At 36.4% G+C, this 1,030,965-nt stretch overlaps 2 protein-coding genes, 2 long non-coding RNA genes and 2 other non-coding genes across 7 annotated transcripts; 3 read left to right on the top strand and 3 right to left on the bottom strand.

The window, feature by feature from the left end:
• Positions 1-77,034: 77,034 nt before the first annotated feature.
• On the bottom strand, positions 77,035-936,810 carry Immp2l (inner mitochondrial membrane peptidase subunit 2). Of its 2 annotated transcripts, none has more exons than XM_048339779.1 (7): positions 936,769-936,810; positions 936,157-936,229; positions 898,534-898,670; positions 875,716-875,819; positions 356,356-356,421; positions 279,899-280,001; positions 77,035-77,299 (listed from the first exon to the last, which is right to left on the bottom strand). In XM_048339779.1, the coding sequence occupies exons 3-7, from the start codon at positions 898,666-898,668 to the stop codon at positions 77,180-77,182; spliced, it is 528 nt and encodes a 175-aa protein (XP_048195736.1). In that variant the 5' UTR covers positions 898,669-898,670; positions 936,157-936,229; positions 936,769-936,810; the 3' UTR covers positions 77,035-77,179. The 2 variants fall into 2 exon arrangements, with proteins under 2 accessions (XP_048195736.1, XP_048195737.1); XM_048339780.1 differs by lacking the exon at positions 936,769-936,810 and adding an exon at positions 936,738-936,756.
• LOC125347379 lies at positions 441,210-441,317 on the top strand. Its single transcript, XR_007210167.1, has one exon. It is a non-coding gene; the product is annotated as a U6 spliceosomal RNA (small nuclear RNA).
• Lrrn3 (leucine rich repeat neuronal 3) lies at positions 496,095-528,716 on the top strand. Its single transcript, XM_048339778.1, has 2 exons — positions 496,095-496,846; positions 525,767-528,716. Exon 2 carries the CDS (start codon positions 526,119-526,121, stop codon positions 528,243-528,245), a length of 2,127 nt encoding a protein of 708 aa, XP_048195735.1. The 5' UTR covers positions 496,095-496,846; positions 525,767-526,118; the 3' UTR covers positions 528,246-528,716.
• LOC125346872 lies at positions 734,018-759,089 on the bottom strand. The gene is made up of 4 exons (XR_007210054.1): positions 758,266-759,089; positions 750,917-750,921; positions 734,101-734,110; positions 734,018-734,028 (listed from the first exon to the last, which is right to left on the bottom strand). It is a non-coding gene; the product is annotated as an uncharacterized LOC125346872 (long non-coding RNA).
• LOC125346873 lies at positions 787,391-788,257 on the top strand. The gene is made up of 2 exons (XR_007210055.1): positions 787,391-787,540; positions 787,991-788,257. It is a non-coding gene; the product is annotated as an uncharacterized LOC125346873 (long non-coding RNA).
• A 72,863-nt stretch (positions 936,811-1,009,673) lies between the features above and the next one.
• Positions 1,009,674-1,009,780, bottom strand: LOC125347511. Its single transcript, XR_007210261.1, has one exon. It is a non-coding gene; the product is annotated as a U6 spliceosomal RNA (small nuclear RNA).
• Between the last annotated feature and the right edge of the window lie 21,185 nt (positions 1,009,781-1,030,965).

The raw sequence follows: 1,030,965 nt of genomic DNA, 5'->3' as shown, positions 1-1,030,965 counted from the left end.
TAGATATGAGGCCTTTGTCCATTGTATGGCAGGTAAAGATCTTCTCCCAATCTGTGGGCTTTCTGTTTATCTTGCAAGCTATTTCATTTGCCCTGCGGAAGCTCTGCAGTTTGATGCAGTCCCATTTGTCCAACCTTTCATTGATTTGTTGCATTTCTGGGCCTTTATTAAGGAAGTTTCACCCTGTGCCGAGGAGCCCAGGTGTGTCTCTTATTCCTTTTTGTAGTGTTTTCAGGATATCTGATTTTATTTTGAGATCTTGAAGAGCCAGAGTGAAGGACCAGAGTAACTCCATATTGTACTAAGACCCCATTCTGTACCTGACTGACCTTACTGTAAGCCCTAAAGACCATAAAACTCCCTGGGACAGAGAGTTCTCAGAAAAAACATAAACGCACATAAGAATTACCCGCAGAGAAGAAAAACAGGTTTTGGAGTTACTCCAGAACTCCCCCACCCAGGTGTGGTTTCCAGTATCTAATTAAAACCCTGCAGCTGTGCACGTATCCCCCTTGCTACACCCCTATGGCTTAACCAATCAATTTTAAATGTGTTGGTCCCTTGATCTGACCAATGACACTTTCCAGATTCCTTCCTGCCACCAAATGCGCCAAACATGCTTTAGAATTATTTTATAATTTTCCCGCGGTGTGTGTTGATTTGTTAAAAGATGCTATGATGTATCCTAAGTCCCTGCCTTCCCCAAAGAATGTATAAAACAGTTGGAAGCCCTAGGCTCAGGGCCTCTTAGCGTCACCAGCGTGCTGAGTGCGGGGAGGACTGAGGTAGCTCGAAATAAACACCCTTTTTGCTTCTTGCATTGGTCTTGGTCTTTGGAGGTCTTTCGGGGGATCTGAACTCGAGCATTTCAGTCTTTGATCCAATTGGAATTGATTTTGGTGCAGGGTGATATGTAAGGATCTAGTTTTAATTTGTTGCAGGTGTTGAACCAGTTTTGCCAGCAGTATTTGTTGAAGAGGCTATCTTTCTTCCATCCTATTTTTTTAGCTCCTTTATGAAACATTACGTAGCTGTAGGTCTGTGGGTTCATTTCTGGGGCTTCAGTTCTGTCCCACTGGTCCTCAGGCCTGTTCTTTTGCCAATACCAAGCTGCTTTTATTACTATAGCTTTGTAATACAGCTTGAAATTTGGTATTGTAATTCCTCCAGCACTGTTCTTTCTACTTAGGATTGTTTTTGCTATTCAGGGTCTTTTATTGTTCCATATGAATTTCTAGATTGCTTCCTCTATTTCATTAAAAAAAATGGTGCTAGGATGTTAATGGATATTGTGTTGAATTTGTAGATAGCCTTTGGCAATATTGCCATTTTGACAATGTTAATAATCCTCCCAATCCAGGAGCATGGGAAGTTTTTCCGTTTCCTTAGTTCTGCCTTAATTTCCTTTTTGCGGTTTTTAAAGTTCTCATCATAGATCTTTGTCACTTCTTTGGTTAAGGTTATTCCTAGGTATTTTATGCTTTTTGAAGCTATTGCAAAAAGGAGTTGCTTTCCTGATTTAGGCCTCAGTCTTTGGGTCATTGGCATATAGAAAGGCCGTTGATTTTTGAGGGTTTATTTTATATCCTGCTACTTTGCCAAAGTTTTGGATTAGCTCATGTAACTTGGGAGTAGAGTCTACAGGGTTCTTTAGATACAAGATCATGTCATCTGCAAAGAGAGAGCATTTAACTTCATCTTTTTCTATTTGGATCCCGTTTATATCTTCCTCTTTCCTTATTGCGCTGGCTAGGAATTGTAGTACTGTGTTGAAGAGGAGAGGAAAGAGTGAACAACCTTGTCTTGCTTCTGATTTTAGAGGAAATAGCTTTAACTTTTTCCCATTAATAGTAATGTTCACTGTGGGTTTGTCTTACACAGCCTTAATATATTCAAGCATGTTCCCTGGAATCCTAGTTTCTCCAAAGCTTTTATTATATATGGGTACTGGATTTTTTTTCAAATGCTTTTTCCACTCTAGCAAAATAATCATGTGATTCTTGACCTTGTTCTGGTTGATGTTGTCCATTACATTGATTGACTTGCATATGTTGAATCAGCTCTGCATACCAGGAATTAATCTGGTTTGGTCATGGTGTATTACTTTTTTGATGACCTGTTGAAGTCGATTGGCCAGAATTTTGTTGAGAATTTTTGCATTGATGTTCATCAGGGAAGTTGGTCTATAGTTCTCTGCCCTTGATGAGTCCCTGCCTGGTTTTGGGATAAAGATTATACTTGCATCATAGAATGTGTTTGGTAGCAAACTTTCACTTTCAATTTCATTGAATTGTTTGAAAAATATTGGTGTGAGTTCTGTTGTAGAATTCTGCTTTGAATCCATCTGGAGCTGGGCTTTTCTTGGATGGGAGATCACTTATTGCCATTTCTATTTCAATGCTGGATATGGGTTTGTTTAGAAGGTTTAAATCTTCATCGTTAAGTTTGGGAATATCAATTTTTGCTAGGAATTCGTCCATTTCTTTCAGGTTCTCAAATTTGCTGGTGTAAAGGTTTGCAAAATATTCCCTTATTGTGTTCTGAATCTTGGTTGTTTCTGTGGTGATGTTACCTGTTTTATCTCTGACATTGTTTATTTGGCTATGCTGTCTTTGTTTTTTGGTCAGATCTGCTAGAGGTCTGTCTATCTTGTTAATTTTTTGCAGAGAACCAACTCTTAGTTTTGTTGATTCTTTCTATTTTTTTTTCATTCTTAGTTGTTTAATTCTGATTTAATTTTAATTATTTGCTTCCGTCTATTGGCTTGGCGTGTGGCTTGTTGTTCTCTTTCAAAGAGCTTAAGGTGCTTCCTCAAGTTGTTGAATTGAGGTTTCTCTAGTTTGTTGATGTAGGCACTCAGAGATATGAATCTTCCTCTGAGTACTGCCTTTTCTATGTCCCAAAGAGCTGGTACTTTGTGTGCATATCTTGGTTTAATTCCAGAAACATTTGAATTTCTGTTCTAATTTCTTCAATGACCCACTGGTCATTCCACAATGTGTTGTTTATTCTCCATGAATTGTAGGATTTTCTGTGGTGGCTGTTTGAGATGAGCTCTAATTTTATTCCATTGTGGTCTGAGAGAATGCAGGGAATGATTTCAATACTTCTGAATTTGTACAGATTTGCTCTGTGACCTAAGATGTGATCTATTTTGGAGAATGTTCCATGTGATGCTGAAAACAATGTATATTCTGGTGTTGCTGGATGGAATATTCTGTCGATGTCGGTTTAAGTCTAGTTGGTCTATGCAGTTGTTTAGTTCTGCAGTTTCTTTGTTCAGTTTTTGGTGTGTTGATCTGTCCAGAGGTGATAGTAGAGTTTTAAAGTCTCCAACTATCAATGTGTTTGGATCTATGAGTGTTTTTAGTCAGTAGTGTTTGTTTCATGAAGTTGGGTGCTCCTGTATTTGGGGTGTAGCTATTTAGAATGGACATATCCTCCTGTAGGAGAGATCCCTTTATTAGTATGTAGTAACCTTCTTTGTCTCTTCTTACCATTTTTAATTTGAAGTCAATTTTATCTGATACTAGTATTGAAACTCCAGCCTGCTTATGGGGGCCGTTCATTTACCTTTCTATATGTGGAAGCTCTATTAATTTATGGGTGAATTCTTGGCTCACCTCCTCATGCTCTAAAATACTTGTCTGAAGTGATTCAAACTTTTCATTTAACATTTTTTATCAGCAGAGTTTGTAGAATATTTTGAGGGCTCTTCTACGTCTTTTATTGACCACTCTGTTTCCTGCTTATTTTGAGTGGGAGATGAGATTCTCTGGCTTACTATCTTTCTTGTGCTTCTCCTGCCCATTTGGATTGGAAATGCCAGTCTACAAGCACCTGTGAGCACCATTTAAGACCCAAAGCAGACCTTACCAAGCCTCATTGTATAAATTTTAGAGGTTCACAATCATATACAGATACCTTCCCTCTCTTTTTTGTATATAAAAATGGATTTGGTGTCCCCACAGAATACAATTTTAATATAACAACCAACCCCGAGCCCTGTATTCATTAGCTACTTATTTACCGTTATAACCATATGAGCAAATTTTTTCTTACATTTAATTCTTTTTGGACTGGTGGGATTTCTCTATGACTCACTTGGATTGAGCAAGGATACCCCCTATCTAGTCTGCCAATAACCAGGGGTCAATGGGTCTGGAGGTTCTAGAAGTAAATTTAGGAGGGTAAGTTAGGAGTACTGAAGAGAATGGAGTAAAATGAATGGGGGATGATGATATTGGTTTAGTTTCAGTGAAGTAGAAAGATGGAAAAGAGTAGAATCAGAAGGAAGAGCAAGATTAAAATGACATACAATGGAGAGTCAACAGAAAAGAGCAAAGGTATTAGTCAAAGGAAAGTAATTTTAAAGAAAAAATGTGAAAAGAGATACAAAGAAATAATACAGAAAAGCAAACAGAAAACAACACAGAAAGATAAAACATAAAAAAGTAACAAAAATTAATAAGAAACAACAACAACAGACAAACGTAGGAAGTGAAAGGGAATTTGGGTGGGCTCTTTCCAGCCTCTGGTTTCCTTGAAATGGTCTACAGTCTGCTTTCCTGCTGCTTGGCTGTTTTGATTTGCTTTCAGCTTGCAGGGGGTGAATCTGCTCTGACTCTCCTCCCCTATTAGTTAAATCCTGTCCTCTGTGGTTCGCACAGCTTGCAGATAGGAGTTGGGTGCCTTCTGCAGTTAGGGGATGCTGAACAATCTCAGCAACCATGGTTTCTCAGGTCTGCTGTGGGGCCACTGCCTTTAAAGCCTGCCTCTGACTATGCTGAGGAATCAGTTGGGCAGGGTGCCTCTGGCTTGGTTTTCCTGGCTGAAAGCTGCTTGCCCCAGGGAAGTCCCTTCCACCTGGGTAGGGAGACCTTCTCCTGGGCAGAGCAGGCTGTGTGATTCTCCTCAGTTTGCTGGGTACGAGTTAGGCACCCTCTGTAATGGGGTTGTTTATCCATCTCAGGAACCGTTGCCACTCCCGGCTGTTTGTTCCATGCCACCAGCTGCTCGCCACTGCTTTCCTTTGATTGTAGAAATTTGGGCTGCTGGAGAGTCAACAGCCACAGCATCAGCAGGGAAGGGTGGGGCAGGGTGGGATGGGACACCTCTGGCTGAGTTTACCTGAGGCTGTGAGCTATAGCACCGGGGGAAAGATCCTCCCACCTGGGCAGGGGTTGTTCTCCTGGGCAGAGCTGGCTTTCACTGTTCAGTTGCTCTTGCCCTTTTCAAAGATGGCCCCTTTGTCCTTGCTTTCCCCTGGCCCAATTTAGTTCCAGTCTGCTCTGACCAGGTCTATGACAGAGTGAAAGACGGTGCTTTGCTCTGGCGGTGGGGGAAGGGCTACCTTCCAGAAGATGCTCTGTGGGCATGAGTGAGAATGTCTTTCATGGGTTCTCACACTTTCTCTGCGGTTTAGGTCTGTCCGTGCTCAGCCTGCAATCCACGTGTGTCTGCCGCGGTCTGGAGGATTTCTCCCTGGTCGCCGCTGTGTACTTTAGGTGCGCGAAGTGTGGGGTGCTGTGCTGGCTCCAGCACTGGTGTGGCGGCAGGACGCGGCCCGGAGCTCAAATCTGTGTTTCAGGCCAGCAAAGTCCAATTTTCCTTTCTGGCCAGAATCCCTGTACTGTTATAACTTACTTTGGCTGTCTTTCTAGGAGTGAAAGTTTCTCTGGAGTGGTAAGCTAGGATGTCGGAAGGAGCTTAACTAGGGATCTGCTGCTCCTCCCCTGTTTTCCGTGGGTCTTCTCTTACTGCTCATTTTTTTTTTTTTTTGGCCAGTCCTGGGGCTTGGACTCAGGGCCTGAGCACTGTCCCTAGCTTCCTTTTGCTCAAGGCTAGCACCCTGCCACTTGAGCCACAGCGCCACTTCTGGCCGTTTTCTGTATATGTGGTGCTGGGGAGTCGAACCCAGGGCCTCATGTATACAAGGCAAGCTCTCTTGCCACTAGGCCATATCCCCAGCCCCTTACTGCTCATTTTTGAGAATGAAATGAAATTATGTAGACAATGGCTCTGACCAAGTGCCAGGCATATAGCAACAGTGTTGGTATGTCTTTCCTTTTCCTCAATGGGCTGTTTGTGTATTCTCCACAAGCTTACAATGTGGCTAATTAGAATTACAATGATGGCAATGGTTCTCTAATTACTGGGAGAACCTTGACTACTCTCTCTTCAAGGAGGATAAAAAAAAAAACAAGTCTTAGTAGATTTATAAAAATACTCCATCTAGGGTTGGGGATATGGCCTAGTGGCAAGAGAGCGTGCCTCGTATACATGAGGCCCTGGGTTCGATTCCCCAGCACCACATATACAGAAAACGGCCAGAAGTGGCGCTGTGGCTCAAGTGGCAGAGTGCTAGCCTTGAGCAAAAAGAAGCCAGGGACAGTGCTCAGGCCCTGAGTCCAAGGCCCAGGACTGGCCAAAAAAAAAAAAAAAATACTCCATCTACTATTATAAGTCATGCTGGCACCTCATTAATGGTAATTACTTTTTCATCCTGCTGCAAATAAATTTAGAAATCAAGGTTACACATGCAAAAAAAAAAATCCTTAGGTGCATGTAAGAATTGTACATCCTCTAATTCCAAATGCAGTCTTTTTTATTTTAAGCATGATAGCCATTACTTGCCCATCCTCTGCAACTGAATATACAAAATATATGGAAAAATCGAGTTTCCAAACCTCATCAAAAATCTTGAATAAATCTGAAATCTCACTGTAATCAACACGTTTCCTCCTTTTCCCCAGAAGTCCTGTTATGGGCATTATTACTCAGGAGCTAGGTTGACTTCTTTCAGTTCCTGTGATGGGTATTCCTTCAATCTGGGGTGCTTACATCAATGCATGCTAAAATCGCCCTGAAGTGAGCAGCAGGAGGAAAGGGGGAAAACGGAAGCCCCAAACCTCATCAGTGAGCTAATCAATATGTAAATATTGAGAATGGAAAGACTCAGATACTGAAAAAATACATTCATATCTTAACTAAGGGCTCAAATGGCTTTAAAATGGTCCACATTGTCATCTTCTGAATGGAATTTACAGGTCAAACACTAGCTGAGCCACCCAACATCCCCAGTGACTAAGCTGGAATTAGTGACCATCTCTTTTTCAGGGCATTGTTTTCCCCCTACATGACATGATAGCTCATCCAGAAGTAGGAAATAATCTTATTACTGGTAAGAGGTCTCTTTTTACTTAGTTTTAATATAACAAACTGGGTGCTGGTAGCTCATGCCTATAATCCTAGCTATTCAGGAAGGTGAAATCTGAGGATAATGGTACAAAATCAGTTTAGGCAGGAAAGTCTGTGAGATGCTGAATGAGATTCTTCTGTTTTGGTCAGTCAATGGGCTTGAACTCAGGGCCTGGGTGCTGTCTCTATGCTCTTCAGTTCAAGTCTAGTGCTCTACCACTTGAGCCACAATACCACTTCCATTTATGTGGTGGTTAATTAGAGATAAGAGTCTCATAGACTTTCCTGCCCCACTGGCATGGAACCACAGTCCTCACATCTCAGCCTCCTGAGTAGCTAGAGTCACAGGTGTGAGCCACTGGCACGTAGTCTTATCATTTTTGGTCTTAACAACCAAAAAAAGCCAGAATTAGAGATGTGGCTTAAGTGGTAGAATGCTAGCCTTGAGCACAAAGCTCAAGACCATGCCCAGATCCTAAGTTCAAGCCCCAGGGTTGGAGATATATATTTCGTGAAACTTACATCATAGGCAATACACATCAGGCCGTCGGCTACTCTTCCCTTTTATGTCAATGGCATTTGTGTTAGAAAAAGAAGCCTCCAATTTGATATTGGTTTGGGCCTTGAAGTAGCTCCCTGTGCAATTTGTGTGTACCGCACAGGGCTAGGTAGAGAAAACTTCCATGGTTGGCCAAAACAAACCTTAACTGTTTGCCTGTGAACAATTGTATTCACTTTCCCTTCTGAGAGAGATACAATTAAGCAAAAGTATCTACATTCAGAGTTCCAATTATTTGTTTCTCATTGTCAGCTTAGGTACCTGCTTCTCTCTCTTTCTGGGTATGTGTAGGCCATGGGTGTAGGGAAATTACAAATAAACAAAACTTAAAAGAAAAATGTTAGCTGTAGGCAGATGACATCGTTTAGCAAGAAAGAAAATCAAACAAACAAGAAAAACCAAGAGTCATGCCTGAGGTAGCTGCACTCCAGACTTCAATTCAATTCACTTTCTAGCAACACAATTGGGAATGATGTATGCAGATCAAAACAGAAGCCTCACTGGGTTCCCAGATGGAGAATGATTGGCTCTGATGGCTGCTGCAGCCAACATGGCTCACTACAACATGGAGAAGGCTAGAAGATGAAATGGCAGATGAAGGAGGATTCTATGAGCTGGGGTCTCAAATGATGGCCCATCTTAGTGTGAAAATGCAAATGGAATCCAACTCTCCACAGCCAGACATGGGCATCTGCAGTCTCCGAACACTGAGAAATAGGCTTCTTAATAAAAATCTAAAAATCTGTCCACCAAGAGTGGAGATTCATAGATTAGAAAAACAAACCAAACACTCTACTGACGAGAACAGATATACAAAGTGGAATTTTACATAAAAATGGATGTGTATGAAAAGTGTCTCCATACAGTTTCTATCATTCACATGTTCTTATTTGGTTATCATTTATCATCCACTGCTTATACCTTTGGAAATCTTGCTATGGCCCAGTTCTGGACCACCTGCTTGGTTTGCACCTTGAAATTCCTTCTCCATAGCAAGCCTTTGTAGAAACAATTGTTGTTTTCACCATTTCTCAGATGGAAACAGAAAGCCCCAGTGAAGCACAGTGAAGCCTTTCCTATGCAACCACTTTTTCCTTGCCAGTCCTGCAGCTTGAACTCAGGGCCTGGGCCCTGTTCCTGAGCCTCTCTGTGCTCAAGGCAAGCAATCTACCACTTGAGCCTCAGCACCAGTTCTGGCTTTCTCTGAGTAGTTTATTGGAGATAAGAGTTTCATGGACTTTCTTTCCTGTGCTGGCTTCAAACCATGATACTCAGATCTCAGCCTCGAGTAGCTAGGATTACAGGTATGAGCAAACAGCACCCAACACTAGGTAAACATTTTTAAAGAGAAAAGAATATAATTCCAGAAGAAAACATTTGATCTCTATTTTGTATGTGACATATATGTATATATATGTATCTATGTATATATGTATACATATACATACATATATATAAATCAGAGGTTAGCAAACAAAAAAAGATCTTTGGTAGGGTGGATTTAAATATTTTCATCCAAACATTACTCGCTGTTATCAGTTTTCTTACCTGTGAAAGAAACAAAATTCTGTTTTGTTTTATTCCTAATGCTTTAAAAGAAACCAAAATATCACTAGCACCAATAACAATGCTAAAGTTAACCTACATTGCTCATCTGCTAAGATCTCACCTGAGCTTGAGAAAGATTCAGAAAAATCAAAATTCTCTTCTATAACATTCATGCCAGCTGCCATATTAGGATCATCTCTGAAAGCCTCTGGAAAATAAAAAATCTGTGCTCCTCCCTCAGGTACTATTTGCAGGAGTCACTCATTTATTGATTCCTGATGTTGCTGGTTTTAGCAAGATAAGACTCCTAATCCATCTACTGAATGTTACTCTGCCAGAGATGAAATAGCTTTAATGCCAACAAAGATTACTGTGATGTTAGACTGGTGAAGATTGTGTTGGAATTACAGCAGCCCCAGGAATACTTGCCATCCTCGTGTTAATGCCATATTGAAACCAAACATTGACTCAGAAGCCTGGAAGTAGAGCAATCATGTTTGTGCACTTAACTCTAGCAAAAGGCTCTAGCACTCATGATTAACTACAGTGACCTATTTTTAACTAGACTGTCCCTCACATAAGTATTTAGTTGTTCCTAAAGCATTATCACTTTTGAAATGCATTATCAGCTTTAAAAAAGAATAGCTTTTCAGTGTAAGAAGTACTATAGCAAATATATAAATCAATGTAAGAAGCATGTTGTACAGGAAAACACCATAATGTGTGTGTATGTGTGTGTGTGTGTATGTGTGTGTGTATAGATAGAGATAGATAGACTCAATATAGATACCTTAGAATTCAGGTATAGCATATGTCTATATTCATAGCTATCTGCCTATTTATCTACATTTTTATAAATAGATACATGACAGTGATATGCATAAATTCCTATTTGTAAAGTTGTTTATATAAGGATTTTGTGGGAAATTTTTGTACATATGTCTAAACCAGAACACAAATCCTACTTGTTTCTCACTCATTCAATGTCACATGTAGACTCTGACATCTGAGAGCTGAAGTGGAACCTATACTCTACATTGTGTCAGAAGAAAACGGAAAACCATCTGCTCACAGCTCTTATTGCTGCTACTGATAATTAAGAGAACATCATTTTTTTTTCTTACAAAGCCAGTGACAACACTAGAAATAGATTTCCCCCCCAGTATACAATGCCAGGGGGGAAAGCATGACTATTTCAGATAACCCAGGACAGAAGAAGATGCTCCCTTCAGAGATCTCTCAAGAACTAATCATGCAGACCATACAAGGTGAGTGTGGCCTCATATAGAATGACTGAAGTCAGAGAATATAGACTGTAACTTACCTACTGCAGGGAAATGCATGATGTGACCTGTGTCATATGGAGTTCCTTCTGTCCTCTTTGCTACTTCCTTTAAACTACCCTCTTGGGTCTCATTAAAGCAATATTCTGTCAAAAATAATTTATGCAGTATACAAAGGTAAATAAGACACTCATTACTACGAAAAGAGGTTCACATTATGCCTGTCCTCTGTAGATAAAATAGATCCACAGCCAAGTTGACTCCTTAAAAAGGAAACATGAAATCTGTGGTAGTTTCCCTGAGGGGAGGAATGCAATCTGTGTGACAGAGCAGGAAGATCTTCTTGGGAACATACTAGAAGGTGGTGAGATACAGTGGAAGGCACACATTAGAATCCACGAGTGATGCCTAAATATTACCGCAGGAAGAGAAAGGGGCACACAAGGGACCCAAGGATGGCACACAAAAATGTGCACAGAGGGCCGGACATAAAGGAGGTGGGAGAGACTGCTACACGTGAATTTTAAAGAACACAAACAAGGGGCTGGGAATATGGCCTAGTGGCAAGGGTGCTTGCCTTGTATACATGAAGCCCTGGGTGCAAATCCTCAGCATCACATATATACAAAAAGGCCAGAAGTGGTGCTGTGGTTTAAGTGATAGACTGCTAGCCTTGAGCAAAAAGAAGCCAGGTACAGTGCTCAGGCCCTGAGTCCAAGCCCCAGGACGGGCAAGAAAAAAAAAAAGAGTCCAAGCCCCGGGACTGGCAAAAAAAAAACCCCAAAAAACAAAAACACACACACACACACACACACACACACACACACACACACAGAGACAATAACTTAGTAGGTGAAAAGTCAGTTAAAAGTCAGCAGTAAACCATCCCTGAGTCAAAGCAATGACTTGAAGCACTGAAAATGAGACAGCATTTCCTGGAAAACTCTTCTTTTGAAGCAGCCTGGCCAGGGTCTACAGTATTCCTTGATCTTAGTATTGAAAACGTCTTCATTTTTCTCAGATGCAAATTACAGCTAAACTGGTAAGATATGAAGGAAATTGCAAGCTTAAGCCAGAGGTCTCTGAATCTTCCTAGTTTTCTTTTGCTTTTTTACTGTTTTTTGGCATATATATTAATTATGATATATAATTAAATCTTAATTTGAAAATGCTAAAAAATAGTGAGGGGTTACAGTTACATAAGTCAGGCAAGAATACATTTCCTTTTGTACATGGTCATCCCTTCTCTCAGTCTACCCTGGTTTTTCCCTCCCACCCATCCCCCAAGTTGTATAGTTCATTTTCAACAAAGTATCCAGTGAGTACCATTGCTGTATTTGTTCACCCTTTATCCCTCCATTTCTGTGCCTCCCTTTATACTCCCAAAGATACAGGCAAACAAACAAGATTAACAGAAGAAAGAAAGCAAAAACAGAGAGAAAAAAAAACCACCAACCTCTTGTTTCCATTTTCCTCGAGTTTGTTTCCATAAATCTTATTCCATAAATGTATGATCAGAAGCACATAGGCATTGTGCATTTCTGTTCCTCTCTTAAGAGGTCTTACTGTGTGTGAATGCCTTGAGACCTGTATAATTTATTATGATCCAGTGTGTTTTAAATCTAGCTCCCTCATATGAGAGAAAGCATGCAGCATTTGTCTCTCTCAGCTTAGTTTACCTCACTTAACATTATTTGTTCTACATCCATCCATTTCTTTACATATGACATAATATTAATCTGTCTAATGGCTATGTAAAATTCCATTGTGTATAGGTGCCACATTTTTTTGGATCCACTCATGTTTTGTAAGGTATCTGGGCTGCTTCCACAATGAGACTATTGTGACTAGTGCAGCAATTAAAATGGATTAGCAGTGTCTTTATGGTATCCTGGCTTGTGATATTCTGGATAGATGCTCAGCCCTGGTATGACTAGGACATAGGGAAGATATGTTGTTTTTTGAGGAACCTCCAGACTGCTGTCCAAAATGGTTATGTTAGTTTACATTCCCACCAACAATAAAATAGAGTTCCTTTTCCTCCACATCCCTGCTAATATTTGTTGTTTGAATTCACAAGGTTGGCCCATCTAACTGGCCTTAGATGGAATAGGCCAGGGATTATAAGCATTTTCTTATGTGATTATTTGCCATCTTACCTCTTCTGAGAAGTCTCTCCTTAGCTCCTTTGCCCACTTAGTGATTGGTTTATGAACTTTGGGAGGGATTAGTTTTTTTTAGCTCCATGTATAATTTGGATATTAGGCCTTTGTCTAATATATTTCTGGTGAAGATATTCTCTCAGTCTGTTGGCTCTCTTTCTAGTTTAGTAACAATGTCCTTTGCTGTGCAGAAACTTTTTATAGTTTCCTTTGACTATTCAAGGTCTTTCATTGTTCCATATGAAACTTTGGGTTTTCTTCTCTATCTCAGTAAAGAACTTCATTACAATGTTGATGGGGATCACAATGAAATTTGCAGATCATCTTTTTTCAGTATTACCATTTTTACAATATTAATTTAATCTATCCATGTACATGAAAGGTCTTTTTATTTCCTGATGTCATCTTTGATTTCTTTCCTCAAATTTTTATAGTTTTTATTATAAAGATCTTTGGTTCTTTGGTTAGGTTTATTCCTAGATAGTTTATTTTTTGAGGCCATCGAAAATGTAGTTGTTTTCCTTATTTCCCTCTCTGATGTGTGGTGTTGGTAGGCAGAAAGGCTACTGGCTTTTGTGGGTTAATTTTAATTTAATATCATCTTTAAATAGTGATAGTTTGAATTCTTCTTGCCCTATGTGAATCCCTTCTGTATCTTTTTTTTTTTTTGCTTTATTGCTCTAGCTAGTAGACCCAGAACTGTAATGAGGAGTAGAGAGAGTGGACATCCTTGCCTTATTCATGATGTTACAGAAAATGTTTTTAATATTTAATACTTTTCAAATACGATTTTGGCCAGGGGCAAGTAGCTAATACCTATAATCCTAGCTACTCAGGAGGTTAAGATCTGAGGATTGTCGTTCAAAGCCAGCTTAAGGAAGAAAATCATGAGACTGTTTTCTCAAATTAACCACCAAAAAGCTGGAAGTGAAGCTGTAACTCAAGTAATAGAGCACAGGCCCTACGACCTACTTCTAGCCCTAGGACTAGCACACACACAAAAGATTTTTAGGAATAAAGCATAAAAATAAACAGATTTGCTCTTTATTGGTTTAAGGAATTATATTTCACCACCTTCTGCATGAGATTCATTAAAATAGTTACATGCTTTCATGGAAACTTTAAGCTTGTCAAGTCAATTTGTACAGAAGAGATGAAATATACTGATTTGGGGTTAGAAGAATACAGCTCTGAAAGAGTCAGAGAAGCCTTAGTCTAAGTCTCAACAACGTTACTTGCTCATTTCTATCTAAAAATAATAACTTTACTACATCTTCTTTGAGTCTTGGGCAATGAGTTGTAAACCAAGAACAATAAATATCTTCATAGGAGCATCTGAGGAATGCATGGAGTTGTTGCTAAGTGTGCCCCAACACCTAAACGATTGCATACATGTATGGGAAATACTTTCTGAGAAGCAATTCCTGGAGAAAACTATTTTCCACAGGTCTAGTGCATTTTTACCTGTCTTCCTTACACATTCTCTAACCATGATTCTGTTGTGGACCATAGTGCGAGAATATTTTTATGGTGAATAGAAATGGTATTGTCCTACAAGGCAGACAGCAAGGATACTTAACAGGTGCAGTGTCCTTAAGAGAATGTCTCCCTCTGGGACTAAGTGTCAGCAGATTTGCTGAAACAAACTGTGAGCATTTCTGGAAGTACTGTATTTCTGTGGGGTCTATCATATATCTTTTTTCACTTCAGTTCAGGATTCCTATTTGCCACACAATCTATTGAGTGCACAAGTATCACCAGGTCATGGCTGAATGATCCTGTGGGAATTAGGTCTCCGAAAGTATCAAAAGAAAATGATGCTCTTCTGGCTATTGCAGAGGTTAGGGGGCAGTAACTACATTGCAACTTTCCCTTGTGCTACTTGAAATCACTTGGAAGCTAAATACAAAATCAAAATTTCAATTTAAAAATATAAGATGACATCAGACTGGTAGTGTTTTCAGTATCTTTATTCATGGGTAATCTGGCATTCATTAAATTATCATAATCAAATTCTATCATTCATTCCTCCTGCACAATAGTGTATAAATTGCACTAATATTAAAAATAAATCTAACTTACTGGTTTTACAATATTCTTACTCAACTCCTGACACTCACCCCTGCTTATTGCCTTTGTACACCTAACACAGAAACTTGCATGTGCATTACAAGTGTGCAGCAAGCACTGTGTGAACTGAACACTGCTCTGGAAAAGAAGAAACACAAAACTGTGATTTTTAAAATACTTGTTAAACAAGTCTAGGAAATCAGAACCTGAAAGGCAGTATGAAAAATGAGTCAAATAATTCCAAGCTCTGTGCAACATTTAAAAATCATAAGTGTAGCATTCACAATGCTAAATTAATTTATTCAACCAACATTTTATTAATGGACCGTTAGTGCTTTTAAACAACCTTGCATTAATCACTTTCTAAACTAGTTCCTGTGAAGACAAACATTATTGTTTCATTTCAATTGGTGCTTTGTTTAGATAGCAATTATTTAGGTTTTCATTTGGCTCAATTCTTGATAGATTGTGATGAATCAAAAAAAGAACATTATGCTAATTTTCTCATTACAGAAGAAATAATGAAGAGTCAACACATAGAAAAATAGTCAGAAGGTGACAACCAAATAAATAAGGTAGTGCATGCAAACCTATTGGTATGTGGTAGGAACTCACTAATACTTTCTTTTGCCAAAAAAGTTAATTTCAAAACTGTACTTTCACTGTCAGTTCTAGCATATGTTGAAAAACAATACATATTTAAAAATTAAATACTCAAAAAGTTTCTATTACCCTACCAAATATTTTAAGTAGGATATACTTAGTAGTTAAAGGTTCATGATGGAGATTTAATTAATTAAAATACTGAAATTTTTGGGGGTATTGATAACTGTGTTCTCTCTTCTCATAAAATTAAGTATGTGCCTCATAAAATTAAGTATGTGTCCCATAAAATACGAATAAATTCAAGTATAGCTTAATCCAAGCTGTATAATTTGGGGTGATGAAGAGAAGAACATCATTCTCAGATGATGATTTGATATGACAAATTGAAAATGCTGGCTTCCTATCCCTTCCTGGGACCTGCACTAAGTTGGGTTCCTTTGTACAATAAAGTACAAATTTCATTTCTACCAAAACTGGTGTAAAGCCCACCAAATCTCATTAAGCATATGACTATTTCCAGTCTTGCTCTGTTATTAAGTCTGATTTTAAGTAATGCTACATACATAATGCAAAGTTCACTTGCTTTTAATTGCTCCTACCTGTAAAAAGAGAAAGAAATTCTATTTTTCTGCATAAGCATCAAAAAACCCTTCAGCTATAAAAATGAAAGGTAAATGCATGCCCAGTCCCTTAGTACTCCTTAATTGCTTTTCTATAATGAGCTGCAAAATATAATTGCTCTCCTGACACTGACTTGCATTGCAATTGATATATTGATAAGTCAGACACAGAGTTGGTGTCACCTCTGTCATCAAAAAATCCAAAAGGCAAATGAGAGGAAGTATACCTCTATTTCTTTTTAGTTTGAAGGGGTTTCTTCATTTCAAAAGAATAAAATCATAATCATAAGTTATTAAATCATCCAACACCTTCCCTTTCCCCCTCGTTTCTTCAGGAAATATGCCTTCTATGTGGCCAGACATAGGAAAGTCCTTCCAATCTCATACATCCTATTGTGCCCTATAGTCCTGTCTCCTTCTCTTCTACATACATTTAGTCCCATCCATTCTTCTTCTCTATACCTTCAAACCTTCCACTCTAGCATTGTGCCCTTACCCTAAAAGCAAGTCATCAAAAATGCCTCCACATATGCTTATTTTTCGCATCAAGGTAAAATCTTACACAAACCATAACACCTCACCCATTGAAAGTCCAGATTCCATAAACTACAAATAATACTTCTGCTTCTTCTACTTTATCTTGGTCTCAAATTCATAGCAATTGTTTTTTTTTTTAGCCTAGATACTGACATTTCCTGGAAATGGTTTTCTCTATTTTTTTTCCAAAGTTTTATTATCAAACTGATGTACAGAGAGGTTACAGTTTCATACATTAGGCATTGGATACATTTCTTGTACTGTTTGTTACCTTGTCCCTCATACCCCCCTCCCTCCTCCCACTTTCCCTTTCCTCCCCCCTGAGGTGTTCAGTTCACTTACACCAAACAGTTTTGCAAGTATTGCTTTTGTAGTTGTTTGTCTTTTTTTACCCTGTGTCTCTCAATTTTGGTATTCCCTTTCAATTTCCTACTTCTAATACCACTATACACGGTTTCCAATATACTCAGATAAGATTACAGAAATAGTGTAGGTACAACCACAAGAAGGTGATACAAGAACATCATCAATAATAGAAGCTACAGATACAGATGGTATGTTGAAAGTAATTACAACTTGGTTTTTTCTATCAAACTCAATGCTCAATAGTCTATTTTTAATCCACAAACTTAAACAGATTTTGTTAAAGAATTTTATCATATTCATTTTCTTTCTCCTAAAAAAATTTCCCAACTTACCTTTTATCTTTCTTGTTATCTTCTAACTTGTTTTTCTGAATTTCAGTCCTCATGGTTTAAATGTTCCCATTTCTCCAGAAGACATTCTTCACCCAATTCTTGCCATACAATTTTTTCATCATAGTTGTTTATGTTACCACCCATAATTTCATCCTCTCTTCTGATTCAAGATTTTACCATTTGCTCAAATCATATACATCTGAATTCTGAGTGTCCCTTTTGGCTTCTCCACTGCTAACAATCTCTTATCTTGAATACAACACAAAATGTGCTGTCCTTGAAGTCAGGGATACCTGGATCTGAATTCTAGTCCACCTGTCAAGGAGTTTAGAATCACATGTCTGTGTTTGGAGGGATCAAGTATGCATGCAATTACAATTTATGCTAATATATGGATACTTATAAAATGAACAGGAAGTCCAAGAAAATTTCTCGTAAGTCTGGCTGAGAAGAAAAATGTCAAAGCAATTTTACTATGAGAAGGTAGAGTTTGGGTTGAAATATAGACTTCTAAAGAATTAGACAACTGGAGGGAAGAATGAGAATGTTGAGAGCAAAGCAGGGCTGACTCCAGGATGCCAAAATGAAGGAGGAAGAACCCAAATGCATTGGCAGAGAATATAAAGGAAAGAGCCAAGCTATGCCAAGGACTGGTGATATTACTGTGGTTCAAAGAGCAATGACTAAAGATTTCTGAGCAGGAGTCCAATTTGTGTGCCCAAAATATCCTCAAGGGAGCACATGGTTTGAACTGGAAGGAATAAAGACAGAGCAGAGAATTTACTCAGGAGGCTGAACTTCATCTGTCCATAATATTGGTTATTTAATAATCTTTATAGAATAGGAATGAGAAACTGGAGGTATGAATGGGATCTTACTGGCCATGATTCTATTAAATATAGAAATTCTTGGGACTTAAGTGCTTGGAATAAAAGCATTTTATATTTCTGTCATGTTACTGCTTAGAAGAAAGCTGCAGAAATAAAATATACTCAGGAGTAAGAAAGAAAAAATAAAATCATTGGGAGGAAAAAGTGAACAAAAATTATATTGGACATACATGGGCTAAAAAAATAAGGAAAAAAGATAAAATGAAGGAAAATGTATGGGTATTCTTTATAAATGGCTGAAAAAAATGACACCACTCCCTCAATTTTTCGGAAAACATTACAGTCTCAATACCACTCATGAGTTCAGTTTAGTGGTCCTCATGGGCCTATGTTTTACTGACTCTGAGACTATAAATATATTTTCATTGTACATGATCAGACAATAAATGCAAAGGCCTGGCAATGATAATGATTTATCCCTGGAGTTAGTTGTGGGTTCTTTGATCATGACACAATTCTTTATTTAACTGTCTCAGTTAAAGGTTTTTACAGAAAAATGGCCATTGTGGAAGCATTTTTTTCCTACTTACTAAAAATATATGCAAATTATTACTGAGAGAAGAGCCTTTATAGGAAAAGCAAAAGTAAGCTCCATGTGAAGTATTCATGTGTTAGACTTACCACACATAGCATGCATTCTTTATTCCACTACTTTAACCTTGACACCAGCAGACTTAATATATTCAGCTTTTGTTTTCAATTACCTATTATGTCCTGCAATGGGCTTATTGTACACACTGTGAAAACTATTGTGATATCTCCGAGACATAAGACAATTTTCTTCTCACCAGGATATTTTGAACAAATTACTCCCAGTTTTAACATGAATAAACCTGTGAATCCTCAGATATAAAGTAGTGAAGTTCAGTTATGACTTCCATTACAATTATCCTATCGTGTCAATAGAGTGAGATAAAATTCTGGCTTTGTATGGTTTTACTTTCTTTGCTTTCCTCTCATTGGCCCAAAGCCAAGGGAGCACTTTGAAGTGTAATTATTTTGTAGGATACTTAAAATAGTCCTACCATTTGAAAAGATATGTGATAGTATCCCATCTTTGTTAGAGTTACAAAGCTTTGCCTCAGCTTGCAATAATTAAAGGCTGTTACACTTAAGAATTTTATGATTAGCCCTGGTATGGCTCATTGGGCTTAACTTTTTGAAATTTTGTACTAAGTCCAAGATTAAAATGTTTCTTAGTCATAGAGTGCATTTCAAAGATTACTTTGGAAAAATTTCAGAGTTGTATTGCTTGTTGTTCCCAACCTTGAGAACAAGTTCACACCCTTTCATGGCAAGGTTAGTAGAGAAGCTAGTGGTTCAATCTCTGGAGGAGCGCTCAGTAGCTTCTCACTTTTCCTGTTGTCACGCAACCACTGGTAGGTGTTCCCAGGAAAGGAACATCTTTATAAACTAGTTTGAGCTTGAGCTCAACTGCTAAGTACAGTGGCCATATACCCAAGGAATGTCTATACTAAAAGACTAGTTCTGGAAAACTTGGCTTCTAGAAGTCTGCCAATGAAATACAGGTTTAAAAAAAAACTATTACTCTGACTTTAAGATAAAGATGAAATCATGCTCAGGATGCTTTATTTTTATTTCCAGTGTGTTTATCAGCATAGTGGCTATATCCCATGAAATACCATATAAATTGCGCCAAGAATACAAGAGACAGGAAGTGGAGCTGTGGCTCAAGTAGTAGAGTGCTAGGCTTGAGCAAAAAAGCAGCTTAGGGACAGCACCCAGGCCCAGAGTTCAAGCCCCAGGACTGGCAAAAACAATTTAAAAATAAAAAAATAATGCAAGAGATAAAGATAAAAAACTAAAATGTTATTGAAATGGCAATAACAAAGCATATTAAGGCCCAGTGGCTCATGGTTGTAATCCTAGCTACTTAGTGGACCGAGAACCAAAGGACCAAGTTTCATGGCCAGCCCAGGCAGAAAAATCCACAAGACTCCATTTCCAAGATAACCAACAAAAAGCCAGACTAGAGGGATACCTCAAGGGGTATAACACTAAACCAGCAAACGGCCCAGCAAGCACAAGACCCTGAGTTTAGAGTTTAGATCCCAGAACTTGGAAATAAATAAAACATATCAGAAAAAAAAGTTGCACTTCTTTCCCAAACACATAAAGACAGAAGCACTTCTCCAAATAGACTATATGAATTTTCAGGTTCCCTAGGATACAACAAGCATACAATGGAAATCTGAACTAAAGCCTGAATGACTTTCTGTAGTTAACTCTGAGCAGAGTTAGAACAGAACTTACTACGTGAGTCTTCTAAAACACCCTGTGTCTATTAGAACAGAAACTTAGAATTATGTATTGCCTTAGGCTCATAGTATTATCTTTGTCAAGGAAAATTGCCTAACACCCTTAGTATAAAAGTTTCTGAAAAATGGAGTATTTCAGCAGTCTAAAAGATCTATTTTGCAGGGCTGGGTATATGGCCTACTGGCAAGAGTGCTTGCCTCATATACATGAAGCCCTGGGTTCGATTTCCCAGCACCACATATACAGAAAAGGGCCAGGAGTGGAGCTGTAGCTCAAGTGGCAGAGTGCTAGTCTTGAGCAAAAAGAAGCCAGGAACAGTGCCCAGGCCCTGAGTCCAAGGCCCACAACTGGCCAAAAACTAAAAACAAACAAAAAAAAAAGATCTATTTTGCAAAGTTCTTACATATGTAAGTTACAGAAGGTAAAATATGAAAGAAAGAAGAAAATGTTGTTAATATTAGGAACTAAAAATTAAGTACAATTATGTATAGATAGATACACATAAAGAATTATCATCAGGTCTTATAAATAGCTATATATACAAGGACTTTTTCAGCACAATGCTAAAGGAAAAATTAGTTTTAGGCTTGATGTCTGAATTTAGAGAAATTTAGTTACCTATGTCACAGAACTAAAAAAAAATAAATGAAAAGTACATTTAAATTAACAGTCAAAGGTAATCAAATTCAAGGAAAAGTTATGACTCATCTATTAGAATAAATGTGACTATAGTATTAGAATCATATAATAGTTCTGATATGGACTCATAACTGATTGTCTGATGTCCAATATTAGCAGTGGGATTAATTTTCAGGTTATTTCTATTAATTGGGGGCATTTAAAAATATACCCCCAATGGCACAATGACTTTGCAAGGTACATAGTGAACCATAGCAGGACACCTTCACTGCCCATACTGTCTTGTCAACTGGCCTGCAGGTGGGCTGGCTGATGAATGGCTGGCAGAAACATGTTTTTTCCTACCTGGCTCTGTCTTGAGGGAGGGTGATGGACCTCCAGGAGCATTTGCATTAGTTACATAGCTTCTTCCTCCCCCCATGTTTTACTACAGGACCCCAATTAAACTGCTAAAATTGGTGGGCTCTGCCCATCACTTCCTTCCTCTCTTTCTCTCTCCTTTTTGACTAGTGATAAAGACTTTCTGTCCTTGCCTCATATTTTCAATTTGTCTGAACAGTTTGTCTAATATTTACATAAAAATTCTCTTCATTAAATATCCTCTGTTTGAGATAACACAACTACTTCCTGTCTTCCAGATCATCCCATCTCACACGCACAGTTGTGTTTTCCTTCTTGGTGTGTGCTCCCAGGAGGCAGAGAAAGGTCACAATGTCCTTCATCTGCCATTCTTCACTGTAGTCTTTGTATACTATGTGCTTTATATTTCTAAAATTCTACAATCGATATATTCTTTATAATTTTTTATGGTTCCCTATTGCCCTGTCATTTAAATGTTTGCCTTTTTAACCTGATTTATAATTAAAATTAGTAACAAAATTACTTCATTAAAGAAGAAAACAGAAGTATAAATTAATCATGACTTTAGGATAAGGAAACTAAATGTGTTATACCAGAAAGTAGGTTGGGAAGGAGACTGATAGATACAGAATTTGGCTTCCTGTGATTTGGTAATTGGGAAATGGAAGACATAAAGTAAATAGGTCACAATCACAAGGCCAGCAAAATGTTGTTGGCATTTCTGTCTCATATAAATTGCTCACCCTATTAGTAATAAGGGGAAATCAAGCGAACAAGATTTATAATTTTATGTAAAAAACAAGTTCAAAAGTTGTTTAAAAATTGCAGTTCATCAAGGTGAGCAAATTTTCTATTATTCAAATAATTTTTCATAATTATTTGTTGTCTCCATGATTCTAATAAATGTAAACAAGAAAGAGTTGACTTTGTATACAGAAGTTTTCTAATGTAATTAAGAATATATTATTTAAACCTCATATAATCAGCAGATGAAACTAATTGGTATCACTGGATGAAAATGGTGAAAAGCCAAGCACTGGTGACTTATTTGTGTGATGCCAGATACTGAGGTGGCTGAGATCCAGAGGATAATAGTTCAAACCAGAACAGGAAGTAGTCTCCAGTTAACTAGTAAAAATGATCACCAGCCATGAGCAAAAAAAAACCCCAAAAAACACTCCAAGTCTTGTGTTTATGTTCCAATACTAGATTGAAAAAACGAACAAATGAAAGAGAGAGAGGAAAGAAGGAAGGAAGGAGGGATGGAGGAAGAGAGGAAGGGAAAGGAAAGAAGAGAAAAGAACAAAAGAAAAGAAATGGTGCTGTCTACCTATGACTGACTTCAATGACCTTCTTATTTCTTCACTGAAGTGGCCAAAGAATGTTTTTCAAGAGAAATCACCATCTTCCCATCAAACTAACAAATACAAAAGGTCAGAATCTCCAACCTCTTGCAGCCAAGAACAAGTAATTGATCAATCAAGTATCCAAAATTCCATTCTACAGTGAAGAGCCCAGCGATTTTGTCAGGTAGAATTCATAAATTTTCTGTTAGCTCTATGGAAAATGTTTTACTTTTTCTTTAGTAAATATTCTCTTGAGAAAGCAAGTTCTTTACTGAAATTCTACAAAGAATAGGAAAAATGCTTCCAAACAACCACAAGTTTTCTAAAAAAAAGGTATATGCTATATAAAGTGTTTAAAATGAATTGGGATTTTTTAAAAATAGGGTACTACAAAACCAATTGTGTTGGGTCCACTTTGGGATTTTAAAAAGCAAACAAAGTATAACAAGATTTTTAAAGATGACAATACTCAATTAATGGGTATGTAGAGAATGAGAATACCCAGAGTTAATGGGTATTTGAGAAACACAAACAACCAGCAGGCATGAAATCAATTGGCATTCATCAATGAATATCGAAAGTCGAATATATGTAGGCACCTTTTGATTAAACAAGACCAGTTCTAGGAATTTGTTCTGGGAAAATACAGGAATGAAATGTTCTACAAAGATGTTCATCATAGCATTGGTTCTAAGACTAAAAAAAAAAACGCAAGACAGAAATGGTCTGAAAGCTACTAAAATATCATATACTCCCACTATAGAACATGATGCATATTTTAAGATTATATAGAATGTTTTACTCATATTGAAAGAAGTTCTTACTATATTACATAAAGATACTGTTGCTAATGTCAATGTCAAATGACAAATGTCAATGACAAATTGATAGATATTTAAGTATATTTTTTCCTAAAAGTCTAAGTTATAATAAAGGGCCTATATAAAGGAATGAATCCACAAAGACAGCAAGAAGAGGAAAAATGAATAACCACATTCTTGACACTGGAAAGCACATGAAATGGTTATCATAGGACTGTAAAGTCCAAGAAAACTAAGCCCTAAGTGTGGATTTCATTTCCAGTCAAACTTCATTATATATGTACATATGTACTACAGTATCTTATTAAGCAATAAAAATGAATGGACTGTGATATCTCCAACTGCATAGATAAATGGCCAAATGATTATACCAAGTAAAGAAAACTGACCCAAGAAAGTTACATGCCACTAACTCCATGTTTATGTGATATTTTTGAAATGACAAATACTTAGAAATGGAGAATATAAAAAAATGTATATGTAAAGGTTAAAAAAAAAAAAAGAAATGGAGAATATATTAGTGGTTTCCAGGGATTAGAGACAAGAATTGAGACAAATTTCTAGGGGTGGAAGGAAGTAGGGATGGCTATAAAAAGTGTTACCTGGTCATAATATTAGGAATACTAAATTGGTATAACTAAATTTGAAAATAATCATATTGAAAGATGGAGAGATAGAAAATGATTCTATCTGGGTAGGTGATGGGGAAAATGATGGAAGGGTGACACTCATGAAGATGCTTTGTGTTCATAAATTGGCATGTTGAATTAAAACTCATGAGTGTGTGTGTAAGTGTTTCTATTTGGCAAGGATTAAGATACAGTAAAACAGAGCTAAACCCTCAGGTATGGTGTGGTTGAGAAAGGATGTCTATAATACTTGCCATGATTTTCAGTAAATGTTAGGTAAGCTTCTAATATGTCAGGGAACATATTCAGCCCTGGTGACATCAAAATAAATCAGCTTTGGTCTCTGACCATAGGGACGTGTAACTACTTCCAAAATAAAGAAGAATATGAAGAATATTTAGGTGCTTTTAATAAAAGTTTGAATCAACCCTTGGCCATGACTACAAAAGTTTCTTTGCCTGAAGAAGAGCAGCTACAACTGCTTCAAGAGATAAAGGCAAGGATAGATCCAGGTAATTGATAACTGTGCTTCTTTGATATTTTTATAGACTTCACAATGTGAAGGTGTATCACTTCAGGCCTGATACATTTCCGGTGTTAAAAAATAACGTATTTCTTTGAGACAGAGAAACCACTGTCTCATAAACCACCGAAAGCACATTACTTCTTGTTCACTGTGAAAGCATTTAGTTTCCCTGATTGTACAGATTACTCTGAAATGAGCCATTCCTCAACTTCAAATAAGAAATGACAAATGACCATTAACCAGGGACTCTGCCAATGGCTCCCTTTCAAATCAGAAGCTGATGTATGACTAATCTGAGTCTCCTTATCATATTAATGATTGTCGCATTACCGATGATATAATTAACATTGTGATGCTAATTATAATTAACAACATATATCATTAGATTTTTTAAAATCTTATTCTTCTCTAGATTCATTTCCTTTTCGTCTCTTAAACTTCAAGTCAACTCCTCATGAATCAAATACTGCCTCACTGTCATATCAGGAAATTTTACTTAAACAGAAAATTATATTAATTGCATTGGATCAGATCAGACATCCATTTTTCCATTAATATATTCTCATTTGACTTTTCTGACAGTGATGGTCTCAATGAATCCTTTCCATACATAATAATAGGCCTTCTTCAGTGGAGGTCAGAATGTCTCTGGAATCTGTCTGACTGACAGATGAAACTTTGGCATGTGCTTAAAAGGAAATCGACACTTTAATTAGCACATTTACTCATGAGTGCCTTGGACACTGCGCCCCAAACTTAATGACCTTAATAGATGTTGACAAGAGATTCCTGAGTTTTTGACTAAAGATATTCTGTGAGCCATTGCACTTCCTCTTTGAGATGGGGAAATAATTTAAAAGCTTTACACCTTTCAACCCAGCAGTCTTAAATTATAGAGTTTAAGCTTTCATTTCCTTTTTAAGCTTTCATTTTCTGCACCAGACTCAAAAGCTGTTCAGTCATTAAGCTGTATCCAAGGCAGGTTAGTGGAGAAAGGATAGTTTGGAGTTCCTGTTTATTTGTTTGTTTTGTTAGAGATGGTGCTAGGACCAGTAGAAACTCAGCTGCAAAAAAAGCAGAGAAAAAAGTAGATAATATATTCCTCATACCATATAAAAACTAACTCACAAATAGACCACAGGCCAAAATATAGTACATTAAACTATGAATTTCCATGAGAAAGTATATTGATACTTTGGGCAAAGTTTTCTTACACATCATATGAAAACTTTATGCATAAAGAAAGAAATTGGTAAATTGGACTTAACATTAAACTTCTTTTAATGTTAATGTTTTGAAAATTATTGTTATGAAAATAGAAGTGTTAACCATAGACCAGATTAAATCTTTCCAAAACATTTCTTCAAAAGCTTTGTATAAAAATATGCCAAATATTCTTTCAATTCAATAATAACATGATTAAATCCCATAATTTAAATAAGGTTACATCATTTCAAAAGCTATTTCAGCAAATAATTTAATATCTATGGATGGCAAAAAAAAGAACACAAGAAAAGATATTCAACATCAACAGTAATTTAGGAAATATAAATGAGAATCAGAATCAAATATAATTCTGCTTGGATTAAATGGCTAAAATTAAAAGGATTGAGTAAGAAATTTTTATAAAAATGTGGAATACTTAATGATTGCATACACTACCAGTGTCGATATACAATGATCTAAACACTTTAGATGATAGTTGGACTGTTATTTAAAAATAAAACATGTATTTGTTCCCATGTAGTCTTGTAAAAAATATTCATAGACTGATTTGTAATGCTCAAAACAGTAGAAACAAGTGTCCATTAACAAGTGACTACATTTAAAAAATACTCCTATGTTCAGAAAATAGAATAGAACTCAGCATTTAAGAGATGATCTTATAAATTATTGACAAATAGTTTGTCACTACAATGTGGACAGATCTCAAAATAACTGTATTGAGTGAATGATGAAAATGAAATGAATATACTCTGTGATTTGGTTTATATGAAATTCTGGAAAACTAATACATAGTGACAGAAAGCATATCAGCAGCTGCCTGGGTTGGATATCAGGGCTGGGGAAGGAAATGTTTTATTAGTATACACATTCTTTGAAAGAAATCAACTTTATTTAACCTTTGCTAATTGTACCACTGAGAGTGAATACTTGACCTCTCTGAAATGGCATTAGCCATAGTGCCCAATGCAATGTCAAAGTTACTGTAAGTCTGCTGTGAAATTATTTTTACATGTTTTGAAAGTTGTAGAGAGTGTTTTTGTTGGCATTACTATTATATCTATTTCAAAAGCTCTGGATGATCAATTTACAGATTAATGATTTGTAGTGGGAAAGAAGCATGCAGGAAAATGTGGCAGATTTGCAAAACAAAGAAAGAAATTTGTTGTCCTCAATTTCTGAATACAGCCATGGCCACAGCCACCTCTGACTCATTTCAATGACTTTCTCTCTGCAATCACTCACATGAATCTTGGGAACCTTAGGTCATTCAGATTCAAATCTATTCAGAACTGTCTCTTACCTTCTCCAAAATCAGAACCTATCTCAAGACAATAGTAAACTCTCTCAGGAGATTCACTGTTAATGGGTTCCTCTGGTTGCTGATTCCTGACAGGTGGAAGTAACATTTTTGTTTATAAAAACCACTGCAGTATGCCATGAGTTTGGCAGGACTTTCTTATGGAAGAATTGATGGTCAATAAAGAGACTATATTGATGATCATAAAGCCTTCAAATTCACTTGGCTTTATACTTCCTCCTTGCTCTGTAACTCTACCAGTTTCCCAAACATGGTAGGCAGAACAACTCAGATCTTCCCTAAGGAATCTTGAGCCTTATGTCCAGACTACTCAGTTTATTGCTGGGGAATTTCTCATTATACACATTCTATATATAAATTATTAAGATAATATTACTTTTAGATTCCAGTTATCAATGCATGATCTGAAGGCAATTCAGTTAGATTCACGACAAGCCATCAGCCAAAAAGAAACATGTGAAGTTCTTTGCCCTACTACCTAGCAAATACAGACCATTTCCTTTATTTCTCTAGGTACATTTCCCCCTTCCTCCACTTCCCTGTTCACATTATTTTTCTCATTTTCTCAGAAAATGATTAACTGTGACTAGTCTGGTCTCAGTAAAAGAAAGTGAAGAATTTCCTAAGACATAACAGACCTAATTTATACATTTAAAGGAAAGTTATGTAGAACTGACTGCACAGTGTTTGCTACTTTCAGGGTAAGGTGTCATTCTTTCATGGGATTCAAGCACATGAGTTCCTATCCTTATATATATCATGCCTATGATCCTAGCTATTTAGGAAGCTGAAATCTGAGGATCATGATTCAAAGCCACCCTGGGCAGAAAAGTCCATAAGACTCTTAACTCCAATTAACTACCAAAAAAGATGAAAATGGAACTGTAGCTCAAGTGGTAGAATGCTAGCCTGAAGCAAAAAAGTTTAGAGACAATGCTCAGGCCATGAGTTCAAGCCCCAGGACCAGCACAAAAAGAAATCTGAAACATTAATTCATAAAGCCTTGTGTAGACAAATCTACTCAGTATTTATATCAATATGTCATCAGGGGTTGGGAATGTTTCCCATGAGAAACACATTTAAATTATCCAAACATGACAAATGATTTAGAAACAAACAAAACTCTAAACCAAAGGTCATATTTTTACTTAGGTGCTAGCAGCTAGAGAAAGATAGGTTGAATTCAATTTGTATTTATTAAGAGATAAGCTGGGTACTGGTGGCTCATGTCTGTGATCCTAGCTACTTGGGAGGCTGAGATCTGAAGATCACGGTTCGAAGCCAGCCCAAGCAGGGAAGTCCCCACGAGACTCTTATCTCCAACTAACCACTCAAGAATCAGAAGTGTCACTGTTTCTCAAGTGGTAGAGCAATAGCCTTGAGCACAAAGAGGCTCAGAGACAGAATGCAGGTCCTGAGTTCACCCCACAACTGAAGAGAGAGAAAGGGGGCGGGGAAGGGAGGGAGGGAGAGAGGGAGAGAGAGATGTGATTTCATACTTAAATAAGACTCTAAAGTTTCAGAGCTGAAATTAATCATGATCTATAGTCTGTAGTCCAGCATATATAGCAGGTTTGTTCTCCTGTTGTTATTTTAAATAACATTTGCTATTTCTCAGTATGAATTAGCTTTACGGAAATTTTACAATCTCTATTTTCCAAGTAAAGAAGCAGAGATTTCACAGTGGCAGAATGAGGTCACAAAGGCACAGTGAGATCCAACTCAACACTACACTGCAGACCACCACTTTCAAATCCTGAAGTCATTTGTTCCTTTGCATTTTTACAAATCTCTCTCCCAGTTCTAACTACATAAATTCCACACATTTCCTCATATATAAATTAAACATCCAAAGTTTGAGTTTAAACTTGTATGATAAGCATACCCATGAAAAACCAGTGGTACCTATGTCTATAATCAACTCTGTTCTCTGTTCCCAAACCAGTCAGCCCTCACTAACCAGAGAGGGGTTGTACTCTTTATCAGTTATCCTATCACTAAGTAGAAATTGGTCTTTTGGCTGGTTACCTTCCTGAATCATTAGCCATTGCTTTAAGGGACAGCCTATGTCACTTTATGTGCAGTACCACCTGTAATTCATCCCTTTCCAGCACTGATTTACCTAGAAGGAGCACAGCATCATTCATACTTTGTTGTCATCTGACTTCCAGGTTGAGTAAAACATCTGGTGAGTGCCTGTAGAGTGAAAACAAAGAACATGTTCTTTCCCTGTTTGGGGGAAGATGCAGCTCCATCTCATCTGTAGTAGCATGGAAAGGTGGCTTCTTCCTTCCTAAATGTCTCAGTACCTTTCTTACAGCCCTCATCATGGCTGCCTACCGGTCATTTGCCCATTCACATTTCCTTTACAATCTGTCTAATGCAGCTTCAAAATGTGAACATACCTTCATATGTCTCGCCACTCAGCTTTTTCCTACAGGCTCTGTTCTATCTTTTTGTTTCTATTGCACAAGGATGTTCCATTAAAGGTGCCCATTTATAGATAAAATGTACCTTGATCAGAGTTAGCACTTCCAGTATGCGCTCTCCTCTCCCTGCGCAAACCAATCTCATTGAGTTTTTTGTTACATTTTCATGTACATACATAGGTTATTATGACTACATCCTCCCTCTGACTCCATCTCTCTCCTGCTACTATCCAAATCTCAATAAACTTCCTAGTGTTTCAACTTCCTAATGTAGGGTTGGTTAAGCATGCTTTAATCAGGTTGCTTTTGTGTATATATGTGTGTGTGTGCACAAACATGCATGCGTGAGCACACATGTGCATACACACTCACACATATATACATATATAATCTTGTATGAGTTAAAACTTACGTTTATATTTAGATCTAACATTTACATATGAAAGAAAACATATGACCCTTGCCTTTTGAGCCTAGACTACTTTGCTTAGTATTTTCCAAGTCTTACAAATGGCTTAATGCCATCCTTCATTATGACTGAATAATACTTTAATATATGTATATATCTCCATAAATATACACACATATGTGTATAAACACATATACATATATACACATATATGTGTACATATACACATTTATGTATGTCTATGTGTATATATATGTGTGTGTATGTATATACACAGACAGATAGAAATCTCAATCTATAATTGGTTGTAGGGTATGTGGGCTGTTTCTATAGCTTGGCTATTGTGAATAATGCTGCAATGTACATACCAGTGTGAATGCCTTTATTATATCCTGATTTACATTCCTTCAGATACATGTACTCATTGATGGCATTAGATCACAGGGTAGTTCTGTCTTTGCTATCCATAGTGGTTTTTACTAATTTTCATTCCCAATAGTGTATTAGTGCTTTATTTTCCTGCATCCTCACTAGCATTTATTGTTGTTTGTATTGTTTGTGTTCCATCTCACCCCAGGCAATTTTGTGAAAGTTTTTAAAATCATCTATGTCTGGGATCCTAGAGCTTCTGGCTTAATAGATCTGGAAGAAAGCACAAGCACTAGTTTATTTGAGTTTCTGGTGGTGGGTGGTACATGTCTTGAAATTATGACACTTCAGGTAATTCAGATGTTCAGCAACAAGAAGGCTTCTGCTGAAGGACAAGGAACCATTCTTTATATTCACAGCTGGAGGAAAATCTCTCCTGCTTGGAAACTTCCTCACATTTTATTTTCCTTACTGACTTTGTTCCCTTTATGTGTGCCTGGCTCAACAACTCACCTACCCCTCTAGAGACAAGTTCTGTGCCACATTACCTACCATAGGGTCCAGCAAAGCACAGGTAACAATAATCAGTTCATAAAAACCTATGTACAAAGACAGTGATATATTTGGAATAAAGTCATTCCTATAAATATGTCCTTATACTAAGCAATAGTTTCATGACACTGTTAGAGCTTACAGCCACTGTACCACCACCTCTGAGACCTCACTCAAGAAGGATAATTAAGGGATGAGGGCCTTGTTACAATCTGTACAAATTAAGAATCACTAAACAGTTGCCATATTTTACACAATCTGCAGGTCCAATAAGAACCAATGTGTGCCTATAAAAACCAATTCCCATCATTACATATGTATCAGTTTAGATTTTTTGAACACAAAATAATAAACTTTACTTAACATTATACTCAAAAACATTTTTGCGAGGGAGTGGGCTAGCTTTCTGATGAGATAAGCAAATTAACAATTGAAAGGGATTATTTGGATGCATACTTTTCAGGGTTCCAGCCCATGGTCCATTGTCCAGTGCATTTGGTATTGAGGAGAGTGGTGCATGATGGAGCAAAGCTCCTTGAATTGTGGCTGGGAAGGAGGGATGGAGAAAAAAGGAAGAGAATATGACCATGAATCATAGTCCCCTTCAAGGTCACAGTCTCAGTGATGTAAACCTCCCACTACTTCCCACCTCTCAAACATTCCATCATCTCCCAAGAGTGCCAAGCTGGGCCTGAACCTTTAACACATGGCCTTTGGGAAGCATTCCAGATCCAAACTCCAGCAGGGAAAGATGATCATTGCTGCAGTTACAAATGAGGAAATTGAAGAGATAAGAAATTTCCCACAAATTTGCACACCTGGTAATTAGTTGCACCATGATTCAAACCCAACTGTGTGTAGAGCCTACCATCCAAATCAGAGCACTTGGTGAACATTCAGGATTCATGGGAAATGCCAGTTCTTGTCAGAAAACAGGAACATTTTTGCCCAAAATGATCTAATATGATAAACCAAATTTACTTCCTTAAGTAAAGACTTGATAGTCAATATTTTCTTTTGCTATTTCTTTTTTAAACTACACCTTCACTATCTCTATGTAATTGTATAGAAAAGTTCCCATTCACCAAATCAGTTTAGAAGTACAATGATGTCACCTTTTTCATCATTCTCCCCTCAGATTTTAGTTCATAGGATATACATTAAATATATAATAATCTTTGAAGTTGGGGAAAAACCCTCTAGAATCCAGGCTTCACAACTAAATTTCTTCCATTTCCCTGAATGAAATTGTGGCAGGGCAAAATTGAGTCTGTTGGAATGGCTGAAGGATGGGAGCTTCAAGCATCTTTTATTAAAAGATAATATCAGAAAAGAGCCATCACTCTTAATAACAGCAAATCTATTTGGTATTAATTTGCACCTGTAAAATTTCTAAAGATTGCAAACTAAAGAAAGCTTACTGAACTTTCATTTAATATCTATTTCACATAAAAATAACTTAGAGTCAGTTGGTAACTATATACCACTGAAGAACAAAAATCTTCTTTTACATAAAAACCTTGTTATATGAGATTCATGAACTCCATTTTCTTTGGTAACCGGCAGTATATTTAGATAATTGATATTGTGCGCTGCTCTTGGGTTCCCACTGACTGTCAATTAAGTTTGTTCTTAATGTTGCTGCATGGAAATGGCTACAAGCAAAGACAGATGACACTGCTGCTTTGGGGTGATAGAATTTAAAAAACATCATGACAAATGTTTCTACCACTCACAGCAGAATATTCAGATGTAAATTCCACTTTACATCAATGGTCCAATATTTATTTTTGACAACCCCGATGGATTACTTACTCAGGAGATCCTTCTCAGAGATTAGGCTTAATAAAATGCTAATTTTTGCATTAAAATACAATTAGGTGTGGCAGTGGTTATTTGATTACTTCCTTGTCATCTCTTAGAAAGTTTGAACTTTTTATGGTTTTGTTTTTGTTGTTCCCTATGAAAGAAACTTATTCTGAAAAACATCAACAGCAATAGAAAGAGATATATTATGTCCATTTGGATGTAAGGATACCTGGAGGAACCTATCCTATATTAATTTTTGAGTTGTTGCTTTATTAATGGGACATATCAGTCACTGCCAAGAAAAACAACTGAGGTGTATTGTGGGAACTGTATTGGTTTGTGTAGCCAATCCACAATCTACTGAAAGAAAGTACAGGAGTAGTCCTTGTGGCAGAAACAGAGAACTCAAGGCCTAGATGTTCTATCTTTTGTATCTTAGCATCCCTTCCCACATATCATATCATCTTCTTCATAAGGCAAGTGACAGTTTGAGGTTTATCAGCATTTATGCCCTTAGAGCCTATAAGTAGAGGAAAATATGGAATCTCTTTGTGTATATTTAATTAGAATATTCTTTGCATAGGAATCAGATTGCCCAACTTGGGCAGGCCATTTCTTCCTTCGATCAGTCACATGAGCAAGGGTTGAATAATTACAATAGACATTCCATTGCCAACTCAGTGTGAACTATAACATCTAGTGGATTTATTTCTGTTGTCAGAGAGGGAGAATTCTACACAGGTAAAACTGAGATATATTCCATATAGAAAAAATAATAGGGTAATGTTAAAAAAAAGCAGCTGCCATATTTTCGCTCATAATCATGAGCAATCATTAATCAGATTTTGGTGTTTAGTTACCATATTGAGTGAGGTTCAGTGACCAAAAAGCTAATCTTTCTCTAGCTAAAATGAGAGCTTTTCTTTTAAAAGCTAAAAATAATGCAGAACTGATCTTCAATGTTGTCTTTCAAACATAGTATGTATTTGAGATATCTATTGGCCTGCTTCTGGGTTATTTGCTAACCAACAGGGGAAAATTAGAATTTCAACTTTGTAATGGTTACTTTTCCATCCATGGGGTGCCACATTAAAATTTTAAGGATATTCTCTGTACAGATTCCAGCCAGGTTGCATGTTTTAAACTACTGCTTGGGTGAGTATGCTTGTTTGGGATAATTATGCTGGTTTCTCTATTTATTTATGAAGTGTCACATTAAAGTTTAAAGCCAAATTTATCATTGAGTGTAGAGATCTTATGCATAGCAAACAACAATTGCCTCTTCAGTCTAGTTGTTGAGTGTCAAATTCAGCTTTCAAAAACCAAGTGCTTAGTACTTAAAGTGAAAGTTAACCAAAATAAAATACCATAGAGATTGAAACGAATAAAACACACTGTGGCTAAGAGTCACTTGAGGACTGAAATTTCATTTAATAGCTAACATAGAAGAACTGTATAGTTATTTATGATAAACATGAGTTTAGTCTACTTTTACTACAGTTTTCTATTCTAGCATTTCTAATGCTGGTTTTTCTAATATGACCTTCTAGGTGGCTGGATTCTGCAATTCTTGAATCCACTGACATCAGTTTATGACATTATGAGAAAATGAAAAGGAAAAACAAAAGCAGTGCGAAAACTGAGATCCTTAAGATGCCTAAATATTCCATTTCATGCTTCACTAAATACACCAAATCACCTGTTTTACTTGTTCAAAACATGTAATATATGCATAGTTCAGCTTGGTTTATTAGAAAAAACAAGCTGGAAAGAAAGAGAAGGTATTTGTAATAGGTGGGGCACCAGGAAAGGAAATGAAAGTAAATGAGGCCTGATATGCCTTCTAACCTCGAGGGCTGCTCTAGAATTAGAGGCATTTGTGCAGGCTCAGTATGCAAAACAACACAAAATACTCAAATTTGGCCCAGAAATGTGATATGTAGGGGAATGTTTGAACTTAGTATCTGCCTTCTGCCTTCTATATATCAGACTCATGTATTCAGCTTCTTGCTTCTTTCAACAGCTATATCTGAATACACACAAGGTGCCTGGAGAAAACTATACATGATGCTGAGGCTCCCAAGCAGGAGCCATGTAGATAAATCAAAGAGTCACATCAAAAGAAGACAAAAATACAGCAAAATAAATGAGATACTGAAAGAGCATCAAGTAAAAACATCTAGAGCAGAAATGCTACGCACTTTGGGGAAAAACTTCCTGCAGGACGTGACTTAAGATGAAGCCAAATGATGGAGATGGATTTCCCAAGGGGAAAATGTTCTCGGCTTTGAAGGGCCTCACCAAAATTAACGCTGACATTTAATTCCCAGTGGATTATGATGCGAAAGCAGGTGGACCAGGTAGGAACTTTGAGGAGGTAATTATTGTGGAGGGCTCTGCTATGGATTCATGGACAACAGGTCAGAGCCCCTCCAGAATGGCTCTGTTATGAAATTCTTTCTGTTTCCGGAATTCACCCTTCTCTCCAAATGATAACCAGTGCTGCGCCTGGGCCCTGCATAAACACTATTAGCAAGAAGGCTCTTACATGTTACGGTCTCTCAGCTTTCTACCTCCCAGCCTACAAGCCAGGAGTTTAATAAGCCTTTCTTGTTTATAAATTCCCCAATCTGCGATACTCAATCAACAGTAAATGTGCTGGGACATATGGACATAAGTTGTGCAGTCTTAGACTTTTCCTCCTGGAAAGCTACATTTAGTTCACCACTTTTCACTTACACCATGTCCTCCTTGTTTCAAAACCTTCTTTCTCCTTGCTAAGATGACAAAAGTGACTCTAATCTGTTTTTACTTCAGTTCAGCACCTCCTGACTACCTTGATAGGTTTTTACACAAATCTGATCAAGATTCTCCTGATTACAATTCTTCTTTGCAGTGTTCAACATCCTTGTAGCATACACATCTCCATGGCGATCTTGGTTATTCTCCTGAAATATGTTTATTCTCAGGCAACATACCAGTTTCCTGAAAACTCTATGGTTTTTCATCATATTGTTCTATTAGAAAGTCCTGCCTGCCCAAGCCCTGCTACCTACATATACCCACACCCTCCCTTGGTTGACTCTTTGAGCTGCTTTTTTTTTTTTTTTTTTTTTTTGGCCAGTCCTGGGCCTTGGACTCAGGGCCTGAGCACTGTCCCTGGCTTCTTCCCGCTCAAGGCTAGCACTCTGCCACTTGAGCCACAGCGCCGCTTCTGGCCGTTTTTTTCTGTATATGTGGTGCTGGGGAATCGAACCTAGGGCCTCGTGTATCCGAGGCAGGCACTCTTGCCACTAGGCTATATCCCCAGCCCCATTTTGAGCTGCTTTTTAAGTAGTTATTCAGAGGTTTCTATAAATGCAGATCCTTCTGTAAGCAGAGGCTACTCCTTTCCTTCACTTAACTGTGGTTTTGATCAAAGTGCTATAAGAAAAATAACATGGGAAGCATAAATGCAAATCACACACATTGTTGAACATTTTTAGTAATGTTTTAGTAATCTGGCTAAAAGAAGGCTAGGCAGGGAGACTTAAGCTAAACTTCAGTTATGCAAACTAGACCAAAACATTGTCATAAATAATAGAGGCTCTCTGTCAGTGATTTTCAAAAGCTCAGGTATTGGTTCTATAGCAAGAAGGAAAATAACCAGCTGTGGCCTCTCTCCTCTCTGACCTGCCTTAAGACAAGAGACAAGATTGACTCAACTAAGGGAGCAGGTAAGTCATCAATGACATGAGCAAAAACATATAATAGACTAGAGAGGCTTTGGGTTCATACTAAGAGTATACATACAAGGCCAATCTCTCTCTCACTCTGTTTCTCTATCTCCCTTTCATTCTTCATTTACCTCTTCTTTGTTGTTTTCCATTTTTCTGATATTCAAGAGAAAAATGAAAATATTGCCACAAGATTTTATACACATATATATGTCCTAGAACATAGAAGCTTAACCAGATCATATCCTATCCAACCAGCTAATTTACATCAAAAGCAAAAGGATGTTATAATTGAGATACTTGCATCTTGAGCTACTATTTTTTTCATAGAACTGGGGTTTGAACTTGGCACCTTCTAGGCAAGTAGGTACTCTGATACTTGAGCTATTCTCCCAGTAGCATCTAGAGCAACTTTCTAAATGCTTAATTAGTTTGGTCAAATAGGTGTCATATAGTTAGACAAAACAGGACTTGGTTTGGGAAAATCTATGTATGAATCAAACTTGAAGAAAATAATAAAATACAAGCAACCTCATTTAAAAGACCAAAAAGTTGACCTGCTATTTTAAAACATGGTTTTCTTCTACAAAAAAATTAATTTACAGAATATACTATGCAATAAACATCATAGTGAATATAATGAATCAACAGTGTCAGTGCTGGATTAACTATCAAGGTTATAGCAGGTATTATGATTAAAGTCACTGTCATAATGAAGTTCAGAGGTCAAAGAAGCTGAAAGTGTTGGATCATTTGATTTTTAAATATAAACAATGAATTATTTGAAATGATGACAATCTCATTTCTATCCAGTACCTTCACATCATAGCTTGCTAGATCATAATTTAAGCAGCATTCTCCTGACTGTACATAATAATTTGCTTACCTCTTTTATGTGCCTAATTTTTCATTACTCTGCCAGTCTCACTTTTTAAATTTAATATGTAATTTCAAAGCAGAAAATCAGTTCTAGTTTCTATATTAATTATGGGAATTATCCAATTTCTTTTTAGGCATTGACAAGGCCTGCAGTATAGGAAACCTTTGGAGGAGCCCCCATCAACTCTGATTGTAATGAAAGGCTGTGGTTTCCCCAGGTAGCTAATTAGTGTTATTCATATAACCACCTTTAGTCCATGAATCTAAAGGAGAAAAGAAGTATGGTTGAACCCAGGCAAGAGCAGAATGATAGCTTCCTGTAAATACATTATTTTCTGGGCTCTCTTAATGGAATTTTAGATGAAGTGTTAGAAACATATTCCTCTGAAAGTTTATTTCTTCCATCCTGTGAAAAAAATGTTTTGAATCTAAACTCTGACATGAACTAAATTGGCTAGATTGGATTCCATTCTTATTTGTCAGTTTTCATTCTCATTTTTTAGGAATAACATCACTAAATAAAACTAATATATATAGCCTAACAACAAAAAGAAATTTCTAGGGTATTTAGCAATGTGTTCAGCATCCTTTATGAATTACCCAATATGGAATATTACTTATTTTCTTCCCCCTCGTGCCCCTGTACAACTAGCATCCATTTATCCTTCAATATATTTCAATATATATATTCAATATCTTTCAATATATACTATTAATAGGTATTTGTTCATACACATACACATATGTGCATACTGATACATATGCAGTGTAATGGATGATAAAATTCAACTGTGGAAAATATATGCCTTTGGAAATGAGTGTGAATGCAAGAGACTCAACTGCTTAGTGATTGTTTTGCCAGTATCATCACCAATATGCCAATGCTTTCCATGAAGAGAAACTTAGAAATCAATACTTGCAACCAACATTTCCTCCAAGGAGCTTGAAAATAGCTAAGAATTATTTTTGAAGAACACAAGGAAAGCTTGAAATATAATCTGACTCAGCCTTCTTGAATCATCCTTAACCTCTCCAGATAAGAAGTTCTTTGATAGAAATTTTGGCAAAAAAAAATAGGACATAGTCTCTATTAGCAATTTATTCTTATTTGTAATGGTACAAATACTCAAGAAAATTTTCTAGTCCTACAGACATTAAGATAAAATGAGGTTCCACTCAGGACCCAAGTGTAGAATGTAAACCTATCATTTCCTGCACAATAGCCAGATTGCAAAACAACACTGAAATTGAGCCTTGCTCTCTCATCAGCATCCAGAATGATAACAGATACTTTGTTGGCTAATGAATATTTCCTTACAACTAGTAAATGTACCTTTTTTCATTTTAAGAGGGAGAAGGACATTGATGCTAGAAGCATTACTAAGCATTACCATGCCGCTTAACTGTCAAACAATTGGCATTGTATTTTTCTTCCCAACTCGTGGGCTTTTCTTGAAGTAGGAGCCTCTACAGTTGTGTTTCTCTTCATGTAGACATTTGAGAATGAGCAAGGAGGCAGTAATCTCCTTTTCCTATTTTTCCTGCCTTGCCTTTCATGGGGTAGCAGCTGAAAAAAACATAGAATAGAAGCGCATAGAATATTTGTTAGGCCAGCAAACCTGCATTACATCTAATTATATTCTTCATGGTCTAAAGAGTGTGTCTATACTTTTCTAAAGGCAAGAGAAGCCAAGCAGCTTTTCAAAACTTCTAACCCTTAATTTCTGGCAGTCTTGCTATTACCAATATATGACAGCTGTGATCATCACCACTTCTCTGTGAAACTTTCAGATGCTTGTGGAAGAGCTTGCCTCCCTTCCACTTGCTCCTTTATTCTGAACAATGCTGAAATGTACATCAAGTTTATACTGGACCATTGGTTTCCTGGATAACCACAAGGATGGCACAAAACTTTTACTGTGTCTTTTATTACCAAAAGATGGAGGCTTAAGTTGTGCAGGCTGGTCCCTAGGCCTAGAAGATGTATGCTCGTAGCATCTTTAGTTCTTCTAGTCCTTTCACCAATGGCTAGGCTGGACACGGTTAAATGCCACATCTCTAACCAATGAATCATAGGGGATATATTTTCTGTGAGGATCCTAGGATAAGGTTTTACCCAAGGTTTAATGCAAAAGAGGAAGAGTATTAATATATCTTCCCTTCTACCTCTTAGTACCATTATAGACTGATCTCATTTCAAAAGGCCCTATGCCACATGTCAAATGCCACTGGTCACAGAGGATTAAAATGCAAAGAAAAAGCCCTTTGCAACATTGCATTCCTGACTAGATGGTCCCTGAAATACCTCCAGATTTCTTACATTAGATAATAAACTGCTGGTTATTTAAAACACTTTCAGTCAGATTTTTTCCATAGCTTGCAGCCTAAAGCTCCCTAATTTATGAAAAAAGCTCTCACTTTCTAAAAAGATAAATTAAATTCAAAATAAACAGAAGGAGTGTTGTGGCTTTCCCTTCAGCAGGTGACTTAAAGGGCACTTCTGGAGCACCTGCAGTGCTGCAGATTTCCAGCCCCTGTCTCACTTTCCATCAATACATTGCTGTCCATTGTCTCATCGTCCATGGTCACATGAGCCCCCTGAGATGGGTTATGTAGCACACAAAGAAACGGGGTGGCAAGACATTGGGTAACTTGTTCAAAACTTCCAGCAAAGGATCTGAAAATTCATGGCTGCCAGACTCTGAGCGTGATTCCTCATATACTATTTTCCTTCCCAAATTAATTTTTTTCTGGCCAGGTGCTTGTAGTTTAACCCTGTAATACTAGCTACTCAGGAGGCTGAGGTCTCAGGATATACATTTGAAGCCAGTCTGGCCAGATAAATCCAAACATACTCTTATCTCCAATTAACCAGCAAAAAGCCAGAAGTAGTGGTATGGCTCAAATGATAGAACACTAACATTAATTGGAGATGATAAGCAAGAGCAGAAAGACCTGAGACCACACCCCAGTACTCACACAAAAACATTTTCTTGATGGACATGAGGATATGAAGGCAAATTTGTTTTTCAGAAGCCAAAAAGACATTTCAGTAAAGACTAGATATGTGTTCACTATAGGAGGGTCATGCATTGGAATGCAACCATTCTCTGCTAACAGCTCCTATTCCACCATTAATCTCTAGAAATCTTCAGTAAAAGCAGGAGTGCTTTGGATAAATTAGCCCTATAACTAACATTCTACTTGTGTGTCAACAGGCTGCCTGAAAATCAGAAACACATTCTTTCTACAATGCTAGATCTTCATGGTCTGCGGCTTCCTATATAAGCTAAAGTAACCATTGTAAAAACCCCAGGTCCCACACCACAAGCCAGACCATACATTTCTGAAAACAGTTTCTTAACTCCCAATGGGCACAGGATATCTGTCAGGGTGTTTAAGAAGCAAGCAAACCAACCAATCGACAAAATGTATCTAAACCTCACAAAGCAAGACTATGTTTCTTAGAACTAGAAAGATAAAACACAAATGAAAGGCAACTTTTGAGATCTATCACAATGGTCTGACAAGGTTTGAATGATAACAAGAATTGAAATATCTCTCAGTCATATCTGCTAACTGGAGTTGGGAATCTCAAATGATACATACTAAAGTCCTTCTCTAAGGATAATGGGATAATATTTAAATCTTTAAATCTCTTGCAAATAAGTATAAGAACAGATAGCATCAGAGAAGATGCTAAATTTTAGTCATTTATCAACTGTAAATGAATATAATACAGAATATATGTTTCTATCTCCAGTATGTATTCTTAGAAATCATTCCTGTTAGCTCCTGAACAGAAGGGCTTCTGAAATCTTGATGAATGTATTTCTTATAGAATCTTTTATTGTAATCTCACAACAGTTCTATAAGGTAGTGTTTACTGATCTTCATCAAATTGATAAAGAACTTAAGCTGAAGGCAAGTCTTATAACTTTCCTATTCTAGGGGCTAAGTAGTTTTATTTTCTGAAAATTGAAACATCAAAAACTGAAAATTGACAATATGATGATATTTGCAGGAAGAGCCTTCAAGAAGTAAGTAGGTTTAGATATGAAGTCACAGAGGTAGGGCTCCCATGATGGCATTAGTGCCCTATAAGAGAAAGACAGAAAGCATCCAGTAAAAGGGACAACTGTCTACAAGCCAGGAAACAGGCCCTCATGAGAACCTACCTTGGCCAGTAACATCATCTCACACTTGGCAACATCTGGAAGTGTCTGTTGTTTAAGTCAACCAGTCTATGTTATTTTACTATAAAAAGCTGAACTAGGATATTAATGTCACAGAAACTTACCAGGCAGTCAGGCTCCTTGGCATTAACGAAACCATAGTCATTCAAAAGCACCACAGAGCTCTGTTCCATAGAGAGTATTTTGTAATCATAATATGCTAAGCAATGTCATCTGAAGGCCATTCGGCTACTTTGAGATATCTTTACGAGCTAGAAGGAAAACTTTTTGTGCTGGTCCTGGGGCTTAAACTTAGGGCCTGGACACTCTTCCTTTAGTTCTTTTTTCTCAAGGCTGACACTCACCACTTGAACAACAGCTCCACTTAAAAGGAAAACTTTTTAAAGAGCTGGAAATAATGCTGTTGATAGAGACTTAGTTGATCAAATGAACTTAACCCAAGTTTCTGATCAGTTTATCCTTGTAAATTTGCTTTTTTTCCTTTTTGGCATAGTGGGGGTTGAAGTCAAGGGGTTGAAGTCTCCTGCTTCCAAGACAGTCACTCTATCAGTTGTGCTACACTTGTAGACATTTTTGCTTCAGTTATTTTTCAGTTAGGGTCTCATGCTTTTTTGCTTGAGCCAGCATATACTGTGATTCTCCTACCTCAACCTCCTCATGAGCTCGAATTACAAGTATAACCACTATGCCCAGCTTGTCTGCTGAGATAATGTCTTCTTAATTTTTTGCCCAGTCATGCCTTGAACCACAATTCTCCAATTTCTGATTCTTTGATAGCTGAGATTAAAGACACAGACAGCTGTGCTATACCTGGCCCTATTTTCTTCATTTAAAAAATTATAACTATTAACACCAATTATACCCCCTCCCACACACATGCTTTGATCGAATCCATCATCCTGACTGTCCTATTTACTAAGCTGCAAGGAATTTGAAAGTATGATGCAATAATATAGTAACATGCACCATTTAGTCAATATTTAGTGGCTGCCAAATGCTTTTATAGTTACATGAAGAGTGTTATTCTCACAAGAAGCGGGTTATTATTTTAAGTAACAACTAAATGATTAACTGTATGTTCATATTTGATAGATGAAGAAACTAGCAGACATGGAGAGCTGGGGAGGGGCAGGGTTGGGGAAGTAGGAACACCAGTGGGTTTAGACCCTTCCCTTCCCTCTGACCTCATTCATAGCTGCCTCTCCAGCTTGAAATCCATGCCTGACAACGATTATTAATAGTCAACTATTACCTCATTAAGTCTGTACTTAATTTCCCTTGTTATTAGATGAGGCCAAAGACAGACACACCAACCTGTTATGCAGTAAGATAAAAACAAAAAGTACCCAGGAAACAGAACAGAAACAGTCATTCAGGAGGAGAGAAAGAAACAGATGGATGAGTGAATCCCACAGACAGCAAGGTTTGTTGGCCATTAATACCAGAAAAAAATATGTTTGGGTATTATTTCCCTTAAGACTGATCTACAAATATAACCACTGGCACTTTGTTATATTTCTGTCAGAATTTATTTGTGTAAAACTCTGAAAATGCATGTTCTCAAACCCTTCAAAGATGAAATAGACAAATGTAGTCAAACATCCTTCCAGCCTTCACTGGCTGCTGGATGCAGAGCTGGGTGCTTATCTGGGCTCCGGAGGGCTCCAGAGCTGCAGGCTGCAACATGGCTGGTCCTGTGGGAATCCAGCACCTTCCCTCTCTCCCCACCAACCAAGGGACTTTTTGGAGGACTGCCCCAGGGAAGCTTCTCTGTGTGGACCTGGGCTGGCAGCTTTGTGTCACAGCAATTTGTATTTCTGTCCTTCACCCAGAAAGTGGCCTGATCTGCCGTTCAGAAATCCACACTTATTTGTTTGTAGAGGAAGTGGAGCAACCTGGAAAAGGGAGAATGGGAGGTGCAAGAGTGAGAGAAGGTCTAGGATGGTGGATGGTAGGACAGGAGCAGGGAAGGTCAAGGGTGAAAGGTTAGAGGGAGCACATGATATTTAAAGTGAAGCCAGAGACCTTCCTTTATGGCAATATACTAAACATAGATGTTAAAAATGGCATGTCAGGAATGTGTGCCAATCGAAGCTCACATGAAAATTGTCATCACCTTTTAAAAAAAGACAATAGATTTTATTTTAAAGAAGAATATTTTAGACCAGTGTAAGGAAAATTTTCAAACAAACATGTTCCCATCTGAAAATTAATGGATTGTCTATATGGCAGTATAGTCTCTGTAACTTGAAGCATTTAAACAAATCTTAGGCAACTGCTTCATAGGAAAGGAATACTGAAAATGTTCTATAGATCAAGGTCTCATTTTGCCTCCCTCAACTCTGAAATCCTCTAAGACAAGAGATATTAAGTTGAAAAACACTGAAAATTTTATGTTCAATAACATTAAGAAATTAATGTTGTTAAGGTTAAAATTTGTAAAACTCAAGAACATAAAGACCCTCCAATACACACAAAACAAGCAAACATATCTTTAATTTTTGCAAAACTTAAATAGAAAACGGTGGCCTTAACATAAAATTTTCAGACTACCTTTGACTCTGGGTTTTCCCTATTATTCATTAACAAAGAAATCCTTGCAATCTATCTTTACTATAGAAAAGCATTGCATTCTGAGAAGTATTTCTTTTACCCCCACTTGTAGTCTCTTTTACCTCCAAGGGGTCAATAGAAACTGAAGTTATTAACTCCATCTCCCAAGTCCAATTCTGATGTAGGGCCACTAAATAACTTGGGTACTTCAAATAACATGCTCTTGTTACTTTATTTAGCACCACTGTTCTGGCAGGAAATGACTTGTCAAATCCCTGAACACAGGTTTGCACCAGTGGATCATAGCAGGCTGTAGAATGCTTGTAGATGGCACCATGAGTCCTTTTTGGAGAGTCCTTGACTTTTGATCCTCTCACCACACAAGGCAGTGATTCCTGGGTGCAAGTTTCTCTCTCTCCACCTGCTTCTTCTCTTTGAAAACCACCATACCAAATCTGACTCCTGTTTGACCACAGGTTCATTTCCACTTTCCTCATCTGAATCTCAATTCCCACTTTTTCTAATTGTCTTCCTTGGTGAACAATCAGTATTTCCTTATTATCTGAATCAAATTCTCACATTTTTAAACAGGTATAGGAAAGTGGATTTGACTATGCAAGAATTTTGCTTTGGGGAAATTCATGATCAGAAAAAATTCACGTTTATACTTTCCCAAAGGGGTATACTTCAATTATGTTTGGGCTTTCTTTTTGCTGTGTGGTAGTAAAGACTAAGAAAAAGAGTCTGTACATGTTGAGAACAGACATAATTATTTTCCAATATTTTTGACTCACAATTAGTGGGCCAAGTGCACATCTAAGAGAAACAAGACAGCTTCAGCCGATTAAAGATAGAACAGAGTAAAGGAGCATGACCCATATCTTCGCCCAGCCATAGTGATATGAAAAGATAAAAAACGGTTACTAGCTGTCACTAGTAATTCCCATAGGCAAGCTCTCAAAGTGATGGCTCATTGGCTGATTTGTCATCCTAAGGGAATTTCAATACATCATTCAGGGGTGTTTTTTTGTTTTGTTTACTTTTCTGGATTTAAATGACTTTAGATAGAGCATGCCCCATTACTGAGTTCAAATGTCAAAGGTTCTGGCTTTCTCTTAGGATGGAGGACAGAAGCTGTAATTGATTTGATGCTCTACTTTCTCCAGGCTTCTTCTTATGTGAATCAATTCCCAGATCCATACTCTGCATGTGGTGACAACTCACAAATTCCTGTCCAAGGCTCTGCTGGAGTGATCTCAAATTTTCTTTCCACCTGCTGTCCCAGAGTCCAGCCTCCTAGGACTCCTGCCAAAGGAGTAGATAAAATGATGGAAACCTTGATCTCCCTTCACAATGAGTGATCTTCAGCCATTCTTCTCTCTTCTAGATTTCCTTTTCTATCTTGCCTTGAGTGCAGCCTTGTCTGAGCTCCATGAGTACACAAAAGCCTGCAATATGCTCATCATCTCTGAATCTACACCCAAATTAGCAGCATTAGCTAAGACCTACTCACAGGACTGCATTTCCCTACCTCTAAATGGCAATGCCTTTGCCAAGTATTTAGAACTTGGTGTTCCACAAGTCAACTCAGACAAGTAGAAAATTGACATGGGTGGAAGGCTGATAGATAATATTTCCTGTTCAGTAGAGTAGGTATGATACCAGTGCTACCATGAAATAAATCTACTGTATTCATACCAAACTGGGAGAAAATGGTCTCTAAAGCAACCCAGGGCATGTTTTGCCCCCATACATGTTCAAATCAGGAGAACTTAGTTCACTGATCAAACAACAAGCATCTTGGTTTTCAAGATACTCTTGGATTTCAGAACTGTGAGGACATCATTGAGGACCTGAACCACAAAGAGCGGAACAGGAAGAAAGGCAGGGGAAGAGTCTCATAAAACAGAGGTAGAGAATGGAACAAGCAGAAGCTAAACTAGCTAAGGGAAGTATTGAAGGAAGACTAACAGCAGGCCAGCATGCTAGTGAAGAAGAGAACAGTCATGGGGTCACCATGTCACACATGCTAGGAGCATGAATGAAGACAATGGGAACTCCAGAAGGACACAGGTACAGAAGGCTGCCCTTAAGGCCAGCACAGGTCCTAAACTGCTGGAAAAAAAATTGGTAAAAGCAAAAACTTGATAATAGCCATTCGAACTGTGGTGAAGTGGAATCCCAATGTTTTTTGTTGGTTTTTGTCAGTCATGGGTTTTTAATTTGGGGCCTGGGTCCTGTCCCTGAGCTCTTAAGCTCAAAGCTAGCACTCTACCACTTGAGCAACAGTGCCATTTCAAGTTTTCTAGTGGTTAATGGAGATAGGAGTCTCTCAGACTTTTCCTGCTAGGGGGTGAGGGTGGGGCTTTCAACCTAGATCCTCAGATCTCCACTTCCTAAGTATGTAGGATTACAGGTGTGAGACACCAGTGCCCAACTCTCAATGCTTTTATTGCATTTTTTCCCCCTATGGCCAGAGATGTTAAACATTTCTTTGTGTCTATTGGCCATTCTTTTTTTTTTTCAAATTTTTATTATCAAACTGATGTACAGAGAGTTTACAGTTTCATACGTTAGGCATTGGATACATTTCTTGTACTGTTTGTTACCTTGTCCCTCATACCCTCCTCCCTCCTTCCCCTTTCCCTTTCCCCCCATGAGGTGATCAGTTCACTTACACCAAACAGTTTTGCAAGTATTGCTTTTGTAGTTGTTTGTCTTTTTTTTACCCTGTGTCTCTCAATTTTGGTATTCCCTTAGAAGGCTATTTTTGAGTTTTTAGCTCGCTTATTAATGGGGTGGTAGTTTCTTCAGGGATTTGTTTTTGGAAGGTTTAATTTTTTGAGCTCTAAGTATATTTTAGATTTGAGACCCTTGTCTAATGTAAAGATCTCCAAGTCTGAGGGCTTTCTATTTATTCTACTAGTTCTGCCCTTTGCCATGCAGAAACTCTGCAGTTTAATGCAATCTCATTTATCCAGCCGTTCTTTGATTTGTTGTGTGTCTAGATCTTTACTTTAACAGATGCAGGCTGGGATGTAATCAAGAGGGAATGCTACTACATTGTTGGTGAGAATGTAAACTTCTTCAGTCCCTTTGGAAAGCAGTATGGAGGTTCCTCAAAAGACTAAATATACAACTCCCCTATGACTAGTAATCCCTTTCCTGAGCATTTATCCAAATGACCACTAACAGGCCACACTAAAGCTACCAGCACAACCATGTTCATTGTAGCTTTATTTAGTTAAGGTATGGAATCAACCCAGATGCCTCTCAGTAGATGAATGGATCGAGAAAATGTGGTATATATAATGGATCGAGAAAATGTGATACACACACACACGTGGAATTCTATGCTTCCATCAGAAAGATGCCCATTCATAAGGAAATGGAAAATCTTAATGGAAAATATTAATATTAAACAAAGTGAGCCAGAACAAATGAAACATATGCTGCATGGTTTCCATCATTTGTAATAAGTATAATATGTCTAGGATATTCTTAGCAGATGATCATAATGGCTTAATAACTATATGCATATGACTATATAAGATAAGGCTTATCAAAATGAACTCCAAGAAATTGAAACAAGAGTTTGTTAGTGTACTGTTTGTAGTTATTTTTTTTCTTTATCACACCCCCTCCACACACCTTGGTTTATTCCCTGATTATATTTTTTGATTTCTGTACCATTGTATTGTTTGTAAGTTTATCTGATGTGGGGAAGGGAAGGGGAATTACAAAAAGGGTAGAACAAAGGACAAGCAACTGTAAAGAATAAACAGTGATTCTCACTGGATATTATGTTGGAAATGAACTTTACAACTTAGGAGGGAGGGGAGTCAAGGGAGAAGTGAGTGAAAATAAAGGAAGGAGTAACATTGTTCAAAAAGAGATGTACTCATTACCTTACTTATGTAACTGTAACCCTTCTGACATCACATTTATGATACTTTTTAAAAAAATAGGAGGAAACTTAAGCCCTATGCCAAAAGCAGGTATCAGAAGGTAAGCAAAAGCTGGCTGAGGAACTTTTCTACCAACTCAACAACCAGGAATAAGGTGAGGGATATATTTTTTTTAATTTTTTTTTCTTTATTAGCAAAGCGAAGTACAGAGGGGTTACAGTTTCATATGTAAGGTAGTGTGTACATTTCTTATCCAACTTGCTACCTCCTTCCTCATTTCCCCCCTCCTTTCTCCCCCCCCCCATGAGTTGGACAGTTGTTTACACCAAATAGTTTTGTAAATATTGCTTTTGGAATGGTTCATCATTTTATATTTTTAACAGTTTACATACAACAATAATTTATTCTGAAATGTTCACTTAGTTTTTGTTGAGACACAATCCATGTCTTGTTAATGAAAGAGCAGCCACCTCGCCTCAGATACCAGAATATATGACAGTTACAGCATAGCAAAAATCCTACCTACTTTCAGATAAAATCTAGTTTATGTATGGTTCATCATTTTATCCTTTGTCTCTCAATTTTGCTATTCCCTTTCCCTTCCCTAGTTCTAATACATGTATATACAGTATCCAGGGTACTAAGATCAGGTACAGTGATAGCAGCGGTAAAACCACAGAAAGGGAATACAAGAGAAAGAAAAAGAAAAAAATGGGTACTGTTTCACATAATATAATTATAAAATAATTATAACAATGATATAGCACTTGTTTCCATAATGTGGAATTCATTTAACTTAACATCATCATATGTGTTCATAAGGGCATAGACATTAGGCTACTGTGATCTTCTACTATGACTAACTTAAACTTGTACTAATTATTGCCTATGAGGGAAACCATAGTGTCCATGTTTCTTTGGGTCTGGCTCACTTCATTTAGTATAATTTTTTCCAAGTAGGAGGAATAATTTTAGAACTACAAACTCGGTGATAGAATAGAGTTCAGTTTCAATACTTGAACTGTTAATTTAGAATTATTTATAGGCTAGAAAATGGCATCTTTATCAGTAAGAAGTGTTTATCTTATGATTGGGTTCTTTTTATTAATTTTATCCTTGAGATATTCTGGGTCAAGCACGGAATTCTTTTTTTCCTGAATAATTATTTATTTATTGTCAAAGTGATGTACAGAGGGGTTACAGTTTCATACATAAGGCAGTGGGTACATTTCTTCTACAATTTGTTACTTCCTCCCTCATCCCCACCTTCTCCTTTCCCTCTCCCCCCATGAATTGTTCAGTTGGTTTACACCAAATGGTTTTATAAGCCTTGCTGTTGGAGTTGTTTGTCTTTTTATCCTTTGTCTCTTGATTTTGATATGCCCTTTCCCTTATCTAGTTCTAATGCCAGTATATACAATATCCAGGGTGCTCACATGAGATACAATGATAGTGCAGGCACAAACAAGGGAAGGGGATACAAGAGGATCATCAACAAAAAATAGCTATGGTTTCACATGGCATGTTGAAAATAATTACAACAGTGATTATAACATGTGTTTCCATAACATGGAGTTCATTTCACTTAGCATCATCTTATGCATTCATAAGGGCATAGCTATTGGGCTCTTGTGATCCTCTGCTGTGTGTAGCCTAAACCTGTGCTAATTATTCCCTATGAGGAAGACCATATAGTCCATGCTTCTTTGGGTCTTGCTCACTTCACTTAGTATAATTTCCTCCAAGTCCTTCCATTTCCTTATGAATGTGGCAGTGTCATTCTTTATGATAAAGACACAAAATTCCATTGTGTATATGTACATTTTCCTGATCCACTCATGTACTAAGGGGCATCTGGGTAGCTTCCATATTTTAGCAATGACAAATTGTGCTGCAATGAACACTGTTGTGCTGGTGGCTTTAGTGTGTTCTTGTTTGTAATCTTTTGGGTAGATGCCAAAGATTGGGGCTGCTATGTCATAGGGGAGCTCTATGAGGAATCTCCATACCACTTTCCAGAGTGGCTAAACCAGTTTACATTCCCACCAACAATGTAGTAGGGCTCCTTTTGGCCACATCCCCTCCACCATTTGTTATTGTTAGTTTTCCTGATAATGGACATTCTTACTGAGGTAATATGGCGTCTCAATGTAGTTTTGATTTGCATTTCTTTTATGGCCAGTGAGGTAGAGCACTTCTTTATGTATCTCTTGGCCATTCTCATTTCTTCTTCAGAGAAGACTCCTTTTAGGTATTTAGCCCGCTTGTTTAGGGGGTTGTTGGTTCTTTGAGGATTAGTTTTGGAGGAATTTAATTTTTTTAGTTCTGCATATATTTTAGATATGAGGCCTTTGCCAAACACAAAATTCTTATTACCTCACAGTACGTAGGAAGTGTAATAGCCTCTCTTTGCCCTCATTCCTACCCCTGGAGCCATGCATTGATTGAGGTTAATTGTCATAGGACTCCCAGCAGTAAGGAATAAGTGACTTTTCTCTGCTCATAAAGGGAAGGAGTTCCAATGAAGCAAATGCTTTTTACAAGGCCACCAAGAAGCTCAGGGAAGTTTTATTTCCAGACATTTATTCACATGCTTTTAATGAGCATTCAAGGAAAATTATAGATGGCATTAATGCAGAGGTGGATGCATTTTATTGTACGTACTATCCTAATTAATCCTGTAGTAAGATGAGTTGGGCAAATATTTTCCCTCCTATATAACAGGTATTCCCAAGAATGTTAGGGAAATGATGTGATATCCCTGAGGCTTCCTTGAAAACTTATAGGAGAGTGTACTGGCAATGATTTTATACTGCATTTCTTTAAGAAACTATAAATACTTTGATAAAGTGGCTTAGTGGTATCCATAATCTGATTCAACAAGTTAAGCTACCTTAATTGCATTGCATTGGTTATAAGAGTAAATCACAAGGGACCTGAGTATGGTTAATACAAATATAAAGTAAGAAAATGAGGTTTTCCCATTAAGATCAATTTCAACATTACACCTAATACAGAGTTTCCTTGATTTTAGTAATTAGACTGGAGGAAAATATACAACTTTAAGATCATTTAGTTAAAGAAGTAACAGAAGACAGAAAAAAATGTACTTATAAATTAATATTCCTACTAATTAGTATATACTTATACATACTGGAATATTTAAGTAAGATTAATAAAAATGTGAAAAGTGCTAATTACTTGGCTATTACATTGTTTTATATATTGCCTGTGGTTTCTGGCAAAAGTTTAGCACTATATACAAAGACATTTTCAGTATTCATTTTATGTTAATATTATTTAAAAATAAAATCGTCAGTGGATTAGGAAACAACTGTTTGGTACAGAATACAAGTTATAATGAAGGATTTTTGAAACAGATGAATGGATTGATGCTGGTTGACTGTTTCTCCTTTGCTTTCAAGCCTTTGCCAGGCTGCAGGAGTCTAAGGAGCCACAGTGGATTGACAGTCCAGAGAGTTCTGGCTTGCTCTGTTTCAGCTGTGCTTTTCTAACGCTAAATTCTATCACATGCCTTTGGCTAGCAGAATAGAAGTTTTCCTAAAGGAAATTTAGAAATAAACCCACCTTATTAATTTTTGTTACCCCAAATGCTATGCAGTATGGATTATGAATAAGTATTTGCTTAATGACCTTTAAAGGACAGGAAGGAAAGAAGGAAGGAAGGAGGGAGGGAGGGACTGAGGGAGGAAGGGAGGGAGGGAAGGAGGGAGGGAGGAAGGAAAAGCACAGAGGGAATGGAGAAAGGAAAAAGAAGGGAAGGAAGGAGGGAGGGATATTGTGCAATGAGGAGGCTATGGGAATATAGGAGATTTAATGTTGCTTTAAAGTCTTAAACAATTATTATCTTTAGCTGTATGTGCAAAGGGTCTCATCATGTCAGTTTGTGAGCACAATTCATCTTTTGATCTCTCATTGTAAGGTCTATTTAAATCAATTGGCCTACCATCCGTTTTTATAAATAAAGTTTTGTTAGACTGTAACCACATCTATCCATTCATATACTGTCCCTATCCACTTTCCTATTTCAACCCATATTGTGACAGCTGTATAGCTGCAGTAGAGATTATGTGTTTACCGAACTTGCTTTTTCCCCCCTTTATTGTCAAAGTGAATTACAGAGGGGTTACAGTTTCCTATGTAAGGCAATGAGTACACTTCTTGTTCAACTTGTTACTTCCTCCCTTGTTCCCCCCATCCCTTCTCCCTTTTTCCCTCTCCCCCATGAGTTGTAGAGTTGGTTTACACCAAATGGTTTTGTAAGTATTCTTTTTGGAATCATTTGTATTCTTATCCTTTGTTGCTCGATTCATCAGCACAATTTGTCATTGCTAAAATATGAAACCAACCCAGATGCCCCTCAGTAGATGAGTGGATTAGGAAAACGTGGTACATATACACAATGGAATTCTATGTTTCTACCAGAAAGAATGACATTTCCCTATTCATAAGGAAATGGAAGGACTTGCAAAAAAATTATACTAAGTGAAGTGATCCAGATCCAAAGAAACAAGGACTCTATGCTTTCCCTCATAGGGAGTAATTAGTACATATTTAGGCTAGTCATAGTAGAAGATCACAATAGCCCAATGTCTGTGCCCTTATGAACACATAAGATGATGCTTAGTGAAATGAACTCCACGTTATGGAAACAAGTATTATATCATTGTTGTAATTATTTTCAACATGTCATGTGAAACCATACCCCTTTTTTTTCTCTTGCATTCTCTTCCTGTGGTTTCAACCCCACTATCACTGTATCTGATCTTAGTACCCTGGATACTGTATATACATGTATTAGAACTATCGGAGGGAAAGGGAATACCAAACGTGCTTTTATAACACCAATCTTCTGTCTTCAAATTAGTGGTGAAGCTTTCTATTATTATAAATTATACAGTAAACCTATCCTTCAGGACAGATATGAGCTATGTGAAATATTTAGATAAGAAGTTGGCAAAAAAAAGTTGTAGAGGGTCAGATAATAAAAATATTTAAGTTCTTAAAAGATATCTCAGACCATTGAAGTTATTACTGACACAATAACCCAGCTTTTGGTAATTCTGAAAATATTGGCATTTTTAAAAAGAGCTAGCCAAGATGTGCACTACATAGCAGTAATGTCTTAACCATCACTTTCAAAACAATTAATGTTGACCAGAACACTTTCTTCTGAAAAGTTCATGTGATTGTACATCTGGTTTATTCTGATTAGTTGTAATTTCCAGCAATATTCTCAGCATAATTACTAAGAGTGCCTCTTATGATCAAATTGTCCTGATTTAGACCATCTAAGATAGTATCATACTTTACTATTTGATACTAGAGTTACTGTGTTTGCTCTTGTCAAGTCAAACTTTTTATTTTTGTCTCCTTTGCATTTTTCTTTCTGTACCTCAGGGTATTTATCCGTTTGTTTGGTTGCTATTTTAAATCACCGCTTTGGTTTTATATCCCAGAGCATCGTTGGCTAAAGAACCATAGCTTTTGACACAGGTTATTTCACAAAGATCTATATATCTGAATGTTCCCTTTGTACAACTCTCTCTGAAAAAGAGAAAAATGGAATTTTCCTGAATATACTGTTTGACTACCAGGCTCAAATATTTCTTCTTCAGTTTTCTGTAAGAACACTGACCTCTATGGCATCAAAACCATTTAACTTCTCTTGTGGCTGTGTCTAAGAAATCATCTCAAAGTATTCATTGAAACCATGTCTGAGAATCATTTAAGATTCTCAAAATGTCTCCTCTGCAAATGGAAGCTTGAGTCTGAGAAGGATAATCCATTTGTGGTACATTGTCTTTGCTATCTCCTGATGAGAAAGCAGATGAAACCAATAAGCAGGTGTGCTAGTCTTCTCTGTGTAAACTATTTAAAAAGGCAATTGATAGCTATAGATATAGAGTGTAACCCAAAGGCAATTTCACAACATATAGCCTGGCAGATTCTCTGTCTGAACTATTTTAAGCATTCAAGTGGCCAGGGAAACTTCTCTTTGCTCCTAGAAAATATTTCAATGCCTTCAGTGTAAATCTGTGCTGTGTAGTACAAGAAACACAAGTGACTACTTAAATTTTAGTAAATTTTAAATTTTTTGGAAAATTAAACATCTAGTTCTTAAGTTCCACCAGCCACAAGTTAAATACTGAATGGCCTTGTATGGTTCAATGACTACAGTGCTAGACAGTTCTACTACTAAACAATTTCCATTATTGCAGAATGGTCCATGGGTTGGCTATGGAGATAGAGAGAAAAGATGAGTAGGAATATTCAGTCAGTAGGTGAATGCATCATTTTCTTCTAATTAGCAAATGGCATGCTGTGAATCATTATGCGCATACTATTATCAAGTTGTTGATGTGTTTGGAGTCAATTTACTTACTAAGCAACTATTAGATGGTAGGCTATAGGCTAAGTGATCAACAGATGAAGGGAAGAAAACTGTAGAGTTCAATGACATGTAAATTCTCTGGGAGAGATAGATTTGTACTTCTGTAATCCCAGTACTAAAAAGATAGAAGTATTGTGAGTCCAAGGGCATCTTGGCTTATATAAAGGAAACCTTTCTAAAATAATAATGAGTATTTATTATATAATATAATTGTACTGATTATTATATTTTATTATTATTGTTATTATATATCATTATAATACTTGGGAAAGTGAACCTTAGGCTGCTGGGAGATATCACAAAACAACAAAATGGTCATTTATATTTTCACAACAAGCCTACAATCGAGATGGAGCAATTTTTCTCACTTATATGGGATTTAGTCAGTGTCAGGTAATGGTTGCAACAGGACTAGAGCAAGACTTTGGCTTTGGTTATACATTGATACCATATGCAAGATTTAGACAGTGAATTAGGGACAGAACTGTAAGGAGTAATAGGGGAAAAATACCCATGAGCTCAAGAGAATACTTTTCTATTAAAGAAAGTTCTAATAAGGATACGATACAAGATTTTACGATTTTTTTTGGTTCTGAAATTTCCACAATTTCTAGATGTTTAAGGACAAAATATCATTTTCCGAAGTGTTTCTGCTTATCCTCTAGATAATGCAACTAAAAAAAAACGAAGCACATTTAATGGGGTAGTGCTGTGGATGTTCCAAAAGGAGAAATTGAAGGGCTGACAGTGTGCTCTTTTTAGAGCTCATCTACAGAAGGGATGTATTTAGAGGCTTCATCACTTGGAGACTGCCGTGCTCAGCATATGGCTGCAGCGCCCTTCTAATCATAAAGGGCATCACTATGTACATTTTCATAAGGCTCTTGATGGTGCTGCCTTTTTACAGACTCCACTTAAGGTGATAGAGAATATAGGAAGAAAACAGGACTTTGTAAATGCATATTTGCAGTACCATAATTTCTTTTGAAGGGTATTAGGCTATTTCTGTCTGAAAGGTTAAAGTAATTTTAAAACGTAAATGTTTGAGTGTCAAGTAAAGAAGCAGAATAAAAGTTCATTATCCAAATATCTAGCAATGTACCGCAACCCCAAAATGACTTTCTTCCCCATAAAAGATTCCTCAGTTGGCTTTCTGGTGAGTGCTCTAGCAATAGCTCTGTACTTCTGGTTTATAGCTTCAGGGTGCTTTATTCTTTTTCCTCTTTAGGCTGAGATATTTCCACCCTCGGGTATAAAGCAGAAAACATTGGCCTTGGAGTTAATGTCACAGAGAGACCATAGATCTCTACAAAGAGGAGAACAAGCGAACCAGAATCTTGGTCAGTAGAAGAGAAGAAGATAATTAATATGCACTAGTGGAAGTGCCAGCTCCATTTGGGGTGGGAACAATGAACCCTCTACCATTCATAATTGTGTTCTCTTGCTTCCTGTCCCTTCAATCATGGAGTTACTCTCTCTGGATTCAAATGAAAAAACAGAAATAGGACTGACCATATTGGCTAATCATGTAGCATCTAATTTAAGGATATGATGTTTTCCAGGGACTTTAAAAAGTTAGTAATATGGTCAAGAACAAATATGTTTGGTTTGAATGAAGATGTGAGTGGCTGGCAAACAAACTGGATCTAATGGGCCATTTGCTGAAGACAGGCTTGGATGATCAGGCATCACCAGGGCAGGGCACTGGGAAGAGAAAGGTGGACAAAAAGAAACTTGATCAGACAATTATATTAATCAGATATATACAATAGGGGCTCCTGTTAAGCTGATTTAGCATATTCTTGCCAAAACTAGATTATACAAAAAAAAGTAAACGGAAGGGCCAAAAAAGTTCAGGAGCCCAAATTTTGATAAAACCAAAATCTTTGTCAGTTACAAGCCAGTGAGGGAAAAGTGTTTTGAACTCTGAAACTGATCATGAAAGTCCTCGGTCTTCTTTGTTCATAGAAGCTAGTATGCTGTATGGAGTCCAAACAGAGACTACAAGGAGAAGTAAATGGCAATCAACATACAGAAAAAATTCTACTCACTCCCCAGCTATTTCAGCCCCTGCTCTAGCTGTCATCCATTGGCAACCTTCCCCAAATCACTACTCCATAGAAGCTATGAAGATAATAAACTGATCTCACAGTTTTAGCTACTGTGTTTGGGATACGCATGGCACAGTACTATATGCCTGAAAAAGCAGGATGAAGAGAAATACTGAGGTACAGGGTTAACCTTGAAAAGTAGAAGGCTATGCTGGCAGGAAATTAATATCTATAAAGCTGAGAAGAGCGACTATGTTTCATGGATGATTAAAGAAGAGCTTAATGGAAAAAAATAAGGATCTTGAGCTTTGGGAAAGGGTTGCACCCTGGTTCCCACCCCCAAATCAACCTAACTCCTACACCTAACCCCAAAGATAAAGGAAGAGTCAGAGGTACTGTAGAAAAATCTTATCAAGGAAAATCCTGGTTTTCATGTAGGTACGGAGGCAGAATTAAAAAAAAAGTTTTACCTTGAGAAGGATTTTGGGAGGAGACAAAACAAACAGGGAGGGAAAATACCAGGGATGAATTCCAGGGAAACGAATAGGAAGAGTAAGTCCTGGCAACACAGACACCAACTTCTAACCCTCGAGAAGCAGTGAACAGGAAGATGATATGAAGAAATTGCTGGGGCTCAATTATAAGGACTTAGGTGGGCAGATTATAAATGACCCCGAGGGCTACAATGTACTTGTTCTTAAAGTACACAGCACTAGTTCCACCCATGAAACACATAGACAAGAATTGATTGGCCATGACCTGAGCTTAGCAGATAAGAAACCTTAGGCCAAATTTATAGACCAATTTAAAGAGCTTAATTAGGTGCTATGACGGTTTGAATTGTGACCCCTGCCCCAAATTAATATATTAAAATTTTAACTCCTAGTTTCTCAGAGTGAGATTATATTTGGACATTAGTTCTCTATGTATGTATGTATGTATGTATATATCATAAGATGGGGTCCTAATGATCGGCTCTGATTCAATAGAAATAGTATTGTGACCACAGAAGGATGCAAGATGCTAGCCAGGTGTGAGCTAAGGAGAAGGGTTTCAGGGGACAGCAAAGCTGCTGACATCTTGAAGGGGAATTCCAGATCCCCGAACTGTGAGATCAGCTTTTCTCTTGTCCAAGTCACCTAGTGAATTATATTTTGTAATGGCAGCCCTACCAAACTAATACATGTGCTATCTTTCTGGGGTATTTTTTGACATTCATTAGTCTGGCATTTCCAAGTAGTCTATAAACTCCTTAGGGATAGAATACACAATTCCCAACACTTTATAGCTTCTATTAAATGAAAAATTCATCATGCTTCCTGAATACATTCTGGCAAGGTGATAGAAAGCAAAAACAAGATATTAAACAAATAGTGACATAAAAAAGAGATCATTTTGGCAAACCCTTAAGCAGGCCAGGAGGCTATACTAATGGTTGGAAGTCCACTGGGAGGCAACACAATTTGAAGCCACTTATTCCAGATGAGATTGACAGAGGACTGAAGATGAAGCACAACAGCCCTTGAGGAGTTCCAATCATATACATACATGGAAATATATGGAGGGAAATATATATACATATATATATATATTCAAAGTGATGTACAGGGGGTTACAGTTTCATACATAAGGCAGTGAGTACATTTCTTATCAAACTTGTTACTTCCTCCCTAGTTTTTCTCCCACCTTCCCTCTTCCCCCAGTCCCCCACCCCCCAGATTATGCAGTTGGTTTACAGCATATTGTCTTTAAAGTATTGCTGTTACATTGGTTCACTGTTCACCCATTGTCTCTCCATTTTGATGTTCCCTTTCCCTTCCCTAGTTCCAATAAATGAACTGAAGCCTGTGCTATTTGAAGAAGCTGACTTGAAGAAATACTTATAAAGTTACAAATAAAGTATGTGAGTGCTTATTTTAAATGTAAAAAAATAAAGTCACACACACAAAAAAGACAAAGCCAGATGTTGGTAGCTCATGCTTATAATCCCAACTACTCAGGAGGCTGAGATCTGAGAACTGTGGTTTAAAGGCAGCTTGCACAGGAAAATCTTTGAGACTCTTATTTCCAGTTAACCACCAAAGCTGTAAGTGGAACTGTGGCTCAAGGGGTAGAGCACTGCCTTAAGCACAAAAACACAATGTCAAGGTCCTGAGTCAAGCCCCAGGATTGGCAAAACAACAACAAAATATAATAAAGCATTATAAATATTGACAAATACCACAAGTACCATTTATCGAGGGTGGGTGAAAAGTTAATGGTTTTCACATGTCTGGTGATATAAAATATTTTTCACACGCCAATTTGTGGAGCCACATTCTCAACCTTGTTTGTTCTCCATTACCCACATATTCTATACTATATGGCATGTATGACAGCTCTCACTTCTAATAATGCCAGGGGGTATCATGTGTAAGAGAAGTTCTGTAACTGTTTCCACACCAAGATGATGAACAATAATGCAATTACATGCTGTATCTAAACAGAAAGCAACGGTAACTGTATCTCTTACCAAATGCTTATATTTTCAGCTCCAGCCAGCACAAGTGGCCATGTGACAGAGAAGCCACACAAGCAGGAAAAACAGTGGTCCATGGTGGTTAACATTAATATGCAAAATCCATTATTAGAGTCTTGGAAGTGGCTCAGACTAACCAGGGGTCCTAAATGATCACACTGTATATTAGCTCCATGACAAATCTACCTCAGTGCCAGGAAAAAAGGAACAGCTAATGCGAGTAAATATTGTGAAGTAAAAATAGCAATACTTGGAGTAAGGTTTAGATATTTAAACCTCTAGACGACAATAAACACTGGAGAATGGCCCATGTGTTTTCTTTTTAGGGATGTGTTAGAAATAGGTCCAGATAGAAGAAACAGAAAAATAGGTTGTAGGTATTCTTTCAGTTCAAGAGATGTGTTAAAGCAGTCACGAACTTGGTCTCTTTTTGGGGGTTCTAAAGTTCACTTGTGTATGTGTCTATTTTTAATCAATTCATGGTGTAAAATGAAGGTAGAAGCAGCAGCCATTACATCAACATTTTATCTTGAAGGAGGAAACATGCTCCCTAGAATCTACTTTTTTGAAGTCACATATTCACTCCTACCTGCCTGTCATAGGTCAGCACCCAGCCCTAAACGTGGATAACACCACATTAAAAAGGACACTAGGAAGTGTACAAACATATTTTAAAAGCTTTATTAAGTAAAAAATAACAGAGATTGGGAAATTAGGTACCTCTGCCCCAATAAATCATTCATAAATTATGCCTGAGGATGGAGGTGGCTCTGGGATCCATTTATAATAAACTGGAGTGATGAAAATACACAGTAGTGGGCTGGGGATATAGCCTAGTGGCAAGAGTGCCTGCCTCGGATACACGAGGCCCTAGGTTCGATTCCCCAGCACCACATATACAGAAAACGGCCAGAAGCTGCGCTGTGGCTCAAGTGGCAGAGTGCTAGCCTTGAGCGGGAAGAAGCCAGGGACAGTGCTCAGGCCCTGAGTCCAAGGCCCAGGACTGGCCAAAAAAAAAAAAAAAAAAGAAAAGAAAATACACAGTAGCAACCAGGCACTAATGGCTTACATCAGTAATCTTAGCTACTCAGGAGGCTGAGATCTGAAGATTGTCATTGAAAGCTAGCCTGGGCAGGAAAGTCCATGAGAGTTATCTTCAATTAAACACACACACACACACACACACACACACACAAAAAACTCTTGCTGGAGCTATGGCTCAAATGGTAGAACACCAGAGAACAGGTCAGATTAACATGAAACACATATATTAGCATCTTCTCTCTATAGCTATGATGAATATTGCAGAACTCTTTAGTTCCAGGGCCAGATCAGCTCACTAGCTGCTTAAAAAGGGCACAAAGGCAAATTCTCTAGAAGGCCATCATCCAACCTGAAAAGTGCCTGGGGCAAGCAAAAAGGCAGAAGAAAGTTTAATTCACTCTACCTGACTGTATGAACTGGGGCACTGATCTTTTTCTGCTTTTGCCATTCCCTGTCCCAGGCCTTCATACCCACATCAGAGTCTGATCAACCAACTCTCTGGCCTTCTAACAGCACTACTGGCTTTCCAGGGGCTTCAGCTTGCAGGTGGAAGATCTTTGTGTAATAATTGAATAAATGATGTCAGCAAAATAACCTACATCTCTGTGTGTGCGCACACACATACCTGTATCTAACATTCGATTAATTCTGTATCGCTGGAAAACCTGTCCTGTCTGGTACTTATCTTTGCAAGTAAGAAGTTACCAACTGCTTTCCTAACTCATCTCAGCCTCTTGATTCCAATTCCCCCTTTTGACCTGACACATTCTATTTTCCTCTGAGTAACTAGATCAAAATCTAAACCTCTCCAAGCTTTCAAGGCATTATGCCATTACACCTGTGCCTCTTTTTCACTCATCTCATCACACACCCCCACCCTCCCGTACACCTTGCTCAGCACTGGTCACGATGACCTTGCTGCTTATTGAACATGCCACATTCCTTTTATCTGAGCCATCACAATTGTTCATCCCTCATCCTGAAGTGCTTTCTCCTTTTGTCTTCCTTATTAAGGCTCAAATCTTTAGAGACACCTTCTTCTTCTTTTACTTTCCCCTCAAAACATTGAGCACCAGGTTTTAGTTGTTCTTTCTTTTGCAATACACCATGGGCTGCAGGATGGAAGAGACATGTTCTGCATGGTAGCTGGATCACAAACCAATACCATACGCAGCCCATGATAAACACGCACCAAATCTTTGTGCCATAAAAGAATAAGGTGAATAATTGTCACAGGATTTATTTTCTCTATTTTATTCTCTTTGAGTTTAACATTCTGTTTTCTATCTTTCCTTATAAAATGACAATGGAGAACAGCAAGCTTCAGGAGAGCATCCATCCAGGGGAGGGAAGATATGGTAGCTCTGTCATTAGACTCTTTAATTCAGGTTGGTGATGTGCACTCTAGTTGGCCTTCTAAGGCTAAACCTAAGTAGAAATAGATTGAAGGGAAATATTTATAGGGTAAGAGGAAAGATTATTTGTGCATAATGATCTGTTTGAAGATTGACGTTAGCCTCTCTTTAATTGAGAGGTTTAGTTACTGTCTCTGCTTCTCCTGAAAAGGCAAAGGCAGTATTTGAGAGGCTTAACTTTTTCATTTTTCCAGGGCACCTTTATGAGGCAGGCATTAAGGAATGAGAGTCACCTATTCAATTGATATCAGAACACAATGGCACAATTCCCTGCAGATAGGGGTTCTGGATCCCCAGATTATGAAGATTTCTGGTTATCTTTTCCATTTGCCCTCAGACTATCAAGGATAAGGAAATCTCATTATCTTCTGAAGCAGTGCCTTGTCTTTACACAGATCCAGAGCCCTTAAAGTGCTGCCTATTCCTGATTTATTCTCCAGGAGCATTTTTATTTTTAGCCTTGCTTCTTGCAACTAAAAAGTTGAGTTCTTTCCCCCAAGGAAATGTACCAGCCGTTTTCCTGGGAATGAAACTTAGAAACATTTGTCCTGAGTGATATATCTCCTGCTTGGGGTTTGCACATAGATTCTGCTGGACATTTCCAGGGCACTGTTTGACATTCAGAGGTAACATGTAAAATGGAGACTATGGTACCTCTGTCATACATTAAAGTGATGTGAGCAATGCTTGAACTAAGAGACACAAGGCTTTTGATTTCTCCCACAGCAAGAAATTATATCTTGTACCATGTGCTCTGTAATTACAAATCTTTGTGTGGGCATTGGTGCCATGTGCATCACACACCGTGGTGGCATAGTTTCAAGGCTGTAGAGTCACATTCTGTACATGAAATCATTTATAATCTCCATTGCTATTGCAGCTCTGTCTGTCACACATTTCTCTGCATGTGTATAAGTATAATGAACTTGAAAGTTGCTAAGTGTTTTCTTTAGAGTGCAAATTAGTATTAGTGTATTTGAAATATGTCCCACGAGCTATAAAACACTCTCACTACATACTTCAGGATAGGAAAAGGCTAAGAAAGTATAAAGAACACTAACCAAACATTTTCACTGATCTCTTATCACAGCAGAAAAATCTAGTTAAAGCTGAAAAGACAAATGAATATTTTTTTACACTTATGTACTAGGATAGTTACTTTTTGTAGTATGAAGAATTTGATGAAGTAACAGGGCATAGATCTTTTTATTTGTTTAGTCCTACTTTCCCACATTACAAGTTGCAAAAGGATTTCTTTTATTCATCTTTATTTTTTACTCTTTCCTGAAACCTTTATAAATATGTAAATTACTAAAGATAGCATATTCAGTATTTAAGAGAATAGGCTCTCAAAGGTTGAGGCTATTTTTTCTAGGCTAAAATATTGGTTGTATTCCTTCTTGGCTGTGTACTCTTCAAAGACACAACTTTTTTGTATCTTGCTATTATTGCCTGGATAATGAGGAACAATGACAAAAAAAATCCCTCATTGAGTTGTTGGTATTAACTAATTAACATAAGCATCCAAAGTATTGTCATTGTTTGATATTAGCCATTATTTCTATTATTACCATTTCACAACTCTGATAATCTTAGATAAGTACTATAATTTCCCCAGGTTTACTCTTCTAGCAGGTGATTAAATTGGGTTTGAATCAAGGTATCTCTGAATACAGAAGTCAAGGTCTTAGATTGGTGAAAAAGGAGGAGTGGAAGAATAGCTCACTCATACAGGATGACTGAACAGATCATCTGTAGCTCACTATTTTATGTAAAAGGAGATATATTGATGGTATATTAAAATAGGATAGAATTTTTGGCATCCTAATATAAACCAAGTATAATGGGGCCAGAAATTGAATAGTTGTTCACTAAATTTCTTCTTCATCCTAAGCACACAGCCTGGCTACATTTGCCATCCTTTTTACTCTTAGGTGTGCCACATAACTGAGTTCTAGTCAATGCAATAAGGGCCATCAATCTTCTGGAACTGCTAGTCTACCTGGATGAGCAGTATTGGGGAGTTTGTGCTAGACAGTGTTACTTCATTGGTATAATTATTCAGCACTAGCCTCTTTGGCTGCATAGTGCTGTTAAAAAATGTCTTGGAAGCATGAGATGTGATTGTGTCAGCTTTCCTCTGTGGTCAATACTAAATAATACAATTCCTCAGGAGCTTAGATGGAATACATATTTCACTTTGGCTATCCTATAGTTCATATATACCTTAAATGTATGTCAGAGAAGATTTTTTTTGTCAGTTGTAGAACTTGAACTCACGGCCTGGTTGTACTATCCCTGAGCCTCTTTGTGCTCAAGGCTAGTGACTTACCACTTGAGTCACAGTACCATTTCCAGTTTTTGAGTGGTTAATTGGAAATAAGAGTCTCACAGGGACTTTTCTGCCTGAACTGGCTTTAAGCCAGAATTCTCAGATCTCAGCTTCCTGAGTAGCAAGGACTGCAGACATGAGTCACTGGAACCCAGCCATATGTCTTAGAATATTTTTTAAAGTCACATAATTGATCATGAGCTTTCATTCATTTCAGTATATGCTTCAAACTCAAAATCAGTGCACTAGTCCGAAGTGATTTATTTGGCCCATTCACTGTCTAATTTAATTGATGGAGTGGCTGGGTTGCTGTTCAATGTTCTGCACACTACCACTCTCTGCTGTCACTCCCTACTCCTCCACATGCCGTGTATTTACCTATGCATTTGGGTTTGTATCTGGAGATTGGCCTTAAAATCAGTGGTTTTGTGCTCAGTCGTCAGCTCTATCTCTTTCCTAGTTTTGTGATTATAGACAAGTTCCTTCAATTCCTGCATTTTTCATCTACAAAATAGTTTACAAAGTCTTCTTTCACAGATGTTATGGGATTCATTCATAGAAGTTATGTGGACAAAAATGAGAGAACATTTTATAGAACCTTAGGTAGCACAATTATCACTGAAGCAATATAGACTATTATGATATCTTCTATGTGAAATATTGGAAGAAAACTAGTGTTTTTCTAGTTTTTCCTTCAACAATGTAAATTTTCCCATCTCTTTCAGTTTTTCTTTTACTGAAGTTATTTTGTAAGCCCTACCATCAGGATAAATGTGTGAAAAGGCTGAGGGGAGACCGGCAGAAAACATTATGCTTCAGAAAACGTGCTCCGTCTGGAAAAAGGGCTGCCAGTAATCAGCTGATTGCTAGCAGGTGGCATTTCTCAGTTGGCCTTATCGTCTAGCTTTTCAAATAAACGATGCAGTTGAAATTTATTTTTAAAATCTCCAAATTTTTAAATATGGACAATAAATTCATTTTACTGGCCAGGAAGATTCTAATTTACTAAACCTGGATATATTTTTGAGCCTACGTGGAGAAATTAATGAAAACAGGTCATCTAGGTGTTTTTTTTAAAGTAGGTTATCAAAACTAGGAACATCATAAGATTTTGGAAAATACATTTTAGTAATCAAAATGGGGAAATGGGGGGGGAAGCCTGCACTTGACTGACATGAGTTTTCTGAAATGTATCAAAACATGAAAGTATGTATTATTCACATTAATTACAGAACAATTGCCTTACTTACTGAAAGAAATCACAGAAACAAATAGTTTGCGATCACAGGATTTTATTGAGGACAAAAGTTTCAGCATAGAAACCACAGAAAGATGCTCATTGAAAAGTGCCTGGTGATCTCAGGCTCCATCATCTCCCAGCCATGGGTCACTGGAGACCACCATCTGCTTGAGACATATGCAGACATGCTGTACCAGGACGCTTGAAATTTGTTCGTGGGATCTCTTACAGTGAGCTTGTCAGAGAAGCCACATTACAACTCCATGACCACCTTTAACTTATCAAAACATCCCAATGCCACAAAAGCTAGGTTCATGTTACCTGACTGCTCAAAACACAGTGAAGGATATTATAGATTAATGGATAAAAAGTATTATCTATCTGAAATGAAAATCAATAGCTTGGGCTAATGGGGATTTCCCATAAGGAGACATATATTCAATCTAGCTGAAATTAACACATGCTATTCACCCACATTGCAATGTCAACTTCCCTTAAATTATCTAAGAAAGAACAGCCATCTTTTTTATTGGATGTTTTTCTTGACAAAGAAGATTGCCTCCATTATAACTGACAGACTCATGGTTCTCCTAAGCTTGACTAAACACTAGAATTCTTCTTGGTTATGAAGGGAGAAAACTGACTTCCCTTTCTTTTAGAGCATTTACTGTAAAATACTTGAAAAGATCAGTTCTTTCTCTGCCCCTTTGAGCTGAAAATCTTTTCTCAGCCTCTTGTTAGGTTTACAACAAAGGAATGTCTTTTTTGAGGACCAAGGAAATATCACTTAGAAATAGTATTGTCTGAAAAGGTAACCTCCAGTCTCTGTGACAAGGTAAAAGGCTAGCTTCGGAAGGTATCAGATAACGAACTCAAAGGCCTTGATGAATATATCCTCCAAACTAAAGTCCTTCAGGATTTTTCTATTCCATTGTCTCAATACTAAAAACCTCTTCCACCTTTTATTTTTAGCAGAGTTGAATTCCATCTATATCCCTTGTTGCAGTAATCTTCACTAATATTAAAAACAGCATTGAATGAAGTAATTTTCATCTGATTAATTCCATCTGGTACAATTTTGTCTCTTTCAGGCATGACAATTTACCCACAAACACAAGAACTTAAGTGTTTGATTTGTAAAATTAAGTTTTGAAAACTACAATGAAACATTTTTTCTATATTCTATGATTCAAGAAAATGATTGATTCTTGATAGCAGCCTATTTTTCTATGTATCTTGATTCAGACACAATCTTTAAAATAAACGAAAAACATTTTTAATAATAGCTCTTCTGATACAAAGTAGCTGATATCAGCAAAATTAATTTGCTCTTAAGTTCATTTAGTTTCAGCCAAGTATGATTGAGACTATCCTGTTGGTAGAGGGTCTTGTTTTCTTATTTCATACTGTTTCTTTGCAGTGTAGTATTTGTGAAGTGATGTTGAGTTGATTATAATATGAATGATACAATTTCTGTAAAACAGCTTGGTAGAATGTAAAAATTTTAAATGCTATTATCTGTAATGTTTTTCCATATAAATGCTATTGCCAAAAATCAGAATCACTTAGGAGTCTCCAGATTAAAGGATATCCTTCTTTTCAAATCACTAGGGTTTGGTTAACAGATTAAAATATTATTTTAATTAATTTTTACTGATTTATTTCTTGTCAGAGTGCTGTACAGAGGAGTTACAGTTTCATATGTAAGGCAGTGAGTACATTCCTTATCCAACTTGTTATCTCCTCCCTCATTTTTCTCCCACCTTCCCCCTTCTCCAATTCCTTCCCTCCTCCCCATGAGTTGTACAGTTGGTTTACAGCATATAGTTTTGTAAGTATTGCTGTTGCATTGGTTCATCTTTTATCCTTTGTCTCTCCATTTTGATTATCCCCTTCCCTTCCTTAGTTCCAATAATTTTTTTATTGTAAAGATGATGATGTAAAGAAGGGTTACCATCACATAAGTCAGGTACTGAGTACAAGTCTTTTTGAAGTGTCACCTCTTCCCTCATTTTCTCCCAGTTTTTCCTTCCCAACACCCCTCACTCCAACTTGTATCATTAATTTTCAACGTAGCATCTAGTGATTATCATTGTTGAATTAGTTTATCCTTTGTCCAACTATTTTTGATTCCCCTTCCCCTCCCCAAATCAGATGAACTTACATACAAGACAAAAAGTACAGAAATTTTAAAAATGCTATTCTTAAGTGGCATCTTGGTAATGTATATAGGAAAGTGATTATGTTAACTCATGTCACTGACTATGCTATAGCAGTTAAATGGAAACACATCAATGTCAAGGTGCTAAATATATTGAGCATAATATTTTCTTCATTGAATTCTAAAACATACTTAAATTGAGCTTCTTTTGGTCACACATGGGGCTTGAACTCATGGTCTGGATACTATCTCTGAGCTTTGTCACTCACAGCTAGTACTCTACCACTTTGAGCCACAGCTCCACGTTCTGGTTTTTCTGGTGGTTAATTGGAGATAAGTTCAGGCTGACTTTGAACCATTATCTTCAGATCTCAGTCTCCTGAGTAGCTAGGACTACAAGTATGAGCCAATAGTGCCTGGCTGAATTGACTTTTATAAATAAGTATGTAACCATTTATACTCTGGAAATTTCCCAAAAGTTTCCTATTACTAAATTTCATTAAATATAGGTAAAAATGGCTTGTACAGGTATGTGCATGATGTTCAGTCATAGATGTAAGATAATTTTTCTGGATAATTGGCACATGTAACTTAAGAAAACATTTATCCAACAATAGTCTAGAAAATTTTATAAATTATTAAGTTCCAAGTATAAAATTTTGTTGGTAATGCATCTTTTTATGATCTAAGAGTGGTTTCCTCATTTTCATATATTTACAGATGAAAAATATTTGACAGAATGAGATAACTTTTACAATCAATTCTATTTCTAGTTTTAGTTGCCATCCATGTAAGGATTAAGAAAGTTTTACATAGAAAAAGTATACAAGATTGGAAATTTTTTAACAGGGAGGTGTTCATTTGTTTTGAACATCCATGTTATGAGGAAAATATGAAATTGTGACCTATCATTATATTCAATTGACAACTCAATTAGGTCCTTCTTCAATTTTGTTGAAATCAAAGAAGTAGAAATGCCTAGACTTGCAAAAAAGATTGAAACCTAATTATTGGAGTCCTTCACTTTGTCAATACATAACAATTACCATTAAAGATATACCTGGCTTAGTATGGGACTATCAGGTTGGGGTTTAATAAAGCATTGTTTTTCATCTCTAAGAGAGAAAAAGACAAGCAGATGGATTTGGGGATATTATAGATGGAAAATGACTCCCCTAAAAGTACATATGTCCCTTGCTTCCTGAAATTCCAGTCTTCATTTATACCCAGGGTAATGGGAATCCATTACTACGAATGAGGACAGCAGCTCCTACAAAGCCTTGGGGATAGAGCGCCTTGCTCCTGCCTCAAGCATCTCTCCAGTCAAACCCAGTTGATGAAAAATCCAGGATTACCTATACTTTTGGAAAATGACTCCTAGGAGACTGTGACAGGAATTCAAGTGGGAACAGCAACTCAAAATAAAGAAAAGACAATGAGCTTTTAGAACTTATCTTTCAGAGCTCATCTTGGTCCAAACACTTCGTAGTTATTTCACTCTGGGCAAACTATTTAACTTCTCAGAACTTTGGCTTTGTCAACCATCCAATAGAGATGGCAGTTTGTAGTTACAATAAGAATTGTTGGAAAAATTAAATGATTCATGCAAAGCATGCCATAGATATGGTTGTCATGCTCATCACTGTTGTTTTTAGCAGTTGCCAATTCAGAGCAGCAACTCTTAGGAAGAACAAGCAGCTACTATGGGACCCATTCTCTTCATTTGGGCTTCAGTAGAGAGATAATTGTGGGGGCAAGTCAGATGTGGTCAAGTATAAGAGAATTTCATAGAAAGACAAGACTTCTGTATATAATTCAATATTTATCTTTCAAGGAGAAAATCTGAATGAGAAATTAAAATTTAGGATTAAAAAGTATAAGCTATTTAAATGAACTTATTCATTAGACATATGTCAGACCACCATATAATTCAGAGATTTGATCTCATTTAGAAGATATAATGACCTTACATTAAAAATCATATGAAAATGAAATTCAATAAAAATTGAAGTATACTTATATCTACCTAACTTAGTGACAAAATTAGGCTTAGCTATAAAGTTCTCCAAATTTGATTTAAAGTGTAGGCGGCTGCAGAGAAAAATGGAGGAGTTATAAAATACTTCCTGATGTTGGGAAGAGGGAGTCACTTAAATTTAGAGACTAAATGAGAGCTAAGGGAAATTCATTCTTTAATCACACCCTCATCAAAAGTATGTTAATCAAATGATCATAGTACATGAAAAGTTAGATCTTTAAATGCAAAAATATAGAATTAACACATAAACCACAATAACAATTTGTGTGAAGATGATATGCACTAGTGATCAAACAATAGCTGTGAAGAACTCTTTGAAGAGAGAAGTAAAATCCATCTGTCATTTGTTTTATTTATTATTAATCAAAAGACATTAAATCATCAGATGATAATACCAAGTAATCCCCTAAAATGTACATTGCAATTAGATTAGAAATGTTTAACTGTCATTCAAGTTGAGACTCTACAGGCAGATTTTTCCAGAGAAAACACAGCATAACATGCTGTGATGGCATTGCAACATGCCCACGAGACAAGGTCTCCTTGGTTTAAACTTAAGATTTAAAACTCTCTGCATCATCTGTTTTCCAAGTTGGTGATGAGCATATGAAGACAAGTGAGCAAACATCACTTATCAGCTTAAGTCTAACTACTCTTAAATGTAAAATAAATATATTCTCTTGTGATATAACCAGAGTAAGGTTACATGCCTTATTAGTTCTTACCTCTGATGTTTATGTTATTTTTGCAATATACTTTGAAGGAAGACTTCATTTATCAAGCAGGAGCCTATAGTCATTTCCTAAGAAAAAATTCTCTAAATTTTATGAGAGAAGGGTTCTGTTAAAAAACAAAACCCTATCCCCATTTGATTTATGTGCAATGGTATTCTCCGAAACACAAAGACCACACACAACGATATATTATCTTACACTATAATGCACATGTTAGAATACGCTTTGATACAAACTTTATAACAAGTACTTTATTGCCTCTAAATTTTTTATAAAGTCTTATGCCTTCTTTAGGTTGCAACCTATAGAAATTTGTTACAGTGAAAAAAGACTGTCAGTTGGCATGAAGCCTACTTAATCTAGTGAGAATGGAGCTGATAACCTAGTATTAATGAAAAGAAATAGAATCTGACTAGGCAAATAGCAGTGAGGAATGAAAGAGAGTGGAAAAGGCAAGATGAGGAACATACAATGGTTCATTGTGTAATACAAACAGTAAGAGAAAGAGCTCATCCCTAAAAGTTCTTGTAAATTTATATGCATTGAGAGAATCCTCAAGTTGTAAAATCTTTTGGGATGGTGGTAGAGTGAGATCCAGAAATTCTACCAAACTACTGTTACAGTCAGTATTATTTTTCTAAGAACCAAGATTCCAGAATGCATTCTCATCCTATTAATAGATTTCCTGTGTTTTTTTCTAATTATTCTAGATTTATCCATGTAATTTGAAAGATATTTGATGTTCAACTTACACAGCTTAGTTTTTCTCATTTTAAAATGATACATTAATTCTTATTTAAGAATATATGAATGATTATTTTAATACTTGTAGTTTCCTTACTGTTTTCATAAGAAGAAAGGTAGAAAGACCAGAAAACTATGTGCTTTATGTGGATATAATTAAATACTCGAGACTGAATAATATGCATGTTTGCTATATGATTTTCTTACTGCATTATAACACAGCAGAGAACATACCATTATGATGCAGTGCAGACATAATAGAGAGAGCTCACTTTATGCTCATTTTTATAGAACAAAGGCAATCCTACAGTAACCCTTCAGGCTCACTAATCAATCTATTAATCTGTGGATATATTTATCAAATCCTAATGCTTGACCTCTAATTACTACTAGCACATGAACTTGAGAGTTAAATTTCCAGCAAGAATTTGGGTTCTTCTTTTCCACATGGTCCATAACCCTCTTTTTAATTGTGATATATTATTTATTACATGTGAAGTCAATAGATGGAAAAGGATAATGAATTTTTGTTGTAGTATTTTCAGAAAAATAGATGGAACTGGAAATGTTATGTTAAGCAAAATAAGCAGACTCAGGAAGACAGATATAGTATGTTTCCTCTCCTATGCATAATATAGCCCTTAAATGTGTGTGTGTGTGTGTGTGTGTGTGTGTGTGTTGTGTGACATGAATGCATAGGGGATTGTTTGGAGGCAACCAACCAGACATCAGAGGAGAAAAGAGGGTGATGAGAAGGAGGTTAATATAATCAAAGTATATTTTATATGTATATGAGAATATCACAATGAAAATAATTTGTAAGCCTCAACAGCTATGTGCATACAGTCACATAAAAAGACATTTATTAAAACAAACTCCAAGAATTGGAGACAAGAGGGTTTTTGTTCCTTTGTTGATGTTGTTGTTTCCTGTAACTTTTATCTTGTTTTTAAGTTTATCTGTTTGGGGAAGGAGCACAGAAATGGAGAAATAAAGGGTGAATAAATATAGCAGTGATACTAGACACTATGTTGAAAATGAACTACACAATTTGGCAGTTGGAGAGGGGGACAAGAGGGAAACATTGGGAGAATGTGAGGAAAGAGGTGACACTGTTCGAAAAGAAATATATTCATTGCCTGATTTGTGTAATTGTAACCCTTCTGGACACCACCTTTACAGTAACAATAGAAATGGAAAAGTATCAAAATTCACAGATGATTGTATCTGATTCTGTATCAGTAATTCATCCATTCCTCCTTTTTTATAAGATAAATTTTATTGACAAGGTGATGTGCAGAGGGGTACAGTTACATAATAAGATAGTGAGTACATTTCTTGTCATATTGGTTTCACTCTTCCTCATTTTTATTTCCCTTCCCTAGTTCAGGTAAGCATATATACAATATCCAGTGTACCAAAATCATATACAGTAACCATGTGGGGGACACAAAAGGAAATTCACCTAGAACATTAAACGTAATGACAACAATAGAATCCTCCTGTGTCTTTCTCTTTGAGTTCTTTTTGTTATTCCTCCTTGCTATTAAAAAAGAGCTAATGTATTGGGATAAAGATTATAAAAAGTGAAGACAATCCCAAAGAAAATACTCCATTTTCTTAATTCTGTCTCTCACTTTGATCATGAATTGTAGTAACAAGGTATTGTGGTAAAGAATAGTGTGTGTGGGAAGAATGGCATATGTGATTTACTGTTATTATTATTATGCTATTATAGCACACTATTTTAATATAAATAATAATTATTACTACATAAATTAATACGCACTAATGATAAGATTTAAAAATAAGAGATCTCTGATCTAAGATCTCTAAGGTGTTGACATATCATGCAAATGCCACTGTCCACATTAAAATGATACACTTCAGTATGAGACTTCTAACTTATACTCTATTAACAGTGGTCTATTGTCATCCAAACAGCAAGACAGAGACAACAGCAAAGTCCAGTGATGTAAAGATAATGAGAGGAAATGGAAAATTTTATGTAAGGTCTATTTTTAAAAGTCGTGTTATAAGTGCTTGAAAGAAATTATTTCTGTAAATTAAAATTACTACATGAAAAATAAGAGAAGTTAAGAAAGCAAATAGTCTATCCTTGGTAAGATCCTAAAATTCATGTCAGAAATAGTAAGATGCACATTCATGTTACAGACAGACTAAGTTAGTTCAAGAAAAATTTAGAAAACAGGTAGAGAATTTGTGTAATAAATTAAATAAAACAAAGTAAAATATTTCAAAGATCAAGAATGTGGAATAACAAGATTCAATAACAGAAGATCCAACAATAAAAGAATAGTTAGAAAGTTTTATAAAGTGAGTAGAAGAAAAGTGCAATATTAGGAAGAGGGGCAGTGAAGATGAGAGTATGTCATATGGCAGCACAACTCTGGACAACACAAATTACACACACTTTACAGGCTGGGTGGCACAGAATAGACAAAGGATGTAAGATCATGGCAGTGAGCATGCTTCTAAAGAAATGAAGCAGTGAGGAGGAAAAGAAATAAAGAGTACTGCCGATGGTAAGAGAGACCTAAATGATCTCAAGAACGGAATCAGGGTTCATGTATATGGAGGTTAGGAGAAAATGCAGGGGTTTTGTTTTGTTTTGTTTTCAGCAGTACTGAAGAATTAATGCAGTCTTGTACTTGCTATGCAAATATTCTACCACTTAAGTCACACCCCTGGAGTATGTTTATACTATGTATTAATATGACTAGAGATGAAACTTTTGAAAGATTTAGATTTCAGATGATAGGAGATTATGTAATAGAAACTTTAGGAACTAAACAGTGAGATATAATTCATGATATTGAAGAATTTTACAAGTTCTATTTTCAAAGGCCAGTCTCCCCTCTCCTTGCCAAAAAATATGCCAGTGAAGTTTTATAATCACAGTAAAAGTCAAATTTTTTTCTTTGAATTTTTTTTTCTGACCATACCAATTTAGAAGCTATAGATGCAAGATAGAAGTGAACAAGCATGGTGGCTCATGCTTGTAGTCTCAGGCAGTGATAAGAAAGGACTGATTAGAATACATCCCAGGTAAAAAAAAGTTCAGAAGACCTCATCTCAAACAGTATAGCGAGGGTGGTAGTGTATATCACAGAAGCATTGACAGGATCATTGCAGTCCATGCCTGCCCAAACAAAACTGCAAAACCTGCTGGGTGCCATTGGCTCACACCTGTAATCCTAGCTACAGAGGAAGGTGAGATCTGAGGATCACAGTTTGAAGACAGACCAGGCAGGAAATTTTGTGAGACTGTAATTGCCAATTAGCCACCCCAAAGCCAAGGTGGGGCTGTGAATCAAGTGGTATAATGCAAGCCTTGAGCAAAAGAGCTCAGGCCAAGTACCTAGGCCCTAAGTTCAAACCTCAGGACTGGTGGATATGCACACCGAGAGCGAGAGTGAGAGAGCAAGAGAGAGAGAGAGAGAGAGAGAGAGAGAGAGAGAGAGAGAGAGAGAGCCAAAGACAGAAAGACAGAGCATGTAAAAGCCTATTTGAAAAATAACTATAGCAAAAATAATGAAAGCAAAAAAATACAGCATAGTTCAAATAACTGGCTTAGCAAGCCATTCAGGCTCCACTACCATACATGAATTGTTCTCTCATATTCAACACATGTTTTACAGAATATTTGGTGAAATTCTTTGTCACTTGTCTTTGCAAAAGGAGCAAAAAGCCCTGCAGATGTAAATCATCCTAGGGAACCACAATTGTATGTCCTGCAAATTAAATGTGTGAAACAAAATCTACCCATATCCCTCAATATAGTTAAGAGGCAGTAATATGGGAAGCAATTTAAGTGATTGCAATAATTTTGTATGGATTAAGTTTATAATGTGCAGAAGGATAACTATGCAGCGTAGAAGGCTCAGCACACATTACCTCTCCTATGCAGATTTCCCAATACAGAACCACATTCTCAGTCCTTTCTTCCCCATAGTACCTATCCTAGGCTCCACACATACTGTCAAATTGTATGGTACCCATTTGCTTATTATTTCCTTCCCCTTCTACCAGTAGACCATGGTTCTCCAATCCTTCCTTGTTTTATTCATCTGAACTTTCCATCCTTAACATGGTATCTAAGACTCATATATGGACAGGAGAGAATTCTACTGTCGATTTTGTGCATTCGCATAAACACGTGGAGCAAGGTAACCCTGCCTTAGATGGAAACTAGCTTGCAGTTTAGCAGAGAGACAATATACACTGGAATCCTCACTGTCCAGCATGGTTGATACAGTTATGACTGTGTAAAACAGAGGCTGCATAATTAACTGCCTTAAGTTGCATTTCCAAGGAAGTAACTGAAGTCCTTCAGGAAGTATTAGCTGCTAACTCTGCTGTTGAAGTGCTAGATGGCTAAAGAATACAAAATTGAATAGGAAGAACATTTACCTTCTCTCTAAAGATTTACAATGGTGAATTAACAGTCTGATTGAGAAGGAAACAGGTGGTTGATAAAGGTAATGACGCTGGTAGCCAGTTTACTAAACTAGTGAAATATTGAATTCTAATGCTAAACAGCAGCTGCCTCAGGCTGCCCTCCCTTTGGTCCTTATATTACCCTCTCTCAGTACTGCCCAAGCCCCTCGTTCAACATCCTCAGATTTCCCATGTGATAGACAGTGAAGGGCCAATAAGCATAGGCACTGCGTGTCTCTCACATAGTCTCATATGTAAGAAAAGTCTCCAAATTGTAAATAGCCATACTTGGCAAACTGCATGAAAGCTGAGAGCATGCAATACAAGCTGCGGAAGAGAGGACATGAAACTGAAAATTTAAGAAAGGAAATGAAGACCCACTAAAAGATTTTAAATAGATCTTCATTGAACAATAATAATTCAGCTGGCTTCCCGTGGCTCTAGCCTATAATCCTAATTACTCGTAAGTCTGAGATGTGAGGATTGAGATTCAAATCCAGCCCAGTAGGAAAGTCCACTGGACTCTTATCTCCAATTAATATTCAAAAAGCCAGAAATGGAACTGTGGCTCAAGAAGTAGAGTGCTAGTTGAGGGAGAAAAAAAAAGTAAAAACCACTTTCAGGCACTGAATTCAAGCTCCAGGACCGGCAGAATTTAAAAAAAGAAAAAATCTGACCAACTTTAGTGCGTAAGCGCTCACTGATATTGGTTAAATGAGCTATCCTGATTAGTAGAAATGTATACCTTCACTATGCATATATATATACCTATGTATATATATGCATACATACATACATATTCTATTCCTGCCTATAAATGCACATTTATGAGATGGCTAGTCATTGTATGGATCTTGTCTGCTGATGAAACAAAAGAATCAGAAACCAGATGAGCAGAGATAATTGATCCAGTGGCTCAAATTTTCATCAGCACAAAACTCTAACCAATGAAAGGAGGAAAGAAAAAAGGCTTTATAAATACGATTGACTTGTATACAGGTAATTTGCCTTCTTGTTTGTACAAATTACAGAATCTATTATGCTATTACATTCCCTTTTACAACTGATGCTTTGTTTCAGTTTTACAGGCATGGGCAGGGAGAAATCATTTTGGGGAAAATCAAAGTCACTTGATCTGAAATGATTTTTTTTCCTCTCTTTACTTAGAATTTTTCAGCAGTTACTGAACACTGGAAAAAATGGGTTCATTCATTGTTGTAAACAGGCATGATCTCTCAGAAGTTTAAGATTAAAAAGGGCCAATTTAAAAAGTCTGATTGTATGAAAGCATTAATGGGATTGATTCTTCATTACTGTAGTCCTTTACTTATATAAAGGAGAATGTTTCCACTAATTGGTACCTGTGTACATAATAATATGACATCCAAAACAAGACCTGAACAAATCAGTATTTCACCATCACAGTTGACATTTTTTCCTAACTGGCAGCCCCTGCTCTATCGATCATGTCAGTTACAATATAATTACTATCATTATTATCTATAATATGGTTGTGTATGTGTGTCTTCTATCTAAGCAGCAAATGAGAAATCACTTTCATTGAATAATCATGTTCAAAATCAGCAGTAAGCATCAAAATGAAAATCTAGGCAACAGGCTATGTACAGCAAAGAATCTCAAGTTGACCCCACACTCCCTATGACATAGAAGTATTCTATTTTTATATTCCCAGGGGTTTTGGGCAGATTTGGCAATAAATAGAATACTAAAATACACAGAACCATGGGTCACTTAATTCTGTTTAATAATGAAAACCTTCTTTAAGAATACAGACCACTTGCGTGTGATGCCAAGGTTTCTTGCACAGTGATACATACACCTGTAACCACCCTTCAGCACAGGCACTCAGGTAGCAATGAGTGGTCATTATTCTTCACTCTGAACCACAGGGGAGCGCTCTGGAGGAAGAACAGATTCCAGTTTCTGCCAGCGCTCCGGTGGCCACAGGATATGTGTAGCAAGGGCATGTAGAAGTCCCAGAGAAACCTGAATCCGTGGGAGACACAATGAAAACATGAAAGAAATCAGGACTGGAAGCAAGCAGATACCATGAAAATCATATTTCCCATTCCATATAGAAACAAAAAGAAAACTACTGATGTTGGCTAAAAATATGAAATATTTACATGATATTTATTTCAGGGATTTCACATACATAAACTCCTTCAGAAAACTTGAGTCCACTTTGGTTGAGATTTGTCAAAAGTCACCTGGCTGCAAGGTGCTACAGTCTGATTTTCAGTACTGAGCAGTCCACAAGCTTGCCCTCTGTCTTCAATCATCTGGTGTATAGACCCAGGAAGCAGAAATCTAGCTAAAGACTAGAAATTTCCCACTGAGATCCTGTATCACAGATAATTTCTTTTGTGAAGAGAATGAAAAAAAAACAACAACCATAAAGACCTGAAAATACATGCTTTGCAAAAGATATTGCCCTACTTACTGTATGATTGTGAGTGGCCATTTCCATCAGGAATGACGTGGCCCTAGTACTACAGAGACACATGGAGATCCAGGGGCAAGTCAAACAAGGTGGGATGGGAAGCAAAGGGAAAGTACTAGGACCTAACAAAGGGTCCATCGAGAATAAGCCGAGATCTGTCAAGAGAGGAGGAAAAAAACAAACCCAAAAATAAACTCTTCCTAATGACTGAGTAAAATTCTATTGTATTATATACAGTATATTGTCTGTTTCCGTTTATCATGTACAATGATCCCATAGTTTGGCTATTGTGTTCAGTGCTGCAAGAAACATAGATATAGTAAGTTTTGATTCATTTTGTATATACCCAGAAGAGGTAAGGCTGGACCCTATGAAGTTTCCGGTGGTCTACTGCTGGTAGTGTGAGTCAATTGGTAGAGTGCTTTCCTGGCAGGGGCAAGGCCTTGGGTTCAAATCCCAGTATGGCTAAAAAAAAATACTAGAAACAAATTTTAAAAAGTGTAGTAGGAGGCAGAATGCCTCCTCCCAAACATGTCCATATCCTAATTTCAAGAATTGTGAATATGTTATACCACAGAACAAAGGGGAATTAAGATCGCTAATCAGTTGACCTCTGGAAAACATGCAATCCCATCTGCCATATTTCATCACAAGGATCCTTAAATGTGAAATAAAATAGGTAGAATATGTTCTGACTTCTTAAGGAGCCATGCCAACCATGTTAATTGCCAGGAAATGTTCCCTGGAGTGAATGATCTGTCATAACACACTTCAGTTTTTATTTAGTTTTGTTCATGTCTGAGCTAGAGAACAGCTGGTCTCCATTTCCTCCACCATATCCTTTTTTAGATTTTTTGATAGCTGCTACTCACTTTCACTGAAAACCTTAGCTGCTTTTCCAAGTTGTTTTAACTTTTGATCACAAGAGAGATTTGCCAAATCTTTTAACTTAACGGAACTCTTGTCAATATGCTTGCTTGCTTTGTTTGGAGCTTGGTTTGAACATAGAAATTTCAATGCTGCTTTATTATGTTTCTTTGCATACAAATATCTACCAAAAGTATTACCCATTACTACTCACATTTCCTGAAACATTTAGTCTTAACAATTATGAATAATAATACTAAAGATGGATAATAACAATATTGCTTAAAATCATGGTAGGATAATGTAAAATTTAGGATTAAAATATTTCTATATATACAAATGTATAATGTATTAACATATATACACATATAAATTTATTGACACATAAACATAAATATCTGTAATGAACAATATTAACATAATAATTTTATTTTTAATTTTTATTATCTTTAAGTAGTTCTACAAAGGAGTTGCAAAGCAGTTTATGAATACAATACATCTTGATCAATATCACCCCGTTTGAACATTCTTACCTATCTTTCACCTACTCACTCCTTCCCTCACTCTTCTTAATTTTGTAGAATACACATTGTATTCTTGATTGCATTCTCCCCCTCTTCTCCTCTTCATTGTCTACCCTTTTCCCCTATATCCCACCTATTTCAAATACCTTCTTTCTGGTGTTTTATTTTGCTGAACTTTGATTTTGCTCTACTAAGGAATAGCACTATTTGAGATCTCCCTTCAAGCTACCATATTTCAGTTAATATACTTAATACATATCATCCAATGTATTTACTTATAAGTTTACAACCTAAATCTAGTTTCCACATATAAGGGAAAACAATCATCATTTATCCCTCTGGGCTTGACTTACTTTGTTTAACATAGTATCATTCAGGTCTTTTAATTTCCTTACAAATGGTCCAATATCATCCTTTCTAATGGATGAGTGAAATTCCATTTTGTATATACCACATTTTTCCATTGGTGGGGGGTATCTGGAATGATTCTATACCTTGGCTATGGTGAAAAGTACTATAATAAACATGGTTGTGTTGGTGGCTTTACTGCATCCTGGTTCGTAAACTTTTGGATAAATGTATAGCAATGGAATTGCTGGATCATAGGATAGTTCTATATTTTTAAGGACCCTTTACACTGCTTTCCAGAGTGGTTAAACAAGTATAGATTCCCATCAATCGTGGATTAGGATTTCCTTTTGGTTATATCCTCACCAACATCTATTTTTATTGTTTTCTTGATAATGGCCATTCTAACTGGGTTGAGGTAGAATCTCAGTGTTGTTTTGATTTGCACTTCCTTTGTGGCCAGAGATGTTGAGAATTTCTTCATGTGTCTATTGGTCATTTTTACTTCTTCTGAGAAGTCTCTCTTTAACTCATTAGCCCATTCATTAATTGTGTTACTGGGCTTTTTTGAGGGTTGAATTTACAAAGGATACAAACCTGTTCTAATAAGCTTAATAATTTTTTCAGTTGGGATTTTGATGTCTCCCCCAAAACTCATGCATTAAAGGGTTCTTCCTCAACCTGGGATATTTGAGTATTGGGACCATAGGCATCTTTTTCTTTCACATCCCAGCTATAGAAGAACAATTTTGCCATAAACTACCGCCATGTCTGCCACACAATAGGCTGAAAAGCAGCAGGAGACACTGAAAGCTCCAAAACTGAGAACTAGCCTTAACTTCTCTTCACAAACTGAGTTTTTGAGTATTTTTTACAGTAATATAAGTCTGACTAATTTTTCAACCAGCCTAACAAGAGTATTGGGACTTAATTCTTCCTTTCCCTGATTAAGTGGTATCCTGTGTGTAACTGTGTCTCCTTCAATGGATTCACAAAAATTTTCAAATATAAGGTATATGCTTTGTGTGTGTGCACACGCATGTGTTTGTGTATGTATGTGTGTGCACACTTGTGTGCTTGAACTCCAGGCCTGATTAGTCTCTGAGCTTTTTTGCTCAAAGCTAGTGCTCTGCCACTTGAGCCCAACTCCATGTCTGGCTTTTGGCGGTTAATTGGAGATAAGAGTCTCACAGACTTTTGTGCCTGGGCTGACTTTAAACAACAAAACTCAGATCTGACTCCTGAGTAGCTAGAATTACAGGTGGCAGCCACCAACGACCAAGTTATATGCTTAAACAGTGAATTTTAATGAGCCATTTTAAGCTTTTAGTAGATCATTACATTTTCAGTATGTACTGAATAAGAAAGCAGGGCCAGCCACAGTATTAATAAGACTCATACCATAATTCTGTTGTTCCTAGGGATCTCTGAACACACAGACCAGGGAATCAGTGATCCAGAATAGTCACCAGATTGTGTTGACTATGTACACTGTAAAAAATTTCACCCTATTATTTACATAATTTAAAATCACAGAAGAAATTATCCACAGAATTTAATACTAGCAAGTGAATATCCTTATTTTCTAAATAGAAATTCTTTTTTTTTTTGCTTCTGGTATCTGATATATCAGTGTTCATATTATCTAAATGTTCATGCTCCCTACTTTAGTGATCACTGGTTTATGAAACACCAAAAGTACTGGCTAGAAAATGGTCAGTGCTATCATTCAACCAGCTTGTTTTGTCTACAAAATGCCAAGGTATCACAAGGACTAAATTTACACTGAATTGCTTGTCTTTGATTGAATTGGCTGTACAAGGATGTTATTTTGGCATCAGGCTGACATAGCCACCACCAGACCAGCATTTCTTTTGGATGCCAGGGGTACAGGTGTGTGTGGTTATGGTTTTCTCCATTCCTCTTCACAAGCCTACAGTCCTCAGAACATGAATCTACATCTTGACATCAGGATACCTTCTGGTGAGGGGAGGGCCAGCCAAGGACAAGTTAGGGCAAGCAAAGGCAAAAGCCACAGTAGAATAAAGGAAACAATATAAAGAAAGAAGGAAACTGTCAGGGTCTCCAAAGACCTTTTCCAGAAGATAAACCAGAAGATGAACTAGAGTATAAAGAGCATCAACATAAGACACAAAAAATTACTGGACTTGTAAGTTCATCTGATAAAATATTTTCTACACAGGAAAAAGCAAACATTTTGTTTATTCTATTAGCAAATAGAATTCCTTCTTTGATGAATCTATATAGTATCTAAGAGGAGGGAGAAAATTCCAAATATATAAATCAGTAGTCAAATTATATTTATTCTATAATATTGAATTACCTGCAATTACATCTAAAGTTAAATCACACTTGAAAATATTCAAACTTTAAAGGATACTTTTACAATAGGTACCCATCTCCGGTGGATTAAATAAATGTCCATTTCCCAATCTAACATCCAAAATCCTTCACAGGTACACCCTTCCAAACATCTCAATCACTATTACACCCAATCTAGGAGAAACATCCATAATTCTTTAAAAAAGAATATTAGTTGATATGAGGCCTTCTGAAATCACTAATGGTATGCCATGATGGATTGACAGCTAATAGCCTCTCCCAAGGAAGTGGGATAAAACCTGGAAAGAACTTTGATAAGATACAATATAAAATGTAAAAGTAACACATATATTTTAAAGCTTATTTTTGCTGCAAAAGTGTTCATTTTAATGTGTCATAAAAGCAAAGAAAATTGGTTTGAGTTCCTCTGGTGGCAATCTTTTATCTACAAGGCAAATAAGCAATAAGAGGGAGGAAAGCAGCTTATCATAAATGATAGGCAGTCTCCTGGGGGTGAGTGGCTGGTCACCACTCTGGATACCTGAAATCTTTCCATACTAAATTTGCTCGCAGTATTTAGAAAAAGAACACTTCCTAAAGCTGCATGATCAATGTACTCCATTGCTTTCTGGGTTGTAGTACCACAAGGGGATGTTGTCCTTGTAACCACCGCTGAGACCAGACTGGTAGTAGTACAGAGAGAATAAGGTCACTACAAAGAAACCCGGGACCACCTCCATGTGCAGGGCGGCAGCCTGGTGGTGGCAATGCAGCTGCTTTCCTCCTCAGTATCTCTGATCATCATTTCAAATCAATAGCAATACTTAAAGGTATGATCTTCTTTAAAAAAATGAAAAAGACTAATCGAGAAAAGAAAAATAAATCATTTAATGATTAGCATAAAAATAAGCTTTCTTGTAAATACTGGCAAAAGCAGATGTATAGTTTCAGTAAATCAAACAAAATTAGGAATAACAGCAGGCAAAAAATAAGCATATATAAAAAATGGGCAATTGCACTGACAAAAAATATTATCAAAAACATCTTTTGCAAGAAGACAGAGAAATACTTTATTTTCAAGCATGAATTAACCTATCAAGATTTGCAATTTTTATCAGTGCATTCTGGTTATAGCACACAAGGTTTTTAAAGAAAACAGTAGGTTAAGACTAATTCAAAGACAAATGGATAGGAACAAAACATCTTATATGTAGATGAGTGAAGTGAATTGTACAGAAGGCAAACAAGGAAAGAAAAAGTATTTAACAAAAACAACAACAGAATTAAACATAGATGAGTAGGTAGACAGTTGTATAACAATGGAGGTAAGAAGAGAGGCTCTGGAAAAATAGAGAACAGGAGTTAGAACAGGGAAAGGAGCAACAGGTAAAGAAATGTGTAGAAAATGGGTGGCACAATATAGAAGCGTCTTTCTGGAGAAGACATGATGCTTCATGGTCCTCCTGAAGGATTCTGGCAGCCATGGAAGTTATATGAACAGCTTTCCGCAGAGGAAAATTCAATATTGGCCTCCCCCTCCTCCTCCATGAACTTCTAAGCATTAAGTACATCTAGGAATATGTCTCTCATGTGACAACAATTACCTCCCAAGGTTTTATAACAGGTCTATAGTACCTTACTGGCAATTTCAAAATCCAAACCACTAAACAACAACAACAAAAATTTAACCCTCTGCTAGAAAAACCCAACTTCAACTGTTATGAAACAGTGGCTTTTATTTATCCCAACTAGTATGACCAATTTCAAAGTTGAGTTGATGTTAGGTTGAGGCAATAATATATGTTGCCATTGAAAAGTAGGGCCATATGTTTTACAAAAGATTCAAAATGAGACTCTCTTTCAAAGGCACATTCTAGGACAAGTGCTTTCCTTCATTACCAACCATTTTAACTTTAATCATTTCAAAGCAATTTTCCTGTTCAAGATAGCTTTAATCAGAATGCTTTTCAGGTCACTTCATGGCCTCTTCATGATGATTCTCTCTAGATAACTACAGAATCATGCATAATCATTCTACCACTCCCCCCCCCACCACTACCACCAAGATACCTTCTGCAAGTAGTTAGTTCAACATTTTATGCAAAAAAAATAATAAATACAAAAGAGGCCTCTAGGGGTATCTTCAGCTAATTTTCATGAATTAATTTCCCAGGATTAATGTTTATGCACCAGCCTTTTTACCACATAATCAAATCAGTGGAGTTGAAGTGGTCTAACTCCTTATCTTGCAGCTTGATTAAGCAGGTGATGAAATACTTGAATATGATTTGGATAGTTAGCACCTCACAGCATTCACAATAATCACTGGTGGAGGGATAACTTAGCCAATGTTCCATTGTTTATTTGTGTTCCCTCTAGTAGCTGATGTCCCACATGCCATTTTTATGTAGGAAATAAAACTTCATATAAACACATAGGAGAGAGATATAAAATACTTTATTGCTGTTGACATTGTCTTAAACCATATTTAGTCCATTGGGCAAGCAGCCACTGAGAGGAACCCAACTGTCATTGGTAAAAACAACTTGGGTGACAACATATCTGAAGTTCACCAGCAGCCCTGCTGCTATGGTGGGTGCAGCCATTCTCCCACCCCTCCCCCAGGTCACCCCTGTTCATCTAGCTTCTACCTAACCACCATAATTCACTTCCTTTCCTTCTTTTAGCCCTCCTTTCATAATGAAAGTGAGGAAGCTTACAAACTAAATAACCAGAAACAAGAGAAGATAAATAAAAGTGACAACTACAAAGCCCAAGACAGTTTCTGTGAATAGCACCATATCTAATACTTAGCTTAGAGCCAAGTGGAGAGAAAAACATGCTAACTTACACAGTTCTGTGAGCAGGAAATGTCCCTCTTTTTAAAAGGGAAGCTAACATTTTCTCTGATTAAATTTTCCTGCAAGATATTTCTGACAAAAGGTCTAGCATAGGATACTCTATCGATCACAACAGACAATATCCACATTCACAGTAGGTTTCCCCTCTAAAGGCAGAAAGAGAGATTGGGTTGTGGACAGTTTGATGAATATTATTCTGCAAGAGATTAAGTTGATATAGTCTTACATATAATTTCCTAGAGATCTAATTTAGTCTGATAATAATAAATTAAATTACCTGGATGCTTAGGTACAAAGGATGCTCTTTAATTTGTTGTTTCTAAATATTTCTGTCCTGATACATGATGTTTAAAGTTATGACTAGAGATAATTCTCCATCTCAAACTATTGCTGCCCATCTGTAAGTATGTTTGTTTATAGCCATAGTAATCCACTCCACTCTGGAAAGGTAACTTCAGAGGTCAGTGCTAAGCCTACCAAATTCCAGAGAATTTTGTTAGTGCACAAAATATAAAGTAAATTAAAAGGTAAATGAAAGAATTGTTTAAACTTCAGAAACACTTTTTTTCTGAAAGAAACAAGTCTATATGGTGAGGCAGGAGACTCTTGATTAAGATCATGACAGGTACAGGTGTGGTACATATAATACCACCGCTTAATGATGAGCATATGTCTGAACAAGGCTGTATGAGTCAATGCCTTCCTCCACTGCCTGCTCTCCACATTATATGGCCAACTGGCTCATTTTTTGCCACTAAGAAGCTTTGGAAATTTGGGTCCATCCAGTTGATACATCTAGAACTATGCATGTGGAGAAAGTGATGCAATGGCAGATTTAGAGAGATGCAGTGCACCACGACTTACTGGGAATGACACCAAGTTCTATCCTGATCACAATCCTCCTTTGGAATGCTATAGAAATGTCTTGTGATGCTGTCAAACTCCTGAGCCTGGTTTTCATTCCATCCATTCTGCAAGCTATCTAGTATTCTTCCTTTTCTGCTTCATAGAAAGGAATTTTTTTTAGAAGAATAACAATGGGTTTATGTTGTTTTCAACTGAAACACTTGATTGGCTCACTGCTGCTACTGTGAAAATACTAGGGAATTAATAAGAATTCTCTTACTAATGTCTCTACAGATATTATAAATTAGATTTTATTCCCATTCCACAGGTGAGAAACTAGCCTCGGAATTGTTGCTCAGGGGGACCCAGGTAGTTAGAATTGGGATTCAAATCTGAGTATTGACTCTTAGTTCAAAGCCTTGTGTAGTGTACTTGTCAGTGGAATGAGATATAGAGCTGTGGAAATTGGGATGTTTGGCAGGGCCCTACATCAATGCTTTCCAAGCTTGCTTTTACTCTAGGGAATGGTGAGGTCTTTCATTTTCCATAGAAAAAGCAAACATTGCACATTAAGGTTTGTCCACAGCCATGCCATTCTGCTTGGGAACAGTTGCTGATATGTGGCAGTAAAACATGTTACAAGCCACTGGGCTGTAAGGAACCTTGGCTGGCAGTGACAAGCAGGCTGGTACTTATTATGGCAGTGTGGCTGTAACAGTGTGCTGTTGGGAACAGCTTCGCCTTTAAGAGGGCACAACTAGCTTTAGCCCATCCCCTCTCCTTCCTCCTTTAACTGGAAGAGAAGCCCCCGCCCCTGGGGACAAGCACATGTCTAATGGCTGGGACCCAGTCCTTGGGGGCTGTCGTCTCCGCCCATTGAGGGACAGTCCTTGTGGCCAACCAGTGACCCCTCTCCTGTGCCCGCCTTTGGGGGTATAAATTATTGACTCCTCCTTTGAATAAACCAGAACGCCCCTGAGGCTTCTCCAGGGACCCACACATCCGTGTCTTCCTTGGCAGGTTTGGGGCACCCTGCGACCACGCGCTAACCGAGGCTACCTGTGGCCATCGCTCCCACCTGAGAGCAATAAAGGACCACACAGAAAGGGGTGGACAAGCCCAGGACTCACAAGCAGAGGGGAAGTAGAGCAAGCCCGTCACTGTGCATAAAAGACTCTGGGAGGGCTGGGGATATGGCCTAGTGGCAAGAGTGACTGCCTCATATACATGAGGCCCTGGGTTCGATTCCCCAGCACCACATATACAGAAAATGGGCAGAAGTGGTGCTGTGGGTCAAGTGGCAGAGTGCTAGCCTTGAGCAAAAAAGAAGCCGGGGACAGTGCTCAGGCCCTGAGTCCAAGCCCCAGGACTGGCCAAAAAAAAAAAAAAAAAAAAAGACTCTGGGAAGTGAAGAAAGGTAGTAAAGTCAAAAGTACATTTGTTTTATTCAACAAAAGAGATGTGCAAAGGCCTCCCATGCACAAAACACAGGACACGGTGTTTGAAATCCAACAAGCTATATGACACACAGGCTCTGGTTGAAGGAGTTTCTGGCTCAGAGGTAAAAGTCAGTTGTCAGACTTTTGATCTGAAAAATGTGTTTGGCAGAAGTGGAAAGGTGGAGGCCACAGGAAATGAGAGTAATCCAGTGAGTAGCCCAAGCCATAGAGGAATTAAGAAGAGAGATAGAGGTTCTAAATGAATTGGAGAAGCCCCAGTCTATGGAGAGGAAAACATAGGCAAGAGAATATCGGGAAGTTTATCACAAGGGTGTTGCCAAAAGATTTGAGAGTGCACAGGAGAAGAGGAAAGCAAGGATACTTTATAGATGTAATCCAGGTGATATAAAATAGCCTTTATAGATGGCTACCATAGGGCTCTTTACTTAGTTCTCATTTTGTATCCTCCTGGAAAATGTCTATCTTGTATATACTTCTGTGCATTCACCCACACTGCTTTCTGCTTCCTGGAAGGCTTTCTTTTGTACTTTCATGATTACTCCGCTTTATCCTTCCTACATGCCCCTACTTGCTAAAAGGCTTCCATTGCCTCTTGCCTATTTCAAGAGCTGGCACACTTATAACTAATAATAATAATTGGTGGTCTATTTAGCTCTTTTCCTCTTATTAAGTATGAGTTTCCTGAAGTAGGCACTGTCTCATATTTCAAATATATGGCACAAAAGCAGAGAGGAGCTCAAATGTTTGTCAATCAATGCAGATTAGCATTGTCCTTAACAATGAAGGGATCACATTACAGGGAGCAAGGTTGTATTATTCACTGTAAGATTCCTTTCCAAGTTATAGGAAAACATTATGCAAGTGAAACATTATGCAGAGTGTGAAGCTATTTTTTTCAGACTGAGGAGTTGCCCGTTTGTAGCCACGGACATGCTGCACCTAGGGAAGGGAAGAAAGTAAGGGTGCTAAAGACATACATGAGGAAATAGCAGCTCCAAGGTAAAGGCACAAATTACTTTCATGAATAGTAACACATCCACCCCAGCTCAGAACCCAGAAGCTCTTGCTCAGTTTGAAAAATGGTAGGTATTGACTGAAAGCACAAGGGAGAACAGCCTCAAAGAAGCAGGAGGAAGCACCCTAAATCACCCCCAAAGCTACAGCTAGCCGTTCTTTTGGCTGAGCCTAGAGAGCATTCAAGAACCTCAAACAAAACCTCTTAAACTTATTTAAACTGTATTTGTATAGTTATACACCTAGAGATTTGTGTAAAAAAAAAAACCAACAACAGCAGAGTAATTAAAATATTTCATCCAATGGAAATGCTTTTTTCTTTCAGATAAAAGAATACTTCCTAAAGGCTGAAGTATTTTTTAAAGGTTTTACTTGAATTTTAAATGCATTTCACAATTTCTTAGCATCACTATGGAAAGAAGGAATTTTTTTGTGTGAAATAAACATGTTACCAATACAACTGAGTGAAAGTTTTGAAGAACAACTACAAATATTTTATATAGTATGGCCTATATCATACCCATTTTCTTTCAGGTCAACTACTAATGAATTAAAGCAAAATAAAGGTACTATACACAATTTAATTTATTGCTATTTTTTAAATTTGTTATTCTTATTATAAAGGTGATATACTGAGGGCCAGTTGCATAAGTCAGGTAATGAGTACATTTCTTTTTAGACAATGTCACCCCTTCCCTAGCTCTCTCCCAGATTTTCCATTCCATCCACACTCAAATTGTAGAGTTCATTTTCAACACAGAGTCTATTGAATACCTCTGATGCATATGTTTATTCTATGCCCTTTCATTTCTGTTTCCCCTTCCTCCTCCTAAACACAGATGAACAGACAAGGCAAAAAAAGAAAACAAAAACAAAGGAAAACCTCTTACTTCCACGTACTGTAGTTCACTTCAATAACCATTATTTTATATGGCCAGGGGCACATAGGCATTGAGTCTTTGTGTTCCTGCCTAAGAGTATCCTCCTTGGGTCTCTTTGTGTGTGAATGTCTAGTGTATCATATTCTGGTATATTTTAGATCTAGCTTCTGCTTATGAGAAAAACTTGCACTGTTTGTGTCTCTAAGTTTGGCTTACCTCACTTAACATGATTAATATTAGATCTATCCATTTTCCTGCAAATGACATAAAATTTTTCTTTCTAATGGCTGCATAAAATTTCATTTTATATAAGTGCCACATTTTTGACCCTATTGTAGGCCATCTGGCCTATTTTTATAACTTGGCTATTGTAAATAGCACAACAATGAACATGGATGGGCAAGTGTCTTTACAGTTCGTCATATTCTGGGTAGATGACCAAGAGTGATATGGCTGGGTCATAGGGACGATCTATGTTTAGTGTTTTGAGGAACCAAGTTGCCTTGTTGACAAGTCATCATGTTTGTAAAGCCAATGATATTGTGATCATGTTAAAGGCATATTGGTCCAATACCCATCTCGATATGGAATATATATATGTATATATATATACATATACACATGTATATGTATATATATACATATATATACATCACTGTTGTGTTAAGTAGATTAAGTTAATGTAGTCATTTCAGCTTTGTATGCTTTTCTTGCTTCTGTGATTTTTGTTTGCTTTTAAATCTTGTGTTCTCCAAAAGTAGTAGTTATCTGGTTTTTGTACCTTGATTGCAAAAATAATCTATTCAGGGTAATTTAACATTTAATCAATAAATATGCCAGCACCAAGTCAGGAGCTGGGATGCTCTGTATCAGATGGCTTAAATATTGAAAAATTTAAAGGTAAATAGCATTTAGTTTTCTGGTTCTGAATTTGTGTTTATTGTCTGAAAGTAAATAATAACTTTAAAATTTGAAATTTATAAAGTGATGAGTGAAAAATAAAACAATATCAGTAATATAAATATTTGTAAGACTACTATGAACCAGAAATTCTTCTTGCCTAATTATGGAATCTATGTAGAGAAATTTCTCTGAAAAATGTTGAATAATTTTAAATTATATCTCTTTACATTTGTCATATATATATATATGTCAGAAAAGGTTTGACATTTTAATGCCTAAGGAATGGACAGTAGCTAAATAGACTAGGATAACAGAGACCAATTAAATTTTCAGAGAAAAGTTATAAATTATACATAAATATGACTTTATTCCACCAACACAATTTGGGGCTACTACTGACTGAAACAATTCTGTTGCATGATAAATTTAGGTTGATCCTGATAGTACAAAAGGCTGAAGCTGACTAGTACAAACTTGATGTTTTATATGCCTACAGATAATGTTAATTCGTCAGGGCTTCTCTCTGAAGAATTAGGAGTACTTAGACCTTCAATCTCATGGCTGGTAGAAAAACTCACTGACCCTGGAAGGAAGTGTGGAGTTATGAGTGGTTCACCATATCTGCTAACTCCTCCTGTCATCATTCATGTTCTGTGCCATACTCTTTGTGTTAAGAAATGTGTGTGGAATTGTTTCTCTACTGAAGGAGACTGGAATAAGGAACTCACAGAAGACTAGGAGAACTGTCTCTCAATGAAGTGTTTTTGTGATGACTTCTGAGCATATTTAGCCCATTGGTATACAAAATTACAATTCTAAAGAGTTATTTGTTTTATAATTATCTTTAGTTGTACAAAGGAGTTGCCATTTAACAAAGCAGTTATGAATATAATATATCTTGATCAATGTCACACCTTTCAATGGTCTCACACACTCCTCCCCTGGCTCTTAATTCCATCACTATTCTAAATTTTGTAGGATATAGATTGGATTCTGAACTGCATTCTTTCTCTCTTCTCCCTTTCATTTGTTCATTCCTTTCCCCTTGACCCTTTCTTTTCATGGATGTATTTTTTTTTCCACTTACTAGTCCTGTTTTCTTAAACCCCAAAAGACAACTGCTTTGTTGTATAGAAGAAGCTGTTAAACTGGGGCTGGAGGTGTGTCTCCAACCAGCCTAATGAATTCATCAAAGACTGAACCTCCTATCTAAGCAAGCAAGTATTGCTGATATAGCATCAACAGCACAGCTACTGTGCTCCTGACAGACAGGGTAAGGGAAGAGTGTGATAATAATAGATCTCCATGTATAGAGGACTCAAATTTGGCACTTAGAAAATCAAATCAAACAAATTGGATCTAGACTGTGAAAATTCACATCAGTATCATTCTTAGATCTTTATCCTCATATCCTTTTATTTTTTGGTGCCGGTACTAAGACTTGCATTTAGAGCCTAGATATTGTCTCTTAGCTTTTTCACTCATTACTGGTGCTCTCCAACATAAACCCCAACTCCATTTCCAGCCTTTAGATGGTTAACTTGGGTTAGGGGTCTCACAGATTTTTCTGCTTGGACTGGCTTCAAACTGCAATGCCCAGATCTTAGCCTCCTGAGTAGTTACGATTCTAGACCCGAGCTACTAGCACCGAGTTTGATATCTTTACTCCTTTTGTCTTTTCACATTGGAAATTATATCACCAGCTCTGCAAGGCTGCCACAAGAATGTGATGATGCGGTTTACAAATCTGAAAAGCACAGTGCCCTAGGACACACTATGAGTTAGCCCCTTGGGAAGTGAGGTCCGATAAAGCCTTGGGGTACTATACAATAGTAACAACAAAGATAATAAGGCATTGAAGAAAGGCTGAATTATATAATACTCACTGTTCATTGTTAATGAGACTGAATTAGGATTTTCACCATTGAGAACATTGTATTTGATAATAATGCAATACTGGGTTATAAAATGTATAAAAATAATTGCAAAATAATACACTCCCAATATTGGCCTTCTTAGAAAATCTAGCTACAGTAGCAGTAATCCATGATTGCTGGTATGATTTATTTGTTGATCTGGAGCTAAGCTTTAAAGGAGCTTTTCTATGTTGTGAGATGAGCTTAATTAAAAATGCCTCTAGTAAAGACATTTGCAGTAATGAACTAAAGAAGAATGGAGGAACCCATTGTTGCTTTACATTGCACATATGACAGTCTAGAAAGAAATGGCTTTCAGTTAAATAAGCAATATTTTCTTGATTGTTTTTTCTCCCAGCCCTCTACTACCCGCTAAAAGGTCCATTGGATAAATGAATTTTCCTAGCAAAAGAACACTACTTTGTCACTGGTGCCAGTTTCTGGCCATTTGCTCATTCCGTAGTCCCTGCTACAATTATATCCTTGATAAGGGGCAACATTTCTACTAGCTGTCTTCAATCTCCACCTTCCTCTGCAACATTCTACCTTGCTGATCGCTTCCCGACAGTCTTCTCTGTGACTCATATTCCCAGCACTCTAGCACACTCTAAAGTTTTGATTATTTATCACAGTTTTCCTGAATGTAGCTATTTCCTAAGGTCCTGGTTTCTCTACTTTCCTGCTCTTTTTTTACGCTTTCCCTTGCTGAACTCATCCACTGGCAGATACTCAACTGCTACCCTGTTACTGGTAACCTCAACTCCTCATTTTTTCTCCATGACCTCCAGACCTTATTCTCAGTGGCCATCAGGGTGTTCCATTTTCATCAGATGCCCCAAGTTCATCATATAACCATGATGCATGTAAAACAGCAGCTCAAAATTTTCAATTCTCTTGCATGAGTTTCGTATCCTGGCTCATTGTTCCAAAACATCAACTTTAATTGTAACCCTAGAGTCATAATTAGACTTGTTCTCACCACCCTTCTACCTAGATAGTAGCTTCCTCTTGGTTTGAAATCTTCAGCTCGTTTCCATTGTCACAAGCCTTCATCAAGGGAAAAGCTCTCCTTTCCTATACCCTGAATGAATACAGGAACCTCTATACTGAATTCTTTAGTTCTAATTTTGTTTTGTTCCAACTGCTGTGTATCCTGGTACCAGGACAATTTTCTAAAGCTTCAATCTGGACATTCTCATAAATAATGGCTTTAACACTTCTTCACTTTCTATGAATATGTGACATACAATGTATTCCATTCACGAGCTATCACAACATTAAGCTCATCTATTGACCCTTTCGTCCTTCTCTCACTATTCCTCTACAATGTACCCTACCCAGGCTTCACACACATTCTCCAGATGACTTCAATGCCCACAAAAGCTCCATAACTCCAGCCTTAAATGACAACAACACTAAAATGGCCAAAATTATTACTTGCTAATCTGTCTTCATAGTTTTATTCCTGCTAATCTTTTAATTATTCATGGCTATCTCCATACCCTCATTCTACCAATTCCACAACAGGCAACAATATATTTTCCAAAATATGTCATTTTCCAAAATTAATGATTGTATTTCATCTTCAATTCTATGTCTCTCTTATTGCCTTAGGTATAGCTTTGTAGATGTCCTACATCCCTTACAGCTTTTTCTTTATAGGGTGTATCTATATGGTACATACCTTCTTTTATTGCTTTAATCACTATAAATGCACTTTTTGTACCTTGCTCCCTATTTCTCCTCCCCGTGTGTGTGTATGTGTGTGTGTGTGTGTGCACGCGCACATGCACATGTGGTACTAGGGTTTAAATTTAGGTCTGTATGCTTTCTGCTTTCTAGGTAGGCACTCTACCACTTGAGCAATACCTCTAGACCTTGTACTCCATTCTTATACCTCAAGTTTGGCATATTACTGATCATTTGTGTGTGTGTGTGTGTGTGTTTGTGTGTGTGTGTGTGTGTGTGAGAGAGAGAGAGAGAGAGAGAGGAAGATAGTGAATTCTTGGGGGAAGGGCACAAACAGGGTTTGGGCACTGTCCCAGAGAATATTTTGCTCAAGGCTAGTGCTCTACCACTTGAGCCACAGCATCCTTCTCTTTACCTACATACCTATCTACATATCCATCTTGCTGTCTATCTGTCTGGTGTTTAATTGGAGATAGGAATCTCGAAGACTTTTAACTACAATCCTCAGATCTCAGCTTCCTTAGTAGCTATAGGAAGATTACAGGCATAAGCCACCAGGGCCCAGCTCTGATACTCTTGTAGACGTTTTCAACATGGGGCTTATAGTTTTTTTATTTTAAATGAATCTTTGGAAAACTGTTTTAAACTATTCATGGGCAAAGAGAGTTGTAAACATATTTTCACATAGTAGATATGTGTTTTACCCAGGTACGTGAGTTATTCCTCTAAAGTAAACTAACCAGTTTGTACTTTAACTTCTCAGGTTAGAATTTGATGTACCATACATGTACAACTATATCACTATTTACCATCTTTTTTAATTGTATGCTTTTAAAAAATTATTATTGTTATTCAAGGTCCTGCAACAGAACAAGACAGGTAGAGGTTATTAAGTCATTTTCTTGTGTTGTGGATAAATCTTCCAATTAAGCCTCTCACTGAGGGATCATGTCTTTCCTTGGCCAGGCAAGGTTTCTTTCCCAGATGCCACACACTCTTCCTACCCCCCAGCTAACACAATGCTCCAGCTCTGGCCCAACAGTCTAGAGACCTGTATCTAGCCTAATCATCTTTCAAACGTGACAACTTCATATTTTGAGGTTTATTTCTTAGCATTTCTTCATTTTCTTTTCTTTTTTGTATAATGCTGGGTATAGTTTTGTCATATATGTATGTGTATATATATATATACGTATATACATATGTACATATATACATGAATATATACATATATGTATATACATGTATATATATGAGATACATATATACAGAGGGAGAGAGAGATATGACCTTTCTATTTCTTGCTTCTTCAGAGTTTTTCTCTTTTTTTGCTTTCATACACATTGTGCTTTCTCAGCTCACCTTTGTATTTTATTCAGTATTTTTGCTTTCAGAAGGAAGAAAATTCACATTAGTTCATTCTGCCATATGGATGAAACAACTGCAGTCTTTAAAGTTATTTCACTGTGCGTACAATTATTTTTATTAAAAATCCCCTCAGTTATTAAAGATAACTGAAGTAATAAAATGCAGTGTCTTAGTTTCATCTGTGTGGATTATTAAATAAAACAATTACATTTGATTTTAGGAACTAATATGTATTTGTTATTAAGAAAACTCTCAAAAGAAAAGAAAGTAACTCTCAAATCTTTCTGATTGTTTAAGATTTATTTGTTTTTTGGTGTGCTTGAAGTATAAAAAGCTCTTTTTAAGAAGAAATACAATGTAGAGAAGTTTGACCTAGTGTGAAAGCAGCTAGAATTAGGAAACGAACATATTGCTTTTTCTCATGAAAGGCAGGTGATTTTAGCAGATGTGGTAAATGCCAGTATGTCTGCTGAGTATAAGAACATTAGTGATGACTTTATTAGCTGGTAATAATCAGCAGTTTAGCAGTGGGGTGCAGAGGAACCAGCACAGTTACTGTTTAATCTGAATAATGCTCAGAGTTGTATTTTTCAAAATTCAATCCAGGACATCTGCACCATCTCCCAGGATATTTGTTTGAATCTCTGTCTTAATCTCTACTGGTGATGCTTCTCAACATTTAAGATGAAAGGTGTAAAAGCAACCATTTTTATGAGAAAATACAAGTCACATAAAATAGAACTTCAATTCTATTTGCGACAAAGAAGAATGAAAACCAAAATCATCTCATAGGATTGTAAGGTATGTACTGAATTGTCTACTTCTAAGGAATAGCACGGGTTTTGTGTGCTGAAATGCAAAGTGAACTCCCAGCTATAAAAATACAAAGCATAGGAAACTTACATTAATCCCACCTACACTAGTCTGAGATTCCAAACCTTCAACAAGGACTATTTCATTAACCTCCTAATATTGTTTTCAACTATTACCTTCAGTACCTCTCTCTATGATCTCCACATTTAAAATAGCCCCATCTGATGAAGAATTTTGACATTGATCAAGATACATTGTACCCATAAACTGACATGTTGAATTGGAACCTCTCTGCACAGCTTCTTAGATAATAAAAACAAAAAACAAAAATAAATAGCCCCATTCTCTCAGTGACTCTTTTTAACTAATTCTTTCTACCAACTAATCTAGAGCTGGTATATTACACAGTTCATATAGTTCTGCTTCAATGCTTTAGACCAAAGTATTTCAGAATTTGCAACATTTGCATATACAAAATGAGATAACTAAGGGAAGGCACCCAAGTCTGAACACATATTCATTTATGTTTTCTATGTACCTTTTACACATAGCATGAAGATTATTTTATATAATACTTCTTAATACATTTTTGCATGAGAAATAGGTTTTGTGGTGTGACATTTTCTACTTAAGGTATCATGTTAGAGCTCAAAGTTTTGAATTTTGAAGCATTTCAGGTTTCAGAGTTGGGATGCTCAATGCATATAGACTTAATTCATTTGTTATCTGTCTCCTCACTAGGTTGTAAAGCTATGAGAGGAAGGACTTGGCTTTGATAACTGCAATATTCAAAGTGCTTACATGACTGCTTAGTACATGGAAGGGCTCAAAAAATCTAGTGAAGCAATGAGTAAAAGTGCATCAGGAAGCCTCTTTTCCTTCTAGCTTGTTACAGGATATGAATTCCTAGTCCTAGTGAGAAAATTTTGGGGTGAGGGAGCATATGGACAGACCAGAAAAAAAGATTTCATAGGGGTTAAGAACAAACCAAACCAGGTTCATGGATTTGATGTAAAAAAGCAACTTTATAGCAAATGGAAAAAATAAGAACTCTTGCACCAAAAGCAGCTTTTTATAACAGAAGATCAAGTCAGTCTTTCTGGAGCAGGAAGTATGCCAGTTAGACCACAGAAAGGCCTGAAAGTGGAAGGTCATGGGGTGGTGATGACACTCCCATTCTGATGTGATGCATCCTACTATAAAGTGCCCCATATTCAGGAGGTAGACACTGTTACTTATGATGACTGACCTTGCAGATGACCTTAATAGGTACATCCTTAATAGGTACATCCATCCAGAATTGAAGGCAGAATGGTTTGTTTTCCATGGACTTCAGGGAGAGAGAGATGAGGAGTATTTGTTTACCAGGCATGGTACCTCCTTTCAGCGGGGAAATTACAGTAAGTTTTAGGAAGTAAACACAGATGGTGGTTTCCCAGTACTGTGAATGTATCAAATGGCCAAGAATGATTAACCTTAATGTTTTGTTACTTGAATTCCACCTCAATAGTGAAAAGAGTCCCAGAGCCTAAGAAGTAATTTCTTAAGAATTTTTTCTTAATTAAGATAAAAAGGAAAAGAGGGCAGGAGGAAGAGGAATTAGCAGGCATGACATTTCTGTCATGGATATATGTACAGGAGTAGAAAAGGCATGCCAAAGCATACTATAGAGCACGTTGCAAAGAAAACAGTGAAAAGAGATAAAGCCTTAATGAATTGTGAAAAGAAGACAAAGACAAACGAACCAGATGGACCATTAAGAATGATAGTTTCCGGGCTGGGGATATAGCCTAGTGGCAAGAGTGCCTGCCTCATATACACGAGGCCCTAGGTTCGATTCCCCAGCACCACATATACAGAAAACGGCCAGAAGTGGCGCTGTGGCTCAAGTGGCAGAGTGCTAGCCTTGAGCGGTAAGAAGCCAGGGACAGTGCTCAGGCCCTGAGTCCAAGGCCCAGGACTGGCCAAAAAAAAAAAAAAAAAAAAAAAAAAAGAATGATAGTTTCCAATTAAATGATAAACCTAACGATTAAAAAAAATGAATGAAGTGTTTCATAGATGAGATACCGTATGGGAACTGCAATGGTTAATAAGGTGACGTCTTCATCTTCAAAAACTCATAGTCTATATAGCTATGACTCTCTGAAGAAGCTCTTGTGCAACGATAGAGGACATGTAAATATCAGGCTTATTGAGAGAGGAAAATCTACTCTTCAAAAGTGGGAAAAGAAAAAGCATCATAAACATGTGTACACTTCTTAATAAATGGACAAGAATGGAGGTGGAGAAAAAAGAGGGAAAGGCTTAAGGTGCAGGTCTTGTCATAAGCAGTAAGGGGCTTACAGAATACAATGAAAGCTGGCCAGGAGATCTGTGTACTGACTAGTGTCTGAATGCCAGGCTAGTGTCTGGGATTCATCCATTATCTAAAGGAGCATCATGGAGGTTTCTAACTAGTGAGGAACATGAGCTTTGTCACAGGAAAATCAACCTGCCAGGTAGGTGTAAGATTTATTACAAGGCAAAATAACTATAGGCAAGGAGAGCAGTTAGAAGTCGATTTAACAGTCCAGGCAAGGGAGAATAGGAATTGAGGTAATGGCTGTGGCCTTAAGGAAAACCAACAGTTAGAACAGATTCTAAGGAAGCTAATCAGTAGAAGACAAAGAAAGTCCTCCAAAATTATGAAGTGGGGAAATTGGAATGATATGTCATTGGCTCAAAGGCACAGTAACTCAGTAAGAATGGACATGAGTTCCATTTTCCATGGGTTATGTTTGAAATACTCCAGGAATATACAGGTGGTGATGTCCAATAGACAGCAAGAAAGCCTGAGAGAGATTAGAAGTCTAGCAGACATCCATAAAAGTGGAGGAGTTAAAATTCGATTGAAGTTTGTTATGCAGATGGTTTGCAAACACTTAGGGAAATGAAAAGAAATCAACCAGAAGCAAGCAGGAATTTGCTGCCAACTAGCTGTGCCAAATTAACCTCAACTCCTTTGTGAGGAGGTACGCAGACTATAAATCAAAGAGGTGTTTTAGACACAGTGTATCTTGATTTCTGCTAACCATTTGATGCTATTTCCCCGATATCTTTGTCACTAAAATGGAAACAGGTTGGATACAAAAATAAATAATAGAGTGATTCATTGTTCATCAAGTAAGCAGAGCTGAAGCACATTAAATAAATATTAACTTCATCCTAACATGCTCACATCCTAACAAGAATGGCTGTCCTATTTATTCATCTCACTCAGTGGTTGAAAAGAACTTCCCATAGAATCACTCAAAAATTTTGCTCTATGTTGTTATGCTATGATCTGGAATTTTTAATAAAATTAAGCATAGAAAAAATTCTTAAAGTATCTCAAAAGAGCCAGAGTTAATCCCAAATATTCTTTTGAAGAGTATCATTAAAAATGGCAGGTGATCTGTGGATAATATAATTGTGTGTGAGTTCCTATGTAACCATTTTGGAGTTTAAAATCTTTTATTACATGTATACCATGGTTAACTGAACACCACAATATACATTAATCTTTGTCAGATACATTATAATAAATGGCTTCTCAGTATTTTAAAGCACCAGAAATTTCCATTTGAAGACTTTCTTATTACCAGGGTGTGGGGGTTAAATACAAAGAAAAATTGAGACTCAGTTTGTGTACCAACTCTCTACCATGGTCATAGATGCAACCTATATTTATAAAATACAACTAGCTAGGTACCCATGGCTCACTCCTATAATCCTAGCTACTCAGGAGGCTGAGACTCTTTATCTCCAATAAACTACTCAGAAAAAACTGGACATGGTACTGTGGCTCAAATGGTAGAGTGCTAGCATTAAGCACAAAGAGACTCAGGGAGAGTATCCAGGCTCTGAATTCATGCTCCAGGTCCAGCAAAAATAAATAATAAAATACACCAAAAGTTTTAGAAAACAGACTTACCAAAGTTAATTCATTTCCTCTAGTGAGAAACCGAACCACGACCTAATAGAGTAGTCATTATCCATGTATTAATGATATCTCAATATAAAACAATTTAGTATTATCTCTGAGTAATACATGAGTCTCATTATTTTGTTGTAACTCAACATTTACAATCTAGAGTTTTGAAAGGACTAAGAGTGGAAGGATGGATGAGTGATTTAAAAAAAATATTTCCTTAGTTTATATACAACTACAAGATCAGAGTTTGTAGTAGCAGAGATTCTTTCTTTCTTTTTTCTTATTAAGACAACCCTGTTGTTGTTTTTTCCCTAGTGGCAATGTACCAGTAAAAATTACATCATAGTCTCTCTCGTTACCAGAGATTGTTAAGGATTTAAAAATAAGAATTAATGCTTCTTTGGGAACTCTTGCATTCCCCCTTCACTCTTTCCAGGACTCAGAAGGGACAGCTGGACCTTAAAAGCCATATAAACTACCATAAAAATCCAGGGTTCTTTTGTAAGACCAAAAGTTATGCTTTAAGGAGGATGGGCTAGATGACCTGAGAAGCTGCAGACCTACTCAGAGCAGAAGAAAGCCTAATGGACTTCCTTCATAGAATTAAATCTATCTATAACAGAACTATACCTCCTATCCCATATTCCCTTCTAGTATTATCTTTCTAGTACATCATTTAATCCATAAGATGCTCCATTATTCAGAGTTCTAATGCTTACAGTTCTTCAAGTTTTCACAAATATCATGGCAGGGGAAGATACCAGCACATGCCTGGATGGTCTATGGTCTTATGTCCATCTGATATATTTTAAGAATTACTTTTAAAATCTTTTATAAAATAAATGCTAATGACATAGTAATTGTTTTTTACAGATGTACAATAAAGAGTGAGATGCTTTGACAGCTGTCAGCAATGTGTCAAATGACAAAGAAAGGTGATTTACAAGTCTTTATTGTTAAGTAGGGGTTATTTGGTCTGATATCAAGCTACTAAAAAATGCATCCAATTTGAAGTTAAAGTTTATCCCATGCAAAACCATTTCTACCTAACCACAGCTTTCCCAAACTCCCATCATTTGTGTTCAGAGAAGATCCCCATTTCAGAAACTATTCTGCTCTACAATGTGTGCCAATGTCAACTAATGTTGAAGTCCATCTTTCCCAATATTTCAGTTAGTGGAACAAAAATATTGTCACATATTAAAATATTCTTGTTATATTTGGAATGATTGTTGGGCTCATTCCCTGTGGTAGGAGAAATTCTGAGAAGACCCCATGATCTCCACCCATGAAGGACAATTTCCCTTTCTCTGAGTATAGGTAGTACTTGTAACTTGCCTCCAACAAGAGTTGAAAATGGTGATAGAAGAGTAGTTCCATGATTCTAGATTGTTAAGTTACATCAGAATGCCTTGACAGAGTGGGAAGTGAGGAATACTACCATTGACCCTGAAGAGGAAAAGCGCCACTTTTGTAAACTCCAGGAAGAACCACTTAGTAAAAACATCTGGGACCTGTATTCTGTTAGTTTGTAGTCTGTCCCATTGGCCTAGATTTCTGTGTTGTTGTTGTTGTTTTTTTCATTTTGTACTGTTTTAAGCACTATAGCTTTGTATCACATTTTGAAGTCAAGTAGTATGATGTCTCCAACTTTAACCTTGCTTTGGCTATTAAGCAATAGTTATGTGCAGCTGGTCATATAAAATAATTGTTATTGGAATTAACTCCAGGAAGTGGAAACAAGAGGGTTTTTTTGCTGTTGTTTTTATTTATCTGTCTTTAGGAGGATAAGGAGGACACAGAAATGGTAGGGCTAAGGGGGAAAAATGCAGCAGTGATACTCAGTATATACTATGTTGAAAATGAACCATACAACTTGTGGGTGGGAATAAGAGAAGGGGTGATATTGTTAAAAAAAAAAAAAGTACTTTCTATAATGGACTTATATAAGTGTAACCCCTCTGTATAATACCTTTACAATAACAACAAAAATGCATTAAAAAAAGATTGGGTTGTAATTCTATACAAATTCCTGGATTGTTTGTCCTAATTTTGTGAGGAATAAGACTAGAATTTGATGAGGACTGCATTGAAGATTTAGGTACCATTAACATGTTAACCTTACTAAACAAATGTTTACTACAGGTTTTTACATTCCTTTGTACATAACATAACTTTATTTACTTTTCACTTCCTAATTTGTATTCCCTTCAGTTGTTTGCATGTTGTACTGTACTATGTAGGACATCCAGTAAAACACTGAATGAAAACAATGAGTTCAGATAGCCTTCATACATTTGCTACCTCCTGAAGAAAGCATTATGATGGCTTATAATTATGAAATATTTTCTGATTTATGAGAGCACTGTGATTAAATACAATGTTTCTGTGGGGTTTGGATTATTTTTTATTAAAATGATGAAGTTCCCTTACATTCTTACTTTTCTCAGGACATTTTCTTCAGAATTTTTTTGAGTTTTTAAGCTCTTTTTATTTATTAAAATTCTATTTTTTTCCTTTATTAGTTGTACAAAAGGGTTAAAATTCAAAGTACCAGTTTTTGAGTACAATGCATCTTGTACCTCAGAATTTTTATTGCAAATTGATATTGATAAATGATATTTTCTCATTGTCAGTTGAAACAGTCATAGAAATCAGCTCTTTCATTATGTTAATATGATCATTTGTATTGACTGTTGAAAGTTAAATACCCTTTCCTGGGTTAATCACTACATGAGAATGATATATGGATACTATATCTTATATGTATTTATACATATATATAGTAGATCTATTAATATTTTGATAAGAATTTTGTGTCTGTGTTCACTAGATGGTGGTTCATGCCTGTAATCCTAGCTACTCAGAAGGCTGAGATCTGAGGATGGCAGTTCGAAGCCAGCCCAGACAGAAAGGGCTATGAGACTCTTATTTTCAATTAATTCCAGAAAAAGTGGGAAGTGGTGATGTGAATCAAGTGGTAGAGCACTAGCCTTAAGCAAAAGAGCTCAGGGAAAGTACCCAGACTCTGAGTTCAAGCCCTAGGACTGGCAAAAAAAAAAAAAAAATTAGAAGTATTTCACAATTTCTGCTTCAGTTTCATACATATACACCTCTACAGATAATTCCTTTTACTCAGGAGTCTCAAACCCTCATTGAAGTTCATTCATATTTAAAGCTATATCAATAAACAAAGTCAGGTGCCTTGTATAAATAATGCTACAAAAGGTAATCAGAGTAAAGAAATTCAAACTACTATTAGAAATAGAATACTATGTTCAGAAAATAAAACAGACATCTTCAAACAGGTCTTTTTATGATCAACAATTTTGTTTACATAATGGCTAGGCTTCAAAATAAAATCTGGAATGTGTTCAAAATCTCATTGAATTATAATTACATAGAGAAAGAGAATTTTCCAATCACTCCAAAGAGGAGGATAGGAGAATTTTTAAGGCTTTTAAGAGTTATCACCTAAGTTTCTAATATGCTCAGTATATTTAATAATTTCTAAAGAAAATTGTTAATGTAACTATATTTGTTAAATTTGTGTAGTGGAGAAAAGCACCAATTTAATGTGTTAATAACAATCTTCAAATTGCGGAAGAAAAATCAAGCTTGTTACTTCAGGTTGTATAATTTCCCCTAGGAATATCACTCCTTCCAAACATTTCCAAATTTTTCATATAATTTTATCACACCTATTCATCATTGCAACTCTCTAATGTAATGTGCAACTGTAAATGATTCTCAGTAATATTTATAGTTCTCTCATCTTAATTTCAAGAGACTCTTTCCTAGCCATTTTGATATGTTATGAATTCAGCATCTGGGAAAAGCAGTACTGCAGCTGGGCCATTTCCAACTGCCCCTGCTGGAGTAGGGTGATGACATAGAATAGTAGATTGCACAAAATGCTGTTCATTGGACTTTTAACTTTGAACCTGTTTGTTAATATACTGTTTTCTAAATGTCAGTTCTATTCACTTGATTTCCTGTTACTTGGTTTTGGCTAGATTAAGAAGAAATTGCCTTTAAAATAAATAATTTATTTATTGTCAAAGTAATGTCCAGAGGGCTTGCAGTCTCATTGGTAAGGTAGTGAGTACATTTCTTATCCAACTTGTTACTTCCTCCCTCACTCTTCTCCCACCTTCCCCCTCCCCAATTCCCACCTTGAGAGAGTCATACATTTGGTTTATTTACAATGTATTGTCTTGTAAATATTGCTGTTGCATTGGTTTGCCTTTTACTCTTTGTTTCTCCATTTTCTTTTTATGGAATGATAAAGCAGCCAAAGTTTTAATAAAGTGAAACAGAGATATTTCTGAAGGAGTCTTCTGAGTTAATTTTTGTGTTGGGAAAGTTTTGTGCATGAGGTAACCTGCAGCGGTTCAGGAGCAACCAGAGCAGGACTTGAAAGCTTCCCCAAAGCCACAGACAGGCTCAGGATGGACAGTTCACTGTTGTGAGGGTCTTAGTTACAAATTATGGCTGAATAAAAGCTAAGTAAGAAATGATATTAATCCAGCAAGTGTTCATAGGAAGTCTGTACTGCTCTTCATCAACAGGCTCACAGGGAATCTGGGAATGATGAATTCATAACTATTGGCTAACAAGACAATTTAAAGTGATCTGTAGAAGTATTACCAAAGATAATCAAGGATTGTCTTTTTTAAAAAAACTGCAATGCCTCAGCAAATAGTTGCTCTGGTTAGAAGAAAAAGACTGATAAATAGTTTCTAGTTAGATGTTTCAGATGCACAAAACCTCAACATGACACATTTCAGTTATTGAAAACTCACTCCCCAGAACTTTATGTAATAGGAAAACCATATCTTCTTGTTGTGACCTGATTTGTCCAAGACTTAAGAGATAATTACTCAGTTAATTAATATTTCCAATCTGATAAAAAAGCGTCTAACTGTTCCAAAATGATCAGAAACAAATACAAAGGACTAGAAATGCTCCAAATGTTTCATGTATATGCTTCATTTCCATATTTGAGCAGTCATTTCTAGTACCAATGTTTCTGTTATGAAAGAAGAGAGTATTTGAAAGTCATAAGAACATGAGGAATACAATGACTGAATCTAAGAGACAACTTTGTGATAAAAGGGCTGTGGAACGTTGTTCTACTTGGAACCATTGAAGCAGACTGCATTGAAACAGTTAATATATATATACAATTCAGAGGATAAAGTACATATAACTCTCAAAGCACTTCACATAGCTTGTCATTGTACATACCATAATGTCTATCACACTACCTGGAACATAGTAGGAAAATATTCATTTTAAAAAGTGAATAAATCAAGACAATGATATTATGAAAACCACATATACAAAGGGTTTCAAGAGGAGGAAGTCATTAATAGTGGAATAAAGATCTAACTGTTGGACTTGACAATTATAGTTATTAAATATCTTATCAAGAATAGCTTTTGTCTAATTTTGGTGGAAGTATCCAGATTAGAATGCACTGAAGAAAAAAATGGGTAGTGAAGCAGTAGAGATACTGAAAATTAATTTCTCATTCATACAAATGTCAGAGAAAAATGGGAGTTATTCAGAAACAAAACCAGAGGAGGAAAATTACTCAAAACATACTTGTAGAGGTTCCCGAGGAAGACGGCGGAGGAGAAGCAGAGCCCTAGGGGAGCTCCCTCCGATATCATATTTTTCTCACCCCATAGAAACTTTTACTCCTAGAAAGACAGCCAAAGTAAGTTCTAACAGTACAGGGATTCTGACCAGGAAGGAAAAATCGACTTTGCTGGTCTGAAAACACAGATTTGAGCTCCGGGCGGCGTCCCGCCACGCTAGTGCAGGCACCAGCACAGCGCCCGGCATAGCAACCCACACTCCGCGCAGCTACAGCGAGAAATACTCCAGACGGCGGCTGAGCACGGACGACCTGACATCGCAGAGACAGCGTGAGTACCCCACAAAAGATATTCTCACTCGTGCCCACAGAACAGCTTCTGGAAGGCATCCCTGTCCCCACTGCCAGAGCAAAGCTCCATCTTTGCCACTGGCATAGGGTCAGACCAGATTGGAACTGAAGCCAGCCTGGGGAAAGCGAGGTCAAAAAAGACATCTTTGGGGGCTGGGGATATAGCCTAGTGGCAAGAGTGCCTGCCTCGGATACATGAGGCCCTAGGTTCGATTCCCCAGCACCACATATACAGAAAACGGCCAGAAGCGGCGCTGTGGCAAGTGGCAGAGTGCTAGCCTTGAGCGGGAAGAAGCCAGGGACAGTGCTCAGGCCCTGAGTCCAAGGCCCAGGACTGGCCAAAAAAAAAAAAAAAGCCATCTTTGAAAAGGGCAGGAGGGGCGGAATCAGTGAGAACCAGCTCCGCCCAGAAGAACGCCCCCTGACCTGGCGGGAGGCGAGTCCTGGTCCTCGGCTTAGCCAGAGGTGCCCCACCCTGCCCGCCAGAATTTCTAAATTTAAAGCAAAAGCTGCGAGCAGCTACCAGGGGCACGGAAACACCAGAGGGAGGAACAAACATTTCCTGGGACAGCTAAACGGGCCCCTCACAGAGGAAGCTAATTCCCAGCCCAAAGCAGAGCTGCATTCCATACCCACCTATGCCAAGGAGGCCGCCTCCCTCAGGCAAGCAAAACAGGCCAGAGGCGCCCCGCCCTGCTGAGTTCACAGCCTAGTCAAGTCCAGGCATCAAAGGCAGCGGCCACACAGCAGACAGAGGAGCCACAGTTCCTGAGACTGCTCACGTCCCCATCTACAGAGGACGCCCAAGGCCTGCCTGCAAGCTGTGCGAACCTCAGAGACCCACGATTGCACCAACAGGGGAGAAGGGTCAGAACAGATCTACCCTTGCCAACTGAAATCAAGTCAAACCAGCCAATCAGGAAAATAGACTGCAGACCATTGCAGGGAAACCAGAGACTGGGGAGAAACCACCCAAACAAGGAGAACTCCTTTTTTTTTTTTTTCTTTTTCTTTTCAAACATTTATTTTAACTTTCTTTTTAATTTTTTCACATCTGAAACATCATTGGTTGTTCTTTTTGTTTGTTTGTTTTTTATTTGTTTGTTTGTTTTCCATTTTTACCGGTTTGTTTTATCAAGTTTTTTTTGTGTTTGTTTATTTGTTTGGGTTGTTCCTTTTCTGTTATTTTGCTTTTTATTTACTTTTTCTTCTTTTTTAAATAATTTTTCTCTGTTTTGTGTATCTGTTTTCCAGTATTTTTACTTTATTTCTCTCGTTGCATTCTCTTCCTTTAAAAATTACTTTCCTATGAATAACACCTCCACTCTTTTCTGCTAACTCTCCAGTGTCTGTCATTTTAACCTTGTTCTTTCTACTGATTCTACTCTTCTCCACATTTCCACGTCACTGAAACTAAACCAAAATCACCACCACCCCCCCCCCCCAATACATTTTACTCTATTCTCTTTACTACCTCCAACTTACCCTCCTGACTTACTGCCTGGACCTCCAGGTTCCATTGACCCCTGGTTATTGGATAGAGGGTATCCCAGCTTAATACGAGTGAATCAAAGGGGTTCATAGAGAAAGCCAGTCCTAAAAGAACTTAATATAAAAACAAGAATTGCATATAGGGTTGTAACAGTAAATAAGTAACTACTGATTACAGGGCCCAGGATCGGTTGTTATATTGAAATTGTATTCTTTAGGAACACCAAATCTAACTTTATAGACAGGTGTACAAGTTATCTGTATATAATTGTGAAATTGTAAGATTTACACAACAGTGTGTGGTAAGGGCTGTTTTGGGTCTTAATCGGTGCTCACAGGTGCTGGTAGACAGGCATTCCCAATTCAAATGGGCAGAAGAAACACAAGAAAGATGGCAAACAATGAAGTCTTATCCCCCACTCAAAACAAGCAGGAAGCAGAGCAGTCAATCAAAAACATAGAAGAAAACCCCCAAAATGCTCTACAAAGTCTACTGATAAACATGATAAATGAAAAGTTTGAATCTCTTCAGTCAATTATGTTAGAGCGTGAGGAGGGAAAGCAAAAATTAATGGAGAATTTCATGGCATCCACAAATAGAAACATAAATGAGCTTCAAGAGTCAAATGAAAAGATAGCTACCCAGCTTAAAGATTTGAGAGACAACACACAAAACCAAAGTAATGAAGTAAATGAAGTAAAGAAGTCCATACAGGACCTAAGAAATGACATGGAAATCATCAGGAAAGACCAGTCAGAAGGAAAAGAGATTCGAAATCAAGTAGCTAGCATACAGTCCCGACTAACTGAAGCAGAGGATCAAATCTCAGGAGCTGAAGATTCCTTAGATTCTATGGAGAAAGATCAAAAATCAATACAAATCCAGTCCAATCAACAAAACAGATCGCTACAGGAGAGTCAAGACAGGATCAGGAAGCCCAATGTAAGGATAATAGGTATTGAGGAAAACTTGGAGAAAGAGGTTAATGGGATAGGCAACCTATTTAACAGAATATTAGCTGAGAACTTCCCAAACATCCAGAAGGAAAGGCCTATACAGATACAAGAAGCATTTAGAACCCCAAATCGACCAGATCAGAATAGGACATCCCACCGACACATTGTGATCAAAACAGCTTCAGCAGAGTGCAAGGAAAAAATACTCAAAGCTGTTAGGGCAAAGAAAACAATCACATATAAAGGAAAAGCAATCAGAATTACCCCAGACTTCTCAGCAGAGACCATGAAAGCAAGGAGAGCCTGGAATGAAGTATACCAAACTCTAAATAAAAATAACTACCAACCAAGAATTCTGTACCCAGCCAAACTCTCCTTCATAGCCGAAGGTCAAATAAAAGTCTTCCACAATAAGGAAAAACCGAAACAATATATCTCCACCAAACCAGCCTTACACAAAATCCTTAAAGAAGTACTATACAAGGAAAATAATCAAGATCCCAATACAGACAGAGAAATGAATCCTAAATAGTAAACATCAAATGAAGAAATGGGAAGACAAAGCTTTAAACAAGATAGTGATAATGAAAGGAACAAACGATCATCTCTCAATCCTAACTCTCAACATTAATGGAATTAATTCTCCAATCAAACGACATAGGCTCATAAGTTGGATCAAAAATCAAGATCCATCTTTCTGCTGCCTCCAAGAGACACATCTATCCAGCAAAAGTAACATTTTCTAAAAGTGAAAGGCTGGAAACAAATCTATCAAGCAAATGGCCCCCATAAGCAGTCTGGAGTTGCAATCCTAGTATCAGACAAAATTGACTTCAAATTAAAAAAGGTAAGAAGAGACAAAGAAGGTTACTACATACTAGTAAAAGGATCTCTCCAACAGGAAGAAATAACCATCCTAAATATCTACACACCAAATGCAGGAGCACCCAACTTCATCAAACAAATACTACTGGCTCTAAAAACATTCATAGACCCAAACATATTGATAGTTGGGGACTTTAACACTCCACTATCACCTCTGGACAGATCAACACGCCAAAAACTGAACAAAGAAACCACAGAACTAAACAATTGCATAGACCAACTAGACTTAATCGACATCTACAGAATATTCCACCCAGCAAGGACATAATACACATTCTTTTCGGCAGCACATGGAACATTCTCCAAAATAGATCACATCTTAGGGCACAAAGAAAATCTGTACAAATTCAGAAGTATCAAAACCATTCCCTGCATTCTCTCAGACCACCATGGAATAAAATTAGAGCTCAACTCAATCAGCCACCACAGAAAATCCCACAATTCACGGAGACTAAAGAACACACTGCTGAACCATCAGTGGGTCATTGAAGAAATTAAAACGGAAATTCAAATGTTTATGGACTTCAACCAAGTTGAGGACACAACAAAGGCAGTACTCAGAGGAAAATTTATATCTCTGAGTACATACATCAACAAACTGGAGAAACAGCAACTCAGTAATTTAAGGAAGCACCTTAATTTTCTGGAGAGAGAACAGCAAGCCAAACCACAAGTCAGTAGATGGAGGCAAATAATTAAAATCAATTCAGAATTAAATCAATTAGAGACAAAAAAAAAAAATCGAAAGAATCAACAAAACAAAGAGTTGGTTCTTTGAAAAAATCAACAAGATAGACAGACCCCTGGCAATCCTGACCAAAAAACGAAGGCAGCACACTCAAATAAACAAGATAAGAGATGAAACAGGTAACATCACCACAGAAATAACCGAAATTCAGAAAATAATAAGGGACTATTTTGCAAACCTTTATGCCAACAAATTCGAGAACTTGGAAGAAATGGATGATTTCCTAGAAAAAATTGATACCCCCAAACTCAACCATGAAGATTTAAACCCTCTAAACAGACCCATATCCAGTATTGAAATAGAAACGGCAATAAATGATCTCCCATCCAAGAAAAGCCCAGGTCCAGACGGATTCACTGCAGAATTCTACAAGGCCTTCAAAACAGAACTCACTCCAATATTTCTCAAACTCTTCAATGAAATTGAAAGAGAACGTTCACTACCAGACTCATTTTATGAAGCCAGTATAACCCTCATCCCAAAACCAGGCAGACTCATCACGGAAAGAGGAGTACAAACCAATCTTCCTGATGAACATAGATGCAAAAATTCTCAACAAAATTCTGGCCAATCAACTTCAACAGGTCATCAAAAAAATCATACACCACGATCAAACTGGATTTATCCCAGGGATGCAAAGTTGGTTTAATATACGCAAGTCAATTAATATAATCTACCACATCAACCGGAGCAAGGTAAAGAACCACATGGTTTTATCTCTGGATGTGGAAAAAGCGTTCGATCAAATCCAGCACCCATTCCATTTATGCTAAAAGCCCTGGAAAAACTGAGATTCCAGGGAACATTCCTGAATATAATCAAGGCAGTTTATGACAAACCAACAGCAAGCATAACTCTAAATTGTGAAAAACTAAAGCCATTCCCTTTAAAATCAGGAACAAGGCAGGGATGTCCACTCTCTCCCCTGCTCTTCAACATAGTACTAGAATTTCTAGCCAGAGCAATTAGGCAAGAAGAAAATATAAAGGGGATCCAAATAGGAAAAGATGAAGTTAAACTCTCTCTCTTCGCAGATGACATGATCCTATACCTAAAGAATCCCATAGACTCTACCCCCAAGCTACTAGAGCTGATCCAAAACTTTGGCAAAGTTGCAGGATATAAAATAAACCTTCAAAAATCAATGGCCTTTCTCTATGCTAACAACCCGAAGACCGAGGCTGAAATCAGGAAAGCAACTCCTTTTGCAATAGCCCCCAAAACATAAAATACCTAGGAATAACCTTAACCAAAGAAGTGAAAGACCTCTTTGATGAGAACTTTAAAAGCTTGAAAAATGAAATTAAGTCAGAACTAAGAAAATGGAAAAACCTCCCATGCTCCTGGATTGGGAGGATTAATATAATCAAAATGGCAATATTGCCAAAGGCTATCTACAAATTCAATGCAATACCCATTAATATCCCAACACCATTCTTTAATGAAATACAGGAAGCAATCCAGAAATTCATATGGAACAATAAAAGACCTAGAATAGCAAAAACACTCCTAAGCAGAAAGAACAGTGCTGGAGGAATTACAATACCCAACTTCAAGCTGTATTATAAAGCTATAGTAATAAAAACAGCTTGGTATTGGCACCGGAACAGGCCTGAAGACCAATGGAACAGAATTGAAGACCCAGAATTGAACCCACAGAACTACGCCTACTTAATCTTTGATAAAGAAGCTAAAACAATAGTATGGAAGAAAGATAGCCTCTTTAACAAGTGGTGCTGGCAAAACTGGCTCAACACATGCAACAAACTAAAACTAGATCCTTATATATCACCCTGCACCAAAATCAATTCCAAATTGATTAAAGACCTTGAAATCAAAACAGACACCCAGAAAACACTAAAGGAAGGAGTAGGAGAAACACTTGGGCTCCTTGGCGTAGGACGGAACTTCCTTAACGAAGACCCAGAAAGGCTACAAATTAAAGAAAGGTTGGACAAATGGGACTGCATCAAACTGCAGAGCTTCTGCACGGCAAAGGACATAGCTCGCAAGATAAACAGAAAGCCCACAGACTGGGAGAAGATCTTTACCAGACATTCAACAGACAAAGGCCTCATCTCTAAAATATATGCAGAACGAAAAAAATTACCTTCTTCCAAAACAAAAACGCAAAGAACCAATAGCCCCCTCATCAAGTGGGCTAAAGACTTACAAAGAGACTTCTCTGATGAGGAAATGAGAATGGCCAAGAGACATATGAAAAAATGCTCTACATCACTGGCCATACAGGAAATGTAAATCAAAACAACATTGAGATTCCATCTCACCCCAGCAAGAATGTCATATATCAAGAAAACTAATAATAACAATTGTTGGAGGGCATGTGGCCAAAAGGGAACCCTACTTCATTGTTGGTGGGAATGTAAACTGGTTCAGCCACTCTGGCAAGCAGTATGGAGATTTCTCAGAAGGCTAAATATAGAACTCCCCTATGACCCAGCAGCCCCACTTTTGGGTATCTATCCAAAAGACCACAAACAAAATCACAGTAATGCCACCAGCACAATAATGTTCATCGCAGCACAATTTGTCATAGCGAGAATCTGGAACCAACCCAGATGCCCCTCAGTAGACGAATGGATCAGGAAAATGTGGTACATATACACAATGGAATTTTATGCCTCTATCAGAAAGAATGACATTGTTCCACTTGTAAGGAAATGGAAGGACTTGGAAAAAGTTATACTAAGTGAAGTGAGCCAGACCCAAAGAAACATGGACTCTATGGTCTCCCTTATTGGGAATAATTAGTACAGGTCTAGGCAAGTCATAGCAGAGCATCACAAGGCCCAACAGCTATACCCTTATGAACACATAAGATGATGCTAAGTGAAATGAACTCCATGTTATGGAAACAATTGTTATATCACAGTTGTAACTACTTTCAACATCCTATGTGTATCTGTAGCTTCTATTATTGATGATGTTCTTGTATCACATTCCTGTGGTTGTACCTACACTAGCTCTGTAATCTTATCTGAGTATATTGGAAACCGTGTTTACTGGTATTGGAAGTAGGAAATTCAAAGGGAATACCAAATTTGAGAGACACAGGGTAAAAAAAGAGAAACAACTACAAAAGCAATACTTGCAAAACTGTTTGGTGTAAGTGAACTGAACACCTCTGGGGGGGGGGGAGGAACGGAAAGGGGGGGAGAGAGGGGGAGTACGAGGGACAAGGTAACAAACAGTACAAGAAATGTATCCAGTGCCTAACGTATGAAACTGTAACCTCTCTGTACATCAGTTTGATAAAAATTTGAAAAACAAAAACAAAAACAAAACATACTTGTAAGTTATACGAAATGTAGGAAGACTCATGCGTTGGGATAGAAGCTAAAGGGAAGAAGAAATTAGGGGGCAGGGTGGAGGGAAAGATCAAACTGACAAACTTTAGGCCCCAAGGCAAAAAGGAGATAAATTCTAAGATAGAGATTGAGGAGTCAATCTAAGCCCAAAGAAATGACATTTCTCTCTACAAAGTAATTAAGTAATTAAGTGTGAACAGTGAAGCTAATATACATGCATTACACATATACATATCAAGGGTTGATGTCGAAATAGGAAGTTTGAGGCCATTTTGATTCAAATTTCTTAGTGTTGTAGCAATGAAGGCATCCTTTTAGAAGTGTTAAAGGTGATGTATGAATTCTGAAGAGAGTGGTATAGAGCTGGGGAAATTTGAGGCCCTAGATCAGTGAGTTTAAGGGGATCTATGGAAAGGACTGCTGCTATACAGCTGAAGAGGAGGTGAGAACTTTTAGATGGCTACAACAGTCTGCTGGACAGTCGTGTTTTCTCCCATGGCCTACAGTGATCTGAGTATAAATCAAGTGTAAATGGCAGGTTTAGCCCAAGATGAGAACTTGTCCAATAAGTGTGGTAGAATAGGCAGGCACTATGTTGTTGAGAGTGCTGGAATCCACACACTTGAAAGCTAAATTGTTGAAGAGAAGGGAACCACGGTTTAAGTGTAAAAGCATATGAGAGCCAGGTGGTAGTGGTTCTTACCTGTAATCCTAACTAGTCAAGAGGCTGAGATGTGAGGATTACATTTCAAAGCCAGCCTAGGCAGGAAAGTTCATGAGATTCTTAATTGGCCAAGAACTAGCCTTGAGCAAAAGCAACTCAGAGACAATGCCCAGACACTGAGCTCAAGCCTCAGAACAGGCACAGGCACAGGCATAGATACAGGCACGTGCACACACAAGCACGCAAACACACGCATGCATGTGTGCATGCACGCACACACACAGAGGTTTATGTGACTGAGGTGCTGCAGAGTACAGAGGGCAAAGATTAATCAGAACTAAAAGAAAGTTGTAGCCTCAAGAGTGAAGGATCATGGCCCTGTATCAGGAAGTTATAATTGACCACATGTGTTTCCACACTAGGATGGGAAGCTCAGCTGCAAACATTGGATCATCTCGGGTACTTAACTGAAGTAGCCATAAGTAGCCACAGCTAGAGAACAGATGTGAGACACTACTCCTAGGTAAGTCACTATTCATGGTAAAAGTGCTACTATTAGTCTGGCACGTTTTAATAAACCAATGAGGCCTCCCGAAGCTTCAGGTGACTAGATCAAGGTACTGCTGCTCCAGTGATGTATGCCATGTTCTAGGCATACCTGTAACCCATTCCAACCTGTCCCTGCTTGTATCCCAGAACACAGTGACTTAGGAAAACTCTGCCTTAGGAAACACTGAAGGGTAAAGACTAAATGGGGTGATGAATGACTAGCTCAGAAAGTTAAGGTGAGAGATTTGAAACAAGATAGTAGGATCTGAATCCACATAAACTCTAAACTACAGATGGGAGAAAAGAGAGAGGATAGGGATAAATAAAATAAAATATAAAGGATAGGATAAATAATAAATAGGATAGACTTGTTACTAACTGGCCTTACATGCTACTACTTGACACAGGTGGGCACTGTCCTATGTGCCTCATGATACAGATAGGGGTCAACAAAGAACCAAACAGGGTTCTGGTGTGGCACAGTGGTAGAGTCCTTGCCTAGCATGCATGAAGCCCTGGGCTCAATTCCTCAATACCACATCCACATAAAAAGCTGGAAGTGGTGCTGCTACTCAAGTGTTAGAGTACTAGCCTTGAGCCAAAGCTAAAGGACAGTGCCCAGGCCCTGAGTCCAAGCCCCAGGATTGGCAAACAAAGCAAAACAAAACAAAAAAAACAGAAAGGTAAAATTTAGAGTCCATAATTTTAGTTATAAGAATTCCAAGGTGACTAGAAGGCTTCCTGGTACTAATTTTAATTGCTCATGTTTAATTGCGTCAACAAAGTATTAATATATCTGATTGGGAATGTTTAAAAAACATTCATTTAAAAATGTGTAAAAGTTTTACAAATGAAGTAATTGTGCTCTGAAAAGAAAACCTAATCCACAATTAAAGTACAAAACTTTACCTTCTATCATATATACTAATGTTTTCCTTTGTGGCAATTGCACAGACTAAATGAAAGTTCTCTTCAGACTGAGATGTTTAGAAAGTAATATTTATGTGCTTCAAGAGATATAACATGCTTTCTCCTGCTTCAACAGTTTTGAAGGAAGGGACAGAGAGGCAGAATGCCACTTGCATTGTCAAATGACCTTGGGCTATGATCTTCCTAGAAAACAAATAGCTCTAAGAAGCTGCTGCCCATTCTGGCCATATCACAATAATAAGAATCCATCACATACACTATCCTATGACTCTGAATTACAGCACTCTCTGATGCGGCTGCACTGTAAATCACCACCAAGTATTTATGGCATTTCTTTGCTTCTTGCCAAAATATCAAGTAAATCAAATGGAGATGAAATATTTTGGTTTAAGCCAATCCAATATGTTCTTCCTCCTGTCAGCTGTAAAACTCAAGTTATTTTACATCTCAGTGTTTGAAGTCTAAAAATCACAATTTTGGATGACCTGATGCACTACAAGTAAAATTCTGAAAATTTCATGATGGCTGGGAAATTAGTTAAGCAGGGATGTGAGCACATTAGTGTTGCTAGGTGAAACTCACAGGTGAATCATATAAGGAACCATTATCTACAAAGCCAAAAGCAAGAGAGCATGATCAGTGAAACTGTAGAGATCCTCAAACTGAAATTAAGAATGATGGAACAGAAAGACATTCTCTTTTATTTTAGGAAGTCAGCTAAAGGATAAAGAATAGAGGCCTTGCTTGGGCCTGGAAATTATTCCAACAAAACATTTATTTATATATTTTTTTATTATCAAACTGAATTACAGAGAGGTTACAGTTTCATATGTTAGGCATTGGATACATTTCTTGTACTGTTTGTTACCTCCTCCCTCCCTCATTCCCCCCTCCCCCTTTCCCTCCCCCCACCCCATGAGTTGTTCAGTTCATTTACACCAAACAGTTTTGCAAGTATTGCTTTTGTAGTTGCTTGTCTTTTTTTACCCTGTGTCTCTCCATTTTGGTATTCGCTTCCAATTTCCTAGTTCTAATACCAGTATACCCGGTTTCCAATATATTCAGATAAGATACAGAGAAAGTGTAGGTACAACCACAGGAAGGTGATACAAGAAGATCATCAATATTAGAGGCTGCAGTTACATATGGCACGTTGAAAGTAGTTACAACTGTGATATAACAATTGTTTCCATAACATGGAGTTCATTTCACTTAGCATCATCTTATGTGTTCATAAGGGTATAGCTATTGGGCTCCTGTGATCCTCTGCTGTGACTTGCCTCAACCTGTGCTAATTATTCCCTATAAGGGAGACCATAGAGTCCATGTTTCTTTGGTCTGGCTCACTTCACTTAGTATAACTTTCTCCAAGACCTTCCATTTCCTTACAAACCAACAAAACATTTATATAGAAAGCAACTGCTCTTCTTCAAGGCCGTTGGAACAATTAGTAAAAGGAATAAAAGAAGACTAAGGGGATGAAGTAAAACAAGACTACATACAATAACGGAATAGCTCACCATCACAGGGAATATTGTCATGTCCATTTGAAGTTCACAGGTAAAAATGGCTACTTCAGTCCTACTATATTAAAATACTTCAGTGAACCCATATGATGTTTTATGGGCATACAAAGAAACAATTTAAAATTTGGGAATTATGATGCAATCTAGCTTCTGCTGTATTATTAATCCAGAGGAAGTTGATACAAGTGTGGCCCTTCTGCTCCTATATTAGCTGCATTGTGTTCATAGGCTAAACCCTCAGAAACTCAATATCTATATTTTCTAAAGGTGTAAGTGCATTTCATGGTGGTTGGTGCTTTGCCATCAAATTGGCCAAGAGATACTTTGTTTCTTGGCAGTTTGCTTTTCAAGAATAGATGGAATTTTAAAGTAAATATTCATTCATATTTTCCATTGCAACAGAGAACATATTTTCCTTTCAACTCTGGAGTGATAGCATCTATAATACCAGTGCATCTGGTTGGGAGGGTTTAGCTTTCTCTCTTTCAACTCCTCTCCATCCTTACTCTGGCCATCACCAAAGTTTAGACACAGAATATAATAACATTGCTTGCTATGCTAAAGCCGCTTTAGTGTTGTTGTTTTTGTTTTTTTTTTCCTGTTTTTTCTTTTTTCTTTGCCAGTCCTGGGCCATGAACTTAGGGCTTGAGCACTGTCCCTGGCTTCTTTTTGCTCAAAGCTACCACTCTGCCACTTGAACCACAGAGCCACTTCTGGCCATTTTCTATATATGTGGTGCTGAGGAATCAAATCCAGGGCTTCATGTATAGGAGGTGAGCACTCTTGCCACTAGGCCATATTCCCAGCCCCCTAAAGCCACTTTAGGAAACTTTCTCTTGCTTTCTCTCCAAGTAAGTTAGCATCCTTTATCATTTTGGTATCTAGTACTATCAGTAAGGGTTGGCTCAGTGTAGTAATAAAGGTATGGACTTGTGTATACAGACATAGACCAATAACAGACAAGGTGAAGGGTCAGGTGTCATATATTTCTATGTGCATGACATTGGGAAACTTTTAACCTAAGACTCAGCTTGTTTTTGAGTTTTTACAAGGACTGAAAAAGCAATGTAACATAAAGTGCCTAGGTAGTATTTGGGAGGTAAATATGCCATTAAAGCTATCCATTTAAAATATTACACGTAATATTATTACTACTCCTTGTTGCATTTTTCTCTTGAAAATAGTTTATCCAATGAAAAAATCCTAAACTAGTAACCATAGAAAGTTATATTATAATAAATGAAGATATCTTATACCACTTTCCCTGTTAATGAGAAAACTTGACAAGTATTATGTATTCTATTACTAACTTTGAGGATGTCATTTGAAGAATCAAAGGACACTAAGTTATACTTTTTTGAGAGGTGGTAATTATCAGGAAATGAAATTTTAACACATAGAATGTGACTCGATTATTTAGAGAGCATTTCAATCTTTTATATCGTCTGAGAATTATCAGTATAACCATCAATTTTCATTTTACTAGCAAGGAATGGAAGTCCATGCTGTTAAAGAATTCTGGATAACAATTTAATTCTGCAAGTATTGATTGAAGTGTGGCCATGTGGAAAGGCTTTGAGCTTATTGGTGAGGATTGTATGTAAGGGCAAAGGATAAAGATAAGGCAAGCAAGTATTTCAAATGCCTTACCATACAACGAGAGAGAGAGAGAGAGAGAGAGAGAGAGAGAGAGAGAGAATTGTTATAACAATTAAAATGCAGTAATAAAGGTGAAAATCAAGGGTTGAGGGCACAGCTAAGTGAAGGATTTGATTTATTGTTTACAAGGCATTCACCTATTTATTTATTTATTATCTTTAAGTAGTTGTACAAAGGAGTTGCCACTCAATAACACAGTTTATGAATACAATGAATCTGGATCAGTGACATCCCTTTCAATGTTCCCACCCATCCTTCCCTACCAACCCTTCCTCACTTTTCTTAATTTTGTAGGCTATACACTGAATTCCTGAGGGCATCTTCCAACAATTTTCTTCATTGACAAGATAGAGATTTAGTACCTGAAACGAGAATTTATGAGCTAGTACTAAAAAATAAATAGGATGTCAACAAGTCTAAACTAGGACAGGATGTGGCAGTATAAAATATTTTATAATATTTAAAATGCAAGGAAAATAGTGAAAGAAAATATTAACATTCAGGAAAAAATTGGAAACAAGGAAGGGGTTTGAGGAATGGGGAGATAACAAGAATAACATCAGAAGCAACAGCAGGAATGACTTTAGGATTAGCAGAATTAGGTAGCTGCTAACACTTATGTAGGGCATACTTAGTGCCAGGCACTCACTCTATGCTTCATGTAGACTACTTACTTAATTTTATAAAAAGTTATTCTTTAGGATATGGGCCATCTCTGTCTATAAAATTGAGAGTGCATTATCATATGAGTATATGATCATATAAGACAAGGATAAGCAAACTCTATTGTTGATGTTATATTTAAAGTCCTAGGTGAATTTCCTTTGGCATATGCCACGTGGCTACTGTATATGTTTTTGGTACACTGTGTATTGATGTCTACCTGATCTAGGGAAGGGAAAGAAAACAGAGTGTAAGATATCACAGGAAATGTACACACTGTCCTATTATGTAACTGTACCCCCTTTGCACAACAACTTGTCAAAAAAAATTTAATTAATAAATAAATTTTTAAAAAAGAAGAAAGACAATTTAAGGCATGGTAAATGAAAATTTAAAAAAAAATTGAGAGTGCAGAGGCATTGAGAAGATCTCACATTAGCAAGTCAGTGCCATAATTAGGATTTCAAAAATCTGACTCCAGTTTACATGACTACTTTCTCATTTATATGAAAAATTAAAAAGTCATATAAACTGTATCTTCTCTACATACATAGTCTGATACTTCTTACAATCAGTTCCTTCTTTTGAGGGCAAGTGCATTATAATCAACATGAAAATATATTCCAGTTTTTGTTCCTACGATACATGTCACTGTTTAAAAGCCATATTTAAAACATAACTTGTATCCTTATTCTGATGAGAAATTTCAAGCTTTTCTTCTAGGCCCTTCTTGCCATGACTAAGAAATAGATCACGAATCAGCTGTTTTTCATATATTTACTCACTGGGATAGTTTGAAGCAGTTGACAGTAGGAGCTTGGAGAAAGAATGGAGAACAGTGCTTGTAAATCTTCTGATCTGTAGTCAGATGTGTTATCCATTGAGCCACTGGCCCGCACCCTTAACAAAGACCCAGAAATGCTACAAATCAAGGAAAGGATGGACAAATGGGACTGCATCAAACAGCAGAGCTTTTGCAGGGCAAAGGACATAGCTCGCAAGATAAACAAAAAGCCCACACATTGGGAAAAGATCTTTACTGGCCATACAATGGACAAAGGCCTCATATCTAAAATATATGCAGAACTAAAAAAATTACATCCTCCAAAACAAAATTGCAAAAACCAACAGCCCCCTCAAAAAGTGGGCTAAAGACTTAAAAAGAGACTTCTCTGATGAGGAAATGAGAATGGCCAAGAGACCTAAGAAAAAGTGCTCTACATCACTGGCCATAAAAGAAATGCAAATCAAAAGAACACTGAGATTCCACCTCACCTCAGTAAGAATGTCCTTTATCAAGAAAACTAACAATAATAAATGTTGGAGGGGATGTGGGAACCCTACTTCATTGTTGGTGGGAATGTAAACTGGTTCAGCCACTCTGGAAAGCGGTATGGAGATTCCTCAGAAGGCTAAACATAGAGCTCCCCTATGACCCAGTAGCCCTACTTTTGGGCATCTACCCAAAAGACCACAAACAAGAACATACTAAATAATATGTAATAATAATAGTAATATAATAATAATAATAATAATAATAATAATAATAATAGCTAGGCCCTTATGAGTGCATAAGATGCATAAGATGATGCTAAGTGAAATGAACTCCATGTTATGGAAATGAGTGTTATATCATTGTTGTAATTACTTTCAACATGCCATGTGAAACCATAGCTGCTTTTGTTGATGACCCTCTTGTATCCCCTTCCTGTGGTTGTACCCACACTATCACTGTATCTCATTTGAGTACACTGGATACTGTATATACTGGTATTAGAACTAGGGAAGGGAAAGGGAATATCAAAATTGAGAGACAAAGGATAAAAAGACAAATGACTCCAAAATCAATACTTGCAAAACCATTTGGTGTAAGCCAACTGAACAACAACTCTTGGGGGGAGAGGGAAAGAAGGAAGAGGGAGGGGGAATGAGGGAGGAGGTACCAAACAGTACAACAAATATACCCAAGGCCTAACATATGAAACTGTAACCTCTCTGTACATCACTTTGACAATAAATAAGAAAAAAAAAATCAAGTCCAATAAAGGATGGAGCAAACAAAAACAACAAAAAAGAGTGTATGTGAAAACCAGGTTTAGTTTCTGCATCCAGAAACTCTTCATTATACAGTCATGATATTCAAAGTATATATGTGAAAAGAGAACCATAGAACTTGAGTGTATGGGTGGGATTGAGAAAGATGGGGGGCAAATGATAGAAGGGATGACATCGATCAAAACACATTGAAGTTATAAATTAATTTGTTAGATTGAAACCCCTTTGTAGAACTAAATTTTTGAGTTTAAAAATGAAAAAAAAAAAGAGAAGCGCTTTATCTTCCACTGTTGTGCTACTTAGATCACAGGAACTAGCAGTTGATTCATCTTGAAGAGGAAAAAAATAACATGAGCTGGCTAACAGGCAATCATGCTACATTTGTCAAAGCTCTCTTCAACTGACTTCCCTAACCACCAAGTCTTCCTTAATAGGAAGATGTCCTTAGATCTAGGACACCACAGAGTAATTTCTACAGTAAAAACATACCAACTACAAGTTCAAATATAAGTGATACGGAATGAAAAGGCCAGTATGTTCTAGTCTGGAACTATGGCCACTGAACCATGGAGAGAGATGCCAAATTGTGTTATGATTGGGATTTTGAGGTGTTCTCCCTCAGGGACAAAAACCCCACATGTGTGTCAACATTCTACCCCAAGCAGTAAAGACAGATACAAGTCACTGTCACATTGGCTAATGGAATAAACTACCACCTGTCTGATGGCAAAATCTGACTCAAGCCTTAGTCCTATAGTTAGAATTCAGCTATCCCAAGGCAATATTGCCCACAAGCAGACTTACATCCACATGAATGTGAATGTTTAGTTTTTGTTCTTTGAGATCAATGCAATATTCACTGACCGAAGGAAATGAACACTAGCTTGTAATGACTGATTCTATACAATTGATATATTTTTATCCTTATTATAAATCCACACTGATAAGCAATTGTTGTGGTTCTAAAAATTGATTGATGGAAGAAAAGACAGTCCCTATGTTTGGAGATATGTATAATTAAAATGCTTTTTGTATAAACAAACAAGAATGTACATGGTTTTTGGAGGTATTTACTGGAGTCTTCACTTTATATCCTCTTGTTATGGAGATGAATGAAGTAGAAAACTGTGTTAATTACATAGATATGCCATGTAGCTCTTAGCTCAAATGATTTCTGCACTTAAGTATGGACATTTCTGGAATAAGATACAAGGCATTTACAAGAAAAGACTGAAGGAGCACTAGAAAATTCTTAATAGGAAAGGCTTATAAAGTGTGTGTATATATGTGATATATATGATGTATGACATAATTTATATCTATATAAATTACAAAGTCACTAATGCTTATGCTAAAAGTTTGATATCTTATTTTGACTACTATCATTTTGAATTGTTTTCTGTTCCTAGTCAATTCTTATCAACAACCTCTCAAAATGTTGTAGAACACTTATAAGATTAAAATGAAGTTCTGCCTGCATGTCAGAATCTTATTGCATATTTTAAGCATGAATAATATTCTAAGATTTATGCATAAATACAAAATAGATTTCACATGATCATCACTTACTTGGTTTGCTATATAGCTTAGTATGGCTTTCTACCTGAAATAAGATTCTGTCATGAGTTCAGAAGAACTATCAGCTAGATTCTCCCTACAAAAACTCCCTAAAACTACACTTAGTTACAAAAACAAATAGCACAACCAAATGCATTAACTTAGAAAATGGATTTCCCAAATGACATATATGGAAAACACTATTATCAAGAAATTTCCCGGATACTCACAAGACACTATGTTGGAAATAAACTTTAAAACTTGGGAGGGGGAGGTATTTTGGTGGAGGGAGGAAAAGTAGGAGAAAACAAGGGAAGGGGTAACAATGTTTGACAAGAAATGTACTCGTTACCTTACTTATGTAACTGTAACCCCTCTATACATCACCTTTACAATAAAAAGAAATTTCCCAGGATGAAACTCAGCAACATTGTAGAACCAGCATGTTAGTTTGCTGAAGGGTAGGAACCTGACAGCACATATGTTATGACTTTCTTTAGAATACACTGTAGATTTGCAGAGGAATGTTTGACATGGGCTCTTCCAGATTGCTAAGGATGAGATGAAATTTCTCAGCCTTTTCTTGTGTAAGGCTGTGAGATACTTTCTTATATTGTAGTTTTATTAGCATCACTGAGTTTTACAGGGATTCATTTATACATGTCTGCATATGCATAGAATTTATCCTGTTCAGACTCAATCCCCATCAGTCTTCAACTCAAACCAATCCAACAAGGTCAACTGTTCATTTTTACACAGTTCAGTAGAGTACCTTGAGCAGATTCACTCTCTTTCACCTTTTCTGATTCCCCTCTCCCCCCTACTAGTACCCACATTGCACACACAACACATCATTTTAATACTCAATTTTGCTAAAGTACTTCTTAATTGTTCATAGGGTTTTCATGGTATTTCACACATGCATATCTTGTACCTTAATCAGATTCACCCCCTTGCTTACTCTCACTTCCCCCAGCCCCTATTTTGCAACAGCTTTTGGTCAGTTTCATTATGACCTGCTCAGGAATATAGTAGTTCAAAAACTGGATTCTGAAAGACAAAAGAAATTCAATCCAATAATTATCATTATTGTTTTCTAAATGCATTTAATGGTGCTTCATGAATTGTTTTATAAAATGTTTTAATAAATGTTTCTTAGCCCTCAAGATTTTTCACTGACTACTGAAGTGTACAAGGACTAAACAAATTTTCTGTCCATTAGTAATAACCTACCTCTTCATATTCACCCCCAAATCATTATCATTTTAAGGGTATTATTCATCTGTAAGTGGATTATTAAGAACTGACTGTGAGATGTGAAAACCTGCATGACCTTGACTAAAATAAAAGCATTTCCAAGTAAAATTCATTTAACTACACTATTATACTGGATGACAGGGCTGAGACTAAGGGAGTATGAGAATAGTAAAGCTCCAAGTCTCTTGGGGCAGACAGATAAAATGAGGCAGAAAGTGTCTAAACAACACATTTGTTATAACTAGTCATGGTGTTTTCAAAGTGCTTGTGCCAGAGTTCAACTTATCACAGAGATATTTTAGATACTAATCAGACTTTCCCATCCTGATTTTACACAAGCAATGGAAATGACATCATTCAAATCCTAAAGAAAATCTTGTTCTACATGTTTTGATTCAAGTGATTAGCATTTAGGAAAAATTTGGCTTTTGTTATTAGTTGTATGAAGTAGAATGTTTTCTTGGTCTCACACCATTGCAAGTATAAATGGAATACTATCATAATTACTTAAAAATACCTTATGCCACCTCTCCGTACATCACTTTGACAATAAATAAGAAAAAAAAAACTTACCCCAATTCCCATAGTATTTACTTTCTAAATCCAAAATTTTAAACTGTACTCTCAATTTATAATATTATTTAATACTGTGGATTTACTTTTAATTTAGATGGCAACTTAGGTTTCACCATTCAACAAAACTTAAAAAGTAAGTAAACTAATATCTGTTGAACATGTCTATTATGTTTAAGCACTGTGCTTAGCAAGAAATAGAATAACTTTAAAATAATTGATAGATACACTAACCATGTGACAGGCATGGTACCTAGAGTATTTATTTGCTCTTTAGGTCATGCATTAGAAGCTGTTTTTATTTCTATGAGGATGATCCCAAAGGATTCATTAGAAGACAATAGTTAAATTGAACCTTAAAGAACAAATAATAGTAGCAGTAATAATAATAAGTACCAGGTCCTGATCTAAGAAACTAATATCCACCAAGTCTTTTAACTCTTACAATTCTGTGAGGCAAGTTCTATCTACTACTCCCAATCTAAGATCAAGAAACTAAGTCTACAAAGATGAAATAATATGTCCAGGGTCACACAAATAAATTATGGCACAATGGTTTTGATCAGATGATCCAGCTTCAGCCACTGTGCTGATAGTCAGGACATCAAAATCGCTAAAGAGGAGTTTTAGCAAGCCAACCCAAGTAAAAGAAGCAATAATAGGAGTCATTGCATGAAAAATTGAACTTTCTTCCATCATTGAGCTCCTTGAGCATATCCCTCACTATTTGGGTAGAGGTGTCTTTCATATGCCTCCACTTCATCTTGTCCAGATAGGAAGGAAAAGGAGCAAAGTGGATAAGGAAAAGAGCGTATACAAGCGTGAAAATTCATTTTATCTAGAAGTAATTATATGCATGTGTGTGAATATACATATATATGAGTATTAAAATGGAAGTTTAGTCTGAAACATCAAAACAATAATTAACACATTCCAAAGGAGGTGTTAGACCATATGTTGAAGTCCCATAGGCAGATTCTGAGAGCCATTAAGCAATTCTGAAATGACACACCCACATCACAAAGATGCTTGTCTTCACTTTGGTTTTGGGGAAACAGAATTCAATAAGAACTTCCAGAAACATTACTATGTGTCCCCTACAGTTTGATATGCATGTGGTCTAACACATGCCTAAGAATCCTAAAGGCCAAGTAAGTGGTTCGCACCACTTAGGGTACAGGGAAAGCAAGATTTCTGAGTTAGAAACCATTCAATTCCCAGAGTATATGCAAGTTCCTAAGGAACCACTCTGCTAGAATATGGAGGTTTCTATGTAAGACAGAAACAGAAATACTAATGTTGCATACCTCACAGTGTTGCTGGGAAAATTAAATGAAACCGTCAGTAAAAGCATTTAGTGAAATATTGTGCCTATACATGATACTTGTCATGCTGTGATGATGGTCAGTTCTGTTAATATTTAGAAGTTCTTTTTAACCTAGCTGAGCTTCAGAAACAACTACTGTAAGAACCTCACCATTATGTCTTACCTAATCATCTTTGACTTATTTCTAAACCAATAAACCTAAATATTGCCACTGAGATATACCTCCTATCAAATTGAAATTAAGTTCAGCCTCAAAAAATAAGGATGAGAAAGAATGACATGAGTGGTGACATTTATCAAGATGTATTATACTCATAAACCAATGCATTAAAGTAAAATTCCTTTGTAAGACTACTTAAAGATAATTTTAATAAGGAAACACAAACAAATAACAATAGAAAACAACCAAAACCATTCTTTATTTTTGAGTGCCCATAGTCCTACAATTTTACTATGTATTCTGACCATATTGTCTTGTTTATTTCTCCCTCAGTGATGTAGCTGTAGTGTCGTGCTCATCTCACTGTTAATAAATTAAGACTTAGAAAATTTAAGGCTCTTGGCCATGGCAAAACAAGTTCTGTGCTGTAGAACCAGAATAAACAGTTGTTATAACACTTTTGCCATCTTATGATAACAACAATTATTGTTCATTTTGGGGTCAAATATTTAATATCCTACATGTCACAGAGACAACAGTAACCTGAATTAAAGCAATGTATTTTTGATGGTGAAGCAATCATCCCTTAGTCATAGGTGGCTTAGAAATATATTGAACCTCATGAGGTAAAATCAAACAGACTGACACTTAATTTCAAGTGAAAAATCTTCATGTTAGAGCACATTCAAAGCCAACTAGTAATTAAACACATATTGTAGCTGCTGGGTTCACTGGTTAATGGGTGTGAATTGAAAGAGGAAGCAATTAAAAAAATTTAAAGTACAATATTCAGTCACATGAACTCTACTGACAATTATTTTTCCCTTCATGTCTTCATTTAACTTTACACTTACCCTTAAGCTCTTGATATCTAAGATGAAAATTTGTTGTCAGACTTAAAAGAAATCACATATACACACAAAAATTATATTTTATCTATAAAAGGCAGCATAAAATGTTTGCACTTATGTGGATTTTAATAGGCCTACTATATTTTAATGGTCAAAATATTAATGTACCAAAATCTGAATAGTTAGCTGTCCTTTACCAATTGAGGGTGCACAGGAATTGTTAAATCATCAGAGATTCTCAGGGTTCTTTATTGACAGCAGGAACATATGAGCCATCCCAAGATGAAGTGAACAGAAGCCTCACATGTTTGTCCCTGCAATCATGAACTCTTCCAGAAGCCTCAGTAGTGAGGAGACAAGAGTTGCAAACATAAACTTCACAGTGGGTCTCCAATCTGGAAATTAAATCCATGTCACTGTTTTTGTAGGTTTTTTTTTACTAAACATACTTGTATAACCATGAGGGATGGCATTAAAAGTGATATCTTATAATAATTAGGGGAAGAGTTGACATGTTAAAACTTTAGAATGTTTAGGAAACTGTGAAGTTTATTTTCCCCATTAACTTCAGAATAAAGAGACAAAATGCTACAGCTGGCATATGAACATCTTATGCTCACATTTATGTATATATGTATGTGTATACAGAGCTATATTTATATGCATGTGTATGTGTATTCTTGGGTATATATACACGTATGAATATTCATAATTACATACACAAGAATATTTCATACTCATCATTCCATAGTTATTGATCAGTTAACAGATGTTCTGTCCTGAGGTTACTTTGTAAAGTTTTCAGACTTCACAGTTGAAGTAGTGGCATGACATTTGCTAGGAACTGGGAAATATCGAAGACCACAGGTGTATAGAAGAGATGAATCGGTGCATAGTTATGACAAAACTGAAATGGAGATGAGGATGCACCCTATGGGGATGATATGTATGATGGTGACATAGAAGGGGGGAGAGTATGTAAAACTTATCATCTAGGGCACAGGGGGAATAGGGAGGGACTGCAGAGGTCACCAGGGACAGTTGAGCAAAGCTCTTTAGAATCATAACTCATCAAGTAACAACACCAAATGAAAAGATTTCCCTGTAGATCAAATATACTCATTTCTTTCTATCAATTATTATTAATAGCTAGCTGCTTTTGAAGAAGCCTCAAAATTTAATCAAAAAAATAAAGGAAGAGAGCAAGACCTTACAAGACATTTGAAGTCTTGTAAGTACAAAATGAGGGGATCTTTGGATCTCTTTGCCTCTCCTCATTCTTAACAAGGTGCATTATGACTGGAATATGGCCTTGAAATTGCTTCCTCTGAAAAATAATGGATCCAGATAGGAAGACTTTTCCTTTGTCAAACATTTCACTTAACTGATAAGAGATTTCCTATGTTGTATTGAAGCTAGTAGATACTCTTTGGATTCCAGATCTACAGACACCTGGAATCAACTGTTAATTGAAAGTATAAAGGCTCAAGTATAGCAAATGGACATCCTTTGCTATGATATCATAGTTGTGGTTAGTTTGGGCTGTAAAAAATAGAGATCATTAACACAATGTGGTATAAACAAGATATAAATCAAAGTTCTACATTTCAGGACTAGGAGGGAATCTGTGCAGGATCTTAAGGAACTAGCCTCCTTCTATTTAAGTTCTCTAGAACTTTCTATTTCCAAGGTGGTTGCTTAAATGCCAGGCATCACATCCAGATTACATAGAGTATGATGGAAGAAGAAGTAAACAAAGGACACTGTTCTTTTCAAAGGAAACTCTGGGAAGTAGTATGTGGTCCTGCCTAAATGTTATTTGCCCAAATTTACTGGCAAGGCTCTCCCTAAATGAAGAGAGCCAAGAGAAATAATATTTAAGTTTATCTGAGCAAGTGATCAGGGCTAAAAATATGCATTACTTTTTTTCTAAAATATAAAGACAAAATAAAAAGTTGCAGTACAAGTCAGTTCTCAGTCTGCTCTGTGCATGCTCTCCTATAAACAACAAAGCGTGAGCATGTGATATAGGTTAAATGTCCGTGTATCTCCCAAACACAGATTGAAATGATATCTCCACTGCAAGAGTTTTAGAGGTACGGCCTCCCTGTGATGAGGTTATGTGGGCTCCACCTTCTTGAATGGGTCAGTGCACTAATTAAGGGATTGAAGGAGCCTATTTGGTCATGCTTTCCACCTTCAGTTCTGTCTCCACATGGAGAATTATTCTAAAGAAATGCACTTATTATATCTTTGAAAAATTATATATGTAAGGCTACTTTGGGTAAATAGACATGTTCTCCCAAGTTCTGAGAAAGGGCATTTTGAGAGACATTCAGACAGTCAATTAGACTTCATGTGACAGGAAATATCTAAATTATTACTTAGTTATTATTTACATGAAACTAATAATGAATGTTTAGATAAAGCATTTGAACTTGAATATGGAGAATTCATATATATCGGTTAGAACTTTTAGAATATTACACAGATTAATCAAAATAAAGTATGGAATTTATTTAAAATGTTATCTAAACAACTGCCATTATGTGAAAGTTCAGAGTACAGCAAATATTTTGTAAATAATATTCACTACCCAAGAAGTCATGATTTTACTTAGACAAGCTGCCCAGACTGAAATCCACAAATATAAATATGTCACTAAAATAAAAACTTTGCTATAGATAAACACATAATCCTCATAGTATTTAAGTTTCCAAGTGCAGATACAGTCTGAAATGATATCGCCAAAAATCTTTGTGGTCTAAAGGATTTAAGAAAAAATATCTACAAAGAGTGTGCACAGTTATAGTTTCTCCTCACTGATGTGGACCTTTCAGAAGCACATCAATCCATGCAGTACATAAGAACCAACTGTAAAAGATTTTTTGTCAATACAAAGCAAGGTCACTGCATTACAGGGAGACCTGGCACTCTGTTTATTTCACTTCCATAAAGGGATTGTTCAAGGGCAAATTCTAAAAGAATGATTCTGAGTGATTCTGAGAATCATTGAAACCCTTGGGAAAAGAAACAGACAACTAGAAAAATTCCAAATAGCTAAGCGGATATTCTTGAGCTACATTGTAAAAAGAAACAAAGAATCTGGTTTTAAAACTTGTCTTTACTTCTTGTTAGATGTCTGCAACTAAATGTGCTTACTCTTTCTTTCAAAACAAAAGAAAGAAATATAAAACACAGAAAATAATAAATTCTGATCATTATGGTGATTCTCTGGAAAACTCAAGATGACAAATCAGTAAGGCTTGACAAAACTTGAATCTGATTTAACCAGGTGCCTGCCCTATGTGGGGCCACAACAGTTTGTTAGAGCAGTAGCTCTTAACTCTGTTTTGTCAGTAGCTCTGTTTTGTTTGTGCCAGTACTTTGTGCTTGAACCCAGGACCCTGAGCACTGTCTCTTAGAATTTTCTGCTCAAGGCTAATGCTCTACAATTTGAACTATAGCTCAGTTTCTACCTTTTTGTTGGTTAATTGGAGATAAAGAATATCACAAGTTCCAACTGAACTCCTCAAAACTCAGCCTTTTGAATCCTTAGGACTATAGGATTGAGCAACAGGGATCTGGCCTGTTAATGCTTTTTAAATACTGTGTTTAATAATGGAGAACAAGATCAAAACTATGGAGAGAAAAAATGAACCTTTTGCTTGGGACATCAACCTGAAAGGAACACAAATAATTTTTTAAGCCCTCAGGAATCAAGATAAATGATACATAAGGCATGGTGAAAAAAATATAAAGACATGTCAGAAAGCACATGGAAAATAAGCTTGTCTTACCAAAATGAACTCTGGTACTTATCTCTAGTACTTGGTGAAATGAACTCCAAATGATAGAAGTAAGAGGTTTATTTTTATTATTATTATTATTATTATTATTATCATGTTTGTAGTTAATTTTTTCTTTTCTTCTCTTTTTTCCTTTGGTTGATTCCCTTCTATCTTTGTTTTTTATTTCTGTACCCTTTGTCTTGTATATAAGTCTATCTGTTTTGGGGAGGGAAAGGGGAAGCATAGACCCTGTGGGACAAAGGATGAACCAATGCAGCAGTGAAACCCACTACACACTATGTTGGAAATGAACTAGACAACTTGGAGGGAGAGAATTCAGGAGGATTAAAAACTGGGAGAATGAGGGAGGGGGTGACATTGTTCCAAAGGAAATGTACTCATTACCTGAATCCTATATCTGTTACCCCACTGTACAGCACAGTTACAATAATTAAAAAAATAAATCCAAATAATAGCATGCAAAAAAAAATTCCACAAAAGTCCAAATCAAATCAGACAAAAGAAACAAGCAGGTAGGCAGGGAAAATGAAGGAACACTCTCATATAGCAAAGTTAGTAGTTCCCAGGACATTGCACTGTCACCAGCAGTGTGCTAGATATAAGTCATTTGTGTCTTCTGAATAGTCATACTATTTATAGCATGGGATTATAAATTCCCGTAATCCTATTTAAGAGAACTATGACTAGTACTCAGGCCCAAATACCTTTATAAACTAGCATATTATTAGCCCTGGTTTTGTGACACTCATTTATTTCCAAAGCCTTAATAAATCTTTGCAAGATCCCCCAAAAGAGAAAGGGTATTTATCTAGAAATATGGAGGTTGATTTTTTTTTTTTTTGCCAGCCCTGGGGCTTGAACTCAGGGCCTGAGCACTGTCCCTGGCTTCTTTTTGCTCAAGGCTAGCACTCTACCACTTGAGTAACAGCTCCACTTCTGCCTTTTTCTGTTTATGTGGTGCTGAGGAATCAAACCCAGGGCTTCATGCATGCTAGGCAAGCGCACTATCACTAAGCCACATTCCCAGCCCAGTTGAATTTTTTAAGTGTGGGAAATTTGAAGTTGTTAAGAGATCAAGGGAGTGATATAATCACAATGTGGAAATCTCCCAAGAAAAGTTTTGTAAATAAAGATTTGCTCCAGATGATTAAACAAAAGTCCTCAGGAATCAATATAAACAATAATTGTAACAAATATGTTCTAAATAAAAATTTCTGAAAATAATCCATGATGGATAAAATATAAGCGGTGTCAGAAAGCATGTGACAAATAAGCTTGGCTCAGGTGGAAATGATTTTTTAAAAATCATGTTAAAATATTTTAGCATAAACAGGAGTTAAACCGTTTATTAAATTGTCTTATTTTTTTTTTAATACTTCAGACAATCATGAGGAAACACCATCCAGAATGTTTCTAGTCTTATCCCTCAGGAAGAGACTAAAGGGAAAGCACGTATAAGCCACTGTCATCTTTAGAAGAAAACCATTATGGAAACAACACACTGGTGATTACAAGGCAAATCTCATTATATATGATGGATGGTTAGAACAGGAAAGTATTTAAAAAGAGAAAATATCATTATGCTATTCCTTTAGAAACATATTTAGTCTTTGGCTAATCTCCTGTTTTTCGTTGTCTAGACATTTCAACTTATTTCCTCAAGATTTTTACCAATAATCTTTTAGAAGGCAACATTCAAGCAACGCTTAAGAGGCCTTGAGGAAATAAGATGAACCATTCACGAGAAACAAAAGTGAAATCACTGAAGATAAAAGAATAGTGCTGATAACCAACCATTGCTCCAGGAAATTTTCTTTGGAACACTGAAACAAGATTTAACTATAACATAATAAATTGTAATAAGGTAAAGAGGGTAGTTGCCTTCTAGCTGTTCTACAGAAATTAATACATAGGAAACTGATAGTTAATAAAATAAAAACTGGTTTGTCTTAAACTGAGGCAATTTTGTTTTCATTTCTTTATTGTCAAAGTGATGTACACAGGGGTTACAGTTTCATACATAAGGCAGTAAGTACATTTCTTATCCAAGGCAGTATTTTATGAATAAAATAGTTACTTCCAAGTTCATAGGTATTCTAAAGTCATAGATAGTGCTTTAAGACTAATAAACTAATATTACACTTGTGAATTAATCTTATGGATTATGGTTTCAGATTATTTTTCCTGAGTGGTTGGTTCTATTCCACTACAGATCCTCATATTAAACATTCTTTAAGATGGGGATATATGCAGTGTAACTATGAAATTATTGATCCTGAAGTTCTACATTATATTTTCTAAATCTCTATCTCTATGGAACTGGCCAGAAGTGGAACTTTACAGAACTCCCAATAATAATAATACATCCACACTTGCTACAATGTGAAAATTTGTAATTTAGGCTATACAACTTTAAAATACTAGAAACAGCTTGTGAGAGGAATTTTGAGGTTTGGCACCAGAGAAAAATATCTGGCTACAAAACATTTTATAAGATATATGATTTTTGTTGCTTTGATCTCAGTCTACTTATATACCTACCTGATGAAAATGACAATAACTACTTAGGGTGCACAACTTGCCATTAGTGGAGGAAAATTGTGTGTGTGTGTGTGTGTGTGTGTGTGTGTGTGTGTGTGTGTGAATGCTTTTACTGCCTTGCTCTAACTACTATAGTGGGTTCTCTCTCTCTCTCTTTCTCTATTTTGTGCAGGTACTGGGGCTTTAACTCAAGATCTTGTCCTAGGTGCTGTCCCTTAGCATTTTAACTCAACATTGATGTTCTACCTCTTGAAATATATGACCACTTCTGACTTTTTGATGGTTAATTTGTGTCTCACATTTGTCTACCTTGGCTGGCTTTGAAATACAGTCCTCAGACAAGATGATGTTAAGCAAAATGAACTTTAAGATATGGAAACAAGTTGTTTTTCATTATTGTTGTTATTTTTAATGTGCTATGTAAAATTATTTGTTTTTCCTTGTGCTTTTTCTTCCCTATGGTTTGGCCCCTGTTGTCACTGTATTCGATTTTGGTATCCTTGGTATTGCATATATGTTTATTTGAATTAGGGAAGGGGGAACATGAAAATGGTGAGACAAAGGACAAAAAGTGAACCAATGCAACAGCAATACTTACAAGACAATATGTTGTAAAGTAACTGTACAACTTGGGGGGGAGGGGAAGATGGGGAAAAAATGAGGGAGGAGGTAACAAGTTTGACAAGAAATGTACTCACTACCTTATATATGTCATTGTAACCCCTCTCTCTGTACATAACCTTGACACTAAAATTAAATTAAAAAAATAAATGCAACTGAAAAAATTATAGTCCTCAGATCTCAGATTCCTAAGTAATTAGGATTATAGATGTGAACCACCAGCTCCTGGCTGGTTTTATTTTTTTTTCCTCTTTTCATGTGTCAGTGTCTAGGTAATAACTCTGTGATTACTAAGCTTGGTCTTTGTACACATTTAAATATCTAAGGACTTCATTCTTATATTTTAAAGATGTGGTTTCAGCACCAAGTTACTAGGATGCTCAGAACATTCAAGTCTAGTATCCCAGGCCCACTAGTTTCTCTGCCCTCTGCTATCACCATGGTAGCATGGTGATTCTGTCATCTTGCCAATACCCCTAAACATTTTCTTCACTGTTTTAGCCAAGTAAGCTACCTCCAGCCAATCAAGTAAGAAATCTCCACACTGTGAAAGGATGTGGACAAGAGAAAAGAGTTTGAAGAAAGAGGCCAAGGATATATTTCCATCCATTAGGGGGAAATAGAAGACAATCCAGAGTCAAGTCAGCGATCATATATCATTAAATATTAGAAGTGGAAATTATGTGAAGGAACAAATAAATGAAGTTATTAATTTTATCAATGAGGAGGAAAATGCTGAGAGAGGTTAAATAAATTTCTAGATTCTTTAAGAGAAAACATCTCGGGGTTACAACAGTAATACCTTTTCTTTAAAAAGAAAATTTCTGGCCTCTATTACCTTTCTCTAACCTACAGTATAATATATGAGATGTTTCCTCCATAGCAGACATATTCTTCGGTAAATTCTGATATCCAGTCTTGAATCCCCCCTCCCACACACATACACTGAAGGTGGGGAGGTGGTGTGAAAGAAAAGACAGATGATATTGCCTCACTACAGATTTTTCACTCAACAACAATGCTTTTGAACTCTCTACCTCAGTATAGCTAGCACAGATCCAATTAATTTTCAAACTACCTTTTCAAATAGAATCCTACTCAAATAGATCTTAGATATCAGAAACAGGAATAGAATGAGGCACAAATGACCCATGAAGGTCACTAGTACACCACTAGTTTGCATTGCTACTTCATAACCAAGAAACTAAGATCCTGCAAAGAGGCACACAACTCCTGACACTTAACTCTTATGGTAAAATCCCACAGTGTTTATTGGACACATACATAAAATAGCCCATGTTTCAGTGAAATAGTAGAATCTAAGGGATTAGAAGCACCTTCATTTTCTAACATTGACACACAAGAATGATAAACTAATTGATTAGTCATAGTTCTTAAAGGACATTTGTGCTGGCAGATACCAAAGGCATGTGACAGCACATCATTTGTGAATATTTTCAAAGGAAAATGACCAAAAGGATAGGAGCTTTCACTTGAGTGTGTGTGTGTGTGTGTGTGTGTGTGTGTGTGTGTGTGTGTGTGTGTGGTGCATGCACATGCACATGTCTAGTGGAAGAGGAAGATGGAATAAGAGAATATATATGACAGGGAACACTGTGTCAAAATATCACTACAATTCTCTGATTGTTTAGGAGATCTTGGGTTACTTTTCAATGTTTACAGAAGGACAAGCAGCAACCCAGCTATCATTATCTTCCATCACAAGGCTTAGAGAATGTCATCCAAACTTCCTCACAAATGAGTTGAGTTTCTTTTATAAAATTTGGTACAATAATGAAGCCGTGGTTACATTTATTTCACCATCTGAAAAGTTATTTCAATTTTCCTTTTTCCAATATTCTTTTCAAGCTTATCTATTATGATTAATTAATGTACCACTTTTTGAAGGCTGTCCTTAAAAGTGGAATTAAACCAGAAAAAATTCAATATTCAAATCATAGTGCCAGAGGAGGGAAAGCTAATGTAATGGTTGCTAGTGATTTATTTCTGTATTTGCTGCATAAATACTAATATTCCAATTCACTAGTTAATGAAACCAGTGAATATTGTTGCTAGCACCCTATCTCAGAGATAAGTGGAGATAGCTAGATGGTCATTGTTCATAAAGTCCAGGTTGAATACATTATTGATGTGCTGTATAGTTTTTCTACCTATGTGTTACGCTTTTTGTACAAATCTGTCAGCTTTACTCAGCAACTTTCTCTACCAAAAGGCACAGCCATTCTGGATAAAATGTCAGTGTTCTCTTTTCCTCTTCCTTCTTTTCTATAGATACAGAAATAGTTTGTAGAAAGTAGAAAGTTATTTTTGAGTCTAGTAATTGTAACTTTCAGTTTGAATTTGAGAAATTTCAAGATAGATTTAAGTGAACACATCTGCTTACTGCTTACTATAAAGCTAATTTTAATCCAGCTCATAAAAACATAAGAAACAAAAGGCAATGTTCATGGTATTACAGCATATTTGCAAGAGGCCCCTTTTAAGTAACTGGAAGACTTAGGCTCTCTTTACTGTTCAATCACCCATGGAACTGTTTATGGCCTTATGTTTTCCTCCAACAAGGACATTATCTGTAAATGTGCCCCTGAGAAACCAGGGCACATGGCATGTGACAGTACATTCTACTTTTTCAAATAATATTGCCAAGTTGTGATCTGATCTTCCATCTCTCATAAGTAAAATGAATTATTTAATATGGGCAGATACAAGTTGGCAATTAATACATAAATAATACCTGTAACAAAATCTATGTGCCTAAAATGTTAACTTTTAATTACAAATGGTTGACCCTAAACTTAGTCTCTACAATTGGAATTTTTAAAGTAATGCCATGGTGTTTGTAAATGTGCTTAAGTATTATTTGTGCATATTCATTTAGAAAGATACAGCTATCTTTCTGAAGTTTTCCAAGTAAGTATACATTGAAAACAACCTTTTTATAATAATTGTCATTCCTGTTGCTTGAAGTTGGCCTGAACACTGTCTGGTGAGGTTAGCACTCTACAACTTGAGCCATAGCTCCATTTTCAGCTTTTTGTGGTTAATTGGAGATGAACTTTGCCATGAATTTTCCTGCTGAGGTTAGCTTCATACCACTGTAATCTTCCGATCTCAGTCTCCTGAGTTGCTGGGATTACAGGTGTGAGCCACTAACACCCAAAAACAACTGACTTTTTAATCTTAAAAGTAACTTTTTCACAATTATTAGGAAAATAATTAGTTATTTCATCTATTTATTTTTAATAAATTAATACCTATGTTTAGTATTTTATAGACAAAAACATAAAGTTTTATAGATTGAGTTATTATTTGAAAGAAATGTTTAATCCTAAATACTTATTTAAAATCTTAATCATGAAAGTTTAGATGTGTGGTTTAGTATTATACACAGACATTTATACTGGCTGATCTGTATTAATCTAAACGTAAAATTTGTGTATCAATTTTTTCTTTCTTTTCTTTGCCAATTCTGTGGTTTGAAATCGGGGCCTGGGTGCTGACCCTGAGCCTCTTTGTGTTCAAGGCTAGTGCTGTACCACTTGAGTCACAGCACTACTTCTGACAATAATCTACTTTTGAGTAATTTATTGGAGATAAGAGTCTCATGTACTTTTCCTGCCAGGGCTGGCTTTGAATTATGATATCTAGATCTCAGCACCCGAGTAGCTAAAATTACAGGCATGAGCCACAAGTACCAGTCTGTTCATCAATATTTACCAAGTACCTATTATGTTTTGGGTGCTGCAGTAGGCATAAGGATGCAAAGACATAAAGAAGTCTTCTCCAAAGAAGCTTAGAATCCAGAGGTGGGAAAGATATCTACATATAGCTTTGCAATGTCCCATAAAGGCTAGCATGATGCTGCTCTGGGTATAAAGATAACAGATGAATGAAAATGAGTGTAAAAGAAGAAACCAAAGTTTGCTGGGTTGCTAAGTCTCAGGAAAACATTCCCTCCAAGAAACAACATTAAGTTTAAGCATGGAAAGGTAAAAGGTCATTAAAAAATGTTGAGAAAGCAAGTATCTTGATATTTCTGAAACATAAATTGAGATGATCTAGGAGGAGGTACCACTTCAGAGGATTTTACACAACATATCAAAGTAGTCACATTTTATGCTATTGGAGCAGAGGTGCCAGCGAACAAACTTTACACAAGAGACATGTAAAAGATATGCATGCATAAAGACCACTCTTGCTGCATAGAGGATGACAGATTTCCTCAGCATTTAGGCCAAAAGGTCAGTTAGGGGACCACTGTCAACATCTAGACTAGAAACAATGGGCACATGAATTTGCACAATAAATGTGGACATAAGAGGGATGATACAAGTATAGAAAATATTTACAAGGTAAAATAACAGATAATGAATGAGGAAGACAAGCCAGCAGTGACTCTCATGTACTAGTCACAGGGGACAAAGACGTCCCCAGAAGCAAAGCTGGAACATCATGCTGGTGGCTTGAGTAGGAGAAGGGAGAGTGAGTAACATCTACTTTAAGTAAGCTCTAGGTGTTTTGTGAAAAATGCAAATGATGACCCAATGATACTTTTGATGGACAATATATAATGTATATGTAGGTGGATATGTGCTATATGTTATATATAATATATGTGATTGTATATGTTATGTGTAATATATGATATATCTGTTATATATATATTATATACATCTGTTATGTATGTCTGTATACACATTTAGAAATACATATACATACATACATCTGTAGAGAGAGAGAGAAGATGAGCATTCAACTCTAGGAAAGACTGATTCTGGGTTGGGTAGACTATAAAGAACATTAACTAAATTCCTATCCCTATGAAACTATAAAATTATATTCACATTCACATTTCTAGTCTACATGCAAACTGAATTTAAATTAAAGATTTTGTTTTGATTACTGCCTTTTATAGAGGAAATTGTTAAGACAGATGTTAAATTCTGAGAGTTTTTAAAATTATCCTTTCTAATAATGGGACATAACTGAATTGTACCTGGCTTTTAAGCTAATAAGGAGAAGGGTCAAAAATATGGAAAGGGAATCAGGCTAACTCAATAAAGGACTGATTGTTTCCTGCATCCATCTTCATCCTTTTTGTAAGAGAATAATTTATGTACTTACTTGTATATATTTACAAGTATTTATTGTGTTTGCTATGTGTAAAGAAAGATTGAGGCATTATATACACTGTGTGATAGAAGATACTAAAATCTTTGCCCTAGAGAGCTTAAGCTTGAATGGGACACTGAGATAATAGAAAACTTAAATAATTTGTTAATTAGAGAGATAGGTACAATGGATGAAAATACAATAGGAACAAGGCATAGGGCATCTGTTGTCAAAGGCAAAGTATGATTCGTTAGAGGATGGTTTCAATAAGCCAGGAACAAAATGATGGGTGGCTTGGACAGGCTGGTCACAATGAACTTGATGAGACAAGGCCAGCATTCATTGTGATGATACACACAAAACAAATGGTTGGTTGATTTCATGTGGGGTGGGATGTAAAGATAGTCTGAGGAACATTCTCTGACATGAGGACCTGCAAGTATGGTGTTTCCTTAGACTAAAAGTAGGGGAAGATGTGGTGTGAAAGGATGAGACTGGGCAGGTTCAGATAGAAGGGATGGTGCAGGTCATAAGCTCAGTTTCAGGCACTGTAAGATTTAAATTTTGATTTAATTAATTAAGTAAGAGATAGGAAGGAACTAAAAGAAAATGTTGCCCTGGGAAAAGAAAATATCTCACTGAAGAAAGAAGAAAGGATACACTGTGTTGGTGTAGCTGAAAGTCAAATAGGAGTTGAATAAAGAACAGAGCAGTGAAGTTAACCACTTGACTGTGAACTTGACAAGAACAGGTTCTGGGGTGAGGGGGTGAAAACCGACTGAAGTGCATTTGAGAAAATACAAAAAGAAAAAAAATAGGCAGTGAATACAGACAATTTTTGAAGGAGTTTGGTGTTGAAGAGAAATAAAAAATTGTTAGAAGTAGAAGCAGAATAGAGTGCTTTATTTTCTTTTTGAAGATGGTAGAATTTTAAAAACCCACTATTTTAGTATGCTGCTAGGATATATACACAGAAAAATACTAATGATACAGGAAATAAAGTTAAAAATTGCCAAAGTCATGTACAGTACCAGTAAGGGCAATGAGATGAGCTCTGGTAAGTAAGTGGAATGTCAGCTTTAACTATGAGCAAGGGAGTTTTCCAGGCATAGCTATTTAGTAAATAATAATCAATCACTATTGACTTCCAGTCTCTCTAGAATAAAGCCTCTTAATACTCTGTGAACAGTTAGGGCATTAGTATCTAATCGAGATCTTAAAGTTCAAATCACTATTTTGTCACTGATGAGCTACAAAACCCCAGACAAAACATTGGACTTTCCTTTGGCTTAGTTTGTCTGTGATTATGAAATTCAATATTCACTAGTCATTACAGTACTTGGAGAAATTAGTGAGCTACACAAGCAATCCTTCCCAGACACCAAATCTAGTTGATGCTAGCTTCTGCAGAATTTCACAGAGAGAGAAATAAATAAGTAAAAGATGCTTGTACACACAAATGTGTGCCTCGCAATAGTCATGTAATCTCCTCACAGTCCTATTATTCCAACTTTGCAGATCATAGATTTCCTCCAAATGAAAGACCTTTAGTCTCTATGACTCAAATACTCTCTACAAATTAAGTGTCTGAGAAGATTTATCTTTTATATAAACAGCACACATTTAGTATTCAAGTGTCCATGAGCATCCTGAATATGAAGCTCAGCTGCAGTCATTATCCTTAGAGATAAAGCTGAAAGGTCACTGTCACTGGCAGGCATCCTGGGTTCTCCTGAAGATATCTTCCCCTTGTCCCTACTTTACTCTATGCATGCCTGTGCACAGACACAATGCGGTCGCTTTCTGATTATCTGTTTACATTTCTGTCTCTCAGGTATGGTGAGCACCTTATCTTATCATCTCTGAGTCTTCAGTGACAAGTACAGAGAAGATAGGGGATAAACAGTTGCTGAGTTTAACTATAATTCTGAATAGAAGCTGATCCAATAAAATGATATGACACACAAGTAAAGAAATGGAGCAAATGGCCACTAAGATAGGTTTGTATTAGTTTTCATGAGAAAGGTAGGCTCATGTTTTATATAATTACCTTTTCTGACTACTTTATTAAAAAAAAAAAAAAAAAAAACCTCTAGTTTTCAAGGATTGTTTTGGGAAAAAGAGTCAAGAACAACTTTCCTAATGAGATTTCAATATAAAAGCCAGAATGTCAGGCCGTTCTTCCTCTCTCAGATACAAGTATGTTATACATACTTAGGGGTTTACTTTAAGAAAGTTCACAACTGTTCTGGTCTACCTTTTAAGTTCCAGGGTAATCTTAGTAACAAATGAACTATGGAAGTCATTGCTTTAATATTCTCAAATAAGAAAGGATATAAATAAATTGGGTTTACATGAACAAATTTTCAGGATTCAATTTCATGGCATAGGTAAAGTTTCTTATTCCTATCAGATCCATTCTTTTCTCAACTCAGTTACTCCTTTTTCCCCTGCTGTGAAGCCTCTGTCTTTGAATTCTCTGTTAAGCTTTTTAATAGACAATCTGCTTCAGCACTTTCTGAGAAAAAGGGAAAAAAACTCTTCTTTTCCCTTCACAATGGCAGTTAAGCCTTCTACTAACTATGAAATCAAGTGGAGACATCTGTGCTTTGTCATCGAAAAGAAAACAGTTTTATGTTCCTAATTATTATCTCCTTATCGGCCTTGGGTAGAGAATTCTCCTGCCTTTGTATCACCTAGGGAATTCAGGCTTCATTCCCCAACAGGCCTAAGACAGAAGCCTTCTCTTTCTATTAGTATTTATCTGCATTTGCCTCAGATAAATTGTTTACATCCAATGTTAGACCACTCTTCAAATTAAGTTTAAAATGAATTTTTTAAAATTATCTGTATTTCATTTGTCTTCAGGAAACCATAATAATTCAGCAAATAGATGAAAATTGTTCAGAGGGAGGAAAAGCTTTGGAGTCCATTATTGTGTAATTAAATACACTAAAGATCAGAAAAGCAATATCCATCCCAACCACAGAGAAGATGGAGGTTATCTTCTCTTACTCTCTAGTTTCATCTTAAAATAGAGTTTTGTTGTCCCAAGATCCCAGAAAGTCAACTATTGGGAAGAAATCAAGAACGTAGAAATCATTAGCCAATCAGGGAGAAAAGAAAGTACTGCTTTTGTTTCTCTTTACACTATCCACAGATTTGCTTCTTTTCTTTTAGTCTTTGCCTTATTTTTATTCCTCAGCATTTTTTTTTAATTTCGGGTAATACCTGGGAATTCTCAGAAGAGGGATAACTACAGTAACAGCCATGACTAAATATCTATTTCTTAAAAGTCTAGAACACCGGATATGTTAACAAGGACAGACTTCTCCTGGGGAGCATATAAACAAACCCCAGTGGAAATTCAGGTCAACAAACTACAGGCACCAGACTACAATCAAACAAGATTTAAAGGTTACATAAGCAGTGTCACTGGGGTAGAGGAAAATGAGAAGTAAATATCACAACTATGTCAAGGAAAAGGTGAGTTAAGAAAATTTTGCTGCTAATACAGTCAAGGAATTGCTGGTGAGGGCGAAGGATTCCATCATTGAACCTAGTTCTTTCAATGAACAGGTGAGATTTATTAAGCTATTTCAGTTTTCAGCAAAACAAATGTTGACCTTTTAGTGGTGACAAGTGTTTCTAATTTTCTTGAATTCCAGTAAGGCATTCAAGTAGATTTTGTCAGTGGACCATAAGGAAATGCTCAACTAAAGAAAGAATGTACTGCTGAAATGATGAAGTCTCAAGAAAGAGACAAAAATACAAGCAAACAATAAAGAAATACAAAGGAAGAAAGAAAGGGAAAGAAAAGAGAAGAATAGCCCTTTTCTACCTCACATCAAGCCCTGTTGATAACAGAATGAAGCTTTTAAATGATTAACAATGTCATTGCAGTGGCAAGAGAATCTTGACTCTTCATCTAGATTGCAATATTCAGTACTAGAGTAGAATTAGATTCATCTCCATTTAGGCTGATTGTAAGAAAAAAACAAAAAAACAAGAACAATATACCAGAAAACTCTAACATATTATAGAGAAAGAATACATAATGCCATAAAATTAAAGTAGATGATGCATCAATTAAGTATCTGGTAGGAGATTTAAAATTGTTACATTCACACCTATCAGTTGCCTGTTATAGGCTGGGAACTTACTATGTGCAAATGGCTAAGCTAATTTACATACACTGTCTAATTTAATCCTTACAGCTATCTTATGAGGTAAATATGATTATGAATCCAATTTCACAGATGAGAAACCTGAGGCATAAAGACCTTAAACAAACACTCTGCTGTTAATTGGAAGCCAGAGTTCTTAACCTCTGTGCCATATTGACTTCAAGTCACAACTTGTTCAGTTCTCTAACTTCTGACCTCTAGTGTCATCATAATTGTGAGGTCAGGAGAATATACCTCCAATGTTCTGTTTGTGCCAAAGATAAATACTGTTAATACCTGCCTGTCTGATATTGGGTTTGAGCCTCAGAATCTGGGCCATTCCTATCTAGACTGGGGACTGGTGAACAGAGAACACTTCAAATTCTTTAAAAGTCATGGTCTTTTACTTTCCAAAGAATCATTCTCCCCCTCCCCTTCTCTCTCTTTCTCTCTCTCTCTCTCTCTCTCTCTCTCTCTCTCTCTCTCTCTCTCTCTCTCTCTTTTCGTGTGTGTGTGTGTGTGTGTGTGTGTATCTTTTTGGAGTTTTTAATCCACAGTAGATATTTTTGGTAAACATACCACTTTTGAGCTACAAAGAGCTTGAAAATGTACAAACTGCTTAAGCAGTATGGGTGGAAACATCTACATTTCCAAAAGTGAGCCCACAAAAGCTACAAATCTGACCACTCAATCCAGGTTGTACAGCAAGGTTGAAGGCTTTGTGGTGGGATGTCATCCGCTGCACATTGTCTCACTTTATGTATAATGCAGACGTTCATTCAAAGAGCTTATCACATTTTCACAAGGTTAACTCCCCTCCAGACCTGATGTGGTGCTAGTGTTACCTTCATTGTCCAAGTTTCCTGTGCTTGAAAATCCTGTATTTATCCTTCATTCTTAACCGTTGTTCTTCACTTGCCCCTCCCACTCCCCAAACACAGCAAGGCTTATTATTTTCCCGTTAAATAGCTTTGTCTGAGAGGATGCAGGTCAGAGGCAGGCTAGTAGGAATGGACTCATGAAGTCTTCTGCAGGTCTCTAAGGAAATCTTATCTGCTGAATTGAGTTAATGTCCACTTGTGTTTTGGATATATGCCCAGAAGCTAGTGGACAGCATCGTCTTTTATATGCAATACAATTCCCAAAAGCAGAAAGCAAACAATAAAAGAAAATGCTTGGAGAGCCTGGGTAACCATAACAATGCATTGTACTCAACCTTGTATTTCATCTTGAAAAAACATTTTTCTCATTTCTATGATTAATCAAGAAGTTTTAAATTTAATTTTAACCATTCTCTTTTCCTGTAACACTGTATGTAATGAAACCATCCTTTGAGCCAGGGAATAGCTCCATGGTAACAGATTCTGAAACATCAGCACAGGATGGAGCTTTCAGTGTGTGATCGCAGCTCAGAAGAGGAGGAGGAAAAATGAAGAAGCCCACATTGGGTTTCTTTCCTTTCTTGGGTTAACATCCTGAACATAAGAAATCAGCAATCTCGTGAAGTTATTAAAGGCTAGGGAAGGAAAACTGAATCAAGTGATAGAACAAGCTGCACATGTTAAGTTACTCATGGAACTTCAATGTTTGAAATAATAATGTTTGAGTAGTACCTAAAGAGATGAAAAAATGCATTTCCTACTTGATAAAGTAGAAAAGCACTCCATGCCCTGATGTCACACTTTACAGCTTCTAGTGAGACAGATCTGTTCACATATTCCACATTCAGAGTGTGAGAAAAGCTCTGTGAGATAAGCACAGTGTTGGGGCCTAGATTAATATTGTTTGAAGATCAATCTTGGAGAAAAATGCTTTCTTTGTGGAATAAATTAAATGTTCCCATGTCGAACAATAGGCTATACCAAAAGCTCAATGCCAAAGTTTCATCTGAATACTACCAACTGGAATAAGATTTCATGTCTACTTTTCCAGTTATCATTTATGTAACCCCGACAAGCCTCTAGTCTTCATAAAACCTTTACAATTTACCTGTCAAATGCAAGCAAACTGCATGAACTAGGAATAACTGGGCTTAAAACAAGTAGAAGTGCATTAGCAAAGCACGTGGTTTTTGTGTGTGTATATGTGGGGTTTTTTGGGGGTTTTTTTGTTTTTTTTTGCCAGTCCTGGGGCTTGGACTCAGGGCCTGAGCACTGTCTCTGGCTTCTTTTTGCTCAAGGCTAACACTCTACCACTTGAGCCACAGTGCCACTTCTGGTTTTGTTCTGTTTATGTGGTGCTGAGGAATCGAACTCAGGGCTTCATGCATGCAAGGTAAGCACTCTACCACTAAGCTATATTCCCAGCCCTAGTGAAGCACTTTTTAAAGGGCCAGTTTAAACTCTCAGCATTGTTGCAGGACAAAGCTCCTGCTCAAAAAAACCCACAAAACTTGGGGAATGTTCCGCATTTCAAGTTTAGATTGTCTTTAGGTATTTGGGTGCTTCTAAACGGCTTAAGGGTGTTTAATACCATTTGTTCTTCCCATCTTGTTTGCACTATTAATTTGGCTAATGGGTTAGTAATCTTCTCTTTATAGATAGCAGGAATGTAAACTTCAGCCTAGCACTTTTCTAAATTATTACATTCTCTAAACAAATGGGGTGCAGATTAATGAGGTTTTACTCAAAGCATTGGATTCACAGGAGCCTTAAATGAACTGATGCATCTTTGTTCCATTTAATGAAAATAACAGACAAGAAATGTAAATCTGACTTGATCACAGGGCAATAGAACTAGAAAGCTACCTGCCAACATTGAAATCACCTTCAAAGTTCATCTTCTGGCAAGAGAGGGCTCTGACCATCCATTGCCAATGACAACTATCACCTGAAGAATAAAAGTTTACGGAAGAATAAAAAGTTCCTAAAAATGTTGTAAAACTAGAAAGAGGAAGCACAGTAAACTGATCTTTGTATGATGTGGGTCTCAAAAAATGACATCACAAACATAACTTATACGCCCTTCTAAATTTCATTATTTCCCACAACATCACATATAAAAACCATACTGCACATTAACCATAAGGTTAAAATAGTTCTCAGTTTCAGGTTTTAAAAAAATCATTAAATCAGGCTGGGAATATGACCTAGTGGCAAGAGTGCTTGCCTCCTACACATGAAGCTCTCCATTCGATTCCCCAGCACCACATATATGGAAAATGGCCAGAAGGGGCGCTGTGGCTCAGGTGGCAGAGTGCTAGCCTTCAGTAGGAAGAAGCCAGGGATGGTGCTCAGGCCCTGAGTCCAAGGCCCAGGACTGGCCAAAAAAAAAAAAAAAAAAAATCATTAAATCAAAACAGGATAATAGAACATTTCCCCGGCCAACGACTCCTGTTCGTATTATAACACCAAAAATAATGTAAAGAAATAAAACAATATAGATACATCTCATATGTTCTTCAACATCACCATATCATGCATGGTTAATCTTTTAAAATTAGTCTTTGTATTGAAAATTTTCTATATAAGGTACCATTAATTTCATTTCAATAAAGCTTGTATTTTAAAAAATGTGAACCTGCCAAAGAAACATCTATTTGGAAATGAATGCTCATAAAGTAGGCCTTACTTACAACAGTAATAAGTTCAAATGCAAGAGAAATGAGTATGTCAATGAAAAGAGCTATGACCTCAGAAAAAGAACAAATATCTACCTTCATTTCTGTAATACTAAATTAATTCGGGAAGAAAATGTTAGCATGGGAATGTAACATCATTACTTGGGAAAGCACTATTAATAAATCTATCAAGCTCAAAACAAACAGTACTCTCTACTTTCACTTCTAATATTCTAGCCAACTGCAATGTTATTAAAAATGATAAGAACTACTATATGTTTTGATGGTTTCTTCTACTGTTCCAGATCACAAAGAGGAACAGTTCCTAAACACAGCACTCTTCAAATAGCAATCTTGAACTCAAACTGAAAACCACAATTTTTTTTATGTGTAAAGTGAAATGATGCTACTGAACCAGACTCTCTACTGGTATATTCTTCCTCACAAGTCTGGAAAGATAGCTTCCATCTTAGATACACTGCAAAATCAAGGCATGAATATTTTTAATTGGATTTATTAACTGTACAAAAATCACATTACATTATGACACTCCCAGAAAGTACTTTGATAGTATCTATCCTATTACTCACACTTTTAGCACTGTCTTCTATCCTGTTAGTCCATTTCTGGTACCCTTCTAGTTATTATTATTTTAGAAATTATATATGAGAGAAAATATTATTTGTCTTTGAGACTGGCTTCTTTCACATAACATGATGCTCTCCAGTTCGATATATTTTCATGTAAATGACATGATTTCATTTTTCTTATTAGATGAGTAATACTCAATTGTGTACATAGTCCATACTTTCTCTATCCATTCAAACATCTAGGCTAGGCTGATTCCATGACTTGGCTAATGTGAATGGTAGTAGGATAAATATGGCTATGCTGCTAGAGTCTGTACAAGAGACAGTCTATTTTGCATATTTGAAGCATGTAAGCACTGTGTATAAGCAGGTAGAAAAAAGTATTGTTTCCTTACATAAAATATAGAAGTTTCTAATCACAACCTTGATTATAGGAAATTAAAACCTTGTAGAGAAAAATTAGAGACAGAGTTACACAACTTATTGGTGAGCTGAAGCAGTTATGTGCTCAGTACAACCCTTAAAATGATATCAGGAGTAAAGGAAGCACCATGATCTGGAGAAAATAGTCAATATTTTTACATGAGTCTTTCTTTGATTTGCCATTACCACAATTACTGTGTATTAGGCAATACTCAGGGCCTCATGCTTGTGAAGCAGGGACTCTACCACTTAAGTTATGTTTCTACCCTTGTTAGCTTGACTTTTTTTTTGGTGTCTTTTTTTTTTTTAGGTAAAGTCAAATGTTTTTCACCTAGAGCTAGCGAAGACTTCAGTCCTTTTACCCAGGGAGGCCTCTCCTGTAATTGAAACTACAGCCACACACAACTTACTGGTTGAGGTGGAGCTCTTATTATTATTATTATTATTATTAGCCTAGGATTGCCTTGAACTGTAATTTCCCCCATATTTGTCTTTGCAATAGCTGGGATTTCAGGTATGAGTCACCATGCCCAGCTTTACCAGGATTTAAAAATTTGTAGTTGCTAGTGTTCCAGTTGAAAAATGTTTTATATGAGTCGTCTATCATAAACTTGTATTTTCCCCATAACTCTGCACTTTTAGTGTATGGTTTTGCAGGTTTGGGGTGTCTACAGGAATACATATCATGTTATAACAAAACTCTACATCACATGGCTATAATATATATGTCATAATTTTTGGTTCTAATGATTTTATTCAACAGAATTTGTTGTGACTATTATTAAGTTATCTACAAATAGATAAATCACATTTTTCCAGAAAGCCTAGAGAAATCATTTAAATACCTTAATTGATTAAATATAATCTAAATATAGGTTATGCGAAATTATTTCCTGGGTCTTAATACATTTGTATTTAACTCTAATCCTGAAGGACTTTTAATTCATCAGAAACTAGTGAAACACCACAAAAGCAGGTACTGGAAATAGGTAGGGTGGAAGGGGTAGGAATAGGTCAGGGGAGAAGGGATAGACAACAAGGAGAAGAAGGGGAGAATGTCAGCAAGCATTCAATGTATATTCTTCAAAATTAAGGAGAATGAAGGAAAGGGTGGGGAAGGGATGGGTGAGAATGTTGAAAGGGAATGACAGTGATCAAGATGCACTGTATTGATAAACTCCTTCGTACAACTAAAGATAATAAAAAAAATAGCAAAATAAATGAAATGACCTAGAAAACATTGTTTATCATTTCTTAAGAATAGGAGATTTTGGGGCTGGGGATATAGCCTAGTGGCAAGAGTGCCTGCCTCGGATACACGAGGCCCTAAGTTCGATTCCCCAGCACCACATATACAGAAAACGGCCAGAAGCGGCGCTGTGGCTCAAGTGGCAGAGTGCTAGCCTTGAGCAGGAAGAAGCCAGGGACAGTGCTCAGGCCCTGAGTCCAAGGCCCAGGACTGGCCAAAAAAAAAAAAAAAAGAATAGGAGATTTTGGGGCTGGGAATGTGGCTTAGTGGTAGAGTGCTTGCCTAGCATGCATGAAGCCCTGGATTCGATACCTCAGTACTACATATACAGAAAAAGCCAGAAGTGGTACTGTGGCTCAAGAGGTAGAGTGCTAGCCTTGAACAAAAATAAGCCATGGACAGTGCTCAGACCCTGAGCTCAAGCCCCAGGACTGGCCGTGAAAAAAAAAAAAAAAATAGGAAATTTTTATGGTGGAAATAAAGAGCAAGAAAAAGAATCATAATAATAATTCATCATTTTTAACCCTACTCAAGGTATGTTTTCTCAATAAAAATGGAGAAAATGCATTTGTCTTTTTATTTTTCTAAAGAACATGCATGCTTAGTATTTTTCTTTCTAGTATCTCTATTAGACAGAATCATAACTGATTGGTGAGTTTGAAGAATTCAGAAATTTCAGAGGGTACAATGGCTGTTTGGTTTCCTATGGCTTTTGATAAAATTTCTGGCATTTTTTTTTAAAACTGGGCCATACCATCTTGTCTGTGTGACAGGTGAAAAATAATATCCTGCTACTTTGAAATGACTTCATTAATGGTTACCTGGAAGATAGAAGAATAACTAAATGCTACCAGCACTTCTGAGCTCCTTTCTCTAATACATATTTTGTAAGACTACAAAACTGGCCCTTCAGTTTGGCCAGATGATATGTTTATCCTATTAATTGTGATATTGCTACTTATGAGCAAAACAGACTTGTTTAAATATAATCTTACTTCTCACACAGCTACTTTGTGCTTTAATATAAGCAGGAAGAACAAGAAAGAGATTTCACAAGAGAGAAATTTTGCCAAACCTAAATTTTTTAAGCCTTCTAATTTACTTTCTAGATGAGTTTAAACTGGTTCAATTTGTAAAAGCTGATGATGAGTTTGTCAACATCAGGATTTGAGTGTTAAATCTCTGGTGGACTCATTGTCTCCCCATCTACCCATGCTCAGCTCACCCATTTGGACAAGGTCTTTTATCATCCCTTTGCTGAAGATTTGCAAATCCAAACTCTCTTCACACCTCTTCACTCAGTTATGCAGGAAAAATACCTAGTTATTACCTGAATTCATTCTCCATTGATTAATCATCTAATTAATCATCTGGTGCAATGTGCTATGTGTCTATCTAAAGCTATTTCCAATGCTATTCCCCTGGTTCCAGTCAGCATTTGGGTTGGGAGTAGGACTGGCACAACTTCAATTACCTCCTCATTGGTCTTTTAGCTTCCAGTAAGCTATATGCCAGAATGGCTTTTGTACAACACAGAATCCTGATAACAACCCTGCTCTGCATAAAATGTACTGATTTCTGCAACATAAAGCCCCTATGGAACATTGCAGACATTTTCTACAAAATTAGTGTCTGTTTATTCTATCAGTGCTTGAAGATAATTTTTATTAACTATTATGTGCCATCCACTGTACCAATGCTAAGATTGTGACACTAAACCAGTGTGCAGATTTGCTGCCCACAAAGACATAAGTGTTAGTGAAGGAAGGAAAACAATAAACAGATGAACATGTATTTAACCTACATTAGACATTTCTCAAAAGAAGACAAATAAGTGGCCAGCAGTTATATAAAACAAAAAGAAATGTTCACTGTCATTAATCATCAGAGAAGTACAAATCAGAACTACAATGAGGTATCTCCTCATTACAAGGAAAATGGCTACTATCAAAAAGACAACAGATATCAAGTGCTCTGGGTAGTATGCAAATCCCACCCTGTCAGTAGGAATGGAAATTAATATATACATAGGAAATCAGTATGGTGAAAAATTAGGACGACTCCATCTTGAAACTGCAACCATCTTGTTGTTTGTGTTAAGCTAAGAATAGCCCAGCACATACATAAAACCCAGGAAATAGCTTGTTTATGGTGAAACTAGCCAGAAATTGTACATATTCCAGTAATGAAGTTGTTTGTGCGGATGTTTGTGCAGAAACCAACCGGCCATAAAGCCCATTTCCCAGATGGCCAAACCGGTTTGGGAACGTTCCGGTTACTTGACTGCTCTGGAATGACCTCTGACCAATTTTAGAGAACCCCTAGCCCCGAGCCAGATTTGTCCTCGTACCCGAACCCTGCTTGCACTTCTGTCCTCGTACCCCAACCCTGATTGCACTTGTGGTTTTTTGTAACTTTGTGGTTTTTTCCTTTAAATACCCATGTAAAACTCTGCTCGTGGCCTTCCTCCTAACCTCTGCTGTGTCGGAGTGTAGGACAAGGTCCGGGCTACAGCTCGCCTGAATAAAGCCTTGCTTTTGCATTTCGGAATGTCTGGCTCTCGGTGGTCTTCTTGGTGGTCTTCTTGGACTTGGGCACATCAATGGGAGTGTCTCAAAAGATTAAAAATAGATCTACTGTATGACTAACAATCCCATTACATCTTTTCTTTTGGCTATAGCCAGAAGAAAAGAAATAAGTGCATTACAGAGACATCTTCACACACATGCTCATTGTAGCACTATCCAAAAAACCAAGAAATAGAAATAAACTGTCCATCATCAACTAATGAGTAGATGGTGAAACTGTGGTACCTATATACAGTACTAGTTAGCCATTTAAATCCTGTCATTTGTAATAACATGGATAGAGCTAGACAGAGATCACTTTGTGAAGTGAAACAGGCCAGACAAGTACCGTATGGTTGATGTCATATGTGTAGATTCTAAGAAAGCTGAGCAGAAAAGGGTTGTTACCGGAGGCAGGTAGAGGATGGGAAGAAACATTGATGTTGATCAGTGGTTAGGTTAGTTACATCTCAACAGTAGTTCTGGTGTGGTTTCACAGTAGGGTGACTATCAGTACCGATAGCATACTTAAGTATTAAAAGAGTAAGTGAATGTTTTCATCATAAAAATATTTGAGGAATTAAATGCTTAACTTGATTTAAACATTGCATAATGCATAAATGTTTACATGTATAAACACATTGTTTGGTACCTAAAATGGTACCTAATTTTTATGTTTCTAAGTACTGGTTCATAGTAAATTAAAATTATAAAGGGAAAAAAAAGAGAAAGGAATTTTAGGACAGATAGGTGCCCTGAATGAATAGGTAAGGCAGTGTCACACAGAGTGACCTGGCTTGCTGCTTTAATTAGAGTGTGGCTGGGATGGACCAGAGGTAGGCATGGCCTCAGAGTGGCGCCATGAATAACAAGCAGAAACACCAGGAAACAGGAGGAAGACTGAATTTAAAGATTCACAGGCTGCAAGAAGCTTGCTGTGTTCAAGTGACAGGAAAAAAGAAAAATTAAAAACAGAAACAAAAGAAAGGTGGAAGCAAAGGCTCAGAGGTCAGAGTGGAGAGAGTCAGGGTGAGAGGCCCTGGGATTTCCTAGCTGCTGGCCAACTCAATTCTAGTCTGCTTTACAATAGGAATCCCCTGGAGGGATGGAAGTAGCCAGACAGAATTTAATTTGCATATGAAACAGGTCCCTAAATTTCCCTCACTTCTGCTCTTCTGGCTACACATGCTTTAACCCTCTAAAACCACTTTCTTCCCACTTCCTGCCTGGTTCCTAGACCCTCAGTTCCTTTGGCCAGGCCTATCACCATCAACACCTCCAGTTTTCCTTCCCTTCACACCAATTTCAGCCAAAACCCAAATTGCCTCACTGATTCCTACTTAACACTGGTACATGGCCTGGATGCCAAAGGGGGGATTTTTTTCTGAAGGAGTTTTTCTAAGCACTAGTAGCCAGTGTGTACTCACAATGTAGATGTGGCTGTATGGAAACAAGCACAGAGGTATGTGTGTATTTTAAAGTTTCAAAGAATATAAACATACTATGATGCCTAAGTTCCTTGATAGCAGTCTCATAAGCCCCTTCCCCTCCCCACCCAATCCTCTGGTCTAATCTTTTGAATGCACTTTCATTTGGCTACTTTTTAAAATTATTTCCTTGCTGTTGGGGGCTCTTTTATTATGTTCTTTTCCGGCCTAGCCCAGTGTCTGCATCTTACATTCCAGGTCCACCCTCCTCAGCTGAGGAGCTTCCACAGTTACCTCAGTGCTAATGGGGATTCATTCAGCCGGTAGAAGACAAATGACTTCTAGAATAGAACACTCAGTGGCTTCTTCCCACCCTCCTAGTGCGCATAATAATAATAATTCATCATTCTGGAGTTGATTGTTCAATTGATCCATTACCTGGGTCTCCGCCCTACATTCACTTACTGTTTGTTTCCTAGCTGTAGTGTTTTAGCATTTCTGGTAGACAATACATAGAGGTGAAGAGAGGAAGTGCAATGCAGACTAATCAGTTCTGATCATTTTGAGCAGCTCTCAGGAAAAAAAAAAGATTCAATGGAAGGCATGGTTGAAACTGCTGGCTCAATTGAGATTTATAAACTCTTCATGCATGTCATTTATTCATATTCTCTCTAGTCAAAATTTAACTTATATTAATTGGGGAAAAATTAGCAGAAGTGGGGGACTTCTTAGTGATAAGTGAAAAGAAGAGAGCTAAATGTAAGACGCACTGCAATACTGTACAGCCAGTGAAGGAATGGAGTCTTACCTGAATTCGAAGCAGTTTCTACTGACTGCCTCCTGATGGGAAAACAGGACAAAGTATGGGACAAAGAAATATCTATCTGACTGGTTATTTAGCATTTGTAGACTCAAAACCTAACAGGCTGATCGCTTGCTCTGCTCCATTTTGCAATGGTCTTCTTTGTTCAAGTAGACAAAACCCTCCAGATTTCTTAGTCCCTGAATATTCACTCAAACAAGTTATACACACACACACACACACACACACGCTTCTTCAAGACACACAGTCAGTGATTTCCTCATCCCAGTGGGACCTAAACAGTTGACTTTTTTTTTTAACGAAATTTGCAAGATAAACTTAATGGTGCTGTAAGATCTTTAGACACTTAAGTAAAGCAATAGCTACCTATTTTCTGTGAAGAGCTCAAGGGTGGAGATTCCCACCCTTAATTCCCCCATAGTCAATGTGAAGCCATCTGCGCTTTTGCAGGGTCAGTTCTGCATAGGCTCAAGCCTTTGTGTTCAGTGTGCCTCTCAATAAAAGGCATTCATTAGGAAATGTACAAACATTTCTGTGAATATATTAAAAGGTTTAAATGCAATTAGCCTTTGTTTATAATTAGAACATATCAGTGAAAATGTATTTTTATTTCATGGGCTTCTCAGAATACATTAACATTAACAATGAAGTACTTTCTGTCTCTCATTTAAACTTCCTCACAGAAGTTATAATCTTTACATTTCATGCAGTCTTGTCTCTGTCCAAATCCTTTGGCTGTGTTTTGTGGAATCGATGTTTCTAGTTACTTTTGCATATGTAGTATGGCCAATGTTCCCTTAGAGAGAATCTTCATCACAGAAAGATATGTGTGTGTGTGTGTGTGTGTGTGTGTGTGTGTGTGTGTGTGTGTAACTGAGTCATAAAGGTATAAGAATAAAGAAAGAGCAGAAAAAGACTTTAATAGACCAGATCAACTTTAAGGGAAAATTGAAGAGGGATGCCATAGTGACCTGAGGAGAGTCAGGCGACATAAGTCATGGCATGCTGGGGGCAAGGGTGGAAGGACTTAAGTAGGGTCCTGGGTGAAGGTGGCTGGAGGTTATAAAAAGCTTTGGGATAGGCTTTGCAAGTTTGTGGTCTTGGCCTGAATTTACACAGCCCTGGTGGTTCAGGGAAACTCTTGTGCAAACCCACTGAGCAGGTCCTGTTTCAGCCAGGTGTAGTATGCTTCAAGGAATTCAGGCTCCTGTTTTCTGCAAGGGAGAGTGGTGGGATGAGAGAGAGTAGACCTTCACATTTTTGGGATTGTAGATTACCATCATACATATTATATACATATTATACATATATACATACATACATACATGCATGCATACATACATACATACATACATACATACATACATATTCTTTTTTTATCGATTGTGGGGCTTGAACTCAAGACCTAGGTGCTGTCCCTGAGCTCTTATGCTCAGAACTAGTGCTCTACCACTTTGAGCCACAGCTCTACTTCCAGTTTTAGAGTGGTTAATGGGAGGTGAGAATCCATGGGACTTTACTGTCTGGGCTAGCTTAGAACCCTGATCCTCAAATCTCAGCCTGCTGGGTAGCCAGGATTATAGGAGTGAGCTACTGGAGCCTGGCATATATATATTCTTTCTGTGTACATATAATATTAGGGATACGCAGACCAAAGAAATTGTCCCAGGTGAAAGGGTCTTTCTAAAGGTACATATAGTATTCTTGGAACAACTGACCCTCTGAAAGATATTCTAAGAAAACTTTCAGTCTGTGTACTGCAGCTGCCACTTGATGGCCAACAAACAAACAAAATTCCCCATGTGATTACCATGGCTTCTGTGAGGCTGGTTTTTCCCTGATGGGACTTAGCAGGCATGCTTCATGGGCTTGTGTTTGGTCACCAGGTCCTCAAGAATTTACCTAGAGGGCTGGGGATATAGCCTAGTGGCAAGAGTGCCTGCCTCGGATACACGAGGCCCTAGGTTTGATTCCCCAGCACCACATATACAGAAAACGGCCAGAAGTGGCGCTGTGGCTCAAGTGGCAGAGTGCTAGCCTTGAGCGGTAAGAAGCCAGGGACAGTGCTCAGGCCCTGAGTCCAAGCCCCAGGACTGGCCAAAAAAAAAAAAAAAAAGAATTTACCTAGAGGAGACTGGAAAGCTACAGGGAAGAGAGGCAGAAAACAGACTACAAGAAAAAAATTAATCTCTGAATTAATGGTAAACAATGAGGTCTTCTCCAAAAAAGTGCCTCTGTGTGTGTGTGTGTGTGTGTGTGTGTGTGTGTGTGTCAGAATTCTTGAAAGTTGAGGGTGAGACTATGTCCTAAGAGCCACAGTGGAGCTTTCAGCTTGGATGAGACTCTTACCCCAGAGCACCAGGCTGTGTTTATGGTACTAGTAAGGAGAGAGAGGGAGTAGCCCCCAGCCAGGTTGCCAGAGGGGGATCCTTCCCACCAATCAGACCACACATTTGAGAAGGCAAACACAAGCAGAAGGTGGGGCTGCTGCATAAACAGGAAGGCCTAGGAAAGAGTGAGGTAGTACAACAGGGTAGAGATCAGGGATCACTACCCTGCTGGACCATCTATCTTTGCCACTTATAGCTGTGCTGCCTAAATTAGCTGAGTTGCAGTTTTCTCATCTAAAAACAATTTTCTCATCTAAAAACAAGGATAAAAGAAATATTTACCACCTTGGCAATGTCATGTAGTTTAAATGCATCCTAACTTCTAATCATGCCTGATACATATTTCATAAACATGAAGGAAGAGTCAGTGGAAAGGACTTATTAAAAATAAAAACACAAAACCCAACATGTAAGATGTAGGACTTAAAAATCCAAAATCTGGGATTTAAAACTGTGTTGGACTTGCCCTGTGTGAGAAGTCATAGTAGTCATATACTTTTAGCAACTAGAGGTCTCTTCGGGTTCTAATTTTTAAACACACAGGGAAGTTTGCCAGTGTATTTTACCCTCCCAACCTTTCTGTTGCCCTATGAGGGGGAGCCACAGAGGTTCTGGATCTTTGGAGCTAAAGGAGATGGAAGACATCCTTACAAAACTCAGCTGTCCTGCCTTGAGACCTGGGTGTCTCCCTAAACTGAGATTGGTGACCCCCCCCCCCCCAAGCTGCAGGAGTTTGGGCACTGTCTGTATGGTAGGAAGCCCCATATCTGTGGGTCATGCTCCAACACAAAGCTTTCAGCCTTCTCTTCAAGGTTCTGCTCTGGGATCTTCTAGGAAGATAGCTTTTAACACAATAATGTCTGAGGGCAACCTCAAAGGCAATGACTTTACAGTGTAACTAAGAGCTGCTCCAAGAACTACATTAAGTTGTCCAGGCACCCTGCCTCACTACAGGGTCATTCCTTTAGTGGCCATGGTCTATTTTGGTAACAGCGCCTTCCATGAATATGCTGGGAGGGAGTGGGAAAAATTCTCTCTTGAAAAGAATGATGCTGGGTGGGTAATGCAACCTATGCTTGTAGTCCTAGCCACTCAGAAGGCAGAGGTAGGGAAGATCATGAGAATTTAAAAATTAGTGAGATTAAATTTAAAAATTAAAAATTAGTGAGATCCCAGTCTCAACAATGATGGAACATTGGGGTATAGTGGTATACCCCTGTAAACATAGCTATTCAGGGAAGCCTCAGTAGGAGGATGAGGTCTAGGCAGGCCTAGAGGCTGAGATGAGAATGGGGACACAAGATTGCTTCTCAAAAATAAATAAAGCAAAAAGGACTAGAATTTTGGCTCCAATGATAAAGCAACTACCTAAAAAGAATGAAGTCCTGAGTTAAACTCGCACAGTAAAATAACTGTATACATACATACATACATGAATGCATACATACATACATATATACATACATACCTATATGCATACAACACATGTAAAAGAGAAAGGGACACTGCTATTGCTATACTAATGTCTGGTAGGACCACTGGGGTGAGAGGAATTCTTTTCAGCATTCTTGACTTTGGACAAGGCTTACCAATGGTAATTTCTCTTCAATAGGTAGGGCCTTCTGGCATCAACATGTCGGCTGGAGTCACCTGTGAGCATCTTAACTCCCTGATGAGCACTGAAGAGGAAGATTCAGACTCAGCCTGCTCCTGTTACTGACAAAGGCCTCAGGCACTGCATCTAAGGCCCTGCTGCAGTTCCTGTACTCAGAAACAGGCAGAGAACACCCCTGTCTCAACTGGAAAGGTGCAGAGCCAGTATATATGTTTCTTTTTCCTTTGTCTTTTCACATGTGAGCACCCTTGCAATAATGACAGTCAGAATTTCTGAAAGCTATTCCAATGTACTTCTAAACATTGGCCGCATATAGATACGCAGTTACATGTTCCCAAGGCCTGTACACTGGTCATCTTACAGCAAGGTTTCAGAAGCGATTCTCAGGCAGGAGTTTAGCCAATGAACACTAGAGAACCAAGGATTTTGAACTGTATAAACAAATGAAATGCTGAACCTTTCGATGTTTCAAGGTTTCTATACTGACAAAGTGTTCACAATTTGCCTAGGGAAATAATCTTAAATGATTATAAAAAAAAAAGTACTAAATCTACTTCCTAATTGGCTGTGACGAAGCCACAGGGATTCAGGTATTTCAGGAAATATACTTTACACAGTGGTGTCTATCTAGAATATCCCCCCGCAAATCAAATATCAGGCACAGAAACAGATTAAATTGGATTTCTGGCCAAATGCTGTCTTTCAATGTACAGTTATAAGAAGAATTTTCTTTTTGGGGGGTGGAGGAATGGGTGGAGGAACACTGGGTTTTATTTCCCTGAAAAGATTCAGGGTCCAGACTTGTACAAATCCTGAAAAGGAAGTACAAATTTTATTTAAAATATTAAAACATATCAAAAATAACATAGAAATCCATTCTTGAATTGTATGTTTTTTACATGGTATTTCCCAAAGAACACTAAACAAACAAAAAAAACAAAATTCCAAACAAATCAAAGCAGTCTGCTAACATCATCATATCTATTCAGAAACAGGTGGACAACATGGTCCTTCTGGACAAGACCTAGGAGAGAAAGGAGGGGCAGACTGAGACCATTTACTTCACTATATGAAAGATTGATCAGTCAAGTGCCCATGAGAAATGTATCGGTAATTAAAAAAAAAATGTTTCAGCATTGCTGTCCTCTGTGTGTTTGAGTGTGCCAGTAGTGGGGCTTGAACTCAGGGCCCTTTGCTCTTGACATAGCTGTTACTTTATCACTTCAGCCACAGATCCACTTCTGGCTTTTTGTTGGTTAATTGGAGATAAGGGTCTCATGGACATTCCTGCCCAGGCTGGCTTCAAGCAACAATCCTCACAATCCTGAGTAGTAGGATTATAAGCGTGAGCCACTATCATCTGGTGACACTACTCTGCTTTGGCTAGAATTACAAATCATAACACAGAGAAACTCCCAAATGCATACAAGTAGCCATATAAATGAAGGCAATAATGGACATAGCCTTATTTCATTTCTATGTGTTTAGAAGTTAAATGACTTCCTATTTGTCTCTGATAACTGCTGCTGTTTAGGGTTCTTTGTGTCTGATGCCACTTTACGAGGGAGTGCAGGCTGAAAACTTCTATATGTCTGACATAAAAATATTATATGGTATTCTGCAGTCTCACCAACTCAAAAACCAACTAGTTTACATGGTAATGGGAAAACACTGTATATAGGAACCAGTGATAAAGACTCAGCTCCCCCAAACAGCTTGACCTCTACTTTTGGCAGGCAAGAAGCTGTAAACATTTTTCTCATCAGCCAGGATGAAAAGGGCAAAATCAGTGTGAAAACATAGCACTGAGTGACCATCCAAACTGCTTTCTTAGGCTCCAAAGCACAAGTCTCTAACATCATAATATTTAATTACCTGGCTATTTTACTTTATCTAGATGGAGATAAACCAAAGCCTTTTACTGAATCATCAAGTCATTTCAGCCTCTTTTAAGGTGTTCATAAATTGAACTGAAATGTACTATCCACACATACACAACTTTAGATTCAAGAATGAATACCTGTAAACCTAGCTACTCAAGAAGTTGAGATCAGCGATCACAGTTGAAAGCCAGCCAATTTATGGTAGTATGTGAGATGCTTATTTCCAATTAATCACCAAAAGGCTGAAAACGGAATTGCAGCATGGTTCAAGAGTCAGAACACTAGCCTTGAGGCAAAAAAAGGACAGTGCCCAGGCCCTGAGTTCAATCCATCAAATAATAATAATTTAAAAATAATAATAGTAATATAAAATCTAAGTGTGAAAAGCACCATGAAAAACTGGGAAAGAGTGAGGGGAGGAGTAACATTGTCTAAAAAGAAATGTACTCATTACCCAACTTATGTAACTGTAACTCCTGTATGTATCATCTTTGTAATAACAACAAAAATAAGAATTTAAAAAGAAACTATTGAGAAACTACTGAGCAATGATAAATACAGAGTAGAATACCCTGCAACTAGCAGAAATGACAACTTCCAAGATTATTTACTGATGGCGGAAGATGTTCATAGCATGTGAAATGGAAGAGGCAAATGTTATGCTTTAATTTTGAAATAAATATGCATGTATATAGAAAACATGAGTAGGAAGCACAGATCTCAAGCATTAACCATTACTGGTAGTGAGATCATGCATACTTTAAAAAATATAGTTTGGTATTTCAAAAATTTTCTTAAAATGAGGGTGGTCCACCTGCCAGCCAGTACTAGTTGAAGGAGAAGAGAGTTTGGATCTAACACTAGCTTCCATTTGTAACGTAATATGAATCGTTTGAAAAGGTAGGTAGAGTTCATCACTGAAGATACTGTCACCTGCAATAAAAATATTCTGTTAAAATTCCAGTAAAAACCCAGTAGCAAATGGCAACCTCTTTAGATGCAAACAGATAGAAAAATCAGTGTGAGGAAAGGCCAGGCCATTTCATTCCAGAACTACATGATATAAAAATATATGTTGGGCTGGGGATATGGCCTAGTGGCAAGAGTGCCTGCCTCATATACATGAGGCCCTGGGTTCGATTCCCCAGAACCACATACACAGAAAATGGCCAGAAGTGGCGCTGTGGCTCAAGTGGCAGAGTGCTGGCCTTGAGCAAAAAGAAGCCAGGGACAGTGCTCAGGCCCAGAGTCCAAGCCCCAGGACTGGCCAAAAAAAAAAAAAATATATATATATACATATATATATGTATATATATATATGTATATATATATACATATATATGTTGACTATTTCTGAAATCTAAACACTCACTTCTTTTTCTTTAGTACAAGGTCATTCTTAGAGGAATCCTTTAAATAAAATATTTTGTTAAAGATTTATTCTTTGTTAATCAAAATCTCTGAAGAACAAAACTATGCTTTGTTTCCCTTCTTTTACTTGGAAAAGAAAGTATTAGGGACAGAGTAAGAGCAATATAGCTGACAGCTCTCAGTTATCCCTTAAAAGAAAAAAATGATACAAAAACTTCTCTTGACCAGAAAAAAAGCTATTTGTCCTTGGTGGTATATCATGCCCAAACAGAACACATAAACAAAACACATAAACAAAAAATAACAACAAAAATACCCATAAAAATCACTTTTTGAGTACAAAATTCAAATACAATTAAACATTATTTTCTGGTCATAGTTTACATAAAATATTACACAATGAACAATCTTTGTGTGGGTTATCTTTAATCCAGTGTGTGTATTTGTGTGTGTGCATACTACAGTCATCAATATTCCATACTTCAGTATCAAAGATTAGAATCAAGTTTCCATATTCCAGAGATTCTTAGTCTATCACATGGCAAAGGATAGATGGGGTGTGTGTGGTGGTGGGAAGGGAGCTATTTGATTTTCTATTGTCTTTATATTTTAGTTTAGATCAAGGATCCTGTTAACTGCAACTCTGTAACTTTAACAGGTGGTGCTTGTTAAAATTGGCAACAAAGGAATTTGAGCTTTTGCCATGTTGAATTCAGGATTGCAAAGGATAAACAGTGAGGTTTCAGCACCACTGGCCATTACTGTGACTTCCTCAGCTCCAGTCCCAGGGCCTGTCCTGGGGGTCAGTACTGGGGCTTTTCTAGGTGGGACCCTGCATTCCTTTCACCTGTTGCTGCAGCCTATCTAGCAGGTGAACCTGACAATCCCTTCATCTAGCCACGTTTGGGAAATACAGGCAATACCTAAACAAATATATAAAGACAATTCTTTTGAGCTATGACAGTCGCACATGCCATTTGTTCTGCTAGAGAAAAAATTAGGTTGGCAGCTGTTTTAATATGCAAGATGCAGTTATTTGGGACAATCTGGGAGCAATCAACCTGCCACATGCATTTCCCGCATTATGTTCCTTCCTACAATCTACCTTTCAATTTGCTACTCTGATAAGATCGCAAAAATGGAAGAGCTTCTTAGGCCCATTAACTTAATATAAAACACTACACCAAAAGTGATATTAAAGAATACTGCCGAGAAAGCTTCATAACTAGAGAATGGACACTGCTTCTAGAATAAGATAACTTGTCCTACATAAGCATTATTCTATAAATATGTTTGGCAGCAGGGTCATTTTGGAGGTGTTTCTTTTTCTGCAATATATGTTATTTTGAGGATCTGTTATACTAGTGGGCTGCAGGTCCACTATATTAAAACATACACATTAGTCATAAGTTTTGATGTACAAGTGAAAATGATCTAAATAACTGTCAAAAAGATAAGGTTTGATATATATGTAGGTTTTTTTTAAAAAACTAGTAAATTGTTTTAATTTTAAGATGTCAAACAGGACTGACTTGTTTTCCATATATTGTTTTGCTAAAGAATGGAACCTAACATTTGCTTTCTGATGAACAACTATGAATCCCTTTTTGCAGAAACACCCACACTCAAAACTTCTTGGCAGTTTTTAAGGCATATTGGGTTAGGAAGAAATGAGAATATGTCAATTTCATAAAATGAACATCTGGCTTCTAGAGCCACCAAAGGAAGGTCCAATGTAGGAAGTAGAAAATATTTTTCATGTTAAAATTTTTCAGTGGAGAAACCCAATAGTCTATAAGCCATACAATACTAAACAAAAAATAGTGTTTAAGTCTGGTGGATGTTTCATTGTATATGAGTAAATATAAATTAAAAAAAAAAACATGCTTTAAATAAAATGAAACACACCAAAAAATTAAAACACTATCTTAAAAAAAATCTGTTTCATATCTAGATCACATATGTAAATGAAGACAACCTCTTATAAGATGCATATTCATTATCTTTAACATCTGGTTTAAGTTAGTAAATGATTTGATTCTTATGGCTTTAGCATTGCTACTAAAACTTGAACTCACCTTCTCTTTCAATGGAAAAATATACAACAGTGCCAATAAAAAGCATTTTTTTTCCTTCCACACATCAGAAAGTTCTAGGACAGTGATGATCAAATTTTCATGTAGAGAGTAATTACTACCAGAAAAGAACCTTAAACTAGTGTTGGTGGTTCACATGTATAATACTGGCACTTGGGAGGCAGAGGCAGTTGAGTCACAATTTCTAAGCCAACCCCAGCTACACAATGAGAACTTGCCTTAAAAAAAAAAAATTAAAAAAAAGAAGAAGAAAAAATGCTATTGAAAGGTCTCATGTAGGACCAAAGAAATTATATTCATCAGTAGGCCTAGTGAAGGATAGAAATATAGGTCCCTGAAAGCCATCATCTGAAAAATACCAACCAAAGAATCTGGTTTATCATCATTCAAAAGAATCAACTATAAAAAAGTGGATGTTTATCAAAATGGAGAGACAAAGGGTAAAAGGTGAGCCAATGCAACAGCAGTACTTAGAAGACAATATGCTATAAACCAAGTGTACAACTGGGGGGGGCAGGACGGAGATGTGGGAAGATGGGAGAAAAATGAGGGAGGAGGTAACAAGTTAGATAAGAAATGTACTCACTACCTTACATATGAAACTGTAACCCCTCTATACATCACTTTGACAATAAATTAATTAATTAACTTTTATAAAGTGGATGTTTAAGAACTGGCTCTGGGCACGGTAGGATGAGGTTGACTTATAATACCTGCCTATTTCTCTGTTGTAAACTCTTTGACAATAGCCAATTTGTAAAGATGGCTCCATCTTCACTAAGATCTCCCCGCCCCTGAGCTTTAGAGATGAGGGCCCTGGCCTGTCCAAGGAAGGTTCCCTTCCCTGTGATAAGATTGTGTAAACTGCTTGACCACCTGAGTTATGGAAGGTTCAAGGTTAAACCTGTGCCCTCCCATCAAGGAGCAGACTTAGCTCCGATCCCATGAGTAGGCGTATCCACCTGCATCATGTGGGGACCCGCCAAATTCCTATGCCAATTCTAACTAGAATGATAGGTTGGTTCAAACAGATACTATGTAGCCGGCTGTAACTCCATTGGCCACCTGTGTGTGACCTGACATGCTCTGTAAGTGTTGTAACTTCATTGGCCACTCACGTGTGGCAGGCTTGACCATGTGGTATTGGCCTATATATCCCAGGCCTGAGAGTGCAGTTCGCACACTTGGTTCCAGCCCCAGGTCTGGGCTGTGTCCCTTGCAGGTCAGTTCACTTTTTAAATTCCCAATAATCCATCTTTTTTTTTTTTTTAATCTTTTTGCTTGAGACTGTCTCTGAGTGGTGGACTCTTGGATGGATGGTGAATCCTCTCCCTCGAACCCCATAACAAATCTAACATGCTACTTTCTACATACTGCAAGTGTAAATTCTGCACATTTTGATATTTTAATAATTTTTAAAGTGGGTAAAATGAATTTACTTTTCTCTTAACTATGTAAAACACATGCTTTAATTTGTGGCAAAATACCTATTGAATCGGCTACCATTTCTTGGTTGTCAGCAACACCAAATATCTACCTAATATTGATCTAATATATTATTTATAAGATGAGTATTTTGTATTTAATTCCAATAAAACTATGCTATGCAGAATACATTTCTAAAATGGACTAAAATATTCATTTCTCTACATTCAAATCTAATTTAGCCAAGATACAAATGGAACTTATCTGACAACATGTTATGAATTGTCAAAAAATCTTCATCCAAAATAAAACAGATTCATATAAAATATTAACAATAGCCTGTGCCTGAAATAAAATTTTTAAAAGATAATTATAAGAGAAGTCAGCCTACCTAATTATACCTATTTAAATAACAAAAAGTACATATAAAGTTTCATTATAATTATGTACTTAAGCTGCTATGCTATATAGTCCTTAAACTTCTTTGAAAAATTAATAGGCAATAGAAATCAAATTCTCTTTTGTAATAAAGGAAGATGATAACGTTATTCAATTAAAGTTTCCCTTTGAAGATGGAGTAGAAGATTAGCTTGTTATCCTAATTTCTTTCTAGCCCAGCTGTGAGTCTAATCTGAATTGTGAGACTGAAGATTACTTTAGCCACCAGCTGACTCAGCCCCATGAGCAAGAGGAATGAGGTATTCCAGTCCAGAGAAAGAGCAGGCTCATTGCAGACTTGCTTTAACAGGAATCCTTGGTCATCCTCAGCTTTTAAATCTAGAAATGCCCAAAAGTATTTACAGACATTCATGTCACTTACAGTTTTTGACTGTATATTTTAAATGTTTTGGTAGACAGAGTACAATGCAATCTTCAGGAAGATTGTCAAATGGAGACAATACATGCAATTATTTTAAGTTGGAATTAATAATAGGGGGAAAATAAATAGAGCAAGAGACTAACTGCTATGTAGTTAGTAATAGCTGTAAGAAGCCTGACCTTAACAAATCAATTTGATGTCTCCTTTTCTGACAATGTGGTGTTTACATAAATGTGACAACAAGCTGTATTGGTGGAGGGCAGGGAGAAGATGGCGAGGCAACTACATGAACATATTAGTCCTTTAAAAAACTTGTGGAAGTACTTCTGAATGATATATAAAGTCATTTGCCATAGTATTCCCTTTGGGGCACTCTTATTTACAAATTTTGAGTATCAAAGTTTATATATCTGTGTGTAGACACATGTACAAAAGTTTAGGCTATTATTTTCTAGGCATACTGCTAGATAATTCTTTGTAAATTGTCTTAGAAGATCAAATGTTTCAGAAATTCTTTGCTTAGTGTTCATTTACATCTTCAGCTATAGACATAATTATTGCTTGTCTTGAATGGAGAAAGTAGATAGGTAGTATTCTATGAAGGAGTTACTCCACTGAAATAACAAAAAGTGAAAAGGACAAGGTTTACTAGAAAGATAAGATACTGGAAATAAAGCTATGGAAAGGACCCGGATTGTGAAGCCACAAAAGATAATTAAATAAATAAATTTCAGTGTGTAGGCTGAGGTAATGGAGAAGAAATAAACAAGGGATAATTGACTTTTTTTTTCTGAAAGGATATGGGCCGGAGATAAGAGTCATTGAGTACAGTGAAATTGGAGCAGGACCATTGAATCTGGGAAGTGTATATGGTGACAAGATACCTTCAGCTCTATTTTTGGTCTCATTGGTTGAAATTCAGCTATCAGGAAATATAGAGAATGGGAAAACCATACTATACTTACAAGCTAGGTTTTGTGATTTTGGAAACATATACCCTACTTCTAGAGACTAAAGCCAGTAATGGTAACACCTCGGTTAAATTTTATAATGGGTTTATCAAATAGATAGCATTATCCTCAATTATTATGAGAAAACAGAGGTCAGCAAAAAAAAATTCTTGTCTGAAATCATAGGACAGGTTCTTAAATCTCAATTTAAGCATTTTTTTCTTTCTCGCTCAATCAGCTATTCTATTACAATATGACTAGATCATGACAGCAAATTGCCCTGAATGGTTACATACTGAAATGTTTAACTGTAAAAAAAAACTGAAAAAACTGCATGAGTAAGAAAAACAGAACAAATATGAAAAGAAACTCTACTACACTGCACTCTGACTCAGTGAAACATGTGACATTAGGCTTTTCACAAGATTTATTACATTCGGAATATTATGAAAAGCCAAGATCAGAGATAGATGCTAGCTCAAGTTGCATAGACCAGTGAAAAAGAAGATGAATGCATAGAAGTTTAGGAAAAGGCAAAAATATGAGTTACCATGGAAAGCTACCTCTTCAATGGGAGTCAATCAGTGTACAACTGTGGTAGTTTCCTGTAGTGAGAAGGAATGACAGCTGAGTAACTGAGCACATGCACATTTAACTTTCCTAAAGCTTTACTTTCTATGTAGAAAGAGATGTTGGACTATCATATTGCTAATTTCATTAGAACTAAGTAAACAAAACAACTCATCTGCAGGTCTTTTATCTATCTATCTATCTATCTATCTATCTATCTATCTATCTATCTATCTATCTATCTATCTACCTTTGATGTTGCTTCTAGGGATTGAACTCAGGACCCCAGGCTCTCACTCAGCTTCCTTGCTTATGCCTGGTATTATGAACCATTTGTGCCTGCCTTATTCTGTAAGTCTTTTCTGGCATGAATAAGTCTCTTCTTCAGAAGGACTTCAGTAAGTCATAGACCTAACCATGAAAGAATTTCTTTCCAGTTTGCCTTTGTCTTGAATTACAACAAGAGTAGAACAAATACTATTTCTTCTTGGTGGTATGATTCCTATCTCTTTTAGAGGTACAATGAGTCCTATTCTTGATAGCAAAACCTATAATCTCTTCAGCAATGGGAAAAAATCTTACTTTTCCTTTCTATGTTGAGTACAAACTCACAACATTCATTTTTTTGTGTGTGTCCCATCTTTTAAAAATTATGTAATTCTTGCATTCTCTTGAACTGTCCTTCATCACACTGAATACATGAACCTGCTTCACCATACTAATCTCACATTTAGTCTATAATTGAGATGTTTCATCTTCAAAATATATGTTCATTCCATCTCCATCTACCATAACAATATCATTTCTGCATTGAGCCTCAAACCAAGGTACTTAACGATCTGCCAACATGTAAATCCATTTTTTTTTTTGCCTCTAATCTGTTTTCTGTGCTTTTACCAGAGTGATCTGAAAATGTAAATCTGACCACACCTTATCTCTGAATAAAATTCTTTAAAACTTTATCATTGTCCTGGGAAAAAAGAAAATCCCTTCCTAAATCTCCCAAACCACACAACAGTTCTCCTAATAGCTGTACACTGAAACCATTTGGAAAGTTCAAAATCGTGCTGCCTGGGTCCTACATATAGAGAGACTGATACAACTGGATATAATTCGGGGAGGAGCTCATTAGCCAGAATTTTTTTTGGCCAGTACTGGGCCTTGAACTCAGGGCCTGAGCACTGTCCCTGGCTTCCTTTTTGCTCAAGGCTAGCACTCTGCCACTTGAGCCACAGCGCCACCTCTGGCCATTTTCTATATATGTGGTGCTGGGGAATCGAACCCAGGGCTTCATGTATACAAAGCAAACACTCTTGCCACTAGGCCATATTCCCAGCCCATCAGCCAGATATTTAAAAGCTCAGTTTAGAGCTCCCCTCTGTCTACTCTACTGAAAACCAGTACAGTAGAACTGTGTTGTTCAATATGGTAGTTGCTCACTACAGAACTTAACATGGATATAACGTTAAAAATAAAAGTTAATTTAAATCAATTTTAAATCAAAATAAAATTAAATCAAATTTAATCAAATCCTTATTAAATCAAGTTATTATGTTAATCTATTTCATGCTATTATAACAGAATGCTACAAAGGAGGTAATTCATAATGAACAGAAAATAATTTTTCCTGATTCTAGAGGCTGGAAAGATTACAACCATAGTGCCAACATATAGCAAGGGACTTGTGTGATATCCAGGGTAAAAGGGCAAATAGAGGGAGAAAGAAAAGGGGTCAATTTCATTCTTTTACAAGGAATCCATTCTCATAATTAATCTACTCTCACAATAATGACAACCCATTCATGAAGACAGAGCCCTCCTGCTGTAGTCAATGCTATTCCACTCACTTTGTTAATTCCTTCTGTCCTTCCTTCTTTGTGCCAAATGACAAGGAATCTTAATTGTGGAAGGATTTGACTTTCTGGGAACAGAGGTTAGTGGGATTGATGGCACTGTTTGCAAATGAATATCACACTAATGGAAGATTGCCTTGCTCAACTGTATTTCTGGGTGAACTGGTAAAAGGAAAGCTCAATGATGCTACTTTTATGGGTTTATCTGTGAACCCAATTAAGGGTGGCTTTTCTAGTAGATGTAGAATGTGGTCATGCTTTAGCTGCTTGCATCCAAGTTTCACTTGCAGGTGGGCTGCCTACCACATCTTGGATTTTAGCTTGGATATATATAGAGAGAGAGATAGATGCCATCACAGGGTTCAACTACAAGGGTGATGGTCCGACTATATACTAACAAAGATTTTCATCTCTATCTTTGCATTAGCTACATAGGCACCTTGTTTGGTCTTCTCTTCTAATGGTTTTGGATTAGATATTAAGTTTGCAACACAGGATATGGGGATATACAATTCAACTGTATCAGTCACAATACCTTTAAAGTAAGATGCATCAAATATTTGTAAAGTATTTTTTAAAACATATTAAAATGATCTTTAATTAATAAGATAATTTGTCATTAAATTTGTCATTTTGGAGAAAACAATTCAATTTGGTGTTAAAATTACAGCAAGTAGTAGTAGAAATCATGGTATGTACTCAAACCTGGCATCATTTTAAAAAATAGATTTGTGTTGTTAAAAACTTAAAAAATGAGGATGGTCTAGCCAGAAAAATCCTGAAACAAAGATTAACATCTTTTCAAAAAGGAATTGCATGAACATAATCTTTTTAACATTGTTTTGAAGTTATTATTTTAAAGTGCTATACTTTATTATCTTTAGTTGTACAAAGAAGTTTCAGTTCAATATTTGAAATGATATACTTCATTATTAAATAGTACTAATTTCTTTTATTGTTGGCTTAGCACCAATATGACTGGATTTGGGAAATGGTTTAGTGAATCTAAAATCCAATGTGTTCACCCTCGTTGGTAATAAGATGTGTGTGGGGTGTAGAGAGGAAAACGATATTATACTAAGAGCTAGAGAACAGGTGGAGCACCTCACTCAGGTACATCTTGCCACACATCCTGCTTCACTATTATCCTAGAGTAACAGCTCACCATGGCTACTTCTCAGGACAGTGGTCAATAAGCCTCCAGTAGGGATTTTCCCAACCCTAAAGGTTATCCAGAGGCTTCATCTATATCTCATTACATCAGTGGATTTAGTCACAACCACCCTTTGATTTGCCATCTTGGCTCTGAGGATAACTTATTAGAGAGACCCTCTGGTACTTCCAAATGCCTTCCCATTTCTCATAAATCAGAAATGGTTAGCATAATTATTAAACCCTATCACAATACAAATGTCAAAAACCTGGCAATTTTGGATCCTCAAAAGCATGGTTAGAATGAATGCCTGAATGCCTATCTAAAGGAGATGTTGTCATTTTTGCACTTGCCTTTGCTTCAAATGCTACCCTAAGGGTCTTCTGTATGTCTGCTCCTGAATTCATCCTTGGGTGTGATCAACAACCAGTGACTATAGTAGTCTCAAGGGGTGTTTTGGTATTTGGCTAATGCCATCAATTTGGAGAGTGAAAATGGCCCCAATGTATATTTTATATATAGTTTATCATTTTAGCATTAGCCTAATAGTCAGACAATAAATGTCTTTTGTAAGGTCAGAGAGTTAGGGAATGGTAACACAAAGATAAAAGTTTTCCCATTTTCTTTTACAGTAATCTTATATACCTTGTACTACCAATGATATACTGATTATCATAAAACATGATAAAACATATAGGCTTTGTTTTATTTATTATAAAGATGTTTTATATGCTCAATGACCTAATGTATTTATTGTAGTAAAAATAAATAGTGGGATACCGCAAATAAAATTTATGAGATACATTTCCTATTCAACATAATTTGTAATTGTACATTAATATTTAATCTTCTCACTCCCTTTTTTTCTATTTGAATCTGGTTTCAAAAAGACCTCAGCTTCCTTGAAAGAGAAATCTATGTAAAAGGAATGCTATGGTTTCGATACAGCTTGCATGTCTCCTAAGGTTTCACGAGTTAAAAGTTAATCCCAATTGTGAATTAATAAGAGAATGGAAACTTAATCAGACTATAGTGTTGAAGGAATAACCTTTGGAAGGCAAAGTGGATTGCATTGGGAGAGGGACTCTTGATTGAATAATACTGGTGGTTTTATAAGAAGAAGTAGAGAGACTAAAATAGATATATAAATTTTTGCTCCATGTCTCTTACCATGTGATGCCTTCTGCCACTCTGAATCTCTAACAACAGCAGACCATCAACCCGAGGTAGCCCCTTGACCTCTACAACTGTAAGCCACATTTTTCTCATAAATTCAGTTATTACCATCAAACAATAAGCTAATAATATAATTGTTTCCACATTTTTACAAGCCAGTCGAAACTTTGAAATTATAACAGATACATCGGCAGTCCTTTGATAATGAAAATAACGAATTCAGAAAAAGAACATCAATGTAGTTTATTTTTCTGTATGTCAGGTTTAAACCTTTTTTTTTGTTTGCCAGTCCTGGGTCTTGAACTCAGGGCCTGAGCACTGTCCCTGGCTTCCTTTTGCTCAAGGCTAGCACTCTGCCACTTGAGCCACAGTGCCACTTCTGGCCATTTTCTATATATGTGGTGCTGGGGATTCGAACCCAGGGCTTCATGTATATGAGGCAAGCACTCTTGCCACTAGGCCATATTCCCAGCCCAGGTTTAAACCTTTTTAACCAACAAAGGTTCTCAAATTTCTGAAATATTACATGAAGCAGTTACATAAAAGGAAAAGTAATTTCGGTATCACATTCTCAGAATTATTTTTCTAATAAACTGTATAAAATATAATACATAATTGCTTGAAACTAAAAATATATCTTCCTATAGAAAATATCAGATGGATTTTTCAGTTGGTCTTTGACATTTAAAGACATTTAAATGCTAGCAAAATATTATAATTTGCAGGAGTATTAAGCCTCTGAAAACACATGAGAGTTCAAATAGGATCTGTTCTATCTTTTCACAGTGTATGAATGCTAAAAATAGTGTGAGCTTAAGCTCAGCCATGATTTTGTGAAATTGCTATCACTTGAAAATGGAAGGAATACAACAGACTGTTTGGAGGAGGAGTTGCTGGAGATGTTGCATTGGCATTCACATACCAGCCCTCTAGAGTGTTATTCCAAAGGCCTTTTAGAGGGGGTAACTAAACACAACACTAAAAGTAGTCTAAATATATACCTCATTGTACTTGTGTTACCATATGCAAATAAAAATAAAGTTACCAGAAATTGGTGAACAATTAATGAGATTCATTGCAGGGATATTTCATCACTGAATGCTGTTTTCCTGCCAACTGAGACATGATGCATTTAATTCTAAATGACACCACCTGCTCCCACCTCTAAGTGAAATGAAAAAGCTGCCAAAGGGCATGTTGGGAATTAACTTGCACGCTTCCTTTTAATCAGGCATTTCTCTATAACCCTGAAAACTGAAAACATAACATAATGAAAAATAACACAGTTTTCTAAGTCAATAGTTGAATTTTGAGTACTCGTCAAATAAAAGAAATTTAAGTGATACAACAAGATAGTCCACACAATAGTATTCTTTTCTTGTTGTAAAATTACTCTTTTACTCTGAAGCTGAGAAACAGAAATAAAAAGGGGTAATGAAAGACACTTTTATCTGACATGACAAATCAATAAGAAGTAGAAAGTGGAATGAATGTTTTCATTTGCCATAGTTACCATGATAATGATACTGTGAATCTAGAGAACATATTTCATTTGAGGATTGAACAGAGTTTCCCAGTTCTTAATTTGCCATGTTTCAACATACCCTCAAATGAAGTGTAAACATAACATGCATATTTTCTAAGCTGGTAAAATGAATTAGTATATGGATAGATACTTTATTAAGAACTTTATAGCACTTTTCTTGTAACCACTATTTAACATAAACAAGGGAAGGCGGGGGAGGATATATGCATTTGATTTACATGTATTTCTTATCTTTGGAATCAGTCAAAGGAAGATCAATTTCAGAAGTAGTCAACTAGACAGGGGTGAACTCAGTACCAGGTAGACTAAAATCTTCCAAATACTTTTCAACTAAGTCCTCTTCCAATCTCCAGAATTCTCCCAATGGTGTCCTATCTTAAATGTGATGTCAAAATTGAATTTGAAATACTTGTATAATTTTGAAGTCTGCTGTGTTAGCTTTCCTGAGCTGTGATAAAATAGCTGAGATAAATATCTTGAATGAAGGAAACATTTACTCAACTCACACTTTCAGAGGATTCAGTCCATGGTTGCCTAACCCTGTATGTTACTTTAAGTCGTGGCAAGGGAGCAGATCATAGTAGAGAGTACATGGTGCAGCAAAGATGTGCATAGGGTATCCAGAAACCAAAAGACACAGGAAGGTCAGGATTTCACTAGTACCTTAAAGGAAACAGCCCCAATCACCTAATTTTCTTCCACGTATCCCAAGAGTAACACAGGCTGGCAATGAAGCCTTTAACATGTGGTCTTCGGGGAACATTTATGATTCAAATCATAACAGGTGGTAGCTAAAAAGTTCTTAGAATAAATGTGCATTCTCTTGTTTATTGAGTATTCATTCACTCATTCATTCACTGAGATCATTTTTCTAAGTACCCCATATGAACATGTCAAATTTCAGTTGTGAGACTTAACAGGTCAAATAAATAATATATCCTGATGGTGTGATAGAAAACAAACGTTGTTGTAGTGGCAGAAAGAATAATGAAACAGAATCAGGGAACAGTACAGATACTTTTCCTTAAGTCGTCAGAAAAGGCTTCTCCAAGCAGGGGACATTCATCACAAATCTGGATGAGGTAAGAAAGAGAACCAGCCAAATATTTTTATCCTATTTCCTTACTCAACAACTTTCCTCCTGCCCACAACTCCTGTCTATTACTACTAATCCCAGTTTCTAGTTCTTGCCCCCACCAATATTCAAGCATGCTTTCAAATCTTTCGGCCTAAAGAAAAGTAAAGGGAAACTTTCCTTTAGCTTTATATCTTCTAAACTCATCTCATTAATCTATTTCCTTTCACTGTCAAACACTTAAACATAAATGTCCACACTGAAAGTCTTCTATTCTTCCACTTGTTCTTGAACCCACACCTTGAGCTCCCAGCCACCTGAGGAAGTATCTCACCAGGATTGTGCACCCTTGCCTATTTTACCTCACTCCACCTCATCAAGGACTATGCATTTAAACTGACATATTCCAAGTATAATTGCTGCATAGAGCTCTCTCCAAATTCATGTGTAGCCACAAACCTCAATCTCTACTCCATTGGTTGTATAACAGATACCACAAATAAAACCACCTCCAAAATCCAATTTCTAATTTTGCATTCCTACACACAGCTGCTTCTCCTTCAGCCTTCCCCAGTATGGCATCTTGTATATTCCAAAGAGGGAGGCCACAGTATTTCCCATTTTACGCATTTTTTGCCAGTGGAACCTTGACATGTTTTTCAAGTGCTTAAGTATGTTTCCTCTCTCTGGAATCTCTGTGGATTTTGATGACTAAGTCCATAGTCACTTTCAGCGGAGTATGATGAAGGATCTGTATTGTTCAATAGAGTATGATACAAATGTGGTTACATGCTGTCAAAGATTTTCATAGAAAAACATTTCCACATGGCTCCCCTGAATCTAGCTGCTATACTCTGTAGAATTCCAAATTGGCCACCACTGAAAAAAAGCTATGCATGACCTCCAGCTGAAAAGCCAGCTAGAATCCTAACCCAAAGCTAGCATCAACTACTGGTATACAGACACTTCTCCATGATACTAGGCTCCTATCATAGAGTAAACTTTAAGTGTTGCATCTTCCCAAACAAGGGTTTGGATGTTGCACAAGAGAGACAGATTGCCCCTGCCTGTGTCCTGGTTGAAATTCTAACCCACAAAATCTGTGAGTAAAATAATATATATGTTTTACACCACTAAGTTAACTATAGTTATAATAAGGGGTATAATAATGGGTGCATAGTGGCTGAGGATGATATTGGTGCCATCATCAACTTTTCCATTTTTCTCATACTTATTAATCCATCAACAAGCCCTGTGACGTCCAGTCTTCCTCACATCATCATATCTTTTATCTGGACCCCAAAAGTTGCCTCCTTACTTTCATTCGTGCTTCTTTCTTCCCTCTGCACAGCCTATTCCAACACGAGAAGAAGAGTGCTTCTGTAAAATTGTTAAGTCAGAACGTGTTATCTCAGCACTAAACCCTTCAGTGGCTTTCTTTGTGATATAGCTTAATAGCTAAAATCCTTAGTGTTGTACTATATCCCTCATAATCTAAGCTTCAACCAAACCTGCCACCTTCCCTGCTTTATTTGTTGCATTGTAGGTACACTGGCCTCTTCGTTTTTCCTTAAAAATACTTGGCACAGACCCGCTACAAAGTGTTGTGCTTGCTGACAGTCACTTTGTCAGTTCTTTGCTGTGTAGTTTCCATAAAGTAGAAAACTTACTACTGTCTATTCTTGTCCAGATTTTCATCACCTGAATTATTTTACATTTGTTGACTTCCTTGTCTCCCTCTTATACAATGAATGCTTCCTGAGAAGAGAAAGTCTGTGTTGTTGAAAGTTCAAGTCCCTAGTGTACAATGGAGAGCTCAGTAAACAGTTGTTAAAGACTACTCCAAGGAGAGGGAAGAGCAAGTTCAAAAGGCCCTGAAATAGGAATTAATCTGACAATTTTGAGAAGCCCTGTGGCCAGGACAGAATGAGAATGGGGACTGTGCATGAGACAGGGTCACAGAGGCAGGCAAAGTTTAGGGCATGTCGGTCCTCATAGGCTGACAAAGATGGATGGGAAGAAATTGAAGGACAGTGATGTGAACTGAGTGACATTTTAAAAAGATCATTCTGGTTGCTTTGTGGAAAACACCCTGAATGGAGAGCAAGAGAGGAAGAAGAGTTACAGGGAACAACCTGCGGGCATTTTCAGTAATTCAGACAAGCAAGAGACATAAACAGCTTAAACTGTGAGTATGATGACTGAGGTGATCAGTTACAAGATGGATTCTTTGAAAGAACAATTGAACAAACTTGGTAATTCAGGTATAAGATAATGATAGCAATCTAGAAAGCCTTTTAATGTTTGACCTTAGCAAATGGTTAAACAGGGGTACATTTTCTTGCTGCAATTATCTGAGCAGTTACTTTACTTTGAACAAAGGTTCTATTTTCATTTCTAAATTCAGAGTTAACAAGCATGTACCATTTGACCCAAAGCAATGTTCAACTGCATTGTGGTTTAGTTGAATTGAAGTTCTAAACAACAGTGAATAAATCTGTTGGTTCTAGGGTACCTAAGCACTGGTCACAGCACCTAAACAAGAATAAAAATATAGAAAGAAATCAATGTAATATACATGTAGCCAACCTTGAGAAGCATTTCTAATGTCTGCATACCTAGGTGGCCTACCTGCTTACCTTGAAGGCTTACAGACTTGGTATTTGGCACGAGAGCCATTGAAAGCATTCTGCAGACACAGACTTCTGCTCCAGAGGGTGCAGGCCCTTAGAACCATTACAAATACCAAGAGGGGGGAAAATCACAATAAAAATCCATTAGAAAGGCCATACATGATGACTCATGTAAAGAACGTAGCACTTCCATGCCTTTCTCCAAACTTGAACATAACAGAAAACAAATTTCTGAGACAGCTGCTGACCTGGATCAAAAAGGAATGCAAAATAGTGAACCGTCATAAATACAACTCTGTAGGGAGCTGCCATTAAAATGGTGCTCATGGGCTTGGTGCTACCCAAGCAGAAAAAGCAAGATCACCAGTACATGTCTTCCTTTTCATAAGCTAGTAACTTTTTAAAAACATATCTGCCATTCAGTTACCTCACAATGTTTTGCTAATGATTTTTCCTCTCACTCTCTCAGTGGGAAAAATGAAAACTATTCCTATATTATCATTAATATAATTATCTGACATACCTACATTATTATCATATCAACCCTCTGGACTTTGTCCTACCTATCTATTTTGGAGGCCTTTGGGGCTAATAAATAAAATTCTATTCCTCCTGAAATTGGAAAGCTACAGAGATTTATATAAACAGAAGACCAAAATGTTTCAGTCTGATCAAGGAGTGAGGCTTAGGAGTATGACCACTGTGAGCACCTCAATAATTTCCAGTAGCCCTGCATTGGATAGTGTCCAGCCACTGTCTCAGAAGATAACTTGGCTTGAAAGCTCACTGAGTAGAGAAACAGCAAATGTGTCTTGCAGACATGAGCCAGAAGGAGGATCTGGGCACAATCATTTCTTTCTCCAAACACAACTGTCAGAATGTCACTCTTCCTTGTGCTGTAAGGAACAAATGATGATGATGAGGTGGGGAGAAGCAGATGTCATCCTCACATGCTTTCCCTTCCTGAGGAGTGGAGTAGAAAACACCTCCCCCTGTAAAAACACGAGTTAGGAATAAATGCTCTGCTGTTTTGCCCTCTGAAGTTAGACACTGTATTTCAGCTCTAAACTTAGAACTGCATTTCTACCAACTCTCTGTGTATACATACTTCCATTTTTAAAATTATTTCTCATATACACTAATGAGAGAGCTGTGACTATTAGACATGTAGGGAGTCAGTTTTAAAACCTCATCCTTCCAATTCTAGCTTGTGGAATTTAGCAAATAGTCTAACTTCTCTCAGAATGTAATTTTTTTGTACCTGAAAGAGGATTATCCCCATTTCCTAGAGGTTTCTTAGAATCACTTGGAATACAGATGCTGAATTCATCTATTTCTTCCCTTCCCTAAGTCTAATTTTGGGGATTCAAATTTTAATAAATAAAGTTCTAACGTGTTATTCCAGTCCCTACCACTTGATCTTTTGATTGTCATTGAGAAGAAACCTACTACTTATAGTCTTTTTTGAAAACTTATAATCTTTTCCTAAGGATTTTATTTTGAAATAACTGTATATTCATTCTAAAATTGAGAAATTTCATATATTTCCATTTTTTGCATGTACATAACCTGTCTAACTATCAACATCCCACAATGAAATGACAAGTTTATTATAATTCTTAAACTTTGAGATATCAAAATGTCCAGAAGGCCAAAGTTTAATTACATTATGGATCATTCTTGGTGTGGTACAGTATAAGGATTTTGCCAATGATATTATATCACACCATCACCACTATGGTATCATAAAGAATACTTTTGTTGCCTTAAAAATTCTTTGTGCACCCCAATTCTTCCCTCATTTTTACTTAATTCTTGGAAGCCATACAAAGAATGATTATTCAGCCTGAAGAAAGAATGTCTTGCCACTTGCAATTACACAGATAAATCTGTAGGAAGGACATTATCCACATGAATGAAGCCAGGTAAAAGAGGAAAACTATGACATGTTCCAACAATTATGGCAGTTACTAGGAGTGGGCAGGGAAGTAAGATTTAGAAATGTTGTGTCAAAAAACACCAAGTTGCAGTTATGCAGAGTGAATATATCCAGAGATTCAATGTACAGCATGAAGACTATAATTAAGAGCACAGAATGATATACTGGGAATTTGATAGAAGCGTACTTTAGAGGCGCTCTCATTATATACCAAAAGTGGTAACTATGTTAGGAGATGGATATATTAATTACTATAATCAATTACTAGTATCCATTTCAGTATGGATGTACATATCAAACCATTACAGCATATACATTTAAAATAATAATAATTTTATTTTGTGAAAAATGAAGATACCCAAATAGAAAATAAACATAAGAAAAGATGGGTAACATGGTATGTCATCAAAGATTTACAAAGTGAAACACCTATGAGTTATTAGTACACTTTTATGACAATGGCAAAAATCCCCAAATATCAAGAGCTCCAACTGCTGGCAAGGATGTGGAATGATGCAGTCTTTATTCATTGCTGGTAGGAAGTGAAATGGTAATGCCATTTTGGGAGACAGTTTGGTGGTGTCTTGCAAAGCTACATCTACTCTGGCTATATTATCTGGCAATTGCTCTCCTTAGTAAGTGAGTTGAGAATTAACATACACCCAAGACTTGTACAGGAGTATTTATAGCAGCTTTAGTCATAATTGACCAAACATGAAAGCAATGAGGATGTCCTTCAGGAAGCAAAGCAGATTAAGAAAGTATAGTACTGCTAAACAATGGAATATCAGCAGTGAAAAGAAATTCTCAAGCTATGTAGATTCCCCAAACAGAAGAACCTTAAGTGTATATCACTAAATGAGAGATGCCAATCTGAAAGGCTATATGCAAAATTATTCTAACTAGAGACTCTTCTGGTAGAGAAATATATGCATGCTTAGAGACCATTCTGGAAAGGTTAAAATTGATGAAAATTACACACACACACACATACACACACAAACACACACATACTTTTACTGCTGATGAACTTTTAAAATATGTATGTCTTCACACAGTTTAAATTCATTCATCAAACATTCCTATTCATAAGTTAATACAATTAGAGTATTTAGCATTAAAGAAAATAAAATGCTACCACAAAACAAATACCCCCCAGGACTCCCTTACAGTGCACAGTTACTTTGGAAGAAAGTCACTTTCAGGTTTATTCAATAGAACATGTAAAATAGGTAACATCTTGATCATGGGATGAGGTAACCCTATACAGCCATACATATGAAGAATTCAAATAAAGAATTCATTATAGTTCCAACCCCAGTATTCACACAAGCAGATACACAGAAACCAAGCCAAAGAAAAATCAAGTGACTTGGACGTATAGTGACTTGTAGGACCTGATCCAGTCTTCAGGCTGCTGGCTCAGAATTCTGTCATCTGGTTTAGACACATGGAAAGAAACAGATGGGGAGATGCAGTGGGGACACAGGGACAATTGGAGCAATTTAAGACAACAGGTGCTTTCTAAACAGAGATAATAAGAAGAGGGATGGATGCAGAAAGTGACTAGAACACTCCAAAGACAAATGCTGCCAACGTTGTGATGGGCTTCAAATAAAATTTGCCTTATGATTACGGTTGTGTTCCTAAGTTTGCTATTTGCACTTCAGCTGGGCTGCTTCTCCTCCCCCATCCAGAAGCTAACTTGCTGAGCTCCCATGGCTGTTGACTCAGCATTTGCCACATGTTTAAATTCTCCTACTTAGCAATGATTACAAGTCCTAAAGCAAGCATGCCATTTTTAAAACTCAGAATCCTCTCATGCTTTAAATATGAGATATTGCGCAAGTGGGCCAAAAACAGGCAAGGGACTTTCTTTCCTCTATCAGTACTGATGAACATTGTCATAAAATGCAAATGATTTTCTCTCAAGGGCAAGATGGTGTGTTGACAGTGCTTTTCAATTAAAAGCCCTGACAACCAAATCAAGCTCAGGCACCACAGCCATACAGGAATATCTGCTGAACTCAAAATATGGAGACCCCTGAAATCTGTATGATGGTGAGAGTATGGTACTGGATAGGAGGTCATGTGAGGACTCAAGTCCAGAGTTGGCTTTTTAATTCCAGAGTTGGTTGTCCTGTGTATTGAATAGATGAATCAAGGTTTTGCTTATAATTTGGAAATTTAATAGAAATCATCCAAAAATTGAGAAATAGTTATTAAATCCTAAATGTTGGGATAAGAAGGGTTTTACCCTCAAGGAGAGTACACCACAGCAGTGATCAGCCTCAGAGAAAGACAGAGGTGGTGGCCCCTGCATACTCCTGCACGCCACAAAGCAGAGACGGAAAGCAATGCATTGGAGGCAGACGTGGAAATAGAACTCACATCCTGACTCCTCTTACCACCTACTTCTCTTCACTTTGCAAAACGTTTACATCTTGATGCCTTTTAGAAGAAGGTTTTCTAGCCAAAAATTTTGAACTGAATATCATTGGAGTGCATTCTCATACTAGAGAGCCTGAAATGATTTCAATTTCCTTCAAATACTAAAAATACATATTAGATGATATCATAGATTATATTAATGAGGAAGAGGAAATAATATGATAGCTAACAACCAACTACAGACTCTGCATACCAAAGGGAATCCTGGTGTGACATCCCATAGCTTCCATATCTTCAAAAAGAAGGCTTACAAGATAACAAGCAAAAAGTCAAGCATCCTTTTTTCAACATGTGGTTAATTAGACCAAATCTATAGATGCTACCAGAAAAATCACATTACAGCCTATACCAGTATAGGCAGATGCTTTAGCACATATCAATAAATCTCTTACTGCTTATTGAGGGCTCAGCAAGTAATGAGTTAATTCATACTAAGCCTCAGGTTTGCAAAGGGAAAATTAAAGGGCAACAAAAAAATGAATCTAAACTTCCTGTTTCTGAAAGGAGTTCATACCTGTTTCATTTTCCTCTCTTCCTCTGAGTAAACAAGTCCTGTGTAATTACTAAAATGTAGGGATCTTGAGAGATTTGCTTCTCAATTTAAAAGGCAAAGAGCAAGGTTATCTGTCATGATCCTTTATACAGAGAAGAACAGTTCTGTCTTTGCTTCCATCTCAGGACATATGGAAAAATTGCCATGTAATAAATAATTCACTCTCTTATTATTACTTTAACAAACAAACAAACAAAAATATCTGAGCACAAACCCTGAATAAACTCACACATTAGCTTGAAAGAGAAACAACATTGCTTTCAAGAAACTTCCTTTGTACAATGATAAAACATTAATGAAAAAAGTTTTAATTTCTAGGGTGAATTAAAGCATGCCTCTACTGTCAACGTCCTTTTTCCTTCCTGTAATGAACCAATTCAGACAGATAAAATTCATCTTCTTTTGAAATGTTCAAGCAAATGGAGCCTGAAAAATAATTAAGTAAGAGAAGAGGCAATCAGTTTGACAACACGTTTCTTGCCCCAGCAAGCTCATGCTCTTGTGAACACACTAAGCATTCGTCTGTCTGCTATTCACTATACCCACATTACCCACTGGGACCTGGCTATTTGGATGGTATTTATCAGTTCCCTACTAGGAGGAAAACACTGTTAGACACTATGGGGAAGTTAAGGAGTTGGAACATAATCTTTGACCTCATAAAAGTTGAAATCTACCAATGGAAGAACAACCCCAAAATGATTAGCAGTCATGACAATAGAAAATAAGTGTCGTGTCAAAACAAAGCAGGGCCAAATTGTTTCTAAATCAATTGTTTCTAAATGAATGCCCGAATTTGCCTGTGAAAAATGAAGCTGTGAGGATGGACTTAAAGAATAACCATCATACTTGAGAATGACAGAAAAGTAAATCAGGACAATAGTTATTAAAATAAAAGAGTAGTGATGGATAAGAAAACATATGTGCTGGACAGTTAAAGTCATAAGAGCCTTTAAGAAGTAGTAGTTTATGCTGGCCTTTTATTCACTAAAATATGAAATAATGTCAACCTTGTGACTGTAACCAAGAAAAGAGTCTGAGGATGTTGAAGTCAGTTCTTAAAAGGAGGTTCATTCTGTTGCTCAAACCAAGTGGAAGTAAATTTCAAAGTCAATACAGCAAAGACTATGAATAACTAGTATTTCTTTCTGAAACTGAAGTAAGGACATTTGAAGACTAACTTATTGGGCTTAGTATAGAACCATTTTAGATTGCAGCTATTTAAGAGATGAAATTAGCTTCTATTTTTATATCACTGGACTTATTTTAGGATGAGTGTCATAGGAAGTATAAGTATTCACCTCTTTTGCCCTACATGCATAATTACCCAAATACTTTAGTAAAGGAAAACACAGGGAGTTGAATTTAGTCAGGGAAGTGAGTTTATAATTTGTGGGAGAAAAGATCAGAGAAGGCAATTCACCATTTATGTTTTACCACCAGTCACTTTATTTCTATAAACTAAAAGCAGAGAATGTTCAGCAATAGCATCTTTAGGCAGTGAGAACATTGTAGGTCAAAGAGGCAAACGATTAGTTGTGGCAATTAGATGATTTGCTCTGAATTGCTAATTCCACTCACTGAAGTTTTGCTTCAGTTCACCCAAGTCTCTAACATACCCAGTGATGAAGGCCAGTCCAACACTACTGCAAATCACCTTGTAACAATGAGAATGATTATGAAATACATTTTCACAAATGTTCTCTGAATTTTAACATATTTTGACCTTAAATAAGGGTTTGCTGAAATATTAAAAACTTGTTTAAAGTATTTATCAATCTTTCCTTCATTATTTCAAAATCATATTTAAGCACCACTCCCAATAGAGGACATGGATTGCTTCTCATATCATGTTCATTTTTTTTGTCATTTAAATATTCCTTGTGTAATGTAGCTACACATTCCACAAAGCATCTAATTGAGAAGATGGTCAGAAAATGGGCAGAAATACCAAGCAGAAAGTGTGAGGATGTAAATAAAACTGGAATATCAGATGCAGTTTGTGAATGAATGCACCATTATGCACAGCATATAAGCAAGCTTCCTTCCCTCCCACAGCTGAGGAACATGTCCATCTGATCTAATGATGTGTGTCTTCAAGCCTATTTATAGAGTTTTCCATGGATACAAGAAAATTTTGAAGGTTCATGATGAGAGATGAGACCAAAATCAGAAAAATACGCAGTTACATAAGAAGCAATAAAAAGATCGAACTAAAATAAATGTATAAAGCGTCTTTTACATATGATTATTTGCCAATTCTTTGAGAAGTCATAAAAAGAACCACAATTTCTTCTGAGTAAGTTTATATGCTGAATGAAAATATATACATTTAGAGAGACAAGCCATTTTTTTCTCATAAATTTTCCCAAAGATGGCTTTCCAAAAATCATGTTTGGTTTTTTTTCAGACTCTTCTTTTTTAATTGTTTTTCTTATTTATTGTCAAAGTGATATACAGAGAGGTATCATGTTTTGTTTTGTTTTTTAAAAAAACATTTTAACATTTTTGTCCATTTTAGCAAAGGACATTTGGACATTTTCTTGGGAACAATAACTAGTTAGCTCTATTAGACTCCACCTTTGTTATTCTGTAGATGGACAGGCATGGATATAGAATATGTAGACATCATTTGTTTTCATGGTACAGCTGTTTTTAAGGCAAATAGCCATTATATAAGATGAAGACATGGCTTCCAAGATGAGCTTGTTCTGTCCCACACATCAACTTTGTAAATGAGATCAGTGGTCATAATGGGTACTGTTCTCAGGAATGCAGATCAAGCATTAAAGCACAAAACCTAATCGATTTAAAGAAACCATTGCCCATGGCTTACAGTCTGTGTTTAGCAGATTCTTTTTGACATAGAGATGGAAATATATTATGATCTGTGATTGCTTTTAGCTCATGACTGCTCTATGTAGGTAAAAATGTCCTAGCTTTCCACCAGCTTTCTAGGTCTAGCTAGAAAATCAAACTACTCATGTTTTCTGACACATGGTCTGCACACGCTGTTTGCTATTTACTTAGCTGCTGTATTTGCCCCCATAGACCACGTTGCTGATGAATCTAATATTTTGCTCAAATTGAGCCTTGCCACAGACTACTTGCCTGAACTTTATTTGAATTGCCCAGATTAGAAATGAATGTATGCTCTGTAGACCTGTCTAAAAATTGGATTTTCTAAATATGTGCTTGACTTCTTTTTTTGAGGGTGGTATGGGGATGTGTCACATCTGTGACCAATTAGAACAGATACATAAAAAGGAGAGCAAAAGGTTTATATCGTTTGTCTTTGTTTCTCTTAATTGAAAATGCTTTCTCTGATTCTTGGGGCAGGGCATGTGTGTAGGTGGGGGGAGAATTGGGTGGATGATGAGATACATAAATGCATACTATCACTAAAAACAATGTGAACCTTGTTACCTATGTGAAAACAGTGAGCTCAAACACCAGTGGAAGTACAAGAGAGATGGTTTATGTTCTGGCTCTGAGATTCTTTTCTGCGTTATTCTGAATGACTCCCTTGAGACTTAAATATACTGTAATGTTTCAGTGTGTTCAATATAGGTATTATTTTTCATTCATTTAAATTATGCAAATATCTGCAGATTAATGGTATAAAATATAGTGAAATAGAATAAGAACTAGGGAAAGAAGACATGGTATAGATCCAAGATAGCATTAAACTATTACTTGAGGGAATTTATGCAAAGTTTCAGAAGTATACCCTGTCTTATTCCCTATGATTATATAACCCTTTTCATTCTAAGTTAAGCATGAAAAGTTTTTAATAATCCTTAAAAGAAATCCTAAGAAATGGCTAGCCTTAAAAAATGTATCCAATTAAAGGGAAACTGCACACTAAAATAGCAATTAAGATAATGAAATATTTCTGGGCTCAGATCTATGACTGCCAAATTCTATGACTCCCTGATATAGAAACAGGATCCTATTCAAATACTTTCTTTTTTTATTTTAGCCCTCACTGAAATCTTCTGGCATATCTGGAAAATGCTGATAGGAAAGACAAGAAAAATCTTAATTATTGTAGAAACTATAAAAGCTTTGGGAGAAAAATTAATATTTCCTTTGAATGAATTGTTCCAGGATCAGACTAGCTCTTTGCATCACTCCTTGGTCACTGTTTCAGGAAGCTTGTTCTGGGCTGTTCAGTTTTAAATCTTGATGGTAGGTAGCTTACATATGCTTATCTTCCACATTCCCTGTTAATGTTCCCTGGGGCTTCCATTTTCTGGGAAGCTCTATTCTTTTAGCTAGCTCTTCAAGTCTTTATGGAATCCTTCTCATTTTAAAGCCAATACAGTTAGCTCCATTTTGTCAAATGGAGGTTTCTCGTTCTTATTTTTAGCCCAGGAAGATATTTCTCGGTTTGGCATGGAAAAGTCAATTTGACAATGTGTCTGAATATTCTAATATATATTATTTTTTTTAAATCATGTTTGTCTTATCCATCTCAGACTTGAACAAAACTACACTAAAAACATGAGACAATGCTACATTACTTCTTAAAAATTTCCTTTTTTTTTTTTTTTTTTTGCCAGTCCTGGGCCTTGGACTCAGGGCCTATGCACTATCCTTGGCTTCTTTTTGCTCAAGGCTAGCACTCTGCCACTTGAGCCACAGCGCCCCTTCTGGCCGTTTTCTATATATGTGGTGCTGGGGAATTGAACCCAGGGCTTCATGTATACAAGGCAAGCACTCTTGCCACTAGGCCATATCCCCAGCCCAAAGGATGCTGAGTTTTTTTTTTGTTTTTTTTTTTTTTTTTTTACCAGTCCTGGGCTTGGACTCAGGGCCTGAGCACTGTCCCTGGCTTCTTTTTGCTCAAGGCTAGCACTCTGCCCCTTGAGCCACAGCGCCCCTTCTGGCCGTTTTCTATATAAGTGGTGCTGGGGAATCGAACCCAGGGCTTCACGTATATGAGGCAAGCACTCTTGCCACTAGGCCATATTCCCAGCCCAAAAATTTCCCTTGTTAAGCAGCACTTTACTCCTAGTCACTTCAGAAACAAAGTCTGAATAAGTATTTGATAATTGTTTAGGCTCACATGGAAACAATCAGTATTTTCCAAATAAGAATTCTAAGAAATCCTTTAAATATATGTATATGTATGTGTATGTATGTGTGTATATACACATACATATAACACACAGATATATTTGAACAAAGAATTAGAACACTTGTAGAAATCTTTAAGTATATCCTTTTATTATTAGCTAATTAATATTACATTTAAGGAATCATTCTGCCTTCGAAACAGTAGATTTTCAAATCTGTATATAGTTTCTTGTCATCCTCACAAACCCATCGCCCTCCCCATCCCCACAGCTAAACCAGTGGCTCACTGTGGACTTTCCCTGAAACCCATCTAAGTCAGAAGAGATCAGTGTAACTTCTGCCCTAGTTGATGACAGGCATGACTTAATATCTGTGTGAGCTACAAAGGGCCTGAAGGTTTTGGCTTAAGAAAAAGTTAAAAGTGAGTTTGCAGAATGATTTTTCAAAGTTTTACATTAAAAATTCTTGCCACAATAAAGACAGAGGAATGTAAAATAATGAAGTTACACTTTTAGTTACATTCCATTACATGTTCCCCATACAATCTGATATATATGTATGTATAAAGACTAAACCTATTTCAAGACATGGTACGGACAATAAAGTACACTTTAAATACATGATGTTGAAAAAGTTGAGAGAGAGGGACTCATATGAGTCCAGGTAGGAATTCCTCCCCTAGTAATGAGGCTGGATATAGCTGGTTATATAAACCAGAGCATCTACCATGGGCTAATGAGCTGAGTACATCTGCTATCACACAACCTTTTTAATCTTTAGCCTGTAATTAAAATAGAGGAGTGAATTAAAGTTTCTTTTAGGTAGCCCTTTTTGAATGAACACAATCAATCACTAAAAGGCTAATTGTATCTTCTGAGCTATGAATTGACTTAGCTCCAGGAGTACTGCACAGAACATATGGTGCAAGACCCAAGCAACTGTCCAGGCTGTGCAGAGGGGGCATTTGGCTCTTTTTTGAAAAGAAGAACCAAAGGTAATCCCTTTGCAGCTGCAGTGCAGATGGTTTCCTTTGCACCAATTCACTGAATACTAAACAGAAACTGGAAAAAGTTTGAAAACATGATAAACAAACAGCTGAGCGTGAGCTTAAATGTTCTCTGCATCTATCAGAAAGAAGTGCTCAAAATCTCTGGATGTTTACCAGAAAGTGGAAAGGAAACACAGAGACATGAAAACTGAATGAAATGACTTCGGAAATTATACCTAAATCTGGTTCTCTGTGTGTATGTACATTTTTTTTCAAAGCAACAATATAATTAAATCTCTTGGAAACTTCAATTACGGTATCATGATTTATATTCCTCCTAGACTTCATCCAAACTTCAAGTTTCTCTGAAAATATGCTGAGATGGGTAGAGCTAAAAAGCACCTTCCTCCAAAGGAGTTACTTGAAAATCACTGTTAACCTTCAATGCTTCCTGCTTCATGTAGCAACTTAACACACTGTAATCCTTTCCAAATAAAAATGCACAGTAAAGCACAATTACCATTTCAACTTCTTATCATTTATTCTTCTCCTGGTGGAGAAAAAATATAAGCCTGGTTGGCAAGCAGAGCAAGAACAAAGTTATGTCAACATATATGACCTGTTAGTAACCAGCAGGTAGTAATAACATATTCAGTTAATTGAAGACTAAGGTATTAATTTAAAATAGAAACCTGTTTTCATGAAGCTGTACTCATACTCTTCTTGACAATGGGTTATAGCAATAACAAACAAGTGCCTGTTGTGATGATAAGCACACATTCAGACACAATATTTTAAATGCAACTAGAAAATACTGTAATGTATTGATTGGGGATACAATTACAAATAAGATTATGGCTGTACTTACGGATTTTTTTTTCTGAATTATTTTTGGTCATATGTAATTCTCAGTTTTCTTAATTACTGTTAACAATGATAAGTTATTTAAAAGACTAAGTTATATACTTTATTAACAACAAATAGATACAACTAAGAGGGTGATTACTTTATGTGAAATGAATCACAACTTAGGTGAACATAGCAATTTCTTGAACTACTATATTTCTTTAGATGGATGACTATGGGCTTCTGGGGTTGTACAGTTTGTAGGTTTGAAGAACAAAAGATTGCTGACAATCAAATAGTGAATCAAAGAATCTAAATGGGGGAATGTGTTCCTTTTCCCACTGTTCTTTGATTCCCACATTCTGCATTTCTATAAGCTTCTCAAACATCTTAGATAATAATAGTATATTTGATTTATTGGAAAAAAAAGACACATCAATAATGACAGATGGCTCACACCAATGCCAGCTCTAAGAGCTGGTCACCATTGTGATGCAGAATCTTTTCCCCAAATGCCTGACATCTGGAGCACCTGGCTGCTCAAGGGATGGATGGTGGCTCAAGTGACTGACACATCCCCAAGTTCCAGTTTCTGTTGAAAGCAGACCTCCACATCGTTGCCATTTTTTCATTTGTTTCATAAGTAGTTACAGTTGGCTAAAAAAATCAATTAAATTATTTGTCCTTTGTTGACTTGATATTTATTTTCTGGAGAAAAAGAAATCTAGCAATGTTCTCTGTTTTTACAATACTACAAAATACTTTAATTTTCTCAAACAATCAAAATGCACCATAAGGTTTAATAAACAAAAAACAAATCACTTTGCCAATTCTACAGTGACCTTAACAACCAATAAAATGATTACAGAAAATCCTAAAAGCTAAATCTGTAAGGTCTTAATGCCAAGCATTCATCTGGTGAGGATACTATATGGATAAATAAATACATGGGGTGACAATCTGTATAAATACTTACTCATCCAAGCATCAGCACAGGTGAAGAAGGAATGTACAAACATTTCTTCCTCTTATTTATTTCTAGCCTCATAATTTTTTAGCACGTTACCTCAATTTTCAGCAATTATTTAAATGGAAAATCTGGATTTGTTTTATTTAGTATCTAAGCCTCATTATGTGCCACATTTTCAATGACCAAAGTAGTTCACAACTTGTAAACAAATGAAAACCTAGAATACTATTAAGAGATTCACCTGTCATATATAGTATCCTACACAATACCACATCCAGTTGGAGTTTGGGTAGAGTTGACTCCACCCCTGGCCTTAGAGTGGGCTTACATAATGAAAACATTCTAGCACTCAAGTTATAGGGATTAGCTCAGGAATAAGCATCTGACTTAAGTTATGCAATAATATTCATTTTGAGCTTTGCTTCTACTTCTGCCTTCTATTGCCATTCTCCAAAGATAATTGACAATCTTTTTTGTTTACTTATTCAGATTTATTATACACATTTTGAACAACCTCAGTCAAAAACTAATAAATTGCTATAAAACCAAAAGAAATTTCAAATGGAAACAGGAGTTATTTTCCCCTTAATTGCTGCTTTTGTTTGCTTTTCCTTCTGTCTTTATCTGTCTGGGATGGAAAGGAGGGAACACAGAAGTGGTGGGACAAAAAGGGTGGGCAAATGCAGCAATGCTACCCACTAGAAACGGTATGAACATGAATTATACAAGTTGTGGGTGAGGGTGGAAAGGAAAAACTGGGAGAGAAAGGAAGAAGGTGTGGCAGTGTTCTCAAAGAAATGAATTCTTCACCTTTACTTTTGTAACTCTAACTCTTCGATAGATCACCTTTATAATAACAATAAAAATGTATTAAAAAAGAAGAGAAAAAGGATCAAGACCAAAAATTTCACAAACACTCATTATGTAATTGTTGATGGTATGAAGCTCTTATTATAATAAGTTGTGTCTAAATTGTTGTGTAATCTGCTGAGTGTTTTTGGCTTTAATTTTGTTAAAATATATTTCTCCAAAAGCAATGATTGCCCCTGCTCCCCCACCCCAAGGTATAGTTGGTATTTAAGGTATTTAAGGGATTAAGGGAAATGTTTCATATTATTGAAAGCAGCATGTGTTTAGTGGGCTTTAAAAAGCATTATAGAAAAAATGGATAAACCAGCTACAGCATTCAAGACCAAACATGGAATAACATATCATTTTTATAAGCATTATGAATATGTAGCTTAATCCCTGCATTTTCCAGATATGGATATGTACCAAATAAGTAAAATTTCCAACTTTTTCTTACTGTTGGTCTACTTCGCGCCACATATTTATGGATATCAAGGGTCTATTGTATATACTTTCATACCTCCTTCTCAGTCATGTATATTTCTTGACAAAATAAATGTATACACACAAGCACACACATACACATATACTGGCATACAATATATTAATCCATAAAAATTTCTAAACAGAGTGGTAAACTTTGTGAAATTCATTTACTTTCATCACCCACTTTCTTCCATTCCTTTTCAAAGCAACACATCTACCTTAATTTCCCAATAACTGCAGAATATTCTCTCCTATACAAAAAAAATGTATAGGCTAAGGAATAGGACATTGTCTATACTACACTTTAGCAGGAGATAAACACTGTGTAAAAGCCATAGCCTCATTTCTGAATCAACTTCTGTACCTGTGTTGTGTACTCAGGAATGCCATAAGAGGGAGAAGGAGCACATCAGACAGGGAAGAACACTGCAGTGAGGAAACTAGACATGAGAATAATAGAGAAATATAACACAACTCAGAAAAAAGAAACTTTGCAATAAGAACTAAGTTCTACCACAATCTTCTAAGATCTCAAATCAGAATGCTTTCTTTCTTTAGTTTGAAAATAAAGTCATCTAAATCACAGGGAAGAAAAACACAATGAAAAAACCACTTGTTTCCCTATCTTGGGGTTCCTTTCCCTTACCATCATCTTATATGATCATATGTACATAATCACTTAGCCCCTGTTGTAACTGTATTTGATTTTGGTACCCTAGGTATTGTATATACGTTTATCTGAATTCAGGAAGGGAAGGGGAAAATCAAAATGGTGAGACAAAGGATAAATGGTGAACCGATTCAACAGTGATACAAGAAAAAAAATGTTGTAAACTAACTGTACAAGTGGGGAGGGGGGATTTGGGAGGTGGGAAGGTGGGAGAAAAATGGAGGATGTAACAAGTTTGACAAGAAATCTACTCATTGCCTTATGTATGTAACTCTAAGCTCTCTGTACGTCACCTTGACAATAAAAAGACAAACCAATGCACAATACTTACAAAACTATACAGTGTAAACCAGCTGTAAAACTCATGAGGGGAGAGAGAAATGGGGTAGGGGGAGGCAGGGGGAAATGAGGGAGGAGGTAATAAATTGGATAAGAAATGTAATCACTGCCTTACGTATGATACTGTAACCCCTCTCTACTTTACTTTGACAATAAAGAAAAAAAAGAAAAAAGAAAGAAAGCAAAGAAAGTCGTTTGTCCATTCAAGTAAAATTAGGCTACAGCTAGTTCTGGAAATGAGTCACAAATCCAGAGGCAGATTTGAAATCTGGGATTGAGGTCTTGATTGACTTGCAAGAGATCTGTATTGGAGTGAATGAGGATGAATGAAAGGTGCATTCAAAGAAATCTCAGTATGTGAAGGTGACTTCTAGCAACCACTACTGGTTGTGGGTTCATTTGTAAAATATGTATGTGACCTGCCCTTATCAAAGTAAAAAACTTAATTGATTTACTTAATTGTTTGGTACACATAGAGCTTCTATATACTAAGTATAGCATCTAACATGTATAAAAGTATCAACTCCTTGGGTAAGAAAAGATGCATACTCTATATTACAAATGAATCTCAATCTCTCACATGTATATGATATATCATATATAATCGATTATATTTACTATAGAATATATACTATTATATGCATATTATATAATAGACATTATAGATGTTATATATTCTGAAATATATAATGTATTATATAATATTGTCTATATAACAAAATATACAAATCTTTATATTATCATTTATACTTTATATATAATATGTAATAATTATGTTATATATTTTGTAATATATAGTCACAGAATAATTATTGTAATTATTGTATCCTTCATTGTACCCTCTTCATACCTATTCAAATTTTAATTAACTATTTGAATATTTGCATAAAGTTTTGTTTACTAGATTTTAAATTTCTTAGGGACAGGGACCATGTCCTCTTTATTCTGTAGTGTTGTTATGCATTGTGTCTGGCCTAGCACATAGATTTTGTTGCAAGTGACTATGAGCAGTTTTAGCTGACAGAAAGAGGAAAGAGGCAGGGAAATGGGGAGCAAATGAAGGAAGTTTAGAAGAGAATATACATCGAAGAAGAAACTCTTTTAAAAATAGTTTACATTACCCTACAGCATTATTGCATAAAATTATCCCACTTTTGCAAACTTGCTAAGAATAAGGCATGGTCTAAAAGTAATGAGATAATAATGTCTTCATTTTGGTTCCCCTCTTTATATGAAATTCTCTGTATAGATTGTTTCCTTATACATTTCTCTTTTCTTAAAGAAGAAAGGAAAGTTAAGTAAGTTTCAATTCTATTTTACCAATATGTATATATACAGATATGTGTGTACATATACATAAATAAATATGTACACATACACACATGTATGTGCATATAAACACATGTGTGTATATATATATATTCACATAATTACCATTTTCTAGTGGTACTGCACTTCTTTTCTGCCAGCTGGTTTGTTTAATAGGTAACCCTAGAAGACCATAAGCAGCTAGCCACTGAATGATAACTATGAGAAATCACTGTACAGGAAGGTGATTTTCCCTGTTGTAGCACCATCTTGTTTTCAACCTTGAGTGCTTTACAAAAAAAAAAAAAGATGCTATGAAATCAAAGGATACTGAGTACAAATACAAGAAAAGTTTTTCTAAACAATCTTTTTTTATTTAATAATTAGTACCTGGTTTAAAATTTGTATTTTAAAATGCCTCAGTGAATTCACTGGAGCCAAAAACTGCAGGCAAATTATATATATATATATATAATATATATATAATTATAATATATAATGTATAATTATATGTAATATATTATATATAATATATTACATATATAATTATATATATTATAGGATCTATCCATCAGAAAAGCATTAAAAATGTTGGGACATTATTCTAGGGCTATACTGAATGCAAAAATCCAGGGCTGGGGATATGGCCTAGTGGCAAGAGTGCCTGCCTCATATACATGAGGCCCTGGGTTCGATTCCCCAGCACCACATATACAGAAAATGACCAGAAGGGGCGCTGTGGCTCAAGTGGCAGAGTGCCAGCCTTGAGCAAGAAGCCAGGGACAGTGCTCAGGCCCTGAGTCCATTCCCCAGGACTGGCAAAAAAAAAAAAAAAAAAAAAAAAAAAAAAATCCATAGTTTTCTGTAGATTTTAGATTATTCAAAACATCCAGTGAAAACTCTTTAGCCAAAGTGGAAAAACCAGATTATCTGAAAGATGCATTATAGTAGTTAATTGCAGATAAGATGCAAGAAGCTAAATGTTTTAATTCTTTATAGAAAGAGTATATATATTGGTATGTACTTCAGCATTTCTTCATTTCTTTTATATCTTGCTATAAGAAAATTTAATATTTTTAGAGGTCTCTATGTATGAATCTGTATCACCACTCCAATGCACACCACCTAATTTCTAAAGTACATCTTTGTTTGAGGTCGAAATATATATATATAAAACACTTTTAAATTAGACCATCAAGGAAAGAAAATTTACTATGATGTTTCCTCAGATAAAATATACTCATCTAAACGGATTTTCTGGACAGATACCATATTTTCTATGCTTTTGAGTATAAATTCACTAATGATTTTAATCTCCAATGAAATAAATATTACTTTTTATCTCCAATGAAATAAATATTACTTTTTATTTCATTGGCAGGACTGAATTCTGCTTATAAAACTAAACAGAAAACTGAAACATTTCAATTTTATCTTATTTCTTTTCCAGGAATAGGTCTAAGTAAGTCACCAAGCAATAATCAAAATTCTATTCCCCTCTTTCCTGGGAAAATATCCAAATTTCATAGATGTGGTATGTGATTTTTAAAATATATTGTTGCTATTTTTTTATTAAAATCACTAGTAATGGCACACTTAAATTTTATATTTTTATTCATATTAGATATTTTGGCATCTACATATATTATAACCACACAATAACTGAATAGCAGTTACTCTATAAATTTAAAATATATATGACTACCAGTTAAGCCACTGCTCATGGCTGTAATTTGAGACTGTGATCAGAGGATTGAGGTTCAAAGCCAGCCTAGGGAGAAAAGTTTGGGGAGCTCCATTACCAATATAACTAGCATTGACATTTCCTTCAGTGGAAAAAGCCAAGGGAAAGCACAAGTCTCTTAGCTCAAACTTCAATGCCAATAGAGTGCACATGCACACACACATAGCCAGGGCTGAAGTCAGTCCTGGCTCACATGCCAGAGCAACCATCCGGTGAGAAAGGAAGCTTCAAATGTACCGTAAGGCCTTGAGTTCAAACCTCAATACCCCTCCTCCCAAATGAATATAACTTTGAGGAAATGTCCTTATTTGCACGATTTGTATAACATAAATAATATACTAAATACTATAAGTATAGCTACTAATAATTAAAATAGATATCCCAAAAATGTATTACTAAACTATTTGGTTTAAATATGTGTTAGCTGTTAGATATATGATGTATATTTACTAGGACAGTCTGATCTTTCTTCACAAAAATAAATTGTCAATTATAGAGTTATATACTTAAAATTTAACTTCATGAAAATCATTTCTAATTAATGCTCAAAAATAGAACTTAACCTTAACCAAGATGGCAAGCAGAAGACTGAAATACTAGTCCTCAGTAGGCTAAGGCAGGCAGATCAAAAGTTTGAGTCTTGGGGCTGGAAATATGGCCTAGTGGTAAAGTGCTCACCTCCTATACATGAATCCCTGGGTTCGATTCCTCAGCACCACATATATAGAAAAAAAAGGAAGTGGAGCTGTGCCTTAAGAGGTAGAGTACTAGCCTTGAGCAAAAAGAAGCCAGGGACAGTGCTCAGGCCCTGAGTCCATGCCGCAGGACTGGCAACAAAAACAAAACAAATAAAACAAAAGTTTGAGTCTATCTTAGGCAACAAAAAAGACACTTTCTCACAAACCTCATTATGAACTGAAAGTATAAAATAAAGAGTCCATTGCAGACATAGCATTTTACTTCTCAAAAGATATTTGTTATGACATTTAATCTATATCCTTCCCAAAATGAGAGCCACGATGGTTACCATAACAAAACAACTCTGTGAGAATAACAAATTTAATTACACCAGAACATTAATTGTTCAACATGTAATTATGAGTCCCTGAAATAGTGCTATAAGACTATGATATAGTCCATCAATATGGAATGGAAAAAATAAACAAAGAGTTCTTGAAAGAACTGAGATTTAGGTGGGATCTTGCTGGAAATTACAGTACAGATTAGTGCAAAGGAAGAGAAGTTGATCAAACAAGAGGTATTAGCAAAAGAAGGCTGAGATGGGTTGAGAAAGGCTTAAGCCAAAATGATTAACCTATCCTGTTAACATAATCCTGTGTGCATGTATTTGACAGATATGCAATAATTCTGATACTGAAACTGTTGAGGAACACTCAGGATGTCTTGAAAAAATGAGATAGAGAGAGAAAAGTAACCCAATAAATGTATTTTTGCAGTTTGTTTTTTCACCCGTGACTCACTATTATCACAAACTAACCAAAAAATGGACGACAGCAAGTACACATACATAAAAATACTTTTAGTGAGCTAGGCCATAATAATTTTACTAAACAAGATGCCTCACTGTAGAAAATTCTGTAAGTTTAGAAGTACAAAACGGTAAAAATGAATACCAATTGGAACAAAAAAATATGGTGAAATTCCTAAGTAATCACTACAAACTGTATATAATTAGTGAAATATTAATTTGCATGATGTGCTTAAATTAAGATAGTGTATTATGTGTTACACAAGCTGAATCCACTCTTCTGTATCATCACTTAATGAAATATTAACCGATTTTCAGTTTTTTAAATTTAATTTACCATCTATCTTGTTTTTAGGATCTGACAATTCTGTAGTTGTTTATTTCTAACAATATTCTCAAACGTTTTTGGTTATTATTGGCAGATGATAAAAGTCTCTGCTCATTTTTATCACCTCAACCTAACTCTACAGTAGCCTACACAAATCCAATAAGAATACAAATCCACTTATCTTCGGGGCACAATACAAAATTTACTATTTATTCAAGTCTTTGATTAACAGTATCTATATTTATGAAATGCCCTGGGTTTTTCAGGTGAAAATATTTCATATCAAACTCAAGTATTATTAAATATTCTGTGATGTTATCACAGTGTTTTGTATGAATATGTGCTAACGCTCAATAACTTTAGCCTGAGGTCTAATATTCACTACAAACTTAGAAAATAAGAAAATCTCTTCTTAGGGTATGAATTTACTTTACCTAATCAACCAAAAAATAGATATAAATTTGAATGTATATCTAAGGAATGTCTTATAGAATGTTGGTGTTTTGTTTCTCATTGAAGATTGAACATTCTGTAAAATACAAATGTATAACTATTAAATAGTATATATTTCATTATTTAATATATTAACTATTAGCTATTATCTGAACATACCTGCAATTTATGTTAATATGGAATATCTATGTGTCTTTATATATATGCATATATATACTCATAATACTTTATGCTATAGTTGAACTGGTATGAATATCTATAAATAGGAGCTCTAATCATGTCATTAATAAAGAAGAATATTTGTGGTTTTCTTGTCTGTAAGGTACACTAATTATCAACTAAAATTCTATTTTACTTAAGTTAGTTATAAAGGGACAGCTCCTTTTTTTATCCACTAAAGAGCAGCAGAAAGTCCAGCCAGCTAAGATGAGTTTGGGGCCCAGTGTTGTCTTTTACTAGCTCTCTATCCTTGAACATTATTTTTATTTGTAGGTTTTCTGATTTTTTTTTTTTTTTTTTTTTTTTTTTTTTTTTTTTTGCCAATCCTGGGCCTTGGACTCAGGGCCTGAGCACTGTCCCTGGCTTCTTTTTGCTCAAGGCTAACACTCTGCCACTTGAGCTAAAGCGCCACTTCTGGCCATTTTCTATATATGTGGTGCTGGGGAATCAAACCCAGGGCTTCATGTATACGAGGCAAGCACTCTTGCCACTAGGCCATATTCCCAGCCCTGATTTTTTTTATCTCATCTAAAAACCAGTAAGATTATATCTAACATTCCTCCTACACTAAGATCCTGCTGTTTGATGATAAAATATGATTATGATACTGCTACTGCTTCTGATGATAACAGCAACAACATCAAGTAACAGCCTGGAACCTTAATTATGCACCAGCCACTAAACTATTTGCTTTAATACATTAATTCATTTCATTTTCACAACAACTTATGAGGTAGGCACTCTCTTTTCATTTTATAGCAAAGGTTAAATAACTTATCCAAAGTCAAAGAGATAGTAAGTGGCTAATATTTTGATCTGTGCAGTTACTCAGAGCCCATATTCCAAACCATTAGGCTGTATTAGAGTAAGTGATGGTTCAGAACTCTCTACAAACTGTAACAGAGTCCTTGCCAATCAGGTTGCTAACAGTTCCATGTTTTCTGATATCAATCAAATTGACATCTTTATTTCTTAAATTTGTAATTCTTTGCTTACACATGCAATATGTTAAAAGAAGGGATTCACAGACATCAAAACATATGACCCTGAAAACAACTCTTTGAAGAATGATTGGGATGGTTTTACTTGCATTTCATTTATGAGAAAATTTAGAGCTAAGGCCCAGACATGTATGACACTTCATATTACAAAGGTAAACTGCATTAAGTGCCTTCTGGAACAATGTATAGTAAATGTCACAAGTAACAAATTCAAATGAACACACCAAAAACTGAAATGTGGGATTCTTTTGACCTCTCCTCTTATCTGAATGTTTATCATTTTAAGTCTTTTCTCAGATATAGGTCTCTTCTTTGTTTAAGGTCCCAACAGGTGAGCTTTTACATATGCAAATGAAATTTATAATTGTCATTATCATTTAAATGGTTTTACTCTTAAATTCCATTTTCTGATTGATTATAACAATAATCACTTATTTGAAAGAGAAACCTGAAGTCTCCCTCAGTTACATACCCTTTAAAGTATACCACAGATCTACTTCTGATCATTCTAAAACTTATATAAAATTCTTCAGTCCTTTGAAGAACATCAAAAGACCCCTGTGATTGATGACCATTAAGTGTTCATCTTCACTTCAACTCTTTTTGTTTGTTTGCTTGCTTGTTTAGATTTTTAAACTGGAGGCTACTACCTTACCAAACTACTCACTTCCTCAGAGTTTAGCCTTAGTTCCTCCTATGCTTTTGTATGTGACAATTCCTCTTTGCTATGAATACTTTCTTATCTTTAACACTGTTAAGTATTTTTTGACAGTCCTCACTCTCATATTAATTTTAATTTCTTACTTGTATATTTCACTGTTATAGTTAAAGGAAATAGTTATCTTTCATTTCACAACAGATATGTTGTATACATAAACTGCTTTGTTAAAAGGCAAAAAAAAAGTCAATAGATATCCTGAAAATTAAGAAAAGTGAGGGAAGAGGTAGATTGGGAGGGATGGGTGAGAAGGTTGAAATGAGTAACACTGACCAAGAAACACTGTATTCATAAACTGGTTTGTTGAATGATAGCTTTTATACAGCTACTTAAAGATGATAAAAAAATTACTTGTTTTCTGTAATCCTTAAAACAATCCATACAACAAAAATATTATTCCTATTTTCAGATGAAGTCCTTGAAATTTAGGAAAGTTAGAGGCTACCTAATTTAAGAGAGGAAACCCATGTTTAAAAATCTTTGGTTTTTGGGCTGGGAATGTGGCTTAGTGGTACAGTCCTTGCCTAGCATGCACGAAGCCCTGAATTAGATTCTTCAGTAACACATAAGAAAAGGCCAGAAGTGGCACTGTGGCTCAAGTGGTAGAGGGTTAGCCTTGAGTAAAAGAAACTCAGGGACAGTGCCCAGGCCCTGAGTCCAAGCCAGACCTTAGAACCTAGCACAGGTTTTGTACAGTGTAGATCTTCAAATGCTTGCACAGTAGGTGAATTAGCTCATGTGCTGCTTTGTTTGTTTCACTAAATAAAATTTTATTTTATTAACTACCATTCAAATAGAAATGTCAGTTTTATGAGAGAAGAAGATATGAATGATGTTTATAAGATTTTAATGTAATGTTTATTGGAAGTTTTTTGTTTTACTACTCATTAATAAAAAAACAAAGAGTAATACTGATATGAATTATCTCATAACATTTTTCAAATTGAATTAGGTTTTTTTCTTGCAATAAGATGACTGGGATAAATTGTTAATTTGTCTTCTTCTAAAAAGGACCATCTTTTTTTTATACAATAACCTAGCCCTATTTTATAAAATGTATTTTTATATATTCCTGACATGAGTTTGTGTATGCTTATATATTACACTTCTTTTTTGTTGTTATTTGTCCTGGGGCTTGAACTCGGGGCCTGAGCACTCTCCCTGAGCTTCTTTTGCCCAGGTCTAGCACTCTACCACTTGAGCCACAGTGCCCTTTCCAACTTTTTCTGTTTATGTGGTACTGAGGAATCGAACGCAGGGCTTCATGCATGCTAGGCAAGCACTCTACCACTGAGCCACATTCCTAGCCCACAACTGCACTTCTTGACTTCTCACTATGTAGTATTGGTAAGTCAATAGTTTTAAAGAATTAAAATGTTGACTTTTTAAGTGAAGAGTATTTTATTACTTATAACATAAATGCAGTAAGTTTATCCTAAGAATAGGAGGAGTATTCTCCTAACTCACTTCTGGCTTATTAAACTCACATTTATGAAAGAAATATGCTAAATACTTATCACCTAATTTAAAAAAAAACCACATAATGCCTCTCACCATAGTATACTATAAAAGTAATTAAATATGTGTCTATTGGTATCAGTAGTCCCTCTATATTTTGAGAAAATAGAAGACTGGAGGGGAAACTAGATGCTATGTAAACCCTGGTATAAAAGATACTCTGAAGATTTTGAAGTTTCTCAGAGACAATATTTCTTGATAAACAACTAGAATTTCCAAATAAAAAACACCAAAGAAAGCAACTTTTATTTTTTTCTGACAAACTTTATATTCTCACAGTTTTCTACTTTTGGTAAATCTTTTACGTGTCTGCCTGGAGAGAAGATAGAAAAAAATATGTTTGTTGTTACAATATCATTTTGCTTTAACTGTATGAAGAAATTTGACCTCACAGAACAGATATGTACTTGGATAAAAGAAGTGTATTTTAATGGCCTCATAACTGCAAATGTTCTCTAAAAGCACACCAAAATCTACCAATAGTCATTTCTTTTAAAAGTACTTATAAGTTGAGCTCAAGGGCTCAGTTTCGCCGAACCGCACGACTGCCCACCTTTGCAACTTAGCTGTGGTTCGCGAGGATCTGAGTGAAGAATCAGCTCTGTAAACTTTCATTCATCGGGAAGGTGGGCATGGACATCACCCAGGCCTTCCAGGAGGGACTGAGGTGTCGTATTTGCATGAATACCCTCATTGACCCGGTCAACATAGTCTATGGACACACTTTCTGTCTACCATGTCTTTGCCTGGCCTGGGAAAAAGCCTACATTCCTGCCAGGTGCCTGGTCTGCAGGGCTCCATCCAAGCGGACGAACCTCAAAACCAACCTCAAGGTGAAGCAACTGGTGTCCATTGCTAGAAAAGCCCGGCTCCAGCAGTTCCTGAGCTCTGAGGAACACAGGTGTGAGACACAACAGGAGCCGAAGCAGATGTTCTGTGAGGTGGAAACCAATTTGCTGTGTAAGCTCTGCTCTGGGTCTCCTGAGCACCAGGCTCATCAACACAGTCCCACTGAAGAGGCTGCTGAGGCCCACCGGAAGATGATTTGAAAACAAATGACATCTTTATGGCACAAGTTTAAAGAAAACCTGAGAAACATACGTCAAGTGTCTGTTAAAGTCGGTCAGTGGATTCGTTTTATGGATACCTACATGAGGCTCATCAACAATATTTGTGAGATGCTGCTTCCAGAATGGGAGAGGGGAAGAGAATATCTGAGATACTTATAAGTGAAAAAAAATTGACTTTAATGAAACTTAAAACAAGAGTAACACAAATGTGTAGAAAGAAGACACATTTCAAGAGAATGTATCAGGAGCTGATGAAAACATACCAAAATCCAGATGTGAAACTCCTCACGGAATGGAAATACACGCGAACTAGGTACGCCTTTTCATTGTGCCTTATGCCCCAGCCTATGAATCCAAAGCTCAGAGTTGTTCACATCCCTGCCCTGAGAGATGAACTCGACCATTACAGAGTGGAGATTTCCTTCAGTCAGGAGACACAGAATCCTGGTATGATGCTATTTGATGATGTGATAACATTGACATTTTTTAATTCTGATAGATCCAACTGCTCCACCGCATGGGGCGTCCAGGCGTTTAGCTTTGGGAAATATTATTGGGAGCTGAGTGTGGATAACTCTAAGGACTGGGCAGTAGGCGTCTGCAGGAATTCTAGGCTACGTAAGGACCCCATTATAATTGAATCTGCAGATGTATCCCTCCTTTTATGTGTGAAGGGGAACCAGGATGCCCATCTGTTTACCACCTCCCCACTTTTGCCTCAGTTTATAGAGAGGCCTGTGGGCAGGGTTGGTGTGTTTCTCGACTTTGAAGATGGAAGTTCAAGTTTTGTGAATGTTGCTAAGGGCTCCTTTATCTGGAAGCCCCCCGCACCCTCCAGTTTTCTGTCTGCCCATTTTGTTCTACTGGTCCTATAGCATGATTCATTAGTTAAGGACTTGTCTAAGCCCTTCTCTGGAGCACATCACTAATACTGGACTTTTTTTTCTGGCTTTCTTTGTGCTTTAATGTATAGTGTGTTGTTTTTTTCAATATGAATGCCAAATAAATAGAAAAAATTAAATTAAAAAAAGTACTTATAATATGATAGAAAACTTTAATAAGCACAACATATTACATCATTACAATCTTTAAATCTTCAGTTGCAACCATAGCTAAAGTACACTCAAATGAGTTTTACTTGTGATTGATTTATAATATTGGCCATTGGTAAAATATCAGTTACTAGGTTACACAGATTGACCAAAGGTGTTATTTCATTATGTAATGTTTTAAAATCAAACTTATACCATAAGTCTCTACATAATACATCTTTTAAATACTAAGAAGCTTTTAAGCAGGCAATGGAGGACATATCACTTCCAAAATTTCAGAATTTTCTAGCTTAATTCTCCCACTAAACATTATTAGTTATTCCCATGGTTTTTCATTCGTATCTGATAAAATATATGGCCAACAGTCAAAATCTAAATAACTATAGTTTGTCTGGCAAACATTATTTCCAAACATATTTCATGAAAAATGTACTAGAAAGTTCCTCTGCCAATAGATTTGTATATATTTCTCATTAAATTGCACAAAACATTAAAAGGACTTTGTACTCAAGGGTGGAGATTTAATAAAATTAGTAATTTTACTTCTTTACCAAGAACATTCTTGAATAGAACAGGTGTGCCCTTTTCTTTATACCAGAGTATTGAATTCATAAATACAGTACACCTAGTTCAGCTTTGTGTCACTGTTTCAATGTTCTAAGATATCAATAGTCTGTTATAATGTCAATGCCATATTAACCCAACAAATAATATCAATATTGCTATGATAGTTTTTACCCAACAAACCTGTTGGAAGTGTTTTAGGCACACCAGATTTACAGATCACATGTAGAAAATGGATGCCTATCAGCTCCCATTCCAAGCTATAGAAAATGAGATTCAGAAATTAAGTAACCTACCTGAAAGCAGTTATTAAACAGATCTGGAAAAACACAGATCCAGGCAAACTAATCCTAAATTTTTGTTATTAATGAAAAAAATACAAATAACAACAACAACAAAAAAGAAAAACCCACATGGGCATTGCTTAGAAGACCTCTCTCTATCGGTTGCCCATACTGTCACAAATTTCTTCTTAATGAGATTTCACAATGGTCCTTGCTTTGCCCTCTGGATTTATAATATACATTCATTCATCAAGCATTTATATTATTTCCATTATATGCCAGGGACTGAGCCTCCCAATGGGCACCAAGATGAATAAAGCGTTGTCCTTACGTTCAAGGATTTCACAATTGACTGGGGAGACAAATGTGTAAGCTATTACATTAATGCCATGTGATAAATGCTATAATAGTATGATGTACAAAGTCTTTCAGAAGCACAGAAAAGAGTGTGATTAATTGTGTCCAAAGAAGGGAGGAGCAGGAACCAGGGGTTTAATAGCAAAAAGTACATTTTAGTTGCACTTGAAAGACAAATACGTCTAATTTTGTTACTCATAACATAGTCTTCCACATACTGAAAGAGAACTAAACTGCATGTATTTCTAATACTTTGAATTAATAGCCCTAAATGCCCCTTCAAATATATGATAAAGATGAATATAGGAAACAAATCTCACATTATAGAAAATACCTTTTTAAACTATGTATTGATTTGATTCTCTAATTATATATGCACATTTGTTAAAATCAAATCACAATATTGAGAAAGTAGAACAACTTTGCCTAATATCTAAACTGCCTATTTTAAATCGCAACTAAAAACAAATGTGCAAACAAGGCTGTACACAAAATGTCCCATCCACATTTTTCAGTCTTCTATCCTCTAAGGCAGAGGTCAGCAAATTTTTTTTCCAGGAAGGACCAGATAGTAAATATTTTAGGCCTTTGGGCCAGATGGTCTCTGACAACTATTCACCTTTACCATATACAATATGTAAATGAATGGGTATTTTTCTAAAAAAGGAAAAACTTTATTTATACAATCAGGGTGTGGGCCAGATAAGACTCACAGGCCATAGTTTACTGTCTTCTCTTCTAACCATCTTTATTCTTGCTGTGTCCTCCATCCTTTGCATAGTAGAAAGAGTACTAGGGTCTACAATCAGCACAATTGGCTTTTAGTTCTCCCCTTGCTAATGGTCATCTGGGGGCCATTGGGCAAATGGCCTTACCACCATTAGCACTTCTTTTCTGTGTCAAATCAAAGACTTTTAGATTATATGATCAATAATGGATCTTCCTAAATCTAAGAATTAAAACCTTTCCTGCCAAAGTAGTTGCTTTCTTTTAGTCAATCTAGTGAGAATTGCTTTTCTGACAAGCTCCTGCTTTGGCAGGTGTTTGGCCCCAGTTGATTGTATTTTAGTTATATACTGTTCCTGTTACATTCTAACTGAGACATCTGGTTACATATTTATTGAATTCTAGTTACATTGTGTTCCAGTTACATTTTATTTAAGCTACAACTTGTTATAAACGGTTTGACCTTTTTCAAGCTAGCCAATCACACAAGATTGTGAATCTAATTTCTGACCAATCAGAATGAAGAGCGTTTCAATGTGGGGGATAAGACTTGATGAGACTTCCTGCCCAGATGTACTTGTATGCTTGGTTTCTTTTCAGTAGCATATCCTTCTACTGAAGCAAACTTTGCCTTTTCAAGTTGATGACCTTATTCCTATGCAGCACCTCCAAACATCCCAAGACATTTCTAACACACTAAATTCCAAAGAATCCTTGTAAAAGTAAGTCTCTGATAAGCTTAATTCATTCCACTGTGAAATTAACTGTGAGAGGCAGGCAACAGAATGACTATGACTATAGGTGACACTATAAGAAATTCATCTCAGATGAAGATGAGGCAGGCCTGGTCCAATTTTAGAGGTCATGACACAAGATAAATTTCAATTCTGAATTTAACAGTAACAAGACTGCCCAAAAGAAAACTATGGAAACCTAAAAATTAGGAAGATTTTAACAAATAAAACTGATTGGGAACAACTGAGAAAAAAATGAAAAGTTAAACTTAGTTTAAAAAAATGTACTTTATAAGTGCTAGGAACCAAACGAAAATTAGAAGCTAAATAAAATATCCTAGGCATAAATGTTATATCCATATCCTGGGCTCAGTGTTTTCAGAATCTTCATGGTATTTTGACTCTGCAAAGTTATTACTAATAACAATGTCAGAAGCAATGTCAGTATAATTACCTTCTGTTTGTATAGCTATTTTGAGTTTATATCTGTTACTATAGCATTGCTCAAGCTTCCTGACATTATGAGACTGATAGAAATGAATAGATTTTAGAGTAAGTAATATAAAATTGGTAAGGGATAAAGCTAAGGTCCTAAATCAGCCTAAAAATTATAGACTACACAGACACCACACTGTCACTCTTTGGTAACTCAGAACGATTATTCTGCAATGGGATGAATTAAGAAAATTAGTGTAGGCTGGATGCCAGTGATTGTAGCCTATAATTCTAGCTACTCAGGGGACTGAAATCTGAGGATCATGGTTCAAAACCAGCGTAGACAGGAAAGTCTGAGAGTCTTACCTTCAATTAACCACAAAACAAGCCAGAAGTGAAGCTATGTCTAGCCTTGTTGGTAGTGTACTAGCCACAAGAAAAAAAGCAAAGAATGGTGCCTACGTCCTGAGTTCAAGTCCCAGGACTGGTACAAAAACAAACAAACATAAGAATATTAGTAGAAAGAGAGCTGCTTTGTAATACTTTTTTCAGAATGTAGGATCAGCCACTTTGACCATATAATCTTAAAGTCCTAGACTGGACAGAAGAAAAAAAAATTCTAGAACTTTAAGGTCATTGTTTAATACCTTCAAGCTGCTTATTAGCAAGGATATAACTAAAACCCAGGTGTGCTGATTCTAGATCAAGTGCTCTTTCCACAGTGTACTGAAGGGTTTAGAGGAAAAAGAAGTAAGATGGGTAGGACATCATCTCCTTTATAATTCTAGAATGCAGGAGGGGTAGAGGGAGTGGGATGTAACAGCTTCAAATCACTTTAAATTTGGAAGCAGTTGCTTAGCATTTTTCTTTAGCTCTTAGTGCTCAATTTACCCAGTTTTTCTAAGTGCTTCAACCAAATGTAAATGCCTTATGAATATATTGCATTGAATGTCCAGAGGGTGGGAATGTTCTATAATAAAACAACCCAAACTAGGAACATTTCTAAAACCAAAAGATATTCCTTTCAATGTGATTAATCTCCTATAAACATGTTATTTAAAAAAAAACCTGAAAACAAAACAAAAGAAGAAAAGTCCCAAGCATTTGTGAATAATTCAAGTTACTAAATGGCACACATACGGAACAGATTAATATTAATATCATACTCTTATCCAGAAATGACTTTGAACATAATAAATTTAGTTTAGAACTGAAATCCTCAAGATTCTTTTTTTGTAATTTAGTATGCATAATTAACTTCATCTTTGAAGGCTCCTGAAGGTTGTAGAGGGCAGAAGAAATGCATTTTTATTAAAATAACTCAATCTGTAGACCTCCACCATTTCCTACACAGAGTGCTATAAAGAGATTTGGAGAAGAAGCAATATTGAAATTAGATTATCCAATGAGAAAGTGTATTAGAGATGGGGAAATTTCCTTTCAATAGCTGTTTTTCTGGCACTGAGGTTAGGGAACAGGATTGGGATAAGTCACAGATGTTTTGAAACTTTCCTCACCCTCCAAATTCTCATGGATTAAACCACATTATCACTAACACTGCAGATTACTTTGAATGGTGGAGACAGGCTTCAGTGTGCTTGGAAAAGAGTAAGGTACACTTTTCTCTTGTGTGGAGAAGCTGAGGTCACTTACTGGCTGCCGGTATGTGCATTATTAGCCTTTTGCCTTTTTGGTAACCAGAGGAGAGTGCTGAACTTTCCCTTTTTTAAAATTTATTTTCAAACTGATGTACAGAGAGGTTACAGTTTCATATGTTAGGCATTGGATACATTTCTTGTACTGTTTGTTACCTCCTCCCTCATTCCCCTTCCCCTTCCCCCCATGAGTTGTTCAGTTCATTTACACCAAAAAGTTTTGCAAGTATTGCTTTTGTAGTCGTTTGTCTTTATTGTCTTTTTTTACTTTGTGTCTCTCGATTTTGGTATTCCCTTTCAGTTTCCTAGTTCTAATACCAGTATACACAGTTTCCAATGTACTCAGATAAGATACAGAGATAGTGCAGGTACACCACAGGATGGGGATACAAGATCATCAATAATAGAAGCTACAGTTACACATAGCATGTTGAAAGTAGTTACAACAGTGGCATAACAATCGTTTCCATAACATGGAGTTCATTTCACTTTGAACTTTCCTTTAGACTATTGCTAAGCTCAGCTTTCTCATAGGCTATGACTGGGAGAGGAGGCATTCAATGGCAGTTGGGCTAGTTTCATATTCAGTTTGAAAGGTAAAAGCGACCTGGAATCTTAATCCTATATTTTCCTAAAAGTACAATAAGCATTGTTTATAAACATATGTATATAGACAACACATCCAATAGTATACATTTTATATTTTTTAAAGGCCATTTATTTTTTTAAAGCCATTGAAGTACATTGCTATGAGATTTAAGACCACAACAGATGTAGGAAGCCAGCAAGGGAGGTGACAGTGCTCTTAAGATGAAGACTAATTCATTCCTACTGTTTGTCAGGCACTGGTCTCTTATTTCCTTCACTCTCTCCCTATATCCATCTGCATGTACCAATTTTCTATTGCTGTCATCACAAATCACCACAAACTTAAATCAAATTAGGTTGACCTCAAGCTTAAAACAATATGGGTCTATTATCTCCACCATTCTGCAGGTCAGAAGTCAGTACTGGTAGCTTTCGGTTTCTCAAGGCTAAAATTTGTATTTCTCACTGAGATAAGAGAATTATTTTTCAGGTTGTTAGCCAAATTAAGTTTCATGTATTTGTAGAATCAAAGTCTTCTTTCCTTGCTGCTTTGGACCAAGAGTTACTCTCAGCTTCTTGAGGTACACATCTTCTTTAGCTCCTGACCTTCTTCTGTCCTTGGGTCAAGAATTTTTGTTAGACCAAGATATTCTTTACTTGATGCTTATTTTTATTTCCTATTTTTTTTTGTGTGTGTGTGTGTGTGTGTGTGTGTGTGTGTGTGTGTGTGTCAGACATGTGGCTTGAACTTGGGCATGGGTGCCTGAGCTTATATGCTCAAAGCTAGTGCTCTACCACTTGAGCCACAGCTCTACTTCTGCTTTTTGGTAATTCATTGGAGTAAGAGTCCACAGACTTTCCTGCCCAGTCTGGCTTTGAAACATAATCAGCCTCTGGAGTTGCTGGGCTTAAAGGCATGAACTTATTTTTATACTTGCTACTATAATCTTGTATGATTTTATCAAGGTTTTTGTTTTTGTTTTATTTCTTTGGTACCAGTACTGGGTGGGGATTGAACTCAAGGTCTGAACACTGTCACTTAGCTTTTTTACTTAAGGCTCATGCTCTACCCCTTCAGCTACACCTTCATTGCCAGCTTTTTGCTGGATAATTAGAGATAAGAATCTCATGGATTTTTTTTCCTGCCAAGGCTGGCTTTGAACCATGATCCTCAGTTCTCAGTCTCCTGAGAAGCCAGGATTACCGGTAGGAGCCACTGATGCTCAGCTTTATTCAAGTATTTTTAAAGTGTCATAATAATCATTTTTATAAGTTTTCATTTCTCTCATTTCAAATCTCCACCTCTTTTAGCCATATCTTTATAACACTTTCTCTCTAAAAGAGATCAAATGATAATGATGGATCCAAAAGAAGAATTGGGTTTCTTGTCCCATTCTAGAATCAGCTGATTATTGACCTTAATTTTTTCTGTAGAGTCTTCTCACTAGTACCTAGACAAATGTTTGACTGAATAACTTGAAGATAGGAGTCTGCATAAGGCAAACACCTTTTATATTCCTCCTACCATTCTGTACTAAATATCTAGGTCTCTCAAAATATTCATTTCTCATAAGCATCAAAATATCTTGCATATCCAGCTCAAGGCTGGTAAATAAGATCTTGGACATAAAATGAAAAACCAGATGAAAACTTATCAAAGAGGACCCTTAGGAGATGTTGCAAATATTTGAACAAAACCACAAAATATTTGCAAAAGCATGCAAAATAAGCATTCAAAGAATAGAAGCATTCAAGAAGCATTCAAGAATAGAAGAATGTGATAGTCTGGCGTTTCACTGGAGAGAAAGAGCCTGCAGAAAGATTATTTGTTCTCTAGACATTTGGGGTCACTGATTTATTTAGAGGTGCCCAGGTGTTACTTCTTGCTTGGTGAAGTTTAAAGTGCTCATGCTTTGAACGAACAGTGCTCTGAGACTTGTTAAAGGCCAAGGTGAAAGTCCCTAATTGAATCTAAAGATCCCAGCTGGCTTTTGAGAAACTGACTTCTAAACTGATTTGACTTCAAAATCACTCTGTCACTCTGATTTTAGCCAGTGTTTGCACTGGACTTTCTTTATACTGGCATATTCATGGATTCTTCTAAACAACATCTGAGCAAAGGAAGTCATGCTAGAGTTCAAAAATTCCCAGTGGGTGACACACTCCTTCTCTAGTCAGTAGTCAGAGCCTCCTCTCTTCAGCTGACAGGCTGGCCTCTCCCAAATGTTCACAGTCTCAAAGAGACCTGCAGATGGCATGCTTTGTAGCATTTCTGTAGCTTAAATCATCTAGTGGATGCTGGAGGATGGGAATCTTCAGAAAGCAAATGCCTTCCATGTTTCTCTTACGTATAACAGATTCTTCGTCTCTCAGACACAGTTCCGTATAAACCTTAAGATATCTTGCATATCTAGCTATTACAGACATTGTGAAATCTGTCCTGAGCTTTGCCTTTTCTTTCTACCTACCCATCATGAATATTATGTCACGTGGACAACCAATCAACCCTGGATAGGAATAGCAATACTTGATACTGGTAATGGTGACAAGTTTGTTTTTATCTCAAGCATCACTAGGAAATTTATTCTTCATAGAAATGATAAAGGCCAAAATTACAACAGAGTATGAAAGTTTAGGGGGAAAAATCCCATTTTCTCTAACATATTCAAATGATAAAATTATATATGACATAGACAAAGATGTAGTGATGACTTTTCTGCTGGTCTCTCAGAACTGACTTTAGGTAGCCAGGCCTATACAGGTGGTTGATAATGCCCTGCTCTTGCTGACATATCCTACCACATTGACAAGATGTGATCAATACACCTCGAAGGGCACTGCTGTTTGTTTAATACAAAGACCAGTTTGCACTGCAACTAGCAAACATGGGAGATACTCCAGAATAAGGATGCTCTTTCAAAAGCTCTTGTCAATACCCTGAAATTTTCTTGTATCCTGCTACCTGGAGACAGTTGTAGGCCATTTGAGGGGCCTACAGTATCAGTGGTAGATTTGTTCAAGGACCCCCATCAAATGACAAAGCTATCGGATGCTCAGATCCCTTATATGAAATGGCACACTATTTGCAAATAATCTATGCATATTTTTCTGTATATTCTAGATGGATTTCTTATAAGATCTAGTACAGTGAAAATGCTATATAAAAAGGTTTTTATAACATATTGTTTAGGGAATAGTGATAAAAAGTTTTCATATACTTAATGCATACATAAAATTTTCTCTAAATTTTCAAGATACAGGTGAGTAAATCTGAAGACAGACAACTAGCAGAGACAGAGGAATGCTTTCCTTTCGACTGAGGTAATAATATTAATCCTTTAGTTTTTTTTAACAAGTTTAATGGTCAAATCTACGCTAGATTTAAATAAAAATCACTTATACTCCAAAATTATATTTTATGTTATAGAAGTCCTAAGATGTAGACACTGTGATAAACTTCTCCTGATTTCAATTTTTGCTGTTCTTATCCCAATCCTTTAGGTTCACTTAGCCAGTCAAATTTTCTGCTTCAATTTAACTTTAGATTTAACTCCTCTGATGAGACAAATACAAGCTGTATTATCCCTTCATTCACATTTGGCCACTTTGCTCATTTACTTGTAAGCATAACCCAGGGTATGTTGAGAGCCTATGAAATGATATGAGAGGTAAACATGAGGAGCAGATAAACTAAATCATTCTCTATTTTCTTATTGTTGTTTTGGTTGTCAGTAAACTTCATACTTTTTTAGTAGCCATCTACATTATAATTTCTTTTGAAGTTGCTTTAACTTTTTTATCCTTGAACTGTTTGTTTAAAGGTTATTCAGTATTATGTTTCAGTTTTGTATTATAATGTTTTAAAACTTCCTCAGAATGTAAGCAGCATCAGTTCACTTTCAGAGAAAGAAAGGGAATGAGGGGTGGGAAAGCATACAGTAAAGAGGCTTTTTATCAATTTTGTTCTTAATAATTTTTAGCCAAATGTATAAATAAGTGCTGTTCTTATGGGGGAAAACTTTCTCAAATATAAAATAACAAAATTTACTCAAATATAAATTTCTTCTTTATACAAAACAAATTTTAAAAGCATATTTTCAGTGGAGACTTCATGGAAATATATCACATATAGTGAACACTAGAGCATTCTCAATTCAGTAAAGCATCTTTTCATTCTATCTTAACACAGGACTATATTACAAAAGAGACAATCCCTACTCATAGATCTGGCCATATCTGCCACCTTAAACAACTGGATCTTAAGACTAAGTTCACATTAAGAGCCTAATAGCTATGCCCCTATGAACGATTAGGTGATGCTAAGTGAAATGAACTTCATGTTATTGAAATGACTGTTATATCACTGTTGTAACCACTTTCAACATGCCATGTGAAACCATAGCTTCTATTGTTGATGATCTTCTTGTACCCCCTTCCTGTGGTTGTACCCACACTATCACTGTATCTCATTTAAGTACACTGGATACTGTATATACTGGTATTAGAACTAGGGAAGTAAAAGGGAATATCAAAATCGAGAGACAAAGGATAAAAAGACAAATGACTCCAAAAGCAATACTTGCAAAACTATTTGGTGTAAACCAACTGAACAACTCATGGGGGGAGAGGGGAAAGGGGAGGGGAGGGGGGAATGAGGGAGGAGGAAACAAACAGTACAAGAAATGTACCCAAGGCCTAACATATGAAACTGTAACCTCTCTGTACATCACTTTGACAATAAATAAGAAAAAAAAGACTATGTGCTCATTAGCTCAATCAGTCTCGAAGAAGTTCCTGTTATGTCTACAACAGTTGAACTTCAGAGAGACAGGAATCAGAAGAGGAGAAAATTGCTGAAAAAAAGAAAGGTTAGTTTTCCTTCCTTCCAACTATGTCACCATCATCCCATCTTGGAGGAAAGCAGTTTGTGAGTTTTGAGTTTTATAGTTTACTATTTAATGTGGAATCAAAACTTAACTTGAGTTCAAGTCAAAATGAAGAAAATTATAGCATGTGACAACAGAGTATGAAAGCAAACTGAGATTTGCCCTCTCTTACTGTCAGAAATTGTGGGGACTAAGATCCTTTTTAAAGATAGCTTTACAACTGCCCATCATTATACACCCTGACTTTTATGAAACAATGTCTTGGGAATTAAGTAGAACCTGGTTCTAATGACATTGGTAGTACATGCGAGAAGATCACCTGCTTGACATGTAACCAGTTGCCCTCTGAAGAATGGATTATAGGTGAGCACAGAGCCATTAGCAAGAGTAGGGGCAAGCTTTTCAAATTTATTTTCAAGATGCACTGAACTCACAATTTGACATGTTGAATTGCGATGTTTTGTACAATTACTTAAAGATATATCAAATTATATATATACCTATGTTTCATATAATATACATATAATATGCATTATAGATAGATAGACGGATAGATAGATAGATAGATAGATAGATAGATAGATAGATAGATAGATATTTCCCAACCCTAAACACCTCTAGCAGGAGTATATAACACAATACTTCCAATGCTCAGAACTGGTAGAGCTTTGTTTTACCAAACAACTACCACAGAACAAAGCAAAGAGCCTCAATATGCTGAAAAAAACTCAAAATAACTTGAGCGCACAAACTCATTTTAGGGAAACAATGAATGTGTTTGGCTAGAGGGTGATAATACTCTCTACCTGTATCCTAAATCATAAAGTTGTTTATTACTAAAATCAAAGGTCTGATCTACCAACCTGCCATGGGGTATGCCAGAACTTTTTTTATGGACTCTGACATATTTCTCCTCAAGTTTCTCAGATTATGATGATAAAGTATCTGACTCATGAGTGTGCTGTCTGCAAACATCTTGAGAATCACAGATTTCGGACAAGCATAAACCAGAGAAACAGCCATGGATATCAAATCAAAGCAAGGAAAACTATATCTTTTGGGGTGGATTATTTCTACATATTGAAATAATTTGTCCTTATTTTTTGAAGATAGTATTTTTATGCTTAATGTCTGGCTTTTCTTAAATCTTTTCTCTTCATTTATGAATTCTTGAGTTCAAATGAGATCTATTATTTTTGCACATATAACACTATATTAAGTAAATGTTAAATAATAGAAGAGTAGAAATCATCTAATAATCCAGTCTAATATTGTCAATGTTTTCTCCTGTTCTTTCACTTAAAAAAAAATCTTTCTCCACATGCATCTTACTGGAGGGAGTTTCCCTCTGCCCTGGTGGGTCATTGACTTTGCAGAGCATGGCATATGCTGCAATGAACATTGTAATTACAGTTGGACCTGGGGAGACACCCAATTGTTTGCTCTCATTTGTAGCTGGGAGCACCTACAAATGACATACATTAATGAATAACACATCCTGTTGTGAGTTAATAGGATAACAAATCTTGGTCAGTACTGCAGCAATTGTAGGGGGAGTAGAGTTCTTTGTAAATATAAGACCTAGTGAGATGGTATTTCTGTAAAAGCAGTTTAGAAATGATAAGGTTGAGGTAATATCAATCCCTATATTCTTGTTCTGTCAACCAACTCAATTCACACAATCTAGCTTCTTGTTTGCCACAACTTCTGAAGTAAAATCTGAATTTACAACTATTATAATTTGGGGAAAGAGGGCACTGTTATAGACATGCATGATGAATTATTGAAGAATTCACTTAAAATCTTGAGCAGCCCTAGGCTTTCTGTTTATTGCCCTTGTACTTTAGGTGTCATACGTGGTCCAAAGAAACATGAAGCATTAACAAAACTATATTATGTTTTCCTGTTAGTGAAAAAGTAGGAGAGATTGATAAGCATTAGTAAGGATCCCAAAGATACATGAGACCTCAGTTGCTTTGTGTGGCTATGCCAATTAGATCATCTTTCTGAAAAGAAATAGAGCAACATCTCTTTCAATTTAAAGGTGAAGATACCCTTTAAATCAGCAAACTCAGACTGTGATTTTTCATACAAATTTTAAACAGCACATGAAAGGATATAGATAAAACATGTATATTGGAGGATTACTAGTAGTAGCTTCAAATGGAAAATAGCCAGGATAACCATTAATAGAGACATGATTAAATAAGATTTATTCATATTATAAAATAATAGTATTCAAAAAAATGAATTGGAGTGAGATGCAAATGGCTTACAACTATAATCTTAACTACTCAGTAGTCTGAGATCTGAGGTCCAAAGCCAGTCTGGGCAGGAAAGTCTCTGAGACACTTTTTTCTTCAATTAACCACCAAAAAGGAAATAAAGCTATGGTTCTAGTGGCCTTGAACACAAAAATCTCAGGGACAGTGCCCAGGTCCTGAGTTCAAGCCCCAGGGCTGGCATTAAAAAAAAAAAAGATTCCATCAGTGTTGACATCATGGGAATATGGAAGATACATTGTATTAAAAAGAAGCAAGCTACAAAATATGTGTATATTACCACAGTAGCTTAGAAGGGAGGAAAAGTATGGAGGAGAGAGAAAAAAGAAGAGAGGGCTGAAGGGAAGCACGAGAGGAAGGGGATAGGAAGGAAATAAAGAAGGAAGGGGGAAAGGGAGAGAAGAAATAGGGAGGGAGGCAGAGAGGGAGAAGAAGAGGAAGGAAGAGCAGAAAATAAAAAAGAGAACAAGGAAAGGAAAGGCAGATGTAGAGAAAGAGAAGGGAAGGTATAAAAATCTATATAGATACACATATGGGTTCTTCTATATGTTCTTTTTAAACCTATATATTTGATGATATGCTACAGGTGATAACATGAGATTGGAGGAAGAAAGGTGAAGTTCTAATTTTTGCTTTCCTGAGCTTTTCAGCATTTAATATTGAGAGAACCAATGAATTATGGACCACTTTTGCTTAAAAACAGTAAGCTTGTGTGAAGAATACAGGTTGGTGTAGGCCATGGGGCCTCCAAGTACTTGAGAAGGACCTAATTTTACTTCCAAAAGACAAGGAGGTATAAATGTAGAACTTATGCTCAGGTGTGTTACCAGATGAAGGTAGAAATGGAGATTAAGAGGTACTATTCTTCCTTGAAGGAACACAGTATAGTTTGAATAGCAAGATGCCCGGAAGGCCCGAAAATGGATTCAGCAATTCCCCCCTTAAAAAATAGAAAATTATAGGTTATGTGTGACTTAACATACCATACTTAACATACCATATAAGAAACATACTTGTTATGGGCGTAGACAAAAGACAACCACATTTTTTATGCCTAATGAATGGAATAAAAAAATGTTTCTTCTAGGAAATACATTGGCTGATGATATATATTTAATATCAGTAGAAAGGTCAAAATGTTTATTAGGGCAGTCTTTATCTTCTTAAATAGTAAAGTTCCATTAGATTTATCTGAGTCTTTGCTTATATATTGTACATTTATTGCAAATCAGAATTAAGAAAATATACTAAATTGAAATATTTAAATATCTTTTTAAATCATGGCTTTATTTTTCTTCTAACATTTAAGCTGGATATTGTCTGCTTCCATACATTCCTTTCTCCCCTGGCACTGTCTTGTCTCTACCTGTCTCCATCATTCTCTGTGCTCCTGGAAGAACCTTCATTGGAATATATTGATGGCTAAATAAGTCTCTGCCTTTTGTTTGGGTTTAGTCAACAAGGGTGAATTGCAAGCAATGAAAGATCATCCAAGAATGAGGCTCGCTTACTGCTGGGGCTGCATTTTGGTAGTACCTGAGCTCCTCTATGGGTGACAGACTTGCTTGCAGCTAGTTCTCTTCTACATCAACAGCTTCACTTAAAGTTCTCTTATGGGTCTGATCATCTCTCCCTCTCTAACTCCTCAGACCTCCTACCGAAGATTGCTTTGCCATTTTTTCCTTTATTAACTTCAAGTAGTTATACAAAGGATTTGCCATTTAACAAAGCAGTTAGTGGATACAATGCATCTTGATCAATGTCACCTCTTTCAACATTTCTCTGCATCCTTCCCTTAAACACCTCTTCACTCACTCTTCTTAATTTTTGTAGGATCTATACTGACTTCTTGGCTCTATTTCCCCCTCTTCTTCTTGCGTTTGTCTTCTTCTTTCCTCTTGGCTTCACTCCTTTCAAGTACCTGATTCCTGGTGCTTATTTTGTTGAACTTTGCTTTTTCTTGTCTAAGGACTTATACTATTTGATTTCTCCCTGAATCTACTATATTTCAGTTAATACATTCATAAAAATATATACATTTGCATACCACCCAACATATTTACTTATAAATTTGTATGATAAATCTAGCAGCTGTGCTTTACCGTTTTATTCTCCCTTAATTTTGACTATACTTTGAAAATTGTCCTTGTATTAAGCTCTCTACAATGCCATCAATCGAGTGTGTCATCCATTTCCCTCTGGAATCCTGGCCTATATATTTACTTGCAGAGAATCTATTAAGGGCTCTATAACACACAAAAACAATTTAGAAATTGATTGAGAACTGAAACACAGTCTTATACTAGAGACAAGTGGCTTATCTGATATCATTGCTTAATTAATGTCTGTTTAGACTTAACTGAAAAAGTGACAGCATTATAACATGGAGTAGGAGGAAGAAATCAAAGGTAAAATAATTCTATAATATGATTGGCTTCCTATATGCTGGCTTGAAATTATTTGTATATGACTGTATTCAGAAACATTTGCATAGGATTTAAAGATACTTACTTTACTATATATAATTTATACAATACAGCATATGAAAGGGTAAAGATTATGTAGCAATGTATGTATTAATTTCACACACATGCTAATTCTATAAAAATTGTAATACATTTTGTTTTGAATTTTATTTTAAATATACAAACATATGCTAAATTTTCTTTTATAGAATATTTAAAACTAATATTGACTTAATCATAACAAACCATTTATTGGGCTTGGTTGAAAAGACTGTATTTGAAGTAAAGCAGATGCTATATAGGCTGAGGGTGTCAGTGTTAAGAGTATCACTGGTGGCTCACACCTGAAATCCTAGATACCCAGGAGGCTGAGATCCAAGGATCATGGCTAAAAGCCAGCCCAGGCAGGGAAGTCTATCAGACTCTTATCTCCAATTAACTACCAGAAAGCCAGAAGTGAAGCTGTAGCTCAAAGTGGTAGAGTGCTACCCTTGAGCACAGAAAGGCCTCAGAGACAGTGCCCAGGCCCTGAGTTCAAGCCCCATGATTGAAAAAAATAGTATGCATCTGGGTTTGCATCCCCAGCATACAAAAGGACACCACTTAATGGTGTATATTATATTGCAATGTCCATTTAATAAACTGGAAAACATAGTACTTTCACATGACAATGGACAACTCATTTTTATAATGGGATAGCCACACATGAAAATTAGTGATGGGTTATAAAGTAGGATAGGGTCTCTGTGGATATTTTTTAGATATCTAGTATGGCTAATCTGTAATCACTGAGTTTCAGTAGAGTTTAACAGATATTCCCACATGACTATATCCATGCTTGCTCTATAGTGTCCTACCTGCCTTCTTTTATCAAAACAGAGATAGCATTCACAATGCATTTTAAATCAATTTTACATGACTTTAAAAGATAAATTATGGAATTAACAAATATTTAAATACAGTTGCTTGAAGTCTTCATATCTTAAAATTTAAAACAAGTTGTCTGAGAGCTGGGCTTGGAAAAGAGGAAATGCCTAAACATTTGCCAAAGTAACTGCCAAGTTCAATTCATATAACATCTACTTGTCTAAGAACAGATATACGATTTAAAATTTTGCCTCTATTTCCATGGCATGCATTTCAAAAGGTACAAATGTAAATATGTGTAAATATGTCGCAGTTAAAATGAATACCATGTCATAGCAATAAATCTCAAATTCATAAAGTCCACTCAAAGCACTGCACTGTTCAGTCTCTAGTGATGCATTAGAATTGCAGACATACATTAAAGCACTTAGCATGAAAATTGTCCACTGTAAAATGGGGGGAGAAACACATTAAATATTCTTATCAATCTCAAGTCCAAAAAAATTACAATTTAGAACATATGCCCAATTAGTTATGCAAAATGGGCTCAATAGTTCCTCCAATAATTTTCCAACTATTTGGGGACTTTTTCCTCTCTACTTTCAAATCTGCTGAACAGGAGAACAGAAAGAAAATATTTCAATAATTTATTTCTGTTTGTTTGGCTAGAATAGCAAATCATGAAACACTCACTGAACATAATTAGCTCCTCAGCAGTACAATTTCAAATCTCTTGGATGCAGGGTTTGCTGACCAGATGGTGCGTTGCAATATAATGCCATGGAAATGGAAGCTTGAGTTCAGGTCCACAGGCCACAGGACAACAGAGGCAGATTGCACTGGAAGTCATACACTCAACTCAGAAGGTCTGGGGCTGGCAAGGGCTACTGTACTCTGTGCCAAAGGGCAAATCAAATGCCAACCTCCTCAAGCCTCAGGCACTACCTTAGAATGCTGTTGTAGTTTTGTACCTTTTGAGAAGGTTTGAGAAGGCCAGGGAGAAGTGACTAATATATAAGGCTACATCAGCTAGAAAAAGAAAAATTAGTCTGTTTCCAAAATATCTGTAACCTGTTCTGTCAGCATTTGCAAAAGGAGAGGTATGTATATACCTTAAGTTGTCTTGTATACAAAGAGATTTTTTGTGTGTGTGCCAGTCCAGGGCCTTGAACTCAGGGCATGAAGCACTGTCCCTGGCTTCTTTTTGCTCAAGGCTAGCACCCTGCCACTTGAGCCACAGCGTCACTTCTGGCCATTTTCTACATATGTGGTGGTGAGGAATCGAACCCAGGGCTTCATGTGTAGAAGGCAAGCACTCTTGCCACTAGGCCATATTCCCAGCCCTCTATGAAGAGATTTTCTAAGAATTTTTTTTCTTTCTAAGAAATCTTATTGCTCTTAAGCAATGAAACTGATTGGTTAGCATTCTGCCTCATGACTATGTCGAACTAAGCTTAATGGGAGAGAAGCTTAATTGTAAAAAGGCAATGGAAGAAATTCATTAGAGAAAGTCTTGAACCCTGAAAAGTATGAGCAAAGCCAGCTACTCAAATGGAAATTGAGCAGCTTAAGATATTTTAATTTGATTTTAAACCAGAACTTAAATTAGCTATACCAAATCAGACTTTTTAAAAATCTGAGAAAAATACATTGTTATTGGATTTCTCAAGAGACTCTGTATAGCTTTGTGCTGGTCACTCTAAATTCAGCCTCTGTAAAGACTAACAACAAAAAGACAAAAGAGATGTTGCTATGAACTTTTAATACAGTGTTGTTATTTGCAGCCCAGTAAGCATTTTAGAGCATATTTAAACAACTGCCCCACTGCTAACAATCTTAAAGGAATGAAAAAAAAAGTTTACTTTCAATTCTGGTGGAAAGAAAAAAAATATTTTGCACTTGACAGTCTGAAATCTATGTGAAACTCTCATTATTCCAGGTGATGAAGCTAAGTTTATGGAGGAAACCAGTCAATCAATTGACAGATTCCTAAATTTACTACACAACAGCAGGGGTATCAGAGTTAAGAATAAGGTGAGAGGAGGGGAAGGGCAAACTATCTATAATATGTATAATCCTAAAGCGTGCCACTTTTTTTGGCCAGATATGTTTTGGGAATCCACAAAAATATGTGTTTTGACAAAAGATATAAAGTCCTTGATCTCATGGAAATTAAAGCCTAGAGAACAGGATGGACAAGAATAAACAAATCTACATCTAAATTACACACTGTAATTATAGGAAAAGAAAAAGTACAAAAAGAGAACTCAACAATCCAATAGGTTTTATGAGGGAAGAAACCGTGGGAAGGGCAACCAAATCTCTCTCAGACTGGCTGAAGAGCAAATGGTGAAACTCTCTTACAACTATCGTCCCTTTAAATATTTGGCATAAAAACTAAAGTCAGGTGGAACAGATGGAAATGAGGTGAGATTGAGGAGGGGTGTTAGAGCAATCTTATTTTGAATAGAGGCTTTCAAGTTTTCAACAGCATCTGTTCCTGCTATAGACATCCACACCAGGTACCATCTTGGTCTCAGACTCTCTTTCAAACTACAGGGTGTGTTTCTTCAGGGTGAAGGCAGGGGAAATGATTCCCTGGTGTTGACAGTGAGGACAGTTCTAAACTATAGCTGTCAGGGGGAAAGATGGTTTCAGTTTTAGTCATTTTCCATCAGTAAAAAGTACAATAAAAAGTAGAAAGCCACCAGTGTGAGATGATGGAAGGGCAATGTGATTTGGGAAAGGGCCTTACTGAGGAAGTGATATCTAAGCTGAGACCTGAAACTGGAAGAATGCTTAGCCAACCAGTGCCAAAAGAAGAATAGCCCAGACTGAGAAAGCCACACAAGATTTTGCAGTGGAAACAGGAAGAATGCCAAAGTTGATAAGGCCATGGGATAGCAAGAAAGGTGAGGAGAGATGTCTACATTAATAGGGTGGGGCTCGTACATGCAGACCAGTAGGCTGGATAAAACAGAATCCAAGTATATTGGGAGGCTTTGGAATGGATTATGTAGAAAAGTGAGAAGACTTGGATTTGCATTTTAAACAATCACTCTCATCACTGACCTAACAACATTGTGAACAAGAACTTTCCAGATTCCCAGTGCATGCTGGTTACTGTATTTACTTAGTACTCATTGGGAAACATTTTTCAACATCCATTGTTTGCAGGGCTCCACTGAGCAGAAGAGAAATGGAAAGATCAATAAGGCATAGGGTTTGCTTTCAAGAAATGAAATACATTATTAAATAAATATGATTTATTAGATGTAAGTGTTTATTTATAGGTATGTACAAAATGCTGAAGGAGACCAGGGGAAAATTCACCAAAGAGATAAATATTTAATTCAGTTGTTAAGAACATAAGTGATAATATTCCAGGCAGCAGAAATTACAGAAAGCAGTCCAAAAACAGTAGGCAATGGAAGTGAGAAGAAAAAAGAAAAGGATGAGAAAGCTAAGTTTGTGACAAATGGATGAGCTTTACTTTGTATGCTATGGTATTTCAACTTTGTTAGAAGGCCACTCAACAGAGAGATAAGCCAATGAGGATATTGTATTTTAGAAAGTAATTCTTCATGGCATTGAATTAGGTAAGATACTTTGGCAGCAGTCCAAAGGAGACAATGTAAAGGCAGAACACAAGGGAATGTGTGGAGTTATAAAAAAAAAATGGTCAAAATTGCTCTCCCAGTTCTCTCACATCTCCATCTTTGCTTCTCTCACAACCATGTATGACAAGAAAGTTTACAGGAAGATCATGGCATTCCAATAAAACACCAAAACTGCAAAACAGTCCCTGAATCCTGGCTAAAATGAGAAATAGAATAGAGCCCCAGAAAACAAGGCCCCAAGGGCCCAAGGTACAATTTCTTTCTTTTTTTTTCTATTTTTTAATGTTACCCAGGAAATTAGTTGTCTCATCACCTGGGAGGGATCTGAAAGGAGCAAGTACTGTAATTTTAGGCTTTCAACCTGAGAACCCTAGAGCTGCATGTGAGTTGGTTCCAGCCCGATCTGCTCAACCTCTCACTTTCTCTCTCCTCTGTTTACCTTCTTGTCTTCTATTGCTTATCTTCATATAAGCTTTCCTCAGCAGCTAGCACAGTACATAGCAAGCTGTGTACACTAAATACATATTAATATGCATTTGGGAAACCACCATTGTCCTGGGTAAGCTCTTGAATAATTACTACAACCAGGTGAATTGTCATCACAGTTTAACCTGTAAGCAATCTAGAAGTGATGCTAAATACCCAGACATATACATGTATATCCATGTGCATATGTTCACATTTGTGTATATTTCACTCTAATAATTTAAGAAAACTGGGAAGCTGAACAGCAAATAGACTTGGCCTAAGTAATGTGAGTAGTTAGTTCTAGAAGCACCAGGCATCTAAGGTCAAGGACAGAACCCTTACTTTGCTTCATAGCTTCTCTGAATTCTGATTTTTCTGACTCAGCATTGAATACTTCTTTCTGTGCCTGGGAAATATTTCTTTTTTTTTCTGTTTTTACTTGAAAATAAATAAGCACATAAGCATGTATGATCTATTAGCTCTTATTTGAATCCTTTCGATCAGAATTACCATTTCTATTACTGGCTTAGTGCCCTCATTACTCTTAGATAATCTAATCATACAATTAATATCATTCACCAGTCCTGCTGGTTTTTGACATTTATTTCTTCCTGTACCACTATCATTGGGAAAGAAAGCATCAAGCTATTCTCTAGACCCAGAGTTTATTTGGTATTTACTATCTTCTTTATTCAGCCCTTCATCCACACCACAGTACAAAAACTTTTATGTCACAACCTCAAGTACTGAAGTGTTCTACTTTTTTACAACATAGACATAAAAGATATCATGTGTCACGGATACTCAAGAAATATTTGTTGATTTATACTGATTTTAAATAGCAAAGTAAATATATTCAAATAAAATATATGAATAAAATTTAGGAAATCAGACTATCATTTATTGAAAAGATTTTTGAATACCTTTAAAATGCATGCAGTTGACAGAGGAAATGGTAATGTTGCCTACTTATATTTTTGTAATTTTACTATAATTTATTTAAAGTATATTTATTTTAGGTTAACTATAGTACATGTAATACATGCTTTGTTTATTTGAAAAAGCTTCAATGAATACAGACAGCATATAAAGAGAAGTCAAATGTTTCTTTCTAGCTAATCATGGATTATAAGTTGTTCTGAAAATTCAACAAATCCCAATCAAAAACACAGCATGCATGGCATTTTGGGGCTATTGACAAAATGATTCTAAAGTTTAAAGAGGCAAAAGAACTAGAATAATGAGATGATGTTGAAGAAGGAAGGCAGAGAGCTGACCTCACCTGGCTTTAAGACTTCCTATATAGCTACATTAATCAAGACAGTGTGATATTGGCAAAAGAATAGGCAAGTGAATCAATAGGACAGAACACAAAGACCATAAATAGGCTCACATATATTGTCAATTGATTTTGACAAAGAAGTAAAAAAAATTCAATGGTAAAAGAATTTTTTTTCAAAATATGACATTGGAACGATTATGCATCCACTTGTAAAAACTCTAGACACACCCTAAACTTTTCTCAAAAATTTAACTCAAAATGGATGAAAGACCTAAATGTAAAACACACAAAAAAATGTAAACTCGGAAGACAATCTAAGAGAATTTTCCAGTGACCTTGAGAATGATGAGTTGTAGACACAGCATTAAATGCAAATCAATAAAAGAAATAATTGATAAGCTGGACTCCATTAAAGTTGAAGACTTCTGCTAAAGATAATGTTAAAACAACAAAAATGCAAGTCACAGACTAGGATATTTGTAAAAAAACAACAACAAACAAACACAACGGATAAAAGACAAATACTCGAAATATGGGAAGAACTATTGTAACTCAACATTAAGAAAATAAGCCACCTTATTAAAAATAAAATAGACAAAAAAGAAAACTAAAGAGAAACCTCATCAAAGAATAAATACAGATGACAAGCAGTGTAGGAATGATTTTCAAAATCTTATATAATTAGTGAATGACAATAACAATTATAAAACATACATACCAGGTAGGCTAAAACCCACAACACTGACAACATCAAATACTACAAGGATATGGAATAACAAAAAGTCACAGTCACTACTAGCGGGAAAACAAAACTTTTAAAAGCCATTTTAAAAGATAGTGGGCAGTTTCTTACAAAGCTAAAAGTACTTTTACTACATTGTTTAGAAGTTATAATTTTTGGTATTTCTATATAAATTAGAGATGTATTTCCATATAAAAATCTGCTTATAGATTCTATGTTCATAAACCGCCAACATTTGGGAGCAGCCATGATATCCTTCTGCACATGAATGGGCAAACTGTGCCATATCCAGACAATTGAGTATGATTCATCACGCAAAAGAAATGAGCTATAGAGCCATGAAAATATCTGTGGGGAAGTGAAATTCATATTACTAAGTAAAGCCAATCTAAAAAGGATGTAAATTTTGAACTTTCTAGCATTCTGGAAGGAAATCTATTGAGTCAAGTTAAAAGTATAAGAGGTTAGGAGAGAGAGAAGGGAAGGAAACACAGCAAAGCACAAGTGAGTTTTAATTTATTGAACAATTCCATATGATAATACAATGGGAAACACACCCATATTTTTTCACATACACAGAATGCATAGCACCAGGCATAAATTTTAATATACACTATAGGCTTTGGGTAATGATCTTTAAGGTAAGCTCATTGCCTGTTCCATTCTGGTACAAGATGTGAATAGTGGAGGAAGTTCTATGTGTTTGAGGACAATAGGTAAGAAAGAAACTATTCTTTCTTCTTAATTTTTCTGTGAACCTAAAACTGCTTTACAATAGTTTTTATTTCTTTAAAATATCTCTAAGGTCATGTCTCTGGTTTCTTATTGAAGTATAACTTACTAACAATGAAAAGAAAGTACAAATTAAACAATTAAAATTTGAGGTTATATATATATATAATTAAAAATCAAACTATAAAGGCAGGTGTAGTTATTCATGCATATGATCTCAGAACTATGTGACAGAAGACATGAATTCAAGGCCAGCCTGGGCTTTATAGCAAGATAGGTTCTTTCTCTGTCTCTGTCTCTGTCTTTCTCTGTCTCTCTGTCTCTCTGTCTCTGTCTCTCTCTTTCTCTCTCTCGCTCTCTCACACTCACACACATTAAAAATGTGTAGGAAAAAATGTGTAGGAAAAATAATTGCTCCCAGTACCACTTGTGATCTGTTAATGTTCTTTTTATACAAACTAATTTGTACAAACAAGTACCAATTAAAAAGACTAAGTTACTGAAATAAAAAATTTATAAATGAAACAAATCACTTAATGAGCATATAAGAACATGTTCTAATGTTCTTGTAATAAAACCAGAATGGAAATAAAATAGTGATGTTATATGTAATTAATAAAAATTAAAACGAGTGACAGAATTGAGGGCTGGTGAGTGAAAGTGATATTGATGCTCCACAGTGCTACTGGAATTCTGAAGCAGTAAATATTTATGGGAAAGTTTAACAATATGGTTAGATTCATGATGAGCCTGAAAAGTTGTATAGGCACTAATGCTATGCCTACAGATCTTCTTTGCAGGAGTTATTAGAAATGTAGAAAGAATTCATTTATTAAATGTCTCACAATAACATTTATACATCTAAAATACAACTTATTCTACACAGGCAGAAAACAATTTGGAAATTAAATTTTATGTTTCTAATCATCTTAGAAATGTCCCATCAAGGGGTGGGAGATTTACATCAGTGGATGAGCACTTGCCTGGCTCTCCCCATAAAAAAGGAAAGAATAAAAGTCTAACAAGGGGCTGAAGAGGGAGGACAGCAGTACAGAAGCTACCAAGCAAGTGAGAAGACTCAAGTTCAAACCCAAGTTCTGCACCATGTCCCATTCTGGAAAAAATGTTTACTTTTGGAGAAAAACTGAATATATGAAGAAAATGAATATCAGGAATAATGATATTTAAAGATGATATAATTAGCCACCAAGAAATATAAAGGGAATTGGCAGGAAAATGACAAGAACCAGATAGTATAATGTTTAATCAGAAATAAATTCAGAACAAAAGATGTCTGTCAGCTGTAACAAATTGGAAAAAGAAATAAAACATAAGATTTTATGCTCAAAAGTCATACAGTATAAAACAGAAACTTGATGTATATGCCATTTGACAAAAAGATGACAATAAAAATTAATGAAAAAGAAAAATGACAATGGAAAATTAACTTTCCAAACTTATGGAAACACCCCCTATTTACAATCTATACAATATGTTAAAGCAGCAGTATTTTTTTTTAAAGAGAGAAATCAGTTCCTAATAGAAAGACTGAAAAAGACATGAAAAACAATTTACCAAAAGAAAAATAATAATGATATAATAATCATTTATAAGAAAAATAAAATCATTAAAAATAAAAGTAATAGAACCTGGTTTATGCCTTTGAATTGGAAGCAATTGAGACATTGACAAACTCTTGGGTATGATGTTAAGTCTGTTTCCTGATCACTTGGTACAGTATAAATGTGAATGTTTTAAGGGAGATAATTAAGAATATTTGCTAGTAGATAACAAAATTTAGAACCTGTATCTTCAAAGATCTTGAGATTCAACTCTATAACTTCTTTTAAGTCTACAATGTGGCAAGTACACAAAGATTTATGTAGTTCATCTTTAGAGCAAAATTCATGATGATGGAAAAAAGGATACATCTGAAGTCAGTCAATTCATATTTACAGTGTCTACCAGACAAGTGGCCCTATCCAAGAAGATACAAGATATATGGAGGAATTAATGCCCCATGAACAAACAAACTAACCAATGGGAGACAGGAGTCAGTAGATAAATTATTCTCCCTTCCTGCCTTGTCCTAAGACAATGTTTACATCCCCATTAAGAATATGATTCTGAAACACTGAGCCACCAATCATGTTTAACACTGAGCACTTATCACCTTTAAATCATCCTGATTTTGGCCTTCCTGCCATCCTTGCCTCACTTCCCTTTTCATTCACATTTACTCTCCTAGATTAACCCACATAGTTATAACATAGAACCCCTAGCCTTTGACATTTTTATCTAAGGAAATCCAGACTGAAAGAAAAGAGGAAATGGTAAATTTCTATCAAGAAGAATTTAAATTAGGTAGGGAAAAAGTTGTAATAGGTTCAATTATATTGATGCATTTGGCAGATTAAAGTTTTATACAATGGTGCAGCATTATTTCTGATCTCTCTGTCTCTGTCTGTCTGTCTGTCTGTCTGTCTGTCTGTCTCTCTCTCTCTCTCTCATCTTACCACTCCTCTATTAAGGCTTGGAGCCTGCTTAGTCTGTCCTTGAAACTGGGAAAGCCTTTGTGAATGATTGATCTATGGACTACATTAAGACTGTCACAATGTGACTGCTGAGGCTATGATATAAAAGGTGATAACACAACTTCTACAAGGACATTTCTCTGAAGTCATTTGCCTTTTGAATACAGCCAATATTTTGTAAGAAAACTATTATCTCAGAAATTGATAGGGAATCTGAGATTTTTAGATAGACACTGGATGGATAGACAGATAAGCAGGGGGCAGGGGCCTGTGTGTACACACACACACACACACACACACACACACACACACACACATCTATATAGTAGATCATGGCCTGGGGTCAGAAATAAAGATAGTCTATAACAGCCAAAGCAACATCTTGTATTGTTTCTCCAAGTTCCAGTGCCTGTAAGGAAACCTGCTGATGGCCAAATGTGTCTACACAAGAAGTGGTGTATGTTATAGGAGGGAAAACTCTGATGTTATATGAGACTGCTGGCAATGTGTCAATCATCCTCATAGGAGAGGCAGAAACATTATCTTCATTTAGAAAAATAAGCAAATCTCCTGATGAGGAGAGAGAGAGAGGGAGGAAGAGAGAGAGAGAGAGAGAGAGAGAGAGAGAGAGAGAGAGAGAGAGTACTATCTTTACTACTCTGGATTCTGTCTAGTCCTGGAATGTCTCCTTATCAAGAACACGTCTTTTTTTTTTTTTTTTTTTTTTTTTTTGCCAGTCCTGGGCCTTGGACGCAGGGCCTGAGCACTGTCCCTGGTTTCTTTTTGCTCAAGGCTAGCACTCTGCCACTTGAGCCACAATGCCACTTCTGGCCATTTTCTGTATATGTAGTGCTGGGGAATCAAACCCAGGGTCTCATGTATACGAGGCAAGCACTCTTGCCACTAGGCCATATCCCCAGCCCCCCAAAACACTCTTAAACAGCTACAAATCCCTTTGTTCAGAGAATCTGGAGCATGGAGAAACATGAAATATACATGGAGAAATTATCCTCCCACAGGAACCTCAGCTACATAGCCCAAGTGATGACAGTCCAATTGACAGGCCAAGATAAGGTCTAAGCCAACAGCCAGCATCTCTCATCAGATCACAAATGAACAAATCTGCATGGTTCTGTAATATGGAAGTCAGATCTGGCCAGCGCCATCATTGGCTGTTGGGGGGCATCAGATTGACTACATCTCAGATTAAAGAGGATGGAAGCTGACTCCATCTCCACTATCTCCCCTGCCCCTGAGCTTCAGAGTTGAGGGCCCTGCCTCATCTGCTCAGAATCCTGGGAAGATTCCCCCTTGCTGTAAACAATATAATAACCCCACCCCCAACCCACACCCCCCCACTACCCCACCCCCCACTGTTGGGGATTATTATGGCCTGGGAAAGGCTGCCCTTCCACCAGCCTTGGGACAATAGAAGTCCCTCCCACCTTCTGGCCTCCACCCCTTGGGAGGTGAGCACGTGCGTGCCACCATGATGGGGTTGTCCCGCCCACAAAGGGAAGTTTCGTGATGTCACTTGATGGACATGCTCCCTAGCCTATGACTGGCCCTTTGGCCAGCCCCCTTTCTTTCCCGCCATTACTTCTATATAAGTGCCCTTCCATATTAAAGTCTTTGAGACGCTTCCCACCACCGCAGCGTGTCCCTGATGCCTTCCTTTTCGCCTCCGCCCTTGGTAACATGTGGGGGGACTGGGGGGAGGGGAAGCATCAGCAACCCTTCCTCAACTTAGCACAGGTCCATGTGAGCACGCCTTTGGCCTTCCGCTGGCGGAGGGCCAGGCTGAGTGCTCTTTCATAGAGTTTGTGGTTACCATTCTCCCCGTGGGGGGAGAAAGGGATCGTCCAGATCCCACACCCCACCCCTACGGAATCCAAGAGCCAATTCTAACTATAGTGATAGGTTGTTTCAAGCAAATACTATGTAATAGATCATAACTCCATTGGCCACCTGCGTGTGACTTGGCATGCTCTATATGTGTTGTAACCTCATTGGCCACCTGAGTGTGGCAGGCTTGACCATGTGGTATTTCTAGCATCTTGTCTTGATGGCTGTGTCTAGATTCCTACAGGAAGGGAAGTCTCATCCCCAGGTAATGAGTGTTCCTGAATCCCAAGAGACAGGAGTGGGCACATGGCCTATAGGTTACTGAAACTCAGTCAAGTGCTGGGGACTGGGAGTTTCCTGTGACCCAGCCCCCTGACAACCCTATTTAGGGACAGTCCAGTTCAGGCACCATTACGCCATGCCACATATTCATGTCTGGTATCTCTCATCCCCATGGTGTCCCAAGTCAGCTCTCCATTGGAGCTGAATTGGTTTGTTGATACTTAGAAATCTTCCAGAAGTAAGTCTCTGTGTCACTGTTCTGTTATGTATTATATGTTTTTCTGAAACCTGGGACTTGTCCATCTAGAATATGTTTTTCTGAAACCTGGAACCAGTCAATCTGGAACTTCCCCAATATATCCATCTTTGTACTTGAGACTGTCTCTGAGTGGTGGACCCTTGGAGGGAGCCCTCTCTCGAACCCCATTACAGTTCCAGCCCCAGATTCCTAGCCCTTCCAAAAGATGCCAAAAGTAGAACAGAGACAGTCTGTCCCTAGTGAGCCCTGCCCAAGATTGAAGAAGCTGTTGTTGTAAACAAGTACATTTTAGGAGGTTTGTTATGCAGAAATAGATTACTACAACAACTTTGGGAATGTTTCCATGATAAATTATATAAACAGAGACTGAAATGTATAATTTGATTCCATTTGGAGATATATGAATCTACAAAGAGAAAGAATACAAAGATACATAAATATAGAAAAAATTATAATATACCAAAAGGTTTGTTCTTGTGGGACTGGAACTTTTATGGTATATTTATGTATATTAGTTGATAGGAAGGTATCAATTTTTGTCAGGAATAAAAGTATGTCTGCCATAAAACTATTGTTTGTACTCCTTAGTCTCTAGACCATGTGTTATTGGTTTTACTTTGTAGTTGTTGTCCGACCAAGTTTTAGTGAGTAGCCATTGGGGACATATATAGTGATATAGCAGACAGCTTCCTTTCCCAGGTGCTCCAGGCCTTACATATTGGATACAAGCCTCTCTCCCACCTTCTCAAGCTCACTGGGTGGTCTCCAACCGGCTGCATTCCCCACACATCAAGTCCCAGGACATAACCAAGGGAAGACTAGCAGATAGAGTTCACTCACATGCTTCCATGTAAGTGGCTGAAATACCTTCTAACCGTGGCAGATACCTTTTCAGGATGGATTGAGGCCTATCCCACAACATTAGAGACTGCTAAAGCTGTTGCCTCTATCCTAATAAAAGAAATTATTCCAAGGTTTGGCCCACCCACGTCACTTCAGTCTAACAATGGACCTTCCTTCACCTCCAAAGTGACCCAACAGGTGGCAGCCTCTTTAAATAGCCAGTGGAATCTTCAGATTCCTCATAGTCCTCAGTCTTCTAGAAAGGTTGAAAGAACAAATGCACTCATTAAAACACAACTTTCTAAACATTCTTTGGAGCTCGAGCAATCCTGGCCAGAACTGTTACCTCTGGTGTTCACCCTTAATTCCATCTGGTTTACAACCTAAGTGGACAGGCCCTCACCAGATTCTGCGGACCACCCCCACCGCAATCAAGCTCAAGGGACAGTCAGAGTGGATTCATCTGTCAAGAATAAAAAGGGCTCCTGTTTCCTGCCCTTCTATCGCAATATTGACTTCGAGATGCACCTGCTCCCCCCTTGAGCCTACCAAGTCTTGAATACCTGAAGACCCAACCCCGGCTTCAGGAGACCTCTTGAATACTTCATCTAAAAACCTACTGTAAGGTTTGCTGGAAAGGAAACCTACCACACGGTTCAAGCAGAGAAGAGTTTATTGGGAAAGCAAACTGTCAGCCCACACAAGATGGAGGCATGGGGAGACAGAGGGGAAGGAAGAAAGGAAAAAGAGAGAAAAGAGAGCGGAAACTCGTGTTGCACTGGGTTATATAGAAAAAGATGGGAGGTATGGCCAGGTGAATTGGATGTGACCTCAGAGAAGGGGGAGGTAACTGCCTCCAGGTGTGCCAGTTACCTAGGTAACTTAGGTACTGGGCACAGACTTAAACAGGTGGGGGGCATCTGCATGGAGCCCTCCTGGGGATGGACCTTACACCTACCACCAAGGGACAACTGCTGTTTGCCTTCTCCAGGAGGGCCACATCTCTGCCTTTTACCCCTAATGTTGACACTCCTTGCCAGGGAGAGTCAGAGCTCTTTTTCATAATTATTAAAAGGCTAGAATGTAAGTTCTACCCCTGGCAGGGCTCCATGCCAATGCCCCTGCCTGTTTAAATCTCTAGTTATTTAAGTAACTGGCACACCTGAAGGCAGTTACCTTCCATCTTCTCTGAGGTCACACCCTAATCCACCTGGATACACCTCCCACCCCTGCCTTAGCTAAGGCATCCCTGGGGAGTGGCTCTCTAGCCTCCCACACATGACTTGAATTTAGCTGCAGGCCAGCAGTTCAGATGAATAAAGTTCTCTCTTCTGCTGAATACCATGTGGAGTTCTCCATCATCAGTTGTCTCTCTTACAGACATATGTAGTGATGAGAAGTAATTTGAATAACCCCAGGAATGCATTCAGACAACAGAAGCTAGTTTCCTTTAAAATAAAAATGTCAGCCAGGTGTTGGTGGTTCAAGCCTGTAGTATTAGCTACATAGTGGACTGAGATCTGAGGATCTCATTTTAAAGCTAGTCTAGACAGAAAAGCTCCTGCTCACTACCAAAAATCCAAACGTGGACCAGTGGCTCAAGTGATAGAACACTGTTCCTGAGCAACAAAGCTTAGGGACAGTGACCAGGCCCTGAGTTCAAGCCCCATGATCTGTATACATGTCAGCTACATTGTTTTGTTTTGTTTTGTTTTTGTGGTTTTTTGTTTGTTTGTTTTTTGCTACTCCTGAGGCTTGAATTCAGGGCCTGGGCACTGTTCTTAAGCCTCCTTTTGCTCAAGGCTAGTGCTCTAACATTTGAGCTACTTCCAGCTTTAAAAAAATTTTTTTATTGTCAAGGTGATATATAGAAGGGTTACAGTTATATACATAAGGAATTGAGCACATTTCTTGTCTAATTTGTTACCTCCTGTCTTATTTTTCTCCCACCTTTCCTCCTCTAGAAATCCTCTCTCTCCCTGTGGGTAAATTTAGTGAACAGTGCCACAGACTTTTCTGCCTGGGCTGGCGTCAAACCACAATCCTCATATGTCAGCCTCCATTTCTTTAGTCTTGGTTACCATGTAAGATGACAGATTGATCTGATGACTATTAGAAAAGAAAGCCCATGCATGCTGATACATAATGCCTGTTCTATTATTATTGGAAATGATATTGAATATTTTCCTATTTTGTTCTCTAAAAGTGGTAGGTAAAATAGATTTAAGATAATTCTAAAATTGCATAGCTTTAAATTATACTTATTAAAGATAGAATGGTAGACACAAAATTTTACCCAACTTTCTTCATGAAATCAAATAATTAAAACAGTCAACAGTGAAAATTTATGTAGGTTACTTTACAAACCTGTAGTTCACTGGACTATCTATTCCTATATATCTATTTGTCTATCTAACTGTCTATCTCTCAAAAACTATAAAGCATCTACATGAAATGAAAACAACAAAATCTATGGAGCAAGCACATTACAAATTTTTATATTAAAAAAAGTGTTTATTCATTTAAAAGTGTGAGTTAATCTTAAACCAAAAATCAGAGCAAAGGAGAATATTTCTTATAATCATCAGGTTCTTATCTTAGATATTCATACACTTTTTAAATTCTGCAACATTGAGCATTGAACCTGAGGCTCTTTCTAGGCAATCATTCTACCACAAAGCCTTACACTAACTCCATATATATTTTAAATAACGGAATTCAAAGATAAAATAACTCCCCCCATTTTTCAACTTAGCATGCTTATGTTTTCCTTTTTTTAAAAAAAAGTTAACTTATACATCAGTGAGCAAGTAAAATCAGTGAGCAGAGTTATTTATGTGTCTAACTTTAGAAATATATTCGATAAAAATATAAAATACATTTGGGCATGTCCATTATGCTTTACTGAATCCTTCTAGAAAGAATCACATTGAACAGTACCAGTGAACAGATGCTTTCAGTAATGTTAGAAAATACACCAGAAAAAGCAATGTAGTCTTTTTTATTATTAATATAAAATACTGGTCTTGTAAAGTGCTCTCAGGGGGCTGGGAATATAGCCTAGTGGCAAGAGTGCGCCTTGTATACATGAAGCCCTGGGTTCAATTCCTCAGCATCACATATATAGAAAAGGCCAGAGGTGGCGCTGTGGCTCAAGTGGTAGAATGCTAGCCTTGAGCATTAAGAAGCCAGAGACAGTGCCCAGGCCCCTGAGTTCAAGGCCCAGGACTGGCCAAAAAAAGAAAAAAAAAAAAAAAACACCTTAAAGTGCTCTCAGTTAAGGTTCATTCTGTCAGTGTAATACAAATGTGCTTTCTGCTCCTTCATCTTAATAATATGTAGATCAAAACATACACTTAAAGCATTATGGAATACTTCATATTACTGGACTCAAATCCCATGAAAGTAGCTAATCAGCCAAATGAAATAATATTAAAAATAATTGAAGCGGAGCATGCTAAGATTTTAAGCTTAATAATATTTAAAAATACATCTTTATATCTCACTGCTATATTCCAAAAACAAATGCAAACAAAAACAGTCAAAGAAGTCTCTAATTATAGAGTCATGTGACTTGCATAACACTATCTTGAAATCAAATGTCTTGTTTGGATTTCTAGTTGAGCTTTTGTTTATATGTCTTGGTCATATATTGGACTGTAAGGATCATACATATAGCTACATATATACAGCTTTTTGGTTCTAGTGCCTACACCTTGTCTAATACAGAGCAAATAGAAAATAAATATTTTCTCTTGAATAGAGAAGGAGATGAGGTTTCTAGAACTGCACTTCTAAAAATCAAACCTTATCAATTCCCCATAGTCATGGTCACAATGACATTCATGAAGAGATAATTATAATAATGCACATTAATAAAGGCCAGTTCCATCACAACTTGAGAAAGTAAAACAGGTTTGGTTGGGATGGGGGGGCAGATCAAGGGGAAACAAATAGATAAATGGAGAGGAAGGTTAGGCAAATATGATCATAATATTCTGTGTACATAAAAGAACCAGGTGACGAGTAGATTTGTGTGACTGGGAGACATGGGAGAGACATAATGAAAAGAGTGACAGTGATCTAAGATGTATACTCATAAGATGACAAGTTGAACTGCAATCCCTTTGTGCAACTACTGAAATATAATAAATTAAAAATAAATAAAAATGTACCAAAGTAGAAACAGTGAAAACTACTCATTTTTAATAGAGACACTAAAAAGTTAACAGACTTGGTACAGAGTAAACAAAACTTAGAAAGTTGTTCTGTCCAATGATTGCTAAAGTTTTTGTCCCCAAAAGTATGTATGTTCCAAATGAAAAGGAAGAAAGAAAGAAGAAAGAAAGAAAGAAAGAAAGAAAGAAAGAAAGAAAGAAAGAAAGAAAGAAAGAAAGAAAGAAAGAAAGAAAGAAAGAAAGAAAGGTGAATCAAGACACATAACCCAAGTCCTGCATGTTGGACTCTTCTATCCTCTCTGTTGGAGATTTTAGGGTACTAAACACTAGATTTAAGATACTGGAGGTCAAAGTCTGTAGGTAATATTGAAGTATGGAGTAATGGAATGATTAATAAACACTACTGATATGGGTATTCTCATTTCCTTCTACTACTACTAATTGCTTGAACCTGGAGAAGTGAGCTTCCTTTTCTGAGCTTCATTTCATGAAGCATGACATGCAGGATGAATTAGACCACCTTCTGATTTTTTTCTTTTTCAGTGCTAGGAACCAGAAACATACCTAACTATGGAAGGGAGAAAACTTTTCATGATCCTTACAGAGGGTGTTTTATATCACCTAGTGATTTGTCAGTTTATTCAATGTGAATGACACATTTCCCAGTCCAAATTTGTCCCTCCTCTTTCTCTCAAAACTCTGCCAACATTCATCTTCTCCAGGATTCCTTGCTAAACGCATCTCACCTTTATTTGATCACTATAATTAGGCCCACAATGCTTCAATTAGATGTCATTCCTTCAGTAAAATTTAGACATGTACTTGTCAGGCTCTATCTTAATTTGTATGTAGGCATTTATGTGGGTAATCTTTTTAGGAATTATACTTAATATAGGAATATTATTCAGTCCATTCAGTGCTCATAAAATAGTGTGATTGAATCAATAACAGAAAAATTATGTTTATGCTAAAATGTGAAATAAGACCTTAAAAACATGGAGAGACTCGGTTGACTTTGCCCACATACTGTGTTTTTTATCCATTCTAGCAATCCCTCCAAAAAGCTACCAATTTATAGAACTTAAAATAAGAAAACAAAAATGTGAGAAGTATATCTACCACATAACACACTCATCATCACAAGATTGTGGGGAAAGGGTATTAGAGGACGTAGCCTATTCTACTTAAGGCAGAGTTCTTTATGTGTCTGACTGAAAAAAAAATTGTCCTCAGCATCAAGGCATATGCACATTTGAAAGGCTGTAAGCAAGGTAGCTAAAGGCAGAACAACACCATTATCAAGATAAGGAGAGATAATCTGGTCTGCCAACCAATTACACCTTCTAGAATTAAAGGCAGGAAGAAAGCAGCTATCCATGAGCCTGGTGAAATATAAAGAAAATGACATTTTTTGACACAAATTCCGGAAAAGAAATAACAAGTTATTTTCTTACAAATGATCAAAATGATATAAGTGTCTTGAGACACTAGTAAGAACTGACATGTCAAATCAATCTACCACTTTAGAGAAATTGACTTAGAGAAGGAAGAATATCAACTTTTTCTTTCTGTTACCAAAGCTACAAGTTGTGTTAAATGAATGCTTAGATCAAGATATGCTTTGGAAAGTTACCAATTAACCAAGAGAGGCAGGGATCAGTGGCCTCATTTAATAAGAAATAAAAATTGAGCATGTTAGGGCTCCCAAATGCTGATGAAATGTTTCATGTTCATTAGTCAGGAGTGGTCTGAAGAGACAAAGAGTCCTGGGATAGATACTGAGTTGTTTGCAAGAATGACTCACCATTAACCTTGGTGAAACAAAACTGTGGTTCCTGCCAGACCATCCATGACATTCATCTGATCGATATTAAATAGCACCGAGTAACAGGTCAATGTGTTCAATTGCTGGGGAACATCGAGCAGTTCACTTATACTGGCAGACATCTGGAGACCTGCACAAGGCCATCATTAAGGTTTTCTGGAGAGCTTTTATTATGTTACAGAGAGCACTTCCTTCAAAGATTTCAAACTCAAAATGATCTAAGACTTGTTCTAACTTGATGCTGGAATTCGTCAGTGACCTAAATAATGGACTAAACTCAAAACTCCTTGTAAAATAATCTCTTGACTTTGACCAAAAGAAACCCATGGAAGCTTTTCATCCAGCCTAGGATATTGGCAACTGGCTCTACAATTTTCAGAACAAAATAAAAATGCTACCATTGAATGATTCCTTCTAGTTTCTGCACCTAGTCACCACAACATAATATCTGATTTATAGTCTAGTTGGTATCAAAAGTTTAACTACCATAACAGAAATCTGAAAGACAGCTCAAGAAAGGGGTTTTCAAATGCTACTTAACTTAGAGCACATTTGAATTATATGAAATACCAGTTAAACTGATCCCAGAATCCCATATCAAAATACCTAACAACTTTTTTGTGTGTGGATGCCAGTCCTGCGGCTAGAACTCAGGCCTGTATACTGATACTGAGCTTTTTGCTCAAGGCTAGCACTCTACCACTTGAGCTACAGATACAATTCCAGCTTTTTTGGTGTACAATTTGGGATAAGAGTCTCATAAACTTTCTTGTTCTGGCTGGTTTTGAACCTCAATCCTCAGATCTGAGTATAGTGGGTAGCTAGGATTACAAACATGAACCATCCATGCATTGCAATAAATGGTATTTTCAACAAGGAATAAATTTGATTTTTATGAGCATTCAGATTGAAAACTCTCAGACTAAGGAATTTTAAATCCATTCATGCCAAGAATTCTTAAGAACATTAATATGAAGAAGGTATGAATCAATGTGCAGGAATGCATGAATCTAACATATGACCATGTACTTTTGCCTTTATTATTCATCAGTAATCAGCTTCAGGTTGAAAAGATTAAGCTGGACATCAAGGGTGAGGACAGTCAAAATAAAGAAAGCAATTGCTCGGTGCCATTATGTTCCATTTTGTGAAAGGTACCAAGTAAACACATCAGATTGGGAAAAAAGAGGAACAAACAAGTGAATTAAACCATCTGAATTTAACTGCAGATGTTACATTTATCCTCACTTTAAAATATTTTAGTTATATGTATTTGCTAGAACTAAAGTAACAAAGTTTCAAAGAAAATATCACCTCTCATCAAGAGGCATTTGTGGGCATAGAATATTATGTTTGGTTAAAAAAAAGTAATAATAGATGCCAAGTTAAAGATAATCGATTGAATGTTGACAGATGTACACTAAGAGTTTTTCTTAATGTACCTTTGAGAAGCTGCAGGAAAATTGTCTTATTCTTTAAAAGTATGACTGTCAATACTGTACAGTTAGTACAATAAGGGTATTATGAGAGGCTTGACTTTGAGAATCAAGAAAATAGATTAGTTCTAGTATTCTTTTCTATTTAGTTAGAGGGAAATAAATTTATCCCTCATTGATGTTATAACCACACTGACAGTTCACTAATATAGAGATTAAATTTATAGCAGCTCTTGTTATATGTCATCAACAACTTCAAAATCATAATTTATTTCCTTCAAAACATGGTTTTCAAGTGAATTCATACACCTCCTTTCTGTTTCTCAAATCCATTTTGGATAAAATGAAGCCCAAAGCTAAAAAAAAGGGGGGGGGGAGGGAAAGAAGGGAAAGGAGGAGGGAGGGAGGGAGGGAGGGAGGGAGAGGAACTTAAAAATCTAAAATAGTATAACTGTTTCTTTTTTCATTAAGATGCGAGAAATGCTTTAATTTTGAAACTATACAAATAGAAGTATCAGGTAATATTAATGGGTAAAAGTATATGTAATAAATATTCAACTATTCAAAAATACTAATTATCACTCTTTTTGGATTACAAAATGTATGCAAATTATTTAGGGAGATATGTATATCTCAAAGAAGAGGATGGAATAAATGACTATCATCAGTAGTTGTTTTAGACTGTGCCATCAGTGTTGAATATATTGTGAGTGAGAAGGGATCAAAGAACAAAGTGAAAGCAAATGACTTGAAATTGCATTTGCTAATTTAATTTCCATCAGTAAATTCTTTTAGTTGCATGAGTTAAAAATAGTTTAAAATATCAGGAATTTAAAAAAATTTTTATGTTATTGTATTGTAAGGGTGATGTCATAGTGGTTACAGCTACATAAGTAAGGTAATGAGTACATTTCTTATTTTTTAATTTTTATTGTCAAACTGATGAACAGAGAGGTTAGGCATTGGATACATTTATTGTACTGTTTGTTACCTCCTCCCTCATTCCTCCCCCTCCCCTTTTCCCTTTCCCCCCATGAGTTGTTCAGTTGATTTACACTAAACAGTTTTGCAAGCATTGCTTTTGTAGCTGTTTGTCATTTTATCCTGTGTCTCTCAATTTTGGTATTCCCTTTCAGTTTCCTAGTTCTAATACCAGTATACACAGTTTCCAATGTACTCAGATAAGATACAGAGATAGTGCAGGTACAACCACAGGAAGGGGATACAAGAGACTCATCAATAATAGAAGGTACGGTTTCACATCGCATGTTGAAAGTAATTACAACAGTGATATAACAGTCGTTTCCATAACATGAAGTTCATTTCATTTAGCATCATCTTATGTGTTCATAGGGTATAGCTATTGGGCTCTTGTGATCCTCTGCTGTGACTAGCCTAAACCTGTGCTAATTATTCCCTATGAGGGAGACCATAGAGTCCATGTTTCTTTGGGTCTGGCTCACTTCACTTAGTATAATTTTTTTGAGTACATATCTTGTCAAACATGTTATCCCCTTTCCTGTTTTCTCCTTCTTTCCCTCCCTCACCTTCTCATCCAAATTGTGAAGTTTATTTCCAACATAGTGTCTTGTAAGTATTGCGGTTACACTGGTTTGCCCTTTGTCCTTTGGCAAAACTTTGGACAGGTATGCACATTCATTTGGCTGTGACCTTCAACTCTTCTGATAGAAATTAGATTCTTAAATTCATACTTTAGTGGTATTGAGGTGAGGCCTTTGGGAGGTATTTAGTATTAAATGAAGCTATGAGGGTGGGGTCCCCCATGACAACTTTTGTGGCTTTCTAAATAGAGGAAGTGATACTCATGCTTGTATTAATTTTCTATCTTATTACCAGATGGCCTTCACCAGGGTTTGCTGCAGCTAAAGGGCTTTCACCAGAAACTTCTGATATCCTAGACTTCAGAGCCATGAACTAAATAAATCTCTATTCTTTATGAATTGCATGTCTTTTATTATAGCAACCCCCCAAAAAAACCTCTACAATAGTGCCTTTCTCTGCCCCTTTATTTTCATTTTCATTATTCACCAAAGTCTTTAATCAACCAATGTACAGAAAAAATAAAATATGCATTTCTCACTTAATTCTAAGAAACTGTCATTTGTAAACTTATTTCTACTTTTAAAATATCTTGATAAATCAGATAATTTCTTAATATGCTTACCAAATATAATGAATAAAGTAGTATAATATGAACTATACAATTTAATATCAAAATGTCTATAGTAGATGCAGAAGATACAGAAATACATTAATTTTAATTAACACTATTTTAATAAATATAATCTATGTTTAAATGACTATATGATTTATTTCTAAAAATATATTTTAGCTGACAAGTATATCAATTTGTATATTACACATTTTTGTATTACTGGTATAGCATGCATTTTTTTGTTCTTGTTTGTGGTATTATGGTTTAAACTCAGAGCCTTGTGCTTGTTCTACAGACTACTCTACCACCAAGCCATATCGCCAACCCTATTTTTGTATTGGTTATTTATTTATTTTTTTTGGCCAGTCCTGGGCCTTGGACTCTGGGCCTGAGCACTGTCCCTGGCTTCTTCCCGCTCAAGGCTAGCACTCTGCCACTTGAGCCACAGCGCCGCTTCTGGCCGTTTTCTGTATATGTGGTGCTGGGGAATTGAACCTAGGGCCTCGTGTATCTGAGGCAGGCACGCTTGCCAATAGGCTATATCCCCAGCCCTGTATTGGTTATTTTTGAGATAGCATACTGCTTCCTGCCCAGATGGGTGACTAAAATGCAATCTGCCTATTTTATTCCCATTGTAGCTAAGATGACAGTCATACACTACCAAGACCAAGTATTGGCTGAAAAGGTGTCCCACATCCATGCCTGGGTTGGACTCAAACTGAGATTCTCCTGATCTCAGCCATCCAAATAGCCAGGATTGCAGCTGTGAGCCACTAGCACCTGCAGAATATGTCTTAAACTGTGTGCAAGGTATGTAAACAATATAAATCACACACACACACACACACACTTATACCCCTTTTCCACTAAAATTAGAAATATCTGTAGAAATATTTTTGAAGGGGAAATTCAATAAAAAATAAATACTTTACTTTGGGGTTCTCAAAAATGACCTTCCCTGTTACTCAAAAGCCTGTAAAAAATACCCACTGTTTTCTGGAAACAGTAATTTATTTTAGATTAATAGTCTTTTTCAGCAAAGTGTAACAATTTGGTTTCTTAAATGTATCTAGTCACAGTGCAAAATAATGGCCGACACCCACTTTTTGTCACAAGAATGTGTCAATCCTGCACATGTTCTAGCTAAATAGTGCATAGTTGTTCTGCATCCCCGTTCTCTTGTGTTAAGCAAGAACATGGAACAACATTGGAAAAACAGGGGTCAGGAAGAAATCCTGGATTTGATCTGGTGTGTTAGGGACTCTACAGAGTAAGAACACTGTGTTTGTGCCTTTCTTTCAAATGGACAGTACAAATTCAATTGAGTTGTGTTTTCATCTTATCTGTTATTTCTGTCATCTTCCCTACATTCTTCTTCACAATTAGACAGGAAGCTCCTCGAAGGTCGGCATAGTTCTCAATACTCAATATGTCATTGCTGACCCAACTAAAGTCACTAAAATATTACTCCTAGACTTCTGGTTTACAAGATCAAATGATTTTAACAACCTAAAGGAGTTAGAGAGAAAAATTGGCTATTCACTGCATAGAAATATATTATTTTCTCAAATTGAAATTTTCTACAATGTAGACTTTTTGTATGGGGAAAAATAACATTTATCTGGTGGATTTGCAGCATCTACTCTTTCTTTACCTGTGGAAAATCATTTTAAAACATAGGATCACATTATATTCCCTTAAACATTTGTTCAGGTCCTCTTTGTATGAGTTCTCTTGGCATGACATAATTTTAGTTCACAGCATTTATCACAGCTGCAGTTCATCTATTGCTGGATTATTTGATGAACATCTCTTACCCTCATATGACAGTAAACTCCCTGAAACCAGCAATCACTTCTGTCTTGCCACCTCTTAACTCAGCAGTTAACTAACATCACACACACACTCACACACCCCCCAAAAAAATTCAATGAAACTTTTCCCCAAATCAAACCAGGCTAATGGTATGTATGTATGTATGTATGTATGTACGTATGTATGTATGTGTGTGTATATATATATATATATATATCCAGTCAATATTTCACATACATTTTCAACAGAATGTATACAGAGACTCACTGGTTGATTATTGAAATAATTCTTGATACAGGATAATGGTAATTACCTGTTCTTTCATTTCCTTATTATATATTCTATCTAATAAGCAGTAGTACTTCCTCCAGTGATTTTAAACTATTAACTACTTCCAAAACATCATTTTTTTCCTTAGCAAATACATATGAAAAGTTAGTGTGTAGAAATTGTGGGTACATCTATCACCACTTGAAAAGGAAAACAATGAATTAATGGAATCCATTTTGTATTGTATTTTTGAAAGACCTGGTAACATGACCTGTAGTTTAAGTTGAGATTATTTCTTGAATGCTAGCTTGAGGAGTTTGGCCACAGCCCTTCAATGTCCCGAAGACAAAGTGGAATAGTGAGGGCTGGACAAAATTCTGGTTGGGCAGAGTCTTATGTCATAAAGGAATATTTATTGGTTTTATTGGTTAATATTGATAGACATAAGCCGTGACAGAAATTGTTTTTTTTGGCTCATTATCTGACATTTTCCTCATTAAAAAATCTAGAAGCAAGTTTTTCTAATTTAAAATGACAGCAAGTGGAGTGCAATGATTCATGACTATAATTTCAGCTACTTGGAAGGTAGAAATCAGAATGATTTTGATTTGAGGCCAGCCAGCTGGAACAAAATATTTGTGAGAACCCCTCTCATCCAAACTGGGCATAATGGCACATGCATGTCATACCAGCTACAAGGGAAATGTAAAGAGAAAGATCGTAGTCCAGGCTAGTCTGGGCATAAACTGTTCCTAAAATAGCTGAAGCAAAAAGAGCTAGTATTAGGTCTCAAGTGGTAGAGTACCTACCTAGAAAGCATGAGGCTCTGATTTTAACACTAAGTATGAGAGAGAGAGAGGAGAGAAGGTAGAGAGTAAGAGAGGGAGAGGGGAGAGAGAGAGAGAATTAAATAGGTAGGTGAAAAAGAAAAACAAAAAATAAAGGTAGTAGCTAACAGGAAAGAGATGCTTCAGGGATCCATACTTTAGAGTAGAAAAGACTTGAATTTGAATCATAGAGATGAATGCTAGTAATATCTTTGGACAGCCTCTCAGAAATTTAGGTTCTTTTTTTTTAATATTCAAACACAAATAATAGTAATGATTTGACATAAGGATGTTTGTTTTGACATGGTATAACAGCATTATTCAGTGGATGTATAGAATAAATACTCAATAAATCATTGATACTCTGTGACTACTGAATAAATTACAGTCCTTAATAGATGAGAAATAGGAAGCTGTAGGCTCTGGCATAATGCCCAATCACAGTATACACAGAAGCTTTTACTAGTTTATGTCAAAGTAAGTAACTTCTCTCCCACCACTAACCAATCTTCTCAGCAGGAATGTATTATCTGGTTCTGGACCACCTTTCAAAGACATTCATACACTGAGCAGTTTGGAAAATAAAGACAACATTCTCTGAAGCAAAGCGTTTTTCCTGCAGCTTTTAAAGATGGAATTGTATCTCTTATAAACACAAGCTGCCATTACTACCCCTTTAATAAAAAATCCAGGTTCCAAAAGTTTAAGGTTCCCCTTCTATGGTAAAAACCCAATGTGTGTGTGTGTGTGTGTGTGTGTGTGTGTGTGTGTGTGTGTGTGTGTGTGTGTGTGTGTTGAATTCCCATTGTTCCATGGACACTGGTGCTCAGGGAAACAGGACATATTTCTATACTGTGCCTACCAATACTAATATGAATCGTGACCTGTCCTCTTTCTTTGGAGTTGAATCCTCTGATAGTGTCTTTGTTTCAGTGACAAGCTTTCTTATTACCTGGCAAGTACAGTAAAATAGAGTCCTTCACCATTCTTGACAGTAATGCATTTCTTAGGGTGGCTCACCCTACATGTGGCTCACTTTCCATGTTGGTTGTATGAGATTCATCTGTTCTCGTGGCACAGGGAAAAGAGCAGTAGAAAAGTCACCCAGCACATGGCATACATAACTTTCCCTTACATCTCACTGGCCAAGCTACATCACACTGAGAAGCCTGAAACAAATGCATGGGGATGTACATTCTCTCTCAGGGAGTGAAATGTGATCATCCTAAAGGGACAAGGGAAGGGACACATAACCCACTTAGAAGAGGAATGAATATATAAGAATATATTCAAATAAACACAGTACATACTTAGCACATGATGGTTTTAAGACTAGCTTTGGTAAGGCTTGACAATGTAACTAGTAATATTAAAATCAATTAATTAGAATAAAACACTTAAAAGACCCTGTCTATGTTTCAAAATGATTTTCATTTGTTAGTGTTTCACTTGTGCTATAATAAAATATACTAAATTTCAATGATATTTTTTAATTTCACAGAAATGGAGTCAATAAGATGATTCCTAAATTGGAATAAACATTGCAGAGTTGTTATACATGCATTTAAATATGGACAGGGAATACAAACGAGAAAGCTATACTAATAAATGTTATTACACTATTAACAGAGTAAGTCTATACCTAAGTTCCTAGACTACTTTTTCATTGTTATCATAAAGGTGATATACAGAGGGGTTACAGTTACATAAGTCAGTTAATGAGTACTGATGTCACCCATTCCCTCGCTTTCTCCCAGTTCTTCCCTCCCATCCCCACATACAAATTTTATAGTTCATTTCAATATAGTGTCTAATGAGTCCCACTACTGCATTTGTTCACCCTTTCCATCCATTTCTATGCCCCACTTACCTTCCCAAAGACAGATACATAAGCAAACAAGACAGAGAAAAGAAAACAACCACAAAGCAAAAGCCTCTTGTTTCCATTTCCTGAAGTTCATTTTGATAAATATATGCATTGTGCCTTTGTGATGTACGCTATGTGTGGTGTCACTTTTTTTTTTTTTTTTTTTTTTGGCCAGTCCTGGGGCTTGGACTCAGGGCCTGAGCACTGGCTTCTTTTTGCTCAAGGCTAGCACTCTGCCACTTGAGCCACAGCGCCACTTCTGGCCGTTTTCTGTATATGTGGTGCTGGGGAATTGAACCCAGGGCCTCATGTTTGGAGGCAAGCACTCTTGCCACTAGGCCATATCCCCAGGCCTGGTGTCACTTTTCTACTGCTCTTTTCCCTGTGCCATGAGAAGAGATGACTCTCAATAGGGGTTGAGGTTTTATAACTTGGATCCCTGAAAGGAGAAAAAGTGTAGCGCTAATCTATGCGTACCCACATAGAAAGTGAGCAACATGTGAGAGTATTCTCCTTTGGCCTAGAATTCTTTTTAAAAAGGTAAGTAGCATCTCTCATATTTCTTTATGATTTTTTCTATTATTTTTATCAAATTGATCACCAAACATAAGGTGCATAAATGGTTATGTATGACTTTGCTTTTGCATTGTTGAGGGCATAGCCATCCTTTGTGATCTTCTCATCAAATCATCTCTTCATGAAATAAACATGTTTTATTTGATGCTAATGAGCCCATTAAAATTGGCCATGTATTCTTTAAGCTTTATTTCAAATCAGAAATGATAATTTTGAGTTTCTAAGAACTATGGCAAATGACTCCATTCAATAAGTCTGTTTCTCCTGTATTTTCTCCAATGTGACATAAGCTGTGAGCTGTTGACCATATCCATCCTTACAAAGTGCCTATGTGTTGCTAAAAGGCAATTTATCCAAAGATTTATGGATTATGCTATTTATCTAATCTTATTTAGGATATTCACCCACTTTTAACTTAAATGCTCTACTTCTCAAATTTGAAAGTTACACATTTTAAAATGAATATATTTATATTACTTATTTAATATTATGTAATTAATTAATAAATAAAGCTGCGGGTCACCAGTCTGAAATCCTACCTATTCAGAAGGCTGATTGCTGAGGAGAGCAGTTTGAAGCTTGCCAGGGCAGAAAAGTCCCTGTGAGACTCTGATCTCCAATAAACTACTCAAAAACCAGAAGTGGTGCTGTGACTCCAGTAGTAGAATGCTAGCCTTGAGCACATAAAGGCTCTGGGACAGCACCCAGGCCCAGAGTTAAAGCCACACGACCCACAAAAAAAGGAAAGAAAGAAAAGACAGAAAGAAAGAAAAAGGGAGAGAGAGAGAGAGAGAGGGAAGGAGGGAGGGAGAACAAGAGGAAAAGGAAAGAAAGAGAGAAAGAAAGCTATTTGTAAATACTAGAATATTAAATATGCTTAATGATCAACTTAAATATTAAGTATGCTTAATGGTCATTTGTATTTTTACTTCACTAAATATTAATGGGACAAAATACTAAAATTGAATCTCTTAAAATACACATAAGGAAAACTTTTCTGACACTTTTTGGAAAGAAAGCTAAATATTCTCCCCATTCTTCATTCTACATATTGCTTGTGCTTTCACAAGCTGTGTGCTTCATTCTTATCCACTAACCTTAGTCAACATAAACTCTGAATCCTATTTCTTCATTTGTTTGGTGTTCTAGCTTTGCCTGATATTTTTTTACCTTACAAATGCTATTTTCTTGAACTTTCAACTGGAGGAATGTTAGTAACAGATGGTGTAGCTTCTTGAGATACAAAATGAGACTTTGCATATCAATGCAAATCTGACAAGTGACTTAATCACAAAAGAAGCTTGTCTTTGATGAAAAAAAAAAAAAAAACAATCAGGCAGCACTGATGAACCTACAGGAAAAAGTCATCTTCCACATAGACTTTATTTTTCATTAATTAGTCAGGTATAAGGCAATTTTCCATTTAAATAGCTAATGCAATTTTAGCTTTCTTTTAAATGAGGAAATAAAGTTAAAATCTTGCAGATATTCTCCAAATGAATTTCTTTCCTTCAAGGAGAGCAGAGACATCAGTGTGTGTAAGTTTGTGGTGAAATGGATATAAGACAGAATTTACTCAAAAATTATCTAGATATGGCAGAGTGCATCCAAGCAGTGGGAAGGCCAAAAGGATGAGACTACAAAGAAAATAAAAGTATTTCAGTAATAACAGTAAGTTTTCTCTAAAAAAAAGATTTCTATGGCTCCTAGTGTGTATTTTAAGGAAATAATTGATGTGATTTTAAAGTTGTCTTTATCAACAGCAAAGCCTAATCACAAATATTTGCCTTTAAGCATCTGTTTAAGTTCAAATTTTAGAATCTCTGCTATTATTATGCTAGGAGACAGTTCTCATTGGAGGAAAGAGAAGATGAAAAACAAACATTAATTTTGGCAAGAAGTCAGAATGACAGGAAGGTAAATAAATGGTTATAGGAACAAAGTAAGACTACTGTAACACTTGGGTTACTAATTAAGGGAGATGGAAGCAAAATTTAAAATAGCACAAAGAGAGTGTAGTTTAAGAGAACTCAAATTTGAAGGCAAGAGCAGGGAGAAAGAAAATCTGTGTACCTTAGAGATCAGGAGGAAAAGGATCTATCTTCACTTGAAACATTCTAGATATTTATTTAGTGCCATTTGAATTCTCTGGTTCTCTTCCTTCTAACTCCCTGCATTCTTTTCCATCAGGGTATGAACCTCCACTCTGGAAAGCCTCCTTAATTCACTCTCTCATTCCTTAGAGTCTTAGCCCTTTTACTTCAATTAGAAACTTACTGATTAAAAAAAAACCTATTCCATCTTGAGAAAATAGTGAGGTTCACTGTATTATTCTCTTAAGAATATTTACATTTCAACAAGGGTTTCCAAATAACACAATGGTTTAGACACATAGGGATACATCCACCAGCCATGGCAATATTTCACAAAACGTTCAAAAAAAAAAAAAGAAGGAAAAAAACAATAAAAGAACCTCAAACTATAATTACCAATTTCAAACACAGTGGCAGATTTTCATATTCAATATGTAATTATACTTGTGTGTATACTTATGACTACAAGAAATTTTACTGTATAAGATCTCTTTCTTCATACCATCTGTACCCACTAATCTACTGATATGACAGCTACTGTGGTAGGAATCTTCTGAAACTGTTCTACAGTTTGTAAGGTGCCCCTCCCCCACACATGTGAACTTCTTAAAGGCTACCTCAGATTGGCAGTATTAGGAGGTCATGGGACATTTAAGAGGAAATGCTTCATGTGAGGTCCTTATGTCAGTGTGGGTGTGGTTTGATGTGCCATACACTCCCACAATGATGCGGTACCTTTGCTGAGTTCCAAAGCAATGGGGCTACTAATCATAGACCGGAACTATGAGCCAAAATAACCAAAATAACCCTTCTCCCTTTATAAGTCAGTTGCCTTACGAATTTATCATAATGATGGAAAGGTGACCAATGTTAACTTACACACACACACACACACACACACACACACACACACACAGTATTCCCTGAGTACACTTAAACAGCAGAGATTTATGTTTTCATAGTTCTGTCTACTGAAGTCCAGAGTGCCAGCATGATTGCTTATGGTGAGGGCTCTCTTCTAGCTTGAAGACAGCTATTTACTCATGCCCTCATGTGGAAATGAGAGCTCTAATGTCCTTCCTTCCCAGCAACCTAATTTTCAAATATCAGCACTTCGAGAAGTAAAGCTGCAACTGCAGAGGGCACAGCACTGCCCATAACAGTGAGCAATTGCTATGTCATTATTTAAAATTTTTCCACAATAAACTGTTTGAGCAAAATATTTCAAAAGTTAAAAAAAATGTTTCAGCATTGAAATATCTTTATGCAGGTAAGAAATCATGTAATGATTACCTAAAACATTTCTCATCCATTTTTTTTCTAATACTATGTTTACACACACTTGCCCTTTAAGAATCTCTTTTTTCCCCAGCTCTATATTCACTTTGGATCCAATTGAATGGCCTTGCCATTAAGTCACAAGTGTATAGGAAACCACCAATCCAACCCCTAGCCCCGGGATGTTGGGTGAAAATTCTCTATTGCAGTAGATGGGTCTCAAGCTCTTACATTTCAAAAATAAGCAGGATTACCCTCAAGTGCCATCCGCTGAAGCTGGTGGGTTTCTGAATGCCTGAGCTCATAATCCTCACATGGCTGTTTCTGCTGCTGACATTTCAGGGCCTCTCCTATGCCCTGCGCAGGCACTGGCACTATCGCCCAGGGGCTCCCCATGGGTCTTTTGGGCTCCAGATGAAAATAATCAACATATGAAGCAGTAAAACCCAGTGATAAACTAAAGGCAGCATGACCTTCAAAGAGACATAAACTGAAACTTCTAAAAGTTTCTAACTGTCCTTGTTTTTACTTTGAATATGAAGGTCTTGTGAAATTAAAAAAAAAAGTGTGACCAACCTTAAAATTCAGTGCTACATTCAGAGACAAACATGAGGTACTGAATGAACAAGATTAAATAAAGAGGAGAAAAAAAGAACACCTGGTTTGTGTTATTATGGCTAACAATATCCTCATTTTTCTTATTCCCTCAGGCAATTTTTCTGCTTGAAACAAGAGAAGTATGCAGTTTATAAGTTCAGTAATTACAGCACTAGTTGTTATGTTGGATTACGGTAAGGAAATCTATAAGCCAGTTTAGCAACTAGAATAAAATCAATCATCACAGTATAACAATAGCACCATAGGCTGCTCAGTTAATCATGACCTCCCCAACTTCAGACAAGAGGCTGAGTATAATATGTTGCTGTTCTAGTCTAATCTAGATCCTCCTTACATCTTTGTTCTAGTCTAACCTAGATCTTCCTTATACAGAGCCCTGGGCTAGGCAAAGGGAGAGCCACAAAGATAGTTTCCATCTTCAGGAAAATCTCTCACAGAGAAAACAGGAATTGGCATCAGGCAGACATTCATCTGTTTACATGAGCAGTGAGCCAGCCACTATCATTAAATGAATAATTGTAATGTACAAAACACTCTACTACACATTGCGTTTGGCACTTATTACACTTAGACTTTTTCTTGAATCAACTAGCCTGTCTCCATTATTCTTTCTGCAATCTAATCAATTTCTTGTTCTGGAAAAGAACCAAGTTTTAACAGCTCCTAGTTTGAATAGAAAGACAAACCTCTGAAAAAGAATAGAATTTCTGGAATTAAAAAAGAACAAAAAATCTTCTCAATATTCTCATGGAAAAGCAAACTCTAGGGTTTTCAAAAGAAATAATATTCTCTCTAGGGCATATTGTTGTTTTTCTTTTATGATGGTAGCCGGTTTTACAACATAGTTTGTTCAGTTTTACTTGGTCATATGTGAACATACACTGTTAAAAAGGACCAGTGGTAGAATTTATGCTCCTAGCTTTCAGGAAAATCATGTGAGTATAAACAATTTTATGTGGGATTATTAAACTTTTTAAATAAGAGGAATCATATACTTCATATAATCTTTGCTATCTTCTATTCAATTTCATAATCAAAAATCTGACTTTATAAATTCAGGTCATTAGTAATAATCTGAAATAATTCTCTTAAACTGAACAAAAAATAAAAGCAGGAAGTTCATAAGAATAATTACGAAATTCATAAAAATGAGAATGTTCAATCTTTTTTTTTTTTTTTGGCCAGTCCTGGGGCTTGGACTCAGGGCCTGAGTGCTGTCCCTGGCTTCTTTTTGCTCAAGGCTAGCACTCTGCCACTTGAGCCACAGCGCCCCTTCTGGCCATTTTCTGTATATGTGGTGCTGGGGAATCGAACCCAGGGCCTCATGTATATGAGGCAGGCACTCTTGCCACTAGGCCATACCCCCAGCCCGAGAATGTTCAATCTTTAGGATGAAATGTCCTTGGAGTTCTAGCCACTAGACACACGTACACATACACATACATAAACATGCCAGTCACAGCATTACTATACACTATTTAAGTGGTATATGAGGACAAATACGACAAGGGACACTTGTAAGCCTTTCCTTCTCAAGCCATGACCTAATATTACATTAGAAATGTATTATTTTTATTTGGGGAAAATTCTGAAGTACAGCTTCCCTAACCCCATAGAAGTTCTAAATCAGACTGTCATGAAGCTGGGAAATCTTTTAACAAGCATTCTGTGGCACAGTAAAGTTTGAAAAATACTGCTATAACATTTTAGTCATGGATAACAAGGATTCTGTTTGGAGAGCCACAGAATGGGATATGTAGTTTTGGTTCCCTCCTTCTTTCTGTATACTAGGATTTTCTCCTCTCATGTCAGTATTTTATTTCTGACTTATGTGGGGCTATGGCTTCTTTCTGTCCAGTGGCTATCTTGATAGCTCCAATATCTTACAGTCATACTATTAGCCATTTATAGGTAAGATGTATTTATTTCCTAAGAAATTATTCTCTAAGAATCTCTACCATTTCCATTTATTTCTATTCTATTCTTCTAGGACTAGCTTGACTACTCCAAATCACTGGGCTCCATCCAAAACTACCTTCCCTTGCTCTTGGCAAATCACTCTTTTTCCCCTCACAGATAGCCTTCTTGCACACATTCTACTGAATTCTTATTTCTAAACCAAGAGGGAGTACTAACGTAGAACATGCCCATTTGTAGAACAACAATTTACTTATCCGTACAATAAGAATCTATTAGGTGTCAATTATGAGAACAGACCTTGCTCTAGAGCTGTAAGCCAAAGGAAATGATCTCTGATCTCACTAAGATTAATTTCTTTAAGAGGAGATAAAAAAGGAAAACTAAGAAAGAAAATTTTAAAATGAATTAAGATAGCAATAACATATATGACAAACATAAAATCACATGGATAGTGATGGCTAAAGCACACATGCCTGTATGTATGTGTGTAAGGGAAAAAAAATACTTACAAAAAGAAGTAGAGAAAACACAAGCCAGTAATACAGACACCTGAAGGACAACTGAAGGAAGAGGACATAGATAAAGGAAAGAACTTTGACCTTTTTATGCAACTGAAAGATGACCAGGGAGGTGCAAGCATAGAGTGGAGAAAGGGTTTCCGCATTGAGAGGTCTCTCAAGGTCAAGGGAATCATAAAAATCAACATTTTAGGGCTGGGGATATAGCCTAGTGGCAAGAGTGCCTGCCTCGGATACACGAGGCCCTAGGTTGGATTCCCCAGCACCACATATACAGAAAATGGCCAGATGCGGCGCTGTGGCTCAAGTGGCAGAGTGCTAGCCTTGAGCGGGAAGAAGCCAGGGACAGTGCTCAGGCCCTGAGTCCAAGGCCCAGGACTGGCCAAAAAAAAAAAAAAAATCGACATTTTAAACTGTAAGAGTGACATGAAGCCACTGGAATATTTCCTGCAGGAAAGAAGATACTCAGAGGTACAGTAAGATGACCCAGGCTGCCACTGAAATCCTGACATCTACTAGATGAAGAGTGAAAGCGTGCAGGCTACTTAGGCAACTATTGTGGCAAATTGGTACAAGGCTGCAATGAATATGGGAGATAGCTCTAGAAAGGAAAAGCAGAAGAGTCTGAAGTGGTACAGCCTTGATAGTTAGTTGACCTTGGAAGTAAGAAGAAGTGAGACACCAGAACACCTCTTAAAATCTAGATGTTTATATAACTCAGTGGATAGTAGTGCCATCTATTGAAATGGAAAAATCTGAGGAAAGACCGGGTAAGGAAGAAGAGGAAGCATTTTTACTTTAGGCCCATTAAGTTTGAGAAGCGTATTAACTATCTACATATAAGCTTTGAAGATGGAATATAAATCTGAACAACAATGCATAAACATAGCACTTAAGGACATGCAGGTAATTTTCTTAGAGAGACCTTTATATATAGACAAATGTCCAGAAAGAGCTTAATGTTATGCCAAAACTAAGCATTCCAGTGGATAATGATGAAAATGTAAAAATCAAAAAAAAGAAATACCAGAGGAAAAAACATTGGTTATATGAGCTATAGAAAGCTAAGAAACCTAATGAAATAGAGGAAGCAATCCAGAAATTTATATGGAACAATAAAAGACCAAGAATAGCAAAAACAACCTCAGCAGAAAGAACAGTGCTGGGGGAATTACAATACCCAACTTCAAGCTGTATTATAAAGCTATAGTAATAAAAACAGCTTGGTATTGACACAGGAAAAGGCCTGAAGACCAATGGAACAGAATTGAAAACCCAGAAATGAACCCACAGAATTACGCCTACTTAATCTTTGATAAAGGAGGTAAAACAATAGTTTGGAAGAAAGACAGCCTCTTTAACAAATGGTGCTGGCAAAACTGGTTCAACACATGCAACAAACTAAAACTAGATCCTTATATATCACCCTGCACCAAAATCAATTCCAAATGGATCAAAGACCTCAAAATTAAAACAGATACCCTGAAAATACTAAAGGAAGAAGTAGGAGAAACACTTGGGCTCCTTTGCGCAGGATGGAACTTCCTTAACAAAGACCCAGAAAGGCTACAAATCAAAGAAAAGTTGGACAAATGGGACTGCATCAAACTGCAGAGCTTCTGCACGGCAAAGGACATAGCTCACAAGATAAAAAGAAAGCCCACAGATTGGGAGAAGATCTTTACCGGCCATTCAATGGACAAAGGCCTCATATCTAAAATACATGCAGAACTAAAAAAATTACCTTCCTCCAAGACAAAACCGCAAAGAACCAATAGCCCCCTCATCAAGTGGGCTAAAGACTTTAAAAGAGACTTCTCTGATGAGGAAATGAGAATGGCCAAGAGACATATGAAAAAGTGCTCTACATCACTGGCCATAAAAGAAATGCAAATCTAAACAACATTGAGATTCCATCTCATCGCAGTAAGAATATCCTATATCAACAAAACTAACAATGACAAATGTTGGAGGGGATGTGGCCAAAAGGGAACCCTACTTCATTGTTGGTGGGAATGTAAACTGGTTCAGCCACTCTGGAAATTGGTATGGAGATTCCTCAGAAGGCTAAGCATAGAACTCCCCTATGACCTAGCAGCCCCACTTTTGGGCATCTACCCAAAAGACCACAAACACGAACACACTAAAGCCACCAGTACAACAATGTTCACTGCAGCACAATTTGTCATAGCTAGAATTTGGAACCAATCCAGATGCCCCTCAGAAGGCGAATGGGTCAGGAAAATGTGGTACATACACACAATCAAATTTTATGCCTCTATCAGAAAGAATGACATGCCCCATTCATAAGGAAATGGAAGGACTTGGAAAAAATTATACTAAGTGAAGTGAGCCAGACCCAAAGAAACATGGACTCTATGGTCTCCCTTATATGGAATAATTAGCACAGGTTTAGGCTAGTCACAGCAGAGGATCACAAGAACCCAATAGCTATACCCTTATGAACACATAAGATGATGCTAAGTGAAATGAACTCCATGTTATGGAAACGACTGTTATATCACAATTGTAACTACTTTCAACATGCCATGTGTAACTGTAGCTTCTATTATTGATGATCCTCTTGTATCTCCTTCCTGCGGTCATACCTTCAGTATCTTTGTATCTTATTTGAGTACATTGGATACTGTGTATACTGGTATTAGAACTAGGAAAGTGAAAGGGAGTACCAAAATCGAGAGACACAGGGTAAAAAAGACAAACGATTACAAAAGCAATATTTGCAAAACTGTTTAGTGTAAATCTACTGAACAACTCATGGGGGGAAAGGGAAAAGGGGAAGGGGGGGGGTATGAGGGAGGAGGTAACAAACAGTACAAGAAATGTATCCAATGCCTAAAGTATGAAACTGTAACCGCTCTGTATATCAGTTTGACAATAAAAAAAAAAAAAGAAAGCTAAGCAGCCAGGTATAACTGTGTATACCTGTAGTCCCAGCACTTGGAAGGCTGTCAGGAGGGTTACAAGTTTTAGCAGACTGGGCTACACAGCAAGAAAACTGTCTTAGAAAGAAAACAAAGAGAAAGGAAGAGGGAGACAGACAGACAGAGACCGAGACACTCAAAGAGACAGAGAGAGAAGAAAATTATTTAAATGTTTTAAAGAGGAAGTGGTGAAGCATGCTCACACTGCTATGCTGGAAGGAAGATTAAGGTCAGTATTAGGAAGTGATCACTGTTTTAGGTAACATGAACATAACCTGGGCAAACCCTGAATCAAATGTATGAGTAATGACTTCTGAGAAAGCTGAAAAGGAAAAAGAAAATCTTACTGAAGCTTCAAAACTTTCTAGTTGTTCCTCTAAGGGAAACCAAAGTGACAGATGCTGAGTACTGGGGGCAGAGTTCAAATGGTAGAGAGCCTTTGTAACAGGTAGAAAGCTCTGATGTCTCTTTGCTATAACATCAGAAAGAGGGGGAAGGGAGAAAGATATAACAAGTATTACATATAGTATAACTTGTTACTTATAGAAAATATTATCGGATATGTATATTCACTTAATTTAAACATATATCTTGGAATTTATTTGCATATGATAGACATTTCCTTTCTCCTGATTTAAGAGACACCAATGAATTTTTGTAAGGACTTACACTTAATTATTCAACAAAAAAAAGCTACATCAAGCCTGCAAGTACACTGCTCACTGCTTCTAGATGCTTCTCCCGGAAGAACTTCTCAGTTCCTCTCTCTCATAGCAAAACTGCCAAAACTGGATGATTAATACCAATCTCCCATTTGCTAAACAGTGCAAATCACCCTTTGTCATTTAAATTGCATTGAATTTGAATTTGCATAGGTTGCAAGTAGGGAACAGAATCTTGAAGCCACACTTAGTCTTAAAACAGAATACATTAATCTTTTCTGGCACTGCTCCTCCCATGAAACCACAGAACTCAATGCTATTCTTTAGGTGAGTCACGCTGTAAAATTTCCAGTTGACTTATCCACAGAGAAATGGCACCACATGAAACAGTGCCCACGTAAATGCTGGAGAGAAAGGAGCCATCATGTTTTCAACATTGTATTTGGCTTTAACTTCAGATATATTATACCAACACCAGAGCTAACTTCCAGAGCAGAGGAAGCTCTTTCACACTCAATAAATTTTTTTTCCTTTTGACAGTGATAGGAATGCTCTTTATAGGAAAAGAAAATACTGTTTTTTTCAGTATTATTTTATTGTGTTATGTTATACAGATGGACATTTTACTGTTACATTTCTACACAATTACAATCAATATGGTGACTACAAAGTTTCTTACTTGTCCACAAATTAAAGTCCAACACACTGAGGTCTTAGTTTATTCCTGGAAATTACACCACTATACGTCTCAGAGTGTTTTACTTGTTTCTGTTACTCCATTTAGACTTTTTACCTTTTATTATATTGTAATGTTCTGTATCCTTTTCTTTGCCGAAAACCCTTGGAATAGCTGCAAACAAACATCAGGAAAGATAATTTCCATGGAATTGCCACACTTTTTATGTTGCTCTGTTTTTGGTCACAATTGGTCACGAGAAAGATTCTAGTTCACATTATGACAACTATGGTATCCTACACTTTGACAAGCATTATTTGTTCCAGAAGGGGCAAATGACTGAAAACTGGGCCATTCACAGTTCATGCTCAGTCAGAGATGGCTACACTAGTCACAGTTAATTGCTCCAGGACTGCTACCTGACTTAATCTGAGTAGCTGGATTGGTTAGATCATTCCTTACTGAGATATGCAACTCTGGGAAATTTTCCATGCCTATTGCTATGGGATTGGACTTTCCCACAACTTTCTGAAGGTCCTGGGATAGAAGAGCCAGAAATCTGGTGAGAATGAGAATGGGTGTCATTCTTTTAGCTGTCATCATTCAAATCACCCTCAAGGCCATACTTAGAGGAACTACCACAACAAAAATATTTCTTTGTTAGCTGATTTTCATGATTACTTTTTTAAAATTTTTTGGTATGGAACCTAGTGTTAGCTAAGCAGTTGCTGTACTTCTTAACTCACAGTCCTAGTTCTTTTTGTTTTGTCTTTTAGATAATGTCCTAGATGCTAATTTTGCCCAAGGTTGACCTCAAACCAAGATGCCCTAGTCTTCACCTTCTGACTAGCTGGTACTACAGAAGTGTCTGCCACCATACTAGGTTTTACTACTTCTTAATTTTTAATTTACAAGCTTAAAGAAAGTAACATTTGTAAGAGATGATATTCATCTCTCTGTCTCTGTCTCTCTGTGTGCATTTGGGGGATGTATTTTTCTGTGAAATATTATTATATGTTTTCCCTTTGGGGAGAAGATGAAGAAACATTTTGAGAGCCAGAGAGATTTTCTCTCCTAAGAAGGAACTGATATTGTGGGGGCTGGGGACACAGTGTGTATGTAATTTAACAATGCAGTAATTTGTCTCTGTTCCTTTTGTATGCCACTAAGTGCAAAATCATACAGGGTATATATATGGAATCTATAAAACATATTGCACATCTATAAATAATTCTCTGCATGGTTTGTGATGCTTTTAATTGGCTTATTTAAAAATATATTTTATTGTTATTATAGAGGTTATATACAGAGGGGTTACAGTTACATAAGTCAGGTAAAGAGTACATTTCTCTTTGAACTATGTCACCCTTTACTTCATCCTCTCTCAGGTTTTTCCTCCTGTCCTAACTCTCAAGATACATAGTTAAGGGTCTGGGAATAGGGCCTAGTGGTAAAATGCTCGTCTCGTATACATGAAGCCCTGAGTTCGATTCCTCAGCATCACATATATAGAAAAAGCCAGAAGTGGTGCTATGGCTCAAGGGGCAGACTGCTAGCCTTCAGCAAAAAGAAGCCAGGGACAGTGCTCAGGTGCTGAGTTCAAGCCCCAGGACTGGCTAAAAACCAAAACCAAACAACAACAAAAAATTAAATAGTTAATTTCCCACATAATGCCCAGTGAGTACCACTGTTGTATTTGTTCACTTCTTTGTCCCACCTTTTCTGTGCACCTCTTACATTCCTAAAGACAAATAAACTAACAAGACAAAAGGAAAAGACAAGAAAAACAGCCACAATAATTAAAAAGATCTCGTTTCCTTTTCCTGGACTCTTTTATATGATCCTATACACATAACTATTGTGATTTGCTCCTATGAATATCTTCCTTTTGTTTCACTATGTGAATGTTTAGAGACCTGTATAATTTATCATGCCCCAGTGGTTTTTTTTCTTTTAATCATCCAGTGCATTTACTCATAGATTTTAGGCACATTCTAGTTACCACAAATAAGGGAAATCATGCAAGCTATGTTTCTTTGGATCTGACTTACTTCACTTAATATAATTGTTTTCCCAATTCTTCCCATTCCCTTATAAGTGGTATAAGACTAGAGCTAACAAAAAATCATATTTAAGCAGATACACTAATTAAAAAAGCATCATGGTAACTGTTCCCAGGATCTTTGGAGCCTTTCAGGAATTAAAACAGAGAACATAGAAAATAAATACAAAGGGTACAGTCAGCCTGAATTGCAAAAGTGATGATATATCAGTTTAGGGTAATGTTCTCATAAACAGGTACATCTCATTGAAAGCCTTTTATGAAGGAGCATCTTATTCAAAGTCTCATATATAATCAAATGCTAAATTTATTTCATGAAACAAAAAAGGAAGATATTGTAGGTAATAAACTTCTAAAGAAGGAAGAAGAACAATATAGTTAGGAGTAATAATGGGAGGGAAACATATAATAAAATTCACATTAATATAATGTTATACAAAATACATAAAGGCTGCAGGAAGGCTTTCCTACAATCATATAATAGCTAAAATACTAGTATTTTTTCATCTAAAGAAAGCGATATTTCTGCTAAAGCAAAATTGAAATATAGGTAATCAAAACATAGATAAGTATTATATGACTATAATAAAATTAAATCAGAATTTACTCTTGAAAACTTAAAGTTCTTTATAAAGCATACTTTTGTGACTCAACAGTATGTTATTTAAAAGTTTAGAAAACAAGAACAATGCTCATCTCAGCAAAGAGAGGCTGTTTAAGTGTCATGGGCAGTGGTGCCTGACCTCTCCCTTACCTTGGCCATTTTATACTATTAGTTTTCACTCAGAGCTGAGGAATGAATCAAATCTAGGATCATCAGCACAGTGGAACCATGCCTTTAGTTTTTAAAGAATTCATCCATTTAGTGGTGTTACCATTCTCCATTCAGAATATGAATGTTCTTTGGTTGAAAAAATTTTTTTAACCTGTATCTTGTTCTTAATGTCAGAGGAAGAATACAACAAAGTTTGTTTCAAAAGTCTCTGGACCAAATACTTTAAGAAAATGATCATAATTTCTCCTTGACTAGTATATTTTTAATTCTGTGATGGCCAATAGAAATGACAGAACTTGTAATTCTGATAGTTTGTTTTTTTTTTTTTAGAGAAACTTCATTTACAGGAACAACCTAAATAAGAGGGATGTTTCATCTGTCCTTCACTTCCTGACAAACACTATAGGGAGAGCTTACAGCCTCAGGAAGGAATAGGCAGTTCTCACAAAGAGGGAGACTTAAGTGGCCCTGAGAATTGTTTGGTCAAAGGTCTTCATTTTCTTTTTCTTTCTTTCTTTTTTTTTTTTTTTTTTTTGCCAGTCCTGGGCCTTAGACTCAGGGCCTGAGCACTGTCCCTGGCTTCTTTTTGCTCAAGGCTAGCACTCTGCCACTTGAGCCACAGCGCCACTTCTGGCCGTTTTCTGTATATGTGGTGCTGGGGAATCGAACCCAGGGCCTCATGTATACGAGGCAAGCTCTCTTGCCACTAGGCCATATCCCCAGCCCCAAAGGTCTTCATTTTCAAATAAAATTACCAGAGTTCTAAGTAAAACATCAGCCTGATATAATTATTAGCCTAAAGTAGGTTCTAGTTAGTAAATGCTATTCTTAGGAAAATAAGATCTGATTATCAAAAACTAAATCTATTACACTATTATATGATGAAGCCATGTAAGTTTCCCCTTTTTTCCACTGATCACATTATAACTTCAGTCTACAGCTATAAATATACTTATTTTATTATACAAATTGTACCTAAAATGGAAATTAATTAGCACAGGTTAAAATTAGTATGAACATCTGTGCCATTTCCTCTGCATTTAGTTATGAAATATATGTGAGCATCTTATATAATTCAAAGAATAACAGAAAAGAAGTTTAAGAAATATGCTATTGTATTGGTTTGCTTAATGATTACTTACTTTTACATTATATATTTTTTCTGCTTGCAACACTCTATATTCTTGAAATCATCTATATCCTGTGAAATTTGTGACTTTAGAAAAAGAGCAGAGAGGGCCGGGAAAATGGGTGGGTCATCATCCTTTGACATGGATGTGTCACATATGATCAAACTCGGATGGAATAATACCTGTGTCTAAGTTTAATGAGTCAAGAAGGTACTCAGTCATCTCTCTCACCATCCATGAAGCAAATCTTATCATTCTAAGGCAGCACAGTTCTCTTCAGGCAGCCAAGGACAGCTGCTCAAATGTCTCCTCAAGTGCCCTGAAAACTAAAGAACCTTGGAGATATTGTTTAGGCACTTGGTCTCTCACATAAAAATTATAATAAAGACACAATGATGCCTGCCTCTCATGCTTAATTTTAAGGCTTGACCTATTGGAAGTGAACTTGAAGGAAGCTGAGAAATTTGGCTGGTGTATTTCTCTGATGGATGTGGTAAGCCATTTCCTGGTAGCAGAATCTAACACATATGCAATCAATTTTTGATTCCTAAGGACCCTCTCATCAATACACTGCTTCATGTTTTTATGACAGCCACCTTAGTGTAGTGCCTAATCATCTCCCACTTGAGTCAAGACTATCATCAAGTAATTGCATTCCCTACCTATAGCCTACTTCACATCTAATCTTTCATTCATAATTTTTTCCAAATCAGTCTTGCTAAGATGCCACTTGTAACTTATTACTCTTCTGTTCAAAAATGCAAATGGTTTTTCAGGGCCTTTTAGATGATGTTCAAATTTCTGACCCTCACATTCAAAGTTAAACATAATCAGTCCTTAACCAATCTTTCTAACTTTTTTTGGTTGCTATTAACAAGATCAAAGATAGATAATCCTTTTCTAAAAGATGGGTATTAAATATTTTAGGATTTGAGGGCTATGAGTCTTGGCTGACAGTATTTAACCCTTTTAATAGGACAGAGATATAATCACTACAAAAAGCAGTGTGACTTTACCTTAGATTTAATTAATTAAATCAGCTAATTAATTTTTGGAAGGGCACATGTGCTAAGTCTGGCCCAATAGCCACAGAGATGGTTAATACCCTTTGTGATTTGCCCCTAGACAAATTTTCTGGATTTGTCCATTTGGTTTTGCACCTCTGTATCTCCTTTCATTTCTTCTCCCTGTGTTATCTTCAGCCTGCATACTTATTGGAAAATGAGCACATCCTGACCTACTCTAACAAGGAGTACCTCTGAATGAGTTAGGTACCTTTCCCATCATTTTTGCTATAATTATAGAGTGATGTGGTGTGTGTTTAGAGAAGTCTGTGAGCCTTACTGAGGTAGCTGTGGGAGGTAACGCATCCTGCATCCCTGAAGTCTAGCACTGGGAACATTGCTTAACAGTTGTTTCGTGACAGTTAAGCCCTAGTTTGTGAGGCAAATTGAAAGTATTTTCATGTCCTTCTGAGTTGAGATTAATTCCTTTGGGCCACTCTATCTTTAGTTTTGATTAAGTAGTATTTCTTTTTGATACCCACATTTCTGAGGAACCTACATGACACCGATTTTCCAAAAGTTAAATTTAAGAAAGAACCTGGGTCCCTGTGACACTAAATATCTGACTTTCAATACTAGCTATATGGGACATCATAGTCTTGGTTTCACATGAAGTATTTACTCCTAACAGACACAAACAAGGACCCAGACAGTGCCATTTCCATAATTCTTACATTCTAAACAAAAGGTAATTGTTTATATTACCAGGAAAGTGTGCTGCTGGATGAATACAAGGAGAATTTCAGCTCCAGAGAAGAGGTAAACAGAAGAATCAAATGAAGTAACCTTGATGAGCTTGTTTTCTTTCTTACTTTCTTTCTTTTTTTTGAATCAATGAAATGGATATTTTTTTTTCAGGCAGGAGAGAAAAGTTTATTACTGAATTGCTGGCCTGTGGCCAAGGTGATGCATGATGGGAGAAAAGGGCTGGGTATTTCATATACTGAAAGTAAGCAAAATATATTTAACAGCCTACTTAATTAAACTTTCATTATTTCACTGCCATATTTTTATGAATAATTATTCATTATCAAAATGATGTACAGAGGGATTACAGTTTCATATGTAAGGCAGTGGCTATATTTCTTGTTTAACTTGTTACCTCTTCCCTCATTTCCCCCCAACCTCCTCTCCCTCTCTCCCCACCATGAATTGTTCAGTTAGTTTATATCAAAGGGTTTTGCAAGTATTGCTTTTGGAGTCGTTTGTCTTTTTATCCTTTCTCGATTTTGATATTCCCTTTCCCTCCCCTAGTTCTAATACAAGTATATACAGTATCCAGGGTATTCAGATGAGATACAGTGATAGCACAGGTACAACCACAGGAAGGGGATACAAGAGGAACAACAACAAAAAAAGCTACGGCTTCACATGACATGTTGAAAATAATTACATCAATGATATAACACTAATTTCTATAACAGTGAGTTCATTTCACTTAGAATCATGTTATGTGCTCATAAGGGCATAGCTTTTGGGCTCTTGTGATCTTCTGCTACGACTAGCCTAAATCTGTACTAATTATTCCCTATGAGGGAAACCATAGAGTCCATGTTTCTTCGGGTCTGGCTCACTTCACTTAGTATAACTTTTTGCAAGTCTTTCCATTTCCTTTTGAATGGGGCCATGTCATTGTTTCTGATAGAGGCATAAAATTGCATTGTGTATATGTACCACATTTTCCTGATCTACATTTCCCTCATCTACTGAGGGGCATCTGGGTTGGTTCTATATTTTAGCAATGACAAATTGTGCTACGATGAACATTGTTGTGCTGGTGGCTTTACTGTGTTTTTGCTTTGACAAGCCTTCTTATCAGCATGAAGATAATAGATTCCTATATATCACATCATTATTTGCCAGAGCAGCTGAGTGCTCCTTCTCAACTTGGTTTAACATCTTTGAAATTTCTGATGCATGAAATACTCAAGAGAAAAAATAGAATAGACAACATAGATGTCCATATCACAAAAGGGAACTTTGCATTGTTAGGCAATCCATATCACTCTTACATTTGTGTGGAAATAGGTCAGGCTTAAACACATACTGAGAGTGACAACTGACTATTAAACGTGACTTGGAGATTGAACTCTTAACCAGTGAAAACATTCACTTTCAAAAAGTTTTAATAAGATTTAGTTCTTTATATGCAAAATTGATCTAAGTATTTTTGATAATTTTTGCTAATATTATCTTTTTCCATTTTGCCTTTTGATTTGATTTTCTTGCCTTTTAATTTTAAAAAGACACAGTACACAAAGAGTCCTGTTTTAGTCTGGCATGTTGGCTCACACCTATAATCCCAGCTACTTGGGAGATTGAAAACAGAAAGATAATGATTTGTAGTCAGCCCAGGGAAAACACTAAAAAAACTATCATCTCCACTAATAACTGTGTGCAGTAGTGCATGCCTATTATCCCAGTTGTGAGGGAATCAAAAATAGGATTGTAGTCCAAACTTCCCTGGTGGAAAAGTGAGACACAATCCCTCTCAAATAATTACTTGATAGTATTTTACATTTACTTCTTACTTGCATATTTAGATGAACACAAATTGAAGTTATTTATACTACAGATACTATTAGAAATTATTTTAATCTTTTACATCTCTACTATCAATAACTCCTGGAGGTATATTTACCAAGAAAAGGGACACATTTCATTTAACTGTATTCTAATTTGATATACAGCTACACTTATACATATGGGATATGAACTTCTAAGCTTTAAGACCCACAAGAAATATATATATATATTTTTTTTAAAGGCCTGACATTTTTTGGAATGTGAAGTCCTTGATGACAACTTTTAAATATTCCACTCTACTAGTATGAAGCTACAAACAGCATAAGTTTTAGTGTATGAACATATGCATAATTACTGTTTCTGCTTAAATGTATATATTGATATATTTTTGCTTCTATATTTCTCATTCTAATCACACTGAATCTCATGCTTTTCAGAATCAGTCATTATCCTGAATTTTTATTGCTATTTTAAGTTGCAAATATGCTTCCTATTTGTTAATGATAGCTACACACGCTAGATCATATATAATAGCAAGTTTAGTAATAATTTTGTGTAACTGTAAGAAATAATTATTTTTGTATGTGTGCCAGTTCTGTGCCTTGAACTCAGGGCTGGGAACTGTCCTCAAGCTTTCTTGCTCAAGCTTAGTATTCTATCATGTGAGATACTGCTCCACTCCTGCTTATTTGTTGTTGTTTGTTTGTTTTGGTGCTTAATAGAAAATAAGTGTCACTCCTGCTCTAGCTGTCTTTGAACTGCAGATCTAAACCTCCTAAATAGCATATTCCTTTGGTCATATGAATGAAAAGAAATCATCTAGAATATTCCTTCCTCTGCATCTTTTATTTCTTTTCCCTTTCATAACCAGCACTGGCAAATGATTGTTAGCATAAAGGTTGAACAGAAGAACCGGAGAGGACTTTCTTGTCTTGCTTTGATTTAAAAGAGAAAGCTTCCAGTAATTTTTCATTAAATACAGAGATGATATAGGTTGATGATGTCTTAAGAAAGAGATCTTTCATAACAATCTTTAGTGGGAGGCGAGTAATTTAGAACTGGATCATACATTTTGTAGGAATCGCTTCTATTTGCTGTAAAAACCAGGGGCCCGGAATGCCCCAAATATAATGCTTCATATTACTCTGACCCTGGACATTTTAATAATATAAGAAACAAACTACATTTTTTATTTGCTCCATTCATCTAGTTGACAAATTTTAATATACCACAAATTCCCAGGGTCTTACTAACAATGTCTAAAAGTATGGCTACTATGCCTACATTATAGGCTCCTACATTATGTAAGCCTACATTATACAGAAGACTATCTCCCAATCACTTACTATCAAATTGACCTTACATTTCTCTTGCTAATCATTTTAATACATCTGACCAATACAATTACGACATAGTATACAGCCTTTTAAAAGATTATCCAGGAAGCTTTGGAAAACTGAAACTTTCTAAAGAAAGCTATCACCCAGAATCTCAATTGAAAGATAATTGTTTATATGTTTTGCTCTTCATAAAGACATGTACGAACTTTGGTGATTATGTAACTAGCAAACTGTTTATCACAAAATATCTTATAAGTAGATTTTTTTTTTTAGTACTAGAGTTTGAATTCAGGGCCTCCCACTTGCCATGATACTTCTCGAGGCATAACTCAAGCTCTGGGCTTTAGTTAATTTTCAAATAGGACTTCCCATTTTTGCTTTATGCTAGCCTCAACTTATGATCCTCCTTTCTCTGGCTGCTAAGTAATGTATATAGCCATTTAGTTAAAGCAATTCAATTTCAAATCTGAGTTACAGTATATTCAACAGCAAATTCTTCTTTTAGGAGTCACTTACGTTTTCTATGTAGATCTAGCTATGTAGATAGGAATTCATAGTAAAATATAAGGGATGAAATCCACTTTGGAAAAATTTTCAAAAGCTTATAAAAATTGAAAAATTAATAACTGCATATATATTTCACTAAATTTTGACTTCGGCCCACTGTCAGTAAATATACATTTCTAATAAAGTGAACATACTTAACCCTATAACTAAATGGCCCAAAGGAACAGTATCTGCCACAACAATGAAGTCTAATGACAATCCTGCTGACATGCTCTGCTCTGGAAATGAAATCATGTGGAAAATTATTTGTACACTAGCAGAATTAAACAAAGGATGAAATTTAATTTGGTAGACATGGGAGCTTAGACTGTTCCTGTTCTTGGGGAGATTGGCATTTATTTTACTACTCTGCTTTTCTGATGTCTTTTTTTTTTATTCTGCATTTTGAATGCATTAATTATACAGCCATAAGAAAAATCCAACCAACAACAATGGTGATCCTGAAGATCTCTTTTCCTTTTTGCTACAGGAATTCTTAGTTTTGAACACCACTCCTAACAACAGGCTCTGTTCTCAGATTTAGCAGTCTCTGGTTATTCACCTATTTTAAGTACAATGACATCTTTTTTAGTTGGCTTTAACTTTTTCATGTGATGCATTTTTGTCTACACTAATCCAGTGAATATTATATGTAATAAACCTGTGGCTTTACCTGCTTTCAGCACTGTTAGAGGGAAAAACAAATGAAGGAAAACAGGAAGGTAAGGCTTTATGTCTGCAAAACCCATAAGACTGTTATCATTTTATGACTCCTATAAAATGGAGATTATTTTAATTCCTAACAAAATTTTTTACTGAACAAGCATGCACTACAAAACAATAAAATATAGCCAATTAAAGTCTAAGCAACAGTTTTTAAAGAACATGTGAGTAAAACACTTTATTTGGAGCCTACCAATACAGTCTAATGACCATTTTTATTTGGAAGTGACTGATTTTAAATAAATGGCAGAGTACAAGAAAAAATGTTACACTTTAACAATAAATAAAATAAAATGTCGATTCATTCTCTGAAGTGCACTATATTATTTGGGATTGCATACGCTGAGTATTTTCAATTCATTCCAAAGCTACTAGTGACTTCAGGCATAAACCATTTCATTCACAAAACATACAGAATATAGAGTGTTTAATGTAATGCAAGATTTAACAAATAGTTATAAAAGGTGAACCAGTGCAACAGCGATACACAGACAGTAATTTGTAAACTAACTGCACAACTGAGGAGGGGGGACTGAGGAGGAGGAAAGGTGGCAGAAAAATGAGGTAACAAGTTTGACAAGAAATGTACTCACTACCATATGTATGTCACTCTAACCCCTCTGTGCATCACCTCGACAATAAAATTTTTAAAAAACAAATAGCTATCAATGATTTTTTTAAAAAATATTCTTCCAATTTCCCTTAGATGCTTTCATAGTTTTTCTCGTGGATTTTAGGACACAAACACACTACTTCTGCAGAGTAAATAGAGTAACTACATGTGTCCTCTACTTTCCTGAAGAGCCCATTTATAGTATACATCACTCTGTTGTGACCATTTGGTGGCACCTTTCCTTAAAGGTAGGATATGCCTCAGTCATTTTCTACTCCTTAACCTCCTATCTACTCCTGTTTGATATCAGGATTCTAGTCATGCTTGGCAAAGGATTGGAAGACTCACAGGCTCAACACACTCATTATCCATAACTTCTGAACATGTTTAACATTTCCCAAAACTCAGTCCCAAAATCTTTTGGTGATATTAATAAGATCAAAACATCCCTACATTTCATTCTTCCTGCGGTTCAAAAAATCTTGGTATTGTATTTTCTTCTTTTGTAACCAAAAATGAAAGAAATATGTAGAGAAAATTTCAAACAAGTATAACTAGATACTGAACTTACAATGTGCATTTCTTGCACATTGTTTGGTCTAGCATCTTTTCCCCAATACAATTCTAGTTACTTCTGACCATCCACTTGTGAGAATCCACAAGTGAAAATCAAGACACACACATAGAAAGTGCTCAAAAATGTGTCAATAAAGCATAAATGACTGTCTATATGAAATGTTTACTTTCCCACTCTTTTCTTTTTTTTTTTTTTTCGTGTGCCAATCCTGGTCCTTGAACTCAGGGCCTGGGAGCTATCCCCGAGCTTTTGTGTTCAACACTAGCACTCTACCACTTGAGCAACAGGTCTACTTCTGGCTTTTTGATACTTAATTGGAAATAAGAGTCTCATGGACTTTCCTTCCTTAGGATTCCTTCAAACTGTAATCCTCAGATCTGAGCTTCCTGAGTAGCTAGGATTCTAGGCATAAGCCTCTGTTGCCCAGTTTTCCACTAGTTTTTAGAAAACTTAGAAAGTGATGGAGACTTGGGAAGACGGCGGAGGAGCCCTAGCTGAGCTTCCTCCATTATCGCAGTTTTCCCATCCCAGAGAAACTTTTACTACTAGAAAGACAGCCCAAGTAAGTTATATCAGTATAGGGATTCTGGCCAGGAAGGAAAAATCGACTTTGCTGGCCGGAAAACACAGATTTGAGTTCCGGGCGGTGACCTGCCACCATGCCAATGCCGGCGCCAGCACAGCGCCCCGCACTCTGTGCACCTAAACCACACCAGCGGCTACCAGGGAGAAATCCTCCAGACGGCAGTAGACACATGTGGATCGCAGGCTGAGCACGGACGGAAGAAAATCGCAGAGAAAGCGTGAGTACCCCAGGAAAGACATTCTCACTCGTGCCCACAGAGCAGCTTCAGGGAGGTAGACCTTCCCCCACTGCCAGAGCAAAGTGCCATCTTTGACACTGGCATTGGGTCAGACCAGACTGAAACTAAAGCCCACCTGGGGAATGTGAGGACAAAGTGGCCATCTTTGAAAAGGTCAAGAGCAACTGAATAGTGAGAGTCGCCCTGGAGGGAGGCTTGTTCTGGGCTGCGGCTCACACACTCAGGTGAACTCAGCCAGAGGTGTCAGCCCTTCCCGCTGGAATTTCTAAATTAAAACCAAAAGCGGCGAGCAGCTACTGGCGGCACAGAGCAACCAGATGGGAGAACAAAGAGGAAGCCCAATTCCCAGCCCGAAACAGAGCTGAATTCCATAGCCAGCTTGGCCCAGGAGGCCGCCCCACCCAGGAGGGAGGAACCTCCCCCAGGCAAGTGTCTCTCAGCCAGGTAAACAACACCAGAGGTGCCCCGCCCTGCTGAGTCCACACACTATTCAAAGCCAGGCATTAAAGACAGCTGCCCCACAGCAGATGGAAGGAGCCACGGTTCCCAAGTCTGCTCACATGCCCCATCTACCGTGGATGGACGCCCAAGGCCTACCTGCTAGCTGTGTGAACCACAGAGCCTCAGGATTTTACTAACAGGGGAGGAGGGTCAGAACAGATCCACCCCATGCAAACTGAAAGCAAGTCAAACAAGCCAAGCAGCAAAATAGACTGCAGACCATGGCAAGGAAACCAGAGACTGGAGAAAGACCAGCCATACAAGGAAGACTCCATTTGTTTTTTTCAAAACATTTTTTAAGCTTTTTTTTTTCATTTCTGAAACTTCATTGGTTTTTTGGTTCTCCATCTATACCTTTTTGTTTTATCAAGTTTTTTTTTTTTGGTTACTCATTTTACTGTTTTTCTTTCTTGTTTTAAAAGATAACTTTTCTCTGTTTTGTGAATTTGTCTTCCAGTATTTTTTTCTTTATTTCTCTCTTCACATTCTTTTTCTTTAAAAATTTACTTTCCTATAAATAACACCTCTACTCTTTTCTGCTAACACTCCATTGACTGTCATTTTAACCTTGTTCTTTCTACTGATTCTACACTTTTCCAAATTTCCATGTCACTGAAACTAAACCAAATCATCACCCCTCCCCATACACTTTACTCTATTCTCTTTACTATCACTAACTTACCCGCCTGACTTACTTCCAGGACCTCAAGATTCCATTGACCACTGGTTATTGGATAGAGGGTATCTCTCCTCAAACGGAGTAAATCAAAGGGGTTCAAAGACAAAGCCATACAGTCCAAAAAGAACTTAATATAAGAACAAAAATTGCTCATAAGGGTGTAAGAGTAAATAAGTAACTACTGAAGACAGGGCTCAGGAGTGGTTGTTATATCAAAATTGTATTCTTTAGGAACACCAAAGCTAACAATATATAGGTATACAAGGTATCTGTATATAATTGTGAACTTCTAAGATTTCCACAACAGTGCTTGGTAAGGTCTGCTTTGGGTCTTAAACAGTGCTCACAAGTGCTTGTAGATTGGCATTCCCAATCCAAATGGGCAGAAGAAACACAAGAAAGATGGCAAAATATGAAGGCTCATCTCCCACTCAAAACAAGTAGGAAGCAGAGCAGTCAATCAAAGACATAGAAGAGAACCCTCAAAATGCTCTACACAGCCTACTGATAAGAATGTTAAATGAAAAGTTTGAATTCTTCAGTCAACTATTCTAGAGCGTGAGGAGGAAAAGCAAAAATTAATGTAGAATTTCATGGCCTCCACAAATAGAAAGATAATTGAACTTCATGAGTCAAATGAAAAGATAGTTACCCAGCTAAAAGATTTGAGAGACAGCACTCAAAACCAAGTAAATGAAGTAAAGAAGTCCATGAAGTAAAGAAATCCATGCAGGACCTAATAGATAAGTACAGCAAGGACATGGAGATCATCAGGACAGTCCAGTCAGAAGGAAAAGAGATTTGAAATCAAGTAGATAGCCTACAGTCCCGATTAACTGAAGCAGAGGATCGAATCTCAGGAGCTGAAGTTTCCCTAGAATTTATGGAGAAAGATCAAAAAGCAATACAAAACCAATCCAGTCAACAAAACAGATCGCTCCAGGATTTTCAAGATACAATCAGGAAGCACAATTTAAGGATAATAGGCATTGAGGAAAACCTGGAGAAGGAAGTTAATGAAATAGGCAACTTATTTAACAGAATATTAGCCGAGAACTTCCCAAATATCCAGAAATATAGGCCTATACAGATGCAAGAAGCATTTAGAACCCCAAACTGACCAGACCAGAATAGGACATCCCACTGACACATTGTGATCAAAACAGGATCAGTAAAGTCCAAGGAAAGAATCCTTAAAGGTGTTAGGAAGAAGAAAACAATCACATATAAAGGAAAAGCAATCAGAATTAGCCCAGACTTATCAGCAGAGACCATGAAAGCAAGGAGAGCCTGAAATGAGGTATACCAAACTCTAAAAAAAATAACTACCAAACAAGAATACTGTACCCAGCTAAACTCTCATTCATAGCCAAAGGTCAAATAAAAGTCTTCCACAGTAAGGAAAAACTGAAACAATTATCTCTACCAAGCCAACATTACAGAAAATCCTTAAAGATACAGGGAAAATAATCAAGATCCCAATGCAGAGAGAGAAATGAACTCTAAATAGTAAACCAGAATATCAGATCAACAAATGGGAAGACACAGCCTTTAACAAGGTGGGGATAATGAAAGGAACAAATGAACAGCTCTCAATCCTAACTCTCAACATTAATGGACTTAATTCGCCAATCAAACGACAGAGGCTCATAAGTTGGATCAAAAATCAAGATCCATCTTTTTGCTGCCTCCAAGAGACTCATCTGTCCAGCAAAAGTAAACATATTCTAAAAGTGAAAGGCTGGAATCAAATCTATCAAGCAAATGGCCCCCATAAGCAGCCCGGAGTTGCAATCCTAGTATCAGAAAAATCGACTTCAAATTAAAAAAGGTAAGAAGAGACAAAGAAGGTTATTACATGCTAGTAAAGGGATCTCTCCTACAGGAAGATATAACCATCCTAAATATCTACACACCAAATACAGGAGCTCCCACCTTAATCAAACAAACACTACTGTCTCTAAAAACACTCATAGACCCAAACACATTGATAGTTGGGGACTTTAACACTCCACTATCACCTCTGGACAGATCAACATGCCAAAAACTGAACAAAGAAACCACAGAACTAAATAACTGCATAGACCAACTAGACTTAACCGACATCTACAGAATATTCCACCCTGCAACAACAGAATACACGTTCTTCTCCCCAGCACATGGATCATTCTCCAAAATAGATCACATCTTAGGGCAGAAAGAAAATCTGTACAAATTCAGAAGTATCAAAACCATTCCCTGGCATTCTCTCAGACCACAATGGAATAAAATTAGAGCTGACTCAAACTGCCACCACAGAAAATCCTACAATTCATGGAGACTAAACAACACACTGCTGAACCATAAGTGGGTCATTGAAGAAATTAAAACAGAAATTCAAATGTTTATGGAATTCAACCAAGATGAGTACACAAAGTACCAGCTCCCTTGGGACACAGCAAAGGCAGTACTCAGAGGAAAATTTATATCTCTGAGTGCATACACCAACAAACTGGAGAAACAGCAACTCAACAACTTAAGGAAGCACCTCAATCTCCTCGAAAGGGAACAACAAACCAAATACCAAGTCAACAGACAGAAGCAAATAATTAAAATCAAATCAGAATTAAATGAATTAGCGACAAAAAAAACAAAACCATCAAAAGAATCAACAAAACAAAAAGATGGTACTTTGAAAAAAAATCAACAAGATAGACAGATCCCTAGCAAACCTGACCAAAAAACGAAGGCAGCACACACCAAGATCAGAGATGACACAGGTAACATCACCACAGAAACAACCAAAATTCAAAACACAATAAGGGACTATTTTGCAAACCTTTATGCCAACAAATTCGAGAACTTGGGAGAAATCGATGATTTCCTAGAAAAAATTCATATCCCCAAACTCAACCATGAAGATTTAAACCTTCTAAATAGACCAATATCCAGCACTGAAATAGAAACAGCAGTAAGTGATCTCCCAACCAAGAAAAGCCCAGGGCGAGATGAATTCACAGCAGAATTCTACAAGGCTTTCAAAACAGAACTCACACCAATATTTCCCAAACTCTTCAATGAAATTGAAAGAGAAAGTTCACTATCAGACACTTTCTATGAAGCCAGTATAACCCTCATCCCAAAACCAGGCAGGGACTCATTACGGAAAGAGGACTATAGACGGATTTCCCTGATGAACATAGACGTAAAAATTCTCAACAAAATTCTGGCCAATCGCCTTCGACAGGTTATCAAAAAAATCATACACAACGATCAAACTTGATTCATGCCAGGGATGCAAAGTTGGTTCAACATATACAAGTCAATTCATATAATCCACCACATCAACAGGAGCAAGGTAAAGAACCACATGGTTATATCACTTGATGCAGAAAAAGCGTTTGACAAAATCCAGCACCCATTTATGCTAAAAGCCCTGGAAAAACTGGGAATCCAGGGAACATTCCTGAATATAATCAAGGCAGTTTATGACAAACCAACCGCAAGCATAACTCTAAATGGTGAAAAACTAAAGCCATTCCCTTTAAAATCAGGAACAAGACGGGGATGTCCCCCCTCTCCCCTGCTCTTCAACATAGTACTAGAATTTCTAGCCAGAGCAATTAGGCAAGAAGAAAATATAAAGGGGATCTAAATAGGAAAAGATGAAGTTAGACTTTCTCTCTTTGCAGATGACATGATCCTATACCTAAAGAACCCCATAGACTCTACCCCCAAGCTACTAGAGCTGATCCAAAACTTTGGAAAAGTTGCAGGATATAAAATAAACCCTCAAAAAACAACGGCCTTTCTCTATTCTAACGACCCGAAGACAGAGGCTGAAATCAGGAAAGTAAATCCTTTTGCAATAGCCTCAAAAAACATAAAATACCTAGGAATAACCTTAACCAAAGAAGTGAAAGACCTCTATGATCAGAACTTTAGAAACATGAAAAATAAAATTAAGGCAGAACTAAGGAAATGGAAAAAGGTTCCCTGAATTGGTAGGATTAATATAATCAAAATGGCAATAATGCCAAAGGCTATCTACAAATTCAATGCAATACCTATTAATATCCCAACACCATTTTTTAATGAAATAGAGAAAGCAATCCAGAAATTCATATGGAACAATAATAGGCCCATAATAGCAAAAACAATCCTAAGCAGAAAGAACAGTGCTGGAGGAATTACAATACCCAACTTCAAGCTGTATTATAAAGCTATAGTAATAAAAACAGCTTGGTATTGACACAGGAAAAGGCCTGAAGACCAATGGAACAGAATTGAAAACCCAGAAATGAACCCACAGAATTACGCCTACTTAATCTTTGATAAAGGAGGTAAAACAATAGTTTGGAAGAAAGACAGCCTCTTTAACAAATGGTGCTGGCAAAACTGGTTCAACACATGCAACAAACTAAAACTAGATCCTTATATATCACCCTGCACCAAAATCAATTCCAAATGGATCAAAGACCTCAAAATTAAAACAGATACCCTGAAAATACTAAAGGAAGAAGTAGGAGAAACACTTGGGCTCCTTTGCGCAGGATGGAACTTCCTTAACAAAGACCCAGAAAGGCTACAAATCAAAGAAAAGTTGGACAAATGGGACTGCATCAAACTGCAGAGCTTCTGCACGGCAAAGGACATAGCTCACAAGATAAAAAGAAAGCCCACAGATTGGGAGAAGATCTTTACCGGCCATTCAATGGACAAAGGCCTCATATCTAAAATACATGCAGAACTAAAAAAATTACTTTCCTCCAAAACAAAACTGCATAGAACCAATAGTCCCCTCATCAAGTGGGCTAAACACTTAAAAAGAGACTTCTCTGATGAGGAAATGAGAATGGCCAAGAGATCTAAGAAAAAGTGCTCTACATCACTGGCCATAAAAGAAATGCAAATCTAAACAACATTGAGATTCCCTCTCACCCCAGTAAGAATATCCTATATCAAGAAAACTAACAATGACAAATGTTGGAGGGGATGTGGCCAAAAGGGAACCCTACTTCATTGTTGGTGGGAATGTAAACTGGTTCAGCCACTCTGGCAATTGGTATGGAGATTCCTCAGAAGGCTAAGCATAGAACTCCCCTATGACCCGGTAACCCCAATTTTGGGTATCTATCCAAAAGACCACAAACAAAATCACACTAAAGCCACCAGCACAACAATGTTCATTGCAGCACAATTTGTCATAGCTAGAATCTGGAGCCAACCCAGATGCCCCTTAGTAGATGAGTGGATCACGAAAATGTGGTACATATGTACAATGGAATTTTATGCCTCTATCAGAAAGAATGGCATTTCCCCATTTGTAAGGAAATGGAAAGACATGCAAAAAGTTATACTAAGTGAAGTGAGCCAGACCCAAAGAAACATGGACTCTGTGGTCTCCCTTATATGGAATAATTAGCACAGGATTAGGCAAGTCACAGCAGAGGAACACAAGGGCCCAATAGCTATACCCTTTTGAACACAAAAGATGATGCTAAGTGAAATGAACTCCATGTTATGGAAATGACTGTTATATCACAGTTGTAACTACTTTCAATGTGCCATGTGTAACTGTAGCTTCTATTATTGATGATCCTCTTGTATCCCCTTCCTGCAGTCGTACCTTCACTATCTCTGTATCTTATCTGAGTACATTGGATACTGTGTATACTGGTATTAGAACTAGGAAAGTGAAAGGGAATACCAAAATCGAGAAACACAGGGTAAAAAAAAAAAAAGACAAACAACTACAAAAGCAATACTTGCAAAACTGTTTGGTGTAAATGAACTGAACAACTCATGGTGGGGGTGGGAAGGGAAAGGGGGCAGGGAGAGGGGGAATGAGGGATGAGGTAAGAAACAATACAAGAAATGTATCCAATGCCTAATGTATAAAACTGTAACCTCCCTGTAATTCAGTTTGATAAAAAATACAATAAAAAAAAAGAGCAGGATATGATCGTGCCATTTGATGTAATCACTCATTAAAGTGGAACATTTGAATCTTTAAAATATGTGCACTGGGGGAAAGGCAGATGAAATCCATTTCTGTTCTACTGTTTAAGGAATGGGCTACTACTCTGTGAGAGCAAAACCAGAAACATCTTTGGGCAATGCTAAGACTAGGAGGAAATTAATGACTAAAGTAGAAATCTGAAATTTGTAATACACAGTCAATTTCTCTGCACACGTATATATTGAATCTTAATAAATCATTTGGCTTTATCAAAAAAAAAAGAAAAGTTAAAAAGTGAATTCTTGAATATACAAAGGAATTCCATGAAATTTTAATCCTCATTTCTCTATACCTTTTAATTTTAATACTATCAGATCATTTCACTTGTAAATAGTATTTCTAATTCTGTTATAGCTAATAACATCTTCAATTATACTTATATTGTCCAAAAATGTTCTAGGAGGGTAATGTTTTATTTAATTAATTAACCTCAGAATAAGTATTTAGATTAGCTCATTTCCAAATGACATGTAACTGAAAGAAATTGATATTTAGTATAACTTATGGTTTCCTTTCTCACGTAGACAGTATGTCAAGATAATTTCTGTACTCAAATTGTTCAGTTCTGCTTCATGGTTCCTGCACACAAATTGTTCACAAGGTGACACCATGATCACAAACCTGAAAGTCAAAATGCATTTATACATCCTGGAGAGGTTCTCTTTGCTGTGAAATGTTCAAACCAAGAGTTTTTCTTCTAATGTCCTTTGATGAATATAATTAAAAAAAACATCAATGTAGTAAAAACATATTACTTATTTCAAACGTTAAGTACATTATTACATTTTTATTTCTTTTTCAATGCTAGAATGTATTTCTTTATGACAAATCACTACACAGCACAAATAGAAAACATCTTAGTAGCCTGTGACTATCATTAAAATGATAGAAAACTTCCAAGATAGAAAATATGCAAGCTAAATGAGGCCATGAAAAGAGACATATTTGGGCTTTTACCTGAAGTTACATAACTACATATGAAAACACTTCAAATACAAATACTGAAGTAAATACTCATAATAGAGAGAAGCAGGAAATTCTACATGCATTTTTAATTGATAGAAGAGCCTAGTAATCTGAAGTAGTTAAAATTACTACTTGAAAATTCAGAGCTATGACAGCAAGTATACAAGATAAATATAAAATTTTACTTTTCATGTGCTCTCATTATTAGGAAGCAGACCATCATCAGTATCTATAAGGTTTATTTTCAGGTGCTGGTAACAAAATACAACATGACTGTTCTAGAAGATGCATTAATGTACTCTACACACAGCAGGAAAAGAGGGAGATATACTAATTTCTTTCACAGAGCAAAAGAATTTCTAAGAGTTCTATAACCATGATGATTTACTTTTCTGTTCTATTTATTGTCTATGATTGTAGGCAGTAATTTTTTTCCATGATGTCATCCTCAACATGTGAGAAGTATGAGTGTGGACAAAAGCAAATGATTAAATAAAATAAAACTTTTTTTAAAGCAAATGACTGTAGGAAATAATAAAATACAATAATAAAAATGAGACATTCATTTCCTTATCAAATTAGAGTTAATTTCTACTTGAGTATGGAAAATTTCTGCTCTGTGATGATTGCCTGTAGGTAGCAAGTTAAAATAAACTGGGTAGATTCTAGATAAAATGTAATTACTATTAAAAGAGTTACAACATGTTAATGTTAGTTAGATATACATCTGAAGTTATGTGGGAGAGAAATGAAGATTGAAAATTTCAGTTTCTACAGACAACCAGATAGGTTGTTAGTGACAAGGAAAAGAACATTACCTTTTTCCTAAGAGATATAACCAAGAATTATCTAGAAAGCCTGAATACCATTAATCTATACATAGTCTGTAAATATGCTCAAACTTTCTGAGTATTCTTGTAGAAATATGATTTTCAATTTTAGGTTTATTGAAAAACCAAGGTTTTATGATTTAGAATTCGAAAAACATTAAAAACCATTAACGAATTATTTAGATAAACATTGATTATTGGAAAATGCAAGAAATGCAGGAAATCTCAGTAATGATTATAGGAATTTTGTTAAAAATTGTTTTCTCCTCTACCTTCTAAAAACTGAGTTTTGCTCATTATAATGGAATTGCAATAGAAAATATAAAACTACAATATAAATATATACATGCATATGTATGTCTCCATGAAATAAAGATACATTTGTAAAAATAGCAAAAATGGTTTCATTCTTGAAAAGGTAATTCACCTAATGATGGTAAAACAAAACAGTACTTGTTTACAGAGTGAAAATCAGTAGCTCAGTCCAATTCTTGAATCAAAAACCAGCATGCATAAATATTTTTCTATCTGTTATAAAAGGAGAAAAACACTATACTTCAAAGTAGTTTGTGCTTCTGTATTAAATCACTGATTTCAATTATAATTAAGAAGTAGATTTCATTTAAAAACAAGATTTAAAACAAATGACATTAAGCGCTATTATATTCATAATTCAATGTTTCAAAGTTATTAAGTGCATAGCAGAACAGGGCACCATGTTGGAGATAGCTAATAACTAAATACCCTGAAAGTTGTTTACAACAAAGACAACCCAGTGAAAATGATACTAATATGGAACAGTACCATATCACCTTTAATTTAATAGTAAAACAATGAAAACCAATATCAAACTGTGGGGCTTTTTTATTAGTAGCCATTTACCACACACCCAACAACCAATAACAAAATAGCACTTTTTAATGCACATCATTTAAAAGTCATTATTCTAACAACTAAAAATCCAACTGAATTAACATTCTAATGTGGCTTTGCCCAACAATATGATCCAATAATACCCAGAATGTTTCGGATGGAAGATAAACAGAACTGTGCGGAGGTAATTTATTTTCATTGTCATGATAACAGACCTTTCTACTAGTAGTACCCAAAACATTTCCAGCATGTCTGCCAACTGTCTTATATTAGTACAACTTACAGTTAAGATTACACGATGTTTTTGTATAATTATTATTCAAAGACAAAGGCTCAAGGGGGCTTTTAATAAGAAATTATCAGTATAACTATAACAAGTAGTAACAGTCTCCTAAAGCTTTCTCTCACTTATTAGTACACTTAATCCAACCCCTGCTCTATTATTGTACTTTTAGCCAGAGTAGAGTCAAAATGGCAGGTACTTACATGACAATTAATTGGCATCTCATAATATGTAAAGCAGATTATTTTTAGACTACTAGCATTCACGTTTAGACAAAACTAGGGGGATAAACTGTTTTCAAATATCACTTTCATTATATATTTTATGCAATAAAAAACTATGTCAGCAATCTTGCTATTTATAAAATGCCAACAATGTATTCCTTTAGAATGTGGTAAAAAAAAAAAAAAAGCACATTGACTGGAGGATTATTTTAACCTAAAGGCACTTCTGAAAGACAGGAGATGCAAGGAGGGCACGATCACCTCCCCTTTTTGTTCCAACATATAGGCAACAGTGCTCTTACACCACAGTTACACCCCTAATAGAAGAGAAGGAAAATTTTTGATGGAGTCACTACTGAGAGAATGCAGTAGAAAGAGACCTGAGCTAGATAGGTCTTCTCTTCTTGCAGCCTCTTCTAACAATTTGGTTACTTTTCCACACAACTTGCCTTTGTTTAACTTAATTGTCTTCTGATGATCTTCATTTCTTTATGAGGATTCTTGTGTCACATAAAGCTTGTATTCACTGTTCCTGTTTTTTTTTTTTTTCCTGCCTATCTGTCTCATTGTTGATCTAGTTTTCTGGCTAATCTGGGACCCAATGAGGGAAGACATTTCTACCCAATACTGACCAATAGGATTTCTATCACTATTCAAATTTTAAACAATTTAGAAAAAAAATTAGAAAATTATTTGTATGTCTTTAACTGAAAACAGCTACCAATATTTCTGTGGGACAAAGGTATTCTAACTAGACCCTGCCAAACAGTTAAGAGCATGCTTCAGTCCTTTGAAGTGTTTAAGGTTTTTATTTTCCCATATAAACAAACACACATATACCTCAGTAGTTTCAAAAACCTATGATATTTCCACGAACATTTCAAAACATATACTGCTATACTATAAAACCTCTGATCCATCTTGGTTAAATTACCCAAGCAACCCTTCTGATTTACTCTTGGTGCCATCTTTGAAATCCATTTATATCAGCAAGAAGACATAAGATGACTTACCGGCCCAAAAGAATTACTGTCAAAACTGTGTCCATGATGATCACCTTCAACCCAAATGTGACCACGAGGGACTTTGACATACCGGTTTTTGTGTCCTATGGTTCTGGAAATAAACAGAATAACCACTGAGATAAGAGCAGAAAGGAAACTTCTAATAGCTCAGTAGACAAACTCAGAGCAGAAATGTTAGAAAAATACAAGAGATAGATTTACCTTGAAGCCACTCCATACCTCCCTTTTAAAGTAAAATGTAGTTAGGTCCACAGTTTCTCTTTCCTTTCATATGTCCATAAGTTGAAATTCTATGCTTAAACAAAAAGCACTAGCACCAAATAGAATGTTTTGCTACTTCACTTAATACACCAGATCTAAATACAGATTTAGAAAATTTTAGCTGCCTCAAGAAAAAAATAGTTGCATTTTCCCAAGATTTATGAACTTTTAAAAAATATTTATTCATTTTAGGTGGCAGTACTTGTGTGTTGACATCAAGGCTTCATACTTGCTAAGCAGGCATTCTATTGCTGAGCCACACACCTCCAGCTCTTTTTGGCACTAGTTATTTCTAGGTTATTAACCCAGGAGTGCATTTATACCATGATTTTCCTGTTTTACACTTCCCACTGTCGATGAGATGACAAGTATATGCTATTAGGCCCAGCTTCTTCTTTTAAGATGGAGTCTTTTGAACCTCGCTGTGCAGGCAAGTCTGGAAATATGATCCTCCTGCTATCAGCTCCCCATGTAGCTGAGTCATTGGAGCTACCACACCCAACTCTAACATTTGCTCTTTATGTTATTACTCAGCTTTTCCAGTTAATCTGTAGATAACTAATGATTTCATCTTTTTAGAAAATTAAACTTCTAAAATCAATGGCTCTCTTTTTATAACCTCTTTAAGAATTTAAATTTTACTATTTTTATGAAAGAACATAATATGGATGTTCTCTTGTTAAATATAAGCTACCAGTATCAGTTCCACTTTGATTTTTAAATGAGAAATATTTTAAAACTCTTAAAGATTAAAAACCAACAAAAGATGATACTCATTTATAGAATTCCTACATTCTTAATACTGGCAAGGAAAGGGATATGACTTTTTTCAAACAGTGTCAATGGCAATCTAAGAGGATACAATCTTTGTGTATGTATTTCCATCTGGGGTCAACTTTGCTGAAGTTTTAAGAGACACACACGTATGTCCCTTAGATTTATTTACTTGTAGAAACCCATTGCTTGAAAATAATCAAAAATTAGAAGCAATGTTTATTATTAGTGATATTCAACTCAGTTTTTTTATGGCCTCCTCTTTGAAAAATCAATTTCTCTAGATATTTAATAACAAAGAATTGGTTTCTATTATAGTACAACCAATGAAATATGAATAAAATGCTATCTCAATCCTACAATCAATTTTGGGGGGTGGGGGGGGAGTTTCAACTGCTTTTCCTCTTCTCTTTTGTTTCCTAAAACACATGGGAAATATCCAGCATAAAGAAACTTCAAAATAAATGTTATCTGAATGGATGGGTGAATGAATGGATAGGTGGATGAACACATGGATGGGAGAAAGGATATAGCCCTCAAGGCTATGGATTCAGAATCTGAAGTTGGCACTCTGTTCTTGATATGGAATCCCTAGGGGAACATTTTTGTTCTGTACTAGTTATATATGTTCAGAATAATACATTAAAAAAGGAAAACTAAGGCTGGGAATATGGTCTAGTGGTAAAGTGCTCGCCTCATATACATGAAGCCCTGGGTTCGATTCCTCAGCACCACATATATAGAAAAAGCCGAAGTGGTGCTGTGGCTCAAGTGTCAGAGTGCTGGCCTTGAGCAAATAAAAAAGCAGCCAGGGACAGTGCTCAGGCCATGAGTTCAAGTCCCAGGACTAGCAAAAAAAAAAAAAAAGGAAAACAACACATAAAGTGATACTACAGAAAGTTAAACCATTCATTTTCTAGGATGGTTTTTAATTTTCAAGATAATTTCAGTGTTGAACTGCTTTGCTTTAGATCAGTAAGTCACTCATGCAAGGAAGCAATGTGTGGCCATTAGAACCCCACAGTAAGTTAATGACTGCTGTTTATTTTTAATTACTACTGGGAAGAAGGATTTCAGAGCTTTTTAGAGAGAAGCAAAAACAAGATGAACACATCCAGCCATCATATACTTTGCAATATAAGTGTTCTTCAATTAAAATCATCCAATTAGTCCTTGACAACAGTACTGCCTTTATCATGAAGATTGCTGCTAGGAACTAATATCTTTCATCAAGTGCTAATAATAAGACTACTTTCCTAATTGTTGGGAAAGCATATTCTTCTAATAACTCCAAACATTTGCTCACCTTATTAAACCAAGTATTTTTAATATATACTTAGAAAGTATTTCCCTATTTTGTTTCTTCAAGTAACTGCTTAAGAATCATGGGGACAGGAACTGACGGCTCATGCCTATAATCCTAGCTACTAAGGAGGTTGAGATCTGAGGATGATGGTTCAGAGCCAGCCTTGGCAGGAAAGTCTGTGAGACTCTTATTTCCAATTAACTACCAGAAAACCAGAAGTGGCACTGTGGCTCAAAGTGGTAGAGCACTAGCCTTGAGCTGAAAAGCTCAGGGACAACATCCAGGCCCAGAGGTCAAGCCCTATGACCAACAAAAAAAAAAAAAAAAGAGAGAGAGAGAGAGAGAGAGAATATCATGGGTATGCATGTGTAGGAATAACATAGTGTGCATAGACTACAGCCCTGTTTCAGGTTTCAGACATTCATTGTGAGTCCTGGAACATATTCCTCATACATCAGTGGGGACTGTGGTGTCTGTGGGTGTGTGTACACACACATGTAGTCACACTGTTTGGGATTATCTCATGATACCAGAGAGATATAGGGATCTCTGAGCGGAGCCACATTCTAACAGTTGTCAGCATGTACAGCACTGGTCAGCTGGGTGTCAGGAAACCAGGTCTCTTGTTTCTAGAACTTTTCAACTTAATTTAATAAGAATTCCTTACTGTTAAGAAAGTTGCTCTCCAAGAACTCAGATCTAATGACAACCTCAAATGCTTGGTAATTACTACCTTGAGACTACAAGGAGAAAGGATTCTGAAGTCTTAGTGAAACTTAGTACATCTTCTGAGACTTAGTGAGAACTACTGGTTGATGGTTCATGTCTCTCTCATGCTCAGCAATGGGGAGTGACAGTGTCCTGTAGTAAATGGAACAATAATGACAATGTACATACCACAATAGTAACTATAAAAAACTTGCCTGGTTATTGAGAATATAAAAAAAATCATAAAGATAAATTTGTGAATTGAATCAATAAATTCCTGATTTTGAGAAACAAAAGAAATAAGTAGGTAATCCAACAATAAAGGGGAGGTTTAAAGCCAAACATACTCTTCTAGGAACTAGTAAACAGTTTGAGCTTGCTTTCAAGGAATCAAGATACTTGTGATAGAAAACAAATAAACTACCAAAGTGCCTATGGCAGTTGTACATTTTCGAGCATTGACCATCTCACTTAGAAATCTTAAGTACACCCTTTATCTAGCAATCTTAAGTACACCTATTACTTTCTTTATTGTACCTACTAACACTTGCTAAACATTTATAGGTTTATGAGTTTGCTATCTGCCTCTCCCAGAATGTAACCAGTAGAACTGTGCCTTTCTTACTCATAAAAATATCCCAGTAGCCTAGAAGATTATATCGTACAAGGTGATGAAGAAATGTTAAATGAATGACAAATAACTGGAGTGAAAAATACTGCCAAAACAGCAGAAAAATATAGTGCAGAGCCCACGGGTTGTAGAAACAGACAAAACCCGTCTCTATCTTGATTCTATTATGCAAAAGAAATCTTGAAAATGTTCATGGGCCAGTGTGGTGGCACATGTCTATAACTGTAGCTAGATAGGAGGTAGAAAACAAGAGAGCATCCTAGTCAACCCAAGAAAAGTAAGTGGGATCTCATCTAAAAAAACAATGGAAAAGCAAAAGGACTGGGAAGTGTGGTTCAAATGATAGAATGACCCTGAGTTCAATTCCCAATACTGCAGTCTTTTAAATGGGATTGATATTAATATTTTCAACCTTATGTAATTTTAAACATCTCCATTTATAAGACTTGGCAAATAAGTGTAGTTAACTCAGAGTTATTCAATGGATAAATACAGCATTCAATGAACATTTGATAAATGTATTTATAGTTGAGACTGTGTTAAGTAACAGCTGAATATAGTTCTGATGCATAGTCAGAAGACAGTGAGAGATAGTTATTATTGCCATTGTCTTTGTTGGTCTATTATTTTCTTTCATTTTATAATTCAGAATGTGTTCAGGCTTCCCTATCTATTAGCATCAGTCTCTTCAAATTACCTGAACTATGCTTCAATAATTTCCTTTCCTCACAGTTGTGCTCTGACTGTAGACTATTTTTAATACTACAATGAATCTTTTTCTTTTATTCTTATTACTTTCTGGGACACTAGTATGTGAAAACACAATATATCTATTTGTGAATATGAAAATATGTAAAGGGTAGTACGTGAAAGTTCAATATTTATTTGTGATCTCATCTGTATCTCTCATCCATATCTGAGTAACTCACAGTAATTTACTCAAATACTAGGCAGATTTTAAAGAACTTTCTGAGCTATAGAGCTATGGTAAATTCATGTCATATACATAGTATATATTCTGTCTCTCAGATTTCAATCTAAATTTTGAAAGAGTAGGCCATAGTAGCTTTCAAATATGATGTGAATATATTAGGCTAGTCCTTTTTGAGATTGCAAAAGAAATATAATTCTCCTAATAGAATTTCTCTAGAGAAGGAATTTTAAATAGCTTTGCATTCCTGAATTCACATAAAAGAAAGACAAAATAATCCTTTAGGTGATTTAAGTTAAGTAAGGTGTCATCCCACAAGATTGTAGGTATCTATAGCCTGCAAATAATTTTGGTTTTGACAGTCAAAAATGAATTCTATATGGTATTCTAACTACCTGTCAGAGAGAGAGAGAGAGAGAGAGAGAGAGAGAGAGAGAGAGACAGCTTTACAAAGACAAGTTACCTAGGTCTTACAAAGGGAATAAAGAACTATTGCCTCTAATTTGATTTGACCTTGAAAACAATGTTTAAGTCTCTGAATCTTTTAAGCGGCATCAGTGGACTACAAAAATTCTCTTCATATATTTCTTAGTGCAAGAAGACAACATCTTATTAAAATGCATTTCCCAAATGCACATGTGCACACATACCATGTACAATTAAAATAGATAATTTGTATTAATCATTTATGATTGTATATTTGGCGGGGGAAGAGAAGTTCTGCGGCTTGAACTCAGTGCCTGGGTTCCCTCCTAGAGCTTTTGTAATTCTTGCTCAAGGCAACTGGTCTACCATTTGAGCCATAGCCCCACTTCTAACTTTCTCATGGCTTCAAACCACAATCTTCATCTCTCCCAGCTATGGCATGAGCCACAAATACACAGTTTGACTAGAGATATTCTTATTTCCAGCCATTCTATTGATTTACTCACTGTTAAGATGACTGGGTACACTGAGGTTGACTCTTTGCTGTATCCTAAACCCTGGGTTAAGGCCCTTAAAGTGACCAGGAAATACAAATAAGGACCCAGCAACATTACAAGTTGGAACAAAGGTCTTACCATTATTGATAAGTAGAATCAGTTGGGAGGGGCATTCTATTATCAGAAATGAAAATGGGGAAAAAAAAATCTAGGGTTGGTCTCTGAAAGAGAAAAAAAAAAAATTTCCCTGAGAATCTGTCTTCTGCTCTCAAGTGGGTTTGTGGCTCAATTTCACCCTACAGATATGGTCTGGGAAGTTTAAGAGTTAACTTTAATGGATCCTGCATACCTAGGTCCTAAAACTGAGTTTTAGGATTTTCTATAAATAAATTCCAGCCATTGGGAACTCAGAATCCCAAAAAAAATATGAAATAAGGAAATAAGCTGCCATTAATAAATCAAGGCAGAAAACTAACAATAGAATTAGATACTCCCAATAATTCCAAAGGCTAAATTTATCAAATACAGTATATAGTCTATGTATATTACATAAATCAGAAACAGATTTAAAACATAAGGAACAATGTTGTATTTTGAAAAGACAGACATTTTTAAAAGAACCAAGCAGAACATCTGAAAATTTAAAAATATGTAACTAAGTATGTTAAAAAAAAACAGATTGGTATTTTTAAAGTACTGACAGAAAATGTATATTTAAATTTTTCTTAGAATTCAGCACACAAAACAGTAATGAAAAATGTGAGAGCTATGCCTCAGTGCATGATAAAGTATACTAGCAGATACTCAAAGCTCTAGAGGAAGACAATAAAAAGAATCTAGGGTGGAGAATTTTCCAAACTGATTGGGGAATCAAAGTAAAAAACGAGGTAAGTAGAAAATTTTTAACTTTTGTAGGTCATGAAATGATACCACACTAAAGACTGACTCTATTGGAAGGAGTCCCAACCTAAAAAGGTCCCAGGGTGTGACAGGAGCCTAGAATACAATAACAAATTAGAAGCAGAGTTCAGTCGTTGGAGTGTAGTTTACATGAAATACAACTCAATGGCTTACAGTATGCAATTCAACACATTAAAAAAATCCATAAGTCATATAACTACTGTACAGATCACCATGTAAAATACTCAGGTTACCCCAAAGTTGTCTTTTTCCTAACCCTTCCCCTCTCCCCACCCAATCCATAGCTCTTAAACTCAGGGCTGTCAGGCTTTCTATAGTATGTTTTCACCTTTTCTAGAATCTCACCTAAATGAAATGATTCCATGTGCATTCTTTCACTTCTAGCTTCTTTAATTTAGCTTAGTTCTTTTGAGATAGAGCATGTTATTGTTATATTAGTAGTCTGTTGGTCTTTCTTACCAAGATACTGTTACATTGAGTGAGCACAATTTATTAATCAATAGTTTATGAACTCTTGGAGTGTTTCCAGTTTTTGCCTATTATCTCAAAGCATCTATGAGAAGGTAAATATTTGTATGGATACATGTTTGCATTTCTCTTGAGTGAAATAAGCTGCAAGTTAAATGGTTGGGTCATATGGTGCTAGGGTTTGAATGCCAATCACCAGAAAAACTCATGTTGAATTTTAATAGCTATGGTTAACAGCAATAAGAGACAAGAACTTTAAGAAATAATTAGACCATGAGGGCCTCACATTCATGAGTGGATAAATGGAGAGGGTCTCCTACTCCATTCCCTTATTCTGATCCTCCTTGTCTCTGTTTCCTCTCATTTCTCCTCCTTCTCTCCCTTCTGACCCCCATTTTTTTTCTGTCTCTTTCTTCCTCATCTTCTCTTTTTAATTCCATAATATGATGTCTTCTGCCAAGTTATGATGCAGTAAAATGCCCCTGTCGGAGCCCAGCACCTTAACCTTGGATGTCCCAGCTTCCAAAACTATGAGACATAAATTTTGTTCATTATAAATTATCCAGTCTGTGTTATTCCACTGTAGTAGCCCAAAGTGTAATAAAACAGAGTGGATAGTTCAACTATTAAACTGTCACCCAAAGCACTATTACTAGTAACAGATAAGATTTCTAATTGTTTCAGGTCTCATCAACCATTGATATAACATCACTTTCAAATTTTAGTACATTTACAGAAGATTTAATCTGCATGTCTTAATAACTATCTATCTTTCAAATGTATATTTTCTTTAAAGAAATTATTCAAATTTCAATTATAAAATAAATGATTTATCTTTTTAGAGGTCAGAATTCTTTATACAATCTTTTATTATATGTCTTGAAAAATATTTTCTAATTTACATTGGTTTTCATTTCCATAACAATGTTTGTACAGAGAACACATTTTAAATGATAAGTGAACTTTTATTATAAATAATTTTAATCACAATCCACTTTCTTGGGAACATGTTTCATCTTTGCTTAATCCCAAGTCATAATGATTTCCCCTTTGTTTTTTCTTCTACTTTTATGGGTTTCTTTTGAAATTATATTCATCTGGTATGAGGTATGGATCAAGGTACTTTTGCATATGGATATCTAATGTTTTCAACACTAGTTTTGGAAAAGATTATTCTGTTTTCTTTGCATTACCTTGGCATCTTTGTCAAAGATTAATTTATCACATATGGATGAATCTATTTCTGGAGTCTTTATGCTCTTCCATGGATATTCATGCCAAAATCACAATGTCATGATTACTTTGACTAAATCAGGTAGAATGCGTCCATTCTGCTTCTTCCCAAATACTTTGGCTATTTTAGATAATTCCCATTTCTTAATAAATTTTAGAGTCACCTTTTCATTCTTATATAGATCATAAGTAGATATCCTAGCCTTTTAATGTTAAGAACAGAGCATTCTTTTTTTTTCTTTTAGCCACTAAGTATAATGTCAATGGTATGTTTTCCATAAATGATCTTCAGAATGACAAATTGCTCTATCTGTAATTTTGCTGTGTGTTTTCATTATGAGTAGGTGCTAAGATAATTACATGATTGTTCTTTTTAAACTTGTTAATTTGGTGAACACAATGACTTATTCTTAAATATTCAAATGAGTCACACTGATAGGAAATATCCAGAATCCTGATCTTTTCTACCTCCCAACTACTTAGGATTGCAGACTGAGCCACTGTACTTTGCAAGGCAGTACTTTTCTTAAAATTTCAATGAACTCTATCTCCTTCTTCCTCTAGTACCTAGCTCCACAAAGACTGTTTAGCCTCTAAGACTTTAATCTGTCTTTTCAATGCTGAGACATGCTAGGCTATTTGGAAGTCTAGAACAAAAAGCTACCTTTATGGGGCTGGGGATATAGCCTAGTGGCAAGAGTGCCTGCCTCGGATACACGAGGCCCTAGGTTCAATTCTCCAGCACCACATATACAGAAAATGGACAGAAGCGGCGCTGTGGCTCAAGTGGCAGAGTGCTAGCCTTGAGCAGGAAGAAGCCAGGGACAGTACTCAGGCCCTGAGTCCAAGGCCCAGGACTGGCAAAAAAAAAAAAAAAAAAAGCTACCTTTATGGATAAAGTTGGAGGCAATCATCAAGCTTCCTACGTTTGTCTCCATTCTCTTATGTATTACAGTCCTGAATTACCTGCTGCCCTATGCTTGAAAATATTATGACTTTTCAGTTGCTAATTGCAGACAGACAATCTCGGCATTATTTTGTTTCATGAGTAGGAGCATATATATGTGTATATATATTTGTATGTATTTGCTGGTTTCTGTACATGCTACTTATGAGAGAATGATATAAAGGAACAGGACACAGATGATGAAGATAAAGGAAAAGGTAGAGGAAGAGGAGGGAAAGAAGGTGGAGAAAGCAGAAGCAGCAAGGAAAATAGTGGCTATATTAATAAAATGAGGATGAAAATCAAGTCTATAAGATAAAGCTGGGATTCAATTGGACCTGATAAAAGATCATTTGTGCTTATTTTTCTCTTACAGAAGAATTTAAAGCCAAAACTCATCAATGACTGGAGTTAAATTTTGTTTCTTAAAGTTCATGGTCAGAGGATTCTACTAACTCCTAGGAGTCCTTTCAGCTAACAACATGAGAAGCCCTCTGGTTATTCATTCTGGGTTCTGAGCCTACAGTGGACAAATGCTTACTTTGTAATCAAATGTTGCAGTGTTGAGACTCTACTCCAACACTTGCATCATCTGTTGATTTCAAAATGAAGCTTATATAATTAATATGAAGTACAAAAGCAAAAGAATGATCATGTTTCTAGGACACCTGTAGCTAAGTAAAAGTGATTACTTTTCGTGAGATCATTGACAGAAAGACCGTAGAAATGACTCAGTAACTCCTCTTTGCAGAGATAATGAAACAGAGGTCAAAAGCATCTAAATGATGTCATCTAACTAGTTAGTGGTGGGGCAAAGACTACAGGAAGCAACTCTATTATTTCCTTCCCATTGCACCATGGATCATTGCTACTTGAGATTCCAAACAAGAGGTCTTAACATCTCCTCACTAGGAAAAATGAAAATGCTATTTTCTAAATGGACTCCAGACTGTTGCGAGGTGATCAGAGCAAATCTATTTAGTACTTTTAAATTAAAAGACAGGTTTATACATATTCATAATGAACTTGCAGAATGAATTTTACAAGTTTAATACGTATACTCAGTACGGGTAATTGTTTTTGAGATGAATATTTCTTATAATTTTTTGTAAATGTGGATTATTGGAGCACAAATTTATACAAACCTTTCCCTCTATAAAAAATTCATTTGAAAACATCTGTAGCTGTCCACAATTTATCAATGCTATTGTTATGGAGAATTTGAGAAACATCAGTATTTACTAAGTATCAGAGTCTACACATGCTCACTCAGCACATAAATCCAGTGTAATCTCTACAGAGTCTGTGCTGATGGACAGAGCAAGGGCTGTGTGCTTCATACAGTTCATCTTGCAGATTATACTTGGAATATAAGAATAAGAGTCTTGAGTATAACTTTGAGAATAAGGATTCTATATTTTACTTGTCAGTACACATTAAAATTTATGGAATGATTACTAGGTGAAATTATATAAATGCCACAGCTGAAGGTACGAGGGACTAAAGCTTAGTCCTTGCGACCAAATCAAAACATAACCAGTAAAGGTGGACAATGAAATATAAAATCCTATTATGAATATTTGAATCAACTTATGATTATCTGATTAAAAATACCAATAGACTAAGAATCCAAACCTTACATATTTACAGGAAAATATTCTCTTCAGGTCACTATTTCCATTGGTAAGAACATCACATTAAGAAAATTAAATATATTTAGATATCAATTCTAAAGATATTATTGTTGATTCTTTCTTAAAGATTCTATATGAAATTGCAATATAAGGCTAATTTTATCTCACCTAAATCTCAATGCATCACATTTTAAAATAGGTAAAATGATATACTATATCATAATTAGGCACTAAATAAACTGAGTAAGCATAGAAACAATAACCCTACATATTGACTTGCCTATATTTAAAATTAGTTTTTGCTAAAATGATTGGCAGGATGAAATGTGAAGGGTGTAAGTATCAAGACTGGTTTACCGAGTGCAATGGTAGATATTACTAAGGATAGAAACAGTGACTCTTTTATTCCATGCATGACTTCCTAGCAAACCAATCTAAATAAAACAGTAAAGTTGTAATGCATCGCTTTATTTTTCAAAAAAAATCAATACTTATTATAAATAGTGTTGTTGCACTTGTTTACAATGTCCTCTCTAGACACAATTTCCTAGGTGTCTACATCATTTATCATTTAGTTTGTTGATTTCCCCCCCCCCCCCCCGCCACACACACACACTTATCTATACAAAGACGAAGAGCACTGAAATGTACTTTTTGTTGTGAGGTCCAAAACTATTTAAGTATTTGGGAAGCCATGAACAATCTTCCATCTTTTGCTTTAATATTTTTGTTGTTGTTGTTGTTGTTGTTGTTTTGCCAGTCCTGGGGCTTGGACTCAGGGCCTGAGCACTGTCCCTGGCTTTTTGCTCAAGGCTAGCACTCTGCCACTTGAGCCACAGCGCCACTTCTGGACATTTTCTATATATGTGGTACTGGGGAATTGAACCCAGGGCTTCATGTATCAGAGGCAAGCACTCTTGACACTAGGCCATACTCCCAGCCCTGCTTTAATATGTTTTAAACCTCCATTTTTTTTCTTTTATTATCTGCAAGTAGTTGTCGGGAAAAGATTCAATTCAACATGTCAGTTCATGAGTGCAATGCACCTTGATCAATGTCATCCCTTTCATTGTTCTCTATCTCTCCCAACCCCACCCAAGTTACCCAGATTCGTCTTCACATATGTACACTGACTATTAGGACATCATTCACCCACTCTTTATTCTTTCCACTCATCTGCTCCTTTTTTGGATCTCATCCACTTCTGATAAAACATGTTTCATCTTTCTGATATTCATTTTGTTAAACTATAAGTTAGTTGCTCAAAGGAGACAAATTTTTAATATTAAATGGAATGTAAACTACTTTATTTCCTACAAACAAATTTATTGAGCTTGTGATTTAATTAGTAGTAAAGTAAAAGAATGAAGGCCTCAGAGCTAAGTGCTCACTAAATCAATAATGCTTATTTTAAAGTATTCTTTTTATAAATCTGAGTAATAGTTTAACTTTTAAGCAGGACAAAAATGTAGTAAAGGGAAATTAATGTGCACTTCCAACTTAGACTTAGACTGCACTCCAGTTCTGCTACTTCCAAGGTCTGTGAGCTGGGACTTAGTACCTCAGGCTTCTTCCTTATAAAGCAGAAAAACACAATATTTGCTTCACAGAGATGGTAAAATATAATAAAATAATACACATATATGAGATAAGTCTATTGGTATGGCATACTAATTAAGACAGAAAAATTATTTCATAAGTCACATTAATTTCACAAATATCTATTATGTATCAAGAATTGTTAGGTATTTTAAGTAAGAAACAGATCTTTTTCTTGCAAGAAATATAGTTTTAAAAGATTGTTTTAAACAGAAAAATTTAACTCAAATTGGTAATAGTACATTAGGATGCAGATGGGGAAATGGAAAAATAGGAACAGATATCTTATTAGACTTGCAGAGATAGTTTTAAAGAAAAGGTGATTCATTAGATACATTACACTCATATTTCTGAAAATACCAATATTCAAGGTATTATGGAATGGAATAAGTTATCAGCATTCTGGCTCAAGTGGCAGATTGTCTACCTGGCAAGCTCAAGAGGAGGCTTGAGTTCAAATCCCAGTAGTGACAAAAAATAATGCAAGAAAAATATATACAGTTTTGTAATTAACCTTGAAAACCATTATATTAAATAATAAGTCTGGAAAAAACATGCGCAATCTAGGACGAAAGAAAGGCTATATAAGCAAGAATAAAAATAAGGAAATACCTATTTGAAATTAGAACGTACCATAACTAAGGCTATAAGACAATAGATAATGAGGAGTACACATATAGCATTTAAATAGACAATAGATACAGTATATGAAGAATTTTCCCAATCTCACTCCAAACAAAGACAAACCATGTAGTAGACAATGGGTAACAGCTCTGAATGGGTAAGTCACAGGTGAGGTATGTAAAATACTAGTTCTCCGGTAATAGGAATCAGAGTAAATACTTTATAACCAGCAGCTGGAACCTATTACCGACATGGGCTTGGAGAAAAGTGTACTATCTCACAGTGCTGATGAGTATATTATGAAGGATAACAATCTTTTTGGAAAGCGATATGGTAGGGTCTATAAAAATTTAAAAAGTCATTTGCCTTATGATCTAGCAATTCCACTCCTGATATAGAGTGCCATAAAAGTAACAATATAAGGACACAAGTACAACATGAGTGGCTTTTGTGAACAATAGTTATAATGTCAAGAAACCTGAATTCAAAGATAATGCTTAAATCAGAGGAGGACTAGGGATGTAGCCCAGAGGTGGAGACCTTGACTAGCATGTGCAAACTTGTTGGTTCAATCCCAGAACCACTCACAAACACACACACACAAGGGCTGGGAATATAGCTTAGCGATAGAGTGCTTGCCTTGCATGCATGAAGCCCTGGGTTCTATTCCTCAACACCACATAAACAGAAAAGGCCAGAAGGAGAGCTGTGGCTCAAGTGGTAGTGCGCTGGCCTTGAGCAAAAAGGAAGCCAGAGCCAGTGCTCAGGCCCTGAGTCCAAGCCCCAGGACTGGCAAAACAAACAAACAAAACAAACCACACACAAAAAAGCAGAGGGAATGGTTTAATAAGTAATGGTATGTCTATGCCATGGAATGCTATGCACTCCATAAAAAATTAGTGTTCAATGTACTTGAGAAACAGTTCAATGGTATTGTTAAAGGGAAATAGCACAGAAGAATGTTATGTTTCTACTTTCTGGAAGTAAAGAGCAAGGACAAAAAGCCATTAGAATGCAAATAATGGTACAGGAAACAATATAGTAGCATAATGAAAACTATACTGGGGATACATAAAAGGTTATACACATGAGAAAAGTGGTTGAGCTCATGCAAGGATAAAAGAAAAAAGGAAGAAGTAAAAAAAGGAGGAAAAAAATCAACATTCTTAATAAAACAGTGTATTACCATAATTATACCTCCACCTCAATTACAGGTGAATTAATGTAAAAGCAGAACTAACCAACAATAGACTTAAAGTACCCATATACATTGACATATATGTATTAATGTATGTATGCAAATATAGTTGATATGTAGATAGATAGCGTTAGATAAAAATAAAAGCAGGTTTAAAGACTAATCAAGCATGAGTGGCTATGCCTGTAATTTTAGCTATGCAGGAAGCTAAGATCGGGGGGATTGCAAGTGTGAGGACAGCCACACAGAAAAGTTACCTAGACCCCGTCTATAAAATAACCAGCAGAAAGCAGGGCTAGTGGCATGGTTCAGTGGCAAAATATCAGCCTCGTGTTAGCTGCAGGAGAACCTGATCTCAAACCTCAGTGAAAAAATAAAATAAAGAAGAGCGAGGGCTGGGGATATGGCCTAGTGGCAAGAGTGCTTGCCTCATTACATGAAGCCCTGGGTTCAATTCCCCAGCACCGCACATATACAGAAAACGGCCAGAAGTGGCGCTGTGGCTCAAGTGGCAGAGTGCTAGCCTTGAGCAAAAAGAAGCCATGGACAGTGCTCAGGCCCTGAGTCCAAGGCCCAGGACTGGCAAAAAAATAAAAAAATAAAAAGGAGCAAAAGGAGAAAGAAGAAGCAGAAGGAGGAGAAAGAATGAAAATGAAGAGGGAAAATGAGGAGAAAGAGGAAGAGGAGAAGAAAAGAAGGAAGCAGTATAATTAGTATTTTTCCATGTATTAGTGGCTTATGCCTGTAATTCTAGCTATTGGGGAGGCTTAAAATGGAAGGCTCATGGTTCAAAGTCAGCTCAAGCAGGAAAGTTCATAAGATTCCTTTTTCAATACATAACTGGATACAGTGGCATACCTATCTTCTAAAAGTACATAGGACTGCATTCATTCACTTTTTTCTCTATTTGTCTGCCACTTCCTCCCCTTGACTTCAAACCCCACCCCCAACAACACATATCATTATGTTTAGTGTACATGTGTGAAAATGGAACAAGGTAAACTGAGGAGATAGGTGGAGTGTTAGAGAGATGGGGGAGAATGATGAAAGAAAGGGGTGACAGTGATCAAGATGCAAGATGAATTGTACTCATGAGCTTGTCAGGTTGACATGAAACCCCTTTGTACTACTTTGATAAGAATAATGGTAATAAAACAACACAAGATGCTGAGATACTGATTTCAATTCTTGTAGGATAAATATCCAGAAGTGAGATTCTCTGTTTCTAATTATATTTTAGGAACTGCCATAATTTTTTCCATTGCAGTCATACCAATTTGCATTTGTATCAACAGTATCCAAGGATTTCAATATGTCTATAGCCATCAGGGTATTTCCCTGATGGTGAGTGATGTTGAGCAATTTTCATGTGCTTGTCTTCCTTGGAGAAATGTCTATTCAAGTCACCAGCTAATTTTTTAATTGCTACTAGTTTTGTGTTGTGTTATTTTTCTTATATTTTTGTTTGTGTTTTACTCTAGCGCTCCATTATTTTCTTGTGTATTTTAGAGATTAACTCCTTCTACTTGGTTTGAATACAGGCCAGAATTATGTTTACAAGCATTTCCTCTCATTCCAAAGATTGCCTTTTTTTCTTTAAGCAATGTTACTTCTCTTGATGCATAGAAACTTTAATCTGCTATAGGTCCAATTGTTTATTTTATTGCTTTTTTTATTTTAAAAGTATATCTATACCAACAAGACTAATGTCATAAAATGTTTCCTTCTGTTTTCTTCTAGGAGCTTTAGGGTTTTGGAAGGGGAGGAGTCTTACCATTAAGTCTTTAATCTATGCTTAATTAATTGTTCTCATATGGAAGATTGTCCTCATATGGTCGGGAGGTGAGCTAAGAGTTCAGATTCATCCTTTCAAATATGAATGTTCAATCTTACTACCACTGTTGAAAACACTAATCTTTTATCATTTGCATATATTTTTGGCATCTTTTCAAAGATCACTTAATGAATGCATTTTTTTACAGGATTTCTGTTCCAAACAGTTTTACCTCTATATATCTGTGTTTATATTGGTACATACTATTTCGACTTCTGTAATTGGGTTCTTATTGATATCTAATTACATTCAACTTGTCCCATTGAGTTAGGACCTTGCTATAAAAGGGCAGTCAAGGAACCAAAGCCTCTAAGTAAGCTCTAGCCTATAAGTAAAATTCTAACTGTAAAGATTCTGCTTAGGCTACACAGCTCATTGTCAGTGAGGGGAGAATAAGAAAGGCCCGTGTTGACACCTAATCAACATAATCTCCATAACTTCTGATTGGATATCTAGCTAATTCTAACAAAAGCAATCTTGCTTCACCCTTATCAAAAGCATCCCACTTATATAATAAATGCTTATAATTATACTCTCTTCATGATTACAAAATACTGCTTTGATTAGATGAAACAAGCTTACCATGGAAACCTCTGCATCTACCTAAGTCCTCCTTTGCCACATACTGACTTTCTCAGATAGGTGTTCACATTTAGGAACAAGACCAACCATTGTACATCAAGTAGCAAAGGACTTTTCATCCATAAATGACCAGCCTTTGCACAGTACAAAAAGAGATAACAGGTTCTGGGACCTGATCACTTCCAAATTTAAATTTTGAATGATTTTCCCTGTTGTAGGAGGTCTAATCTCCTGACCACACTATTAACATTGACCTTTATGTCATTGGCCTGTGATTGCCCTAGAGAGTTCTTAGATAAAATAGCCAGAAAAGTTTAATTTGTTATCATCCCTAAAGTTAGATGTGTTTAAACTATATTATTATTTCTCTATGAGGAGAAAAAGAGAAAAAAAAAGGATAAATACATTCATTCTTATTACCCTGGTTTTAAATTACAATATTTGATAGGTACTAGTTTCTAGTAGATATGTGGGGAAATCTAGCCAATATTCTCATGTTTAGAAAATATGGTAGACCAATTGATCCCTAAAACTAAAGCAATAGACAGTTAGATAGGAAAGAAGGCTAGGGAAAGATATTTCAAAGTAGAAGAAAACAACATTCAAAGACTCATGAAGCACATTACGGATGGGTATTAGGAAAACACTTTATTCTATGGTTTGGCTGGAGAATAGGAGTGGTGGTAATTTTAGTACTATAGTTCAAAAAGACTAGAAGCCCTCTCATTCAATATATTGTATATTGTTAATTGTCATGTTTTTAAGTTTGCAAAGACACATAATTTCATTAAAAAACAAACATTCATTCCTGAATTATAATACTCTATTATAAAACATATAAGGCATAATTGTATTATAAAACATATTTACATATATAGGCATATAATCATGATTTACTAATCTTCTAAGGTATAAAATTACACTGAAGTCAGGAGGAGTCTTTAAATACATTTAAAGGTATTTGTCAAAAAAATCTGAGTATAGACAGAATCCTTTTATGTTTGTTGTATTTTTATAAGATTTTCCACACACTTTCACAGCTGTCTTACCATCAGTGACAAACACTGAGGAAAAGAAAACCTATTTATGTTAGTCTTTCAAAGTATTTCATTCAATTTTTAATTATACTTCAAGGCTTATATAAATGAAGTAAACTAAATGGTACAATATAGGTAGAGCCAGCACCACATGTCTGAAAATAATCACAACTGGTAATCATGTGTGATATTTTTTGGAAGCAGATATATTAGCGAGTAGAAAGCAAAGTACATCATGATGCAAGGAAGTGACCTAGCAGCTATGAGAATTCTACGCAATGAGCATCAGACAAGTGTTTTACAGAGGGAATAGACAGCACGAATTAGATCAAGGTTGTCAAGAATCCAATTAAGACAGCATTTGTCTAGTTCAATGAGGCAGGAAAAAATGAAAGATAGGCTTGCTGAAAACTGAGATTGCAGAGGAAAGCAGAATGGGTATGGTGACCCAAGCTCTACAGTAAGAGAACTTAATGGAAAGTGTGTTAGAGGAAGGCTTCCCAATATGGAGGCAGGACTGACACTACCTGGATTTGTATGTCAACTCTACTTCTCAGTCCAGTGACTTTGGAAGGTCAAGTCACTTACCACCGCTTAGCACTAATACAGGTAAACTATTCTGAAATGCACTTGGCATATTGTAAAAGAATTTACACTATTGTGTTGTTATCAGCACTATGAAGGCTTTTTAGGAGTGCTCAGATTTACATTTCAGATCTCTATGCCAATGGTGAGAGGCAGGCTGGAGGCCTAGCCCAGAAATAGGAAATGCCCTGGATGTTACTGGTGCTCAAGTAGGAAATTTTCACATAAGTAGAAGTTAAGCTTTCTCATGTGGCTGCTTAGCTGGATCTGGCTCATGAGAAGAGGGAGCAGTTGAGAACAAAGGCACCAAACATTATATCACTTGGCTGATGAGTAAATTCAGGAGAGTAGTAAGAAAGTCAAAGTAGATATTTCTAAGAAATTCCAAAAATAGCTATAAAAAGAGGAAAGAAAGGCCTATCTTAACAGTGTACAGTATCTGTATCCAGCAATCTCAACTGACCCTCTTTCTAATTAAGACATCAAACTCCTTTCTTTTCAAATTTTTTTTTTATAGTTCAGTATCACTAAGCCATATAAGTGTTCTTTGAAGATACAGGCATGAGAAGACTTAGGTATGAGTCTTGAAAATTTCTTCCTTTTAATATGAACTTCCCTGGTAACTGCTTTAGTGCTCACTCTGCTGAACAAACTCTGCACAACAAAATCAAATAGTAAAATCATGATGCCCCATCTACTAAAATATGAAAGGCTATGAATCTTTTCCAGCTTTCTGTGTATAATACTGGCTAGAAGTGGGTATATATTGATACTAAAAATATAATTAAGGTTTTCAAAAATGACAAAGGAGACAAAGTTATCATACTCAAAAAGGCCGGTCACATTTCCTATTTTATTAAAGGCAAAGATTAGTGTTTTATTAAACAGATAAGTGTTTATTCTATTCGACATTCACATAAATGTTTCATATACATTTAATTACTTTTACATCCTAGAGGTTTTTAAAAAACAGAGATGTTGATGATACAGAATAAAGCTGTACCTCAGAATAATAATTGATCTTACAAGTAAATTCAAGTTCCCCATTCATTGAAGTGAGTAAACATTTACTGAAATCTTTATAATTAGCCAGCACTTAGTTGTTACAAGTGAGCAAAAAGAGAGTCTAGCCTCTTAAGGAACTTCCAGTTTAGGAGGAAGATGAATGCCAACCAAAAATTAATGTTAAAAAATCTAATGTTATGGCTATGCTAAGGATGATGAAAGAAAGTTGAGCAGATCCAAATAGTTCTCAATAGGGGAATGTGATCTGTGTGAGAGTGGCCAAAACTACACAAAGAGGGAAAGTAAAATTTGAGGCAGATTGAGAGCCTGCACATAAATCCTGTGTCCTGAGGAAACCTAGGGCATTTAAAAACCTAAAAGGAAGACAGGGAAACAGAAAAACCAACTTTCATGAAATAAAGAGTGCACAGACCAAACTGTATTGCACTTTGCTGGAAGATCTCATGGTCTGAATCTCACAATTTGTTTATTTGGCAAGTGGTATCTTAATCAGTACAAACAGTTTAGGTGGAATCATTGTTTATTCATTCACAAAAGACATGAATTTGTTTTACATGGAAGTTCTGTTATTGATAGGCTTGAAAGGACCCCTGTAAATGGTATAGTAAAGGATTGTGGTAGGTTAAAACAAAGCTACATTTCTGCTACCAAAAGCACTTGAGGAAACACCAAATGCACTGGAAGGCAGAGAACAGATGAATCAAATTACTCTATCTCTGTTGCCCAGAAAACACAGGACTAAGCCAAGTTTTCAAGAAAGAAATATTCATTTCTGGAGGGTTTTGTTCTTTTTGTGATTCTCTCCCCAACCCTTCTTTCAAATGCTATTCCTTGACTGGGCATCAGTGGCACACAGCTGTAATTCCAGGTACTCAGGAGGCTGAGATCTGAGGTTTGGGGTTTGAACCAGCCCAGGCAAGAAAGTCCCTGAGGCTCTTATTTTCAATTAACAATGAAGAGGCAGAAGTACAACTATGGCTCAAATACTAGCCTTGAGCACAAAAGCTGAGGAAAAGTGCCCAGGCTGAGTTCAGGCCCCAAGACCTGGGGGTGGGTGGGGAGGCAAATTATCTGGGCCTAACAGGAGCTGATCCTTTCCTCCAGGTCTTCCTGAGTGCTCTCTAGTGTTCTCTATCCTGGAATGGTCTTTCCCCTTCTCTACCCTCTGTACCTGTAGACACACATGGCTGATGAAAATCTACCATTTCTACTACTCAGTAATGTTTACCTGTGCTCTCTAAGGAGAACAAAAGAAAGATTCTTATTCAGAAAGATCAAGTGAGAGACGAGGAAAAGTAATGGAAGAAGAGAAAGTAGGACAGGAAAAAGAAAGAGAAGACATATAGATATACACACAAGCATACATTCAGAGAGGGGGAGATAGAGAGGGAGAGACAAAGAGACAGAAAGAGATAGAGAGAGACAGACACACACACACAGAGAGAGAGAGAGAGCATTAAAATAATGGGAGTGGCAAGGATGGAGAATGGACATACCAGCAGATACCTGCATGGGCTAAGGCTGACTAAAGAAGATATTAAGTAACAAAAACAGTTAAGTTTTAGACTTCAAGAGGATAACTAGAAAGAAAACTTAAAAGTAGCATGCATGTAATAGTATTCATAGCGAGAGCAGTCGATCAAGGAAAACCTAAACAGCAAGCTCTGAAATGGCCTGAAACAGTAGAGTGAAGAATTTAATTTTTAAATTCCTGAAATTGAGGTCCACTGGCAATCTGCATACAACAAAGTAGCTAGAAGAGGGATATTTTTAATAAAATTACGAGTGTCTCTGGTAGTATTCATTCATTTGACAAATATTTATTCAATTCCTACAATGCCTTTAAAGTATATTTTAAGTGCCAGGATTATATAGACAATAATCTAGTAAGGGAAATATTCCATAGCATATGTGTTAAATTTTGATATAGTATGACAAGGACATGGAAAGGAAGGGGGAAATCAGAGTGACACTGAATTTTTATCATAGATTATCACTGAGTTGAAAGAGGAGCATCAACACTGATGGACGTTTGATGTCTGCAAGATGAGATGGCTGGTGGCATGTATAAAATTGGGTCATGCTTGAGAGAAAGGTGACTGTTCTCTACAAAATGTTGAGGATAAAGTCCTAAGTGACTTCCTCAAGTAGAAAAAAACCATTGACAGTCAGAGGTCCTAGGTAGAGCTTTTTACCTATTCTTTTTGGTTGACATAGTGCTAACTGTGAACCCCTAGTAAGTAGTTGGGTCACACGATGTTATGCCTACAGATTAGGAATAGTATTTTGACTTTGGTTATGTCAATTTTCTTTTTTTTTCCCTTTCTTTATTGTCAAAGTGATGTTCAGAGGGGTTATAGTTTCATATGTAAGGCGGTGCATACATTACTTACCCTTTTAAAAAGGTTATGTCAATTTTCTATCTATGTGTTCATGTTAAAGAACTTTAACAGAGTATGCCTTCTGCAAAGATTGCAAGATGCATGAAACAAAAGGTTTTTAGGAGAGAACCATCTTAGTTTACTATAAAATGTTTTTTAATTATGTGTTTATGGAAACATTCATATACATGTATGTTTCTGTACATATATGTGTATATAAATATGAAAATGCATATACATACCTATAGATACACATTCCTTAAATAGCCTTGAAAAAGGAATTAGTTCAACCAAGAACTGCATGCTTTCTTAAAGCCATATGCCTAAGCTATCTCTCAGGGTAGAGTTTAAAATGTAGAGCAGTGATTAAAATGTATAAATTCAAATTTGGCTCTAAAAGTAGAATTTAAAAGTACATTAAAAATGTAAATCAAGAGGCACTAATTTATGAATGTATGTTAAAATTATCTTGCCTTGTAAGGGCTTTTAGGCACTAATCAAACTTTATTTTGGCAATCAGACACTAATTTCAATTACAGGAAAATGATTTTATCTTCATGGACATGAAAACAGAGCAAAAATGAATAAATGATGCTCTTGGATGAGGGGGAGCAGAAGAAGATCCTGTGGTTTTTATACCTCCAAACTCCAAACATCTCACCCTTCCCCTGGCTAAAGAAATGACTACCCAGAGAATCAATGTGGAAACAATAAACTGATTATTACTTAGACCCAATTCATGGACAAATATGTAATTGAGTGGAGAGTGCAAACCATTTCTAAGAGGGAAGCAAAAAAGAAAAAAAAATCAGGAGTTGCTGGTAAGAGAAGAGAGATCAACTGTGCATGAGTACAAAGTGCCAGAACAAAGAACTTCAATGAAAGGCCATTGTGATCAATGAGAGCACCATGTCTTGCCCAGTCAACACAGATTCTAATATTTTGTACACCCTCGGTGAGCTGGAGAGATTGGGAGAAAGCAGCTACTTCTCGGAGATTTCCCGTGCCAAATCCTTATGGGCAGGGGGACTCTGGTACAAGGAGACACCCATTGTTGGGGGTGGAGTGGGATTGGGTCCTCAGAATTGGCTGGCCTTCACAGTTGGAGGGCATGTTTGTGTTTTGTTTTTTTTTTTACAGGTACGCAAATCATCAAGAAAAGTTACAGGGGCTGGGAATATGGCCTAGTGGCAAGAGCACTTGACTCATATACGGGAAGCTCTGGTTTCGATTCCCCAGCACCACATATATAGAAAACGGCCAGTGGTGGCGCTGTGGCTCAAGTGGCAGAGTGCTAGCCTTGAGCAAAAAGAAGCCAGGGACAGTGCTCAGGCCCTGAGTCCAAGCCCCAGGACTGGCAAAAAAAAAAAAAAGAAAGAAAGAAAAGTTACAGAACATTAAAGTTCCAAACAGCCTTTTTAGTCTGATTTGTTTGGACATTAGAGAGCAAGATCGGCAGTCCCCAGGATAAACTGCAAAAAATAACTCTAGAGAGAGGAGTGGTCTTTTCTCCAAAGGAAGGAAGAAATACTATTTTTGTATTGTTTCTTTTTCTTTGAATAGCCCTTATCTAGGTGGACAATATTAAATAATCCTGAGAAAGTGACTGCTGTTGGAGACTGAATCCTTTGGGAGCCTGATAACAAAGAACAATCATGGTTCATGGAATCTTGGGACACCGGGTCACAGAATATAGGTGTGAGACAGACACAAGTGGTGCTAGAGGAAAGGGAGAGTTCGATAGGGCCACACTTGAAAGCTTAAGCTGTGGAGAGCTGTGCTAGAAGCTTAGACACTGGAAGCAGCAAGACAGAACACCAGCAAAGGAAGGGGTCACAAGTTTGACAAGAAATGTACTCGCTACCTTATGTATGTAACTGTAACCCCTCTGTACATCACTTTAACAATAAAATTAGATAAAAACAACAACAGCACCACCAGCAAGGGCAGCCTTAGTGCCTGTAGCCCAGGTGCTTGCGTCTGGAAAGCCAATAGTTAGGACAACTGGTAGCAGCTCAATGGCAGCTTACATGGCAGCAGCAGCTGGGGAGAAGCATGAAAGTGGTTTGGAATTCCCTGTGTGAACAGAGAGTAGAGGCTGTGCATAGCAGCTGCCTATGTCCCTCATGAAGGTGAGTGGTTATAGCTCAAAACTGCCAGAAGTGTGTCACTGCAGCTGTTAAAAACTGGTGGAGGCACAAAACAGTGGCACCATTAGAGGCAGCCCAGGCAGTGAAGCCTTCGGTGCTGCACTTGTTAGAGGCATGTCCTCCCTTACCAGGTCTGGATTTGATTGTCTGAAGCTAGGCAGTAACAAAGCTTTGAGTCTGAGGCATGCTAAGGATAAAGGATCAATACCCAGACTACATGAAGAGCTGAAAATATAAACAACAAAATAATAATCCAGTTCATAATAGGGGCAAATTAATTGAGCAAAGAGTTCTCAAGAAGGACAAATGCCTAATAGATGCATGAAAAAGAATGTTCAACATCCTTAGCCATCAGGAAATGCAAATCAAAACTACACTAAGATTCCATATCACGCCAGTCAGAATGGCAAAAGTCAAGAAAACCAAACAAATGCAGACAAGAATAGGACAAAAGTGACCCTTAGATACAGTGGGTCCAATCACTATACAAATGAATATGGAATTGAAGTAGATTTACTTTATGACCCTACCATATTACTCTTGGGGATATACCCAAAGGAATTTAAATCAATATGTAAGAGTGATTGCTGAACACCTGTGTTCACTACAGTTCTGTTTACCATAGTCAATTCCATGCTGATCATGGACTAGTATTACTCAGCTACACAGAAGTGAAAATTATGCCATTTTCAGCAAAGGGGATAGACCTAGAGGTCATCAGAGTGAGTTAAATAAGACAATCTCAAAACACTAATTATCACATGGTTTTTCTCATTTGCAGAACCTATACCTAAATTATATATATATATACATATATATATATAAATGTATACCTAATATATGGAAAGAGAACATGAATGTTTGGGACAATGAAGGGAAGAGGGAGAGAGAAAGAGAATGATGGAAAAAAAATCACATTAACAACTGGAAAGGGTATGGGAAAAAGAAATCATCATATATTGTCTATTGGAGTAGTAAACTAGGCCAGGTACTATGTAATACAACATAGAGGTACTCAATGAAATAAAAATAGAACTCCTTGCTATACAACACTTGAGTTTCTACATGAAGGAATTAAAGTTAGCTTACAATAGAGGTAAGTGACACCTGTGTTTATTATTGCCCCAATCCTAATAGCCAAGTTATTGAATCAGTGTAGGTGTATTATCACCAGTTTAATGTAATATTATATATGCGTACATATAATATTCAGTTTTATTCAGCCGTAAATAAAAATTCAATTATATGTTTTCCTAGAAAATGGATGAAACTGGAAATCATCATATTGAGTCAAATAAACCAGACTCAGAAACATAAAATACCATGGTTCTCTCACATATAGAATCTTTATTTCTAATGGGCATAAGAATTGAATGGAGACAATTTTGTGGTAAATGGAGACCAATGAGAGGTGAAGAGGTACAAGGATAGTGGTATGATCAAAGTATAAGACGTATGTATATATGTGTAAATATCATGATAAAACCCATTGTTTTATACAATTAATATATGCCCATGTTTAAAGAGTGCATCAGAATTTGAACAAATATAGTGAATCACATGCATACTTACAAATAATAAAGCTGGCTGAAAGGTTGGATGGTGAGTTACAAAATAAAAACAGTCGGAGAGGTAGTATCAAATGAATGCCATTGAACAATATTACAAACGTTTTTTAACTTCTCCAACATGAGAGCAATATCCTGTTCCTGCACCTGGCAACAGGAACACAATGTTTTCTCTAGCTTTGTCCATATTTACCAGGAAGGAAAGAGACAACTACTATTATAGCTATCAATCCTATCTAGCCCTTTAATTTCTATTCAAGGCTTCCTGGAAAATTCATGTACTTACTTTACACATTTGATAGGATAGCAAACATATATGAAAATACTTTACTCTGTGGAAATCAATTAAATATCTTACAACATTTCTCCTCTTGGAAGATGGAAGGAACTTCTGAGAAGACAGCTTTCTAAAGTACATACGATTATAAAAATAGTGGTCAGGCAGCCACATTCCAAGGTCATCAATCTAACTGTCACTGACATAGTCCTTCTTAGGATACAGTAGAAAAAGAGCAGACCAAAGACCAAACCTCCCAAGGTTACTGTCAATTAAGGTGTGAATAATTTATCATTCTCTTAATCCTTTTTCAAAAGGTAGTTTGGCTATTCTTATCAGAATCATGGCTTAGCAGATTTAGGATTATATTCAGCATAAATGCTTGCAAAACTACCTGAAAACGGCTACTATAGGATTATTTGTGTCCATAAAAATTATAAAGAATGTCAGAGTTCAATGATAAACAAATGGCTTTAAAATTATGATACATTCAAATTGTGAAATTCTAGACAGAGTTCACAAATAATGAGTTACGTGTGTGAGGATATAATATTCATAATAAATCTCAGAATGGAAATAAGTTAAAGAAAATCTAAGCTCAAAAGCATACAAATATGGATATGTTTTATGCACATTACAATTTCCAGAGAACTTATAGAAGAAAAAATTCAAACACATTTAAATGCTAAAAGGGTTTGCTTCATGGTAATAAGATAATAGGAAAATCATAAGAAGAGGAACTCCTACCATTGTATAATTCAGTGTTTAAGATTTATGATGTCTATACAAAAAGAAAAGATGCAAATCTGATAAATGGCAGTGGCAGTGGTTGCAGCAAGTGAATGTTGTCTACTTCCATCCTTAAATTAGGTAGCAACCTTTCTTACTATCCAGGGACTTATTTGTGGATTGAAGTTAAATCTCCTAAGCCACATTACAAAAACTTGTTATTTTGCCTCTGTTGAGTGATCTAGAACTCATGGTAGTATTCAGAAAGACGGAGTAGAGACACATGTAGGAGAGGGAAAGAATGGCAAGATGATCTTACTAGTATAACAAGTTGAAGAAGAATCAAGATACCTGAGGATAGTAAGCTTGGCAGTTATAGTTTTTCATTTTCTGTCGTCAACAAAAATTTGAGTTCTGATTTAGGATTTCTAAAATATGTATAGTTTTCTTCACAATAAGAAAGGAAGTGAAGAGCAGAGATCTACCTTCTGTCCAGGAAGATATTAGTGGATTAATAATCACTAGGTCATGACCTAACAGGTAAAATGTTATTCACATCTTACCATTCATTTTACTGAGATCTGATGAGCAAAAAATTATTTGATTTCACTTACACATACATTCGAAGGAAGCACACCTCATAGTAGTAGTAGTAAGTATAAAGCCAGGATTGCCAGGGCTGAATGCTAAGAGAGTTGGGAAGGGGATACTTAAAGGAAACAAACTTTCCAACATATGATTAGTAATTTCCGGGAAATCTATTTCATAGCATGGTAATAACATTAAATTAGTTACTTCAGGTGTAGAGCATATATGTTGTACAATTCATGAGGCTCTTGATTCCATGATTCCATCCCCGTTTCTCCCCAAATTGAAATACCAGATTTTAAGTGCCATCACCACTACCACTTGCAAACATAATAAGTGAGCAGTGATGGATATGTTAAATTAGTTGATTGGAGTAATTAGTGTACAAGGTACACATGTATTAAATCTTTGTGCTGTACATTTTGGATATATACAATTTTTCAGTTAAGTATTTCTAAACAAACAATGAAGTGAAATATATACTATTTAAAAAAGAACAAGAAGGAGGAAAGCATATTTCTGAATAGGATTTAGGAAATATTTAAGGATGAGAGTTAAATAATACACCACAGACTATGTTATTTATGAAAATCATGCCACCTCCTAAAACAGCCTATTAAATAGTCTAAGGAGTGAAATAAAAAGGACAAGTGAAACATTTCTTAGCAGATATGGGGCTAATTGTTTAATATAGAAAATAATTCTGCAAGCTTTTATTTAAAAGGTAACATAAAAACTCGACTCTGGACTCTGTTTCCTTGTTGTGTATGTCCACTTCTAGGTGACACATCTAGTAATGTCCAGCTGATGAGGCTAATCAATGAAAATAAAAAGGAAGAATTAAAGACATTACATTTGTTTTGTGATTTATACGCAAATTACAGGACACCCTGTTGATACTAACAGATGAACTATGCCTTTGGCAACATACAGTATCTCTGTCTAATTGCTTGTAATGCATTTAAGCATTTTCTCTCTTGGAAATGGTGATTCTTTGAAGCAGAATCATGTGGCTTTCAAAGAAAAAAATTAACATTTTCTCTGCTTTTCCTGTTCCAAAGGATACATAGAAAAATGCATCTGGCACCTCTATATCTTCCAACTCTTTTGTGCTGTGACAGAATGGATAAGTCATTCTACTATTACATAAAGGAAGTGGAACATCACAGGGAATGGAAATTCACAAGAGAGCAAAAGCAAGTCAGCGAAGATGTGGCAAGAAAGCCAAGTTTCTGTTATGAAATGAATTAAGCCCATTAATATATTCTTTTATGTTTTAAATATCTGATCCTATTTCCTTTTTGCCTCCTTATACAAGATACATATAGAATTACACAGTGGCAAGAAAGCAAAATAAATATAGGAACAAAATAATGCATGCTTTCTTTGCTTATGGCAGTTTTACTATTATCAATTCAATCATTTCATAGTTTACTACTTTTACTGTGTAAAATTTACAGAAAATAAACTGCCAATGAGCCTATTATAATTTGAACATTATAACTGATAATACACTAATGACTGTCAAAAATACACTTCTGTAAATAGACCAGTCATCATGTAAATCACAAATGGCATTTGTAGTATATTGAATATTGGGCCACTCTCAGTTGTCTTATTATAAACTCCAGAACTGGCAAATCTGATATTGTTCAAGAAAAAGATTAGTTATAGAGATAGCTAAACTAACAATCTCAAAATAAGTTCATGCTGGATTATGTGGGTGTACTGAAAATCTACCATCTATCAAAGTGAGGAGACATGCATGGGAGAGAGCAGGAAGAGAAGAGGGCTAGGTAAAGGAGCAGGTAGAGAGGGAGTGATATAACCCCAAGTTCAGGAATACTAAAAGCCACAGAAGCTTTAAGAATCCAGGAAGAAAATGCCTGAAAAGGAAGTAGAGTCCTTTCAACACCTTGTTCTCAGGCTTCTGGACTAAAGAACTATGATGGAATACATTTCTGCTCTTAGGAAACAAACACTGCAGATTTCTCTTTATGTCCTCCCATTAATTCAAAGATTATAATAAATAATCAGAATAACTGTACTCACTGGGCACTCTGTGCATGTCAGAGAGAGTGATAATTTCTCCTTACTATTTTCTCCTTATTTAATCTGCCCAACAACCCCATGAAGATCATATTGCTAACTCATACTAAGGATAAAAAACAACAACTTAGAATTAGGGATCAAACCCCATTCAATCTGCTTCCAGTCCAAGACCTTCCATTAAAATTACTAGGGATGAATGAAGACTATTGGTTATGTAAGTTCTGCTTCGCTTGCGTGTACCCTGTTTCTGAAAAGAAGATGAATGATATGAAGACTTCAGACACATAGGAAGATATCACCTACTCTACAAAGTTCTTCAAGGTTTTAAAATCATGCTTACTTCTTATCTATTCAAAAATAAATTAGAAAAGCAAAGCATCAGTTGCCGGAATGAAGGATTTTTTTTTTGTTCGGGTTTTTTTTTTTTATGAGTTCAATTCATCTTTTTTTTTCGTCATTTTTTTCTTTATTGTCAAAGTGAAGTACAGAGGGTTTACAGAATGAGGAATGAGGTAACAAGTTGAATAAGAAATGTACTCACTGCCTTACATATGAAACGGAGTGAAGTTTTAAAAATACCCAAATGGCTAATAAGAAAATAACAAGAATACTCTAAAATTATGGCAAAGTAGTTTTAAGAATATAAATAAAACAATATCAGGTTTAGAAAATATGTTAAGAAATTATTAGATGATTAATGAAGGCCAAGAGTGGACAAAGGCAGCTAAGTTTCCAGTATTCAGCAGTAAATCTTTTCTTCAGCTATTTCTCTGATTTCCTTTTCATTGCAGTTATTCAAAGTATGGTAATGCAGCCATTGGCAGTAGAAACAGTAGATGTCTCAAAACACAGATTGTGAAAATATTACTAAAGGAGTTGTAGATTCTTATTCTACTATTCTGCTGATGTTATTTAAGAAAATTAAAGTAATGAGGGACAAGGTAACAAACAGTACAAGAAATGTATCCAATACCTAACGTATGAAACTGTAACCTCTCTGTACATCAGTTTGATAATAAAAACTTGAAAAAAAAAGAAAATTAATTTTCTCTTCTTGTTGATTTTTCACTTAATAAGTAAAAGAGGAAAGTATGTAGGACCTCTGATAAGTAATCCAGAACCTAAAAAACCAAAATTTTAGAGCCTTTCACCATAATCTTTTTAAATTCTATGAGCTACAAAGTGATCCTTGTTGTTATACTACACTTCCATAAGTCACTCCTCTTTTCACCAAAAATATGCTCCTTAATAATTTTCAAAGAATGAGAAAATACTTTTAAATCAAAACAGTGATTTGTAATTTAAATCAACAGTTTTTATTATCAATTAACATTTTATCCAATGTTTATAACTACTCAAGATGCCAATAGAAGTTCAGTTCAGCATTCCCAGAGACATGTACAAACCCCAAAAGATAATTGTATAGATTAGAGTGAACACCAATAAAATATAGGTCAAGCTCAATAACCTTCAAACAGCAGCCACAGTGCATACTAAAGGCACCAAGCATGAACAAGATGTTCTGCTGAAGCCAAAACCAATTCAGGGCCTTCTGAGGATGAAACATTTCCATATGCTGACATTGGCATGACTTTCCTTTTTGGTGATAGTTACTTCTACACATATTTTTTATTGTATTACTTTCAACAGTGTTTAAAATGACAAAAGGATTGCTGGTGATTAATTTTTATTAACTTGTCTTATTATGACTTACTTAAATGAACCAAAAGAGACAAAAACTGATTAGGAGAGAAAATTGTGGTTGGTAAAGATACCTCTAAGTCCACCTTTCAAATAACCAAAATGTCTATATTAGGAATCTAACAGTGGAATCAAGAACTGCATTGGCCCTACATTATACAAGTCCTTTCTTATAGAGACTTCATTTGTCTGCAACATCATACTTAATTCAAGGAAGCAGTGAGGATGTGATTTGTTAAAGATGTCAGAGGCTTCAGGGAGTATTTCTCTAGTAGCTTATTCCTTACTTGCGTCCTGGAGAGAGGGAGAAAAAAATCTCTGAAGAGGGTTTACAATATGCACAATATTTTTCTCCAATCCAAGTTGGTAATTCATTGAAAAATAACTAAGAGTCCCTGCCTGGTTTTGGGATGAGGGTTATACTGGCTTCATAGAATGAGTCTGGAAGTGAACGTTCTCTTTCAATTTCATTGAAGAAATTTTGATGGTTTTTTTCGTCTCTAATTGATTTAATTCTGATTTGATTTTAATTATTTGCTTCCGTCTATTGATTTGGGGTTTGGCTTGTTGTTCTCTCTCAAGGAAATTAAGGTGCTTCCTTAAATTATTGAGTTGCTGTTTCTCCAGTTTGTTGATGTATGCACTCAGAGATATAAATTTTCCTCTGAGTACTGCCTTTGCTGTGTCCCAAAGGAGCTGGTACTTTGTGCCCTCAACTTGGTTGAAGTCCATAAACATTTGAATTTCCATTTTAATTTCTTCAATGACCCTCTGATGGTTCAGCAGTGTGTTGTTTAGTCTCCATGAATGGTAGCAATTTCTGTGGTGGCTGTTTGAGTTCAGCTCTAATTTTATTCCATTGTGGTCTGAGAGAATGCAGGGAATGGTTTTGATACTTCTGAATTTGTACAGATTTTCTTTGTACCCTAAGATGTGATCTATTTTGGAGAATGTTCCATGTGCTGCCGAAAAGAATGTGTATTCTGTCCTTGCTGGGTGGAATATTCTGTAGATGTCGATTAAGTCTAGTTGGTCTATGCAATTGTTTAGTTCTGTGGTTTCTTTGTTCAGTTTTTGGCGTGTTGATGTGTCCAGAGGTGATAGTGGAGCTTGCAAGATAAACAGAAAGATCTTTTCCGGCCATTCAACGTACAAAGGACTCATATCTAAAATATATGCAGAACTAAAAAAATTACCTTCCCCCAAAACAAAACCACAAAGAACTAATAGCCCGCTCATCAAGTGGGCTAAAGACTTACAAAGAGACTTTTCTGATGAGGAAATGAGAATGGCCAAGAGACATATGAAAAAGTGCTCTACATCACTGGCCATAAAAGAAATGCAAATCAAAACAACATTGAGATTCCATCTCACCCCAGTAAGAATGTCATATATCAAGAAAACTAATAATAACAGTTGTTGGAGGGGATGTGGCCAAAAGGGAACCCTACTTCATTGTTGGTGGGAATGTAAACTGGTTCAGCCACTCTGGCAAGCAGTATGGAGATTCCTCAGAAGGCTAAATGTAGAACTCCCCTATGACCCAGCAACCCCACTTTTGGGTATCTATCGAAAAAACCACAAACAAAATCACAGTAAAGCCACCAGCACAACAATGTTCATTGCAGTGCAATTTGTCATAGCGAGAATCTGGAACCAACCCAGATGCCCCTCCATAGATGAATGGATCAGGAAAATGTGGTACATATACACAATAGAATTTTATGCCTCTAACAGAAAGAATGACATTGCCCCATTTTTAAGGAAATGGAAGGACTTGGAAAAAAATATACTAAGTGAAGTGAGCCAGACCCAAAGAAACATGGACTCTATGGTCTCCCTTATTAGGAATAATTAGCACAGGTTTAGGCAAGTCACAGCAGAGGATCACAAGAGCCCAGTAGCTATACCCTTATGATCACATAAGATGATGCTAAGTGAAATGAACTCCATTTTATGGAAATGAATGTTATATCACAGTTGTAACTACTTTCAACATCCCATGTGTATCTGTAGCTTCTACTATTGATGATGTTCTTGTATCACCTTCTTGTGATTGTATCTACACTATCTCTGTAATCTCATCTGAGTATATTGGAAACCGTGTATACTGGTATTAGAACTAGGAAATTGAAAGGGAATACCAAAATTGAGAGACAAAGGGTAAAAAAAGAGAAACAACAACAAAAGCAATACTTGCAAAACTGTTTGGTGTAAGTGAACTGAACACCTCAGGGGGGGAAAGGGTAAGGGGGAGGGCGGAGGGGGTATGAGGGACAAGGTAACAAACAGTACAAGAAATGTATCCAATGCCTAACGTATGAAACTGTAACCTCTCTGTACATCAGTTTGATAATAAAACTTTAAAAAAATAACTAAGAGTACTTTTTCTGAGCTAAAGTATTAGAGAAGATAGGAAAAAGAACAAGTTTTTGTCCTAAGAGAATATAGATCTTAGTTAAGAACCGAGTGAGATGTGCTTAGTTCTGTGATGGGAGACAGCAAAGCTTCCAGTACTCAGAAGGACAGGGTCTTTTAAAAGAAACACTGAAAAGTTACTTGGATTTTTTTTTTTTTAGTATTCTTTAATATTCTCTGTAATATTGAGATTATTATGAGAGTCACGCAAATCAAAAACTTCTAGTGCTAGTAGTTAAATCTTATTGGCTCCTGTAATTTAAATAATGTTTTTACATTTACTATGTTTTCCAAAGCCTCATTATACTTGTAGGATTTTCTAATTATTATTGTAGGGTACGAGCACTAATTTTCATAGTTCTTCTGTCAGTAACTGCTATGAATATCTTTAAACAAACTATTCTGATATTAATTTTAGACTTACAGAGAACATTAGATTTCACATATACCTTTCACTCACAACCTTCTCTAATACCTAAGATCACCCTAGCACACTTGCCAACACAATTGAATTAACACAATTGATTATAGGTTATGTGCAATTTTTAACAGTTTTCCCTACAATGATCTTTGTTTTCCTTTGGAAATCACGAAGAATGGTTACATTTATGTAAATCAGGTAATGAGTGCATTTCTTTTTGAAAAGTGGCACCCTTCCCCTCACTTTCTCCCAGATTTCCTCTCCTATTCTCCCCCCCCCCACCACCAAGGAATCGACCCACATGACCCTCAGTGAACAAATGGATCAAGAAAATGTGGTATATATGCACAACAAAATTGTACTCATCCATTAGAAAGAATGACATTGTACCATTCCTAAGGAAATAGAAAGAGTTGGGAAAAAATTACATTAAACAATATAAGCCAGAATTAAAGAAAGATATGCTGCATGGTTTTCCTCATTTGCTGTAACAAGAATGTGCCTATAAATCTCCAGGTATACACACTGGATGATGAAAGACCAAAAACAACTTACACTTGGACATGATACAGCACTCTAGACATTTACACAATGAGACCAAAGGAGGATATTCTTAGAAGAGGATCACAAAGCCTCAATAGCTATGTGCAGATGGTCATATAAAATGATATTTCTTGAAATTAACTCCAAGAACTAAAAACAAGAGACTGTTTTTTTCTTTTGTTACCATTTTTTTTCCGTGCCTTGTGTTTTTTGTAAGTTTATCTGTCTAGGGAAGAGTCAAGGGGGAGAGCGGAAATCGCCAGATAAAGAGTGAACACATGCAGCAATGATACTCACAGGACACAACATCGAAAATTAACATTCTTCTTCTTTCCTTTTTCTCTTTCCTTTTTCCCTTCACTTTTTTTGTGGTATAGGTCCTGGGGATTGAACTCAGGGCCAGGTACTGTCTTGGAGCTCTTTTGCTCAAGGATAGCACTCTACTACTTGAGCCACAACTCCACATCTGGCTTTTTCATAGTTAATTCAATAAGATTCTCATAGACTTCCCTGCCTAGGCTGACTTTGAAACAGAGTCTTCAGATCTCAGCCACTTAAATAGCTACGATCATAGGTATGAGCCACTGGAATACAACATTACCATGACCATTCCTTTTCAGTGAAATAAGTATACACTTTCAGTCTGTTAGTGTTGTCCACCAATCCAATACATCATAGTTTCTAAATACTATGAAAATAATGATCTACTTTGCTTTGAAAAGTAATAAAATTAGAAATAATTGCTACCTATTTAGGTGGCTGTTGGACTCCTAGTGTTTGAGAAAGAATTCATGTAATAATCTTTGTGAACTCTATAGAAGTGTGCAAACATAATATGAATGAATGCAATTCTACTAGTTTGAATTGTCCTCAGGTCATTGTATACAAAAACAATTTATTGCTCAAAATGTGTTTAGTAAGGATCTCAGTAGTAACAATAAATTAACAAATATTTAGTTACACCTTGTGTTTTCATACAAGATACAAAGATCAACAATTAATTTAGATTTTGCTATGTAGAAAGGATTTTTGAGCCCTTTATATCTACTTGAAATAACTACTGCCCCAAGAACAGAGTTTAAAAATTAACTTATTCAAAATCTAAGATAAATATTTAAAGCTTTAAACTATTATTTTACTTCATTTATCTAATATCATCACTCTGTTTTGACAAATGCAGGATGTAGAAGTGTGAAAAATTCTTCCAAAATCCATTGTAAGAATATGAGGCTGCCCAGTCACTTCTGATGTCTAGCAAGAGTAAACTGTCTGGCTTCATAATAAATTCTATATAATTGGAGTAGTTGTTTATAAGTGTTTCACAATTTCAATTTCTTCCAGTGAAGAAACATCTGGAGCAGTTGCTATGATATTCCTACCCATTTCTAGGACCATAAGAAGACAATTAATCATGAATATCCTAACTGTGACTACCACTTTTCAATTTGTTTTGACTATTATAAAATAATAGCATGCTATTGCTTAGTCATAAATAAAGTTTTAGTAATAAATAATGAATGCCAAGTGTTATTGGCTCCTGCCTCTAAACAATCCTTGTTACTCAGGAGGCTGAGATTGGAGGACCCAGGTCTGAAGCCAGCATGGACAGAAAAATCTTCAAGCATCTTAGCCCCAGTTAATTAGCAGCAACAAGCTAGAAGTGGGAAGTGTCATGCAAGTGGCAGGAAGTACACAGTGATTAAAAAAGCCATGTGTAGAGTTCAAGCCCAATGCACGAAAAAAAAAATTCAAAAATATTATTAATTTTATTTTCAAAACTAAGTAATTCTTGTACTAGTACTTTCATTGCTTGACCATAATGATAGGAAAACGATAATTGTTAAAAAGTAATGTTTGATCCTGGAGATGGTGGCTCACACCTGTAATCCTGGCTACTCAGGAGGCTGAGATAGGAAGGTTCAAAGCCAGACCTGACAGGAAAGTCCACGAGACTTTCATCTCCAAAAAAACTACTCAAAAAGGCCCAAAGTAGCACTGTGGCTCAAAAGTTAATTTTTTAGCCTTGAGCCAAAGAATCTCAGGGACAGCACTCAGGCCCTAGGTTCAAGTCTAAGGACAGGTGTTCACATACCCACTCACAAGTGCATAAACACACACACAGAGCATAATTTAGAGAATTAAAATAATAAGCATTTAAAAAGGGTCACTTACTCAACATATTACCTTTCTATGCAAAGACAAAATATATATGCACTTGATATCATTAAAGTGATGAAAATGAAAGATCAGAAAAAGTGAACTTTTATGAAGTATAATAGAAAGTAAACTATTAATAAAATAAAACTTAAGTTTTTGAACATAGTGGATTTGATCTGAAAGGAGTCTTTATTATACACACACTTAGAGAGACAGATAGATGGACAGACAGATATACATATATTTTTAGAAGTATTTTATCTTTTTCATTATTAGGGCCACAAAAATAATTGACTAAGCCTACTATGTTTAAATACTATTTTACAGTTGTCATTGTTAGTTTTCTTGATATAGGACATTCTTACTGGAGTGAGATGGAATCTCATATTTTAGATATGAGGCCTTTGTCCATTGCATGGCCAGTAAAGATCTTCTCCCAATCTGTAGCTCTGTAGTTTGATGTAGTCCATTTGTCCAACCTTTCTTTGATTTGTAGCCTTTCTGGGTCTTTGTTAAGGAAGTTCTGTCCTGTGCCAAGGAGCCCAAGTGTTTCTCCTACTCCTTCCTTTAGTGTTTTCAGTGTGTCTGTTTTGATTTCGAGGTCTTTGATCCATTTGGAATTGATTTTGGTGCAGGGTGATATATAAGGATATAGTTTTAGTTTGTTGCATGTGTTGAACCAGTTTTGCCAGCACCATTGTTGGAGGGGATGTGGCCAAAAGGGAACCCTACTTCATTGTTAGTGGGAATGTAAACTGGTTCAGCCACTCTGGCAAGTGATATGGAGATTCCTTAGAAGGCTAAACATGGAGCACCCCTATGGCCCAGCAGCCCCACTTTCGGTATCTATCCAAAAGACCACAAACAAAATCACACTAAAGTCACCAGCACAACAATGTTCACTGCAGCACAATTTGTCATAGCTAAAATCTGGAACCAACCCAGATGCCCCTCAGTAGATGAGTGGATCAGGAAAATGTGGTACATATACACAATGGAATTTTATGCCTCTATCAGAAAAAAATGACATTGCCCCATTTGTAAGGAAATGGAAGGACTTGGAAAAAGTTATACTAAGTGAAGTGAGCCAGACCCAAAGAAACATGGACTATATGGTCTCCCTTATAGGGAATAATTAGTACAGGTTTAGGCAAGTCACAGCAGAGATCACAGGAACCCAATAGCTATACCCTTATGAACACATAAGATATGCTAAGTGGAATGAACTCCATGTTATGGAAACAATTGTTATATCACAGTTGTAACTACTTTCAACGTGCCATATGTAACTGTAGCCTCTATTATTGATGATATTCCTGTATCATCTTCCTGTGGTTGTACCTACACTATCTCTGTATCTTATCTGAGTATATTGGAAACCGTGTATACTGGTATTAGAACTAGGAAATTGGAAGGGAATACCAAAATCGAGAGACACAGGGTAAAAAAAGACAAACAACTACAAAAGCAATACTTACAAACTGTTTGGTGAAAATGAACTGAACAACTGAACAACTCATGGGGGGGGAGAAGGGAAAGGGGGAGGGGGAAGTGGGGAATGAGGGACGAGGTAACAAACAGTACAAGAAATGTATTCAATGCCTAATGTATGAAACTGTAACTTCTATGTAATTCAGTTTGATAATAAAAAAGTATATATATAAATACTATTTACAGAAAGTATGGTCTTTCAAATATATTTTGCACATAAATATTTTGGTCACAGTCATAATTGGTTACTAATTGAAATACATTCATTGTTAATTTGCCTAAATTGTGACCCAAAGATGTGATATATCAAATCAGAACATTGCTTCCTATCACCATGGTTATCTTTAATTTTTTTTATTTTGTTATCTTTATGTAGTTGTACAAAGGAGTTGCCACTCAACAAAGTAGTTTGGGAATGCATTGCATCTTGATCTGTGTCACCCCTTTCAACATTTTCACCCATTCCCTCACAAGTCATCCTTTCCTTCACTTTTCTTAATTTTTTAGGATATACATTGAATTCATGACACCATTCTCCCCCCTGCTTCTTATTTTTTTACTTATCTCCCCTTATTTAAGCCTACATTGAAACTAATTTCTCAAAACATTAAAGAACATACAGTGTGGACACATGAAGAACCATTCAACATCTATGGCCATAAAAGAAATGCAAATCAAAACAACACTGAGATTCCCCCTCATCCCAGTTAGAATGGCCACTTTCAAAAAGTGCTAACAATAACAAAGGATAATGGGGATGTAGTCAAAAGGGAACTCTTCTGCACTGTTGGTGGGTATGTAAACTTGTTCAACTACTCTCAAAGAAGTATGGAACTCAAAAAACTAAACATAGAGCTTCCCTATGACCTAGCAATTCCACTCCTGGGCATTTATCCATTAGACCAAAAAGAAGGCCATGCTAAAGCTACCATGGTAACCATGTTCATTGCAGTAATGTTTTTTTTCCATAACCAAGATATGGAATCAACTCAGATGCCCCTCAATGCATGAATGAATCTAGAAAATATGGTATATATACACAATGGAATTGTATTCATCCATAAAAAAGAATGATGTACCATTTGTAAGGAAATAGAAAGATTTGGAAAAATCTATATTAAGTGAAATAAGTCATACCGAAAGAAACAGTTTGCATAGTTTCCATAATTTGTTGTAACTACAATGTGCCGATAAATCTACAATTAAATACACTGGATGATAAAAGAAAATAAATCCACTGGGACATGATTAATTATACAGGTGCCTCGACATTCACACAGTGAGACCAAAGGGGTATATTCATAGGGTTGAATTACAAAGGTACAATGGCTATGTGCCTCTGATCACATAAAATAGAATTTATCAAAATCAACAACAGGAAATGCCAACAAGGGTTTTTTTTTCCTTTGCTGACATTATAGTTTTCTTTTCCTTTGGTCTTATTTGTTCGTTTATCTGTCTTTAGCAAAGTTAATGGAGGGTACAAAAATGGAGGGACAAAAGGTGAATAAATGCAGCAGTGATACTCACTAGGCTCTATGTTGAAAATCAACTATATAACTTGTGGGTGGGGATGGGACAGAAAAACTGGGAGAGAGTGATGGAAAGAGTGAAATTGTTCAAAAAGAAATGTACTCACTATCTGACTTATATAACTGTAAGTCTTCTGTATATCACTTTTACAATAAGGAAAGGTGTAAACGAAGAAAAACAAAGGTGTAAGATATCACAAGCAATGTACTCACTGCCCAATTATGTAACTGTACTCCTTTTGCACAACACCTTGTCAACAAAATTTAATTAATAAAAAAATAAAAATAACAATGAAAAAATTAAAAAAAAAAGAAAAAGAAAGGGCAGCAGGTAACAATCACACTCTCTTAGGAACAGCCCTCTTATCTCTGCAGGAGGAGCTAAAGGTTTCTCTCCCCTCCCCCTCCTTCTGGCTGGATTGTAAAGTGATGTTCAGTATCCCTGTCACAAGGTGGTGAGTTTAGCAGATGAAGTAAAATGTGTGACAGAGGAAAAATTCTTCTAGTTCCTGGGGTGTAGATCATCATCTCAAACCTTCTCTCCCTACTTCATGATTTCACAGTCATCACCACTTTGTCTGAATAGTCAGCCTGTAGCAGCAGGAAGCCAGGTTTTTGCCATTGAATATAGACAGCATTGCTTCTGTCTTCCCTGATGTTCCTTCAATTCTCTTTTAAAGCAAAGTTTAGAAAATATTTCTGGTTAAATTGTATTTCCAGAGATAGATAAAAGTTTGTGGTTAGATATAGGTTTTATTTCTTTTTTTTTCTCAGAAGATCTCTGTTTTGCCCCCCCCCCAAAAAAAAATCTTAGAGATGGCATGCAGGGGTCCCATCCTCTGGCATGTCTTGGGGTCTCTTGGTGGCAGGTACCAGATTTGTCTGACACTTTTGTTACTATCGGGAACTGGTTAGGCTTGTTTTACCTTAAAAATTGGATATCACAATAACATAAATAAAACATAGATAATAATGTTTTTACTGGGGAATAAGATTTTCACATTAGAGGAAACTATGTAGATAATGGTTGGACATTTTAATTTTTATCACTTTTTTAATGATAATTATTACTTCAAAGTAGAATTGGCACATAGAGAACTGATTAAACAATGTGGAAAAATGTTCTTGTTTATCCTCCACTGCCACGGTCATACATATAATTCAAGAAGAGCTTAAGGATGGTTTCTGCAACAGAAAGATAACAATGAAAGCTACAGAATGCTTTTAACTACATCTATCCATTTGTGGCTATAGATAATAAGAAAGAGGAGAGAGATAGCCGTGTGCATGAGAAAGGTGGTATTTTCAAACTTGTAGTCCTAGAATGGAAAAACAAATCAGGACACAAAATACAAGGAATAAAAGATTATTAGAAACACATTAGTGATAAAGAAGATGAGCAAAGGCAGATCAGCTCTATTGTCTATAGTGAGCCTACGGGAATTTCTCAATGGTAGATGTAGTTGCTAACATTTGTAAAGCTTTGTGCTGGATTCTTGCCATTGAAATAAATGAACAAACAAGTATTTACTATATAGAGATATGTAAAGATGTAAACCTGTTTGCTTTATTTTTATTACATTGAGTGACTGAGTGAAAGGAAAGTAAACAATCACATATATTTTAGATATTTGTTCTAGCAAGCAAACTCTAATATTAAGGGCATGGTTGTCCTTAATATTATGGTTCAAAATCCTAAGCATGAAGAGGATAAGAGGAGCTATGTTTTCAAATAAGGGGCTAGGAATATTGCTTAATGATACAGCACATGTTCTTATGTACCAAGCCCTTGCTTAAGCTCTAGCAACACCATTTTCCCCCAAAAGAGAAAGGAAGAAAAAAAGCTCCTTCAAATGTCCCCTTTCTAAAGAACACTCACATCATTGCTATGCCATACACTTTTAGGTACATGCTGTGTTCAATTTTCATGTGTTCTTCTGAAACTAGGTCTGTTGCAAAAAGATGTATTTGATGGGTATTCAGAAGATCCTTGCAAGCTCCTGTTTAATTAGGTAGGGAGAGGGAAAAAGTCCCACGATACTTAAATAAAAGATCATTAAAAAGCTAGTGAACTTGGCTTTCTATTAAGTATGCCATGTAATTATCTTTTATTCATTCATTTCACAGTCTGCATCCTATATTACTTAATTACAAAGAGAAGAGTAGATTGCTCCTGTGTACACAAATTGCTAAATGTATGTGACTGAATGGCCCTTTTCTCAAGCCAGAAAGAAAACAAAAATATTATTGAAGACAATTCTAAAAGGTGAAATAACCAACAAAGTATATACTGCCCTCTTAGTAAAATATGACTTAAGAACAGATGGCATAAAAACTAATTTAGATAATTTCACCCTGGGTCTTACTCATTTTATTTATACTCTACATCTTTAAAAAAATCTATCACATCAGAATTAAATATTGGCAACACTATTAAAGATAAAAAGTCAATTGCTACACCTGTTTTATATGCAAAGATAAGAGCCAAAGGCACACAAATGTGCATTTTCTGAGACTATTACAATGGAAACAACATTTTTAGGGGTGGTGTGGGGGACTGTCCTGTGGCTTAAATTCGGGGCCTGAGCACTGTCTCTGAGCTGTATTGCTCAAAGATAGCACTCTACCACTTGAGCCACAGCACCCCTTTTGGCTTTTTGGTATTCTATTGGTGATAAACATACTTTCCCGTGGGAGCTGGTTTCAAAACATGATTCTCAGATCTCAGGCTCCTGAGTAGCTAGAATTACATGTGTGAGAATCCAATGTGGGGAGAAAAAAATCATTTTAAGTTGTTTTCATTTTCCTTTTATTAAAAGAAGGTCTCTACACACTGCCCTATTATGTAACTGTATCCCTTTTGCACTAAAAGAAAAAAAAAAGGTCTGTGTCAGTTTATGTCTGGAAGTGGTAACTTCATGGAGAAGAGCATAATTTACTTATTTCAAAAAGCAATAAAAACCAAAGTAGTTTTAAAAAAAAAACCCAGACCTTCTCTTAGCTGGTCTCTAATTATTGTTTAAGGTTCTTATTAACAATTATAATATCTCTAATCTCTCTCTGATTCCTAAGTATTTGATTTTTTTTCTCATACAATTCAATAGTCATAGAGAATAAGCTGAGGAAACAAATAATCCATTAACTTTTCAATAGCCTTTTGAGTTTTCCTGAAATTTTCTTGAGTTTTTGGGATCAGCTCTTCACTATCAAATAAATTTATGTTTTTGCTTTAGGATCCTTTGGTACTACCACGTAGAAATATTTTAGTAAATATCTCTCTGAATTTTATTATTGCATTGTTTTGTACAGATATTGGTGAGGCCATCACCGTTTACATCACACCCAGTGTCTTTTTATGAGACCCATGAAACAAAAATATTTACTCGTTATCCCCACCAAAAGCTGCTCAAGAGGAATTGTAAATCTCCTAAGTGACTGTGGCAGCTTTAAAACATGTCTGACATGTCTTCAATGTCATTCCTTCCTCTTGAATCTGGCCCTACTTTAGTGACTCAGTTCTAGTGAACAGGAAGCAAGAGATGAATGATACTGAATGACTTCGGAGGCTAGGACATAAAAATAACAAATTTCTACACACTTCTGCCAGTGGATTTCCCTCTCCTGTTTCTTTCCTCCTTCCTCCTCTCCATTTGCTCTCCCACTCCATACTGTGCCTCAGGGACACTGAATGAATGCATATAAGATATTCAGATGCTTCAGCCATAAAGTCGTAGGAAGAAATGCCCTGGGAGGACTGATTTGTAACTGTTCTGTGATACATGTAATAATGAGCACCCAGGTATATCCATGTCTTTTTTGTTGTTGATTTGTTGAGTTTTGTTTCTGGGGTGCTGGAGATTGAATCTGGGCTTTTCACATTCTAAGCAGTTCTCCCACTGAGCTATACTGAGCCCTGTTTATGGTCTTGATACCAACAGTAAGTGAACTCATTAGGTTACATAGCAGAATTAAGTTTGCAAACTAGCTGACCTCAAGCAAAGGGAAGGGTGTCATCTGGTTGGACCCAGTATAGTTAAAATGTCCTTAAAAGGGGAAGAGTAAAGCAGAGGATTTGGATAGAGATATGCCTAGAATGGCCATAGTGATGTAATATCACTGGTTTTGAACATGGAAGAAAAAAAGACCAAGAGTCAAAGAAAGTGGGTAGTTCATAAGCCACTGGAAAAGGTTTTCTGGGGGAAAAATACAGCTCTAGTAGCACTTTGATTTTAGCTTAATAAAATCCATAGGTCAGGGCTGGGGATATAGCCTAGTGGCAAGAGTGCCTGCCTCGGATACACGAGGCCCTAGGTTCGATTCCCCAGCACCACATATACAGAAAACGGCCAGAAGCTGCGCTGTGGCTCAAGTGGCAGAGTGCTAGCTTTGAGCGGGAAGAAGCCAGGGACAGTGCTCAGGCCCTGAGTCCAAGGCCCAGGACTGGCCAAAAAAAAAAAAAAAAATCCATAGGTCAGACTTAGGACATATAGAACAGTCAGATCGTAAATTTGTGTTTTTTGTTTAATTCACTCAATTTATAATAATCTGTTACTAGTTTAATAGAAAATGGAAGTTTGGGGTGTTTTCTTATATATTGTCCTATATTTGGAATGGTGACCTTTCCTAATTTTCAATTCGGTCCTATAAAAAGCTCACATTAAATCAATGGCTAGTCTTTTACCTTCTCTAGGATCTTTTCACCACCCTACTTGTCCCACATTTTTATATGTATCCTCTTATGTTTGTTTGAAAATACTACCCTAAATACTTTTCAAACAGGCCAGAAATACATGAGATTAACTAAGGTAATATATAACTATAGTCTGTACAGTGATCTTTCTGTCAATGAGGGAACACAGACATGATGGTATATGTAATATAAGCTAGGTAAGACGTAGCTTACTATACCATTTACGTTTATCTAAGTATACTGTTTATACAAAGTAGAAAAACGTACATTTTGTTGTTTACACAATGACAAAAATAATCTAATTATACCCTTCTCTGAATGTAAACTTGTCATTGAGCAATGCACAAATAGACAAGTAATGACTTGCTAAAAGTAATGAAGTAGCATGTATGAAGCCTGTCTCACTTTAAAAAATATCTAATGCAGAGCTATAACTTCAGAAAATACCAACTAGAAAGAGCCAAATTTAATATTTTTTGAAAAGGAAGCGAGGGCTTGACCTTTCTCTTCTCAGACTATGTATAAAATATAGAAACTTTTAATCCAAACACATAATATGTACATGTGTGTACTTATATGTGTTTATACATATACATACACAGAATTTCATATTAGGTCTGGTTAAGGAAGAGAATACAGAAGAAGAGATAAAAAGAGGTATTGACAGAAAAAGACACAAAGGAAAGAGTTTTTGTTTTGTTTTTGTTTGTTTGGAGAATGGTAGACCCTCACAGAGACACACAGGAGACAGAAAATGAAACAAATTCAAAAAGAGCACACCCAAAAACAGGCACACTCAAGAGTTCACAATAAGGCATCCTCGTGGCTTATCTAACATTCCCTACATGGACCTGTTTGTGATAAGTTTACTAAGAATTTTTCATGCAACTTTGCCTTTCAACATTCTAAACATTCTAAATATTCTAGATATTGTCCCCTGGTAATTGCTCTTAAGCTTGTTGAATTCTGCCTTCCTTAGATGTCAGCTTCAGAAATCAAGTCCCCTGAATTCAGTACAGCTTCTCAGGTTCCTGAGCCAGAGCCAGCACTGGAAAGGTACAGCAGAGGTGACTGGTGCCCAGAAGGCACCTTGTCACATAAGAGGACTCTTCTGAGCTTACCTGCCCCTTCTAATACCACTTTGTTGCACTCATCTCTGTGTACACCACACCTTTGCAGCCATATTTCTGCCTCAGTTTCCTTATTGAGCCCCATAAAAGTCACCAGACTCTTCCAGGGTGTCTGTACCACCTGCTCAGCGTGTATATCTGCCTCCCCTATGTACCTAGCTACTGGCTAGGAATCTGCTCTAAAATCTCCTTATAAAGCAAATTCATGATATGCAGTGATTTTGACATTGAAATCTGTTGCTTATCACCACTTGGCCATAACTTTCTGCTTATTTCAGTATTCTAACCTGTACTTTTGGATGTGCTAAGGCAATCGTTAGCCCAATTCTATCTCTATCATTTGATTGAAAAATCAAATGTTCAGAGTCTCTTGATTTAGCACAGCTATTTATCTATGTAGGAGAAAATACAAAATCCTAGAAAAATTTTAAGTCCCCTATTTTATCCTTAAGTATCTACAATGGTTTGTATCTGATGCACATGGGATTTAATGGATATTGGGAGCTATTCTCACCATCATAATCAATAAAATGTGGAAACCTGGTAAGTAGTAGATTAACACTATGATATTTTTCTATATTTGTGACTATAAAGGCCACTATGATCTTGAGGATCAACAGGAATTCATTTTCCTTGGGATATGTCTTCCTATGCTCACATAAATGTTGCATATAAATTTCATTTTATATCAGTAGAGTGCCTCACAGTTTATAAAGCACTTGTGTATTAACCGTATAGGATATAGTCTCTTCATTCTCAGGCTTTTTCTGTACAAGTGCAGAGGATTATTTGCAGATAATGTGCTTCACTGAGTTTGCACTGAATTGCTCACTCAATGGCTGTAAATCAAGTCTGACTTTTTGAACCTAACTTTACATAATTCGACAAGCTACTCAATATCTTCTGCCTAAGCAAGCTCAAGACTCACAAGAACTTGCAGAGCTAAATAACTACCCATGAATGTCTGAAAATAATGAAAAACCCAAAAAGGTTTCACATTAACAAGTCAAAAATGAGTCATTACTGACTGATTCTTTCCTGATTAAGAAGTGACAAAGAAAATGCCATTTACAAAGACAAATGTTATAAAATGATTGAACTGTGAATTTCTTCTAGTTCTTAATAATAAGAAAATGACCACAAAAGGAGGTAGTAGATGGGAAAAATAACAGTTATTAAAAACTATTCTGTCAAGAGGCAAATTCATCAGTATAGTATTTGGTAGAGTTAGTCTTTGTTCAGAAATAATCAGCTCTGCAATTAATGAATATACTGCTGCTAATCATTCCACTCCATAGAAGGCTGTGGAGTGTAAATCAGAAAAACCAATAGTTGTAAGGTGTATGAACTTAGTATAATAATGAAAGTTCACCACTGTACTAACATTTTACTTCCTTTTAATCTGTGGCAAAATTATTTGGAAAGGTGGTGACTAGATTTACCAATTACATGTGTTTATTTTCTTCTGCTTCTATCTTATTGTAGCAAGATCATCTATCTTCCTCTGTTGTATGGTTTGTGGGAACAGTAAACTTTGTAGGCATCTTTTTTAACCAATTTCAGCTATTCTGAGGAGCAAGCAGTCCGTACTGAAAACTCATTGTTTATGTCATTTGTGCCAGCAATAAAAATGAAGGAAGAAGATAAAGGGAGATAAAATACTCAGTTCCAGTGAGTGTCAATTTATTCATGTATTTGTCACAATAGTCAGACAGGAAAGTTACTGTATTAGTCCCATTTTATTGAGGAAGACAGTGAGACATGAAATAGTTAAGAACTTAGCCAGGATTATAGGAAATGTCATAGCAAATGGTTATTGCATGATGTTAAACTCAAAGTGCTGAACCACATTCATAGGTTTTCAACACTAGTGACTTTTTTTTTTCAAATTTTTATTATCAAACTGATGTACAGAGAGGTTACAGTTTCATATGTTAGGCATTGGAAACATTTCTTGTACTGTTTGTTACCTTGTCCCTCATGCCCCCCTCCCTCCCCAACACTAGTGACTTTTGAAGTCATAAGGTAAAATTAAAATTATCATCACTTCATTAAAACCATACTGAATGATTATCATGCTGCGTGATAAACATGCAGTGATTAGATGTGTGGCTTCTACAAGGTTTAATTATTGAAGATTATTATTTAACTTATACCATATGAAGGTGTTGTATACACTTCAAATATACTTTAACTTCATGCAGACTCACTTTGATGTTTATACAAATGCTTAGTCTTTAGTGCCCTGTATGATGCTATTCACATTCCCATAAAAATGCAAAATGTTTGAAACATGTATAAATTGTGTTATCATTAAAAACTTTTAGTATTTTCAAAGACCTTTCACATATACTGAGTGTACAGTGAAATTATTTTTCTAGGGGATGTTATAATGGTTGAAGTCAAGGAATGAGGTGGGAGATGAAAGGTGGTGTCTACATTTATGGAACGCACAGACAGGAACAGGGGTAAATAATGCCCAGCAGGAACAAGAGGACAGACCTGGGCTGGAAAAGCAGAGTAGATTAGATCTGCATTTCATTCTGCAGAGTATGTTTTCTTGCGGACAAAAGAGAGCATAAGAGATGTCTCTGGCCTGTAACATAAGGTGCTTATGGAAACAGGGATGTCTCTAATGCCTGAGAAGGGAAGAAATGCCATGAGTATCCCTTTTAAAAGTTACATATTCCTATTTCCATTTGACTTGTGATCTCTTTGACACTGTCTTTACGGCCTCGATATTCATTTGAACAAATTTTGACTTGTCCTTCAATATATACCTGCATTCAATCAACTCAGGTTTCTTTCTATACTAACTCCCTATCACCTCTTATCTGGATGATTATATCTCTGATTCCCTTCTATTCCTGTCCCTTCCCATTATGACCTGATACCTACCATCCTCAAAGATCATTTCAATCAGATGACATTAATCTGAATCATGTCTCTTGCTTGCTACAGACCCTCTACTGGATTCCCATTTTACTTTAAAAAAATCTAACCTCTACTTTTCCCCCTAGGCTTTACTTCATCTGACTCTATATCTTTCTCTGGCCTCATCTCCCCCTACCCTGCACTTCATATTGTATCAGGATTCTGCTTTCCCTTTCTCACATATGCAACATTATTTTGGCACTTTAAGTCCTGTTGTCCCCTCTCATTGGCCTACATCTTTGCAGGATGATTGCATTTTGTGAAAATATTTAGGCTGCCTTTCTTGACCACTTAAACCTTCATACACTCCTTCCTCTTCCACTGAAGTTAATTATCTTATTTTTTTTCATAGGACTTACCATTAGCATTTATTTACTTGTGGGTGGTCTGTACGCACCATTTCTGGCTCCATTTCCTTATGCGATAGTCATAAATAGGCTCAGGAGAGAAGGGACTCATTGCCTAGAGCAACTTTAGTTACAAGGAAGGACTGAATAACTATTTCTGGAATTAATAAATAAATCACTGGAAAACTCCTTTGTGCTTAAGCACCTTCTGGAATCATTGCTTAGGAATTTTATTTCTGAGTGTATTGAATATAGTTTTTATCTTCTCATGTGGTATTTGGGAATGTATTTTATATTCATGCCTTAGCAGAAAAGGCACAACTTGCCACCTACATTTTGCCTGTACACAAAGTTTTTATTCTATGGTTCTCCTTCTGGGACTCTAACCTCATAATGCTCATATAAAGTTGAAAAAGATAATTGAAAGAGTAATATAACAGGATTCTGTTATATTTCTGGAGACTGCATAGTTTTCTAACATGATATATTACTATACACACCCTCAGTAATAAGGCAAACTTGCAAAAATGTTATTTCAGAATATTACATCAGAGAAGAGCACTAAGTCTCTTCAGTTTTGCCACCAGGTTTTTAAGATTGCTGCTACAGTGCTTACTCGAAACATAATCACAAATAAGAAGCATGTAGAAATGACAGCTCTATTAACTTTATGGTGTACAGTTAAGGTACACTTGAAATCACTGTTCCCTCATTTCCATAACATGTTACAGAGATAGATCTAGAGAAAGGGCTTAGTGGACTAAGAGCTGTTAATGAACATGAACATGTTCAGCTGCCTTTAAATCGGAAATGGTAATCAGGCTTTGATTAAACTTAAGAGTTCAAGAAGACTTATACCAGACAGAATGGAGATTAATAATCTAGAAGTGCCACAGGCAGATTACTCTAGAAAGGAGTAAGACTGTGGAATTTGTCTTTTCATAATTTATATCTCCTTTATACAAATACTCTCTGCTCTTGAATTATTCCTCTCTCTCATCTTAGGCATTTTTACCTGAACACAATGGGCCCATAATAAAGAACTGGTTAAATTTCACCCTTTTATGAATTAGAACTGAGAAATAAATACATGTGCTTTAATCACAGGACTCCAAGAATTTTTTAAAATTTACCATCACCACCATTTTTGATGCTAAAATTCCATATTATTAATTCAGGAGATATTTTCAGTCCTCCCTCAAATGCTATTCTAGGGATAAGGCTTATGGGTCCCAGATTTTTAGCCTTGCCCTGATCCAAGAGGCTAATTTTTAATTAGAATAGGGTGCAGATTTTCCTTCTTCAGATTTATTTTCCTAATAGGAAACAAGGAAAGCAGAAAAAAAATTGTAAATGGCATAGGGTATGACCTAGGTACCCATAAATTTCTTTCTGAGGATGAAATGTGGCACTGTATAGAGAGTGGAATAAGCCACTGGGTTCACACACTTCCATGCTGTGCCATTTAGGGTTGAAGGGACTGACAGACTAGGGGGCTTCAATTAAAATAGCTCATGGTGTTAAAGGCAGATTCCAAACACTATAAACTCTCTGTTGAAAAAAATTCACTTATTTTAATGCAGATGTTGCACAATTGTTTGTAGTTGCCATTTGAGGTTACAAGATGGCAATATTATGTGATTTGACTTCATACAACCAGTGGTAAGAAGTGGGGATGGGGAGTAGTTGCCAAATCACTTTGCTCTGCAAGCCAGTTCAGCTAGGCGCACCACTAAGTTCTCATTCGTGTAAGTATGAACATTTAAGTCAGATCATGTTAATCAGATTATGTCTCCACTTTGCTGCAGACTCTCTATTGATTTCTCAGCAGAACAGACTTTACAACCTCAAGTATGTTGGCCTCTGTTGAATCTGTCTTTGATTAACCTTGACTCTGTTGCAAGTGTTCCAACAAGGATGGCCATAAACTTACTAGTTTCTACAAAAAAAAAAATCAAGTCAACACATACAAACACTTATGGGAACATTTTCGAGTGAAATGGATATTTACAAGTGAAAGGCATATGGCTTCTGTGATCTCAGTGGCTCTCTTTATCCCATTGGCCCCCTGACCATTTTCTTCTCCCACTGTTGCCATTCATACCCTCTTGACCAGGCCTCACAGTCTCCTTCCTTTTACCATGCCTATCATTTCAGTTCTTCCAGGCTTTTGAGTTACCAGCTTTCATTCTATCATCAACCAAGTACATTAAAAAACAAACAAACATTAAACAGAATCTACCATCCTTGCCAAACAGTCCAAATTATTGGCATATGATCCAGGCACTAATCTATGGTCAGAATGTTGCTACATACGAGTAGTGGAAGAAGTATCAAAATGAGGACCCCCAAATGCCTCTTTTTTTTCAATTTTTTTTTCTTCTTTATTGTCAAAGTGAAGGACAGAGGGGTTAGTTTCATATGTAAGGCAGTGAGTACATTTCTTATCCAACTTGTTACCTCCTCCCTCATTTTTCTCTGCCTCTTGACTGAAGCATTCAGTTTAGTTAGGGAAGCAGGCAATTCAAAATAAAAGCAATACAGTTAAAGGAGAAATAAAATGACAAGAGCTGAGGAGAGGGATGAGTGTGATGTGACTATTCACAGCCAGACTAGACAGGAAACACTTCTTTACTGAAAATATGCTTCAAATAAACACCCTTCTCTAAGTGAAACAACTCAAATCCAAACTAATTTGTCTATGTGTGGCAATTACAGCTCGCAGATTTGAATCGAGTAAGCATTGATGGGATTTTTGATTAAAAATAAAATTGATTTCTTTTTAATGGTTACCTAAAAAGAAGAATATCTTTAAAATATAATATGCAGGTATTACCAGAAGATGAGTTTGAAGAAAGTGAGACTGAGATACAGATCTGAATATCAGATCATTTTATATGCTAATCACTTTTCTTGAATCTATTAGGAAGTCTCAATGTTCCACAAGTTTAAACTTCCAGTAGCACAGATTCTGCAACTAACGCAGAGACTTCCAGACTACTTCACTCAGACATGAGTAAAAATCGAAGTTCACACTGTTAAATGTAGACAAAAATAATGAGGGTGCTCAACTCTGGCTCCTAGAGATGGAAGAAAGCTTGAGCAGTGTTTGCAATCAAGGTTACAAATAACAATCACCTGAAGAATTCTTAAGGGTGACAAGCATCCTCCATCCAGTTTCGGATTTATTGCTCAGGGTTGGACATGCCATTTTAAAGGTGTACCAAACAAGTTTCTGAATGACAATAGACTATGGATCTCTATTCCTAGCTGTTTCAAATTTAGTTGATCCAAGAATTTCTGGATTAAAAAGTTTAAAAGGTGATCCAAGACATGTCAGCTGGTACCCAAATCATAAAGCATAAGAAGTAATGTCACTGTAACTGATTTTGGTACCCTTGGTATTGTATATAGGTTTATCAGAATTAGGGCAGGGAAGGGGAACATCAAAATGGAAAGACAAAGGATAAAAGACGAACTAATGAAGCAGCAATGCTTATAAAACCAACTGTACAACTCATGGTGGGGGAGGGCAACAGGAAGGGGTGAAGGTGGGAGAAAAATAAGGGAGGAGGTAACAAGTTGGATAAGAAATGTACTCAATGCCTTACATGAAACTGTATGAAACTGTAACCCCTCTGTACATCACCTTGACAATAAATAATTTTTAAAAAAATAAAAAAGGTAATAAGCATTTCTTTTCATACTGTGGCAAAAAAGAACAACCACCTGTCCCACTGTGCCTGGAACATCACAATTTTCTGAGCTGCCTAGAAAATGTGTTAACATGCTGATACAGTAAATCAAGCGCATACTTGAACCTCAACTCTGGGAAGGTAACCAAATGTCTTCTACTCTGTCCACATGTGAGGGGAAATTACAAACACATCTTCCCCAGCAAAAATGCCCCTGAACAGTAGTCATCTAAGTGGGCACTAGAGTACTTCCCAGTGGCTAAGTTTAAATAAAATGTAGGCATCTCCCCACACTGACATCAACAATAGAGGGATCTTTCACTTAATATAATATGTTCTCTGCTCACCCCACTTGTACTTGGAATCTTTAAAAATCAAACTTGTAGACATGAGGCATAGAATGGTGGTTACCATAGGAGGTGACTGATGAAGAGACACTAGCCAGTAAGTATAAAGCTATAGCTGAATGGGAGGAATTAGCTCCCCAGTTCTGTTGCACAAAAAATGGCTCTAGTTAATAATAATGAATTTCAAATTTCAGAATAGCTGGACAGATTTTGAATGCTCTAATGACCACAAAAAAAGATACTTGAGATGGTTAATTTGTTTATTTCACCATGTGTATGGGAATTAAAATGTCATTTTGTAGTCCTAAAATTTATACAATTATTTGTCAATTAAAAATAAAATTAAGTTGGGTGTTGGTGGCTTGGGTCTGTAATTCCAGCTACTCAGTAGCCTGAGATATGAAGACAACAGCTTGAAGCCAGCCCAGGCCAAGAAAATCTGTTACACTTGTATCACCAACTAATCTCCAAAAGGCCAGAGTGAAGCTGTGACTCAAATTGTAGTGCTAGCCTTGAGTGAAAAAGCTCAGGGACAGTACCCAATTCCTGAGTTTAAGCCCCACATTCAATATCAAAAAAATAACAAAACAAAACAAATTACACACACACAGAAACAATAACAACAAAAACCAAAAAAGCACTACCGTTGGCCCAGTCCCCTCTAGAAGAGAGATCTGATTTCAGAAACACTGCTGTAAACTAAGTACATTAGAAGGTAAAATAACATAAATATTTATACAATGATACAAAAAAGAACTAAAATCTCAAGTATACGTATCTGGTAGCTATTCATTAGCAACAATAAAATAGAATTTCAGGAATAAGATGATGCTTGAAGATTTAATTTTATCATACAGGTAGGTATACCTAATAGAATGAAAACGATAACTACACCAAAGTCTAAGACCTATCACCTGATCAAATTAAGAGTCAATGGAGCTGAGTTTTAGTTCTTTAGCTAGTTACATAAATCAGAGAAAGAAATGTGATCTTTCTCAGGTATCACCTAAATGTTACAAGAGTGAACTGAGTCCACTGGGCAAATGTGTGCAACTCTTTTAATTTATTTTATTTTTGCCAGTCCTGGGGCTTCAATTCAGGGCCTGGTCTCTGTCTCTGAACTTCTTTTGCTCTAGGCTAGCACTCTACCACTTGAGTCACAGCACAACTTCTGTCTATTTCTGTTTATGTGGTACTGACGAATCAAACTCAGGCAAGCACTATACTGCTAGGTCACCTTCCCAGCCCCACTCTTATTTTCATTTCTTTTATTATCTTTGAGTATTTGTACAAAGGGGCTTTATTCAACATGTCAATTTATCAGTACAACAAATATCATTCTTTTAGTAACTGAGTTATTAAAAACAACAAAGTCTAATCCAGAGAACTCTGATAATCAGAGAATATCTTGGGGGTCATGAGAAAAAAAAATTCCAAGATTACATCTTGGATTCTCTATTCCTTGAGAAAAGAATGAGGAGAGCTTAGAATATCTTTATAACTTCTATGCTTTTAAGTGGTATTTTAATCATTACCACATCACATGCTGACAGAATGCTCTAAGAAGGATGCCAAGCCTGATAAAATACATAAGGGATGAACCATCACTACTGATGTTCATCCAGAACGACAGAGGAAATGGGTACTGTGGAGAGTAATGTTCAGCATAATCATTGATGATGCTGTCTTTAAAATGGAAATAAGAACCTAGAGTAACAGCACCTTTTAGGTTGAATGCATCCAAAGTGTGGGTTGTTCGTCAATCATCTCCAGAATAAGTAAAACATTTTACTTTATCCAGAAATCTACTGGGAGAAACATCTCATTTTCAGAGATATTCTGTTGATGACAGTATTATGGCTACACACTATATCAATTGAAGCACCTTGCCACAAAATAGATGTTGCTCAGCATAATTTGTTTCTAAATCATCATTTATTTGCAGCTATTGTGACTGGAAAAAGTGCTGATGATCTTAAATATGTTCTTATTCTTTGGTGGTCTCCTGAATGAATACTGCCTGTGATCCTTTTGCAAAGCACACACTAAAAAGGGAACTTTCCAGGTGTGATTAAGTCATGGTTGGAAATTCTTGAAATTACATTAATGTATTTAAGCACTGTCAATGCCTACTTAATGCTTCATAATTTCTCTTGAGGGAAATAAAGGAGGGCATTCATTGTTGAAAGAGAGACAAAGGGTTTAAAATTGTGAGTAATTTAAATAAGTCACAATTTGGTTTTATTTACTGCATTCATTCCCAGCAGGCTTAATTTAAACACCTTTATGCTTCTCAAGTTTTTCCTCTGTGCCTTTCATATTGAGAAGGTGAAATCAAATGCTTAGAAATGCTCCTTTGGAATCCAGGCAGACTACAACACAAAGGAAAATCATGAACCCAATTCAATATGTGAATGTATCTACAAGTTTTTCTTTTAGGTTCTGACAGTGTTGCAACAAATTGTAAGTCATTGTTTTTTTAAAATGTTTTATGGGAGACTATGTGCACACTGTTGAGACCAATTTTTGTTAAAATAACATAGCTATCATTCAGTCAATTAAAAACCATAACTTGGAATTAAAAAGACATAAAGAGGAGCTGGGGATATGGCCTAGTGGCAAGAGTGCTTGCCTCGTATACATGAGACCCTAGGTTCAATTCCCCAGCACCACATATACAGGAAATGGCCAGTAGTGGCATTGTGGCTCAAGTGGCAGGGTGCTAGCCTTGAGCAAAAAGAAGCCAGGGACAGTGCTCAGGCCCTGAGTCCAAGCCCCAGGACTGGCAAAAAAAAAAGACATAGAGAATGAAAATGTACCACAAATGAATGTTAAATCAGTTTAATAGCCTTTATTTGGTGACTAGTACTTTTAGTAAGTATATATTTTCACAAGAAAACTTAGCTGGTTGCTCTCAGTTACTTTAGTGATTTACCTAACAAAGTGTACTTTGAATGTATAACATCCCTATGTTAATCAATGAAATACATTTCATTCACGAGTTAAGTTTCTTGCCATAAATATTAACATAATATCAGAAAACTTTATTAGTTTCCAATGAACTAGAAATCCTTAACAACCAAATGCTAAACTTAAATTGTAGAATAACTCATTAGAAAATACAGAATAGCACTGTGGAAATTTATGAAACTGTAACCCCTCTGTACATCAATTTGAAAATAAGATAAAAATAAAAGATTTATTTATCAAAAGAAATTTACAGCAAATATAGTGGAAATGTTTTAGAAGTTATTATGAAGCTTCTATGCTTGGCATAATTAGCTTTCTTTTTTGTTTACAAAGCATATCTGTCTGGGTTTTATGAACTTGGTTTCTAGTCCCCTTCCCAACAAACCTGTTTAATGGAAATTTAACAGCTATGTATTCTTTTAAAAACAGGAGAATGGGGTAGGGAATATGGCCTAATGGCAAGAGTCCTTGCCTCGTATATGTGATATACTGGGTTTGATCCCTCAGCAACACATATATAGAAAAAGCCAGAAGAAGCGCTGTGGGTCAAGTGGTAGAGTACTAGCTTTGAGCAGAAAGAAGCTGGGGACAGTGCTTAGGCCCTGAGTCCAAGTCCCAGGACTGGCAAAATAACAAAAAAAAAAAAAAAAAAAAAAAGAAAAGAAAAATAAAAAAAAACAGGAGAATGATATACTCCATTGAGATACTTAAACTCTTTTTAAGATATGATCCTTCTGAATATATATTTAAAGGGCAATGAACAAGGAATAATATTCCAATAGAAAAACACAGAGTTTAGAGTAAAAGTGCCATGTACTCAGTAAATGGACAATTTCCTGATTTCCAAGCTAGGAAGAAATTCAAGAACCTTATGAGGCATGAGAAGATAGTTGTTCTTCAAAAGCAAATGAAAAAAGGAAATACCAAAATCGAGAGACAAAGAACAAAAAGACAAACCGTTCAAAAAGCAACACTTAGAAACCATTTGGTGTAAACCAACTGCACAAGTCTGGGGGGAGAGGGGAAGGAGGCATGGGGAAAGGGGTAGCTGAGGGAGGAGGTAACAAGTAGAACAAGAAATTACTCACTGCCTTTCCTATGAATCTGTAACCCCTCTGTATCACACTTTGACAATAAAGAAAAGAAAATGAATTAAAAAAGAGAAAACAAAATAGACAAAAGGCTACAAAATTCAGTAGTTTTTGTATGACTTTTGGATAATGGTAAGCAAACACATCTGACACCCAAGGAGTATAACAAATATGCCAGTTATTTTGATCAGTGTCTTGTAAAACCAATGTTAATACATTATCATAACGTGCAAATGTTTATCTACTAAGTAAGGACAAAAATGCCACAAGTTTTTTGAAATGATGAAAAAAATTAAAGGTAAGCTAAACTAATGGCTCACTACTATAATCCTACCTATTCCGGAGGCTGAGATTTGAGAATCATGGTTCAAAGCCAGTCCAGCAGAGAAATCCAAGAGACATATCTCCAGCAAATGACTGGAAGTCCAAGTGTGACTCAGGTGGTACAGCACCAAACTTGAGCAGAAAAAGACAAGCAATTGCACAAAGACCTGAACGCGTGTGGACGCAACATGTGTACATGCACACACATACACAATCAAAAGGTAGATGGGTGTGTTTATTTTTAAGATTAAAATAATGTTACAAAAACAATGTATACGGTTTCATACTGTCTCAATTCTAGCTTTCTTTCCTCCAAGTGCTCGCTCCAGAATAGCAACCTTATCACTGGGCAGGGAGACAGCACATATATTTCGGACCCTTCCAATAAGTGACATAAACTTTGCTTCTTGTACTCTGCACTTTTGTAGTACACACTTCTGTGTGTATGCACATTGATGGAAAAGCAAGGGCAATGCCTTGCCAAGAGAACAGTAGAAAAATTTGGTACAGTATGGCTTTGTTTTTGGTATTAAGTTTCCAATCTCATCAGAGGGTTGTATGTGTCCATCTTATTGATATCAGGCTTAGCTATGGGAGTTGCTCCGGCTAAATAACATGTAAACCAAGTGTTAAGAACCATCTCCTAGTTTCACCATGTTTTTACTCCTTCTCCCCTGAGATGATTAAGCCTTGTCAGCTTAAACCTCAGAGGGAAGAAGAAATGGAGCAAAGCTTCCTGCCACCCCTGGTGAGCCTATAATGGAATGGGAAACAAGACTCCATTAAATATAAACTGAGATTCTGCAGTGGTTTGTTGTCACAGAGTAAGTTCTCCTAAACTGCCTGACACAGGGCCCATTTAAGCCTTTTCAATAATAAACAAGCATATCCTCATCCCCTTTGCCATGCAGGGACAATCCCTGCAGCGTTTGTGCTGCTGAAGACAGATGGCTGAGATTCCTCTTCTGTACCACTTGCTTTCCTTAACCTTCGGCAACATGAAAAACTAATGTTCAGCAAATTAGAGAGTTTACATTTTTAAAGATAAGGAGCTAGGATTGATACTAATTGGACTAAGTTGAAATATTTCCAAACTAAACAGAATCATTTCAAAGAGTGATATTCAGGATTAAAGTTTTATAAATATTGCACAGAGCTTTCTGCAGCCATTAAATTTGACAAATACACTAGATTTCTCAGTGTGCTAGGTTTCTTCAGGCAGGATTGTGCTAGATGCTGGTCTCCCAAAAATGAGTTGCTGCCTGGACATCAGGGATCTCATAGGCAGCAGGAAGGATGTACAAATGTCTCTGAGACAGCTAGATTCATTTTCATATCTTCTAGACCAGTAATAAACTAAACAAACAGTGCATTTCTGTAACAGCAAGCATGCAGAATCCTTTTACATGGACAGGGAAAGGAGAAGAATCTGCTATACACAGGATAAAATGTGAGCATATGTACAGAAGTGGGAAAGCACATTTTAATCTTGAACAATATAGCTCTAGCACACCATGAGCAAGGGCGTGTATACATATAAAAGTGAATGTATATGTAGAGAAGATGAACGAATTGCTTACTGTAACTGCTAAATGTTCTCTTAGGGTAAGGAAAGTGTACATAAGAACATAAAGAACTGAGTCCTAATTGTGAAAGGTTTTAAAAAGCAATGCCTGAACTCAATTATTTCCTTCCCAGATATGTATACATATTGTATATATATTTTTCCTCGTGCATGTACATACACCTACAAATATATCATACATATGAATATATATACTATAGGTATGTGCAAAGTTATGTGTTTATTTCTGCATAAGAGAAGAAAGAGGTGGGGAAAAGGAAAAGGAGAAAGAGAGAGAGTAGGTATTGTCTTGTAAAGGGAAAAATTACTCATTCATTGGTATCTACGCAGTAGCATAGACTGCAAAAAATATGGGAGTAAAGTGCTAAAAAAATGACTGGAGAGCAAGAAATGGTGAGTATTGGACACATTATATTAACTAATTCAAGAAATAATTTACTCAGATACAAGATGTGTATGATTATGTGTATACAAATCTATCTATCTATACTCATGTTTAGTGCTTATTTACTTACTGGAAGTACTGGAGTTTAAACTCAGGGCCTTGAGCTTACAACGTATGCACTATCACCTAACTCACTTCTAGCATGCTTTTCCTTGAATATTTCTCATGTAAGATCTCCATGGTCAAGATAAGACTTGGCCAAGATCTTCTCACGTATGTCTCCCTTGGGATTACAAGTGAACCACCACATCCAGTTTATTGAGATAGGATTTTTATCAATCCCGGTATATAGCTATGATCTTCCAAATCTCCACCTGGGAATACAGGTGTGAGTAACTGTGCTTGGTTTGATATTTTCATTGTTACAGAACATTGTGGTTTATGAATACAGCATAATGTCCTTGCTATATTGGTATACATTTAGAAAGCATTTACAGTTTTTTGCTATTATAAACCATGGTGTAATTAACTCCCTTAGACATGTCTCTCTGCACTTTGATGCAAATGTATCTACCAGATACATTTCTAGAAATGGAACTGTTAAATAGGAATTAGCCAGATGAAACCTAAACAAAAATAAATGAAAGCAGTGGCACTTGAGAAGTACAGCTGCCAAGACACTGCAAACCCACTGGAATGGCTACAATGTAGTTAGGAGAATAAGAGTGGGGAGAAACTCAAAGGCCATGTTATGAGGGGAAGTATTTGCCATGCTTCACAATATAAGAGGTGGGGTGAGATTTACATTTCTAAAATGATTGTTTTTGAGTAAATATGAATGATGCCTATGCAAAGGTAGGGAAGGAAAATCAGATAAGATGCTGATCCAGTGAGGCAATAATGAAGAGCTAGCTCATCATCTGGGTGACCAGAGAGGTATTCCCCGGGTCTCCCTCTTGCCCCACTTTCTCCTTTGAGAGACTTGCTCTCTACAGCCAGTCTCTATCATATCTCCTGGTAGAGCCACCCACCCAGGGCACTGCCCACTACTCCACCCTAGAATGAAGCAGCACTCATCCTAGCACCTGGTAGTGCAAAAAGCTTTGTGTGCTGGCTGCTTCCATTTTTTCTTCCGAAATATCAGACACCTTTCACGCTGATATTTTGGAAAACCTTTTGTCCAGAAGTCCACAAACACTGTAAGCAGAACCGAGGTCCCAGAGAGGATAGAGACTACAAGGAAAATGGGAGGGAGCTCCTAGAAGTGTGACTGGGCTGGAAATGGTGGTGTAGGTCTGACACTCACATCAAATGACCCAAAGGAGAAGAAGAGATGCCACTGCTATATTTTTCCAACAGATATTCCAGCCCAAACCATAGCACTGGATACTTAAGTCAACAGAGAGGACACAGAGCAATATGTAAGCTAAAATGTCTCAGTCTGTCTTACGTGAAGGTACTATCATCTGATGCTAACTAGGTCAAAGCTAAAGAGGCTGAGTCAGTCAGTGCCTATTGAGACAGTTAATTGGTATGAGACCACAACAGGTTCCCAAACTTACTGTGCCTAGAAACCTGGAGAGTTTGTGACAAAATAAAATAGACCCCTGGGATGCCTTCCCAGAGTGTCTGACTCAGTGGGTAAGGAGAAAGAATCAGAGATTTAAAATTCTAACAAGTACTCAGGTGATGCCAATTCTTAAGCCTAGAGATGACACTGAAAAAGACCCGGTGGCTAGGTTGCTTATGTGATGTATAGACACACATGCTCTTTTATGATAAGGTATTTCTACATTTTTGTAACTTTAAAATATTGAGAAAAACATGTTATAATCAACATGCTATAATTTATAATCCTCTATTTCTATATGTTTAAAAGCCACAATAGATTAGAAATAATAAATTAAGAATTACAAAAGCGATAAATGAGAATATAAAAGTTATAGCAAATATTTTAACTTCTGAAGTCTTCATGGATCTGAAGGTACCAAAAGTGAGATTAAATGACTTTGGTTTTTGTTTTGAAACACCCACTTCCATTAATAATCAATCTCCTTAATGAAAACAAAAAGGCAAATCACTGGCAATACATTTGATCTAAATATAACAAAGATTTAATATATTAAGCCTGACATAATATTAAATACTGTTGTTTTATTAAATAATTACTTATTTATTGTCAAAGTGATGTACAGAGGGATTACAGTTTCATACACAAGAATACTGTTCTTTTGAATAGGTCATTCCTGAATACAGTTCTCAGAAAAGGAAAGAAAAGGTTAAAAAAAAAAACATAGTAAAAATTCATTCTTACTGTTAGAAATGTCTCAGGATCTTGGAGTGTCATGTAGGAATAAGGAGAGAAACTTGAGAGGAACTCAGCAAAACAGTTTTCTTATTTAGAAAGGCAATCTACTTCTTTTAAAATTTAATTTTATTGTCAAGGTGATGTACAACGGGGTTACAGTTACACATGTAAGGTAGTGAGTACATTTCTTGTTAAACTTGTTACCTCCTCCTTCATTTTTCTCCCACTTTAGTCCCCCCACAACTTGTACAGTTCATTTCCAGCATATTGTCTTACGAATTTCACTACTGCATTGACTAGAAGCCAAGTAAGAAAAGGCACAGAGTGGGCAGGCCACCCAAGTTTTATCCTTAAGGCAGTACTGCAATCTATTCTAGTTGGTCAGAAGTTAGTTCCACAATCTTGCACAATTGGACACTTTGAAAGGGATTAAAATTTACCTAAGAATTCAACCAAAATCAAGACACCTGGCCAAACTGTCAGAAAAAAAACAATTCTTACCCAAGTTTCCCTCCACCACCTGAGTTATGAGTCTAGAACCTACAGAAACAATTCTTACAAAATATGTGCCTTAATTAAAATAGCTTTCTTGTAAGATGACACCCTCTTTTAAAATGTCAAGCAGACACGTTGACAGAGAAGATTTTGTTACATTACTAGCCAATTAAAACAAGATTTTTTTAACCTTAGCAACAATTATAATGATTTTAATACTCATAACTGACTCAACACACAGTAAAGCTTTCATATATTTCATTGTTATACCTTCTTTGATTTCCTTATACTTCATTTCAAAGAATGTTGCAAGGTTTTAATAAAAGAAGTATTCTATGTTTTTTTAAAATCATGTATACTAGAGCTCAGGAACATAAAGTTAGGAGTCATTCCACTTTCCACCTGGCAGTAAGCATTCTCTTGATTTTAATGATAGTTGTATTAGATTTAGAATTCAGGCTTTATTTACATAATCCTCCAAAGACAGCTGCAGAAATACATTAAAGGTCACCTTACTTTCTCATACTTATACCAAATTCTAATCTTTTCATTTGCTTCCTCTTCTATTATTACATTCCTTGCTTTAGTAAAGCTTAGTGCTTATTATACTTTCATCTCAAGTAGGAAAGTTTTCAGTTTTGGCTTCCCATCCTAATAAGTCCATTCTAGTATGAATTACTTGCTCCTCTTCATGTTATAGTAAAAGATTAAATAGTCATTTACTTTTTGATTTATGTAAAATTGAAACCCAGACTCTGGAAATGGTCTTTGGAAGTTATCAATACACCTAGAAGTAAAGAAGTATGGGCAGCATTCATCATTGCCTGCTCTAGGCCATGTATTAAAACCAGCTTTCTCATAATGAAAGGGGGGTAGAATTTATTTATGTAATAAACATAGCAGAAATATCTTCTTGGTGCCCAGGTGTTAAGTTGCAAAGCTCAAAGTTAATGACTTGCTACTTACCATACCTCAAGTACAGAAGTCTCATCACACAATCTACTTTTCTGATAGAAAATATCAACAACTGTTACTTTCCTAATACTTCAGAAAAACAAATCACTTTAACTCAAATTCTCATTATTCAGAATGATCAATTTCAAAATCTTATTAGATCTATCAATAAAAATCATTTACATTCTCCTATAGTATCACTTTGCAGAAGAAAACTAGAGAGATGATCTTTTTAATGAATAATTTTAATGATGTCAACAGACATACAAGAGAGCAAACAGAGACTTTAGTTTCAAAAACTAACATTTAGAATATTGAATTCTAATGACTAAGACACTGTTATATAGGTAGGTATCCTTCATAATGACATAAATATTGTTTGAATATTTTTAACAATGCATGAGTTGGGGGAACTAAATAAACTAAAACAAAACACAAGGAGCAAACAATCAAACCATCTTGTTATTACCTCTTTCTTTTTACTACCCATGATTTGGTTTAGCATAAGCAGATTGTGAATATATATATGTGTGTATGTATATATATGTATATATATGTATATATATATACATACACACATATGTATACCTATATTTAATACTGGATTTAGAAAAGCAGCAACAAACAGGAGTTTTTTTCCCATTTCTTTCTTGTTAAAGTGATGTACAGCGAGGTTACAGTTTTATAAGTAAGGCAGTGAGTACATTTCTTATCCAACTTGTTAACACCTCCCTCATTTCCCTCCCTCCCCATTTCCCTCCTCCCATGAGTAGGGCAGTTGGTTTACATCATATAGTTTTGTAAGTATTCCTATTGCATTTGGTTTTTCTTTTTATCCTTTGTCTCTCACTTTTGGTATTCCCTTCCCTAGTTCCAATACATGTATGTACAATATCCAGGGCACTAAAATCAGTTACAGTGATATCAGGGGTAAAATCAGGGAAAGAAAGACAAAAGAAAAAGGGCATAATTTCACATGGTATGTTGAAAATAACAACAACAATGATAAACCACTTGTTTCCATAACTTGGAATTCATTTTTCTTAGCATCATGTTATGTGTTCATATGGATATAGCTATTGAACTACTTTAATCTTCTGCTAGGACTCTCCTAGATTGTGTACTAATTATTCCCAGTGAGGGAAGCCATACAGTCCATGTTTCTTTGGGTCTGGCTCACTTCACTTACTATGATTTTTTCTAAGTCCTTCCATTTCCTTACTAATGGGGCAGTATCATTCTTTCTGACAGAGGCATAGAATTCCATTGTGTATATGTACCACATTTTCCTGATCCATTCATCTACTGAGGGGCATCTGGTTTGGTTCCGTATTTTAGCTATGACAAATTGTGCTGTGATGAGCATAGTTGTACTGGTGGCTTTGGTGTTGTCTTGCTTGTAATCCTTTGTGTAGATGCTCAAAAGTGGGGCTGCTGGGTCATAGGGAAGCTATATGTAAGCCACACCAAAGGAATTACTCAACCTATTTATCCCAAACAGTTGTCTAAGGGGTAAAGATTGCTAGGTGGCAAAGTCCATCTTTTCTCTCTGTTCAGAAAGTCTGTAGACAGAACCATTGTTTGGGTCTTTAACTCTCATTTTCTGCATGGGGAGCAGGAATGGTTTCTCTCTCTTCTCCATTTCTCCCTACTTTATCCTATTATACTAAAACAAATCCTTGCTAAAATTTTCACCTGTGAGCCTTCCTTTCCATGAGACATGCTGAGATGCCTTTCATCAGTGGGTTTCAAAGACCTGTACTTTTGTGTGGGAACTGGGAAGCTGAGGAAACCTCCTCACCCCTTATCCATCCTAAGGTGATGCCATGGGTTTTAGGCTATTCCTTTTTCCCTCGATTTAAACTACTGGCCCAAATTAGAAATGTCTTATATTTCATACTGATGAGCAAATTAAAAACAAAGAAATGTAAATAATGACCAGTAAACTACAGCCTATGAACTAAATCTGGCCTAACACCTGTTTTTCTAAATAAAGTTCCATTTGAAATTCATTTCATAGTCTTTCAGGCTGTAATATCAGAGTTCAGCAGATTTTTCAGATAAAATGGTCCATAAAGCTGAAGCTATTGCTATCTGGTGTTTTATAGGAAAAAGTATGCTGATCTCTGCTACAGGGACAAAAAGGAAGAGTAAGTGAAAATTCCTAATAATAGGATACTATGACCTTAAAGGAAACAGAAAGAAAGGAAGAAAGAAGGAAGGAAGGAAGGAAGGAAGGAAGGAAGGAAGGAAGGAAGGAAGGAAGGAAGGAAGGAAGGAAAGAAAGAAAGAAAGAAAGAGAAAGAAAGAAAGAAAAGAGAAACAAACCAACAAACCAACCAACCAAACAAACAAACAAAAACTCAGATCACCTGTCAGGCAACTTGTTCCTGCTCTGTCCCAAACAGGCCACAATGTGACCTGGGACTGCTTTCACTATGTGTTTGTTACCCTGTGTCCTAAGTCTCCCTATTTAACCCCAGAGCCAATGTCCATACCTGAGACGATGGCTAATGATGTAATGAAGTGGTGTCTTCCCAAGTTGCCAGGGAATAAATCCCCTTTTTCTGTTTTCACCATGTCTCTTTATTTGCCATTTAGAGGATAGCAGCCAGACCTAACATGGGACTTCTGGAGTTTGGGCTGAAGTATTAAATCCAGTTTTATAATCTATTTTGAGTTGATCTGAATGAGTGATACTGACAGGTAACAGCTAGTCAGTACGAATGGGGAAATACAAAAGGGACCTAAAATGAAGGATGAAATCACTTTGTCTTTAAGACAAAATATTGCAATTAAGACTTCCCAACTGGCAGGTGAACTCAGCCCTGCGGACTGACCTAGGGGTAAGAATTTCTCACAGGCACTCTCAATAAATACTCAAAATCCAAAGGCTAATGCTGGTGTTATTTGTAACAGTTCTTAAACTATTCTTGCTGTCATGAATTAACAGAAAGCAGGGGGAAATTACCTTACATGCATCTGTACTTCCATTTGTGTTTGTCATTGTTCTAAGCCATCTATCTGTAGTAACTTAGCAATCACCCTTGGTTTTAGGAAAACAGGACTAATCCATAACATACTCATGACAAAGGACCAAAACTACCCCTAAAGAACAGCAGAGCCATGGAGACAGCTCATCCCCAAATGAGGATAATTGCCAGAGCAAGAGAAATCATCTCATAGGAACCAGATTGCTTGACTCAGTGATGAGGCTTATAATAACTTCATAACCCAGGAGAACCAACACTGATATAAGGACCAGCCAAGCCATACTTGTAACTAGGACTCCGAAGGCAGGCATACTGTGTCTTCTTTCTCTATTGTTCCTCTACCTAAACTTGATGTTCATGTCTATAGCCTGAAGACAGCTAAAGATAAACTGAAGTGGCATCTTCCTGTGGCATGCCTATGCCACAGAATCACTTTGTCTGTCATATTTCTCACCTAATCAACTTTCCTGTCAATTTTATTGCCTTTGGGATTTAATCTAAAAATTTCCCATGCCAGACAGGGGTTCAAGGTTGATTAGGTGGGCTGTCCAATGTGAGGTAAACATCTAATTTCAGTTTTCTGCATGTAAATATTCCATTTTCTCAACTTTAATTCACTGGTGAGATTGTCTCTTCTCCTTTAATTTTTCCTAGCACTCTAATTAAAGAACAGTCAACTGGGTTGGATATAGCAGCTAACAGCTATAATCCTAGCTACTTGAGAGATGAGGATTAGAGGATCATGGTTCAAAGCCAGAGAAACTGTTAATAAGATATTACTTCAAATAATGAACTAGATATGGTAGTGGATGCCTGTCATCCAGCTACAGAGGAAGCAAAAATAAAAACGGATCCAAACCAACTCAGACAAAAATGCAAGACCTTATCCCAAAACAACTTAAGTAAAAACTACATGGTTGAACTAGCTGTGTACTTGCCTTGCTAGCATGAGGCCCTGAGTCCAAACCCTACAATAACACCACAACCACTGAGAAAATATAGATGAGTCAACTGCAAACATTAATCTATTCTATTCTGTTCCATTGTCATTATACCTGTCCTATGTTAGTACCACATTGCTTTAATTACTGTAGATTATAGAAATTTGAAATCAGGACATATGATGGCTATTCAAAGCACATTGTTGGTAGAATTGCAAAATGGTACAGCTGCTATAAGAACAGTATGGGATAATTAAAAACAGAATAAAATAAGCACAGTAATCCCTCTATTTATTAGAAATGTGTTCCAATACCCCTCAGAGATGTGCAAAACCAAAAAGAGCATAAAACACTATTATTACCATTATTTCCTATACATGCACACTTATGTTAAAGATTATAACTTTGTCATAGTTAGCCATTAACAATACTAATAAAACACAACAATTATAATGTTCTACAATAAAAGCTATGTTCATGTTTACTCTCTCAAAAAAAATTGTATGTTCTTGTTTTCCCAAATGAAAGGCCTGTTATGGTTTCTTTTTGACCTATGGGAATGGCTAGCATCATTTCCTCTGTACCTTGGGACCATTTTTAATTAAAACGAAGGTGACCTGAATACAATTATTCCAAGATTGAGAGAGTTGATCTGATCATCAACATGGCTACTAAAGGACAAGCTATGGGCAGTGTTCATATGTGGATATGCTGACAAATGGATGACTTATGTCCCAGGCAGGAAAGAGAAGGGCATCACAAGACTGCATCACAATGTTTAGCAATGCAAACTTTAAACTTGTTCACTTCCAGACTTTCTTATATAATATTTTCACATGCCAGTTGACCACATGAAACTACAGAAAGCAAAACCACATATGACAAGGACTACCATTCCCCATGGTTGAGCAAAAAGACTTTGAATATTTATCCAAAAGAATCAAAATCACAACCTCAGAGCAATTAACCTTCTTATGTTGACTGCAATTATTTTCACAATAGCCAAAATGTGATGTCAACCTAAATATCCATCAACAGATGAACACATAAAGAAAATGTGAGGAGTGTATCTACTGGGAGATTATTCAGAATTATAAAGGAGACTCCTGTCATATTCAACAGCATGGAGAGACCTTGAGGATATTGTGCCAATGAAATTAAACTAGTCATAGAAGAGGAACATTGCATGAATCTACTTATAACACATACCTAAAACAGCCAAACTCAGAGCAGCAGAGAGATATGGTAGTTACCAAGAACTGGTGCTGAGAAAGAAATTAAGAGCTTCTAATTAATGAGTATAAAACAACAGGTATGAAAGGTGAATAATTTGTAGAGACTGACCACATATGATAGTCCAAAAATACTATGTAGCATATTTAGAAACCTGTTAAGGGGGAAGGTCTCATACAAAGTAGCCTCGGCATGACAAAGTTTTATATATAATTTTTAAAAATTATTTTTGTCACTTTGATCTTTAAGATTCATAATATATGGAACTATATGTTAACATAGCAGCACTATCAAATTATTAAACAATGATAAGACAATATTGGATCATTTAAAATAGGAAAGGAATCCTACTAGGCTCTGAGGATGCAAAATTAAAAAAAACTAATTAATAATAAAAACAAAACATTATTCTGTGTTTAAAGTTAACAAGGTATTTATACATTTTTGAAAAATCTTATTTGGTCTTCAATATTACTCTCAAAATAAAGAGATAAAAATAAATCACAGCAAGGCACTGTTGGCTCACACCTGTAATCCTAGCTACTCAGGAGGCTGAATTCTAAGGATTGCCACTTGAAGCCAACCCAGGAAGGAAAGTCTATGAGATTCTTACCTTGACTAACCAACAAAGCCACAAGCAGATCTGTGGCTCAAGTGGTAGAGCTCTAGCCTTGAGCAAAAAAGGGTCAGGAATGATATCTAGGCCCCGAGTTGAAGTTCCAGCACCAGCACAAAAGAAAATATTTTTACAACAAGTAAAAGAAAAAAATCAGCCTAGAACTGGTGCCTCATACCTGTAATCCAGATACTCAGGAGGCTGAGCTCTGAGGATCATGGTTCAAAGCCAGCCTGGGCAGAAAAAAGCCTGTGAGATTCTTATCTCAAATTAACCATTCAAATGCCAGAAGTGGTGCTGTGGCTCAAAGTGGATTAGTGCTAAGGTTGAGCAAAAGAGCTCAGGGACAGTGCCCAGGCACTGAGTTCAAACCCCACTACTGACAAAAAATACATAAAAGAAAAAGAGAAAAAGAAAAAAAATCAAACTCATGTAAGCCAAAACCTGCATGGAGCAGAGCTGAAAGTAAACGTCTAGTCATTTCACTCGTTTATATTACTTTGCTGCCTTTCATCTCTTTAGACATCTAAAAAATTTTATAACAAAAAACAATAGAAAATACCATAATTAATTAGATTGACATCTTGACTATATTTTTTCCCTGTGTTAAATTCCTCCTTCAAACAGTTAAAAAGCAAGAGTGATCAATGTTGAATTTAAACAAGGTTAACTGGAATTGCACAAAACTACCAGTGCTATCTGTGCCTTAATTATTAAAAATGATTCAGTTTGAAATATTCTTTTGAAGCTTTGTTTTAAGAAAGGTACTTAAAAAAATCTTTTGAGCTTCCTACTATGAGAATTACACTTCTATATCTGTAATTGAAACAGCAGTAACTAAGGCTCATGGACTTATGTACTAATGAGCCTAGGTCATGCCATGTGCTTTCTGCTGGGACACACTGGACAGCAAAGCAGCCTTTCACATCTGATAGCCTCCCTGGAGAAGGGACAAAGCTCATGGCAGGACTGAGAAGTCAAACCTGAAAACTAGCTAAGAGAAGAGAAAGGAGCGCAGTGAAAGGTATCAAGAGTCAGAAACAGAGAGAAGAGATGAGAATAATGATGGAGAAAAAACATGTCACCTCAGGTGTCTGGCTATAGAGACTGGGATCTAGAGAGGGTACAAGGCTTCTCTTGTTCCCTTTTAAACATGGTGAAATTAACGTGATGAATATTTCATGTGAATGTATTATTTAATGTTCAGTTCTCTTTGCTTTAATTTTTCTACATTATTTATTTTTATGAATGTTGTTCCTAGGACTATTACTGAAGTTCACAAATAATTCTAGAATTTGTTGTTTTCCAAAGCCTACCTCCTGTGTGTGTGTGTGTGTGTGTGTGTGTGTAGGTGTGTATGTGTAGTATTTATAGTATATATAGTATATTTATAGTATATATAGTTTACATATTATTATATATTAACTATATTAGTATACATTACTATATATCATATATAGTCATATATTCATATATTAAGTACAATTTTTGTATACTAATATACACATAATGAATTTCTTTAAGTTATACCTAAGGTATATTTTGGGATTACTCAAATTACTATAGAATGAATACTTTCTAATTCTTTCAATGTATTGCTATCAAAGATTTAGAAGGATACACACCAGACATATGCCTGGCGATGTGATTAGGGATAAAAAAAAAAAGAGATGGAACATATCTTCTATGTTCTAGACTTCTTTTTTCACTTTTCCTTGTTAAACATCCATTATTTTTGCAATAAAGAAGGGGGATGAGATCTTTCCTCGTCTCGGGTCTCCACTGAAATAGCCCCAGCAACCCATGCTCAGCGGATGCTCCTCTTCCAAGCTCCTGGGAGCCTTAGCACATATCTGAGATAGCAATTATCTTGCTAACACTCTAGCTCTTTGTTTTTGCTTTTGTGGTCTTCTCGTGGAACTAGAAATTTCCTATAGTTCAGGATGATACATGGCCTTTAATATTTATGACCCTCGAATGCAGCACAACAGTCTCAATAACAAATAAGTCACCACTACTACCACAACCATCAGATATTCATTAAAGAAAAACTATGTTCTAGCCCTGTGCTAATTGGATTATAATCATTATTTCATAGAAGTTGCAAGGAAACATGATGGAGTAGACACTAGTACATTATCTATGTGACACATGAGGAAAATCAGGTTTATAGACTTCAGCAACTTGGAAAGATGAACCAGTACATGGCAAAGTTGGGATGTGAACCAGGGCAGCGCCACTCCAGTCTGCCCCTATGGCCTCCATAGCAGTCTGAATAAATAAATGCATGACTGGCAAAAAGGAATAAGAATGAAGGGTTGTAATATCTAGAGAACTCTGTTCAAGAGATATTTGGAGTACAGGTGAAAGTGAAAGCATGTAGGTTACATGAAAGCATGACAGGTCACAAACAGTGCTACAGTGAAAGATGGGATCATTCAACGCTGATGTTCAGGGATGCCACACAGTTCTAGAGCAAAAGGCTCATATTATGTTTGCTATAGTGCTTTCACAAACATCCCTCTGTTGCTAATTGATTGCCTAATTGGAAATAGCCATCTGTACAATTAGAGAATCGACATTTATTGCATTCATTAATCTGTAGGTAAAATCAAGATCAACAGTTATACATGTAAACTTACTGCTAATTTTTGTGATGACTAGAAAGAATTGTCAGTTGCTCAACTGCCCAGTTTTTAATCAGTCTTCCCAGTTTTATTCAATGACAAAGCAATACCAAGGTAAATAATCACCTACAATTATATCAAATGAAGAAATATTTCCATTATGGCAAAGATAGTTGGACAATTAAAATTTCTGTAGTAAGGAAGAATTATAATTATTTAGCAAGAAGAATGTAGGAATCTCCAGACTATATTAAAATTTTCTAATAGTGACATACGAAAAAATGAGTGTGCTTATTTACTGGGAACTAAACCTTGGACAGATCCTGAGACACTTAATTCAGTGCTCAAACTCTTATATATTTAAAATTAAAAGCATTGCCGATCTTAAATATTAAACAAGGATGTACATGGCTTTTTGACTAGGTAATAATGTCTTGTTCATAATAAGCCATGCTACAGGGATTTAAAATTTTCTGACAAATTACTAACAACTGGGAACTGTTGGATAAATATTTGTGTTCAGAAAGAACTACTGATCCTGCTCCCATTTCAGAATTAACAAAATAAAACGATTAGATTTTATTTTCCAAAATACTTTTCTCACCAATATTTAGAAGGATATAAGTTTTGTCTTATATAGTCTTCTTTTCAATAAAGAATCATTTTTAATTCCTACTCTGCCAAAACTATCATAAATCAATGACTGATCTTTAAAGAGGGCCATATAGACACAGAAGATTTCTGTTGTTTAGGACTACTGCACTTACCATTAAAGAAGAAGTAATTATACAAGCTTCATTTGTAGTTTTACTAGAAAAAAACTTCAATTTACTTCTGTTTATCTTCTCATGTAGCTTAATCACTTTCTGGAACATAGTATGATTCAACTATCTGTGATAGGCTAACATTGATTTCTGCGTCTTCAATAGACCATTTAAAATCAGCAGCTTTATAATGTTTAATTTTTAGAGATTCAATAGATTTTATTCTGCTAACATATGGGAGTTACAATATAGTCCTTTAACTTGAGGAAGAATTTTCATTTAAAGTATTTTTCTGGGAGAGAAGTCTCAAGATTCTCTACCCTAAATTATTCTGCAATGTCAATACATGAGTTATAGAAAGTCTTGCACCTGTCTAGCTGGAAATGACTGTGCTGGAAATGACATATTTCTCAGCAATGCCACTGAACCTCCCCTGCCCTGATCCAGAAGTTGTTCTGCTTCCTGAGAGTACATTTTGGAATTCAATTGAACAAGGAAGGCCTTGAGTATCACAAACTCAAATTAAGTGAATTTTGAAGTAGATATATTTCACTGGTGGGACCACCATTTTTTGCAGTTTGTCTTGGCAGTTCCAATTTGTGTTGATTATTTCAATGTAATAATTAACATGATCTCTTATTCTCCAAAGTGTCCTAGTTAAGTGATAAATTATATAGGAAACTATAAAGACTTTGTTTACTTGCTTCATTGAAATTGGTAACCACACACAGCCCCAGATTTCGAAAATCTTAACAGTGTACTTTTAGCAAGTAAGAATAAAAGAAATACTGAACTGCATTTCGGACCAGCAGAAATACAAGGTTCCTGACAACTAAGGCTGATGGTTTAGATATCTCCCTTGTGGTTGACTCACATTGTGATGCTTGAACTTTCTTTTGTGTGTTTTCTAAAACAGTGCTTCTGTGTGAGTCATAAACTAATAACAGAAAGCAAATCACTATGAAAGAGGTTTTTGTGGGGCTAATGAGTGTTTCTAAATATTCCTTTCATTAGCTTTTTACTGTTAGTGTTATAGCATAGGCATTTGGGTCAATATTATGAAAAAGACTCATTCTTAGCTAAGTGATTTAGAGATTTCATTTCTAATTAGAATGTAAGCTCCAGGAAGGTGGAATCTGTTTCTTGTTAACTTATTTATGTCTCTCCATTATCTGGACCAATGTCCTTTAAATGAATGTCTGTAAGATCTATCATCAGTTCACCAATAAATGTATATAACTTAATCTCTAAAAGCAATAAAATTTGTACTGAAATTTGAACCTAAAGTTTCCCCATTGCACATGATCTTTATATCAATTTCCTCTGAAAAAGACATTGCAAATAGTGTTGATGTGGCTAAATGAAAAAAAGGCTTCCTGGGAGGGAAATCTGGTAGCAAAAAATTAGGACGTAAAATAGTATACAACAGTATACTTTTACCAGAGCGTTCCAAATTTAGCTATTTAGTTTACAGAATAATACAACATCTGGGTGCAAGGTTGTTCTTTATTGCATTTGAATTCAATATCCTATGTTACATCTATAATTAAAAACAATAAACACTGAAAAAGTTTATCATCCTTAGAGATTATTGCCAAAGCAACTAGTAAGGATAAGAGATTACAGTTTTATTAAACTGAGGTTTCAGAAGGAAAGGTTGAGCAAAGTGACTGTTAATTGAAATGCCCAGTTCTGGGATGTCTCACAGTACCAGTCATGTGTATACTGTGTAACCTTACATCAGGTACCTTTAAACTACCAGGAGTGTCATGTGACTTGTGTGGCTAGCTACAGGTGACTGCACAGGAGGAGGACAGTGCCCCAAAAGGCAGTTGATACATTAGTTGACCAATGGTCCAACTACTGTTGGCCAATAGTCCATCTTGGTAATTTAAATTATGTAATTTAAACTTGAAATACTGTTCATTCCAGAAGCCATAGCTCACCTGGTAATTCCAGTTAGTACGAAGGTAGGGATTGGGACAACTAGGATTCAAGGTGGGCCACAGAGGGAAAGAGGGTGTAAATTATTTCATTCCTAATTCTGCTTCCCTCCATCCCTCATTCTGCACTATTAACAGTACTTCTGGGTTTTGTTTTACTGTATAAACTCAAAGTACACATACAGCAGCAGCATAAACTTTTTCTCACAGGGATCTACTGAAGAACTTCTTGTGCAGAGCTTTTCGTGCCTGATTATGATTTGCAATCTAATATTGTTGACTGTTCAACTAGGGACTGTTCAGCTAGTAATTCAAAGCCGTGTTCTCTTTGGATTGTAATTGAATCTACTGACATCCCTAATTCTGCTAGAATACTTTACACAGACAAATTTTTTGCTTGCTTTGTTGAATATTTTCTTTTCTTTAATTGCTTTCTTGACATGTAACTCACGTAAAACAATTTATCCAGTTTATCCACTTAAATGTACAGTGTTTTTGGTATATTCAGTTTTGCAACTATCACTACAATCTAATTTTAGATTTGTTTTTTGCTGGTCATAGGGCTTGACCTCTGAGCCTGGGTGCTTCCTGAGCTTCTTTTCCTCAAGGCTAGTATACTATCTCTTGAGCCATAGCACCACATCCAGCTTTTTCTGAGTATTTATTGGAGATAAGAGTATCATGGTCATTCCTGCCTCGGCTGGCTTCAAACCTAGATCCTCAGATCTCAGCCTCTTGAGTAGCTAGAGTTACAGACTTGAGGCACTACAGCCTGGATTAATTTTAAGACTTTTATATCCCTGGAAAAGAAATAATCAAGCTATTAAACAGTACCAAAAAAGAAACTGTATTCTCCCATTTGTCATTTTCAGTACATCTGAGAAACACTAGTTTATTTCTGTTTCTATAAATTTTCCTATTCTGGTCCTTCATATAAACTGAATCACACGATATGTATTCTTTTATGATTGGCTTCTTTCACTTAACATAATGTTTTCAAGGGTGGTTGACTCATTAGCTAATGGAATCTGTATCATAGCCACACACTGTTTTCCAAATGCTAAATGTGTATTTGGGTAGTTTTAAATGGAGGGCCAACGGTTTTCTGAGTTCTCCACTCTTCTTACTTTGCTACAGAAATCAATAAACCAGGGGGTGTCTTTAAAAAAAAAGGAATAGAAAAGGTATTTCCATAGGATAGGAAATTAATTCCTTTAGATGAATATATTTATTCCCGACTAATGTCACAATTTTACACAAATGATTCTCCACTAAAGGAATCATAGCAAATGCCCTCATATATCTCAAAATATAAGCAACCATATACAATTGGGAAATAATTTGAAAATATACTACCAAAGAAGATAAACAGGAATATTTTTAAAAGCACATGGAACTATTCGCAATATCATTGTTTCAGAAAAGGCAAATAAATATCACAATAGGATTATATTTCACCTTCACTAGGATTATGATACTTAAAAATATTCACAATATCTTGAATTACAAATTAATGTATTGCAAATGATGTTAAATACTTGGAATACATGTACATTGGTGACAGAATATGAAGTAATAGACAATTTGAGTATATCTTAAAAAAGAGAGTATAGGAATGAGAAAATTTCAGTTACATTATATGCAATGTAATATAATTGAAAATAACATATTATGTATTATACTATATATAAATATACAGATACATGAATATAGTATAGTGAAACCCACCAAATATTGTTTTGGAAGGCATAAGGGAAGGACAAAGGAAATACAATGGAGTAAACTTGTTCAAAGTTCACATCTATAGCATTATAACAATGAAAGCCACTTATTATATTAATGAATGCTAAGATAATTCATTTAGCAAGTAAAACATAACACCCTAGCAGCTTTACGCATATATGCAATAGAATTGAGCATATATTTCTACCATTTTATTTTCTGTATTTGCTTCTAAATTAGTGAAAGTTTTTTTTCTTTTTCTCTTTCATTTCTTTCTTCCACTCTTTTTTCTTTCTTTCTTTGCTTTTTTCCTTTCGTGTGTGTGTGTGTGTGTGTGTGTGTGTGTGTGTGTGTCTGTCTGTATGTCTGTCTGTCTGTCTGTCTGTGTCTGTGTGTGTATGCCAGTCCTAGGGCTTGAATTCAGGATCTGAGTGCTGTCCCTGAGCTGATATTCAAAGTCTCAAGAACTTTCCTGCTGGAACTATCCTTTTCTCAGAACTCAGCCTCTTGAGTAGTAACATGACAGGTATGAGCTACCACTGATGCTCAGCTCTTGAATGTTTCTAAAATGAACTTTGATATCATAAATTTAGTCCTGCCAATGTTAGTATGTGAAAAGCAGTGATTTAACTATTTAAGTGGCCAGAGTGTATGTGCTTAATGTTAGTTTAGTTAGTACTCTTTCTTATACTTTACAGTTTATGAATAAGTTTATAAGTATTACAATTTGTAAGTAAGTTTATGTTTTCCTTACCTCTTGAAATGGCTAAGAATGCTCACTAAAACTGAACCTAATTATATAGAATGTGACTGAAGCTTTGGCCCTCCTTCATTGGAGATGTATTTCCCAAATAGCTCAATTAAAAACTAAGTTTAGGGCTGGGGATATAGCCTAGTGGCAAGAGTGCCTGCCTCGGATACACGAGGCCCTAGGTTCGATTCCCCAGCACCACATATACAGAAAACGGCCAGAAGCGGCGCTGTGGCTCAAGTGGCAGAGTGCTAGCCTTGAGCGGGAAGAAGCCAGGGACAGTTCTCAGGCCCTGAGTCCAAGGCCCAGGACTGGCCAAAAAAAAAAAAAAAGACATAGAGAATGAAAATGTAGACAGTTTAGATGCTTACCTTATAATATCTCCTTCAAGAGCAATCACTCTCTTAATGATTTTCTGTTCTGGGTTTTTAGGAGACCTAGAATGAAAATGTAACATTATGAGATCATATATGTCCTTGTTGTTTTAAGAAAACAAACAAACAAAAAAAAGAAATGCTATAGCAAGGTAGATTATATTAAAGTCATTACCGAATTCTCTACACTTACAACATGAACTCAATCCTATTTAGGTCCCAAGTGACATTAAGTATCTATGAAGATAATTCTCTTTTGAAATCAATACAGGAAAAGAACCTTTACTAAAACTTAACCACAACAAAACTTATAGAGGCACAAATACATTTATTATCAAGAGATGTGTATTGTTACATTATTGTGGCTTGTAAGGATAAACATTTATTGGAAAGAGGATTCATATGTGAATGAGGGAGGAGGTAACAAACAGTACAAAAATGTACCCAAAGCCTAATGTATGAAACTGTAACCTCTCTGTACATCACTTTGACAATAAATAAGAAAAAAAAGACTTAAAAAAAGAGAATAGACTTTTAAGAAATGACATTCTTAAGTTTATGTCACTTTAAATTAACAGAAAGGTTTGATTTTAAATCACACAGGAAACAGAGCATTACTGACAGTTCAAATAATTCAAAAGGCTTGATATATAGTTTTTAAAAGTTCATTTATTTTAATCCACTTGATAATAAATTTTTACTAGAAGAAATACTATCTACTCTAAGCCTGTGTGATTATAGCCCACATTGAAATAGGATTGATCTGCGAGGTCAGCGGAGTATGGGAAAGTGATGGTATTTCTCATTTGAGATGAGGCTGTTAAACAGATTTTTAACCCACTTTGGGCTCTTCCTCTCTCTATCTTCAATATCTCATCCCTATACCTTCCTTCCTCTTTTCCCTCAAGTCCATCTGCTGGATGATTCACTCTGTCCTGAGTATCTCTGTGGAAGAAATGCCCAAAATGAAGAAATGGGGTCATGCCAGTAGTCGCAGCCTCAGTGAATGAAGTTCACAGATTGTAGGCCTGGTCAACAGTCCCACAGCAACCTTATGACAGAGCTTGAACTGTAACGCCCAACAGAAGCTGCTTCCTCAGCAAATGTGTGAGATCAAAGCTCATTGAAAGCTGCTAGGAAATGAGATACTTTGTTATGTACCAATGTATAACTATCTTAATATTGCCAATTTGCTGCCAATCACATTTTAAATCTTTTTCCTTAACAAACTCCACATAGCAAAAAACAGCTCATGTATCAATCATAAAAAATGGTAATTTAATATGTACTTGAAAATCAGGAATAGGCAAAAAATATTTTAGATTTATTACATTTTAGGTTGTACTGCTTTTCTTAAAGAATATCAATGCACAAAAATGGAAAATATTAAAAATTTCCTATATCAAGGAAAATAAATAGTTTCAATAAGATTTATGTGCTACAATATATCTTTATGTTCTACAATATTATCGTTATAGTATACAGTCGCATCTACTTGTGACAATAAATTTCAAAGTCTTTCCATAAGCTTGTTTCTTGATATTCTTTACCTTAAAGGGAATTTGATCAGAGTTTTGAATGTTCTCTCCTCGTCATTGAATTGAGTAAACATTTTATTTCAACAATTCTAATACCATTAACTATAACTCAAGTGAGAGGCCTGGTCACATTAATGCCATTTAGGTCTTGCATGCAGGAAAATGTATAGACCATTTAGAAAATGCTTCCCCATCTGTATATAAATAATAGCAGTGCATAAAACAAATATTCAGACTCAGTAGTCACCAAAGAGTTGCAAATTTAAACAGTAGGATATTCAAACACTCCAACTATAGTGACAAATATGTGTTAACACTAATAAAAATAGAACATTATCAAGAGTTTAGGAATATGGGTATCTATATATAAACAGTGTAGTTATGTAAATGCCTTTCTGTAATGTTGTCTTCATTTTTTATTCTTATTAATGTATCAATTTAAAACTCTTAGGAATTTATCTTAGTGAGGAAACTATGAAAGTATGCAAAATTTTAGAATATGTAATGATACAGGAATATCAACAGAAATTATGGATTAAAAGTCAGAAAATATTTCTACTGTAACTTCTCATCTTTAATTACAGAAAGAAAAATGTGCATTCATCTTTACTGGAATGATGAAGAATCTAAAACAGACGGTAAAGATTATCTGTATCTTAAAGGCTTTTATGCTGTTTAGAGGGGGTAATTATGATCATTAGCACATGACAACTGTGTGTGTTATATGACATTACCTAAGAAGGAATGCTCCACAACAGGAATAAGAGTTGAGCTAATTACATTTCCTACCTAAACTTGAGGTAGAATTTACACTAATCATATACTACAAAAAGCAATCCTATTTGTGGTAAAAGTTTGCCAACAGTCTTGATGCCTTTTAGATGCCAGAGGAGTACCTTATTTTTGAATAATTTGTACTTTAAGATCATGAGGCAAAACAAAATAAATAAAGTAAGCTATCTATATAATTAGTCATATGAATTACTACTCAAACATATCTATAAATTTATATATATTTAATATTTATTTATATATATATATATATTGAATGGCCTTTTGTTCACAGACATCCCTTTGTCTACTACCTTTGATCTTGCTCATTCTTCACAACCTAAGTTGACTGGGGGATATCTGCGATGGATGGGGTCTCCTATACTGCCAATGCACCCCTTTGCAGTGAGATGCAGCCAGTGTCACTGTTATCTCTGCTGACTGTAAGCAAGTTAACCACAATTCTAGTTCTCACTTTCCAAGACAGAAGAACTGATCCTAGTTCCTAAAAGAGAAGCCAGCCATTCAAAATCCAGATATAGGAATGGTTTGTCTGCATATTTTTAAACATAAATCATAAGCTGGCCACACAAAGGCAAGTTTTCACACATGAAAGAATCCAATTTCTTATTTTTCTTGGATAAGACAACCCAGGACCCACAATCTTGCATGAAGAAATCCATTGGATCTAAGGAGTAGATATTAAGGATTTATAAACAAGTGCTTCCTGAGGTTAACTGAGTTTGTGGATTTCAATAAATTGGCAAGAGTTGGTTTTTTTTCTACCAATGGTGCCATATGAGCAGTATGTATAAACACTGAAAGGAATTCAGGAACATAGTAGATACCCAGTAAATCTTAGTCATTGCTTTCTATGATAAAGTCACAAATTAGATAAATTCACTGTATTCCAGATCATTGTGACAGTCCTCTTTCCTCTAGACTTGTGCAGGTTAGATGTTTGAGCCTCTGAAAAAAGGATTTTCACATTGTATACATAAATGAACTTGTTAAAATGGAACCCTCTTACACAATTAATTGATGCCAATAAAAAAGGTATGTCAGATTGTGTCGTATTGAAGGGCAAAGTGAAATATTTCAGAAGCTAATATTCAAAAGGGTTAGTGAAGCTTTATTACATAATTAAAGAAACATGAAACTAAAGCAATAGTATTCATATTGAAAAGCCACCATTTGGTTTGCAATTATAAGGGTACCATCTGTAAATGCAAGATAAAAATGATTAATTTTCAGTGTTGGATTCAGTTTTATTACTTCACAATCAGTAGTGTGAACTTTGTTCACGTATTTCTAATTTTTTAATGATCCATTTTTATAATTTACACAGTAGTGTTAATTTGTACTATCGAAACTTTTTACATAGGACAGTATTTCAGCTATGTCCTTGCTAACTTCTCTCTATATGTAAGTCCTTTTAACATAAACAAAAGACATTTTTGCTCTTATTTAAGGTGTACATTATGAAAACATGATAGTTGTATACCCAGTTTCTAATAAGCACTTTTCCATGATAGCTAAAGAAAAATGCTCCAAACAAGAGTCTTGGTGTTAACAAAGTGAATTTCAGATACAGCAGCAAGAATCCAGGCTAATGTTAGAAATTTTTCTTCTAGAATATATTTTTCCACAGTAATTACTTTCAACATGCCATGTGAAACAGTAGCTTCTATTGTTGATGATCCTCTTGTATCCCCTTCCTGTGGTTGTACCCGCACTATCACTGTATCTTATCTGAGTACATTGGAAACTGTATATACTGGTATTAGAACTAGGGAAGTGAAATGGAATATCAAAATCGAGAGACAAACGATAAAAAGACAAACAATTACAAAAGCAATACTTGCAAAACTGTTTGGTGTAAACCAACTGAACAACTCATGGCGGAGCAGAGGGAAAGGGGGAGGGAGAGAGGGGTAAGGAGGGAAGAGGTAACAAACAGTAGAAGAAATGTACCCAAACTTGGAAAAATTATACTAAGTAAAGTGAGACAGACCCAAGGTCTGCCTCATAGGCAATAATTAGCACAGGGTTAGGCTAGTCACAGCAGAAGATCACAAGAGCCTAATAGCTATGCCCCTATGAATGCATAAGATAATGCTAAGTGAAATGAACTCCATGTTATGGAAACAAGTGATATATCACTGTTGTAATTACTTTCAACATACCATGTAAAACCATAGCTTCTATTGTTGATGATTCTCTTGTATCCCCTTCCTGTGGTTGTCCCTGTGCTATTAGTGTATCTCATCTGAGGACCCTGGATACTGTATATACTGGTATTAGAATTAGGAAAGTGAAAGGGAATACCAAAATCGAGAGATACAGGATAAAAAGACAAACAACTACAAAAGTAATGCTTGGGCTGGGAATATGGCCTAGTGGCAAGAGTGCTTGCCTCGTATACATGAGGCCCAGGGTTCGATTCCTCAGCACCACATATACAGAAAATGGCCAGAAGGGGCGCTGTGGCCAAGTGGCAGAGTGCTAGCCTTGAGCAAAAAAGAAGCCAGGGACAGTGCTCAGGCCCTGAGTTCACGGCCTTGGACTGGCCAAAAAAAAAAAAAAAGTAATGCTTGCAAAACTGTTTGGTGTAAATGAACTGAACAACTCATGGAGGGAGAGGGAAAGGGGAGGGGAAATGGGGGAGGAGGTAACAAACCGTACAAGAAATGTATCCAACGCCTAACATATGAAACTGTAACCTCTCTATAGATCACTTTGACAACAAATAAGAAAAAATAATATATTTTCCCAGAAGAGTAAGGGGAAGTTTTGCAAAAAGCACCTCAGATGGTGACATAAAGTTATTGTGTGTTTAGAAAACTTAAATGAAGAGCAGAATTTCAAGCATTGGGGTATATTCAGCTCATTTTGTGGGTACAGATGAGGAGGGAAGGGCTGGTTCGTCTCTTTGGGCTATATTCTCAAGTATGTCCTATCTGAATCAGGATACTGAGCAGTAACAATATTCGTACAACTGACTAGAGACTCCTGTCAAGTGATTTAAGAATGTGGTAATAGGAACTCTGTGATCAATTCATCTTCACAATTCCTACTCAGGTAAGTATATTCGGATAGTATTGATGAAATAACAAAAGTAATCAACTTTTAAAGAACAAAAATGTGGTTTATAAAGTTTTTTAAAATTTTTTTTTGCCAGTTCTGGGGCTTTTGGACTCAGGGCCTGAACACTGTCCCTGGCTTCTTTTTGGTCAAAGTTAGCACTCTGCCACTTGAGCCACAGCGCCACTTCTGGCCATTTTCTGTATATGTGGTGCTGGGGAATTGAACCCAGGGCTTCACGTATGGGAGGCAAGCATTCTTGCCACTAGGCCACATCTCCAGCCCAATGAAATATATTTTTCTACTTTTATTATGATTAGGAGTTTAATAAGCAAATAGTGACAACTGGTCTTATTAATAAGTCAGCCTTGATTATGTAAAAATCAGTTAAATGTATATTCTGACTCTAACTTCTGTAATTAAAAATGGCTGCAATAATTGGTGATCAAATTTTCAATTCTAAAAAAAAAATTTGTACTTAACTAAGAAAAGTATAAGAAATTTAGTGTGATAATTTCACTTCCACTAATATTAATTCAAGCATTTCAAACAAGGAACTTTGAAATCTTTAGGTATTAAATAGAATTCTACATCATTATATATGGTAGGTTCTTTGTAAATGAATAAATATGTACACAGATAATGAGCGGACTTAATACATCAACTTAAACTGACTCTTAAATTGCATATGTTTATTGTGGATCAAAACAAAAAGATCTTGCTTGCAATGGAAAAACTTAAATACAACAGTGTTGCAAAATAAAGATATATTTTTGCATATCTTATTGCTATGACCTGAGAATATGAACCCATTCTATTTTCTTTTTCCATTACACATATCTATGGATTAACACGCTCACTAGAGACTTTGGTGACATACATTATTAATGTCTCAGCTGTGCTACTGGACTCAAGGTTTCCCAGCAAAATGAAGTGAGGCAAATATATGGAGAGAGGTAAGACAGCACTGGTAGGATCCGGACTTCTCTAAATGCCCCCTCCCTTGGAGAAAGCGCGTAGTGTAGATCTTAGAACACTTAGGAGAACAATAAGTAGAATATGAGGTATCTTGAACTCATTTTTGTTCTAACCTTGTTGAACTTATTAATTTTTAAAATATAGCACTATTGTTTTGCAGAAGAGTTCTCAGGCCTGAAAAACTACACACAATTTTCTCCCTTGAAAATGTCATCTTACATGTTCTCAATAGCAAATTGTAGAACATAAGCAAATGTCTTCATGAGGTTTCGGGATTTTACAAAAATAAATTAGAACTAGTCACTCCTGAAAACAGAATTATCATTCGCTTGCTTAGCCTGACAGCCACCTATACAGCTCTAGTTACCAAGTTATCTGAAACTTTTTCTGTGTATTTTATTTACTGTTACGACAATAACTGTTAACTATGATTATATAATGAAAACGAAAGCAAGATAATACAAAGCATCATCTTTGTAAAAGGGAATACGTTGAAATGACAAAAATTTAGGTGAGAAATTAAAAAAGATCTATGAGATGAATTTAAGGGGGAATGGAGATAACTAAGGTGGAATTATTTCTGAGAACAAACAGAAGCTGTCTTATCAGCTTATTAGGCAGCTACAGAGGCACAGAACAGTGATGAGAGAAACATAGACAGGTGAGTTTGAAAAGTGTGGTACCTGTGGATTCAGCAAAGAAAGAACAACCCCCCTGTCCCCCTCCCCCTCCCCCCCCCCACCTCACGCTTCACTTGAAGGCAGATGACCCTGGAAGTTGATACTGTCAGGTTCTAGTCATTTATCAAAGTGTCAGAATTAGAAAAGGTTTATTCATGGTGCTGTCCTTGACAGTCCTATGATGATCTTTCCCCTTGTCAGCTTACTTTAGCAAAGGTAATTTTTTTCCCCCTGTAGGGAGGATGCCAATGGGAGCTTGAACTCTCACTAGCTTTTTCTGCTCGCAGTTGGTGCTCTACCACTTGAGCCACACTTCTAGTTCAGTTTTTATGGTGGTTATAACTAGAGAAAGAATCTCATGGACTTTGCTGTCCCTGCTGACTTTGAACCACAATCCTGAGATCCAAAGAACACTGGTATATTCTTAGTAAGAAAACGAGGAGCACGAAACATCCCACATTCTAGAAAGTGGAATGTTAGTTTCAAGAGGTTGTCAGGGAGAGGCAGAAATGGAAAGCTGTTGGTCTAAGAATGCCAAGTTTCAATAAGAAAGTTGTTTGGAAATCTCCTGTATAGCATGGTTTGTATAGTACAAATAATGTACTGAATACTTTGAAATTGCAATGAGAGTAGGTCATAAAAGCTTTAATGACAAAAATTAGATAGGTGCTGTTCATTACCTTAATTGAATCATTTTAGCATCTTCATGTATACTAAATTATTATATTGTACCCTAGAAGTATAGTTAAATTTTGTCAATTATGTATTAATATAGCTAGAAAAATATTCCCATTTGTCAGTTTTCTAGCTATAGAATGCCAAATAAATCCTTTTTCAAAAATCGCAGTCATACCTCAGCCTGTGAAGCAGCCTTCACATGGCTAGCTTCTTTCCATTTTTATTTGCTGTAAACAGTGTGTGTCCAAGCATATCTTTTAAAACGTTATTTTTCATTACATAGTTGTACAAATGAATTTCAATTCCAGAAGTCAGGTTATGATTACAATACATCTTGACCAGTGTCACCACTTCCATCCCTCTCCTTCATCTTCTCCCATCCATCCCTACCCACAAGTTATGTATGTAGTTTCTTTTTTACATAATGTACATCAAACATAATGACTGTATTTGTTCACCCTCTTTCCTCCACTAGTATGTCTTCCCTCTCTTTTTCTTCTCCCTTTCCAGGAACATCACTGTAAAATAAAAGTATTAAATATATTCAGGCAGCAATTTGTCAGATTTATTCCTTTCACTCATTCTTTAAAATACACAAACTATGTCTACTTCTTTTTTCTTTTTCTTCTTTATCAGTCCTGGGGCTTGGACTTAGAGCCTGAGCACTGTCCCTGGCTCCTTTTTGCTCAAGGCTAACACTCTACCTCTTGAGCCACAGTGTCCCTTCTGGCTTTTTTTTTTTTTAATGTGGTGCTGAGGAATCATACCCAGGGCTTCATGCATGCTAGGCAAGCACACTACTGGTATGCCTATTCCCAGCCCCTTCTTCATTTTTTAAATCCATACAAATTTATTACAGATTACTAGGTATCTGCTTAAAAAGAAGACAGAATGGTGCCCATAGGAAGCTACTGTGACCCTAGGCTGAAAGATGTTGTAATGTGAAAGGGCTCACCTGTGTTTCCTAAGCATCACTCTTCTTTTATTCTGTGCAAACACATAGAGTATAATATCTATAGCTGTCATGTTACATGCTTCACAATGCATTCATTTTACAGTGTCTGATATCACCAGAAGCTCAAATGTGGTCAAAGGTTTCCCTCCAAACCAAAAGAAAAGTAGATGACTAAATGAATATGGAAGCTTGGTTTCCTCACGGTTCCCACAGCGAAGCTTAATGAATTCCTTCTAGACACAGGAGTAATAACAAGAACCATTGTAATCCTCAAGTACCCCTCCCACAGAATAAACCTAGGCCAAGTAGAAATAAGTGCAATTGTTTCCAAGCAAATTTACAAGCCTGTGAGTTCAATGTAAAAGGAAGCATTGATTTAAATAAAAGCAGATTCTCATAAGCATATTCTCACCACCCACAATTCTTCATCAGTGTGGTTTGTGGTTGAAATATAAGAATTTCATGTTGTTTTAGCATGGACTCTTTGCCAAAAGACATGAGCACAAACGTCACCGTTAGGAACTATCTTACCTAGTATGATGTATATATGCAAAGGTCTATTCTACAGTTCAGTTGTTATAGGCAAGGACACAATGCTATGGATTGGCCATATGGATAGATGTTTTTGACTTATACAACATGATTAAATTCCATTTGAAACTTTTAAATAACCCTATTTGAAAGAGCTTTAATAAAACCAAGTAAATACTTCCTGCAAAAAATCCTCTGCTTCCACTTCACTTTAAAATACAGAGCCCAAAGCGTTACTGATGAATCCTGCATCTCTCTCACCCTTTATCAGCTCTTTCTCCATGCTGCCATCTGGTTTTGCTTTTCTTCCAGCACAATACCCATCCCTCCAGGCTGTTCCCTGGCACCAAGATTCCTCCCTTCCATTCTGTACAGCACAACCCAAGAAATGTTCCAGGTCTCTTTCAATTCTTCCCGAAGATTTCCTTCAGCTCCACCCACCCTGTATATTTCAGACCCCTATACTTCTCAGCTATTGATAGTCAAGTAGGTATATGGAAGTCTGTTGTTGGCTCTCTGTTTTAAATAGAATTGTTTTCTATGATGTTCTGTGTCAGACATAAGAGGAGATTTTTTTCTGAACATACTGCCTTTTTTCATGGACTTCTTTTTAAGTATTTCTATTATCTTTAAGTAGTTGTACAAAGGAGTTTCCATCCAACAATTGTCACATTTCTATAAGTCTTTATAGTTTTATGTTTAAAAGAGTCAAAAACAATATTAAGAGGATTCCTCTGATGAACTGTGGCTAATTCAAATGTTTCTGTAACATAGTATTTTTTCACTAACTTTTAATACATAGAAGTCCATCTATTTGTAATTATAGTGATCTAATCATAGCCAAGATCCTACTGTAGAATTATTAGTTACAGGTTTTAAGCAAATACAGAGTATGATTTTAAGAAAGTCAAAGAAAGGCAATTCAAAATAAGGTAAGTGACCATATTTTAATATTTTATAGTATCTTTCAAATTATGGCACTACTCTTCTAAGTTAAAAATCTCATTTTAATCAGTTCCTAATGTCTAACCTAATCACTTTCAAGTCAAAGACTCAGCTGTTTAGAATGCAGACTGCATCATTTGCTGTGGCTATGTGTACTTGACCTCCTGCCTGTTAACAAAGAGACCCAATTAATTATTTGCTGTTTGGAGTGGCCATTTCGTTTCACCTCCACCTTACTTTAAATGTTCAAAGGCTCAATTGCTTAATCACCTTAACCTTAGCTTTGGAAAAATGCATCATGAATTTCTTAACTATCAACTAATAAACTATCTTGATCCAGAAAGTTAATTTTCAGGACAATAGCTCCTGTATGTCTTATGCTAGAGTCAGCCAAAGTAACATATTGATCTAGTATCTCATCAACTTCCAAGACATTCTCTTTGTTTTGAATAGTGGCTTCAGTTTAAAGTGATTCTCTTGATCTGGGACAGGAGACATGTCAGCATTTCAGTGGGTTGTATTGTCCCAGTCATGATGAAACACTGGTTGCGTCAGAAATCTTACCATATATTAAAATGGGATACTTATGTTTTGTGTGCACATTGATGAGATGTCAATGAATAGTGTATCAATTCTTCCACAAACTTCCAGTTTTTACTATATACTTTCAGTCATATTAAGCTCAAGAGTACAAGTTCATGTTTCAACCTAAAAACAACAAAATTAAGCAAGAAAATAGCTTTGACATAGAGATGAAGATGGATTGTTACAATATATAGTGCAACAGAACTGATCACTGACCATCTACATGTAGAAAAATAAGCATAAAACCAAATAATAGCATGGAATCTATTAAGAATCACCCATCTCTTGAATTTCTTAGACCTGATACTTTCACTTTTGGAAAGTGTTCCCATTTGTTGCATATTGGTTTCTCTGCACAGTCACTATTCCCGTCCCTGCAAGTAAACCATAAAATGACATGAAGAACACTCTCATTCCAAGTAACCCTGTCAGCTACTTGCACTTAAAAAAATCAACAAGTAGTAAGTAGTTGGTAAGGACGATTAAATCATAACATATATACTAAGATAGTGCCACTAGGTATGCCGTATATGTGAAGTCATAAATCATTTGCCATTTTTAATCTAGATTATTTCATTTAGCATATCCTCCAGTCACATTCATGCTGTAGCAGGTATCAAAATTTTGTTCCACAGTGGCAATTTAATGACCAATACTAGTCACTGTGATGAATGTACAAATTGAGTTATTAAAACTGAATAACAATACCTTCAAATATTTCTCATGATATTGTAAAAATATGGCAACTGAAACTTTGAAAAACAATTGTAATTTCTCCACTCTAATACTTCTCAAGAGAATTTATACTGTCATTAAAATAAATGAACTGGAGCTCGGAATATGGCCTACTGGTAAAGTGCTCATCTCGTATATATGAAGCCCTGGGTTCAATTCCTCAGCACCACATATATAGAGAAAACCGGAAGTGGTGGTGTGGTTCAAGTGGCAGAGTGCTAGCCTTGAGCAAAAAGAAGCCAGGGACAGTGCTCAGGCCCTGAGTTCAAGCCCCAGGACTGGCAAAAAAAAAAAAAAAAACACCAAACAAAATAAATGAACTTATCATCTACACACACACACACACACACACACACACACACACAGACACACACACACACACACACACACAATGAAATTGAGCCTATGGCTCCTTGCATATTGAATGTGGCTGTAATTGAAACAGAAAAGTCAGCAGAATCTGGGTAGCTCATGCATCTATTCCTGGCTATTCAGAATGCAGAGATCTGAATTATCTTAGTTCATGGCCAGCTCAAGTGGAAAAGTTCACTAGACTCCAGCTCCAAAAGAGTCAGGAAAAATCAGGGCTAGCAGCATGGCTCAAGTGATAGATTGTTTTCCAAGAAAGCAAAAGAATGTATATAAATCCTAGCTGAGCACAGAGGCTCATGCCTACAACCCTAGTTACTTGGAAAACTGACATTGAGATGATTGTAATAATAAATCACCCTGAATGAAAACTGGTTACCCTAGCCCAAACAATAAGAAGCTGGAAAAGATGACATGCACCGGTCACCCCAGCTATACAGGGACCATAGATAGAAGGATTGCTATATAGGTTGGCAAAATCAAGACTCTATTTGAAAAATGAAGAGTGCAAAAATGGCTATGCATTGCTCAAGTGGTGGAGCATCTGGCAAGCACAAAGCCCTTAATTCAAAGCCCTCAGTACTAAAGCACAAAAGCCCTAGGCAAATTGGAAAATAAGAGATTATATATTTAATTTCAACCTAAAATCAGGTGCGGATATAGAATAAAGAATAGCATAATAACAATTCAAGGAAGATCAAACTCATGTTGAGAGATTTATTTTAGACTATAAAATGTCACTCATAAGTCCAGTGACTGTGGTTCTAAAATCCTAGCTACTCAGGAGCCTGAGATCTGAGAATTTCCATTAGAAGCTAGCCCTAGCAATAAAGTCCATGAGACTCTTGTCTCCAATTAAACATAAAAAAGCTAGAAATGGAGCTGTGGCTCAAATGACAGAGCATGAGCCTTAAGCACAAAAGCTCAGAAAAAGTGCATAGGCCCTGGGTTGAAGCCCTAGGACAAGTACACACACACACACACACACACACACACACACACACACACACACGGATGCATGCAGGCACATGGTAATCATAAGGCAAAATTGATAGAGAAACCATGATATACAAGAAATGTTCTAGAATATATTTCTCTTAGACACTGATTTATTCAACAAATGTTTGTTAATGACAACCGTGTGCCAGGTATTCTGTGTGCCATTAGTTTACAAAAGAGACTTTATTATAACCCATAAAAAACATATCATTTTTAGTGTTCAGGACCAAAAGTTAGGCATATCTCTTCCTTGCCATTTACTTGTCTTTTTCACGAGTAAAAATAGATGATGACATTTAGTACTGCTGACCTCAAATGTCACAAGAGCTACAAAACATTAGCTACTGCGCATGTGCTTTGCATAGAATGTACCTCAGAATTATAATGGAGCGTCCTGCGGGTCCAATTCCTACATTAAGTAAGGAAAGAAGCCATAATCTCCCAAACTATGACCAAAAAATAACTTCTCTATACAAAGATTACTACATAATATCTGTGAAGTCCTTGTTACAATCAATTAAATCCAGACTTCCACCCCTTAGCTAGCTCAACTCTACTTATAAATAAGTGCCAGGTGTTTGGTTAGTAGTAGGTCTGTCTGCTGTCTATGTGTCATTCTTTCTATCATTTCCTGCCCCTCTTTCTTTCTACTCCTCTCCCCTTTCTCTTTCTTTTTTCAACCTTCTTTCCTTTGTCCTTGGAAGCTTCTTTATAATATCTTATTATAATAATTAAATATGGTACAGTCTAATAAGTCATTTTTAAGCCCAGCAACTGATTGATTTTTTTCATTAGTTGATGAACTGAAAAATTTGTTGTTAAATGTATTGCTATGGGCAATTTAATTGCTCCAATGAAATGTAAAACTTCAATCAACCAATTTTGTGTGGAAAAGAAAGAAAATTTAATTGTTTCAATCTGTCATATATTTTAATTAATTGTTCTTCAATCTAAAACTAGTTGACAAAATTAAAATGATGTCATTTTATTTAAAATGTTCAGGAATAGAACAAAAGACTTACAGGTCCACTCCCAAAATCAAGCACAGTTGATTAAGTTCAAGGCCTAGGAGCTATTCAAGACAAGCTACTTAAAGGCTAACAAATAATAGCCATTAGTGCGCTTGTTAGGCTCCTGCATATAGTTTACTGATTTTTTTTAAGTAGTAAACTGTGTCTTTGTTAGTGTAGTTTTACATTTTCTTTCTGGGTACTTAAAAATGCTTGGACTTATTTTATTTTATTTTATTTTTGAAGTTCTGGGGATAGAACCTAAGACCTTGTACATTCTACTCAAGTGCTCCAGACCATTATTATGGTCATATTGAAACAATCTTACTTAAAGAAGAAACTCACAGGCATATAACTGTTTTCCAAATAGCACAAATCAGAGCATTAGAACTCAGATTAGCACTAGAGTATGTATTAATGAGAACAATACATAACCATTTCTCATTGAGGCCCTTGCTATTGTAATGCGGTTTCACTTTTAAAAAATCAATAGAAAGAAATATATCAGTAACACCAGACAGAAATTGATGGTGATACAGAGAATTATTTTTCTTCATTATAAAAGGCTATGTACATACAATAAATTTTGATATGTGAGATACATGTCAAAAATATGAATTCCTTAAAGTTACAAATAATATTTTAAATATAACTATTATATATTTTAAATACATCCTATTTTCCTCCAAGAAAAAAATAGTTTAATTCCAATTTGGATACATTAATAATTGTTGGTTCAGTTAAACTTTCTGACTCTTTAATCTCTAAAATACTTTGATAATACATTTTAAGGAATACAAGGAGACTACAAAGTCCTGTTTTGTAAGAAAGGAAAACATAATTTTATTTTAAATGCATTTAAAATGCATTTTGTTTTAAAATCTGTGATTTAAAGCTAATTAGAAACATGTAAATACTGCTTTAAGTGACAGTTATTACTGTAAATTTATACTTGTGAATGGAAAGGTATATAGAGTTGATTAAGAAAATTTGAAGTTAATTACTAACATTTTAAAAATTAGTCAACTAATTATTACGTTGGAGATAATCAAACTATTACTAACAGTTGGCCAAACTAACTTATAAGTCCCAGGTTTTGTGAGCACCATACAATTTATAGGAGAATTTCCCTAAATATAAGCACTGTATTGGCCAAATGAATTGTCTCAAAAATCTATATAATACAGAGAAAATATTCAGTGTGATCTTGCTCTGACTATAAATTGACCCAAAACCTATCATTGTTTTTTCTTTATTCCCTTGCCCCCAAATCATCCATGATCCCATTATAGAAAAATAACTGGTGATATGTTATTGTTTTGCCTCCTCTCTTTCTGACACTACATACTCTTTTGTAAACCAATGGTAAGCTGATATTTGATCATCTGACTGTTAAAATAATTGTCTCTCATGACAAGTTTTTCCTATTCTTAACTGTCAACAGAATGAGAACTTTCAAAGAAGACAAAGAAAATACAAGTGGAAGACATGATTATCTAGTGAACTCTATCAATACTGAATAGCAGTGAGAGAGTAACCCAAATTAGAACTTTAGAGAATTGACTTATTGGGTTGGCAACAGGAACACTGTTAAAATTGTGTGGGTAATTAACAACTCTTGCCTACAGTTAAGTCTATATTTGGCAAATCAAACCAATTGGTCATGCTTCTTACAGCATTTAGAACCTTTTAAATTTTTCCAGTAAGAATGAATTTTCAAATAAACAAATATAACTAACTCCTAGGGCATTACAAAATGCTTAAAATATAATTTAAGAGTTCAGTGATCATCTAATGATTTAAAGAAAAACATTGGTATTTTTTAATAAAAGACTGAAGTGATAACAAAAAAAATCTGAGAGTTGGAGAAATGTCTTTCTAATTTTTTTTCTGTTTATGTTTATTTATTCTTTTATTTTATATTTGTATGGACTCATGGAAATTTGTATATAACTGTGAGTTATCACCTAATATGACTTTAGCATATTTTTCTTATTTATTGTCAAAGTTTCATACGTAGGCCTTGGGTACATTTCTTGTACTGTTTGTTACCTCCTCTAAAATTTTTTTGAAAGTCAATAAGTACATTAGAAAACTGAATCAATATCATTTCTAGAACTGCTTTTCAGTCCACTTACGTAGAAGTCATTGGCTCTTTTGTAATGGGAATTGAACTTCTTTTCCTGAATTTGGTCATTTGTCACTTCTGTCTTCTTTAGTTTTCCTCCACAGAGACAGGCCATTATAAAAGCAACATTGCTAGATTCTCAATTTTAAGAGTCAAGATCACTATATTCAATATCTAAACTAATGAATATCTTCTCTTAACCTTTGCTTCTCATTTCTTAAAAAAAAAGGAATAGGGATTTCAATATAAGGAGATTGATTACATGAAGGACACCCAAGGTGAAACATGTATTTTCATAAGATCCTTTTAGATTTTTAATAAGATTGCAGGGAGGATGCTTATATATTAACTATGAAAATTTATTACTACTGGCATCTAATTTCAGATTCTATTAGAAAACCTGCATGCTTTTCCTTGTGTAATTCTCACATTTTCAGAAATAATAAAGATATGTTTGAGCTACTATCGTCCAAAGGCTAGACACTGCTGAGACATTTTGAGTAGAAGGCATAAAACTAAATCAGTCCATGTATCTGGGGACATATGGTCATGAGAAAACCACTAGTTCAGAACTCCCATCCAAAGCAACATTAGGACTTCAGCTAAATCCCTAGTTACTCAAACTCAAATAGTTTGAGACTTTTCCAAATGCTTATATGAAGGGGGAAACGTACATAAAACACCCTATTTGTACCTTTGTTGGGCTCAGTAGAAAATTCTGAGACTACATAGGCATGAAAACTGAGCCACTCTGTCCCCTGGAGGTGGTCCTATTCGATTAAAAAAACAATGAAGCAAATTGATCAGAATCTTGACAGCGCTAACACAACATTAGGTCTATGAACTACCTAAAAAGGTTCTCCTGGGACCGTGTACAACCACATTTTGTGAGAACTGTCTTTCTCTCTTTTCAAATGTTTATACATTACATTCAAACACTTTCATTATGGATTATCTAACTTGTGATGGTTGAGAATACCTTCAGTTATAAAAAAAAATCAAGCCACGTATGATTTTTTTTATAACTGAAGGTATTCTCAACCATCAAAAGTTAAATAATCCATTGGAAAGTATATCAAGTGGATAAAAGCATCTTTCAGAATTTTTATAGTGAAGTCATATGTAGAAATAACTGGTACTTTGAAAATGTCCTTAAGTCATATAATTTTCTTCATTTAATTGCAAAAATTACACACAAAAACACCATTAACTGTCATTAAATATCCCTTAACACACTCCCAGCACTCAATTTGGGACATATTTTAGAAATCATTCTTTTTTTTTTTTTCTCAAATTTTTATTATCAAACTGACGTACAGAGAGAGGTTACAGTATCATACGTTGGGCATTGGATACATTTCTTGTACTGTTTGTTGCCTTGTCCCTTATGCCCCCTCCCTCCCCAGAAATCATTCTTAATCTTATTAAACATCATAGGTATGTATATTTTAGTCTACTTACAGTCATGTAATTATCAATAATCCTTCAAATAAAAACATCTGGTAAATTACATGAAGGTACTTTTATTAAAGAAATGCAAATGAATTTGTCAGTTTTGCCATAAACTTAAAGCTATTTATAGTTACTATATGTGAAACAAATTTAAAATATCTAAGTAAAATGTCTGAGAAGTAAAATGTGTAAATCGTTTGACCCCAGACTTCAACTAACTGTCCCATGTACAGTGGCACAATGAAATCTAATATTTGAGGAAACAGAAATCAGTCATAGTAGATATCAAGGTTAATTTTAAATATTCACTTCTAGAAAAAACTTAGGATTACTATACTAGAAAAATTTATTACTATTTCAATATAGTGCTTCAGGTGTCATCAACAGAGGACTGCAGAAGCTTTGTGCTTATAAGTTGCTGGAATTGGGAGAAAAATTGGGACATTTGATCTATAGAACTTTGGAGACATTTTCAGTATTCCATTCTCAAGAGGCACTTATCAGTTGTTGTTGTTTTTTTCAAATGCCATGATTTGTGAAAACTTATGGTGAGTTTAGCACATATTCGCACAGACATATTATAAAGTCCCTGAATTACCAAAAACCTTTGATATGTCAAATAGGACAGGTTGTGGAAAAACAATCTGTTCCAGGCTTCCTGGGTCACTAGCAAACCCTGCTTTTGAAACCGTCAAGGCCTATTCCCAAGTGTGAAGCCTGTCCTGGCTAATAGGATTTTCAAAGATAAATGAGAAACAACCTAATATGGCAGAGAGAACACTAACTTAAAGTAGGTAAACTCCGTTTTGATTTCAGGCTAAATCTCATGGACACCTTGGGCCTCAGCTGGCTTATTTGTAAGATGCTATCCTCAATATCCTTGCAACACTATGAAAGTATTACCAGGGTGAGTTGGTATACAGCTTCATGGTTGGTCAAAAAAATTAAAACAGTAATATTCACCTCACAAAAATATCCTAATGCTTGTCATGATACTACATTTTCTTTTAAAGAGTTGCTTAGATAACCTGTTTTCCTAAGGGAGTAAAGTGCTCTATAAAGTTATGATTAGTATTGCCTGGTAACTCGCTGCAATATTAAGAAACCTGAACTCAAATGATCATAGCAGAGTTAAATCTAACTATACACTATACACATTAATCTGTATGTTTTAACTAGTCACAAAACTAATGAGTAGGAAAGATAAAACTCAATATATCAGGAAAGCTACTTTTCTATTACTTTATCCTTTTTATATTTATCTATATTATATAGGCAGGCAATATGTTAAAAGTCAGTAAAAAGACAAGTCGAATGATATACCTAATGGAATTAAATATCTGTACTATTTATAAAGATGTCAAGGAAAGAAATAATAGTTGAATCCTCACAAAAACAAGTGCTCTTGTTATTTTTAAACGCTTGACAGAGGCAACGATAATCAGAGTTGACAGGTATTCACAATGTGCTGTATTCCACTCAGCAAACCTGTTTTTGAAAACACAATGACAACTCTATTTGAACCAGAACCACTAGTTCTTCAGAAGTGCATGCAATATTTAAAACAGTGCTTTGCATTTGCTTTTCTCAATCAATTACTTAAGTTTACTCTGACTCTAACTCTAGTGGTAGAGCTGAAGACACGGGTTCTATGGGTAACGAAACTTTGGTAACCCTCGGCCACAAAGGGAGATGGGTTTATTAACTGCAAGCCTTTCTTATGACAATATGAACTGTATATTTCTATCAGATATTCAGTCTTTAGGAGTAGAACCTGGTTATTGCCTAAACCTTATATCTAATAGCTGGTATGGGCAGAATTATGATTTACTAGAGAAGCATGACATTCATTTAAATGCATGAAAAATTAAAGATATTTCTTTCAGACAACACCCTAAACCTTCCCCAGTATTCTGCTAACATGAAAGTACTTGAGAAAAATATCCCATCATCAATATTTTAGCAGGTGGCATCTAGATCAGTTCATCAGAGAATGTCAAAGGTGTGGAGGGAGGGGGGATGATTAGGAGAAAGGACAAGAGAGACATAAGAAGTATGGAAATTTAAGTATGGACAACAAAGTAGACTCAGATTCACTGTATTTAAAGGGTTAAGAAGCAATATTTAGAGCTGTTTGATTTAGCAAAAGCAAACTGCTCCAAGTAAGCCAAAACTGTAACAGTTAGAATACCAGTTCAAGTTGCATGAGTTTGGCAGGAACCAGTGGGGTGTGCAGCCTAACTATTAGGGAGGTCAAGACTGCTCCTTCCACCATCAACAGAGATCCCACCTCTTTCTCAGTCAGTAAGAAATGAACAGAGAATAGAGGGGTCAGCTGGGGAGGCATTTTGATATAGGTATGTAATTGAACCACATTACTTCTATTCACATTTTACTGATGACAATATGATCATTTGGTAACAAAATGCAAAGTAGCCTGAAATGTGGTCCCATATGAACTGGATAGAGAAAATCAATGCCATTTGGGCCATCAGACACCTCTGTTGGTGCATCAGCAATTATTGTCGATCCAGAATATGTTCAGTTAAAAAAAAAACTATATTGTTTTCTGGATTAAAAAAAAAAACCCGTAATGAGAACCACAGAAGAGCAAGAACCAAACCATCATTTAAATATCAATTTTCAAGTGAACATATAAAACCACATAGCCTCCTGAATAAGGAATTTTAGTACTATATGATATATTATTTAATAATACATAAGTACTATGACATTATTTTAACACTTTGTACCTATTAATAAATACATAATTTCTTCCCATAATTTTAAGTAATGTTTTAAGTAATTCTCTTTCTGAACTTTTTAAAAATTTTATTGTATTGGTTTTAGGGCTTCAATTTAGGGCCTTGGTACTGTCCCTGAGCTTTTGTGGGCATGTATATTGTGCTACTTGGGACCATAGCTCTACTTACAGGTTTTTGGTAGTTAATTAGAGATAAGAATTTCATAGACTTTTCCTGCCTTGGCTGGCTTCAAACCACAAATCTCAGATCACAGCCACTTGAGTAACTAGAATTGCAAAGATGAGCCACTAACATCAGGCTCTTTCTGAACTTCTTTAAGAATGTGATAAATGCATAGCTACTGCCTTAAAAATAATAAAAGCCAAAATTTCAAATTTAATTTATTCATATGTGTAACTGACAAACCTAAATAGAACACATTATATTCAAGATCACAGAAGAACTGATTTTTGTTTGGGGTTTTTCTTTTTTTTTGGTAATAATTACTTATTTATTGTCAAAGTGATGCACAGAGAGGTTATAGTTTCATACATTATGCCATGGGTACATTTCTTGTACTATTTGTTACCTCCTCCCTCATTCTCCCATCCCCCCCTCTCTTCCCCTCTCCCCCCATGATTTGTTCAGTTGGTTTGCACCAAATGGTTTTGCAAGTATTGCTTTTGGAGTCATTTGTCTTTTTATCCTTTGTCTCTCAAATTTGATATTCCCTTTCACCTCCCTAGTTCTAATACCAGTATATACAGTATCCAGGGTACTCAGATGAGATACACTAATAGCACAGGGACAACCACAGGAAGGGGATACAAGAGGATCATCAACAAAAGAAGCTATGGTTTCACATGGCATGGTGAAAGTAATTACAACAGTGATATAACACTCGTTTCCATAACATGGGGTTCATTTCACTTAGCATCATCTGATGCCCTCATAAAGGCATAGCTTTTGGGCTCTTGTGATCCTCTGCTGTGACTTGCCTAAATCTGTGCTAACTATTCCCTATGAGGGAAACCATCGAGTCCACGTTTCTACGGGTCTGGCTCACTTCACTTATTATAATTTTTTCCAAGTTCTCCCATTTCCTCATCATAGAGCATTAAATTCCATGGTGTATATGTACCACATTTTCCTGATCCATTCGTCTACTGAGGGGCATCTGGGTTGGTTCCATATTTTAGCTATGACAAATTGTGCTGAGATAAACATTGTTGTGCTGGTGGCTTTAGTGTGTTCTTGTTTGTGGTCTTTTGGGTAGATGCCCAAAAGTGGGGCTGCTGGGTCATAGGGGAGCTCTATGTTTAGCCTTCTGAGGAATTTCCATACCTCTTTCCAGAGTGGCTGAACCAGTTTACATTCCCACCAACAATGCAGTAGGATTCCCTTTTGGCCATATTTGTTAGTTTTCTTAATAATGGACATTATGGGGTTAAGTGGAATCTCAATGTTGTTTTGATTTGTATTCCTTTTATGGCCAGTGATGTAGAGCACTTTTTCATATGTCTCATGGCCATTCTCATTTCCTCATCAGAGAAGGCTCTTTTTAAGTCTTTAGCCCACCTGTTTGAGGGGGGCTGTTCGTTCTTTGAGGTTTTGTTTTGGAGGAATTTAATTTTTTTAGTTCTGTATATATTTTAGTTATGAGCCCTTTGTTCATTGTATTGTAGGTAAAGATCTTTTCCCATTCTATGGGGTTTTTTTCTTTCTTTCCTTTTCCTTTTTTTTTTTGGTGCCTGTCTTGGGGCTTGAACTAAAGAACTGGGCACTAGCCCTGAGCATTTTTGCTTAAGGCTAGCATTCTACCACTTAAGCCATAGGTCCACTTCTGGCTTCTTGGTGATTAACTGGAGATAAGAGTCCTGCCGACTTTTAACATTTTCAGAAGCCCTGGCTTCTAACCAAGATCCTCAATTCTCAGCCTCCTGGGTAGCCATTAGCACACAGCAATCTATTTTCTACCTACATTTATTACTCCTGGTGAACTCAGCACTATTCCTCTAAATATTTACTCTTAGTTATCTTAGTTCTAGCCTAACTAGGTGATAAGAATCTAGACGACAGACCTCCTGTCACACTCCTTCATGAACAGCTTGAAATAGGATACAGACATAGAATGGGATCAGACTAATGAATCCAAATTTTTCCTTTCACTTCTCAAATCCAAATTTTTATGGCCTTGTAGGTGGGATTATTGACTAGACATTTTAACCAACCCCAGAATGCCAGAGTTCATCTACTCTAAGATATCTTACCTCAGGATTGGCTTTTAAAAAAGTCTGAGATATCATTTGTTCCTTAGAAACCTTTGTTGGTTTTTTGCTCTATAGAAAGTTGTGAGTTATACAGAAAAGTAACCTATGGGGGCTGGGAATATGGCCTAGTGGTAAAGTGCTCACCTTGTATACATGAAACTCTGGGTTCGATATCGAACCACATATGCAGAAAAAGCCGGAAGTGGTGCTGTGGCTCAAGTGGTAGAGTGCTAGCCTTGAACAAAAAGAAGCCAGGTACAGGACTTAGGACCTGAGTTCAAGCCCCAGGACTGGCCAAAAACAAACAAACAAACAAAAAACCCAAAAAACAAAACCCACAACAACCAGAAAAGTAACCTATAGACCTGATCTTAATCTCCTGGATATCTATCTATGTATCTATCTGTCTGTCTATCTATCATCTACCTATATATCTATATATCATTCATACATACATACATATGCACATGTATACTAAAATACTGCTGAACAAGAATGGACTCGTGGCCCCTTTCAGTAATGCCACACATTAATGCTTTCTTTGTCTTTCATCTTCCTAAGAAAGAAAATTTCTAACATTCATGCAATAAGATGAAAATGTGTGTTTCATAATTAAAAGTAAATTTCATGAGTTACACTGGATTAGTACAAATCCTGTGAGCTGTTTACATAGAACTGGTTTTTCAAACCACATCATTTAGGATGATCAATACAAAGTCTACAGAAGATTAATAAGTGATAATGCTCTGTACATATAAGAAAATGTTAAGGCCTTGTCAAAGGCTCTCGGGTGGAGGAAGGTCCAGGCCACTTGCACTTTCTGAGCTTCCAAGCATATTCAAAACTGTAAAAGGCCAAAACATAACTAGATATAGGATGGCTGGTTTTAAATATCTATATTGAACAAATTAACATGTTCAACATTTTTTTAAAGCTACCCAATTTAATTGTGAGATTCACAAAGCAATTAGAATTCAATGTGATAATGAATATTTCACAGTTCATTAAAAAGAAGTGGTATGGTTCAGAAACATGGGCAAAGCTTACAGTATTTTTAAAAATTATCTTTAAGTAGTTGTACAAAGGAGTTGTCATTAATAAAGCAGTTTATGAATACAATGCTTCTTAATCAATGCTACCCCCCCTTTGAACATTTTCCCCTCATCTCTTTCAACCCTATCTCTTCCCTCAATTTTCTTTTGAAAGAGTGTCTTAATTTATGACTGCATTCTTCAAACCTACCTCTCTTCATTTGTCTGCCTCCTCCTACTGATTCTACACCCCCTTTCAAGTATATGTTTCCTATTGCTTAGAAAGACTAATGAGTTCTCCCTTAAATCTACCATACTTAAGTTAGTATATTTATGTACACTTGGATATCACTCCAAAGTATTTACATATATATCTCAAGCTCCACATATAAGAAAAAAATTCATCCTTTGTCTCTTTGGGACTCACTTACTTCAGTTAACATGATTGTTTTCCAGGTCCTACAATTTCTTTAAAACTATCAGTATTATTCTTTCTATTGCATGAATAAAATTCCATTATGTGTATATACCACACATTTTCTTGACTCATTAATCCACTGACGGGCATCTTGGCTGATTCCATCCCTTGGCCATGGTGAAGAATGGACACAGTTGTGCAACTGGCCTTAGTACATTCTTGTTAATGACCATCTGTTGTCACTCTCGTCATTCCCAAATATGTAGTCACATGAAATATTTTGGGGGCAACAATGGAGGGAGGGGGCTTTGTTGTTGTTTTTTAATTTCATGTATCTTTGTTGATGATAACATAAAACACCTTCACTTTAGGTTTTTCCTGAGTGAGCAGCTTGGGTCTATAGGGCCATGCTGGAACTCCCTGTGAAGTTATATGGCCTCTTCCCCAGACCTAGGCCACCTAACTAAACCTGTTTTGAGACTCTATTGATGGCATGAAATGCATGGCTTTCACAGAACCAGCACCAACACAATGACCTTCTAGAATCTGTGAGTAGAAAATCCTTGGAAACACCTTTTCTGACTAAAGTACTTTCCTCAATAACCCACATTCTCCACTATTACTCTCAGATTTAGCTTCTGCACCTGATCCAGCAATGTGACTGCACATTTAGACCATGCTTCCCTTTTTCCAATTACCAAGGTGGCTCTTGCCTTGAAAATCCTCCCCAGGTCTGCTACACAAACACCATCAATTAACCTAGCCTTTCCTTCACATTTTCTCCATTATGAAACTACTCCTATTCCTGACTTTTAATTTGTTCTTTTTTTCTTTTTGTTTAGGTTATATTTTATTAGCATATACCATAGTAAAAGGTGTTTCATTGTAATAATTCCATATATGCCTACATTGTATTTGGAGCAAGTCTACCTCTTCTATTATCTTGCCTTGCCCATTCCCAATATCTATGTCCTTTTTTGCTTTTTTCATTATGCTTATTATAAATAGTCTATGAATACAATATAGTGTATATAGCATATGTATGATATATATAATATATTTCAGTGCTCTTCATCTCCTAATAGTTTCTCCTTTGTTTTTATTTTGACTTGGTTGTATTTTATACAACCAATGTAATCATCACAATAATAATCTATACTAGAATTACATGTGCCTTTCTTTTATTTCAATAAGAGATTGTACATTCCTTGAGGGTTAGAAATACTCTGAATTTTCTTTAATATTTGCTATACTCCCTAGCATATTTTACAAAGTGAACATTTGATATTCTTAGTTAGAATATATAATAGCCATAAAATTTTGGTAACATGTTTATGGAACTAAATATAAATACTTCCTGTGCTTTTAGTAATTTTAATATTCAACTGTGCATTTAGAACCTGACTTACTGAGTAACATGCACAATAATTAGACTTGCTTCTGCTAGTGATTTCAAGCATAGTAGGCATAAATTAGGTAATTTATAAATATCAAACCAAAAAAGTACAATGATAATGCATCAATAATGATAACAGCCTTCAAAATTACGAAAAATTGTATTCAAAATCTAGTTTTCTTTTCTGAATAGAATCTAATCCATATTTGAAATTCAAATAAAGATGTATTAACTTAAAAAATTTAACTGAGTTCCTAAATGTAAGAGCTTTACAATATACAACAGATTCATTAGGAAGCTTAATCAGATCACTCAAGCATTTGTTCATATAGAAAGTTCATCCAAATGTATCAAACTCTCCACCAATATCAATATCACTATAATTAAGAATATATTCATGAATAATGCTATAATTAAAGCTTATTCAAATTGCTGACTTCTTGGCAGATAAATTCATGTTGTCCTTTTAGGTCAGTTGTACTCAGTCCCTTAGAGCTAAAATAAATTGGCTAAATTTTAACTGCAAGTCATTTGTGGGTAGAAAAAGATAATTTTACTAAGAAATACATAATATAAAATAATAACCTACTTATGCCTTCTGAGTTCTCAATCTGGTTATAAAAACAAAAGTATGTATTCGGTCAAAAATCACAAAGATATTAATGAAAGTAATTTTAAAAAAGAATTAGTAAAAAAATAGTAATTATAGTATCATATCACAAAGCTTAAAGAAAAGAGGCCAGGGACTTTGCCTTTCAGCCTTTCAACTTCTTGCAGCTCCTTACAACTTGCAATAATACACAGGCATATGCCCTCTTAATGACTAACGTGAAAAGAAAAGGAAACATCATCTTAGCACCCTGCATCTCTTTGCTTTCTGCCACCCACTCAGCACATTAGTTAACTGTGCAATTATGGCTCATAAGTCTGTCACTCTACTAAAACTGTTCTCTTAGAAGTTACCATGATCTCCTAATGAACAAATTAATTGGAATTAGTTCCTTGCTCTTGTTTTCTCTGGAAAGTATACACTGGTGGCTGTGTCTCTCCTCTCTCACCCATCTATAGTTTAGATGTATGGATGGGAGAATAATTATTTTCTTATGTTTTAATATCTTTGCTATTCTTATTTCTGCTAAAGTACCCAGTACAACACACTAATAAACTAAATTTTATTATTGCCAATGAGGATTCATCCTTTTCCTTTCTTTTCTGGATTGCTTTTCTACCTCTTCTTACTATATCTCAATACACCTTCCTTATACTTAACTCTTTCTCTCTGAGACTTGATATTCTTGTAGTTTTAAGTAATGGAACTATAAAAAGGGCACCAAGATTATTTAAAATTATCTTTCCATTAAAGTTCTAAAGTTCTCCTTACTCCCCATACACCAATCTGACTTCTTTGTGAAGAAACACGGACGACCTTCTGGATGTTGCATTGATATCTTCTACTTGCGTAGTCAGAACCAAATGTCACTTTTCTCATACTGTCATAAATGCCAAAGAAACAAGACCAATCACACTATAAAACCAGCCCTCCTTGACTTCCCTATTTCTCATAATGGACATCTTCCTCTAGAGAAATGTATTTCACATTTCAAGATCAGTTTGACTACTTTAGTCCCTCTATACCATGTGTTGGCAGCTACCCTCTCCAGTGTCCCTCATGCCTGCCTCATCCTTGTACTTATTATCCATAATCCATGCCAGCTTGCATTAGCTCTTATATGCATATAAAAGAAAATTATCTCTACATGTTCCTGCTCATTCTTCCCATAATGCTAGCAAGTTACTATTCCATGGAATAACTCTAATTATATACACATTCCTTAACAATTCACCATTTACCCTCCAGCATGTCACTTTCTTATAAAGGAATCATATACCTGTTTTCTATTGACCAAGTACTGGTGATCTTAGCTCTACCCAAAATCAATTTCTTATGTTCTCTCTTCATTTTCTCTAAGTCTTGGGAATTCAATTTACTCTTCACTGTTTTCTTGGGGTTCTTTTCTCCCCTTCATGCCAAGATACAAAGTGAAATGGGTTGTCCCCAAGAGTAGAACCATATACTTCCATTTTAATAATAGAACAAAGAATTAGCACTCAGCTAAAGACTATCCTTTATAGCCTTCCTTACTTCTTGATAAGTGTGACTATATGACTATATTTTGGCAAGTGGGATAACCACATGTACTGCTTCTATACCAAGCATTAAAAAAAATAGAAGACACCCTTCCTTCTTTCCTGCTTTTCATCTTTGTTGCAGATGTCAGAACACACACACCCTCACCTCCAGGGCTGAGAACTTTCCAGCTCCTGATTCACTTCTTGAAACAGAGCCAAACTCTCCCACACTGGCCTTCCTCCCATTTATAATTTGGATGTTTGTGTGTGTGTGAGAACAATCAATTTATTCTAGGCTTATATCTGTTATTTTTATTTCTGTTAAAGTATCCAATACAAGCTTACTAATAAATAGACACATTCTCTCCAGTACCTCTCATACTTGTCAAAGGATAACACATGTGGCCCACAGGATTTTGTATGGCAAGAAGGAATTCATCAGGGCACTCTTGAGCTTCTAATGCCAGGAGAAAGGTTTAATTGGTATTACACAGAAAGAGACATGGTAGCAAGAAATAGAGGAACATATTTTCAATTTGGGCCCTAATAAGAAAATAAGTCTTCCCAGAATAAAAGCCTATAGCTACTGAACATTCAAGGCAAATAGAAAACGAGAAAGCTGTAGCAATTACACCATTTCTATTAGAGAAGAGAAGGCATTTTGAAGAATACAATAGACAGAAGTAAAACTAACAGGTCAGCATTTGCTCATACAAAGACAAGAACAAAGATAAAAAGGACCAGAAAAAGAAGCTACAATCCCAATGCAGGGAGTAAGAAAGCCTGGGGGTTGGTTGAGGATCAGAAATAGAATTAAAACAACATGTGAAGAAAACGTAGAACAGATGATGAAAAGTAAGATAATTTCTGTAGTAAAGAAAAATTTAGAGATAATTTCTGAACCCTAATGAAGCACTTTTATAATTAGTTACTGGTAATATCTGGCCTTATGTTGGAGTAGTTACAAAAAAAAAATTCCAGATAATAATCAGCAAAGGCCATAGACATGATTAGGGAACAATAAAATTATTTTGCTTCTTTTTTGATTTACAAAAGTATATTAGGACTGGGAATGTGGCTTTGTGGTAGAGTACTTGCCTAGCATGGGTTCCATTACTCAGTACCACATAAAAAGAGAAAGTCAGAAGCGGCGCTATGGCTTAAGTGGTAAAGTGATAGCTTTGAGCAAAAGGAAGCTCAGGGACAGTGCCCAGGCCCTGAGCTCAAGTGCCAGGACTGGCCAAGAGAAAAGAAGAGTATATTATTTTTTCTGAGTTTGGTTTAAGGACAAGGAACTTCCAAAATCTATGAAAAGTATCCCACATATTTCTACAAAAATGTTATACGTCAGATATTTCCGGCTTAAATGTTTAATGATTATGTGTTTCCCAGATCTGGAAGGAACCTGTATATGCAAACAGCATCTAAAATAACCATGAACCCTATTGGGGATCCTACAAAGAAAGAAAGCCAAATTAAGCCATGTTGTGACTCTCTCTGAGTTTCTGTTGTTGTTCTTGTTGTTGTTGTTTTAAGTAGGTAGATCAATTTATTAGTTTTTGGATATTTCACATGTATAATTATAGAAGAGTTATCTTTATTTTACCAAATAAATCACTAGCTGGTGTGTGTGTGTGTGTGTGTGTGTGTGTGTGTGTGTGTGTGTATAGGTAGATGTTTCCTAAAATTTCCTAAAATTCTATGAGATAGGTCATTTTCAACAAGTTCTTTTGTGGCATTCATAAAATCCAGGTGTAACACACATTTATCCCGATGTAATATACATAGGATGCCTTAGAGAATAGTGGGAAAATGTCTAAAATTTAATGTCAGACAAGCAGGATTAAGTCGCCGACTTACCATTGTAATAGGTATAATTAATGATTCACATTCATTTTTTGGAAATAATAGAGAGATCCTGTAGATACTTCGTTCAGGTTCATCCAATGTAAACTATAGTAAACAATCACAACCAGAAATACCAGGATAATAAGTAACCTACTTCAGATCTTGCCAAGTTTATATGTGCTTATTTGTGTATCACTATACATATGAATTTCTACAAAGTTTAAACACATATGTAAAGTCATGTGATTACCAATATACAGAATCACAATGGACCCTGCTGATTTTACCTTCTTCCCTTTTCATCGCAGCTGTCAAAATGAGAAACCACTAATCCTCTAACTCTACAATTTGTCATTTCAAGATGTTAAGTGGGGTCATATAGAATTTACATTTTTTTGAAAACTTTTTACTCAGTATAATGCCTATGAGATTCATCCAACTAGGTTGCATATATCAATAATTTATTCTTTCTTCTTGCTAAGTAGAATACAATATAAGCAAACAAGTTTGTTGAGTAGTTTGCCTTTCGAGGAGATTTGAATACTTTCCAGTTTGTGTCTACCATGAGTAAAGGAGCTACGAACATTCATGTGAATGCAAACATTAATTTTCCTGCCTAAGTTACAATTGTTGTGCCCTATTTCAGTTGTAAGTTTAGAGTTATACCATATTATTTTCCAGAGCATTTGGCCATTCACATTCCTACAACATTGCCTCAATGATTCACTCTCTAAATCTTCGTCAGCACTTGCTACCGTCACTATTACTTTTTTAAAACAATTTTACCCTTATATAGTGATATGTCATTATGGTTTTGATTTCCATTTCCTACCCACTAATCATGTCAAGGTGAAGGTTTTCCACTACTTTTATTTTCATTTTTAATATTCTATATTTTTCTTAGATTCCTAGATTATGTATAATTCGTATCTATCTCTTAAAGTTTTCTCTATGAACAATAAAAAGGTATTATTGGAAATAGTACTTCTTGTAAGTAATAGTAATTGCATAGTAGCTTTTTAGCTGGGCTCAGCTTTCTTCTTTGCTAATTTTATCTTTACTTTCAAGTTCTTAGGTTGACTCAGAAGATTGGCAATCACTGGTAGCCTATTCACAGTTACACAGGTTGTTGATAAGTGTTTTCTAACAGTTGGGTAAGAAGGAGTGAGTCCTCAGCTAGTCTTTCCCTGGAGTCACATATTTGTGAAGGGTAAGGCAGTAGGGAAGAGAGAAGAATAAGTATAAAACTTGCCAATTCACAGGTTATAAAAACAAGGTTACAGCACCGTGTGGCGCAGTCCAAGCAACTCTCTCAACTGGCAGAATAAGGAACTTTGTGTCATTTATTGTGAAACATCAATACATCCACTAGAGATGTGAGCTTTTCCTTGCTGATCTGTTCAACTTTTACACAGAGGAGCCATGTGTTTTGTGTTTTGTTTAGTTTAGTTTGCCAGGCACCTAACAGATAACGGTCTGGAAACAGAAATTGGGGGCAGGGATGGAGTTATGCTCTGTCAACCTTCTTTATAGGTGTACTTCTAGCCTAAATACTTATGGACTTGACTAGAAGCCCTGAATTTCTTTCCTCTGTTACCTGTTTACTGCTTCTAAAATATCTCACATGCGGTGGAAGGCAAACACATCTACCTAGTCTCGAACCATAGTTCTGAATAAATCTTTTATATTTACACTCAATTTAACATTGTTTTCCCATTACAAATTGTACAACATTTCAAGAGATAATTAGAGGATGGTGTGATGTAATAGAAGTGATCATTATACAATAATAGATTTGGAAAAGTAGGGCTTCATTGTGGAATAGCTTTTGTTATATGCCATTTATAATTGATTTCATTATGGATATTAAAAGACTGAAAATAAAGAAATTCTTACCAATATTTTGACACCTAAGTATTTATTTTGTCCATGTCTCAAGAAGACAATAAAAAAATTGGCCAGGCCAAAGTTAGTGGCCACATCATTGAACCAGAACAGAACACCTAAGAACACTTACAGACTTTGTAGGGGGGTGGGGGGTAATTGATGGGCCAGCTCATCTTGATGTCACCAGTTGGTGATAATACATAGAAATAGCATTGCCAGTAGAATGAAGTGGGAACTTCTGAACCTGGAATCACATTGTAAGGACTCTACTGTCACAGAAAATTTTTAAAGGATTTTCTTTTTTTCCAAACAATTGCCAAAACAGTCTGCTCTTATTATATAAAATATTGCTTCTATAAAACAAAATAATGCAATGCTTAACTATTTCAAACATCTTTTTTTTTTCTTTTTGCCAGTCCTGTGCCTTGAACTCAGGGCCTAAACACTGTCCCTGGCTTTGTTTTTGCTCAAGCTTAGCACTCTGCCTCTTGATCCACAGCACCACTTCTAGCCATTTTTTATATATGTGGTGCTGAGGAATCGAACCCAGGGCCTCATGTATACGAGGCAAGCACTCTTGCCACTAGACCATATTCCCAGCCCCTCAAACATCTTTTTTAAGCCAATCATTGATGACAGTGCTGGTGTAAATAAAATCTATAAAAGTAAAACTCCTACTGATATTTTTCATATCATGTATGATAACATTTAATCATGTTTGAAAGTATGATAAAACATAAAATTATTAAACAAGTGAAGTAAGTCCTTAACTAATACTTTGACATATTAGTTTTAGATATATTAAAGAAAACTTGAGAGGGTAAATTAAAATAATCATTTTTATCAAAAGATACCTGATTTCCTTTTAAGGATTTAAAAACAATGAAATTTGGAAGGTAGTTAATTATAACTTACATAAGTTTATGAGTTTATTAGATCCTTGTAAGTAATAATCAGTCAAAATCTTTCACTGCTAAGACCTGATAGCATCCTCAAAACTAGTCATTAGAAAAAACAGACCATCTATTTCAATGTAAATGATCCGAAGTAAACAATTAGAGATAAGAACTCCCTTTAGTTAAGTAGCTAAAGGTTACAAAATTGGTCACTCTAAATTTCTTCTCCATGCAAAGACTATCTAGACACTATGGATAAGTATTACAAGAGAACTAAGCAAACTAAAATTGAACTTCTATGTCTACTGGTCCATAAAACATCAACAATATTCTAGTAACTATACATTTTCTCTGTCTTGTAACAGTAACTGGACTTCAGGGCACTGCACCCATGAAATCCCAGATTCTCAGGAGGTAAGATATAGGAGGATGTGGATCAAAGTCAGATAGGACAAAATTTTGCACGGCCATATCCCCAAAAGAAGCAGGATATGGTGGTGCATTTCTATAATCCAAGGTTCTTGAGGCAGAGATAGGAGGATCACCAACCAAGGCCTAACAAGGCAAAATAGAGCCATCATGATGAGAAAAAGAAAGCAAATAAAGCAATAAGACTGGGGTCATGGTTCATGTGTTAGAACACCTGCTTGGCAAGAGAAATGCTTTGAATAGTCCTCAATATCAAAATGATTAAGTTAAAATAAATTTTAATCATTTACAATTAAAAATGGAATAAAATTCACTGCTCAGGTGAAAGTATATTCATGTCTCTGGTTACCTGTTGGCTGCTATAGTGTTCAAAGCATTATAGAAGTTTGCAGGTAACCCGACTCTGGAAACTATCCTGGTGAACAGTCTTAAATGTTTTGATCTACTGAAGGAAAGACTACTTTGAAAACATGACACTTTATACCATGTTTTTTTAAGCAGGCTCCAAAAGTCTAGTGAGGATGTGTGAGTATGAAGTAGACAAAATATGTTGAGAGACATGGACAAAACCATTTCTCAGGTGGTACCTCCTAGGACCATGGTAATGATGTCATGCAAACAGTACCTCCCTACATGTTTCTTTCTAAGAATCCATCCCATTTTCTCTTGGCAACACAGACATTACTGGTGGAAACTTCAAATACAAATATCCTTTAGAATTTACCCATTTGCATACCATTTTTGTTACGAATGCCACGTCTCTTACTTTGTGTAGTTAATTGTAGAAAAACTACAAAAATGGCTTGCTTTGATTTACATAATCATCCACTCATATAAACAAAATTTCATGAAAATAACTCTATAAGATAAAGCTAGGGGTTACACAAAAATCTTTTGATATTGGAAATTATATTGGTATAGGAAACTAAAGACTTTTTGCTATTAATGTTAGTTAGTTTGCTATTAATGTTAGTATTCTTAACCAGGAGTAGTGGCTTGCACATATCATCCCAGTGACATAGGAGACTGACAATGAGAGAATTGAAGCTCCATGCCAGCCTAGACCAAAAGAAAAAAATTACAATAACTCATCTCAACCAATGATGGCATCCTGGATACAGCCAGAAATATAAATAGGATCACAGTCCATGCCAGCCTGAACAAAAAAGCAAAACATTTTCTCAAAAATAGCCAAAGGAAATAGGGCTAGGAATGTAGCTCAAGCAATAGAGTAGCTTCGTAAAAAGCACAGGACCTGAGTTCAAATCCAACTTAACCACAAAAGTTAGTGTTTCTAATTTTATATCCTCAGATACATTAAAGTCTAATATATACTACATTTGATTAAAAATAAGAAATATTTGGAGGATTTAAATGCATTCATGTCAAACTCAGTGTGATTTCTATATTTTGAATAAAGTATTTAATTTGCATATTAGCTTTCTGATAAATTTATAAAGGAAAAAAATGAACACATGTTCAAGATCCCAAATTCTCACATTGAAAAAATGGGAAACAAAAGGAATGTATTAGTCCAACACACACTGCCCACTGTGAGTGTGGAGTGTGGAGGTAGTCTGCCTAGGAAGGAATGCCTGGCCTTTATCATGTGACCTTAGTGAGCTTGCAGAATTTACCTAGCCTTTAATAAAAGAAGAAATAACATCCCAGCATCATAGGTTTGCCAAGAGAATTACTTAATTTCTATAAAGCACATAGGCCAGTGCCTACCATTGGGTAAAGACTTCTTTAAGGTTAATAAGCAATTATTGTAATTCCAAGTTTCAACTCCCACCTCCTTGCAAAAGGGATATTTTAAGTCATTTTGAAATATTTATCATTATCCCAAGAATAAAAACAGTACGATGGCCCATGAAATCTGAACCAACCTCAGTAAAATACAGTGTCTCTGATCAATCCCCTTTCAATAAAAACAAAGTAGTGTAGGTTTGGAATAAAATATGCATTTCTAGTTGAGTATTGGGCATGGCTGTTCTTCCCTGTAGGCTGTCAGAATGGTTTGTTTCTTTAGCTTCCAGAAATAAAAGCATTCATAAAACACCTAGGCATTCTAGAACACACACAAAAAAGTGTATTTTGCAAATTCCAGGAAGATGTGCAAAACAAAACAAAATTATTCTCACTTACCACATCAAAGGCATTAAATAAGGGAGGCTACAATCTAATTCAAACTGTCCCAAGTTGCAATAAGATCTGATTAATGGTATAGTTACGAAGTCATGAACAACATGGGAATCCACTGCAAGGGCAGTTACTTTTTCATCAAGCATGTTTGTCTATATGAATTTAATAATCCAGTGTCACACCTTGTGTGCCTCCATTCCTATTTGTATGGCCATAACTTCAGTGTTTCACTCTGCTGCTTTCCAAGTTGTTTCCCCACAGAAAGACTATCTGCTACACATTCAGAATTGTTGCATCATTATACTGTCTTTTCTATGGGCTAAAAAATAAGAAAACAAGTATTTCTCACTACAAATAATACCTCTCCTCCTGTTTCATAAATTAATAAGATGGTTGTTTTGACCTATATGTAAAGGTTGGTTCTTTCGTTGTTTTGTTTTTACTTGGCAGTCCTGGGGCTTGGACTCAGGGCCTGAGCATTGTCCCAGGCTTCTTTTTGCTCAAGGCTAGCATCTACCACTTGAGCCACAGCACCATTTCTGTCTTTTTCTATATATGTGGTGCAAGCACTCTACCACTGTGCCATATTACCAGCCCTCATATGTAAAGTTAAAGACAAAATCACACAGAGAACAAACATACTTACCGTGAAACAATAACTATTTGGGGAAATTATTTAAATCCAGGAGATACATCAACAGTCTATGTACCAACCCACACAGCTTCTGCTGATCATGTGCAATCAGTATCTTGAATTCACAGCTGCCTTGATTAAGCAGGTAATTGGTCTACAGGGTTCATTACTTACCAATGTCTCTGTAAAGGGAGTTTCAATTGAAAATGACCAGATTAGTTCATGTTCTGGGGAAGTCTAGTATTATGTAATTAAACAATTACTAATGGACTTAGTTTCCTTTGTTTTGATTTAATTTTGAAGACAGCCACTCAAAAGAGGGTCAAGATTGCAAGTGTGATTTCTGAAAAGGATATTTCCATTCTAAAAGTGTGTCTAAATGCAGAAACCTGCCCTCCACAATGGATGACACTTTCGAGCTTCAAAATGTATTGAAATAGTGGCTTTAACTCTGGCGAATAAAGCAATATGGAGTAATTCCTAGAAACTAATTACAGTAAGATCTCTTTGTCCCTTTCTCTCCCTCTCCCTCCTTCTTCTTCTTCTCCCTCTTTCTCACATCCCTCCTTTCCCTCCCATTCCCTCCTTCCCCTCCTCTCTTCTTCTCCCTGCCTTTCTCTCAGACCTGTTGGGGTCAAGACTAACAGACAAAAACTCCTCCCACTGCTGACTTCTAAGGAGCTCATCTAAGTAGGAGCTTGGAATCATCCTCACATCTGACAGCCAATTACCTCATATGTAGTTTAAGAAAGACTCAATTGTTACTGCCATCTTACAAATATATATTAGTAATAACATACAGATATGATCTTGAATGCCAAAACCATCTAAAAGGTAATGGCTGATCGATTTGACAGATTGTGATGACAACTCTTAACTTGGTGTGCAAAAATCATACAAGGACTGACATGCACTGATAAGGAGAGGAAAAATGGTGAGATTTTTTTTTTATCACAGCATCTGGACTCTATATTTTATATAGTCTTGGGTTTCTTTCATGAACTTGCAAGCTTTTAACACTAAAGATGGTTTTCTTTTGTTAAAAACAACTAGCTTAATTATCTGAGGCAAAGACACATTTTACCACAGTGGGTTTTTTGCTTAATATTCATTCATTCAAAAGATATTTATTAAGCACGCATTTTTTGACAGACACTGTGGAGTAGGGCATATTTTTCTCCTTTCATTTTTTGTTGGAAGAGTAATAATTTTCTTCAGCATTGCATATCTCCAAATGCTTGCTGTCATCAAGTGACTCACCAGCCACTTCAAGATTCCCTTCCATCATTTGCTTTATCAACTTCTCTTCTGCTGGGTCATTCCAAATAGCAGAAAAATATAGTCTCTGTCACATCTCTACCATGGCTTTTACTCTATACTTCCCTTTTTCTTGTTTGTTTGTTTTTTCATTGAATCTACTCTACTTGGCTTTTGTCCCTACCATTCTATCAAAACAGCTCTCGATAAAGTCAACATCCTTTGACATAGCTGAACTCTCTCTCCTTAAAACATGTGTGTCATTGGGTTTCTACAATGGGATATGTGGATTCTCCTTTTGTCTCACAGATGTGACTTGCTCAGTTTCTACTGCTGATATTTCCTCTTGTCCCCAACTTATTATCATAATTCTGCAGAACTTAGATCTCAAACTGACTCCCTGATCTCATCCATTATTATATGTTTAGTTGCACTGGCAGATGTACTTGTAAACATATACGCATGGAAATATACAAGAGCACACATGTATAGATGGATGTGTGTATGTATATACCCATTTATTCTGAACTTTCTAAGTATCAAATTCATGTATCCAACTGAGTACTTTCTGTATCCACTCAGATGTGTCATATACAAATGAAACTCTATATTTGCCAAGCAACAGATTTGATTCTCTACTGTCTTTCCTGATTCTCAGTTTTCTCAATTTTCCTAATCACAGGTCATATCTATTCTCCTCGGCAAAAACATTAGAAAAATATTGACCTCTCATTATCTCTCATTCACACAGGATTTTTTGGGAAAATCTTCTTAGCCCTCTCTTAAAAATATATGCAGAGTTCAACTACTTCTCATTGCTTTCTCTAGTATTGGGCTAAGTTACAATCACATGTCTTTTGAACCACTGCGACATCCTTAAAGTCTTTTCTCCTACATCATCTTTGGCCCTTCTCTCCTCTTCTCAGCATGAGACCAGGGCAAGATTTACCATGGTAGATTCATATCATGTTTCGCATCTACCCTAATTTTCCTATAAATCCCTGCAAAATAAGACTTTCTTAGTACCTCTAAGGTCATTATCTCTATATCTTCTCATGAATTCTATTGTTTATACACTGACTGATTGCTATTCAATGAGCATATGAAGAATACTACTGTCTCAGGGACTTCAAGGTCTCTTCAAGAACACTGTTCTTTCAGATATTTGTGAAGCTACTTCCTTCATTTCCATCACTTTTTATCCCTCCTAAACCTTGTATTTCTCCATGACACTTAAATATACATGGCCTCTATTTCTCTCTCTCTTTCTCTCTCTCATAAACACACACACACACATATACACATACACACACAGAGTGTTGCTGTCATTTAATTTCTGATTCTTACCTACCACATAAAACAATGTGGTATTCATTTACAAAGTCCAAGAAGATATGTGACATACATAACCAGAACTCAAAACCATTTGTTGTGTGTTGAAGAAAGGAAGTAATTCTTTGAGGTCTGGCAAAGTTACAACGGAAAGATACAATACTGGCCAGTTGTGAGTCATAAAGGATGAGTTCAAGGTTTCCAGATATTGAATAGGATAGTTTAGGTAAAAGCTGGAATATGTACTGATCTTCTGTCAGTTTTGGTCACCTCAGTAGCCAGTAATTCATGAAGCCACACCTAACACAATCTGACACCAGTTGCTCTAATATCCAAATTTCTTTGGTATGCATAATCCATGATATATACTGTAGCATTTGCTTCATTATCATTTCACAATTTTCTAATTGTGTTCTTTTAAATAATTGATAGACATTTATATACTATTTATCTACTATTTTGTATTTGCTATACCAACCTTCCTATACACATTCTTTTTAAAAACAATTTTAAAACTTGTTATCTGCCCTTCTAGGTCTGTTCTAGGTAAAGATTTTCACACAAGTAATTTCACTATGTCAAACTATCTCTTTAGGCAAAATAGGTGCCCTTACTTGGTTAAGAGCTACAATTGCAATAATTTAATTAGCAAGTAAAGCATTAGTAATTCAAATTAATAGTAGATTTAATGCAGCACATACATGCTTATGTTATATACATACACATATATATCTTAGCCTATTTTTAGTTTTAGATTGATCTTAATAATTTTCCTGATTGTAAATTACAAATGCAGAAATTATATGTTGTTCAATTTGCCTAAAACAGTGCTCACATGTCTTAGACACTTGAATGTCATAAACCTTGGAATAAAGCACAGGTACATTATAGCACCCTAAAGCATGTGGTGTGGTATGGTGTGTGTGTGTGTGTGTGTGTGTGTGTGTGTGTGTGTGTGTGTGTGTGGTCATGGGGGTATTAGACTATGACCACAGGACCTCAGCTCATCTATTTCACACAAGGTTGATGTTCTACTATGTGAGAAATGCTTTCAATTACAACTTCTTGTTCATTAATGAGAAGTAAGAATCTTACAGATTTGTTGGCCCAAGTTGATTGCAAATCTTGATTTTTCAGATCTCAGCCTCCTATGTAGTTAGGATTACAGGTGTAAGCCACTGGCACCTGGATCCTAAAGAACCCTGACATACTGAAACCATAATGCCATATGTGGCTTTAACTATATAACTTTTATTTTTTGTCTCCAAATGAATAAAAAGTGAAAGTTGATTATTGGCAACACTATTAGCAGAGTCCAAAGCTCCTCATCCCTTCCCCAAGCCTTCCCCACACATTCTCCCACTCTAGAACACAGATTTAAAGTGCAGGGAAAATCTTATATATAAGCTAAAAAACAAATGTTGTGGTTTTAAGAGAACTTCAAAAGCATGAAAGGTGGAGGCAACAAAGGCTCTGAACCTTATTTGTGTTGTGAAACACTGCTTCAAGGCAATGTTTTTAATTTTAAATGTATGACTTCATTTACTGAGGAAATTAAGAAATGAGCACTCCGTGTCAGGATCTCTCCACTAAAACAACCTAGCCATAGGCTGATTTACAATTGAATCCTAATTGACTAGTTATGGTTTTAACTATATCAGCATATCTGCAGGTTCCATAGATAAGCATTCTAAGCATTTCTTATAGATTTTAAAGGCAATGTAAAGAGTAAAAAGAGTGTACAGCAGGTAAGATTCTGTTGATTATGTGGCTATTACTCTGTCCTTTTCTTAAGGTATATTTAGTTTCTGGCATGTATTTTCAAAACTGGCTTTATAAAGTATAAATGTTCACTAACAACTAAGACAAGGTTTTGGATATGACAGGCTTCAGTAATGTAACTGAAATTTCAATTTAATAACCATATGGTACTATATATGAATATCATGCTTAATCATTTTAATGAGTTCCTCTATTCACATAATAGTATATTTACTTAGATGGCTTCAAAGTGGGTAGAAATGAACAAAGAACAAATTTCACAGGTAAAAAGGGGCAAAAATTGGTACCTCATATTAAAAATTGAGATTTTTATATTTTGATCCATTTGCATGCTTATCTCAAAGGATTCTTACTACAGTATTTAAAAAAAATTAGAGCTGGAAAAGAGAATACAGCTCCAGGTCAGGCAACTATTTTTTTTTTAATAGAAGGAATAGATTTATGAATCTTGGGTGGATTTCTGAAGGTCCTAGAACCAACGGGGTCTTCAACTTGGGTACAATGAAGAAATTAGATAATTGAAGCTCCTCTTAATGAAACACGTGAGATTAGTGAACATAAAAGAAAGAGAGTTGCAAGTGTACGCTATAGTTTGTTCAGAGAAAGGAGGTCAGGACCTGTTGGGCTCTGGCTATACCTTTAAGGGGCGGTCCTGAGAGGCTGCCCCCTCTCCCGCCATGGGGCTGCGTGGCTGTTATCCACTCCTACCTTTTTCCCGGGTCCAGAACCGGAAAGGCAGCCCAAACCAGCCCCGCCTCCTGTCTGGAGCACATGGATATCATAAAGATGCGGAGCAGAGCCCAAGGGGGCGGTCCTGTGGTCTGTGATCTCCGCCTCTGGGGGAAGTTGCGTGACATCGCTGTGATGGACAGCCCAGATCTGCCTATCACGAGTGACTCCAGATCCCTCCCCTTCCTGCTGCCATTACTGCCATATAAATCCCTCCCCTGAGTAAACCGGTGGAAATACAAAAAGTCTTCCCCGAGAAAGCCTGCTTGTCCTGCATCCTCATTCTTAGCCTGTGAGGGGAGAAGGAACATCTCACAGCCACACACACCCAAGGCTTGCACGTAGCCCTCACTTCAGCTTTGCCGCCTGCAGGACAGGCGGCTTACACTCGAGGGTGAAAGGGGACTACACAGGAGGTAATAAGGCAACAAGGTAATAAGGTAACAAGAACCCATGATTAAAAACAGAATTTTCAAATGAAGATAAGTATGAAATACTCCTGGAAGTTGATTGTTTAATGAAGCCAGGAGAACTATCAAAATTAATATCCAGACCCAGGCCTTGCAAGGACCCCAGCACAAATCAGGTGTCCTATCACAGTGGAAGACAGAAGTGTGCCAGAGATAAGCAGATGTGAGGGAGAGCAAGAAAGAGTTATAGAAAAGAGTGGCACTGGTGAGCAAGTAGAGATATGTGTCAGTGATTACTGAAAGAAAAGTATCCACCAAAAGGTATCTTCAAAGACATGGTTCTGTTGATAATGTTAAGAGAAAATAGTGCAATGGCTTAATTCTGCAGAGTTACTGAGACTTCATTTCAAATGGGTTTACATTTGCTGAAAGCAGTATTCATTAGTACTTGATTCAGTAGCACTTCTAACTGTTGGCCAGACTCTACCTAGAAATACTGTTCTTGCCCTTTTCAAAATCATGTGCACCCAATATGGTTAAGTATCTGTGATTTCATGAAAAAATAAAATACACATAAAAATGCATATTTGAGGGATATTTTCCTTTAGGGAGGCAGTACATACAAAAAACAGTTTGCAGAAGAAGTCCCTTACTATGTCATCTCTCTAAAATGAAGCCTTGGGGAATGGAGCAATCCTGGAGAACCTGTGGGACACAAAAGCTTTCTTTTGCGAATCAGGATCATGATGTGAATATTTGCAACTTTGCTAGGTAAGGGAAGATCTGACAACTGATAGAATGTCAAGGGATCATTTTCTCCATAATGAATGAATTAGTAGGTAAACAAATAACAAAGTTACTGAATTCAATTGTGTGTGTGTGTGTGTGTGTGTGTGTGTGTGTGTGTGTGTGTGTGTGTTTCCAGTCCTAGGGCTTGGACTCATGGCCTAAGCACTGTCCTTGGCTTCTTTTTGCTCAAGGCTAGCACTCTACCACTTGAGCTAAGTGCCACTTCTGGCCTTTTCTGTTTATGTGGTGCTGAGGAATTGAACCCAGGAATTCATGTATGCTAGGCAAGCATTTTACCACTAGGCCACATTACCAGTACCATTTGTGTGGTTTTAATAGGTAATGAGTTGATTCTACTTGAGAAGAAAGTGTGCTTAGAGTGAGGAATTGCTATGTCTGTGGTATCAGCATTAGTTCAGAAATCTCAGGACCTTTCACTTCATGAAATGCTGTATTTCCCTCTGGGCCTTCACAATGGGGAAGCCTAGGACTTGAGCCCACTTTTCCAGAGACATTTCTAATTGTATGTTGGGAAGCAACAGTCTTGTACTCCTGTTTTCATTGAGCAATACAGGTATTTACAGAGATGAAGCAGAAAAAAAGGCAGAGGGAGAAAGAATTCTATTAGATAAAGCTGAAAGGTAATATACATCAAAAAGGAAATTTCTATTGCTACTTCAGTTGAAATGTAATTGTAATGGGGACCCTCCAAGGGAGGGGACCACAATGTAATGGGGTCCGAGGGTGGAGGGATCCCTCATCCGTCCAAGAGTCCACCACTCAGAAACAGTCTCAAGTAAAAAGATGGATTTATTGGGGAAGTAAAAAGTATACTGGCTGGCCACGGTCACAGCCCAGACTAGGGAGCTGGAACCACAACCGTAAAAAGTAGGCTGGCCAGCCAGGGCCACAGAACAGACTCTGGAGCCTGGGCCATGCTCAGGGTTGGGTTATAAAGGCAAACACCACATGGTCAAGACTGCCACAGGCAGGTGGCCAATGAGGTTACAACACTTACAGAGCACACGTAGGTAGCAAATGGAGTTACAGTCTGTCTCATGTTTGAACCAACCTATCATTTTAGTTAGGGTTGGCACACAGATGTGGCAGGGCTCACATGATGCAGGCAGATACGCCAACTCAGGGGAGGGCACAGGTTTAACCTTGAGCATTCTACTACTCAGGTGGTCAAGCAGTTTACACAATCTTATCACAGTAAAGGTGAACTCTCCTGGATAGGGCAGGGGAGATCTTAGTGAAGATGGAGTTGAGAGTAAACAAAGCAATTGTTTCCATTATGATTTTGAATGTATATTATATCCTTTCTTTAAGAAACTTCAGCACCTCACATGCTGTGGCATTACCTTTCAAAACACCTCACTACATTAGAGATAGTGTTTCATAATAATGTTGTTAATAAAAAGAAAATATAAATTTCAAGTAGGCCATTAAATAAAAATGTATCTATTTCCTCTACTTTCATATTTGTTTTTAGTTTACAGCGAAGACCTTAAGTTTTAGAAGGCAAGGAAATATAGACTTTGAGACAACATTTGTCTATATTACATATGTGGTTTGTCCTCTAGAGCTTTTGGTAAAGTTAAGGTGGCTACAGAGATTATCTGGTCTAATGCCTTAAGCTTACTGATTAATGTGTAAAGAACTACCTTTTATATTGTACAGAGAGTACTGGGAGACTGATTCACTGAATTCCTTTCTTCAGAACTTGCTCAAGCTTCCTTGAGAGATGAAAATAGTGAAGTTACTGTAAAAATCTTTCAGTTAGGAAGAGGAAGAAGAAAAGGATTCCATATAGCTTTTATGCAGTGAAGCTCTCATTCATTCAGTGAACTTTCACCACATACCTAAAGTATCACACATCAGGTGTGGTATCAGGGCCTCATTAGTGAACTATACAACCATTATGCCTGACCTTTAGACCTTCACAATCTACTGAGGGAAGCAGATAAGTAGAGAGGTGATTAGAAGACCCCAAGGCTAGACCTACAAGGGGTACCAGAGGGGCAGATAAAGTTGTTGTGAAAACATGTGCCTGAAATAGCCATGTGAGCCAGGCAGGATAAGATGTTCAGTGTTAGTCCAAAGAGGAATAGAAAATCCTGTAAGGGGTATGTAAAACAAGAGTACGTCATATTTCAGAAATCTGAATTTTTAGATGGAAGTGAGTCAAGGAAGATGGATCAATGAAAAGGCTATGGCAACATGACGCTCAGCAGGATGTCCACACAGGAAATTAGCAGCAAGGGAAAGGGAACCAGATTTAAGTTTTGAGTGTAAAACTAAGAATTCAGTGATTGGAAGGGAAGACTGAGATATATGGAGACTGGGTGAGGCTAGTGAATAAACAGGAAAAGGAACAGAGGGGGAGAATCACAGAGGCTGATGGCTCAAGAGGAATATATGCATGTACATCATTCCAAACTGACTCAACTACACAGAAACTCGCAGACATACTCACAGGGAGAACACCAACCTGCAGTGTTGTGAAGCCCTGCAATTTAACATCATTATAAAGTGAAATCTTAACTGGATCTTTTATTCAAGTTTAGCTTTTCTGTGGTATGTCTCAATGGATTAAGCATAAACTACTTAAATTCTTTACTTTTTTATAAACATAAATGTAAGTCACTTTCTTGTATAGCATGTGTCCTATCAAGAAAATGCACCAAAAGACGAACATGTAAAAAGTTTTGTCAAGTCAAGGAGGTCTGTGACTTAGAACTAAGTTAGGAAAACTGCACATATTTCTAGTTTCCCTTGAGCCATGTATTTATAAAAAAAATGTCATTACTTAGCTGGCAATTACCACTCAGAACAGTAGGCAGACTCATAATCAGACATAAGGACAGATTCTGTGTTAACTGCAAATACAAATGACTGTTGGATTGTTTGAATTATTAAACTTTGACTTTATAATCAAAAGTCAACTATGTGTGCATTTTTGTACCAAGTTTTTAGAATGATGTGTCTAATATAGTAACAAAAACAAAACAAGGTAAAAATAACAAATAAGACTATCAAAATTAATTTTTTTTCTCACTCAAATATATAATGAAGATAATGAAAGGCACCCTATTGGAATAAAATGTATCTGTAAATCATATATCTGGAAAGGTAATTACATACAAAATTCTTTTAAAAAATAAAAGCTTCTACAACACAGAATTTTTTTTAATCAACGACTAGATTTAAAGGATACAAAAAGGACTCGAATGGGCATTTGTCCAGAATTATACAAATAGGCAACAATTGTGTAAAAAGATATTCAACACCACAATACATCAGAGGAAGGCAGGTCAAAACCACAGTGAAATACCACCCAGAACTACTCAAGAGAATGGCTATTAAAATATATTTTATCTGGGGGGAGGGAAAGAGGGGGAGGGAGGGGGGCATGAGGGACAAGGCAACAAACAGTACAAGAAATGTATCCAATGCCCAACGTATGATACTGTAACCTCTCTGTACGTCAGTTTGATAATAAAAATTTGAGAAAAAAATATATATATATTTTATCTATTTAAATATGTGTGTGTGTGTGTGTGTGTGTGTATGTGTGTGTCTATGTCTGTTGAAAGGACAGAGAAATTAAAACTCTGGTGGGTCTATAAGCAGAATAGTCACTTTGGAAAGCAATGTGAGAAGTTCTTCAATAATTAAAGATACAACTATCAAATGGTCCAGCAGTCATAACTCTGGGTAAAATTTTCAGAAGTCATGGTCAGAAGCATGGCTCAAAAGTGGAGCATAACAAAAGTGAGGCCCTAGAGTTCAAATCCAAGGGGGACCAAAAACAAGAACAAACAAATTCTCAGAGATCTATTTATTCCTATTGTTCACAGCGGCAGTATTCATAATAGTTACAAGTTGGGAGCAATTCAAATACACATCATCACTAGATGAATAAATGAATGTACATCTAGTATAATATGATTCGGCCTTTAAAAGAAGGTTTATCTTAGGATGGTAGGGGTGTTTCAGCAGTAGTGCACCAGCTAGCTGAAGACCCTGAGTTCAAACCCCAGTACTATGCATACACAGAAAATGAGGTATACCTTATCACACTCTAAACATAAATGGACTCTGAAGGGATTAGGCTAAGAGAAATAAATCACAGAAAGACACTCTATGGTCCATTTATATGAGACATCTAAAGCAATGAAAATTATACATACAAAAAATAAATGATGGTTACCAGAAACTAGAAAGAGCTGTTATTAATGGATATGGACTTTTAATTTGCAAAATGAAAAAGTTTTCACTATGCTATCAATATACATAAAACTACTGAAAACTACACTTACACTGATTATGAAAGTAAATTTTATGTTATGTGCTTTTCTTACAGTGTATGAAGATATTTATATGCAATTCCATAATAGACAAACCACAGAAAGAGATAGTAGATTAGTTGTCTAGGGTGGGAGACATTGGAGGTAAATAGGGAGTTATTGCTAATTGGTACAGGGTTTCTTTTGTGGGGTAAAATTGTTGCAGAATTAAATTCTGTTATGGATTAAATAATTCTGTGAGCCTATTAAGAGCCCCTGAATTATACAGTATTTTTGTTTTGTTTTGTTTTGTTTTTTGCCAGTCCTGGGGCTTAAACTCAGGGCCAAAGTCCTGTCCCTGGCTTCCTTTTGCTCAAGGCTAGCACTCCATCAACTTGAGCCACAGCGCTACTTCTGTCTTTTCCTATATATGTGGTACTGAGGAATCAAACCCAGGGCTTCATGTATATGAGGCAAGCAATTTATCACTAGGCCATATTCCCAGCCCAATATTTTTAAAGAGGCTTTGGATGTCTAGTTATTGGCATTACATATGACCTTTTACGTAGCTTCTCTCACAAAAATTCGAAAGCAATTTCAAATCATTCATCATATTCTCCAAATACTAGGAAACATTATTAGTAGTTCCTAAAAATCTCATAATAATTATTTTCTTTAAGGCACTGCATTCAACTCCCTAGGAATCCAAAGGCAACAAATGCTGTATTAATAATGTTATGCAAAGAACAATGGCATAATGCCAGAGAATTTCAAGGATAAAAATATGAAATTCCCTAGCCTGTGATTTAGTGTGCATTGCAAAAGCAGCTATATGGATCAGTCAGCTTGAATAAGATGTTTTGACATCTTATCTCAACATCTAAAATTAAAACTACATCTCCAAAGTGCACTCCAAGCCTTGTATTTCATGTAGGCTAAACTCAGATAAGTTAGCATGAGGAGATTAGCTACAAGAATACTTAATTAACAGTTGCGTTCTTTCCTCCACAAACTTTAAAAACAACTGCAACAATTTGTATATATTTTGCAATCCTATAGCTGGCTTTTTTGTTTGTTTGTTTGTTAGGGTTTTTGTGTGTGTGTGTGTGTGCTGGTCCTGGGGCTGGAACACTATCTTTGAGCTTTTATGCCCAAGGCTGGCTCTCTACCACTTAAGCCACAGCTGTACTTTCAGCTTTTTTTTGTTGTTGTTGTTGTTGTTGTTTTGCCAGTCCTGGGGCTTGAACTCAGGGCTTGAGCACTGTCCCTGGCTTCATTTTGCTCAAGGCTAGCACTCTACCACTTGAGCCACAGTACCACTCCGGCTTTTTCTGTTTATATGGTGCTGATGAATCAAACCCAGAGCTTCATACATGGTAGGCAAGAACTCTACCACTAGGCCACATTCCCTCCACTTTCAACTTTTCTGATAGTTAATTAGAGGTAAGAGTCCCATGGAGTTTGATTTTCCTGCCCAGTCTAGCTTTGAAGCATGATCCACACATCTCAGCCTCCTCAGTAGCTAGGGTTACAGACATGAATCACGAATACAGTGCTAACTAATTTTAAAAATAGAATTTTTGTTTGTTTTGTTTCTTAATATTCAGTCCTGTAAAATAAACCACTTCAGGATCAGCAATTAGGAAACAGGACACTTAAATATTCTAGTCCTGGTCAGGGAAGTTGCTTTACATTCTCTTCATCTTATTTCCCTTTTTCACTGGGCACTCAGTTTTCTTCCCATTTGTCCTTATCTTGGATACACCATCTTCTTCTAGTCATAAGGGACAGAGGGAAGTTTCTCTAGTTTTGATTCTTTATGCTGTGGTCAGCAGCATTCTCTGTCTTTGGATATCAGGTCCTGCTCAACACCCCCCCCCTCCCAAGCCTCCTTTGGCCAGAGCTCAGGCAGCTTTCCACAAGCCCACTGGAAGGCAGGCAGACATATGGGGACCTACCAGAGAACAGCACCTACGGAAACAACACCAGAAAAAACAAAAAACAAAAAAACACCCATTGAGCAGAAAGAAAGGCTTTTCTCCTCACACAAAGATATCATTTGGAATTATACAATGGCTTGTTTTTCCAAAGCAAGGAAACTTCTTCACAATACCTTTTGAAAAAACAAACATGTTATTCATCTTGAAAAATGAAAACAACAGGTATCTTTGGTCCATTTAGACTCTAAGATGGAATATCAATCACAGCTATTCTTTAACTATCTTTGTTTGCTTCTAAGGAGAATCATTATTCCACTATTATTTGAAATCAGATTATTTCTCAGAAGTAGGGAAAAAAATCTAATAATTTCTTTTGAGTACATTATCTTAAAAGGTAGTAAGACAATTTTCAGTGCTGCTGAGCCCCCCTGGGTCTTCATTAAACTCATCAAGGAGCATGGTGTGACCCAGTATTAATGGAACACAGTGTGAGTGGCTCTGTGAAGCAAGTGTTGATACTGATTGCAAATTGTGCAAGATGATGCATACAGGAATCCTGGGATTTTTGCACTGAAGTAGCATGAAGTGGTTTATAAACTGTATAGCCCTGAAACACAGGACAGGTTATAAAGGAAAAAATCATTTTCTCTTGTTTTGCTATGAATTTAATGCTGAGATGTAACCAGTCAAGACTAATAAAGAACTCTAGTAAGAATAACCACTTAACTGCTTTGTATATGTTCCAATAAGGACTTCCTGTAAACAGGTGTTTCTCCACTTACTATGCAGCTGTGTCACAGTAAAGAAATACTATAAAATAATATCATAAGTCAAAAATGCACTTAATCTACCTAGCCAACCTACTAACATAGTTTGGTAAAACAATTCAGTGTTCAATATTGCTTGTAGCTGGCTGGGTGCTATGGCTTACAGCTGCTATCTGGCTTCATGAGAGTATAGTGTGCATTGCTAGTCAGAGAAATAAAATGAAAGATCAAAATCTAAAGCACAATTTCCACTGAATAGGAATTACTTTTGTGCTATCATGAGGTTGAGAAATTTGAAGTTGAGTATGTTGGTGACATTCTCAGAATATCTATTTTTTCTCAGTCAATAAAAGTATTTTCTGAAGGGGGGAGGTTGAATTTTTTGGATTTTGTTTGTTTGCCTTTTTTTTGTTTTTGTACTAGTCTTTGGGCCTGAACTCAGGGACTAGATGCTGTCGCTGAGCGTTTTTGCTCAAGGGTAGTGCTGTACACTTGAGCCACAGCTCCACTTCCAGCTTTTTGTAGTTAATTGGAGATAAGGAATCATTTTAAAGAAAACAATCATACCTAGGTCCTAGTGTAATTTATTTTAAGTCATATGAACATTCAAATACAGTACATAAATTTATGTCCCAATCAGTTATACTTCCTTTCTGAAATGATTTTAGCTTCACATTAGAAATTGGTCATTGCTGTATAGGGAACCCAGAATGAGGTAGATTGGAGACCTGCTATTTCACACATGACCCTTAGAAAAACAACATCACCATGACCTATAAGCTTGATAGAAAGTGGTGGAATAAAAATCGACACATCAAGGTTCCCAGATTGGGTATGTACAGTTTGAGAAGTGATGATTGTGATGTTGATGGTTTGAAGACTTTACAATATTCAAGTCAAAATACTGGGAGAGCACAGAACAAGAATGAGAAAAGATAGAACAAGGGATATAAAATCAAGAAATGACTTTGTTTTCCCTTGAGAATTTTATTGACTAGTGAAGGGGGAAAAGACCTAGTTAGATGAAACTAAGGCAGACAGAATAAAACAAAAATGAATTAAGTTAAAATAAAAATAGAATGCTTTTCTATGAAAAGGCATTATTCAATTTTAATGGCTAAATATTAGTATTATAAATTTAGGGCAAATTAGAAAATTTATATTGGTCAAGGACTAAATTTTGTTTTACAAATTATGTTGATGCTGAATAAGCATGGAAAGTCAAATTACATTTCAGGAAATAAAAGAGTCTCTGCTGACTTGGAACTGTGATGCTAAGATCTCAACCTTCTGAGTAGGTAGGATTACAAGAGTGAGCTACTGGCTCCAAGAAATAGTTTTTCTTATAGCTAAAATAATAATGTGGCTTTGCTGATTTTGTTTTTTTATGTGTGTACATATGCACAAATATACACATACATCCATATATTATGTTTAAGTAATTGTACAAAGGGGTTTCAATTCGACATGTCAGTTTAAGAGTACAATGCATCTTGGTCAATGTCACCTTTTCCATCATTCTCCCTAATCCCACCCATCCCTCAAATTACCCAGCTCCATTTTTACAAATTTGTTTTTGGGTTTTTGCATAACTACAAATATGCTTATATTTGTAGACAGGCATTCTACTACTTAGCCATGTGTCCAGCCTTGTATCTCTGTTTTCAAAGCATCATTAAACAATTTATTTCACAAGGAAACCAACTTTTTCAATACTATATCTCCAACAATGATAAAATTTTACTTTACTTTTAATTTAAATTAGCAGGGTTAATTAGGTCAAACTATGAACTGAGTTAGTGAACATGTTTACACTAGGTAGGTAGAATCAAGAGCTAATGCACAGAATTTACAGCTAGGACTAGCATTCTATGTCTGGATGCTCTGAAGAGAATCCTGTTCCTTGAAAGCTGGGATTACTGCCTTTCCATTCTGAGTACCTAGTGTAATCACTCAATAGATGTCTTGAGTGAAGACTGAAAGTAAATAAATCAACACTACTTGAAGGTTGTGTCTGGTGTCACAGAGAAGAAAGAACACGGAAGAGGGAGGAAAATGGGAGAAATGTTGGCAGCCCATTCTTCAGTGTCTGCTGCTGGCCCTCCTTAGTTTGCAAAACTCCAAGGCCCTGGATCTGCATCCCTGCTGTGCTATCACTGAGTTCAGGCTATAGTAGGGCAAGGGGCAGGGAGAGCAAAGAGGGAAGTAAGAAATCAGAGAGGGCTCCCCAGCAGGGAGGTTGCAGCTGTGGGTCACACCCCTATTCCCAGCAGCACTGGTTGGAGTGAGGTACCCACGAAGAGGATGGAGGGGGAGGCAGGCAGCCAGGGTGTCTCCACCTACTTTTCAAAGACCCAAGAAGTCAAACTGAAAGAAAAAAGGATTTAGCCTCTTCTTACACAGGGTCTTCTCTCTTCCTTTGAACATGACTTTAAAAAAGAAAAGGCAAGGTTGAAAGGGAACACAAAGGAAAGTCAGAAGCATGCCTGGAGAGTTAAAACACATTGGGAGAGCTCCTGTGAATCTGCAGTCAGTATATTTTGGAAGGGACCTACTCCGAGGGGTTTCTGGAGCTGGGTTTGCTAGTACTGCTAACTATCCCAGAACCCTTGAAAGAACAGAGATAGGGAGAAAGGAGGAAGATCCTGCTGCTGGCTGCATTCTAGATTCACACTCTCCCTTCCTTTCTAGGATGTTGCCAAATATCTCAATGTCATCCTCTACATATTGCCTTCTCTGGAAAATCCTTCCTGACCTCTAATAGCTCTGAGAGGTCACTGGAGCAGACCACTCCCTTACTCAATGGACACTGTCGCCACGTGCCAGGGATGAACAGCACAAACACACATCCACACATTACAGGTGTTTACATAATACTAGTATATCATATCGTACAATATGCTGTGTATCAAACTGTTACACAATGTGTTCCATATTTTATCAGTCTCTTATTTAGATTATAAATGAGTAATAAGCAGATATCATATTGCTGATGTCTTTGAATTCCCACTTTGCTTGCTAAAGAAAGCACTTTAAACAGAGCAGAGCAGGCAGTGTTTAAACATATACACATGTGTTTTCACACAGCTTTACACACATACATGGCTGCCCCCACACACACACATGACTTTACACACAACTTCAATGTAAACTTTTAAAATCAACAGGAAATATATATTTCCAGATAGCACTGAGATATGAACGTTCAGAGAAAAGAAATCAACTTTGTATTTGGTATAAAATCTCACATTTCGGGCTGGATATGGCCCAGTGGTAGAGTGCTTGCCTTTTCTACATGAAACCCTGGGTTCGATTCCTCAGCACCACATACACAGAAAAAGCCAGAAGTGGCGCTGTGGCTCAAGGGGTAGAGTGCTAGCCTTGCAAAAGGAAGCCAGGGACAGTGTTCAGGCCCTGAGTCCAAGCCTCAGAACTGGCAAAAAAAAAAAAAAAAAGAATGTCATGATCCAGGGACAGTGGCTCATGCTTATAATCTTAGCTACTCAGGAGGTGGAGACCTAGAGGATTATAGTTTAAGTTCACAAGGCCTTGTCTCAACCAATAAAAGCTGAGTGTGCTGACAAAGCCTGACATCCCAGCTACATGGGAAATATAACTAACTGGAAGGATCATAGTCCAGAGGAGCCTTGGGGCATAAACATGGGATCCTATTCAGAAAATAAAAGTAAAAAGAGCTGAAAGCACAGATCAAGGAATATGACACTTGTCAAACAAACAGAAGGTTCAAGTATATACCACCGAATCCCTACTCCTCAAAGTAATATTGAGATATTGCTAACATTTCTTCTCATTGTGAAAAGTATAAGACAACTTGAAGTGACTATAGATGAAGTAACTCCTCATTTGACTTTAATTTTCCAAATAGTCAAGTGCAAATGTAGAAATTACTTGTAATTTGCGAATCAGTTAGCAGTTGCCACATGACTCAGAAAGATAATGCTCAGTATAGATAGCAGCCTGGTTATATACCATTATTTAAATCAGGAAACAACAACAAAAATACATTAAATTATATATTAGCAATTTCCTCAGGGGAGATGAAATAATTTCCATGCTTTAATCCACTTTCCTTCCTTCTCTTTTCCTTCTTTTCATTTCCTTTCTTATTTAGCACGTATTTATTTTTTATAAGCCTCCGAAAATTCCATCTGATAGCAGCCATGGTATGAATAATAAATGCTCTTCATAATTTGATTTTCCTTACTTACCCTAATCGATAACATTTCTTAAATAGAATGATTTGTGATGAACATTATTCTCTTCTCCTTCCAAGTGCACTAAACCTGTCCTAGTTCTGCCAACTCATGCCAGTCTGAAAGAGGAGCCATTTTCTAAAACTCTTATTTCCCCACCTAAGTGGAGGTGAGTTATGACCTTAGCTATAAACATTCCTAAAAAAAACTATAAAGAGAAAAAGGAGGGAGAATGTAGTCAAAATTTCAATGTAAGGCTTGAAAAATTAACTAAAGTAAGGGAAGGGTGGGAGTGGGAGGGATGGGTGAAAATGCTGAAAGGGGTAACATTGATCAAGAGGCATTATAGTCATAACATGCTTTGTTGAATGGTAACTCCTTTGTACAACTATTTAAAGATAATACAAATATTTTCAAAAAGACTGTGATAATATGGGTAGAGATTAGTTGGACATAAGAGAAATAAATTATAACTTACTATCAGTCTAAGGAAGGAAGGAAGGAAGGAAGGAAGGAAGGAAGGAAGGAAGGAAGGAAGGAAGGAAGGAAGGAAGGAAGGAAAAAGGAAATAAAGGTGAGGGAGGGGGGAAGGAAGAAAGGAAAAAAGGAAGGAAGGAAGAAGAGAAACAAAGAAACAGACAAAGAATGAAACAAAGAAAAGCATAAAAACATGTAAGCAAGCCGAACTCAAGCTAAAAGCTTGATTTATGATGTCATGTTTTTACAAAGGACTCAATGTCAAGTCAGACAGTACAATACAAATGTTACCTTCATCATGGGAATGAGAAAAAGAAGGTGATTTCTGGAAGTATTGGAAGGGACCAAGACTTTACTCTTGCTCAGACTTTCTGTACTGAATAGCGAGTACTATTGTGGCACCAGGTAATGCCCCTTGTGAGTGTTAGAGTTTAAGAAAAAATGAGAAAGACTGGCTTTCTCTCACTAGGGTAGTTCTCCTCAAGGATAATATATATCCTCTAGTTCCAAGATTAAAAACAGTAGCACAAAGGTCACCACTTCATGCCATAATGTCCAATTACTGTGTCACCTCATCTGCTGATTTTGCTTCCCAACTCTCCACATAACAGACATGTGATAGCCTTTAAAGAAACATCCTAGAACTCTGATCAGAAATAAATTTCATTCATTTTTAATGCTGACCTTTCTTTCTTTTTATTAATGGGAAAGTGTGGCAAAATTGAATGAGGAAGACAGCAAATAACAAAGCCAACACAACTCATTTTTCAGCCATGAACCAGGAACAATATAAAATCACCCATGCAGCTCTCTACCAACTGCTCATGCCCTCAGTAGAAGACAGTCATGCATAATGTAGCAGTGAGTGTTGACAGGGTGACATGGTGGCAGAAGTTGGGGAGAATCTGCTGCTGTGGACATGAGGAGGTGAGGTGTGAAGCAGAGCCTGAGGAGATTTCACTCTTCTCTTAACTATGTCTTGAAATCAAGTTGAGTTTTTGCTTCATATCTGTAACAATGAAAAGGCTTGCTAAAAGTAGGCTTGTGATTTCTCACATGTTCAAATTAAACACACACCCAAAGTGACATGATTCTCTTAAGTTTGATTAAGTAGGTACTTCAATATTCAAGTGCTCACAGTCTTGGTAAACATATCGAAACATTATTTAACCTATCACAGAATACCAAGCCACTTTCTGAAATAAATATAAATTGATAAATGCATTAAAATGATGATTTTTTTAAAGCCAATGGATGTTGGGGTTGAGATGGTCAATATTTGAGCTTTAATGAGCTAATATTACCCTTGGGATAGCACATTTCTATGGCCCTAGATTCCATGAGTATGTTGAGATTTCCAAAGGTGAAAGATAATTTAAGAGATGGGTAAATAGATCAGAATATTATCCAACTGTAGTTTCATGATGCAAATTAGAAAAAGTGTAATCCAAAAATGATTTGTAGATAATCACTTACAAAATGAATAGATACAAAGTACTTGATATATGATTTATCATTAAACTATGCTAATAATTTATTATCTGCAGGAAACAGAAAATGCAAGTTATACCAAAAACAAGTAAAATTCTGGGTCAATAGTTGAGCAAGTTATCAAATGTCCTTATAAGAAATGCATTATTAAGCTATAATTGATATATAGCAAACAAAATAAACTTTAAGCATATGACAGGATACATTCTGATATATGTATACACTTGAGAAACTATCATAAACAATAAAGATCACACAAATGTTTCCATCATTCACCAAATGTTCCTTGGAATCTACCAATTATCCCTCCTCTTTCATATCTCATCCCCTTCTAGTCCCTCATTAGTATATATTAGTTTGAATGTGCTAAAATTTTATTAAATAGGATTATATTTTGTAGATGATTAGAAGTTTCCAAAAAAATAAGTTTATATCCAAATTCCTAGAACCTGGGAATATTGCCTTTTGTAGAGAAAGGATGTTTTCAGATAAAGGATGTTGAGATGAGATTATGTTGGTTTATCTGAATATGCTCTAAATCCAGCAAGATACATGGCACAACTTGATGGGCATGATGGATAACATCTGTAATTCCATATACTCAGAAGGCAACGATTAGGATGATCACATGTCAAGGCCAGCTCAGATAACAGGTTAGTGCCAATCCACTTCCACAGTAAAGCTGGCTACTGTGGCACACAACAGTCATCTCAGGTATGCAAGTAGTTTAAGCAGGACTGTAGTCCAGACCAACCTGGGTAACAGTGTGAAACCTTACTTGATAAACAGCAATAGTTTAAAGGTCTGGGAGTGTGACTCAAATGTGATGCCTGGAGATCAGCAGAGAGAGAGAGAAATAAGAATGAGAAAGAAGAAAGTGTGTGTGTGTGTGTGTGTGTGTGTGTGTGTGTATGAGAGAGAGGAAGGGAGAGAGAGAGAGAGAGAGGCTGGGAGGGGAGGGAGGGAGAGGGAGGGAAGGAGAGAGAGAGAGAGAGTGAGTGACAGAGTGAGAGAGCAAGGGAGAGAGAGAGAGAGAGAGAGAGAGAGAGAGAGAGAGAAGTATTATGTCACCAGCCAAGTAATACCAACAGTCACCAGATGTTGGCTAAAGAAAAGAACTACTTTGTGGGGAAAGCTCCAGGGGAGAGCGGCTAGCGGTGTGGAGCCACATATGCCCTGAATCCTGCTGTAAACAGCAAAGTCACTACATGCTCTTGGGCAAACCCAATGGGTATTGAGGTATGAGTTAGCTCCCGCCCCAGGCCTGCACCTCCTGGAAAGTCCCTTTTCAAAAGAGTCCCTAAGTACAGGTGTCTGTTATCCACTGGCTGTTGATTACATCATATACTGGGTGATTTGCCTACATAGATTTTGAAACTGCGCAGTAAACTAGATCTGGACCTCGAGTCTGATCTCAGGAGTCTGTATTGCCCGGGCCCCCTCATTTCCTGACTGTTGCTGTGTACTCCCCAAGCTGCTGGCCGGCAGCGACTGAAGCAACTGCAGCACTGCTGCACCAATATCTCAATGTGGAACTTGAAGTTTCAGAATTGCGCAAGGATGAAAAGCTGATATTTGGAGGCACAAGTTTGTGGTGATTTGTTATGGCAATAATAGAAAACTAATACACAATGACTTCTTTTCTTACTTTTTTTTTTTTTTTTTTTTGCCAATCCTGGAGAGTGGACTCTGGGCCTGAGCACTGTCCCTGGCTTCTTTTTGCTCAAGGCTAGCATAGCATTCTACCACTTGAGCCACAGGGCCACTTCTGGCCTTTTCTATATATGTGGTGCTAAGGAATCATCGAACCCAGGGTCTCATGTATATGAGAGGAGCACTTTACCACTAGGCCATATTCCCAGCCCCCTTTTCTTACATTTTTAACTCCATATAATTATTTTCAGATCTTTCTTCATTGAGTCACATATCAATAATTCATTCTATTTTTACTGCTGAATAGCATTTCTTTATATGAATATATGAGACTGTTCATATATATATGAACATATAGAGAGAATATATATACATATATATCATTTTCTATATAGAGGGAGAATATATATATACACCTATATATGAGGCTCTTTATCACTTCATCTGTTGGTGAACATTTGAGTTGTTTCTAATTTGGAATGATTACAAGTCAGAATGCAATGAATGAACACTGGTGGACATATTTTGTTGGACACAGGTTTTCATTTCTCTTTTATGAATACCCACTGGTGGAATGGCTGATCATATAGTTACTATAAATGTCCCTTTCTAAAATATTGACAAACTATGCTGTTCAGAGTTTTATTAGCTTATAAGAAAAAGGAGATTTCATAGTTATATATCTACACTCCACACTATATCCCAATCATTCTCATCCTCTATAATAATTCTTCCCTCCCCCACCACAAATCCTGAAAAAGTTTCATTTCACTTGTTCCCATGAACTTATACTACATTTTTACCTTGTTGTAGAATGGGTACTTTTGCTTTACTGAGGAAAATACATGCCATTTATTTTCTTATGAAAACTTGATTCTTCCTGATTTTGCTTTTAATATTTCTAAAAATTGAACTATAACAATGCTCAAAAACCTGAGTGAATTGTTTCCATTCATAAGAAAGATGGCTCTGAATCTTGAATATCTTATGAATTTTTCTACGACGCTGGCTGATAGTAACCACCACTATTCCCAATTTTTACAGCTCTTTCCAACAATTCTTCCCTCTCACCTTGAACAGTTTCCTTGACTGCCTCAGCCAATAAGTACATAGCTGAGTACTTAAGGGAGCTCATCCACTTTCTGGCAGCATCCTTCTCTCTCCTACATTATCCTAGGAGCCCCAAATGACTTGGTCTTCTCAGGTTCACAACCCCACCAACTGGACCTATTTAGCCCTCTTGAGATCTGCTTCTTGTTTTCAAATACTTTTTTTTTTTTTTTTTGGCCAGTCCTGGGCCTTGGACTCAGGGCCTGAGCACTGTCCCTGGCTTCTTCCCGCTCAAGGCTAGCACTCTGCCACTTGAGCCACAGCGCCCCTTCTGGCCGTTTTCTGTATATGTGGTGCTGGGGAATCGAACCTAGGGCCTCGTGTATCCGAGGCAGGCACTCTTGCCACTAGGCTATATCCCCAGCCCTCAAATACTTTTTAGCTCCTTCTTTTTCCCATTTCCATTTTCCCATCCTTCCCAACCATACATTTCACTGTGAACTGCACTTTTTGACTGTTGGACAAAGCACTTCAGAACTTTAGACACATCAATAGCCAGAAACTCCAATACCTACAGATACCAAACTGCTGTAAATAAGTGGGTTGCCTCATAACAGGTCTTCTATATGGGATCATTTTCTATAAGATGTTGACACTAGCAATGTTACCTGTTGTAAATATTAATGTTTACTTTGGTTAACCCCACTGTTTTATGCAGATATTATTTATTTTTTAACCAATAAGAATAACCAGGATAAAGCTAACTCTACATAGAATTATCTAGGAAATTCCCATTATATCTTCCTGTATTTGGTATCAGAAAGACTAAGAATATAAACAAAAATGTACAGCAGCAAACTGAGTAAAGACAAGACATTTTACTCATAGGATAACCAATCTTACTTTTAAAGGTAAGACTCTTACAATAACGGGGGAAGGGAAGTGGGGGGAGGGAACGGGGGTAAATAAATCTATATAAATAAACATAAATGTACTCATTACCTTACTTATATAATTGTAACTTCTCCAACACATTCATCACCTTTACAATAAATATTTTTTAAAATCAAGGTAAAACTTTTTTAACTTATAATATAACAGTAATAATTTGAATAAATCTATCAGTTTTCTCTACCCCATGGAAAGGTAGACATAATGACCAATTGGAGGGTGGGGTGCCCATAAGCACACAGAAAACCACAACAAGATGACACTATCTGCCAGTGTGGTAGTCAGGCAAGCAATACAAATACAAATTTAAGTCATATATCTAACTCAGTTATCTAGGTTATTAATGTATTGCATTGTACTGCAGATCCTAACAGTATGAAGATTACCTCTAAATTTTTCATTTGAGTACCAGAAACATTTTTATCAACATCAGGTTGTATGTAGGTGGTTAACTCATAAACACTTAGACTAAGAGCCATGAAGTCCCTGAAAGCAGCTAAAAATTTCACCACAGTTTTCATTTAACTGCACTCTGGCTTGTAGCTAGACATCCTCTCCAAAGAAAATCAGAGTATCCTGCTATCCCTTATGCCACAGTACTCAGCCCAGTGCTTAAGTCTAGTTGAACATAAAGTTTACCAAAAGAATGGATAAGAAAATGAATACACAACTGAACTCATTGGGGAAGAGGGAGTGGGGAAGCGGGGGAAGTGAGAGAGGAGGTAACAAATTGTATAAGAAATGTACCTACTTCCTTATGTATGAAACTGTAACCCCTCTATACACCACTTGGACAATAAATAAGTAATTATTTAAAAAAAAAAGAAAAGAAAATGAATGCACAAATGGATGGGTAGACAACTACATGTAGTGTTTTAAAATTCACATTTAACAAATTCAAGATTAAATCCTTTTTTCACACTGTTTGCTTCAGAATGGAATTTGTGGTTGACATGCCTTTTTTTTTTTGGCCAGTCCTGGGCCGTCAACTCAGGGCTTGAGCACTGTCCCTGGCTTCTTTTTTGCTCAAGGCTAGCACTCTGCCACTTGAGCCACAGCGCCACTTCTGGCCATTTTCTGTATATGTGGTGCTGAGGAATCGAACCCAGGGCCTCATGTATACGAGGCAAGCACTCTTGCCACTAGGCCATATTCCCAGCCCCTTGACATGCCTTTTTTAAAAATTACTTAAACATTTTTTAAAACATTCCATATTTGGGCTGGGAATATGGCCTAGTGGCAAGAGTGCTTGCCTCCTACACATGAAGCTCTCGGTTCTATTCCCAAGCACCACATATATGGAAAACGGCCAGAAGGGGTGCTATGGCTCAGGTGGCAGAGTGCTAGCCTTGAGCGGGAAGAAGCCAGGGATGGTGCTCAGGCCCTGAGTCCAAGGCCCAGGATTGGCAAAAAAAAAAAAAAAAAAAAAAAAAAAATTCCATAATTGACAATAGACATACAACCAATTCTCTAGGCATTTAACACTGTTGAATGTTCTTGTCTCCCTGATGGGGCTTTCTACTAATATCTTCAAAAAAAATTCACAAAAGTCAGGAAAAGTAATAAGATTATTAATAAGAAAACTTATTTTTGTACCATTGTTACTATAGTCTCAAGTAGCACAAATTGAAATTCATAGACAGAACCATTGTAGAATTTTATTTCACTCTACTACCTGATACAAATAATTTAAGTTCCTATTCTAAGTAATTAGAAGTTAATGGACTTTTTTTTTTTTCCCCTTTCTGGCTCTCTACAAAACTTGGCAGTTCTGGCTACAATGGTGTATCATGGAAAATTTTACCATTTAGTTTTTCACATGACGTTTCCCTTTTCTTTCCCTTTATAACAAAGGAAAGTCATCTTGACATAGGATCAAAGTGTTTGCCCTCAAATGCCTTTATGAATGTATCACAGGAATGTTCAACTTAGATTAGATTACTGGCTGCTAGCAGGCTCTCCTTGTGCCAATTACTGAAGACTTTCATTTACATATAAATAGCTCAGAAATTCCAGCACAAATGTACTTGAAAACACTGAATCAAGTTGTTCAGAAAAACATGGATTAGGTGCATTTCAATTTAATTTAAAGGTGTTTACAACAAGCATGTATTCAAGTAAACAAAAGAAATGGAATCAATTTTTATTATACAAAGCAACATCATTTTAAATTATTGCAATTATCCCTTCAAGTGCTTTTAAAACCTTTGAAGTTTCGTTTAGCGTGCTTTTAGTATTTTGCTGAATAGAAAAGAGCATAGGAAGTTTTTGTATAGATTTGTGGTGTGATATTAGGATATATGCTTTATTTCCTTTTAGGTTTTTATCTCTGTATATCAGAGATGTCTCGAGCTACCTAGGGTCTTTTAAAAATATAAATAAAACAAAGTCTACTTTTCTAACCTAACTTGATTTTATCTTTCTGGATAATCTGATTTAGCTTTTCTGTCTTCATTGTGTTTTCTCTTACAAATATATATATATTTAGTGAGCATAAACTTCATAGCAGTCTCTGTCCACTAACTCATTACAGATTAACTACTTGTTCTATTGTTTTATGGTCCTTTGAAGTCATTTCAACTTGTACTATGGTTTCACAACTGGATTTCATGGATGGTGTGAAAAAGGAATCTATGGTGGGAACCAAACCACAGGGTGAATAACTAGTAAGTTCTGCTTTGTTGAATTCACTTGGTATTCTAGTATAATAGATGCACAGAAAAAATTCATTTCTCTGACCTCTAATCCATTGAAATGATATTGGTGACATTTTACAGTTTAACAGTGCAATAAAAATCATTGGTTCTTTATCAATATCTGAAAATAGTTCACTGAAGATAAAGAAGGATAAACTAAAAATATAGATCACCATGGGAGGGTAGAGGAAGAAAAGAGGGAGAGAAGGAGAAATGGAGGAAGCAAGAGCAGGAGGGAGGGAGAAAGGGAAAGATTTTCTGTGAATCAAACTGGTGATGTATAATTGGCTAGTGGTGCATAATGGGAAGCGCTTGTCCTGGGGGATTCTGATCAATGCCCAAAGTAGAAGGACTGGTGCTCTCTAGACACTGCTGGAGGACATGCAGAACTGACTATTATGTGGAGTTTCATCTTCAATTGACAAACCTAGACATTATTGATTATCTGCCATGTGTAGGGAAATCTAATACCATTTCTCTACGTGGTATGTATTGTTCAGACACAATCCCTGATGTACCGAAAGGAAGGAGAAATAATTCATAACCCATATTTCATGCAGCAGAATTTTGTCCGAATAGGAAGTAATTTTAACTCACAGATCAAAGCAGGATTATTATATTTAAGAAAAGAAACTTGATAACTTAAAAATCACACTAAGGAAAAATAATCTCTCTCTCTCTCTCTCTCTCATTCGCTTATTGAGCAGGAAGTTTCCCACTAGAGCTATGTCTCTAGCACTGAGAAATAATTTCTCAAAAATTAAAAGCAAAAGCAAAATAAAACATATTTAGTAATGAGGGAATACATGGAGGGAAAAAAAAGATGTGCCTTTTAGAGGATAATTTTCTTAAAGTTCATGAATTGAAGGTTCAGAGGCTTACATTTTTTAAGCTCAAAAAACAACTGGCTGACAAAAAATTATTAAAAATAATAATATATTTTTATTTTGGAGATGGGGCTGGATATTAAACCTAGGACCTCAAAAGCACTCTACCACTTAAGTGACACTGCCTAGCCCATTTATTTTTATTCTTTGTTTTTCTGAGATAATGTCTCCTTCACTTAGCATAATTTGTCTTCAAACTTGTGATAGTTCTGCCTCCTCCAGATAGGTGAAATTATTGGTATGCACCATGACACTTGGCTAGCGCAATGATTTGTTGTAGAATTTGCTTTTTCTTTCTTTTGTCAGGCATCCAAACAACTAATTTTATTACTGTTTTCAAATAACTCACAAATTCAGCAATGACATTTAGAGGTTTATTCTTAGCCAACGCTTGGTAAAAGTTCACCTGCTTTGTCAAAGGTAGTAGCTGTAGGATTGGTACTTTCGATTTTTTTTTTTTTTGAGGAAAACATAGCTTTAAATTTAATTTTACTGTCAAGGTAATGTACAGAGAAGTTACAGTTGCATAGCATAAATAAGATAGTGAATACATTTCTTGTCAAGCTTGATACCTTCTCCTTCATTTTTCTCTTAATTTCCCACCTCTCCATCCCTCCCATGTGTTGTACAGTTAATTTCCAACATATTGTCTTGTATTGCTGTTGCATTGGTTCACAATTTGTCCTCTGTCTCACCATTTTGTTGTTCCCCTTCCCTTCCCTAATTCAGATAAAGTACATACAATACCCAGGGTACCAAATCAAATACAGTGACAACAAGGGATAAACCATAGGGAAGAAAAAGTCAAGAAAAATGAAATATTTTTACCAGATGAAGTGCACATACCTACAGTGAATTTAGGCTCAACAGTTAACATATGGAAGTACCTAATGTGTGCTCTAGTCCCTTGTCCTCTACATTTTCTTCCTTTTACACACACACACACACACACACACACACACACACATTCTACAAGTAGATTCTTGCTATCAGTAGAGGGAAAGATCTGTATTTTCCATGACAGCTGAATATACTTAAAAATCATTTTTCTAATCAAAGATAATGGGAAAAGTCTATGATGAAATTTTCATGCAGTGAAAAAAACCATGCTATTTATTTGTAATGAAGATGGTACAATTGTCTATGAAACCACTCATTAAATAGATCAGCCAGAGCAAGGTCCCTGGGGAGGGGCTGAAAGAGCTGTGTTGTACTTCAGTATGGGCCTCATTATCTGAAAAGCTGGTTCCCTAATAGTTATTAGACACTGCCAACTTACTAAGCCTTTATTTAGTATTCCATGATTTCTGTTGCACTTTTTCTTCTCTTAATATCACAATATGTTGCTAAGGAAAAGGCTATGTATTAAAAAAGAATAAGTGACATACATATGCAATCTAAAACAATTGAGTTTGGAGCAGGAAAAGAAATTATGAGTAGGACTGTGAAAACAGTGTTGCAACATTTTCTTCAAATGTCACAGGAATCTGAAAATCCTTCTAAAGAAAATCTAAAATATACCTAATGGATTAAGATTTGCGGTACATCAATTAAAATCATATACTCCTCCCACAAAATAGCTACTAGCCTCTAAAAATGTTTAAAAGATACTTGTAAAACCATTGAGGCTCAATTATTTTAAAGGATCCAATGATAACTCTTCTAAATAATGAACAACTATCATGACAAAATAGCCATGCATTATATAAGTTGTCAACAGCTTAAAATTCATAGACCCTGGTCCAGTTTCCATAGCCCAGTGGTGTAAGAGCAGTAAAACACAGACTTCAACAGCTTCTGAGGGATACAGTTCAACGAAGGTCAAGTAGACAATCATAGCAGGAGATGATGTGCTTTCAGCTCTTTGCTTGTTGAGAGCCAAAAGAGATGAGAGCAGGCAATATCTTCACACTTTTCAAAGTGTTCTTATGAACAGTTGAGTCCTCTAGGGAGGTATTGTCTCCATTTTAGATATGAAAAAATCATTGAAATATAAGGAGATCCAGTGACATATTTGGATCAAACTAATAGTAAACAGGTGAAGGGATGCAGCTACCTTTCTCTCAATGACATACAGGTCATAGGAACCAAGGACTTAGCTGAAGCTACCTGGACTTAGCAGAGGACCAAATAGCCAAATTTAGCCTATCACTTCCTAGTCCATTAAGAACAGTCAAATAACTTTGTGACAACTTTTTTTTTTACCAAGCATCTTTATGTACAATTTTAGTTGGTTATATTTAGAACATAAGCATTTTAGGTATTTCAATTTATTTCTCATCACTTTTTTTCTACACTAGCTAAACTGTAGCTACTTCAATCTAGAAACACATTTATGAAAGTAATAAAGGTAAGAACCTGATATTCCTGATCTTAAAAAAAATCATTGCTAGTCAAAGAGAAGAGCTTCAAAAACTGTTGACAGCCTAATAGTTTTTGGCAGGATTCCAGATAATGTTTCACAGGCATTATAAGGAATAGCAACATTTACTCTAATGAGACACACAGAAGACAGTCACAGAACTGCAGAGCCTAGTCTGCCAGTGTTCTCTAAAGTTCCCAAATCCTTCCCCAAAGCTGTACTCTAGAAATCTGGATCCAGCTCCAGGTAGGATTTGACTTCAAAATTATATTAAGCAAAGTAAGTCAGACCCAAGGACACATATGCTACATGGTTTCCATCATTTGTGGTAACTAGAGTGTGCCTATAAATCTACAAGTAAACACACTGGATGGTAAAAGAAAAAAGAAAAAAACACTGGGACATGATAAATTATACAGGTTTGTAGACATTCACACAGTGAGAACAAAGGAAAATATTTATAGGAGTGGATCACAAAACCTTAATAGCTATTTACATATGGTCATATAAAAATAACATTTTTCAAAATGAATTCCAAGAAACGGAAACAGGCAATTTTTTGTTGTAGTTGCTGTTTTTGTTGTCTTTTCCTTTCATCTTGTTTGTTAGCTTATTTGTGTTTGGGAGGGTAAAATGAGGGGTCATAGAAAAAGTGAGGCAAAGGGGTGAATACATACAGGAGTGATACCAGACACTTTGTAGAAAATGAACTATACAACTAGTGGGTGGGGACAGGAGGGAAAAACTGGGAGACAAGGGTAAGAGATGACATGGTTCAAAAAGAAATGTACTCATTATGTAATTCTAACCCCTCTATACATCACCTCTATAATAACAATAAAATACCTTTTTTTTAAGCCAAAGGGCAATGAGAAGTAGCTGCAGAGTCCAGGACTGAACCTTTTGCATCTATTTATTGACAGGAAACTAGATCAAGGAGATATTATTTTTTGCAGAGCACTTTCTCCGGTCTTTAATAAAATGTTCTTATAAAGGTGATATTCATCATACTAAGTGAAGTGAGCCAGACACAAAGAAACATGGACTCTATGGTTTCCCTCCTAATTAGTACATATCTAGGATAGTCGCAGCAGATCACACTAGCTCAATAGCTATGCCCATATGAACACATAAAATGATGCTAAGCGAAATGAACCTCAAGTTATGGAAACAAGTGGTATATCATTGTTGTAGTTATTTACAGCATGCCATGTAGAACCGTACCCTTTTGTTTTCTCATATTCCCTTCCCATGGTTTTACCCCTGATATCACTGTAACTGATTTTAGTACCCTGGATATTGTATATATGTATATTGCAACTAGGGAAGGGAAAGGGAATCCCAAAATCAAGAGACAAAGGATAAAAAGACAAACCAATGCAACAGCAATACTTACAAAACCATATGGTATAAACCAACAGTACAACTCATGGATGGGGGAGAAGGAAATGGAGAGGGGGAGGTGGGGGAAAATGAGGGAGGAGGTAACAAGTTGAATAAGAAATGTACTCACTGCCTTACATATGAACCTGTAACCCCTTTGTATTTCACTCTGACAATAAAAAAGAAAAAAAAGTGATAATCAGAGGGGTTACAATTACATACGTCAGTTAATCAGAACATTTCTTTTTGTACAATTTTTCCCTCCTATTCCCATCCATATGTTGCATAGTTCATTTTCAATGTAGAGTCTTGTGAGTACCACTGTTGCATTAGTTCACCCTGTGCACCACCATTTCTTTTTTTAAATTTAACTTTATTGTCCAGGTGATGTACAGAGGGGTTACACTTACATCTGTAAGGTAATGAGTACATTTCTCATCAAACATTGTTACCCCCTCCCTCATTTTTCTTCCACTTGCCCCCATCCTGCCCCCAAATTGTAAAGTTCATTTCCAACATATTGTCTTGTGAGTATTGCTATTGCACTGGTATGCTCTTTGTCCATTGTTTCACCAGTTTATTGTTCCCCTCCCCTTCCATAATTCAGATAAATGTATATACAAGACACAGGGTACCAAAATCAAATAGAGTGAAAACAGGAGATAAAACAAAGTTGAAAAAAAGAAAGAAAAAAAGAAATGACTTCACACAGTACATTGAAAACAACAAAGAAAAACCTCTTATTTCTTGGAGATCATTTCACTTAGCATCATGTTTCTGTGCTCCTCTTTACCCTTACCAATAAACTAAATCAAGGCTGGCATTATACTACTTGAAAACAGCTTTACTTCTGTCCTTTCTTTTCTTTCTTTTTTTCTTTCTTTCTTTCCTTCTTTTTTTGTAGTTAATTGGAGATAAGAGTCTCAAAAGTTTACTGCTGAACTTGCTTCAAAGGCAATCCTCAGATCTCAGCTTCCTGAGTAGCAAGGATTGTGAGTATGAGCCACAAACATCCAGTGGGAGTTACCTTTAAAATATTAATCTTTTTCTATACTCTCCCATCATATAAAAGGATGAAAAAATGGGAAAATCTACAAAGTATGCTACAGTAAAGTTTTTTCTTTCATTATGCAAATTACACAATTTTCCTATTTTCCCATTTAATGTGAAAACAAATGATCATATAATGAATGTCAGCACATAATATATAATTGGTTTCATTATGAAAAAATTAACTCTATTTCTTTTCTTTATATAGGATTTGTATAGTAAAAACATTTCTCTGAGGAAGTTAGAGTGTGGCAATTCTGACTCTGATCAAATATTTTCCTAAAGAAATCTCACAGAGTATCTATTGTGAGGACTCCAGCCTAGGCTACTTCAAAGTGGGGCTTGCTTTTGATATTATCAAGTATAAGTAGTTGATAAAAATGTATTGCTTTACATTAGTAAAAACTGATTAACTGCTTAGTTGTATTTGCTATACTATCAAGCAAAAAGGCATTCAGCAAAAAGAATAAATCAAAGCAAAAGAATATGCAATATTTATTTGTTCATATGCATAACCTGCCAGAAGGCTTAGCAAAGTTTTTCATAAGTAACATTTCCTTTGAAACACACTATATATAAAAGGCAAGTAAAATTTATGATCCCCAAAATTTATTTATAAATTGGATATTGAGCAAGACCTAAGGTAAAATGTTGAACAATAGTTTCAAGGAAGTAGAAGAGATAGCTGTTAAGGAGAAGAAGGTGGCCATCCTTGTTTTTCTTTTAATCTGAAATGAGAAGCATTCCATTGTTTGTCACTATGCTAGCCACAGAATATTTTAGAAATTCCTTTGATTAGACTACAAATTTTCTCTATGGTTTGCTGATAATTTTCATCATGAATAGGTGTTGCAGTTTGTTAAATGTTTTGTCCATACCTACTGAGATGGTTATATGTGTCATCTTTTTTAGGTGGTTAATTTGGTTGACTATGTTCATTGCTTAACCTATAAGCCAACCTTGCAGTCCAGGGTAAAATGCTAATCAGTCATGGTATAATCATTTCCTATTTGTTAATGGACTTGATTTGTTGAGTGACTAAGGAATGTTACACCTATACTTATGACAGATCTTAAATTTCTGTTGTTGTAACTTATGTTTTATCTCCAAACCTATACGATAAGAAATGTTCTAAAAAGTCACTGAGAAGGAAGGAGAAGTAACAACAGATGAAAATTTATATCAATATAAAATAGCAAAATTTTCCAGAAACCAAAATCTTCTCAGAAATTAAAAAGTATTTACATTTATGCAGATGTAAAAGAGATATAGACTTGTGAAACCTTTATGAAAATCAAAGTTGATTAATTTTACTATCTGACTTAAAGTTTTCCTGCAAAACTATTTTAAAAGGGAAGGTAACATTGTTAGTGGGAGTGTAAACTTGTTCAATCACTCTGGAAAGCGATATGGATGTTCCTCAGAAGGCTAAACCTAAAGATCCCCTATGCCCCAGAAGCCCCACTTTTTTACATCTACCCAAAAGATTACAAGCAAGGAGGCCACACTAAAGCCAGGAGCACAACTATGTTCATCGCAGTATAACTTGTCATTGCTAAAATATGGAACCAACCCAAATGTCCCTCAGTAGATGAGTGGATCAAGAAAATGTGATATACATACACAATGGAATTCTATACCTCTATCAGAAAAAAATGACACTACCTCATTCATAGGGAAATGGAAGGACTTGGAAAAAATCATACTAAGTGAAGTGAGGCAGACCCAAAGAAACATGGACTCTATGATTTCCCACACAGGGAATAATTAATTATAGGATAGTCCTAGCAGAAGTTCACATTAGCTCAATAGTATGTATGAACACATTAAGATGATGCTAAGCAAAATCAACTCCAAGTTATGGAAACAAGTGGTATATCATTGTTGTAGTTATTTTCAACATGCCATGTAAAATTGTATCTTTTTTTTCTTGTTTCCTAGTATTCTCTTCCTGTGGTTTTACCCCTAATATCACTGTATCTGATTTTAGTACCCTGGATAATGTATATACGTGTATTGGATGTAGGGCAGGGAAAGAGAATAGCAAAATTGAGAGACAAATGATAAAAAGACAAACCAATGCAACAGCAATACCTAAAAAATCATATGGTGTAAACCAACTGTACAACTCATGGGGGGTGAGAAAAATGGGGAGGAGGAATGCGGGGGAAAATTGAGGGAGAAGGTAAACAAGTTGGATAAGATATGTATTCACTGCCTTACATATGAAACTGTAACATCTTTGTACTTCACTTTGACAATAAAGAAAAAAAGGGAAGATAGTAGGAGCATAAAAATAAACATAAAGATTAATGAAATATAATGGAATATATAAATAGATATAATAGTGTTATGGTAATTAACAAGAAAATTATCAAGAAAGAAATAATTTCAGCAAACAAAATTAGAAAAAAATATGTACATGTGGAAAAACATGACACGTTCTAGACTATGAAAATTAACTCCATATGGACCATGGACTTAAGTATAAGCCTTGCAATAATAAAACTTCTAGGAGAAATTGTAAGAGAAACTCTTTTTCATCTATTGTGAAAAAACAGTTCTTCCATTTATAAACACTCTATGTGGTGGACCATAGTTCTACATTCCCCAATAAAAATTTAGCTGCTTAAACAGTTTTGGCAATGGGGCAAATTGCCTAGAAAGACTTTTTTGTTTGTTTTTACTATCAATTTCCCACACTACAGTCAACACTAGGCATTCATTTTCATTGTTGTTCACCTGGTAGCTAAAAGTGTTTTGCATTTTTCTGAAAGCTGGGGAGGTTGATTCTCTTCAAATCTTATTGTGCATGTATGGTTTTCTAATTTCACATGGTGTCATCTGTTCCCTTATTCTTAGGACATAAAAAGTATAATCCGTAAAGAAACAATGCATTGTGCTTAAAAGAAAATCACAATAGCTCAAAAGGTATGTACATATGAACATATAAGATGATGGTAAGTGAAATGAACTGAAGTTATGGAAATAAGTGGTTTATCATTGCTGTTATGTTCAATGTACTATGTGAAATTATGCCATTTTCTTTGTTTCTTCTTCCCCATGGTTTTACCCCCGATGTCACTGTTACTGATTTTGGTACCCTGGGTATCGTATATACATTTATCACAAGTAGGAAATGGAAGGGAAATATCAAAATGGAGAGACAAAGGGTAAAAGGCAAACCAATGCAACAGCAAAACTTACAAAACTATATGCTGTAACCCAACTGTACAACTAGGGGGATGGAAGGGAATTGGGGAGGGGAAAAGGTGGGAGAAAAATGAGGGAGGAGGTAACAAGTTTGATAAGAAATGTACTCATTACCTTACAATGAAACTATAACCCCATGTTGACAATAATATCAAAAATGTGATGTAAATTAACTACAAGACACATATCTGATAAAGATTTGTTTCTAGAAAGAGAAGGAAATCCTACAACCCGAAACAGGTAAAACTTTTTCTTTTTGGCCAGTCCTAGGCCGTGAACTCAGGGCCTGAGCACTGTCCCTAGCTTTTTTTTTGCTCAAGGCTAGCACTCTGCCACTTGAGCCACAGCGCCACTTCTGGCCATTTTCTGTCTATGTGGTGCTGAGGAATCGAACCCAGGGCCTCATGAATACGAGGCAAGCACTCTTGCCTCTAGGCCACATTCCCAGCCCAAGGTAAAACTTTTTTAAAATGAGCAAATGATTCGAATTGATCTTTCAACTAAGAATCTCTATGTATAATAAGCACACTTGCCAATTGGCCAATACAAGGTGATTCACATTAAGATGTCACCACACACATCTATAAAGAATAAAAATTGCAAAGATTAATCAATGCTAACCAAATGTTGGAAAGTATGAAGAGGAAGTTGAATTCGTATGCACTGCTGGTAGGAAAGTACACAGCTACTTAGCACACTTTGCAATTTCTTTTAACTTCAAGCAAGAAACAGTAGTTGTGTCCCTAGATATTTACCCATGAAAAGTATAATTGTATGCTAATATTCACAGCAGTATTATTATAATAGCTCCTCACTAAAATAACCCAAATGTCTATCAATAGGCTAAAGCATAAATAACTTACGTTATATCCTTTTAATAGAATAATATCCCTAAAACAAATAAAGGTAGATCAATTTCAAAAGGCATTATTTAAAGTAATTTGCATGTCATTGTAAAACAGGACAGACAGGCAGTATGATGAAAGAAGTGAAGGCTACATAGAAACTCTCTGGGTGTTGGGAATTCACGCTGCCCTTCCCCCAGCCCTGGGGCAGTGTGGGAGGGAGCCCCTCCCACCTTCCAGCCTCAACCAGAAGAGAAGCAAGCGGTCCCCACCTCTCGGCTCTACCAAGTGTATAATGGCAGAGGCCTGGCCCTTGGGGGATTGTGATCTCTGCCCACAGAGGAAGTTTCATGAGATCACCTGATGGGCAGCCCAGCTCAGCCAATCAGCTAGTCACCCCAAGGCCTTCTCCTTCCCGCCTTCATCACCGTAATAAATTCTTCTGCCCTCCTTCTGGACAGGTGAGACTCATGGACCATCGAATCGTCTCCCCGATGCCTCTCTCCGCCGCTGTTCCTGACACGTGAGGGGACCGGGGAGGGGGGTTTTGGCAACCTTCTCCTCAGCTCAGCACAGTCCATAAGAACACGCTTTGTTCCTTCCACATGCGAGAGGGATAAAACCGAGTGTTCTTTCATAGTTTGGGATTTAGGCATCCCCCTGGGAGATAGGGGGAAGGGTGTCGCGAGCTCCCAACATTTGGGTAAATGAAAAGCTTTTAATCTTAATTTTGCTACAATTATTAAACTGTACATTTCAAGTGAAAGAAATTTGATGTAAGTAAATTACTTCTACAATGATAACAGAAACCAAAGTTACAAAAGTGACAAGAGGTGAATGTTCAATTCAGCAATCGTGTTAGTTTTTGTTTGGCACAAAGTGGAATATGGGGTTTGAGGTTGAAAGGCATATTTGGGCATGACTTGCTCTGCAAAGAATTTGTAGTATAATTAAGAACATAAATATGGGTATAACCAAATATGATATAACTGATATGTGTAATAATAGAGGCATACATAAAATTAGTCACCAAGAGAAGTGATTGATTCTACAAGACTCAGAGACATGGCCCTTAAGAGGTTATTAGGATTCCAGTAGGAATGTACTTAATATGTTCTCTAGATAGCAATAAAGTGTGTTTCATTAACTAAAGCTAATATAAAATTTAATTCATGGACCTAAATTAAGTTTTCACTGATTATTCTGTAACAAAAAATATGAAGGAAAGAAAGTAAAGAACAAAGAAAAGGAAGGGAGGGAGGGAAGGAGGGAGGGAGGGAGGGAGGGAGGGAGGGAGGGAGGGAAAGAATATTATACAAAATTCTGTTTAGCAGAATAGCAATATTCAGGATTTGAGTTTGTGCCATAAGAACTTTTTTTTGTTTTATGCTACATAAATTTAGCACAGCAGTTAGAATAAACTTAAGCTAAATTATGCTATATTTCCATTACCTTAGCTGTAAAAATTTACATTTGAGTTGCTAAAATCATTTAATTAACATATATTCAATGTACAATGTAAATAACCTAAGATAATAATCGTGTAATGACTATAGTCCAGACACAAGCTCCAGTACCTAAAAGTACCTAATACTTAGAAACAGAGTAAATACTAAATGAAAACAAGGTTGATAAATTGATACCTGAAGTTTACCCGTCTACACAGAAGAAAAACCACATTTACAGAAACAATACATCATTGAAGATCCAGAAGAGTTACAGGCTTTTTAAACCATTTATTAGTCAAATCAATAGTGGGATGTTAGAAGAAATAAAACAACATAAAGGAATCCAATACTTCTTTGAGAGAGAATCAAATAAAGTCCTACCCCAAAAGGCATCAACTTCTCCAAGCTTACAGAAGTAGATAGGTTTGTTTATTTATTTTAGTTTTTACATTTTTTGTTGTTTTTTAAACTACTATTACCACTTCATATCTTCTGCAACTAATAATGGTAGGTGCCTAAAATGTAACACCAAAGACAATAGCATTAGTTAGACCTATTCGTATCTTGCTGCATAATCTGGTAAATCAAAAAATTTTCTAAAGAAAATATGAAACAGTATTTAACACACAAATCTAAATTTAAAAATAAGGACAGTAGCCTTCTGTATATCACCTATGCAATAAAAACTAAAAAAAAAAAAAATAAGGACAGCATGTCCTTAGCTGTTAGTCATTAGCTATAGATGCCTTCCCAATCGAGATTGCTTGGTCAGAATGAGGTCTTGAACTAGCAACAAGATAAACCCATGAAGCATGATTGCTTCTACATATACTGCCAACTACAAGTGAAAGGGATCAAGCATACAGGTTTTCAAGCTGCCCCACTTCCTGTCTCTCTCTCTCTTCCTCTCTCTCTCTTTCTCTGCCTCTCTCTCTATATATCAGTATATATATCAGCATACAATATATATGTATATCTATACATACGTATGTATATGTATATCTATACATACGTATGTATATCTATACATATATATATATGTCTATCAATGCTCTCAATAATGCCAGAGAAGCCCTGTGCTGGTGGCTCATGCCTGTAATTACTAGCTTCTCAGGATGCCGAGATGTGACATTGAAGTTATCTCAGGCAGAAAAGTCTGAGAGACTCTTAAATCCAATTGATCACCAAAAAAGACAGAAGTGGAGCAGTGGCTTCAGTGTTAGAGTGCTAGCTTTTAGCAAAATTGCTAAAGGACAGTGCCCAGGACCTGAGTTCAAGCCCTAGGTAAAAACAACAAAAAAAGAAAAAAGAAGAAACAAAACAAAACAGTCCCCTCCTCCAATAAAACAAAGTAAAAATACCAGAGAATTATACATAAGTTACAGTGCAACACATTTTTAATTAATTAATTTTATGTATTTATTGTAAAGGTGATAGGCAGGTGATTACAGTTACAAAAGTAAAAAGTACATTTTATTTTGACCACTGTTACCTCTTTCCCTCATTTTCACCCCTTTCCCTTCCCAATTTTCCTCCCCTCAAGTTGTAAATTTCATTTCCAACATAGTGTCTAGTGAGTATCATTGTTGCATTAGTTGATCCTTTGTCCGGCTGCTTCTGTGATTCCCTTTCCTTTCCCAGGGTCAGATAAACTTACATACAGCACAAAGGGTACAGAAAATTAAAACAAAAAATAGAAGTAACTGCAAATAGAACATAAGAACATCTTGTTTCCAATGCTTTGAGTTTATTTTTATATGCTTCACAAGTGAAGAAATGCTGCAATTCATCATATCTGATGAAAAGTAATTAACAGGTCTAACTACCTACCTACATTCTCATTGGAGAACCTCTCTCAATTACCTCCAAACATCATCACAGAAACTGTCCCTTAAATGAAATCACCTGATGTGGACAGCGTCCGTCAGTCCATCAAGTTATTTCCCCAGCCTCAATTTTCTCATAGATAAAATGAGAATAAACTCTACTTACTTTATAAGATTTATCTGAGGGTTAGAGAGCTAATATATATAAAACACTAAATAGAGCTTGGCACATAAGATATTCTATAACTTTTATTCAATAGTATCACCATTTTTGTTATTACTCCTATGTTTCCCTCTTTGTTGGCAATCTAATTTTGAAAAGTATCAAGTTTTAGAACTAGAAAAGCTTAGAACTGATGTAAGTAACCTAAATATATAGATCTAGTTCACTGTTGTTTTTAATGCTATTTCCTTTGTCAGGTAGCCATAACTGGTCCACTTAGTGACCATGAGAAAAGCTGTTAATTAAATTCTTCCAGAACTGCTTTACTTATGAGACTGTACTTGAGACAACTAAGATCTCTTTAAGTTCTGATATGTGGATCCATTACATCTGTTAGTATTATTAAATGCATTTATATTACATTACCAACATGGTTTTTGACACATTATTTTGACCTTAAACTTGACTGTTGGTTCTTGGATCAGTTAGTAGATAGGATCCATTAAAACAGGATCTTTATTCTTCTTTTCCTTTCACTAAATAACACTTGGGTCATTCACAAATGAAATGATTGGCCAAATATGAAAATGAACAATGAAAGAAAAGTAGAAAATTAATAAGAGCATTACAGTTTAAAAAACAATGTAGAATTTTACTCATGTTATACAACTCTCTTTAAAATATTTGATGAAAAAGCTGTTCAGTTCTACCATATATACTTATTTTTAAAAAGCTCTTTGTAAAAAACAAACAAAATAAACTTCAGGTTCTATAGTGTTGGATGAGGAAGAGCTGTCACCATTTTTCTAATGAACTCATTAGGATTATATATTTAACCATAATATCATAAACAATCACCATGTGGGAGTTTTGCAATGAAAACTAGATGTTATTCATTGATGTTTTCAAGTGATATGTTTTACAACAGAGTAAGAGGACACACAAATGAAATGGCAAGAACTAACATAAGAAGCAGTCAGAATGGCTGAGTACTTTGCTTGCTTTGATCTAAAAACACTTGAATAGGATCATTCAGAACAAAAATAAAATTTTTACAAGGAGGACTTTAATTGATATTGTGTCATCACTACACTGTGTTGATTTTCATCAAGCTATTAGAGGATTCAATATACTTACATGGCTAAGATACCCTTACCATACACAGTATGGAACACTAATATTAAGATTTATATTCAAATTTGCAGAGGTCTAAAGGTGTTCAAGGCACCTATAAACAGAATCTCTTCATAGGGTACAGCTTTCCAGAAAATCTGGAATGTAACCAGTAAGACACAAAGCCAGAGGAGAAACAGGGAAAGTAAGCACAGGACAAGAGAATCACAAGATGATTGAGGCTGAAAGAAGTCATTAATTTCAAAAGAGTGCCCTGGATAGTTTTTAAGCCCACTTTGGAGTCATTAGAAGGATAACACTTTCTATTTCAGGTAGAGTAATATCAAAACTGAGGCAGCTTTGTAGTAAATGAGTCTTAAAACAAATTTTGTAAACAGAGGTCATGTTAATTTTAGGATCTTTTATTACCTAGCAATGTAACTGAAATGTGAAATAAAGATTTACAATACAAATCAAATCAGTTGTCTTCTCTTCAAAGCCGGTAGTTATTATTCAAATATTTACTCTGGGTTCTCTCATTAATTGAGGTTTGTATAATAAAATCTTGGCCTTTATATCAAATTGAATGCAAACTTGACTAAAACAATTTAAGGAAATTATGTAAAATTTTAAATTACCCAATGAAGGGGCTAATGAAGAACAAAAAGCTAATCAGATACAGAAAATACAGAAAATGAGACACAGGTGTGGTTTAAAATACACTGAATCTTATTGAGAAGTAAAACAGTTATAAAGATATGTTATAATGTGCCAACTTACATTGGACTACAAAATTTATCCATTGTAGATAAAGTACCTCCCACAGGTCTATATGAAATCATAATACTGGAAAAATATTGAACACTTTAGTTATCAAATATTGCAATATGGGATTTTAGTTTAAAGATACAGTATTTTCTCATCATCAACGGTGGTATGGCCATGTATGTTAAATAGAAAGCAAAGATTGTGTCTACTTAAGAGTACTTTCAGACCATAAGAGGCAAAGAGACAGAGTGCACAACAATTATTATTTTTATATAATTTAAATGTAGTTAAAATTCCCAGGAGGCAAAGTGGAATGATAAGCAGCAATAAACAGAAAGTTAGAAGGCCAACAGAAAAAAGGGTTAAAACACAGCATAGCTTGGTTTCATTGATTTCATCCTACTCCCATCACTAAGAGGCAATGCAAGGGACAGAAGTGGAAAGGCAGTGAAAAGCATCCTCTTTCTCAAACTGTTAAAGCCATCTGCTGGTTCAAGGTGAACAGGGTAAGCTCGAAGAATCTAACCTAGGTAGCCACCTTATTGAATCAATCATGATACCAAATGACATGTTCTGGGCATTCATAGTGACCAAGACACCAGCTTCTAACAAAAAGATAAAGAAGACCTGAGTCAAATGAGCAGTGAGCATATATGTGTATGTATACATGTATGTGTGTATAATATGTATGCATATATAACTATATATAATGAGCATTGAATATATTATATATTACCTATAATAAGAGCACTGAACATATTGTAATACTTCATATTATATATATACATATATAATATTAAAAGAGTATATTGGTTCATGTGTTGAATATCCTATGGAGAATGGCACTGCACTCAATACCTCTCCAAATCAGCTTTTCATTTCACATGAGTGGAATGGTTAGACATCAATGGGACTCATCTTGATCAAGAATGCCATTAATACACAACATCTGAAATCTGGGGACAGGACACCGGGAAGCTTCTCAAACCACAGGGAATAGTAAGATGAAAAATTGGGACTAATTACTGTTGCTCACTAAGCAATGTTAAGGTTTATAATCTGGACCTAATATCAATGAAGTAATAAAAATACAATTCTAAGATATAGAATTTGGGGAGGTTGTTTTGTTTTATTCTTCAGAGTCAAAATACTTAGGGAACAAGTGTGATCTGTTTTACTCTGGTAACCATACACACACAGAACTGAATGCTTTGCATCAGTAGCACGGAGACAGTCTCCGTCTCCTAGCTCTCATCATCATCAGTTTCAATATGAGGTCACTACATCTGTTCCAGGCACTAAGCCAGAACCTGTACTTCATTTGAATTTTGGAAAATAAATTTTTTATTTTGAAAACAGTTTCAAATTTGAGACTCATTCAAATAACAACTAGAGTGAAAAATTATAGTGGAATATGCCACTTAGGAAGTCCTCAAGATTTTCAAAACAAATAGTATGTTTTAAATAAGAATAAAATATATTTCTCTAAACATTACATAAACAAACCTAGTAACCCTTACAAGTCAATATTACACTGTGAGACATTAAGGTAGGCATGTTAAGTACTATGCTTGATAATGTTCATTAGTAGTATCACAGAAACAAAAAATGTTGCTAGTCTAATTCAAAGAAGTTCACATTAAATCCACCACACTGCATCCCACACTGACTATAAAATAAAATATTAACATGACAATGAAAAATCAACAAAACTATCAATTTTCTGCATTAATCAAAAGTTCAAAACATATGGATTTATGCAGTAGTTATATGATCATCCTTCTTCCATTAATCACAACTTTTACCTATGGAATATTATTTGATCTTTCTATGTATGGTGTTGACTACCACTGCATTGCATGAAAATAGTTATATCCATGCATGAGAAATTAAGCGAAATTTTCCAAAATTACTCATTTGTGAAGGGTTAATATCTCAGTTAAATAACTAAATTCATTTAATAGTTATGGAAGTTACCAAAAACACAAAAATCTCAAAAGCAGAAATGTTAGAGTATATAGAAAGCTTCCAAAAGTTAACTCACATAATTTGAGATTTTATTCGCAAACCTCCAGTTTAGGAGATCATCTCCTCTGAGTTTAATAAGATGTATCAAATCAAATAATTATAGCAATCAGTGTTCAACCAAATTTATCTATCACTTGATTATATTTCTTGAAATACTTTTTATCTATAGCCTACTCTATATTTATGGGATCTCTAGCTGTACTTTTTACAGTTTTCTCTTCAAGATTAATGTAAGAGGTAAGTACTTCATGATAATAGAGCATTGTGTGATATATCAAGTTTCAATAATATCAGAATATGACACAAAGTAATATCGATGCTATTACTTGGCTCAAATCCTGCATGGAAGGAAAATACTCAAATCATGCATTTCAAATGCATTAAATTAAAAACATACAAAGTCATCTTAGGAGTCTAGCTGTTCCGAATTGCGATTCACAGCCAGTATTTTGGTCTGATAAATCTTCCAAAAGATAATCCTGCTTAAGGATTAGTGGCTAATTCTTTGGGCATTGTACCACCTCAAGAAAGTTAAATTATTGTTTTCCTGGGGCTCATACATTTCTGATATTCATTTACTGAAAAAAAATCTAAGTGCCTTGTAAGGTAAAATACACTAAACTAAATTTAGCTGACTTGTAGACAAAAGTAAAAGCATATAAGTTTGTTTCACAAAACAAGTAAAAAGTATGTGTAAATAAAAAGTGTAAGCATGTACTTCTTTAAAGTACATGCAAGCATATATTTCCTTAAAATGTGTCTTTGTTGGAACTCATTCCATTGTGTAATAAAAACATTTAAAGTAGAAAAAGTTAGCAATGGTTTCTTAACTACTAGGTAGAACGGCTTTCGCTCATTGGCATTTGTGTAGCATTTGCAATTATAAGAATGTGCTAAATTGCACATGGCAAAGTAAAATTCTTCAAAGTCTATCTACCCTTGGTTTCCAAAATCCCCATTCTCCTCCATCTCTTCACTGTCAGTCCACATTTCTGGTTGTGCTTTTCTCAAGTGTTACTAGATCCAAGCATCCTATCCTGGAGAATCTATTTTCCTCATTTTATTTGTACCTCCTACTCAAGGTTAAAACTATTATCTACACAGATCAATTCTCATCTCTGAACAGCACAGGTCTTTGACTTTTTGACTTGAATATCCTATGAGTTAGAGATGTTAGGTGTGTGGAATGCAGTATTCTCAAGAGAACTCTAGAGTTGCTAGCTTTAAGAGCTGAGATTTGAGCTGAATTTGAGTTCAAAGTCTACCATGCCTGTTTCCTTGTTTATAAAATATAAGTTAAATAAGGATATATATTATGAGGTTGCTACAGGTGAGATGAACTTAGATTGGGGCCTAACATGCATCTGCTAAAGAAAGAATCTGTTAATTAAAATATGTAATGCTATAATTTTATGACAGCAATATTATGAGCCCATAATATCCCTTATGAACTGGTGGTATTGCTCAATGGTCGAGCACATACATAGCATATGTGAAGCCCTGGATTCAGTCCCTAGCAATAACAAAATAAAAAATATCCCATGTAATCATATGTGAGCGTATATGAGAAGCCGTATGTACTGATTCTTTTTAAGTGCCATTATAATACCATTTAACAATGTCTCCTATAAAGGTTAACCTATTGTTTATGTCTAAGCTTGAGGCAGTTAGAGAAAGAATAAAGATTAAATACAGTACAAATCTAGATACTAGTAAGAGTCTCAGAACGTCTAGTTGAATAAGAAATAGGAACTGGGGTAGAATAGGGCAACAAAGCTTGAAGTATAGGCTGTTCAAGATCTTAAAGATAACAAATGATCTTTAAAAAAGTTCACAATACGTCCTGCTATTACAGATAGCTAACATCAAAATTAGGATATCAGAATTTCAGACAAGCTTAAAAACGTCAAACTTTCTCTTTACCCTCTAATAAATCTAGGAAAATATTTGTCTTACCATTTGGAAGTCCAAGCTGTAAAAAATAATAAATAGAAAAATGTCTATATGATTTGAAATGACAGGGATCATATCTTGATCGTTGTAAGCCAATAGCTAGCAGAGAATCTGCCTTATAAGTGAATTTTAATAACTATTTCCTAAATGAAAGGATCAATGTCAAAATTGAATGGAACAAAGTCAAATCCTTATTTTCAATTGCTTATTCTGTCAACTCTACTTTCTTCAGAAACAATCATACAGTCCTTTATATCTGAGTTCCATATCCATGGAGTCAATCAATCATGGATGAAAACCATTTTAAAGCACATGTAATGAGCATGTATACGTATTTTTTTCTGGTCACAGTTTCCTACACAAAAAATTGTCACAATTATTTGTATACTGATTATGGTTTAATGGTATTAAAAGTAATATTGAGACAATTTAAAGTATAAAGGAGAATGTATGTAGGTGATATTTGGATACTACACAATTTTATATACAGAATTTGAACAGCCACCATATTTTTATATTCATAACAGACCATAGAATCAATCCCCCATGGATGCTGAGGGTGCCTGAACAACACTCCCACCCAACCCATACATATCCATGTAATACCCACCAACAGCTACTTTCTTGACCTGTAGTAAGGGCCAAGGGCAATGCATTATAATTTCATTTCATTTTCAAAAAGTAAAAACACAATAAAGCAAATACATAAGAACCTTTATTAAATATCTCTTTTGAATTTAAAATATTCTGCAATTTAATTTTTAAAATCTGGCAAGAAAAATAAAAACAAAAAGGCATTACCATACCGGAGTAATGAAGTGCTCTAATTAACTCAAGTAAGAAGCGTAGGATTTCACGGATTTTAATGTCCTACCCCTTACTACCCTTCTCCCAGCATTACCATCTTAACAGTTTATTTATATAGTGCCAGAAATTGCCTGAAGGAAAATATATAAACATTAAATGAGATGCAAATTTGACATCTGCCAGTTCTATCTCACAGAATTTTATCTTCTCCATCTTGGCTGAATTTGAGATTTTTTTCTTCAGGTATGAATTCATTCTTTACTAAATACTAAATACATTTTTTAAATAAAAGAATAAACAAAGCAGTAAAAAAGTTGCATTTCAATATTGGAAAATGCCAGTATTGTGTGTAACCCTCAATGTAAATGGTTTTTAAGTCTAAAAACAGAAATAATTACATCTGTGGCCTTCTTCATGCCACCTGCTCAGAGGGGTAATGAATATGTCTTAGTGATTATATACCAAGCAAGAAAGTACCATAAGACAATGCTCCTAATTACTAAATGAGACAAAAAATTAGAAAAGAATATTAAATAGAAGTCATCACTTGACCTTTAAATGTAAGAGAATGACTAACAATTTTGTCAGATCCTTTTGTCAGATCCTTGAAACGAATTTTAAGAGGTATGGAAGAAAGTTCATAATCTAAGAGGTATTAAGTAACGAATTTTTTTTAAAAAAACAATGAGTCATTCACTAAGTTCATTCTTGTCATCTTGGTATCAAGCAAAAGATATTAAGAAACTGCATATTCAAGACCATTTCAGTAGAGTGAACTTATTTTTCCCTAGATGATTAGCAATCTATTTGTAAGTTTTCTTTCATCATTATGAAAAGAAACATTGCAATTTCATTTTCATACAGCACTGAATCCAGAAAATTAAGCCAACACTACCTTTGGTCAGTAGGGATTTATACTCTAATAATGTACACATGATGTAATTTTGGATAATATATCTAAAAACTATAATCAACAAATATCAATCTATTTATTTATGTCTTATTTCTGAACTATTCAAAGTCAGTTGGTGCGTGACATGGATTCAGACATGGATTCAGTTACTTATATAATGCCTTAATTTAGGAAAGTAGTACAAAGTAATTTAAAAGTGAGAGACAAGATAGAGCAAATGTAAAGATAGGAAGTGATGAAGAGATAGTAGAATAATGTAAAATTTTCTGTCAATGAAGCTACTGGTAATTGCTAAAAACAACCAAAAAAAAGCTCATGGGCTGGGGATATGGCCTAGTGGCAAGAGTGCTTGCCTTGTATACATGAGGCCCTGGGTTCAATTCCCCAGCACCACATATACAGAAAACGGCCAGAAGTGGCGCTGTGGCTCAAGTGGCAGAGTGCTAGCTTGAGCAAAAAGAAGCCAGGGACAGTGTTCAGGCCCTGAGTCCAAGCCCCAGGACTGGCCAAAAAAAAAAAAAAGCTCATAAATTTTATTCTCCATTTTCAGATACTAATATCACAATGTCCATTAAGAAAAACAATATTTCCTTCTAATATCTTTCTTATGACCTTTCTGATTTGGATTTTGACTATCTCTCTGTACTCTTCACCTAGGATCATTAAAAGAAGCAGAGAACAGAAGTGTTAGTGCCAGAATGATACCAAGAAAGAAAGACCATTTCTGGCTTTGAGGTAGAGGAAAGCCATGAATCAAGGATTCAGGTAGATCCTAGATGCTAGATAAGGCAAAGAAATTAATTATATCCTAGAGCTTGCAGAGGAAAGCAGGCCTTGATATTCTGAGTATAGCCCAGGGAAAAACTCTGTAGGTTTGTGATCTAAGAATTGTAAGAAAATATTTATTTATTTATTTATTTTATTTATTTATTTATTTATTTATTTGCCAGTCCTGGGGCTTGGACTCAGGGCCTGAGCACTGTCCCTGGCTTCTTTTTGCTCAAGGCTAGCACTCTGCCACTTGAGCCACAGCGCCACTTCTGGCCATTTTCTATATATGTGGTACTGGGGAATCGAACCCAGGGCCTCATGTATATTAGGCAGGCACTCTTGCCACTAGGCCATATCCCCAGCCCCTATTTATTGTTTTAAGCCACTAAGTTTATGGTAACTTGTTACCATAGCAATGAGAAACAGAGCCCAATTGGTGGGACTGGAGTGGGGGATCTGCTACACAAGATAGGAGTACAAAATGAAACAACAAAACATGCTAAAAAAAAGAATAATGATAATAGAAAGGTCAATACAATAAAAATAAAAAGAAGTATTCACTAGAGAATGAAACAAAATATTTAATATAAAGTGATTTGAAAATAAAGTTAGTCTAAAAATTCAACAAGATATTTTTTCTTTTTTCTTGTTTGTTCATTTATCTATGTTTCAGAGAATAAGGGAGGCACAGAAATAGAGGGGCAAATGGCAAACTAATGTAGGAATGGAACTCACTAGACACTGTGGAAAACAAAGAATAGAGCTAGGGAACAACTAGAGAAAAACTAGAACAGAGCAAGGGAAGGGGTGACATGGACCAAAATCAAATGTACTCTTTACCTGACTTATGTAACTGTAACTCCTCTGTACATGACCTTTGTAATATCAATAAAAAATTGAAAATAAATTAGCAAGGTGAAATAAGTACATAAAATAATGCATTAAATTAAGCAGAGATTTAAGAATACCACATATTGGGCTGGAAGTATGGCCTAGTGGCAAGAGTGCTTGCCTCCTACACATGAAGCTCTCGGTTCAATTCCCCAGCACCACATATATGGAAAACGGCCAGAGGGGGTGCTGTGGCTCAAGTGGCAGAGTGCTAGCTTTGAGCAAGAAGAGGCCAGGGACAGTGCTTAGGCCTTGAGTCCAAGGCCCAGGACTGGCCAAAAAAAAAAAAAAAAAAGAATACCACATATGGATTTAAAAAGAACCAACTAGAAGTATGGAAATTTTTATTGAAATTAAAATCTAATATATTAAATAACTTTTTGAGTTAAAACTTATCATAACAGAAGAGAGAATGGTTGATTTTCAAATAGCATTAAGGATATGTCCTTAATATCAGAATTTGTCTGTGATGGTTCATTTAAGTATCAATTGAACTGGTCTAAGGGATGCCCAGCCAGCAGGTGAAGCTTTGCTTTTGGGTGTCCCTGGGGACTTTGAGGGGGGGATGGTGCATTGGCATGTGAGTTGGTGGACTGTGTCAGAATGATCCTCACTCAAAGGGGACAGAAACCATCCAGATGGCTGGGGGCCAAAACAAAATAAACAGGCAATAAAAATGAGACATTCTTTCTCTCTTCCAGAGTAGCATAAACTGCTCCTCTCTCTTGAATACTTCAATCTCCAATTCTTGGGCTATGAGATTCTGGGAATCACAACCAGCAGGCTTCTGAGGTTCCCAGGCTTTTGGTTTCAGATTGGGTATTATATCATCAGTAATTTCAGATTTGGACTGAGTCCCATTACTAGCATTCTCAGATACTCAATTTACAGATGGCCTGAGCATCCACACATCACAAAAGTTAGTTTCCATATCCTCTCTCATGCATCTATAGCTATGCCTATAATGTGGTTTTGTCTCTGTGGAGAACCCTAAATGATATGGAATCTCACAAAGAAAATTTTTTAAGAAGCAGTTGAAGAAGGTGAAGGAGACATTGAGAAACTTAAATATGTATCCAATAGTAGATACATACCAAATTACCAGAAGTGAAGAAAGACATGTGGGAAAGTATAATTGAGAGTCAAATATAGGAGAAGATTGAAGTACATCATGGTAAAGAAAACACATAATTGAAAACATAAAAAAGTCATCTACAAAGGGAGACAATTAATCTGGCAATGTATTTCTCAATGGATTATGGAAGTATATAATTAAACGTTTTCTTCAAAATGTGAAGCACATAGAATTTTATAGAAGTTAAAAGTCAAAAGTGGTGCTCGCTTTGGCGAGCACATGTACTAAAATTCGAATGATACAGAGAAGATTAGCTTGGCCCCTACACAAGGATGACACTCAAATTCGTGAAGTGTTCCATATTTTTATCAAACTTCAGAGCTTCTGTACGAAAAGGACATAGCTTGTAAAATAAATAGAAAGCCCAGAGATTAGGAAAAGATCTTCACCAGCCATACAACATACAAAGACCTCATATCTAAAAATATATGTAGAACTCAAACAATTAAATTCCCCCAAAACAAATCCTCAAAGAACCAACAGCCCTCTCAACAAAGGGCCAAAGACCTAAAAAGAGACTTATCTAAAGAGGAAATGAGAATGGACAAGAGACACATGAAGAAGTGCTCAACATCACTGGCCATAAAAGAAATGCAAATCAAAACAACATTGAGATTCCACCTCATCCCAGTAAGAATATCCATTATCAAGAAAACTAATAATAACAGATGCTGGAGGGGATGTGGCCAAAAGGGAACTGTGGTGGGAGTGTAAACTTGTTCAACCATTCTGGAAAGCAGTTTGAGGTTTCACCAGAAAGATAAACATAGAGCTTCCCTATGGCCCAGTAGCCCCACTGTGGGGGAACTACCCAAAAGATTACAACCAAGACCACACCAAAGCTACCAGAACAATTATGTTCATTGCAGCACAATTTGTCATTGCTAAAATATGGAACAAACCCAAATGCCCCTTAGTAGATGAGTGGATCACTATGTGGTACAATATGTGGTACATATTCACAATGGAATTCTATGCCTCTATCAGAAAGAATGATATTGTAAGGGAATGGAAGGACTTGGAAAAAAATCATGCTAAGTGAAGTGAAGGCGCAAAGAAACATAGACTCTATGTTTTCCCTCATAAGGAATATTTAGTACATGTCTAGGATAATCCTAGCAGAAGATCACAATATTTATATACATATGAACACATAAGATGTTGCTAAGCAAAATGAACTCCAAGTTATGGACACAAGTGGTTTATCATTGTTGTTATTTTCAATGTACCATGTGAAATTATGCCTTTTTCTTTCATCTTTCTTCCCCATGGTTTTACCCCTGGTGTCACTGTAACTGATTTTGGTACCCTGGATATTGTATATAGGTGTATTGGAACTAGAAAGGGAAAGGGAATATCAAAATGGAGAGAAAAAGGATAAAATACAAATGAAGGCAGCAGCAATACTTACAAAACTATATGCTGTAAACCAACTGTACAACTCATGGGGGAAGGAGGGTTATGGGGATGGGAGAAGGTGGGGGGAAAATGAGGAAGGAGGTAACAAATTGGATAACATATGTACATACTGCCCTACATTTGAAACTGTAACCCCTGTGTACATCACTTTGACAATAAATAAATAATTTTTTAAAGTCAAAAGTGAACTAAATAGAAGATAAATATAATTCAGTCAGATTCACTGTAAAACAACTACATTTAATCTTCAGGGCCACTTATTTGCATAGATTCATATAATACTAGGAATTCATGAAGGCTATATTGCACCAGAGGGGAGAGCACACCTGTGAGACATTTCTAGTACATTGCCTAAACAGACATAGAATAAAGAAACAGAAATATTCAAGGCTTCAATAATTATTGTATTGCTTCTCCCTATTCTAGAAAAACATACACCTTTATACCATTTCATTCTCTGGAGGAATGTATTAGATGTAGCAACTGTAACTTGTTTGTGTTTTCACTTCAGCCAAAAGTTAAGTGAAACTAGAAAAGGATTTGGGATAAGTATAATACTAAATGCAGAAGTAGTAAAATATTTTGAAAAACTTACCTGATTATACAATGAAAGTAAGTAGATTTTTGTATGAAAAATGTCTTAATCCTAGCTGATACTAGCATAGATCATTGAGGTATATGAAGGACAAAGGAGGTAGTGAAAGTGATAAACCACTGGCCTGAAAAGCCTTGGTTAATAATTTCTATAGCAAATGGTCTGAGTATAAACTGTGCTCCAATGCGCTTGCCTACAATCCTAGACTACTCAGGAGCATAAGATCTGAGAATCACCGTTTGAAGCCAGCCTGGGTAGAAAAATGTGTAAGACTCTTTTCTCTAACCAGCAAAGGCTAGAAGAGAAGGTATAGCTGAAGCAGTGAGGACCAGCCACAAGCTAAAAAAAAAAAAAGGCTGAGCCAGAGCTAGAAGCCCTTACAAACCCCAGTACCAGAAACAGCAAAACAACAACGAAAGTCTGACACAGTTTAGATTGGATAGCTAGAAAATGGAACTTTTTATAATCTAGAAGTAATGAAGCTCTGTTTCCTTTACAAATGAGATTCTCGATACCAGGCTCACAGAGGATTGACCACAGGCAGCTAAGCAGCAGAGTTCACCATCCACTACCAGGAGAGGTTGTAAATTTCTTCACAGAGCAAAACACATGTCCCCTTGGTACCTCTTCTGCCAAAGATGGTAACAGTTGAATAGTATGGTAGTGCATCACCAGAACCTCCTCAGAGGATGGACTGGAATACACAAAAATATATAAAAGAGATGTTCACAGAACAAGTCATATGGTAGCAAAAATTTTAAAGTCTTTGTCATTGAATGGAAAAGACAATGGACTATAAAGAAGGAAAGTTAGATTTCCCACCCCAACATTCTTTAATATATGCTACAATATTTGTGTGTTTGGCTATCTTATTGAGTCAATGAAATGACTGTAAAACATGTGAAATGGAAGTCATAAACCGAAGTGAGCCTGACTCTTCAGAAAAGAAACTGTGTATGAACCAACATATTAACATCCAATAATATGCTACCAGTGTTGAGATTCTATGTTAAGATTCTCAGTGCATTGTTGAAGAGTTTAGGCAAGAGAAAGGATACAAGAGAGTTATATAGTGCATTGATGAAGACAAGAAAGAAACCCACAGAATCCAATTTCAAGAGAGGAACAGCAAGAGAACAAGTGTTCACAGATACTTTGAACCACCCAATCGCATTTATCATAATAAATTGGTATAGTTAGTCAGTTGCTTGAGGCCAGAAATTATGACTTATGCATAAATTGCATTCCCAAAATACACCACAATGTAGGGTAGATAGAAATTTACAATGACACATATTAGCAATACATTTCTTGGACATTTCTTGCAGCTCTCTAAGAGACTACAATATTCAGGCTAGTTTTGGAAGCACTTCTCTAATTCTACTGAAACTTTCTAGTCATCTCATTGCTGAATCTCTCTTCAGGATAGCAAAGCAGAGTAATTGCTGACAACACTATATCTATTTATAGATGATTCCTGAACTAATCCCAGGGAGAATCTAACCTCTCTAATGTATGTAGCCACAAGTCAGTGGCATTTCAAAAAGTGACACATAAAGTCTAGTAAGAGAGACTGACAGTGAATACAAAGTTTTTGTCAAATGAATTTACAGGGAAATACCCACTCTCATTTTCTAGGGTTTATATTGAAATACAATGATTTACCATACTCTTTGTAATCAAGCCAATGTTTAGTTACAATGCTGAGCAAATTGAGTAAAAAAAAATCCATTTAGAAACTATTTAATAAAATAAGTGACCAATTTTACCCAAAGCCTCCATTGTTAAGAACAATACAAATGTGAGCTTTTCTGCTACAGTGGCTGACATCTTGGCTGCAAAGTAGCATCATTGAATAATGGTGCCTGAGACCCCTCACAAAGATATCCAATTAGACTGACATAAAATTGGATTTAAACACAGGATTATTTGGGTTTTAAAAAGTTCCCCACTTTATTTTAGTGTACTAATTTTTCAAAACTGTTTATACACTGAAATTATCTTTGGGATCCTTTTAGAAATCCTAAACCCAAGCTTCATATCCAGTCAAATCTCTTGCTCCAGGAGCACAGCCCAGGCATTTCTTAAAGCTCCATGAGGGATTCCAAGAGAGGATTGTGGTCAAAGGTATGAGTCTCATGCTTTCCCTCAGCCAAATGTCTGAAAGATTATTTGAAGAGTGTGTGTTGGGGGGTGGGGGGTGGGAGATATAAAGAGGATAATTTGGAGAGGAAACTCCATTCACAAATTTGAAATTTATTTTATTCTATGAGTGCTATTGAAATAAGATGGTTGTTCTCCAACAGCTTCCTTTCAAGGAATGAAGTACATAACAGGCATTCAATTAATACTTGTTGAATAATGCTTAGACTACTCCTCTACAAAACTCTCACAAACTCCTTTTAACTCTACAGAAACTAATACTCCTAAGAAGAAAGAATCTTACCACCAAATTCCCTACATGTCAAGCCATAACTCAAACTCTTCTGAAACTTTCGGGAAACAGTGTTAACTTTGAGAAGCTCAGTTCTCAAAGGTAAAATTTGGATAATAAGCCTCCTTGAGTGGTTATAAAAACTGAGGCAAGTGAGTGTGAAGTATCTGACTGATATTCAAAAGAACAGTGTGTGTCAGCTCACTCTCTCCACCCTCTTTGTATTGATATGTTCTTTAGGCAACTAATGTTATGTCGTCTTCTCTCACGTGCAAACCTTTTTCCTGCTTTTCCTGGCAGACTGTCAATCTTTTTAAAAGCAATCTTAACAGATATGTGAATTATCTACTATGTGTAGATCCACTCTATATTTTAGTAGCTTACATCTCAGTTTTATGGTGACTCAGTACTGGATTTAATTGCTAACTGCTGGAGCCAACCTAGAAAATAAATTCCTTTAGGTTGTGCTCCATTGTGTGCCTAATACATATGGTATCTTTTCAAAAGTATTTTTACATTCCAAAACATATCTGTGGTGCCCAAAGAATAAGTGTAAAATAAATCATAATAAGGCCAGTTGAAAAGCACCAGACACACTCCCAGGTTTGTTGTTGTTTATTTGGTTTTTGTCACTAGGCTCTCGGCTGAAAAACATGAGAAAGCTTATTACAGGGAAGAAATTAACAAATGAGTAAGTGACTTAAGAATTACTGGGAAGCCTATAACCTTATGAACACATAAGATGATGCTAAGTGAAATGAACTCCATGTTATGGAAATGATTGTTATATCACAGTTGTAACTACTTTCAACGTCCCATGTGTATCTGTAGCTTCTATTATTGATGATGTTCTTGTATCACCTTCTTGTGGTTGTACCTACACTATCTCTGTAATCTTATCTGAGTATATTGGAAACCGTGTATACTGGTATTAGAAATAGGAAATTGAAAGGGAATACCAAAATTGAGAGACACAGGGTAAAAAAAGAAAAACAACTACAAAAGCAATTTGTGCAAAACTGTTGGGTGTAAGTGAACGGAACACCTCATGGGGGGAAAGGGAAAGGGGGAGGAGGGAAGGGGGATATGAAGGATGAGGTAACAAACAGTACAAGTAATGTATCCGATGCCTAACGTATGAAACTGTAAGCTCTCTGTACATCAGTTTGATAATAAAAATTTGAAAAAAAAAGAATTACTGGGAAGCAAGAGTAAAAGGAACATTGAACATCCTCTAAATGGAGGTTATGGCAGATATATATATATATATATTTTTAATTTTGAAGTAATTTTCTGCATCTCCACTCGAGGCTAATATGCTATGACTTAGCTCAATATTGTTAACATTTTGCTAAAATTATGCTTTGTTTTCCTCTTATGTAAAAAAGTTGTTTTGTTTTTGAAGTGGCTGAATGTTATCCCTGGAGAGCCTGGGAAAGTCTCCAGGGAACAGAGTAAAAGCATCTAGTGAATAGAACACCGGACAAAGAAAGCTGAGTTGCCTGGTCTTGCTTCTGAGCTTTCTGAAGAGCCACATCCATCTTTATTATCATTAGACATTCCTAAAGTGTTTGGGAGCCCTTTGATAAGATATTCTTTATAAATAAGACTGCTTATATTGGTAGGAAAATCCTTAGAGGCTGAATATACCAAAAGCTTTCATCCTTGAAATTCTCCTGGGGGAAATATTTGAGAAATGTCTACCTTTTGAGACAGAAGTTGGCTAAAACAAGTGTAGTAGATTCACTCCAGTTGTAGCAGAAGCACTGTAAAACACTTCAGAGTATTTACATATTGACATGCATATTTGGAACCTCTTAGGTTCTACCCCTTTAAGAAGAGCCATGACTTATTGTACCATAAATGGCTAGTTTTTTTGAAAAACAAATAAACCTATTGGTATCGTTGGCAATATCGATAGCCTGCAAAGAGATGGCCTCATGTGGCTTTCCCTTCTGAAAACGTACTTCTCCACTCGAGGGCCTAAATTAATAAGCAGCTTCTAGGTCTGGACATTTACCAGTTCTTTCTGCACCTGCCAGGCATTTGCTTTCTCAGAACTACCCCAGTTCAGCACCATAAGATTATCTTGATCCATTAGAGGACAAGTAAGAAAATGAAGCCAAACAGAACTCCAAAAAACACACCATGGGCCAGAAATTCTATTCATTACCAAATGTGACAAATAGCCCTTTACATAAATAAGTGTATTTCAATTGAGTCAATTCCACAAGAGAAAACTATAGTCCACGAGAGAACTATATCAGATGACAGAAGAATGAAATGCTTAATTGCAAAACAAATTAATGATTCTGTATTTTAATGCAAATTGCTCAAGGCCTTTATGTTAAGTAGGTAGGGTAATCCAGAAAAACCAATTCATTTTTGCAGAAAAATTAGATTTATATGAATCATTACTAAGAGAAAAATCAAGGAAGTGGTAATTTGCAATAAAATGGGGAAAAATGGGTCAGTAGGGAAAGCAGTAAATCAGTACATAGAAATCTGTAAAACAACCGTCTTCTTGCAAAAGCATATTTTAGACTATTTAAAATAATTCTATTTGATATATTTGATATATTTTAATATGTATGAATTTAAAAAATTTATCTATACATCAAAAACTCCCATGCTTTAGAAGCAGGTTTTTGAATCATTCCGTTGTTTGACTTTTTGAATGTCCTTTTCTCCTTTTCAGCTATTTTTTAACCATGATAAGAGCGTCTCATCTTGACAACATTTAAAAATACTTCATTTCAAAGCAACTATCAAAGGGACATCCACTGGCACATATGCTTGGCATCAGATCACACCAAATGGCCCAATTAAACCACTTACACTCTTTGCAAGATACAATTTAAATGTACCCAAGAAATGTCAACTGCTTTTTTTTTTTTTCATGAAAAATTATCTTCACCAGTGAGAACCGCCTTGGGAACTGAGCTCATAAGTCCCTGCAGAAACCCATCAGGTGCCTGCCATTTGTTTTAGGCATATACCAGGATGATAGTTACCTGTGAAGAGGAGGAGCTCAGCCATGTGCATGCAAGCAAGCGCCTTTTCCCTGGAGATGGTGAAGGTAGAGGACAACAGGACTGCCAGCACCTTTACCCACTGAACACTGGATTCCCCACACCCTGCTCTAAAATGAACCTCCAAAGGTCTTCCTCCATCTTTTGTGAGAAGTGTTCTCAATGTGACACATTTGAAAAACAAGAGAGTAAAGCATACAATGATTAGAAAATCCACAGGCCTCAGCTATCACTTCTCCACTAGAAAACCAAACCAAAACTAAAACACAATCATAGGAAACAAAAAGTTGAGCTATGTCAAAAATAACAAAGGAGGCACACTGACCCTTTTTCAAGACATGAACTCAACTTGGAACTTCAAACTCCTCTCAAACTGGGCTTCCCTACCATGGGCAAGAAGCCTACACTTTGGAAAAGTTGGAGCTCTCAGGCTGTGGTCAGGGTATTTCCTCTCTGGGAAGCTGTTTCTGTTGCTAAAATTCCTGTCAGGGATGCCCTCCTTCATTGTTCACTGATCCATAATACCTTTCTGATTGATGTGTGTGTGTAAGTGTGTGTGTGTGTGTGTGTGCACGTGTGCCATGCACACATGCCAATGCTGGGGTTGAACTCAGGGTCTGGGTGCTGCACCTTAGCTTTTCTGCTCACTCTACCACCTGAGCTCTACTTCCAGCTTTGCTGGTTAATCGGAGAAAGGACGCTCATGCACTTTGCTGTCACAGCTGGGTTTTAACTGAGATCCTCAGATCTCAGCCAACTTAGGTGCTGGGCTTGGCTGCTGGTTTTGATGAGTGCCTGCTTTGGGAAACTACTCTCCTTCCTTCTTAGACTGGTCCCTTGGACCACAGTTCTTTGTCATTTCATGTGAGCATAATTACTGCTCATGGTTAGGAATGTACAAAATGCCTAACTAAATACAGTTCTTTAGGATTCAAAACACAGGGGAAAGCATAATGAGGGAAATGAAAGAAGGGAGAAGAATGACTTGTAATCCTACAAACATCAGCCTAGCTAGTAGATATACATATACATGAGCTCATCTTCCTATAATTGTGGAATATAATAGGGTAAATTTTACTGGCTATTACTCACTAAAACCAAAACGACATTTTTTTCTGTATACCTGGCAATATTGTACTTAGGCTAGTGCTTCTAAACCTGGCACATCTAATAAAGCTAATGGCATTTAATTATTGCAAGTACTTTATATAAGAAATATTTTATCAAAGGTTAATTTTGTATTTAAAGATGCATTTCAGAGTTAGCTGTAATACATCTCTGAGTTATACTCATGTCTGTTTAGTGTGGTATAGCATCTTATAGACTTCATAGAATTAATGAAAATCTACTAAAAGATTACCAAATAACACTAATGTAGGCTTTATCACCTAGTACATATTCAATTATGTAAAACACCACACTAGTAGCATTCTATCAGCCACATAAAGCTGGACAATGGCATTGCTAACTTTGCTCAATGATATCCTTTTCCTGTTTATGAGGTCTGCAATCAAGATGAAGTCTGAGACATAAAAGCCAAGGAAAAGGAAATCTTGATGGTAACACACTATATTTACTAAGAAAGATATTCATAACGTCAAGTCCCTCTAAAGGTACTCAAATATCAGCATCAGCATCCCCAACAGCTATATATTTCAGATATTTTATTTTATTTTTATCTTTATTGCAATGGTGAACAGGGGAGTTACCGTTACATAAGTAATGTAACACGTACACTTGTTTTTAAACTCTGTTACCCCATTCCTCATTTTAAATGTTTGAGGTGAAGTCCTTTCAAAATAAGACCAGAACTGAAAATCTACTTACCAAGTTTACAATATTAAGCTCGATTTCACTTTAAGATTTAATTACCTTGAAGTCTTTCATTTTTCCTTTCAAAGATAAATTCCTAAAATTTAAGTAGCAGTCTTTTAAAAATTTTTTTTGAGTTCATGAAGGTCACAGCACTTTGGCTTTCAGTGATGACTAATTTTCAAATGCTCTCTCATGAATCACACTCCCCCTTCTGTGCACTTTCCAGCCCTGCTTCATAAATGTGATCCGTTGGCAGGGATGGTGCTTTCACCCTACTGCAGGCTGCAGCCTTCCCTGACCTACACACAGACATCCGCCGCTCCCCTTCCTGCACAGCACCGGATGCTTTACATGCTTTAGGCTCATCTTTTTCAGAGAACAGAAAATGATACTTAAGTGACTTGAAAAATAATAGCCTTTGCATTATAATTCTCATTCTTTAGAGGCTAACACCAAAACAAATCTGTTTTGCTAGTTTCACAGAACAGAAATATAAGAATTATTGGAGTAATACAAGACATTGCTGTTATCTCTTGGTAAGCCACCGTGCACACTTCTTTTAAAGAAGGTTTGACAATATATACCATTCATGGGAAGCTGCAAACCTATTAATTAACTGGAACTGAATAAGTGATAACCCTGGTTAAAAAACAACTATTTGTGAAATAATATCCACCAGTGGTATTAAAGTGAATTAATGAATCTTTTATGATCACAGATATTAGGATGATTGTAAGTCAAAATTCTAACTAGAAGCTCTTTTGGTGTTTTCAAGCTTGATAAAACACTATGTTTAGCGACAGAAAGAAAAGTAATCAATTGCTATGAAAACCTCCTTAATTAAAAATGTGCACATAAAATATTCTTATCCATGAGGAATTTCTTTGATTGCACATGTATACATATATCTGTACTATATATATGTTGTGTGTACATATATAGTGGATATTCATATATATATGTACAGATACATATACAGCACATATATGTGTGTGTTGTGTATATTTAATTTTGTTCTACCAGCTCTTCAGCAGAGCTTTGCCCATTGTAATATAAAAGTCCAAGGTAATTTACATTTCTATTTCTGCAAAAGGCAGAGTTTGATCAAAGTAAAAAAATTATAATGCTTTCAATTTCCATAAACACATGAATTTATCTTTTTTCTTCCTTTCATGAATCCAAATTAATGTAGATGCAGGCACCCTAAAGAGAAAGCAAAGACATTTTTTTCCTGGCTCAGCCTGTCATCCTAAAGACAACCTTATTATTATGAGTTCAAATGAAAGACAATTATTACAGCCACGCATAGTGGCATGGGTCTGTAATTCCAGCAAGCAGCAGGCTGAGGCAGAAGGAATTTGTGTTAAGGCCAGCCTGAACTAGATCAACAGTTCTAGAACAGCATGGACCACACAGCAAAACCCTCTTTCAAAAACTGAAACAAGGGGCTGGGGATATGGCCTAGTGGCAAGAGCGCTTGCCTCGTATACTTGAAGCCCTGGGTTCGATTCCTCAGCACCACATATACAGAAAATGGCCAGAAGTGGCACTGTGACTCAAGTGGCAGAGTGCTAGCCTTGAGCAAAAAGAAGCCAGGGACAGTGCTCAGGCCCTGAGTTCAAGGCCCAGGACTGGCAAAAAAAAAAAAATCCTAATTTGGGCTGGGGATATAGCCTAGTGGCAAGAGTGCCTGCCTCGGATACACGAGGCCCTAGGTTCGATTCCCCAGCACCACATATACAGAAAACGGCCAGAAGCCGCGCTGTGGCTCAAGTGGCAGAGTGCTAGCCTTGAGCGGGAAGAAGCCAGGGACAGTGCTCAGGCCCTGAGTCCAAGGCCCAGGACTGGCCAAAAAAAAAAAAAAAACTGAAACAAAATAAAATATGCAACAATTATATTAATGCCACTATAAAATTATAATGTGTGCTTCTTATTTATTCCTGAAAAATCCTGGCTAATTTATCTGAAATAATTCACACTTGAAAGAATAAATAATTCTCATGAAAAAGAAGTATAAACAAAAACAAGACATTATCTGCTTGACTAGCATATAGGAGGCTCTGGGTTTAATCTCCCACATTGGAGGAAAACATCTTAACCTTAAAAACTTAACTGAGGGCTGGGAATATGGCCTAGTGGCAAGAGTGCTTGCCTCATATACAGGAAGCCCTGGGTTCGATTCCTAAGCACCACATATATAGAAAATGGCCAGAAGTGGCGCTGTGACTCAAGTGGTAGAGTGCTAGCCTTGAGCAAAAAGAAGCCAGGGACAGTGCTCAAGCCCTGAGTTCAAGCCCAGGACTGGCAAAAAAAAAAAAAAAACTTAACTGAAAGAAATAAATTTATTTAAAAAATTATTATATTGTTTACTTTGAGACTTCATCGTTTTTTCATCGTTATGCCCCTTTCTCACTTTACCAGTAATAACTAAATAGGCAGTATGATAAGGGCCATATAACAAAGGTCTATAAACTAAACTAAAGTGCAAATGTGAAGTATGTAACGTGTGTGTGTGTGTGTGTGTGTGCACGTGCATACACACCAGGTCCAGCGCTTAATTTCAGGGCCTTGTACTCTCAGCTATTTCACTCACGAATGATGCTCTATCGCTTGATGGTTAATTGGAGATGGAGTCTCTTAGACTGTGTGCTCCAGCTGATTTGGAACCATGATCCTCCACATAGTCTCCTGAGTATCTACAAGTACAGGCATGAGCAACTGGCACCTGACTGGTGCCAGTGAACTTATTTTTCGACTTATGTGAACTTATTTTTTATATATTGGATAATGAAAACTTAATTTCTTCCCTGTTATTCTAGGGAACATTAGGTGTTTTCCTTTTTTAGCCCATGATACTCATCTATAGTACCCAGCAGTTATTCACTAAAACATCTCATAATTACAGATTTATCTCCTCAGCTAGACTAAATACTTCATGAGGGGAAGAGTTATCTCATCACTTCTTTTTTTCCACATCTAAAATAGACTCAGCGTCCACGGGGTTGATATTATACCCCTATTGACATATGTATTTGTCATTCACATATCCTGCTGACCAAGCAGGACAGGCATTGAGCTAAGGTTCGGAATTTTAATAGGAAGCCACAAAGCAAATTCTCTTCATGTGTAAAGTCAAGAATTCCTGCTATTTCATGTTGATGATTTCAAGAGCCTAAAACGTATGGCACTCTCTTGCCAAAAGAAGGTAGGGTCCTTTTACTCAAGACATGTGTGGGTATACATGTATCTTTACAACATATGGCCATAAATTTAAGATTAAATACCTAATTGTGAGGAAAAAACAACACTGTTCTTGCCAGAATCTAAGTCCTGTGAAAGTAGCCAATGCTGTCTCATTAGTTAGTAAGCTAATGGAAATGTTGCCAGCACTTCTTTTCAGTGTCTAGAAAAGAGTCTGCAAAGTGCCAAGTCTTCACTGATTTATTTTTGTAAACAGTGGTATAATAAACCCAAGGAAGCCAAAAAAGCAAATTTGAAAAAAATAAATATTCATTTTCTACCAAGATGGATGTGACCTTTTTACCCAAGCCTATTACTGACAATTCAGAAAGACTACGTGAACTAGTCATTCATTTATCTTAACTACATTTGCAGAGATGGCCACAATTCAAGTTTTAAAATGCCCTCAATTTTCCATTCCTGTGGCTTTTATACAAGGAATCACATTATTTTACCCATGTACCTTATTATTTTCTGACCTTTCAAGAAAACCTGATAATATAAATCTACAAACGAAATAATACTCAAGAATTCTATTTTTTTTTCTTCAGCATGCCTGCACATAACCATCAGCTTTAAATTCACTGTACTGTACTATGGAACTCAGAAATGGACATGTTTCAAGAGTCTGGTTTGTAGTCCTGGCTCCAGCATTTACTGATTGTAAGAGTTCAGGAAAGTTATCCCAGGTTCCTAAGCCTTAGTATTAAATCTATGAGATAAGGATGAGTTAGCACACATCTCAATATTTTCTTCATACAATTACATTAATTTATTTATGTAAATAAAGTGTTTGAGGCAACTAAGACCCAAGAGAAGTCAATAATAATTCACCATTATTATGCAATAATAGGATGTTTATAATAAAATGTTCCTGGAGAAAATGGAGTTTAGACATACATTCATAGTTTGCTTTCTATCCCAATTTTGATTCAAATAATATTAAAATGTTAGGTATTTCACTTAAACTTACTCTCACAATCTATAAGAAACCAATGGCTCACACCTATAATCCTAGCTTCTAGGGAGGCTGAGACCTGAGGACTGTGGTTCTTAGCCAGCCTGGGCAGAAAACCCCATGAGAATCTTATCTCCAATAAACTACTCAGAAAAAGGTGGAAGTAGTGCTGTAGCTCAAGTGGTAGGGCACTAAATTTGAGCACAAAGAGGGTCAGGGACAGTGCCCAGGCTCTGAATTCAAGCCTCAGGACTGACGCAGGAGGGAGGAGGGAGGAGGGAGGAGAGAGGAGGGAGGAGGGAGGAGGAGGAGTAGGAGGAAGAGGAGGAGGAGGAGAAGGAGGAGGAGGAGGAGGAGGAGGAGGAGGAGGAGGAGGAGGAGACCAATCAGTGAAGGTGAATAAATTTTAGGCAAAACAGCTCAGCACTTATATAATCTTTTATCCATAACAAAAAAAATTAGACTTGGAACAAAAATGGGGCTTGCTTTTATATTCTGTCTAGAATCTTAAAATGCACATGTCTGAGTTTGGCTCTGGCATCTCCTACATAGGCGAGGAGTTCCATGCAGGAGATAGCATATCCATTGACTTCCAAAAGCAAGATTTCACTGATAAACATGGCAGATATTCTGAACTAAATAAGATTTATCAACTACAAAGAAATAGGTGATCCCATTAGAGCACCATGACTAATCAGACTGACCAATGAAACCTTCTCTGCTACTGGAAAGCTGGTCAATAAAGCAGGAAATGCCAGGTGACAGAACCACAGAGTGACTGGCAGATTCTGGACTTGGTTATCCAAGCAAAGTGGATATTGGGTTTGGATAGTTTACAGGAAGCTCAGCTAGAATGGTCTGTAAGATGTGAAAATGATGAAAGTGTATGGAGAATCTGGTTCAGAGACTTGTAGGAGCTGGTCTGCGTGGAATGTACAGAGTAAGTGAGCGTGGTCACGATCCCCTCCTCCCTCTCCCTCACATTTTTCACCCATTATCTCCATTTAAGCCTACCTCTAAATAGACTGTACTTCTGCAGTCAATTCACCATCTGCCAGGGAATGCCTCCTCAATGGTCCAGGTCCCTACTCTTGTAGACCGCTATAACAGATTACTGTGGTGTTTCTGTGTCCACTGTAGTCTCTTCCTGTCCAGTTTCCAAAATACATAGAATCTAAGTAGTACTACCTAAGTACAACCTAAGAAGTACTTATAAATATAAATTGAATGATTTATTGATATGAAGCCCTTTTGATGCTGTGATGTCTCCTTTAAAATTTAGTTTCTTCTTCACTGCCACTCATTCACAGTGCTCTAACTACATGAATATTCTTTGACTTAGTCTTCCCACCAAGCTGTCTCCTGATTCAGGAAATAGTATTCCTTCTTTATGGAATGCTCTCCTACTGCCACTAACTCATTGTTGAGCTGGCTCCTTTCCAAATTTAGTATCTTGGCTTTAAAGTTAACTCCTTCCACATTCAAGAAGGTCCTCCTGCCATTCTCTAAATCAACACTCTTCCTTTTCCCTGAAGCATTATCTATAGTTGAGAACTATCCTGCTTTGTGTTTACACACGTGTATGTGCAGGCTGGCTCTGCTTCTTGTTGGGTCCATACTAGGCTGCATGCTCTATAAGGAAAGAAACCATATCTACCCGGGACTAAATTCAACATTCAGTACTTCATAAGCAAACAAATTAATGAACAAATGAGGGCTTCAAGTTGAAAATTTAGCTATAAAAATAAAGAAGATATAGGCAAGAAATGAAGTATTTGAAATAAAAGATAGGGATCAAAGATGCTGTGTGGGAACATGACATATGTAGCTAGGGCTCCTGTTTCACACTGGATTTCTTTTCATTGTTGAATTCATTCTTAAAAACAGTGGACCTATGTCCCTCTCCTCCATTCTTTTCTACAGTGTATTAAAGGATGTAATCTTGTTGCCAATGAGGACTGTCTCTTGCCTGTGGCTTCTGGGAGATTATATCTGGGTCCTAGAAGCTTAGCAGGGCCTCTAATTGCCTAAGGGCGACAGGTCTAACACTAAGATTTTTCTGCTTGCTACTCTAAAAAACCAACAATGTGTCTTAGGATTGGGTATGGTGTCACTACCACATCAACCTACAAATAGTGATTATGGAAATTTGGGGTGGTTTTGGGAACCTCTACCCAAAAGCAATTGGTATGAGTAGTAGAGAAAATTTTGGAGGCAGCATCCTCTTTGTCCTTGGCATAAAACCTCATTTTCACTATGATCTCAGACATGGAAACATAACCTATATGAATTACATAAGTAACCAACATTCAGCTTAAGGTAGAGGGTAGACAATGTGAAGCGCAGATAAAGCCCAGGGAGGAAAGAGAATGAAGCATTTGTTCATATGGATCTCTTCCAGTAGGATTGTTTCAGACTGGCTGTATTCTTCTGACAGAAGGTCACTGTTCTTCCCCTTCTCCGTCTGGGTAATTACATTCATAATTAGATTAGTCTGTTCATAAATAAATCCTTTTCGATTTCTCTTAGTTTAAAGTGGACCATTTTTCTTTCTGTTGCAAGCTTCCCTGGTATAGGACAGCACTATTTCATGAGAAAATCAAGGCTTATTAACAAAGAGAAAGTAATGTGTTTAATACTACATAGTAAATGTAAAAGTGAGGTTTGAACTTAGTTCCCCAAATAGCAGAACATACGTTTTCTAGTGCATAGGCAGAAATATTGTTGATAAAAGACTTAAAGGAAAGGAGAATGATGGAAGGAATGACTCTGATCAAGATGCATCATTAGAAACAGAACCAAATTTGACTTGGGTGAATGATGCTAGCTAAAATACCCGCATTTCCCACATTTTCTTGTGAAAAGAAACTTCCGAGGCCCACCTTTGGACTTCTCTTTGTGTTAGACAAGACCTCTTTTTGTGAAACTCTGTTATTTTGAGTTTTTACCAATTTATGTGACCAGCTCTGACCCTACTCAATGCAGAGGTAATAAGACTGAAAACACCACACCTCAGGATATTTACAGAATTTCATCCATAAAGATGAACATAAATAAGCATAAACAGCACAGTGAACAACCAATTGGGTAGACCATGCCTATACATAACTCATGTTCTAATTAAAATAGAAATGTTCAAATACAATAGAAATGCTGAAATTCATTTTAATTCCATATTCTGCTGAAGAATATGTATTTTCTACTGAATTATGTGAAAGAAAATATGCTATTTATAAAAAGTAATATGATTCTGATTCTTAAGTATAAGCTTTGTGTTAATCTGATGCAAAATAAATTATTATTCAAAGAAAAAAGAAGCATTATACACATAAATGGAGGTGGTAAACTGAAATCTCACAGTACAACCATTTGAAGATGACTCTTAAAAATTTGCAATAAGTGTTAAAGAAAGAAAAGCAACAGGAATAGGCAAAGAATGGGAAATCACATGGTTACAGCCTCTAATAGATAAGAAAAGCTAAGCAAGAAATTGGGGAATATGATCAAGAGCAGTGGAAAACATATAAAAACCTTCAAAGAAGTCAACACTCGGTAATCCTGGAATTAAATTAATGTATCACCTGGATATTTCAAGTGTGAATTATTAAGTATATAAGAAAACAATAAATACAAATTATGCAAATATTATGCATTCTAAATTCATTTAACAATGAGGAAAATGTATATGTGTATCAGCAAATGCATATATCCTCAACTACATCTACATACACAATCATATACAGAGAGACCACAGACAACAGAGAATAAAAGAAGGAACGTAGGGCTGGGGATATGGCCTAGTGGCAAGAGTGCTTGCCTCGCATACATGAGGCCCTGGGTTCGATTCCCCAGCACCACATATACAGAAAACGGCCAGAAGCGGCGCTGTGGCTCAAGTGGCAGAGTGCTAGCCTTGAGCAAGAAGAAGCCAGGGACAGTGCTCAGGCCCTGAGTCCAAGCCCCAGGACTGGCCAAAAAAAAAAAAAAAAAAAAAGAAGGAATGTATGTGAGAAGACAGATGGCTAAATTTATTTCTTGTATCATAAATAATTTTGCAAAATATATTTGTGACTGATGGGCAACATTTTTCATTGTGGAAAGGGAACATTTCACAATAAACTTTGGCAGGGAAAAATGTGTTCTGCATGAAATAATTTTCTCACATTTCCAAGATGATATAAATTAATATGCAAAGTACCAAGAAAAAGTGATTGATTTTCATATTTCATGAAATCAATATGCAGCTTAAATTTGTCATATTTATGCATATTTTGCAAAACAACACTGATTCCAGTTTGTGAGAGTAAAATAACAAAATGCCCAAGGTGTGGGTTTTAAAATTTGGCAAAGATTCTTCAATCGAGCACAAATGTTTTTGAGGAAAAACATCAACTAATAAATTACAATCATTCCAGCTTACATTTTAAAAACTAATAGTTTATATAGAGCAAATACAAGTTTTAAAAGATTCTGTCTATTCTCAAATGTTCTAGAACAAACCACAAGGTCATTTTAATTTTAGAAAAGACATCACAGAACTTTAAGTCAAGCCGTTTGGTTGTTTTGTTCCTTGAATGCATGGGATAAACAGAGAAAGAGGCCAGTTACATTTTTGCTAGTGACTGAAAGATTACTTCCCTTATGCCTTTTTCTTTTGTCTTTCTTCCCCATGATTATACCCCTGATATAACTGTAAGGGATTTCAGTACCCTGGGTATTGTATATATGTGTATTGAAACTAGGGACAGGAAGGGGAATATCAAAATGAGAAAAATGATATCAAAATGAGAATATGGGAATATTAAAATGAGAGAAAAAGGATAAAAGAAAAACCAATGCAACAGCAATACTTACAAAACTATATGCTGTAAACCAACTGGACAACTCATGGGGGAGAGGGAAATGGGGAGGGGGAAAGGCAGTGGAAAAATGAGGGAGGAAGTAACAAGTTGGATAAGAAATGTACATATTGCCTTATGTACAAAACTGTAACCCCTCTGTACATCACCTTGATAATAAAGAAATAAATAAATTTTTAAAAAAGAATATTTCCTTGAGAGAGTTGCTTTTGTATTCAGGATTCAGTCCAGTACTCAGCCATAAGAAATAGATGGGTTCTTTGGCAAAAGTAGATTAGATGCAATCCACAGGCAAGATACTTTCTTCGTCAATAATACTTTTTGCAAATGAGTTCAACTTTTTTTTCCTTTAATGTTCTCATGTATAAATTAAGATCACTAGAGTAGATCTGGTTAAGTTGACAGATTCTTCTTCTATCAACAGTTGTTACTGCTGATGTCTGCTGGGCATGTATGAGGATGGTCTGTGTCCATGGGAAGAAACACTTGCCTCACTTAGCAATGTCTGCTATAGAAATGCTGCTGCTTACATGATAAACCTGTGCCAGATTTCTCTTTAAACTTAAACATTTGGTAAAACTGGGAACAATAATCAGCTAAGCTATAACAATACACCATAAAGAGAAATGATCTGAATTTTGCATGCATAAAATTTAAAAGTTATAACAGAATAAAGTAGTGTTTCAGAGAAACTACAATAATTCTAGGTATGAAATACTTTAAAATGTATCCTGTTGTTATTTATTTAGAGATTAATGATTACGGTAAAAACGTATGATTCTATTAACCATTTTTGTTATGCTTAAGTAGTTGTACAAAGAGATTTTGTAAATACAATGAATTTTGATCAACGTCATCTCTTTCATAATTTTTCCCAACCTCACCCTCAAGTGGGCAAATGTATCCATAATAGATGTATATTTGTGAAAATGGAATTATGAGTCAATGTTATGTCGAATTTGAATGCCCCCCCTACACACTCAATCATTAATATATAGAAAGCTAAGATTTCCTAGAACACTCTTATCACATTCCTCATCTAATCACCATTTTTGCCCCAGATATGGAATGAGTCTCCTGCTTGAAGAGTATGGTAAGGCAAAAAGACATCTGTTCATATTGCAAATAATTCATTCCCAGGTTCACCTTAGCTTTTTCCAGAATATGCTATTGAACTAGAGACAGGACTTGTTTCATTAAAAACATCTCCTATAATATGTCATGAAAAGGTAACAGTTGAGATTCTGGGAAGACGGCGGAGGAGCAGCAGAGCCCTAGCTGAGCTCACTCCAACATCGCAATTTTCCCATCCCAAAGAAAAATTTACCCCTAGAAAGATAGCAAAAGTAAGTTAAAACAGTACAGGGATTCTGGCCAGGAAGAAAAAATTGACTTTGCTGGTCTGAAAACACAGATTTGAGCTCCGGGCGGTGTCCCACCACCACGCCAGTGCCAGCGCCGGCACAGCGCCCCATACTCCCTGCAGCTAAAGCATGCAATGGAGACCAGGGAGAAATCCTCTAGACAGTGGCATTCAGACAGATCACAGGCTGAGCACAGATGGGCTGAAATCACAGAGAATGCGTGAGTACCCCCACGAAAGTCACTCTCACTCGCGCCCACAGAGCAGCTCCTTCCCCCACCACCAGAGCAAAGTGCCATCTTTGACACTGGCATAGGGTCAGACCAGACTGGAGCTAAAGCCTGCCTGGGGAAAGCGAGGACAAAGTGGCCATCTTTGAGAAGGGCAAGAGGGAACAACCAGTGAAAGCCAGCTCCACCAAGGAGTATGACCCCTGCCCAGGCGGGGTGGGGTGGGGTGGGGGGGGCTTATCCTGGGCCTCGGCTCAGCTAGAGGTGGCCTGCCTGGACCGCCGGAATTCCTCAATTAAAAGCAAAAGCGGCAAGCAGCTACCATACCGGCAGCACAGAACAGCCACACGGGAGAACAAACAGTTCCAGAGACAGAGAACGGTTCTGTTTAGAAGCCCAATTCCCAGCCCAAAATGGAGCTGAATTCCATACCGTACTCTACCCAGGAGGCCGCTCTGCCCAGGAGGGAGGAACGTCCCCCAGGCGAGCAACTCTCAGCTGGGTAAACCAGACCAGAGGTGCCCCATCCTGCTGAGTCCACAGGCTATTCAAAGCCAGGCATTAAAGGCAACGGCCCTACAGCAGATGGGTGGACCCACGGTTCTCAAGACTGTTCACGTCCCCATCTACAGAGGACACCCAAGTCTTACCTGCAAGCTGTGTGAACCACAGAGCCCCAAGATTTCACTGACAGGGGAAGAGGGTCAGAGCAGATCCAGCGCCTGCGAACTGAAAGCAAGTAAAACCAGCCAAGTGGCAGAATAGACTGCAGACCATTGCAAGGAAACCAGAGACTGTAGAAAGCCCACCCAAACAAGGAAGACTCCTTATTATTTTTTTTATTTTTTCTCAAACTTTTTTAACCTTTCCTTTTTTTTAATATATATTTCCATTTCTGAAACGTAATTGGTTTGTTTTTGTTTTCCATTTTTACCTGATGGTTCTATCGAGTTCTTTTTTGTTTGTTTTTTTTTTCCTGATTTTTTTCTTTGTTCCTTTTTATTTTTTTAAAATAATTTTTCTCTATTATGTGCATCTGTCTTCCAGTATTTTTTCTTTATTTTTCTCTTTGCATTCTCTTTCTTTAAAAATTACTTTACTATGAATAATACCTCCACTCTTCACTGCTAACTCTCCATTGTCTATCATTTTAACCTTGTTCTTTCTACTCATTCTACTCTCCTCCACATTTCCACGTCACTGAAACTAAGCCAAAATCATCACCCCCCACCATAAATTTTACTCTAGTATCTTTACTACCTCAAACTTACCCTCCTGACTTACTTCTAGGACCTCCAGATTCCATTGGCTCCTGGTTACTGGATAGAGGGTATCCCTGCTTATTCCGAGTGAATCAAAGGGGTTCATAGGGAAAGCCAGTCCAAAAAGAACTTAATATAAGAACAAGAATTGCTCATAGGGGTGTAACAGTAAATAAGTAACAGTAAATAAGTAAACAGTAAATACAGTAAATAAGTAAATAAGTAAATAAGTAAAAACAGTAAATAAGTAAATAAGTAAGTTATCCATATATAATTGTGAACTTCTAAGATTTACACAACAGTGCTTGGTAAGGTCTGCTTTGGGGCTTAAATGGTGCTCACAGGTGCTTGTAGATTAGCATTCCCAATCCAAATGGGCAGAAGAAACACAAGAAGGATGGCAAACAATGGAGTATTATCTCCCACTCAAAACAAGCAGGAAGCAGAGCAGTCAATCAAAGACATAGAAGAGAACCCTCAAAATGTTCTACAAAGTTTACTGATAAACATGATAAATGAAAAGTTGGAATCTCTTCAGTCAATTATTCTAGAGCGTGTGGAGGCAAAGCGAAAATTAATGGAGAATCTCATGGCCTCCACAAATAGAAAGATATGAGCTCCAAGAGTCAAATGAAAAGATAACTACCAAGCTAAAAGATTTGAGAGACAGCACCCAAAACCAAATTAATGAAGTTAATGAAGTAAAGAAGTCCAGCAGGACCTAAGAGATAATTATATCAAGGACATGGAAAACATCAGGAAAGACCAGTCTGAAGGAAAAGAGATTCGAAATCAAGTAGCTAGCCTACAGTCCCGACTAACTGAAGCAGAGGATCGAATCTCAGGAGCAGAAGATTCTCTAGAATCTATGGAGAAAGATCAAAAAGCAATACAAAACCAATCCAATCAACAAAAGAGATCACTCCAGGAGATTCAAGATACAATCAGAAAGCCCAATTTAAAGATAATAGGTGTTGAGGAAAACTTGGAGAAGCAAGTTAATGGAATAGGCAACCTATTTAACAGAATATTAGCCGAGAACTTCCCAAATATCCAGAAAGATAGGCCTATACAGATACAAGAAGCATTTAGAACCCCAAACAGACCAGACCAGAATAGGACATCCCACTGACACATTGTGATCAAAACAGGATAAATAGAGTCCAAGAAAAGAATCCTTAAAGCTATTAGGGAGAAGAAAACAATGACATATAAAGGAAAAGCAATCAGAATTACGCCAGACTTCTCAGCAGAAACCATGAAAGCAAGGAGAGCCTGGAATGAGGTATGCCAAACCCTAAATAAAAATAACTACCAACCAAGAATACTGTACCCAGCTAAACTCTCATTCTGAGCCAAAGGTCAAATAAAAGTCTTCCACAGTAAGGAAAAACTGAAACAATATATCTCCACCAAACCAGCTTTACAAAAAAATCCTCAAAGATGTACTATACAGGGAAAATAATCAAGATCCCAATGCAGAGAGAAAAATGAACCCTAAATAGTAAACCAGAATAACAGATCAACAAATGGGAAGTCTCAGCCTTTAACAAGATAGGGATAATGAAAGGAACAAATGATCAGCTCTCAATCCTAACTCTCAACATTAATGGACTTAATTCGCCAATCAAATGACATAGGCTCATAAGTTGGATCAAAAATCAAGATCCATCTTTCTGCTGCCTCGAAGAGACTCATCAGTCCAGCAAAAGTAAACATCTTCTAAAAGTGAAAGGCTGGAACCAAATCTATCAAGCAAATGGCCCCCATAAGCAGGCCGGAGTTGCAATCCTAGTATCAGACAAAATTGACTTCAAATTAAAAAAGGTAAGAAGAGACAAAGAAGGTTATTACATGCTAGTAAAGGGATCTCTCCTACAGGAAGATATAACCATCCTAAATATCTACACACCAAATACAGGAGCTCCCAACTTAATCAAACACTACTGACTCTAAAAACACTCATAGACCCAAACACATTGATAGTTGAGGACTTTAACACTCCACTATCACCTCTGGATAGATCAACACGCCAAAAACTGAACAAAGAAACCACAGAACTAAACAATTGCATAGACCAACTAGAATTAATTGACTTCTACAGAATATTCCACCCTGCAACAACAGAACACACATTCTTCCCAGCGGCACATGGAACATTCTCCAAAATAGATCACATCTTTGGTCACAAAGAAAGTCTGTACAAATTCAGAAGTATCAAAACCATTCCCTGCATTCTCTCAGACCACAATGGAATAAAATTAGAGCTCAACTGAAACAGCCACCACAGAAAATCCTACAGTTCATGGAGACTAAAGAACACACTGCTGAACCATCAGCAGTTGGTCATTGAAGAAATTAAAAGAGAAATTCAAATTTTTATGAAATTCAACCAAGATGATGACACAAAGTACCATCTCCTTTGGGACACAGCAAAGGCAGTACTCAGAGGAAAATGTATATCTCTGAATGCATACACCAACAAACTGGAGAAACAGCAACTCAATCATTTAAGGAAGCACCTTAATTTACTTGAAAGAGAACAACAAGCCAAACCCCAAGACAATAGATGGAAGCAAATAATTAAAATCAAATCAGAATTAAATCAATTAGAGACGAAAAAAACCATCGAAAGAATCAACAAAACAAAGAGTTGGCTCTTGGAAAAAATCAACAAGATAGACAGACCCCTAGCAAACCTGACCAAAAAACGAAGGCAGCACACTCAATTAAACAAGATAAGAGATGAATCAGGTAACATCACCACAGAAACAACCAAAATTCATACCATAATAAGGGACTATTTTGCAAACCTTTATGCCAACAAATTCAAGAACTTGGAAGAAATGGATGATTTTCTAGAAAATCTCATATCCACAAACTCAACCATGAAGATTTAAACCTTCTAAACAGACCCATATCCAGTATTGAAATAGAAATGGCAATAAGTGATCTCCCATCCAAGAAAAGCCCAGGTCCAGACGGATTCACAGCAGATTCTACAAGGCCTTCAAAACAGAACTTACACCAATATTTCTTTTAACTCTTCAATGAAATTGAAAGAGAACGTTCACTACCAGACACTTTCTATGAAGCCAGTATAACCCTCATCTCAAAACCAGGCAGGGACTCATCATGGAAAGAGGACTATAGACCGATTTCCCTGATGAACATAGACTCAAAAATTCTCAACAAAATTCTGGCCAATAGACTTCAACAGGTCATCAAAAAAATCATACACAATGATCAAACTGGATTCATCCCAGGGATGCAAAGTTGGTTTAATATATGCAAGTCAATTAATGCAATTCACCATATCAACAGGAGCAAGGTAAAGAACCACATGGTTATATCACTCGATGTGGAGAAAGCGTTTGTTAAAATCCAGCACCCATTTATGCTAAAAGCCCCGGAAAAATTGGGATTCCAGGGATCATTCCTGAATATAATCAAGGCAGTTTTTTTTTTTTTTTTTTTTTTTTTTTTTTTTTTGCCAGTCCTGGGGCTTGGACTCAGGGCCTGAGCACTGTCCCTGGCTTCTTCTTGCTCAAGGCTAGCACTCTGCCACTTGAGCCACAGCGCCCCTTCTGGCCGTTTTTCTGTATATGTGGTGCTGGGGAATCGAACCTAGGGCCTCGTGTATCCGAGGCAGGCACTCTTGCCACTAGGCTATATCCCCAGCCCTCAAGGCAGTTTTTGACAAACCAACAGCAAGCATAACTCTAAATGGTGAAAATCTAAAGCCATTCCCTTTAAAATCAGGAACAAGACAGGGATGTCCACTCTCTCCCTTTCTCTTCAATATAGTACTAGAATTCCTAGCCAGAGCAATTAGGCAAGAAGAAAATATAAAGGGGATCCAAATAGGAAAAGATGAAGTTAAACTTTCTCTCTTCACAGATGATGATCCTATACCTAAAGAACCCCATAGACTCTACCCCCAAGCTACTAGAGCTGATCCAAAACTTTGGCAAAGTTGCAGGATATAAAATAAACCCACAAAACTCAACAGCCTTTCTCTATGCTAATGAACCAAAGACCAAGGCTGAAATCAGGAAAGCAACTCCTTTTTCCAATAGCCTCAAAAAACATAAAGTACCTAGGAATAACCTTAACCAAAGAAGTGAAAGACCTCTATGATGAGAACTTTAAAAACATGAAAAATGAAATTAAGGCAGAACTAAGGAAATGGAAAAACCTCCCATGCTCCTGGACTGGGAGAATTAATATAATCAAAATGGCAATATTGCCAAAGTCTATCTACAAATTCAATGCAATACCCATTAATATCCCAACACCATTTTTTAATGAAATAGAGGAAGCAATCCAGAAATTCATATGGAACAATAAAAGACCTAGAATAGCAAAAACAATCCTAAGCAGAAAGAAAGGTGCTGCAGTAATTACAATAGCCAACTTCAAGCTGTATTATAAAGCTATAGTAATAAAAAACAGCTTGGTATTGGCACCGGAACAGGCCTGAAGACCAATGGAACAGAATTGAAGACCCAGAAATGAACCCACAGAACTACGCCCACTTAATCTTTGATAAAGGATCCAAAACAATAGTCTGGAAGAAAGATAGCCTCTTTAACAAATGGTACTGGCAAAGCTGTTTCAACACATGCAACAAACTAAAACTAAATCCTTGTATATCACCCTGCACCAAAATCAATTCCAAATGGATCAAAGACCTAGAAATCAAAATAGACACCATGTAAACACTAATCGAAGGAGTAGGAGAAACACTTGCGCTCCTTGGCACAGGACGGAACTTTCTTAACAAAGACCCAGAAAAGCTACAAATGAAAGAAAGGTTAGACAAATGGGACTGCATCAAACTGCAGAGCGTCTGCAGGGCAAAGGATATAGCTCTCAAGATAAACAGAAAGACCACAGACTGGGAGAAGATCTTTACTGGCCATTCAATGGACCAAAGGCCTCATATCTAAAATATATGCAGAACTAAAAAAATTACCTTCCTCCAAAACAAAACCGCAAAAAACCAATAGCCCCTTAATCAAGTGGGCTAGAGACTTAAAAAGACACTTCTCTGGGGCTGGGGATATAGCCTAGTGGCAAGAGTGCCTGCCTCGGATACACGAGGCCCTAGGTTCGATTCCCCAGCACCACATATACAGAAAAACGGCCAGAAGCGGCGCTGTGGCTCAAGTGGCAGAGTGCTAGCCTTGAGCAGGAAGAAGCCAGGGACAGTGCTCAGGCCCTGAGTCCAAGGCCCAGGACTGGCCAAAAAAAAAAAAAAAAAAAGACACTTCTCTGGTGAGCAAATGAGAATGGCCCAGAGACATATGAAAAAGTGCTCTACATCACTGGCCATAAAAGAAATGCAAATCAAAACAACATTGAGATTCCATCTCCCCCCAGTAAGAATGTCCTATATCAAGAAAACTAACAATAACAACTGTTGGAGGTGATGTGGCCAAAAGGGAGCTACTTCATTGCTGGTGGGAATATAAACTGATTCAGCCACTCTGGCAAGTGGTATGGAGATTCCTCAGAAGGCTAAACATAGATCTCCCCTATGACCCAGCAGCCCCACTTTTGGGTATCTATCCAAAAGACCACAAACAAAATCACACTAAAGCCACCAGCACAACAATGTTCATCGCAACACAATTTGTCATAGCTTGAATTTGGAACCAACCCAGATGCCCCTTAGTAGATGAGTGGATCAGGAAAATGTGGTACATATACACAATGGAATTTTATGCCTGTATCAGAAAAAATGACATTGCCCCATTGTAAGGAAATGGAAGGACTTGGAAAATGTTATACTAAGTGAAGTGAGCCAGGCCCAAAGAAACATGGACTCTATGGTCTCCCTTATAGGGAATAATTAGAACAGGTTTAGGCAAGTCACAGCAGAGGATCACAGGAGCCCAATAGCTATACCCTTATGAACACATAAGATAATGCTAAGTGAAATGAACTCCATGTTTTGGAAATGATTATTATATCACAGTTGTAACTACTTTCAACGTGCCATATGTAACTGTAGCCTCTATTATTGAAGATCTTCTTGTATCAGCTTCCTGTGGTTGTACCTACACTTTCTCTGAATCTTCTCTGAATATATTGGATACCGCGTATACTGGTATTAGAACTAGGAAATTGGAAGTGAATACCAAAATGAAGAGACTCAGGGTAAAAAAAAGACAAACAACTACAAAAGCAATACTTGCAAAACTGTTTGGTGTAAATGAACTGAACAACTCATGGTGGGGGGAAGGGAAAGGGAGAGGGGGAGGGGGAGGGGGCAACGAAGGACAATGTAACAAACAGTACAAGAAATGTATCCAATGCCTAATGTATGAAACTGTAACCTCTCTGTAATTCATTTTGATAATATATATATAAATAAATAAAAAGAAAAAAAAAGAAAAGGTAACAGTTTAGATTTAGGGGTGGCCTACTCCACCCTCCTTCAAGACAGTCCATACATAACACAAAAGAGGAGATAAATATGATTCAGAATTCATGACATACATTTATAAGTTGAAAGGAAAACAACTTTGAGCTAAAGTAATTCACATTTTTGTCAGGAATGGAGGTATGTATGTAAAATGGTAGTGAGAAAAACACCTATCAATGTGTAAAGTTCAAAAGTATTTTGGATAATGAAAGAAAGCTACAAACTCAATTGAAAAAAATATTGAACACCACAATATTGTTAGAGAGTTGTAGGCTCTATCTCAAAAGAAAACATTGTCTCTGAAAGTGTCATTAAAGCAATGTGCTGCAAAGCACTCCTAAATTTATAGTATAGCTACATGACTGAAAATTTGTGACAAATGGTGAACAGTGTTCAGTTGATGAGTAATAGCACCTACAGGAGAAATCATATATAGACAGTGGCTAGGAAAACATTTACTTGCTGTTGTTAAAGAAGGTATTATCTGCTTACAACTAATGACTAGACATTTTGATTAAGAAAATAAGAGGGTTTAAAAAATATTGCAAAGGTAATGAACAGAGGGTTTACAGTTACATAAGTAAGGTAATGAGTGCATTTCTTTTTAAACATTGTTACCCTTCCCTCATTTTTCTCCTGCTTAACATCCCCACTCCCCATCTTATGTTGTAAAGTTCATTTCCAAGACAGTGTCTAGTGAGTATCACTGTTGCATTAGTTCATTCTTTGTCCTGCTGTTTCTGTGATTCCTTTTAATTAAAAAGAAATCTTCTAGGATAAATTGGTTTTGCAAAGATGATTTCACAATGTTTGCCAATGTAAGCTTTTCAGAGAAGTCCTGAGTTTGAAATGCTTTTCCTTAGTGAATTTTGATTGCTGAAATCCTAGGAAACCCCAAAATGTTTTACTATACTACGATAGCCTTGTTGAAGGTGGTATGGATCCTAAGACTAACATATATTTTAGTTGAATCATAGATATGTAAATTACAACAAATCTACATTTCTTTATGACATAAGCAGATAACTTCAAATTTCAAATATGTAATTTTAAAAGACTTCTTACTTGAATATTTTGACACGATTGCTACATCAAATGTTTTGCTTAAATTTTAGATCAGAAGATAATATCATGACTTTACTTATGTGTTCCATATAGCTAATATGTACAACGTATAAAGACATTTTACAATTCAATGACAAAGCAGCAACTTGCCTTTAAAAATGGACAAAGGATTTGAATGAATATTCCCCTGCCAAAAAAAATATATATATATATGTAAATGCTTAAGTATGGGAAAAGATTATCCACAGTATTAGTCATAGAGAAATACAAATCAAATGATGTGATGCCAATTCGTACCCAGGAAAATTGTGAGGATCAAACAAAACAATGGAAACTACAAAGTGTTGGTGAGGATGTATATAAATATAATCCTTGAATATAACTGGTCTGCAAACTGGTTTAGCCACTTTGAAAAGCAATTCAGTGATTCCTCATGTTAAACATAGAACTACCATCTGCTTTGATTTGAATCTAAAATGGTGCCACAACCGTTCATGCGTTAAAGGCTTAGCTACCAGATGATGGAACTTTCTGGTCATGATGGCAGCATGTGGGCTGCACAGTCATTGACAGAAGGGACAATTGGATGACATTATTGGAAGGGCAGTGAAGACATAGGAGGTGATACCTAGTTGAAAGAGGAATGTCGCTGGGAGTATGTCTTTGAAGGACATATCTTGTACCCTGCTCCTCTGGGTCCATACCTCCTCCCCCTCCTCCCCTCACTTACCCTCTCCCCTTCTCCTCCTTCCCTCCCCCATCTTCTTCTCCCCCTTGCCCTCTTCCTCCTCCTCCTCCTTCTTTTCTGGCTTGTCCTAGGGCTTGAACTCAGGGCCTGGGCGCTGCCCCTGAGCCTCTTTTTTGCTCAAGGCTAGTGCTCTACCACTTGAGCCACTTCCTGCTATTTTATTGGAGATAAGGATCTCACAGGCTTTCCTTCCTGGGCAGTCTTCAAACCCCGATTCTCAAATCTCATCCTCCTGAGTACAATTATAAGTATGAGCCACCAAGGCCCTGCTTCGTCCCATATCTAGTATCCCACTTTTCTCTTGGTCTCTTGCTCTTCCTGGGTTTTCATTAGGTCAGCAGCTGTTTTCTGACAAGGCATTCCACAGCCCAGATATACCAGGCCAAGCCATCCATGGACTGAAGCTTCTCTGAGACCAGGAGCCAAAATAAACCCTTCCTTTGGAACTTAATTTTCCACAGCCATTTGTTACAGTGATGAAAAACTGAGTAAACATTGCCTCACCAGTCATTCCATTCCTGGGCACATATCCTCTAAAATTGAAAATGGGTATTTAAACAAATATATGTACAATAATGCTCACAGTAGCACTATCCACAAAAGCCAAAATGGAAGGAATCACAAATACCTGACGATGGATCAAATGTAGTATATACATATTTTTCAGCCTCTAAAGGAGTGAAATATCAATTCCTGTTACAATTCCACATGAATGTAGATGAGCCTAGAAAACATTAGAAAGAACTTGAGCACAAAAGGATACTTATAGTATGATGCCATTTATATGAAATTTCCAGGATAAATTCATAAAGAGTGGTGATTGCCAGGAGCTTGAAAGAAGGGTGAATGGAGAACAACTGCTTAATGAGCACAGGATTTTCTTTGGTGTTGTAAAAATATTTTAAAACATATATGATTCATGGTTGCCCAAAGCTATAAAAGTATTAAATGCTACTGAATTTGTAGGTGATACATTTTAAATGGTTAATTTTTATCTCATGAGATTTTTGTCTCAGTGTTGTTTTTTAAATTTTAACAGACTTCCTATGATTGTTGTGGATGATAACTATCCATAATAAAAATGATGGGGCTGAGAAAAATGTGTGAAAGAGAATGTTAAAGGGAAATATTGACCACTAGCCAAATCTAGCCAATTTAAGAGATACAGTAATTAGTTATGTCAGGAGCTTTTACTTGTTGTGAGGAAAAAGAATCCAGTAGCCCTTACTGGTATAAACTAAAAGACAGACAAACAAGGAACAGAAAGCTATTCCTTATAGGAGAATGTGAAAATAAAAACAAAAGTAAAGGAGTTAGATTTGTAACACCATAAAAATGGTAATGCAGGCAAGAATCCTAAAGGGATGCTAAAATTATTAATAGAAGTTGATTAGTAATTGAACATATGAAATTACAGAGGCCAAACCTAGCATACACTATATTTGCCTAAGGAGTAATGATATCTTCAAAATGACAATCTTACTGTTCCTGATATACTTACATTGCATTTCTTTCAAAATGCATAACCCCTGTCTAGTTATGAGAAAACCCATTCAACAGAAATAATATTCATAGAAAACCAAAACTAAGGGACATTGCACAAGATTCATAAAATGTCATTGCCGTGGGAAAAAAAATAGAAAAATTGAAATAATTTCACATAGTATGTTGAAAATATTAACCTAAATGATAAACCACTTGCTTCCATATTTTGGAGGTCATTTCTCTTAGCATCATCTTATGCGATGATATATCCCTAGCACTGAGCTACTGTGATCATCTGCTAGGACTATCCTAGACACATACTACTAACAAGGGAGACCATAGAGTTTATGTTTCTTTGGGTCTGGCTCACTTCACTTAGTGTGCTTTTTTTTCTAAGTCTTTCCATTTTCTTGAGAATGGGGTGATGTCATTCTTTCTCATAGACTTACAGAATGCAATTCCCTATGACTTAGCCCCTGTTGCCACTGTATTTTATTCTGGTCCCCTGGGTATTTTATATATGTCTGTCTGAATTAGGGAAGGGGACATTAAAACAGTGAGACAAAGGATAAAAGGCAAACCAAGGCAACAGCAATACTTACAAGACAATATGTTGAAAACTAACTGTACAAATGGGGAGAGGGAATTGGGAAGGAGGGAGGTGGGAGAAAATAAGGGAGGGGGCATCAAGTTGGACAAGAAATGTAGTCACTATCTAATGTATGTAACTATAACCCCTCTGTACTTCACCTAGACAACAACTTTTTTTAAAAAAAGAAAAAAAGTTGAAGACTTGGATAAAAAGAGTTTACAGAGATACAACAACCAAATGCATGGCCTGATTCTATATTGCATTTTTAGCACACACAAAAAAAATGTCTACAAGGAACATTCCTGAAATAGATTGATAGAAACTGAATATGGAATACCTTTGATACTAGCATTGTAGAGATGTTGAAAAAAATCTTAATTTGACAATTATAGCACAAGAACATAAGAGAACTTAGAGAAAGGATGAAAGAGAGAAGAAGTAACATGACTTGGGTCATAGCTTGTAAGTAGTTGGGCTGGGGAAAACTAGTCATATTTGGGAACCAAATACCTGTCCTTTAGAGCTGCATTCTCTGAGCTGGGAGTTCTCTGGGAATAACTGAAACCAAAGATAATGATTAAATATCAATCCTAGTAATCTTAATAAACTGGGGCTTTCTTCATCATGGTTGAGTGGCAAAAAAAATAAGGTAAAATAAGAGAACTTAGGATTTGAGGCTAAAGGGTCATCTAGTATCTACATTTCTCATCAGCAATAATGGCTATAATTAAAATTATTTAAACAAGCATATGTGTGTATAAGTATATGAAAATATGTCAAAATGTCAATTTGTAAGAGTACTGAACTTGACAATTTTTATGTCAATTGCTAAGAGTACTAAACTTGGGAATTCTTGGTGCTCTTTTCACAACTTTTTTACACCTTTCAATTTTTTCCTAAGTTGAGAGCTAACTTTAAAAAATTGTATCTTTATGGTCAGTATTTTTTCCATTCAAGTCTATATTCTAATTCACACCTGAGAATGTGCTTTTAGCCATGGCTATTTCCTCATAGAAACAAAGGCAACCAAAAGGAGAAATGTCATTTGCTTATTAAATGCATTTCATTGTCAATGCAAAAATTTTCTCTGTGGCATGATTTTTGGTGTTAGTTTGTATGGACTTTAAGGAGTCTCACTGTGAGGGATTCCACCACTTTTCTTAAGAAAAGAAAACATTTGACATTTGCTGAAATAAGGTCATCTTTAAATGTTTCCTTAGTTGCATTGCTAATTATGTGATAACTGGGGAAGGTATTACTTATTTCTAATGGTCTCTACACCAACTTTCCTTAGTAACTAAACTTCAGCTTCTGTGTAAAGAAACCTGAGAAATTGCATATTTGGGATAAATTTTCATATATAAGTATTATGTCATGTAATTACAAGCCAGTTCTCTGCTCTCAATCAAACTTTGATATCCAACTATTCAGAGAGAAATTACTTTTGGGCAGAAAATTCTTTTTGGACTGTTTAGCCAGTAGTCTTGATTGTTGTTGAACTATATACTTGAAAACATCACAGCTGGAATGGACATTCCAAGCCAACAAGATGAAATTTTCCTGTTTAATAATAATAATTTTTGTGTTTTTTTTTTAAAAAAAGGGACCAGAGAGGAAATGACCTACTCAAACTAATACATGAAGTAAGGGTCAAAAAATAGAATAAATACCTTTACAGTATTCTTGGCCTCTAAACTGTTTACCTACCTCATCAGACCTTTCAGATTCTTTTAGGTATCTCTCTAAAGACTTGAGAGAATTTATAAAATATTAATTTGGTTTTTATAAACACTATACCTACAATAAACTTCCAAAGCAAGATTTATTTCTAGTAATGCCAACAAAGTTCTATTTCTTCATATCCAGAGCAAAACCTGATTAAATCTTAGGCACATGTAGAAAAGACAGGCATGTGAGGCATAACTTTAGTTCTCTCATTTTTGGACATACTTTTGCTTAAGTGCTTGTTTTCATGCCAAGTATCCAAAAATCTCTGAACAATATTTAGATCTCTTTGGAAAAGACAAGTTGGCTTACAGATTTCCTCTGTACAGATACTGCTGGGAATCAATATTCTAATGTTCATGCTAATGGGTCTTGATTGCAAAAGAAGAAGGCAAGAGATTCTTAACTTTTCTTACAATGTTTTTCACTTTCAGAATCATTTGAATTACTTGTGTTTGGGCTTTTTCTTTCTTTCACATTTGGTTCTTGCAAAGATTGGAATCACATATCAGATTGTAGCAACAGGGAGATTTGCAGTATTTTTGGCTATGATCAAAAAATGCTGAAAATCTTCAAAGAACACCTATTTGTACTGAATCTAAGAATAAAGAAAACTGGGGCAATTCAGTTACATGGAAGTGACTGATAAGAGACATTTAATAGACTGGCAAAGATTAATAGAGTGGATTGAAGAGCTCACAAATCAAGGACACCGAGACAAGGGCTACAAGGCAATGAGTGCAAGATATTTCATCTTATAGAAGCAGAAAACATTTGGCAGTTATGTTTTAAAATATCTTGCTTTCTGACTCTTAAAATTTTTATTTACAAATATCATAAAACTAAATTAGTAGTTGCCAAATCTGATAGTCAATATTCTGTTCTCATAATAATCAAAATTGTAGGGTTATAAAATATATTACTCACTTCTTTCTTCTGAAAGACATTTCTTCCCTGAGCTTAAAAAAAATATTGTCAAGGTGATGTACAGAGGGGTTACAGTTACATATGTAAGGTAATGAGTACATTCCTTGTCAAACTTGTTACCTCCTCCCTCATTTTTCTCCCACCTTCCTTCCTTCCCAACTCCCCGCCCAATAGAGTTGTACAGTTGGTTTACAACACAGTGTCTTGTAAGTATTGCTGTCACATAACACTAAGAACTTGCACCCTTACTCTTTGTGGTTGCTCCTTCTCGCTCTCCTACCTTAGCTTTTCTACTTCTGTTTCATGTGAGAAGGTGCCTTAGGTTGGAGCCTTAGACTTTATTATCTCTCTTTCTTTCCCCTGCTTATCTAGAGACATGGGAGTGATTTTTAGACCACCCATGATTAGAGCTGTAAGCTTTGATCTTTACTGTGAGCTCCATGCTTACATAAGCAAATGGGATGTGTCCACAACTTGGCTGAAATATACCTACTGTTTAACTTGCTAGTTGGGAATACCTGAAAACAACTTTGCTTTACTTTCTTTTTTTTTCCTTATTTATTGTCAAAGTGATGTACAGAGAGGTTACAGTTTCATACGTTAGGCATTGGATACATTTCTTGTACTCTTTGTTACCTCCTCCTTCATTCCCCCCTCCCCCCTCCCCCTTTATCTCTCCCCCAATTTAATTGTTTCCAGAAAAACCTTCTTCCTGGTAGCCATCAGACAATCAAGTAAACCAAATATCCTAATTCGAATGTGGTCCAGTGTGATAATTTGAAATCATGCAGGTAATATTTAATTCTTCTTTTAGGAGAGGAAAAGACTGGTTCTCCAAATATCCCTTTCATGGCATTGAGGAGGAGAATCACTGGTTTCCTGATGATTTTATGCATGCACTCTCTTCTTTGCTATTTACAGTACTGTCTATGGGCTAATGACACCATCTCCTGAGATACCATTAGATATACAGGCTAACCACAAGGTTTTATGGACCCCAAATCTGAATTTTAACAAGATCCTTAGGTGAGTGACACAAGCCTGAGAAGCACTGGGCCATTGAAATCATTGAGAACACCCAGGTACAGCTTGCTGTACAGACATAGCTATAATCTATATGCCTGGTGCCATTCTGTAAAATTTTGGTTGGTTGGTTGATTGCTTGAATTGGGCATTTTTAAACTTCTTTAGCTTTTCCAGTCTTGATAAATAGTAGAATCAAGTTTCACTACTTGTAGTAACTTCTTTATGACTGATTTGATTGGAGCTTAGAAACCAGCCCAGCCCTTCTACTGACAGAGTCTTTGCCCAAGCTTCTGTGGCTCAGGAAAGCTAACTCTTTGGCAATACTTTTGCTGGTTTTGTGGTATGGTCAAATTGCTATTTGCACATTGTAAAATGATGAAGGAGCAAAGAAGTAACATTTTACTATGAACAAAGACAATGATATCGTTTACTTAATGCATCTACCGTCTCCAAATGAATGCCAAAGGGGTACTTTGGAATATCATTAATCACCTTGTTTTCAGTCTTTTTCTCTCTTTCTCACTCTCTCAAAGAAAAGGCCTTTCCTTTCATTCTACTTATATCAAATTTTCTTCTTACTGTTTCCAGCTATGCTTTAATGGCTGCTCAGGTCCCTCTCAAACTAGAGAATATTGTATGAGCAGAGTCACTTTGGCCTAGATGGAATCATGAAAATCTTATCTCAATACAAAACCCTAGCTAACTGGATTTGATCCAGAAATTCACACCATGGGGTCTTTGTGCTAGTTCTTTCTTTTGCTTGTTGAATTATAATTACATTCCTGAAAAATAGCTGAATAATCTATTGACTACTTCTTGTAATTCCTTTTATAGTGAATGTTGATGTCCCTTCAGAGAAATGAATGCCTAGAACTGATGAGGGTAAATATTTTTAGTTCTTGGATATGTTTGATGCAGGTGAGCAAAGGTTGGAGCATTTGAAGCATTGTTTCACCTCTCAGAAGTACACATCTCACAAAAGAGCATCACCATATATCGAGGTAGCTAGATCAGGTAGGCAGCACCATTGTCCATTACAATGTAGCATTCATGCATATCATGTTTTTCTATAACCATTACAATATCTTAGCAGTCATTTTAGGTCAGTTTTAAATGTCTTTGGAACCCTAGCATTTCTCACCATATCTAAAGCTACTATGGAAGTCCAATCATAGCACGTGCTTTTTTTCCCACTAACTCCTACCCACCTCCAACCAATTCTGTATATAGCATCCCAGTGATCTTTCAAACAGTGAACTAAAAATGATACATGTCATTACATTTGCACCCGATTTTTAAAAATCTACAGACTATAATTTACAATTGTGATTAAAATCTAGTCCTTTTATGGTTTTTTGGGACCATAGGAGGTTTCATTCTGGTCATAATTCAGACCTCATCTATGAACACTTCCTGCTTGTTCACAATTTTTATGCACTCTAGCCTTTTCCCTAACAACCAACCAGTCTCCTTTTAGCCTCATGATTTTTGTATGCATTGTTACTCTGCCTAAAACCCTTGGCCTGATGAACTCCTTTGAACATTTATGTCGAAGGTCAAACTTTGCTTTTCAAGGATTAATTTTTTAATATTGGATCATTAATCATTTCCTTCCATAACTAACTATACTATGACATTGTTTTTATGTTTAAAACAATACATAAAAATGTCTGAACCATATATTGGCCAGTTAATAATTGCCTATTTATCACATACCACCTATATCTCCCCAACAAATAAAATTTCAGAAATCAGTGAGATCTCCATAAACTGTATATTCACAGGACCTAGAAAAGCACTAGGAAAAGTGTTCAGATGCATTTGTTACATGTATGCATGAATGAGTGAGCAAATGAGTGTTGGCAAGAACATGGTAGGAGAACCCCAATGCTACGTGAACTTGGTGTGAATTTTCAAGACTGTAATCTGTAGTTTTTAGAATTTTAAAATGTCCAGATCACTTAGTGTAGAAAATAATGAAGAGCAGCCTTAATATGATATTTATCATAGCATTATTTGGTATTTATTAGTATAGACTATTTTTTAAAATTAGGAAAACACATGTCTAGTCTAATGCTTAGAGAACAGATCATCTGCAATAACCATAAATATCACTAATACAGTACTAATAAATGAATTAAATGATAATATTTTATGATATAATGTTTAAAATACATAATAATTTATCTTGATAAGAACAAAAGAATTACCAAAATATAATGCAATTAAAATCCATGTCAAATTTCTTTGGGTGAGTAAATACTGTTTTCCATGATTCTTTATCTTCTCTGAGTCTAACATTCAATTAAGCCTGCCTAAAGAACTTTCTAAATGCTAAGTGTCTCCTATATTTTCTTCTATTCAACAATTCATTTCAATATTACCACAAAAATGTGTCAATACTGACACATGATGAGGTCTAAATGATGATTAAAAATCTCAAGCATTGTCTTGGGTGCTGGGATATGAAGATGTAAATATTCTGTAACAAATGCATATTCATTGTGAAAACAGAAACTTCATAAAGCAGTCTCAATGTTAGAAGAATTTTCTTATCAGCAACCATGACATCTAAACCACTAAACATATACTCAAAGTAAATAAATACTCTGTATGCACATTAGACCAGAAACAGTTGGTAGCTTTGAGCTGTTCATTTCAAAATGAGTGGAAACTTCATAATCAGAACTTGTAAGAATATTATTGGTAAGGTAATTACTTGTGTGTGTTAGCATAAATAAAATTTCTTTTGTTCATGGTTTGAAATCCAGAGGCTTTTAGTGATGTTAGGTGGGTCTCTATTAAATGCTAGAAAAGGGTTGTATCTTTTCTCAATTCTACTGGATTTTGTACTTTCAAAACTGGGTCAGGGAGAAAATCTGATATGTATTTCAAATATAGGTTTGAGAGGATTAATGGACAAAAGAAATGTTAAATAAGAATAACAAAGTTGCTGAGTTTTCATGTTTATGAATTTTATTCTATTAATTTGTTTTTTGTGCCAGTCCTAGGGCTTGTACTCTGGGCCAATATGCTACCTCTGATATTTTTTGCTCAAGGCTAGTGCTCTACAACTTCAGCCACAGCTCCACTTTTAGCTTGCTGGTGGTAAATTGGAGGTATGAATCTCAAGGACTTTTCCTACACAGTCTGGCTTCAAATTGCAATCTTCATATCTCAGCCTCCTAAGTGACTAGGATTACAACTGTGAATGGCTGGTGCTTGGCTATTCTACTGATCCTTAAGAATCTCTGAAGAACAAACAGACAGGATGGGGTGGGAGGAGGGAAGGTGGAAAAAGATGAGGAAGAAGGTAACAAGTTTGACAAGAAATGTACTTACTACCTTTTGTAACTGTAACCCCACTGTACATAACCTTGACAATAAAATTAAATTTTAAAAAGTATCTCTGTAGGAAATTTTGCTTGCTATTAATATTTGTTTCTAGGTTGAAACACTTTAATACCATTTTTGCAATCCCAGTGTCACCACGATAGCTTTGAGTAACTTCTAGACATACAGACTTTCCACAGTGCCATGCTAAAAAATTCTGGGCTATACATCTTCAAGGTCTCTTTCAATTATGGACAGTTTCAGCAAATGAAACTCTTCAGAGCAAAATACCAAGTCATAGGTAAATATTAATTGGTGTCTATATTTTGGATTAAAGGATGAAGTAGTTCAAAATTTGAAATAATAATACTCTCCTTCTCAGGCTCTCTAGTAAATGAATGGCAGCTCCTGACTGGATATAACCATAGCACTTTAAACAGCTTAAAAAGAAAACACACACCAATTGACCAATTAAAAAAAAGGAGACACAGATGATAAACTGATAAAGTCCAAGTCCCCTAAATCTCAATTTCCAGGTCAAGGAATAAAGACAGACGCATGATTTGTTGGTACCACTGTGCTTTTTTCTGCTCTGGGTTGGTAGGAGCTGGAGACAGGATAGGAACCTCTTGGACACAGTGTTTTCTCACTTGAATCTGAATTGGATGTTCATTAACAAAACACCCAGCACCAAATTTGCAATCGTCATTCTGTATTTAATGGGGACAATTTGGAGGCTGCAAACTCAAGTCTGACTCTGAGCATGTGTTTGTTTATTGGCACTGAGATAGCACTACACCATTTAGTTATAAAGACAGCAGAGAAAATCTAGATTAATATGGGAATCCATATTTTGTATTTACTGCACACTTTTCCTAACTAGAGTAGGAATCAGGAACAGGTCAGAAGAACATCTGCTTTGCTAACTTTGATTGCGTGGGCAGGCAAAGAAATTTGCTTTTATAACACTGAAGTAACTTGGAATACGGCAAAAATAAATGCACCTTCTGTCTCATGGAATGTCATTACAGTACAACACTTTGTGAATGCTTGGTGGCATTTTCAAGCATTTCTACTTCCCCTCATTTCGATCTCAGCTCCATAATGTAATTCTCATGCTTTGAGCACTAGACTTCAAATGAGACATCTATTCAGAGCATGTTCAGACAAAACGAGTGGTTTCCTTAGTAATGGGAACTATGTGAAAGCCTTCAGCCTAGCCCTCCAGCCAGCGAGGCTTCTCCCTGCGCTTGAGTTTCATATGTAGGCTCTCAGTGAGTGGCCTATACACAGTTGGAGAAACCCCTCAACATCTTAGCTGGCCAGAGCATTGACTATTCATTGCATTTCTAATAAAATGCACAATTTATAAAAGGTTGATGATGTAAGAAGTACATTTAGCAAAGAAAGCAGATTTGCTCAGTTTCTGCCTCAGGTCCAAGGAAGGAAAGAAAGTAAAGCAATTTTAAAGAGATATGTGTTGGCATTTTGTCTGACTATATTCTAAACATGTTTTCTACCTTAAAAAGTTAAGGCTGCCCTTTTGTTTTTCTGCTTATGCTTAAAAACCACTTCTTTCTTGGTTTTCTTGTTTCCTACATAACAGTCATCAAGAGAGCATTGAAATTCTATACTATAGACAGGATACAAGATTTGTGTTTCCATAGTTTTAAATATAATGAAAGATAAAATAGTGAGGTAGTTTTATGAACACCAGTGATAAAGCTTTTTGAATAAGGATCAATTAATCCATTTGCTTAGTTAGAACAAAGCAAGGTTTGGGGGGGGGTGGAGAGTTGATTTTTAATGGGGTATTATTGTCTTTTCTTAAACAATGACTCTCAATGATAGTCAAATATAGGCAACTATCTTGAGATTTTAAAAAACGATGTGAAAAAATAGTTTTAAAATTATACAATTCAATATAATGCTTGCTGACTGTGGTGTGTCACACCTATAATCCTAGTTACTCAGAAATCAGAAATTGGGAGAGTTGCTGTTCAGAAGTTAGACCAGGCAAAAATCCCCAATAAGCCATTACAATCAATTTAAATATATATATTTATTTATTTAATTCATATATATACATATATATTTATTTAATTCATATATATACATATATATGTATATATATATGAAAGGAAACAATTGTTGCATCATGGCACACACTGTCATCCCAGCATGAAGGTTAAACAGGAGGATTATGCTCCAGGTCTGCCCAGGCATAAATGTGAGACTCCATTAAAAAATAACGAAGGAAAAAGGACTGGAGGTGTGGCTCATATGAAAGAGTGCCCACTTAACAAGTGCAAAACCCTGAGTTCCAACCTCAGTACTGTCTCCCCAAAAGTAAATAAAAAATAATGCTTGCTTTTTGAGATAATAGTTTCTAGATATCTTCATAACATACCAATTATTCAATTAGGAAAATATGAATATAAACAAATACTTTGGATCTGGAAAAGCAGGGTATAGCCAAATTAAATAACTATTTTACCATAAACCTGCTGTATTATCCTGATTCCAAATAAGCAAGCATAGCACGCAGAAGTTGTGTTACAGAATATGCAAGGAGAGAAGAATAAGGACTTCGAGTGACACTTGGAAAGAGGAAATACAGTTCCAAGACTGTTTGACTTGTACAGCAGGCCCTATGTTAATTAACTTCACTTGACTATTCTATGGGAGCATTGTAGGAATTAAGCTGAATATATGCAGTGTTTACCAAACATCAGACACTGGTTGCCTATCAACAAATACTAGTTATTATTATTTTAGATTTTTTTTATTATTTTGGCATACACAGTTTTCATATTTACATTCCAATATTTATTTAAATTATGACCTATTCCATTATGTTTTACAGATAGCTCAAGGAAAATCATTTGTATTTCCCTAACCAACAGAAATAACAAGTAAAGCAAAAAAGAAGAAAATAACTAAATATGCTACCAGAGAATATGCATCCCTATCCTTATTAATTAACAGCTTTTTCCTTTTTTTCTTCATAAATTGCAATGGATGTCTTCTCAGCTCTCTATGCAATCAAGAAAAGATATCTCTGATCCAGTTGGCTACGGATTGTAGCTAATTATCTCAAATAAGTATCAAAGCCTAACCTTGCTCTCATTTATGCTAATCTGCATGTCACAATTAAGGACTTAAAGATTTAATGATGCTATGCTTAAATGCACTGCAACACTACTTTATTCTCCATCAAATCTCTACTTAAAATACATTCATCCATTTATTCAATAAGATATTCAGATCAACTATTCTGTTATGGCCATAGAAGGCAAAGCACGGGACTCAGTCTCTAATGTTATTTCCCCAAAGAAAAAATAAATAAATAACTGCATCCAAGATTGAGTCAACAATTGGAAAGAGTCTTGTCCCAGTCAGAGGTGTGCCTGAGTGTGAGTTGGAGGAGGTGAATTAGGGAGAATGTGACTGGAAGCTGGGAAGTCAAGAGCAATTGTGACAATTACGGTAGGAGATGATGGAGGTCTACCAGATGAAGAACATGAGTCAAGAAAATCTGGAAGTAAAATTAGCAAGATTCACTAACTGAATAAACACAAGAGTGTGAGACAGAAGGAGCATCAGCTATGCTGGATATCTCTAGGTAACTAGGTGATAGTATTAAAATAGGAAAAGAAAAGAAAGGAAGAAAAGCTAGTTTAAAGGGCTTAGAAAGATTTGGAGTCGTAGAGCACAAGGTGCCTAGAGGCCAGGCAAGAAGAGCTGTTTTTAAGAGAGGTAAGGGAAGAATTATATTTGCAGGAAAAATGATGTAGGTATGAAAATTAGAACAATCAGAGAAAATATTTTAAAATTATTCATCTGACAAAGGAATAACATTCAGAGCATTTAAAGAACTAAAACTATCAGTGAAGTGGGGATATCTCACTCCTATAATTCTAGCTAAGGAGGTTGCATCGTGAGGATTAAGGTTTGTAGCAAGCATTGGCAGACAAATACAAGAGACTTTTGTCTCTAATTAACCCGCGAAAAGCCAGAAATGGAGGTATTGCTCAAGTAATAGAGTGATAGCCCCAAACAAAGAAACTGAGAAACTCTATGAGACTGGCATCCCCTATTAAACACCACAAAACCTTAAGTGGAATAGTGTTTTAACTGGTAGAATGCCAGACAGAGCCCAGGCCCTGAGTTCAAGTCACCATACTGGTACACACACACACACACACACACACACACACACTCACACACCAGAAAGAGAAAAACATAAAGCCACCAGACAGGCACTGATGGCTCACGCCTGTAATCCTAGCTACTCAGGAGGCTGAAATCTGAGGATCATAGTTCAGAAGTAGCACAGGCAGGAAAACCTGTGAGGAAAATCTTATCTCCAATTAACTACCAGAAAACCTGAAGTGGTGCTGTAGCTCAAAGAGGTCAAACACTAGCCTTGAGCAGAAGAGCTCAGGGACAGAGCCCAGGCACTGAGTTCAATCCCAGTGACCCTATGACTGACCAAAAAAAAAAAAAACCCCAGAAAAAAAACACCTCCAAAAGTAAACACCAAATGAACACATAATCCAAACTACCAATTAAATTGAATAGCCAATATATACATTCAATATCTTCAAGCCATGAAAGAAATGTAAATCAAAGCTACACTAAGATTCTATCTCATCCCCAGTCAGAATGGCAATCACAAGGAAACAAACACAGCCAGGAAGGAAATAGGGCTTGGGGAATGGGACCCTTCTGTACCATTGGTAAAGATGTATATTATTCCAGCTAATATTGAAATCAGTACGAAGATTCCTTAAAAAACTAAAAATAGAACTACTCTATGTTCCTGGTAGAGCACTCCTGGGTATATCCCCCTAACGAACTGAAGTCAGCTTACACTAGAGATACCTGACTACTATGTTTGTTGCTTTACCATTCTCACGAATCAGGTTAGGTACACATCATGGATGAATGGATAAAGAAAATGTAGTACATATCCACAATGAAGTTTTATTCAACAACAAACAAGAATGAAGTTATGTTTTACAGTAAAACTGATAAAACTGGAACTCTCATGTTAAGTGAAATAATCCATTTCCACAAAGAAAAGTATCATTTTTTTTTCAAATGTGGAATCTTGGGGGAAATTGGGACATGAAAAAAAAATATAGGGGAAACAATTAGATATCAGAAAATACAAATGGGTTTAGGAGAGATAAAAGAATCATTGAAGGGAATGAATATGGTCAAAATATATGAAATGCATTTTATGGAAATGTCACTATGATCCCTCTTCCTTTCTGTAATTTATATATGCTAATTAAAATTTTCAAAAGGAATATAAATGCAAGAGATCATAGTATCTAAGAGAGCATATTAAAAATAGCAAGCAAAAGAATAATCTAGAACTAATACCTGAAAGGCATTGGAGCCCATGGTAATAGCACATAGCATGTGTGGGCAAATAGGAGAATGACTACACAACTTTGGTAAGCAAGAACCAAATTGGGATGTGTTGAGGAGATTCCCAACGCAGAACCAAGGTAGCAAGTATTGATTTATGATTTCGATAAAATAATTTAAGCTGTGCCAGTGGCTTTTGCCTGAAATCCTGTCTACTCAGGAGGCTAAGATCTGAAGACCAGAATTTGAAAACAGATGGGCAAGAAAGTCCGACATACTCAAATTAGTTGCAAAAAAGTCAGAAGTGGAGCTGTGCCTAAAGTGATAGGGTGCTAGCCTTGAGCACACAAGCTCAAGGACAGTGACCAAGCACTGAGTTCAAGCCCCAGGACTGGCACACCACAAAAATAATCATTTAAATTGAGTGCTGGTGGCTCATGCCCATAATCCTTGCTACTCAGCTAGCTGAGACCTGAGAAGTGAGATTCAAAACTATCTCAGGAAAAATGTTCCCAGGGACTCTATTGCAAATTAGGCAGCCAAAACTCTGCAAAGGCATAGCACAAGTGTAGAGTACCAGCAATGAGCAAAGGAAAAAAGGAACTTAAGTACGTACAAAGATTGCATGGCTTCCCTTATTTGTGGTAGCTAGAATTGCCCTATAAATCTAGGATTAAACACATTGGGTGGTATTCAAGTAGTTACAAATGAATTAAATAAAGTATAGTAGACTCTAGGGAAAGCTCAAGTAATATAATTTTTTTAGAAAAACCAGGTCAAAGCCCCAAAAATCAGCACCAGAAAATGAGTACATGCAAGGGATAGGGTGGGGCCAACAGGACAGGAGTACACAAATGAAGGGGGGAGGTGAGGTCAAGAATTCATTTATATACCACAAAATTAAGAAAAAGGGAAGGGCTAGGTTAAAGGGGGTTAGAGTGTTGAAGGGGGTGACACTGATTAAGATGCATTGTATTCCTAAACAGCTTTATTAAGTGGAGCCTCTTTTGTACAACTACTTAAAGATAAAAAAATTTTTGAAAAGTAAAACCCAGATTCTGAAACAAATGTATCTACAATTGCCCTGACCCACCTCCAAAAAGTAAGTAGAAAGTAATGGTATGTTTTTGGTAAATGTTGACAAACTCTTTTGAAGAAATATCTTAGGAGAATAGAGATAGAAAAAAGAATAACATTAAGGATTTAAAACAGTATTGTTATCATTTTAGTAGGAGTAAAATTTAGCAAGTGTGGGGTTTGTGGAACTGTATGAACTGCAGGAAAGAGCTCGGATAAGATTAGTGGGAACAAATTCCTGAGCATACAAAAACAGATTGGTGGATGTGACAGAAGAAAGAGAAGAATAGAAGAATATACAGATGGGCAATGAAAACAGACTCATTTTATAAGACTACAAATGAGTGAATAATGAGTTTTCATGAAGGTAAGATAACAGGGAAACAAATTGTGAAATGAAAAAAGAGTTCATATCTACAAGCCTAAATCCAATAAAGCTTAAATCAATAAAAATTTCCTTAAAATATTCTAAGTGATGACTGAAACAAAAGATGATGGAATGAATACAGTCATAATACTCAATGTATATATATGAGGACTGAACTAAGAAACTAGAGAAGATTGGTAGGGGTGGGATTAGATGAGGGCTGGGGAGGGGAAAAGAGAATGGAAGAGGTGACTAAGATGCATTTTGTACATAAATTGAGAAAGAAAACTAAAACACCTTTATATAAGTGTAAACAAAACAAAAAGAGAATACTGGGCAACTATTGGTAATCAGTGGCTGCCTCAGGCCTATAATCTTAACTACTCAGGAAGATGAGATCTCTGGACCACAGTTTGAAGCCAGACTGGGCAGCCAAATCATGAGACTCCCTCTTCAAAGTTACCACCAACATTTCTGGACTAGAGGCTTGGCTCAAGTGGATGAGTTGGCTATGAGCCGAAAAGCTAAGCAAGAGCTCCAGGCATTAGTAGAGGCAAACAGACACACAATAGCAGATATATCAGGAACAGAGTTCTAAATTAGCCAAAGGTATGATGGTCAAGGCAGAATCAAGCTCAAGACTTCTGAAGTAGAAGAATTCAATTACGAAGATGACCAATAGGATGTCCCTGGGAATAGACTCTTAGGTGAAAGAGGAAGTTAGTTTACACAAAAGGAGATATAGTAATGGGTAGCTAGTCTTAAGAGTTTGAAATCTCTCAATATTTTAGCCATAGTTTAGATAAAAATATACTGTTCAAGAGACATCATGTCTTGAATCTAGCAAGAGGTAAGTATATAGTAGCAAGTGGGGAGAATAAAAATTTATGTGTGCCATTGGAAAAGTAAAATAATTAATGGATTGTAATTGGTACTGGCAAGCCAGAGGAAATGCAAGAACATAATGCACATGTGCATGAGCATACATACAACTCACTCAGCCCTATGAAGAGAGACTGAGTGGCCACAGGAAGAATGACTGACAAAAACTCTCAAGTCCTGAAAGAAAACTAGATTTCAGTTAAGGAAGGAAATGCAAGGATGTATTTGGGAAAGGGTTAAAAAGATAGCATATCTGCTTACAAATGCATGAAAGGAAATGTGAAAAGTACTGGTGGGATTCCCATAGTTGTAGTAGAATACCATAGGCTTGTAAAATGGAGGCAAAGATTATATATATTTTTGTTATTCAACTCAGTGTAATTTTTATGTGTTCTTTTTTTCTTTATTGGCAAAGTGAAGTACAGAGGGGTTAGTTACAGTTTCATATGTAAGGAAGTGAGTACATTTCTTATCCAACTTCTTAGCTCCTTCCTCATTTTTCCCTCTGCCTCTGCCTTCCCCCCTTTCCCTGTCCCCCCCCATGAGTTGTAGATTATAATTTATAGCTATACAATTTCCCATGGTGTCAATGTAAGTAGAAGATAAAATACTCTCACCTATTCAGCCCGCCTTACTAGTTGTAATGAATGGATTCCTTGCTTGCTTCCTTTCTTTCTCCCTCTTTCTCTCTCTCCCTCCCTCCCTCCATCCCACCCTTCCTTCCTTCCTGTCTTTCATTTTTATTATTTCATCATTATCAATTTATTGTTGTTGTTGCTTTTATTATTATTCTGGCTTAGTGCTAGGACTTAATGGACTAACGTTTTAAATAATATTTTTATTATCTACCAGAAGTTGTACAAAGGAGTTACCATTCATTAACACAGTTTATAAATATAATGCATGTTGATCAATGTCACCCCATTAATCATTCTCTCCATCCCAACCCTGCTCTTTCCCTAAATTTTCTTAATTTTTTTTAGAACATGAGTTGAATTTTATGGCTGTATTCTCCTTCCTTTCTTCATTTGTCTACACTTCCCTTTGATCCTACACCTCTTTTTGAGTATTGGTTTCCTACTATTTATTCTGTTGAACTGTAAGTTGGCCTTTCAAAGGAATTACACTATTTGAGTTCTCCCCCAAATCTACCATGTTTCAGTTAACACATTGTTGTATGCTTGGAAACCACCCTAGAGTGCTAAAAAGGAAATCTAGTCCACTGTTGGTGAAAATGTAAACATGTTCAACTACTCTGGAAAGTGGTATGGAGGTTCCTCAGAAAACCAAACATAGAACGATGCAATGATCCAGCAATTCCACTCTGGGGCATTTATCCAAAAGATTACAGTAAAGCACAGTCATGTTCACTAAAGCACTATTTACAATAGCAAGGTATGGACTGACCTAGATGCCCCTCAGTGGACAAATGGATCAAGAAAATGTGGGATATATACAGAATAGAACTGTGCTCATCTAATAGAAAATGATATTGCATCACCTGCCAAAAAAAGAAAAAAGGGAAGGAAGGAAGGACCTGAAAAAAATCATGTCAATTGACACAAGTTAGGCCCAGAGAAACAGAAGATGCATGCTTTCATATACAAAAACTAAAATTCATTTGTAAATGAATAAGTAAATGATATTCATTATTGAAACACCTTGACAACACCAAAAGGAAAAAAAAAAAACTATATGAATGATTCGTAAAACATTAAGCAAAGAATTGTAGCTCTGGGCTTCCTATACTGTCCATCAATAAAGAAAGAGAATCGGATGAGAATGATAACAATCACCTTTGTTCTCCCATCTAGTAGAAGTCAAGTAAAGATGACATAAAATATTCATGAAATTCAAATGATCCTTTAACCTCTAAAAGGTTCAATACAACCTGATGGCTAAGTATTTTCCTAAGAAAAAAGTTTTCTTTCTCTCTCAAAATCACTGGTTTTGTCTCTTACTAATAATTTTCATTTACCAACATCTATAAAAGAACACATATCAAAGCAAAAAACACCAACAAATCTTGGAAAAGAATATTAAACCACAAGAAAAGGGTTCACATAGACCCTCTGGGTTCTTAATTTTTTCCCAAGAATTAATATGAACTCACATGCCACATTGGTTCTTGGAATTTACTTTTGCTGAGAAGTTACAATGAATCTTAGTAGTTACTTGAATTCAACTGCATTCAGTAAGTAATAATGAAAGAAGAGGAAAAAGATGAAATCATCAGCAAAGAACACAGGCAGATCAAGAGATGCATCCAATTCTCCCATAATAGAGAGCTCTGAAATGAATAACCTCACATTCAACTCAAGTCACTGATCTGACAAAATCCATCCTGTTGGAGGGACTCACATGATTTACACATTTTTTGTGTGTCAGTCGGGTTTGAACTTAGGACTTGAGCACTGCCCCTAGATTCCTTTTGCTCAAGGCTACCACTCTAACACTTGAACCACAGCATTACTTCCGGCTTTTTCTGTTTATGTGGTGCTGAGGAATCACACTCAGGGCTTCATGAATGCTAGGCAAGCACTCTACTGCTCAACCACATTCCCAGCCCAATTTACACGTTCTTTTAAGTAAATGATATTAGAATAAATAAACATACAAAATGTATAATCCTGTACTCACTCAATAACCTTTTAATATAGAAAGTGTACTGTTGAAAATACAAGCACAGTAGGACATAGTTTGGGCTCTCAATTCACTTATATAACTTGAAATACACTCTGCTCTCAATTTGCTTACTATCTAACTTGAAATACACGATGATGCAAGATAAACACTATAATGAAAAGTAAATTAAATGTGCAACAAAATGAAAAAATACTCAGTTGGGGAGCGTCTTAATGGATATGATTTTTTTCACAGATTTGTAGTTGTAGTATGCTCACAGAAGACATAAACACGTATGTATGAAATGCAAGCTGAGTAGAGGAAATGAGGAACTGGGATTCATTGTGGGAGTGATGTACCGGGAGTGAGGAGGAAGCGACTGCGATGAGTAGGGCATCTCATAGTGCCATCCGGGAGATGAGAGGCAACCTTAACACCACACCAGTGTTTGTTTGTTTACAGAATATACCCATAAGCAGCTATGTGACTTTTTAGCACACTTAGCCAAATTTTCAGCTTTCTGATCTGCTAATAAGGATATTTCCCTCAGCGAAAGGGAGAACTGAATGGCAGAATTCATGAAAAATTCGAACACACTACTTTGTACAAAATGAGTACTCAAAACATTGCCCATGATTGTCAATTTTGTTGTTATTTCTATTTTAATCATTAAGTGTGTACATAACTTAATTCTATTAAGACTATGTCTTGCCCAAGCAAGACATCTCTAATTACAAAACTTAAAGGTTACTATGGAAGAATTCATACATTATTTAAAAATAGTAGCTACTTCTGATTACTAAACCAATATGCAATGACTTTAAAATGTTTGAGAAGCTAAAAGAAAAAGAAAAAACTTAGCTCACTACTGTCATAGTTAGAGTTTAACATTTATTTACAGAGTAAAACTTACAAATTACATGCCAGTCGGTCTTGTTATTTATCTGTCTACCTACTGTCTGTCCCTTTAGTTTTCTCTTTTAAGACACAGTGTCTAACAGTACTGCCCAGAAAAGCCTAAACTACTAGACTCGATGACCTTCTTACCTCAGCATCCCAAAAGCTACAACTACAAGTATATGACACTGTGCATAGCTACTTGCAATATGTTAAAAATTTATGTATTTTTACCAATCTAGATGATACCACACACATAGAAAATAACACATATTCTGTCTTGCCTATCAGGGTGATCTTAACAGTATCTCTTTTGTTGTTGTTTCCAAATGTAGTTAGAAAAATAGTCTTCTAAAGGAAAACAACTAAGACAGGCTCAGAGATAAGACAAGATGATAAACTATTGGTACTTAAGAGATAAAGGACAGGAATCTCAGAGACAGAGAAAGGAAGATCCATCCCCCAGGATTCTAACATCTTATTTTTGGTTGCAATTTTTCTTTAATGGTGAAATTACTTCGTTTTCAAATGAAATATTTTCCTTCATTAAAAGAATAGCCCCCATAGGTTTTGTTTTGTTTTTTGGTGTTTTTTGTTTTTTTTTTTTCTTTTGGCCTGTCCCAAGGCTTCGACTCAGGGCCTGAGCACTGTCCCTGGCCTCATTGCTCAAGGCTATCACTCTTCCACTTGAGCCACAGCACCACTTCCAGCTTTCTTTTTTTCTTGTTTATGTGGTGCTAAGGAATGGAACCCAGGGCTTCATGCATGCTAGGCAAGCACTCTACCATTAAGCCACATTCCCAGCTCCCACCCCCCCATGGTTGTTGTTTTTTGTTGTTGTTGTTTTTTAAGACTTTATATATTTCCTCCAATTCTCCTTACAAAATCTCCATTGGAAATGAAAATGAGAACTGTGATATGATTTGATCTGTTTCAATATTCTGACAACCAACTTCTTTTTTTTTTTTTTTTACATCAAGCCAAGTTTCTAACCTAATTGAGGGCTAATCTGTTACTACAATTGGACTATAAAAGACAATGCCACTGAAGACTTTCCTAGCACATTGTCAGCCCCTCATGATCAGTGTTCCATTCATAGACATAGCATTCTGAGCCTATCAACTCATGTTTCTCACCAGGCACTACATTTCTTCTAAGTTCTATTCTTCAATTCGTGACAGCAATAAAAATTCTGTCATCAACACTGAACAACCATAACTATATAAAAGCATCCACTGTCTAGCATATAAAATTCATTCTTTTAAAAAAATTGTATTTTATTTTTAGCATCCCTGGTTGCTGACTACATTGAATTGGTTGGCACAGCTATCAATCAAGCATTCATTTATTTTACAAATGAATATTGAGTGCCTTGTGCAATGGAAAAATCCTTGGTTCTGTAAGCAGAAGTGAGTTCAAATTTTAGCTCCATTATTTCATAGATTTGGGAAAGTAGTCAAATAAACTAACTTTTTCAAGAAAGGTTTTTACATTGTCTAATGGAGATGAAATATATAAACATGTTCATCATTAGTAAAGATGTTTTGGAGATTAAATAACTTTCACCACAAACTGACAGATGTTAGTGTTCAATAAATGCTTTCTCTGTGTTTATTCATTTTAGTGGTTAATAGCATAATAAGAAATATACTCCTTCTGGGAGAATTTTACAAGCTAAAAGGGGAAAGAGGTAATATTTTAGAGATAATTCTAAGACCAGAAAAGTGACCATCAGAATGGGGGGAGGGGAGAAACACAGTATAACTATGACTCTAGAGAAGATAACTGTAGTTGAACTAGAACACCTTATTTAAGAACATGTAACATAGCTGGGTGTAGTGACACACACCTGTAATACTATCTACTGAGAAGGCTAAAACCAGAAGCGTTCAAAGTGAACCCAGGAAGGAGAGTCCATAAGACTCCATCAACAGTTAAGCATGGTCCAAGTGGTAATGGTAGAGTGCCTCCTGTGAGCAAGAAGGCCAAGCAAGAACACAATGCCCTCAGTTCAATCCTTGATGCTAACATGTGCACATGTGCGTGCGTGCACAGACATGTACACAAAGATAAAAACCATATGAGTCAAGAACAGTTGACAAACATACACACAAAGAATAAAAATATATGAGTCAAAGACTGTTGGCTCACAGACACACAAACACATACATACATGCACATGACAAAAAGGACATTGCATGGGCTGGGGGTATGGCCTAGTGGCAAGAGTGCCTGCCTCATATACATGAGGCCCTGGGTTCGATTCCCCAGCACCACATATACAGAAAATGGCCAGAAGGGGCGCTGTGGCTCAAGTGGCAGAGTGCTAGCCTTGAGCAAAAAGAAGCCAGGGACAGCACTCAGGCCCTGAGTCCAAGCCCCAGGACTGGCCAAAAAAAGGACATTGCAAAGGGGAAGCTGGAAAAAAATGATAGTGGCAGTAGAGAAGAATTAAGAGGAAGAGCAGTCAATTCTGATGACAGTGAAAATATTGCCAAACAAATGGTATTGAATAATAAGTCAGTCTTCCTGCATTTTATGTATTTTCTACACTCTTATATAGTAATCACTTTAATCCTCATTAATAGTCCTATGAGGAAAATGATATGCCAAGATGAGACTTAAGCTAAGACCCACAGACAATACTTTGATAATACTTAACATACTGCTCAGGTTCACAGAGCTAGAAAGTGGCATGTTAAGGATTCCTTCATTCAGTCAATCAGTCCCCAAGACCTTCAATCTACCCATTGCCTATACTACTTCTCTAACAAAAGCACTCAGTAAATAAAGCCCATGAGGAAAGCCATAAGTCAATCACTTCAATGAAATCAGTTTATCGCTGTATTCTCTCACTTTTGATATGAGAAAGAGAACACTTCCAATATAATTTAAAGGTTCATCATTCACATATGTTTTATTTTTTTATTTTACATTTATTTTTATTTATTTATTTTTTCAAATTTTTATTATCAAACTGATGTACAGAAAGGTTACAGTTTCATACATTAGGCACTGGATACATTTCTTGTACAGTTTCACATATGTTTTAAATAATTCAATATATGTTCACTAGTTTTAAAATCATTTCAATACTTGTTCATTAAGAGTAAACACTCATTTGCAAATGCCACATTCACTTGCAATATTACTTAATATGCACACCTGTGAAATACAGCAGATTTGCAATATGTACTTTCTTATAGTTTTAGCAGACTCTAAATAAAGAAATGAGAAAATAAAGTAAAACCAGAAGAAAGGAAAGGAGGCATGATGAAAAATAGAGGAAAGAAAACAGAAGAAGTAAAATACAGGGCTGGAAATATGGCCTGGTGGCAAGAGTGCTTGCCTCCTACACATGAAGCCCTGGGCTCGATTCTTCATAGAAAATGGCCAGAAGTGGCGCTGTGGCTCAAGTGGCAGAGTGGTAGCCTTGAGCAAAAAGAAGCCAGGGACAGTGCTCAGGCCCTGAGTCCAAGGCCCAGGACTGGCAAAAAAAAAAAAAAAAAAAAAAAAAAAAAAAAAAGAAGTAAATACCTATCTGTCAACTATTCCCTAGATTATAGGATGACATGATGGAGAAATATTGAAAAGCCTGAGGGTTGTGTGCTTGGTGTCTTGTTACAGCGGTGTATAACACTTACACAAGTATTATACAAGTGTTAAACATAGTCTCTTGACCTTCTACAACATTATGGTTCTAAGATTCCTGGTTCTTACTTGGTTTGGTATTTCATCGTAGAGGTGATTATAGATCACTATAGATGTTATACACAAACAAAACTTTCACATCTCTTGGTAAAGCCTTCCATATTTCTAATGGATGATCAACTTCCCTGATAAGGGAGAGCACTCAAAAAAGATACTAATTCCACTAAAAGCATTCTGTAGCAGTTTGAAAACTGCCAAAGAAACAAATCCTCATTCTTTTCATTAAATGTCACCTATTGTCCTCTCCCACACTGAAACCTCGTTGTAATGCTCTATGATATTGTATTTATAAAAGTGTGACAACAAGGCATGGTAGTTCACATATATAATCTGAGCTACTTGGGAGGTAGACACAAGACAATCAAGTCTATGGACAGCTTAGATAAAGTTAACAAGAACCTGTCTTTATTTAAAATATTTAAATGAATTTTTAACATTAAAAAACATAAGTGAAACTTATCTGTAACTCCAGAGCTAAGCAGACTGAGGCAGGGAGATAGAAAGTTTGAGGTCCATCTAAGCTATATACTAAAGCCCACCTAAACAAATACACATGAACTAATAAAACATTTGGTAGCTTTTTTTACTGAGAACTACAAAGAAAACAATTGATAAAAATACTTACAGAAAATAATGATGGTTAGAACAAAGGTAGTGTTTTTAAATTTCTTAACTACCGTGATTATAATTAAACTACTGGTGTATGTTATTTCAAGAAATACCTTAAAAACTATTCGATAATGAAGTTTTTTATTTCATTTTAACAAATGTCATTTCTTTTTACTCCACTAGAGGGTAGTCTTTCAAAACTAGGGCTGGGTTCACATATCTAGCCTGGTTTTGACCTCAATAAATTAAACTTCATATTCCATTCGTCTCAACAGCATTTCTCTAGTATGTTAATGAAGTTGTAAAATATGCATTTTAAAACTACTTTCATCTTTTCATAAATGTTCTTTGAGCTATACACACAACTATATTATTTCTGCGTTTTCCAGTTTTTGGTAAATACGCCTCGAGAGTTTCCTGTTTAAAAATACATTCAGAGTCAATAGGCCTAAGATTAAGGCAAAATAATTTCTTAAGAATGTAATAGTATTGTAGTAGAAATATTCGCAAAGTAAATCATACAGGCTGAAAACCACACGCACATACACATACACATGGCCACACACACACACACAGACAACACTAAATATATTCATTAATATGTGGCTGTAATATTTATTGTATCACATAGGAGAAGTGAGTCAATATAATTGACAATACATATTTTTTAAAATTACTGTAATTACTTTACAAAGCAAATATGTGCCTTATTAAAATCTGATCTGCCCAGATAAGAAGTTTCATTGCTTTAGAGAGAGAGAGAGAGAGAGAGAGAGAGAGAGAGAGAGAGAGAGAGAGAGAGAGAGAGAGAGAGGGAGAGAGGCAAAGAGAAAAGAGCATTGTTGGACAGAAATTCTCCTGTGGTAAATGAAGTAGGAACTTCGGAGAATGCCACATAAAACAGTTTGGGGCTTGCTCTGCTCATATCACACAGCCACTGCTGAACTTCACAGAGTGGGAGTCTGAGGCATAAGTCTCTACCAGGTGTTTTTTAAGATTTGGAAAATCCTATTAATAGTATAGTCTGCCTATTTTCAGAGCAAAAAATAATAATAATAAAGTAAAATAGTTTCTCTCAATGACCGATATCCCTCAAATGGGAAAACTTGTCAACAATTTCCAACATTCCCTTGAAGGAAATAAAAGAAAGAAAGAGAAAGAAACAAAACGATTCCTAGGAAAATCTGCGAGCTTGTTTCATTTATTTGTACCCTGAACAGCAGTGTCATAGAACTGACAGGTTGCTTCAGCCAACCAGACTGGAGCAGCTGCGTGTGCTACATCTTGGCAGTCGGAAGCGATTGGCTCCTCTCTGGGGAGTGGAGGGTGTTCAGTTATTAATGACCGCTGAGCAGGCAGCACCATGTCAGTGTGACAACTGATCTGGTGAACGATGCACCACTAACCACCATGGAAACAAGGAGAAAGAAAGCCAGCTCGGACTACCTCTCTTCACTGGATTGAGAGTCTCAGCCTGCCGACCGAGAGAGTTCTGGGGGAAAGAAGGCACCCTGCTGCAGCCTCCTGCTTCCTGAATGGTTTAGAATCCACACATCAGGCAATGTGCATGTGTACACATCTCCAGTACATATTTGTGTATACTTTATTACACACACGCACACACACACGTACCGACTTACTTCCAGGCAAGGAGACAGCCATGTGATTATCTCAGCCGGAGGGACTGAGGAATTCAGCACGCAGGGACCTCGGAGGTAGTCCAGCACTGAAACTGCTTTTGCAAGGTAAGTTTAAACCTACATATCTATTTAAGAGCACTCTTCTTGCTTGCTTTATGTGTGCTCGTGTGTTTTATGCTTAATTTCTCCTTGGATGTTTTCTCCTTGTCTGAATTCTAAGAGCATTTTTCTTTACATTTTACTTAAGAGGAGAATTTCACATGCAACACCCGCCACCCTCCCCCCTCCTCCCCAGCCGCCCCAGGCTCTATGTGTGCCTAGCTGTGTTTGTGGAATTCTCCAACATGCTTTTTACTAGCTTGAATGCCAATCAGAGGATGTGAGTGGGAGAGAAAAAAAGCAGTGCTGGGGTGGGGTGGGGGGAAGAGGAGGGAGAGAAGGGAAGGGGTCAATGGGGAAGAAGAGGGAAGGGAAGGGAAAAACAAATGAGGGAGAGACAGAAGGAGAGGAGATCAGCCCAGGAAGAAGAGAGAACTGGAAGGAGGGGGGGGGGGGCTGGGAGAAAGAGGGTGAGTTCCCTTTTTCTTCACATGATTTGTAATGAAAAGCAGATCACATATCTTTCTGTATTTTGAAACGATTCTGCCTAATGGGGCATTTTTGTTCCTTTTCACCCCATGGACCGAGATTACCACAAATGCTGTTGTCTGTCAAGGACGAAAACCACTAACCAGAGTAGGAGAATGAGAATATCACAAACAGTTATTGAATTTCTGCCAGGCTACATCTTACTGATTGGGGTAAATGACTTCCCTTTAATAACATCCCCTCACCCGCTGATCCAAAGGGACAGAACAAATGTCTGATTGCAAATGCAGCTGGAACTGCCACACACTAGGTAAAAGGATCCCAGGAAACCGAAGAGTTCCCATCTTCTTTGGTAATTAACAGGATCGCAGCAGGACACCTTTAAAGTACATTTCCTATTTAAGAAGAGTGTTTGTTCAAACCCTCTGCAATATTCCCTTTGCTGTTACTGAGCTGGATGGCTTAATTCGTGTCTTAATTTATTCATTTTTAACAATATGTCCTTGTTTCTGTGCCTCTAATTTTAGTGAAAGCACACTATGATTTTGAGTAGAATCTTCCTGATTCTACTCAGGAGGAAGGGGACAGTGTGAAAAAGGGAAAAGAGACTTAAAGATTCAGAATATCTACCAAGAAAATAGTGTATCCTGATACTATAAAATAATTACTCATTCTATATTTCTCTTCTCTTGCTCAGAAGCAATGCCTTTGAGAGTAAATGCCTTTGAGAGTAATGCCTGTGCTCAGTAAACTCTATGAGCAGCCACGGAGTGATGATTCATGGAACAGAATGTGGGCTAATTTTCACTTCCACTCTTGTAAAAGGAAGCCAGCCACTTCCAATATGCTTTCAAAGAGCCAAGAGCAATTGAGGATGTCCTCAGAAACATTCAGTACCCCCATTAATGGGTCCTGCATAGGTATTAAAACAAACTCAGAATTTACATTTCCTCTGCTGTAGCACTCTCCTCCTTTCCTTCAGTTCATCTAACCAGTTAATGGACTCTGCTGTTTTTCAAACTGTGGGGTTTTTTTTTTTTTTGTCTCAAAACTGTGATTTCAGAATTATTCTTAGTTTCCTGGTTTATAACATACGACAAAACCACAAGACAGTAACTAGCCACTTAGATGCTGCCACTTTCCCATAAATATGTTGGGGGAAAATGAGTCCATTTACAATATGTAACGAAAGAAGTCAATTAATTCCAGCGACCTTTGTAAATGATGACAATAAAGTAGCTCTGACAATCTGCCAGTGGCTTCGATTTTTCCCTCTGGGAAATGAGCAAGTTTAAGAAGAGGGTTCCTTTTCAGAGTAAAAAATGAAAGGTGCTTCAGCATTAGTTTGCAATATTGGCAGCCCTGCTCGCTCTCTCTCAAACACCACATGCAATCCATAGCAAAAACAAAACGCTTTATTACTAAGAAGAAAAGGTATTTTATTTGCTTTTCTGCTATTCATTAGAAGTGCTGCTTGTGAAATTGATTGGATCTGTTATTTTAAGGTAGCTCCTAAGTTTCTAACCAAGAGGAAAAGCTTGAAGTAGATATTCAACCTCCCCATTTCAAACTACTATATGATGTAACATTGCAGTATTGATTTCTGTTTTTCCTAGACCTTTTCCAGGAAAACTTTTCATACCAAACTCATATATTCTCAAAGCTTACCTAGTGTATATTAAAACTGCAATCAATGACAGGAAAGAAAAATGATTCACTCCTAAACCTTAGTAAAGCTTGACTACCTATGTATTTTGTGGCTATCTGAAGTCAGCAATGTATTCACAGTGAGCCTGAGATAGTGTCACTCCAAGCGCCCAGGGTTGCCACTTAGCATGTGCCAGTGAGTTTGGTGATGTGACGGCCCATGCCAGATGATGCACATATGGGCACGTCTGGAAGATTTAGCCAACACAGTCTCCCCAAGACATGTAACAATGCTGAAATATTAGCTTTCTGGTGGGACAAGCTTCAAAGGACCATCTTTTCTGGGTGTTGCTCATCACAGGCAACATGATGAATTTGAATGCTGGGGAGTAGGTGGGATTTTTCCCTGGTGGTGGTAGTTATTGCTGCTGTTAGTGGTTTAATAAGTAGTATTACCTGCTTTCTAGGGCAGCCATTTAGAGACTTGTGAGAAAGGTGATCAACTTCAGATTCACTAGCTAGAGCTCACTGTTTCTTTGTTCTTTTTTCATATCTCCTGCTTTGGCCACAGGAAGGATTTTAGGTTACACTTTTACCTAACTACTATAATATGATTCTTTGCTGAGGAAAAATTCCTGTGCAATATAACATTATGGTATTTTTCTGAAAAGTAATTCAGTTCACCAGAAGGGTTTATAATATAAGGGTTTATTTTTTTCCAAATTACATTAAGTTAAATATTATCATTGGAGTTTGTGGACCTGAAGATTTTCTATAAATGTGATGACTGAGCCTGAAGGAAATGATTAAATGGATGATAACAAAACACTAAAAAAATGAGTCTCCACTTTTAGACTCAGTCAGGATGATCTGCTCCAGAATAATTTAAAAGTATGTGGTTCCAGCTAATCTGGAGACACACATCTGTAGTCCACTGATATATTGCATGTATTCCTGATTTTGAGTGTGTAGCTACTTAAAAATTGTTCTGATATACTGAACTAAAGACATCAGGTAGACCTCAGACAATACACTAATACTGCCAAAATAATGCTCTTATATTGGCTTATGCCAAACTACTTAGGACAGCTTTCCTGTGTAACAATTGAACATAGGGTCTTCCCAATGCTCAAAGAACTAATCTTTGCCTCCTGTGGGTGATGTCTAGAAAGTCATCAGGAGAACATAATGGCAATTATTCTTTTAGTTGCAATGTGAAAGGAAATCATATTACAATGTAAAGAAAGTAGGTGGTGCCAGAGGATGGGGAAAAAGTAACAGGGAGAACTCAAACTGTTTTCTTTAACATGATGAGCAGACCGGAAGATCTCAGAAGATGGTACTTAGAGATCAATAAACACAACATTAGGAAAGAAGACATAATGCTCACTTCAAATTTTTATGAAGTCTAACACCTACCAGGTCACTTACTATATTTGCATGATGCAAATTTGTGCATATTTATTTGCTATCATGTATATTTCATTTTTAAGTCATAATAAAGGGCTACTTTTTAAGAACACCATTATTAAAAGGAATATTTCCCAGTTTGGGCAGAGGGCAATGAGAAAGAGAAAAATATTTTCATATAATAATATTTTTAATTGAAGGTGACCTTTAGCAGTCTAATGGGATCATTTGAAAAGTAAAGAAACAAGGACCTGTTATAATGCAATGTTAAAATGTTATAATGAAATACAATCTACATTATATTTTATGTTGCATGGCTATTTATTGGAGGGACCTAGGATGGAATCCCTAATAGTACTCACTCCACCAATCTATTAAAGTCTGCTTCCTCTGTCTCCCAAAAATAATGTTTAAAATAAAGACTCAGAAATATGTGCCAAAATTTCAAAGAACTGTTTATCTAGAAAAGCAAGTACTCTAAAAGCAAAAGCTAGCATTCAATCATAGATACAGCAATGATTTGTTAAGTATATAACACAACTATTTGAAACCCTTAATTCATCTTCTGATGATTCTGGGTTGAGTCATAAAAGTTAGAGATTTGCTTGGTTTTAAAAACATCTTAGTAAGACTACTGCTACCCTGTACCAACACAGATCCATCTATTGATTGCCTACTCTAAGTTGTACATTTTTCTAAGAATTCTAAAGACATGTCTCTCTCATATCTTTTTAAAATTCAATTTCACTATAAATACTTTACGGCACTTAACATGTGCCCTCTGTATACATATGTCCATCCTCAGGACCCATGCTTTGCTGGTGAAAGAAATCTATACTCAGGATAGCAATCCCTCCCTTCACCACCCCTCCCCCACATTAGATTTTCATTGCCAGAGTTAGAGTACAAGCCTTTGCAAGTAATGACATCTCATCAGTTTCACATCCCATTTTCAAAAAAAAATGGCAAATGTCTGTCTTAAATATGTTTTCCAATTTTGAAAATTTAACATAATAGTAATCAATGGACCCCCATATTTTTAGAAAATAAAGAAGGATACAAAATAAATTAAACAGTAATTGCATGTATGTTGACACCCTGTTTATAGAGCACTTTTGCAACATCATTCACACCTCTCTACAATCTGGAGGGATAAGATAGTATGGTGATGGCCATACTTCCTTTTAAGATGGGAGAATGAGGCACTGTGAGGTTAGAGGCTTTGTTAATCTGTGGAAGGGCCAGAGAATAATGACAGCAGAGAGTGGGTGATGGCATGGGTACAACTCTTGTCTCATCCTTCAGAGTCCTTAATAATATCCACTTCCCTTCTTCCTGAACGTCCTCTCTAAACATTACCCTTCCCAGTCCTATCTTTCTTGCACCAGACAATTGTATCTGGTTAGGTTTTTGCAAACAGAAATCTTCATTTTAAAAAATAATCAACATCAATTCTGAGAGAAAAAGTATTGTATGATGCTCTACCTACTCTTCCATATATTTGTTTGACAGCATTACCACTCTGATAAATAGATAACTGGCAAAGGTTTCAAATATTGAATATATAGAATATAACAGGATGAATAAAATCCTTGTAGATTTTCCAGGTTGGCGAACATTATACATAAAGTCTATTTATTTAGACCCCTGAAGTCACTATTTATCTAGACCACCCATGGGTAAAGTACCAACATAAAAGCAATTTCTTTGGCATTTCCATTCTGATTAGTTTGCCTTGGGGGGAAAATTACACACTTAGCCATTCAAAACTACTAGTGAATTTGTAAGTTAATAAAGCCAAAAGGCCAGTTATTCACATTATTCTAAGAGCTTTTTCTAGGGGAAATTTTGGCTTTTAAAACCGATAGAGTCTTTGAGATAAATGAAAATCGCTAAAAGCCATGTTTTAACGTTTGTTCTTTCAATCTTTACTTGAAAGTGAAGCATTCCACAGATAAGCAGCAACTCTACTTGGGGAAGAAGTTGAGCCATCATGAATGTTTTCATTCTCTATGGAAAAGGCCCACTGAATCAATCAAAAGCTTTATATAAATGGGCAATATTTTCTTTTTTCAGAGATGAAATGCTTAGGATCTAAGTTCCTAGAGAACTAAACAAAGCAGGAACCAGGGGCAATGTTCTCCTTCATGTATGTTCTTCTACATGAATGGTCTTGCACTAAGCAAAAGCCTTCAGAAAACTCATGCTCAACACTTATGAATGGCATGAATAATATTGGACACTTTGGTGACAGAAGTATTTACAGTGTCTCATTTTCCCTGTGGTTGAAAAGACTGATTTAAACTTATATTTTCTAAATTTAAAAATTAAATGAGTAAAGAAATAAAACCTAACACTTAACTAGATTAATTCATTAAAATGGCATTTACTCTATCATATAGTCTCTTAAGGCCAGAAAGTTAAGACATTTAAATCACATTGTCAACTAATTTGCAGTTTACCTTGTTTAGAAACAAACTTAAAACTCAAAAAGGAAGTTAAAAAGAAACATACATTTCCAGAAATACAAATCCTAATGGACTTTATGCCCTTAGAATAACTTCCTTGTTACTTATTTATAAACCTAGGAAACCTTAATTTTATGATTGTTTGTTAGCAGTAACCGGTTATGGGCACAGTACGTAATTCCTTTTTACCAAAACTCAAGCCATTCAGAAACACCCCATACCAAATGTGTTCTACGAAGAGTATGTAATATCTGAAGAACACAAAATGACCCTTACTGAAATTTTCATAGTTGTAGATAATAATTTCAGTATACATCTATAATGGTTATATTCTGATTTCTACAAAAGTCAAGGAGATAATCATCATACACTGGAAATGCCTACAGTACTGAGAACAAAAAATATAGAGAGAAAAATCGGGGGAGAAAAAAAGGTTCCAGACCCTAGTGCTACATTGCTGAAGAGAAAAGGCTACAGGATGGAAACAGAGGCAAAATAATGTGACCACATTATGTGGAGGGGAAATTTAAGCACATGGAAACAGAGCTTCTAAAAGCTCTGTTCACAGCTATTTTTGTATGGAAAATACATGGAATGTCATTATGAGCTTAGACTTTATTCATCCAACAAGTCAATTTATTGTGTCAACAGCTGAATTGATTCACTTACCAAACACATACTTATATTTGTTCCTCTTAGTATAATTTATTAGACCCACATTTTTCTTAACAAATACTCTAGCTGCTCAGAGTGTCACAAAGTGATGGTCAGCTAACTCTTTAAAAATTAATGAGTCATTTGCCAAACTACCATTTCATTAATAAATTACTTTATTTTTAAGGAGCAAGCAAATTCTATGTACATATCAAAGTCTCACAGTATACACTGTACCATAATATGCTGCTCTGGAACAAAATGGTCAAGAAAATCAAGAATTAAAATAAACATTATGACATACATGAATATAAGTAGAAAACTGATACATTCATAATAACATAATCATTTACTGACTTGGGAAATGACAATATTCCACTATTCATTTATTACATATGCCTCTTCTATGAAACTTTGCCAAACACTAAACAGGCATGTTATCACTTAATATTCATACTACATGAATTAAATAAACTTTTGACCTCATTTTACAATATAAACCAACATCACAAATCAGGAAAATACACTTTAAAACACAAACCTCTATATCCAAGGCAACATTGCCTCCTATCGGTTCTCCTAAATTACCTAGTATACATTGCCTTCCCACAGGCAGATTCTGGCTCAAAATACTACTCCACTTATCATTTACTTGTTTCTAGTTAAGTATCATATACATTAGATTAACTGAAATGATTTTTTTCTAGCTCATTTTAGAGAATGTGCCACTTTCTTCCTTTTATTTATTCCTTCACACTTTTCAAGTAGAATTCAACATGCTCTGTCACCTGCTGTCATCCAGCACAATGCTGGCACAAAGGAAAACTGCAAAGCCTAGCTCATAGGCCACACCTCTCCTTCCAGATATCCAATCTCAACATGTGGATTCTTTTTACCCTCCTATACACTCTCTTTTAAACAAAGGTAGTAAAGAAAGTTAGAATGTTCTTTCGCTGCTAAATAGGATTATCAACTTTCAGTGAAATTCATCAATCCTTCTAAGTATTAATAAGCTTCTAATATTCACAGTTAATTGATAAAAGCTCTAATTCACTTCTCAAATGAATGTCCTGAGATAAACCTAAAACGTCAGCAGAAGTATGTATAGGAGCTGTTTGTTAAACTTCACTATTTCTGACTCAGTGACCTCTGCAAAGGCTCTTCAGGGGATTCCTGCAACTTGGTTATCCTATGTGGAAATGGCTGCATGAGAAATTAAGGCTCAAAAATGACTGACTTCTCCAATAATTAACATTATGCTTATTGAATTAGTCTGCATATCAAAATGAACATTTATTTAAAACCATAAACAATTAGCTAAAAAAGATATTCAATTTTGAGGTAAGAAAAAATTAAAAGTTTCTGTGTAGTATGAATAACCTAATACAAAACATGTAAGAATAAAAGTATATAATTTTAAATTTACAACTTAAAAATGTTAAGCTTCCCACTCTCCTACCACTTCTTCTACTTACTTAAGACAATAAGGAGAAAAAAAGGACAAAGAGGAAGAAGAGGGCGATGTTGGCCAGTATTTACTGAACACACAAGACATCCCGGCCCTAGTTAGCTATGTGTACACCCTATTTCAATTGATTTCACAGATCCATGAGCAAACAGATTCAGAATGGGAAAACACTTTTCTAAATCCATGCCCTGTCAGGGTCTTGATATACACCATGAAATGTTTTACTACAAAACAAATCCTATTAAAAACCAATCAAACCTTCTATCTCTCATATTCTATATTTCTTAGAATAAGCTTAATGTTTCACCTTTGGAAAAATTTTGATACTTTATGCAGAAACATCCCACAACAGACTTTCTATAGGCTCAAGTTCCTCAGCAAAGACTAAGACATATACGTAATAATTAATCAAAATTTAGTTTGACCACATGGTACAACCTGAATAGCATAATCGTGTTTCATGAATAACCAGAAGTCACTATAATTCAACAAATTTAAAATGAAAGGATTACTTGCAGATTTTCTACTTAAACATTTTTCATTAATCTGGATAATTTCAGAAATGTAATATGTATTAGAAATGATCCTGGTTGAATTCCAGATGAACTTGGAATATCAAAGACCTTTATCAAATATTAAGGAATAGAAATCACATATAAATTATGAAATGATAAGGAATCATTTATCAATTATAAGTGTTAATCTCACTTATTCATTTAAACACTCCATTCCTGGTCATTTAATCAATGACATGGATGCCTCCATTGCATATTGATAAGGTATGATGTCGACATAACATGAGGAATATACCAAATATCTATATCTATGATGATCTACATCAAATTTATTTAACAAAAAAACTCAGGAACTCTGAGATGTTTAAAAATCTTTTTTTTTGTACCAAACTTCAAAATTATTAAAGGGATAAAAATTCAAGCCCTCTGACTTTGTCCATTATCTGTTCTTTTTATTTTAAGTTAAGTAAATATTTTTAATTGTAAACATTAACTGTTTGAATTTACAGAATACATATACAATAAGTACATCAGGTTGTATTTCACTTAAGAGTGAGAAGAGGCTATGGCAAATGAACTTGATTTAAGGGATATCATTGAGACATTCATGTGGATAACCTTCATTACTATGTAATAATAATATAAAACTATGATAAACAGAGGCCCTGTCTCTACTCTCTCCAATCTAAAAAGATTCCCCATCCATTTTTTGGCTCTCAGTATCGATAGATTATGTATCCTTAGGAGGAACATATTTCTGAAATTGAAAAATCTTTTTCATCTGTATGTTCATGCTCCTATTTTCATATAGGCTGTGCAACATTCCATCTGAAATGCAAATGACAGTTACCCAGAAAGTGCCCCAAACATACTTAAGGGGTAAATTTAACACTTCCTTTTGATTTGTTTGCAAATGACACTGAATAATATAAGGATTCAGATTGGTATAACCATATATAAACTAGGAGAGATTTTCAGATATTAAATCATTTGCTTAAAGTGACCCTATTTGTTAAAGACATGAATGTAATACAAAACTAGGTGAATCAATCCTTTCCTGTTAGCTATTTCACACAGCAAGGATTGTGCCCATGAAGTTACTATGCAGATAGGGGGCTTCATATCTGTAATTCCAGCTACTTGGAAGACAAAGATAGGAATATTTTAAATCAAGGCAAGCCTAGGCAAAAATGTTAGCAAGGCCATACTACAAAGAACAAGTCAGATGTCATGGTATATGCCTGTATCCCAGCTACACAGCCAGCTGGAATAGGCGGATTGTGGTCCAAGGCCAACAAAGCATGAGACCTTATCTGAACAATAAACTAAAGCCAAATGCGTTGGAGTGTGGCTCAAGTAGCAGGAGCACTTGCCTGCCATATGAGTAACGGAGTCCAAATCTAGTACTGCCAGTAAAAAACGGATTTCACGATATGCTCAAATCAAGTCATTCTCACTCTAAGGACCATGATCACCAGAAGTTGCTTATTCTGTCCTATAGACAAAATCAGCAGCACCTTCTGAAGAGCACGGATATTTGCCTACTCGCAGCTGCTGGAGTCTGGCATTAGCCCAAATTCCCTGTCACAGAGTCACTTTTCAAGATGCTCTTGTGATTGGCATTTCATTGACAGTAACATGCTGCTGCTCAGCATTAAGCATGTTAATTATGTGAGTCTGGGGTTTTGAATTTGTGACCTAATGTGATTTGAGCTGATGATTTGATGTTGATGGTGTTGTTTTAAAAGGGACAAACCAAACAGAAGGAAAGTGAATAAGAATGAGAAATGACACCCTACCACAGAAATAGCTAGCTACGATACTGATTGCTTTAAAAAAGCCTAGAACTGCCAGGCTTCAGTGGTTCATACCTGTAATCCTAGCTACTCAGGTGGCTGAGATCTGAGGATCACAGTTCAAAGCCAGCTCAGGCTAAAAGTTTGTGAAACTTTTATGCCCAATTAATCATAGAAAAAGCCAGAAGTGGAGCTCTGACTCAAGAAGTGGTAGAGTGATAACCTTAAGAAAGAAAATTTTTTTTAAAAAAGCCCAGAAACAGTGCCGAGACCCAGAATTCAAACCCCAAAACACACACACACACACACACACACACACACGCGCGTGCGCGCGCGCGCGTGCGCGCGCCTAGCACACCCTCCAGTCTATACTTTTTTCTTTCCTTGTCTGGTAGCTTAGAAATTGTACTTTTATTCTAAATTTAAAAGGCTCAGACAGGGCTGGGAATATGGCCTAGCAGCAAGAGAGCTTGCCTCGTATACATGAAGCCCTGGGTTCGATTCCCCAGCACCACATATATAGAAAACGGCCAGAAGTGGCGCTGCGGCTCAAGTGGCCTTGAGCAAAGAAGCCAGGGCCCAGGACTGGCAAAAAAAAAAACAAAACAAAAAAATAAACAGGACTGGCAAAATAAATAAATAAATAAATAAATAAATAAATAAATAAATAAATAAATAATCCTTAAAAAATAAAAAATAAAAAAATTTAAATAAAAAGCTCAGACACTGCTTGTCCTGATTCCTCCTCACTAGGGACATAAAAATCTTTATAACCCATGCAAAATGGTGACAATCTTTGCAATTATAAATATCATTGTTCCTTTTGTTATAGTTGTTGTTTATGTGGTACTAAGGAATCGAACCCAGGGCCTCACGCATACTAGGCAAGCATTCTACTGCTAAGCCACATTCCCAGCCCTCATTGTACCTTTTTAACTTTTATTGAAGCCATGTTTAAAGTTTCCTTCCAAAAGAATGCATAACTTGAAACAAATGAACACCCAGAGGCTTGAGTTGCTAAACTTCTTTTAATTACTGACCATAACATGATCTTCTTTCAGACCACAGAAATATCCTCTTATGATAGTGACTTCTCAGAGATGGGGTCCATCTCCCTCTCCCTTGTCCTCTCAATATTTTTTATGCATACAAACAAGTGATGTTTAAATTAATTTTTACAATCTCCTATAAGACTGTCCCCCTCAAAATGCAATCATATCTCAAGAAATGACAGTTTTCCTATTCCATCATCTCAAACACTCCTGATAACATTTTTTTTGTGAATATATAGTAAACAATTGCACTTCTAGATCTCCATTCCAATGCATGTACACATTACATATCCATATGAACACAAGCAGATTGTTTTAACATCTCCCACTTTCTAGAACTTTTGACTTAGCTGGCTTGAGTATACATCCAAGCCATACTTAGTTGCACCTGGCTTTCAATGCTTTCCTCCCCACCCGTTTGCAAGTTCTTGGGATCAAACTCATATCTGTGAATGCTGGGCCAGGTGTTCTACCACTCATGGACACAGGGCCCTGCTACAAATATGAGGTTGGCATTCAACTCACTACCCTCCTGCTTCCACTTTGGGGTTATAGGCAAGACACCACAGTCTGCTCTGCCAAGATTGTTTTTGTCTCTGTGATGACTGTAACTGAGACTTCAAATATTGTAGAAGATTTAAAGAATTGTTTACACAGACATAACCAAGAAAAAATGTCTAGTAAGCAAGTATACTTTTACAACCTTTCATGAAAATTACATGCAGCTGCCATTCAAGTAGCTCTAATGGGCTCTATCAGTTCTGTGCCTGCATGTCCACTTCTAAACTAAAATGACAACAGATCCCAGTGAGCCATCAGCATAATTAGTCTTATTAAGTTCATAGTAATGAATATTTAGAAATTGCTTTCTGTTTCAGAGTTTTTGTAGTAAGAACCTTTATTGCATTATTTGATTTAACTTGTTCAATCAACTATGCCATCCTCCTCACTTTTGGGTAGATAAGGCAACAGTGGCAGGGCTATAGCAGAGTTATTACATGTGTAATCCCTGAATCATGATAGATGACTTCTAGTTATACCATTTTCTCCAAAGAGCAAAAAACCAATGTGAAATTTTACATTTGCTATTTAAGAAATCTAAGACAAATAAAACTCAAAGCAAGAACATTAGAGAGTGACAGTCATTAATGTATGTTTCAGGGAAAAGCCACATTCATCTTCCCAGAAAACCATTCCTCACATCTCTGGGTTTGGACCTACATTTGCACAATCTTTTGGAAAGCCAACTTAGCTTTGTTGAAAGGCCTAGTGTTGAAAGTTAACTTCCATCCTTCATTCATGTAAGCATCTACCTCTCACATCTTAGGCCAGTTTTACAGAGTTGGAAATGAGGAAGTTCCATGTAGAGAAGAGACAGAAGCCACGCCATTTCCTTTCTCCCCATTCCTCTGTATCGTATCTTTCAATTGAGATAGTTCTGGAATCTGCCACTCAAGTGTTATTTTACAGAGCACCCATTTCCTCTTTGGTCCACTTTTGCTTTATCAAATTCCATCTTTTGTTTCAAAATGTTCTTACATTTGTTGCACATGCTCTAGGCTTTTGTATTTCTGTCCAGTAACAACATATGCTTCCATGTGCATTAATCTTTCAAAAGAATGGGGGGATATTATGAGTAATACTAATGCTAGCCATTGTGTTGTGTGCATTGCTACATACTAGAAAACTCATCATATTGATTAGATGGTCTTCTTATCTAATTAGATAGTCTCATTTCCATTTCTGGCCTTTAGAAGGTAAATGTTAAGGAACGATTTTTAAATGTAAGTAAAGACAAGTTGTTGATAGAGATGGGAAATGTGGGAGACTTGTCAATAAAGTGTATGTTGTACTTTGAAAAAAATTAAAATATGTGTAGAAAAGTCCAGGCTCCTTTTCTATTGGAAGTGGAGATAAAATCTATTTAAATTGGAGGGTTATTTTTTTCTACCACATTATGGCAGAAAGAAAAAAATAAGGCAGAAAATAAGGGTTTCATATAAAGAAGAGAGGATAAATAATGAAATGAAGGAAAGAGGAATTATGGACATATAGCTAACAAATGAGCCAAGCCCAATTTGTAGTCCCAGTTGCTAGAATGCAGAGAGCAGAGGCAGGACTGTGGACATGGAGAAGCTCTTACTCAAGAGTTAATTCTGTTTCCACAGCAAAGATCTCATTGAGGCCAAAATACAGTCTTATCTCAGTAGATTGCAAGTAAAATAAAAACAAAGCCTTTCACATGCCCTGAAATTTTAACTGATTTTTTCTCTAAGAAGCAAACTAAGGAATGATTATGTATCTATGTGCTGAAACATCACAAAACATATCAAATAATCTTCATTTTGCAACAACAACCTTTTATGAATCTGGCATCTAGTTACTGCAGTTAACATCAAGCAAAATACAGAAACTCAGAAATTGTACAGCCAAAGAATGAAATACGCATTCATGACAGCATGTTGAAAGAAGCAGACGAGAATAAAGCATATAAATTGACCAAATGAGATTGCATATGTTACCATTGTCCATGGGAACACAAATTCATAGAATGACAATTTAAATTTGGTTTACTTCCTTATTCTGTAAATCATAGGAAGGAATTGCTGATGGAACTTCCATGTGTTTGTTATTTAGCTAACTGGGGGCAGGAGAACCCTTAGGGTACCTTTGTAGACACAAATCCAGAATTTCTGCTGTACCTCATACCCTAAAAAACAAGGTCAATTTTCTGAGGCTTTAAAAACAGGTTTGTTTTCTGTCCTGTGTGTGTGTGTGTGTGTGTGTGTGTGTGTGTGTGTGTGTGTGACGAGTTTATCCAAAAAGGAAAATGAAAAATAAAGCAATAAATATGGGTTGCCTGGCTCACATGAATGTGGGCCATTGTCTTTTACAGCATACTCACTTTTTACTATCAATACCTTTTTTAGTTATTTTAATTCCACTGATATGTGTATCAAATCTATGCATGATATTCGTAGCAATTGTGTATAGCTCAATTCTAAATGCACTAGCAAAGACAAGCTTATTTTTCTAGACCAGAAACAAGAACAAGAGACTGTTGATATTTCTTAATCTATATGTTATAAGATATAGCATGATTTATTCACAAGAATGCTACCCAGGATCTTAGAACACATTACACAACCATTGGTGCACATTGGAACCAGCAAACTAACACCTCCAAGCTACATAAAATAGCAAAGATACTTATCCTAAACTTACTTATCTCTCAATCAGATTCTGAAGAAACAAGGGTGCAAAGTATCTAGAACATTCCAGGCTTTTGGTATTGTTCTCCTTTTTTTGCTTTATTAATTTTTGTTTGTTTTGAGACAAGGTTTTCTGTACCCCAGGATGGCCTTGAATTTGCTATCATCCAATCACAGCCTATTGAATGCTGAGGTTACAAGGTTCCTGCTACCATAGGCAGCCCTGTCCTAATTCTATGGCAAGATTGACAACTTTTTTAAAAAAAATTCACTAAAACCTGTAGGCCAATTTAAAAAGTCCCTTCTTTTGGAGGCAGCTCACTGATTTTGAGAAAGCTCTGTCAGAAACATTGTCAGTTCACATAAAAACAAACAACCAAACAAACAGAAAGGCAAATGCCTTTCTCTCCTTCACCAGCAATGCCATATAGAAATTTCTCAGGAAACCTTCACTACTCTAGACTTGAGGGGAGAGCTCACTATTTCCAAGCAGAGTCACTCTACAAATATAAGTGAAACACATCTCGTAAAAGATACTAGGACTTGCAACATAAATAACCCAGTAAAATGAGTGAATATACTATATAGCCAGTAATCAGACAAAAACAATACTTACAGATCTTGGTGGAAAAAATACCTGACGGTATATTGTATTACTATTGTCTATACCCTTTAATCATACCAAAGAAATAGAAGTAATTTTTTTCTGCTTTTCCTTGAGTTAAAATAGAGAATGATCAATTTAAAAGTAATTGGAGAAATTGGTGTTTTGTTCAGAAGAGCAAAGTAAACATTCACTCAACAGCACTACCTAGAATCATTTGCTTAATAGCATTTCTAATATGTTATGCCATTTATCCAATCCACTTTTTTCGACATTAAAATGCACAAACAATTACACTGGCTGTAAATCCTAGGAAACAATCACTGTTTCTATTAAATCAGAGAAGAGACAGTTAAGCTGCAGTGTGATTTCCAGATGCTCATGAATAGACAATACTTAGAACTGCTCACTACAATTGGAAGAAAAGGTGGGCAGAAATTACCTTCCTTCCTCTTTCCTTACACCTCTTCTTTTTTTCTTCTTTCTTCCTTTCTTTTAAGACAGAATTTGGAGGAAAGTTTTTATGTAAGGTCTAATAAATTATGCAAGCACATAAAACTATCATATGTTACAATACCAGGCCTATAACAGGTGGAAACTATCTTTCAATATTTTCTTCTTAATAGTTTACATTCAATTGATCAGTCACAGAAGAATATGAGCAGTTTCATCCTTCTAGTTCCTTTTATCTCTCAAAAAAATAAAATAAAACCCTGTGGGTAATTCTTTGTATATTGACATTAAAGCCATTTGTGTTCATTAAAAACTCAAAATAAAGCATGTTCAAGAAAAGGTGACTGAATATAAAGCAATGAATAAAAAGATTCTGTGCATGTATAACAAGCATTTTGTACTTTACTGTCTGAATGGAATTTTTAAATCTACATGCTTTAATTGGGGCACCACTGCAGTAATAAGCTCAAATATGAGATTCAATAAATGTGTTTCATGCTCTGATTAAATGTCAAGGCCACAGATTTGTTATTTCAGATCTAGTGAGCAATAATTTTGTTGGATAATAATAAACTCCCAAAGATTTATTTGCAACACTAAACTGTCCATTTCAAACTCTGATTCACATGATAACAATTTTAATTCCATTGATAATATTACAGAGTCCAGCATACAAAGCTCAAATATTTAAGTAAACATACTCATATTTCTTGTATGGCACATGGCCTCTGATTGTTCTGCTGAATCTTAGGATAAAAAATATTTACCTTATCTTGACTCATAGTAAGATATGAGTCAATTTTTTCTTTAATGAATTATGTGTAAATTTCAATATGTAAGTGTTCTCTGCCCTGAAGTTCACTGCCTTCCTAAGCATCAATATCCTGTATAGACTCTACTCCAAAGCAAGCTTCATAAGGAGTGGATATCAGTCACAGACTGTTGATGTAATGATTTCTTTCCATTTGATCACATCACTAACTGGCAACCAGCAAGGTTTGGCTGCTAGCCACACCAAACTAGTTTTTTAGAAGCCTTTTCTCTATATGTATACTCAATTATTGACATGCTTATCAGTAATCCTTTTGTTGTTTTGCAGCACTTTCTATTGTTCTTAAAAGTTTTCTGCCATTCTAAGCTATTATGAACATATTTTGATCCAATTTACATTATTTTCTATGTTCTCTATGTAGAAATGTCACAAACTTTCCAAAATTATCTGCAGACCTCACATCTTCCCCACTCTATGACTACAGCTACAATTTAAAAATCAATTAAAAAACATAGCTCAAGAGAAAAGGTGAATAAATAAAGGATATTCTCTACTTTGGTTCCTTTTCAACATAGTATTCAGGATAACAAGAAAGGTAGAGATTGAATTGGAAGTAATTTTAGGATTTTTTTTTCAATAATCTGAATGTAATTATATGTTTTTAAACATGCTAGAATGTTAAGTATGTTTTGTTCTATTTCTTTAGTCTCCTAAAATTAAAAATAAAGAACACTTTACAAATTTATGCTTGTTTGCCAAGCTTAAACCATCTCTTGGTAACCCATTCTTTGAACTGTAGGAGTAAAATCAGCAAGTCATTAAAAAAATATACTACACAGCTAACTTTGTAAAAAGAATTCACACTGACAATATAGGGATTTACAGTTAAAAGAAACTAATAGTAATTTGGTAGATATTTTGGGTTCAATGCCAAGCACTTTTCTAGCTTAGTAGGCATTAGATATACAGAAAATAACAACCATCTACTTTTATAAAGTTACTCATCCAATGGATATGAGAGGAGCAGGTATTTAACAAAAAGGAAATCAACTATTTCCTAAGTCTTGAATTCTATAGAAGGGAAACAATGTATGGAGGGTCTTGAGGGTATTTTCAGTACAGGCATTCATAAATAAGATATTATTGATTAGAAGAATTAAAACCTAAATTAAAATCCCAACATCTATATATTAATTCTAATACAAATTTAACATGTTCATTGCTGTGTAACAAGTCATTAACTTTTCTTGCATGCATTTTAAAAGGTATTATTTAATGTCATTTTGCAAAGAAGAAAACAACATTGTATATATACTTAAGAATTGTATATGCCTGTAAAATACTTTCATAGGTTACCATGAAAATATTTTAGTATCAACTGAAACATCCAATTGTTCATCCCAGTTGTTTAATAACAAGTAAGGAGGTCAAACAAGTACAAATGCTTCTGTAACACAAAGCTTTATGTGCCATGGGCTAAAAGGAAGCTAGCTGGTTATGAGCTCAGGATCTGAAATAAAGCTCAGGAGCTGTCACTTTCCAGCCTTTTTAACTTTGAGCAACTCACTAAATCTCTTTGAGCTTCCTTATTGACTATAAAGTGTGCATCACTGCACATGCTGGCAGAATTATATTGGGAAACAAGATCATACATGAAAAGTGAAGTCGATTTTTGTGATGTAGCACACTATTATGACTACCACAGTTGATTTTGTCACTTGTTTGCTGTTATTAATGGAAATGACAAGGCTTTAAAGAATCTTAAGCATGCTTTGATTAAGGAAGATGGGGGCTAACAGGAGCAGGGCAGATGTTGGGTGAATACAGTTGTAATATGCAGTGTACAGATGTGAAACTGGAAGGATCTTGAGATTGGTGGGATAGGGAGAAGTGGAGGCAGAGAAGAGTGACGGCAGAGGTGACTTTAATTAAGATACATTGTGGGCATGAATAGACATGTTGAATTGAAATATCTTAGTATAGCAATATAAACTAATTTTAGAATAATTAGGCTCAGATTTATAGTAAAATACGCAAGAGTAAGTTAAGCATCAATGATCCTATATGTCTTTGGATATTTGAATTGTCTGTATTATAAAGTAATTCTTTTTCTATGTTTCTCAATAAAATGTGTAGAAATTATTAATTGAAAGGACCCTAGTAAGTGGCATTGGGTCTCAAAATAAAAAAGCACTATCCTTGAGCAGAAGAGCTCAGGAGAGCACCCAGGCCTTGAGTTCAAGCCCAATGACCACCACTAACAACAACAAAGTAACCTTAAAAGAAGAATTCTCAGCTCTATACATTTTCACTATACTGTCAGACTTTAATTATGCTTCTCATATACTTAGGGAAACTCTTATTTGCTGAAAAAATACTATGTCTCCCAATAAAAATTAAACATAATGTATAGTCATCAAGATGATACCTTACTAATCCAACAATCATGAATTCTAATAAACAGAAATGAGGACAAAAGTTTTATTCCATTTTCAGTCTGGAGTTTGACTGTCCAGTGGTTTAATCTATACTTTAGTAAATAGCTATTTTGAGTAAATCTATGAAAGAAATATAAACACATGAATATAAAATACAACTTTTAAGCTAAAATTTTGCCATAATATGAAATTAATGCTGAATATTCTTGTGACAGATATTAATGGCAAAGAAAATAACTTCACAAAATAATTGTGCTGGGACACATTAGGAAAGTAAAGTAATACTAATGCCCCCCCAAAATTTGAAAGTATTCCAGACATTGAATCATATAACATGAATGGAAATGTTCTTCTCATAACTCAAATACAATAAACATGGTTCCTCTTTCCTATAAAAATATACTAAATTCTATTATCTTGAGTCACTATTGCACAGTATAGCACTGTTTGCTTTTCTTAGCCTAAACTAGTCATCTGATGCATGATTCCAAATTATCTTTGGAATTTTCAAAGTAACTTTTCTATACAGGTGTCACCTATTTTTTTCATCTAAACAAAATATAAGATGAACATGAGGCTTTTAAGTCAAATGGCTGAAAATGTATAACCTTGTTTTGAAAAAAAGCTTTTTCTCTATTAATTTAGAACTCACTTCCTGTGATTGGCCCAGAAAAGTTCAAAATTGAAAAAATGTTTATGGAGCATATTTCTGTGCTTCTCATGAGAGCTCTATGAAAGAAATAATATTAGCAAGGACTTGCGTGTTGCCCATGAACCTATAACTAAAATTTGATAGGTATCACAAATTGTACTGCTTTCCATTTCAAAGAGATGGCCATTCATCTTTTTATCTCCTTTCCCTCTAAATTTTAGCTTTTTCTATTGACACTTTCAATTTAACATATACTTCCTTTTTGGTAGTATGTTTGTGGTCATCGTACTTCCAAATATTCATAATTCATCTGTGTTCTATCCCTTGAATGGAATAATAATCAAATATTAGAAAATTATCAAAATAGAACTTGCAATTTTTATCTCATTTTGAGCAGGCATAATGTGCCTCAAAAATGTCCCCTTGTATCAGTAATAATTGAAAATTAATTTAACTGACTTTCACAAGGCAGTCTACATAAGGCATTCCCACCAAATTTATCTCAACTTAATTATGGCTGTTGTTAGGTCCTTATAAGATTAAATAATTGGCAGGAAGGAAAAAAAGTTTTAATTTGCCTATAGTGCCTTTAATTTTTACATGTGAAATAAATAACAAATTTTGACCTAGTAGGCACTACAAATTCTGTCTCTTCCTTAAGATACCTTTGCAGGACAGAACATTGGTAGTAGACCTGCTTAGCAGACATGAGGCCCTGAGTCTGATTTCCAGCACAAGAAAGGGGAAAAAAGGAAAGACAAAGAGGAAAAGAAAGAAAGAGGGAGAGAGGAAGAGAGGAAGAGAGGGAAGAAGAGAGAGGGGGAAGGGAAAAAGAAAGGTTAGTAAAGAGGAAAGGAAGGAAGGACAGGAGGGAGGGCGGGAGGTAGGGAGGGAGGGAGGGAGGGAGGGAGGAAGAAAAAAAGGGAGGGAGGGAAAATGAAGGAAGGAACGAAGGAAGGAAGGAGAGGAAATTTCCCCAAAAATGCCACTAAGTGATTTAACCTTAATTGTTTGTCAACAAAAGTTTAGAGAAAATGCCCACCACCTCTGCAGTAATGAATTTCTACTCAATGCAAGGTGCACAACATGCATATTTTCCTGAAAACTGCCTGCATGTACTGCTTATAAGATTATATTTGAAACTTGTTTGAAGCTTTCAATGGAGGTTTTGCTGTTCTATTTTAAAATATTTTCTTATATTCCCTGAACACAAATACAGCAATGCTGTTTTAAGCAGATTGCGAGAATGTAGGGAGAAAACCACAGAACAGAGGGAAATCTGGCACGGTTTTGAAACAAAAATAGACACACAATTCCATGCTCATTGTACAGAACTAATAAATGCAGACCACATCAGCTTGAGCCACTCCTTTAGGCAAGGTAATGGAAAACAATCTTTCATCACTGAATGCATGGCAATCAGGGACAGACCCAAAGCCCATATGAACATGTGGGGCTAGAATTCATTTACTATAGTTTACCACAGGAGTTCATTTTATTTCACTTTCTTCTACAGCATGTTTCATTTTCCCAATTTTGGTGAAAACAGTGATATTTTGTTCTTAAATAGTAAAGGCAACCAATATTTTATTATATGCTGAACAAAAATGCAACTACCCAGATGCCATTCATTTATGGTGAGACCCTGTTTTAAAAAAACAAAAGCTCCTTACTGAAACACAATTTTGAGATGGCTGTAATAGCATTGCAACTATAATATACTTTCTTCTCCATCTTTACTTTATCACTTTGATTCTTGTCTAGATGCTTCCTTGCTTTCTTTAAAATGAATGATTTCCATTGTATAAAACTCGGTTAAATCAAAAAGTGCAAATGTGAGGAAAACTTTCTCCATGTCACCTTTTTATGGTGCATCAAACTAGTACAAAAGACTAGTATAATAATCAAGACAGAACAAACTGTGTGTGTGTGTGTGTGTGTGTGTGTGTGTGTGTGTGTGTGTGTGCCTATTTTGTCCCGTAAACATAAGATCCTAGGGAAAGCAGTACTTACAAAATCAGAAAACATAAGACAATCTAGCAGTGCCTATCTTTAGACTAACTCAAACTGGAATCACTCTTTGTTTCCTTTGAAAAAAATTACACTAGGAAAAGGTCTAGTGATCTTCTTCAGGTAACTCACAGGATAAGAGACATCAAAGGCAGTATGCTTGGCTATCTTCCAGTGGAGAAGAAAATGAAATTGCTAGGATTGTCTAGATAATTAGCTCAAATGCTTTCATCTGAAATGCAGTTTAATTGAAAGTAGGTCTATGTGAGACATGAATTTCCAAATCAACATACTGCAAGGCAGGGTTTGAGCTTTTCTACTGTCATCTAGTCAGGGGAATATGCCAGAAAAATCACCTAACTAGAACTTCCTTTGAGATAAAGTGATGGCCATCTTTACAAATTACAGTACTTGTTCCTCAAAAAACCTGGAATGGAATAGTAAGAATGAGGCTTTGGAGACAAAATATGACAAGGAAATAAAGGAAAACATTAATTGGTTAGGCTTTTAACTCACGTATAGGATTAAAATATAAATTGATACCTAACCAAATGTGCCAAACAAAACAGCTGTTGACAAAAATAAAACTGGAAAATACAGAAAAATTTAGTGTACAAATTTCATTACTCACATCCAGAATTTCCTAAACATTGCTAAAGTATTTCAGCATACACAAGCACACTTATATATACACACACATTTTGCTACTTCTTTACCAATATTGATAAATTCTGCTGGGCATGCAGTAAAAAAAAAACAAACGGGATTTTCATGAATTTGTACAGGTCCTAGAAATACTTTTAATATACTTGCATCTAATTCTAGTGGAATTTGCATTCTTTCTATACATGTTTACAAACATGTAAAACATTAGAATAAATATGATGACTAAGAATATTGTACAATCTGTATAAGTCCCATTAGTGTTTATAACATATATTATTTATGCAAAAAGGAATATTGAAATGATTTTTAGAGTATTATAGGTTATTGCAAAAATTATGTAATTATAGAGCTTGAAGGCAACTTTCAAAAAAATCACTAAATGTCACACTGTCTCCTAATTCTTGAACTTGCATTCTTTGTAAAATTCTGTGGCTAAAGTGTTGAAAATTTAACCCCCCTGTAGATTTAGATTTACAACCTGAAGCAAGTTTTCTATCATTGTGTTTTCTATTGTAGAAAATATGATTGTTATGCTTCAAACTAAGATGAGTCAGTGCTATGGGTAACATATAAATGAGTAGTTTCCCCCAGAGAGGGCTATGCTTGGGAAAATACAAATGCTGAAAAAACAAGGGAATAATAAAAGAGAAGTTATAAAAGGGAATGCAGGCAACCAAATACCACTGGCCCTAAAAACATTAAACAAAATTCTTTTATACCATAGAGTAAATTGGAGTATTCTAATACATGCGGTGGTGCTCACAAAAGAAATATTGCATGCATAAAGATACAAATATGGCTTAGAAATACCATTTGTTTTGCTAATGATACACAAAAATCAACTTACATATGATGCTATTAATGAAGTGCTCTGCTGAGCAAATACTGTAATTAAAAAATATATAAATCAGGAATTTTTCATAATGAGAAATGATAGCAAGCTGAAAATTGATCAGTATACAGAAATCATTACACCAACACAAAAGCCTCCCTGAACATAATTTTATTCCTATTTTCTAATAAGCAAACTTCATTATAATCACAAGTCTGTAATATGGCTTTGGACTTCATAGAGCATTAAAAATCAGTTTGGCAATAATGGTGAAAATTCAGTTTAATCCTACATTTTGTGGGAAGCTAAAATATGAGAGCAAAATTATTTATCCAAACCATACAGCCAAACTAGATCTGGAAAACATGTTTTCTGATTATTGTCCTCTTTCTACAATGCTCAACTGTCTAATAAATTTCAACAGGTATAAAACTCCATTATCAAAGAAGAAATATAACAACAATAAAACAAAGGCAGTGAACCTGTGCAGTTGGAAGAAATGTCTTTCTGAAATTACAATAAAATGAATAATACTATTTTAACAATCATTTGGGGATGAATAGAACTCAGTCATTAAGCATAGCTTTGAAGGCAAAATGAAGGGATTTGAATCCATGTCTGTATTTATATCAAAACACTTAATCCCGGCAATTTAATCTTAAGTGGCTAGTTTACCTTAATTTTATGACTAATTATTTCATTTACTATTGTGTAGACATAAACATAAATGGGAATAATTGCAGGAATCAATTTGGGATGACAGTAGAAAACAAAGTTAAAAAAAAACCTTTAAAGTCCCCCTATGGTGCTGAGAATAAGGCCTAGTGGCAAGAGTGCTTGTATCCTATACATTAAACCCTGGGTTCGATTCCTCAGCACCACATATATAGAAAATGGCCAGAAGTGGCGCTGTGGCTCAAGTGACAGAGTGCTCCTTGAACAGAAAGAAGCCAGGGACAATGCTCAGGCCCGGAGTTCAAGCCCCAGGACTGGCAAAAAATAAAATAAAATAAAATAAAATGAAAATCCCCTTATGTCTAAATTCACAGATCCCAATTTGTCAGAATGCCAGAGTATTGAATGTGAAATTATGATCAACTAAACAATACAGAGGTTAAACTCAGAAAGTTTACACACAGCAAATTGTTAGGACACAGTTAAAATTTTTCATATTCTCAACATTGCACATTATGTAACTTTAAAATGTGAAAGAACCTTAAAAGAACTGTCACACAGTTACTTTTAATAATAATTTGAAACAGGAGAAAAAATGTGTTCTAAACCCAATCACAACCACACAGTAAATCCTGTCTAGATGACCTTACCCAATGCAAATTGTTTCTATCAACTTTTTACTAGCAAGCTAATATTTTAAGTTGATATTCATTAAACCACTCTAATATAAAATTCTTGAAAGTTGACCTATACATTCAAATAGTTAGATTGAAGAAACTCGAAAAAATATTTTCAGGGGGAGTAGTTTTTTTGGTTGTTGTTTTTGTTTTGTTTGTTTTTGTTTTCAGGATGAGCAGAATAAATAACAGCATCTGTTGGACACAGAACTTTCAGTTCAAAATAAAAAAGATTGACGCTTACAACATGGGAATATAAAATTAGATAATTGGAGAATCGATTTTAAATTCTCTATGCAAAGGAATTTAGAAATTTGCTATAGATTAAAGAGAAACTGGATTTTGAGGTAGCTATGGCAACCTCTATCTCCATTTTTTAAGTTGCATCAAATATCAAAATGTTTCTCTTCCTCAAAGTACAGCCTCTATAATCCATGTAATGAGGTAGAAGGAAGGAATAATATTTTGTTTTTAAGGTTTTAGTATTGTAAAAATTCTTCTGAAAGAAGATTTGAAATCTTTTTATCCACTTGTCTCCTCCCCATAATCCACTTGGTTTTTCTTTTCCTTTCTTACTTACTTTTTTTTTTTTTTTTTAAAAAAAGACCATAGAACATCTGGCTTACTCTTTTGGGCTGACAGCACTTGGCATTCCCTCTTTTGTAGCCCCACAGACCACTGTAAGCACCTTTATTGTAAATCAAATCTATTCATTCTCTTTCACTATTCCCTCCTTCAAGAACCGAGAACTTGCTGAGCAGATATTTCATCTTATTTATGGATGACATTCCAATGGCTAAGAATGTCTGCCCCAAAGTAGGTATTCAATCAATATTTCATATAAACGATGAAAAAAGATAAAGAAGCTAAAGTACAAAAAAAAATCTTTACTAAAGAAAAAGGAGCTTTCCTCCATTTAAGGCTCCATATATAATTATGTCTAGAGACAATTTGTATTTTTGGATTCTCAAACCTAAAAATTACTCTAGAAGGAAATTTCAAGTTATGATGGGTGTTCACAGATATTAAAAATATAAAATATGAGAATTCTTAAAATGGCTTTCTTTGGAAATACTAAATTAGGAAACTTCATGCTGTCAGTGTCCCATATAAAATGTTTAAGGCTCCTTGCCTTTCCTAAGGCAAAAGCTACATGGGGAAGCAGATAAAGTATGCTATGAGAAAATTTTAGAAATCACAAAAGGACATATGTGTTTTGCGCTACCCTATCTATCTATATAGCTATCTTCTATCTGTCTGTCTGTCTATCTTTGTGTCATATGGCTTAAACTCAGAACCTGGGCAATGTCACTAAGCATTCTTGCTGAAGGCTAATGCTTTACCCCCTGAGCTCAACTTCTGGTTTTTTGGTGGTTAATTGGAGATAGAGAGTCTCACTGGCTTACCTGCCTGGGCTGACTTTGAATTGCAATAATCAAATCTCAGCCTCTAGTGTAGCTGGAATTACAGAAGTGATTCACCTGATCTTGTCTTGCATTGTAAATTAAAAAAAGAAAGCTCTCAACCAATCCACATTTTTTTGTTTACTGGCAATGTAAAATCTATTGGTTAAAGAATTTTGATTTTTCAAATTTTAAAATACTATAAAATGAAAAGATTGGAAATAAAAGCACATTCATTAACACAGTATCCACTAAACAAATATATACTGAAACACTGGATTGAATAAATAAAAGGAAGAATAGAGAACAACCTCTAATAAAAGACTGACTTTGAACTTGATTAAATTTGTCACTTGAACCATTTAAAGGCATTTTTATAATAGTGCTCGCCTGGTATACATGATGCCCTGGGTTTGATTCCTTAGTACCACATACATAGAAAAGGCCAGAAGTGGCTCTGTGACTCAAGTGGCAGAGTGCTAAGCCTTGAGCAAAAAGAAGCCAGGGACAGTGCTCAGGCCCTGAGTTCAAGCCCTGGGACTGGCAAAAAACAAAACGAAACAATAACACAATTTATTGCAAAATAGATTTTCATTCCCTATGACACTTCCATAACATTGTCTTCTGAATTTTACTCAGTTACAACTTATTTTGCTTTAAAATATCAGATTCTGTTATTAAAATTAACAGAACACACACACACACAAAAAGACTGACCTAAGGTTGTTTTATGTGGAAGACCGCAAGGTAACCATAGTGCTAGTTAATGCTAGGTCTATAAGTTGGTTGTTAGTGTTTAATTAACAGCATGATTACGTGGCTGCTCACACTCGATAAAAGTGAATAACTTAATAAAAATCCACCTACACTTAGTAATGATGACTTGAGTATGGCTGAATTACTATATTTTAGGAGAAAACAACAAAATATTTCTCCTACACTATGCTTTTTGTTTTTTCACTAGTTGATTCACAATTACTTTAATATCTGATTCCTATACTAGGGTCCTCACCACATCCCTAACGCAACATTCCAAAATACCTTGAAACTGATGTTGACATATTGATTTTACTTCCAAGTATGATTTCTCTATTCTTATTTTTGAAGAAAACCACCCTGATAATTGATGGAGCATGGGAAACTATGCAAACACATCAATAATGATCCGATTCAAGGTTTTCTGAGCTAAAAAATACTTCAAAGGGTTATATTTTTTTTTTATTCAATGTGTTTAAAAACAACAAGTGGCAGAAAAGAAGATGGCCAGGAAAGTGAGAAAGGTCAGAAAATATGAATTCTGAAAAAGCAAAAATGGGATTAAGATAGTCAAATTACTTTAATAACAGTATGTTATTTTTCATTTTTATTTGGATGTATATTAACAGAAAAACAACAAAGAATGAAAAGCTTTGTTTTGAAATCTATACCACTTTTATAATTGTTAACTAGCCCAAATTACCAAGGAGTTAACAGCAAAAATGTATTTTCTTAGTGCTAAAGTAAAACATTGACTTTTGAAATTAGCTATATTTTAAAACTGGTGCATATAAAGTGAGTCACTTTCTGTCACTTTGCAGGACAACTGAGACATTTCTACTTTTTATCCAACAGAAAATATGGGAAAAGTCTGTAAAAATCTGTTTTTCTTTACCCTTTACTGTGTTGTTTCTTGCCGGAAGCTTAAAATATCTTAAACCATTGTAATTGCATATTTCATATTCAAGTTAAGTTATTCAAAGATACCTTTGTGAGTTATCAATTAATAAGCTTTTTAAAATTACTGTAGAGTACTAGCTTGTTATGAATCAAACAATTAAACATATTAATATAATGAAAAGAACAAGAATAATAATATTAATTCAAAGTTATTTAGTAGTTACCTAAACTTCCTGATTTAGTTTTGTATAAAATCATATTTCTGAAATTTAAGAGTAAGAGACAAATTAGCTGTGACTTTAAACTCTAAATGATTTATAATTTTGAGAAACATGACATTTTTACTTAAAGAAATATGACAGTCTCTACATAAAGACCATAAGTTCAAATCTGTCACTGACACATTCAACCTATATTGCCTTCAATCACCCGTACCATTATGAATGTCAATATTGGGCCTGGGTTTAAATAAAAAAGGCCCAGCATTCACAGACTGTTGTTAGACCACGCATACCAGACTTTGCTCGAAGGTAGCAAGGCCTACAATGAAGAGTTCAGCTATACCCTGCTCTTTTGCGTAGTCGAAGGGGAGTTCAACTGGTTGGAAAATCTGCCTAAGAGAAGTTCAGCATTTTAAAGCATAGCATGTACCCAAACTGCAATTTGGTTTTATAATCACTTGTATTTTCAGTGAAACATTGGTATCCATTATAAAGAATTAATATCTTCCTAGATCTTTGAATAGCCCATTAGTTATTCAAATAGCCCATTTTACTTATGTAATGTAGTTTTTTAATTGTTATTGAATAATTCACAATGATTAAATAAAACAGTCTAACATTAATCTGAACTTCAGTTAAAGATAAAATACAGGTATATCTATACTAAGTTAGATTTAACACTTCCTTAATACTGTAAAGATTCAAGTCACATTATTCAAGAAAGACTATGCAAAGGAGAATAAATAAAAATGGAAAATCAGCTAAATACCACTCACTACTTCTAGTCCATTTAACAGCCATGGTATACCCTTTCCCACTGTTATCTGCTATGGGACAGAGGGGTCATAGTCTCACTCATTTGATTGAAACAGTACTTTTTATGTATAGTCTTTGTACTCTGCCTAAGTGTGTATGTGGGGGGATGGTAAAATCTACAATCTCTATGAACCATTTTCTTTTTTCCTCTCTATAAGAGTTAGAAAGAACAAATTATGTAAGATAACTTAAAGTACATAAAAGATTTAAAATAATTCTGTAAGTATATTTGTTACATTTAATGAAACCTCAGACTCTAATTTTTTATATATGAAGAAGTCATCATTAGGAAATGTCATTTTCCTTTCTACTAATTATTTTTCTCTTTTATTGCATATAGCATTATGCTGCTATTCCCCCAAGAACTGAACCAACATGGAATTTGAATGGTATACTCCTAAATAAATGAATTACTCAATATCCTATGACCATCTATACACATTCCATCCTCAAACAATACATCAGTGTTCTATCATTAAGGAGATAACAACCTTCTTTTCTCCACTATGCATGACTCTTCTCAGCAATGCAGTTGTGGCACACCTACTTATTTCCATGAAGCAAGTCTCTGCAGTTCAATGGCATTCATCATTTGACAAGTATTTTCTTTATCAAGGAGTACCTACCGAACTTACTGGAAGCAACTGTGAAATCATCTTGGTCCCATTACATTTCTGAGGAAGAAAGCTAAGATGAAGGACATGCCACTCCGAATTCATGTGCTGCTTGGCCTAGCTATCACGACCCTGGTACAAGCTGTAGATAAAAAAGTGGACTGCCCACAATTATGTACATGTGAAGTCAGGCCTTGGTTTACCCCCAGATCTGTTTACATGGAAGCATCTACAGTGGACTGTAATGATATAGGTCTCTTAAATTTCCCTGCTAGATTGCCTGCTGATACACAGGTTCTGCTCCTACAGACGAACAATATTGCAAAGATTGAGTATTCCATAGAATTTCCAGTTAATCTTACTGGCCTGGATTTATCTCAAAACAATTTATCTTCAGTCACCAACATTAATGTAAAAAAGATGTCTCAGCTTCTTTCTGTGTACCTAGAGGAAAACAAACTTACTGAGCTGCCTGAAAAATGTCTAGCTGGACTGAGTAACTTACAAGAACTCTATATTAATCACAACTTGCTTTCTACGATTTCACCTGGAGCTTTTATTGGCCTACATAATCTTCTTCGACTTCATCTCAATTCAAATAGACTGCAGATGATCAACAGTAAGTGGTTTGATGCTCTTCCGAATCTAGAGATTTTGATGATTGGGGAAAATCCAATCATCAGAATCAAAGACATGAACTTTAAGCCTCTTATCAATCTTCGCAGCCTGGTTGTAGCTGGTGTAAACCTCACAGAAATACCTGATAATGCCTTGGTTGGACTTGAAAACTTGGAAAGCATCTCATTTTATGACAACAGGCTTATTAGAGTGCCCCATGTTGCTCTTCAAAAAGTGGTAAACCTCAAATTTTTGGATCTAAATAAAAATCCAATTCACAGAATACGAAGGGGTGATTTTAGCAACATGCTTCACTTAAAAGAATTGGGGATAAATAATATGCCCGAGTTGATATCCATCGACAGTCTTGCTGTGGATAACTTGCCTGATTTAAGAAAAATAGAAGCTACAAATAACCCTAGATTGTCTTATATTCACCCAAATGCGTTTTTCAGACTCCCCAAGCTAGAATCACTCATGCTGAACAGCAATGCCCTCAGTGCCCTGTATCATGGTACTATCGAGTCTCTGCCAAATCTCAAGGAAATTAGCATACATAGCAATCCCATCAGGTGTGACTGTGTCATCCGCTGGATTAATATGAACAAAACCAACATTCGGTTTATGGAGCCAGACTCGCTGTTCTGCGTGGACCCACCTGAATTCCAAGGCCAGAATGTTCGGCAAGTGCACTTCAGAGACATGATGGAAATTTGCCTCCCTCTTATAGCTCCTGAGAGCTTTCCTTCTAACTTGGATGTAGAAGTTGATGGCTACATCTCCCTCCACTGTAGAGCCACTGCAGAGCCACAGCCTGAAATCTACTGGATAACACCTTCCGGTCAAAAACTCTTGCCCAATACTCTGACAGAGAGGTTCTATGTTCATTCAGAAGGCACTCTGGATATAAGTGGCATCACTCCAAAAGAAGGGGGATTATATACTTGCATAGCAACCAATCTAGTTGGTGCTGACTTAAAATCTATTATGATCAAAGTGGATGGTTCTTTTCCCCAGGAGAGCAATGGATCTTTAAATATTAAAATAAGAGATATTCAGGCCAATTCAGTTCTAGTGTCTTGGAAAACAAGCTCTAAAATTCTCAAATCCAGTGTCACATGGACAGCCTTTATCAAGACGGAAGATTCTCGTGCTGCCCTAAGTGCTCGAATACCCTCTGATGTCAAAGTATATAATCTATCTCATCTGAACCCAGCTACTGAGTATAAAATTTGTATTGATGTTCCCACCGTCTATCAGAAAAATAGAAGACAATGTGTAAACGTTACCACAAAAGGCCTGGACCCTGATGGAAAAGTGTATGAAAAGAGGATTACCACTACACTTATGGCCTGCCTTGGAGGACTTCTAGGGATTATTGGTGTGATGTGTCTTTTCAGCTGCTTCTGTCAAGAAATGAACTGTGAAGGTGAACATATCTACGTAAAGAATTACTTGCACAAACCAACCCTTGGGTTCACTGAGCTTTATCCTCCTCTGATAAACCTCTGGGAAGCAGGCAAAGAGAAAAGTACATCTTTGGAAGTGAAAGCAACTGCCATAGGTGTGCCAACAAATATGTCCTAAAAACAACCAACTAAACCTACTTCAAAGAAAAACTCAAGACTGCAGCTGTGATTTAAAAGATAATAGGCAGAGAAATATTAATTTCTAGACCAGGTGGTTAAATTTCACCAGTGCTGCTCTGGCCAATGGAAATATGTACAAGTTCAGCAATTTAATTAACTGGCTTCGAAGGGTACTATGGCAACCAAATGAAATAATTCCATTTTCTAGGACTTTCATGTAACTTTTATGTCTGGACTCCAGTTAAAGTGAACAAAAACATTTCTGTATTTTTTTTAAGTATATAAAGGTAGTTGAACTGAGCAATACCTCTCCTGTGTTGTATTACACACATTAGCCACGAGTTTTTGCAGTGACCAGATAAACTTGAATTGACACGTGGTGTAATAAAAAGGACAAATTCTGTAGAGTAGACACAGTGAGTATGTGGACCTTTTTTATAAGGAAAAATACATTTTGGATTAAAATCAATTGCTTTTGTCTTGTTTTGTTTCTAAATAAAAAATAATTTCTGGGAAATACCATCTGATCATATATCATTTAAATGTACTTTTCTATAGAGAAAGTGGGAATTCTAAAATTAAGAAATGTCTTGGGGGTTTTGTTACTACAATTGTGTGATACATAAAAATCAATTTTAAAAAACATTTTATCAGCATTAAAAAGGAGTAACTGTATGATATTTAACACTTTAATTATCAACTGAATCAAATCTCCAAGGAAATTACATATTCACTTAAAGAGCTAAGTGAAAATTATATATTCACTTAAAGATTTTTTAACAAGCAGAATTTGAGGTGGATTTAGTTATTAGGGTCAAATAATGTAAATCCAATACTTGGGGAAATGAAGCTCTTATTTTAATAATTAATATTAGCTCAGCTTTGGGATGCTTGCTTTGCAGAAACTAGTGCCAGATTTCAGTAGAGCTCATTATCTAAATGCAGTTTTCAATTTTTTCTGTGATTTTAAACACAGTGAATTTTACTCAAATAGCAAGCAAATAACAATAATTTTCTAACAAGGATGTCCTCTTTCAAACCTTCAATTTAAAATTTCACTATGAATTATGAGACTAATAGTAAATGCTTATCAGGTTCAATTTTATAAAATATGAAATGCTACAATTTATTTTAATATATAAAACTAATAAAAATAGTGAAGATTGAGCATCTATTAAATATTTCCTTTTCTGTTTTCGGTGTTTTTGAGGTTTTTGACTTGTTTATGATTTGTTTAGTTTTGTCTTAAAAATAAAGATCTTTGCATATTATGGATATTATCCTAGTTATACATCGTGAAAATACAGCATTTTCTCTGTAGAATGAATTTTTCATGAATAGCATTATTGCTACATCAAAATCTTTAATTTTATTAAAACTCAAATTTATATTGAAATTTATAAAATATGAAATTTATTTAAGAAACTTACATTGAAAGAATTCTACTGTATTTTATTCTAAAAATCATATGATTCATAAAGTTTAAGATTTTAACTAAAAAATCTTTTAAGAGGACAGTTTAAAAACAAACTAGTAAATTTCATTGATAAATTTAGGGTGAAACACAAAAGAAGGTCCAGTCCTCTAAGCCTATAGTTGAGGTGCCTAAACACCACTTTTTAAAATAGTGCAAATTGGGGCTGGGAATGTGGCTTATTGGTCGAGTGCTTACTTAGCATGCACGAAGCCCTTGGTTGATTCCTCAACACCACATAAACAAAGAGCCGGAAGTGGCACTGTGGCTCAAGAGGTAAAGTGATAGCCTGGAGCAAAAAGAAGCCAGGGGCAGTGCTCATGCTCTGAGTCCAAGCCCCAGGACTAGCTAAATTAATTAATTAATTAATTAACTAACGAATTAATTAATTAACTAGTGCAAATCATTAAGTTAAAGTCCAGAGAATAACTATTTCTATTTAAATCTCTGTAGGATTTAAAATGGAAGAATTTCACTGTGAAAAAACTGAACAAATATCATTGAGGGTTTCAGCTAAACTTTTTTTTTTTTTTTTTCTGCCAGTCCTGGGCCTTGGACTCAGGACCTGAGCACTGTCCCTGGCTTCCTTTTTTGCTCAAGGCTAGCACTCTGCCACTTGAGCCGCAGCGCCATTTCTGGCCATTTTATGTATATGTGCTGGGGAATTGAACCCAGGGCTTCATGTATACGAGGCAAGCACTCTTGCCACTAGGCCATATCCCCAGCTCAGCTAAACTTTTTTTTTTTAACAAACCCCCACAGTCTTGCAAAATTAAATGTATTTTTGTACAAAGAAAATGTCTTGAAATATCAGATACTATCTAAAATAATAAGCCATACTTTTTAAAGGCAAATTGCTTATCTGTACAAAACTACATGGCTTCTTCATTAACTGGTGTTGTGCAGGTTCATTGTCAATGGTTAACCTGCCTTACAGTTGCTCTATAGCACCAACATGTCACTGTCCTATAAACATTTTCAACTCTGTAGTCACATCAATATATTTTTTAATGCTAGACATTTTTTTGTGATAGCACTGAGAGTTTGCAATTAATTTCTAGCTGTTTTTGACAATGTGGAAGGTAACTGCTATGAACTCTTTTTAAAAAAAGACAGACGTTGTTAATTTCAACACAACAAAAACATAAAACTCACTAATTTAATGTGTTTCCCAAACAGAAATTTTACAACCTGATGAATCACTATCACACAGAGGCTGACATTAGAATTTATCAGCAAGACACACTCATACATCACAAGAAGTTTCAGCACCGTGGACAGAGCTTAGTGGAGCCTAGCTATTTGTCAAAAATATAGGAGCTGAAATACAACTTATTAGGATGCAGGTATTGTGTGGGTCAGCAAGAACTTGAACAAGTATCTTGCATTCTTCTCCTAAAGTTATCTGCATGAAGAACTACCACATTCACGTAGTAGAGCTTACAATACATTTCGAGAGCTCAATATTTATTTTGAAAACTGTTATGAAATAGGCCTTCAAATAATCATCTGCTAGAGAACATTAAAATGAAGTGTTTGTTGCAGATAGATAAACACAGATGATCAAAGCAAATCATGGTCCTATTTGCTTAAATTTTAATCTAAAATGCCAATAAGAGAAAAAATAAAAGAATGGTATTTTCAACTCGTTATGTTATCTTCTCAATCTGACATAAAATTAAATACTAGTCGAAGTGGATGATTTTGCTTTAGTTTGCCTTTCATTAGTGTGTCACAATTCTGCCTAATCCTCCTAATTCCATCTCCTGTAGTTGAAAGTAATGGTATATTCCACCAGTTCAAGTTTGCTTGGAGCATAGGATCTTAAGTTTTTACCTGCACTAGCTTCCAATTATAATCTTTCCAACTCTTCCTCCTGAGTTACTTGAATTACAGGCATGTGCTAACACTCCGTGTACCATGTTATTATTATAGAGTACTATCTAAGTTCCCAAAGGTCCAAGTGGAAATGTGAAACATTAAACACTACAATATTTTTTCTTTCACTGTAATTCTACAACAATACTTCTATAATGTATGTTCAAAGTAATGAATTATTAATTAGATCATTTTGGAGGAAAACTACAATGGAAAGATATGCCAATATATAGAATCAAAGGCTAATATCAGTAGCATGAAGTTTGGAAAAGACAAAGAAATTAACCCTAGTGTCCATAGACTATTTTCTGCTCTTAGGTGCTCACTCAAAAAATGAAGATGTTTTGTAAGAACAAACATGGTCTACCTTTATTTTATTCTTATCGTGCAAGGGAAAACTTAAAATGTTTTATACAAGAGTTAATGGCAAAATCAGACTTCATGGCAAAAACAATAAATCATATATCAAAATATTGATAAAAGTTACTTAAAGACAATTTTAAAACATAGTTAGATGATTCCCCTTTTTGTAAAATACATAAACATTTTCTCAATGATAGATTATCTTTCTGAACTTCTCATTTTCTTAGGTGACAAGTATTCTTTAAGGGAATAAAACAGTTATCAATGTTTTCTATGCCTTGAACGAATAACAAGATTGTTTCCCAAATTTGACCTAACAATTTCATTAATGAAGTAGGCAGAAAAGCTAAAATATTAAATCTTAAGAACTCATTATTCTCAATTTAGGATCTCTGTTGTGATATACAATAGAATTCCTTTTTATTCCTCCAGATCAGAGATCAGGCTGAAACGTGCACACACACACACACACACACACACACACACACACACACACACACTTCACAGGGCTCTTAGTGGAATGGCCCAGCCTAACAAAGCATAGCAAAAAGAATTGTGTTGATCTCAGTAAAGCCTTTTTTGAAGAATCAACGATAGTAATATTTAGAGACTACACAGTAATATACATGTTTATATTTATCTTTTCTAACTCTAATATATCTTCAAAAATAATAGCTTTATGCAACCACTGTAAGGAAAATTAGACTGTTCATTAAAACGTATGGCATACTGTCCAAGGTTATTGATTCAAAATCCAATTGTGATACCCATTTATAATGTTTACCAACCTCTGGAGCAAATAATGGAGTAAGCTTAGCTCATAAATTGGCTTTCCTAATCCTTACATTGAGGGAATCTGAGTGTAATAAAATAACCTCCCTGTTATCTATGCTACCAGACTCAAGGCTGGTAAAGACAGAAATAATTCTTAAACTATCAAAAGTTCCATTATTAAAGCAATATAGCCAAGCACACCAAATAGTTCTTCAAACAGCACTATATAAAATTGAAATTCATTATCAAGACTGGGATTAAGGTCAGACCTCTGGTAAACATCTCTTTAATAATAGTTACAGAGAAGAGTCACCTATTCAATAAAAAAAATAGCCTTTCTCCAAAATAATTTAAAGGATTCTAGCCTTCCAATTCCCATTTTCTGCTCAAGTCGATAAACTAACATTTCATATATACCTTTTGATAGTAAATCACTGGAGATTTTCAACACTTTCACTTATAAAGTTTATAATTTATATAGTCATATTATACGATAAATATTGAATGTGAAAAATATTCTCTCTAACCAAAAAACATGGGTACAGGGAAAGATATAAAAGTAGGAATAAAATATTTATTTCTAATAATAACATTTAATCCACATAACTGAATAGAGATTAAGTAATTACTTAAAAAAAAACAGGACTATATTAAAAACAGTAGGTAGAATTTATCTCACACAACAAGAGTGGGTGCATGTTTGTAATCCCAGCAATCACAGAAAATGTAAGAGAAAAGTAGTCATTGTCTAGCCATAGGCAAAAGGAAGATGCCACGTGAGAAATAAAAAAAGCAAAAGAGGGCTTGGAGAGTGGCTCAAAGTGGTAGAAGGCTCCCTTATAAGGAGAAGGCCCTGGCTTCAAATGCCAATACGAGGAAAACAAGCAAATAAACTACACACACACACACACACACACACACACACACACACACACGTAGGGATAAGATGGAGAAAATAAGGCTGCTTTTCACCCTCTGCTTCTGCCTCACCCCTTCTTGTAAGTATTGGCACTGCTGGCATCAGGAAGGCAGTAAACAGAATGATACCAACTTACAGGAATCACTGAACTCTGGTAAGAGTTTGGTTTTCTGGTTGATTTATACTCCATTGCATACCTTGGATTTTCTTTCTTTTTTTTTTTTTTTTTTTTTGCCAGTCCTGGGCCTTGGATTCAGAGCCTGAGCACTGTCCCTGGCTTCTTTTTGCTCAAGCCTAGCACTCTGCTACTTGAGCCACAGTGCCACTTCTGGCTATTTCTATATTTGTGGTGCTAGGGAATCGAACCCAGGGCTTCATGTATACAAGGCAAGCACTCTTGCCACTCTGCCATATTCCCAGCCCCCTGGATTTTCAAATATTATTTATAAATTTCATATTGTAGTTCCAGAAAACAAAACAATTTAATAAATTTAGATATCATGGATTGTGCATTAATTGATAGTGATTAATCAAGTAGCAAAAATTTAAATAAAAACTTGACACCATCAAGCTTACACATGTGTTTAATGCCTTGCAGATGTCAAATTAAGAAGCTGCTCATTTACACTTTGTAGAAGAAACAAGGGATGCTTAAAAAAAATCTTTCAAGAACATCTATGATATCAAATTGGCACATAAAAATAATTCAGTATAAATAGTTTCACAGTATTCAACAAGTACCCCTTTTCCTTGCAAAATATTTGAAAGTTCCTATATTGGGCAATTCTTTCATTGCAAATGATGAACTCACATCCAGATTTTTGGTTTGTTTTGGTTTTTGCCTGTTCTGGGGCTTGACCTCAAGGCCTGTACACTGTCCCTGGCTTCTATTTGCTCAAGGCTAGCACTCTACCACTTGAGCCACAGTGCCACTTCCGACTTTTTTCTATATATGTGGTGCTGAGGAATCAAACCCCATTGCTTCATGTATACGAGGCGAGCACTTTACCACTAGGCCATATTCCCAGCCTACATCTTGATTTTTGTGAATCATTTGCATGGTAGACTCAATTCCAAGGGCTAGATGTGTAGAATAATGACAAAATTTTGAGGCAGGAAAACAAAAAGCATTCAATTTTATTTTCTATTTATTAGCTTAGAAAGGAACAGCTATGTGTTAAACATATTATTAGCCACTAGAAATTTTGACAATGGTAAATAAATTCTCTGATATCACAAAACTTAGAGTAAAAAGGTACTTACAAATGAAATCTGGCAATTTCAACAGTTTCAACAAACAAAACAATGGGAAGCATAAAGATAGATTATATGTTTTTGATGGGTACAGAGAACTTCAAAGGAAACAAAAAGACTACAATAAGCTTCACAACAATCTCTCAATTAGAGAACAGAGAAACTATGGGAGTCGATTAAAAATGGCCTATAGATGGCTATTGGACAAAGAATATTGCCACATCAGAGTGAGGAAATGGGAGAGAGGAGAAAAGAGAAGGATTTTTCCAGAGTAGGAAAATTCAGGAGATGGGGGAAAGTTAAAAATTAATTTGGCAAAACAAACAGTAGAAAACATGATCCCAGAGAGAAACTATGATGCCACACTTCAAACATCAGTACTAATTTATAAGAATACAGAGATTATTTCCCATATTTCAGTCTTCTCTCATTGTATAGTCTAGCCCCAATCTCCCATCCAATGTTCCTTCCTCCACAACTAGGAATACAAGAACAAGTGGGAAATTAAACAGAAGTAGCCATAAGCATACTACATACTCAGACATCTTAGGCTCTTCCTCCGACATATGAACATATACTCTCAAGATCCTCACAAGCTTGTACTCAGAGATCTACACCCTTCATCTTCAGGGTGAGTATATATTGCAGCATTTGTAAGATATCCTGATGTCAAGTATTTTTTTAAATACATGTCCTGCATGAAATTATTGGAGGGTTAAAATATCACTCCAATGTCCTCCTGCCTCCTAAAGGGCAAATCAATAGGACATTCCAGATGTTCTATGTTGTTTTATACATTGCAAAAAATTAAAATGTGGTAAATGTCTTTGGTTAAGTTTTTGACTATCTAAGATTAACCTAGTTATATTTACACTGCCAACTGCCTTTCTCAGAAATTCCCCAAATATGGTACATCAAATTTAATAAGAATATAAGTATAAAAATAGATCCAGAAAAACCAGAAAAGAGTACAGTTTTTCATTTCTGTGAACTATATTTTGTATTATACAAGACTACCTGGATTCATGCATATCACATTCTTCAGATATAAGAAAGTGCCTTATATTTTTCAGATATTAAAAAAAGTCTTCTATAATGTATCCATTTGGGATCTTGAACTCAAAATAACATAAAATAGAAAAAAGTACGTATAGAAGTACTGTCTCATACAAGTTGATGTCTATACAGTATTTTCCATAGAAAATGCTCTCCATTGGTCCCCTCCTCCCACTGGTGGGTAATAAATTCCTATCATTGATTCTCTTTGTGTATACTAACTGTACCAAGAAATTTCACCATGGTATTTGATACGCGAATATATTATACTTTGGTCAGATTAACACCTGTATTAATTCTGTATTGTTTTCTCTACAACCACTACTCCTCTATTATTCATCAAGTTTTGGTGAATTATGCCATCTTCATAGATAGGCAAAAGCCATTCCAATATTATTTGCTCTTAAAACATTTTCAGTACTGATGTCTGATTATACAGTTATCCTGATGCCAGCCCCCTAATTAAGTGGAAAGTACTCCAATTTAGCAGAGAATATATACCTGTTTTATTTCACTATGGTATGAATAATAGAAACGTACTAGATAGCCTTTTAGACAAAATATTTATTAAGTGAATGTAACAAAAATATGGTTGTTTTTGTATATTTGGTTGATTGGTTAGATTGTTTGGTTTGGTGCCAGTACTGGTGTTTCAAATGAGGGTCTTTCAGTATCTCTCATATTTCTTGCTCATAGCTGGTGCTCTACTACTTGGAGCCACATCTCCAGTTTGATTTTTTTGATGGCTAATTAGAAAGAAGAGTATCTTGTATTTCTTTCTGCCTGGGCTGGCTTCATATTGGGATCTTCAGATCTCACATCTTGAGTCACTAAGATTACAGGCTTGAGCCACTGGCACCCAATTAGAGAGATTTTTACTTTGTAAGAGGAAATCTTTGCACTACTCAGACTGTTTCTCAGTGTGAAGATATTCTCTTGTTGGTTTTTGATATTATCTGTTCCTCCTTCCTCATCTAGATTTCAGAAAAACTGTGTAACTCCAACTTGATTTATATGATCCATGGGAAATGAAAAGTTTTATTCAATTATCATTGGACAAAATTACAAGACCATGTAATCCTTTTATGGTTCAAAGTGAAGACAAACTTCTTCAAAAGCTCTCCTTGAGGCTGGGAATACGGCCTAGGGGCAAGAGTGCTTCTCTTGTATACATGAAGCTGGGCTCGATTCCTCAGCACCACATATATAGAAAAGGCCAGAAGAGGCGCTGTGGTTCAAGTGACAGAGTGCTAGCCTGGAGCAAAAAGAAGCCAGGGACAGTGCTCAAGGCTCTGAGTCCAAGCACCCTGACTGGGGGTGGGAGAGTGGGGGGGAAAGGTCTCCTTGACTGAAATACCAAGATTACTAACATAATGTCACATTTAAAATTCATATATATATATATTAAAATAGAGTATAATTTTATATTAATGTATTGTAATATATGCTATTAAAAAGGAAAACATATGAGTACTACACAAGGTCAAATAAAAGAAGAGAGCCTCACATTATCCCTGATTCAAATATACACTTTTATAAAATCTGCTATTCTGGCTACTATTTAAAACAAAACAAAAGAACCTACATGCTGCTAAAGGTATAGACAAGGTAAAAAATCCTTATATATTGGTGAGCAGATATATTAATGCACGCACTATGGAAAATAATATGGAATTACCAAAAAGTATTAAAATTCCATACCTACAGCTTACATAGCCATTCTATAGAATCAGCCTTGATTCTACTTGTCAGAGTAGAAAAATATGGTTAATATGCAGGATGTAAATTTTTTTCAGCCCTAAGAAAGAATAAACTTTGTCACTAGAGGAAAAATGATTAATTGGAAAAAAATAAGTTAATTGTGTTTAGTGAAATAAGCTAGATGAAAAACAAGTATCACATATTTTTATCATATGTGAAATATAGTTTATGCAAGGTGACTTGAAAATATAGGGATTACCAACTAGGAAAGTGTAAGAAGATAAGAGGGAGAGGGGGGTAATAGAAGGCAGTTGAAAACTGGACATTAAGGTGAATATGACATATGCATGTACAGAAAGATCAGTGAAATTCATTAATAGGAATAATTAACATAAATTATGATTTTGCAAAAGCCATTCATTCTTTCTCTGACAAATCTTATAATACTGTCTCTGTCTCTACTATTTTCAAGAAAGTTGCCCAAATTTCACAAGTGACATCAAAAACCTTCAATGTCCATTTTCCTATCCAGCCTGCAAATCGCCCAGTGATGTGCATGGCTGATGTCACTCTCCTCCATTCAGTTAGTACTATGGATTTCAGAGTAACTTTGTGTGTGTGTGTGTATGCCAGTCGTGGGACATTAACCCAGGGCCTGGGTTGCCCTTGAGTTTGATTTTGTTTTTGCTTATGGATTTACCATTTGGGCCACATGGGGATTCACTTCTAGCTTTCTTTGTTTCATTTCTTTATTGTCAAAGTGATGCACAGAGGGATTACAATTTCATAAATAAGGCAGTATGTACATTCCTTAGCCAACTCTTTACCTCCTCTCTCATTTTTGATGACTATCATGGTAAGAGTCTCAGAGACTTTCTTGCCTCAGCTGGATTTGAACTGCGATCTTCATATCTCAACCTCTTAGTAGCAAGGATTATAGGTATGAGCCCCCCAGCACCCAACAGTCTTCCATTTTTGCAAGACTAGATAAATATCTTATTCTGAGATATCATTTCTCTCTAATCCTCATCATTCTATTTGGGGAGGCAGAAAAGAATAAACTTAACCTATATCCAAAGGATAATCCAGCAAGTTGCTGATTATACCAGCCTGTCCCCAAATTTTCTTTTCTTCTTTGAACTGAAGAAACTCTTGTTCTTAAAACAATCCATATAACCTTTCTTTGGCATGATCCAAGAAATTAAAGTCTGTTTTCAAACATAGTGCCAGAAAGTGAATGCAATTCAGCCGATGTACTCATCTCTAGTCTTTCTATTTGGTTGGTGAGTAGTAGTAAACACATTCCTCAAAAATTTTAAATGGTATCACAGACAACTCTAAACACACAGAGGTAATTTACTTGACCTCACATGATGTGATCAACAATATAAACACTATTATCACCACAGACACTTAGTAAGTGCTAAGCATTAGTATATGTCCGCCTTTAAAAAAAAAAGTCATTTAGGCTGTATAAGAAGGATTCTACCAATAACCATATTTTATATTAGAAATGAGAAAAATTAGGTTAAGGGAGTTTAGGTAACACACTGGAACTCAAACAACAAAAATGGAACTGAGGTTTATGTGTATATTTGGAAAAGATGAGGGAGAATTATGGAAAGAGTGACATTGATCAAGATGCATTGTATTATAAACTGACTTATTGTATTTCAAATCTTTGTACAACTGCTGAAAGATAACAAAATATATTTTAAAAAAGAACACACAAGCAACAGGGCCAGTACTGAGATAAGTTTGATCTCCATGTAGAAGGAAATTGATAAGTTGTTATCTTTACAACATCTACTGCAAACTTAGAAACTTAATGTGTATTGATATCTCTTAGACAACTGGAAGGCAGAAAGATAGAAGGGAAGGATAAATAAATAAGTACAATCAGTTATTTCATTGTGTGTGTGTGTGTGTGTGTGTGTGTGTGTGCATGTGGGGTACTGGAACCCAACTAGTACATACTAGATAAGCACTCCACCCCTCAACAATTATTCTAATAAGAGAATATACAATCTCAGCCAGAAATTACATTTCATTGATTGCATACTTTCTAAAGTGAAGCATGACACAAACTAAGAACTGAAAAGAGTAAGAGTATAATTCCATCTTGTCACTGCTACCCATGGTCATTAGAAAAGCCAATAAAGTTTAATGCTTTCACCAACAACCAGAAAAACAACTCCAAGCATTAGAAAGGAAAATTAGTGAAAGGTATTTGTTCCCAATGAACATTGATCCTAATTGTTTTATTATTTAACTATTAAAAACAGTCAAACACCATCAAGACTTAGTATACTGAGGACACTATATGTTAGAAAATTAAAACTTAAATTTGTTTCACACTTGATTGGTTAACATTTTAAAGTCTCCCTTCATACAAAAATAAATATAACCCTTAGCAAACTATTCACAAGTTTCAACAAAATGAAGATTTTATTCTTACTTTGTATATCCTACTCTTACATTTACTTTATTTTTCATGTTGGCATTGTGACACAATAATTTATTTCATTAACCATTCAGGATACTAGACCAACTAGTAGAAAACAGTATCTACTGATTAAAAAAAAATAATCAGAACCAGTCAAGAAACAAGTGTGAAATTGCTTTTTAGCCCATCTTTTTCATAGTAACTCAAAGTTTAATATTGTTTCTGTTAACTCTGGAACAAAAAAGGGAAGCTAGTTAGCAGGAAGGAAAAGACAGTTTAATTGAAGGGGTAGAGGAAGATGAGCTTGTTACACACAAACAGACTGAGGCTTAGAAAAGTTGGACAACTTGCCTGCAAAGAAGTTGTGCTGAATCTACAGCCATACCACCCTGAACGCGCCTGATCTCGTCTGATCTCAGAAGCTAAGCAGGGTTGGGCCTGGTTAGTACTTGGATGGGAGAAGTTGTGCTGGAATTAAAACTCTTCTGAATGATTCCAACATGAACAATCTGGAACAAGTTAGAAATGGCCTACAGGAATCTTATTAATATGTATAAAAACCCGTTTATCTAAAATGCAATAGCAGAAAAGTATAAAAATATAGGCAAACATCTTTGACTCATTAAATGTAAATATTTGCTTTTACACTGCTTAAGAATCTCTAAGCAAAGTACCTCCATTGGTAGATTCTGTAGCTTTCATCTGGTAATGTGTTCTTGTGTTTCATTTATGAAAAGAAGTGATAATATTGCTCCTTCACAGAGATTGTCCTAAGACTGAGTGATGCCTGAAATAGCTGAGACAGTAGCAAATCTACATATAGGGGCCTATTTTTTTCTACACAGGCACATGTATGGTAGGGTTAATTTTCTAAGTCAGGTAAAGTAATTTATATACAATAACAATTAATAATAATAACAATATATTTTAATGTGAATTCTATTAATGTAGATTCACATATATGTCCTCAAAATGTTGTCCCATTTTCCCTTTAGGGTGATGAAACATGATACAGTATCTATGTGATGAGAGGAAATGATGAATGATACAACCTTTGAAACTTACTATTACCCTGTTTTATAATGATTACTTGAACAAGAGCACTACAGGGGTAGAACAGTCAATAGTGGGAGACTAGTGTGTGTGTGTATATATATATATATATATATATCCATATATATTGTATCCATATATACATACGTATACATATAATATATACATATATATGTATATGTATATGTATATATATGTATATATATAATATATATGTATACGTATGTATATATGGATACACTAGACAAAGGGAAGATTCATATCCTTCACTGAATGGAGCCAAAGTGATAAATTTAAAATAATTGGCAAGTTCTAACTTATCTGAATGACTTATAAAAAGATTCAAATAAGGAAATTTTATTTTATTTACTTATTTCACCAGTCCTAGGGCTTGAACTCAGAGCCTGAGCACTGTCCCTGGCTTCTTTTTGCTCAAGGCTAGCACTCTACCACTTGAGCTACAGCGCCACTTCTGGCTTTTTCTATATATGTGGTGCTGAGGAATCGAACCCAGAGCTTCATGTATAGGTGAGCACTTTACCACTAGGCCATATTCCCAGGCCCTCAAATAAGGAATTTTTAATCAGCTGGGCACCAAAGGCTCACATCTGTCATCCTAGCTACTCAGGAGGCTGGCATTTGAAGATCACAGTTGGAAGACAGCCCAGGCAGGAAAGTCCATGAGACATTTATCTCCAATTAGTCACAGGAAAAGCCGGAAGTGGCTCTGGGCTCAAGTGGTAGGGTGCTAGTCTATCTGAGCAAAAAGGAGCTCAGGGACTACACCTAAGCCCAGAGTTTGAGCACCAGGACCGTAAAAAAAAAATAATTTTAATCAGTATTTATTTACTTTCCAGTGATTCATTTCACTAATTATGGCAAAATAAATCAATAAATAAAGATGGTTGGCTAGATTCACAATTTCCTGTCACAAAATAAAACTTATACAAAACACTGGCATATTGCATCTTATCCTTAGATCATTTTCTTTCACACAGATCACATTGCTCAAAGATGAGGTAAATGTAATCAAGCTTGATAAGCTAAGAAGCTGAGCAAATGATAGGAAAAAATAATTTGATTTGAGGAGTAGAGATATTAAATTACCACCTCAATGCTCTGAATGATAAAAAGCATATAGTCAAAAGCAGTTGTTTCTTAAAACCATGAGTATTTTAAGAGCTTTATATAAAAGGCAAAAGAGCAGTGTTGGATTTTTGTGAAAATTTAATATCAATGAGTTAAGGAATTATACTTTTAAACAAGTGTTGCCTAACTCAGTTAGAATACAGATGAATTTACTATTCCTTTATATTAACCTCCTGTAAAATCCAAAAGTGTATTCCATTGATTCCTTTCAATGTATTTAGACAATGTGGATAATGTCGTATGGCCTAGAGAAATCTTGATGCTTTTGTTCTACTGGAAGAAACAAGATCCCCTTTAGCTAAAGGGTTTCTTCTGCTTTTGTCTGTTCAGCACTAGCATAAGTAGGGTGACAGTCTCATAAAGAAAATAACCAAAAGCACTCACTTCTCCCAGCCACTTGGCAGGCCTCCAGCACTGACATTCTGTGCCCTACATTAACTCCTGGGGCCACAGTATCAAAGTGAGGAAGGAACAGTGTGCCTTTCTGTTTAGCTGTGTTAGTTTTTTTTTTGTTTTTTTTTTACTACATGGCCAGTATAATTCATTGTGTCTTAAGTCATTTTAAATTTTAATAACCATCCATCAAAAAATAGTACCAGTTGTTCTAAGTTAGATTTAACTTACCAATAAATTCTTGCTAAATGACTCATAATACATCAAAAATTTTCCTATAAGAAAAGTAAAAGTTCAGCTGGAAAGATTAAAGATAAGATTCTATAAATGTACATGACTGTTTTTATTTTAATCATAATGATCATATTTGGTTCTCATGAATCTAATGGTATAGTTAGTCATTTTGCCAGTAAAGAGGAAGAATTTCAATTACTTGGTCACTTACCTGAAATAGTATGATATTTGTATACCTACAACAAATACAATTTATTTTTAAAGCTTTTAAGGCCAAAGAGAATTGTCTATATATTCTAGGAAGAAAAATAACAAAAAAAATAAGATGCATCTAATTACCACAAGCACAGCAACCAAAGTTGTTTCAGTTGACATGACTTTTTTGTGTTTTTGTGTCACTGTTGTTTTTTTTGCCAATCCTGGGGTTTGAACTCAGTGCCTGAGCACTGTCCCTGGCTTCTTTTTGTTCAAGGCTAGCACTCTACTACTTGAGCCATAGCCCCACTTCTGGCTTTTTCTGTTTATGTGGTAGTGAGGAATCAAACCCAGGTCTCCATGCATGCAAGCACTCTACCACTAAGCCATATCCCCAGCCCTTGACATGACTTTTTAAATCTCTGTTGGTCTATAAATTTACATTTCTGCTTGGGGAGGGCATTAGTGGCTCCCGCCTGTAATCCTAGCTACTCAGGAGGCTGAGACCTAAGGGTCATGATTTGAACCCAGCCTGGGTGGCAAAATCCATGAGACTCTTATCTCCAATTCAGCTTCAACAAAAGCTGGAAGTAGAGCTGCGGTTCAAGTGGTAGAATATCAGCCCTGATCAAACAAGTTCAGGGGCAGCACCCAGGACTGAGTTCACAATCCATGAAAGACAGAAGAAAAGAAAGGGGTGGTTGGCTAGGGTACAATAAATGAACAAACGAATATGATGTCTATTTGATAGGCTAGTATTTTCATAAGTAGAAGTGATAAGCCAGGTTCTTTTTAACTGTCCTATTTATATTTTAAAATGAAGGAAAAATTGGGGCAGAATTAATAGAAGATCTCAATTGAGATGCACATTAATAGTCATAGAGATCTCAATGGCAATATTACCCAGAAACAAAAATACTAAATAATTCTACATACAGTTAATAAAATACAACCATGGCTGGAATCTACTATGTTGATAGTTCTTTGTTCAATATTTATTTACTAAGAAACAAAAATGTTGAAAGTTCTGGGAGATGCCAAGGTGGATCAAATAACGTAAAGATTTATTAATGGAGATACAAGCCAGATGCCCATGGCTCATGCTTATAATCTTAGCTGCTGAGGAGGTTGAGATTGGAGGATTGAAGTTTGAAGCCAGCCCAAGCAGGAAAGGCTGTGAGACGATTACCTCCAATAAACTACTCAGAAAAAGCAAAAAGTGGTGCTATAGCTAAAGTAGAGAGTGGTAGCCTTGAACTCACAGACAGCATCCAGGCCCTGAGTTCAATGGCACACACAAAAAAGAATGCTACAATTAAGTACCTTCCATATATATTGGGGAAAATTCTAGGTAGTTGTAATTAGTAATATGTAAGTTATTCATCTTTTCCAGCAATAACTTTTTGTAACAGAAAACATGTATAATTGTGTCTTTTGTTGGCACTGTGGCAAAGTTAGTTATGATTTAAGGAGCAACGAATTGGCTAATCAGAAATGTTTTGTAGCTATATACTCAAGATATATGAAAAGTCATATACCTAAGTAACTAAATCCTAGAGAGTTTCTGCTTATATACTCAATTTCCAAGGCCCGGATATCTAAATGAAATTCAAAGTGGTACTTGTGTATCTTTCCGTACACTATATTTCACTGAACATTATATTTGCTGGTGCACAAACAATAAAATTTGGAATGCAAATTATGAAAAAACTAAGAAATATAACTGGGAAGAATTGAATAAATTTCCGAGGCCAACCCATTTTGACCAGATGGCTTTTTACAATTTTGGAAATATCTTAACTCATAAATGTCACAGGGTGTGAGAAGTGAAACATCACCATCTGCCCCAACTAAAGGAACTATTGCTCTCCATTTCTGCTAATGGTAATTCCATACTGTTCTTCAAGTTATTAAGGCTGTTTGGTCAATTGAGAAGAAAAATTGTTTATTTTTTCCTTTCAAAGAGCCATTCTGAAGCCACTGGGGTAAATGACTGAGAGACAAAGTAAAGTAAAATTTTATACTTCAGATAGAGATGCAAGAAATACTCTTATTACCTATTTCCCTTGTGATATAAGAAAAATATAAGTCACGGTACAGAGCTAGAGTAATAAAATGGCATAAGAATCAGATTTGCATAAGTTTTATGTTTGAAAATGACATGGCTAGTTGGTAGAAGAATCAGGATTGTAACTCAGATCTGCTAAGTATAAAGGTCTATAGCATATGCATTAGCATACAGTCTACTCTGGCATGGCTGGGAATGGAGAAAAACAGAAGAGTGGCAAGAAGTAACAACAACAATTACAACAAAACACCAACTATTTTTCTGATGTTGCCACCATATTCCATTCCTGACTTACTAATAACTACTTTTAAAGTTTAGGTATACATAATCTGCTCAGGTAAATTTTATAAAGAATGCTAATTTACTCCACTTATGCCTGTCCATGTTTTCCTTTCCTATCTTTCTGCAAAATAACATTTTATCATATTTACATTGAAATCAACACTCATAGTATATTGTTATGAGTTATGAGAGCTGAGTTATATAGTATGCCATAATCCTTATTCATTTTTGTACAATTTCCTGTTCCCTACAGATTAACAGTTTCCTCTCTTCCTTTTTTCCCATTTGCTTCCTATTCAGAGTGCTTATAATTCATTTCAAAGCTCTCTAAAGAACTGTAAGTCTAAAAATGTCTCTAGTCTATTATAGTATTCTTACCTTTGTATCATTGTTATACATCTATAAAGTTTTTTAAGAGGCTGATTGAGTTTAGTGATATTTTTAAGTTAAGAAATAAGTGCATACATTCAAATGACTATATTGAACCAGGAGCTATAGTGTCCTTTTTAATACATGTGTGCAATATTGAAATATAACAGATATTAACAAATATCATGAGACACAGAGTTTCATCACACTGATTAGATACGGGAGAATATATCAGGAACAGTTGAACTTTGATCATCTAGAAAAGTAATAGATGAAAAAAAGATAATTTCATCTTTGGCTTTCATGTGAAGTATGTGGATTTAGTTCAATATGAATTTCTCTTGTCAGCTCCAAACTTTGCAATAAAGTTATTCAAATGTTAACACCCATTTGGGTCACCTAAGGAGCTTGTTAAACTGGAGGTTGTAATTAATTCTTCATTTTAACAAGGACCTAAGTAACAACCAGTGACTTAGGGTCTACAAATACAGTTTTAGTAGCAAGGCTTTAAACTACATCACTTACACTTGTAAGAAGTATGGAAATTAGTGATCTATTCAAGCATGGACTAAACTTACCATTTATATTAAGCTTCATAATTCCTGCTTTGAAACACAAATTACTTATCAAAGAAAGTAAAATAGCACCTATATAGACAAGAGGTACTTCCAGTCAATCACAACTGAACTCACACTAGACCAATCTATTTTTAGCAAAGCAGCTGTCAACAATAAGGTCACAAAGAATGGGAGCAAGTGACTTCTGTCAGTCATGCTAACTAGCCAGGAGCTAAGATGTGGCGAACAAGGACTTGATTTTACCTTGGGAAGAAAATCCATGAAAGACTCCATCTCCAACATAGCCAGCAAAAATCAGAGCTGAAGGTGTGGTTCAAGTGGTAGGTCACCAATACCAGCTCAGAAAAAAAGCTGACAATGCATGGCTCTGAGGTCAAGCCACAGTATGCACACAAAAAAATGATACATCTGTAAATATAGTTTTATGGCAAAAATATACAGCAAGTCACGCAAGAGAGAGGTGCATAGTATAAGATTTGGGAGACTCTCAAAAATAGGACATCCAAAACTTCTCTTCATAAATCCAGTTCTCTCCATAGTACATACACATGTGCCCTGCCAGCAAATTCTACTGACCTTCAGTATTCATGATTTTCAATGGCTAGGGATTTGGTCATACACTTGAACTCAGTCCTCAAAAGTCAGGAGGTTGGACTCAAATATCACTTGCTTTCAACCTCAAGCATTGTAAGCACACGATTGGTCTTCCACATCACTATCCCTCAGTCCAGGCCATTAGGGGGCCACCACTAGTCTTCTGATCAGCATACTCTCAGGGGTGAACCCTAAAGCTCACTAAAAAAGACAGGATTATTCCTGTCTGAAAATTGGGATAAACAACATCCTTTATTATACAATAGTTACTATATACTCAGTGAAGTTTCTAGTTTGTCTTATACCCTTTTTTTTTTCCAGTGCTAGTGTTTGAACTCAGGGCCTGAGCACTGTCCCTGGTTTCTTTTTGCTCAAGGCTAGCACTCTGCCACCTGAGCCACAGCACCTGTTCTGGCCTTTTCTATATATGTGGTGCTGAGGAATCGAACCCAGGGCTTCATATATGAGAGGAAAGTGCTCTTGCCACTAGGCCATATTCCCAGCCCCTTATACCTTCTTAAGATTTTCTCTTAGGAATAAATTAAGATGGAAACTGATGTCACCAAACACAAGGAAAAAGAAAAAAACACAAACTCAAATCTGTGTTTCTTATCTTTCTGGGGCTTAGTTTTCTCTATATTAGTAAGAGAGTTGGCTGGATGATCTCCCAATTGATTCTAATAATTATATTATTAATTCTAATTATATAATTATGAGCTTGTAAATTTTACTTTCCTCTTTTGCCCAACCTTGAAGTAAATGTGTCAGTTGCTAAAGTGATGACTATATTATTGTAAAATTATCAAATAACGGCTATAATAAACCTGCTATATACTATAGCCATACAAGAATCCAATAGTCATTTCAACTGATTATTTGTTCAAATAATGACAATATCATCAGCTATTTCGGCAGTGTATATTTTGTTGGAATTTTCCCCTCAATTCTTTTCATTAATGTTAAACAATAGTAACTGAACTAGTAAATAATTATATAAGCTTTGGAATATATTTATTAGTTTCCTCCAGGACTTGAATATAAATTTGGAGTTAAATCCAAATTCCACATCAGCCTGCATCCAAGAAAAACTAGACAATATAAAAAATATTTATCCACCATAAATTAAAAAGAACATAAATGAAGACAGAGCCTCTAAACTTAATTGTCAGTTATCCTTCATCTGGATTTCTTACTCTAGCTCTAATTGTTATTTGAACACCAAATAGCTTAGTTAAAATTAGAAACTCATAAGTGAGAAGCATAGAAAACTTGCCTGCATAATTTCCATAAATGGAATCAATTTGTACATGTATTGAAAAAAATTAGAAAAAGTTCAACATGCAGGTTCATTTTGATATTTTTCTTTCCTGAACAGATCAATACAATTAACATCTATTGTGAATTACAAGGACTCAGTTAAAAATAATTCACATTAAACAGAGGTTCTCAACATCATTAAGAGAGACTGAGAAACTGGGCCAGTGTGCACAAGAGCACAAATCATAGAGGTCATGTGTGTTAATGAGAAAAAGAGCATTTATTAGCTTGCAATTTAAAATGTAAAGTCATTTTCTCTCCATGGTTTAAAATGGAACAATACTTTATACCTGAGGACAGGAGAAGGCGGTGCCCTCAATTAGATGAACCACTCTCCTGGCCCCAAAACTTTTATTGTTGCCACTGAAATTCATCATTTTGATATTGTTCTGATGTTTTATGTTGCTATGGACAGAAGTTTCTGAATAGAACTCATTCTGTACTATTGCCTGCAATGGTCAGTCAGTACTTCCTTTTTAAAGATATATATATATATATATACACATATATATACATGTACATATACATGCATACATGTAAAATAATATGTAACTTATATCATTTAATTCATATATATATCATATGTTAATAAAATGCATATGAACTACATATATATCTACACACACACACACACACACACACACACACACACACACACACACACAGAGTAGCCCAAAAGGAATGTTACTCAACATTATTTTTTTGGAGGGAGTGTCAATCAAAATGTTATATTTATATATTTATTTTGAAATTTTTAAAAAGGATTGTAAATATAAGAAAGGAAATCAGCACGTCATTAAACTTAAGGTTTTATTGTACATTTAAGAAGGAAACAAAAACATGAATGACTAAAAGAAGTGGAAGCTTATATAATTATAATAACTACATATAGGCTTTCTGTTACATGTTTGCCAAATCCTTCATCATCCCTTCCACCCACAACCAGATAAATAAGTGAATTCTCATGATATGGCACCACGCAATACCTACTCTTGGTGCAAAAATCACAGGAATAAATCCATGACAGGACGAAGTATCTGTCATGAGATGGGGTTCTCTATTAAAGGCCAAAAACTGTTGGGTCTTTTATTTTGAGAAAACGGCAATGATCTAGACAATACACATTTTAATTAAATTATTTATTGTCAAAGTGATATACACAGGGGTTACAGTTTCATACGTGTTACCTCCTCCCTCATTTTTCTCCTACCCTCTTTCCTCCCCAGCTCTCTTTCTCCTTGAGTTGTACAGTTGGTTTACAGCATATTATCTTCTAAGTATTGCTGTTGCATTGGCTCATCTTTTATCCTTTGTATCTCCATTTTGATGCTCCCCTTCCCTTCTCTAGTTCCAATAAATGTATATACAATAGCCAGGGTACCAAAATCAGTTACAGAATACACACTTTTTAAAAGGCCTGCATGACTTGTCTCACACCTGTGATCCCAGTTACTCCAGGGGCAGAGATCAGGAAGATTTGCTATCCAGTTAAACAACAAGACACTAATGGAAATAAAAAGATTAAAAGACTAAAGGGTTGAAGTTTGATTTATGTGATAAAGTATTTTTAGAGCATCCATGAATTCCTGAGTTCAAAGTCTAGCACCAAAAGAGAAAGAGGAAGACAGAAAAAAGGAGGTAGAGGGGGAAATTGTGCAAAGACTAATATTTTAACAAAATTATTGGTTATTTACTTCCAAATATACTCTAACACTGATTTAAAAATATAAGTATTCTTTTTTTCTTTTGTTTTCTTTACTTCTTTCTTCCTTTCTCTGTTTTTTGTGTGCCAGCCCTGGGACTTGAACTCAGGGCCTGGGCATTGAGCTTTTTTGATCAAGGCTAGGACTCTACTCCTTGAGCCACATTTCCATTTCTTGCTTTTTGGTCAGTAACTGAAGGTAAGAGTCTTAAGGATTTTCTTTCCTGTGCTGGCTTCTAACCCTGATCCTCAGATCTCAGCCTGTTGATCCTCAGATTCCCACCTCATGAGTAGCTAGGAGTAGGTACTCAAAACAACTGTGGTACAATCCATTCCAAGAAAATTCATTTTCATTTGAAAGTATAAAAAATGGTAATGTTTTGGTGCCCTGGGATATTACATGAGATATTACATATTTGAAGCTACCTATATGCATAAACTGTGATGTATTCAAAACTCTAAAACTCTAAAAGATTTAGTTGTTGCTGTTGTTGTGCATTGTTTTATACTCGTTTTGAGAAACTATAAAGAATGATTTTTCCAATTTCAGTGTCACCTTCCAAATGACAAGATTTGTTAACTGGGTTAATGAAAATTTCATATCATCAGATGATTTTTACGTATAAAGTAAACTCACCATATCACAGAATCTGGTACATTTATGAGAGAAATTCAGAGGCAAAGCCAGGAGCACAAATAATACTTTGTGCCTCCTTATTATTTCACTGTGCAGACAAAATGTACCAGAGTCTACCAGAATAACTACTTGTTCGTTTTTTTCCTACAATACTTCTAAAGAATACATGATGCATTTCCAGCTAGCCGGTATCTATTTAGTGCCTATTTGCCAGGTACAACAGTAAGTTCTGGGGGTACAGCAATAAGTAAGCCTGATCACAATTTTTTCTCTTATAGAACTTAGAGTCAGAAATCCATGTCCATTATATTGGAAGAGTTTAAGGAAAATGCATCTCTCACACAGAGAGGCTGATCCTATTGTGAATTAGCAGAGTAGCCCAAATACTACTGTCCACCCCAGCAACTCAAGGAACCATCTTTGCTCTGCTTGTACATAATTACCTTTCCCTCTCTATCCAAATTACTTACTGCTGCTTATTTGAAGGTTCTGAAGTAAAACCTATTAAACCATGAACAGAAGTTCTGAGGAATTGGCCATATAAAGAAACAGAAGAGGGGGCTGGGAATATGGCCTAGTGACAAAGTGCTCCTCTCGTATACATGAAGCCCTGGGTTCGATTCCTCAGCACCACATATATAGAAAAAGCCGGAAGTGGCGCTGTGGCTCAAGTGACAGAGTGCTAGCCTTGAACAAAAAGAAGCCAGGGACAGTGCTCAGGCCCTGAGTTCAAGCCCAGTACTGGCAAAACAAAAACAAAACAAAGAAACAGAAGACAAGAAAGAAACATGAGTTACTTTCAAAGATTCCTCTTGAAGAGGCAAATTAGGCCTCCTGAGCATTAATCATAGCATATTTCTTGATTATATGCTAACACCATGAAACCATGTTGAGACAAACACCCTATGTAGTTACAGTCTTGCAAAGGAGACAGACATTACCCAATGGATCACTAAATATATAGACATAAACTGTAGTAAATACAGGTAAACTGTAAATCCTGTTTCAGAGGGACATAATATGAACTGTGGGTTCAGTGAGGATTCCCCATAAGAAAGCAATGCATAACTTGAGATACTAAAACTGAGGAGGGAAGATATTGTTAAGTGAAGAGAAGGAATAACCTTAAGGGCAGAAATTTGTGTAGCATGTGTAAAGAGTTTGCAAAAAGCAAAAAAGACTCAAAGAAAGACTGCAGACAAAGGGAACTGAGAAAATGCCTAGAAATAGAGCTAATAACAGATAATCAGGCAAGTACCCCAAGTAATAAGGCTGAAAGGCTAATTTACAAATTTGGTTCTTCATCAAGGGATGAATGATTTCCCAGCATATACACATCATTTGTCTAAAGGGAATATGTCTTAATAGTTGATACAAAAAAATGAGAAATTAAAGGACATAAATGGAAAGGAAACTTGCTTTGCAGTATAGCCTGATGGGTCTTTTGAAGTGCACATTTATTATCTATGTAGGAGAAAATAATATTATAATGTTTATATCACTGGCTCTGTTAGAAGCATCGATTGGCAGGGACTGGGTGCTAAGAGGCCAGGGAGAAAGTCACTATAGTAACATGGATATATACAGGTAGCAGTGAGACAGTAAGAAGTGCAGAATAATGACCATTTTTATCAATAAAATTAAGTTTGCTCTACATATCACATAATAGAAACAAAATGTGTCAAAGGGAAATGTGTCACACACAAATGAATGGGTCAAAACTCTGAATACATAGTTATATGATTCACTATGAAGAAATATTAATACAAGAATAAAATGGGTAAAATCAGCTTTTCACAGGCTTGTCTTGGTTGACTTTAATGCATCTAAAAGGAGATGTGCAGTGTACAAGTTGGGACCTCAAAGCTGAGATCTGGAATAATGACATACCATTGAGAGAAGGTAGCATGAGAATATAACTAAGCCATAAATTAGATCAACTAGAGTATTTTTACCACAATTTGTTTTAATATATTTGTCAAGCTAAAAACATTGATTTCTTCTATCAATGAACCAAATTTCAATAATATACATTGAACTTGGCAAATTTCCATCAAAAGTAAATTGATGAACCAAGTTCAGTGGTTCACACTTGTAATCCAATCTTACCAACTTGGGAGGCACATCTCAAGAGTATCAGGGTTCAAGGCTTGCACAGGCAAAACAAACAAACAACAACAACAAAAAAGAAACACACCTCAACCAAAGCTGTGTGTGGTAGTTCCAACTTATCATTCCAGCTAGACAGGAAGCATAATCAGAAGGATGCATGGTTGACAGGCCAGCCTGGGCATAAATTCTGGCTCTACCTTCAAAGTAAAGAAGGCCTGGGTGTGGGGCTCCTGTGGAAAAGCACAAGCTGAGAGCATCTGAGCCCTTTAGTTCAAACTTCAATTTAAAAAATGTAAAAAGATGAAAGTTATTTTCAATGTACTATGTGAAATTATTTCTTTTTTCTTTGGTTTATCTTCCCTATGGCTTACCCACTATTGTCACTGTATTGGATTCTGGTACCCAGAGAATTTTATGTATGTCTTTCTGAATTAGGGAAGGGAAGGGGAACATTAAAATGGTGAGACAAAGAGTAAAAGGCAAACCAATGCAACAATGCTACTTACAAGACAATATGTATTACATCAACTGTACAACTCGGGGTGAGGGAGTTGGGGAGAGGACAAGGTAGGAGAAAAATAAGGGAGAGGATAACATGTTTGATAAGAAATGTACTCACTACCTAACATATGTAACTGTAACTTCTCTGTAATTCACCTTGAAAATTTTTTAGAAAAGATGAAAACACATGGCAAGCTCACTTCTTGAATAACACAAAATGGCACACAATTTAGTTAAAAATTTTTGGATGGCAGAATCTAATTATAAACAAGTCACAGATGGAAAATACTCATAGAAGTTAACAATAAAGGAGGTTCCCAGAATGGATGTATGAGTCAGTTGGACGATCAAAACCAGTGATTGCCAACTAAGATGCTACAGGGATAGTTTGCCCTGTAGATGAGTCATTAGATAAACACTTCACTCCCTCTCAGAACCAACTGAGCATCAGTGTGAGTGCTGAGTCTGGTAATCAAAACCACTTAAGCAATATTAGAGGGATTTTTAGTCTCATGAACCACTTCCTATTAAGGAGCATAATTCTAGGAAGCAAAATCTGAAGAACACGGAGAAACAATGTGTAAAACAGGGATAATAATTTAATATTAAAGAAAAAGATTAGTCCAAATGATGTCCTGAGATGGGATATTAAGGCAAATGCTAGAGTGCATTCTATAAACATGAACATTGAAGCCAACTCTAAGCAGCAATTTAAAAGACTTGGGAGAGATTAAAAGAATGCAGAGGGAAAAAAAAGCCCCACAATTTTTCTAAGAAACAAAACCCCTTGAAAATAGAAAATAAAGAAAAAGAAACTGTGAAGAGATATGTAGTGTAGAATACCTAAACAAGTAAAATTACTAAAGTATCTCTCAGGTGACTAAAAGTCTTAAATACAATTTCATAATTCAAAATGGGTGGATAGGTGCGGTTCTTGTTTTGTAATATATTTGTATGAGAACTAGAAGAAGGAAGAGCTTTATAGGGAAGAATTTTCTGAATAAAAAGACAAGAAGTTCTGAAACATGTAATGCCAATTATAAATTCTGAAAGTATGCCAAACAAACAAACAAAAAACACTTCATAGTAGGTGAAGTATTCTGAAGTTAGGCTAAATGGTGAACACAAATCCACACAAACAGAAAGTAAAAGTACATTAAGGGCCTGCTAGGGCCAGAAATGAGGAAAAAATGAGGAATGACTGTTAAACAATATGGGATTTCTTTGGGGGTAGTGATTAAAAAGCATTATTCAATTCTGTATAATTAATGCCTCCACAAATCTATAAAAATGCTAAAATCCATCAAATTATATATTTAACAGTTTGATGTTGTGTTAAAAATGCTTCAGCAAATGATAATTTCCACCTGAGGCACAAAGACTATTTAAAGAAGATATATTAACTTTAAATATTTCCCATAATTTCAGTGTTTTCAGCTTCTTTTTTTGAGGTCATTTCACAAATCTACTTTCTCTGTCTTCACTAATTCTAGAAATTACTTCTGAGATTTTATGTAATGTGGTATTCATTGTAAGATGTTCATAGAACTTTAGTGTCAAGGGCTGGGGATATGGCCTAGTGACAGAGTGCTTGCCTCGTATACATTAGGCCCTGGGTTCAATTCCCCAGCACCACATATACAGAAAAAGGCCAGAACTGGAACTGTGGCTCAAGTGGCAGAGTGCTAGCCCTGAGTAAAAAGAAGCCAGGGACAGTGCTCAGGCCCTGAGTTCAAGCCCAGGACTGGCAAAAAAAAAACAAAAAAAGAACTTTAGTGTCAAATTAATATACTTATTTAGCACATAGGTGTTCTTAAGACCTTCATAAATAACACTTCCCTGATTTACCAAAGCCATTCTATGAGACTTATTATCACTAACACCAAAAGAAAATCAAGAGATAACATAACTAGATCAAAGCTCCTCATAGGCTAAGTATTGAAGCTAAACTTGGAATGTAGACATGCCAGCTCCATAGCCTATACTACTAATCATGTCATGTGTAATTACTGCAGTGAAATGACAACTAGTTGTGTTAAAGACATCATAAATATATACAACAGAAAGGATGAGAAAGAAAACAACCAAAAATAATCACCTAACATTTTTATAAATAAACTCTTTCAGCCTCAAATATAATTCTCAGCTACAACTCTTGCTGGAATTTAGCTTAGATAAAAAAGATACATTCTGAAATGCTGCTAAGTGATTCAAAGAAAGGCTGTAGTAATGAAAATAACTGGTCAAAGGCACATGAAAAAAATTACAAGTATCAGGACTGAGTTGTAATTATGTGTTAGAGTGCTTTCCTTCCAAGGAAATCCATCATTGAAGAAATAGAAAAAGAATATATATGTAATTTTTAAATAATTACTATAACAATATAGAAAAAATGAGAAATGTGAAGTCAATATTTAAATTTTTTACAATCATCATTAAAAACACAAGGGTAATCTATGTTCAAGATAACTTTTCTTGAACTGTAATTCATTTTTGGTGGGAATCTACATTAGTGCAACAACTATGGAAGTCACTATGAGGGCTTTAAAAATCTGAAACTAAAACCAGCCTATAATCCACCAGTACACCCTTGGGAAATTTACCCTAAGGATTCCAAGACAAAGTAAAAACAAAACATCTGCACATCTATGTTCATTGTAGTACTGTTCACAATAACCAAATTATGAAAGCAGACCAGATGACCTAAATATGAAAAATGGAACAAGGAAATTATATCTATACATATCTATACAAATATATATATACATATACACATACATATATGCATATATATGTGTGTATATGTAGCTATGTATATATATATAATTCATCCATCAGAACTAATAAAACTATGCCATTTATGGGCAAATAGACGGATCTGGAAAAAATCAGACTGAGTGAAGTAAGTTAGGCTTAGATAGACCAAGGGGATATATTTTCTGTCATGTGGAAGTTAGATCTAAAATACAAACACATGAAGACAAATGAAGTTATGCATTTCTGACTAACATACAGTGTATGCATGTGGTTTCCCATTGTATAAGTCCATTTAAACAACTGACAGACAGTTCAGAAAAAGAAATGCCAGGAAGCTGAAAGGGGTGGGAGAAGGAAGGTGAAGGGAAGCAGCAAGTAAATGGAGAGGAATAGCAGGTGAATACATTCATACTATTCAATGTAATTCATGAAAATGAAACTAGCAAACTGTAGAAAATGGTTGAATATGGAATAGCTAGGGAAAGTGACACATGAGTGACACTGAAGGATGTATTATATGCAAACATAAATGGGCATGTTCCATTGAATCTTGTCTCTACAACTATTATAATAACAACAATTATAACCTCCTTTTTTAGAACACATGGAACATAAAATGGTCAATTTTCTACTAAGAGTGCCCTATTCTCTTATACTATGAATAATATATAGCAATTCACCAACAAATTTGTATTATGTCAGAAAATAAAATATTAGTAGAATTTCAGCTTCCTCTTCTAGTTTTACTTTATTTTCAATTGTACTTTTTTTCATTTATTTTTGTCATACCTACTCTTTTTTTTTTTTTTTTTTTGGCCAGTCCTGGGGCTTGGACTCAAGGCCTGAGCACTGTCCCTGGCTTCTTCTTGCTCAAGGCTAGTACTCTGCCACTTGAGCCACAGCGTCACTTCTGGCCATTTTCTGTATATGTGGTGCTGGGGAATCGAACCTAGGGCCTCATGTATACGAGGCAAGCACTCTAGCCACTAGGCCATATCCCCAGCCCCGATACCTACTCTTAATATATGGTAACTTAGAATCCCATTCATGACATAAAGCCAAACAGAATACAATGATCTCTGCAGAATCAATGATTGCAATTTGATATAGGTGTTGATAAAACCCACAAAACATACAATGCTATGAATTTTCAATTAATTTCTTATCATATATTCAGTCATTTTTCTTATTTTCCCAGCCTTTTCCAGGACAAATGGTATACTCTTATCCCATGGTACTCAAGGGGGGCCTTGTTCTGCCCACCTGACAAGGTTTCATTTCTACCACAAGTAAATAAACTTGCTGGCATTAAAGTGTATGTTTCCTGTTATCATCTTTGAGATCATGTAGCAAACCAGTCATCTTGACAGTCAAAACTTGGAACAAATCTCCAAATGAGTCCTTGGGACCGAGTTTGACAGACTTGGATTTAATTTACTTAGACACTGAGCTGGCTTCACATTTTAAATAGGAAACAAAGCCAAATAAGGAGAGGCAAGGTTTGAACATTTCCTGTGCTTTTTGTTTTGCTATCAAGCCCTCAAAATGGTTAAACTACTTTGTATTCTTAAAGTAAAAACAATACCTATGTGTCTATAGACATACATATGTATCGTGTATGACAGAAAACAACCTAATTACTATTCTCTTTTCATAGAAATAATCTACTAATCTCTCTGGAGCTTGTTTTTCCCTTTGGACTCCTAGCAGATTACTTCAGGTTACCTGCTCTTCTGCATGCCGTGCACTTGACCAACTGTGCCATTTCATTAGCCACAGTCCATCCCTGATGCGTGGAGAGATTATAAGCATGGATAGCTTTTACTCCTTAGGAAAAGCTGTTTCCCATCAGAGCACTTCTCTGTCTGCTTATGTTAGGGTCATGATGTTTAGAGGAAATTGTACCAGGGATTCTTGAGCAAGCTGGCCAGTGTAGATCTTGTATAACAGAAAACTATTACAAGCAGTTGAAAATAGGGCTTGAATTTTATTGATCTGTAAAATGTCTATGGCCACTGACAAATAGCTGAACATGCAGAAGTTTCCATCAACATATGGTGGAGTTAACTAGCCATTTAGAGCAAAAAAGGTCTCAGTTCCACTGATACCCACTTAGGACAATCTAGTTCTTTTAAAAAAAAAAACTGTAGACCTTTATAACATGTCTAGGAAGATCTCACAACCAGGGCATGTAGAGTATGATGAAACAGGATTTGATCAGCAAAATCAAACATGCAGGAAACAAACCATGTGCAGGTTAACAAGCCTGATTTTTGTCTTTTCTTTTTTTTTTTTTTTTTTTTTTTTTTTGGTACTAGGGATTGGACCCAAGACATTGTACTTGCTAGGCAAGTGCTTTGCCACTAAGCTACATCCCAGCCACGCCTGATTTTTATTGAATAAATTGTATGGAGAAAAAGAGAGAAAAGGAAAGACTGAAACAGTAGCCCATGGATTTTAATATAATTGATAGACCTTGTTGGGGATCTTATTTGCCCAAATGAGCTTTGAAAGCTAAACAAAAAATTTATATGGCAATCATGAAAATAAATATTTTGTACTAAAATTTTATTATGAAAGCTTTCTATGTAATTATGGTATGGTGATTACATTTTAGGCACTTTATATTTTGTAGATATTTATGGAAATACTTACAAATAAAATATTAACATATCTGGGAATTGCTTTAAACTAATCTTAGAAGGAAGGAAGTAGGTGACTTTCTTGAAGCTGAGAAATGCATGTCATACTGTACCACAGTCTCTACTCATTGTCAGGAAAATGAAGGAGAACGGAAAAGGAATAGACCAGAGTCAATCTTCAACAGGAGAGAATTGTTTATTGAGGAATAGGAGGGGCACAGACCTTCCCGCAGGTTCGGCAGTTGTGCCGGGGGTGAACATGGGCTCTGAGCAAGGAGGCAGAGATTAATGAAAGTACTAGTAGGTCTAGGAAGTTGGTGGCTTTTCCGTGGGCCAACAATGGATGGTTTACAGCTGAGCTTGAATTGCCATGCCTGCATATCAAAACAAGTTCACATATACCTGAGATTTTGCCTGGTGTCTGTATGCACCTGGAGCAATAGGGTTGGGGTCAATCCTTCATATTCCATCTTTGGATACATAGAAAAATGGGCCTTAAGGTAGAGGTTACATCCTTCATTCATCATGCCAAGTGGCAGTGGCCCACGCCTATAATCCCATCTACTCAGGAGGCTGAGATCTGAGGACTGTGGCTAAAAGCCAGCACAGGTAAGAGAGTACGTGGGACTCTTACCTCCTATTAACTATCAGAAAACTGGAAGTGGCACTGTAGCTGAAGAGCTCAGGGACAGCACCCAGGCCCAGAGTTCAAGTCCCACAACTGATAAAAAAAGACAAAGGAAAAAAAAAAAGAAACAAACAAACAAAAAAACACATAGTCTCTCCCCATCGATGAATGTTTAAGGTTAATATGTGATAATAGTGGTTACTTATTATGATATCCCTCCCTTATCTATGAAAAATACATTTCAAAATCACTAAGACATCCTTCAAGCCACAAATAGCATATTATTTTTTCCTACACATGCACAGATGCCTATGACAAAATTGAAGTTATAAATTAGGCACCACAAGAAATCAACAATAGTAACTAATAAAAGAAGAGAATAATTATAACTATGCACTGTAATAAACTTGTCAGCCTCTCTTGTTGTGCATTGGATCCATTATTAATAATAAAAAAGGTACTTAGAGCACAAACACTGAAATACAATCACTGAGAAAATGACTGACCAGTGGGTGGGTAGCATATATAATATGGATATTCTGGACAAAGCAAAGCCATACCATCCAGGAGGGTGGAGTGGGATAGAGTAATATTTCATCATACTACTAAAAACACCATTCAGATTAAAAGTTTGTTTTTTTTTTTTGCCAGTCCTGGGGCTTGGACTCAGGGCCTGAGCACTGTCCCTGGCTTCTTTTTGCTCAAGGCTAGCACTCTGCCACTTGAGCCACAGCGCCACTTCTGGCCATTTTCTGTATATGTGGTGCTGGGGAATCGAACCCAGGACCTCATGTATATGAGGCAGGCACTCTTGCCACTAGGCCATATCCCCAGCCCCAGATTAAAAGTTTTAAATTATGATTTCTAGAATCTTCCAGTTAATGTCTTTAGAATATGCATAACCAAATCTGCAGAAATATATTTAACAAATAAATATTAAAATGTTAGAAATCTGTAAGATTGTCTCTCTTTGAATTGCTAATGTGACCACTTCATTGCCCTTATACCACTTTACCCTTTATGTACTTTTCCTACATTCCACATTAGCTCAGCAGACATATACTGTTCATTCTTCCCACTATATCCTGCATACATCTCTATTGTTGTACACATTACATTTTAATATTGTTTCTTCCTCTGCAAAATCTTCAGTAGCAAATATTTTGAGAAAATAAATCTTAATTTACTTTGCCACCACAATACAAAAAATAATAGCTACATAGATTCAAAATTATCCTTTGTCACCATCCCTAATAAATGAGATTAATAAGTGAAACTGCTTCAACTCAATCTGCAAAACTCTCTCAAAGCACAGCATATGCCAGCAGGATATTCTGCTTACTCTACCCACAAATGAGCTTTCCCTTATTACATACAAAGCAATCATTATCTCCAAGGTTGTACTACAGAACTCACTCATCTATCCCTCCTTTACTTTCCTCTAATCCAATTGTCTCAATCTCTCTTAAATTATTATTCACCTCTCCTACATGTCAAGTTATTGGGCTAAGAACCAATTTGTTTTCTTTTGGGTAAATAGAATAATGAAAAAAATATTATGGCTGACTGGCTGGCTAGCTGACTAGATTTCTAGGTGGAGGTCAAGCTCTAAAGTTATAGGTTTTTGGTTTTTTCCTCACTTAAATACAAATGAGAAACCATGCATGCTTTACAATAAAATTTGTAAATACTTTTAGGTATGCTATTATAACATAAGTGGAAGAGACGGAAGTATGATATCTTTAAAAGATCACTTTATATGTTTGACAGCACTACCTTATGGAATACATGCAGACTACTAGTTACTAAATTTGTAAAAGAGCGCTCATTAAAGCAACATATAAGTCATCATGCCTTGGAAACTTTAAAGCAGATCAATTCACAGAAATTCAAACTTCTTTGCCATTAAAGTGACAATCCAAGGTAGTAAGTCCACTAAAAAAGGATATTTTGTTTTACAGATCATGACATACATAGTGTAACAATAACCCCTGTTCCACCATATTCAATTAGTGCAATGCTATCGTGTGATTTAAAACACATTCAATAATCTAACTTTCTGATGAGTAATCATAACTTTGTAACCTTTGAACTGCTAAAGCCACTTTGCTTTTCACTGTATTAATAAACTATGCCTAGCCATCAAAGCTAAAGATGGCAATCACCCAGCTTATGAACAAACCAAGACTTCACTCATCACCGTTTGCCACATCAGGTTGCTTCTTTTTGCTTAAGCCCTCCATAGACAATACAGTAAGGGCATTTAAGCTGCAAATGAAAAATGTTTACTTTTTAACAAGTCTATATCAAGTATAGAAAAAAGTATACTCAGTTTTTAATAAGAACTATTTATTTTCTTTATGGTCTGTGCACAAAAAGGTCACAAATCCCCAAAAGTTATCAAGTCTGGGACACTATGAAATCTATTTTTCACTGAATGATTTTTCATATCCATTCAGCATGAATGATCGCCTTATTAAGTACCAAAGACTCTTCTCCCTAACTGAATATCCCATTGTATCAGATCTGGTTAGATGAAGCAGAAACAAATTCATATTTCCTAATACTTATTCAAACGCTCTGGACTAGAAACTGCCTTGCAGATAGTCTCTACATTTCATCAAATTATTTTCCCAGTCAGGTTCATACTAACAAGACTCTCATGTATCAGTGCTTTTTCTTTTCTATGAAAAAGAAAAGAATCCCCACTAATTTTACAGTACAATGATTCATTCATTACTTAATCTTGTTTCCTAGTCTATAAAATTAAAGATGCATATGCCCAGTTGTATCACACCATTATATTCAATTGTTGGCTAAAAATGTTTTAAACGAAATCAAATCTACTTTAAAATACCCTTAATGGATACTTTTTAAATCTTAATTTGTAGAAAATATTTTCAGATTTATCTTGTGCTTAACTGACTGGCAGCTCACTTTCTAGATTTTTCAAGTTTGGCTTAAAGACATAAATAATGGATAATGGTAGGCGTGTACTGACATTATTACATACTATGTATATATTTTAAAGGATTATTCACTATACTACACTGCACACACACTTACCCTATGATAAAATAGAACAGTAAGAAAATGTCACTCACAGTGTTTTGTCTACTAGAAAACAAAGGAGCAAAGAAACAGCTATTCTGGAGGAACAGGATTCAGATCTGGTCTGGGTAGACATTTCCCTTCTGTGAAGTTCTGCAACTTGAGCTACAGAAATTGGGATCCTCTGTTTTTATAATCCACCATTTATAATTAGCCTTAGAAACACATAATCATTTCATTTCAAAACCTACACTCTATATATGATTCAAACAATTTCCTCTATTCTATAGAAGTTGAAAAAATATGATACTCTGTGGTTTAGCTATAATTAATATTTGGAAAATAAATATCTATACTCACAATTTAGTTTTCGGGGGGGGGATTTTTTTTTTTTTTTGGTGTTAAAAAGAAAGTATGGCCTAAGGAGCTACCCTTTCTCTTGTATGTGAGTTCATATGACTTGGGGAGGGGAAAAGAATGACAGAAAGGGTGGGACAACGGATGAACCAATTCAACAGTGATACACACTAGACACAATGTTGGAAATGAACTCTACAACTTGGGGGGAAAGAAGGGTGGGAGAGGAAAACTCGGAGAAAATGAGAGAGGGGATAACACTTCTCAAAAAGAAATGTACTCATTATCTTACTTATGCAACTGAAAACCATGTGTTCATAAAAAATAAAATAAAATAAAAAGTATGGCCAATGAGCTCTACTTTACTTCAGACAGCGGAAGAAAAAATAAATAGTTCCAAAAGAGACATGAATGTGTTTTATGAAAAAGAGGAAGAGATTTATAATCCAAGAGCCTAAAATTTAAGGAAATAGGAATTTTGCTTTCATCCTTTCACTGAGGAATGAGGTCAGTGTGTTGTTTAGTGATTAACATTAAAATGAACCACACTAAGCACTTAGGTTTTTGGAATAGTATTTATATTGATTTTTAAATTTTTCTTTATTTAAACCTTATTGCAAAGGTGTTGTACAGCGGAGTTACAGTTACATAAAATAAAAACATTAAATATCTAAATCAATAATTATATAAAATGTACTACAATTTAGAAAATAAATCACCTGTTGGACAATATATGTGTAGGAGGCTGGAAAGAGAGAGCAACAAATGAGGCTAATCTCAATAAAATACAATATACACACAAGTGAATTACTATGATGAAACCCCTTGTTATAATTAAAAACAAATGACTGATGTATAATTGAAACATAAATAAGAAGAAAATAAAACAGTATTTTTTGGGGGGAGTCTCTACCAACAAGGGGGAAGGGAAACAATGGAGAGAGTAAATATGGCCAAATATGAAAAAATAACAATAAAACCTGCTGAAATTATTTTAATAAACAGGGAGAAAAAAGAAAGAAGTGAGCTTGATGAAGACACATTGTCTGTCTGTATGTAAATGACACCAAAACACCCTTGAGTAATCAATATATGCAAATAAAAATAACCTTAAAAATATCAATCATACCAGATGCTGGTGGCTCACACTTATAATCTTCCTAGCCACTAAGGAGGCTGACATCTGAGGATCGCAGTTCAAAACCAGCACAGGCAGGGAAGTATACGAGACTCCAATTAATTTAATTAATCTCCAATTGAAAACACCAAAAAAACTTGAAGTGGAGCTGTTGCCAAGTGGTAGAGCATTTGCTTTGAGTACAAAAGCTCAGGGACAGCACCCTGGCCCTGGGTTGAAGCCCCACTCCAAAAAAAATAAAAATAAAAAAATCAATCACTATATTTTTGGAAATTATGTTTTGCCACTAAAATAAGTTAATGTGATCATTCTTATATGGTTATATTTGTATAGACCTCTTGTTATCTGCATAAAAGCAACTTCTACAAGTTGAACTTCCTTTCCAGGTATATTACTAAAACAGTTGCTAGAAAAATGGCACCTAGTTATTCTTCTCAGCTGGAAGACAGTCATGTTAAAAAGAGGAGTATACTTGAAATCAATATTATGATTTTAAATTCAGAAGACAGACATGCTATCAGATATATCCATGTTTAGGATAGTCTAATAACAAGAATGTTTTTTGCCTTGAAAGGATCTGGTGTCAAGGATTCTAAATGAAACAAAATATTAGGATTTGTGCTATAGTAATTAATCTCTACAACGATACAAATGTAAAAAGAGTCATATGAAATAACAGAGCACATTATTTCCTCTTTTCACGTATCACTAAGTAGAACTCATATGGAAAGAATTTAATCTTCTTTCCTAATCCTTCCTAACCTTTATCCAAAACTTTCCTGTGGTATTCTTGAATATGGCCATGGTTTTGAACTTTAAAAATAATTGATAAAAACTTTATAACCTCTAGTCCTAGAAATGATTATTATTGGACAGAATACTCCCTTCCATAAATGTGCTTATCTGCCCTCAATAGCTGTGGTTTTAGAATGTTGTGTTCCTAACAATTAATTAAATGCACCATGTCACTGAATCCTGCTCAGTGTATCTAAAATTTTTTTAGAACTATCCCTGAGGAAAAATGGGCTTAAATTATTTCACAACAAAAACCTAAAGCACCTGTTAATAAAACTAAGTTTTCTTGCATTGTGTATAGGTTTCCCATAGTGGAAAAAGCAAAAGGGAAAAAATTGCACTCTGACAGACTGATACCTTTCCATTTTAAAGCATGGTTATATTATAAAATTGTAGTATCTAACAAAATAAAAGCATAATTAAGTAATGACATCCACTTTGTGATACAATTTTTAGTTATACAGCCACATTAATTTATTCTGCTATATCAGAGCAAAAGCAACGTATGTTTAGCCTCATGATGACATCAGTGAAGGCCATTACTATCAGAATTCTATGACAAAAGTTTTATTAAAAGTTTCTCACCTGTGAGTGTTCTCAAATTAATATTCTGTATATAAAATGATTTTTGTTACACTTTTTACCACTGAAGAAGCAAAAACATATAAACAATATTGCTGCATTTCTGTATATCAAAGAAAATTGACTCCAGAATTTCTAACGCATCAAGTATGATAGATAGATGTTAAATAGATACACGAAAACTTCTAAGTAATGTTGCATATAAAATAAACACAAGGGCTGGGGATATAGCCTAGTGGCAAGAGTGCCTGCCTTGGATACACGAGGCCCTAGGTTCGATTCCCCAGCACCACATATACAGAAAATGGCCAGAAGCGGCGCTGTGGCTCAAGTGGCAGAGTGCTAGCCTTGAGCGGGAAGAAGCCAGGGACAGTGCTCAGGCCCTGAGTCCAAGGCCCAGGACTGGCCAAAAAAAAAATAAAAATAAACACAAAACCCATTGTCAATAAACAATCATAAAGGTGATTTTTCAAATGTGTAATGCAATCCATTATGACATTTGCAACTCAACACTGTTCCATACAAGTAGTAGTAGCAATGAAGCTTGGAGATAATTATGTGCTTTTACAATAGCTAAGAGTAATTTTAGAATGAAAAACTATTATGAAATGCAAATTTAATTTCCATCCAAAATGCTAGCTTTCAAATCACACAGATTTCTAGTAATTTTAGGACAGTGCCATATTCACAGATGCTATACAATTTTTATGATAATATTTCTAAACGGTGATAAGTTATGCTATGTAAACAGTTGCTCAAAGACCTGTAAATATATATTCTGTTGAATGCAATGTACATCACTGGGAGGGTTATTTATTCGAATTTTCCTGAATTATCAAACTGAAGAGCAAAAAACATTAATTCAATATGCTCTCTTCTATACAATAAATTCTAGCCTCTATTTCAAACTGTTCAGTCTGAGTAGCACAAAATCTATCCACATTATAGATCCATCAAAATTATCTTTTCCTTCTTTCCTTCTTTCCTTCTTTCCTTTCTTCCTTCCTTCCTTCCTTCTTTCCTTCCTTCCTTCCTTCCTTCCTTCCTTCCTTCCTTCCTTCCTGTCTTAATTCCTTCTTTCCTTTATTTTCTATTTATTTATTTATTTATGTATGTATGTATGTATGTATGTATGTATTTATTTATTTATTGGTGTGTGTATGGTTGGTGGGTCAAAAAGCTTGAACACAGGACCTCAGTTTTTTCCCTGAGCTTTTGTGCTCAAAGTAAGACTAGCACTCTACCACCTGAACCACAGCTCTACTTTGGCTTTTTTAGTGCATAACTGAAGATAAGACTCACATGGGTTTTCCTGACGGGGCTGGCTTTGAACTGTGATCCTCACATCTCAGCCTGCTGAGTAGCTAGGATTACAGGCTTGAACATAGGTGCTCAGCATAAGTTCTCTATACAAAGTGGTAGAGAAAAAATACATTATTTTGAATAGACAAAATAACTATGTTTATATCTTCATAACAATTAAACGTTAGGGGCTGGGAGTATGGCCTAGTGGCAAGAGTGCTTGCCTCCTATACATGAGGCCCTGGGTTCGATTCCTCAGCACCACATATACAGAAAATGGCCAGAAGTGGCGCTGTGGCTCAAGTGGCAGAGTGCTAGCCTTGAGCAAAAAAGAAGCCAGGGACAGTGCTCAGGCCCTGAGTTCACGGCCTAGGACTGGCCAAAAAAACAAAACAAACAAACAATTAAACGTTAAACCAGAACTATCCAATAAAAATAAAATGTATGTCTCATATGTATTTTCAAATTTTCTAAAACCCTCATTAAAAGGTTAAAAAGGCTATAATTTGGATAGTGTATTCATTTGAATAGATATACACTAAATATTTTCATGTCATCACTATAAAATTCCTGGTAAGGTGTTTTACATTTTCATTAAAAAATTCTTCAAGTATAGTATATATTTCACACTTAGAGCTCAGTTCAATGGAGGCTAGCCTTTCCCAAGCATTTCATAGAAAACAACAGTGCACAGTGAGCTTGAACGACTGGTTCTTCACTTACTAGGAGATATGACTTCCAATGTTCCCTATTTGTATAGTTCTAATTACGGTTAAAACTAATCAATTATATCATGTGAAATTCTTTCTCACCTCAATATGTGACCAAAACAAATCAGTGTCAAATGTCTTCAAACAAATACAATAGGAGAGGCAAATGTTTGAAACAATGTCATTATTATATTATAAAATTGAAAGTTTATATAAATTATAGTTAAAACATTTAATATAATCACTGTTATATAGGACAAATAAATGCAGTTGACCAATCTTTGAGCAGTCTTATTCTGCACTTTACCTGTATTATTCCTGTGTAATTTCCACATTGCACAATTTCTAAGATATTTGTGCTGATTCTCAGATTTGAATCATTTGAATCATATCTGCTTTAGGGCTGATATGGTGAATAATTCATTTTGCTTCTAAGTGAGGAAACTAATAAAATCTATGACCCAACTGGCTTTTTGCTCACTGTCATATATATCTTAAGCATGTTCTATGTAGTTCAAAACTTAATGCTTTATTAAGATGGAATAAATGCTATGAATTCAATAGCTAAGAATACTACTAATGAAGTTAGAAAATAAAGTATAAACAAAGACAGTTGAAGGAAACTAATAAAGTTAAAAAAATTAGAGCAACAGTAAAGTTAGATTAAACAAAGAATCACAATGCTCAAAGTTAATTTCTTGAGAAAAGTAATGATTCTGACAAAGTTCTGGTGAGAAGAAATAATAACCGGAGCAAAAAGAGTCCCTCAAAAATGTAAGAAGAGATACAATGGAACTAGAAAACATTGGATTATATGAGTAACTTTACACTAACAAATAAAAGTTTATGAACTAGAAATGCATTTATAAATAATGTGACACAAAATATTCAAATATAAATAAATAAATAACATTTTAAAGGCATTCTAGCTTAAAATCTTCCCATGGGAAACCTTTAAACAAAAAAGTATGTTTCAAACTACCTGTCAATGTCCCAAACCAAACCAAACCACTGTTTTACCCTAATTATACATAGCCAAATTAAATCCCTTTCTCCACCCATACAAGTACAAACCATGCACTGTGGATACAATTTGGAGGGTGAATATGACATCAAAATTAAAGTTAATATCCTTTTCCTTCATCACTAGCAATAGGAGATTCAGTTTAGCTGCATTCCTTAGCAACCTAGGAATGTAATTATTTCTCTCCTTATTAATTCAGAAACTCAATATTAACTTAAAGAAATTTCTTTCTGTCTTTTTTACACTATATAGAAATTGCCAGAATCACTATTTTTGCACTTCAGGGCCATTATTAAGTAAAATAAGGATTACTTGGAGAGGAACACCTGGTACCACAATTGTTGATCAGATAGCCAAGATGTGAACGATAAACACACAGTGGACAGTAGAGACATGACATACATATGGATGACACAAATTCCGGACAGAATAGAGTGAGTATTCAAGATTCATTATGTTACTCAAAACGGTATAATAATTTTAACTGAGGAATTGTGTCTTTCTGAATATTTTTCAGAACACAGTTAACTGTGAGTAAATGAATCCCCCAAAAGTGAAGCTGCTTAGAGGAGACTACTGCATATTCAAATTTCATGAATACTTCAAAACCTATTGCTGAGAACCCAAAGATCTGAGTAAAAAGAGTAGGATGAAGTCAAGAATCCATTGTCCATCCAATGAAATGAAAAAGAGTGAGAGAAGGGGTGGGGTGGGGAGAGCTTTTTGACAATGTTGGAAAGAGTGGCATTGATCAAGATTAATAAACTGCTTCGTTAAATGGAAGCTCTTTTGTACAACTACTTAAAGGAAATAATTTTTTAAAAGACAGGGAATGGCATAAACATTATCAAATATCAATTTGTTTGAAATAGAAGGAGGCTTTAGGACATTAATTATCTATAAGAATTTTCTTTTTATTCTAACGAGCAAACTGTCTACCCTCTTCTAATAGCAAAGAAGAATTTATTTTAGCTGGAAATGTTTTTATTTATAGGGCAAATTGACCAAACAGAATGTTTCTAGCTCAAGTAAAGGATTCAGGCTTTAGGTTTGTTGTTTAGATACTGCTTGTATAAAAATGTGAAGCTGAATAGCCATAATATATGAGAATATTGTACATTATTGGGTTTAACAACTAATACAAAACAAGAGTTCAAAGTATGGTCTAGTGCTACAATTTCTACCAAAATGTGTACACATTGAGACTTAAATAAAATATCACTATATCTTCTAATAGTCTAAGGCCAAATCTCTGTCCTCCATATAAACCCCCAACACACACACACACACACACACACACACACACACACACACACGCACGCACACACACACACACACACTGCTAACAAGTACTTGCCTGAAATAACGCAATGGTACAAGGAGAATTTACTACTTGGAATCCAGAACCTATGCTAGGAAGAGGGAGGCTTTAAATCTTAGAGTGGTTACTTTAGAAAGCTTGTCTTTATGAATCTTTCCTCTGCCCTTTGCAATGTAACCCTACCATCCTCAAACTGCTTGATCAGACTGTCTTTATGAAATGCAGGATCAAAAATAACAACAAACAACAAGCCAACCTTCAGTGTCACTTCCAGTCCCTGTGAGAAGACAAGGGCCTAACTTCTAGTAATCTCTTACTCTAACACCACTGCTTCCTGTAAGGAAGTTAGGAGAGGCTTGTTTCTCTTACTGATAAGTGCCAACCAAAAGCCTCAATGATCTTAATCATGAGAACCTCATTGGCAACCCTCAGTCTGCTCACCACACCTCAGCCTCTAAAATGTCTCCATTCATGTGTTTGAGTGAAGTAGAGGTTAACTCATTCTGGACCTACTTCCCTACCACAATCGTTCAGTACTAAATAAAATCTCTCCTCAGAGTGTTAGCTAGTCTCTAGCTTTGATTAAGGTTGACTCTAGAAAAAGCTGGTTAACTTTGAATATTCTAACATTTAGTCCCAATCCAGTCATCTCTATAAATGGTCTGTATGGAATGGAGTCTGTGGGAAATTTAGCTTCTGGACTTCTTTGAGCTCTTGGTGGAGGTAGGAAATGAGAACCCTTAGCATGTTCAAGGTCTCACCAAAGGAAAAATATATGAGAAAATTTCGTCTATAATCCAATAATCTGAGAGTCTGATTATAAATGTTTTTTATCTTAAAGGAGACAACTTGTCATACCTTAGGAGAGACTATTGTAGGGTGGCCTTGAACAACTGGAACGATGGAAAGATTAGCACAGATGGTAAAGACCAGAGGCCAGGGCTCTCCCAATCAGAAGGGAACTAGGATACAAAATCTAAGATCTGGCACAGCTACAAGAATACAGTACTCTGTGGTGAGTAGAAAGACAACATTTAGAGAATTTAAATCAGAGACATTTCCTGGTGTCAGGTATTAGTTTAAAGGAAATAAAAGAAGGGAACGAGAGCAAAAGGAAGGTAACTTCAAACACAGTAACTGGGAGTGACAGAGCTCCAAGAAATCCAAAGGTAATAGAAAATGGTCCAGAAAGACAGGAAAGCATGACGGGGAGGGGCTTGTCACTCAGAGCAAGGGCCTCATTCATAAGACATGGTTCCAGGAAGTATTGAGTAACTAGGAAATTCACCATGGACTTTGAGATGGACAAGAAAGTAACACAACAGTATGAGGAGCAGGGAACTGGCCAGTGGAAACTGATGGATGTTATTGTTAGTTGGATATGAAAGGCAAAGCAAGGAGTTAATTTAAGAGTGGAGTGGAAGTTCACAAACATAGGATCTGTTTGGTCTTAAAGTCAACACAAAAAGCTTGGAAATGTTTCTAAGAATAAAATTTAAAAACAAAACCTGTTCAAAATGTTTTAAGAAGGGAGAGGGAAATGAGCAAGAGAAGGGGGAGAAGGGTTGAGTTTGAACAGGGGACATTGAATGCATTGTATGGATATGTCACAGCCATTCCCTCTTGTATAACTAATAAAATGTTCATGTAAATCTTTTGGAAAAAGAGATTGGAAGAATCATACCTTTTTGTACATTTCATTTTTTTACTATTTTAATTGTGGTAAAATACACATCTGTAATACTTATCCTTTACCATAACTAAATTATTTAAGTGTTCACACTTAGTTTCAAGAATATTCATGTTCTTAAGCAATCAGTGACCACCATCCATTTCCAGAACCACTTCATATTAAGAAACCGAATATTTACCCTTTAATCAATAACTCCATTTCCACATTCTCCCATATCCCCTGACAAACACCATTCTACTTTCTGTGTCTTTGATTTTGACTCCAGATAGCTCATACAAGCGGAATTGTAACTGTATGAGGTTTTGAGATTGACTCTTTTGGTTTATAGAATGAGGTCCCCAAGGCTCATATATATTGTAGCCAATGTCTGAATCTCATTCTTCTGTAAAGATAGGAGTAATATTCCATTGTATTCATGTACCACATTCATCTTTCAATGGATAGTTGCGAAACTTCTACAGCTCAGCTATCAATAATATCAGTATGAATGTGGTTGCACAATTATCTGTTCAGAACTTGTTTTAAAATCCTTTGAAGAGTAAAATTGCTGCATCATATGATCACTGTTGTTTTAATTTTTGAGAAAAATGCTATTTTCCATAGTTGTTTTTACCATTTAACAGGTCTAAGTTATTTTATTAATATTTTTCAATAATTTTTAGTTATTGGTTTAAAATTTGTTTTTTTCTTCTATGATTTTATTGTCTTAACTATTATAAAGGAGAATTGCTAAAATGATCATAAACATGAAGATCTTTTGACTGAATGTGGAGGTCATATTTTTTCCTGGTATATTCTGTAAAAATCTTTTCAGAACTAAATCAGACCTGCCATTCTCATCCTGAGAAGTCTCTTTAATTTATCAGAAGAAACCTGACAGCATCCTGAAGTCAAATTGCAGCTCTACTTCCTACTATCTGAAAAAAAGTTGTTAGGATTGTGGTAAATTCTCAACAAATATAGGCTGTCATCATTTTACAAAGCTACTGCTTCCAGCCAATCAGCAGAGATAAAAAGTACAATTTTCTCTCCTTAGATAATAATATATTCATCTCCAAAGACAACGAAAACTCAGCTATGACTGTGATATTAATTTCTAAGAATATTCAGTCTCTTGGTTATAATTTCAAATGACAAGGAAAAACAATTAGATTTTTTATTATCTCACTTAAACCCCATGAGTAAGGTTAATAACAATGGAGAATTATCACCACTTTTTTTAGATTAAGTAAATAAGGTTTACATAGTGTCCTAGCCCATTTTCTTCTATTATACATACACCACAGAATAGATGAATTATAACCAAGATAAATTTACTTGGCTCACATTTCTGGAGTCTTAAGAATTCAGGTTTTCTTGCTGTAGACATGTTAAATTTATCTACTGTTTACATCTAGAATTTCAACTACTCTTGACTCACATCTGATTATCACCATTCTCTTTAGAATTCCCTTACTAGTTGGTCAAAATCAACTTATAATTCAAATCAACTTAAATAGGTTATTGTCACTTACACTTAGTGTATGGAGGCACACATTTCCCAAAGACTATCTTCGCCAGAATGGGTACAAAGGAGAATCATGTCTTAGTCTTACACTCTTATTAGAGAGTAAGGTTCATCAGTACCCGGGGACCCAGGGAACAATGGCCTATGTGTTCTGGATTACCCCATTCAGAATCTAAGTTGAAAAAAAATTACTCAGATGGGCACTAATAGCTCTAGTCTGTAAACACAGATGTTCACCAGGATGAGAAATAGATGATTATGTTTCAAAGCCAGCACACGTAGAAAAATCCAAGACATCCCATCAAACACTTTGTGAGAAAATTATGCTGCTTGTTAGAATTCTGTTGACATCCAAAAATTTGCCTCTGAGGTATAGGGTATGTGCAATAAAAATTCTGTCATAAAAATAGAAAAGTGCTTTTCTTCTGCCACCCTACCTCTGCTTATTTAAAAAAAAAGAATTTGCACATCGGTGCAAACTAACCCAGGTGTTACTTTGTGGTTAAGGTTGTCTTAACACTGAGAAGAAAAAATATACCTTTCTGCTTACTCCATTTAACAAGTAACATTTTTGCATAAGAATAATTAAAGTATATGTAAAGAACTTGGGGTGGATTTACTCCTTTGGTAAAGTTCATAACTTAATTTGGGACATGTTTTCAGTAAAAATAAAAGACTTGATTTTGCATATTACAATTTTTAAGTGTACATTTACCAAAAATTTGAAAAAATGATTTGCAAAAATGATCTAATTATCTGTGATTGGTTTTTACTTGTGCAATTTAAGTTCTTTTTGAAACACTGGAATCTGTGCTTTTATTTCAGAATTCTAAACTCATTTAGCTAGAAAACCAAATTCTCTGTGGTCCCATTACGTATGTTGCTAAGCAAACCACCTAGCAGCATCTATAAACAGGAGATTTGGAAATGAGCCAGTCTTACAAGGTACAAGGAGGTCAGTGCATTTTAAACCAGCACATCATTAAGGAAGAAAGTTGTTTTGCTGCTGTACCAGTTCACACTGTAGGGGGATGAAGAAGGCAAATACACACATCTATTGATCTATGCCAAATTTATATTACATGTTTACTCCTGCTTTAGAAACATCATTACTATACCAGGTCTTCCTTCACTGGAGTAACAGATCTAAAGATGATCTTAAAGACCTACTCAGTACCTTCTATGCAAGGTTGCAAACTATATTTTGGCCTTTTCCTGCATTCTTTCTATGGGAAAACTTTTGATATGCTTGAATCATCTAGTCTCTGTTTTTTTTAAATAGGTACTAGATTATCAGATATAAAAAAATAAAGCTATATTGATTTATTAGGGCTAATGTAAAAATCTGGAACAAACCGGGGTCTTAAATGTTTGATCACAGTCTGGCATCTAGAAATCTGAAATTACTCTGGATTGTATGGGAGAATCAATACATGTTCCTCTTCCTCTGTGGTTTGTAGGTAATGGCAGCGTTAGGTCAATTGGCATCTTTACAGAGAACACAATTCAACACTTTGATAATTCATTAAGAATTATACAGTGGCATGCTGATATTTCCATCAGTGATAGTAACTTTAATTTCTTGTTGTCTTGTTTGTTGTGTGTGGTCATTTTGTTACTTTAATCTTCTCTTTCAGACTTTAAAAGTATCAGAGTGAATTCACATTAATTCATAAAAGAGATATACACTGATTTTTGAAAATGATTTATAATAACATGTACTTACTGTTGGTTAAATAGACTTAAGTGCTATTTTGGCACATATTATCGATTAGTATTTGGGGGAAAAAAGCAACCTGAAGTATTTTTTTCTCAAAAAAGTAATGAGATTTCTTTGTGGGTTTGTAGTAGGTTCTCCCTCTCAGGAGCCTCAATAACTAAGCTAAGAAGTCAATGCAAATGTCATGCCAAGTAATTTGGAAGTACAGCAAACAGAAGGACTGGCAAGGAGATAAAGGCCAATTTAAGAGCAGATTTCTGCTTCTTCAGTTGTTCCCGGTGATTATGGAAGGCAGAAAAGTCCAGAGCAACTGGCAGAAACACAGAATCAAGAAAATGGCAAAGTTTTAAAGAAGCCGTAGAAGGCGAGTTTACTCTTAATGATGGAAAGCCTGAGGTGATCATTTTTGAAAAAAACAGAACACGGGGTACGTAGACTCAAAGAGGTACAGAGTGTGATCAAATAGATAAGATAGCTCTAGAAAAGGCAATCTACAAACTTACATGCCCACTATCATATCTGAATAACAAGGTCTGAGGTTTCCTGCCTTTTTTTTAACTTCCTGGTTTCCTGTACATGGAAATCTTAAAAAGGAATTATGAGATTGAGATATATGATTGTTTTATGCATGGACACATAATTTCATCTTAGAATTGAATTATACTACATACTTCTGACTAATCAGAAAATAAAAGTTCTGGTGATGTTTAATTGTCTTTAATTGACTCATGTCGACTTTGAGGAATCAAAATTAAAAATCCTAAGCATTTACTAAGTATAAAGCAATGAATCCAACTACCTTTATTTCACTAGAACTTTTATACCATTTTCCTAAAAGGAACAGTAGGTATAAAAGACACACATGCATAAAAAGATAGCTTGCATTCAGATACACAGACACAGACACACAGACACACACACAGACACACACACACACACACACACATTTGCCATCCATTCATATTTAAAATTATATGAATTAAACTGTCCCATGTGGCTATCCCAATATTATACTAGGCTGGAATCACTAAGGTAGCATAAAACCAATGTTTTGAATCACTGGTCTTAAGGGAAATAATACTTGATCCTCCTTGTTTGGTAAATATCACAACCATTTAAATGTTTGCCTGTGCAGCCCAGAGAGACAGATAGAACCATTAAGGGACAACCTGTAAAACTTAAATCATTTAAAGCTTTCTTGATTCTACTCCCTAGATTCAAGCTTTATCTGTCTTAAAAAGAAACATGGTCAATCAAATATTTATGAAAAATATATTACATAAAATTGTGTATTCAAGGACTATAGACACAATGCTCAAAGCAAAAGAATCTGGAGGGGAGAAAAATAAGCCTGAAATCCTGAAGGAAATGGAGCAACATTCTAATCCGATTGGACATTCTTATAGTTTGGGAGTGGAATATCCAGATCCATGCCTCCTAGCTAATGAGGCTATTAGGAGATGGAACATTCAGAGGTGGGAACTAGGAGGAGGAAGTAGGTCACTGCTGGTGTGACTTTGGAGTATCTATGGGACTCTAACTCCTCTCTTTGCTTCTCTTCCAGTTTGCCTTTGTGATTCTTGTTCCCATGAGGTTGTAAGCAACCACAAACTCTGGAACAATAGCTCTAGCTGACCGAATTGTTCAGAGTTCACTTTTCACATGTTTTGTCATGGTGCGGGAAAGCTTTTAACATAAATATTAAAAAGAAAAATTAGAAATATAAGGACAAGACATGGTTATGGATGAAAAAAGGAACAAAAGAATTGCTGCCTAGAAAAAAGACGATGAGGGGCCTGGGAATATGGCCTAGTGGCTAGAATGCTGGCCCTGGGTTTGATTTCCCAGTACCACATATACTGAAAACAGACAGAAGTGGTGCTGTGGCTCAAGTGGCAGAGTGCTAGCCTTGTGCATAAAGAAGCCAGGGACAGTGCTCAGGCCCTGAGTCCAAGGCCCAGGACTGGAAAAAAAAAAAAGAAAAAAGATGATGAAATATTAGATTCAATAGAAAGTGGGTCACAGGCATTTGATAATTTCTTCTTTGGTTTAACAATAAATAATATTAACCTCAGTCAAAAATTAATATATACTCAGAAGAATGTCCTCAATACTATGAACATATATATATATTATTGAGGCTATATTCTCAAGATAAATCATATAGGTCATTTAATAAATTGCAAATGATCTGAAATATAAGGGACTTTCATATTAAAAATATACATTATGGTCCTATTTCCTAAGCAAACTGAACTTCAAGATCAGAAAAGAAATGCAGTGGCTATATTTTATATGATAAAAAATAAACCTTGACAGTAAAAATTAAATAAAAAAGAAATATAGTACATATATTTAATAGTAGTTAAGATATTGAATTAATTCAATATTTGGTTCAATATTTAACTTATTTACACTTTGGAACACTGGAATGCAATTTCTCATCTGTTGAGATTTCCTCAATGCAGAACTGCATATGTCAGATTATAAGAACAATTTATTAAAGGTATGTGACACTAAATTAATTAAAACCAACCTGAAATTGACACATTTCAGCGAATATGCAGTAAAAAAGTTTTTGAAAAGCTTTATACAGTTGATCAAAGCAGCAATGGAAGTATTAATTTCTATACAGCAAAGAGGGAAACGTAACCTGCTCAGGCACTGTTATCATACCAATGAGCTACATATGAAGTCCAGAAGAACTACCACAAAGAATAACTGAGAGTTTGGGTCATAAACACACCAAAAGATTCTAATCTTCTCAAAAGAGGACTTTCTCTCAAAGCATTTACATCACTACTGTCATAGTGCTACTTTCAAAGTGCTACTGTCATAAACAGATTTTTAGTAAATTTAATTTTCATCTCATGGTTTAATTTAAGTAGATGATGGTTCTAAAAACTTGGCCTCCAGGTAAAATGCAAGCTAATTTGGCAGATGTTGTCAAATTAATATTTATCAAGTGATTTTTGAAATATACTTTTAAGACAGCTATACTACATGAATAAATCTTAGGTATTAACAACACTCACTGTTGCAAAAGAGAAAAACAAAGATTCAATATCTAATTGAAAAGCACTATGGTTACATCACGTTTAAGAAGGCTCACTTTATTTTTACTTTGTTATATTTAATCATGCAATATTTTCTAAAACTAAGAAATTCTATAGATTATAAAATGTAATTGAAGCTAATCCTCCTTTTATATTACTGATTCAGTCTTATACATACCAACTATGCTTTAAAGTGCTATCATACATTTATATTTACTAATCTCTGTTATAAGCCCCATATTCCATATTCTTAATAGTGCCTAGAATCTAAGTCAATGAACAATTTAGCCAATTTTTTTTCACACTTCAAGCTATTTTTATAGTACCAAGATTGATATACAATAATCCATATACAATAATACAATATCCATATACAATGATCCAACCTGAATCCACATTTATTTTATTATAAAATTAAATGTAAACTGGAAAACTGCAAAACATGTGATTACTCCCCTCTCTTAGATGATTAAACATATTGACTGCAGACAGTCAGAAGTATTAAGTGATATGTCCTCTTATATAATCTTCCAGAGAGGGCATTATATTTTTACAGGAAAAGTACCATTTAATCAATAATTGAAAGATTTAGCATAATAGTTAAAAATTTGAAATCTTTAGGGTTTAAATTATGGTTGTGCTATGTACTATCAAAGTGATAAATTATATAACTTGCCCTAGTTTTATTCTGATCTATAAAATAATAGGAAACATACCAGAAGATTATCATGAGATTAAATGAACTAACATATGTAAAATGCAAAGGACATGTCTGCCATGCAACTATTAACATACTTGCTAATGATCTTCTACAACAGGTATGCTATCAGTGGCATACTGACATGGCTATTTTTAACAATTTCCACAGAAGGGCATGAATAATCTCCCACAACCACTTATGGAAGACTACATATGGATTTTTTTCATTTGCAAAATGAATAGGAGACTTAATTAAGGAAGACCATTTATGGATTGCACAAACCCATGAGGGAGAACAATGTTGTCACTATAGGACTAAAATTGAAGCAATCTAAATTGCTGAATTAATTGCCCACTCATGGCCTCTCAAACTCATTCTGTTACAGACTTTGGGTGAGCTACTTGGTAAACTTTACAACTCTATGAAGACCGTATCTGCACAGCAAAAATTGAACATTGTTGGGGTCCATCTTTCTCGCTTTGATGGAAGGGGCTTGATGCACCTCCCCCAGCTGGGGAATGCGGCCCTTCCACCCTCTCTACATTGGAATCCGGAGAAACCGGTTGGGCAAATAGACCCCCGACTTAGCTGGCAGCCAGCCCGGCGCCTACCAGCCCCGCCCTGGTTCGGCGCGCTCAGAGTGAAGGCAGCCCCTTGGGAGTCACGTGACAGCTCATGGCCTATCGGAATCCTGGCCAACCCCCTTCCTTCGGAATCATCTCCCCTTGACCTTCCCTCAATAAAGTTAGTTCGCTCTCAGAAGCCTACTCCGTGGTCTATGTACGCTAGCTCCCAGGGAAGGATAGCGGCCACATTACCACGTAGGTCGCGCGCACGCCAGGCGGGAGTGACCCATACGTCCCACCCTAACATACCTGCAGGCCGAGGGTTAGGGGAGAGGACGATACGGAGGGTAATAAGAGAGAAAGAAATAAGCATCCGAGCCGGGTCAGAGAAAGAACCCCAACAGAACATTAGAGAGAGTGTGTACTGGTTTGGGGACATGTGCTTCTGTCCTTTTTTTCATGTGTGGTAAACAGTGAATTACAATTGGTATATTAACCCTGAGAGGGCATTACTGAATGAGTTCTTGAGGACAGAGAGTCTTAATCGCTAGTGAAAAGATAGAATCTGCCTGAACTGTAATTCAACTCATAAGAGAAAATAAAATGATTTGAATCTTACTCAGTTATGTGAAATAGATAGAAAGTGTAGATAAAACATAAGAGAGCATGTAAAACTCTTACAACATTTAAGAGAATCACAGCAGTAACCAATTATTTACTGGTTATTATTTTGTAATCCTCTTGTGTAAGGAAGGAAATCTAAAACTTCAAAGTAAAAATTAATAAAATACCTTCCTCATAGTGAGGATAATTAAATCTTATATATTATTTTGAAATTTGCTTAAAATTGACTGTAAATACTAGCATTCTCCTAGACTTGAGTCTCCATGGACACACAATTTTATAGGATAGCATCCTTCAGTTTTCACTACCTGCTAGTATTATAAAGAAAAATTACACACAAATAGATAAGAAGATCAAAAAATAAAACTTTACTACTTGGCTTCAATTTAATTAGAATGATTCTATAATCAACAGTATAATGGTTATAACTGTAGACAGATAATATTTTACAACTGAACTAAAATTTTTAGTCAGTTCGCACCATAAATCTCATTGCATGCGTAAAACGGAGACAAGCAAGGCAGGTATTACAAATCAGAAAATGGAGGCAAACAGAGGTTTAATGACTTCCTACAGCTGGCAAGTGGCAAAACTTGGAAGTCTCCTGACTTCTAATTTGATGCATATTACCATGAATACACATAGGCATATGTACATGTCTAGTGTTTAGAACCAAAAATATATGTCTTCATTGTGTATCTTATTTTTGCAACCAGAACTCACCCAAATCCAAAAATGAGTTCCTGAATTTTAAAGCTCAGAGTATTTACAGGAAATATATAACCTAAATCTTTGGCCCTTGTTTGCTGATTTTTTAATTTTATGATTGCATTCTCTCTGCTTCAAAAAATTCTATTACTGCATGAAAAACTATTAACCAGCCTTCTATTGACTTTAGTAAAACAATTATTGAAAAAAGAACATCACCCATAAAACATGTGCATAGAAACAAATATAATCTCTTCTTGGCACAGAGGCACAAACTCAAATTGCAGTGAGAATCTGAAAGGTATTTTGAAATCAATATTTGTGCAGTAAATGATCACAGAGAAATATGAAAGACAGGGGCGGTATGCATACATAAAGCTGAACATCAAAACAGTCCCTTAAAGTGAGCTGGAAAAACCTCACATATTAAAGATAAGTCAGTCCCATGCTAGAATATGAGATACACATTGAACAATTAGTGATTTATTTGGGCTGTATAGTATCTTTGCATTTTATCAGAGTAAATACAGAATCCAGGTGCCAATAGCTCCTGCCTGTCATACTAACTCCTAATTAACTGTTCAAGGCAGTTCAAGGTCAACCCAAACATAATCATGAGACCCTATATCAATCAATAGCGATATGAGGTTGAGATCAGGATTGAAGTTTAAGGCCAGTCTGGGCATAAAATTGTGACCTTACCACACTCAATATCTAGACAAGGTGACATACTCATATGCCATCCTATCAAGGAGAGAAGTGTAACTAGAACACCAAGATCCAGGCCAACCTGGCTTACAAGAGGAATGTTATTTAGAAACTAACAAAGGCAATATGGTCTAGGGACATAGTTCATACAGTGCCTACCTACCAAATACATGACTATAAATTCAGTGTCTAGTGAGAAGAACAGAATGAAGGAAAGAGAAAGGGAAGAGAAAGAGAAGGAGAAAGGAAGGAAGGAACAATATGAGGGAGAGAATATTTTTAAAATATCAGAAAATATGTGAAAGATCAGAGGAAAGGACTCACTTCATTTCAAAAATCTTCATAATATTATGCATCCCAGCTATGTAGAAGCAACTATGCAGAAAGATGCACTGTATACCCTTGTTACAATCTTGCTCCAATTTCTAATTCATTAGTCAGGGAAAAGACATTGCCTACACCCTGCTTTTTACCATATCCCTATGTACCTATCTATCTTCTTCCTAACAACAATATTGCCTCACTCTGAGAGATAGAACAGCTCAGGAAAGAGCAATATTTCAATTCAGTAAGAATTGAGTATTGTTTGACTTCTAGAACAAAAACTGAAACCACCATCATATTTAGAAGACCAATCACTTGACTTTAATAAGGCATAGAAATAAGCAGATTTCCTAATTGAGAATTTGGGGAAAAAAATTAAATCCAACTTTCAGTGAGATGAAATAGAGTAAACAGCACTCAGTCCTAATGAGAAAGATCCTACCTGCAATCAAGGTAAGGCCTAAAGGTGTGTTTTTTTTTTTTCCTGTTTTCACTTCTTTAATCTCTAAAATGCAAACCAAACTCTAATCAAATATCATTGTATAGGAGGAAAGATGGTGCCGCCACAGTAGGGAGGCACCCCAACTCGCTCAACTGAATAGTGAGCTGGGAACTCAAGCACCCAACACCCCATCAAGAACCCAGCAAACCCAGGAGCCAGAAGCAACAGAGAAACACAGGAAATGAAAAAGAACAAAAAAAGAAGAGCCTATAACCTGCACGGAGCCAGAAAATCTACGGGGTAACCCCCCCACACACCCGCCGACCCTGGCCTGAACAGTGGCAGGCTAGGAAAGGGGACCAGCACCAACAAACCGACTGCCGAAAAGTCACGCCAGGAGCACGGAGTCCGAAAAGCAAGAGCTCCACAGACCCCAGACGGAGTGCAGAGCACCAAGACAGACAGCAGCAGAGAAAGACTGGAGGTGCAGGGACCAAATGGCTGGGATCAGACATAACCAGCAAGGGAACTCGAGGTGGAGACAGGGAGAGCCAGAGCCTCCACCACCAAACGACCAATTGTTACACCCCAGCAACACAGCCCCAAAAAATCGACAGCAGCGCAGGATGCACACTGAGTTCCCCATTACCCCCCCAAACAAGAGACCAGCTCTAGCAGAGACCCAAACCCTACAAAGAAGCTAGAGCTCCCTCCCTCCTCCTCCCTACCCCAAGGGAATAAAGCAGCTCCATAGCTGGCGGCACTAAGACCTCTGGGAGGACCTGGAAACTAACAGAGGCGGAGCAGCGCCAAGGCATCCCCCCCAATGCCCCAGCAGAGCCGCCTGAACATGGCCGCACCACCTCCGCCCCCTCCCCAGCAGGGGCCCGGGGACTGGTAGGCTTTGGAAGCCCCAGGCTCACTGGTGAGCAACACCAGCACAGCAGGGTTGCCTGGGCCCAAACACACGCCCCCCCCCTCACAGCGGAGGCACAGAGAGTCTGTGGGCACCAACCTGCACCCGGACACTTGATCCTGCAGGGGACCATGCATACCGTCCCCCCACAACAAATTCGCAAGAGGACACAAGCACCCTCCAACAACTTGGGCAACTCATCCCTGAAGGAAGCACTAGAGTGCACGTGCACATGCCCCCTGGAGGGCCAGAGTGGGCCAGTGTGCTAGCCCTCCAGCAGGAGTACCTCTTGCCCAAACCCCTGCGGGAGCGCACAAGTGGACACAAATGAGGGTGACCACCTCAGCAACAATCGAGAAGGTCACGCTCACCCATTGGGCAGTAAGGTTCAACAGCCAAACTCAAACCCAGAGCCAGGACACAAACAAGTCTCCCACTGACAGACCAGCAGGAACCAGCACAAAGCCAAACCAGGGAAGCCACCCAGATATCTCCAGATGTGCAAACCACAAAGACATATAACAAATTTCATCAAAAGGCCAGCCAACTCACCAGCTCCAAAAAGCAGCACTACTAAAGAAGAGATGGAGAATAAAAAAACAACTGAGGCTATGTTAGCAGAAATTATGGAAAGCCTCAGAAACAAAATCAGAAAACAATTCCAGGAGTTTAGAGTGGAAGTCTCGAAGGACATCCAGGAAGCCAAGAAAGAAATGGAAGCAAAAATGGATACAGTGGAAACCTCCGTTAAAGAAGACCATAACATCCTGAGAAGTGAAATGCATGAAAAAATAGATTTAAAATACAACTCTTTAAAGGAAGAAATTTCCACGATCAGAGCTGATCTGGCAACCATAAATAGCTCTGACATCCATAAACTCTGCACTTGAATCCACAGCACAAAGAATTGACCATATGGAAGCCAGAATCTCTCTCAGACGATGATGCAGCCGATAAGAACCAGAAAATTACCACACTCCAAGAAATGGTAAAGCTCCAGGGAAGACTAATCCAGGAGCTAGTGGACAAAGACAAGACATATAATCTGCGCATAATTGGAATAGAAGAAGGAGCCGAATACCAGAGCAGAGGGCTTCAACGTATTTTCAATAAAGTAATTGCAGAAAATTTCCCCAATCTACAAGGGACCCCATCCAGGTAACCAAAGCCTATAGGACACCTGGCAGACCAGATCCTAGAAAAGCCACACCAAGGCACATAATATTCAAGACTTCAGATCTCAAGAATAAAGAGAAAATTCTGAATGCAGCCAAAGCGAAGAAAGAAATTTTCTACAATGGGAAGAGGATCTGAATAACAGCAGACCTCTCCACACAAACCTACCAAGTGCGAAGTGAGTGGAAGAACACCATCCAAGTTCTACAGGCCAACAATATGCAACCTAAGATTAAATATCCAGCGAAACTGGAGTTCACATTCGAATGAAAAAGCAGATCTTTCCATAGCAAAGAGGATCTAAAGGAGTATGTGAATAAAAAACCAGCCCTACAGTGAATACTAAGAGGGGAATCCCACCCAACAGAAATCGTATAGGACACACAGACAGAAACAGAAAGAAACTACAATAGCCAGAGCCCAACAGAAAGAGCAGCTCACTGAAGACAAGGAAAAAAAAAAAGGAGGAAAAAACAGCCCAACAAGAAAATGGAAGGAGAAAAAAACACTCTTATCCTTGATCTCTTTGGTATAAACTCTCCGATAAAGAGGAGCAGACTGGCAGAATGGATCCGCAAACAAAGAGTTGGCATCTGTTATCTACAAGAGACCCACCTTACAGCAAGGGACAAAAACAGGCTCCAAATGAAAGGATGGAGGCAAGATCTTCCAAGCAAATGCACCTACTAAAATGGCAGGAGTAGCCATCCTGATCTCAGACAAGCTGGACTTTTCATTAAAATCAACTCAAAAAGACAAAGAAGGACACTACATATACAAGGAAAAAATCCAGAATCAAGACATCACGGTGATAAATGTATACTCACCGAACAAAAGAGGCCCTACATATGTCAAGCAAATTCTCACAGAATTACAGAACAAGATAGATGCAAACACAATCATAGTGGGAGACTTTCAAACCCCACTCTCTCCAAGAGACAGATCCAACACCCAGAGGATAAGCAAGGGAGCTGAGGACCTAAGTAACACCATATCCCAAATGGATCTGACAGATCTATACAGAATCTTCCACCCTACAGAGACCCAATACACCTTCTTCTCAGCAGCCCATGGATCATACTCCAAAAGAGACTATGTCATAGCCCACACAAAGAACTTCAGCAAATACAAAAGTATTGACATCATCCCATGTAAGAAATCTGATCGCAGTAGATTAAAGGTAACCCTCAATAACAACGGTTACCACAGAGGCTATATACATTCTTGGAGGCCAAACCCCACACTGTTATCCAACACTTGGGCCATAGACCAAATTAAAGATGAAATCAACGAATTCATAAGCCACAATGACCATGAAAATACATCACAAAGAAACTTACGGGACTCAGCTAAGGCAGTACTGAGGGGCAAGATCATTGTCCTCAGCACTCACATTAAAAGAATGGAAGCAGAGCAGGTGAATAACCTCACGATGAAACTAAAACAACTGGAGAAACAAGAAATGACCGAATCTAAAATGACTAGGAGGAGATCACAAAGATTAAAGAAGAGATAAATCTGATTGAAAATAGAAAGACCATTCAACAAATAAATAAGAATAAAAGCTGGTTCTTTGAGAAAATAAATAAAATTGACAGACCCCTCACAAGACTTACAAAAAAAAGAAGAGAAGAGATTCATATACGTAAAATCAGGGACTCCACCAGAAAAATTACAACAAGTACACACGATATTCAAACAATCATAAGGAGCTATTTCCAGAACCTTTACTCAGTAAAAAGCAATAATTTTATAGAAATGGATCAATTCTTAGAGAAGTATAAACTGCCCAAACTGAACCAAGAAGAAATAAATCAACTAAATAAACCAATAACTTACAGTGAGATACAGGAGGTAATCAAGAACCTCCCAACAAAGAAAAGCCCAGGCCCAGATGGATTCACCAACGAATTCTACAAAACCTTTAGTGAGGAGCTAATACCAATGCTCCTCAAACTCTTCCGCGAACTAGAAACAGAGGGAGAAATGCCAAACTCATTCTATGAAGCTAATATCACACTCATTCTCAAACCAGGCAAAGACCCAACAAAAAAAGAGAACTACAGACCAATATCACTAATGAACACAGACGCAAAGCTCCTCATTAAATATTCACTAACAGGATCCAGAAACTGATCAAGAAAATTATACATCATGACCAAGTAGGCTTCATCCCACAGTCACAAGGATGGTTCAACATCTGTAAATCAATCAACGTATTTCACCACATAAACAGAACTAAAATCAAGAATCACATTGTTATCTTAGTTGATGCCCAAAAAGCCTTTGACAAAATACAACATCCATACTTATTAAAAGCTTTGGAGAGAACAGGAATAGATGGAACATTCCTCAAAACAATAAAAGCCATATACAACCGACCAACTGCTAACAGCATATTAAATGGAGAGAAACTTAAATCATTCCCCCTAAACTCAGGAACAAGACAAGGATGTCCACTCTCCCCAATTCTTTTCAACATAGTGCTGGAATCCCTAGCCATAGCAATAGCAATAGGCAAGAGGAGTACATCAAAGGGAACCACATCGGCAAGGAAGAAATCAAGTGATCCCTATTCGCAGACGACATGATCTTATATCTGAAGGACCCAAAAAACTCAGTCCCCAAACTCCTACACCTAATAAACCATTTTGGCAAAGTAGCAGGATACAAAATCAATCCACAAAAGTCAGCAGCTTTTCTGTACACCAGCAATATACAAACAGAAAAGGAAATTATGGAAACAATTCCAGTTACAGTAGCCAAAAAAAGAATAAAGTACCTAGGGATCAACCTAATCAAGGACGTGACGGACCTATTTAATGAAAACTACAAAAATCTAATAAGGGAAATCAAAGAAGACACAAGGAGATGGAAAGACCTCCCATGCTTATGGGTAGGCAGAATCAATATAGTGAAAATGGCCATATTGCCCAAATTGTTATACAAATTCAATGCAATCCCTATCAAAATCCCAGTCACATTATTCACTGAAATAGAGAAAACAATCCATAAATTCATATGCAACAGCAAAAGACCTAGATTAGCCAAATCAATTCTAGGCAAAAAAAGCAGTGCAGGAGGTATCACAATACCAGACTCCAAGCTCTACTGTAGGGCCATCATAACAAAAACAGCCTGGTATTCGTATAAAAATAGATCGGAAGACCAACGGATTAGACTTGAAGATCCAGAAATAAAACCACACTCTTACAGTCAGCTGATATTTGACAAAGGAGCTAAAGGCATACAATAGAATAAACATAGCCTCTTCAACTACTGGTGCTGGGAGAACTGGGCAGCCATATGCAGAAAACTCAAAGTAGACCCAAGCCTATCACCATGCACCAAGATCAACTCAAAATGGATCAAGGACATCAATATCAGACCTGAATCCTTGAAACTACTGAAGGACAGAGTAGGAAAGACGCTAGAACTTATAGGCACAGGAAGGAACTTCCTGAATATAGTCCCAGGGGCACAACAAATAGGGGAGAGACTCGACAAATGGGACTACCACAAATTAAAAAGTTTCTGCACAGCTAAGGACCTAGCCACCAAAATAGAAAGACAGCCAACCATATAGGAAAGGATCTTTACCAGCACAGCAACAAAGGCCTAATATCTGTCATCTACAGAGAACTCAAAAAACTAAGCCCCTCCAAGCCCAGTAAACCAATTAGGAAATGGGAAAAGGAGCTCAAGAGAGACTCCACAAGAGAAGAGATAAAAATGGCAAAGAAACATATGAGGAAATGTTCAACATCCCTAGTAGTAAAGGAAATGCAAATAAAAATAGCCCTGAGATACCACCTCACTCCAGTTAGAATGGCCTATACTCTGAACTCAGACAACAACAAATGCTGGAGGGGGTGCAAGGAAAGAGGAACCCTTCTCCATTGTTGGTGGGAGTGCAAATTAGTACAACCACTTTGGAGAACAGTATGGAGGTTTCTCAAAAAGCTCAATATAGACCTACCCTATGACCCAGCCATACCACTCCTAGGCATCTATCCTGAACAGCAGGTCCCAAGATATCAAAAAGACATTTGCACTTCCATGTTTATCACTGCACAATTCACAATAGCCAAAATATGGAATCAGTCCAGAAGCCCCTCCACAGATGAATGGATCCAAAAAATATGGTACCTATACACAAAGGAATACAACATAGTGATTAGGAATGGTGAAATATTGTTATTCTCAGGGAAATGGTCAGAACTTGAACAAATAATATTGAGCGAGACAAGCCTAGAACACAGAAAACGAAGGGGCATGATCTCCCTGATATATGACTGTTAAGATGGGGTGACAGAGAGACAGTAGAGACCAGGTCTGTGAAACCAAAAACTGCTTGTCAAATGGTATTTCCCACAGGATTGGGTCAGCAACCCAACATTATGTAACTAAAACCAAACAACTACTCAACAAATAAAGGTCAAAAATTGACCTCTCAGTGGAATACAATAGCTCAAAATCTATGTATATCTATGTATGTTCCTATAAGACTACTGTTGACATATTATGTCTATTGTCGACATTACATTTAAAGCCCTAGGCGACTTTTCTTTGGTGTATGCCACGTGGCTACTGTATATGTTCTTGGTACATTGTGTATTGTATATATGTCTACCTGACCTAGGGAAGGGAAAGAAAAACAGGGTGTAAGGTATCACAAGAAATGTACACACTGCCCTACTATGTAATGTATCCTTTTTGCACAACACCTTGTCAAAAAATTTTTGTTTAATTAATAAATAAATTATGAAAAAAATCATTGTATATACATGAGTATTGACATTATAAAAGGTAAGTTCTTCATTTCCAGCCATCACATGAAGGTTGAGCTGTGCCTTTTTGGTGAGTTTAACACCTATTCCAAACACTGGTAGAATCTACATCACCAATCTAATTTCCTAAAGCAAAATGTGAGTCAGTGTTCCTGGGGAAAAAAGACAGTCTCTTCCTGGACCCTAATCTAACCTTGTATAAGAAGATGAAAAAATCTAACACCTGAAATGTTGAAGATATTAAGTAAAACACATGGGAAACACTGAAGATATAGGGATAGGCAGCAACTTTCTGAATAGGACACCAAGTTTTAGGAAATATGAAAAGAACTGACAAATATTATTGCATCAAATTAAAAGTTTCTGCCCATCAAAGGGCATAATTACCAGAAAAAAAGATACAGCCCATTGGGACTCTTTACCAGCTGTATCAGACAAAGGATATAAAATATATAAAGATCTCATGTGATATAACTATAACCCTTGTGTGCATCACCTTCACAATAAAATAAAATTTTTAAAACTCTCAAAAAATTAAATAGGAGAATAATCCAACTTATGAATGTATAAGCAAATTGAGCAGACAGCTTTAAAATGAGGTAAAAATGGAAAAATAAATACATGAAAGAAAATGTTCTACATCCAGAGGCATGAAGGAAGTACAAATAAAATGACACTGAGCTTCGATATACTAAGAGTTACAGTAAGCAAGAGAGGATAAATAAGCTGGAAGAGGATTTTTTTTTTTTTTTTTGGCCAGTCCTGGGCCTTGGACTGTGGGCCTGAGCACCGTCCCTGGTTTCTTTTTGCTCAAGGCTAGCACTCTGCCACTGAGCCACAGAGCTACTTCTGGCCATTTTCTGTATATGTGGTGCTGGGGAATCAAACCCAGTGCTTCATGTATATGAGGCAAGCACTCTTGCCACTAGGCCATATTCCCAGCCCTGGGAGAGGAACTTTTATATACTAATAGTAGAATACAAACTTGTGTAACCAATATGAATTAGCAGTATGAAGGTCAACCCAAAAATAAAAAGTAGGTCAGGCAAATGGTTTATGCTTATAATCATAACTACTCAGGAGGCAGGAAGCAGGAGGCTCATAATTGAAGGTCAACTGGGCAAAAAACATTTGCTGCTAATCAAAGCTGGGCATGATGGAAAGGCACCTGTCTTCCCAGCTATAAGGGAAGTATAGCAAGGAGGATCATTGTTTAGGCTTGCACCAGGCATGAATACTAGAACTCATTTTAAAAGTAACTAAAGTACAAAAAGGGCCAAGATTTGTAGCTCCAGTGGTAAAATGGCTGCTTAGAAAACCTAAGGCTACAATGACACCTTTACTTTAGTCCATAAAATAATTAAAACCACATTACAATAATGGCCTTTAGAGATGACCTGTATGTTTAACTTACCTAGATAAACATTTACTTTAAAATATTTCTTCAATGTTCAGTATATGTGAAATTTCTTTTTTTCACATGTACATCAAATACTGGGTTGAAATGGCCTGCAAATACTTGTACTGGAAGAGTAAGAAGTTAAACCTTAGATTATACATTTTCTGAGTCCATCTTCCTCAGTTTTAATTTCTTTTCCTGTAAAACTGGGGTCCTGCAATCAAATATGGTAAGAAAGCACTTAATGCAATATTGTTTAATGTTAATTCCTATTTGCAATACTTTTTCCAACCTGTTAGGAACATCTACATACTGTTAGACACCAGCAAACATCTTTCCTATGAATCACAGAAACAAAGAATAAAATTGTGCTGAAAGGCATATACTTTCTAATTACTCTCATCTCAATTGTGCACACATATTGACACAGACTGTTTAAAATCTTGGCTGCATATATTTGTTTCATCTTATAAATTAGGAAAGATTTTTATCTTACATTAGAATAGGTTCCTATACTGTTTCTAGGATATAAAAAGATTATTCTAGAAAACAAACCCAGCATTTTAAAATAACATATAATGGTGCTTAGTTGATGCTATTAGTAAAAAGGAGGAAAAGAGGTAATTTTTATAGCACTATACCATTATTTCTATTTTATAATACTTTCATATCATTATTACTATATTACATTCCCTGTTATCATGATATGTAGACCTACTTAAACAAAGCTAGGAGTATACATTTCCTTTTTTGCTACCAGGAGACAATTTTCAAATATACTTAAAGCTCTCATGATAAGATTTCTTAACATCACTGTGCCTCAAAGGGACAAATGACTCATGTTTTCTCTCATACATGGAAGTTATATCTTAAATATCAATATATAGAAAAACACATACAGGGACATACACATATATACATTATCAAACTGACTTAAGTATGATATATACACAGATGGATTTCCAGGGTTATCTCTTTAAACAATAAGCAGTTTAACAAAATGAATACCAGGAAACATGTTCTGTCTAAGATGGGTTGGGGTTTGTGGAAAGAGGGTAAAACAAATGGAGAGAGAAATGGAGGATGGATACAGTCGTAAAATTCAATGTACATTTGTGAAAATAGAAACAATTCTATTTTCTGTTATTCTAATAGTTCTATTTTTTATAATTCTGTTTTTAAAAATAGAGCTAACAATTCTATTTTCACATATGAGGAGAAGAGTAGGGTCAGGAAAGGAGAAGGAAAGAATGGAAGGGGTGACATTAATGAAGATGTATTATATACATGAATTGACAGGTTGACTTGTACAACTATTTAAAGATAATTTTACAATTTTTTAAGAGATCACTGGGCCTAATTTCCTACTTGATTTTAGAGTTTAGAGTAATACAATGTAATTCAGTTTTCTTTTTCTTTTTGAAGTTAGAAAGGGTACTTCTCTTTAAAACCTGCTTGAGATAAGTAGCTCTAAACTTGCATTTGATTTTTCACTATTTCCATATTATTATTTATGTTTGTCTCATACAATGCAAATACAGTGAATAGGGGTCTTTTCTGCATTGTTTCTCATTATAAACCCAAAACTCTAAAAAATGTCTGGCAAATCATACCTGCTCAATAAACAGATTCATTAAATTATTGTCTTATATTTAAGGATATTAAAATGTTGAAGCAGGGAGTAGTTTTGAAAAGAGATAATGTATTTTTATCTACATTATGGAAAGGTAGTCATTTGGAAAAGTAAAAATATTGCTATCACCTGGCTTAATGTCAGCGCTGTGGCTCCACCTAACAGCTATAGCTAGAAGCACTGCACTGAGTCCAAAGTTAGATGATCAACATGAATCATAATGGAAGGCTCTGTTGCCCTAAAACTCACAACACTGAACTTCCCAATTCTGTAAGAGGACTGAGATAAATGCAAAGTTTTTATATAAGCCTAAACAAATGATCAACATTATTGAATCTGCCTGTATGCCACCAACAGTAATAAGAACTTCCTATAACTCTTTTCAGTAGCATGATAAATGCTAACCAAAAACTCAACTATTTTAAGGGCTTATTATCAATGCTTCCACATTTTTGATTACCTCCTATAGCTAAAACCAATAGCTACAAATTTTGTAGCTAACTAATCTGTCACTTCAGATTTGCTCAAACCTTGCTTTACGTTTAGAAAAGTATTGTTTTTTACTTCTAGTAAGCATTTCATTACAGCCATTTCTTACTTCAATAAGAACAAATAGGCATAAAAATAAGTGTATAAGAAAGAAATTTAAAAACTCTCCTATGGGGGCTGGGGATATGGCCTAGTGGCAAGAGAGCTTGCCTTGTATACATGAGGGCCTGGGTTCGATTCCCCAGCACCACATATACAGAAAACGGCCAGAAGTGGCGCTGTGGCTCAAGTGGCAGAGTGCTAGCCTTGAGCAAAAGGAAGCCAGGGACAGTGCTCAGGCCCAGGACTGGCCAAAAAAAGAAACAAACTCTCCTATGTCAGGAAAAGGAATTAACATATAAAATAAAGTATCTTATTTTCTTCCTATCCCCACCATCAGTACAGTCAGTTTTGTTTGCCATCACTTACATTTTCAAGACCAAATAGCTAAGTGTGGTTACTGGAATTCTGAAATAGAACTCTCATCTACCAGGCCAATAGCAATAATAAAATGAGAGCTATTGTTTGCTTTCTAATTTCTGTCATTATCAGGTATTTATCAGTTTTGTTTTAGTGCTCTTGATTGAACCTAACAGAATTGGACTCAATATCAGAAGAAATTGTTTTCAGAAAATCCCGGACTGTTTCTAAACCCAGTTCCCTCCAACAAAGCTGATACTTTCCATTCAAGGAAGCCCTATGCTCTTCTGAAAGCAGTACGTTTGTAGCCAAGGTAAACAGGTGAGTTTATTACATATCTGAGAAGGAAAAGAACTAAATTTTTAAAGAACTAGAAACTACAACACGATGGAGAACTTAGAAAATAGAACACAAACTACCCTCAATGGAAGAGTGCGAATTAAGAAAATAAAATCAATCATGTTCCTCAGAGAAAATATCTCTAGGGTAGAAGGTTAGAGGTAAGAAACATGTGTAACATAGGGCAGTCAAGATATTAAGAATGGATTTAATTGCAAACACGAAGTAAAAGAAATTTATTCTAGATATATAGCTAAAGAATTTAGGAGTAGACCATGCAAAAGAAAATGATAACTGTGAGTAGTTTGTAAATTTATTCTTAATCTTTTTTAAATGGAAATTCGGGAGTTAACAACTCACAAATCAAATAAACTTTCATTTGTACCATGGCTTGAATGGTTAATCTTACATAGATTGGCTACATGCACTCAAATTGCTATCTTGCTATATTGTATAAATTTTTATGCTGATATTTTTATGAAATATTTAAAGTATCACTTACAAAATGCTTAAGGCATATAATATATCTATAAATGTAACTTAAATGTTTATTTTTTTAATGCATTGGAACCAAAAAATAAAGAAAGCAATTATGTTCTGCTTAACCCCATGCTGTATGAAGACAAAAGAGATGATATTTCAAATAAGTAATAATGCATAAACACTGAGTTTGAAATATATGCACAAATTATACCAATAAAACATCTCTGTTCTGGAAGGGAAGGAAAGCATTTATGATGTATGCTAATGTAAGCTTTTATAAGAGATATTAGTCATATATTCAAATTCAGTTCTGATTACAAAACAAAAATATGCTGGAAATTCCATAAAGATCAAACTAATTAAGACACTTAATTGCCTCTGACTAATTATGGAAATTGGCAAGCTAAGCAAGGAAACAGGCTTTTGAAAAGGAGTTTATATTTTAGGCAGTAGCTTCCTCAGCTTCATTTTACTGGAAGTCACTTGTATCACTTCAGATCTGATATTGCAAGCTTTGTCCACAGAGAGTTATAAAGAGAAACCACTGCATATGCATTCAGAGCTTAACTGGGACAAGGAGAAGATATACTCTCATACTTACAGCCAGAAGTTGGCTTGGCACTTTCCTAGACAGCAATGCTGTACATTGTTTCTCATTAGCATAGCTTCTCTCCTAAGATTTTTTTTTTGTTGTTGTTAAAAGAGCAATCATTTCCACAAGTTTTATTTCTTGCTCCTCCTAGCCCTTTGACTGCAATGGACAAAATGCTTCATTCAAAAATTACAAATTTCAGGGCTGGGAATGTGGCTTAGCAGTAGAGTGCTTGCCTACCATGCATGAAGCCCTGGGTTCTATTCCTCAGCACCACATAATGAGAAAAATCCAGGAGTGGCACTGTGGCTCAAGAGGTAGAGTGCTAGCCTTGAGCAAAAAGAAGCCAGGGACAGTGCTCAGGCCCTGAGTCTCAAGCCCCAGGACTGGCAAAAAAAAAAAAAAAAAAGAAGAAGAAGAAAGAAAGAAAGAAAGAAAGAAAGAAAAGAAATTACAAATCTCTGTGAAATATTTGCCAAAAAACAAGACAAAATTTCAAATATAAGGAAAAGAGCAGAGACCCTGGAATTCAACTGATAATAAACCCATTTTTGTCAATACGATTATGATAATGGGATGTCACATAATTTCTATATCATTCTCTGGATTTATAAAAGGTATAGTATGTTAGGAATTAATGAGAAATAGGGAAGAAGTAGAGAACAAGACTCAATAAGTAAATGATATACTCATCTTTTATCATCTTTATCTAAATGAATGTCAGTTTTCAGATACTAATATTTATGATAAATACATTATACACAATAAAATATATACAATATTGCAAAGTACATATATATTGATAATATGAAGCCAATCACATTAGTAAAAATATTAAAGTTTTCTATATTTCATTAAGGAAGGATCCAATCTAGTTGCTCTCTCAATCAATGAGAAGAACAACACTTGCATCTTCTTTCTTAAGAGCTCATGGTCTCACTACTGCTATAGAGAATATTAGTAACACTTGCAGCAAGAATTACCACAAAGACAATTCTTCTCAGACAGCCTTAAATTTGGCAGCAAAACAAACAAAGAAAAAAAACCATAGAAAGAAAGGTTATTGTACTAAGTGTAGAACTACAAATATAGCCTGTTTTTTTTTATCTTTCCTCCAGCAGACCCCACACACATTTTAAAGTCTATGCAGCCATTCAAAACTACCAATGTATACATTAGAGGTGTGTGTATTTGTGGGCATGGAGTGGTAGGAGGGCGTGTGTGTGTGTGTGTGTGTGTGTGTGTGTAAGCACACTAGTAATATATATACTGAATCCAGGAAGAGTCCATTCATGTAAAAAATCCCACTATATTCCTATCTCCCTCTTCACTCTGTTACCCACAATAATATTTGTTTGTAAAAGTCAATGAATATTTTCCTCTGTGAATTATTTTTTTAATTAATTTATTTATTTTCAAAGTAATATACAGCAAGGTTACAATTTCATACATAAGGCAGTGAGTACATTTCAGTGAATATTTTTAAAAAATAATTCAATAAAGACACAGCAAACAGAAATGTCCTTTGAGTAAGTGTATATTAAAGCAGGAAGTATTTTTAAAGATGGTTACAGTTTCACTTTGTTTTTTGAAGTAGCTTTATTGCTGAATGCCACCACTGAGTGGAAATATTCCAAAAGATTCATATCACTCCCACTAGAAAGAGAAGCTTCAATAAATCTCAAAAGCAATGGCGGTGGTCCAGTCCCTGTGCCATATGGCATTCCACCTGGCCCAAGAAGTATTGTTAGAGTCCTTTAAAGCACCAAATAAGAATACCAAGATATAAACGCTCAAGCATGCTTTGCAGTTTGGGTTTCTGAGTTATGTGTGACAACTGCAAAAACTCCCCATGCTGTGCGCGTTAATGAGACCCTCTGTGGGCACCTTAATACCTAAAGGCAATCACCCATACCTCACTATGTTCATGTGTTTATGGCATTTACCAACTGGAGATGAACTACACCAGGAGAAACAAATCTGGATGTGAGGAGGCATAAGGACTGACAATCTAACACAATAGCCAAATTTAAAAATGCGTAGGTTCTGTGCATTTGACCACCAAGAATTTAGTTCTAAAAGAGTTAAGAATTAAGCACACACAAAATTAATCAATATATGTAACCAAACAGTAATTATCAAAACTGAAAGTCACTTTAAGTATATTCTCATAGATTAGAACAATAACAGATTTACTTTAACACAATAAAAAGAACAGAAAAGAGATTTGAGCAAAATGTTTGTCAAATCCTTTCACACTTCTAGCCAATACTTTTGTTCATTCTGACATGAGAAGTACGAACAGGAATGAGAGATCAGCTAACTCAGCTTTGTCATGCAGAAAAATACATTTGATCTAAATTTGATGACATAGTTACCAACTGATATCACATTTGTTTTCATACCATACGCCATTATTTATTTTCTATATACTTTGAAATTATTTTTTTCAATTTCAACGTTACTTTGACATTATGCTTGATTTAAAATTAAATATTTTGCTAAATATATGGGATACAACTAGCTTTCTTTTTAATCTTACATATTTTGGGTACATTTAAGTTTTTATTCCGAAAATAGGTCTACAGGTTCCAGCAGATTCCCATCAAGAAAATTCAAGATTCAAAGAAAGGATGCAACCATGTTCTTTAAAGAAAATGCCACTCACCCATGATATCCATGTGAACATCTCTACACTGAATTTCTGAACTAGCTTTCGCTTTGAGATTTCTAGCTTTCTTTCTCATTTCATAATGAAAACAAAAGGAACACTGACAACAGAGGATACTGAATAAAAAGACAACAGAGAGGGCTGGGAAAGTGGCTTACCCATAGAGTGCTTGCCTAGCATGCCTGAAACCCTGGGTTAGATTCCTCAGCATCAGGTAAACAGGAAAGGCTGGAAGTGGTGCTGTGATTCAAGAAGTAGATTGCTAGCCTTGAGCAAAAAGAAGCCAGAGACAGTGCTCAGGCCCTGGGGTCCCAAGCCCCAGGACTGGCAAAAAAAAAAAAAAAGATAACAGATTCCCCAAAATATTTAAGCTCAGATGAAAAAAAAAAAGAAAAAAGAAAAAGAAAAAAGAAGAGAAAATCTGATGTCAGCAGTTGGGTCTTTCCTGGCATACTATGCAAAAAAACTTTCCCAGAGAGGTGATCAGGAAAAAAAAAAAAAAAGTCATTCATATCTGTGGTGAACAAGATGAAGAAAAGCATAGACCTTAGCAAACTTTCTCCCTGACACTGAATTTGCCCTAGTTTCCATCAGAAGAGGGCAGGTCATCTGCCCTTTCATGGAGCTCACAGAGTCTTCCTCATTTCAAGAGTGCCCAGCTTTAGCTCAGTGTTATAGTACCAGAGTACCAATTACGCTTAGTACGTGAGAAGCGTAGGGTGCATGAGGCAGTACCCCAAACACTAGCTGAAGGGGCTGCTGAAGGCTTATCACTGACACACTGGCTCTGTGGGTATACTTATCTATCCTATTTGGGTATGTGTGTGTGGGTACTGAGGGAGAGGCTCTGAGTGCACAATCACTCAGCTTTCCTTTTCTCATGGCTGGTAATCTATCACTTGAGCCATGCCTCAACTTCCCTCCTTTTGCTGGTTAATTAGAGATAAGAGTCTTATCTCCTATCTTCCAGGCTGGCTCCCAATCAGGATCCTCAGATCTCAGCTTCCTGAATAGCTAAGTGAGCAACACTGCCTACCCTCCCCACCCCACCCATCCCTGCCCGAATGTTAATAACAAGTAGGACAGTAGTTTCCACAAATGCTCTTGAACCTGGCGAACAGGAATGCAGGCAGGGATAGACCCATGGCCACACCCCCTCGTGTGTATGTGTGTGTGTGTGTGTGTGTGTGTGTGTGCACGCGCACGCATGCACATGCATCTTATGTCTCTGTACTATCTTACTACTACTGTAAGAATTCTGATCACCCTGGATAGGCATGGATGGGAGGAGGAGAATCCAGGTATTAGAATTGTAGGCCTGTCCTGTTAATTGTGCTCTTAGGCATGTGTGAACCTCAGTATCCTCATTTGTAAGATGGGACAATAATACCTACCTGAGGACTGAATGTAATAAGAAATGTCAAAAGAAAAGAATGGAGGGAGGGAGGAAGGGAGGGAGGGAGGGAGGGAGGGAGGGAGGGAGGAAGGGAGGGACATAGACAAAGAGAGAAAGAGAAGAAGGGAGGGAAGGGGAGGGGAGGGGAGGGGAGGGGAGGGGAGGGGAGGGGAGGGGAGGAGAGGGGAGGGGAGGGGAGGGGAGGGGAGGGGAGGGGAGGGGAGGGGAGGGGAGGGGAGGGAAGGGGAGGGAAGGGGAGGGAAGGGAAGGGAAGGGAAGGGAAGGGAAGGGAAGGGAAGGGAAGGGAAGGGGGAAGGGAAGGGAAGGGAAGGGAAGGGAAGGGAAGGTCCCACCTAACAGATGGTCATGCTGGTGCACCTGTTCCAGGCACATGACTAGTACAAACTTATTCCTCTTCTCTGCTCAATATACATCTGTCATTCATTGCTCTCGATTGTTCGAAGCATGTATGTCCATACCTCAACTTTTATCAGGACTTTTATCATGCAGGGTGATGAGGAAATCAATTTCAACACAAAACCTAGGTACAATTTACTGTCTAATTCTTTTTTTTTTTTTTTTTTTTTTTGCCAGTCCTGGGCATTAGACTTAGGGCCTGAGCACTGTCCCTGGCTTCTTTTTGCTCAAGGCTAGCACTCTGCCACTTGAGTCACAGCGCCACTTCTGGCCATTTTCTGTATATGTGGTGCTAGGGAATCGAACCCAGGGCTTCATGTATACGAGCACTGGCTATATCCCCAGCCCTACTGTCTAATTCTGGAAGGAAGGAAAGAAGGAAGGGAGGGAGGGAGGGAGGGAGGAAGGGAGGAAGGAAGGAAGGAAGGAAGGAAGGAAGGAAGGAAGGAAGGAAGGAAGGAAAGAAGGAAGGAAGGAAGGAAGGAAGGAAGGAAGGAAGGAAGGAAGGAAGGAAGGAAGGAAAGAAGGAAGAGAGGGAGGGAAGGGAAGGGAAGGGAAGAAAGAGAAAATCCCACCCAACAGATGGTAATGCTGGTGCACCTGTTCCAGGCACATGACTAGTACAAACTTATTCCTCTTCTCTGCTCAATATACATCTGTCATTCATTGCTCTTGATTGTTGGAAGCATGTATGGCCATACCTCAACTTTTATCAGGACTTTTATCATGCAGGGTGATGAGGAAATCAATTTCAACACAAAACCTAGGTATAATTTACTGTCTAATTCTTTAAGAACTCATGGAATTCACATATCAAGCACAGGTAAAAACAAACAAACACTGGGGAACCGGCCACATTTTTATGAAATTTCTCCCCCAATTGTTTTCTGTTACTTTCCCCTATTTCCCAGTTTTGGCTTTCTTATCTACCCAGCGCAGTATTAATTAATCCACTTAGTTCTGAAATTAGACTTAGTGGTAAACTCATGGGGGAAAAAGCTCCAAAATTATGAATAAAACACAAGGAGAAATTAACATTGTCCAGGACTATTGCACATATGGCATGCTGTGGCATGATACAGCAGGTTTGTGATGCTGCTGCTACAATCCACACCCAAGGAAATTAGAATCTCTAACTTTAATGGCCAGGGAGACAGACTTTGCTCAGGAGAACTCAGGAAGCAGAGCAATAGCATAGACAAAGGGTGCAATCAGGTTTTCCCTATTACAAACAGGCTTAATGTAATCATGCAAGTTGGCAAAAGAACCCAGATATTCAGGCCACAGACACCCCAATCCATATTACACGCATACTTAAAATACATACCTTTGAGCAATCCATATTCTATTTCAAACATAGTATTGCAGGAAAAATTAAGCTGCTACATTATTAAGTTCTGACCTTATTTCCACTATAGAGCATGTTAGGAATGAAGCAGTATGCTCTACTAAAGTACTTAGTCTTTATATTTCAAAATAAAATTTGAGTAGTACACAGATATCCAATCCTGAATCTTGTCATTCAAGGAAAAAACTGATTTTTCCTGGGAGGAGCAAGGGACTCATGATTGAGGAGTGCTGATTTTTCTGGCACCTGTGTACAAAGGAAAGGATACCCAAAGTGTGCCTACTGATAACCTTGGTGTTTCTGACACTGTCCAAAAAAAGAGAGATTTTGTGTCCTTAGTGTGCATTAGTTTATTATTTAACTAATGATCTTATACAACTTATTGTTCGAAAAGAATATATTGTACACAATAAGATATTTGGAGCTAAGAATCTTATTTCAACCAGCCACCTTTACGTAAGACCTGATCACATGTATAAAAATGGGTTATAAGAAAAGTTGCTCATGTTAAAGTCCATTCCACCAGCATCAACCCATTCAATTAATCATGCTGACTAGAAATACTACTAAGGAAAAAAAAAAAAAAAACTGCTCTCGAGTAACAAAGGGAACAATTCCTAGAGATGGTCCAGACATCCCACAAGCTGAAAGGGGTTACTCAGAAGAAATGAGAAAATTCATACACTCTTTTTATTATGCCTTTCTCTAATCAAGGTGGTGCAGAATTATATTCCTTGCAAATAGAGTTAAAATAACAAAAATAATTGGAAGGGGCAAAAGTTGCAGAGAAGCATATCACAAAAGCACAAACATTGCCTCTCCAGACTGAGAGGCCTGCACAGTCTTTGTATCAATTTTAACAACCAGAAGACAATACCTCCATGTTACCAGTTTTTCTTAATGAAAAACATGAAATACAACAAGGGCTTGCCAAAAAGAAAATTAGCTGGACATTAGTGACTGCAACAACTACACTAATACTTAATAAATATGACCAGTTTTCTCAAGAGCTTTCCACTAATGTTTTTACACTCCGCTCATAGATTCTACTTTAACTTCCCTATCACTGACAACCTAAGCACAGCAAGTAATCAAAACAAGAAAGACTTATTAGTCTACATTCTTCTAAGCTCTATAAATACTGAAAAAATTAAAGCATCCTGCTGCAAAGAACGCAGGCAAAATGAAAGTAAGAGAATGAAGATGAATGGAAATAAAGATATTTTCAATGAAGAAAAGTTTCAATCACCATCCTTCATAACTTTGGTAATCTTGAACTGACTGAGTGTATAGTAATTTCTCCATCTCCAACTCACCCCAGAAAGAAGAACAGAAGAGCTTGGAGGTGGGAAAGACTTACTGAAACTTTTAAGATGAAAGTATTCCTCTTTTAGCTGAAATGCTTGTTCAGACAAACTGCTTTCATAAATTAACTTTAAGTACCAAATTCTATGTGGGTATTATAAATAAGCTTTTGTTTATGGGACCATCTTAAGTGTCTTTAAGTGAAGGTGCTGATGTATACATGCTTCATGTGTATTATCAGGGGAAGGTAACATGGTTAGTTGTCATTATATCAAAATAAATAATGATTCAGAAACTGTAGATATGTTTCAAAGTATTGCTTCCTACCCCTTTTTATGCTAAATTAAATGCCTGGCCAATAGCTAAAATCACTGATCACTGAGCTAGTAAGTATATCCTTTATCATTTCTTTTTATTTCCAGAGCAGCATGACAGTTATTATTTTTTTATTCCTCTAAGATTTCCATGTACATGTTCTATTTTTCATGCTCAAGGTTAAACAATGATATCTAAGCAAAACTATTTTTCCTGGTTCTTTGAACCCTTCAAGTTCAATTTAAAATTAAATCGAGCATTACCAAAACACTAAATTTGGATAATATAGCTTCCTCAACTACCATAAAAGAGTCTTTTACGCCTGTTAAAAATGGAGTGTATCTTCTGTATTAACTATATCATATGTACTAAGATTGAGGTAAATGCTGTAGCATAAGTAGAACAAATGGAGAAACAGGGTAAAGAATAGTAGCTAAAAGCAGGAGAGTTTTGTATATGTCATAATGAGTTTGGGCAGTTAATCTGCAGAGCCTTCATTTCAAGTATTCTGATTTCAGAATGGAAATACTGTTTCTCGACATTAATCAGGATTATTAAAAAGTATCTTGGAAGGTAGGTAGGTATTTCTTTGTGACTGTTTTAGTACGAGGCTGGCTCCCTACTGCATTAGCCACATCTCCACTTCCAGTTTGGGGGTAGTTAATTAGAAACAAGACATTCATGGATTTGTCTTCCCCTGCTGACTCTGAACTGTGGTTCTAGTATCTCAGCCTCATGAGTAGTTAAGACTATAGGTGTGTTACCTTGGCTGCCCAGCTGCTCACAAATTTTGAGAGCCAAATTGCCTTACAAGCCTTCAAATTCATTGTGGTTATATGACAATGCAATTCACAAAGCACTGTTTTGTATTTTTAATGAAATTCTTTTTCAAATATTCTTTGTAAAATCCTCTCCTCAAAACACAGAAGAGAAAATGAAAGTATAAGTAAATTAACTATTTTACTTCCTCATAACACAATTTAAATTCCATTAAGGTATGCAAAATACAAGTCATGATTATCAGTCTCATTTGCTAACAGAATACTTCCTGAAATATAGTTTAAAACTGCAACAAGGTAAGATGCTGTTCAGATACACTCAAACTTAACATCTATATTATTTTACTTCAAAACAAACTATTCTGACTGATATTGATTTTTAATGAACTCTTTAAAACAAAGCTACCCAAATACATACAAATTATTTGCTACTTACTAAGAAGTACTTTAACATAAGAAAGTTCCAGTATTTATTACTGTTGAACATGTCTTAGGACTAATTAGTGCTGTAAAAACTAAGATCAAGCCAAGCAGAGATTGAGCTCTGAGAAAAGTGAGAAATAGTACTGTAAAAGTTACCTCACATTTCATATGGTTTCAATATGCATCCCTCTCCTCTCTCATTCAACTGTAATATTCTATGATTCAAAACAAAGCTATTTGTATTTCTATAGCCAGGAACTATAAACAAAGGTAGGTGAGAGGGATTATAATTACAAACAGGAGAAGGGAGTGGCCATATGAAAAGCTGTTGTTTCAAAATATGGCAAACTGAAGCAATTCAATTTATAGTTGCACAGAAGGAACTTATGGTTAACAATGTAACTTGCCAGGTTTTAACCTCTAGTTTGGCTGATTAGCTATGTACTTTGAGAAGAAGGAATGATTTTTCTCTCCTCAGAAGTCAACAAAAACAGGATACAATAGTGTATTTTTAGCCCTCATTAACCACACATTACTCTATGCCTTGATTATAGTGATGTTTTAACATTTTTTATACTACGTAATATCAAATCAAATAATTTAAAAAATAAATACCATATGAGTTGAGTGGCAGGCTCTTAATAAGGCATCAAACATAATTTCTTTTATTCCTACTTTTTCCAACCAATATTAATATGTAAAATATTCCATCTTAATGAAAACAAGTGAGTTATTTCAAAAGATGGATAACAATTTTGGATTACAAGAGATATAAATAAATTACTGACTTGGAGGATAAAATAGGAGTACTAATTAAGAGGAAATGCATAAATAGTGATACTGAGGAAAATGTTTAAAGAGGGGATAGAGAGATGAAGGAAAAAGTAGAGAGGAGATTTCCTCTTTTTTATTTCCTTTTTTAATTATTTATTTACTTATTTGTTCAATCATTCATTCATGAAAATTAGCCAACTTGAGAGCTAAGGAGAATCAATTACAATACAAAAAGAAAGTTGAATAGTGACTATGAAAGCTCATGGGAGCTTGGGAGAGTGAAAGAAGAGCAGAGATGTTTGCTCTTACAATAGATTTCTGTTTCCATTTTTATTGTAAAGGTGATGTACAGAGGGAATACAGTTACATAAGTCAGATAATGAGTACATTTCTTGTTGAACAGTGTCAACTCTTCCCTCAGTTTCTCAGAGTTTTTCCTTCCTGAGCCCCCACCCCTACAAGTTCATTTTGAACATAGTGTCTACTGAGAATTCAGTGCTGATGCTTTTTCTCATTCAGAAAATAAAGGCCAGATGGAAAACTGGTACTCACTACCTTATGTATATAACTGTGACCCATCTGTACATCACCTTAACAAGATTAAATAAAAAAATAAAAGACACAGAAAAATAAATTTAGAAGAATTTGTATTCATGGTGAGAAAGATTTCAAATGAAAATGTTTGTATAAAATATCGAGCACTGATCCCCAACTTTCTTTTAAAGAAAACAGATAATAGTTGCTTCACTCCATCGTGCTTGAGAGTAAGATGTGTTAAAGATAATCTTCAATATGAAGAAATTCTGACTGCTGACAGTTTTGAAAAAGCCTCATTTCACTGGGCAAAATCAGCGATCAGCAATACCATCAGACCATCAGTACATAGTTAAGAGTTTCTACTTAATTTATTCAATAGTATTTTTAGGGAGTATCATCTTGATCTCTTTTGATAGTTTTTGTGTGCCTATTATCTGATATACTTACTTTGGTCAGACATGAATCAACTTTCCATTGATTTACTGTACGTCTCAGGATATGGAGTATATGTTTTTACTTTTTTATTAAGTAGTTGTAAAAAAAAGTGTGTGTATTTAAACAATATTATTAATTCTTGGACATCACAGTTTTCTCACCCCATAGAAATTTTACTCCTAGAAAGACAGCCAGAGTAAGTTCTAACAGTACAGGGATTCTGGCCAGGAAGGAAAAATAGACGTTGCTCATCTGAAAACACAGATTTGAGCTCCGGGCAGCGTCCCGCAGCCACACCAGTGCCAGCGCCAGCACAGCACCCTGCACAGTGCCTGGCACAGCAACCTGCACTCTGCGTGGCTAAAGCACACAGCGTAGACCAGGGAGAAATCCTCCAGATGGCAGCTGAGCACAGACGACCTGAAATCGCAGAGAAAGCATGAGTACCCCACGAAAGATATTCTCACTCGCACCCACAGAGCAGCTTCTGGAAGGTAGCCCTTCCCCCACTGCCAGAGCAAAGCGCCATCTTTGACACTGGCATAGGGTCAGACCAAACTGGAACTAAAGTGGGCCTGGGCAAAGTGAGGTCAAAGGAGCCATATTTGAAAACGGCAAGAGGGACCGACCAGGGAGAGCCAGCTCCGCCCAGGAGAACGCCCCCTGCCCAGGGGGGAGGCGTGTCCTGGGCCTTGGCTTAGCCAGAGGTGTCCCGTCCTGCCCGCCGGAATTTCTACATTTAAAGCGAAAGGGGCCAGCAGCTCCTGGCGGCACAGAAACACCAGACAGTGGAACAAACAGTTCCTGGGACAGCTAAACGGTCCCATCACAGAGGAAGCCCAATTCCCAGCCCAAAAGGAGCTGCATTCCATAGCCACCTCCTCCAAGGAGGCCGCTTCCCCCAGGCAAGCAACTCTCAGCTGGGTAAAACAGCCCAGAGGCGCCCCACCCTACTGAGTCCACAGACTATTCAAAGCCAGGCATCAAAGGCAGCAGCCCCACAGCAGACAAAGGAGCCACAGTTCCTGAGACTGCTCACGTCCCCATCTACAGAGGACACCCAAGGCCTGCCTGCAAGCTGTGCAAACCACAGAGACCAGGATTGCACCAACAGGGGAGAAAGAACAGAACAGATCCACCCCTTGCAAACTGAAATCAAGTCAAACCAGCAAATCAGGAAAATAGTCTGCAGAACATTGCAAGGAAACCAGAGACTGGGGAAAGACTACCCAAACAAGAAGGACTCCATTTTTTTTTCTTTTCAAACATTTTTAAAAATTTTTTAAAAACATTTTTTCTTTTTAATTTTTTCACTTCTGAAACGTCGTTGGTTTTTTGTTTGTTTGTTTGTTTTCCATTTTTACCGGTTTGTTTTTATCAAGTTTTTTTGTGTTTGTTTGTTTGGATTGTTCCTTTTCTGTTTTTTTCCTTTTTATTTTTTTTTCATTTAAAAATAATTTTTCTCTGTTTTGTGCATCTGTCTTCCAGTATTTTTATTGTATTTCTCTCTGCGTTCTCTTTCTTTAAAAAATTACTTTCCTATGAATAACACCTCCACTCTTCTCTGCTAACTCTCCATTGTCTATCAGTTTAACCTTGTTCTTTCCACTCATTCTACTCTTATCCACATTTCCACGTCACTGAAACTAAACCAAAATCACCACCCTCCCCCCCAATACATTTTACTCTATTCTCATTACTACCTCCAACTTACCCTCCTAACTTACTGCCTAGGCCTCCAGGTTCCATTGACTCCTGGTTATTGGATAGAGGGTATCCCAGCTTAATCCAAGTGAATCAAAGGAGTTCATAGAGAAAGCCAGCCCTAAAAGAACTTTATATAAAAACAAGAATTGCATATAGGGTTGTAACAGTAAACAAGTAACTACTGAATACAGGGCCCAGGATCGGTTGTTATATTGAATTGTATTCTTTAGGAACACCAAATCTAATTGTATAGACAGGTATAAAAGGTATCTGTATATAATTGTGAACTTGTAAGATTTACACAACAGTGCTTGGTAAGGGCTGCTTTGGGTCTTAAACAGTGCTCAAAGGTGCTGGTAGACTGGCATTCCCAATACGAATGGGCAGAAGGAACACAAGAAAGATGGCAAACAATGAAGTCTTATCCCTCATTCAAAACAAGCAGGAAGCAGAGCAGTCAATCAAAGACATAGAAGATAATCCCCAAAGTGCTCTACAAAGTCTACTGATAAACATGATAAAGGAAAAGTTTGAATCTCTTCAGTCAATTATTCTAGAGCGTGAGGAGGCAAAGCAAAAATTAATGGAGAATTTCATGGCATCCACAAATAGAAAGATAAATGAACTTCAAGAGTCAAATGAAAAGATAGCTACCCAGCTTAAAGATTTGAGAGACAACAATCAAAACCAAAGTAATGAAGTTAATGAAGTAAACAAGTCCATACAAGACCTAAGAAATGACATGGAAATCATCAGGAAAGACCAGTCAGAAGGAAAAGAGATTAGAAATCAAGTAGCTAGCCTACAGTCCCGACTAACTGAAGCAGAGGATCGAATCTCAGGAGCTGATGATTCCTTAGATTCTATGGAGAATGATCAAAAATCAATACAAATCCAGTCCAATCAACAAAACAGATCGCTACAGGAGATTCAAGACATGATCAGGAAGCCCAATTTAAGGATAACAGGTATTGAGGAAAACTTGGAGAAAGAGGTTAAAGGGATAGGCAATCTATTTAACAGAATATTAGCTGAGAACTTCCCAAATATCCAGAAGGAAAGGCCTATACAGATACAAGAAGCATTTCGAACACCAAACTGACTAGACCAGAATAGGACATCCCACAGACACATTGTGAGCAAAACAGGATCAGTAGAGTACAAGGAAAGAATCCTTAAAGCTGTTAGGGATAAAAAAAATAATCACATATAAAGGAAAAACAACCAGAATTCTCAGCAGAGACCATGAGAGCAAGGAGAACCTGGAATGAAGTATACCAAACACTAAATAAAAATAACTGTCAACCAAGAATTCTGTACCCAGCCAAACTCTCCTTCATAGCCGAAGGTCAAATAAAAGTCTTCCACAGTAAGGAAAAACTGAAACAATATATCTCCACCAAACCAGCTTTACAGAAAATCCTCAAAGATACAGGGAAAATGATCAAGATCCCAATACAGACAGAGAAATTAACCCTAAATAGTAAACATGAGATCAAGAAATGGGAAGACACAGCTTTAAACAAGATAGTGATAATGAAAGGAACAAATGATCATCTCTCAATCCTGACTCTCAACATTAATGGACTTAATTCTCCAATCAAATGACATAGGCTCATAAGTTGGATCAAAAATCAAGATCCATCTTTCTGCTGCCTCCAAGAGACACATCTATCCAGCAAAAATGAACATCTTCTAAAAGTGAAAGGCTGGAATCAAATCTATCAAGCAAATGGTCCCCATAAGCAGGTTGGAGTTGCAATACTAGTATCAGACAAAATTGACTTCAAATTAAAAAAAGGTAAGAAGAGACAAAGAAGGTTACTACATACTAGTAAAGGGATCTCTCCTACAGGAAGATATAACCATTCTAAATATCTACACACCAAATGCAGGAGTACCCAACTTCATCAAACAAACTCTACTGACTCTAAAAACACTCATAGACCCAAACACATTGATTGTTGGGGACTTTAACACTCCACTGTCACCTCTGGACAGATCAACACGCCAAAAACTGAACAACGAAACCACAGATCTTAATAATTGCATAGAACAACTAGACCTAACCGACATCTAAAAAATATTCCACCCAGCAACAACAGAATACACATTCTTCTCCACAGCACATGGAACATTCTGCAAAATAGATCACATCTTAGGGCACAAAGAAAATCTGTACAAATTCAGAAGTATCAAAACCATTTCCTGCATTCTCTCAGACCACAGTGGAATAAAATTAGAGCTCAACTCAAACAGCCACCACAGAAAATCCTACAATTCATGGAGACTAAACAACACACTGCTGAACCATCAGTGGGTCATTGAAGAAATTAAAATGGAAATTCAAATGTTTATGGACTTCAACCAAGTTGAGGACACAAAGTACCAGCTCCTTTGGGACACAGCAAAGGCAGTATCTCTGAGTGCATACACCAACAAACTGGAGAAACAGCCACTCAATCATTTAAGGAAGCACCTTAATTTTCTGGAGAGAGAACAGCAAGAAAAACCCCAAGTCAATAGACGGTAGCAAATAATTAAAATCAAATCAGAATTAAATCAATTAGAGATGAAAAAGACCATCGAAAGAATCAACAAAAAAAAGAGTTGGTTCTTTGAAAAAATCAACAAGATAGACAGATCCCTGGAAAACCTGCCCAAAAAACGACGGCAGCACACTCAAATAAACAAGATAAGAGATGAAACAGGTAACATCACCACAGAAATAACTGAAATTCAGAAAATAATAAGGGACTATTTTGCAAACCTTTATGCCAACAAATTTAAGAACTTGTAAGAAATGGATGATTTCCTAGAAAAAATTCATATCTCCAAACTCAACCATGAAGATTTAAACCTTCTAAACAGACCCATTCCAGTATTGAAATAGAAACGGCAATAAATGATCTCCCATCCAAGAAAAGCCCAGGTCCAGACGGATTCACTGCAGAATTCTACAAGGCCTTCAAAACAGAACTCACACCAATATTTCTCAAACTCCTCAATGAAATTGAAAGAGAACGTTCACTTCCAGACTCATTCTATGAAGCCAGTATAACCCTCATCCCAAAACCAGGCAGAGACTCATCACGGAAAGAGGACTACAAACCAATCTCCCTGATGAACATAGATGCAAAAATTCTCAACAAAATTCTGGCCAATCGACATCAACAGGTCATCAAAAAAATCATACACCACGAACAAACTGGATTCATCCCAGGGATGCAAAGTTGGTTTAATATACGCAAGTCAACTAATCTAATCCACCACATCAACCGGAGCAAGGTAAAGAACCACATGGTTTTATCTCTGGATGTGGAAAAAGCATTCGATAAAATCCAGCACCCATTTATGCTAAAAGCCCTGGAAAAACTGGGATTCCAGGGAACATTCCTGAATATAATCAAGGTAGTTTATGACAAAGCAACAGCAAGTATAACTCTAAATGGTGAAAAACTAAAGCCATTCCGTTTAAAATCAGGAACAAGGCAGGGATGTCCACTCTCTCCCCTGCTCTTCAACATAGTACTAGAATTTCTAGCCAGAGCAATTAGGCAAGAAGAAAATATAAAGGGGATCCAAATAGGAAAAGATAAAGTTAAACTTTCTCTCTTCACAGATGACATGATCCTACACCTAAAGAATCCCACAGACTCTACCCCCAAGCTACTAGAGCTTATCTAAACCTTTGGCAAAGTTGCAGGATATAAAATAAACCTTCAAAAATCAACGGCATTTCTCTATGCTAATGACGCGAAGACCGAGGCTGAAATCAGGAAAGCAACTCCTTTTGCAATAGCCCCACAAAACATAAAATACCTTGGAATAACCTTAACCAAGGAAGTCAAAGACCTCTTTGAGGAGAACTTTAAAAGCTTGAAAAACGAGGAGGAGAAAGATGGCGCCGAGACAATAGGGAGGCACCCCGACTCGCACCAACTGAATAGCGAGCTGGGAACTCCAACACCCAACACTCCACCAAGAACCCAGCAAAACCAGCATCCAGAAGCAGTGGAGAAACGCAGGAAAACAAAAAGGAGCAAAAAAGAAGAACCGAAAACCTACACGGAACCGGAGATTAATCGGGGCACCCTCCCCCCACCAGCCGGCCCTGGCCCAAACAGGGTCAGGCTGGGAAAGGGAAACCCGGCGATCGGCAGACAGGTTGCCAGGAGCGCAGAATCCATATAGCGGGAGACCCCACGGACACAAAGCAGGGTGCGGACCAAGACACACCCAGCAGCGACGAGAAGTTCGGGTCCACACCGGATTCGGACAAGGGAACCCAGCGCGGCAGAAAGAGGGAACGGGGGAGCCACCACGACACTTCGCCAACCCCTGAAGGGCCAACGGCGGTGCGGGACACGCACACAAAGCAGCAAAAGTGAGTCCCCCATAATCCCTTCCCCCAACGGGAGACCCAAGCCCGACAAAGACGATATATCTCCCTCCCTCCCCCTCCCCACTCCCGTGGGAACAAAGATTCCCCAAATCAGGCGGGAAGCTCCCAGCAGGCACTGGGAAGCCAGTCTAGCAGGGGAAGGGCGGAACAGCCCCAAGCCCCCAAAGGTTCCTGAACTGGCAGAACCGGCCCCGTCCCCTTCCCAACAGGGGCCAGGGACGGCCGGCAGGGCAAGCCCCACCCGAGGCGCCTAGACCTTGCAGACTCTTACAACTAAAATCACAGGCGCTGGTGGGCAATACCAGCCCAGCAGGGTCACCTGAGCCTGATCTCGTTCCCCCTCCTCGAAGCGGAGGCGAGGTCTGAGGGTGCCAAGCCACACCCGGACAGTCGATCCCACTGGGCCCCACACATACTGCTTCCCCCCCCCAACGGACTCGCGGGAGGGCGCAAGCACAACCCAACAACCCAGGGCTCGCTCTGGGAGGCAGACCCCACTTAAGTGCCTGTTGTAGGGGACTCACAGTGCACAGGAGGGCGGGGCCCCGGCGAAAGCGCCCGCTCTGATAGGCGTGCCCTGCACTGGTGGGCGGGGCCACAGCGACAGCACCTGCTGACGCAGACACGCCTACACAGAAGGGAGGGAAGAACTACACAGACTTCCAGATGCGCAAATCACAAAGAAACATAACTCAGTTCATCAAAGGACAAGCCAACTCGCCAGCTCCAAAAAGCAGCACGACTGGAGAGGAGATGGAGAATAAAAAAGCAAATGAGGACATGTTAACAGGAATGATCGAAACCGTCAGAAATGAAATCAGAAAACAATTCCAGGAGTTTAGAGCGGAAATCTGGAAGGACACCCAGGAAGCCAAGAAAGAAATGGAAGCAAAACTGGATACAATGCAAGCCTCGTTTAAAGAAATGGAAGCAAAAATGGATACAATGCAAGCCGCCTTTAAAGAAAATCTCCACACCCTGAGAATTGAAATGCATGAAAAAATAGATTTAAAATACAACTCTTTAAAGGAAGAAATTTCCACGATCAGAGCTGATATGACAACCATGAATAGCTCTCTGACATCCATAAACTCCGCAATTGAAACCATAACACAAAGAGTGGACCATATGGAATCCAGAATCTCTCGCCTGGACGATGAAGCAGCTGACAACAACCAGAAAATGACCACACTCCAAGAAAAGGTGAAGCTTCAGGGAAGATTACTCCAGGAACTAATGGACAAAGACAAGAGATATAATCTGCGTATAATTGGAATAGAAGAAGGAGCCGAATATCAGAGCAGAGGGCTTAATCATGTTCTCAATAAAGTTATTGCAGAAAACTTCCCCAATCTCACAGGGGACCCCATCCAGGTAACCGAAGCCTATAGGACACCTGGCAGGCCAGACCCCAGGAAAACCACCCCAAGGCACATAATATTCAAGACTACAGACCTCAAGATTAAAGAGCAAATTCTGAATTCAGCCAAAGCGAAGAAGGAAACTTTTTTCAATGGGAAGAGGATTCGAATAACATCCGACTTATCCACACAAACTTACCAAGCTCGAAGTGAGTGGAAGAACACCATCCAAGTACTTCAGAATAACAATTTACAACCTCGGATCAAATATCCAGCGAAACTGGAGTTCACATTCGAAGGGAGAACCAGATCTTTCCACACCAAAGAGGAGCTAAAGGAGTATGTGAATAAAAAACCAGCCCTACAGCGAATATTAAGAGGGGAAGCCCACCCAACAGAGATCGTAAAAGACACACAGACAGATTCAGAAAGAAACTTCAATAGCCAAAGTCCAGCAGAAACACAAGCTCACTAAAGACAAGAAGAAAAAAAAAAAAAACAACAGGAAAAAACAGCCCAACAAGAAAATGGAAGGAGAAAAAACACCCTTATCCTTGATCTCTTTAAATATAAATGGCTTAAACTCCCCGATCAAGAGGAGCAGACTGGCAGAATGGATCCGCAAGCAAAAAGTTGACATCTGTTGTCTACAAGAGACCCACCTTACAGCAAGGGACAAAAACAGGCTTCGAATGAAAGGATGGAGCAAGATCTACCAAGCAAATGCACCCACCAAAACGGCAGGTGTAGCCATCCTGATCTCAGACAAGCTGGATTTCTCTTTAAAGTCCACTCAAAAAGACAAAGAAGGACACTACATATTGATACAAGGAAAAATCCAGAATCAAGACATCACGGTGATAAATGTATACTCACCGAACAAAAGAGGCCCGACATATGTCAAGCAAATTCTCACAGAATTACAGAGCAAGATAGATGCAAACACAATCATAGTGGGTGACTTTAATACTCCTCTCTCTCCAAGAGACAGATCCAACACCCAGAGGATTAGTAAGGGAGCTGAGGACCTAAATAACACCATTGCCCAAATGGATCTAACAGACCTATATAGAACCTTCCACCCTACAGAGACCCAATACACCTTCTTTTCAGCAGCCCATGGATCATATTCCAAAATAGACCACGTCATAGCCCACACAAAGAACCTCAGCAAATACAAAAGAATTGACATCATCCCATGTATTATATCTGATCACAGTGGATTAAAGGTAACCCTCAACAACAAAGGATACCACAGAGCCTATACACACTCTTGGAGGCTAAACCCCACGCTGCTATCCAACACTTGGGCCACAGATCAAATTAAAGATGAAATCAACGAATTCATAAGCCACAATGACAAAGAAAACACATCACAAAGAAACCTATGGGACACAGCTAAGGCAGTTCTGAGGGGCAAGATCATTGCACTCAGTACCCACATTAAAAGAATGGAAGCAGAGCAGGTGAATACCCTCACGATGAAACTAAAACAACTGGAGAAACAAGAAATGACAGAATCTAAAACGACTAGGAGGGGAGAGATTACAAAGATTAAAGAAGAGATAAATCTGATTGAAAATAGAAAGACCATTCAACAAATAAATAAGACTAAAAGCTGGTTCTTTGAGAAAATAAACAAAATTGACAGACCCCTTGCAAGACTCACAAAAAAAAGAAGAGAAGAGACTAATATACGTAAAATCAGGGACTCCACAGGAAAAATTACAACAAATACACACGATATTCAAACAATCATAAGGAGCTATTTCCAAAACCTCTACTCAACAAAAAACAATAATTTTACAGAAATGGATCAATTCTTAGAGAAGTACAAACTGCCCAAACTGAACCAAGAAGAAATAAATCAACTAAATAAACCAATAACTTACGGTGAGATACAGGAGGTAATCAAGAACCTCCCTACTAAGAAAAGCCCAGGCCCAGATGGATTCACCAATGAATTCTACAAAACCTTTAGTGAGGAGCTAATTCCAATACTCCTCAAACTCTTCCGCGAAATAGAAACGGAGGGAAAAATCCCGAACTCATTCTACGAAGCTAATATCATACTCATCCCCAAACCAGGCAAAGATCCAACAAAAAAAGAGAACTACAGACCAATATCACTAATGAACACAGATGCAAAGCTCCTCAATAAAATATTAGCTAACAGGATCCAGAAAGTGATCAAGAATATCATACATCATGACCAAGTAGGCTTCATCCCTCAGTCACAAGGATGGTTCAACATCCGTAAATCAATCAATGTAATTCACCACATAAACAGAACTAAAATCAAGAATCACATTGTTATCTCAGTCGATGCCCAAAAAGCCTTTGACAAAATACAACATCCATACCTATTAAAAGCTTTGGAGAGAACAGGAATAGATGGAACATTCCTCAAAACAATAAAAGCCATATACAACAGACCAACTGCTAATATCATATTAAATGGAGAGAAACTTAAATCATTCCCCCTAAACACAGGAACAAGACAAGGATGCCCACTCTCCCCACTTCTGTTCAACATAGTACTGGAATCCCTAGCCATAGCAATAAGGCAAGAGGAGGACATCAAAGGGATCCACATCGGCAAGGAAGAAATCAAGCTATCCCTATTCGCAGACGACATGATCTTATATCTCAAGGACCCAAAAAACTCAGTACCCAAACTCCTACATCTAATAAACCAATTTGGCAAAGTAGCAGGATACAAAATCAATCCACAAAAGTCAGCAGCTTTTCTGTACACCAGCAATAGACAAACAGAAAAGGAAATTATGGAAACGATTCCATTTACAGTAGCCAAAAAAAGAATAAAGTACCTAGGGATCAACTTAACCAAGGACGTGACGGACCTATTCAATGAAAACTACAAAAATCTAATAAGGGAAATCAAAGAAGACACAAGGAGATGGAAAGACCTCCCATGCTCATGGGTAGGCAGAATCAATATAGTGAAAATGGCCATACTGCCCAAATTGTTATACAAATTCAATGCAATACCTATCAAAATCCCAGCCACATTCTTCACTGAAATAGAGAAACCAATCCATAAGTTCATATGGAACAGCAAAAAACCTAGAATAGCCAAAGCAATTCTAGGCAAAAAACATAGTGCAGGAGGTATCACCATACCAGACTTCAAGCTCTACTACAAGGCCATCATAACAAAAACAGCATGGTATTGGTATAAAAACAGATCGGAAGACCAGTGGATTAGAATTGAAGACCCAGAAATAAAACCGCACTCTTACAGCCAACTGATATTCGACAAAGGAGCTAAAGACATACAATGGAATAAACATAGCCTCTTCAACTACTGGTGCTGGGAGAACTGGGCAGCCATATGCAGAAAACTCAAAGTAGACCCAAGCCTATCACCATGCACCAAGATCAACTCAAAATGGATCAAGGACCTCAACATCAGACCTGAATCCTTGAAACTACTGAAGGACAGAGTAGGAAAGACACTAGAACTTATAGGCACAGGAAGGAACTTCCTGAATAGAGTCCCAGGCGCACAACAAATAGGGGAAAGACTCAACAAATGGGACTACTACAAATTAAAAAGTTTCTGCACAGCTAAGGTCATAGCCACCAAAATAGAAAGACAGCCAACGATATGGGAAAGGATATTTACCAGCACAGCAACAGACAAAGGCCTGATATCTGTCATCTACAGAGAACTCAAAAAACTAAGCCCCTCCAAGCCCAATAAACCTATTAGGAAATGGGCAAAAGAGCTAAAGAGAGACTTCACAAGAGAAGATATAAAAATGGCAAAGAAACACATGAGGAAATGCTCAACATCCCTGCTAGTAAAGGAAATGCAAATAAAAACAACCCTGAGATACCACCTCACCCCAGTTAGAATGGCCTATACTCTGAACTCAGGAAACAACAAATGCTGGAGGGGCTGTGGGGAAAGAGGAACCCTTCTCCATTGTTGGTGGGAGTGCAAATTAGTACAGCCACTTTGGAGAACAGTATGGAGGTTTCTCAAAAAGCTCAATATAGACCTACCCTATGACCCAGCCATACCACTCCTAGGCATCTATCCTAAACAGCAAAACCCAAGATATCAAAAGGACATTTGTACTTCCATGTTTATCGCAGCACAATTCACAATAGCCAAAATTTGGAAACAACCCAGATGCCCCTCCACAGATGAATGGATCCAAAAAATATGGTACTTATACACAATGGAATACTACATAGCGATTAGGAATGGTGAAATATTGTTATTTGCAGGGAAATGGTCAGAACTCGAACAAATAATGTTGAGTGAGACAAGCCTAGAACACAGAAAACAAAGGGGCATGATCTCCCTGATATATGACTGTTAACAAAGGGAGATGGAGAGACAGTAGAGACCAAGTCTGTGAACACTGTATATGTGCTTGATACATTGTATACTGCATATGGGTCTACCTGACCTAGACAAGGGATGGGAAAACAGGTTGTAAGATATCACAAGAAATGTACACAATGCCCTACTATGTAACTGCACCCTCTTTGCACAGCACCTTGTAAAAAAAAAAAAATTATGTTCAATTGATAATAAAAAAAAAATAAAAATAAAAAAAAAAAAAAAAAAAAAAAAAAAAAGCTTGAAAAACGAAATTAAGTCAGAACTAAGGAAATGGAAAAACCTCCCATGCTCCTGGATTGGGAGGATGAATATTGGCAATATTGCCAAAGGCTATCTACAAATTCAATGCAATACCCATTAATATCCCAACACCATTTTTTAATGAAATAGAGGAAGCAATCCAGAAATTCATATTTAACAATAAAAGACCTAGAATAGCAAAATCACTCCTAAGCAGAAAGAACAGTGCTGGAGAAATTACAATACCCAACTTCAAGCTGTATTATAAAGCTATAGTAATAAAAACAGCTTGGTATTGGCTCCGGAACAGGCCTGAAGACCAATGGAACAGAATTGAAGACCCAGAAATGAACCCACAGAACTACGCCTACTTAATCTTTGATAAAGGAGCTAAAACAATAGTATGGAAGAAAGATAGCCTCTTTAATAAGTGGTGTTGGCAAAACTGGTTCAACACATGCAACAAACTAAAACTAGATCCTTATATATCACCCTGCACCAAAATCAATTCCAAATGGATTAAAGACCTCGAAATCAAAACAGACACCCTGAAAACAGTAAAGGAAGGAGTAGGAGAAACACTTGGGCTCCTTGGCACAGGACGGAACTTTCTTAACAAAGACCCAGAAATGCTACAAATCAAAGAAAGGTTGGACAAATGGGACTGCATCAAACTGCAGAGCTTCTGCACGGCAAAGGACATAGCTCTCAAGATAAACAGAAAGCCCACAGACTGGGAGAAGTTCTTTACCGGACATTCAACAGACAAAGGCCTCATATCTAAAATATATGCAGAACTAAAAAAAATTACCTTCTTCCAAAACAAAACCACAAAGAACCAATAGCCCCCTCATCAAGTGGGCTAAAGACTTTAAAAGAGACTTCTCTGATGAGGAAATGAGAATGGCCAAGAGACATATGAAAAAATGCTCTACATCACTGGCCATAAAGGAAATGCAAATCAAAACAACATTGAGATTCCATCTCCCCCCAGTAAGAATGTCCTATATCAAGAAAACTAACAATAACAATTGTTGGAGGGGATGTGGCCAAAAGGGAACCCTACTTCATTGTTGGTGGGAATGTAAACTGGTTCAGCCACTCTGGCAAGCAGTATGGAGATTCCTCAGAAGGCTAAATATAGAACTCCCCTATGACCCAGCAGCCCCACTTTTGGGTATCTATCCAAAAGACCACAAACAAAATCACAGTAATGCCACCAGCACGACAATGTTCACTGCAGCACAATTTGTCATAGCGAGAATCTGGAACCAACCCAGATGCCCCTCAGTAGATGAATGGATCAGGAAAATGTGGTACATATACACAATGGAATTTTATGCCTCTATCAGAAAGAATGACATTGTCCCATTTGTAAGGAAATGGAAGGACTTGGAAAAAGTTATACTAAGTGAAGTGAGCCAGACCCAAAGAAACATGGACTCTATGGTCTCCCTTATTGGGAATAATTCGTACAGGTTTAGGCAAGTCATAGCAGAGCATCACAAGGCCCAATAGCTATACCCTTGTAAACACATAAGATGATGCTAAGTGAAATGAACTCCATGTTATGGAAACAATTGTTATATCACAGTTGTAACTACTTTCAACGTCCCATGTTTATATGTAGCTTTTATTATTGATGATGTTCTTGTATCACCTTTCTGTGGTTGTACCTACACTATCTCTGTAATCTTATCTGAGTATATTGGAAACCGTATATACTGGTATTGGATGCAGGAAATTGAAAGGGAATACCAAATTTGAGAGACACAGGGTAAAAAAAAGACAAACAACTACAAAAGCAATACTTGCAAAACTGTTTGGTGTAAGTGAACTGAACACCTCCGTGGGTGGGGGGGGAGGGAAATGGGGAGGCGGGAGGGGGGTATGAGGGACAAGGTAACAAACTGTACAAGAAATGTATCCAATGCCTAACGTATGAAACTGTAACCTCTCTGTACATCAGTTTGATAATAAAAACTTGAAAAAAAATTAAAGAAATAATATTAGTTCTTCACAAATTTTCCTGTCTCCTATTTCACTCCCTTTTTAAGTCAGTTACTCCTGAAGCTAAATTACTCACAACATCATAGCTCCATCTTTGGGATTCATAGAAAGCTCCACAGTACCTTTCCTCAGCTGAGGCAATGGTGTTAGAGCACCCTGGACACATTTGTCTCCAAAGGGGTGATTAGCCCCTACAGAGCAGGAACCAGAGTTCTTCAACTTTCTAGTCCTTCCCTGCAGGGATAAACTCACTCTGCCCCCCTTCTAGTACTCTTTTAATATAAATAAAACTACCTAATGTTCCAGAGTCATTAACATTTGGCCATGCTGGCCCTCTCATTTATGCTACACTAAGGGAAAGCCTCTGGGAAAGATTCCAGAGATCCTCAGGTGTATTGATCCTTCCTTGTACCACCTGTTTATGACAATATCTGTTGCTGGGCACCATGGCTATTTGCTTTCCAGGCTTCTTCCTTTTAACAACTATTATCTCCATCAATGCAAGAACTTCATCTACTTTATCACTTGAGCCACTACCTGGGCCAATGCCTAGTAAACAGCAAGTACTCAATAAATATTAGTGGATGTATAGTATATACCTCTTCAATAGATAGTTGTGCACCTAAGAAAAATATTAATAAGTATTTGTTTCTAAATGAAAGAACAATAATTGAACATTATTTTCTTCGCAAAGGCTCTTTTATAAACTCTTGCCAACTCTGTGAGGAAAACATTAACCATTATTTCCAACCTAATATTACAAGTTAAAAAAATCACTTGCAAAGACATCAGTTAAAACAGAACTTACAAGCTTTGGCAAAAATTATTTCTGGCCTCTTTTCTGACTTCCAAACATGCCTACCTTTAGAAAGAATCAATTTTTGTAATAATTTTAATAGCACAAAGACAACTACATCTACTTTATTTTGTTATGTACCTAAAATATGCAAAACAGAAAAACTTTTTATTTATCATCTTAGGAGATTTTTTTCTATTTGTAGGAATATATTAATTATGCTTTATAAAAATAACAAACACCTATTAATGCATTCCAGGAAATTGTTGGAGAAAACTAAATTATTTTAAAGTAGAAATTAAAACTAACAGTGTATGGTATACTATTCAACATATTAGTTCTTAAAATTGGTAATGTGTATTATATAAAACTTACATTGTAAAGCATATTATAGAGGCACTGAGTAATAGATTTTTTCACTTCCATTCATACTTACATAGAATTTCAAACATTTTATTAAATCTATTGGATTAATGTCATTTACATTTAAAGTAATTTAAATTTAAAGTAATAAGGACAGTGGAAATCTAAATCCCATTAATGTCTTTGAAAGATATATGAGAGGCAAGAAATAATTTTTTCAAAGCTTATCAGTTCTGTTTCAACTGGTGCCAGCTCCTATGATCTCAGTACAAACTACACTGATATTATCACCTTTTTGAAGACTAATTTCACAAGAACATAAAATTGCGGGGGAATAAATGAAATGATTTGGAAGAATAGAGGTAGCTATTGGGAAAAGACAATATATCCAAAGTAGTGTTGCCTTTTGTCCACATCCCTGCCAACATCTGTTGTTACTAGTATTTTTGATAATGGCCATTGTAACTGGGGTGAGGTGGAATCTCAGTGTTGTTTTGATTTGCATTTCTTTTATGGCCAGAGATGTTGAAAATGTCTTCCTGTATGTTATTCCTCTTCAGAGAAGTCTTTCTATAAGTCTTTAGCTCTCCTATTACTGGGGTGGTTGTTTCTTTGAGGATTTGTTTGGGGGTTAATTTTTTTGAGCTCTAAGTATATTTTAGATATGAGGCCTTTGTCTGTTGTATAGCTAGTGAAGGAAGACCGTCTCCCAATCTGTAGACTTTCGATTTATCCTTTGAGTTAGGTCATTTGCCATGCAGAAGCTCTACATTTTAATGCAATCCTATTCAGCCTTCTTTGATTTGTTGTGTTTTAGGATCTTAGGAAGTTTTGCCTATGCCAAGGAACTCTAGTGTTTCACCTATTCTGTCCTGTAACATTTTCAGCATATCTGATTTTACCTCAAGTTCTTTGATTCATTTAGAATTAATTCTGGTGCAGGGTGATATATAAGGATCTAACTTCAATTTTCTACACCTACTTAGCCAATTCTGCCAGCATCAAGTCTGTGTTGAAGATGCTGTCTTTCTTTCATCTTGTTTGTTTGTTTTGGCTCATTTATCAAAGAATAGATGGCCATAGAACTGTGGGTTCATTTCTGGGTCTTCAAATCTATTCCATTGTTCCTCAGTCCTGTTCATATGCCAGTACCAAGCTGTTTTTATAACTATGTCTTTATAATAGTTTGAAGTTTTGTATTGATATTCTTCTAATACTATTCTTCCTACTAAGGATTGTTTTTACTATTCAGGGTCTTTTATTATGCCTTATGAAATTTGGCATTGCTACTTCTATTTCATTAAATATTGTTTTGGGGATATGGATGGGTATTGAATTGAATTTGTAGATAGCTTTTGGAAGTAGTGACACTGTTGGTGGGAATGTAAACTTATTTAAACACTGTGGAAAGCAGTATGGAGATTCCTCAAAAGGCTAAACATATAGCTCCCTATGGCCCAACAATTCCATTCCTGGGCATTTAACTAAATAACCACAAATGAGGCCCACTAAAGATACCAAACAACTATGTTCATTGCATGACTATTTACCATAACCAAGACATAATCAACCCAGATGCCCCTCAGTGGATGAATGGATCAAGAAAATGTGATACACACACACACACACACACACACACACACACAGAGGTCCATATACAATGGAATTCTATGCTTCAATCAGAAAGAATTTCATCACCCCATTCATTAAAAAAAAAAAAAAGACTTGGAAAAAAACATATTAAGTAAAGTAAGCCAGACCCAAAGAAACATAGGCTGCCTGGTTTCCTTATAGGTATATGTCTAGGACAGTTCTAGCAGAGGATCACAATAGCTCAATATCTATGTACATATGAAATTGTAAAATAATGCTAATAACATTAAACTAAAAGATATGGAAAAAAGGAGCTTTTTTCTTCATGTTCTATATTAAGTTATTTCTATTTTGTTTTGCATTTTTCCTTTGGCTTACCCCCTGTAGTGACTGTATTTTATTTCAGTATCCTTTGTATTGTATATAAGTTTATCTGATTTGGGGATAGGAAGGGGAATCATGGAAATGGTGAGACAATGAACAATGGGTGAACCAATGCAATAGTTGTACTCACAAGACACTGTGTTGGAAATGAACTTTACAACTTGGGCAGCACAGGAGTTAGGAGGGATAGTGGGAGTAAGCAGGGAGGAGGTAACAATGTTCGACAAGAATTGTACTCATTTCTTACTTATGTAAATCTAACCCCTCTGTACATCACCTTTCCAATTAAAAAACAGATAAGGATTAAAATATGTGTGTATATATATACATATACATACATATATATACACAAAGTAAAAGTTCAAAATTTGGTTTAAAATTTTGATCACATACCTTTATTAATTACTACCTTATATTTCCATTAGGTAGACCTACATTCAAAGAAAATTTACACTTAAAAAGAAATACACAGAAATATTTTTGGTTAAGGCCTATTGTGGGACAAATTTTCCTTCAGCAAGATAGGTTGCCTTGTAGATGATTTCAAAATCCATATTACTCTTCAGAATACTCTAGAGTTAATTTCACAAAATTATTATAAAATCCAGTTCATCTAAACCAACACACGCAGATTCTCTCTAGGATTTTAACTTATAAAATTACTTAAAATATGTACCAATCTTAATTTTTTGAATGTTTTTATTATCGTTAAGTAGTTGTACAAAGGAGTTGATCAAGAAGTTTATGAATCCAATGCATCTTGATCACTGTCATCCTTTTCAACATTTCCATCTATCCCCCCAACCCTACCTGTCCCTTACTTATTTTAATTTTAGGTTATACATTTGTCATAATTTAGGTTATGCTTTTTAACAAAGCAATTTATGTGCACAATGCATCTTAATTTGTGTGATAGCTTCAACATGTTTAACCCCCTTCGAATCACTCTTTCCATTTTATTTCTTAATTCTGTGGTATATGCAATGATCTCTTGCCAGCATTTTCTCTCCCTTTCATCTTCTTCTACCCCTCTTTCCTTGGTCTCACCCTTCACTTTTGCAAGTACCCATTTCTTGGTTATTATTTTGTTTGGCTTTGAATTATACTAATTTTTTAAAAGACCCTGGATACTGTTCTAACAGGTATTAGAACTGGGAAAGGGGAAGGGAATATCAAAATAGAGAGACAAAGGACAAAAAGACAAACCATTCCAAAAGCAATACTTACAAAACCATTTGGTGTAAATCAACTGCACAACTCTTGTGGGGAGAGGAAAATGGGGAGGGAGGAGGGGGGAAGTGAGGGAGGAGGTAACAAGTTGAACTAGAAATGTACTCACTGCCTTACATATGCGTCTGTAACCCCTCTGTACCACACTTTGACAATAAAGAAAAAAGTGTTGTTTGTGTTTGTTTTTTAAGACTAAGTCAAAGCCAATTTTAATTTTTTAAACCAAGTTTATTTCTGGATTTCTAAAAACTAAATAATCACAATAATTAATTTTTTGAATGAAATCAGATTATGTTGTTCCCAATAGGAACACAATGATAGAGACTGCTAACCTTATACACAGTACTGGGCAAGTAGAGGCACAGCTCTGCTCTACACATTCAGAATTGGACCATAAAATCAATGTAGGAGAAAAACAGTTTCAGATGATGATCTAGTCAACACTGTAAGTATTAACCTGAAACAATATAATATTTCTCCCTAAAGCTTTCCTCACAATCATTGAAAATAAGATTGTGATTATTCATTCAAAAATGATCATGGAGAAGTGAGTGCTGGTGGCTTATGCCTGTGATCCTAGATACTCAGGAGGCTGAACTCTGATGATAGAGGTTACAAGCCAGCCCTGACAGGAAAGATCCTGAGACACATATCTCCAATGAGCCACCAGCTGATGGCTGATGGTGCTAGCCTTGAGCACAAAAGCTCAGGGAGAGCACACAGGCCCTGAGTTCAAGCCAGATGACCACCACCACCATCAAAAACAACTAAGATTATGGAGAATATCAAAAATTAAAATAAAAAAGTCTCCCCTTCCTCTTCTCCCTTTTTCTTATCCTTTTAAAAACTTCTAGTTACCAAAGAAATAGAAATTCCCTGCAAAATGGAATAAAGATAAGGGAAAAAAGCAAGAAAAAATAAGAAATTAAAAGCAATAGAAAATAAAAATATGAAAATATAAATCCTACTCATCTTTCCTAGTTACTTTCTCCAGTAGAAAACTTTTAATTCCCTGACAATCTTTTTTTTTCATTTTTCTTTGTACTTAGGCTTGTTTATTTATATATCTATATATTTTTACAGAAGTCCTCCTCACACTTCATAGTTTTACATTTTAGTTTTGTAACTTAAAATATATTTAGACACTTTCCTAGAAAGTGAGAAACTGAGAACTTGAACAGAAAAGTCCATGAAACTTATCTCCAATTAACTACCAAAACAAGTAGAGCTATGGTTCAAGTGGTAGAGCAACAGCCCTGAGTGATAACTCTAAGTACAGTGCCCAGGTCGTGAGCTCAAGCCCCAATACCAGAAATAAAACTTAAGAAATTGCTCTAAGATGGGTACAGTGACATACAGCTACATTCCTAGCTAGTCAGAAGGCTCAAATCTGAGGATAAGGTTTGAAGCCAGCCTGGACAGTGTCTGATGTGAGCAAAAAGGGTTAGTTCAGGGCCCAGTATCATGAGCACATGGTTCACACGCACATGCATATACAAACACACACATACACACAAACAAAAAAAAATTTTTTTTTAACCATTAAAAGTAAAAGGGCTTTAGGGTAGAGTAAGGTATAATGTCTATCTAGTAAGCACAAGGCCCTGAGTTCAAACCAAAAAAGCACACACACACACACACACACACACACTCACACTTCTTCCAACAACCTGAACACAGCTGAAAGAGATTATGTTAAGTGAAGTGACACAGTGGAATGACCACACCATGTTCTCAAAGTCAAAAAAGGTGTTTTCATGGAGTATAATAGTAGCCATTAGAGGTAGGTAAAGAAAGGGAGAAACAGACGTGGAGGTTGGTAAAACATATAGTTAGAAAGGAAAATAAATTTAACTTTTGAGTGTCGAACAATTCTAGTTCACAACTCTATCTACCAAAAAATAAATAAATAAAACAACTGTAAGAGAGTAGTTGGAGGCTTTGCATCTAATAAATTACAAGTGCTAATGTCATAGGAAAGCTAATCAACCAGATTTGATCATTATATGTTTTATACATATATAAGGTGATTATGGTGTACTCTTACGATACACTATTATGTGTCAATAAAAGTAAATAAATGCATGTTTTTGAAAGTTGCCCTAAACTTCCATGACTTATTTATAATTCTTGACAATATTTTAAATTTTTATTTACTTATTTTTATTGTCAAGGTGAAGTACACAGGGGATACAGTTACATACATTAGGTAGTAAGTACATTTGTTGTCCAACTTCATATCTCCTCCCTCATTTTTCTACCACTTCCCTCCTCCTCACCCCCCCTCCCCTGAGCTGTATAGTTAGTTTACTACATATGGTCTTGTAAGTAATGCTGTTGCATTGCTTTGCCTTTTACCCTTTGTCTCATCGTTTTTTAATGTTTCCCCTTCCTTAATTTAGACAGACATATATAAAATACCCAGGGTACAAGAATCAAATACAGTTTCACCAGGGGCTAAATCATAGGGAAGATGAACAGTGGAAAAAAGAAATAATTTCACATAGTAGGCTGAAAATAATAACCTCAATGATAAATGACTTGCTCCCATATTTTGGAGGTTATTTCTCTTAGCATCATCTTATGTGATCATATTCCCCTAGCTATTGAGCAAGATACAGTGATCATCTACTGGGATTGTCCTAGACATACACTAATTATTACCAATAAGGGAGACGATAAGTTTATGTTTCTTTGGATCTGGCTCACTTCACTTACCATGATTTTTTTGGTAAGTCTTCCCATTTTCTTATGAATCAGGCAATGTCATTTCTGATAGAAGTACAGAATTCCATTGTGTATATATACCTAATTTCTTGATCCATTCATCTACTGAAGGGCATATGACAACATATTAAAATAATGATATCTAATTTTTTATGACCTGCATCCCAGAAAATACTAAAGGCAACTCTCACAAGAATCTGTTGTACAAACAATTTTGCTGGAAATAAATGAAGTATTTATAGAAAAACTATTCTCAGCACAAAATAACTAATCATTTGATGAAAAAATATCCACATATCTCTAAAAGAACAAAGATAAAATAACTATGGGATTGGACTTCAACAAACCAGAGTAAAATTATTCATTAGTCAAAAATGAAAAACAAACTTCATAATATTATTCTAAGAAATCACCAAGGTAAGATTAACTAGAAGAATGGGAAAAATGAGACATTCACTATATTTATTCAGTATTATATTCCATAGAGTGAGAAACTGATATAATTCTTAAGATGAATTTCAGTTTCAGATGTTTAAATAATTTTTCCTCTGAAAATTTCCATGAATGCCAAGCAAATACTTTCAAATCAAAATGTTTTTCATACTTGAACATTTTCCAATTTTAGTGGAAGTTTAGAGATAAAGATCTGCCTTGTATAATTAAAACAAAAAAGAATATAATTTAAAAATTGGTAAACTAATGACATAGCATAAACAGAGATAATATGGACAGGTTTAGTTTAGAGATACTTAGTTTTTATTCATCACTATCTCCATTAATTCTAAGAATAACATTTTGTAGGCATGATTACATGTTCTCCAGGCTCAAGAATGGAAAAATGAAGGCTTCCTTCTACCATCTCAAAAACTCTCTGTCATGTGTGCACAGTGAACAGAGATCAGGAATGCCTAAACTCATACCTGAGAGATTACAGCAAGTTAAATTTTTAGACCTGATTGTCTAACCTGGCAATAGTTATTATTATCTCATAGTTCTTATGTGTACATGAACTAAGATAATGAACAAGTGCCTAATACCATGACAGTACCAGCTCAGTTTTACCATAGCTCATTAAGAAGCAGTGATTCACACTCTTCCAGAGGTACCTCATGCAGCAACAAAACTGAAATCCATCAGTATTTCCCATACATGCCATAATTCATGCTACTTCCTCATCAATCCATGTCTTTCTCCTTCAGCAACACTAGTAAAATCTCTTCTATAAACACTTTTACAAATGTCACTTCACGAAGTCTTTTTTCCAAAACTTATCTGTTATCAGAGCTCACAGTAGATAGGATCTTCCCCTACTATTATATGTGGCCTTAAGAATATAGGCCCATGTAAAATTTTCTTTTAAAAAATTGCTATTATCTTTAAGTAGCTGTACAAAGGGATGTCAACTCAATATGTCACTTTATGGGTACAATGCATTTTGATCAATGTCACCTCCTTCATAATTCTCCTCCAATCGTCCCTCAATTTATCTAGTCCCATTTTAAGCTCTTGAAAAGGATATACTATCATATTCCTGTAATACCTTCAATAGCTACAACAGTATACACAAAACTATGCATTGATTTGAAGGTTTTGCAGAGAGTATAAGTACTTTTAGAGGTATGTGCAAATATATAAGTCTATGGGAAAATGTTTCTACTCAGTGTGTTCGTTCCATCAATGTGACTTAAATCCAACCTAGTTTATGTAATAGTTTAGTCACTGTGTTGGAAGATTACAACTGTTTCCTAGTCTTGCTGCTAGTATAATTGGTGCCATTTTTCCATTATTTGAAATTTATCTTTGGCATTTTACCATTCTTTTTTTTTTTTTTTTTTTTTTTTTGCCAGTCTTGGGGCTTGGACACTGTCCCTGGCTTCTTTTTGCTCAAGGCTACCACCACTCTGGCACTTGAACCACAGCGCCACTCCTGGCCATTTTCTATATATGTGGTACTGAGGAATTGAACCTAGGGCTTCATGTATACAAGGCAAGCACTCTTGACACTAGGCCATATTCCCAGCCCTCTTTGGCGTTTTAGAAACAAAATGGAATATAGCTTTACTCTTTCAAAATAAGTCTTTTCCAGAAACTGCCTTATCATTTAATTAAGTTAATTAATTGCATTTAAATTATATTAACTTTAATTTATACTAATTAACAATTTTAAATATTTTATGAAATACTAATTTTATAAATTTATTAAGTTAATATCACTTAAATTAATGCAGCATTATTAATTTACACCTTTACTAATTAATTTTATAAAATATAAATAATACTAATGTTAAATTTTATTTATATACAATTATATTAAATTAATAATCAATGAATCTTACATATAATGTATGATAAATACTTCAATTCTCTAATTTATATATTCAAGTACTATTACTTAAATTTTATTCTAAAAGTAGAAGTAACTCACTTTACCATAACTTCCTTTAGCACTATCAACATTATCATCTATATAACAATAATCAATAAAATAATATGGGAATATGAATACAGATGATGTAAAATAGTACAAACATGTAATGTGTTAAAGCTTAAAAGCAAATTCAAGCAAAATAAAACAATTCTCTTTAACACAATAAGAAATTAATATATCTGCAAGAAGAAAAGGCCAATGAAGAGCATTAAAAAAGTTATTATCCTATAACAATGTTAATGTTAATAATTTGACTTGAATAAGAAGTTTACAGAGAATAGTATGATATAACACACCATCGAGAAGTAGCAAAAATTTCAACTTTCACTATTCTCTTTGTTGAAGAAGCTTAGAGTAGTAAATAATTTACTACTGTCATCAAACTGATCTGGTATGTTATCGCAAGTCACAAACTCAGCTAAAGTAAAAACTTTAATCTAATAATATGAACAGATGTCTATTAGGGATCATGTTAAAACCACCAACTTCATTTTGGTAGGTATCTTATCTCTCATAAAATATGTTGCTAGACATAAAGTGTCACTGGTTTACCTCTAAATGATCCAGCCCCTTCAGGAAACTGGGTGTAGCTTTAATAAAATGGGACTCATAAGTTTTTATTACATTTATAATGAATACTTTTCAGTTTTATAGGCTCTTTGAAGGAGCAATTTAGTTTCTCTATTAAAATATGAGTTTATATCTTTCACTACTTTCAGGTTTCAATTTTATGCAGCTACCACTCTAAATATAAATGAAGATATTGAAGTTTTATTAAAGGTATAGGGTTATTTTTACTGACATGTGTGGGATATGTTTACAAAATTACAAGGAAAAGAAAAGAAGGATAAAAATCTTTTTCTATTCTGATTATTTCTATATCTTCCATCATAGAAATTAATCAATGGCTACATCAAGATATATAGCATATTTATGCATTAATAAAGCAAGATTTATGGTATTGCTCTGCTTAGAATAAAATGTTTTTAAAATGTCTTCTTGGCAGTGTGAAGAGTGTAATACTATTTAATTTTACTTGGCAGATCTTTAAACACATTCTTTACTATATCCAGTGCAACCATATAATATTTTCAGACATTCTGAATTTACTTAAACCATCAAAGTTTAATTCTACCTCAAAAGCAGGGCTGTACAACAAACTCAACATAGACACAAAATTTTTGTTTGTTTAATTTCTAAGTGAAAGAATCTGTGATTTACTGGCTCCTATAGAAGAAACAGATCATTTTTAGTGACTAAGGCATTAGCTCAGCCCATAAAGAACTCCAAATTGTACAAGAAATGTGCCCACTGCCTTATGTATGGAACTGTAACCCCTCTGTACATCACTTTGACAATAAATAAGTAATTATTTAAAAAAAAAAAAGAACTCACTACGAGAGAAATGGCAGAGAGAAATAAACAGTAAGAAAAGTGATTTGGCTGAAATAAACACTAGCTACAATAAATATCTACATGAATCATAAATAATTCAACAGTAATTTTGGAACTACTGAAGAAGATCAATCAACTCTGAACACAGAAAGACTATGAAATTGGGGTTGCACCTAGAAAGATAACTGAGAATTCACCAAATAGATGCAAGACGAAAAAGCACTGTGAACAATAGAAAGTACACATAATCAATTCCCACTAAGATGTTGTACTCATGCACCAATTAATGTTTTCATGGTTCTTAATTACTTTATACAAAAACAATCTCAATAAAAATACAGTGTTGTAGTGAAAACACTATATTTTTCCTAGTGCACTTTCAGATTCTGTCTTCCCCAAGGCAAAATCAGATCTTATTCTTTTAATCATGCTTCAAATCTTGGCTTTGTTTGGATATTTGGCTGTTTGGGGATATTTATGTTCTTCTAAGAAATATATAATATAAATCTAGCATCACATTCATACCCTCACGTTGACACAACACAAATAATTTATGAATTGGATACAAAAATTATGGCTACATTCTATGATTATATGGAGAAAAGCAATGTGCTAGCACAGACCAACTTTCACAACATCAAAGCCATAAGCAATTGCTTTAACTTCAAAGAGGAACTTTTATACAATTTTTGGAGAATTCCAACATAACTACTATACTGTGCATATTTTTTATGAATTGGCATTTTAAGAATCTATACCTCAATGAAGTAATATTAAGTGAGGACTCTAAGAGATTATTAGATTGGAGGGCTTCATACTCAGTAGTACATTAATGCCCTTACAAAAGATGCCAAAAGAGTTTCCTGGCCCCTTCCATCATGTGAAGACATAGCAAAGAGGAACTGTGTTTTTGGACAGACACACCCTGCCTAGATCATAAGCTTCATTGCCTTCAGCCTTTGAAAATCAATTTCTCTTGTTTATTTGCTTCCTAGATAAGGCATTTTGTTATAGTAGCCCAAACGAATAACTGACACATACTCATCATCCTAAAAATGAGATGCAAGTCCCAAAGCACTACTGTCTAGAGATAATTTCCTTCTTTATTTTACTACAAGTTTCTAGTATTGTGGTTTTAAAAGAAAAGTTCTAGGGCAGGGTTGTCACCAAGTAACAATAAGGAGCGAAATAAAGGATTTCCATTTCCTTTGATATCAAATTATTAACTTCCATGATCTCCACCATTGAAAGGAAAGGTCAGTACAATTAAAATCTATTGATAAAAGACAAACTTGCCTGAAAAGGGAGCTGTTAACTAGAATGTTGACCTCTGTGTCTGCCTTGTGAATAATTCCCTGATGGCAAGGTTCATGAATCAAAAATAACTGCACTTGCCATGAACCCATAGCTTCCTATCATGTAGAATTCATTGTTACAGAAGTACCTTCCTTTCTCCTGTGGAGGGAGGTCTATCATTTGAGCTGATCTACTCCAAATAAGCCCAATAGGGCAAAGATGAGTGTCCTCACAGTTAGTTTCACTCATGAACCCGGCCAGTGATTCAAGTGCCTCTACTTTATTCTAGGTTGGTGTACTCTAATGATCCACAGTAAAGAGGATATGTAGAATTGACTGTTCACACAGACTTGCTGAAACAGTGCTAAAATATAACATCAAAGAAAGACATTATCTGAGTATGAAGCGAGTTTGGGAAATGGACTACTCTTTAGGAATGGAATAAAGAGATAATAAGTGATTTTACACTACAAACTCTAGCTGACCCAATAATGATGGATTAGTAGAGTGGAAGTAGGCAAAAGAATATAAAGGATGTTGTGGAAAGCTAGCCTCCTGGAATCCACATTGGAAAGTGGTAAATTATAACATGCAAGCAAATTATTCAACTAAAAACATGCAAGCAAGAAACCCACAGGTGTCCACCATATATTGGCATTACATTGTGTCTTTGGTGCAGAAAACTGGACATTGGTCTCTTGCTCCAAATTATAAACATGTATAGTTAAATCTAGACCCTGGCAAATCAAAATTTTGCTACTAGACAATTAGAATAAAAACTAAAACATCTTAAATTACAACTACCTATTTAAACATATGTACCATTGAGAGGAAAAGATCCTAAGTATGATATTTCATTTGAGATGAATTGATTGAAACAAAATGTTTCCATAAAAAGTTAACATATTAATACAAAACACAATTTATGTATTTTGTTTCACCACATCCATTCAATGAACACTTGTTGAAGGCATCTGATGGGCCAGGCACTGTTGTTGGCACTGGGAAATAACTACAAGCAGAATAGATACCTGTGGTGCTCTGTTGCTGTTCTGATTCAATTAAAGGAGACAGACAATAAACAAACAAAAATATATGGTATGTCAGTGAACAATAGGTGCTTTTAAAATAAAAAATGCAATTATGTTTCTAAAACCAAACAATCACTAAATAAGCATATAAAGGTCAAGGATAGACCTATCAGAGCTTCACAAGAGTCAACACCTACATACATATGATTATATAAGTGAGGCTAAGCAAAATGAACTCCAAGAGATGGATGAACTCCAAGAGATGGAAACAGGAGGATTTTATCATGTCATTAGGTTTCACATACTAGGTAAACTTCCTGTGGCCCACCCCATGTGGTCACTGTATAAGATTTTGGTTCACTGGATATCGCATATATGCTTATCTGAACTAGGGAAGGAAAAAAAATGAGGGAGGGTGTAACAAATAGGAAAAGAAATGTACTCAGTACCTTATTATGTAACTGTACCCCCTCTGTACATCACCTTGTCAATAAAATTTAATTTAAAAAAAAAGAAATAAAACTGTTGCAAAAGCAAAAAATAAAAAATAAATAATGCAAGAAGACTACAGAGAACCAGGAAGAATATATTTTAAATATGGCTATCCAGAAATTCTAGACATTTTTTTTTAATTTTTTGTCTTCGATGGGGACTTTAACTTGGTATGTGCTGCTTTCACCCATTGTCTGATATTCTTCCACCAGAGTCATGCCTACAACCCAAAGATCAATTTTTTTTAAGAAACAGAAAATGTTTAGGACAGAGTAGATTAGGTTTATATTGCACTAAAATAAGTCAATGGCTTTAAAAAATTAAACCTAGTAAAACAAAGAAACCTGAAGAATTAGAACCATACTGCTACTTAATCTGCCCTGTCATAGTCAAACATTAGTTAAAATAGCTTACGTTTGATTTACTCTTCTCCATTTTCTAGAAGGAGAGACACTGGTTTAATACCAAAAAAAAAATATATCCTTAGGATATCATGCAATATAATCAGTGGCAGAAAAAGATAGTCCAGAATACTTGAGAAAATCCAGCAAACTATAAAACTTCTCTTGAAAACAATTCCTGTGCGTGGGATCATTACAATGATTACCCTTGTAAGAATTTTGTTAGGAATGAGTTAAAAATGGTTTCTTTAATAATACAAAAGATCTCACTGTACGAAATTGCTGCATAGAGTAGCCTTACAGATCAGTCATATTCTTAAAGTCTAACCATTACAATCTAATCTCAGCAACAAACTAAATGTCGCTTTAGAAAAATCATCTATCACCTTTCCAAGGGTCTGCATTTTAAAATATTATTCTAAAATAGTATCATTTCTCTAGTAGATGAGAAATTATCATGTTCTATCTAAGAATTTTTCAATGACTTGAGACAAATCTTGCTGTGAGTAGCTTTGAAAATCGTTTCAAAGCCCACAGTACTCACTATGCAAATACCTCATGGGAGGTATCTACCTTTAAAATGCATTTTACAAATCCCTTCTATTGAAAATAAGTTACAATGTGAACTATAACTCATAAAACAAAATCTTATTTTAGTTTCTAATAAGCCTCAGAGGATATAGTCACCTCTGCATTGTAATATCCATGATAAATTATGGTTAAAATATAATATTCTGGATGATTTTCCATGTTTAAAAACTATTTGATAATACTGATTTATTGATCTAGTTGCATTAGTAATGAATTAATTATATACTGAAACATTTCAATAATAAAAGTTCTGTATTTTTCTACTCTTACATGAAAATTCTGTACTATTCCTGCTATTTAGATTTCCTAGAACAAATTTAAACAACCTGGCTACCACCTATGTGCATGAGGTTCTTCCACAATAAAATATTATGGTGATAGTACTTCCCTATGCAATTTAGGTTTCATGACAGCCAGCGATGATATTTGGCTATGCATGATGATATTTTGTTATGCCAATTTAAGAAATTAATATGGTACAGGAGCTAACTGATCTACCCAACATCATAGGGTAAAATGTTACATTCAAATCACAATATTTTATGTGTCTACTGCTAGAATTTCTTCTGGTAAACATTTACTATATCAGAATTATACAAAGTAATTCTATTTTCTCATAGAAATAAAATTACCTTTACCATGGACCAGATGCTAAATAATATGGAAAAATGAAATGTTATGCTTAATTCTTTTATAGAATTATAAAATTCTTTTATAGATTATAAGTCACATCATTTGAAAACATATATAAATTTGGAAGTAATAATACTTTATATGTTTTTGCCACAACAAAAACCTAATTTACAAAAAGGAAAAGGAAATAATGATAATAATCTCATTTAACTCTATTTCCTCTATCAATCCAAAGAAAGTATCTGCCAGACAGGTACCTAATTTTTTTTTTTAAAAATTTATTGTCAAACTGATGTACAGAGAGGTTACAGTTTCATAAGTTAGGCACTGGATACATTTCTTGTACTGTTTGTTACCTCCTCCCTCATTCCCCCTCCCCCTCTCCTTTGCCCTCTCCTCCCTCCATGAGTTGTTCAGTTGCTTTACATCAAACAGTTTTGCAAGTATTGCTTTTGTAGTCATTTGTCTTTTTATCCTGTGTCTCTTGATTTTGATATTCCCTTTCAGTTTCCTAGTTCTAATACCAGTATACACGGTTTCCAATGTACTCAGATAAGATACAGTGATAGTGCAGGTACAACCACAGGAAGGGGATACAAGAAGATCATCAACAAAAGAAGCTACAGTTTCACATGGCATGATGAAAGTAATTACAATAGTGATATAACAGTCATTTCCATAACATGGAGTTCATTTCACTTAGCATCATCTTATGTGTTCATAAGGGTACAGCTATTGGGCTCTTGTGATCTTCTGCTGTGACTAGCCTAAACCTGCGCTAATTATTCCCTATGAGGGAGACCCTAGAGTCCATGTTTCTTTGGGTCTGGCTCACTTCACTTAGTATAATTTTTTCCAAGTCCTTCCATTTCTTTACAAATGGGGCAATGTCATTCTTTCTGATAGAGGCATAAAATTCCATTGTGTATATGTACCACATATTCCTGATCCATTCCTCTACTGAGGGGCATCTGGGTTGGTTCCATATTTTAGCTATGACAAATTGTGCTGTGATGACCATTGTTGTGCTGGTGGGTTTAGTGTGTTCTTGTTTGTGGTCTTTTGGGTAGATTCCTAAAAGTGGGGCTGCTGGGTCATAGGGTAGCTCTATGTTTAGCCTTCTGAGGAATCTCCTCCATACTGCTTGATAGAGTGGCTAAACCAGTTTACATTCCCACCAACAATGAAGTAGGGTTCCCTTTTGGCCACATCCCCTCCAACTTAATTTTTAAGACAAGAAAACAATGGGGATAGGGGAGCAATGCTCAAGTGGTAGAGCACCTGTCTAGCAAGCATGTGACCCTGAGTTCAAACACCAGTCCTATAAAAAGAGAAAAAAAGAATAAACAGGAACATAAAAGATTTATAGAAAACAAAACCAAAGAATATGGAAGAGTACATGCAGGGAGGAAGATTTCAAGTTAGGTATTTATGGAACAGAAAAATTCTGAGGACCTCTATGTGCCAGGAATAATGAAAGAAAGCAAAGCAGACTAAGGCAAAGTTCTGACATTTGAAGTTTAGAGATGCAACAAAAAAGGCAATAAAACAGAAAATCATGTAAGATATTAACTGTTAACTATAAAATAGTGATCGAAGAACAAAAGTCTTCAGGTAAAATTGTTTATTGAGAAAAAAGTCTTCTTGAAAATTGTATTAAAAATGTTAATTGGCCTGCCCATTTTCTCTAAGCAAGCAGTAACCCAGGATAAGTAGCACAGGGGTCTCCGGTACCAGTGGGGCCATGAGCATGGCATCTGCACTTAGAGCTTGCAGTTTGTTTACAGGCAAAGGCCATATGTGTAAACCAAGCCTCAGTGGCACCAAATTTTCCTGGGTTTGATTCCCTACTTTTTTCACATTAATTAAAGAAAACACTTTTATAAATGACAAATCCCAAAGCTACAAAACTGACATATTCAATCTATATTTCCACCTAGAAAAAGAGCCTTACTAACACGATTGTTGAGGGTAGAATGAGAGGTAAGATGCCACTATGTAATAAGAATGAATTATTTTCATGAATATATCTCAGCTATTACACTTCTACATACTGACTTCTATACTATAACTGCTATATAAATATCACAAAGCATAGTTACAGGGTGATTTATTTTATTTATTGAATTATTTTTAATTAAACATTTTTATTGCTTTTTATTTTATTTTGAAACACTGATAGTAAGGTATTTTCCATCACAAGTTAAGACATGATAATGAGTCCAATAAACTGAGATGGAGGAAAAGAATGGCCTTAGAATAGCCTGAACATATTTTGATGACTTAGGAAAATTACTATAAAGAGTGATTACATTACATAGATATGCAATAATATAATAAAGGCCCATAGGCTTTTGAGGAGTTTATTCTCACTACACTAAATGGTTCCAAAGTCTGCATTTTTTTGAGATTTAAATTCACTTCTAATTTTGTTTCCTCTCTCCCAGTGAGGCTAGCAATAATTATACTTCATTTTGCCAACATGCCTCTCTCCTTTCTAACCTGCTGTTAGACGAAGAAACCAGATAACCAGGTTATCAGAATCCACAAGGTTTGTGTTTGAGACTTGGGCTCCTTGGCACAGTATGGAACTTCCTTAACAAAGACCCAGAAATGCTACAAATCAAAGAAAGGATGGACAAATGGGACTGCATCAAACTGCAGAGCTTCTGCATGGCAAAGGACATACCTCACAAGATAAACAGAAAGCCCACAGATTGGGAAAAGATCTTTACCAGCCATACAACAGACAAAGGCCTCATATCTAAAATATATGCAGAACTAAAAAAATATTTTTTTTAAAGCAGATTTTTTTTTCCTCATATTTCTAGAGGCTGGAAGGGCTAAGATCAAGACTCTGGCATTTGGCTTATGTAAAGACCTTGCTCTTGTGACCTCACATGGCAGAAGTCAATAGAAGAAATACAAAGGGCTGTGGGCTGGGAATATGGCCTAGTGGTAGAGTGCTTGCCTCGTATACATGAAGCCCTGGGTTCGATTCCCCAGCACCATATACACAGAAAATGGCCAGAAGTGGCACTGTGGCTCAAGTGGCAGAGTGCTAGCCTTGAGCAAAAAGAAGCCAGGGACAGTGCTCAGACCCTGAGACCGAGGCCCAGGACTGGCAAAAGGGCCTAGGCCATTGCTTTCATCTTTTTTTATAAGGTCATGAATCTCCCTCATACGGGTTCTAACCTGATAATTTCACCAGCTCCTAGAGACACCACCTTTCAACACACTGACAATCAGGTTTCAACATAGGAAATTTAGGACACATTCAGATCATAGTATATTTCAAATGGATTTTTACTTGATTGGTTATGTATATTTGGTGTAAATAAACTTTTCTTTTGGAACTTCTCTATAGGGATTATTACAGAGTCATGGTACCAACTCCTAAGGGGAATCAACTCCATTGAATGTTATGGGACATTGTACGCCAAGGGCTCTCCTGCTAAATGTATGTGCTCTTCTCTCTCCTTCCATCTTTTGATTTACAATGAAATTTCATAAACTATTTTAGTACAAAACTAACATTAACAAATAACAAAAATATAGGAACTGTACATGCTTATTGACAAAAAGATCAAATCAGAAACTGTGAGCCCTGCTTCATTATTTTCCCTCTAGTCTCTAATGCAGCTGCTGTGGAATATAATTCTACCCTGAGTTCCACAGAAGACCCCCTGGGAACAAGCTAAAGCTGTTGATGAAGGAGGCCTGATTTGATTCACATTAGGAATCAGACTAGTTGGGGGAAATTCATTTATGTCCTGCCTGCATTAAGTGCCATTACAAACAACATGGGTGAAAGTGGCAGGAAGCCTTTGTGTCTGATGCGGAAGTACAATCACTTTAAGCAGAAGATGCCAGTACAGCTACAAATCCACGTACATGCAATTCAACATGTTATAGTACATGGTGTTCCATCTCCAGACAGCCTAATGGCAGCACATATATTTTCTTAGAGATGCACCAGACTATATTAATACTACCTCAAATACCACTTTACACAATCAAGATTTAAAAAGTCTATAAACTCCTTTGTGTTTTACTACTTGTAAAAACAGAGGGATTTTATAACATATATCTTAGAACAGTAGATCTTGCCTGCCTTAACCCCATCTACTCCCTATTCACTCAGAGGAAACAAAAGAATATTTCTTTTCTTTTTGCAATAGTGTTCTTTGTGCAACTCTACCTTAACTTTACAGCTCAAAACCCACAAAAGTCCAGGCTGGCTAGACAGTTTTATAGCCCTACTATTAGTTTCCTAAATCAGCAACTCAAACTGTATTTATGTTCCTTTTGGTGTATAGTGACCCAATGAGTGGCTCTGACTTGAGATTGTTAAATGGAGAATACAGCTTTAGAACAGAGCTTCATTTCCCATGCAAGGGAACAGTAAAATAGAAGAGAGTAAAAGAAATAACAAACAAGCTTCCTTGAGAAATTATTTTTCCTTAGTTGTTACTCCTGGGCTCTCCATGAGAGCACCAAGTAAATATGTCAAACAAGAAGAAAAAAAGATCAGTAACTACCATCCGTCATTCCTAAACCCTTTCTCAATAAATCCTATCATTACTTCTTTTTCATTGAAACTAGGGCTTGAATACAGGGCCTGGACACTCGCCTTAGCTTTTTCACTCAAAGCTGGTACGCTGCCCCCTTAAGTCGCATAATTAGCCATTAGTGGTTAATTTGCACTAAAATGTTCTTGCTCAGGCTGACTTCAAACTGTGATCCTCAGATCTCAGCCTCCAAAGTAAGGATTACAGATGTGAGCTATTGGCAGCTAGGTGTTTTTATTCTTGTTTCTATTATTAAACTCTCTTTTAGGATTTAACCTTGGGAGTACTCTCTACTTTGGAGACACATAATAAAATAGCTTCTGCAAAGTACCTCACCACTTACTTAATAACAACTACTTGAAAATTATCCTTAAGACAATTCCAAGATATACTAGGTATTGGATCATCATCAATAAAACATAACTTTAAAGAGACTGAGTGTTCCTAGCTACACACCTTGGCTTTGGAACTGAAGTGCTAGACTCAACTCACCCACAAACAGAGTAATCTATGTGCCTTGGTTTCTTCATGGAGGCTAAACTATTTGCACATGGTCAGTAAAAGTGAGGAGAAAGATATTAAGCATCTGCTGCAATTCCTGGAGCACAAATGCTCCATTAATACTAAATATTTCTATGCTGACCTCTACGTCATTCCAGGTGTCACATGCACCTTAAAAGATATAAAAGCAAGCACTCATTATCCTCCTGTTGCCCTAACCTCAAAAGACATTTTTACGATTCAGCTCCAAAATTCAATTCTTTTTGGTTTTTTATTCAACTAGGAAGAAATGGCCTTAGAGTCCACGCTAAGTTTTTATGTTGTTTATATATTTAAGTTTGATTTTAAAGGATCACAGAAAAACACCCATTTTAAGCATATGTAATTTGTTGATATTTTCACTAAACACCCAAAGGTCATTAATTGGTCAAAGAAAGAATAAGCAACACAGTGTTCATTATTATTGTTTTTAGTTAATATTATTAAGGACAATAAAAGCAAATGAAGAAAGCAAGAGAGATTTTTGTCTGTAACATATAGGGATCCCTATTAATTACAGTTCCAAAATCAAAGCAGGCCCTTAATTAATAGCATCTTTAAAATACTTTGTTGTTGCTGCATTAACACACTGATACTTACTCATTCAATTATACCCGGAACTAGAAAACTGACATTTCAAGGCAGGTTATGAAATATGTGTTAAAGCTATAAAGTCTAATTACTAAAGCTTCTTTTATAGGCTAATAAAGGATGAAGAAGAACAAGAAAATAATCTTTCTTATGCTAAAGGAAGAAGTACAAAACAAATGAAAACAAATCTAGTGAGATCAGATGATTGATACATTGCACACAAAAGGGAGCCTGGACAAAGAATGAAGTGAAATTTTAATCTAGTCTTTACAGAGAACGTTATTAACAGATTTGCTTTTTTTCCTTCAGAAGGATTGGTTGGAACTGAAGATTCACAGTTGCCAATATGTTATCATTACTCAAATAATTACACTTGGGAGCAATAGATTTTTTAAATTAGCTACCTCAAAGCAAGTATCATTATAATCATCTAATTATCCTTTGAGGCAGCTTATATACAAATGTTTTCAACATTTACTACATTACTTCCATGAGTGCTAGTTCAATGTTTATAGTTTAAAACAAATAAATTTATGACAGTATAATGATAAAAACCTAAAAGTACATTTATTTCTTAAGAAATTTGAAAATAACTTTCAGAAAGTAGAAGCTCATTAATTACATTTATATTCAAAAAAGAATATGTGGTTTCAGCTAATAAAAGTGGCAAAGCTCCTATTGGTTTCTGATTAATTCACAAGCCTAAATTATTTCTGAGCCTAAATGCTAAGCATTTAGCTATATTCAGTCAACAAGACTGTTTAGTCAGATAAATGATTACCATCATTATCAGGATATAATGTCCTCCTATTATAACAAATTTTAATCAGCTTGTAAGACCAAAGAATGTTTTCAAAAGTACAGTTCTGATGCATGAATATAAAAAGAGCATATTCATCTAAGTACAACAACATACAGCAGCCTTGAGTGAAAAAGCTGAGCAGGAGCGTGAGGGCTAGAGCTTAAGTCCCAGTACAGGCAACAATAATAGTAACAATCACAACAATAATAACAATTAATAATAATTTAACTAGAGTAGAACACCCAAACTACAGCCACTGGCTAGATTTGTTCATGCATGAATTCTGATTGGCCCATAAGTTTAGGATAAATGGTTTTCACATGAGAGCAGGAAATTTCATTGAAAAATCATTCAAATATCAGATGTCTCATTAAGAACAAAAAAAAAGCCTACTGCAGATGACTCATGACTATACTTTTCACTACTCAGAAGGCTGAGATCTGAGATAGTGTTTTCAAGCCGGGAAGTGGGGGTGGGAGGGGGGCAAAAAAGTCCATGGGATTTATCTTCAGTTAGTCACCCACAAAAGCTAGAAGTGAACTTGTGGCTCAAGTGGTAGAGCTCCAGCCTTGAGTAACTATACCAAGGTAAAACACAAGGCTCTGAGTTCAAACCCCTGTACAAGAACAAAAAGAAAAGAAATAAGTAGAAGTTCTAACAAAACTAATCTTTCATACATGGCAGCCATCACTTGATAGGTAAAACTTTGCCATAGAGGCTTTATGTTCATCATGGTTTAAAATAAACAGTACAAGAAATGTACCCAAGTCCTAATGTATGAAACTGTAACCTCTCTGTATATCACTTTGACAATAAATAAGTATTAAAAAAAAACTATCTGGAGTTTTGTCAAATTGGAGAACTTCTATGTTTTCCAGAAATATTAATAAAAATGAAATAAAACCAGAAGTACTATTTACTGTATTCTTTGCCAAGTCTCTCATGTGTACTTTTTGATCATATTCTTCTGCTGAAAGAGGCTAAAGGTCTTGTTTAAGATCTCGAGTCTGTCAAGAAACAGGAGTACACAGTACTTTTGTACCCCTGACATGGTTACTATGGCCAAGAAATAATCAGAAGTTTCTTATTTCTTCCAGATACAAATTATACAATATTCTAGTTTAGTTGATTACATTTTTTTCCTCTACAAGATCACCTTTATGATATGTAACAGGAGAAATCTGGAAGAAAATCATAAATGTCTACTTCCAAAATTAAGAAATAATATGCATTCCCTCCCCCCTGAATTTTCTTCATACTTCCTTCAACAATAACAGAAAGGTTAGACACAAAAAGCATTAGACACTCATAAATAAATACCTAAAAAGGAAAGAAGAAATAGCTGTCAATCTTCAGGGAGTTTTGGAAGGAAACTCTGGCAAAACATTACCTTTGCCCTCTTTCAGAAACTTCTCTCCTCCAATTGTATTTCCATTTTTCCTAATAAAAAATCTAATGTTGGCTCTTATACAAAACTGTGGAAGTCATTCTTTTGTTTCTTCTCATCTGTAAATGTGCTCATCAGCATGTCAAGCAGAATGTTAGAATTTGTACTTAATCTTCACATTCCCTCTCAGCTAAAATTTTCTCCAATCCTTTAATCATTTCCTATCTTGATTACTATAATTTCTTTTTATTGTCCCCTTGAAATTCATACTTGTTAAATCATGTACAACCAGAATATGCAGCTAAGATAACATTTCCCTCCACTGTCTCTCTTTCACAAATGTACTTTTTGACTCTGAGAAAATTTCAAATCACCTTCATGTCACTCTGGGTACCTTGCTATAATTATCTTCTCCATCATTCACTACAGTCACTCATCTCCGATTTTGTCATCTCTCCTTCCTCCCATGAGGTGCCAAGCAGACATTCTTTGAGATGTTACCTCCTTGAGAGCATTGTTTTCAATTTGTCAATCGTGGTGTAGCAGTAGGAAAAGGTGTGAAGAATAACTATAGATGCATTTTCTTTCTTCTCTAAGAAAAGAAGGAATTGCTCAAAATGTATGTGCAACTCTTTTTGAATTTTAATTCTTGGAATATATTTTCCAGTAAAGTGGAATTTCTAAGAAAATAGTTAAGATTATAACATTTTTTGGGCAAAATATTAAAAGAAAAACTATGTAGTCAAAACTCATTTTAAGCAATAAACTCTGAAATGTCAGAAGGTGTGGTATTATGATTTGACATATTACATAATCATTTTGAAGTATTTCAGTGGAAAAAGCAAACCTTCCAAACACAGGAAGAAATTTTATCACATGTATGCAGATATTTGGTTCATTGTAAATAAACAAACTAAAAGACACATTATAAATCCATCTCTCTGTATCTCTCAAGCACACACACACACACACACACACGTGCATGCACACACACATACACACACAAATTAAATCATAACTTTTCTACAGCCTACTATTTAGTTAATTATTTAGTTTTTCTTTTTGAGTTATAATGGCAGCCAAGAGCCAAGCAGAAGAAAAAGGATTAGTTCTGGTAGCTCTCAGTCTTCAAATGGTCATTGGAAACTTTTCACATGAAAAAATATTTTCCAGTAAAGATGATATTCCCCTTGTCCAAATCAAGCTCACTCTTAGAGCTCAGACTGGCTATCTTGCCCAAGTATTGGACATCCAGAAGTGTAGCAAGGAGAAAACTTAACTGTACCAACTGGATCAGAATAAGACTGTCACTAAATTAACCTACTTCTTTTACCTTCCCCTTTTATAAAGAGCAAAACCGATGTTGCAAATTTTAGGAAATCATTTATTCCAAATAATAAACATGGAGAATAATCAATAAGAGTGAAACTTTAATAAAAGAAAGAAAAGTGCTAAAGAAGAATTATCAGCCTTCCCTGCACATTCTAAACTTTTTAGGTATAAAAATGAAGTATTTTCAGAAAGTTTAGATCTTTACTACAAATAGAGGCTATTCAATATCTCTTAGGAGGTAAGCCTTAGAAATTTCAGTAACAGCAGTATTTTTCAGGTTCTTCACTGTTCTTTCCAAAATAATGAGCTACAGAAAATGATATTACCTTTGTGTGTTTTAATGTGCAGTAAAAATGGACTCTGTGCTAGGAGGAAATTTGAATCAAAAGCATAATAAAAAGATTTTTTTTCTCTTAACCCTTTTCCTGTGTGTAACTTGATTTGCCTAGTGCATAACACCTGTGGTTTTAGTTTATAAAGGTTACACTATAAACAAATGTTCCAACCAGAGAACTAAACCTCTTCTTCAGTTCTAAAATCTTCTTGGAAAATTTATCAACTAGGCCCACAATGTTTCTTTACAAGTCTTATCAATTTCTTGCCACATCATTACAAGCTTTTCAACCCTTACAAATGTCAAATTTCCTGTGAAAATAAATGGCTTCCTCCTGAAAGAGTGGCAAATCAAGAATGCATGTACCTATGTTATTATACACAGCAGCATCTAATGAAAAGAGGGTATAAACTTGCAAGATATTTTCAGAACTTTTTTTCATTACAGTGTTAAAAAGAATTGCACCAATAAACTCTAGGCAACATAAATAAAATGTTCCTCATGTGGTTTTAAAAAGAAATCATAGAAAAGTGCAAGGATACACATTCATGTTACACCTGTAATATTTTCATTAACTCAAAGTTATAAAGTCTCCACTGCTGGATTATCTTCAATAAACCTGGTTTATAGCCTGTAATGGCTGAATTCAATCAGTTACTAAAATAGTTGTTATTTCTGATTAATTATTTCAGGTCAGCTAATTGAAGGCCAGTGCTATGTATGTCAAAGTCATTCACTTGGTTACCAATGACAACAATGAAAATTGCTTTCCCAGGAAGGATGCTGAAATCTAAGCCTCTGGCTAAAGTCAGTTATTGCAAAAGTGTAATAACTCCTGGAAATAGAGGACCTGTCTATTCTAATTCAAAATAATGAATACTAATCTCAAGATCATTTTTTAAAGGCCAAAATATACTTCTATAATTTAAGAGTATCTATGTAAGCTAAAAGTATTCATTTTTAAGCCACTAAAACTAGTAAAAGGGTCAGGGAACATCAGGAAAACACTTAAGGAAATGGGATTAGGCTATAGAATAAACAGTCACAATGCTGATTTACTAAATCAACTAGTGATACATACTATGGTTGGGTTTAGATATTTAGCAACTTAGCAGCACAAATTATTTTCATAGGAAAACTTCTTGTTTACCCTATTTTGTAATACTAGACTACTGAAATATTCCAAAGGCCTTTTTTAGAGAGTCTCAACTTTGACCTAATAATACTACAATCATAACTTGTTTATTTGAAGTACCACATCTGAAATATGATGCCAAGATGACCCATAGTGTTGATTTTTAGATCTACACAAATAATACCAAATAAACTAGAATCTCTAGAAATAAAATGTTGAACGCTATACTATAAACAAATGTACTAGGTTTTCTTGCATTCATTTGCCTTGTTATTTTTCATATTGCATACATTTTAAGAAATGGAGTGTAAGCAAACAGAGCACAACATAAAAATCAGCCAACTTGCTACACACACACACACACACACACACACACACACACACACACACTAGTAGAGTTTGAACTTGGGGCCGCCTACTTGCTACTCAGGCACTCTTGAGTGCCTTGAGCCACAAGCCATCCCATTTTACTTTGACTATTTTCAGATAGAGTCTAAATAAGGTCGTTGGTTTATGACTGGGTTGACCTGAACTGTTTTTCATACTTACTTGCACTTTCTGTGTACTTAAGTTAAAAGGTATATGCAACTGTAAGCAATCTTTTTAGTTGAGATGGAGGCTTGAATTCTACCTTGGCTGGTATTGTACGCTGACCCTTCTGATGATCATCTCACAAGAAGCTAGGATTACAAGCAAGAGCCACCACCACAAATGGCCCTTGTATATTTTCATAAAACTTTCAAAAATGCCTTCTCTTATAAAAAATAAAACCTCATCTTATTTAATATGGATTTCTTTTTTTCTTTATATAAATGTTCTATGACATGAAACTGATGTACACTTGAATCATATCCAAAAGCAATGATTAAGCAGTATTTTCTCCTTTGTAACAAAACTTTAATATTGTTTCCAAAATTTTTGTCTTCTGTTTATTGTATTTATCTTCAAAAGCTTTCTCAAACCTTGAGTGGAATTTAATGAAGTATAAACCTTTAGTAAATGATATTGGAGTAATTCCAGAATGATTCAAGCAATAGAATACCTTTTTAATTTCTCATAAGTCAATAAATAGAAAAAATAGTGAAATTTCCAAGTTTAAATTTCCTAGAGTAAATCTGGAATCCTAACTTTTAGAATATGATTTCACATTTACTATATTTCTTCATCATCTACTAAAGAATTATGCCACACATATATTACATGTTTCCAATTATTTTTTATCATATCCAGTCCCCAACATAGCAAAACAGCCTTAAAAGAAAACAGAAGAAATTAGTTTCGAGTTACAGGTTAGCTTAAACTTATAATTTACTTTATATATATATATCATAAAATAAAATATTTTATGTGTATTTTAAGAAGTAAAGGATGAATATAATATTGTTTACCAGCTAGTTAGAAAACTCAGAGTATCTATTTTAAAATAAATATAATAATTTTTACTATCTCAAACAATTTCAAAAGATTAGTATGCACAGAACCTAGATGTAATTGCAAGATAAAGAGTTGGTTCTGAATATTTCTTTATTGTTTTAGTAATTAAAATAATTTTGTTAATTAAATATTTATTCAAGATTAACTGCATTCTGGATTAGACTTCTCTAAAAACAAAAGCAATTGCAGGTGAGGTAGAGAGATGATAGATAAATAGATAGATAGATAGATAGATAGATAGGTAGATAGATAGATGTAGGTAGGAAGAAAAGATGGGTGGATGGATGCATAGATAGAGATAGACAAACAGATTCAGTATAAACACACACACACACACACAAATACTGCACACACATTTCTCTAAGAAACTGATTTAACAAGGAGGCTAAAGTCCACAGATAAAGACGCTCATCCACCCAGGTGTGTAGTTAAAGGTTTCATATAAAAAGAGCCAATGATCCAGATTCCTCTCTGAGTCTAAAGTTGAGAACCAAGTGAATTAAGGCCAGAAAAAGACTGGCATTTCAACTCAATACTTAGGCAAAGAGTTTGACTTGACTTTTTGATCTTTTCAGGCCTTTTGCAAGTTGGGTGGTGACCACCCATAATGGACAGAGCCACTTGATTTACTTACTTCATCATTTCTAATAATAATCTCAGATAAAAATACCTCCACACATAAATCATGTTCAACGAAGTGTCTGGGCAACCATATGCCAAGTCTACTCAATACACAATACAAGCCACTGCAAAGACAAAGAAAATATATTTGAAGAGCTTAAGCAAGTATCACAAATAAAACTTAAACATCCGATATATTGCCATTAAAGAAAAACAGAGGGCCAGAGGCATAGCTCAAGTGGTAGAGCACCTGCCAGTAAGTGCAAGAAGCCTTATGTCTAAATCCTCAATGCCACCAATGTAAAGAAAAGAAAAAGAGAAATACATCTATCCTACTGGTTCTATCCCTATTACACTAAAAATACTGTAAGTTCATTTAGTAAAATTAAAAATATATGAATCTTCATCACTTTGACAATGAATAAAAAAATTAAAAAATATATGACTCTGAAAGCACTACCAGGGCGCTGGGGATATGGCATAGTAGCAAGAGTGTTTATCTCGTATACAAGAAGCCCTGAGTTCAATTCCCCAGCACCACATATACAGAAAACGGCCAGAAGTGGCGCTGTGGCTCAAGTGGCAGAGTGCTAGAATTGAGGAAAAAAAAGCCAGGGACAGTGCTCAGACCCTGAGTCCAAACCCCCAGACTGGCCAAAAAACGAAAAAAAAAAAAAATCTTGAAAGCACTACCACTAGTGGTACATATTATGGTAACCAAAAGAGAAATATTATTAGAATCTACTGTAAACTATTAGGAACGACTTCAAAATATAGCTGACACAAATATTATAAAGTCATGATTACTGAATTTCATAAAGCATTAAAGCAAATGCACTACACACTTATCTATAATACAGATAAGAATGTAGGAATATATACTAGTAAAAGCAAGCAGTATATTAAGAATAACAATTAACTTCATATTAATAGGTATAGTTCGCAGGAAAAGGTACTCAGGAAGCTCTAACTCTGAAGTATTTCACTGCATTAAGAAATAAATATAGTAAAATGTTAAAATTAGATAAAAGCAGTATGATATGGAAAGGAATATTTGTTGCTGTATAGCGTAATTTTTGGAATTTTAAAAATATTTTTTATTTTTTAATATTTTAAAAGTCTAAGTAAACAAACTAAACATAAATAATACCATGGACATAAAATAAACAAATGATCAGTTAACTTTTACTACATGCAAACACTATTTGCTATTGTAATCTCTTCAAGTCCCTTTTTCATTAATTCATAGCATGTACTTAAGCATTTTGCATTATTAATTCCAGCATATAGTCAGTCAGCTTTCATTTTTACCATGCTTAATAACCTAGCATATCTCCATTCACTATATTGTTTGTTTATATTGGCTGTAGGGCTCATTTAAATTGTTTCCTATCATTCTTTTTGAAGCTAAAGTTTCAAACCTGGTTTGGCTGGTATTTAGTAAGGTTATAAAGGTATTATTCATGGTTACAGTGCATCCAATTTTGACTGCTACCAGGAATTTCTCTGAAGCCACAACTCTGAGTAGTTGTCCTTTCATAGTGGTTTGGTATTTTTATTTAAATCAACAATACATTTAGTCATTTCGTGCTACAAAATGAAGACAGAAATCTGCTTCATAGACTCAAAAGAAAACTACAAAATGTCTTTTAATGTTACATAGAAGAGTGTTATCCAGACGATGTGTCTGAAGATGGAAAACCTCAGCTCTGTTCTGCCACTCATTCTCTATGTGGCCTTAGGCAACCCACTTTCCCTGCTCCAACCTGTGTTTACTCCTGTGGAGATAATGGCACTGTCCTGCCACAGTACTGGCATGAGGCCTAAAAGAGAGGATACGTGTGGAAGTGCCTTAAGAATTCTAAACCATTCCAAAACCTCCATGGGTTGCCATGAATCTGATCTACTAGTAAAAGGAAAGCCCTAAAATTCTCAAAAAGAACTGATTAAGAGAAGTTAATTTAGGCACTGCAGAAAGTGTATTTAATGTAAAAATGAATGTACCTGTTGCAGAAAATCTTTCCATGAAAAAAAAAAATCGCTAATGACATTTGAGGAAGGAAGGAATCCTGTTAAAACTAGAAGGACTTAAGGAAGTTGAAGAAATTGTTACAATGCTATCTTTGAAAAATTACTCATAGACTAAATTAAAAGGTGATTAAATTAACATGGACATTAGCTGGAAGGGAGTGTCAAGACTGAGAACATCAATTTGCAGTTTTCCTGAAAGTAGTAGCTCTAAAAAAATATGTCCAATGGTCTGCTGCAATGCCCAAAAATCTTTCAGGAATTCATGATGGCAGATAATTATCATAGTAGTACAAAGATAACTGCCTGATATGCGATGCTAATATCTGCACATATATTGCAAAAATACAGATGTAAAAATTGTTGGTGCCTTAGCATGTCTAACTAGGTATCCACCACTTCCTAACCCTCTAGTCAGCAATTGAAGTACTTCTTTATTTCCCTATCAATGTGTCCACATGATCCAATCTCTCTCAAAGTACCAGCAGCTGGAAACTAATCCTTCAACATGTGAGTCTTACTAGGGAACAGTTTATATGTAGCACTAAGCCATACTGCTGTCAACATTTGACAAAAGTAGGTAACTCTGTGAAACACTAGTTCCTAAGTGACTAATATGTGAAGTCATGATATTATGCATCAGCAAAAGATCTGCTTAATACAAGATATACCAATGGATTTTAAAGCAATAAAATACATAAATGTTCACTGATATCATTTCAAGTTTCATACTATAAGCAATGCCAAAGAAAGGATTATTTGTTGAGTTATAAAACAATGCAAAAAACTAAACTCTACAATGATCCAAAGGACTCATTGAAATAAATACTCCATAATTTTCTAATCAAGGAAGTCAGCTACAAGGAAAACCACAGAGGAGTGGAGTGGTAGAGTCGAAAAGAAATTACCTAGTTCATCATATCTAATTAATGGAACTTGGGTTGGGACAAACATTTTATACTACTGAGCTGCTATGAAGGTACAGGCTAAAGTTTTCTCTGAAGAGACTTTACCAAGAATACTACCTCTTCCTTCCCTGATAATTCCTATTTTATCACCACCTACCTGATACTTTATTAATAAATTATTTGTAAACAAGCCTCATCTCAAGGTCTCCTCATGAAGAACACAACCTGACTGCTAACAAAGGGTCATTCAATTGTCAAACTGATGAGCTCTTTGATATTTTGGTAAGTGAGGGTCAATTTCACAATCACAGAAACAGGGGAGTTGATATACAATTTCACTTCACAGCAATATAATCACTGCTAATTATGAAGTGAAAGAAGGAGTAAATTTTACCTAAAGCAAGCAACAACAATAACAGTGATAACAAAAAAAAATCCTGGTTCCTTGGTTCCTTTTTCAGAAAGGGTATTATGAAAGAGAGTATTTTGAGCCCAGAACAACTGTACCATTTTACAGGGTATCAGAAAGTGGAAATAATATAAGACAGAAAAAAAAAATCTCACAGAAAATACATGTGCATGCTTACAGAACAAGGTAATAATCAAAAAAGAAGAAAAGATAAGGAAAAACAGCAGAAAATGGAGGTAATTGGTAGATTGATGTCTCTGAGGAAAAGACAAAGAACAAGATATGAACAATGGCCATGTATGACAGTAAAAATAAATGCAATAATTCCCTAAGACCAGCAGAGATGGACATGGCTGGACAGACTATGTGCAGTGGTCCCAGTTATTATGTTCCAGCACTGGTAACAGAATACAGTGCATGCCAACTACTACTACATACTACCACTCAGTTTCACCTTGCAAACATTTAGACACTATCTGCACAGTTCTCTCATTTCTGCATTATTCTGTTTCTACAACTTCTTTATCCCATTCCCTTTTTCCTATATTTCAGTTGTTCCCTTAATCACTACTTTAAGAGAACACAAACTTCTGTCTCCTGTCAACACATGTTCCATAAACATCAATAAGCAAAGGAGGAAGTAGATATATTATAGAGTGCCTGTTGTTTTCTTTTGAGCTGAGACTGTAAGGGATAGTTAGTTTCAGAGTACCCAGGAGAAAACACTAGTCACAGAAAGCAGTTCTGTACGAAAGAATGTTCACCTACAACTGCCTTTGCCAATCCCAAGACAATGTCAAAAAAAAAAAAAAAAGAATGTCAGTGACTATATGTGTGTACAGAAAACATGTGCCTATTAAGAAAAACTGAGTAGAAACATTCAGTAAAGCTTCTCTTATATTCAAATTCTGTGTAAGCCAGTTTGAATGGTTTCACATATTGTAAACTTAGAATAAAGAGATAGTACTCAGTATATCTGTGGTAATGTGTGGATATTAAATGTACTTATCTTTTTACGATTAAACTTTTATCAATAAATTATCCTTAGTAACAGAATTCCACCATCTATCAAAAATATGCCACAATGTAGCCGATTTTAAAGTAAGTTAGTATGGTATCTATTACATTTCAAGTAAATCAAAACCTTGGAATGATTTTTGAATATTTTCTACTATTAATCTGTTGTTATACTAGTTGTTTTTGTTAGGGAGCCGAACACATGTTTTGGTTTCAACAGCATGTAGGGATTTCTGAACTGCTTCCATTGAAACTTAGCCCTAGGCCACAAAAATCTATAAAAAACAATGTCAAAATTGGCTTCAGATGGGATAACTAGGAATTCCCTCACTAAAAGACTATCTGCTTCTGAAATATTTTTGTCTTTGTGTTAGAAAAAAAAGCTTTCTAGAATACAAAATATTTCTCCTCTAAATTCAAGAAAAACCACCATTCTCAACATTGACAACATGCATATATAGCCATAGACCCCCAAATCCTGTCAACATGGGGACCAGAGCAACTCAAGATGTGCAATGTAATATAGCACAAAAAGTCTTTAGCTTGAGCCAAGTCTATTTCTCCATTTGTATCAAGAAACAAGTGGCTTATACAACCAAATCAGAGCCTCAAGAGAAATCTTTTCTTTATTACAAAACAAAGCCCCAAATCACAAAACATCAATTTTGGAATTATAGCCCAAAGCCAAGAAATGCTGGGCTCAAACCACAAGAACAAATACAGTTACCTGATGGTCCTTGGGACCAGATGGCTAAGCCCATCACAATCCCTCATGTTGTATCTCTCAAGTGAGTGCCAGAAGATTAAAAGGACTGGGGAACAAGCTGAAATACATAGGAGTGTCTACCCTCCAGAAACTGACCATATATGGAAGAAGTGCATCAAGTTGTGTGCAACAATCCTCTTATAATAAAGTCAGAATTCATGGCCCTGAACTCTAAAATAAACAAGTATTTTATAGTCATTTGCAGAAGAGAGAACTATGATAAAATATAGCCTCTGTTTTTAATGGATGTTAATTTCCAGAAAAAGGTTTAACAACAGATTTTAGCTAACTTAGGTGAACACATGAAAATATACTGTAAAAAAAAAAAGTAATGGATACATAAAATAAACACCAAGGAAAGTTATAGCCTGGAAAACTGGCCAGAAATCTTTGGTGTTGTTTTGCCAGTGCTGGGGCTTGAACTCAGGGCTTGACCACTGTCCCTGGCTTCTTTTTGCTCAAGGCTAGCACTCTACCACTTGAGCCACAGCGCCACTTCTGACTTTTCCTGTTTATGTGGTGCTGAGGAAGAGCACAGGGCTTCATGTATATGAGGCCAGCAGTGTACTACTAGGCCATATTCCCAGCCCTGGCCAGAAATCTTTATAGTGCAAAAAAGATAAATCAGCAATCACTACCAATCCTTGTATTCTACCATTACCTGACAATTTACCAATACTGAAACATTAACATTTTTTAATTCTTATATTCAATCATCTTAATTACTATGTAACTTCTTTCTGCCTTGAGGACAGTCTAACTTCAATCAAAACACTATTAATTATATTTAAAACTATGGATCGAATAATCCTTCATTCCTTTTGGAAATTCAGAATGCTTTAAAAAATTATAGAAACAGCATAATATCCAAATATAATATTTAATTTCTTGGGATACTTACCTGAATATAATCTCTAATTTCCTAAATCTTTGTAGAAACAGGGTAATATGCAATACACTTATACTAGTGATAATATTATACCAGAGTATGAGAATGACAACCAGGTGTTCATTAAGGTAATTGGGTTTTTTTTCTTATGCAAAATCACCCATGTTTTGTTGTGTTGTGTTCTTTGGTGGTAGAGATACTTATCTGTGTATTTGTATTGTATAATGCATGACAGGCAAGAACACTACCATTGAACCATATCCCTAGCCTCACCCTCCAGAGATTCACATAGAAAGAGAATTACTTACCATGCTTACGTTTGTCCCAAATATTGGGTAGTACTTCACTCAACCTCATTTGCCACCATGTACTTCCATCTTGTAGGACAATATGTGATTTAAGTGTCAAACTTTTTGAGAGGGACCATTAACTAGTGATAAAATTGGATTTGGCGACAAGTTTCTCGGGCATCCAACTAAATGAAAGAAGGCATCGTTGTCCAAATTAATACAATTAAAATGTTCCATATCATTCACACACACACAGCACAGTTTCCATTACAAAAGTAAATTTGGGGGTACGTTTCAATTAGAATCATTTTTTTCACTCAGTATTAAAATGGTTCTCAACTCTTTCTAAGTGCATGGAAGGTTACATTGGAGAAATGCTCAGAAAAGGCCCAAGTGTAAAGAACTGAAGATTATGTAAGCTTTGGTAAAAGTCTCTTGTGTTATATTTTCTCAGCTCTTAGAAGTAATTCTAATAAAGACATTGGATGGTGTAGTATGGGTTAGCATACAGTTTCTTTTCAGTTTTATGGAACAACAGGGATTTGAAAACTTTAATAAATTCCCAACTATATCCACAGAAGATCCTCTTTGGACTTCACCAAGTACAAAACAAACAGGGTCTTTAATTGTTATGATGGAATAGAAAACAAAATGTGCATCCAGGGCATTGGTTCTAATCATGAAAATGGGGCAGCTTTTGCTCAGCATCTTTCATCACCCTATCATTTCAACAACTGATTTAATTAATGTGAAGGATAACTTCTTATCTTGTAAATTATTCATTTCTTCACTTCGCAAGTACCTCTTGAGGTCTGTTATAAATTCAAGGTCTTCCATGTCTATACCACACAAGAAATTGAGAAGTAAAGAGAAGAAACTCAGAAGGCAATGCAACAATACTGTATACCTGTGTTACCTTTATTTTGGAACAATTTTGATGATAGTGTTAATATACTCATAAAGGAGGGCATAATAAAAATAATTACATTTTATAGTATATCTTGTATAGTGACAGAAAATAAATTCAAGACAATGTTACATTTTATGGCAAACATTAGGCTGAAATGATGTCATATTCATTCAATTCTTTTTTCTCTACATATTTATTGACCACTATACAGGGGTTTTGTAATACTATAATATCTGTCCTCACAGAAATTTCAGTTTATTGAATGAATGTACAACTGGGAAACAGTAATTTAGTGCTAAAACTAACAAGTGTGAAATAACAAGTTGAGATGAGTTTGAAAGAAAGAAAGCACATACAAACAAACCTACCTTTGGCTTGAGGTTACTGAAGGAAGAAAAACTTTGAAAATAAAATTTTGGGGTCAAAAGCAAAACAATTAATGTAGAAGAAGATCAGACAAAAACAATGAAATATATAGATGGCCTATGAGATATTTAGGAATTGCTCTATAGTTTGGATCGTGTGTGTTCTCCAGAGATCATGGGATAAAGGTTTAGTCCTTAGTTTGTGGCATTGTAATGTTGTAATGTTAGGAGGTATAGTCTAGAGAAGAAAAAAAAGGTTATTAGAGATTTGACCTTAAAGGAAATATAGAGATGCCCTTTGTCCTCCTCTCTTCCTCCTCTTTTCTTCCTCTTCTTTTCCCAATCTGTCGCTCTCCTCCTCCCTCAATTCCTTCTCTCTGTCACTGGCTGTCTGTCTCGATGCATGTATAGACAGATATAGATTTGTGTGTATAAATACATATATGTGTGTATGTATATGTATATATGCACGTGTGCACACATACATCTTCATAGTAGCCATGAGATTAGCAGCTCTCTTCACTACAACTCTCACCATTGTGGACTGTCACTCACCATAAGGCTAAAAGCAGTGAGCTGAAAAGTCTGAAATTATGAGTCAAAATAAATCGTTCCTTCTTTTAAGTTTAGTATTTAAGGTATTTTGTGGCGATGACTGAATGATAACTTACACAGAGGTACAATGAGAGAAAAGGGAAAATAAATCATCAATGTAAAATATTCATGGAAGTCAAATTGTAGTTAATGAAATGAGAATATCAAGAAGAATCTGAAAAGCAAGTCCACTTGGGGACTCTGCCCAGATTCCTATAAGCAGAATAGCACTACCAAAGCTTTAATTATATACTGCTAATAAAGGGAAGTTCTTTGTAAGAAATAGAAACATCTACTGTACTAGAAAGTTGTGTATACTTCAAGATAATTAAATACAAAAAATCTACATAAGCCATAAATTAAATTTATGCATCCTCCCAGCAGCATATTTGAACTTGAATATTATGTTCATATTGTTAGTTCAATGATCAGAAGGTTCCCACTGTCTGAAAAAAATGAAATGTGCATGCACACACACGCGCGGACATACACACACACACACACACACACACACACACACAAAGGTTTCTTTCATTTAAGTTTGGCAAATTAAAATAACAACCTTGGAAAGACTATGGATTTTTATTGTGCAGGAAAAAAATTCAAAAAAGAAAATTTGGAAATAACCCTTATTTTGCTTTCTCTAGGTTAGTTGTGACGATAATGTGAAAAATAAAAATTGACTCTGGTAGAAATTTTCTCAAAACACTAATATTAAGGATAAGATTTAAGTGACTGCTAAGTGGGTAAATATACATACATGTATACATGTGTGTATATATATATACATATAAAGGTAAAAAATTAGAATATTGAAACTAGGCATTGGTAGGATATCCTTTTACAATAAGATCTTGGTCTGTTCACTTTTCTAAGTACTTAATTGTTGACAACAAACAACACTTGATATGTCTCCATTCTTCCAATAGCTAAGGTATTGTGAAATTTTCCTACTACTATAATTTCTGTAATTTCCTACTACTGTAATGTAGAGATTCCTGCAGAACTTTACTTCAGAATTTCAGCAACATGAAAATGAACAAATAGCACAATTTCCTTTTACTCAATTTTACCCATCATTGTTTTATTAAAATGTTTTTATATTTTTAATTGTTTTTCTTAACACAGTTCAATTTACATTTCAAAAAACTTTTACAAGCATTTCTATATTTAAGCTATTCCATTTATAAATAAGAAAAATGTTTTGACTTTCATAATTTCTCATAAAAAATATAGTTTAAGTGGTAGACTGCTAGCCTTAAGTAAAGAAGCTCAGGGACAGTGACCAGGTCCCTGATTTCAAGCCATAGAATTGACAAAACAAAAATAAATAAAAATAAAAACAACTTAATGTCTTGTACTAGTCACATATTGCATTATAGGTTTTAATTTTAATTTTGATTTTGTTGTTATTACAAATGTAATATAGAGAGAGGTTACAGTTACTTATAAGTCCAGTAAAGAGTACATTTCTTTTTGGACAAACTCAACCTTCTCTCCCTCTCTCTCAGTTTCCCCAACTCCCAATAAAGTTGTATGGTTCATTTTCAACATAGTGTCTAGTCACTATCAGTGCTACACTGGTTTACCCTTTGTCCTTCCATTTGATTCAAAACGCTCAACTCTTTTCTTCATAAATGCATTTATGCATGTTCGCCTGTAAACCTTTACCAAAAGAAAAATAACCCTTTAATTACCAGATCTAGCAGAATGCTATTTCCCCAGTGAGGACTCTCTGCCATTCACTTAGACGATTCTTCATTCTGAATGCTTGCTTACTCAAGCTCCCCAGTAACACATCATTTCTTTCCCCCACAACAGTTGCCAATTTGATGTGTTTGTTTGCTTAATCTGTCTTTCCCAACATAATGCAAGTCCTAAGAGAGAAAACATTCATATCTATTTATCTACCAACAACAACACATATGTTAGGGTTTGGTAAATATTTATTGACAAAATGAATGAATGAATGATGTCTGAATAGCTGATGTAAACTGAGACAGAGAACTCTGAATAAATATGGAGTATAATCTTCATGAAAAGGGTCTATAAATGCAGGCACTTCAAAAATAACCAAAACAGTCTTCTGAGAATTTCTCAAGAAATATCATATGATACAACTGTGAAGTATAATAATTTTCTGTATAAGGAATACTGCCAAATTGCAGTTTGCTATCTAGGAAGTCAGTCTGAATCTTAAGACAATTTGAAATGGAAAACATGAAAAAAGGCTCTAAAAAAATTCCTAAAATTTGTTTCACACACAAAAAATTCAGTATCACAAATTGTGCATGGACATGCTCAGTAAATTTGGAATGTTTGAACAAGTTTAGCATTTCCACAACTACTTTATTCACTATTTTAAGTATAAGCAATTATTACAAATTTACAACTGACAACAGAAATTATCCTTATAAATATTGGAGCAATGTCGGATATAGAATGTTTGCCAAAATATTTACATTTATATTCTGAGGAGCAGTTTAGAATGTGTGAGACCAAAAACTTTGCATTTAAGGAATTTATGTGCATCAATAAAATAGGCAACAAAATTCACTCATTCCTCTTAGATGAGATGTAGTTTGGCCAATGTTAGGGCTCAAATCCACAGACTAGAGAATGCATCCACCTACCACTGAGCTACACCCCCCCAATCCAATTCCTTCTTTGAATTTTTATATTAGTTGTGACACAATTTAACAACTATAGTACTGTGAATAATTCCCCCAATAGCTCACATAACTGTTTGGAATAATATGGAATATTAGCTACTGACTTCAAGTAATGTACCATGTAATAGGCATTATGTTGCAATTATATGCCATAAACTTCCCTCTACACAATGTGTTGGGTAAATCTCACAGATTTTTTTTCTCTTGGTGGCAATAAAATTTTGAACTCAGGACCTTGTGCTTGGTAAGAAAGGTGGTCTATCCCTTGAGTTACAGCCACAGCCCTTTCAGCCTTAATTTATTTTTCAGACTGTGTCTTGAGTTTGTCTCAGGGATGACTCTGGACTGTGTTTCTTCTACAATAACACCCCAAACAGAGGGGATTACAGATGGGTACCACCACACTTGGCTTCTGGGTCCCCTCTCACTCCAGCTCAATTTGTATTCTGAGATCAGCTCTCACAGATCACTTACATTTTCTGTATTTTGTACAATAATTTTTCTCTCTGAGGTTGACTCGGAGCTTCTGTTACTATGCACTATATAGCTTACTGTTTATTTATATTTTATTTTACTTTTATTTTCAAGGTGATATACAGAAGGGTTACAGTTACGTGCATAAGGTAGTGAGTACATTTCCTGTCAAACTTGTTACCTCCTCCTTTATTTTTCTTCCACCTTCCCTCCTCCCAAATCTCCTGCAAAACAAATCCTCAAAGAAACAACTACCCCATGAATAAGTGGACTAAAGAGTTAGAGAGATTTATCTGAAAAGGAAATGAGAATGGCCAAGAAGCACATGAAGAAGTACTAAACATTCCTGGCCATAAAAGAAATGCAAATCAAAACAACATTGAGGTTCCACTTCACCCCAGTTAGAATAGCCATTATCAAGAAAATTAATAACAACAGATGCTGCCAGGGATGTGGCCCAAAGGGAACTCTACTACACTGTTGGTGGGAATGTAAAATTGTTCAACAACTCTGGAAAGCAGTATGAAGGCTCCTCAATAGAGTTTCCCTGTGACCCAGCAATCTCATTTTTGGGCATTTACACAAAGGATCACAAACAAAACCATACTAAAGCTATCAGCACAACTATATTCACTGCAGCATTATTTACCATAGCTAAAATATGGAACCAACCAAGATGCCACTCAATAGATGAATGGATCAAGAAACTGTGGTGTATATATACAATGGAATTCTATGCTTCTATCAGGAAGAATGGCATTGCTCCATTCATAAGGAAATGGAAAGACTTGGAAAAAACACTAGGTGAAGTAAGCCAGACCCAAAGGCAAAGATACTCCATATTTTCCTTCATTGATAATAATTAGTACATGGCTAGGATAATCCTAACAGATGATCACAATAGCTCAATAGTTATGTACATATGATTACATAAGATGATGATAATAAGAGAAATGAACTCCAATTTATGGAAATAAGTGGTTTATCATGGTTGTTGTTATTTCTATATACTATGTGAAATTGTCTTTTTCTTTTGTTTTTCTTCCCTATGGCTTAACAGCTGTTGTCACTGTATTTGATTTTGGTACCCTGGGAATTATATATATATGTTTATCTGAATTAGGGAAGGAAAGCAGAACATCAAAATGGTGGGATAACGGGTAAAAGGCAAACCAATACAACAGCAATACTTACAAGACAATATGTTGTAAATCAAATGCCTTTTTTTTTTTTTTTTTTTTTTTTGGCCAGTCCTGGGGGTTGGACTCAGGGCCTGAGCACTGTCCCTGACTTCTTTTTGCTCAAGGCTAGCACTCTGCCACTTGAGCCACAGCACCACTTCTGGCCATTTTCTGTATATAAGGTACTAGGGAATTGAACCCAGGGCTTCATGTATACGAGGCAAGAACTCTTGCCACTAGGCCATATCCGAGACCTCAAATGCCTTTTTTGATGCATCTAAATATTCCGCACTAGAAATGAGTCTTTTTCTTCTCTCCCATTATTTTACTTAACATGATTAATCTTTCCTCTATTGACCAAAAACAAACAATTAAACAGTAACTGGTTTTTGTCATTAATGTCCACTATTTGTAATATCTGTGCTATTTCTAAGGTTTTTTTTGTTGTTGGTCATGGTGGTGGTTGGTTGTTTTTTTTTCTTTCTCATTTGGCATCATAATTTCCTGTGTCTTTGTATACCAGTAACTCTCATTAGATTCTGAGCTTTATGATCTTCACCTCCTTGAGAACTGGAAGTTCTGTGTTCTTATGAGCATCCCTGAGCTTTGTCTTGGAGCATAGTTAAGTCAGTTGGCAACATCTAATCCTACAGAGATTCTCTCTCAAGCTTTGTTGTGAAGAACTGGAACAGCCTTATATAGGCTAGAATTTGTTTGACTGCTACAGCAGTAATCTTCTTGACTATTTAATGCCTTATCAATTACAAGAGCTTCCACACTATGACTGATATAAACATGAATTATTCTGTGAATTCTGAGGACTGTTCCATATGGACAATTAGTTTTCTAGGACTCTTCAATTTTCCGCCATGATACCAGTACTCAATTGAAGGCTCCAAGGGGAACTTCTTCCTGGCTCTGTATATTGATCTATGCTTCTCCCTTTTCAGGAGTATTCTGTTTTTCAAAGTGCAACTACATGTACCTTCCCAGACTTTCAACTATGTCTTGACAATCCTTGGACATTGCCACATGTCACGTGGGTTTTCCTTCCTGTGGTATAACCTGTCTCACTGCAATTAATCATAATAACAGTGTTTACTTATTTTATTTCCATTCGTTTAAAAAAAATAGTTTCCCAACTACAGGACCAGTGTTTGACAACTATTCTTTCATAAGTGCATCTGGTTGATTCAAATAGGAAGAGTTCTTTGGTGCCCATAACTCAACCTAGGCTGAAATATTCTAATAAAAAACAAGGCCATTCTTTAGGCATAGAAAAAGAAGCTATAACCATGAAGTTTCTACACCTAAGAATATATGATATTTAACATGGACAAAGGAAAGAAATGGACAGAAAATTCACAAAATGAGAAATGAAAATTTTCAATCGAAATTACCTAATCAGTTACCTAAAGTTAATGCTAAAATTTGAGTAAATAATTTAAGGTAGTTCAAAATCTTTATGTTGATACAAATCAAACTTATAAAAGTAACTCATTTTTATTTATTTATTTATTTATTTATTAATTGAACATAAATTTTTTTACAAGGTGTTGTGCAAAGAGGGTGCAGTTACATAGTAGGGCAGTGTGTACATTTCTTGTGATATCTTACAACCTGTTTTTCCATCCCTTGTCTAGGTCAGGTAGACACATATGCAATATACAATGTATCAAGCACATATACAGTGTTCACAGACTTGGTCTCTACTGTCTCTCCATCTCCCTTTGTTAACAGTCATATATCAAGGAGATCATGCCCCTTTGTAAAAGTAACTCATTTAAAAGACAGGAAAATAATTTTATCCCTGGGCTTAAAAATGGAATAACAAATTCAATTTGATATTTTATAAGAATATTTATTGCATTACATTCTAATTTATTAGATGTATTTACCTTTTCAATTGTATGACTCCCTAACATAGCATATTCATTTATTCAACATTTTAACTTCCTCTGAAACAAGATATATATAAGAACTATTACACAACTTATTTCTTCAAAAAAGTTTTCATTTTGACAATCAACTACGTAATTTAAAAAAATTGGATATTTAGATGAAAAATGAAAATGAAAGATAAAAAAATCAAAATTAGTTGTTTTTCAAGCCAAGACAATATAAAATAAAAGATATAATAGAGAATTGTATTTCCCAATAATCATAGAATTCATACCTAACAAATAGATAAGGTTTACTTCTTTCTTATCATAGTAGCCCAAGTTGGCCTCAAACTAGAAATATCTTGTCCCAGCGTTCTCAATTCTGGGATTATAGGTGCATGTTATCATGCTCAGCGTAAGCTTTAGTTTATTTCTTTAAGTTAGCCTCATGTCTATCATAATTTGGAGGATTCTCTTACTCAGTCTTCTATTTAAGATGGACGTACTTGGTACAGAGGACAATGAAGTCATCTTATCTCATAAACCCTGGAGTAAAATAGCTTTTGAAATAGAGCTCACAGCTCAACTGATTATATATCCTCTCTTAACTTCAGTTTGCTAATCCCTAAAATGATGATAGCTATACTTATCCAGTGAACTTGTAATAACTAATTAGCAAACACAAAGGCACTTGGCATAGTAGTTGGCACAGCGTTGGTCATTTATTAAGGGTGAAATTGTTTTGCTTAGAAATAAACTCTAATGAGAATGAGAAATATCAAACCTGTATTGCTTGTTTTCTCTTATCCAATGCTTAGATGCAGCCTATTGAGCCTACAATTATTTACTTCCCACTTCTCCAGTTTCAGTGAAGGATCTTTTGTTGTGTTTAGTTCTGGTTTGGCTTGGTTTGCCTTATTCTGTTCTGTTCTTTTTTGGAGATAGACTTCTTGCATAGCCCAAACTGACTTGCAATTCACTATCTTAATGCCTGAACCTCCCAAGTTCTGTCTAGGACTACAGCAATATCATAATACCTGACCCCTACTAAGTTTACTTGGGGCAACATAATTAATCTCATTTTTAAAGGAAGACAATAATTACCATATATTTCAAAACTTTATTGATTTAATACTACATATCAGATGCTTATATATAGCAAATACACAGTCAGTAAGTGTCAGTATTATAAAAGCCAAGAAAATTGAATACGGAAAAGCATCACATAAAAGCTTATTGAGAAACAGGGAAAGGTAGGCTCTACTGTGAGGGTTAGAATTCCAGAATCTGTCTCTCTTTAAAGACTCTCCTGTACCTCCCGAATGACTTTGAAAGGATTATTTTGGGTAATCAAGACCTCTAAGAAGTTAAAATATGCAGGTGAGAAAATGGATTTTATGTCACACACTAAACTGATAGGGACTACATAGAACAATAGTTTTCATATTAAATAATTAGTAATAGGGGATGGAAAAATCAAAGTTTTGTTATAAGACCTAATTTAGGTTGAAATGAATATAATGGACTTTGCATAATTGCAATAATAGTGGTTTTCATTGTTGGAGTAGAAAAATCATAAGAAAAAAAAAAAGATCAAGATATTTCCCAGGTAAATAAAAATGATTCAGCAATTGTTGATCTTTTCCAGGGTTGCTGTCATAGTCAGATTGAGCCATTGTTTGTATTGTAATAAAATAAATTCCTGTTGTATACATTTGGGCTAGTTCTACATCTTTCCCAATCAGTACTTCAATGTTTGTTTGTATTAAAATGATACAAATTCACATTAGGTTTAACATTATTCTACAACCAATTCATTACCTAAGCTAGAGTTACATATGAGTATGCACCTCATAAATGACAGGCATAAAGATAAACCCTCAAGGCCAACCTTTAATCTTCTAGGAACTAGTTTGGACAAAGCCTAATTTGCACTAATTAACTATTATAATGCTTTTCACTGTTATTTTCACATTAATAGAATTTAATGTAATAACAAGTCAAAGATAAAAGTGTGCAATAATTATAAATACCTCCTTGGTTACATTCACCCTAACCAAAACCCTCTCTCTTCAGGCAAATGTTTTTTTAGTCCTATTTGATTATGACAGAAAACAGAAAAATATATAGTTCAAAATATCAAACTTATAAGACCAACCAATTCTTTTTGCAATCTCTTTATCTCTACTGATCTTTTGTCAAATCCAGAAAACTTAATCTTCACCCACATTTTCTCAGCAGCTTATATTTTACTGCCAAGTTCCATCTATTTGGCAAGTAGATGAGAGCTTTAGTCACTGGAGAAAATGGAGGGTGGAGGAAGGAGCCAAATCAACTGATTTGGGTTTCAATAGTCTATTTAATTTGCACAATAAGTAAGGCTAAGTGTTCTTACTAAGTGTAATTAGGGATATTTTGAAACTTCCACTTTTAAAGAAAAATGGGGGAGGGAATATACTGTCTACAATAAAAATTTTGTCTCTACCAATGAATGGTAGTAGGTAAGGTAATAACTTAGGATTGTCATCTTATTTTCAGAATAATCAGTATTTTAATACTGACAATAAATAAATTTCCTCATTAGTCAACTCAAAATTCATTACCAATCATGTTTTTGGTTGATCCTTTCAAGGAAACGAAGTTCATCAATAATATAGAATGTTTTCTTAAAAATACATTGTTAACTGCAGTGTTTCAAATCTTTTTGTCAAAAATTAATGTCACACTAAGCTATAATGAGTGGCTACTGGCCAAGTATACTTATATTGATGTAAACTCATCACATTTCCAGAATCTATCCTTTAGCAGGAGTACTGAAATAACTTGAAATAAGCCTGTGATTTGGTTCAACTGTATAATCTAACCATGGACTGTATAAAAGGAAAAGGCTATCAGATGTTTACAACAGGGCCAATTTTTAATGAAAGGACAGAAAGTATAGTCAATTATTAGATACACATTCACACCTGTTGTCTGTCATGTTTCCAACCCTTAAGTGAGAGATTTAGTCAAGGCAAATAGAATGAAGATGGACCAGCTGCAAAAACTGATTTTATTATCACATGGTAATTAAAAAGAAAGATTGCACCATGTGTTGTACACATGACAATCCCATTACGTTACATCCAGGATAGTTGGATTTTCTTATAACAGACCTGTGTAACTGTCAGGTGTATTAGAAAGGCTAGTATTAATAGGTCTAGGCTATTGACCTAATTTGTATTGGTAGACTGTCCAATTACCTTTGCTAAATTTCTCCCTGAAGCATAACAGTCGTGTCAGAACAATTAAACAAAATCATTCTCATTCTAATCCTCACACTTAAAATTTCTTCTGCAATATCCTGCTTATCAATATCACATTAGAAATCAGACTTCATCAAATCATTAATCTGAGAAAGACAGACATCAAAGATTTTCTATGCAATGTTCAAATGAAAACCATTTGAATGCAAACTATTTCTTGTTTCTTTCATTTTTCTTTCCTATGGTTTATTCCCTGTTGACACTGTATTTGATTTTTGTACCCTGGGTATATTATATATGTTTATCTGAGTTAGGGAAGGGAAGAGGAACATCAAAATGGTGAGACAAACACAAAGGGTGAAGTAATGTAACAGTGACTCTCACAAGACTGTGCAACTCCGGGCAGGAGGGGGGTGGAGGGGGGAAGATGGAAAGAAAATGAGGGAGGGGTTAACAAGTTGGACAAGATATATATTCACTACCTTACGTATATAACTGTAATCTCTCTGTACAGCACCTTGACAATAAAATTAAATTTAAAAAGCACTTGTATCAAATGGATATGTGACACAATAATAATAAATGACATCTCTAAACACAAGCAATTTCTCTAATTCCATGACCACTTTTGAGGTAACAATAACATGTTGTTCTGTCTAGATTGTATACAAACTTAATTTAAACTTGCATCTTATTTTCTAAAAGCTATTCCCTTAATATGATTTTGAGTGATAGCAACATAATGGTATCAGTTTTAACTATATGCTTAGTTAGAAAAAATATGATATAATAATGATGGTGTATATCTCTAATTACAGTCTTGAAGTGGCTAATGTAGTTGGGTCACTAATTCCAGGCCAGCCTGGGCTACTCTGTAAGATCCTATCTGAAAAGATTGAAATAAAAATAAAAGTAATCTTTTATTTAAGAAATCATTTTGAGGGCTGGGGATATAGCCTAGTGGCAAGAGTGCCTGCCTCATATACACGAGGCCCTAGGTTCGATTCCCCAGCACCACATATACAGAAAACGGCCAGAAGCGGCGCTGTGGCTCAAGTGGCAGAGTGCTAGCCTTGAGCGGGAAGAAGCCAGGGACAGTGCTCAGGCCCTGAGTCCAAGGCCCAGGACTGGCCAAAAAAAAAAAAAAAAAAGAAAGAAATCATTTTGAGGGGGCTGGGAATGTGGCTGAGAGGTAGAGTGCTTGCCTAGCATGCATGAAGCCCTGGGTTCCATTCCTCAGTACCACATAAACAGGAAAAGCTGGGAGTGGTGCTGTGGCTCAAGTGGTAAAGGTCTCGCCTTGAGCTAAAGGAAGAAGCCAGGGACAGTGCTCAGGCCCTGAGTTCAAGTCCCAGGCCTGGGTAAAAAAATCATTTTGATTTATGTTTGCAGTACTGGTTATTGCATTTTAAATAAGTTTCTTAATTACAATTTTGTATATCTATGTAGTGTAATCATATTCAATTTTGATCATATTCACCTTCCTCATTGAATAATCACTTCTGAAATACATTTAACTCTCTCCAGTATTACATACAAAATTTAAAATGTGATTTGTTTTGTAAAAATTTAATTGAATACAGAATAATGAGGAATATACAAGAATGGAAATACATAAGGTTTGCAGCCAGATAAACAGATTCTGGCCTTATAACTTATTTGTTATTTGAGGCAAATCATAAAACAGTTTTATTAAGATTCCCCAACGCTAAAAAAAAAATAAAAGAGTTTAAAGTAAGTAGCACTGAGATCACCTCATACTAGTTAGAATGGCCATTACCAAGAAATCTAACAACAGATGCTGGTGGGGATGCGGCCAAAGGGGAATTACCACACTGATGTTGGGAATGTAAAATTGTTCGACCACTCTGAAAAACAGTATGAAAGTTCCTCAAAAGACTGAACATAGAGCTCCCCTATGACTCAGCAAACCCACTTCTGGGCATTTACCCATAAGTCCACAAACAAAGCCATACTAAAGTTACCAGCACATCCAAGTTCATTGCACCACTGTTACCATAGCCAAGATAGGGATCCAACCCACGTACCCCTCAGTAGATGAATGGATCAAGAAGATGTTGTATATATACACAATGGAGAGCTATGTCTCCATCAGAAAGAATGACATTGCCCCATTCATAAGGAATAGAAAGACTTGGAAAAAATTACGTTAAGTGGATTAAGCCAAACCCAGAGAAATGTAGGTTCCATGGTTTCCATCATATGCAAGAACTAGAATATGTCTATTATATTCTTAACGGGGGATCTTAAAACCCATTTGCTTAATATATAGGACCATGTTTAATGAAGTGTACCAATATGAACACCAAGATATGGAAACAAGAGGTTCTTATTATGTAGTTTTATTTATTTATTTGTTTTTAGATTTTTTTTTTCCGTCTTTCATCTCTCTTGATTTTCTGTACCTTGTGTCTTGTATATGAGATTCAACCAGTGGAAGGGAAAGGGAATCACAGAAACAGCAGGTCAAAGAATGAACTAATACAACGACACTCAACTAACAATAGGTTGGATATCATACTTACAACTGGGGAGAGGGGAAGATAGAGAGAGTAAGGAGGAGAAAATGAAGGATGGGGTAACATTGTCTAGAAAGAAATGTAATCATTACCTCACTTATGTAACTGTAGGCCCCTGCTCATCACCCTTTCAATAAGGACCATTTTAAGACCAAAACATTCTACCATACTTGACAAAGACAAATTTATGCCCAAAACAGTTTTTATTGATATTCTTTAACTGATTACACAGAATTATGCAAAACAGCAAGTAAAGTATTATTTGTTATAGTATTTTTTGGTAACTTGGAAGCATCAAGATACATCCACCCTATGCTTAAACTTTTATTTTTATACCATAAATATAAAGGATGTGGTTAATAATGCTCATAAAGTATATACTTTCCTACAAAGGAGGAAATACTAGCTTTTCCAAGTCTTCAAATGATTTATAGACAGACTAACATGAAACAAAATGAAGTAAGTACATTTTAATGGAAAAAGTACATTTTTACAGTCCCTGAAAAGAAGTATTTTTAGGTATTTCAAAGGTAGTTGCAGCCTCTAGCAAAAACATGTTGTTAAATTTTAAAATGTCCAAACATTATTTGTGAAAAATACGATTCAACTAACCCATCCATGGAAAATACCCTTAGCCAATCTATGAAACAGGTTTTCTTTCCAGATCATGAAGAATTATTCATTGAGAGGGCTGTACCTCACAAAGCTGTTATTGTTTTGTGTTTTTTTTTAAATGGGAGCTAAAATGAAAAGAATAATTCGGAAAACAGAATATTAGTTTCCTTTATCATAAACTTTAGCTGAATAGGCTTTAGGGAAATAGAGACAGCAACAAGAGAGCAGAACAAGGACAGATGTGTGTGTGTGTGTTGCTCAGTGATCAGTCAGTTCAGCAATAAATCCGTCCCTTTTAGATGCTGATTTTAACACACTGCTGAACTATATCACCTAGGAGAGAGAATCCAATCTCTTCCAGGTTTATTTATGACAAAGCACCCCTAACTGAAGTCCAATTTGTTTGTGGAATTGTAGTCATTCTGATTCAACTAAACAATAAATGAATCTGCCTTTCATAGCTCCAACACCAGAGTATAAAAGAAAACAAAGGGAACTGTATCACAGCACAACCTTACAATCCAGGGTGTAATTAAAGGAACAGTGGGAAAGCAGTTTTTGGAATTTTTTTTTAATCTCACACGTTGCAAAGCACAGTTTATTAGCCTGTACAAGATATGTACTTTTTAACATCAGTTGTATTTCTCCTAATGAGCCATTCATGCCACACAAATAAATTTGCCGAGTATTCTGATAATCCCACTTCATTCTACATGTTATGTACACCAGTGAGCAGTAGACAACTCAGATGTCCACATCACAGATTCCTCCAATTCAACCCATATTGTGCCTACAGAACAACTGTATCATGATACTAATTTAGGAATATTTGGGGGGGGAAACCAGAAAGATGTCTAGATAAATAATTAAATCTATGAGTATTCCTCCACTAAGTTTTGGATGTTGACATATCTTCTATTTGCATATGAATACTAATATTTACAGTTGATTACTTGGTGTTCTGATGAGTGTTTCTTAATTTGTTACATTTACTAATTGATCTATTACTAAAGAATGAAAAAGACATTAACAGACTTGTTTCTGCCAAACCAAAAAAGATCTCTTTTAATCCATTTTTGTGACAAGAGATGAAAAAAGATTTTAATGAAAATAATTGCTTTATTCAATTAATCACAAGTACACTCTTTTCAGAAGAAACAACAATTTTTTTTAAAAAAAGAATAATGGCATAATTTGCCTTCTTCACTGATCATCTGGTCATTAACGAACCACTCATTATTCTAAACATGAAATATTTGTTTACCATATATTGTAGTATCGATATTTATTATGTCGTGTTTGTTATCATTACTAACTCACCACATAAATATCTTTTAAAATTAAAAGCTGTAATATAAGTGAAACAATATGGCAGAAATGCACATTGTGCTGTAAATTCTCAAGTTCTTTGAATTGATATTCTTTCATAGGTTAGTGATTTTTCACAACAATACCTGCTAATGTTTTAATAACAGTTTAAAATTGTATATTACAGGAAAGTTATATGCTTTAGGTAAAATAAAACTTTCAACTCTATATATGTTTTGTGCTGTTTTTAGTTAAATGTTTACAAACTTATTTGAAGGATGTAACATTATCCATTAGAGAAGAACAGTGAAATTTCTGTAAAATGTCTTTCTTCTATATGAAGATGTATTGGCACTTTAAAAGCTCTTTCTTCATAAATTTTGTTTTTCAATATAAGAACTTGTCTGAAGATCTACCTGGCAAATTTTCCCCCCAGAAGAATATTTTCATATCTGTAAAAACTATGGCATGCATAACAGAGAAGAGAATTAGACTTTGCTTTAACCAAGTAAAAAGAGAACATTGCCTGAATCTTGCCAATTACTTCTCAGAAGAGATCATTTCCTTAAACCTTAGAAGGATATTCCTATCTTTAGAAAATCCATATTCAAGAGTTCATATCCTTATTTGTCAGTTTAAATAAAGTATAGTTTATTCACTTGTTGGTACATCTGACCGGAAACAATAATCAACCAACAAGTGGGAAGAAACTCAACAAACAGTGTGTATGTATGTGTGCATAATCATGCAAATGTTTATGTATGTGTGGGGTTACATATTAAAATATACCGATGAAAAAAGATTCAATTGGCAGTATAAACTCAGACCTAGTGAGCAATTCCACAAATATAAATTATTATGACAGGATAAAGAAGCATCACAGATAGCATATGCATAATTCAAACAGTTGTCATATGATTTCAGAAAAGAAAATCTAGTGGCATGGTCATTAGAAGAAAGAGACTGAAGTATTAATATAGAGAACCAAAGAAGAAAAGAATACAGAAAATGATGAATATGTGATTCCAATATGTGATACATTAAGCTTGAAGCCAACTGTAGACTGAGGTTTTTGAATATTTAACTTTTTTTAAGTTCTATTTTTGAGAATCTGCGAAGAATCTATTTATGATTAGTAACACTGGCACAAAATGCAGACAATTATTCAGATATATGTTGATATTGTCTAGGAACTTTTAGAATTCAAGCCTTAGAAAACTAGTGTTGCTATTGGAACCAAAAACTTCCCAGTTTTTCTGGATACCACATTAAAAAAATTAAGACAATTGTCCAAAAAGAAATGTACACATTACCTGACTTTTGTAACTGTAACCTCTCTGTATAAACCTTTATAAGAAAACAATAATATAATATAAACCACTTTAAAAACCTTCAAGAGTCCAAGATGGATGATGTCAAAACTCATAAGTGGTAATATATTGTGTCTATAATGAACTAATTTCCTTAAAAGTAAAAATAAACATGAGTTACAAAATTTAATAATATTAAGTTACGAAACTTAATTAATATTGTCTGGATTCCTTATTATATTCCATTCTTGGTATAAAAATTGTAAGAAAAGGAATGCTGAAAAAACTCAGTGTAGTAAAAAATATTACATGAAAAAGGTCTCAACTAGAGTTATAGCAGGGAAAAACCTATCTTTTGTCCTCTGAAATGAACTAGAGTAGAGACAATGGTGACAGACTGTGCAGGTGTCAGAGGTGTGAGAAAGCTGGCTGTGATTCTATGTGGCTGCAGGAATTGACAGTAAATAAAGACCTTGACAGAAAAACAAGGTAAAGGGCATAAAAAGGGCATCAACAATCAGATGAGAGAAAACTCTTAAGAAGGGCTTTACCCAAAAAATCTAATGTGGTCTGTTTCAGAATAAAAACACATAAACTAATTGGGGTCAAAGTTTGTTATCAAAGGATTCCCAAAATACTCATCAGTGTGTGTTAAAACACTGAAAACCTGCTACACACAACTTTATCTAATATTAAAGAGTTATTTAGGCCAAAGAGTCCTGAGAATAACACTTACAAAAGCCACATACATAAAGTAAATTAAGGCCACTGTGACCTTCAGTGAACTATGGAGGACAATGATAACTCAGACCGAGAAGTGTGGATGCAGCATAGCCTGACCCAGTGTTTAAAGAAACTAAAATTTAGGAGTCTTGGGATAGAGCCAGTATGGGCAACTATACCTATAATCACAGCACTCAGTAGTCTGAGGCAGGATTACAAATTCATTCAAAGGCAGCCTGAGCTATCCAATAAAGATCCTGTTCTCAAAAAAATTATGTAAGTATTGAATAAAATATATGGAATTTTTCAATAATTATATCAATACTCTCTGAAGACAGAAGTGTCAAACAAATGTAGGTGGAAATTATCTAACTCTACAGATTGTAGTGGCATTTAAAACTGATTCACTAAGAAATAAAATTTATGCATCTAGTTGCTTTTTACTGGAGCTAAACACCCCTCCCATATCCTATCCTCTGTATATATCTTCATGGGAAGAGATTTCAGAAAAGTCCTAAAACTTGTTTTAAGCTGGGTGCCAGGGGCTCACAACTATAATCCAGCTATTCAGAAGACTGAGATCTAAAGATTATGGTTCAAAACCAGCTCAGGTAGGAAAGTCCCTGAAACTCTTATCATCAATAAACTTCTAAAAAACCAGAAGTTGGGTTATGCTTCAATTAGTATTGCTCTAGCCTTGAGCAAAAATAGGGACAGTGCTCAAACCCTGAGTTCAAGCCCAGGAAAAGCACACACACAAAATCATGTTTTAATAATACAAATGGTAAAGAAAAGCAAGGTAGTCAGTTCTCACAGAAACAAAACTCTATTTCTTCTTTTTTGTTTTGGGTTACTTTGTCCATTTCAAAGTAAGGTTAATGGTCCTTAGCACTTTACAACAATCTTATAAGTCATTGAATATGCGCAAATTGTCAAAGGAGGACATTTACAAGTATGGGTTGTAAACAATTGGGAAATTTTTGTTTCCACCTAACACTGTCATTTATTAAATAGAAATTAACAGAATGCTTTTTTATGGATGAAAAATGCGGAAATATAACATTTCGCAAGTTACCATTGTGCTCCACGTATTTTGAGCAAAACTTGAGGACTGTCAGAATACCTAATACCATGTTTACTTTTAATTTATGAATTTTATCTATTAATGTGTCATAGGCAAAAAAGGAAAAATAATCACATCATATACAAATGCTTCCCAGACATTGTGTGTGTGTATTTATGTTTCTGTATGTGTGTGTGTGTTAGTTCTAGCCAAGATGTCCAGATATTAGTATATATCTTCAAACATATCTGTAACTCTCAAATGGAATTCAAATAATATGAGGCAAACACCTGTAAATTACTTAATCAGATACAATAAATTCATATTTTCTATCTATTTTCCATACTAATACATTAAACAACATCAGTATAGCTCAATCATATATTAAATGACATCTTGTACCTGAAGCTAGGTTGCAGTCCCAAATATATTAGTAGTGCAATATTGACATGCAATTCTAAGCAGAGGGTTTGAATATAACACAGTACAAACAAAAGAATGAGATAAGAAGCAAGGATGAAAATAATAGTACTCTACAAGTTAAGAAGAGACTCATCCATGTAAAAATCATTCACAATAGGATTTATTTATAAGAAAACTTAAAATAATAGGACGTTTTGTGAATTATTACTATAGTAATTTATATTTAATTACAGTTATATTCTCCTATTATTATATAAAGTTAACAAAAACATTCCACATATATGTCATTTTATTCAATACAATCCTATGAATTATGGATTATCTATGTAGGTTAACAGTTAAGGGAAGATAACTGATCTATCCAGTATCTAGAAGATAATGCCAGAGATAGACTATGGCCTACTAATTCCAAGACTCATCTTTTAGTTAACACAATCATTTTTAGATGCCCAGAGTACTGAAAGTGTCCTTTAAAAATTATTGCCAAAGTCAAAGAATTTGACTAACTTTACGATTCTCATTTAAAAAAAACATATCTATTGGCTGTTTCTAACCATATAATAACTCCCACATACTATCTTTATCTGTATTCTATTCTTTAGAGCCATAATTACCCAGAAATGCTTCTGGAAACAGTAAGTACTTTTGTTTTTCCACAATATTTCAGAGATTCTAAAGTTTCATCATCTAAAATAATAAATCATGAAAAATTATCTTTCTTCAAAAGAGAATAAAGTAGGGCTGGGAATATGGCCTAGTGGTAGAGTGCTTGCCTCACATACATGAAACCCTGGGTTCGATTCCTCAGCACCACATATATAGAAAAAGCTAGAAGTGGCATTGTGGCTCAAGTGGTAGAGTGCTGTCCTTGAGCAAAGAGAAGCCAGGAACAGTGCTCAGGTCCTGAGGTCAAATCCAGGACTGGCACACACACACACACACACACACACACACACACACAGAATAAAGTGTAGAGATTGCTAGCAAACACTGCATTTTGTTTCTTCTGCAAATTAGATTATTTTTATTTGAAACAAAAGAAATATTAATTTGATTTAGAAAATATTCTCAAGGCTCACTTTTTAAAAAAATTATGTGATCTCTTTTCTGTCTTAAAGTACTGTGCTAAACATGCAATAGCTATATGCATCTGATCATATAACAATATTTATGAAAATGAACTCCAAAAAAAAGAAACAAGAAGTTTTTTTCCTTTGTTGCTATTTTTGTTTTCTTTTGCTTTGGTCTTATTTATCTGCAAGTGCTAGGGTTGGGGGGGAAAGAGATGGTGGGACAAAGGGTAAACAAATGTAGCAGTGATACTCAATAGACACTGTTGAAAATAAACTATATAACTTATGGGCAGAGACTGGAGGGAAAAACTGGGGTGACATGGTTCAAAAAGAAGTACTTTTTTATGTGATTTATATAATTGTAACTTCTCTGTACATCACTTTCAAATACAGTAAATACATTTCAAAAAATAAAAATATAAAATAAAGTATTATTAAAATAAAATTTATGCATACAAAATATTTATTTATCATAGTTTCATAGTTTGAAAATAGCATATATAAATGTGAAGTCTCCTTTTGCTTTTAAATTATAGATTTAATATTTTACATCTTCAACTGATATGCATATGCACTATAATAACTATTAATTACAAAATTCTTGAAACTAATATTTGATACTTTGTACAAAAAAACATTTTCACAATGTGAAAAATTCAGATGAGTAAAAAGATATACAGTAATATTCTTAATACTAAAGTAGCTAAAAGTGTGACTATGGACACATTTTAGTTCATTGTGTAATAGGGTACACATTATTTTCTTCTTCCAGTTTAGTTTGCAAGTCAACAGAAAATAAAAAGAATATATAGAATATTTCAAGGAAGTATCTCATTGAATAAGGATAAAGTCAGAGAAGTGGCACCATGGCTCAAAGTGGTAGATCACTAGCTCTGAGCAAAAAGAGCTCAGGAACACAGCTCAGGCCCTGAGTTCAAGCCCCACAACTGACAAAAGAAAAACAGCTTATCACAATATAACTTATTGTAGCTGAGGATATGGCCCAGTGCCAAGACTGCTTAACTCATTTAAGGATAAAGTCAGAAAACTCTCTTGCATATTTACAAACATATAATGTCATTTTTAAAGTATTTGAAATGTATCATCTCCAGCACAGATATTCATTAGAAGTCCACTCTTCAGAGGCCCATACTTCCTTGAGTTATGACTTGTTTAAAACTGAGTGCAAGAGTATTTCCATATCACAAAATAATCAGAAAACAAAATATCCCTAGAGGTAGTTCTTCTATAACACAACTCTCTATCTGAATTGCTACATTAAATTATCATGTGCTGCAAATACACACTCTCTGAGAAAGATGTTTACAAAATACTTGAACTAAGAAGACATTGTACTAATAAAATAAAACAACAACCCACAATGATAAGCAGCAGTTTGAAATACAGGTCTGAAAAGTATCTGTGTAAAATGGACAGCTCTAGATACAAAACTTTGGCAAAGTTGCAGGATATAAAGTAAACCCTCAAAAATCAATGGCCTTTCTCTATGCTAACGACCCGAAGACCGAGGCTGAAATCAGGAAAACAACTCCTTTTGCAATAGCCTCAAAAAAAATAAAATACCTAGGAATAACCTTAACCAAAGAAGTGAAAGACCTTTATGGGTAGCACTTTAAAAACATGAAAAAAGGAAATTAAGTCAGAACTAAGGAAATGGAAAAACCTCCCATGCTCCTGGATTGGGAGGATTAATATAATCAAAATGGCAACATTGCCAAATTCAATATCTACAAATTCAATGCAATACCCATTAATATCCCAACACCATTTTTAATAAAATAGAGGAAGCAATCCAGAAATTCATATGGAACAATAAAAGACCTAGAATAGCAAAAACAATCCTAAGCAGAAAGAACAGTGCTGGAGGAATTACAATACCCAACTTCAAGCTGTATTATAAAGCTATAGTAATAAAAACAGCTTGGTATTGGCACCAGAACAGGCCTGAAGACCAATGGGACAGAATTGAAGACCCACAGAACTACGCCTACTTAATCTTTGATAAAGGAGCTAAAACAATAGTCTGGAAGAAGGATAGCCTCTTTAACAAATGGTGCTGGCAAAACTGGTTCAACACATGCAACAAACTAAAACTAGATCCTTATATATCACCCTGCACCAAAATCAATTCCAAATTGATCAAAGACCTCGAAATCAAAACAGATACCCTGAAAATACTAAAGGAAGGAGCAGGAGAAACACTTGGGCCAAGTCCTTGGTACAGAACGGAGCTTCCTTAACAAGGACCCAGAAAGGCTACAAATCAAAGAAAGGTTGGACAAATGGGACTGCATCAAACTGCAGAGCTTCTGCAGGGCAAAGGACATAGCACACAAGATAAACCGAAAGCCCACAGATTGGGAGAAGATCTTTACTGGCCATACAACGAACAAAGGCCTCATCTAAAATATATGCAGAACTAAAAAAATTACATTCCTCCAAAACAAAACCGCAAAGAACCAATAGCCATCAAGTGGGCTAAAGATTTAAAAAGAGACTTCTCTGATGAGGAAATGAGAATGGCCAAGAGACATATGAAAAAGTGCTCTACATCACTGGCCATAAAAGAAATGCAAATCAAAACAACATTGAGATTCCATCTCACCTCAGTAAGAATGTCCTATATCAAGAAAACTAACAACAACAATTGTTGGAGGGGATGTGGCCAAAAGGGAACCCTACTTCATTGTTGGTGGGAATGTACACTGGTTCAGCCACTCTGGAAAGTGGTATGTAGATTCCTCAGAAGGCTAAACATAGAGCTACCCTATGACCCAGCAGCCCCACTTTTGGGTATCTATCCAAAAGACCACAAACAAAATCACACTAAAGCCACCAGCACAACAGTGTTCATCGCAGCACAATTTGTCATAGCTAGAATCTGGAACCAATCTAGATGCCCCTCAGTAGACGAATGAATGAGGAAAATGTGGTACATATACGCAATGGAATTTTATGCCTCTATCAAAAAAAATGACATTGCCCCAATTGTAAAGAAATTGAAGGACTTTGAAAAAATTACACTAAGTGAAGTGAGCCAGACCCAAAGAAACATGGACTCTAGGGTCTCCCTCATAGGAAATAATTAGCACAGGTTTAGGCTAGTCACAGCAGAGGATCACAAGAGCCCAATAGCTATACCCTTATGAACACATAAGATGATGCTAAGTAAAATGAACTCCATGTTATGGAAATGACTGTTACATCTCTGTTGTAACTACTTTCAACGTGCTATGTGTAACTATAGCTTCTATGATTGATGATCTTCTTGTATTCCCTTCCTGTGGTTGTACCTACACTGTCTCTGTATCTTATCTGAGTATATTGGAAACCGTGTATACTGGTATTAGAACTAGGAAATTGAAAAGGAATACCAAAATCAAGAGACACAGGGTAAAAAAAAAAGACAAACAACTACAAAAGCAATACTTGCAAAACTGTTTGGTGTAAATGAACTGAACAACTGATGGGGGAAAAGGGAAAGGGAGAAGGGGGAGGGAGGAATGAGGAACGAGGTAACAAACAGTACAAGAAATGTATCCAGTGCCTAACATATGAAACTGTAACCTCTCTGTATATCAGTTTGATAATAAAAATTTTAAAAAATGGACAGCTCTAGACATCATTATTAAGGTAAGATGAGCCCATCAATTTTGTGGGTATACCTCTTAAACTACATACCATTTATAATAACTATGTTGGGATCCAGCCTTTGGACTTGACGGGGGACTTGACACCCTTCCCCCCAGCCCTAGGGGAATGGGGAAGCAGGCTAAGGTTCTCTGGGTCCGGAACCAGAAGAACCGGCTTTGCACCCAGCCCCCAACTCTCTCGCCAGCCCAGGCACCCCCTAGCCTCTCCTTGGCGCGGCGCTTTCGAGTGACGTTAGCTCAAGAGGGGATCATGTGATAGCTCCCAGCCTATCGGCGTCCTGGCCGATCCCCTTTCCCTTCCTATCACTTCCCTTTACCCCCGCCTTAATAAATCAGATAGCTCTTGAAGCTTCTCCGAGACTCGCGTATGCCTGGCTTTCTTTACTGGTAAGGAGGTGGGTAAGTGTTCTCGTTAGGCCGCATGCACGTGAGGTCACTGCTGACTCCCCTGCCCCATCCTGGCCCTACCTGCCGGACGGGTGACCAGGAGAGAGGGTGAGAAAGGGGGTGGTGAGAAACGTAGCTGAGCCTTGAACCCCACACCAGGGAAGGCGACCCGAGCCCGACAAAGCTACACTTATACAATTATACTCCTGACAAATACAAAAGCAAATTTTTTCCTTTAATATGTGAACTAAATTATGACCTTTCACAACTGAACAAGAAGCAAACAATATTCATTCTTAGAATCTCTAAAAGAAAAAGGCAACAGAGATTGAATTTGATTGGCAGTGTTTCACATAGAATTGATGATGTTTCCCACTGAAAGGTATCATACGAAAAATTTTGGTTACTAAAAAAAGGATAATATGAAATAGTATATACTATTACACATTAACAGGAATGGTTATTTGGTTACCTTAACTGAAAATTAGACCAAAAGCCCATTATTCTGGAGGACAGATAAATTAAAATCACTCATTATTAAATTAAATATTTGCTGCTTTCACTGAATCTCATTAAACACACTACTGCAAGTTTAAATAAGTCGGTGCTTTCATTTGCACAGTCACCCATTTTGTTATTGTTTATAGAAACCTAATTTGGCATGCAATAATTCATGTTTCTTATTACACTGAAGTATTAATTTTTAATATAATTGCCTTCTTTCATCCAACAAAAGCTAGTTCAGTTTGGATTTCACTCAAGTGATTCTTCAATTATTATACAAGGAAGATTATTCTAATACTTTGCACATCTCTGCCCTACTGATTCACTTCTGTATAAATTAAAAACTCATAAGGAGCTTATTAAAATAGATTTGTTTAAGCAATACAAGGAATGATTACATTAGTACAAACTACATGGCTTATAGAATTCCAACCCATTTTTATCAAAAACGTATTATTTGTTTACTTATCTTGTAAAGGTGATATTCGGAGGGGTTACAGTTATATAAATCAGGTAATGAGTACATTCCTTTTTTATCTATGTCACCTCTTCTCTCATTTTCTACCAATTTTATTTTGAACATAGTATATAGTGAGTATCACTGCTTCATTTGTTCACTCATTGTCCTCATCATTTCTGTGCTCCCTCTTTACCTCCCCAAAACAGATAAACATACATATAAGATGGAATATTGGGAAAGATATAGAAGTAAAATCATTAAAAGGAGAAAATAAAAACAAAAGGCAAAATAACAAAAAAAAACAAACCTCATTTCCCTTTTTTGGGGTTCATTTCAATAAGACTTATTTTATATGAGCCTTTGTGATGCTCTTCTAAGAATATCCTCCTTTGGTCTCACTGTGTGAATATCTAGAATCTTGTATAATTTACCATACCCAAGTGTATTTTTTTTGTCTTTTACCATCCAGTGTGTTTACTTGTAGATTTGTAGACACATTCTAATTACTACAAAACCTGTGTTTCTGGCTTACTTTGCTTAACCTAATTCTTTCCAAGTCCTCCCACTGTACTCAAAAATAGTACAATGTAATTTTGCTAATGGACAGAAATCCATTGTGTATATATGCCATGTTTTCTTTATCTAGTCATGCACTGAGGGGCATCTGGGTTGAGGTTGATTCCATATCTTAGCTACAGTAAACAATGCTACAGTGAACCTGGTTGTGCTGGTAGCTTTAGTTTCTCCTTGTGTGTTGTTTCTGTTACAAAAATGCCCAGGAATGGAATTGCTGAATTATGGATAGGGATGAGGACAAATGGAATACAAGAAAAGATCCAGAAATCAACCCACAAACCTATAGCCATCTAATATTGGAGAAGGGAGCAAAAAACACAGGTTGAATAAAAGACAGCCTCTACAACAAATGATGCTGCCAGTACTAGCTACACATGTGCAGAAAACTGAAGCTAGAACCTTACATATCACCCCATGCCAGAATTACTTCCAAATTGATGATAGATTTCAATGTAAGGCAAGATAACTTGAAAGTATTAGAGGAAGGGATAGAGAAAAGACTAGGACTCCTAGGCATGGGGAAAAACTTCCTAAGATCCAGAATCACAAAAAATCAAAAGACTGGATAAACGGGATTTCATCAAATTGAAGAGTTTCTGCATGGCAAAGGACATAGCTACCACAATAAATAGAAAGCCCACAGAATGGGATAAGATCTAAACTAGCTATGCATCAGACAAGGGTTTCATATCGAAAATATGCTTAGAGCTCAAAAATTAAACCCTCCCAAAACAAACCATCAAAGAAACAACATCCCAATTAATAACTAGGCTAAAAAGAGACTTTTCCAAAGAAGAAAGAATGGCCAATCGACACATGATGAAATATTCAACATCTCTGGCCATGAAAGAAATGCAAATCAAAACAACTTTGAGATTCTACCTTACCTCAGAGTTAGAATGGCCATTATGAAGAAAACTGGTAATAACAGATGGTGGTGGGGGTGTGGAAAAAGGGAACACTACTACACTGGTGGTGGTGGGAGTGTAAACTTGCTCAGCAACTCTAAAAAATAGTATGGGGCTTCCTCAAAAGACTAAACATAGAGCTTCCAAAGAACATTTGACTCAATGATTAGGGAAAGCATGTTTCCCTAGCACAATGCTATGTAATTCCTAAACTGCATAACTTTGCAAGTAGGAAAGTAAAAAATTTCTTCAACATCAACAAAATAATGGTAACTAAAAATGCCACTCACATTGCCTTCAACTTCAAATCTGAATGAAACAGGTGTTTGAAGCAATACAAATTGATCAACACATGGGAGCAATAAAAATACAATAGATAAAGAAAAAAAGATTCATCAACTAAAATGAATGGGTCAAGGGTAAAATATATTAACAAAAAAAGGAAGGTCTTTAATCACTTTACTTTCCAATATGTTTACTTATATTTGTATTTTTTCTATATAGTGAGCCATATTTATAATAGTACAATTTACAATTCTAGTTTGAAGAATAAACTTGTATTTTAAATAAACAGCTGCCAATAATGTTTTATTAGTTATGTTTCTGATCAGCAACAAAATTAGTTTGGAAATAAAATAATTATTGAACAAGTATGAATTTTATAATATTGGGATTAAGCTATGCTTGCCCCTTGGCCAGTTTACTCCAGAGCAAAACCTGATATAAATTGTTTATTTTTAATCTGATCTATAGAGGTCAATGAAAAATACTTAAAATTATAAGGCAAAGTGAAGATCTCTACATATATTTCCCTACAATCTTTTTATTTTCTGATGTAAGGACTTGAATTCTGGGCTTCATAGTTTCACTTGCCCTTCTGAAATTAACTTGTAAATCTCAGTTTTTGACAAGTTAATGGACCAAAGATAAATAAATAAAGAAATGATCTTCCACTAACTTCATCAGCCAACTTAGTTAATAAGATTACAAGAAGATATAGTTATGTGGCTTATATAGCCAAGTCAATTATTTGGGACTTTCCTCATTCAACATCTTTTGATACCAACTATGAGCCAAATTACCAACTGCTTAAAGATACAAAATGGACAGTAGTCAAGAAGCTTGGAGTCTACGAAATGAGACATACGTAGTAAAAGGACCAGTATTGCATAGCATGTAAATGCTATAGCAGAAACAAACAAATAATTATCAAAAAATAAGGATAATAACGTTGAATATTATAAGAAAAAGTCTTAGGATAGCTCATTACATAAAATACTTACTCAGTTGCTTCAAGCAGGTCATTTCAGTCGCTGTATTCTGGAGTAACATACATTAAGATCTTTAGAAAAGAAGGTACCTAAGTGTGAGTGCAAAGGAGACTGCAACGAAGCTGGAAAGATAAGAAAAGCCTTGGATACCATCCAAGGAAATATGAATCTCATCTTGAAAAAAAAGTAAAGATTAGACCAGATTTGAGTTTTGAAAAGATCATAATAGAAATGGTATGGCAGAAGTCTATTAGAAGATTACTGCAACCTATTGAAATGATAAGATTCTCAATCAAGGCAGTGCTCTAGCGATGAGGAGAAAAGAATTAATTCAACAAATTTGAAGTAAAACACACTAGAAAAATGCTCTTCTGAACAGTAGTCATAAAATTGGGAATAAAAAATCGCTAACATTTTACACCTTATATTCTGGTTGCACAAATAATGAATACACAAAATGAGAATGTGTAGCAACATACTTCAGATAAGTACAAAAAAGATGGCATTAGGGAGTGAGGTCTAAATTTTCCACAGGAAATATCAATAAAGACATGAGTAAAGATTAGAAGAGATGCCTGTACAAAACAATTTAAGGAAAAAGTTATTCAGTTTGGTTTTACAGTTTCTAAGGTTTCAGTCTATCACAAGTCAAAGGACATGGAAGAACAGAGCAACTCACGTCATGGTGGCTAGGAAACCACCACTGGAAGCAGAGAGAATGCCTATGCTGGCTGCCTTTCTCCTTTTCCCCATTTTACTTAATCTAAGCTTCTAGATAATGAAATTGTGCTACTCACATTCAAGGCAGGAATTCTCCCCTTCAAGAATTCTCTTGGTAAATACACTCATTGACATACTGAGACAGGTATTGCTAATTTCCTACATTATAAGGAATAAACAAAAATGCCTGTGGAGTATCTAGGGGAAAAAGAGGAATACCAGGGACAAAAACCTTTCAGGGGAATTCAGGTGCAGAATTTATTCCAAGAAAGAGAAAATGCTTATCTAAGCCATCATAACTTGCACTCAAGGAAAAATAAAAGATAAATGCTTAGTCACTGAATTTAGCAATATGTAGATCACTGATGACTTTAGTAAATACAATTATTTAAAAGACCAAATATAAATATATGGATATATATATATATATATACATTACCTAAAATTGATGCTAACATCTTAAATTGACGACTCACTGGTTGATAGCATATTCATAGGCAGAATGTTACAGTTCTAACACATTATACTAAGGACAACAGTATTTTAATTAATGTTTCACACTTAAAATAAGATGCTAATATATTAACAAAGAAATCCTAGAAATGACTCATACAATACTTAATTACTTTCCACCTGTTTCTTAAAATGAGATCATGAGATCACTGATAAAGGCACTGGGGTCATTTGCCATCTAATTTGTCTTGGACTAAGAGACTTAGCATAAAAGAATGTATCCAAATTTGAATCAGTGAGCTAGCCCAACAGAAACTAATCCTTTGAGCAGGAACAATGTTTCCATATTATTTCCTCCAGAAATAGCAAGTGAAAATTTTGTTTTATTTGATATGTATGGTATTGGCAAACACCTTGCCCTATAGAAACCAATCTTCTATAGCAGAAACCTCTCTGTACAATAGCAATATAAGCTAAAGAATGAGAAGATTGGGTTGGATTGTGACACTAAAGATGAATTAGTGACAAACTAGATAATGAGATAGACCAAAACAAGCTGACCAGTTTCAAAGACTAAATGATATGGCAGGCCTTTAAGAAAATTCATGTGCTGTATTGGAAGGATGTCCATCACTTTATGTTAGGGAAGGTGAATATGAAAGCAGATGTCCAGAACCAAGCCATTTTCCATTAACAAAAAACAGCTTGGTAAATGGATCAGTGGTAAAGAGAAGGATAAGTCTCCCAGAGCTGAGTCAGATATTAATGTGCATGGTGGTTGGGCATTAGCCAGGGCTGAAAATAATACCCTCAATTGACAGAGTTAATTCCAATCCTCTTTACCTGAGTGTTTTATGCAAAAAAGTGGGGGTTAAATATTTAAAGCAAACTTGTTTACAGGTCACTGGCAACAATTATCAAGTTGATGAGCTTCATAGAGCTTTGGGATAATTTAGTACCAACTTAAAGAGACAGACAACATTTCTAAAATGTTCCTTATTTTAGCAGAAAACAGTTTAAGGCAGATTCATTTCCACATAGCTCAGATGACAGCCATCTTCCCACATAAATTCACATAAGTACATTCTCCAAATGTCCCTGAAAACAGAATAGGCTATATTACTGAAAGCCACTTCTTGTTTGAAATATGTTCTATTAAACACTTTTTCCAACACTGTGGCTATGCTTTCTTGGGCAGTATATTGAACTCAAATTGAAATCTCAACTTTTTGTTGAGATCTCTCTTTCTCAATGGAGTCTGATAAACATCGATTTCATTCAACAAACACTTATAGAACAGTTATAGTGTTGCCAGAGCTGTGCTGATGAAAAGAGGACTAAGAGACCAACCCTAATCTTCAAAGAGCTACTGGATAGGAGTGATGGAGAGGAATGAATCAGAAATGACATCATAGAAAGGACACCACTTGAAATGGAATCTGAAAGATAGGGTAGAGATTCAGAGGGTAAAAGAGCAATCTTAGAAACAAAATCAATGAGCAAGGATTAAGGAGAAATAAAACACTGGCTATTCAAAGGCCCCAAATGGTATGTCTCAGAACGGTAAACTAATGGATAACTAATTGATGCCTTAAAACTATGAGAGACTAGCTGCAGCACAAAATGACTATCTGTGGTCAAGAAGAGATGGAATAGGGCCACTATATCTATATACAACTTTTAAAAGAAATAATAAGAGATTAATTTTTTGAGGCAATACAGGCACAGGCTCTGCATAGTTAATTAAGTAATTGTTTAAGGCCTTTCCATAAAATTCTCCAACAGCCAATTCATACACATATACCAATTCCTCATTTTCCACATTATTTCCTTTTCGTATTATTAGCCACCATCTACCCTACCTTAAACATTTTTTTTGGGGGGGGGGGGGGGAGGCAGTCCTGGGGCTTGGACTCAGGGTCTGAGCACTGTCTCTGTCTTTTTTTTTTTTTTTTTTTGCTCAAGGGCTAGCAGTCTACTACTTGAGCCACAGCGCCACCTCTGGCCTTTTCTATATATGTGGTGCTGGGGAACCGAACCCAGGGCCTCATGTATAGGAGACAAGCACGCTTGCCACTAGGCCATATTCCCAGCCCCCCTACCTTAAACATTTTAAGCACACATTAAAGATTGTTTCACTTGCCTAACTTTCTGTCTCTCTTCCTAAACTAAAGAAAGTTTATAAATCTGTTTTGTTCACTGCTATATCGCTGTCATTGAAAGATCACCAAATATTCCATAAATGAATACATGCATGAACAGTGGTACAAATTACTGGAATCTAAAGCAGTTATTGTCAGAAACCACAAGATCAGAAGTTCCTGTTCTGAGACAAAAAGAGACAAACTCCTATATCTGATGATTAGGCAGGATAAGGAACCAGCTACGGCATAAATGACATATTATTTAGCCACGTCAGTTTTTCTTCTACAAACTACTTTTCCTTCATTTGTAAAAGGACACTTAATTGAACACGACACACACACACACACACACACACACACACACACACGCCCATGATACAAGTTAACTAAGTCCTCAATTTAATTAGATAAAGACACAGAATTTTTCTACCAGATCTATGAAATAGCCAATTTTTTTGTTATGCCACTGTACTTTATACAGATATGGTTAGAATTATTTACCCAGGACGAACTTGTATTGCAATAGACATGCTTCTATTGAAGGAATGCTTGCAAACAACAGGTCTCTTATTTTTTGAATCAAACAGCATGAACCAGGTCACAGCCTCATCCAGATGGAGAAAGGAGAGTCAAGGCCAGAGTGTCCTTGATCAATTTCTCTGCACTAGCTTTGCAATGATCCAGAGAGCTTGTTTCCCCCAAAGGCTCCCCTACACTGCTTTAATATCATGTTATCTGGATGTTTTGATAATGAGTTTGAGCTAAGGATTTCAAATACAAAGTTACTTTCTTAAAACCACAAACATTTCATTTATGAAGGCTAACACACTATATTTCCATTTAAAAGTTCTTATCCAGTCTTAGAGAGGACAATCTTTCCTCCAAAATGCAATATGTACAATCCTTTTAAAGACTCTATAATTCTAAGAGGTGGACATTATGTAAGTATTGAGAAGAAATGATGATTCTGAATTCAAAGTATTTTAGATAGTGTGAATGGGTAATAAAACAAATTGTTAACTCCTTTGGAAATATAACATTACTAAGATATATTCAATGCCACCATCTGAACATATACTAATTTGTTATTATTTAACATTCATATCCCAGTTGGTTGGCATTATGGCTTCTGAGCTACAGGGTAATGGAGAGATCATGCCATCTGCTTCATTGCTAGAGGCATGGTCTCCTGAGGTCACTTACCATGATTATGAACATGGGCTCAAAGGAGGCAGTGACTCTGAACCCTTCGAGGACAGAAGCTCAAATGTTCTTCCAATTCTCTCACTGATTTACTGGGCAACTTCTTAGCAGGAGACTCTTAACCTTGAGCTATCTCTTTAACCCAATCTTTAACAGATTTGATAAAAACAACTATTTTAGTCTCTCAGGCTTTCAGAATTATATCACATTTTTCCCCGTATGCACTTCTCCAGGGATAATATTACTTATCATCCACAAAGGTGTTGCCTGGGTTAATTAAAATACGATTCCACAATATTGAAATGCTAAAAGATGATGATTCCCACATGACTACGAATTTATGAGCCATTGAATAAAAACAGTTCTAGTTTTCAAAGAAGAATAAAGTAAATGCTGGTTGATTCATGCCTATGTATTAGCTATGCAAGTAGAGTAATTCAAAGGCTGTTAATTGCCACTAATTATTAACAATAGCCCCTGTTTTACAAGAAGAGCATAAGAAGCAGTCACTTAGACATGTGCTTTTTTATTTAGACAAGGTCACTGCCTTGTTTTTCCCCTTCATTGACTCCATCCCTCACCATGAGGTTTTAAATTCAACCCATCAGAGATTTCCTTCTATGTGTGATGTATTACTCCCTCAAGATATTCTTTCTAAAAGCTGATATCCCCGAAAAACATAGGATATTAGGATACAGCCAGTCACCAGCACTGTGGGAAGCCTCCTGGGCATTGGGAACTCAAGAGCATTAGGTGTTTAGAAGCTGGCAGCATTGGAAAATGGAGGAAGCAAGTACCTCAGACAAACTTCACCACTTCTCAGTTATGCCAAGGGCATATTTCCAGTAATAAGTTTTAGCTTTGTGTAGTAGCAATGGGAAAACTCAATTGAAAAAACAAAACCAAAAAATGGTAAGCTTGCTAGTTTGAAATATTCAACCTTGACCAAGAAAACCTACCGTGAGTAAAACTTCACATTTCTATGCAAACTGTTATCTTTACTAGACTTTTATATCTTATAGGCATCTACAATTCTTGCCCATTCTTTATTACTTTTAAATCGGGTGAACGAAGGCCCAGTGACCACACAGGGCATAGAAAAGGAGATCAGAGGAGCAAAAAGGACTCCAGGCTCTGACTACGCCACCTTTGTGCTCATGGTTGTCTGAGATCAAATACGCAGTCATCATTTCATCATGTGCCAGGACAGAGTTCACAGAAACAATAGAGGCGTCCATGTGAAAGCTGTATAAAAAGCAGCATCTGCCCTTATCAGAAACATTATCAAATGTACTTCCTGTGACAACAAATATGAATCTTTTTCAAGTTTTTGTATCATTACATTTTTTCTCATTAAGGCCAAAGTCTGATAAAGCAGCATTCTGAAATGTAACGTAGACTAGGCTTCAGGTGGCTCATGTCTATTATTCTATCTCCTCAGGAGACTAAAATCTAAAGGTTCCAGCTTTGGAAGGAAAGTTTTTGAACTCCATTTCCAAACTAGCAAAAAGCCAGACTAAAGATGTGGCTCAATGGCAGCAAGCCAACCACAAGCAACAAAGCTAAGTGATAGCATTATTCACTGAGTTCAAAGCCCAGTACTAGCACAAATTTTTTAAAAAAGAAAGAAAAAAAAAGGAGAAAAAGAAGGAAAAGAGGTGTAAGATCCAGATTGTCATTCAAAGCCACCATCTCCATAATAACCATCGAAATGCCAGGTGGCAGCCATTACTCATGTTAAGGTGCCAGCAGAGTAAGTAAACCAAGGAAGCCCAAAGCCATGAGTTCAAAACCAATGTTACCAAAAGAAAGAGGAGGAAGAAGAGAAGGACCAAGAGGAAACATAATCTGTAAAGGTAAAGTCATCAAGAATACTAATCAAATTCCAGGAATTTTAAGCCAAATGGAGCATGTATCAGTTTGAAAAGCAAGCAAACATGCAAGTAATTACAAATATATGCGTCAAATATACTTTTACATATTTGATATATATTTGCTATATTTGATTTATATATTTGATATATATGGTCTCTCTTCAGAAAGTATCACATAATTTAAGAATAAAAAGTCATTAAATAGATTAGAAATAATTATTGTATGAGGAATACAGTACTTTCTTCTCTATGGATATGATAGTAAATAAAAATTTTAATTAGCTGGGAAAATGGCCCAGTGGCAAGAGTGCTTGACTGGTATACATGAAGCCCTGGGTTCAATTCCCCAGCACCACATATATAGAAAACGGCCAGAAGTGGCACTGTGACTCAAGTGGCAGAGTGCTAGCCTTGAGCAAAAAGAAACCAGGGACAGTGTTCAGGCCCTGAGTCCAAGGCCCAGGACTGGCCAAAAAAAAAAAAAAAAGATTGGGCTGGGAATATGGCCTAGTGGCAAGAGCGCTTTCCTCCTACACATGAAGCTCTCAGTTCGATTCCCCAGCACCACATATATGGAAAACGGCCAGAAGGGGCGCTGTGGCTCAGGTGGCAGAGTGCTAGCCTTGAGCCAGAAGAAGCCAGGGACAGTGCTCAGGCCCTGAGTCCAAGGCCCAGGACTGGCAAAAATAAAAAAATAAAATAAAATAAAATAAAATTAATGGTAGTGCATTCTATAATTTTGGAAAGTAACCAGGCTTCACGTCATGAAATAAGTAATAAAATGTGGAAATGTACTAAAAACATGGAATTATATAGCTAAATATACCTAAGCCCTACTCTCCCATATGAGAGAAGATTTACAGAAGACCGGCTCATCCTATTTTTTAGTGTTTTGCTGAAACATTTAATCAAAGCTCACTTAAAAATTTGTCTGAGGTTGTACCATCTTCAGCTACTTGCACCTGCTCTAGAAAACACACAGGCCATGTCTGCTGTGTTCCTCTCTGTACTATGACTAACTTCGTTTTTGCATGTTATTAACTAGTTAACCTTCTATTCCCATTGCATCACTCTGAGTGTGTGCATGTGTGTGTGTGTGTGTGTGTGTGTTCTCCACTTATCACAATGTATTCTATTTGCTTTTTCCAGTGCCTACAATGTGGCTGACCACTAATGAGGCAGTAAGAAGATAGTTTACCTTCTTAACAAAAAAAAAAAAAATCCTATTTCATTGAAAGAAAATGTGTCTGGAAAATTCACTATGGCACAGAATACATTACTAAAAGTTATCATTACCTGCCTCCTATTATGATAAATTTTAGTGCTGTCCTAAGGAAATCCTTTCTGCTGTCAAAATTTCACTTTTTCCATAAGGTACAGTATTATTTTTGAGCAGACTGACAAAATGCAACCCTAGGATCAAAGAGTCCAAATGTATTACATTTGTCATGATTATTGTATTTAGCAATTTGAGTTCTTTTTATTCAGATGAAAACCATCAATTATTTCATATATTTATCAGACCTCATTCTAAAGAAAAAATTTATCTTTTAAAAATATGAAGCAAATGAGAAGTAACTTTATGCTATTATGTGAGCAAATTGACTGTCAAAAAGAACTTTAAAAGCCTCACCAAATAGGATCCTACCTTAAGAAAGAAGCTTCACAGGTAGAGTTTAATTGAAGTAACTTCTATTTTGTACTTACATTGTACTAACTTATGGACTATACATTTATCCTAAAAAATCTCTAATTAAAACACAAAACGTATTTGCTTATCTTCTTATTCATATAATTTGTCCTCAATTTTGTACAAAGACAAAACAAATGGATTTTGCCCATGCATACTAAAATACTATCCCTAAAAAGAAAACAAATGTTAATGTAAACTATAATCCCAGAACTACATAAATACTATTGAAAAGTGTTGCATTCTTTATTGACATTAGCAATTGGTGAAATGACCAAACATAAAGTGACATAAAATTTATCACAAACTAAAACTGCTTCCAAGTAAAATTGTACAATCATACTATTCCTTAAAATATTTTTTCACTCCTCCTTTGGCCCTGTATTGAACTAGAATTTCAAGCTTCAACCTATATAAATATCACAATAAAGATATTATAATACAAACATGTGAGCCACATTCAGTTTCCAATATAGACAAAACAACTCTACATTATGGCCTGAGATTTTACATGTCTAAATTTCCATATGATGCTGATGTTACTGGTCCAGCAACTACATATTGAAAACCACTGAATCAGGTAACATATCCAAGAAATACATGCCATGGCTACAGATCTCTACATCCCTCTACCTGGATCATCTGCCAAGTGCTCACTAGAGGTATTCTAGAGGATCTCTGAATTGCACACTGGTTTATACTACCAATACCCATTTCAGAAAAACGTTCCATCATCAAGCAAGTTGCTCAAATACAAATGCTAGAAAGTCATTTTTAACTATGCTTTCTCTTCAGCCACATCTAAATAATTGCCAGGAAAAACTTACTTTCTTCCTAAACATCTTCCCAGCATATCCACTTCACTTTCTCTTCACTATCAAGCTGATCCAAGCCATATTATCATCTCATGGTTGGCCCATAGTAATAGCTTTCTAAGTAGATAAACATTCTGTTTTTGCCCCCATTCAATCAACTTTTTCAGTAGTGCAGACAGAGTAATTGTTTTAAAACATAAACATTGTGATGTTAAAATTTTCCAATGTCTTACTACATGTTTCAAAACACCCTAAAAATGCTAAACATGTATTCCTACAGCTTCCAAGATGTAACACCTACCTCTATCATTTTATGATTATTTTGTATAAGTATTCCCAACTAGTTACACTGGTATTCTACTACATCTTATTTTATTATAATTAACAATTTTTGCTTAGGTTGATGACTCCATGTATGTTCTCCCTTGCTTTTTCTATCAAACTCTTCATACACTTTAGGCATTAGCTTAAATGTCATGTCTAATTCATATCTCTCCTGATTCCCATAAGAAGTTGAATTCCTTCCTTCCTTCCTTCCTTCCTTCCTTCCTTCCTTCCTTCCTTCCTTCCTTTCTTTCTTTCTTTCTTTCTTTCTTTTTTTTTTCTTTCTTTCTTTCTTTCTTTCTTTCTTTCTTTCTTTCTTTCTTTCTTTCTTTCTTTCTTTCTTTCTTTCTTTTCTTGTCAGTTGTGGGGCTTGAACTCTGGGCCTAGGCACTGTCCCTGAGCAATTCAGCTCAAAGCTAGTGCTCTATCACTTGAGCCACAGTGCCACTTCCAATAAGTTAAATTTCTACTATTATATTCTCACAAGGTATTCTGCACTGCCCCTTGAGTATAATTAATGATATTTAAAATTATTTATTCATTACCCATTTAATTCAGCAGCTTAGCTTCTCAGGAATCCAATGTCTTATTCATCATTTCAATCATAGTATCTCATGCAGTGCTTAAAATAGAATAAGCACTGACTGGCTAATACATAGACTGTTGTAAAAATTCCAGTGTGCCAATGGAGATGGGAAGGAATAATAATAAAAAGAAAAAAACAGAAAGAAGCTAGTTGAGCTCATTGTAATATCTAAGCTCCAACACCAAGACAGTACCAACCTTTTCAAAAGTACTCATGTACACCTCTTCTTTGAGTACAAACACTTAGAAATCAGTTTGTCATTTGCTCAACAATCCTCTGACACTGGCTTAACTATTCTGATTTATCTTGTACATATACATATACATATATACATGCATATATATGTATACATACATCATATATTATGTATGTATATATGTATATATACATATGTACTATATATATACCCCAAGACTATTTCACTGATACCCCAGCACTTTCAAACCCTCTGAGACTGCATTTAATCCTGATTCTCAAAATCTTGTGGTCTCTCAATACTGAGTAAGTAAAAATAAAACCTAGACTAACCTATATCATCATTCCCAAAATTAACCATTTACCTGAATCTCAGAAAGTAGCCTTCTCCCAACTTACTGTTTTGTTCCAAATGGACATTTATGCAGAATCCATATAAGCCTTCAATAAGAGTCACACTGCTAGACTTCATCCCCATAGATTCATTTCTTATTGAATGTTATCAAGTATAACTCTTTCCAAAAACCCTTGTCTGGATTTTGCTCAAGAGTCTTACTTGTGGTCTTCCTAGGACTTTTGAGTTCTTAGTTTCCTCTTTTCTATTCACCCACTAAATACTGATAGGGAACCTACAATTTGGGGATACAATAATAAAATGAATTCTCATTATCTTGTAAAAAAAAACGCTTCAAATTATAATTATGTAGAAAGATGTTCTAAGAGCCCAGTGACCAGCTAACTGACCCAGATATTAAAGGAGACCATACTGGAGCCTTGAGAGATGATCAGAAATTAAGAGTGTTTTAAGTAAGAACTGAAAGATCATGTCTAGCAGGAGGAATACTCAAAAGAAAGCATAAAACATCTGAGGCTTTTAGAAAAATAAATAGACCTCAGAAATGTGGAACCATAAGGTATGAACCCCAATAGGGTGGGTTTGAACCTGCCAGAGTAAACATGGATTAAATCAGCAGCAGCCCTATTTAAAATACTAAGGAGCTCAATATGAGCTCATGGCTTCAGAGTGGAGATATAGAAAAATGACTAAAATACAGAGTGAGTAGCTAAAGGATGTGGTAGGGAATAAGACAATGTTATTGTAGCATGGGTGTTTGTTCATCAACAGGGAGCATTAGCTTCAGCTTTGATGTACAGGTGTATTGCTGTGGGACTTCAGAAGTTGGGAGTATTCATTAAACATGAGAGAATGCTACCTGGATTAGCACATCCTACAGAGCGCCAAGCACTTGACATACAGATATCACCATTAGGAGCATTCAAAGCTGAGATAAAAAATATGGCCAAATCTACAAAGGTGCAAGGTATAATCTTAGGACTAACAGTCACATTTCCTTTGGAGCTAAGGTAGTACAATGGAAGGGAGTGAAGCAGATATATTTAGGTAGGTTTGGTTCTAATACAGGGAGCATGCAAATTCTTGACTCATAGTTTGATTTCTAACAAGCTATGTTTTACATTAAGCTTAGAGGTCCCTCAGTCAACATACAAACTTGAAGATTTTTCATAAAAAGAAAATGTGCTTCTGTAACTTTTTGTTTGTTGACTCTTTTGATACAACGCAAAATTATTTGCACTGGAAATTTGCTTACACTTGTTTTCCCTACAAAAGAAAAAAAAATCAGTATAAGTCTAAATACAATATAGCAGCTAGCTCAAAAAGTAAAAGTGGTGGTAATCATCAAAATATTACTACAGGACATCAGTTTGATAATAAAAACTTTTAAAAAAAAGAAATTGCATAAAAAAATATTCCAACAGGAAAAAAGGTCCAGTCTCTGATCAAGTAGGATAATTTTTTTTAGAAATAAAAAGCAATCATTACATAATAGAAAACATTAAAATTTTCAATAAATGGAAGGTTAAAATGAGCCTTAAATAAGATGAACTCATACTAGGAATTTTTTACAGTAACTGAAGAGAATCTTAATTATTTTACTTACTTTACTTGAACCTTCTAAAAACCTTATGGCCAGTAATTTAGGTTGATAAATGTAGTCAATAAAGAAGAGCCTCTACCTTAACATTCTTCCCTCAAAGCCTGTCCCTCTTGTGGTTTTTCCAATAGGCTATTGTTAGATTCATTTACAGTAAAATAATTACCAGCTCCCTAAGCAAGGCACATAGCAGGTTATCTATTGTCCCTCTGAGGACTCCTGGACTGTTCTTAACAAGCATTCTAAATTACAATAGCAGCTTTATTGCAATTAAAAAACAGACACGAATAGCCAATCCAGTTATATCTCAGAAGAGAGGAGGTTTCTGAAGCATATTGCTACAGTTATTTTCTGAACCGTTCTGCAACCCTAAATTCAAAGAGCAGTCTCTTAGCAAATAGGCACATATCCCAAGAGTGAGGCACAGAGACAAGTAGCTCCCCTTGCTATTTCCAACAGAAGGAATAACAGTCTAATGGCTCAGAGAATTCACACAGGGCCAACATGAAAGGACAACAGTATTCCACCAGTATGTAAAACACTCCTGCTTGATCATATACAGTGCTGTCTGCTTAACAACCATCTCCCAAACTCTGAACCGAAAGCAGGCTCAACTCTGTCTCTCCCCTTTTACTGACAATCTAATCTTGACAGGTGTTAAAATTAAAGTTGGTAAGTTTCTAGTCTAGCTGAAGTCTTTCATGTTTATAAAGAGCCAATTGCTTATTCATAGGAATCCTAAAGAGGCTCAGAGAGGATCTTCACAAGGGGACTTAATGACTGCAGGTCAGTGCCTATAAAGTATGAACACATTGCCCACTAATGGGATGGGGGTTGGATGACACAAGGTCTTGTCGTACATGCTTCATTATCTGCAAATGATGATATGGCACTCATAAGCAATTCTACCAATAAATCCAAATATGTCCAAGGGGAATAAGCTTTAAAAAAAAAAAAAAAGGAAATTCGTGTTCTGGATTGGTTTTCTGATGTGTTTATATCAGAATCGTCATTTCCTTTCTAAACCTACTTCCAACAACTACTCAATATGTTAAAATTTCATAGTTGCGATCAATGAAAGAAAGTATTTCCATTGAAAAGAAATCACAAAAACTTCCAATCTTAATAAAACAAAAAAATTCTCATTTGATCTGGAGTATGTGTTTTTGTGTCCACACACAAACAGTTGTCCATGGGCAGGTAGGTGCCCATGAATTCTTCACAAGGCAACACAATTAAGCTACTAGTTAAGACACTAGTAGTGTCTCAATTTTTCAATCTGATGGCACATGTAGAAAATTAACTCCAGTTATATCTCTGGGCATATTGTATACACACGAGTTATGCTTCTACAGTAGAAGCTTGCTAGTAAAGCATTGATTATACATGTTTTTATAACACCAGTAGCCTTTTAGTCTTTAAGACATAAATTTGAAACCAAGAAAGGAAAATTTAATATAGTCTTTTATTCATCACATGATTTATTATATTTTAGATCATGTGCACTATTATTGCTCACATACACCAATAAACTATTACATTTCATGATCAAAAGTTTTTCTTTGGAAATTACATCTTAGTAGGCCCCAGAAATTAGATTTTAAAACTACCTCCAGTCCAACTTTCAAGATATCTTATTGTTCTTAAAAGATTTAGACATAGTCATTTTAAACAGTTTCCAAGTCATTGAAACAAATTTCTATGAGAATGAAATATTTTCACTAATCCTTAAGAAATGAAACAGAGAGAAGAGGACTTGAATGACCTAAATAATCAATAAAAGGTAATGACCATAAGGCCGTCAATCTGAGAGCAAATCTCTTATGTTTTTATAATCACAGATATTCAAAAGTATTACTGAATCTGATTTTACTTGTGAAAAATAAATCTTGCATAGCAGAGGTTATTTTACAGAGGTTGTAAGGCTTAATCAAGACATTCAAGATTGGGGGGAAAAAAGACATTCAAAATTGAGTAGGATTAGTAAAACATAATAATAGGAGCAAAGATAGGATGAAGTGCAGTTCTAGGCAGATAGAAAGATAACTTGCCATGATAATCAAAATCACAAATAATATGCTGTCATCATTCACAATACACTAACTGCACAGGTGTCCTTATTTGTAATTAAGTTAGAATCTTGAAGAATATCCTGAATTGAGAAAGTTACTAAATCTAAAGACAAATCCTTTGGAGGGAACACACACACACACACACACACACACACACACACACACACACACACACGTGAAGTCCATGTAAAGACAGAGTTTATTTCTACAAATATAAATATATCAGTGTTTGCCTACTGTCATAATGGTATGATAATGGTATGTAAAAACTTTCATCAATGCCAGAAGGGTTACTAAGCCTGTTAACAACACCTTGATTGTAGAGTTCCTGCCTCCAGCCTTATGTGAAAATTACTTTGTCTTTTTGGCCACCCAGTGTATATGTGACTTTGTGAAGTTGTCAGTAAAAATGAATAGCTCAACATCTATCAAACAGTTACAATGTTTCCCAAATGCTGTACATTGACTTACTCTCATAGCAAACATTGGACAGAATTTTTTCCATGTTACAGATGTGGAAATTAAGGCATAAGAAGTGTCTGACCTCAGATCACATAGGGACAAAGCCAGAACCTAAACTCCAGAAAAAGACTGGTACAATAGAGTGTGGTTTTGACTCTCATATCACCCTCCCTTTTGTGTAAAGAACAAAGTATGTTTGAAGGTAAAACCACAGTGTGTGTGTGTGTGTGTGTGTGTGTGTGTGTATGTGTGTGAAAGAAAGGAGGCTGGGTGTGGGAGGAAGGGGAGGTTGCTTACAGAGACCTCAAGAAGATAAATGATTTTGTAGACAACCTAGCATGTCAACAACACATTGTGAAATCCATCCACCTACAACCTATTCCTAGAATCTACCCACTTTTCTCAATCTTCAGTGCTTCTACCCCAAAATTAGATATCAGTGTTACTCATCTAGAAAAAGTACTGGCCCCCTAGCAGTCTGCTACATCTACTTTTACCTCTTCAAGCTATTCTTCACACTCAGAATCCACATTTGCCTATTCAAATCAGGTTTTCTCATTGTCAGAACCATCCATGAATTCCAGTGCTCTTAGAAGAATACCAGAGCCTTCCTATTATTACATCCATCTTTATTATATTCAATGTTTAATGACCTCCTTGGGCTTCCCTGTGTCTGAGTCTTTACACTTGAATTCTTTCTACAAACAGTTCTCTTTCCCAGTTCTTGAATTACTAGTTATCCAGAATGTTCTTTGAGTGTCAATTCAAAGGACATATCACAGAAGTTTGTACTCAATAACCACTTAGAATGGTCTCTTTTGTACATATATAGCACTTTTGTACTTATATAGATATTTTCAAAGCTCATCTCCTTTGTTCACCTGTTTATTCTTTCTCCCAACATAGAGCAGAAGATCCTGTCTAGCTACTTTACCATTAAAACAAATTGCTGGTTCAAATCATATGTTCAGAAAGTTCTATGGCAAGGAATAAAGAAAATGAGTGATTAGTTGGTATTGTAGGAAACTGGGTAGTAACACATGGGATGACAGCCCAAATTGAGAGTGTCCAATAGCACAGATAATAAACAAAAGAATAGGATTAGCAGTGAAAAAGTGAAATTTTAAAATTTGTAGAGGATAAAGATAGTGGACCATTAAATACACAGGATAACAAGTAAAATTATTGAAAGTAAAAAATTGTCACAAGCCTTACAGTTTAGTTTAAAGACTTCCAAAGCATTTGGAGTCTAGGCTTCATATCCTCTACAATATAGCTTCTGATCTGGAGGGATAGCTTCTGATGGTTGGATCTCTAACTATCACCAAACACAGCCTCATTACCCAGTGGAGATACATGAGAGGCTTAATGAACTTCAAAGATGTATCTTTCAATGGGAACAAAAACTTATTTTTGACAAAACTAAGCATAAGTACTATTTTATCTATATTTATTGATAAGAATGCATACAGATACAGTGTATTTCAGAATTGCATAAAGGAATGTATGCTGCTGCAAGTCAGGGGAAAGGATCACTTTCATGGCTATCCAAAAAATCCTTAACTTCATGGCACGATAACATGATTAGTCAGGGCAAAAATCAGAACTCCTCTGAAAGTGACAGAGTACTGAAAGGAAGCCATAGAAATATCAGAACAACTGATATCTTTATGGGCATTGTAGAATGCTACTAAACAGTAGCAATATGTACTTCATAATTCTTCCTAAGTTACTTAATGTTGTTTTGATTTGTGATACCTTCAAGTGTATCACCAAAGTTTTCAGTATTCAAAGTGTCTAAACAGAAAATGCTTGAGAATTGCTGACCTTCAACATTTCAAGCATTGTGTTAGGTAATGGAAAAGAAAACATGAGCAGAACACAGCCTCAAAAAATTTATACATTCCCTGGATATTAAGGAAAAGCGACATAGATATGTACCAAAATTATAGGAAGAGATAATAAAGAATAACTTCAGTCAGGACAGTATGAAGAAGCTACTGTTTAAGGCTCCAATGAAACTGGTAAAAAAAAATTACTAAAATGTCAAAAAGAACGCAGTGCTGAGGGGAAATAGCAAATGAAGAAACAACTATTTATTTTTTTAAAGGTTTTTAATGGAAATTCAGTAAGAAAACCAAGATTCCATTAGCATTTGAAGCAAGACTGCTCCCTTCTTACCATTCCCAGCTAACAGAGGTAAAAAGGATGCTTTATAATGACTTTTTTTTTTTTTTAACAGTCCTGGGCCTGGGTGCTGTCTCTGAGCTCTTTTGCTCAAGGCATGTGCTCTATCACTTGAAACACAGTGCTACTTCTGGCTTTTTTGACTAGCTTATTGGAGATAAGAGTCTCAACAATATTCCTGCCTGGGTTAGCTTCCAACCATGATCCTGAGATCTCAGTCTCCTGAGGAGCTAGTATTAAAAGTATGAGCTACTGGCACCTGGCTTACAACAATTTTAAAAAGGCAAAAACTATAGGAATCTCTAACAAATAAAACACATACAGCCAACAGTATTGGCCTACATTTATGAAATAGTGATTTTAAAAAGGCAAAAAACAATCTTTTAACAATAACAGGATGTTAACACCTTATTTTCCAGATACAGCATAATAACTAGACAGGAGACTAACCAGAAAAATGCTTGAAAACTGCAATAGACCAGCTAACCTAGCAGAATTCTATAAAATGCTCTAACAGCAACTGAACACATATGTTTTCAAAGCACATGCAGAACATTCTCCAGGGTAGACCATATGCTAGGCCATAAAACAAACCTCGATAAATTTAAATAAGTAAAAAAAAATTACAACATATGTTCTAAGACAACAATGGGATGGAATTTAACATCAATACCAGGGAAAAAAATTGGGAAACTCGGAAATAGGTAGAAATTAACATATTCCTAAATAACCAATTGGAAAATGAAGAAACAAGAAGGAAACACCAGTTTTAGAACACCACAGGAATCATTCAGGAGCTGTAGACAGTAGAAATAATTATATTTAGAAAAATGTTAAGATATCCTTTCAGTGCAGACAAGATAACAAGATGAATACTGAAAGATGAATATTAGTTTATATGGTTAGGGAGAAGAGAATGAAAACCATAAAGAAGACATCTACCAAAGCAGATGGCACTAAAGTGAATGATAATTTCAGGAAGAATGAGAAGTTCCTCAAAGGTATAGTAAAAGACTTGTGGTAGGAAGATGGTGGCTGGTAAAGGCAATGACATTGGAATGATATATTAGGCCCAAATATTAATTGTGAAGACTGGGGCATCATTCAAGTTTTAAAAGAAGATGTAACATAAGATTTGTATTTTATATCATATTCTTTTTTTTTCAGTTGGGGGGACTTGAACCCAGGGCCTGGCCACTGTCTCCGAGCTTTATTACTCAAGGCTAGTGTTCTATCACTTTGAGTCACAGCACCATTTCTGTTTTTCTGGTAGTCAATTGGAAATAAGAGTCTCATGGTATATTCTACACAGGCTGAGTTTGAAATGTGATCCACAGATCTCAGCCTCCCGAGTATCTAGAATTACAGGCATTAGCCACTCACACGTGACTATCTAATTCTCTCTCGTAGTACTCATGTACTTTGCAGTTTTCTCTTCAGTATATAAAACAAGTGTTTCAGTTCAGGTAAAATACCATGTACTTGTTATGGCCCTACCAATTGCTGGAACAATGCCAGGGACAATGTAGCAATCTGAGAAAACACTGTTATTTTACTACACAAACAGTTCAAAACTTCTAGCAATATTTACTCATAAAATGAAGAATTTAACTTATGCTCTAAAATCAATTAATCTTTCTGGATATCTAATGTAATCAAACAAATCATAACTAAAGTTTACTTTCTTACAGTTTAAAGCCACTAGGAAAGAAGTTTCAATATACTCTGCCTCACAGTGAGCACTAATTTTTTTATTAGTAGCAATTCCCTATACAGAATGTTTCATCTTAATATATCAATTTATGGACACTTTGCATCTTGATTGTTTCACCCATCTCTTCCCTCCCCATCCCCTTACCCCATTTCCTTTTTCCATTTCACACATGTACATAGACCATTATGGCTATATTTACCCCATTCCACTCTCCATTCTCCTCTCCCCTCCTATTACTAACCATACTTCAATATGCGTCAATTTCCTAATGTTCTTTTTTGGTTATGCTGCATGTTAATTATTCAAAGAGATTTTACCATGGTACCTCACACCTTCAAATTTCATATTTTGACCAGGTTGTATTTATACGCATATCTGAAAGAAATCACATGACATTTTTTTTCTAATGAACATGGCTGACATTGCTTAATATATAGGGGAAACACCAGAGCTTACTGGTACAGGACTAACTTCCTGAACTCCAGTAACTCAGCTAATAGAAGCACAAACTGTCGAAAGGGATTGCATTAAGATAAAAAGCTTCTGCATAGCAAAGGATGTAGTCAGTAGGTTTAAATAGACAGTCTACAAAATGAGAAAATCTTTGTCAGCTATACATTTGACAGGACTAATAACCATAACAAACAGGGAGCTTAAAATTAAATCTACAAAGAATCAATAATCCAATTAATAAATGGGCAAAGAGATAATCAGACACTTCTTGAAAAAGGAAGTACAAGTGGCTAATAAATACAAGGATGTTCACATCCTTGACCATAAAAATCAACATGTAGCACTTTTTAAAGTGTCCGTGCTTAAAACGGAAGAAGACAAAGACACTGCAATCGTTGTTAATGTCATTCATACTCAAAAAAATTTAAAAGACATCTGCATCTGAAAACTAAGATAATTTCTGTACCACAGCACTGTGCAATTAAACTTTATAGTAACTACACTAGAAAATACTGTAGTGAAATAAAAGCACAAAGATTTAAAAGTAGTCTGAAAGCATGAAGGCTTACCCCAGACAAGGGAAAACTATCTCACATCTGCCTGCAGAAATGAAAATGGCACACATGGGATAGAACAGGAAAAAGTATCTAAAACAATAGTGAAGCAGAGAAAACCATTCAGTTGAGTCATAAAAGCAAAATTTTGACTCAATCATTTGGTTTCATAATTTAAGCTTGATAGTCTGAGAACATAATCACATCAAGCAGATGGTCAAGGCAATCAATGGCAAAAGAATGAGCCTACAAAAGTAAAAAGGAATAAGTCTATGGAAGTTCTAATAAAGACATTACACATTACAACTTCTTACTGTGGTGGTCAGCAAAGGAAACTCTGGTCTAAAGAGACAGAAAAGGAATGTGAAATAGGTGGTATGGAGAAATGTTGCAGTGTCAAATTGAAAGCAAATTCAAGAATCTTGGCAACAGAACAGTTAGGGGAAAGTTGGAAAAATGTGGATGACTTTGATTAAGAGTAGAAAGTTTGGCGAGGAAACAAAGGTCAAGAGAGCTAATAATGACTCTAAACCCGAGGAATTAACGCTTCCAATGATAAGAAAGGCAACTGGCACCTGCAGCAAGAGAAAACAGAATGAGACACCGCCTTTGAAGGAAGCTGGGAGGAAGCTGGTACCAATGGCAATGGAGAATCCTTACCATGAGAGAGAAATTGCTGGATAATTGTGCAGAACAATGCGGTACAAATTATAAATATGAAAAAAGGACAACATTTCCTCATACTTTTGCAAAAATGAATGAAAACCGAAATAATCCTTCAATGAAGAGTTTTGAGAGCAGTAGCAAAGGTTAAATGTCAAAAGGTACAGACTAATCATTAAGGAAACAGAGTAGGTGCTTCCTTGGCTCATGTATTTAGAAATCTAGCCTTTCTCTCCGGCCCCCCCACCCCCATCCCATCCTGGGCATTGAAAGCAGGGCTTGGGCACTGTCCCTGAGCTGCTTCTGCTCAAGGCTAGCACTATATTTGTGAGCCACAGCATCAATTCCAGCCTTTTCTGAGTAGTTTATTGGAGTAAGAGTTTCACAGACTTTCCTGCACAGGCTGGCTTCAAACTGTTATCCTCGGATCTCATCCTCCTGAGTAGCTAGGATTAACAGGCATGAGCCACAGGCGTCCAACTGAGATCTAGTCTTATTAATTGAATTGGCCATATTCTAAGTAAGACTATTAGGTAGTTATTTTTAATGGAATACATGTGCTATTTTAAAACTAGACTTCAATTTATTTCAGCTAGCTTTATGAAGATAATGTATTCTAGCGTGATACGTGTATTTAATTTGCATAAAGTTTTTCTGGAATTCTTATTGAAATATAGATTATGATTCAGTAAATCAGACATTAGATCTTACATTCAAGGTAAAATTGATGCTGAGACTCAAAGAAGTAAATTAAAGAATCTAGGTTTCAACATTTGTAATCTATATATAACAAATGCTTGCCTTGGAGGGTTTCTCAAATTTTAATATGGAATATTATTAAATTTTACGTTTTGCCTAAATAGTTTTAAAGTATGATTGAAAAGATCACATATCTCAATACTCTAGGGATACAGATACTATAATTTTGGAGCCTGCACTTCAATTAGCAAGAGATTATAGAACATAGAATTTACGCATGGTTTTGCCTAACATAATTGATGTTGATGGGTATTTCCTATCATCCAGAGTCAACTAAAAGCTTCTCTTGACATTTTTTCCCCAAACCTCAAAGTAGTTTCTAAAACTTATACTCAATAAAATGAAATCATTTGCCTAACTACATATTGAGTGGAGAAGGACAGTATCATAAAATAATTTTACCATGGAATTTCCAGGTAAAGCATACTTTCAAGAAAACTATGACTAATGCCGAATGAAAGCCAATGAACCCCTTTTGAACATCAAATGTGTCAGTTATTTAATCTGTAAACATACCTTGCTTTCTTGCTTGCTATAAATTCCCAAAGGTATACTGAGTTTCTTCTAATTTTGCAATATAACAGAAGTCAAAGACAGATCAAGACACTAGATGAACTTATATCCTACTTTATGGTTTAAAATTATGTAAGAAAAACACAAAAACTCTTTTTTCTCCTAGTAAATGTGATGTACAACCCTGGAGCCCTGAGTATATATTATCCATGCAAGGCAAGACTTAAAACTTCTCTAAGAACATATATCTGACTAACCTATTCCAATTTTTCCAAGGAATATCAATAAACTAAGAAACATTTACCCAAGTTTCACTCTAAAAAGACTTACTAGAACAATTTTAGATTGGAAGACTTTCCAAATATAACAATTAGGTAAGAGTTTTGCCTAACATTATTTAAAGTGGCCACAAAATAGACATTACCACCCCAAATCAATATGACAAAATAGTCTAAGAGTTAAAAAAAATCTACAAAAAAAACAACAAGTATTTAGTAACAACATTTGCCTAATTTTATATTGGTCACAAATGGCTAATTAATTTAAGGAAAAGAAAAATATAAACTATAAACAGGAACTTCTTTGGTACAAAGGAGTTTAAACAAATGTTCCTTAGAGACTCTTTCTAGCAGATTGCTTATTTAACATGTTTATAAAGAATTCCAGTGTGTAGTCTCTAGTTCAGCCATGACAATGAGCTCTGTGAGCAAAGAGACTGAGAGACTCTTAAAATGCTGCATCTTCTCTGTTGGACAAACAATTGCAAGTACAGACAAACACATGCCATCAGGCCCTGGAGAAAGTCAAATAAAATGAAGCACTGGCCTTGTAGGAGCCCAGTGTAATGGGAAAAGGGAAATGGAAATTAATGCCTGCAATAAGTAAAATGAAGTTCAAAGAAGTCATGTATTTATAGTCAGGAGGCACCGGGATAAAGTGCCAGTGGGGGGATCAGAAAGGTCTTCTCAGGTGAATGAGATCATCATGCTGGACAGAAAGGACTCTGAATGGACAGCATAAGGGCCTTTCTGAAAGGAGCAAGAGCTTAACCTATGACATTAAACATTATATATTACAAGAAAATTGAATGCACACAAGGCCAGAAAGGCGATCAAGATATAGATTACAGAAATATGTAAGTACAATGGTACAGCTTAATGATTAATCTCAAAGTCATGTGATCATTTAAAGAAGACTGCAAAAAAATTAAAATAATAATCAGAAATTACCATTTAAAAACCTACTCGTAACATTTCCTTAAGAGACATCTTGAGGAAGTATGAGGAAAGCTTTTAAAATAAACTGAAGATGGAGGGAAGAGGCTGAAATATCAAGAAAAGACACAAAGGATTAAGTCCCCAAAATTAGCACTGGAGAAAGTTGAAATCTATTAAGTCCTGGCACTGAAAACTATTTGCTTCACTTTAGATCTCAAAAGTATTTACAGCCTGTAATTCCAGCACTTAGGAAAATTGTGAGTTCTAGGCTAGCCTGGGCTACATACCAAGACCCTACCTGAAAAAAGCAAACAAACAAACAAAAGGTACCTCCTACAATATTAAGAAAATTGAGAAAAGAGGTATGGTTGGAGAGATGGGGAGAATGATGGAAGGGGTGACACTGACCAAAGATGCATTGTATTTATAAACTTCTTTATTGAATGGCAACTCCTTTGTACAGCAACTTGAATATAATTTTAAAATAAAATCTTAAGACAATGCAAAAAATATATTTGCTAAGATAAACATTTACAAATTCCAACTCTGGATGTGGTATTTTAAGCATCATGACTGTTTGTAAAGCACCACAAGTGGATAGAGAGAGGGAAGCATCTATACCATGGATACATACCTAATGTAAAATCTTCTGTTTCACAAAAGCAAGGTACCACACCAAAAAGTTAATAAAGAATGCACTGTAATGAAGATATTACCCTCAAAGTTCTGAGTATAAAAAGCATAAAAGCCTATATTTTTTGTTTTAAGCTGGTATAAATTTTAAAGCTGTCATACATTCTGACATGGGTTGAGAGTTAGGAGAAGAGAGGTTAATCCTTTAAACTGACTGGTAAGTCCAATCACAAAGAACCGGAATTTAAGTCCACAAGATGGATAGGTGGGAGCCAGCACTTTGAATGTCCATGTAGTGTGGGATAGTTACCTGATGGATAGATACAAAGGATAGTTACCAATAGAAAGAACTTGTGTGGTGTATAAAGTCTATAGCATTTGATCTTGGTCCGTGAAGCTAGGAACTGTAAAATATCCAAATTCTAATCCAAAAGAATTTGTTTCCATACCCTCAGTAGGTAAGTGAATTTCATAATAATAAAAATTATTCACCTCGGGGACTGGGAATATGGCCTAGTGGCAAGAGTGCTTGACTCCTATACATGAATCCCTCCCTGGGTTCGATTCCCCAGCACCACATATACAGAAAATGGCCAGAGGTGGCACTGTGGCTCAAGTGGCAGAGTGCTAGCGTTGAGCAAAAAGAAGCCAGGGACAGTGCTCAGGCCCTGAGTCCAAGCCCCAGGACTGGCCAAAAAAAAAAAAAAAAAAAAAAATTGTTCACCTTATACTTCTCAGTCTCATAAAAGTACTTCTTTAATCTACTATGAATTCTTTGTTTTTGTTACTGTAGTTTTAGGGACACTGAGGTATGTACTTTGAGTGAAGTTCTGTAAGAATTCCCACCCCCACCCACACCCCCCAAAAAACGGAGGGATCACAACAAATGGTACGTATTCAACAGTAAGTAAATATAAAGATGTATCATTTTAAGGTAAAATTTGCCAAAGGGAAAAATGATGTGAAGGCAAGTAATTTCTGTCTAACGTATGGAGAATTAGGAAAAACCTGGAAAGAAAAATTGGTGACCAATTATGAGTGCCCTTGATGATAGCATAGAACTTAATGTGTAAGGGACGTGTGACATGTCCAACTGAAACCAGACACAAAATTATAAACCTAAGCAACTATTATTCTTTAATAGTTTCAAAAAGACATAGAAATAGAGAGAGTGATTCTGGGAAGTTTAGGGAAGTGGTCTAAGCTACTTTGTAATCCCAGAAAGAAACTTTAAGCAACCAACAATGGATTCATGAAAAAAAAAAAGTTAACACACCTCTCTTAACCTTGGTTGTTGAGTGTTCACATTTAAGTATTCTGGATCCTTAGGAAAATTTTGATGTTGGAATAGCTCCATATCTTATATATAAATCTAAATGCCCTTTGAATTAAAATTTGATTGGTGAATACATTACCTAATAATAGAGTGGATCTTTCTAAATATCTCCTACCTCAAAAACACTTCAATAGGTTGAGTTTCACTCTATTCAACAGTGAGACCCATGCTATTCAGATCCATGTCATAAACCTCTGACACCTGGATCTTCTATGTTAACGTCTTCCTTTCCCCAGTCTGCCACCACACAATGAATACAAAGACACTGTTCAAGTGTGTTTCTCCTGCTCATATAAGTAATTCCACATCATTTTCAATTTTGTTTTAATTTTTTTTTCCTTCAAGTACAAAGGTCATGCTACCGAGCCACCACCAGAGATTTTGTGCAATCAGTGAGCCTGCTAGGAGTGGTGCTGCTGATCTTTTCACACTCCATTGCATAGTACCCTTTGCAAAAATAACTGCTATGAGATACACAATATAAGGTATAATGAAAGTGATGACAAATAGCCCTCTAAATATCCAAAGTCAATAAACAGAATGTTTCATGTACTTACTAAATTCTGGTCATATTTTTATAGTCAGTCAGTTGCTTTAAGAGTCTTCACAGGTGATTTCTAACCATAATTAGTGTTCATTAAAGCATGATAGGATTCTTTGTAAATGACTTAAATCCCTCGGGGTCTATTCATACCAGAGTTCAGCAGCCCTGTAGAAGTGGTCTGTGCCAAGCTGCCAAACCTGTCTCTAGCAAGCAACGGAACAGAGGCAGAATCCCAGAACAGACAACTCAGAAATATCTGTTATACATAGACACATGAGGCTGTTCTGGCAAAAAGATTTCAAGCTGCTTTTAATCCTCCTTTTTATCCTTCTTTTCCCAGTTGTAACTATCACTAATCCATACTCTGTATATGTGTATATATACATATGTAATTTCTTACCCATTTCTCCAATGAAATTACAGGTTTTGAGAGTGCAGATGTTTTTATTCATTCTATATCCTAGTAGCTAGAATGGTAAATGTTCCTACAATCAATCAAGGTTTGAGGAAATATTTGTGGGAGAAATAAAGGAAATTTGTCCAAATTAAGATTATATAGGACTCCAGGTAATTCTAGCACTTTGGAAATTCACAAGTTCCAGGCCAGTCTGATAGCACAGTGACCTTATTTCAAGAAAAGAGAAAGAAAGAGAATCCTATTTATGCTATTTATCTGCACTTCATACCTTTCTATTTCACATTAATGAGAAATCATCCTATCTTTCAAACCCAAATAAGACATCCACTAAGGAACTTGTGTTATTTCTAGATTTAAAAGAGACCTTGGGGAAACATATACTGGCTAGATGAAATTTTTGAAGAAAATAGTAAAAGAAGGTGTTGGGAATATGGCTTAGCAGTAGAGTGCTTACTTTGCATGCATGAAGCCCTGGGTTTGATTCCTCAGCACCACATAAACAGAAAAGGCTGGAAGTGGCCCTGTGGCTCAAGTGGTAGAGTGCTAGCCTTGAGCAAAAAGAAGCCAGGAACAGTGCTTAGGCCCCAAGCCCAAGACTCTGGCCAAAAGAAAAGAAAAGAAAAAGGAAAAGGAAAAAACAGACTGCAGAAGAGCAATAGTCAGAGAGGTGGCTCAACTCCTGTGAATATCCTCCTTCTCAAAGGACAGAGCCTGCCTAAGCTGTGGTCCTCAAGTATCTCAGCAAGTCTCTATGAGGATCCACCAGACTGAACAAGGTTCATCATTATAAAATAAAACCATTCAGCCTTACTCTTTATCTGCGCTCTGTTTAGAGCAAAAAGATTTTTAGTTTACTTTTTATTGGTGAGGGGGGGAGAAATGTAACTTATGTTAGCTTTCAATCTAAAACCTATGCTATTATATGTGTGGTGTGAACTCTGAAAACCTACACACAATAGAGGCTGGGAGAGGACAGTGGGTGAGAAAAGGGAGATGGTGACCAAAGCGAATGAAAACTCAGACAGGGAGCATAAGCTTTCATAAGCCACCACCTAGAATGGCAACTGTAATAAATAAAGATGCATTGGATATGTCAGAATTGGGTAGAGTAGGTTTGAAATGTTTCACCACAAAATAATGGTTAAGTATGTGAGATGGTGGACTTTCCCACCTGGCCTGACTTAATCATTCCAAATCCTGAACATATGTCAAACCACTGTACTCCAAAAATACAGATAATTTCTTATTTGTCAGATACAATGTTAAAACATCTATTTAAAAGAAAGCTTTACTAAAGGAACTTTGACCAGCCTCCAAAGATATTTGATAAATTCTCCCTCAATCACTCCTGTGGTGATTTCTGTTCTGCCTTGCTTGACCCCCTGCCAGAAAGAAGAGAACAGCTGCTCATCATCACCAATATAATATCCTTTCTCACAGTGAAAACCAAGAAAACAACCATATTCTCAAATGCCTGTCAAGCAATAGTTCCCTTAAGAACCACTCATGGTCTCTGTGTCTATGATCTCACTGAACTTGAAGACTGTAATTAAGTCCCTATTCAGCTGCACTTCTCTAGGCTAAATAAACTCATTCTTTTAGACGTTAATCATAAGGAAGATTTCTCAAACCTTTTAATAATTTGTTGGACTCCTATTTTCTCCAAGTTCTACACAATGAAGTCTGGGCCAGAGCTTAAAGGGAAAAGGGAAAATGACTTGCATTCTCTTAATTAGTATACTCTGCATTTGTACAGTTTATTTACTTTCTTTCTTGTGTGAGTTACCCTGCCCACATCTCCACTGAGCTACTCTGTTTATACTGACATGTTCTTCCAACTTGTCATGATCATTTTTGAGTTATACTCTTTTTAGATTTACCAGAAAACTGGAATCCTAGCTGGGTTTGAAGATGCTAAATATATTTTTTTAGTTTTTATTATCAAACTGATGTACATAGAGGTTACAGTTTCGTACATTAGGCATTGGATACATTTCTTGTACTGTTTGTTACCTTTATCTGTCCTTCAAGAAATGAAAACACCAGGATGAGAATGGAATGGTAGTCTCCAGAGAATTACAGAATCCACTCCACATGTTTCCCATAGTAAGCCAAAAATAATACGTCAGACACTTGTTTCATTCAGAATGCTGCCATCTCTTAGTTTCAAGGTTGTGGCAAATAGTGAATGTTTCTGAGAACAATAATGCCTATGAATGAGTTAAAGAACTGAGTACTAATGGAATTGGGATAAAAACAAATGAACTAAGTAACTACTGGAAAGAGGATAGTCATGATTTTGAGGTTTACCAGGGGACATCTATGCTGGTAACTTTTTAAGACTTTTAAAACACAATAGTAAAGGCAAATGGACTGATTCTTTACAGAATGAAAGTAAATGTCAAGCATGAAGAGTTGATTAAATAATAAGTCAAAGTTTTAATTTCTACCATGTGCTATTCTTCAAGTCAACAGCAAGGATATATCTATGGTAACATCTTTTTATAAGTAATGGTGCATATAGAAGAGGTATGAGGAAACTCAGAAAACAGCAACCTGGGACAGGCAGAATAAGCATAAAATAAAGCTATGAATCTGATGATGCTCTCAAGTATTAATTCAGCAATTTAAACAAAAGATCTTGTTGAGGTCTTTTAAACATTATCATTTCAGTTTAGAAAACAATATAATACCTTACTGTTTAAAAGATAATCAAAATGTAACTGCTTTTTCATTTCTAGCAAAACAATATTTTATTCTAATATCTCAAAAGAGTATATAAAATAAATATGAAAGGACTAAAATTAATGACACACAAGATAAAATTCTATTTTTAAGATACTTAAATAAAGTCAAACTAGAACAGGGCAGTAAATTCATATTATATTTCCTCTAATGGCATCCCTGACATTTGACCTCTTGCTGAGAAATCTGTTTAGCTACAAAGTTAATTTTGAGCCCCTTCAGAGGAGATTTATAAAATCAATTCCCATTTCATAAAGAATAAAAACTTCAAAATTTGTAATTGACAAGAACATAATTATATACCTAATTTTAAATGTTTTAGCAAAGTTATGGTAAAAGCTTTTAATGTATAATATTCCGTGTAAGTAGCAGAAAAATTGTTTACAGTATAAACAATACAAAACTACTACTACTGCTAATACTACTAATAATAAAATATGTCATTATCAACATTTTAAAAATAAAATAGTCTAAAAGAGAAAACAGACACAGTAAAATAAAAGAAACTTATGAAAGTCACTATAATAAACCTATTATATAAGAAGTACAGTATAGAAACAAAATTTTAGTTTTGAAGAATATTCAGAGATTACCAGTCTTGTAATCCAATATCAAATAAAGCATTTCATATGCATTTATAAAATTAGCATAATAAAACCCCTTGTATTTTAGTTCACACTAATAAAAATATAGTTAGTTTTCCAAAAATCCTTTGAGAGTAATACAATGAGTTGAATATGATCAAAGCATATCATGTATATGCATGTAAATACCACAGTGAAACTTCTTTGGACAATTAATTAACTTTAATAAAATAACCTTTAAAAAGGAACTCTAAGAAAGCTTGGGTGTTGCATTGGTTTGTCTTTTTATCCTTTGTCTCTCATGTGGGGGAGGAAAACGAGAAGGGCGAAGGTAGGGGAAAAATGAGGGAGGATCCACAAGTTGGATAAAAATGTACTCACCTTGCATATGAACCTATAACCCCTCTGTACTTCATTTGACAATAAAGAAGGGGGAAAAAAAAACAAAAAAGAAAGTTTGGGTGATTCTTTTACTCACAGTTCTGTACAACGTGATATCAAGGTCAGAACAGGAGTTTTGAAAGAATACTGATTTAATAGCTATATTGTAAAACAGTTTATTTGAGAGTCAAAGGTGATGGTATCAATACCCATATCACATTGAATTCAAACCGCTTTGTGCTACTTAAGTACTATTTAAAGTAAAAAATAAATATTTCTTTAAAAATGATACCATCAGTGTAGGCATAGCTTGAACTATTCTTGAAAAGCAAAATAAACAGTATATGGTCTTGGGGGAACAACTAAGCAACTCACTTCCACCATCAAGTAAGTATAGTAGGAAAACTTTTTTTTTTCAAATACCAGTTTCTTTTAAAGGCAGAATAATTTGAACTTACTAGTAAAGCCATTAGAAATAACAGCATTAAAATCTAGGTTCTACTATATCCTTGTTAAAAGTTTTGACATAATTTAAACACTAAGCTACCAGAGAAACAGAAGGAAAATTTTAGATATTTTGAGGAACTATAGGAGGAAAATGAAAAGGAATAAAAAAAACTAGGACCTGGTCAATGGTTCCCCACTGTTTTCCAGTTTTAAGACCAAAAAAGATGGGGAACGATCCAAACTAAATTGCTGATGCTGACACTGCAAAGTAGTGCTTTCCAGATGTCACTGCTGCAAATGAGTTCTTATAAAAATAATTAATATTAATATTTAAGGAACTGAAAATTAAATATTTTATTTTCATAGGTCAGTGATAGGGATTACATTAGTATTTCTAGCCCCAACTAAGTATTACATGGTAATGAATAGACTTTTCCATCAGTGCAAGGCAATTAATAATCTAGCCTATATAATCATTATGCAAATTTAACTGGTTTATATTGTAGACCTTATGACTTCAAACATCTGTTCAATACAAGTTTTTCTGATAATATATAAAGTTTCAAAGTGCATATCAGAGCATTTTATAGCATAATTATAATGTTATAGTTTTGTCCTTACTGGATAGGAAACTTTTAAGGTGTGACCTATAACAAAGTACTGAAGTTATTGCTTACCTCACCATCTGTCAATATATATTTTCACCTAAGATTATATAGGATTCATAGTCATATTAGAATATTATTCTCACACAATTTGGTGCTTAATTATATACATTAACATCACTTCTCTGAGATTACCAAACTCAGCATCATAAAAAATAAGAACTATAAAGAGCAAAAAGGAAATAAAAAGGTGGTCAAGTTGAAAAACATGTCACAAAGACTAAGCATTGACCTAATGGCGAAGCCCTGAGGCTTTCACATTCAGCCTGTAGTCTCATATTTCAAACACAATTCAAACAAACTAAAAATGTATTTCCCTTTTGACAAAATGGCATTCACTCATAACTTAAAAAAACCTTAAAACTTGTATGGAAATACAAAAGACCCTGGATAGACATATTAATCTCAATCATAAAAGGCAAGGCTGAAGGTATTTCAATATAGGACCTCAAACTATACTGTAGAGACATGCTAACAAAAACAGCACAGCTTCATGTGCCTCTTGGAGATTCTCATTTCCTCTTCAGAAGTCTCTGTTTAAGTCTTTAGCCCATTTTTTAAGGAGGCAGTGGTTTCTTTGAGGATTTGTTTTGGGGGAAATTAATTTTTTGAATTCTACCTATATTTTAGATATGAGGCCCTTGTCTGTTGTGTGGCCAGTAAAGATCTTCTCGCAAATTGTGGGCTTTCTATTTATCTTGCTAGCTATGTCCTTTGCCATGTAAAAGCTCTGCAGTTTGATGCAATCCCATTTGTCCAACCTTTTTTTGATTTGTTGTGTTTCTGGACCTTTATTAAGAAGGTTTCTACCTGTACCAAGGATCCCAAGTGTTTCTCCTATTCCTTCCTGCAGTGTTGTCAGGATATCTCACCCCAGTATGAATGGAAAATTAACAACAGATGCTGGAGAGGATGTGGCTAAAAGTCAACCCTACTAGACTAGTGATGGGAGTGTAAACTTGTTCAACCACTCTGGAAAGCAGTTTGGAGGTTCCTCAAAAGGCTAAACATAGAGATCCCCTATGACCCAGCAACCCTGCTTTTGGGCATTTACCCAAAGGATTACAAGCAATATCACACTAAAGCAACTAGCACAACTATGTTCATCACAGCAAAATTTACCATTGCTAAAATATGGAACCAATCCAGATGCCCCTCAGTAGATGAATGGATTAAGAAAATGTATACACATATACATATGTACATATCCAGAATGGAATTCTATGCTTCCATCAGAAAGAATGGCATTGCCCCCTTTGTAAGGAAATGGAAAGACTTAGAAAAAATTATATTAATTGAAGTGAGCAAGACTCCCAGAAATATAGAGTCTATGTTTTCCCTCATTGGTAATAATTAGTATATGTCCACAATAGCCCTAGCAGAAGATAACAATAGCTCAATAGCTAGTACATATGAACATATAAGATGATGCTAAGTGAAATGAACTCCAAGTTATGGAAATAAGTAGTTTATCAGTGTTGCTGTTTTTCAACTTGCCATATGAAATTATTCCTTTTTCTTTTGTCTTTCTTCTCCATGGTTTTAGCCCTGATGTCACTGTAACTGATGTTGATACTCTGGATATAGTATATATATTTATAGGAACTAGGGAAGGGAAGGGGAACATCAAAATGGACAGGCAAAGGGTAAACGGTGAACCAATACAACAACAATACTTACAAGAGAATATACTTTACACCAACTGTACAACTGGGGGGAGGGGTGAAGGCGGGAGAAAAATGAGGGAGGAGGTAACAAGTATGATAAGAAATGCACACTGCCTTATGTATGAAACCCTAACCCCTCTGTATATCACTTTGACAGTAAAATTTTTTTTAAGATTTAAAAAATAAATTTCATTAGACTAAAAAAGAACAGCACAGTACCAGCACTAAGACAAACACGTACTCTGTAGGGATTGAAATAGAAGACTTGGAAATAAACACAAGTACTGTCACCTGCCCAAAACACATTATGGAGCAAATAGAGCCTGTTTAACAAATGATAAGAAAGTAGGGCATCTACATATAGAAGACTCTCCCTTTCTCATCCTGTACAAAAGTCAACTCAAAATAAATCAATGACTTTACTATTAGATGTGAAACTTAGAAATACTAGGAGAAAACATAAGGAAAAACAATTAGAGATATAAGGATAGCAATGATTTCTAAGTAAGAATATAATAGCTCAGGAAATAATAATATAAACTGACAAACCAGATTGCATCAAACTAAAAGCTTCTGAACAGCAAAGGAAACAATTGCCAGAGTAGAAAAATAGCCTAGAGAAGTGGGGAAGATATTGGCCAACTTTTCATCTGACAGGCAGTTATTATAAAGATACATAAAGAAAAACAATTCAATTAGTAAAAGACCCAGTGATTTGAACATTTTTCATACTGAGATACAAAAGGCCAATGAAATGAGGAAAAAAATGTTCAGCATCTTTATCCATCATGGAAATGAAATTCCAAACTATATTGAGATTCCACTTACCATAAGGATGATTATCACCCACAAAATGAAAAACAACAAATATTGGCAAATGGTAGAGGGGAAAAAGCTCCTATACACAGATTTTAGAAGTTTAAGTTAGTGTAGTCTATATGGAAATCAATGTGGAGGTACACACACACACACACACACACACACACACACACACAACTGAAAATAGAAGTTTATATACTCCCCCTATACAACTACTGAGAGTATATTCAAAAGAATCAAAGGAAGTATATAATTAAGATACCAATACATCTGCTGTGAAACTACTCATAAGAGCCAAACTGTGAAATCAGATATCCATCAGTGAAGGAATGCATAAAGAAAAAGTATGACTTGTCAGGTCCAAGTGGCTCACACCCATAATTCTACCTACTCAACAGGTTAAATCTGAGGAACAAGGCTCAAAGTCAAGCTAGGCAGAAAATCTGTGAGAATATTATATTTGATTATGTTATTAAAGCTAGAAATAAAGGCATGACTCAAATGGTACAGAACCAACCATGAGTGAAAAGGTCAAGCAACAGCACAAGGAAGGCCCTGAGTTCAAGTCGCAGGATGCAAACAAAAAAAGATAAAAGAAAATGCAGTGTGTGGATACATAAATACATATATATATATATTTGCAATACATATTTATACATCTAGAAATACACACACATATATACATATACATATTGCATCTTACCTTTACCATGTAGCAATCTCTTTCCCCATCTCCACATGGAGCCATGAATGGGATACATCATCAGTACTATTTATGCTAGTCAATCCATATCTAACAATCATTAGGGATGTTGATAACTAAAATGTAACATGTGAATGAAAATTTCCTTTAAATGAATCTTAGACCCAAGTGTGAAAGCAATAATGATAAAATTTCAAGGCAAAAATTTCATAGTCTTTGGGGAGACAGGGACTCATTAAGAAGGGCCCCCATGTGAAAGGGCCCCAACACTGAAAGAAAAAAAATAGTCCAATTAAAATTCATCAAAAATTTAAATTTCTATTTTATAAATGACATACTTTTAAAAGTAAATATGTCAGCTCCCACATTCCCTTTTCCCCAGGCCCCTCTAGGGGGTAACAAATTGGACAAGTAATGTACTCACTACCTAACTTATGTAACTGTAACCCCTCGGTAATTCACCTTGACATTTTTTTAAATGACAATCAAAAAAATAAAAATGTCAGCTGTAATAAGAAGGTTATCATAATATACATATTTGACAAAGGAACATTTCCACAGTAGCGAAGCCTTATATAGCTCTGCAAGAAGATCCATTACCAGCTTAAATTATGGGCATCAAAAAATCAGGAAAATTCACCAATATGAAGATCAATAAGTATTTGGGAAGATATTCCACATCCTAATTCATCTTGAAAATAAATAAGACAACTGTATGATGCCAATATATGCCACTATTAGAGCTAACATTGAAAACTGCTGACAATAGACACACAAAAAAAGCATTTACCAAAAGGTTATAGGTGAATAGCAAATACGCCCTTGCAAGGATGTTCAACATCATTAGCCATTAAGGAAATGGCATTTAAAAACAAAATTAGACATTTTGAGCAACTACTAGAATGACTAAATACAAATTAATGACAATATCAAATGTTAAGAATGGAGAAATGACATAAATTATACATTTGCCAGTAAGAAATATAAAATTTTACAACCACTATAAAACAGTTTGGCATTTCTTAAGAAAAAAGATGAACAAAAAATAAATATATAATTAATGTATGACCCAGCACTCACTTACACCATCATTTATCCAAAATAAATGGAAACTCATTTTCATATAAAAGCATGCACATAGATATTTATAATAGCTTTTTCTGAATAATAAGTTAGAAACAAACAAAATGTCTTCAAGTGGGTGAATGCTTAAACATAATAGTACTATAGCCACACTACTCAGCAATAAAAGGGGAAAAAAACTAGTATCACAAATACACAGAGCATACCACCATTAGATACCCTAAGCATTACACTGAGTGAAAAAGTCAACTCCAAATGATTATATTCTGTCTGATTCCACTGATGTTTCTCAGGCTTTGACAAAAGTATGTCGAGGTCAGATGTGTGTTTTGCATGGTCAAGGCTCTAGGTTCAATCACCAGCACCAAAGGTGAGGTATGAAAACACAGAAGAAAAAAAATGGAGGGAAAGAAAGAAGGGAGAGAGGGGAGAGAGAGATAAAGAAAAAAAATAAGGAAAGAAAAGGAGAAGGAAGGGAGACAGGAAGAAAACAACAAAAGAGAAGCTTGGTACTTTCTGAATGCTTTGTCCAATTTCCCAATTTTATTTAATTTATGTGATATCAAAACTAAAGGTTTTGATAAACAAAATGATAAACATTGTTTTAGTCTGTTGATCTGACTTTTACAGATGTAATTAGAAGTGGCCGTTTCAGTGTGTATGTGTATGTAGTTCAGTGCAATTTATCACATGTAGACTTACATAACTACTACAGCAATCAAGATAGAGAATTCTCCCATAATCACAAAGATTCTCCATCCTAGCTTTTTAAATGTCTTATCCATGTCTCTTTGCTTCCTCCCCTATCTCTTGTCCACTCTCTTGTGAATCCTTAGCAAGTACTAATCTGTTCTACATCTCCACAAATTTCTTGCCTGGCTTCCATCCTTCCTTCTCTTTTCCCCACCCTTTCTTGCTTCTTGCTTTCTTTCCCTACTTCCTCCTCTCCTCCTTCCTTCCCTTTGTTCTTTTTTTATTCCTTCCTTTATTTTTTCTTTCCTTTTGGAAGTAGTAGAGATACAATGAGAAATACAATTAAAGGCAAATACTAGTGGATTATTAAATTCATACATACACATGAATACCAAATATGTTTTAGAAATACTCTCCATCATGTTCTTAAATGAGTTATTATAATATCAATCCTTAACAGTTGTCATTATATCATATCATTAAATTTAAAACTAGGGCTGGGGATATGGCCTAGTGGCAAGAGTGCTTGCCTCGTATACATGAGGCCCTGGGTTCAATTCCTCAGCACCACATATACAGAAAACAGCCAGAAGTGGCACTGTGGCTCAAGTGGCAGAGTGCTAGCCTTGAGCAAAAGGAAGCCAGGGACAGTGCTCAGGCCCTGAGTCTAAGGCCCAGGATTGGCAAACATAAATAAATAAATAAAACTAGATGAGGTAGCAAGCAAATAGCTGGTATATACGAACTCACAACTATTCACAACTGAGAGTGATTGCAACTGATAGTGGAAACCACTAAATTACTATTCATCTTACTTAATTCCGAATGCCTGGCTATGTCTTAAGTGGTCTGGTAATCTAAAAACAGAACAAATAATTTTTTAGATTCAAAATAAAATTAATATAATTATCATAATATCAAAGAGCAGTTTGTCATTTGGTGGAATATATACAAACCTATTAGGTTTTTGTACAAAACAAAACAAAACAAAAAACCTCAGAGCTTCAGAACTGGATGAAAAGAAATGAGAGCTTTTCTACTAAAACAAAAAAGGTAGTTCCTGTTAAATAAGTTTTCAAAATAGAATCCTGCAGCTACCAGGCAAAAAGACTTGCATTTCTTCTGTTTACACCCAAGGTTTTATAGGGCCTACAATAAAGAGAAAGGGGAACCAAAATATTAACAGAATTCTGTGAGCTCAAATAAGCTACATTCTTACTGGCAAAATCAGTTACTGCAAATAAATAGGAAAATGAATGATTTCAACAAGTCTTTGAAGTAAAAGCTGAATGGCTCTTAGTGGGAAAACATTAGAGCAAAACTTACTTTGAAAGAGAAAATATTGAGATGCCTATAGACGTATAGGCATCACCAGCATTCTCACTTGAATGGTTCTTAGTTGAAGAGACACTGGCCCTCTGGGATCAGGTCACAGACCTGTGCAGAATTGAAAGCTAGTAACAAGTAAAACAACCTAAGAAACTTATGAGTAACATCCTGCACAGAATACCCAGAGGGATTTGTTTGCAGCTTTGCAGAGATCTTCACTCCTGTCTGCACAGTTAGAATCGCCTGAAAGTTTTTTTCTGAAAAATACAAGACAAATCCTACTACTTAAACCAGAATTACTACGGCTGGCAGCCACCATTCTCAACAGATCACAGAAGTAATGAAAGGTTTTTCCTTAAACTTTTAATTCTTGAGATTTCAGTTATCACATGTAATTTTTTTTTGCTTTGCTTTTTTTCTTCTTTATTGTCAAAGTGAAGTACAAAGGGGTTACAGTTTCATATGAAAGGCAAGTACATTTCTTATCCAACGTGTTACCTCCCATCACATGTAATTTTAAGAAATAATATGACATAGTGTCTGTCCAAATTCTCCCAGTGGTGACATCTTAAAAATAAATCTTTAATACTAAACTACACTGAATTACAATTTTTGGCAATTCTCTGTCACCAAGTAAATTCCTCCTGTTGTCCTTTCATAAGTACAGTCATCTTCTTTCTCCATCCCTAACTCTTGGTCCTAAGTCTCATGATAACAGATGATCTTATTACATCAATTTGTCATTGCAATTATGTTATATAAATGGAATCATTCTGTATGTGACCTTTAAAGATTGGTTCCCTAACTGAAGGTAATTCCCTGGAGAATCAGTCATTTTGTGTATCATTCCTTTCCATAGTATACATGTGTCATAGTTTATTTAACTAGTCACACTGAAGAACATCTGGCTTATTACCAGTAAAGCTGAGATTTACTTTCATGTAGGAGTTTTTGTGTGAACACAAATTTTCACATCTTTGGGATAAACATTCGAGAGCAAGCATTGGGTGATATGGCAAATCCATGCTTAGAATGAGTAACTGACACACTGTTTTCCAGGAAGGCTGTACCATTGTATACTCCTGGTGATATATGAGCCACCCGATGTTTTTGCATTCTTAAAGCACTTGCTATTGTTACTTTCTTATTTTCATCATCTCTCTTTGGGTAGTAATAAATCATTGTGCTTTAGTTTGTTTCACTAGGGGCTGATCTTTGCCATCTATACATCCTTTTCATGTGGAATGATCCTTTTGGGGTTTTGTCCTAGTTTTAAAAAGATTGTTTGGATTTCTGCAATTAAACACAGAATTATTTGTATATTATGGATTTTTAAATATAATGAAATCTTCAGGATCTAGGGAAAAGCAAATAATTCATAAGACTTGAAACCAAAAACATAATCCATAGGGAAAAAAACTGACAAATTTGACTTAATTTGTTTTATTAATAAAAGACTGACAAGTTTGATCTAATTTGTTCTGTGAAAGAATCCTGTCAGGACACTGGGAAGATAAACTAGACCCTGGGTTAGTACTCAATAGCATGACCAGCCTCTGTGTTTGTTCTTTGATCACTTCTTAAGAAACGCCAATGGAATGCTCTTCAGCCAATTCTTCACAAGTTTGCTTCTTGTCATCAACTCTAGCTTATATGTTACCTCCTTTAAAAATACTTCCTTGATTGCCCACATTACCCCATCATTCAAGTTGAATCCTCTATAAATTTTCTTACTTCTTTTGTTGTTGAGCTGTCTCTCTGACCTCCAGAACAAACAAGTATCAGTCTGAGATGAACAGGGTCTATTGCTTATTCATTATTGTATTGTTTATTTTTGTAGGCCTAGCCCACAGAGCAGGTCTTCTCAGAGTGGAAACTTAATTAGTATTTGCTTAATTCATGTTAGTGCTTTCCTTACTTAATATTAATATTTTCAAAAAAATAAGTCTACTACAAGATACAGCATAAATTACAACTATTGCACTAACAAATAGATCTCCTCCTCTCTCTCTCCCTCACTTCCCTACCCTCCTATCTTCAGTCTCTTCACTCCCTCCAGTTACATATACATATATACATACATGATTATTCAATGCTCACAATAACTCTAGAAGGTGCTATTACTAAACACATGTTATATATGGGGAAACTGAGTCACAAAGACATCTAATAACCTAGCCAAAGTTATATATCTGCAATATTCATCACACTAAAGAAAGAAAAAAAAGACTGAAATGAAGGGTGTATTCTTGGTTTCTTTTTTCTCATTGACTTTACAATAAAGGTTATGACAACTGTCAAAATCATTATTGTGGGGATCCTAGAGCCCTGTGGAGTATTTGCTTAGTGCATGTTAGCTGTTTAATTCATGACTGGCTGCAGGAGATTTGACAGGGGTTTTAATGATACCAGTGAAAAACGTGTGTGTGTGTGTGTGTGTGTGTGTGTGTGTGTGTGTGTGTGTGTGTGTGTGTGTGTGTTTGGCCTTCTGCAAGCAAGAGACTGCAAGAGATGGAAGGAGTCGCTGTATTTACTTTGTCTCAGTGATTTCTGACATCTTGAAACTATTAGAATATGTCTATCTCAGGACTGCCTGGTTTCTTATTACCTACCTCTTGGAATGTGCCATTTTGTTTCTTTTCCCCAAACTATCTTAAGATACACTGAGCCAATTTGAACTTACAAAGCAGAGGTTGGGGACAGACTAGAGGGCTTTAACCACGCCTGTTGGTTAAACCATTTCTCGCACATAGTGGTATTGCAATATTACATAATATTAAAGAGAAGAACACTGCATGGGAATTTCTTCATCCAATGCTCCATTGTCTTCTGGTTGGAACCGCTACCTTATTAGCTAGCACTTTTTATTTGGTTATTACAAACTCTGTTCCCAAAGAAAAATACTGCCACATCAGGAAATTATGACGAAAAACTCATCATAAAGAGAGTTCCCCAATGTGGCAGATTACTGACATAATAACTAGAGCTAGAATATCCCTAGCTTTGCAATAGGGAATCCCCAGGAGAATATTCATTAAAAAATTTTTCAAACATATTATTCTACTAACCCAAAGATATTTCACTGCACTGTCTACTATGCCCCTGCCCTTAAAACTCTAGAAAGTAAATCATGGCCTTATTCAATTATCAAGTATAATTCTGAAATTGCACAGGTATCTAACACACAAATGTTTTAAATCCCCAATGAATGTCTAAGTATACATTTCTCACAATAGCCTTGCTCTGCTATAGGTTTCTTTGAAGTGTGTTTGACTAAGAAGTCTCAAAAATTAAAACAGTATTTATTATTTATAGTTAAGTTTATCATTATAAGTACTAGTAAATATAAGGAATGTGTAAAGCATGAAGTACTCTTTGCCATTCCCTTAAGAGGAAATCACATAATAGTCAGATTAATAAACATTCTTTAAGTATTCTAAGAGACACCCTTTCTATTTGTGAGGAATCAGCATGAAGTTGATTCTTTAGTTCTTTGAAAGTGCACCAGATCCTTTCCAGGAATAACAATGCCACAAAGAACAACTGTTCAAAACTCAGTAGACCAATTTTGACTAATAACAAAGCCAAAAGAATATAGGCTTCAAAAATTGTGCATATTTTAAAAATGAAACACACAAAAAAAAATTTCAGCAACTCTACTGGAGTTCATCAAAGATTTCATAATAGAGACAGGTCACCACATCCTGTGCAGTATAAAGAATAGAATAGAAGAAAAAAATAGGATAGAATCAGTCTTTAATTCCATAATCCCAAAATAGCATTGGCAAGAACAGAGTAAAATAGTCTACTAAACATCTAACAGTGAGTTCTACAAGAAAATGGGGGAAAAAGTTTATCTCATACAGTAATTGAGAGATTACTGCATCAAAAAGAAAATGAATTCCCATATATTACTAACTTCATACTCCAAAATGAATTCGAGAAACTAATTACTCAAAAACGAAGAATTGCCTTTGGGAAATGCTGCTGCCTAAAGGGATATACTGGTCAACGCTTGTTTAAATTATTATCATGAATTAAACTAATGAGATGATGAAGACATTGCTAACCAAAGAAAGGCTCCCTGAAATGGTAGCCTTGCCATTTCTGTCACAGGATGAAAAATCAATGTCCAAATAACTTGTGCAGCTAAGACTTTTATAGAAAATAAATGTCACAGTATTTATGGAGCTAGTTTTTCCAAAGCAAAAATATACTAATTGTGGTAAAGTAGAGAATGAGATCAATAGTAAATATTGTACTCCAAGTGGAAATTAAAGTAATGCTCTGCTAATAATTGGGAATGATAAAATATAACATCCAGTCTTTTTAGAATATTAGGAGCAGATGGAAACAACTTCACTATATAAATTTATATAAAAATATTATACAGGCCTTGGAATATGGCTTAGGAGTAGAGTGCTTGCCAAGCATGTATGAAATCCTGAGTTTGATTCCTCAGCACCATATAAGTAGAAAAAGGCATAAGTGATGCTGTGGCTCAAGTGAAAGAGTGCTTGCCTTGAGCAAAAAGAAGCCAGGGACAATGCTCAGACCCTGAGCCCAAGCCCCAGGACTGGCAAAAAAAATATTATACACATAGGTACACACGTATACAGTACGGAAAAATAATCTAGCTGGACATATTTTGAAACTACAGTTAGAAATGTGAGTGATACAGTGTAAATATTTTTTCTATTTTTCTTTAAAAAGAAAACAATGCACTTGAAAAACCACCTACAAGTTATCTACCAAAACATTTTAAAGCAAAAGAAAAAGGAGGGGCTGGGGATATGGCCTAGTGGCAAGTGTGCCTGCCTCATATACATGAGGCCCTGGGTTCGATTCCCCAGCACCACATATACAGAAAATGGCCAGAAGTGGCGCTGTGGCTCAAGTGGCAGAGTGCTAGCCTTGAGCAAAAAGAAGCCAGGGACAGTGCTCAGGCCCAGAGTCCAAGCCCCAGGACTGGCCAAAAAAAAAAAAGAAAGAAAGAAAAAGGAATCTGAAAATATGACTACTAAAAAGAGCCTTTTCCAGTAGGAAGGCAGCTTCTGAGGTCACATTCTAGTTAATAACAAATAAGAGAACTCTTTAATAATTATAAGAATATGTACATATTCAAATTGAAAGGTAGATAGTTACAGAGAAGAAAGATGATAAATAAGTACATAAGCCATTAATAGATACATAGATAAGAAAAACAGATGATAGATATAGACACAATAGATAGACTTGAAGATATAAAAGAATTTACTTTCAAAACCTGTGACATTGAACCAGGTTCCAGACCTTGGGCCTCAAACAAACAGCTCCCATATAAGATTATCACTGTTGTCCAAGACACTACTACCATGCTGTTTTTTATATCTGCAATGCTTTTTGTTTGTTTTTGTCAGTCCTGGGCCTTGGACTTAGGGCCTGAAGCACTGTCTCTGGCTTCCTTTTGCTCAATGCTAGCAGTCTACCACTTGAGCCACAGCGCCACTTCTGGCCGTTTTCTATATATGTGGTGCTGGGGAATTGAACCCAGGGTTTCATGTATACAAGGCAAGCATCTTGCCACTAGGCCATATTCCCAGCCCCTATATCTGCAATGTTTTACACAAAACTGACTTAAGAATGAGGTGAAGCAGTTTCTGAGGAAAATTGTAGGGTAGAAAAGAAATTGGTAAAAATTATCAGAAACTTCAAATATGCAATAAATCTTTATCATGAATGCAAAGTAAGATGACCCAATTTCACAAGGATAATGGGATAGCACTATTTAAATAAAACTTAGGATCAACGTATTTGTAATGACTATCTTTGAACTATATATTTAAGTCCATTTTGTACTCTAAATTTTCTACAGTATTTATAATTTTAATAATTAGAGTTCTGAAGCACAGAAAGTTCTCTCCATGACAGGATGGTGCTGTGTCTGCAGGTCATTATAAACCTCTCTGCATCGCAAACTGCACATCACCAAGCAGGAGCCTCATACAAACCATGGCCTTGGGTAAGTGATGACCTAGTGTTGATGACTCATGGTAACAAATGCATGATGCTGGGAGGGGTACTAAGGCAGAAAGGTTGTGCATGTGTAGGAGCAGGGTGAACAGGGAGTAAATCTGGTGTATCAGGCTAAATTTTGCTGTGAACATAAAACCGTTGTAAAAAATTAAATAATTGGAAAAAATCTAGCATAGAAGCTAGATGTGAGCCACTGGCTCACTAGCTAATCAGGCTGATATCTGAGGATCACAGCCCAGGCAAACAAATCTGAGACTCTTATTTCAATTAACCAAGAAAAAGCCACAACTGATGGTTTGGCTCAAGTGGTAGAGGTCCAGCCTTAAGCAAAACGGCCAAGACCAACTATTGAGTCCAAATCTCAGTACTTGCAGGAAAAAGAGAAAATATGTAGTGCAAATTTGCTAGTACTTACATAGTTATCTATGAAAACAAATTATATTGTCATAAAGAAATATTTAAACACCCTTCATTTTCTATATGAGATCACATTATGATGGAGGTGGGGGTGGGATGCAAGTTAATCCAGAGAAGAATGCTGTTAGAGTTTCTAAGATGGGTAAAGAATGTGTTAACTGTAAGAAATATTCTCAAAAGAAAAGAAATATCTCTGTTAAATATGTTTTTTGTTTGTTTGTTTGTTTTTTTTGCCAGTCCTGGGCCTTGGACTCAGGGCCTGAGCCCTGTCCCTGGCTTCATTTTTGCTCAAGGCTAGCACTCTGCCACTTGAGCCACAGCGCCACTTCTGGCCATTTTCTGTATACGTGGTGCTGGGGAATTGAACCCAGGGCCTCATGTATACGAGGCAAGCACTCTTGCCACTAGGCCATATCCCCAGCCCCTGTTAAATATGTTTTTAAGCTCTTAGTTACCATTTCATTCCACATTTCCCACATAAATATTGGAACAAAATGGGGGAAGAAATAAGCCACATACCCATCATATTTAAATTATGTCACAAGAAATACATGTATTTCATGATATATTTTTGACAGTATTTGGGTTTGGGTTTTGAATTTAGAGCTTCATGCTTCCTAGGCAGGTGTTCTGACACTTGAGGCAAGAGCCCAGCTTTCTTTTGCTTTAGTCATTTTTCAGATAAGATATCACAGTTTTGAATGAGCCAGTTTTTGAGGCAGCAATTTCTAGGTATATAGCATCCTGTATAACCGAGGTTACAGCAATGAATGGCCTCAGCCCACTCCTCTGCGGAAATAAGGTCTCAATAAGACTCGTAACAAATTGGACTCAACTGCCACCTCCTAAGTGCTAGAGTTAAAGGTATGTAGCATTATACTTGGATAAAATTTTAAACTTAAAAACATTTATTTTAAAATAAGAAGCTAAAAACGAATTAGTATTTAATATTACTAATATTACTTAAAATGTTGCTGTTTATTTTGTTCTTATTTCAGTAGTATTTATCATTATTACCAAGTCACTGAGTCTAGATTTTTTAGTACCATTCCTTGGAATGTCACTGCTTACTTTTATAGTAAACGTGCATGTGGCATATTATAAAATACAACTAGGCAAAATCTATGATTACCTTCACCCCAAAGGGCAAAAGAGATTCTACAGATACCTCCTGAACCTATACATGATATATGTAATATGTAAACCTTAACTTTGTATGAAAACTTATATACCTGCAAGAAATGTAATTGCACAAACAATAGTTAATTTAAGAAATAACTTCAGGGCTGGGGAATATAGCCTAGTGGCAAGAGTGACTGCCTCGGATACACGAGGCCCTAGGTTCGATTCCCCAGTACCACATATACAGAAAACGGCCAGAAGTGGCGCTGTGGCTCAAGTGGCAGAGTGCTAGCCTTGAGCGGGAAGAAGCCAAGGACAGTGCTCAGGCCCTGAGTCCAAGGCCCAGGACTGGCCAAAAAAAAAAAAAAAGAAATAACTTCAGCCAAGAAATTTCCTGCATTTTTTTTTACCATATTCGTAATTCACGTTGTCTTTATTCTTTGAAAAGATTGTTTTCCTATGGGAAAATGTTTCTTGTTTGTTGCCATTACACTTGTACCTAAATTTGGAAATAGTCATGCCAGGCTTGACTTTCAGAGAATCTGAACAAATGCATAAACATGATGGAACATGTAAAGCAACACTGCTCATTTGAGGAACTAGAGATGCTGCCTGGGTGTCTAAAGTCCACACTGCATTCCTGTGTCTCTGTATTTTATCTTTCCAGTCTGAACTGTATGCATTGCCCACAAGAAGACTCTTACATTCGCCAGAGAAAAGAAAGAGCCCAAACTAAAAGCACACGTAAAATCTAGACATAATAGTGTTCATGTCTAGATGTAGGGGTAGGGTGAATGTGGCCGATCTCTGTGTGTTGGGCCAAATTTTGCTGTGAACATGAAGTTGTTATAGCAAGTAAAATAACTGACAAATCTCTGGCATAGAAGCTAGGTGCCGGTAGCTCACCTCTATAATCTTAGCTAGTCAGTAGGCTGATATCTGAGGATCACAGTTAGAAGCCATCCTAGGCAAAGATGAGACTCTTGTTTCCACTATCCAGCAAAAATGAAGAACTTGAGGTTTGTTTAAAAATATCTGAAAATATTATTCATAAACATGAAAGTTAAATAAATGTATAATGGGATATACATTTAAAGTATAAAGTTTGATACAAAGACAAAATAACAGATAACAGTCTTCCAGATGATGTAAGAGTCTGAAAGATGAGCAGGGAGACATTGGAGATGGAAAGGAGTACAACAAAAACCACTTAGCTTTTATTGAAGCATCCTCAATATCTGGGCAAGGAGAATTAAAACAGTCTCTACACAGAAACAAAATGGTAAGCCTGATAATGCAAAGTAGAGTACCACAACTTTAAAACATCTGACTTTTCCTGAACAATCTTATTTTAATGGTACCATCATATAAGAGGAAGAAAATTACATGAGGTCAATGATAAAAAAAAAAATACTTCTGTCACAAATTTTGAAACATAACACTATAATGAAAAAAAAAATTCCCGGGAGAAAATTAGAGAGAAAAGATATATTCTTCAATAATTTGTCTTGTCCTAGATTCATAAGAATATCCTGCGCTTTTGCAAATTGCTTCCCATTTGCTAAGAGCCATTCTTTCATGCCAGCTTAAAATAAGCAAAGATTACACAAGTACCATGTGCCATCCTAAATAAGGAAATGGAAAAAACAAGTACAATATGGTATTTAAGCAGCTGTGTGAAGAAACTGGTTAAAACGAGAATCATCTTTCAGCTGAGCTTGTTATGTTTCACTCTGCTAAATATAAACTAGGGCATCATTAAATTAACAACTGATTTGGAGATTAAAGCACAGGGCCCCACCTGAAAATAAATTTAATAAACAAACTAATTCTTGAAATGCTTGTGAAATTGTCATAATTTAGGGTTGGGATTTTCAAGAAAGAGGGAAAAACTGCAGAAATAATTCAATCTCTATACCAATCAAAAGTCAAAATTGTTTTCATTATTTGTGATTTTTTGAGTGAATTGACAAATGTACAACAAATAACACATTTGTAAATACCCTAGCAAGAGTTTTACACCCAAAAATCATTGAAGTTTATGGCAAAAGTCAATCTTTGGGGAATAAAGAAAAGTAAATATTATATGGCCTGTCTAGTTGAGCATTACAAGTAAATGAACTTGAGCAAGTTGATAACATAGAAGGTAAGTCTATGCTCAAAATAATTTTGTTCTTAACGATCCACTGAGTACCACTGAGCACATTAGAAGTTAATTTACCATGTGGATGTGGTATCTGACTGATCAAAGAATCAATGCTACTTGGGTCAGTCACTACTTTCCATTATGTGAGAGATTTTTATTTTTTCATAAAATAAATTAAAAATTTGGGTAAAACATATAGTTAAGAAAATAAATGCATGCTTTTAAAATCATTATGCTACATAAATTTATTTATAGCAAATATTCTGTAAGTAGAGTTCATGAACCCTTCCCCCAAGCTGGAAGTTCATTAGATAGAGTTTAAGACATGGGCCTTTAACCTTTAATTTTACTTTTTTTGTTAATTTTAATTTATTTCCATTATGAATGTAGGCAACCTCAAAAAATTAAATTTCTCCAAAACAAAAATCTCAAAGAACCAATTGGGGGGCTTGGGATATGGCCTAGTGGCAAGAGTGCCTGCTTCATATACATGAGGCCCTGGGTTCGATTCCCCAGCACCACATATACAGAAAATGGCCAGAAGTGGCGCTGTGGCTCAAGTGGCAGAGTGCTAGCCTTGAGCAAAAAGAAGCCAGGGACAGTGCAAAAAGAAGACAGGGACAAGCCCCAGGACTGGCCAAAAAAAAAAAAAAAAATTGGAAATAATTAGTACAGGTTTAGGCAATTCATAACAGAGCGTCACAAGGCCCAATAGCTATACCCTTATGAACACATAAGATGATGCTAAGAGAAATGAACTCCATGTTGTGGAAACAATTGTTATATCACAGTTGTAACTACTTTCAATGTCCTATGTTTATCTGTAGCTTCTATTATTGATGATGTTCTTGTATCACCTTCCTGTGGTTGTACCTACACTATCGCTGTAATCTTATCTGAGTATATTGGAAACAGTGTTTATGGGTATTGGAAGTAGGAAATTCAAAGGGAATACCAAATTTGAGAGACACAGGGTAAAAAAAGAGAAACAACTACAAAAGCAATACTTGCAAAACTGTTTGTTGTAAGTGAACTGAACACCTGGGGGGGGGGAAGAGGGGAGGGAGGGGGGTATGAGGGACAAGGTAACAAACAGTACAAGAAATGTATCCAATGCCTAACGTGTGAAACTGTAACCTCTCTGTACATCAGTTTTATAATAAAAACTTTAAAAAAAAAGTAAAATAGGTAATAAAAAAAAAACAGAACCAATGGCCCCCTCAACAAATGTGCTAAAGACCTAAAAAGAGAGTTCTCTGAAGAGGAAATGAGAATGGACAAGAGACACATGAAGAAGTGTTCAACATCACTAGCCATAAAATAAATGCAAATAAAAACAACACTGAGATTACACCTTGCCCAGTGAGACTGTCCATTATCAAGAAAACTAATAATAACAGATGTTGGAGGGGATGTGGCCAAAAGGGAACCCTACTACACTGTTGAATGGGAGTGTAAACTTGTTCAACCATTCTGGAAAGCAGTATGGAGTTTCCTCAGAAGGCTAAACATAGAGCTCCCCTATGGCCCAATAGCCCCACTTGTGGGCATCTACCCAGAAGATTACAACCAAGACCACACTAAAGCCATCAGCAGGACAACTATGTTCATCGCAATACAATTTGTCATTGATAAAATATGGAACCAACCCAGATGCCCTTCAGTAGATGAGTGGATCAAGAAAATGTGGTACACACAATGGAATTCTATGTCTCTATCAGAAAGAACAATGCTGCCCCATTCCTAAGGAAATGGAAGGACTTGGAAAAAAATTATACTAAGTGAAGTGAGCCAGACACAAAGAAACATGGACTATGGTTTCCCTCATAGGGAATAATTAGTACATGTCTAGGATAATCATAGCAGATCACAATAGCTCAGTAATTATGCCCGTATGAACACATAAGATGATGCTAGGCGAAATGAACTCCAAGTTATGGAAACAAGTGCTTTATCATTATTGTAGTTATTTCCAACATGCTTTGTGAAACCATACCCTTTTTTTTCCTCTCATATTCCCTTCCCATGTTTTACCCCTCCTATCACTGTAACTGATCTTAGTACCCTGGATATTGTATATATAGTCTATGGGAACTAGGGAAGAGAAAGGGAATAGCAAAATCAAGAGACAAAGGATAAAAAGACGAACCATTGCAATAGCAATACTTCCAAAACCATTTGGTGTAAACCAGCTGTACAACTCAAAAGACAGAGAGGGAAATGGGGGGGGGGGGGGGGAGGAGGCAGAGGAAAATGAGGGAGGAGGTAACAAGTTGGATAAGAAATGTACTTTCCTTACTTATGAAACTGTAACCCCTCTGTACTTCACTTAAACAATATAGAAAAAAAGAATGTAGGCAACAAATTACAGTAATATTAGTATCTGTTACAAAAAATTGATATTATGAACTAGTTACATTCACCAATGTCACCAAAATTGTAGTATCTATTAGAATTGTATTTACATCATATTATTAATTCTGTATCTAACAGTACTAGTGGCTCTACTTCAATTTAATGTATTCCTATAATTATCCTATGAATTTATTTTCTGCATTTAAAATCCACATGCCTATAATTCAGGATATTCAATATTTCAGATTCTAATTATCTAGAAAATCAAGATATATCATCTAAAAATAGTTGGTTTTTATATGAATGCAAATAACCAATTAATTAGCTGAGAAAATGTTCTACAGGTATACAATATGTGATTCTGAATTGCTCCTATAATTGGCTAAATGATATGTCATACAGTAGCACTTTTAGATCACATCTTAAGAAATGAAAGACTGATTAGAGGGATAAGACAAGGAAAACAAAATTGGTTAGAAAGCTCTCCTAGTGCAAGATAACAGAATCAAGCATGAGAACAATTAGTATGGTCTTCAATGTCCACTTTCAGAGACAAATGTCTCTACCAAAATTAAAGAAAAAATTATTTATAGGAATTTCTAAGCAAAATATGGAGGCATAAAGAACATAATTATAAATAGTACCTAATAAAAAGCATTTTCAAATAGTCTGGAGTATATTTTAGATATATTTGCCTATTTTGTTGTCAAACCAAATTTACTGTCTTTTCAATATTCTATCATTTTAATTTTGTCACATAATATGCCAGAGCGACACAGATTACCTAAAACAACTAGTAGTTGCTTAAAATAAACTGGGAAAATATTTTAAAATAAGAGAGCATAAACAAATGCAGCAGTGATACTCACTAGACACTATGTTGAAAATGAACTATACAACTTGTAGGTGAGGACAGAAGGGAAAACCTGGGAGAGAGGGAGGAAGGGGTGACACTGTTCAAAAAGAAATATACTCATTATTTAACTTATGTAACTGTAACCCCTCTTTAAAATAACAATTACACACACACACACACACACACACACACACACACACACACACACACACAAAACCAAATCCCACCTATGGAAAACTTAAGAAATAATACCCTGCTATTAAAGTGGCCCTCCCTTAGAAAACCATTGACTTTTATTTCATGATAAAAGGCGATCATTTGTAACACTATCACAGTTTATTTTATTTTATTTTATTTTGGATTTTTTGAGGGGTTTTTTCTGTTTTTTCTTCTTTATTGTCAAACTGAAGTGCAGAGGGATTACAGTTTCATATGTAAGGCAAATACATTTCTTATCCAACTTGTTACTTCCTCCCTCATTTTTCCCCAGTCTCCCCAATCCCCACTTCAGTTGGTTTACAACAGTTGGTTTTGTAAGTATCGTTATTGCAATGGCTTGTCTTTTTTTTAATTTTTTTTACAGTTTCATACGTTAGGCGATGGACACATTTCTTGTACTATTTATTACCTCCTCCCTCATTCCCCCCTCCCCACTCGCCCTTTCACTCCCCCTTTCCAATGACAGTGATACTTTTCAGTTACAATCAACATTTCTGTAATAAAACTTTTTAAATTTCTCTGCAAATGTTGTGCATCTGGAAAGGTTGAAATAAGTTAGTTGTATAGTATGTTGTCATATGGGTTTTTTTTCTTTTAAGAAAAATATTAACTAGGCAGTTATATTTTAAATCTACACTTAAAATGAAAGGTTTTTTAGAAAAATAACTGTTGCTGAGCTACTTGAACACAAATCACTGTACATAGCTATAAAATAATTCTACTACCTAACAGATGAGTTTAAGATAATTTAGTTATAAATTAGGACTGTAGAGTGCTTCTTATATACATTTGGAATGTGGAAATAACAGTTTTCTGAAATCAACTGTTGAGTAAATATATTTGTTTACTCTTCTCAACATGCAGTTTTACTCAGCCTTCACTGAATAATTTTTTAGTCTGATAATTATCCAAAAGATATCTGTATCAATTGTATCTGTTAGAATTACTTTAAATTCTGTCCACATGTCACAATAGCCATTGAAGAAAACAGCTCCCTCATATAATCACTGTCACCAGAAGATTACCAGGTCTTAAGAGAACAATATTTTAGACTTGAATAGTCTAAGTAAATGCTACCAAATATGTCTGTGGAAAGGAAGAATGAAAGCATGCTTATACTTTCACGACTTTGTAGAAAGTCATTTGTAATCATGTCACACTCCACGAAGGGCTGAGAGCATTCTTTTCTCAACTCAAGCATCCAGAGGTCTGATTTTGTTCAGCAATATCAAGTCATGACCCTGATGTATTATACCACAAAGAGCATGGTTAAAGTCCTCATAACACTAAAAGCCACATCAGCACAAGTAAAATATCCTCAAAACTAATGTGTCACATACATATTATAGACTTCCAGGGTGATACAATGTTATTTACAGAACTGTAAAAAATTCATAGTGCAGCAGCTCCAAACAGGGCTCCTTTTGGTGAGTTGCCCAGATTGAGGTAGGAGGTAGAAGCTGAGTCAGAAAAGAATGGTAGTCAATAAAGAATCAAAATCTTGGTCAATCATCAAATTTTCAGAGTTCACTGTCCGAAAAAGTAGACCTCAAAAAAAAAATCCATTCAAATAGGGAAAAATATATTCTGTATGGATAGTTTTATTTTAGGAAAAAGATGGTTCCATTTCCAACATTAGCAATTAAAAACCTATGATTTTTCTAGACTGCTAAGACAGTATATAGTACACAAAAGGAAATCAATTAAAGAGAGACTGTATTATTAACTGAAAATATACCTTTGAGTGCATTTTCATGCAGTGCTCAAGATCTATAATTAAGGGATAACTAATGGCTCAGGTGTCATATTTTACAGAAAGTGACAATAACTTTATAGCAAAATTATTTCTGTTTTTTTTATATTTTAGGAACTCATTCTCCATTCCTAACTGCTCATTTCTGTATATTTCAAAGTATTAAGAGCTCAAGAAGAAAATAAATGATACTCTTATCTTCACATCAACCTCAATCCTGGGCAAACATCTGCTCAGACAGAGAAGACAAGTTACGTCACAGCAGCCATGTACCATGTGAGGCTACAGTGCAAGATCACAGCTGGGCTGCAGCCTTGTGCCATGGAGAATACCTTGTTGTACCGTGACTCAGCAAAAAAGCTACTTAAAAATAAATCTGAATGAATTTAAAGCACCAAACTGTGTTAGATAAAATCATACTTAAGATACAGACAGTCTTCTTAAACCATTTGGGGTTCCTTATAACACGTAGGCTCAAAATCCTTAATGTAGCCTACAAAATCCTTCCTCATCTGTGTTTTCATGCTCGATCTCTTACCACCCCTACTTTTCAAACCCAACAAAACAATTCTTGTAAATATTCAATTGACAGTCTCAACACCAGAATCTATGCCTTTGTATCCTATCACAGGTAAATTCAAATAACAATCCGGGAAACTTCCTTGCACCTCTCATTTGTCCAGGTGACCCAGCTCTTTTCTCCAAAACACCCTATGCTTACAGTTATATTATGTTTGGAATTTTTGTAGGATTTTTTTCTCATTTCCTCTCTCTCTGCTACAAAATCCTTAAATTCAAGCAACCTTATTCATATTTGTATTACAGTTACTAAGCCAATATTCAGAACAAATGAGGTTCCCACTAAATGTTTTCTAAATAAACACAGACATAAAGAGAATGGCTTGATGGTATGTAAATCATGTTGTCTTGTAGAAAAATATAGCCACCAAAATGTATATGAACTATGAAGTAAATACTCTCAAAGTCTGCCAAAGAAAGAATTAACACCTAAGAGTTTTTCAGAAATCCTAGGACAGTTGTAGAACATCAGGGAAATTTATTGACAAACTACAGAATCATGTTTGCTTTCCACCTGAGTCCTTTTTTTCTCTCCAAAATACTAAGAAGCACATGTCCACTGTGAAAGTTTAAGTCAGTGCCCAGTTGGATCAGTATGAAAAGACTAAAAGTCCATTGAAAGAAAAAGATTTTAATCAAAATTCTGCCTCCTTACATAACTTAATCATCACACACTGATTAAATAAATGACTATAAAGAATGTCTTCTGAATGCTCCTAAAAACCTTACAACTGGTCTGACAGATCTCTACTTTGAGATAATGTACTTAATGAACTAAATTAAATGCTCAACTGCAAATAAAATAAAACAAAATAAAAACCTTTCCTTTCTAAATTACTTCACACTCAGGGTGAGATTTTCAGATACGTGTGATGCATTTGGGGAAGTAAATTTTAAAAGAGTTCTTTAAAAAAAACTGCAAAAGAAAATTTTAGTCCTTAATCTAAAACCTGGATTTATAACTGTGCTTCGAATCTCTAAAGTCAGAAACCCTTTAACATAGGCATCTAAATGTGGTTCCAGCTTAAGAACACTCTTAATAGACTTACTTTTCAAAGTCCAAAATGAAAAGAAAACTAAAAATTATCACTTTATTCAGTTATAAGGGGTATACACTTACAGAATTATTAGTATTAAGATGTTAAATGAGCCTCATTTTTTGGTAGGTCCTAAGGGCTTGACCTCAGGGCCTGGGCACTGTCCCTGAGCATTCTGCTCAAGGCTAGCACTCTAGCACTTGAGGCACACCTCCACTTCCAGTTTTCTGCTGGTTATTTGGAGGTAAGAGTCTCCTGGGCTTTCCTGCTGCTGTTGGTTTCAAACCATGATTTTTCATATCAGCCTCCTGAATAGCAAGGATTACAAGCATGAGCCACCAGTGTCTGGCCAGTGAGCCTACTATAAAGATCTACAAAACACTAACACCTTATTGTCATATTTTTATGACTAGGTAGGAAGCATGAAGTACACTAAGCTATAACATAATTCCTTAAATCTAAATTACTTTAGCTTTAAGACCTATGCATAATGTGAGCTACCATACTCACAGTGATCCAAGTACTTATTTTCATTTTTTAACTTCTATAATTTTTGTATTCAATTTTTTATTAAATTTAATTTTATTGACAAGGGGATGTACAGATGGGTTATAGTTACACATGTAAGGTAGTGAATACATTTCTACTCTAACTTGTTACTCACTCCCTCATTTTATTCCCACTTTCCTTCCCCTCCCCGCCACAATTTATGCAGTTAATTTCCAATGTATTGTCTTGTGAGTATCACTGTTGCATTGGTTGGCCTTTGTCCTTTGTCTCATCATTTGGATAAACTTCTATAATTTCTGTAGGTGGAAATGATGTCGAAGAGATATCTCTCTATACATTAAAGATAATACTTTCCAATGTAGCCCTGGCTGCATAATTAACCTACAAATGGCTGCTAGTACTTTACAATTGATTTCCACTAAATGATTATGAAATAAGAGGCCATCATCAAAACTCCTTTATGCTTAATCTATGGGAGTAGTATAGGACAAATAATATATTTCCAGTATTCGCTGAGGTTGATTTTACTTCATGAATGCTTAAAGAATTTTATTTCACATAATGAACACATCCTGAAACTGAATTTAACACAGGCAAAACCTCAGCATATCATTATAACTAACAATGCAGACAGAACCTGAGTAATTTTCCCTTGGAAATCAATGAAGAAAAAGGAAATAAAATAAATAAAATTCTGATATATTGCTAGATTTGAAATAAATGATAAGGAATATATAAACTAAAAGTTTAAGTTAGTGCAGAAACTGAATAACAATTAGAATATAGTGACATTAAACTGGCATTTGAAAATCAGTGTGAGTTCACACCTGTAACCCCAGCACTTGGATGGCTGAAGCAGTAGGGTAATGAAATATTCGGGCAGGCTAGCCACATAAAAAAACCTTGTCTCAAAATACCAAAAACTCAAAGCAAAATTATGATATTACCATATTGAACTAATACATAAATACATTCACGGTGTTGGGAAAACTACAAAAGGACTGACAAACAAAAGTAGAAGGGAGAAATCAACAAAGAGAGTAGAATTAGTAAATATATTTTAAAATTTCGTTCTTTGAAACACAAGATAGGGGACAAAAATAAGTAAATAGTACTAACAATTATCTATCCACTTATTGATAAAATGTAGGTTTTCTTATTGTTCTTGTTTTGTTTTGCAGGTCCTAGGGTTTGAACCCTTGGCATGGGTGCTTTCCTTGAGCCCTTTTGCTCAAGACTAACACTCCACCACTGGAGCCACAGCGCCACTTCTGGCTTTTTATGTGATTAATTGGAGATAATAATCTCACAGACTTTCCTTCCTGCACTGACTTTGAAAGGTGATCCTCAGATATCAGTCTCTTGAGTAGCTAGGATTACAGGTGTAAACCACTATGCCTAGCTTGTAGTTTTATTTTGATGCCCCTCAGTAGAAGAATGGATCAGGAACATGTGGTACATATACACCATGGAATTTTATGCCTCTATCAGAAAGAATGGCATTGCCCCATTTGTAAGGAAATGGCAGGACTTGAAAAAAGTTATACTAAGTGAAGTGATCCAGACCCAAAGAAACATGGACTCTATGGTCTCCCTCATAGGGAATAATTAGTACAGGTTTAGACAAGTCACAGCAGAGGATCACAGGAGCCCAATAGCTATACCCTTATGAACACATAAGGTAATGCTAAGTGAAATGAACTCCATGTTATGGAAACCATTGTTATATCACAGTTGTAACTACTTTCAACGAGCCATATGTAACTGTAGCCTCTATTATTGATGATCTTCTTGTATCCCCTTCCTGTGGTTGTACCTACACTATCTCTGTATCTTATCTGAGTATATTGGAAACCGGGTATACTGGTATTAGAACTAGGAAATTGGAAGGGAATAACAAAATCGAGAGACACAGGGTAAAAAAAGACAAACAACTATAAACGCAATACTTGCAAAACTGTTTGGTGTAAATGAACTGAACAACTCATGGGGGAGGGGGAAAGCGAAAGAGGGAGGGGGAGGGAGGAATGAGGGACAAGGTAACAAACAGTACAAGAAATGTATCTAATGCCTAATGTATGAAACTGTAACCTCTCTGTAATTCAGTTTAATAATAAAAAATATATAAAAAAGAGAAATGAAAGATAAATAAAACTATACACGACAAATAATATAAAATACTTATGAATATTGAGAATCTACTGGAACAACTGCTCAACATTTAGTTGTTCACAATCTTTTTTTTTAATCAAATATGACTAGGATAAGTCTGTCACATCCATAAAAACACTAAGTGAAATTAATATGCAAACTATTGTGCCCACATGGGATGACATTTTATTAATTTCAATTCAGTGACATAATTGTGCTTTCTAAATTTATAAGTTTTGCAAATGTTATACTGTACATAATGCAATAATTAATAAATATTATTTTAGTAGCAAAAATCTCAACAAAGGTTATTCAACAGGGAACAAAGTCTGAAATTTTAGTCATAAAATAATTTGAATTCAGATGTATATTGCTTGAGCTAATTTTTACAGCTTCTAAACAACGTTGTTCAGGCCAGCTGGCAGTGCCTCCTGCCTGCCACCAGGGAGGATGAAAAAAAAATGGCTCACAGTTAAGAGGTTGGAATAGGCAGAAAAGTTTGTAAGCGCCTTCTCAACCAATAGCTAGGCAAAATGAGACATATTTGTTATTCTAACTATACGGGAGGCTGACACGAAAGGATTGCAAATACAGGCTAGGCCAGCCCAGAAGAAAAACCTAAAAAGTTGCATCTCTACAGAACTTCTGTGTGTGTGTGTGTGGCACATGTCTGTGATCTGACCTGTGAAAAGAAGCCTGAAATAAGGACTAATGTGAAAAGGACTTTTATATACTATATAACCACTCACACATATATATATACATTTACATATATCTATATGTATATATACACATGTATATATATGAATTATAAAGTAATATATAACATATACAAAAAGATTATAAAATAGCAAAAGCAAAACTTACTTGACATTGAGCTACTTAGGAATTAAGACATCTTCACACTGAGGTTAAAGAGAATTGGCCCAAAAACACGTTGTTGTTGTTGTTGTTATTCAGAAGAACATATTTTACAGGTAAGTTAAAAGCAAGAAAATAAACTTATTCTGTTTTGGTACGTTCAACATCACCATTCAATAATCTACCTTACCTAAACTAAATGCAGACACAGGCTATCATCCCTATTTTAGGTAAGAAATGCAAGATAAACACATGCATTACGTAACATGAAAAATTCTTAACTTTCCAGAGTTGTATGTTTCAAAAAGCCCCTCCCTCATTGTTAGAGTGGGGTTAAATTGAATACATGTTCATCTGTTTAGAAGATAAATATATTAAATGTTTAGTATAAGAAAATAAACATAGGAATAATCTTAATGAAGCCTAATAAGCATTTCAGCTTTTTATCATTAAGCTGGAAAATATAAAAGATAACTGCAATGGACATTTCATGACCTCCCAAACATAATTGAACTAAAGAAAGCACAATAATCCAATCTTACTCAGATAGCTTATATGATTTTTAAAGAGAGTACCAGTACAATAGATCTCTCAAAGTGCTCTCCATATAAGCTCAAAAAAGTTATTTTGAAAATTGTCAATACAGCTGGGGTTCTTTTCAAGTGAACTACAGATTACAATGGAATATTGAAGATGCTTCATAATTGATGTAATTCGGAAAACGTAATTTAAACAATATTACTGCAATTATGACTGTTACAATGAAATACATGGAAGCTAGAAACAAACAGGAGCTCACAAAATGCTAATCTGAAATGCATTTTGTGCTCCTTCTTGCTTTGCATTGGTATAACATTATTTGGGGGAGAACACATTTTAAAAAAGCATCACAATATCTGAATAATATAAGAGAAATAGTGATTCAAAAAAGTGAGGCTTTCCAATTTATAAGCCTCAAGAAGCTCAAATTACATTAAGTTACATAAATGAGAGGTGTGCTCTGTCTTGAGAAGGTAACAGCTGGATATAGTGCAGCATCAATGTGCATGTCCATGGGTGGGATGTTCATAATGCTGAAGGGCAAGAGAGAGATGTATTATCTTGGGAAGTGATGTGGATAATTGCTTGTCATTAAACAGCAGAGTAATTGCTGAAGCAAGTTCCCTTGTAACTATTCCACATGAAACTACAACATGCCCTTGGTCTTATTAAACATACATAGTTGTCCCATATAATCTTAGCAAAAAGACAGCATTAATGATGTTTCACACGTAAATGAAGACCATGTATCCATTATTCATTTCAAGAAAACATACCAGAACTCAACATTAATAAAAAAAAAAAGAGACAAAAATCTATTGATTTTTGCATTAGCAAGACCTTGGTTAAGACTTCAGAATCTACTTTTTTTTCTAACCGGCTCAAGGTGTCTGATGAAGTCTACAATGATTTCAAATATCTTCTCATCTTTTGTAAAGCTTTCATGTACAATCAGATATATCCGTAATAATTTCATAATAATCAAAAGTATGAAACATTTATTATACTGCTACAGGCTATTGGGTGATATAAAATACCACTGATGAGTGCCAAAGCACTGGAAAATGTATGAATTTAAGAGTCTGTAAGTATGCCAAGGAAGAAAAAAAAAAGAGACACAAAGGGAGAAAGAGGAAGGGAAAACTGAGGAGTTTATGGAAAAGAAGAAATAAAATTCATGTCCTCAATGTAGCTACAATACAGAAAAATACAAAATGTCAGCCTACATGTAAATATACAAATAAATACTACATTTTACTTTATATGCATATCCCTGCCACAGCCTTCATGGAGCCAAAAGCAGGTTAGGAAAAATTACACTGAATGGAGAAACTAAAAGCATAGAGAGGGGAACCTAAACTAAATCCATTTGTAGAATAAGAAGTGAGACCCTACATGTGAAAAACTGAAGTCAGCAAGGACACAGGAATGAGAAAATAAGCAACAGAGAAAGAACTTGGACAGGCCCACAGAATGTGGAGAGACAACATTTAATGGAGTGTCACTCTGGAGGAAAACAAAGAGTTAAATAAGAAGTTTCTTAAGAAACTATACACATTATAGGAGTAAGAAAAAAGAGGGAATAAATAGAATGTGAACAGAAAAGAAAATTTATATGACAGACTTATGCTTGTTTAAAAGCCATACTACTCAGTAATGAAACACCACTGTTCACACTGACAAAAAAGGGTAGTCATGAACTAAGAATGTAAAAATATCCCAACTCATAGGAAAGAAAAAAAAGCAGCAATATAGCTGGTAACAGTGCCTCACACTTGTAATCCTACCTCAGGAGGCTGAAATCTGAGGATCACAGTCCATAGCCAGCCAGAGTAACAATGTCTACAAGACTCATTCTAGGCTGAGAATAGGGATGTGGCTTAAGTGACAGAGCTCTAGCCTTGAGCACAAAAGCTCTGGATCAGTAGATCAACACCAAAAAAAAAAAAAAGAAAGAAAAAGAAAAAGAAAAAAGAATAACATAAAATGAAACTTGAAAAATGAGAACCCAATGAATTCAGTTCCAAACTTCTACACTCTGACTAAAAACAATATCAAGACAAACAAAACATTCAAAATTGAAGTAAATATCCATAAACTCTTCAGTTTGGTAGGCAAGCAACACTTTGAAACAGAATTAAAAACTAAGAAAAGAACTGGAGGGCTAGAAATTTTTAAAAGAAAGAAATTAAGCAAAGATCAACTGAAGTAACAAAATAATGATAGAAAAACATAATCCCATGAGAAGCAGGAACTGAATTATGTTACTCAAATGTTAATAGTTTTGAAAGAAAATACAATAATGAATGTAAAAAAATAGAATGTCACACATGGAAATAAAATAGAAGAAAACTAAAAGAATCAGAAAAGAGTGGTTGAAATGGAAGACATACAAAAGAAGATCCAAGTTATATATACACTTCTTGAAAAAATAGAGTAACAATAATAATTTGTCATCCTCATTGAATAAACTATTCAAAAACAATATGCCCATATCTACATAGTAAGAGGAGACACTAGTACCAGGGGAAAATCATCTCAGACAATTAACTCAGAGAACTAATTTAGCAGCACTAGTAGACAGCAAATTAGAGGAAAATCTATTAGAGTCTATAGGGAAAACAATCACATTATGTATGAACGCAATAGGGCTCTCTCTGGGCTTGACTTGCCTAACATAATTTTTTCCAAGTCTTTCCATTTCCTTACCAATGTACAATATAATTCTTTCTAATAGATGAAAATTCCATTGTGTATACATACCACATTTTCTTGACCCATTAGTTCACTTAGGGGCATCTGGGCTGATTCCATACCTTGAGTATGGTAAATAGTTCTGCAATAAACATTGTTGTGCTGGTAGCTTTAGTGTATTCTGGTAAATGCTGGGTCACAGGGTAGAAAAACAATCTACAGAATGGAAGAAGACTTTTGCCAGCTGCACATCAGACAATGGCCTGATAACTATAATATACAAAGAACTTAAAAACTTAAACCCTCAAAAAAACCCAACTCAATTAATAAAGAGATTGAGCTTAAAAGAGTCTCTGAAGAAGTCAAAATGGGCAATAGACACATGAAAAAATGCTCAACATCTCTGGCCATAAAGGAAATGCAAACCAAAACTCTGAAATCCCATCTTACCCCAGTTATAAGGACCATTATCATGAAACCAAACGATAATAGATGCTGGAGAGGATGTAGCCAAAGGGATACCTAAGGGAATATAAACTTGTTCAACCACTCTGGAAAGCAGTAGTATGGAGGTTCCTCAAAAAGTGAAAATATGGGCTGGGGATATGGCCTAGTGGCAAGAGTGCCTGCCTCATATACATGAGGCCCTGGGTTCGATTCCCCAGCACCACATATACAGAAAATGGCCAGAAGTGGCGCTGTGGCTCAAGTGGCAGAGTGCTAGCCTTGAGCAAAAAGAAGCCAGGGACAGTGCTCAGGCCCTGAGTCCAAGGCCCTGGACTGGCCAAAAAAAAAAAAAAAAAAAAGTGAAAATATATCTTTAAAAATTCTAACAGTGAAATTTCCAAACTGTGTTGGTTACTGTGGGACATTCACAGATAACATTCCTGAATTTCAACATTTCTAATAAGTATTTTTCATATCCATGCTTATTTTTTGTCATGACTGTCATTATTTTTTATAAGAATCTAAGACTAAAGTTCAGCCATCCACGCTGATCTTTGTTTTAGTGTAACTAAAGTAAATCATATCAGGGTTAAGTGGGGAGTAGATATTCTGAGTAATCAGTTGTTTTAATAAAAAAAATTGAAGGACAAATTATGAGTCACATAAATTTAACACATACACAACAGTAAAATTTGATGAGGAATAACATATTTTCTTTAGTAAGTCAGAATTAGTTGCAGGAACTTACAGCATACATGAAGTAAAGAAAGTCGCTTATCATTCACTCAGGCACTGTAGTTTCTGATTCTGGTTATAAGTTTAGTAATATAATGCTAATACAATTTCACCAAGTTCTGTGAAATACTGTGAGTTTTGATATATGGACAAAGAAATTCTGCTTGGAAATGCTTTTCATTTATTAATAAGAGAGAAATAGCAATAGGACTGATTCCACATTCTGGTTCCTTTGTCACAAAATTGTGTATGCTTATATGCATGCACACATGTACACTCATGCACATGTTTCAGGAAAATTTGGGGTTGGTAACAAGGTTTCCCAATGATAAATTCAATCAATATGACTATTTGCCTTGAACCTCCAGAATATTATCCCAGAAATCAACGACTACCTTTTTTCTTGATCCCAGTTCACTAGAGGTGAGTTTCTCTGGATTTTATTTGTATAAATGATTCTTCCTTCAAACTAAATTACCATAAAAACACTTACCACAAAGGAAATTGCTAACAAAATCATTATCTACCTCAGTACAAGCTAATGTTATTACTTTCAGGAAACAGAAGCAACTGAATTATATAATAGAAATATTAGTTTAAAAGGTCACTGGATGTCAGAATGTATTGTTTTATAGCAGTCTTCTGAGACACTGTTCATCAGAAATTATAGTGCTTGGAACACTGAGTTCAATGCCATGATCCAGCAGATCTCTTTTCTTCCCAGGTCATTTAGCACCAGTCATGCAGCTCTGGAAGAGGATACTTATTCTCACTCTGAAATGTATCCTTTCTCTTACAAGGAAGAAAAATTAAAGAGGGTCAACTAATTGTGTCTTTGCTAACATATATAAACCTTCTCTTTATTATGCATCTACTTCCCTACATTAATATACAGAAATAGATCCAGATATTGGTTCTAGAAAGGAACCACCATAGTGTTACAACCTCATTTTAGAAAGATAAACTGCTCTCAACTAGACAGAAGCTACTCAGTATAACTGAACATGAAACAAAGATGTGAAAAACTGTGATATTCTCATACTTTTACCTCATTTAAATATATCAGCTAAACTTAATTTTGGATCAACGCTTGCATGGTAAAAGAATTTTGGTGAAAATTGAATCATTTAGTTTTCAATATTCCAAGGCTGTGTGAGTGAAATATCATGCAAACACCATATGAACATATAGAGACCTGAATACAACAACATAGCAAAAGAACTAGAATGGAATTATAAAGCCATTTTTTATGGCTATTCAGTCCTAGAAAGTGAACTCAGGACATACCTAACAGTTCCTAACCTTCTTTTACTCAAGGCTAGTGCTCTACCATTTGAGCCATAGCTCCAATTCCTTTTTTTTTTTTTTAATTTAGTGAAAATAGAAAGTCTCAAAGACTTCCTACCAAGGCTGACTTCAATCTACAATCCTCAGATCTCAGCCTCCTGAGTACCTAAGATTACAGGCATGAGTCACTAGCATCTGGCTAGGCAATTATATCTATCACAGTAATATCAATTCTATGTAGATCACATATACAACCATTCTACATACATAACACTGTACATTGGCACAGTTCACAATCTGAAACACATTAAATGTAAACAAGAAGGAGGAGTAATTGGGAAAATAAAGAAACATTACTGGTTGTCAAATGAACTAAAATCTGAAAGTTTTCTTTTCCTGAATTCAATATTAATTTTTTCAGTATACATAGGGCAAAAAAATTACCATTGAGCAAATATATTCCTGGAACGTTTGAATCTTTTGTTCTGTTACATATCTCTTTGTACTCAAGATGAGAGCTGAGAGATAATATACTTAGCCATTGAACTTTTTTCCTATCAAAGGGAAAATCTGAGATAAAAAGAAAAGAATCGAAGACATTATTCTAGTTGGTTTTAAAAAAACAAAGTAATTATATCCTAGTTTGAATTCTTAGGAATTAAAACTGCCTGTCTCAGTCAACATGATCATTATTTCTTCAATGATGAACCTGGTTTTCATATTTTACAATATAGACTATAATAGGACTACTTTGGGAAACTTTTTTAATGTACCCCCTAGAAGAAAATATGCATGGATTTTTCCATAATTCCATTACTAGATACAATTTAAAATAAATTCATATATGTACAGGAAAGGGGAAGTGTCATCTGCAGTAGTCCAAAGCTGGAGAAAACCCAAATGTCTATCAGCAACAGAATGGAAATATAAACTGTGGAATCGTTTTGCATAGGAATACTACATAGCAATTACACTGAACATCTGCTACACACAGTGAGAATAAACCAACCTACAAAACAGTGACTGAAAGAAGCCAGACACAAAAGAGTGCTGACTGTATAATTCAATTTATACACAATTCAAAAACATGCAGGACTAATCTATGGAGACAATGATCATCTGGGTAATGTAAATGACAGGAATAGAATATGAGAAGGTGATGTTCGTTTTTATTGATTTGGAGGACTTGGGAAAATCTCACCAAGCTGTACTACTAAAACATACACGTTTCTGTTCACATGCCATACTTCAATTTAAAATGTTCACTGAAAACATGAAATATTTGTTATAATTTTCTGAGATTACTTCTTAAGTAATGGATTCAGTATACCTAGATTCTAAGGAGAAACCTCTTAATGTGTTCATCTGGACATAGCTATTGAGCTATTTTAATCTTCTTCTAGGACTATCCTAGATAATGATAATTGAAATGAACTGCAAGTTATGGAAACAAGTGGTTTATTATTGTTATTTTCAAGGTACCATGTGAAATTATGCCCTTCTCTTTTGTCTTTCTGTCTGGTGGTTTAACCCCTGATGTACTGTAACTGATTTTAATACCCTGGATATTGTATATATGTGTATTGGAACTAGGGAAAGGAAAGGGAATACCAAAATTGAGAGACAAAGGATAAAAAGGCAAACCAATGCAACAGCAATACTTACAAAACTATATGGTACAAACCAACTATACACCTAATGGGAGGGGAGAAAAATGGGAGGAGGGAGGGTGGGAGAAATGAGGGAAGAAGTAGTAACAAGTTGGATAAGAAATGTACTCACTGCCTTACATATGAAACTGTAACCCCTCTATACATCAGTTTGACAATAAAGAAATGGAAAAAAGATTTAAAAAATAAAGAGAAATCTACTGCTTACTAGTTTTGTGATCTTTAACAAAATTAACATCTAAGTGGCAAGTCTGGCCAGAAATAAGTTGCACAGAAGCCTAAACATTTTTGTGAGCACATTTAGTGATCAAGTCTCTAGTCTGAGCCACAGTACCATACAAAAAGGTATTAAATCACTTGTATTCAAGTAACAATATTTATTTTGCTCCTACTATATACAGGACATTGTTCTAAGCACCTGTTCCTCATAGTAAGAAAAATAGAAAATATACAACAAACAACATAGTTGAATGAATGATGTAAAATTCAGTGTTAGAAAGATGGACACACATATTTGCACTCACAAATAGACACACACACACATACACACACACAAACACCAAATGAAATTTTCAATCCAGTTTGAATACAGAGGGGAATACAAACACACATAAATACAGAGGGGAAACTAGCTTGAAACAACTATTTCATTATGCTTAGAAGTAAAACTATTCCCAGAGTTACTATTGCTCATAAATCTTCACAAATAAGCTTTGATAACATAAGAAATATTTAAACATATCCTGAATCCACAGAGAACAGAGCTAGAAGCAAAAAGGTGGGGTTTTTTTCCAAAGGAAAAGATTAATATATAGCATTTAAGAAAGCGCTTTTAAAAAAACCAAAACATTTTTAAGTGTTAAAGAGAGATTTGATAATGGATTGTGGAATAGACATAAATTTTGTATTGAGAAGGAATTTAGATTCATCTTGTAACACCTTGCTCTCTTAAGGCATAAATTAGGACCCAGAAGAATTTCGTGAAAATACTGCCAAGGACATTCCCATAAGGACCCAGGGGACTTCTCATTAGGATCCACCTCTTAAAGGTGTCACCACATGTCATATAACCACATAAGGGACCAAGCTTCCAACATAAGAAACTTTTAGGGACAAATTGTGTTCAAACCATAATACTGGACATACACTTAAATTTCAAAATTCATAGTGACCTTAGAAAATATTATTTGACTTTTTCAACTTCATTATATTTTTTGGAAAAGAGAAGAACTTCTTCTTTGTATGGTACAACCGTTCACTTAACTGATCAAACTAGAAAATTGGCTGGCTATGATCTGTTTCCTCTCTCTCCTTCAACCATTACAGCACAACCAAATGTACACTCAAAAAGTCTTAATAACAACAGTACAAGAAATGTATCCAATGCCTAACGTATGAAACTGTAACCTCTATGTACATCAGTTTTATAATAAAAACTTAAAAAAGTCTTAATAAAACCAAAAAGTCTACATATGTGCCTCCCAAGATATATTTCAATCCTTTTCATCTTTTCTTCTGTCTCCATAGTAATTCACTTTCTCTCCTAGGTTTCTTAAGTATATAATTTCTATTCTTGCCCCTTGTACACTTTATTTTAACCATAGAGGAATCTGATGATAGACTCCATTATACTGTCACTCTATATAAAAATCTCTTTCTACTAGGACTATCCTAGATGTATACTAATTATTCCCAACGAGGCAAACCAAAGAGTCTGTTTCTTTGGGTCTGGCTCACTTCACTTAGTATGATTTTTTCCAAGTCCTCCATTTTCTTACTAATGGGTCAATGTCATTCTTTCTGATAGAGGCATATAATTTCATTGTGTATTTGTACCACATTTTCTTGACCCACTCATCTACTGAGAGGCATCTGGGTTGGTTCCATATTTTACTGATGACAAATTGTGCTGTGATGGACACAGTTTGCTGGTGGTTTTAGTGTGGTTTTGCTTGTAATCTTTTGGGTAGATACCTAAAAATGGGGCTGCCAGCACATCTAGAATAGTCTTAGCAGAAGATCACAATAGCTATGTCCATATGAACACATAAGATGATGCTAAGCGAAATGAACTCCAAGTTATGGAAACAAGTGATTTATCACTGTTGTTATTTTCAACATACCATGTGAAATTATGTCCTTTTTCTTTTGTCTTTCTTTCTGGTAGTTTAACCCCTGATGTTACTGTAACTGACTTTGGTACCCTGGATATTGTATATATGTGTATTGGAACTAGGGAATGGAAAGAGAATACCAAAATCAAGAGGCAAAGGATAAAAAGACAAACCAGTGCAACAGTAATACTTACAAAACTATATGGTGTAAACCAACTGTACAACTCATGGGGGAGAGGGAACTGGATAGAGGGGGAGGCAGGGGAAAAATGAGGGAGGAGGTAATAAGTTGGATAAGAAATGTACTCACTGCCTTACATATGAAACTGTAAACCCTCTATACATCACTTTGACAATAAAGACATTAAAAAAAAATCTCTCTGTATGTCTTCCTACTTCCCTCCTAATGATCAAGCCCCACCATACCAATCTCTCCAAACCTACCTCCTTCAGCTATGGCCTAGTGAAGCACCAGTCATACTGATGTCCTTCCAGGTTTTGAAACATGCTGAGTTGTTTGTTTTTTTTTTAATATTGTTCAGCGCTTTCACAGATGCTGTTCACTTTCCCTAGCAGAGTGCACTCTTTGTAAGGCTGCTTCTTTTGCTTCCTTCCATTTCACTAAAATAGTTCTTAAGAGAGACTTCTGTGAGCACTGTATTTAAATTGAAACCTCAGCCTTCCTTCTTGCTACTCTCATCACTGATTTCTTTTTCTCCCTGATCTTTAACATATTCTCAATGTGCAAAGCAATCAAGGTAACAGGAAAGAAGCAAAAGGAATGTGTGCAAAACCATGTACATGGTTCTGGTGTGACGTTTCTTATTTTCTTAAATCCCAACCTCAATACAGACACATATTAGTAGAGCTAAGGGGGGGGGGGGGGCGGGGTAGGATGCCCTCTATTCAGAAGATAGTTTATCTATTAGTTACCATAATGTAAGATAGATATAAACAAGTTTATAAGAGTAGATGGCTATTGAATTAGAATACCAAATAGGAACATGGAGAAAGAAAAAATAAAATACTTGGTAAGGGTACAAAGTTATGAAAGAGAAGTGTCAACTAAAGGCACCAGAAAGATAACGCCCAAATATGGCTCTGGAGGAGAAAACAGAAAAAAACATTTGTACCCCCAAAACCCAGGAATTTAACTCAGGGCTATAAAAGAAATAAAATTGATGATAGAGATAGTAGTAAGTACAAACTGACAATTTCACATTCAGTTTCTATGGTACGTTGCTGAACAGAAATATTAAGCATGGAAATTGTCACCCTCTCATAGGATCACATGATTCATATGGAACCATTTTAAGATTCAATCAATTTCCTTACAATTCCTACGAAAGGCACATATTGCTAAATATGTAATATTCCTAATTTATGGCTAGGTAAAAATGCCAAGTAGATGGACTTTTCCAGCAAGCTATTTTGGTTTTGCTTCATTAGAAAGCTCAAAGCACTCAGGTTCTTTTTATGTGGTCACCTAGGGCACAATTTGCTACCTACCACTCTGCAATAAGCAGCTGTTTGCAATAATCCCCGTGTTGCAGACAGCATTAGACTCTCTCCTGGGGTTTACAGGATGTTGATTCCTAAAGGCCAGATTTTACACTTTGGGGAAATATAAAAGACAGCAAGCAACTACAGAGGGAGGGAAAAAAGGTATGATATTTGATTATTTGAAGACTGCAATATATTACAGGAATCAGTTACCACAGAAACTGTGATCTGTAAATGGCCCAGGTGGAATATGCTAGAAAATAACATGTTGTGCAGAAATTGAGTTAAACATCAGAGGAGGGGCATCAGAGAGTTTAACTGGTTTAACTTTGGACAGTGGTGAAGAGATATAATTCTCTATTCAAAGCACTAACACCCCATCAAATAAATGTGGCCAGAGACATCACCAGAATGATCACAATATTAGACAGGTTACTTTAGGGCAGCCCTGTTAAATAATTTTTTATACTGATTGAAAATTTGTACTTACCATCTTATGTACTCTAAAACCAACAGAACAAATATAATTGATTTTCTGGATTCCTACAAAGACTTGGAAACTACTATTACTTACCCTCATGCCTGTTTTATTTTGTCTTGAGAAATGCATACTAGAAGGTTATGCTGTTTGTGACAAGATCAGGAATTGGACTCATGTCCACTCCAAGGCCTTGCCTTAACCTCTTTGTCTTAGACAATTTTAGGGGGGACCCAGGAAGAGGGGATAAGGAAAAGAGAGGCTACTAAACAGCTGTTAGGCCTAAATTCTGTTGTTTAATATATGAACTGATCTATGTATCCGAGTTTTATATGGGATTGATATACAACATAGATTTCTCTTCAAGTCACTAAAAAAAATAGGAAAAAGTATGAACTTACCTTAGACTTGTGAAGCCAATGAATTTTTAAGTGATAGAATTGCACTTATTCTAAGGCAATTTTTGGAAAAGAATCCTCTAAAAGTAAATATGAATAAGCATAAAGCCACACTGGAGACTGAGAATGGTAGTGTAAATCTTATAACAGGGAAGTGAGTCATGAAAGGAATCTGGCTAGATTAGGAATATGGTTATGGAACCGAATATGGATTCAGGAAAGATTTAAAATGCAGACCTGGTGCTACATGGAAATGATTTAGATTTGTAAGTTCAAGTATGGCAGTGGTTTGGGGCATGGTTCTTGTCATAGGGCAGAATTTGAATTCCACTTTCATCACTTTATTTAAAAATGTGTGAATGAAGCTAGGATTTAGTTTCTGTAATAGGCAGTTTCTAAATATTGTATATGTGTTCAGCAGAATTAGGGAACAGAAGGGAAACATCAAAATGGTGAGACAAAGGACAAAGGACAAACCAAGGCAACAGTGATACTTATAATACAATATGTTGAAAACTAACTGTACAACTGGGGGTAGGGACTGGAGAGTAGGCAAAGTGAGAGAAAAATGAGGGAGGAGGTAACAAGTTTCAAAAGAAATAAACTCACTACCTTATGTATGTAACTGTAAACCCCTCTGAACATCACTTTGACAATAAAATAAAATTTAAAAAAAAAAAAGAATCCTAACTTCTGCCCCAGAAACTTCAGAGCAGACCTACCTACAGAGCAGAGAATTCAGGACTGCCTCTGGTCTGGGGCCCAAGTTAATCAGAAAAGGACCTGGAGCAGGACAAGCCTCAAGTAGGACCCTTTTTAAGGAGGCAGGAAAAAGGTAAAGATAGATACAAGTGAGTCTGTCATAGGAAACTGAGCCATCTTCTCTCCAATATTTTCTCATTAACTTATAGCCAACTGCAAGAGAGCAGTCGGGGGAGGTTGAAGAGCAAGAAGTAGGACAGTGAAAATTAAGAGTAACATTTGGGGAAACTGGGAGAGTGACAGAAAAACAAAAGATCTTCCTACACAAAGCTTTTACTCAGCATTCAAGGCCCCATTCAGTTCTCCAGTTTTGTGTGTCAGAAGCTAAATAAAATTTTCTAATGGCTAGTGGATGGAGGAAGGATGAACAAATAAAAAAAATCTAATGGACAACAGCTCAAATGAATCTGCTTACCAATTAAAGTCACTTTGAAATCACTTTTAGGACCCAGGCCTAAACTCCAGAATTTCAACATGTCTGGTCCAGCCACTTGCCCCTGTCTTCCATATAGAGACATGGTGAAGGGGAACAGCTGGTCATTAAATACCTGACAGGCAGTCCAATCCTTTCTGTATTCCAAGGTGGCCTTAAAGTGACTGCAAGACAGAATGGCTTAAGGCAAAGGACATATATACAAACTGGAAGAGGATAGGATGCCTAACTTATCCTGTTCTTAGTTGTTTACTCAAGCAAAAAAGTAAGTGTTCCTCTCAAAAACAACTACCAGGCCTCTGTTACAATCGCTTCCATAGGTGTGTGTATATGTACATACATGTGATCGTATATATGTGTGCTCCCCAATAGCATTATTAGTATCTTTTAACAAACTAGATTTGTGAGAATGGCACTCAGGAAACATTTTGTTACAAATGGTAATTCCCTATCTGTTCTTACAGAAAATGAGCCTCTGTCATTTAGTTGACTATAGCATACAAAGATTTCTATATCAGAAACCAAAGAAAGCTTATTGTTCTTTCTTATGGTACATATCATAAACTCCTAAGGAATTTTCCAGCATGCACTTAAACTAGCAAAGAAATATTTTCTTCATCAAAAATCCTTTCAAGTATGTATTTCCTTCCCAAGTAGTCTGAAATTTTGCACTGGTTAATTCTTAATAAGCTTAGGCTTCTATGCTGAACACTTTCTATTTCCAGATACAGTTTTCCTGAAATTTTAGTTATTTGCAAAAGATTGACATATGAGCTAAGACTAGATTACCAAAACAAAAAGCCTCACAGAGTTAGTTACAGAAAAAATTTAATAACATGAAAACATAAGATTAGTACTTCAATACTATTTTTTCTAAAAATTTGGAGAAACAAAAAGATAAGCAAGATTTATTCCTAATATTAAAAACAATAAAAATAATAACATAAAAATAATATGACAAATCAGAAAAATGCTAAGTATTGGGTTAGCAACTGAAAGGAATAAAATATTATTTCCATCCTCCAGGAATTTTCCAGATAAGTCAGATGATATGTAAGTGAAAGAAAAAAAAAAACTAGTTTGAAGAGTTTTGAACAAGAAATCAACAAATATAGCTACTTAACATATATCAGGTGCCCGCGTCTTTACATTTCAAATGTTAAATGTCAGTTCTTCACTCTAGAGTTTAATAATACAATTAAGTACTCCTTGGTTTTTATAAAGCTCTAACAGACTTTTCTAATCAGGTGTTAAAACATCAATAAATGATTATCTGCAAGGATTTGGAAAAAAAATGAGAATGAGAAAGGTAGTCCTGATCTTACACAATTATTCTTCATAAATAATCACAGCTACAGCAGAAGATTTTTATCAGAAGTGTCACACTGATTATAAAGAGAATTCTGTACTTGCAAAACTGTTTGGTGTAAGTGAACTGAACACCTCAGGGGGGGAAGGGAAAGGGGGAGGAGGGAGGGGAGTATGAGGGACAAGGTAACAAACAGTACAAGAAATGTATCCAATGCCTAACATATGAAACTGTAACCTCTCTGTACATCAGTTTGATAATAAAAATTTGAAGAAAAAAAAAGAGAATTCTGTCCAGCCTCATTACATTGACTACTTCACTCGATTTTCATGAGTTTGTCTTACATGAAAATAAACTCTAATTACTTTTCTAAAAGTCACCCAAAACATTGAACTAACAATGGTATAAAGCCTTAAATTTATTAGCCTTTGGATCTGTTGTTTGTTTGGGTTTTTGTTGGGGGGGGGGTGGTATGTTTGTTGTTTGTTTGTGCCTGTACTAGGGCTTGATCTCAAAGGCTCAGCATTGTCCATAGCTTTTTGGCTCAAATCTAGTGCTCTACCACTTGAGCTCCACTTCTAACTTTTTGGCAGTTAATGGGAAATAAGTGTCTCATGAATTTCTCTGCCTGGGCTGGCTTCAAAGGTGGCTCCTCAGATCTCAGCATCCTGAGTCTAGGATTACAAGAGTGAGCCACCAGTGCCCAGCTTGGATCTGCTCTTAATTGTGTCCACTCTACACTAATTTCTCAGAGTTTCCATTTACTTAGACCAGAGCAATAAGCACTGTAATTGTTAAAGATTATAATAAATGTGAAAATTGGACTATACAGATTCTGTCACTACATTCAATATTATTAGGTTAGATTGTCAACTATTACCGTGTAATAAATAAAAGGTAAAACCAGAATTGATGAAGAAATCATAATCTTAAATTTCCCAATAAAAGGCTGATATTGACTTTGATATAAAACTAAAAGTGTAATACATTTTCCTCAATTCATTACTACATACATACTGGGAAATGGTATCTTTTTTAAAAAAAAATTCATTATCAAACTGATGTACAGAGAGGTTACAGTTTCATATGTTAGGCACTGGATACATTTCTTTTTTTTCAAATTTTTATTATCAAGGTGATGTACAGAGAAGTTACAGTTTCATATGTTAGGCACTGGATACATTTCTTGTACTGTTTGTTACCTCCTCCCTCATTCCCCCTCCCCCCTCCCTCTTTCCCTTCACCCCCCCCCATGAACTGTTCAGTTCATTTATATCAAACAGTTTTGAAAGTATTGCTTTTGTAGTTGTTTTTCTTTTTTTTTACCCTGTGTCTCTCGATTTTGGTATTCCTTTTCAATTTCCTAGTTCTAATACGAGTATACATGGTTTCCAATATACTCAGATAAGATACAGAGATAGTGTAGGTACAACCACAGGAAGGGGATACAAGAAGATCAATAATAGAAGCTACAGTTACACATAGCACGTTGAAAGTAGTTACCACAGGGATATAACTATTGTTTCCATACATGGAGTTCATTTCACTTAGCATTATTTTATGTGTTCATAAGGGTATAGCTATTGGGCTCTTGTGATCTTCTGCTGTGACTTGCCTAAACCTGTGCTAATTATCCCCTATAAGGGAGACCACAGAGTCCATGTTCCTTTGGGTCTGGCTCAACTGGATCAGGAAAATGTGGTACATATACACAATGGAATTTTATGCCTCTATCAGAAAGAATGGCATTGCCCCATTTGTAAGGAAATGAAAGGACTTGGAAAATGGTATCTTGTATTCTCCAACCCATTATATCAATCTGAATGAGGCTGGCATGATGTTGCTTTTTTCCCAAGTACTGCACTGGAGATACCTCCCAATTCAAAAAGATAATCAGAAATAAGTGCAATTCATCGCCAACATCATTTTATCACTAAGCTGTACTTTCAGCCCTGATAAACTTAGTCCTTATTGACACATGCAAATTTCAAGTGAAAACCACAAAAAAGTTAAATGTGACTACAAATACAGAGAATAACAAAAAAGGGGGCAAACTTTTAATATTGCATTATTATGTTGAACTACCAGTGACGCATTCAAAATGAATAAATACAGGCATACTGTCCATCTCAGTTAAACACATGTTGTACCACACATAAGAATATGTATCCCTTTAGATACATTTACCACTGTATTTCAAGATAGCTGCCACATATTGTGAAAATGTTTCCTGTATGATTTATTAATATAAAACAAAATCTGATTAGGCTACAACTTCTCAGCAAATGATGCTTGTTTACCTAACAATGGTTTTATTTCAATAGAATGGCACTTGCAAGAAATATTTTTTCTGTATTTTTTATTTTGTATCAACCTATTTCCCATTAAAACAATAAATATACCCACAGAAGCAGGACGTATGAGTAAAAGGTTTATGCACAACCATATTAGGAATTGTGGCATACACACCTGAGGCATTACAAAGCCTCCCACAACAGTAATGCCTGGCAAGATATTATAAAACTTTTTTAATAATTTTTATTGTCAAACTGATGTACAGAGAGGTTACAGTTTCATACATTAGGCATTGGATACATTTCTTGTACTGTTTGTTACCTCCTCCCTCATCCCCTTTCCCTTCCCCCCCACCATGAGTTGTTCAGTTCGTTTACACCAAACAGTTTTGCAAGTATTGCTTTTGTAGTTGTTTGTCTTTTTTACCCTGTGTCTCACGATTTTGGTATTCCTTTTCAGTTTCCTAGTTCAAATACCAGTATACACAGTTTCTGTTTTTAAAAATCGTGTATTCACACAGAATGAAAGTGAGAAAGACCTAGAAGTGTATGTTAGCAGAGAAAATGCAAAATATATAAAAGAATTCAGAATATTTGGTAGAGGGAAATATAACACTTGATGAATGACTAGTTCAAAATTGCCAGGGGAAGACAGACTTCTATGTCTATAACAGGATACATGTGTAAGGTTGTTCATTTTATTTCAAAAAAGAAAACCTTACAAACTTTGAAAAAAGACTAAGGAGAAAAGAAAATTATATTATATCCATACAGATGGCCCTTAGCACACCTAGAATCAAACTAAAACTTACCGATTAACCTAGGTACCTCTGCATATGTCTATATGTCTATGTCTATAACAGGATACATGTGTAAAGTTGTTCATTTTATTTCAAAAAAGAAAACCTTACAAACTTTGAAAAAAGACTAAGGAGAAAAGAAAATTACATTATATCCATACAGATGGTCCTTAGCACACCTAGAATGAAACTAAAACTTACCAATTAACCTAGGTACCTTTGCATAGGCACAGCATATAATGGACATGAATATATATTATCTCTAATCTTCATGAGTTCTTACAAGTTAAACATTACTTTTATAAATTAAAATGTAAAACTCAGAAAATCTTAAAAACATAGTCAGTATCACTCAGCAAATAGTAGGACTCTAATCTCTACATTTAACTTCTATTCTTCAATCCAGGTGTTAGTCCAACTATTTAGAGGAAGGAACTCCTGACATTTAAAAAATATATATTGAGGCTGGGCTCTGGTGACTCATGCTACTAGCTACTCAGGAGGCTGGGATCTGAGAATCAAGGTTTAAAGCCAGCCCAGGCAGGAAAATCCATGAGACCCTTATCTCCAATTACCCACTAGAAAACCAGAAGTGATAGTGTGGCTTGAAGTGGTAGAATGCTAAGCAAAAAACCTCAAGAGACAGTGCTCAGGCCGTGAGTTCAAGCCCTATGACAGAAACATATAAATATATACATATGTGTGTACATATATATGTACATGTATATATGTATATATACATACATGTATACATGTATATATGCATATACATGTACATATATATTGAATATACCCATACACATATGTATATATACATATATAATTTTATATGAGAAGCTAAATGGGAAAGTTTAAGAATTAATTCATTTAGAAGTAACAATAATCTCACTCTTTTATAAATAACATTTCTGCATAAAATAAGTATGTTTACCCTAAAACTGGTTAAAAAAAAGGTAGTTTACATTATCACAGATCTCTCTAGCTTAATAGAAAGGAGAATATTTTGTATCTGCTTTTAAATTTACTGTAATGTTTCAGAAAAACAGAAAATGAGAAAAAAATATTAAAAATTTTAGTATAATTTTCCCTCAAAACTGGTGTTCTCCTAAAATAATCTGGTGATATCCTAAAATACTCTCAGGATTCTCTCATCCACATACTGAGAATTACATTTCTAAAGAACATTATTGATACTGTGTGTACATTATTTCACAAAATATACATTCACAAAGTTTGTGTTTTACAAAGGAACTTATCACTCACTTCTTCAGCTTCTGTTCTACCTCATATCAGTAAACATAATCATTCATAGATAAACATATCACTTTTGGGTTTCTTCACTAATTTCTAAAGAGACTCCAGTTTATCTTAAGAAATGTACAAGATTTTATCAAAGTAAACAAAAGGCATTCTTAAAAATGAAGAGATATCAGTCAGGTGACAAAAATGATATACTTGTCAGGTGCCTGTGGCTTACACACATAACCCTAGCCACTCAGAAGACTGAGATCTGATAACAAAGGTTCAGAGTTAGCCCAGGCAGACAAATCGTCAAATTCTTATACCCAAATAACTAAAATAAAGCTGGAAGTGGAAGTATGGCTCAAATGGTAGATTTCCAGCCTCAAATAAAAAAGCAAAGCAAGAGCATGAGGCCTTCATTTCAAGCTATATTACTGTCAAAAATAATAAAAATCTATACCTTATAGTGAACCAAACATTTCAGCAGAGTAAACAAAACTACATAGGTACTGGGACAAAATATTAGAGGATAAGGAAAAGTAGAAAAAATCAGAAAGAGGCTCGGTTAAAGAAACATTGATGCTGTTGGCATCAATGAAAACATTTTGTGAATTTCTAGTGAATGTGTTATATTATCAAAACAAGATAATTCCCTTTAGTTTTCAATTTTGAAATTTTTATTCAGAGCATGCATGCCTCTGTGGTTTAGGTCCTCAGCATCAAAACAACAAAATATTTCCCCTTAAAAACAGAAAAACAGGGCTGTAAGCATGGAACCAAGTATATAACCATTAGTAAATATTCTAGGTTTGCCACTATGAAGCACTGAGTTCAAACGCTCCCCCAATCAAGCCCATCCCAAAATGGGAACAAAAAAAAATTTAAGGGAGAAATAGAATATAAAACCTTCCTATGATGTGATAAGATATAAAAAAAATATTGTTCATGTCAGTCACTTGACTTTTCACCTATATACCAACACAATCCATATCCTACTTTACTTCTGCAAAATGATATAAATGTACTCAAAAGCTTTTCTCCTTTTCCTTTTCTTTTCTTTTCTTTTCTTCTTTTTCTTTCTTTTTTTTTTTTTTGTGCTGGTACTGGGGCTTGAACTCAAAATCTGGATGCTGTCTTTGAGCTCTTGAGCTCAAGGCTAGAGCTCTACCACTTAAGCCACAGATTGAATTCCAGCATTTTTCTTTTTTCTTTTTTTCCAGTGGTTAATTGGAGTCTCACAGACTTTCTGCCCAGAATGGCTTTGAACAGGAATCCTCAAAGCTCCTACTAAGTAGCAAGGACTACAGGAATAAGCAATTGGTGTCTAGCTTCAAAGCCATTTTTTAAATTAAGGAGAACATACATGCATATAATGTGATCTCTTTTTATTTTACTTTGTACTTCAAATATTAGTGCTTTAGCTTGGCTAACGGTACTGTCTAAGTTATTCTTCTACCAATAAGCTTTTATTTGCAAGTATGTCAAAACAGAAAGTCTGTTACAAAAATCCTATGATTGTTAAAATATTTTGTCTCATTATATAAAGATTATCTGAAAAACAAATTCCAAAGGATACTAATTAAGCTACAGGAAATCCCAAAGTGGCATAATTCAGAAAATTAGTTATATAAATACAGACACCATACATACAAAACATATACAAATCTATTACAATTCATTATAAAACTGTGTTGGATGACATGTAATCAGCTAAAAAATGAATTAGCAAACTCAAGATTCCCTTTGAAAGTAGTAAATTCAATGCACTCAACATGGCCAACATGATATCAACATGATATCCAGTGCCTGAATGTATGCTTCTTAACAAAAGAATTTCCACATTAGCAATGTTATTTAAGAGAAAATCAGTTAATTTTATAGATTAACTAAACTAAAACTCTTTACGAAAATATAAAGAAGAGAGGAAATTAGACATTTCAATAGATTATCTCTTGGGAAGATCAGAAAGGCATCCACATATATGGCAGAAGAGGATTAGCAACTGGAACATCTTCACAACTGCCATGGATTAATCACTAACCACTTCGAGAAAATGTAGACTGACCCACTGCAGTGTTTAAAGATCTTTTGATTAAATTTGTACATCTCTGTCTTTCTATTGTAACTGTCAATCTATAATACAGATTTAAAAACCATCTTTTAAAGTATGATAGACCAATAATCCCTTGTAGGCAGCAAGTTTAGATGCTAGTTAAACAATGAATTTTTTCCCCAACAATAACAATTTTCTTTAATTTACTAAACCTCAACACACAGCATGAAACATAATTTCCTTGTAAGCAACTATAAAGTAGAATTAACTGTACTCAAATGACTATGAAATTAAGTCAGCCATATCAGATTAAGATGACCATAAATGCAGTTTAAAAACATGCTAATTTACATAGCCCCCAAACCATGTTTAATTGCCACATTAAAAATCTTAAATGCATTCCATTCAGATGCTGGTCTGTCCTTTTACAACTTGGAATACTGTCAAGTGAATTAACTTGTTTTGCCTAACTGTTGCATTTGTTTCATTTATACTGCAGAAGCATTTAAGAGCTCTACCTATTATGCTGAAATATTTTATTAACAACTTCCTATAATTAAATCCATCAACTGGTTTTTATGAGGTAAACAATATATATAAATATATATATTCTTTTAATATTAAGCAACATGAGTCATCATTAAGAATTGATTGATCCATGGAGCGAGGGTGGGAGAAAAATGAAGAAGGGGGTAACAAGTTAGACAAGAAATGCACTCACGGGCTGGGGATATGGCCTAGTGGCAAGAGAGCTTGCCTTGTATACATGAGGCCCTGGGTTCGATTCCCCAGCACCACATATACAGAAAACGGCCAGAAGTGGCGCTGTGGCTCAAGTGGCAGAGTGCTAGCCTTGAGCAAAAGGAAGCCAGGGACAGTGCTCAGGCCCTGAGTCCAAGGCCCAGGGCTGGCCCAAAAAACAAAAGAAAAAGAAATGCACTCACTACCTTGCATAGGTAACTGTAACTTCTCTGTACATCACATTGACAATAAAATTTTAAAAATAAAACATAAAAGAATTGAGATAAATTTACCCACATATATAAATGCTGTTGTCCATTAATTTTACTATGGTTCCTTATACTATGTGGAACATAATCACCTTCCCATGGACAAAAACTCAGAAAACCAAGAGCACTTGCCAATAGTAGCCAGTAGCAACTAATTTGGGTTTACTATTATCACTGTTACTCCATGCCCACTCCACCCCACCACCCATACACACTGGTCTCTGAAAGTACAAAGACTCTTTGGATACCCTAACTCCGATCTGGAAACTCAACTCCCACCAAGGTGCATCATTCCTGCACTGGCTACAGCATATATAACCATTTTGCTATGCCCTCAGGTACCTGACTATCTACAAACTATTTGTAGACTCCCAGGATGTTTGAATTTGGACTACTCTACTATTTATTTACTCAGATGCATTATCTTACTTCTCTCTATGCCCTACTCCCCCCAAAGATTAGGATACCACCAGGAGGTAAGGATAAATTACCCAGATATATTGGCAACTCCAAGAGTTAATGAAAAGTTTTTTTTTCTTAGTATACTATATGGAATCTTCAAGAAGCAGCAATGCACAGGATAGAAGGTAGTCGATTCTGATCTGCCCATGGGGGAAATAAAACACAAAGAATAAAAATGTTTTTTGATTCCTCCATAACACAGGTATCTTTGGTTACCATAATGGCCCTCTAAAATGCACACTAGGCAGCAAAGCAAGAATGATCTAGACTGACCTACTTCAATATGTATATATACTGGAGTAATGAAAGGCTCAGCTAACCAAAGTCACTAAATTACCTGCACCCTCAGGAGAACCATTCACAGGTTCAGGTTTACTTTTCACACTTAAACTGAAATCTTCCAGTGACTTCAGAAAATGACAAATAGCATAAGGTCTAGCTGTGGGTTTTATGTTCTAACAGCAAGTAAGGGTAGCATCTGAAATTTGTCATAAAAGTCTCTTTGGAGTGATGAAAACTGATAGGATTGAAATCAGAAATCAAGAAAGTAACAGTAAGAGATGTTGTGATCCTTACACAGAGAGAACAGATACAGCACTGTATAATATTTCATTTTAGTTCTTTTATGCTGAATGTGCTGATTATTCCCTCAAGTTTGTTTCTTCAGTAGCATTTCTTAATGCACACTGGCCTAATAACTTGAGAAAAATAAGGTAGAAAGCTAAAGATTATTTCCTAGATTCCCTGGCAATTGAGACTTGGCTTGTCCCATAACCTAGTTATAAAGAAGATGCAGTGTTGGAAGACACAGAGTTAAGAGTGAAGAAGAGGCTGGCTGCTGTTTCTTGTAAGAAGAAAAGAGAAAATAGAGTGGCTGAAACAGTTTACATTCCCACCAACAATGAAGTAGGGTTCCCTTTTGACAACATCCCCTCCAACATTTATTATTGTTAATTTTCTTGATACAGGACATTCTTACTGGGGTGAGATGGAATCTCAATGTTGTTTTGATTTGCATTTCTTTTATGGCCAGTGATGTAGAGCACTTTTCCATATGTCTCTTGGCCATTCTCATTTCCTCATCAGAGAAGTCTCTTTTTAAGTCTTTAGCCCACTTGTTGAGAGGGTTGTTGGGTTTTTTTTTTTTGGTTTTGTTTTGGAGGAATTTAATTTTTTTAGTTCTGCATATATTTTAGATATGAGGCCTTGTCATTGTATGGCCTGTAAAGATCTTTTCCCAATCTTTGGGCTTTCTATTTATCTTGTGAGCTATGTCCATTGCCCTGCAGAAGCTCTGCAGTTTGATGCAGGCCCATTTATCCATCCTTTCTTTGCTTTGTAGCATTTCTGGGTCATTGTTAAGGAAGTTCCGTCCTGTACCAAGGAGCACAAGTGTTTCTCCTACTCCTTCTTTTAGTGTTTTCAAGGTATCTGTTTTGATTTCGAGGTTTTTGATCCATTTGGAATTGATATTGGTGCACGGTGATATATATAAGGATCTAGTTTATTTTGTTGCAGGTATTGAACCAGTTTTGCTAGCACCATTTGTTAAAGAGGCTATCTTTCTTCCAGACTATTTTTTTTTCAAATTTGTATTATCAAACTGATGTACAGAGAGGTTACAGTTTCATACATTAGGCATTAGATACATTACTTGTACTGTTTGTTACCTCGTCCCTCATACCCCCTCCCCCCACCCCCTTTCCCTTTCCCCCCCATGAGGTGTACATTCACTTAAACCAAACAGTTTTGCAAGTATTGCTTTTGTAGCTGGAGCAAAAGAGCCCATTAGCTATACCCTTATGAACACATAAGATGATGCTAAGTGAAATGAACTCCAGGCTATGGAAAGGATTGTCATATCACAGTTGTAATTACTTTCAACGTACCATGTGTATCTGTAGCATCTATTATAGAAGATGTTCTTGTATCACCTTCCTGTGGTTGTACCTACACTTTCTCAGACTATTATTTTTTAGCTCCTTTATCAAAGATTAAGTAGGCGTAGTTCTGTGGTTTCATTTCTGGGTCTTCCATTCTGTTCCATTGGTCTTCAGGCTTGTTCCGGTGCCAATACCAAGCTGTTTTTATTACTATAGCATTATAATACAGCTTGAAGTTGGGTATTGTAATTCCTCCAGCACTGTTCTTTCTGCTTAGGATTGTTTTTGCTATTCGGGGTCTTTTATTGTTCCATATGAATATATGGATTGCTTCCTCTATTTCATTAAAAAAAAATGGTGTTGGGATATTAATGGGTATTGCATTGAATTTGTAGCATTATGGAGATTCCTCAGAAGGCTAAACATAGAGCTCCCCTATGACCCAGTAGCCCCACTTTTGGGCATCTACCCAAAAGACCACAAACAAGAACACACTAAAGTCACCAGCACAACAATGTTCATGGCAGCACAATTTGTCATAGCTAAAATATGGAACCAACCCAGATGCCCCTCAGTAGATGAATGGATCAAGAAAACGTGGTACATATACAAAATGAAATTTTATGCCTCTATCAGAAAAAATGGCATTGCCCCATTCATAAGGAAAAGGAAGGACTTGGAAAAAAATATACTAAGTGAAGTGAGCCAGACCCAAAGAAACATGGACTCTATGGTCTCCCTTATAGGGAATAATTAGCACAGGTTTAGGCTAGTCACAGCAGAGAATCACAACAGCCCTATAGCCCCATGAACACATAAGATGATGCTAAGTGAAATGAACTCCATGTTATGGAAACGACTGTTATATCACTGTTGTAATTACTTTCAACATGCGATGTGAAACCATAGCTTCTATTATTGATGATCCTCTTGTATCCCCTTCCTATGGTTGTACCTGCACTATCTCTGTATCTTATATGAGTACATTGGAAACCATTTATACTGGTATTAGAACTAGGAAATAGAAAGGGAATACCAAGATCGAGAGACACAGGGTAAAAAAAGACAAACAACAACAAAAGCAATCCTTGCAAAACTGTTTGGTATAAATGAACTGAACAAGTCATGGGGGGGGGGGGTTGGGAAAGAGGGAGGGGGAGGGGGGAATGAGGGAGAAGGTAACAAGCAGTACAAGAAATGTATCCAATGCCTAACATGTGAAACTGTAACGTCTTGGTACATCACTTTGACAATAAATAAGAAAAAAAGAGAAAATAGGTATTTGTTTGTGTGTTTGGAACTGAAGTTTGAACTTAGGGAACTGTGATTGCTAGGCAGGAGGATCTCAAGCACTTATGCCCCATACTTTCCCATCCTTTCTGTTCTGATTATTTTTCAAATAGGCTTTTGTTTTAATGCCCAGACTAGCCTGGGGTTGATAGGTTCATGACATCACAAGCAACGTTTTTATTGATTAAAATGAGACTTGAAAAGATGTTTTCTTGCTCTGGCCTCAAACTGTGATCTTCCGACGTCCCTATGTCAATATTAGTTACGATGACAAGCATGAGCCATATTCCCAGCAAGAAATTTCAGTTTCTCACAAGAAATTTCATTTAAGTCATTATACATTATTTAATCTCTTTGTTAAATATGCTAGATAGTGCTTGCCCCGATTGATACAGGCACTAACGAATATTAAATGACTTCAAGAGGGAAGAGGGGCTGGGAATATGGCCTAGTGGCAAGAGTGCTTGCCTCATATACATGAAGCCCTGGGTTCAATTCCTCAGCACCATATATATAAAAAATGGCCTGAAGTGACGCTGTGGCTCAAGTGGCAGTGTATTAGCCTTGAGCAAAAAGAAGGGACAACCGTCAGGCCCTGAATCCAAGCCCCAGGACTGGCAAAAAAAGAAGAGGAGGGAAGAAATACAAGCATAAGGAGACAGAGAAAGTGAGGGAGAGGGGATGAAGATGAATACATAGCTATGCTGATTTTTTTTTAAAGAAGTCATGGTATAAAATTTCATTGTGTATATGTACCACATTTTCCTGATCCATTCATTTAATGAGGGGCATCTGGATTGGTTCCAAATTCTAGCTATGACAAATTGAGCTGCGATAAACATTGTTGTGCTGGTGGTTTTAGTGTGTTCTTGTTTGTCAGAAAGAATAACATTGCCCCATTCGTAAGGAAATGGAAGGACTTGGAAAAAATTATACTAAGTGAAGTGAGCCAGACCCAAAGAAACATGCGCTCTATGGTCTCCCTCATAGGGAATAATTAGCACAGGTTTAGGCAAGTCACAGCAGAGGATCACAACAGCCCAATAGCCCCATGAACACATAAGATGATGCTAAGTGAAATGAACTCCATGTTATGGAAACGACTGTTATATCACTGTTGTAATTACTTTCAACATGCGATGTGAAACCATAGCTTCTATTATTGATGATCCTCTTGTATCCCCTTCCTATGGTTGTACCTGCACTATCTCTGTATCTTATATGAGTACATTGGAAACCATGTATACTGGTATTAGAACTAGGAAATAGAAAGGGAATACCAAGATCGAGAGACACAGGGTAAAAAAAGACAAACAACTACAAAAGCAATACTTGCAAAACTGTTTGGTATAAATGAACTGAACAAGTCATGGGGGGGGGGGGTTGGGAAAGAGGGAGGGGGAGGGGGGAATGAGGGACAAGGTAACAAGCAGTACAAGAAATGTATCCAATGCCTAACTTATGAAAGTGTAACCTCTCTGTACCTCAGTTTGACAATAAAAATTTAACAACAAAAAAAAGAGGTAACAAACAGTACAAGAAATGTGTCCAATGCCTAATGTATGAAACTGTAACCTCTCTGTACATCAGTTTGATAATAAAAATTTGAAAAAAAAAAAAAAAAGAAAAGAAAGGTAACAAAGAAACTAAAAAAAAAAAAAACCACAAAATAAACACCAAGAAAAGGTGGAGGGAGTCGAGTGGAGAGGATAAAAAAGATAGAAAGGGGAGGAGAAACAGTCTACATTTAATGTATATCTTACAAAATTAATAAAAATGAGAGAAAGGGTGGGTCGGGAGGGAGGGGTGAGAATATTGAAAGGAGTGACATCAATCAAGGTGCACTATGTTTATAAAATGCTTTATTGAATGGTAACTCCTGTGTATAACTACTTAAAGACAATAAAATGCTTTTACAAGGAAAGAATTTAAGATTATTTTCATTCAGAGCATTAAAAAAGTGTTTGCTGAACAACAAAAAAAAGAAGTCATCGTGTAAGTTGTTTTCCAAAGTATAGATTTATACTATTACCAGTAACTACATTTAAAAATGTTTTAATTTTTTATAATTAATCTATTTATTGTCAAAGTGATGTACAGAGGGGTTACAGTTTCATACTTAAGGCGGTGTATACATTTCTTATCCAACTTGTTACCTCCTACCTCATTTCTCCCTCCTGCCCTCCTCTCCATTTCCTTCCCCCCATGAGTTGTACAGTTGGTTTACAGCATATAGTTTTGTAAGTATTGCTGTTGCATTGGTTTGTCTTTTATCTTTTGTCTCTCTATTTTCATATTGCCCTTCCCTAGTTCCAATACACATGTTTACAATTGACATTGTGTACAAATATCCTGTTAAAACTTACATTCTAATATACCCCATACATATTTTTAAACTTTTTCAGGTTCTGGTTATCACTTTGCCACAAATGTAATATCCAAGTATTATAAAAGGTTCTCCGTAATACACATGCTAAAAATCAAGTGCAGAAACTATCAAAATATCTCACTGTGGCAATATTTCCTCATAGTATGGTTCAAAGACTTCCATGCTCTCTAAGGTTTCCATAAGACCTCCTCCTTCTTCCATGCAATTATCGCCACTGTTCAGCATAAAACCTTCACATATTCCAAACATGAAGCAACAGATTGAATGCAAAAGCAGATAGGAGAATCCAGCTGTTGGTTTTTTTTTAATGTAAGACATTAAGACTTGAAAAAATGTAAAAGAGCCTCTTTTCTTACCAACTATTTTGGATTGATAATCCGTTTTTTAAAATACCTTATTTTCATGAACATAAATTGGCTTTATTCTTATTTTTAATTTAATAGCGGTATAATTCTCTTTTACTAATTTGTTTTTAATATAATAAATATTGACAACCTGTGTAAACAAAAGCTCATTGGGGTCCTCAATTTTTGAGATTCAGTTTTAAAAGTAAATAAATTAGCAAAGTCCTATAATACTTCATGTTTCTTTTTGGTAAACAATAAACTGTATTTAAACAGAACAAGCATTCTATATGCATGAAATACTAAGCAGCCTTAATTGCTATAGTAGAAAGAACCTAGTATTGAATAAATGGGCTTAAATACCAGTTTCACAACTTATTTACTGTGTGGGCATCTGGTCTCTATTATTCTCACTACTACTAATACAACAAACTCAGTAGTAAGCATATCAAAATGAAAATTGCATTTTGCAAGCATTTGCCAACATTTAATTATCCAGAATTACATAGAGTAATTTCTATTTAATTATATACACTTAGTAATTTAATTACTGAGGAGTACATTTTGCAGCTAATTCACTACTCAGAGTTTCACATTCTACAGTACCACCTGCAGCATAACTGGTCATGGCTAAATCCGGTCACTAAAATTTATTGCAAAACTGATCCTCACCCAAATCATATTTGCCTCATTGTATGGAAACCTCTCCCAAAAGACTTCCTATTTCAAATATAAGTGTTAAGTCTCAAAATTTCTTTCTAGGGGTACACACCCTTTCAATGAGTTATTCAGCTAGGAGAACTGTACACATCATTCATAATCATTAGCTCAATCACATCATCAGCTCAATCACAACCCATTTATCAGGCCACTAACCCCTAGAAATCTACTTTTCACTAAGAAAATAATAAGCTCACAATGAACAGGATCTCATTTCTATTTCGTATCTTTTTTTTAAGACAAGCCCCCTTTTCCTCCCATATTCCTATCAGAACTTCCCCAAACTGCACAATGCACATTTTTCGTTAATATGTAAATGTTTCACTGCAATTTAAATTACTAAAGATGTTGATTACAGTATGTACTAGATATTATTTTAAAATAAAACTATCACAACACTTTTAAAGGGCACAGAAGGAGTATGAATTCTATAGTAATTGGAAAAGTCATCACTATTTTTAGTGTAGATATGGTCCTGAATTAGAAATTTGACATCGTTCAGATTTTTGCTTGAATTCATTTCCACTCAATTTTTCACAAAATTTTAACCTAATGTAAACAGTTTTGTTTACAAAACTTTTAATTGATACTATACCATGCTTGTCTATAATAAAAATATTTAGCCTAAATCAGGCACCAGTATCTCATGCCAGTAATTCTAGCTACTCAGAGGGCTGATATCTAAGAATCACAGTTGAAAGCCAGCCCAGGCAGCAAAGTCTGTGAGACTTATTTACAATACACACACACACACACACACACACACACACACACACACACACACACACACACACACACACACACAAACACACAAAGCCCAGAAATAAAGCTATGGCTCAAACAGTAAATCAATTACCTTGAGCAAAACATTCTAGGAGGGGCTGGGGATATAGCCTAGTGGCAAGAGTGCCTGCCTCGGATACACGAGGCCCTAGGTTCGATTCCCCAGCACCACATATACAGAAAACGGCCAGAAGCGGCGCTGTGGCTCAAGTGGCGGAGTGCTAGCCTTGAGCGGGAAGAAGCCAGGGACAGTGCTCAGGCCCTGGGTCCAAGGCCCAGGACTGGCCAAAAAAAAAAACAAAAACATTCTAGGACAGCATCCAGGCCCTAAATTCAGCTTCAGGGCTGACATACACACACACACACACACACACACACACACACACACACACACACACACACACATCATATGTACCCTAAAACCTTCAAAGTGAACTATTACATTTTGTCTAATTTCCTAAAAGAGTAATATTCACACTAGAAACAGAATGGAAATGTATTATTAATAAAAAGAATTGATAGAGTAATTTTTTTACAATACCTCATAGGCATCTGAATGAGGATTACTTCTTGCTAGTAAGAGTTTTACATAAAATTTTCTCTAATTTTATTTTTGTTTAACACTGAAAAACAGTTCACTTAAATAAGTGGATGATTTGGTATTTCATTATAACAATGTTACTGAAGTCTTAAAATCACATGGTGTTCTTTTACTAAAGTTCTCATAATTTGTCGGCCTTTAACATGACTGTTTCTCTTCAAGTTTGTTGAAACCAAAGAATTGGAAACCATTTGAGCTGTAAAGCTTTTACAAAGTGTTTAGGTCATTCATTTATTCCAAGATAACTTGAATATTTCTAACTGATCTACTAGGTGACACAAAGGAAATTTTTCACCCTTAGAGCAATGCAGCAGGGTAATTTTAGGGTTGGAAAGTAGGCCTGGCTTTTCTCTGGTACTGTGAAAGAGTTGATATAAACTGCTTCTCTCTCTTTCTCTTCTTTTCTCTTCTCTTCTCTTCTCTTCTCTCTCTCTCTCTCTCTCTCTCTCTCACACACACACACATACACACACACAAACACCCCCAAAGCCAATGTATAGAAAGCAATCATACTAAAAATGCGTGAAATGTTGTGACTCAAAGTATAATCTTCATAACAGCATAAAATATCACCTGTAACTTAAAATAAATGCAAATTCTGGGTTCCCACCTTAAACCAACTGAATCAAAATCTGAGTTTAAAAAACTACCCAGGGGGCTGGGAATATGGCCTAGTGGCAAGAGTGCTTGCCTTGTATACATGAAGCCCTAGGTTCAATTCCTCAGCATCACATGTATAGAAAAAGGCCAGAAGTGGCACTGTGGCTCAAAGTGGCAGCGTGCTATCATTGAGCAAAAAAAAAAAAAAAAAAAAAAAAAGCCAGGGAGCGTGCTCAGGCCCTGAGTTCAAGCCCCAGGACTGGCCAAAAACAAAAGAAAACAAAAACAAACAAAAAAAACTACTCAGGTGATTCCTGTGCAGATACAAGTTTAACAAAGCTGATATAAGAAAAGGAGCATTTTGAAAATCTAATGTGGGGGCTGGGAATATGGCCTAGTGGCAAGAGTGCTTGTCTTGTATACATGAAGCCCTAGGTTTGATTCCTCAGCACCACATATATAGAAAACAGCCAGAAGTGGCACTATGGCTCAAGTGGCAGAGTGCTAGCCTTGAGCAAAAAGAAGCCAGAGCCTGAGTCCTGCTTAGGCCCTGAGTCCAAGCCCCAGGACTGGCAAAAAAAAAAAAAAAAAAAATCTAATGTGTGAAAAAAATTCTATTTTGAAGAAACAATATTGTCCCCTTTATAATCATAAAAATTAGATTAATATTCATGCCCACTTTACTTAGCTCTTCTAGCATTAACCAGTTTATTTTGAAAGACCATAAGGATGAGGCTGGAAAACATATTAGGCACACACCTCTTTGTTATTATCCAGGAACTGTGGAGCATTATTCTAGCAGGTCTGTCCCCCTGTAGTCTTTTCTTCCTTCAATCCCTCCTCTTTACAGTGGAAGAATTAGAATTTTTGACATCACTGTAACTGATTTTAGTACCCTGCATATTGTATATATGTATATTTGAACTAGGGAAGAGAAAGGGAATACCAAAATCGAGAGACAAAGGATAAAAAGACAAACCAATGCAACAGAAATACTTACAAAACTATATGGTGTAAACCAACTGTACAACTCATGGAGGAGAGGGAAATGGGGAGGGGGGAAGCAGGGAAAAATGAGGGAGGAGGTAACAAGTTGGATAAGAAATGTACTCACTGCCTTACGCATGAAACTGTAACCCCTCTGTACATCACTTTGACAATAAAGAAATGAAAAAGAAAAGAATTTTTGTACAAAATCTGACCATGACACTCCTGTTCAAAACTTTTGAGATATATTTAACTTCAAAGTGAAACAGAAGCATATGAGATGAATATCTAGACTCTTTTATCACTAGGCTCATCTAACAACAATTTCCCATTTACTTCTATAATTTTAATCACTTCTTCCTGTAACTGCCTACTTATTCCTGGCAAACATCATGTGATCTTATGTATCTGTTCTGTTAACCATCGATTATGTTATCACTCTCAATAATAACCTTGCCCTATTTGTCATCCAACTCATAAATTTTATAGGAAGCATTCATATATGACACACGCGTGGAGGCCAAATGTGGCTTAGTGTAGCATTGATGAAGCCCTAGGTTCAATTCCTCAGCACCACATAAGCAGAAAAAGTCAAAAGTGGGGCTATGGTAGAGAGTTAGCCTTGAGCAAAAGGAAGCCAGGGACAGTGCTCAGGCCCTGAGTTCAAGCCCCAGGACTGGCAAAAAAAAAACAAAAAAAACAGACACATGTGTAATACATTTCACATTTTGCTCATTATAGACACACACAAACACACATACATACACATGAGCAAAGTTTATTTTCTTTCAACTCCCCAGTACTTATTCTATATTCAAATATTTTTTACATCTGTCTCCCTATGTACACATTAATTCCAAGGAATAACAAAAATAATATCACAAACTAGGTGATGAATATTGACTCCATGTTAAATAAAAGGAAATGCAAATCTTTTTAATGCTTATAATTTTATTTTATTGTAAAGGTGATGTATAGAAGGGGTACAGTTACATAAGCAAGGTAATGAGTACATTTCTTTCCAACAGTGGTACTCCCTCCCTCATTTTCTCCTATATTTTCTCCCTCCCACCGACTCTGCTACCCCCCCAAGTTGTAAAGTTCATTTCCAACATAGTGTCTAGTGAGTATCTCTTTAGCATTGTCCCACTATTTCTGTTTGTTTTTGAATCAGATAAACTTATACACAAGACAAAGGGTACCAAAATCAGAAATAATGACTATAGGGAATAAATCGGAGGAAAAAGAAAAGAAAAGAAAGAGAAATAAGTGCAAGCAGTACACTAAAATGCAAAAACAAAACAACCACAGAAAAATTCTTGTTTCCATATTGTAGAGATCATTTTGATTAGCATCATTTTATATGGTCATATGTAGATAACTAATTGAGCTATTGTGAACCTCTGCTAGGACTATCATAGGCATACCCTAATTATTACAAATGAGGGAAACTATGAAACGTATGTTTCTTTGGGTCTGGCTCACTTCACTTACTTGCTTCATTTGATTTTTTTCCAACTCTTTCCAGGGAAATGCAATTCTTAATTATAAAAATGGCAGTGGCTCTCAATTAATGTTTGCCTCTTCACTGTTCATATACTTCTGTTTTTTCATTATCTGATGATTTTTGTTTTCATTTTGTTTTTTAATTTAATTTTGTTGTCAATGTGATGTACAGAGAAGTTACAGTTATATATATGGTAGTGAGTTCATTCTTTGTCATACTTGTTACTTCCTCCCTCATTTTACTCTACTCCCACCTTCCCTCCTCCCTAATTCTCTCATCATCTTGTACAGTTAATTTCCAACATGTTATCTTGTAAGTATTGCTGTAGCATTGGTTCATCTTCTATCCTTTGTCTCACCATTCTGATGTTCCCCTTCACTTCCCTTCTCTTTTTTTTGTGTTGTTTTTTAAAACTTTATTTCAATGTAACTATGCTTACAGAAATACACTCGTATCAGGTAATAGAATGCAATTTAACTTTAACTTATCCTACACAATTTCAACCAAAAATATTGGTACATGGTTTACAATTTTTTTAATTTGCAATTTTTTTAATCTACTACAAATGTATAAAAAGATCCTCCATCAAATGCTGCTAAAGAAAGCAGCATGAACCTTGAGAAATATACCTTTGGTTTGCCTCAGAAAAATAACAAGTATTGCACTGTAAAAGTTTATAAAATTGGTGCAACAAAACATTGTTGTAATGTTACAATGCCAGTTTACCAAGTTCAGTAACTACTGGATGTGGGACCGGGAGCCTATGTACACATACGGATCCAGAAGATCTATCTGATTCAGTTAATATTGCAGGCATATTGTAAATTTACACAAACCAAGATTCAGATCATTTCTTAAATCTGAATTAACACTATCAGCTAGCTCACTTCATCTTCTGAGGTGAACAAGGACACTACACACAACAGCTGTAAGTTTTTCTGACTTATGCACCGAAGAAAATTCAGTTTCTTCCTCAGCTATCAGTCCAGAGTAATAGCATACCAAAGGCAAGGTATTCCTTCCACTGTTAACATTCAATGGGATGAGGGAAGTTGAGGTCAACTTGGGTTTTAATTTGTATCAGCACTCATATGCAAAACAGCTCCCAAAGTTAATGACCACATAACTTTAGAAATGACTCTAAAATGTAAAACAGTCCATCTTGGTACTTCCCTTCTCTTCTCTACTTCAGGGAAATGTATATACAATACCCAGGGTACCAAAATCAAATACAGCAACAGGGGCTAAGCCATAGGGAAGAAAAAAGAAATAATTTCAAATAGTACATTATAAATAACAACAACAATGAAAACCCACTTGTTTCCGTATCTTGGGTTCATTTCACTTAGCATCATCTTGTATGATCATATGTACATAGTCATTGAGCTATTGTGATCCTCTGCTAGGACTATCCTAGACACATACTAATTAGCAGAGAATCATATTTGTTCATTTTATTTTAATCCTCCCCTTTAAAAAATCTACCTCAATTCCTTTTGTTTTACAGCTAGATAGGGTATACAAAGATATATGTACATACATATATGGAAAGAGCATGGCTCTGTGCTTTTGGTCAAATTAAATAATTCATCACACTTTCTTCAATAAAGAAATAGTAACTATTGGGTCATGTTAGGAAAGTGAAATGGAAGTAAGCTTGAAGTAAAATATATGAACTATAAATGTTATATATTTGCTAGAAGTACTCCTTTTTTGTTGAAATTATACCACAGTTCTAGTAATTATATCTCTAAAACAACAGTAAATACTTTAACAAGTAAGATAAACTTTAAATGAGAAGGTCTTAACCTTTCTGCTTTTGAACTTTTGAAATTTACTATGATATAATATTAATATCCAGGAGTGGCATTTGCACAATCTTATATTTCTGTACTTTATGAAAGGTGTAGAAAATATAAATGGTTATTTGAAATCATTCAATATCTGAAAGACAATATGCCAACAAATATATTTCAGTCCTTGAAAATATTTTCACATATCCTTTTCTATACTGCCATATCATAATGCTTTCCTTCCTCTACATGTGACAGACATCATTACTAATCTAATACAGTTGCTCGTTTCATGCCACACTAGAGCAGTTATTGGATTCCTGACAACAGGCAACCAATCCTGAAATTCATATGAATAATACTACGATAATGGTATGAAAACTGTAAGTATGGCAAACAGAGTTAAAACATCAGTTTCTCAAGGAGGCATTCTGACTTGAGTGAGAAACTCAGTAAACAAGGCTAGCTTTGTCTTTATGATGAATTGGAAAGTATGTCTCGTTACAGGCATTTTAACAAGAACCAAGAAAATCTCATTCATTTTCTTTCATGGGAACTCATTTAAACAATTTACTTCTTCAATCTTTGTTCCAATTCTCTAAAAAGTTAGTACCATTCAGCCATAAACCAACAGTGCTGGAAAGCAATAATAACATGGTTAGGGTAGAATGTGAAGGACCATCCTGGCAATGTTTCAGTCATGTTCTTTATTTTATTCTCAAAGGATGATGTCACTAGTTTTGAGGGGGCGGGGGAAGGGTGAAAAGAAAAAAAAATCATCAACTAGTTCATAAACCACAACTTAGCTAACATTCAGAAGCAGTGAAACTAGCACCCATTTCTTTGTTTTCCATGTCAGTCTTCTCTAAGAACCATGGCTTCTGGAGAACGGCTGGAGGAGGTACAGGAGTGTCCTGGAGCAGGTCATTATGCCAGAAAGTAAAGAAGTGTTCATAGAATGATAATACATGTCACAGGCTCTCAGAATTAAAAGCAGAGAAAAACAATAAGCTGGAAACAGGAAGAAGGAAAGTTTCTGAGCATAGAAATTGAAGGCTGACTGGATGGAGACGGAATGTGGGCATTAGTACATTAGTACATCATTTCATACCCATGTCAGACTTATTCACACTTGATCCATGCCAGAATTATTAATAAACACTAAATCATGTGCTGATTTTCATGGGGACCAGGACATTAGCATAGTCACAAAATATCTCCCCCAGACTGTTCTTTAATAATGTGGGGATGAGTAGTACCTATAAAACAAAGCTACAACACAACACTTTGAGCATGCAAATACTGTGTACTTCTGGATGTGATATTTAGAAAAGCAAACATATGTCTGGCTGGGAATGCAAACTAGAATCCTAAATCAGGAGGAAACACCAGACAGGTCACAAGTGAGAACAGTACATTTTTAAAAAGAGAAAGGAAGGAGGGAAACCCCTTATTTTTCAAATATATTAATGCTATAAAAGATGAAAAAGTAGACTGAAAAATGTTAAAGATTAAAAGAGAATAAGGAGGGGCTGGGGATATGGCCTAGTGGCAAGAGCGCTTGCCTCATATACATGAAGTCCTCGGTTCGATTCCCCAGCACCACATTTACAGAAACTGGCCAGAAGTGGCGCTGCAGCGCAAGTGGCAGAGTGCTAGCCTTGAGCAAAAAGAAGCCAGGGACAGTGCTCAGGCCCTGAGTCCAAGGCCCAGGACTGACAAAAATAAATAAATAAATAAAAGAGATACAATACATAATACTAAAATGGATCATGTACTAGAGAAAAAAATAGAAATTTAAAATGTACATATTGGCTGTACTTCAAAATTCAAATATAAATGGTAGGTTAGATGACAGCATTATGTCAATAGAACTTAGTGGTGTCTAAAACAGTAATGTTGTTATATTTTTAAATGCTTTATTCCTAGGAAATTATATTGAAATATTTTGGGGTATAAGAAGGAAATAATATCTGTAACTTACTCTCAAAAGAATTTGAGAAAATAATGACTATGTCCTCATAATTTTGATGTATTTCCATACTCTTAATTCTCTCTATTCTTCACTCAGTAAATACCATTACCTTTCTAAGATCCACAAGCAATGCAGTGCATCCTCCATCGCCTTTTACATTTTATAACACCACAATATTCTCCTGAAATGTGCTTTTCTTCATGTTTTCAAATGTTGATACATTCCGGTGTTACATAAAAGTTTCACATTCAAGAAGTGGCCCTGTGGCTAAAAATGGTAGGTAGAGCACTAGCCTTGAGCAAAAAAGAGCTCAGGGACAGAGCCCAGGCCCTACTTTCAAACCCCACAAAGGAAAAAAAATTACAAGTTCAAAAGGGTAATTCATTCCTTTCAAAAATTTCATTGATGATTTTTGAAATGTTATTGTCAAGGTTACAAGGTTACAGAGGGGTTACAGTTACATATGTAACGTAGTATGTACATTTCATGTCAAACATTATTACCCCCTCCCTCATTTTCTTCCACTTTCCCTCCTTACTCCCAAGTTATACAGTTAATTTCCAACATATTGTCTTGTGAGTGATGCTGTTGTATGGGCACACCCTATGTCCTTTATCTTTGATGGACATATTTTGCAACATGTGTATAAAATTGATTAATGTGCTTATTTAGAAATATTCACAGCAGAAGTAAGATTTCTGTTGTCTTAAGACAACTAAAATTGTTAAAGTTAGAAAAGGTATTAAAAGGTAGCATTAGCTACAGTGAGTCTGAATAACTTGTAGAGTGTCAGTGCCTAATGGCAAAAGAACTTTTAGTACTGATAACAAGACATCTATAGATATTAATTCTTTAAAAATTGAAGTGAAGCCATTCTCAAAAAGCTATTAAAAACAAGAAGATCAACATCATTACATCAGTTCCCAAGAATGATGATTATTTAATATTAGCATTTATCAAGCATTAACTGTATTTGAAAGGCCAGAAGATTGTGCTCCTCTCATGAAAATTTTATCTTCTTAGACTAAGCTTAGATACTATTTGTTACTAACTCTCAAAGCAATTCAAATTCACAGAGAACTCCATCCATCATGAAAGTCATTATGTTAAATTCTTGGATGCAAAGAGGAATATGAATTGGTCCCTGGTCTTAAAGCACTCACAGCCATGAACACTGACTCAATAAATGTGATACAAGCTAGAAAAGAATGTTGCCTATCTATCTATATCCTATCTATTAAGGAAGCAATTAATTTTGTTTGGAGGCCTAGCAAAGCCACTGAGAAAAGCTATTGAGAAGAGGTGATAAATTAAACCTTTATAAAATATCAAAAATGGAGAGACTAAAACTCTCATATAGATAATCCTCTTTACAGTCAAATCTAAGTTTAACTACAGCTCTATTCCTTATTGGCCTTGATCATGTAGCAGTTCAGAAACTCAGAATCTTGCTGTAGTTCTGTCACTTAGTAGCCATAACATTAAGCAACATTTAATTTCTCTTAATCTCTAGGTCCTAAACTCTAAAAAGAATACTGGTTCTAACATGAGTCTGTAATTTATGCCAAATTGTAAAAATCTCTATCTCTGTGTGTATGCTTTCATTGAGCAAATATTTATAGTGTCGACCATAGGTTAGGCACTAGTCTAGAAGTGTGAAATGTATCAGCAAACAAAAAAGGCAAATATATCTGTCCTTGTAAAGATTACACAGATAATACCTATTGAAAAGCTTTTAAATGTCTGCTGTCTCCTCATTTAAACATCATTTCTACCAGGCTCTAGCTATAATTCCACTTATTCAGAGGGTAAGATCTGAAGATCCTGGTTCAGAGCTACCTCAGGTAGGCAAATCCAAGTAACTCTCTTCTTCATTTAAAAAGTAAATTTTGGAGAAGGAGGGCTGGCTCAAGTCAAAAAGCCCAGTTAGAGCATGAGACCCAGAGTTTGTAACCCCATACTGGCAAAAAAAAAAATGAAACAAAGAAAAGTAAAAAGGAAAGAGAGAAAGAAAGGAAAGGAAAGGGAAGGAAAAAGAAGGGAAGGAAAGAGGAAGGAAGGGAGGAAGAAGGAGGAGGGGAGGGAGGGAAGGAGGGAGGGAGGGAGGGAAGAAAGGAAGGAAGGAAGGAAGGAAGGAAGGAAGGAAGGAAGGAAGGAAGGAAGGAAGGAAGGAAGGAAGGAAGGAAAATAGTTTCCTAATTGTGAATTAGCATTGTAAAAATTTCAAGTAATTGTAAAAATTAATATACAAAATAAACTCTAGATAATGAAAAAGAAGCAATGCTACCACTGAGACCACATTTCTAAAACTTCACACTGAATCAGTAACTCCTACCAGCTTGACAAAAAAGTCAGTATGTAAAAAAGATCCCCTAAAACTAGTAAACAGTTATCTTTATTCCCCATTTAAACTATGACAGTTCCTTGAAAACTTTGATGGATTAAGTTCTACAAACAGATTAAATTTTATTAATCTGTAGATGGTATGAAAACATTAGCACAAAAAATGATCATTTCACACTTTTCAGAAATTGCATATCCATTCCTAGTATTATTCATCATTCTTTTATGCCATTTTATTGTACAAAGTGTTTATTTCAGAATTATATTATCTCTATTTATTATTTAATAAGCATTTTGCAAGACAGCAGATGTTTTACCTCCAAAATAGAAACAAATTCAAACTATGTCAGGTAATAGGATGCAGGAAGCAGAAGAGTTACTGAAAGGATATGTGATAGGAAAGGGAAAACAAACTCTAGAGGCTCTCAGAATACAGACTTAAAAGTGTCTCAAGGCAAGTCTGATAGTCTTTCATGCTTGGATTCTTCACAGTCTGTTTCTTCCCTTTACTTACTCACTAATTTCTCTATATGCTGTTTTTCCATTATCTCACAGTAGTGTCTTCTTCATGGCTGCCAAAGCTTCCTAGATTCTACAGCTTGCCGTCTCTCAGTGTGTGCATACTTATGCATCATTCTATTATGTGCCTCTCTCTCGTTAGCAGGGAAAGAGTTCATGAAATTTCAAGGCTTTCTTCTATAGAGTTCTCAAGAACAGCCCCTTCAAGGGATGAATGTCGTCCTCGTCCTCGTCCTCGTCCTTGTCCTCGTCCTCGTCCTCGTCCTCGTCCTCGTCCTCCTCCTCCTCCTCCTCCTCCTTCTCCTCCTCCTCCTCCCCCTCCTCCCCCTCCTCCCCCTCCTCCCCCTCCTCCCCCTCCTCCCCCTCCCCTCCCCTCCCCCCTCCCCCTCCCCCTCCCCCCTCCCCCCTCCTCTCCCTCACCCCTAGTCCTCTTCCCCTCTCCACCTCCACCACTTATCCCTCTTCCCTCCTCCTCCCTTCATTCCCTTCCCCCACCTCCCCTACCTTCCCTTCCTACTCTGCCTCCTCTCCTTGTTCCTCTTCCCTCCCCTCCTCTTCCCTCTCCTTTTCTTCTTCCCTTTTTCATTTGGCAATAATACTGTTTGAGCTTTATGCTTGCTCCCCGAGTACTCTAATATCTAAACCACATCTCAAGCTCTTGCTAAATGCCTTAAAAAAAAAGTCTTTATTGAAAAGGTGATGTGCACATGGGTTTCAGTTACCTATATAAGGTAATGAATACATTTGTTTTGAAAAAATTACCCCATTCCTCATTTTTCTCACACTTACCCCTCCTGGCTCCCCTCCCCTCCCAGTTGTAAGGTTCATATCCAACATAGAGTCAAGTGAGTATCAATGTTGCATTAGTTCATCATTTGTCATGCTGTTTCTGTGATTCATTTTCCTTTCCACTGATGGAATAATCTTATATACAGGACACAGTTACAGAAAACTAAGAAAAATGAAAAAGACAAAAAAACTTCATACAGAACATAGTATGAATCTCTTGTTTCCATATTTTGTTATTCATGTTAATATGCTTCATTATATATGGTCCCATGCACTTAGCAACTGGGCTATTGAGATCCCTTGTTAAGACATATCATGGACATATTCTAGACTTATATAGACTTATATAAGACATATATAGACTTATCATAAACATATTCTAGTTCCCACAAATGAGGGAAACCATGCAACCGTCTTTTCTTTGGGTCTGGCTGACTTCACAATAAAATTTTTTCCAGGTGGCTGAATGTCTTTGATTGCCCTTTTCAATCACAAGTTAATAACAAAACCAACACTGTAATAGCATTCTCAGAATGCACTCTTCAAAACTAATAATATATACTATGAAATAATATGTACTATGAGGTTTCTAAGGGGGAAAAAAAAACACCAAACTGCAGGTCTTTTTGGTGAACTGGACAGAACACAATGACACATTCCTATACAGACTCCATACAGACACTGAGCTAAAATGTCACACTCACACAGAGTTGCCCATTACTTTAAAGATACAGAAGTCAAATGGCAAATGTATAGACCTTCTATTAAAACTTTAATATTCTAAACAGTATTAAGATTTGTGTTTATGTTGTAAACAAGTTCAGCTTGTGAACTACTATTTAAAGCCAAACAAAAACAAACTTATAAACAAACTTACAACACAATTAAAAAAAAAAGATTTGTAAAGCAGAACCTCTCAGCCTCAAGTATATACTGTAAAGTAGCATCTTAAATTTCAGCTAGTCAGTCATAATTGGTACTTTCCAAGCTGTGAAACTTAGAATATATTGATAAATGGCTACAATTCTGAGTGGGAAAGTAATCACCCTGGGAAATATTTCCCTAAGTTCAAAACTCCAATTTTGCTATGGAGATGTGGCTAGCATTATACATCTACTAGCCAGAGGCCTCTCAAGGGGAAATTAGCAAGTAACTCCTCAACAAAACAAAATATTTATAAATCTGAGTATTTAGACTTGAACAGTCAACCTAGGTAAACATGAAAAATAAAGTCCTGATTGAATCTGTTTGTTATCTGTTAAACAACTTGCCCAAAACACTTAAGTGACATAAATACTGTAGAAGAAAAGAAATATCACATCTGTCTCACAGTGTAATCCTTCCTGGGTCATGTTGCCAAATTTCCTTCTTTGGGATCATCTGGATAATATGTTGATACAATGTTCTTTATTTCCACATTCATCAACTTCAGAGAAATCTACAATGCAAGGTCACCTCCAATTCCCACACTGTCCCTATGATCAATAAGGTAACACGAAACAAATCAGGATTCCCCAATCCTCACATTCTTATTCTTTCTATAACTGCTTGCAACTAGCTGATGTACTATAAATTCTGCTACTTTGTTCCCACCATTAAAATGAATGTTCCATAAGATAAGAGATTTCTGTCCATTTTCTTAACTCTATACTCCAGTATATGAACACATTCATGTATTCATTCAGTGAGAGTATATTGAAGTCTTGTTGGAAGAGAACATAATTGGCATGTTTTAATCTTTGGTGATGAGGTAATAATCCCATATGTGGAACATGCAAAATTAATAGTCAATACCTGCAAAGGCTATCAAAAACTATGTTTATGAATACTATGTTTATGAATACTAAAAAGAGATATATTATGGTTTCTGTATAGAAGATACCTTTTCATATAAAATATACACATGTATTCTGAGACTAATCTGAATTTTTTAAAATAATTTCTTGCTAAGTTTTACTAAAATAGGTTCCATGATTCAAAATACATTTTTACAATGAAATACACTCTTTCTGAGTATATGTCTTCTCTCCTTTAGATGTACTATTATAAAACTTTTAAATATTAATAAAAAGTCTAATTTTCTGAAATGTGAACAAGGTAAAAGTACTTCTAATAATTCAAATACACTTACACACTCACAAAAACAGAAATTTGTATACCACTTTTATCCACAATTACCAAAACTTGGAAGCACCAAGATATTTCTCAGTAAGAAAGCAGATAAAGTGTAGTGCATCTCTGTAATGGAGTATTATTCAGTAATTTTCTTTAAAAACAATAGCTATCAAACTACAAATGATATGAAGAGTCTTCCCTATCTGGTTCTATGTACAAGAAGTCAGTATAAAAAGAGCATATACTGGGCTGGGGAATGTGGCTTAGCAGTAGAGTGCTTGCCTAGCGTGTATGAAGCCCGGGGTTCCATTCCTTAGCACCACATAAACAGAAAAAGCCGGAAGTGGCGCTATGGCTCAAGTAGTAGAGTGCTAGCCTTGAGCAAAAAAGAAGCGAAAGACAGTGCTCAGGTCCTGCTATTACTGTAACTGATTTAAATACCCCAGATACTGTATGTACGTGTATTGGAACTAGGGAAGGGAAAGAGAATACCAAAATTGAGAGACAAAAGACAAAAAGACTAACCATTGCAACAGTGATATTCACAAAACCAATTGGTATTAACCAACTGTACAACTCATGGTGGGGACTGAGAAGGGTGAAGATTGGGGGGGAAATGGAGGAGGTAACAAGTTGGATAAGAAATGTACTTCCTTTACATATGAAACTGTAACCTCTCTGTACATCACTTTGACATTAAAGAAGAAAAAAAAGTGAACATTGTAGGTACATTGGAATGAAAAGGCTGGTATTACCTATGGGGATAGAGTTTTTTGAAAATTGGAAGGGATGATGTTGGTAAATGTACTCCACAAATGTCAGGCTGTAAAATATTGAAATGGAGGATAGCCACTGAGTTAAAGGAGAGGACGGCCTCCCAATGCTGTTGAATAAAATGAAATAGGAAAGAGGCCAGGTAGGAAGGTTCACACTTCTTGACACTAGCTGCCACTGGTAAAAGCTGCTTGGAGTAGGGATTTTAATGTTCATTTTTCTTGTCAACTTTGGATGTTAGTTGGGCTAATGGTTATAAGTTTTTATAGGAGGTAAATTGGTTAGTAAGGGTTAGGAATGAAGGAAAAATGCCTTTAAAGATGGGGTGCTGAGGGCAGGAAGAAGTCTCACATTACATGTACATGAAAGCACTGTGATTTGATTCTTCACATACTATGGGAAATTAATTTCTCCTCAGCTTAGTGCAGTAGCTCATAAATGTTACTCCACTCTACCCCTCCAAGCAAGAAACAAGAATACCTAAAATAAATTAGAGATCTTAAAAATCCATTTTTAAGTTAAGAAACCCACATATGACAGGAATGGATTATGTTTTTGAAAAAGCTGCTTTGGATTAAATCAAAGTCACAAAGTAGTTTCCTTTTCTGCTTTATAATAATGGAGGAAAAAATGCTAAAAGTCCTCTCTCTGATGCTAGACTTGCTATATGACCCTTCCTATTTTAATCTTCAGTGGAGACCCCATTCTGTTCGTGGAAAGTGCCAAACTTTCATCAGAGTGCTTTCAAATAATTTAATGGAAGCTGCTTTGAACTATGCAAGCACAAGGAAGGTCTTTAAAAATGTTCACGTGTTAAAGTGTGGCAATGTCATAAGTGTCTATAAATGAATACTGAATAATGCAAGTCGGTGACCCGTTGACAATACATTTGCATTAATCAAGTGAATATTCCTTTAATAAATTCACATCTGACCATTTTACCTTTCCTAGTATTGATCATTCCATACCAGGTATAAACAGGTCTAATCTAGTGACAGTAAATACATGGCACCTTAGGCGAATAACAAAGACAAACATATAGCTCTCAGTAATAAGAAGCTGGTTTCAGGTGGGGAAAAATATCTGAAATTAGACACAATGGCAGGACTTCAGTGTACAAAGTGAGGATTTTTTCAATTACAGTCTATGCCTGTGTTATTATTATCCTTATATCTAACAAGAACAAAGAAGAAGCATGTTCCATCAGGCTCCTAACATATTTCGTAAATTTTTAGGCAAGAACATCATCCATATCATTCTTATCAAGTTATAAGCAAAGAATCTTAGAGTCAAATAAGTAATAATAAGTCAAATAGCTTGGTCATATAAGAGCTAATACAGCTGAAACAGATGGGTTCGACCCTGTCTTAACAGTATTTTCTCCTAATTCAGCACTCAAGTGAGAAAACAAAGGGTTGGAGTTATCGCCTTTGCAGAGATGCTGGTTGCTGTATATAACATTAGCTATAATCATCATACTGTTCAAAAAAGTTCTCTAATGAAATCACCACACAAAACTATTGTCACTAAGACTACACTTACATCTTCAGAGATAAGGAATACAGAATCTTCACATTAGACATGCTCAAATACGATGCCCTGACCCATCAAGAAGAGTTGAATAACTCTGTGTCAATGTTAATAATTCCTGGCAGAATGGTGGAACTTTCCACACAAAGATTATGCATTTAGCTATTAAGTGCATTGCCTCCATCTATGTAGGAGATTCTCAGCAACAGAATCTTAACTTAATGATTAATTTCCAAAACTCCCAAATAGAAACTGACACTAAAGCCCTTTCTATCCATACATTGGAGTCTTATTCACCAAACTAAACAGGAATTAGCTGTCGAGTGTTGCTACAGATCAAATAATGAAATAATAAAAGATACTGAGAAAGATATGACACACACACACACACACACACACACACACACACACACACTCCACTTCCATAGCCCAGTACTAAACTAGTTCATTTATGAAATCTAATGTAAAATCAGGAAATACAAATTTTATGCAAACAATTCAGTTAATTCTCATATAGGTAGAAATCAACATGCAATTCTGGCTAAATAATATTTAGCAAATGCCTAACATATGAAACTGTAACCTCTCTGTACATCAGTTTTATAATAAAAACTTAAAAAAAACTGTGAGATTTGCTGTTTGCTAAGAATGCCATCTGATGATTATTAAGTACCTCTGCTTCTATGAGATGACGTAGTAACATAAAAACCTCAGCAACAATAATAATGAAACTTAAAAATGTGTATGAGTGGAACAGTGGCTCAAGTGGGAGAGCCTTGAGCACAAGGAGGCCCGGGGACAGCACCCAGGCCCTGAGTTCAAGCCCCACAACTGACCCCCCCCTCAAAAAAAATTTTAAAAAGGGAACTGGGAATGTGGCTTAGTAGTATAGTGGTTGCCTAACATGCATGAAGCCCTGGGTTCCATGCCTCAGTGTCACATAAATAGCAAAAGCCGCTATGGCTCAAGTGGTAGAGTGCTAGCCTTGAGCAAAAAGAAGCCAGGGACAGTGCTCAGGCCCTGAGTTCAAGCCCCAGGACTGGCAAAAAAAAAAAACACAAAAAACAAAAGAAACATGCATGACTAGACTGCCTCTGCTCATTTTTCATTGGACTGTAACAATTAATGTAGAACATTACTCCTCCACACTATCCTTTTCATGGTGTCAAAACATTCTGAATTTATAAATTATTAAGCTGAAAAAATATGACAAGATGTATTATAGTGTCATCTTTCAGACAGTACATTTAATGGCCTAGGTTTAAGTCCTATGCTATTTACAAGCTCAGTGCCTTGGGATGAATAACTAACTTATCTTCTCACTTTTCTCACAAACATAATGAACAGCAGAGACATTATGAGGAATAACTAAGTTTGTATTAAACAGTATATATTTAACTATAAATAATAAAGAGAAATGGCAAGAAAATATGGACAAATCTGACATTAGTTTAAAATATAAATTATGAAAATAAAAATATTGACGATTTTATTACCTGAAGAAATATATAGTCAATATACACAAGACATTGAATGACAGGAACCATCAGGGAAATGAAAATCAAAACAGGAACAATTTACTATCTAATAAAATGGTGATAAAGAGAGGGATTAAAATAGTGTTTATTTGCATGTGGAGAAACTGAATCCCATTATACTTTGGAAAACAGTCTGGCAATTTTTTTAATGATCCCTCAATAAGATCTACTCTTGGCTGTATATTAGGAAAATTGAAAACAGGAATGCAAACAAAAACTTGCACATGAATGTTTCTGGAAAAATTATTCATAATATTCAAAAGGCATAAATAACCCAATAAAATACAATACAATAAAATACAATAAAATACAATGGAATATTACTGAACCATGAAAATGAAAAATACTAACACCTAACACATATTGTCAACCTTAAAAACAAGCCAATTGCAAAGGAACACATATTATACACCAATATTGGTATGAAATGCTTAGAACAGGCAAATCTACAGTAAGTAGATTAGTGGTTGCCTGGGACAGAGAAAATTATAGAAAATAAGTGGTGATAGTAGATTTTAAATATCAGCAAATGGACCTGGTGTTTCCTTTGAGCATAAGAAAATGTGGTTAAATTGTTCTGGTAAGTATTACAAACATGAATATAATAAAAATGGTAAGTCGGGCTGGGGATATGGCCTAGTGGCAAGAGCGCCTGCCTCGTATACACGAGGCCCTAGGTTCGATTCCCCAGCACCACATATACAAAAAAAAAAACGGCCAGAAGCGGCGCTGTGGCTCAAGTGGCAGAGTGCTAGCCTTGAGCGGGAAGAAGCCAGGGACGGTGCTCAGGCCCTGAGTCCAAGGCCCAGGACTGGCCAAAAAAAAAAAAAAACATTTAAAAAAAAATGGTAAGTCATATGGTATATGATATAAATCTCAATAATACAATATTTCATTTCAATATAAATAATACAATATATGCATTAAATTTCAATGAAAGTGGTTAGACACACACGCATACATACAAACATACACATACAAAGAGAAAGAGAGGGAGAGAGGGAAATATCTCTCTCTAATATAGCTGTATAATGAGCTTCATGCATAGTAACGTTCCCTTTGGGCAACTATTCCTTCCATTTTTTTGCTACCCTAGCAGGATGGTCAATCGCATAAGAATCTCAAACCAAACTCCTGCCACAGAAGCTGTTCAGAAATTTCTGCCAGTCAATTGAGTTAGAGGCTTGTATTTTTATACTTTTGAGATTTATTCATCTCTGGTTTTGATTCTGTAGTATGCCTAAGATTATCCACTTTGGGCTAAATCTTTTGGTCTACACCAATTAAATTGCAATTTAAAAACTATTTGATATATACTATAAATTACTATAATCCCTTCTCCAGAAGCAATTCTGTGAAATTTTGCTGTTCTTCAGTTTCTTCAAATATTTTATGTTTATAAATATCTTATCATAATAAGAATGAAGTAATTTGTCCTTGATTTGTGTCATTGTCCCTTACTAGTTTCTAATACTTAACCGAGTTTTACTTTGCCATTTTAAAATAAAAACAACAGAGAGTAACCATTAGGAATATTTCATGTTGGAAGCCAGTGTCAGTGGCTCATGCCTGTCTTGGAGGATAAGACCTTAGGATCACAGTTCAGAGCCAAAGTAGGCAGAAGAGACTATTTCAATTAACCACCAAAATACCAGAGGTGGCACTGTGGCTCAAATAGTAGAGCACATTAGCCTGGAGTGAAAAAGCTAATGGATAGCAACTGGGCCCAGTGTTCAAGTCCCAGGACTGACACCACCACCCTATCCTCCCAAAAACAGATAAAACAAAATTCCCAGTAAAACTTTATATATTTAAGACAAAAAGTTAATGTTTTATTATAATAATGTGCAATAATTCTAGTACATTTTGTAATTATTCTCTGTTTTTTAAGCAAAATTATGAAACAAATATTGTTACTATAAATGCCCAAGTCACTGTATTAGTTGCTAATGTAAAGTCTGAAATCTGCAATCAGGTCATTTCATCTCTGAAGCACTTTTCTTAACAACTATGTCTATAATACCCTAGTAATTATTTTACAGCTTGATGAAGAACTGAATAGTTTTTATAGCATTCAATTATATTATCACATCAACATATATAAAAATCCTACAAGCAGCAAACTTTTAAAACCATGTTCCTTACTTTTTGATACTAACAAGTTACAATATCAATTCATTTGGTGTACTCATAAGTAGTCAAGCCATCTAATCGATAGTTATGATCTTTACAAACAAAGGCAAGTTTATACATATTCTTAATTGTACAGCTATTGTGCATGAGCAATAGACTCATAATTTCATAAGAATATAAATAACATAAAAGATATCATAATTAGTACATCATTCCACAGTAATCTTTCCATACTTATGCATATTTAATTAAAATGATATTTATCAAAAAGCTAATGAGACCATTTTGAAACTCATTTTCTGAAAGGCTAATGAGACAGTAGAAAGTAATCTGCTTATTAACCAGAGAAAAAGATATGTGACATCAGTACACAGTAAGAGAAGACCAGAAATACCAATAAAATAGCACTGAAAACCTTTCATACGCCTACAGTGAAATCTCTGTTAGAGATGAGAAAAACCATATACAATGTCAGTTCCCCACTTCATCTGCAGAACTCAAGCTTAGACTGATAGTAAATGAAATTTTATATTTCAGTCAAAGCAATTTTGTGATGAGAGTATGTAAATTAATATATGTTCATTATGCAGGAGTATAGATACTATATATATATATATATATTTAAATGGTAGCCCTTTCAAATTGCAAAATAGGTCAAGATGTATACATAGTAAAATATTTGATAACATTGTACTACAAAAAAATCTCAGAAAAATGTGTTCTTTATATGTCTCTAAATGAATAATCTCTTAGCATAATAATATAATGGAAAAAAAACCATGCCGAAAGGCAAGCAAAAATGCCAGTCATCTTCTCACATCAAAATGATAGTATTAATAATAACATAACAGAAGATTTTCAGAAAATTCCAGATATGCCAAATATACATAATATCAAACTATAGATAACAAGACTGTTCAAGATGTAATATTTGCTCAGCAAATACACAGATGTTTATTTTCAGATTAAGAAAATTAGCAAGTCAATCCAAACCTGGAATTTTTCAGATAAGAGAGCAACTTTCTAAACAGAATTCTTGGGTAATATTTTGTAATATTAAGAAAAGAATTCGTGGGGCTGCGGATATAGCCTAGTGGCAAGAGTGCCTGCCTCGGTATACCCGAGGCCCTAGGTTCGATTCCCCAGCACCACATATACAGAAAACGGCCAGAAGCGGCGCTGTGGCTCAAGTGGCAGAGTGCTAGCCTTGAGCGGGAAGAAGCCAGGGACAGTGCTCAGGCCCTGAGTCCAAGGCCCAGGACTGGCCAAAAAAAAAAAAAAAAAAAAAAGAAAAGAATTCGTGGGGGCTGGGGATATGGCCTATTGGCAAGAGCGCTTGCCTTGTATACTTGAAGCCCTGGGTTCGATTCCCCAGCACCACATACACAGAAAATGGCCAGAGGTGGCGCTGTGACTCAAAAGTGGCAGAGTGCTAGCCTTGAGCAAAGAGAAACCAGGGACAGTGCTCAGGCCCTGAGTCCAAGGCCCAGGACTGGCCAAAAAAAAAAAAAAAAAAAAAAGAATTCGTGGATATGCATTAAACTTAAATAAAATAAAATAAAGTTAGCTATAATAAAACTATCTACATTGAAAGTCAGAACTCTTCCCCACAGCCAGTGTGGAATTGTCTGAGCCAGACATAATGGCTAAGGCCTATAATCCAGAAATTCAGTAGGCAATGATCAGAGGGATGGGAAGTCAAGCCTTGCCTAGAAAAAGAGTTATCAAGATCCTCTAGCTTAACCAATATCTGGATGTAGTGATACATAACTGTACTCTCAGCTACACTGAAAATAAAGATAAAAAGAACATAGTCCAGTCCTAGTACCAAAAAACAAAAAACTACATCAAAATATCATACAATAATAATAGCTCTATCCAAAACTATTTTGTTGTTTGGTATAAATTAATGTGAAATCATTAAATTGCTCATTTAGTTATCAGGGTAAAGAGGATACCTTATTATAGCACTTAAGTAATTTGGAGGCCTTTCACAGTGTTATGTCCTTTTTTAAAAATTTATTTATTTATTTATTTATTTATTGTCTAAGGAATGTACAGAGAGGTCACAGTTTCATAGGTAAGGCAGTGAGTACATTTCTTATCAAACTTGTTGCCTCCTCCCTTGTTTTTCTCCCACCTTCCCCCCTCCCCGGTTCCGGTTTCCTCCCCACCCTCCCCCGAAGTTGTACATTTGGTTTACAACATACTGTCTTGTAAGTATTGCTATTGCATTGGTTTGCCTTTTACTCTGTGTCTCTCCATTTTGGTGTTTCCCTTCTCTAGTTCCGATAAATGTACATCCTTTTTGTTTAACAGATATCGAATGGTATACTTATTACTTGTCATATCAAGGCCCTGCAACAGGAGTTGTAAATATTTATTATGAAATGCTGCATATTCAGAATCAGATGATATTAAATATCGTTAAAGAATCTGTCACTGCAGAGTGACGGATTACATATTGTCTCCCACAATACACTGCAGCCAGGTATAATGAATGATCTTTTCTCAAAATATGAGCCATCTAATCACATGATCACAAACTGAAAGTAACACTCGGGATGGAATAACAGCAGAACTACCCACCAAAGTGCAAATGAAAAGCCTCATTCTGCTCAGATTTCTCTTCTTCTTTTAAAATTTTATCCTTTGAAATTTAGCTTCCTGAATTAATACCATCTAACTATTAAAAAACAGCAGATTGGTAATCAATACCTTTATTAACAGCTATTTCCTGTCTCTCTTAAATATAAGCACCAGAGTTACACTAAAGGGAAAATACCCAATTCAGTTTCCTGAACCAATTTAGTTTGTCCAGCTATTGAATATTTTGACAATAAATATATATATATATTCTCTCGAGTTTGACAGAGAAAAATAAGCCCTTTTAATTAGCATTAAAACTAGCCTAGAATTTAGCCATCTGGATGATCTCTAGTATAATCTGGGATGCTATCAGGTTATCAACAATAACAGAAATATCAGGAATGAACTGCTAACATCAGTACATCAACTTAATTGTAGCTCCCTTTGCAAAAAGTAACAAAACCTGTTTCTCAAATGTACTTGAGTCGATTCAAAGTGAAAAGCATCAAGTTTTTCTAAGTCTACTTCCCATATGGCCAGAAAGAAAGAACAAATCTGAGCTCCTTATTCAGGCATAAGTAGATTTGAGAATAAAGAAAAGCATGTTATAAACCAGGCACTGAGGTAATACTGCTATAGCCGATTAATTTGGTTGGTTAAAATATTGCCCTTGAGGGCTGGGGATATGGCCTAGTGGCAAGAGTGCCTGCTTCATATACATGAGGCCCTGGGTTCGATTCCCCAGCACCACATATACAGAAAATGGCCAGAAGTGGCGCTGTGGCTCAAGTGGCAGAGTGCTAGCCTTGAGCAAGAAGACGCCAGGGACAGTGCTCAGGCCCTGAGTCCAAGCCCCAGGACTGGCCAAAAAAAAAATATATATATATATATATATATATATATATATATATATATATATATATATATTGCCCTTGAACCATATAAGTATCTCTTCTGAACTTGAATCACTCAACAGATACATATTTAACATTCATGTTATATCAACTATTGGACTTCGTACTAGAAACATAAAAGTTTTTTTTAAGGCAAGAAGAGTATAGATTATAGTGGGCAGACATATACAGAACAAACAAATTTCATGCAACCTGGTACAGACAATGATAGACTTGAGACTGTTTTTCAAACTATGGATGCTGACTGCTTTTGTAGGCAACACAATCCATATAGATTACAATCAGTATTTTTAATTCAATTTAATGCAGAATATAAAACATGACTTTATATCAACAAATAAAGTTTTCTAAAACTGTTCAATTTTCCATAGGTATGGACTTAAATAAAGACTTTGAAAAAAATTATGTAAGCAAAGTAAGTGAGGCCCAGAGAGACAAAGAATCCATATTTTCCCTTTTATGTGGAAGTTAGATTTAGCTTACAAATTCATATGTGTTGGGTGATATGTAAATATATACAAATGTATTAACTGAAATATAGTAGACTAAAAGGAGATTTAAAGTACTGTAATTCTTTATTTTTTTTTTTTTTGGCAGTCTTGGGGCTTGAACGCTGGGCCAAGTGTTCTCCCTAGGCTCCTTTTGCTCAAATCTAGCATTCTACCACTTGATTCACAGCACCATTTCCAGGTTTTTCTTTGATTAAGATGAGAAAATAGTCTCATCAACTTTCCTTTCTGGGTTGGCTTTGAACCCTGATCCTCAGATCTCAGCCTTCTGAATAGCTAGGATTACAGGCATGAGCAACCAGCACCCAGGCAAAATACTATACTTCTTTACAGAGCCAAAATCAAAGTTCAGAAAAATAAAATAAAAATAAAAAAATGGGTGCTCAAACCAGGTAGAGTGGGGTCAAGGGGAAAGAGATAGAACAGACGAAGAAGAGGGAAACACTGACAGGAATCCAATGTATATCCTATAAAAACAAAGAGTGAGGAAAAATAGATAGGGAGCGATGGGTGAGAATCTTTAAAGGGGTGACATTGATCAAGACATATTGCACACAAAAACTGCTTTGTTAAGTGGCAACTCCTATATAAAACTACCTAAAGATAATAAATAAATAGATAACAGGCATAGATCTCAGTACAGTAGAAGACATGAAAATAGCACCATACACTGGGTCACATTTTAAAACATACTTCTAACCTGGTACAGTCAAACCACTTTAAAGCCTACAGGTAGAGCAAATTTGCCTGAAGAGTCAAATCTGTCTCCATAATGGAACCAGCATACCCACTGAGACAGTATGAACGGGTTTATTCAGTGAATGGCAGGTGTCTTCTAGACAAAGGAATGTGATTAGGGTATGAACACATCATGTGCTCAGTCAGCATTATTTTTTAAAATTTAGATTATTTTGTATTAATCACTGGTATGCAAAGAGTAGGGTTCAAAGAATAAGGGCCATCAAAATGGGTTGGAAATATGGATCAATGAAGGCCTTGAGTTCAAAAATTCAATCCCTACTACCACAAAAAATAGGAAATAAAATACCACAGTAAAATGGCCATAGAAAGAAAGCTGAGAAGGGCCAGAGCCTGTCATACCACATATACATACATTCATATATAATTATACATAAACACATGCTCACATGTGTATAGAGATAGACAGTGTTTACATAATGAATTTCAATTGGACAGCATGGTTCATCTGACAAGAGAAATAATGAGATCACGTTAGATTGTACCAATCACCATGGAGAAAAATGACAGCCAATGAAGAACAGGCAAAAAGAAAAATACAAAAAAAAAATCAGAAGTATGAAAGGCAAGACTTGATAACTGCCAGAATATAAGTGATGAAGAAGAAAATGTGTTTTTGTTCATTCATTCATGCACTGGTTAAAACAAATCATTACCACATGCTAGCTAATGTGCTAGTTGTACTACAGTAAGCTAAATGATGACTAAAATGTTTATCAACTATCTAATTTGGGAAACTGAGTCAAGGATGTTGCCATCCATTGAAATAATAACTGCATCGGGTAGGAATACCTGGGTTTTACTTATATGTAATGTCTAAAAATCAGTTAGATGCCAGGTATGAAATATAAGAGAAAGGTCTAAGTAAAAACCACAGATTTGAAGGTGTCAGGAAAAAACAGATTGTAAAGAGGGGTTAGTCAGGTTGGAGCAATAGATAAGGCCTTGAGTCTAAGAAAGAACAAGATTTAAGGATACCAAAATAAGAGAAAGAGAAGATAGCAAGTCCACTTACCTGACTAGCCTTGGAAGAATCCATAAAGGGCAACCTTATAGAAACTAAAAGAGAAAAATGTTTGAAGGAAATAACATTCAAAATGACCTATCACAGAAGAAAAGACAATTTTATGGAAGCACTGAAAATGTACAAGATACAAAAAAGCAAAGAGTTCGTAAGTCAGAGTTCATTAATGACCTTCATGAAGGTCAGTAGTAACGAGAAGCAAGATTACAGAAGGATAATAGTAGAGAGGAAACCAAGAACAAAAAGGCCAGCCTTAGACAACAATCTATAAAAATTTCATTGGTGGATGAAAGAACAATACATATAATGAGTACAAAACCAACGGAGGACTTAAGGTGTTTTTGTTGTTTTTAATATGAGAGACTTGAGCACGTAAAAAGCTTCAGAAAAGCAGTAAAGAGCTGGTTAAATACTTAAGAAATGGAATAATTGAGCGAGGGCTTTAAATTGGGTATGGAGACTGTTGCTACAGGTGACAGGAAAACCGCTAACAAAATAAAGAGCATCTGTTTCTCTCTAGGGAAAGAGGTATGGTGGCTGAAGAGACAATAAGAAATACAGATAATACAGATGCAGATCAGAGCTCTAGATTCTGCATTAAAATGTTATTCGGGTTAAAATGTAATAAACTGGCACCTTTGGATAATGGTAACCACAAATATGGTTGCACACTTCCAAAGAAATGATTAATTTATATAGCAAACATTCTAAAGTCAAAGGAAGAGATTCATCAAGGTAAGGAAAAGTCATTGTTAGTCTATTCTATAACCAATGACAACTGTGCTCTTACACAAAAATGTTTGAGAAATGTATGTTAATAAAAAGAGAAATGGAGGGAGACCCTGTGGGTTAGTGTGTCTGGGAACAGGGAACTCTATGCCTCTCTAAGGTCCCTATCTATGCACAACTGTAGTGGGGGGGGGGGGGTGAGAAACATTTCCTTTTTCTCTACATAACCACTAACTAGCTCCTTCCCAAAGAAAGAGGCCCAGCTGTTCTGCGGGGTCACAGATTAAACATTTTAGATGAATTTATTGAGCGTTCCCTTTAATCCCATTCTTCCTGTTTCTGCTACTAAAGGAGTAAACATGTCTAGCCACATTTGATTCTCCAGGTAGTCACAATAACTTTATGTGATTGTTAAAAATCAGAAGAGCCAATGTTGTAATTTGTGTTCTTGTAACAAGAATGCTTGTCTGGCATGTGTGAGAACTTGAATTCTAAAACAGTGTCCTAATCATCTTCACCTCCTCTCTGCTACAATTTACCCACCTATGATAATCTGAGTGTGTGAAGTTAAGTGTTATTAAATGAGAAAGCCCAGTTAGCCCTCCAAACCCAATCCACATGGTTCAATGGGCCACACTGATAAAGCCAGATGCTAATAGCCATTAATCACTTGTCAGCTACACTGCAAAATTTATTCCCTTGCTATTTTTCATATATTTTTGTAAATAATCCTACAGTCTAGAATTCTATAAAACAAGAAGAATACGTGAAGAAATAAAATATCAAAACCTCATCCTGAAATTCTCATTCTATGGCCCTTAAACAACAAAGTAAACTCAGCAGAAAGTTTTTTCACCTGTTCTTTACATTTTCTTTTTCTTAGTCAAGACCTCCTGGAACTCTCCCTCCTTTCAATTAATATGTCCATGTCTATGAAAACCCAGTTTATACGTCTCCTTCTAAAGGAAGTCTTTCCTGATCTATCCAGATACATTTCAATTACCACTGCAATATATGTTCTCTAATGTCTTATTCATATCTCTGTTAAGTACTTGGACATAACCAGATATTTCTTTCCTCCTTACTAAACCAGTCTTTAAATTCAGCTTAGCAACTCTAACCCTGAGCATTTTGCCTGAGTTAGTCCCTACTACAAGTTAAAATCTACCTTTTCTTCTCCAGAATTCCCATAACACTTTACAGAATAATAAACAATAAGACTAGGAAGAATTAATTGAGGACCAAAAGAACAAAAAAAAATAAAACAAAACAGCCTCAGAGGTTATATCTACAATCCTAGATACTTAGGAGGTTAAAATCTAAAGATCACAAAGCCAATTCATGCACACACAAAAAAAAAACCGTCAGAGAAATGTTTGCCTCCAATTAACCAGCAATAGGTCCAAGAGGCCTCCATCTGCCTGTTCCTCTTTATTTTTGAAAAAGAGAAAATAAAAAACAAAGGGAAGAGTAGCTCTTAGCATGGATTAATAATCTAGAGTAATCTAACTGCCTGGATCAAAAGAACTCAAGAAACAAATACTGCCAATCACTGTTCCTTTTAGAGTATAACTAAGAAACCTCTACCCATCAAGCAAAGAAGACCCATACACAGGTAAAAATGAATCAGAACAGTAGATGAGACAGAGACAAAATAAAAAGAGAGAATAGAGGTGAAGCTATTCTTCTTCCTCTCAGAAAGAATATTTTACACTCATTGTTTCATATGGAATAAAGTAAGCTAATGTAAAAAATTGTACTTAATACAGAACTTACCACATTATTGGTAATGATGAAGTACCTTATAAAGTCCATTGCAGCATTAAAAAGCACTTCTAAACATTGTCATTTTATTCTAGAAGAAATAAAGTTATACAAAAAGTGGTTGGGTTCTCTAAGACCTCATTTATCAACCAATATTGAAGAAAAGTCTACTGAGTACAATTCACTAAAGTTGTAGCAGTCCTGTCTAGCTAGAACTTTTTCTTTAAATGAGACACATAATAATTAAAGTAAGTAAATAAAAAATACATACTATGTCAAATATTGCTATTGAGAAAGTTAACTTAGGACAAAAAGTTATATAGTGTTCAATAAAAGAGCCAAAGAAAGATTCATTGACAAGATGACATTTGAACAAAAGATCTAAAAGGAAAGAAAGAAGGCCAACTGGTTGGTATCCCATTAAGATCTGTAACAGAAATCTTGGGGATTCTACTGTTTATGCTCTTTTCAATACAGTGATTTGCCTAAAAGAGAAATTTGCTGATATTCAGGAAAGTAGCAACAGAAGTATACCCAGAATTGCTTCAGGAACATTAGGAAAGTAGTTCAGAAAATCCTAAAGAGGACCTACAGCACCATCCCAGGCCCAAATGAGTCCCCTATCACACATTTAGAAACTCTCCCAAAGATGCCAAGAGGTAATTTTCATGAGAGGACTAGCAGTTCCACTCCAAGTAGTAAAATGTTAAAGTTGTAACTAGAGAACATTTGATCTTTTTATTGTTGTTTTTAAAGGCAAATGTCCTACGAGGTTCATTATGGTTTCTATCCTCCAAAGTCATTTCATTCTACAGAGTTATTTGTCTATCACAAACAGAAAATGATCTGTAATAGGAAGAGTTGACTACCAGGAGGAAAAGTCAAAAATATGTGGTCCCATTGTCAGGCCTCTGCCTTCTTGCATAGCATAATTTATCCTTTCCAGTGAACTACATCTCAATTTATTATCAAACTTCACCCTACCAGTTAGAGGGAAAATTTGGTTCAGAAAGAAGGGGTAAAGAAGTAGGTATGGCCCACTACTGCTCCATATAACTAACCAGTAAGTAATCATCTAGACCAGTACATTTTAGGTAAACGACATCTCTGTGAATAACTCATCCCAATATCTAAAGCAGCCGAGTCCTTAGTAACCTTTCCTTTTTTACACTCATACATTGTTTTAGTATGAACAGAATACCTATATAATGCACATACTTCATTTTATTTTCTGTTTAAAAATGGGGTGTGTCTGCATGTGCACACACACACACATACACACACACGTATCAATTATATATTTGGCCATATATGAGTCCCAGCTGGGAATATTTCCAAACTTGTCAACTATTTAAACTCAAATATAAATCTGTGAAAGAATAAGTGAAAGAAACAGGCAAAAGGAGAAAGGAAATGGCAAAAGTAAAAAGAGAAATTTAAAAAAAGAGAAAAGAAAAAGAAATAAACCCCAGGGATTACATCTACAATCTTAGATACTCAAGAGGTTAAGACCTGAAGATCACAATTCAAAGCCAATACACACACACACACACACACACACACACACACACACACAGATGCTTGCCTCCAATTAACCAACCAACAAAAAGCCAAGGAGCTCTGGCTCAAGTGGTAGAGTGAAAAAAAGCTGAAGGAAAGCAAAGTATTAGGCAAAGAGTTCAAGCCCAGTACCAACACTCACATGTGCACACGCGTGCGCATACATACACACGTAACAAAAGGCTCAGGAGAAGTGTAAACACTTAAACAGAAAGAATGCCAAGAGCCTTTACTTCCTTCTCTTCACTGTGCAATCATAATGCTCATTAACCATTTTTCCCAAATCCTGTATGGCCTCTATGTTACAGATTGTATATACTCAAAGCTAATGCAAAAAATATCTGTGTCATAAACATTTCACTGACAAGTAATTATGTCTTACCCTGCCCCCAAAAAATAGTGAAGAACTGATACCTTGTTTACCAAAGAAAGACAGAAATGAAGAACCAGGATAACACCTCCAGTTACTGTCTCACCATATATCATATTTAAATTTGATTTTGGTTTTTATATCTCATAGTGCTTACTCAAAAATAGCAAATAAATCTGTATGTTGTCCTGAAAAAGGAGAAGAAAATACTATTATTTGTATTTCTTGTTCAAACACTAAGGATAAAAGAACTGTTTTCAGAAATGATGAGGTTCCTGCAGATAACATTTACCCACAGGATTTGAGGCTTTCATGTGACATAAAGTGCACAGTACTTTGAGGGTGGTTACAGATGCAATGGCACAGAAAAGGCTTTTAACTTTGGCTCATTTCCTCTGACCACCATGCCTCCATTCTAAATTATAACCTCTCAAAGCTACAGATCCTTTAAAACTAGCTTTTAAACTAGCTTTCCATGGTATCATCACAAAATAAGAACACTCTGTTACTTGAAAATAAAAGCACACAATCACTGGAGTCGATAACTGTTCTCATTATTGCAAACCAATAAACAAGGCTCAACAAAAATTGCTTCATACTAATAGCTCTGCTTATCAACCTGCCAAGAAATAAATCCAAAAGAACCCAAAGAAAAATTTGTCCTAACAATACAAATACATGCTTATTCAAAAACTATCATTAATATCAGAGATGATAGTGCATATTGTACTATTGTTATCTTTCCAAAAAGAATCTTAAATAATAAATACAAAATTTGCCATTCACATTTAGAATAAGAATAATTTTTAAAAACTGAAATACTCAAGAACTCCATTTATAAGTTGGGAAATTCTTCTACAAAATATGTTATACAAGTGCTACCTGGTCATCCAGTTTGAGTCATGCAGAATTTTATATCCTAAGGAAAGTAATGGTGCTCAGAAGGATAAGAAATACCTGTGCCCTTTCCCTCTTGGTTAGCAATGAATAATTAGCTGGCATGGCCAGCAAGGTCAGGACCAAATATTCAATTAGCTGGCTGGGATAGTGTGGCAAGGTCAACAAGGTAATTCACATAGGTGTGAGATTTGTTGCATACAGGAGAGTGAACAAACAAAAAAAGAATAATTAGATGATGGAAGCTGGGTTTTCCTACACTGGAGAAGTAAACTACAAGTACAAAATGGTGGAATAAGAATTAACCATGTTGGGGGGAGGGGGTATGAGGGACAAGGTAACAAACAGTACAAGTAATGTATCCAATACCTAACGTATGAAACTGTAACCTCTCTGTACATCAGTTTGATAATAAAAATTTGAAAAAAAAAAGAATTAACCATGTTGTTTGGAATGGAATTAAAAGTTAATCGGAACTATTTTGGGGTCACTATATGAAGGCACATTTTTTTTACAGGTAATATACATACAAACAGATTTCCTAGGTTTTGTTCACCAAAAGGAACTAGAAATAAAGACATCAGTAGAAATGAGCATGGTTCAAACCCAGAGCTCAGTTTCTAAACTTCATTCTCCACAAAAATAAAGATGTGCTTGGTTAGCTCCATGACTGAAGTAAGAAAAAATAAGAGAAGACTGAACATCATTTTAACCTAATAAATCAAGAGAACAGCACCATTTCTTCATTAATCCATTAATTCATTGTGTAATCTCAAATCTCCTTATGAGGAAACATCAGGTAAACCCAAATTGAAAACAAAATATGACTATAATTTCATGAATAGCAAGGCCATGAATGATAAGGGCAGAGTAAGGAAAAGCCTAAAATTGGAGGAGAACAAAGAGCCAAGAAAACTGGGCTGGTTTTAACATGAGTCAGCCTTCTAAGTAGCTAGGATTGCAGATAGCTACTAGTTTTCTATTCTTTGTTCTATTATTACAATGTTTCTGTAATCTTAAAATCATTGCAAAATAAAGTCTTAGAAAGCAGATAATGTTTAATCTTAAATGCTGATAGACTATTAAGAAAATAAATTTAACTTTCTATGAGGGAACACAACCTGTTATAAATTTTAAAGGGAAGGAAAAAGCACTGTTATAGGCTAAATAAAAATTCTAAGTGATCTCAAATAAAATAGTTTTAAATATCAGCATGTTTCAAAAATATCTGTTCATTCTTATAAAACAATTGGGAGGTGAAAGATGAGGTATAGAAGGGAGTCATATACATTATAAGTCTAAAGCGTTAAAAAAAAAAAAAAAAACCCTGATATATGCAAACAGACAAAGAGAAGCTTCACCTAGATCCTCCTTCAAGGAAGGCCTGACTCATGGAATGTGGTCGGTGGACAACCTCCAGGTCAGGGGACTTCAACAACTGCCACAATTGTCCTGCCTTGGGCCTTGCATTCTATGAGAGCAAGGTGATATCAGACAACTGTGGATGACACTGGCCCCAGAATCCTCCACCCATCATCTACTTATCAGGGACTTGTGTATTATAGTTTTTTTCATTGCAGTTTGGTTTCCTCTTCTGCTCACTTCATCTTCCCCTCTCCACTTCCCCTAGGGTGATCTCTACTATATATCTTGTAGCTCAAACTCAAAATCTGCTTCCCAGAAACACAGCCCTCCCTTATGACTTGACAAAACATAGCTTGAAATAGACATACTTAATAAATTTGCCTCGTGAGCCACTAACTTTATTTTTTACTCCTAAGACAGTTAAAAAATCTTGCAGGTGCATTGTATCTGTAACTTTTGTCCATTTACCTTCTCATGCTGTGTGACAGAGGAATTATACCTTCCCCTTTTCATGTTAGCCGAATATAAAAGATAATCATTGTTTAAACAACAAATTTCCCTCTTATGGTCCATTAGCTCCTGCTGTTTGTTCCTGTAGTGAAATTGAAATATAACAAAATGATTTCCATGGCAATAGATAATAATCTAGTAAATGTGAATTTCTGACTTAGCAACAAAACAAGTCGGGAGATTATGGGACTGCAGTGGGGCTAAATTTGAGTTCTATGTATGCATTTTTTTGTGTCCATCACATTTTAAAACAAAAGCAGCACAAACACAAATACACATAACAGACAACTATGCAAAGTAAAACTCCAATTATAGGGTAAATTTTTAAAAGATCTTAATCAACTTGTGATATTACTACCCCCAAAATACATTCATATGCTATTCAAAAGAATATATCTTTTGTAAACTTGAGAACTTTTAGTTTTTATTTAGAAGTCTATTGTCTACAATAAGCTATAGTCATTCATATATTCTTTTTTTCATTTTTAGTTATCTTATGGCTTTTATAACCAATAAAGAAATGAAGGATTTTCAAAGTACTAAAATATCTCTAGAAAGCATAGCAATAGAGAAACTGAGAAGTTTGTGAACATTGGAAGCAGAACTCTTATTGGATACTAATTTTAACAATGATCCATGCACACCCTTGAAGACCACTCTCTCCTGCACACTTGTTCCTCTTCATCCTCCTTAGCTGGCACACCCTACAAGAGTTGTTTTTGTCATATACTCATTAACAATGTTATTATAATTGTACATTTTAACTATATTGTCCATACATTTACAAAATAAGAGTCCAAAAAGGGAAAATGAGTACATCGTAGAAAAATAATATATTTTACAAAGGTTTTATAAAGACAATTCCCTAATAGTATGAACAAACTGTGTATGAGCAATAATAGACTTGAGCAATTAAAGAAAAAAAATATTCAAATCTAAAATTCTACATTCGTATCGCTTAGTAAATATCTTAAAATTTGTTGCCCTTTCTAATGAGACAAATATTGTATATACTTTAGATAAGAATCATTATGCAAAACTTCAGCATTTTAAAGTAAAAAAAAGCTTCAAACAGGTAGGTGTGGGTGGCTCATGACTATAAGCCTAGGTACTTAGGAGTCTGAGATCTGAGGATCTCAGAAAGAAATGTCCACAAGACTCTTGCCAAATAACCACCAAAGGCCAAAGTGTAACTGGGTCAAGTGGTAGAGTGCCAGCCTTGAGCAAAAAAGCTCAGGGACAACATGCAGGCCAAATTCAAGCCTCGGATGAGCAAAAGGAAAGGGAAAGGGAAAAGAAAGAGGGAGGGAAGGAGGGAGGGAGGGAGGGAGGGAAGGAGAGAGGGAGGGAGGGAAGGAGAGAGGAAGGAAGGGTGGAAGGAAGGAAGGGAGGAAGCTTCAGCCTCACCAGGAAAAAAAAAAAAGGCAAATAGAAAAATCACTAAGATTATGAATTCAGTAAATCTTATCTTGGATAAGTTTCTTAAAAATATAGAAAAAATGATCCCACCCATCTGTCTTTTATCTGCCTGCACTTTGTAGGTGGAATCCCTTCCCTTGCTTTTTAAGGATGACATTGAGCCTCTCCATTCTTGACCTGAGGCATGCACTTCTGTAATCTTTAGAAAAAAAAAAAAAAGCCTCAAAAAGTGTTCTTTGCTTGCTCCAGTCTTCTCTCTGCTTTGCCTACAAGAAGTCTTCTTTACTAACCTAAATTGTATTTATATCCAAAATACTCCATCTACAAATCATATCTGCTCTTTGTCTGGCTGATATCCAAGGCGGGCCTCAGACAAGAACTTTTTCTTGTCCCCATAGTCACATAGGCAATTACTAAACTTATGACAATTCCAACTGTACAAATATCTTAAAACGTGTTGTCTAAGCTGTTTACAGTTGATCTGGACCAGTCAAGTCTCTTTTTCATATTTAATAAAATATACAGGATTTACTGTTAAAACAACTTCTCACCCACTGGAAACATATAGAACATACCATTAAAAGAATTTCTTTCCAAGACCTTTTCATATCTGATCTGAGTAGTGTTTTTTTCTGTTTCTAGCTTGAACTCCAGGCCTCATGTTCTCATTTGACTGTTTTATTCACAGCTGCCACTTCTACCACCATTGGAGTCAAACCTTCAGGGTTGTTGTTTTTTTCTTACTTTTTATACTATTATCATAACTCTCTTAGCTATTACTGACCTCACTTCCTATTAACCAATTACATGTTTGCCTTTCTCTTCTATTTTCTTGGCTATTAACTCAGTGTTATATTTGAACTGCTTTTATTTACATCATGTCTAATATCACAAGAGTTAATTTTCCTTCTGCCACAAAACAATTTTCACACCAACTAGGAGTTACTGTTGATACTAACAACCGTTAAGTTTGTATTAGACTCCTTAGGTTAACAGGCTCAGCCGTACGAAAAGCTCCCTAGGAAAGAGCTTTCCGTCTATACCTCTGACAAAGATCAAATAACCAGAATATACAAGGAGCTCATACTACTAAGGCCCCAAAGATTCAATGGCCCATTAATAAATGAACAAAGGAGCTAAGCAATCACTTCTAAGAAAAAGTAAAACTGAACCAAGAAATACATGAAGAAATACTTGACAACTCTGGCCTTAAAGAAAATGCAAATCAAAATAACATTGAGAAGATGCCATTAATAGTATGAATAACAGCAAATGTTGGCAAGAATGCAAAGATGGGAAGCTCTAAAACACCCCCATTGGAGAGAATGTAACTGAGTGCAACCACTATGGAAGGCAGTATAGAGACTCCTTAAAAAAAAAAACACTAAAAATATAACTACAGCAAAGGAAATAATTACCAGAGCAAAGAGGAAGCCTACAGAATGGGAAAAAAATAATTGCCACCTACTCATCTGACAGATTAATATCCAGAATGTATAAATAAGTCAAAAACATTAAACATCAAAAGAGTAAATTATCTAGTAAATAAATGAATAATAGATAAAGAAGATGTGGTATACATACACACAGTGGAGATTTATTCAGCTATAAATAAGATATTTTGCCATTTGCAGGAAAATGGATGGAATCAAAGACAATTATGTTTAAATGAAATAAACCAAAGAAGACAAATACATTTTCTCTTATATGCATAAGCAGAATCTAGATTTTAAAAACACATGAAATAGAAGGGGGAATGTGTGGGAAGAAGAAAACAACCAGAGGGGAGATATTCCTATAGAGAGGATAACAGAAGGTAATGGGGAAAGGAGGGATGTGATCAAAATACATTATGTACATGTATAAGAAAGACATGAAATACATTATTTTGTACAATATAATCTAATAAAAAAGGACAAAAATTACATTTCAGGGAAGAATATAATGCGGTTACAATATTCCGAATGGTGAGAATATCATGCAAATGCAGTATAATCTTTTGGAATTTTTGTAAGCTAAATTTATCACTGCAGTTTATAATTTGTGTCCCTCTCCTATTTAAGTGATATAATCAAAAGCACAGCTTATTTTCATCTCTGGTGTACAAACTACACAACTACATATAGTAATTATTCTGACATTCTAAAGGTTATCTATTCAGGCTAGTCCTTCACTTGAACGAATTTTATCCAATAAATTTTCTTAAAATATAATTCTCATTAGAGACATTTAATAAACAAATTATTGATTTAATATGACATGGTTTTAATAATAAATACTGCTAGCCTATCATTTAGTTTCTTGTAAAAATGAGGATTTTGAAAACAGGAAAACAGTTTTGAATGTAAGAAAATAAAAGTACCTAAAGTAGTTATATTTACTCTATAAGGATTCTAATTCTGTAGTTCCTTCAGTCTTTTATCTGTAAATACACATTTTAATTTTCAAATAGTGTACACGTTTTGTACAGTAGTTTCCTCTTACGATGGATGCCTGAAACTGCAAACAGCACTCAACTTTATACATACTCTGTGTGTGTGTGTGTGCGTGTGTGTGTGCGTGTGCATGTGCACACATACATATATGATGAAGTTCAGTTTGTAATATGGGCACAGTAAAAGATTAACAACACTAGCAAGAATGTTTGAAATTTCATCATGCTACTCAGAGTGGTATAAAATTCAACGCTTACTAACTGCTTATTCTTGGAGTTATTAACTTAATATTTTGGATTCTGGTTAACTACCTGGTCAACCACAGGTTGCTGAAACTACAGAAAGTGAAACTAATAGGGGGATTACTAAAATTTGCCATTTCAATCTGACAACATAACAACAGCATTTCTAATATCCCTAAGTAGTGTTCAAAACATGATTTTTGAGAAACTACAAAACTATCCCTCCATTTGACTATACCTCAGATGATCTGGACTTCTGTTCATCTACTGTCATAATAATAAAGTAATGAGGATCCTTTATCTTAGCAATGGTCTCTTGATTTATTTCTTAGGAAAGATTTCTAAAAGTTGAAAATACCATAGCAAGGCATGTAAAAATTTCCAAGTTTTTCCATTTGCCACCATATGATTCTCTCCAATACTATGGAAGAGCTCAGGTACATCAGAAACCTCACCAATACTTAGTGTTACTGGTAAAATGGATAAAAAGGTGTGCCTCATTAATTTCATAATATTTTATTTACAGGAAGATTTAATGCCTATGATAAATTCATTTCCCATTTATTTTCATTTTAGCTCTCTACTCATAACTTATCATACTCGTTCAAAACATTTGCCTATTATTACAATTTAGTGACTGTCCTTTATACATGAATGATACATTATATATTGAAAATATTATGCTAGGTTCTCATTTGCTTTTAAAGATTCAAGGATTTTTTTTGCATATAAAAGAGATTTCATAGCCCGGAGTCACTGGCTTCTGCTTTGTAATCCTAGCTACTCACAAGGCTGAGATCTGAGGATCATGGTTCAAAACCAGCCCAAGCAGAAAAGTCTGTGAGACTCTTATCTACAATTAACCACCAGAAAACCAGAAGTGGTGCTGTGGCTCAAAGTGGTAGAATGCCAGCCTTAAGTGAAAAAGGTCAAGGATAGCACCCAGGCCCTGAATTCAAACCCCACAGCCAACCAAATTTTTTAAAAAAAGGATTTCATCCTTGTCATTGCATTTTGCTTTTGGTTTAAAGTGAAGGTTTGCCTCAACTTAATATGAAATACCTTATCTATATTTTCTTTTGAATACCTTGTAATTTATATATTATACATATTTATGTGTGTAATAAATCTGAAAAGCATATCACATATAGGACTAATAAGGTAATCATGGTTTTTGATACAATATTCTAATCAATCATGTTCAAATAATCTTTAAAAATCTTCCAGATTTAATGTATTATTAATAGCCCTTTTATGTCAAACAAAATTTAAGATGTTTTTCTCTCTTTTTTAAACCTGGAATACAACCATGTATTAGCACATACTGTTTTGGGGCTCTTACCAGAGTAGAAAAATCAATACTCTTCCTTCACTCTGGCTTCTCATTCTACTAGCACTACTATGAGAGAGAGACAGACAGACAAAGACAAAGACAGAGACAGAGAGACAGAGACAGAGAGAGACAGAGGCAGAAAGAACCAACAGAATATCCTACATTATAAAGAATAGTTTCAGCACAGCACTTACCAAGCGAGAGGCCCTGGGTTTGAACCCCGAGTAACCCTCAAAACTAAAACAATAAATAATATTTGGACATTCTGGATGAGTGAAGAATATATCAACTGTGTATTTATGTATATATAGTTTCATATGTATACTTATATGTGTACATATAATATTACTTTAAAAGTGAGAAGATTGACAAAAATTCAAAATCTAAAACAAAGTGTGTTACATTTTGAAATATTGCTAAGATGCTTGTGCCATTTCTTGTTTGTCAACAACCTACCCTCATTTTTTCTTGGGATCCTCTTCTGGGTCTAAGTTCTGAAAAGACCCACTCCTTGTGGCCTTTCCAGGTCATTTGTGAAACCTGATCACAGCCCTTATCATCTTATTTTTCAGTTTCTAACTTACCCACAGGTTTCCCCACTAAACCACAAGACTCTCAAAAGTAAGAATTCGGTCTCAAGTATCAATTTATCCCAATCACCTAACCCAGAGAAAGAAGCTTGTGAAAACAGTGAGACAAAGGGTAAAAGGCAAACCAATGCAACAGCAATACTTACAAGACAACATACTATGAACTAACTTTACAACCAGGGATGGGAGGGGAGTGGGGGGAATGAGGAAGGAGGGAAGGTAGGAGGAAAATGAGGGAGGGGGTATCAAGTTGGACAATAAATGTACTCACTATCTAATGTATGTAACTGTAACCCCTCTGTACTTCACCTTGACAGTAAGTTAATTAATTAATTAATTAATTAACTAACTAACTAAAAAAACATTTGTTGGGGCTGGGGATATGGCATAGTGGCAAGAGTGCTTGCCTTGTATACATGAGGCCCTGGGTTTGATTCCCTAGCACCACATATACAGAAAATGGCCAGAAGTGGCGCTGTGGCTCAAGTGGCAGAGTGCTAGCCTTGAGCAAAAAGAAGCCAGGGACAGTGCTCAGGCCCTGAGTTCAAGGCCCAGGACTGGCAAAAAAAAAATAAAAAATAAAAAAAACATTTGTTAACTGCTTGAATGAATGCGGATTATAAGTAAGACTTCTCATCTCTTCAGGTCTGCCAATAAGTAATACTGAAATATGAACAATTGACTTTTTTTTTTAGGCTATAGTATCCAATTTAGAAGTGAGTAATTTATTAGCAAGGTGATGTATTTAGTCTATTCAAGATCAAAATTCTTTGATGATAAGAGCTCTACTACCATAATTTTACACACCTTGCCACTGTACTTTCAACTTGCTGACATTCCTGTTCCTGCAATTTTGACCCTTCTAGACTTCCTTAGCATTTCTAACACATCCTACTGTTCACCTAAAATATAAACTTATGTATTGCCTTTTTAGAACTTTTCTATGTCATCAATCAGTCATCTATCTCTGTTCTGGATGACAACTTTTAATTTTTCTTCTCCATGATAAATCTGCATTCAGGTACATTGCATGGTTACCAGAAAGATAACACTGCTTTGGATGTTGAGCCACAGAGGCCAAGGAGGAGCTGTTCTACACATTCCTACATTCATCCTTAGGACCATATAACAGAATATACAACTACATATCTAATGTAAGACGTGTCTATCAAAAAATTCTTAATATTTTTCATTTTTTACCTTCTCAGCAGCTGAGTGAGCAAAAAGAATGAAAGATTTTGTTGATAAGCTCTTTCTGATGAAAAAAATTTATTTTTGTTATTTACCACTCATAACCTAGTTAAGACTTCTTAAATATCTTCATAAATCTTTAAAACAATTTCACTTTGGACTAACATGTTTGCTTTTGTTTTAAAAGATTTAGTAACATGTGGTCAGATTGTTTATCATGTTGAGAAACTTTAAATTTTTAGTATGCTTTAAATATAATTGGCTATTGTAACATTACTTAAAAAGGAAGTCTGTACAGTAGAATATAATTCCAGTTTGATAATGAATATTTACACAGAAACAATAAGTATTTTAACACAACAAATATTTTTGATTGCCAACTTATAATAAGTCTTCTAGGGATCAACAACAATTGAAGTCAATTTTCTGCCTCCAATAGTGTACATTCTGGTAAGATACAAAGACCTATACTCGTCCAATAATAGAAGGAAAAATAATCTGTTTCCATTGAAAAATAAATTTTAGTGGCATAGAATTATAGTATTAAAATAAAATGCAGATGAGTACATATGATTAAAACTGTACCTCTAGTAGCTTTCTGGTTTCCTCTAATATGCTATCTGAATAATTACTGAGAGAAAAATGGCATAATCGTGTCCTTCTAAAAGGTACAGATCACAATTCCATCAGCAATTCTGGACATACAGGCTCTTACTGTTAAACACACTACTGCTTGCTGCACATGAGCTTCCACATATAGTAGTAAAGAATGAATGAAAAAAATGTTAAGCAAGTTGGTCATGTCAGAAATTCACATGGAGGATCATAGTTTGGAGGGCTCTCAACCAAGTCAAATGCAAGAATTAACTTGAATTAATAGAAGCATTAACCAAATGTTTGCTCTTAAAACAATGTAAGAGCCTCTAACATTCCATAATGTTTAACAATATATTAGTGAACAAAATTCAGGCTAAGTTCTTTCTCCTGTGTTTAAAAAAATGATAATAACAGAACTTGAGGGGAAAAAAGGTAAACAAATGTAGCAGTGGTACTGAGTAGGCACTTTGTTGAAAAAGAACTACACAACTTGTGGGCAGAGCAGGAGAGAAAAACAGAGAGAGCAAAGGAAGGGATGACATTGCCCAAAAGTAATGTATTTATTACTTGACTTATGAAATAACAACCCTGTGTATTTCACCTTTACAATAACAACAAAAAATGAAAATAAAAATACTTTAGAAAAATAAAACATAAAAATACAATAGAATGTTTAAATTCATCAAAACTAAGAGTAATAATAATAATAATATTAATAAATAAGCAGGTGCTGATAGTTCATGGTGTGATCGGGAGATCTGGAGGATTTTGTTTTGAAGTAAGCCAGGGCAAAAAAATCTGTACAACACCATCTCTAATTAGCAAAAAGCCAGACTTGAGGAACAGCCAAAGCAATGAAAAAAAAAAAAAAAAAGCCTCTTCATTCCAGCCCCAGTACCACCAAACTTTAACAATAATACTCAATAGTAATAATAAATTCAGAAACCAATCATCTACTTTGAATATGTCCTTTGATTCAAAGTAACAATAAGCAAAAGCCTCCTGTTTTGAAACTCCCATTCAGAATTCCTTGCCCTGCTATCAATTTCCTTTAGTTATAGCTACAGTGCACCTATATCATGAAATGAAATCATTCCTTTTCTTAAAAACCTATTAGGTGCTAGAATGTTCGATCCGGCCAGGCATCTGTATAATATCAACTGTGTTAGCTTTCCTGTTAGCATGATCAAACTCTCAAGGCAAATAACTCTAGGCCAAATGTAGCTTGACTTAAAGATTATGCCATTGCCTTTTGAATTCCAAGTGCCTTTATCATTTTTCTGGTATATTACAATGCATTGTCCCCATTGCTGGTCTATTTCTACTAAAATTAAATATAGAATGAAAAAACCCTAAAAGTTTCTATTTACAACAAAATCAAGTTTAAAATCCTCAGGAAGGTTGGATAAGACATACCCAACTTGTTTCCCATACCTTCCCAATAGGAATTTCTGTTGCAACTACTATGTCTTTATAGCCACACAAACACATTACATTTATTTATATCTACTTATAACTATTCTTTCTATGGCCATCCTGCATGGCAAATCCTCTCCCTCTTACCCCAAACAGGTTCCCTAATACTCACCATTTCCTCAAGAAAGTTCTCCCAGATCAGCTAAATCTAGACTCCTTCCTGTGTACATATTCATGCTGTCATTATACTGTCATAATAAATAAATGTAATTAAATCCAGATGGTTTGCCTATTTATGTTTTACTTTCTGTAATATAGAATATATCAAAGAGTAAATAGTAAATATCCAAAATGTATAAGTTGTTTAAAATAATACAAAAAACAATCTAGTCCATATATATACATATGTATATACACACATATATAAACAAACACATATATAAACATGCACCTTAAGTATATGTGTGTGTGTGTATATATGCAGGTGTATATATGAAGTATATATATGAAGTGGCACTGCCCAAAGCTACTGAAAAGTAACATACAGCTTGACAACTCAGGCCAAACTGTACCTCTTTCAAGTTTGCAAAGAATCCTGCAGATGTTTCTTACAAAGCACTAATGAAGATCCTTTCCTGTGAAATGAGAGTAATAATAAATTGAAATTGATTCATTCTTCAACTCAAAACGTACTTCAGGGCTGGGGATATGGCCTAGTGGCAAGAGTGCCTGTCTCATATACATGAGGCCCTGGGTTCGATTCCCCAGCACCACATATACAGAAAATGGCCAGAAGAGGTGCTGTGGCTCAAGTGGCAGAGTGCTAGCCTTGAGCGGGAAGAAGCCAGGGACAGTGCTCAGGCCCTGAGTCCAAGCCCCAGGACTGGCCAAAAAAAAAAAAAAAATGTACTTCAAATTGTGAATACAGAATTGTATTCATAAAATATTTGTGTAAAACCAGGGCAATTTAAAATATTTTGACAATTTGTATTCTTTTCTCCTACATCTTACTATAAAAAAGGCATACTTAGAAAAATCCCATATACATATACTAATTAATCAATATCCATCAATATCCGTGATAGCCTAACAAAAATGGAGTTTTATCATGAAGACTCCATATACCCACCATCCTTAACACCGCTAGTAGCACACAGGACCTTTCTCTTCTTGGCTAGAAAGGGAATTGCCACATAAATTTATCCTGCCCAATTTATCAGCTAAAAAGCTTGAAAGTACAAAGTACAAGAAAGTAACTCCTTCACTGGCCATAAAGGAAATGCAAATTAAAACAACATTGAGATTCCATCTCACCCCAGTAAGAATGTCCTATATCAAGAAAACTAACAATAACAGTTGTTGGAGGGGATGTGGCCAAAAGGGAACTCTACTTCATTGTTGGTGGGAATGTAAACTGGTTCAGCCACTCTGGCAAGCAGTATGGAGAGTCCTCAGAAGGCTAAATGTAGAACTCCTCTATGACCCAGCAACCCCACTTTTGGGTATTTATCCAAAAAACCACAAACAAAATCACAGTAAAGCCACCAGCACAACAATGTTCATCGCAGCACAATTTGTCATAGCGAGAATCTGGAACCAACCCAGATGCCCCTCCGTAGACGAATGGATCAGGAAAATGTGGTACATATACACAATGGAATTTTATGCCTCTATCAGAAAGAATGACATTGCCCCATTTGTAAGGAAATGGAAGGACTTGGAAAAAATTATACTAAGTGAAGTGAGCCAGACCCAAAGAAACATGGACTCTATGGTCTCCCTTATTGGGAATAATTAGCACAGGTTTAGGCAAGTCACAGCAGAGGATCACAAGAGCCCAATAGCTATACCCTTATGATCACACAAGATGATGCTAAGTAAAATGAACTTGATGCTATGGAAATGATTGTTATATCACAGTTGTAACTACTTTCAACATCCCATGTGTATCTGTAGTTTCTACTATTGATGATGTTCGTGTATCACCTTCTTGTGACTGTATCTACACTATCTCTGTAATCTTACCTGAGTGTATGGGAAACAGTGTGTACTGCTATTAGAATTAGGAAATTCAAATGGAATACCAAAATTGAGAGACAAAGGGTAAAATAAGAGAAACAACAACAAAAGCAATACTTGCAAAACTGTTTGGTGTAAGTGAACTGAACACCGCAGGGGGGGAAAGGAGGAGGGGGGAGGGGGGCATGAGGGACAAGGTAACAAACAGTACAAGAAATGTATCCAATGCCTAATGTATGAAACTCTAACCTCTCTGTACATCAGTTTTATAATAAAAACTTAAAAAAAAGAAAGTAACTCCTCCTCCTCCCACTCTTCCTCCTCTTCACCACACCCCCATTCATTCACCTTTTCCTTCCTTTTCTTCTTTACTTCTCTCCCCTCCACACCTTCTCCAACACCTCCTTCAAGGAATCAGGCACAGCATAATACTATTTAAAAGACTCAACATTTAGACCTGAAATATTAGTAGTGTTCAGTGCAATCACTGAGTCTTTTAGCAAAAAGCATTGGCCAACTGCTACTGCAATGACAATGAAAAATTTTATTGCCTAATGATCTCATCTAAAACACATTATGTTTGACAGAATATAAATGCATTCAAATATCATAAGCACATAAGGAATACTAATTATGACTACCTTCCCTCACAAATAACAAATGATCTTTGAACAAAATTCTGGAGTGTTAAACGCTTTTTATGGAACTTTTTCCTCTTAGAAATAAGCAACTAAAAACATGAGCAAATTTCCACTTGCTGCCACAAGTACTCAACTCTTTGGTAAGGTAGGAAGAAATATTAACTTCACCTTTCATCCATTTGAAAAAAATTAAATTTGGAGACGACATCACTTCATTTTCAAGGTTCTTATTTTCTAAATATAAAATGTATTCAACATTTTCACATTGACAAAGACAATAATATCAAACAACAGCCCACAATTCCCTAAAGAAATTATGTCAATTGGTATTTCTTAAATTAATTCAGTGACCTACAATAATGTGAGTTCTTGATATATAATGTCTGTCAGAAGGCAATACAAAAATTTCAGAATCATTTCTGGTGTCTGACCTCCAAAAAGCAACCAAGAATATATAAGTCCAAAAAGGTTCCTTATTTCCTATTTTATCTTGCATCAGCTACTTAGTATCAGAAAAATAAAAATTATGCTATGTAAATATTCCCAGAAATAAAATTTCACAAAGTAAACACATCTAAGATTTTTTTAATTTGATAATTTGGGTTTTTTTTAATTCTCATCTTTAAGTAGTTGTACAAAGCAGTTTATAAATACAATGCATCTTGATCAGTATCACCCCTTCTACATTCTCACCACCTCCTACTCCTGGCCTTAGTTAATTTTGTGGTATATACAATGAGTTCAGTCATCTTTTTTATCTAAAATATTACTAGCCTATCAAATTCCTTCCATGAACCATGTTTTCACTAAACACACAAATTTTACCTATGCATGTTCATTTTCAATTACTTAATAGGAAATGTGCTATGACATGCTTTCAGGAAGATAATAAAGGTATCAAGAAATAAAAATGCACAACTTAAAGGATATATCTTTTATGTCTAAACTCTCTTTCTCAACTTAGCAGCTATATAGATGCTCCAACACAAAAACTAGAAGACAAAGCACCAACAAATTATTTTAGATAGGTTCACATAGATCATACTTTGGATCATAGTTGGAACAATACACTAAAACTTGTGACACGCATTTACTATCAACTATGTAGGAAATTAGGAATTTTACATGATAGTATATTTTACAAATTGTACAAAATGATTATTGAAGTATATTATCAGAGAACTGATATGTGTAAAGCCACAGCAATTCAGAATATTACGTACTTGGAGTTTTATAGAATGCCTCATCCATAGAAAATCATAGGTGAGGTGAAGGTAAACATAAATGGTAAACTCTACATATTCTGTGATTTTCTGTCTTATCACCTTGACAGTATGAATGCTTCTCATATTTGTAGTAGGATTCTCCAACTCTTCATGATCTGGGTGTTAAACTATCCTGAGCTAGGGCATAGGTTACTTCTCTTGCTCTAGCCACTGTCAAGGTCAGTAAACTACTGTTTGGAGCCCAGACCCAGATTACAACCTATAAACTTTTATGAATAAAGTTGTATTAGACAAAAGCAAACACTTTTTTTCATCTGCAACTCCTTTAACAATGTGAGGTTAGAATACTTACAATGATTGTTTCTGACCCATCATAGAAGTTTGCTAACTAATCCATCTTTAAATATGACTTTTATCATAACAACTCCCAAAATTCTATCTTCAGTCCTGACATAATCTTGCATCTCAACCTCTTAAGCTACACATTTTTAATATCTAATAGCCATATAAATATAACACATCTAAACAGCCTCTTCAACAAATGGTGTGGCAAAATTGGCTATATACATGTAGAAAATTGAACTTGGGTCCATATATTTTACCCTGTACTAGAATCAACTCCAAATGGCTCAAACACCTCAATGTAAAAATCAGATACCTATTAAATATTACAGGAAGAAATAGGGAAAACACTAGGGATCCTTGGCACAAGTTAAAACTTTCTTAATAAAGACCCAGGAACACAACAAATCAAGGAAAGGTTGGATAAGTGTACTTCATTAAACTGCAGAGCTTCTGCATGGCAAATTACATAGCTACTAAGATAAATAGAAAGCCCACAACTTGGGAGAAGATCTTCAATAGCCACACAAGACAAGGACCTCATATCTAAAATGTACCTCAAAAAATTAAATCCCCTAAAAATAAATCCTCAAAGAAACAGCCACAGCCAAAACAAGTGGGCTTAAAAGATTTAAAGAGAGACTTCCCTGAAGAGGAAATCAGAATGGCCAATAGACACATGGAGAAAGGTTTAACATCTCTAGCCAAAAAAGAAATGCAAATCAAAACAACATTGAGATTCCACCTCACCCCAGTTAGAATGGTCATTACTAAGAAATCTAATAATAACAGATGGTGGTGGGAATACGGCCAAAAGGCAATGCTACTAAGCTGTTGATGGGAGTGTAAATTTGCTAAGCCACTCTGGAAAGCCATATGGAGGTTCCTCAAAAGACTAAATATAGAGCTCCTCTTATGACCCAGAAATTCCGCTCCTGGGCATTTAGCAAATGACCACAAACAAGGCCATACTAAAGCTACCAGCACAACCATGTTCATTGCAGTATAACTTGCCATCACTAAGATAGGAAACTAGCCCAGATGACCCTCATTAGAAGACAACCCAGATGACTCTCAGTAAGAAAATGTGGTATATATACACAATGAAATTCTATACTTCCATCAGAAAGAATGGCATTGCCTCATTTGTAAGGAAATGGAAAGACTTGGAAAAAATTATATTAAGCAAGGTAAGCCAGGCCCAAAGAAATGTAGGTTGCATGGTTTCCCTCATTTGCAATAACTAGAATATGTCTATGATGTTCTTAGAAGAGGATCACAATACCCCCATGTGTTAGGTGCATATGACCATATATAATAAAGCATATCAAAATGAATTCCAGAGAATTGGACACAGAAGTTTTTATTATGTACTGTTTGCAGGTCTTTCCCTTTTTTTTTGGGGGGGGGTAGCTTTTTTGTTTTGTTTTGCTTTGCTTTCTGTACCCTTCATCTTGCAGATAAGCTTATCTGATCCATGGAAAGGAAAGGGAATCACAGAAACAGCAGGACAAAGAATGAACTAATGTGACAATGATATTCACTAGACACTATGTTGGAAATGAACTTTACAGCTTTGGGAGAAGGGGCGGGGGGAGGGAAAGCAAGGGAAAATGTGGGAGGATGTAACATGTTCAAAAGAAATGTACTCATGACCTTGTGAAACTGTAACCCCTCAATCACATTTAAAATAAATAATTCAAAACTTTAAAAAAAATTCAAGGCAGATTTCTAATGTTAAAAAAAAGTGTATTGTGCTCTTTTTTATATACAGAAGGAAAATGAAGGTTAATGGAATTATATAACTTGCCTGAGTTTGCAAGGGCAGGATATTATGGAGCCTGGATTCAAAGCTAGGTATTCTGACTGATACATAGTTCTCTATGTAGCCCAACGCAGCAGCTCATCAGAACCAGAGATTTAGCAACAAAAAGGGCCTCACAAATCCTCTCCTTAGCGCTCTCTCTAGACTTTATAGGCATAGCAAATAGCTGCTCAAAGATCCAGGATTCTTGATCTCATCTTTTTCCACACTTGAACATATGACCACTAAATACTGTTGTTCTCACACCCCTGTGTCTTGGCATAAAACACACTATTACCAGGGAGGAAAAACAGAGAATCTCTAGGAGAAAAGGTCAGAAGAGAGAAAGTAGGGAGAGGGAAGAATGCAGTCATAATATCCAATGTATATCCTATAAAACTAGAAAAATTGAAGAAAGGAATTGTATTGGGAGGATGTAGGAGAATAGTGAAAGGTGTGACATCAATCAAGATGCATTGTACTTATAAACGAACTTGTTGAATGGTAATGCCTTCATACAACTACTTAAAGACAATAAAAAAGTAATTTCAAAAATAATTGTTCTATGTGTTTTATATGAATTAGCTCACTTATTCTTCACAGTAATTCATTTCAGAGATGGAATAAGAAGCAAAGGGCCAAATATACTATATATAAATACACACACATAGATATATTAACCTATATTCATAAAAGTAAATCATTCCACAGTCATATTCTAAGCAGTATTATTTGTGCATATTACTGGAAAAACAAAGGAATGATATGAAACACATATAAACATGGTAAGTTTACCAAACATAATATATTGAAGATTTTTCAAGTATCTAACTTCTAAATATCTCTTCTAAGCATTGAAACCAGCAATAAATATAATGTTTATTAAAAGGCACACCATTGCAACCAAGACCTTAAATATGTATTGGATCAGAAGCAAACTGCATAGAATCCAAAATAGTAATTAACTGCATTTATACTTATATGGAAATACCACTTTCCTACAGGTAAATCGTTTTATTCTATAAGAGTCATGCCTAAGCATACACACTGTGTATAATAGATATTTTTCTTGTGTATCATGTCACAAAATTTCAGGCATATCATTGCTCCTCTAACAGAAGAGCACAATTGGACAAGATAAGATAACAGTATGTTTTAGCTTTTTCATATGAAAGTTTAGTAATATATTTTATATGGCAATAAACTAAACCAATATAGATGGAAAACTTAGCAACACTAACTTTTTACACATCTCTCTGGAAAACATTCCCAAATTTAGAGGTAGAACTAGATAAAAGGGCTGATAAATGAACCACCTAGTATGTCATTAACACTAAGAAAAAATACAAAGGCATAATAAATGATCTGCAAACATAATATCTGACAACAATGTATTTGAAGCAGCCTAATAAAACAATGCACAAACAGTAGAGGAAAGAGAATATGTAACTAAAATTACTTCACCTTCAATACCTCTGCAGTCTAAGACTGCAAAACCTACATCAGCACTTTCTGTCTAAATGATATATGGATGCAAAGCTAGAATAAAATTGGGCTAAAAATTATGCCATTTATAACTAGAATAAATGTTTCTAAGAGATGACAAGCTTCTGTCAGTTAAGTTACTTTTATATAAAACTGTTTTTAACTAGATGTTTTTTCAACTAACTTTTATTAATAAAATATAATTATCTTTCAGTCTAATAATTAAACATTTTTGTGTGCTAGTTGTACAAGTTAATAGTACATTTAAGGCATTCATTTACAGAAATCACTCCATATAGAAAATTAATTCCTACCCTTAGCTCACTTAGAGTATAACACATCCACCTAGAAAGCAACTCATCAATAATAAATTCATAATCCAATATTAACATCATCCCAGAGCTAAAAGTTTGCAGATTTATGTATCTGAGCACATTATATAGTCTCCCTGAGAAACTTATGACCATGAGTAACTCTCTTAATTATACATGCACTGTGGTAATAACCATTATAACAGAATTAGTTGTTATAAACCAAACACGTTTATAAAAGAAGTTGTACATAACGGACAAAATCACATTATTCTCAGAAAAAAAAAGAATGAAAATAAAGGTCATGATGTCAAGCAAAGTAAACTTGATACAGAACAAAACAGCAAAAATAAAGAAGCTGTATATGTCAATATAGACAATGATGTTGAAACCCTCTTATATATATATATATACATATAACTAATATATATGTCTATATAGACATATATATGTATGTCTGGGAAGATAGCATAGTGGTAGAGTGCTTGCCTAGCATGCATGAAGCCCTGGGTTTGCGTCATCAGCACCAAATAAATAGAAAAAGCTGGAAATGGCACTTTGGTAGAGTGCTAGCCTTGAGCAAAAGGAAGCTAGGGACAATGCTCAGGCCCTGAGTTCAAGTCCCAGGACTGGCCAAAAAAAAATATGGTGTGTGTGTGTGCATGTGCGTGTGTGTGTTTATATAATGTGATCTAAAAAGTATCTTAGCTCCTGTGAAAAATCAGCCGGTTTGGGGGGGGGGGGAGGGGGAAATTAAGAACTTGACATATCATATAGATATTGCAAGCAGAGTAACAGCAGCTCCTAGCACTTAGGAGACCAAGATCTGAGAATCACAGTTTGTGAGATTTTTATCTCCAATTAATTACCCACAAAATGCCAGAAGTGGTACTGTGGCACAAGCAGTAGAATACCAGCACTGAGCAAAAAAGCTAAGAGACAGTGGCCCAGGCCCTTAGTTCAAGCTCTCAAACTGACACAAATATATTTGTAGGTGTATATATCCATACATATGTGTACATATACATGCATGAACATATGAATATATACACACTTTCTCTCTATAGAACATGCATTTATGTATACATATGTGCATATGTATCTGTAGCATGTTTGTATATACATACACACATATTTGTGGGTATCTATACATACATATACATATGTACACGCATGTATATATTCATGCGTGTACATATGTATGTATATATAGCTTCCAGTCAGTGGATCTAATACAGGACATTGCATTTAAGAAATTTTAAGTGAAAAAAATGATGCTCAATTGCTATACTACTGCCTTCTTCCTGCACTAAAGTAGAAATGTGAACTTTTTTAGATATTGTACACAAGACAGGATAGGTCTGTGATTATTAGGAAAAGGAACACAATCAGACAATCACTAAGACCACCTGTGTTTTATTTTATATTCAGGGCAGAATTGAGACTGCTGTGTATGGATGGAGGACTCAAAAAGAAACTCATGGACCAAATAATTTTAAAAACAAATTTGGAGTCTGAGGACACTGGGATGTCTGAAAATTGTTGGAAAAAAGCACAGTTGAAGAGGGAGCCACACAGAGAAAAGGCTGCTGCCAAAACTTCCAGAAGTCCTTTGAAAAGTTGAATACTTTGAATATGAATCTGCACTAAATAACCTGAACCTCTAAAAGGCCAAATACGAGACAACTAGCAGGAAACGATTGATTTCTAGGAGAGCTTTAACTGAACATCTCCCAGGATTAAAACAAACAAACACACACACACACAAAAAAAAAAAAAAAAAAAAAAAAAAAAACCAAGCTTATTGGGCACCCAAGAATTCCAGACACTCCTGACAGCTCATTCCTTGTAGCAAGGTCAACCAAGCTCTAAAATAAGAAGTACCATAGGTCATCATAAGACCATGAAAATGGGCCAGGAAATGATCAGACTGATTGCTGCAGTTTAATTCCCCCAGGAGGGCAAAGAAGAAAACAATGCACAAGATCAATAATAAACAGAAAATTGTCAAAATCATCCAGGCAAAAGGAATATTATGTACAAAGAACAAAGATAAAAATAGTACAAAGGTGGGCTGGGAATATGGCCTAGTGGTAGAGTACTTACCTTGTATACATGAAGTCCTGGGTTCGATTCCTCAGCACCACATAAACAGAAAAAGCCGCAAGTGGGGCTGTAGCTCAAGAGCTAGAGTGCTCGCCTTGAGTAAAAAGAAGCCAGGGACAGTGCTCAGGCCCTGAGTCCAAGCCCCAGGACTGGCAAATAAAGAAAAAATAATTATCTTTCTATTTCTATTTTTCTATTTGAGCCAGACCCAAAGAAACATCGACTCTATGGTCTCCCTCATAGGGAATAATTAGCACAGGTTTAGGCAAGTCACAGCAGAGGATCGCAAGAGCCCAATAGCTATATCCTTATGAACACAAAAGATGATGCTAAGTGAAATGAACTCCAAGTTATGGAAATGACCGTTATATCACTGTTGTAATTACTTTCAACATGAGATGTGAAACCCTAGCTTCTATTGTTGATGATCCTCTTGTATCCCCTTTCTGTGGTTGTACCTGCACTATCTCTGTGTCTTATCTGAGTACATTGGAAACTGTGTATGCAGGTATTAGAACTAGGAAACTAAAAGAGTATACCAAAATCGAGATACACAGGGTAAAAAAGACAAACGATTACAAAAGCAATACTTGCAAAACTGTTTAGTGTAAATCTACTGAACAACTCATGGGGGGAAAAGGAAAGGGGGAAGGGGGAGGGGGGAATGAGGGAGGAGGTAACAAACAGTACAAAAAAATGCATCCAAAGCCTAACGTATGAAACTGTAACCGCTCTGTATATCAGTAAAAAAAAAAATTAAAAAAAGAAAAAATAATAATATAAAGGTATATTCAGGAACTATGCAAGCCAGAAGGAAATGAAATAACATTCTTAAATTACTGAAAGATGGATGAATGAATAAACAAATGTGATATGTCCATATAATCCAAGATTAAACTTTAGAAAGTGAAAATTGTGGTGACTGCTTTGCGACTTTTCATTAAACTAAAAGTTACCAAAACCAAAAAGAAAAAAGTAAAGAAGTACTAATACATGCTACAGTGTACATGAACCTTAAAAACACCCTACAAGAAAGAAGCTAGCTAGAAAAGGTACATGCTACAGTGTACATGAACCTTAAAAACACCCTACAAGAAAGAAGCTAGCTAGAAAAGGCCACAGATTATTTCCTTTGTAGGAAACGGATAGTAGACTAGTGGTTTCCAAGCCTTAAGGAAGAGGGACTTGCTGAATGAGTAATGAAATGTCAGAACTAGATAGAGGTGACAAAATACCACCTTTGTGTTAAATGTCCCTGCAGTAAAATGGTTAAAGTGATTGATTTTTAAAAGTTAATCTAGACAAACTAAATATCCATTGTAATTATTATATGTAGATACATAGCAAACAATGATTCCCAACTACCAACACTCAACTATACAAATAAAAATCAATAGCACATAAACAAGATTATTTATTAGACCATTAAAGTACACACTGAAACTTTATACCTGATGCTGGAAAGGGCGGTTATCTGTCCACTCCAGGGGCACTGGTGATGACAGCAAGCAAGTTAGAAATTTAGCAAAAGGAGGATTTGAATTGGTAGTCCATTCAGTTTAGATTTAAAGGCAGCTTTAGATTTAAACACACAGCTCTCAGTAGTTTTCATGTGAAGTTAGTTTATTCAATTTGTTCTAGTATTGCAGTGACTTCTGGAATACAGTACACTTACTTGTTGCACTGGCTCACCTGTTGTCATGGTACAATTGATGGTAGAGTCAGACAGCTATGGAGATGTCAAGGTCTCCAGTAGAAACTAGAACTAAGTATGTAGTAAGTCAAAGACAAAATATGAAATGTACATAGCTTGAAGCTAATCTGTGAGGAATTCTTCCAATCAAGAAACATGAAATAATATAAGCAATTGGGTGCCATAGTAGAGTTTGGACTCTGAGTCTGAAGCTTGCTTGCTCATCCAGTGCTCTACCACTTAAGCCATGTCACAAACCTGACTTTATGCTGGTTATTTTGGAGATGGAGTCCAGAGAACTTTTCTCTCCCTACTGTTTTCAAATTGAGATCCTCCGAATCTCAACCTCCTGAGTAGCTGGGATGACTAGAGTGAGCCACCAACTCCCAGAATAACAATCTAGCTTTTCATCAATGGCTACTAAAATCAGCATTTCTCTCTTACGAATGTAGTTGGTCATACATACAAAATCATAAATGAGTCACACATCTTGTTTTCTCTTTTAATGGGACTTCCATGATATTTCACTTCTCAGAAACTCCGTGGAGTTATTTTTTTTCTTTTTTTTTAAAGTTTTTATTATCAAACTGAATTACAGAGATGTTACAGTTTCATACATTAGGCATTGGATACATTTATTGTACTGTTTTGTTACCTCATCCCTCATTCCCCCTCCCCCCTCGTCCTTTCCTTCCCCCCACCCCATGAGTTGTTCAGTTCATTTACACCAAACAGTTTTGCAAGTATTGCTTTTGTAGTTAATTTTTAATTTAAATTTTAGTGTAAAATGTGATGTACAGAAAGAGTACAATTGTACATTTATTTTTGAACAGTGTTACCCTCTCCCTCAGTTTCTCCTACTTTTTCCCCTCCTGATTCCCTTCCCCTCCATTCGTAAAGTTCATTTCCAATGTAGTGTCTAGTGAGTATTATTGGTGAATTGGTTCATCTTTTGTCCCCACCATATATACACGACAAAGGGTACAGAAATCAAAAACAGTGACAACAGGGAATAAACCAAAGGAGAAAAAAAAAGAAAAAAGAACTAACGACAAACAGTTCCAAAAAAAAAAAAAAAACACCCAAAAAACTCTTGTTTCCGTTTCTTGGAGTTTATTTCATTAGGCATCATTTTATATGGTCATATGCACATAGATATTGAGCCACTGTGATCCACTCCTAAGACTATTCTCCTTTGTTCTCAGTGTGCCAATGCTTAGAGTGCTATGCTTATAAAAATACAATTATACAAGCACTGAGTACATCTGTATGAAGTTTCATTTTGTACACATTTTACCTATCAGTAACAAAAACATGCTACATAAAAAGAGTATCCAAAAGAAAAAAAAAGAGTATCCTTCAGATATGTTTAGAAAATTATAAGAGCATTAGTATGATGTTAAAGTAATCAAACACAAAAGCAAGCAAACAGCCTAGATGGAGAAAGAAATACTTTAAAAGAGTGATGAGAAGTTTTCATATATTATTTTCTAAAACTTTGATGACATTGTTAGTAATCATCTTCATGAAATTTGTAATCAGTTGTCGTTTCTTTTCCTTTCCTATTCTAAGTACATAATGACTCATACATAAATTTGTATTTGTAATTTTCTTTTTTAAAAAAGGACTTCTCTAAACAGTCTGTTTCCCAGATCCAACAAAATTTCAATGTGCCCCTAAATGCTAGCAAACTATGTCTTCATTAAAATATGCAACTAATCAGTACATTTCATTTCTTCATTCTATGTGTATTACAACATGAATAGTTCAGACACGTCATTGTCATTGACATGAGACTTGAAAAGGGTTTGTTTGAAATACTTTTATTTCTCACTATACACCTAATTGAATATCACTTCAATCATAAGTATAAAAAAGCTTATATCTCAATTATCTCTGATATATATGTATATAGTATACATATACATATATATATACATATATATATGTAACTCCTGGCAATTGAGTTACATGGTAACAAAGCTAAATGCCTTTTAGTTTTATATCACAAATGTCAGTGAAGTTCTTAACATATTTACAGCAACCATAAAGGCTTTTGAGTAAATAATATACTGAACTGAATGCTAGCTTGACAATATCGGTTTATTTGGGAAAATAAAAAGAACTCCTGACATATAATTCTATTTAACAGAATGTTCTGAATGGTAGAAACATTTGTTAAAGCACCGTTATGTATTATATATTCCATATTCAACATAAGTATAAAATTTCCAAATAGCTAACACTTAGGCAAACATTCCCTGAGTTACATTTTATTTATATTTCATTTCATATCCTTTACACTTCATTAAGCTATGCTTCAATAACAAAATTTCTCATTATTGCACTGTAAGAATGCTCTCAGCCTGGAATTACATCGAATAAATTGTATATCAAATTTCTGAAAGCCATGGTCATAGGTAGAAATCAAATCAATTGCCTAATTTCACATAATAGACTAAAGCTTTAAAAGGATTATCTTTCTGTAATTGTCTAGGCACACTTACTCGGAAGTGTTTTTACTTGTTGCCTTCTATAAATACACAATCATGTTATACCAATAGATTAGCAATATTTTGGCAGCCAGTAAAAAAATTCAATTAACATAAAATTAGATAATATTTTGTGAAAAAACTGGCTTATATTTATTCTGGTAGTTCTGTTTCTCTGAGTCCTGACGAATATACTTCTAAAGTTTAAAAAAAAAAAAAAAAGGAAAATTTGATCTTTGAGCACTAGAAGCAAATGAATAATTTACTTGCTTTATTCAAAAAATACTAAAGTATGCATAGATACAGAAAATGGAATAATAAATTGGGGCTTTGCAGGGTGTCTTGCTGCCCTGGAGAGGCCAGAGATCCTATTCTGCAGGGTTTTGAGATAACTCCCCAGGGCTGGGAATATGGCCTAGTGGCAAGAGTGATTGCCTTGTATACATGAAGCTCTGGGTTTGATTCCTCAACACCACATATATACAAAAGGCCAGAAGTGGCGCTGTGGCTCAAGAGGCAGAGTGCTACCCTTAAGCAAAAAGAAGCCAGGGACAGTGCTTAGGCCCTGAGACCAAGACCCAGGACTGGCAAGGAGAAAAAGAGAGAGAGGGATAACCTCCCATAAGAATAATTTTGGTAGTTTAAGTTGGTGCTCTGAAGCGGAATATTAGTATCTTTTCCTCTCAGTTATAACATTTTCATTTAAAACAAACAAACAAACATGTACCATTATCTTTGTTAAGAGAAAGCAGGTGTTAATGTCTGCCAGAACACAATTTATATGACTATTGGCTTTTTTTAGAACTTCAAAAAAAAAAAAAAAGGAAAAGAAAATAGAATAATAGTTATCAACACCTGGAAGTAAAGGAATATGGGTGGGGGAGGAGGAACTGAGTTATTATTTTACTGAGTTAAAGTTTGGGAAGGTGAGAATGTTTTGTAAATGGATGAAAGGGATAATTGCAAAAACAAGATGTACTTAATGCCACTGAACTGCACACGTAAAAAATTTAACTGTATACTGCATGATACATATATTAGCAAAATGTGCTTCAAGTTCCAAAATAATTCTTTTTTTTTTTCAAAATAATTCTACTTCTATATTTTATTTCATTTTTCTGTGATTCAACCTCAATTGAGGTAACTTAATTATAAATCCTGGAAATGAATTTTTAAGTTACACTCTCAAAGTCATAACCCAAAAAAATTTTTAAGAAATAAACTTTTCTGACTCCTGGTTCTGTGTACTTTCTTCCCTATTATACAAACTGAGAGAACTAATATTAAAAAAAATTCCAGAACTCTCTGACCAAGATTAGTTATTGTCAGACAGATAAGAAACTGTCTATCGAACTCAAAGGACTATTATAACTATGCTAGAGAAAAAATAACTACACTATGCTTAACTACTGATGGGGAGAGGAGTAGGCAATAGTAACACCAATACAGTCATTTCCATTGTGAACATAACAGAACTAAATTCACAGTATGAATCTTTAACCAACTCTGAATAATCTATTTTATCACAAATACCAACATGTCCTTTCATGTACACAACTTACAAATCTAAGATTTGTGATTTTTGACTGAATTCTAATTCATTAAAAGGTAATGTTTTCCAAGTAGCATCAGTAAAATATGATTTACAGAAAAATACTTGTTAAATTTCTACTGTTTAATAAATATTACCATTTAACATTACCATTTACATCACAAAGTAGATTCACAATAAATGCCTATTTAGCAAGGAAGCAAGAAGAGAGGAAAGAAAAGAATAAGAGAGAGAAGGAAGATGGTTGGGTCACTTCCATAGATTTTTACCACCTGTGAACTAATACTAATACTTGGTTGTAGTCTGTGTAGAGAAAGAGATAAGCTAGAATATTACACTTTAAGTTTTATTGTTACTTATTTCTCTATTGATTAAATCTTAAAATTTAAATATGTGATTAGTATACTACCATGTCTGAATAATATATGAAATTCATTGCTATATAATCATCTATTAGTGACGCGTAACCATACTATTACAAATTGATACACAGTAATTTCATGCATTCCAAAACATTTTTCTAAATTAACATTAACCTTGGTGTTATATGTCACATCAGCTTAAGAGCTAAATATTAAGCAATTTTATCATCAAAGAAAAAAAATCACCACATTTTGACTTTGTGACCTTTGTAAAGTATGTGTTTATTTAAGTAAAGAATTTTGAGATTTATTCTGACCACCATGGAAAAGTCTTTAAAACTGACATTCAGATTTACATTTTCTGATGTCAGTACTAGGCAATTACTAGAGTTAATAAAATGTAGCCACACGTACTGTGACATTGCCCAGAATCCATGCCATTTGGCATGTCTCTTTTTATTTTTTTAATTCAATTTTTTATTATAAAGGTGATGTACAGAGGGGTTAGTTACATTTCCTTTTAAACAATGTCATCCCCTCCCTCATTCAATTTCTCCTCCTGGCATCCCTTCCCTCACCCCAAGTTGTATACTTCATTTCCAACATAGTGTCTGGTAGATTTCACGGCTGAATTGGTTCACCTTTTGTCCCACTGTCTCTGTGCTTCTCCTTCCCCTCCCCAAATCACATAAACTTATATACAAGACAAAAAGGTACAGAAATCAAAAACAGTAACAAAAGGTAATACACCAAAGAAAAAAGAATAACCCTCATTTGTAATCATTAGAATGTAACTATAAATCTACACACAAACCCAACATATAGTATAAGACAAATAATTACATTTGGTCATGTATTGAACTTACATTTTAACTTTAGCTTAGCAGTTATTCTCACAGTTCCAATTGTCATTTTAGTTCTTCATTTCATACAGCAATCCTTCACTTGTATGTTTTTTCACTTAAATGTTTACATGTTTTGATTCTTTAAAGTATGTGTTGGTAAAACTATAGTGAGAGAAAAAACATCTCTAAAAGTGATTGCCTACCGGGTGTAGAAGCAAAGGAAGGACGTATGAATTTCTGGAACACTTGTGATGCTGTACATTTTGATAGAAGTTTAAGTTGCCCAATCTATGCACATGCCCAAAGTTAGTAGACATTCAACTGAGATTTATGCTTGTAATTAAATTTCACAGCAACAGAAAAAAACCCTGTAAACTATTATTAAACTCTGGTTGATGATACACATAATGAAGATGTATTCTCAAAAAGTATCTGAAATTTATAATGGATAACTACATAACAGAAAAGTGGTCAGTTGTCACTGCTATACAATATAAATTTATCTCAACTCCTTTGTATACTTGAAATTTTCCATGAAGAAAATGGTAATGTAATTTAAGTTACTTCTTAATAATCCTTTTAACTGTAAATTCATTTGGTAAAGTAATATGTCATAAATATGACATATATATGTATATATCAAAGATTTTGAACCATGCCCCCTGGTATATTGTTTCAGGTAGTTAATAAGGTGATCTAAATAGTTAAGACTGTTTAAAAGTCTTGGTAAATTAATTAAGCATATAATTTATTCATCCACTCTTGAATTTATTCTACCAATACTTGTCAAATGGCTTCCACATAACAGGTGTCTCTAAGGGCTACAGAACAAATCACTGTTAATACAATGTGACATATATTAAGTGCCATAAGAATCTGGCAGGGGGCTGGGATGTAGCTCAGTGGCAAAGCACTTGCCTAGCAAGTGCAATGTCCTGAGTTCGATCCCCAGTACCAAAAAGAAAAAAAAAAGAATCTGGCAGGTAGCACATTTTCTGGATGATAGATTGAATAAAATTTTCCCAGAAGGGATAAAGGAAGAAGAAAGTCCATTCTAGGCTGCAGAAAATCAAGTAATGAGGCCTGTGACACCTAACCCTTATTTTACTAATAAAAAAGATCATATATGGTATTTGTTTCATGAATGTCAAAAGACATAAAATAAATAAGGGTATATTAGACCTCTCCTTTTACTAACTTATATACTGCTAAAAGATTCAACAATCTTTTCAATCAGAAATATAAACTAAATATTTCCAATTCACTACTGAATTACAATTGCATGTATTTAATTGTAAATAATTAAAGATATATTCACATTTAAATATATTAATTATTAGGGTTCATCTTTTCTTTCATTTTATTTTCCTGTAATACACGTTGGGAAAGACTGCTCTTCAGTTTTTAAATCCTACAAGTGAACACTCAGGAATTAGCAAGGTTTCCTGGATCAGGCCACAAATATGCAATCAAATCTTTCATGTGGCAACTAAGTTCAATATGAAATGCAGAAAGGATGAATATCAAAATATCATCTAAACTGTCTGCAATCTACTTAAACATTTTAAGCATTTTATATCTTTCTCAGGCTGGTAGGTGGCCCTATTTCCTTTAATGAGTGTTGGTAGCTCTAAAAAAACCTCTCCAAAATTTTAGTATATGCAAGCTTCCTAAAACACATTTTTAATTATCTGAAATCGGATATCACTATATACCTCACTTAATTAATGTGAAGCTGAGAGCAGTCAGTACTTGGTGTTTAATAAATAACAATTAATGAATACTTAACCATATATGTATATGTGTGTATATATGTATATATGTATACATGCATGTATGCACATGTGTATACATGTGTGTATCTGTGTGTACACATATATTTATGTACACATACATGCATAAGTGTGAAGATGTGCATGTGTGTATGTATATGTTTGAATGTTTATTATACGATTGTTATGGTATTAGTATACATATGTGTGTATTTTTGAATTGTTATAAATACATGTATAGATATGAATTACATATAGGCACTGTCATGGACATATAGATAGATAGATATACATGTGAATATTACACATACACACACACACAGAAGCAAGGTCATGGACATATTTTAATCTGTGCCAGGAGCTGAGGAGAGCAAGAATTAATTCATCTTTTAAGCAGCCTACTCACAAAGTCTTAAGTCTTACTTTTATTACATTACTGACCACTTCAATGTCATGATAGTTTTTCATTTTTTTCCTTTTCAAATCTAAACTTCTTATTTCACTGCTCACCCAAGACCGGCTCTCTTTACAGAGTTCACTAGAAAATACCTTAGAACTCTTTTATCATTTATCTGTTAGTGGCTGAGAATAGAAATATCACTGGACTTTCACCTCAAATAATCCTCTAAAAAAAAAAAAAAAATCCCAGCAACTGAGTTGGGTCAGAGGTTCAGACTCAAGATGCTTTGCAATTTGTTTCAAACCATTTTCTATCAGTACTTTCAAATGATCCCAAGTCAAAATGAGATGTTTTGCTCTGAGGATCTCGGGGATGGGGGGGGGGGGGGTTGGGGGGAACCGTTAGGAAAGGTAATATTAGACCACTTCTTCAAACTGAGCAGTGGTGCATTACCAAAAGAAGATGATGATGAAGAACAACACTCAGAGATTTGATGAAAAAGCGTTCTAGAACAACAACAAAAAAAAAACCATTAAATAGAAATCTATTTCATTTGTTAACACACACACTAATGACTGTTACTACTTAACAGAAAACTTCATGAAGACACTGACATACAGAGAAGTGAAAATTTGAAGTTATAATTTTGAGATGCAATTAAGTGATCCAACTCAATAAATTCTAAACAGAAGGGAAGGTTTCTACAAAATGCCAGGATAATCTGAAAATTTTGGGGACAACCTTGCAAAATATCCTGACTAGTGATCAGCTATGAATTTCCATGATATATTTGTGCCATGTAAGAAAATGCATTATTTAATATTTTAATTACAAATCTAAACTATATATGACAGATTTTAAAAAATCAATAACTTTTTTAATGTCATAAGAGCAAATACAGAGCTTAAAGCTCAGTTATATTAGGCAAGCTCATGACACTGACATTTTCTCCCCATGAAGCATCTTCATCTTATTCTGATGGGATGTTAATTATGCTCATTAACAATGAATGCTATTAATGCTGACTTCCACTTTTTCATCTTGATATAAATGTAAACTGTTGCAAAACACTCCCACTCAAATCCTCAGTGTGTGGCTAACCCCTGTCAGCACATTGTTTGCATTAGCCTCTGCATGATGTTTTTTTTTTCATATTCAATATTCTAAGACAGTGATTTTCTTTATTGCTCCCTTATCTTGTATTTCAATCCTAAAGAAAATGATCAGACAATTAGAATCTTATTTCACAAATAATTCATTCTGCCCTACTTGTTTAAAACAAAGTAGATTTTCTGTTTCATAAAGGCAGAAGCAGTAAGAAAATGAATACTGAAAATGTCAGAAGAAACATAAGTTTCAATTGTAATTTTTTACAGTACTAAAGGACTTTGGAAAAACAATTTGAAATAAAATGTTGTAATGACTAAAAATACTCAGATAAATACCTAGAATCCTAAAACATCTTTTCAAGGTACTTTATATGTGAAATACACAAGTCTGTCAGTCCAAGAAAGAGATGCTTTTGTGGTAAAAGCAATAAAGTCTGCAATTAAAACTTCTTTTAAAAATCCAAGTACCTCTGTATTATATAATATAGGTCTGGTACCAAATTTTGATTAACATGTACAATGTATATTTTTAAAATTTAAAGTTGCATGTCAAAAAAAATCCAAGTACCTTTTTAAAGAAATGGCTAGATATCTAACAATTTTTTTTTTTGCAACTAAGAAAATCCCATTCTGCTTTACTGGCAATATGCTTTTAAAACTAGAACAATACAAAAAACTCAAAAAAAGATGTTTCAGGGCTGGGAATATGGCCTAGTGGCTAGAGTGCTTGCCTCCAACACATGAAGCTCTCGGTTCGATTCCCCAGCACCACATATATAGAAAACGGCCAGAAGGGGCGCTGTGGCTCAGGTGGCAGAGTGCTAGCCTTGAGCGGTAAGAAGACAGGGACAGTGCTCAGGCCCTGAGTCCAAGGCCCAGGACTGGCAAAAAAAAAAAAAAAAAAAAAAAAAAAAAAAAAAAGATGTTTCAAAGCATAAAATGGGCTAAATAACTGTAGCACCTTCCAAAATTGGGATACAGCTACAAACAAATATGTGTGTATTATCTATAGCCACCATATATATCATCTTTCATTTTTCCATAGGTACTTACGAAGCCATACAGTTCTAGATGTAAAATCAGGGGTAAAGATAAAGAAAGATGTAAAAAGGAGACATATATCGGGCTGGGGATATAGCCTAGCGGCAAGAGTGCCTGCCTCGGATACACGAGGCCCTAGGTTCGATTCCCCAGGTTCGATTCCCCAGCACCACATATACAGAAAACGGCCAGAAGCAGCGCTGTGGCTCAAGTGGCAGAGTGCTAGCCTTGAGCGGGAAGAAGCCAGGGACAGTGCTCAGGCCCTGAGTCCAAGGCCCAGGACTGGCAAAAAAAAAGGAGACATATGAGGTGGTTTTAACAAATAGCAAATCTTATAAAGCATGGAAGCATAGTTGAATGGATTGAAGAGATGCATGGGCAGAAGCGTGATATATGCATAAACAGCAGACATATGAGTAAATGCTCATATATACTAATATATGTATATATACATATATGTATACTTATAATGGAATTCTATGCTTCCATCTGAAAGAGTAATATTGTACCATTTTTTGTTCAACGGAGAAACTTGGAAAAATTACTTAGTTGAACAATGTAAGCCAGACACAAAGAAACATAGGTTGCATGATTTCCCTCTTTTGTAGTACATAGAATGTGTTGACAAATCTACAAGTAAACACAATGAATGGTAAAAAAACAAACAAACAATTACACTCAGACATGATAAGTTAAACAGGGCCCTAAATATTCAAACAAGGAGACTAAAAGAGGATATTCTTGGGAGAGGATCACAAAGGTTCAATAGCTTGGTGCATATGATCTTATAAAATGATTTTTATCAAAATGAGCTCCAAGAAATGGAAAAAGGAGTATTTTTTGTTATTTGAGTTTTTTTGTTTTCTCCCCTTTGTCACTGTTTTTTATTTCTGTACTTTTTATCTTGTATATAAGTTTATCTGCTTTAGGGAGGGTAAAGGGGAGCACAGAAATGGTGGGACAAAGGGTGAACTAAAGCAGCACTGATACAAACTAGACACTGTTGAAAATGAACTATAGCAGTTGTGAGGGAGGGAGACTGGGAAGAAAAACCCTTGGAGAAAAACAGGGGAAGAGGTGAAACTGTACAAAAAGAAATGCACTTATTACTTGACTTACGTTACTGGAACCCCTCTGTACATCACCTTTACAATAAAAAGAAAGAACAAAAAAGCAAATACAACAGAGTCAAATTCCAGACAGTGAACCAAAACTTATTAGCTACTACCCTAAGAAGTTGAAAATATAGGGGCTGGGGATATGGCCTAGTGGCAAGAGTGCCTGCCTCATATACATGAGGCCCTAGGTTCGATTCCCCAGCACCACATATACAGAAAACGGCCAGAAGTGGCGCTGTGGCTCAAGTGGCAGAGTGCTAGCCTTGAGCAAAAAGAAGCCAGGGACAGTGCTCAGGCCCTGAGTCCAAGCCCCAGGACTGGCAAAAAAAAAAAAAAAAAAAAAAAAAGAAGTTGAAAATATAGTAAGTAAATACTCCTATTATAAATGAAATTAAAAGCTTAAATGTATATAAAGCCTGCTCTGAATTGGCATTCCCACACACAGGCCCTGGAAGTGTCAGCACTCACAAACTCACAGCGGATACCCTGCATGGTTCCTGAAGTGAGCAGCAGGATAATACCTGTCCACTCTGCAAGAAAAGCACTAAAAGTGCGCTTTAAAAAGAAGTGTCAACCTAGCATCCCTGATTTCATATGCATGATACATTATCCTTTCAGGACAACACAGAAAAGTTAAATAAAGGAAGGATTTAAAGAGTCACATCTAATAGAACTCCAACCTAGATGAAACATCCTGTGTTTTACAAATTGAGATTCCAACTGTTAAATGTTGTCTTTCAAAAGGGATCCCTTTGAGCCTCTCACAAACAATTATGGTGGGAAAAATAATTTCCAAATTTTTTACACTTTGAGAAATGAAGACCCAAATCATATTCATAGCAGAGGACAACAATGTATTTTAGGAAATATACTGTACCAGAATCAAATCAGAAGGCTTTAGGGTCTTAACTCTAGTACTGGAGATGGATTAAATTCTTAGGCAAGAATGAACATAATATAGCCTTTCAGTGGGTACTGTGACACTTATGCAAAGCAACTTTAATACCCTGTATCTTGAATCACTGCATTTCTTGTTCATTTGAATTTAGTTAAAAAATTAAAAAGATCTGTTTGAGATCCAATTACAATGGTGGGAGAAAAACTAGATAATACATTAGGTAAAGATACTTGAACTTAGTAACAAGATGAGAACATATATTTAATATTTTCACAATTTCTACAATATATCCCCCTAGATAAGATAAATAATGGATGTCCAAAAACTACTGGAATGAAATCTAAAATATTCTTCTTTTTCCTCCTAGCAACAAAAATAAAAGCACAAGAATATGTAAATTTGTAAACAAAAAATATCATATCTAATATGCTTTTTATTCTTTTTCAATCCCTTTTTACAAAAAAAATTTGTAAAATCTATAATGCTGAAATTATGTTTTATGGCTTACTTTTTTTCTTTACAGGATTCTTTTTAAAATTTATTTATTTATTGTCAAAGTGATGTATAGAGGAGTTACAGATTCGTATGTAAGGTAGTGAGTACATTTCTTATCAAAGTAGTTACCTCCTCCCTCATTATTCTCCCTTCTTTCCCCCACCTACCCAACTCTCTCCCCACCTCCTAAATTGTACCGCTGGTTTACAGCATATTGTCTCCTATGTACTGCTGTTGCATTGGTTCCTCTTTTACCCTTTGTCTCTCCATTTTGGTGTTCCCGTTCCCTTCTATGGCAAACTTTAAAAGAAGTAAGTAATTAAAATAAAATTCTTGTTCTTGATGCCAAATCTCCCTTGATTTACCAGCTAGTCTATCTTTCAACTAGAATCTTCCCTTAAACAGCACAGATATATACTAGTACTTCTCTAATCACTCTGAGAATAAACAGTGACATACTATTTTAACTTAACTACTTTTTAAAAACTCAAACTTTCAAATGATACCATCAAATAATGTCCTAGATTCTACATATACAAAATAAGACCCTACGCCAGCTCACAAATACTTTCATTGTTCTCTCTTTTACCAGGAAATAAATACTATTAAACTTAAATACACAGTGCCCTTTTTTTATGAAATTGAGAACTTCTGGGTAATTAATTCCAGATAAACTTAGAGAGGAAACAAACCTAAAGTGTGATAATGCCCATTACTAATGCACTCTGAACATTCTTACAATTTCATTGGTCAATGAAAAAGGAAATGTTTGTGTACTATGAGCAACTTATTTTGCTCACTGGATCTGCCCTCTCATTTACCCTAAGATCTATGTAAATTCATAGCCAAAAAAGGTATGTATTAAATGCTAGGTCACCAGGTCTCTTTTCCAGCCAATGTAATCTTTCAGCATATACTGGTTCTCCATAGGGAGAGACTGATTTCAAAAAGCCACCACCCCCAAAGATGTCAAATCATAGCTACTCAAGTCCCATACATAAAACGGTATAGTAGTTATATACAACCTATACATCCTATGGACTTTAAATCATCTCTGGAAACATAATGCCTGATACAACATAAACGTCAAGTAAATAGTAGTTATATGACAAGAAGAATATGTCTATGCTCAGCATGCATATAATTTCTGTGATCATATTTTATCTGAGGTACCTTTAATCCACAGGTTCAGAAAAATTTTGTCTGATATTTGGGTGGTAGGCTCATAAAATAGAGAATAAGTAGGTGTCATGATTTACCTCTATAATCCTAGCTACTCCTAAAATACAAAGGAAACTGTAAGCCACACAATACCTGTCACAGAATCAAATACTCAGGAAAGAAAAACTATTAAATTAAGAAAACCATTACATAAATTGTGGCATAACTACTTAGCCTTGTATTTTTGTTATTAAAATGATACACATGGAAACCAAGTGGCAACATGGTAATGTTTTGCTTAAAAATAACTACATCGTGGGCTGAAAAGAAATATAATGCTCTCTAAAAGAGAATAGATCATTATAAAAAACAATGTAAGATATATGACCAAAATTGCTTACAATATTTTGTAAAGGAACTAGGCAAGGTCAATGAAATAAAGACACTTTGTTGTTGTTTCTTTGTGCCAGTACTGGGACTTAAGCTCAAGGCATCAGACTCTTACTTGAAATTTAAACTCAAGGCTAACACACTACTACTTAAACTACTCCTTTATGGTCAGATTTTTTTTGGATGGTTAACTAGACTTTAACCAGGGCTGGCTAACTGGTTAATAAGAAACTTTTCTGCTTGGGCTGCCTTTGGGCTACCCTTCTCAGATCTCAATAAGCCCCTAGCAACTGACCATATACATTTTTAAGACAGGTCTGAATTGCCTTTCAAATTTTTTTTTTTTTTTTTTTTTTTTTTGGCCAGTCCTGGGCCTTGGACTCAGGGCCTGAGTACTGTCCCTGGCTTCTTCCCGCTCAAGGCTAGCACTCTGCCACTTGAGCCACAGCACCGCTTCTGGCCGTTTTCTGCATATGTGGTGCTGGGGAATCGAACCTAGGGCCTCGTGTATCCGAGGCAGGCACTCTTGCCACTAGGCTATATCCCCAGCCCCCAAATTTTTTATCATTGTGCTTATATACAATAGATACTACTGGGGCTGGGGATATGGCCTAGTGGCAAGACTGCTTGCCTCTTATACATGAAGCCCTGGGTTCGATTCCCCAGCACCACATATACAGAAAACGGCCAGAAGTGGCGCTGTGGCTCAAGTGGCAGAGTGCTAGCCTTGAGCAAAAAGAAGCCAGGGACAGTGCTCAGGCCCTGAGTCCAAGCCCCAGGACTGGCAAAAAACAAAACAAAAAAAAAAAAAAAAACAATAGATACTACTGAATTTTTCTTATCATGTAAAATTACAAGTAGAATAACTCAAAAAATTATGATTACATATGGAATAGTATGACAGGATTATTACCATTTATATCATTATAAAATATGCAATTGTCCATTTAATGCAAATTAATCAACATTTCTAAATTTAAAAAAAAAACTTGTCTCACTGCTATCAGTTTGGATAACCCAAAAGAGAAAATTAAGAAGAAAAAAAGTTTCAGGATTAGCTGTGTGGCTCAAATAGTATAGCTCCACTTGTAGGAAGCTCATTCTTGTAATCCTAGCTACTCAGGAGGCTAAGATTTGCAGATCATGGTTTGAAGCCAATCCAGAGAAGGAAAGTCCAAGGGTTTCTACCTCTAATTAACCACCAAAAATCTGGAAGTGGAGCTGTGGCTCAAGTGGTAGACTACTGTCTTGAGAAGGAAAAAAACAAAAACATGTCAGGAACAGTGAGCAGGCCCTGAGTTTAAGCCCCATGTCTAGTGTTACATTTTTTTTAAGGATAAATTTTAGAAGAAGGTATACAAAAGGTATACAAAATAATTTCGATTGTGCCATTTATCAAAGATTTTTACTATTTGTATTTCCATTTCATTATCACTACTCTCAAATAGCAATCTACCAATTATCACATCACACTACTTTAATTATATGTACAGGTAATTCCTGATTTACCTGTCTGTCCTACTAGAATGTGAATCCTTAAGGAAACACCTATTTTCCATCTTGTTTTCTCTTAGTCTCTACACCCAGATGCGTAGGTTTTACATATGTAAATAAGACACCATTACACAACTGAATGTGTTAGACTAGGAACACTTAACTTTAAGCTACATAGTTGCCCTTAACAGTTTTGGAAATCAGAAGTCCAAAATCAGTCTGCTAGTTGTTGGCAAGCTGGATTCCTTCCAAAGATATAAACAGTTATAATGTAGGCTATATAAGGCCAGAGATCTTAACAATACCTACCCCTGGCACTGTCACAAGACTACTGCAGGTATGCATGCCAGAAAAAGCTATTACTTGAAATTTTCAATTCTTACATTGTTTACATATCTTATATGAGCAATGTGAATTATTCATTCCTTGTTATACATGAAATATATTTTTAAAAATAAAGTAGTCTTCTGAGCCTGAGGTTCCAGGCTCAGACTTTCTCTCTTACAAAGGTACTTATTAAACACTGATATGCATTATGGAATGATTTTGAAGTGTCCTTCAATACTATACTGTTCATTGCTGAGTACATATTATTTACTTCTAAAGTAATTGGCTAATGGTTCAAATAATACTCCATTCTATATATGCATATACCTATTCTCCCTTACAAGTTTAAGGATAGGACAAGTTTTACTTTATGATCCATTAGAAGTTTTAAGCATGAAAAAAGTTCTCCATCAATAATAGAACTACATTTTTCATAAAACATCTCTTCATCATGAAAATCAGATATTTTAAGTTTAAATTGCTATTATAACTCAGGAATCTCATATTCAATGTTTGCAAATATGCTCCTACAATAGTAACTTTTAACAATTCTCAGAGAACAAAAATTCCAAGTTAAAAGCTAGAACTGTTTCCTTGGAAATCTAATTCAAGGTAAAAAAAAAATCTTCTTTTCTTGAGAAGATCCTATTCACACAGAACTGTATTGTTAGAAAAAATGATCATAGAAAATAAAACCTTTGTTTACAATATGGAAAAAGGTAATAGTTGAAGAAAGCACACAATACTGTGTGGAGGTGATGAGAACGAGCAGGACTAGTCATCTTCCTTCCTAAAAGAGGCTAATCAACAACACTATCAACTGCTAAGCAATAGCCATCCAATTCCCTTACCCCCACTACACCTGTAAATAGAAGTGATGTCCCTTCTCCCCACTTGGCATGTATCAAGGGTTTAAAAGTATGAAATTCAACAAAATGGTATTTGTCTTCTGTGTACTAGATGCATCCTTTCACATTTCTTTTCTTTTTTTTCTTACTAGTCTTGGGGCTTGAACTCAGGGCCTGGGCACTGTCCCTGGGCTTCTTTTGCTCAAGCCTAGCACTCTACCACTTGAGCCACAGTGTCACTTCTGGCTTTTTCTGTTTATTTGGTACTGAGGAATAGAACCCAGAGCTTCATGCAGGCTAGGTAAGCACTCTACCACTAAGCCATAGTCTCAGCCCCAGATCCTTTTACATTACTATTTAATAATATAAAGTATAACTAGGAAGTTCTACTTGTCCAGGAGTTTGAAGTCATTACTTGGCAACAAAGGCATGTGAATGCTAGATCCAATCAAGGTGATACTGGGCAGGTAGATTGGCCCTTCTATGCCTAGAGATGGAGCAGAGTAACTTCAAATCATGGAGTCATTACAGATCAGTATCCCTTCATCTGCTGGAAATGCTTCTCCTTGGATCTCAGCTATTTCATCCATACACTCTGCCCCTGATCGCCTCTCTGCTTTTCAGAAGGGCTCCAATCTCCCTTTTAATCTACTTCTAAAGTCCCAGGCTCAGGCATTCTCTCCCACCTCAAGGAATCTCACATCTCAACTCTGCAAAACCTCACTCCCACTCCAGATGACCTGGAAAGAAGATTCTTGTGTAAACACATTATATTAAGAACAAAGTACACAACTACAGTGAAATATGGCAGTGTGAAAAACATGCATGTGCTTTCTGCTGTTTATGATAGAAATGTTCAAAGCATTCCATTTAAGTATCCATTGCTGAGCAGAGTTTACTTTTGGCAAGCCACCTAGCAAGGTTCCAGAATTGGCCCACAACAGTCTTGATTAGACAAAAATGATTTCAGGTTTTTCCTTTTAAAAACTGGTTTCAGTCAGTAGAAGTATCTATCGAGAGAAATATTTGGAAACTTCATCGTTTTGCAGTTGACTGATTGTCTAGACCTCCTAATACTGGATTTTACCCCTTTAGTGACCCTCTGCTCCCAATATACACTTTCACTGATGCTAGGATATTGTATGAAATAACCGTGAAAACCGGCCATCAGACAGAGGATGGCTACAAAGCACATTTCTAACCTTCAGTTATGGCCCGTACTAATGAGAAGGACCCATGCTCACTGCAATACTCCCATGTAGCCACATCAAATGATTGACAACTATCAGTAAAAAAAAAAAAAAAAAAAAAAAAAAATCAGTGTTCTACAGATGAGGACTACTGCAGCTAATAAAACACACGCTAGTAAACAAAGCACAGAATTTTCTTTTTTTTCCTTTTTTTTCCAGAATTTTCTTAAATTCTCTATCAGCATTCTTTTTTCAACTCATAGGAGGCTGTTTCAACATTGAATTTCCCATACAAATTACTGCTGCTATATTAGCAAGTCCTATGAATTGAAACAGCCAAACTGAGATGATTTGGAACACACTATAATTACCACTTAAATAGAAACAGAATAAAAACTTTTGCATCGGGCTGGGGATATAGCCTAGTGGCAAGAGTGCCTGCCTCATATACACGAGGCCCTAGGTTCGATTCCCCAGCACCACATATACAGAAAACGGCCAGAAGCGGCGCTGTGGCTCAAGTGGCAGAGTGCTAGCCTTGAGCGGGAAGAAGCCAGGGACAATGCTCAGGCCCTGAGTCCAAGGCCCAGGACTGGCCAAAAAAAAAAAAAAAAAAACTTTTGCATTGACAGGGGCAACACCAAAGTATAACGTAGGCCTCGCACAACCTTCTAGATTCTCTTCATTGCATTTCACTTCTGCTTTAGAAATACTGAGCATTTTTCATTTCACTTTTTCTATCCAGAGCCCCCAACACAAGCTTTTAAAAGCAATTACTAATAATATGTACACATATAAAACATAATACATGTAAAATATGATATTTTTGGGGGTGGGGAGGGCAGTCCTGGAGCTTGGACTCGGGGCCTGAGCACTGTCCCTGGTTTCTTTTTGCTCAAGACTACCACTTTGCCACTTGAGCCACAGTGCCACCTCTGGCCATTTTCTGTATATGTGGGGCTGGGGAATCAAACCCAGGGCTTCATGTATAAGATACAAATACTCTTGTCACTAGGCCATATTCCCAGCCCTAATATGTGGTATCTTTTCATATATGTTTAAAATATCTCAGTCATTAAAGAACAATGAGCTAATACTCAGAATGAATTAGGTCTTTTTTATAGTAATAGTTACATATTAATCAAACTTTCTGTTTATAAGCTAATTTTGAGCCTTATTTAAAAGTTTGTTGTTGTACCAATACAGGGTCTGGGTGCTGTCTGTTAGCCTTTTTGCTCACACTCTAGCACTTGAGCAACAGCTCCACTTCCAGATTTTTTGGTGATTAATTGGAGATAATAGTCTCACAGACTTTCCTGCCTATGATGGCCTAAAGCCCTGATCCTCAGACTTCAATCTCCTGTGTAAATAGAATTGTAGGAGTGAGTGCCTCACCCAGCTTGTTTTAAAGTTTTTTTTTATCAGCAACAATGGTATATAATCTACTATGACTATACATATGTATCAGGGTAGGTAAGATATAATCTCAAATGTGCATATCTGAAATTGAAAGCCAAAAGCTAACTATTATTTTAAGAAACTGTGAAGATATATACAGTTTTGCCAAGAAAAGGTTGTTTACACTAGTCTTTTCAAAAGTAGATAAAACTTAGAATTCCCAAAGCAAACCAGGGTTACACAAAAGTGTCATAAAATTCCTATGAAGAATAGGACTCAAAGGATACCTAAATTATTCATAAGCAAGATTAATCTCCAATATACTATCTTTGATTCAGAACACTGATAATTTGCTACCTATTTCCCTGCAATGTGCTAAAGAGAACAGGGCAAAAGATTATTGCCTAAATTTCATTTCAATCTTGAAAATGTGTGCTTCTTGTTCCACTGCCTGTGATCTCTCTGGGCAGACCAACTTCCAATTACCTGGTATTGTAAAAGAAGGAAAACAAATCTAAACAGGAGGTTGCTATTACCTTCCAATTTAAAACCAAATTAGTACTCCATTCTATTCAACAGTATGCCACTGTCTTCTCGTAAAACAGTCTTTCTTCAACCCTTTCACACACTTTTGTGGCTTTCATCTCTTTAACATACTATACAATTTACAAATATATTTAGTATCTATCTCTTCTTGCTGGAAAATCAGCTTTCAAAAAACAGGGACCTACACATAGTAGGTTCTGAAAAATTCAATAAATGAATCAGCTCCTACTTTGCCCTCTCAGTTATTTAAGGTGCTTGTTCTCCATCTACTTATATTTAGTATCTATCTCTTCCTGCTGGAAAATCAGCTTCCAAAAAATAGGGACCTACACGTATTAGGTGCTTAAACATCCAATAAATGAATCAGCTCCTACTTTACCCTCTCAATTATTTAAGCTACTTGTTGTTCTCCATCTACTTACCTAATTTGCATGAGGTTTTGTTATCCACGTTTTTACTCTGGGGAGGGGGTCCATTGCAATAACAACTAGTAGTAATATACTTTAGTCTCCTTTCTAGGTAGTTTTACTTTCCAAGGGTTCAGCAATTTGCAATCAACTGAAGTCCGAAACTATTTTTTAGAAAACACCATTAATAAATACTTCACTTTTTGTACTAATTGTTTGCCATTCTGAGTAGTGTGGTAAAATCTCATGAACCATGCCTTTGCCAGAGTACTCACACTTTACGAACGGCTTGCCACAATATGCCAAGGCTCATATTCAAATAAGCCTTATTTCACTAAATAATGGCCCCAAAGCATAAGTGACTGTCACATATACAGTTCATCCTTTACCAAAATCTTAACAATACTTTCTTTTTTTCTTTCAATTTTTTATTGTCAACATGTGATACAGAGGGGTTACAGATTCATATGAAAGGCAGTGAGTACATTTCTTGTTCTACTTGTTACCTCCTCCCTCATTTCCCCCCTCCCCCCTCCCCTTCACTCTCCCCCCAAGAGTTGTGCAGTTGGTTTACACCAAATGGTTTCTAAGTGTTGTTTTTTGAATGGTTTGTCTTTTTGTACTTTGTCTCTCGATTTTGGTATTCCCTCTTCCCTTCCCCAGTTCTATTACCCGTATCGGACAATATCCAGGGTACTCGAATGTAGTACAGTGGTAGCGAGGGTACAGCCACAGGAAAGGACTACAAGAGAAACAAAACTAGACAAACCACTCAGTCAAAAAAACTGACAAGGAAAAAGAGAAAAAAAGTAGTACGAGTTCACATGGCATATTGAGAATAATAACAAGTGGTATAATTCTTGTTTCCTTAATGTGGCATCTTCACTTGGCATCTTCTTATGTGGTCATATGGGTGTAGTTATTGGACTATTTTGATCTTCTACCATGAATAGCCTATTCCTGTACTAGTTATTCCCTATGAGGGACATCATAGGGTTTATGTTTCTTTGGGTCTGGGTCACTTCACTTAGTATGATTTTTCCCAATTGTTTCCATTTCCTTACAAATGGGGCAGTGTCATTCCTTCTGATGGAGGCACAGAATTCCATTGTGTATACGTACCACATTTGCCTAATCCACTCGTCTATTGAGGGGTATCTAGCTTGGTTCCATGTTTTAGCGATGACAAGTTGTGCTGTGATGAACATAGTTGTGCTGGTGGCTTTAGAGTGGTCTTGCTTGTAGTCTTTTGGGTAGATGCCCAAAAGTGGGGCTGCTGGGTTGTAGGGGAGCTCTAAGTTTAGCATTCTGAGGAATCTCCATACTGCTTGCCAGAGTGGCTGAACCAGTTTACATTCCCACCAACAATGAAGTAGGGTTCCCTTTTGGCCACATCTCCTCCAACAATTGTTATTGTTAGTTTTCTTGATATAGGACATTCTTACTGGGGTGAGATGGAATCTCAATGTTGTTTTGATTTGCATTTCTTTTATGGCCAGTGGTGTAGAGCACTTTTTCATGTGACTCTTGGCCATTCTCATTTCCTCTTCAGAGAAGTCTCTTTTTGGTCTTTAGCCCATTTGTTGAGAGGGCTGTTGGTTCTTTGTTTGTTTTGGAGAAATTTAACTTTTTGAGTTCTGTGTATATTTTAGATATCAGGCCTTTGTCCATTATATGGCTGGTGGAGATCTTTTCCCAATCTATTGGCTTTCTATTTATTTGGGGGGCTATATCCTTTGCCCTGCAGAAGCTCTGCAGTTTGATACAGACCCGCTTGTCCAGCCTTTCTTTGATTTGTTGGATTTCTGGGCCTTTGTTGAGGAAGTTTCTTCCAGTGCCAAGGAGTCCTAGAGTTTCTCCTATTTCTTCTTGTAGAGTTTTCAGGGTGTCTGATTTTATTTCCAGGTCTTCAATCCGTTTGGAGTTGATTTTGGTGCAAGGTGATAGATAGGGGTCTAGTTTTAGTTTGTTACAGATGTTGACCCAGCTTTGCCAGCACCATTTGTTGAAGAGGTTGTCTTTGTTCCAACCTACATTTTTAACTTCTTTGTCAAAGATTAGGTAGCCATAGGTCAGTGGGTTCATTTCTGGATCTTCAGTTCTGTTCCATTAGTCCTCAGGCCTGTTCTTGCGGCAGTACCAAGCCGTTTTTATTACTATAGCTTTGTAGTACAATTTAAAGTTTGGTTTTGATATTCCTCCTGCACTGTTCTTTCTACTTAGGATTGTTTTTGCTATTCGGGGTTTTTTACTGTTCCATATGAATTTCTGAATTGCTTCCTATCTCATTGAAGAATGATGTTGGGATATTGATGGGTATTGCACTGAATTTGTACATAGCTTTTGGTAATATTGCCATTTTCATAATGTTAATCCTCCCAATCCAGGAGCATGGGAGGTTTTTCCATTTCCTTAGTTCTGCTTTAATTTCCATTTTTTAGGTTTCTAAACTTCACATCATAGAGTTCTTTCACTTCTTTGGGTAGGTTATCTTCTGGACTCCCCACCAGCACCTGGCTCTAGGTTCATTTTTGTGATGCTTGATGCTTTCTTCACAGCTCTATAGATCCACTCTTTTGATATCTCCCTGACCAACCCCATCTTTCCATGAGCTCCACAAGGCCTAACTCATTAGACTCACATACACATCTGAGAATCTGCTAAAGATACATTCTTTGATGTCAATATCATAAGGTAAACCAAATAATTAGATAGATATAACAAATAGGACAAGGAGATAGAAGAGATTGCCTTTAGTGTTAATGAGGTTTAGCCATGGCTCTACTATCTGCTCTTGAATTATCCAGGGGGAAGAAAGGAAAAAAGATTGAAAGAGGCTGCCAGTAGTACACAGGGTAACTGGCTTTCCTCCACCTAACTCAACTTGACGTAATAACTACTCTTACATAGTAAAATCCAACCATCACTGTTCTTTTAGCTGTTGCAAGAAAAAGCTGCCTAAAATAACATCCACATATAAAATGACTGATACAAAATAGGCACGAAATAAATATTTACTAAATGGATGAATCAATGAATATTTCCCTATGCTTTAGGAAGTACAGCCAATGTTAAATGTTGGACTAAAATGTAAAAGGTTACAGCTTAGAATATAGCTTTTGTCCAGTATGAATAAGGCACTGGATTTTTTTTTTTTTTTTTTGGTGGGGAGAAGTGGTGGAAGGGAAAGTGGGAGAAAAATGAGGGAGGAGATAACAAGTTTGACAAGAAATGTACTCATTACCTTACTTACGTAACTGTAACCTCTCTGTACATCACCTTGACAATAAAATTAAGCTTAATTTTTTTTAAAGGCTGTAGCGGGGTGCAGTGGCAGGCATCTGTAATCCCAGCTACTCAGAAGGCTGAGCCCGGAGGATGGCTTGAGTCCAGGAGTTCTGGGCTGAACAGGTGCACTATGCCGATCTGGTGTCCACACTAAATTCAGCATCAATATGGTGACCTCCCAGGAGCAGGGCAACACCAGGTTGCCTAAGGAGGGGTGAACCGGGCCAGGTCGGAAATGGAGTAGGTCAGAAAGGCTGTAACTTTGATCCCCAGTATGGAAAAAAACAAAACTTTTTAAATTATGTCTCAAAATGTATTTTACAATCTGACAAATGACAGTTAGATAAACGTACCCAGGTGCTCAATAGGAACTTATGCATTCAATATTCCACACATCATCAAACCTTGTCAGACAATTTTACAACAGTGAACTAAAACTCTATAAACACTTTCCATTGGAGTCAGATAATTCACAAGTGACAATTTATTCTTGGCTACCTGAAAAAGAGAGTAGCTGTTTCCTTTAGGTTAAAAATATTAAGAAGATTAAATTTCATTTACCCTCAATTTTAAAGTGATAGGTGTTTTGTTATAACTTTGATTCTGCTGCATATCAGACATGTTATGTTTTGGACAATTGAACCACTTAAAATAGCCAATCCAATAGAGATCACACAGTACTCATCCAATTCTATAATCAGTGTTATCCAACCATCACTGTAACCCATATAACAATAAAACTGCATAAATGTAGACTTCCACATTTATCTCTTCTCTTCCCCATTTATTTCCTATATACACAGCATTGGCCCCTATCAATTACTTTTTTACATTTTCTATATAGTATAGACACCTTGACATATTTGTTATCTAACTGTAATCATATATCTCTCTATCTGTCCCTCTCTCCTGTTCACCCAAGGCTCTGGTAACTATTACCTTCTTGTCTATATTTATTACATGAATTGATTTTTATTCTACGTATCAAGGATATCAAACAATTTTTGTCTTTTTAAGCATGATTCATTTCGTATAACATAATAAATTTTATATTTTTGGATCTTCTATATTGTTGCAAATGACCGGATTTTGGTCTTGTATATGACTGATTAGTATTCCATACACTGAATATTGTATACCATCTTCTCTTCATTTATCTGCTGGCTGACACTAAGGCTGATTCCAAGTCATAATTGTTGTAAATAATGCTACAGTAAATATTAGAGTGCAGATGTCTCTACAGTATACTTATTTCATTTCTTTTAAATATATTCGTATCCATGGGAAAGGTGGATAACATGGCACAGTTATTTTCAAAATCTCCATATGCTCTCCCCTAATATATGTACTAATTTACACTCCCACCACCCTAAAATTCACATGGAACCATAAAAGATACCAAAAAACCAAAGCATGCTTGGGAAAAGAGAACTAAACTGGAAATATTGTACTGCCTGATTTCAAAACATATTACAAAGTTACAGTAACCAAAAAAGAATTGTTCTCTCATGAAAGCAGATTAAAAACATAATAATGGAACAGATTACAGAGGAATAAATCCATGTATTTACAGACAATTCAATTTCAACAAAGGCATCAATACCGCACTAGGGGAAGGACCATCTTTCTAATAAACAATACTGGGAAAATTAGAGAGCCGCATGGGAGTATAAAAAAAACAACTCAAAATGAACTAAAGACTTACATAAACTATAAAACTACTAGATAAAACACAAGAGAAATTCCACAAGTAGATTTTATTTCCACTTGCCCATATTTGAGCAAGTAATCACATGAAATGGGAAATGTTTTATGCTCAACTAATTAAATGATCATTATAGAAAATATAAGATGGGGCTGGGGATATGGCCTAGTGGCAAGAGTGCTTGCCTCGTATACATGAGGAGGCCCTGGGTTCAATTCCCCAGCACCACATATACAGAAAATGGCCAGAAGTGGCGCTTTGGCTCAAGTGGCAAAGTGCTAGCCTTGAGCAAAAACGAAGCCAGGGACAGGGCTCAGGCCCTGAGTTCACGGCCCAGGACTGGCCAAAACAAAACAAAAAAAAAAGAAAATATAAGATATTAAATTCAAAGCCTTTTATGCAAATATTGCCAATTTCATTAAGAATATCTCTTGTTTATGTAATTTCACAATAATATTGCTTTAAAAGATTGCAAGAAATTTTAAAATTCGCACAATTATCTTAAGAATTGATTTGGGGGCTGGGAAAATGGCCTTGTGGCAAGAGTGCTTACCTTGTATACATGAAGCCCTGGGTTCAATTCCTCAACACCACATATATAGAAAATGGCCGGAAGTGGCACTGTGGCTCAAGTGGCAGAGTGCTAGCCTTGAGCTAAAAGAAGCCAGGGACAGTGCTCAGGCCCTGAGTTCAAGGCCCAGGACTGGCAAAAAAAAAAGAAGAAAAATTGATTTGGGGTAATTTTTTTTAAGTTGAGTTGTATAAAACATATGCTCAATAAATGTTTACAGATTCCTGGTTTTCAAAGTGTTTCCTTTATTAAAAACATAATCTGGGTCTAATGTAATTTACTGGACAAAACACAGCTAGGTAGAATGAGGAATGTTAGGAGAGGTCCTAAGAAAACATAAAATAATCTTCCTCCTATCATGGTTTGACTATATCCAATGTAAATACAATTCAGTAAAAAGTCCCTTGAAAAATCTAAACTCTCAGATTCATCAGGAAAAACTGTGAATCACTGAGGACATGCAATATGTCCTGTCTTATACTATCCCAGAATACCTAATTCCATAGTTAGCTGCTTTACAACTCTGGGGTTGCAAGTCATATTACAATATAAACCAGTCTTTCTTATAAAAAATGAACACAATTTTACCCTATGGACTGAAATTTACAATTACCCTGTGGATACTGGTAAGTTCTATTACTTTTGTACATTTATGTCAGAATTCTTAATTGCATATATCTGTGTGCTCTTACAATTAATTCTCCTTTGAGAAACATAAGATATCGTCTTCATTAATAAATGAGATACGTAAAGTCTTTGATTCTAGCTCATTTTATATTTGAATGAAAGTTATGATTTTACTCTTTTTATAAAAAGTATCCCCTAAGAATCTATTATTTCAAATGACTTCTAATATGATTTTCATATTCCATGACATTTCCTTAAAATTTCCACTATCATAAGTCATATCATTTAAATTATTGAAAGCAAACCAAACTATTATAGCATGCATCAATGAACCAAAAGCACTATTATCAAAATGCACAATCATTAGTTATATATCACTGGAAAGAAAAAAAAACAATTAAATAACAAACACTTTTTATCACTTAGATTGTATTTTTAATTTATCTTTTTCATATATTCTATTGTTCTGTTTCCGTGCCTTTGTGTGTTCACAAGTAATTTTATTTTACACAATGAAGCTTGGAGAATTTATCATTTGCTCAAAAGTACAAAAGTTAATAAGTCAAATTGTCAAAACTGAATTCCCAGGCCCTCTGAAACCAAATCCAGAAAACTCTTTTCAGTAACAACCTATGACAAAGAGCTCTCATTCTCTCTTTCCTCACCAACCAAGTGGTCAATGTCTAGGCATCTGATTGGCCAAGTTACTGAACCACAACAATGGAATTAATTATTAGAAATGAGATGAATCTGAACCTGGACTCATTTACATTGAGTACTGATAGTGTAAGATTACATACACAGATATTACTGGAAATATACAACATTGAAATCTAGGTAGACCAGCTCTAATGAGGTCAGAAAACTTAATTTTCCTCTGTGTCAACTGTTTCATGTCCACACATAAGGTAAAATGCAGATAGTCTCTCAATTATTCATCTAATGAGAAACTTGGTGTTTTAAATACTTATCGATGTTATTCATCATATTTTGCTTCTTAATAATTTTTTATCTTGTAACAAAAACCTTAAACTGTTAATCCTACAGCAGGCCAAGAACTTAGTATATATAAACTGAAGGTTAAGCATTATAGCCTGACAAAGGACACTGTTTACAACAATTTTAAACTACAGATTTTGAGGATAAAGGAGATCTACACAAACAGAGCAGTCCTTCCAGGTATACAAGACACTGTTACGTTTTATTGGTCATCACATATTTCTTGTTTCTTATGTAGGTGGAAAAACTACACTTTTCTCATTACAAATGCCCTAGCCCTTTCCACAAAGTTATTGTATAGTCTGCAAATGTCACTAATTTGTCCCTCAAAGCAAACATATAAGGTACTCCATGACATAAGAGAAATGTTCACTGGCTCCTTTTACTTGCTTCAAGATGGACTTAGAAAAAATTATACTAAGTGAAGTGAGCCAGACCCAAAGAAACATGGACTCTAGGGTCTCCCTCATAGGGAATAATTAGCACAGGTTTAGGCAAGTCACAGCAGAGGATCACAAGAGCCCAATAGCTATACCCTTATGAACACATAAGATGATGCTAAGTAAAATGAACTCCATGTTATGGAAACGACTATTAGATCACTGCTGTAATTACTTTCAACATGCCATGTGAAACCGTAGCTTCTTTTGTTGATGATCCTCTTGTATCCCCTTCCTGTGTTTGTACCTGCACTTTCACAGTATCTTATCTGAGTACATTGGAAACTGTGTATTAGAACTGTGTATTAGAACTAGGAAAGTGAAAGGGAATACCAAAATCGAGAGACACAGGATAAAAAGACAAACGACTCCAAAAGCAATACTTGCAAAAGTGTTTGGTGTAAACCAACAGAACCACTCATGGGGGGAGTGGGAAAAAGGGAATTGGGAGGGGGGAATGAGGGAGAAAGTAACAAACAGTACAAGAAATGTATCCAATGCCTAAGGTATGAAACTGTAACCTCTCTGTACATCAGTTTGACAATTAAAAAAGAGATATAGAATATAAATCACCTAACTTCTGAACAGAATTCTACAACCTAATTTTGTCTAAAAGATTTAAAACTTGGGGCTGGGAATATGGCCTAGTGGCAAGAGTGCTTGCCTTATATACATGAGGCCCTGGTTTAGATTCCCCAGCACCACATATATAGAAAATGGCCAGAAGTGGCGCTGTGGCTCAAGTGGCAGAGTGCTAGCCTTGAACAAAAAGAAGCCAGGGAACAGTACTCAGGCCCTGAGTCCAAGGCCCAGGACTGGCAAAAAAAAAAAAAATTTAAACTGAAATTTTCTACCTTTTCCTTGCAGTTGTAAGGATATTTAGTCTTTTTCAATCTCCAAGACATCAAGTTTTCTATAAAGGAATTTTAAAAATTACTTTTGACTACTTGGTTAGTATAAGTCTTTCCTTTATAAGTGTAAAATTTTGTATGAATAGATTTCTATTAAATATGTAAGCTGCTTCTGCATAACCTGTCAATAGAAACTTCATCAAAGAGTTATTTTACATAGTAAAAAAAAAGTAATCAATATTTATGGAAAGGTATTATTCCATTAGAAATACCCATGTTCTATTTTCTACTTTAATAAATGAGTGGCCCAACACTGCTATAATTATCAATAAAAAAATTTTCCAATATCTACCCACTTTGCCACACTACTCAGTTTCCCTTCAAAAATGTCTTTGTTCCATGGTTTTCCAAAACAGCAAATTTTGCAGATTTTCCTATCACTCTGACCGGCTCATCACTTTCTTCAGGACCCATTTCCTCATTCCTCCCAATCATATCTCCCTTTGATCATCTGCCTATATTCATCTTCATCTTGATTCATTCCTCTATTTCCATTTGCCTTCAGGATATGTCCACTTGAATGACTCAACAGCCTTCTAGAGTTCACAATTACCCATTCATTAAATCCTCCTAATCTCCCTGCACATAAATTTATACTTAGAACTATAGATGTCCCTATTTATTTCTAACACTCTAAAGTCTCTACCATCTTGCCAGCCTTAAGAACCAGAATGAACTATTTATCTGTCCTGCACTATGTAACTTTAGTACATTAAAATGTTTAAAATGTTACTGAAAATATCCAGTAAACATGAAGCAAATGCCTCCTATGAGTAAATATAGCTCTCATTATTTCTGTACATTTGCTTATAATTGCTCAAATTACAAAGAAAACTGCATTCATTTTAGTTATACATAATTTTTCATATTTAATAATGTGTTTATACTGTTTCCTCAGTACAATAGAGTGGATGGATGAAAGGTATAAACACTGCTAAGGATCTTCTTTAACACTGACATTTATTTCAGAAACAGTGTTATCACAATGTTGGGATCTTACCAGGTATGTGCCTATTTTAAGAACTGATAACACTGAAAGTAAATAATAAGTGCACAAAAATTAGTAAAATAAATAGATCAATTATACTTAAAAATTTTCTTTCATTGTTATATTTGTATGTAACTTTTCCTTGACAAATGAAATACACTTACAAGTAGCTAAACAGCCATTTAAAGAGTACACTATTTTTCCCCCTCTGTCTAAGCAAACAAAATGAGAGGTCAAAGTTTCTGCTGCTATTATCAATACCTATACATAGACATTTAGCAATATCAGGCACTATTCAAATTTGTTTATAAATATTAAATCATATTTAGATCCCTATTTTATAGATAAGGCAACTACAACATTGGCAAGATAAGCAACTTGTAAACAGTGGAACAAAAATTTGAACATTTGGACAATGTTTAAATATATTGGTGTTTTAAGAATTTGAGTGCAGATTCCAAGAACTAAAGAAAAATGGAATAAGCCATATTAGAGATGAGAAATGTAACACAAATCAAGTAACATTCCAGGAAGTTAAAAAGAAGGGCAAATATGTTTATTCTTATTTTATGTTTAAAAAGAAAGATGGACATTATTAAATAAATGTCCTCCTACTCTCTTAAGTAGTAAAAGAAGAACAATTAACTAAGAGAAGGGAGGAATGAGTACAATCACTTGCAAATTTGCAATGTGGAAAATCTTACTGAAGTCTCTGGCACCTGGTATGGTTGTGACTGCCAATCATACCAATTACTCAGAAGAAAGAAGCTGGATGGGGCAAAGTTACTGACACAGGACTGGACTCACAGCTCAAACAGAAAACATGCCAGACATATTTAAGACCCTGGTTCAATAGCCACTACTTTTTTTTTAAAAAAATGTTTCTTTGATATTGATTAAAGTAAGAGGATACCAATCAGAATTGATATGTGAGATAAATATCTAATTAGATATATATTTTATGATAATAATGTCACTGGTTACATATTAAAATACTTAGAACAATACCAGGCTTAGAGTAAGTATCCTATGAGGATTCTCTTTTTCTTCTGATGTTTTTCCCCCCTGGCCTGTTTTATGTCAATCTATCCTCAATCATTTTTTATGGACTCAACCTACCCAATCAAATATATGTTAGAAATAATAAAAACACAGCTAACTCTTTAACTTTTTACTGTCCAAACTACCTATTGTCCAAAGGTCAGTAAGATCTGTCACTCCTGTTATAACTGACTCTCTGACCCTCATTTTGCAGTACATCTTAAATCCATGGGAGCTTTATTTGCTTACAAATCATCTTTAATGACTCTGCTGTCAGACAAGATTCTGGAATTCATCAATCCCCTACCTGAGCTATTCCTAGCTCTACATGAGGCACTACACTTCAACTATTTCCCCAGTGACTAATCAGATTTTTCAAACATGGTTCTCAAACTCCTCCTTTGCCCAGAAAAATGGCCCTTCAATAGCCATCTTCCTCTTAAAATATTTGTGGGAGAAGAAGGGGGTTGGAAGGGAGGATGAGATGGTGTATTAACTAAGGCATGATTCCAAAGGACATGAAAAACCATCAGATTGAGTCATATGGCCTGAAATCAAACAGTTCTACTTTAAACGATGGTATTCATTTTAAAGGGAATATTTGGCTATGGTATCAATTTCTGACTTTTCTACTACTTTAATGAGTTACACTTCTGACACTTAAGCACCTTACCAGTCATTCTACATAATGAACGTTTAAGGATGCCTTGTGTTTACATTGAAAATAATATGCTAGATCCTGAGTTCATGTGTAGACTTCCTTGGAATTACAGAGATTGTAAGGTTAATTACCATTCTAAATATGATGATCATTTATTACCTTGTTTTCTTCATGAGAAAAGGGCAAAACACTCTTACTGTATGCAAAATTATTTCTGTTGACTATTTATTGCTGTTTATGACCTCTAGTTTTCTTTCAAATTAAGCAATTAGATTTTAAACAAACACTCAGGAAAATGAAATAAAAATCATTTCCTCAGCATATTTAGTACTTCTTATAGGTCTCCAAGAAGTAACATACTCCAATTAATATTTATCCTCTTCCTTTGTAGCACCACTGACTGTGCTGCCTAAGGGAGGCCGGCTGCCAGCTAAAGCATATGAGGTTAATAATAACAAGATTAAGTTGGGAGAAAAATCCTTACATTATAAAGAATTAACACTGCCTCCAACTGAAATACACTAGAAGAATAAAGAGTCCAGAAGACAAGTAAGGGTAAAAATCTTAAGAAATGGGTAATAAAGTCATCCCAACTAGATCTGCTAACTGCCAGAATTATTTTCTACTTACCTTGGTGCTCCCTCAGGGATCTATTGTTTTCCTATAAAAGTTAGCTGAGCTGCATAGCTTAACTATAATTCATATATTAGTTTGCAAGAATAGAAAAAATATACATATATATGGTGATAACTATGATGTCACCAACTCTTGCTTCTCAGGAAGTGAAACTATTCAGGGATTCTTTTAAGGAGAAACAGAAGAAATCTGCTTGCTAAATTTCATATGTGCCCATAAAAACACCATTTATTACTGATAGAGGATGCTCTTCCAGCCACAATATCCTTGATAGTTACTTTCCTCTAGGACCCAAGAATCCTAAAATTTCATCATCAGAAATTTTTTTTCATTTTTTTATTTTATATATATATATTTTATTATCAAACTGAATTACGGAGAGGTTACAGTTTCATACATTAGGCATTGGATACATTTCTTGTACTGTTTGTTACCACGTCCCTCATTCTCAGAAATTTTTTATAACCTCAAAGTCTTTTTCTGATAGGAATATTTTTTTAATTTTTATTGTAATGGTGATGTACAGAGGGGTTACAGTTACACAAGTCAGGTACTGAGCACATTCCTTTTTGAACAGTATTACCCCCTCCACTTTCTCCCAGATTTTTCCTTCCTGACCCTCCCCCGCACCTCCTACCTTCAGAGTTTTAATGGAAGAAAAATATAAAGAAGGGTAACTAGAGTTAAAAATAAAATAGTAATCTTACATGCACTGTAAGAAAACAGATTCAGCACAAAATATTACTCAAATTATTTTACAAATAGTGCTAATGTGGTTGTACCTACACTATCTCTGTAATCTTATCTGAGTATATTGGACACCATGTATACTGGTATTAGAACTAGGAAATTGAAATGGAATATCAAAATCGAGAGACACAGGGTAAAAAAAGACAAACAACTACAAAAGCAATACTTGCAAAACTGTTTGGTGTAAGTGAACTGAACAACTCATGGGGTGGAGGGAAAGGGCGAGGGGGGAGGGGGGTATGAGGGACAAGGTAACAAACAGTACAAGAAATGTATCCAATGTCTAACGTATGAAACTGTAAGCTCTCTGTACATAAGTTTGATAATAAAAATTTGAAGAAAAAAAAGAAAGCTTGATATAGAAAGAAACATTTCACAGATAAGTGAGTATGGATGATAAGTGTAAAGAGCCCATCACAATGCTGAAAAGTACAATAAAATTATTTTTTAATCTAAAAAAAGTGCTAATAAGGAAATTTGTTAAAATTATTATCAATGAAAGAGACATCTATATGGTATCTAGACAAGAGAACTGCAAAAAGACAAAGGAAAAAGTGTTAAACATATATTTTTGTAATTAAACTAAAAAAACTGTGCAAAAAACAGAGAGTGGGGGAAGGAACCAGTGAAAAACGAAAGCCAAAATAGCCCAAAAAGTGAAGTAATATATAATGAGGTACAGGGAAGCCTCAAGGAGAAAGTATTTACAATATCCATTTCTGGTCAAAGATCTAGAAACATTCATATTGTGGCTGGTGGACTTAGCAGTATGAAAATTCAGGAAGAATTCCAAAGTTTTTATAGAATATTAGAGATATAAGTTTGATCTCAGCCAGGCACCACAAGCTCACACCTGTAATCTAGCTTACTCAGGATGCTGAGATTTGAGAATCACAATATGAAGCCACCTGGGATAGAGAAATCCAAGAGATTCTTACTTTCAACTAACCAGGAAAAAAAAAAGAAGTAGTGATATGGCTCAAGTGGTAGAGCACCAGCCATGAGGGAAAAATCTGAGAAAGGATACAAGGCCCTGAGTTGAAGCCCATATATGGGGAAGAAGGAAGGAAAAAAGGAAGGAGGGAGGGAGGGAGGGAGGGAGGGAGGGAGCTGTATACCTATATTCAAGAAGCTTAGGCAGAATTGAGAGCTCAAAGCCAGCTCAAGCTATACAGCAAGACTCTATTAGAAAAAAAATCTAATTTAATTTAAAAGAAATTATATTTTTCATGCTAATTTTGCATGTGAAAATGAAGAATAAATATTTTAAATTGTACAAAGTACTTGAGTTTGTGAGGTTGATTAATAAGCTAATAACTGCCAAAGCCATGATAGTTATTTTTTATAGAGTTGTTGCTGTAGAAAAGTGTTAATAAAAATGAATAAAGATTTTCTGATCAGACAACATTTTTATTTCACTCTTGCTATATACATTGTATTTACTTTAACAAATCAAACTATTATTGGTATTGCAAAATGACATTAATGAGAGATAATAAAAATAATAGGAGCTTCCACTTATTGGGTATCTGCTGCTATATGTATCACATAGATACAGATATAAGGCTGCTACAAGTCTAGCTAATAGAATGAGACATGCCCAGGGTGATGACTTTCCAAAGAGCCTTCAGTTTTTATCTTTGTTTTCTTTTGCCTTGCATTTATGGCACTTTTTCACAGAACAAGTTGGTTCATTCATCTATTCCAAAGCCATTTCATTCTATATTCTCCTATATGGGAGCCCATGAACTCACTACTGTTAGAGCCCAGCTGTGCTTTAAAGTATTCCTTCAACACATTCTTAGAAGTTTAGTTTGAGCTGGTGCTGGTAGTTCAGACCTATAATCCTAGCTACCCAGGAGGCTGAGATCTGAGGATCACCATTCAAAGCCAGGTCAGGCAGGAAAGTCCAGGAAACTCTTATCTCCAATAAACTTTAAAAACAAAAATTTGGAAGTAGAGTTGTGCCTCAAGTGGTAGAGCACTACTATCACTGAGCATAAAACAGCTCAAAAACAAGCCAGGTACCAATGATTCACAGTAATTGTACCTACTTAGGCGACTGAGATTTAAGGATCACCATTTGAAGGCAACCCAGGCAGGGAAGTCCATGAAACTCTTATCTCCAATTAGCCAACAAGAAAGACAGAAGTAAAACTATGTGGCTCAAGTAGTAGAGCACTAGCCTTAAACACAAAAGCTCAGAGATAGTACCCAGGCCCGGAGTTCAAGCCCAGGACCAGAACCTTTGTTCTTATTTTTTCTATGTGTATTTCAGCATACTGTACACTACAGATACAAAGGGTCTTGGTGTCCTCTATTCTTTTTTTATTTAATTTTATTGTCAAAGTGATGTGCAGAGGGATAATCCAGCATGGAGCTACAGAAGAGAGCTGCTGTTTCTGCACTTAACGTCTGAATCACATTGGTTTTTACATCAACCTATTTCATGTGAAGAAGTTGTGGCAATGAAACTGCATATGTATGAATGGTAGATTCAATGTAAATATTCTAAGAAATATTTTCTACAAGCCACATTCCATATAATAGACCTTTACCATGGGATAAAGCATTTCTTTAGCTCTCAGACATAAAGTCAAAAACTGACAGTCTTCAAATTTTACAAATAATGAAAATCTGATTGTATTCAGAACTTCTCTAGTACAAGCTAATCAAGACTGAAATAACTGCTGTGCGTATCTGTAACTAAGCTCAGACATCCTGTTCAAGACCTATGAAGCTATTTACCACCTCTTTCATATGGCTATATAAGGAAGTTGTCTCTTGCCTCAAAACTTTTGCACATGCAAAAGTAACTCTGTAACTGCCTTGCTTCTCTGAGGAAGCATCTCTTTTTCTTTCAGCCTCTCTTCGTTCGGTAAGTCATGAGTTTCCCTATCATAGCAATACTATTCCAGGTGGCTCTACAAATGCACTGTACATGATGTGTGTCCCACCTCTACTGTGATCATATGGTAAACACAGGTAGAAACCACATCTGCCATTCCTGCTGTACCACATGACAACATCTGCCACCAAATGCTACCAAACAAGCTAATGTCACCCAGAGTAGGGAGATAACTAAAAAGTATGGTTCAACTGTAAAATAAAAACAAAGGCTGTGCAAAGCCCTGGGTTTGACTCTTGGCCACTGGAAAAAATAATTTCATAAATAATTAACTAATATCTAAAAAGTCCTAATGTGTAATGATTGCCAGATGCTATGAATTCCATCATGGCTGATTTGAGGTAACAACATAAAAGAACCAAATGCAGTGTTGGGAAGAGGCACTGTGTATATTCTTGGGAACCATATTAAGCTGGTACCAAGCTTGCCAGAGTTGCTGATTTACTAAACACCAAACTTCCCTATGAATATGTCTACATATCACTTTTTGGATGGGGTGGATGATATTGGAATGTGAACTCAGGGTCTTAAGCTTGGTAGATGTGTGCTCTACCACATAAAACATGACTCTAGTCCTTTTCACCTTCATTTTCAAAGTGTGGGTCTTCCATTTTTTCAGGCTGGACTGGATCCCTACCTCACATGTAGCTGGGATTTATGGGCATGCACCACCATGCTTGGTACACACACCACATTTTTTACAAGTTTCAAAAATACCTTTTTATTTTTGTCTTAATTCAATATACATCTAACTGTAAAGCAGAATAACAAACTGCACATAGCAAGGTATTTTGTATGGTTTATTTACTTTCTTTCTTTTTGGCAGCACTGGGATTTGAACTCAGGGCCTCACACTTACTAGGCTGGCAGAATACTCCTAGCCCTCTTTCTCATTAGTTATTTTAGGCTTTCCCTTGTTGCTGGGATCACGAGCAGGTGTCATCACATCCAGTGTCCCTCCTAGAGAAGGACACCAAAAGAGCTGTTATGCTTTCTGACAAAATATTATGTGAGTATCCATTAGACTTATGATATGCCTTGCATCATAAAATTAATTTATGCATGTGGAAAAACAACGTAATCAGAAAGGAAAAAGGTTTCAAATTAAAGGACAGTTTAGAAACTATCAGGTGCAATCCTTTCATTTTATTAAAAATAAAAACAGATCCACCATTGTTAAAGTTTAGTTAACATGTAGTCCCTTAGTGCCCAAAGGAACCTAAAACCCAGGTCTCAGTATCTGGTGCAAATCTTGACTACATACATCCTTGAGTTACTGCCTACTTGAGTTAACCTGTGACAAAGCTGCTACCATTTTGAAAATGCCTTTAAGCATTAATGTACAATGAACTTCATGTGATACACACACACATACACACACACACCACATATATATATATGTGATAAAGATAAGCAATTTCTAAGAAAATTCATGATAACTTCTCAGGAGACAGAGATCAAAAGCATTATGGAATTAGGTGCAGGAGGAAAAAATTTAGCAAGATCTCAATGCAACCAATAAACTAGATGTGGTGGTGCATAGCTGGATTCCCAGTTGTTCAAGAGGGGTAGAGAGGAAGACAGTCATGCAGGTTCAAACAGGGGCGAAAACTCTATTGGAAAAATAACTAAAGCAAAAAGAGCTGGAAGTATGGCTCAAGTGACAGAGTTGCTGCTTAGCAAGATTGAGATCCTGAGTTCAAACCCAGTGTAAATATATATAATCAGTGACAAAATAAAGTTGACAGGGGCTGGGGATATGGCCTATTGGCAAGAGTTCTTGCCTCGTATACATGAGGCTCTGGGTTCAATTCCCCTGCACCACATATACAGAAAATGGCCAGAAGTGGCGCTGTGGCTCAAGTGGCAGAGTGCTAGCCTTGAGAAAGAAGAAGCCAGGGACAGTGCTCAGGCCCTGAGTACAAGCCCCAGGATTGGCCAAAAAAAAAAAAAAAACTAAAAAAAAAAAATTAAGTTGACAATAACCAAGGACATTCCTGTAGATGGCCTTTTATTTAACACAGGATCATACGTACTAAGTTCAAACACTTGTTCATGCTGTCTTTAAATTTGGAATTGTCTCTGAATTTAATTATGTTTGTTACCAGACTGTCTGATCATTAATACAGAGGTCATATGAAATTAGATCTTGTATTGATTCCGGAAACATTTACCAAAACTTTCCCACAATTCAAGGTCATGGGAATACAAGACCAAAAACATCACATTCTCCATTTCTAGAGCAAAAAGTGAACATTCAAAAAACAACAGCAGAGGCTGGGAATATGGCCTAGTGGCAAGAGTGCTTGCCTCCTATACATGAAGCCCTGGGTTCAATTCCCCGGCACCACATATACAGAAAATGGCCAAGAGTAGCGCTGTGGCTCAAGTGGCAGAGTGCGAGCCTTGAGCAAAAAAGAATCCAAGGACAGTGCTCAGGCCCTGAATCCAAGCCCCCGGACTGGCAATATTGATATTGCCAGTCAAAATGGCAATAATGCCAAAGGCTATCTACAAATTCAATGCAATACCCATTAATATCACAACACCATTCCTTAATGAAATAGAGGAAGCAATCCAGAAATTCATATGGAAAAATAAAAGACCTAGAATAGCAAAAAAAATCCTAAACAGAAAGAACAGTGCTGGAGGAATTACAATACCCAACTTCAAGCTGTATTATAAAGCTATGGTAATAAAAACAGCTTGGTATTGGCACTGGAACAGGCCTCAAGACCAATGGAACAGAATTGAAGACCCAGAAATGAACCCACAGAACTACACCTACTTAATCTTTGATAAAGTAACTAAAACAATAGTCTGGAAGAAAGATAGCCTCTTTAACAAATGATGCTGGCAAAGCTAGTTCAACACAGGCAATAAACAAAAACTAGATCCTTATATATCACCCTGCACCAAAATCAATTTCAAATGGATCAAAAACCTAGAAATCAAAAGACACCATGAAAACACTAAAGGAAGGAGTAGGAGAAACACTTGGGCTCCTTGGCACAGGACGGAACTTTCTTAACAAAGACCCAGAAAGGCTACAAATCAAAGAAAGGTTAGACAAATGGGACTGCATCAAACTGCACAGCTTCTGCAGGGCAAAGGACATAGCTCGCAAGATAAACAGAAAGCCCACAGATTGGGAGAAGATCTTTACCGGCCATTCAACGGACAAAAGCCTCGTATCTAAAATATATGCAAAACTAAAAGAATTACCTTCTTCCAAAACAAAACCACAAAGAACCAATAGCCCCCTCATCAAGTGGGCTAGAGGCTTAAAAAGAGACTTCTCTGATGAGGAAATGAGAATGGCCAAAAGACATATGAAAAAGTGCTCTACATCACTGGCCACAAAAGAAATGCAAATCAAAACAACATTGAGATTCCATCTCACTCCAGTAAGAATGTCCTATATCAAGAAAACTAACAATGACAAATGTTGGAGGGAATGTGGCCAAAAGGGAACCCTACTTCATTGTTGGTGGGAATGTAAACTGGTTCACCCACTCTGGCAAGCAGTATGGAGATTCCTCAGAAGGCTAAACATAGAGCTCCCCTATGACCCAGCAGCCCCACTTTTGGGTATCGATCCAAAAGACTACAAACATAATCACACTAATGCCACCAGCACAACAATGTTCATCGCAGCACAATTTGTCATAGCTAGAATCTGGAACCAACCCAGATGCCCCTCAGTAGAAGAATGGATCAGGAACATGTGGTACATATACACCATGGAATTTTATGCCTCTATCAGAAAGAATGACATTGCCCCATTTGTAAGGAAATTGAAGGACTTGGAAAAAGTTATACTAAGTGAAATGAGCCAGACCCAAAGAAACATGGATTCTATGGTCTCCCTTATAGGGAAAAATTAGCACAGGTTTAGGCAGTTACAGCACAGGATCACAGGATCCCAATAGCTATACCCTTATGAACACATAATATAATGCTAGGTGAAATGAACTCCATGTTATGGAAATGATTGTTATAGCACAGTTGTAACTACTTTCAACATACCATATGTAACTGTAGCCTCTATTACTGATGATCTTCTTGTATCCCCTTCCTGTGGTTGTACCTACACTTTCTCTGTATCTTATCTGAGTATATTGGAAACCCAGGTATACTGGTATTAGAACTAGGAAATTGGAAGGGAATACCAAAATCAAGAGACACAGGGTAAAAAAAGACAAACAACTACAAAAGCAATACTTGCAAATCTGTTTGGTGTAAATGAACTGAACAACTCATGGGGGGGAGGGAAGGGAAAGGGGGAGGGGGAGGGGGGAATGAGAGATGAGGTAATAAACAGTACAAGAAATGTATCCAATGCCTAATGTATGAAACTGTACTGGCTCAACACATGCAACAAACTAAAACTAGATCCTTATATATCACCCTGCACCAAAATCAATTCCAAATGGATTAAAGACCTGGAAATCAAAACAGACACTCTGAAAACACTAAAGGAAGGAGTAGGAGAAAGACTTGGGCTCCTTGGCGCAGGACGGAACTTCCTTAACAATGACCCAGAAAGGCTACAAATCAAAGAAAGGTTGGACAAATGGGACTGCATCAAACTGCAGAGCTTCTGCACGACTAAGGACATAGCTCGCAAGATAAACAGAAAGCCCACAGACTGGGAGAAGATCTTTACCGGCCATTCAACGGACAAAGGCCTCATCTCTAAAATAAATGCAGAACTAAAAGAATTACCTTCTTCCAAAACAAAACCGCAAAGAACCAATAGCCCCCTCATCAAGTGGGCTAAAGACTTACAAAGAGACTTCTCTGATGAGGAAATGAGAATGGCCAAGAGACATATGAAAAAGTGCTCTACAGCACTGGCCATAAAAGAAATGCAAATCAAAACAACATTGAGATTCCATCTCACTCCAGTAAGAATGTCCTATATCAAGAAAACTAACAATAACAATTGTTGGAGGGGATGTGGCCAAAAGGGAACCCTACTTCATTGTTAGTGGGAATGTAAACTGGTTCAGCCACTCTGGCAAGCAGTATGGAGATTCCTCAGAAGGCTCAATATAGAACTCCCCTATGACCCAGCAGCCCCACTTTTGGGTATCTATCCAAAAGACCACAAACAAAATCACAGTAATGCCACCAGCACAACAATGTTCATCGCAGCACAATTTGTCATAGCAAGAATCTGGAACCAACCCAGATGCCCCTCAGTAGATGAATGGATCAGGAAAATGTGGTACATATACACAACGGAATTTTATGTGTCTATCAGAAAGAATGACATTGTCCCATTTGTAAGGAAATGGAAGGACTTGGAAAAAATTATACTAAGTGAAGTGAGCCAGACCCAAAGAAACATGGACTCTATGGCCTCCCTTATTGGGAATAATTAGCACAGGTTTAGGCAAGTCATAGCAGAGCATCACAAGAGCCCAATAGCTATACCCTTATGAACACATAAGATGATGCTAAGTGAAATGAACTTGATGCTATGGAAACGATCGTTAAATCACAGTTGTAACTACTTTCAACGTCCCATCTGTATCTGTAGCTTCTATTATTGATGATGTTCTTGTATCACCTTCCTGTGGTTGTACCTACATTATCTCTGTAATCTTATCTGAGTATATTTGAAACCGTGTATACTGGCATTAGAAGTAGGAAACTGAAAGGGAATACCAAAATTGAGAGACACAGGGTAAAAAAAGACAAACAACTACAAAAGCAATACTTGCAAAACTGTTTGGTATAAGCGAACTGAACACCTGGGGGGGGAGGGAAAGGGGGAGGCGGGAGGGGGGTATGAGGGACAAGGTAACAAACAGTACAAGAAATGTATCCAATGCCTAACGTATGAAACTGTAACCTCTCTGTACATCAGTTTGATAACAAAAATTTGAAAAAAAACAAACTGTAACCTCTCTGTAATTCAGTTTGATAATAATATATATAAGAAATTTAATACCCCCAATCAAAATAGGAAATTTGAAAATACCATAAAAATTCAATATAAAAGAAAACAAAAACCAACAGCAGAAAGGTAGTAAGTTCATTAGCCAATATTCCCCAACATCTAAGGCAGTTTTTATTTTTTTTCCATACAATCTTATTGCTGCCTAATTATCCATATTACTTTTCTTCCTTTTTGTTAAGGTGAAATTCACCCAAGCAGTTTAACCTTTCATTTAGGATCATTAAACACACCCCCTTCCTTCACTGATAATTGGTTTCTTTCTTTATTAACTGATTTCTTCTTTTGATTTATTACAAATCTTTTTGCCAAATTTGGATACATTGTGTTAATACATACTTTACCTTCTTTCAACTCAATTAACATAGTGCCATTGTTACCAAAGCTTTCCTATTATTTCTTCAAGTTCTTATTGCTCTTTAAAGATCTTCTAGTAGAATAATGAATGTTTAATAAATGCAGAATATTTTAATGATTCTTATTCAATTATATGGTGTAATTTATGTGACATGCCAGTCACACTGAAATGTTTTCCTCCTGCATTGTGTGGTCACTTTCTGGCAAAGTATACACATCTCAGCAAGGTAATTTTCAACCTCTAAAAAGCACAGAAAGTCAAGTAACCATTATATCCACAGCCCAAATCAAACTCATCCAGTATCTCCATCAGCAATTTCAATAGCCACTCAATTTTTAATAATGTGAAACCTAGTGTTGTGCCTTGAGTAAATATTAATGCAGCATCTGATTGTGAGTAAATCTTTCACTAGGTTATGCAAAAGAATAACCTTCCATAATATGGGTCATGAATGCTTCTCATTAATGGAAATTTTTTTTCTTTTAGAAAGTAGGTATTCCTGTCTTCTTCCTGGACAGAAACATTTTCCTGAGCTACAAAGCACTGATAAGGTGGTTGTTGCTTTAAGCCATTCCCCTTCTCCTTATCAGCCACAGACACATTTACCAACAACTGTCAAACCCACCCACCAAACACAGGGCCTTTTTTTTCCCCTAAAAGAAAAGAAAATGGGAAGGTAACTACTGACATTGGATCAAATAAGTTTATGTATAAGTTTAATGGTGAGGTTTCATCCACATATGCAGACCTAACCTATAAGGCAAAATATAAATCAAGCATTTCTTTTCTATAAAAACAAGTGGACAGTGTGTTTACTGTTGAAAAATGCATTTTAAGTTGACAGAAGTATCAACCAATAGAATGTCAAAAACTATATATATATATATGCACATATATATATTTATTTATTCCAAGACTGAATTACTAAGAATAAAGATGTATATAATTTCTACATCTTATTTTGAATAATTTTAAGCACATGGAGAAGGGTTTTGCATCCATCCTTTTGTTCTTTCATTGGTGTTTTGTTTTTTATAATTTGTGGGGGGATTTCTGGTTTGTTTTTTTCCCAGAGCTGAGGACTGAACTCAGGGCCTGGCTCGCCAGGCAGGTGCTCTTCCGCTGAGCTAAATCCCCAGCCCCCATCCTTTTGTTTAATATGCCAACATGGCTCAATAAGTTTGGACTTAAGCTTCAAAACCATGCAATGTTCTTCTGATATTTTGAGACTTTTTTTTAATGTCTATCTCTTCCAACATTTTTTTCTCCGTTCTTACTTCTATTCTCATAGTACTTTTCTCATAGACTGTTATAAATGAAAAAGACCATGGAGAACAAATTCTAACAACAAAAAAATTTTACAAACTTTCAGTAAAGCAATGGGAACACACTTAAGACCCAGCGTCAACTTTTGCAGCCATCATCAGCATGAGAGTCCTGGGCACAGGGCTGGCGTTGGTACACATAAGCTTGGGTTAAAAAAGGCCCTGGCCTTAATCCAGTACCTTAGACCACTTGGCCATGGTACATCAAAATGGTGAGAGAAAGGATAAGAAGCAAACAATTGCAACAGCGATCCTCACAAGACAATATGTTGGAAATTAACTGCACAATGGGGGGGGGCGCATTGGGGAGGAGGGAAAGTGGGAGAAAATGGAGGAGGTTATAAGTTTGACGAGAATGTACTCACTACTGTACATATGTAACTTTAACCCCTCTATGCATCACCTTGACAACAAAATTTCATTAAAAAAAAATTTAGGACCCTGCCCTTAATGTTTAATGTTCTGCAGTTACCATCTTGAAATTCACAACACTCAATCTGTCTGTAAATGAAGCCTAATACAAAAACTAAACACAAGCTGGGGATTTTTTAGGAAAAGAATGTCATTCTCTTTCATTTTGAAGGATATTTCCAAGAGGTACCAAAATGAAAATTTTTCTACTTCTTTAAAGATGCCATTCAGTTATCTCTTGTGTTCCATCTATTGAAATACCAGGTTTTTGCTTCTTTGAAAGTAGTGTGTCCTTTTCCCTTTCAAAATCTTTACCCTGCTCTTCTTTTCAGGGGTTTGGGTAGCCTATGCCCTAAAATTTGATTTTCATATTTATCCCAATAAGTTTTATAGTATTTCTCTACTCTGTGAAATTTAAGAAATCTTTGATTTGGGAAACTTTTTTGGCCTTAAACTGTGCAAATTTTACCCCTTCTATCTTTATCTCTTCTTCTAGGACTACAAGGAACTGGAAGTCAGCCTTTTTCAGTATCGTAATATTCATTCTTTATCCCTCTGTGCCCTGGTGTGCATAATTTTTAACTAAACTTTTAGTCAGCTCACTAATTCTCTTCTCAACTGTGTCTAATTTCCTACTAGACTCTTCTTTTCAGTACTTCTTTTAAATTATGCTACTTTTCTTCAAGATGTCTTTGAATTATTTTTACAAAATTTAATTCTCTAATGAAATTACTCATCTTCTCATCAATTTTTAAATGTGTTAACTATTTTATAGCCCATGTCTTATCATCCCACGACCTGAATCACTGTGCAGTTGTTTCTATCACTTATTGTTTTGTTTTTTTTTCTTGATCCTGGCTTCTGATACATGGTATGATTTCTTATTAAATGCCATGAGTTGAATGCATAAAAATTCACATAAAATTTAGTGGACAGTTAACGTAAAAATACATCACCTCAAAATTAGGGCTCAATTTCAATTCAATTCAATTTCTCTAGTTTGCCCTTACACCTAGAAGACAGTACTTCAAGGTCCCAATTAAAAACCTAAGAGTGTGTTAGTACAGTCTCTTACCAATTAAAAACCTAACAGTGTGTTACTATAATCTCTTCTCCTAACTAAATTCTAGTTTATAAATCCCCAGTACTCCATCTAGGATAGTCCTACCAGAAGACATCAATAGCTCAATAGCTGCTGTGCATATGAACACATAAAATGATGCTAAGGGAAATGAATTCTAAGTTATGGAAATAGTTGGCTTATCATTGCTGTTATTTCCAATGTACCATGTGAAATTGTGCCATTTTCTTTTATCTTTCCTGCCCATGGTTTTACCCCTGATGTCACTGTAACTGATTTTGGTACCCTGGGTATTGTATATATGTTTATCAGAAGTAGGGAAGGGAAGGGGAACATCAAAATGGAGAAACAAAGGGTAAAAGGTGAGCCAATGCAACAGCAATACTTACAAAAGTATATGCTGTAAACCAACTGTACAAGTCAGGGGACTGGGGAAGAGGGAGAAAAATGAGGGAGAAGGAGGTAATAAGTTTGATAAGAAATGTACTCACTGCCTTATGTATGAAACAGTAACCCTTCTGTACATCACTTTGACAATAAATAAATCAATTAAAAAAAAAAAAAAACAATTAAGGGCTGGGGATATAGCCTAGTGGCAAGAGTGCCTGCCTCGGACACACGAGGCCCTAGGTTCGATTCCCCAGCACCACATATACAGAAAACGGACAGAAGCAGCGCTGTGGCTCAAGTGGCAGAGTGCTAGCCTTGAGCGGGAAGAAGCCAGGGACAGTGCTCAGGCCCTGAGTCCAAGGCCCAGGACTGGCCAAAAAAAAAAAAAAAACAATTAAAACTGGGCTCAGTATCTATCTATCTTGGCTACCACTGTGTGGCTAGTCTGACTGCTCTGCTGCATGTAAACTGATAGAACACGAGGTAATGTCATCAAATATAGCATTCACCTCTACCTCTTTCCCTTCACTCTTGGATCTTTATTCTTACATAGTTTAAACACGTTAGATAATTTATGTTGCTGCCATTTCTCATTTTTCTAGTATGTGTTTTGGCTCCTAAAAACTAGTCCATTATAGTTCTTGATCATATTGTGATCATATTGGTCCATCTGTATGAATGGCTATATAGCCTAGTGGTTCTAAAAATATTTAAGATAAGTTAACATATTTATATGAGAATTCATTTTACATCTTATATTCCCTGGTTGAAATCAGAACTATTTGCTGCTCAAAAAAAATAAATCTTAGGTCTGGAAATATAGCCTAGTGGTAAAGTACTTGCCTTGCATACATGAAGCCTTGGGTTGGATTCCTCAGCACCACATATTTAGAAAAAACCAGAAATGGCACTGTGGCTCAAGTGGAAGAGTGCTAGCCTTAAGCAAAATAAAGCCAGGGACAGTGCACAAGCCCTGAGTTCAAGCCCCAGCACTGGCAATAGATAAATAAATAAATAAATCTTGATTATTGTTTAAACTCATTCAAAATACTGCTCCTCAATCCTGTGGGAATCCTTACATACAGCATACAGTGTGTACTTGGAGTTCTTTCTTCACAAATGCTGACTTGCACTTTTTATTAATACAATTAACAGTGTTCTCACAGAGTATATTTTTCCACAGTGAAAATAAGAACAGTTGTAAACATAAGCATCCAATATTTCATAGAATATTGTCCACAAAAATTTGTTCTTTGACAACTTCTAGGAACCTCTCAAAGAAAGTAGGATTTGTAGAACAGGAGAAGCAGAAATTATGACTATCTCCTATAGTTATATTGCCATAAAACTTCAATAACTCAAAATTGAAATTTATGGTCATTGAAACATTTTTAAACTGTAATTTATCTCTAAACTAAGAAAATGTCTTATTGAATAATTAAATGTACAAACATGTTATAGGCACTTTATCCTGCTACAGGAAACAAATAGCTATTAAGGTCTGCCTTAGGATAGCAATTTTTGAATGCTTATGAATAACATCTGAAAAATCAGTTAAATAATAGCAATAGTATTCATGCTATCTCATTTTGTTTTTTAAAGTATCATTTTACATACACTTAGAATGAATACAGAGTATTATGGATGACTAAAAGTGCCAAAAACTAAATTTCTTTTCAAAATAAACTGCAAGATTTTATTCACTCGCATTTTATTATCAATTAAAAAAAAGCTAGGAACAAAGGCATTCCTCCCTACCTACAAAAATCATTGTATTTCTAGGTGTTCTTAAAATGTATAATATTCCCTGTGCACTGAGAAAAAAATATAAATGAAAATCTCACAATGAGAACAGATGGAACAGATAAGTATATGCAATGATATTTTCCCAACTCAACTGACAACTTGCTTTTAATACAATTATAGGTCATTATTCAATGTCATCATTGCTCTGGGCATTTGTTTCAAAACATAAATTTCCTTTTTTATCAGGCTTCAATTAATTTCCCCTGGTAGTTCAGGGACCTTTAAAGATTTACAAGTACTCAAAACACAAAGGAACTAAAACCTTTCTTTCCTTTTTTTCCTCACCCAAAGCCTCTATTCTATTTCATCTATTTCCCTGTCTCATATCTCTGTAACTCTGCTCATATTTACTGACTGAAATGCAGTTACCTCCTTAGCCATCTGTCTGAAAGTGGCAATGAGGTTAGCATGTCACAAAACAGCTGCCGCAACTGTTTTACAGTAGAGTCATAATAAAGTACTACTGTTATTAACAAAGAGACTATATTTTAACAACTACCATATCAGGAATTTGGCTATACAAAGAATAAGAAGAGATACAAAAACTGTTAAATAGATACCTGTTTAACTGTATATACCTGCAAATACATCTCTATAAATTCTTGGCCAAGAATACATAAGTTGTTTGGTCACATCACATTGAGGCATTGAAGATGATAATTGAGAAAACAACTTCAATGTGCACGGTTGTGTTCTGCTCTTTAATTACAGTGCCCTTAAGCAAATTATCAAATCACCCTACACCTCCATGATGTCTTCTATAAAATGGGGATATAGCAACAGCATTCAATTTTAGAGTTATTTTAAAGTGAGGATTAAATAATATATACTGAACTCTTATCTCAAATGTTGAAAAATAATAAGCAGTCAATATTAAAAGTTCTCTCTCTCTCTCTCTTTTTTTTTTTTTGGCCAGTCCTGGGCCTTGGACTCAGGGCCTGAGCACTGTCCCTGGCTTCTTCCCGCTCAAGGCTAGCACTCTGCCACTTGAGCCACAGCGCCGCTTCTGGCCGTTTTCTGTATATGTGGTGCTGGGGAATCGAACCTAGGGCCTCGTGTGTCCGAGGCAGGCACTCTTGCCACTAGGCTATATCCCCAGCCCCTCTCTCTCTCTCTCTCTCTTTCTCGCTAGACTGCAAGTCTTTTCCCCTTGGTTATTGGCCCTGATTAACTCAACATCCTTATCAACACCCACTTGTTTACCTGTCTTCAGGAATCTCCCTTTGCTCTGTATTAATTACCTTAAGTGTTTTCCATCTCAGTCTTGGAGATGTCATATTAATTCACCTTAGACATATGCTAAGGAAATGTATTTGGGAAGTTTTAGATATAGCACTGTCCATTAGAAATACAATAAATGACATATAAATGACATCTAAAAATAAACAGTTAAATTATTTTATCAATATATTTGCCTGAAAATATCCAAAAGAGTATCCTCCTTTTAAGTGGCAGTAGTCACATTAAGAGATCAGCAACCATATGTGCAAACCTTATCAGACAGTTCTATTTAAGGCCAAATGGAATCTAGACTCACATTTTAACATTGCTATTGACTAGTCCCTTACTTTGAATTTCATGACATTAAAAATAACTATCTGTAAATTTTGTCATGAATATTAATAAAAATGGCATATGCAAGGCACTTATGTCTACACATTACTATCACATATCTATAGCTGTCTATCTGCACATGTGTGTATGTGTGTGGTGCACATGTATACAAGGTATTCTTACTAAATAAGAATTCCTTCATTCTAATCTTCTATTTCAGAACTTTAGACCAGCTCAATATAATGTAATGTTTGATATAGCCCTTCTTCTCCCATTGCTTCGGCCTTTTTCTACCTATACAGCCCTTCTCAGAAGCTATAAATTTAACTGAGTATTCTAGGAGCCATGAATATTTTGAGTCATGATCTAGGCATATGGTATCAAGAAGTTAAACTGACTGTGCACTAGCCATGTTTCCTTCCCAGCTTGCCTCCACCTCACTCCATTGGTCCCATGGCTGCAGTTTCCCCAGAGACTGAATGGGCATCAATACTTCTCCATTCAAAGATAGGCTAACTTGTCTTGTAAAAGTTGAGCATCAATCTGAAAAATAACTGCCAAGTACCCTGCACAGGGGAGAAGATCACAAAAGACAAACATGGAGCAACTGTCTCACATTAGAGAAGACTAGAGAAAATATTTTTTAAAAAATATAATGAGGGGCATCTGGGTGAATGGATCAAGAATACACAATTCCATTGTGCATATGTACCACATTCCATTGTGTATATGACTATCAGAAAGAATGACACTTCCCCATTCCTAAGGAAATGGAAGGACTTGAAAAAAATTATTTAAGTGAAGTGAGCCAGACCCAAAGAAACGTAGACTTTATGGTTTCCCTCTTTGGGAATAATTAGTACACATCTAGGATAATCCTAGCAGAAGATCACAATAGTTCAAGAACTATCTACATTTGAACACATAAGCTAAGTGAATGAACTCCAACTTGTGGAAATAAGTGGTTTACCCATTGTGGTTGTTATTTTCAATGTACCACCTGAAATTATGCTACTTTCTTTGTCTTTTTTCCCTAGGGCTTTACCCCTATGTCACTGTTACTGAATTCAGTACCCTGGATATTGTATATATGTTTATTGGAACTAGGAAAGGGAAGGGGAACATCAAAATGGAGAGACAAAGGGTGAAAGGTGAACCAATGAAACAGTAATGCTTACAAAACTATATGCCATAAGCAATTGTACAACTCATGGGGGGGAGGAGTTGGGGCGCAGGGAAGGAGGGAGAAAAACGAAGGAGGAAGCAACAAGTTTGAAAAGAAATGTACTCACTGCCTTATGTATGAAACTGTAACCCCTCTGTACATCACTAGACAATAAATAAATAATAATAATAATAATTAAACACAAGATGCCGGGTAGGGCTTAGATGCAGGAAAAAAAGGACATGAAAAACATGGTTAAAGGATAATGTTGTATGTCATCTTCCTGTTTTCAGTAATTGTAATGTGCTTGCATATAATGTTAATATGGCTTGAGCTGAGAAGGTAGATGGAAATTATACTGTTTTAGCAACCTTTTCATATTTTATGCTATTTCACTTTTAAATGTGATCATTATGAACTTTATTATGAAAGAGTCTCTCTCCAAATTGATTTGTCAAGTGATATATTATTGTGAAACAGGGCTACTTATGTTAAGCCTATTGCAGTAAGGCCATCACAAAGGTTAATAAAAAAATCAATTCCAAGGTATAGAAAATCCACCTTAATCGTGACCATTAGCTTGCAAATCCACTGAGAGAGTATGATGTCACCTACATACATTGGTAGTACTGAGGACTTAATGACAACTAATGATATTTTGTGAGCCCTGTGTGGAACTAAATAAATGTATAAATGTATCTTTTGAACTCACATAACAGAATATGTTTAAATAATAGTGCCAGTGGAACCAATGTTTTATAGAATAAAATAAACAAGAAAAAAAGAGATAAAATGAACATACTCCAGTACATACAGCTCCCTTCTTCAGACCTTTCATGCTTTAGAAAATGCCATTAGTCAGCCTGTAACCATAGCTATTCAGGAGGCTAAGACTTAGAAGATTAGGTTCAAAGCCAGTTTGGTAGCAAAGTCTGTGAGACTCCATGCTTAATTCACCTCAAAGATGCTGGATTAGAACATAGTTCCAGTGGTAGAGTGCCATCTGTGAACATGAAAGCTGCGTAAACTCAAGGTCCTGAATTCAAGCTATGAAACTTGTACCCCAGACTAGCCTCCCCCTCCCACCCCCAGGCACACAAAGAAAATAGCACTGACTAACAAGCTGTGAACAAAATCTCTTGCAATAGAAGGGGATTGCCACACCATGTGTTTCTGTAACATGAATTAGCTCACAATGAATTGGTAAATAGAGAAAGGATTTCAGTATAATTGAGAAGGTGCATGTATAATATTTTCCCATACTATTAGTGTTTTCCTCATTAATAAAAGCAATTGAAGACCAAGTACACTTCTGGCAGCAAACCAGGAAGAAATCAATATTATACATTCAACCATTTTCATAGAAATGGGTTATTACAAAGTTTACCCACGCGTTAAAAATGAATAAAACAAGGCCAGGTGTGGTCACCACACACACAATCCCAGCACTTGGGAGACTAAGTCAGGATCTAGGGTTCAGTGTCCACAGGAGCTACATAGGAAGTTCCAGGTTATTTCAAATAGCTATGCCAAACAGTACAAGAAATGTATCCAATGCCCAACGTATGATACTGTAACCTCTCTGTACGTCAGTTTGATAATAAAAATTTGAGAAAAAAACAAAACAAAAAAAAAATAGCTATGCCCTTATGAACACATAAGATGATGTTAAGTGAAATGAACTCCATGTTATGGAAACAAATGTTATATCACTGTTGTAATCATTTTCAACATGCCATGTGAAACCGTAGCTTCTTTTGTTGATGATCCTCTTGTATCCCCTTCCTGTGGTTGTACTCATGCTATCACTGTATCTCATCTGAATACACTGGATACTGTCATACTGGTATTAGAACTAGGGAAGTGAAAGGGAATATCAAAATTGAGAGACAAAGGATAAAAAGACAAATGACTCCAAAAGCAATACTTACAAAAACCATTTGATGTAAACCAACTGAACAACTCAAGGGGGTAAGGGGGAAATGAGGGAGGATGTAACAAATTGTACAAGAAATGTACCCACTGCCTTACGTATGAAACTGTAACCCCTCTGTACATCACTGTGACAATAAATAAGTAATTATTGAAAAAAATGTAATGACAAAGATAAAATACTTTTCAATATACATGAAATAACACAAGAGATTTTTACTAATAAACTAGGTAGAAATGAAAAATATCACTTGACTAATAATAAAACAAAACAAATTCAAAACAATGACTGGAGTATATACTTCTCCTTTCAGCATATTTTATACAAAGTTGACCACCTTTTCTCTACTTAACTTCTGATAATATCCTCTGCCCTGGTACGCATAAAGAGACTCAACTCCTCCTCATGTCACATGTCATCAGGCTAACTCTTTGAGTCCTAAGTTAAAGCCACTTTACTTAATATGTATGCAAGTTTTTGCCTTTTGAACTGTGTGTTTCAATCAGGATTGTTATTCTTTCTGTTATTATTCTAATACAAAGTCCCATAAACCCTACTATTTACAAATTTCCATACTGAGACTTTTCTAGAAAATGTAATTACTATACTAAAATACTGCATTGTCACACATTCTCTGTGCATGAAATACTGTGCCAGGGCTATTTTCTTTTTCTTTTTTTCTTGTCAGTTGTGGGGCTTGAACTCCGCATGGACTCTGTCCCTGAGCCTCTTTGTGCTCAAGGCAAGCATTCTACCACTTGAGCCACAGTGCCACTTCCAGATTATGTGTGGTCAATTAGAGATAAGAGTCTCACAGGGACTTTTCTGCTGTGGCTGGCTTTGAGCAATGATCCTCAGATCCTAGCCTCCTAAGTAGCTAGGATTATAGGCATGAGCCACCAGTGCCTGGATAATTTTTTTTCTTTTTTTAGTAGTGAAGTTACTGGGGTTTAAACACAGGGCCTCATGCTTGAATCACACCCACAGTCCTTTTATGCTTTGTTTTTCAGGTGCCTTAACAGGTTTCAGAGACCGATTCTCCTACCTATGGCTACTATACTGCTACATTCACAGGTGTATACCACCACACCTAGCTTATTGATTGAGGTGGTCTTCTCACTAATGTTTTCCACTGCCTCAAACTTCAGTCCTCCCGATCTCCAATATTTTTTCACATATAGAAATATCATATTACATTACTTCCAAAGACTACTCACCAACATTGAAATTTGTTATTAACATCAATCTCTAAACAAAGTGACTAGATGCATTTCATATTATCTTTAGACTCAACATTTAGACATGCATTTCTGTACTTATTGTACATTTCTTAGACAGTTCCAGTGTAATGAAAATTATCAACTATGTTAAAAACCAGACTGATGTTTTTTGTAAGAAAAGCAGATATTCAATATTGTTTGACATAGATTAAAGTGTATTTATGAACATATATCAAACCAACATATCAAACCAATAAAGATATGTGTCTAAGCATTGTTGCTTACAAAACTAAAAATATACTGTAAACACAGTATGACTTTTTTTTTTTTTGGTACCAGTCCTGGAGAATTGAACTCTTGTCCTGGGCACTGTTCCTGTACTTTTTTGTTCAAGGCTAATGCTCTACCACTTGAGTCACAGCTTTTGTAATGGTTAATTGGAGAAAATAGTCTCACAGACTTTTCTGCCTGGGCTGATTCTTAACCTTAATCATTAGGTCTCAGTCTTCTAAGAAGCTAGGATTACAGGCATACACAACTGGCACTGACAGGGCTGGGGATGTGGCCTAGTGGCAAGAGTTGCTTGCCTTGTATACATGAGGCCCTGGGTTCGATTCCCCAGCACCACATATACAGAAAACGGCCAGAAGTGGTGCTGTGGCTCAGGTGGCAGAGTGCTAGCCTTGAGCAAAAAGAAGCCAGGGACAGTGCTCAGGCCCTGAGTTCAAGGCCCAGGACTGGCCAAAAAAAAAAAAAAAAAAAAGCTATGAACAACTGGCACTGACAAATATGACAGTGAATAGTATTTACTCAGCTAAAGAATTTAATGTTAGAGTTTTTGCTTCTTTCTCAAAGAAAGCAATGATATTGCTTAATAGTTGTTTGCTATAAAATAATCAAAACTAAGCATTCATTTATGCAAATAGCTAGCAACAAAATATGAAAGAAATTGTACATTATTTTTATGTGATAAAGGTATGGCATATAATTGCTACATTAAAAGTACAATTCACCTGAGTAACTAATATATTACAGCAATCCCAATTTGAAAATCATTTTTAAATTAACTTACATAACAAGTAGAAGACACTACCATTTTTGCTTAAAAGAAGTGTTTTCAACATAATCTGTGATGTGCTAAGATATTTTTATGTACTCATACAACGTTAGATTTCAAACATTCTTTTTCATTTTTCAATTAGTTATTCATATTCACTTGTTTCTCATGGGAATAAAAGTATTGCACAATTGTGTGTTTGTAATGTGACCTCTTTTACTTGGGTGGGTTTCAGCTCCATCACCAACTGGGTCTATAGACTTGTCAAACCAAAGGCAAGAGAATAATAAGCATATGACAGGCTTACCCAGCGTGGAAAAGGTTTTTTAAGGAGGTTGAAAAAACAGTACTCTAAATGACAAAATAAAAGCACACTCCAAAAAGTAGGTTAATATTAAAGAAAACACTCAAAACCTGAGAAGCATTTAAACCCCATCCTTGGATGTCTGCCACACAAAACTCACTTAAATTTATCTATTTCATTAGCTACTAACCCAATCTGGTTAATATGTTTTCAAATGAACCCTTGTAGACCAGTCTTGAAGGAGACACATGTATAGAATATCTATTTGCACAAACCATCTTCCAAAGGATAAACAAGTTTGCTTCCATCAATACTGAAATTATCATCCAACAAGAAAAGGTCATTCCAGTTCAAGAATAAGAAATACCAATCAGCAACATCTTCATTCAAGGGTGCTTTAACTATTATTACAACAAAGTTCATGAATTGCTTGCTACCTCAGTGTACCAACCAGCATAACATTTTTATAAATAGCTAAAGCCAAAAAAAATTAGACAAGTTCTGTGGCACTCTTCTCAGTGTGAATTTACTTTTAAGACAACAAACAAAACGCTCGTCTAAACCATTCGAGCATGTTCTAGGACTACATATTATATTATTGTGTCAATGATGCACTCGTTGACATTCCTTTTCTACATTTCTACAACTAAAGACTGGAATGAAATTTTTCTTCCTGACCAGTCACAATATTTTAACAGAGAAACAGCGCCACCTTTTGGTCCCAAACAAAAGCCTCCACTACTAGTCTTGCAAACTTCCTTCTTCAGTCAGATTCCTGATATAGAGAAATGTCATTTGAATTCCATATCTTAGTTATCATCTTCTAAACAACTTTAGCTTCAAAAACTAGGGGCTGGGGATATGGCCCAATGGCAAGAGAGCTTGCCTCAAAAACTAAAAGAATTGAACTTAAAAGGCATGCAAACTGCTGAATTACAACATATTCCTAAGCAATACCAAATGTATGTACTTTGGATCATTAGCATGATAATTTCTAATCAACATTTAATTAAATACATTTTACAAAATCCAATTAAGTAAATTAGCTGACACATGTAAAATAAGAAGGAAACCCTTTCTTATAGCATTATTATATTTCAAGATTGATTTCCTTAAAAAGCATATATTTCATATGCATTCATTATTTTAATAATTGATCACTTAGTATAAATAGTAGATTATGGGGATTTGGGTGGTCTAGTGCTTGCCTAGCATGCATGAAGCCCTGGGTTCTGTTCCTCAGCATGACATACACAGAAAAAGCCAGAGGTGGTGCTGTGGCACAAGTGGTAGAATGCTACCCTTGAGAAAAAAGAAGCCAGAGGCAGTGCTCAGGCCCTGAGTCCAAGCCCCAGGACTGGCAAAAAAAAAAAAAAAAAACGTAGATTATGGGTTATAATCTACTATTTATACTATGTAATCAATCATAGAAATACAAATTAAGTACATTTCTGAATTACTTACACCAACGACACAATGTCACCACGATGTACTTCAAAATTCCTCACTTTCCAGTGGTTCAAAAGTACCACATCTGATGACTGGCTTCCCCCAGGATTCAAAGAAGGCTAGAAAATAGGGAGAAAAGACATCTATTATTTGTATTTTTCAATTCTCATGGTCCATTACACTTCATAGATTGAGTCCAGTGAAATATTTCTAATACAGTATGTTCCAGGAAATTTGTTCTAAAACAACTGCAAATAATCAATTGTTGAAAATTCTCATAGGTACTCTACATGTGAGCCAGAAGAAGTACCAATATTTATTTAAAAGGAAAGTATGCTAAATAAATTATCAGTACTTATTTAAAACCTAAGTATCAGCTAGTGCCAGTCCCTTACAACTATAACCCTAGCTACTCAGAAGGCTAAAGTTCAGAGGATCACAGTTCAAAGAAACTGGACAGGAAATGTCATTAGACTCTATGTCCAATAAATTCCAATAAGGCAAAAGTGGAGCTGTGGCTCAAGTGGTAAAGTGCTTACCTTAAGCAAAAAATAAATTTAAAAAATATTTTAAAAAAGGAACCAACCCAGATGCCCCTCCATAGATGAATGGATCAGGAAAATGTGGTACATTTACACAATGGAATTTTATGCCTCTATCAGAAAGAATGACATTGTTCCATTTGTAAGGAAATGGAAGGACTTGGAAAAAGTTATACTAAGTGAAGTGAGCCAGACCCAAAGAAACGTGGACTCTATGGCCTCCCTTATTGGGAATAATTAGTACAGGTTTAGGCAAGCCATAGCAGAGCATCACAAGGCCCAATAGCTATACCCTTAGAAACACATAAGATGATGCTAAGTGAAATGAACTCCATGTTATGGAAACAAGTGATATATCACAGTTGTAACTACTTTCAACGTCCTATGTGTATGTGTAGTTTCTATTATTGATGATGTTTTGTATCACCTTCCTATGTTTGTACCTACACTATCTCTGTAATCTTATCTGAGTATATTGGAAACCGTGTTTACTGGTATTGGAAGTAGGAAATTCAAAGGGAATACCATATTCGAGAGACACAGGGTAAAAAAAGAGAAATAACTACAAAAGCAATACTTGGAAAACTCTTTGGCGTAAGTGAACTGAACACCTGGGGGGGGAGGGAAAGGGGGGGAGGGAGGGGGGCATGAGGGACAAGGCAACAAACAGTACAAGAAATGTATCCAATGCCCAACGTATGATACTGTAACCACTCTGTACGTCAGTTTGATAATAAAAATTTGAGAAAGAAAAAAAATATATTAAATTAAAATATTAACTAAAAATTAATCAAATCAAATATTAAATTAATTTAATTAAATTAATTAAATAATAATTAAAATATTAAATTTTTTAAAGCTCAGGTACAGTTCAAGCCCTGGTGCTGACACCAAAACATACCAAAAGGGAAGTATCAAAACTTTCCTAAACTTTAGTTCAAAAGTATGGATAGCTTTGAAAAGGATTAGGTGCCATGAGAAAGGAGTGTCTCAATCCTACCAAAAGAATATTCAAATAGGATCTAATTCAACAATAGCAGACATCACTGTCCCACCTGAATAGAACAGAGGAAATAATCTCACATCAACCAATAAATCCATCTATTTTATAACTACAGTGAGTGGAAAAAATAGGTGATAGGATAATCATTATTTTTTTAATGTAATGATTTTGCACCTCTCATGTTCTGAAAGCCTATACTGAAGGTCCCAGTCCAGTGCGGCCCTAGTAAGAGGCCTTCTTTCTTAGATTTACAGAAGTCCAACAGTGTCTGCGGATGGATAAAGCAGGAAGAAACACTTTGTGCAGGTAATCCTCAAATGGGGAATCAGCTAGACACAAAAATGTGATTGAAGAACCATGAAGACAACACACTTGCATTTGAACAGGATACCAACAAAGCCCACAATTAACAAGTGTGAGACCTGAAGTGAGTATGGTGGCACAAAAGAATGTGCTACTGACAACATGGGAAGAAACAATTTTTATTGGAGAAATTTCTATGATAGGAAAGCGTACCAAACAACTGAGGCTGTTTTCACTGAGTAGCAGCAAGAGAAACCACAACCAATGCATTAGCAAGAAAAAATAGTGGCTGCCAGGCAAGAAGCTAGTACCTGGAACAGAATGATACAGTCTTCAGAAGGACTCCTGGAATCATTCATTAGGTTTTTCTACAAAATAGATATAGTCAAAAATGTAGAAATTTTATATGGAGACCTTTTTTGTGGGTAGAAGCGGGGCTTACATTCATGGCTTCAAAGTTTCACTTACTAGCCTTTGTGCTCAAGGCTGAGGGTCTACCACTTGGGCCACACCTCCACTTCTGGCTTTTTTTTCTGCTTAATTGGAGATAAGGGTCTCTCAGATTTGTCTGCCCCAGCAGACTTCCAATTGTGATCTTCAGAGCCAGCCTCCTAAGCAGCTAGTATTTACAGGTGTGAACCACTTGCACCTGGCATGACCTTATTTTTGATTCTCCAGACTTGTGTAGACAAAACAAAACAAAAACATTGGTTATCCTTGGAGATCTCAAACATTCCTAGAGTTTCTCTCAGACTCTTTGAATAATAATGACTAAGTCTCTACCTAAGTTTTGAATTCTTGGCTAGTCATTTCACCTATCTGACATAAACTCACAACATGATCAAATGGAAGTTGTCATCACTTCCTACCAAATAAAAAGTTTTCTCCTGTGTTTTCTTACATTGTATTTACTACTTTCCTAGTCAGCCAGCTGAAAAATCTGTTTTCTCTTTACTTGCAACAAGTCACCACACACAAAAAAAGGTTTTTTTCACTATAATGTCTTTAATCAATGATATTTTTCTCTTCTCTCTACCATCATATTTCAAGCAAAATTGCATTATCATATGACTATACTAATCAGTGTCACTTCCATCTTTAAATTCATTACCCTGCAAAAAATCCTTGAGCTTTCTACTAAATTTAAAGACTGTCTTCAACATAAAATCAAACCACCACAGAACCCATTTCAATCCCCACTGACATGATTCCTACACTTAAACAACCACAATTAGTGCCATATACTCTAATTTTTTTTCTTTACTATTTTTTTTCTTTTTTGTGGCTCCTGAATTCAGGGTCTCAAGCTCTTGCTTAGCTTTTTGTTTGTTTGTTTGTTTTGCCCAAGGCTAGAATTCCACCACTTGAACCATTCCTCCACTCCCAGCTTTTGCTGATTAATGGAAGATAAAATTATGGGGGGGGGGGATGTGGCTTAGTGGTAGAGTGCTTGCCTAGCATGCATGAAGCCCTGGGTTCTATTCCTCAGCACCACATAAACAGAAAAAGCCAGAAGTAGCACTGTGGTTCAAGTAGTAGAGTGCTAGCCTTGAGCAAAAAGAAGCCAGAGACAGTGCTCAGGCCCTGAGTTTAAGCCCCAGGACTGGCAAAAAATCTAAAACAAAAACAAACAAACAAAATTCTTTGGGAGATTTCTGCCAGATCCCCAGCTCTTTCCCTCCTGAGTAGCTAGGATTATAGAAATGAGCTACTCATAATATATAAACTGTATATAATATACAATATACATTAAGTATTACATGCATGTGGTACATATTATACATTATATATTACATATAACAATATATAATATATATTAATCTGATAGGTTCAGATTATTTTTTTCATACCTGTCATGTAAACCAACACTTCCGCCTGAAATGTTGTCCTTCTCTTTACCTTCCTATTATGTCTAATTCATACTCTAAAACAAAATTTGAATCCCGTAAAGCAGTCTCTCAGAAATTCTTCCCTGACACTCATCTCCCTATTCCTAACCTCAGTTTCAGGTAAACAAAAATCTCACCTCCTCAAACTTGTGATTATTTCTATCATGGGATATTTAAATGTGTTATACAATTTCTCCTTTGATTCTTTGTCCAGAAATCTATAAGCTATACAGATTTTTTTGTTACTTGGGGGAAAAAAAAAGATGATAGTGGTGATGGTATGGTGATAACAAATTACATAGAATGCCCTGTGAAAATAAGAAAATGAGAGCCTGGTGCCTCAAAGGTGACCCAGAAGAATACCTATAGACTCTAAGATCCATGTTTCCCTAATAGAATCACTCATTTTCCCATCTCTTGTAAAGCCAATTGGTAGAAACAAAAGGAAAGGCAATGTTAAGAACATTGTTTGGGGAAGGAAAAAAAATCCTAAAGGCAGCATATCTAATTTCAAGCCATAGAATATTGGAATCATCAGTTAACAACTACAAGACCTTTTCTGATTTTATAAAGGGAAGCAACAGTAATTTCTTTTAACTCTCCTTTACAAGGTTAAATTAATCATTCCCTACCTGTACTCCCATAGCAATTTACGTAAACTTCAATGATAGTACTTAATAGGTATCTGCCTACAACTATGATTCTCTTACTCCAATGTAAGCTTCTCATGTCTTATCCATTTCTGTATACTAAATCCCAAAAGATTTTCTGGAGAGTTCTATTTCTACAAGCGAAAGTTTAAGAGATTAGAGGCTCTTAAAACAATATTTAAATAACATGGCTCCTAGCAATGTGTATTATCTAAACAATGTGCATGTCTTTCATTGAAATGAATGACTAAGTGTGGTAAGAAAATTTTTGTCTTATCAAGTTGAGCAATGAAAACATCAGGAATAAAGCTTAAGTGTTTCATTATTACCCATAATAAAACAATAGTAACTGCAACAGAATAAATATTGTTCATTTATGTGTGAGGGAAATGTGTATGAATATGAATAACATATCATAAAACCCTTCTTAGACTGGGAAACTATTTACATAGTTTTTTAAAGAAAGAAAGATTTGGCTGCTGGTGGCTCACAACTGTAATCCTAGCTACTCAGGGGCTTAGACTAAGGATTTCAGTTCAAAGCCAGGCCAGGCAAGAAAATCCTTCAGATTGTTATCTCCAATTAACCACAAAAAGATGGAATTAGAGCTGTGTTTCCAGTGATACACTGCTAACTTTGAGCAAAAAAAGCTCAAGGACAGCCCCTCAGCCTTGAGTTCAAACCCCAAAACTGTCCCCCTCCCCACAAAAAAAGTTTGTTAAAGTTCAATATGAATTATTTTTAAGTTTATCAAGTTGCTGTCAAGCTATTACAATGGACATTTTATTAAAAGAACAAGAATACTTTCTGCAATTTCTCAATAAAAAATTACTTTCAAGAAACTAATTCATTTAACTTCAAAATAAGATTTTTATTTTTTTAAATTTTGTTATCTTTTAGTTGTACAAACTGGTTTCAGTTCAATATGTCAGCTTATGAGTACAATGCATCTTAATGAATATAAGACTTTTTGTGGGAAATCAAAACATCTAAATAAGTTGTTGATCTTTTGGAAAAAAGAGTGGATCACATTAATACTTACAAATCTTTTTTATCCTATTTCCTTTCATTCCTTTTATTTTACTTTTTCTTTTTTATTAATTTATTTATTTTCAATGTGATGTACAGAGGGGTTACAGTTTCATATGTTAGGCAGTGAGTACATTTCTTATCAAACTTGTCACATCCTTCCTCATTTTTCTCCATCCTCCCCCCTCCTCATTTCCCTCACTCGCCCTCATTCCCCCCATGAGTTATACAGTTGAATTATGGCATATAGTTTTGTAAGTAATACTGTTGCATTGGTTCACCTTTCACCCTTTGTCTCTCCATTTTTTGTTCCCCTTCCCTTCCCTAGTTCCAATAAACATATATGCAATACCCAAGGTACCAAAATCAGTAACAGTGACATCAGAGGTGAAACCCTGAGGCAAAAAGATTTTATGGATAGTCCTAGAAACATCCTATTTTAAAAGCTGTCCGAATAAAATGATCAGACATAGGTACAAAAGTGTATTGCACAAACTGAACAACTGGGCGGGGGGGAGGGAAAGGGGGGGAGGGTGGGGGGCATGAGGGACAAGGCAACAAACGGTACAAGAAATGTATCCAATGCCCAACGTATGATACTGTAACCTCTCGGTACGTCAGTTTGAAAATAAAAATTTGAGAAAAAAAAAAAGTGTATTGCACATTAACATTCATAATAAATCATTTATAATAGTGAATACTGAGCTGAATTCAATAGAGAAATATCCCCTTGTGTATGTAGGACCAAATTCTTTGTATGTTTTCTTCATACACACACAGAGAGAGAAAGAGAGAACCATGAAGCTATAATGCTGACTGCCAGTTGTGCCAGTAATAGGAAAATGTTAATAACTGTTTTACTAATAATAAGAGAATTAAACTATGATTTCACACTGGTTAATCTATTAATGGTTAATCTATAGATATAAATGTTAATATTTAAAATTAAAAATCATATTCTTATGTACAACTCCTAAATAATATGAAAACATTATACTGCAGAAAAATACATTTGGATATGCCTGACAAGTAAAAATATGAAAAAGAAGAAAAATGGTATGACCCAATTTAGGGAAAGAAGAGAGAGAGAGAAAAGAAGAAAGGAAAAGAAAAGAAATGAGTGAGCATTGGTGTCTTATGACTGCAATTCCAGCTACCTGAGAAGTGGAGATAAAAAGATTGTGGTTTGAGGTCAGTACTGGAAAGGAATAAAAAGTTATCAAGGCATTATCTCAAAGAACAAACTGCTCTGTTACTTCATGCCTATAATCCCAGTTACACAAGAGAGAAAGAGAAAAAAGAGAATCATGCTTCCAAGCCTGAATCAATTGGTAGAGTGTTGTCCAGGAAGCTTAAGGCACCAAAAAGGAAAGAAGAAGGAAAAGACTGGCAGAAGAGAGAAAGAGAAATGGGAAGAAAAGAGAGAAGACAAAGTACGGATGATGAAGAATTTATACTAATTTTAAAATGTAGCCTATAATCTTCAATAATTCTTCTGATTCTATTTATCTATAAAATTAGTTGTAAAAGACATGAAATGAACTAACATGTAAAGTATATACTATACCATAATAGTTATTAGCATTATTATATAACAACAATAAAGGAGTAATTCCGGCAAGAGACATAGACAATTACTATTTCATGGGCTTTTTCCTAGAGTTTCTAAGTGATCACCAATCAATATGCAATGTTTTTAAATATAAACAATTAAATGGATTTAATTTCATTCTCTTGTCTTATATCACATACATATATAATGTGCTTTGAGCTAATTACTTGTCATACAATTTTTATAATTTTCAACATGTTTTGTTATTCTATTTTATATGTGCATATAAAGCAATTCAATCATATCCACCCCATCATCATTTTCTTTCACCTTTCCACATTTTTTTGTTCTCTCCAAAAAACTGCCCCCCATTAATGTCTGTCCTTTTTATAGATTTCACAAATGGGATAAAATATGCAATATATACCAATTTGACAGAACACTTAACCTGATCTTCAGAAGATCTATTTTTCAGCCAATGACATTTCATTCTCTCCATGACTGAGTTCTATTCCATTGTGTATATATATACCACACTTGACACTTAGACTGATTACAACATTTGACTATTTTGGCCAGAGTCACTACAAACATATATATGAAGATATCACTACTTGATGCTGACTTCAGTTCTTTTCCATATATGCCCAGGAATGGTATAGCAGGATTGAATGTTAGTTTTACTGTTTCTGAGGAACCTCCAAACTAGTGTTTACACTAATTTACATTTCAGTAAACAGTGCTGAAGGGTTCCTTTAAAAAAAAATATTTCAATACCTTCAAGTAGTTGTACAAAGGAAGTGCCATTTAACAAAGCAGTTAAATGCATCTTGATCGATGTCACCACTTTCATCATTTTCACCCATCCTTCTACTACCGGCCCCTTCCTCATTCTTAATTTTGTAATATACATTGAATTCTTGACATATTCTCCTTCACCCTCTCTGCTTCATTTGTCTAACACTCTCCCGATAACCCCATCCCACCCCATTTAAGTACCCATGTCTCCTTGTGTTCATTTTGTTAAATTTTGGCTTTATAAGAAATTATACTATTTGAGTTCTCCCTTGAATCTACCATATTTCAGTAAATACATTTGTATATACATGTATACCAAATAGGTTTACTTATAAGTTTAAAAGCTAAATCTAGTTTCTATATATGAGGAAAAATATGCTAGTCTCTTTAGGCCTGACTTAATTCACTAACATAATTTTCGCAGACATTTGCAGTTCTTTACAAATGATACAAAATTATTGTTTCTAACAGATGAGTAAAATTCCATTATGCATACATGCCACAATTCTTCATCCATTCATCCATTGAAGAAGCATTCCCTACCATGACTTCATTTTTCCCTGAATTCCTTGACATTTGTTGCTGTTTGTTTTCCTGATGATAGCCATTATGACTAGCATCATTTTGATTTGTATTTCTTTTATGAATATGGGTATTGACCTGTTTTCATGTACCTATTATGTATGTATGTATGCTACATAAACAACTGTCTATTCAATTCATTTTCTTATTTTTGTACTATTTGAAATAGTATTCATTTATATTATTTACTATTTGCTAACTCAGCATTTAATTTTTTGAGCCTTAGTTTGAATAGTAATTCTTTGATTAACAACTGGAATAGATTCTTTTATTCTGCAGACTTTTTATTCTAGTAATTTTTTTCTACAATGTACAAAAGCTTTTCAATATGCTACAATGCTATTTGTCAATTCTTATTATTTCCTATCCAGAAGATCACATGCCTATGCCTGTATCCTTAAGTGTTTTTCTCTTTTTCTATAGTAGTTTCAAAGTTTTTGGTGTTACACTAAGAACTTTATTGAATTGATTCTTGTGCAGAGTGAGAGAGAGGGATCTGGCGTTAGTCTTCTATGTGTGTATATCTCTTTTTCCAAACACTATTTATTGAAGAGACTGTCTTTACTCCAACACATGGTTTTTGCACCTTTGTCAAAAATATCATATATCTGTAGCTGTATTTATTTATAGGTCCTTTGTTGTATTCCATTGGTCTATGTGTCTGTTTTTGTGCCAGTGCCATGCTATATTTATTATTTTGTCTCCACAGCACAATTTGAAACCCAGTATTGTAATGCCTCTAGTAACCAGTGTGTTGGTTTTTAAGAGAAAAGCAAATCATTTTTATCCTTTGGTAACAAACATTTTTAAATCTTATTTTCCTTTCTAACAACTTGTTTCTTATCTGTGCATCCTCTTGATTCAGATCATTGCAACTAAATTGCAAGATTAAAATCTACAAACTTTCTGACTCATTCCAATGATTAAATGGCTTTAAAACAGTAGTACTGAATATGTGTAAGATGCTTCCAAGGTAATAAAACAGATTTCTAAATTAATCATGTTATGAGATAAATAGTGTGTAACTGATGAAAAATAAACCATGTATAAACATTTTTACATATTAACAAGAAGACATACAGCTACAGGTAACATAAACCAGCTACACAGAAAGGCTTTCTCTTTCATTGATAATACCTCTCACACAGAAGAAACTATTTTTTCTGTCAAATGTTCTCCTTAATCTAAAACGTAAACATTCATAGTAGGGCATGGAGCAAGTGAAGTAGAAAGGTTTGTAAGATGGCTGTTGGGATGATTTTTCTTAAAAGCAAATGACTCACAAAGTCCAAATTTACTAAGAGATATAGTGATGAACAATCTAGTCACATGAATTAGATAGCACCTATGATCAAATCTGTGATGATAACATAGCATGTTTTATGTCCTCCATTACTGAAGTTTGCTGCAACATACTATTTTTAAAAAATCATTATTCTAACAGCAATAAACATTTTGGTCTATGGTACTTCCAAATTACATGGATCAAAGCTATTAGGATGCAAATGTGTAGAAAAACAAACTATTAAAAAGAATTGTTAAACATTGTCAGATAGTTCCTAAATTACTCATCTAATTGCTACAAAACAAACTACTCCAAGTCTTAAAACAGAAATCATTTACTAGCTCATGATTCTACAATTTCATCTACACTTAGCTAAGATGACAATCTAGCTGAAATGACTCAAGTGCCTGCGTTCATAAAGGACAAGCTCCAATGTGTAAATACCTAACAAGCCTCTGCCTACATATCTATGGATATTTAACCAGCTACAGCCAATGCATAAAACACAGTTTTTTTCACAATATCCAGCAGCAAACACAGTTAAGGAACTTCTTCCTCAGGGATATTCTTCATTAGGTACCTTTTCTTTTTTTTTTTTTATTCAAATTTTTATTATCAAACTGATGTTACAGTTTCATACGTTAGGCATTGGATACATTTCTTGTACTGTTTGTTACCTTGTCCCTCATACCCCCTTCCCTTCCCCCCTTTCCCTTCCCCCCCCCCCAGAGGTGTTCAGTTCACTTACACCAAACAGTTTTGCAAGCATTGCTTTTGTAGTTGTCTTTTTTTACCCTGTGTCTCTCAATTTTGGTATTCCCTTTCAATTTCCTACTTCCAATACCAGTAAACACGGTTTCCAATATACTCAGATAAGATTACAGAGATAGTGTAGGTACAACCACAGGAAGGTGATACAAAAACATCATCAATAATAGAAACTACAGATACACATAGGACGTTGAAAGTAGTTACAACTGTGATATAACAATTGTTTCCATAACATGGAGTTCATTTCACTTAGCATCATCTTATGTGTTCATAAGGGTATAGCTATTGGGCCTTGTGATGCTCTGCTATGACTGCTTGCCTAATCCTGTACTAATTATTCCCAATAAGGGAGGCCATAGAGTCCATGTTTCTTTGGGTCTGGCTCACTTCACTTAGTATAACTTTTTCCAAGTCCTTCCATTTCCTTACAAATGGAACTATGTCATTCTTTCTGATAGAGGCATAAAATTCCATTGTGTATATGTACCACATTTTCCTGATCCATTTGTCTACTGAGGGGCATCTGGGTTGGTTCCAGATTCTCGCTATGACAAATTGTGCTGCGATGAACATTGTTGTGCTGGTGGCCTTACTGTGATTTTGTTTGTGGTCTTTTAGATAGATACCCAAAAGTGGGGCTGCTGGGTCATAGGGGAGTTCTATATTGAGCCTTCTGAGGAATCTCCATACTGCTTGCCAGAGTGGCTGAACCAGTTTACATTCCCACCAACAATGAAGTAGGGTTCCCTTTTGGCCACATCCCCTCCAACAATTGTTATTATTAGTTTTCTTGATATATGACATTCTTGCTGGGGTGAGATGGAATCTCAATGTTGTTTTGATTTGCATTTCCTTTATGGCCAGTGATGTAGAGCATTTTTTCATATGTCTATTGGCCATTCTCATTTCCTCATCAGAGAAGTTTCTTTGTAAGTCTTTAGCCCACTTGATGAGGGGGCTATTGGTTCTTTGCGGTACTATTTCAAACCTTCTTGAGATCATAGTAAAAGGTCTTTTAGTACAGGTTTGATCTTTACCCTAAGCCATTTGTTACTCTGAGACTCTTCCCTGATAAACATTAGAAATGGAAATTAGTTTTATATTTTCTAACCCAGAAAATCTTTGACACCTTATGTTTCTTCTCATTTATGCCTTAAGTTCATCTCCTCCTTTCTATAATTTATGCAAAGTTATAAGAAGACAATTGAAAAAGAAAAAGACAACTGTCACTTTCAATACTCTGCCTAGAAATCTCCCTCCTCAGGAAAATTCCAAAGTTGATTATGTATTCATTCCATTTCCAAGCTCCTGCAGATGACAGGAAGTTTTCTCAACACAAGTCACCACCATCTAGTCTTGAACACTGCTTCCTTACCACCGTCCTTATTTTTATTAGCAGATATCTGTCATTTGTCCAGACTCTACCAACAACCCTTATTCTTATTCAGCTTGTTACCTCCTCCCTCATTTTTCCCCCCACCTCCCCAGAAAACTATGTCTTAAAAGAACAGCCATGGGGCTGGGAATGTGGCTTAACAGGAGAGTGCTTACTTAGCACAAAGTCCTGGGTTCAGTTCCTCAGCAACATATAACAGAAAAGGCCAGAGGTGATGCTGTGGCTCAAGTGCTAAAGTGCTAGCTTTGAGCAAAATGAAGACAGGAACAGTGCTCAGGCCCTGAGTTCAAGCCCCAGGACTAGCCAAAAAAAAAAAAAAAAAAAACAGCCATGGATCCATACGCAGAAAACTAAAAGTAGATCCCTATTTGTCGTCATGCACTAATATCAATTTTTAAGTGGATCAAAGACCTCAACATCAGACCTGAAACTTTGAAATTACTGCAAAAGAAACACTAGAACTTATAGGCACAGGAAGAAACTTTTTGAAAATTGTCCTCCTACAGGCACAACAGATAGGAGAGAGACGTGACAAATGGAATTACATCAAAATAAAAACTTTCTGCACAGTAAAGGACATAGTTACTAAACTGGATATCCAGCCAACAGACTGGACAAACATATTTACCAACAATACACCCAAAGAAGGACTAATTAATATCCAAAATATACAAGGAGGTCAAGAAATTAACCCCTCCAAAACTAATAAACCAATCACTAATTGGACAAAGGAGCCAAGGAGAGACTTCTCAAAAGAAGAGATAAGGAGGGCAAAGAAACATATGAGGAAATTCAGCATCCCTGGCTACAAAAGAAATGCAAGACAAAACAACTTTGAGACACCATCTCACCTCAGTTAGATTTGCCAACATCATGAATTTGAACCATAACAAATGCTGGCAGGGACGTGGGAGAAAAGGAACTCTATTTCACTGTTGGTGGGAATGTACAACCACTCTATGTAATAAGTAGTCTGGAGGTTTCTCAACAAAACTAAACATAGATCTTCCCTACAATCTAGCCATACCACTCCTGAGCATCTACCCAGAATATCACAGTTCAGGATACCATAAAAACATATGCACATCCATGTTCACTGCTGCACTAGTCACAACAGCCAAATTATAGAAATAGACCAGATGCCCTAGAATAGATAAGTGGATCAAAAAAAAAAAATGTGGTACCTACACACAATGGAATTTTATACAGCCATTAGTAAAAAGAGTACTATGTCATTTTCAGGGAAATGGTTGGACCTAGAACAAATTACATTAAGGGAGGCAAGCCAAGCTCAGAGAGACAAAATTGGCCTATGTTTTCTCTCATATGTGGAAGGAAGCTAGATCTAAAATACACTGGGACATAATAAATCATATAGGTCTCTAGGCATTCACACACAGTGAGATCAAACGAGGATACCTTTAGGTGAAGAACTCAAAGGCACAATAACTCTGTGCCTCTTGACATTTAAAGAAATATTTATCAAAATGAATGTCAGGAAATGGAAACAAGGAGGTTTTTTTTGTTTTGTTTATTTGCTGTTGTTAGTGGAATGGCATTGTTTGATTTTGCTTTTTGGGTTGTTTTTTTCTTGTTTTTTTTTGCCTTTTTTTCTTTAATCTGTCTCTTGGGGGAGTATGGGGACCACAGATATGGATAGACAGACTGAACAAATGCAGCAGTGGTACTCAGTAGATACTATACTGAAAAAGAGCTATACAACATGTGGGTGGAGATGTGGGTGGAGATACGAGTGGAAAACTGGGCTATACTGAAAAAGAGCTATACAACATGTGGGTGGAGATGTGGGTGGAGATACGAGTGGAAAACTGGGAGACAGAAAAGGAAGGGATGACATTGCCCAAAAAAGAAATGTACTCATTACATGACTTATGAATGGTAACTCCTCTTTACATTACCTTCATAGTAACAACTTTAAAAAAAAAAAGAAAAGAAAAAGAAAAAGAACAGCCATGGTTTGTCTGCTTATGATCTTAGAATTTTGGCTCCATTCAGTGGGCATGTCCTCCACTGAGGTATCTTGAAGTCACTCTTCATTCATATCACTATAATCATCAGGACACAAATAGGGCTATAACCTACATTGACCATATTGACAGGTTAAGTGCTGACTAGAGTTTGCTTACCCAGGATGCCAGATTCACTGAGAACCATTACTGTAAAAATCTACACTTCTCCTATGCCAACTGAGAGGCCATTCACTCAAATGACATTTGGGGATTGTGCTTCCAGTTGATCTGCTTTTAATTACAGAAATAAAAGTCTGGACTTTTTGTGTGTTGTACATTCATTAATGGTATGTACCAAAATTGAACTGTAGTTACAATTAGGTATGAGATAGAACACTTGTAAAAGTGGGCTTTCAAATGTTGCCTTCTGTCTTCTCAATTGCATTGTACAAATTTTCATAAATGAAATTAAATTTATAAAACCTTTTAATGAGTAGCCTTTGAAAACAATATTTCATAGTTCTTCCAAAGCCCTTATTTTGCCCTTTATTTTTGCCCTTTGCCCTTATTTCTCATTGTTGAAAGTTAGGGTTCTTTAACTCATAAAAATTAAATAATAATATAATCTATTCAAAATTCGGCTGGGAAGGTGACTTAGTGGTACAGTGCTTGCCTAGCATACATGAAGCCCTGGGTTCAATTCCTCAGTACCACATAAATAGAAAAAGCCACAAGTGGCATTGTGGCTCAAGTGGTAGAGTGCTAGCCTTGAGCAAAAGCAGCTCAGGGTCAGTGCTCAAGCCCTATTTTCAAGCCCCAGGACTGGCAAAAAAAAAGATTTTAGTAAAAAGTTTTTAGATAAGAGAACCACTTATGTGCATCTTCAAACTGTACATTTCTGCTATGTTTTTAGGAGAAGTTAAGGCTATAATTTTTAAATGAAGAAACATTTTCTGACAAAAGTAGAAGATGGTAACAGAAATGTAAAAAATATGAAACATTAATTTTGTAAATAAAACTAAAAGGATCATATAATAGACTATGAAAATTAAGATGTATAAGAAATAAAAATCAGGTTCATCAAATGGTAAGAAATTTAATATAACTGTAAGTTGATATAAGCATTGTATGAAAGATTAGAAATATATGGTTAGCAAAAATATATACTGAATAATAGACAAAAATATGAAGAATAAAATGTATAGTTGCTAAAAAGATACCAAAGATTTCAAAAGTTTAACAAAGGCAATTATAAACAAAGGCAGATATTAATCTAGTAAATTCCTTCAACAATTTGCCTTTTCCTGATTCTTGGAAACATATTTCAAACTTTAGTGTTTATATAATTTGTTACATGAATATTTCAAAGAACTAAGGATATGATTTTAAATTCATAGGTCTTGAATGGTGCTCGAGAATCCTCCCAATAATGATTAAAAACAGGCTCAAGGAATGCATTGACTGAAAAAGGAATTTCTTACACAAAGAAGAAATGGCCTCCTTGTACTTCATATTGAACATATTGCTTGAAGCCCTGTGGCAAGCCCATGTGTAAAATTATAGAATCAAAAGCTAACATGCTCCACTCCCCTAGTTATAGCTCAATTTGAGCTCCTTCAACCTTTCAAGCCTCCCTCCAGCAATAAAGCAGCATTTTTAAACTACAGGTCATGACCAATGAGTGAGTCATAGAATCAATTTAAGGGGTTGCAACCAGAACTGAAAATATCAGAGGGCATAGCACATAATGATGATAATTATGGCTTAAGTGTTGTTACATGAAACTTTTGTTTCAGTTGTGCATATGTGTGTATAATGCAAAACTGTATTCCTTATTATGAGTCACAGAGGGTTGAAATGTCTTCCATTAAAAAAAAGATGGGTTCATCAAGAAGATAAAAAGTTTTCAGGAGAATAGTACAGAAACGCCCTCAAAGTCTAGGAAAAAAATTAACAATGATAATTCTATTTTATCCTATCTCTGCAAAGCTTAATTGTTCAGGTACTTTAATGCTTCAAAGAACATATTTAATATGCATTTATTCAGCATCTCTGTGAATGGGTAGGTGAGAGGAATATGATCCCTTTCTTTTAAAAAGCTAACAAAGTAAGTTTAGCATTAATCTATGAAATACCTAGAGGATAATAGAAAAGAATGTGCAATCATAAGTTAAACTTACAATACTGTAGGATTTCAGATATGTGAATGACAGAATTAAGAAAAGCTATTTTTAAAAAAGATAGAACTTGTGGATAGCCTTAAAGGGAACAAAGATAAGAAAAAGCAGAAGAGCAGATTTAGTAATGAGTCTTGCTATACAGTCAAAGTAGCCTAAGTGCCTGCAAAGAGAATCCCAAAAGCTCAGTGGTATGTTAACAGTGAGTGTACTGACTCCACATAGTCATTCAGAAACCCAGGTTCTTTTGATGTTATGCATCTAAGATGCCCTGTGGCATCAGTGTGCTCAAATGGAGCCTCTGCTACACTGTAGAAGTTCCCAGTTTACAATAGCATCATTTGGAATTTCTCTATTTTATGATAGCACGAAGCTATAAGCAGTGAATAGAAAACTTAGACTCTTGCACTGTGATCTTTTCCCATACTAGATAGTAGATGTTCTAATGCTCTCCAGATATAGATCTCAGCCGTGAGCCATAGCCCCAAATCAGTCAAGTGTACCAATCACAAAGATAACCAATAGAGCAATATATCATGATGTTTTGACATCTTCAGAAGCATACTTGTGGTTTGGAAACAAATCAGTCCTCAGCTATGCCCTGTCCTTCTGGCAGTATAGTTCAAGAAACAAGATCAGAGGATCACAATAGCTCAATGACTATGTATATATGATCATATAAGATAATGCTAAGTGAAATGAACACCTTGACATGCAAACAAGTGGTTTTTCATTGTTGTTATTTTTAATGTACTATGCTATGTGAAATTATTTCTTTTTTCTTGCATTTTTCTTCCCTATGATTTAGCCCCTGTTATCACTGTATTTCATTTTTGTATCCTGGGTATTATATATATATATGTTTATAAGAATTAGGAAAAGGAAGGGGAACATCAAAATGGTGAGCTAAAGGACAAAGGGTGCATCAATGCAACAGTGATACAAGAAAATATGTTGTGGGCTGGGAATATGGCCTAGTGGCAAGAGTGCTTGCCTCTTATACATGAAGCCCCGGGTTCAATTTCCCAGCACCACATACATAGAAAATGGCCAGAAGTGGTGCTGTGGCTCAAGTGGCAAGAGTGTTAGCCTTGAGCAAAAAGAAGCCAGGGACAGTGCTCAGGCCCTGAGTCCAAGGCCCAAGACTGGCAAAAAAAAAAAAAAAATGTTGTAAACTAACTGTACAACTTGGGGGAAGGGAAGGTGGGAGAAAAAAGAATGAGGTAACAAGTTTGACAAGAAATGTACTCACTACCTTACGTATGCAACTGTAACCCCTCTGTACATCACCTTGACAATAAAATTAAATAGAAAATAAAAAAAGATTCCCCATGCACAGGACCAGGTACTAGGCAATTAGTGACCACTTCTCACAAACTTCAAACTTGCCTATAACCCTACTTACTCAGGAGGCTGAGATCTAAAGGATAACAGTTCAGGGCTAGTCTAGTCAGAAAAGGTTCCAAGGACTCTATCTCCAAAATAACCACTAAAAATCTTGTAGAGCACCACCCTAGCAAGTGTTAAGCCCATAGTTCAAATCCTAGTACTGCTAAAAGAAAGGAGGAAAAGAGGAATAAAAGGGAGAAGATAGGGAAGAAGGGAGAAAAGAAGGGAGGGAGGGGGAAAGGAATTATTCAAATTAGCTAGTTCTAAACTGTTTATCATACTCGCCTTTCCACAGTCACTTTCTGGATGGGGGTGGAGAGTACTGTCAAGGCTAAAAAATGTAGCTTTGTTGACCTTTTTAAAAATAAACAGAAATGTGCCATTCTATTGCTACTACAATCCTAGAAAGACTGCATAGAAATATTAAGTGTGAAAGGAGCATGATGCATGCAAACTACTGTCAACAATATGAAAGGTTTGCATGTATATGTACATACAAATGTATGTGTCTGTATGTTATGTATATATGTGTATATCTGTATATATACATATAGATAGAGAAAAGGATACAAAAGGAGAAGAAAGGAAGGAGGGAGGGAGGTAAATCCACAAACAGAAGAGTTGAGAGAAAATAAGTGTGGTAAAATGTTGAGCACTGATATATCTGGGTAGAAAACCTCAGGGAGTTCTCTACACTACTCATAACTTTTATGTAAATATAAAATTACTTCAAATTATTTCATTTCATTTTTTATTTACTTCTTCACTTGACTACTTTATGACGAATGGAGTCTTGCTATGTAGTCCATGCTAGCCTCAAAATCATGATCCTCCTTCCTACCTTAGCCTCCTTAGTATTGGGATTACAGGTCTATGCCAGCATGCTCAGCTTGATGACATTTTTTTAAAGCTGTAATAAACCCAGTGTTTAAATAAAAGATATAACCCTAGCCATATGAAACAGAACCATCTAGTTACTCTCATGGGAAGTGGAGGAAAAAAATCCATGAAGGAATATTATAAAGTTATTACTCACCAACTGTTTCAGGATAGCATATGTTTGTTGCTATAAATACAAACTAATCTATCTGAATTCTCTGTTAATGATAGGTTACAAAACCACATAAAAGCTCTAGCATCCTAAGGGGTAAAATCCTCAAGTGAGATTTCAGCACCAAAGGTAATTTGAAATGAAAACACACAAGTAAACCCATACAGCATTAAACCCTGGCTTCCTTCGAAGTTGGCCTCAACAGACAGAAGGGAGCCAGAACATGGAGGAGTCAGCACAGAAGGCAATGTGTGCCAGGTGCCTCCCAGCATCACGGAAGTGCAAATTCAGCAGGTAATAGGAAACTCCCTAACGTACCTTAAATGCTAGTGTATAAATCACAATATACCTCTTTCCTTGAGAGTCTGTACAAAGCTTCTAAGAATGTCAAAATAACAGTTACAATCAACAATGAGTAGTGAGTATTACTAAGCCTAGTGTATGTTTAAATATTTTAAAATAGAAAGAGGCTGAAAAAGAAAAAGAGTCTCTTTGTTTACCTTCTTGACAGAACTTTTAATTTTAAACTCAGCAGGAAATAAGGTAATGGCTACAGAGAGCTAGGCAGGAGTCTAAGAGTTTATTACAAACAAGTTTCTTTAGTCTCATACATAGATAGCTGAATGTCAAGACAATTTCAAACCAATGTATATATTGTTCATGAACAAAGACCTCAACTGTGGAATAAATTCTATTTTTCCCTCATATTCCCTATTTTTTTAATCTATGTTGCATAAATATATCAGAAGTCTGAGTTACAGAGATAGTATAGTATGATGATGTTTTCAAGTATTCCCCCACACACACACCCAGGCTGTTCAAAATGGCAAATGGGAAATGGCATACTACATAAAAAATACACAGCAACTGCAACAATAATAAGATAATACTACTTAAAATTATTCCTTTCACTTGCTTTATAAAGTCTTAGATCTCAATTTCAAATGCAGAAGGCATACACTTTCTATCAGAACCCGTGACCCTGCTGCAGGCATTCTCACTCAAATAAAATCTGAAACTTTGGTGTGAGGTCATTAAACTATTCCTAGGGCACCCTTTTACTCTAAAAGCCTCTGTACGCCATTGAAGTTCTAATTTGAATAATTGCATTCCACCTACATAAATTCCCTCTGTAGTTTCAACTGTATGCAATATCAGTCTTCATTTCCTGAATTAAATTAATGCCATGCAATATGGTGCTTCTATTTAAAAAAAAAAAACTGCATCTACTTTCATAGGTAACCTTTCAACAACCAGTAGAAATGATTCATGTGCACCAGAGGGGAAGAGGTCAATATGAATAATCATTAACCAGCAATTTGTGCCAGTATTCATTGTGTGCTGAGCATTGCAAAGGGGACAGCTCATCCAGGAAAATGGCTGCACCTATACAGCTTTATGCAAAAATCAAATGTTTCATAGACCGAATACTGTTTTCCATTGAATTAATCACTGTATCATTAAAACTTTCAGTTTCATGTATGACTTACCTTCAACTACCTGAGACTACCAATGTTTGATCATCCCATTCTTCTACTTAGATACTTAATGAGTTGTAAATTAGTACTGGAAAACCTAAATAACCTAAGCGAAGAACCACTAAGTAGTAGTCAAAAAGTAAAGAAGTATTTTTCATGCTTCTAAGTGTTGGCACATGACAACATTACCACCTGTCTAAAGTACTCCTCTTTGCAACAACTAATACATTGCTTTATAGGTAATATAACCTTCAGGAAGGTGTCGGTGAAGAAAAGCAAGACCTCCTCACTAAAGAAGTGTGTGTGTGTCTGTGTCCGTCTGTCTGTCTGTGCATGCTAATATATATATATATATATATATTTTTTTTTTTTTTTTTGGCCAGTCCTGGGGCTTGGACTCAGGACCTGAGCACTGTCCCTGGCTTCTTTTTGCTCAAGGCTAGCACTCTGCCACTTGAGCCACAGCACCACTTCTGGCCATTTTCTGTATATGTGGTGCTGGGGAATTGAACCCAGGGCCTCATGTATATGAGGCAGGCACTCTTGCCACTAGGCCATATCCCCAGCCCTGTGCATGCTAATATTAGAGTTTGAGTTTTCTTCTCACAGCAGTTCATTCATTCAATTGAGCTAGCTTTTTTTTCTCTGGTTATTTAAGAGTCTCACAGACCTGTCTACTAAGACTGGCTTTAAATCAAGGTGCTGAGATCTCAGCCTGAAGAGTAGCTAGGATTACAGTCATGAGGCTTTGGAATCTGGCTCAACTGGAAAAAGCTGAAGACAAGAATTTACTCCAATATTCAAAAGTTTGACAAAAATCCTATAATCTACTTGTGTAGTTCATCAACGCTATATATCACAGTGGTGTTTTCAAATACTGAAGTGTTATTAGTTACTATAACTTAAAGTACCTAATGAAATTGTAAATGAAATAATCTGTGTACTTGCAGTTAGTGTCAAATTCAGAAAATACAGAGCTAATTATAACAAATATATATGCAGTTAAAACAGATGTTCTTGTTTTCTCACTGATCATTCAACCCAGACAGAGGGAGGGGCCTATGCCTGTGGAAAGCTAGACCAAGCATAGTACCTGAGCCTGATAGTCAAAGTTGATTGTCTATTTCCAAAGATAAGAGCATGTGATCAAATTTGAAACCAACATAGTTCTTCTAAAGTAGAAAAACCTGATAGGGACAGGAGACATAAGTTCTCTATAAGTAATCTATAACCTGTTACCCACCAAGGGTCTCTCTCCTCCCTTGTCAACAATGTGTGGAAAATGGGTGCATTTTATTTATTTAACCACTTATCACTCGAGGAGAAAAATCCCACCAAGAGGAGGATGACACCATTCTGTCTCCAAGGACCAAATACTTGTATCTGTAGTCTGCTGATCTGATCTTACATGAAAAAATCTCCTTAAATGGTGAGAACACAATTTCTTTAAAATACCATTTGTTACCATAAATAACAACAACAAAGAAATACCAGGCCTCTAACTAATTAAACTGATAAAATGTCTGTTCTTTTCTCTGTCAGTGGGCAACTCAATTCTGCCCTTCTCACTTCTCTTGGATTCTTCAAACTGAAATCATAAAGCAAAAGAAGTGCTCTCTCTCAGATTATAATGAAACTGTGCATCTTAAGGCATGAAATTCGTCAGCATCCATGTGTCCTACCATGCAGAGAAAGCTGGTCTGAGAGATCTTAGCCAAGATGCAGACTCCAGCACAACTTAGAAACAGAGAGGACTACATACTGGCAGCATTTAAGTCCTGGTCCCAGGTGTCTCTGATAACTGCCACAGTCTGCCTTTCTTGTGGGAACATAGTAAGCCTCTCAATAAATCCCTTTTTATACCCAAGTAAATTCAACTTATTTTTCTATAATCAGTATCCAAGGGAATTCTATTTAATATACCAGACAAACATCAGGGAAATAAATTTGACTTCTTAGGTAAGGAGTCCAGGAATACTGCAAAAAATTCTAATGTATGTGCAGATTCAAAACAAAAAGAAAACTTGGCATCCCTGCCTCCATTTGACATCTGTCTCTTTAACACAGAATCTCTCTCCTCTTCAATCATTTTGGTTCCCAGAAAGGACAGAACAAATCAATACCATCTGATCCTGAAAGGATTTCTTTACAGAAGATGGTAGCATTTAGAAAATTTATTTAGTCTTCATTTACAATTCTCAGAAAAAAAAATCAAACTACAAACTCAGAAAACTATTTGAGAGCTATTGTTATTCACCTCTGCTTCAATTATAATAGCACAATATTTAAGACCTTATAAAGAAATGTAGAATTAGGCATAATGGAGCATGCCTGTTAATCCTAGCCCTCAGGACTTACAGGCAGGAATATCCAGAGCTTGTGGTCAGCCTGGTAATAGAAATTTAAGTCCAGTATTAGCAACGTAGTAAAACTCTGTCTCAAAAGAGGGTAGGATAGAATGAATTTAGTATAAGGTCCACACTCCAGAGGGCTGCATGTAGATGCCCCCCACCTGTTTAAGTCTGTACCCAGTACCTGAGTTACCTAGGTAACTGGCACACCTGGAGGCAGTTACTTCCCCCTTCTCTGAGGTCACATCCAATCCTAGCCATACCTCCTGTCTTTCCCTATATAATCTAGCTCAACACAGTCCCCTTCTCTTTCCTTTTCTCTCTTACTCTCTCTTGCTCTTTTTCTCTTTTTCCCTTCTTCCTTCCCCTGTTTCCCCATACCTCCATCTTGTGTGGGCTGGCAGTTTGCTTTCCCCCGCAATACACTTTCTGCCTGAACCATGTGGCCTGTCAGGTTTCCTTTCTGGCTAACCTTACATTTAGTAAAGTGAAATTTCAATTCAAAGCCTTTTAAAACCTCTCCATTCCCAGCATAGAAATAACAGGTGCTCTTATTTCAAGTGCTTGAGAAGCAGTGCAGCATGCGCTTTAAAGAGTAAAGATGAATTCATTTTTACCTGCATGGATGCTCCTTCCACTCTCGCCACACAGGCAACCCGATCCAAAAAAGTCACTGCCACCGGCACTGCCACAAAGAAGCCTTTATAAAAGGCCTTGAAGTATCTCTTCACCCATCCTTGTGCCTGTGCCATACCTAGACACACAGACAAGTAGAAATTAGCCTCAAGAAAGGAGAGAAGTGCACACAACACAAGAAAAGTAAGCATGAGATACAGTGCAACTCCGTGGTAAACTGGGTGGTTAGCATATACAAGGCCATGATCTGAGTCCTAGGACCAAAACAATAAATGAATAAGTAAATAAGGGGACAAAAAACAGCAACCTTGTTTCCCAATATATTTCATACTCATCCCTGTGCCATTAGAATAACATTTTACTTACAGTCCCAAAGGGAAACAGATTAGTTCATTTAGTAGCTCAAGTGTACTAGGCAACTTCAGTAGAAAATTGATCAAATTATCAATACAAATTCCAAAAGTAAATCTTTTCTTATTGCTTACTATTATGGTAGAGATGCAAAGCCTCATAGCCCTAAGAGATACTTTGGTAGGGCATGTGCCTATCTAGCTGAACACTATCCCAGCCCTTTTACAGTTGTGCCCACATGACTGAGTCTGATCAACGGCATATGAGCAGAACAACATACTTCTATCTTGTGCCCTTACAAAAAATATGACTTCTCCCTTCTGTTTTATTACTATAAAATAACAATGTGATGGCACTGTTACATCTGCCCACCAGCCAAGTTTTCTGTTATCCATTCTCCTACTGTCCTCCCTCTCATCCTTTTCCTGAGCACTGACTCAAGAACCCCTGCATTCTAGTGTGTGCACTGAGAATGCCTGGTTTATGACATGCCACAATGGTGGTGTTCTGCTGGTGTGATTACTGGTTACTCCTCTAGTTCAGTTTACTGCTGCTTTGTAATACATCTCCACTGTAAGTCCCCCCTTCCTGCTACTATCATGACAACACCAGGAACTGTCTAAGCAAGGTGAAGTAGAAAGGAGGATGCACAACTCTTGAAGATGTAATAGTGTCTTCCTTGAAAAGTCATAAATGGTCCATTCATTTATTAAACTCCAGAACAATTCTTTCATCTACTAAGGAAAAGGGTGATTGATCTGAGAGCCTAACTTCTATTTTTACCATTGACAGGCCAATGAATAAAGTCTAAAAACTGAACAGCAGTAGGAGCTGCCAACTCAAGTTGTGAGATTAAAATGTTCGTTAAAGATATGAAAGCAACAAAACAGGAGAATCTAGGTCCATAACACTATGGAGTCACCTTACCTATCCTGTACAGGTTTCTCTCAGACTGGTACCTCTACCACTTTTTTTTTCATGGTAACTTATTACCGGTGAAAGCCAGAAAACTAGTTGGGTGGCATTTGTTTCTTTGTATTAACATATCACAAGGTGTGAAAATTTGATTTTAGTCAGCTGATAATTTAATAGAATTACATTTTTTAATTGTCAAAGTGATGTACAGAGGGGTTACAGTTTCATATGTTAGGCCTTGGGTACATTTCTTGTACTGTTTGTTACCTCCTCCCTCATTGCCCCCTCCACATCCCCCTTTCCCGCTCCCCCATGAGTTCAGTTGGTTTACACCAATGGTTTTGCAAGTATTGCTTTTGGGGTCATTTGTCTTTTTATCCTTTATCTCTTGATTTTGATATTCCCTTTCTCTTCCCTAGTTCTAATACCAGAATATACAGTATCCAGTGTACTCAGATGAGATACAGTGATATCACAGGAACAACCACAGGAAGGGATACAAGAGGATCATCAACAAAAGAAGCTACAGTTTCACATGGCACGTTGAAAGTAATTACAACAGTGATATAACACTCATTAGAATTACATTTTAAAGTGAGAAAATACAAATTTGGCTCTAGCCTTATTTTAAACTTCTCTCAAATTACATCATTGGGTGCCTTGGGCTTTCTCAGCTGCCTTTAGATTTCTCACTGGCATTCCCAGCATCCTCATTCTCTAGTAGGATGATCCTGCTATGACTGTGTCAACAGAAAAGAACAACAGGTTTCTTTTTACTTTCTTAATGGATGGGAGGGAAGGGCATGCCAAAGGTGTAACTGGTTTCTATACCTTTTTCAGGATCCCTAAATAAAGGAAGCCCCTTGGACTGAATTAAAAATGTAAATACGTGTACAGTCTACATCCTTCTCAGAGAAGATGGTGGAATGTGATGGTGCTAGGGCAGTAAAGCTGTGGACAAGAATTTCTGTGGCTTCTGACTGCTAGTATATTGGCTAAACTGGCCCTAATTAATACAAAAATGAAATGTTTGATAGATCAGAAAAGGAAGTTATTACATATATTTCTGATCTTAACCCTGTAACCATTTGACTAGTTTTTCAAACTTTCTAGGAATCATGAGATAACTATCTTATGCAATGAAAATTAAACAGTGAGGGAAGGACCCAATGGGACCAAATGGAGCCAAACACAGTCGTACAGGTAGATAATAGTCCTGGATAGGAAACCTAAATCACCATTTTGTTCACTGTCTTAAACAAGCTCCATATACCACACAAGACAGGAAGGAGTAGGTGAATAGGGAGGATCTGAGAGATAAGAGTCCAATAGACTCTTAACTCCTCTTTAAGTGAGAGACTAGTCTCTCTTAAAGTGAGCAATTAGATTAGAATAGGCTAAATCAATTATTTAACACTATCACCAAACTTCTTCAGCCCTAAACCCACCATTCATTTTGCTTCCAAATGATTTAAAATTTCTTGCCTTCTTGAAAGCTTGTCCAGAAGGGGTGAAAAGGCAACCACACCAAATATGTACCAAAAATGTATAGAACTGCACAGTATTCTAGACTTTCTTTTTAAGTGTCTAAATGTCACACTATCAATAATAAGAAGAGTATTGTTACAATATTCATATTAAAGAAATGAAAGAAAACAACAAGAATTATGAAAGGGAAAAGATCAAGGAACATATTCATGATGACAAAGAATGGAAGAGAAGTGAAAAGAAAAACAATATTTAGTACTTAGTAAAAATACTAAAAAGCCTAAGTAATCTAGCTCAAATGGTAGTGTTTTTGTGTAGTATGTCCAAGGTCCAATCCCTGGTAACACACACAAAAAAGTATTAAATAAATACACTCATACATATCTAGAACTATAGCCTGGTTCTAATATATTCAGTTCTAAAAGATGTTACTCAGTGTGTTTTCTAATTTAATCTTGAAAGGCAAAAAAAGGGGAACATGTGAAAAAAGCATGTCACTATCACATGACACAACCTGTTGTAGCTATTGAACCACTTCCAAAGAATCTCTTATGAGAGACTACACCTCTCATTTTATTTTGATGGAATTCTTACTTTAGAAGGCACACATAAGAGAGGACTATGTGATAAGAACACATAGTTTTCTGATCTTGACAGAGTGAAAATTTTCACTGAGTTATAATCAAGAACAACAGGTTTCAAACTTTTTACACCATATGACACATGAACAGTTTTATAAAATAGCCCACAAGTCCTTAATACACACACACTATAGGAAGGAAGTAGTAACAGAAAGGTTCCACAAGACAATAATCTCCATAATTTTATAATAGAGGATAATTTTAGCTTATTGTATTCTTTTTGTATAACACTGCTACTTGCAAATCAATAAATTAATTTTTATGGCCCACTTGACCTGCAGTTTTATCTAAACTGGCCTATGAATATCCCAATCACTAATTCCCTATAAAATCTTTATATCATAGGGGGAAATATAATAATCTAAATTGGCTAGTTTGTAGGTTATATGTATGCATGGTAAAGAATAAAGACCAGTAATACTATTTAATAGCTTTGTCAACGCATATTACAAATATCCTAACATTTATCTAAACCTGTAATCTTTTATATCTAATTGAAACAAATGTAACTACAGACTAACTTTAGAAAATAAGCAATTTAAAAACAGGTTTTCATTCCAACTCATCTGCCAAACTGTAATTTTAAGTAAAATTGGTTATGAGTTCTCATATCTGGTGCCCAAGAAATGTTTTTGGCCAAAGGTTCTAAATGTTTCTACAAGCAGCTTCAACCATCACACTCCTAAAACAGAAAGTTTACTTGACATGTTTCACTCATTAATACCAAGCTTTACATGGGGCCCTTAAAATCAAACCAATTTGACATCAATGACATCATTCACCTAGAACCAAAATGTCTTTACTAACTCCTTCCATACATCCCCACAGATACTTAATATACTTTTTCAATGGACTACCAAGGTCCCATTTATCATCTCCATGACTTGACAATGGAAGAATAATTCTGGCATGTTTATGGTATCAGTACCTTCAGAATGCAAGGTGTGTGTGTGTGTGTGTGTGTGTGTGTGTGTGTGTGTGTGTATTTTTCTCATCATTAGCTCAATCCCTGGAAGCTCAGGGACAGTGCCTAGGCCCTGAGTTCAAGCCCCAGGACTGGCAAAAAAAAAAAAAAAAAAAAAAAAAAAAGAAAAGAAAAGAAAAGAAAGAAGCCAGGGACAGTGCCCAGGTCCTGAGTTCAAGCCCCAGGACTGGCAAGTGAAGAAGAAGAAGAAGAAGAAGAAGAAGAAGAAGAAGAAGAAGAAGAAGAAGAAGAAGAAGAAGAAGAAGAAGAAGAAGAAGAAGAAGAAGGAGAAGAAGAAGAAGAAGAAGAAGAAGAAGAAGAAGAAGAAGAAGAAGAAGAAGAAGAAGAAGAAGAAGAAGAGAAAAGAAAGAAGTGACAATGTGGCTCAAGTGGTAGAGTGCTAGCCTTGAGAAAAAAAGAAGCCAGGGACAGTGCTCAGGTCCTGAGTTTCGTTTTTTAGATAGTCATTCCTCTGTCAACTGGACAAGCCTTGGCTTGAAATTCTCCTATCTCCACTTTCTTAGTTGCTGCAGTTCCTATGTAGGGGAAATAAAAATAGGAAAAGGAAGGGAGGGAGGAAGGGAGGGAATTAAGGAAGGTAGGAGGGAGGGAGGGAGGGAAAAGAAAAGAGGAAAAAATTTTAATAAGTAAGTAGATGGAACAGGTAATTAGTAATTTTTCAAATATATAATTGGTAATTTTTCAAATGTAAGTCCAGCATCAATTCCATATATTTCAAGTGGGCTAGCATAGAAATTTTCACTTTAAAGTTCTCAAAATGGAAGAAAAACGAAGTCAAGAAAAATTTCAGAATTGAGAAAAAAAAGTGAAAATTTTTAAAAAGGAGGAAGCAAAATGGAGTTAACTACAAATCATGTGTTACATCCTGGCAAAGCTCCTCAATAAAGGTTAAAACTAATACATTGATGAAGCTTAAGGGTCCTTTAGCTTGACCTAACACCACATCTTTAATTAAAAAAAAAAATTATAAGCCAGGTTCCAGTGGCTCATGTCTGTAATCGTAGCTATTCATGAGGCTAATATCTGAGGATTGCAGTTCAAAGCAGGAAAGTCCCTGAGATTATTTTTGTTGTTGTTGTTGTTGTTCCCTGACTGGGAAACAAACCTTGACACTCTTATCTCCAATAAACTACACCACCACCCCGCCAAAAAAAAGCCAGAATTGACACTGTGGCTCAAGTGGTAGAGCACTAGCCTTGAGCACAGAGAAGCTCAGGGACAGAGCTCAGGCCCTGAGTTCAAGCCCCAGAACCAGCAAACAATAAAAAAAATTATAATTTTCTATTGTTAAATCAATGACCATCTGAATAGTAACAGAGGAAGTTAAAATTAGCATTCAGTTTTTAGTGAGGAACACTGAAAGGCAATCAAATTTCAACAAGTGTAAAGAATAAGACACTTTTCAGAAAACAACTAGGACATGAAAATCCATAAAGGCTTCCTGAGGCTTTGGTAATGGGCCAACATGTAAATGTCACATGTTTATACACACCTTTCCCTTTGACTCAGTACAAGAGCAAGGCAAGCCCAACAAGATAGTCAATTTATTTAATTTATTTTTATTGTAAAGGTGATGTACAGAGGGGTTACAGTTACATAGGTGAATAATAAGTACATTTCTTTTTGAAGTGTCACCTCTTCCCTCGTTTCTCCTAGTTTTTCCCTCTCCACCCCTAACCGCCACAAGTTATATAGTTCATTTTCAACATTCCAGCAAGGCAGTCTACTTGTGCTATGCAGAAACATCATCATTCCCAGGGGAGAGCTGGGCTAAGGGTGTGGCTCAACTAGTAGAACATCTACCTAGCATGTTCAAGGCCCTGAGTTCAAAATCTAGTACTTAAAAAAAAACACAAAGAACAGGAAAGTGAAATATTGGTGGGCCTTGAATCTGACATATATCAACTCAAATTATGACTCAAAACAAGAATATGTCAGTGGTAGCGTACTTGTTTAATATTCCTTGAGACCCCAGATCAAAAAGAGGAAGGAAGGAAGGAAGGGAGGGAAGGAGGGAGGGAGGGAGGGAGGGAGGGAGGGAAGGAGGGAAAGTAAGACTAAGAAAGATAGACAGCAAAAGGAAGGAAGGAAGAAGGAAGGAGCAAGGGAGGGAGGGGGGAAGGAGAGGGAGAGAAAAAGAGAAAGGAAAGGAAAAAGGAAAAGAAAAAAAAAGACATTGACTTGGACATTTCATCTCACTGAGCCAAATAATCATCTGTGAAAACTCATAGGGAATTGGAACATTTTTTAACCAAGAATTTGTATGAAGAAAATAAATCATACATGAAAGTAATATCTAAGTACATTATAATTAAAGTATGTTTAAATGGTTACATTATCAAACATAAGATATATCTTCAGGATTAGGTGTTGGTATTTCATGCCTGTAATCCAAGCTAATCAGGAGGCTGAGATCTGAGGACCATGATTCAAAGTCAGCCCCGGCAGAATAGTCCCTGATTCTCATCTCCAATTAACCACCAAAAAGCCAAAAGTGGAGCTGTGGCTCAAATGATAGAGAGCTAGGCTTGAACAAGAAAGCTCAGGGATAGTAGTGCCCAAGTCCTGAGTTCAAGCCACAAGACCAGCACATACACACATAATAAAAATATTTCTTGAAATAAAGGCATTGTGCTAAAAAGGACTACCAATCAACAAAAAATAAATAATCAAAACAAACCAAGAATGTCCATTGCATAATTAACCCATAAAACCCATCATCTAGGTGATATGACACCCAATATATATTTTGCCTTGAATCTTACTCTGGTCTAACATTTCACTAGATAGGCACAATCACTGTTATTGACCAATTACATGTTCAGTGCTGCATTAAGTATTTTGAGAATGTTAAGAGAAAGAATAACAACAACAGAATACACATTCTTCTCTGCAGCACATGGAACATTCTCCAAAATAGATCACATCTTAGGGCACAAAGAAAATCTGTACAAATTCAGAAGTATCAAAACCATTCCCTGCATTCTCTCAGACCACAATGGAATAAAATTAGAGCTCAACTCAAACAGCCACCACAGAAAATCCTACACTTCATGGAGACTAAACAACACACTGCTGAACCATCAGTGGGTCATTGAAGAAATTAAAACGGAAATTCAAATGTTTATGGACTTCAACCAAGTTGAGGACACAAAGTACCAGCTCCTTTGGGACACAGAAAAGGCAGTACTCAGAGGAAAATTTATATCTCTGAGTACATACATCAACAAACTGGAGAAACAGCAACTCAGTAATTTAAGGAAGGACCTTAATTTTCTGGAGAGAGAACAGCAAGCCAAACCCCAAGTCAATAGATGGAAGCAAATAATTAAAATCAAATCAATTAAATCAATTAGAGACGAAAAAAACCATTGAAAGAATCAACAAAACAAAGGGTTCTTTGAAAAAATCAACAAGATAGACAGACCCCTGGCGAACCGCACACTCAAATAAACAAGATAAGAGATGAAACAGGTAACATCACCACAGAAATAACCGAAATTCAGAAAATAATAAGGGACTATTTTGCAAACCTTTATGCCAACAAATTCGAGAACTTGGAAGAAATGGATGATTTCCTAGAAAAAACTGATATCCCCAAACTCAACCATGAAGATTTAAACCCTCTAAACAGACCCATATGCAGTATTGAAATAGAAATGGCAATAAATGATCTCCCATCCAAGAAAAGCCCAGGTCCAGACGGATTCACTGCAGAATTCTACAAGGCCTTCAAAACAGAACTCACACCAATATTTCTCAAACTCTTCAATGAAATTGAAAGAGAACGTTCACTACCAGACTCATTCTATGAAGCCAGTATAACCCTCATCCCAAAACCAGGCAGAGACTCATCACGGAAAGAGGACTACAGACCGATCTCCCTGATGAACATAGACGCAAAAATTCTCAACAAAATTCTGGCCAATTGACTTCAACAGGTCATCAAAAAAATCATACACCACGAACAAACTGGATTCATCCCAGGGATGCAAAGTTGGTTTAATATACGTAAGTCAATTAATGTAATCCACCACATCAACCGGAGCAAGCTAAAGAACCACATGGTTTTATCTCTGGATGCGGAAAAAGCGTTCGATAAAATCCAGCACCCATTTATGCTAAAAGCCCTGGAAAAACTGGGATTCCAGGGAACATTCCTGAATATAATCAAGGCAGTTTATGACAAACCAACAGCTAGCATAACACTAAATGGTGAAACACTAAAGCCATTCCCTTTAAAATCAGGAACAAGGCAGGGATGTTCACTCTCTCCCCTGCTCTTCAACATAGTACTAGAATTCCTAGCCCGAGCAATTAGGCAAAAAGAAAATATAAAGGGGATCCAAATAGGAAAAGATGAAGTTAAACTTTCTCTCTTCACAGATGACATGATCCTATACCTCAAGAATCCCATAGACTCTACCCCCAAGCTACTAGAGCTGATCCAATACTTTGGCAAAGTTGCAGGATATAAAATAAACCTTCAAAAATCAACTGCTTTTCTCTATGCTAACAACCTGAAGACCGAGGCTGAAATCAGGAAAGCAACTCCTTTTGCAATAGCCCCACAAAACATAAAATACCTTGGAATAACCTTAACCAAAGACGTGAAAGACCTCTTTGATGAGAACTTTAAAAGCTTGAAAAACGAAATTAAGTCAGAACTACGGAAATGGAAAAACCTCCCATGCTCCTGGATTGGGAGGATTAATATAATCAAAATGGCAATATTGCCAAAGGCTATCTACAAATTCAATGCAATACCCATTAATATCCCAACACCATTCTTTAATGAAATAGAGGAAGCAATCCAGAAATTCATATGGAACAATAAAAGACCTAGAATAGCAAAAACACTCCTAAGCAGAAAGAACAGTGCTGGAGGAATTACAATACCCAACTTCAAGCTGTATTATAAAGCTATAGTAATAAAAACAGCTTGGTATTGGCACCGGAACAAGCCTGAAGACCAATGGAACAGAATTGAAGACCCAGAAATGAACCCACAGAACTACGCCTACTTAATCTTTGATAAAGGAGCTAAAACAATAGTATGGAAGAAAGATAGCCTCTTTAACAAGTGGTGCTGGCAAAACTGGCTCAACACATGCAACAAACTAAAACTAGATCCTTATATATCACCCTGCACCAAAATCAATTCCAAATGGATTAAAGACCTGGAAATCAAAACAGATACCCTGAAAACACTAAAGGAAGGAGTAGGAGAAACACTTGGGCTCTTTGGCGCAGGACGGAACTTCCTTAACAAAGACCCAGAAAGGCTACAAATCAAAGAAAGGTTGGACAAATGGAACTGCATCAAACTGCAGAGCTTCTGCACGGCAAAGGACATAGCTCGCAAGATAAACAGAAAGCCCACAGACTGGGAGAAGATCTTTACCGGACATTCAACGGACAAAGGCCTCATCTCTAAAATATATGCAGAACTAAAAAAAATTGCCTTTTTCCAAAACAAAACCGCAAAAAACCAATAGCCCCCTCATCAAGTGGGCTAAAGACTTACAAAGAGATTTCTCTGATGAGAAAATGAAAATGGCCAAGAGACTCACCCCAGTAAGAATGTCCTATATCAAGAAAACTAACAATAACAATTGTTGGAGGGGATGTGGCCAAAAGGGAACCCTACTTCATTGTTGGTGGGAATGTAAACTGGTTCAGCCACTCTGGCAAGCAGTATGGAGATTCCTCAGAAGGCTAAATATAGAACTCCCCTATGACCCAGCAGCCCCACTTTTGGGTATCTATCCAAAAGACCACAAACAAAATCACAGTAATGCCACCAGCACAACAATGTTCATTGCAGCACAATTTGTCATAGCGAGAATCTGGAACCAGCCCAGATGCCCCTCAGTAGATGAATGGATCAGGAAAATGTGGTACATATACACAATGGAATTTTATGCCTCTATCAGAAAGAATGACATTGTCCCATTTGTAAGGAAATGGAAGGACTTGGAAAAAATTATACTAAGTGAAGTGAGCCAGACCCAAAGAAACATGGACTCTATGGTCTCCCTTATTGGGAATAATTAGTACAGGTTTAGGAAAGTCATAGCAGAGCATCACAAGGTCCAATAGCTATACCCTTATGAACACATAAGATGATGCTAAGTGAAATGAACTCCATGTTATGAAAACAGTTGTAACTACTTTCAACGTCCTATGTATATCTGTAGCTTCTATTATTGATGATGTTCTTGTATCACCTTCCTGTGGTTGTACCTACACTATCTCTGTAATCTTATCTGAGTATATTGGAAACCGTGTATACTGGTATTGGAAGTAGGAAATTTAAAGGCAATACCAAATTTGAGAGACACAGGGTAAAAAAAGCCAAACAACTACAAAAGCAATACTTGCAAAACTGTTTGGTGTAAGTGAACTGAACACCTCCGTGGGGGGGGGGGGGAGGGAAAGGGGAAGGAGGGCGGAGGGTATGAGGGACAAGGTAACAAACTGTACAAGAAATGTATCCAGTGCCTAACGTATGAAACTGTAACCTTTCTGTACATCAGTTTGATAATAAAAATTTGAAAAAAAATTTTTTAAAGAGAAAGAATAAAAGGAAGTATATGCCCAATGCCAAAATTGGATCACATTAAAATTATGTCATAAACATTGAAGAGGACAGAAAAATAAAGACAAGAATGCCAGAAAAAAATCATAAGAAAAGCTGAGAATGAATTTTAAAATGTTACTTTTCAATATATTCAATTTTTATTAAAATCTTTGAAACAGGTAAATTTCTCAGGCAAAAGGAAAATGTAATTCTGAAAATAAAATTGTATACTCCACATTTTGAGGTAGTCAGAGCTCTGGCCTTCCATTTTTTGGTAAAACCATAGGAAGCAAAATCCATAATACATCCACTGGGTCTAAGAGCTGGCTCTGATTACCCTCATCCTAAAAGCAAGTTTATCCTGAAACTCATATATACAACCATTTGACAATACTTAGAACTAATGCCCATCTCATGTCTTAGTTATTAAAATGCTATAAATTCTGTAAAAACAGTTTGATGTAAAATTAAGGGGGCAATGAGTAGCTTTTGTAGTATAACAATACAATTAAATGATAACCATTAGCAAGGAGAAGTTTGGTAGGCTTTAAACTTAAATAACTGTTGTATTCCGAGAGCGAGAATAATCCATCCAGGCACAACTTAAGGTGGGAAGGGGTTTTATTTACAAAGGGATTTTATTTACAATCTGAAACCCAGAACTCTCCACCGCCTAATGCTTACCTGCGACTACTTTGTCCTGACCTGAGACCTGTCTTGACCTGAACTCAGAACCTCCACCTTAATTTCTAACCACCTCAGCCTCTGGGCCTCCAAATCTGCAAACCTCCAGAGGAGCAAGCTTCCTTCCTGTAGGCCTCGCCTCTCCTCAAGCTTTAAGCCTCAAGCCTCCCCACAGGCTTTAAGCTTCTCTGCCAGCCTCAGGCTTCAGACTCTGCCTCAGACTCCAGACACCTCCTCAGGCCTAGGGCTCGTGACTCTCCCTCAGGCCTCGGACCCTTCCACAGGCCCTAGGCTCTAGACTCTCCCTCAGGCCTAAGGCTTTAGACTCTCCCTCAGGCCTAAGGTTTCAGACCTCCAACTCTCCTTCAGGCCTCAGGCCTCAGGCTCCGGTTCGGCTCCGCCCTGTTCCTCTCCGGCCTGGTACAGCTCACTGCTCCACTCCTCTCCACAGGCCGGCTCAGTTCTCTCCACCCTGCTCCTCCGGCCGGCTCCCCACAGCTCCTCGGGCCGTCCTGGTTCAGCTCTCCGTTCTGCTCCGCTTCGCTTCACTTCGCTTCGCTCCTCTCTCCTCCTCCGGCTCTTATCTTCCCCCAGCTCTCCGCCTCTCCCCTCCTCCGGCTGGCTCCCTTATTACTCCCCCCCCCCCCCACACACACACACACTGACAGTTGAGGGATGGAGGTTCTGGTCCCTACAAAGTGGGGCGAAATCTCCTCTTCCGCAGTGGGGAGTGTCAATCACGCCAACGTGGGGAGGGGCTTCTGCTCCTCAGGTTATTACAATAACCACTAAATTTGAATTTCAACACTGCACTGTATACTTTTTCCTAATGTAATAAAGAAAAGTATCCATTCTGCCATTAACTGTAAGCTAAAGGCAATGATGGACAATGTCACAACTTAAATACAAGTATAAAGGAAACAGACCAGATATTTATGCACAGCCCAAACAAAGCAATTAGGAGTATTTTGAACTATTTTACCACAAGCAACAAAGCAATATCTTGAAGTAGTGAAAGAATACATTTCCAATTTCCGGTATGCTTACAAAATAGCTAAGAAGAAAATGCTACATGATTTAGGATTTAATTCTTATGTAAAAATGGCTTTAGAAAAATTAAGAAAGCTACCCAGGAACTGGTGGCTCATAACTATAATTCCAGGTAATCAGTAGGCTAAGATCTGAGGATCAGATTCAAAACCAGCCCAGGCAAGAAATTCCTCAAGGCTCTGACTTCAATTAACCAGCAAAAAGCTAGACTGGTGGCATGGCTCAAGTGGTAAGCTAGCAAGCCCTGAGGACAGAGCAAATAAAAGAGGACATTCTTAGGAGAGGCTCACATAGGCACAGTAGCTATGTGCATCTGATTATATAAAATAATGTTTACTGAAATGAACTCCAGGAAGTGGGAAAAGAGGGCTTTTTTTTTTTCTTTATTGCTGTTTTTGTCTTCATTTCCTTTTCTCTTGTTTGTTCATCTATCTGTCTTTGGTAGTAGGGTAATGGGGGTCACAGAGATGGTGGACAGAGGGTGAACAAATGCAGCAGTGATATTCACTAGACACTATGTAGAAAATGAGCTATACAACTTGTGGGTAGAAATGGGAGGGAAAAACTGGGAAGGAATGAGGGAAATGGTTACATTGTTCAACAAGAAATGCACTCTTTATCAGACTTCTATAACTGTAACCCCTCAATGCATCAACTTTACAATAACAATAAATAAATGAAAAAAAATAACGTTCAGAACTTTTAAAAAAAAAGGTATGAGGTAAGCAGTAACGAGCAATGTGGAAAAACCATGTGACACAGTTTCTGAAGAACCACCACTTGCTCTCTTTAACCTACATTACCAATTCCCATTTTGGCCTACCTAACATTGCTTCCTATTCTTAGATACTTGCCCTATCTTACAATGGTACAAAGTTCACATAAGAGAATAGTACAGAAAATACCTTTTTTTAAATGTCTAAAAAAAAAAAAAAACGGCTCCAGGGTCTTGTGGCATTCCTGTACTAACCTTTCATGCTTCAAATACCTTGCTTTCTTTACCAGACTATAGATGCCTGTGAAAGTTAATGAGATTGCCAGGATACCATAAAGACACTTGAACATCCTTGGTCATTGCTGCACTATTGACAATAGTCAAGTTGTGGAAACAGCCCAGATGCCCTACAGGAAATGAGTGGATCCACAAAATGTGGCACCTATACACAATGGAATTTTACACAGCTATTAAAAAGAATATTATATCATTTGCAGGGAAATTGATGGACCTAGAACAAATCATGTTAAGTGAGGTAAGCCAACCTCTAAGAGACAGTGCATATTTTCTCTCATATGCAGAAGCTAAATATAAAATACACTGGGACAAAATAAATTATACAGGACTCTAGGAATTCACACATTGAGACCAAAGGAAGACACTTAGGAGAGGAACAGAAAATCACAATGCCTATATGCATCTGATAATACAAAATAATATTTATCAAAATGAACTCCAGGGAAAAAAAACAGGAGGCTTTTTTTTTTTGCTGTTTTTGTTCTTTCCTTTTTGTTCTGTTTGTTCACTTATATGTCTTTAGAAGTAAAAGTGAAAACACAGAAAAGTAGAGACAAATGATGAACAAAGGCAGCAATGGTCCATTGAGTACTAGACACTATGTTGAAAATGAACTATACAAATTGTGGATGGGAGCGGGAGGGACAAACTGGGAGAAAGAGAGGGAAGGGGGTGACACTGTCTGAAAAGAAATGTACTCTTTACATAACTTATGTAACTATAACCCCACTTTATATAACCTTTATAATAACAATTAGATAAATTTAAACAAAACAGGTGAATTTAATGCATCAACTGAATTTCCTATCAAGAGATTAGGGACTAAAAACATGACTTTTCCTTTGATCAGGACTGGAATAGAAAATAGGAAGGATTCTCAAAAGAAACCAAGCCACTAGTCCCCAAAAGGACAAAGTTATGAAGTGAAGGTCACAGACACAAGTGGGACTGAGAAATAGCAGGTAACTAACCTGGCCAACCCAGCACTGCTACTCCCCTTCATGAAATAATAAACATAAAAATTAGCAACACAGACTCCAGCAGCAGGGAAGCACATTGGGGTTCTGATTAGTCTGTCAAAAATAAAACCTGTCCAAACTGCAGTCAGAAGATTTGGAAGGCTGCCCACAGCCCATGTATGACAGCTGCAGGTCCACAGGGAGCTCAAGCAGCAGTGGTGCCGTCTCAGTGATGGATAGAGATGCAAGCTAGATGAAAAGATGAGCGTTATTTCAGGTGAAAACAACAATTTAAAAAATTCATTTGGAATGAGTGACTGGGGTCCTTTAAACTTACGAGCACACATGTGTTCTCACATACACAAGTGTGTATGCTTGTTGAAATGGCAACAAAGGCCAACATGGCAATCAAAGTTAAAGATAGGCAAATAAATATATCCAGGAGGCCACCATTACAAAGGAGCTCACATTGCATAGCCTGGAGAATAAAGCAGATGGAGCATAGCACTATTCCAGACTCAAGTGTCTGCTGCATAGAAAGGCCAGGGATTATAATGAGTGTCTGATGGGTATTACAGCATATGGGACTGGGCTGTAATGTAGATTGTTCCCTACATATAAACGTCTTGTTCCAATTTTACATATTTGCCCATGTGTTAGAAGACACTGTTTAAGATACCTGCGGATGTTTGGGGATTTTTTTGTGTTTGTTTTTGGTAGAATTGAGGTTTATACATCAGCAAGCTTCTTGCTTGTCCAATTTGCTTGTTCAGCAGCTGAGCTATGCCGCCAATCTGACTTTTTGATGGTTATATTGGAGATAGACTTTTCTGATTGGACTGGCCTTGAACCACAATCCTCCAGATATTGAGTTGCTAAGTAGTTAAGATTACAGGTGTGAACCACCAGCATCCAGCTAGCCTGAAGGGGGTGGAGGTGATTGTGTTACCAGGGATTGCTTACTAAGTAGAGGTTCTACACTACACTGCCAGCCCTTATTGTGCTGGTTATATTTTAGATAAGGTCTCACTTTGTGCCAGGGGCCAGGGTGCACTGTGATACTCCTACTTGTGCTTCCTCATATCATTGGGATGGCTGACATGTACCATCCCACCCAGCCATTGTGCTTCCTCCATAGCTAGGATAACAGGTTGTACCCAGCCACTGGTTGAAATGGGAGTCTCATTAACCTTTTTTGCCTAGGCTAGCCTTGAACCATGATCTCCTGGCCTCCATCTCCCAAGTAGTAGTATGACAGATTTGAGCCACTCACATCAGGTCTGACTTTTTTTCTTTCTTTTTTCCTGGAGGAGAGGGCAGAAATACCTGTGAAATTTTGTCAACAATTTCAGTGCCCTGAAATTTTCATGTATTTATTAATCAAAACATTCTAAATTACTCATGGAAGCATAAAATAGTGTAAAACAATTTTTAAGAGGGTTATAAGCAGATATCTGCCATGAAAAACAATTTCTAAACTATACAATCCCAATGAGGCACGAGAACTTTGGGAAACAAAAATAGCAAAGTATTAATATCAGTGACCAGTGAACCAATGAGAGTCACAGGTTTTCAGATACAGTAGAGCATAGCATTATGTGACATTCCTTCAGTTTGATATGTCACTAGTGACCCAATGTGTTAAGAGATATATTAATAAAGAAGTGTATATATGCATATGTGTAGGATAGGATGTTTTATATATATGTATATATAATATATATATATATATACACACACACACAAAATAAAAGGGAGCTCTTATAGTTTTTAAATGACTATAAGTTGTCTAATGGCACATTCTTCTAAAGTGGAAACTAAGGGCTGAAGATATAGCACAGTGGTAGACTACATGCCTAGCATAGAACAAAGCTCTTGGTCTTCTCCCCAGCACCAAAAAAATAGTGAAAGCCTAATTCCATTCCCCTGCAGAGAGGATTAGACTTAATGACTTTCTTCTAGCAAACAGAATATGATGCTGTGTGACTTATGAGGCCAAAAACATTTTAACTCTGTCCAGACTCTCCTTCCTTTCCCTGGATCACTGCTTCTATGCAAGCCAGCATGTCCTGTCAGGAGGAGGAGGAGGAGGACTGGAACCCAGACAGAGGCTCATGGGGAAAGGCATTGAGGCCTCTCTTCTACTAGTACCCAGAACCCACGCTCCAGCCATGTGACACTAATTTTGTGTACATAGCTCCTGTAGAGGAAACTGATGACAGTATACTATGAATATTATGTTGCTTTATATGTAATTTCTCAAGCACAGGAAAGTTGTAAGACAATGAAAAGTGAGATTCACACAATTTTAGGGGCTTCATTAGTGGCTTCAGGACTTTGTACTCTTCAATTATGTGAAAACAAAAACGTAAATGAAAATAATTGTGTTCAAATTCATGTGTGTTCAAAATAAAGCTAAGATTTTTTTAAACTAATAAGATTTTTAACACAGATGAAATTGATCTGCGTTAGAAGTGGATAATTTTAAGGAAGACAGTCATCTGAACTTTTTTTTTTTTTTTTTTTTTTGCCAGTCCTGGGCCTTGGACTCAGGGCCTGAGCACTGTCCCTGGCTTCTTCCCGCTCAAGGCTAGCACTCTGCCGCTTGAACCACAGCACCGCTTCTGGCCGTTTTCTGTATATGTGGTGCTGGGGAATCGAACCTAGGGCCTCATGTATCCGAGGCAGGCACTCTTGCCACTAGGCCATATCCCCAGCCCTCATCTGAACTTTTAACACCAAAACCCTATACCAGGATTTAGAGCTAAAACAAGACTGTGAATGCTGGTACAAATGCTGCCAGAGATTTACCAGGGCTGACTTTTTTTTTTCCATTGCTGTTACACTAGGTTCTTTTATAAAATTCCACCCATTTCTAGTGATCTATTCCTAGCTTATTTTCCTTATAAAGCCCTATAATTTTAACATGATTTTGCAAAAAGTTATATTTTCAATAGTATATAAGGCACTAACAGTAAAACTCTTCCTACTATTCTGAGCAAACATAATGAAGTAGAACATTCCATGAGAGAAAAGGGGGAATGTACACTTCATTTTATTTCACTGATAGTTTCCAATGAAAACAATTTTAATGCAGAATGAATCAATCTCCTAATATTCTTATTTTACACCTCATACTTTATGTATAACATGACAAAAAGAAACGGCTTTGCCTCATTAGTATTAATATCTAAAGAAGTCAAGGAACTAACCAGTCATCAACTATGGGATCAACTACAGGACTAAACCTAACTAAATTTTTTAACACAATACTTGACTAAACCTAGTACTCTCAGTATGTGAATGAGAGAAATGCACTGGAGGAAAACTATTCTGAGACTATTTTAGATACATCATAGGGTAGGAGAAATGAGTCAAGGTGATAGTTGGGAAAGTGCTCACGGTGAAAAAGGAAAATACAAGTACATGGTGAAAATAGGCTGGGACTAGAGACATGGCTTAGTGTTACATCTGCTAATAGGCAATATGACCTGAGTTCAAACTCCAGTACACACACACACACACACACACACACAGAAAGCAGGCTATGGAGCCCTAGTAACAAAGCTCAAAGTAGCAGTGAGTATAGCCAGTAGCTAGTAGCTCAACCTCTTAGGTTCTATAACCAACCCTCACTATAAGGAACTCCAGAAAAAGGGTTGACTGTGGGCCTAAGCTAAGAAGGTATAACATGTGCCTGGAATAGCTAATTATGCTAACAAGTCAATGAGCATTCAGAAAATAAAAAAGATGAAAATCACAAAAAGGGGCTGGGGATATGGCCTAGTGGCAAGGGTGCTTGCCTCATATACATGAGGCCCTGGGTTCGATTCCCCAGCACCACATATACAGAAAATGACCAGAAGTGGTGCTGTGGCTCAAGTGGCAGAGTGCTAGCTTTGAGCAAGAAGAAGCCAGGGACAGTGCTCAGGCCCTGAGTCCAAGGCCCAGGACTGGCCAAAAAAAAAAAAAATTCCTTGGCCAGGTACAATGGTGGGGCACCTGTAATTCCAGTTACTTGGGAAACTGAGGTAAAAGACTAAGGTTTGAAGCTAGTTGAGGCTATCCTGAGCAAAAGTTCAAGATCCTATCTGAAAAACTAACTAAAGCCAAAAGGGACTAAGGAGATAGATTAAGTGATGGAGCATTTGCTTGGAAATAGGAGTTCTTGGGTTTAATACCCAGTACAGAAATAAAAGAAAAATTAGTTTCCCAGTCAAGGAACCAAAAAACAAACAAACAAACAAACAAAGAAAAGAAAAAGAGGTGGAGGAAAGAGAAGAAACTGAAGGAGAAAAGGAGGGACTTGGGGGGAGAGGGGAAAACTGGGAGAGCAAGGGAAAGGGTAGATACTGTCTAAAAACAACTGTACTCTTTACCTGATGTACTTAACTGTAACCCCTCAGCACATCACTTTCACAATAGAAATAAAAATAGTAAGAAGAAATGGAGAAAGAGAAAGAGGAAATGGAAGGAGGAAGAAGTAGTCAACGTTATAGTAAAGAAGAAGAAGAGAAATAGGAAAAAAAGGTAGCTACTGTTCCTGTGTTTCCGGTACAAAAATATCTTCTTAATTCATAAATAATTTTTATTTATTTCTAAAGAATTAGTTTTTCTGTTCTTTGAATATTGTATCTGTATATACAAAAGTTAAATGAATTAGGGACCCAGAGACAGAAAGCATGTTAATTTGAATATTTTAAACATACTTTTTTATTGGTTATCATTAGTATTAGTAAACAATAGTTGACCCCTGTAGCTTTATTAAGAACCATCTGAGAGTAAATTAAGCCTAAAGGTCATTTTGGAAAGAAGAGAGAAACCCATCCAAAAAGAAAAGAACAAAATTAGAACTCATTCTTTAGTACTTACTCCTTTCACATTAATAAACATTTTAGGTGGCAAGTATCATATCACTTCTGCACTGAAAGAATGAAGATGTACCTGTGTGTCTATGAAGATACTGAACACTACACATTGTTCTTTTGAATTATTTTAGCCTTGTGATGACATTAAGAGGGCAATAAAATAAAGACAAATTTTATAGAAGACATTGGGAATGTTAGAGAAAGACAAACTATACAGTGTTCTATACTCTTTGGCCATTCTGTGTCAGAAAATAACTCTTACCATCCAAACAGCTGCCCCAAGGTCAATGTGGTAGTTAGCCAAAGTGCCCTCTACTGAAAAGATACAAACCATTCTTTTTCCCTGCTTCAAACCCTTCCATAACTCCTACACACATTTCCTATAGCATATCAGTTGCTCAAATTTAGAACACAACACTAATTACGATTTCATGCCCTGTCTCATTACTTCCACTCCCTCATTAACAAATAAGTCATCTACTAAACCCAGCTAATGCAATTTCTAGAATGCACCATGCTTGTGTTGCGTCCCTGAGCCCTTACACATGCTTTCCTTTCTACACCACTCTTTCTACCTTCCTTTGTCTGGATAAACTAATTCATCCTTCAGGTTAGATGTCATTGTTCTAGGACGTCTCTCCTGAGTCTCTGAGCTTGAACTATATGCCCTTCCAATCCATAAAATCCTCCATTTCCTCTAGCATAGCATGTATCATATTTTCTTTTCTCATCCTTTCCCCTAATTAACTGTGAATTCTGAGGGCAAAGACTCAGTCATTGCCAAACTTCAGTGCCTTACATGTAAGGTTGAATGTTTAATAGTTTGACTGAAGAAATTAAAAAATCATTTCCAGTGATTTATAATTAATTTTTAAAAATTGTTTTGGCGGGGCTGGGGATATAGCCTAGTGGCAAGAGTGCCTGCCTCGGATACACGAGGCCCTAGGTTCGATTCCCCAGCACCACATATACAGAAAACGGCCAGAAGCGGCGCTGTGGCTCAAGAGGCAGAGTGCTAGCCTTGAGCGGGAAGAAGCCAGGGATAGTGCTCAGGCCCTGAGTCCAAGGCCCAGGACTGGACAAAAAAAAAAAAAAAAAAAAAAAAAAAATTGTTTTGGTAAGCTACTCTCATAATTCTTTGTCCATATATTCTGTCTATATCATATCTGAAATATGGTGGATGCTGTAGACATATATCAAAAGAAAGGCATTACCCAACCACATGCAAGAAATTTTATGTATATCTGATCATCCCAATCTCCGACCTGATAGTTTTGTGTTAGAAGATATTTATGCAGAAATTTTTTAATTAATATCCATGTCTGCCTACACCTGTGTGTACGTATGCACTGATGTGTATGTGTCTATGTGTGTGAAAGTGTTTAGTTTGTGTTTTCTTAGAAGTGGTACTCAGTACTAAAAATTCCCTGGAAGCTACAGTCTGTGTGGAACAGGCAAAAAAGTAAGCCAAGCTCCACACCCCAACCCATCTCCATCAGAGTCATTCTGCTTTTATGTGTGTATGTCTGCCTCCCTACCCTTCTTCCTTCTTTCCTTCTATTTTGCCTTTCTTTCTATGGTGGAATTCCAAACAAGATTTCCTTTAACATTAAAATAAGAAAAAAAAATATTCGAATCATTGACTTAAAGAATCAATGTTGGATTGAGGTTTGCCCTATTTAATCCTAGTCCTGATGTCTTTCTTACTTCTTTTTTATTATTATCTTTCAGTAGTTGTACAAAGTAGTTACCATTTAACAAAGGATCTTATGAATACAAAGTATCTTGATTAACATCATCACCTTTCAAACTTCACACTCATCCCTTCCCTTACTCTTCTTAATTTTGTAGTGGATATTCATTGGAATCTTGTCTTCATTTTCCCCCTCTTCTCTTCATTCATGTACTCCTGGCCCTTGACCACAGACCACCCCACTGGAGTACCCACGTCATAGTGTTTTAACATGTTGAACGATTTTTTGGCTTTCTAAGGAATTACACTATTTGAGTTCTCCCTTGAACCTATATTTCAGTTAATATGTCTGCATACACTTTCATACCACCCAACGTATTTACTTATGAGTTTGTACACTAAATCAGACTTTAACATATAAAGGAAAACATGGATCCTTTGTCTGTCTGGGCCTGACTTCACTCAACATTTTTTTCCAAGTCTTTCCATTTCATAACAAATGGTACAGGTTTATAGGCCCTAATTTGCAATAAAATGAAAAATATTTAAATTCAGATATATCCCAATAGAAACTAAAGAATATGGGCTTTGAAGCTTTGAGAAAAATTTATTCTCGATATACCAATTCCTAAATTGGTTTATCTTATTACATCAATGGAATTGTCTACATTCCAATCTTTGAGTTAATAATAACAAATAACACCCAAAGAATGCCAAAATAAACCTAAAATCCCATTGCAAGATAGCTGCTGCTGTTTTATACAGTGTACACAAATACTCCATCTCATTTTAACAGTTTTTAGTAACAATATCCTTAAGTAGAAAGACCTACCAAACACATTTTAACTATCAATTTTGGTGGCTTTTCAATAAATACAAAGGAACTAAAACCAGGGATGTTTTATTAAGCAGCATTCATAAAACTAGTAGGGAGAATTCAATCTGTTAGTAAGCACACTGCATGATAAGCCAAAATGGAATTTTCTCCAATAGCAGCCTCTCCCCATCCTGCGCACAAACAGCATAAATTGTATAAGCTAGAAAAATACCTGCAATTAAGTTCTAACTCTGGAGCATAACATGTTAGATGACTCCAAAATTCTTGGACTGAATACATATAATTAAGAGACCTGCAGAAGTAAGAAGCCATCAACCTACATCTGGGAAATCTTACCATGAGTCTTCTCACCCTCAAGGCTTCCTTCTACTTCCAGGCTCCTCCAGCATTCACTTACCACACTCATTTGACAGCCCATATTGAGAGCTCTAGTTGTATAGGTATGTATATTCTTGTCTCTAAATCTCATTTTTTTCTATATCTTAATGTTCTTAAAATTGTGCTAAGTACATATATGTTGATTACCTGTGTAACTGTAGCTATATGCCTTATGTAACATATCACACTATTTATAAAAATTCAGTTTGAAATGATTGTGTCATATATTCCATTAGTTTACATGACAGCCAGAGAGAAATTAGCGACCAGGTCAAACTGTATTGTAAGCCAGTGATCCACTTGACACCTCCATGAATGTGTCACTTCCAAATAATTAAGTGTGCATTCTCTTATAGGGATGTACCTTTGTTTTTTCCTCTCATTCATATTCAGTACCCATTAGAAATCAGAAGACTTGGATCTAGTCCTGGCTATGTCAAAGAATAAGCAACTAGTATCATCCATTTGAAAAGACTATCTCCAAGGCTCTTAGGAGCCTAACTTCAAGTTTTTACCTTCTATGGGAGAATAACCACACCTCTCCATACCAAAATTACCTGTCTTCTATGATGTGTTCCATCATCATAACTACTGTGTCTATGCAATATCATTTCTGATTTCTGCTGCCAGGTCAATACACTCATAAAGTTATGTTCACTTCTGATGAGGACATTGCTAAATTTCTTGTTTGCTCTGTAACACCTGTGATGATTTGACCACAATGCCAGTCAAATGGTTGGTTGGTTGGTATTAGAAAAGGTATCCATATAGGAAAGCTTTCCTACTTACAACAACAAAGACAAGAATGAAAAAAATGAGACTAAACTAGTTTCATGCTAGGCCAATAGGTTCAATTTAACCAATAGGCCAGTTGTCCTGAGAATAATCCCCTGATTTTCCCATTTTGTAAGAAACTTATTTTTATGGTATCATCAACATAAAAAAATATTGGTGTTATAATGGCTGTTAATGGCTTTTTAGAAAGAAAATCAAGTTACAATTCTGATAGGCTTTAGTGAATATATGAGCTAGATAAAAATATGTGAGCCATACAGAAATTTGAAGCAATTTAAATTAATATCTATCAGTTTTGAACACTGAAGTCTTTCCAAAACTAATGTAGTCTTGTTCTGCAAAAACAATAAGGATAGCACCCAAAGGCCCTTCCTCAGCCAAGACATTTGTCATCTAATTAATTAAAATGGAGCATTTTACTTCCACATATTAAAAAAAGGCATAATAAAATCACAAATGAGAGATAAGATATAAATAACAATTGTTGAGGAAATACTTTAAATGTTGTTTTATTTGCTGGCCAAAATTAAACCAAAATTTTTCTATATTTTGGCTGTTAAATTCCATACAAATTTGAACAGTTGTATCATTTGTTTTACTTTTGGCACAATGAGATTTTTATTTCATGTTTAATAAAGATAGACTGATTAGTCATGAACAAAATGAGTCAAAATTACTCTTCCACACATGATCAAATCTACAAACTCTAAAGAAAGTATTGAGATAGAAAAAATATATAAATAACAATTTCGTGAAATCAATGAAATAAAAGTTTCAGATTAGCCAGGCATTGTGGCTCAGGCCTGCAATCCTAGTTATTCAGGAGACTGAGATCTGATGATCACCATACAAAGCAGAAAAGTTCATGAGATTCTTATCTCCAATTAATCACAGAGATAAGCAGAACTGGCACTGTGGCTCAAGTGGTAGAGCACTAGCTTTGAGCAAAAAGGTCAGGGACAGCCCTAGGCTGAGTTCAAGCCCTCGAATTAGAACAACAACAAAAATCAGACTACAAAATAACATTCATTTTGTGTTACTTAAAATGTTATATCATTACATAAAAGATAATAAAATAAAATATTTTATTATTCTAATTATTCCATATAATCACTATATTTACCCCATTTTTAATCCTCATTTTAAGAGAAAGGTTCAGATTATTTAGGAAATCTTTGTAGGGCCACACAGACAGTAAAATGGCAGAGCTAAATCCAGGTAATTTGAGCCCAGAGCTTGTGCAGTTAAACTAGTCTAGCTACCTCACTACTCCCAGTAACACCAGCAAAATGCACTATCGATTTCAAAACTGCTACTGCAGCATTGAGAAGCAATTAAATTGTCTTAAATATACTTAACAGACAATTCAATTTGCTATGTAAAACGTTAGTGTCCATCTCATTCACACAGAAAAAAGGCAGAAGAGTACTAAATCTATGTACAACATCAATTAATAGAAAAATATAATTAGTGCTGTCTTTGAACTTAACAAGTAATGAAAGTCCTTATTATTCTCCTACCCTTTCAGCCCATTCAATTGCCTTTTTGATTTTGAAATTTCAATGCTGAAACAAAAGGAAGCTTAAGATATGTGCATTCCAAAACACTGTGCCCTTTCGCAATTTCACTTCTACATTTGTTACCTGTATCTTTAAACATTAAAGTAGGATCTGAACCAATTCAACTGTACATATAAAATGTAAAATTAGAAATGCCAGAAAAATCAACGTGACCTTTCAAGTGTAACATTTCCCACAATCGTTTAGTTAATACTACAAAAATATTTTACAGTGTTCAAAGCATAATCTTCATGTGTAATATTTTCAGCAAATATAAAAGCAAATACAGAACAAAGTATTTAAAAATCAACCATATTTTTAAACTCAAACACAGTTCAGTTTAAACTACCATTCTTCTGCAGTAGTTGCTTTACCTACTGAACATTCTCAATACATTGCTATGTGCTACTTATCAAATATATAGCAGATACAACCCTCACAACCACACCCTAATTACCCCCTCCAATTGATAGGATCTATTAGTATAACAAAAGAATATTCAATTTTCCCATACTAATTTGATGACAAAAATATGTGTTATTAGGCTAGAGATATAGTTCAATGGCCTTTCATCAGCCTTAGGTAGATGGATTTGAAGTTGTGTTTGAACTTCAGCAACACATACACACACACACACACACACACACACACACACACACACACACACGAGCAAAAGGGCTGGTTTCAGTAACATGTTTTCCAGCCAGACTCCTAAGATAAAAATACTCTAAATAGACTGACTTCTTGTTCATCTGGCTCTGTCTCCCCTGTTTTCTGTAGGTAACGAAGGCTATTTTATTATAGCCCTTCCCAGCAAAGGATATGAGAGGCTAGTGAAGTTTCTATTTCTATGGCTGGTTACAGTACTGGAATCAGAAAGGAGACTTCTTAGAATTGTTGTGCTCAGCCATTTTTATGCCATATAAGGACCCTTCACAAAAGTTCCTGAGAGCTACTATCTTTCCCACAAAGTTGTGTACGCATATAATTTTTCTGATGATGGAGGGAATGGAATACAGGTTCAGAATCTCTCTTAAAATCTCTAGCCCAGGAGGTGTAGCAAAATAAAAGATTGGATACAGCAAGCAAGAGGCTAAACTACAATGCTGCAAAAAGATAGAATATGACCAATATGCTGCTCTATTTCTTTGCCAAGTCCTAAATAAATATACTTTCTCTAATCAACTTGGCCTCACAGCTGTCTCTGAACTTTTGTTTTGTTTGTTTGCTAGTCATGGAGCTTGAACTCGGGGCCTGAGCACTATCCCTGACTTCTTTTTGCTCAAGGCTATCACTTTACCACTTGAACCACAACACCACTTCTGGCTTTTTCCATACATGTGATGCTGAGTCGAACCCAGGGCTTCATGTATACGAGGCAAGGACTTTACCACTAGGCCATATTCCCAACTGTATTCAGCCTCTGAACTTTTATGATCAAACTAGTGCTCTACCATTTGCACCACAACTGTACCTCCATCTATTTGGGGTAGTTAATTGAAAATAAGGGTCTCATAGACTTTCCTGCCCAAGCTGGCTTCAAACTGCTATCCTCAGATCTGTCTACTGAGCTATGTTTATAGGCCTGCCCTTCCCTCATTTTGTAATAAAATAATCCAAGATGAACATCCATGGACCTACAATGTGTGTCCTTTACTCAACATTTTCACTCTTTACAAAAATAGAGAATGACAGAAGCCAAACAGACTGTATCAGAACAAGTGAGAAATGGCAAATAGAGAGGGTGAATGAGAATGAATATGGTCAAAATCTTGTATTTGCTAGTATGAAAATAGAACAATAAAACCTAGCAAAATTGTTTTGGGTAGATATGGAGAAATGATAGAAGAGATGGGTTTGATTGGGAAACATTTGTATGCATGTACAGAAATGTTATAGTGAATGGTCCCCTTCTTGTACAACTAATGTATGTTAAAAAAAAAAAAGATCAATACAAAATTTTCATTCTTAATTCTCCACTTCATGTAAAACAAACTTCCCATACCTCTTCTATACCTGCTTGCAAGACCTGGTATTAAATGTCATAAAGATTTCATGAAATACTAGACCACTGAGTATTGAGAACCCAGTTCCAACAAGTGGGATATTATTATATCATCCATCAGTTCATTTCATTGCCATTGTTTTTGGCTGCTACAAAGACAAGCTGTATCACTAGAAAAATGAAAAATTGTTCACTGTGAGTTTCTCAAAATTGCTTGTTAAATATTTTCTTCCCATTCTCAATATCAAAAATTACATCACAGGAATTCTTTTCTTATTGGCAGGTGAAAATTTCTTTTTCATTCCCATGTCTACCTTGTGCATTGGTGCTCCAATAGTCATCTGACATCTTTTAACATAGGCTAGTGCATCATTCTGTCTTTGGACATACGATGTATTTTTAAATACACTTTAGGTGGGCACCAGTGGCTCATACCTATAATCTTGGCTATTCAGGAGGCTGAAATCTGGGTATCATGGTTCAAAGTCATTCCAGGCAGAACAGTATGTGATTCTTATCTCCAATTAACCACCAAAAAACTAGTAATGGAGCTGTGGCTCAAGTGGTAGAGTAGGAGTCTTGAGCAAAAAAGCTCAGGGACAGGGCCCAGGCCCCGAGTTCAAGCACATGCATGTGCGAATATGCACGCATGCGTGCACACACACACACACACGTGCACACACACACACACAAATATACACAAAAAAACTTTAAATTAGTAGAAACACAAACAGGAATACTGCAAAATAATAGAGATGTCAATGACACAAGCAAGAAATGACATTTATCTGGGTGCATTCTCAAACTGAAAGTGTAAAGTTTTCTCTACCTCAATACTCTATGTAACTGAACATTCTTCTAGGTGTTTTAAACTTAAGGAACACTGTGATGGAAACCAGAATTGTATTTATTATATTTTCTGCCTCAGGAACTCAACTTCAGAAGGCTATTTTTATTCTTTTCCCCAGAATCTTTCTTACTTTATCTCACTCTAGTGGCTTAAACTACACAGAGTCTGATCATAAGAGCTTTAGGATCTTTAGGCCTTTTCTTTCCATAAATAGAATATGTAACTCTGACTCTATTCAGAATGTAGCAATATAATTCATGCTTTTCAAAACAAGACTAACATTTCAAACTGACAACTAGGTAATAAATGTGATTATGAGCCAAGCACAGGGGCAGAACATCCCAAGATGTTCACAAGGAAAAAAATTTTTAGTCAGATACAGCTAAATACCCATGCTCTCAGGAATATGTCCTTATTAGCTTCAAATCATGATTTTCCTTATTACTTACTTATAAAAACTAACAAAAAATGTCTAAAGTTTTAGGTAATAATCAAATGTAACTCATTAACCAAGTAATCCCTTATATTACTTTGAGTGTAAACACAGAGATTTCTTACAAAAATTTGTCAAAAATAATCCATCATGTATTTTATCTCCACATGCAATAGGCAAGTACAAAGACAAAGAGGAACTTGTCTTGTTCACATAGCTGAGAGCAGATAAACCTTCAAGTAAGGTTGAAAAACCTTTGAAAACATAATTTATAATTGCGCATGTTTGACCCTGAGATAAATTTCTAGCACTGCATTTTCAGAAAAGCAAAAAACCAACACCACAATAACTAAACCAACAACAAAACAACTCCACATCTTTTTCACTCTATATCACCACATCAATATCTGGGAATTCATATCTAATGCCTATTTATTAACTTTTATTATAAAGATCTCAAATGAATGTTTAGCGTATAAAAATAATGCAGATATATCCACCAGCTTCCATTCCAAGTAAACTATTTATTATCTTCTAATGTTTTACTCAAACTACAAGACTTCTGTGGCATGAGAAATAATGGACTCATAAAAATACAAGTTGATATTTCATTACAATGTGCTTCAAACTAACTTTATAATAATAACTCACAAATGGCTATTTTTAATGATATAGTTTGAATCTGATACTAATAAAATTCTATACAAAGCAAATTAAACTAAACTAGACTAAACTCCTAAACTCCTAGACAAGACCAGGCAGCAGTGGCATAGGCCTAGAATCCTAGCTACTCAGGAAGCTGAAACCTGAGGATCACAGTTTGAAGCCAGCCTTGGAAGGAAAGTCTAAGACTCTTATTTCCAATTAATTAGCAAAAAAGCTGGAGGTGGAAATACAGCCGAAGTGCTAGAATGCTAGACTTGTACAACAAAAAGCTAAAAGCTAAAGGATAGCACCCTGGTAAGTTCAGACCAAGATACACACACATCCTAGATAAATATCAAAATACTTTGCTGTGTCAAGTGAATTAAAAATTAAGGTGAAAATGGCTTCATATTTTGATTCTAACTTGGGGCACCAGTGGCTCACCTCTGTAATCTTAACTACTCAGGAGGCTAAGATCTGAGGACCACAGTTGAAAGCCAGCCAGGGCAGGAAAGTTCATGGTATTCTTATCTCTAGTTAACCAACAAAAAAGCACAAAGTGGAACTGTGGCTGAAAGTGGTAGAGTGCTAGTCATAAGCTGAAGAGCTCAGGGACAGCACAAAGACCCTCAGTTCAGGCCTAGTACTGGAACAACAACAAAAAAATGGCGGGGGGGGGGGATATTTCTGACATTCTGGATGGGGACAGTAACAATATGAGAGGTCACTAAGAATTTGTGATTTGAAGAGACAAAATGTAGGATTTTTAGGGCAGTGAAAACACAATACATATGTGTTATTGTAAATTTTTTCAAACCTACAAAATTGACATTACTAGGACTTAAAAAAAAACTATACACTTTGGATGATAATGATATGTCACTCGAAGTTTATCATTTGTAACAAATATACCACCCTAGTAGGGTATGTCACTATTTAGAGAGACCATGCATCCTGGGGTTTGAAGATATATATGTGAAGGCCCTTTACTTCCCACTCAATTTTTCTATAAAGCTAATATCTCAATAGAAAAATCAAGTCTACTTTTTAAAATGAAGACAAAATATCTGTAACAACTTTAATCTTTTCCTGCCAATTATTATTCCACTGATCCTCTATTACCATTTCATAAGAACAGCCTTGACAACTCTATCCTCCAGTGTAACTTTTGTGTACAAATCTATGGTTCCTTGCAATACTTACTCCTCCCTTTCTAGCCTCCTGATGCACTACTGTCATGGGCAGATTAAGTCCAAACACAGAGAAGTTAGTTACATCTGTGATTCTCAGTGAATGAAATCAGTAGGAAAATCTGTGGGTCAGAGTGAAAAGGAATCCCAAATTGCTCAGAATTTCTTTATTGAGAGAAAATTATCCTAAAATACAAAATATGATATTGTATTTTCCTTCTGTAAAGAGATACTGTATGTCTATAGCTCTGCAGGATAGTGGTTGTCAAGCATGAGACAGACCCTGGGCTTCATCTCTAGTACAACAACAACAACAAAAAAGGCATCTTTGCTGCACACAATTCCAAAGCTAGAATTTGCTATGTGTTTACAGTGTGTCCTCCAGCAACAAAGCAAGATGATTTTTCAAAAGGTGACCATTAAAAAGCTACATTTTTCAAAAGAAATATCTATCAGTGTGTGTATGACAAAGTGCCATTACAAAGACCTACTTCAAGATAAAAAAAAAAAACTTTTGGAGAAAATTGCAAAGATTAAATTTTGTATGATTTATTACATGGAGGAAAGTTGTTTACTTGTATCTTCTGGGTATTCTAAATCTAATAAGTTAAAAACCATGCTGTATGTTCCCAAACTAAGCAGAAGTTTGGTGAGACTTTGAAAGTCACCTAAGAATGAGTGGTTAGAGAAATAGTGTTCACTCTCTTGCTTTGTTCACCAGAGAGGCCCAAACAAACATCAGGCAGTCCACACATCTGAGTCATTTAGAAGAGGAATACAAAGGATCTATAAAGGGCAGGCTTAAGAATGAATTTGGCAAGAACTACCACCACCATTACCTATACCTTTTTATCTTCAATTTCAGGGGTGGCACAAAGGCCAAAATTCTGTCAGCAGTTCATTTTGGTGAACACTGCTTAGGTACAAGTGAAATATGAAGCACTATGTTAAAGTTAAAAGAAATGGAGATGTATGGCTGGGAATATGGCCTACTGGCAAAAGCTCTTGCCTCGTATACATGAAGCCCTGGGTTCAATTCCCCAGCACCACATATACAGAAAAAAGCCAGAAGTGGTGCTGTGGCTCAAGTGGCAGAGTGCTTGCCTTGAGCAAAAAGAAGGCAGGGACAGTGCTCAGGCCCTGAGTCCAAGCCCCAGGACTGGCAAAAAAAAAAAAAGGAGATGTAGGCCCAAAAACACAAAGCAGCAAATATGTAAGAAGAACAAGTCTAGAGACCAATGTATAACATGAAGATGATAGGTAATAATAATGTATCATAATGAGGATTTTTGCTAAATAAGTAGATTTTAGTACCTCTCTAGCCACTATTCTTCAGCATCCTTGCATCTTCCTTTGTCCATTGTTTCAATATTCTTTAAGAGTTCTTTCTCTTGTTCATGTAATTCAACTAAACACTTTTATATTTCCCTATGACTTCAAGTATTCTTCACATGCTAAGAACTCAGAAACCTATCCTCAGCCTCCATGATCTCTTGTGATATTCCAGAATCCTGTACTGACCTTCTAGATACCTCCAAAACATCAGTGATAACCCAAAAGCATGTTAACCACGTCCAAAGCTGAACACACTATATTCACCCCACATCCCCTTCTTTTTCCTCTCACTACCCAATAACCTGGAAATACTACAATTTTATGGCTCTCATATTCATCAATAAAGACCAGCAAGTTCTTCTTCCTAAATATTTTTCCTAAATATTCTCTTTTCTATCCTCACCATCTACGTCTAGGCTTTCAATCCATCTTTTCTACCTCTTGTGTTGCCAAATCTCTACCCCCTAACTCACTCAACCCTAATTGACTCAGACATTCCTTTCTTGATGATCTGTTATGCCACTCAATTCTTCAGTGACTCCACAGTACACAGGATAGGAAGTATACCCTCACTATCTAGTTTCTAGATGACACTACGTAGTTTCATCTGCTGTGACTCCACCTTGCCCTTCATATGGTAATAAAAATGACCTGCATAACACTCACAGGGCACACTATATTTAAGGCCACAAAACCATTCATGCTGTTAGCTCCCCCTGGAAATGTTCTCTGCTGCTTGTCAAGCCACTCCACCTCCTCAGCTTTCAAGCCTTAATTCAAACACAAGTACACTCAAGCTCTTGCTTGGCGTTTCTACCACAGATCCAGAGTTCTAAGTTTCCTTTGCACAAGTACCAACCGCCAGTATACCACGCAACACATATGTGAACTCTATACAGGTATCCATAATCCTACTGTACTATAAGCTCCTTGTTGGAAGACAATCACCTAATCCTTAAATCCTCAAAATTATTTCAATGTACATAGCATAAGTAGGAGGAAGTTAATGAATGAACTGTAGGCCAACAAAATGACAAGAAAATCAAGTAGCTATCATAGAAGGAAAAAAAGACTTTAAGTCTTAAGATCTTGCAAAATCAAGTAGATATCATAGAGGGAAAATGACCTTACATGATACCCATAAAAAAAAAAATTTTAATATGGATATTTTGGTACTATGCAACAAAAATGTTATCAGTGGCCTATGCAGGATATAAGGAGCTACAAATTTCCACTGGAACAGTTGATAAAAACTTGACAGAGAAACCAAAGAAAAAGATGGCTTATTTTGATAAAGTAGAAAATTCATTGAGCTGGGCACACTGGTGGGTCACGGCTGTAATCCTAGCTACTGAAGAGGCTGAGATCTGAGGATCACAGTTCAAAATAAGCTCAAGAAAAAAAAAATCTGAGACTCTTACCTCAAATTAACCAGCAAAATGCAGGAAGTGGAGCTGTGGCTTAAGTAGCAAAGCAACAACCTTGAGCAAAAAAAGCCAAGCAAGAGTGCAAGGCCCTGAGTTCAAGACCCATTACTGGTACAAACAAAAAAGAAGAGAAGGAGAAAAGGAGGAAGGGAAATAACGGAGGAAGGAGAGAGAAGGAAGGAAGGAGGGAGGGAGGGAGGGAGGGAGGGAGGGAGGGAGGAGGGTAAAGAGAAATTCACTGAGCTACATCCAGGGACTGAACACAAGACTGGTTCCTACTGTCAGTTCACCACTGGTCTCTTTGTCATTATTTTGCACATCCCAGACTCCATGGCTAATTCTTCTCCATGGGACCCACAAACCTGGACTAGTCAATTAGTCTAAGAGACTAAGAGATTGGAGATGTGAGGTTCAGAGCCTAGAGGAAAAAGGAAACTAATATTTATTAAAGACCCATTCTGTGGCAGATACTTTGCTCCATTACAAACTTTCATTGTTTGTGAGTTTCATTCCCACAGTAACTAGGAGTAATGTTCGCATCTTACACATGGTGAAGTGATGCCCAAGGTCACCTAGTTAAGCAATGAGAGAGATCACCCACAAACCCAGAAATGACAGCCTTCAGAGTTTTTCTATGCTCCTCACCTCTTCAAAATGGATGAGATGTAATATAGCCATGCCATTAGAACTCAGAGACATTTTTCCTCTGCAACTCTATTATACATGTCACTTAGAATATACCCTATCACTGACAAAATGGGCACATGATGAGTTTAAACATCTTTGGTGCTCTGACCTAAAACCTAAATGCTATTTTTTATTTTAGTCCTATAAGTTCATTGTTAACGTTACAAAGACTGAATTTTTGGAATAAAACAAGTTCATAATGAGGTATTTCTTTAAAGAATACTTTTCTTTCGACCAAAGCTCAATGTAAAAACCACCAAGGACAGCAACTATTTCTCCCTTGTTAACTTGTAAAAAAAAAACAATGACACTAGAAGACACCTGTGGGAAATGTGCTTATCTGACCAGGTGTTCATTTTCGTGTGCTGTCATTTGAATAAAACATCATGCTAAGCCCTACAGACCAGAGCTTATAATAGAAATGCCACAAACTACAGCAGCACAGCTGATAAGCCTATAATCTACTGACAAAACGTACTCCTTAGCAAAGTGAAACCAGATGTCTGGTGTGAAATCAGATGTCTGTAGACTTGTCTTTCTCAGCTTCCAGGACAGTATTAGATACACTAAATACACAGCTTAGCTGTATATTAAACCCACAACTTGGGAAAATCGTGACAGTTTGGACATGAAGCATCAGCATTTTTATTGTAATGCTTATAAACCAAAGACATTTCTGAAATAGAAATTCTAACTTTAAGCACTCAGCTAAATGCAGTAGTATGTCTTTCTCACACTGGGAACAATATCAGAGTTTAACACATAATAGAGACATTTCCCTTCATTTTTCAACCTGACACTTTTTAGGCTACACGGTGGAATGATCTGATGGGGGAAATCAAGCCACATCAGGAGTCAGTCCTTTCCCCAGAAATTTTAGGATCAGACACAGTAGGCTATCTGCTGGGAGGCTTCTCACCTATGGGAAAGGACTTACTAGGTTGCTTTCCACTATCCAAAGGACAATCACAGGGATGGGCGGATAAAAAAGGAGGGAAATGAACATGTTAGGAACTTTTTTTTTTTGCATATTTTATATACATTCATTTTTCTATTTAGGCCGATGATAAATAAAAGAATAAATTGTAATAGGTCCTAAGCGAGCAATAAATAAGGACCCAAATTCAAGCCCATATGTAGATGACTATAGGGATGGGAACAGTGGTAGAGACCCTATTTAGCTTTTGCACAGATTTGCATTTAATGATCTCTACCACCACAACCACAAAAAAAGAAAAAAAGGACAAGGAAGAAAGGAAAGGAGGAAAAGGGAGGGGGGAGGAAGGGAGGGGAGGGAGGGAGGGAGGGAGGGAGGGAAGGAGGGAGGGAGGGAGGGAGGGAGGGGGGAAGAAAGGCAGAATGGCTAGGCACCAGTGGCTCAAGGCCTGTAATCCTAGCTACTCAAGAGGCTGAGGTCTGAGAATCACAGTTCAAGGCCAGCCCATGCAGGACAAGTCCATGAAACTTTTATCTCCAATTAACCACCAAAAAAGCCAGAAGTAAAGCCAAGGCTCAAATGGTAGGGTGCTAGTCTTGAGCAAAAAAAAAGGCTCAGGGACAGCACCCAGGCCCTGAGTTCAAGCCCTTAGGACAGGCATGAAAGAGAAAGAGACAGAGAGGGGAGAGAGACTATAGAAGTCTTACTGCATCTTTTTGTTGTTGGTGGAGGTAGTTTGTATAGATTTTTTATTATTTATTTTGTGGCAGTACTGATGCATGAACTTCAGGCCTTAGGTTCTACATATACATATATGAGATATATACATACATCTACATATTACATTACATTTCATATGCATACACAAATATACATACATATAGCTAAACAGTATATATTACATATAATTGTACATATATCTCACAATATATCTCATATACATATATATCTACATATGCACCTAATGTGTAAATATAGGACCAAGAGCTGAGAAAATAAATGCTAAATTGTTAATTAACAGTGATCTGAAAATGGGATCATGGGAGACTCATGTTCTATTGACTTTTCATATTCCTTTGAGAGTAAATTCTAAATAACTTTGTTAAGAAAAAAGAACCTTTCAAGGCACATGTTATACCAGTGGAGCTATACCTCCTGCCCCAAAAAAAGAACTTTTCTCATTTTAAAAAAGAAATGTTAAAAGTCACAAAATTCAAGAAAGAAAGAAATGTAGCCATATGAAACTGTAACCTCTCTGTACATCAGTTTGATAATAAAAATTTGAAAAAAAAAGTCTACTTTAGTATATTTTCTCCTAAATGTACCATCCTAACTCATGCATGTTTTCTAATATTAGGCCTGATGCATGTGTACGTTTGTGTGTGTGTGCACACGCGCATGAGCACCAATATAGGAACTTGAACTAGGCCAGGTACCTTAGCTTTTTTTAGCTCAAGCTGGTGTTCTACCACTAGAGCCACAGCCCCACTCTAGCTTTTTGCTGGTTAATTGGAGATAGGAGTCTCAGATTTTTCTGCCAATGCTGGCTCCAAACTATGATCCTGAAGTTGCTAGGTTACAGGCATCTGTTACCAGTGCCTAGGTATATTATGCCTTCTTACAATTCAAAAAGGTATCCTCATCCAACTGTTGAACAAAATATTTATGAAGTTAAAAATGACTTTAACATTATTTGTTATGGGAAACAAATCACGACTGTTTACCCTTACTAGAAACTCCCACAACACTGTAAGATCAGTAATATAGAAAAAAATCTTGTACTTACACAATTATTCAGAAAATCCACAGAAAACTGGTGAAAGGCCCAACCAAAAATGACTGTCTCCAACATCATTCTTCCCAACCTACTTTCATCAGTGTTCAACACATGATAGGACAGTGGCCATAAATACCTATTCAATCATGGGCCCATCATCAATAATAACCATGAAGAAAATTATGTGAACACCTACCACTTGACACAAAGGATAGATTCACAGTTGGCCAATGCCAAAATGATCATAGAAGAAATTTCTAGTTTCCCTGTGTGAGTATCCAAGAATATATTTTACTCTTTTCTGCAGTTCATCTGGATTTTAACTGAAACATATGACACCACAGGGTTCAGAACTGTTTCATTTCACCAGCAATGTATTGGAGAAAGGATACAAAAGTTCCAAAGAGGGCTGGGGATATAGCCTAGTGGCAAGAGTGCCTGCCTCGGATACACGAGGCCCTAGGTTCGATTCCCCAGCACCACATATACAGAAAAAATGGCCAGAAGCGGCGCTGTGGCTCACGTGGCAGAGTGCTAGCCTTGAGCGGGAAGAAGCCAGGGACAGTGCTCAGGCCCTGAGTCCCAGGACTGGCCAAAAAAAAAAAAAAGTTCCAAAGATCTAAATAAAGACACCACACTGAAAATCTCAGACTTCCCAGAACTGCAACGTGCTGTTTGGTCACTTTTCAAAAAATGCAGAGTGTTTGTTGCGGGGTTCATAGCAGTTTAAGTCAAGACCAAAAGGCTGGGTGGGGCTGGGAGTATGGCCTAGTGGCAAGAGTGCTTGCCTCCTACACATGAAGCTCTCTCAGTTCGATTCCCCAGCACCACATATATGGAAAACGGCCAGAGGGGGCGCTGTGGCTCAAGTGGCAGAGTGCTAGCCTTGAGCAAGAAGAGGCCAGGGACAGTGCTCAGGCCCTGAGTCCAAGGCCCAGGACTGGCAAAAAAAAAAAAAAAAAAAAAAAAAAAAAAAAAAAAGCCAAATCTGATATTTTCTAGATAAATTCTTCTTCTTCTATAACTCTGCAAGAAGATTCCCAAAGAAACTCAACAATTGTACTTCCATGCTTGGGGGAGTGGGGAGGCAGAGGTCTTAAAAAAAACTTTTTTCCAAAACAAAGTTCTATGGAGAGGTTCCTGTTAATTATAAAGCAGGGTCTCGGTTCTTTAATAGTCTATCGCTTGGGGGATTTGAAAGTTAGCTCTCTCTTCAATATGGGCCCTGTGAAGGTCAACTGTAGAACCAATGTTCCATATTAAAGGAAGTGAGGGGAACTTAATTTTCTATCAGGACAAGTGAATACCAAGGACTTACATACTCAAAGCCATCAAACTTCCAGCAATTCGGCTCTGGTCACAGGTGGGTCTGGGCCTGTGACCTGGGAGGGTCATAGGTGAGTCTCCAGTTCTGATTAGAGAATTTGGCCCCAGGTTCACCAGGGCAGTTCAGATGTCTCCCTGAATCTCTAAGGGATAAAATCCTGGCTCCTTCCACCCGTGATGGACCCTTACTTACCCTTTCTCCCGCTCTTCCTCGGTGAGAAGGGGTAAGTGGTTATTTTGTACCCTCGCCCAATTTGCCAAAAACCCTAAAACGACAGAGACAATACATGTCCTTTAAAACCCTGCTCCGAAGCCAGCGGGGCTCCCACCACCGGCCGGGCCCTCCCAGTCCGTCTCGCCCCACAGCGCCCCCGCCCGGCCAGGGCCGGAACCCGGGAGACCCTCGGCGGAGACCAGGGGGGGTCGCGACCAGGGCGGGGACCCCCGGGCCGGGAGGAGCTAGGGGCTTAGGACCCAGTGTGGAGGCCCGGGTTTCCTAGCCCTGGCAGCCCAGACCGTGAGGGAGAGGAGGAGGTGGCGGAGGACGACGGGGAGGGGGGAAAAGAACGCGGCCGCGCGGGCCTCTGATAAACACGAGCACGAACACATGCTCGCTGTCGCCACAGCGCTCGCCCGCCCTCCCTAGCCTAAGCAACGTCCACCCCGCCGGGGGGCTCGTCCTTAGGGAAAGAATCCCGGTCCCAGGTCCCCAGGTTCACCAAAAGCCGCAGCGTCTACGCTGGCCGCCCGCACCCCCAGTCCCGCAGCCCCCACCAGCTTCCCGGCGCCCGCCCTGGCTCCGCACCCTCAGCGCCGCGCAGCCCAAGGGAAGTCCTCCGCCCGCGGGCCCCGCCCACCACCCGCGGCAAGCCCCGCCCCTGACTCCCTCGCGAGTGCCCCGCCGCGCGAGGCTCCGCCCCCGCCAAGCGGAAAACCCGCCTCCAAGAGCGCCACCCGAGGTTGAGTCCAAAGCATGGCGTGGATCATCAAGGAATCAGAAATAGCACTCGAGCCACAAGCACTACGTATAAGAAACTCTAGGCTCAGCAAGATATTTACGTCTAAGAGATCCACAGAAAGCTAAAATTAAGAAATTGTGTCCTCAGCCCTGTCTCCTTGGTTTACACGTAAGGGAGAAACACACACACACACACACACACACACACACACACACACACACACACACCTCAACAGTTAGCAGTAGCAAAGGGCCTCAGGACCTCTGTCATTCCTAGGCAGCCGCTTATTGGATATTTTCTCTACTCACTTGCACACACAGTACTGACCAGTTTTGCTGCCTTCTGACAAATCAGAAGGAGTAACACAGAACTGGTAGTTTACTATACTAGAATCTTAAGCTTCTGCTCTCAAGTTGCACAAAATCTTAACTAGTTTTTTGTCTTTTCTTGTAACCTAGGAGAGTAAACAAGTACCTCCGAACATAAAATAATTATTTCTTCTTTTTTGCTATTCTTCCAGTTGGACATTTATCATTTCTGTATATTTATTCTTCTGGAAAGTATCAAAATACATAAATTATATGTTAGGAATGACTGTGCCACTCTGAAATCACTCCCCCTCCTAAGTCCTGGGCAGTGACACAGCTTAGGGCCTGATTTCCCTGCCCCCTGGGTTATTACAATAATACCATGCAATATAATACTAGGCTGAGATCTGAGGATCTCAGTTCAAAGCCAGCCTAGGCAGGAAAGTTCGTGAGTCTATCTGCAATGAGCTACCAAAATAAGCTGGAAATAGTTTTATAGTTCAAGTAATAGAGCTTTAACCTTGAGTACAAATGCTCAAGGACAGCACCCAAGCCCCGAGTTCAAGCCCCAGGACACACACATACACACATACCTGAGGTAAATACTCTAAACATCCCATTTTTTTTCAAGCTTACTAATTAAATTCTAAACTCAGTATAAGATTTTGCTTTCAATTGAAGTACAAGGAGTTGTGTCCTTATGTATTAGAGCAGACCTCTGTTTCTCATCAATGCCATCAGGGAATCAGCGGAAAGAACCATTAACAAGGCTACGAATTTCAATTTCATATCTAATATTCAAGGAGATATTTAAGGGACATTAGTTTGAAATCTCAGATTTTATTTATATATGATATATATTCTCATCTATGTATACTTAGAATTAGTAAGCAGTGTAAGATATGATAGAAAAACAGTTCTCAGCCTTTTTACTCTCAAGATCTCTTTACATTCTTAAAAATGAGAACCTATAAGGGTTTCATAGCCAGGCATAGTGGTGAACATCAATAATCACAAGATCAGGCCAGCCTGGCCACATATGGAGATCCTATCTTAAAAAAAGAAAAAGAAAACTAAGCTGGATGCTAATGGGTCATGGCTCATAAAAGAAGGAATGACTTTCAAGTCCAGCTTGAGCAAAAAGTTTGCAATGTTGTAGGGAGTACAGCTGACACCATCTTGATTAGGGACATAGTAGGAAATGTTGGGGGGAGTAGATTAGGTCAACCTGATCCCAAAATTCTGCTTCTGTAAATGGCTTGTTTGTTGCTTGCTCTACCCCCTGCATCAACCTCCTACATCTGTGCTATGCTTTTACCTTTATAAACCCCAATTTGAGGACTGCTCAGGGTCATGGTGGCAGCTCCCGAGTCTGCACTGTCTCTGGCCGGTCAGCCCACTACTCACTCTCGCAGTTTCAGCTCCTGAGTCTGAGCTGTGTCCCTGGCTGGTCAGTTTGTTTTATACTTCCCCAATAAATCCATCTTTTTGCTTGAGACTGTCTCTGAGTGGTAGACCCTTGGAGGGATGGGGACTCCCCTCCCTTGAATCCCGTAACAAGACACCATCCCAACCAATAGCTGGTGAGGTTGTGTGTGGCTGTCATCTCAGCCAGAAACAAAAAACCCTGAGTTTAAAGCCCAGAACTTGGGGGTGATAGGGGGGACTGGATATATTGGGCTTCACATATAGGCAGCATATTTTGATGTTTACTGTGAAAAAATAAAATCTTAAAACAAAAGATCTTTAAATATGTATTTAATTAACCTTTAAAGTAATAACCCATTACATGTCATTATGACTGCCTTTTGAAAACAAAAGCAGTGAGAAAAGTAGGTTTTCTTCAGATTTTTATTACCTGGGTTAATGGAGGCTAGTGGAATCTCATTCTGCTTTTGTATTCAATCTGTTTATTATACTGGTATAACTAAAGTATTATGAAGAAAATTGAGCCTTATACAAACTCATAGCTTAAAAAAAAAGCAGAAACTTGCAAAGCCCCTGAAAGATCTCCAGCCACCCCTGGTAGCCCTCAGCTCTCATACTGAGAATTATTGCCAAACTCCATTTTGCATTCATTTATTTGAGTGTCATGCTCTCTCGCAGAGCAGTCTGCCACCATCTGAAATTACAGCCCTTTACTTATTCCAAGGTAAAACTCCAACTTGACAGCTCATATCAAGTCATCACATTTCTAAAAGTCTTTCAAAGCCCTTACTATAACAACTCTGAAGATATTGATATTCTTATTTAAAAATGAGATGAAAACATGAGGTTTCATGTCTACTTTTTATTTCAAAAATTTGGGGAGTTGTGACTATGAATGGTACCTCCAGAAAAACAAAGCATTAATATGTAGTCCTTAGCCCAATTTTAGATATATTTATAATAAATCATATTCCTCTCCTTTCATATGAATGATGTAAAAGTGAGCTTAAGATAAAAATAAAACCAGCATTTTTGCTTTATTTATTACCTATATTTGATTCTAAAGTTGCTGCATTGGAAAATATTAGATTTATAAGCTTTCATTCTTACTACAAATAAAATATTGTAGTCGGCTGCTGGTGGCTCATGCCTGAAATCCTAGCTACTCAAGAGGCTGAAATCTGAGACTCACAGTTCAAAGACAGTTTGGACAGGAAAGTCCAAGAGACACTTATCTCCAGTTAACCACCAGAAAACCAAAGTGGCTTTGTGGCTCAAAGTGTTAGAGCTATAGCTATGAACAAAAGAAAGAGCTCAGGGAAGTCTAGGCTGGGAGTTCAAGCCCCATGACCAATTAACAAACAATCAAAATTGATTTAGGATCTGGTACTGATTGCGCACACTTACATTCCTATCTACTCAGGAGGCTGAGATCTAAGGATCAAAATTGATAGCCAGCCTGGGCCGAAAAGTATGGGAAACTCTTATCTCTAGTTAACCACCCAAATACCAGAAGTGGTTCAAACTCCAGGACTGAGACAATAAAAAAGATTTAGGAAACAACCATCAATGCATGATGGATGGTTGACAAGGAACTTTGCAATGAAGATCACTGCCAAGCAGTGGCTTCCTATTTGCTGAATTATGGAAGCCAGTGAGGTTAGAAGAACAGGTCAAATAACATTAAGTAGAAGAAAATGAATGCTTCTAGAATATGGAGCACATGATGGTTCATGTAGACTCTGCAGCAAGTTAGTAATAGGACAAAAAGAAGAGGGAAGGTGTAGGAAGAAGCTTCTGACTCAAACCTGATTCCAACATTAGAACTATCAAAAGACTTCAATGAAATCATGTCAAAGTTAAATGACATACTCTCTAGAGCTTGAGATACTTCAAGGGAAAGGGAAAAGAAAAAGAAAAAGAAATGGATGACATAAATGGACTGTTATTGAATCTAGATAGGGAGTAATTTGGGCTTTTTCCTATGCTTGTATGTGTTTAAAATTGTTTCACAGTGAATAATTTAAAATAAATTACTGCCTTAGCTCAAATTGCCTAGAAAACAGTGACCGAGAAATCCAAGCATGTTGCTGGGAAGGTTTCATCCTAGAAAAGCAATAATTAGGGAGAGAGCTCAAGGGACAGGTAAGGGAGACCCCCAAAAGTGTGCTTGCACCAGCTGGTTAGAGTACCACACCTCACCCAGGTAGCAACTCAATGCCTCAGGAAAGCTCAGGATAGGAGCCACTGCTTCCTAGACCACCCTTCATGGAGGCTGTCGGGATGCCATTTACCATTGCCTTCTGTCTTCTCATACGGTAAAACTTTCTGGCTCGTTGGCCTTATATGCACCTGCAGGCTGTAAAAGCACATAGCAGAAGCTTACATTGACTCCTCAGCAATAGAGTATCCTCTCATCCTGCCTCTTTTATAGCTTGCTACCTATGCAAAGGACACCAGAACTAGCACCTTTCACTGATCGTCTTCCATTCCCTGTTCAGTATTCTCAACCTTAAAAAGTCAGTTCATTGTCTTCTTCCTAGCTGAGTCTATCAAGCCTTGCCTCCTGTGGAAAATTCTATGCAGAACATTTCAACATTGTTTAACCCTTTAGACTACTCACCTTTTTTCTTTTGGGGGTGCCATTCCTGGGGCTGGAACTTAGGATCTGGGCACTATTCCTAAGCTTCTTTTGGGCAAGGGCAGCACTCTACCACTTGAGCTATAGCTCCGCTTCCAGCTTTTGGGTGGGGGGGAGGTTAGTGTCACACAGAGTCTCTCCTGCTCCAGCTGACTTTAAACTGTAATCCTCAGATCTCAGCCTCCTGAGTAGCTAGGATTACAGGAGTGAGCCACCAGCACCCAGCTACTTACCCCTTTTCTGCTTGCTAATCAGAAGATAGGAAAGGAGTGGGCATGGTGGTGACCACCTCTAATACTGGCTACTCAGGAATCATAAAGGAAGATCTCTGGCCCAAGCAAAAGTAAGACATAATCTAAAAAAAAAGAATTTTTTTTTGCCAGTCCTGGAGCTTGAACTCAGGGCCTGAGCACTGTCCCTGCCTTTCTTTTGCTCAAGGCTAGCACTTTACCACTTGAGCCACAGCATCACTTCCAGCTTTTTCTGTGTATGTGGTGCTAAGGAATGGAACCCAGGGCTTCATGCACGCTAGGAAAACATTCTACTGCCAAGCCACATTCCCAGCCCTAGAAAAGGGGGGGGGGGAACTAAAGCGAGATTTTGAGTTTAATCCTCATTATAGCCAAAGGAAGGAAATATAATATGAAAATTTTAGATTCACTATTTTAAGAATGGTTTACCACTCTCTCAGTGATATAGGATTATTTTTGGCCAGCAATCCAAGAAGCCTTCTTTTCCTACCTCATCTTCAAGTTAATTTGGTTGCTGATTCTCAAAAATCAGGTTACAGAAGGGCACTGGTGGCTTGTGTCTATAATCCTAGCTACTCAGGAGGTTGAGATTTGAGGATCATGGTTCAAAGCCAGCCTGGGCAGGAAAGTCCATGAGACTCTATGTCCGATTAACCACCAGTAAACCAGAAGTGGCACTGTGGCACTGTGGCACGAGTGATAGAGGGCTAGCCTTGACCTGAAGAGCTCAGGGGCAGTGCCCTGGCCTGGAGTTTAAGCCACAGGACCTACCAAAAAAAAAAAAAAGTCAGATCACAGCTGGGCATGATGATACATCATTATAATCCTATAATCCTAGCACAAGAGGTGCTGAACAAGATGGATCAACAGTTCAAAGCCACCCTGAGCTTTGAACAGGACACTGTCTAAAACAAAAAAGAAAAGGAAAAAATGAGTTCAAAGTTCAGACATTCAGGGCTGGGAGTGTGGCTCAAGTGGTAGAGCTTCTGCCCAACAAGGCCCAGAATTCAAGCCCCAGAACCTGCAAGAAATTTGTTTAAAAAAAATAAACCAGGGGCTGGGAATATGGCCTAGTGGCAAGAGTGCTTGCCTCGTAAACATGAAGCCCTGGGTTCGATTGCCCAGCACCACATATATAAAAAATGGCCACACTGCCCCCCAAGTCCTACATTTCCTAATTTTAGAACTTTGTACAAAGCTATCATGATTAAGACTCTGGGCTGCTAGAATCAGGTATATATAACTCAAAGGAACAGAATTGAGAGTTCAGAAGAAAGATGGCGCCAATGGAATAGGGAGGCACCCCGACTCGCTCCAACGGCATAGTGAGCTGGGAACCCCAACACCCAACACCCCATCAAGAACCCAGCAAAACCAGCAGCCAGAAGCAGTGGAGAAACGCAGGAAAACAAAAAGGAGCAAAAAAGAAGAACCGAAAACCTACACGGAGCCGGAGATTCACCGGGGCACCCTCCCCCCTCCAGCCGACCCTGGCCCAAACAGGGTCAGGCTGGGAAAGGGGAACCCGGCGATCGGCAGACAGGCTGCCAGGAGCGCAGAATTCATATAGGGGGAGACCCCACGGACACAAGGCAGGGTGCGGACCAAGACACACCGGCAGCGACGAGAAGTTCGGGTCCACACCGGGTTTGGACAAGGGAACCCAGCGCGGCAGAAATCGGGAACCAGGGAAGCCACCACGACACTTAGCCAACCCCTGGAGGGCCAACGGCTGCGAGGGACACACACACAAAGCAGCAAAAGTGAGTGCCCTCCCCTCCCCCCTCCCCCACCCCTGAGGGAACAAAGAACCCACAAATCAGGCGGGAAGCTCCCATCAGGCGCTGGGAAGTCAGTTTAGCAGGGGAAGGGCTCAGCAGCACCAACACCCCACAGGTTCCTGAACTGGCAGAACCGGCCCCGCCCCCTTCCCAACAGGGGCCGGGAGACAGCCGGTTGTGCAAACCCCACCTGAGGCGCCTGGACCTCACAGACTCTTACAACTAAAACCACAGGCGCTGGTGGGCAATACCAGCCCAGCAGGGTCACTTGAGCCTGATCACGTCCCCCCTCCTCACAGCGGAGGTGAGGTCTGAAGGTGCCAAGCCACACCCGGACAGTCGATCCCACTGGGCCCCACACGTACCCCCCCCCCAACGGACTCGTGGGAGGGCGCAAGCACAACCCAACAACCCAGGACTTGCTCTGGGAGGCATATCCCGCCGAAGTGCCTGTTGCACTGAACGCACAGCGCACAGGAGGGCGGGGCCCCCGGCGACAGCGCCCGCTCTGGTGCCCTGCACTGGTGGGCGGGGACACAGCGACAGCACCTGCTGCCGTAGACACATCTACACAGGAGGGAGGGAGGAGCTACAAACCAAACCTGAGAAGCCATCCAGATCTCCAGATGCGCAAATCACAAAGAAACATAACTCAGTTCATCAAAGGGCAAGCCAACTCGCCAGCTCCAAAAAGCAGCACGACTGAAGAGGAGATGGAGACTAAAAAAGCAAATGAGGCCATGTTAACAGGAATGATCGAAAGCGTCAGAAATGAAATCAGAAAACAATTCCAGGAATTTAGAGCGGAAATCTGGAAGGACACCCAGGAAGCCAAGAAAGAAATGGAAGCAAAACTGGATACAATGCAAACCTGCTTTAAAGAAATGGAAGCAAAAATGGATACAATGCAAGCTGCCTTTAAAGAAAATCTCCACATCCTAAGAATTGAAATGCATGAAAAAATAGATTTAAAATACAACTCTTTAAAGGAAGAAATCTCCACGATCAGAGCTGATATGACAACCATAAATAGCTCTCTGACATCCATAAACTCCGCAATTGAAACCATGACACAAAGAGTAGACCATATAGAATCCAGAATCTCTCGCCTGGACGATGAAGCAGCTGACAACAACCAGAAAATGACCACACTCCAAGAAAAGGTGAAGCTTCAGGGAAGACTAATCCAGGAACTAATGGACAAAGACAAGAGATATAATCTGCGCATAATTGGAATAGAAGAAGGAGCTGAATACCAGAGCAGAGGGCTTAATCATGTTCTCAATAAAGTTATTGCAGAAAACTTCCCCAATCTCACAGGGGTCCCCATCCAGGTAACCGAAGCCTATAGGACACCTGGCAGGCCAGACCCCAGGAAAGCCACCCCAAGGCACATAATATTCAAGACTACAGACCTCAAGATTAAAGAGCAAATTCTGAATTCAGCCAAAGCGAAGAAGGAAACTTTTTTCAATGGGAAGAGGATTCGAATAACATCCGACTTATCCACACAAACTTACCAAGCTCGAAGCGAGTGGAAGAACACCATCCAAGTACTCCAGAATAACAATTTACAACCTCGGATCAAATATCCAGCGAAATTGGAGTTCACATTCGAAGGGAGAACCAGATCTTTCCACACCAAAGAGGAGCTAAAGGAGTATGTGAATAAAAAACCAGCCCTACAGCGAATATTAAGAGGGGAACCCCACCCAACAGAGATCGTAAAAGACACAAAGACAGAATCAGAAAGAAACTTCAATAGCCAAAGTCCAGCAGAAACACAAGCTCACTAAAGACAAGAAGAAAAAAAAAAAAAAGAAGAAGAAAAAACAGCCCACCAAGAAAATGGAAGGAGAAAAAACACCCTTATCCTTGATCTCTTTAAATATAAATGGTTTAAACTCCCCGATAAAGAGGAGCAGACTGGCAGAATGGATTCGCAAACAAAAAGTTGACATCTGCTGTCTACAAGAGACCCACCTTACAGCAAGGGACAAAAACAGGCTTCGAGTGAAAGGATGGAGCAAGATCTACCAAGCAAATGCATCCACCAAAACGGCAGGTGTAGCCATCCTGATCTCAGACAAGCTTGACTTCTCTTTAAAGTCCACTCAAAAAGACAAAGAAGGACACTACATATTAATACAAGGAAAAATACAGAATCAAGAAATCATGGTGATAAATGTATACTCACCAAACAAAAGAGGCCCAACATATGTCAAGCAAATTCTCAAAGAATTACAGAGCAAGATAGACACAAACACAATCATAGTGGGTGACTTTAATACTCCTCTCTCTCCAAGAGACAGATCCAACACCCAGAGGATTAGTAAGGGAGCTGAGGACCTAAATAACACCATTTCCCAAATGGATCTAACAGACCTATATAGAACCTTTCACCCCACAGAGACCCAATACACCTTCTTTTCAGCAGCCCATGGATCATATTCCAAAATAGACCACGTCATAGCCCACACAAAGAACCTCAGCAAATACAAAAGTATTGACGTCATCCCATGTATTATATCTGATCACAGTGGATTAAAGGTAACCCTCAACAACAAAGGATACCACAGAGCCTATACACACTCTTGGAGGCTAAACCCCACGCTGCTATCCAACACTTGGGCCACAGATCAAATTAAAGATGAAATCAACGAATTCATAAGCCACAATGACAAAGAAAACACATCACAAAGAAACCTATGGGACACAGCTAAGGCAGTTCTGAGGGGCAAGATCATTGCACTCAGCACCCACATTAAAAGAATGGAAGCAGAGCAGGTGAATACCCTCACGATGAAACTAAAACAACTGGAGAAACAAGAAATGACAGAATCTAAAACGACTAGGAGGGGAGAGATCACAAAGATTAAAGAAGAGATAAATCTGATTGAAAATAGAAAGACCATTCAACAAATAAATAAGACTAAAAGCTGGTTCTTTGAGAAAATAAACAAAATTGACAGACCCCTTGCAAGACTTACAAAAAAAAGAAGAGAAGGGACTCATATTCGTAAAATCAGGGACTCCACTGGAAAAATTACAACAAGTACACACGATATTCAAACAATCATAAGGAGCTATTTCCAAAACCTCTACTCAGCAAAAAACAATAATTCTACAGAAATGGATCAATTCTTAGAGAAGTACAAACTGCCCAAACTGAACCAAGAAGAAATAAATCAGCTAAATAAACCAATAACTTACGGTGAGATACAGGAGGTAATCAAGAACCTCCCTACTAAGAAAAGCCCAGGCCCAGATGGATTCACCAACGAATTCTACAAAACCTTTAGTGAGGAGCTAATTCCAATACTCCTCAAACTCTTCCGCGAAATAGAAATGGAGGGAGAAATTCCAAACTCATTCTACGAAGCTAATATCATACTAATTCCCAAACCAGGCAAAGACCCAACAAAAAAAGAGAACTACAGACCAATATCACTAATGAACACAGATGCAAAGCTCCTCAATAAAATATTAGCTAATAGGATCCAGAAAGTGATCAAGAATATCATACATCATGACCAAGTAGGCTTCATCCCTCAGTCACAAGGATGGTTCAACATCCGTAAATCAATCAACGTAATTCACCACATAAACAGAACTAAAATCAAGAATCACATTGTTATCTCAGTCGATGCCCAAAAAGCCTTTGACAAAATACAACATCCATACCTATTAAAAGCTTTGGAGAGAACAGGAATAGATGGAACATTCCTCAAAACAATAAAAGCCATATACAACAGACCAACTGCTAATATCATATTAAATGGAGAGAAACTTAAATCATTCCCCCTAAAATCAGGAACAAGACAAGGATGCCCACTCTCCCCACTTCTGTTCAACATAGTGCTGGAATCCCTAGCCATAGCAATAAGGCAAGAGGAGGACATCAAAGGGATCCACATCGGCAAGGAAGAAATCAAGTTATCCCTATTCGCAGACGACATGATCTTGTATCTGAAGGACCCAAAAACCTCAGTACCCAAACTCCTACACCTAATAAACCAATTTGGCAAAGTAGCAGGATATAAAATCAACCCACAAAAGTCAGCAGCTTTTCTGTACACCAGCAATAGACAAACAGAAAAGGAAATTATGGAAACAATTCCATTTACAGTAGCCAAAAAAAGAATAAAGTACCTAGGGATCAGCTTAACCAAGGACGTGACGGACCTATTCAATGAAAACTACAAAAATCTAATAAGGGAAATCAAAGAAGACACAAGGAGATGGAAAGACCTCCCATGCTCATGGGTAGGCAGAATCAATATAGTGAAAATGGCCATATTGCCCAAATTGTTATACAAATTCAATGCAATACCTATCAAAATCCCAGCCACATTCTTCACTGAAATAGAGAAACCAATCCATAAATTCATATGGAACAGCAAAAGACCTAGAATAGCCAAAGCAATTCTAGGCAAAAAAAGCAATGCAGGAGGTATCACAATACCTGACTTCAAGATCTACTACAAGGCCATCATAACAAAAACAGCATGGTATTGGTATAAAAACAGATCGGAAGACCAATGGATTAGAACTGAAGACCCAGAAATAAAACCGCACTCTTACAGCCAACTGATATTCGACAAAGGAGCTAAAGATATACAATGGAATAAACATAGCCTCTTCAACTACTGGTGCTGGGAGAACTGGGCAGCCATATGCAGAAAACTCAAAGTAGACCCAAGCCTATCACCATGCACCAAGATCAACTCAAAATGGATCAAGGACCTCAACATCAGACCTGAATCCTTGAAACTACTGAAGGACAGAGTAGGAAAGACACTAGAACTTATAGGCACAGGAAGGAACTTCCTGAATAGAGTCCCAGGGGCACAACAAATAGGAGAAAGACTCGACAAATGGGACTACTACAAATTAAAAAGTTTCTGCACAGCTAAGGACATAGCCACCAAAATAGAAAGACAGCCAACGATATGGGAAAGGATATTTACCAGCACAGCAACAGACAAAGGCCTGATATCGGTCATCTACAGAGAACTCAAAAAACTAAGCCCCTCCAAGCCCAATAAACCTATTAGGAAATGGGCAAAAGAGCTAAAGAGAGACTTCACAAGAGAAGATATAAAAATGGCAAAGAAACATATGAGGAAATGCTCAACATCCCTGCTAGTAAAGGAAATGCAAATAAAAACAACCCTGAGATACCACCTCACCCCAGTTAGAATGGCCTATACTCTGAACTCAGGAAACAACAAATGCTGGAGGGGCTGTGGGGAAAGAGGAACCCTTCTCCATTGTTGGTGGGAGTGCAAATTAGTACAACCACTTTGGAGAACAGTATGGAGGTTTCTCAAAAAGCTCAATATAGACCTACCCTATGACCCAGCCATACCACTCCTAGGCATCTATCCTAAACAGCAAAATCCAAGATATCAAAAAGGCATTTGTACTACCATGTTTATCGCGGCACAATTCACAATAGCTAAAATATGGAAACAACCCAGATGCCCCTCCACAGACGAATGGATCCAAAAAATATGGTACTTATACACAATGGAATACTACATAGCGATTAGGAATGGTGAAATATTGTTATTTGCAGGGAAATGGTCGGAACTCGAACAAATAATGTTGAGTGAGACAAGCCTAGAACACAGAAAACAAAGGGGCATGATCTCCCTGATATATGACTGTTAACAAAGGGAGACGGAGAGACAGTAGAGACCAAGTCTGTGAATACTGTATATGTTCTTGATACATTGTATATTGCATATATGCCAACCTGACCTAGACAAGGGATAGAAAAACAGGTTGTAAGATATCATAAGAAATGTACACACTGCCCTACTATGTAACTGCACCCTCTTTGCACAACACCTTGTAAAAAAATTTATGTCCAATTAATAAAAAAATAATAATAAAAAAAAATGGCCACAAGTGGCGCTGTGGCTCGAGTGGCAGAGTGCTAGCCTTGAGCAAAGCCAGGGACAGTGCTCAGGCCCTGAGTCCAAGGCCAGGACTAGCAAATAAATAAATAAAAAATAAACCAAACAGTGCCAAAATTGTTTTGTAGAACTTTTAGAGTCCATTAAAAAAAAATAATAAAGATCCACCAGAAGGGTTTCTCTGTGTGTGTGTGTGTGTGTGTGTGTGTGTGTGTGTGTGTGTGTGTGTGTTTGAGGCAAAGCTGTCAGAGAGTAAACACAAATCCCCATACATGAGCTTTACCACTGGGCTATATCACCCACCCCACTATAAGAGTTTTCAATAAAGACCTATTTTGTACACCTTATGAGACATTATCCACTTTGGTTTTTAGAAGTCTAGGAGGAACTAGAACCAAAGAGAAAGATTAGAGAGCAAGCTCCACAGACAAGCTCCATTCACCACCACATGGGTGACCTGTCTTTCATACACCACAGGTCTCGCAAAAATGTCAGGTTCTTCACCTCCAGAAAAGGGGAGGCAGGCAGCTGATTTACACTATTTTCTTAGGGCTGGATTGGGAGGTAGTTGTACTCTCAGCTCTCCACTGAATGAGGAAGATAAGTAAGCAGGATATCAGCTCACCAGAGTCTGAAGGCCCAGCAAGCCAGTGGTTCCTGCTTCATTATAGGGTCAAGAGTAAGTGGAGGCTAACTAGACCAAAGTCACACATTCTTGCTGAGACTTATTGATGCTTAGTAAATGTGGAAGACTCAGCTTCCTGCAGGACCCCACTGACTCTGGGACAAGAAACAAAGGGTGAAAGAGGAACTGGAATGCAGCTGTGATGAGCCCTATAGCTCACTACCTCTTTATATCTTGTTGTGGGTCCCAGCTCAGCTCAGCTCATTGCTGAATTTCGCTGACATTACCCTGGCTGAAAAGCACACAGTACATGTTTCTGCCAGGCAAGAGCTATATCAGCTACTGAGCCAACACCATCCTGTGGAGGAATGAGAGTATTGATGCCTCCTTGGACTAAGCCAGGTGGAAAATTCGCCTCCCAGCCAGCTCCTCTGGAACCTGGAGAGAAAGAATACAGTTCTTGCATCAGTGTTTGGCTGAAACGGTACAGATATTGCCAGGAAGGTTTGGGCTGGGGGAACTAACTGACTTGTCTTAAAAGCATTTTTTTTTATGTTTGTTGGCAATTCCAAATGAGAGGCTTCTGGCAGGGCCCTGAATAGGATGTATGGGAGGAAATAAGGAAATCCAGGGAACTCAGGGATCAGGTCCCTAAGCAACTTACCTCCTTTCAACCTTCATAATCGTCCTATAATTCTGTGGTTACACTCAGGATTGTGTGTGTGCGCACATGTGCATGCCTGCACACACACACACACACGCATGCATGCACACACACACACACACACACACACACACACAAAATCCTGGGTCTTGAACTCAGGGCCTGGGTGCTGTCCCTTGTCTTTTTCATTCATGGCTGGCACTCTACCATTTGAGCCACAAATCCACATTGGATTTTTGGTAATTAATAGGAGATAAGACTCTTACGTAGACTTCCTACCTGGGCTGGCCTCAAATTGGGATCCTGGTTCATTTTTGCTGAACCAGAGGCTTTTTGTAAACCCTTTTTTTGCGGGGGGGCCAGTCCTGGGGCTTGGACTCAGGGCCTGAGCACTGTCCCTGGCTTCTTTTTGCTCAAGGCTAGCACTCTGCCACTTGAGCCACAGCGCCACTTCTGGCCATTTTCTGTATATGTGGTGCTGGGGAATCGAACCCAGGGCCTCATATATATGAGGCAGGCACTCTTGCCACTAGGCCATATCCCCAGCCCTTTTGTAAACACTTTAAAAGAGGAAATGCCAGGAAGATATAGATTTATATGGTATTCAAGCACGAAGTAAAGAACTTACCTAAAATCTGAACTATCAAAAGCAATATGTATCAATTTTCAAACTCCAGACAAAATGAAATACAAAAATATTATGCTGCTCTTCACAAAAAAAAATACATTCTACAAGAATAAAAAACAAATTATTATTGGGGAATTTCTATATTTTTGCTTGAACTCTGAAGATATTTTTTAGGATTTAAGAAACACTGTAAAAATGTGAATTCTAGCCTGGTACAGGTAAGTCAAGCCTATAATCTTAGCTACTCAAGAGGTTGAGATCTGAGGACTGTCATTCAAAGCCAGCCCAGGCAAGAAAGTCCATGAGACTCTTTGCTCCGTTAAACCACCAAAAATCCAGAAGTAGAGCCATGGCTGAAGATAATATTGCAGTAATCTTAAGCAAATAAAGCTCAGAGACAGCACCTAGGCCCTAAGTTGAAGCCCTCAAGTCACCCCCGCCCCAAATCTGCCTCCCCCAAAACATGCACAAAGTGAATTCTGTGGAGGGTTGCCTTATTATTTTTCTTTTAAAATAACCAAAGCTTAACAACAACAACAACAAAAATTCTCCAAGTCATATTGTTATGCCCATGTCACGAGGAGACCACCAAGAAGACCACCGAGAGCCAGACATTCCGAAATGCAAAAGCAAGGCTTTATTCAGGCGAGCTGCAACTCGGGCCTCTTCCTACACTCCGACGCAGTGGAGGTTAGGAGGAAGGCCACGAGCAGAGTTCTACATGGGTATTTAAAGGAAAAAAATCACAAAGTTACATAAACCAGGTGCAGGCAGGATTGGGGTGTGAGGACAAATCTGATTGACTCAGGGCTAGGGGTTCTCTAAAAATTGGTCTGATGACATTCCAGGGTGGTCAAAGTATTTGGAATGTTCCCGAACCAGTTGGGCCATCTGGGAAATGGGCTTTTATGGCCGGTTGGTTTATTCTTAGCTTAACACAAACAACAAGATGGTTGCAGTTTCAAGATGGAGTCGTCCTAGTCTTTCATTCCCCCTGGACTTATGGACATGAAGCACAATCCTGTGTTTCAGGCTGTAATTTAAATTCCAATAGCTTTTACAGTGGGACCATGACCTCACGACTCCAGTAAGAGCAATAATAGTGGCCAGGGGAGTTACAGTAGCTTGGGCTGGAGGCCGGGGAAGACATATAAATTCTGGTGCCCACTATTCTATCATCCCCAAGCTGCCGGGCCACCCATAGGTAGGGTTTATGGGTGTCTAGGCTCTCTCCCTAGCTACCAAAGCACCAACCATACATAGCAGGCCTAGCAAGGTAAAGTTAGCCAAGTCCATCTTTTGGTACATGGCCTCTGTTGTGGCTAATCCGCCACCAGGTAGAATGTCCTCTCTCACTGCAAATGAGTCCACCGGCTCCACTCTCTTCGGGGCATGGGTGAAGAGAATCCAGGTCACAGCCCTGTCCTCCCTGAGTGCGGTGGGAGTTGTCGGCAGCAGGATGTAGGGTCCCTTCCAAAGTGGTTCTCTTGGTGGACCTGCTATAGGGCTCTGAGGGGGGATAAAAGCTCATAACAAATGCAATTACAAGTTAGGAATTATGGGAGGGGATCCCAAATCTGATCCTAAGGGTACACATGAGCAAATCCAGGCTTTACCTACAAAACCTTCTCAGTGAGAGAATCAAGCAGTTAAAGATATATGAGATCTTTCTGGTTAACATTTAGATGACATCACACAAGTCTCTTAGCCCTGCAGATGCAGGTACAGATAGTTTCACACCGAAGCCCCAATTCTGACCTTATTTACCTATTATATTATAGCCAATTTGATTATATACCAACTTTACTCATATGCTCTAATTTTAAGACATATTGATACCATTTGCTACACACTCAAACTTTCTAGGGATTGTCTTTCTTACTTTTAACATGCCAAAACCTTTTAATCTAAAGGAAACATTTTTGCTTCCCCAATTCTCTTTCTAAAGTCTTTCCTTATACAGTTTAAAATGTAACATATCCCCACTCACACCATCTTTTACTTCCTCACGCCAGCAGCGACTTACTGGAACATTCTGTGACACTTGACTTTTTAAATCCCTTTCTTATTCTCCAAGGCTTACTATACTAACTTTCCTCTTTACAGTTTCTGGGACTTCTTTGCTGCTAGAGTTTTAAATCAGATATTTAAAACCAACTTAGAAGGCTTGGCATGTAACCATTTCTCACAAGTGCAGTTTCTATACACTGTTACCTCTGTTTTCCATGCCCCTGGTTTATCCTGTCTCATCTTCCCAAAAACAACTCTGGTCCCTTGGTCCTAAAGGGGGGCTGATGGGCGAAGATCATCCATCTTCTGTAATTTCTTCAGGCTGACTCAGGGGCATTGGCCTTACCTAGCCAGGAACCTATAACCTTAGTCTACTTTACCAAGGGGTTGCCAGGATCAGATGTCCATTTACTCCAAACTGAAAATTACATTCAACATTTAACTTAACTATACAGACTTTTGGGGCTACCGCAGTGTAGCCTTATAACATTCTAGTTTGTAAAAGCTTTTTCCTGACTGGCTAGGGAACTGATCTCTGATGACCTAAAAAAAAAGCAGCCTACATTACCTTTGCAGGCCTTTAACTGATCTCAATAAGGACACAATCTCAGGTCGACAAGCTTTCTTTCCTTACACTACCCACTACCACTGGCAAGTTCCTGTCCAGTTACAAAGTAGATAGACATGGGCAATAAAAGGCATGCTTACAAACTATTCTTCTAGGACCTCCCGGCTCTGATTAACTTTTGAAAGGCCAAACAGGTGTGACTCTAGGATCTGACATGCTCTCTGTCATCCAAGCAGTGGTTTACTGCCTGTGGATGCGCAATCACTCTGGCCCAGGAATAACTTTTCCATGCTGGTATAAATGCACCTTTGGCATTTCTCTTGGTCCATCACTGGACTTGGACTCAGGGCCTGAGTGCTGTCCCTCAGCTCTCCAGCTCAAGACTAGCACCCTACCACTTTGAGCCTCAAAGCAACTCATGACTCTGTTCCCAGCACTTCTGCTGGTCAGCTGGACACGAAGACTCCAACAGGGACCTTTTTCTGCCCGGGCTGGCTTTGAACTGCAGATTTCAGATCAATGAGTCTTACAAGAGGCCACTTTACTCCAACTAAAAGCAACAAGGTGGTCCACACAGAAATAGTTTTTAAGCATACTCTTACCTGGAGCTTATTAAGGGCCAGTGTTAGATCTTGACAAACTTGTAGGGATCATCTGTGGACCTGCTGGAAATTGTTACAAAAAACCTACAGAGAAACTGGAATGGCAATTAAACATTTGGTAGCTATAATTCTCCTTTTCTCATTTTGCAATAATTATTTAGGACAATTTTACTTCCAGATTTCTTATCTAGAAATGCATTCTTGATTTACAAGGCCTTTTACTAACCTCTGTTTAACACTAACACTTTAGCTCTTATCTGCATTGGAAAAACTCTGAAGCTTACAGGCATTCTAACATCAGGTACTGCCCTTTGCCTTCGGGCTGCCTGTTTTAAAAGAGCCTTTTTAGTTTTGTTTTTCTTCAGTCCCAGTTACCACATGGCATGAAGACCTTTGGACTCAAATGAGAATTTTTCCTTAATGCAAGAATTACAATTACAAAATTAGAAATACTTATCCATTCAGCTTTCCAATAAATTAGTGAGAAATGTTAGCCCATTTTGCCATTTCTTCCTATATACAGAGAGTTAATGAGAGTTTACTTCTATTCTTGCCTCATTATATGTAACTTAAGATAGTTACGAGTCTTACTATTACATCACATAAAATTCAGTACCTGAATCATTAAACTGATATCCACAACAATTATAACAAAAGTACTTTTAACTGTTCACCAGAATTACAAACAAGAAATCCAGTCTCAGCATCTTTGCTTTTTCAATACATCCAAATTGCAAAAATAGCACAGGAATCAAATCACATCAGATAAATATACTTTTTAACCATTTAAAAAAATTTTCCAATTCTTAGTATCTCAAGGGGCAGTTTTTATAAATTCCAGCCAAATCATTCATTTTTACCACCAGGTTTCCAAAGTTCACCTGAAAACCAAAGAGACAAATGAGAGGCCTCCGTTGGCCTACCCTACCAAACAGCCTATCTCCATCTACTCCTCAGAGCTTGATGAACTGTCTTGGTGCTGGCTTGTCCTCTTCCACCATGAATGGACACCCCATTATGGTTGTCCCACCATGTGGATTCCCTCCAGGGCCTGTGCCACTACGTGGGCTGGCTAGGCTGCACCATTGCCAGATCACCCCTCACTCCTGTGGATAGGCACACAGGCCCATCCTAGGTCTTTTTTTTTTTTTTTTTTGTCCTTTCCTATTTGTCTCTGACTGAGAAACCCAAGCAGTTTTTTTTTTCATTTTTTAACAGTGATAAACCTTTACATCAAAATTTCTGACACTTAACCCTGATTTTTTAATTAAAGAAACAATTTTTTAACTCTAGTTCTTTTCTAAAACAATGTAATAATCCTTTAAAGCATTTGGTAACGCCTGAACTTGATGACCATTTGGATTTTAAACTTAAACTCACTCAATTTTACATCATGGTAACAGTCTTGAACATGTTCACACTCACACACACACACACATTCAAAAGATCTTAAAGCATGCAAAATAAACATCGGCCGTACATTTTCCAGTGGCAGGAGGTATTTTTGCCAATCTTACTCCTGCAACACCCAAATTTTAAGACGAAACCTTTGACAAATGATTTTAGCATTCTACAGCCTCATTTTCCAGGGCTTGATAATTTTAGCAAAACATTTTAGCACACCGAATAATTTTCTGCTGAAGAAGGCTGGGTGGGGGTCACCCAGAGTTCTTTTTGTGGACACTCACATTCTGATTGTGAGCTGTCGCCTGTACATCTTTCCAATGAGCTAAACATAAATCCAAGAGGATAGAAGGGGTCTGTCCCATTTAGTCTGTCACAGGAGATACACAAAACAAAGAAGAACAGTCCAGACCAGCCCTATAATAATACAAGCAATTTGTTTTTCCTTTTTCTGCAACACAATATTTTCTAGTATCTGATTGGATTTACTATTACTTTCTTTTCTAATTCACAACCAGACCTAGTCTCCTCAGTACTCAATCTCATCCTAGGCCCTTCTGCTTTCAATTTCACTTTCTCTTTTTCATCAAAGTCCAATTAACTACATCATTCAAACTAGTCCACAAGGTAACAAGAGGTAAAATAATTCCAATAAAACAGCAAAGACAATACATACAGGAACTAAATATGCCATAAACAACCTACTAATTTATAAACTGATGGCACCAACAAACACAAGATAAAGTAACAAAACAGGCTATGCAGGTTGGACACAAAAGCGACTGTCAGACTCACAAATAACACAGACAGCGCTGTGCTGTGGGATCACTCCCCGCCACCTGCTGGTGGCTTGGTCTGACTGTTTAGGACTGGGGGGAGGGGTCCTTCCAGTGGGCTAGGATCAAGTCTAGGGAACTAGATGGTACATTACCCATGACTCTGTTCAGGTGTTCAATCAAGACAGCTACAAAAAACACAACAATTACAACAGAAAAGGTACCAAACACACAGGCCTGAGAAAAAAAAAAACAAGTTACAAGTTACTAGTACAAGTTGGAGAGCTCCCAAGTAGGCCCCCAACCTCCTGCGAGGGTGCAGAAGGAGTGGACCCAGGTTCAAGTTGGCCCCCAACCTCCTGTGAGGATGCAGAAGGAGTGGACCCAAGTTCAAGGTGGGCGGGTTGAGCCTCAGTGAGGAGACCCTCCCGGTCATTGCTGTCTAGAGACCGGACTGATTTGCGCCCTACAAGTATCAAGACGGGGTTCCGGGGGTCCCCCTTTAAGGGTGGAGGCTCTAGGATGACTCCCAATTTCTCCAGGGTTGTCTTATGAGCACGTCTACTCCAACAATCCCTAAACAACAAAATTGAACACGCTAGAATGGCCGTCTTCAAGAGAAAATGAAGGTAAAAAACACACACCTAGACAAAGGACAGGACAAGACAAACTAACAGCGCTGTTTCTCACCTTCGGGGTCTGGGGTCTCGGGGGTCTCTGGGCATCCCGGACGAGCCCCCAAATGTTATGCCCGTGTCACGAGGAGACCACCAAGAAGACCACCGAGAGCCAGACATTCCAAAATGCAAAAGCAAGGCTTTATTCAGGCGAGCTGCAACTCGGGCCTGGTCCTTCCCACCGACACAGTGGAGGTTAGGAGGAAGGCCATGAGCAGAGTTTTACATGGGTATTTAAAGGAAAAAAATCACAGTTACATAAACCAGGTGTAGGCAGGATTGGGGTGTGAGGACAAATGACTTGGGGCTAGGGGTTCTCTAAAATTGGTCTGATGACATTCCAGGGTGGTCAAAGTATCTGGAACATTCCTGAACTGGTTGGGCCATCCGGGAAATGGGTTTTTATGGCCAGTTGGTTTTGGGAAATGGGCTTTTATGGCCGGTTGGTTTATTCTTAGCTTAACACAAACAACAAGATGGTTGCAGTTTCAAAATGGAGTCGTCCTCGTCTTTCAATATGTCCTAACATTCCAGGAACACTAATGCAAGGAAATCATGGCACATGTTTAAACAACCTGGGAGTGTTTAGCCTATAGAATGAAGGCACAGGGAAGGATTGAACAGCAATCTTGATGAACCCCAAGGGCTGTTCAGAACAGGAAAGACAGTATTCATTCTGTGTGACTCAAGAGGAGAAAACTGGGATAAATGAGATTGATTAACAGGAAAGAACATTTTGATTTATCATACATATATCCCTTTGTTAGAACCTAGAGAACTTTGAAAAGAGAACAGACTGTCAAGAAACAGTGATTTCTTTTCCATGGAAAAAGCTGGGCAACTTAATGGAGATATTATCAAATAGGATATTATAAGACTGATTCTTCCTGTCTCTATTATCACATTTTGTTCTCTTAGTGAAATACAACACAACATATAGATTACAACTGAATTCATGGGCTAGATTGTAGCTCAGTGGCAAAGTGCTTGCCTAGTAAATGCCATGTCCTGGATTCAATCCCCAGTCCCAAAGCAAAACAAAACAAAAAAATTTTAAAACCACAAATTAATGGAGAATAATGAAATTCAAAGAGTATGCTTTGTCGATTACAAAGCAACTTGAGCCAACCAAAGCACAATCAAGCTACACTATGGTACACAGCAAAGGCAGTCATCCTGTCCTAAGCTAGTCTTTCCTACAGAAGGATTTTGCCTATCCCAGATTACTTATATATCTGTTTATTTAAGCAGGCAGTACAAGGGTTGAACTGAGGACCGTCTGTCTCCTACACAGCACTCTACCACTGGAGCCATACTCCCAGTTCTTTGTTTTTAGGCTTTTGTCTGTTACCAGTACTGCGCCTTAAACACGGGGTATAGAGCGCTTGCTTAGCTTTTACTGCCCAAGGCTGTTGCTCTACCATTTAAACACCTGTACTTGCCAGTTTTGGCTAATTAATTGAAAAGAGTCTCTCATATTTGTTTACCCAATCTGGTTTCAATGTGAGAGATCCTTGGATCTCATCCTCCTGTGTAGATAGGTGTGGGAAACCGTAGATGCAGAGCCATAAGGTCGGCCTTAGAGAATTCGAAGGCCATTCTGTCCCTTGGAATGCAGAGGGCAGCCCTGTCAAGACCTACTGTGCTTAGCATTACAATGGCCACAGTTTCCACCCTCCTGTTAATCCCAAACATCACAGGATCTTGGAGCTGGTAGGTGGCCTATGCAAATTGGTTCTTTTCTTCTTTGTGGGAAGTTGACAGTCCTAGAATTGTTCCCCCCACCAACTGACACCCTTGTCTCTTTGAAGTAGTCTCTTTAATGTAGTGACCTTCCTGTATATACTCTCTTGTTTGATAATAAATAAAAGCCCTGTCCATGGGACCCTGGGCATCTGTTGCTAGAGAGAGGCAGCAGGTCCCTTGGTACCCCAAAAACCAATTCCACGGTCCAGTCTCCATCATTGCTTTGCTCCCAGCCTTGCTGCCAGACACAGCGTGACAAGGCACTCCTGACGGTTTGCAACAGATATGACTATAAGCATAATCAGCAACCGACTATTTTAAGTTAACTCATTCACAATTCATTATATACCTAATACTTCAGGGTTTTGGAGGGTGGGTAATACACAGAACAACTTCTGAAAGACAGTCTGCAAACTGTAAAAGATCTGTAAGAGAAATGACAGGAATGATGGGTAATCATAGGTGGCCTCTTGAGACAACAACTCTAGAGTAAATGGAAATTCTGACAACTGTCAGAGACAAGACTAGATGTGTGTTACTCTTCACTTCATGGTTAAGAACAGCCTGTATATAACTCAGCTTCTGAGTAAGAGAGGCAAATAGGTATAGTGTCCTGGAACTATAGACTGTTAGAAGTAACCTTGATGTACTGGTCAGCTATTAATCTATAACAAATCACTCCAAAACTACTTCAAGAAATATACTGTTCTACTTCAGAGGAAGTCTACTGCTAAAAACTATCTTTTACATTTCTAAAATTCTTTTTGCTGTAATGTTTAGTCACATTTTAATTGGTTCATGTATATTCATATCTCTATATATGATTAAAATAATATCTTATATATGATTAAAATAATATCTTATATATGATTAAAATAATATCTTACAAATTAAATGATCTAATAATAAAAATGCCTGACCAACAGCATAGGTTCAACAAAGATTAAGCTATACCATCCTCACAATAGACATGACAGTCACTGAAAAATATGCCAGCAGGCAAGGCCAGGATTAATTGTGGTGTCATGCAGTTTTCCCTTACTCAATTATACTGAAAAATGGTTAGAAAATAAGAAATGCAAGACAGAAAAAAAAAAAGAAGAAATGTATTGTCTTATTCCAGATATACCATTTCTATAATATCTCCTCAGTCTAGCAGCCTAGTGACCTTGTCAGAAACAAAAAAAAAGAAAAAAAGAAAGAAAGAAGTACTCGATTCAATAAGGAACATACAATTAGAGGGTAGTGAGAAAATAAAGGAACTTTAAATAAAGCTTTTTAAAATTAATGAGCATATATTTTGTTAGAAACCATACCTACTGGTGGCTTTTTTATAATTGACAAAAAGTTGAATTTGTTCAAAAGCAAAGTGTGTCTTAAACTTAGGTTTACCTAAGGTGAAATGAGAACTAAGTTCACAATCACTACTGTGATACTAAGATTGTTAAAGGATAATTTTCAAAATGGTTAAACAAATATCAAGTGAACATATATGCTAAAGACTTTTAACTCATTAAAACTCATTAATAAATAAGGAAATCAGAATGCCATCATAGTCTATTTTTTTCATAATCTATTTTTAAAAGAATTAAAATAGAAATGTAGGCTGAAGTTAATTTGCTGATAGATGAAAAACAAATACTATAGGTATCAAGTTCTAATGTTGAGGATCCTCATTTCTACAGAGAGGACATCAATTGTATGTGATAAAACTCATTTACATACCCATAGAGAATTATAATTTGCATTTTACTATAAGTAAGTTTTCTGTAACTTCCTGAGTTGTAAAATAGGTCAGTCAAGGAGAGCCCAAAGTATAAGTCCCAATAGATTCGAATAACTTTGAAGCATAAACCAGACAATGTCACACTTCCATTGAAAAGATACCCAATAACCATATCTACTTCAAAATCTCTCACAAGTCTTGCTGACAAGGTTTCTAGAAGGACATTAAAGAGAAAATTGAGAGAATCTTGCTGATTAAATGAAAACATTAAATTTCTAATGTATTTTGGCTCATTTTTAAGCATTATATGATACAAACAAAAAGGAATGGCAGGGCACTTGTGGCTTACACCTGTAATCCTAGCTATTCAGGAGGCTGAGATCTGATGATTGCTGTTTAAAGTCAGACTGGGCATGACAATCTATGAGACTCTTATCTCCAATTGAAGACCAAAAAGCCAGAAGTAGAACTATGGCTCAAGTGGTGATAGAGCATTAGCTTTGAGCAAAAAGCTCAGAGACAGCACCCAGGCCCTGATTTCAAGGCCTAGGACAATGAAAGAAAAGAAAAGAAAAGAAAAGAAAGGAAAGGGAAGGGAAAGGGAAGGGAAGGGAAAGGAAAGGGAAGGGAAAGGGAAAGGGAAAGGGAAGGGAAAGGGAAGGGAAAGGGAAAGGGAAAGGGAAAGGGAAAGGGAGGGAAAGGGAAAGGAAAGGAAGGGAAAGGGAAGGGAAAGGGAAGGGAAAGGGAAAGGAAAGGGAAGGAAAGGGAAGGGAAAGGGAAGGGAAAGGGAAGGGAAAGGGAAGGGAAAGGGAAGGGAAAGGGAAGGGAAAGGGAAGGGAAAGGGAAGGGAAGGGAAAGGGAAGGGAAAGGGAAGGGAAAGGGAAGGGAAAGGGAAGGGAAAGGGAAGGGAAAGGGAAGGGAAAGGGAAGGGAAAGGGAAGGGAAAGGGAAGGGAAAGGGAAGGGAAAGGGAAGGGAAAGGGAAGGGAAAGGGAAGGGAAAGGGAAGGGAAAGGGAAGGGAAAGGGAAGGGAAAGGGAAGGGAAAGGGAAGGGAAAGGGAAGGGAAAGGGAAGGGAAAGGGAAGGGAAAGGGAAGGGAAAGGGAAGGGAAAGGGAAGGGAAAGGGAAGGGAAAGGGAAGGGAAAGGGAAGGGAAAGGGAAGGAAAGGGAAAGGAAAGGGAAAGGAAAGGGAAAGGGAAGGGAAAGGGAAGGGAAAGGGAAGGGAAAGGGAAGGGAAAGGGAAGGGAAAGGGAAGGGAAAGGGAAGGGAAAGGGAAGGGAAAGGGAAGGGAAAGGGAAGGGAAAGGGAAGGGAAAGGGAAGGGAAAGGGAAGGGAAAGGGAAGGGAAAGGGAAGGGAAAGGGAAGGGAAAGGGAAGGGAAAGGGAAGGGAAAGGGAAGGGAAAGGGAAAGGAAAGGGAAAGGAAAGGGAAAGGAAAGGGAAAGGAAAGGGAAAGGAAAGGGAAAGGAAAGGGAAAGGAAAGGAAAGGAAAGGAAAGGGAAAGGGAAAGGAAAGGAAAGGAAAGGAAAGGAAGGAAGGGAAGGGAAGGAAGGGAAGGGAAGGGAAGGGAAGGGAAGGGAAGGGAAGGGAAGGGAAAGGAAAGGAAAGGAAAGGAAAGGAAAGGAAAGGAAAGGAAAGGAAAGGGAAAGGAAAGGGAAAGGAAAGGGAAAGGAAGAGAAGGAAAGGAAAGGGAAAGGAAAAGGAAAGGAAAAGGAAAGGAAAAGGAAAGGAAAGGAAAGGAAAGGGAAAGGAAAAGGAAAGGAAAAGGAAAGGAAAGGGAAAGGAAAGGGAAAGGAAAGGGAAATGAAAGGGAAAGGAAAGGGAAAGGAAAGGGAAAGGAAAGGGAAAGGAAAGGGAAAGGAAAGGAAAGGAAAAGAAAGGAAAAGAAAAGAAAAGAAAGAAAAGAAAGAAAAAAGAAAGGAGAGAAAGAGAGAAAGAGAGAGGAAGAGAGGAAGAGAGGAAGAGAGGGAGAGAGAGGGAGGGAGGGAGGAGAGAGAGAGGTAGGGGAGAGAGAGAGAGAGAGAGGCAGGGGAGGAAGAATGGCCTTTGGGTGTTTAGGAAGGTGGCCATGATTTCAAGGCCAAAACTGTGGTTGAAGTTTATTCAGGACTGAAGGCCACCCACCCAGTGCCGAGGGTAGGCTATGCAAGCTAGCAGAAAGTCAGTTTTCCTGGGAAGACACAATCACCAGATAGGGGAAGTTCGTCAGCGGATGCCACTTGTCCCATGTCTTCCTGTAAAATATGTCCAATAATATCAATAATATCAATAATATCAAGAAAAAGCAGAATCGAGAACAGACTCAGACACAACCATAGACAGAATGAGGAACAAGATCAACGTACACATCCTCCACTATGCGGACCTTCAGAAGTGGGGGTCAAGGCATCCCTTGACCACCCCTGCCATAGAGAGCTCCTGCGACCAGCTTCTCTCTGTCTCAGGCCCACAGATAGTACATTTTTCCTATACAGAAACAGAAACAGAAACAGACAAAAACAAATTGGTCAACCAAGCATAGACACACCTCCGGAGGTTTCTTTTCTTCACCTAGGCATCTTCCCCCAAAAGAAGGGATTCTTTGGGGCCAATACACCAGAAATGTTATCGGGTTGGAGGAAGGGGATTCCCTGTCCCTCAAAGAGTCTACCACTCAGAGACAGTCTCAAGCAAAAAGCTGGGTTTATTGGGGAAGCAAAACGCCAACTGCCCAGCCAGGGACGCAGTGCAGACTTGGGAGCTGCCACCATGACCTCGAGCAGTCCTCAAGTTGGGGTTTATAAAGGTAAAAGCATAGCACAGATGTAGGAGGTTGACGCAGAGGGTAGAGCAAGCAACAAGCAAGTTAAGCACACCATTTACAAAAGCAGAATTTTGGGGTCAGGTTGGCCTAATCTACTCCCCCCAACGTTTCCTACCATGTTTCCCTAATCAATATGGTGTCAGCTGCACTCCCTATAATACTACTTTCAGAAGAACTGAATGCAAATTATTAACAAGGAAGGGTGACTATGGGAGGTAGGAGAAGGACAGAGTACCTAAGTGTTTCCCAGCATATGATGAGGAGAAGGGAGGTTCATTCTTTTCCCCTAACTCAGTGCCTCCATGGGAAACAACTCAATGTACGTCACCAGATATGAATGAATAAATAAGTTTGGTTTATACATGTAAATGCAAACATTATCAAGTCTAAAGAGAAAGAAATTCGAACACATGGTTGAACCTGCTAGGTTTGTAATGGGGAGGCCAGATCTGCCCAGTGCCATCAATAGCTGTGGAGGGACTTCAGGTTGACTCCAGCTCAGATTAGAGCAGAAGCCAACTCCATCTCCACTAAGCCCTCCCCCACCCTATTCAGGGAAGCTCCCTTTACTATGTAGATTGACTACCTGAGGCCTGGGAGCTTCAAGGGAACCTGTGTCCTCCTCTTTATTATGATAAGTTATGTAGATTAACCACCTGAGGCCTGGGAGCTTCAAGGGAACAGGCTGTGTGTAGGCATATCCGCCTGCATCATGTGAGCCCCGCCAAATCAATGCGTCAATTCTAACTAGAATGATAGGTTAGTTCAAATAAATATTATGAGACAGACTGTAACTCTATTGGCCACCTGCGTGCGGCCTAGCATGCTCTGTAAGTGTTGTATCTTCATTGGTCACCTGCGTGTGACAAGTTTGTCTGTGATGTTTGCCTTATAACCAGGCTGGAAGGCCACACGGGGGCGGTTCCAGCTCCTGAGTCTGGGCCGCCCAGGTGTGCACAAGCCCAGCTCCCGAGTCTGGGCTGCACACGTGCGGGCAGGCCCAGCTCCCGAGTCTGGGCCCTGATCCTGCACAGGTGGTTGGCAGTTTCGGCTCCCGAGTCCGGGCTGCGACCAAGGCCGGTCGGTTCACTTTTTGTTCACTTTTTACTTCCCCAATAAAACTGTCTTTTTGTCACCTTGTAGCTGGAGACTGTGTGGTGGACTCTTGGGAGAACCAGGAATCCCTTCCCTTGGGGGGAACTCCTACTCTACTTCAGGTTGATGAGCTTTTATAAACATCATCTGAAGTAAAATACTTGTTATGGGGTCCAGAAATCAATGAGACCACTCAGATGATAATCGGAGATGGAAAGAATTTTTTTTTTTTTTTTTGGCCAGCCCTGGGGCTTGAACGCAGGGCCTGAGCACTGTCCCTGGCTTCTTTTTGCTCAAGACTAGTACTCTATCACTTGAGTCACAGTGTCATTTCTGGCTTTTTCTATATAAGAGGAATCGAACCCAGGGCTTAATGTATATGAGACAAGCACTCTACCACCAGGCCATATTCCCAGCCCAATGGAAAGAATTTTATTGAGCAAGAAAGTACTGCCAGGATTGTACTCAAGGTCGGGATGTCAAGATGCAGCCCCAATGGGGGCTGGGGATATGGCCTAGTGGCAAGAGTGCTTGCTTTGTATACATGAGGCCCTGGGTTTGATTCCCCAGCACCACATATACAGAAAACGGCCAGAAGTGGCGCTGTGGCTCAAGTGGCAGAGTGTTAACCTTGAGCAAAAAAAGAAGCCAGGGACAATGCTCAGGCCCTGAGTTCAAGGCCCAGGACTGGCCAAAAAAAAAAAGATGCAGTCCTGAGCCATCTCAAAAGTCTGCTTTTAAACCCAAAAAACCACAGGAAATTTCCCTTTTGCCTAATTGTAGTGGCTCATTAATTTTGAGAAGTGTCCAGGAACCAATTCACTACTTTCGAGAAATATCCAGAAACTGGTTTCATTACTTTCGTAGAAACTGGTTTCAAACAGGTCAGGGCATCTTGACCATAATGGAAACCATCTAACTATCTGGTGACACAACAGGATGTAGCTGGGGGTGGGGTGGGGGAGTGTTACAGGTGTGAGCAATACAGAATGAAACAGGTATGGGCAATTGCAATTACATAATACAGAGCAAAGGCCCAGTTTAAGAAAAGTTTCACATTGAACAATGACGTTAATACTGAACAATATTAGCAATACTTGTTGTGTAAAGTTAGTATAGTAACAGAATAATTATTTACATCACTTCAATAAGCCAAACAAAAAGACAAGTTTGGTATGTCTTCTATGAGTATATATGAAGTACTACTTCATATGAAGTACTTACAATGGTCAAATTCATAGGAGCAGAAGTCTAGGGGTTTTGAGGGAAGGAAGATGGGGGACGTTTATTTACAGGTATGGCATGTTTTTGTTTGTTTGATTTTTGGGGGTTGGGTGGGTGGGTGATGCAAAGTCCTAAAATGGATAATGGGAGTAACTGGACAGTAACAGTAAATATTCTTGATACCACTAAATTGTATGCCTACCAAAGTTTGAATGGTAAGTTTTATATAACTTTTCCAACAATTAAAAGAAATAATTTGTTGGAAATCCAACAGGTGTAACAGTCTTTTCTGAGCTACAAACAATTGGCTCTTCTTTTAATTTCTCTAGGTATATTAATTAATTGTACTTCCTGAGAGTTTCTCTACTGAACACAGTGCTTGGCATACCAGAACAATTCAAAATAATAAAGCATTTTTCAAAAAATCCATCATTTAATTCTTGCTAAATTAAGATGAAAGGAAAATTGTTTAATTTTTGTATGATTTTGTTTTCTTTTGTTGGGAGAGGGTTGTTAATTAGTACACTGAGGGGGAAAATGCTTCCTTATTATAACTAAATGTGTGTTTTTATCACTGCATAAAGTTAAATGGATTTTTTTTAACTGTGGGACTATTCATAGCCTTTAATATGCTAATGAGTATTTTTGAGTCTCCACAACAGGATTTAGTAAGGGACATTCCTAAACTTACTTGATCAGGAATTCTTTGTTCTCTGGGAACCCATTTAATTAGCATCTCTCTTTGTACCGAGCCTATAGAAGTAGAGCAGCAGACCTACAAACTAAGTGGGAGATTGTCTTTATACAACCTGTAATTGTGTTGTAAATGTGTCATTTATTTTATCACAAAGTGTTCTAGAACGCATGTATGGCTATTTTAAACATATAAAGAATTTAAAATGTAGATTAGAGACAGAGAGCAATTTCTTATCATTTCAGTTCTTTCTTTCCTGTAGATAGTGTTTAATATTCTGGGGAAAAATGCTTGGTAATGGGGATTACATAGAACATTGATGGTGATTTTGTGATATGTAGCTTCTAAACATTGTGAAGGACCTCTACCACTTGAGTCATGTCCCTAGCACTTTTTAATTTAGTTTATTTTGAGGATAAATTCTCTTCTTTATGCCCAAATCAGCCTTCATCAGGATCCTGTTATATATGCGCCCCAGCTTAGTAAAGATGATAGCTATTGGTTGAGATGAGATATACTAACTTCCCTTCACTCTCCCACCGACCCCATCTGGCTGTTCTTGCTCACAAATAGCTGGGATTACAGGAATGGGCCATCACTCCTGGCCTAATCTCTGTGTGTGTGTGTGTGTGTGTGTGTGTGTGTGTGTGTGTGTGTGTGTGTGTGTGTGTGTGTGTGTGTGTTTGCTTGCTACTACTAGGGCTTGAATCAGGGAGCTCTAGCACTATTTCTGAACCTCTGTTTGCTCAAGGCTAGTGTTTTACCTCTTGAGTCACAGCTCCATTTATGACTTTCTTGGGTGGGTGGAGAGGAAGGAGAGGAGGCTTAGTTTATTAGAGTCTCAAAGACTTTCCTGTCCAGGCTAGCTTTGAACTGCAACCATTAAATCACAGCTTCCTGAGTAGCTATGACTTCAGGAGTGAGCTACCAGCACCCAGCACCATTTCTTAACAATTAATTTAAGATGGGTGACAGTGGCTCATGCCTGTAATCCTACCTCGTCAGAAGGCTGGGATCTAAGGATCAAGGTTCAAAGCCAACCCAGGCAGAAAAGTTCATGAGACTCATAAAACTAATCATACACATACATATATGGATAGATGTAGCAATAGTGCCCAGTTTATTATTTCAATATTAGTTTCAATTCTGTTTTCACCAGTAATTTTACATTCAGGAATATAAATTTTTAAGAGTAAAGTTCATTAAAATAGTATAAGATTGTGTGCATGTGTATGTGTGTAAAATGAAGTTAGTATTCCTTCCCTTCTTTTGTTCCTTTCATTTGTAGTGCTGAAGATTAATCAAATCCAGGACCTTGCACAGACTAGGCAAGCAAGCACTCTCCTACTAAGTTATATCACAAGAAGCATTACTATATTTAAATAATTGCAAAGGCACAGATATGATGAAGTTATTGAGACCAAATAGCTGGTTTGATGGTTTCACACATTCTCCTGTGGTGTGAAATGTCTATCAATAAAGACTAAATGCATACATTTAACATAGTAAAGAAAATGTATAATTTGCATATATACATTGGGTGGAAAGTCAGGCATTCTAAAGCAATATAGAGCCACAAACAACATGCTATGAGAGTTCAAGGGTTAATTCCTATTGGATTCCTGAGGCTTTCCTAGATGAGGACACTGTAAGCTGAGTTTCCCATACACTTTTCCACACTGAGCAAAGAGGTAAGATATGAAAGAACAAGTGATAAGGACCTGAAAATATAATTCTGCCATGCACGAGGGATATAGAATCAAATGAGACTTGAAAAAAAAATATATATATTGAGGCCAAGATATTAATACTCACAAACTTAGACTTTATACTGTAAGTAAGAGGGAGCTAAGGAAATTTTTTGAACAGAAGATATAATCTATGTTTCAGAACAATTTCTCTGGGCCCATAGGGAATAGATGTGACCAGAATAAAGCAGAAAGGCTAATTAGGATGTTACAATTTTCCAGTGAGAAATGATGAATACTTGATTGAATGGAAAGGAAGCAATACATACAAGAGAGATTAAAAATAAAACTAAACTGAGCTCAGTAAATGCATTTGAATTAAAAAAATAGAATTTCTGTTGAATAGGATTTAATGTATAGGGGCTTATTTTACTCAAGTAGATATAGGTAAGTGAATATCAACAAAGTTTAACAATGTTAGCAAGAGCACTTAACAATACACTGTTTTATCCCACACTAGTGAACAGCCCCCTTCTCCACAGTCTACTTTAGCTTAAAATGTTCAGAGCTGGGTCATGATTGTTTCTAACTGTAGAATAGAATATGGCAATACTTAGAACCAGGGTCAGCCAGCTCCCTAATAGATGAACAGAGGTCAACAACCAATATGCAATATTTAAGGTAGATGTTAAAATTTTTTCTACAAAACAGATGGTTAAGTGTATTATTGTAGACAATGATGCTGTTGGTAAAAACAGGTGTCCCAGTATCCTGTATAAGTTTCCAACTGTTTTTTGTTTTGGGTAATAGTGCTAAGAATTGAATCCAAACCCTTGCAGCTCATGCTAGACAATTCTGTCACTAAGCTACACCTTTAACTCTACTTTAAAAAAAACAAAACTTTACTATTATTTTAAAGGTGATATACAGAGACATTACACTTAACACAAGACAAGTAATGAGTACATTTCCTTCCCTACAGTGTCTTCCATTCCCTCACTCTCTCCCAGTCTCTTCCTCCTGTCGCCAACCACAAGTTGTATAGTTCACTTTCATCAGTGTCCAGCGAGCCTCACTCTGTATTTCTTTTTTTTTTTTTTTTTGGCCAGTCCTGGGCCTTGGACTCAGGGCCCCAGCACAGTCCCTGGCTTCTTCCCGCTCAAGGGAAGCACTCTGCCACTTGAGCCACAGCGCCGCTTCTGGCCGTTTTCTGTATATGTGGTGCTGGGGAATCGAACCTAGGGCCTCGTGTATCCGAGGCAGGCACTCTTGCCACTAGGCTATATCCCCAGCCCCACTCTGTATTTCTTTATCCTTTTCTCCTTGAGTTCTATATCCTAGTTCTACAGTGTTTGACAAGTAGACAGTCAGTTATGATTGGTTGAAGAGCCATACAACTCTCAGACTTTTCAGTGCTGAAGGACAAGAGGATTGACAGTTTGCAAAACACTAAGATAGTGTATCCCCCCCACAGATATATTTTAATTTTTTTTCAGAAGTCTCTATCCTTATTTGAAAATGTGAAAGAGAGCACTTAAGTTTACTCATCACTATCTAAAGATTCCTTTCTTGATTGCTAGAACCCAATGCTCAGCAATGACCCCTGAACTAAGAACTAAGAAACTTGCCAGACTTGACTGCTGGTGGCTCCCCCCTATAATCCTAGCTACCCAGGAGGCTGAGATCTGAAAATTGTGGTCCAAAGCCAGCCCAGACAAGAAAGTCTGTGAGACTCATCTCCAATTAACCACCAGAACACACACACACACACACACACACACACACACACACACACACACACAGAAGTGGAACTGTGACTCAAAGTGGTAGAGTGCTAGCCTTGAGCAACAAAGCCCAGGCCCTGAGTTCAAGTCCCATGACTGTCAAAAAAGAAAGAAAGGAAGAAATACAGAGAGAGAAAGGGGGGGGAAGGAAGGAAGGAAGGAAGGAAGGAAGGAAGGAAGGAAGGAAGGAAGAAAGAAAGAAAGAAAGAAAGAAAGAAAGAAAGAAAGAAAGAAAGAAAGAAAGAAAAGAAGAAAGAAACTTCCTAGGAGCAAATAAAAGCTTTTCAGAACTCCAGAGAATGCTGAAAAACTTCCCCAAGATGGGAACACTGTGTGGAAAGTCCTAAACTGAAACAAATGTGCAAAAGACTGTAATTAAAGAAGCATATTGGCTAATCTGAAGGTATATGCTGCTATGAACATTTCTTCAGATCCCTTTCTACACTGTCAGGGCAGGAAGAGATATTTGTGAGAGTCTTATCTCCAATTAATCAACAAAAAACTAGAAGTGAAGCTGTGTCTCATGTAGGAGAGTACTAGTATTGAGCACCCAAGCCCTAAGTTCAAACCCCAGGACTGGCACGCGCACACACACACACACACACACACACACACACACACACACACATCTTCTCCATTTGTTGCTCTTAGGGGTACATAATAAATACTCCTTTGAAGTTGCCATCTGCAAGAATGCGATCTGCAAATTCTCTAGGTTGCAATTCCCTAACTGCTTGCTCCTCTAATTAAACTCCTGTCATAATCACATGTCTACAAAGCTGTTCATCAGCAAACCTAGGCATAAAAATTAAGTTTTCCTTCTCTTTGGGTCCTTGTTTTTGAAGGCTCTGTGTCACATAAAGCTTTGATTTAAGAAATCTGTTATGCTTTGCTCTGTGTCTTTCATTTGGGGGTGTCACCTGAGACCCTGTAGACAGATGAGAAAAGAATAACACCTTTCGGTTCCTGTAATATTAATACCATGGGTTGCACATGTTGACTGTGAGACATCTGGAAAATATTCACATGGGGATGTAAAGGGAAAACTGGGAATGTGGAGGCTAAAGGCAGAGCTCAAGAGATAGAGTGCCTCGCCTAGCATATAAAAGGCCCTGCTTTCAATCCTCAGGCCCTTTTCCAAACAAACAAACCTGGGAGTATGGGTTTCAAGTTGAGAAATTAAGTAAGGAATAAAAACACTGAAGGGGAAAGAAAACTGAATTTCATCAGTAGTTAGGAACATAGAGTGTAATTATAGTCTTACTAGACCATCTCAATCCAACTGCTTTCCTTCCATTTCCAAATTCTGTTCCTGTGTGGAAGAGTAGAAGAGGAAACTAGAGTCATTGAGGGCTAATGAAGTTGGTCCATAAGGACCAGTGAATATCTAGAAACTAAGTTTGGAAAAGTCATTTACCTGCACTTTAATTTCCCTTTGACTTAGTAGCAACTGAAGCAGCACCTTGTAAACTGCACTGCAGATGACTGACTCTATTAGTGGTTTTGCTTTATTTTATTTAATAAGAAAGCAATAAGCATAAGTATGTTGTTGTTACATCTCCAATGCTTCTAATATAATTTTTATTCACATATGTAATGTCACACTTACTGCTGTGTAATTATCATTTGGTTTCCTCCTCCAAATTGTGAGTTTTTAAAGGTAATGCACCATTCCTATTCTTATTTGTAGTTCAATTAACTAGCACAATATTCTGCAACTAAGTAGCTTATTTACTTATAACTATTGGATAATTACAATAATAATACTAGTTAAGGGCACAGACTAAGGCTACCTGGCAGAAACCCTGGGTCTACTGTTTATTAACCTTGTGACTATAGGAAAATTACTGTCTCTTGTGGAACTGGGCCTCCTTTTCCTCATATGATATGGAATAATAAGCTCTATGTCTTAGGAGGGGCTGCTGTAATAAAAATACTATAAACTTTGTGGTTTGTACCTCATAATTCTGGACACTCAAACATCCAAGATTACTATGGCAACAAATTTATCTGTGTGTGTGTGTCTGTGTGTGTTGGTTGGGTTGTGGGGCTTGAACTTAGGACCTCAACATTTTACTTAGCTCTTTTGCTCAAGATGTAGCTTTGCCACTTAAGCCATACCTCTACTTCTATGGACACTAATCTTGTTCAAGAAGCCTCCATCCTCATAACCTCATTTTCCCTGAGAGGTGCCACTCTACTAGCAGCACAAACAGAGATTAGGATTTGTGGGGGGCACTAACATCCAATTTATGATTACCCTCCTCATAAATTATGGTACTCAGGAGAGTACTTGGCATATAAAAAATGTTCTGCATTTGGTCAATATACACAAATATATTACTGAATTATTACACAGGATAAACCCTTTGACATGTTATATTGGTATCCATCCAATTCTGCCCTCGTTGTTTTATTTTATATTGCTCTGTGTACTTCCCTCATGGAAAATATATAATCCATATGTTAATTTACTTATCTACAAACAAGTCCCATGAAGGCAAATTCTTGTCTATTAAATTCTCTGTTTAACACAGCACACACACACAGCAGTGTTTAGTAACAGTTTGGTAAAGGAATAAGTTGATGAATGATCTACTTTTGCCTTACATTAAGTTCTGATGAAGTCTTTCTCATATCGCTCAGATTAAAATTCCTGTTTTAAACTTTATGGAGGTGTGTGTGTGTGTGTGTGTGTGTGTGTGTGTGTGTGTGTGTGTGTGTGTGAGAGAGATGGGGCTTGAAATTAGGGCCTGGGTTTTGTTCCTGAGTTTCTTTTGCACAAGGTCAGCACTCTACAATTTGAGCCACAGCTCCTTTTCTGGCTCTTTTTGGTAATTCTTATTGGAGTTAAGATTTGGCTTTGAACCATAATCCTCACATTTCAGTCTCCTGGGTAACTAGGATTATAGGCATGAGTCATGGGTACCCAGCTACTAGCTCAAACTTAAAAGAAAGCTAAGGGGCTTCTAGCAACACATCAGGCAGTCTAGGGAAGAAGACCTTCTTGTTGCTCCCAGAACTACCTGAAAATAAAATAATACATAATAACATCATCACGCAACATAGCCAGTTTGTATAGTTCCCTGACTGAGGGCATTTGTTCCAATCTCATGCCTTCTGTTTTGACTTTGACTTCCTGCATTGTCTGCTCTTCAGGGCAGTTTTGACATTGGAATAATCACTAATAATGCCATGTCCTTACAGAAGGAGTGATTCACTCACTGGAATGTTACAGGGTTCAAAGGAGGGGATTCCCCGTCCATCCAAGAGTCCACCACTCAGAGACAGTCGCAAGCAAAAAGATGAATTTATTGAGGAAGTTCCAGATGGACCAGTCCCAGGTTTCAGAAAAACATAACACAAAACAGGACAGAGACGGAGAAACTTACTTCTGGAAGATTTCTAAGTAACTCTTGCAGCCCACACATGCCCTTAACACTTTCAGGAAACAGGCCAGAGAGGGAAGAAAGAGCAAAAATGATACCAACAAACCAATTTAGCTCTGATGGAGAGCTGACTTGGGATGCCATGGGGACAAGAGATGAGCCAGGAGACAGGATACAGGACGTGAACATGAAGACGTGTGGCATGGCATAATGGTGCCTGAGCTGACCTGACCCTAAATGGTCAGGGGGCTGGGTCACAGGAAACTCCCAGTTCCAAGCACTTGACAGACAGGTTCAGTAACCTGTAGGCCATGTGCCCACACCTGTCTCTGGGGATTCAGGAACACCCATTACCTGGGGATGGGAATTCCCTTCCTGTAGGAATCCAGGCACACCCATCAAGACAAGATACCAAATAGTACAACTTGCCAGATCTGACCTCCATATTACAGAACAAAGTTACAGGTTTTTTTCATACGATTTTTCTTGTTCAGGCAAGATTTACAAAGAAAGACAGTTAATGTTGAAGAATTGTTTAAACTGACCCTTTTATTGAGATACCCCCAGTATTTGTGAAATGAATGCTAACAGAATCTTTATAACATTAAATGTATCAAAACCAAACTGCAAAATACCTTAAAAAAGAAAACCCCACACATAAATCCTTCCACATGCTTTTGTCCTGCCATTATTGTATATGTTTACGCAGGGAGGATAGCAACAAAGGAAGAAAATGTAAACATTTTAATCATTCCTAACATGCCATCTGTGACAATTCACCCTGCTAAAATCAGAAAGGATGGCATCACTTTTCTATTTCCTTTAGGTCGCCAAGGACAGACAAGCTCAGGACATACTGTATTTGTCAGAAGAAAAAGAGATGACTAGGAAGGTGGCAGTGACAAATCTCTTCTAGGCTCAGCTCATTTTCCTGAAGAATGTGTGTCCCCTCCTGACATTTATCAAAAGAAATTCAATTTTATAAAAAGAAGGATGTCAAATAGTAGTACATTGCTAACACTCATTCCGTTGCTGTCAGAAGGGCTGATGGGGGCAAAAAGGAAAAGGGTAGATGGAAGACAAAGTTATTCTGGCAGGAAACAAGGTGTAAGGTCAAGCTAATATACTCATTGGCTTGAATACATTTGTTAATTAAATCAACTATTTTTGAGATCCATATGAACACCAAGTTCACTCTAGAACACCAGCTTGCCACTGATGCAAAGTGGGCTTGGTGGTTGTTTTGTTTTGTATTTTGCTGTTTGGCTACAGATGTATTTACTACACAAGACAGGAAAGCTAATGAAACACTGACAAATCCCACAGCACCAGATACAATGACAAGAACCCTGTAGGCCAGCAATCGATACTTCTTGTGGCGATGATGAGACTCTTTTTCTGGCAGAAAAGGATGTTCGGGGTCAAAAAGAAAAAAAGAAAAGTAACTGAAAGTTGTGATAGGAAAACGGTAATCAGATTAAGATCAAAGGAAGGAATTCTATCAGGAGACTAATGATGTAGCTGACAAAATACTGTAACAAGTAATGGTGTTTGACCATACTGCATAAAAATATTGGAGTGAGGAACAAATTAAATCCTCTTCTCAGTGAGGGGCTTCTGCAGGACATAAGCAGTTAGTCTGCTTTCTAGAAAAGACAGAAAGCTTGATTAACAGATCCAAAAAGACAGCTTAGGGAAGATAGGTTTAACACTAGGAGGTGAAACACCAACTGTTATGCAAATTGACTTTTCCCAGAATGGTGGATAATTTCAATCAAGGCCTGAAATACATTTTTCCTTTCTTTTTGTTTCCATTCCCTTCCTTCCTTCCTTCCTTCCTTCCTTCCTTCCTTCCTTCCTTCCTTCCTTCCTTCCTTCCCTCCTTCCCTCCTTCCCTCCTTTCCTCCTTCCTCCTCCTCCTCCTCCTCCCCCCCTCCTCTTCCTCCTCCTCCTCCTCCTCCTCCTCCTCCTCCTCCTCCTCTTCCTCCTCCTCCTCTTCCTCCTCCTCCTCTTCCTTCATGTTCTTTGGCTTTAAACTAGTCATGACAGTAGTAATACAAACCAAAAGGGGTTCTTCATAAGTAAATACTATCTGTGTGTTGCATTTTCTGTATATGTGGTGCTGGGGAATCGAACCCAGGGCCTCATGTATATGAGGCAGGCACTCTTGCCACTAGGCCATATCCCCAGCCCTTTCTGGCCATTTTTATTTTTTTGTTTTTGTTTTTTTATTTTTTTTTTAAGGTGTAGCCCAGGCTGGTCTCGAACTCGTGATCCTCCTGCCACATCCTCCTCGTTGATTACCGGCGTGCACCACCACGGCCGGCTCCAGCCACAGTCACCTGAGGCTAACATGGACTCATCACAGAAAATTTAACTATGGCATAAGTTTTTGCCTCTTTGAAAAACTAAGTTGTCCAATAAGTGGCACTAGGTGACTCAGCAGGCAGCTAGTGCAATCATATAAAAGTGCAGGAGACAGGCTTCTTCTTATTATTGTTCTTTGTGTTACTTATTGTTGTTGTTTTGGGGACTGCGGTATGAATTCAGGGCCTCAAGTTTTTCTAAGCAAGTGCTTTGCCCCCCCCCCCCCCACACCAAGGCTGAGGCAGCTGAGCTGAAACAAACCCTCTCTACTAGTCACACAGTAGGCAACCCACAGCCAGTTCTCCCGGAGATACATAGTAATCAGGTTACAGTTAAGGCTTCTCCCCAGGGGCTGAAAAACTCCCAGTTTTCACCAAATTGAAGAATTTTCACAGTGAATACAAAAGGTGTCCTAGCTGGCACCTTTGGCTCACCTCTGTAACCCTAGCTACTCAAGAGGCTAAGTTCTGATGATCAGCATTCAAAGCCAGCCAGGGCAGAAAAGTCCCTGAGAGACTTCAACTAACCACCAGAAAACCGGAAGTGGAGCTGTGGCTCAACGTGGTAGAGTGCTAGCCTTGAGCAATAAAAGCTCAGGGACAGTTGTTTACACCAAATTTTTTTTGTAATTTATTTATTAATTAAACAAAAATTTTTTGACAAGGTATTGTGCAAAAAGGGTACAGTTACATAGCAGGGCAGTGTGTACATTTCTTGTGATATCTTACACCCTGTTTTTCTTTCCCTTCCCTAGGGCAGGTAGACATATATACAATACACAATGTACCAAGAATATATACAGTAGCCACGTGGCCTAGGCCAAAAAAAATTCGCCTAGGGCTTTAAATGTAATGTTGACATTAGACAATATGTGGATAGTAGTCTTATATGAACGTACATGAGCTATTGTATTCCACTGAGAGGTCGATTTTTGACCTTTATATGTTGAGTAGTTGTTTGGTTTTAGTTACATAATGTTGGGTTGCTGCCCCAATCCTGCGGGAAATACCATTTGATAAGCAGTTTTTGGTTTCACAGACCTGGTCTCTACTGTCTCCCCCTCCCCCCACCTTAACAGTCATATATCAGGGAGATCATGCCCCTTTGTTTTCTGTGTTCTAGGCTTGTCTCGCTCAACATTATTTGTTCAAGTTCTGGCCATTTTCCTGCGAATAAAAATATTTCACCATTCCTAATCGCTATGTAGTATTCCATTGTGTATAGGAACCATATTTTTTGGATCCATTCATCTGTGGAGGGGCATCTGGGTTGTTTCCATATTTTGGCTATTGTGAATTGTGCAGCGATAAACATGGAAGTGCAAATGTCTTTTTGATATCTTGGGACCTGCTATTCAGGATAGATGCCTAGGAGTGGTATGGCTGGGTCATAGGGTAGGTCTATATTGAGCTTTTTGAGAAACCTCCATACTGTTCTCCAAAGTGGTTGTACTAATTTGCACTCCCACCAACAATGGAGAAGGGTTCCTCTTTCCCCACACCCCCTCCAGCATTTGTTGTTGCCTGAGTTCAGAGTATAGGCCATTCTAACTGGGGTGAGGTGGTATCTCGGGGTTGTTTTTATTTGCATTTCCTTTACTAGCAGGGATGTTGAACATTTCCTCATATGTTTCTTTGCCATTTTTATTTCTTCTCTTGTGAATTCTCTCTTTAGCTCCTTTGCCCATTTCCTAATTGGTTTATTGGGCTTGGAGGGGCTAGGTTTTTTGAGTTCTCTGTAGATGACAGATATTAGGCCTTTGTCTGTTGCTGTGCTGGTAAAGATCCTTTCCCATATGGTTGACTGTCTTTCTGTTTTGGTGGCTATGTACTTAGCTGTGCAGAAACTTCCTAATTTGTAGTAGTACCATTTGTCGAGTCTCTTCCCTATTTGTTGTGCCCCTGGGACTATATTCAGGAAGTTCCTTCCTGTGCCTATAATTTCTAGCGTCTTTCCTACTCTGTCCTTCAGTAGTTTCAAGGATTCAGGTCTGATATTAAGGTCCTTGATCCATTTTGAGTTGATCTTGGTGCATGGTGATAGGCTTGGGTCTACTTTGAGTTTTCTGCATATGGCTGCCCATTTCTCCCAGCACCAGTAGTTGAAGAGGCTCTGTTTATTCCATTGTATGTCTTTAGCTCCTTTGTCAAGTATCAGCTGACTGTAAGAGTGCGGTTTTATTTCTGGATATTCAATTCTGATCCATTGGTCTTCCGCTCTGTTTTTATACCAATACCAGGCTGTTTTTGTTATGATGGCCCTATAGTAGAGCTTGAAGTCTGGTATTGTGATACCTTCTGCACTTCTTTTTTTGCCTAGAATTGCTTTGGCTATTCTAGGTCTTTTGCTGTTCCATATGAATTTATGGATTGCTTTCTCTATTTCAGTGAAGAATGTGACTGGGATTTTGATAGGGATTGCATTGAATTTGTATAACAATTTGGGCAATATGGCCATTTTCACTATATTAATTCTGCCTACCCATGAGCATGGGAGGTCTTTCCATTTCCTTGTGTCTTCTTTGATTTCCCTTATTAGATTTTTATAGTTCTCTTTAAATAGGTCCGTAATGTCCTTGGTTAAGTTGATCCCTAGGTACCTTATTATTTTTTTTTTTTTGGCTACTGTAACTGGAATTGTTTCCATAATTTCCTTTTCTGCTTGTACATTGCTGGTGTACAGAAAAGCTGCTGACTTTTGTGGATTGATTTTGTATCCTGCTACTTTGCCAAATGGTTTATTAGGTGTAGGAGTTTGGGGACTGAGTTTTTTGGGTCTTTCAGATATAATATCATGTCGTCTATGAATAGGGATAGCTTGATTTCTTCCTTGCCTATGTGGATCCCTTTGATGTCTTCCTCTTGCCTTATTGCTGTGGCTAGGGATTCCAGCACTATGTTGAAAAGAAGTGGGGAGAGTGGTCATCCTTGTCTTGTTCCTGAGTTTAGGGGGAATGATTTAAGTTTCTCTCCATTTAATATGATGTTAGCAGTTGGTCTGTTGTATATGGCTTTTATTGTTTTGAGGAATGTTCCATCTATTCCTGTTGTCTCCAGAGCTTTTAATAAGTATGGATGTTGTATTTTGTCAAAGGCTTCTTGGGCATCAACTGAGATAACAATGTGATTCTTGAGTTTAGTTCTGTTGATGTGGTGAATTACATTGATTGATTTATGGATGTTGAACCATCCTTGTGACTGTGGGATGAAGCCTACTTGGTCATGGTGTATAATTTTCTTGATCAGTTTCTGGATCCTGTTAGCTAATATTTTATTGAGGAGCTTTGAGTCTGTGTTCATTAGTGATATTGGTCTGTAGTTCTCTTTTTTCTTGGGTCTTTGCCTGGTTTGGGAATGAGTATGATATTAGCTTCATAGAATGAGTGGGATTTCTCCCTCTGTTTCTATTTCACGGAAGAGTTTGAGGAGTACTGGTATTAGCTCCTCACTAAAGGTTTTATAGAATTCTTTGGTGAATCCATCTGGGCCTAGGCTTTTCTTTGTTGGGAGGGTCTTGATTACCCCCTGTATCTCGCTGTAAGTTATTGGTTTATTTAGTTGATTTATTTCTTCTTGGTTCAGTTTGGGCAGTTTATAATTCTCTAAGAATTGATCCATTTCTGTAAAATTATTGTTTTTTAGTGAGTAGAGGATCTGAAAATAGTACCTTATGATTGTTCGAATATCATGTGTACTTGTTATTTTTCCGGTGGAGTCCCTGATTTTACGTATATGAGTCTCTTCTCTTCTTTTTTTTGTAAGTCTTGTGAGGGGCCTGTCAATTTTATTTATTTTCTCAAAGAACCAGCTTTTAGTCTTATTTATTTGTTGAATGGTCTTTCTATTTTCAATCAGATTTATCTCTTCTTCAATCTTTGTGATCTCTCTCCTCCTAGTCATTTTAGATTCGATCATTTCTTGTTTCTCCAGTTGTTTTAGTTTCATCGTGAAGTTATTCACCTGCTCTGTTTCCATTCTTTTAATGTGAGTGCTGAGGGCAATGATCTTGCCCCTCAGTACTGCCTTAGCTGTATCCCATAGGTTTCTTTGTGATGTATTTTCATTGTCATTGTGGCTTATGAATTCATTAATTTCATCTTTAATTTGGTCTGTGGCCCAAGTGTTGGATAACAGTGTGGGGTTTAGCCTCCAAGAATGTGTATAGCCTCTGTGGTAACCATTGTATATAGATCTGTCAGATCCATTTGGGATATGGTGTTACTTAGTTCCTCAGCTCCCTTGCTAATCCTTTGGGTGTTGGATCTGTCTCTTGGAGAGAGTAGGGTATTAAAGCCAGCCACTATGATTGTGTTTGGGTCTATCTTGTTCTGTAGTTCTGTGAGAATTTGCTTGACATATGTAGGGCCTCTTTTGTTCAGTGAGTATACATTTACCACCATGATGTCTTGATTCTGGATTTTTCCTTGTATTAAAATGTAGTGACCCTCTTTGTCTTTTTGAGTTGATTTTAATAAGAAGTCCAGCTTGTCTGAGATCAGGATGGCTACTCCTGCCATTTTGGTAGGTGCGTTTGCTTGGAAGATCTTGCTCCATCCTTTCATTCGGAGCCTATTTTTATCCCTTGCTGTAAGGTGGGTCTCTTGTAGACAACAGATGGGAACTTTTTGTTTGCGGATCCATTCTGCCAGTCTGCTCCTCTTTATCAGAGAGTTTATACTGTTTATATTCAAAGAGATCAAGGATTAGAGTGTTTTTTCTCCTTCCATTTTCTTGTTGGGCTGTTTCTCCACTTTTTTTTTTCTTGTCTTTAGTGAGCTGCTCTTTCTGTTGGGCTCTGGCTATTGTATTTTCTTTCTGTTTCTGTCTGTATGTCCTGTACGATTTCTGTTGGGTGGGAGTCCCCTCTTAGAATTCACTGTAGGGCTGGTTTTTTATTCACATACTCCTTTATATCCTCTTTGCTATGGAAAGATCTGGTTTTCCCCTCGAATATGAACTCCAGCTTCGCTGGATATTTTATTTTAGGTTGGCAATTGTTGGCCTGTAGGGCTTGGATGGTGTTCTTCCATTGTCCTCGCGTGTGGTAGGTTTGTGTGGAGAGGTCTGCTGTTTTTCGGATCCTCTTCCCATTGTAATAAAGTTCTTTCTTCGCTTTGGCTGCATTCAAAATTTGTGTTTTATTCTTGAGATCTGAAGTCTTGAATATTATGTGCCTTGGCGTGGCTTTTCTAGGATCTGGTCTGCCAGGTGTCCTATAGGCTTCGGTTACCTGGATGGGGTCCCTTGTGAGATTGGGGAAGTTTTCTGCAATCACTTTATTGAGAATATTTTGAATCCCTCTGCTCTGATATTCGGCTCCTTCTTCTATTCCAGTTATGCGCAGATTATATCTCTTGTCTTTGTCCACTAGTTCCTGGATTAGTCTGCCCTGGAACTTTACCATTTCTTGGAGTGTGGTAATTTTCTGGTTCTTATCGGCTGCATCATCGTCCGAGAGATGAATCCCTCTGCTCTGATATTCGGCTCCTTCTTCTATTCCAGTTATGCGCAGATTATATCTCTTGTCTTTGTCCACTAGTTCCTGGATTAGTCTGCCCTGGAACTTTACCATTTCTTGGAGTGTGGTAATTTTCTGGTTCTTATCGGCTGCATCATCGTCCGAGAGAGATTCTGGCTTCCATATGGTCAATTCTTTGTGCTGTGGATTCAAGTGCGGAGTTTATGGATGTCAGAGAGCTATTTATGGTTGCCAGATCAGCTCTGATCGTGGAAATTTCTTCCTTTAAAGAGTTGTATTTTAAATCTATTTTTTCATGCATTTCACTTCTCAGGATGTTAAGGTCTTCTTTAACAGAGGTTTGCACTGTATCCATTTTTGCTTCCATTTCTTTCTTCGCTTCCTGAACGTCCTTCCAGACTTCCACTCTAAACTCCTAAAATTGTTTTCTGATTTTGTTTCTGAGGCTTTCCATAATTTCTGCTGACATAGCCTCAGTTGTTTTTTTATTCTCCATCTCCTCTTCAGTCGTGCTGCTTTTTGGAGCTGGCGAGTTAGTTTGCCCTTTGATTAAATTTGTTATATTTCTTTGTGATTTGTGCATCTGGAGATCTGTGGGTAGCTTCCCTGGTTTGGCTTTGTGCTGGTTCCTGCTGGTCCATCAGTGGGAGACTTGTTTTTGTACTGGCTCTGGGTTTGAGTTTGGCTGTTGAACCTTACTGCCCAGTGGATGAGCGTGACCATCTCAGTTGTTGCCGAGGTGGTCACCCTCACTCCACTTGGGGGTGGGTAGGTTCTGTGTTTTTCTCTGCAGGGTAGTGTCCTGCTGCTGTGTTGTGCTGACACAACACAGCGTGTCCCTGGTGAGGGTGCTGATTCAGCGTGGCATGGAGGCTTTTCTCTTTTTTGGTTCTTTTTTCCACTCGGTATCTTGGTCAGGGAAGCTCACCTCTCAGGCGGTTCACCCTCCTGTGTGGATTGCTCTGGGGCTGGTGTTGTTGAGGGGTGGCCCACCCACTTGTGTGAAATTTGCCAATCTGAGTGGGCGCTGCCGCTGGGGGGCTCTGCCCTCCTGTGCGGGTGCACCTATCAGAGCGGGTCCTGCCTCTGGGGGGCCCTGCCTACCTGTGCAGGGTACACCTACCAGAGCGAGCACCGGGTTGTTGGGGTGTGCTTGTGCCCTCCTGTGAGTTTGCTGTGGGGGGCGGTATGTGTGGGCCCCAGTGGGATCAAGTGCCTGGGTGCGGGTTGGCACCCACAGACTGCTCCTCTGCTGCGAGGGGGGCATGTGATCAGGCCCAGGTGTCCCTGCTGGGCTAGTATTGCCCACCAGCACGCCTGTGACTTTTGTTGAAAAAATCCACAAGGCCCAGGAGCCTTAGGTGGGGCTTCCAATGCCTGCCGGTCCCCTGGCCCCTGTTGGGAAGGGGGCAGGGCCGGTGCGGCCAGTTCAGGCTCTTCTGCTGCCTTGGCGCTGCTCCGCTCCTGCTAGCTCCTGTGTCCTCCCAGAGTCTAAAGGGACTTTTTGCGGCCTGATTTGGGGGTTCTTTGGTCCCTCAGGGTGGGGAGGGGGAGGGAGGGAGCTCTAGCTTCTTTGTAGGGTTTGGGTCTCTGATAGCTGGTCTCCCATTGGGGGAGGGAGTAATGGGGAACTTACTGGTCCTGAATTGTGTGTGTGTCCCGCGCTGCTGTTGGCCCTTTGGGGGTGGTGTGCTGGGGTGTGGCGATCGGTTGTTTGGTGGTGGTGGCCACAGCTCTCCCCTTCTGCACTGCCCGGTTCCCCCGCTGCTCATGTCCAATCCCGGCCATGCGGTCCTGTGCCTCCCATCGCCGCCGTCTGTCTCGATCGGTCCGCTTTCCCCCTGGGGTCCGTGGAGCTCTTGCTGTCTGGACTCTGCGCTCCTGGCGTGACTTTTCAGCAGTTGGTTTGTTGGCGCCGGGTCCCCTTTCCCAGCCTGGCCCTGTTCAGGCCAGGGTCGGCGGGTGGGGGAGAGGGTACCCCGGAGATTTTCCGGCTCCGTGCAGGTTATAGGCTCTTCTTTTTTGTTCTTTTTCATTTCCTGCATTTCTCTATTGCTTTTGACTGCTGGCTTTGCTGGGTTCTTGATGGGGCGTTGGGTGCTGGAGTTCCAGCTCGCTATTCAGTTGGAGTGAGTTGGGGTGCCTCCCTACTGTGGCAATGCCATCTTTCTCTCCTAAATTATTTTGTAAGTATTGCTTTGGGAATGGTTTATCTTTTTATCCTTTGTCTCTTGATTTTGGTATTCCCTTTTTCTTCCCTAGTTCTAATACATGCATATACAGTATCCAGGGTACTAAGATCAGATACAGTGTTAGCAGGGGTAAATCCATGGGAAGGGAATAGGAGAAAAAAGAAAAAAAAAAGGGCACTGTTTTAAATGGCATGTTGAAAATAATTACCACAATAATATACCACTTGTTTCCATAACATGGAGTTCATTTCATTTAGCATCATCTTATGTGTTCATAAAGGCATAGCTATTGGGCTATTGTGATCTTCAGCTATGACTAACCTAAACATGTACTAGAAAAATGAGGGAGGAGGTAACAAGTTGGATAAGAAATGTACTCACTGCCTTACCAATAAAACTGTAATCCCTCTGTACTTCACTTTGACAATAAAGAAAAAAAAGTAAAAGCTCAGGGATAGTGCCTAGGTCCTGAGTTCAAGCCCTACAAACAACAACAACAACAACAACAACAACAACAACAAAAATATGTATCCTTAGTCTGACCTTTGAGCAACAAACTCCTAATTAAAGCTTCAGACATATGGGTTGCATCTCACACATATACGTAAAATCAAGGGGATGGCAGCTTTGTACATGTGCGGATCCCTACCAAAAATCTGCCCACTATCATTGTTATAAACTCCTCCTATATTGCTCAAACCCTAGAAAACTGATTTTCTTTTCTTTTTTTCAGTTGTGGGGCTTAAACTCAGGGCCTGGGCACTGTCCCTGAACTCTTTTGCTCAAGAGTACCACTTCTGTTCAATTGCTCTACCACTTTAAGCCATAGAGCCACTTCCAGTTTTTGAGTGGTTAATTGGAGATAAGAGACTCACAGGAAGCTTTCTGCCTAGACTGGCTTCAACCCCTGATCCTCAGATCTCAGCCTCCAGAGAAGCTAGGATTACGGGCATGTATTTGCTTGAGGCATCTAGCTCAGACCAGCTGTTTCCCTTTTTATTGTACTATCTCTCCCTACTAACTCCTTACTTTGTCATCTTTTATTTTTTATTTTATTTTTTTTAACCTATGTGGTGCTGGGGAATCAAACCCAGGGCTTCATGTATATGAGGCGAGCACTCTTGCCACTAGGCCATATCCCAGGCCTTTGTCATCTTTTAGTATTTCACTTTTTTTGGAGAATCTGGGATCTTTGGCCCTGGGACCACTACTAATAACATTGCCAGCCTAGCACAGGACTAAGAAATCTGCTAAAATTAAAGAAAATATATTTCTGTGAACTTTCCCCTATATTAAACCAAGAAAAACAATGAACAACAACAACAACAAAACTTAACTATTGTACTTATTATCCAAACTTGTAGTTTCTGTAATATTTTCAAAGTAAGATTCCAAAAACTTATGCAGAATATTTAAAACTTTATCTGTTATCAAGTAGCTTTCATTGAGCATGTGATTAACATACAACCTAGATGTTTCTGCTTCATTTTGAAAGATTTTGAAAAGACTTAGTGTCATCAGAGATCTGTTTGACATTATATAGTCTTCTTATTTATTTATTTATTTGTTTGTTTGTTTATTTATTTATTTATTTGGCCAGTCCTGGGCCATGAACTCAGGGCCTGAGCACTGTCCCTGGCTTCCTTTTGCTCAAGGCCCCTTCTGGCCGTTTTCTACATATGTGGTGCTGGGGAATTGAACCCAAGGCTTCTTGTATAGGAGGCAAGCTCTCTTGCCACTAGGCCATATTCCCAGCCCCTATAGTCTTCTTTCTTTATTTTATTTATTTATTTATTTATTTATTATTATTATTTTTGGCCGGTCCTGGGCCTTGGACTCAGGGCCTGAGCACTGTTCCTGGCTTCTTTTTGCTCAAGGCTAGCACTCTGCCACTTGAGCCACAGCGCCACTTCTGGCTATTTTCTGTATACGTGGTGCTGGGGAATCGAACCTAGGGATTCATGTATGGGAGGCAAGCACTCTTGCCACTAGGCCATATCCTCAGCCCCCTATAGTCTTTTTTATAAGTACAGCTTTCAAACTTGGAAAATGTACATTGGGCTGGCCATGAACATTTGTGGAAATACTTTTGAATACAGTAAAGGGGATTTAGTAAGGATAATATTAATGGTGACTATAATGATAACAAAAAAGATTACACTAGTAATTTCATTAATTTAATAGATGAACCTAACCCTTTAAAGCAGAAGCTAGTAAACTTTTTCTAAGAGCCAGAAAGCAAGTTTAGCTCTTCATTCCAGATACTCTTTCACAACTCCTGGACTTTGCTTTTATAACCAAGGCAGCTATAGATAATATGTAAATAAGTAGGGGTGGCAGTATGCCAGCAAAATTTCATTTACAACAGGTGGCAGACTTTTATGGCCTTTAGGTCATAATAGTCCAGCATTGCTTCCTATCAGCATTTTCCCCACTTCATTTCAATTCCTCAAAACTCAAAACACAGCAAACCTGTGACTACAGAAGAAACACTGTAAAAGAAGACTGCAAGAGTTACTTGAGAGGCAGATAGCAAGCACTTAGTGCTAAATCATTAATGAGATACGCACTGGGAGACTTGGAAATGAATTTCTTCTCTGTCTTACTGAAAGATCTAAAACACAATCCTCACCAGGCTCTACAGCTTGTCTCAGTAGATTCAACTATGGCCTACCTTGCTTTTCTCCCTTTCAGAACTCTCTTTTTAAAAAAGTAATGCATATGAGTTTTACAATTAATTTACAATTTACAATGAATAGTTTCAGCCAGGCATCTGTGGCTGGTGCTTGTAATCCTAGCTACTCAAGAGGCTGAGATCTGAGAATGGTAGTTCAAAGCCAGCCCAAGCAAGAAAGTCCATGAGACTCTTACAGCTCCCATTAACCACTAACAAGCCAGAATTGGACATGGTGCTGTGGCTCAAAGTGATAGAGTACTATCCTTGAGCACAAAAGCTCCGAGATAACACCCAGGCCTTGAACTCAAGCACTAGTATTAGCACACCAACGAACACCAAATTGATGGTTTCATTGTGATCATTTCATACCTTTCATTATATGTACTGCCATTATACTTCCAACCCTCCCAGCTTCCTCCCTATGAGCCCTTTCTTCTTCCCAAGTATTCCTCCTTCCTCCTTCTATTTTTCTTTCCTGTTTTATTTTTTGCAGTACTGCAGTTTGAATTTTGATTTATGCTTGCTAGACAGGTATCCTAATTGCTTGAATCATATTTTAAGCACCTCCAGTCTTTCTTCTTTTTATGGTTATTTTTGAGATAGGATTCTGCTTTTTTCTCCCTAATCCAGCCTGAACTTGATTCTCATATATACATATATAATTTTTATTTTTTGTGGTACTGCAGATTTGAACTCAGGACCTCTCACTTACTAGGCTAGGAGCCAAGTGGCTATTTTTAGAATAAGGTTTTGCTTTCTACTGGGATGTGTTGCCTGATCCAAAATCTGCGTCCTTAAGCTTGTCATCATGAGTGAAATCACAGACATGCACCACTACATTCTGCTTAGCTTCTTCTGTGGAGACAGACAGTCATAGATTTTTCTGCCCTGCCTGGTATAACCAGTCCAGTTCAATCCAGTCTCTGCCTCTCATGTAGCTTAGGATAACAAGCAGCATGTACCACTGCATTGAGCTAAGGGGTCTCACAAACTTTTCTGCCCAGGCTGGCTTGAAACCATGATTCTCCTGTTTTCAGCCGCCCAAGGACCTAGGACGACAAGTGTGAGCTACCATTGCTACACCCCATCCTCTGACTTATGTTTCCTGCTATGGCTGGGATGATAACACCTGGCATGTCACCAGACCCAGCTCTTTCTGTTGAGATGAGGTCTTACCAATATTTTATTTATTGTTTGCTTACTTCCTAATTGGTCTGTAACTTCAATCGTGCAAATCTCAGCCTATCTTGGTAACTGGGATAACAGTTTATTGGTTGACAGGCTTGTCCTCAAACTTTAACCCTGCAGTTCTTCACTGCCAAAGCAGCTGTGACTATTGGCATAAGAGTCTACTGCCCTATGCTCCTCTATTTTCGTGACTTTTCTCCCCTTTTTATTCCCTAGTCTACAAACCAGAGAAAATGCAACATTTTGTCTGAATCTAGCTTCTCTGGCTTTAATGTGATCTCTATTTTCATCCATATTTCCGCAAATAATTTCATTCATGCTAGGTAGAGTGTGGGTGTGTGTAAAATCTTTCTTATCCATTCATCTACTGACAGATGACAGGGCTGATTCTTTATTAACGGTGTAAAAATTGTCACAATAAACACAGGCGTCTCTATTGAATACTAACTTTGATAGCCAGAAGGAGTGTATCTGATAATATAGTAACTCTATGTTTAGTTTCTTGAGGATTCTCTATGCTTATTTCTGTAATGGCTGGACATTACTAACCAGCAGAAATTATCCCTTCTCATCTCTTGCCCTCAAGTTCTTCTCACAGTATGGACTTAGAATTTCCAGAATACCTGTGTCCTTGCCTTTTTCAGCCAGGTACTTGTTACTTACTCTTTTCTAAAATCCCTAGAGTTTCTATCTTTTCATGTGTTGAACTTAAGTAGCTCAGGTGACTTTATCTCACAGATCATAACCATAAGGCATTTGGTCAGGTGTGGCAGTGCAAGTCCATGCAAGTCTGTAATCCCAGCTATTTGGTATTTGGGAAGCAGAGCTGAGAAGACTGCAGTCCTACGCTAGCCTGGGCAAAAATATAGTGGGACACCCCATCTCAACCAACAAGGTGAGTGTGGTTGGTACATATCTGTGATCCCAGCTATACAGCAGGCATGCAGGATTACTGTTTGAGGATCTCTTTGGAGGAAGAGGAAGAAAGCAAGACACTATCAAAAGAATGACTGAAGCAAAAAGGGACTGGGGTGGGATTTAAGTGATGGGGTATTCAACAAGTAAATAAGAGGCCCTGAATTTAATCCTAAATTCTTCTATAAAATAAATACAACCCAATATACATGTAGTCTATTCTCATAACTATTGACAAATAGTTATTGATCCAGGTAAATATAAAATATCTGAAAGTAGTGCCGGGGACTGGTGGCTCATGCTGGTAATCCTACCTACTCAGGTGGCTGAAGATCTGAGGGTCATAGCTTGAAGCCAGCCCAGGAAGAAAAGTCCTCATGAGACTACTACTCAAAAACTGGAAGTGGAGGAGCTGGGGATCTGGCCTAGTGGCAAGAGTGCCTGCCTCATAGACATGAGGCCCTGGGTTCGATTCCCCAGCACCACATATACAGAAAATGGCCAGAAGTGGCGCTGTGGCTCAAGTGGCAGAGTGCTAGCCTTGAGCAAGAAGAAGCCAGGGACAGTGCTCAAGCCCTGAGTCCAAGCTCCAGGACTGGCCAAAAAAAAACCCCAAAAAACTGGAAGTGGAGTTGTGGTTCAAAGTGGTAGAGTGCTAGCCTTGAGCAAAAAAGCTCAGGAACAGCACCCAGGCCTTGACTTCAAGCCCCACAACTGACAACAAAAGAAAATTCAGAAAGTTGAAACTGCATTTTTTCTTAAAGCATAATCCCTGGCACACTCAGAATACATAATTAAATATTAAAGGAATTAATTGGTTAATTATTGAAATGAGTAGGTCCCTCCACTGAAATCAGTAACTTCACTAGACCCTAACTTGAGAAATCTTCTCTTTTGCGTATTTTTTAAATATGATACCTGTGGCACTTTATCTTGACTGTGGAGTTGAATGAACTGATGAACAAAATGCACTTGTGGGTGTGGCTGTGAGGGTGTTTCCAGTGATGAATGACATGTAGATTAGCAAGTGAGGGTCCTGAATGTGGGTGGCACCACCCAATAGACTGGGAACAAAAGTGGAAGAGGTAGGAAGTCCACTAATGCAAGCATAGTCCATGCTCTATGCTTCCTGGCTACTGGGAAGTGAGCAGCTGTGCTCAGCCATGCCTTCCACTGAGAGCTTTCCGCTATGATCCTCTGCCTGACCAAGGCCCATAGCAGTGGAACCACCTAAACATAGTTGGAACCCTCTGACATTTGAGCCAAATAAATCTTTCCTCCTTTACAGTTATTTTTCTCAGGTATTTTGTCACCACAATGAAAAACTGACTAATATAACACCCAAACAACTAATAAAAAAAAAAAGAATTAACTCAGGTAACTGTAACTGAATATCAAAGTCATAGGAGAGGAAACATTATTTTTCCTCATTGTTAGCTGAGACTCTGAGACTCCCTGCAACAAAAGACAGATAAATTGGAAGAAAAACAAAAGTTCCATAGCATCTGTATCTTCTGTCTTAGTCTGCTTTAGCTGCTTTAACAATGCCACAAATGATAATGAACACAAATTTGTTGATTCTGGATGTTGAGAAGTTCAGAATAGACTGAGACTTCTTTCTGTACCATAACATGACAAAAAAAAAAAAAAAAGCAAAGGTAAAGAGAAGTGGAGACAGAGAGGCATTTAGCTTCATATGGTTATAATTATTGTTTTGTTTCTCTAGCGAAAACTTGGGGTTATTTAATGCATTGTCCATCAGTATTAATAAAGCTACCAGCAAGGTCAGAGGTGACAGAGAATCCAGTGTACAAGTCTTTAATATTTATATATATTTTTTCTATTTCAAGCTTTACAGAAACCAACTTAGAAATGTTTTGTTTTGTTTTGTTTTTGGTGCCAGTACTGGGGCTTGAAGTCAGACACTGGGCACTGTCCCTTGGCTTTATTGCTCATTACTTGGCCCCTATAATTTTTTTATTTTTTTTGGCAGTCCTGGGGCTTGGACTCAGGGCCTGAGCACTGTCCCTGGCTTCTTTTTGCTCAAGGCTAGCACTCTGCCACTTGAGCCACAGCGCCACTTCTGGCCATTTTCTGTATATGTGGTGCTGGGGAATTGAACCCAGGGCTTCATGTATAAGAGGCAAACACTCTTGCCACTAGGTCATATCCCAGGCCCCAGGCCCCTATCATTTGAGCCACAGCTCCACTTCTGGCTTTTTGGTGATTAATTGGAGGTAAGAATTTGTGGACTTTTTTGCCTTTGCTACCTTTGAACCACAATCCTCAGATCTCAGCCTTCTGTGTAGCTAATATTATCAGTGTGAGCCACCAGTGTTGTTTTAAGAATCAAATTCACATAATGTAGGCAAATCTTTGTCAAAGGAGAAAAGCTTAACATTATTGGTTTAATAAAAAATATCTTTTTATTTCTTAGAATAAGTCTAGACTTTTATTCTACTTCAATGTGTCTTACTCTCAAAGGGGTTTAGTGAATGATTAAACTGGGCTTACTTCTATGTACTATTAAAATTATTAAAAATATGGTTTGAACTCACCAAGATTGAGTCATTATTCTGTCATTATTACGTTAGCAGAAATTATGTTTGTTGTTACATACCAGCTTGAAGACAATTTCTAAGATCTGTGGGTAGCACTGGACTAATACTAAGTTGATTTAATTAATGGGCACTCATTAGATAGGTCCTAAGAGAGTACCCCATAATAGGAAGATGGAATACTGATATACTGATTACTAATCATAATTTCAACTTTATGTCCTTTTGCTTCTCATTTCTATTAGGCAGTCTCTTTGCATCTGTAATGAATGTGCTAATTTCAGTGGCTTTGAGAAGCAGATATATATGCTATAGGTAGCCAAGAAAAGCTGTTATGTGTTATTTATGAGCTCTGCTAGGCTGTTAAACATGCTGGTGTATGACAATACACAGTTATGCTCTCCCCAGTTTTCTCTATGAAGCAGAAATTGCTTTGACTGGGCTGGGAATGTAGCTTAGTGGTACAGTGCTTACATAGCATGCATGAAGCCCTGGGTTCAATTCCTCACTACCATATACACAGAAAAAGCCAGAAGTGGCACTGTGGTTCAAGTGGTAGAGTGCTAGTCTTGGGCAAAAGTTCAGGGACAATGCCCAGGCCCTGAGTTCAAGCCCCAGTGTTCAGCCCCTGAATTCAAACCCCAGGACTTGCAAAAAGAAAGAAAGCAGGAAGGAAGGAAGGAAGGAAGGAAGGAAGGAAGGAAGGAAGGAAGGAAGGAAGGAAGGAAGGAAGGAAGGAAGGAAGGAAGGAAGGAAGGGAGGAGAAAGAAATTACTTTGACTAAAAGTTGTAATGGACATGTAATTTAGGCTATATTTAGGAGTCATAGTTCAAAAAATACAGCTGTGTGTTTCTATTTTTTGAAGAAAATTGGAAATAATTTTGATCACTAAACAGCTTTGTGTTGTTCAAGGTTACTGAGATTCCAAAGAACTAAAATTGCCTTTTGGAGATTTCCCTGTGCCTCACCCCTGTAAAATCACAAAGATTTGATCCTTTATCTTATAAAAAGCGGTGCAGTAGAAATAAGTAGGCTTATTTGATATGTTACCATTGACAAGTCACAGAGAAAGAGTCATCAAATCAGAAGAGGTGTTTAGTCTTCCTTGGTTTAAATATATATGGGTAGGATAGGGTAGGGATAGACAGGTGGGAAATAATGGAAGGGGTTACATTAATCAAGATGCATTGTTCTTATTAAGCTTATGTGTTGAATTGAAACCCCTTTGTACAACTACTTAAAGATAATGAAAAAGCATTTGAGTAAAATCTTGTTAATATAAACTTCTCGAAAATTGTCTACTTAATATCTATCTACCTTTGGGCTAGTACTAGGGCTTGAACTCAGGGCCTGCCCCTTAGGGTTTTCAATCAAGGCTAGCACCCTGCACTTGAGCCACAATTCCACTTTCATCTTTTTGCTAGTTCATTGGAGATGAGTCTCATAGACTTATGCCCAGGCTGTGATCTTCAGGTCTCAGCCTCCTGAAAAGCTAGGATTGTAGACATGAGTCACTGGTGCCAGACTCAGCTTTATTTATATGTCAGCTTTAATGGGACGTAATTTACATATGTAGTTTAACCATGTGAAGTGGTTCTTAGAACCACTATGTTTCTTAGAATATCCACAGTTAATACATCAGTTTTACAATAAAAATTAAAAAAAAGAATATCCACAGTTATGTGGCTACCACTATTGTACATTTTTAGAATATATCCATCACTCGAAAAAGAAGTTTTATATTCATTAGTAGTCGCTCTCCATTTCCCATTAACCAATAAGTCAGATTTTTCTGGCAGATATTACATAAAAATGTTATCACATTGTTGGTACCTTGGTTACTGAATTATTTTTCTCTTACCATAACATTGAATGATTTCATGTTGTATCATGTACTTGCAATTCATTCCTTGTTATTGTCAAATATTATTCTACTGTATGCATATAAAGTTATATCTCTTTATATAAATATGTATCACTTTTTATCAGCTGATAGACATTTGAGTTATTTCCACTGGCTAGTATGAAACTAGTGCTAGAGAAAGTTGTAAGTTTTTTATGGACATATTCATTAATCTTCAGTACATATTAATGAGTAGATTTGTAGCCAGATATTGGTGGTTCCTGCCTGTAATCTTACTCAGGAGACCGAGAGTCAAGAATTTGGGTTTGAAGTTAGCCCAGGCAGAAAAGTTAATGAGACTCTATTGCCAAATCTGAACTATAGACTGTATTCCAATGTGGCTGCACTAACATCTTTGCCAGTGCTTGTTATTATCAGTCTGGAGTCTAGCCATCCTAATGAATATAAACAGGTCTCATGGTGTTTTTCCTTTTTCTTTCCTGATGCTAATGATGTCAAGTCCCTTTCTGTCTCTGTCTCTGTTTCTGTCTCTGTCTCTCCCTTCTTTCCTTCCTTCCTTCCTTCCTTCCTTCCTTCCTTCCTTCCTTCCTTCCTTCCTTCCTTTCTTCCTTCTTCCTTCCTTCTTTCCTTCCTTCCTTCCTCCTCCCCCTCCCTCCCTCCTTTTCTCCCTCCCTCCCCCTCTCTCTCTCTTTCTGTCTGTCTGTCTATCTTTCTCTCTCTGTGTCCACCCCCTCTCTCTGTCTCTCTCTCTCTTGTGCAACTGTACTAGGGTTTGAACTCTGAGCCTGGGCACTATCCTGACTTTTTTCCACTCAAGGCTGGCATTCTAGCACACTTCTACCTCTAAATCATTTGCCACTACTATTGGTTAATTGGAGATAAGAGTCTTGTGGACTTTGCTGACATGCCTGACATTGAACCAAGATAATCAGATTTCATCCTCCGGTGTAGCTAGGATTCCAGGCATGTGCCACCAGTGTCTAATGTCAAACATCTGTACTGGCTATCTGTTTTGGAAAATATTTATTTAAAGTCTTTGTTCCTTTTGTCAATAGGATTTTAAAAATTATTGACAGAGGCTGGGGATGTGGCTTAGTGGTAGAGTGCTTGCCCAGCATCATGAAGCCCTGGGTTCAATTCCTCAGTACCACATAAGCAGAAAAAGACAGAAGTGGTGCTGTAGCTCAAGTGGTAGAGTGTTAGCCTTGAGCAAAAGAACTCAGAGACAGTGCTTAGGCCCTGAGTTCAAGCCCCAGGACTAGCAAATAAATAAATAAAATGATTAAGACAAAAGACTTTCTATAATCTAGCTATGAATTTCTTGTCAGGTAGATGAATATTATATACATATATACCTTTTAGGATTTTTGTTTGGCCCAAAATATTTGTTTTTTGTTTGTTTGTTTTTGCCAGTCCTGAGGCTTGGACTCAAGGCCTCAGCACTGTCCCTGGCTTCTTTTTGCTCAAGGCTAGCACTCTACCTCTTCAGCCACAGCGCCACTTCTAGCTTTTTCTGTTTATGTGGTGCTGAGGAATCAAACCCAGGGCTTCATGCATGCTAGGCAAGCACTCTACCACTAAGCCACATTCCCAGCCCTGGCCAATAATATTGATATATGACAATTAGCAAATTATCTGAAATAGAAATAAAAGAAAGCAATCCTACTTAAATGTCTATAAAAATACCTATGGATAAATATAATCAAGCAAGTAAAAGATCCCTACAATAACAATTATAAAAGATTAATGAAATATATTGAAGTGAACACAATAAATACTTTGTAGACAAGGTCTTACTATGTTTCTAGGTTGTTCTCAAAGTCTTGGGATTAAGAGGTATTTTTATTATCTATTATATAAATCATATGTGCATGCTCTATATAGATCATATATAGTATAAAATATATACTATAATTTAGGTTAATTATAATATATTATATATGTAATTTTAGAAGCTAATGACTTAGATATCCTTTGACTATCGTGTTCACCTAAGAGTTGCTAGATGAAGAATTAATGTGGAACAATATGAATATATGTAAATACCAAAATCCCTTACTGCCCTCCATGGTTTCCATTTCACATTTATTGCTTTTCAACATATATAGTTTTCAACTGCTTTCTATTCGCCCTAAAGCTAAAAGAAGAAGATATAGGAATTCAGTAGACAAAGAGAATATGAGAATGCTGTTCAAACTTTTCACAATGGTAGTGCTTAGCTTTGTCCTCTGCAGTCTAATTTTCCTCACACTGCTTAACATTGGCTTCTGCATAAGAAACAACCACTGGATTCTAGTGAGAGAGGAAGAGAGAGAGAGAGAGAGAAAGAGAGAGAGAGAGACAGAGACTAAGAACACTGGATAACAAGGGGATAGTGGAAATTCTATTTCCCAAGAGGTACTCAACAAGTGTGTCTCTGCTTGGAGTGAAATATTGGTGGGGGTGCTCTTGAGTCTAAAATACTAATAGGTAGCACTTTCAGAATTAATAAGCTTGAGAAAAATTTTTTCCACCTTCATGGTTGGTTATAATATCTAAACAGTTAAATGTTACCTCTTCTCATATGGTGCTTGTCTGCCACCCTCCCTTTTTAGAGAAACTGATTTCAGAATAATTTCTCTTGTACATGCATTTTAAAGGTGTGTAATTAACTGGTAACAGGTTGTTAGGTAGCTGATGAGGTGTGAACCAGCCTCTAATTTGTTTTCTTTATTTACAACTTTCCTTGCACTTGAAGATGACAGCATGGTGTTTTTCATTCCCTGCTTACTTCACCAGATTAAAAAGTGATTTGCAAAGCCATTTTTAATTCCTCAAATTCCATTAAAAAGGAATATCCAGGGGAGTCTTAATCAAGACATAATAGGTACTAAAATGTGATCACACACAACATGGCTAATGGGGCCCTATTGTAGCTGTAACATACAGGCGTTGCCTCCAGTTAACTGAAGTCAGCCCTAATGCTGATGGACCTGTACCTTCTGAAAACAACCTTCACACCATTGATACTGGGTTTATTGCAAATGTTTGCAGCTAGCATACTTTATTGCTTTAGAATTTATTATATAACCCAAAGGAATCATTTGTTACAAAGTTATTACTATTGTATTAACAGTAAAATTGTTTACTTTCTCCTTCAAATTACCTTGCTTTCTATTTAATAATACATTAAAAAATCAGTTCAAGAAGAAATTAAAAAAGAAACATACTGCAAGAGGAATTAGGCGGGGGTGGGGGGGGGAACCACAAGGCTGGAATATTGAAGATGCAGCTGAAGCAGAAATGGCTAAATGGAGAGCCTGCAGTGAACCAAAAGGGGTAACTTGGAACCAGGGAGCTTATTGAGTTATTTGCTTGAGTTTGTAACAAACAATGAAAATAGAAACTATTCTTTTTTTTCTTTTTTTTGCCAGTCCTGGGCCTTGGACTCAGGGCCTGAGCACTGTCCCTGGCTTCTTCCCGCTCAAGGCTAGCACTCCGCCACTTGAGCCACAGCGCCGCTTCTGGCCGTTTTCTGTATATGTGGTGCTGGGGAATCGAACCTAGGGCCTCCTGTATCCGAGGCAGTCACTCTTGCCACTAGGCTATATCCCCAGCCCCTAGAAACTATTCTTGAATGAAAAAAAGTTAAGCGACAGAGTATGTTAAAGCATCACGCCTGAGACTGCTCCTAACCCTTGGAGAATTAGCTGCTATTTGACCAAAATCAATGTCAGGTACGTGACAACATTTTCTTTCCAACCAATAAAACCCCATATCAGTATTTCCATCTACACTGAACAAATGTGGCCTCTAGGAAACTATTTTTTAAAAAAATATTTATCATCAAGGTTAAGTACAGAGGAGTCACAGTTACATACATTAGGTAATGAGTACATTTCTTGTCCAACTTGTTACCCCCTCCTCTTTCTCCCACCTTCCCTCCTCCCCAATTCCCCCTCCCCTCAAGTTGTACAGTTAGTTTACAACATACTGTCTTGTAAGTATTGCTGTTGCATTGGTTTGCCTTTTACCCTTAGTCTCACCATTTTAATGTTCCTCTTCCCTTCCCTAATTCAGACGAACATATATAAAATATCCAGGGTACCAGAATTAAATATAGTGACAACAGGGGATAAACCATAGGGAAAATGAACAGAAGAAAAAAGACATAATTCACATTGTACGTTAAAAATAACAATATCAATGATAAACCACTTGTTTCCATATTTTGGAGATCATTTCACTTAGTGCCATCTTATGGGACCACATGTACATAGCTATTTAGCTACTGTTATTTTTATGGATCAAATTGAGAGTATTGCAAAAATCAATGTCACAGATAAAATATTATCATCTTCTTCTTCCTCCTCCTCTTCTTCTTCTTTAACTAAAGTAAAAAGTAAGTTTATGTAGAGAGGAGCCCCAAAGTTATTAAGTCCTTTCAAAGGGTGGTCATTATAGCATGGGGTGCTTCCCATATTCCCCCCCCCTTTTATTTTTGCTGGTCCTGAGGCTTGAACTCTGGGCCTGGGCACTGTCCCTGAGGCCCTTTTGCTCAAGGCTAGCAATCTACCACTGACACTTCCAGCTTTTCTGAGTTTTAACTGGATATAAGAGTCTCACAGAGGGCTGGGAATGTGGCCTAGTGGTAGAGTGCTTGCCTAGCATGCATGTGGCCCTGGGTTTGATTCCTCAGCACCACATAAACAGAAAAAAGCCAGAAGTGGCACTGTGGCTCAAGTGGTAGAGTGCTGGCCTTGAGCAAAAGAAGCTTAGGGACAGTGCTCAGGCCCCGAGTTCAAGCCCCAGGACTGGCCAAAAAATAAATAAGAGTCTCACAGACTTTCCTGCCCAGCCTGGCGTCCAACTGCCATCCTCAGATCTCAGCCTCCTGAGTAGCTAGGATTACAGTAGGCATAATTTCTGTGAGGTTTCTATCGTACTAACTTAGGGTATCTCCACAGTGACTCTATGGATGGTACTACTGGGCTTCTTATTTTAAAGACAAGGGAACTGAAACCCAATTCCATGGTTAAGAGTAATTTGCCTCAGGCTACCTAATGCTGGGGAAAATCAGAAACACAACCTCCTGATGACTGGAAAACTCCACAAAAATAGGAGAGAAAAAAGTTTCATTATTGAATAAGAACTAAACCAGAATGTGATGCCTATTATCAGAAATATACTCAGAGTTTGCAAAGCCAGAAAAGGAAATCACAGCTTTTTAGGTAGCCAAGCAGATAGTACATATTACCTACATATGTTCAAGATAATACAGTCATCAAATAAGAAGAGTTTCCAACAGTATTTGTCAAACACAGAGTTCCTCTGAATTTTTAATGGTGTGATAGTGTTAGTCCGGCTTCTTACCTTATGACAAAAGGTAGTTTTGAACCTAGGAGCAAGATATTTATCAAAGTTTGGTCTCTCCTACACTGTTTCAAGGACACTCTGATCCTAGAGGAAGGTGTGGCCATAAAGTTGACAAAAGATTTATCTAATTTTCAAAAGGATTATATATGGAGAAGGTATTTAAAAACTGAAGTAAATGCTTTATGAGAAACAAAGGAGATCTCCCCTTCTTATTTTTCAACAGAGGATTAGGCCTCATACTTTTTTATTATTGGTGGTAAGGACTTTACCCCTAGCAGGAGGCCCAGCTACTCCCTGGACAGAATGGAAGCGGCTAAAACTAAGACACATGCAGACATACATTTCTTAAGCAACAATGTGCTTTAGTTTTTGTTGTCCGCCCCTCCCCTCGACCCCGGAAAAGCCTATGGAATCTTTTGAAGGATGACTCAAACTGGCTTTTTCATGAATGAACTGTCAGAGAAGCAGCCAGCTTCTCCCATCAAGGACTGAAAACAAAACAACCTCTAAATCTTCCCCTTCTCACCATCGCATCAACAAGCAGATTCTCTCTTCTTCCTTTCCACAAACACTTTTCATACCAACTGACCCCAATGACACCTTTGAACTTTAACCCATTGTCTTCTCTTTTCATTTAGTACATATAAATTATACAAAGAGATTTCATTGTCATATTTTCATACATGAATATAAAATTTTAATTAAGTTTATCCTCATTAGTACTCTTGTGCCTCCATCTCCCTTTTAAAGTCAATTTTAATGGATTTCAGTATTCTGTTTTCATATGATGTAGCTCAGTCATATTTATCTCCTCTACTTTCTCTTCATTTCACCGTTGCCTAACTCTGGTTCTCATCCCTAAATAGTTCCACCATTTCATACTCACAGCACTTTTTTGTTTAGATCTAGACTCCACCTATAAAGAAAACAGAATGCCTATTCAATATTTATAAAAGAAAACAAGGAACACACTGTATTTGTCTGTCTTTGGTTTATGTTACTTAACATAGAGATTTCCAGTTCCATCTGTTTTTCTGCTAATGACATAATTTTATTGTTTTTTAAGGTTGAATGATATTCCATTGTGTATATGTACTATATTTTCCTTATTAATTCATTAGACAGCTAGGCTGAGTCTGTAACTTAGTTTTGGAATAGTGCTGCTATAAACATGATGTGTAGGTATATTGATTATATGCTGATTCACATATCCCCATGAATGGTACAGTAGGATCATATACTAGTTCTATTTTTTGTTTCTTTGAGGAAACTGTACATTGATTTCCATAGTATTTGGACTAATATCCAATATTATCTGAGAGGCTAATATCCATGAATAGTATATAAAACTTCCTTTTCTCTCATATCTTCACTAGCATCTTCTGTTTGTGTTTTGTTTGTTATTGATGATAGCCATTTTGATTAGTGTGCAATGAAATCTTAGTCTAGTTTTGAGTTATATTTCCTTTATAGCTAAGGATGTTTAACATTTCTGGGCCTTGGACTCAGGGCCTGAGCACTGTCCCTGGCTTCTCTTTGCTCAAGGCTAGCACTCTGCCACTTGAGCCACAGCGCCACTTCTGGCCGTTATCTATATATGTGGTGCTGAGGAATCAAACCCAGGCCTTCATGTATATGAGGCAAGCACTCTTGCCACTAGGCCATATTCTCAGCCCCAGGATTAACATTGCAAAAATGGCAATACTGCCCAAGGCTATCTACAAATTCAATTCAATACCCATCAAAATCCCAACAACATTCTTCAAAGATATAGAGAAAGCAATAAAAAAAATTCATATGGAATAATAGAAGACCTGGAATAGCAAAAGCAATCCATAGCAGGAAGAGCACTGCTGGAAGAATATCAATGCCAAACTTCAAACTCTATTACAAAGCCATAGTAATAAAAACAGCTTGCTACTGGCACGAGAATATGCTGAGGGCCAGCAGGATAGAATAGAAGACCCACAAATGAACCCACAGACCTATAATCATCTAATATGTTATAAGGAAGCCAAAAAACACAGGATGGAAGAAAGACAGCCTCTTCAACAAATTGTGCTAGCACAATTCACTATATCTGTGCAGAAAACTGAAGTTAGATCCTTATATATCACCTTGCACTTGAATCAATTCTAAATGCAGCAAAGATCTCAATGGAAGGCCAGATACCATGAAAATAGTACAGAAAGGAGTAGGGGGAAAGATCTATGAGCCCTAGGTCTGGAAGTAAAAATGGCCAATAGACACATGAAGAAATGTTCAACGTCTCTGACTATAAAATAAATGCAAATCAAAACAACATTGACACGTGGATACTGTATATGTTCTTGATACATTGTATATTGTATATATGTCTACCTGACCTAGGGAAGGGAAAGAAAAACAGGGTGTAAGATATCACAAGAAATGTACACGCTGCCCTACTATATAACTGTACCCTTTTTGCACAACACCTTGTCAAAAAAATGTGTGTTCAATTAATAAATAAATTAAATTTAAAAAAAACATTGAGAGTCCTCCTTACTTCAGTTAGAATGGCCATTTTCAAGAAAATGTACAATAGCAAATGCTGGCAGGTATATGGAAAAAAGGGAACTCTATTACACTGGTGGTGGGAATGTACACTTGACCAACACTATGAAAAGCTGTATGGAGGTTCTTCAAAAGACTAAGCAAAGCTCTCATGTATAAGTTCATGATGTTTTCCTATTATTTAACATGTAAGCCAAGTGAATGATTGTGAATGATTGTGGGCTTGAAGCAGTATGTGATCATACTGTGTGAAGGATTTTAGAAGGAAGATAATTACCTTGTAGTGCCTGATTAGGAGAACGAGATGTGCATCTGTCATCAAGGGCTTGTAATTGTGTATTTCTGCTGCAGATGTTTTTAAGCTTTCTACTCCATATTATTCTAGTTACGTGGTTTCCAATTTTAATGCAAACAGCATAGTCAAAAACATGTTCAAAATGTTTTAATGATTACAGAGCAAGGGCTGGGAATATGGCCTAGTGGCAAGAGTGCTTGACTCGTATACATGAAGCCCTGGGTTCGATTCCCCAGCACCACATATATAGAAAATGGCCAGAAGTGGCGCTGTGGCTCAAGTGGCAGCCTTGAGCAAAGAGAAGCCAGGGACAGTGCTCAGGCCCTGAGTCCAAGGCCCAGGACTGGCAAAAAAAAAAAAAAAAAAAAAAAGATTACAGAGCAAGTTTAAATTCTATTTGCCTAGTATTTTGGAAATGCTAGGGGGGGAAAAGCCATTTATTTTATACAATACTGTTTATTGAGACTCTATCAAGAACATTCACATAGAAAGAATAAATTTTCCACCTGTTTCCAAACAACAAAATTTTACTTATTTTGTTGTGTAGCGTGTGTGTGCGTGCGCGCGTGCTTGTCAAGTTAATAAATGTTAATGTGCTGGGTGCCGATGGCTCATGCCTGTAATCTTAGCTACTCAGGGGCTGAAATCTGAGGATCAAGATTCAAATCCAATTCAGACAAGAGAGTCCAATAAGCTATCCCATCCCACCCCCCAAAGAGCAAAACTGGAAGTGTAGCTGTAGGTCAAGTTGTAGCTCAAGTCACAGGTGCTAGCCTTGAGCAGAAAAGCTCAGGTCCAGCACTGAGGCCCTGAGTTCAAGTTCTGGAACACACAGAGAGACAGACAAAATTTCAATACAAAATGATTTTAAATCTACTACTGAAAAAAACATTTTCTTAAACTTTATAATAGTTAATTAGTAATGGGTACTCTAAGATATAAATTTTACTTGAGAATATGTATAGCAAACCTTATCCATTATTTGGTTCTTTGCTACTTTTCACTATTGATTAGCAGTTAGCTAAAAGTTGAACAACAATTTTAAAAATTTAAGAAAATACTAATCTAGAATACTTTTTTAAGAATAGACTTTAAAAATGCTTCAAAAAGTGTACAAAAGAGGGGCTGGGAATGTGGCTTCATGGTAAAGTGCTTGTTTACCATGCATGAAGCCCTGGGTTCAATTCCTCAGTGCCACATAAATAGAAAAGGCTGAAAGTGGCGCTGTGGCTCAAATGGTAGAGTGCTAGCCTTGAGCAAAAGAAGCTCAGGGACAGTGCCCAGGCCCTGAGTTCAAGCCCCAGCACTGGCAAAAAAAAAAAAAAAAAAGTGTACAAAAGAGTGCAAGGATCTCTGTGGATGTTCATTTTTTTTTTTTTTTTGTTTTTTTTGGCCAGTCCTGGGCCTTGGACTCAGGGCCTGAGCACTGTCCCTGGCTTCTTCCTGCTCAAGGATAGCACTCTGCCACTTGAGCCACAGCGCCGCTTCTGGCCGTTTTCTGTATATGTGGTGCTGGGGAATCGAACCCAGGGCCTCATGTATCCGAGGCAGGCACTCTTGCCACTAGGCCATATCCCCAGCCCTTCATGTTTTTAAGTGGGGAATTAGTTCAGTGGCACAGCACTTGCTTACGAAGGATAACGTCCTGCTTGATCTTAGCATCATCACAGAATAAATAAATACCTCTGATGAAATGTTTTATCTCAACATAGATGAGAGGAAATTAAATTTCTCCTTTCTAGTATTGCATTCTTGCTTTTAGGCCAACAAAATCCTAGTTACTAAATTACCTTGTCTAATAGATTCTGGGGAACCATGATCCTAGAAACAAGGTTAAGATAGTTCAGAGACAGATGAGAACAAGGATGGTCATTGTTAGAAGTGTAAGAATCATTCAAGAAATCGCTCACTTACAAGTGCACTTTTGAGGTCAAATCTGCTGGTAAGAAGTCAGTGGATTGCTCTCTTTTGAAAAGGGTATTACTTTTTTTTTTCCAGGACAATTTTATCTGATGTATCAAATTACTTTATTAAAAAAGAAAGAACTCTTCAGCTAAAGTTCCTTTGAGTAACACTCTAAGAGTGAGAAAAGTTTTATATCAGACAGGGTTTATTTTTTTAGGGTAACATAAATATTATATTCCACAGATTTAAGGTTATAAGGATTAAAGGGAGGACAGTAGGGTCCAGAACATGGAGGTACTAGGCTAGGCTCAGTGATTCTGTTGAGGAACATAATGTATGTTCAAGAGCAGACTTTTGTATGTCAGGAAATGTATATCCCAGTAATTGTGTATGTTTAACATGCAACACATTAAAAATGATTCAAGATCTAGGTGCTAGTGGCTTTCGCCTGTAATCCTAGATACTTAGCAGGCTGAGGTCTGAAGATTATGGTTTGAAGTCAGCCAAGCAGGAAAGTCTGAAACTACAAAAAAAAAAAAAAAAAAAAAAAAGCCTGAAGTGGAAGTGGCAGAGTTCTAGCCTTGAGTACAAAAGTTCAGGAACAGTGTCTAGGCCCAGAGTTCAAGTCCCAGGACTGGCAGAAAAAAAAAAAAAGAAGAAGAAGATTCAAGAAAAGAAAGGGGTGGGCTAGGGATATGGCCTAGTGGCTAGAGTGCCTGCCTCGTATTCATGAGGCCCTGGGTTCAATTCCCCAGCACCACATATACAGAAAATGGCCAGAAGTGGTGCTGTGGCTCAAGTGGCAGAGTGCTAGCCTTGAGCAAAAAGAAGTCAGGGACAGTGCTCAGGCCCTGAGTCCAAGCCCAGGACTGGCAAAAAAAAAAAAAAAAAAAATTTAAATATTTGGGCTGGGGATATGGCTTAGTGGCAAGAGTGCTTGTCTCATATACATGAGGTCCTGGGTTCAATTCCCCAGCACCACATATGCAGAAAATGGCCAGAAGTGGTACTGTGGCTCAAGTGGCAGAGTACTAGCCTTGAGCAAAAAAAAGAAGCCAGGGACAATGCTCAGGCCCTGAGTCCAAGCCCCAGGACTGGCCAAAAAAAAAAAAAAAAAGAAAAAAAAAAAGAAAGAAAGAGGAGCATCAGATTTCTCAATCCAGATACCGAATTCAATGCATAAACTAATTTGAGTAGAAAAACTTTAGTACCTTTAATTTTCTTCATTTGAAAGAGTCTCATTAAGAGAGATGGTCAGTCCCACAGTGACAAAAGTACTAATTACTTCTGTAATATTTCTCAGAGACTCTTGCCAAGACAACCTCTACTAAAATTCTCCAAAACCCTGCTGAAAAATTTATCTCCAGAGGTCCCAGACACTCAGAGATTCTAATGCGGAAGTTCGAGTAGTAATCTGAAATTTAGTTCTTTAAGAAGTATTTCAGGTGATTCTAGTGTAAAAAAAGTGCAAGGGACACTTGAGAATGTTCATTTTTAACATATATTTTATATGTGTTTTATAATAAGAAACTATAACTAAAATAGCCCTACTTCTGCTCTTATCTTGAAAATGGAAATACTGGGCCATTCAAGTAAAACAGAAAGTTCGAAGTAAAACCTATCACCTTGCCACATCTCTCATTACCCAAACATACTCATAAAGTCTTCCTTGCCTCCAAATAATTTTCATTAGAAAAAATATTACCGAGCCGGACGCTAGTGCCTCATGCCTATAATCCTAGCTACTCAATAGGTTGAGATCTGAAGATCACAGTTCAAAGCTAGGTTGGGCAGGAAAATCTGTAAGACTCTTATCTCCAATTAACTACCAATTTACTTTGAGCTCAAAGTCATAGATTGGTAGCCTCAAGTAAAGGAGTTCATCAGTGAAAGCACCCAGGCCCTGCGTTTAAACTCCATGACTGATAAAAAAAAATTACCATCTATATGCATACACGAGGCATTGTTTATGGATAGTATTTACTGCTGTGTTCTTTTTAAAAACTTCAGTATTGAAGGACATTAATGACTCATCCCTGTCATCCTAGCTATCCAGGAGTTTGATATCAAGGGATTGCAGTTTGAAGCTAGCTCAGGCATAAAAGTTAAGGAGAGTCCAACTTACTCAATACCTCTGCACATGTGTATCATCCTAAGTTTGGAGGGAATGGGGGATGGGGACACAATGGCTGGGTAAGGTGCACAGCCTGTTACTCCAATGCCAAAGGGAAGCATGCAGGAGGGAGAATTACAGTTTCGACAGGCTCAGGCATCAAATGGGACTCTGGTCTTGAAAAATAACCAAAACAAAATGGATTGGCAAAGTGGCACAGTGGTAGAGCAACTGCTTAGCAAGCACAAGTTCAGATTGAGTTCAAACCTCAGTACTAGTAAAGGAAAGTAATGGACCAATTTTGCAGAGGAAATTTCAACACAACATAGCATTCCAGCTATGGTATGAATGTTGCTGGCTGCTCTTAGCCAGGTTTACAGTAAGAATTGGTCACGGATGATAAGACCCTCTGTGGTAGTAAACATGGAGCTGAGGATTCCCCAGGAGCAGGACTGACCAGTCTTAGCAATTGCTTAGATGGGGGGGGGGGGGGGGAGAAAGGCAGGAGGAGAAAGCAATTTATGATCTTCAAATTACTGGCTTGAGCAAATGGGTCACTTCTTGTATCAGTCTTTGTAGTATCTTGTAGTATCAATCAATGTCCTCTTTCTTGTCATTATTGTTGTTTGTTCATTGGTTTGTTATTTGGTACTGGGAATACAATCTAAACCCTTGCTCTTGCAAAGGTCCCTTGGACATACAAAATAAAAATTTATAAAAGTTTCTGGAAAGTTTGTAGATAATCTTTACTCATATGTGTGTGTGTGTGTGTGTACATATATATATGGAAATTTTGAGTACAGTGACTAATAAGATAAGTTATAAGTAAAAGGAAATAAACCAAAGACAAAAATACATGTATCAGTATGTAAGGATTTAGGCATACTATATAATGAAACAGTTAGCTATATGGGCCTTTACTTGATATCCTGCCAGGGACCCAACAACACATGCAAACCATCACATTGCCATTAGTGCCTTAACGTCCTGGACAAGAGCTCAGTTTGACCATGGTATTAGAGAAGGCTTCAAAATACTTGTGACATTTGAGGTTGGCTTTTGAAGGAGGAATGCAATTTGAAAGGTAGAACTACAGGAAGAAGAAAAGAGCATCCTGAACATAGAAGAGAGCACAAACAGGGCATCAATAAAAAGGAAGTACATGGTGATCATCAGCTTTGGCTGAGGCAGTGACTGTGAGGACTTGGAGAGGTGTGTTGTGGCTGGTGTGGAGAGCATCTTGAAAGACTACCAAAGAGTTTGGATGAATAATCTCAGTTAAACTTGTAGATTGCACCCATAATTTATCTGCATTAATCAACATCACAAATAATTTTGTTTTTACATTAATCATGAACAGATCACCTTCAGGCTAGACCTGTTAAAAATTACTTCCAATTCTAAGGTAATGATGCACAAGTTAATGAGATTTTATTGTTCAAGTTGCATTAGGGGATTTGAAGGTGCAGCAGTGGTAGTCACTAAACACTATGATGTAAATGAACTATACAACTTGTGGTTGGGGATGGGAAAGAAAAACTTGGAGAGCTCTAAGGGAGAGTGTTGGGATCCAGCCCCTAGGCTTGCCGCCCCTCCCCCAAGCCCTGGGGGAATGCGGAAGCAAGCTGCCCTCTCTGGGTCCGCCCTTGCACCCAGCCCCCAACCCAGCCTAGCCAGCCTGGCACCTACCAACCCCGCCCTGGCTCAGCGCTCTCCAGTGATGATAGCTCATGAGGGTCAGGTGATACCTTTCAGCCTATCGGAATCCTGGCCAACGCCCTTCCCTCGGAATCATCTCCCGTCGTCCTTGTCTCAATAAAGTTAGTTCGCTCTAAGAAGCTAACCCCGAGACATACGTATGCTTGACTTTGTCTATTGGTAAGGAGGCGGGCACATGTTCTCGGCCAGGCTCCGTGCACGGCAGGTCGGTGCTGACTCCCCCGCTTCACCCTAGCTTCATCTGCGGGTCGGGTGACTAGGGGAGAGGGCGTGAAAGGGAGTGTGGAAAGAAGAAGAGTACCCGAGCCCAACAGAAGAGGTGACATTGTCCAAAAAGAAATGTACTCATGAGGCTGGAAATATGGTCTAGTGGCAAGAGTGCTTGACTCATATACATGAAGCCCTAGGTTTGATTCTTCAGCACCACATATATAGAAAATGGCCAGAAGTGGCGCTGTGGTTCAAGTGGCAGAATGCTAGCCTTGAGCAAAAGAAAGCCAGGGACAGTGCTCATGCCCTAAGTTCAAGGCCCAGGACTGGCAAAAAAAAAAAAAAAAAATTAAAAAAGAAAAAAAGAAATGTACTCATGACCTGATGTATGTAATGGTAACTCTTCTGTACATCACCTTTATAATATCAATAAAAAGGGAAGGCAGGGAGAAAAATGAGGGAAGAGGTAATAAGTTAGATAATAAATGTACTCACTGCCTTATGTATGAAACTGTAACCCCTCTGTACATTACTTTGACAATAAAGAAATAAATAAAAATATCAATAAAAAAGATATTTGAAGGTAATAGTAGATATAAAAATGACTATCAGTGTGTTCTTGTTTGTGGTCTTTTGGGTAGATGGCTAAAATGCCACAAACAAGAACACACTAAAGCCATCAGCACAACAATGTTCATCGCAGCACAGTTTGTCATTGCTAAAATATGGAACCAACCCTGATGCCCCTCAGTAGACGAATGGATCAGGAAAATGTGGTACATATACACAATGGAATTTTATGCCTCTATCAGAAAGAATGGCATTGCCCCATTTGTAAGGAAATGGAAGGACTTCGAAAAAATTATACTAAGTGAAGTGAGCCAGACCCAAAGAAACATGGACTCTATGGTCTCCCTCATAGGGAATAATTAGCACAGGTTTAGGCTAGTCACAGCAGAAGATCACAAGAGCCTAATAGCTATGCCCCTATGAAGGCATAAGATGATGTTAAGTGAAATGAACTCCATGTTATGGAAACAAGTGTTATATCACTGTTGTAATTACTTTCAACATGCCCTGTGAAACTGTAGCTTCTTTTGTTGATGATCCTCTTGTATCCCTTTCTGTGGTTGTACCCGTGCTATCACTGTATCTCATCTGAATACACTGGATGCTGTATATACTGGTATTAGAACTAGGGAAGTGAAAGGGAATATCAAAATTGAGAGACAAAGGATAAACAGACAACTGACTCCAAAAGCAATACTTGCAAAACCATTTGGTGTAAACCAACTGAACAACTCCTGTGGGGAGAGGGAAAGGGGGAGGGGGGAGGGGGTATGAGGGAGGAGGTAACAAACAGTACAAGAAAATACCCAAGACCTAACATATGAAACTGTAACCTCTCTGAACATCACTTTGACAATAAAATAAAAAAAAAATTTAAATGAATTTTAAAGCAGATTATTGGAACTTGTAAGGGTTAATTAAATATTTTCTTCTGGAAAATAATGTGAGAGATTATTTATAAGTTCTGCTGATAGTGACACCAGGAGAAGAATAAAAAGCATATGGTTGGAGTTGATAGTGGCAAACTTGCATGAAAGAGGAGAAGAAAAACGAGAGGGGAAGAAAGGAGAGGAGGGGATGGTGATGGAGAAGAGGAGAAGAGAAAGTACAGAGGAGAGAATTCAACTTCCTGAGAGTACCCATGCTAACATTCTATTGTTTAAATAACAGGAACTTTTATTTATTTATTTATTTTAAATTTTTATTATCAAACTGATGTACAGAGAGGTTACAGTTTCATACGTTAAGCCCTGGGTACATTTCTTGTACTGTTTGTTACCTCGTCCCTCATTCCCCCCCCCCCTTTCCTTTCCTCCCCAGGAGTTGTTCAGTTGGTTTACACCAAATGGTTTTGCAAGTATTGCTTTTGGAGTCAGTTGTCTTTTTATCCTTTGTCTCTCGATTTTGATATTCCCTTTCACTTCCCTAGTTCTAATACCAGTATATACAGTATCCAGTGTATTCAAATGAGATACAGTGATAGCACGGGTACAACAGAAAGGGATACAAGAGGATCATCAACAAAAGAAGCTACAGTTTCACAGGGCATGTTGAAAGTAATTACAACAGTGATATAACACTTGTTTCCATAACATGGAGTTCATTTCACTTAGCATCATCTTATGCCTTCATAGGGGCATAGCTATTAGGCTCTTATGATCCTCTGCTGTGACTAGCCTAAACCTGTGCTAATTATTCCCTATGAGGGAGACCATAGAGTCCATGTTTCTTTGGGTCTGGCTCAATTTTTTCCAAGTCCTTCCATTTCCTTACAAATGGAGCAATCCCATTCTTTCTGATAGAGGCATAAAATTCCATTGTGTATATGTACCACATTTTCCTGATCCATTCGTCTACTGAGGGGCATCAGAGTTGGTTCCATATTTTAGCTATGACAAATTGTGCTGCGATGAACATTGTTGTGCTGGTGGCTTTAATGTGATTTTGTTTGTGTTCTTTTGGATAGATATCCAAAAGTGGGGTTGCTGGGTCATAGGGGAGCTCTATGTTTAGCCATCTGAGGAATCTCCATACCACTTGCCAGAGTGGCTGAACCAGTTTACATTCCCACCAACAATGTAGTAGGGTTCCCTTTTGGCCATATCACCTCCAACAATTGTTATTGTTAGTTTTCTTCATATAGGACATTCTTACTGGGGTGAGATGGAATCTCAGTGTTGTTTTGATTTGCATTTCTTTTATGGCCAGTGATGTAGAGCACTTTTTCCTATGTCTCTTGGCCATTCTCATTTCCTCATCAGAGAAGTCTCTTTTTAAGTCTTTAGCCCACTTGATGAGGGGGCTATTGGTTCTTTGCAGTTTTGTTTTGGAGCAATGTAATTTTTTTAGTTCTGCATATATTTTAGATATGAGGCCTAAAAATATGGAACGCTTCACAAATTTGCGTGTCATCCTTGCGCAGGGACTATGCTAATCTTCTCTGTATTGTTCCAATTTTAGAATATGTGCTGCCGAAGTGAGCACCAGGAACTTTTTCTTTAAAATATCAAGATATATTATATAATATGTAACAGTCCTAAGTGGTTTGTTAATCATCTTTGCTGAAAGACAATAAGAGATAAATTTTATTTAAGCAATATTCATCTGAGAAAGATCTCTTTTTTCTCTCTCAATTTTTCAACCTGTCTTTCTATTTTATTTCATTTTAGCCAGAAGTGTCCTATTAGGTTCCAAAGCCACATCTACCTTGCCTTGAAATGTCCATATGACTAAGGCACCAGGTCACAAGAGTCCAGGAAGGGGGAAGTTCAAACTACTTCCTTAACTTTGGAACTCATAAGTAAATGAGATATGGTTGATGGTTGCTAGGTTGCAGTCAAATTCTATTTCATACTGCCCCACTATAATGTAAACCAGGCATGTTTGACTGTTGTTTCCTGCTTCTTTTTAATCCTACAGGGAAAGGCTTTTTAATGATTAAACTGCTGTATTTAATAGTACCTGTTCTAAGGTTTTTAGTTTATTTCATGCCATTTCTTTCCATATCTTCAAACAAAATAATGTATAGAATTCCCCTGTTAGCTATACCACTGACACCACTAGAAAGAATGAAAATGAGTAGAGCCTGAAAGTTCATCCTCTTGGTCCCTAAGTGACTCAACTTCAAGACACCCATAGGAGAGGGCACTAAATTAAGTTAACTCAGTTTAAGAGATAGCAATCTACAACAGGTGAATCTGGAGTCAACAAGAAACATTTTAGTACCTTGTTCCTTTGCCCAGGAATACCAGGAGACCTCCATCTTCAGATGTTAACTCTGATTACATAACTGTAGTCTGAATGGAGCCAGAGGCCAACTTTGAGGGTTCCAACATGTCAGGTTTGACCATTTGCCCCAATATATCAATTAAAGGTGGTCCTGGTGAAGGTCAGAGGAAAATTTATTAACCAATGCACAGAAAGAGGGCAGAAAGCATTTCAGTCCATCTTTGGGGCACCGACCTGAACTTTAAGTTTAAATAGAGAAAGGATTGGGGCAGGAGGAAAGATATATGGACAATTTAACAGCCCCAGGCAAAGCATGGTCTGTTTGTTCACTAGCTCAGCTTTGGTTCTGCAAGGGATTCATAATGGAAGCCACAGAAGAACATTGAATAGTATTTCAAGACTTGGTGGTAAGGATACAGAGTGATGTCAGAAAAAAAGAGAGACGAATTGCTACTGGGGAGATCAAAGGCTTATGAATCCAAGATGAATTCATTTACTTTTTTATTCTATATATTGGGTCCTATACATTGAAAATACAGAAAAACCTGACAAAAACCTTCCATGCATCTACTGAATGGGGCCTAGTAGTAAGAAAGAATTCACCCTCATTTGTATAGGTGTCTTTTGTCCTCTTTGCTTCTTTCACATGTATGGACACACACATATACACTCAGTTATTCTCATCCCACAAACCTACCGATCTCCTAAGAAAAATGACACTATTTTTCACTAAGATATTGTGATTGGACTGATACATAATGACAGTGACGTTAAACACAGCACTGGCCAATAGATGGATGAAATGTTTTCATTCTTCTCTGTATTCTAATGGCATATTGCTATACCTCAGTCTTAAAACAGAATTTAAGGAAAGTCAATCCAAAGGTGCTTAAAGATTTTTTTTAATGTAGTTAGATGCTAGTTGGTTGATAATGCAGAATTCTCAAGTTGTACCAGATGCAAATGATCCACTGATAAGCAAATTAACCAAATAAGCACTGTTTTGAAAAGGGTAGTAACCCACATGGTTTGAGGAAGAAACCTGCCAAGTAAATTTAATTTCTTTCTTCGTCACACCGCAGATGGAACAGCAATAGATATAATATATCTAGACTTCAATAAAGCTTTTGATACCATTTCACATGACATTTCTTTTCAACAAGCTGGTAATTCATAGCTTGGATCACAGTGCTGTCAAGTGGTTGAAGAGTTGCAATCAAAGAGTAGCTATCAGTGACTTTTTGTCATCCTGAGGACATTTATCAAGTGGTGTCCATCCATAGGGGTTGGTTGTGGGCCAGTTATTCGAGGGATGATGGAAATGAGAGCAAGTCCAATAAATTTGCTGATAAGACCGATCTGGAGCAGCTGCTTACACCTGGCAAGATGGCAATACTTTTTGATGACCTTGATTAAGTCAGGCTTGTAGAGTGAGACACGGTCAGAGCCCAGATGCCAGGCCAAGACACAGTGGGATAGATTTTCTACACAGACAGGCTGATAGCAAGTTGCAGTGAAATTTGGTAGTGTTTTATCTCCAAAAATTTCTGAAGCACTATAATTAATTAACAACTCCCCATGATGCCAAGTAGAAGTTTAGAGCTACTTTTATTATACTAGTTTCCTAATTTGCAAAATGGAAACCAAAGACCTATCTCACAACACTCTTTGAAAAGTTAAATAACTGCTGGAAAGTGCTTGATATATATTGAGTTCTGAATGTTAGTTCCCTTCCCTCTATAAGTTTTCTCGCCATTTTCCTCCTACTCCGGGGACTAGCAGTGAGAAGGGAAAATCCTGATAGTAATACAGAAATTCAAAAGAAAAGAAAAAATAATCTTCTAAGAAATAAGTATATTGACAATAAGCCTTAAGCCACCTCTTAGCATACAAAAAGATGACTCATTAATTCACAATATTTTAACCATCAAATTGGAATACCTTTGTTTCAAAGTTACACTCGTAATTGCAAGAGGGCAGAGGATTATTGTTTCTTTCATGTTGGATGAATCCTGTGCATATGGTGATTCCTTAATGACTATATTTGTCCTGTGAGAATGGATTTTAAAAGTCAGCACTTGAGCTAGGTGCTGGTGGTTCATGCCTGTAATCCCTAGCTACTTAGCAGGCTGAGATCTGAGGATTGTGGCTTGAAGCAAACCCAAGCAGACAAGTCCATGAGACTCTTTTCTTCAATTAATTACTCAGAAAAGGCCAGTGTAGCACTGTGATTCAAGTGGCAGAGCACTAGCCTTGAGCAAAAGAAGCTCAGAGACAGCACCCAGGTCTTGAGTTAAAGTCCCAGGAACTCTCTCTCTCACTTGCTCTCTCTCTCTCTCTCTCTCTCTCTCTCTCACACACACACACACACACACACACACCAGCACTTGACAATAACTGTAGAGAAAATGTTCTTAGCCCTTTGCTAAACAAAGAAACAATAAGAACGACTGTAACACATAGAACACAGATTGGCTTCTAAATCCTTCTCTATATCTAGACAGAGAAAGTCATGAGAACCCTAGATTTGAAGGTAATACATAGATATAAAAATGAATATAAGTGTGTTCTTGTTTGTAGTCTTTTGGGTAGATGACCAAAAGTCCAAAACAAGAACACACTAAAGCCACCAGCACAACAATGTTCATTGCAGCACAAATTGTCATAGCTAAAATATGGAACCAACCCTGATGCCCCTCAGGAGATGAATGGATCAGGAAAATGTGGTACATATACACAATGGAATTTTATGCCTCTATCAGAAAGAATGGCATTGCCCCATTTGTAAGGAAATGGAAGGACTTCGAAAAAAATTATACTAAGTGAAGTGAGCCAGACCCAAAGAAACATGGACTCTATGGTCTCCCTCATAGGGAATAATTAGCACAGGTTTAGGCTAGTCACAGCAGAAGATCACAAGAGCCTAATAGCTATGCCCCTATGAAGGCATAAGATGATGCTAAGTGAAATGAACTCCATGTTATGGAAACAAGTGTTATATCACTGTTGTAATTACTTTCAACATGCCCTGTGAAACTGTAGCTTCTTTTGTTGATGATCCTCTTGTATCCCTTTCTGTGGTTGTACCCGTGCTATCACTGTATCTCATCTGAATACACTGGATGCTGTATATACTGGTATTAGAACTAGGGAAGTGAAAGAGAATATCAAAATCGAGAGACACAGGATAAAAAGACAAATGACTCCAAAAGGAATACTACTTGCAAAACCATTTGGTGTAAACCAACTGAACAACTCCTGTGGGGAGAGGGAAAGGGGGAGGGGGGAGGAAGGATGAGGGAAGAAGTAACAAACAGTACAAGAAACGTACCCAAGGCCTAATGTATGAAACTGTAAGCTTTCTGTACATCACTTTGACAATAAATAAGTAAAAGAAAAGAAAAGGAATAAGTACTTGAGCTGGGGGAAAGGGGGAGTGTTGGGCAAGGGGAGGAGGTAAACAATGAAGGGAAGAAGTAGTGGGGAGAAGACACTCAAGCATTCGTTGAATATTCCACAAAATTAAGAAATGTAAGGGAAGGAAGGGTCAAAGGAGGATAAAGTGGTTGAAGGGGGTTACCAGATGCATTTTATCTACATATTGCTTTGTTAAATGATGCCTCCTTTGTACAACTATTTAAAGATAATTTTAAAAGGAAAATGGAACATGTGACATCTCCCCACAGCCTTATTAAATAAATGGAGACAAACTTGCCAGAAGCTGGGAATGTGTGGCTCAAGTGGCACAGCGGTTTAATCCGCTGTGCATTACTGTCATTATTATTCAAAAGCATTTCTTCTTGAGACCTTGATTTCTGGGCTATTTTTCTACCTCCATGACCTTTTTCTCTTCAGTGTTCTTGACTTCATGTTCCTTTTGTTGGAGATGTTCCAAGTCTCTCGTCTCAGATTTTTCCTCTTAAGTTCTAGATTACTCTCCAGTTTCACTATTTAACTTTTGAAGGATTCTAGGCAGTTTCATGAGTTTGCTTTATTTTACTTTACTTTTAATTTTATTTATTTATTTTTGGTTCTGAGCCCTCACCTTGGAAATCTACATTCATTTATTTAACTTCCTTCTTGACATTTCCACTTTGATATCAAAGTAACATCTAAGATGTTGATCCAAGACTAGATTCTTGATTCCTCATGTTTCCCTATTTGCTCCTTTACCAGATTTCTCCATCTCAATAAATGGAATCCCTTTCCTCTAGTGGTTTATGTCTTTAAAACATAGAGTCATCTTTGACTCTTCTCTGTTTTTCAATTTTGTTGGCTTTGAAATATATCCAGCTCTATGCTTTTTTCCAGCAGCAGTTCCTAGTAGACTCTTTGCAATAATTAATTATTCTCCCTCAGCACATGTTTTCTCTTTCTATCCCATCAACCCGTAAAGCCCCAACCCCCCCCCCCCCCCCGCTCCAGTCTTCAGAGCAGCCTAAGGGAGGCTCCCAAAGCTTAAGTTAAAGCATGTCTCACTCTTACTTCCTTTACTTAGATGTTCTTTAGGTGGAAGTACTTTTTTTGGAGGAAATTAACAGTTAAATTGTTGGGCTTTGAGTGAAATAGATTGCCCTCAATAACATGGCAAGGCCTCATTTAATTAATTAAAGACCTTAAGAGAATAAAGACTGGCCATCTCTCAGCAAGAAAGAATCCTACTAGAAGATACTTCGGTGATCTACAAAGTTCACTGTTCAAAAACAGTTTTCAACAAAATGGAAAGGCAAATTCCCACTATATATAAATAGAAATTTAAAATTGAGAGACACAGGGTTAAAAAAAAAGAAAAACAACTACAAAAGTAATATTTGCAAAACTGTTTGGTGTAAGTGAACTGAACACTGCACGGGGGAAAGGGAAAGGGAGGAGGAGGGAGGGGGGGTATGAGGGACGAGGTAACAAACAGTACAAGTAATGTATCCAATGCCTAACATATGAAACTGTAACCTCTCTGCACATCAATTTGATAATAAAAATTTGGAAAAAAATAGAAATGTATAGCCTTTGTAAGCACATACCCCGTGTGTGTTTGTGTGTGTGTGTGTGTGTGTGTAGATTTGATACTAGCTAGATCTTAGATCCACTAGAACATAAGCTCTATAAAAGCAGAGATTTTTGTGTCTCAGTCATTCACCACCTTATCCTTACCACTAAGAGAATGCTTTGCATGGAATATTCAATATTTCTTACATGAATCATGTTTACTGTAAGTGCTTAAAGTTGCAACCTTTGCTTCAGGAAACTGAACAGAAACTAGAATTCCTTGGAGTTCTTTAAACTTCAATCTATAGGCCAGGCAGAGTGGTTCACTTCCAACCATTAGAGGGGCAGGAATTTAGGATGATCAAAGTTTAAGGCCAGTGTAGACAGAAAGTTAGAATGACCATCTTAACCAAAAGCTGGGCTAATGGTGCACTTCCAGGAAGCAAATCACAGTCCAGGTTGACCCCAGCAAAAAATATGCTATCTAAAGCAAGGAGGGCGGGGGGCATGACTTAAGTGGTAGAGCACATATCTAGCAAACATAAGACCCAGTTCAACTACCCGTGCCACAACCACCACCACCACCACCCCCCCCAAAAAAAAGAAAGAAAGAAATTAATCTACAACATTCAAATATCTCTGGAATAATCTAGAAAAAAATTGCACAATAAGTGTAAATTCTTGCCCCCAAAGTCTACGTTTTCCATGCTGGGGATCAAACCTAAGGCCTTATACATGCCAGGCAAGTGGTGTACCACTTACATGTATATTCCCCAACTCCCTGACCAAGACCTTTTTATTGTGGCTGTTGCATCTAAACTATAATATATAAAATAGAATGTATATGGTTTTGGTCAGAGAAACAGAACCAGAAAGTGTATATACACAGAGAGATTTATTTTAAGGAACTGACATACATGATGGTTCAGATATGACAGGTGTAAGAGCTGCAGTGTAGAGTGACAGGCTAGAGACTCAGGGAAGAAGCTATAGTTTGGCAGAATTGTCTCTTGCTCAGGGATAGTCTTTGTTTTCCTAAAGTCTTTAGTTGATTAAATGAGGCTTTGCTACATTGTAGAAAGTAATCTACATTTATTTAAAGTCTCCAAAATTAACTGCTAACTTGCCCTAAAATGTACCTTCACATAAGCTTTCAGAATATGGTTTGACCAAATATCTGCCACTATGGCCCACTCAAGTTGACACAGGCAATAAGTTATCACATGTAAGTTATTTCAAAATTATAAATATTTCATTTACTTGCTTATTTACTTTCTTCATATTTATAAGGCTCTTGAGCATGCTGTTGAAGGAAAAAAGGTGATCAATCAATAAATGAATGAGCTAATTTTCATGTAAGAAGGCCAAAAAATATAATGAATAACAATCAAACAAAATAACTCTGTTAAGGACCTCCATTATACTGGGGAAACTTTGCTAAATTCTTTAGTTAGATTCTTTACTAAAACAAAACATGCTTCAATTATGATGCCCTTTAAACAAGCTGAATTACATTTGGAAGGTCTTCCAACATCAACACTTGTTATCACAGCATCTGTGATCTTTGACTGGCAATTGAACAAAACACCAGCGTTGTATATGACTTTTCTAAGGTTTGGAGAAAAGTTGTAATAACCACAGCAGTAGGCAAAGTCCCATAATAAGGAGCTTGTAATCACTTTATTTAATTAATTTATTTATTTCCACTCCTGGGTTTGAACTCAGGGCCTGAGCACTGTCCCTGGCTTGATTTTGCTCAAGGCTAGCACTCTACCTCTTGAGCCACAGTGCCACTTCCGGCTTTTTCTGTTTATATGGTTCTCAGGAATTGAACCCACGGCTTCATGCATGCTAGACAAGCACTCTACCACTAAGCCACATTCCCAGCTGCTCGTGATCACTTTAAACTGAAAAACTTAGCAAAATATCATAATCAATGCAAGCTACATAGATCTGAATATATGTAGATTCCCATAAGAGGAAACATAGGAAATATATACAACATGTATACACATGCATACATGGGCTATATGCATACATATGGCATATCTATGTAAATAGTTGGACAGATGGATGGATAGATAGATAAATAGATGATAAACAGACAGATCTGCCTATTTTGTTGAAAACTGTGCTTTCAAATTGTGAGTTTTAACAGTGTAATATTTTTTAAATTAATTCCTAAAGAGTAGATCTTATGGTATAAGGCAATGATTTATAGTCATTTAATATGTCAGAATAGATTTGGAAGTCATTAAATGCCTCATAGTAAAGACTATCTAAAACTTAAAGTGCTCATGGTGGTACATCTAGTGCCATGAATTGTATTTTCTCAGAATTTGGTTCTAAGTGTCTTTTTTTGTCAGTCATGGGGATCGAACTCTGGGCCTCAGCTCTGTCCCTGAACTCTTCAGCTCACGGCTAGCCTTCTACCATTTGAGCCACAGCACCAATTCTGGTTTTCTGGTGGTTAATTGGAGATAAGAGTCTCATGGACTTTCTCACCCAGGCTAGCTTTGAACCTCGATCCTCAGATCTCAGCCTCCTGAGTAGCTAGGATGACAGGAGTGAGCCACCAGCGCCCGCCTTTAGGTAGATGTCTTTCATCAAGGAAAAAAGTCAAGTAACTTTTTAGTAGACTTGATATTAAATACTTTATTTTAAGTAGAGATTTGACAAGAGCTGAGCTATCAAAATATGAGGTCAGGAAAATATCAGGTATAAGTATCCAACGGTCCTGTCAGATTGAGACCAGTAGCTCTAATTTTATATTTCTACTTTTTTCACTTGGATCCCAGATGTATGCTAATTCAGATATGAGCTGAGGTTATCCTGCCTTTCAGATTAAAATAAAGTTGGCTTTAGTCTCTGTCATCTGTCCTATGAGAAGTATAATACTCCCCCTGATAGTCCCACAGTTTCTAGAACTCGTGTTCTTATGTTTATATTTGCTCAGAATTCTCACTTTTTTGTCTGATCCTTATTCAGGAGAATCTAGAGATAAAGACCAATGAGATGGATGGATGGATGGATGGATGGATGGATGGATGGATGGGTGGGTGGATGAATGGGTGGATGGAGAGATGATAGATAGATGATAGATAGATAGATAGATAGATAGATAGATAGATAGATAGATAGATAGAAGATAGACAGATGAAAGGCTAATTTTTAAGGAAATTGACTGACATCATTTGGAGGCCCTTGAGAACCAGGATAACTTTTCTTAGCCAAGTCCAAAGGCCTCAAAACTAAAGATGTGATGGTATACTCTAGCCAACATCTAAAGTCTGAGAACCTAGATCTCTGCATGGTTGTTCTATCCAAGTCCTCAGCCAATTGAACTGTGATTGCTGATACTGCAGGAGCGTGGATCTTCCTCATTCAAGTCTCTGGATTCAAATGCCAATCTCTTCCAGAAACACCCTCAGAGACGTAGACAGAATGAATGTTTTGCCATCTGTTTGGGAATCTCTTATTCCAGTCAAGGTGACATCTAAACTAACCATCACATCCCCAACGCCTTCTTTCTGCTTTTCAGTTTTCTCTGCTGTGTACTGACCTTTATTCCTTTTGAGAAAATAGTGCAGGTAAGGAATTGCAGACTTCATTAAAATTTTTGGGAAACACAATTATTAACTCACAGCAAGGCAAAGAAAAATATTCTTTGTGTGTATAGCCACCTATCATGGCTCATTTTCCTTTTGTGTTCTCAACCTCTTCCTCTGATTCCTTTCTTGCTCTGTTTACCTTATGCCCATGTTTCTGTTCTTTCTCATTCAGATCACTTTCATCTTATAGATCACACCTGACACAGGGCTTGATCTTTCCTCTGAAAGGAATCTTTCAAAATGTAGTCTTACACCAAAGGCAGCAATGCTACCAGCTGTTAAAATAGTTTTCTCATCTGTTATCTGAAAAGGTGACATTGGAAGTTCCAATTCCAAATCTCTTTCTCACCTCCACTCCATGGGAAGGGGTGTGTGTGTGTGTGTGTGTGTGTGTGTGTGTGTGTGTTTCTCTACCTCTTTTTTTTTTTTTTTTTTTTTTATTTGCAGTGGAAGGGCTTTATTTATTTTTTTTTCTTTTTTTTTCTCAAATTTTTATTGTCAAACTGATGTACAGAGAGGTTACAGTATCATACGTTGGGCATTGGATACATTTCTTGTACTGTTTGTTACCTTGTCCCTCATGCCCCCCTCCCTCCCCCCCTTTCCCTCCCCCCCCCCCAGTGTTCAGTTCACTTACACCAGACAGTTTTGCAAGTATTGCTTTTGTCGTTATTTCTCTTTTTTTACCCTGTGTCTCTCAAATTTGGTATTCCCTTTCAATTTCCTACTTCCAATACCAGTAAACACGGTTTCCAATATACTCAGATAAGATTACAGAGATAGTGTAGGTACAACCATAGGAAGGTGATACAAGAGCATCATCAATAATAGAAACTACACATACACCTAGGACGTTGAAAGTAGTTACAACTGTGATATATCAATTGTTTCCATAACATGGAGTTCATTTCACTTAGCATCATCTTATGTGTTCCTAAGGGTATAGCTATTGGGCCTTGTGAACCTCTGCTATGGCTTGCCTAAACCTGTACTAATTATTCCCAATAAGGGAGGCCATAGAGTCCATGTTTCTTTGGGTCTGGCTCACTTCACTTAGTATAACTTTTTCCAAGTCCTTCCATTTCCTTACAAATGGAACAATGTCATTCTTTCTGATAGAGGCATAAAATTCCATTGTGTATATGTACCACATTTTCCTGATCCATTCATCTATGGAGGGGCATCTGGGTTGGTTCCAGATTCTCGCTATGACAAATTGTGCTGCGATGAACATTGTTGTGCTGGTGGCATTACTGTGATTTTGTTTGTGGGCTTTTGGATAGATACCCAACAGTGGGGCTGCTGGGTCATAGGGGAGTTCTATATTGAGCCTTCTGAGGAATCTCCATACTGCTTGCCAGAGTGGCTGAACCAGTTTACATTCCCACCAACAATGAAGTAGGGTTCCCTTTTGGCCACATCCCCTCCAACAATTGTTATTATTAGTTTTCTTGATATATGACATTCTTGCTGGGGTGAGATGGAATCTCAATGTTGTTTTGATTTGCATTTCCTTTATGGCCAGTGATGTAGAGCATTTTTTCATATGTCTATTGGCCATTCTCATTTCCTCATCAGAGAAGTTTCTTTGTAAGTCTTTAGCCCACTTGTTGAGGGGGCTATTGGTTCTTTGCGGTTTTGTTTTGGAAGAAGTTAATTTTTTTAGTTCTGCATATATTTTAGAGATGAGGCCTTTGTCTGTTGAATGTCCGGTAAAGATCTTCTCCCAGTCTGTGGGCTTTCTGTTTATCTTGAGAGCTATGTCCTTTGCCATGCAGAAGCTCTGCAGTTTAATGCAGTCCCATTTGTCCAACTTTTCTTTGATTTGTAGCCTTTCAGGGTCTTTGTTAAGGAAGTTCTGTCCTGTGCCAAGGAGCCCGAGTGTTTCTCCTACTCCTTCCTTTAGTGTTTTCAGGGTGCCTGTTTTGATTTCAAGGTCTTTAATCCATTTGGAGTTTATTTTGGTGCAGGGTGATATATAAGGATCTAGTTTTAGTTTGTTGCATGTGTTGAGCCAGTTTTGCCAGCACCACTTGTTAAAGAGGCTATCTTTCTTCCATACTATTGTTTTAGCTCCTTTATCAAAGATTAAGTAGGCGTAGTTCTGTGGGTTTAATTCTGGGTCTTCAATTCTGTTCCATTGGTCTTCAGGCCTGTTCCGGTGCCAATACCAAGCTGTTTTTATTACTATAGCTTTATAATACAGCTTGAAGTTGGGTATTGTAATTCCTCCAGCACTGTTCTTTCTGCTTAGGAGTGTTTTTGCTATTCTAGGTCTTTTATTGTTCCATATGAATTTCTGGATTGCTTCCTCTATTTCATTAAAGAATGGTGTTGGGATATTAATGGGTATTGCATTGAATTTGTAGATAGCCTTTGGCAATATTGCCATTTTGATTATATTAATCCTCCCAATCCAGGAGCATGGGAGGTTTTTCCATTTCCTTAGTTCTGACTTAATTTCGTTTTTCAAGGTTTTAAAGTTCTCCTCAAAGAGGTCTTTCACTTCTTTGGTTAAGTTTATTCCTAGGTATTTTATGTTTTTGGGGGCTATTGCAAAAGGAGTTGCTTTCCTGATTTCAGCCTCGGTCTTCGGGTTGTTAGCATAGAGAAAGGCCGTTGATTTTTGAAGGTTTATTTTATAACCTGCAACTTTGCCAAGTTTTGGATCAGCTCTAGTAGCTTGGGGGTAGAGTCTATGGGATTCTTTAGGTATAGGATCATGTCATCTGCGAAGAGAGAAAGTTTAACTTCATCTTTTCCTATTTGGATCCCCTTTATATTCTCTTCTTGCCTAATTGCTCTGGCTAGGAATTCTAGTACTATGTTGAAGAGCAGGGGAGAGAGTGGACATCCCTGCCTTGTTCCTGATTTTAAAGGGAATGGCTTTAGTTTTTCACCATTTAGAGTTATGCTTGCTGTTGGTTTGTCATAAACTGCCTTGATTATATTCAGGAATGTTCCCTGGAATCCCAGTTTTTCCAGGGCTTTTAGCATAAATGGGTGCTGGATTTTATCGAACGCTTTTTCCGCATCCAGCGATAAAACCATGTGGTTCTTTACCTTGCTCCGGTTGATGTGGTGGATTATATTAATTGACTTGCGTATATTAAACCAGCTTTGCATCCCTGGGATGAATCCAGTTTGATCGTGGTGTATGATTTTTTTGATGACCTGTTGAAGTCGATTGGCCAGAATTTTGTTGAGAATTTTTGCATCTATGTTCATCAGGGAGATTGGTCTGTAGTCCTCTTTCCGTGATGAGTCTCTGCCTGGTTTTGGGATGAGGGTTATACTGGCTTCATAAAATGAGTCTGGTAGTGAACGTTCTCTTTCAATTTCATTGAAGAGTTTGAGAAATATTGGAGTGAGTTCTGTTTTGAAGGCCTTGTAGAATTCTGCGGTGAATCCGTCTGGACCTGGGCTTTTCTTGGATGGGAGATCATTTATTGCTGTTTCTATTTCAATACTGGATATGGGTCTGTTTAGAAGGTTTAAGTCTTCATAGTTGAGTTTGGGGGTATCAATTTTTTCTAGGAAATCATCCATTTCTTCCAAGTTCTCGAATTTGTTGGCATAAAGGTTTGCAAAATAGTCCCTTATTATTTTCTGAATTTCGGTTATTTCTGTGGTGATGCTACCTGTTTCATCTCTTATCTTGTTTATTTGAGTGTGCTGCCTTCGTTCTTTGGTCAGGTTTGCCAGGGGTCTGTCTATCTTGTTGATTTTTTCAAAGAACCAACTCTTTGTTTTGTTGATTCTTTCGATGGTTTTTTTTAGTCTCTAATTGATTTAATTCTGATTTGATTCTAATTATTTGCTTCCGTCTATTGACTTGGGGTTTGGCTTGCTGTTCTCTCTCCAGAAAATTAAGGTGCTTTCTTAAATTACTGAGTTGCTGTTTCTCCAGTTTGTTGATGTATGTACTCAGAGATATAAATTTTCCTCTGAGTACTGCCTTTGCTGTGTCCCAAAGGAGCTGGTACTTTGTGTCCTCAACTTGGTTGAAGTCCATAAACATTTGAATTTCTGTTTTAATTTCTTCAATGATCCACTGATGGTTCAGCAGTGTGTTCTTTAGTCTCCATGAATTGTGGGATTTTCTGTGGTGGCTGAGTGAGTTGAGCTCTAATTTTATTCCATTGTGGTCTGAAAGAATGCAGGGAATGATTTTGATACTTCTGAATTTGTACAGATTTTCTTTGTGCCCTAAGATGTGATCTATTTTGGAGAATGTTCCGTGTGCTGCCGAAAAGAATGTGTATTCTGTCCTTGCTGGGTGGAATATTCTGTAGATGTCGATTAAGTCTAGTTGGTCTATGCAATTGTTTAGTTCTGTGGTTTCTTTGTTCAGTTGTTGGCGTGTTGATCTGTCCAGTGGTGATAGTGGAGTGTTAAAGTCCCCCACTATCATTGTGTTTGGGTCTATGAATGTTTTTAGAGCCAATAGTGTTTGTTTGATGAAGTTGGGTGCTCCTGCATTTGGTGTGTAGATATTTAGGATGGTTATTTCTTCCTGTTGGAGAGATCCTTTTACTAGTATGTAGTAACCTTCTTTGTCTCTTCTTACCTTTTTTAATTTGAAGTCAATTTTGTCTGATACTAGGATTGCAACTCCAGCCTGCTTATGGGGGCCATTTGCTTGATAGATTTGTTTCCAGCCTTTCACTTTTAGAAGATGTTTACTTTTGCTGGATAGATGTGTCTCTTGGAGGCAGCAGAAAGATGGATCTTGATTTTTGATCCAAGTTATGAGCCTATGTCGTTTGATTGGAGAATTAAGTCCATTAATGTTGACAGTTAGGATTGAGAGGTGATCGTTTGTTCTTTTCATTATCACTATCTTGTTTAAAGGTGTGTCTTCCCATTTCTTGATCTAGTGTTTACTAATTAGGGTTCATTTCTCTGTCTGTGTTGGGATCTTGATTATTTTCCCTGTAGAGTACATCTTTAAGGATTTTGTGTAAAGCTGGTTTGGTGGAGATATATTGTTTCAGTTTTTCCTTATTGTGGAAGACTTTTATTTGACCTTCGGCTATGAAGGAGAGTTTGGCGGGGTACAGAATTCTTGGTTGGTAGTTATTTTTATTTAGAGTTTGGTATACTTCATTCCAGGCTCTCCTTGCTTTCATGGTCTCTGCTGAGAAGTCTGGGGTAATTCTGATTGCTTTTCCTTTATATGTGATTGTTTTCTTTGCCCTAACAGCTTTGAGTATTTTTTCCTTGCACTCTGCTGAAGCTGTTTTGATCACAATGTGTCGGTGGGAAGTCCTATTCTGGTCAGGTCGATTTGGGGTTCTAAATGCTTCTTGTACCTGTATAGGCCTTTCCTTCTGGATGTTTGGGAAGTTCTCCGCTAGTATTCTGTTAAATAGGTTGCCTATCCCATTAACCTCTTTCTCCAAGTTTTCCTCAATACCTATTATCCTTAAATTGGGCTTCCTGATTGTGTCTTGAATCTCCTGTAGCGATCTGTTTTGTTGCTTGGACTGGATTTGTATTGATTTTTGATCTTTCTCCATAGAGTCTAAGGAATCTTCAGCTCCTGAGATTCGATCCTCTGCTTCAGTTAGTCATGACTGTAGGCTAGCTACTTGATTTCGAATCTCTTTTCCTTCTGACTGGTCTTTCCTGATGATTTCCATGTCATTTCTTAGGTCCTGTATGGACTTCTTTACTTCATTAACTTCATTACTTTGGTTTTGAGTGTTGTCTCTCAAATCTTTAAGTTGGGTAGCTATCTTTTCATTTGACTCTTGAAGCTCACTTATCTTTCTATTTGTGGATGCCATGAAATTCTCCATTAATTTTTGCTTTGCCTCCTCACACTCTAACATAATTGACTGAAGAGATTCAAACTTTTCATTTATCATGTTTATCAGTAAACTTTGTAGAGCATTTTGGGGGTTTTCTTCTATGTTTTTGATTGACTGCTCTGCTTCCTGCTTGTTTTGAGTGGGGGATAAGACTTCATTATTTGCCATCTTTCTTGTGTTTCTTCTGCCCATTTGAATTGGGAATGCCAGTCTACCAGCACCTGTGAGCACTGTTTAAGACCCAAAGCAGCCCTTACCAAGCACTGTTGTGTAAATCTTACAATTTCACAATTATATACAGATACCTTGTATACCTGTCTATAAAGTTAGATTTGGTGTTCCTAAAGAATACAATTTCAATATAACATCCGATCCTGGGCCCTGTATTCAGTAGTTACTTATTTACTGTTACAACCCTATATGCAATTCTTGTTTTTATATTAAGTTCTTTTAGGACTGGTTTTCTCTATGAACCCCTTTGATTCACTCGTATTAAGCTGGGATACCCTCTATCCAATAACCAGGAGTCAATGGAACCTGGAGGTCCAGGCAGTAAGTCAGGCGGGTAAGTTGGAGGTAGTAAAGAGAATAGAGTAAAGTGTATTGGGGGGGGGGTGATTTTGGTTTAGTTTCAGTGACGTGGAAATGTGGAGAAGAGTAGAATCAGTAGAAAGAACATTGATAAAATGACAGACACTGGAGAGTTAGCAGAAAAGGGTGTAGGTGTTATTTATAGGAAAGTAATTTTTAAAGGAAGAGGACGCATCGAGAGAAATGAAGTAAAAATACTGGAAGACAGAAACACAAAACAGAGAAAAATTATTTAAAAAGGAAGCATAAGTAGATAAAAAGGAAAATAACAGAAAAAGAACAACCCAAACAAATAAACAAACACAAAAAAAACTTGATAAAACAAACCAATAAAAATGGAAAACAAACAAAAAACAAACAAACCAAAAAAAAAAAAAAAATAACCAGCCAATGATGTTTCAGGTGTGAAAAAATTAAAAAGAAAATTTAAAAGAAAAGTTTATAAAAAAAAAAATGTTTGAAAAGAAAAAGAAACCAGTCTCTGATTTCCCTGCAATGGACTGCAGTCTATTTTCCTGATTGGCTGGTTTGACTTGATTTCAGTTGGCAAGGGGTGGTTCTGTTCTGACCTTCTCCCCTGTTGGTGCAATCGTGGGTCTCTGAGATTCCCACAGCCTGCAGGCAGGCCTTGGGCGTCCTCTGTCGATGGGGACGTGAGCAGTCTCAGGAACTGTGGCTCCTCTGTCTGCTGTGGGGCCGCTGCCTTTGATGCCTGGTCTTGACTACGCTGTGACCACAGCAGGGTGGGGCGCCTCTGGGCTGTTTTGCTCCGCTGAGCGTTGCTTGCCTGAGGGAGGCGGCCTCTGTGGCATAGGTAGCTATGGAATACAGCTCCGTTTTGGGCTGGGAATTAGCTTCCTCTGTGATGGGACCGTTTAGCTGTCCCTGGAACTGTTTGTTCCTCCGTCTGTTGTTTCCGTGCCCCTGGTAGCTGCTCGCAGCTTTTGCTTTAAGTTTAGAAGTTCCGGCGGGCAGGGCGGGGCATCTCTGGCTAAGCCCCGGACTCGCCTCCCGCCAGGGCAGGGGGGCAGGGGGCGTTCTTCTGGGCTGGGCTGGTTCTCACTGATTCTGCCCCTCCTGCCCTTTTCAAAGATGGCTTTTTTGACCTCACTTTCCCCAGGCCCGCTTCAGTTCCAGTCTGGTCTGACCCTATGCCAGTGTCAAAGATGGCGCTTTGCTCTGGCGGTGGGGACAGGGATGCCTTCCAGAAGCTGGACTGTGGGCACAAGTGATGATAAATTTTGGGGGTACTCACGCTGTCTCTGCGATGTGAGGTCCTCCGTGCTCGGCTGCCGTCTGGAGTATTTAACACTTTAGCTGTGCGGAGTGCGGGGGCGGGGGGGGGCTGTGCCCGGCACTGTGCCGGAGCCGGCGCTGGCGCGGCGCGGCGGCGGGACGCCGCTCGGAGCTGAATTATGTGTTTTCAGACCAGCAAAGTCGATTTTTCCTTCCTGTTCAGAATCCCTGTACTGTTAGAAATTACTTTGGCTGTCTTTCTCGGAGAAAGAGTTTCTATGAGGTGAGAAAGCTATGATATCCAGTGGAAGGGCTTTATATGTGAGAAACATGTAGGGGAATCTTGTACGGTTCTGTTTCTCTACCTCTTTCAAAGAACTTCCTCCAGTTTTTTGCAATTTCATCTTTTTCACTGATGGCATGATTAACCATTCCCTTTCAGACTCAATGTTCTCCTTAAAATTCTATCATGAAATTCCTAAACCTGTTAAGAAGAACATTGTGTAAACTCTTCGTAATGAGAAGCAATTAGAATGTCTGAGTAGATATCCTTTTATTTTAAAAAAATTGACCTCTTCTACTGTCAAATGTACTCTGCTTATGTTATTTAAATTATACTATATAATTATATATTATTTAAATTATGTTGTGCCAAGTCGCAAGACCACCCCCAAGAACACCACCGAGATTCAGACACTCCGAAATGCAAAAGCAAGGCAAGGCTTTATTTAACGAGCTGCCAACTCGGGCCTCGTCCTACCCACCGACACAGCAGAAATTAGGAGGAAGCCCCGAGCTGTGATTACACAGGGCTTATAAAGGCAAAGAACAAGGTTACAACAATCAGCTGTGCAAGCAAGATTAGCACACAGGTACAAATCTGATTGGCTCAGGGTTCGATTCTAAAATGGGGTTCACGTGGTGGGGCCTGACTTCAAAGTCTGGCACCTCAATTATACTGTATAATTATATAGTATATTATATCCAGGAAACTAGAAAGCACAATCTGTATTATATTCGAAGTGGGAGAGATATCAATGTATAAATGAAAGACCATCTCTCAGCAGATAAAATCTGTACTTCCAACTGATCCAAAGACCTTGGTTTAGTAGATGCTTAAAATAACTCCTTTCTCATTGGAGCATAAAGTACATTTTAGGAAATGATTTGGTAGAATATTTGTATCCAGATGGAACTATCAGCTCTCAGAAAATTTGTTTCCTTTATTCTGGCAAAAATCCCTTTTAAGTTTTTCTGTGTGCCAAACACTGTTAAATTCTACTTGAATTAGATAATTTATTTAGTCCTTTATAGCTTCTTGCAGTGCAAATCTTCTCTATTTCACTTATAAGAATACTGAGATGTCAGGAAGGTAACTCATCTATCATCACAAGATATTGACATACTTGAGTGTGTCATAGAAGAATCTGGCAAGGAAAAGGTGGTATACTTGAACAGGATGGTTGGGATAGTTCACTGAAAGAAGAATTTTTGGAAGTACAGGCAAGGATTAACAGTGTCCGGAAGGGATGTTGAAACATACAAGGGCTAGCAACACTAGGAGCTATATCCCTTATAGTCTTCCAAGGTTAGAGGAGGAACACTAGTTACTGGAATGGAAGGAGACCTGTTGCCATGGAAACTGCAGTCTCAAGTACAGGAAAGCAGGCCTTATCAACCTATGGCCCTAAGGAATAGAAAGAGTAAATAGGTTGAACAAATTCTCATCTTTCTGATCTCCCAGGAATGTTTCTACTGACCGAACTCAACCTAAAGGCAGAGCAAAACAGAGCCTGGTTCATATCATCTAGAAAAGTGAGGCAGCCTGAGCAAGGAGCAGAGCAAGAAAAGTGAAAATGGATATGGAGAAGAAAGAGCCTGAGCCTTTGACCACCATACTTCCTCTTGCCTTGTAGGTGTTGATAACTTCTACAAGTTAGGTTATGCTTTATAAAAATGATATTGTGGGAGGAGTACTGTAGTAGAAGTAGGAAAATGATATGCTGGGAATTATGTGAAGTACTAGAGTATAAACTTCATAAATATAAACCTCTTTTCCCTTATGGATCATGAGCTTCCAAACAAGTAATGCAAAGCTCTCAAGTTGGAATGCTGAGAAAAAAAGCTGAAAATCTATCATTGAACCAAAAAGGCCTTTTAAAACAATCAGATTATGCTTGATTTAGAATTTAAGTCTTTGGATAACGATGGCTGGTGAGAACATATATGAGCAGTTCATATCTGTTTTAGTAAAACAGGAACACTAACAGATCATAGAATGGTGATTACCACGAGTCTAACAACCTAAGCCAGGATCATAGTAGTCAGTGACAGGCAGAATAATGGCTCCTAGATTTGGGTATTATTAGGTCAAGAACTAAGCAAAGGTTGAAAACAAATAAGAGGGGCAAGTGAGGGACAGTTCTCTTTTGTTTGGAAGCTGATGGTTGGCAAATACTTCCTATAAAGGGCCAGATAGTATATATTTTAGATTTATGGGCCCTAGAGGCCCTGCCACTGCTATCAATTCTTGCCATTTTAGAGCCAAAGCAGCCCTAGAAATGTACACATAAATGACTATGCCATGCTCCAATAAAAAGTTATTTGTTGGCAAAAAGAAGTGTGGTAGCTGAAGAGATCCAAATCCTAATTGCTTGAATCTGTGAATATGTTACCTTACATAGTCAAAGAAAATTTACTGATATTATGAAGGTTAAGGACTTTGAGATGTAAATTATTCTGGTTTATACAGTGAATCCAATCTATACCCATGTCCTTAAAGATCCATTCTTTGTTGCAGAGAACCAAAGACAGGGCAGCATGAAAAGGATTCAACCTTTTATGCTGATAGTGTAGAAGATGGAAAAGAGGCGGTCACTAACCAGATGTAGGCAGCCTCTAGAAGGTGGAAAAGGCAAAGACGTGAACTCTACCTAAACACCTTCAGCAAGCAATGCAACCCTACCAACCCCTTGATTTTAGCACAGTCACACCTACGTCCAGTTTGTGACAGGACTGCAAAATAAATTTGTACTACTTTAAGCTGAAGAAGTTGTGTTGCTTGTTTTGGCAGCAATAGAAAGCTAATTCAAGGCTTTTCAATTTTTTGTTTCAGGGTAAGAGAGCATCTCAGTATATAAATTCTGCATATATTATAACTGGTGTTAACATATTTGATAGGCTCAAAACATCAAGATTTAAGCATTGGATCTAGAAGTTGTACATAATTGCATACCAGCGTTACTTGAGGGTAGATTAATGGCTCACATTGCCTTGGGTTTTTTATTGTTGTTGTTTGAAGTATCTCCACCTCAGTACTGAAAATTTTGTTTGGGGTTGTAGTAAGACAATCGTGGGGAAAATAACACTTGAACAGTGGTTTCAGGACTAGGAGCCCAACTCTTGGCCCTGTTGAGTAGAAGAATCAAAACTTTTTTTTTCCTTTTTTTGTCGGTCCTGGGGCCTGGGCACTGTCCCTAAGACTCTTTGTGCTCAAGGCTGGTGCTCTACCACATGAGCCACAGCACCACTTCTGGCTTTTCTGAGTGGTTCATTGGAAATAAGAGTCTCACAGACTCTTCTGCCTGGGTTGGCTTCAAACCATGATTCTCAGATCTCATCCTTTTGAGTAGCTAGGATTACAGGCATAAGCATCTGGCTTTTTTTTTTTTTTTAATATCAAGTCAATCACAGAAACTTCATTTTTCTAGTACCACATTTTTACACACAAATTATTCTTAAGATTACATACAAATCCCATATCTAGTATTCCTAATTAGCATTCACTATGGAGATTATAAAATGCTACTGATTTTCAAATATCATGTGACTTTTAAGTATTTTTAAGTACTTTTAAGTTGTATGGCCACACAGGATCTATAAGCTGAGTGACTTGTTTAAGCTCAAGCTACCTGTAATGAACGGGTAAAAGTAATTAGGAGGATAGGGGTATAAGGAGAGTCCAAACTATCTAGGTGTTTACACAAATTCTTGTCTTCATGATGTAGAAGAGAAGCCCTAATCCTTTCAATTGCATTGGGGTAACAGCCATAAGGATATTCTGGTGCTTTGGCAACTGCAAAATCTTCACAGCACAATTCACTTCACAGAAGAAAGCTGGTTTCCACCTCCTGTTTTTCGAGTAGCACCACCAATCTGCCTTTGTATTAAGCTCTCTTTGTTATTCTTTGCTTCAGATGTG

The sequence above is a fragment of the Perognathus longimembris genome, chromosome 2 (genome assembly GCF_023159225.1).
Source record: "Perognathus longimembris pacificus isolate PPM17 chromosome 2, ASM2315922v1, whole genome shotgun sequence".
Lineage (NCBI taxonomy): Eukaryota > Metazoa > Chordata > Mammalia > Rodentia > Heteromyidae > Perognathus > Perognathus longimembris.
Note: the sequence above shows the minus strand (reverse complement) of the source record. Positions and strands in the feature narration are given on the sequence as shown.

What these genes read in the sequence shown, in the direction of transcription:
- Lrrn3 (XM_048339778.1), top strand. Translation starts at nt 526,119, where the DNA reads ATGAAGGACATGCCACTCCGAATTCATGTGCTGCTTGGCCTAGCTATC.
- Immp2l (XM_048339779.1), bottom strand. Translation starts at nt 898,668, where the DNA reads ATGGCACAGGCACAAGGATGGGTGAAGAGATACTTCAAGGCCTTTTAT. An exon ending in GGTGACATTGTGTCGTTGGT is followed by an intron (nt 356,422 to 875,715) that starts GTAAGTAATTCA and finishes TTTTCATTCTAG; the next exon opens with GTCTCCTAAAAACCCAGAAC. An exon ending in ACAGTAATTCTTTTGGGCCG is followed by an intron (nt 77,300 to 279,898) that starts GTAAGTCATCTT and finishes CCACGGATTCAG; the next exon opens with GTTTCTCTGGGACTTCTACA.